Raw genomic sequence first — 1042328 nt, 5'->3', positions numbered from 1 at the left:
CTGCCAAATGCAGACTCTGTAATAGGCGCCAACATAACCTCATTTGCATTTCTACTTACCAGAGTTGCCACCATTAAAAATTAATTTCAGTTTGTTCTGCATTGTACCAGTGGCACACTCCAGCAGTAAAGTGTGATGGACATTGGCTATTATATTAGGAGTTGATCGTAAGGTAAAACACGGGTAAGTTAGCTGGAATACTATCAGCTTCTCAAAGACCCAGGTCTGTTGGTTAGACAGTCACCAAACACAAAAATATTTGCGTATTACAATGAATATTTCACTACATGCTTTTGTTAATGGGATATAATTTCCCTTTACTTGCTTTCCGTACGTTCCAATGTTAATAGTGCATTTTCTACGCCACAGTTGGCACTCCCATGACATTGAAATAGTACAGGCGAGGGGAGTGAGGGGTCGTGATAGACTGACAGACGAGCATCAGGTGATGTTGGCTAGGCAGGGTTCGTTTTGTTTAGTGCGTCTCACTTTCATTCTGCTGTCACGAGAATTAAGTGGGGTGGATATGGGAAGTGTCTGTTTCTGTGTTTGTTGAAACGTTGTTTATTCTGTAGTGAAGTGTCTTGAAGCAGTGGAAGAAGTTCGAAGATCCCAAAGTTACGTAGGTCACTGTTGGTTACGCCCTAAGGCAAGGTCACGATATATTATTTAGATAAGTGATCTGCAGATCCGTATACTTATTTAGGTCATGTTATTTACTGATTTCGTATTACGTAATTTGCCTTTCCGTCCCAATTAACCCTTTGAAGCCGAAGATCGTCTGAATATTATTTATGAATTCAGTCCGTACCGCGAAGAAAACACTACACCTCACCATTACGAAAATCAGCTGGTTAACCCTTTGAAGCCGAAGCTCGTCTTCATAATATTTACGAATCCAGACCGTACCGCGAAGAAAACACTTCACTTAACCATTAGAAGTCGAATCAGGCGGTACCACATAAGATTTAACAAAAGAACATCCCGGTCAAAGCCTTAATAACACTTTGTACGTTATGTGTATACATGCAATGTGTACATGATATTTTTTTCATCTCAGAGAAAACAGGTACACACACAAAGTTGCAGTTTTATTCTGATAGAGTGAGGAAACATTTGCCTGGCAGTATCTCTTTTTTTTTTGTAGTCATTTAGGTTATGTATAATTAATAATAACCACGAAAATGTTCATCTTGTAGATACGTTGTTAGGGTGCCATATTTATTGTGGTCCGTAATGACCACGAATTGTATTGCAGCTTAAAGAAAGTGACCTTCCTTAGCAATTATTAAACAATACGAAAAAATAAAATTATTTATTCATTATAACAGGTCCTATGAATACATATTCCAATTAATCACGTTTGTACTATTCGCTAAAGTGGCGTCGCGTAGTGACCGTCTTACGAATTGTAAAGCAACGAATTTGGCGTACATAAATCGCTTTTGCAATACCTGATGTTCGCCTAGCAACAAGACCTGAAAACGAGAGAGGCATGTAGTTAGAAACGGAAAACAAAGTGAAAACCCGAAAAATATTGAGTTATTCGGATGTTACAATGCTGAGTAGTATAGGCTTTTCTGACATGCACGCCATATAAAAGTAATTTCAGATTTTGTTATATAAAGTATTGATATTATCAAACTAAATATCAGAGGTAATTTGACGTAATCTTCAAACTTTAGGAACTACTAAATTTCACTACGTGTTATACCTTGGCTCACAGATTTTACTTTTCGAATGTTGGCTGCGTCCACGAAGTCACGTACGCGAGTATGGACTCTGGACGGCGGATTTCACGAGGAGTGAGGGTGAAAGTGTTATTATCTCCAATGGTTGTTTGTAACTGTGCGGTTTAAATACTTTCATACAATCTTCTTCGCGGACTGTAGCTTCATATATAATCCATACGGACCAATAATTGTGTGACCATAAATATAGCGTGAGCCTAACGTATAAATGTTGAAGTGAAAATTAATCAGACATTTTTGACTGGCGTGTGAAACTCCATCTTGCAACTGGTTTCCATTGTAGGTGAATAAGTTTATGTGCTTCAAAGAAAAAAAGACTGTCGTGGAGTTGCATAACTTCTTAGAAACATCTAGATTTGGGTAAGTAATATATTTCTGTCTCTTTATTGCATTACATGATAACACAGTGACTTATATTAGAAACAACTTTTACGTACCGACATGACGTCATCCATCGCCAAATGTCTCGCATTATTTATGGTTTAAGGTCTCGATACTAACATTAAATTCAACCAAACATAAGCCACCATTACTAAATTACTACTAAACTACTAGATTTGGTGTTAATTGAAATGCTTACAATAGAGTCCAACACGAAATAACTTTGATTCAAAATTTGTACTGTAATTGAGTTACAAAGAGCTTAGCTATATCGAAGTATTGTCAGAATAAAAACGGCATAAGTAACTAGTGACAGTGTGTTTCATGAGATATGTGTTTGTTTCTTTGGTGAGGTAGGATAATTGTTTTGCAAAATGTATAGCACGAACGAGATTAAATGCTAAGATACATCATCTTATGCAGTAACATAATTATATTTTGTCTTATAACTTGATATCTATTATCTCCTGCAATTTGTTGGAAATAAATGTTATATAATTAGTAAGTTGTGGGCGTATAACATAGTGAGGTATGAAATAAAAGTCATTACGTTTAACTGGTAGATACTTTGTATCCATTTAGCCCAATACAAAGTATAAAGTCGTGCAACCTTGACGTATTTTAAACGAAAATGTAATCCGAAGTTGAGTGCCTATACGCTAACAAGAGAAAGCCTGACATTACTTTCATTTACTAAATGGAAAAGTTGATGAAAGCTATGTTAATCACTTCTTCCACTCTGCAAACTACCCCTACCACTACACGCCCCCAAATCTACCCCCATTACCTGCTGCTGCTTAATTACTGCGCCTGTAATGGCGGTGTGGGGACAGAACACGCATTTTCGAGACATCTAACATCGCTTTGGATGGATGTATACACACGTTTACAGTCATGTAATTGGTGTTATTGTAGTTAGTGTTTATCTTTAGGATACTTTGTACATAATACTGTTGTCAACTTGCGTATTAGTGACGTTTAACATTGTATCAGGATTACAAACCACACAACACACAAATTGTTTAATCACGTATTAAAACGAAATCAGAGTACACGTTCGTGAATGTTTCCACAAACTGTGTTACCGTGAAACTATCTGGTGATACGAGGAATTCTAAAGAATTATTTCCTTCTCGTTTTCTTCTGGGTGTCATTAATAAAATCTGCACTGATCAAAATTCGAATAAATGTAGGATTTGAAGTTTTCGAGGCCGTGATGGCTGTTTTCTGGGTTGAAGGGCCGTGTAGACTTATTGGTGTTTACCGACGTTTAAGAGGTCCTTATTGCGTCCATCATCAGGGCGTTAAATTATTCATCACGTATACTATTCTACAAGGGGCTACAACTCAGAAGTCATCCATCAACAAATACAATATCCTTCTATCTCTGAACGATCCGTCAACATTGTAGTATCAGAGTTGGTAATTAGCTCCATGTCAGTCGAATCACTACGCTTACCCCAACCAAAGTACATGGCTGTGTGATACATGGGACCCCGTGGTCAGGAGTTTGCCCTGTGGGCATTGCTACGTCAAACTAAATGAGATTTACGAGAGAATATAAATCTTTTGAATCCAATTAGCCATGATTTTAAGTCAACATGGTCATCTATCATTTGACACAATGGAATGTGTTGCGAAATTTGCTGATTCGATAAAGTGACTGAAATACTGTGGTGTTGATCCCAGTTTAACAGGATTGTGGTCATTGACCTCGTTGCATTGAAAATCATGTTTGGTCAATCAAGTAATTCGTAGTTGGAACTAAACAATTTTTGGTAGAGTATTTTACTTTTTTTAACGTTCCTATAATTTGTTTAAATTACTTAAATGTTATCTTTAATATAATTAATTTAAATTCCTTTTATATATTTTATCCTTCGATATCTGAGCATAACTCCTGGTACAGATCGTAAAAACTCGTAACATTTTCAGATGTTTTCGTATTATTTTCTGTTATTAAAATTTATGATAAATACTGAAAGAATATTCGAGTTCCCGTAGGATATTTGTTAAAGAAGATATAATTATATAATTATTATTGAATTCTTTGAGAGTATTTTGTTGTTATGTGTGTTTGAATGTATCGATTTTTATCTAATTCTAAATCTTACTGGCCAACGCATTTGAGTTTAAATATTACGTAATAATAATAATATATCATATAATTTATTTTACACTTTTATAATTTATTAGTTGCTATGTAGTAAGTGCGTAGCGAGAATAAATTATGCCCGTCCGTCTGTCCAGTCGATTGAACTACCACTTGACGGATTTGGATGAAATTTGGTGTGAAGGTTGTGCCATTCTGTACGACATCGAAATTGTACTTAAGAATGTCCTACGAACGGTGATAACAAAATGGTACACCGATCTGTTGGCCAAAGTGTGAAATATAGTACAAGACGAATTTAAAACCTCAAAATGTACGTTTAAAAGAACGCGAGAGGATATTATATGTATTCGGTACGGAATTAACTTCCCGGGCGTGTTAATGTTACTGACGTACGAATACGTTTAGTAGTTTGCCACAGAAAGAAAGCTAAATAAGAAACATGAAAAGTGATCAAGTTTGACTTTAATGAGTGTGAATAGGTGATATAAAATAATAAGAATAAAAATTAAATGTTTGAAATGAGATTTCCGAGGCGTGTTAAAATATATTTTTATCAAAAAATAACGAAACTAATATAAATATGTGTATATTATATATTGTTAACAAAAAACGAAGATTGGGGTTTAGGAAAATTTACAAACTCCTGAATAAATAAATTATGAAAGCCTGGAAGCAGGAGTTAGCCCGTAGTTGTGATAAATTTGAAGTAGACACGAAAATGGAAAACATTCTTAAATAAATTTAATCATTCAATACTGTTATCAGCATCGGCCACGTGACACTAATCTGTTGCTTTGCCTATATCCGTACTGTGCGAGCATCTCACATATTTCACGAGTGTAAAAGACCTAAAGCAATCTCCCATTTCCGCTCTCCTCGTCCATATTTCTCCGATCGTCCACTTCGTCGCTTTCGACGCTAGAAAGCGTCGCAAGTAATTTGTTACCACTAAGTCACGTGACAGTAAGCTTCGCCTGCCAGCATAGGACTCGCTCGCCACATCGGGTGTTCAGTATACAGACGGAGATATTTTTCTGGTGGAATGAAATAAAAGATTGGGTTTAAATCCTACAGACACGATATTTTTCACGAGTTGTGTGTTATAAATCAAATATTAAGGTTCTGCGTGTCATTTGTCATACGTTTTCTTACCGCTAAGATTCGGGTTTAGTTCCGGAACAGTCCGTATTGAATTTGTGGCGGACTAGAGCTCATTTATCAAAGATTACTTTGGGTTTTTTTCCTAAGGATCATCACAACAGATGTTCCATATTTATTATTATATTATCAAGGTCTTATGGTAACATTCTAAGTGCCAGGTGTAGAATTCTCAGACCATATCTGTTGTAAAAATAATTATTATTGTTCTTTAACGCTTGTAAAAAAAATGTTCGCATATTTAACACTTGGTTTAATATTCAGTAACTTTGAATTTTGTCCACGAAGTGCAAATAAACAACTATTTCCTTTTGTAACACAAACCAGTTTATCTTTTTAATGAAGTTTCCTTGTGGTTTCTTCGCGGTAGGAACTCAAAATACTCGTAATATAGTGGTCAGTGTCCGACATGCTTGACTGAGCGATGCGAAAAGAAAAATTCAATTCTGACATTGGTGATTTTCTTAGTACAAACAGCAAAGGAGGATATTCTGTTAAATCCTGTTCCTTCAGGTAGATCGATCTCGTAACTGTACTGAAGGGTCCTGAGTTCTGACTTGGTGGAGAGATTGAACTTATACGAGGTGCGATCGAAACGTTTCCAGACTGCGCATATAAAAACCCGTACACTTATCTCAGGTATTAAATTCATCCATCACCCTCGAAGTAGTTCCCCTGGGAGTGAACACAACGATCCCAGCGCCGCTGCCAAGCCTGGAAGCATCCCTGGAAATCTTTCTTTGTCAGCCTGTCAAGCACCATCTGCGATTCTGCCTGAATCTCTTCTATCGTCTCAAATCTCCTTCCCTTTAGCTGAATTTTCATCTTTGGGAAGAGGAAGAAGTCACATGGAGAATAAGGAGGGTGCGGGATGACGGCCATGGGGTTTGAGGCCAAAAACTGCCTAACGTTGAGGGCGGTGTGCGCTGGCGCGTTGTCATGATGAGTCGCATGTGGAGTTCTTCCTTTAGAATCAGCTGACAGGTCCCATAGCCTATCCCAACAATGTCGCACAAGTCGTTGATGGTACGACGTCGATCTTCGTGAATGGCCTGCCGAATCTTCGTAACATTTTCGGGCGTTGTGCTCGAAGATGGTCGTCCAGAACGCTCGTCATCATCGACAGAGGTTCGGCCATTTTTAAAACGTGAATGCCATACAAAAGTTTGTGCACGACCCATTGCGGACTCCCCAAATGCTTGCTTTAGCATTTCATAGGTTTCCGTAGCCGTTTTGGCGAGTCTTTGGCAAAATTTGATTTGTTCATGAAAATCCGCCATTCCGAGGGTCGGTGTAATGCACTACCAAAACGCCCGTAACTAAGAAACAAATGCTAATTCGATGATGCCGGCTAGCACACTGATTCACTATGAATGTAGGCCGCACCCCCTAGCGGCAGAAGCTCGTACTACATCCGGTTCGCCCTCTATTGACACAGTCTTGAAACTTTCCGATCGCACCTCGTACGTACAATAGAAATCTTTTAAAATCAATTTAGTGTATATTCTTAACCTAGACTGTTAATAACTAGTTTCTGAAAGACTTCAGTATTTATTTTGCTCAGCTAAGGGCTTATAGATTCTTATTTCCTTGGTTCACGCAATTACCACTGGATTACATGCCACCAAACATCTTGTATCAAAATGAAAATGCCACCAGTAATGAATGCACTGATGTAAGGATTCTAATTATTATTAATTTATATATCCCTTCAACAGGCTGGCCACATTTATGTCTTGCGGTTGTTGCGCTGTGTTCTCTTGTGGTTAAGTAGCAACGTTTATGAGCAACATGCTCTCTTATATTCGGGGTTAAACCCCGGTAACACTTGACGGCGCAATAACACAGGAAGACCACATTCTGAACTCATACCTCCGTGAAAACCTCAAACCCACAAGGAGCGCAGACGAGCAGTTAAACATGCCACACATTTTAACTGAAATTACGTTATGGAACACGCAGTGGTTTCAGGGTTCTGAGTAATAAACAGGCAGTTGCCACAACAGGCTGTTCTATTCGAAATGAACACTGGGAGTAGTGAGTCTCAAGTATTGGGTTTTCAGATCTTACGTGATTTATTATTTCTGAGTGAGTGTTCCACATTTATAAAAGCGACACCAAAGAAGGTTGAATAAACAGGATATAAATATAGGAAAATGAGGAAAATATTTATCTACAGATAAATTAAGAGCGGTTAGAACGCTGGCTTTGTAATCCTGGGGTCTCGGGTTCGATTCCCGGCGGTGCCCGAATTTATAACTTGTGTTGGGCAAGGCCGTGGTCTAGGCAACACGGAGTTTTCCTCCGTGGCATCCCAACAATTACTCCATTCACACACAGAAGAAGGCAATGGCAAACCACTTCTGGATCATCTGCCAAGAACGTATATGAACAGGTCCCAGTCCGAGAAAAGGATGAAAGGATCCTGTTCATATGGACCTGTCGTCAGACAGAACACTAAATAATAATAATAATAAACATTAGATAGACAAATACCACGTGCGTAGATATATAATTTTATGTTTGGATTTATAAGGGTTTTACTGAATTTTTCTCATACAAAAATACAGTTTTATTTCGTCAATAAAAATCAGCAAAACAGTGTTTAATATTACATATATAAACATATAAGAAGCTGTGAAATAATAGTTAACTCTTTGAAGTCGTGGCTAGTCGAAATAACATTTGACTCCAGTCCGTACCGCAAAGAAAACAACACTTCACCATTAAAGATATCAACTGGTTAATGCTGTTTAAGGAGATAATCGCTGTTTATGCTAGGAATCATACGAGATCTGAAAATATACTCGGTAGAAAATATGAAGAGAAAATTATTGTTAAAAATGATGGTACATATATAATTACGATTGGATTTAAAGCGTTAGTGGAGAGTACATGAATTATGTTATTTCTGTTGCTGGGTAAGCTCGAGTGATGTCAGTAGTTTTCCGGCATGGATAATGTATAATGCAGAAAATGACGATAACATAATGAGTGTATACATGGCTGATCAATTCCTTCGCCTTTCATTGGGGCAGATTCTACCTAAGGGTAGACAGACTTATAGAATGATGACGTATAGGCAAGGTCCCTCGCTTTATACTACAGCACATTCATTTAGTTAAATACTCCCAACATTTTTTGCAAGGAGTGTAAAGAGGGGTTGAGCGAATTACGGATTGCTGAGATGTACTGCATAATCCGTAAACACAGATCCCAAAAAGCTCCAACGAAGCGTGTACCAACACAGGATTTTGATGCCTCGTCCTACATAGCTACGTAACGAACAACGGCTATTCATATATGGAAGGTACCGGATTCAAACCTCTGCTGGGTCAGAACATAATTAGATGTTAGAAGTTCTCATCTTTCCTAAAGCTAATGTTTGTATTTTACGTTAAAAATGTCTAATTCCGTGAGATCCATAATATACGCAGTTTGGTACAGAAAATTAACTACAAAATGTCCATAAAAGAATATATTCTAACACGACATCAGTTTTAAATCATGGAACAATGTTCAAAAAGACATTTCTTTTATTATATTTTAATATAAGTTTATTCCTTCTTGGAAATATCAAGTGTACATTTATTTTTATTCACGATATTCAATATGGATTCCACCTTGTAACTTACAAACGAGCCTCTCTGTAGTATCTCTCGCTCCAACCACTATATAATTCGTACCACCGGTGGTTTCTGACAAAACCAGAGTGAAGTTAGTAACTAGTCTGTAGACTTTACATTACGTACACTCCTGCCTCGCGTCTATCAGAAGGAATCAAGTTGCTTCAGCGGACAGGGAAATTAAACCCATAAACTACATACTGTTCGGTGGAAGGGGATCTTGTAACCATAGAGATTTTATACATCTTCCTGCTGCCAGTTTATGTGGCATCCCAGGGAGACATAAAGACCATTAGAACTCCCTTCCCCAGGGTTCTACCAATACTCTTTCTTCTTTTCGTTCAGTGGTGAACGAGGAGTGATTGGGAATCTCTGAGTCTTAAAATGTCACAGCGAGCCTACCCAAGTAATGAACGGTATCTGAAACTTTTCGTTCTGTGTGGGAAAAACTTCGACCCCTGAAGCTGTCCACAAACGTGATGAGTTACAAACCACAGAAGTTACCGTATTTATCAGAAATGTAGGGAATGTATCGTTTGATCTGTAGATCCAGAATAACTGAGTTCAACGATGCCATATGTCAATAGAGTATGGACGTAAGTCTAAATTTCGTGTGATTCCATTCTACGGAATAGTAAAACTGATTTGGAAGAGATTACATCTGTTTCTGGACCGTCCCAATGGTCTATTGATTACTAACTTGGTATTTAGAAGGACCTTGGTTTTATCGCATACGTTGTAATAAAATGACAGTCATTAAGCTGAAGACAGGAATAGAGAAAAATCCCGTAACGTTGTGGTTATGAAATATACTTGAGGTAATGTTCTATAAGTGTTTATGATAAGTCAAATAGATTTAGTAAAATGTAGTGGCACATAGATAAATCTTCGCTGTTTCGAGGCCTCAGTTTAAAGTTTGTCAGTTACAGTAAGGATGTTTTTTCAGTAAAACTTAGTGAACGAGATTTACTGCTACCTTATAACAGCTACGTTCTAAAATTGCTATCCTATTATGAGGAAAATAATGTAAATATACCGGTTTCTTAAATTAAGATGTTAATTCCTTGTATATGGGATGTTCTGTAAGCCCCACATCATAAAAGGACCGTCATTTGAGAGAATTCGAAGAAATATAAAGACGCAGAAGTTGTTCCAAATAATGTTTTCAATTTATAATGCTGGATTATATTTAGTAGTAAAAAGTTTAGGTGAAGTCATCACGTTGACATGACAGTTCGCTACGCGTTCCGGGTCTTTTACGCAGTAACCATGTCTCCTTCGCTATTCTAGAAAAACATCCGGACATCACTTTCAGTCATGTCTACGTGACAGTGGCGCTGTACGTTTTAAGTACTGACATCTGAAACTTTGATAAATTTCTACCAGATTACACGTCGCTACAACCCACAAGACAGCCATCTTTATACTCGTCTCTGTAAGAACCTCTAACCATTCACATTGTGGAAACTTTCTCTTTCCGACGTCAGAGGGTTTAAAATAGACCTTGGATCTTAAATATGAACGACGTATTCATTTACGTGTGGCGTATATTACGTCATAAATTGCAATGAAATTTCTTTGTTTGTTATATGCGTAATGTTAACATCAAAACTACTATTGATTTCGTTTTGTTTTTAATGTATAATAAAGTTGAATTATTCCATTTCCGTGTTGGCACAAATGAAATATTTGCTGTCTCTTTCATCAGACAAAATTAATTTTAAGAACGTTAGACGAATAATGCGTGGAATAATGGTTAATAGAAATGTCTTGCGTCTTTATTAAGTAAGTTTTGTGGGACTTAATTAATTGCCTAGTGATTATCTGCTTCAGAAATAAGGATATAAAAGGATTTTAAAAAACACTACCTCACATAAATTAAGAAGTTCATTGTGGAACGCATGGTTACCGTCAATTTTTCTCAAGACACTATGATTGAAAAGTATGATAAAAGTTTTTAAAAGTCAACTGTTCCCCTGATGCTTTTAAATTATTTGATCGTCTGGTTGCGTAAAATTTCCATCAGTCCAAACAGCCTGTTGCTATAACATAATGAACTGATACGTACTCGTACAATTTATATTGTGCTGTGGTAACAGTATATTATAATAAAATAATATAATTATTCGGTGTTAATTTGGAAAGTTAACATTGAGTGGTATGACAAAGTATTATAGTTTTTTGAGTATTTTAAAATAATTATAGAAGAATTTAGATTCATATTTTCATCAATAAAAACCAAGTTTTACCTCAGTCACATGTTTGTATTCGTCCATCTGTTTCCCGCTGCGTATACATAGTTTTAGTCACAATAAACACTTTTAAACGTTGTATGTTCTTAAAAATTCCTTTACAGAATAATGTCTTCGAACGTGTAGATTAATCAAGGATGAATAGTTTGTTAATAATCTTCTATAATCCCTTTTTACTCGTATAAAATTCACTTTCTTAATATAAGAGACCTTTATACATTACGTTGTAGGACATTAAAACCGTTAAGAGACGTTTGAATTTACCACTTTAAAGTACTTAAAAACGAGTATGACACTATTGCTTTATTTTCGGATGATACAAGCTTTAAACCTCGGTCCCGAGACCAGGTGTTCTGATATTTATCGTGGTTTTCCTCAGTCTCGTGAGGTGAGTTATGCGATAGTATCTTACATCTTTCCATATTCTTCCCTATTTATTTTTTACTAAATTTTCTATAATTTGACGTGTTGTTTCAAGTAATAATAGCATTTTAAAATGAAACGTAAATATATTATATACGTTAAGGGTAGTACAATTTTAAAAAAAATTCGGATCGTCTGATGTTTACATATCAGATAACTGTTTTGTTGTGTATCTTTTTTTAATACGGTGACATTGGTGAGGATCAATCCGTTAGATTTTGCTTTGAAATCCTGGTATATTTTCTGAATTCATTAAAGACATTTACTGTTTAGAGGTGCTTAGATTAATGAACTATCTTTACTTAGTAATTAAATAATATTGTTTTCGTAGTATATTACATCATCTTGAATTATCAAGTAGATATTTTCCGTAGAGCGTTTAATTTTCAGAAGCTGATTGTCGCTCAGCTGATGAACAATTACCTGGCTTTTATATAACCCTATTTTTTATCGCATTCACAGCAGTCTGCCACTGAACCTTATTTTGAATCACATTAATTTATTCCACGGCCTGACATCTTATTAATTTTTTTATCAATTTTAATATTATTCCTTCATGTACGACCTTTCAAGGGAGATGTGACAGGGGGTTAGAGACATAGACAAAATTGTCAATAAGATTCTTCTAATCCTTGATGCAATTTCAATAACATTGTCTGAGGATGAAGGATATAAATTACGTCAGGTCGGTCCTTTCACAAATGTAACGATATTGTTATTCAGTACCAAGCGCTCCCCTTTCCATCTGAGTCATAGCGTGAGTAATATGCCTCCCCGTTGTCAACAAGATTAAAAGGGTAGGGGGAAACTGTATTGAGAGTGGCCATAAAACGAGGAAGGGCACAGACAGTTCCATTTAGCAAAAACTCATAACAACCTATTTGAAGCCAACAGCTAGTTAGAAATGAAACGGATCTAACTCCAGCTGGAGTGCAACATCAGCTACGTAACAGTATCACGTCTGAGCGGATTGTAGAAGATGCTTCTTTGACGTTCCGTCAGATTTTATGATTAAAATCAGTCAGTCGGTCATGCATTGAGTTCTGTGTACAGGAAACTGTTCACCTTGAATGCTGCTCATTTGGTGAATCATCGTTGGATTAACTTAGTATTTTATGGGATTAATGGGGGACATCGCCATGGAAAGGCAAAAAGAAGTAAATTAATATATTGTAATTATATTTATTTCTGAAAAAAAAAACTGTGAAATATAATGTGTTATTATAAGAAATATTAACATTAAAGTAAAATATAAAGGGAAATTTAGGTTTTAAAATAGAATATACCAAAGAAATGTCAGGCCAACTGCCCTCATACCACCGCGTTAACTTATCTAGAATCTTGATTTCTAGTGTCATAACTTTAAAACTTGTCAATTTTACATTTACGTCTTGATTCCGAAATGTTGTCCTAGGGCAATATCATAAACAGCAAAATACGGAAACAAACAATAAGACCCTTTTACATATTTATCATTTTATTCTCTAATTTAATATATATATAAATTGACAGGTAGTTTACTATATTTATTAATTATATTGTATTAGTACATATATTATTCTCTTATAAGTTACCTCTTCATTAATAAGCCATTTTTTACTCAAAAATTGAACCTTCCACTTTTGTAATTTTTATATATCTTAATAATATTTATATAGTATCTTATTTTTTACACATTGGAAATCTTCTATTAAATCAACTTCTTCACACTGTTTACAAACACTATTCTTACACCACGCTAATCTTCTACTTTTATGACGAATACCTACAACAAATCTGGACGCATTTCGCATAAATTTGGCAGCCATCTCCAAATACATGAGTGTGTATAAATAGACTGTATATAAAATTTAAGGCGACGTTATAAAAATTGTAGGCGCCATGATGATTTCGCTTCGAGGTCTGTTGTCTCTGAGCAAAGGATTTTAATATTACACGAAGTGAATGAAAAAATACGACCTTACAGAACGTTTACTTCTGAATGAGGATGCGTGGATATGAGAATTCGGTCTGTGGCAAGAACATTGCCCGGCGAAGGGCGAAATCAAGTTAGTGCTTCGCCCTCTGTCCGCCGAGACTCTGTTTCGGCATCCCCGTGGCATTACTGCAACCCGTCACACTTGTTTTGCGATGTTCCAAGAGTTCCCTCGCCCAAGATTAAAATGTTTAATAATGGAGAAGGAAGTAATTTAATTTTTAATAAACAGTGAGATGTTTCTTTAAAAAATATAAAGTATATATAAAAGTTTAATTCGTTGTCAGATACACAACGTTTTCATTACAGAAATTGCATTGCAGAGGAAGTGATTTTGGATAATATAACGATAATTTATTAAATTTGTGTTTCAGCGAGGTTTATATATTATAAATCCAGGATTTTTTTGTCTTGGTAGTAGAAGGTAATCATGCAGATCCAACGGAGAATGATTTCATACGTGTCTTAATTTCTTTGTTTATACCTCTAATATATGACCAAGCAAAAATATCACGATTCACCAAAAGCTTGCTATAATTTTTTTTTTTTCCAAAATTTACGCCGAAAAGAAACCAGGCATAACGTATTCTTAACAAAAATTCACTCATCAACATGAATCAAAATATCTAAGTTGTCCCGAATAACACGTAAACTCACACAATAAAGACGTCTAGCCATTAGAATTCTTAAACTCGGATTAGGTCTCATGTCAGAGGAGTGGTTAGTATTACGTTCCGGCTGCTTTACCCCTCGATACCAGTTGGATATAAGACTGGGTGAACATCCGATTGGAACTGGACGTTGCGGCAATTAAAAAATTCCTTCTTCTAACGGGAATAAAACCTTATTATTCAAGCCCGTAGTTACAATTAACTGATTATATAAATGTAATTGTAATTTTTTATTCATTATATCCAAATTATGTGGCCATTACCCATCATAATAAATCCGACGTTTCGACAGTTTAAAAACTCCTTGAATTATAACTACTAAACGTTCACAACTATTTATTCGATAGTAGAAACTAGTTAGGCAAGTGAACGGAAATAATTTTGTTCTTAAATTAGTAATTATGTTGTGAGATTTTAGGTTCTCACGGCAGTTTACATGACTATCTTCTGAGATGTTGCGCCTTGTAGACTGTTATAAGTTATTCGACGTTTCGGACGTGCTTATTGCTTCCATCATCAGGGCGCTACCACATTACATGACAAAACATCTCAGAATACAGTCATCGTAGTTGTTTCAGGTGGATTAGAGGTGGAATATGATGGTCATATCTTGAAACGAGAGCAGTAATTGTGTGATGTCAGAATAACTGGATGCGGTGAAGAATTTTTCTCGAATACATTTTTATCGCTGCATTAACGTTCTCGTAGCTGAGATGGTCACAGTTTTATCTGCACTGCAGCATTTTTTAAACGGTCGATGTAAGTTTTTAGTCCAAATATTTCTGCGTCGGTGTTCCGTATAATTGTTATGAACAGAGCGGAATCTCACGCGTAGTAGTATAGAATGATTCAGTGTTGTTGAATGGGCATATGACATTTGCAGGCTTGCATCATAATAGATCCCATCAAATTCTAAACGCACTCTTGGCGTTGCTAACCAGTTTGGTCTGTCCGATCATTATTACGAATAAACTTGAAATATAGAATGCGCGGATTTTCGAAATATGTAAACCTTCTCGTGTCTTAGGGTACGTTTAGACTTGATCGTGTGTCCTACTGATGTGACTTTACTCGGACACATTCGAGCTAAATGAGTATGTTTCTACTATTACCATCATCTTACTGTTAGAAGGTTCCCAGGCCATGCTCATTCGTCTTTGTGATAAAGACATAACATGAGTGAAGACGTTAGAATGATAAATAATGGCAACTTGATAAGAGGGATGGAAGAATTTTGATTTTATTGTTGACTAAATTTGAAATTATAATTTAAAAATTTAAATAATTTAGTCACTTCCACGCTGAAGGAAGAAATTCTGATGCCCATATTAATAATACATATTCAGTCCGTACCGCTAAGAAAACACAGCACCCTACCATTTTAACAACCAACTGTTTAACGCTGTTTAAAGAAATAATCGCTGTTTTAACTGAGAAGAAACGTGCGAAACACACAGAGTAACAGAATCTTAATGTAGGTGGTAAATATAGTAACCGTTGAGCATCAAAGGATTACAAATAAAACGTGACGTAATTTAGTTTTCTCCCTTAAAATTTGTTGCTGAAAAAAGAAACTGATATTCATTCCTACTTCTGTTCTATTCTGTTGTGTTGCCTTTTTTCTCTACTGCGGAATGCAAACTCAAAAAAATTGAGTCAGTCTGACCTTAGCAGTGGGGGTTAAAAGACTTGCCGAGGATTGTAAATGAAGGCTTTAACTGGACACCATCCTGAGTATATTTCACTAGACAGTTCTTACAAATTGTCTCCTTAAAATCCATCCTAACACGTATTATCTTCCTACCGCCAGCATCCTTTAATAAAATCTGGTATTAATATATTGTCTCCAAAATACGTGCTTCAAACCCAATCCATATTACCTTCCTAGTTTACATTATTCGACCAAAACTAACAGAAATGTCGAATATGGCATTTACGTAACAAAACTTGACTGTGCTAGCAGCGTTGTTAATGATCGATAATCTGATATTCGCTCATCTTGTCAAAATATTCCCCAGTCGTTTATGAAACTTGATATTCTCATACTATTTCTTTAACGTTTATTTTAATAATATTCTCCCTGACAACTCTCTCATCAGGTTCTGTGACTTAAATGTTATATAAATTCTTCATATTCCTCGTGCGTTCTGCGTTAGTACCCAAATTCCGCCTTAAGCAGTCCTTCGATTGTCTTAGATCAACTACAAAATGCTTTTACCATAAAGACGAGTGGGCATTGCCTGGGAACCTTCGTAGTCGTAAATTCTTATCTCCCCCTTCCAGTTAAATACAGTGTTTATCAGAATATCACTTTCTCTTCTGTTTGAGTCATTCAGCTTAAGGGTTAACATTTGATTTGCATCGGCGCGTAGAATATGTGGGTTCCTACAATTCAAAGTTTGTCTGTTTCTTAAGCCACTTATGTCAGAAGTATGTCGATATAATTCCAGTGTCTCTACACGGATGGCGCAGTGAGTAATGGAATTTTCGTAAAGTTCCCGCTACACCCACTCAGCATTGCAGATGACGTCACGTTGCTATCTGCCCCGACACTTCAGATGTAGTAACGTATACTTTTCTTTCTTGGTGAAGAATAAGAAATAATATATAAGAAGCAGAACATTTTTTTGCTGGGATTTGAAGGTGGACACGTGATGGAGAATTTATTACACGAGTTATATAAAGTAGGATGATGGTTTAGTTTCTACAAGGCGGAAGATCACGTCTGGGGAGATCAAGTTTTGGATTTCACTTCGTTTAGTTCTAGCACTGCTCTCAAGATGTCAGGACCAACGGTTTTGCTCTCCTTCGCAGTTTATAATCGTTACTTCTAGCTGGTGTAGTGGATCGTAAACTACCTCCCGACTATCGATTTATATGGTATCTTGTCGTTTCTGGTTTCTCTAGGATGATCGACTTCATACTAAACTCTAATGCACCATCTATCTTCTGTTTATCTCAGGCATAATGTATTTCGTTGATGTAACCTTTCGAAGGAATTGAAATCAATATAAGATGGAGAGGTGGATTATAATAATTAATAGTCATCAAAGTAAAAATAACCAGGAAAATAAATACATAAAGAACTATGTAAAAATTATTTAGCGATCAATAAATTTTTATTTCTGTATTCAATCTGTAGGCTGTACCAATAACGGTCTTTAAGAAGTTTTAGTAGCCTTTTGTATGCGATGTACAGAGTGGCTCATAAGTTTCTGTACAAAGTCTGCATCTACGGCATTAAGGGAATATGTATTTAATCACATATATAATAAAAATAATAGAAAAAGAATTCTCACTTGTTATCATGTCTTACAAGATGATTTAAAAGTTTTCCCGCCATTAAAATATTGTCTCGAAAATGTCTTGGTGAAGAAACTTGTGGACCACACTGTATTTTAATACTTTCTTCTAATTCTGTTTATTCCGAAAACATCTTAAGATTTTTCCAAGTATTTATTGAATGTATAATATAAATATGATAGTTTTCTGGCGTACTGAGCGTGTAGTCTCGAAAAACTATTATTATTATTATTATTTATTATTGACTGCAAATGGGTTTATACCCGGTGGCCGTGTGTATACCGAGATAAAGGCAGAAAGCATCTCTGAAACGTCGGTCAACTTCTGCGTCAGTACACAGCGCAATGTCCCAGAATTACGTGGCAGTTAATCCGAGAAAGCGATTCATTTGTTTCAATTCCGTCCCAGATTCTGTGGTCTTTGTTCGACGAGATTTTCCTTTACATCCGAAACAATTACCAATGTCCGAATTCAATTCCCTTGTTTAGATTGAATTTCAATCCTAGTGGTCATCGTTAGAGCAACGTCTCTTGAATGCTACAAAAAGAACTTTTGGAGTTCTCTTTTTATTTGTCTAAATTTCGTTTCTGTATGCAGCTTAATTTGTATTAAATAAATATTTGAAATCACTCCGATATTTTGTGGCTATCCTGTGTATTAAACCGCGTATTTCGATTTGCTGATTCTTTTAATATGATGTGACCAACCAACCGGGGGTTCAGTAATGGGCAGGGACGTTGAATTAAATTCATTTATGTCAGATCGCTCGAGAGCACATCTTTCAGAACGTGGACAGATGTGACTCGCTATTACCATAAGAAAAGAATCAGATAAAAAGACTTAAGTTTCGTAATGTAGGGAAGATAGCAGTAAATCTAACTGAACTGCTTTTCAAACTGTGATTCAGAGTAAGGATAAGAATATAAATTGAAAAAAACATTGCAGCTTTAATCTTGTCTCAACTGTACGTTATATTCCTTGAATTAATTTTTTCAAGTGTCTAAAATTATTTCCCTTTTGACTAGGTCAGTCTGTAGTAACGTTCGTGGAAGGAAACAGTTCATATAAATTTTTGTAATATTTGCAGTTTTATTGTCTCGTTTTCATATTCTCTTAATTTATGGTCTGCATCACATGGCTTTAGTGGTTTCTACAGCTGTGGTTGTGTGGTAACACTGCTCATTTTTAATATAAAATAATTTATACATCTAAATATAGTACTAAATATAAATCATATGTCACAGTATTTAATAACATTCAGTTTAATTAAAATTAAAATTACAAGGACTTGCGTGTTTATGGAATTTATATGTTTAATCTTCACTAATTAAGCTAATAAAATATCTACATTATATTATATTATATGTACGTTTCTGATAATTATCTGTTGTAAGCAAAGTTTTATTTATCTTTTAAAGAACAAACGTATAGTTTACTAGACGTCTTGGCAAATAATTCCTTCTGCAGTGCCATAACAGATTGAATAAAGTTATAAAAAGGAATGAAAAATCTGTTTACATTCTCAGATGATTTATTCTTGTGTTTTATAAAGATTTATAGTGAACAGAAAGAGGTTTCTGTTCATATCTCAACTTGCCTTGCATTTGAATGTAGTCGCGGATATAATGAAACCATTACTTTTTTTCCACGATATCTAATAAACTGAATTTAATTTTTATTTATAGCTAGCTGTATCGGATCATAAATAATAATGTAATATATCTAAATGTACGAACGCAATTTTTTATTTACGGAATATAATATCCTAGAAGTGTTATATAAATTTTTGTTTTGAGTCATTTCTCAAAACAGTTAGATTCTCCTCTATAGGCGTCCCAAAAAATGTATACGCACATGGTTAATATTCCGTAATACGAGGTGCGATCGGAAAGTTTCAAGACTGCGCCTATAAAAAAAAAAAAAAACCCGTACACTTATCTCAGGTCCGGTTCGCCCTCTATTGACACAGTCTGGAAATTTTTCGATCGCACCTCGTATAATGTGTATACATCTTTTGGGGAAATTCTGTATTTACTGAGGAGATTGAAGATCTTTGGAGACGTAGATTGTAAATGTCAAAGATAGCCGATAAATAATAAAGCCCACTGTGAGTGCTGAGGGTATCTTTTGGTGTTGTTAATAGATGTCACGTCATAAATGGGAAAAATAGGTAGGCAGTTTTAGAATGTGAGATTGTAGCAATTTTTCTTACAAATAGACCGATATCCAATCACCAGTGTGAAGGATTTCATATATTTCAAGAACTGTGTATTTGATAAAATGAATGCTGTGTCGTTTTATATCAGTGTTGGTCTTGTGGGTTGTAACGCCGTGTGGACGTGCAGGTATATAACCAAGGTTTCGGAGAAAAATGTTTCCATTTCAGCCTTACGTCTCTGGTATTGCTTATCTGACATGAGATAACAAAATTAAATAATCACTTTTATATAAGGTACTGGAGTAATGCAATCAGCTAAGTGGAAGTTTTAAAAATGTATTTGTTTAAATTTGGAATAAATTAGTAGTTTTGGAGAATCCAGAACAAAAGTGAAAAATGTAATAAAATCTGTACTAATGCATGAGAAGGGATTTAAAAACGTGATGTAGTTTATATGTCTTCTCATTGGTTGAATTAACCCCTGAGGTTATACGGCTTCGTCAAAATCTTCGTGGCCTGTTTTAAGGTATTTTTACCCTACATGCCTAAGGTATCTATTGTTATTGTAAATCTACAAATTCAAAAATTGCATGAACATTGTCTCACGACTGGAGGCTGCCAAACTTCGTATATTTTAATATTCGACTACCAAAACTTCCAACATGGTGACCACGTTTTGAGTTGTGTGGAAATAAATCTTAAAAATTTGTTAATGTTTTTTGGGACATTTTCGTAATTCGTACAATATAATACAGCATTCCCAATTTAGGTTTATATCTTTTTAGTGGTAATAAAAAAGACCATTGGAAATCTTACTTAAAGTTACATAATAAGCATTCCTGTGTTATCTGTTTAAGTCATTCAAATAGACATGGCTTTGACAATTATTCCAATTTATAGCAAAATAAATTAAATATATATTATTTCATAGCCCTTAACAATCTCACTTCATACGTATAAGCGTTTGAAGGAACATAGATGTTATATTCTTTCTTTATATAGCTATAGATAGTGTCAGCTGAGTGCACAATAGGGGATAGTGGATCGGGTTGGTTTTTTTAAAAAAAAACATTAGCAGCTGTTAGGGAATCAGCGTCTTTAAATGCAATGTCCTACTCTTATCATCAGCCATTTTTTGGACACAACCAGTGCCCTCTACATATCGCCGATTGATATAAATATTGTTTTGCGCATTCCAGTGGCCATGACAAAAAAATTGCACTGTACCACCTATATTTTACTGGTTTTCTATAACCAGGGTAAGGTTAATGAAATTGTCGTCTGTAGATATTGTATATAAATAATGAACAAACATTCGAATGTTCTCAAATAATATTTTTCTGTGTGTATTGAATTTTATTTTTCTTTCCGTACCTCCGAGCCTTCCATTCGACAGGCAGCCATATTTCGCTGACGTATTGTACAAATCTTTGACACAATAGCTCTGTTCATGTATTATTGTCGTAGTTCAAAAGTATAGATATTCTGTACGCATTAAAATACTTTTTTACGAATGTGTTGGAAATAGCCATTTATATAACTGTTCGAAATGCCGATGAGATGATTTTAATTGTCACCATTAAAATTTATTTCTGAATATCAGTGGCAGACTGATAGTATAATGGTCTTCTACTATCTACTTTTGTACATTAGCTCTTCCAATTATTATCTGTTTAAGCTGCTGAGTTCATTATCATTTAGCTGTCAGCTGGTCACAGCTGTTGCAGAATAAATGTGTTTAATGAAGATATTTAAACTTCCGGTTCTGTAAAAGACAATGAATTTTTTAAGTAGCTGAGTGACTGTTAAGCTTCTGAAGGATATCACGGCTACATAACTAATCAGTAATAATGCTGGTTTAACTGCAGAGGTTACACGTGTTCTGTCTGAGGACAGGTCCATATGAACAGGATCCTTCCATTCTTTTCTCGGACTGGGACCTGTTCATATACGTTCTTGGCAGATGATCCAGAAGTGGTTTGCCATTGCCTTCTTCTGTGTGTGAATGGAGTAATTGTTGGGATGCCACGGAGGAAAACTCCGTGTTGCCTAGACCACGGCCTTGCCCAATACAAGTTATAAATTCGGGCACCGCCGGGAATCGAACCCGAATTGTTAATACGTAAATATAATGGAGTGGACGACCAGGGTTTAATACCCCGCAAAGGCAGAAGATTTTTTTCTCAAGTCTTTGCGTCCAGACCGACTCTGTGGTAAACCCAGTCTCCTATCCGATGGCTGCCTGGGGTATTGGCGTTGTGCCATGAACGATTATCGTGGAAATATATCTTCTAAACTTCTGCACCGTCTTATACCAGTAACAAGCCTGCACATATTCGTGGAGTAGTGCTGCTTTCGAAAGGCGCATCTAGTGGACACACATTTTAGTGGAATTTAAAATTTTGTTATAAATTTGAATGAAATTTTGTACTTGGTGATTGTTCAGAAAACATATCTCAATTTCTGCACGCGTTTATAACAACGAGACGCTAATTCAAAGCCGTGAGGTGGAGTATTGGTGGCGTGGCTGTTCTACAGTACGCACGCACTGTAATATGCTTATACATGTAGAAATTTGTCGAAAGCTATCGAAACATGTTCAGACATGACCAAACTTCTTCGAATGTGTCAAAATCGTACGAAACATGTTAAGTTTAGTTTATACTAACAAACTATAACATGCTTTTAAACCTGTATAAACCTGAAGAAAGTTGACGAAAACACTTCAAATACGTCTAAACCTCTCCGAATTTGCCCAGAGTATAGTAAACCTATCAAGACTAGTTAATACGAGCAAACTGTTGTAGGTTTAAACATTTAGGGACCGCTCGAAACCTGTCGAAACTTGTCGAATTCTGTCCAAACACGTGTAAATTTGTAAGACTTGAGGTTCTCACAGCGGTGAGTATGAAGATTTCTGTCTTCTGGGTTGTTGCGCTGTGTAGTCTGGTCGATATTTACCAACGTTTCAGAGGTCATACTGCCTCCATCATCAGGGCGATTCTTAGTATGAAGATTTCTGTCTTCTGGGTTGTTGTGCTGTGTAGTGTGGTCGATGTTTACCAACGTTTCTGAGGTCATACTGCCTCCATCATCAGGGCGATTCTTAGTATGAAGATTTCTGTCTTCTGGGTTGTTGTGCTGTGTAGTGTGGTCGATGTTTACCAACGTTTCAGAGGTCATACTGCCTCCGTCATCAGGGCGATGAATTCATCGCCCTGATGACGGAGGCAGTATGACCTCTGAAGCGTCGGTAAACATCGACCAGACTACACAGCGCAACAACCCAGAAGACAGAAATCTTCACGTGTAAATTTCTCCGAATATGTTAAAACCATAGTAAGACTCTCAAGATTGGTTTACACGAACAACATTGAATCAGTTTAAAACTGTCGAAACATGCCAAAAACTCTTCGTGTGTGTGTGTGAACCTTAGTAAACCTGTCAAGAGAATTTTTTAAGAACAATCTTTAATCCTGTAGAATCTTGTCTAAAACTGTCTAAACCAAACGTAACGTAATACAATGAAACATTTCCAAATGTGTTAAAAATTTCAAAGTTCTTATAGTTAGCAAATTTTCAGTACTAGAGCAGATCGCTCCCTTCGGAGCTCCTCGGGGGGATTGGTCAAATTTTTAAATCTTGAGTAAGAAACTAAACTAACCCCCCCGAATGTTGGGTTAAAACACTTGACCAACCCCCCCCCTTCGGGGGGTTGGTTGCGTTTTAAAATCTTGAGTAAGACACTAAACTAACCCCCCTCTTCGGGGGGGGGGGGGGGTTTGGTCAAGTGTCTTACTCAAGTCATTTGTTTACTCGGCATTGTTGTGTTGGTACAACACAACAATGCCGAGTAAACAAATATAACGTAACATTGTTTGATGACGTCATTTTTTGGTAGACGACAAATCACGAATTTTTTTTTTCCATATATTTTCATAATTTTGAAAATTGTTAAATTTGTCATAGTTCCAAACACGAGAACAGCTTCACTTTTAGTACTGCATTTCAGTATTTGCTACAAGTAGTGTTATTGGTTAGGAATTATTGCGTTCCATTCAAATTAAGAAACACTTATAGCGCGTTACAGTTATCTGTGTTAGTGGTTTCAGTAAACATTCCTCCATGCACAAGGAATGTATGAGTTTGCAGATAACTGTTGTAGGTACATTTTATGTTGGAACGTTGCCATACTGGCATAGTTCGCATAGCTGTTTGAAGACCACAAGTATGAGAATATTTGTATGGGATTATGAGTCTATATTTGTACTGTCAGTAAATATTATTATTGTGATCAAATCGAGCATGATTGGATGGGAAAGACATGCAGAAAGAATGGGAGACATGAGAAACTCCTGTATAATTTTAGCCACAAAACATTAATAAAAACATTACTTGCAACACGCAGGTATATAAGGGAGGATAATATTAAAATGGTTCACGTAGGGAAGATGGCGAATCAACTTTTTCCAAACTTATTTGACAAGCGAACTGAACTAATCTGATGGCTGTCTTCTGGGTTGTAGCGCTGTGTAGTCTGATGGACGTCTATCAACGTCTCAGGGGTCCTTGCTGCCTCCATCGTCGGGGAGATGAGTTTAAACTATTACCGCAGTACAGGACACTACAAAGCATAAGACAGCCATCTTCATAATTACCGCTGTAATAACTTCTAATCCAACGAACTTATTTGAGTTCCTAATTAATGAAACCGTTAATGATGATGGGACATCAGTCATTAAGGAAACTGCCTATAGATAAGACAATGGAATAAGATAGTGTAATTGCGTCATATTGTAAATATTATATCAATTATTTATTTTAATCCGTCTGATCACAATACAATTTTTTATTTAAAATTTCTTATAATTAAGATAATAAAATATCATTCATGTTCCGAAATTTAAATCGACCAATCGATATGGAACATGAATGATATTTTATTATATTAATTATAAGAAATTTTAAATAAAAAATTGTATTGTGATCAGACGGATTAAAATAAATAAAAGATAATGGAAGTTTTTATTTTGAGATTTGGTGATCATTTTATTTGGATATCTGAAGAATAAAATGTTTAATTCAATAATATTTACCAGCAGCTTCGTTACCATATTTGCAATAGCCCGTCAATTCGATATCCTCGGCGAATCCAGTCCACATACTCTTATTTCCATTTTAATATTATCCTCTCACCCATGTCCATGTCGTTTGAATGGCTTCTTTATCATAGGCATTTGAACTGAGATGTTGCCTGCATTTGTCACTACTCCGTGTATGATGTGTGCCTCGTCTAATCTAGATGACTTGGTAATATTAATAACTTATGACAAATAATACAAATTATAAAGCTTCATTTCATGTAGTTTCGTCTGTCTTGGCGTTGCTTCGTTATAGCTTTTAGGTCGAAACATTCTCTACAACACCGTGTCTTCTGACACACTCAATGTGTGGTTTTCCCGTGGTGTTAGAGACCAAATTTTTCATTCATATAAAACAGGTAAAACGGCAGTTTTGTAAATTTGAAGATTCACTCTTTTTGTGGTCGGTAGAGGTAACTTTGTCATCTTCAGAGCCCAAGTCCTGAAGATGGAGACAATAATCTTCTGCGAAACGATGGCATATATTGAGCAATCCAAATGGCGCTGGAAGAACGAAAGAACATCACAATCTGCTATAATTTCTTCCTGAAACGCGATATATTTTGTATGTAAACAAAGTTGTTTTTATTTCTACTGACTGCCCATATTTATGCAAAACGTTACGAGATTCATGAATGTGAAGGCCTCAGGCGTCTATTGACTGATGTACATTCACATTTACTGAAAAGAGATTAGCAAAAATGTTAGAATGCTGGCCTTGTAATCCTGGGGTCTCGGGTTCGATTCCCGGCGGTGCCCGAATTTATAACTTGTGTTGGGCAAGGCCGCGGTCTAGGCAACACGGAGTTTTCCTCCGGGGGCTTCCCCGGTTTCTCCGTGGCATCCCAACAATTACTCCATTCACACACAGAAGAAGGCAATGGCAAACCACTTCTGGATCATCTGCCAAGAACGTATATGAACAGGTCCCAGTCCGAGAAAAGGATAGAAGGATCCTGTTCATATGGACCTGTCGTCAGACAGAACACTAAATAATAATAAGATGAGGTGGTCTAGCGGTTAGAACGCTGGCCTTGTAATCCTGGGGTCTCGGGTTCGATTCCCGGCGGTGCCCGAATTTACAACTTGTGTTGGGCAAGGCCGCGGTCTAGGCAACACGGAGTTTTCCTCCGGGGGCTTCCCCGGTTTCTCCGTGGCATCCCAACAATTACTCCATTCACACACAGAAGAAGGCAATGGCAAACCACTTCTGGATCATCTGCCAAGAACGTATATGAACAGGTCCCAGTCCGAGAAAAGGATGGAAGGATCCTGTTCATATGGACCTGTCGTCAGACAGAACACTAAATAAATAAATAGTAGGCAGTTATTTTATAGAACCTATTATATTTCTCAGCTTTAGATATGACCTTTCAATAGTTTATGCAATAAATTGGTATTATAAATGGAAAATGTTTTTTTTCCATAATAATTACACTTGCTTCGAGGTGTCTTAATCCCAGATGTGTGGTTAAACCTACAGTTTACTGATTACAGATAGTTATATTCAATAAGAATTTAACCCTTTGAAGTCCAGTGGTAAATATACGTACCATATACTTCAAGAATTAAATATTCATGTTGTATGGAAATGTCATGTGATTTTCACGTTAAACAGGGCTTATTTTCTTAAACATCGTTAACCATTTAATCTTTTTGATGAAGAGTATAGTGTTTTCTTTGTGGTACGGACTGAATTCATAAATATTTAGACAAGCCGTGGCTTCAAATGAATAATTTACCCCACCGGAGAATACGTACTGCACATAAAAGCACTTTGTACTGTTCTCCTAGTACATGCAACATGTTGCGTATTATAACATAACCGTTAAAATACGACGGGCAATCAAATGAACATACAATTTAAGCTTTAACTTTGTACTTGGCTCATTTTGGGTAATTTGTAAACTTATGCATCCTGTTGTTAATTTTAGTAGCATTTTATGGTAAATACGGAAATTAGTAAATATATGTTGTTGTTGTTTTTTTGTCTCAGGCTTGTAGTTTGAAGAATAAATTGTCCGTAAGCACTCTGTAGCTGTTAATAAAACCCTCCGGTTCTGTTTATTTGTATATATTACCTTTACCTTTTATTTTATCTTACGCAGTGCGCAAAAGGTAAATTACAATTACTCCTCGGCAAATATGCAAATTCAGGGACCCCCGTATGCCATAATTCATTTCTACCTGTCTTTGAGTAAGAAAACGTATGACCTTGAACTCACGGAAGTTCGTAATTCGTCACTCATACATCGAACGCTGGAGCTGGGAGCGCAGAGTTGAAGGTCCATGTCCAGACTCATAGAGATTGATCTATAGTTTGTTCTGCGATTCAAATTACTCAACTTTTACGGAACACGAAGGCTCACTGTCGGGTACAAAACAGTCCATCAATTACCCCTGTTCTGTTCAAGATGAATCCAGTCCATAAGAGGTGCGATCGGAAAGTTTCAAGACTGTGTCAATAGAGGGCGAACCGGATGTAGTACGAGCTTCTGCCGTTAGGGGGTGCGGCCTACATTCATAGTGAATCAGTGTGCCAGCCGGCATCATCGAATTAGCATTTGTTTCTTAGTTACGGGCGTTTTGGTAGTGCATTACACCGACCCTCCTGCGATTTCGGAATGGCGTGTGCATCAAATTTTGGCAAAGACTCGCCAAAACGGCTACGGAAACCTATGAAATGCTAAAGCAAGCATTTGGGGAGTCCGCAATGGGTCGTGCACAACCTTTTGTGTGGCATTCACGTTTTAAAAATGGCCGAACATCTGTCGATGATGACGAGCGTTCTGGACGACCATCTTCGAGCACAACGCCCGAAAATGTTACGAAGATCGATGTCGTACCATCAACGACTTGTGCGACATTGTTGGGATAGGCTATGGGACCTGTCAGCTGATTCTAAAGGAAGAACTCCACATGCGACGCATCATGACAACGCGCCAGCTCACACCGCCCTCAAATTTCGGCAGTTTTTGGCCTCACACACCATGGCCGTCATCCCGCACCCTCCTTATTCGCCGTGTGACTTCTTCCTCTTCCCAAACATGAAAATTCAGCTAAAGGGAAGGAGATTTCAAGACGATAGAAGAGATTCAGGCAGAATCGCAGATGGTGCTTGACAGGCTGACAAAGAAAGATTTCCAGGGATGCTTCCAGGCTTGGCAGCGGCGCTGGGATCGTTGTGTTCACTCCCAGGGGAACTACTTCGAGGGTGATGGATGAATTTATTACCTGAGATAAGTGTACGGGTTTTTATAGGCGCAGTCTAGAAACTTTCCGATCGCACCTCGTATTCTATATCTCTACGTCCTTAAGGTCCATTTTAATATTATACTCACATAGACGCCTAGGTATTCTGAGTTGTCACTTCTTATCCCGTGGGATTTCAGTGTATCTGATCATTTACAATTAATTAGAAATAAGTATCATGTAAGAATAATCGTGATAATTCTAATTAAATTGGTAATGCGTGGATTGTTAATCTCCAAGCTTACTATTGACCTCATTGGCCATTAACGATGTCTTTTGGTCTTGATGTAAGAGTCTGTTTGGCGTCCACCTCTGTCATATTCATCCATTCAGCTATTTCGTCGTCTTATGTGATCTGAATGTTCAAAAGCTGAACGTAAACACGCGAATAATGTCAGAATCTGGGATAGAATAAGTTTTGTATGTGGAGTTTGTTTTTCTTGAAATTGTACCTAAAAATATTCTCATAGCCCGTGCGACACTGCATCGATTTCTACCCCCCATCCCAACATCATCCTACACACACACACACACACACGTACAAGGGAGAAATAAGTGGACGTGACCAGAATATTCTGTAGCATCCATTCAGTTCGATTCAGAGATCGTTCTGCATTTAAATCTCCAGTGCCATGTTTCGTTCGACCCCATCTCGACGGATTGAGGCAGTGTATACGTACAGTCAGTATAACATCATTCTGTAGACACGTAATTTCTGGACAGTGTAACTTTTAGTTCATACGAGGTTCGATCGGAAAGTTTCTAGACTGCTCCTATAAAAACCCGTACACTTATCTCAGGTATTAAATTCATCCATCACCCTCGAAGTAGTTCCCCTGGGAGTGAACACAACGATCCCAGCGCCGCTGCCAAGCCTGGAAGCATCCCTGGAAACCTTTCTTTGTCAGCCTGTCAAGCACCATCTGCGATTCTGCCTGAATCTCTTCTATCGTCTGAAATCTCCTTCCCTTTAGCTGAATTTTCATGTTTGGGAAGAGGAAGAAGTCACACGGAGCTTAGAAAGGAAGTTGGGGTCGGTTCTTGCAAGATCTTTGAGCTCCTGACAAACGAGAAGTCGATTCTGCTTCTGGTCCTCAGACAGGATGCGTCGCATGTGGAGTTCTTCCTTTAGAATCAGCTGACAGGTCCCATAGCCCATGCTTTAGCATTTCATAGGTTTCCGTAGCCGTTTTGGCGAGTCTTTGGCAGAATTTGATGCACACGCCATTCCGAAATCGCAGGAGGGTCGGTGTAATGCACTACCAAAACGCCCGTAACTAAGAAACAAATGCTAATTCGATGATGCCGGCTGGCACACTGATTCACTATGAATGTAGGCCGCACCCCCTAGCGGCAGAAGCTCGTACTACATCCGGTTCGCCCTCTATTGACACAGTCTTGAAACTTTCCGATCGCACCTCGTATACAAATTCACATACAGTTGTTTTACTTATGCGTGTATAATAACATTGTGGATAAATATCTTAATTCTAAGCATGGAAGTAAAAATTTATATTTAACCAGCGTGTTTGACATTATATTGGTAATCATTCTGGGTACCTGGATGTAATCAGACTTAAATATAATTTGTACGTCTTTATATCAATTATGGATATGTTTTACTTTAAATACATTATTACATTCTGATTGTGTAGAATTTATTTTTTTATTGATACATTAAAATGATTCTAAATTTCAAAAGATAGTGTAATTGCGTCATATTGTGAATATTCTAACAATTATTTATTTTAATCCGTCTTATCACAATATTTAAAAAAATATTTCTTATAATTAAGATAATAAAATATCATTGATGTTCCATATCGATTGATCGATTTACATTTTGGAACATCCTTTACACAGCATGTTTCAGTTTTTATAAAACCATCTTCAGGTGTAAAATATTTATGAACTTAAAACTCAAATATGATCTGTATACGTATATTTTTATTTATTACGTTAGTCGATTTTAATATTTGAACTGAACTTTATTATTTTATTGCAAAGCAGGCTTTAGGGATTTTGTACCCCGTTTAAACAATTATACTGGTATTATACGTTTGTTAAGTCTCTGTAAAGTTGGTAGATCAGCCATTGACTTTATAAGTTCAGCTTCTGTTTACAGTTGGAGTAACGTTTACTAAGAAAATCTAATTAAGCTCATTTGAGTACTGTGTAAGGTTGTAGTCTAACTGATCATATGTTGATATCCTGAAGCGTTGCTGGGTTACGTAAGTTTATATTCAAAGTGTAAAGTGACTTTATCGTGCTAAGCTTGTGAGCAGATGGTCGTAAGTTTTCATTGCTAATGTTAATATGATATAAACAGACAAGGGCCAGTGGTTATCTTCATAAGAGCGCTGATGTCTTTATGGCTAATAATTTTATAATTCAACTTGGGATGTGCACAGAGAAGTAATGTTTTTGATATTATCACCGTCTTTTGTTGTTTCTAGTAAATTATTATTGCAGCAGAAATTCTGGAAATGTAAAATTCGTTGGATATAACCTCAAAATATTCGCAATGTTAAGAACTTACAATTTGTTTACGTATAAATAATATTTAATACAGAATTTTTATTAAATATTATGTGCTTCCGAACGAAATTAAATTTCCTGACTCAAGTATTTAATTAGATCTAGAGCTACCAAATTGAAAACTAAATGAAAATGTAAGACTTGAGGTTCTCACAGCGGTGAGTATGAAGATTTCCGTCTTCTGGGTTGTTGCGCTGTGTAGTCTGGTCGATGTTAGCCAACGTTTCAGAGGTCATACTGCCTCCATCATCAGAGTATGAAGATTTCTGTCATCTGGGTTGTTGCGCTGTGTAGTCTGGTCGATGTTAACCAACGTTTCAGAGGTCACACAGCGCAACAACCCAGAAATCTTCATACTCTGATGACGGAGGCAGTATGACCTCTGAAACGTTGGTTAACATCAACCAGACTACACAGCGCAACAACCCAGAAGACGGAAATCTTCATACTCTGATGACGGAGGCAGTACGACCTCTAAAACGTTGGTTAACATCGACCAGACTACACAGCGCAACAACCCAGAAGACGGAAATCTTCATACTCTGATGACGGAGGCAGTACGACCTCTGAAACGTTGGTTAACATCTACCAGACTACACAGCGCAACAACCCAGAAGACAGAAATCTTCATCGCCCTGATGAAGGAGGTAGTATGACCTCTGAAACGTCGGTTAACATCTACCAGACTACACAGCGCAACAACCCAGAAGACGGAAATCTTCATACTCTGATGACGGAGGCAGTACGACCTCTGAAACGTTGGCTAACATCGACCAGACTACACAGCGCAACAACCCAGAAGACGGAAATCTTCATACTCTGATGACGGAGGCAGTACGACCTCTGAAACGTTGGTTAACATCGACCAGACTACACAGCGCAACAACCCAGAAGACAGAAATCTTCATACTCTGATGACGGAGGCAGTACTACCTCTGAAACGTTGGTTAACATTGACCAGACTACACAGCGCAACAACCCAGAAGACGGAAATCTTCTAAATAAAAATGTCACAAAGTCGTCGTATTGAATTTTAAATTCTATAGAAATATTAAATTGATAGCGAATTCTTAAAAATTGGTTGTTTAAGAAGTTAAGAACGGCCACGTACACGTAGGGACAGCTTGATATTATTCTCATATATTTTGAATAATATTGATCTTAAATCGTTTCCCTTTTTTGACGTCAGCATCTGTCAGTAGCGCTAGTGGCTGTTAGAAACACTTGCTACTCGAGCAGACGAAGAATCGACACTCTTATATCTCGAGTGCCATCTGGTACAGACACGTGTTTGGTCATTTACAGTTAAATTGAATTCCAATTTTCACGGTTAAATATATGACACAGTTTTGCAGATATTTTAGACCTAAAGCGAAGACAGATGACGCGTGTTTTAAGGAATTATTGTAAAATTTAATAAGCGTATTCTTGGTATTTTTTTTAAATAACAGAACTATTACGTTAATATGTGGTTCATTAATAATGGGATTATAAAAAGTTTACTGAAAATGTCCAAAATGTATTTAAAAATGAGTTTTTGATAATGTTCCACGCGTATGGGTTGGATACCAAATTGCATGATGGGACACATAGTTTATGGCGTTTATCATAGACGTAAATTAAAAATACAAAATGTAAGTTTTATATTCTTTCAAAATTTCTTTGCGTTTTAGTTTTATATCCGGAAATACAATATTTTTCTGATTATAAAGTAGAAGATTCATGTTAAAAGCAATTTTTTAAATAAAGATATTTTTCTAAGGTAAAATTTAACAAATTTATATTTATGAGATGATAATGTTGCGTCATATTGTGTTGAATATATACTTGTTCACTGCAAACTGCAAACGTTTCACGCACACAAGATCATGTTAAGCGCGACATACATTACGAAACGACCTTGAATGCGATATTAAAATACAATAGGTCTGTAAGAGGAAAACTTTCTGATATTTGATGGACATCTGACGAAGGATTGCACATAGGATATTACATTTGAGTTTATATGGATTATACACCTGAAGATGGTTCATTTAGAACTGAAACATGTAGTGTAAAAGATGATGCTCTAATGTAAATCGAACATTTCGATAGAGAGCATCATTTTAATATATTTTAAATATTTAAATGTTAATTGTAATATTTTAATATTTAATAATAATATTTTATTGTGATTAGACTGATAAAATTGAACAAATTTATATTTATTTATTTTTCGGAATCTGTATCTAATAGTGTTCTTGCGGGAAATTTGCGGATTCTAACCGACATCATCAACCCATCTCTGACCCATATGAGAGCACAGTTCTCGCACCGCTATTGCGCGTGTCTAGAATGATGGACGGACAAGTAAACAAGATTAACATACTTTCTATAACCTAAACCACAACGCGCGTGCGTATTTAAATAATCTGGTTTATTCTGAAACACTGTTCAGAAAATAATGCAAAAAAAATAAGATCGAAAATGTATGTTAGGTTATAATCGACTTCGAACGCAACGATTTTCACCGAAACTGGTATGTTTATATCTTAAGACCAGGAACATTATAGAAAGATCATAGCTCCGAAAAAAATGTTCTGAGTTTGAGACCAAGTGAGGGCTGTTTTAGTAACTCGTAAACTAAGCGCGATAGAATGTCGCCGATTTCAACCCGAAACATATCCTGGTTTCTGATTTCAACGAAGATGTTGGATTTAAGGATGACAGATAAAATAATTTATAATTCCACCAAAACTTAACCATCAATAACTGTGTCATAGAGGTATCTCGAATTTACTAATCTTGGCTTTACTCTAGTCCAGGGGTGGGGAACCTGCGGCCTTAAGGCCACATGTGGCCTTCTAGGTCCTTAAGTGCGGCCTTTTGACTGAATCTAAATTTTACAGAACAAATCCTTTTATTTTTATTAATACATTTTTCAAGGCGCCCTTAAGGTCACAAATGACGAATACCCATCTAGAGGATGAACTGAAACTGTGGACCTCCATGCTGCAACCAAACATTCAAATGCTTTCCAACAAACAAAGTCATTAAAAGATTAGTTAACTTTAAAATTAACAAATAGTTTATATTTTTTGAAATTATTAAGTACATAGTAGTTAGATATTTACAAAATAATGTACATTTTTAAGTATATCTAATTGAAGTTTCTTGAATGCGACCTTATTTGATTACAACTAAATTAATGCGGGCTTCCAACATGAAAAGGTTCCCCACCCCTGTTCTAGCCCATCTTTACGTGATAAACATTATACCTCCCTTCGAATTGTGTCTTCTTGTGGTTGAATCTATTCTATTTGCGATCGAGGGTGGAATATCAATCAGTCTTCATCCCTCTCCAACTCAACACACCCCCAAGGGGCTGTAGTTCAGATGCGGTATCTTGTCGCTAAGGGCTGCTGGACAGAGGGATGAATTATTAACAGATGAAGAAGGATGGTTTGTTGATGACTAAACAATATTGGAATTTGCTAAGTGGAAGCTGCAATGGATGACGTATTGTTCACGAGGGTAAAATTAAATTATCTAAAAATTTATATTCTTAGCATGATAGATTGACAGGCGTTGGGGGGGGGGGGATATTTTGTGTTATGATCTTATAAAATTTAGTACGTGTGTCGGGAAACAAGTATATTCGGATTGCTATTTCAAAAGCAACTATTCTCCTTTGTTCGAGCTGTTGTCGGATTTACATGTAAATTGTGTGACATCTGGGTAGTAACACCGTGTGGACTCTTAGTTTTACACTAACGTTTCGGAGGAACATACTGCTTCCATATTCAAGGTGTTACTACCGGAGAGGTGAACGTCAGATTTATATTGTGTTATATTTTGTTCTCGTTCAGATATTCTTAAATTATGTGTTATTGGAGTTCTGAATATCAAGTTTTAACGAATTATTTTTTTTCAATTTAGAGCAGGAATAGATTTTGACTATTTCATGTTATGTGATTTAACTTATTGATTAAATAATTGTAATGAGGTTAGGGGAGTAATCCAAAAATATGGTGTTTATTGATACGTGATTTTCTCGTAAGTAGTTTTGTATTACAAATGTTATACCAACTACGTTTTCAAATATTTTCAGTGTATTTGAATTATTACATTCTAGTAGACAAGCCAATGCTCTTGTCACACAGTTAATAAATTTCCCACCTTTTATGAAATCTATAAGTTTATTACCGTGTCCACAAGAGCCCATTTCAAATATAAATCATAAGGATTCAGTTTTTTCTAAAATCCATTTTAATATTATCATATTGAATAGGTCTACTTCTGGATCTTACAAATGGTCTTATCCCTTAAGATTTTCCGATAAGAACATTTTGCGTACTTATAATGTGTTGAAAACCTTTTACATGCACGCCAAACATATTTTGTTCATCGTCAGAATAATATTTGGTGAAGAGTATAATTTATGAAGTTCTTCAAGAGGAATATTTCTTCAGCTTTGTGTCTCGTTTTTTATCTTATGTTCGAATATTTTATAGGCCTATACATATTATTTTCATACCATATATATATTCTGAATTTCAGTGTCGTAACTGTATAATTCAAAACTTTAAATTATACACAAATATTTCGATAGTGGTCTAGCGGTTAGAACGCTGGCCTTGTAATCCTGGGGTCTCGGGTTCGATTCCCGGCGGTGCCCAAATTTATAACTTGTGTTGGGCAAGGCCGTGGTCTAGGCAACACGGAGTTTTCCTCCGGGGGCTTCCCCGGTTTCTCCGTGGCATCCCATTCACACACAGAAGAAGGCAATGGCAAACCACTTCTGGATCATCTGCCAAGAACGTATATGAACAGGTCCCAGTCCGAGAAGAGGATGGAAGGATCCTGTTCATATGGACCTGTCGTCAGACAGAACACTAAATAAAAAATAAATAGTTTGTACAGTTGTTAATTTTCTTTGATCTGTTTGCATAAAGAAAGCACTCAAGGTAAAATTAAGGCTTGAGTCTTGAGTTCATCACAGTTTATGCGTCTGTATTTGGAGTTTTTCTTATGAAGTTTGCTGGAAGCTTACATAATTTCAAGTGATGCGATAAAATCTCAGTAGCTTAAGGTCGTGGGAAGTTTCGTGTAAGTGGGTTTTCAGTTTCAGACTTAGCACTTTCGTATATTAACTCAAAGTTCTGAAACTTCAGAGTTTGCATCTTTCAGGTGTTGTATGTTCAAGTTAGATGAAAATTCATCGTGTTCCTTTAGGCGCTACTGTTAAATATGTATGACAAGCAAGTGTTGATTGGTCGATTTAGTCGGTTGTGATCATTTGCTGTTAAGGGATTTTGGTCCATGTGAGGTAATATTTTTAACGTGATGTTATAATCGTAAAACTAGTAAGGAATTTTTAAAATTACGGATAATAAAATAATTTATAAAATATTTTAGTTGCTTATGGCTGTTAACTGTGCCACGAAGCTAGTGGTGGTAATATTTAACACTTACACTAGATTCAATACTTCAACAAGTGACATTGTCGACGTATGTAATGGTTTAGTTTTTTGGATCAAGAGGATAAGATGTCTTCCAAAATATAATTCTCATAACATGTTTTCAGTGTTTTAATGAATTGTTAAATTAAAAATGGTGATATTCATAGGAGTATGTTTATAAATAACTGAGGAAAAAGTATTTTTTTCTATGTTTCTCTATTATATTTAACTTGTAATTACATCTTTAGAAAATTAGCACTAATAGCAGATAAGGTTTTGACGTAGATTTAATTAAGCAAGGGCTGTAGAAATTAGTTACATTGTATTCAGCAACACACTTTGAATTTATTTCCTATGTTTTAATGAAACTGCTTTATATACGAACGTTTTTATAAACTTGATACAATGTAGTTATTACGAGGCAGAATTAAATTAATCCGGTAAGTTTTTGTAATAATATTTAGACTCTTAAATTATAAGTAAGGAAGACGCATGTAAATTTCCTATAAATGCCAAAACTGTTACAGGAATAATTTAAATTATTCTTCCACATGTCTGGAAGCCTGTTCGCTTTAAATAACGGGTGTTTGTCAGTCTTGGTTTAGATGGTAACACAAAAGCTGGTCATGATATCATTGTACAGATTATGAACCATTTCAGTTATGCTGTAATCTACTCCAAATATTTAAGAGGCGACACAGAATGTGTTTACATTTTAATCTGCTGTTTCACAAAAGCAATATATATTGAAAAAATATTTATTAAAGAAATATAAATGTGAAAAGTAGATCGGTAACAAAGTACCTACATTGTGCTTAAATTTAAAATAGATAATATAGTTCCAAATTTGAAATTAATACTAAATACAATGTTCCATTTATTCCACAAAACACAATTATACATCTATTTGTATTATAAATACTAATACGCACACATTATGGAATTATTGTTAGTCATCGAAATGTTATTCATACTCACGACACACAAAAATACTACTTAAATTTAACGTCAGACTGATGAATATGAAGTATTTAATTAATATTGCTTCTCTCTCTGAAATGTTTTCGTACTGTTTTCTCTGCATATTTAAATCTTTGCTTAGGACGAGATTATGCAGAAATGTACGAAGATAATTATTTTCATATGACATGTTGCCATATTATATAATTAAGTTATGAGCAGGATTAATAAATACGTTATGCCTGCTTCTAATTTACATATTCTCAGTTTGTCCACATTTTACTTTAAAACGTATGGTGGACAAGATGTTTACCAAATACGTAATACATACTATTCAGTCTCTTACAATTGTTTGCGTTATTTTAAATTATACAAGTATAGAACTTCAGAAGAAATATTTCGAGTCCAACTGAACATATAAAATTGAAGTTACTGTTAATAAAGTGCACAAAAGTATATCTCATACCCACGTGAAAAGATATTTTAAAATTGTTAGCTTTAAATTTCCTAGATCCAGGAAATTTGGATAGGTCGTTCTCATACATATTTTAAAATTTGAATAACTGCAATATTTTCATATGTCGAATTTTCTATCGAACATCCACAAACTATCTCATATAATCAAATACAAAATTTAAAAACATATTAATTGGGTTATTATTCTGTGAACGTTTTATTCGATACAGATATATATTGTAACTTTCAAAATAATGGAATATTTTAACAAATTTATTAATTTTTCATAAACGTAAATTTCAAAATATATAAATTGAATGTCTTATTAAATTATTTTTCATAATTTGACATTTACATTAAAAATTATGTAGGTACAAAATTTTATGACAGCCCCTAGGAAGACATACACAAAGTTGGATGTTTACAATAGTAAAGCATTTTATTTTATTGGTTGTTGGATAATCACTGGAAACTAATCTAATTCCTTTATTATCGTGTTCAGTTTGTACCATCATCGTAACTGAATATTAACTTCTTGTTCTCAGAAAACATTGTAGGCTTATTCGTGTAAATCATACGCCTTTCTGACTGATCACTTTATGGTGATGCAAATATTAAACGACGTTTAATATGTATTTCGATTGATACATGTCTTGAAATTTTTCGTAAAAGATTTTCATACAACTAATGATATTTCTGTTATAAAAATTGCGATTCAAAATTGAATTTTGCGGTGAACGCCCCCTTATGAAACAAACATGATAAATTATTAAAAACAAAAATGTAGTTTTCTCAGGATTGATTGCATGTTAGCGTTTTATAACTTTGAGGATTATAATGTCCTTGGCGTCTCGTACACTCTTCCGTATAAATCAAAGTTTCTGAGAAATATGTTGTCTCCACCTTAAGTCCTTAAAATGTAGACCTTAGAGATAAAGATGGAGACAATATTTGATCCTATAAACGAGTTTATACGGCGCAATGTGCCATAGTCATTTTAAAATTTCATCTATATATACAAGTAATATTGTCATGAGGAGACGAGAAAACGCGGATTGAATTGAAACTTGTAAATAACATGCAGCGATTGGAATCCATATGGTTAAAATACAGTCATTTGTTTTGTTGTATTTTTACGAACTTCTCTCTCTCTTTAGTTCTAACACTGCGTCTTTTACTTCATCCAAATCTTCCCACTTAAGTGAATGTCCAGAAAGATCGGGAAATTGCCATAAATAGGAACTTCTTTTCGGCGAAAGATTGCTGGAACTTTCCCTTAAAGTCCCTCCTCTCTGTGTCTCTGTCGAACGGAGCGGTTCCAATGATGTTATAGGAAGTAACTTGGTTATTGGCTGTGTGGACTGTTTCTTACTCTGGTTCTTCCCAATAGATGTCTCTGTTGCTGTATTTACAACAGTCACCACCTGCAAATTTAGCAGAAGAAAACAGAAATTATTTAACAGAAGATTTCCCAAATTTTGAGTAAACGTTTCGTTTAAGTATATCAAATTTTCTGTTTTATATTTTCGATAAGATAATGGCGTGATAATTTTCTCTTTTGAACACTTTAAGTCAGTAACTTTAAACCATTTTATTTTTTAAAGAATCTACGTAACTATGGAACATAATCCTTCTTAAGAAGGTAATAACACGGTAAGCTATCCAGGAAGTTCATTATCGTGCTCATAAAAGCCCGTAACCGGTCCCTATTCAAAGCTAGATAAATGTAGTCCACACGTACCAACCCTGTTTCCTGAAAGACATATTTTGTCATTTCGAAGATATTCGGCTTAAAAGGTTTTTTTATCATTTCGTATAATAACCAGAAAGTAGTATTAAATTGTAGAGATTAATTAATAAGATACAAAGATAAAGATATTTATGAACGATATTCCAACTTCAAATTTTTATCATAAATGTTTTTCTCTAGCTTTTACATTAGAAAGACCGGAGTTGGCATCCATGTACAATCTTCATAACTGCACAAGTTTATATACAGTTTTATAGAAAGTGGATTTTGTTGGAATGTTTTTATAAACAAGGAGTCCATGTTCGTTATATTTGATACGTCACTTTGCCATCTATACTTTTGGTCGGCTGACCTCAATTGGAAGTTAAGAAGTACTTAAAGATATTTACAGCAAAAAATTATAATTTCACTTACTGTTTTGCATGGTTGTGAAATCTCGTTTCACAGAGTATAGTGAAAAAATTTCCTTGGATATTATCCATCGTCTAGTAAATATAAAACGTAAAACGACGTTTCGGAGATGGGACTCTATCTCAGTCTTCAGGTTCCTACACAGTTGGGCCCACTAGATAGAGCTAATCCCTATCTCCGTCGAATAAAAATTTTCTTGGATATTATCCATCGTCTAGTAAATATAAAACGTAAAACGACCTTTCGGAGATAGGAATTAGCTCTATCTAGTGGGCCCAACTGTGTAGGAACCTGAAGACTGAGATAGAGTCCCATCTCCGAAACGTCGTTTTACGTTTTATATTTACTAGACGATGGATAATATCCAAGGAAATTTTTATTCGACGGAGATAGGGATTAGCACTATCTAGTGGGTCCAACTGTGTAGGAACCTGAAGACTGAGATAGAGTCCCATCTCCGAAACGTCGTTTTACGTTTTATATTTACTAGACGATGGATAATATCCAAGGAAATTTTTATTCGACGGAGATAGGGATTAGCACTATCTAGTGGGTCCAACTGTGTAGGAACCTGAAGACGGAGATAGAGTCCCATCTCCGAAACGTCGTTTTACGTTTTATATTTACTAGACGATGGATAATATCCAAGGAAATTTTTATTCGACGGAGATAGGGATTAGCTCTATCTAGTGGGCCCAACTGTGTAGGAACCTGAAGACGGAGATAGAGTCCCATCTCCGAAACGTCGTTTTACGTTTTATATTTACTAGACGATGGATAATATCCAAGGAAATTTTTATTCGACGGAGATAGGGATTAGCTCTATCTAGTGGGCCCAACTGTGTAGGAACCTGAAGACGGAGATAGAGTCCCATATCAGAAACGTCGTTTTACGTTTTATATTTACTAGACGATGGATAATATCCAAGGAAATTTTTATTCGACGGAGATAGGGATTAGCACTATCTAGTGGGTCCAACTGTGTAGGAACCTGAAGACGGAGATAGAGTCCCATCTCCGAAACGTCGTTTTTTACGTTTTATATTTACTAGACGATGGATAATATCCAAGGAAATTTTTATTCGACGGAGATAGGGATTAGCTCTATCTAGTGGGCCCAACTGTGTAGGAACCTGAAGACGGAGATAGAGTCCCATCTCCGAAACGTCGTTTTTTACGTTTTATATTTACTAGACGATGGATAATATCCAAGGAAATTTTTATTCGACGGAGATAGGGATTAGCTCTATCTAGTGGGCCCAACTGTGTAGGAACCTGAAGAAGAAGATAGAGTCCCATCTCCGAAACGTCGTTTTACGTTTTATATTTACTAGACGATGGATAATATCCAAGGATATTTTTATTCGACGGAGATAGGGATTAGCTCTATCTAGTGGGCCCAACTGTGTAGGAACCTGAAGACGGAGATAGAGTCCCATCTCCGAAACGTCGTTTTACGTTTTATATTTACTAGACGATGGATAATATCCAAGGAAATTTTTATTCGACGGAGATAGGGATTAGCACTATCTAGTGGGTCCAACTGTGTAGGAACCTGAAGACGGAGATAGAGTCCCATCTCCGAAACGTCGTTTTACGTTTTATATTTACTAGACGATGGATAATATCCAAGGAAATTTTTATTCGACGGAGATAGGGATTAGCACTATCTAGTGGGTCCAACTGTGTAGGAACCTGAAGACGGAGATAGAGTCCCATCTCCGAAACGTCGTTTTACGTTTTATATTTACTAGACGATGGATAATATCCAAGGAAATTTTTATTCGACGGAGATAGGGATTAGCACTATCTAGTGAGTCCAACTGTGTAGGAACCTGAAGACGGAGATAGAGTCCCATCTCCGAAACGTCGTTTTTTACGTTTTATATTTACTAGACGATGGATAATATCCAAGGAAATTTTTATTCGACGGAGATAGGGATTAGCTCTATCTAGTGGGCCCAACTGTGTAGGAACCTGAAGACGGAGATAGAGTCCCATCTCCGAAACGTCGTTTTTTACGTTTTATATTTACTAGACGATGGATAATATCCAAGGAAATTTTTATTCGACGGAGATAGGGATTAGCTCTATCTAGTGGGCCCAACTGTGTAGGAACCTGAAGAAGGAGATAGAGTCCCATCTCCGAAACGTCGTTTTACGTTTTATATTTACTAGACGATGGATAATATCCAAGGATATTTTTATTCGACGGAGATAGGGATTAGCTCTATCTAGTGGGCCCAACTGTGTAGGAACCTGAAGACGGAGATAGAGTCCCATCTCCGAAACGTCGTTTTACGTTTTATATTTACTAGACGATGGATAATATCCAAGGAAATTTTTATTCGACGGAGATAGGGATTAGCTCTATCTAGTGGGCCCAACTGTGTAGGAACCTGAAGACGGAGATAGAGTCCCATCTCCGAAACGTCGTTTTTTACGTTTTATATTTACTAGACGATGGATAACATCCAAGAAAATTTTTATTCAATTGACTCTTCACCATCGTCAAGAAGTTTTAGATTTGATAGAGAATAGTGTGTTTAAGAGCGAAGTATTGAAGATAATATTTGGACCTTGGTGAAGTGACAGGTGACTCGTAAAAATTATTTTTAGAAGAGCTACGTAATTTGTGCTGTGCATCAGATATTATTAGGATGATCTAATTAAGGAGCAGGATATGGTCTTCGCATGTAGCATGCATTGGGAGACGAAAAATACGTCAAAAATTGTGGATGGAACACTGAAGTAAAGAATCAATTGGGAGGTCTAAGCGCGCATTGGAGGTTTTGTCTTAGGATACAGACTGGTGGCGCATTCTTTTGAATAAGTTAATAAACTAGCTTAGCGTCCTGTTGACTTCTTTTGTTTCGCTGTGTTACAGGAAATATTAAGGAGCTATAAATAATTAGAAGGTAAAACTTGTTCTCCTTACCTTTGAATGACCAGAGTCTGTTTGTACGCGTGTGCCGACAGGTGGCATGTAGGTCGGCAATATGGAGAGTCCAAGGTGCAAGTGTTCGTTTGTGACGTTCGGCGTCGGTGTCGCTTTATCTCGAACGGTGGAGTGTTGTTCGAAGTCTGTAATCACACGATTACGATAAAAGTACAGTCTGATAACTTCAGTGAGGTTTAAAATTGTCTGATTATGGTTTAAAACAGTGTTTACGTTAGATCTGTTGGAAGTGACCTATCGTACGTGCTTAATTGAATACACGACATTTCGAAAGTTTCCACGTGATGTCGAGAGGAAAAATATTAGTCTGTTTATGTAACTGTTTGATTAAAAGTGGCTCTACGGAGGGACGAAACAAGTGTGGGGCTATCCTCACTCCTGAAGAAGGAAGAAGTACAAAATTTCGAGAAATTATTGTTATAAATAAACAGGAAGTCTAAAATGACGTTGGATAACTCAAATGGAGTAATTATAAACAACAAAGTTCGTGTCTTAATTTGATTTAAAATATTCATAAACGAATTAATGTATGGAATTTCTTTTAAATTAGTTAAATTACAGTCTGTGATATAAGAAATAACACAAATTTTATAAAATACTGGAATAGTATTAAAAATATATTAAAATTGGCCGTCAATCACAATATAAGATAATTAAAAGATTAAAATATAATTTTACGTTCCGTATCGAGTACTCGATTTACATATGGAACATTTACGACATGTTTCGGCTATATATAGCCGTCATCAGGTGTTATGTTATAAACTTTTTAACTGAATTACTGATTTTTACTGATTTTTAATGATTTTTAGTTTTCATAACATAACACCTGATGACGGCTATATATAGCCGAAACATGTCGTAAATGTTCCACATGTAAATCGAGTACTCGATACGGAACGTAAAATTATATTTTAATCTTTTAATTACCTTATATTGTGATTGACGGCCAATTTTAATATATTTTTAATACTATTAAATAAATCACAATATGACGCACCTAAAATATCTTAAAATATTGGAAGTTCATAATAGTATTTTTAAATAATTTCATAATACTAAACTTTCAGATGTAAGATTTAAGCTGTGTTATTTCTGTAAATTAAAAACTTTTTACTATTAATATATATATTCCTTGATGATTTTACCTGTGTTTCCATTGATTTTATTCAATTTGATCGGCTTCGAGGTAGCCGTCTTATCGTCCCAGGTGTCACTGTCATTTTCCATTGGCGACAGAATATATGATCGTTGTATACTTGACGCTGGAGCTGGTCTGATGATAAAACGGGGAGATTTGAACGAAAGTGGTGGTAATGCTACCAGTTTCTGTGCTGACGGTGGACCATTTCTGAACGGGAATACATCGTTTATGGAAGTAGAATGTGTCTTAGTTGAATATGGCGTTGTTTGATATGGTCTAGAAGTCGTGGATTCTGGTATCCAGTTGGTCATGGGAGTCACAATATAAACTTTCTCATTTGTGACTGGTGATATCGATAAGGGTATGTTGTCCCACGTAGTTTTTTCAGTGTTTGTCACATCCTCGGTCAAAGGAGTTGTTGTAGCTGAGAATGTTTCTTTTGTCGTTATTCTGAGTGCTTCTGGAATTATATTATTTGATTCGATAAATTTCCATTTGTGGTTATCGCCTTTCCGCTGGTGATTTAATGGGATATCGTGATTGATCTTTGGCGAGTAATCACTTTCACCGCTGCTACTAAGTAGCACTGGATGCGTCTTGCTACCAGAATAAGGCTCTGCGTTGCTGATCGCCGTCGAAATTCTACTTTGTTTGAAAACAGGAATAGATGTGGCAACAGAGTTTTCAGTTGATGTGACGTCGTCGAAGTGTGAGGGAGTTGTCGTTAGATATTCTTCGGGTATTTTTTTCGACGGAACGAATAAATGTTTGAAGAGATTTCTAGAAGACGGAGAAAGTGTGCTTAGGCTATCTCCTTCGAGGTTTTTGGTCTCGTTGGATCTGTCGAGCGATTTCCATTTGGAATATTCCAATGCTGTCCACTCGTCGATGTTTTTCTGTAAACGCTGTAAAGTTATGTAATCGGGGACTTTGATATCTTGCTCTCCTCGAAGTAGATCGCGGATGTTTGTAGTAAATACTTGTTGAATTTCGGTCTTATTCTTGTCTGGATATGATCGTGTAATTTCTTTATCGGTCTGTAAAATAGAAGTTTTTGCTTCGACCGTTCTGGACTCTTGGTGCTGGTGGTAGTCGATTTGATCTTGCCATGGAGGTGAAGTAATATTTTTGCACAGTTGCCATGAACGTTCATCACCAGTGCAATTCACGTGTAATGAAGGTACCGAAGGAGCTTTTCTACCTTGTTGTTTGATTTCATCATTACCTGTTAGAGGAAACCATCCCGACGTGTCGAATAAGGGTTTACTGGTATCCTGAAATTTAAATTTCATAAGTTCCTTGCTTGAGGTATATGGCACTATGATCTGTATTTGTTTGGGTTTCTTATTTGATTGGTTCAGTGGCTCGGGCAATGAGGGCGGTGGTGGAAGGAGACCAGCTGCTTCTGCAAAAGCCGATATTACACCTTGATTATAATGTTTCGATGGTTTTTGTGTTGTTAGTTCCCAAGAATTTTCTTCGATTTCTGGCGACAGGGAAACGGAGTGAGGTAGCGATGTCGGTGTCCAGAACGTATATTCGGGTGTCGCGGTGTTGATTACTGTATTGTATTCTCCGTTGTCTTTCGGAGGCGGACTTAGAAATGAAGCGGTTTCTTCCGTCTTCAGGGAATGTTCAAAGGTGTTACTGGAAGTTAGCGGAGGTAGATAAGGATTTTGTTGGAATGTATTCTGAAACGGTGTTGGAGGAGGAATTTGTTGTTTCAGAACGTTTTCTGGTAGGGAACTCAGTGGGGGTTCTGGGAAATTTTGAAATAGTACGTAACCAGAATTGTGTGACTTAAGAATTGTTTTTTGTAAAAGCGATTCAGTCGTCGGGCGGATATCAGATTGGAAAGCGTTGTTAATCTGATGTATAACGGAATTTCCCTCAGCTGATGTCTGAATGGAAGGATGGATTTCAAAATCCGATGAACTGTGTTCGTTTTGAGAAGATTCTTGTCTGATTCCGTGTTCACCAAATACGTTTATATCAGGGTGATGTATTTGGTCGTCAATTCCAAAGTAAGCGTTGTCTGTAGACAAAGGTTTTGATGGAGAAGTCGGTGTTAGATCCAAAGATGGCTTCCCGCCGTTGATTTGATCCAAACTATTCGTTTCGTGTATTTGTGATTGTTGGTGTTTTTGGTCACGAATATCAGACACGTTTTGCGTGACAGTGTCCAAAGTATTATAACTATTTTGTATGTTAGTGTTATTCTGTCCTGAAGCGGTTAAAGCTGGCTTTCCGATAATAATCTCTCCCTGATCGTAAGAGTTTGATGACTGTGCTGAACCGTGATTATCATAATTTTGCTGTTGGGTGATTTGTTTAACGCTGTTACCAGGAGCTTCTGTAACGTCAATGTAAGGTGATTGGACGATATGTAGAGGATATTCAATTGATGATATGTAATCTGTCACTTGTACGCTGGGAATGATTTCATAACCAGATTCTTTAGTGGCGTTTGTACGAGGTATATTTGGAAATGGATAATTATTTTCTGGTGGTGCGTAATTTTCTCCTTCAGGTAAGTAAAACTGGTTGTTTGGAAGATGTGAGGAGTTTTGGAATAAGTGACTAGAAGATCCGTCGTGTGAGTCGCTTGTCGGATGCTGAGATGCCACTGGATGCGAGTCGTCTGTTAACGACACGGACTGTACAACGTCGATGTCAGTCTGTCCGGTTCCACCTCCTTGACCTCGTTCACCTGAACTGTGCCCGTGGTCGTCCGCGTTGCTACCTCCAGAATTTGGCGGAGGGACTAAGTAATGTGAGGCGGCTGACTGGGATTGTGCCTTGAACCATTCGGGTTCGAACACCGGAGGTGCCTGTAGGTAAATTGGAGATAATTGATGTGGAACCTGTTGTTTTATTCCGTCGTGTTGTGGTGTTACATATTGGTCTGCCGGTGGTGACGGAGGTCTATAATCGGTGTCAATTGGATGAGAAGGCGCTCCGTATTCGACGCTTGGAGGAGATAGAATTGGTGGTCCATAATCGGGTTTCTTTATGGTAATTATTGACGGTGGTCCGTATTGAATTCCTTGATGTGACGCTGCTGAGGGTGGTTGTTGAAAATGATTGTGTGTCTGTTGAGGGAGAGGAGGGGGTGGACCATATTCATCTGTTAGTTGATGAGGAAGACCGTATTCAGTTGCCGGGTGAGGTGGTTTATATTCAGGCTGTATGTGTTGGGAGGACGAATGGGGTGGCCCATATTCATTTCCAAGATGAACAGATGAAAGATTTGGAACAGCGTATTGTTCGTTAGTTGGCTCCGGATGTGAAGGGGGTTCGTATTGATTTTGAGTATCCAGAGGAGGTAAAGGTGGACCATATTCTGTTCCATGTGACTGCAAGGGTAAGGATCCAATTGGCGGTGATTCATAACCTGAAGAAATTGTAGCAGGTGGTAGATATATATTTGGTCTAGGAACATGGCCGTTGACTGCATCCGAAGGTCCATGATGAGATGTGACCATTGGGATCCAAGGTGTTTTATTGCATTGGTTGCACTGAGTGGTTTTAAGTTTGTGGCGCGGAGAAGAATTGTAAGGCACGAAAGCGTGATGTTGATGTGTCCCACTTGCGGTCTGGTCTACTGAACTTTGAACAGGTTGATATTTTTGAGGGGAACTTTGGTCTCTGTGGGGGAGTGGAGGTGGTCGTAAGATGTTATTCATGTCTGGATTCCTCTCCCTTTGTTCTTGAGAGCCGTGCGGAAACATTAACCATCTTGAAATGCGTTGTCCTTCAGACGTAGAAGATTCACCAATAACTGGTTTCCCCTCACGACCTGCTAAACGGCTGTGTGCGGAGAAAGACGATGGATTGTGGTCAAAACGTGGGTTGTGATATGATTGGTTGCTCGCTCTGACGTTCGTAGGGTTCATGTGTTGTTTGTTTCCTGAAGGTCGCGAGATTGTGTCCCGAGTGTATGCTGTCGGCTTTGGTGAGCTGTGAGGCCCGTTGAAGCTTACGCTACGAAGTCTTGTTGATGAATGTCTTTGTGTTAAGGGCGTCATGACTTTTGGTGACTGGTGCGGTTGCAGGTATTGGATGGGACGTCTCATAGCTGAGTGTTTGATAACTTGAGATGCATTGCGGGAAAGCCAGTCCTCTGGAACCAGTGCCCGCGTTACAACCAGGCACATGAGAAATAGTTGCGAAACCTGTAAGAATATCGGATCGCAATAAGTAAAAGACTCTTGTGTGGGATTCATAACACGTCATAACATTTCAACAGAATACAAAATATAAAATATTCCTGATTATTGAGTATAAACAGGCTGGAATGACGTTTGGTTAATTTAAAACGTCTGAAAATATGGATGACTAACGGAAAATAAGGCGGTAAATATTAAAACCAGTTTATACGATATTATAAAATTATCAAGAAAATATAATGTCGTTCAAATTAAAACATCTCACAAAAAAAGAATTGTGTGGAACCGAAGGTAAATTTGTGTTTCGGAATTTATCATCGCCCAACCCATTTTACCGTCAGTTATTTCAGATGTGAATCAAATGACAGCAGCTGGGATAATTCAACAAGTACTATATTTGGACAGTTATAATTCTCGTAAGGAAATAGTTATCGTATGTTAATATCGATTGTAATATTGTAGTCGATTTGAAGTAGGATACCATTAGCGAAAGTCAAACATGTTGCATGGTGATTGCCTTTATCTGTATAAAATCATTCTGAGAACATTTGTGTTATGTTATCACAGTAACTTCATCTAGACGTCATATCCTATAGAAGACGTTCTGGTCATTTGGATCCATTGTTCTCTTCCTGTACGTAATCCATGAACAAAAAAAAACATGGCGGGAAAGAAATTGTGCTTCTTTCATCTTAGCGTGAGAATTTCCCACCTTTGGTCTTGGTAAAAGGTAATTGTCTAGGTAACCAGCCTGCCTACAAGTTGCTGACCTACTGTGTTACTGACCTTTATCTTTCGTCGTTACAATGAATTTTAAAATATCCCGAAAATAAAATTAGCAGTCTGTAATGGAAGAATTAAATTCCGGTTACATTTATTCATGTCACTTAACTTTACTTACAAAAAAAAAAAAGATAGTAAAAGTCTGGAGTTGGTTTAAATAAAACCAGAGAGTGAGAGTTAATTCCTGAGCAGATTTCAGTCAAAGAATTTCATACGCCCACACACAGTATTCATTATACCAGGGGTGGCCAACCCAAATGATCTTTCGGGCCACTTTGGAAATGCATCATAACTCCGCGGGCCACATATAAAATTATATATCCCCATATTAGATTTAGATACACTATAGACATTTTTTTGGAGTGAAAAATTGAAACATAGTGAGTTATTATTATTGTGTTTACTATTATTCTTACATGTAAACATAGATAATATAATAATAATGATACTAATAAATATATTTTGTAAAAGTGTGATGAATCTCGCGGGCCGGAAAAATGTTCAAGGCGGGCCACATGCGGCCCGCGGGCCGCGGGTTGGCCACCCCTGCATTATAACATAAGCAGATGTTTTCAAACACTTGAGAAAAATATAATTCCGCGGATAAAGTTGTATAGAATTGGGTATCATTATTGTTAACTCCTCGCTAACTGAATGTTTTTTTTTTTTGAAGCATTAATGTTACTGAACTGGTCAGAATTTTTCGAATATACTACAGATATAAAATGCACAATTAAGGCCATGAATTTATTTCATGTTCCTTTTAAAATTTATACCAAATATATTCTAAATTCAATTCTAATGGGTTTTGACGACGGTAGTTTACACTTAAAATTCTTCATTGTCAGGACTTTTTTACATCTTCTGTTTTTTTTTAAAACCACGACGTTTCGGAGGCTGGTTCTGTCTCCGTCTTCAGGTGAGAGGTACATACTCTGTTGGGTCCCTTAGATAGAGCTAGTCTCTGTCACTGGACGAGTGACAGACGAAGACAGAACGAGCCTCCGAAACGTCGTGGTTTTAAAGAACAGAATATGGAAAAAAGTCTTGGCAATAAATAATATTCGAAATTCCATGTTGATGTCACCAAAGTTTACAAATGTTTTTGTAGACAGGTTTAGTTTTAAATGGTACAGTCTGTACCAAGTTGTAGGCATTGTTTGGTGTTATTTGGTTGGCCTCTTCCGGTTTAGAATTAATTTCTGAAATTACGAATATTTCTAAACATTTGTTTGGGATTTTTTCATCCCAATTCAACGCCTCTACCTACACATAACAGGACAAAAAGACACGGACATACATGTAAGGGTAGATGGGATGATAATATTAAGTTGGATCTTAAAGAAATGTATTGGGGAGGAGCTGACTGGAACCATTTGACTCGATGTATGGTCTAGCAGCTAGCTCTCTTGAAGACAGATTCAAAGTAAAGTATTAAGCGCGAAGACATTGCTTCAGATTAAACATTAATCGTGCATAAAAATAGATTTATGTATGGAAAGAAAGCATTTTGTAGAGAATGATACAAAAACGATGAACTTCAAAAACAATTGTGTGTTCAGTAAAATATAATAAAGATCTCCTACATTAATATTTATTCACTTCAGTTGATTCGTTAAACATAAAAGTATATCTTAAATTTTTGGAATTTTAAAAACGTGTTTTGTTCTTAACGTAATCACATTTTTTTGTCGGAATAATTAATGAATATAAAATGTCCCAAAATGATATATACGCAGACTTTGGTGTCCGCTGTCAGCTGTGCCACAAAGCTGACGGTGGTCATTTTAAACATCTACACTAGATTCGCTGATTCACTAAGTACCAATGTTGACGTATGTAAGAGTTCAGATTATTAAAATGTATCTCTTGGAACTGTGATAGGTTAGTCTAGAATTTCTAAAAGTTAAATTCTTCACCGAAGATACATCTACCGAACATCTGATTTGCAAGACGGAGAAAATATTTCTGTAGTTGGTTTACACGAGTCCTGACGTCATTTGACCCACAAATACTAGTCATAAACTTTCGTTTGTTTATTCAGAAACAAATACTGACGTCTCGTATGCAATTTCTACTTTCAGATTTATGTGACGTTAGTTTCTTTCTTTAGATTTTTACAGGTCACATGAAATGTCTGTAAGATGCTCCATTTCCTTAGGGCTTATTTTTCGAGAGTATCAAGATGCGATAATCGATGTCTTGCTATCAGTTCATTAGCAGAAAGTAAGTAGTTGTATAGAAAGTGAGTCGTTTTTACTTTTAAGCCTTGCTAATTATACGGTTGATTATTCTTGGTTATCAACTGTTGGTCTGACGAGTGAAATTTAAGTTACGTTAATGTGCATAGAATCATACCTACCCTTATATTTATTGCAATAAGGGAATAACCAGTATGTACCCTACTGTAATAGATTTTCATTTTTTTTTCCTTATCACGATAATTATTATCTTCTCAAAATGGATTTTGCCCCCATAGAATTAATTACATTTGATACAAGTTTTTAGCTAATATTAATAATCAGAATGAATTAGTTACTATCTACGAAAACACAAAAATAAATTAATCCTGTGACATCGTAAATCAAAGTTAAACAACATTTATGATCTTCAAAAATGTTTCAACAGTCAGAAAAAAATTCCCTGAATTTTATACATGCTTACATCTCTCAGTAAACAGCTCATTTTAAATTAAATACCAACCTAAATTAAGTCTCAGCACGATGAGATGAGATGCAGAATGTTCTCCACAATCCTAACAAAAATAGTGATTTTAAATTATATTTTGTTCAAATTTGTATCTACATTTTGACGACAATTAAGCATGAGTCCACCTCCATTAAGAGTTCTAAATATGACAGTGAAGAAAATATTTTAAATATTTCTCAATAATTTTCAATAAATGTATTTTTGGTCTATATAAAATGCTGATCTGGAAGTTATAAAAGTGGTATTAAGCTTCACCGCTTATAAACATTCCTTGTATTTCTACAGACGTGTTAAAATACGTAGAAAAGTCTTCTCGGACACAGTGCATGTAACCGGAAAATTTATCGAATATTCATTGAAGTAGGATAATAAAATCAGTTCATTTTATATAAATTAATAAAAAATTAATTATTAATCGAAAATCCTCATTCGCTTCAAAGGTACATTTTATTGTTTTTTTTAATCCCATTAAGTAGATTTCTTGTGCTACGTTAAGCTTTATAACTAATGCGATTATCTGAACTCACTTCAGAGTACGTAAAAGCAGACAAATACATTATTAACGTCTACATATTCAGAAGCGAAACATGATCTTCCTTTGATGTATTAAACAAACAAGCCTACAACTCACCATATTATCAGAGCTTGCCACTCGGTTTATAAAACACATTCCTTCTCCATACGATAATAGTTGCTCACCGAGTAAAGATATTACCTGTCTTTTATGGAACTGAAATATTCATTAGCCTGTCTCAGAAGAGCTTGGAAACAGCACATAGTCTGAGCCATATTATTTTGCTTGAATGCTCATTGGCTATTTTTTTAAGATCAGTATTAATATTATCATCCTGTTCGCGGATAGGCCAAATAATTATTTAATCTTCAGGTTTTCCAACTAATATTATGTACATACTTCTCACCCATGTGTGCTACATGCTATGCCAATCTAATTGCTCTTCATTAGATAACCCTAATAAAATTTGATTAAGAGTACTAACCTAGTTTGAAAACACCTTGAAACAGTTTCAAAATCATACGAAACAAATAAAATTATAGTATTGTCTGCTTCAGTATTAAGGTTTTTAAATATGTTAGATTTATGTACAACGTTATAAAATTATTGATAGCAAACATTCTCAAAATTTAATAATTACGTAGCTCAATTGTGAAAGTGTTTTTGATTTTATTAGCTGTCATATTTTTTTATCGTGGGATTTTGGTCATGTGACAAAAATACACGCCTTTTTCTGTGTGATAAAATTTATCTTGATATAATTTTGAAAGAAATGTCACTTTTAAATAGAAAGCAGAACTGATGTACATTATTTATAAAATCGGATATACCTTAAAATGGACAGGTCGTTGTGACAAAGTGTGTTTGGGCCGTAATAGAAAATGTCTTAGCAGTTTCGTATCAACAGTTAAGTCACCGAGTATCTTCATTCAAAATCTGTATTCGTGTCAAACCTACGTATTCAGAAACCTCCCAAATATTAGATCTAATTTGTACTAGACTTTTTTTTTGTAATCTGTTTTAAAAAAGTTTAATTGATCATAATCATTATCTTATAATTAGAAACGTATGTTTATCTTTAATAGGAAATAATCTGAATTATCCATTGTCAACATTTAATGTTATTTTGTGTTTAAGAATAATATATATGTATAAGTTTTACATTAAAATAAAACAGGTACTAATTAAATACGGTATAACAAATTTAAAGCAGATTGTTTATAAATTCTCTACATCTAGCATTATATAGAAATATCGAAAAAAATTTAAATTGATTTCCAATTCCGAGGAAATGCTACGTTTATTTTATGGCTTTAATTAATGTAAGTTTTCCGAGTTTTTGTGTGTACAATATAATGTATCAGGGTTACTCTTAAAGCATCGTAAAACACTAGGAGCTTAAAGCAACCGATCGATTGTGTGCCACATTAAAATCCTTCGAGGATTTCTACGTCCACGTAAAGCCCGTTTAGGTCTCATGGTTTTTTTTTTTTTGTAAAGATACGGTAAGCTACAACGAATCACACTTAGCTTAAACTACTTAACGTGAGTAAGAGTGAATCGAGTACTCTTTTTCGAACAGCAGTCCGCGTGACAAATGCGGCCGACCTATTTCGACTATAACATGATTTATGGTACATTTAAATATGTTCCCTGACGTATGAATTCTGTATTGAAGGGAAAGGGGATATTTTTTGTTTTTTATAGAACCAATTATTTACTAAAATTCGAAGTCCTTGTCGAATGTTAATAATTACCTCCCTGATTAATTATTACGCGAGTAATTCAGGTTTTATAGTTTATGACTACTAACTGGATTATGGATTTAAGTGGTTAGTTAATTAACACATGCTTCGATGTCGCTGAGACATGGAGGCAACTTAATTTTCTCTATTTTCAAATTGCTTTTGTCAAAATACCCATCAATTAACCGCCGTTAATGTTAAATGCCTTGATAACGCCTTAAGGGGACATCATCGTAGAATTATGTATCAGTTAACAATCCGTTGCGGGAAGTCGATTTAATGACAACGTGCGTATTCTGGTGGTATTCAGTGCTAATCTAGGCCAATTACAGTCAACCTTTATAAGATTTCTAGTTTCCATACGTAAAAAAAAATGTCTTAATTATTTTCTCCCTTCAGTTGTTTCGTATTTCTGACGTCACGGGTTCAGGTATCGGCCACAGAGACCGCATATAACGAGAGATTGTTGGAAAAGTCACTTAAATTAGACCACGACCGCTTCCTATCATAAGCTTTCCAGTTCATGAATAGTAATAAACTTGTTATTGAATGCTTTCTAGTTCCGGCTATAAGAGTGTCGTTAAATTTAAGTAAAGTAAAGCTGTCCCACTATACGCCATGTAGGCTTTTGGGGGGAGAGGAGGTATAGCTCCTACTAATTCTTGACTTCGGCACTAGATGGGGGTGAGTGGTCAGCATCAGCCCGGGCCGTGCTTTACCACCGGGAAAGGATCCCGGTACCCATTGGATAGGAGGCTGGGTGGGTCCTAAGCCGGTCTTGATGCAGAGGCTAAAGGAAAAATCCTCTGCCCCCGTCGGGGATCGAACCCCGGTCATCCAGTCACTATACTGTCTGGGCTAAATAAAATACCGTTTTAAAACCTCATTTATACAAGAATAAGCTTCAAAGTTTGTTTTTTTATCTTGTGACTTCGTGTAGAGTTAAAGATGCAAACTGACGTTTCGGAGGAACATACTGTCTTCATCTGCAGCCCTGAAGATTGAGACGGTTATCTCCGGAACTTTGGTACCTGCCTATAACTATGCATAAAGTAACGACACTGAAGAGCAACATCTTCAACGTAAATTCACGTTCGTGGCAGTTAAGAGACTGGACTTGGTCACGAAATATTCAAACATTTACTACAGTCAGAAAAAGCGGCCATAGATTATTCTGCATTTTCAGCCCTAATAAGGTCGAACCGCATTTGCATTACTGATGATTAACAACGGACATACCAGTTCCTGGTAGCCTTTGCTACTGATCTACAATCTTTTTTATTTTAAGTACCTGTCTGTTATGTTAACGAGTATATGTTTTTATGTCAGTCTAATTACCGAATATTTTAAATTTGTTTTGAAGAGATTAAACTCGGTACGAATAATAGCCAGAACAGTATAATATAACCATACGACTCACGCAGAAAATAAATTAAAATGTCCCTGAAAAAGGTGTTCAGAGATTTAAACACATGTAGTTACAGATAACGTAAGATATTTTAAAATTTGGTTATTTTTTATGAAGTAATTGCATTGAAACAGAAAAACCCATATAAAGAAAAGGATAATTTGTAATTCTTCGAACACAAATAGAACTGACCATATTTTACAACATTAATTATATTTATATACTTCGGGATTACTAAATTCTTAGGCTGTATCCATCGTCTGGTATTCAAAAACTGGATCTATTTCCGTCCTCAGCTAAGAGGGTCAGAATCACCTACCCAATTGGGTCCACTATAAAGAGCTAAGCTCAGCTACTGGACGATGCATAAAGTCCATGAATTTAATAACCCCGAGTACAAGACATCAACGTCATAACACCTTAAAATTTATTTACAGTCTTGTTTCTGGATTACTCTACATATTTGCTTAACCACTCGCAATAAATAGTTTATTTCTTACTTTATTTAAAATCCTTTTCTTAAATATGTAAGTTATTTACCGCGTATTGGAAGAACGAATTATGAATGCAGTGGGATTTGAAATGCATTTGTCTTTTTATTTATTTTTTTTATTTAGTGTTCTGTCTGACGACAGGTCCATATGAACAGGATCCTTCCATCCTTTTCTCGGACTGGGACCTGTTCATATACGTTCTTGGCAGATGATCCAGAAGTGGTTTGCCATTGCCTTCTTCTGTGTGTGAATGGAGTAATTGTTGGGATGCCACGGAGGAAAACTCCGTGTTGCCTAGACCACGGCCTTGCCCAACACAAGTTATAAATTCGGGCACCGCCGGGACTCGAACCCGAGACCCCAGGATTACAAGGCCAGCGTTCTAACCGCTAGACCACCTCATCTTATTATTATTTAGTGTTCTGTCTGAGGACAGGTCCATATCAACAGGATCCTTCCATCCTTTTCTCGGACTGGGACCTGTTCATATACGTTCTTGGCAGATGATCCAGAAGTGGTTTGCCATTGCCTTCTTCTGTGTGTGAATGGAGTAATTGTTGGGATGCCACGGAGGAAAACTCCGTGTTGCCTAGACCTAGACACAAGTTATAAATTCGGGCACCGCCGGGAATCGAAACCGAGACCCCAGCGTTCTAACCGCTAGACCACCTCATCTTATTATTATTTAGTGTTCTGTCTGACGACAGGTCCATATGAACAGGGTCCTTCCATCCTTTTCTCGGACTGGGACCTGTTCATATACGTTCTTGGCAGATGATCCAGAAGTGGTTTGCCATTGCCTTCTTCTGTGTGTGAATGGAGTAATTGTTGGGATGCCACGGAGGAAAACTCCGTGTTGCCTAGACCACGGCCTTGCCCAACACAAGTTATAAATTCGGGCACCGCCGGGACTCGAACCCGAGACCCCAGGATTACAAGGCCAGCGTTCTAACCGCTAGACCACCTCATCTTATTATTATTTAGTGTTCTGTCTGAGGACAGGTCCATATCAACAGGATCCTTCCATCCTTTTCTCGGACTGGGACCTGTTCATATACGTTCTTGGCAGATGATCCAGAAGTGGTTTGCCATTGCCTTCTTCTGTGTGTGAATGGAGTAATTGTTGGGATGCCACGGAGGAAAACTCCGTGTTGCCTAGACCTAGACACAAGTTATAAATTCGGGCACCGCCGGGAATCGAAACCGAGACCCCAGCGTTCTAACCGCTAGACCACCTCATCTTATTATTATTTAGTGTTCTGTCTGACGACAGGTCCATATGAACAGGGTCCTTCCATCCTTTTCTCGGACTGGGACCTGTTCATATACGTTCTTGGCAGATGATCCAGAAGTGGTTTGCCATTGCCTTCTTCTGTGTGTGAATGGAGTAATTGTTGGGATGCCACGGAGGAAAACTCCGTGTTGCCTAGACCACGGCCTTGCCCAACACAAGTTATAAATTCGGGCACCGCCGGGACTCGAACCCGAGACCCCAGGATTACAAGGCCAGCGTTCTAACCGCTAGACCACCTCATCTTATTATTATTTAGTGTTCTGTCTGAGGACAGGTCCATATCAACAGGATCCTTCCATCCTTTTCTCGGACTGGGACCTGTTCATATACGTTCTTGGCAGATGATCCAGAAGTGGTTTGCCATTGCCTTCTTCTGTGTGTGAATGGAGTAATTGTTGGGATGCCACGGAGGAAAACTCCGTGTTGCCTAGACCACGGCCTTGCCCAACACAAGTTATAAATTCGGGCACCGCCGGGACTCGAACCCGAGACCCCAGGATTACAAGGCCAGCGTTCTAACCGCTAGACCACCTCATCTTATTATTATTTAGTGTTCTGTCTGAGGACAGGTCCATATCAACAGGATCCTTCCATCCTTTTCTCGGACTGGGACCTGTTCATATACGTTCTTGGCAGATGATCCAGAAGTGGTTTGCCATTGCCTTCTTCTGTGTGTGAATGGAGTAATTGTTGGGATGCCACGGAGGAAAACTCCGTGTTGCCTAGACCTAGACACAAGTTATAAATTCGGGCACCGCCGGGAATCGAAACCGAGACCCCAGCGTTCTAACCGCTAGACCACCTCATCTTATTATTATTTAGTGTTCTGTCTGACGACAGGTCCATATGAACAGGGTCCTTCCATCCTTTTCTCGGACTGGGACCTGTTCATATACGTTCTTGGCAGATGATCCAGAAGTGGTTTGCCATTGCCTTCTTCTGTGTGTGAATGGAGTAATTGTTGGGATGCCACGGAGGAAAACTCCGTGTTGCCTAGACCACGGCCTTGCCCAACACAAGTTATAAATTCGGGCACCGCCGGGACTCGAACCCGAGACCCCAGGATTACAAGGCCAGCGTTCTAACCGCTAGACCACCTCATCTTATTATTATTTAGTGTTCTGTCTGAGGACAGGTCCATATCAACAGGATCCTTCCATCCTTTTCTCGGACTGGGACCTGTTCATATACGTTCTTGGCAGATGATCCAGAAGTGGTTTGCCATTGCCTTCTTCTGTGTGTGAATGGAGTAATTGTTGGGATGCCACGGAGGAAAACTCCGTGTTGCCTAGACCTAGACACAAGTTATAAATTCGGGCACCGCCGGGAATCGAAACCGAGACCCCAGCGTTCTAACCGCTAGACCACCTCATCTTATTATTATTTAGTGTTCTGTCTGACGACAGGTCCATATGAACAGGATCCTTCCATCCTTTTCTCGGACTGGGACCTGTTCATATACGTTCTTGGCAGATGATCCAGAAGTGGTTTGCCATTGCCTTCTTCTGTGTGTGAATGGAGTAATTGTTGGGATGCCACGGAGGAAAACTCCGTGTTGCCTAGACCACGGCCTTGCCCAACACAAGTTATAAATTCGGGCACCAGCGGGAATCGAATCCGAGACCCCAGGATTACAAGGCCAGCGTTCTAACCGCTAGACCACCTCATCTTATTATTATTAGTGTTCTGTCTGACGACAGGTCCATATGAACAGGATCCTTCCATCCTTTTCTCGGACTGGGACCTGTTCATATACGTTCTTGGCAGATGATCCAGAAGTGGTTTGCCATTGCCTTCTTCTGTGTGTGAATGGAGTAATTGTTGGGATGCCACGGAGAAACCGGGGAAGCCCCCGGAGGAAAACTCCGTGTTGCCTAGACCTAGACACAAGTTATAAATTCGGGCACCGCCGGGAATCGAAACCGAGACCCCAGCGTTCTAACCGCTAGACCACCTCATCTTATTATTATTTAGTGTTCTGTCTGACGACAGGTCCATATGAACAGGATCCTTCCATCCTTTTCTCGGACTGGGACCTGTTCATATACGTTCTTGGCAGATGATCCAGAAGTGGTTTGCCATTGCCTTCTTCTGTGTGTGAATGGAGTAATTGTTGGGATGCCACGGAGAAACCGGGGAAGCCCCGGAGGAAAACTCCGTGTTGCCTAGACCACGGCCTTGCCCAACACAAGTTATAAATTCGGGCACCGCCGGGAATCGAACCCCAGTATTATAGGAAAATTTACTTGGAGGCCTGTTTTGTGATATGCATAAACATTCTCTCGAGTCAATAGTATTCGCTACAACGCAATCATACAAATAAACCGATCTTTGATATACTTTACAGTGTTATCGATACAATATTTTTGTCAGACAGTTAGTAAGCCTGTAAAATCAGCAATAAAAAAACTTCATTTTCAATGTTTTAATATCTCTTTTATATATTTCGACCTTTTCCTCTTTCTATATTTTACCTCGGTTCATCGTCATCTTCAGCCTGTAATTATGCAGTCGTGTCGTACTAATTATTTTTATGTGATATCGATCTATCGCTCGTCTCCTATTTGTCCCCAATTGTCAGAATCCTGCACTCACTTTTGAATAGCGAAGTACGAATGAGCGTACACAAAGTGGGAGAAATATTAGCATGTTTGCTTTAGCTGGTAAAATTTGTTTAGTCATACTTCGCATTTGGTCAGTCGTTATCTGCCATGATACAGCATCTTTACTGTTTAAAATAGAAAGTGGGTGGGTATATAAGAATAAGGACATATTAATATGTTCTCTTTCCGTAACAATTGGTCTTCATTTAAAAGAACTTAATTACTTTATAATAAATAATCGTCCAGTACTTGAAATTTCATTTTGATTAATGAAGTGAATTACAGATGACAGTGGGGATAATGTTGTCAATTTTTTACTCAGTAACTGTACATAGAAAGATGGCAGTCGCGCGTAACGCCGATATCTGTAGGTTATAATTACAAAAACAAATCGGGGTACATTGTGGTACGAAAAATTAAATGTATAAACTACGACCAGAAAGATTAAAATTCCATCATCTCTTATAAAAATTTATCATCCTGACTTCTTTATTCTTACTATATCCTTATCAGAAGGACAAGCAGGCATTGCCTGGGAACCTTCTAATTGCATTTTATATATAATAAAAATAATGAATTTGTCTTATGACAATAAGTAAATCGAATAATATGTATGATAATTTATAAAATTATTTTATGAAAGACGTTATGTATACGATATATTTGTTTTAATTTACGTTTGTTGTCGATAGAGTAATAAGTATTTTGACTGTTTTGATTTAAATAAATTGATAATTTTTCTACTCGGTTATCAAGAATTAAAAATAGTGTTCATTTATACTTAAATAAGACGTGTGTTTATTTAAATAGCGCGACACACTTTCACAATTTCCATTACGTGATAACTGATTTTATCCTTCGTCACACTGTGAGCATCTGAAGTGGACCACTCGCTGAGATAAACTTGGAGATTAAAAATAGGGCAGACATTTTCGTGACTAGCGAACCTTTGTCTTTTTAATGTCTCTGATTCTTGGAATTGAGTATTTCTTCATTATGATTTTATCATAAATAAAGAAAGCACTTTAAAGAGTTACTTTATTGAATGAAGATAATTAAACATCCAGGACTAAAGCCTGTTTACTTTTTCCTATCTTCATCTCATTTGAGAAAATTTGGTTTGTGGACTTAATACGAATACTTCTACACGTACAGAAATAAAAAAATTTCTAACTAACATTTCTCCAGTTTTAGTAGACTGGCAAGGCTCGTCACTGTCAAATTTAGAGAGTTTTAGTGAACCCAAAGATTTATTATCGTGTTCAGTAGAACCTGAAACCAGTTCCTATCCTAAACCAGTTATATCAATTCAAATCCTGCAGAAACGACAAAGGAGGTTAATGAAAATAATACAAACTGAACGGGATGTAAAAATAACAAGAAAGAAATTAAGATGTCGAAGTATAAAAGACGGAGAAAAGAAAAATAGGTTTAATACTGATAAGATTGAGGTTATGTTCCTTCAAAATGTTTGTATCCACTGTAATTTTACACGATTTTACACGTAAATCGCTGTAGAATTAGACACGACCTTCATCTGTGTAATCTTTGACTTTTTTTTAACTACAATGAACTCAAGGTCATGTGTTCTAAATGCTCATTTTACCTTAAGACCAAATTCTGGGCGACTACTTAGTGGTTTCGTTTTAATGACAGTTTTGCCAACAGAGCGCTGAAAAGTGTTTGTTCTTAATATGTTGATCAGCCTATAGAAAGAGAAGATATTTTAACTGTATATGAGCAAAGTCATTATAAATTTATTGACTGTGTCTAAACTGCACAAAAACTAGCCTCTTCAAGAAAAAACCGGTATTTGTTTCTGTAGGTCTTCTTGCATCTGTTACCTGCATAAAATTGGTACACTTTTATCGAAACCTTGCACTTCAACGTTTTACGTAATTACTCGTTGTCTCTGCATTCCTTAACAACCTTCACCAAATCACTCATGAGAACATGAAGTGTTTTAAACTTTTGGCATGTTTCCAGCATGTCTTAAGGCATCTACATTACAAACCGGAAAGATGTAGAGAAACATCGATGCCGTTAGCGGGTTTAGAACCCAGGATTAGTGTGCGAAAGATAAAGTCCAATGCCTCAGACCGCGAAATATAAAACAGCTGAGCTATTACTGTCGTAGATAATGATTTTATAAAAGATGTTGTTCTGTTTGCCGAAGTTTGAAGGAATAAGAACAACCTAAGAAAGAAAATAACTTTGTTTCTCTTTTTATGCTACTAGGTGGTTCCTTTCTCAGGCAAAAAAACAAAAACAAAACATTCTCAAACAACTCAACAACGCATTGGCGAAATTCTAGTTTCGCTGGCTGTGTGGACGTTTGCGGTATCATGCATTCGGTTTTCTTCGGGAGATTTCGGATGAGCCATTTCGCATTCGGATGACGAGTCAACCGGCGTGTATGCGCGCGCACATTATTTTTTTACACCGTAATGTTAATACGTATCGTTTATCCATTCACACTCGCTGACTGAACTGTTCAGACTTGTTATCTATGATTGTAACCGGATAATTTCTGGATAACTACAGGTTACCAAAATCACATCTACATTTTAAAATCTACCGACTGTTCCGAGACACATTTTAACGTTATTTTCAATGTGCTGATAAAACATTACCTTGTAACATTTGATATCAGATGCTATGACCGGTTTTATAATAAGGATAATTCACCTGCCCTACTACCATAATTATATTTGTCGACCACTCACCTTAAAAGAAATAAATTAAGGCGATATTGCGTCAGTTATATGACGAGAATGTATACTAACGTTATAAGGGAGTTCCCACGGGTTTATGTGAGTAGCAGAGGCGTGTATTAGGGGCAGTGTGTTAGTTGCCGTGGATAAACAATGAGATCTGAAGAGGTTCTGTGTTTGAAGTCTGAAAAGGATAAAAAGCTTGTGTCTTAACTTATTAGCTGAACAGAACAACGCTCTTACGTTCACACTGGGGATTTGCAGACCTTGTATCCTGTTCTTCTACCTTGCATGTAATTAAAATTAACTCTGAGGATCCCAATGCCAATTGGATGTGTAAAAAAAATCAGATATTTTATTGTCTTTGCAGCTGATGGATGTACATAAAATAGACCAATCTTTATTCGATAGTTTTCTGAGAAATATTCAAAAGTCTTACATCACGAAGAAACTGAGAGAAGGGCAACTTTTGGAATCAGCACATACGAAATTTTAAAAAACCCCGCTGGGATGTGGAAAATTGGACCGAGGAAAAATAAATTTATAAGGGAAATATTGGAAGTTAAATAGTATAGAGAGTTTACAAGTTCAAAACGTAGTCGGAAACATACGTTATTATAAAAATAATGGGAAAAATGTCTGTAGAAAGAATGAGGAATAATAGATTTTTATGACGTCAGCACTGTAAATCCATTGGAAAAATACAGGTTGATTCAAAAAGAGATGTGGACTTGATGGAATAGGACCTATAGGCCTAAGATACAGTTAGTTCAAGAAGATGAATATGTTATTATGCACACATAGTGACATGTCAGAAACCTTAGTGGTCTTTAAAATATACACCAATTAACTAAGATGTTACATTGACTTCAGAATAACTATTGAAACTGTACATCCACTAATCAATTTAGAGACAGTCGAATCTAAAATTCGTAAATAATTACAAAAAGAATTTAGGTAGAACTTGTAAAAATATGGAAAATTTATGATGTAGCAGTAATCCCAGAACTTCGTAATCTCGATGTATTGTCTAGTTCAGATCCATTCTAGTTGTTTGTTGTACAAACATTTTTGGTAGATTTACAGGGAAATAGTTTAATAAAATAGGTCATTAACCCGTTTTCCCCTAAGTTTTATGTGTATAGGCTTATTAAAATATCTTCACGGCTACTGAAATTTCCTGCAAAATTTACAAACATAAAAGTAACAGAATCCAGCGAAATATAGACTCGGCCAGACCCCTCCATAGGTGCCATCATAGCCTCGTTTGCATTTCTTGCTACCAGAGTCGCCACCTTCAACAGTTAATTTGGATATTTTCCGCATTTCACGAACGGCGCGCGTGACGGACATTGGCTATTATATTAGGAGCAGAATTTTCCAGGATAATTAATATTTGTAGTTGAAACAGAGTTATCACATAAGAATCAATGAATGTCAGTATCATATATGTGACAGTAGATCAATTTCAGATCACGTTTAATTAAATAATTTAAAATATATGGCTACAGATAACAGAATAAGATGTAAAGGAATGCGGTCGTAAATTATAAAATAATGATAAAATATAGTAAACAGTACCAAAGAAAATTATTCGAAAATGTGAAACAAATGTCACCTAAACACTTACCATGGCAATCAAAATGTTACGTGGTAGGAGGAAAACGTGACATGGGTTGACTAAAGAAACGATGGATGGAAATATCTACTAGTCGCCCGCAATGAATGAGATTTGCTGCCCAATGTTTGTTATGGAATATAATGATGATTATTATGATGACGACTACAACTGGAAACGAGAAATCGATAGTACTGTCAGTAACATTTTATATGCCCCATTTGGTTCCATAATTAGTAACTTTACAAGTTACCTGCTTAATCTATTTATTTATTTTGTAATATTCTAACAATAAACAGCGATTATATCCTTAAACAGAATTAAGAGATTATTTTCTGTAATGGTGAAACCTTTTTTTTATTATTATTTGTAGTAAAAACTGAGGTTTTATACATAATTTATAATATTTCAGGCTTAAAAGTGTTAAATTTAATGTAAATTAAGCCGTAATATGCCAATCAAATTCTAATTGAAATGTAAAATCAGGTTTTAATGACGTTTTGGTTGTGTTGACCTATCGTTTATCCCATTAGCAGATGGATATGGAACATTGGTGAAATTATTGTTGTGGTAAAAATGAATTTCATTTCCACTTTTATTATTGCGAATACGATCCTAGAATCGAAGTCAGGTCTCGTGAGACGAAGCCAGTATTATCCAGAGTTATGACATAGATTTTTGCTTGTAATATTAATATTCATCATGATAACTTCAGAATCAGAAGTTATTTCAATAAAAATTTCAAAGGAGCTTGAAGTCCGAGAGACAGGCGTTTCAAACGAAATGTCTACTCAACTTCGCTTATAGATGAGCTCATTTTACCTAGGGTTATGACAAGTGTGGAGAAAATAATAACATACGTTTACTAATTCCAAGCTAAAACTTTAGATATATTTTTTTCATTCATCTATTTTCCACAAGCAGGCACCAATTTGAAATGAATTTAATTATTTTCAGTTTAACAATTATTTATTTTAATCCGTCTTATCACAATTTTTAAAATTTCTTATAATTAAGATAATAAAATATCATTGATGTTCCATATCGATTGATCGATTTACATTTTGGAACTTCTTTTACACAACATGTTTCAGTTTTTATAAAACCATCATCAGGTGTAAAATATTTACGAACTTAAAACTCAAATATGATTCCATTTGGTGATGTTTCATGCCATTTGTTTTTCAATTTTGGGCACCACACCTATACGATGACAGTAGTACTTCTGGACATATCGGAACAATCACTCCTACATCTATGACCGATATGTACATCTGATAAAAAATTTAAGAAAAGACAACACCTCGCCCAAAATTGAAAAAAACAAATGGCATGAAACATCACCAAATGGAATCATATTTGAGTTTTAAGTTCGTAAATAATTTACACCTGATGATGGTTTTATAAAAACTGAAACATGTTGTGTAAAAGAAGTTCCAAAATGTAAATCGATCAATCGATATGGAACATCAATGATATTTTATTATCTTAATTATAAGAAATTTTAAATATTGTGATAAGACGGATTAAAATAAATAATTGTTAGAATATTCACAATATGACGCAATTACACTATCTTATTTTCAGTTTATTTAATTAAAATATAAAACAGCAGCACACAGGTATTTGATATATATATATATATATATATTTTATATTTAAAGAACGTATTAAAATTCTGTAATTTGTGATTCTAGAAATAAGCCGGACCGCGTAAAATTTGAGAGTGTTACGCTTGTAAAGAATTTGTGTACGAAGATGCACACAGGATTTAATGTAATTATTTTACAATGTAAAATAAAGTGGACGGACGTACGCGTGTCTGGAACTGAGGATGTGGGCTTTATTAAGTGTGAAATTAGTAAACATTTGCTCATAGTTGAGTGACCATGCATTAAGTTGTTAGTAAACGATGTTTTTCTAACTTCTTTTGTTACAGTTGTTTTGTTGAAAGTGAATTTTATTTTTCCTCCTCTTTCATAATGTGTATTGGAGCGTTCTAGCGTGGTAATTGTTTAATAAGAAAAACAGAGTGATGTAATGTAGATTAATAATTGAGTTTGCAATGTTTTTGTCTTATATACTCTTTATTCTTCAATTACGAGAGCTGAAAGAAATAATATTGTCACAAAAGACAATACGTACTTAAGAAAAGAAACATTGTAACTGTATAAATAATTTAAACTATAATACTTTTGTGTCTAAGTTATTCTGTGAGTGGTTTTGTCGACGTTTAAGAAATAGAATGGATTATACTGCACATTCAAAGGTAAAATTTGGTTTAAATTTTGTAAAGTTGGTTGATTTTTAAGACCACTTCCAAGTTATGGTCATTTTAATGGCGATTGTACATTGAATAAATTAAATTACCACTTAATAATTTGACTTACTCTTATTTATAGCAAATTATCTCGCTATTTTTTCTCTAAGGATACTTAAAACAAGTTCATTTGTACAAAACTTGTAGTAACTTTAAGCCCCCCCAAAAAAATGAACCCAAGAATATATTTGAAAAAAGTAATAACACCTACTTTTCTTAAAATGCTTCTATCTGGAGATTAACATGAACAATAATTTTGTATAACTGAGATATATGTTTGTATGAGTAACTTTCATTAATAGGTCTAGCAAATAACGATATTTATGTTTCTTAAATATAACCTCAATTAAATATGTTATTAATTTTTATTTCTTAACGTACGAAAAATAATTCTTGAGGATATTTTAGATTGACGTTTGCTTATAATTATATCAGTAAATGTACTGTGATTAATTATATACAAGTAAAAATAATTAGTGATTACATGGAGTATTATATTCTTTTTTAAAAGAGCTTATTTATATGTAGAACAATTAAAAATCAAGATCAAGCAACTATGCAAAATTGCAAACAATGCATTTCCAAGATGGCTGCCATCTGGGATGTAGCGTCGTGTAGTCTGGTAGAAGTTTATCGAAGCTTCAGATGTCCTTGCTGCCTCCATCATCAGGGCGTGAAATTTTATATATATATATATATATATATATATATATATATATGAACCGGTCAGTCTTATACTTGTTCGTTTTTGAATAGTCTCAACGAAGTATTTCATTGAGATTTGTTTAACAGAAAATTCATGTTACGTGTCTGTTATTGGGGCTTGTCTGTTAGAATATTAACTGGGCAGAGAATTTGTAATTTTAGTTACCATTCACTGGATTCCATTTTGAGGCATAAAATCATTTATGTCCGTTTAATTTCACATTTCCCCTCATCTTTTGGCGTTCTCCGACAAAAATATTTTACATAATTCTCATTTTCATAATACATGCTACAAGTCCAGCCCATCTAGCCGTCATCTAATCGAGTACAGACTGAGTATTTTTTTTAAAAAATCTATTTTAACTTCACATTTTAAAGTTTGTTGATATTTATATGCATCAACTTCTTTAATAATCAGTAATTGTGCATTTAATTCGTATCGTGTATTTGTTTGCTTTGAATAGTTCTAACTCTGATTATTTCCTTAAACAGCGTTAAGTAATTTATCCATTAACCATTCATGGTCATCTCTCATTCCCAATAGCCTTTGCAGTTGAAACATCGTCTTCCTTTATAATTTAAATTTTTCGCCTGCTAAGTTAGGGCAGAAATCCAAGATGTCACAATGTAGTCTTAATATAAAATAAGAGATGAGCACAGAATTTTTGTTTAGAAATCTCTTGAAGAGATTGAACTCGGTGAGCCCGTGAAAGGTTTTTTTCCTTTGTTGTTTTATAATTTGTATAATTAACTAGCGACTAACAATAAAGTTACCTAGTGTTGTGTTTCATAATACAACCTGTTTTACTCCATTTCCCCCCATACTCCTTAAAGACTTAGTATTTAAGCCCAAAAGGAAATTTATTTGAACTTTGAAAATTTTATCTTACCTTGAATGTCATGGTTTTAATCGATGAATTCACTTTTACGTAAACTAGACGATATTAATATTAGTACATCGTAACACCAAATATCAGGTGATGCACTGTTTATATATGCAACACTCGCTTGTTTTATGATATAAAAACTAATGTTATTTTGAATTACGTATCATTTAACACACGTGCGACTCAAAATATTTCTTCACGACTTAATATCATCTCAAATAAATGTCTTAAATTCACGATATAAAATGTCAGTCATTTTTAAATTCTAGTTCATCCCCGCGACAAAACTTTTATCGGCTCTTGAAGACGGTAGCCATGTTTTGAGAGAAGTATTTTTTTTGTCGTAAATATTTCTACGCCACTAGACACTACCGCGCTGTTTAATATCAGTTTTGCAACTGAAGTTCATCTGTTGATGCACTGTCACTAAATCCATACGTGGTCTAAATTTTCCTTGTAGAAAGCACAGACGCGTTTCTGTGACTAGCTCCCACTTCTCTGTGCCAAGGTCGAAGTTATGATTCTTGTTTGCTGGTAGGAAGGAAGGACGGATGGAGTATACACTTACTAGCAGACACAGCAGCTTTGAAACACCAATGAGAAATACCTGTAAAACGTCGAGGCCCTAAGACTTTATACCTACTGACCTAATTCTCCTTTACCTGTGTGAGTTGTCTTTTGTTATGTGCTTTATCTCTGTCTCTCTTTCACTACCTGTTGGCACTGTGTTAGAATGGAATGTGTGTCTCTTCCTTCCCTGCTTCGCCTTACGATCGTTTTTTGTTTTACGTTTCTCTTTCAAATGGAGTCGCCCTCGCGTGTGGAATTTTTGTACTCAACTCACTGAGTCGTTGTTATATCTTATAATTAATATCAGTCTTTCGCCTTTAACCAAACTTTTTCTGGCCTCTTCTTTGTGACGTGGAAATGCGGAATACTAAATTAATTTAGGTCACGACTTTCCTTTCAGTTCATCTACGATTTATTTTTCTGAAGTCCTTGTTTATTTTATAGCTTTGTCAACAAGACTTAATGTATAGTCGTGATATGGAATCTTTCATGAAGATTTGTAGTAGAATTTTTCGTTTTACGTATGACAACGTGATTATAAGAATCAGAAAATGGTGTGTGGTAGGCGAGTCATTAAAGGGTCATTTGATGAGATAGGTAGACGAATTAATATCGTCCTGATGATGGAAGCAGTAAGCATTTCTGAAACGTCGGTAAATTTCCAGGAATAAAATAAAATATAATAAAATAATTCTGTTCATATGAGGAACTTAACAGTTTACAATAACATTTTACCCTGAAGTTCATTTTTATATTTCTTAACAAATGCAGTTGTAAAAATTTCGGAATTTTTTAACGCAGGGATTTTAAACATAAGTGTACCTAGGTTGTATATCGGAGCTCTTAACTTTCGAAATCTCACTCAAATTTTATATTTAGATGCAAGAAATATATAAAAACAATCCAAATAAAAAACAAATGACACTTTTAACAATTCCTGCTGAAGAAATTGTTCATTTTTGATAGCTTTTTGCAACATTTTGGCCTAGATGAAGTTGTTTATGTACAAAGTAGCATTACGTGTTAATTTTAACGACGTAGAATTTAACAAAAGGAATCGGTCTTCACACTGCTTGATTTGTCTCTCGCTTTGTGTTTTCTGAACGCTTTTGAAAGCCGTATTGTGAAACACTTCGACGTGATTTAGTGCTTCAGTTAAGTCAGAGCCACAATCAAGCACAGTTAATCTCTCAACCAGTGGTGTTTCCGTAAAACGAGCAAACGAAAATTTCCCTTTCTTATCATAACGTGACCCCACTCTTTCGGAGACACGCACTAAAAGGATAAAATCTGGAGAAACTACAGACACAGGAACATTACGTTTTAGTGTTTCGAAATAATGCATTAGCGTCTCGTAACCCTTTAAGGAATTTAGATACTTTTTTCAATTGAGGAAATACGATTCTACATGAAAACATTTAGAATTTTATAGAGTGCGTTTATAAACTTTTATCAGCTTTGTTTTGTTTTACTAAATAATATAATAGTGTTTTAAAGTAATAATGTTGTCTGAAGATGAGATGTCTTTGTCATGGGCACAATCGTGGCGGATGAAATAATTTTAGACGTAGTGAATAGGTTTTTATGCTAATTTAATTCAGTGTTGTCGAGACAATGTGATGTACAATTTAAAAATGTAGCCTTTGTTTCTTAAATAAAAGAATTAAGAATAGAATTACTTCTTCGGATTGTCATTCAGTCATATTTAATGTAAAGTCTTAAAACACCTTGTCTCATTAGTTTTATTATTCGCTCTGTTGGTATGTCTTTTTTTTTTTTTGAGTTTTTGCAGTACTGAAGAGCGCTTGTTAAAATTTATGGGCACGTACTTCCGTCTGTACACACGAAAAACTCTATAAATCAATTTTTATTAAAGTTGATACTGGAGAATTTTACAGTATCTCGAGTGATTTCAATTTTTATTACTTTCATCGGACGGTATCAACGAACACTTTTAATAAGCGGGCAATTTAATTTCGAAATTTATTTATTTTTAAAAAAATATATGTATATTTATCGGTAATACAGCATACAATTTCACCGTCGGTTTTAAACGTAATTATTTTTACCATTCGAATTATTAGGATGTTATTCTGATTTTGATTAAATAAATAATAATAATCGAAGTTAAGTGACTTCTGATACATTCCGCCATGTCGTCTAGTATAAATTGAAGTACATTTCAGAAGTACTTCATGCCTCCATCATCAGGGCTGAGTGTTACCGCCCTGATAATAGAGGCAAAAAGGACCTCCGAAACTTCGATGAGTTTTTACCAGACTACGTGACGCATTATACCAGAAGGGACATGTTCATATTGACCGCTGTTATAACCTGAAATCTCACATAATAAAAGTAAAATACAAATGAAATAGAACGATGTTTATGCGTCTAATTAAAGTGCAAGTGATATGCAACTCCTTTAAGGCTGTTAAATCTGCAAATAGCTTAGGAAAAAAGCAGACATCGGCTGCTGCTGGAAGTTTTGGTGTGTGGGTGGCATAAGCTGGCTAACGATGTATTTTACCTTATGCGTTTTCCTGTGTATCAGTACCACTGACACACGATATTTGAGAAAAAATGCTCTTTTTTTTCGTTTTTCAAAGTGTTAACCTACCTGACGCGGTTAACATGAATGCTTCTCCATTTTTTTTATTAATATTTGTCTCTATATCCGTTATACTACGTGATCGGCTTAACTTTTGTCAACATCTTGTATTTCAAATGTATTTTATCGTTCCTGTACAGGCTCTGATTTAAAACACAATCCGGTACGTTAGGCCCTGAAAATGGTCGGATTCTTCTCTCCCTAATTCCCCGCCGGCTTCTTGGAGACTCCTTATTGGCCCGCACATTTGCCATCTTCGTTTCTAATTCCTTTGATTATCGCTCCTTCAGTCTGCTTTCCCTTCAAACCCACATAAAATCCTCCAATTCTGACCTTCACCACTTTAGCCCTGAAGATGGTAACATAATTTTTATCCGAAACGGTATCTACCGATGAGTCTGCATGAGGACAAAACCCAGAATGACAGATTTCCCTTGTATTTTTATATCTTTGTTTGTCTAATAACCTCGCCTTTTTAACCAGTATCATAAATATCATTGCTCAAACATGAGTTCTGTTTATTGTATTTTATTCTCTATGAATTTTTACTGCTCTGTAGTTTTATACTAGAAGCATGAACATTGCAATTAAAATACTTTCACGTACCTTCCTCGCAGTCCTCGTCACCAGCTGGCCGGTAGGGTGTACCTCATTCTGAGAAATGCAAGGACTGGACCACTGGGTTATAGAAATCAGTGTTTGGCACTCTGCTAAATGTTCCAGATACCGACATGACAGTTGTACATAAGCTATTTGCATTTAAAGTTTTAACCTCTGAAGTATAAATATTACTGCAATTTGTCACCGGTATGTAGTTAAAATATACTACGCGAATATCATGTCTGTCCGTTTTAATATTTTATACTCAGAACGTATTAACGGATTTCAATAACATTTGTATTGAGTGACGAAATGAAAATTTGTCGATCTAATTTGAAGTCAGTGTAGGTAGATATGTGCTTACTCCTTTGAAGCCGAATCAGGGGGAGTTTTAGGGTGGATTGTAGGAGAGTAGAAGCAATATTAAACGATTATAGGGAGATGTGAGAGAGATTTCTAGAGATTGTTAGAAGGTTCTCAAGCCGTGCAAGACATTTAAATTTCAGAAAAGCATTTTAATAATATTTAGACTTATCTGTCGTTAGCTCGTCCCGGTATTTTGTTCATGGACTGGCAAAAATGTTCGTATTATGATTACGCATTCAAATTCTGAGGAAGAATAAATTATGATTTTGTTATATCTTATGAATTCAGTATCAGATAAGACAAATACCACACCTCGCTCGTGATAAAAATCACAGTTTACTACTATGAAATAGTAAAATAATTATATCTTGCGCAGTACTGTATCTCTTAGATTTACATATAAATTGAAATAAACCCTAGCTTAGGCGTAATTTTGTAAAGGGTCTTAAGAAACAAACACATTATTTTAAATGTATATTTATTTTTAAATCAGTATATTGGTTTTGATACCAGTTGTAAGAAACTTAATATACAGCGTGTTCACATAAAATATATACCATTTTACAATAACATTTCTCATGAACTATAAGGTACAGGGATTAAAACAAAACGCATTTGGGTTGATTATATGGTTAAGTGTTTATAACCTACAACAACACATCTTGAAAATAAACGTCTGACTACAAAACAAACAACTCATCATGAAAATAGAAAATCTACAAACAAACCACAGATTAATATAATACATTGCATAAAAATATCTAATAATATTAAAATATTATAAAATTGATATAAACCTGAAGATGAGGTCTTATCCATCGAAACATGTCGTTTAATAAATAAAAATCGCTAAATAATGTAAATCGTATTTATGATAAAAAGCGCCAAAATATAATATTTTATACTACATAATGTTTTAATATTATATAATTTTAACAATATCATTTAACTACAATGTTTGTGTATAGACTGTGAAAATAAATATATACTAAGTTTTATCCATGTTCAGTGAAATCATTGAGAGTGTTCCAGCATATATATATGTATATACAATTTTAGTGTAAATGTTTTAATAAAGTCAAGGGTAACATCCACTGCATCTCTCATCCTCCCACCAATCAAAGGAGATTGGTCGGATGAACAACAACTGTTTAGCTTTTTCTGCTTGAAACACCATTTTAGCTGTGAATTTAGTGCCACGGGTGGACAGATTTGGAAACTGATGTGGTACTATAAACTTCATCCTATAACTTACTCGTATGTGTTTATTTTTCATTAATATTACTCTCGGTTCATGAGCGATGTTACGATAAAATGAGAAAATTTTATGAGAACACCCTGTATTATTTAGCTCAGGTTGTTTACCGGTGGCGACCTCTTGTGAACACAGTAATGAACCTTCAGATTGCATAAAAGGTGGGGAATTTCTTGCGTAGCTGAGCTTAATATCAGCTTCTCAAAAAGAAAACTGTTCCATGAAGCCAGTAATTCTGTTATTTATATAGTTTCCTTTAATTGCTCTCGAAGGTATTAACACAACTTAAAAGTACTAACGTTCGTTACTTCAAGTTCAGTCATTAATTTTTTTCACTTCAGAGATCACAGGATATTTAAAAAAGTAGTATTTCGTTTTATGTTGATCTTGCAGTTAAATTTGTATAACCTTTATGGATACTGTGAAACTTTTGAATTTAACATAGCGTATCGCTATACAAATTCTGATTCTGTTACCGAGAACAAAACATTGAGTTGCGTGTTACAAGGACGGAGTTCAGACTGCAGGAAGACTGAATAAAAGTCTGGATGGGATGGCAGTTTTAAAATTGCTGCATGTTTCAGTCGGGTGTAATTACTGAAAGTATTAGAGTTAATGGAAAAATGGTAGCTTAGCCGATAATTAGTCTACATTCCAGAGATACGAGAGTTGAATTTTCTCTCTCTCTTCATGTTGTGGATACTTGGTACAAAATTCAGCGAAAGCTTTGATAATATTTAACATTCCACTGCCTTTGATCAATTCAAGCGAATTATGTAGGTATGTCCGTAAAGCATAGTTCGTTACTCACAGCTTATAGTTATATTAGTAATATTACATGTAAATTTGGTAAAAATATCCGCATTGCGTATTTTTCTTACTTACAAAATTGGATGGTATGAGAAGTGATTGGCTGGTTTTTCGTTCATACTTGGCATGCTTATTATATGACAGTTTTAGAGAGATTGTCCTGAGTTCGTTTCCTGGTGAGGGCTGTTCTATAGATCGGTAACTAATCACCATATAAAAAGTACGTCAGGGATAAAATTGTTTGTCTCGGAGAGGAAATTACACGAACACAGGTTACAACACCGAAATATGTCCTGGTTTCGAGTCCCGATGACGATGGTCATACTGCGGAATTTACCAGCAGTAATATTGCTGATTAATAGTCTCACGTGAAAATAAATGTCGAGAATATTCTTAGGTCTTCAAGACGAATGGCGCAGATTTAACCCACATGAAGGTACCCTTTTCGAATCTCGACTGTTGCCGGATATTCTGATTATAATATTCGTGGTTTCACTCAATTATGAATAAAAGGGCTGTATTCTGAATTATCTCATCCTTTTCTCCATCTCACTGGACGTTACATAACCTCCGCTGTTAAAATAGATCAGTTACGTAACTTTATAATGAAAATTTGAAGTCTGTAACAGAACAGTATCAACGTAAACAAGATTAAAATTTATATCTTAAAAGCAATCTTAAAAATTATTTAATACAATTTTAAAGTAAAATTGTCCTCTATCGTGATATAAGAATATAATCTAAATGCGTCAATACTATTATGAAAATAATGATTTTTAAATATGATAAATAAACGGTTGTGGAGTTTGTATAAAAACATAAATAAACTCGTTAAAGTTACCAAAACTCGACTAAATGCTAGTCTATTTGTGTGGCCTTGTAATCCTGGGGTCTCGGGTTCGATTCCCGGCGGTGTCCGAATTTATAACTTGTGTTGGGCAAGGCCGTGGTCTAGGCAACACGGAGTTTTCCTCCGTGGCATCCCAACAATTACTCCATTCACACACAGAAGAAGGCAATGGCAAACCACTTCTGGATTATCTGCCAAGAACGTATATGAACAGGTCCCAGTCCGAGAAAAGGATGGAAGGATCCTGTTCATATGGACCTGTCGTCAGACAGAACACTAAATAATAATAAGATGAGGTGGTCTAGCGGTTAGAACGCTGGCCTTGTAATCCTCGGGTCTCGGGTTCGATTCCCGGCGGTGTCCGAATTTATAACTTGTGTTGGGCAAGGCCGTGGTCTAGGCAACACGGAGTTTTCCTCCGTGGCATCCCAACAATTACTCCATTCACACACAGAAGAAGGCAATGGCAAACCACTTCTGGATTATCTGCCAAGAACGTATATGAACAGGTCCCAGTCCGAGAAAAGGATGGAAGGATCCTGTTCATATGGACCTGTCGTCAGACACAACACTAAATAAAATAAAAAAATAAAACACCTTAAAATTTATTTTCGTATTTTGACATCAAATCGATCAGAGTGATCTAATTCTTTCGTCTCGTTTCAGGATTTATTTTCCAGTTTGACCAAAGAGCCTACAGAAACAACAAACTGCAGTTTCTTGTTTTGGACCACCGACAAAAAAAGTGGTTTGCATACATTGGGTGAGACTGGAAATGCACATCTTGCAATTCAGGTTCTCGAAACTGGGGGGGGGGTGGGGGTGGGGGGGGGCGTTCTTTAGAATTGCCTGTTTGTCACGAGTTGGCAGGAAACAGCTACCAGCTTATTGATAATTCCTAACAACGATTGGTACTTCAGCCACACTTTCTCCTCCCTAATGCTAATCTCCCTTGTGGATGTATTCTAGACGCATTTACGTCGTAAGAATTACCTGCAATGCGAGATATAAAGTGTTTAAATTTCTTTCTTCGTTGAACAAATCATGCGCATTGATACTGCGCAGTGCCGCGTAGGAAACACTACAGCAACAACAGCGCAGCTAGTGGGTGAAATTGGAAACAAAAAACAGAAGCGACTCGTTATTTCAGTATACCGTGATTTGAGTTCCAGTCCAATTGTACAAAACGTGAAGGAAGTGTCTTGAAGAAAGGAATATTTTTTATTCGTTTAATTTATTGAATAGAGATCTTGCTCATACGACAGATGTAGTCCTCATTATTTTAGCCAAAATAAAAACTTGTTTTTGTGTGGTGCAAAGCAATGGACTAATCCGGATATCTTGTGGTCAGATTACTTCTGCCTTGTTCTCACCTAACTAGATCAACAGAATATAAATGAAGACCCTTTCGTAGCCAAACTGTGAGCATATGGCGGAGAATTGGTCTGCTATATTTATACGCGTTCAAGAAGAAAATAGTTTTACACTTTAATATATAAATGTGTTACAGTTTCCAATTGATTTGTTGTATACTTGGCCTAACACGTTAAATCGTTTTTATTTCAGTGTAGATGAAATATAGAATACAGATTAAATAAATATATAATTTAAGATTCGGACATGTATTATAGAATAGTGAAATTTCAAGACATGTAGCACGTATGGAAGACATTAGGTATCCATACTTAATTTTAATTGGAAATTCTGACGGGAATAGACCGATTGGAAAAGCCTGGATTAAGTTGATGATGATATTAAAATTGATGTTAAGTAGAATATGGACTGGATTAATCTATTGTGAATGCAGTAGTGAGTTTTTTGGTTTCATAGCGTGGTATTTCTAGATAATTTGAGGGAATGTAAGTTTCCCCAAAAAGAAGAAAGATCCTGGTTGAGTTGATGCTTGTCTATGTAGAACGCCTGAAATGATGGGTCTCTTTAGAATAGGCCGATACGTTCATTTAACTTCTTAGCTGCTCTAGTCTCGCGAGTACCTGGCCAAAACAGACTCTCCCTCGGCTTCTACAAAACACTTTCTACGGGACCTCCTAACCTGGTTTGAACTTGAAAAAAAAACTCAGTCCTGAGAAGAGACCTGTCCGTCCACGTGTGGCGATAAATGTTAGGCAATTATTAGCGAGTTCATTCAACTTAGTACACAAGACAGAGAAGCAAGTACCTCCGAAGACTTAATAAATTTCCTGGTTAATTCAGAACTTAACAGACACGATTTTAAAAGTAATATCCGTGCTATATCATTTCATTCCGTTATGTATTTTTTATTATTAACAGTTTATTACGATACTAAATTTCGCGCAAAATTTATTGTTTTTCTAGTGTTTATTTTCATCACGTATTTCGGCTTAAATATTATCTATCGCTGATGGATAATACGTACTGAAACTGGGTTTTCGTTGTTGGTTTGGGGTTCTTACAGCTCAAAATGGAGTCCAGTGAATGGTAACTAAAATTATAAATTCTCTGTCAAGTTAATATTCTAACAGACAAGCCCCAATAACAGACACGTAACATGAATTTTCTGTTAAACAAATCTCAATGAAATACTTCGTTGAGACTATTCAAAAACGAACAAGTATAAGACTGGCCGGTTCATATATATATATATATATATATATATATATATATATATATAAAATTTCACGCCCTGATGATGGAAGCAGCGAGGTTATTCTTAACGTTGGTAAATTTCTACCAGTTTATATTCTTTATACTTTGTTTACCTTTATCAACATCCTTTATTTTCATCGTATATTTCTCCCACACTCTTGCTACGTACTGCGTTATAGGAGAATAATGAAGAATTGACGTACGAATAAGAAATATGGGTTCGATCTCCGACGGGGGCAGAGGAATTTTTCCTCTGCGTCCAGACCGGCTCTGGGGTCCATCCAGCCTCCTGTCCAATGGGGTACCTCCTCTGTTCGTTTGGGTATATTTACACTATGTGCATGGCACTGCTGTCTGCTGTAAAATTATGAAATTGTATGTTTCGTATGAGATTTGAGGTTTTCACGACGATGAGTATGAAGATGGCTGTCTTCTGGGGTGTTTCGCCGTGTAGTATGGTAGAAGTTTGCAAACTGCTCGCCGCAAAATCCTAGAATGTAGCCAACTTCATACAAATTTCACACTGGGGACTCAAGGATACAAGGCATACCCCAAGCTGGCTTTCGTATGGTCGATTTAGAAGCCATTGGGGTAATGTAAAGAGCATTGTTAGTTTCTCGATTTGTTGAGTGTAACTTAATTCATGGTCTTAACTTCTTTAGTTACATTAAAATTAAATTATTTGGTTATTCCGTCAAATCACAATGTATTTAAAATAAGAATAATTAAAATAATTAAAATATAATTCTTTGTTCCATATCGAATAATCGATTTACAATTGGAACAGTTACAACATGTTTCGGTTTTATTAAACCATCATCAGGTGTAAAATTATATTTGAATTTAAAACTCAATTACAATTTTTTACAATTTTAATATAATTTTAAACCTGATGATGGTTTAATAAAACCGAAACATGTTGTAACTGTTCCAATTGTAAATCGATTATTCGATATGGAACAAAGAATGATATTTTAATTATTTTAATTATTCTTATTTTAAATACGTTGTGATTTGACGGAATAACCAAATAATTTAATTTTAATTTAATAAATCACAATATGACGCAACTACACTATTTTATTTTTTTTAGTTACTTAGTATTTATCACCAGTTCATCTTAATACATATGTAGAAGTAACGCATGGAACTGTATACTTTAAACACGTTTACCAAACTGATAAACAAATTCATTTAGTTTATTTTCGCTCAAGTTATTTTTTACAAGATTATCGTGTATATTTCGAAAAGGAAGTGAGCTAAAATTAATATCCTTCTAGAATATTTTTAAACGCATATTTTACTCATCTGAATCCCTTTTTAATGTCGTTATTTCAGAGGAGAGCTTGTAGCCTTGTGTCTTCGTGAAGTACCTCACATTTAATTTAACTACAGAAGACCTACTGACGTCATATCATTGTTTATGGTTCAGTTACCAGGAAGAGACAGGAGAAAACGCCATGTCAGCAAGACATGTCCTTTCCTTAAGTGGCTGATATCTGCAAGCAGTTTCGAATTGAACGTTCCACGTACTCTTAGAGATTAACTCAATAGTTATGTAACGACAATTTCCGTATTTTCAAACACTTTCCCACCAAAGATTCATCAATGTTATAAATTACTGTGCTTTATAGGTTACGAGCAGTCGGTAACTCTCGTAGGAAACTCTTTAAACATACCAGAGATTTTGTATTAACACTTTAAATTCGAAGGAGGAGAGACAGGGAGAGAATAAAAAGTGGGGGAGTAGTGATAGACAATACATTTTAACGCGTGGGGGGCATAAATTTAGATTTGGGGCTTTAAAGGCCCCCCAGGCAGTGCTCGCGAGTTGCAAAATTTAAGAACAGCTATTTGAATAAAAAGTTCTTTGAATATTTTCCATCGTCTAATAAAATAATAATATCCCGGAGATAGGGAGTGGCTCTATCGATTGGGTCCAACAGTGTAGGTAACTGAAGACGGAGATAGAGCCCCATCTCCGAAACGTCGTTAAATTTTATTATTTTGTTAGACGATGGAAAATATCCAAAGAAATTTTTATTCAAATAACTCACCATCGTCACGAATTTTTAGATGTGAGATTAAGAACAGCTGTTTTGAATAAAGAAAGGTTGTTGCACAACTTGATTCTTTCATGTGGACCTAATGTAATACTTTTTTGGTGCAGACTTGTGTCTAATGGACACGCAGACATCTGCAAACGTAGAAACAGGAAATCGGTGTCCCAATGTTTTCTCCGCCTGATTTGCAACAGGCTGGCATATGGAGGTCATCTACTCATGTAACCTGCTATTTGACTGTGTTTGTGCTAGACTTTCCCCACACAAGATCATCTTACTACTTAGGACAAGTGAATGGTTGCTAATCATCTGCCTCGATTCACAACCTTCAATAAATAAATCATGATTGTCGTGAATCAGTTTTATAAGCAGTACTTTCTGAAATAAATAACAGTTAATTTTCCGATAACTTAAACCATAATACAGGTTGTATCACAATTATTTTCCGAGTTAAACAAATTATAGTTCTGAAATGTTCTTGAGGCAGTCGTATTAAGCAGTTTTAAAAGTATACATTTTAAAAACAGATTTGAGGTTTGCCATCTGATTCAATTTAGGGGATTTTTTAAAGATACTCTCCACCCACATTTATCGGAAAAATTCTTCGCAATGGGAAGAATTGTAGGACCTCGGTTGAAGACGTTTTCTGAGGCCCCTTGTCTAATAATCTTCCTTATGTCAGCTATTAATAAAGTTAGACATCCAACTATATATAAGTCTGCAGAAATTTTCTACTCTGGCGAATTTTCCTGATTTATCTGATGGTTTTAATTAATTGGGAGTAAATCTTAGTAATTAAGAGAACGCTCCCGGCAAATATACTCTCAAAAATATGATATTCTATATATAAATGTATAAAAAAATAAGGTATATACGTTTCATGAAAGAATAAAGCACGATTTGTAAGAATTGTGCTATAAATCGTTTCGAAAAATGCAGGAAGTTTAGTAGGTCTACTTAAGAAAGAAAGTATGTCATGAAGGATGAGATAATACTGATTTTTGAAGATGAATAAACTCGGGGATAAATAATCTAGCAATCGGCTAAGAATTATTCTTCTTTTTGAACTATCTTAGAAAACAAAAAGTTGGAAAAACTTATGACTCGTAATTGTCTTTAAATATGGGCGATGTTAACAAAAATTATGTAGTAGTTGAGTATAATTTCCACCAGTACAGATATTTTTTTTACTTTATATTTGTCGGATTAAAATATCGAAGTTGTTTTTTTAACGTTTTTAATTGATGGCACGTGAAGTCCATTACAGAAATTATAAACTTACACGTAATTATCACGATAAGAATTTTTGCATTTTTCACTGGTTTATTAATATCTTTATCAGACCGCCATTTTGAATAAATATTATTTTTGCCCTCCATTTGCTGATGGTATAAAAATTGCCTGGACAAAAGACGTACGTCTCTGTAATGTCTGTTACTGCATAAATGTTAAAAACAAATGGCGCTTGTGTTGCCCATACGTGACACTTTCCACGCTCCCTAAAATCTACATTAGACTTCTATCTATGTTTAGGTCGTCCTGGTGAACTGTTTCTTTCATAACTTTTATTCACAATTTGTATACATTTATCTTTCGCATGCTTGTTGCATGCCCCGCCCATCATATGCACATTGATTTTGTCATCATAATAATGTTTCGTAGAGTACAAATTATGTAACTCATTTTTCTTTTCCTCAGTCTCTTTTAAGCCATAAAGAACATAGGTAAATTTATAGTTCTGTGTGTTTTAATCTTTAATCTGTGAATTATTAGGCACGCATTACGTCGTTAGATTTCTTGAGCGAAGAATAATTAATTCTCGAGTTAGACCTTGTTAATTTTAGAGATTAAATTTTTGTTCTCCCTTATGTCAAGTACCGCCACGGTGGTCTAGCGGTTAGAACGCTGGCCTTGTAATCCTGGGGTCTCGGGTTCGATTTATAACTTGTGTTGGGCAAGGCCGTGGTCTAGGCAACACGGAGTTTTCCTCCGTGGCATCCCAACAATTACTCCATTCACACACAGAAGAAGGCAATGGCAAACCACTTCTGGGTCATCTGCCAAGAACGTATATGAACAGGTCCCAGTCCGAGAAAAGGATGGAAGGATCCTGTTCATATGGACCTGTCGTCAGACAGAACACTAAATAAATAAATAAATAAATAAATGATGGCCACGGTGGTCTAGCGGTTAGAACGCTGGCCTTGTAATCCTGGGGTCTCGGATTCGATTCCCGGCGGTGCCCGAATTTATAACTTGTGTTGGGCAAGGCCGAGGTCTGGGCAACACGGAGTTTTCCTCCGTAGCATCCCAACAATTACTCCATTCACACACAGAAGAAGGCAATGGCAAACCACTTCTGGATCATCTGCCAAGAACGTATATGAACAGGTCCCAGTCCGAGAAAAGGATGGAAGGATCCTGTTCATATGGACCTGTCGTCAGACAGAACACTAAATAATAATAATTATGTCAAGTATTTGTGTACAGAAATGAGTACATGTCGTGTTCCTTGTCTGCATCGGAACTCGAAGAAGACCAGGCTAATTAGACTTGCCTGGCGAGAAACAGAAACAAATGAATATCATTTCCCGTAGGAACAAGGCCACATTAAGGAAACGCAACTACTCATACAGATGTGCGGGTCAGTGTTTATTTTGCCCGTGTTGTGTAGTAGAGAATAAATTTAGTTAATCAGTAGCCAAAACTGTTAATTTTCCTACATTATCATCAGTTATCATAATATTGTAATATTTTCCGTCAAATCACAATTTCAATAAGATAATAAAATATAAAATATTTAAAATATCATTTCACGTTCCGCATCGAATGATCGATTTACAAATTGGAGACGTTCCAATTTGTAAATCGATCATTCGATGCGGAACGTGAAATGATATTTTAAATATTTTATATTTTGTTATCTTACTAAAATTGTGATTTGACGGAAAATATTAAAATATTAACCTAATTCACAATATGACGCAAATATACTACCTTATCAGTTATCATATAAATTGTCCCTGTGTTCTTTTGTAAGCATTTGAGCAAAAAACATACACAGTGGATGTTTAAGATGAATGTATTCTTGGAAGTTGCAACGTGTAGTCTGTTAGAAATTTACAGACGTTTTAGAGATGTTACTTTTAGAAAAAATGCTCAGGTTATATGAAATTTTCTATGTTATTTTATGGTAAAATGACAGAATTTAAAATTAATCATTAAAAAGCCTCGATATTTCTAAAAGACTTTAGTACTCCGTATAAAATATGTTAAGGAAGTGTGACGTACGAATTACGAATGTAGTAATACAAATTTAATAAAAGCGAAAGATACAATGAAGAAGATATTAAGGAAACGAAAATCAGAAAGAATACAATGTGAGGAAGTTTGAGAAAGAAATATGTAAATTTTGACGAAACTAACGAATTAATCAATTAAATTTTAATGGTCTAGTTGTAACTAAGTCAACCACATACATTACCAGTCAATAATTCTGGGGTTGGAGGGGGTTTCTAAAAGTATATTTATCGACTAAACATGTTTCTCACTGTAAAAATTTCATTTCGTGGAGTCTTTCGCTTCAGAGTGTTAATAAAGCTATTGAGTGCCGAATTTAACATAATTAATTTAAAATATATAATAAAATTCAGGTCAATACACAAAACTTTATTTGGATGTTAAAATTTAAAATTTAAATGTTAAAATTTTAAATTTTAACATTTAAATTTTAAATTTTAACATCCAAATAAAGTTTTGTGTATTGACCTGAATTTTATTATATATTTTAATCAAAAACACAAACATGACGCATGTAAACCTTAAAAACAATTAATTTAAAAGATTGAGAAACTAATTTTTTTTATAAAAAGTGTGATAAATTGGAATTTCAGAATTCTTCAAAGAATTATTACGTACGTGAATCTGTCCGTTTTGAATTTCTTGCAACGAACAGAATACAAAACTTCACAGCAGCCATTATACACGTTTTAAAGAATTGATAATTTTTCAGGGACTGTGTCTGGCTTTTATATGCAGTCACGCTAGATGCCCGTGGGTTGTGTTTTGTTTTGTTTTGTTTTTCTGACATTTTTTATTTCACCTCCGCTAGAAGACTACGAGGTTTCACTACCTGGAAAAATGGGTCAGGGACGAGGGAAATATTTTACTGCCGGAACTAACCCCCAGTATAATGGCGAGAATTCATCTTGTGCGTGAGAGTTAACTCACGCAGTGACTTACAGGCGAGGGACGGATAGTGGGACAAAGGCCTTCAGCAATTATTATAAGGCTCAGACGTAATCTTCCCCCAATGCCATCACGTTACTTACATACCAGAGGGGAAGCCAGGAATAAAGTGTAAAAAGGTTACGTCAATATATTCGGTAAAATGCTGACTGCTGCTTATTTCTTACAAGATCGGACACGTTATAGACCCATTTTGATGTTACGCAAACTTTTTAAACCATATATTTTGTGGTGTTCTTATATCTCGCTTTTATCGAGGCTAGTGTTTCAAAACGTCTCCGCGTTTCCCAGTATTTGATGTTTTTAACCTGAAATATATATTTTCCTTACGTCTCACTTTTATTGTATCTCCTCCCCACTTATTTATAGTAACCGTCACCAAATTGTATGCTTCAAGGTCACTGGAGGATTCCCCTGTCTCAATACATCAGTAATGTTGCTAGCTTTGCTGTTTTGCGAGTTCTAAGCTGTCTCTACTCGCCTGGGCTCTGATTTTCATGTTACAACGTTGGACGGTTTTGATGTGAACTTCTATCATGCAATTTGATGACAACTAATTTTATCCTCTCTGATCGAAACATATTTTATCATGTAATAACCTTTTTGACACCGTTATAAAGACACATTTGTCTCTTCAAGAACCAGTTAATTGTATTATATTTTTCTGAGTCTTGAATTCCACACTAGAAATCCGACAATCCAAGTACAACTAATCATGGAATAAAAAATTTAAGAATAGGTTGACAAATATTTTTACTCCAGTTGCGGATGGGACTGTTTCGAAGTTACAACGAACCAGAATATCCCCCCCCCTCGAGAAATTTCGTTAAGATAAAAAAATTGAGGGTATTCTAAGAAAAACGACATGAGTCCAAAATAGGCCACCTTATAGGCCAAATCTGCATTTTAAAGGGGTGATATTATTTCAGGAAAAGTTGCATTATTTTACGAGAAAATGAGGCTTAAATACGCTGTTGGATTTCTTCTACGTGTACGCCTGTATTCTTCAAACAAAAATGTCCCCGTAATTTTTTCTTTTTACTTTTTCTGTAAAAGTAAACTACATACATGAAAATAACTATATTTCTATGTTGAAACACGTGTAAATTCATTGGTAAAAGCTAATAATTTTAAGAAATGTTTACTGGTTCAGATATTGGTACATTTTCTTTTTTATTTACCCAAATAGCTGAGTCTTGAAATTATTTCTTTCCCCCCAGAAACCCCCTAAATTTTTAATAGCGTCCAGTTATTTATATTGATTGATTGATTGATTGATTCTACTTTAACAAATATGATATAACCTACATGAAAACCATTTTAACTAGTATTTAACCTTAAAACACGTCGTGTTCCGTGGTGTTGTCATTTAATTAGTAACGCACGCGGTAAACAGGATTAAGAATGGATTTCACTCAACTTTTTGTAAGTATTTTTTGTAAAATACGAAAAATGTCACAGAATCTCCCAAGTTTACATTTCCGTCAAAATTTCTACAGTGTTTCTGTTCACTGTGTCTGGAAAATTATTTGGGCATCACTGTGGGTTGTAAAATATATTCTTTTCGGTCCAGTGAGATATATTTTACTCTGTAGTAGTCATCACAGAAAATATTTTGCGTGTTGTTAAATTTTTTTTTAGCAGATTGCATGCTTACTATTAAGATATGAATATTGTTAGTGTATATAATTATTTTTAAAGCCAAATATGTGTTATTAAAGACAATGGGTGGGAAATATAATTTTAGAAAAAATTGTAACCAGACACATTATTATTGTCTAAGTTTTACTCCTGAGAATATAGCTTGTACTATGTTATTATCCTCATTAACAACAGGAATTAATATCTTGGTCTGTTTTATTTACGACAAATAAATTGTCATTTCTATTGGTAGTCTAACAGCTGAGGTATAGTCTGTCCTTCTACATATGATACAGCAGTTTTGGGTCTCATTTTTAAAGGTATTCTTTACATAACAATCCGAATATTTGATAGTTTCATAATATTCTATCGATATTCGAGTAACAAACTAATGTGTTAATTTACTGTGTTCAGTTTGTCTGTTTATGACGAATAATATTTGGAGAACGTGTCAAGGTTATATGTAACAAATTCTATATATTCTCTTTAATGTGATTATTTGTACACTGAAGTGGAACTTGTATTTCGCGGAAATCTATCGAAAAAGTAGAATGCGTGTAGTTGAAAAATTAAAGGCAGAAAGAAGGAAAGAATTGGATCAAAGGAAGAGAGAAGGAGAAGAAGTTAAATGAACATTTGTAATGCTTACTAAGAACAGCTTAATATTATACGTACAAAAGATGATAGAGTTGCGTCATATTGTGAAAATATATATTTAATTAATTAATCTTGTCCGTCTAATCAGAATTTAATTTAAAATTAAGATAATTAAAATATCATGTGATGCTCCTTATCGAAACATTCGATGTTCCAAATGTAAATCGAATGTTTCGATAAGGAGCATCACATGATATTTTAATTATCTTAATTTTAAATTAAGTTGTGATTAGACGGACAAGATTAATTAATTAAATTATACGTACAGTAGAATAAATTCTTGTTATTGGTTTACTTACACATTCATGGATAAATAAACGGAAATTTATCTTAAAAATGTAATTTTATGTCTGTTGGGATTCTATTATAAGCTAGTTTGAGGCCTTATCTTCCAAAATCTAAACTATTTACTGTTGAAGAAAATCTTTCTAATTCAACAGTATACAACCTTATCAGTTGAAACAGTAATTTTAAACAGCCTAGTTCTCAATCAGTTTACCCTAAATGGACTTGATATTTAGATAAATAGACTCATCGTTAACGAAGTGAAATGATAGCAAGAATGACACAAGTATTAAAATTCGACACGTCATTATACATACCTTGCGTATTAAAACACTAAATTTGAACTCCACAGGCCCCAGTTTCTACTTTGTCACGCCAGATATTTGGTGTATAAAGTGTTCTGTTACTTCAAACGTGAAGAAGATTCCGGAATGCAATTCCACGATGTTGACAGAGCGAGAAACTGTATTTTTGAAGCGTTTGATGTAAATATTGGAAGTGTGAGAAGAATTAGTAAGGATAAGGTCACAAATTGTATCTATCTCTATCTCTCTGCCCCCCTTCCAGCGTCACCGGCCATGGCGTGTGTCCGTCACTTGTCTACTGGGTCTAAGACAGGTATTTTCAGATGCTAGAAATGTTACGCTAACAACTGTTTTAATGACACGCTCGGTTTGTTGCTACCGGCCACATTAAACCAGTCCGACTTTCATGACCTTGAAATATAAAACCTTGATAATTTTGTTTGTTTCATGTGAGGAAAGCTACCAAGTTCCATTTAAGTCTTGATTTTATTTTACTTGTACTGAGAAGCTTAATTACGTATCTCATAGTTGACGAACATAAAAACCTCAATTTTATGTTGATATTCAGAAGTCGCTATATGAAATATGGCGATTTCAGTGCTGTGATGTTGATTAAAATCTTTACAAATTTTGATAAATGGATTTATTAAAAGTGTAGTGATAGTAAATGGAATGTAACTTTTATTATATGATAAAGTTGCGTCATATTGTGATAAATATATATTTGTTTAAATCTTGTCAGTCTAATCACAATAAAATTCCTATTAAATATTAAAATATTACAATAATTAACATTTAAAAATAGTACACAACAAGAAACACAGAGACACAATTGAAAATTACCATATACAACAAACATTCAAACAAAATATTTGCTTGAATGACAATAATATTTATCTTAATAACCCTATCTTCAATGCCCTTCAAATACGTAACTCCACCCCCAACAACCTCCTTTCACTTACCACCCCCCCTACAAACAACCACGATCAATAATGAACACTATTCAGTTCAAACACGGCAATATTTCCAGACGGACGTAACTCCTCCACAACTTCATTTCTGGTATGTTTGAAAATTAAATTATCAAATATATTATTTTATTTTCTATTTCTAATTTATTAATATTCATTTAGTCCTTATATTATTTACTTTACAGGATAATACAAAAACAACAACAAAACGTTCACCCACACAAAATTATGTTAAGCACGACGTACATATATACGAACAACTTCGAATACGATATTAAAAATACAATAAAATCTGTAATAAAACATCATTTGAAATCTGATAAACATCTGACTAAAAGTTGCATTTAAGAAATTATATTTAAGTTTATATCATTTTATACACCTGAAGATGGTTCTTTTAGAACTGAAACATGTGTAAAAAAGTGATGTTCTAATGTAAAATCGAACATTTCGATAGAGAACATCATTTAATATATTTTAAATATTTAAATGTTAATTATTGTAATATTTTAATATTTAATAGGAATTTTATTGTGATTAGACTGACAAGAGTTAAACAAATGTAACTTTTATTGTTAATTGATATTCTTTGTGTAAGTTTAAGGAGGCCGATTTTTTTTTGAGGGGGGAGTACTTCACTTACTTTGGAGAATTTTGGGATAGTGTGTAGAAATGGACCACGACTTGTCCACCTTACATACAATTTTATGATGAATTTACTGATTAGGTTTAAAACAACTATCAGTTCTCGATATCGACTGTAACTGCATGACTAACAGCCAAGAGCTACTAGTTCTTTTCCTGTTTGAATTAAATGTTTCTCCATAAAACAATAAATTCAGATCACCTTTAACAGTTCCTGCTAGGAGCGATTAAGTGGCAGTTACGTTAAACTTTATCGGTAAGAACTCACTGTAATTGATAAGGTTTCGTTAAATATCGTTATAATAAATACATTAATAAAAATAAGTATATATTTTTAAATATTCGGTGTTTCATCCATGTGTTCAGTTCATCTAATTCTTGTTCAAGACGTTAAGTCTTTTCGTATCTACCAAGTTGCTTTATTTAAGCGAACTTAAGACACAATTACGTCTACTGGATCATACGGACTTAAGACGGCTTGGACGGTGTTCGGCCTGACAAAGGCGAGTAGAAAGTTGCCTCTGGAATAAATCCAGATGGCGCAGAATGCAGGAGACGCACCAGAATATGATAAAAGTCTTTAGTTGGCGAGCACTCTGTTAGATTTATTCATATGACAGAATCGTGTACTACTAAATCACGGAAACAAATGGTGTCGATACGTGTTCAAGCTGTGAAACGTCCGATATCCAATTTTAAGAACTAGAATCAGGAACTTATAATTCGTTTCAAAACACAAATTTCTTATATCGTAACAAAGTTTGTCTAGTGTGTATTTTATTATGTTCTCCATTCTCGTTTCTTAGCCTGTCTTTTTCTTCCTTCTTTCTTTCTTTATTCCTGGTAGGGCAGTATTTTTCTCTGCCTTACAACGTCCAGGCCAAATATCGGGACACCCATCACACTATCCAGAGGGAATCAGATTGATTTCCTGTGGTTTAAACCAGCGGTATTCAACCTTATTTGTTCGCGTACCCCCAGATATAATTTCTCTTCAACTTTGTACCCCAAAGTTGTTGGTGTTTAATTCAAGTTATACATAGTATATAATCTACATCTAAAATAAATTAAATAAATTACATTACTGATTATTCAGTGTTTATCATAAAATATTTTTTTTAAAATTTCACGTACCCCCTAGGATGTCTTCGCGTACCCCCAGATATAATTTCTCTTCAACTTTGTACCCCCAAAGTTGTTGGTGTACAATTCAAGTTATACATAGTATATAATCTACATCTAAAATAAATTAAATAAATTACATTACTGATTATTCAGTGTTTATCATAAAATATTTTTTTTAAAATTTCACGTACCCCCTAGGATGTCTTCGCGTACCCCCAGATATAATTTCTCTTCAACTTTGTACCCCCAAAGTTGTTGGTGTACAATTCAAGTTATACATAGTATATAATATACATCTAACATAAATTAAATAAATTACATTACTGATTATTCAGTGTTTGTCATAAAATAATATATATTATTTTAAATTTCACGTACCCCATAAGATGTCTTCGCCTACCCCCGGAAGTAAGCGTACCCCAGGTTGAGTACCACTGGTTTAAACGATCAGGGCTTAAAGCTCATACATATCTTTTTCTGGTACTGAGGTTGAAATATGTGGAGCTATACCTCCACTGCTAAGTTCGTCTAATGACGTGGATCTTACTTACGTAACACAGACTTTTATTAGATGTTTTAATATTTTTTACAAGAAATTATTTTGGTGTATTCTTTGGGCAGAAACCATATTAGGCATGTTAACAACAAAAATTTCCAAAAAAAAATACGAAACTTAGCTTCGTCATGAATGCGTTTGTTCACATATAACATCGGTTGGACTGATTTTTTATGAAATTTTATATTGGATATTTTCACCGAAATTTGTGGACAAATTGAGGTTTTGTTTAAAATGTGGTAACTAACATATACTTTACGTGTAAACCCACAACAGTCATTGTTTATTAAGTGACTTGATAAGGATTCCCCAGCCATAAAAGCTCCTACGTAATATTATTAGGGATTCCCCCATAGTTATGTCATTCTCACCCATAAAGAAATGCGTTCAGGCACTTACGTGGCAAATCTGACGTCATTGGTGCCATTTGCAAGGTAAAATTACCTATTCTGGGTAAAATGTCGATATTTGTACGTTGTGTATACGTTTCCTAACCTGTTGAAACTGTGTTGGATTGAGTGCTTAATATTTCCTTCGCACAGGAGGGCGTATTATTATCGCAGCTTTCATTTGGCAGTCTCCGGTCTACGTTTTCACTCCTCTACCTACTTTTACACGTGTCAGAAGTTCTTTCTTTCTCTGTCGTTGTCAGACGCACTGCACTGACTGCATAATGTCCCCACCAAAACATCCGGACGATGCGCGTTCATTGCTGAAGTTGGCACGAACTGGAATTTGATTCTAAGATGGCTGACTTCTGGGTTATAACGTCTTGTCGTGTGTGGTAGAAGTTTAATAGCGTTTCAGATGTCGTTGTTGGTAACGTCTTGGTAAACTACGTCCTTAATTGGTGATTAATTAAGTAAATGACAGCTAAAGTTTTGAATTTTGCTGTGTGCAGATAGTTAAGTAAGAGAAGCTACACGTAATGGTAGATGTCAGTTTAGTTTCATGTTGACTTATTTCTGTCCAGAGAATTAGTGTCAGTTCTCAGAACCTGTTCCGCTGTAGTTATATTTAACCGTCATTTTCACAGTAGAAGATTCACGTTCTAACGAAATGCGTGTGAGGAGGTGTGAATAAATGAACGTACTTAATTAACTACGAGATATTTAAGCTTGTTAGCACTCGCCTGCTCTGACGTCGATATTTCTTTGATGAATAATATCTCTCACAAACCTCACATTAACTGTTTTATATTTCTGCTTTCCAATAAGAGGTCTTTAAAGTCCGTTTCGTTATCGTTACAACATTTACGTGGTCTACCAACATCACGTTTTCCCTTCTGTGGAGTAGATTTTCTTTATAAAATTATAGTCGCACGGTTAAATAGAACCTGCCACGGTGGTCTAGCGGTTAGAACGCTGGCCTTGTAATCCTGGGGGTCTCGGGTTCGATTCCCGGCGGTGCCCGAATTTATAACTTGTGTTGGGCAAGGCCGTTGTCTAGGCAACACGGAGTTTTCCTCCGTGGCATCCCAACAATTACTCCATTCACACACAGAAGAAGGCAATGGCAAACCACTTCTGGATCATCTGCCAAGAACGTATATGAACAGGTCCCAGTCCGAGAAAAGGATGGAAGGATCCTGTTCATATGGACCCGTCGTCAGACAGAACACTAAATAATAATAAGATGAGGTGGTCTAGCGGTTAGAACGCTGGCCTTGTAATCCTGGGGTCTCGGGTTCGATTCCCGGCGGTGCCCGAATTTATAACTTGTGTTGGCCAAGGCCGTGGTCTAGGCAACACGGAGTTTTCCTCCGTGGCATCCCAACAATTACTCCATTCACACACAGAAGAAGGCAATGGCAAACCACTTCTGGATCATCTGCCAAGAACGTATATGAACAGGTCCCAGTCCGAGAAAAGGATGGAAGGATCCTGTTCATATGGACCCGTCGTCAGACAGAACACTAAATAAAATAAGAAATAGTTAAATAGAACAGCTACCTGTTATGAAACATAGTTTCATTACCCTGTTTACAAAAGCCGGTTGATATTTCCTGTTCTGAGCGAGATGAATCCAATCCAACCTGTATCCCGAAAATTAATTTTAATACGAAATACCCATCTATGTCGAAATCGTTCGAGTTTTAGCTTACCTTAAAGTTTTCCAACTGAAACTTTGTGTGTAAATTTTGTTATCCCAATGCATGCTACCATGCATTGCCCATAACGTCGTCTTTAATTTGTATTGTGTCCTACAATCTCACCCTGACATTTCGAGACACGCCCACAAATTTCGAGGTTAGTCGTTACGAAGTCTTATTCTCTGGCATTTTAATTTTTCTGTCCACATGTTTAAAAGACAATAAACTAACAACGAAGTAAAATTTCTAGGGGAACTGTAAAACGCTTTTGTGGTGTTTGTGAAAAAAGATAGATAGTATCAGTGACTGGAATGAAGATGATTGTCTAAAGCTGTGTATAGCCTTTACGTATTCACCGTGAAAATATATATTTTTTTTACTGATTTAATCTTTACTGTCCTGAAGTCAAATTAGTACACCCGCTCACCGATACATCGCATTGGCGCGATAGTTCATCCCATCGACTGAGATAGTTCAACTTGTATCCAACAGATGGCAGGAACAGCTATGCGGGATATTTCATTGTTCACAAATACAAAATATAAATTTAGCGGAGTAGTATTATGATGCTGATAGTTGTTCATTTGGTCAGAATATTCCTCGAAATTGCATTGCCGAATTCATAAGATACTACTATTGGTTACAATCATGCGCCAGTTTAAACCAGTGCATCCGCTTCTCTACGCTTAGGTGTCTGTAATAATCCCTAACGTTCGTTTCCCGTTTAAAAATTTTGCGTGTATTTCTCATGTCCGCAATGTGAGCTGTGTTCCTGTTATCACATCTCCCGTCTTTTGATATAAATTTTTATCGTTACATTTTCTATAATTATTCGATTACCTTAAATTGGGTAATATCAGGGAATATTAACATAACTCATTTCATCCCTTAAAATTGAATAGTTACTCTCTGTCCGAATAGCTTCATCAATAGATAAAGCTGCTTTATCTTTTCTTGGGTTTCGTAAGCGTTAAAGAGTTGATCTTTGTAATGGTAGAGTGTAGTGTTTTCTTTGCGGTACGGTCTGAATTCTTAAATATCATTTAGATATGCTTCGGTTGAAGCATATCTAAATGACGTTGTCCTACACAAACTTTACAAGGGTATCTGGTGTTTGGACCGAATTTGGAACTGTGTGTCTTAGATTGCAAGGATGTGTTGTCACTGAAATGTCTCATTCTAGAAATATGTTTTAATTTCTACATCGAGATCGAATGTTTTCGTTCTTAAAAACAATCTAATTAAAACTGTATTTCCTCCTTAGTCATAAAATCCTGGTAGCCATAAATTATGGACTAAGCTGCTCCTTTGTCCCCATTGGTTCTTCATTCGGACAGGAATATTTGAAACGTAGGTAGAATAAACAAGTTGCGTCACATTTTTCCTCTTTATTGATAAACAACATTTCCTATTTATTATTACATCTGCTTCTTTCATAATGACAGACCTATTAAAGAACAAAATTATTAAAGTAGGCGTATTTATCTTAATAATTACAAAAAAAATGAATCTGAAACCATCTGATTTGTCGTATTGTAAATTGTAATTTAGTAATCATTATCTGTTTTCATAAAGTTTCGTGATTATTACGCCGTTACGGGCTTTTAAATAAGTATCTAACACGGCGTTGGAGTTATCATTTCACATTCAAACAGACGTTATCTTCAAACTATAGCAAACTTGTATGAAATATAATTTGGTTGAAGTAACACATTCTCAGTAACTTTTGGTCTACCACTAACTTTTATTGTTTCGGGATTTTATTTCTTCAGAACAAACATTTGTCACGAACTTTGAGTTTCACGCACCACACGGACGACTCTCATTATACACGGGTATTGCATTCTTGTGGTCCGCTACAAATTTTGAAAACGCGTAAAACGAGAAACGTTTAACAATCGCCTCGCAGAAATCTCCGGTGTTAAGTTTGTCATCAGCGTCACATTCCCTGATAAATCTTAATAAGATTCATCGAGGTCTGAGGCTAGGATGTGGGTAGGATGACGTTGCTCCATGTAATTTAACATAAAACCGCTGATATGCGGAATAGCGGATATCAAAATCGCGTATAATGAGAGTCGCCCATAATTGTTTGTTCGACACGCTGAGAACTGAAAGTTGTGTTACATAACAAGGCGTACGAACATCAAAGTATATGTGACTTGGGATTGTGTGGTTATTGTAAACTATAATTTAGAAACAATTCGAAATAAATTAACGTCACCTCTTTTGAGTACTGTTTCATCGTTTATCTTGGGATGCTTCTGGTATTGGTCTCTGAATGAACATACGTATTTTTAAGATATTTTAATCTAAGAGATCCCTTAACACTTCTTAAATATTTTATTTTCTTCCTTGCATTTACAAAAATATTCTACTGCTTCCTGGATTCATATTTTTGTGTTTTTGCTCATTCATAGTTTCAATGTTTTATCGCTTTTTGATATTTGAGTACAATATTTTTGTCACTTATATCATATTCAGTCCCATTAGAGACGTTGCTTCTCGTTTTGTTAAACGAAAAAAGTTTAAAGGCAAGATTTTTACAGAGGACAGAGTGGTTTCCTTTCAAAAATCTGGTGTTTGTTTATGATACCCCACTTTTAAAATGTTCGCCAGTGTTCTATAAGAAAGAAAGTTACTTAAGTAGTTTTCGGTAGACTTAAACTTTATTTAATCGTACAAGGATAGAGCCTAATGTGTCTACGGGTGTGGCAAGTCACCATTAGATAATGTTTATATGAAGATGGATAATGAAGATAATCCATATCAACAAAGGAAGACATGATTTATGGATGGATTTGCGCACTTTCGATTGCAGAAATAACCCGTCGGACAATTTATGTTGCCTGGTAGGATAGGTGCATTTACGTCTGCGCAATACGTAAATGATGAGGCGGAATTGCAGAAGAATCCAGGTCCTACGCACGACTTAGGCGACTGAGTAGGTGTAAATGTAGATCCACTTGTAGATGTATATCTACTTGTAGTTTGCAGATCTTCTTGTAGGTGTAGATCCTCTTGGAGGTGTAGATCCACTTGTAGGTGTAGATCCTCTTGGAGGTGTAGATCTACTTGTAGGCGTAGATCCTCTTGGAGGTGTAGATCCACTTGTAGGCGTAGATCCTCTTGGAGGTGTAGATCCACTTGTAGGCGTAGATCCTCTTGGAGGTGTAGATCCACTTGTAGGCGTAGATCCTCTTGGAGGTGTAGATCCACTTGTAGGCGTAGATCCTCTTGGAGGTGTAGATCCACTTGTAGGCGTAGATCCTCTTGGAGGTGTAGATCCACTTGTAGGCGTAGATCCTCTTGTAGATGTAGGAGTAGGTCCACTTGTAGGTGTGGATCCAGTTGTAGATGTAGATCCAGTTATAGGTGTAGAATCAGTTGTAGATGTAGATCCACTTGTAGATGTAGATCCACTTGTAGTTGTAGATCCACTTGTAGATGTAGATCCAGTTATAGGTGTAGAATCAGTTGTAGATGTAGATCCAGTTATAGGTGTAGAATCAGTTGTAGATGTAGATCCAGGTATGGGTGTAGAATCAGTTGTAGATGTAGATCCAGTTATAGGTGTAGAATCAGTTGTAGATGTAGATCCAGTTATAGGTGTAGAATCAGTTGTAGATGTAGATCCAGTTATAGGTGTAGAATCAGTTTTAGATGTAGATTCAGTTGATGTAGATGTAGATTCAGTTGATGTAGATGTAAATTCGGTTGATGTAGATGTAGATTCGGTTGATGTAGATGTAGGCTCAGTTGTAGATGTAAATGAAGTTTCACAAACAGCATCGTCTTCGCTTAAACAAAATCGCGAATACGAGTCAAAGAGTAGCTTATTCGGGCACTTCATGTCGCCGAGAATCAATTGGCCAGAACGTTGTACACATTGATAATATTTAGAGCAGTCATCTGGATTTGGGAATCTCCCTACTGTCACACATTTGAAGCCTGCAGTTTGAGTGAATACTGTCTTCGACGAAATTAGATGAAGAAATGTCACGATCACCATCTGTAACAAAGAAATGTAATTATTTACAAAGAAATTCTGAAATAATATAATTAGTCTTAGGTTGGCTAATCTGTCCTTACGACAACACTTAAAATCTCTTGTGAGGTTTATTCAGTGTACAGTTCAGATTTTCATACGGGGCATGCGCATTAGATTTGGGCGAGACCAATAACAGGTGTAAGGTGCAAAATTGGTCTGAGTATTAGTTTAACTGTAACTAAGTTGTTTGACCAAATGACTTCACGAAATGATCAATAATGACGTCACTTACTATGAAAACGTAATTTGTGGTCGATGCTTATTTTGTGGGTGGGGGGGGGGGGTCGAATGTTACGTGACGGACCAACAGTAAATAAAACAAAATTTCTTGTAGGAACAAGACTGCCTACAGATTGAGTGAAAACCAAAATTTAAAGCCATTGCAGAAAGAAAACGGAATGTTAGTAGTGATCTCAGGTTTATAAGATTTGGAAACATAGATTATATAAAACATTTACATGGCTGAAATATATTTAGGAAGAAAATAATAATTTATATTGATCTATATTACAAATTAAGACACGAATGGAATTATTTGATAAGCAGTGATTTTTTAATGCAACGTGCCATACAAATATGTGTGTATATATATATATATATATATATATATATGTATCAGCGAATAATATTAAGACATGTCAATACGCTGAGCTATTACACACGTCAATATTGGCACTTAGTGAATATGTGAATAAAGTGTGTATGTCCCAAATGGCCACCGTTAGCTTCGTTGCATAGTTGATAACGGTGAGCTACTGACTTAGAAATTTGAAATTCTGTATTAATATATGTATACATATTTCTGGGACACTTTATTTCATCATGTACGAGGTGCGATCGGAAAGTTTCCAGACTGCGCCTATAAAAACCTGTACACTTATCTCAGGTATTAAATTCATCCATCACCCTCGAAGTAGTTCCCCTGGGAGTGAACACAACGATCCCAGCGCCGCTGCCAAGCCTGGAAGCATCCCTGGAAATCTTTCTTTGTCAGCCTGTCAAGCACCATCTGCGATTCTGCCTGAATCTCTTCTATCGTCTCAAATCTCCTTCCCTTTAGCTGAATTTTCATCTTTGGGAAGAGGAAGAAGTCACACGGCGAATAAGGAGGGTGCGGGATGACGGCCATGGTGTTTGAGGTCAAAAACTGCCGAACTTTGAGGGCGGTGTGCGCTGGCGCGTTGTCATGATGCGTCGCATGTGGAGTTCTTCCTCTAGAATCAGCTGACAGGTCCCATAGCCTATCCCAACAATGTCGCACAAGTCGTTGATGGTGCGACGTCGATCTTAGTGAATGGCCTGCCGAATCTTCGTAACATTTTCGGGCGTTGTGCTCGAAAATGATCGTCCAGAACGCTCGTCATCATCGACAGAGGTTCGGCCATTTTTAAAACGTGAATGCCACACAAAAGTTTGTGCACGACCCATTGCGGACTCCCCAAATGCTTGCTTTAGCATTTCATAGGTTTCCGTAACCGTTTTGGCGAGTCTTTGGTAAAATTTGATTTGTTGATGAAAATCCGCCATTCCGAAATCGCAGGAGGGTCGGTGTAATGCACTACCAAAACGCCCGTAACTAAGAAACAAATGTTAATTCGATGATGCCGGCTGGCACACTGATTCACTATGAATGTAGGCAGCACTCCCTAGCGGAAGAAGTACGTACTACATCCGGTTCGCCCTTTATTGACACAGTCTAGAAACTTTCCAATCGCACCTCGTATCTACACTCAAAAGTGTCTTATACCAGCAGATACTTGTATTTTATAACAAATGTTTTTTGACTAACTGGAATCATTGAATGTTGAATGTTATACTTACCGTAAGCTTTATCGCCTGAGATTTCTCCATTTTATAATATAATTAACGTATATTATATTCCAAGATCTGCTAGTTCCAGGTGCGATGTTGAGAGATGTACGAGTATGCAGTCGTTTAAAAATCAATTAGGGAACGGTTTCTTTTTATATGATTTCCAAATAATACGTCATAAATTTTAGCACAGAATTTGTGTGCTAAAGGCTTTAATAGCATGACTTAATGCATTTCACTCTCGCTTGGTTTTGGGATGTATTTTTACCCTACTTCAAGTACGTTTTCGTGAAATTATTTGTGCCAGATTACAGAATGTTACACAAACTTGTAAACTGGAAAGGTACAGTCCGTGTCCAAATACTCAAGAGTTCTCCAAATACGTTCTTGGAATGTTTTAATTTATGTTGCTCCTGGATCTGACAGGAATCCGTAATAAATTAATTCACTACTCAGGAAGTGATTTTTAAAATCTTTGAAAGTATATTTCGTACACAAATACACGTATTATCCTCAATGCCTTCTTTCTTAACTGCATTTAGAAGGTTTTAAATTAGATTTTATCCAAATATGTCTAATTGATTTCGACTTGAATTGATGACAATGCGTTAACCTTATACAATTATAACAATTAACACGTGTTACTGCTCACATAAATTAAAAAAAGGAAGTAATCTTATGGTTTGCGTGGTTTCGTATGAACATGACTGTCTTTTGTTATTTGGGGCATGTAGTTACGTAGAAATTGACCTTCTTTTTAGAGGTATTGTCTCCATCGTAAGACCGATAAGTCCTCGCCTTGAATATGGAGACTGTAAACACCTCCGAAAAGTCGGTAAATTCTTATCTGACTACAAGCTGAAACATCCCAGAACACAATTCTTTATCTTCACACAAATCACCGTGATAGCCTGACAACTCACTTTACAATTTTTCCACGATTAATGTCGTTAAAAATTTCGCTACGTTTTGTGCATGATTTTATTTATTGTCTACGGATATTTTTAGAGAATCGCATGAAGTAATTTGAATGTCAAAGACTTCCTCAAATTCGTGAGGGTTCCTACAATGCTTTTCCTTGAGTTTGTATGCCCTCTTTTCTGTTGGGTCTATTTTGATTTACTCTGACAGTACGTTTGGCAATGCTGGCGTATAAATATTAGTATTCTTCTTCTTTTCTTTACAGCGTCCAGAGCTAGGTCAATTCAAGCCAAATTTATAAAAATACTATTTCCTTAATGTCTATTTTAATATTGTCCATTTACGATTATGTAATCGTATTTCGTTTTCCTTTGGATTCTCTCACCAAAATTATGTTTGTTCATCTGTGAAGAATGTCTTACAATCTTCTTCTTAATTTTGTCGCCCTGACATTTCGAGACACGCCCACAAATTTCGAGGTTAGTCGTTATGAAGTCTTATTTTCTGGAATTTTAATTTTTCTGTCCACGTGTTTAAAAGACAATAAACTAACAACGAAATAAAATTTCTAGGGAAACTGTAAAACGCTTTTGTGGTGTTTGTTAAAAAAGAGAGATAGTATCGGTGACTGAAACGAAAATTATTTTCCGAATCTTTAAATTGCGTTTACATATTCACTTTGAAAAAATATATTTTACTGATTTAATCTTTACTGTCCTGAAGTCAAATTAGTACACCCGCTCACCGATACATCGCATTGGCGCGATTGTTCATCTCATTGACTGAGATAGTTGAACTTCTATCCAACAGATGGCAGGAGTACTTATGCGGGAAATTTGCCAGTTCTTATACAGATAGCCCTCGATTTACGCCGGGGATGCGTTCCTGGACGAACCGGCGTAAATTGAAACTCTTTTGTAATATAAATCACTGGGAAGTCAATGACATGCGTTCCCAGCACTCAAACATTGACGAGTAATATAATGGAATTACATTTAAAGCTCTGAAATAACGTAAATATAATAAAGGGAATTTTAAAAAATATATTTTATACACTTACAATCGGCAATTCGTTGGTCCCCGCGATTGACTGTGATTCTTTCATGTGATTGATGTGTACAGTCATCTCTGCTGTTATGCGATAGTTGCATTCATGTACGACGCCGACCTATAGAAAATCGCGTAGTAAAAATAACCCCGGTACCTCAGCAGAGATTAAATTAGTCCTTTGAAACTTTAAAGGGCCAGGAATGAAACTGCATAAGAGCAAACTCGCATATGCAAAAGTTTGCATTTCACAAAAAGCTTTTACCGATTCATCGATCTCATTGGAGCAAATTCGCGTTAATGAAACATACGTAATTGCAGAGATGACTGTATTTATAATTTTTATTCAAAATCGGCGATGTAAGAATTACGATTAGTATAATAATCAGTACGAGAAACATTGTAAAACGTTATAAATAATAGTAAAATATATTTTTTTTTACATTTTGACTTACAGGTTTCAAAATCGGCGTAAATTGAACCGAGGCAAATCGAGGGCTAACTGTATATAAAACACATATCTATTATTATTAATTTTTATTTCGAAAATGCGGCTATTATGGTAGTAAACTCCTCGATACTGCAGTTCGATAAAAGAAGGAATTTAAAAACATAAATATCTAATTTGTGTTATATAATTTTCGTTATTGCTGAAATGTGATTTTCATGACGTCGAGTATAAAGATGGCTGCCATTAGAGGAATTTATAATCTCCATCATAAAGATTTGTACATTGAAACATCGATGGTCCCTGAAACGTTGTTTTCGTATCTTTCGCATTTGACGGGGCTGATCGCCCAAGAAGATTTTATTGAATGTGTCATATCATCTCCTGTCTTTTGATACAAATTTTTACAGTTACCTTTCCTATAATTATTCGATATCGGTGTCATCAGTTCAGAATGAAATGTGGTCCATAATCACTTGCAGACAAGCCACTGAAGAGAGAGGTGTGGGGAAAAATGCAATTTATGTACCGAAGCAGGGAGTTTTATTTTGTGTAGTTGGTAGAAGTGCGTAGTCGAACATGGCGACGTCGTTACCGAAAATGTCGAAGTGCGTGAACTTGTTTGGGACGTGCAACGTGTTTTGAAATTGACTGTACAGAACGAGACATTCTGAGACTGCTGTTGCCTGGCGTACTTTGAGACAATGCAAGAGTCCTTGCCAATTAATTTTCGCTGCTTTCGAGGGTACGCTCATACTTGATTAATTTTGAATTGGGTAATATGTCAGGGAATACGAGGTGCGATCGGAAAGTTTCCAGCCTGTGTTAATAGAGGGCGAACCGGATGTGGTACGAGATTCTGCCTTTAGGGCGTGCGGCCTACATTCATAGTGAATCAGTGTGCCAGCCGGCATCATCGAATTAACATTTGTTTCTTAGTTACGGGCGTTTTGGTAGTGCATTACACCGACCCTCCTGCGATTTCGGAATGGCGTGTGCATCAAATTTTGCCAAAGACTCGCCAAAACGGCTACGGAAACCTATGAAATGCTAAAGCAAGCATTTGGGGAGTCGGCAATGGGTCGTGCACAAACTTTTGTGTGGCATTTACGTTTTAAAAATGGCCGAACCTCTGTCGATAATGACGAGCGTTCTGGACGACCATCTTCGAGCACAACGCCCGAAAATGATTCGGCAGGCCATTCACGAAGATCGACGTCGTTCCATCAATGACTTGTGCGACATTGTTGGGATAGGCTATGGGACCTGTCAGCTGATTCTAAAGGAAGAACTCCACATGCGACGCATCATGACAACGCGCCAGAGCACACCGCCCTCAAAGTTCGGCAGTTTTTGGCCTCAAACACCATGGCCGTCATCCCGCACCCTCCTTATTCGCCGTGTGACTTCTTCCTCTTCCCAAAGATGAAAATTCAGCTAAAGGGAAGGAGATTTGAGACGATAGAAGAGATTCAGGCAGAATCGCAGATGGTGCTTGACAGGCTGACAAAGACAGATTTCCAGGGATGCTTCCAGGCTTGGCAGCGGCGCTGGGATCGTTGTGTTCACTCCCAGGGGAACTACTTCGAGGGTGATGGATGAATTTAATACCTGAGATAAGTGTACGGGTTTTTATAGGCGCAGTCTAGAAACTTTCCGATCGCACCTCGTATTGTCATAATCCATTTTATTCCTTGCTTCATCAATCAATAACGCTCAACTTTTGTTTTTATAGGTTTCGTACGCTTAACATTATAAACAGCGTTAATCATCTGATTTTTTAAATTATAGAGTGTAGTGTTTTCTTTGCGGTACGGACTAAATCCTTAAGATATTATTTAGATCAGCTTCGGTTTAATATTAAATGTACTGTTCCGACGTTTACTTGCACACTCTTGCCAAATGTTTGTCAACTGAATAAGGTTGACTACTTTATGGACCGAGATTCGAACTGTGTACCCAGAATGCAAATCGTGTGTTCTTCATCTGAAATGTCTCATTCCAGAGAATCTGTATTTAGTTCAACATCGAAATAGATACAACAAAAATTGTTTTATCTTCTGAGTCACGATTTTCTGTTACGAAACTTACGTGCCTTTCTGACCCAATTAGTTACCACACAGTCGGGAACATTGAAACGTCGATAAAACAAGCTAATTTAACTACAGTTTTCTTTTTATTGGTGCAGACAACAATTTGCTGTTTGTTATTACATCTTCTTGTTTCATAATTACAGGCCTATTGAATTATGAAAATATTACAGTTGACATATTTAAAATTAAAACATTTTTTTTAGTTTTAACACTCGCGTAATTGTCATAGTGCTTATTGCAATTTAGTAACCATGATCTATTTTCATAAAATTTTCATACTTATTTGGTTGCAGACTTTTAAATATGTATCTAACACGGCATTGGAGTTCTCATTTTAAATTCAAACAGACGTCGTGTTTATACTGTAACAAACTTCTATGAAATTTAATTCGGGCGACGTAATAACACATTCTCAGTAACTTTTGGTCTTCCACTAACTTTTATTGTTTCGTGATTTTATTTCTTCAGAACAAACATTTGTCACGAACTTTGACTTTCACGCACCACACGGACGACTCTCATTATACACGGGTATTGCATTCTTGTGGTCTGCTACAAATTTTGAAAACGAGAAACGTTTAACAATAGCCATTTTGATGTTAAACTCGCTCACAGAAGTCTCCGGTGCTAAGTTTGTCATCAGCGTCACATTCCCTGATAAAACGTAATAACATTCGTCGAGGTTTGGGGCTTGGATGTGGTAGGATGACGTTGCTCCATAAAATTTAACATAAAACCGCTGATATGCGAAACAGCAGATAGCAAAATCGCGTATAATGAGAGTCGCCTATAATAGCTTGTTCGTCACACTGAGAATTGAAAGTTGTGTTACATAATAAGGCATACGAACTTCAATGGATATGTGACTTGGGATTGTGTGGTTATTGTAAACTATAATTTAGAGAGAATTCGAAATAAATTAACGTCACCTCTTTTGAGTACTGTTTCATCATTTATCTTGAGATGCTTTTGGTGTTGGTGATTGGTCTCTGAATGAACATACGTATTTTTAAGATATTTTAATCTAAGAGATCCCTTAACACTTCTTAAATATTTTATTTTCTCCCTTGCATTTATTAAAATATTCTACTGCTTCCTGGATTCATATTTTTGTGTCTTTGCTCATTCATAGTTTCAATGTTTTATCGCTTTTGGATATTTGAGTACAATATTTTCATCACTTATATTATATTTAATCCCAATGCCTTCTTTTCGCTGATGATATCAAAATTTTTTGTGCCATTAAATCTCCCAACGACTGCAATCAACTTCAAACTGACATTGACTCGGTACAAGGTTGGTGCACTGCTAACTTCATGAAACTCAATATTAGTAAAACTACAGTAATTTCCTTCTCCAGGAAAACCACTACTTTGATCTTTAATTACAAACTTTTTCAGTCCTCCATAACACGTACCGATACCATTAAAGACCTGGGAATATTTATCGACTCTAAGCTCCGATTTCACAACCATGTTGACCACATATTTTCACATTGTATTAAGTTGCTGGGTCTTGTTCGCACGTTAACCTTTTCGTTCTCTTCTCTCGATTGCCTGTATATGTTATATGTAACCTTAGTTAGATCCAAGCTCGAGTACGCCTCGGTCGCTTGGAATTCTATTACGACTACTGATGCCAACAAACTGGAACGTATCCAGCAGAAGTTTGCAGCCCTTTGCTACTATCGTTTTCTCCCCCAAGTGCATTACAGCTATGCTGATGCGTTAGAGCATTTAAAACTCCATACCCTGCGTAAGAGAAGGCATTGCAGTGATGCACTGTTCCTTGCACAGGTTTACCGTGGTTTTAAATGCTGTCCTTCCCTTCTGGAAGCTGTCGGTCTCCGCATTCCTGCTCGGAATCTGAGAGATTTTTCTATGTTCAGTTTTAGCCCTTTGTTCAAAAACAGTCCTTCTGCTAGATGCGCATCAGCTGCTAATGTTGTCTGCAGGGATTTGGACATATTCGAGACGAAAATTGTCACACTTAATCATATTCTATAATAGCATAATTTACTTAATTGATTCATGTTATTTTTACAAATATCCTAATGTAGTTAGTAGTAATTTTTTGTATACTTTCCGTATCAATGTATTTTATATATTGCTTGTTTTACCTTTTATGTTTTACTGTGTTGGTGAGTTTATCTCTGTGCTGTATCTGTAATTGGCCACCAGGCTGTTGATACAGCACACAAATAATAAAGAATTGAATTGAATTGAATTGAATTAGAGATGTCACTTCCCGTTTTGTTAAACGAAAAAAGTTTAAAGGCAAGATTTTTACAGAGGATAGAGTGGTTTCCTTTTAAAAATGTGGTATTTGTTTATGATACCCCACTTTTAAAATGTTCGCCAGTGTTCTATAGGAAAGAAAGTTACTTAAGTAGTTTTCGGTAGACTTAAACTTTATTTAATCGTACAAGGATAGAGCCTAATGTGTCTACGGGTGTGGCAAGTCACCATTAGATAATGTTTACATGAAGATGGATAATGAATAATCCACATCAACAAAGGAGAACATGATTTATGCATAGAGATACGCACTTTGGATTGCAGAAATAACCCGTCGGACAATTTATGTTGCCTGGTAGGATAGATACATTAACATCTGCGCAATATGTATATGTTGTGTCGAAGTTGCAGAAGAATCCAGGTCCTACGCACGACTTAGGCGACTGAGTAGGTGTAAATGTAGATCCACTTGTAGATGTATATCTACTTCTAGGTTGTAGATCTTGTAGGTGTACGTGTAGGTCTACTTGTAGATGTAGAACTAGTTGTAGGTGTAGATCCACTTGTAGATGTAGATCCACTTGTAGATGTAGAACCACTTGTAGATGTAGATCCACCTGTAGTTGTAGATCCACTTGTAGTTGTAGATCCACTTGTAGGTGTAGAACCACTTGTAGTTGTAGATCCACTTGTAGGTGTAGATCCAATTGTAGATGTAGAACCACTTGTGGGTGTAGATCCACTTGTAGGTTTAGATCCACTTGTAGTTGTAGATCCACTTGTGGGTGTAGTTACAGTAACACTTGTAGATCTAGTTGTAGATGTAGTTACTCTTGTAGGTGTAGATTTGGTTGTAGATGTCGTAGATGAAGTTTTACAAACAGCATCGCCTTTGCTTAAACAAAATCTAGAATACGAGTCAAAGAGTAGCTTATTCGGGCACTTCATGTCGCCGAGAATCAATTGGCCAGAACGTTGTACACATTGATAATATTTAGAGCAGTCATCTGGATTTGGGAATCTCCCTACTGTCACACATTTGAAGCCTGCAGTTTGAGTGAATACTGTCTTCGACGAAAGCAGATGAAGAAATGTCACGATCACCATCTGTAACAAAGAAATGTAATTATTTACAAAGAAATTCTAAAATAATATACTTAGTCTTAGGTTGGCTAATCTGTCCTTACGACAACACTTAAAATCTCTTGTGAGGTTTATTCAGTGTACAGTTCAGATTTTCATACGGGGCATGCGCATTAGATTTGGGCGAGACCAATAACAGGTGTAAGGTGCAAAATTGGTCTGAGTATTAGTTTAACTGTAACTAAATTGTTTGACCAAATGACTTCACGAAATGATCAATAATGACGTCACTTACTATGAAAACGTAATTTGTGGTCGATGCTTATTTTATGGAGGGGGGGGGGGTCGAATGTTACGTGACGGACCAACAGTAAATAAAACAAAATTTCTTGTAGGAACAAGACTGCCTACAGATTGAGTGAAAACCAAAATTTAAAGCCATTGCAGAAAGAAAACGGAATGTTAGTTGTGATCTCAGGTTTATAAGATTTGGAAACATAGATTATATAAAACATTTACATGGCTGAAATATATTTAGGAAGAAAATAATAATTTATATTGATCTATATTACAAATTAAGACACGAATGGAATTATTTGATAAGCAGTGATTCTTTAATGCAACGTGCCATACAAATATATATATGTGTATATATATATATATATATATATATATATACACACATCAGCGAATAATATTAAGACATGTCAATACGCTAAGCCATTACACACGTCAATATTCCACTTAGTGAATTAGTGAATAAAGTGTATATGTCCCAAATGGCCACCGTTAGCTTCGTTGCATAGTTGATAACGGTGAGCTACTGACTTAGAAATTTGAAATTCTGTATTAATACGTATATGTATACATATTTCTGGGACACTTTATTCCATCATGTATCTACACTCAAAAGTGTCTTATACCAGCAGATACTTGTATTTTATAACAAATGTTTTTTGACTAACTGAAATCATTGAATGTTGAATGTTATACTTACCGTAAGCTTTATCGCCTGTGATTTCTCCATTTTATAATATAAATAACGTATATTATATTCCAAGATCTGCTAGTTCCAGGTGCGATGTTGAGAGATGTACGAGTATGCAGTCGTTTAAAAATCAATTAGGGAACGGTTTCTTTTTATATGATTTCCAAATAATACGTCATAAATTTTAGCACAGAATTTGTGTGCTAAAGGCTTTAATAGCATGACTTAATGCATTTCACTCTCGCTTGGTTTTGGGATGTATTTTTACCCTACTTCAAGTAAGTTTTCGTGAAATTATTTGTGCCAGATTACAGAATGTTACACAAACTTGTAAACTGGAAAGGTACAGTCCGTGTCCAAATACTCAAGAGTTCTCCAAATTCGTTCTTGGAATGTTTTAATTTATGTTATTCCTGGATTTGACAGGAATTCGTAATAAATTAATTCACTACTCAGGAAGTGATTTTTAAAATCTTTGAAAGTATATTTCGTACACAAATACACGTATTATCCTCAATGCCTTCTTTCTTAACTGCATTTAGAAGGTTTTAAATTAGATTTTATCCATATATGTCTAATTGTTTTCGACTTGAATTGATGACAATGCGTTAACCTTATATTATTATGACAATTAACACGTGTTACTGCTCACATAAATGTATAAAAAAGGAAGTAATCTTATGGTTTGCGTGGTTTCGTATGAACATGACTGTCTTTTGTTATTTTGGGTCATGTAGTTACGTAGAAATTAACCTTCTTTTTAGAGGTATTGTCTCTGTCATAAGGCCGTTAAGTCCTCGCCTTGATTATGGAGAAGGTAAATACCTGCTAAATTTCGGTCAGTTCTTATCAGAGTACACGGCGAAACATCCCAGAACACAATTCTTTATCTTCACATAATCCACCGTGATAGCCTGAGTTTTCAATTCTTCCACGATTAATGTCGTTAAAAATTTCGCTACATTTTGTACATGATTTTCTTTATTGTCTATGGATATTTTTAGAGATTCGCGTGAAGTAACTTGAATGTCAAAGACTCACTTAAATTCGGCAGGGGTTCCTAAAATGCTTGTCCTTAAGTTGGTATGCCATCTTTTCTGTTGGGTCTATTTTGATTTACTCTGACAGTACGTTTGGCAATGCTGGCGTATAAATATTAGTATTCTTCTTCTTTTCTTTACAGCGTCCAGAGGTAGGTGAATTCACGCCAAATTTAAAAAAGTATTTCCTCAATTCCGTTTTAATATTGTCCATGTACGTTTATGTAATCGTATTTCGTTTTCCTTTGGATTCTCTCATCAAAATTATATTCGTTCATCTGTAAAGAATGTCCTACACTCACCTTCATGATTTGATCGCTTGATAATATTTGGTGATATTCCCACAAATTTCGAAGTTCGTCATTATGAAGTTTTATTCTCAGGCATTATAATTTTTATATCCACGTGTTTAAAAGACAATAAAATAACAACGAGGTAAAACTTGTAGGGGAACAATAAGACGCTTTTGTGATGTTTGTGAAAAAAGGTAGTATCTGTGACTGAAATGAAAATTATTTTCCTAATCTTTAAATTGCTTTTACATATTCACTGTCAAAATATATTTTTTTACAGATTTAATCTTTCCTGTCCTGAAGTCAAATTAGTACACCCTCTCACCGATACATTGCATTGGCGCGATTGTTCATCTCATTTACTGAGATAGTTCAACTTCGATCCAACAGATGGCAGGAGTACTTCTGCGGAACATTTGCCTGTTCATACACTCAAAACACGCACTTATTATTATTATTTATTATTATTATTATTAATATTTTTTTCTTTCGAAAATGCGGCTATTATGGTAGTGAACTTCTCGATACTGCAGTTCGATAAAAGAAGGAATTTAAAAACATAAATATCTAATTTGTGTTATATAATTTTCGTTATTGCTGAAATGTGATTTTCATGACGTCGAGTATAAAGATGGCTGCCATTAGAGGAATTTATAATCTCCATCATAAAGATTTGTACATTCAAACATCGATGGTCCCTGAAACGTTGTTTTCGTATCTTTCGCATTTGACGGGGCTGATCGCCCAAGAAGATTTTATTGAATGTGTCATATCATCTCCTGTCTTTTGATACAAATTTTTACAGTTACCTTTCCTATAATTATTCGATATCGGTGTCATCAGTTCAGAATGAAATGTGGTCCATAATCACTTGCAGACAAGCCACTGAAGAGAGAGGTGTGGGGAAAAATGCAATTTATGTACCCAAGCAGGGAGTTTTATTTCGTGTAGTTGGTAAAAGTGCGTAGTCGAACATGGCGACGTCGTTACCGAAAATGTCGAAGTGCGTGAACTTGTTTGGGACGTGCAACGTGTTTTGAAATTGACTGTACAGCACGAGACATTCTGAGACTGCTGTTGCCTGGCGTACTTTGAGACAATGCAAGGGTCCTTTCGAGGGTACGCAGCATACGTGATTGATTTTGAATTGGGTAATATGTCAGGGAATATTATCATAACTCATTTTATTCCTTGCTTCATCAACTGATAACGCTCAACTTTTGTTTTTGGGCTCGTACGCTTAACATTATAAACAGCGTTAACCAGTTGATCTTTATAATGGTAGAGTGTAGTGTTCTCTTTGCGGTACGGTCTTAATTCTTAAATATCATTTATATCAGCTTCGGTTCAATATTAAATGTGAAGTAATACATTCTCAGTCCTTAATGATCTTCCACTAACTTTTATTGTTTCGGGATTTTATTTCTTCAGAACAAACATTTGTCACGAACTTTGTGTTTCACACACCACACGGACAACTCTCATTATACACGGGGATTGCATTCTTGTGGTCCACTGGAAATAATGAAAGCGCGTAAAACGGGAAACGTTCCTTGATAAAACTTAATAAGATTCGTCGATGTCAGAGGCTTTAAATTTTGAATGTGGGTTAGGATACTTTTCTCCATATAATATAATAAAATCACTAATATACAGAATAGCGGATAGCAGAATCGCGTATAATGAAAGTCGCCCTTAATTATTTGTACTCCACGCTGAGGATTGAATGTTGCGTTACATAGTAAGGCGTAAGAACTGCAAAGGATGTGTGAATTCGGATTGTAGGATTTTTAAACTATAAATTCGAAAGGATTGTAAAATAAATTAACTTATTCTGTTTTAGGTACTCTATAATCACTTTCCCTGAGAGGCTGAGGAAAACCATGATGTCTCAGGTGTTGGTGATCGGTATGTACCAGAAAATACGAGCTCTTATTTTTTTTAATATGAGGCATCCCGTAACATTTCTAAAATTATAATTTCCTCCCTTGCATTTACAAAGACATGTGACTTCTTAACTCTAGTCTTTTATCCACAAAATATGACGGAACTTTTAACATTTTAATATTATACAATATCTTGTTATTTTTATATAAGGCTGTAATCATTTATATAAACAGTTTCATCAGAAACCCTACTTCCCAAATAGTTAATTGTAAACAAAGTTTTAAAATCGAAATATTTTTTCACAGATACACAGTGGGAACCATAAAATATATAGGTTTTGTTAATACAAACTTAGTTTCAAACTCTTCGCCAGTGTCCTGTATGGAAAAAATTACTTACGTAGTTCTTTGTAAACTTAAATTTTATGTAATCATACAAGGATAGACCCTAATGTGTCTTCGGTATTTCAAATCAGCATTAGATAATGATTCAATGATAATGGATGATGTAGGTAATCGATTTTAACAATGATTAATATGATTTAAGCATGGAGATGTACACTTTGTGTTGCAGAGGTAACCTTCCTCACAATTTACGACAGGAAAATTATCATCTGTGCAATTTATATATGATATATGAGAATTGCAAAAGAATTCTGATCCTACGCATTGGTTAGGCGTCTGAAGATTTGGAGCCGATGAAATTGTAGTTGTGGGTGCAGTTGAAGCCGTTGAAGTTGAAGTTCCACAAGTAGCCTTAGAAGCCTTTACACAAATTCGCGAAGCGGAATCAAAGAGTAGGTTAAGAGGACATGAAGTTTTTAAAAGGTAAAATCTACCATAAACTCCTAGACATTCATAGTATTTAGAGCAATCTTCTGGATTTGGGAATCTTCCTGATGTCACACAAGTAAAACCTCCATTCTGACTCAATACTGTCTTCGACGAAATTAGATGCACAAATGTTACGATCGCAATCTGTAACAAAGAAACGTAATTATTTACAAATTAATTCTAAAAATATTGTACTTTATTCCCCACGCGTTGATCAGGAGACACCTACAAAAATTATCGATGTGACCCTCAGCCTATAATTTCTCCGTGTTTCCTCAATTATTCTTCTGCATAGAAGATCCTTACTTAAATGTTTTATTACAGTATCTTTGGAATTCATTACCTGATTTCAAGCAAATATTTATAAATAAATAGCTACTTTCCTTGAAAACCTACGTAATATTTAACAGAATACTAATAAATTAATAACGTGGCCTGTACTAGATAAAAAGATTTTTATTAATGTTTTGGATATTAAAATACATTTCAGGTTATAACGCACTAGTGGTATACTGGGATGTTTTATCGTGTAGTCTGGTAGAATTTTACCGACGTTTCAGAGGTTTTTAATGCCTAGTTCATCAGTGGCGATGATCGGTTAACTTCTATCATGCTACACGGCGCAACATCCAGATTAAATTTATTAATATACAAATTAAAAGTTAGAAATAAATCACAATGAATATTAATACCATTCAGGTAGTTTACACTCAAAGTAACCAACGTCAAATTATAAAGACATTACATAGTTATAGGAAAACTTTATGAACGACAGATTTGTTCGTAAGCAGTGACGGAGTTATTGAAACCAAATGATTAATAATGACGTCACTGACTTTGTGGTTGATGTACGTTTTGTGGGGGGTCGAATGTCAACGTGAGGGACCAACAGTAAATAATGGAAAATTTCTAGTAGGAATAAGATTGTCTACTCTTTCGATGAAAGTCAAAATGTAGAGCCTTTGCAGAAAACAAGAAAACATGAATGTAAGTGGTGACCTCTGGTTTATATGATTCGGAAAAAAAGGTTATATAGAGCATTTACATCTCTTCAATGGATTTGGGGAAATTAATAATGATTTATTCCCCTGTTTATTATACATTTGAAAACGAAAAGAATTATTTTATAAGAAACAATTATTTTTAACCCAGATTGCCCTAAAAATATGTGTCCGTATTTCACCGAATGAAATTAAGACGTTTCAATATACGAAAACATTACAATCGTCAACATCGGAACTTAGTGAATTCCCGAATCTAGTGTAGGAGTTAAAAATGACCATCATCATGTTTGTGTCATAGTTGGTAATGGTGAGTAACTGACTTAGAAATTTGAAATTCCGTATTATAATTTTTATAACCCTTTTTGGGACACTTCGTATAAAAATGTAACTGCACTGCAAAACTGTCTTGTATCAGATACTTATATTTTACAACAAATAGTTTTTGACTAAAAGGAAATTATTGAATGTTGAGTGTTTAACTTACCGTAAACTTTATCTCCTGTAATTTCTTCATTTTAAGGTCTAATTAATACATGTTATATTCCAAGAGCTGCTGGTTCCAGATGCAATGTTCAGAGTTACCTGAGATGTATGAATATGCAGTCGTAAACAAACCAATTACAGAGCGATTCATATTATGTGATTTCTAAATAACACGTTGTAAATTTCAGCTCAGAATCTGTGTGCTGAAGGCTTTAATACGATGTCTTAATGTCTTTCACTGTAGCGACCTGTCGCTAATTCCTTTATCTCAAGTTCATGAGAGTGTTCTTGAAAGTATTTGTGACAAGTTTCGAAATATTATAGCAACTAGTAAACAAGCAAACTGGAAAAATGCGGTTCGTACCAGAATACTAACAGTTCACAAATTCGTTCTTGGAATATTTCCGTTAAAATTGTTCAGGGATCCGACAGGAAGCCACAGTAAATTAATCCACTACGTGAACGGTATTATAAAGAGGTTCCGAAAGTTGATTTATTACCGAAATACACACGATATGCTCTAATAATGTTTGGTATAAAAGTAAATATCCCTAATACGTTTCCAGAGTTCGAGACCCGGTGAGGTTGTTTCGTATCACGATAAGTAACTTGAATAGTTGGCGCTTTAGATTGTTTATATACTAAAAACAATTTTATAAATGCAAAATTCATTGTAAGATACGTCTTGAGATTTGTCTTAACCTGAGAGTTGTAAATAAAAATATATTTATCAAACACAACGTCTTACTTCATAAACTTACGAGTCATGAGATCGTAATGTTTTGTGTAGGTAATGGACGTCTTTGATAATGAAAGAGAAGGCTATCTAGCTTTGTGGCAGTGAACTAGACTCATGAGCGGGTTGTCATGCGATCGAAATTTTGTTCTTAAAACCTTGCATACCGTGTAGTATGAAATCGCGTATAAAAACAAAACATTCTACACTTTAAAACAAAACTACATCGTCCCAGACGCGTTTCAAACTCATGACTTCGTCATTTACACTGCACAAATAATTACAGCAAGAATGTCGTATATTTCTCCATGAAATCTAACTGTACGTCATTTAATGATTCTCTGTCATGTTGGTACTCTTAAAATCGTTAAGATTAAATGTCTCTCTTTTTGCCGTAAAATCCAAAGTTTCGTTATATTCTCTTTTCTTCTTGAAGTGAATTTCCTTCAAATGATATGCCCTTTTTCCAATACCATTAACTGGTCTCTCTTAAATAACTGCGTTAGGAGTATAGAATGACTAGATGACTTGCGAAGAAAGTGGTCTTCGGCTATCTTTATTTACTCTGACAGTAAGTTTGGAAAAGCAGGCTTATAAATAATATAATTCTTTGGGTTTCGTTCGTTTCTCACTGTAAACAGCGTTAATCACTTGATAATTTTACTGATACAGTGTAGTGTTTCCTTTGCGGTACGGGCTAAATCCTTTTGATATTGTTTAGATCAGCTTTGGTTCAATATTAAATGTACTGTTCCGACGTTTACTTACACACTCTTGCCAAATGTTTGTCAATTGAATAAGGTTGACTACTTTACGGACCGAGATTCGAACTGTGTACCCAGAATGCAAATCGTGTGTTCTTCCGCTGAAATGTCTCATTCGAGAAATCTGTATTTGGTTCAACATCGAAATAGATACAACAAAAGTTGTTTTATCTTCTGAGTCATGATTTTCTGCTAGGAAACTTACCTGCGTCTCTGACCCAATTAATAACCACACAGTCAGGGACATTGAAACGTCGATAAATCAAGCAAATTTAACTAGTTTTCTTTTTATTGATGCAGACAACAATTTCCTATTTGTTATTACATCTTCTTGTTTCATAATTACAGGCCAATTGAAGTATGAAAGTCTGCACATTTAAAATTAAATTTTTCTTTCTAGTTTTAACATTGTCATAGTGCATACTGCAATTTAGTAACCATGATCTATTTTCGTAAGGTTTCATACTTATTTGGTTGCAGACTTTTAATTATGTATGTAACACGGCATTGGAGTTCTCATTTTAAATTCAAACAGACGTCGTATTTATACTGTAGCAAACTTGGAAGATATTTAATTTGGGCGACGTAATAACACATTCTCAGTAACTTTTGGTCTTCCACTAACTTTTATTGATTCGTGATTTCATTTCTTCAGATTAAATATTTGTCACAATATTTGAGTTTCACGCACCACACGGACGACTCTCATTATACACGGGTATTGCATTCTTGTGGTCTACTACAAATTTTGAAAACGCGTAAAACGAGAAACGTTTAACAATCGTCTCGCAGAAGTCTCCGGCGCTAAGTTTGGCATCAGCGTCACATTCCCTGATAAATCTTAATAAGATTCATCGAGGTCTGAGGCTAGGATGTGGGTAGGATGACGTTGCTCCATATAATTTAACATAAAACCGCTGATATGCGGAATAGCGGATATCAAAATCGCGTATAATGAGAGTCGCCCATAATTGTTTGTTCGTCACGCTGAGAATTGAAAGTTGTGTTACATAATAAGGCGTACGAACTCCAAAGGATATGTGACTTTGGATTGTGTGGTTATTGTAAACTATAATTTATAAAGAATTCGAAATAAATTAACGTCACCTATTTTGAGTACTATTTCATCATTTATCTTGAGTTGCTGAGTAAATCCATGATGCTTCTGGTATTGGTGATCGATCTCTGTATGAACATACGCCTTTTTAAGATATTTTAATCTAAGAGATCCCTTAACACTTCTTAAATGTTTTATTTATACCTTGCAGTTATTAAAATATTCCTCCATTTCTTGGATCTACACTTCTGAGCAGGGCTGTGAAGTCGGTACTAAAATCTCTGGCTCCGGGTTCGACTCCGACACCGACTACTTTATAAAAGCTCAATATGCATTAGTAAGGGTACACCTACTAAAATGGTAAATGACACCATAAGAGATTTTATCACCACCACGTGAATCATCGGACTACTTTTTAGACTTTTAACCTATTTTTAAATGTAATTCTTAATTTTTATTGCAGAAATCTGTTGTTTTATAGACAGTTTGTATTCTTAAGGTACTAGAGCGAACGTTACAAAGCATTATTTCCACAATATGTGGATAAACGCGTCGTTGAATCTCCCCAAGCGTGAGGCCACACGGTATAAATATTGTTCTTAAGATTTCATATTGAGGTCGGGGTCGAAGTCGGTGCATTTTTACCGACTCCGATTCCACAGCCCTGCTTCTGTGTGTTTGTTCATTTATAGTTTCAATGTTTTATTGCGTTTTGATATTTGAGTACAATCTTCTTTTCACTTATATCATAATCAGTTCCATTAGAGATGTTACATCCCGTTCAGTTAAACTAGAAAAATATCTTAAAAAATCATCATTTTTACAGAGTAAACAATGGATTTATTTTAAACATGTGGGTTTTTGTTTATAATATCCTGGTTTTAATATAATCACCAGTGTTCTATAGGAAAGAAAGTTACTTAAGTAGTTTTCGTTAGACTTAAACTTTATTTAATCGTACAAGGATAGAGCCTAATGTGTCTACGGGTGTGGCAAGTCACCATTAGATAATGTTTACATGAAGATGGATAATGAAGATAATTCATATCAACAAAGGGAAACATGATTTGTGCATGGAGATACGCACTTTGGATTGCAGAAATAACCCGACGGACAATTTAGGTCGCCTGGTACGATAGGTATATTTACGTCTGCGCAATACGTAAATGATGAATTGGAGTTGCAGTAGAATCCAGGTCCTACGCACGGGTTAGGCGTCGGAGTAGTTGGAACCGGTGTAGGTGTAGTTCCACAAGTAGCATCAGCGGGATTTAAACAGTATCGAGATAAATCGTCAAAGTGTAGGTTATTCGGGCACGTCATGTAGCCGAGTTCCAATTTGCCATTGCGGTATACACATTGATAATATTTAGAGCAGTCATCTGGATTTGGGAATCTCCCTACTGTCACACAAGTGAAGCCTGAAGATTGAGTGAATACTGTCTTCGACGAAATTAACTGAAGAAATGTCACGATCACGATCTGTAACAAAGAAATTCTTCATTGTTCTTTTTGCATAGAAAATCCTTCCTGAAATGTCTGATTATGGTATCTTTCGAATTCATTACCTGATTTCAAGAAAATATTTAATAGGAATTCTAGCCACTCTCCTTGGAAACCTACGCCATACTTTAACACAATATTGCGAAATAAATAATTTGTCTGTTCCGCATATTAAGTCTTAATATTTTTGGATATTACGTAATATTTCAGGTTCAGACGTAAGAGCGTATAAAATTGTCTGGTTGTATTCTAGTATGTTTAGTCGTGCAATATGGTAGAATGTTACAGATGTTTCAGAAATACGTTTTGCCTTCATTATTAAATCGAAAGTCGGAGAAATTTTACCACAACGAACGAAATGTGTAATTTCAAGCAAATAAATGGTTACAAATAAAGTATAATTACGAATATAAACAATACAAAAGACTACATTCGGTGTAACAAATGTCAGACTATAAAGATATTACGTAATTATAACAAAATTTTATGCACGACAGTTTTTTTAAGTAGTGAAGGAGTTATTGAAACCAAATGATCTATAATGACGTCACTGAGTATGAACACGTTATTTGTGGTTGCATTTACATAGCTACAATATTTTTGGTAAGAAAATAATAATTTATATCGTTATATTATAAATTAATAAACTAGTAAAATTGTTTGATGAGAAGCAGTGATTTTTTTAACACAACATGTCATCTAAATATGCACACATACTGCAGCGAATAATATAAAGACATTTCAATATACTAAGCCATTACAAACATCAGCACTGGCATTTAGTGAATTAGCGAATCAAGTGTTAATGTTAAAAATGACCACGGTTAACTTTGTAGCACAGTTGGTAACGGCGAGCAACTGACTTGTAAGGCTTAAATTTCGTTTAACAATTTATATAAATCTGTTTGGTACACTTCGTATAGAAATCTAACTACACTGCAAAACTGTCTTGTATAAGATACTTATATTTTAAAACTTATATTTTTTGACTAAATGGAAATTATTGAATGTTGAAAGTTTAACTTACCGTAAACTTTATCGTCTGTGATTTCTGCATTTTAAAATCTGATTAACTAATATTTTTTTCCAATATCAGTTAGTTCCAGGAGCAATGTTCAGAGTTATCTGAGATGTGTGAATATGCAGTTGTTTAAAAACCAATTGCAGAAATTTATTTTATATAATTTTTAAATAACATGTCATAAATTTATTGCTGTGTGCTGACGGCTTTAATACGATCTCTTAATATCTCCCATTGTAATTAACTTTATTCGAATTTCTGTTTTCCTAGTTCATGAGAGTGTTCTTGAAAATATTTGTCACAGGTTACGAAATATTATAGCAACTAGTAAACAACGAAACTGGAGAAATGCAGTCAGTACCAGAATATTCGCAGTTCCCACTTGCATTCTTGAAATATTTCCATTACGATTGGTCCTGGATCAGACAGGAAACCACATCAAACTAACCAACTAAGTGAACTGTATTTTAAAGTGGCTCGGAGGATTTATTTTCCTACTGGAACATACATAATATCTCGTGTGTTCTTTACTACGTGCATTTGGTATTATAAAATCAAATTTTATCTAAATCCGTCCAGTGGCTCCCGATTAGAATTAACTGAAGACGGACAGAGACGACCAGATCATAATGCGTTCTCCCTATTTACTTTGTGCAAGAACGTACAGAAAGGTGGTAAAAGTTATTCACGCCCTCTTAATTATTTATCTTCTTCGTCGAAATGAAACTTTACACAACCGCCACACAAACATTAATTAACATTTGAAAAGAATTAACATTTCAGATATGTTTGTATGTATGTGTGTGTATTTATGTTTACTTCCAGTGCAAAAATTAAATAACGCATTTTAACTAAACATGTGATTTATATCTTAATTGCGTCATGTTTGTGTTTTATTGATACAATATTTTATTTTCCGTCTATACACAAACTTAAAATAATGTTGTTTAAAATTACTTAAAATTATAACATTCTCAGTAGATACTGCATCTTGTTACAAAAAAACAAAAAATGTAACAAGATGCAGTATCTACTGAGAATGTTATAATTTTAAGTAATTTTAAACAACATTATTTTAAGTTTGTGTATAGACGGAAAATAAAATATTGTATAAACATGTGATGTTTTGTTTTAAAGCCACTGAGATCATACAGAAAGGTAAGTTATCCTAAGGAAGTCTTCACACTTCGATATCGAGTGAGGATGATTGCTGTAGTGTAGAATCTAAACATAATAGTAAAACGGCGTAAATATCATTTTTTTTAAATGGCAGAGAATTCCTACGAGGGCCAAAATACATAACAAAATTACTCCTGGGTTTTATTTCCGGTAAAGTTTGTTTTTGTATTTTGGGAACTAAGGACTATGAAAGAACCGAAGCAAAGAGACCTCACGAAGTACCTTCAAACGCAGTATCCTGGGTTTGTTTCTATATCAAAAAGTATTTAATAAATGCGAAATGCATTGTACAAAATGTATTGATATATGCGTTAACGTGTTAGCTGTAAATAAAATATATTTATTAAATACAACGTCTTACTTCATAAACTTATAAATCATGAGATTGCATTGTGTTCTTTATAAAATGGACGTTTGTAATAATGAAGTAGAACGTGATTTAGCCTAGTGGAAACGTACTAGACTCATGTGCGGGTGGTCATGGGATCGAAACTTGGTACAGTGTTGATTAGCCCTTCACATTCCATGTTACTTTTTTACACTGCACAAATAATTATAGCAAGAATGTCGTATATTTCTCCGTGATATCTAACTGTACGGCATTTGATGATTCTGTATCATTTGGTACCCTTTGAATCGATAAGATTAAATGTCTCTGTTCTTTCCTTGAAGTCCAAGGAATCATTAAATTACCTTTTCTTCCTGACATGAATTTCCTTTGATTGGTTAACCTCATTTCCGTCACGTTCCAGCTGGTCTCTCTCTTAAAGAACTGCGTTAGGAGTATAGAATTGCAAGAGACCTTACGAAGGAAGTGGTGTTGGTCTATTTTTATTTACTCTGACAGTATTTTTGGAAACACTGGAGTCTTAATAATATAATTCTTTGGGTTTCGTCCGCTTCTCACTGTAAACAGCGTTAACCACTTGATAATTTTACTGATAAAGTGTAGTGTTTCCTTTGCGGTATGAAGTAAATCCTTTGATATTGTTCAGATCAGCTTCGGTTTAATATTAAATGTATTGTTCCGACGTTTACTTGCACACTCTTGCCAAAAGTTTGTCAACTGAATAAGGTTGACTACTTTATGGACCGAGATTCGAACTGTGTACCCAGAATGCAAATCGTGTGTTCTTCAGCTGAAATGTCTCATTCCATATATCTGTATTTAGTTCCACATTGAAATAGATACAACAAAAGTTGTTTTATCTTCTGAGTCATGATTTTCTGTTACGAAACTTTCTTGCGTCTCTGACCCAAATAGTTACCACACAGTCGGGAACATTGAAACGTCGATGAAACAAGCAAATTTAACTACAGTTTTCTTTTTATTGGTGCAGACAACAATTTGCTGTTTGTTATTACATATCCTTGTTTCATAATTACAGGCCAATTGAAGTACGAAAATGTTACAGTTGGCATATTTAAACTCAGAACATATTTTTTAGTTTTAATACCCGCGTAATTGTCATATTGCATATCGTAATTTAGTAACCATGATCTATTTTCATAAATTTTCATACTTATTTGGTTGCAGACTTTTAAATATGTATCTAACACGGTATTGAAATTCTCATTTTAAATTCAAACAGACGTCGTGTTTGTACTGTAGCAAACTTGGAAGATATTTAATTTGGACGACGTAATAATACATTCTCAGTAACCTTTTGTCTTCCACTCACTTTTATTATTTCGGGATTTTATTTCTTCAGAACAAACATTTGTCACGAACTTTGACTTTCACGCACCACACGGACGACTCTCATTATATACACGGGGGTTGCATTCTTGTGGTCCACTACAAATTTTGAAAACGCGTAAAACGAGAAACGTTTAACAATCGTCTCGCAGAAGTCTCCGGTGTTACGTTTGTCATCAGCGTCACATTCCCTGATAAAACTTAATAAGATTCGTCGAGGTCTGTAGTTTGGATGTGGGTAGGATAACGTTGCTCCATGTAATATAACTCATAAACACTAATATGCGGAATAGCTGATATCAAAATCGCGTATAATGAGAGTCGCCCACAATTGGTTGTTCGTCACGCTGAGAACTGAAAGTTGTGTTACATAACAAGGCGTACGAACTGCAAAGGATATGTGACTTTGGATTGTGTGGTTATTGTAAACTATAATTTATAAAGAATTCGAAATAAATTAACGTCACCTATTTTAAGTACTGTTTCATCATTTACCCAGGGATGCTTTTGGTATTGGTGACTGGTCTCTGAATGAACATACGTCTTTTTAAGATATTTTAATCTAAGAGATCCCTTAACACTTCTTAAAAGTAATATTTATACCTTGCATTTAATAAAATATTCCTCCATTTCTTGGATCTACACTTCTGAGCAGGGCTGTGAAGTCGGTACTAAAATCTCTGACTCCGGGTTCGACTCCGACACCGACTACTTTATAAGAGCTCAATATTTATTAATAAGTTTAAACTTACTAAAATGGTGAATGACACCATAAGAGACTTCATCACCACCACGTGAATCATCAGCCTACGTTTTAGACTTTTAACCTATTTTAAATATACGACTTAATGTTTATTGCAGAAATCGGTTGTTTTCCAGACAGTTTGTATTCTTAAGGTACTAGAGCGAAAGTTACAAAGCATTATTTCCACACCATGTTGCTCAACACGTCGTTGAATCTCCCTAAGCGTTAGGCCGCCAGCGACTCACACGGTATAAAAATTGTTCTTAAGATTTCATATCGAGGTCGGGGTCGGTACATTTTTACCGACTCCGATTCCACAGCCCTGCTTCTGTGTGTTTGTTCATTTATAGTTTCAATGTTTTATTGCGTTTTGATATTTGAGTACAATCTTTTTATCACTTATATCATAATCAGTTCCATTAGCGATGTTAAATCCAGTTCAGTTAAACGAGAAAAATATGTTAAAAAATCATCATTTTTACAGAGTAAACAATGGATTTATTTTAAACATGTGGTTTTTGTTTATAATATCCTGGTTTTAATATAATCACCAGTGTTCTATAGGAAAGAAAGTTACTTAAGTAGTTTTCGTTAGACTTAAACTTTATTTAATCGTACAAGGATAGAGCCTAATGTGTCTACGGGTGTGGCAAGTCACCATTAGATAATGTTTACATGAAGATGGATAATGAAGATAATTCATATCAACAAAGGGAAACATGATTTGTGCATGGAGATACGCACTTTGGATTGCAGAAATAACCCGTTGGACAATTTATGTTGCCTGGTGGGATAGGTACATTTACGTCTGCGCAAAGTGTAAATAATGAGGCGGAGTTGCAGAAGAATCCAGGTCCTACGCACGGGTTAGGCGTCGGAGTGGATGTATTTGTAGTTGTAATTGAAGTTGTAGTTGTAGATGCACAAGTAGCATCAGCGGGAGTTAAACAAAATGTAGATGAATTGTCAAAGTGTAGGTTATTCGGGCACGTCTCGTCGCGGAGTTCCATTTTGTCAGAACGTTGTTTACATTGATAATATTTAGAGCAGTCATCTGGATTTGGGAATCTCCCTTCTGCCACACAAGTGTAGTTTAGATTTTGACTCAATACTGTCTCCGACGAAATTAGATGCACAAATGTTATGATCGCAATCTGTAAAAAAGATACGTAATTATTTAGAAATAAATTATGAAATAATGTACAAATTGTTTGGTTGGTTAACCTTTCCTTACGACAGCACTTAAAATCCTTTACGATGTTCGTTCAATGTACAGTTAATTTTTTTAAACTGGGCATGCGCATTGCATTTGTGCGAGTCCAGTAACCGGTTTGAGGAATTAGAGGGGTTTGTGGATTAGTTTAGCTGTAAGTAAATTATTTGTTTTATTTTCAGACGTAAGGGCGTATAAAATTGCCTGGTTGTATTCTAGTATGTTTAGTCGTGTATTATGGTAGAATGTTACAGATGTTTCAGAAATACGTTTTGCCTTCATTATTAAATCGAGAGTCGGAGAAATTCTACCACACCAAACGAAATGTGTAATTTCAAGCAAATAAAAGGTTACAAATAAAGTATAATTACGAATATAAACAATACAAAAGACTACATTCGGTGTAACAAATGTCAGACTATAAAGATATTACGTAATTATAACAAAATTTTATGCACGACAGTTTTTTTAAGTAGTGAAGGAGTTATTGAAACCAAATGATCTATAATGACGTCAATGATTTTGAAAAAGTTATTTGTGGTTGATATACGTTTTGTGGAGGGTCGAATGTTACGTGAGGGACCAAAAGGAAATAACGCAAAATTTCTAGTAGGAATAAGATTGTCTACAGTTTCAGTAAGGGCCAAAATTTCAAGATATTGCAGACACCAAGAAAATCGGAATCTAAGTGGTGACCTCTGGTTTATATGATTCGGAAAAAAAGATTATATAGAGCATTTACATCTCTTCAACGGATTTCGGAAATAAAATAAGGATTTATTCGACTGTGTATTAGAAATTTCGTAACGAAAAGCACTATTTTATAAGAAACAATGATTTTTAACGCAGATTGCCCTAAAAATATGTGTACCTATTTCACCGAATAAAATTAAGACGTTTGAACATAAGGAAACATTACAACTGTCAACATCTGCACTTAGTGAGTTGGCGAATCTAGTGTATTTCACGGTCACATTTGTGTCAAAGTTGATAATGATAAGCAACTAACTTAGAAATTTGAAATTCCGTATTACAATTTGTATAAATCCGTTTAGGACACTTCCTATAAAAATCTAACTACACTACAGAACTGTCTCATAGAAGATACTTGTATTTTACAACAAATAGTTTTTGACTAAATGAAAATTATTGAATGTTTAACTTACCGTAAACTTTATCGCCTGTGATTTCTGCATTTTAAAATCTGGTTAATATATGTAATATTCCAAGAGTTGCTAGTTCCAGAAGCAATGTTCGGAGTTATCTGAGATGTGTGAATATGCAGTCGTTTATAAACTAATTGCACGGAGGTTCACTTTATATATTTTCTAAATAATATGTCATAAATTGCAGCGCAGAATCTATGTGCAGAAGGCTTTGACACGACCTCTTAATGTCTTCCATTGTAATTACTTTTATTCTAATTTCTGTTTTTCTAGTTCATGCTTGTATTCATGAAAATATTTGTCACAGGTTACGAAATGTTACAGCAACTAGTAAACAAGCAAACTGGAGAAATGCAGTTCCCACTTGCACACTGTCACCAAATGTTTGTCAACTGAATAAGGTTGACTACCTTATGGACCGAGGTTCGAACTGTGTACCCAGAATGCAAATCGTGTGTTCTTCCGCTGAAATGTCTCATTCCAGAGAATCTGTATTTAGTTCAACATCGAAATAGATACAACAACAATTGTTTTATCTTCTGAGTCATGATTTTCTGTTGCGAAACGTACCTGCGTCTCTGACCCAATTAGTTACCACACAGTCAGGAACATTGAAACGTCGATGAAACAAGCAAATTTAACTACAGTTTTCTTTTTATTGGTGCAGACAACAATTTGCTGTTTGTTATTACATCTTCTTGTTTCATAATTACAGGCCTATTGAAGTATGAAAATATTACAGTCGGAATATTTAAAATTAAAACAATTATTTTTAGGTTTAACACGCGCGTAATTGTCATAGTGCATATTGCAATTTAGTAACCATGATCTATTTTCATAAAATATCATACTTATTTGCTTGCAGACTTTTAAATATGTATCTAACACGGCATTGGAGTTCTCATTTTAAATTCAAACAGACGTCGTGTTTATACTGTAACAAACTTCTATGAAATTTAATTCGGGCGACGTAATAACACATTCTCAGTAACTTTTGTTCTTCCACTAACTTTTATTGTTTCGGGAATTTATTTCTTCAGAACAAACATTTGTCACAAACTTTGACTTTCACGCACCACACGGACGACTCTCATTATACACGGGTATTGCATTCTTGTGGTCCGCTGCAAATCTTGAAAACGCGTAAAACGAGAAACGTTTAACAATCGCCTCGCAGAAGTCTCCGGTGTTAAGTTTGTCATCAGCGTCACATTCCCTGATAAATCTTAATAAGATTCATCGAGGTCTGAGGCTAGGATGTGGGTAGGATGACGTTGCTCCATATAATTTAACATAAAACCGCTGATATGCGGAATAGCGGATATCAAAGTCGCGTATAATGAGAGTCGCCCATAATTGCTTGTTCGTCACGCTGAGAATTTAAAGTTGTGTTACATAACAAGGCGTACGAACTGCAAAGGATATGTGACTTTGGATTGTGTGGTTATTGTAAAGTATAATTTAGAAATAATTCGAAATAAATTAACGTCACCTATTTTGAGTACTGTTTCATCATTTATCTTGAGATGCTTCTGGTATTGGTGATCGGTCTCTGTAAGAACATACGTCTTTTTGAAATATTTTAATCTAAGAGATCCCTTAACACTTTTTAAAAGTTTTATTTATACCTTGCATTTAATAAAATATTCCTCTGTTTCTTGGATCTACACTTCTGAGCAGGGCTGTGAAGTCGGTACTAAAACCTCTGACTCCGGGTTCGACTCCGACACCGACTACTTTATAAAAGTCCAATATTTATTAATAAGGGTACACCTACTAAAAGGGTAAATGACACCATAAGAGATTTCATCATCTCCACGTGAATCATCAGCCTACGTTTTAGACATTTAACCTATTTTTAAAAATAATTCTTAATTTTTATTGCAGAAATCTGTTGTTTTCTAGACCGTTCGTATTCTTAAGGTACTAGAGCGAAAGTTACAAAGCATTATTTCCACACCATGTGGATAAACGCGTCGTTGAATCTCCACAAGCGTGAGGCCACACGGTATAAAAATTGTTTTTAAGATTTCATATCGAGGTCGGAGTCGAAGTCGGTACATTTTTATCGACTCCCACTCCGACTCCACAGCCCTGCTTCTGTGTGTTTGTTCATTTATAGTTTCAATGTTTTATTGCGTTTTGATATTTGTGTACAATCTTTTTATCACTTATATCATAATCAGTTCCATTAGCGATGTTAAATCCAGTTCAGTTAAACTAGAAAATTATTTTAAAAAATCATTTTCACAGAGTAAATAATGTATTTATTTTAAACATGTGGTTTTTGTTTATAATATCCTGGTTTTGAAATATTCACTAGTGTTCTATAAGAAGAACATTCATAAGTAGTTTTCCAGAGACTTAAACTTTATTTAATCGTACAAGGATAGAGCCTAATGTGTCTACGGGTGTGGCAAGTCACCATTAGATAATGTTTACGTGAAGGTGGATAATGAAGATAATCCATATCAACAAAGGAAAACATGATTTATGCATGGATTTGCGCACTTTGGATTGCAGAAAAAATACGGCGGACAATTTATGTCGCCTGGTGGGATAGGTACATTTACGTCTGCGCAAATTGTAAATGATGAGTTGGAGTTGCAGAAGAATCCAGGTCCTACGCACGGGTTAGGGGTCGGAGTAGTTGGAACCGGTGTAGGTGTAGTTCCACAAGTAGCATTAGCCGGATTTAAACAAAATTTAGATAAACTGTCAAAGTGTAGGTTATTCGGGCATGTAATGTTGAAGAGTTTCAATTTGCCAGAACGTTGTTTACATTGATAAAATTTAGAGCAGTCATCTGGATTTGGGAATCTCCCTTCTGTCACACATTTGAAGTTTCCATTTTGACTCAATACTGTCACCGACGAAATTAGATGCACAAATGTTATGATCGCAATCTGTAAAAAAGACACGTAATTATTTAGAAATAAATTATGAAATAATGTACAAATTGTTTGGTTGGTTAACCTTTCCTTACGACAGCACTTAAAATCCTTTACGATGTTCGTTCAATGTACAGTTAATTTTTTTAGACTGGGCATGCGCATTGCATTTGTGCGAGTCCAGTAACAGGTGTGAGTAATTGAGGTGGTGTGTGGATTAGTTTAGCTGTAAGTAAATTGTTTGTCTAATTTTCAGACGTGAGAGCGTATAAAATTGTCTGGTTGTATTCTAGTATGTTTAGTCGTGCAGTATGGTAGAATATTACTGATGTTTCAGAAATACGTTTTGCTTTCAATAATAAATCAAAAGTCGGAGAAATTCTACCACACCAAACGAAATGTGTAATTTCAAGCAAATAAAAGGTTACAGATAAAGAATAATTACGAATATAAACAATACAAAAGACTACATTCAGTGTAACAAATGTCAGACTATAAAGACATTACGCAATTGTAAGAAAATATTATGCACGACAGTTTTTTTAAGTAGTGACGGAGTTATTGAAACCAAATGATCTATAATGACGTCACTGATTTTAAAAACGTTATTTGTAGTTTGTGCACATTTTTTGGAGGGTCGAATGTTACGTGAGGGACCAACAGCAAAAAACGCAAAATTTCTAGTAGGAATAAGATTGTCTACAGTTTCAGTAAGGGCCAAAATTTCAAGACATCGCAGACACCAAGAAAATCGTAATCTAAGCGGTGACCTCTGGTTTATGTGATTTGGAAGAAGGTTATATAGAGCATTTACATCTCTTCAATGCATTTGGGAAATAAAATAAGGATTTATTCGACTGTGTATTAGAAATTTGGTAACGAAAAGCACTATTTTATAAGAAGCAATGATTTTTAACGCAGAATGAAATTAAGACTTTACAATATACGAAAACATTACAATCGACAACATCGAAACTTAGTGAATTGGCGAATCTAGTGTAGGTCACGGTCATATTTGTGTCAAAATTGATAATGATAAGCAACTAATTTAGAAATTTGAAATTCCGTATTACAATTTGTATAAATCCGTTTGGGACACTTCCTATACTCTAATTATACTGCAAAACTGTCTTTTAGCAGATAATTGTATTTTACAACAAATAGTTTTTGACTAAATGAAAATTATTGAATGTTTAACTTACCGTAAACTTTATCGCCTGTGATTTCTGCATTTTAAAATCTGGTTAATATATGTAATATTCCAAGAGTTGCTAGTTCCAGGAGCAATGTTGAGAGTTATCTGAGATGTGTGAATATGCAGTCGTTTATAAACTAATTGCACGGAGGTTCACTTTATATAAATTCTAAATAATATGTCATAAATTTCAGCGCAGAATCTATGTGCAGAAGGCTTTGATACGACCTCTTAATGTCTTCCATTGTAATTACTTTTATTCTAATTTCTGTTTTTCTAGTTCATGCTTGTATTCATAAAAATATTTGTCACAGGTTACGAAATATTATAGCAAGTAGTAAACAAGCAAACTGTAGAAATGCAGTTCCCACTTTCACACTGTCACCAAATGTTTGTCAACTGAATAAGGTTGACTGCTTTATGGACCGAGATTCGAACTGTGTACCCAGAATGCAAATCGTGTGTTCTTCCGCTGAAATGTCTCATTCCAGAGAATCTGTATTTAGTTCAACATCGAAATGGATACAAAAAAATTGTTTTATCTTCTGAGTCATGATTTTCTGTTGCGAAACGTACCTGCCTTTCTGACCCAATTAGCTACCACACAGTCGGGAACATTGAAACGTCGATAAATCAAGCAAATTTAACTACAGTTTTCTTTTTATTGAAGCAGACAACAATTTCCTATTTGTTATTACATCTTCTTGTTTCATAATTACAGGCCTATTGAAGTATGAAAATGTTACAGTCGGCACATTTAAAATTAATTTTTTTTTTCTAGTTTTAACATTGTCATAGTGCATATTGTAATTTAGTAACCATGATCCATTTTCATAAAATATCATACTTATTTGGTTGCAGACTTTTAATTAAGTATCTAACACGGCATTGGAGTTCTCATTTTAAATTCAAACAGACGTCTTATTTATACTTGGAAGATATTTAATTTGGGCGACGTAATAATACATTCTCAGTAACCTTTTGTCTTCCACTAACTTTTATTGTTTCGGGATTTTATTTCTTCAGAAGAAATATTTGTCACAATCTTTGAGTTTCTCACACCACACGGACGACTCTCATTATACACGGGGTTGCATTCTTGTGGTCCGCTACAAATTTTGAAAACGCGTAAAACGAGAAACGTTTAACAATCGCCTCGCAGAAGTCTCCGGTGTTAAGTTTGTCATCAGCGTCACATTCCCTAATAAATCTTAATAAGATTCGTCGAGGTCTGAGGCTAGGATGTGGGTAGGATAACGTTGCTCCGTGTAATTTAACATAAAACCGCTGATATGCGGAATAGCGGATATCAAAATCGCGTATAATGAGAGTCGCCCATAATTGTTTGTTCGACACGCTGAGAATTGAAAGTTGTGTTACATAATAAGGCGTACGAACTGCAAAGGATACGTGACTTTGGATTGTGTGGTTATTGTAAAGTATAATTTAGAAATAATTCGAAATAAATTAACGTCACCTATTTTGAGTACTGTTTCATCATTTCTCTTGAGATGCTTCTGGTATTGGTGATCGGTCTCTGAATGAACATACGTCTTTTTAAGATATTTTAATCTAAGAGATCCCTTAACACTTCGTAAAAGTTTTATTTATACCTTGAATTTAATAAAATATTCCTCTATTTCTTGGATCTACACTTCTGAGCAGGGCTGTGAAGTCGGTACTAAAATCTCTGACTCCGGGTTCGACTCCGACCCCGACTACTTTATAAAAGCCCAATATTTATTAATAAGGGTAAACCTACTAAAATGGTAAATGACACCATAAGAGACTTCATCACCACCACGTGAATCATCAGCCTACGTTTTAGACTTTTAACCTATTTTTAAATGTAATTCTTAATTTTTATTGCAGAAATCTGTTGTTTTCTAGACAGTTTGTATTCTTAAGGTACTAGAGCGAAAGTTACAAAGCATTATTTCCACACTATGTGGATAAACGCGTCGTTGAATCTCCCCAAGCGTGAGGCCACACGGTATAAAAATTGTTTTTAAGATTTCATATCGAGGTCGGAGTCGAAGTCGGTACATTTTTACCGACTCCGACTCCACAGCCCTGCTTCTGTGTGTTTGTTCATTTATAGTTTCAAAGTTTTATTGCGTTTTGATATTTGTGTACAATCTTGTTGTCACTTTTATTATAATCAGTTCCATTACCGATGTTAAATCCAGTTCAGTTAAACGAGAAAAATATCTTAAAAAATCATCAATTTCACAGAGTAAATAATGTATTTATTTTAAACGTGTGGTTTTTTTTATAATATCCTGGTTTTGAAATATTCACCAGTGTTCTATAAGAAGAACTTTCATAAGTAGTTTTCGTTAGACTTAAACTTTATTGAATCGTACGAGGATAGAGCCTAATGTGTCTACGGGTGTGGCAAGTCACCATTAGATAATGTTTATATGAAGATGCATAATGAAGATAATCCACATTAACAAAGGAGAACATGATTTATGCATAGAGATGAGCACTTTGGATTACAGAAATAACCCGTCGGACAATTTATGTTGCCTGGTGGGATAGTTACATTTACGTCTGCGCAAAGTGTAAATGATGAGGCGGAGTTGCAGAAGAATCCAGGTCCTACGCACAAGTTAGGCGTCGGAATAGTTGGAACCGGTGTAGGTGTAGATCCACAAGTAGCATTAGCAGGATTTGAACAATTTTTAGATGAATTGTCAAAGTGTCGGTTATTCGGGCACTTGAGGTCGCCGAGTTCAAATTTGCCAGAAATGTTTTCACATTGATAATATTTAGAGCAGTCATCTGGATTTGGGAATCTCCCTTCTGCCGCACAAGTGAAGTTTCCATTTTGACTCAAAACTGTCTTCGACGAAATTAGATGCACAAATGTTACGATCGCAATCTGTAAAAAAATAGTTATTATTTAGAAATAAATTATGAAATAATGTACAAATTGTTTGGTTGGTTAACCTTTCCTTACGACAGCACTTAAAATCATTTACGATGTTCGTTCAATGTACAGTTACATTTTTTTAGACTGGGCATGCGCATTGCATTTGTGCGAGTCCAGTAACAGCTGTGAGTAATTGAGGTGGTGTGTGGATTAGTTTAGCTGTAAGTAAATTGTTTGTCTAATTTTCAGAAGTAAGGGCGTATAAAATTGTCTGGTTGTATTCTAGTATGTTTAGTCGTGCAATATGGTAGAATATTACTGATGTTTCAGAAATACGTTTTGCTTTCAATAATAAATCAAAAGTCGGAGAAATTCTACAACACCAAACGAAATGTGTAATTTCAAGCAAATAAAAGGTTACAGATAAAGTATAATTACGAATATAAACAATACAAAAGACTACATTCGGTGTAACAAATGTCAGATTATAAAGACATTACGTAATTATAAGAAAATGTTATGCACGACAGTTTTTTTAAGTAGTGACGGAGTTATTGAAACCAAATGATCTATAATGACGTCACTGAGTATGAACACGTTATTTGTGGTTTGTGCACATTTTGTGGAGAGTCGAATGTTACGTGAGGGACTAACAGCAAATATCGCAAAATTTCTAGTAGGAATAAAATTGACTACAGTTTCAGTAAGGGCCAAAATTTCAAGACATTGCAGATACCAAGAAAATGGGAATGTAAGTGGTGACCTCTGGTTTATATGATTTGGAAGAAGGTTATATAGAGCATTTACATATCTTCAATGGATTTGGGAAATAAAATAATGATTTATTCGACTGTGTATTAAAAATTTGGTAACGAAAAGCACTATTTTAAAAGTAGCAATGATTTTTACGCAGATTGCCCTAAAAATATATGTACCTATTTCACCGAATAAAATTAAGACGTTTCAATATACGAAAACATTACAATCGTCAACATCGGAACTTAGTGAGTTGGCGAATCTAGTGTGGGTCACGGTCATATTTGTGTCAAAATTGATAATGATAAGCAACTAATTTAGAAATTTGAAATTCCGTATTACAATTTGTATAAATCCGTTTAGGACATTTCCTATAAAAATCTAACTACACTGCAAAACTGTCTTGTAGAAAATACTTGTATTTTACAACAAATATTTTTTGACAAAATGGAAATTATTGAATGTTGAATGTTTAACTTACCGTAAACTTTATCGCCTGTGATTTCTGCATTTTAAAATCTGGTTAATATATGTAATATTCCAAGAGTTGCTAGTTCCAGGAGCAATGTTCAGAGTTATCTGAGATGTGTTAATATGCGGTCGTTTATAAACTAATTGCACGGAGGTTCACTTTATATAAATTCTAAATAATATGTCATAAATTTCAGCGCAGAATCTATGTGCAGAAGGCTTTGACACGACCTCTTAATGTCTTCCATTGTAATTACTTTTATTCTAATTTCTGTTTTTCTAGTTCATGCTTGTATTCATGAAAATATTTGTCACAGGTTACGAAATATTACAGCAAGTAGTAAACAAGCAAACTGGAGAAATGCAGTTCCCACTTTTACACTCTTGCCAAATGTTTGTCAACTGAATAAGGTTGACTACCTTATGGACCGAGGTTCGAACTGTGTACCCAGAATGCAAATCGTGTGTTCTTCCGCTGAAATGTCTCATTCCAGAGAATCTGTATTTAGTTCATCATCGAAATAGATACAACAAAAATTGTTTTATCTTCTGAGTCATGATTTTCTGTTAGGAAACGTACTTGCGTCTCTGACCCAATTAGTTACCACACAGTCAGGTTCATTGAAACGTCGATGAAACAAGCAAATTTAACTACAGTTTTCTTTTTATTGGTGCAGACAACAATTCCCTATTTGTTATTACATCTCCTTGTTTCATAATTACAGGCCTATTGAAAATATTACAGTTGGCATATTTAAAATTAAAACAATTTTTTTAGTTTTAACACGCGCGTAATTGTCATAGTGCATATCGTAATTTAGTAACCATGACCTATTTTCGTAAAATTTTCATACTTATTTGCTTGCAGACTTTTAAATATGTATCTATCACGGCATTGTAGTTCTCATTTTAAATTCAAACAGACATCGTGTTTATACTGTAACAAACTTGTATGAAATATAATTTGGGTGAAGTATCACATTCTCAGTAACTATTGTTCTTCCACTCACTTTTATTGTTTCGGGATTTTATTTCTTCAGAACAAACATTTGTCACGAACTTTGACTTTCACGCACCACACGGACGACTCTCATTATACACGGGTATTGCATTCTTGTGGTCCGCTACAAATTTTGAAAACGCGTAAAATGAGGAACGTTTAACAATCGCCTCCCAAAAGTCTCCGGTGTTAAGTTTGTCATCAGCGTCACATTCCCTGATAAAACGTGAGAAGATTTGACGAGGTCTGGGGCTTGGATGTGGTTAGGATGACGTTGCTCCATATTATATAACTCATAAACACTAATATGCGGAATAGCGGATATCAAAATCGCATATAATGAGAGTCGCCCATAATTGTTTGTTCGTCACGCTGAGAATTGAAAGTTGTGTTACATAATAAGGCGTTTTCTCAGCGGTGGGTATGAAGATCGCCGTGATGACGGAGGCAGTATGACCTCTGAAACGTTGGTAAACATCGACCAGACTACACAGCGCAACAACCCAGAAGACGGATATCTTCATATTCATCGCCCTGATGATGTAGGCAGTATGACCTCTGAAACGTTGGTTAACATCGACCAGACTACACAGCGCAACAACCCAGAAGACAGAAATCTTCATACTCATCGCCCTGATGATGGAGGCAGTATGACCTCTGAAACGTTGGTAAACATCGACCAGACTACACAGCTCAACAACCCAGAAGACAGAAATCTTCATACTCATCGCCCTGATGACGGAGGCAGTATGACCTCTGAAACGTTAGTTAGCATCGACCAGACTACACAGCGCAACAACCCAGAAGACGGAAATCTTCATACTCTGATGACGGAGGCAGTATGACCTCTGAAACGTTGGTAAACATCGACCAGACTACACAGCGCAACAACCCAGAAGCAGAAATCTCCATTAGAGATTTAACTTCCCTTTCAGTTAAACGAGAAAAATGTTTCACAGAGTAAATAATGTATTTATTTTAAACATGAGGTTTTTGTTTATAATATCCTGGTTTTGAAATATTCACCAGTGTCCTATAAGAAGAACTTTCTTAAGTAGTTTTCGGTAGACTTAAACTTTATTTAATCGTACAAGGATAGAGCCTAATGTGTCTACGGGTGTGGCAAGTCACCATTAGATAATGTTTATATGAAGGTGGATAATGAAGATAATCCACATCAACAAAGGGCAATTTGATTTAAGCATGGAGATGAGCACTTTGGATTGCAGAAATAACCCGACGGACAATTTATGTTGCCTGGTAGGATAGGTACATTTACGTCTGCGCAATATGTATATGTTGTGTCGGAGTTGCAGAAGAATCCAGGTCCTACGCACGAGTTAGGCGTCGGAGTAGTTGGAATCGGTGTAGGTGTAGATCCACAAGTAGCATTAGCGGGATTTGTACAGTATTGAGATATAGAGTCAAAGAGTAGGTTATTAGGACATGTCATATTTTGGAGATACATTGTGCCAGACGTTAGTACACAAAAATAATATTTAGAGCAATCTTCTGCATTTGGGAATCTTCCTGATGTCACACAAGTGAAGTTTCCATTTTGACTCAATACTGTCTTCGACGAAATTAGATGCACAAATGTTACGATCGCAATCTGTAAAAGAGATACTTAATTATTTACAAGTAAATTCTAAAAATATTGTACTTTATTCCCCACGCGTTGATAACGAGACACCTACAAAAATTATCTATAGGATTTAAACTTGATCGATGTGACCCTCAGCCTATAATTTCTTCGTATTTCCTCAATTATTCTTCTGCATAGAAGATCCTTACTGAAATGTTTTATTACAGTATCTTTGGAATTCATTACCTGATTTCAAGCAAATATTTCGTGGTAATTCTAGCCACTTTCCTTGAAAACCTACATAATATTTAACAGAATACTAATAAATTAAGAACGTGGCCTGTACTAGATAAAAAGATTTTTATTAATGTTTTGGATATTAAAACACATTTCAGGTTATAACTGACTAGTGGTATACTGGGATGTTTTATCGTGTAGTCTGGTAGAATTTTACCGACGTTTCAGAGGTTTTTAATGCCTAGTTCATCAGTGGCGATGATCGGTTAACTTCTATCATGCTACACGGCGCAACATCCAGATTAAATTTATTAATATACAAATTAAAAGTTAGAAATAAATCACAATGAATATTAATACCATTCAGGTAGTTTACACTCAAAGTAACCAACGTCAAATTATAAAGACATTACATAATTATAGGAAAACTTTATGAACGACAGATTTGTTCGTAAGCAGTGACGGAGTTATTGAAACCAAATGATTAATAATGACGTCACTGACTTTGTGGTTGATGTACGTTTTGTGGGGGGTCGAATGTCAACGTGACGAACCAACAGAAAATATAGCAAAATTTCTTTGAATGAAGGCCAAAATGTAAAGCCATTGCAGACAAAAAGGAAACGGAAATGTTAGTGGTGACATCTTCATACGATTTGTAAACATATGTTATATAAATCATTTACATGGCTAAAATATGTTTGAGAAGAAAATAGTAATTTATATCGTTATATATTATAAATTTAGAAAATAATATAATTATTTTATAAGAATCTGTGATTTTCTTAATACAACGTGCCATAGAAATATGTATACATATATCAGCGAATAAAATTAAGACATTTCAATATACTAAACCACTACAAACGTTAACATCGGCACTTTGTGAATTGGAGAATCTAGTATAAGTGTTAAAAACGACCAGTTAGCCTTATAGCATAGTTGGTAACGGTGACCAACTGACTTGTAAGGTTTAAATTCCATACTTTCATTTGTATGCCTCTGTTTGGGACACTTCGTACAAAAAGTCTAACTACACCGCAAAATTCTTTTGTAGCATATACTTACATTTTATAAAAAAAATATGTTTTTTTACCGAATGGAAATTATTAAATGTTGAATGTTTAACTTACCGTAAACTTTATCTCCTGTAATTTCTTCATTTTAAGGTCTAATTAATACATGTTATATTCCAAGAGTTGCTGGTTCCAGATGCAATGTTCAGAGTTACCTGAGATGTAAGAATATTCAGTCGTAAACAAACCAATTACAGAGCGATTCATATTATGTGATTTCTAAGTAACACGTCGTAAATTTCAGCTCAGAATCTGTGTGCTGAAGGCTTTAATACGATGTCTTAATGTCTTTCACTGTAGCGACCTGTCGCTAATTCCTTTATCTCAAGTTCATGAGAGTGTTCTTGAAAGTATTTGTGACAAGTTTCGAAATGTTATAGCAGCTAGTAAACATGTAAACTGGAAAAATTCAGTTCGTACCAGAATACTAACAGTTCACAAATTCGTTCTTGGAATATTTCCGTTAAAATTGTTCAGGGATCCGACAGGAAGCCACAGTAAACTAATCCACTCGCAAACAGTATTTTAAAGAGGCACGGAGGATTTATTTTATACTGGAATATACATGATATCTCGTGTGTTCTTTGCTACGTGCATTTAGTGGTATAAAATCAAATTTTATCTAAATCCGTCCAATGGGATATTATTGATCATTAATCATAGCAGTGCATGATATTTTATGTCAAAATAATGGACATACAAACAGGAAAGGATGTCAGTAAACACACACCTTAGTAATTACTAAATAATGAATTTATTGTATTTAATTATTAAAGCAAAACAGATAGTACATAACATTGAATAATTATATATAATGTATTGACTTTTACATTTTATTGTAACCATAAACAGAGATTTATAAAAAAATTCAATTAATTTATTAGTGTGCATGGTAACAGCCGAACTGGGCCAATTACAGCCAAGCACAAAAACGGAAGTTAATAACAATGATATAATATATAGATGACGTATAAGATAAAATATTAATACTAAGTGAAAACAAATATACAATAATCATTGGGAAATAAACCCAAAGAACCCAGGAATAAAATAAAGAAATAATGAGACAAGATAAAATAGATTTAAGACGAAAAGGTGATACAGGAAGAGAGAAAGGAATGAGGTAGAACAAATTCGATTAAAAACAAAAATATGATAAGAGAAAACAGAACAATTATTATTATTTAAAAAGCTGACTGAGCTCAATAAGCAAAACACGATCTTTGTTAAAGATGTCGATGCTCCTGCAGACTGCATTGGCACCAGAAACGCATCTGGCAGAGGGACTGGCCTTGAAATTACGTTTTTCAATAAAGGTAGAGTAGTCTCTGATAGACCTAGTAGGTACGCAGAGACTAACTGTATCAACAACAGATGAGCAACTAATTTTGCCTTTAAAAACATTGATGAGGAAAAGCGCATCCAAAAGCCTCCTCCTTAAATGTAACGATAAGAAATTTAATCTAACTAATATATCGTCATAATTATAGCCACAAACGCCATTAAAGAATCTAGTGTAACATAGAGCTACAAATTTCCTTTGAATCCTTTCCAATTTAAAGGAATCAGTATTAGTAATAGAGTTCCAAACAACGGATGCATACTCAATTTTGGATCGGACTAAAATACTGTACAAAACCAAAAGGCTATCAACAGTGGAGAAGGAAGACGTAATGTACCGAATCAAACCTAGCATTTTTAAGCCTTGTGAGAATATATAGTTGATATGCTGATGAAAATAAAGCTTACAGTCCAGTAGAACACCGAGATCTTTAACACAATAAGAACGTGCCACCAGGTTGTTACACAATTTGTAATTAAAGTAAATACTGTTTGTCTTTCGGGTGAATGATATAACAGTCGTTTTACTTAAATTAAGTTGCATCCCATTAACAAGACACTAAAATTCAATTCAATTCATTTATTAAAGTGCTTGACAACAGCCAAAAAGGCCAATAACAGCCAAGCACTAACAACAATACAGAAATTTACAATACAAAAGCAAACAAACAATGAACTGAAAACATAAATGTACAATATTAATAATCTTAATAAAATGCGTCTAATCAATCTGTTTATTCTCTTACTTCTACAACATTCAGTTTGATTGCGCGTTGATAGAACAGGAAATACACAGAAGTTTTTACAAAATATTAGCAGTAATTTTACGAAGATGGGAGAGAAAAAGCGATAGAATGACAGGTAATGTTTTGCTTGAATATATCAGATATATGTAGAATATAATAGAAATGCAGATAAGCTTTTATCTGATACTGTGATTTCATGTTAACGACTTTTGTAGGATATTAGGGTTTTTTTTTCGTGCACGGAAATGATTCACCAGGATAGCATCTTTTGTCTGTGACACAACTCTCTTTAGGAATAATTTCTTTTTTATCTGGCGTGCAGTACGTGTATTCTCCCGAAGGGTGGCAATAGTATCCAAGAAAACTTCCACATTTAATGTCCGGCAGCTCTGGTATTATCGGTGGATCAGCTATTTGGCCATCCTGAGCTTCACATGTTTCAGTTCCTGGGTTGAAATGAATTCCATTGGGACAAGTATATTCCGCGAATACTATTTTACCATCAGGATATGTGACTCGGATGTAATATTTATGCGCGTCTAAAAGATGTGGGTATCTTACTGATCTAGTGTGAGGAACGATATTTAGATTCCGTGCTCTCCGATCTATAATTCTTCGATAGTTATCTTCGTTGTCAGCCAGGCTTCGAGCATTTAACTCCAAATTCGCGCATGTTAACTGCACAGTTAATGCAACCAGAACCTGAAAAATAAGCATTTTGTAAGGATTATGACGTATCAAGTATATGTTTTTTTTATGTTTGAAACATTTTAAGAATAATAAGTGTGTGCACAGAATAATTAAATATATACAGATGTCATAATTATTATAAAAGTTACTGTAAAAATACTGTGGATTCTGGTTAATTTGTACACGTAGAGACTAGAAAACTTTGGCCCAATTATGCGAAGTTTCACGTAGAGAGTTAAAATTTTTGTTCTGTGAGATTTGTCCCAAATAAATGACTACCCCGAAAATCGATGGCCCGATTATCCGGAATCCACTGTATATTTCGACTTTAGAAGTGTTCTTTGGGTTTTTAATAATCAGAACTTGACAGAAATAAAGTTTATTGGTATTTACGTAAAACAAGCCCCTGTACTTTGTAGTATTACATAAATTACTTTCCATTATGAAATATGTTTCAGTTAAGTTCTGGGCACTAAAAACTGTTTATAGATTCTTAGAAGTTGGGTAATGTGTGCATTTTTTAATAAATTTTGTTATTTGTTTATGTATATAGTTATAAACCCCTTAATATAGAATTAATCCTCCACTGAATTCTTCGCAATCATGTTTTTATTTCTGCTGTATATCAGATAGTGTTAAGATGGTCAAATCACATGGTAATTTGTAGATTTTAAAACGTGAAGAGAACACAAGTGAGCGCAGAAGGGAGGATAATTGTGTGTTCAAGAAATACGATAGACAGTTTTTCATTGTATTCATCTGGTTATGGGTAGAGGACAGTAGAGGTTCTTTCTAAACACAGTAATGGACTTTCGGGTCTCATGAAAGGTGGACATTTTTTAATTAGCTCAAGGAATCCGTCCAGCATTTTCTTCACTTAAACCAAGAATATTTTTTTCCATAGACCCAAGGACCAATTAAACCGTTCTAACACTATTTTTATAACTAGTAGTTATTTTTTATTATCTTTAAAATTACATATTCAGAAATAACAAATTATCATAAACAATGCTCAAATATAAATGTTACTTAAATTCACAAATTACAATTATTCATTCATTTATATTTGTTCCTGTATGTGGCATAATTTTTACCCGGATAACTTAATATTTTACGTAGATTTTAGTAATTGGTAACAAATTATCACTTAATTTTGTTGGAATGGTTACGACTGTTTTCGGGTCTGATGTGGCCCGCGGGCCTCCAGTTTTATTATATCGCAGGAGTACACAAATAATCGAACAGTTATAAATTAAACACTCGACCCTTTAAGATCGAGTGATAAAAATATGTTTATCTTCTGCTTAAAATTTAAAATCTCTTTATTTTATTATTTTTTTCCAAAATAAAAAGTTAATACTTACTTTAAAAACATTAATTAATACGTATTTGTATTGAGACACGTCGTATTTTCTTTGCGGTACGGACTAAATATTAATTGTTTTAAATTACGGTTTGCCAGAATTTATAAAAAAAATCAAAATTTTCCGTCTTTGTTCCAAAGCTGTCACCACTTATCACCTTTTTATACTCTTATTATATTCTTATCAGAAAGACAAACTGGCTTTGCCTGGGAACGTTACCAATAGATGCAATTTCTACGACTTAACCTCATACAATGCCTTTAACTTCTCTCTAATAAGTTTCTATTTGATTCTACTATTTTATCCATCTTTATACTTCAAGGGATTGAAAATTGTGAATTCTTATACTAAAATTCTAGCGGGCATCCCAGAACAATTCTGAGGGCATCACATTGCCCTTGGGTAGACGATTGGTGGGCCCTGCCATGAATAAAAAAAGGAAAAATTTGATAAAATTTGAACTTACCAACGTTATTAACTGCCATACACTTGCCATCTTGTAAGTTAAAACAGTGACTGTCAATTCTTCTGAGCGTAGCTCTGTCGCGTTGAAGACGAACTTTTGCTCCTACCTACTGTAACTAAGAATATATACTCTTCAATAACGTAACGTAAACTAACCCAAATTATCCATTATATACATAAAGTATCATAAATTCCAGCAATGACCTAGTTCCACATCTTTGCTTATGGGAATTGCGCGCGTGTGTAGACATTAGAATAATGATCTCGAAGACATTAAAGAATATTCTTGATGCGAGGGTTAACAGATACAGTAGACGATTTGTAATAGTTTTTTGACTGACGGATTGTTTACAAGACTTGATTGCTTAAATCATATTTAGACTAGTTTCGGCTTCAACCCTACTCGAATTCTTATCTTGTTCTACTTTTAATCGCATCTTCTACACGTCCAAATGATTTACCTTCATTAAACCTAACTCCACTAGGACGAGTTGGCACTGCCTGGGGACCTTCGGAACCGCAAATCTAAGATCCTAAGCTTAACTCCCCGGTTAAAAATTAGTGCCTGTCGGCTCTCCCGCCAATTTCGTCTTTATATATCTCTTCATATTTTGTCAAGGTTTAAAAACGATTATTTAAAAGTTTCTAGCAGAGAAAGATTTCAGGTTTTCACGTCAGAGAATATAAACATGGCTGTCATCTGCGTTGTTTGAGCAGTGTAGTCTGATAGACACTAAACCTGCATTTTAAAGAAAAGTCTTTCAGTTTAGAAATGTCTGCTTCATTGCTTACGTTAAAGAATTAGCTGGAATAAAAATTCACAACATAAATTCTTAAGGAGTTGTGTAAGTCTCAGACAGAAGATTAGCTACTTGAAAGTCGGTATGTTAAACATCTATTGTTGGTTGTGATCCAAAGTTAGTAGACTTTTCTAGACCCGTCTTCACACTGACTTTTATATTTACTTTATTTATATTTATATAAATAGTACGTGTATGCCATGCTTTTATGTATTTCCGTATATTTACGTCAGCATAAATATGTAGATTTCTTCTGTTTAGGTTTATTTAAAGTTAACAAAAATATTTAAGATTAAATTTAAAAATAAACAACGGGCTACGAATATGAAGTACAGATAGATTTTTATAAGGGCCAAAAGTTTCATTGAAATTGTTTATAACGCATCAGAATTTAATGTACATTGAATCAGGTGTACTCCAAATGGCATGAAAATATAGAGCAAGGTCATAGCGTAACAATAGCTGATAAATCATATGAATGTGTGTCGCAAGTTAAGTCCTAGAAAGGACGACAAAACATGTATCAACAACACAGGATTTTTTAATATCTCCATCTTTACACATATATAATCCCGTTAAGATAAGAAAATACCATACATGATCAGGTATAAGTTAATTTTTATTATTTTTCAAATTAACCATTAAATATTACACGTATTTCAAAGCCATAATATGAGCTACTGAAGAGTGTCGTTTAATAGACTATAAATAAATAAACTTTAAAAATGTTTAATTTCTCATTTTATATCCTCTTTCGTATTCTAACTTTAGTGTTTGTTAATCTAAGTCACATTTAATATGATTTTTGGAAATATATGACTTTTATTCCACGAAATTAATAATTACATACAGGGTGATTCTTAATTATATAAAATAAATGTATCGTATTATACTCCCTTAATAACATTGTATATCTATTGGTAATACAGTTTGAATTTTGAGGCAGGTCTGTACAAATCATAGTTAATAGTGGGGAATGTCAGAAAATATCTAGTTTTAGGTTAGGTGTCGATCAGGTCACACAAATTTGCCTTCAAACCTAGGGATTGGGAAGGAAAGGATAGACATTCTCTTGGTGTGTATCTGTAAGTATAAATGTACATGTATCACGCGTTTTAAATTATAATATGTCTACTTATTTGTTCTTTTGTCATATTGATGTAATTTATTTTCTTAATTGTACTCTGATAAAGCCACAATTGTTACAGCTGTGTTACAGTTTACATTCATTATATATGGATTGTTTTCCAAGTAATTTGTCGACAAACGTGTAAAAGTAGGTTATTTTTTAATATCAGTTACCATGTAAGAATTATGGTCATGTGCATTAACAAATAGGAATTAATAATGGCATAAGTCATTTGAGTTATCGTTTGAAATGAATTACAGTTTAACAATCTGGTATGTAATTCAAGCAAGGGGAAACACATTTTTGATTACAGAAATAATTTGACGGACACGGATAATTACTTAAAATTGTTACACCATTATCAGCACACAAAGTGAACAGTGTAGTTGATACGCAAATGAACCCTGGTCCGGTACATGACGGACAGACGTACGATGATGAACATGCTAGGGCAACGGGATCGAAGTTTAACGTCCCACATGAAGCCGTGGTTGAGACAAAGCCTCCGTTGGTAGAAGGAACACATGCTTGAAACAGAGAACAGTTTCCTGGGACTGGAAATATCCCTGAAGCTGTACATGTTGTGGTACATGTTCCGGTCGCCCCTGCGTCTCTCAGGAGCCCTCCGTATCGAATCAAGATTTCGGTTACATTGTCGTTACTCGTTTCCAGTTGAGCCGACGTAAACTGGAAGCATCCTAATGCAATTATCTGGAACCGACAGGTATAGTTGTAATACTGTGAGGACAAGGTTACATGAATAGTTCTTGTCACGGGGGTGATATTCGCTGCGCGCGCAACTCCATACTTTTTCTATCCGTTTCAAAAACATTACCCTGTTTAAGATCTCGGTCGCTGCTTAATATATTATTAATGTGTACAGAAGTTAATTTTCTTTTACATCATTCCTAGTATTTGTAATTTTGATTTGAGGTTTTCACGGCGGTGAGTATGAAGATTTCTGTCTTCTTGGTTGTTGCACTGTGTAGTATGGTAGATGTTTACCAACGTTTCGGAGGTTATTACTGTCTCCGTCATCAGGGCGATAAATAGCGGTGAGTAGCCTCCCCATAGAGGTTTACTATGTACGTAGTATATTTGCATTCCATTATCCACAAATGAATAATTACATAAATTGAAAATAATAATAATTCAATTTAAAGTGTTTGCCAATAGCAAAGAGCCTAAATAATAATAATAATAATAATATCTGCGTTAGTAGTGAAGAACATTGGTCTTAAAAATAATAAATATGTAAGAATGCATATTTTGGAAGCCCTTTTATAGTAGGTTTATCAATAGTTATTACTTTAATACAAAACATACTTTTCAGTCAGTTACTCAACAAACCAATATTATATTTTTATATAATAGAATGTTAAAATTAAAATTGTGTTGAAGGGTTGTTTTCATTTATATCAGGTATATTCCATAAGAACGATAAAAATTTTATTGAAAATGCAGTATATGAAATGCTTCTGTTTTTAGCAGTAGGTACCAAAAAATCTACGTATTTATTTTTAATCATAGTCAAACGAGTATGAGTACGAGTATTTAGCAAAAAAAATTGTATTTGAAAATTGAGGCAGTTAAGGAAATTTAAAATTTAAAATTCTTGCAGTTTTATACTTCCATTCCAGAAATAAGGCTGAAACACATTTTTTTATACGCAACTAATATATAAAACTGTCTTCGTATGTTTCTAATTTAACTCTCTTTTCGGGTAAGTAAATTATAAACATGGATTCTATATATAAATTAGTATTAACAAGGATATATATTTTATTGCATATAACACTCACCACCAATGCCATCTGCATTATACTTCCCATTTTATATATTTAAATGTCTTTCCTTAACAGTATCTGTTAATAAGAATTTTCCTGCTGTAACTTGTTATATGTTCCCTTTGTCTCTGCCAGCTACGAATATGCAGTAGTTTTAACAATTCCACGTGAAGTGACTCAGTTTACGGCAACTGTAAATAATACGACTTACATTTAAGTTGTGATTTGTGTGCTGAAGGCTTTAAAATTAAATTCAGGCTCATTTCCCTGCGATGACCTTGAAATTTGGTCTCAGATATCAGCTTCTTGTGTATGGCATTTAAGGTGCTTGCAGTTTTTGGCGAAATCCGTCTCCAGATGACGTAAAGAAGACAAGAATGGAATATTCCAATGAAGTACACATACTTTGCAATGCTATTTTTTTTTACATTCTTATTACATAACTGGAAGGTGTTACTTATGGAGAGTTACACTGGTTTTAAATTCATAATTTAACTATAAACAACTCTTGAAATACACATACTTAGAAATACTAATGTTTCTTACTAGAACAAGTTTATGTTCTAACGAACTGTTACGCTATCAATTCCTTTTTTAAAATGTAGGTAGATGTATTTTATATCTTGTAACTAACTAACAAACTCCAGACACAATCCTGAACATTCCGTTTCTTATAGGCTGTTTAAATTACAGCTTAAATGACCCTCGGTATTTAAAATTTGAAGCTGAAACACATTTAAATAACACAAAAATTCAGTCCATACCGCAAAGAAAACATCACATCTTACCTTACAAAGATCAACTGGTTAACGTTGTTTAAGGAAATTTGGACGAGACGCATAATTATTTAGTGGTAACGTAGGTTGTACTTATAGTAGACGCCACTGAGTTGTAAAGGTTTAAAAATTACGAGGACTGTATTCCGGAACTCAAAAAGAGCCCTGCGCTGTTACCTTAGATCAACCCCATTCGACTAAAACCCTGATAATTGACCTTAAAATTATGTTATTGTAACAGAGTAACATTATTCAGAAATACGTAATTGCAAAAAAAACAAAAAAAAAAGCACGTGCGCATCGAATGCGGAATGCTGGCGCTGTACAGATGGCAGCACAGTGCAGAGTAACTTGAAAAGTTTCCATTATCTTATCACAGATTGCGTATTAAACCACCAGACTGCAGTTTATAGGATTTGATGTTTCCACTGCGGAGAGTCTCAAGATGGCTGTTTATGGGTTCTTTCGCCGTGTAGTCTGGTCGATGTTTACCAACGTTTCGGAGGTCATACTGCCTCCGTCATCAGAGCGATGAAGATTTCTGTTTTCTGGGTTGTTGCGCTGTGTAGTCTGGTCGATGTTTACCAACGTTTCAGAGGTCATACTGCCTCCATCATCAGGGCGATGAAGATTTCTGTCTTCTGGGTTGTTGCGCTGTGTAGTCTGGTCGATGTTAACCAACGTTTCAGAGGTCATACTGCCTCCGTCATCAGGGCGATGAGTATGAAGATTTCTGTCTTCTGGGTTGTTGCGCTGTGTAGTCTGGTCGATGTTTACCAACGTTTCAGAGGTCATACTGCCTCCATCATCAGGGCAATGAGTATGAAGATTTCTGTCTTCTGGGTTGTTGTGCTGTGTAGTCTGGTCGATGTTAACCAACGTTTCAGAGGTCATACTGCCTCCATCATCATGGCGATGAGTATGAAGATTTCCGTCTTCTGGGTTGTTGCGCTGTGTAGTCTGGTCGATGTTAACCAACGTTTCAGAGGTCATACTGCCTCCATCATCAGTGCTATGAGTATGAAGATTTCCGTCTTCTGGGTTGTTGCGCTGTGTAGTCTGGTCGATGTTAACCAACGTTTCAGAGGTCATACTGCCTCCATCATCAGGGCAATGAGTATGAAGATTTCTGTCTTCTGGGTTGTTGCGTTGTGTAGTCTGGTCGATGTTAACCAACGTTTCAGAGGTCATACTGCCTCCATCATCAGGGCAATGAGTATGAAGATTTCTGTCTTATGGGTTGTTGCGCTGTGTAGTCTGGTCGATGTTAACCAACGTTTCAGAGGTCATACTGCCTCCATCATCAGTGCTATGAGTATGAAGATTTCCGTCTTCTGGGTTGTTGCGTTGTGTAGTCTGGTCGATGTTAACCAACGTTTCAGAGGTCATACTGCCTCCATCATCAGGGCAATGAGTATGAAGATTTCTGTCTTCTGGGTTGTTGCGCTGTGTAGTCTGGTCGATGTTTACCAACGTTTCAGAGGTCATACTGCCTCCATCATCAGGGCGATGAAGATTTCTGTCTTCTGGGTTGTTGCGCTGTGTAGTCTGGTCGATGTTAACCAACGTTTCGGAGGTCATACTGCCTCCATCATCAGTGCTATGAGTATGAAGATTTCCGTCTTCTGGGTTGTTGCGTTGTGTAGTCTGGTCGATGTTTAACGACGTTTCAGAGGTCCTTGCTGCAATTATTAGTGTGTGGTTAGGGATAATAGTTATGGGGGAATTAGATTACAGATTCAGCATTCTGCTGTTAACAGTTGGAGTCAATGTCAAAATCTGCCGTTGGCGACAGAAAAGATACTGGAGGGAGGTTCTGCGCATGCGTAGTGATAAAATCCTAAAAGATACATGTTTCCTTATTTTATTTATCTGTTCGTCTGCTCGTTACAATGTCATTGTTTAGTCATCTTTGGATTGTTGCAGTTAACGTCGGAAGTTCGCAAGCAAAACGCTAGTTCGAAAACTTTTTCTAGTCGCGTGGGAAAATTAACTCTGTACCCTCTCCTGCCATCTTTTCGTGTACTGCATATTTCGTTCAAGAATTTGAAATTAGTAAATTTAGCTTTTTGCGAATGCATTAATTATATCATTGCATACAAAATATTATTTAATGATTAAAGTTTTAAGATATGGCATATATCATTTATCTTTAAGTTTTATAATTATTACGATGGTAACCACTCATTACCATTGTGATAAATTGTTAATTGTACACGTGTCCTGAACCAATTAATGTCACCGCGTATATTCATTCTTTCGTAAACTAAGATCCATTTTAATCTTATCCTCACGTGTATCGTTACGTCTCTGAAGATTTGTTGAGGTTCTCGAACTAAAATGTATTAATTTCTCACCTCCTTACGCGTGCTACGTTTCCAGCCTATCTAATTATTTACTTAAAACTTTAAAGCCCAATGGTAATTATATGCACCACTGGTTTAAAAACTGTGTACGTCATATGGCCCTCAGAACACACAGCGATTATTTCCTTAAACAGCGTTAACCAGTTGATCTTTGTAATGGTGAAGAGTTGTGTTTTCTTCGCGGTACGGACTAGATGTTTAAATATTATGTACGCAATGCGTGTCTCATTATAAACAGCGATTATTTCCTTAAACAGCGTTAACCAGTTGATCTTTGTAATAGTGAAGTGTTGTGTTTTCTTCGCGGTACGGACTAGATGTTTAAATATTATGTACGCAATGCGTGTCTCATTATAAACAGCGATTATTTCCTTAAACAGCGTTAACCATTTGATCTTTGTAATGGTGAAGAGTTGTGTTTTCTTCGCGGTACGGACTAGATGTTTAAATATTATGTACGCAATGCGTGTCTCATTATAAACAGCGATTATTTCCTTAAACAGCGTTAACCAGTTGATCTCTGTAATGGTGAAGAGTTGTGTTTTCTTCGCGGTACGGACTTGATGTTTAAATATTATGTACGCAGCGCGTGTCTCATTATAAACAGAGATTATTTCCTTAAACAGCGTTAACCAGTTGATCTTTGTAATGGTGAAGAGTTGTGTTTTCTTCGCGGTACGGACTAGATGTTTAAATATTATGTACGCAATGCGTGTCTCATTATAAACAGCGATTATTTCCTTAAACAGCGTTAACCAGTTGATCTTTGTAATGGTAAAGTGTGGTGTTTTCTTTGAGGTACGAACTGAATTCGTAAGTACTCTTTATTCGTGCTTCTGATTTATGGGTTAAGTATTAATGCAAATTATGAGTTGACTCGTGTAATTTTCCTGGTATGTTTTATCATCTACTTAGCAAATACTGAGATACGATTGCAGTGTTATCAGTAAATTAAGGGGAAATTACAACATTGCTGAAATACTTCGACATGAACAAATAACCGGTTTTAAGTCGCCATTCGCCATAGCAAGTAATATGGTATATAACTGAGAAATTCAAACATAAATGCGAATTTTACATTATTTAGAAATATTATAGAATAATACCCGTCAAAATGTTGTCCATCCAGATATATCCACTAATGGAATGGATTCATAACACATTTCATTATGCAGTATTTTGCATTAATTTCTTCATAAATTCTATGTTTCATGTTATTTAATTCTAAAATCCCTACCTTGTATACAGCCCGAAAATGTATCACCGTATTAAAAAAAATCCGGTTCACACAGCCCAAGTCAGTTGAATCCAATCAACTCCCTCCAACCCTGTCACCTTAAGATCTATTTTAATATTATCCCATCTACGCCTAGATTTTCTAGTGGGAATTTTGTACGAATTTCTCATCATCCCATGCGCGCTACATGCCTCGCCTATCTCATCCTCTTAGATTTGTTCACCTTTATAATATTTCGTGAAGACTGAAAATCATAATCATTATGAAACTTTCTCCATGCTGGTACGTCGTCCCACTCAGGTTCAAATATTCTCGACACCCTTTCCTCAAACATCCTCAATCCGTAGTTCCCCCAACGTAAGGACACCGAAATCTCGTATTAAAATGGTTAGCTCTCCAGTTTCGTATTCGAGAACTCCCGGGTTCAAATCTCGGCCCGGAGACCGGCTGTCCATGCTGAAGGTTTCCTCAGTCACCTCAAGGTAAATTCCGGGTTAGTACTCTGAATTAGGCACCAACCGCTTCCTTCCACATCCTTTAGAGTTCATTACTCAGTATCGTCGTTTCACCCAATACTACATAGTCTAGATACAGAAGGCGTCGTTAAATAAGCTATAAATAGAAGAAATTAATTAAGATGAAAGACCAGGTTTGAAACCCATACAAAACGACAGTTAAAATTAATGTTTTAAAATTTAAATTTTTTACGTCAGACTGGAAGACAAAATATTCTCAACTACATTTTAACAAACGTTTCCTCGTGAATATAATTCTGATTTTTTTTTTTTTGACAGTCGTTTCCAAATATTTGAACAGCTGTAATTCAGTTTCTCAGTCAAAAAATTTCGTAACCTTCACACTATAAAATATTGATAAATGAAACAAATGTGTCTCTTACCATATTACCACTCTGGGTTATAAATCCGTCGTTTATTCAAATCTCTAATCCACGACGTTTATTATTAACCGTATTATTTTATTATTTATTATATTATTATAATGTAGCTTAAGTAAGGTCAGAATTTTTTTATGTTTATCGATCTTAACATTTATGTAACTGACTGTGTCACTAAAATAAACAGGGTTTGGCTTTAGATAAGATAGTACGTGATACACAAACCACGAGGGACGTTCTTATCCACAGAACAGTAATGAGATTACGAATATGGGCTTACGAGTGTTAAGGTTTCTCAGGTTTAAAACAGTTTTGATACTTTCTGTTTTGCGTTTTACAGTTTAACAAAACATTTAAATAGATTAACACGCAACCAGAATAATTTCGTTCGTTAATTAAGAAAATCGCGGACATCGTTCAAGAAACATGGAAGAAAGTGTATACAGATAACCGAACAAAGGAACATGGCTACATTGTAACGTAACGATGTTTTTATCAGAACAATTTAGAAATTGTGTTCCAAAATGTATTGAGCGTAATTTATTAAATATTTCTGTCGTCAAAATTTACAGGTTGGAGACAAGTGTTCGGTGTTTTAAGGAAAAGTTTTAAATAAATGATTCAAGAATATACAATTATATCAAGTTGTGTGTTTGAGGTTATGTCATCGTATTTGTTATAATGATGAAATATAATGTAAAAGTGAACACAGTTGTTTAGTATATGGAAATCTGTGACAGTTATGATTAATTTAATGTTTTATTTTCACAACAAATTTAGAGATTGTGTTAAGTTTTATGAAACGGTGATAAAATATGCGGAAAGTGTGTAAATGCATACATTTGAATCCAGAATCAAGGATTTAGTTAGGTATTCGTCCGTTTAACGTTCAGTGACGTATCTGAGTGCAGACTTTCAAATGTTTTCACTATGAGAGAAAGAAAGTTTTCCGATAAAGACGAATATTTGATATGTGACGAGGATGATACAGATAGCAGCACAAATTCTGTGCCAAGAAGCTGTAACTGGTTGGTTTTGGCCGGAGTTTTTATCCTCCAGGTAGGTTGTGTAATTTTAAAAATTAAATATACCTATTACCACAGACAATAGAGGCTCACAAATTATCATTCTCCAAATGACAATCTTCAAGCTGTGACTTCATTAACTCCGAAAGAAAACTCATTTATTTAATCTCCAACACCAGGCTCGGTTAACCTGTACTTGTTTTGTGCATGATATTAAATAAGATTTATAAATATTAAATCTAGAAATCAAACCCGCATCTTTGAAATTTTAATCAGTTATTTTAGTAACAGTATACAGTCATAAAATAAATAGTTTCATTACTACAGAGGTAATGTAGAAAAACGATTATTATAGTAAGTAGAATACATAAGGATTTAGAAGGATAATGTCGTGACCTATTAGAAAGAAGTATCCTAACATAACATTGTTCACAAAATCCCACCTGTTGTGTATATCGTGAATCAGACCAGTACAATAGAAGTCGTTAAGTTTAAATTAATTTTAAATCTATTACAGTCTATTTAATCTTCAGTTGTTAGATATGATATGGGAACACGAAAGATTTTGAATCGAACTGCAGCAAATACTCTTATGATTTACTGTGATGTTATTTGCTTCGTGAATACAACTCTGATTTGCGTCATTTTTTAATAATGTAATTCATTCTGTTGTGGCATGATCAAATGCTCAGATTTGTGTTTATTTCTGGAACAGCTTACTTAGTAGACCTACCGTGGAATACAATATTACAGTAGGAACAATTAAAACGTTTGTTGTAAAAAATGTCATATATTTTACCTGTGAAAATATTTTAATTTTTGTGTGTATAAGAAATTATATGTAACTATGTTAATACTGTAAAATATTTTTAAAACAATAAAGTGGTAATGTATAATTATCACAACTTTTTAATGTCTTAACCAATATATTTGTACATGAACCTATTGATGGCGTTAGTAATTAACTTGAACTTATAGTGATCCTTGCTTCTTTCCAGTTCGTCATCTCTGGTGTGCTGGCTTCGTATGGTGTGCTGTTGGTAAGCCTGGTTGACGAAACAGGTGTAACGCTCAGAGAAGCAATATGGACGCCCATAACATACAGTGTATCATGTTGCTTGGCAGGTAAAATAAATTTCTCCAAGAATGTGAGACAACTCAAATAGTTATAGATTCAAACACGATTTAAAAAACATTTCCGTATAATTTTTAATACGACACGGGGAACTTGGAAAGTCTGTGTTCAATTTTGCCGAGTGAATCGCTACCATTGCCATTCTTCGTGCAGTAAACGATACCCAGGCTATCGATTTGAAACAAATATATCTAACACCGAGTGTCATTTGTGGATGAAGTCAGCCATATTCGAAGTCACAGCCGTGATAACCTCAAATTCTGTTGTATAACTTTACATTACTAATATGGTTATACCGTATGTCTTCAGATCCTCTATGCAGGAAGGTGTCAGACAGAAGAAGCGGCCAAAGCTGCAGACTGCTTGCCTTCACAGGGATCCTTATTGCTGCAGGAGGGTTAGCCAGCACAGCCTTGCTTCACAGGTCACGACTGCAGGTCCTAAGTTATGGTTTGTTAGGAGGTAAGAACATTGGCTCTACCCTGTTAACCTTTATCAATATCTTATAATTTATGCCTGTAATGTTCATCTGACCTGTAGCAGGTCCATTAGCTCTTTATGATGTTACTTAGTATGACAAGAAAGTAAAAGTTTCACTGTTTTAAGCATCACAAAATGAAGACAAATACTTGTGTGGAGGTAAAGATGGACACATTCTCTACCCCACTAACAAATGGAGTTGAATTTTCAGTTTTACACTCCTGATAACTTTGTAGGAACAGGAGACTGTTCATACATTGTGGTTGATTGGTTGGTACATCTGCTTCACATTCAGGAAGTCCAAGATTCAAGTAAATATCAGCACATACTTTGAAAATGCAAGTAGGGAATTAAAATTTCATATTAACTTAGAAATACTTGAATTAAAGCACTACAATAAATAAACTAAAAATATCCCGCTGTGATGAAGATTGTGGTTTAAAGTAGTCATAGTAACTTTAATTAAATTGTGACTGTTTCCTTCCCATGTTCTTTTCAATCCATTATTCATGAAATTGCAAGGGAATATTTTGACTAACTAAGCAACTGTTACATTCTCAAGAAATACTTAGTTTAATGGAATTAGTTAATAGATTTCCAATTCTATGAATGACATACATGGGTCAGAAAATTTATAAGGGATTTGAACAATCACCTTTATTTTAACAAAAAGTATCTCACATTTCAGGTCTGGGTATGAGTTTGGTGCTAACGCAAGTTGAGATCATCCTCCACTGCCATTATCCCAGCCACAATGCTATGGTCCCCCAGTATGTGACCCATATGACCAATGCCCTTTCCCTCTTTTCGATGCCGCTGGTCCTTCTCGGCTTCATATCCCTCTACGGATCGCAAGGAGCACCCCTCCTACAGGCTGGTGTGGTCTTGCAGGGGCTTATTGGGGCAGTAACACTCATTCCTCCGACCCAGCGACCTCGAACCAGGCATCGCTATCGTTTACGACCCAGAACCTTCACGTTTGTGGGCACCAGGAGTCAGTCTGCCGCCAGGAGAGACAGCTACATCAATGACGTGTAAGCCATCTACGCATCCATAAACTAGAGTAACTCTGTTGTCCAGCAAAGACACTGTATTATTAACGCAACCATAAATTTTGTTTTGTATAGTCTTTTCTTAGGCCACTCCATAACACGCGCTGGTTAGTCACTGGCTTCTCATCGTGGTGGTCTCGGTTCCTTTTCAGGTCATCTTATGGTTGACAAAGTGGCACAGGGATACTTTTCTCGCAGTCCATCGCTGTTTTCCTTTGAATATCATTCAGCGATGCTCCATATTTATTTATGTTTCATCTGGGGACGGTCAGCGGACCTGTTAATTGCCGCAGTTGCTAAATTTCCCACTGTAATTAATCTTCTGAAATCTAGATGCTATATTGGTATGGAAAGTAAAATACTGAAAGGCCTTGACTGGATAAATCAGTTTCTCCGTGTCGTAGTTATCGAATTAGAGGTAATAGTCAGAAAAAAGTTACTTATATGCTGGGAAAAATTTTAAATGCCGCGAAGGAACAAGTTTGATTACACCCAGTAACGAAGGCGGCCTGAAAGTTATCACAGATAAAATTAAGACTTATGTCTTATTACCGGAATAATTTGTGAAATAAAAATATAAAAAATTGTTAATTAGTCCTTTGAAATGTGGAAAAATTTCAGATATTTGGGGATGACGATGACAAATCAAAATTTTGTTCGTTAAGAAATTTAGAACAGGTGAAACTTGGGTACCTTTCTTGCTGTCATGCAGTAAAGAATCTTTTGTATTGTCTGTTTCCTACATAAGAACTTAAAAGGAAAAAGAAATTAATTTACTTCTTGTTTTGTATAGATTTGAAACTTGGTCTCTCACGTTGAAAGACTATCGTAAATTAATGATGTATGAGAATAGGCCACCGAGGAAAATATTTGGATCATAAAAGAACAAGTGATAGGAGGCTGGAGAAAATGTGTTTCATAAAATTTCACTGGATATTAATGGAATGATCAAATCAAGAAGGATTAGACAGATGTGATAAGTAGAACGCATTATACGTTCGAAAAATCCTGACAAAGTTTTGGTCAGAAAACCTGAAAGATAAAACTAAAATATATCTTATAAAACAGGATTGCTTGTTACGGAATAGATTTGTTTGACTCAGGATACGGAACATATTAATTAATCTTAAGATTCTGTAAAAGACAATTAATTTCTTTACTGCGTGACTGTTAGTGTCTTAGAAAAGACCACATTCCAAGAAGATCCTCATTTTTCACATATAATACAGTATTATAAGTTTTTTTAGAACAGTACATTGATTCATAAAGCTGAACGCAACTGTCACTTCCTGGCTCCTGGCTGGAACTGCATAACTCACCACCAAGCACTACAAGTTTTCCTGATACAAGTAGAGTATCGCTCTATAAAACAATAAAATAGACTTTTTCTAGCAGCTGCTGGGAGCCCGTAAGTTACCGTTGAGTTCTTCATCAGTGAACGCAGTGTTAAATTTTCTTTCGTTAACAGTTACACCAGAAGGCGTTTGATGTCCGCGAAATCTAGTCAGAGCTGGAGAAATCCTGCCTATTGCGACAACAGTCCCGAGCTAAACGATTGTATCGGTGAACGGCCCGTGATTTTGGAAAGCAGTTCAAGATGCAACAGGAATGGAGTTGATATCCTTCCTGAAATTCCTGAAGAATCTGAAGAAAATTATGATTCAGACTGCAGTGATATCCATGAAGATGCAAGTGACGTAAAATTCAGAGATAAAACACCACAATGTGGAGCAAGGAGTATGGACAGTCGTTTAGATTTGTATAAAGTTCATGCTAAAGTAACTGATAATTGTGTAGACAATAAAAGATGGAGTATCGGAACTACGGAAGAGATAATGTCGTTTTCCATAGAAAATGGGTTAGCAAAATATTGGTCAGTTTCAGAGAACGACGACATCAACAAGGAAGACCGGCGGAATAATTCGTGTAAAAATAATTTTGAAAATGTTGAAGTAGAACTTGATAAACAGGGTGTAAGAGAAAGGGCAAGTTTGTTTCCTGTTAATAAAGCAGTTTGGACTACGAGTTTATGTGAAGTCGGTTCAAATTTTGATAATGAAGACGTAAGTGAATTTGATCCACTTTTGAGTAATATGGGTACTGCAAAGAGTCGTTCCGCCAAAAACTTTTATCATATCGTCAGGAAGGCGAGGAGTATGGAAGACGTACCGGTATCTGGTATTACGAGCGCTACGAATCAAAACGATGCTTTAAATACAGATGTTGTCGCGTCAAACGCGAACAGCGTCTCGATGCATTCTTCTGACGAAGTAAGTGTTCATAAATATGAAAATGGTGTCACAAGACATGTTGATACTATTAAACTATCTTGCGACAGCAAACACGTTCAAAAGCGATTCAGTATCGGAAGCTCGGAACAGTTGTTATCGGCAGATGCTGTGTTATTGACAGAAGATGCAGAAGTTACAGATGGTGATGATTGTCAGAAGTTGTACAGTACTGAGAATGGAAACTGTAATCAGGCAGTGGACCATACCGGTTTCTCTCATAGACTCATACCAAACGGTTCACTTACGATCGTAGTTCCAGAAGATCATAGAAATGTCACTGTAACCGAAGAAATATGTTTATCACCTGATTTAGGAGAGAGCGAATACTCACATTGGGGAGCAAAATTAATGTCATCAGAGACTGTTGTTGACAGTACATCAAACAGTTGTCTGAGACGCTGGAATCAGTGTGTCGCATCCTTCTGTCGAGTCGTACAAAGGCTGATTTCTTGCCGCACGTGCTATCTATGCCACTGTCGAGTATTCCGACGGCGACGCGCATCAGATCTTTACGACCGATTTCTCTGCTGCGTTTGGGAATACGTGACGATCCCTTATTTCTTCCCGTCTCTGTTACTACGATTTGCCACGAGGCTGTGTCTGATGGGGTTCGCAGCGCTGTGCCCGTCGCTGGCAAAGAAAATCATCGACGAGTGCACAAACGAGGAAGCCGCATTTTCCGTCTCGATATCTGGGTTTGCCTGGTTGTGCTTGCTGCTTCTGTCTCTTTGGTGTTCCAAGATGTCGCATGAAAAGCGAAAGTACGTGTTTGCGGCCGGGAACCTGGTCGCTGCGTCCGGGCTCTATCGTAAGTATAAATTTTATTAAGCGGCGGGAAATTTTAAGATATACATTCTTATATATTTTGTGAACTTCAAAGTAAGGCGTGAAGTGAAGATCGTCTGTTTCCTCATTCACGCGTTTAATATCGTAAACTACCGAACAGATTGTTATGAATCTTAAATATTTTAATGTGTACACTGCAAGTTATTAAGAAGTTGGTTTAATATATCTCATTTACGTAAAACTCATATCTAAGTACATGCCTTTTTTTTAAAAAATTAGATTCTCTTAAAACTAAATATGAATGATATTTATGTCTGTGTGGTTTCCAGTTTTGTCCAAGATGGAATCACACGACAGCCTGACTCTGAGTTGCGGAATTTTCGGATTGGGTCTAGGAGCTACGGTGGTCATGGGCAATACAATTATGCACGAGGCTCTCGGGACCTGCAACCTTGCCAAGGTGGATGTGATTTTGGATCTCGCTTGTGGAATTCTGATACTCGTCACTGGCTCTGTCATCGGTAGGTAGATCAGTAACGTACAACTAACACAGAAAGAGACATAAGTAATCGTGGAATGGAACTTCACATGAGGTTCAATTAGATCTACATAACATTTTATCAAATACAATTTACAAAGTAATATCTGCGGTTAATTTTTATTATAGTATGTAATCGTGCTCGTGTGTGCTTTGTGTATACATGCACGTGTGTATTTATCCGCCATGATGGTTTTTTAACTGGCTAGACTTTTCATATTCATATACATTCAAAAAATAAATCTACCAGATAAATCAGGATTGAGTAGAAATTTTATGAAAGCAGCAGGCTTACCACCTGCTATTCTGAGAAGGGGTAAACAAAATTCTTAGGTGACTAGGATGCGATAACTGGCCAAATGGCTATAAACCACTCGCTGTGAAGAAGAATAAATATTGTTTATTCAATTTTTTTCACAGTGTTTTGCTGTTAGAGTTAATTACTGCTAATTTGTTTTATGTTATAATGTTGCTGAAAATTTTTGAAAATTTAAATATTTTTTATAAAGTAGTGTTCATCATTTTTAATTGTGAATGTTCTGTATAGTGAATATGATGTCTCTTGTATTAACATTACATTCATGATGGAGCAGGTTTTTGGTTATGTTTGGTTATGTTTATATCTCTATTCAGTATCAGGTTGGGTTGGGTAAGGTTAGGTTAGGTTAGGTTATGTTTATGTCTATATAGAATCAGGTTTACCTGTAGTGCACTTGGCTTTGAAAAAAATATATTAATAGATTAATATCAGAAGTAAATGAATATTTGTTCAGTGTGGTATGAAAAAGAACAAAAACAATGGATTTGCTAGAATATTGGGTATAATCTAAGTTTTGTTTCTGTTTACGTTCGCGCAGTCAGCATATCTAAAAGCACTGCTGTTCTTGTAATTGGACAGATTCGATCCTCGCTCACAACGAAGGCCCTTCTGGCTGCTTCACGCTGTTGGCCGTTGTATACTTGGTGACGGGACTCTCGTGGCTGTTAAGGCCATTGGTCGACAGACTGCAATCTAAATGCCGAACTCACGATCTCTGGTTCACTACCGGAGGACATCACTTCACTTCTGGGTAATCAGGTCTCGGTATCCAGAACTACTGCTGTTGGAGTTCTCTGCGGTCCCGGAAATAAGGAACGATCTCCCAGGTCAGTTAACGACGTCTTTTTTATTCGTTTAAATATAAAGTGTGGAACGTTAGAGAATGTTTGCGGCAAATTGAAAGAGATGGTAAAAAGGTAAGGTAATATCAAAATTGAAGTTGTAATACCAGTGAATCGACTTTTTAAGCCGCAATTAAATTTGCTTGATACGTTAATGGAGGACACAAAAGAATTTTGACTATCAAGGTGAGGATTAGAAACCATTGAAGACATTTAAATCTTAAAATTGGGGTTCTAAAAAAATGATATATATGCCATTTTTAAGTACGTATCTTAATGTGATTTTAGGTTTATGCATAAGAAGTTGGTTTGGTAATTAAGATGAAGTTGTGAGAAGTTTAATTTTGGAAACGTTTGCCGTAATTGATTTCATAACCTTTTAGCGTTCGGTATCAACTCTTAACTCGTGGCGTGTTTTAGTGACTCGTGGTCTGAGAGACTGCTCGAGTTTTAATCCCGTCTGTCCACACATTCAAATGGCATGCAAGAAAATTCTAAATTTGATGTCTTAGTGTCTTTTTCTAAAAAAAAATGTAAGATGTAATTTTTTTGAGTCCTCCGTGAGTTAAGGGTTAAAATATAATTTATCTGTTATAACGTACTGATGTGAAAGTTGGCGTCTCACGACAAAGGAAGAACGTGAGCCTTCGGGGATTTGACGACAAAATTCCACGGAAATATTTTAAGCTTCTACAGATGAAGTAACGAACATTTGTTTAAAATCACGTTATGAAGAGATCCGTAATCTTCACAGTATCATCAGTCGGGGATTATTAATACGAGTAGGACGTATCACAAATAAGGGAAATGAGAAATGCATACAAAATTTTAGTCTGTAAAACCACATTCAAGGAAAACATTGAAATATTAGTCAATGTTGGATAATAATGAAATTGATCTTGGAGAAATAAGGTGTGATGGAATTGTCTGGTGTATGAGCGGACTTTTCTGAATCCATTAATAAAGTTTGTTTAATGATCGCAGGAAATTCTTTACCACCGCAGCGTGCCAGCTTCTCGAGGAATTTCCTGTTCTGTGGAGTTGATTGGGCTAACAGTGCATGAATGTGGAAGGGATTATGAAAGTAGAAGGTTGTTTATTAATCATCATCCGTGAGTCGTGTGTCTCATCTGCGGTGTTGTTTTATGCGCGTCACAGTAGCGCGCTGCTGGGCCATTCACTGCGGATTTAAAATCCAGCCGTTAGCCCTGTAGTACAGGGGCTGAGATCACTTTTTCCTCTCCCCTCATGCGCCTACATGGCGTATAGTGGGATAGCTTTACTTTTTATTTTACGTTTTGTTTTTGTATTTTAGCGTTGTTAAATTGTATTGTACATCAAATTTGCATCCAATAAAATGTGCATGCATGCATGTGTAATTATTTATTTTTGCTATATTTTATTTGCATGGGGTAACAAAATGGTGAAATGAATAGAATACCGAGTAAAATATTATTATTTTTGTTGTTGTTGTTGTTGCATGTCTAAAATGAATGCAGCCAATCATATAACCCCCCCCCCTCCCCCCGCGGCAACTCACGTTCTATTTCAAAAGTATCGTTAATAGATTTTTAAGTCTGATTTTGGCAGTCACGTACTAGAAGTTGGCATTTCAGTCCGTTTAAAGGCAAAAATCAAATTTAAGTCTGAAAAATTTCTTAAGAACAGGTTAATGTACAAAGATCTGGGTCGCTATGTAATGTAGGGATTTGATTGAAGTAAATAATCTCTATTTGAAATATTTTTAAATATAATGTTTATTGAACAAAATACAGGAGAAAGAATTGTAATTTATGTTCCTGTTTCTTTACCTTCGTCGTCGAAATTATTTACGTAAAATAACGAAGTTAACTTTGATAAACCTGTGTACCTCTTCAGATACGTATTTTTCAATCTTGTTACGACGTATAAAACAATTATTCACCACTGCTCCCTGTCTGGTTCTGATATAATCAATTTTCTAACAGTTCTATTATAATTTAATTTGTAAGACTTGAGGTTCTCACAGCGGTGAATATGAAGATTTCTGTCTTCTGGGTTATTGCGCTGTGTAGTCTGGTCGATGTTAACCAACGTTTCAGAGGTCATACTGCCTCCGTCATCAGGGCGATGAATATGCCAATAGGGTGTGAGGAGTTGGATTTTATAGGCAGGGAAGTGAAAGGTGTAGCCTGCCCCGAGCCAATGGGAGCAGGTATGGGAGTGGACCAATGGTAGCACGTGGGCGAGGGTGGGAGAGGGAGAGAAAGGTGAGTGTAGTTGTATGGATAAAGGCCCTGAAAAGGGCCGAGTCAGGGCCTTTATCCATACAACTACACTCACCTTTCTCTCCCTCTCCCACCCTCGCCCACGTGCTACCATTGGTCCACTCCCATACCTGCTCCCATTGGCTCGGGGCAGGCTACACCTTTCACTTCCCTGCCTATAAAATCCAACTCCTCACACCCTATTGGCATATTCATCGCCCTGATGACGGAGGCAGTATGACCTCTGAAACGTTGGTTAACATCGACCAGACTACACAGTGCAATAACCCAGAAGACAGAAATCTTCATAATTTAATTTGTTTTGTAGTTGGGTCAAATTAAGCGTGACTATTATCATGGACGTTATACGTCATCTTGGTGTTATCCTAACACAGAATTTCAAAAACTGCACAAATTTCTGTCTATAAATGTATAAAAGGGCTAGAGAAAAGTTATAATCGCTTCGGCCCATTGAACGAGCAGTCATGAATATATACGATTGTTAAAATTCTTTCGTCGAGTGATAATTCTAAGGGCTCAGCCAAGTCGAAGACTTACCTCTGCAAAAAAAATTTTAAAATGCGAGGATTGAAGTATATTCAGTTTCTGAAGCACTGTGCCTGGATAAAAACAAGACACTTTATAATGTCATTAATGACGGTCATGTTTGTAGTTCTGTGGTGATTTTCGTCATGTAGAGCGTAAAATAGTTTTGAAATTTTATTTTGGCTTATTTTTCATCCGGTTGATCCATAGTAGTAATATATTTGCTTCTGATATATTTTTTTTATAATTTAGTTTTCTTGTATTTTGTAACGGGAATTTTAATGTACATTTTTGTCGACTTTTTCTGCTTCTTATTATTACTGGCCTATTCTTCTTCTTCTTCTTCATCAGTAGAAACATCATTATTTGACGATTCTGAAGGGTTCTGATGGTTTAATAAAATCTGGATTGGACATTGGACAAAGTCCAGAAACCCAACAATTCGTATCATCGTTCGTACCATAACTATTATTTTTACTGATAAATATTTACCAATTTATTTAATATAAAATTAATATGTACAATATTAACTCGCTATGGAAATACTATAAATAGTTTTTTATTAGAGTTTGTAACAATTAATACTTCAACTTAAAAGATTTTACAGTAATGTTTTAAAAAGACGCTTAAAAGTACTAGACAGCCCATCTGATCGCAATAAGTACCGACATCATGGATTTAAATTCTTGGAATTACAAGTTTGTCCACTTCTGCGTCATCCGATGAAGATATAGAAATTATATCGAACTGGAGAGACTTTTCAGTAGAGTTTATAAATTCGTTTTTTTATAGGAAATTAAGGTTTAAGTTATGCTATTCTATTAAGAAGACAAAGAAAATAAATAGATCATATTTATATTTGTCTCTCCTCTCGTCACCATGCCAAGACCATACACGAGAACCTAACCTAAAACTCTATATATGAAGTCCATTATTAGATCGACATATTCACGCCGTTTCTCCAAGATCTTTTTTAATATTATCCTCGAATTCCGTGCTATTCTATTAAGAAGACAAATAAAATAAATAGATCATATTTATATTTGTCTCTCCTCTCGTCACCATGCCAAGACCATACACGAGAACCTAACCTAAAACTCTATATATGAAGTCCATTACTAGATCGACATATTCACGCCGTTTCTCCAAGATCTTTTTTTAATATTATCCTCGCATTCCGTGCTATTTATTAAGAAGACAAAGAAAATAAATAGATCATATTTATATTTGTCTCTCCTCTCGTCACCACGCCAAGACCATACACGAGAACCTAACCTAAAACTCTATATATGAAGTCCATTACTAGATCGACATATTCACGCCGTTTCTCCAAGATCTTTTTTAATATTATCCTCGCATCCCGATTGTATCTTACTTTAAGGTTTTCTGCCCGATATTTATTATCCGTGTCAGATTTCCGTATTTAAGACACGTCATTGATTCTAATAACAGCGCTTCACTAATTCACGTGAAGAATAAAAGTTAATGAAGGTAAGTACCATTTTATTATTATGGTATATTATATTTGTAATGAAGTTGTCAAAGGTGCTTAACTAAGTACCACTTCATGCTGACGTTTCGGCAGGTAATGTCATCAACCGTGCGTCATCAGAGTCTCAAATTCAAAATTTTTCGTCACATATTAATCACTTTAACGGGCATTAATCCTTCTTTGCTAGTCCTTCTGAAAATGTCGTCATCATGGGTTAAATTTGTTACTGGCTTGATTTAAGTTTCATTTCCTTAAAATCCATGCTGGGAAATTTTCATTTTCTTCTTTTTTAGACTAAATTACGGTCTGTGTTCATTTGGTTCCACATACAGCTTATCACAGTGTTCCGTTTGCCATTAACATAGTTGATTATCACGTAGACAAATTACTAAAATTTATGCAAAGTTCTAGTCACTATCTTCTGTATTTTGCTGGTTTCTTTGTTTATAATGAGTTATTACGATCTCCAAAGTCCACATTGAAAGTGTTACGAAAGTCAGTAGGTTTATGAAGCCAATACATAAATCGTAGCTTTCACTCACATCTCGTATCAAACCTATTACAAAGAAACCAAACAAGGAATTAGTAACAATATTACGAACATTACAGAATAATATTAAATTGGATCTTAAAAATTAAGGTGGAGTATATGGACTGTCATAATTTTGCTCAAGATAGGAATAAGTAATGAATTCTTTTGAACATGATCGTGAAATTCAAAGTTATACATCGATAAATTTCTTGCTGCGATGAATAATTTTAGGATTTTTCAGTCTGAAACAGTCTAATAAAATTGACACGTGGTTTTCGTCAGTTTCTGTAACACTCAAAACATAGCGAAGATTTATTTTAACTCTTTAAAGCCCAGTGGTAACTATATGTACCACCTGCTTTCTTAATCAATAACTCTGCATTTTGTGCTATGGGTCTCGTAGGATTCTCAGCTTAAACAGTGGTTATTTCCTTAAACTGCGTTAAAACTTGATTTCTGTATTGATGAAGTGTCGTGTTTTCTTTGCGGTACGGACTAAATTATTCAAAGGATCAGTGTAGACAGTAAGGAAGATTATTTAAGGTACTAGAGTTCTTGACCGATCAAACACAGGGATCCTGAGTTCAAATCTCGTTCGCTAGATTGGAGGATAATATTAAAATGATTTCTTTTATAAAATAGGGGATATTGTGGACTACGTTTATATAGCTCAGAATATGGGACCATTGAGGGGGCTGTTAAGCTATATTAAGTTCTGTAGCTCTGCATCATGGAGTTAGACAACTTTTAGTGTAAATTTTGAAGTACCTAATTTCGTCGAAAAACTTCTGAGTAAAATCGAAAACTAAGCACGATAATGGTATACATGGCGCAATTAGTATAAATAATTAATTTTTTTAAAAAAAGTAGTTCCTGATTTTAATGAACGTATTACTTTTGCAAACTTAGTTATTTCGTTTTCAGTAATGGCGGCTCGCAGTGTGGTCACTTATTGTCATTGACCTTGAGTGACCTTGATGCGAAACTGACCCAACATACGCTTTTTGACAGTTCCCTGATAAATGAATTTATGTTAAGGTTGTGTTAAATAATTAGTTTATTTATTCCTGATGAACTAGTTGGATTTTCGTCTCATAAATCTTGTGTCATGATATCTCATCACAGAATAAGAACTAGTATTTCCATCTCTTTCTTGGATGCCCTGTGTTTATTTTACCATTGAGTTAATAGTGGATTTCGTCTGAATGGTTAGCATTCCTGAATTGCATTCTTGAGATGTCTGGATAATACTTCAAATTAGGCCACGACCGCGTTGTTCTACATACTTTCCCATTATTTACTAGTCAATTATATTCGACGCGAAAAAGTCTGAGTGACTGGTATTCTGATTTATTTATTTGTATTTTTAACTACCGTATTTCCTTGGTTTTAGGTTGTACTTTTTCACATTTTAAAATTTCTCAAATCGGGTTGCGTCTTACATTTGACGGCGTCTAATAATCAATATGGCATCTTTTTTCCTCAAACCCTATTACTAAATCAAATGTACGTCTTAAAATCGAGGAAATAATGGTTTTTGATTAGGTTATATAGCGCTGGATTTTAGAACGATTCCTAATAATTGAGAATGATTTGAAAGTTGTCATTGTCTATTTAAAGAATCTACACCAGTAGTTCAGTAGGTTTTAAGGATAACGTCACAAGACCTCAATCTATAGGTTCTGGTGGTTGAACTCGGGACTCCTAAATACAAAACATAATACAAACGACTCGACTAGCAATAAATAAGTCGACATCCGCACATATCGATTTTTATCGTATCGTTTTATAAACATATGTCTGTAACATAATACTAACGACTCGACTGGCAATAAATAAGTCGACATCCGCACATATCGATTTTTATCGTATCGTTTTATAAACATATGTCTGTAACATAATACTAGCGACTCGACTGGCAATAAATAAGTCGACATCCGCACATATCGATTTTTATCGTATCGTTTTATAAACATATGTCTGTAACATAATACTAACGACTCGACTAGCAATAAATAAGTCGACATCCGCACATATCGATTTTTATCGTATCGTTTTATAAACATATGTCTGTAATATGTACGCATTACTTACCAGTAAGTGGTCCGAAAGCCATAAGGAGAATTCCATTGACGACCATTTGAATGCCAGAGGCTGCAGGTAAGCGTTCGATTGGAACGTAGCTCGGGATAACTATTGTCATGTAAACGGTACGAACGCCTTTAGCCACTCCTAGAGCCACGGACACTGCTATCACAGCTTCGAACGACTGGGAGAATATTAAAGCTGCAGAAAAAGATATAATTTCACAGTTAATTGGTAACTTGTGTTTTTTTAAACTATTTTACTGTTTATGATATTGGCCTTAGACAAAACGTAAATTTAAAAGTGATGATGAAGCGAGAAAAGTTTTGAGGTTATGTACACTAGATGAGAAAATAAAGATTTTAGATAAGTTAACGAGGTGGAATTATTGCATCAGCTGTTGGCCTGCTATTTTGTTGGTATTATAATTTAATGTTTAACTTACCTACAGTTTATTCGTAAATAAGTATAATTATAATATATATCGATAACTTTTAATTTACCTTCCATTTTCACAGACGCAATGCAATATTAAGTTCGTCCAACGCTGATTAACCAAAAATTTATCTCCCTGCGTTGAATGAGTTAACTTTATTTGTATGGGTTGATATCTGAACAGTTTGTCACGAAATTTCTGATAAATTTACGCAGATATTAACATTTATTTATGTAAGTAGTGCGGACTATTATAGACCACTGCGCTATGTACTTACCTGTTCTCGAAGATATAAGCATAATTAATGCTATAATGTACATGACTCGAGCTTTTATCTTGTAGTAGTCACTGAAGAAGGGTGCGAAGAACCGAAACACAATGTCGAGACCAGCGATTATAGACATTAAGATGGCAGTGCGATCGGTGTCGAATCCTTTGTCGTTGAGAATAAAAGGTGTTAGGAGACTGAAGTTTAGTTCAGCGCAAATTGCAAGAGACATGCCAACCATCAAATTCACGTATATGGGGTCTTTCAGAAGTCCTAGGTCGAAAAATGCCACAATGCCTCTCCTAATCCTTTTCCAGAAACTTATCTCGTCTTCCTTTCTTTCTGATTCGTCATCTTCCTTTTCCTTGGCGGAGTTCTTACCGTTTTGTGTGTTCGCATTTTTGTTCATAAGCCTGAAACAGTTTACGATAGAAATATTAGCTCGTAATGGAACGTGTTATTAAGTGTAGAACATTTTATGTTTGCTACTAAAAGCTTTAGTAGTTGTGAGAAAATTCTGTTATCAGAACAGGTAACATAACTAACACGAAATAATCTTATAAATACCATTATAAGAAACGTAATTTTTAATAGTATGACAAAGAGGTTATAACAATGTTTATTTTATAATTTAGTTTACACAGTAAACTGAAGTGAATCTTCTTCAATCCTACATTGTCATCTGGAAATTACCAATTTTTGATATGATTTATAACTCTTAAATTACAGAATTTGGCTAAGATTTTGTTATATTGCATCGTTATAGTTTTATATTTAATAAAACTGGAATTTTTCTGCGCACATGCATGCATGCGTTTATGTATAATTAATTAAATTTATTCAGTTTTAAATATTTAGCGATTTGAAGGACTAAATTTTTAGTCAGAAACACACAGTATAAAATAAAAGTATTTGCATCCATAAGCTTAATTCTACGTATGTAAAGAAAGCGTTGTATTCAAAATTTGTTTCATCCTTTCAAGCCGAAAGAGAGAGAGAGAGAGAAGAAATTGGGGGGAGGGGGGGACATAAATTTGATTTGCGTCTACGAATGTCCCCAGGTAGTGCCCGCTCTGGAAATGAAACCGAAGCTCACGTAAATAATATTTAATAATTCAGTCCGTACCGCGAAGAAAACACTACGCTTAACCATTACAAAGATCAACTGGTTGACTCTGTTTAAGAAAATAATTGTTTTTTTACACTGATAATTATAAGAAACTCATAAATAGTTACTTATTATTGAATCAGATGGGACGTATAATTACCACTGGGCCTTAAAATGTTTTAAAAATGGGTGTAAAATGATTTTTGTGTTTCATTTTTCAAATTCTAACTTACTCACCCTATTCCATTGGAGTTGACGTTGGGCATATCTGACTCTGAGATTTTCTTTTCCTTGTTTCTCTTATCGTCGTCTTCGTCGGCTTCTCTCAGTGGTTCGTACGGTTTATCGTCTATCTTGACGCTGCTTCCAAAGTTCGCAGTGTCGAGAGACGCCGCCGAAGCCCACCAGTTCATTTCGGTGGCTGCCTGTCGAGTGTTTGGATCGTTCACGTGCGTTGTGCTCCTTTTAAAAGATGACATCGAATATCTTCTTCTTCCTGATCAATAGGAGATATATTTAGATCTTTTGTGTATCCCAAAAAAAAGTCACACAACTCGAAGTTAACATGTAAATATTTTGGTAATGTGATAGGGAAATTTTAATCTGTCAAGAACCGACCACAGAGTATTTTAATATTAGTCCTATCCTGCAATACGAACGTAAAGGAGCCACAGAGCTAGAATTGCGTGACGTACCAGTTACCCGGTGTTCCGGTAGAGGGGTCTCGAAGCCATACACAGATTGAGTATCGATATCATGGTCGATGGACGATCCTGTCGTTAGAGTTCGACGTCGTTTTGACGGCTCGTCGATGTGGAGTGATTTCCGTTCCTCTGTATAACGGAAATTCATAGCATTAATTCCTTAAATTTGATATCTACATAGAAACATCTATTTTATGGGCTGAGTCATTTGAGAATATGGCAATTAGCATTGAATAGTCAAAAAACTTTCGAAGTGTCCATCTGTGTTCAAAAGAGCTTCCCAATGGACGCTGTCTTCAGCCATATGAATCCAGTATCCACCATCAAACCATGTTTTGTTCAGATTCGTTTTAATATTATCCTCCGATCTGTACTTAAGTCTCAAATTTTGTATGATTTTATGAATTATCCCACGTGCGCTGCACGTTGCACATGAAATAAATAAAAAATGCTTACATTTTAAAATAAATTTTGTATATTTATTTTTATCCGAATGTTGGTAAAGATATTTAAAATATAGCCATGATAAGTGTTATATATATGTAGCTGTTCTCTTCATATACTTCCTGTTAACATTGATCATTTTAAAAGGGTTTAAAGAGGAATTAGCTTTATCTGATATTTTAATAAAATCATGTTAACTTAAATAATTACTAACAAATATATGTACCTATTTGCATTTTCCATAAATTTCACCTCATAATCTTGACACCCGTAAGTCGCTAAGAAATGAGGTTATGTTGATGTTTACGCTGGGTGGCAGACGGCTGACTGACTGTCTCAGGTTTCCTCACCTTGTCTACTCACCAGCTTCGTCGTCTTCGTTCCCATTTTCCATCGCTGCTAGAGTGGTTTCCTTTGGTTTCATATGCCATTTCACTGGTTGTAAGAGCAGAGCTCCCGCGATCGAATGCAAGGACAGACCTCCGAGTATAAGCGATGTACCCATAATCCCGTATACATCCATCAGCTTGCTGATTACTAGAGGCATGAACACTGGGCCGAGTCCCATAGCCGTAGTCCCAAATCCGACAGCTTTGCCTCGTCTCTCGCGGAAATAGGTGTTGATGGCAAGGTTTAAACCAGAAGCCAGAAGATTGAATCCTACGGCTGAAATATTTATTATATTTATATATAAATATGTGAGTCATAAGAGAATAATATTTGCACCAAAGAAGAATTAATAAATACGATGCTAAATAAAACTTCACGATAATTATCTCCATAATTTATATTTTTCGCCGATTATTTGGATGATCAAATCAATGGTGATGAGATGGACGGGGAATGTAGGACGCGTGAGATATGAAAATTCTTGTAGGGAAGGTAACATTTGGGTGTGGATTGGATTCATCTGGCTCAGGGTAGGGGCCTATGGCGTGATTTTGTGAATACGGTAATGAACGTTTTTATTTCATAAAATATTGAGTGTTTCTTGACTTTTTTATAACAGATTTGTCAAGTCGTGGGCTTATGGGACACTCTGTATACTTTTTTTTTGTAATGTCTTGTTTCGTTTGCGTTTAACTTACATGAGATGATGCCATAGCTGAACAGGAAGAAACCAAATGAATTAGCTTGGCTTGTTAGAATTACTCCGATTGAATTTATAATTGCACCAGCAATAGAAATCTTGCGGTAACCAAAATTTCTGAGTAAATATCCGGTGAGAAGACCTATAAAAAATAAAGTTATGTTAGTAACCTCTGTTTTTTCAGGTGAGAAAAAATTATAGAAAACAAAAGTTTCCTAATCAGACGTAAATTCGTACTTATATTAAAATTTAATTCAAAGTATTTGCACTTTTAAATATGAGTATAAACTAACAACACTTATCGAAAACAATACACAAAATATGGCTATAAATAATCACGAAATATTTGTATTGCAGCTAGAGGTCTGTTTGGGGCTGGAATAAAGGGAAATGTCAAAATTTTCTGGAGATAAATTTGGGGGGGGGGGGGGGTGAAATTCCAAAATATTTCGTGCAGACCTTGAATTGCAAATACTTCATACGGTTGTGAAACGTGTTCTCCTACTTTGACTCAGGAACATAAAAGTTGCAGTCATACAATTTGGGCTTTGAAGTAAGCAGTGTAAATTTTGGTTTTACAATGTTTTGGCAAACACTTCAATTCCATTCTTCTGATGAATCAAAGACGGTATATCAACTACTGAGCATAGTTATTAAATGAACAGTGTTAAATGTTGAGTATAGATTCTGGAATTTGCGAGATATGAGAATCGACCGCAAATGTAAACTGATAATAATAACATAGAAATTAAAAAAAATATCTTTTATGTGTTTCCCGCGAGGTCCATTAACCATAAATTACTTACCAAGTATCATTCCAAACGCTGCGTTTACGTTAATAATAACGGATGCATCAGTGCCAGATATTTCTAAAGTTTCAAATCTTTCCCTGAACAGTAAACCAAAGGACTGGAGAATCGGAACAATTATCACCTGGAAATAAAGCCATATGAGAGATAAGAAATGCGTATAAAATTTTAGCAAAGAAAACTGAAAAAAAAACAGTTTGAAAGACCTAGACGTATAAAGGAAGAAATATCAAATAATGGATATTAAAAGACGTATGTGAGATTGTGTATTGAATTTATATGTTCAGGGTACAGGCCTTTTGTGGGCTTTTGGGAACACGATGAATTTTTGGGATCCATAGTATTAATTTCTAGACTAGCAGTCGTTCATTCCGTGGTGCAGGGAATTCTTTTAAATGTCGATTGTTTTCTCGACTTGTCAAAGAATAGCCCACTTGAGCTCAATTCGATTACTCCCTATACGTTACGTAATTAAGTCGTTTGGTTTAAGAAGTCCGAAAGTTTGTTGGAAATTAGCGAACAGCTGTTATGACCCCACAAAATGTTTATGTGTTTAGTTCTTAAATGTTGTTATAGTTACTCTTGAAGTTCATTAATTTCTCTAGAGGTAAGAATGTAAATTTGCAAATGTTACCAGTTTCTTATTATTTGGAGGGGGGGGGGTCCCTGTAAAAATTTTGTAATTATTTATAAATTTTTACAAACCAAAACAAAGTGACCACTAGGAAGATCTAAACGTAGGTGGTACGAAAAAATTAAAATTTATCTTAGAGAAATAGCATGTGGTGGTATAGACTGGATTCATCTGGTTCAAGTGGCTGGCTCTTGTGAACACGGTAATGAACGTAAAATGTTGGGAATTTCTCGAGTGGCTGAGGGAATTTTGGCTTCTAAGGAAGGCCTTGGTCCCATGGAGTGAGTACTTCTAGTCCATCAGCTGAATCGTATTTTATTCATTAACAGTTAGCGATGTCGTTGTAAATCCTCTGGCAGTAGGTTTGCCAGAAGTGAAAAGTTAATAACTTACGTTGCAAAGAGCAAATGCAAATACGACGATCCACCCCCAACCGCCATCTGGAGCCACGAATTCTACTTTCTGAGTCGTATTTTTATCACACTTTCCTTCTGCAGGGTTCTTGTCCTTCGTCGTGATTTTTCCTCCCTGCATCGTGTCGGTATACCATCAGCTTTGCATCACAATTCTGTAATCAGGAAGAAACAATCCCATTTATTAACTAATGTCACCTTTATTTTATTTATTTAGTGTTCTGTCTGACGACAGGTCCATATGAACAGGATCCTTCCATCCTTTTCTCGGACTGGGACCTGTTCATATACGTTCTTGGCAGATGATCCAGAAGTGGTTTGCCATTGCCTTCTTCTCTGTGTGAATGGAGTAATTGTTGGGATGCCACGGAGGAAAACTCCGTGTTGCCTAGACCACGGCCTTGCCCAACACAAGTTATAAATTCGGGCACCGCCGGGAATCGAACCCGAGACCCCAGGATTACAAGGCCAGCGTTCTAACCGCTAGACCACCGTGGCGAATGCCACCTAAAATGTGTTAATTATCTACAAGTAAAGATAAAGTTTTATTAAAACCATCAGATACATCTTGTTGAAAACTGAGAGGAGTTTAAATATGGAGAATTGTGCCATGTAATTGTCTAATTTTTTTTCCCGTTTGGTATCCAAAAATTTTATACAAAATTATAATTTTACCTATTGTTTGTATGGGCGCGTGCCATTTCGCAAAGCTTAAATAAAATGGCTGCCAAACGCAGGCTATTCAAACCGACACGAAAAGAAACAAACAAAACACAATCTTACCGCGTACCTCACATCCAAATCGTTTCGTAAAAGTTTCGAACTGATTAAGAATTCAGAAGTATTCCATAAAGTAGTTCGGTTTATCTGTTTGTAACTTTATAGTGCAAAGTCGTAATATAATATCGTTTTTATAATAACTCACAAGGCAACCATCTGGATTCAACTGGCATCAGTGACAACTTTTGGGTTCAGTGCAAGCATGCCATTGTGCTGTACCAAATTAATGATTGTCTGATAAGCTCGAGTTGGGTTTTTTTTATTGCAATATTCTGCAGTGTTGGCAGTATGCTTTTATTTAGGTTATGTGCTCTACAAAATAAGGCGATACTTAGTTTTATCTGAGGTTTTATGCCATCAGGTCATTGTTACTGTAGGTTAACATTTATGAAATACATTTAATTATCTAGTTATTTATCGATTCTCGCATTCGACGATCTCTTCCCATAAAATTTAAACAAGAAACCTCTCGGAAATTAAGCAGGAGTGCCAACCACACAACGTGACTTCAGTCTATAATTTTAAAACTCTGACGAACATACAGTAGTTGAATTACATTTGAGGAATTGTTTTGTAAAATACACTGTGTCTATGATATTAACCCTTTGGAGCAAAGTGGTAATTATATGTACCGACTGTTTTAACTTTCAGTAGTTACACAATTTTTGCACTAACCCTGTTTAAGGTCATCTTATTCTCAGAATAAACAGCTGTTTTCATAAACAACTTTAATTTTTGAGATGATAATGTTGCGTCATATTGTGATGATTATAATTGTTTAATTTAATTTTAAATATTAAATGTTAATTGTAGTAATAATATTTTAATATTTAATAAAATATTTTATTGTAATTAGACGGTTAAAATTAAAATTAAACAACTTTAATTTTCACAAACTATCTTGTGGAAATGAAACATGAACGTTAAATACTATTACCTAGACACTAATAGTCAGTCTCTAAGTCCGTAGATACAGGTAAATATTTAATTTGAACAGTAAATAATTTGTTACAAAACGTGTTTAACATCTAGAGATGGTGACGTGATATATTTCCTTAACTTTCCTCTTGACGAAGAAAGAGAGAATTTGTTTAAAACAAAGAGCGATGTTTTGACAAAAACTGTCGAAGTTGCACCACGTTGAATTACAGGTTAGGTTGAATGATTCTCGTAATAGGAATCTTAGGTTGATTTAACCTTATCTGAATCTGATTTTATTGTATCAGAAATACTTGTTTGATTTCTGCCAGCGTTATCGCGTATGAAATAAATTCTAAAATAGTTGTAGAAAAACGTTTTAAGTAATTTCTGTAATGCCTTCGTGAACATATAATAAAATCTAACTTTTGCACAAAGTCCATTCACTGTGTGATAAAGAAAAATAGTTCAAACCCATGACCTGTAGACAGCAGACGGTCATGTTGCACGTGCCATTGAAAATATGTAACATTTATGTTAAAAAAATTCTACGAACTTAAAAACGATTTGCGAAATAAAGCATAACCACGCAAATAAAATTATTTAAAACATCATTAAACACTTAGCTTGAATCATATACACACACACACTGGATCTTTTCACAGTACGTTTTAAATTAGTAAACACATAAACTGTTTAAATAGTGATAATTATATGTCACTAACATTGTACTTTCAGTACGATTTGCAAAGATAATTCTAAATTGGAATGGTTCAACACAAGAAAAATGCTCATTTCCGTCAACTTTGACGGGTCGTAATATACAAGTCGTTATAATAAATGATTATATTAATTTAGATTGTGGATATTTCCGCGTTTTAATATTTGCCTATGTTTTGCTTTAATAAATAAAGGATAAAGTTAAGTGAATTGTCATGAGCCTTGTTTGAATTGTCTCCTTATCGTCATGTTCTTAATAAAAGCAAACTCACGAATTATGACATCATTTGTAACAATCTTATGGACGTTCTGGGAACTTTCAAGTATCAGAACAAAGGCTGTATTCTCTGACTGTGCATAAATGTCTCACAGGGGTCTTTCCCCAACACCACCTTCAGAAAAATTAATTTCTTTCTTTGTCTGCCTGACAGCTGTTTGAACATCTGGTCTTAGAACTTTTTCCTAACTTCTAATTCGTTCTATATATACGTATAGTTTAAGAAAGCGATTATAATTCTGGCATGAGCTGGTCATGACATAAGGTTAAAAGCATCTCTCAGACCTTGGATTCTTCAGTTCAACATCCTAGAGTTTACACTACTGATACGTGTTAGGAATTTGGCATGAAGATGGTGTTTCGGGTTCTTTTTAATTTTAAACAAATTTTAACTCTCAAAATTTCCTTTCGTTCTTTAATTTGTTCTCAATTTCTCATTATTCTTTTAATCTGTTCATTTTTTCGTATTTGTCTTTCTTCTTTTCATTATCGTTTCTGTTTTATTTTTTATTTCGTGATACATTTTATTTTATTACAATTTTCTTCTGTCTTTCTGTCCTCTAGAATTCTTCATGTTTTCTCACTCTTTTCTTTTACTTTTATCGCCTTATCTTTCTTTGTCTCCTTTCCTTTATCGGTTGTTCACTCCGTTTTATTCTATTTCTTATATTTCCTTCTTCAGTTCCCATTTCTTCTTTTATTATATTCTTAATTTCTATCGTCCTGTATTTCTTATCTTTCTCTCTTTCATTCGTTTTCATTAACCTTCGTATTACTCTCTTTTTCTCCCACCACCGAAACACATCGTTAATAAGTTTGTCTTTGTCGGAAACTTTTAAGCTTTGTTCGTCTTAAAGAATGAAAATGCTAATGAAAGAATTTTTCTCCTGTCTCTCCCACATTTATATATTCTCCCCCCAATCATTTCTCCCCAAAACACCCCCCCTTCGGAACCGGTATTTTAAATTTTAGTTCCCTTCTATGTACTTTAAATTTCTCGTTCTCGAAGTTCACGTTATTTCTCTGTATCACAATCGATTTTAATCGTGTGTGTTATATCGAATTCCGTATTCATTAAGTGGATATAAAAATCCCTACCCTAATACTTCGTGTTTTTATTTATTTTTATAACTAAGGCTAACTTAGTGGTAATGTATCTAACTCGGAATGTACTTGATGCAAATTTTCTCAGCGTGATCCAGAACATATGTTGTCCTGCATATTTATCTAAATATTATATTCTTTAAGAATCTAAAACCTGGATAATAAGCAGAGAAATTTATATTAATATTCACTTCTTACACTCGATATTGCATAAAGGGCTGTGAAGTTGTTTCGTAGACATATTGTTTATCTTTGTCTTATCTTTATATAGAGACAGATTAGAAAAGTTAACAGTTATGAAGTGCTGATAGTGATAAGGGAAACACTACCTCATTATGACTAGTTTTTCTTGTAAAGAGACCTGTTTTTTTTTTATGAAAAATCTGGTTCTTGGTTAGGTTAGGTTTCCTTTGAAACAAAATTGTTACAAATAAGTTGACTGGAAATTATCCAACATCGCTAATAACATAGTTTGTTTAATAAAATACTTTTAAAAAAAAAGAATATTTTAACTATGGAAACCATCCGACGTTTCATTTGATTCTTCGACAGTTTGTCATTTAAAAGCGACTGTTTAAAATAGTATTAAAATATATTAAAATTGTCCGTCAATCACAATAAAGTAATATAAGATAATTATATGGTTAAATATTATCCTTTGTTCCGTATCGAGTACTCGATTTACATATGGAACATTCTCGACATGTTTCGGCTTTCATAGAGCCGTCATCTGATCTCTCCTCTTACAACTTCGATATTACTTCTCTGACCAATATACGCAGCATCAACATCACTCCGACAATACGATTACATCAATGTTATATAACACATCAAATAAGTTGATACAATGAAAAACGAAGAAATGATAAGAAAAATTAAAAATTAGTAATTGAATTAAGAGTTTATAACATACACCTGATGACGGCTCTCTGAAAGCCGAAACATGTCGAGAATGTTCCATATGTAAATCGAGTACTCGATACGGAACAAAGGATAATATTTTAACCATATAATTATCTTATATTACTTTATTGTGATTGACGGACAATTTTAATATATTTTAATACTATTTTTAAATAAAATCACAATATGACGCACCTACAATATCTTATAGCGACTGTTTACACACTCCTTTTGAAATTTAAAAAGCTACTCAAATAACCGTTATTTTAGATATTAAGTTATATTCAGTGATGGTTATTATCGAGTAACAGTTATTAAATATACGCCTAGTTCGTTTTAGAACGCTCTTGAATGACCGGTCGATGTTATCACTTATGTGAACAGCATATATGCCGAGTAACTCCATGGGAATCGAAGATTCACTTAACTGGTAAAGAAGTTTCCACCAAGAAAGCTTTGATTTACTACAGCGTTGCCAACAGTCCAAAATTACCACCACAGCCCACACTATTTTGAACCACGTGAATCAAATCCACACCCTCGCAATCAACACGTCTAAGACTAATTATAGTTTTCTATCTTTCGCCGTGTTTCGATCTCCCAAGAAGTGAGGTTGTCCAAACACAAGGTTATGTACGAAAATGTGTTCCATCAATGTCTGTTCTCATTGTGGCAACAGTTACCCTTCGAGTTGCGTAGTTCCCAGTAAAAAAAAAAATTAAAAAAATTAATTATTAGAAGATGGCTGTCTTATGGAATATTACGCCGTTTCGATTCGATTACTGCCTTCATCAGGGTCCGGCGCAACATTCCAAAAGACAGCTTCTTACGTGTTGCCCTGAGAATTTGATAACTCGCTGTGTATTATTTAATCCGATACGATTTGCCTTTGGATACTCATAAAAGAACTCAAACCAACAATTAGGATTACCAGCATAAGTTTGAACCGTGAATTTTCAGAGTAAGAATTATTAGTGCTTAAGATCAGATCAGACTTGGTTGAAATGACCTTGAAATTAATTGGCTTAAAGAATAAAGATCAAAACAAGTTCATAGTCGTATTCTGTTGTAGTGGATTGGTACAAAAACATCACTTAACCTCAATATATAGAGCAATTTGTGAACAGTTATGTTTGTCGTTTAAATTAATCTTTCTGGCTTTGTTGTACAACTACACTGTGTTACGTAAGTGCTAACACCAAGTTCGTGTATCGCGGACTGAGCTGTTATAAGGTTCATATTTTAAACATTTAACGATTATGCCTTTAAACATCGAGGAATGAGAATGGTTTATGACCTTAACAAATTTAAGTACACGGTATACCATATGAAAATGGAATTTAATTCTATAAAACAAAAAATCTATAGTATTAAAATATATTAAAATTGTCCGTCAATCACAATAAAGTAATATAAGATAATTAGATGGAATGTTCCATATGTAAATCGAGTACTCGATACGGAACAAAGGATAATATTTTAACCATCTACTTATCTCATATTACTTTATTGTGATTGACGGACAATTTTAATATATTTTAATACTATTTAAATAGAATCACAATATGACGCACCTACAATATCTTATAAAAAATCTATGTTCGCGTATCCACATTGGCCCTCTAAAAGACTACATTTCCCACGAGGGAAATTTAATGGCAGTGGGTTTTTTTTAAAAAAAATTAACCTTCTAAAATAATTATATATTTTTTTAACAGACACGTGTGTTACGTTAAACCTTAAATAGTACAATCTCATTTTAAAGTATGTGTCAATTAAAGCCAGATGAAGTTTAAACTTTATTTTAATTAATAATTTTTGCCTTTAATATCTCATCTTTTGTAACAATTTATCAGAAACATTCAGTTTTCTCTTATCGATACATGAACTGATTATATTTGTCTCTTGTATTTGGTTTAACTGATTTATTTAATCGATTCTAAAAACTCGATTTTTTTTACGTATGACGTCATAGTATGGTCTCGTACGATCCTCAGCTGATTAATGTAGGCATGTTGCAAGTGTACCAACCTGAGCGCTGATGATATCCCTTCGATGGTTGCGCAACTGTTGATAAGGTCCACCCGTTCTCTGTGCGTGTATGCTGTTACTGCAAACACGATTTATCTGGAGTTTCTCACCGAATATTGCACCACCATAAAAAAAATTTACTCACATATAATAACTAATTTTAGATTCACTCGTTAAAATTTCTTTAAGTGATGTCAAAATTAAAACGTGTATATAATTGAACACTCTTCACCTTATGATTTTCATACTTTATTAATAGTTACATATATGCCACATTGTAGTTCTCATATTTCGATTTAATTAACACGATATATTTTTTTATAAAATACAAACGTCAGTACAATGTCGATAGTTTTCATCTGTTCGTTGCTAATTATTATTGCGTAATAATTTTGAGTGTGTTTCAGTGTTCAAATCCTGTAACATCACTGTATTTTTAAAAGTAAAAGCTGTTTTCACTACAAAACAAGTATTTAACACCGTTACTTATACATAAAATATTCACTTTACGTAAGAAATACTTGAAGTTACGAAACACACACACAGTATATTTCAGTAGTATCTCCGCGATTTAACATCGTTTCAGTTGAGACACGTGTTACTATAATAAAATTATTCGAAATGTCTTGTGAAAAAATTACGTATTTTGTCAGATTTGGGCACCAATCCAAGTATTGACCAGACCGCAACCTTGTATTCCAACGAGCGACACTGCACTGAAGAACTGGCAATGAAGCAGGAGTTAGCGTTTGGAGATTTTGCGAAGTCATCATTGGCTATACCAAGGTCTCGGAATATCTCGTAACTTGGATACGTTATCCGTACCTTCACCAGTTGTGAGTTCTCCTTCATCTGAACCTCCCTTCTTCTCTCTTTGTGTCTCTCTAATCACTATTATTACTTTTTCCTTTCCCAGTGTATTTTGTTTCCTTTCTTAAAAATTACTCAATGTTATCTTGTTCTTTAGTTGCGTTTAAACTATTTCCGTTGTTGTTGAAGCATTTCTTGGAACGTCTAAGCGAATTGTAAGCTCGTAGCTCGTCCTCTGAAATCTTTCTCCAGGTTAAATTACCCCAAGACGAAAGATGAGACCTCGAAACTCGTAAGCGATGTGAAAGTTAAGAACGTGTACTTAAATGCCTTTATTATATGGTGGTTGGACCCAAGGTAAATTTTATCCCGCTAGGTTTATTTTGATTTGTTTATTGAAAGTTTCGTAATAAGGATTTTCTTCATATCTGGCGTTAATTATCTCATTATGTAAGTTAGATTTAAATCTTAGCGGTCTTGTATGCTGCTTGATTATAACCTCTAAAAAATATTTTTTAATAAGTATTTTTGTAACGTTAAGGACAAAGATATATTTAATCGTTTTTTAACAAAAAAAATAAAAATATCCAGTGTTTCCAAATTTAAAAAAAAATATACTTGCTGATAACCAGGCTGGAAAAAAGATTTGGATACGAAAAGGTAAATAATTAAATTTTTTGTTGAAAGTGGAAATAAAATTAGCCGCGCTGTAAGAGATGTGGTGTAAAATTAGCAGTGAACTGTTGGAGACTAGAATTTTCAGACGTCACCGACAGACTTGGAGGGTTATTTTTACGCTGTACCAGAAAATCTTTCGTACAAAACCATTTATCCAGATTGTATATTTTTGCGTGTTCAGTCAAAGCTCTTGCGGAATATTACTAAACTACTTTATGTTCATTCTAATTCATCCAAACTTTTACACAAGTCATCTGAGTAATATCGATATAAATCGAAATTTTTATATCGGAAATTGAATTATATATGTCTACATTCTGTTTAAACACGTTTCCAGTAAATCCAAATTTTCATATTGATTCTCTGCTATAAATGAGACACACAAACATATATAATACAACACTTAACCATAAAATACGCCAAAAAAACTGTTTTTTAATCGAGGGTTCCCATGGTTTATCTATAAATCCTATTTCCATGACGTGAATACAAATCCAGTATCTTATATTTCGTAATTATAATTCGTATCATAATCAAATACTTTCATTAAACGTATGTAATATTTTGTTTTAATGTACCTACAGTCTTATAGACTAAGGAAATGCATTTAAATACATATTTATGGCCATTACTACATACCGATCGTAAAAAGAAGTTTGTTGAACGCTGATCTAGACTGCTGTAAAGGATCGTAAGGCCCTGATAGCTTTATTGTATGGGATAATAGGAAAGTATTCTACGTTCTGCTGTAAGTAGACATTGGAATCAAAAAAAAATACCAAGGAATTTAATACAGTTAGTTAATAAGCGTAATATATGAGTCACAGATAACGTAGTTAAAAGTCGACATGCTGATATTTTTGGAGAAGGAAATTGGTCTTGTTTTAGCAGGTTTAATCTTCACATAATTTGCATTACACCAGAAATAATAATAATAATAATTTGTTTTAATTTACTTCATCAATAGCCAAATGACCAATTAAAGACAAAATACAGTACAAATAAAACGAAACACAATAGTAAGAGTTTAAATAATTACACAAGGGATATATTAAGAAAGGTTGCTGACAGAAAATGTTTTAAAATATACTTAAACGTAACCTATTGATTTCTAAGTATGTCAGTATTTTTTGCCGTGGTTTAGGCAACACGGAGTTTTCCTCCGTGGCATCCCAACAATTACTCCATTCACACACAGAAGAAGGCAATGGCAAACCACTTCTGGATCATCTGCCAAGAACGTATATGAACAGGTCCCAGTCCGAGAAAAGGATGGAAGGATCCTGTTCATACGGACCTGTCGTCAGAGAGAACACTAAATAAAAAAATAATAACATCTAGGGGAGGGACAATTTTTACCTGAGAACTAGCATTAAACAAAGGAAATTATCTGGAGTTTATGAGATCAACGCGAATGTCAATAGTTTCTAGTAAAGAAGGACAGTAAACATTGATGACAAGGGACGAGTGTAAATTGTGACTGATATTGCTTAAGTAATGGAAAATAAGGTGTCCTAAGGCATTATAGTCATACATTGAGTAACATGTTTTCCAGAGTACAAAGTTGAATGAAGAAAAATTGCATTACGTGTGATTAATACATTTTGCGTCATGATATTTATGTACTTATTATTATTCAGTGTTCTGTCTTACGACAGGTCCATTGCTCTGCCCAAAAAGAGCTCTCCAGTTGTCCCTATTCTCGGCTTTTCGCTTTAATTCCTGGAACGTCATCTTCTTTCCTTGTTTAAGATCGTCGGTTAGCTGTATCAATCTTCTTCCTAGTCCTCTCTTTCCTTCAACCTGGCCTTCGATGATATCACTCAGTAACCCATTCCTTCTCATAACATGTCCCAGCCAGTTAGCTTTCCTTCGTGTAATCGCCTGCAGAATGTTTCTTTGCTCGTTGACTCTCCTCAATACTTCTTCGTTGGTCACTCGATCCGTCCACCTGATCTTTTCTATCCTTCACCAACACCACATTTCAAAACTCTCCAGGTATTTCTGTTCCTTCTTCCTGAGTGTCCAAGTCTCTGCTCCATACGTAACACTTCACTAGTTTCTTCATTTGTGTACTAGACATAGTAAATTGTAATGCATACACTCAAACACTACGTAAGTGACATGTTGAATAGTGACAGAAGGTTACTAGGAAAGTCAACACGAAATACGTGCTTCACTGCTCGCAGTCTCATACGTCATAATTCATCTTACGTCATAATTCATCTTACGTCATCGTTAAATCGTGAATATTCTACCTCACAGCGAAAAGTACAAATTTTATTAATGTCGTAAATACGGATTTTAAATCCATTTTTAGTGAATCTTTTTTTTTAAATTTATGTTCTTGTAATTTTGGTCTAGTCATTTTCTTGTTATGTGTCAAACTCTACATGAAATCTAATGGCTGATTCATCGATATATCGATATTTGTTTTTTTAAGTCTTGTACATAATCTGTATTTTATATATCAAATGAAAATTATACTTTTAGAAGATCCTAAACACATACAATCAAGGTTAGAATTCAGGTTCTGACTGCGTTCATTATAAAAAATACAGTTTTCAGTTACGTAGCGCCGTGTAGTCTGGTAGAAGTTTAAAGACACCAACGCTGTTATGTTGGTAACAACTGGCTTTTGTAGAAATATAACGACATTTAATATTTTAAAGCAAGGCAGAGATAGTGTAGCAAAAATTGAGGAAGAATACTGAGAGATAAATTTAACGGGGGGAGGAATATACATTTTACTGATAAAGGTTCCCATGCAGTGCTCGCTCGTCCTTCTGGTAGAAGTAGTTTTACGAGAAGGCGTTAGGAAATAGGGAAATATATATTTAGCTCAAATATTAAACTGAATTTAACTCCCATACAATATTACAACGTTAATTTGTATTTTGATAAGTAGGATTTGAGGTTCTCACAGCGGAGAGTATGAAGATGGCGGCCTTGTTGCCTTCATAACGCCGATGATGGAGGCAGCAGGTACCTCTAAAACCCAGATAAACTTCTACCAGACTAAATGACGTAAGAACACAAAAGACAGCTATCTTGTGTTGTACTCTTTGTGATATTTCCATTTGACGTCATTTTGGAATCAAAACGTAAATGTGAAAGGAATAATGAAGCAGAGAAAAATTGTGAGGTTATGACACGAGATGAAATAAAAATTGTAGATAGGTTAACGCGGTGGAAATAGATCAGCTGTTGTCCTGACATTTTGTTGATTTTTTTTATTTTAAAGTCTAACTTCTAGTTGATATTTGAACTTAATGCAAAAACTTTCGTATGGTAATTTATTATATTACACAGTTTATTAATAAATAAATATCTTGACAGGATATTTTTTTTATTTTGTTTGTTTACTTTGATTTTCAAGGCCGCGTTCCCCTATACCCGTTAAACCCATACAATATTAAGTTCGTCCAACGCGGATTGACCGAACGCGCCTCTTTTAGAAGAATGTATAACCCGATTTGTACGAGGTTTTACTTCAGTGACGTAATCTTAACTCAGTTATTCATTTCATATATTTTACTTACAACCATTTGCAGAACGAAACTTATCTAAATGTTCTTTATAAATTCAGTCTCTACTTCGGCAAGGATCAGACGGTTATTGCTGTTCAAGATTTTAATAGCTGTTTATTATAAGAACATACGAAAGCCATAAATATACGTACACTCGTGGACAAAATGTTATATGCAAAGATGTTCGAAGGAAAATAGATTTTAAAAAAAGTTTGACTGTTTAATATTCTTTATGGGAATGTAATAAAACAATATGGAGGACTCTCTAAATATTCGACAACTAATGTACCATCTGAGCAAGGCACAGAAATATTGTATGATATTTTACCAAATTTTTACTTTTTTAAAAAAAAATCGGTTCAACCATAATTTCGGTTGTGTTATGTCTCGATAAACAAAGTTTCTGCGCATTTAGAGTGACAAAGCGGCCTAGTAACAACGATGACCTTGACTCTGGTGTCATGAGGGAAATTTTGGTTATTGTTACACCTGCTTCTGGTTTGATTATTTATTGTCTTTAGTATTTGAGTTTACTTGTAAAAGATACGCATTGTACTAGTAGATATTATTAACCCATAGCTCATACTGGCCTCTTAATTATGTACCAAAGCATTTTAATAGACATGAAAAGTTCCTACCAGAACTTCTTAAATAGCTTGCTGATAAAAATTAATATAATTTCTTAGCTTGTCTTAGAGGTCGCGTTCAAGGAAACGATGAATCTATGCCTGACCAATCCATTATCAGCAACCTTCTTACAAGCTGTTTCATAATCCATTACTCGCTAATAATTTCTATATTTATGTTATATTCAATGCTTTGAAAGTAATTACTCCTTCATGAGAAGCAAATATTAAGTTGGTAAAGTAACCCCCTGTCTTTTAAGGAACCAAAAACTTCATTACGATCCAGTTCACAGTATTACATCATATTTCTTTAACATCTATTTTAATATTATCCCCGAATTCGTGTCTACGTTTTCAAACTATCTCTTTCCTTCAAGTTTTACCATTAAAATTCTGTTTGCATTTCTCGTCACTGTTGTGCGTACTACCTTGTATGACAGTGATAATATTTATCGAAGACTACAAGTTAATAGATCTTCTCTTTAAAAAATTGTCGTGTTGTAATACTTTAAAAGTTGAAATAGCTTATGAAGTGTATTGAAACCATGAGACGTTTTATGACGATACTTTGAAAATGTGTAACTAGCTAGACAATTAACTGGACGGAGTAAAATATTTCTCTAGAAACCCAACTATACAAGACATTTCTTAGCATTATGGAACTCGAAGTTTTGTTACCGTGTTCACAGGACCCTGTCTAGAGCCTGATGAATCCAATCTGCATCCCCAAAATCTATTTCCCTATTAACATTCTCCTATTTATTCCTAGGTGATCCGAGATATTCTTTCAGGCTTTTCAACCAAATTTCTATACGTATTTTTCGTCTCCCCCCCTTACATTCTACATGTCTCACCCATCTCATGTTCCTCGACGTCATAATACTGATAATATTTGGTGAGTGGTACAAACAGTGGAGTATGTCATTATGTATTTTTCTCGGTTCTTTCGTGATTTATTCACGCCTAGATCCAAATATTTTTTTCAAAGCACCCTGATCTCAAACGCACTGAAATTTAGTATTTTATAAAATATTAAAATGTTTTACATTTTTAACATTTTGTATCGAACAGAGACTTGCGTTTATACTTTATTAAAACAAACAGTCAATAGATGTAACTTTACAATGTCGTAAGTTATTATGATACGTCATTATCATGTTTGTCACATCACTTCTCATAATGTCCATTGCAAGCCCTGGACGCAGTGGAACGTGTATTTAAATTTTCCACGCACGTAAGGGATTTTGGCAAGTGGGGTATGAATAAAAATTGACCAGAAATTAATGGTAACGTTTATATATTAACCGAATTGTTTACATGAACCTTTTAATTATCAATCGCCAAGGTTTTAGTTTACAATTAAAACTTGAGTCATATAAGTATTTATACATTCGCGTTATCATAGAAAATTTCGGTCGGATGAGAGTAGTTGGAGAGGGAACTTGACGAAACTCGTATTACATTTCTATCCTTATCGTTCTGTGATTAAAAGCAGGCCTGCCAACATAATGTTTTCCCCAACGTGGTGGTGATATGTCTTTGGAAATTATGAATATTTTAAGATTTATTTTCGGAAAATTTAATAAGATAGATATTATTATTATTAATAGATAGATATTATTTCATTTTGTTTTCTATATTCTCTCATATTCATTAGTGTTTCTTTGAATCATTTGCTTTGCAGGCCGATGTAGAACATCAAAAGCATTTCACTTCAAAACAATACATTCGCTCCAATATGTGAAAATAATCTGGATATGAACATCACCAGAAAACATCACCAAAAAGCTACACAACAGAAATTGTAATTGAGTTTTAAGTTTGTTGATATAATTTTACACCTGAAGATGGTTCGATGAAACCGAAACATGTTGTAAAAATGTTCTAAATGTAAATCGATTATTAGATGTGGAACATAAAATGATATTTTAATTATCTTATTTGTAAATTTTAAATATAATTGTGATTAGACGGACAAAATCGAATAATTAATTGAAACTTTAATATAACATGACCTCTTTAGTAAGTAGGGATTATGTTAGATCATCTTTACGTGTTTATTGAAAATTTATGATGACATTTCAGTGACAGTTATGCTGCTAAACGCGGTGGTATAAATATATAACAAATGTTCATTGTGTCTTGATTCGTAACCCTGTAATACACTGAATCAAAGGAGAGAATCTATTTATTCTTGTTGTAATCTGTACTCTTCCCGTCTGCTACATAAAATTCTAATGTTGAAAGATACAAAACAAATAAAAAAATTACTTTATTTTAAAAGGATGTGAAATTTTAACTTTACTCTAAAAGAATAACAGAGATAAAGAATGTTTCAAAACAGGGTGCTTCGAAAAACATTTGGACGAAATGAAAGTAAAATGGAGAAAATTACGAAATGAGCTTATACTCTTTATCAGATATCATTAACGTTATAAAGTTATACAAAACCTTGGTTCGCAAACCTGGATATAAGACATCACTCACAATATATATGCGTAAATTATAGGATAATATTAAAATGAATCTCAGGTAAATACGGTTCTGGTGTGGATTGGATTTATCTGGATCACGATAGGGACTGGTGGCGACCTCTTGTGAACACAGAAATGGATCTTCGCGTTTCATAAATGCCAGGGAATTGCTTGACTAGCTAAATGTACAGTTAGTTTCTAAAGGTCTCTGAACTGTAAAGTAAGTTTGTTAGTTAGTTTGTAAGTGGTCGTAATCTGTACACTTTGAAAACCTTTAACGTGAACAAAACAGAATTTATACATTAAGACAGAGATTTTAATGTTTCTCTGTATCAATATTAAAACATAGTTCAATTTCTAATCGATTGTCTGACTGTTTCACATTACGTAACACAAAATGTAAATATCGTCAATGTTTGGGTGCTGGGAACGCATTACATTATAAAAGAGTTTCAATTTACGCCGGTTCGTCCAGGAACGTATCCCCGTCGTAAATCGAGTGCTACCTGTATTTTAATGTTAATTTAATTAGTGCCATAAAAGAGTTTCAATTTACGCCGGTTCGTCCAGGAACGTATCCCCGGCGTAAATCGAGTGCTACCTGTATTTTAATGTTAATTTAATTAGTGCCATTTTATTTAGAAGACTTGTCAGACTTGGGACTTGATTTGTAAACTTGAAAATTTTGATCCACAAAAGAAAAAGTAAATTGCATTGACGTATCAAACAGGTTAGGTTTCTGCGTACTTAGTTCCAAGGTTGAAACTGTTTAACAGAGGTATGTGAATATTCTAGAAGATCGTCCGTTGCAAATCGACAGACAAGAACAAGGTCATTGACTTACCAGAACCCCTGCTTTTCGCATCGGGATTACATATATTTGTCTACAAACGTTCATTTCTTTGAAACTGAGTACTAATGAGTTGGCGAGGTAAAATTCGTTCCTGTGCTTCAAACACAATAGAGGACAAATTGGTTTAAGAAGGACATTCGTAATAGCCCATAATCTCATTAATGATATATACAGGCGAGAAGCCTCTAAAAACACTTGGCAGTCTGATCTTTGTTTGTTTTGTGTCTGAGAAAATGAAGAGACATACCCCGCCATCTATTGGCATTTAATATGAACTATTCGTAAATTTTTGTAAAATTGGAGTTGCTCGTGACGTAAATTTCTTAAAATAAAGATACAAGTTTATTAGCAGAAGAATATTTTTTTGTAAAAACTAAAAATGTAAAACAACAATTACAGCAATTGCATGTGTATGATTCAGTGTACTGCTAATGAAACAATTTTCGTGGGAAACAAAGTTCATTCTTTTCCCAGTGACGCAGTTATGATAATGACCACATTTTTAGCGGTGGCACTACAAGCTAGTATTCTACAGCCATAGAATTCCGGTCGAATTATCGGCTGTTCTATCGTCGTGTAGTTGTAGGAGAATGCAAGGACTGTACCCTAAAATAATATCACACATGATTTTTACTTATGCATTTAAAACAACGTCGTTAAATAAAGTAGAATCCCTTTAGGGCTATATGAATGGATGAGTAACCTCAAATAACCTTCTTACCGTGTACTCAACTTGTCGTATATAAAAGTCAGTTTGATTTGTGTGAGTCTCTTGCCGCGTTAATCCTTTTTAGTTTTCACAGATTCGTGTAAGTCAGTGATGTCTCTAGATATAAGAAAATTCCAATCGTTGAAATTAAAATAGGGGAAGAGGTAAAGTTAAAGATTGGGAGGGAGACATACATGCATGCCACATAGCACCACGCGAAGAGGTTTTAGAATTCCGGAGAACATTTCATTTCAAGCTAATCGAATTACGAAACTGTATTAAAGTACATACATTTTCTTTCAGAGTGTTTTTTTTTCCTGGATGGTTGCGCTGTCAACAAAATGTTACTTATATCAGTTTTATTTTCGAGATATTTGGCAAATTATTATAAAAATGTTATATGTAAGAAAGTCGCTTTGTTACGATTCTTTTAGAAAATGGAGGTTAATTAATTTTTGTCAGGGAGGTGCATTAGTCGCATTATTGTTGGTAGCACTGTCCCGTCTGACGTAACTTGTACGCCTACGTTGTGTTTCTGTTTATACCGGTGTACTTGGGTTGTGGTTTGTGTATTGTGTAATTGTTAAGAAGGATAAGAAACGAAGAACTCGGGGAGAAATCTTTGTTTTAAAATCATGGTATGAAGCGTAGAATGGAGGCGAAGTCATGGGTTGTAGATCTCAGGGTTTCAATAGCAAGTACACAGACAGGCAGATGTTTGTGAATTCGGCTAGAGACAAGCTCATACGGACAGTATCCGCTATGGATGACCTTGGAGGTCTGTTTGTAGCTCGAAGCTGACTGGTAATTCGATACACCTGGCTGTTAGTCAGATGGCTGCACCGATCATGATTTAAATGTTACCCACATCTCAAAATTCGGTTCGTGACATCTGGAGGATGAAACATACAGCGGTCAACACATCTTAAACGAGGTTTAGTATATTGTTAATAATCTATGATTATTTATTTATTGTGGTTTATTTACGGAAGCTGTTACTAACCCAACGTACAGCGCCCATTAATAAGATGATTAATGAATTAAAAGTGATATGGAAGTTATTATCACCTAATTTACATGGACGTTTGTCAATAGTGAGTAAAACCACGAAAATTCTCGGTCACGATAGCCGGCCTCAGAGCCAATATTTGAATGTGGGATCTCCCAAAAACGAAGAAAGGGTGGATATTATTCAATTCAATTCAATGATGACAATAATATGGTTAGATTAATTTAAAAATGTGTAATTCCTACATGATCGTTGAAACAACCTTGAGGTTTATTAAGAGTCTTACTAGCGTGTGCAGCATGTTTCGATAAGTTTTTTTTTTTTAAGAAAATCGATAAATTCCTGTATTGGGTCGATACAAACAAACTAAATTCGTCTGGCAACGTTGTGTTAATATTACAATAATGCCCCGCTACACGCTATGTAGTTGTTTGGGCGATAGAACAGATAACTTCCGCTCATTTTTAACCTCGAAACCCGTTCGTCCAGTTACTGGACTGCGTGAACTATCCCGGATCTTGACCTTCGTTCATGTCCAAACATTTGGATGGCTAGACACATGTGCAAACACACCGCCACGTTATTACATGTTCAATTTATCTCGATAAAATGAATCAGTTAGCACAAGTTCCGGAACATATCGATTGGTCGCGGCGGCACCTACGTAAACAACATGTTCGGTACGTAGTAACTCTGTTGGTAAACAGATGGCACTGCATTCTCCAGTTCGCTATTATAAATAGTGCAATGCGTTACGTCAGCCTACTAAAAGATAAAGAAGGGAGTTTCTTTCCAGGATGAATCACTTTCAACAATTAGCTTCTCTTTTGATTTTATTGCTTTGAAGAGCTTTGGTTTGTTAGTTAGGGTGAAATGTCTGATATTTTGTATTGTTTTCTTGGAGTGGAACCAGTTACATTATACCAGAGGTTTCCAATGTCTAGGTAGCAACTTGTTACACATTTTAGTTTTCAGAACGCGAAGTGTGTTCGTAAACAAATCAATGTATGAAAACTTCTTTGCACTGCTTTGACACGTGCTTCACACCAAGAAGCTTTCAGCAGTAAATCAGCACAAGGTCACTAAGAGCGGAGTGATACGCTTTACTGACGATTTTTTGAGAAGGGGATAAGTACATAATTTTGTGTTATTTACACGATAAAAATCAAATATAAAATCCAGTAAAAGTCTACCTATTCCATAAATATATTAAAGATAGAAACGTACATTGTTCTTAATTTACAAATTAATATTCATAATTAATATTAATTATCTACTGTAACACAGGAATTCGTAGAATGTTTTAGACTGTTATAACTCTGTATAATCCTGCAAGTAGATAAGGTTATGGTTTGTCATAAATGGACGTCGTTTGAGTGCCATTTAACTTGGAGAGAAAGTTGTTTATGATCACGTAACAAGGGCTCGAAATTCGATTGGTCGAGAAGCAAGCTAGCTGAATTATTTCACCTCTAATCTATTTCAAACCCTTTACTCTATGTATGTGTGTTTTAGCTTCGGATTCATGTAAAATAACGGAAACGCTATGAATTTATCTTTTCCTCTGTTAGTTGGTCGGTTTAAAAATACTTCAGTGTTACAAATAAGTGACAATATGAAACATTCACTTCCTGTGACCTTCACACTGCAGACTAACGGTCGAGGCGAGTCGATACATAAATGAAAGTCTACAATAAAGATTGCCAACTTTTGTAACAGCAAACTTGGGGAATGTCTCCCCGGTGGGGTTAAATTGTTGCAGAGAAAAACTTAAAATTAATGTTAAGTTGAGTTTGTGTATCGCCGTGTAGAAGTGTTAGGCGTGTTTTATATTACTATTGATTTTTAACATGTACGTGTTTGTAATATTTTGCTATTATTCGGTTTCTCCGCTGTATAGCTCGAGCGACGTACACTTTAAAAATATCTGTAGAATTTATCGGAGGTCACATTGTTGCATGACAATAGGATCCAAGGCGCGACATTGACTTTAGGATAATTTAAATGTCCTGTAACAATAATCTAGTATCATATTAATCCAACAACGACCAACGTCAAAGAGCACATCTGTAAATGTTATTTAAAAGTAACGATTTTAAAAATTAACTTACGAACATTGGTATAAGTCTAGTAATTTTTATTCTACGTAAAATACGTCTGTGGATTTATCTCCCTTTTCCGTACAAAACTCAATTCTTCCTTTAAATTATTTCCGTCTCGTCTGCTTGAGAAGCCTTAAGAATGTACTCTTTAATTGTTTTTTTTCCCCAGCCATTCGATGTTTGTTTTTCGAGACCCTTTTCCCCCCTCCCAACATTGTACACTGCAAATTTATTTAGGTCTTTGCATGTTCCACGTGCCTTAAGTGTGGACAACGTTGTAACCATGCCAGAATTGTAAATGTTCACCTTGGTTGAGGCTATTTTCTACAGCAACAAATATTCCAATGTTTTTTTGTTCATACGCCTTCTCGATTTTATACTTTCTGAATTGTATACGATACGAATTGCAAAGATGGAGGACAGTAGAAAATTATTCATTTAAAGAATACGAAAGGAAGCAGTCATGCATTGTTTGGAGGTTATGTGAAGAGAGCCTTGTATCGATAGCTGGCCCCAGGATCGAGAATCGAATTCGAGTCGATATTAATCGTTACTGTTCTAACAAATAAATCTAGGCTTAACTTAACAATATTATGGCCGGTGATCAATTCTTCGTTAGTGAATGAACGATAAACGTCATTCAGGGTAGCTGGTCTATGAAATCTAACCCAGGAGCTTATAAATACAAAGCAATGGTACTGACTGTCCATTCGGCCGCGATATTTAGTAAGAATCAGGTCTACCAATCCACCGGCAATAAAATCCCACAATCACGCCAGTTTTTTAAAGAATAGATGATGAAATTTTGTAGCATCTGAAGCAAATGCGACATTGAATTGAATTGAGATCGAAAGTCTTTTTGTTTTCGAAACTATGAAACTGTAACAAGCCACAATTACGACTGTAACTGTTACAGTTATAATTTTAAATGGCGGGTAGCCGTCAGTTATATATAATATACAAAATAAACTGTATTATAGACGACAGCTGTAAGGTCTGGTACTGATAACATTATCACAATCACATTATATCACTGTATGGTTATCACGACGCATGAATAACTCAACGCCCATTCGAAGTGATTAAAGTCTTTATGGTATTAAAATCCAGTCGTAAATGATTCTCATATATCACACACTTAAGCAATCAGTAACACTACATTTTACTTACCTACATAATGTATTTATGGATTTTTTATGATCCTCACGATAAACAGCTATTATTTCCTTCAACAACAATAACCATTTTTTTTGTAATAGAAAAGTGTTGTTTTCTTTGCGGTACGGACTTAATTTGTATTTATTATTTACATGATATTTGGTTTCAGAGGGTTATGTGGTGCATTTATTGACGTAGTGAGACACAATTACATGTTTAATCTGAATATATGAAAGGATAATATTAAAGTTTTAAATTAATAGTGTGGACTGTATTAGTTTGCCTCAGGGTAGAGTCATGTCTCGGACTTTTATCATAAACAGTAAAATACGAAAAAGAAATCAGTAATACACAAGTTAACGACTTACAATAATATTTATACTCTTACACACGCTGAATAAAATAAACAAAGTTTCTTGTACAAATATACAAGCAAAAGCTAAAATTTCCTTAGCTTTTGAAACAGCGGTGAGATTTTTCGTGTGTTATTACAGCGGGTTTGACAGATCGCTTTTGGCATTTCTAATTTTTTTGTCGCGTATAACCGAATCTGCGTTGGACAATCCGCTTTGGAGGAAAGATTTCTGCACCTGTTAATCCAGTAAGCTGATAATAGCACTGCATAAAAAATTATACGAGATTTATTAAAAGTGTTTCTAGATTACGTTGTAATCGTGTGATTAAATCAGTAGCCATTTGTGTAATGCCCTGTTTTCGATTGGATTCTAACGTTGACTTTCGTTGCATGGAGTACTAGTGTGATATTAGACAAAAACTGGCAATAATACTTGTCCATTACAGAGAGAAAACAGTTTGAGAGGTTTCAGATGTCTGTTTAAAAAAATAGACTGCACACAGATATTAAAGTTACTTCAAAAGAAATGTTTGTAGCTATCGGAGAAGTGAATTAACTCTAAAAATGGCCACTAGGGGTGCAACTCACAGTAAAATGGCTCCTCATCACGAGAAAACGCTCTAGAGTCTGGTATAATAGTGAATTTGTTCTTTACACCGCTTTTAAATCGTACTTAGTTACCGAGTTATACATTAATGATCTTCATCGGGACTCGAACCGAGAGCAATTTGGCCTTTGATTCTGCAGTCTCCCCTTTGAATCAAATATCTTTGGTCTTGAAATCGTTCTTCTGTGATCTTCCGATATTCAAGAACAACCCTCACCCATTATCAAACTAAGGAACATTTTTTTAACATTTTAACCTTTCTAAAATCTGTTCCTGGTCTCAAGGAATTTTTTTTTTTATTTGTAGTGTTCTGTCTGACGACAGGTCCATATGAACAGGATCCTTCCATCCTTTTATCGGACTGGGACCTGTTCATATACGTTCTTGGCAGATGATCCAGAAGTGGTTTGCCATTGCCTTCTTCTGTGTGTGAATGGAGTAATTGTTGGGATGCCACGGAGGAAAACTCCGTGTTGCCTAGACCACGGCCTTGCCCAACACAAGTTATAAATTCGGGCACCGCCGGGAATCGAACCCGAGACCCCAGGATTACAAGGCCAGCCTTCTAACCGCTAGGCCACCGTGGCACGGTCTCAAGGAATAAGCGTGCCAAATTTTATACAAATTGGTTTATCCGTTCTCGAGCTATAAGCGAATACACACGATTTCAATTTTATGTAGAAGTTTATAAGGCACGCCAGTTAACATATCCTCATATATGCCAAGGTCTCCCAAGTAACCTCATCCTTTCATGTTTAGATCGTTGAAATGTATGTTTATATATATATATGATGTAAAATTCTTCTGCCACAAAATATAGAAGTAGTTTGAAAACATTCCAACTGGTAGAGACCAATAAATCATAAAATAACACCCATGTCGGCTGCATATAAAACGAGATTGTATACGTCGTCTATTTCAAAGAGACTTCTGATCTTGGGTGCGCAGTAATTTCATGTCTGGTTAAATGGTCCAAGGTAACCAGGTCTTTTAGTATCTGGCTTAAATTGTTGATAAAATAAACTCAACGCTAGCAACCTGCTGCTAAATCCCTACAATACAGTACAATGCGCAGAAGAAAGGCCAACCTAAAACAGGCGCGCTGTATCACTATATTAAAGATGCTTAATAAATTCCATCATAGGTGCTAGAGATCACACTCATAAAGTTTAATGATTTCAAACAAAGAACTGGAAACTTGCCTGACAATTTATCACGTGTCTTATCTATAAGCAGATGTTTACTGATGGTCTCAAGTCGTCGTCTGTTGGTAAATATAATTGCCGCTAACTTCAGTATTTGGTAGCAAACGGGGTCATTGGGTGTTTTGATAAGTAAGTCTTGTACAGTTGTGTTATTTTAATTGCCCACACACATTTCTGATTATTCGGATCGACCCACATTTACATCGTTTCTCAACTTAGTTACAGCTGAGCTGTATTGGAAAAAAATTGGTTATCTGAAGATAAAGGTTGTTGACCTTATTAATATTATTTTGATGTTATGGTTCAATAATTCTTCCGAAGTCCATTACATTTATGTGAGTGCTTTATATTAATTTAGTTTTTATACCATATTACTCTTTTCCTAGATGCACGTGTGTGTATCTGTCGCAAATGTTATAAATATTTTGATTTGTTTATTTTTAGCCATCTGTGAATAAGCTTTTGTTGGTAATAATTTTAAGTAATTACGCAACGATATGATTTACGTTATATTATTGTTTTTATTTATTATTTTTTACTTTTTCTGTGCTATTTCTTTAACTAAAAATTTCAATCTCATTTCCTTACAGTATTTTCAATTAACACATTGGAAAAGTGTCCTTTTGAAGTTAACAGTACGTTTAGCTTAGTCACGAAATTTCCCGTATTTTATGTAACCCTGAGGTACATTATCGTATTCACAATATCTTGAACCAAACTGATTCAAACCATACCCCTAATCCTTATCATAATTATTACGTCGACAGTGATTTTTAATTATACAGCGTAACAGAAATTTATTTCGCTAAGTAATTATGAGAATTTGTGTATCGGGAAGAGATTTCGTATTGATAATATTCACTGTTTAAATTTAAAAAAAAAAATGTCTTATCTATCAACCCTTTGAAGGAAAAGCTCGTTAAATATTTAACAACTTATTCCGTACAGCAAAGCAAACACAGGTCACTTTTAGTTTAAGGACTAATTTATTGGTTTTTTAAGGACATAATCCCTTTTTGCACTGAGTCGTTACAAAATGCACAGTTACTGATCTGATGCAGATGTTTAATATTATTTCCACTTTTATTTTAAGGGTTGATTAAGATTAGATATTTTAATGTAATTCGGGTAATTATTATTTTTTATTTGTTGCCTCGTTATTACGTGTTCTGACTCCTGTCTTGTGTTCATGTCGTCGGACCTTCAGGCATTCTGTCCTATGGCACGGATATTTAAAATGTCTAAGGACACAGTCCGCTCTAGTGTAGATTCAAGGTCATGAATCCGTTACTACAGAAGTTAACTGTCTGTTCGTCTAACTTCTATGTTTGTCTGTATATTTGGACCGGACTGATTGGGTGAAATCTTAAATATTATTTAGACTAGCTTCGGGTTTACAGGATATGTACTTGAACATCTGTTCGTATTAGTGGCGTACTTAGGCGTAAGAAATGTGGCATATTTATTTAATTATTTCCAAGTACTAGAAGCAAACAACCAGTTGTGAACCACAAATCTTTTCGCGTGAGACAGTGAGTGCCTTGCAGCTGGAAACTCTTGACATGACACTAAATACAGATAATGAAATGACCTCTGGCTTGCCTTTTTCTTCATGAAACCGGGCCACATCCGTCTTTTAACCAAAAGAATAACATCTGATGGTAGGATGATGAAGTGAATGATAATTTGAAAATAATCTGTAAGGAAGTGATCTTTATTTATCGTTTGTGAGCAACGCACGTGTCAACTGAATGCAGTCATATCACATAATGTACATAGTATTACGTCACGGATTGTTGGGCTGAATCAATAACAACATTACATTCAGATTGGATGTCTTAAATCACCAATAGAAGCCACATCGAACACGAATGAACAAATACTTTAATGTTTGAACACTTTAATAGCGTAATTAGTTCCTCAATATACGTTCTGGATAAAATGTTACACGCCTTCTAAGTTATACCTTAGTTTGTGATCACCCTGTATTACACTGATGGTTACTTTATGTTATTACATGTGCATATAGCCCATTATAGCCACGGTGGTCTAGCGGTTAGAACGCTGGCCTTGTAATCCTGGGGGTCTCGGGTTCGATTCCCGGCGGTGCCCGAATTTATAACTTGTGTTGGGCAAGACCGTGGTCTAGGCAACACGGAGTTTTCCTCCGGGGGCTTCCCCGGTTACTCCGTGGCATCCCAACAATTACTCCATTCACACACAGAAGAAGGCAATGGCAAACCACTTCTGGATCATCTGCCAAGAACGTATATGAACAGGTCCCAGTCCGAGAAAAGGATGGAAGGATCCTGTTCATATGGACCTGTCGTCAGACAGAACACTAAATAATAATAATAAGATGAGGTGGTCTAGCGGTTAGAACGCTGGCCTTGTAATCCTGGGGTCTCGGGTTCGATTCCCGGCGGTGCCCGAATTTATAACTTGTGTTGGGCAAGGCCGTGGTCTAGGCAACACGGAGTTTTCCTCCGTGGCATCCCAACAATTACTCCATTCACACACAGAAGAAGGCAATGGCAAACCACTTCTGGATCATCTGCCAAGAACGTATATGAACAGGTCCCAGTCCGAGAAAAGGATGGAAGGATCCTGTTCATATGGACCTGTCGTCAGACAGAACACTAAAAAAATAAATAATAATAAATAGCCTATTGTGAACTTTGACCTTTCTGAAGAATTTTCAATGAGGTTTTGAATAATTTTTTTAATTGAAATGCTTCCGTAAATGGGGAATTAGCCCAATGTAAGACTTCTACATACATAGAATATAACACAGGAAAACGCGGATTAACATCGATGCCTTTACTGGGGTTCGAACCCACAACCACAGTTACCGCGCGGTCATTACGACAGTCACGAGTCGCTTTCTTATAATTTTAAACTCGTGTCTGTCTGTTATTGGACATCTGGATGAAAGCCATCATGTCAACAGATGGCGTAAGTGATGACGTGGTTTGGGTAACCGCAATTTTAAATCCTGTACTTAACCAGCTATTTTTGGTTTTTATTTATTTTTGGAAAATCTCCCACAAGCAAATTTTCGGTCAAAATAGACAACTACATCTTCTTAAACCAGCACTTTTAAATGTCAAATGCTACAGAATTTGAATGAAGTGGTTCATTAAAAAGCAAAGAATTTATCGTTTTCTGGCAGCGTATGGATATGTAATTTTCGAAACGATACAGTTATAAAGTTTTAAATGTAAAGTAAAAGTATTGTTTTTAGAAAACTGAAACAGGAGAGGTATAACTATAGATCATCTGTAAAACATTAACCGTTTATTAGCATGGGATTTATTTATGTATCTTTATATATTTATGAAAATCATCTGTTTCCACAGGCATTGTTGATTTTTTTTATATTTGAGATTATATTTACATCTAATAGCATGAACGAAGGTTTAAATTCACTTTTCAACATATATAACGTAACGTAATAGATTCTGATGACAACTGCATTTAGACGAAAGATGTCATAATTAATGTTATTTTATATAAAACTAGCAATAAATTTTTTTTTTGAAGTTTCTGTTATTTTTATCCTGGCTAAAGACGTAATATAGTGGGTTATATGACATTTTTTTTTCCCTGAAAAATTCGCCCTTCATAACCACAATGAACCTGAAACAAGTTTCAGATGTAGTGATTTCGTGTTTAGAGATACTCAGGTCTCGTGTTATATAACGGTATGAGAATTGTACTAATCGACTTGATGCAATTATGGGTTCGATTGGTATCAGTGGTAATGCCGTGCTGACTCAGAGTAAAGCAAGGATAAGAGCCCGTTATTTAATGACATACTTCTTTGCCAATGTACCGATGAAGAGAAAGGCGACTGTGTGAATAACACGCATACAATGGGAAATTTATATTTTCTTTTCATCTGCAATTGAAATCTGCAAGTATTTTGCAGTGGATTTTTATTATTTTTTTTTAAAGCCTAATGGTAATTATATATACCACCTTTCTTCTTTATTTTGTATGTATGGGTTTCGTATGATTCTCAGTGTAAACAGAGATCATTTACCTAAATAACATTAACTAGTTTATCTTTGTAATTTTGAAGTGTAGTGTTTTCTTCGCGGTACGGGCTGAATTCTTAAAACTTATTCAGACCAACTTTGGCTTCGAACGGTATTGAAGATAAACGGATTGAACATGATCTCATTCTAGATATTCAAAAGGCTTTCTGTTTGTTTGTTTGTTTGTTTTTTCCCCCTATATCGGAATAATTTATTTATTCTGTACGTAGACTGTACGCAGTGAAACTTGGATACTGTATTCACAGCTCAGGTTTTTTCGATGTCTGGTAATCTTGAGATAACAAACCACTTGGAATTCGCTTATGCATCACTTAAGACACTTCACTTCAGGGGTGAACAAACTTTTAATTCTGCCCACTCTGAGGACACCCATAATCTATATATAAATATATCTTTATTATTTTCCATGGATCCATAAGTTGGTCTGATGACAGTAGGATATGGAATAAGTTATAATAATACAATACATAAGTAAAATTAATATTTTGTATAGATTTTACGTAATGTTTTCACGGTGAAAGAGCGAGTTTTCACATTACACATTTATAAACATTCAAAAATGCATGGAATCGAATTTAATATGGTTTTAATTTATACGTGAACGTAATTTTAATGTTATATTGTCATACCGTGTATCGGATCTTGGACATATTTTCGAAGCATTTATTTAACTATGTGAGATTTGAGGTTTTCATGGTCGTGACGATGTTTAATGATGTTCTTTTGGGTTCTGGAGATGTGTGTTGGACTGATGGGTTTTCTATGAGACATGAGAAACTGACATTGGATAAAATTAATCGGTTATGTACTTGTTTTATTTATGTTAAATATGTCTTCGTGCGTCAGCTATATCAAAATGTGATATGTTTTCTGTGGTCATCATAACGTCTTTCTTCAATGGAAATGAAGAGTTTCTTTGTTTCAGACTGTCTGATGGATGTTTTAACGTGGACTTATCCGCACGCGCGTCATCCGAAATCTATTTTTGTGGTTCTTGAATTCAGCGTTCACGAATGCGTGTTTCAGCCAGAATAGTTTTTTTTTGGTAAGAAAGACGAATTTTAAATTAACCCACAAAGTTATCGAATAAAATAATAATGTTCCCATTGTGTATAACGTATTGCATATCCAATAAATACAAACTGGAAAACGCATAATATTTTATTTTAATTACGTTATTGTTACGTGCTAACAGTAAAACAATTATGGAGCCAGTGGCTTCTCAGTCGGGGAATCCCTGCTCGGGGATTCCCCACATTCACTTCCGTACGCAGACACCCGTGTAGGTCTTTATGGGACTAGATCGAATGCTCACACCACAGTCATGATATAAGTTTTTTTTTTTGTTTTATTATGCGTGATTAAATGAGGTTATGTTTTGTGATTTCCTAAAATGTACACAAACTGAATGTAACGTTACAAAATATGAGTGTTGAAAGTTTTGATTCTGATTTTTATTACAGATTTTGACTTTGCTCTCACGTCCGATGGATGAGAATTAAGACAGTAGAAAAATTTTACATTTGACCGTGTAGTCACGTGAGACAAACCACTAAACGAAGAACCATTTATTATATTTAATAATATACGGCGGTGAGTCTGAAGATGGCTGTCTTCTGGGTTGTTGCCCCGTGTAGTTTGGTAGAAGTTTACAGACATTTTGGGAGATGTTTGCTGCCTCCATCATCAGGTCGCGTGTGAGGAATGTGACAGGCATTCAAGTAGTTTTAGGTTATGTCAGACCGATTCTGAAACAGTGATTTGAATTACGTAGTATGACTATTTGTTAATGGCTCCCGGACAGCTTATAACATCGATTTAGATGATATTGAAACATCGCTTGTCGAGCAGTTCACGTGCGGGAGTGATCGAGTCATAAGTATTTTCCTGTTCCAGTTACTAATAGTGAACAGTTTGCACATATAGATAATTCTCCTCTCTCCTATTTCCCCTACAAGCCACTGGAAACGAGAGACATCACGGCTTGCATTCGTTTAGTAGACGGAACGCGCGTTGGTTGTGTTTTGTTTTGTCTTGTATGAGCTGATGTCTGGCGTTAGACAACTGATTGGAGTGTGAGAGGAGATAGTTAAAGTATTTATATGGCTTTCTTCGTTCAATTGTGATGACAGTGTTAATTACGCGTTAATTATAAACTTTTCTGTTGTCATCAAGAAGACTGAAATTTTAATACTGGCCGTATGCAAGTTGGATATCACGATTAAAGTAAGAAGAAGAATAGAAGGTAATATTTATTGTTACAGTGTGTACAGATACTTTTCGTGTTCCTTACATTTGCCTCTTTGTCAGATTGTTAAAAGGGTTATGTAAACTCTGCTGAGTTTAAATGGCGTTTTGTCATTTCGTAATGAAATGCTTTGCGGAAGTATGGAAGGATATATTTGTGTTTTTAAGTTCGTGTTTTGTTTTGTATTTACAACCGAATTTGCATAAAGTTAAGTACCTAATGCAACAGGTGGAGAGGTGGAAAGGTTCTTTAGTTCCACTTCTTGTCACAGCCGGCGCGAGAGTATTTTTAGTTCCACTTCTTGTCACAGCCGGCGCAGAAATCGCGAACCTTTTACTTTCAGACATGAATGTTGTGCACAGCTATTAAATAAAAATTCTTCGTGTTCAATTACAGGTTTGGTTTGCTGATAGTGTTTTTTTGCAGTTTACAGAGTGTGTGCTAAAATAAATGTCATTATAAGTGTTAAAGCAGACAAAAACGTGACACAGTAATTGATATTTAGATTTTATGTCACTGAGACTGATAAATAATCAACATAATTGGGAAGATATATTGTACAGAAGTGATTAATAATTCTGCTGAGAGATTTGAGGTTATCACAGAGGTGGGTATGTCCATGTTGTTCTGGGTTGTAACGCGATGTAGACTCGCACGTACTCGTATGTTTCGGATAAACATATTGTCTCCCATCTTCAGGGCAGGGTTAATTTTGTTTTAAGCTGGTATAGTGTGACTTAAAAAGGACTTATTGTGTTTTAACCCTTTGCGGCCCCTTTTAAATACTACTAAGCTGTATAAATTCAACTACTGTTATGAACTGGTTTGAATGCTGACCGTGTGAAATATTTTTCACGGACTGTACCACTGTCGCTAGTGAGAAGCCAAGTCGGTAGATATGATTTTGGCAACGTCTAAACATCTCTTATTGCATGCAGATAAACGATGTATAAGCATTGGATTTAATATTCTCAGAGCTATGCTCCCTTTCCCGCGAATTGTTTTTGAAAGTTCGAGACCAAGTTCAACACCAGGAAAGTGAAACAGTACGCGAATTGTAAACGATGAAGTCACCACACATAAAGAATGCTTGATAAGAAAACGAATGAATATGCATATGTCAGTGGTGGATTGCTGTATGCGTTAAAAAAATAATTTAAAAAAATATAATTTCCTACTAGGAACCCAGTTTGAAAAACATTGCTTCCAGATATTTTGTATGAACTAGCTTTACCTAACTTGTAATACGTGTGAAGTCGTCTTCTGCCTTAAAACACTCTTTTTTAGGTTTACTGATAAGGATTAGGGTTATGTAACTGTCCACAGAGAGTAGTTTCGTTTTACAGTTGGGTGGATTCAGTATTTATCACGTACCGAAACTTAATGGGTCAGGCATAGGATATTGACTTGCTGTATTTAATGAGTACCACAGAGTAAGTAGGCTTACTGTTTCATTCTACCATAAAAACGGGAGACAGAACCAGCTTCTGAAACGTCTGATACATTTTTTTGTTTTATAACAAGACTATCTGTAAAGACATTGGTTAATAAGTTAGATAGTTGTCTCACGCGTGATACGAGAACCAGTCTGGTTTCCTGCCAGTTGGGGTTATTTTTCGATGTGTAACATTGGACTGATAAGGCACTAATAGGGATGACGTGAATCCTGGTTTTCCGAACATAACCTTACTTTCATTAATTTAAAATCGTAATGCACCGCATTATTTAAGTAACTTCGTTTAATTATAGTTCCCTGTACACCAGCAGAAAACTTGTTTCATTGTCTCCTACGTAATATTAGAACATGAGAAGCTTTTGTTTTGTGATTTTTTTTTTGGGGGGGGGGAGGTGAGAAATGTTGGCAGAATTGTCGGAAAGGAAAATGGCCGCTTGGGAGACGAACGCGTAGATTACGGGAATAATATTAAATGGATCTAAGTGAATAGGGTTTGGAAGTGTGAATTGGATTCGTCTTTATCAGGATATTGACCAATGGCAGGCTCTTTTCAATATAATTCCTTTTTTCTTTCTTAAAAGGTGCGGATATTAGTGTTCATTTATTTTAGACACGGATGCAGTGTTGCAAATCTGACCGATATTGCATACAATAATGGACTTACATTCATTTGCTTGTATTCTATAAAATATTATCCATGTATAAGAACGTGACTGAAGTTTAAGAATTTTTGAGGTCTCTGTTTTGCGTTTTATTCAAAAATTTTTTTTTGCAAGGTGAGACAGTTTTGAGAATGTTTTAAAACTCATTTTTAGCATCGTGTAAAGTGACCGTTTGTTCAGCATGGACGAAAGTTTAATTTTCTCGCTAACTTTGGAGGTATGAGAATGCATACAAAAAATTTTAATCACGAAACTTAAAGAGAAAAGACAATTTGTAAAACCTAGTCATAGATGGCAGGATAATATTAAAGAAGTATAAAAATGTGTTGTGAAGGTGTGGACCGTTGTCAAATAAATCAGTAATAAATTAAACAGTCTTCATATTATATAATTTGCGTATGTATGATAAATTGAAAAAAGTAGGGGGAAGAATTCGTCATGTTGTATTTTAAGGATACTGACATTTGAGCGAGAAGGACTGAGGAAAATCATGAAAATTTCAATCAGAATATCTGGTGTCTGAAACAAAATCAGTGGAAGTTTCAGCTGCAACATTCACTTTCAGTGTTTAGAATAGATTATCTTCATGTTTGTTGACTCGTCGTCGAGTTGTGTTAGCACAGTAAGCATAATTGTTCTTTTAGCGTGTGTTTAATTATTATTCATTTGTTCTGGTTAATAATAGAACAGTTACTGATATTCGTGACCTTCAGTGAATGGGCAGTTTGATTTTTATTTATTTTTGTATGGAATCCATGAAATAAATGTCTAATGTCTGTCTGTCTGTGCCCACATGTTTCGTCTTTGAAAGAGTTGGATGGATTTAAATTAAATTTGGTATGGGTGTCCACCATGTTGGGGAACTTAAAATTTTTATATACGTTCGTTAGCTGTAACATCTACTGCATATGACATTTTAATCGAATTCATCAAATTAAAATCATACAGAAGTTGGTATGCCTGCATGGATTTAATTAAGATCTGCGGTTTGTATTTAAAACATTTTTCTCGAGGATAAGTACTCGAGCGTTTTTATTTACCACCAAAGAATTAATATCAAACCCATTTAAGTATTCGAAATTGTATAGATCACATTGGAAAGATATTTATGTTCTGTACGCAATTTCACTTTAATTATCTTATTAAAGATTACGATTCATACAATGTGGTATTCAAAATGACCTTGGCTTGATCCAACCAGTCGCTAATAATATTACTAATAAAAGGGTAATATTAAAACATTTATTCATATAATAGCAACTAGTCTCAGTTTCGGCTTCTGTTCTGGCTACAGGGGGCCGTGTTTCTTTTAAAGGCAGTCTAAAGCGGCCCATCCACGTACGAGTCTGGCTCGGCGAGCTTGACTCGTGAGCCTGGCTCGGATATATTTCACCGCGCATGCGTAGCAGACTCGGCTCGTGACACCCCAGCCACAAACGAGTTTGGCTCGATGGAACCCGAGCCGAGCCGGACTCGTACGTGGATAGGCCCCGTAAGTACAACGTGTAATAGACAAAGTGGCACTAGGCATTTTCTTATAAGTATCTTTCCACTGCTGATTTGTATTCTCTCATTTATCACCCAGATGATGGGCAACTGGCCTCTTAGTAGCTGTAGTTCTACAGCCCCGTCGCTAATTAAGAAAAAGGTGATAAATATTTGAATGTCAATATGACTTTTGTAGGCTAAGTGAAAATTAATGGTCTGTTTTTAGTGTTACATTTGTAACATTTGTTTCTGTAATGTAAAAAGTATATATTTAATACCGTTTGAAGCGTGAATTTTGCCGAAATAATATTTAAACGTTCCATTATTTTTTTCAAAGAAAACTAAACTCGTCACCAAAGAACAATCAATTTGTTAATGTTGTTTAGTAAAATAATCGCTTGTGTATTCTGAGAATTCATACGTAACATGTAAATACACTACATGGGCAAAATAAAGAATTATTGAATATTTAAGCAGGTGGTACAGATAATTACCACCGTGTTTTTAAAGAGTTAACCAAGATACCTATTGATAAAAGCATTCATTGAAGATGACACACTTCTGGGATGTTCTGTGTCATCTGGTATATACTGACTGACATCTCAGATGTACTTACTGCCTCCATCATCAGGATGATCACAGCGCAGCATCCCAGAACATAACCATCTTCATAATTGTCACCATGAGAATGTGAAAATCTCAAAGAGCTTTCTTTCTTTCTCTTTCTTTCTTTTCTTTCTTTCTTCTTTCTTTCTTTCTTTCTTTCTTTCTTTATTTCTTTCTTTCTTTCTTTCTTTCTTTCTTTCTTTCTTTCTTTCTTTCTTTCTTTCTTTCTTTCTTTCTTTCTTTCTTTCTTTCTTTCTTTCTTTCTTTCTTTCTTTCTTTCTTTCTTTCTTTCTTTCTTTCTTTCTTTCTTTCTTTCTTTCTTTCTTTCTTTCTTTCTTTCTTTCTTTCTTTCTTTCTTTCTTTCTTTCTTTCTTTCTTTCTTTCTTTCTTTCTTTCTTTCTTTCTTTCTTTCTTTCTTTCTTTCTTTCTTTCTTTCTTTCTTTCTTTCTTTCTTTCTTTCTTTCTTTCTTTCTTTCTTTCTTTACAGATCATCAGTATGGGAGAAGCAGACAAGAAAGGTCGAAAACTGGTGGCACCAGATGGCGGGTGGGGATGGGTGGCTGTTATCGGTGTCATGTTGGTTAATGTAAGTGATCGAATTTGTGATAATTTGTCTCACCTAACAGAAATAAAATCTTATCTGTTGTAGATTGTCTCGAAAAATTTATGTCCAAAGAACGTGTGATCCCGGAAAAGCCACTTAAAGATTCAAACCAGTTTAAACAATTACGGAGATGTGAAAAATCTTTACGCAAATAAAATACTTGTATGACGTGACATGAAATGGGAAGTGATAATTCACTTAAAGTCAGATCATTTATTCATGTGTTGACGACAGCTAAACCAAGTTCAGTTACAGCCAAGTATGATAAAAATTTAATGTGATAAAATCTATTAGATGTTGTAAGTGATGAAGAAATGATATTAGGATTTTAGGTTCTCGTGGCAGTAACTACAAAAATTTCAATCTTCTGGGTCGTAGTACCTTGTAGTCAGTCTAGCTGATATATTTTTTTTAAATGTTCTTTCCATGGATGACAAACACCTGCTGGAATGTGAAGTTTATCACGTACGTCGAGATGCAGAATTTAAGAATGTGTAAATTATTACAAAAAAATAGTAATATTATTTTCAGTTTTGTCATCGTTTTACCAAATTATCGCATGTGAGTTTCATGCTGTGATATCTGACGTAATTACATATCCAGTTTCGTATTCAGGACATGTCGTGTATGATTTTAAACCAACAGGATAGTTATTCTTAAATTCTTTGGTACTTGTGGGTTATCGGGACACAAAATTAGGGACTCAAATATAATAATTTGTCATTTATTGAAATAAAATATAATAACTTTCAAGTATACTTATATCATTTATCCACACACACATTAACCTAACCTAACCTAACCTAACCTAACCTATTTTTAAAGCGATGTGTCACGATAACGCACAAGTACTAATTCTTTAATGTTTTCCTGAGTCAAATATTGGGATAGTAAGCGTTACCACATTCCTGAATAAATAGAAAAAAAAATATTTGGATCTTTTAAATTTAATTTGAGTACGAATCGTATTAGACTTGAGTTTTCTGTACATTTTATATTTTCTAGTAAGTAAAGTTTGTCCCACTCTACGCCATGTAGGCGTTTGGGGTGAGAGGAGGTATAGCTCCTCTCTTCCTTGATCTCTGCACTAGATGGGGGTGAGTGGTCAGCATCACGCCCCGGCCGGCTTTACCCCCGGGAAAGGACCCCGGTACCCATTTTAGAGGAGGCTGGGTGGGCCCCAGAGCCGATCTGGACGCAGAGGCTAGAGGAAAAATCCTCTGCCCCCGTCGGGGATCGAACCCCGGTCGTCCAGCCCGTAGCTAGTCACTATACTGACTGAGCTATCCCGGCTCATTTATATTTTCTAGTTGAAATGTTATTCAGTATTCGTAGTAATATTTTACAGCTCTCTACCCGTTCTATTGAGCCGTCGTTTGGGCTGCTGTTTGGAGATAAACTTCGAGACATGGGTGTGACAACTATGGGAGCGTCCGCCATCATGAGTACTCTAGACGCAACCATCAACTTCTCTGGTATGTCACGTGTCAGACCACAGTTTCTAGCGTCTTTACCTGTTGAAGGTTCTGAATTTAGTTTTATTCTGTAGCGTCCTCGATGTGCTCCATAGTCATCATAAAAATGTCTGTTGAAACCAAACTGTCGCTGCCCGTATATGGGATCGAACCCACAGCTTTCAATTTTAGAAATAGTTACCATAGCAACTGAGTCGTCATGGATATTTTACAATGTATAAAATTACACTGTACCTATTCTAAAGTTATCTGAGTTAAAAGAGTTTAAAAATGTATTTCCTTTTATAAAATTCGCGATGTTTACCGATATGTGTAACCCATAACCTATATATTTTGTTAACCTTTATCGTGTACGAATACGAGACGTTTTATGCATCTTTATATAAGCTGAAATATTTTAATAATTTAAATGACAGGCTACAGACTGAATCATCACTGTTTGATTTTCACACCAGAGATGAGATGTTTTATACCACACCCAGAAAAACTCTTGAGGTCAATTCGGCATCTTACCCAAATGAATACTGAGGACATTTGTCCTCAGAGTTACGTGTCCTGACTGAGAAGCAGACTACTCGCTCGAATTTACCGCCAAAGAATATGTGCAGTGCTACCACCACTCGTATATGCCTTCACGGTGTAATGCTCAAGAAGATGGATGTATAATTTTACTTATTTAGTTGTTCAGTAAGATTTGAGGTTTTTACGACAGTAAGTCCATCTTGTGGGTTGAGCCATGTAGTCTCGTAGAAGTTTACCAGCGTTTCAGAGATCCTCGCTGACTTCATAATCATCGCGATGAGTGACTCATCGCCCCGATGATGTTGGCAGCTACGATCTCTGAAACGCAGGCAAACTTCTACCAAACTACACCTCGCGACAACCCAGAAGGCAGACATGTTTAATCAGTCTATTTTAATTACGTGTTTTCAGGTTTATTTGTGGGCCCACTCATCCGGAAGTATTCATACCGCAAAGTTGCTCTACTTGGGTCTGTATTGAGTGCCCTGGGATTAATAACAACTTTCCCTGCAGATAGCATGACGCACATACTTTCAACATACAGTATTATGGGAGGTACGTAATCAGAGACGTCAGGTATAAAGCTGTGTTTGCATTAATTGAATAATAAAATATAAATATTCAATAAATATGCATTGTTTTTTTCAGAAAAATTGTCCCTAAATAATGTACATAATTTTGGAATTGTATGTTGCCATGTTTCATCAGTTTTAAGATACTATTGATTGTAAACTGCATCCTTGATTTGTTAATACGTTTTCAGGAAAAGCCGTCAAATGTAAGATTCACCCTGATTTCTGAAAATTTAAAATGAGAAATTTCATATTGAAATTAAGGAAGTATGGTATATTCATTTGTAAAATTTTTCAAAACTTGGCATAGGGATAGTAGTGCAACTTTTATGTCTGTTCCTGAATATAGCAGCGTAATACACAATTTTTTCTCTCAGAGTCCAAAACTCTCTCTGATATTGATGAATTATCTGCTTTGTTATCATTTCTCATACTGTAAGCTGTGTATTTGTAAGTACCATTTCCTTTCTTTCATCAAGTGTCGATAAAAACTTATAATGGCCGTAAATTCGAACAGTTAAAAATGATTGGTATATCATTAAAGTCAATCGATCTCAATTGAACTGCTATTATATCCAACATGGTTCTGGGGCCCATGAGTTGTATGCAACATTAAATCAAAGAAAATAAATATTCCATTTGAAATGGGAAAAATGTGGGATTACTTAAAATTTTGAAGTTTCATCCAACTTTGACAATACTTTAAATCAGTTTATCTCGACTTAATTATGATTATCTTATCATTTTGAGTTTATTATTCATTTATCCTTCATTTAATACTGTATAGTCTGAGCTACTTTTAATGTTACTAGACAAAAAATAAATAAAGACGCAGATAGCGTACTGAGATTTTAAATACAATATAAATTGTCAATAGCCTTCTTAAATAACATTTTTACAGTCACAGTACTTAAATGAAGATGGAATTTTAGGTTAGGTATAATATCGTAGACGCAAGACTCTAGAAATCCATACAAAATTACATTTGTAACATGCTAGAGACAAATTTGAGAACCGTCATAAAATATAATTAATGTACTCATCTTTAAGATAACCGTCTTCTAGAATGTTACACCGCGTAGTCTGGTAGAAGTTTACCAACGTTTCAGAAGTGCTTCCTGCCCGTCATCGATAATCTTCCACAAGACTACGGGGTGTAACGTCCAAGAAGGCAGTTATTTTTATGAGAACCCAAAATTTTTACCCATTTTATTTTGCTTCAGGTTTGGGAGTTGGTTTCGCATGGTCGTCTACTTTCGTAGCGCTGAATCATTACTTCAGCAAGAAACGCGGCCAGGCCATCGGCATGTCCATGGTTGGTACTGCGCTGGGTATGATGGCAATGCCGCAAGCCGTGCAGCTGTTGCTAGAAGCGTACAACTTCCATGGATCCGTGCTCATCCTCGGAGGTTTTGCTCTCCATTCCCTTGTCGGTTCCATGCTCTTGCAGCCTGTGAAGTGGCATCTTCGGCCGGAGGAACCAAAGAAGACCGAGGAAAATGAGCAGCTGGAAAATAAAGTTGGAAAACAGGTATACTTAAAGGTTTATAAAGCCATCTAATTATTCTTCTATGGCTGTCCGGTCCTTATTCGGTCCATGGCCTCCTCAATTCTCCTCTTCTGTTTGATCCTCTCCTCCGCTGCCTTCTTCCAATTTCTAATCCTCAGGAGCAGTGTGGCATCCGTTGGAACTACTACTATGGCGTAACAGCCCAAAATCGAGCCCTAGCCTCCTCCATTCGTTGGAACTGCATCCTCCCATCTGTTACTGGGTCTTCTTCCTCCAACAACCTATCTAATTACAAAACTTTAATTTTAAGTTTGAAGGTTTGTGTTATGGTGTGGTACCTCGCGTTAAGTTGTTAATTTGGTCTTGACCATTGTCGAAGCGTTATTAAACCAAGAACATCTTGGAAGTTGGTTCTAGATGTCAAGCGAGGAGTTGTGATTTTGGTCGTGCGAGATGGACCCGTCCGAAGCATTCGCTAGAGGGGTGTCAGCTTCAGTTGGTTTGTAGCCCAAACTGTGTTTCGATCGGTGCATCTCCGCAGCCGAGTCTGTGAACTCCCCTCTGTCGGCTTACGCGTCGCGCATTTAGGTGCCACGACTACCATCTCTCCTGATATGTAAAGAGTTAACGTAATTAAGTCTGAACGTCTGACGAAATATTATCTGATATTATAATTTGATTGTCACAGGAAAATGAATCTGAGGCACAGTCCCCACTGCTAGAGAAACCTAAGATTGCGGTCACTACGGCCTCTGCGCACGATGATATAGAGAAACAGGAGCCTATTGCCACAAAACGCTCTCAACAGATGCTCCGCATCGTATCCACCGGAAGTATGTCAGCTCACAAGCGCAAGGTTTCAGTCATATCCAATATCTCCAGCATGGACTTTACCGGCAGCACTTGTCATGTTCATACGGTAAGAAATATAATTTATTACAGATTTGATTGGGTGATACGTTATGTGATCGTTGCAGTTTCATATTTTGTAGATATAAACTGTTATTCCTGAAGAATTCTACAATAACACACGGAGTCATATTTGTGAGTCATTTTCACTGTAGCCTCTTACGTCAGGCAACCGTCCAATTGACCTGATAACGTCCTGACGAAAATGACTTTTTGAACAAAAATGTTGTTCCTTCTGTTTGTGACGGTACGTCAATGCATCTCCCCTCCAGCTCTGAGATAATATTACAAAAAACCCCAAAAGTGACTGCGACATCCAGCAGTTACCTAGACGTGCCGGAAAACTTTGTTTATCCACGGTTACAAAAACTTCTTCCAGAAAGACACACCATGCATTTGAGCTTGATTATTTGTCTCTCTCTTAATTCTTCTTCTACTATGGCTCTGGTCCGTATTCGGTCCATGGCCTCCTCAATTCTCCTCTTCCATTCGGTCCTCTGTTAGGTCCGTCTGTCCGAGGCTTCGATTGAGGTTTCGAAACATCTTCCTTTTTACGGTGCAAGGTTGTTAGCCTTGCAACTAACCCCCAACCTGGAGGACCAGGGTACCTGTCTTAGTCTGACCTCTCCCCCTCGACCAATCTCGCTAGGGAGGCCCTACCAGTAGCTCTTGGGGTCACTGAGGTACTCAAGCCCCACCACCACAACAAGGTGCAGGTACCATTAAGTGGTGGTGCATTCTCATATTCCACCATATTTTTATTTCTGTCATCGATATTTTTATCAGTAACAATTTTCACGTTGCTTACAGCATGTGGAAAGTGACGACGAAGACGGCCATCACGGCGGTATCTTTATGAAGAATCTTCGAAAGAAGAAGAGAACATCCGCGGGCAAAGACGTCAAAAAGAACTCGACGTCGGAAAAGGACGTCAAAAGGCAATCGGAGGTGTCGACACCACCCAGTCACAATTCGTACTGGAAACGTGTCGTACATTTTATGGACCTGGACTTACTGAAAGATCTGATCTACCTCAATATTCTGTTTGGCCTCTCAATATTTTATGTCGCGGAATTGAATTTTAAGATGATAGTTCCTTTCTTTTTACATGATTTGGGATATACAAAACAAGATACAGCTTTTTTCCTGTCCATGACTGCTGTGTCGGACATCTTGGCACGTGCCGTGCTGCCACCTATATGTGATAGAGTGAAGATAAGGAGGAGGACACTTTTTGCAATAGCCTCCATCTTTCTGGGCATCTCCCGATCAGGTAATTTGAAGTGCGATTATAAAACCTATAAAATATATAAACTTCAAATTAGCGGTTTATTTTACTGTCCTGTAATGTTACAGTGCTTGCGGAGCAGACTGAATATACGGCGCTGATGGTAACGCTAGTGATAAGTGGATTCTTCAGGGGTGCTACATTAATCAACTTTATGCTCACTATATCTGAACACTGCAGCCTGGAAAAGTTGCCTGCAGCATTTGGACTCCACATGGTAGCGAAGGGTTTGTTTATTGTGGCACTGGGCCCCATCATAGGTAAGAATAAGTGTCGAAGAAGAAGGATCAGGTTCTCACAATGTTTAGTGTCTTCTGGGATGCCCCAGTTTGGTGTTTCTCGATCTGTAGCCTTCCTCCCATACGAGGAATTAAATTCAGTTCCACGCGTGGAATCCGGACTTCGGTTCGGTGCACGCGTTAACACGGCGTGCTTGTTTTGTCATCACCGCCGGTGTTTCTGAAGCTGCAAGAAATCTGTGAAGTCCTTTCCTCCCATGCTCGCCATACTCGGTAAAGAGACGTGGCCTGACGAGGTGTTATTCTGTTCGTTAACCGTGGAGCTAAAAGGTGAAATATTTCAGCTTCTGTGTGCGATCACATACTTTCTCTTGTTACAGTAATAATTATTCTAACGCAGTTTCATCACGTGTATCCTCCATTTTACAAGCATTTTAATGACCAAAGGTGTCATTTTGTCTTTAATTTTGATACAAACCCACTTATAAAAAATTTCTCGATTAAGACAAAAAACTATCGTTCCACGGACGAGCCGTAACGAGAGTTCGATCGTAACTTAAAAAAACATTCATGAATATTTTTTCTTATTTCTGAAATGTTGTAATGAATCAGTTGGTGTAAATGTTTACATCATTATGTTAATATTTGTTTCGGTGTACCCGCAGGTGTAATCCGAGATATATCCGGAAGCTTCCCGCTGTGTATCCACTCTCAAACGCTGCTGATCTTCATATGTCTAGTAGCATGGAGTATAGAGTATGTCGTCACGAGAACATCTTCCAGTACCAATCAAGATAATACGGATAATACAGACAATACGTAACGTGTCATTATATGCAAGTCTCATATCAGACGCAATTTACAAGGATGGTAGCATTGCTGAGAAGGATCTCCTATATTTATTTGGTTAAGTATAAGAATCGCGCCTTAGATTCGTCGCTGCAGCGAGAATATTCTGAGGTGGCCCTTGAATTTCAGAAATAATATTCTGTGCCGTTATGGGTGGTAAAGCGACACCTAGGTTAATGTTTCTTTGATTTAACTGCGGTCGCGTAGAGCACGGCAGGTGAAACGTGTACAAATCCACACAGTGTGTAACTTAAGAGGTGCGGCCAAATATTGAAGGTGCGTTCTACACCTGGAAAAGCGTCCTTTCCAATTTACAGCCCCATTTTCTTTGAGCATAAATTAAGCTGTAATAAAAATAATTTATAGAATTTGAGAAAGTTTTAATATTTGTCTTCCGCTAAACTCATGCATTGCTTCTCGTAATACCAACTCGTGCAGTTGTGTTTCTCGGAAGTCTGAGGTTATATTTATTTAATTATTAATTATTATAATAATTATGATAAAATTTAAAATTGTGTTGTGAATTGTTAATCATTTCAGTAAATACCCTGATGAATGGTTGGCAATATTTTTATATCAGGAAAATTCCATACGACCTTGATTTGAAGATGCCATTCATTTAATGTGCACCCTTTTATTAGGGATAAGCTCTCAGGAATTGAGACGTTATATTGATTCTTAGATGCCATGATGTGGAAGACGCATGGCAATTTTAGAAAATGTAGAATGTGAAAAAATTTCCTAAAATCAAAGAAATATGGTATCTTGAGTATGGAAGAACGTTATGATCGTCAGACTGGCTGAATAATGAGTAGGTTAAATTAATTATGGTCCAAAGATTTTAAAGTATATTTTTCATTACATGAGTCATGGCTGTCGAATATGCAGATACGAAAGGGTTATATTTATATATTAAAATACTTACAAATTCCTAGAGTGTCAGAGCATATAGCAGAGTAAATCTAATGACGGTAAAAGATTTGTTAAAATATAGTCCAACATTGGAGAGATTAATTTAAAATTACCGTAACGTCATAGTTTCTGTTCTTTATCATCTGATTTCTATGTCGATACATCTCTAAGGCGTCAAACAATGTGAGAGGTGTAACTCATCGCTACTGTTTTATCATTTTTATAAATAAATTTAATTTATTTTTCTCTATTAAATGAGTTTCATTTAAAATTTTCAATTAAAAGCTGATTTTCTAAGCATTTCACATAATTATAACTTATAAGCTTTAACATTTATTAACTGAGTGTGATAAAAGATGAAGTTTTTTGATTTTCTTTTTTTAAGAAAAACAGATGATGGATTAGCCCAAAAACTTGATAATCCAGATCAAAACTGATTTTCCTAATGTTTTTTGTCGAGTCACAGAATTTATTCATAGTCGAATAAATCTGTCATCTTTGATACAATTTGATCTCTGACGTTTGTGAGTGACACTTGAATTATAATATTGAGGGGATAATGTTAATTTAGCCTTATTGAATAAAGATCTGACGAACTCTTGGGGGGGGGGGGGGGGGAATTTTTAATTCTGTACGCCACAACCCACAAATAAATATTTACATAATTAAAATTCTCAGAAGTCTGTATGATGTAGGCATTAAAATTTAAGTGCCACAGCAGACTTTAATAAAACTTTTCAGTTTTACATTACCAAATCAGTTCCTTGCGAAGACGCTGCCACGTCACATTGAAGATAAGGCCACGGTTTCATCTTCCTTGCAGGAGCACCCCGGTTACAGCTTCAGCGAACTCCGAATCGACAGATACGTGACAGAAAGTGCACTCTGAAATGGCGTACATCTGCCATGTAACTGTGAGGTAAGGGTTCATCGCTAAGAGGTTCGGAAACGTCCTTTAATTTGAATATCAGGACATTTCACAGGTACCAGACAAGGTTTTACGTACCAAAAGATAATGTCCTCAGGAGATCAGAGCTGTTTTCTGGGAAGTGTTCGTGTATTATTCTTATTGCTTTAAAAATACGGATTTATGTTCCAATTTTAACACCAGGTCAGGTGTTTGTTAATTAAAGGTAATATAAAATAAAAATCAGGAGCATAACATCTGTAATTTGTGAAAATATGATTACCATCGCCACAGCAATTTGTATTTGACTCGAAATTGTGTCTACCAATCGAATGCATTGAGATCTGTTACGTCTGCCCACTCACAAGATGCGTTCGTTTACGAGTTATGGATTACACGTTCTCTTGCTTGCGACATAACGAGAGGCCTTGGTTTTCCCAGCCCTTGTCATTTTCCTGATACTCAACATGTGAAGCCTCCAAGTTCCTCTGGAAGCCAGTTCCCTCCTTCGTCCTCTGTACGACACTCATTTAATATCTACCCGTGCAGAATTTGCTCCTGTTAAATCACCGTAATACGTTAAGAAAGCATCCACTAAAATATGGGATCTTCACGATTAAGGACTTTCTGCAGGGGCCTTCCTCATTTATAATCCACGGGGTGGGGGTGCCCAAATAATTTATCCTCTCAGGAGCAAAGTTTTCTACTAAATATTCAGTGAAATGTTTGTCATTTTGCACTGAATAGAAGCTTTTGTTTTATGGGACCCTCAAATATGTTAGAGGTATCTAAAGAGAGACTGCCATTCTGCGATACCCTTTGGGTCAGTTTCCACTGCATAAGAATACATGTATTTTCTAACAGGAAATACATATTTTTATAGTTTTGTTACCAGTGGTGGTAATATGTTCATGAAATCAATAAATATGACCCTTCCCTTGATGTGTTAACACTTCTGGGAATTAAATTTCACTTTAATACCATTTATTTTTCCTTTCAGGACTATAGCTTTAAGTTTACAGACATTTCTGCTGGAATTAAATTTGTGCTATTTGACCACTGCAAAGCTAAATATTTGGTCTGTGAGTAATAATTAATACACACACTCTCAAAGAGCTTCATTTTGCCACACATCACATGTTTATTCAGATTTACAACAACAACAAAATTCCCGTTTCCCTCAAAATCGTTATGAAATGGAAATAAATAGGTAAGTAATAATCAAGTTTGATATTAAGTGTGACCATGCATAACTGCATAAATGCTGGTCTTAACCTGTTGTAAACCTTATTGAGTTTCCAAGTTACAACAATAGATAAATTGGTTTAACAACGTCACAGATGGAAATCGCTTCTTGCCCATTGTTGCGCAACATCACATGTATGATAAACACCTAGCAATGATATGATCCTGTTTACTAAGCGGTTGAGTAGTTGGTACTGTCGAGAGCGGATCAAGTGTTATTGATATCAAGAGTACATCTATTTTCGGTAATTAATTTATTTTATTTGTCTTTCTTTTTAGCTTATATTTTAAGAATAACTAAAATTTCATGTCTGTGTTTGAATAGTGCTTAAGAAAACGTGTAATTAAGTGTGTTGACGGAACACTTTAGCTGGTATTTAGAGTCTCGAATTTAAATATTTTATATGTGCAGTTCTTGAGAAAAGAAGATATCAGGTTTTGGCTATTATTGGATTTACCATTTAGGCCCCTAAATGAAATATTTAATATAAAACGTTTTGTATTGCATTTTCATATTATGGCGGTTCGTATCGTCTATGGTACAGAGGTTATGTTCTACGGGCCATATTGCTGAAAGCAGTGATGAGTGAATTATGGCTGTCTTTTTAACTCTCAGATACATGAAACGTATTTATGAATTAAGCTTTTAAATCATAATAACATCCGGAATATTGGGCAGCAGAACTTCAGTTGTATGAAGTTTGAGATACCGAATTATTTAAACGTGTTGCATATTGAAGGCTAATAGTGAACGAAAAGGATTCCATACTTGTACTGCTGAAAGACTTTGAAATGGAAAACTGCAGAGAGTTTTCTACTCTAAGTGAAACAAAGTTGAAAGTGAAAAAGTGCCTGGAGAATGAAGAATCAATGAAAATGACGTTACAGAGAACTAAGAAGATGAAGGTTATGTGGGTTGTGGGGACGTGTTGTCTGGTAGAAGTTTACCAAAATTTACGAGGTCCTTGCTGCATCAGTCATCAAGGCTGTGTCATTTTCGTAGTCATTGCCGCAAGAAACTCACATTCTACTTATAAAGTATTGCTGGATTGTTTGATGTGGGTAGTGATATGACCAAGACTTGAAATTTGTTTTGCTGTTAGCTATTTGAGTAGATTAATTGGAAGCATCCGACGTTTGTGTTATTTTATTTAATATCCACTAGATTTTGAATCAACACACGATAAACAGAAGTAGGATGGTGTTGTACATAGTTTTGTGGATATTGACTGGGTTGATGACCTAATGGACAGTTAGTGTTTTTTAGGTTATGTATTCGGAGTGTTCAATGGTGTTATGTCATGGGGTGATAAGAAACAGCCTTCATTAGCTTTATCAACTAAAGATGAGTACATGGCAATTAATGCAGAAATGTGTGAAGTGCTGTGGCTTGAAATTAGATGTGAGAGGTCTAATATTAGTTTCTGGAGACATCTTAGGATGCATTAATTTGGCAGCTACAACTGACAGCCGAAAGACTAAACATGTTGATGTAAGATATCATTTCATGATGAAAATTTATTAGGAAATAGGATATGTTTAATAACTGTAAAGAGTGTAGCCAATTTGGCAGACATTACAACAAAGGGAGTATTATGGACATGTTTTGAAAGCTTGTTTGAATAATTGAAAGTGTATAACTTCACACCTTGATTGAGGAAAATAGGTTAGTACAATTACTCAAAGTGGAATGCTAGAAAACTGGTCTGCACATTGCTAAGGATGGCCATACCAGAAGCTGTTTCTTACAAGATTAATCATCATATTTGTAGCTGTGTGGTCTCGGCTATTGACAATCATTAATAAAGCACACAAAATTTATGACATATGTTCATATTTCCATCTGGTAGATATTAGGGTGTTAAATGCAAAAATTAGTACATAATAAAATTGTATCTAGAAACTAAACTAAATGGTTACAAGCATACGCTAAACGTAATTTCTTTTGAAGTTTGTTTAATTTTGACTTGATACTGTTACATGGAGCATCAGGATATTTCATGAGATTTTTACAGCATAGATTGCTGTTTGTGTTGGTGCATTTGTCAGCTACATTTTTGCTTTTAAGTTTACAGGCATTTGGCAATTTTTAAGTAGATCATGTAATTAAGTTATACTGACAGCAACTTCACAGATATCTCAGTGGACCACCATTCTTCCCTAATGAATTGAGGTTCTGTGTGCAGATTACTTTGTCTTCTGTAATTATTTTAATAATAGTATTAAAATAAAGGTATTTTAGGTCAGTGTTTTAATTATAATTGTTTGTTACAGGATAAAGCAGCCATATCAAAATGATCACCTTCTTTGTAGCGCCCTATTATGACGAAGAATCCTCGGAGCATGAGATTAGTGACGGCTGTTTTAAGGTTAGAACTAACCCTAAGGTTTATTTTTTAGTATGTGTCGTATAAGAACAGGGTTTGTATCTTTCGGCCTTACCAATATTTGTGTTCTGTAAATCTGCTCTGCATACTGTGAAATAATTATTCACCCGGCCGTTTTAATGATAAAGTTTCGTGGGCATAAATGTCAGTTATGAACAAAATTATGATCACAGTGAATCGCATACGTTGTCACCAACAACATTGTGGTTGTTAACTAGCAGAAATATAGTGGCTGAGGAAAAGCATGCTAATTTAAAGAAATCTGAATTGAAAAAAATAGAAGTGCTAATTTCTTATGGCAGTCTAAAAATATGTTGCCATTACCGAAGGAATTTATTTAAAGTGAGCATAATCTGTACTGTGATGATGAAATTACTTTTTTAACATCACATTGTTATAAATGTACATAATACTTTCTTTACAACAAAAATTAGGTGTCTGACATTTCGTAATTCTCATACTCGAAGTGATGTAAGCGTGCATCTGGTGTCTTAAAGCCAGTTATTTATTGTCTCATTCTATTTGTCCATATGTGGGTTTTCTCTGCCTTCCATTAACCGTTATATTCTATGTTAGATATCCGTTAAGCCGAATTTGACCAAAAATGTGAATTTTCTGAGTCGCGTGACAACTGAGGAAAAAACGGAGCAGGAAGATCTTATTTCGCTGAGTACGTTACGTTCCGTCACACGCTAATCATTCAGGTAAGGGTTAGTGTTCGAGTGAAGACAAATTTTTCAGCTTGAATCCCAGTGCCTGCTAAATTTCTTCTTTTAATTATTGCGTTATATTCGCACAAATACAAACTAAAATTTTGCATGTGCGTATTATGTATCTGTATGTTTCAAAATGTCACCTCATGGCAAGAGCAATTCAGATTGCATAGCAGAATATACAAATTGCTATACACCGTGTTTCAAAAGTAGCTTAACAAATTCGCAGGAGAATATAAATGTATTTAAAGGATGTGCGCAATATTTTTAAATTCACAAATTTAGGCAAACACATCAAGTTTCATGCACATAAACTGTAATACCGAAAACCGCAAAGATAAGTATATGGCCCCTTCTTTTTCATGTTGAAGACCATTACTGGCATTGTGTATCTGGACATGCTCCAACAGTTCCTCATTCCTCAACTTGACGAAGATGACCAGGAAGGACGCAGCCACTTCCAGGAAGACGGTGCACCCCTCGTTACCTCGGAGAAGTGTACGAGTACCTCAACAACCGTTTCCCAGGTCGGTGGATTGGTTGGACCGCACCAATAGCATGGTCGCCTCGTTCCCCGGATCTAACACCTTTAGATTTTTTCTTTTGGGGATTTGTTAAAGATCAAGTGTACATGACACCCTTACCTGCAAATGTGGAAGAACTCCGAACTCGAATCATCGCCGCAGTTGCTGAAGTGACACTGGAGATGCTACACCGCGTGTGGCAAGATTATGACCACAGATGGGACGTCTGCCGAATAACAAATGGTAGTCACATTGATCCATAAAAATCCGATGGACGTAGAACTCGAAGCGTTTGACTACATTTCAATGTTCTGAAATTATATGTTTCTCCTATCAGTTCACCAATATCTCGCCCTCAAGTTGTAAAGCTACTTTTGAAAGACGCTGTATTTGAAATTAAATGTCTAATTGTTGCCTTTCTGTAAATCATACAGAGTCCATTGACTTTTCATTAATGAGAAATAGGTAACCATCGTTATGATCATCACCGTTTTATGCGTGCCGCATTGGCGAGGCTAGAAGTACGACGGAGGCAGGTATTTCTTTTATTTTTTCTTGCTGTGTTATATAAATCACTGGAATTTTGATGCCAGCTGTGCCCTTATATCACTTCTGGTGTGGGAATTTATTTATATTTCCCTTGTTCTGTTCTGTTGATTTTATATTTTGCCTGCTATAATCATTATGATGCATGAAGGTATTGATCGAGAAAACTATTTCAAGGAACTGACTCTTTATTTTTGTCCTGACCAGGTGCCGAAATTGCCGCCATGGAAGAGACGGCGATGCACGGTCCGCAAAACACCTATTCTACCTGCACATTGCTCCATCATTGGTTTTCCAGAATTAGGTAAGGTATCTTGTTCAATTTCAGAAGCGACATGCGAACACGCTGTCTTTCGCCCCACATTAACACAATTTTAAATGTACGCAGGTAATGAAACTGTGTGTCGGCATTTGTTTTGATCTTGGGGGGGGGGGGGGGGGGGGGTTGTAATACATTACTATATCTTATACTTGTTTCTTACTTTTTAAAAGTAAATATAAAATAAGCAAACAAAGAAACTATTAACACTATAAAAAAGACGCTAGTGCCATACGCGTTTCAACGTCCAGAGGTCATCATCAGTGGCAACAGGGAAATTAATTCATTTAATCAAAATGGTTTATAATTTTAAATTTTTTGATTAAATGAATTAATTTCCCTGTTGCCACTGATGACGACCTCTGGACGTTGAAACGCGTATGGCACTAGCGTCTTTTTTATAGTGTTAATAGTTTGTTTGTTTGTTTGTTTGCTTATTTTATATTCTAATACACTGCACGGTATGCAAAGTTTTAAGATTAAAACTAAATAGCTATGATATTTTGAGCAATATCAGTGGAATAACAGTTTTTTGACAATTATAATTCCTGAGAAATTGGACTCTACGAGATACAGTCATGAAAATATATTAACACAGTTTTCTACACAAAATTTAATGAAGTAAACCTAATAGAATTTCCATATTTATGTATTTAATAATTACAATGTTGATTCGATTACGAAGATGTAATATGAAGTATCTCTGCCATTTGCAGATGAAGTCTTATCTGGAATAGACGACTTTTTACTTCGGTGCAAAAGATGTCCGGCAGCTCAGAAGGGACGTGAGGAAGACTACTCTTACACGGACTACAAAGATGAAGATTATCCTTCCTATCCCGTAAGTTAAACACCGATCATTGCGCATGAACACGGTTTAGGTTTTGTAAGTAGGTGATGAGCAGGAGGTACGGCCCAAAACTGTCGATGAAGATGCTATCTGGTGAGATTTCAGATTCTCATGGTAGTGCGTGTGAAGCCGACTTTCTTCTGGGACGTAGCATCAAGTAGTCGGGTGGTGCCTTCGTCATCGTGGTGACGAGCATGCTGCACGCAAGGAATCGTCATGAGATAATCAAACAGGTTGGGCAAGGCGCGACCTTGTCTGGAGCAAGACTTGAGGTGAGCGGTGGTAAAGAACACGGGAACCAGAGGGAAGGGCGGGGGAGAAACGTCGTGTAGAAGATAAACGGGTAAAGGAAAGGGGGCCTGTCCTGGAGCTACAGGAATGTCACTGGACATGCAACAAGGACTTATGAAAAGTCGGTGAATGTCTTGACAGAGTACGTGGAACTACAACGCAGAAGAGAGCCGTCTTCATACTTACTGCCGTGAGAACCTCAAATCGTACAGTTTTTGGTTTTTTACACGATTAAGGTGTTTCCGATTTCTTGGTTCGTCTTCAAAATTTCTATTTTCCCTTCCGTGGTCCAGATAGCAAATTTTTTTTTTTCAGGATGTGTGGGGTGCCTCCTGAATTCTGTGAATAAATGTCGCTAATAAAATCTTGACACCTTCTGCCGGCGTTTTTGCTTGCCAGGTCCACTTTTTCCAAGTAATTTTCAAACTTACAGCTCTAATCTTTTTCGAAAAGTTATCTTGAGTGTCTTTCCTCTCTTCCTTTATGTTTCACAAAAAATTGTGGGTGTAATTGAAAATTTATTAATGATAAAGGGACAGGTGGAGAGATGTGGTTTAGCAATGAAATGGCTAGAATCATAATACGGAACGGAGAGGCGTAATTGCATATGTCTAGGTCATTGAACTCAAAATTAGTGTCAAAAAACCTTTTCAAGAAACTTGAAAGAGTGTTTAACGGCAGAAGGGAGGAGATTTTGAGCCCCCTTCTCCGACTATATCATATTGATTGAATCAAATATTGATAAAAGGGATGAAGGTACTGAATAAACAAACTATTGCAAGGAATTAACTCTAATTATAATCTTTTTTGTTTGCGACCAGGTACTTCGAGAGTTACCGCTGAGTCAGAATCGAAGTGACGTTCCTGTTGTTTCTGCGTGCAGGGCTGCCAATGCTGTCACTTCACAACTTGGTGAGTTATATAATTTAATTTCAGATGCAGATTTTCTTAGACTCTCTTTTTCACATTTTTAGAACTCCATATCTGTCCAGCGTATTCTGCTGAATTAGAACAAATGCATTCTGTATACTGGGATACTGAGAACGACCCGTTCTTCAAGTGCCTGAGCACTGCGGCTCCCAACTTTTCGTTAGCTCGATCTATAGACATTCGGTAGGACTCCTCAGACGAGGGATCGGCCTGTCGCGAGGCCTCTACCTGTACACAGGACAGCGCAACGTGGACAAACATCCACGGCTTGAGTGGGATTCGAACCCACGGTCCCAGTGACTAAGCAGCACAAGGCCCACGCCTCAGACCGCGCGGCCACTGCGGACCCCACATTCTGTATAACTGATATAAATTACATTTTGTCGCTTTACCGTGTTTTTAAACGTAACAGGTCTGCGTAAGCTATGGGTCAGATAATCCATGTCAAACAGTTCTTGAGTTATGATTCTCAGTTGTCTACCGTTCAGTTCCTTTAGATTCGGGTAGAATATTTCCTCGTTAAATTCTGTTCGATGTAGTATTGTATTTACGTAGGACCTCATATTGGCGCTATAAAATAGTCAACATAATTGTATGAAGGAAACTGTCACAAAGGAGAAATATGGGCACTGATACACATAAATCCTTTAGCACCCTCAGAAACGTCCTGGGTGCGGAGGTGAACTATACTGATTCGGAACTCGGTGCTGTGTCAGCGCCTCCTTGCTGTAGTCTTAGAAGCGACTCGTTTTCTTTCCAACCCAGTTTCTTGATCCGCAGGAGATGTGAGGTTATGTAATTAGACCCAGGTTTTGTTGAATTGGGGTCGATTTGATATAAATGGAATTTAGATATGTTTTAATAATGGGAAAATCACGGTCGTTTGCCGGAATTGAAGATGAAGTTCAGGTTTCTTGTGCGCCCTGACGTTTCTCAGTGCAAGGTTGAATATTCTCATTTAGAAAATTGTGAATCCGTCCATCACCGCAGTCGTAAATGCCTCGGCTTCTTACTTTTAAAAACTCTAGATCAGTGAGAAAGGTGGAATGATGGGGAAATTTTTTAAAAGTTTTATCTTCAAAAACCTTAATCTGTAGCGGATGCATTCTTGAACGGATGTTAACGCAGTTGTGGGCACAAAATATTTTTGGGGTAGACCTAACTAAAATTCCAGTGTTAATGTTTATAAGACTGATACTTCTGTTACGTAAATAAAAACTGAATTTGTGACTTTGTCATTTGCAGGTCCTGGAAGGAATCCTTCAGGTAAACCCATAAAGAGGAAGCTAAATGAAGAACCAGAGAGACTTGTGTTATTTAAAAGGCATCGTTGTGAATTTTAGGGAAGAAGAAATTTTTGTTTTTAATTTTAATAAAGAATTTTGTAATACTTTTACTTAAATTTAGTTTGATATTATTTTTGAGACACCAATTTTGCTCTGGATCAATTTCAGTACTGCTTTAGTCATCTGGGCGCCCTGTCGATAGAGGCAGTGAGGAACTCCGAAACGTCTGTAAACATCTACCAGACTACGCGGCGCAACGTCCCAGAAGACATAAATCAAGTGAATATATAAATTATCTAAAGTAAAATTAGTGATATGTCTTATTTAACGTGGAATGTATATTAATGTTAATTAAAACCAAATTTGACTCTGGACTCATTTTAATATCAGAATTAAAGAATCGACTGATGTGTTCTAACTGTAAAAATTGTTTGTTTTGTTTCCAGATCATGAAAATTGCTCCGGACCAGCGTTCATTTCGACAGGTTCGTGAGAACTAAAACAATTTCTGTACTTTGATATGTTTACGTTGCAACTGTGACCAAAGTTCCTAAAGGGCAGAATTGAGAAGGGCTGTGGAGTCTGAAGCAATTTTAGGTGGAGTCGGAGTCAGTAAAAATGTACCAACTCCGACTGATATAAAATCTTAAGGAAATACTATTTTAACACTTTCGCTACCATGTGAGCCGTCGGCAGCCTCACACTTAGGGAGATTCGACGACGCGTTGAGCCATGTGGTGTGGGAATAATTCTTCGTAACTTTGGCTCCAGTACCTCAAGAATACAAACTGTCTACAAATCAATGGATTTCTGCAATAAACATTAAGTCTAAAAATTAGTCTGATGATTCACGTGGTGGTTATGAATTGTCTTATGGTAACATTTACCATTTTAGTAGGTTTACCATTATTAATACATATTGAGCTTTTATGAAGGGATCGGAGTCGGAGATTTTAGTACCGACTCCACAGCCCTGGAATTGAGCCAGTTATACGAAATGTTCTAACCAGATGAAACGAGTATAATTAGAGAATAAGCTCACGTATCCATTTAAGCGTAATTTTGTTGTTGTCATTCTGCTGCTTGATACGGTAAAATTATTATGGGATTTAGAATTTCTGATGTTTCAGGTGTGGTCACTTCAAGGGGACATGCCAATGTGGGTTGAGCTTTCTTCCTGTAAGAGGCATACCGTGAGTACCATTTGCGCTTGGACGAACCGTCCATGATTCAGACCAAGTAATACATTTAGGGTAGAAATCAGTTGATTTCTGACTGTCATGTGAGAAAATGAAGTGTTTCTGGCCCCAGTTGTTGATTTGGTACACCTGTTTAACCCTTCGAAGCCGAATGGTAACCACATGTTCCACCAGTTTCAACAACCATTTTGTATTTACGATTCTCGGTGTGAATGTTGATTATTTCCTTAAACGACATTAACTGATTGATCATTGTGATGGGGAAGTGTTGTGTTTTCTTTGCGGTACGGACTGAATTATTGAATATGTCTTATATTGGCCTCAGCTTAAAAGATTGTACTTTTTCACGTGTTTCGTTTTTTGAAGTGTCTCGCTTCTAACAAATATATGATATTATTAACATGGCATGGGACAACTCTGTGTAGAAGCTCGTTATGAAATATGATTTTTTATTATTTTCAAATTTCATTTCATTTAATTTTTTTGTATATTAATTTTAATTTAGAATTGTACAGATGAAAACACGTTTTGAAGGAAATTGTAACGTACAGCGACAAAGTTGTGAGTACTGTACTGTCCAAATCTGTAAAAAAGAAAACATTATCTTCCCCCTTGAGATTGATCAATGTTTCAAAACTCCAAAATGATATTCGAACCGATTAAGAATAATTTCAGTGTTGTTGTAGTTTGGAGATGGGAGAAATCTGTGAGTTCTAGGTCCTTTAGAATTAAATGATCAAGGTCGTCAGAAGGTTGGAGGGGTAGCAGGTAAGGACGCATATATTATTCATACAGTAAACATTTCCCAACAGCAGCACTCGCCATCTCAGTTCGTACAGCGCTCATGTCTTTGGTTTGGGTAGTATAAGCGTTTTTTTTCCTTCTATCCAGAAGCTAGTGACAAGCGAAACCCACAATTTGATTCTGGATACTGTACCTACGTAATGGTCTCGAAACAGCTGTTTTTGCTATACTGTTTGATCGATATACTTTTATCGATTAGCATGGTTGTAACGAATCGCATCGTAACACGTGAATTCAGTTTTTATTGGGCGCAGACAAATTACGAAAAGGTTTACGGGAGGAAAAGTTGTTTATTTTGTTGTGAAGTGAGACGTAGTTGGACGAAAGTTTGTGTGTGCGATATTTACATCCGAATTGAACCAGAAAGGAAGAGGCGTATATCATTGTTAGCTGTGTGATGGAACTTTCTAGAACTGCATTTAACTCCTGCAAGCAGGTAAAATTGCAACATTGTACGAGGTTGTGATTACTTGAAGGTGGTGTAGGGAAGTATTATTTCTTCATTGTTTCGTAATTGGAATTCAATTTTTAACAGCTGGACGTAATCTTTTGCTCAGAATGTAACATTAAATTAGCTATTAGAATTACAAGGTTGTATGGGAAATGCTGTTTCAAGGTTATGTTTGATGTCAGTTGTTTCGAGTTACGTTTTACGTATGTGCTGCCGTGATTAAAATACGTCGTGTTGTGTTCGGTTCACGGCCAGGTTTATGAGCGTTTATTCCACTGTTTTATAGACCCGCGTAGCTCAGGATAATAACGACATATAACCGATACAAAAGCAAAGTGCCTCATACCGCATAACGTATCACCTCCGAGCAGTTATTAAATAGTTTGTAACGTAAAATGGAAGTTTGTCGTCGTAAATACAAGGTTCTTACTATCGAATCCTTTCTCCAGCCATTTTATCCTTGGCGAATTTCATGTTCTAACAGCGAGGAGTCTTATGGGATGTTGCGCTGTGTAGTCTAGTCGATATTGATCGAAGTTTCAAAGCTTTTTACTGTCTCCAATCAGGGCGATTTATATGTCTGCTGGTATCTACCAGGCTACTCGGCGTAACATTCTAGAACAGCGTATTAACATAAATAAGTTTTCCCTGAACTCATTTGGCGATTGGTACATTTAATGTGTTAAATTAGAATTAGTGGTACCCCTGTTTTAGAAGACAGCCATCTCTACTTCAGTGGAATTTATGTATTTCATCAACTACCTCGTCTTCATATGTACATTTCGGATGATTTATTATTGATTTAAACTTTATTTATTTAAAAAGAAAAAAGTTGTTTATGGGATTGACAAGTCCATTTGTTTCCCCCTTAAAAACCATTGAACACAATGACGGATTTTCATGAAATTTGGCATTAACATAATAACAATAGTTTATTCAACTTTGTGATTTATATTATTCTGCCATTTTTAATATTATCATGGCGGTAATTCGAACTTATTTGTTAAGAGCGACGGTGAAGTCATGGTAAATTATAAGCATATCGGAGGTAAAGCTCCACGTATTCTGTACCTCAATATCATGACGGTGGCAGTGTTGTTTCGAAATAAGCATTGATGATAATTATACTTCTATAATTATCTGTAATGCGTTCTCTGAAACGGATTGCGTCATAACATAAGTTGCAATACCGCTTTTTATAATCACTGTATATAATTGAAGGGTTTTGTGTAAAATGGGCATAACTCAACGAAGAGACTGTTTTCTGTCATCAAGGCGTTGGATGTTGAAGGCGGTAAATATCTCTAAAAGTCGACAATTTATATAAAACAACACGACGCAACATCCCAGAAAAATCATCCTCAAATTCCACTGACATTTCTCCATGTTTTAAAAATTAAGAAGACGAAACATTTTTTTATTAAATTGTAGTTGAGGTTAGCCTTGTTCGTCTAGTACACAGTGAAGGAGTCTTATAACGATAAATGAATTATTTATGCAAATTTGTGTGCAGTAGAGTAATTATATATGTGGTTTTTTTAAGAGTAGAGTCTCAGAAAGATTAGATTTCTCTTAGGAGCGTAGTTATAACGAATTTAGAAGTTCGTAAAATGAAAATAAGGTCTGACAGATCGTTTTTCGCTAAAAATTCTGAAAAGACGTGTTTCTTAGCTTGTAGATCGAGAACGGATATACTGATTTGCACCTAACTTGGCATGCTTATTTGTTGAGAAAAGAAACAGATTTTAGAAAAAAAAAACTCCGATAAATTGTCCTGAGTTCGAATGCCGGTGAGTAGAAGGAATTTTCAAAGACTTTTTTTTTTGTTTCGAAGAGGATATTGCAGGAATAAAGGCCAGAACCCGAAAATTTCCCTGGGTTTGAATCTCGGTATAGATGTAGGGTTTAGGGATAATATTTTTTTTATCGTATTCAATAATACGTATCGAAAAAATTGGCTTTCGGGCAGTAAAGATTGATAAGAAATGTAAGCATTTGTTTAATTCCGTGGCAGTAACACTGAAAGTTCTTTGCTTTGTCTTTATGTAATTGGAAGGTCATTCAGACTGGAATGTGGGTAAAAGTCTTTGTTGTTTGTTCCCATGATAGGTACCACGCTAGAAGCCAATCGATTGAAGAATATAATTTGTTTGTCAGAAGAGTCAAACAGTTCTTTCGTTTAACTTTTTTAGGGCCCTTTAAAGCGTAATGATTATCATATGTATCACCTGCTATTAGGTTTTCTTTAAAACGAGATTAGAAACGTATAATATTTGGTTTACACTAACGTTTAAAAGGTAATTCTTTGTTTCGAAAGGAAAAATGTGTTTCATCAGGACCTGTGCCCTATATTTTGTATAATAAATTCTTCCAGAAAAATTATTGGAATATATAGTAATTTAAACCTTACGACATAACATAAAATTAGGTTATTGTCAGCTTACTTTCAGATACTTTTAAGTTCATTATTAACTGACGATTCGATGGTGTATTATCTAAAACAGGGGTCCTCATCCTTTATTTGATGGGGTACCACTAACCAAGTGGTTTCTGGGAAAACTTATTTGTATTAATATTATCTTTTGATTTTATTACTTATAGTTCGCGTACCACCAGTGTTACGCGCACCATATATTGAGAAACGCTGATCTAAGCAATTGACAGCTGTAAATTTTTCATTTGCTTAGAACTTTTGAAGCTGAAGAACATTTAAATAATATTTAAGAATTTAGACCGTACCTAAAAGAGAACAGCACTTCACCGTTACAAAGATGAACATAAATACAAATTGAATTTATTTATTGTTAAAGCAGGTGTGTTATAGAGACACGTAAACTACGAAAGAACGAATCCAAAATGAGATAGGGAATATTTGCTCTTGTGTGTTGTAAGGATCATTCCATCCGGGAAGTTATAAAGAGAATATATTGTGTGGTGAAGGGTGTGTTGGAACACTGAACCGAAACTTATTTGAAGTAGATAAGTTCGTGGAAGGAGCGACACTGATAATTCTGGCTTCGATGGAGCGTCTGAATGTAAAAAAAAAACCGAAGTTTAAATATGGACACAAATCTTGCCTTACAGTAGTCTCAAGTCATGTTTATTTTATTTCTTCCAACGACGTATGTATGCGTTTTACCTTGAAATATCATAAATTTTTATTTCATCCATAAAAATTAATTAATTCCACGAGCACAAATAAGCTATCCTTTTTAGCATTTTTGTCATTGAATATTATTTTTTTGTTACGGTGGTATAGCGGTTAGAACGCTGGCCTTGTAATCCTGGGGGGTCTCGGGTTCGATTCCCGGCGGTGCCCGAATTTATAACTTGTGTTGGGCAAGGCCGTGGAGTTTTCCTCCGGGGGCTTCCCCAGTTTCTCCGTGGCATCCCAACAATTACTCCATTCACACACAGAAGAAGGCAATGGCAAACCACTTCTGGATCATCTGCCAAGAACGTATATGAACAGGTCCCAGTCCGAGAAAAGGATGGAAGGATCCTGTTCATATGGACCTGTCGTCAGACAGAACACTAAATAATAATAAGATGTGGTGGTCTACCGGTTAGAACGCTGGCCTTGTAATCCTGGGGTCTCGGGTTCGATTCCCGGCGGTGCCCGAATTTATAACTTGTGTTGGGCAAGGCCGTGGTCTAGGCAACACGGAGTTTTACTCCGTGGCATCCCAACAATTACTCCATTCACACACAGAAGAAGGCAATGGCAAACCACTTCTGGATCATCTGCCAAGAACGTATATGAACAGGTCCCAGTCCGAGAAAAGGATGGAAGGATCCTGTTCATATGGACCTGTCGTCAGACAGAACACTAAATAAATAAAATATCCTGGCACTGATGATCAAGTTCAGAAATCACAATAGAAGCATTATTGCTTGTTTATTACGTACGTATTATATTACCCATAATTAAGTATAACTATATTAGCCGTCGCGAAATTGTATACTTCAAGGTCATCACAAACATTTACTAATTTTCGTCACGAACATCGTAGACTAGGTGACTGAAGACTGCTTAGGACTCGCAGCGTAGTAAAGCTAGCAATGACGTACTGTTGACGTAAAACCACGCGGAAAACGGGGGTGTACAGTCTTCTGTAGCCTTGAAGCACGCAGGTTGGTAACGGCTCCTAATGGATGTCTTGGTTGTAGTTTCTTGCAGTCTGGTAGAAGTTTACCGACGTTTCAGAGGTACTTGATCCCGTCATCAGGGCTGTTTTATAATGTAGGCAGCAGGTACCTCTGAAACGTCGGAAGACTTCTGCTAGATGCAACGCATGTAACCCAGAAGACAGCCATCTTTCTACTCGCTGTCTTCAGAACCACAAATCCTACAAAAACGTGTTTGTAATTCCGTCCCCCTCTTTTTATTTGTACTATATAAATATTACTTTAGCGTCTGAAAATTTCAAGGCAATTTTTGTTGTTGATATTTTGTGGGCGTGACTCATGACGAAGTACACTTGGTCGGGTGTTTAATTGGTTTTAGTAATATCAAAACTTTGCCTCGTACCTCCATCTACGAGTTAATAATATAAACGTTAAATGTAACAACAGTTGTATCGAAGTACTATAAATTTATTCGTTAAATAACAACAGCAGTCTGTGATAGATAAATTATTATACTGATTAGGTTAGGGGCTAAATGTTCTGGCTTCGATTCCCGGTAGGGAAAGATTTCTCTCTCGTTCACAAATCGCAGAACGTCTCTGGTGCATTAAACATCCTATCCGATGGATACCGGGTTGTTTCCTCGGGAGTAATACAGCCGGTACGTGAATCTAACCTCTCACCATCATCTATTGCCGTTAAGAATACGTGGAGTTTCCTCCGTGCGTCCCAGTGAGAGCTTAACCAGTTTACCTTTAAACACGTAGGTGTGACGTATTCTGAATTTTAATGACTCTTTTTTTTAAACATTAAGTGGTTATGTACGGAAATGGTCGTTTTCGATTCCATACGCATTTTAGAATAGATACTTTTAAGACACTTATTTTCTTGGCGACAAATGTGGAGTTATTTACGTGACATGCACGTTTGTAAAATGGACTTAAGATAATTTTTTTTTTTTTCCATATATTTCTTCTTGCACGTTTAAATATTTGAGTTCAAAATTATACAAGAGACGAAAATGTCAGTCAATAAATCCGTTCTCCCATTTACGTCACGGTGATTAGCAGCGAAGGTGTTCTGATGGTAACTTCGTTCACCAGTCGTTCGTCTGAAGGACAACTGCTGACTTGTGGCGCTGTGTGTCGTTCTCAACAGACGTGAAGAATGGATTAAGAAAATAAACGTATCTTGCAAGGTCTGTACAATCTTATTAGAAACAACCGTTATAAATTAAATAAAAATTATAATGTAACTGTGTATTAAATAAACACCTGTTAAAACATTTCGTTTATATTTTTAACTAAAACGTGTTTGGATAAAATTAGCAGAGATAGTTTTGAAGTCAAATTGATCTAGATGTTAATGTCCTTGGTACAGGGGAACAAGGGAGTTAGAATGTGTCTAAGGTTAACATAATATCTACCTAATGACGAAAATTATAACCCTTACATATGCCATGAATCCAAACCCGGACACCCAACCCTCGGCCAGTAACTTTATTGGCTGAGTAATTGTGGCTAATTGATAAATTAAAATATATTCATGACGTAATTTGTTATTAAAATACGTAGCAAAGTGTTTATTTTGTTGCTGAGTTGTGTCCGTGAGTTTTATAAAGGACCTAATTTAATTTTATCTTTTAAGCCGTGTAAAGACGGTAGTTTAAAGGATGCAACAGAAGGGTGTGTCTTTTTACATACCTCGAAGCCTGATAAAGAGGTTGGATATTCTTGTATTAGCGAAACTAAACGATTTAGAGTAACTGTTTCGTGTTTAATACTTTAACGTTGATGGATGTTGTAAATGGCAGAGTTAGAATGTTACATAACCTATAACTTTGTCTTTCGTGCACAGTAACGCAATAGAATTTTTGTGGTTGTGATAAAATGAGGTTAGGATTTACGTATCTCGTAGATGGAGAAGGGTTGATTACAGAATTTTTGTTGACAAACTTATTGCAAAGTTTTAAGTTGTGATATGGTGATTATAGGGTGATATTAAGGTGATTCTTAAGGAAATATTTCATGTAAGTGAGATGTGAATTTTAACTCGTTCAGTGTCGTGTCAAATGGCGGAATTTTGATGTTAATTAGGATCGATAGGTGTATCGATAATGATGATTTAATCCTCGAAGTTAAAAGAAATCGTCTCGATCAGTGTTTCTATAGATTGTATGACGTAGAAATGTGTCACTGTATACATTCTGTTACTCTTATTGTCGTACTTAATATTTGGTAAACATTTTAACTCTTATCTGTGTTACAAAATTTATATGTTTATTTTAATTTATACTTCAATAACAGGGCGGGACGTTACGTATTACGTTGGGGCAATTTGAATGTACAGTCAAATGGCGGATTTTTATGAACATAATTAATGTAACTACATTTCAATATACTAAATAATAAACTCTTTGGCCGGCTGTGTAAAGAATAACATTTTTGTGTGTGAATTTTGAAATGTTGTCATCCAAAATCATGTGTTCAGTATTTTAAATTCTTGTTACTGTAGAATTTTGAAGAAGGCGAAGTTGTACAAAGGATTATTACGTATTATAAGATCTTCATTGTACCAACTTGGATATGTTATAACTAACCAAAATTATATTTGGACAGAAGAATAAAATTTCGTCAACTTCTTAAAAGTTTAAACACTATAGACTGAGCTCATTGTAGTATTTGATTGTCAGATAATCATCTTCAGCTACTTGAACTTTTTAGGTTATATTCAGTCAAGACGTAAGAACAAATAAAAAAATGATTAACGTATTGCGCGTTATGTAACTTAGGAAATATTGACAAACGCACGTCAAAGTTTTTGTATGTTTATATTCGTACCTAATTCCTACGTAATATGTATTTAATGTTCCTTTTTTGGAAGGTAATTTTCCATACCATAAGCAGCGGCATACGAGTACATATTTGAATATTTTAATGCTATATGAAGGAAAATTAATGCCCATTAACTTCTTAAACGAACTCGTTTTAAACTTTCAGATTAACAGGTGTACATGAATTTATTTTTCGTTGTACTTTGAGACGTAGGAGGAAATTTAAATTTGGGGCATAAGAGAGACTTATCCGACATCTTGTAACATGTAATTTTGCACTACATACCTTGTACAGTTAACACAACATCGATAAATAATCGAATAACGAACGATTTATCGATATATTCTACTCCGGCAAGTTTCTGGTGGGAAACACATTGACGTAAGTGTTAATTTTGATTTTTTTTCCATTAACAGTGAGAACATAATGGATTAAATAAATAAATAAAAACCTTGGGGTATGTATTTAAGTCTAAAGTCTATCTGTTTTAATTATCGTGTTTTATTTAGGGAATGTACGTAAAAGTTTAAATTCAGTCTCACCGATGTTGTAACACTAAGGCGCTTGAATCTATATAAACATTGAAACTCAGTTGCTGGTGTAGTTGTGTTAAAACAGACTATCCTTTTGTCTGTTATTGACAGAACTCTATTAAGCGCTGATTAGAGGTTACAAACTTATTTCGAGGGGTATACAAGAACACTTTCACGATATTTTTTTTGTACTAGGCATCTGAACGTGTTCCCAGAACTACCAAATTCTGAATAAAGCTTTAGATTTTACTCTTCTGTTCTCAGAAACGATGCTTTGACGACCGAGTAATGAAAGAATAAATTAAAGACAACTGAGGCCGGAACGTGTTTAAAATTACCTCATTCGTTTAGTATTTATTCTCGAATGTTTTAATTCCCCAAATCTATGCTAACTGCAATGATATAATGAAATTATAGGTTATTAACTACTTGTTCGGACTGTATCTTTCTCAAATCTTATCACCTTTAGTCACCTAAGTCGATAAACGGATACATTTTTTTTTCAGATAAGTTTGAAACAATATAAAATGTCTTATAATTTGTAATTGCAACGATGATTCTAAACAATTTGAATTATAATTAATTTCTTATATTAACAATTAGTGTGAGTTTAATTTAATGGAAAATGATAACGAATATTTACTCGCATGGGGACTTTGAAATGTCTCATAATATTCGCATCGGACAGTTCACCGTGGGTTTCTAAAACTTTTTTAACGTCGAGGACCAATAATTGGCAGCCCTGCTTCGTGTTCGGGAGGTCCAGCTCTCAAGTTCCGGTCTTAAGACTGGGTTTCTGAGATTTTTTTTTTTGGGGGGGGGGAGGGGGGTTCTTCAGTTCCTCTAGGAAAATGCCTGGAGTTATAATATGCCACGACAGTTGGCTTCAGGATCAGTTATAGTTCAATATCGATTAATCATTACATTATCCAATGCAAAATGGTTTGTTCTGCTGACATCGACGTTGAAAAATACAAAGGAAATAAAGTTTTCGGAATTAATTTTATATCAAAATGCATTTAAATGTGAGTTCCTGCACTTTAATAGGGCAAAGGTGTATATGTACGTAGTATTTGTGGTTATGTATAGTTTCGTACCAACCTTACGTGGGGCGAAATTATGTGGTGTGTCGTCATGTGTCTTTGAAAGGTTGTGACGCCGGTGAAAAAATAATTTGGGGGCCCCTGGAATAACCGTTGTTAGCAAACATCTGATTACTTTCTGTATAAGGTACAATCTGTATCGCTGTCAGAGGACGCGTGACCTTGAGTGCGCAGAAGTAAAAAATGTCGCTTACGCGCACGTTGCAGCCTGTGTACATAAACAGAATCCCTCGTACAGACTTACAGCGAGTGACCTATAGAATGCCCTTACGAGTTTAATATGGACTGTACCTCGTTAGGCTACTTTTTTCAGAAACAATTAACTACTTCATAATAACAAAAGACAATCTGAAATTTGTGTGTATCTACAAACATGCAACCCACATTATCTGTGATTAACCCTTTTTTATGTTCTAGCTATATTCAGTAACTGCATTATGCGCACCACAGAGACTATTTATGAATTTAATTTAACTTTTGGAAAATAATTATTATTTCCGTGAACAACATTAAACATATGCTCTCTGTAATGGAAACGTGTTGTGTTTTATTTGACATAGAAACTTGGTGAGATGACTGTGTTATGGGTTGTTGTAGTCTGGTAGAAGTTTACCGACGTTTCGGAGGTCCTTGTTGTCTCCGTCATAAGTGCCATCTTCAAATTCACCGCCGTGAAAAACTCAAATACTACGTAGAAACTTAGTGTTTAGAAAAGATTTTTATGAATATCGGTTTCAAAATTTTGCACTCCCTTACCAGAAGAACGAACCAGTAAAACCTATGAAAGTTTTCGAAAGAAAGTAATACTTTTTCTGCCCTTCAGAAAGTGTGTCTTACTTCTCCCCTCAAAACTTTTTTCCTATTTATATTTCGCCTTCAGAGATATTTCAGCTGTCTCACTGTACGATATTCTCTACACATTGGGAAAAGAGTTTGAATTTATTTATTTATAGTTCACAATAAAATATTTTATTAAATATTAAAATATTAGATTAGATGCTCTAATTGTAAATCGAACATTCCGATAGAAAGAGCATCATTTTAATATATTTTAAATATTAAATGTTAATTGTAATAATATTTTAATATTTAATAAAATATTTTATTGTGATTAGACGGTTAAAATTAAACAATTATAATCATCACAATATGACGCAACATTATCATCTTATTTATAGTTCATTTAACGACGTTTTTCAGTAGCTTGTGCTACATATCGTTAAATGAGAGGATGCCAGTGAATAATGAATTGGATAGAACGTGAAGGAAGCGGCCGTGGCCTAATTTAAGGTACAACCACGCATTTGTCTGGAGGGACTGATTACAACCATGCAAGTCCCAGTCAGGATAGTCTGTTTCCGGGCCGAGATTTGAACCCGAGATCGCTAATTTGTATTAGGTTATGTAAGTTTAAATATTTATATGCTTGTTTGTGCAATGCTGGATAATTGGTTGCTAGCTCTTGAAATGATCTCACAACCGTAGCTTTCACGTGTTCACTATACAGAAAAAAATATACAGCGTTTTAGATTATCCAAGTTCCATAGTGGAATTTATGTACACGTACAATTGGCTTTGTAATTCCAATCGTACTTTAATTTTATTGTATTTATCCGTTTTTGTCTTTCTTCTCTCCTCCATTAACTACAATTATTTGTACCAGACATGTGTTAAGTAAAGACGTCATTATGTTTGTCTAATTTGAAGAAAAACATGAAATATTAGTTAATGGAATTTCCGAGATGTAAGAGTAGGTCTCGTGGCAGAACGAATGTGAAGATTACTTCACAGTCTATATCTGCCTGCAGGTAAGTTGCTAGCTAGTATAGGAACTCGATTTTTGTTACACCTAACCTAACCTAACCTAACATTTATTTAATTTTATTACACGTGACCTCGGCCATCTTGTTTCAGTTTGAGGTACATGGGGGGCCTCAGTGGTGTTAATGGCCGACAGAGACATGGGGAGACCCAGATTCAAGAATCCCTACGACCCCCAGAAGGAGGTTGGGGGTGGATGGTCGCTTTTGGAATGGCGCTCATGTTTGTAAGTGTTCATAAAATGTGAATTTCTCGCTGCGATTATCGATTACTGTCGTAGTTAGCACGTCTCGACTGCTTTTATCCCCGAGTAAACAAACCGTGTACCTACTGGAAGTCTATGAATCTCAGAGGTTAAATTTTTTTACGAAAAACATCACCACACGTTGACTATCTGTGTTAAACCTCCATAAAACTATCCCTTTTTTAATGTATAACCCTACTCTTCATTAAATGTTGTTAGAATGATTAAATAAAGGATTATTATCATGTACAATATAATTTATTACGTAACGAAATTTATCTGTTTAACTCTAAGGTTTCTTCTGATGTAATGGTGCAACACATGTTAAAATATGTCATCTAGGTGATTCTTAAATCATAACGTTTCGGAAGTTGGCTCTACTTCCATCTTCAGGTGAAATGAGGGCAAATACTAATCTGTTGGGCCTCCACGTCGAGTTAGTGTCAAATTTTTCACCTGAAGATAGATGTAAAACCAACTTCCGAAACTTCTAAATAATGGATAAAATCAAAAATAATTTAACACAAAATGTCACTTTGTATATAAGCTTTTAATATTGTTGATGTGGTTAGATTTCAACTTCCGGTCACTATTTATCCTTCGTCCCACTCTTCAGTGGCATCTTGGATCAACTTGGGGAACAAACTACAGGTGCCGCGGTCATCATGACTGCCCTCACGGCGTCTGTCAATTTTACAGGTGAATGAATACGTAATTATTTAAGATCAGGTGTCAAAAACATGGAATAAAAATTAATTATACGAGTGTTCTACAGGAAACACAACTAATCACTTGTGTATTGAAATTATGAAGGTCTAATATTATGCATTGTGTTACGTGTTCCGACATTAAAATGTAATTTGCTGTTTGTAAAATTTTATGACGCAAAAAATGTTTTAATAGTTCTTGTAAGTAACACGTTTCACAAAGCAGAATTAATTTTGGGACACGGAAGAAATTTCCTGTCGTTTATGGAACGGAGTGGTTTATCTTGTTCACAAGTTTACCAACTGTCACATTCGTAGGTCTGGTGACGAATCAGTTGTTGAAGAGCGTGTCGTATCGTGTGGTGGCAGTACTGGGTGGAGTAATCTTTGCCGTGGGTATGTTGCTGACGATCTTTGCACACAGTATGGTGCATATTGTTATCACATACAGTATCATCGCCGGTGAGTCCAGAAAATTATTTATGGTATTTACATAATGTTTTATAAAGTGTAATATCTGCTATGTATTTTGTACTGTAAGCTGATTTTAAGTAAATGAATAACCTTGAGATTAATGAGGTGTATTGTTTAAATGATAACAAAAATTAAATTCGCCCGGCGACTTTAAGAATCGATTCTAGTATTGTATTTCACTGTTGTCTGTTTTTAAATTAAATATTATCAGATACCGCGTCGACATTACATTAATTATTTTTTCTGCGAAGGAGGTATAAGGTGTAAATTGAAGTCTATAAAACCTCTGTTGCCGAAATTAATTCGGAAAAACCTATGTCTTCTAGCAGAAGATCACTGTGACATGAACGAGTTGAACTTTTTCTCGCAAGTTTAGTGCCGAGTCAATTTACCAATGCACGTAAACAAACAATTAAGTGTGAAAAATAATCAAGTTATGTACCTATTTCTGGAGTTCTTCTGCTCGAAATGATGATATTGAGTAAAACAAATAACAATAATTCAATTCATTGCTTAACAACAGCCAGATAAGTCCAATAACATGCAAGCACTGAACAACAGTACAGGATAAAATATAATATAATAATTCAATTCATTTTAATAATTATAAAATTAAAACATTACAAATACAAAAAACAAACAAACAAATGAAACTGAATATATAAATTAATTATTAATATATATAATATAATATATTATTAATAATAATTCAATTCACTTATTGCATAATTATTCACAGTAAATTATATAAATAAATTGCCTAAGTAATATAATAATTAAATTAAAATCAGTTCAGTTATAAGCATTCAAAATAAAATATTAATACTAAATAAAAACCAGGAAAAACTTACAAAATGAAAAATCCAAAATATGGACAATAATATTTCAATTAAATTTATTTATTTATAATAATAATAATTATTGGTAAATTATAATGTGGTTTACAGGCATTGGGATGGGTCTAGTGGCACCTTCTTCATATTTAGCCATCAACTCATACTTCGTCTCAAGACGTGGAATTGCAATGGGTTTCTGCCAAGCTGGGATTGGCCTTGGCTTTATCACCATGCCCTATTTGGTGGAGATGCTTCTACATAATTACGGCTTCAGGGGTACTATGCTACTGTTAGGCGGCATCGCCCTTAACTCGGTCGTGGGGGCTCTACTGTACCATCCGATAGAATGGCATATGGTGCGATTAAGACTCCATAAGATGATGACGAAAGAAGATGAAGATGGTAAATGTTGTTCTTTTACTAAACCCTAAGATAAATAATTATAATATAGCCAATTTATTATTGGCGTCATTTCCACTTCTTTACGTGATCTGTCTGTGAGAGCGCGAAGGAGGCGCAACATCAAATAAATGAAGAATTTAGAATTTATTATTTCACTTTTTACCAATCGATCAAACTTTGCACATTTTTCTACTCGTTAACTTTTTCAAAGTGTGTCAGTATGAGAATTATAATTGTGGATGTATATCTTGGATCAAGTCGGCATTTGAAATTTTTATTGTAATAATTCTTGTTGATCTAATCTAAGTATTTAATAATTCAGTTCATACCCCCCCAAAAAATAAATTATTTCTTTATTATGAAGATCAATTAGGTAATGATTTTCAGGGAAGTAATTGTATTTTATTATGAGAATCATGCGAAGAATCTGTGGGTCAAAATGACAAATTAATTAATTTTAATATGTACGAATTTTGTAATCGTAATATTACATTACTATCGCTGGTGTGGCGTCTGTAAAATATGCTGATAAAAATTAACAGAATTTTTGGTTTTTGGTTTAAGCCAATTAGGATCACCTTGATTTTTAGGCTGGGGTCTTCGGCCTACGTGAATTCCGCCTTAATTTTTGGCCTGCGCGTAAAGAATGTTACTCTGCGATTTTCTGTTAAGTTGACACCATTTTTCCAACGCATTCTTTTAATTATGACAGCGTTGGATGATGTGATCTTGGATTCAAGACATATCTCAATGACTGGAGCCACAACGTTGTCTATGGACGTGATACCCGATGAGGAAGATGATCTGACGACGGTGCCACCTGCCGATAAAAAGTTACCGAACAATTCAAATGGCATGGTGAGTTGGGAAATGTCGCTTAAAAAAGTAAAAATAATTTTCTTTTGGAACATATTCAATAAACATGGCTCATTGTTTTTTTTAATAGCTTTGTGGTATTCATTTTATGGAATTTTAATTAATTTCTAAACAGATATTTTGACTAATCTAAATTTTGTTGTTCCAATTAGTCTGGTAGAAGTTTACGGATGTTTGACGCCACGACACAGGAGGCAGTCATCTTCATATGATATTTAAGCTTTTGAAGTAGACATGTATTTATATTAGGCGGTGATACGTTTGGTTTATGCCGGCTTTTAGCTGGTATCCGACGACACGGACTGCGACGACCATGTGATTATCTCACGAAGAGGCAGCATCATCATATCATCGATGTTAGACGGACGTTCCCACCAACTTCTGCTTCCAGTACGAGAAGAAGATACAGGAAATGAGAGGCAAGATATTGCTCAGTCTGAGAAGCAGTCGCAGGGTCGCGGCGACGGTTCGACCGCGCTAAAACGGCCATCGGTATCCCTGGCCAACTATGGCAGTAATGTACTCATGTTTGACAATACCATTGTGGACACCTCGCCAAAAAAGGCTATTGCAGATCACATTGTCAAAGCATTGCACAAGGTAAAGTAAAACAAGTTAGGAGTTGTACTTTGAAAAATATTTTTAACTTTGGACAGGTCGTGACGTTCATTAGGATAGCTGGTCTCTGGGTTGATATTTGAACCCTAGACCTCCCAAAAATGAATCAAGAGTGTTAAATAGTATGCTGTGAAGATCTTCTTCTTCTATGGCTCTCTGGTCCATATTCGGTCCTTGGCCTCCTCAATTCTCCTCTTCCGTTCGGTCCTATCCTCCGCTCAGTTAAATGTTATATTGATATGCATTAAAATATTTAAAGATGCTCTTATACGATAGAATTTATTAATGCTATGTGCCGTATACGCTGAAGGAGCTTGTTGTGTCCTGTACCAAGACGATATCGGTGCATTTTGCTGGCGAGATTTAGTAAAACACCAAAGATCTCAGTCACGAGATGGTAATCAGATACGTCTCACCATCTAATTAAATCTAACCTTTCTTTAAATGACTAAATCTCTCTCGGTTATTAATCTCATTAATGTTATGGAACACAAATCTGCATTTTAATTTCCTTGCATCCGTCAGGTGTCCGACAAATTCACCGGCTCAAATCAGGAGCAAACTTGGAAATTGCTGCGGCACGTTCCCGACGAGACAGAGGAAGGAGAATACGCCACCTTCGGCCAGCCTTCCACGTCTTCTGCTCCGTCGTCTCCTGCGGTCAGATCTCGCAAGTCCTCGTGCTGCGACTGCTTAGTGATGTCGCTGAATGAATCTCTGGACTTGGCGCTGCTCAAGGACCCGGTTTATGTGAACATTGTTCTGGGTCTTTCGGTGTCCTTTGCTAGTGATACCAGTTTCTTCACCGTCTTTCCGTTTTACCTGGCACAGACGCCGTGGCCAGGTTTCTCTGATAAAGAGGTGGCGCTCTGTCTGTCTATAACTGCTGGTGCTGACACTGTCGCGAGACTTCTGTTACCGATACTGGCCGAGAGGTTCAGAGTTGGCCCACGAGCCGCGTATCTCTTCGGATGCTTCTCGTCTGCCATCGTGAGGTCAAGTAAGTAAAATTCACAGGGTTAAAATGTGATAAAAGTTATTATATTTCTAACACTCTTATTTTCGTAACAAGTTATACATCGTCGACAGAATGCGGGGCAGAGTCGTAACAGATGATGGATCCTTTCGAAAATGTTACAACGCTCAGATATTTGGGAATGATAGTAATAAATCAAAATTTGATTTATGAGGAAATTAAGAGCAGACTTTGGAACAGTAGTTGTAGATATGTTAGTTAGTTAGTTAGTTAATTCCTTTTATTCCTCTTGGGAACATAGGGCCGATATAAAGCTCCTCCACCTCACTCGGTTGTTGGCAAGTGCCTTTGTTTCCTTCCAACTTTTCCCCTGTGATCTCGCTTCCTTTTCAATAGATCTCTGCCATGTAATCCTCCGTCTTCCTCCTTGGGGGTTCCAGTCCAATACTTGCTTTGAAATCTCTCGTCCTCTTTCCTAAGTGTGCGTCCCAGCCACTTCCATTTCCTTTCCTTGATCTCTTGTTGTATTTTCGTTTGAGGGGTAATTATCCACAATTTTTCATTTGAAATATTTTCTTCAAATCTAATTTTTAGAAGAAACCTTAGACATCTGTTGATCTTCTTCTTCTTTTACTATGGTTTTCCGGTCTGTATTCAGTCCTTGGCCTCCTCAATTCTCCTCTTCCATTCGGTCCTCTGTTAGGTCCGTCTGTCCGAGGCTTTTGATCGAGGTTTCGAAACATCTTCCTTTTTACGGTGCAAGGTTGTTAGCCTTGCAACTAACCCCCAACCTGGAGGACCAGGGTACCTGTCTTAGTCTGACCTCTCCCCCTCGACCAATCTGGCTACGGAGGCCCTACCAGTAGCTCTTGGGGTCACTGAGGTACTCGAGACATCTGTTGATATAGCTTTGTAATTTTTGCGTTAGTTCTTTAGTGACTTTCCAGGTTTCAGCCATATATTAGGTGTAGATATGAGAGTAGGATTAATTTGCATATTGCAAAACTAGAATATAAGTTATGAAATAAATAAATTTAGATGGTTCAGGACAGAATACATTGTAATTCTTGCGAACGTAGTGTAAGACCTCAGATCCTGTTAAACGCAGGGCGCTCCTTGACTAGGTGAACAATTATCAATATCTGAAGGACTCTTGTCTGAAAAAATTATTGTATTAATATGAATCTGTTAATATTGTATTTACCTCATAATATTGTTAAATTTTTACTATCGCACCGCTGATTTAACTAGGAAAGTTGGTAACCGGTGCGTGTAATGCTGGGGGGACCTTTCATCTCCTTCCAAATCTTTATCTACACATCATTTTTATTGATCTCGCTGCCTCATCTGATGCTGTATGACTTCTGAAAATTAGTCAGTGTAGAATATCGTAGGATATAAGTACACCTGCTACTTGATGATTTAATGTTTTTAAATGCCATATCAGGTTCAGTCGACAAGCAAAATATCTGTGAGCCTGGGCTACATCATAGTAGGAGTGGCAGATGGAAAGGGCAGAGGCGGAGCAAGATGCCTTGTGTGTTATCGGTTCCCTCCCCTTCCCTTATTTTCGCTGTGACGGTCAGTGTGTCTACTTGTAATGGTCGGAGACGGTCGCAGATTTGTTGTTATCAGATAAGGGAACACTTACTGACACTTAATTCTGTCTGTTGTTAGTATTCGCCAGTGTACAGGGATTTGTGACGATTGCTGTCATGTCCGGCGTTGTGGGCTTTCTGAAAGGGGCTCTAGTTGTCAATCAATCGCTCGTTATTGCCGAGCACTGCCCTCTGGGTCGCTTCGCGGCAGCGTACAGCCTCTTCATGGTCATCAATGGTGTGATTACATTGTGTCTTGGACCTCTAGTTGGTAAGCCCTGTTGCATTTCATAGAGTTATTAAGTTGGTAAGTTTTGTGGGATTTGATACAACAGTGTAGTTAATGTTTACTGGACAACCTAACCTAACTCTTATTAAAATTCGTAAAATAGTTTACTTGGCAAATTCTGCTGGACTTAATATAATAATAATAAGATTTTAGTCACTTCTTTATGGGAAGATTAATAAACCGTGCTTTCGAAGATGGGCTAACAAAATAAACTTTTGAAATTTGAAGTTTTCAAAGTGATGAAAATTTGAAGTTTTCAAAGTGATGAAAATTTGGATTGTGGTTTCGTGGGGTAAAGCCGCTTACAAGACTACACGGCATCCTAAATCAGAAGACTGCAATGCAGTGAAAATTTATCTATCAACCCCACTAATTTAATAAACACTTTTATGTTTAAAAAGTAGAGAACTTAGTGATCTCAAGCTTTTATTCAGAGAGTTTGTGAGATTAGTCTGTATATTTATTTTCTCATGGACTAAAGCCTTAAAAGTTTAGGAATTTGAAGAACACATGGACCCCATCGTGGCCCACATTCCACAACTGTAGATTCCCCTCTATCGACCATCTTTCTTATTATTCCGAGTAATAAAATTATACCCTATCGGATCTCGCACCTCAGAAATGGATTCCACATCTAGACGAAAAGATGCTGGGAATAATTAAATATAAACAGTTATCTTAGAAAAATATACATCTTTCCTGATTAAAGTTAGAAATATATAATAATTAAGAATGTTATCAAATAAAAAGGATACTAAGATGATAATTAATTGATTAATCTGAATGATGATAGTCTGAAATGGAGACTTTCGTATCACGATCCAGCTAGCCAGTCAAAGAAGAAAACAGAGTAATTAAAAATACTTTCTGAATACAGCGTCCTTTTTGTTACAAACATTATTTTATTCACGTAAATAAATCAGTTATCGATGCCTTTTAATGATTTTTCTCGCTCTATTTTTCAGGTGTGATTAGAGATAGGACAAATAGTTTTCCCTTCAGTATCCACATACTTTCTGCCTTTTTGTTACTGTGTGTGTTTATGTGGGTGCTCGAGTATATCTGGGTGTCATGCAGGACACGCACGCTGAGATCTGTGGCTCACACCCTGAAGACGCAGCTCTGGTAACACACAGTAACGCACAGAGATATCCTCCGTACTTCTTTCAAAGTTTTAGCGGCAGTAATATAATACAGTGGTATCATTTTGAATTAAAGGATACGTGACTGACGAGCCCCCTTATTACATATACCCAGGCAGCTGCCCCACTATTCCATCTCTGGCTTATAACATTGTGGGTTATTTGTGTCATCAACTCGGTGCTGTCGGCAGTACTACGTCTGATACGTGATTTGTTTTATGAATGTACCGGGTTAGAAACTCAGTAAATGTGACATCCAAAATGATTTTCTTCACTTGCCTCATGGTATTATTTGAATAGTGTGACATTTTTTTGATTTCGTGTAACTTCTGCAGGTGAAATACCATTATTAAATAACCATATAATAAGTCCGAAGATTTTGGTTGCTGCTGGTTAAGGTAGGATCAGTAATAAACTGGAGGAGAAAGTAGGGAATAAGGTTTGTAGTACGACCACTTACGCTAATTTAATTTTTATCATATTTTGTATCGAGTCTGAGAAAAATATCAAAACTTTCATTAAAAAAACAACAGGTGTCCACCTTTTCTTTTCCTTAGCACCAACAATTAACCCCAAAATAATACATGAGCATGCAATTTTGGTACTCATTTTTGACCTCAGTTAACCAAAGAAATATTAGAGAATCATTTTTGTTCAGCATTTATTGATGCATGTAGAGGTTACAGAATTGCATATTTCGTTGAGCAATATTTATTGTGTAATTGATAATTGTACTGGTAGGGGACCCTTTGGATACTTTGCAGTTACACTTGAAACTTTGGATGAATCATTATTAAACGTCCTGTATATTTTAAATAATTATTTGAGAATATTTCCAAATGTATGTACTGAAGAAGACGTCGGCAATCGTAATTTTGGACGAAAAATAAATTGTATTTAGGGACTATTTTTGTTTGTTCCACAATATTTTAGTTTACGTACATACCTCCTAAGAGAGAGGATAGGTCGAATACAACAAAAGCATTACCCCCCTACAATGATTCGCCCAGACGTTGTTCAGTATAACGTCTGTTTATTAAAAAAATACTAACGAGTAAAGAACAGTATTTTTATCCTTTGTCAATAAATACTGTGTGAGTTTAATTTGTACTTTGCGTGTCTGTAAATAAGTGTTTTAAAACATGCGCTCAAAGTGGGGAAGCACGGCACTTAGTGGAAGGGCCGCGTGCTATTCATCTGGTGCCACTACCGTTAGTAACTTAATTTGCTGCCAGGTTCGCTAGGATATGATTGCAGCGCAAGGGAGCACGTGGACTAGGATATATCGAAGACAGCAGCGACTTCACAGTGAGTTACTTGCATTACATTCGTTTGCAGATACTTTTTTCTCTTTCTTATTACTGTTGAAAATATTCGTGCAGGCATGGAGATTCATGTCTTCACAATCAGTAGTAGTTACATTATTAGCATCTTGGTGTAGGTGAGTAGGTTTGACTGTTTACTTTATATTTAAAACTTTGTTGATTGAAGAATAATGTTGTTCGACCATAACCTGAATCAAACGCATGGATGATAACACCGGACTCATTTTGTTGCAACTAATTACAGTAAAATAAGGTAAGCGCACAGTTAAGAGTGTCAAATATTCTCTGCCCATTATTGCCAGTTTATAACATACATTTATTTCCATTTCACGCTCGTGTAGGCTAACCCTTATGCTTTGTAACCGAGACGTCTCGTGTTCGAATCTCGAAATAACTTATTCTAAAGGGCCACTGTATGACCTATTGTTTACGTACGTAATATTATGAAGAATGTTAAATGTCTGTTTACGAATTAGTATGAGTACAATTTTTACTATCCACGAATTTTATTTTAACTTGATACCTTCAGGCTATAGTGCATTATACGTTCTTGTTTCATTTTTTATTCGGACTACAAACGTCTCTCTTCGCTTGTAGTTTATAATTTCCTGGTAGTTTGTGGATGATACAATTAGCTATAAGCTCCATATATACATTCATTTGACTGTGTACCACCAAACAATTATATCGGGTGGCGTGTGTGAAGATGACTGTCTTCCAGGTTGTCCCGCCGCGTAGTCTGGTAGAAGTTAACAGATGTGCCTTCTGCCTCCATTATCAGGGCTGTGATCTCCGTTTTGTCAGGTGGAAATTTAGCTACGTTTTAGAGATGCTTACAACATCCATTATCAGGGCATTTATTGCTAACGACGTTTCAGAGGTGATTACTTCCTCAGGGTGATGATCGCCGCCGACGTTTCAGAGTTGCTTACTGGTGGATGACGGACGTAATAAGTAATTCTGTAGCCTCGTTATACTTGCAGACTACACCGCGCAACATCCCAGGAGACAAGTCATCTTCAGTTATTTTATGACTTGATTTAAATATTTATTGCTTTTTTGAATATCCAGTTTTTTGTTCTATACGTTCAGCCGTCATTAATGAACACCGTGTGGAGTGTGCAGGGTCTGTATGTCTCGGGTTTTCCCAAGGAACTAGGCAATCTCCGTTACCCAAGGTCGTTTCTGGAACACATTGCTATTGAACAATGGGAATTATCAGTGTTGTAGCACATAGTTGCAGCAGTGAGCGAATGGAGATAATAATTGGAACATTTAATATTGTTGAAGCTTGGCATTAAATTTATTTTATGGAATAATTTTTCCGTACCTTAAAGCTCCAGAAAGCAACCTTAGATCTAAAAGTGAAATTACTCCAAATTTACAAAATAAATAGCCCTAGTTGGTTTTAATAGCAGACTGTTTGTATATTTACTCAGTAGTGTGCTTAGCGTGTGTCCTTTGTTTTTATTGCGCGCAGTTAATACTTTATGTCATTTGTTTACGAAAGCCCTGAGCCTAAGAGGAAGTTATGAAACACAGTTCAAAAAGTAAAACACCTTTTTTTTTAAATAAGACACTGATAATCTCTTCCCACTTAGTGCTGTTGATTTTATACTCATTTATTGACTGGTCTCGTTAACACAGTTAAGAGTGCGTGTTCTTGAAGATAGGAATAGAATAGGCCAACATAGGTCGAATCTTATAATCAAGTCGGTTTATAAAAGATTTTCTCATAATATAAGAAATGTGTAACGTCACATTCTTTCGTTTTTGTAACATGCTGATAAGTAATGATATTTTAGTGTCTGTTCCTTGCAGGCGGCGAAGTTAAAAGGCTAAAAATTTTGAAGACGTGAATAGAGCCAACTCCCGAAACGTCGGGTCTTAGTGTACCGTTTTCGAAATTAATGAACTGTAACAAAATGTAAACTTTTTATCACTCTGTAAACGTCGATTATTTACTTAACGACGGTAACCAGTTGATCTTCGTAATGGTGAAGAGTTGTGTTTTCTTCGTGGTACGGACTGGATTATTAAATATTATGTTCGCAGTGTGAGCCTCGTTATAAACAGCGATTAGTTTCTTAAACAGCGTTAACAAGTTGATCTTAGTAATGGTGAAAAGTTGTGTTTTTTTTGCGGTACGGACTGGATTATTAAATATTATTTAGACGAGCTGTCGATCAGATTGGCGTAAGAGATTTTTTTATTGATGACTGAAATTAAATATTACGGAATTGTTTATATTAAATTCACGCGATTTGAACTTCTGTTAGGGATTTAATTACAAAACGATCAATACTTCATCCTTAACCAAACCATACTGCTGTCACTAACAAGTTGACCAGTCCTTAATTAAGCACTGTGCCATGCAGACATGTTGCGAAATAGGGGGAACTTTGTTCGTATGTGTACGTATAGTTAATCTCTGCATTAAATTAAGTTGAGTGGTTAGTTTCACGCTCTAACTTTTCTACCCCTCGGATACGTATTGGGTAGTCTCGATGGGCTCCATAGTCTGTCTGGACTTTACTTTGAAATAATATAAACCTGCCTTTCCCGGGAATCGAATACCGGTCATCCAGCTTTTACTGTATTGACTAAGTTATCTTAAACTGCCACGAACATGGTAAATAGAATTAATTAAGATAAATAAAATTCTATGAAGACAGTAGAAAGCTCATCCGAAAATTCGCTCATGGTATTTATAACCAAACAGTTTCAAAATATCGCGTGTCGTTACCGTATATAGTCGTTTAGTCTTATAGCACGGCGGAATAACCCAGAAGACAGAAATCTTTACGTCATCCGGTATCAAATTTGTATCGTCCTGAAATCCTCATCGTATTTTTCCGTTAATATCTTAACGGTCGTTATAATAAAACGGTTAAACACTGATTAACCGTGATGGTCCGTCATCTTCGAATGACATACTTGTGATAAACATAATTTTCCGTAAGTGATTATTATTTTATCGTACTCTGGTTTTTGGATTTTGATCGCATGTGCACAACTGCGTGTTCTAAAAGCCAAGGAATTATGCAGGCAATTATAGTTAAGCCGTTCAGCGTGTTGATGCAGACTGGGTAACTGTTTGTTACGTCACGAACCAAACCTGTAATGAAATAACTTAACATTACCACACAAGGAATTATAATCTAGGTTGTAACGTCACATTTTTTTTTTTGGAGGAATATATGCCTACAAGTCTACACTACATTAACCAAGACACCGACGTCAATGTCCTGGAGGAATTATTTCCATATTCAGGGCAACTATCGACTGACATAAACCTAACCTAATCTTCACTTTTCTGCGTTAAGCTTCTAATAATGAACATTACGGAAGCCAGGACTTTTTTCATACGTCTTGGAGCTTTGCATTAAATTAAATTAGTGAAAATAGTTTCTTGCATTGAATGACCCCTGAAATAAGTTACGTAAAACAAAAAATGTTTCCTGAAGTAAATAAGTACATTTATTTACGAGGTGCGATCGGAAAGTTTAAAGACTGTGTCTATAGTCGGCGAACCGGATGTAGTACGAGATTCTGCCTTTAGGGGGTGCGGCCTACATTCATAGTGAATCAGTGTGCCAGCCGGCATCAATAAATTAGCATTTGTTTGTTAGTTACGGGCGTTTTGGTAGTGCATTACACCGACCCTCCTGCGATTTCGGAATGGCGTGTGCATCAAATTTTGCCAAAGACCTATGAAATGCTAAAGCAAGCATTTGGGGAGTCCGCAATGGGTCGTGCACAAACTTTTGTGTGGCATTCACGTTTTAAAAATGGCCGAACCTCTGTCGATGATGACGAGCGTTCTGGACGACCATCTTCGAGCACAACGCCCGAAAATGTTACGAAGATTCGGCAGGCCATTCACGAAGATCGACGTCGTACCATCAACGACTTGTGCGACATTCTTGGGATAGGCTATGGGACCTGTCAGCTGATTCTAAAGGAAGAACTCCACATGCGACGCATCGCAGCCAAGTTTGTGCCAAGGCTCCTGTCTGAGGACCAGAAGCAGAATCGACTTCTCGTTTGTCAGGAGCTCAAAGATCTTGCAAGAACCGACCCCAACTTCCTTTCTAAGCTCCGTGTGACTTCTTCCTCTTCCCAAAGATGAAAATTCAGCTAAAGGGAAGGAGATTTGAGACGATAGAAGAGATTCAGGCAGAATCGCAGATGGTGCTTGACAGGCTGACATAGAAAGATTTCCAGGGATGCTTCCAGGCTTGGCAGCGGCGCTGGGATCGTTGTGTTCACTCCCAGGGGAACTACTTCGAGGGTGATGGATGAATTTAATACCTGAGATAAGTGTACGGGTTTTTAATACGCGCAGTCTGGAAACTTTCCGATCGCACCTCGTATGTCAAAATGGCCCTGTTGTACATAATAGCTCCTATGTAGTAAGCGTTTAGGGAGTTTTTTGCCTTTTGAGGCCTGTAGCTAGAGTCGTTATTTCTTGTCGAACCCTGGCCGATGGATTAAAATGACGTTTGGTTGAAACTTAATAGTACGTTATTCAAAGTCTGAACTGGTTAAAATATTGCTAAGTTTCTTGAAAGAAAATTTGTTTCTTTTAACTGTTTGCATTTTTTCAAAAATTATTTATTTATTCCCTGAGTGATATAATGTTACTAAAATGTATGTAGGCCGCGATTTGAAATCCTTGATCTAAGTAGTCATGTGGAATGTGTGGTCATGATTGGCGTTTGCTATAGACAACTTCGTTCGAGTGTTTGCTTCTCAAATTTGGATATAAAATGCGGATTTGTGTTTTTGTTTCACATTTATTACTCTTTAAGAGTTCACAATAATTCTTTATTTGAAAGAGAAAGGAATCTTATCTTTGGAATCTGCCTACGAAGAAAATTTTTTAGATGAAAATTAAATATTCCGCATCTTCGTGGCTAGTAGTAATTACGACGTCAAGATAATTTAGTTATGCCTTTAAACTTTAGTCCGTGAAAGTACAGCGTCTTAACATTATCATATATAAATATTTTAATTATTTAAGTAGTTTTGATTTTTACAAACGTTTCTTTTGTTTGTTATTTTATACTAACGTAGAAATGTTTTAAATCCTAAAATCCGTTAGTAATTTTGATTGTCAGAAGCGTTGGAATTAGGTGCGGTGACATGTAAAATATTTTGTATTATGAGAAAATAATCATTTTAACTTTGAATAGAATTGAGTACTTACCAATGAAAGGGCCGACCATGACTGCAATTAAACCGAAAATGACAGAATAAAGTCCAAATGCAGATGGAAATCTCTCGAGATTGTATTCAGCAAATACCAGTGGTAGTGGAACCTGAATGAAACTCCTTGCAAATCCCAGAAATCCAGTCATGAGTGCCACGGCTAGGAAGTCACTGAAGAGAATTAAGACTGTAATCAGAATATAAAATGTAAATAATATCAAAAATTTATAAATCCTCGTTATATCACAGTAATTAATATAATAAACAATCTGACGTTTGAGTTAGAAATAAAACAGTATTTATATGCTGTTTAAAATCATAGTTATCACATTTATTTATTTATTTATGGTTTAATTTACACAGAATGATGATGTCATTAGTGAATTGGAAGGGATGTTTAAGGAATCGGTAGTGGTCTAATATAGGAAAATACTATACAGGAATTTACTTGAAGGTGACTGAGAAAGATCACCAAAAAGCCTGAATGAGAAAAGTTACTTTTCGGGACGAGATTTAAACCCGAGATCTCACGAATGCGGACGAAATTGGAAACTACTCGGCTTCTACGCTCAATTGTTTTTTTTAGGGTTGTTATTTTATCCCTTAAGAACTTGTAAGATGTGGTATATTTTTTTTTCTATTCTGGAAGTTATGGGTTTAAATCTCGGTCCGGAGCCCGGATATCTTGACCCAAGTTTTACGTGGTTTTACTCAGGAACTTAAATTATTATTATTCGACCATTTTCTTCCACACACTTTTTAATTAATTCCTCACAGTTATCCTCGTCCGACGTACAGTCTAGATACCGAAAACGTCGTTAAATAAACTATAAATAAAATGAAGATAAAGGTAATTTGTTTCAAATGGAAATGGGGAGAATATTTTACGAAATACTTACCAACGTGTAATGTGTATTACACACGTATACGAGTCTTAATATTTAATTAGAAGTATTTTGTTTTGTAAAGGTGTAATTCCTTACTTATGTTTATGATCCATTACACAGAATTTAAAACAGTATTGGAAAATAATAAGTCTTTAAATATCTGATTAAAATATTAGTACTCTGTACTTTGTACTATGCACCTTAATTAATTATCATTTAAATATAATTACTAGTTAAATCTTAAGAAGATAATGTATGGAACATTGTCGATAAAATTAGATTAGATTTTAATTAGACCAGTCCTCGTACGGTCTTCTGACGAGTTGCCCAGTTAAGTCAGTTTACTTATTTATTTTTCTTAAACCCTGTTTGTCGCAAGTTCGTTCTTAAGTCGTGATGAACTTGGGTTTGAAAAGGGTCGCCGGAATATAAATTTTGTAGCCCTTTTATGGCCTCTCGGGAGCCGAAGTTAATATTTCTGTCCCTTCCCCCATATTTTTTGTCTTTTGATGTTTCGGTCAAAGCTGTGAGGGTGTGAAATCATTTGGATGTGGCAAGTCGAAACTATTCCAGGTTGCGTTAAAAGACATGAGAACAAAAACAGGTCGTTAAACGCGAGTCAAACCTTCGTCTTACTTAAAATATGAAGACGGTAGAATTAGTTTTAGTGGGACCTAAAAAAATATTCCTTAGTTTTTTTACGATTCGCCCTCTAAGTTTTCCTTACAGTACTTCTGGATCAATCTATAGTTAAAAATTAGGGACATTTTGGGACAAGAGTGTCTTCAGTCGTGAAGTTGGTAGACAGATCGGGTTTACTCCTCATTCATTTTCAGAATCGTAACAGCCAAGTTCTCATTTACAAGATAAATCACATTTTCTACACGTATTTTCCGTGTTACTGAGTCTTACGTTATGGCATTTGGTAGGATTTTATTTTTTTATAAAAAAAGTACACACGGTGGTCTGTATGAATCAATATTAACATCGTTCACAAAAAAGTGAAGGGTGAATACAGTAATTTACGAACAAGACTTTAGCTGACGTCAGCATTGATACTTGTTGAATTAGCGAATGTACTGTAAGTTTTCAAAATTTTGACCGTCGTGGTTTTCCGTCCACAAAACATACGGAGATGTATAACGAACGTAATATTACATATTATAATGTGTTCCCTAATATCGTTTTTCGCCCGGGATGTTGGCCAAATAATATTAATAATTATTATTATAATCATATTAAATACGTCTAAAATTAATACAGGCATATTTGGATGTAGTTTATTCAAACGTGTGTCTACTGTGAGAAGTATTACATAAACATTTCCACTAATGCGCATACAAATCAGTGGTCAATATAAATTGACTCTCCTGTACTCAACTTACGGAGTCGTCCAGCGACGGTCGTGAATGTTCCAACCATGAAGAGCCCTCTGCTAGTGAAGCTTGGATTTAAAATACCAATGAGTGCTATCACTAGGCGACCGACGAGATCCATAGCATTGCACACAGCGATAAATATGGCGGTGTCAGACTTGGAATATCCTAGATCAAGGACGAGTATTGGATAAAAGGCAAAGAACTGTAGCATGCAAATGAGAGAGAATGATACGCCTATTGAGATGTTGACGTAGACCGGATCCAGAAGTAGACGTAGATCCAGGAAATCGACGACGGCCATCCAACAGCGGTTACACCTGAAATTAATTTCTTATGAGGGTATTCAGGTGATGGAATGCATGTTATTGTAACAGGCAGGATACAGTTTATTCAAGAATTGTATGCAATTCGTACGCATTTTGGAAATTATTTGTTAATTCTTGACAAAGTATGGACGTGAACAGATTTTAATTACATCGTTTTTATTTAGTCTAGATATTTTATGTATCTCCTAGGTATTTTATGAATGTCAAATGAGATTTAGGTAAAGTATTAGAAGGACGAACCTAACCTAACCTAACCTAACCTAACCTAACCCCACGTCACATAAACTATACTGAGGAGAATATTGAGTACGTAATGAGAGATAATGTACAGTAATGTATAGAATATCGACGCAAATTTTGAAGAAAAACAGACAAATGAAACAGCTTTTCCGCAAAATGCTTGTAAGGTTAGGTTATCCCGTATGCGTGATATTACCTAATAAAATTGTTCTTTATCAGTCAATCCCGAACTCAAAAATCATATTATATGTGTGATGATGAAACGGCATGTTTCGGTCTTATTCGTCCATCTTCAGGTGAATAATATGAATTTTGATTAAACTATTACAGTTCTTAAAAGTTATTCGCTAATAGATAAATTAATCTGAATTGGAATTTAGAACTCTCGGTTCTTCGGACTTATTAAAAGTGAATTTAAATTAAATTAAATTGTAACGTATATATAGAGAGAAAAATCATGAGTGGTTGGCTTTAGTACATGACGTCACCCCATCCCACAGTCTCGTAAATCTGCTATAGTGTCAAGTGGAGACTCCTGGTGGCAGACATTTGAACGTGTTGCATGGCGACGTAAGTAGGAGACGAACTACAAACATCGAAACTAAACTTACAATTTATGGAGGGGTTGTTTTGAATGTATAGACAATGGAGGTCTGTTCGCTTACAGGACGTATAAAATATTCGCTGATTCACTTCTACGTGACCTGCGATCGACTACACTTTGGAGTATCCAATTATTAATTAAGCACCGTTTTATGCAGACGTATGAGGAGAGTGGGGTATACAGCGTGAGTCAAAAGTTTGTTTACAAACTTCGTGTGCGTGTTCCAAGATCAAAAATAAGAAAAAAAAAATTTCCTATGAACATGGGGCAGCAAATGTTTCATTTTCGAAATAATAGCCAAAAATAATTTTTAGTGCATAAACCACATTTGTCTTCTTGTATTCAGTGGTACATCTTCAAGGAGACGTGGCAAGTGTCTTCTTAAGAATCACCGATATGAAGGTCCTCTTAGACGCGATCGAAACATGTCGCCAAAAATTCCTGCAAAAATTTTAATTAAAAATCTTTGCTGGAAGCTGGATTCACTTTGATATAAAGTAAATTGATTGAAACTTATTTTTGGCTATTATTTCGAAAAATGAAACATTTGCGACCCCATGTTCATAGGAACATTTTTTCTAGTTTTTGTTCCTGAAACACGCACACGAAGTTTGTAAACATACTTCTGACTCACCCTGTATATCCATATATTCTTAATCTTGAAACCAGATTAGGGCTTGAAGCCCCGGTAATCTTACCCAAAAAGGGGAGAATACATGTACTCATTGGTTTGGAGGCTGGATCTAGTTCTGCCAGGAATTGAACCCAGGCCACAGGTCCCGTAGTCTAGTCACTGTTCATGACGACAATATTTAACATAAATTTGATAGGCGACTTTTAATCAGAAGTTCAGCATCATTATATTAAATTTGGATATCAAATACGTTGAGAGAGACGTGGATAAGACAAGACTGTTCCTGTTATATTATTTTTCAATACTCACCCATCTTGAGATTCGTAGCTTTCCAGACTTGTAGCATCTCTTATAGAGTCGTATCTCATTCTGTAAACTTCCTTCTGTTTACTCGTGACTGGGGTGGACATTTGGGAACTACTTTTTGGTAACCTTATCACAGAAGGCAGATCTGCCGTCTTAACCGTAATCCCGATTTCAGCAGTAACCTCCTCGACGTGTCCGTATTTTTTAGAGTGTCCACTTTGCACCAAAAATTTATGTTCTTCAGGAACACTAGTTTCTGAATCGACACAAGATTTATTTGCATTCTCTTCAAATTTATCATCTACCTTTTTATCACTTCCAGTCTCACATCGTTCCTTAATTCCATCAGCGTCTTGTAATTCGTTTACAACTCCAACAGATATTTTACCTTCAGAGCTGTCCACACACATATTTTTATTTTGAAAATGTATATTTATTAATTCTTCAGATATTGCCCTATTTCGTGTTGTATTTTTAATTTCTGAATGATGTTGGTTAATCTTTATATTAACTTCACTGTCTTTACCAGCATCTGAACTATGTTGTTGAATTCTTATATTTAATTCTTTGCCTTTCTGAAGTTCGGCGTTCCACGACGTTTCGCCATGAACAATTATATCAGAACTTGGACGTCTTATAAAATCTGAAGATAATTTAATAGATTGTCTTTTCTTCTTTTTGTGATATGTGACAGGCTGTTGAACTACCATACCAAGCATCGCGTGGAGACTGAATGCTGAAATAATAGCTTGAGTACCCCTAAAACCATATTCTTCTAACAGCATTTGTATCACCAAAGGCACCGCCATGGCTGCAACACCAATGATCATCTGAGTCATTGCCATTGCAAATGTTCTCCTTCGTACGAAGTAATAGTTAAAACTTGTGAAGGCAGCAGGTACCATAAGTCCTAAACCAATTCCTTGCAGTATTCCATATGTGAATATAATCTGATACACGTCAGTAGCAAATGCTGTAAAGAAACTCCCACAGAAATATATGACTGAACCCGTTACTCCAACTTGTCGACACGTGAAGTTGTTGAGAGCGTAGTTCATCACTAGACCTGAAATAAAATATAGAAACTATTGTAAGAAATCCTTTTCCCTCATTCGTTACTATATTTATCCCTTTCTTAAATTTATCTTATTTCCTCTTATCTCATATTTTATATATTTAAATAATTAATTCCGTTTAAAATGTTTTATATATATTATTTTGCTTTGTGTTAATATTGTTTCTGTTTTGGGTTTGCCTGTACTTAGCTGTTATATTTAATACTGTACATGTATATATTTAATTAATCTGTTTGTGTAATATTTTTCATTATTATTATTATTATTATATGTATTATCAGTGTTTGCCTCTTATTGGCAAACACTTAAATAAATTAATTGAATTGAATTTAATAAGTAAATAAAAATTTATTGGTTAAAAATGCAGGTTAAAATATGACGTTTCAGGAAAATAAAACAATGAGAAATATCAGCCGTGTTACGTAATACAAAATTTTATTTTTTTTTCCCTTTAGGTAAGCGAAAATTTTAAATATATTACCTGTTAACACAACCCATAAACATCACACGGACTTTTATACGCATGTCCCATAAGTCCAAGGCCATAGAAAAATTATCTTATCTGACAAAACTGAAGACAAATATAAAGAAAGAAGAAATTGTTCCAAATGATGTGTTTCAAGTCTTAAATGTTGGATTATTCTTACATGAGACAATCTCTACACTATTTAAATTGTCAGTATTAACATGTTACGTAGATTTTAAAACGTTGATATTAAAGCGAAAAGAAAACTGTGTGATTGACACTTATACTCGATCTCCACCCAAGTGCCTACATGGCGTATAGCGGGACAGATTTACTTTTACTTGTAAATTGTTCGATGAGGAACATAAAATGATATTTTAATTATCTTAATTGTAAATTTTAAATATGAATTGTGATTAGACGGACAAAAACCGAATAATTAATTAAATTTCACAATATGACGCAACTATATCATCTTATAAATATTAAGATAAATATGAAGATAAATATGAACGTTTAAATAGTGTTTTAATTCGTTTTCTGTTCATGGATCTCATTTGTTGTCCTTAAAGGTCCTCGAATAATGGTAAGGAAATGTAGGGGAAGCAAAGGGAAGCATTGATAGAGGGGAAGGGAATGTTTGCATCTAACACAGGCACAGATGGTAATAATAACATAGAAATATATTTTACTTTCGAGTTTTACGACATGTAAAAATATTCTTACTGAAAATAAATTGTGAGACAAGGAAATTAAAAAAAGGGTTTGTTTGTGAGGACATTGGAAACCAGAGGTCTCTGTGATAATATCTGTGAAGTATTGTACCTAGTGCTGCAGCTGAACCAATGCAGACGCTAACTCCGGTTGTCACAAAAGCCGTTCCTGCGCCAACATCCACCAGAAAGTCCCCAAATATCAGACCGAAGCAGCTATCTGGTGTTAACGTTACAATCTGAAAATAATATTAGCCTTTCAGAGTTGAAATATTAACAGACCCTCGTTTCATTTTTATGACCACGAAGTTTGGCCCATAAACGGCCTGTTTCAACCTGGTTAATAGTTTCTTGACCATTTGAAGCCGAAGCTCGTCTAAATATTTAATTCAGTCCGTACCACAAAGAAAACAAATATCAAGTGGTTGATGATGTTTAAGGAAATGATCGATGTTTATTATAAATAACACAAAACAATAGATACAAGATGAAATGTTGTTGACTGTTTAAGCAGGTGGTACGTATAGTTACCATAGGGTTTTAAATTGTTGTTTTACATATCTTTCGACAAGTCTGTAGTGATGGCTGTATAGAGTTTTTCGTCAGTCTGTCGAAATATAACCAGTCTTGTGAAATATAATTTATTCTGTGCTGTAATAATATGTACAATAATAATATGTAATAACATGTTTTATGAATTCCATCTCTGATGTATAGTCTTTTTTTTTTGCCTTGTTTTATTTTCCACATTTTACAGTCATATAAAATTATGGGATGACTAAAATATATAATTTAAATCGAGATTATTTTTTGACTGTATTTGGGTTCATAACACTACAGAATATTGTCAGATACTCAAAATATTCATAAAGATTTTCTTTTGACCATTGCTGAATTAAACTAATTTTAAGTAGGTTTACCACCGAGAACTGCGATGTTCAACATCGTTAAGTTATATATATATATATATATATATAAGGTGGATTGGATTCATCTGGCTTCGGATAGAAAGTTATTGTTTTGATATTTAAAAATTTAGGACGTGTGCTTTAAAACTTTTAATACCTGTGACACTACAGATGATTGATTACAGATTTAAATGGATGCAAGAACGTTTATCTGCCTAATTTTTTTCGCTAGATGATAAATTATCGTTAATTGTAAGATATTGTGATTTTTAGTCAATTATTATTGACAGCACGAAAACATGCTTACGTGTGTTATGTTATTTTTTTTTATTTGTAGTGTTCTGTCTGACGACAGGTCCATATGAACAGGATCCTTCCATCCTTTTCTCGGACTGGGATCTGTTCATATACGTTCTTGGCAGATGATCCAGAAGTGGTTTGCCATTGCCTTCTTCTGTGTGTGAATGGAGTAATTGTTGGGATGCCACGGAGGAAAACTCCGTGTTGCCTAGACCACGGCCTTGCCCAACACAAGTTATAAATTCGGGCACCACTGGGAATCGAACCTGGGATCCCCAGGATTACAAGGCCAGCGTTCTAATCGCTAGACCACCTCATCTTATTATTATTTAGTGTTCTGTCTGAGGACAGGTTCATATGAACAGGATCCTTCGATCCTTTTCTCGGACTGGGACCTGTTCATATACGTTCTTGGCAGACGATCCAGAAGTGGTTTGCCATTGCCTTCTTCTGTGTGTGAATGGAGTAATTGAAACCGGGGAAGCCCCCGGAGGAAAACTCCGTGTTGCCTAGACCACGGCCTTGCCCAACACAAGTTATAAATTCGAACCCGAGACCCCAGGATTACAAGGCCAGCGTTCTAACCGCTAGACCACCTCATCTTATTATTATTTAGTGTTCTGTCTGAGGACAGGTCCATATGAACAGGATCCTTCCATCCTTTTCTCGGACTGGGACCTGTTCATATACGTTCTTGGCAGATGATCCAGAAGTGGTTTGCCATTGCCTTCTTCTGTGTGTGAATGGAGTAATTGTTGGGATGCCACGGAGGAAAACTCCGTGTTGCCTAGACCACGGCCTTGCCCGACACAAGTTATAAATTCGGGCACCCCGAGAATCGAACCCGAGACCCCAGGATTACAAGGCCAGCGTTCTAACCGCTAGAAAATTATGACGATTTCAATTTATCTCACGTATCTCCGTTGTGTGTCAAACAACGTCATATGTAGAAGTAGATCATAAAGTTTTATAATTATGGTACATTATTTAGTCACTTCCGCTTTATATTTTATAGGTTTCTGGTTTAAATCTCGACCCAGAGACCACCTTATATTTCAGACCCTTTACAATGCAGGAAAGTTATATGCAGTTTAATTAGTTTGGTAATATTGGGTTTATATATCCGTATTAAGCAAATATCAAGGCCGATGGCTTATGCAGAACAGAGAATACATTTGGAAAGTCACACTGTACGTGTCGACAAAGTAACATCATGTATCATTGAAGGTTTTAATTTTCAACACGTGTCATCAGTTTTATTTTTATATAAATAAAACTTATAAGCATTAGGTTGGCTAACTGTAAAGACGAATGCGACATTTAATTTTTTAAGACGTATAATTATATATTTTAATATTTTCCGTCAAATGACAATTTTAATAAGATAATAAAATATAAAATATTTAAAATATCATTTCACGTTCCGCATCGAATGATCGATTTACAAATTGACAATATGACGCAAATATACTACCTTACGTATAATTATTCCATATTTTCGATGAGTCTTGTATTTTATCAGGTTTAAACATTTGTAAATTAATTATAACTGTTTCACACTTGATTTTGGGTTCACGACTGCTTAACTGAGAGTCAATTGGAGTTATTTTGTTTAAAAACGGAGATAAATTATGATCATTTGTAACGTTTATGAGATTTGTGCTCTTGGAAGCAAGGATAGGAGTTTTGTTTAGATTAATTTTCTCAGTTTGTTTAGACTACTGATGCTGGAGACCTCTAAAGAATAGCAAATACATGTTTTCTGCTGACTCTTATTTCGTTATCTTATCTGTTACGCGTGATTGGAAATAAATGACAGTTGCGCTGAAGATAAAAACACGCTGTAACCAAGGGGGAAATTTAATCACTGTAGTTATCAGAACATGTTACATTTGCCATAACCGAAAGTTAACACGAAAATAAAATGCATTTCAGACAGTTTCCTTAAAAATAAAATATGAATCTCTTCATCTGACTCATGAAATATAGTGGTGGATATTTGTTAACGTTCAAGTCCAGTAAAGGCATGACATTTTTTGACAAGCTCAGTATAGACCGTTTAAATAATCTTAATGATCATATCGAGTTAGTTATTTTGCAGAATGATTTAAAACATTACGTAAGAATAAAAAGTTCTTTGGATATTTTACATCGTCTAATACATTAATAAAATAGAAACGACGTTTCGGAGATGGGGCTCTTATCACCGTCTTCAGGTACCTACTCTGTTGGGTCTAATAGATAGAGCTAATCCCTATCTCCGGACTATTTCATTATTTTACAAGACGATTGAAAATTTACAAATGAACTTTTTATTTAAATAACTCACCAATCGTCACGAACTTTTAGATTTGATATTACGTAAGAAATTCACAATTTTTATATTCGTAATATTTCACTTTTAAGTGCAGATATCTCCTTGACAAGCGAAATGTATGCTCAGGTATTGAAAAAATTCACCAGTTTTCATGACACCCGAAGGTGTTCAGTCTCTATCCTTAGCCAGATTAATCCGATCTATGCTTTCCAAACCTCTATCCCAAACATCCATTTTAATATTATTTTAATCTACACTCACGTCTTCCGAGTGGTCCCTTTACTTCAGGTTCTACAATCGTTTTCATACGCTTTCCTCTCCTGTCTTATCCTCCCTGATACTTGAAGAGTGAAAATTATGAAGCGGTCCTCCAGTTGGAGACTGGGCGGTGGAATAATAACTTACCACCGTAAAAAAACTAACATGTTACTAATATTTTAAACACACACATAAAACAGGACCACCGTCGTAGTTTTATTAAGACCGCAGAGTCTATAGGTAGGATATTATCGAGTTTAAACAGCGAAGTTTTAAACAGAAATGTTAGGTATATTTAGCTATATAACATATCATCACATACCAACAACTCTGGTTCATAAATTAATTTATTCGTTATAAGAATATTTTTTTTTATCTGATACAAATTCACAAGAAACACTTCAATAAACTTCTGATTTGTAAGAAACTGTGTATTTGTAGGTAGATTGAAAAGTTTTGGATGAATAATGTGTCCATCTTCAGGGCTGAAGTTGAGATAATATTTTATTCTTAAACCATTGGTATCTACCTACAAGTCGACAGGATATTTCGACTCAGAAGACCAAATAACATCGACATTTTTTACTATCGATATCTTTACTATATCCTAAACCTGAGATCTAAGGCAATATAAAGTATTACAATGATTAAAACTGAGTTTATGTTAGGTTATGATGATTTAAGAGCTCGGTTTTGTTGTTTGATTATTGGAGTAATAAAATATTAATACTTACAAATAATGCAGCGACTCCTATAGCCACAATCCAACCCCATCCACCATCTGGGGCTTCAAATTCTTGAGAATCTACGCCATTTTGTTTATTTAAACTTGGTAATCCCATTATCGACTGTCGATTTACAATATAACTCCGAGTGAAGTCATAACGTTACAGCCAATACGTAATAAAGTTGTTATAAAGTAATAAAATGGTAAAAATATGACGAAGAAAGTTGTACAGACTTAATTGAACAGGAAAATGGTAAGTACTGCCGAGCGCAGTGAGGAAAACCTTTACCTTTTTTCCACCTTATCATCATCAAGAGATATGACAAACTTGTTTCATACGACAACGACGTAAGAACCATCGACTAGTCTGAATGTAGTTATCGATACTTATCGCACGTTTCGTATACACGCTTCATTAAGGGAACATGCATTATGATTGTTCATAATGAGTGAATGTTTATGTATTATTGTGAATATGTTACGTATGTTATGAGATAGTCTGTTTAAAATGGAGGAATGTTTATATATATCTGCTGATTAAAACATTTTAGACCATACAATTGTCAATTAAATTTATGCCTGTTAATTCACTCATGCACTCACGTAATAAAAGTATTTATTTACATTTGCTGGCACTTATCTCGGTTCTGTTATATTTTAAGTAATTAAGACCTTAAATTAAGTACATCCTCAAATGGAAGACGTCAGTGTCGCAATGAGGAATAAAGTTCCTGAGTCATTGTGAACTTTTATTAAATTTCATGTTTCGTATTTGATAATAAAACAGTGCAGTATTTGGGAATTTTTCTTCGTTTTTGGGGAGGTCAGAAGTTTCAATTTGATGTTTTAATAATTTCTTTTAAAGTACAGTGGTTCACTAGAATATTGAGCTGGCGTCTTCGTAAATAAATATTAATTTTTCATCTTAGTTATCCACTGTTTCTGGCATCGAAGCCAATGGTTATTGCTCTATTTTGCTTCGTAGTGTCGTAAAATTCCCATTTCTCGTGTTGACTTAAACACCTCTTCCAGGATAGGGCGATAATTTGGCGTCTTTATTTGATTTCTGATTTTCTTATTTGATAATCTATTCTTTCTCGTAAATCGTGTTAAGTGTCTGATAAAATGTCGCATGGGAAGCTTCTAATCGTCTCTCGTCTCTCTTGTTGCAATATTCTAGTGCAGATTTACATGTAATATGCAATCTGAGCAAAGCCGTCTATATTTATCTTGTTCATTAAATGTATTTTTGTGACTCCGTTAAGTTTAATTTATTTATATAATCTTCTTTCCAGATTATCATTTAATTTGTCAAGATTTTTGATTCCCCTGATGAGTAAAGTAAGATACTAGTTCTATTATCTTATTATTTATCACGATTTTAAATATTTTCTTGTATTTTTCGTTACATTTTTATTACCATAAATAAGCAAGCAAATAAATTATCATATTTTTAATTAATATTTTTATTTCGGAGATGAACAAAGATCTCTGAAAATAATATCGTACAGTTGTCTGATAAAGATGTAGGGAGATATGGCATATACTGCGAATTTACACGCCGTAATACCGGAATAAACGTTTCAATTTAACCTTTATTGAACACCAGTGTGGATATTGGAACATGTCGAACGCAGTATCACGCTAAACATTTTTGTTGGTAACACTGCAAAGACCAGTTCAACGAAATAGTATGTATGGCAGAATGTAACCTACCTTCATGAACAATACGAGTTATAAATATGGAGTTAAATGAAACAACGAAGTTCATAAATACATTTTTAATTGTCCTATCTTCCATATTCTTAAGATGTACTGTATTTTTTTTTTTAAAATAACAATTAACTTTATATATATATATATATATATATATATATAAATAAGCATGGAAAGTAGAATATATCAATTATACAAACAAAACATAAAATATATAAAATATATTTACTTGCTATGGAAACATTTTGTGATGTAGAAGGTTAGGTGAACGGTACATTTCTGTTTGGGACGTTCCTTATTCGAATCCCGGCCAGACCACTGTCTTTCTTGACTGGAATTTTCGTGGATTTCCTAAACCCATCCAGGCGAAATATGTAATAATATTAGCATTAAAAAAATCGACTCTCTAACACTGTTGAAGGAAATAATCCCTGTTTACACTGTAAACCAAACGTAAGGCCTTACCTATTCACCTTACATAAGCTTCTGTCATTTGACGCTTTATAACGTCTATAATTTGATCGAGAAAAATCTACTATTCGACCTTTGTAAACCAACATTATTATCCTTCGCGTGTCTAGCTATTTGCTACGTAATAAACCTGGTTTAATACCGTCTGTGCCTTTCTGGGGTCTGTATACTTTTATGTCATGGCTAACTGCTCACAATGACTGCTAGTCTTGGGGCAGAAATTTGTTACAAGTTATTCCAAGGATTTCTGCTTAGGTTTTACTACTACAAGTCAAATATATCAGAAGCTGTTGCTGAGTTACATTTCTGTCTACAAATTAAGATCTGTTAACTTTATAATTAATGCCTTAAATTCGAATGTAAGGTTAGATCACGCGATGTCAGACAGAATTTATAACTTGTGTTGGGCAAGGCCGTGGTCTAGGCAACACGGAGTTTCCCTCCGTGGCATCCCAACAATTACTCCATTCACACACAGAAGAAGGCAATGGCAAACCACTTCTGGATCATCTGCCAAGAACGTATATGAACAGGTCCCAGTCCGAGAAAAGGATGGAAGGATCCTGTTCATATGGACCTGTCGTCAGACAGAACACTAAATAATAAAAATAAAACTAATAGTAGCTACTCTTGTACATTGTAAACGTTTAATTCAATACTTTAATAGTGATTGAAAGGGTTAAATAGGTAAGAACTATTATAAAAAGTAATTCTGTTCTAATTTTATGATTGTTCATTATTCTAAAATATCTGGGGAAAACAGATATTTTTCTGGGAGTCTGGAACCAGCCAGAATATTTAATATATTTTATTATTTAGTATAAAATCTATGTTACGGCCTAATGTGCGTCCATTATTTACCACTTCGAAGATTTGAGTTGGAAATTCGAATTCTGAATAGGTATATAGACTTATCTGCGTTTTTCTGTGTCATACGTGATATTAATGAGTCCTATAAAATATGTAAAGAATAAATTATTTCAAAATGAAGTCTGAATCGGAACAGAACACATGAAGTTATTCATGAAAAAAAAGTAGCAGGAACTATGTGATTAAAACTGTACGTAAAGTAAAAAAATTTGTAAATCGAAATAAAATTCCCATTAATTTTAGCTGCGCGAATATTAATTCCTTTTAAAAAAAGGACGTTATGTGAGTGTCTGTACCCAGTTTACGTATCGTGTTTTGTCACAGTTATGACAGATGGCAGCACTGAGTAGAAGCATGTGTGAGAATAACATCGAGATCGTGGTCGATAGACTTTCGATAATAATCGAGAGATGCAGAAACAATGAAAACACGCCATGCGAAATGAACCCCAGTCATTCGTGTGGACAAGCTGCTCTCTGCTGCAAAAATTGAAATCATGCCACAGATAATTGGCGTCATTATTTTGGTCTGACATACATCTTTGTGGGTTTTCATCGACGTAAATGGTGGACATATCGAATGTAATGGTACACGTTATTGTTTATATATAATTACATTGAAAGACGAATGTATGTAATAAATGGGAAATAATGCAGAAGTTGGCTGCCCTGGCCTATATTGAGATATTGTTACACAAGTTTTCTGGTTGAAGTGAGGAAAGCCATGAGAAAATGCAGTAACTCTGACATGAGATTTGAAATATGGACTGTTCAGGTAGGAAGGAACGTATTATGTGTTTAATGATGAATACCACACTGAGTTTGTATGCCTATTTCGAGAACTGAACTACATCTGTAGCTGTGAACTTTCTTTTGTTTTTGATGGGCGTCGAATACGTGAGATAATAAACTCCAGAGTCCAAGGACATATACAAAGAACAATTTGTAAAATGTTAAGTGTGTTGATGCAAATGGCGTAGCTGTTCGTTGCATCTCGAACCCATCCTGAAATGAAGAAAAGGAAAAGGAAACATGAACACAGCATCTAATTAATGGTGAAAAGTTTTGTAGGATTTGAGGTATTCACGGCGGTGAGTCTGAAGATGGCTGTCTTCTGGGTTATAGCGTCGTGTAGTATGGTAAAAGTTTACCGACGTTACAGAGGTCCTTGCTGCCTCCATCGTCAGGTCGATGACTTATCTACCAGACTACACGGCGCTACAATCCAGAAGACAGCTATCTTCAAATGTTGTTTTCTTTGCGGTACGGACTGGATTCTTAAATGTTATTTAGACAAACTTCGAATTTAAGACTTAAAGATGTTGAGCTCTGTTGTAATTTGTGAAGGACTTAGGCAGTTACGAACTTATATAGTCAAATTAAACTAACAATAAAACGGAATAAGATATGAAATAAAACAGAAGGTGTATTGTAAGAATCTTCGTGTGTGTTCCTTCATCGTTTCGTATTTTCCGTGTTTCTTTCTATCTTTGTTCTGTGTCTGTTTACCTTCTTTTTGATTCTTCCTTCGTACATAACTAACTAACCAGATGGCTTACCGAACCCGAATGTTCATCACCGAATTAACCAAAGCCCTCCACCGGTCCCTGTCCTGGGCCAACAAAATCCAGTCTCCTTCAACTCCTATCTCCCATAGATCCCGCCTGAGATTATCCTCCCATCTACGTCTAGGTCTCCCCAGAGGTCTCTTCCCCTCAGGCTTCCCAAATAGTGGACCCAACCAACCAGATGGCTTATGAAACCCGAAGGTTCATCACCGAATTAACCAAAGCCCTCCACCGGACTCTGCCCTGGGCCAACAAAATCCAGTCTCCTTCAACTCCTATCTCCCATAGATCCCGCCTGAGATTATCCTCCCATCTACGTCTAGGTCTCCCCAGAGATCTCTTCCCCTCAGGCTTCCCAAATAGTGGACCCAACCAACCAGATGGCTTATGAAACCCGAAGGTTCATCACCGAATTAACCAAAGCCCTCCACCGGACTCTGCCCTGGGCCAACAAAATCCAGTCTCCTTCAACTCCTATCTCCCATAGATCCCGCCTGAGATTATCCTCCCATCTACGTCTAGGTCTCCCCAGTGGTCTCTTCCCCTCAGGCTTCCCAAATAGTGGACCCAACCAACTAGATGGCTTAGGGAACCCGAAGGTTCATCACCGAATTAACCAAAGCCCTCCACCGGACCCTGTCCTGGGCCAACAGAATCCAGTCTCCTTCAACTCCTATCTCCCATAGATCCCGCTTGACATTATCCTCCCATCTACGTCTAGGTCTCCCCAGCGGTCTCTTCCCTTCAGGTTTCCCAACCAATACCCGGTGCACACCTCTTGTCCCATCCATGCGCGCTACATGCCCAGCCCATCTCATTCCTTCTTTTATGTAAACATTTTTTAATAATGGCCAAGAAATGAAAGTTTAACTTAAGAACTTATGCATTTGACTCACGGATCGTAAATATATTTAATGTCTACCATCAGCTTTGTCGCAGAATACAACCTGAGGTGTCTGGTTGGAGCACTCATATTACAGGCTTCTGAAAATTATGTAGCATTTTATGTTCCTATCCAATGTCATTTATTATTATGTCCTGGATAACCTTGAAAGCGCAATTTTATAACGCAAGTTGGCATAATCCGTGAAGTTTCCATGTTTTTTTATTAACATTCCTTCAAGATATGAAGCTAAGAAGTTACTATTTAGAGTCTCCTGTTCTGTACAGTCAACTGTCAAATGAGGAAATGTCTGTAATTGAGATTCTAGATTCTGACAATGACGAATATGACGATGTCTTGTCTTCTGCCTTGTTGCTCCGTGTAGTATGGCGGACTTTTATCGATGATAGAGGCAGTAAGCACCTCTGAAACGTCGGAAAACTTCTACCAGACAATCCAGAAGACAACTATCTTCCAAATTGTCTGTTCTTATTATATAAGAGTAACAACAGTTCGCGTTACAGCCATGTTATCTTATCAAATCTAAAACTTCTTGACGATGGTGAAGAGTCAATTGAATAAAAATTTACTTGGATATTATCCATCGTCTAGTAATAAAACGTAAAAAAAAAACGACGTTTCGGAGATGGGGCTCTATCTCCGTCTTCAGGTTCCTACTCAGTTGGGCCCACTAGATAGAGCTAATCCCTATTCGGAGATAGAGCCCCATCTCCGAAACGTCGTTTTACGTTTTCTTTTACGTTTTATTACTAGACGATGGATAATATCCAAGTAAATTTTTATTCATGTTATCTTAATTACGACGAAAATTACTGGGGTAAAGGATAATGGATGTCAGTAACTGACGGTGGACTTGTACGTACCTACAAGAGGTCCCGCTGATAGGCAGATTATCCCAGTTATCACTGCACTTAGACCATACGCAGCAGGGAAGCGGTGGATGTTGTACTCCGCAAACACTAGGGGCATTGGTACGTGGATGAAGCTTCTGGTAAACCCAAGGTATCCGATTAGTATCGCCATTGAAGAGAAATCATCAAAGAAGACGAATACTGAAAACAGAGCAGTTTCTATCTGAATCAATTCATCGTATATGATCCAGATCAATGCTATTTTAAAACGTGACGATTAAGACTTTTAATTTGCTGATTGGCGTATATCGTGGAGTGATCATTGTTAATTGTAATGCCAGTGGTATATTATTTGTATCTGTAAGAAGTTGGTAAAAATTTTTTTTTTGTAAAACGAAGTTAATCTTAGCTTGTTTAGGAATGTCTTCATTTAATAGATGCTTGGAATATCAACTGTTGATATTTATGAAAAACTTGCATCGTAAATTTGTTGTGATTACGTGATACGTGTTTTTATTTTGTTTAGTTTCATGTTGAAAGTTTTAGTATGACGCGTCAAAGTTGTTAGAAATTAAACTTTTTTTGTGTTAAACAATAATATAATTTATAACAGTATTATGAATGCACATCGAAATTTATAAAATGTATTTATAAATTAAAAGTGGAAATATCTTAATGGCGTAGCAACACAAAACTAATTGCATGATTCGATACTCCAATTTAAAGCAGTCGCCGCCAGACCCCACCGTAGCCTCGCGTTCATTTCTTGCTACCAGAGTCTCCACGATCAGATTTTACTCGCCTGACAATGCAGGACGGGAAATTTTTCAAAGAAGATTTATGATAATTTAATATTATTGAAGTGCTCGATAAGGAATGTGTGTGTGGGGTGATTTTATTTTATTTCTAATATATTTTGTAACAGTAATATTTATTTGTATCGATATACTTATTCTGCCGATGACGGATGAAACTGCCCCTGCGAAGACTAGAGCTCTGCTGGTAATCTTTGGACAAAGAGCTCCAATTAATGCTACACAGAGTCTCCCAAATATATCTGTAATTGCGATTATGGAGATGCATAAGGCAGTGTCAGCCCTGGAATAACCCATCTTGAGGATTGCCAATGGAAACACTGTGCTGTAGGTTACATCGGCGAAGAAGGACATAGAACAGCCTAAGGCGATGTTGACGTAGACAGGATCAAGAAGGAGACGCAGGTCAAGGAGATCGACTACACTTGCCCAGGTTCTTGAAAATCTGTCGGAGAAACGTATTACGTTCTATAAATAATAATCATTAATACAATAATTTCTCCATTGATAAGAGAAAATTGTTTTCATAACGCTGGTGCATGTTGGGTATAATTTAATCGAGAAACAAATGAATTTGAGCAAATTAATTTAAAACATAAACACAGTTATGAAAGAGTTCCTCATATCCCTAACCTCTTAATTTCAATTGAACCGACGGTTTTCATTACGCGGTTTTATCAAGGAACGCAACTATCACGAGATAAGAGAAACTAATATAATAGTAAATTATCCACTAATAATGATGGGGAACTCTAAACTTTTACTTAAAAACACGTTTTAATTATGAGTCTAACAATATAGCACATGAAAATTAATATCATTACTTGTCTTTGTTTAATTAAAAAAATGTAATAAAGATTTAATTCGATGCAAATAGTAATTAAAAAAACCCATCACCAACCAACCAACATTGAGCTGGAAAACAAAGCCTATAGAGATTATTTAGTGTTCTTGAACGAAGACCTTATGGGTATATTGTTACGCAAACACATTGTCTCATTTTTGGAACATTGTTACCTGAGGGTAAGAGACCGCTGGGGAGACCTAGACGTAGATGGGAGGATAATCTCAGGCGGGATCTATGGGAGATAGGAGTTGAAGGAGACTGGATTTTGTTGGCCCAGGACAGGGTCCGGTGGAGGGCTTTGGTTAATTCGGTGATGAACCTTCGGGTTCCCTAAATCATCTAGTTGGTTGGGTCCACTATTTGGGAAGCCTGAGGGGAAGAGACCTCTGGGGAGACCTAGACGTAGATGGGAGGATAATCTCAGGCGGGATCTATGGGAGATAGGAGTTGAAGGAGACTGGATTTTGTTGGCCCAGGGCAGAGTCCGGTGGAGGGCTTTGGTTAATTCGGTGATGAACCTTCGGGTTCCGTAAGCCATCTGGTTGGTTGGGTCCACTATTTGGGAAGCCTGAGGGGAAGAGACCGCTGGGGAGACCTAGACGTAGATGGGAGGATAATCTCAGGCGGGATCTATGGGAGATAGGAGTTGAAGGAGACTGGATTTTGTTGGCCCAGGGACAGGGTCCGGTGGAGGGCTTTGGTTAGTTCGGTGATGAACCTTTGGCTTCCGTGAGCCGTCTAGTTAGTTGAGCAACAGTGACCTTAGACTTACGATATCGTTTCAGCCCGCCAACACTTGACCCGAAAATGCTGTTTTGTTCCATTACACAGATAAACGAATGTTTATTATTTATCCATGTGGTAAGACGTACTCACACATTGTGTGTCCCTCGGGTTTCCGATGTCTTTAACGATGATAGGTCGTCGTTTGTACGTCGTCTCCTCTCACAGCTGCTGGTCCAGCTCCTCAGACTAGTGACTGTGGCCCTAGAATCACTGATGGACACAGGGTTTCCTGTTGTAGTTGAGCCCAAATCTGCGGACGTGCGTTTCGTAATATAATGTATTTTTAAATATTCATCATTTAGCAAACGTCGCTCCACGGAATCGTCTTCCTGGGCGTCATATTTGTCAAATTCTGTTTGGTTTCTGGCATAATCGACCGTGATGATTTGGGACTGTTTGTTTACTTCGCTGCTTCTAGCGAGAACTTCGTTAAAGTGTTCTGTTAAAATATTTGCTTTGGTATTTTCAGTGTGATCGCCAAGAGGATCATTTTGGTTACCATTTGTCTCAGATTCTTGTCGGGAATCTGATTTGGTACGAATATTTATCACATCTGCGTCTGATGCGTTTGTCTCTCTAGTCAAAATCGCACTGTTATTACTTTCATATGAGATATTTTTGTCTCGTTCTGGGAAGCCATTATGACAGAATCCTTCAGTGATCTCAGATATTTGTGTTTCTTTCACACAATCTGATTTTCTGTTGACAATCCTCATTTCAAGGTCACAAGATTCTCTTTTGATATTGCCGTGTTTTTCGGAATCAAATTCTTGTTTTTGTATTCTGATTCGTTTCTTACGTTTCATGTGCTTCTCTACAGGTTGTTGAACGATGGCAGAAAGCAATGAATTAAGACCCATGGCTGAAATAATGGCTTGAGTTCCCCTAGTACCGTATTCTTCTATTAGTCTCTGTAGGATTATGGGTATAACCATGCATCCTACCCCTGTAATTACTTGTGTTATACCCATAGCGAATGTTCGTCTACGAACAAAGTAATGATTAAAACTAGTGAACACTGCCGGTACCATTAATCCCAAACCAATGCCTTGTAGGACTCCATATGCAAAGGCAAGTAGGAACATAGAGTTGACAAATGCGCACATGAAACTGCCTATAAAGTATATAATAGACCCAACAACTCCAACTTGTCGACATGAGTACTTCGTTAAGACATAATTAACGACCACACCTAGAAATAAATACACATTACTTTAAATATGCAATAAATATTTATTTTATACTTATTTTAATCTTAGAAATTTTACTACTACAATATTTTTTAAATTAATTATGTAAGTCTGTGCAGGTAAATGGCGTAATAGTTTGTAAAGTTAGGTCACTGCCACTTCCGTCCACATCTTATTTATTCGTAATAAATAAATAAATAAATACCCAATAGGAAGCTGCAGCTAGAAGTCAGATTTGAGATCAGTGTTACTGCCTGTGTTCCCTGTCCAAGAGACTCAAGGAGATCCTCAAATAATAATCCGAATACCGAAAATGGTGCGATTACAACAGTCTGTAAATAAACAACATGATACTTATTACACATCGATAATTCACCTTCTGCCACCAATGCACTATCGTAATACCGATTAGTCATAGGCTTTTATCGTCTAACGATATGAAAATGTCAGTCTTCAGTGACTATCCGTCGTCTAATACATTGTCCACACTTAGAAACTGAATTCCATCATCCTCTGTGTTGATCAGCCAGCTTATAATCCTTACACTTTCATTTTATTATAAAGCGGTGGTCTTGTCGAAATCGGGTAATCGTGACAAAATATTTCACGGTTTTCTCCAGTCCCTCTGGTTGAGGTCATATAGTTTATATTGAAATAGGCCACGGTCGATTTCTTCCTGATCCTTCCCAATTCACTATAAATACCTTCACGCTAAGCTGTTCTAAAATTAAGAAATTTTTATAGCATATTTTAAGTTTAGGGTAAATATCCCACACTGTAACGAGCAGACTTAAATGGACAGCGTAAGAATCAGTGGGGAATTAATTTGTAGTCTTTATATATATATAAGACGAAAGTGCAGACCGTAGTTTTACAACTCAGAATTACACGCTTCAATACGTTTTAGTATATCCCGGCCAAACCGAATTTTTATACGGAGAAAAAAATGACCTATTCAACAGAACGTGTTGATATGCTACGTCACGAGTGACGTCAGAACTCTCAAGATGACCACGTGACATTGCTGGCCATTCTTAAAATTAAATACGTTTATATGTAAACCAAATTAACGCTGTAATTTATAATTAATATTCAGTAAACACTAACAAAATTAATATGAATTATATTGTAAATAACAAAGAGTTATAAAATTACTTACAAACATTACTGACACCCCGAAAGCAGCTATCCACCCCCAACCACCCTCTGGAGCTTCAATTTCACTGATTACATTGTAATTAGTGTCTTCTTTAACGATGCTCTGACGTCCCATTTTGATAAATATTGATGATCGTTGTTATTAGGAATTAGATGTCTCGAAACTATAGGACTTTAGCTTTGGTGTTTGAAACTTATTAACATTAGAGCACTTTACACTTTCGTATTCACTACTAGACATGTATGTTTGTGTCTGACACTAAAATAAAACTGGGTGTCCTCATTTAGACAGTACAACTGACGTAAAGAATAATTTATTTCTCAACCTACAGCTAATGTTTACTCCCTTATCTTGAATGTATCATATTTCAGATGTAGGATAAAAATGTACATTCTTTATGAGAATGCTTTACGAGTACATCGTCTGTCTGAAACAAAGTTGGTTTGGAGCGGTTATGTAACGTGAAAATACTCGTATTATTCTGTGGAGTTCTTATCATCTTAAATTCGGTCAAATTTTAGTTTTATGATTCAGCATTTTATTACCACGATCAAGGACAGATTATTTGGAAGTGCGCAGAAGTTATTTAAAAAAAATATTTGATTAACTCCTCGGTTAAAATCGTTTTGAAAACTTTTATAATTACTCGGTTAATAATATAATTATTTGGATATGTGAAAACTTGTTACTGGATTGTATCTGGATCCAGTTGACAGCAGTTAGTACCATCATAAGTTACGTTATTTCAATGTGACCCATTTTAATATTATCCTCGTTTTTAAATTAAGAACTGACTGACATGTTTTGTTCATTGCTAATCTCCTCCGTGCGTGCTACATATTCCATGTATAGCATCTTTATTTTATAATCATCTTAATTATGTCAAGTACAAATTATAAATCGCCTGTCTGAAAAAATATCCTTTCACCTCGTGTAACGAACAAATAGGTTAATCCAATTCACCTTGATATAAGGGAAAAAAAATATTGTATCTTTAACATTGACAATACACTGTAAAGAATAACGACGAAATATTTATTATCTAAAAAAATCCGCTCAATTATAACTAAAGATTATAGCTTATTTTTTGTTAGTCATAAAAATTCATTATTTTCACCATTAAAACTAAAAAGTCAAATGGGAGTCTGAAGTTCACGTCTGAGACATTTATTTCTACTCATACAAAGGTCTTAATTCATAATTAATGTGAACTATGATCGTCTGTCACAAATGTTTCTATAATTCCTACAGTGATCGCTTTAAGGTGGATTTCTATATGTTGTACATGTCTTCTTAGTTTTATTCGGTTTCAAAAATTCGATTTTACTTTGTTCTGTAAGAGTTGAATTACTTCAACTAAAATTCCCCTGAAAAACAAAATAGTCTGAGCCAAGAAATGGACGTCTGACCTGTCAAGGACAATTATCCTCGGGTCTCGTTAATATTGAAAAGAAAGTCTGTTTTTATCATAAGAAAGTATAACACGCATTTGTAATAATAATAATTTTTTTTATGTCTGTTAAGAGTCACCCTTTAAAAAATGTGATATAAATTCTCATTCAAACGTATTAATATTAAAATGAAACTGTCCCATGAATATTAATCGCTTCCTCTGCGTAATACACTTCAGATATCAACAAATGCATTGTGCAACTAACCTGCTTTGGAAGATTGGGTTTGGCTTTTTTATATTTATACGAAAGTAATGGATAAAACCCAGACGAATATTTTTAAAACTAATTGCTGTAGATTATAACGTAATTACAAATGTTGTTAGGTTTAGGGACTGTAATTTTTGTATGATATTTAAAGATACGTACAAAATAATCAGGTCTATGATAATCTTTCAGGCAATAAAGATTGATAATAATTATAAGCATTTGTCGAATTCTCCTTCAGTAATATTTCACGCACTCTGCTAGCTGCATAATAAAAGTCACTTTAACGTAAGCCCTGTGTACTTATATTTGTGGTTTGTTTTCTAGAATCTATACAAATGAGATTGTTCAAATATACAGATAGATTACGACAAGCTACAAATATACTATGTAAGTTTCTTACATTGCGTGAACTGTACAGTTCTTGATGACCTTTGCCTTCGGTATAAATGATCTCCAATGGTAACCATTTTTTACTCTGTTTAGATTTGTTCCTTTCAGGGTCTTCGTCTGTGATGAGACATTTGTCGGGTCTCAGATTAAAGCAGTTATTATATACACCTTTCATACTTATGATCTTTTGGAGCTATTTCATGTGATCTGAACATGGAATTTATTAATTATTTGGTTTTGGTCCGTCTAATCACAATTATATTTAAAATTTACAAATAAGATAATTAAAATATCATTTTATGTTCCACATCGAATAATCGATTTACATTTGGAACATTTTTTTTACAACTATAATTAAAATTAAAATTAAATAAATAATTAAAATTAAAATTATGTCAACAAACTTAAGTTTGTTGATATAATTTTACACCTGAAGATGGTTCGATGAAACCGAAACATGTTGTAAAAATGTTCCAAATGTAAATCGATTATTCGATGTGGAACACAAAATGATATTTTAATTATCTTATTTGTAAATTTTAAATATAATTGTGATTAGACGGACCAAAACCGAATAAATATTTTAATATTTGATTCACAATATGACGCAATTATATTATCTTATGGAATTTATTATAAAAACATAACATTACTTCACCAGCCAAACCCGTCAACAACTTATTACATCTTTGTAGGATTTGAGGTTTTTACGACGGTGGGTTTGAAGATGGCTGAATTTAGAACTTTTTCCTGTGGTGTACATACCGAATGATCAAGCCTTTGTTACACCTCGGGACAATAAAAATAATAAATGTAACCACTAGATATATTTAACCGTAATCATATTGCCGGGACGCTGTTAGTTTGAAATAAAACAATGTCGAAATATTTCAAGGACATATCTGCAATGAAGTCTTCTAAAATTTAAATTCTTGCCACTAGATTTATCTCACAGAAGTAAATAGACTCGTTCATTTTACCGTATTACGTAATACTGATTATGCTTCTGCGGTAAGACAGTACACAAAACCTTCCGGAGATATATGCTGTGTCACATGAACAAGGTTCTTAACAGCCATAATAAAGGCTAACACATATTTCATTTCACAGTTTGAGATAATTAAAAACGCCAGGAAAATTTTACGCCTCTCTAGTCTTATATCTATCTAGATGTAAAATTGAATAAAAATTTTCTTGGATATTATCCATCGTCTAGTAAATATAAAACGTAAAACGACGTTTCGGAGATAGGGATTAGCTCTATCTAGTGGGCCCAACTGTGTAGGAACCTGAAGACGGAGATAAGAGTCCCATCTCCGAAACGTCGTTTTACGTTTTATATTTACTAGACGATGGATAATATCCAAGAAAATTTTTATTCAATTGACTCTTCACCATCGTCAAGAAGTTTTAGATTTGATATCTAGATGTAGGTTATAACTGATTGCCCAGTGCCTTTAGAAGTTTTATCAGTTATTGAATTTCAAATATCTGTCGATTGTAGTATTGTTCATAGTGACGCCGTGTTATATACGTGGTTACCAATGTTTCATCGCCTCCATTTTCAGGGTTGATTGTAATGTTGAAAATGGAGGCGGTACGATCTTCGAAACGTTGGTAGTCTTGTAGGTGGTTAGCTAGTTTATACGAAATGTTGGCATCGCAGTCCATAACAGCGCACAATATTTTTACCGCCATTAGAATTTCAAATTTTGTCATTCACTCGTTTAAGAAACTTCATGTAGTCCATGTTAGATCAGTACTGCTGTTCATTTTAAAATTGGCTACAGTCTGACGTCTTTTTCTAATATATCTTAATTTTTACTGTCTACTCGATGAACTTGAAAGATTATCATGGAAAATTAAAGATACAGTATATATATATATATATATATATTTTTAAATAACTTATCTTATTTTTGAGATGATAAAGTTGCGTCATATTGTGATAAATATATATTTGTTTAAATCTTGTCAGTCTAATCACAATAAGATTCCTATTAAATATTAAAATATTACCATAATTAACATTTAAATATTTAAAATATATTAAATTATATTCTCTATTGAAATGTTCGAAATGTTCTAATGTAAATCGAACATTTCGATAGAGAATATAATTTAATATATTTTAAATATTTAAATGTTAATTATGGTAATATTTTAATATTTAATAGGAATCTTATTGTGATTAGACTTACAAGATTTAAACAAATAAACAAATCATCTTATTTTATAATCTGACCCTGAGAAACACTGACACAATCCGAAGTCTGGAAGAAATTTCATTTTGTTATGGGGCATTATAAAGCGAAGTTTCTCTGTCGTAAAGAGACGTGTAATGGATCCAAAGGCAGGAATTTTTATTCATGGACGTTATTTTTCTCTTACGCAGAATACAGCTTTCGTTTACGATGAAAACTTAGGAAATAAGCTCTTTGTCAATATCATCAGGACATCAAATCCAATTACCGATAGTTCATTGTCAACGATCGTCATTCTACAATACATGTTTACAAAAGAGAGATTTTACATTTGTGTGGGAATTTTCATTTTTCGGTATTGGTATCTGTATCGGTAATACCAACATCAAGCAACACATTCGTAGTTATCACGCGGAAAGTGGTATTTGTTGTTGGTGTTTTGTGGATATTGAGATTTCAGATTGTGTACAGCAAGATAGAATACAGTTTATTCGTTTGTAAATCTCTTGTTTAGTTGATGTGTTCAGAACACACTGTTCTGGATGCTGATTTGATGTCATACTTTTCGACTTATAACAACAAATTCTTGCGGGTTTTTTTTTTTGGTACGTGTTCAGTTTATTATAAACTGAAAATACTACAAACAAATCGAAGAAAGTAAAGGAACTTGAGGTATTTTCGAAATTTATTTAGACATTTGTTGTGTGTGAAGTAAAACGTGCAACTTTATTTATCATGTAGTGGTTTATATTTCAAGTGTAGAAAGATGGCAATATTCTTTAGACGTACCATTAGTGTAAATCCCAATGTGCCATTTGTAAAATAGATCTCTTTGCAAGGTAAGTATGACCATGGACTCATCTCTTAAAATCTCGAGTCTTGCCTTCTGAGAAGTGTCCCCTGAAAAATCTTGTAGGTGGTTACCAGCATTTTGGAAGAATAATGTAAGTTAGTTTTCACCGTCGAAAATTTAAAATCTCGTCTTCTAACACATCCGTTTGATACAACTGAAAATGTGATTACAAGTCACGTATCTGTGGAAAGACGTAGAGGACACGTGGAAGTTATAATTTACAGATTTTTAAAATTATTTTTGTATATTATAAGATAAATGCAGTGTAAAGGTTCTGCATGCTTTACATTCTTAATCTATTATTAGAAAATCTTTTATTTAATAGTTACTGCATGTTGTGTGGATCACTGGGAAATTAGATGTAAACACGTGGTTTTTTGTTTTTTGAACAAAAATATTTTAATGGAAGAACAGTTATAAGCAGTGGGAACTTGTCTAATTGTAATATATTACGTTAATGATAAGATAACTATTGTATTTTTATGTACTGACATAGGGTCATGAGTCAGAAGGTTTATTTCCCAGTACACTGTGCTTGGTTGGTGGACTTTATCGTGCCGTACGACATAGGCTTCAGGAAGTTTCTGTATTGGATTTTTAAAAATATTGCAAGGACTCTGTAGTCTGGGGTATAAGATTGTTGTTCCTGTTCACATTTATTTTTTGTCCTTGGGGTTTCATGAATAACTTGCTTTGACACCCCAGATAACTACTTGTATGAGTTCCAGTCTGGGTCTTATCAAGGCAGTGGTGTGCCGTCCTTAACATGTTAGGTGGCCTGTACAATTCACAAAGCTCCTCATTGTGTAATATTATAAATTTTGTACCTATTCAATACTTTCCAGGTCCAGATATCTTCCTGAGCACTTTGTTTTGAAACGCTTAAATTTATATCAAATCTAAAACTTCTTGACGATGGTGAAGAGTCAATTGAATAAAATTTTTCTTGGATATTATCCATCGTCTAGTAAATATAAAACGTAAAACGACGTTTCGGAGATGGGACTCTATCTCCGTCTTCAGGTTCCTACACAGTTTGGCCCACTAGATAGAGCTAATCCCTATCTCCGGAGATAGGAACCTGAAGACGGAGATAGAGTCCCATCTCCGAAACGTCGTTTTACGTTTTATATTTACTAGACGATGGATAATATCCAAGAAAAATTTTATTCAATTGGCTTAAATTTATGTTGTTCCTTCGAGGTAAGAGACCATTTTTCATAACCATACAAGACAACTAGCATATTTACATGCCCTAATCTTTAGTGTTTTAAATAGAAAATAGGATGGTAAGAATTTTTGAATTAAATAAAAATAAGTGTTTCCAAAATTCATTATACTCTTAATTTCAACGTGGACCACATTTATATTTGTTGTTATTGTTCCCAGATACTTAAATTTTGTAACATTTTCAAATGATCGATAGTTGACCTATTACAGTAGAATCCACATTCATTGTCCGCCGTAGTTTAATTAATAAATGGAATTTACCGTGCCAGAAGAATATTTGGTAAAATTTTGTATGACGACAAAAGAGAGATACCTCGGAAGTTACTGCATTCTGTTTTGTTATTATGGAGGACAGTAATAACAATAATAAAAAATTGAAATTGTAAAAATATTGACATATTAAGGAAATATCACATTTAAATTTTATTTGATCATATGATTAGTCGTGCATGAGCCGAGAATGTAAACTTTTTGGCTATGCTGCATTACAAGAAGTGCGACACAATGTTAATAATTCCAGCCGTGTATAATAAACATTTGGGTTTGCTGTCTGTTATTTTAACTCTTCACTCTCATCTGCGCATTTACAGACCACATAACAATTACTTATCTAAGGAGGGCTAATATTAGATCAGTCACTGTTAAACCGTAAATTGTCTAAGAATGACAAGCTTCAAATATTGCATTTGTTTAAAGGCGTTTGTGAAGTTAAATTACAAATTAAGGAGTTTTAGTATAATTTTAATGTTATCTGTACTAGGTTAGTGTATAAGAGAGAAATGTAGATGTTTTGCATATACAACGAGCCAGAAATCACTCACTTTTGATATATTTATGAGATTGTTTTGTCTGGAAACTGTCGGGTAGTTACAAAGGTGGATAATTATAGACAAAAGTAGATCACGAAATTTAATATTTCCTAACTGATAATTTCTTTTACACTCCCTGTATAGGCAGAGACATTTTTTTTACACTCCCTGTATAGGCAGAGACATTTGAAGGAATATAGGTATAATTAGTCCTTGACAGAATGCAGTGGTTAGTACTCCTTTGTATTTAGGAGGTCTTGGGCTGATGACAGAGGCAGCAATCACCGGTGAAGAATCGGTGAACTTCCTACGATATTACGTGGCACAGTATCTCGGAACACAGCTATCTTCATTCTACTTGCCATGAGAACCCCAAATCTCACTTTATTTCAATCAAGCATTTTAATAATAATGAATGAAACTTGTATAATCAAAATCTGTTGAATTGAAAATCTGTTAAAGTACTTGAGAAATAAATATAAAATCATTTATATAATCTCTTCGTTGAATTAGCATATAAAATGAATTAAAGTGAATGGAACTTATATACGAATTCATAAAAATATGTCATCAGAGAATTATTAGATGTTATTTGTAAAGATGTTATTGTTTTAGAGAAAATACAACGTTTGTAACTTTGGGTTAGAATTTTAATTTTGCTTGTTGTTTGCAGGATGCAACAAATGAAACAATGATATAAATGAGAATTATCATCTTGCTTCACACGTAACAAAGATAGAGAGAGAGAGGAATTATTTTCACATAAGCTTGAAGCAAGTGGGGAGTCATCAGGCACATAAAATTTGGAAATAAAATTCGTGAAAACAAAGTAACTGACAATTTTAGAGAACACAAGATTTTCCTGAAGCCAGCAACCATATAAATGATTCTCCCAGGTTAACAGTAGCCAAAGGAAAATATATAAACAGAAATAATAATGGAACCTAAAAGTTACAAAGTAAGAACTAAGAGTCGAAAATGTAAAATTCAAAATTCCTCACGTAAGGACAGTGATATTGCTCGTGAAGGAGGAAAAATCCGTTCAGGTTCTCCACACTTCAAAGGAACACAATTCACTGCGTCTGATTCAGAATCTAAAAATAAGAATGGCTTTTCAAATGGATCTACAAATGTAATGAAGAGACTTCAAGGTCAAAGCAATTATGGTACACAGACTATGGCAGTCGCTGAGATTTCTATGAAGACAGATTTTAAGCAATGCAGTGAATGTGGGAAAAATTACTCGAGTGAATTGGATTTTAAATATTGTCGGGTCATCGGGAAGTCACTGTGTTCAGTATGTTGTAAAACAGAGTGTGAACTGAAACTTATATCACAGCTCGGTCAACAGTGCTTTGTCAAACTGATAGATGTGATGAAACTTTGGAGATTCAGTGAAGTTAAGAGGCTTGAGAAAGAGACATTTAAACCAGCGAAAGGAAAGGATACAGATAACGATGAACTACATTCACCACAAAAGATCTTGCAGAAGGAAGTTGGGCAGACTGCATCCTCGAAAGCTGTTCAAAAACCAACGAAGGAGTTGAGCGATACCAAACAGGAAAACAAGAAACGTTTTGTATCTACGCAAACGGATGTGGTTGATTTACAGAATTCTAGTAAACACGACGTTGGATTATCTGAAACCCCTGTCAAGAAACTTAACAAGGGGTTGAGTAATATCAAACAGGAAAACAAGAAAGATATTTTATCTTCACAAAATGATTTGGTTGATTTACAGAATTCTAGTAAACACGACGTTGGATTATCTGAAACCCCAGTCAAAAAACGTAACAGGGGGTTGAGTAATATCAAACAGGGAAACAAGAAACATATTTTATCTTCCCAAAATGATGTGGTTGATTTACAGAATTCTAGTAAACACGACGTTGAATTATCTGAAACCCCAGTCAAAAAACTTAACAGGGGGTTGAGTAATATCAAACAGGAAAACAAGAAAGATATTTTATCTTCACAAAATGATGTGGTTGATTTACAGAATTCTAGTAAACACGACGTTGGATTATCTGAAATCCCAGTCAAAAAACTTAACAGGGGGTTGAGTAATATCAAACAGGAAAACAAGAAACATATTTTATCTTCACAAAATGATTTGGTTGATTTACAGAATTCTAGTAAACACGACGTTGAATTATCTGAATCCCCAGTCAAAAAACTTAACAGGGGGTTGAGTAATATCAAACAGGGAAACAAGAAAGATATTTTATCTTCACAAAATGATGTGGTTGATTTACAGAATTCTAGTAAACACGACGTTGGATTATCTGAAACCCCAGTCAAAAAACCTAACAGGGGGTTGAGTAATATCAAACAGGGAAACAAGAAAGATATTTTATCTTCACAAAATGATGTGGTTGATTTACAGAATTCTAGTAAACACGACGTTGGATTATCTGAAACCCCAGTCAAAAAACCTAACAGGGGGTTGAGTAATATCAAACAGGGAAACAAGAAAGATATTTTATCTTCACAAAATGATGTGGTTGATTTACAGAATTCTAGTAAACACGACGTTGGATTATCTGAAACCCCAGTCAAAAAACTTAACAGGGGGTTGAGTAATATCAAACAGGAAAACAAGAAAGATATTTTATCTTCACAAAATGATGTGGTTGATTTACAGAATTCTAGTAAACACGACGTTGGATTATCTGAAACCCCAGTCAAAAAACTTAACAGGGAGTTGAGTAATATCAAACAGGAAAACAAGAAAGATATTTTATCTTCACAAAATGATGTGGTTGATTTACAGAATTCTAGTAAACACGACGTTGGATTATCTGAAACCCCAGTCAAAAAACTTAACAGGGGGTTGAGTAATATCAAACAGGAAAACAAGAAACATATTTTATCTTCACAAAATGATTTGGTTGATTTACAGAATTCTAGTAAACACGACGTTGGATTATCTGAAACCCCAGTCAAAAAACCTAACAGGGGGTTGAGTAATATCAAACAGGGAAACAAGAAAGATATTTTATCTTCACAAAATGATGTGGTTGATTTACAGAATTCTAGTAAACACGACGTTGGATTATCTGAAACCCCAGTCAAAAAACTTAACAGGGGGTTGAGTAATATCAAACAGGAAAACAAGAAAGATATTTTATCTTCACAAAATGATGTGGTTGATTTACAGAATTCTAGTAAACACGACGTTGGATTATCTGAAACCCCAGTCAAAAAACTTAACAGGGGGTTGAGTAATATCAAACAGGAAAACAAGAAACATATTTTATCTTCACAAAATGATTTGGTTGATTTACAGAATTCTAGTAAACACGACGTTGGATTATCTGAAACCCCAGTCAAAAAACCTAACAGGGGGTTGAGTAATATCAAACAGGGAAACAAGAAAGATATTTTATCTTCACAAAATGATGTGGTTGATTTACAGAATTCTAGTAAACACGACGTTGGATTATCTGAAACCCCAGTCAAAAAACTTAACAGGGGGTTGAGTAATATCAAACAGGAAAACAAGAAAGATATTTTATCTTCACAAAATGATGTGGTTGATTTACAGAATTCTAGTAAACACGACGTTGGATTATCTGAAACCCCAGTCAAAAAACCTAACAGGGGGTTGAGTAATATCAAACAGGGAAACAAGAAACATATTTTATCTTCACAAAATGATGTGGTTGATTTACAGAATTCTAGTAAACACGACGTTGGATTATCTGAAACCCCAGTCAAAAAACTTAACAGGGGGTTGAGTAATATCAAACAGGAAAACAAGAAACATATTTTATCTTCACAAAATGATGTGGTTGATTTACAGAATTCTAGTAAACACGACGTTGGATTATCTGAAACCCCAGTCAAAAAACCTAACAGGGGGTTGAGTAATATCAAACAGGGAAACAAGAAAAGAAATAAATCTCCAAAGAAGATTATAAATGGTTCGGAAAATTCAAAGAAACAAAATGTTGAATTGTTAGAAGCTTCTGTCACAATAAAACAATTGACAGAAAGCCTGAAAGCAAATAAAAATGAGAATTATTGTGACAGACTCAAATGTAAGAAGAATGATGTTCAGTTCCAAGAGAATGTTGAGTGTGGTGAATCGAAAATTGTTAATGACGTTTTAAATCCAGATAATATGGTAACTGCCTCAAATAGGAAATCACCAGAGACGAAGAATGGACGTTCTTGCTTACCACGTCGCAAAAGAAAACGTAAAATGCTGACAACACGTTGCAAAAGACGGAGGTTACATCACATGGAAACCTCGAAATCAGTGACTAACGAACTGAATGTTAAAGACTTGGATCCACAGTCGAATAATCATTTTATCTGCTCAACATGTTTGGCGAAATTTTCACATCAGATTGATGCTAAGGTTCATGAACTGAAGCATTCTAATAAGTTCCCTATGGTCGTTTTAGAGCGTTGCAAAATTCCATCCTTCGAATTTCCAGTCGAATCAGATACATGCAAAGATGTTGAAAGAAATTTTCAGGAGACTGTACAAGTCTGCGTTCCTGACAAAAGAGAAGTCGAAGGCAACATACTGACAGATACGTCCGATACACACGAAGATGTTCATGAAGTTGAGATTGTTGTAAGTGAATATCATTTAAAAATAATTAAATCTGACATAAATGAAGTTCAGGAATCTTTGGTTGGAAGCAAATCCACTGAAAATGAACATGAAATTATCAGTCGAAGGGTAGCTTCTGAACGTGAACTTCAGGACTCTGAAGAAGTTAGTGTTGCTGACGATACTGAAGGAGAAACTGAAGTACATAGAAACACAACGGATGGAAATGAAAGTATGGAAGTTGCCGGTGTTGCGTCTGAACGTGAACTTCAGGAATCTGAAGAAGTTAGTGTTGCTGACGATACTGAAGGTGAAACTGAAGTACAAAGAAACACAACAGATGGAAATGAAAGTATGGAAGTTGCCGGTGTTGCGTCTGAACGTGAACTTCAGGAATCTGAAGAAGTTAGTGTTGCTGACGATACTGAAGGTGAAACTAAAGTACAAAGAAACACAACAGATGGAAATGAAAGTATGGAAGTTGCCGGTGTTGCGTCTGAACGTGAACTTCAGGAGTCTGAAGAAGTTAGTGTTGCTGACGATACTGAAGGTGAAATTGAAGTATATAGAAACACAACAGATGGAAATGAAAGTATGGAAGTTGCCGGTGTTGCGTCTGAACGTGAACTTCAGGAATCTGAAGAAGTTAGTGTTGCTGACGATACTGAAGATGAAACTGAAGTATATAGAAACACAACAGATGGAAATGAAAGTATGGAATTTGCCGGTGTTGCGTCTGAACGTGAACTTCAGCAATCTGAAGAAGTTAGTGTTGCTGACGATACTGAAGATGAAACTGAAGTATATAGAAACACAACAGATGGAAATGAATGTATGGAATTTAACGGTGTTGCGTCTGAACGTGAACTTCAGGAATCTGAAGAAGTTAGTGTTGCTGACGATACTGAAGATGAAACTGAAGTATATAGAAACACAACAGATGGAAATGAATGTATGGAATTTAACGGTGTTGCGTCTGAACGTGAACTTCAGGAATCTGAAGAAGTTAGTGTTGCTGACGATACTGAAGATGAAACTGAAGTATATAGAAACACAACAGATGGAAATGAATGTATGGAATTTAACGGTGTTGCGTCTGAACGTGAACTTCAGGAATCTGAAGAAGTTAGTGTTGCTGACGATACTGAAGATGAAACTGAAGTATATAGAAACACAACAGATGGAAATGAAAGTATGGAATTTGCCGGTGTTGCGTCTGAACGTGAACTTCAGGAATCTGAAGAAGTTAGTGTTGCTGACGATACTGAAGATGAAACTGAAGTATATAGAAACACAACAGATGGAAATGAAAGTATGGAATTTGCCGGTGTTGCGTCTGAACGTGAACTTCAGGAATCTGAAGAAGTTAGTGTTGCTGACGATACTGAAGGTGAAACTGAAGTATATAGAAACACAACAGATGGAAATGAAAGTATGGAAGTTGCCGGTGTTGCGTCTGAACGTGAACTTCAGGAATCTGAAGAAGTTAGTGTTGCTGACGATACTGAAGGTGAAACTGAAGTACAAAGAAACACAACAGATGGAAATGAAAGTATGGAAGTTGCCGGTGTTGCGTCTGAACGTGAACTTCAGGAATCTGAAGAAGTTAGTGTTGCTGACGATACTGAAGGTGAAATTGAAGTATATAGAAACACAACAGATGGAAATGAAAGTATGGAAGTTGCCGGTGTTGCGTCTGAACGTGAACTTCAGGAATCTGAAGAAGTTAGTGTTGCTGACGATACTGAAGATGAAACTGAAGTATATAGAAACACAACAGATGGAAATGAAAGTATGGAATTTGCCGGTGTTGCGTCTGAACGTGAACTTCAGGAATCTGAAGAAATTAGTGTTGCTGGCGATACTGAAGATGACGCAGGGGCAAATAAAAATGGAGATTTAGAAGGTGTCAGTGGAGGGTTAGTTGTTGAAGGTGGATTTTATGAAGCTACAGAAGATAAAGATCAAGTAAGTCGTCGTACAATTGAAAGTGATAGAAGCGAGGATCAGGTAGCTGTTGGTGAATGTGAAGAAACTGTTCAATTTAAATGTCACGAAGTTGTACAACCGAGCGAAAGGGAAAATAAAATGGGTATACAGACACGTTTAGATGATGAACATGACAATGGATGTGTAGCCTTTGAAGTTGAATATGACGAAGATGTGCTAACATATGTTGCTGAAGAAATTGTGGGTTACGTGGAGGATGATGCAACTCTTGGTCTGGAGGGCGTAGATGTTGGCGTGACTTTTGAAAGTGAATTTTACTCATCTCTGCCATCAATAGTTACAATCGAAAGAGAAGAGTGGTAGAAGAAACAACAATTTTAGCTGCTAAAAATGAAAATTTTGTACGTGTTATTAAGAGCGATGCAAATTGAGGAAGTGAATTTCATGAGACTGTTTAAGCACGGAGGCGTGTATTGAACACAATAAGAAGATGAAGGAAAAGTGTCACAAGTGAATTCCATAGTTTTATATGAGTTTGTGTAGATGACAGTTAAAGAATTGAAGATTTTGTGATAACCAAAAAATTAGTATTGATGATCGTAAAAAACATGACAGCTTAGGAATTATAATGTAACAATACCATTCATTATAATACTGCCATTGAAACTAAACTGTTTTACGACTTTTGTTGGAAACAAAAGATTGTTATGAATATGTGTGTGCAGCGTCCCGTCCCCACCGTGACTCCCGATTCCATGGAATCGCCAGTGCTTCAAAAGACGTGTATTTCTTACAAACATTTTTCAGTTCTGGTAACTGTGGTTGGTGAAGTAGATTACGATACTTTAATACAATATGGCGGTGATTCAACCATTTGAGGCTCAACGTTCATAAACTTTTGTCATAATTTGCGGAATTATCGGCAGTGGACGGTTTCTTACTTCTTGTTATGTGAACAGATTTTAATTGATTTCACATTTCGACATAACTCTCGGACCTTTGATATTGTAACGTAAGGACAAGAATTATTTATAATTCTTTGCACTCGCTGCAAACATCAATTTAGAGTATGCAAAATGGATATGTTAAATTCTTAGAGAAATATTCTACATTAAATCGATATATTATATCATTTTCAAGATATTTTCTATTATAGAGTGTATGGATTTCCGTAACATTCAGCCTTGAATGTAGTAATTTACATATTTGCCTCAATATTGTGTTATTTTAATGTGAGATGTTTCATTGTGCTTCTGAATTAATGTCCAGGTCTGCTCAACTTTGTAGCCTGTATTGTTTGTTTGTAAGATGCTGATTCATGTATCAGCTGAATCATCAGCAGCCATCATGGGTCTTTGATGTTCCACCAGATGGCATTTGTCATTCATAACTGACGAAAGCAAAGACTTCAAATGGTAAGGAAAGTAACTTTAAAGAGAATAATAGTGAAATAACCTACAGGGAGACCCTAAAGTTTATTTAGTATCGGCTTTTGCAGTATAGTTTATGTACATGGTGTCTTAACCGTATTTCTGTGATACTTTTCGTCATTGTGTATTATGTTCTTTCTTATCGTCTCATTAATTTCAGCTGCTTCCATATCAGAGTATTCAAATGCAAGATCTACTGTTAAATCATAATATATTAAATGCTTAAACTAAAATAATGAACAAGAAAGACATCCAATATGTATGAAACCATCAACATTGGAAAATAAGTAATATTTTCTATAGCTGTTTGTACTCAGCACAGGACTTCAGTAAAAGAATAAAGATTTTGTGTGATTTGTGGTTTTCGTGGTGAGTCTGAAGATGGCCGTCTTCTGGTGTTTGCACCGTGTACCAGACTACACGGCGCAACAACTCAGAAGACGGCCATCTTAAGAAAGATTTGTTGTCTTTTGAAATGTTATATTTCATGGAGTTTATTCTTTTCAACACAATTAAAAGAAAAATACTTTATTGTTAAGAGCGTACACAGTACCTGCATACTAATATTTTCGTGAATAGATCATGCTCATTTTATAGTCTCGAAAACCATTATCAAAAATCTGGAGTTACTTACTTTAAAAAAATAGTTTTTTCAATTGTTTTATCTGATTTCTCCAAATATAATTCTATGTCTTCATAATTAAATGCTTCCAATATTAATATTTCCTTATAATTTTTTGTAAGTACACAGCTAATTCCATATTTATTTTGTTACGTTACTCGGCCTGAATTGGACTAAAAAGTACTATAGCTAATGTAAAACCATTCGCCCATCGTAATAGGTTATTTTATTTTTGTGTATTTGGTATGGCCATTTGGTTTTAGATATGAAAGCTTGTAAAATAATCCCCATATTTGACGAAATATGATATAGTCTTGTTTTTATTATAAGACTTTTAAAAATGTGTCATGAGATATGCTGTTACTCGGGAAGGAAAAGAAAATCATTATTTGTAGTTCAATTGAACTTAAGTTGCTTTCAGATCTGCTGTCCTCCATACCATTCAACTTCAAGCTACTGGAACTCTCCGCATTTCACGCAAGTCAGTCAATTTATTTTTCACGAATTTTACTCTTCGCTTAATAATCTATGAGAAGTCCATAGAAAATTCTTCAGTTGTGTATTCCAGAGCGTTATCTACATCTATTTCGGTGTTCAGTGACAATTTTTACATAAATTCAAATACCATAGATACAGTTATTATTATTATTATTAAGTGTTCTGTCTTACGACAGGTCCATTGCTCTGCCCAAAAAGAGCTCTCCAGTTGTCCCTATTCTCGGCTTCTCGCTTTAATTCCTGGAACGTCAACTTCTTTCCTTGTTTAAGGTCGTCGGTTAGCTGTATCAATCTTCTTCCCAGTCCTCGCTTTCCTTCAACCTGGCCTTCGATGATATCACTCAGTAATCCATTCCTTCTCATAATATGTCCCAGCCAGTTAGCTTTCCTTCGTGTAATCGCCTGCAGAATGTTTCTTTGCTCGTTGACTCTCCTCAATACTTCTTCGTTGGTCACTCGATCCGTCCACCTGATCTTCTCTATTCTTCTCCAACACCACATTTCAAAACTCTCCAGGTATTTCTGTTCCTTCTTCCTGAGTGTCCAAGTCTCTGCTCCATACGTAACACTTCACTAGTTTCGTCTTCATCTCCAAGCCCAACTTGCTAGTGAGAAGTTACATTCGTGAAAAGCTATATATTATTTTCAAAAGTGTTCACAGATAAGAGGTCGTGCATTTGTTTAAAGATAACCATCAAGGTTCTAACATCCTCGTTAAATATCTTGGTAATGTAAATTTTCCATATCTCTTTCGAGATATTACTGATATTTACTGATATGTAAGATAAATTCTTTATTATCAAAATGTACCCTAAAATTAATATGTGAAATTGTATTTTTTCCCGGGAAATGCGATGCGAACATTTTTGTATGGTTTTAACCAAAAAGTATGCAATTTTATTTGTGTTGAATATTACATATAGTATTTAGAGTCCAAAACTTATATGGGCTCTAATTTACTGATTATATCGTATTAATTTCATTGCTGGTGAAATAATATTCATAAACCGTGTCTGCCGGCATCGAACAAATTAATTATTTCAGTTCCGTTGATTCGTGTGAGAACAGACATTTTATTTCTCAAAAGGGAAAGACTTCCAAGTAAAATTACTCTTGGCAGAAGGCTTGCTTGTCTGTACATGTTTGTCGTAATGCTAATTGTTGAATGTCCTTGGAAAGTTGTTGCGTATTTTACGTGAGTGTTTTAGTAAAGTAATAATCACACATAACTTTCAACAAATAGACATTCAAAGGTTTAACAATTTCGTGAGACTTTGGATGTTTTCATTTTAAAGGGAATGTATTTGTTAGATTTAATTATATGCACAGTGAAATTTGTGTTATGTAAACTTTGTTATTGAAACTAACATACTTTGGATATTATCCATTGCCAAATTTTTAGGTTAGAAACCCAACATTTTGAAAGCTGGTTTTCCTTCCACAGGTAAATGTATGAAACTTTGTCTTTTGGGGTCTGTTGGATGGAATTAAATCTCTCTTTCTATCCATGTATGGACTGAACAAGTTCACACTTCAACCTGACGATGGAATTGAAGCAAGATTCTGACGTGTTTAATATTTTAATATGAAAAAATGAGATATGGAAAATTTCCAAAATGTGTGTTGGTTAATCAATATATTTTTGTCTCAAAACTTTAGACAGATATTTGTGTTTTAATTTTGCCCATTTTATAATCTTATATTTGATTGTTTTATCTGTTTGTAAAAGTTTAAACCTTTCTTGATATAATAATTGTTGTATTGAAATATTTTTTAATTATAGTCTAAAATTAGCTATTATTAAACTTATTTTTTCTCTTAATTATAATATATTTTTACACTGCTATTTCTAGACCATAGTATGAATCTTATTTGAATTACTGCTGTGTTTTCTAATTTTTGTTTTCTGTCTTGTTTGCACACGTAAATGGTAGTTGTATTGATTTGTCCATAGGTGGAGTTGGTAACCCCAACTACGCTTCCTCAATTTACTGTAATTTGTATTGTGGTTTTGGGGTGTCGTAAGGGTAAAGTTGTCCCCAGTTTTTGATTGAGCACAACGCACGAAGATGCATTTCGACATGGAAGTATATCTGAATGGCTGTTTCCCTCGAGCCTGGGTGACTACAGGTTGGACAACTGGGGTTTTATCCTTGACAGGTAAAAGATTTAGTCTAGCCTAGCTCCGGGGGCCTACACAACACATTACAGAGTGGCCAATGGATCTGAAATCTGGAAGGTATGTCAGATACTTCTGCTCTATCTCTACTCCCACTGTTAAACTACACTTTCTCTTACATATTGACCATAATTTTTCATTGTGGTGTATTAACATGCTACAATAGTTTTTCAGTGCGTAGTAAAACCATCAAACTGGATTTGTTTTATGGACATAAAGCTGAGTTGAGTTATATCGTTTCCATCATATTCAAGTTCTAATGTTTGTACACGTTTCTACTGTTCACAGATTTCCCATTTACCTTATCACTTGATGTTAATTTGTATTAAAGCACATGTGACAGACCTATTCTGTATTAGTTCGAATTTTAAACATAGATGTCGTAAATGAGGGTCTGTTTATCAATATGTATTTGTGATGTGTTCTATTTTTGTAACACGCATTCAAAGTGCGAAATATAAAAAAAAATGAAATTGCTGTTTCATTTCAAGTATGTAGGCTTACTTATTTGTATCTGTTTAAGTAGCCATCTACATAACATATCCAAATACGACCACACCCACCCCAACTCTCCAAACATAACCTCATCTATCCGCGGTCCTCAGCAGTGAGCATATAGGTAGCGCCTCTATAGGACAACAGGCAAACCAAGACGGACAAATATCGGTAGCTCATTCGGTAATATTAACCCTTTCAATAATGTCGGTAATCATATGTTTCCATATTTCATGCAGTAGAATTGTCCTTGAGACGCTAACAGTACGTTTAGGTGGTTAAGAAATTACCGTCTTTTATAGAACTCGAAAGTTAATTGCACAACATCCTGCTACCAGACCATACTCTGAATCATATGAATCCAATCAAACCGTGTTTCCTCAAGACCCATTTTAATATTATCCTCTACCATTCATTGGTCTTTTAAGTAGACTCCACGCTTCAGGATTTCCAACAATTTTTTTTACACATTGGTCATCTTTCCTATGCGTAAAAAATGCCTAGTTCATCTCATGTACAGTACTGGTATTAAAAACACTTTTGTTATATGTAATGGTTGTGTGTATACACCTTTTGTTTTTGGGATATTCTGTTTCTTGAGAAAATTCTCAGTTGGATATAATCATATGTGTGTGAAAATTGCGTGAATTCTTAGTATTTACTCATAATAAAATTTCCTCCAGGGATACTTTTTTAAATTGGAAATGTTATATTTGTATGAGGAGATTGCGAACTTCGTTTACATACGTCAAGTCAAAAAATACGAAGGCTGTTTGACTTCAGGGCACGTGATATTGGTTTAAAATCAGGAAGTTTGTTCTAATGAACTAGTAACACACGGAAGCAAATTTACCGTATCACAAGCTGACGGATCTTGTAAATATGTGGTACACAGCCCTAGAAGCTAAGTCCTTGCATTTATTTCGCATATTACAACCCTGAGATTTATAAAACCTAACCAATATTCTCTTACAGAAACACGAGGAAAACAAAGATATTGAGTCTGAGTTAGAGTTTTCCTTGACTGGTTGAATAATGATCAAAGTCTTACGCAGGTTCAACGTAAATTACGAGAAGAAAATCTCACACGATTAAGTAAGGTAAAAGAATGGATCAGGTGGAGAGAGTACAAAATAATCGATAACCACCGTGATGAATGTATATGCGTCACTCTGATAAAAAAGTTATTCATCTTATAAAATAACAGTGTAATATTTATGTTTATGTACGTATGTGTTACTGTCATGTTATTGTAAACGATGCCGTGTCAGACTATCAAGGGATTTTCGACCTTATGGGCCGACCGTAAATCCACAGCGTTTTGAAGTTACGTCTACCACTCGTAATGATTCTACTATTTCCAGTTGTTGCTACATAATCTCTGAAACTGATACAATGTCTTCAAATAAGCGAAGATAAAAATAAGCTAGAATGTTATATTAGACGTTCTTTTCTGTGACGGTTCTTATATGTGATTTGTGCATATCAAAAATCCACCCACATTCTTGTCGATACCTGTAGTATCGACCGTTGGTCGATACGTCCTGTATCGACCGTTGGTCGATACTTTTCTATCGCCAGTTATCAATCTGTCTTCCGGATTGATCGATAACAGATGTACATCTGAATTACGTGCTTTTAAGAGTGGTTGTGTGGAAAGTTGACATCTTTTGTAACCGTGTTGTAAAGAAAATGTTACTTATTCCATGTGTTATTACCTCGTACTATGTTAAAGCGTTGCTAAGTAGAGTGAAAGCTGTGATACAAACTTGGTCTAGTGCCATGTTGCTGATCCGTGCACCAACTGTAGACCCAGTCACATCAGACGCAAGATGTCAGCACAGGTAACGTAACTGAGCAAAGTATACATCTGCATTCGTTGCCCATAACCTCACATACCATTTCAGTTAACCACTATATTTTTGAGATCCGTTTTAATATCGTCGTCTCTTGTGTGCCAGTGGTTGACACTGCCGGAAGTTGATAAAATTTAATCTGAAAGTTAATTACTAATCTTTTATGAACATTTACAAAGTTATATTGAATGGAAAATTTGTGTCTGATACAGACTTTTCTGTATAAGGCTGGCGTCTGTTGAAATATGAGTATGTTTGTTAATACGTCACTTTTTCAGTAATTATTCCTTAAATAAGTAATAATATGAGATTGTATATAATTTAATTTAAATTTATTTGTGTATATTTTATTTCTAGGAATAATTTCATGAAAATAGCATTTTAAAAATATTGTACTGAGAAGTTAAGTAATATTCAATTGATGTAAATTTATTTTTGCCAAATACTTTTTCAAGTGTAACCAACTACATCCAGTGATCGAGACCCCATAACAAACATTCCTACGTACTTCTGAAATGCAATTATTAATATGGCCACATTAATCTGTAGCGGAAAACATTCTTTTTTTTAAAATTTGGCTTCCATTGCCACATATTTGCTTCGATGAGCTGGTCAACCACTGGGCACATCACGAAGTTAATTTTTGCCTTTATACTGAAGGGAGTTTTCCATGGAAAAATGATTTATAGATTTATGTCTAGGATAATTATACGGTTGTATGTTTAAAATGTAGGATTTTATTGCTTTATTAAGAGACGTTTGTTCTTGTAATGTGACGAAGACTTCTCTTTTGGAAGATACTAATTCTTTCATGAAAAGGACATTTTCGTTACCCGGGAAATGTGTAGGCGCCCGTTTTAGGAGAAGATCTGTAAAACTGTCCGAAAGAATAAACGTTAAAAAGAAACTCTTTCGTGCAGAAAATGTTCAGCGTGGTCTTTTTTGTCAGAGAAAAGGAAATATCTTCAGTTGAGATTTGCTACGACACAAACTTTAACATTGAAACAAATTATAGTGGGCGGATGAAATGTAGGTAACATCATGTGAAGAGTTTTAATATCTCCTTGAGAATATTTTATATGCTTTTTAATATAAAATTAGCGAGTATTTCACGTGTTTCAGTTTGCCTGATTACACACATGTCCTCCGTGTCGACAGCTTTGTTTTTGTCGAATTTCATGTTTCGCATTTTTGGTTTAGGGTTTTCAACCTGTGACACTCGCGTCGCATACATTTTTGTTGTTGTTGTTGTAACACTGTGTTATCGCAGTGCAGTTTAATGCAGAACGTCAGATGATGGAACTGATAAACAGCTGAAGGTAAAACTCGAAAATCTGAAAACCAGTTTCATATAGCTCGAATACAATATTATAAATTTTAATTAAAGACAACTTAACGTACAAAAAATCTACAAAGTATTTGAAATGATATTATACACTATACACATTTTTAAAAATTTAAAAGCCACTTTAACAATCATTAACTCTGCGTTTTTGTATTGATGGATTTATTACGATTCTCGCCGTAAACAAAGATTAATTCCTTGAACAGTGTTAATTAATTAATCTCTGTATTTTATTTGCTGTACGGACTGAGTTTCTTAAATTATTACGACCTTCGGCTTCAGAGGGTCGATTACTTTTACTTTTATGTTTCACTACGTTACGTGCATTTGTCTCCTATTTCCTCCACTGGAGTGCAGCACGTGTTGAATAAGGCCATAGAAAGGGATTATTGATTTTTGTCTGTAATACACTTTACGACTGTAGAGGAAAATCTATAACTTAAGAGACCGTAATTGGGAAACATGTGTTCTGAATCGAAGTACTTTCACTTTAAATGACATTAAATGTGTTATAAAATGCAAATCCTTGGGTGTTTATTTTTATCACCAATGAGTAAAAGTCGTCTTCTAGGTTTTCATGACTTATAATTCATTAAAAACGCAAATTTCTGTGAAACGTTTGCTCCATTTTATGACAAATATTAATTTTTATAGTGGTAACTGAAAATAATGAATTTTTTTTTAATACTTGCATTGTTCCATACGCTGTATAAATAATCAGGTGAAGAATAAGATGGGTAGAACTTATAGAATGCACGAAGTAGAAATGCATAGTCTGTTAGTACGAAACCTTTAATGTAAAACACCACTTGCGAGACCAAGGAGGAGATGGGTGTATAATATTAAAATAGATGTTAGAAATACAGTGTTTGATAATGATTACTGTAACATGGCTCAGAATAAGGATAATTAATACGATAATAAACATTCAGGAAGAATAATTTCTAGACTACCTGAGCATCTTAAGGGGTTTTTGAAACTTTACGCTAATGATTTACATTACTGGGGTAGGTACGACTGTAATGTTGTATTATGCATATGGAGATATTAAAACATTAAATATGATGTTTTTTGTCTGTGCGAGGAGAAAAATGTGCTTTTAGTCTACTGGAATAATTTTAGAGAAGCCTCTCATAGAATGATAAAGTTCAGTAATATTTTATAAATAAGCAAATCGTGGAAAAACCACAATTACACTTGAATGTAGATGAGCTGGTACTTTAAATGTAAGTTAACATAAATATAATTTTTAATACACCCAGCCTATTTTAATATTTTGTTTAAAACGTGTGAGAAAATATTATTTAATTTGTATTCCATTACCGAAGAATCAATGTTTTTTTTTGAATATTTTTTCCACAGTGGTATATTTTATTTCGTAACATTAAAATATCAATATAATTAAGACCCTTGAAATCTGGAATACAAGATGTTTAAAAATTATACAGCATTTATTGTGACAGTTCGTTCGAAAATATAAATAAATAATAAAGGAACATGCAGAATCATCCTTCTTCTATAAAGAATTCTGTACAAATATATTCGAAATCTATCTTAGTCACCTCATAAAATAGTAAATAAATATTGATTAAAACAAAATAAAATTTCTTAACGAAATATCTAAGGGAACAAATAATTATTCTAACTATAAAAATGATTTTTTTTTCGTTTTTTCTTAAAACAAAGTTTTCTGAAATAATTAGCGTAAAGATACTGATGTGTTATAAACATCTCGCGACTAAAAATAATGAATCAGGCGTGCGAGATGACGTGACGTAACACATCTCGTTTATTAACCTAATAGCTACGAGTAGTGTTCGCTATATGCATTAAACAGTTCCCGAGCTATGACATGTCTATTATAATCTCCTGTCAAATAGACCAACGACGGATGAACGTAGAAAACTCGAGAAAGGAAATAATTATCATATACATAATGGAATTAATCTTATTTTTCTTATTTTAATTTATTTTATTCATTCCATTCCAGTGCGTTTATGTAGAATGTAATTTGCATACCACACAAAGTATTTTCTAAAGAAGATTTATGATACGGATAAAATATTTCTTGTAATTCCATTTAATGCACAGCTTGTTTCCAGCGAGAGATAAATTCTGTTATGAAAGTAATTAAAGAGAGTGCATAACCCAGAAACAAGAAATAAAATGGAGATTGTAAGTGTTCTAGTGTTAATTTAGTGTATTCACCTCCTGGGACACTAAAATCATTTGCCGAAGCCAGAATCGCAATATACTCTACGTTCTTTAGCCAGTACTCTAACAATCCTGCTTCTTTGGTGTTCTGAATAACATTATTTAACTCATCTATCATCGGCAAACCTTTTATTACGGGTATCGATATAATCTGATTAGAAATAACCTCATCGAATTTACATATCAGAGGTTTTCCATTACCATCCATGTACCGTTCGGCTATAACGTACGCCATGTTTAAGGACGAAAATACGAAAGCGAGGTCTCCTTTAAATGCTGTGCGATCCTGACAATATTCAAAAGTAACGCAGTCAATTCTACGCGGATAATGTTTAGATGCCAGGTGTGGTATTTGGACTAGAAGAACTTTGTGTATACCATACGTCATGCCAGAGTTTAAAAGTTCTTTTTCTGAAGATATCTGACTCTGAAGACCAGTGTCGATTAGGTAACTTGTCAAAAATGTCTGGTAGACCGTATTAACCGCCCAACAATACACAACCCACATTAAAAATACGAATCTAATCGAAAATACGTTTGGAGGATTGTTTGGAGCTGATTCTTCGAGGATAACAGCCCAGAAGTTGAGGAAACATTGAACTATTCCTGTATATGCTTCGTTGTCAGGATGAGAAATGTTGTGGATGATTTTAACCACAAGCCACATGAACAAAGAGACTGTAATATAAGAAGACAAGAGTCCTAACCAGAGGTTAGCTTCGAATACCCTCGTAATGCTAGTCCATCGAGGATACCTTTTGGCACAGGGGACAAACCACATCGCTGAATCCATAAAATGAGGTTCCAGACACTCCATATCGTTTAAGATGTGACATCTGTACCAGAAATTGTCTAGGGCGATGTCCGAATATCCTCTGATGATCTCGCCTGTTAAACCGGTCCACGATCCGTTTCCCAAATCGTTTCCCCAGTATCCGTTATCGGCGGGGGGTGGTCTGAATAACAATGACATATTGGTTATTCTAGCCATCTGATGTAAGAGTCTCAGTTCGATTCCCTCTTCGTACTCAATTATACCATATTCCGTCTTCATTCTCATCATCATTGGTGGATATTCAAAAGCAGATACTCGTAACGGACAACCACGAAAGTCTTTTGGTATTTTTGGGGGATACAATGAAGTGTTGAACAAGAAATTACCTTTGCCTTGTAATATCCACCGATCGAGCAGAACAGCGTCTCTGATCTCACCGCATTTGGCGGAAGGTTCATACGGGAACCAGGTGAAAGCATCGAACACAGGAAGGTTCTTTTCATCGACATCAATCTTACCCAGTTTTGTCTTCAGAGCACGTGTTAGGATAACAACGTTAATTACCCTGAATTTCCAAAGCTCTGTGAAAATGTCTTCTAATATTTTAAGTCTGGCTTCTGTAAAATTATTACTCTGCGTCAGTATTATTAAGAATCTTGCTCGTGGATTCCAATCTCTGCTTGTTTTAAGGTTGGTGATTTGAATTCGTATATATTCAGTCACATCTTCGATTTGACCGTAACCTGGTACTAAGATGTAACTTCCGTGTTTTCTGTCTGCGATGTATTTCGTATTGATTTCTTTGTTTGGACGTGTCAGAAGCAGGGACCATCTTTCGGACAGATGAAGATCTGATAAAAATAAGTCCCAAGTTTGCGTATCTATTCCAGATGAATTTTCGTTGAAATGGTTTAGAGTCCTTGAAAAGTTTGTTGAAACGTGATGACACGTGTAGGATTCCGTATTGTCTGATATTACTAAATTGATTCTTGAACTAAAATGTCGTTTAGCGATGTCACTCAGACACCGACACAAATGTCGGTCTATTCCTTCTGATAGACTTACCAGAAGACACTGAAAAACAACACGTAACAGATTCATTTCCTCGATGGATTCAAAGTGTTTTAGTTTTAAACCGCAATTTTAGAACAATGATAATATTGACGATTATGATGATGTTTGTCTTCACAGAGTTGTGGAGTAACTGAACTATTGTAAAACAGTTCATGTTTGTGAAATTGTTACAAGTATTTTTACGTCACGTAATCGTGTATTTAACTCTGATTTTAGATTCTCTTTTTAGTTTATGTGAATGTGTGATTAAAGGCACGAGATGTGCATTTAAACAAATCACAGATATGACGTCTATGTGTTTTTGTTTTATTTATTATGGGAAAATTAGGTCGAAGACAGACTTTGTACTCGAGGTAGAATTAATCATACTTAGATTATTTAACACTTACTTAACGTTAAAAGGATATCGAGACGTTTTGTAGACGTATCAGTACAAAATAAAACAGACGAACAAAGTTAAAAGTGAATAGAATTTGTTGATGGAATTAAATTATACGATATCGAAATGAATTTTGCAGTAGGAGACAATAGGGCGCTGAGATCGAGGTAGATATTGTCCTTTAGACAGACGTATTATTTCTGCCAATGACATTCTTAGATTTTTTTAATTTTATTTGGCAAAAAACCTTGACTGAGGACACTTTTTTCGAAATCAAAAAGCGTTTATATTGATTGTTTATGTTCGGGTCTGTTTTTAGTTATGACGACTTTGTAAATGGCAACTTTAGCTGTTGAGTTAGCACATAAAAATAAATACTTGAATTATCTGGCTTTGTCACTGCAACAAATGACTCGTGAAAATTTTTTTAAGTATATTATTAAAAACGTTTTCTCCTATGAAAAAACTTTCTCTATACTGGAAAGTGTCTAGAATGGTTACTTAATATATATTTATTAGTGTGTTCCTTTGTTGTTTGCTGTTGGTAAATACTATAATAAATGAATTGTCATCATCATCATCGTAGTTATCAAAATTATCGTCACAAGCCTATTTGATTTGATGACAATTTGTTTTAATAGTTAAACTCAAGACGTTACAATGAGTGAAACTTGTAGCTTTGATGGGAAAAAACATACACATTTTGGAATGTTTTTTACGATTCTATTTGAGCACCATTAGCCATAACAGATAAATCCTCCAGTCTTTCTAGTGTCTGTGTTTTATGGTTTCAGTTATTGCATGGAAATGATAGTACTCAATCTTGTTGAACGTTGCTTTGTTTTACGAAAAATTGTCTGTAAAGGGAATTTATTATTGGTCACGAACGTACGTGTTCTGTGATGGTATTGTCGCGACCTTTTAATAAGAATTGATGAATAACAGAAATTAGTTACGATGAAGCCTATTAAAATTATTACAGAATTCCGCGAAAACTAGTGACGTCCTGAAAACGAAGATGGTTTTATTTTTTTTTTCATTTTAATTCCGAATGTATTTAAATTTTAGTATCATAGACTTAAAACTGATGAATTTAAAAATTTACAGGTTCGAAATTTTAACTTGCTATTCTGATTAACGGATTTAAATTTTATATCGTGCTTTGAAATAGAAAAAAGAATCTTTACTGCCAAAGTCCCTCTTAATTCGTTATGATAATTGTCACGTCTTGTTAGGCACTGAATATCTCTTTAGTCGATATATAGTCGTTAAATAATTTCTGTTAAAATTCTTAATTAGGGGTTACAGATGTAATGACGTGTTTGGTTAAGCATACTAAAGAAAGCGCTCTTGAAAGTATGCTTTAAATTACGTGTTTAAGCTATTCAGACATGCGTATTTTTCAAGACAAGTTCAAATTATTATTATTATTATTATTATTATTATTCCAATAATCAGTGAAAATTATAGAATTTGGAATTGACATATGCATACCTATGCGTGGAGTTTAAATAGTTAACAACGTGATCAAGAGATGGCTCTGAGATGTTTAAATGGTTAACATCAGGATCAAGAGATGGCGCTGAGGTGTCATGTGTAGATTACGTTTTTACATCCACCAGCAGTTGCTTATGTACAGTATTTATTATGTTTGGTTATTAATCAGCTGTCGTTTTTAATCGAGGATTTCGTTAGACGTAATCATATAATAAATCTTTTGAAAAGGGGGCAGTCACTTAAGAAATTCCGCAGCTGGTATGGATTCCAAAGATTTAATATTGTGTCCGTAAGAGCCCTCCATCGGTAATATCCATAATCAGTTGAATCCAGCTCACATTGTCTTAAACCTTCTACTTCTAGGTTTTCCAAGTGGCGTCTTCTTTTCAGGTTTTTTATTACAAACGTCCAAATTTGTTTCTAATCTTTCTGTGCGTGCTAATTATCCTTTGTTTTGTCACAAATATTTGGTATGTTCCTTCTTTATATTTAACTTATACAAGAAAGTATTTTAGTATTCTCGTCTCAGACTCACCCAATCTGTTGCCGCCTTGAGGTAAGAAATTTTGACGTCATATTTTCAAAATGTATCAGTAGCTTTAGTCGCGAAGTTACTGAAATTTTTTGGCTTTAGTAAGGATGTTTAGAAAGAAGGTCCCCAAAAAATTAAATGAAAATTGTCTACACTTGATCCCCTATTGAAATTCTCGTCCTAGTCATAAACAAACGTTATGGAAAGACCAGCGCAGACGATGCAGGCGGCATGTTCCTCCCGAAAACGTCGTATAAAAATTCACATGGTCCATAAACTCATAAAATTACATTTCAACGCCGGAAATATACACCGTGTTATTCCGAAACGTCGGTAACAACCAGAAATCATAACGGTTTAACAATTCACAATACCACATAAGCTCTTAATATAGAGACAGCAGTTTTTCAAAAATTTTCGTATACAATCATATTACACGGCGTAATAACCCAGGATATTTTACTTCAACCATGAAAATTGAGGCAGCATGTTACTCTAAAACTTTGGTTTCAAACCGGAAACCGGCAGACCACATATTATTGACCTCTTTTCGGCATTAAAAATTACGTTGTCGGTGACGAAATGTTGTACAGAATAAGATAAGTGTACTATTAAACATCCTGTCTGCTTTCCTTAAACCCATTCATAAGCCTGGGTACCTTGAAACTAATAGTTTAATACCCCTGGAGATCTTCCCAACGACTTATAGATCGAGCCAAACAGTGGTCTGTCAACTTAGAAGTTCCCACAAAGCTCCTCTGTGCATTCATCTCATACAGAAGATAAATCCCTTGTGTTCGTCTTGTCAACTTGATCTGATTTCACCCATCTCCTTACTTGCGTAATTATCTTTGAGGATTTAACGCCTAAGATTGTGCATGGGAATCTTATTATATAAATCAAGACGTCAGAGGCTTTAAAATAATACAGCCCCACGAAACAATTTAATCCTAACAGTGGCAATGTAAAAATTGCGAATAATTTATCCCGCCATAATTATTTAAATTCTAATATATAATAGTGTAGTGTAATCGTAATATATTAACTAATAAACCCAGCTGAATTGTTGTGAGCCCTTAGTGAGAGATCAGCTAGTTAAGAAATTACCCACCTTCCATCGAACCCAAATGTTCATTACCATGCTTACAAAAGCCAGATTAATCTAATCAGGTCCTTAAGACATACGCTGTGTCTCCTATCATGAAGACAAGTTAGTTACGTGGTATATAACGATAATGGACGTATTTGTTTATGAATCGTGTTTTTATTTATTCTTTAAATGGTTTACAGTATTTTTCAGGGGGTCTGTTAAGTTAAAAATGAAAATTAATTTTTGTTTATGTAAGACAGAGCATGGGTAATCATCACTCTAGAATATTAGACACTGTGTACACGTGAATCTTATTTGTTATCCGCGGTTTGATTTTAACATCATGAGAAGTATCAGTATTCTATCCGTGGCAACGACAAAAGCTGTCGCGTAGGTCCAATAATTTCTACCAAAAATGCCTTGTTCACACATGATATTTGAGTATAAATTTATGATCAGAATTGTATATTGCATTTTTATTAATACTTAATTGAATGCCAGTTATCTTTGGTGTAATAGATTTTAATGAACACAGATAAGTAACATTTAGCAAGAGATAAGTAAGTTTTTATCACGTTCCAATACAAGTTTTAGGTAGAAAAGTGCTTGATAAGATTTGAATCTTACGCGGCGTCCTAATGAAAATGTCCTCTCATGCGATCAAACGTTTACGTATGTAATTAAAATCCAACGTTTTTTTTTAAACTGTCTCTGTCTTCATCGTCAGGGTACAAGTCCCAGAAGACTTTGTTGAGGAAATGAAGTGTTTAGTTTCAAATTACGACGTTACATCACTGTGCTTGAAAGTCACGTGTCAGATAATGCAAATACGTGTTGATCTGTTTGTATAATGACAAAGCTAATAAACGTATGAATTATTAATTGAAACCGGCTTAATGCTAAGTCGACATATAACTCCACGAATGAGAGGCCTTGAGCTAGTAAAAGTCAGGTATTAGCAACAGTTGATTTGTGTTAATACGTTAAATAATACGCAATTTTGTATTTATTCATTAACTTTTACATGTCTTAACTCTTACGACAGGTTTTCTAAATTAATTCTTAACTGTCGTTTAAACCAGACAGGTCACGTTTAATCCGCTCCAGAATATCTGGATTATTCTGTACATCAAGAGAATAGAAAACAAAAATTAGTATCATGATAGCTATGCACAGGCTATATAACTGAAGAGATACATTTATTGTGAGGATTTGGGTTCTCAGTGATTCATAAATTACACAACAGTACGTCAGAACGAGTATAAACAATTGTCTCCTACGTTTAAAAAATATCATAAGATCTAAGAGAATATGTGAGTATAATATTAAAATGGATATTTTAAAATTAATATTATGGTGGTAGATTTTGATTTAACTGTCTCAAGATAGGGACCAGTGACGAGATCTTGTGGTCACGATAACGAAGTTTCGTGTTACATAAAAGGCGAAAATGTATCGATTATTGTATCGGCAATTAGAAGTCGAATTCTAACATAATCGACAGAAAATGATCGATACCTTATCGATATAAAGCTATGGAAAATACGCTTAGCATACAGACACCTCAATCCCTCGCTACTATACGTTCAAGGTGTAGAGAATCTTAGTTGTTGTTTATGTAATCGATATGAAGGTCATATCGCGTCCTCGATAATCTGTCACATGACTCGAATGCCTACAAGTGTAAAGTAGAGACTTACAATTTCTAAGAAGCGTCGGTGTTGCAGGGTTCTGTAATATCCGATTTCGATCGCCGCTGTATGAAATTTCAAGGTCACAAAAGATAGTGGCCGACGGAAGATAAAATAGCCACTAAAATCAGCAAAATTCTATTAACACTTTGTCTCGGATGTCTGTCCGTAGCTTGGGGGAGCGCCTAACGAATTTAAACAAAATTTGATATTGGTAAGTTTCACTAAAACATGTCATTACATCGCAATTTTGGTTAAAATCAGACAAAGATGATGAGTTGTTTGTATGAGAGGTTGTGGTGAATAAAGACCCAGAGAAATCCAATGTAATTTACAGAATTTAGCTCTCAAATTATGACGAAAGATTACTCCGACAGATGCCACCATAGGCACCGTCAAAGCATCGTTTGCATTTTTGGCTTCCGGAGTCGAGACTGTCAGAACGTAAATTTTATTTTCCTGATGGACATTCGATTTTATATGAATAGACAGATTACGTTCAGGAATATGCATTGTCACATACCTTGGGTGGGGAAAAGGAAATGTAAAGTGTTTGGATTGGCTACAATTCTGAAGACCTTGAGATTAATTCAAGGGAATTCAAAGTATTTTGTGAGGGCGTGGCCATGATTAAATTCCTTCTCGATTTGACTTAAAGGCGTTATTTTTTTTACTGAGGTTTATACATCGTCCCAATTGTAAAAAAAAATTATGATCGCGACCTTGGAACGTCTGGTTAAACAGGTCTTGTGACGTAATAACTGTAGATGGCGGACCGTAATAAAAAACTTTTGTTCACTTGGTAATTATCAGCCAATCTGCGACCTGAACTAAGGGAGGGTAATTCGTTTGTCAGAATTCAGTGTAAGTTACTTCTTGCTAGAAGCATTATATAATACCTCATTAAAGATGTGTTTAAAAGAAATGAATGACATTTCTGTCCTTGCGTTCTTGATTAAAAATTAAAAATTATTACACATTCGATTACGTGAAACTAAGTCTAGATAATGTTAAGTGTTGTGAGATTTAAAATTCTCACAGCGTCGGTTATAAAGATGGTTTGTTTTCCGGGATATCGCATCGTGTAGTCTGTTAGAAGTTCACCGACGTTTCAGAGGTCACTGCTAGCCTCCATCATCATTGAAATTTAATATGTGAACATTTCAGCTAAATCCCGAATAAGAAATAAAGTGAAAATCAGTTTATGACTCGCTGGACTATGCGGATAGATATATAAGTGAGAAGTTAAACGTTTCATTTCGGTATATTTTAGCTACGAAAGCTATGATTTAAAAACTAGTTATTGAAGTATTAGTCGGCTGGGGTTGTATCTTGTAATGTCACAAAACGTGTTTGAGGTAGGAAGCACTTCTGAAACGTCGGTAAACTTCTACCAGGCTATACGACGCAACAACTCAAAATAAAGTCGTCTTTAATGTATATTTTATTTTGTAATATTTTATTTGTGGGTTTAGTAAATCTCTTAGAATGTGGAACAGAGTTAGAATAATATTCACAGAGAATTTTTATTCTGTTATTGTGTTTTCAAAAGTCATATCGTAAATTAAACTTGGTAACCAAAAATTGTAGCGTCATTTTACGTTCCCAGTTGACTGGAGCGTTCGAGCGGATTGGGGGAGAATGTTGCTGTGTGTGTGTCGTCTGCTAGCCCAGAGTCAGTCTTCGCTCGTAGCTCGTACGTGTAGCAAGGTCGCAGTTAGAGCGATGTTAACCTCGACTAGCAACCGATATCATCGCGTCATAAAGTGCTCATGCGCAAAACGCTGGCCCATCGTCGAATATATAATTAGTCTAAAAAAAACAACTGAAACGTTACAGGTTTGGTGATACTAATTAATGATTTTTGTTTTCGAACTTTAATTATTTATCTGTGAATTACGTATCTCTATTGAAATTCGAATGAAACAATTGTTAGATCAGTTTGAATATTTCGCGTACTGGAATAATGTCAGTTTGACAATAAGTGAAGTGGTAAATTCACAATCGTAAAGGATTTTAACCTCAAAAACAGAAGAGAATTTATCTCATGAATATGTTTCAATTTTGATTGAGTTTAATTTTAAACTGTTTTTTGGTAGTTATAAATTTATCAGTGACAATTTGGTTACATCGGTTTAATGGTTCTGTAACCACAATTATATTTCGCTTTCAGAAATTATGACGCGATATAATAGACGCTGTGATGCGAATCGGAAATGTGACATTGCAAATTTTAGACAGATGTGAAGTCGATTGTTTAATATCGATTGTTTAATGTCGATTGTATTCTTTTATGTGTTCAGTCGAAAACTTTATCGTGATAAATGAATAATCTGGACAGTTTTAAATCCAACATGTTTACGGTCTGGAGAATCGATGTTGTTCTAAATTAATGAAGTGAATGGACGTTGACAATTCACTTCATTGTCTTAATTTACTTCGACAAATATACCTGGTTATAGATAGCGATTTTGTGAAATATCGTGTGTGTTTATTCTGTGTGTGTGTATATGTAGTCAATACTAGAGAAGCAATTTGACATGTTTAAACGCGGGAAGAGGCTTTAGAATATTACGAACATTGACAAATTATCAACGAAAATTTGTTTTGAAGATGGTCAGGTTCTGTTTGAAATTTCAAATAGTGCCGTTTATGAACTTTTTCGTACAATATGCTTCATAGTTTTTTTAAGACAGGAAAACATTAATTTTTATTTTGCTTAGTGATGTGTTGGTATAATGATGCTTTTAGGTTCAGAAGTTTACGTAGGACTTGAGTGTATTTAAATGAATCTTTAAAGAAACGAAATATTATCCACACATATAATCAGAAAATACTTTAGTGACTTTTTAAAATAATTTTCGTGGTACTTTATTTAAAGTAATATCAAATATAATAAAAAAATACGTCCGTGGTCTACCTCAGAACAATTTCGTTCAGTATCAATACCTTTTACGTACAGTTGTGTCACCGATTTGTGGTTTAAAATTACGTAAAATTATTATATGTTCTCTTTTCCCAACGTTATGTTACCTTGAAATGGAAGTGATGAATGATAATAGTATTGAACTGATGGACAGTGACTTCAACGTAAGTTACGATAATTCCAGTGTGTTTTGGGGTGGATTTATCGCTGCTACGTCTTACCCCCTGTTTACAATTACGGGTGGTAGTGTTGGTGGTATAACAAATATAAGTAATGTAAGTGTTGGAGGTTCGAATAGAGTAAGTGTTTTTGAAAGTGACCTAATTATACCCCTGTACGTCGTAATATTTGTGTTGTCCATCGTTGGAAATTCGCTTGTACTGGTCACCCTTGCCCAAAACAAGAGGATGAGGACAGTTACAAATGTCTACTTACTTAATCTGGTGAGTTTTCATTTTTGATAAGTCTGTGTGTGTGTGTGAGTGTATGTGTGTTATTTTCTCTGTTGAGGGCTGATACAAAATACTCTCGTATTTAATTCTGTTACACCATGTTAGTATTAATAATTCAATTAAATTAATTTATTTAAGTTCTTGACAACAGCCAAATAAGGCCAATAATAGCCAAGCACTAAACCAGAATACAGGATAAAATATAATAAATAATTAAATTCAATCAATAATAATAAAAGTAAAACATTACAAAAACAAACGAATGAAACTAAATATATAAATGTACCATAATAATAATTCAATTCATTTATTGAATAATATTTCACAAGTAAATGGGCTAAATACGATACCTAAGTAATATAATTCAATTCAATAATTCTAAATAAAAACATTAAACAATAAAAAACAGAATGATGATAATAATTCAATTCATTTATTGAATAATATTTCACAAGTAAATGGGTTAAATACGATACCTAAGTAATATAATTCAATTCAATAATTCTAAATAAAAACATTAAACAATAAAAATATAGAAAAAAATTACAAAATTAAATAACACAAAATAAGATATAGTCATCATAATAATACTGTACTCAGTTACATTTTAATAAATGCAGGAAAACTGGGGTAAAGCTATAAAATAAGCATCGGTCTGAAGACATCCCGAAAGCAGTTGAAACAAGTCGTGATAACCAGATAACTATTTTGTGGAATCAACAAGTCAAAACAGATATAATCATTCCAAATAACAAACTAGATATTATAATCCGAAACAAAAATTGGACTTGTCTCTTAATTAATATAGCAATACCAACTGACAGAAATGTAATTAAGAATTAAGCGGAGAAGATCTTGAAATACAAGGACCTTCTCATTGAAATACAGCGAATGTGGAAGGTGAAAGTTAAAGTAATTCCTTGTATTTATAGGAGCAACTGGAACTGTCTCAAAGTCACTCAGAAAATATTTGGCCAACATCCAGTTCGAACACGACACTAGGGGACTTCAAAAAACGGTCATTCTAGGAACATCAAACATCATTCGAAAGAAACTCATGTAAAATATATAATACCTCACGCTAAATCTGTTTAATGCATGTAACACTTATTAAAAAAACAAAATGTATTTCAGAAATAGCTGCTGTACCTCAGGGGCAAGGTTTGTCTCAGGTACGTAGAAGTAAATACCCTGTAAAATGGTAAATGGAATAATAATAATGATAATAAACATAAAATAGTCTATATATTTGCAGGTAAAAAGCCAGAATATACACATTTATGTTTTTTCAATAGTTTTTTTAATGACGAACGACTAAATGTTAGTTGTGGTCTTACTAGGCTGTGGAATGATATAATCTAGATGATTACCAATACTTAGGATGAATATGTGCCTCCATCTTAAGGTTTTTTATCCCGAAAATTTGGTATTCATCTACAAGACCACAAGGCGTCTAAACCCAGAGACCAAAATCAACAGCTCATATCCAATAGCACTTTAAAATGTCACACGTATTTATTTTTAGATTTTCTTCGACTTAATATTTTAAAATAAATTTACATTGATACATTTATACTAAATATATGTCTGTTATATTGGATATTACCCAATGCCTTAAGTGTATTTTAGATTTTAGACGTTTCGGGAGTTGATTCCAAACTTTGCGACGTTTAGAGATAAAACTAGGAAACGTTGAATCCTATAAAATGTACGTTAAATATTGAAATTAGGCAACATAATTATTATATGATTAATCAACTAATGTCACATCCGCTACATGATGCTAGTCGGTGCTTATTTAAGCATAAGAACTACAGATCATTTAAAAGTCGATTCTGATGGGATCTGACGATTGTATAGTAAAATATGGGTTGTCTTGTCCGTCTTCAGATGTTTTAAAACAAGGCATTTACAACTTCGTAAGAAGCTTCTGTAATTTCTCCTACAAATTTACTTCGAGATAGGAAATCGATAGGGAATTGCTTACCCGCACAGAAGCACCCACTTGGGGGGGGGGGGGGGATGTCGGGTAATTTCTTGTAAACGCAACGGAAATATTAGCATTTCCTTTGAATTGTACAGTGCAGTTTTACGTAGCAAAATTTTGTAGCCATTTATTACGGAATAACTGTGAATGGAATAACGACTGGCGAATTCGCTACAAAAAAATCACGAAATTTAATATTTTCCTCAGTCTATCTTATTAATGGAAAATATTTTGGTATATAATTAAATTCAACGACGCTTTATATGTTAAAAGTGGTGAATAGTAACGAATGAAAATACTAAACTCAACGATGAATTGTGAGAGATTTAGAAGGAAACGTGTTTTACTATATTATTCCAGGATTAGTCTGGAGATGTTGAGGGAAATGGAGGGAGTTTTTCCAGTTAGGAAAGCTGGTGTCAGGGCCGAGATTCGAACTGCATGAAAGCCAGGAGTGTTATATGACTGTCTTGTTTAAAATCCCTACGTGCTAAACATTTGTGATATTTCCATCTCGGTAGAAGCTATAATGAACGCTACAGTTGAATTAACATCGTTAAATAAAGTGGATAATGAACTGTTGAATATCTGCACTTCCTGGTACTCTGCGTGATTATCGCCGTGACATTGAATAGCGTTGATAATTGATACTGCGTTGTTAGGAATTCAGTGAATTGAATTTAATATCGAGCTGGTACGTGGGACATATTTTTTCTTTCAAAATATATTCTGAAGATAATCAAAAGGCTTCGATGTTATCTGGTGACAGTCTATGAAAAATGCGGACATACAGAGCATTATCGAGTTTGGATAATCGAATTTGGCCTCAAAAGTTCGATACAAACCGTTCGAATATTATTTAAGAATAAAATCGAGAATTGATTTTTTCTAGATCGTGCAGATAAGAAATGAATTCTGCATCCCAGTGACATTATTAAAATAAGTACTTGTGTGAACATGGCTGTCTTGTGGGATTTTGTAGAAATTTACAGACGTTTCAGAGGTGCTTAATGTCTTTATCATCGCCCTGATAACGAAGGACGTAATGACATCTGAAACGTCGTTTAATATCTACAAGACTATACAGCGTAACATCCCAGAACACAGTCATTTAAATTTGTTTATGTTAGTTTTCATAATCGTAAAAAATAGTTAACTTAGTGAGTTTAATCTGAAATAAAACAGCGATAATTAAAATTAAGTATGGAATTTAAAAGACGGTGGTCTTCTGTCGTTGCCCCGTGTTTTGTCTGCGTTTAAACGTTTCGGAGGTATATACTGCTGCCATCTTCAGGGTTGAAAATTTTCGTTGTCAGAGTTTTTTCGTAGTTTGTTTCGGGTTGTGTACGAAGTAAAATAAAATTGAGTGTAATTATTTTATAAATATACACAGTCCGTTACTCCTTTTATCTCCGGCATGTACTAGCGGATCCATATTAATAATGTTATATTCTGTCCGAACCGAAAGTGTGTTTATCTAACCTGGGAGGGTAAAGCAATATTAAATTTAATTACACTTACGTGAACTTTATGATACGCGGTAAACATATTTACCACGAAAGGGTTTCATGCGGTTTTGAACAACAGATGTTCATACGCATAGTTTACGTATGTGTTAATTTAATATAAACATCTGTGTTAAGTGTCGTGTTCCACTAAACCAGAGAACCAGTAACTTCACAGCGGTTGAATAAAACCTCCGTCCTTAAAGCTGGCTGACTCTTGTATTTATTATTAATTTATTTACGCATAATATTATGATAAACAATATGATGGTCTAATAATAACAAATATGACCCCAATAAGGGAAATGTAATACGAATTTTAAATAAAAGTACTTAGTTTTCAGTCGGCAGATGAATTCTCACTAACTCACTGTTTAGACTTTATTCTACTGGATTTTATTTGTAAACTAGATATTCACTGAGTTTCCTAGAATATATAGAGCTTCTGATTCGTATTTTGGCCAATCCTGATTGAATTCCAATGTGATTTTCCTCAGTCCCTCCAGGCAAATTCTGGGTTAGTACCTTAAACCAGGCCACGAGAGCTTAGTTCCACTTCAAACATAATTAATCATCTTATAATTTGACGTTTTTTAAACTGATTTACTAAAAGCTACGTTAATTAAACCACAAGGACTTTATAATCTATTCCAAACTTTTTAAATTGTCCTGAACGTTATGAGTGTCCACAGATTTGTTAGCAGAATGCCAGATAAAATGTGATATACTTGTTGTTTAAATAACTATCTGATTGAAAAGTTATCGATTGATTGGTCGATTTATTATCGTAATAACACACGTTGATTGATTTAGCTACTTACTGTTTGGAGATCTATCAAAAGATAAATTGAGAACTGACTGATTTATTTACTGACTCGATGACGTAACAGGTACCTGAACGAATTGTCAGATTACCTGTTGATTGATTTACATATCCACTCACTGGCTTATTAACATTGTAGCCTTAGCTTACTGAATGCCTGGGGACTGAACAGTAATTTGAGACACTGAAACAGACTAGCTGATATCCATTAACATATCTAACATTCTACGTTAGCTATTAACAGTGAGAAGCCTTGGTGGCTAAGTTACTTTCATGAATGAAATATGGGCTGAAAGACTTGACTTAAATGCTCGTCAGAGTAGAATTTTCTTCTTCAGGATTGAATCTTCATGTTGAGGTTAAGAATGCATGGAGAAAAACCTCCACTCTGCAATTTATCTTCGTGGTGTGGTGTTTAATTATGATCTAGGGATAACTTTAAATTGATAATGTTCTTTGAAATTCATAAGAGAATTGTTATAAAATGATTAATCGATTACTACTGTAATACTGACATTTTTTATACAGATGACAAGAGTTGATTGAATTGAATTTTTAAAATCTGATGTTGAATTGATTTATCTGGGGACGCCATATTGTGGTATACTTCTCTATATCTTATCATGATGCATAAATGAGTTAAGATTTTTTTAAAAAAGTTTATATGAGTACTTACAAAAAAATGTATGTGCAATTCAACAATTTGATCGAAGTTTATACTGTCTTTAATTTAATCGACACATAATTTTATAGTAAGTTTTGTAGATTTCTGATATTATTTAGATGAATCGTTTTTTTTTATTTAACAACACTGTTTCAGCTGCATATATAAAGTTTGTTGGGAAGGTTAGCAAAAATTTTGAATAGACTACGTAATGATTTTGAAGTACCGATATCGATTTAAATGTATCACGTATAAGCTTCAGCGCGGCTGGTCTTAACTTCTATAATACGAAAGCAGAAACCAGAGACGTCAAATTTGCATCTCGTGTGTATTAAAATGCGTCATGACACTTGAGAATTTTTTCTGAAAAAAATGTTTTTTTTAGAAATTTTCGACGCAGCGACAATTGTACAATGGGTCATAACCGCGTGTACTTGTAGAATACTTGTTGTAAGGTATCGTTCGTAGGTAAGATTCAGGTAAGCTGTGATACTAATTATTTTTGTAGGAGTTATAGACATTGTGTTGATTTGAAAGTCATCCTTTATCGTTTTAGCGCATGTCTGTAACATCAAACTATGAATTACTTAACACACCAGTGGGCGGAGAGATTGTATGTTCATATGCCATTCATCTTTTGTAAAGCAATTTTCCCTGTTCTGAGCATCACGCCAAACAGACGTTTGGGGAATTGGATGAGCTCAAATCTGTACACTTAAGAGCTAACCTTCGCACTCGACGTGGGTGTCTCAGTCTCCATGTCTAAGTATTTAGATAAAGTAATGTAATATAGTGTTATTCATAAAGATTCACTCGTCACACAGAAATAAACTTGTCATCTATGACGAATGAAACTTGAGATACGAGTTATGTAGAAAGTGATGACAGTTTTGAGCGAACATGTTTAACGTGACTTAGTCCGGACATGCTGTCTTCTCAGAATTACATGTTTGTAAAAATAATTCACACGTGTAAACAGAGCTTCTGTTTGTATTAAACCCGCAGTTTCGAAGAAAATGTATTCCGTCTTGTGTATGTTGCTTTGGTACTGCATGGAATATTCGCTATTTAAACTGTTTTATGAACAAGAGGTTAGAAAAATACATAATTACGAAGGATAATAAAAGATTAGGTACAAAGTGAAAATGTTTGGTAGAAGTGAGAGACATTTTGTTTTGTGAGAAGAAGGTATTTTTTTGTTAGAAGGTTACCAGGACATGCTCGTTCATTCGTCTGTAAATAGTAATTTTGTACAGACAACGGAATTTATTTTCTTGAAGAAAATTTGTAAAAATAATTGATTTAGTAGCCTTTATAGTAAGGAGTAATTTTGATGAAATTTTGATGAAGAATAGAGAAGTCTGTAAGAGAATTACGCAGAGAGAAAGAAATATGAATCCTAGTGTAATAGGAGCAAACTGAAAAATTATGTGGGGAGAAGTCAGCCATGATTTATTTCTGTGGGGCTAAAGAATATAATTTTGTTAGGGTTCCTCTACCGTCAGACAAGGATAGAATGTGACTGGATATATGTGGTATATATATATATATATATATATATATATATATATATATAGCGTTACAGCTGACCAATACAGGATAAAGATATAAATATTAATATATTATTAATATTTTATCAAGAAGCAGTCAAGAATGTTTCATGCCATAAAAATTGTCTTGTTATTTTGTTCATAAAAAGGCAATCAAAACTGTGTTTAGGTGTACGAAAATAATAGATAAATAAATTCATTAAATTTATTTATTTATTTATTTATTTACGTACTTGATAGCAGCTAGATAAATACAATTGCAGCAAAATACTAAAAAAAACAGTAAATAATAAAAATAATTTGCTAAAATCTATACATGACTTAAACATCAAGAATTAACACTTAAATGAATAACAACAACATTTTCAAGGTCAAACATTTTGAATTCTTGACATTACATTAAAACGGTGTCTCTTGGAGTCTATTGAATTTACAATTGATTCAGTAAAATATGTTAGTAATAAACGGGACAATATTGTTAATAAAGGTTAAGTATTTTAATTATGTAAATGCAGTAATCCATTGCGAGGTAGTGAGTTACGTTGACAACACCAAGTCCTAACGGGAAACGAATTTAGGGGAATCGTGGATGCTATTAAAACTCGTCATAATTCGTCACTAAACACGAAACTGTTGGCCTAATAAGAATATGTTAAGAAATGCATTCATAGACTTAGTTTCGCCCAGTTCGCCATAATTTCACCTTTGACCTTTTCGAATGTTTCCAGTGACGTCAGAGTTGTCCGTTACTATTGAGTGGGTTTTGATGACGTCATCACATTTTGAAAGTTGGTGCGGAGTTGGCCGGGGATCCCCCACCCAGTCACTTATTCGTCCTGAAACGTACAAGTGCCAAGTATTATAACACAAATTGGAGTGTTTTGGTAAAGTTATAGCGGAACTCTGCAGTTTAAAACTGCACAAAATTTCGTTTAGTTGTCGAGTTGTTAAATTCGGGGTAGAAAGATAGACGAACATGGCGAGGAATGTTGGCGGGTTTTTGGAGTTTTTTTTAAACTGTTAATGCGCGAAAAAATTGACAGAAATCAGGGCGCGGTCATGATAATCTACAAGCTAGGGACTTCTTTCAGATACTGTGGGGTTTTTTGGTTCGGAGGTCACCGAAATTTTTCCTGTGTGAACAAAAATTAATAATTCGTGATGCATGGTACAAGATACCGCGTGTGGTAAAACTGAACACAGATATTTGAAATACCCAGTTATCCTTAGATTTATGTCCTGTGCAACAGCTTTCGAAAAGTACCGGAAAGAAGTCAAATGTAAAAAGAATTACGTTGCTAGTAAATGAATCTTGGGCGATATTAAACCTTAAATTTTTCGATCTCCGAGTCGGACTAACGCTGTACGGTTTAGCTTTTCATAAACTGCGATGTCTCAAAACCATCAGAATATAGAACTCCATACTTTGTTAGAATAAACATTTAATTTAAAATTTATGTCGAAATAATATGAAATATTTAAATGCTACAGGCGATATACACAGTTCAAAAAACATTTCATCCAATTTTGTGTAAAGTGTGTTTATATTCTTTGTCTATCTTTTTTTTAAAGGAGCAAAATCTTTCGATAAACTGTTGTTAATATATTTTCTTAATTTTAAGAATCACTTTCTTCACATTTTAACATTTCTGAACTCGTGTGCATCTTAAGTTTGTTGGCGTAAAAGAACGGATATACGTAACGTTCTTTTGCTGAAAACCAATTACTAAATCGAAGGCACGTCTTACAATCGATGGTGTCTCAAAATCAAGAAAATAAATATGTGTCGATTTTCAAAACTTGAATTATATGGAAATTCAGCAAAGCAATTTTTTAAAATTTTATTTTACGCTATGCGCGTGTAGGTATTAAGACTTTGATGAAGACCTTCGTAATTAAATAAACTGTACGTTATTTGTAAAATTATCCGAATCACTGTTTCAAACTCAGAAAATTTAATGTATGTAAAATAATATTACAATTACATTTCTCTTTGTAATATGAAATAGTATCAAACCTGTTTATAATTTGGACTTTGAAGTCTCAGAATAAAGATGTGTGGGTATATTTTAAGAAAGAGCCTTCAATTGCTTTATTCTTGAAAAATATAAGATGTATCAGAGGTCGTTCTGCCTCCATCATCAGAGCGATGACTTCCTTACAACACAGAACGAAATACACACATTTAGATTCAGTTCGAAGACGAACAGAAGTAAACACATTTGTTGCGAACTTAACTGTGGTTAAATGTGATGACGTCATACTTGCATTTTCAGTGTCAACGTACTTCATGGGGAAAACTATACGGACCACATATTATATGCAAAATATCTGGTATCATTTGCATAGAAGTAAAATTTGACGGCCAACGCACAAATATTATTCTCTTCATATGAAAGCACCATTACAGTTCTGTTGAAACACTGGGCTGCTGGACGAATGGTTATTATGTATGCTCTAAATGGCGTACGAGAGAATAGGCAATTCTGTAATTTTCCTTATTTATACACACCACATAATAGAAAGTGACCGCCGGCCCTCATCAACAGGGGTCTTCTGCTCGTAATTTTCTCACAGGACAAATCAACTTCGTTCAAGTAAAGCGACACAACTCCAAAAATTACATCCGAAATGTTATTTCTGCTATAAGGTCTATATTTCATAGTACCTGTAATTTAGTGAAACTGACAACTGAACCTTAAGACCGAGTCTAAATTCTTTTTAATCACATTTTAATATATTTTTTTTAAAAGAAAACAACTAAAATATGATGTGTAATTATTTTACGAACTTATTTTCTTTACATAAACTTTAAGACTTTCTTTTACTCCGACACCAGAGAAATGAACATTAATTTCTACAAATGGCCTAAAAGCGTTAGATATACATAAGTTTAAATTTGAAATTAATCTGTATTTTTAAATCATCAGATATCGAAATACGTTAAGAACAAAATTAAAGAACTACATACACTAAACAAATGTCAGCTAATCCTGGGGTCTCGGGTTCGATTCCCTGCGGTGCCCGAATTTATGACTTGTGTTGAGCAAGTCCGTGGTCTAGGCAACACGGAGCTTTCCTCCGGGGGCTTCCCCGGTTTCTCCGTGGCATCCCAACAATTACTCCAGTCACACACAGAAGAAGGCAATGGCAAACTACTTCTGGATCATCTGCCAAGAACGTATATGAACAGGTCCCAGTCCGAGAAAAGGATGGAAGGATGCTGTTCATATGGACCTGTCGTCAGACAGAACACTAAATAATAATAAGATGAGGTGGTCTAGCGGTTAGAACGCTGGCCTTGTAATCCTGGGGTCTCGGGTTCGAATTTATAACTTGTGTTGGGCAAGGCCGTGGTCTAGGTAACACGGAGTTTTCCTCCGTGGCATCCCAACAATTACTCCATTCACACACAGAAGAAGGCAATGGCAAACCACTTCTGGATCATCTGCCAAGAACGTATATGAACAGGTCCCAGTCCGAGAAAAGGATGGAAGGATCCTGTTCATATGGACCTGTCGTCAGACAGAACACTAAATAATAATAAGATGAGGTGGTCTAGCGGTTAGAACGCTGGCCTTGTAATCCTGGGGTCTCGGGTTCGATTCCCGGCGGTACCCGAATTTATAACTTGTGTTGGGCAAGGCCGTGGTCTAGGCAACACGGAGTTTTCCTCCGTGGCATCCCAAGAATTACTCCATTCACACACAGAAGAAGGCAATGGCAAACCACTTCTGGATCATCTGCCAAGAACGTATATGAACAGGTCCCAGTCCGAGAAAAGGATGGAAGGATCCTGTTCATATGGACCTGTCGTCAGACAGAACACTAAATAATAATAAGATGAGGTGGTCCAGCGTTTAGAACGCTGGCCTTGTAATCCTGGGGTCTCGGGTTCGATTCCCGGCGGTACCCGAATTTATAACTTGTGTTGGGCAAGGCCGTGGTCTAGGCAACACGGAGTTTTCCTCCGTGGCATCCCAAGAATTACTCCATTCACACACAGAAGAAGGCAATGGCAAACCACTTCTGGATCATCTGCCAAGAACGTATATGAACAGGTCCCAGTCCGAGAAAAGGATGGAAGGATCCTGTTCATATGGACCTGTCGTCAGACAGAACACTAAATAATAATAAGATGAGGTGGTCCAGCGTTTAGAACGCTGGCCTTGTAATCCTGGGGTCTCGGGTTCGATTCCCGGCGGTACCCGAATTTATAACTTGTGTTGGGCAAGGCCGTGGTCTAGGCAACACGGAGTTTTCCTCCGTGGCATCCCAAGAATTACTCCATTCACACACAGAAGAAGGCAATGGCAAACCACTTCTGGATCATCTGCCAAGAACGTATATGAACAGGTCCCAGTCCGAGAAAAGGATGGAAGGATCCTGTTCATATGGACCTGTCGTCAGACAGAACACTAAATAATAATAAGATGAGGTGGTCTAGCGGTCAGAACGCTGGCCTTGTAATCCTGGGGTCTCGGGTTCGATTCCCGGCGGTACCCGAATTTATAACTTGTGTTGGGCAAGGCCGTGGTCTAGGCAACACGGAGTTTTCCTCCGTGGCATCCCAAGAATTACTCCATTCACACACAGAAGAAGGCAATGGCAAACCACTTCTGGATCATCTGCCAAGAACGTATATGAACAGGTCCCAGTCCGAGAAAAGGATGGAAGGATCCTGTTCATATGGACCTGTCGTCAGACAGAACACTAAATAATAATAAGATGAGGTGGTCCAGCGTTTAGAACGCTGGCCTTGTAATCCTGGGGTCTCGGGTTCGATTCCCGGCGGTACCCGAATTTATAACTTGTGTTGGGCAAGGCCGTGGTCTAGGCAACACGGAGTTTTCCTCCGTGGCATCCCAAGAATTACTCCATTCACACACAGAAGAAGGCAATGGCAAACCACTTCTGGATCATCTGCCAAGAACGTATATGAACAGGTCCCAGTCCGAGAAAAGGATGGAAGAATCCTGTTCATATGGACCTGTCGTCAGACAGAACACTAAATAATAATAAGATGAGGTGGTCCAGCGTTTAGAACGCTGGCCTTGTAATCCTGGGGTCTCGGGTTCGATTCCCGGCGGTACCCGAATTTATAACTTGTGTTGGGCAAGGCCGTGGTCTAGGCAACACGGAGTTTTCCTCCGTGGCATCCCAAGAATTACTCCATTCACACACAGAAGAAGGCAATGGCAAACCACTTCTGGATCATCTGCCAAGAACGTATATGAACAGGTCCCAGTCCGAGAAAAGGATGGAAGGATCCTGTTCATATGGACCTGTCGTCAGACAGAACACTAAATAATAATAAGATGAGGTGGTCCAGCGTTTAGAACGCTGGCCTTGTAATCCTGGGGTCTCGGGTTCGATTCCCGGCGGTACCCGAATTTATAACTTGTGTTGGGCAAGGCCGTGGTCTAGGCAACACGGAGTTTTCCTCCGTGGCATCCCAAGAATTACTCCATTCACACACAGAAGAAGGCAATGGCAAACCACTTCTGGATCATCTGCCAAGAACGTATATGAACAGGTCCCAGTCCGAGAAAAGGATGGAAGGATCCTGTTCATATGGACCTGTCGTCAGACAGAACACTAAATAATAATAAGATGAGGTGGTCCAGCGTTTAGAACGCTGGCCTTGTAATCCTGGGGTCTCGGGTTCGATTCCCGGCGGTACCCGAATTTATAACTTGTGTTGGGCAAGGCCGTGGTCTAGGCAACACGGAGTTTTCCTCCGTGGCATCCCAAGAATTACTCCATTCACACACAGAAGAAGGCAATGGCAAACCACTTCTGGATCATCTGCCAAGAACGTATATGAACAGGTCCCAGTCCGAGAAAAGGATGGAAGGATCCTGTTCATATGGACCTGTCGTCAGACAGAACACTAAATAATAATAAGATGAGGTGGTCCAGCGTTTAGAACGCTGGCCTTGTAATCCTGGGGTCTCGGGTTCGATTCCCGGCGGTACCCGAATTTATAACTTGTGTTGGGCAAGGCCGTGGTCTAGGCAACACGGAGTTTTCCTCCGTGGCATCCCAAGAATTACTCCATTCACACACAGAAGAAGGCAATGGCAAACCACTTCTGGATCATCTGCCAAGAACGTATATGAACAGGTCCCAGTCCGAGAAAAGGATGGAAGGATCCTGTTCATATGGACCTGTCGTCAGACAGAACACTAAATAATAATAAGATGAGGTGGTCCAGCGTTTAGAACGCTGGCCTTGTAATCCTGGGGTCTCGGGTTCGATTCCCGGCGGTACCCGAATTTATAACTTGTGTTGGGCAAGGCCGTGGTCTAGGCAACACGGAGTTTTCCTCCGTGGCATCCCAAGAATTACTCCATTCACACACAGAAGAAGGCAATGGCAAACCACTTCTGGATCATCTGCCAAGAACGTATATGAACAGGTCCCAGTCCGAGAAAAGGATGGAAGGATCCTGTTCATATGGACCTGTCGTCAGACAGAACACTAAATAATAATAAGATGAGGTGGTCTAGAGGTCAGAACGCTGGACTTGTAATCCTGGGGTCTCGGGTTCGATTTCCGGCGGTGCCCGAATTTATAACTTGTGTTGGGCAAGGCCGTGGTCTAGGCAACACGGAGTTTTCCTCCGTGGCATCCCAAGAATTACTCCATTCACACACAGAAGAAGGCAATGGCAAACCACTTCTGGATCATCTGCCAAGAACGTATATGAACAGGTCCCAGTCCGAGAAAAGGATGGAAGGATCCTGTTCATATGGACCTGTCGTCAGACAGAACACTAAATAATAATAAGATGAGGTGGTCTAGCGGTTAGAACGCTGGCCTTGTAATCCTGGGGTCTCGGGTTCGATTCCCGGCGGTGCCCGAATTTATAACTTGTGTTGGGCAAGGCCGTGGTCTAGGCAACACGGAGTTTTCCTCCGTGGCATCCCAAGAATTACTCCATTCACACACAGAAGAAGGCAATGGCAAACCACTTCTGGATCATCTGCCAAGAACGTATATGAACAGGTCCCAGTCCGAGAAAAGGATGGAAGGATCCTGTTCATATGGACCTGTCGTCAGACAGAACACTAAATAATAATAAGATGAGGTGGTCTAGCGGTTAGAACGCTGGCCTTGTAATCCTGGGGTCTCGGGTTCGATTCCCGGCGGTGCCCGAATTTATAACTTGTGTTGGGCAAGGCCGTGGTCTAGGCAACACGGAGTTTTCCTCCGTGGCATCCCAACAATTACTCCATTCACACACAGAAGAAGGCAATGGCAAACCACTTCTGGATCATCTGCCAAGAACGTATATGAACAGGTCCCAGTCCGAGAAAAGGATGGAAGGATCCTGTTCATATGGACCTGTCGTCAGACAGAACACTAAATAATAATAAGATGAGGTGGTCTAGCGATTAGAACGCTGGCCTTGTAATCCTGGGGTCTCGGGTTCGATTCCCGGCGGTGCCCGAATTTATAACTTGTGTTGGGCAAGGCCGTGGTCTAGGCAACACGGAGTTTTCCTCCGTGGCATCCCAAGAATTACTCCATTCACACACAGAAGAAGGCAATGGCAAACCACTTCTGGATCATCTGCCAAGAACGTATATGAACAGGTCCCAGTCCGAGAAAAGGATGGAAGGATCCTGTTCATATGGACCTGTCGTCAGACAGAACACTACAAAAAAAAAAAAACACGGCGAAACAAACCAGATGACAGTCATCTTCAGACTCACTGCCACTACGAAGCCAGTAGTTTGAAAGAAAGACGACGGATCGTAAAATTTTAACTTTTGTTCAGTACCCACATCCAAATGATTTCTCTCCATAAACTACTAGCATCAGCGAATAGAAGTTCTGTCTCTGGAAATCGATATTAAGTAAAAGTGGCATTATTTGACAGGGTTATTCTCCACTTATTTCCATTGTATTGTATTTCTTATGAGTGGAATGCATTACGATTCACAAATCATACGATGCTGAAATACTATTATGGGTATTTTGTTTTGTACGTGTATAAAGCATGGACTCGCTGGTAATTGGAAGAATATAAGTTGAGAATGTTCGAGAATAGAGTTAATGGCGATAATATTTTGATGTAAGAGGCATGAAGTGACAGAATAGTAAAGATAGCTACATAATATGGTGCCCCAAAATGTATATTCTCAAAGTAATAATAATAACAATAAAAAAATAAAATTCTTAACCAAATATTGATGAACTATAAAATCAAGGTGGTTTAGCGCCCAAGAATAATATTAAATGTGAATATAACCCTGTTTCAAAAGCCTAAAGGGAGGGACTATTCAGAAAATGTACATTGGAAAATGGGAGAATAATATTAAAATGGATTTTATGGAAATAGAATGTTAGAGTGTATTGATGTGGCTCAGATAGGGTCTGGTGTCGGGCTGTTGTGAACACGGTAATGAATCTTTCGGGTTCTAAATAGACGGTAAATCTTTTGAATAGCTGAACGTAATATATCAGTTTCTGAAGGGATGTTCTCCACGGAGTTAATTAATCATAATTAAGAAATTGCGTTCCTTGCTTTATATGAATGATATTAATAAAATTCCCTTCAAAAATAACGGAAAAATCTAAATTAGTAAACGGATAGTCATTAATATTATCCTACAAGGCCTAATATCCCTTGACAGCATTACCATGGTAACAGTTATAACAACACGTACATAGTAAAATATTATCCCATAAGGTTCAAAATCCCTTACCAGCAAATAATCACAAACCAACACGTCTTTAGAATAAAATAAACTTTGCTGCATTTATCTGTAAGGTTTGAGATATACAATGAACTTTATCGTTCGTACTCTTGCCGGAATTCGAACCAGATACCTGCCGAATGCAAGTCTTAAATAATCTGTTAGCAGTAGTATGTAATGTAAACCGACCTTACACCAAAATTAAACAAAAAATTGGGAGTAGAACTCAAGTGACAGGTGTGGGAGTGGTAGTGTTTGAAAGTGTCCTCAGTAAATTCTGATTTAATATTTTTTCTTTTTGAGGTCCACGAACGAGTTTGTAAGCCGAATACAAGCTGATACATTGTAATACTATAATGAACGAGAAGTGTCTCGTTACAACATAATCAACACTTACAGAATGATTATACTTTACAATAACATATTTCTTTATTATAATGTAACATAAAACGGGTACAGGGAAATGACCTCGCATTACAAACGCCTTTTATAACAGAGTAAGAGGGTTGCATACCGTACACGGGGCGTATAATGAATTATATCGCTGAAAGTTTAAAGCTAAGTTTAGAAATTAATGCAATGCAATGCTAGGCTCAGGTCCATGGTGAGTTGATGGCAAACAAAGTATAATAGGGCTTTTGGCACGTGTTCCAAAAATGACTGATGTGTAAATAGGAGATATTTTTTTATCTCATTATACGGTCTTTTGACAAAATTATAAAAATGAATGCATGATAGAGAAATGTATCTGTAGGCCCACATGTTTAAATCTGGGCCTACGTGATAAATATTGATGAAATTTGGTATTTGTGATCTATACTGAATGTTGTTGGGTGAATTTGACTTGTTCCTAATTAGTGTAACATAACCCTACTTTGCATGAACTTCGCCATTATTTTCTAAAATGTTTAATTTGTTTATGTTTAAATATGGATCTACGTGATAGATATGGAAGAAATTTGGTATTTGTGATCTATACTGAATGTTGTTGGGTGAATTTCACTTGTTCCTAATTAGTGTAACATAACCCTACTTTGAATGAACTTCACCATTATTTTCTTAAAATGTCTAATTTGTATTGAATTGATACATGAAATTCATTGTGAACGTCATTAAGTTGATGAATCCACATTTACAGAGATAAACGAAACGGAACACGAACACAGTTTGCCCGGAAGTACCTTTAGACAGATGAATTTTATCGACTACATTTTTCGTACGGTTCAAATGTTTGGAAACAAAAGTATAATAATATTCCTGTACCAAATTGTTGCCTTTAAACGGAGTGTCAAAATAATTATAGTGTTTAAAACTACACATTTGTTGCGGATAAACAATTTTATATTTAGAGAGAAAAATACAGAAAAATAGTAGGAACGAGAGTTTTGTTTGCTTTTGTTGGCAACATTGCGGGGAAAAAAATATTAGCACGAACCAACGTGTGTTGTGTTATTTACGATACTAGACATGTCATGAATGTAAAATGTAAATTTAAGCTGTTTAACAACGAGAGACGTGCCTGAAAATCACATTGGGATCTCCTTTGGTACAGACGAGGAAAAAAACTAGTACACTGATATATCAGAAGTGAGTCCTGAGGCCATTCACAGATGGAGTTATTGTGAACGTTTCTTAGGCTGCAGTGAGCAGAAACATGGCAAGTCTTTGCGACATTTATCTTATGAGTTGCATATGCAATTTTCAACGAAACTACTAAGATAGCTTTCATGACTGTTCTAATGGTTATATAAGCTTCAAGAGAGATATTTTGAACACAATTCTTCATTCAGTGGATGTTTGCGTGTGAGAAAATAGAAGAAGGTGGAATATTTTTGAAGAATTGGGTATTCGTAGATTAAAGTAATGTTCCCATGTGAACATGCACGCTACGATAATATGGATAATGGAAAACCCACTCTGCATTTACGAACTGAAATATAAGGTCATTTAAAATAAATGTTCGGTCTGAAATGATAGATTGAACCATCTTCGTACATCTATTTTTTAATGAAGACATAGTTAATTTATATTCATACTTGAATAAGCTATGTTAGAACAATGTACAATGTCTAAAATTTAAGATGGTGTTACACTGGGAATTGCTGTCGTAAGAAAAGATTATTTTTATTCTCATTGGATATATGGCATAGCTTGATTTTTTAATTCTGACATTTTCCAGTAACTCTTATGTTTGGGAGCTGTAAATACGTAATTTTAAAAATTCCCGGATCTTAACACCGATTGACTTTTAAGGCTTGGGGAAAGATTAATACCACGTTAATGGCCAACGATTTCACTCACTGTACTTTAAACTAAGATCTCAGATACACTTGCCAGTCTAACACCAGACATTATTCTTTTTCTTTTTCTGGTGGCCCTAAAATGGGCCGATTTCTTTTCAATCTTGCTGACTCGGCCTCGGGTCCGTATCTCCCATTGTTCCTGGGTACACTCTTCAAATAATTTTTTACCCATAATTGTCTTAAACTTTCTTTATTAAACATGAAGATGATATTAGCATGTTTACTAATGTTTGATATTTAGCCAGAAGACCACAATTTAAAACCAGCTCGATATGAAACTTAAGAAACCAAATTGCTATATTTATATCCGTCTCTTCCCTTCGCCATTTATTAACGTGATTATTAATTTGATGAACGGTATCATCTGGAGCGTTACTTACGTAAGAATAAGTCAGCGAGACAGATGCGAACCCCCTTAATTTTGCTTATAAAGTTTCAAATGAAACCATAAAGTGGAAATTGTTTCTTACTGACAGGATGAAGCAAAGATCTCTCGTCAAGGTGAGGCACGAGTAATTAAATCCCGCTTAAGTTTTTTTTTCATTACGTAACCATAGCAATTTTAATTTAATCTATGTGCTGTGTTCTATGTTATCCTCAGTGGAAGATCTCTTGCTTTGTTTTAATGAAAAATAGGATGTCTTTATTAATATAGTGTGTCTGTAGTTAATTGAAAGTTGTATAACTTATTTAATGAGTGTATTAAAGTTTAAACCAGGACAGAAATTAAATTAAGGGCAATAATACTAAAAATTGATTGAATAATTAATAGCGGTTAGAACGCTGGCCTTGTAATCCTGGGGTCTCGGGTTCGATTCCCGGCGGTGCCCGAATTTATAACTTGTGTTGGGCAAGGCCGTGGTCTAGGCAACACGGAGTTTTCCTCCGTGGCATCCCAACAATTACTCCATTCACACACAGAAGAAGGCAATGGCAAACCACTTCTGGATCATCTGCCAAGAACGTATATGAACAGGTCCCAGTCCGAGAAAAGGATGGAAGGATCCTGTTCATATGGACCTGTCGTCAGACAGAACACTAAATAATAATAAGATGAGGTGGTCTAGCGGTTAGAACGCTGGCCTTGTAATCCTGGGGTCTCGGGTTCGATTCCCGGCGGTACCCGAATTTATAACTTGTGTTGGGCAAGGCCGTGGTCTAGGCAACACGGAGTTTTCCTCCGTGGCATCCCAACAATTACTCCATTCACACACAGAAGAAGGCAATGGCAAACCACTTCTGGATCATCTGCCAAGAACGTATATGAACAGGTCCCAGTCCGAGAAAAGGATGGAAGGATCCTGTTCATATGGACCTGTCGTCAGACAGAACACTAAATAAAAATAAACGGAGAGGGGTATAGAATGACAATGATTTAAATTCAATTTTATAATAAAAGTACTGCTAAAGGTGAGACTTTGAGAGAAAGTGACGTCAGAAATTTAATTAATATTCCTGCTCGTAGAATAGTTCAGAAATCTCCAGAAAACAATTTAACAGACAAGTAACAGTTTTATATGCAATTTTTCCTTCATTGTAAAATGTTCAAATATTACGATTAATGTAATTAAATTACATGTTCTTTCTCAGTACCTTTTATGGTAGTGTTATGAAACGTCTGTTCGTATAACATCGTGATTTATGAAGATCACGAGTTCATATCTTGCTACGTCGGAATGTTCCGAAATGCTCACATAAGTAATGGTCGTGTGTTTACGTCATTTCCGGACGTTCTATATATCTTACAGTGGTTTTATTTTCTATGGAGGAGCCATACCGCTGTGTTACCCCCAGTAGTTCTCAACCCGCGGCCAACCGATGTTATGTTGAGACCCGCGTGTTACTTTATATTGTGTCACAAAAGTTATTGTGATAAATTTCCTTATATCATGACATGTGCGTTATTAATGTCTTCAGCATATTTGTGAGGATTCTTACAACTTAACGAACGGTAATAATAAAATGATTCTTATGTTAGGGAATTTCCTGACTGGCTATACAACTGTCAGATTTCTTATAATGGATATTCTATAGAGGTAGTTTAGTTAGTTGACATGAATATTTTATAAATTATTCGCATTTATAACTCTGAGACCCGCGAGTCTATAAGCAAAGGAGAATTTGTTTCTAAGTTTAGAAAAGTTTTAGAACTCTTACGTTAGGTTAATAATAATTTAATAGCGGTCTTCATTACAGATGGATATGGAGTTTGTAGGGCGACAGCGTGTATATGACGCGTATGAGGAAGTTTGTACCATGAGCTCATGTTAACCACGTGAGACAGGCTAACACTTCGAGAAAATAAAAATAAAACAGACAGTGGATGACCGAGTAGAGTCCATGTACCAAGAATGTTGCATTAGACTTGTCTTCACAAAGACTCAGGGTTTTTTTTCTCTGTTTACGTGAGTGGATGGTTTACGATATTTTGCTTTAAACCCTCAGGTCTTATACGAGGTTAAACCTACAACCACTTTCTTCGTAATGTTTTCCACTTTTTGTTTTATCTCCTGGGGACTGATGTTTTTCTCCCTGATATACATTATCAGCTGATACCACTGTCACAGTTACTGGCAGACAGATCAACACACATCGAGTGCAGTGAGTAAGAGCTCAAGGGAAATCTCCAAGAGTCCCTAAGGTACAGGCCAATTCATCATTTCTTACCCTGTGGTCCCCGACTAAACAAAGTTGACTGTCAGAAAAATTCAAAGACGCAGCCCGACACAGCGTTTGTGATTCTCGTCGGAATAAATATTTAAACTCTGCAAAGAAACCAAGATTATTAATCTGGAATATAAAAAGTACAGTTTACTCTATATCTAAGACATCGCCGTGGGTTTTCTACACCGAAGGTTAACCCAATGAGTCCCAAAGCCTATTTAAAATGTTCTGGTCCAAACACCCAGGTAAATTTTAACGTATTTACAGCTTACAATTTAATAATTCATCAAATAAAGAATTTCACAGACATATACATAAAAATCACACTTATAAACTAAATACTGTATATTTTATAAAAAATAAATCTCATAAATTCTAATGTTATACGTAACTTATAATTTTTTTTTGAAATATTGAAAAATAATATTAAAAAAAATAATTCTCAGGAGGCAAGATCATAATTTTTTTGTCCTGTTTATTCATCACTTATCCTGCAAGAAATAAAGTTTATTTCTACGTAATTTGATATAAGCAGATCCATCTCTCGAAACGTACGTTATTCTTTAAGAATATTAAAAGATGGATTAAGTTTAAAAAAAAAAACAGAAATATTCGTCTCTTATTAGTGGTGTATTTACACCACTGATAAATTTATGTACAGACTTCATCACATCACCAATCTGATAGATGCTAAGTTAATGTCTTGAAATATGCCACAAGAATTTCCTATCTTCATGTAAAGTTTATTCCTGATGAGACCAGTTGGTAACATTTAGATTTTTTTTTCAATATATGTTATATTTTAATTTCTTAGTATGTCTTCCTTTGTTTTGTGGTCCATTGAAGATTTCGCCATTCATACGGATCTAATTTTATCAGCCATAATTACTTTTGTTCTAAGTTTATTCTCTTGCAAAACTAACGTTATATGTTGGTTATTATAAATATTTATTGTAGTCTGAGTTTGTATTTTTGATGATTTGAGCATTAGTTGATACGTCCTATAACGTTTGAAGACTTCCTATATAAATGAATTGAATTGAATTGAATAATTATCAACTTCTTAACTCGTAAGGGGCTAGATAGCATCAAATCCATGTCAAGGAATAAGAAAAAAAACATAATTATCATCATAATAATCTAAAGCAGAAATTAGTGTGATTCGGAGTGGTATAAGTTTACGATAAAATATTTAAGGTCTGTGGGTGTTGTAGAAAATAGACATAAGAGACGATAAGTAAAAAGTTAAGAAATTATTTGCTGTGACGTTGCATTCCTGGAATGGTAGAATGAGATGTTTTCAGAATCGGAAATAATTGTACTTTGATGTTGTTGATCCATTTTAATTTCAAATAAAATATATCCTCGACAGATGCAAAAGTACTACAGAAAGATCTTTTCTTTGTTGCTACGTTTTAAAGTTCAAGATTAGCCGTTTATTAATATTTTCTCTTCGTTTTAATGGGATAACTTTACAAATTTATTTCCTTTAATTAAACTGAACTTTAGAGAGTGTTACGTAAGGTCTTTTTGTAATATAAAAATCTATACCAAGTGCGACGTTAAAGTTTTTTTTCAGTTGTGTTCCACTGTTGTGAAAATATGTTTTCTAAATTAACTCTAATAAGACGTATTTAATTGTTCACTCAATTTCTTGGAATCAATTTATTTACGAAACTTATTGCCATTAGGAATTCATTTCTGAACTAACCAGCGAAATCAAATTTAACAATCGTTGTCTTCTGGACTGTGGCTCTGTGTGGTCTTCTAGTGTTTATGAACGTTTCGGAGGAATACACCGCTTCCATCTTCAGGGTTATGTGAATCAGGGCATATATATAAACGAAAGATAGTCAGTTTAAATGGAGACAAAGGGAAATTGGAAGTTGGCACAGAGCTTATCCAAAGTACAACTTTAATGTGAAAGAATGAAACATGAAAAATATGTTAGACAAATATTAAAACACAAACGAATGTTTAGAAATGTCTGTAAAGAAATGAACATAGCAATTGTAAAAGTTTAATAAAGCACTCCTGCTTCATATTCGGGAGATCGCAGGTTTGAATCTCGGCCTGGACACCGAATGTCTTGACTGAGGTTCTCGCTGTTAATATAGGACACTAACGTCTCCTTCTACATTCTTTCCCATTCATCATTTGTAGTTCATCCTGTCACTGAAAACTATCGGCACCCATGTTCAGTAAACTTCCAATTATTCCCTCAGGCGGATTAACTGAGGTCTCTTTTGTTTAAATTAAAATTAAAAATTAATTTAGAAAATCTTGTAAAAGTTGGAACTTTTCAAAAAAGGAAGGGGTTAAATACAATAATTACATGCTATTTATTGTAGTAACATAAATCAATAGTTGCTAAAATCTGAAATTTACGACAATAGAACGTTCTTACCATCCGTTGGTATATTTTAAAAATTAAATACTTAGTATGTGCCGTATTAAATTGTATATAAAATTATTTTATGATATTAATAAATATTTAATTTTTTAAGTAGTATGTCTGTAAGTACACTTACGTATTTCTTATATTTGATTGATTTTATTTTGTTTTTCTGATTATCACAGGGTTTAGATTGTATAGGAAAGTATATTTTTCAACAAATTTACTTAATATTAAGTATATTGTATTCCAATACTTGGACAAATAAACGACAATCCGCTAATTATAAAAAGTTTGTAGTCGGAACAGTACAAATTAATCTGACAGTGAAGACGTAGTTTATGATAAAATCCTCGCGATTTGTTTTACAGTAGTGAGTTACCATCAAGATTTTAACAACTGAAATTACTAGTGTGTTTTCTGCACGTTTTTTTACTTTGATGAACACACTGTATGTTATCCCGCTTGACTGAGTAATGTTCATTTGAAAGTCCTTGAGAGATTCGCTCGCATAAAAAGCTTTATTTACGAGATTTGCCAGCGTAGTTCAGAATGCCTCGTATCACAAATCAAGTCTCTCACTTGATACCGTCACAGAATTAAACTTGAAATTTATCTTGTGAAGCGCATTTTTGACGCTAAGTATCCTCCTAATCAAAGCAGTGTTCATATCATACACGATGCACATTTTAATTGCTTATACAGGGTGTTTTATTTAAAGCGAAACTATAATTATAAATTAATTTGTATGCTGTAGTGATATCAATATAATGAGGCAAACGGATTATTTGGAAGACAATACAAAGCATTTTTACAGCAAAACATATGTTTTCATCTAATTTCTGGAAGGCATAGAAGCATTTCCTGTGTACCGAAAATTTAATTTGTTTGATTAATGGCTCCTTCAAAATATTAGTTTGTTTTCATCATTTTATTACAAGCAGATTTTGAAAATGTATCGCGTTATTTATCGACCTGATGATGGAGGCAGTAAATGCTTCTAAAACTTCGGTCAACTTCTACAAGACTAAACAACTCAGCATCCAAAAGACTTATTCATTGAGCTACATACAAAAAAACTTATGGAAATTGGTCGTTCAAATGCATACGAACACAGTAAATTTCATTCTGGTTGACTGAATTTGTGTTAGTAAGGATTTGGCTGGCGTAAATCTAATGATATCTCGTTGAATATGGGTCGTCTGTCAGTGTGAGTGTGTGTTCGTGCTTAATAAATAACTTCTCAAAGTCTCGGCAGCTGTTCATAAAATTTTGAACTTTGTTTCAACCCCCCCCCCCCTCCCCACGTCTGTGAAGTTAATAAAACGTAGGTGGACTGAGTGCGATAATATGAAGTATGATGATATTTATTTCCTGAATAAAGAATTCTAAAAGTTTGTCTCTCCGTAGATGTTTCAAATGTAATCAACTCTATTTGACGTGGTTTCTTTTTTGACTGAAAACAATATGGTGAACGCGCGAAATCTACTTTAACTTTCGGACTTATGTGAAAATTAGTGGATACCACTAACGTATTAACAAGACATATTATAATATATTTAAATTTAATTTGTATACACTATTTAATAATTAGAGGACCACTTTAAGGAGTGTTGGGTATGGATCAAGACAGAATTTGTTTAGGATCCAATTTATAAATTATTTCTCCCGTACACACATAAAACATAACACAAATTTCTCTTATAATTTACCATGAATTTAAAGACAAATTATTCGTAGCCATTTTGATTTGCTAAGGAAAACTGTGCTTATAGGAGATATTAAATGTGGTGCTATAAATTTAAGTGTTTCTAAGCGTCTGATATCTGGAATTTGGTGTATCGAAATAAAGAAAGTATAAATCATTGTGATGGGTAATAAAAATTTGGGTATAAAATATTTCGGACTAGGACACATTAAGTTAGATGAATTTTGTTTGTCGATAGTGGGTTATAATTTATAAAAATTGGTTTGAGTTTAATCAGGGAGTCCAAGAGTTAGGGTTTTTGTCTTTTCTTTTAACCTGAAGATGGAAGAGAATCCAGCTTCCGAAACGTTGCAATGTAGTTGAAATACAGACGATGGACAAAATCCAAAACACTACTTTTACAATAGATAAAGCTCGGAATTTTTTTATCTTCAAATCTACTGCGTGGAGACCTTAAGATGGTTGTTTTGTGCTGGTAGCCTGACCCTGTCAAGAAGCCAAATGGCGTGTCCTTCTGCGACATTTACAATTTAACACGAGCTTATAGTTCTGCTGTAATACTTTTTAGGTGATGAAATCTGTCCGTGTGTGAAAATTTTCAGGATGTTTCAATCAGGACATGAGTCTATTTTAGTTTAATGGTTTATATTTAGGTCCTACAAAGTATAGTTAGTTACTGTAAACGTAGAGCCCCTTCAGAGACTAAATGAAGTGAAATGTAACTGCCAGTCAACATAACTTGATATTAATGTAACCACGATTAATTTCATTAACTACAGCTCATCCGCTGACAGAATTGTTCGTCATAAACTAGGAATGTGAATTTTGTAGTATAGGTCTTCATTAGCTTGCATTGAATCCATAGAAGCAGGTCTATTCAATTAGTTTCAACCCCACACAGAATTGTACTTTTGATTTTAAAATTGTCAGACCTCTAAACGTTATCGAAAATTCGAGACATTTAAAGTTACATTTTCTTTCTGCGACATTATTTAAAATTATATCGTAGTATGACCTTTCAAATATGAAAGAAATTAAACTTTTTGTGTTGAACAGAAATACAGTTTATTGTAGTATTATTTTTGGAAAACGCGTTTTAATACAGAATTTATAAAATGAATTAAACGTGACAACTTATACACGACGGCTGAAGACAATTTCCTGCCAAACACATCGACAAATATTGATTCCCTGATTCCGCCAGATGTCACCACAGACTCTCTTTGAGTTTCTTGCTATCAGAGTCACCACCGTCAGAACTTAATTTCAGTATTATGGCGTATCGCATAGGGTGACGGACATTGTCTATAATATACATAAAAAATCAAAAAAAATAAAAACTGAGCATTTGAAAATTAATGTCTAATTGAATTTTTGTTAAGGTTAAAACGAGCTAAATGAAAAAGTCACACTTTAAGAAAATAAATTTTAAATTTAATCTTGCCGTATTGTTTATAAAACTTATGACGTATTATCTGTTTTGACGTAGGTTTATTTGAGGGGATATAAATCTTTCCTGTCTTCTAAGTAGAAGTCATGCTGTCACGTGTAATATACGCCCTTATGGGGGAGTAATGTAGCTCCTACTCATTCTGAACCTCGGCACTAGATGGGGTAAATAGTTAGCGTCACGCTCCGGCCGCCCTTAACCCCCGGGGAAATGAACACGGTGTCCATTAGATAGGAGACTGGGGCTAGAGGAAAATATTTTGCCTCTGTCGGGGATCGAATTCCGTTCGTCCATACCGTAGTCAAATCACTATAATGTTCTGCAAGAATTTTTCGTAAATTTGTTTCTTTCTGTAGCATTTTATAAAGGGGTATTGATAAATTCCTTTTCTGTACACTCTCTGACTTTAGTTTATAAATATAAGGAAAGGAACATAGAATAGGAATGTGTCTAAAATGATAAAAACAGTAAAGGAAATAATTATCTAGAAAACCCGTTCGACTTCTGAGCATTTTTAAGTGACCTTGACAGTGACATTTTCTGTAAGAAGTCGGGTTACAGTACGTTTCATGAGGAAACACTTTTTTTCTGCACGGTCCTTTTAACTTCAGTTCATAAAGACAGAAAAATTAACATAGGGAACTAACAGAGAACTCGAAAAATAATTAAAGAAACTTGTTATAGGAGAAAATAAATGTCAGTGTATACTGTACGCTATTTAACACAATACTGTAAATGACCTTCTTAGCTCAGATCACAGGTGACTCTTTATACGCGGGGTTGCCGCGTATACCGAAAACACGTAAAATACGAGACGTATACATATCCGTGTATATTCTGAATTATACGAAATGAATATCCGTGTATATTCTGAATTATACGAAATGAATATCCGTGATATTCTGAATTATACGAAATGAATATCCGTCTATATTATTAATTATACGAAATGAATATCCGTGTATATTCTGAATTATACGAAATTAATATCCGTGTATATTCTGAATGATACGAAATGAATATCCGTGTATATTTTGAATGATACGAAATGAATATCCATATATATTCTGAATGATACGAAATGAATATCCATATATATTCTGAATGATACGAAATGAATATCCGTGTGTATTCTGAATTATATGAAATGAATATCCGTGTATATTCTGAATTATACGAAATGAATATCCGTGTATATTCTGAATGATACGAAATGAATATCCGTGTATATTCTGAATTATACGAAATGAGAAGACTCAGTTTACAGACGACGCATTCAAATTAGTGGGGTGAGTGATTGTAACTGCTTGCGTAATTAAGTTGACATACGCGGCAACTTCTACCGTGGCCGTGGATAGGATAATGATATTCCTCGTGGTACTGAAATAAAACCGCTGATAGCAAAACAGCGTGAATATTTTGTGTGTCACAGACACTGAGCACTTTTGTTCGGATGTAGCACAAGGAACGTTAAGGACCTTTGGCGAAACTTCCAATAAACTGTTGGGCTGACACATACAAGTCGTGTCTTTTAATTGAACGACCTCCCAGCGCGAAACTGTGTAGGTTCTAAGTGGATTTCTGTCTTCTGGGCTGTCGTGTCTTGTAGACTGGTATAAATTTATCGACGTTTCGGAGGTATTACCTGCCTCCATCATCAGGACGATATTTTAAATTAGACATTTCGAAAATTCCCCAGATAAAGACAGCAAATACATAGTTATATTTTATTCAAAGGTAATTTAACGTTGTTTTTTCGGTTAAAAATATTACATAACATCGAGGGAAGCTGATTATGAATGGTGAGTTGTATGCATTGGGAATTAAAACGTTTGTGGACAATTTAAAATAATATTTCTGTATTATGGAATTTTTTGGAGACGCTGAGAAGAAAGTGTACTTATTGAATGATGTTAAATCATTAGAGTTAGCGCTGAGGTTACAAATACGTAAAGGTATAACTCCACTCCCTCCATACATCTTAATGGAGTGGTGCTTAGTTAAACCATATAGCATTTTATACTCACCGTTTAAGATATGGGTTAGTTATTTGTTTAAGAAGACAAGAAACTGCTATAAATTTTGCCTGAAACAATGTTTATGTATTAAAATTACAGACATGACGTTGTTACTTCATTTTGAAGTTATGTCTGACAGCTGAGAGTTAATGATAATTTATGAACAGAATCAGGTTATTAGTTATAGAGCTATTGATTTATAAGTTCTGTGTAACTTGTAGATTGTGTGTGTCTACAGGTGAAGTAGGGATCACTTAGAATATTACACCACATCGAACTTTGTAAATAAGTTCGTGTTGTTTGGGTAAGGAAATCAAGTATCTCTTCTCACATACATTAAAGGAATAATACATAACTGAAAGGTGCTTTAGAAGACTGCATCGATGAGATTATAAGAGGGTTAAAGTGACAGGAGTTTGGAGAAAATCGTGTAACCATTAACAAAGCAATTTGTACTTTTCGTAAATTATTAAGACGATGAAATCTATGATTATGAGGGGTAGAATACGTAGCACGCATAAAGATACAAGAAATATGCACAGAATTTTGCTTGGAAATCTTGACGAGAAGAGAATCATTTTGAAGAATGGGAGGATAATATTAAAAATGTATGCCTGTTTTGCTTACTGATGTCAGTCAGCTCTTTAAACAATAATCATTGTTCTTTTTTATTATTTATTTAGTATAATATTTTATTTTGTATGTTGTTTGTCCAAAATTTAACTGATTTTAATTTAATTTTTAATTTACTTATCCATAACATTTAGTTCATTTACTTATTAATTATTTTGCTATAAATTAATATTGTACTTTATATATTCAGTTCATTGTTTGTTTGCTTTTGTATTGTAATATTTGTATTGTTGTTAGTGCTTGGCTTATGGATTTAATTCATACCACACAGGATACAGACTGGTGGGAGCTGTTGTTTATAGGGTAATGAACATTCCGGTTTCGTAAAAGGACGTGCAATGTGCTTCATAGTGTTAATTGTTTTGTGAAATATGAACGGTTTTGTGTCGGGTGTATTTAGTTATCAAAGTGGGGGAAATTTTCGTGGGAATGTCACTTGGTAAATCTAGAAGGTAATGGATGGATAAGATGTGAAAATTTAGAATACAGTTGTGGGGTTAGTTGGTAGATGAAAATAACTTGTACGAGAATCAGTTACTTTGGTTTTATCCCAAAATCTGTTTTCTTGCAGGTTTATGTAGCACACTAGTTTAAGAGTGAAATTTATTTTAAGAGCATATTACGCATCGGATATGGAAAAAAACATAACGAATTTATGTGTCACTAATCTCTGTGCTGAGGACTGCTTAGAAAGTTCAAGGAATATATTCGTGCTACATTTCTGGGATTTTTTTATACGCGTTAGAAATTCGGAATAGATAAAACTAGTTTCTTATTCCAATGGATTTGATGGTCATGGCTGTCGTACGATACAGCTATCACAAGTTGTTAATAATTTGCTATTATTTGGATGAAATATGTGCTTGTGGCGTACATCGTAACGCTGCAAATAGTAGATTAATAAATTAATTTAGCTTTGCATCTCTTCTCGTAGGATATATATATATATATATGCTCGCCATTTTTATCATAAAACTTCATGGTTCTTTGTAACTCATTGAGAATATTTCCCTGAGAGACTATTAATTACAGCAGTTAAATAATGGCTTGAATTATTTCTTACTACAGTTATTTTATTGTTAAAATAGCTGTTAAACTTTAAATTTTGAGCGGAGTATTATGATTTTCATTTGTAATCGTTTGAGAGATATTAAAACACTTAATCATTATTAAAGCAATAACAAAATTTGTATTTGTAATTGGGCAAGAAAACTTTGTGGTTATTATTCACGGGTTACTTTTTACAAAGTTATGATAGAAATCTACAGTGTAAGAACCCTCTGGAGGGGGAGATTACAAGGTTTTTCGAGACGTTAATAAGCGGGTCGCTTTAGTAAGGATGAAAGATTATTCCAACGGGGATTAGATCCCGGTCTTATTACTGTGAGCTATGTCGTCTTAAGACATAAGTTACGGTTACCCAAGTTGATATCCGTCATTCCTCACATTTATGTGTAAGTGAAGAATTTAATGTGAAAAGCAAAATTTTATCTGCATTGGTAGTACAGAGACGAGTTACTGGAACGAGTTACTAGAACGAGTTACTAGACCGAGTTACTGGAACGAGTTACTGGAACGAGTTACTAGAACGAGTTACTGGAACGAGTTACTAGAACGAGTTACTGGAACGAGTTACTGGAACGAGTTACTAGAACGAGTTACTAGAACGAGTTACTAGAACGAGTTACTGGAACGAGTTACTAGAACTAGTTACTGGAACGAGTTACTGGAACTAGTTACTAGAACGAGTTACTAGTACGAGTTTCCTGCCAGTGTTTTAGTTAATGAACCTACTGGACTTGTGTACACACGCACTTAAATATCTACTGGCTTCTAAAAAATAATAACATAAAATCGATATAATAACTCGATCCAGCAACTCGTCTTCGCAATTACATCCTGTGTATGACAATGCGTCACACCTTAAACGTATAGTACCGTGGAGATAAAGCTCCACATGTTCTTTTCAGCAACACCCTTTCGTCGTGTTAGTCCCTGGGAGATCCCTGTATCAATTGGACAGAATATTTGTTGGATTTTAGAACCGATTTAGATGTTTGTTACATTTTACTTATATTTAGTTATTATTAGGAATTTTTAAGAAATTTGGACAGACAGAAGGTAAACTCTTTTATTTGGGAGGGTACCAGACATATAATTTAACACGTTACGTGTTTTTTACGTGAAGGTAACATAATTATCACTTCTCGTACTAATTTAAGAATTTTTCACCGAATGTATCATTAGAATTGCTTTCTAGTATCAAGAACCTTGAAAGGGAGCTCCAATTTCTTTAGTGTGCCAGTTAAGTGAAGTTATGGGCGATATTTCTTTCTGTACGTTTAAAGAAATCCCAAGTTCCTCCAAGACGCGAACTGCTGAAGGGAAACTAAAAATAAAACTGGAAATGACCTCCAGCTTTCCCACTAAGTAACTAAAATAGGACGACATTAAGGGATTCTAGATTTGCTTTGCTTCAAGTCTTTAAAATGAGAAGCGAGAAGTGAAATTAAATGGTCAAGTCGCGCCTTGGAAATCGGTAAAAGGTTTTATGTTAAAAATATACTGTAATATAAAACAGTAATATTTAAGGCAGTTGCTTTATATAACGATGTCTTTAATTTAATATAAGCAATAAACACTGGCCACGGTGGTCTAGCGGTTAAAACGCTGGCCTTGTAATCCTGGGGTCTCGGGTTCGATGCCCGAATTAATAACTTGTGTTGGGCAAGGCCGTGGTCTAGGCAACACGGAGTTTTCCTCCGTGGCATCCCAACAATTACTCCATTCACACACAGAAGAAGGCAATGGCAAACCACTTCTGGATCATCTGCCAAGAACGTATATGAACAGGTCCCAGTCCGAGAAAAGGATGGAAGGATCCTGTTCATATGGACCTGTCGTCAGACAGAACACTAAATAATAATAAGATGAGGTGGTCTAGCGGTTAGAACGCTGGCCTCGTAATCCTGGGGGGTCTAGGGTTCGATTCCCAGCGGTGCCCGAATTTATAACTTGTGTTGGGCAAGGCCGTGGTGTAGGCAACACGGAGTTTTCCTCCGTGGCATCCCAACAATTACTCCATTCACACACAGAAGAAGGCAATGGCAAACCACTTCTGGATCATCTGCCAAGAACGTATATGAACAGGTCCCAGTCCGAGAAAAGGATGGAAGGATCCTGTTCATATGGACCTGTCGTCAGACAGAACACTAAATAATAATAATAATAAGCAATAAACACATATCTCGAAGTTTACATAAAATTAGGATCATTTTGTTCACTATAGAAAAAATATTTTTATCAAAATAATTAACTAAGTCAAAGTGCAATTAGCACTGCTAAATGTTTACGTCTTTGCGTTTGTATAGGATGCTATTTGTAAAACTAAAGCATCGAAGACGTGTATGAATATAATTTATAATGCTTCAAGATAGGGAATGCTTTTCAAGGCAATGGGAACGTTTGAGTTCAAAGTAGGGTCTTATATTTGTCTTGTGCAGTAGGAGTACTTTGTGTGAATGTTCTTTGAAGAAATTACTCGGCACGGTTCAAACCTGTTTCCTGGAATGTCTTATTCTCAGATTCTGGTATTATATTCCAAGTGGCCAAGGAGTTCTGCTAGTGCATTGTCTTTGTATTCAAGATGGAGTAACTTCTTTACGTCCCAGTGGGGACGTGGATTTGTTATGTTGTCCTGCCATGTGGTACAGTTTAATTTTTTAGGCGTGGCCGCTGTAAACCAGATGCGCAGAAGATTTGGATGAGTCCAGTAACTCAATAAAAAAGGTTTTATTGGTTAGTTCATCTGAAATGTAACTACTTAACCAACCCACTGCATCTAACATTTCAACTCTCACCACCCTTCACCTCACTTTTCCCTTATGCGCTGTTCAGCGGCCACGTCTGAAAAACTTGACTGTACTACAGTAATGCTAAGAGGTCAACGATATGTATGTCTCGTAATTTATATGAGCTTAGGTTAGGGAGACGAGGTAAATATGTATCTTAGTAGTTGACTTTTATAGTCTAGACAGGAAGGTAATTTAATTTTTATATAATATCTACTACTTAAAACCTAGTGGTTTTATATTTATAAAGAAATATGGCGAAGTTCAATGGCGTTCGTCAGTTCTGAATATTTAGACATATGATATGCTTCACAATTATATAGTCCGGGGTTTGAAATAATTTTCTGTGACGTATCACTTTTAAAATTTATCACTTTATAATTGTGATTATTATTTTCTTTACATACAGTTAAAACCCACGCAGATCTAAAAAGTTTTATTTAGTATTTAAATAACATTTTACTTTAACAGGATTGTAAGAATAATACTTTATCACAGTGCATGATATGACGTAATACAGATATATATTTTATTGTCAGATGTCTCCGTTTGAAAATACGAAATTAAATCAGAGATAAATAAAATAACATTGGGCACTCAAAAACTAATTATTTTTCAATAAAATAATCCTTTGAAACTCAACATAAATTGTCATGAATATATAAATAACATGTATTTGATATAGCATTGTTTGTTAGTCACTGATTGGTGTGTTTTAATATCTTTAAGTGCTACAATTTTAGGATCTGTGGCTTAGTTGATTTTTTTATCCGTGACTCCGCGAAATAAAGATTACTCTGTCGTTAGACAAAGGAGAGTACTGCGTGTAATCGTCTTGGCTCTGCTCAGCTGGAGAAATCGTTTCAGGTGATGGCACTAATAAAGCTCTCTGTATATCCGATGCCTGAAGGGTTAACACAATCCCTCAAGAATACGATCTTGTCAGAGAGTTTTGTACTCGTCTCGATCTGCTAGCATCGTCATAATTATTATTAAAACCTGTTCGTCACATCAGAATTCAGTAATACAGTACGAGGATTTTAACAATATCTTCATATCAACTGCGTCAGGGGTTCCCAAACTTCGCCTGACCTGGGGGGCCACATTCGACCCGAGGGAAATTTATTGAAACCCAATGACAATTCTCTCCACTTAAGCGTCTCCATGGAGTGCAGCGGGGAAAAAAAAATATTTTCTACAGATGTTTTCTGCTGTTCTTTGGATATTGTTAGGAGCATTAATTAACTGAATTGAATTATTATTTGTTTTTTTGATACACCAAAAGCTAAGTTTTGATGTAGCCCCGAGGGCTACAGAGATTTGTATAATAAATGTCCTCTTCAACTGACTACGCCGATATCAAGAATAATAATGCCACAGCTGACGTCATGTGCACGTGTGTTTGTGTAGGAGACTGTTTGGTGTTTTGGGAGGGAGGGTATTTGTTCAGTATATTGAGTTAGTGTTGGATGGACGACAAACCCATACGCCAGAGCGCCGAACCTCACTTGAGGCTGCAAGCTACTAGTAACCAGTTTAAAGTTACACAGAAAATTTTGCTGGTCATTGTTCGTTTCATGGAACTCCACGACCTATAAAACCTTACCGCTGATTTCTTAACTTTTTTGTACGGTTGTGAACCCTGGTCTTTGACATTAAGAGAAGAACAAATTGGCTGTGTTTAAGAACAGGGTGTTATGAAGAATATTTTCAACCAAGAGAGATAAGTAATAGGATATTGGACAACGTTACGTATTGTGAGCTCCGTGGTTTGTACTCCTCACAAAATATTCGGTTGATCAAATGAAAGATGGTGGAAAATGGGTGAGGCATATTGTGGGCATGGGGAAATAAATGTATAAAAATCCCTATTAGAATAAATCACTCAGAAGACTTATAGATGAGAGTATAATATTAAAATGAATCTTATAGAAATAAAATTTGATGGTGTGGATTGGATTCATATGGCTCATGGGTCCAGTGTCGGGCTCTTGTGAACACGGTAATAAACCTTCGTGTCCCATAAAATACTTTAAATTCAATATATTTCTGAGACGAAATAAAATCGCTAACACAAAAACTCTGTTAGAATTAAAATAATATATAAAAGGTAAAACGTTACGTCGATCTGCCTTAGTGGTTTTTATATATAAATATTACTGTATGCTTACAATACAGGACTTGTATTTAACAATTTGTTTTGTAGCAGGTTTCCATGGTAACAGTTTTATTATCGAAGAACCACGCATAGATGTAGTAGAATGGAGTAATTTGTCTTGTCAAGGTCACTTAGTTTCTAACCGTTTTTGTCCCTAAGGGGGAAAATTTATTTGCGTGTTCTAAATAACATTTCGTACGGAAATAATGTTGCTTCGTACTGGAAGTTAAATTACCGGAATTGTTTGTTTGGACAAGTATTATATTCGCTTCATGGATTTTTATGTTTATTTAACGAAACTGAAGGTATATTTTTCGCTATTCTGTTATTACGTTATTTCAGAGCTGTTTCTAAGTAACGATACGGGATTTAAGATTAAATACTGCTAAGTATTGTCTGTAATGACCATTGTAATAACCAAGCAACATCCATGCTTGCATAAAGTCTGAAATACGATAAAATATTGTGACATCTATTTCCTTGTAAAGTGAGAAGTTATAGAAATTTTAATAAACAAACAGTAGCATAGAATGTAATAATCTTTTTGCAGATATTAGTGATACGAGACCATTTAATATTTTATTATGAAGTGAAATGTATGTAGGTTAGGGAATCAGACACAGATTAATGTAAAAATGTGGAAAAATGTATAGAACGGTTTAAAATTATTTTGAAACTAAGAATTATCAACGATGTATTTAGCTTATAATAGAATGATGAGTTCTTGTACTTAGATAAATATGGATGTTTCCTGGGTTGTACCCTCGTCTGTTAGAAGTTTGCCGACATTTCGGAAGTTTTTGCTGCCTCCATCATCAGGGCGATGAAGGCATGAACCTTTGAGAAGTCGGTAAACTTCAATCAGACTACATCGGTGATACAATACAGAAGACAGACATCTTCCTACTCACCGCTGTGATAACCTCAAATCTTATTCTTTCGCTATTGGCGTTCGGATTTGAACCGCTTAGAATGTTGAGTATTATCCGTCGTTTCGTCAAACGTTGCAGTGAAGTCTCTAGTTTTAAGAATGAGACTGTGGTTTGCAGTCATCCGTTGTGAATGAATGGTGAAAATATCGAGATATCGCAAAACAGAAGTCGAAAACTGAAATGAACTGCTTCTGACGTAATATTTGATATAATAAACAAATTTAAGTAATTAGTATTGAAATAGTTTCTAAGTAAGGTAAAATACATATATTAAAATTATTTTTATGTGTATCGAAGTGAGCTTAAAATCAGTTTATGGAACTTCAATTTTTTTTTGTAAGTATTTGAGATATACTCAGAAAAAATATTCATGCCGTTATTCGAAGTGGTCGTTAAAATTATCCGATCTAAATAAAAAAAAATTTAAATTGGGCAGACATTCGTAAAACTCTACAGTATTAAAATTAATTAAAATCGAATTACCCCTTCTCTAGTTAATTCATGTGGACTGTGAATGATGATCACGCTTTACGTCACATCTGCTACACATGAAGGCACTACGAGCACGGCTTATTGCATATTATATAGGAACCACGCCTTTGGAACAGTGACCCGGATCACTAAAATGTCACAGCAAATTTCCTATTTCTACAGAGCGTGCACTGATAAAGTTTAACGCAACCGGAGTTACACGGCTTCGGGATAAAACTGCTATAAAAAGTTCCAGTTGATTTTATAGCTTTTATGAAGCCATACTTGACTCGTATAGGGGAGAAAAACTTGTAGCGCTTGGCAGTGAGTCATGCAATTCCTGCCTTTAAATGACAGGTGCGTTCATCTGGATATCGAACATAAACTCGGTACCTTGAAAATAATTCCATGCAACAGACTCTTTCAGAAGAGCTCACTGTCAGACCCTGCCCCGAGCTAAATGAATCTGGTCACCGTTGCAGGTGTTTGTTAATTGACTGTTGTCTGATACATGAGCTATTTAATACACGTGACTTTTCAGAAATTACTTTTTTTCCCTGGCTGTATGTGATACTTTGTTTTTAAATTGGCAGATAGGTCTGTTTTATTAAATTTAAATTTTTAACACCATTAATAAAAAAATTAATTACTTTATATGTTAATTTTAGGTACAAGTCAGTGAATGATCTGTCTGTTTTTGAGGACATTCAATGATTTTTATACCGGAGTCAGTATTAAGTTGCGCAGAACAGACTGTCTGAAATTCTAGAGACACTAACAGTATCGTCTGTGGAGCGTTCAGATTTGTAGCTATGAAGGATCCTTGCTTCGAATTCTGTTTTTGAGACGTGAATGTAAATTTCTTTTTCAGTGTTTTATGACGGTTTTGTGTCATCAGTTGACTGATGATTTATAGTATCAAAATTAATTCTGATACCAAAGAGGCTTAGCTTACCTGAAATTAGTTATATATTACTTGATTAAAAAGAAATCATTGAATTAGTTTTCGAAGTCTGTAATTAAAGATAAGGTAGGGAAGTTTTAATATAAAGTCACAAGTTGTATGGATTGTAAGATTACATTTTACTGAATTCAATTGAACGACCTGTATATTTATGACAATTTTAAGAGAATGGGAAATGGCAAGGAAATTAGGTATTAAATAGGAACTTCAGTCCATCGTACGCTCGAGTTGTGAACTTCCAAGTGGTAGTTTGCAACTTCTGCACATGAGGTCATAATCACTTACTCTAAAATTAATTTATATCACAGTTAATTCACCAGAGTATATACTCCGGATAATTTAAGTGTTTCTAGAAATTTTATTAACCACTTCTGATGTATTTTATTGACTTAAGCCCTTAAAACATTTGCTATACACGTAGTTCAACACGACGTCCTGAAGTGAGGATGGTTCATGTCCTCTTTCCAGGTACTTACAGTGGACTAAAATAACTCCCAAGCTTGAGGTGTGCCACAGTAAGAGGGGCAAGGAAACATTTTCCTCTTTTAATTTCAATCACAATCGATTGCATTTCATACATCGAATTTTACACTAAACTCTTTTTTGTAAACCAAAGGAAAAATAAGGCGCTGATAATTCAGGAAAACGCCTTAACGCACTATTTTTGAAGTTTAAACGTAATCATTTAACATCCTGGGTTATCTCTTTGCATGTGGTATCACTTCGCCGTCATCCAAGCTCTGAGATACTTTGCGGCAACTGTATTAATATTTTTCATAATAGAAGCTTATAAGGGTACTTAATCAAGATTTTTGATCTTGTTTTTAAGTACCGAGTTCGGGTAAGATGTAGGGAAGAAATTTAATGTATATATACATGGTAGGTAGAAGATAATATTAAAATTGAAGAATGTGGAAACATATGGATTGGATTTATTTGGTTCAAGATAGGGTCAACTGATTGGATTGGCGTTGAAAAGTTGTGTACAGGAAATCCTATTGATTTCTAGAAAGAGAGAGTTACGAAAGAAAAGAGTGTGGGTTATGGGTAATTTTTTTTGGTAGGAGAAATTGCATAATTTTGTCAGGCGTCTTCCAGGCTCCACCCACACGCTCTCTGATAAGGGTAATTTGGAGGCGTCGAATTTAGAATGATATAATGTAGTAGTTTGAGACAGAGTCAGCGGAATTTTGAAGGGCTGTGCCCCATGGACTTGGTTTAATTCCGTTATCCTAGAGAAACAGAGCTTCTCAGTTAGAAAGGCCAGTTTGAGAATCTCATTTTATTTTTAAAACGTAATGAAACCCTTACATACATTCTTGTCATCAAATTACAGAGTTTAATATAACTGTTCTAGGTTGTTTGCTAATTGAACTCTGGTAGTTTACCGACGTTTTAGAGGCGACTGATTCCTACTTCATCGCCATGGTGAGTAAGGCAGCAAACACCTCTGAAACGTCGGAAAATTTGTACAAGATTACATGAGCAGCAACTCACAAGACCGCCATCTTTACACTAGCCACAGAGAGAACTTCATGTATCACGAAATGTAGAGTTATTTAAAGTGTAGTTGTATTTCTGAACTAGATATTTGAAAATAAATGGAAATTTAATGTAACACGAACAATAATTTAACTAAGGACAGGGTTATTAGCTTATTATCCTGTCTTAATTAATTCAGATAGTGGGGACATCTGCCTAAACTTACCTGACATTTAGCAAAATATGCTAATAAATTATGCTGATACTTAATTCTATTAAATACGTTTACCCTTGCTTTGAAAGTTTACTATGACCAGTAACACTGATGATAAATTAATTATCCGAGTGTTACAATTTCCTCTCAAATTCGTCTGTTTTAAACAATTAATATGTCTGATTGCTTGATTCCTGACTGTGTTTTATAGCCCCAGTATTAATTAGCAAAACCAGACAGAGACAACGGACAATCGGAAATTGATAACAAATAGAAAACATTTTACCACCACGAAATTATACGTAACATTTTACAGTAGTTGTAACCTAAATACTGGTTTGTGATATGTTTTTCGATATTTGTTTTTTTTATATATATAAGTTATTATTTCAGACATTTTTCTCTCATCGTAAGACCACATCTAACCCTTTGAAGCCAAACCGAAAATAGATTAAGGATAGCAGAAGAGTAGAAACAAATATAAAATTTGTGGGGGACAAGCGAGAGACACTTTATTCTGGGGGGGGGGCAGGAAAAGAACAAGAAGGTTCCCAGGCAATGCCCGGTCGTCCTTCCGGTAAGGGTAGAATAATATTGAAGATGTTAGGGTGATAATTAGGGAAATGTGGAATTTTGACGAGAGTTTAACAAAAAAAATGTGAAAAATTAAGTAAGGAATTAAGTGACCTCCACAGGGTGTAAAGTTTGATTGACTTAAATCCGGAGGGCTACATTAAGAATCGCGCAATTTGGAACTTGGGACTCAGAGCTCGTCTAAATAATATTTAGAGACTCAGTCCCGGTACATGAAAACACAACGTAACACTTTTACAAATATCAGTTTCTTAATGTAGTATAAGGAAATAATCCCTGTTTAAACTGCGTATCGTACAAAAACCATAAATACATTCTACAGGCGAAAGTACAGATTTGTGTATTTGGAAGGAGTTGATACATACAGTTTAGCAGTGCATTTAATAGTTCTAAAGGTTTACAGACTCATTCTGACTTCAAGTATCATAAAATTCATACCGATATTATCCAACTAAATCATTTAATGTGAGACATATTAAATTTTAAAAAAATTACGCGCATATTTTTATTACTTACAAACAGATAAAACGTTAGTTAACACACGGTTTCCTTATTAAACGCGTAAAGTAGACTCGAAACGAATATTGACGGTGATTATCTACGTAATCCACTTCAACAACTTTGCTTCGTTATGGTCTGATACAGAACCCGACTCGATAAAAACACAATTTTCAATCTTCAATAAAGCTGAGTATCAATGAAAGTAGCAGCTGTGATTGAACTGAAATGAGTTAACAGAAAATTCCTTACCAGAACTTCTATATTCAGGCCCCTGTAGTATTTATTATATTTATTTAGTGTTCTGTCTGACGACAGGTCCATATGAACAGGATCCTTCCATCCTTTTCTCGGACTGGGACCTGTTCATATACGTTCTTGGCAGATGATCCAGAAGTGGTTTGCCATTGCCTTCTTCTATGTGTGAATAGGATGCCACGGAGAAACCGGGGAAGCCCCCGGAGGAAAACTCCGTGTTGGCTAGACCACGGCCTTGCCCAACACAAGTTATAAATTCGAACCCAAGACCCCAGGATTACGAGGCCAGCGTTCTAACCGCTAGACCACCTCATCTTATTATTATTTAGTGTTCTGTCTGACGACAGGTCCATATGAACAGGATCCTTCCATCCTTTTCTCGGACTGGGACCTGTTCATATACGTTCTTGGCAGATGATCCAGAAGTGGTTTGCCATTGCCTTCTTCTGTGTGTGAATGGAGTAATTGTTGGGATGCCACGGAGGAAAACTCCGTGTTGCCTAGACCACGGCCTTGCCCAACACAAGTTATAAATTCGGGCACCGCCGGGAATCGAACCCGAGACCCCAGGATTACAAGGCCAGCGTTCTGACCGCTAGACCACCGTGGCGGTCCCCCTGTAGTAGGGGATAACAATTGTAAATGCTGCTTTTTTATATAAAACCATGGTTCGTATCTTATGAGCTACTTTCATTACGAAATTCTGGTAACAACTGGATCTTGCAGATAAAATGGTCCCCTTTATACGTTTTTCTTGAGATGTAAGGCAGATGTAAATTAATTGCTTCGAAGTCCATGGAAGGACTTAACAACATCTTGGCCTAATTTGTTCCTTCCACGAGAAGCTTTTCTCATTAAATAATCGATAGTTAGTTACCGACCTTTATTGAAGTCTCTTCACGCTATTCCAAGATCTCTGTCCGCCCGTCTTAAGTAATTGAATTCTTTTAGCGATTATAAATTTTTTATGAAGGAATATTTTTTATAAAGTTAATTACAAATAAGCTTATTATGTGATAAACGATGTTTGAAATGTGAGTATCAAACACTGGTTCCTTTAAATAATACAAGGTGCGATCGGAAAGTTTCCAGACTGCGCATATAAAAAACCCGTACACTTATCTCAGGTATTAAATTCATCCATCACCCTCGAAGTAGTTCCCCTGGGAGTGAACACAACGATCCCAGCGCCGCTGCCAAGCCTGGAAGCATCCCTGGAAATCTTTCTTTGTCAGCCTGTCAAGCATGCTTCCGAAACGTCGCGTGTACTAAATAGATCTCAAATATAGAATAATATAAAACAAGATGGCAGTTTTTATCTTTTTGAACCGTGTAGTCTGTTAGAAGTTTACCGACTTTTAGACAGACGAAGACAGATTTGAACCTGGTAAGCGTCTGGTAAGCTTAGGTGACATTTCAGAATAACATTACTGTGAATAATTACATTGCACAAGCTGTAATATATTCATTTAATTATAAACACGTTACATAATAACATTCGATGAACAGTAGACATTGTTTATGGCTTACCGGATGCAAATGTTTTAAAGTCAGTTTGAGTTACAGGTGACAAAGATGTGTTTGTGTTTGAGGTTGAATATTTATGAATGTATACACGTCTAATACAAACAATATTATTGTCTCGTATTTTTTTAAATTTTGTTTCTGTAAAAAGTTACACGACGATGCAATGAAATTTTTTTATAAGTCTATCCACATGTTTCGTGAACCGAGAAGACTTTTACGTTCAGTCGCCGTCAAAGATTCAAAATCTTAATAAGTTATATTGTTTCTGAGTAAAATGTGAAAATAGGGTATTTGTAAATGAAATAAATTTGTGTCTATATTTGAAGACGTTATTTTTTATTTGTAGTGTTCTGTCTGATGACAGGTCCATATGAACAGGATCCTTCCATCCTTTTCTCGGACTGGGACCTGTTCATATACGTTCTTGGCAGATGATCCAGAAGTGGTTTGCCATTGCCTTCTTCTGTGTGTGAATGGAGTAATTGTTGGGATGCCACGGAGGAAAACTCCGTGTTGCCTAGACCACGGCCTTGCCCAACACAAGTTATAAATTCGGGCACCGCCGGGAATCGAACCCGATACCCCAGGATTACAAGGTCAGCGTTCTAATCCTGGGGTCTCGGGTTCGATTTCCGGCGGTGCCCGATACATTGAAATTTTGTTATAAGTCTATCCACATGTTTCATGAACCGAGAAGACTTTTACGTTCAGTCGCCGTCAAAGATTCAAAATCTTAATAAGTTATATTGTTTCTGAGTAAAATGTGAAAATAGGGTATTTGTAAATGAAATAAATTTGTGTCTATATTTGAAGACGTATGGTGAAGTAGAGATGTAGCTTAAAGCATTAGAATCCCGCCACGTGAGTGGTCAGCTTTAAGCTCTTGTTGATTTAATCTCGACTAAAGGGCCTCGAACTTACAAGATACGAGACTAGATGCCCAGAATTAATCTGGTAAATGTAACAGACAGAAACAATTCTTTCTCTCACCGGTAATCAAACCCATGTCTTGTAGACGGTAACTGTAGTAATAATCTTTGTAAATAATGTATCTGAGGAAGGAAGTTAATTTTGGGTCCCTCCCCAGGATTTTATGTAGTTATTATTATACATACCGCAAATATTATTCGTAAATTTAACGTAAATTAAATTTTTTAAATATGAAACGTAATATTTCTATACAGTAAAAAGAAAAAAATTATTCCTGAGGGAAAACTATGGATTCATATCTGATGCTAATATTTGGACTTAAATTTGAGAAATTATTTTAAAAAAATGCCTATGTAATAAGCCTATATTTCTCAAGACTTTAATTCTTTTTAAAACAGCTGATAAACCTTATAATAATATAAATATTTTGTTGTAGCCGAGAGTCTTGACTAAGAAATATAATTATTTTAATAACTTACGAATGTCTAAATAACTATAAATATATGTAAGACTTGAGGTTCTCACAGCGGTGAGTATGAAGATTTCTGTCTTCTGGGTTATTGCGCTGTGTAGTCTGGTCGATGTTAACCAACGTTTCAGAGGTCATACTGCCTCCATCATCAGGGCGATGAGTATGAAGATTTCTGTCTTCTGGGTTGTTGCGCTGTGTAGTCTGGTCGATGTTAACCAAAGTTTCAGAGGTCATACTGCCTCCGTCATCAGAGTATGAAGATTTCTGTCTTCTGGGTTATTGCGCTGTGTAGTCTGGTCGATGTTAACCAACGTTTCAGAGGTCATACTGCCTCCGTCATCAGGGCGCTGGGATCGTTGTGTTCACTCCCAGGGGAACTACTTCGAGGGTGATGGATGAATTTAATACCTGAGATAAGTGTACGGGTTTTTATAGGCGCAGTCTTGAAACTTTCCGATCGCACCTCGTATTAGTATGTTTAAGTGTATTCGTGAAGAATTAATATTTAATCACGTCTGAGTAACTGAATCTTCTGAGGTTTTCTCTGGTTTTGTTCAGTATCTTTACACACAAGATAACACCTTTCTTCGATGTCGTTGTCTACTCATTAATTTTATCTTCTATTTTATTCGAAGGTCTGTAATGTCAGAAGTTCAAATGTAGTTTTTAAATTACCAAACAATAAATAATTCAACGACTCAAAAAGGTTTAAAGATTTGTTTTTTTAAAATGTTGTATCAGGTTGTTGGTTAAATACGTGTGAAAGATAAGAGAAAAGTTTTATCGTTGTGTTACCTTCGTACAAACTTTTAGTGAGAATATAAAACTGTCAGAACACGTTTAAAGTTTCAGGCGAAACATGTTTCTGCCCTTATCTCAGTCTGTAAGAGCGTATAAATTCTTGAACACCAACCGCGACTTTGTAAATTGTTAATAATCTGAGCGAAAGATTTTGTCTGAATGTTTGAGGTTCTCAGCTTTTGTCTGGAAATAAAAATGTTTTCAAAACGGACAAGAAACGATCTCATACTGGCTGATGAAAGTTCACTTTTCATTATTTTAACAGCGGGTCCCAAATTATTAAAAATTCATCGCCCTGATGACGGAGGCAGTATGACCTCTGAAACGTTGGTTAACATCGACCAGACTACACAGCGCAACAACCCAGAAGACAGAAATTTTCATACTCTGATGACGGAGGCAGTATGGCCTCTGAAACGTTGGTTAACATCGACCAGACTACACAGCGCAACAACCCAGAAGACAGAAATTTTCATACTCTGATGATGGAGGCAGTATGACCTCTGAAACGTTGGTTAACATCGACCAGACTACACAGCGCAACCTCCCAGAAGACAGGAATCTTCATACTCTGATGACGGAGGCAGTATGACCTCTGAAACTTTGGTTAACATCGACCAGACTATACAGTGCAACAACCCAGAAGACAGAAATCTTCATACTCACCGCTGTGAGAACCTCAAGTCTTACAAATTAATAAAACATGGTATTTATACGAGAGGTTATCAACCCGCGGTCCGCCGATGTGCTTTATACGTCCCTCATGCGTTTCTTATTATATATGACTAGAAACATAATTTAAGATATGAAGGTAAAATCTAAAGTAGTACTTAAAACATACTTTTGTAGAAAATTCTAACAAAACACCACACAAGAATTAAAATCAGTAAATCAGTACATATTGTTTCTTAAGTACGTAATATGATAAGATATAATGATTTTAAGTCTCAAATATGATCTTATATCGAGCTCCCATGGATAAATCAATAATTTTTTGGTATTGTCTTCACATAACATCTAGTAAAAATTAAAATTATGTTTTGTTGTATAACAAAAAATAAAATCCTAACTTATATTTGCTTACTTAAACAATACAAGTTAATGTAGTTAAGTATCGAATATAATCATAAATCAAGGCTGTAGCAACTGTGTTGTTTTGTTTAGAAATTTATTCACACCACCCTTAACAAAATTAACATGGTAACATTTATAACATTATCCCATAAAGTCCAAAATTCCTCACCAGAAAATGTCCGCAAACATCATTACTTAAAATGGAAATTGATAAGGAGAGGAACACTGTTAAAGTATCTCTTTTTTCGAAATTTACATTGAAATAAATTGTTTCAAGGTCACAGAAGGTGTTTACTCGCCTGGGCTGCGCTATTAGTGTTACGTTGTATGATTTTGCAGTGACCTTGAAACACACACTTTTGTGGTGATTATTAGAATAACAGCTCATACTATAAATTATTGCACATGTTAGTTGCATTTTTGGAAATCAAATGTGAATACAGTATTGTAACATTAATTTGGAGTAAAAAGTAATGTATCTTAATATTTTAAAGCTAATTGTGTAATAAAATGTCCCAAATGCTTTAACAATAAAAAAGGTATAGTTTTTTTATTCAAATGTTTCGCGTTATTTTCGATGTAAATAGTGATTATTTCGAAAAAAGTTTTAACAAATTGATCTTTGTAATGGTGAAGTACTCTGTTCTCTTTGCGGTATGGACTGAATTAAGTTAATATTATTTAAACGAGCTTTGGCTTTAAATTGGCAATAAGTGAACGCTGATTTAATGTATGGAGATGTTGATCTCATGTTGTATTACATTAAATTTGCGTATTTGGTAGATATTATTTTATGTTAATTATGTCGGATTAGCAGATAATTGTATTTAAACGAATTCGGAAATACACTTCCGAGCAAATGTATGCACACTGTCTTATAACGGACTATTAATGATGTTTATATTCCGAACCCTCGGTTGATGTTACGAGATTAAAGTAGAGAAAGTGGGTTTTAAAGCTCTAACAGTTTCTCTTATCTGAATGTACACAATTTACACCGGGTTAATGTATTTCACCATGACGTATCTGTTGAAAGATTTAGAATCACGCAAATTGTTATAGGTCGGACGTTACCAACGTGTGGTTCGGAAATTCATTCAGGTTTACTGTAGAACTGGGAACTTTTGGTTCCAGTGGGAAAAGCTTGTTTCAATAAGCGATGGAAAATGTCAAAGAATATATAATATAATATATAAGTTAAATCAGAGACGATATGGTTTCGAAACTCTTTACAACTCTGAGTAGCACATAACCATATTAAATCTTCCATGTTCCATCTTTTGATTGGGCCTATGTTTCGAATTTGGATTATACATTAACCATTTAAAACCCACTATTAATTTACGTGTCATTAACTCTTTAATTTTGTAATTATGTGTTTTGTATAAAAAATTTCTTGAACAGTATAACCAGTTGATTTTTAAAATTGTAAAATGTTGTGTATTCTTTGTAATACGGTCTGAATATTTTAATTTTATTTAAACTAGTTCCCGGCTTCAAAGGATTAAAATTATTTGGCGATTTTAAATACGCTTTTCCCAACAATTATATCGATACCGACCAGGAAGTTTCTTAACTTTTTGATTGTCTTGCAATGATGATGATTTTAATTATTTTGGTTAATATCACTTTACTGTAGGCCACAAACGAGGTGGAGTTGGGAGTGACTGAATAAAAACATATAGAAAGGGTTTAATGATTTTTATTATTAATTTAATTTGTTAGGGCTATAAAATAGAGGATTATATTTGTGGGACGTTTGTGAAATTAGCAAAATATAAGGTGTTACTGTAATATTTGGAAGAGCCTTGAGAGTAACTGGGATGATAATATTAAAACGGGTTTTCTTGAAATGTGTTGGGAAGATGTCGACTTGGTTAAATTGTTAAATTGGGCTAGATTATGTTCAATATTAAACAGATAAAATTATATTTCTGTTTTCGTGTTATCTTTTGTTTTTAGGTTCAAAACGGCAATATAAAAGATTTTAAACTGAATAACAGCAAGTTTTCACCGAATTTAATCTGCTGTTAATTTAATCATGGTTGTAATTTTGAGTTGTCACGATGGTTTTAAAATATTTTATATTTTCTGCGTTTTAAATATTTATAAGGTGCTTTTATATATTATATTGTACTTCCCTTTGGTAGATACCTGAACATAGACTCTGTTTGTTTATTTAGTACACTCTTGCTTTGATACATTTAATAAGAACATAGAACACTTTTGTTCCAAGACTGTTACATATAGTATCAAGTTGTTTTTGTACGTCTCTTGTTTTCAAGAGAAAAGGTGACGTCTCTATAAAACATGAAGACAGCTCTTGTTTGTAGTTCCGTATACATTAGCTCTTAGAGTTCATTTGTTTTGTTTGTCAAGCTAAGTTGGAATATGACCGCGTAGTAACTTTGCCGCTGGGTTGTGTTAATTTCTTTGTATGTGTGTTTGTGTTCCGTTTCGATATATTACATCGACTACAGTTGCGATTCTGCTCTGGTTTAACCCTTTAGTAAACACTATATTTAACGGAGGAACGTAAATTAAATATGCAGCTACGAAGGTCCCCAGGCATTTCCCGTTCGTCCTTCTGGCAGTGGTAGATTTAGTGAGGGCAAGGCGTTTGGAAGTATGAAAGGCAAAGAAATTTTAAAAAAATGTAACAAATAGATACGTTGAGCTTAGTATTACACGCTTTCGTATAAAATTTTGAATTTTGGTGTCAGTCTTGGGAGGGCGGTAATTTGTGAAATTTTGGTGTCAAAATTTTAAGGGCTACCTGTCCAGTCAATATCTAAAAGATCCATTTTAATATTATTACTTAAGTGATTTATTCCATGCAGATATGAGAGTGGGTACCTCAGATATCATAACGTTTATAAAAATTTGATAAAAAACTGTCAGTTTGATTAAAACATTATACGCGATGATGTTGATTATATGAACCTAGTTTTCTTCTGTTTAAAAATGTTGCAAGATAATGAAAGTATATCTACGTAAATTATCACTACACATTTCTAAAGCGATATAATTTTCTGTGTGCGGTTTCTGATTGAGGTTTCAAATTAAACCATAATATTCCGTCTTTTGAATTCCCTTGGTAATAAAACATTAAGCGATATTTTTTTTGTAAGGATGTCAAGGTGGGTACTATAATTGGGTTTGAATTATCTCTACGTATTCATACATTTCTACAATTTTAATTTTCTTTTAATCAATGTTATGTATTTTCTGGCAATGTTGTGAAATATTTAATGTTAAATATTATTACTATAAAATAAAAGACGGCGGTGAAAAATAATAAATTACATAACAAATAAGAAATTTAAATTTTGGAGCCAAAAGCTGAATATTTATTACCTACCTCAAAGAAAACTCCACACGTCACCATTACAAAGTTGAAGTGTTTAATGCTGTTTAAGGACATGATCGCTATTTAATAATAATAATAATAATAATAATATAATATATTTGGTTTAGACTATATACAGAGATCTGTGGCCGCCTAACACCAGGTTTTCACGGCCACAGTCCTTACATACGTAGCACTATTAGCACTACTGCTTACTACAACTATTCACTAATGCTACTCTACATGACTATTCCTTAATCCCTAATACTATTTACATAACTCTTCCGTATTGTTCTCGTGCCTTCTACCCCAGTGGCAGTTCTAAATTCCTAATTTTGACCTGTCTTTTACATCTTACTTTGTACAGAAATTTCCCTACATCCCTGACCTCCGTGTCATTCGTAGTGCTTAAAATTTTCTTGAAGGCCAACTGTTCGCCATCGCTATTTACAGTGAGAATAATACGAAAAATATAAATATAAAATTAATATTTAATGTTTGTTGAAATAGATGTCACATATAGTTACAGTTGGGAATTAAAATGTTTAATTATGCAGACATGCGGAGTTTTTTTCCTTTACACAGAAAGCTGGAAACGAAAATAAAATTGTCTCTTTTTTGATTCCTCTAAAAAGCAAATGACGTTTTCTCATGTACCACTTAGTGAATCAATGGCTGTTCCAACAGCCCATTAAATCCATTGCCCGAGTATCTGTTATCTTCCTGATCTGTCTTTTCCAGAAATTCTTCTGTTCCGGTTTTAAAAATAAGTCTGGATTAGGGTGAAATGTTAACGAAAGGGGATTTTGTCTGCTCGTCGATGCGAGGGAAATGTTTTCTTTTCTGCTTACTTAGATTATACAGCAAATCTCAGAAGTTACTAACCGGAGATTTCAGAAGGAATAAAAGATTTTGTCATGTTATTTTCACAGACATTCTTCGCTTGGCTAACACTATGGCAAGCGAAAAATGAAAAGTATTCTAACATTATTTTGGTGGTTCAGTGATACTACTCGCACCGGAACACAGCAGAACCGATCACCAGTTCCAAGCGAACATAAACAATTTGACTACAAAAAAAAAAACTTTTTATTTTAGGCAGAACTACTGAGATTTCACTGTGAAAATTTGTGTTATGTAAAAAATTATTATTATTACATTTATTTACCATATTTGAAGTGAATGTACTTCTACGTACCTGAGACAAACCTTGCCCCTGAGGTACAGCAGCTATTTCTGAAATACATTTTGTTTTATCATACGTGTTACATGCATTAAACATATTTCGCGTGAGGTATTATATATTTAACATGAGTTTCTTTCGAATGATGTTTGATGTTCCTAGAATGACCGTTTTTTTGAAGTCCCCTAGTGTCGTGTTCGAACTGGATGTTGGCCAAATATTTTCTGAGTGACTTGGAGACAGTTTCAGTTGCTCCTATAATAATTGGTATTAGTTTTGCTTTTAGTATTCGTTGAATTACAATGAGAAATTCAAATAATAATAATTATTATTATTATATAAAAAGTTATACGAAATATTTTACTTGTATAAAATATGCCATAAGATACTTCACGGTTTAGTTTCTGGAAACTGTATAACTTGTTAACATTTATCCAGAATTATTGTTCTATTTAACTCCATGGACTAGAGTCATTTTTGAGAAGCTGATAATACACTCAATTAGTAGAGATATTTTCGGAATTTTGTGAAACCCAAAGATTCATTGCCGTGTTCACATGGGCCAGACCCTGATCCTTTCCTGAGCCAGTTGAATCCACTCTACACCGTCCAACCATATTTCTAAAAATCTACTTTAATATAATACCACTGGCGTTTTGGTCTGCATACTTCCCTACCAAAATTTTATAAGCATTTCCACTTAATTAAAATATATAATATAATTCAGGTCTATACACAAACTTTATTTACAGATGTTAAAATTTAAAATTTAAAATTTGCGCTATTCATCGTTACTACGATGTTACAATACTGCGCCTTCATTTACTACATGTTTCAATGCGTAGCATCATCTTCAGGTTTTTCCTTTAAAACTACTTTATATTACAATGCAAGTTTTTCAATTTATTCATCTGTTTTGTAAATTATTATAGTATGTGTTCTGTTGATCTTCTTATTCTATGTATCAAGATCAAGATCAACAGAACACATACTATAATAATTTACAAAACAGATGAATAAATTGAAAAACTTGCATTGTAATATAAAGTAGTTTTAAAGGAAAAACCTGAAGATGATGCTACGCATCGAAACATGTAGTAAATGAAGGCGCAGTATTGTAACATCGTAGTAACGATGAATAGCGCAAATTTTAAATTTGAACATCTGTAAATAAAGTTTGTGTATAGACCTGAATTATATTATATATTTTAATTATAAAACACAAACATGACGCATTTAAACTTTAAGCATTTCTACATTCGCGCTGCGTCACATGTAAAGAGATATTTAACAACGGAGTTTTACATTTTTAGTGAAATTACTAAAATACTGCACGTTTGTGTTCTGGTAAACCCTGGAGTGTTGTGGAATCTGTGATATTTGTACCGAGGATGTACAGAGATGTGACTCGTACTTTATTCTCTTGTTGCTCGTACTGCGGTTTGTGGACTGGGGTTGTGTTGTGAAAGTTCTGTCAACCTCCACAACTTTAACGGACGAAGTATTTTTGATTTCTTTTCTTTTCTGCCTGTTTTATCACAACTTTTCCGTCCCCCCCCCCCCGCCCTTATATTTTGAAACCAGTTGTTACCAGTGTCACATACCTTTAGTGGTTTGTTGGCCGGAATACTAAGACGAGGTGAATTTTTTGCCGACGAAACTATGGAATCGACTTTATGTATCGATCATAATGTATGGTACTTTTTTTTTTACTTGTTTCTGTTTTCGTATTACAGTGAGACTCTGCCTTGGCTTCTTCAAATTCAAATAAAATTGGACGCGTGTGATCCAGTCTGGAGTACACGTTTTTTATGATTTTTTTGAATGTAATTGAAATTTATGTCAACGTCAGTTCTTTTTGTATAACGAAGTATTGTTAGGTCTTTTATAAGTTATACATGTTATGACTTTCTTCAGTTACTTCGTGTTAGATAAAACCTGTCAATATGATTACTACGATAACTCAATGTGAAATCGATTGTCGCGGTAGTATTATTCGTATGCTATTTTTCTGTTTTGTACACTCCTATACACCAGATCGAGCCGTAAACAGGAAAATGGGGGAAAATGGAGAAAATTAAAAATAAAAAGTTGATTAATTTCATATATTAATATGGTTCTGATTTCAGCCATCGTGACGTTTAGTTCAGGTTAGTTTAGGTTAGGTTAGGTTAGTTTAGGTTAGGTTAGGTTGGGTTAGGTTAGGTTAGGTTAGGTTTGGATAGGTTATGTTAGGTTAGTTTAGGTTAGGTTAGGTTTGGATAGGTTATGTTAGGTTAGTTTAGGTTAGGTTAGGTTAGTTTAGGTTAGGTTAGGTTGGGTTAGGTTAGGTTAGGTTAGTTTAGGTTAGGTTAGGTTAGGTTAGGTTAGGTTAGGTTAGGTTTGGATAGGTTATGTTAGGTTAGTTTAGGTTAGGTTAGGTTTGGATAGGTTATGTTAGGTTAGTTTAGGTTAGGTTAGGTTAGGTTTGGATAGATTAGGTTAGGTTGGGTTAGGTTAGGTTGAGTTAGGTTATGTTAGGTTCCTCCAAGCGAATGCAGGGACAATAGACATGCTTCAAATACATTAATGATGCGTTAAGTTAGCCATATTTTATGCAGCCAGCCCACACAAATTTTGAATATTCCAAGTTCATATAGTGTCATTATGAAAATAAGTCATCTGAAGACGGCAGTAGAATTACGTATATTAAAAAAGTCATAAGGCATTGTTCGTAGATTGCTGTCTTTTCCCATCGACTTGATGATGGATTCAGCAAGGACCTCCGAAACACTGGTAAACCAGGAAGACAGCCATCTTCGTAGTCATCACAGTGAGAACCTTAAAGTCTATATACGTCTACATGGTTTATAGTTTTAATATAACTATCTGGTTTGGGTTCTCTTTACTGGTAGAACTGCAAGTTACCATGCCAGCCAGTTTGTAAATGACCTTATTAGAAGGTTAAGACTTTTCCCAGAATAACTACATCAATACGATAGAATCAGCAGCGCATTGTGTGGGTGGGAAACGCTAAGAATTGTCTTTCCTATGGTGACTCTTTCATAATGATCGATTGTGTCAGTTCGTCTGCTATTCCAGGTGGTTTAGGTCTTATCTCCCTGATGATGGAGGCAGTGAGGGTCCGTAAAACGTTGGTAAATTTATACCACACTACATGGTACAATCCAGAACACAGCTAAAAATTATACTGAGCGTTATTTTCTGTCAATTCTCCATATTTTGTGACCAAACGACATATGATATGAATGTGTTTTAATATTGAAAGTAGAAACGTTATTCATTGCACCACAGTCTTGATGGACATAATCGAACATAAGACAAAGGCAGAAGGCTGAAATCCTGTTAATTTAAATATTATTATTGTTGTTTTTAACCGGCTGTTCTCGGCATTAGAATTTAGTGTTAAAAAAGTGAATTTTGACATGACGTAATCTAACCTAACCTAACCTAACCTAACTTAGCAATACACAAGATTATCCACACATGCATAAATGTTTAGGGAGTGGACTCTACAATTATTTTCAATTCATTGTTTATTCTTGTTGTATTCCCATCTACAATTCTTCCTTAATTTTTGAAATTTCTTGTCTTTGCGTTTTTATATGTTCCTTCATTTGTTGTGTTCTTTTCGTTCCACTTTCATTCCTAACTTTGTTAATATCTTTTATTATTTTACTAGTACATTTCTCTGTTTCTTTATCCCTTCCGCTCTTAATTTCTTCCAGTGTTCCATTGCAGTATTCTAAACAAACATTATCTATGTTTGAGCTTATTTCTTATTCATTTACAACACAAATGAAACATGCACAAAAACAGTTTAAATATGTATATTGACTACTTGTCCATTCAGATGTTTCTAATTTTCATCTGTATTTAAAATCTTTCCGTTATTATAGGTAATTTCTCATATTTTTAAATTGTGTATTCTCGTGACCTTGAAATAAATATATTTCCGTTCAACTGTTTTTTTGCTTAAAATATTTTTTTCTTGTGTGAGCTAATGTTACGGGTTGTAATCCGTTTTTGCTGTCAGGTACTATGCGGTGACATGTCGGCAGATGGCTCCAGCAGTAAAGGCTGTGATGTCTGGCATAAACCATCAGTGTAATTAGTCTGAGACGGGAAACTTCAAAAAACATTCTGGCGAGCTCATATGACTGTTGACATCATAGGAGCAGTAAAACGTATTACAATTGCAATGCACGTAAACGGAACTTATCAAAAAAGGAGAGTAAGAGTCTTGTTTAACTGAATATTCCGATTTTATGGAAAGACGTTAGCTTAAATTATTTGTCAGGTATTGTACACTGTTTCATCAGTCGTACTGGTTTTGCTGTATATGATAATCAGTGGCTTATTTAACGATGTTGTTTCTGTTGCTAAGATCTTAACGCGTTGAATTATATGATCAGATTATTATGATTTGTCTGTAAAGAAATTCATAAGATAGTGTAATAGCGTCATATTGTGAATATTATATCAATTATTTATTTTAATCCGTCTGATTACAATATAATTTTATTTAAAATTTCTTATAATTAAGATAATAAAATATCATTCATGTTCCTTATCGATTGATCGATTTACATTTCGGAACATTTACACAACATGTTTCAGTTTTTATAAAACCATCATCAGGTGTAAAATATATTTAAGAAATGAAACAACACCAAAAAACTACAGAAATCATAATTGAGTTTTAAGTTCTTAGATATTTTACACCTGATGATGGTTTTATAAAAACTGAAACATGTTGTGTAAATGTTCCAAAATGTAATCGATCAATCGATAAGGAACATGAATGATATTTTATTATCTTAATTATAAGAAAATTTTAAATAAAATTATATTGTGATCAGACGGATCAAAATAAATAATTGCTGTAAAGAAATGTTTACAGCGACAATCACACAAATACTAAATGAATAATTGTTAGTTTTTGAAGCAAACGTGACATGTAGTTACCATTGTACTTTAAAGTGTTAGAGTCTGTGAAGATTTAACTGGCCTAGATTATGGTTCAGTGAGAGCTTTCGTAAAAACATTAATATACATCCATTTTCCAGAAAAGAATAATTTTTTTACCCAAAAACTGCTATGTTTTTTCTCAAGGATCTATGTAGTTTAATCAGTTTGTTTATTCTGTTAGTGTATTGTTGAGACATTATAATGATATGTAGCTTTACGATACATAATTTTCAAAGTTAAATACCTACCAACATATTTGTCTGCTTTAATTAATGTATTCTAATATAAAAGTTGTCTGCATGAGATTTGAGGGTTTTATTGCGGTAAATATGTCAAAATTTGTCTTCAGGGTTGAAACGCCGTGGTCCTATAGGAAGATATTACGGTTACAGAGGAACATACTGCCTTCATCATTAGCTCTGAACGCCTGAATGCTTGCATCTTCTGGGCTGGAGACTGAGGCTGTAGTTTTCTCTAAAAACTTTGATATTTAAATAAAAAGTCCACGTTATGTAATAACCAGGAAGGCAGACGTGAACGTGTTGTGTCTGCTTTGATAAGAGACACGTAGACTTTTCTTGCATGTATGGGTCTTATGGTTCAAGGTTTTTGACGTAATAACACAGACATCAACTTGAAGATTGGCAGAAGGTAATGGTCTGGCTTTTGAAAGAACTTTAATGTTTGTTTATGATTTTGTTTGTTTTTACAGTATTTTACCTTGATGTCTCATGAACAGCATTTGACAGCCTGATGACTGGCTTGACTCATTTTGTAAAGCAATCTCAAACTGGGTTCTCATTGATGAATAATTTTGGAAACTATTAAATCCTTATACAAATATTAGTCTTGGAGTCTGTGCAGTTTCCTTTGTCCGTTTTATAAATTCATGTGCCAATTAATTCTTGAAAGAAGCTGGTTTACGCAAGTCTTTAAATTTGTAATGTTTTCAATCTAAAGAATGAGTGTAATAATTTGTTAATTTGTTATAACTCGCTCCAGACGTTTCTGTGTAAAACAGGGCCCAAATTACTTGTGTGTAAAATCTTTGGTTCCCCCCCCCCCCCAGAAATTTATATCTCGTGCGTGATAGAAAAATAATTATTTACGTAATAGATACTCTTGTACTTATAAGTTGTAATTAGTCTTAATAATTACGCTATTATAATGTTTATTTTTTTTAGAAAATATTTCGATATAAAAAGTTATAATAATACACATTTTATTTCAATATTAAATAATATTTACTGCTTATTTGTATTCTAAAAGCGCCGAGCAAGAATATGAATATTTTCTAATTTATTTCGCCGCGTGATGTGGTAGAAGTTTTCCGACGTTTCAGAGGCGATTACTGCCTCAATACTCAGTAAACGTCTGCCAGTTTACACGTCGTAACAGAAGACAGCCATAGTCAAATTATTAATTTGACTGTTTTTTTTTTTAAATATCCCAGACTTCATGCCAGAATGGTTACAACATTGTGTCTTCATTATATGACGTAGAAAAACTGACATTACATCGAGACGTTTTATCTCAGTAATGCAAATGTTGCTATGTTTCACATGCAACGGAATAGATCTGGGTTAAAAAAACTTTTAAACGTTACGCAAGAGATTGTACAGATTAATGTAACTGTCTTCTCCGATTTATTTCTGATCTATTAAACTATACGTTTTTATAAACGTTTTTAATTATATAGATTTATATCGTAATAAATTAGTACGATTGTAAATTATAACACGTGTATTAAGTTAAGCTATTGTGACCTATTTAAAAGTATTTAAACAGAATTGGTCAAGAGAGACTGAGAAAAAACGTGATCTCCGCTTGAGTATCAAAACTAACACATCTTGAATATTAGTGTAATAACAAAGAATTACGTAATTTGCCTTCTAATTGGATATCGTCTTGAAATATTAAGACCGCATGTGTTTGAATCTTTGTTGTATACCACGGATTAGATTATTTATGTCTGTTACAATATTCCTGATCAATACATTAGACTGATTTACACATAAAATGTGTAACGCCTGTAGAACTATGCTGTAAAACATTTTGTCATATATTATATTTAATTACTTTCTCTTGAGTTTTTACTACGTCCTATGAATGGCAAAATGAATGGAGGGCTATTAATATGTCGATGGTGGTCTTCGGGGTTGTAAGTGGTACAGAAGTTTCAGAGTAACATACTGCCTTCATATTCAGTGTTGAAGATAGAGGAAGCCCAAACGAAGTCTTTGCCGTGATGACCCTAAATTTCTTATAGTAATGGCATGATAATTGCTTTGTACTCGTATATATTTTTTGTCTATAGTGTGACAAAATTTATGAAGTAATTTGTACTTTGATGGAGTATACCGCAGTTTTCATTAGCGACAGAAGACACCCGAGACATTAACTAAAACATCGTAGTTTTCATGTTTTCTTGATAACTTGAAATGACATTTTTAGCTCAGCTCATTTTCACAAACTCCATTAACTTAATTTTTTTTTGATTAAGCGACTCGAATTTCGTCCCATTTTTTATAAGGAATAGGGTAATTTTTATTTATTTAAAGTAGAACCGCCAGTGTTATCTGATTTGTCTAATATTTAAGATCTTAAAATAAATGCCTTGAATCCAAAACGCACTTTACATAGGTTATTTCGTCTCAAACTGCAATCATGCCTTTATTTGTGCGTGTAACAGGGCCCGAACTAGTGACGTTTTCGTACAAACTTGACAGAGTTAAAAATCTAAATTTGTCTAAGTCTGTGTTTTGCTTTGGTATAGTTTTAAGGTCAACTTTTCTGGCTTAAATAAACCTTTACTTACAGATTTTGAACCTTTTTTTTTTTCAAATTTAAAGAAAAGAAAAAAAACAATACATTTTACATTAATATAATCTTCCCAGTGCAATTTCTTGAGAGTATGTAATTACTTGAAAATGCAAAAGATTTGTCCGGTAGCTAAATTCCCAATTATATAATTATGGACCATTTTAACATTAATTTGTTCTTCCTTTCAGGTGAGCCTTTTAACGTCTGTATTGCCAAGTAAGAACCAGAGATATTCAAAATCTTTAATTGGAAGAATTTCTTCATATTGTAAGTAAATCATATTTTTAATTATGTAATTTGTTCTGTTCTTAATTATACCAGTGATGGCGGATCGGCTTAAAATTTATAAATTTACATTAATTTCGAGAATGTATCGATATTAATCGTTAATAATTTTTATTATATAAAAGTAGTGATCGGTAGAGAGAGAGATTTGACATCTGAAGACGAGAGCAGAGCTGTATCCCGAAACGTCGAGTGTGTTAGATAATTGGTAACGTAATTACATTTTATTACACAAATCGTTGTCCCTGTTATAGTCTTTCTGGAATTTGGTGCGTATATTAATTCATGTCGGGATATTTATAAAGTTGATTGTGTTTGCGTATTATTTATGAATCTATGTGGAAAAATTATGTTTAAAAATAGTTCCTGGATCTTGGCATTTTTTTGGAGTAACCAGGTAAAACGAATTGAAACAACTTCTCAGGCAAAGTATTAAATATGAGACCTTTTATGGAAATGGTAGAAGTACACACAGGTCCTGATGAAACGTGTGATTCATTACTGTTACTGTCTTATGTCTAGTTGGTATTAATTTTTAAGTTATGTACTTTAGGTTATATGGTTTTGTAATATTATGAGTTGTTTTATTTTGAGTGTGGTGTGCTGTTTTGTTGTGTCTTATTGTTCTTGTTGTGCCTTATGTTTTTTGTGTCTCATTGTTTTTGTTGTGTCATGTCTTTTTGTCTTACTGTTTTGTTGTGTCTCATTGTTTTGTTGTGTCTTATTGTTTTTGTTGTGTCTTATGTCTTTTTGTCTTACTGTTTTGTTGTGTCTTATTGTTCTTGTTGTGCCTTATGTTTTTTGTGTCTCATTGTTTTTGTTGTGTCATGTCTTTTTGTCTTACTGTTTTGTTGTGTCTCATTGTTTTGTTGTGTCTTATTGTTTTTGTTGTGTCTTATGTCTTTTTGTCTTACTGTTTTGTTGTGTCTTATTGTTCTTGTTGTGCCTTATGTTTTTTGTGTCTCATTGTTTTTGTTGTGTCATGTCTTTTTGTCTTACTGTTTTGTTGTGTCTCATTGTTTTGTTGTGTCTTATTGTTTTTGTTGTGTCTTATGTCTTTTTGTCTTACTGTTTTGTTGTGTCTTATTGTTCTTGTTGTGCCTTATGTTTTTTGTGTCTCATTGTTTTTGTTGTGTCATGTCTTTTTGTCTTACTGTTTTGTTGTGTCTCATTGTTTTGTTGTGTCTTATTGTTTTTGTTGTGTCTTATGTCTTTTTGTCTTACTGTTTTGTTGTGTCTTATTGTTCTTGTTGTGCCTTATGTTTTTTGTGTCTCATTGTTTTTGTTGTGTCATGTCTTTTTGTCTTACTGTTTTGTTGTGTCTCATTGTTTTGTTGTGTCTTATTGTTTTTGTTGTGTCTTATGTCTTTTTGTCTTACTGTTTTGTTGTGTCTTATTGTTCTTGTTGTGCCTTATGTTTTTTGTGTCTCATTGTTTTTGTTGTGTCATGTCTTTTTGTCTTACTGTTTTGTTGTGTCTCATTGTTTTGTTGTGTCTTATTGTTTTTGTTGTGTCTTATGTCTTTTTGTCTTACTGTTTTGTTGTGTCTTATTGTTCTTGTTGTGCCTTATGTTTTTTGTGTCTTATTGTTTTGTTCTGTCTCATTGTTCTGTTGTTTCTGATTGTTTTTGTTGTCTTATGTTTTATTGTGTCTTATTGTAGGACCACTGTCACCGGGTAAAATCTCATTTGCAGTCAAATAAATAATAATAATAATAAACTTCTAGGCTTGAAATGTAAACCTATGCATAAAATATGTGTATGTTCCACTTTGTACTAAGTGATGGAATTCTTTTATGAATTTTCTGTGCGTTTTTTTTCCCCGGAAGAACGTAACAAGTCCAAAGAATGTTAGGAACGAGTAACAAATTATCGAACTAAAAAGGCAGTGAAACATAAGAATTGAAAATATTTTTGGTACAATTTGTCACAAATACAAAAGAACATTAACAATCTAGAAAAAAAAAATACCGACAAAGAAGTGAAATGACGGGCTGATATAAAGTTGCAGATATTTTAAAAATTTTCGCCACTCGTCGTTAAGTCCGTAGAGACGCATTTATGTTGAAAAATTTGGCGGTACAATCTGACGTCGCTATATACTTAGTAAGAATTTATGATTTTGGAGAATAAGTTTCTCAAGGTGCTAAACATTTATTACTATAAAAAACACCATACACAATAATTAAAAAAAAAATTGAGAAAGACTTGTATTCATATTTGAACTTGCAGAACTAATACACATCAGAAATAAAATAAGAAAATAATTATGTGAACAGTACCAATCTCGGACACTCGAGCACTTGTATCATGGGTTCGAATCTCACTCGAGTCATGGATGTGAGTACTCGTCTTTATGTGTCGTTTTAACTCTGTAGTAAATGAGGGAAATTAATATTTTTTTTATTAAAATTAGAAAATAGATAATTATCGGATGCACACCAAAGACTGACTTTGGAATTGGAAGTTCATAGCACCCAAGCAAAATGCAAGATAATATAACGCTAAAAAATAGATTATAACTTACATAAGTATAGATATTTGACTCTAAAGTCGGAACAGACGTTGATGAACGTCTCATCCATGATCTGAGGGTTATAGAGGTCACTGAAGACATGGCAGGGCACCGTAAAAGACGACACGACCTATTACCTGCCAGGATGATGATAGTTTTGCTAACTCCTGCTAAGGAAGACATTTAGTTTTAGGATGCAGTGTCTCGTAACAGTATAAACTTGAAGAGAAAGTTGGTGTTTGCGGAGGTAAAGTTCCTGGGGAGTCTAAGGGATTAATTTCGTGAGCTTGGCGTGGCCTCAACACAGCTGAAGCTCTGAGTTGATTCCGACACTCATGGGCATCGCAAACATTTACCATATAAAATATGAGGTTTACTCTTCGGTGACGAGATGATTTCCTGTCTTCCTAACTCTCTACTCACCCCCCACCTCCATCAACAACTTTGAGACTCGCTATTGGCCCGGTCAGTACCCACTCATTTCTCGTCACTGATTGGCCAGCTCCATTAGCCTTTCCTCACGACTACTATATAAATCATTACCACGTCCCATCATGCCATTTGAGCCCTGAAGATGGAGATTGTATGTTTCGCCGAGATGATAACATCTACCTATGAGTCTTCTTGGCGAAAAACTCTAAGAGGAACATCGTGATTTGAGTTCTATGATTTATGTAAGGCGCTGATGGTCACTGGAAAAGAAGAAGTATTGACGAATATTTATATTTGTGTATGAACTGGGTGTGTGTCATTATGAGAAACTGAAAATTAATTTAAACGCCATTTTAATTTGACGAAATTTGTCCCATTTTGGTCTTTACATTATAGTTGATAACGGAGCACATGGTTTATACAGTGTTTAATATAGCTCTGTTTGTGAATTTTCTATGTGGATAGGTAAATGGAATGAGAGACAAAGCGTATTAATGCTATCTGCCCCTACATGTGTGTGACGTAGTTAGCTCTAGCTGTGGCGTAAGAATGCTGACTTTTTTTCATCTCATAATTTGAAGCGTTCAAATCTCCATGTCGTTTGGATTTACAATCTAGGATGGGAAATATCCGAATCAAAAAATGTATTATTTTCTGTCCGTCACTAATGATATTTTTGGATAGTAACTTAAAATTTGATCACGACTACATCTTAAGCGTTCTTTGAAATTGATTCTATTTTAACTTCCTGACATCATTCAACTAATTAATTAACTCCATGGTTCAGATTCGTTATTGAGAAGCTAGTAGTCGTTCAGCCACTTAAAAAATTGTCCGATTCTCATGTAACCTGAAGATTTATCGCCGTATTCACAAGAGATAGTTCCTGTTTCAAGCCAAATAAATTAAATCAACACCTTTAGGTCTTGTATCTGTCATATGTTTTAATATTATACACCCATCTACACTTGGGTATTTCAGCTAGTGTTTGTTTTGGGTTTTTATATTAAAATTTTCTTTGAAGTTTTTCTTATCATCCTATCACTTCATTCCACTTCGGTACATATATTTTCCTAAGCCTGTGTTAGTCTTTATACGTGAAATACCAAGTTTCATACCTATAAAAGATAAAAGACAAATTGTAATATAATACTTTGCGTTTTTAGGTAGATTTGTAAACAAAAATTCTGATCTGAATGCTATCAGACATGTTTTTTTTATATTGTTTGCAATGTTATTTCTACAACAGACGGATGTTTGACAAAAATACAGCTGTTGAATCTAGGGTTCAGATCACAGTTTTGACAAGAGACCACCGTCCATCCGTATATAAAGCACAGTTACAGTAAAGAGATATTTATCTATTATCGAGCCTGCAACGTCCATATTTAAAATGACATTTTATCCGATTGGTTGTTCAATATTTTGTCATCCATAACACAGCAAGTTTTGTGATATTAAATTGTCGTTTAATTCAATTTTTAATCACTCGTTACAAAGCAATAAATTTTAGTGTTGAAACCGTAACTCCACAGATGTTTGTTAATTTGAGTACGGATGTAATTTTAACATTCTAAATAGCCGTTAATTTATTGTGATCTATTATACTTTAGGGTACATGTACAAATGACCTTGGATTACATAGACTGGGGAGTGCGTAATTCGTTTTTAATCCACATTTATAGACCCTATATGATTTCATGAATAAAGGTGTATCAGTTAATGTTAGTAAAGTACTTTAATGCTATTGAAATTGAATTTAGTTTTTACAGTGATTTCACACGTTGATATTTGTTATATATGTTACAATAATTCATATCCAGCTAATAACAAAATTATTATTGAACTATAAATGATAAAACAGATTTCTCCAAAGCATTTATTTGTAATTATGTAATAGAATGCGGTTAATTACTTAATGTTGCTATACACGTGAATTATTTAAGTAGTTTTGTGAGAAGGATGAACTGAAAAATGTTAAATATACGTGCTTCTTGGTTTCGTAGAATTTTATGAAGGGAACATCTAATTAAAAAATTAATCTTGCCTAGTACATTTAACGAAAGTTTGAAAGTTCATCGCACAGAACGAACATATTTCATCAAAATGAACAGCGTATTTATATACTTTATGAGTTTTTATGGACGGGAAATGTGACGTTATCTGTTCATAAGCTTTAATACCCATATAGATTGTTTAAACCCATTTTTCTGTGTAAAATTTTCTTAAGCTATCACCTCCACGCTCACGTAACGACCTCAGTTTGGCTGTAATGCTTGTTTTTAAGACGCTTATTTTAGTTTTAATATATAAATTGATTATCAGAGCATACTTTCCCAGAAACAGTTGAAAATATTAGGAATTAATAACGAATGTTTGGATTAAATGGGCGACCGGTGGTAATTTTCTCTTCTAAAGATAATAAATTAATTTTCGAGCCTCACAAAGGAAATATTTTATACCAAGACTAATCCATCGGGCTATTATGATCATTAATATAACATTGTCGTCGTCTATTGAGAACCTTATTATTGCGCCACAAGTGTTCTGTAATGTAACTTAACTTAGAAAATGAAATTTTTAATCATCCTAATAAACCCTTTGAAGCTGAATTTAGTCTAAATATTATTTATGATTTGGGTTCTTACCGCAAAGAAAACACAATATTTCACCATTATAAAGATCAGCTGGTTAGTTGATGTTAAGGAAATAATCTCTGTTTAAGCTGAAAATCTTACGAAACCCATGAATACAAAATGAAGATTAATTGATTGTTGAAGCAAATGGTATATATAGTTACCGCTGGGATCTTAAATATCTGACAGGAGTTGAGTGAAATTAAAAACTGAGCGGTTTTGGAAAATACAGTTCAGATTGCTAATTGCTGGACTCAAAAATTTTTTTTTTACGATGGTATGTAGTGATGGCCCAGGACAGAGACATGTGTAGGGCTTTGGTTAATTCGTTGATGAACCTTCGCGTTCCTTAAGCCATCTATTTAGTTATATAGTGTCGACTATACAAGTAATATTACTTTAAGTTGAGTTTAAAAGACGTTTTGCCCTGAATTAACAGCGCAGAAAGTACGTGACTGATGCTTCAATGAGATTGTCTCCGAACACTTCTGTTATTTTCTGCTGGGTGTTATTTTACCAATGTTCCACACACACTAGACGCAACATAGCTTCGAGCTTGTATGACCGCGACGCGATATCACATATACGTAAAGATGGCCCATTCATATGGCATTGGACGTGAAATGAAAACATTTAAATGCAAAAATAGCTCGAAGGGTTAAGGATTGTGCCTGAATTTGCCAGTGTTTTACAGTAGCTTTGTTTTTAAAAAAAGTTTAGTGTAAAAGTCAGTGTATGAAAATACTATCGACTGTACGAAAATTTATAGAGGAAATGTTTTCAGTTGCACTGTATTTACTCAAATATATTTCCAGTCTTACCCCCTGTCCCCTCCCTTTTCATGATACCTTTCTCATCTTACTACGACGTAGCTCAAGTTCTGAGTTACTTTGCGTACACTTTACTCTTAACACTGAGCACGAGGCGTGCGAATGACAAACCAGTTACAGCGTCAACATATCCTCAGTGGTAAGATGAGACTCCACTCTGATCTAGCAAAAGGATGGATTCAGAGTAATACAAATAAGAATAAATATTTATAAGGTGTCTGCGAAACAAAGTCCACTGAAGTATGCACCTGTTTTTTCGTACGTCTGCTAAAAGTCTGGTTCGCCTTGAATAAAAATGAACACAGTAAATAAACACCTTGACTTGATAGACATGGTTCAAGGACAGCACACTAAGAACATATTATTTTTTTTCGTAATTTTTAAGACATGCGTTAATTATACAAATATTTTAAAAATAAATATAAAAGAATTGTTCAATTCTGCGCTATGAGGCCTGTTATTTAACCAACTAACTCCTTGACGAAGGTTATTCTTGAGAATGTAGTAATCATTTACCTGGTCACGTAAATTTTACACTTTTATGAAACCTGAATGTTTATAACCTTCTTAACAAAATCCTACATTTATATTCTGTCATAAACTAAACCAGTCCACTCCAAAACGTACCATTTTAAAATGTATTTTGATACATGATCTATGTCTAAATTTCCTAAGGGCTTCCCTTCAGATTTCTAAATAAAATTATATATTTTTTTATATATTTATTTAAGTAATTTTAAACAACATTATTTTAAGTTTATGTATAGACGGAAAATAAAATATTGTATCAATATTGTAAAATTATATTAATTTATTCTTTATCCGTGTCATGCGTACTACATTACCAGGTATAGCATATTTATTTAATCGATCTAACTCTATGGTCTGGGTGTGAACTGATGAATATTCTAATAGTGTAATTATTTTTATGTTAAATACTTTTAAGAATCTCACGATTATGAAAACGTACATTATGGACTTCTGCGTTGTGACGCTATACGTCATTCCATTTTGATCCTGACGATAGAGCCAATAGATTTCTCCGAAACGTCTGTATTTACCTAGGCGTGACGACCAGAGTATATTTTTTTTATAATTACAAATTCGGTTGTGACGTCATCCAATGGGCCGGTGGAAATTACGTCATACGTTCTAATCGACTAAGGGATTAAATCATATTTTAGGAAGAAATATGTAGAATCATTTTGAACAACAGTAAAATTCACTTAGAATATAAGTTAGATCTTATTTTCCATGTGGTTTGAATTGTGGGATTATGTAAACGAAATTCTTGGCACATATCAACTTTGTTTTCCTCTCCAATTTTTTTTTTTTTTTTGTCAAATAAACTTTGTCCACTGCACTTAACATTTTTCATTGCAACTTCAACGATTCTGTTTTCGAAGCCTGCGTGTTACCGAAGCTACTGTATTTTTCCATAAGTTTTCTGATGATTCTGAAAAGGGAGACTTACCAAGGTAACTCGGTATTTTTTAAAAAGGGAAGAAGGTCCCGTTAAATGTTTTGCTGTCCAGAGGTGCATTATTTAACATGCAAAGAATTTCGAGGGGGGAGAGATTCCAGATGTTATAAACGATTTGTTCAGAAGACATTTGAAGGCAAATAAAATGTCAAAGCAACCGAGATGAAGTCAGATTACCTACGAAGAAAGAATGAGTACAAAATATTTATTTCTGTAATTCGGAACAAAGACAAATATGTCATGGTTTAAATTCGTCAGGAAACATACGCTTAGAGTATGAATTGTGGAACGGTCAGCACAATTTGACGTCTACCGATGGCGCCTGTGACGTCAGTTATCTGAATTGTGGAATGCGTCGGTGGGGGGAGGGTGTTTCTGGCTGGGCTGTGACGTCATCGGGGCGATTTATCGCTTGATTATGCGGTATTCTGTGGCTGTCCACACCCATTGACTTCCGAGATCAAAAACGAATGATATTTTTATGTTCTGTGTACGAAATTATTTTCTGATCTCAGCCAGTATCGAATTTGATGAAAATATGTTTAGAAGTTCTTAAGAGGATTTGCAGACAGACAAGGTATTTTTTGCACCGTGTAGTTTGCTAACATGATTGAAAGGAATATTCTGTTTCAAAGGACTCGTTTTCCAAGTATATTGTTCGAGAATTTTCTATGCCATTGTCTGTTGTGTTTGTTTACTACATCCAAGAATTTTGTGATTCTGATAGCTTTTAAGCCGTGTTCTAAAGGACGATGGTAGGTGGGCAGAAATTGTTTAATTCAGTTCAGTCACCATATGTAAAATCTATTCAAATACGAATTGTAGTTGGAGTTTTGGTCTATGGAGAGCCTTTTTTAAGAAAACAGGTAATTATCTTTGATTTAAATTTGTTATACGGGTTGTATAAAGTGGATATAAAATTAAATTGAATTCACTGATAACTTTGTATACTGAATTTTAGTACCAGTTTTAACCTAATTTTGATTTCTATTTTTGGATATACCATGGGCAAAATAACATCACCCGCTTTGAGTTATTTGTTAATCTTACGTTCTGTTTTCCCTGTGTTCTACATATCTGTGGTGTTTAATTTCAAAGTCGCATTATGAAGTCAAATAGGGTAGTGTATATATATAGCTCAATACATTCTTAACATCAGCTTTATATACAGATGAGTGGTCAGCCTACGTGGGTAAACGTTTTCATTATGAAGAACCACTTGTGTTCTAGACCAAAAGTCTTAATAAATTCATTAACATCACTTTAAAATCCTAAATCTGCGAGGTCTTTGAAACAGTGAAATCTGCTCTCGTTAAAATTTTATACAAATACATCGTTAATAAACATTATCTTATTTTTTCGTCTTTAATTTTTTTTTTTTAAATTTCTCCACAAACTTCTGTTCCAAATTTAAAATTTACGACACCGGATACAAATTACATCGTCATATATTCGGTGACTTGCCCCATTGGGTGAACCAGCCTTTATCATAGACGGATTGTCTCAGGTAATGGAGTAAGAATTTAAAAAATTGTCCTAAATAACAAGTTATACTACGCTGGGATTGGTTATTGTGTACTCATAATGCGGATGGATTACATGAAAATAATACTCCTGTTATCTTGGTCTCACTGAGAATTACGATATTAGATTTCTTGACTGCTAAATTCTATGTCCCTTTGATGCTGATTCCCGTTTGTCTCGTGTTTACTTGTAAATCTGATGTGATGTAATGTATAATGATACTGTTGTTTATATCTGATGTCGATATGTACCAAATGCGGTGGGTTTGTTGATGTCTCGTCCGGCTAGGCTAAAATCTGCTATGAACCTTTTCCAACTTTAGCCCATAAAGACACATTATTTATTAATTCCAAGTAATATTTCGGATTCTCACAGATGTGAGAATGGAGATCATCATATTCTAGGATTCTGCGCACTGGTAGAAATATACCGACGTTTCAGAGGTGCTTACTGCCTCCATCATGCCAGGATGGCTACAGACTTTATGGACTTTAACAATTATTTATTTTAATCCGTCTTATCACAATATTTAAAATTTCTTATAATTAAGATAATAAAATATCATTGATGTTCCATATCGATTGATCGATTTACATTTTGGAACATTTACACAACATGTTTCAGTTTTTATAAAACCATCATCAGGTGTAAAATATCTAAGAACTTAAAACTCAAATATGATTCCATTTGGTGATGTTTTCATTACGTTTGTTTTTCCATTTTTGGGCGAAGGTGTTGTTTTTTCTTAAATTTTATCAGATGTACATATCGGTCTGTAAGTAGAAGATTGAAAGAAACACTAAAGAATTTGAAAGAATTTATAAAAGAATTTAGAGAATAAAATACAAAATATATAAATTATAGTTAGAAAGTAGCAATAAAATATAAATAAAAATAATATAAAATAAAAGTAAATCTAAAATAAAACATACCTTAGATGTAGGAGTGATTGTTCCGATATGTCCAGAAGTACTACTGTCATCGTATAGGTGTGGTGCCCAAAATTGAAAAACAAATGGCATGAAACATCACCAAATGGAATCATATTTGAGTTTTAAGTTCGTAAATATTTTACACCTGATGATGGTTTTATAAAAACTGAAACATGTTGTGTAAAAGAAGTTCCAAAATGTAAATCGATCAATCGATATGGAACATCAATGATATTTTATTATCTTAATTATAAGAAATTTTAAATATTGTGATAAGACGGATTAAAATAAATAATTGTTATAATATTTACAATATGACGCAATTACACTATCTTATTTATGGACTTTATCAAGGAGGAAAGACTATTTCTATTTTCGGTTCTCGAATCCCATTCGCCCAGATAATAAATAGCCAATTCATTCTTGACTACTGTTAATAAATATCTAAATATAATTCAATTGTAAAATTACCGTGATTCATCATTAACCAATCCGAAGATGTTTAGACGTATGACACGGAAATGACAGTAGAGATGTACCTGGAAACTTAAGTCTATGAATATGTTTCCTAAGTTGTTAATACCGACAGGGATTTTCGGTAAATATCCATAAGTAAATGTGAAGTCGACAAAATTACTTTTGTAGCGAATTACATGACAATTTCCTGATCTCACTTTCCGTGAGTAAGGTAAATATTTCTTTTTTTTATATCTTAATTGCGTCATGTTTTTGTTTTATTGATACAATATTTTATTTTCCGTCTATACACAAACTTAAAATAATGTTGTTTAAAATTACTTAAAATTATAACATTCTCAGTAGATACTGCATCTTGTTACATTTTTTTAAAATATATTAAAATTGATAGACCTGATGATGATGTAATACACATCGAAACATGTCGTCAATACAAAAAATGTAACAAGATGCAGTGTCTACTGAGAATGTTATAATTTTAAGTAATTTTAAACAACATTATTTTAAGTTTGTGTATAGACGGAAAATAAAATATTGTATGTGTAAATATTTCTCTAAAATTTAAACTTTGGTAGGGGATGTCTGCGATGGCGGATTATCATACTCTGCTGTATGTTTATCTAATTTTCTCTGTTATCACGTATTCTTCATTAATTAGGGCAACGAGACAGGAGGTCTTGGTGCGTGTCTAAGCTTGATGGGAAGTGACGTCATAAACGAGCTCTATAGTATTCAGGGTCTTCTAAGCTCTTCGACATATCCGCTGGCTCTGGTCAGGAAGTCTTGATCAAAATTAATTACGTTTATTCTGTATGTTACAGAACAGTAAGCAAGATACTACGTGAGGGTAATCCGTGGCTTGAAATATTAATTATTACTGAATTTTACATTGAATACAAACCGCTTTTAATTAATCTCTGCTGCAGGAATTCACTGACAAAGTTGAATATAACTTTAATTTGCTTTACTTTAAATAAAATGTATACCTGTGACTTGTTTTTAAAAAACACTTTAAATACAAGTAGTTTAAAAATCGCTAAAATTCGATTTTAAGTTTAAGTTTAGGCATGATACGTAACTGATATTAACAAAAATTAAATTTTATGTACATTTTAAAGTGTATTGTGTACACCCAATAAGAAATTTATTTAAAATCTGTCAAATAATGTCAGAGGTTAAATAAACAAATCCACGAACAGGATATGACAAGTTTATAGTTTAGATGCGTCATGTTTGTGTTTAAAATTCAAATATATATTTATTATTCAAGTCTATACACAAACTTATTAATATTAATTTTAAATTTTAACATCAACAATTTAAAAGTTTGTGTATAGACTTGAATAATAAATATATAATTGAAGGATATGACAAAATTACAGCATTTATTAACGACTTTACTCATAATTATCGAATGGCCATTTCATAACTCAAGATAGATAACTTTGATATTTATCTGAAGTGACTGAGGAGAAACTCGGAAAGGGAGCATTGGGTCACTAGTAGTTACTCGGACGGAATACCGCTTAGTAACACGCTCTTATACAGAAAAATGCTTACCTTTTCTGTTCAGAATAGGAGGTGGAAAAATCCAGCAGTCTCGCTGAGTGGTAAATATATGTACCATCTGTTTTAACAAGTAGTGACACCGCGTATTTACGAGTTTCATATATCTCAGTGTAAACGTCGATTATTCATTTAAACAGCGTTAATTAGTAGATCATTGTAATGTTGAAGTTCAGTGTTTTCTTTGCGGTACGAACTGAATTCATAAATTTATTTAGACTAGTGTCTGCTTTATATTTTTAATGTATTACATATCGTTACAACCGACGTCATAGGTAATTCTATGCAGTTGGTGGAATAGAGGTTTCTGCTGTCTGGTTAGGTTATTACGTGTTTGTTCGCGTGGGAAGATTATTTCATCCGACTCCAGAAATTCATTATTAATAGTCCATACCTTGTATGTAGTGTATTTTGTAGTGAAATTCAGATTTAATACGCTTTATTTGTCCTTAGCTGTGATGTCATCTGATATTTAGATTCTACGGTGTGTGTCGTTTCAAGTTACTTATAATCAGGAAACATACAAAAGTTTGAATTCATGAGAGATTTCGGTATGGTGACACGTATAGGTAAAAATGTAGTTTAACTCTCTCTGGATCTATGATACAGGGTGTTTAATTTAAAACGCTATCCGAACTATTACGCATAAACGCCTTCATGAGCAGAACGAAACCAATTCTTGTAGCCATATCGAGTTACAATGCCGTAATTTAGGCTTATTCGTTCGAATACTTTATTTTTCCCAACATTTTATTACCAGTCGGAACTTCTTTGTCTCACGAACAGCAGAAAACGATTTCGATGCGAAATAATGTTCAACTAGTAATTACGCCATGTTTGCACCTGCACAGTTTTTACGCAGATGGCGTTGGCGTCGGTCTAATAACAAGGGTGACCTTGACTTCAGTGTCACGGGGAGTTTGAGGAAAATCTATTACATGTTTAGTTGTTTTGTTGAGTTTTAAATATAAGTTGAGTATAGTATCCAAAAGAAATGTGTTTTGATGTCAGTCGTATTTGAAGTTTTAATAACGCCGACAACATATCTTGAGAAAGACGTGAAAGTAATTATTAATTTCAAATGTGTTTCCAGATACTGTTATGTAGTCAAGATGGGACCATGATTTGTAAAAGGATATACTGTATGATGGGGTAAAAATAATATAATTTTAACGTATGCAGTTGGTTTCTGTGATTTAGCAGTAAAAAAATACAATTATATCAGCTTCTTACATATAGTATATTGATGTCGGAAAGATTGGAATTATTTTGGTACTTATGTGTTGGTGAAGTTAGAAAATTTACTTTGAAACAATTTATAATTAATCGTGAATTTCATTTGCTGTTTGTTAAGTATACCCCAGGGATTTCTTTGAAATAGTATACTGTCCGTCAATTTGACTATAAGCTTGCGAATTATTCTTTATTTCTGCTGATTGCGACTAATGAAATAGAGTAGGCCTAATTCAGTTAAAAGTTTGTTTTATTTTATAATACGTTCTTGTACTAGAATATGTCTTCAACTCCTTACCTGAAAAAAAACTTTACGATGTAAGAAAAACTCAGTCTTTTGAGATATTATTTTTATTTGTTTGACGATTATCAGGAAGACACGTGACGTAGAGTCGAATTAGAGAAAGGTTATATATTATATAGGATATGAAATAAAGTCGCCGTGGTATATTTTAAGGAACTATTTTGGCATTTTTCCTGATGGACCAAGGCCACTAAAACATTCGCTGGAATACACGTGACTAATTTATGGCAGGGTTTCTGTTAATCGCAGGGTTTTTAGAATTCATTTAAACCGGGAGACGTATACCATGCCCGTACATTTTCTGACTGAAACACCATCAAAGGTATTAATTTATCATAAGATAAGTTAGTTTTTCGGATACTTGTAAATATATAGGAGGATAATATTAAATCGTTTCTTTGGAAAGTTTCTGATCAACTAATTATCAAATACGTAAGGAAGAATCAATATATCAAAAGTTTTAAAGCGATACAATATGATTATCTACTAGTGAAATTGGAATTTGGGACTAAATTTTAATATTTTAATATTTTCCGTCAAATAACAATTTTAATAAGATAATAAAATATAAAATATTTAAAATATCATTTCACGTTCCGCATCGAATGATCGATTTACAAATTGGAATATACTACCTTATATATACTAAATTTTAACTTTCATGTTTGTGTGTATAATGTAAATAAATTACATAGTCAGTCTTTGCCATGGTTACTGAAAGGGACTACACGTGCGTTTATCGTGTTTTAAACCTAGGCGGTTAAAAGACAAAGGAAGGTGAGTATAAATGGGCAAAGGTTGAGATGATAAAACAACATTAGTTAGAAACTATTAGCATACAATTGTTATTCGTAATACTGATGTCCTGTTTTGTCACGTGGTTTGACAAACGCTGAAGCCTTATGTTAACTGAATATCGATGTTTCACCTTATACATGGTAATTACATTTCTGGGATGCTCATTGTATACTGAAACGTCAAAGAGTTTTACGAAACAGGCGTTTGAAGCTACAGCATTGTCAGAACATTTTTGAATCGATAATAGCTGCGTGTTATGAAAGCGCTTAGGGGGGGAGTCGTATATATTTAAATTCATCCTTCGATACAATGACGATTTACACTATAGTCAAATGAAAAATTTAAGATTTCTTAATGACAAATCCAACAAAAATGTGATTATAAATTTACTTTGAATTTTAACGAATATTACCAGTATTAATTGTAATTTAAAAGATTTTATATTCATACATTTTTAGTAGCATTCTGTTTAGATTACACTATTTTCACCAATAACCATCAACATTTTTATCTTATTTTAAATTTTAAATCAAGTGAAATTAAATAATAAGACTGTTATAAGTGTGAATGATTGGCCAGTGGCAATATTAAAAGCCGATGTTCCTCTAAATAATATTTAAGAAATCCAGTCCGTACCGCAAAGAAAAAACCTAATTAAAAAGATAAGGAAATTGATGTTGTTTAAAGAAATAAACTATTCAATTCAATTCAATTAATTCATTTACGTGTTTGCCAATAACAGGTAAACACTGATAATACATACAATAATAATGAAATAATAATGAAAAATAGTACACAAACATATTAACTAAACTTATACATGTACAGTATTAAATGTAACTGCCAAGTACAGGCAAACCCAAAATAGAAACAATATTAACACAGAGCAAAAAATGAAGAAATATAAATAAAAACAAATAATCCACTTAGGAAACGCTAATATAATTGTAAAACTTTAAAAAAATATAAAAAGACAGATAACGAAGCTAGATCATCTATAAAGACAAACTATCTAGATCATTTCCCTTGTTGAGAACGTTTACAATGTTAATGATACAAAACCCGAACATACAGATTGGCAAATTACTGGTTGTTATAACATAAGTTACACACAGTTACTAATCAGCTTTAAATGGTGACATACATATGCAAAGAATTAAACATTATAAATGCATTAAAGGATAATAGGATAAACTGTATGAAAATGATGTTTTGGACGAAAATAAGATAAATATTGAATAGCTAAACGTTTCGTCATTACTGTTATATTACGTGTTTTTACAACAATTATGTAATGATTTCTGTGATCTAAGCTTATTGTAATTATCATCTCTTAATGGTGTTTTACGATGGATTGAATATGTACTTAGTATGACGTAAACTGTTTTATGGATATTATCCATCGTCCAAGACTAAATAAAATCAATAAAAACCACGACGTTTCGGAGATGGGCTCAAATTGTTGCAGCGTAGTTCAGCTTGATGTTGCATGAAGTTTTTTGAGAGTCGTTGTCTTCGTGAGCCTTTGGCATTTCGATTGTCAGACTACGTATTTTATATTTGATCTTCATTTTTTTTTAATTTTTATAATTTTTCATTGCTTTTGTGTTTTAGTTTGCTGGACTTTGGACAGTATGTTATCTTGGTCATATGCACCAACTCCCTACCTGTGATATATATCATTTTTGAAGAATGTTTCTTGTCTTATCTCCCACGAATATATGCTCTCCTGCTCAGTTTATATTCTATGATTTCCACTTCTAACATTTCCGGAGATAGGGATTATCTCTATCGATTGGACTTAACAGAGTAGGTTTTTACCTGAAGAAGGAGAAGGACTCCCATCTCCGAAACGTCGTGGTTTTTATTTTTTTTATTTAGTCTTGGACGATGGATAATATCTAGAAAACAGTTTACTTCAACTACGCACCATCGTCACAAACTTTCAGAATTAACTTACTGTGGCTTTCAATTAATAGTTCATCTATCACTTAAGATGAATAGTGATATATTTTATAATTGATGTGTAAATAATTTACTTTCTGGTAAACGATTGTATTGTAATTAAATTTGCGTAGTTTCGTAACAGTTAGGGTTCATAATATTGTTTAACATTTCTGGAAACTGCTTATAAGCCCACCAATTTCCTGATTTTACGTCTCCCCGCGGTATTGTTACTGCCCGACATTAATTCTACACCCACAGTTTGTTTCGGTACACGGCAATAAGGGTAGTTTTAGAAATGAGTATGAAATCTCCAATAGTTCCCCAGAGAACAGTAAAAATTTATTTTTTTGTTTCCTTTTGTTAACTTGATTATGATGTGTGTTCAGTAGGACAAAAGACCATCGCGAACTTGAAGGCAACGTAAAGTTTAATTGAATAAAAATTTTCTCGGATATTATCCATCGTCTAGTAAATATAAAACGTAAAACGACGTTTCGGAGATGGGACTCTATCTCCGTCTTCAGGTTCCTACACAGTTGGGCCCACTAGATAGAGCTAATCCCTATCTCCGAAACGTCGTTTTACGTTTTATATTTACTAGACGATGGATAATATCCAAGAAAATTTTTATTCAATTGACTCTTCACCATCGTCAAGAAGTTTTAGATTTGATAAACGTAAAGTTTGTTCATGACTTGTATTTTATGTCAACTGGTTTGAATAAAAATAATTTAAAATAGGACAGCTTAACTTGCACTCAAAGATATTTTAGAAAAATATATGTTAAACTTTAAAGCCCTTCTCACCATCTAGACAATGTATAACTTTGCATTCTTCCCACATTGTATTTATGGGCTTCGTATGATTCTCAGAGGATACAGGAATTATTTCTTTTAACAGCATTAACCAACTAATTGTTGTAGTCAAGAAATGTATTTTCTTATAATTTTATTTGTGGGGTCTGTCTACATTCTGTCAATATAGTAAATGTAATTCTCTCTGAGGTTCAACATTTTGGATAATAGTTTAGAATATATTTATTTATTTTTTATTAATGATTTTCGACCCGTCTCATGGATTTTATTTCGTGGATTTGAATATTCGGAAATTGCCATATTTCGGACTTTTAATATTATGCTTTATAAATGTCTGTTGGTTTAAGAACTGTAAGTTTAATAAAATCTCATATTCTTTTATATGTCTATATGCGAATCTCTGATTTTCTTATGGTAATCATCGTCCGATATAATTTAAAGCTCATCTTTGATTTATTATATTTGTTATTAGTAATTACCTTGTCGAAGGCAATCTGCCGGGTGAGGAGGCTTGCGTGCTCAAATGACCCTTAGGGCTATGCCGGCCTGAGCTTCGGCTCATGGTAGGGTCACCCAAGCCGGACAGGTCTAAGGAGATGCGCTAGACTAAGAGTGATACCCTGGTCCTCCAGGTTGGGGGTTGGGTGTAGGGCTAACAACCTTTCACCTTTAAAAAAAAATATGTGTTACGAAAAAATCAACCAAGCCTCGGATCAGGACGGACTCTTTGGCACGACCACGGCAATTGAAAAAGGACATGAGATTTGGTACCTGGAACATTAGGAGCCTCTATAGGGCTGGGGCACTGAAATCAGTGTGTAGGGAATTAGGGAATTATAAGTTAGACTTAGTGGCAGTGCAGGAAGTGCGATGGGAGGGGGAGGGCACGATCCCAGTGGACAATTTTACATTTTTCTATGGAAAGGGGAATGACAATCATCAGCTAGGGACGGGTTTTTTTGTTCATAGCAGAATTAGGGCAGCAGTTAAGAGAGTAGAATTTGTTAGTGACAGGTTGTCTTACGTAATTTTGGAAGGACGTTGGTGCGACATCATTGTCCTTAATGTTCATGCCCCAACTGAAGACAAAAGCGATGATATCAAGGATAGCTTTTATGAAGAATTGGAATCAGTATTTGATACATTTGGCAAGTATCACATGAAAATTCTGCTAGGAGATTTCAATGCAAAAATTGGGAGGGAGGATGTCTTCAAACCCACAATAGGCAGCGAGAGTCTCCATGCACTTAGTAATGATAATGGCGTCAGAGCAGTGACCTTCGCTACGTCAAAAGATTTAATTGTAAAAAGTACAAAATTTCCACACCGTGATGTTCATAAATACACTTGGACTTCCCCAGATGGCAGAACACACAATCAAATAGATCATGTTTTAGTAGATAAGAGAAGGCAGACAAATGTAATTGATGTGAGATCATTCAGAGGAGCAGATTGCGACACTGATCATTATCTGGTGGTAGCAAAAGTGAGGGAGCGGCTTTCAGTAAGTAGACGAACTAAACAAAATTTTGACACAGAAAGATTTGAGTTGAAAAAATTAAGTGAGGGAGAGGCAAAGGAACAATATCAAGTTGAAATTTCGAATAGGTTTCAAATTTTAGAGACAAATGAGGATAATGAAAGTGTGGACATCAACAGGGAGTGGGAAAATGTCAGAAACTGCATCAAAATTTCAGCAAAAGAGAAACTAGGATACTACAGGAGAAAGCAAAATAAACCGTGGTTTGATGAAGAATGTTCAAAATTAATAGATCGAAGGAAGCAAACAAAATTTCAATGGTTGCAGAACCCAAACAAAACAAATGCGGATAATCTATGTAACGTGAGACGTGAGGCTAGTAGAACCTTTAGGACTAAGAAAAGGGAATACCTGAAGGGCAAAATTGCTGAACTTGAGACAAATAATAAGGAAAAAAACATCAGAGACCTGTACAGAGGCATTAATAACTTTAAGAAAGGATATCAACCCCAGACTAATTTGGTAAAGGATGATAGTGGCAATTTGCTTGCAGATCCAATAAAAATTGTGAATAGGTGGAAAAATTTCTTTAGCGAGCTCTTAAATGTTCATAATACTGGTGATATTAGACAGATTAAAATGCATACAGCTGAACTGTTGGTGCCAGAACCTAGCTTAGATGAAGTGGAACTAGCCATTGGGAAGTTGAAAAGTTATAAATCTCCAGGAATTGATCAGATTCCGGCCGAATTAATTAAAGCAGGTGGCAAAGGGTTGCATATGAGGATCCATAAGCTTATTCAGTTAATTTGGGATAAGGAAGAGATGCCACATCAATGGAAGGAATCCATAATTATTCCTATTTATAAGAAGGGGGACAAGACTGAGTGTGGTAATTACCGAGGAATATCGCTGCTATCAACCTCATACAAAATTCTATCCAACATTCTTTTGGCAAGATTAACCCCATATGCGAATGAAACTATTGGGGATCATCAGTGTGGGTTCAGACGAAACAGATCAACGATTGATCAGATCTTTTGCATTCGTCAGATACTAGAGAAAAAATGGGAGTTCGGTGGGACTGTACATCAGTTATTTATAGATTTCAAAAAAGCCTATGACTCTGTGAAGAGAGAAGTGCTATATAATATTCTTATTGAATTTGGTATACCAAAGAAGCTAGTGGGTCTAATAAAAATGTGCTTAAATGAAACCTGCAGCAAAATTCGAGTAGGTAAATATGTATCTGAGACATTCCTCATCAAGAACGGTCTAAAACAAGGAGATGCTTTGTCTCCCTTGCTCTTTAACTTTGCGCTAGAATACGCCATCAGGAAGGTCCAAGGTAGGCAGGAGGGTTTGCAATTGAACGGGACACATCAGCTATTGGCATATGCTGATGATGTTAATTTATTGGGGGACGATATAAATACAATAAAGAGGAACGCAGAAGTTTTACTAGAGGCTGGTAGACAAGTGGGGCTGGAAGTAAATTCAGAAAAAACTAAGTACATGTTAGTATCTCGTCATCAGAAGACAGGCGGGCAAAATTATCTTAGGGTAGCTAATAAATCCTTTGAAAGGGTTACAAAGTTCAAATATCTGGGAACAACAATAACAAATCAAAATGATACTTGTGAGGAAGTTAGGAGGAGACTAAATTCCGGAAATGCTTGCTACTTCTCAGTCCAAAATATTTTGTCTTCCCGTCTGATTTCTAAGAACCTGAAAATTAAAGTATACAAAACAATAATCTTGCCTGTTGTTTTGTATGGGTGCGAAACATGGTCTCTCACTCAGAGGGAGGAACACAGATTGCAGGTGTTTGAGAATCGGGTGTTGAGGAGGATATTTGGGCCTAAGAGGGAAGACGATGGGGCGTGGAGAAAACTGCACAATGACGAGCTTAAAAATCTGTACTGCTCCCCCAGTATTGTGAGGGTGATTAAGTCGAGAAGAGTGAGATGGGCGGGACATGTAGCGCGCATGGATGGGACAAGAGGTGTGCACCGGGTACTGGTTGGGAAACCTGAAGGGAAGAGACCGCTGGGGAGACCTAGACGTAGATGGGAGGATAATCTCAGGCGGGATCTATCCGAGATAGGAGTTGAAGGAAACTGGATTTTGTTGGCCCAGGACAGGGTCCGGTGGAGGGCTTTGGTTAATTCGGTGATGAACCTTCGGGTTCGGTAAGCCATCTAGTTAGTTAGTTAGTTATTAGTAATTTTGTTTTCACTCAATTTTCATCTGAATTCTATGGATTCATTTTGTTTATTCCACATTTACGTGTAAATATATTTACCTTTTTTTTTACAAATCCTGTATATGTACTTGTACAGTGGATTCCGGTTAATCGGGACATATCGAGATTAGAACACTTTGGCCCAATTTAGCGAAGCTACACGTAAATACTAAAAAAATGTTTGTTCTTTAAGATTTGTCCCGATTAACCGATGGTCCAATTAACCGGAATGTACTGTATTTAGATTTCTTTACCACATAACATTTTTTGTGGCTCTAGTGTAAGTTTAAGAGATTTGTTGACGGAATAACTCTAGCGCGTGTCTTAGTCAATATTTATATTTTAACTGAATTTTTATTATTGTTATAACCGATTCTTGAACATCAGCAGTTGCAGCGGAAATGACTTTGAAGTAATTAATTATATGCACTTTATACAGTCAGCGCTTGGAACACATCAATCAGTATTATCACCGTGGTTAATTAATATCGTTCGCTATTTCACATAATGCCTACACTTAATTTCAATATGTGTATGCATAATTAATTGAAATTTTTATAGAATAAGGACTGATAATGTATAATCTTTGTCACTTTTTTTCCAAATAATTTTATCGCGATTTCATATGGTTCACTGACCGTGATGCTCATTTATAGTAGATAAAATATATATCTCTACCGCATCTAAGATGCTTCAGATAAAAAGTAGTTTAGATATAATATAGACAGAAAAGAGGAATTCTGAATAATTAGTATTAACACAAAAATACGATATGAGATAAAAATAATCTGTTTTTTGGTTGTTGCGTCATGTAGTCTGGTAGTATTTTACTCACGTTCCACAGGTGCTTGCTGCCTCCATCATCAGGACAGGAACCAACTCTAAAATTTTGGTAAACTTCTACCATAATTTAAAATGAAACAGCTATTTTAATACTAGCTGCCGTGAGAATATTAAATCTCACCATATGATATGTTTGTCGTTACAGAGGAGTGAGGGACCTTTGAAATTACATGGATGCGATGAGAGAAATTCTTAAATTTTTTATAGTTTTTTGAAGTGAGAGGTTGTAAATAATTAAGGCTTTAAAATGTTTAATTCAGTTTAGTCGTAACAGACCAAAAGGTTTAATCCATAATATTAATAATAGCAGTGATGAGAGATAGTTAGTGGGTGAAAGCAGTTGTACCATACCACTAAAGTCTAAACATGGCTCTTTGTCATTCATCGGAGTTTGCATCTCATGAATATCTTCGTTACTTGCATTAAATTTAAAGAAAACCATGGCCTGAGTCGAGTGGACATAAATTTCTACATTTAAAATTATATAAAATACCAAATTATGGAATTCATACAAGTGCACGAAATTATAGGATGTTCAAAAAATTCTCTACACAGCCGATACATAGTTGCGAGTCTACAACATTACAAAGATTAGCAACATGGTTATATTTTGTCTACGTTGGCAGCATGGATTTATGAGTTAAACGTGTTGAGGAGTTCTTACAAGTTAGAGGATATAACATCTTTTAATTTTAGTAAATATATGTGAACGTGTGTAAGTGTTTTGTTTTATAACGTATAGAAACTTTTTGTGCCCCCTGTAGAGTTTGTGTGATATTTTTATTTGTATATGTTTCCGGTGCATATAATACTAGCTACTGAGTAGCAGTAAAATATAGAGTAGTGAAACACTACGAAATTCAAATCCGTGTATTACATTTTATAAAATATATGCTCTTTTTTACCATTTTATATCTGCTGTTACCCCAAGACTCTTAATAACATTCACTCTAGAATTTGCACTTTTCTACCTACTTTAGACACAATAAACAGACTTATCTTTGAGTGTGATGCACCGTGTCTTATTTACCGACACGTTTCTACTATAATTTTCAATGTTGTGCATTTTCTGTTCTTTTGTTTAGACTACGTATATTGGCTACGTTTTAGACCTCGTCAGGTTTTTTTCTTAAATTGTTGTACTTTGTAATATAAAATGTTATTCTGATCAAATTTAACAGTTTTTAATACATAGATTTAATGATGACTAAAAAATAGTCCAAACAGTCTAAACCCCTAGGTACAAACTTTACTTTACTACAAGCAAACCTGTGTGATTTTTAACTGACTTCACCAAACACGAAAATAATTAATTAATAACACATCACGATGGTTTGCTACAAAATCATGAATTATGTATATATTCATGATTATTTAGAGTTCATATAGTAATTTATTTTGTTCGTTATATTCATTTTGTATCATATTTTAATCGTGATATCATAGCCCTGATGATGGAGGCAGCAAGGACATCATAAACGTCTGTAAACTTCTGTCAGACTACACGCCGCTACAACCCAGAAGACAGCATCTTCAGACTCACGGCAGTGAAAACCTCGAATCCTACAAACGTTTAACAAAAAATTTTATGTCTGTCGTAACTGAATCACGTACGTGCCTTTTAAATATTTATTACATATTATTACTTGCAGTGGTAAGCCATATAAAACGCATGCTTATATTGTGTGAATATTTACTTCTTAAATCCTGTTTGTGTGTTTATACATGACGTCATTTACCCAGCATGCAATGCTGTTTAACAAATTCAAGGTCATCTTCGTTATGCGTTCTTTGAATTAAGTTAATAATTGGAAAACATAATTTGGATATATTTATCTGTGTACCAGGTTTCTTAATGTTTCTTCCAATTGACGAAGAAAATCGCTAAGGGGGCGAAGGCCCTACAAAAGGGCTGTAGGACCACGGTGTAGTATTTTAATAATTTCCTCCCTTATACGAATACGTATGTTTTGTAGACTCTTAACACAAGAATTTTGTACTTGAATTTTGAATGAATAGTTCCTTTGGCTGATATCATGGTTCGACAACCTGAGGCCCTCGTAATCTTTTTATCCGGCCTATCACATAATTAACCCGTGCATGTAAAGTCACAAATAGCATATTTGGAATATAAGGTTTGTGTTGTGTCAAATTAATTCTTTTTAGCTTAGTTAGCATTATCCATGAACAGTAATTTTGGGTGGAGTGGATAATATAATCCACTCCTTTCATTATACACTGTTTGTTCAGTATTTTAAAGCTCAGTGGTAAATTTATATCCCATCTGCTGAGTAACCATTAACTCTTAATTTTGTATTTATGGGTTACGTATTAATCTCAGAGTAAACAGAGATTATTTTCTTTAATAGTATTATCCAATTTATATCTTAATTGCGTCATGTTTGTGTTATATCAATACATATATTTATTTTTCAGTCTATACACAAAACTTGTTTTAAAATAATGTCGTTTAAAATTTTATAACATTTACAATATAAATTGCATTATGTTATGTGAAGTATACGAATATTGTGTTTTCTTTGCGGTACGGACTAAATTATTAAATATTACTTAGACGAGGTTTGACTTCAGAGACATTTTCACTGCAGTAGGAGCCTGAAATATAATATAATTATAGGTTTTTATTTCTAAAAATTGAGATCGTCAACGGTCCATAAACGTAATTGAATAAAAATGTATAATTCCTTATCTTTACGAATTACTTTGTGTGTGAGGGAAATTGGACAATTAAACAAAAAGAGAAAACCATAATTATAGCACCTGAGATGAAATTGGTGAGGATAGTAAAATAACACTAAATGGGCTATGCAGGTAATTGAGGTATGTGAAACATGGCGCGAGAAATATTACTTAAAAATATGTAAAGATAAAAAAAAAAAACAGAATAATATGCAAAAAAGTTCAGTGTGATGTCACTGAAAATTTAGGTGAAATGGGGAAATGTCACGAAATTTGTGCTGTCCTGTACCAGATGATGGTGATAACTTCGCTAGCTAGGTTAATTGTGTACTGCTAAGACAACGTTTGCAGAAAATGTTTTATTCTAATTATAATATGTTATATAAAATTGCCCTTTCTGCGGATAAGCTGTATTATTCCAGCACTCTCTTTTAAACATGACCGAAGGCGAGGGACAAATCTTTTTTAACTACTAAACTCTACTTTAATTTGCATATCGTGTGTAGGACTGTAAAAGTGGTTTGCTGGTATCTCAGTAAGAAAAAGACAGGTAATTAAAACGTATATTCAATTACAACAGCTTAGATTACGTTACATTGTACTTAGCTAGTAATTATAATTTGACTTCCTGTCTGCAATGAATGATAATTCTACTTCATAATAAGACAATACTGTGGGATTTATTGCATAAATACATGTAATTATACATGGGAATATTTTATATGATTCTACTGATAAACGTTGGTACCATTAATATGTTGAATCCGTTGTTTTGTTTTTTTCTCAGTGTTAAAATATTTCTTAGCAAATTTTCTCAAGTTGATAAAATCCGAAAATTATTTTCGATTATCTTTTCTTCGAATCTATATTATTCTTCATATATATTACACTCATAAGTTAGTAAGTAAACACTTTGTCTGATAATTTGAGATCTTCAAAAATACTATTAGCTTCTCAAATGCTGTAAACATCTCAAAGCCTTGTTATGAAAAATTAATGGGTTCAAGGTACATTGATCTGAAAGAATAAATTTTTCGGAAAATTAGACGTAAATTTTGCATGTCAGTGCTTTGTCATTTTGAGTAACGGGGTAGTTAAACCAACATTTAAAGTCTTGAGAGGTGCTTCAGATACAAAATGGCACCGTATTTGCATAACACGAAACCGAAATTAAAAATCAAACAACACACAACCTCGATTTGCCTGGACAGGAAAGTGTTTAATGTGAGATATAATTTGTGTTTCCGCTTTGTGTTATGGTTATACTATATAATGAAAGATGGATGTAAAATAAATCCAGAAGCAATGCCTTGGATAAGTACGAAACATAAAAGATTTTGTCTAAAGCTTTTTTTTTTTTTTTTTAATTTTCGTGGTTAGTTAATATGTCCACTTGAAGAAAGAATCTTTTTGTCAGAGACAAAAGACGGACGAATTTAAACTTCATCTGAGGTTTTAACTTCAGTGCATTGATCATTAAACTGCAGTAAGAATTACATAAAACCTAATTGGATTCAAAAAAATCAACTTTAAAACTTTTAAAATGTTACATCATCGTCTGCATATCGGAATTCACTTCACGATTACTTTGAAAATAAAAAGTAAATAAAGTTCTGAAATAAGAGTAGAAGATTCAGGAAACTTCTTGAATAAAGTAAACTTAATTTGAAACTTTTCTTTTGTTCTGTGACAATACCTAACCTTATCCTACTCTTAGCATATCTGAAAATAAAATATGTATAAAAATTACTGCTATTCACTTCCGTTGTGTTCGTGATCACAGACTATCATCGATTTACCTACCAAGGTTATAATATATATTAATTCTTTGAAGTCGAAACTTCTCTGTATGTTACTTAATAATTCAGCCCGTACCGCAAAGAAAACAACGCTTTACCTTAACAAAGATCAAATAGTTTAAGGAAATCGTCTCTGCTTATTTTAAGGATCGTACGGAAATCCTATTACATTCTTCTGGGAAAATGAACAGAGTCGTTGATTATTAAATTAGGTAGTACTTACATTTACGAGTGAGATTTTAAATTTATAAACTCTCGGCGTTAGCTGCTTATGTATCAAGTGCTTTTACAAGGGATTTACATTTTTTTAGACGCCAGCTGAGATTAAAACGTTCAGTAATATCCTTATCCCCCCCCCCCCATTCTACGCCTTTGTCCACTTCACGTAATCTTTTTTAATTCGATTTTAAACATATTCTCTTACTATCTATTTCAACAAAGTCCGGGCGCGTGTTATTAAGTTTCTCCGACCAATATTGACGGGATAATTATTAGTTTTTTAAAGAGTGATTTATTTGAGTGTTTATTTTTATAATTTTCCTTGTTTATAAAGCTACATTTTACCATATTTAAAACTATAATTTTACTTGTTTATGTGGGCGTGAAAATTTCTATTTCACTGTGAGGTACATTGAGGATTTATATAAGATAAAATTACAGCATTATTAATAAAATAAGATATTGTAGGTGCGTCATATTGTGATTTTATTTAAAATAGTATTAAAATATATTAAAATTGTCCGTCAATCACAACATGTCGAGAATGTTCCATGTGTAAATCGAGTACTCGATACGGAACAAAGGATAATATTGTAACCATCTTAATATTATTAATAAAATAAAAATCTTTGTAATGTGTTTTCTTCGTCAAGTGTTTTATGATGATTAAAAATATAAGATGGGAAAATATATACTACGCATTAGAGCTGTCAGAAATGAATACAATATTTTTACCGAAAAATTCTGAAGCAAGAAATCTACCTTGGGATACAAAGACGTAAACAGATGATAGGCTTAGGATAACATTCAGTAGTGGGAGTTTTATGAACACGGTAATACACTTTAGTTTCATAAAAGTAGCGAATTTCGTGACTAACTCTTCAGCGAAGAGTTAACAGCATAGCCTGAAGTTATTTGACTTTTTTTCGTTTACATTTTTATTGAAATTATTACATTCTGTGTCTTCTTTTTTTACGACCAAGAAGAATTTCCTCGAAACGTAACTCTGTAATATTACATTTAAGGTTTTGAATGTCTTTTATGTTGGGATACCAACAAATCTCTTCTTTGCTTTTTCGTTACGTGCACTGAAATTCAGTCTCCTTCCTATCACACTAAAATTCCTGAGTTGATGTTGAAATCGATTGTGGAAAACCTTATGACGTGACTTTAACGTAAAATAAACTATTTTTGCTTTCATCTCTCGTGTCCCAGCGCATGGTAAACAGTGGAAAATTATGTGAAGCCCTAAAGAATAATTGTGTGTATGAGCATAAAATAGGAGGAATATAACACAAAAAAGGGAAATTTAAAATTACTGGCACGTAAAATAAGTGCGTAATGAAATACGACGTCACTGAATTTTGTTTACAAACCAACGTTTTGTAATAATTTCTTATATTAGCAAATGGTATTCCTTTTAACTTTAAGGCAAAATGCAGAATAAATTGTATAAAAAAAACATTTTTTTTTTACATAACGTGTTTGTAGTTTAACAGTATGGAAAATTGTAATCACAGGAATCAACGTATATTTATTTTGCATTGCTTTGAATTTACTCTGTATTATTGAACGTATTTAGTTATGACCATCAAAGAAATATATTCCGTCCATATATTTCACGTCAGAAGCTGCTTTAAAAAATTTTGGTAAAATTTATTATATATACGAGCTATATAACGTATGTTGTTAAATTTATTTATTTTTACTGATATTGGTCGGATATTCCCGTTGTGAATTTGAGATTAAACTTTATTTATCGTCTGAAAAATTCATACCGTACAAAATATTATCAAATTGGATAAAATATATCTTTATGATTATCTACAACAGCTTTATTTTAAACACTTATCGATATGGGGTATATTTTGAAAAATAGCAAATTCATACATTTAACTTTTCTTAAGTAATTTTTTAAAAATAAGTACTTATGTCTTAAAAACGTCCGTAAATAACCAAATATATGACCAGTCAGTACTAAAATTAGCTCTTGTGGGAAAACTTTATACTAGTAGAAGTTCCTTCTTGGATACTATTATTATAATAGTCTCTCGTGCAGTGAGTGTAGACATTGATAACTGACTATGAATATCTCTGATGACTCGTGAATGGCTTTAGTGAAGTTATAACTTCAAGAACTTTAGTGGAATGTCTTCCCAAATTGCAATCTGCACTTCCTTAAACATTTCCTTAGTTAACTTCTCAACAAACCTCTAATCCGGTTAAATTTCTTGTACCATAACTTGAGGCATCTAGTATAATATTTTGAAATCTTTTTGATTAATTTTCTTTCTTGGGTTTTATATAAAGTCGCAAACTATAAAACAACGTTCACTGATCTGAAACTTCCAAAAAGATGTTTAGATTGTGTTTTACGTGAAGATAAAGATTGTTTATCAAAACTGTATCAACTGTGGAGGTAGAATATATACATATAATTGTATAAATGTTCGTGCACGTTTCAAGCTAGTTATTTATGATTTCATGGAAGTTCTGTACGTCTGTAATACTTCTGTTTAATCAATGATGAAAATATTTACGTCTGCTTATTAACAAAATTAATTATTTTAAGGATTTTAGTGTGTTAAACTACATATGGTATACATAATTTTTAACTCATACCAGACGTCTAAAATTATTGATGATTTAAGATTTAATTTTAAAATTAAACAGATCAAAAATAGTGCCTTCCAAGTAATAGCATGAAAACGAACTATTACTTGACAGTAATCGTTAAAATGATCGTGAATTGTTAACAGTAACATCTAAGATCAGACAGTTCTAAGATTGAAATTTTTGGTTTCTCACGGCGGTGAAAATGTCGGTGATGTTGTGGGTTGTGACATCGTAGTTGGTAGCGCGACATTTCTGCTATGCGCGATCACTGCATCGGTTGCTACATTTCCTGATTCTAGCGGCACAGTCGCTAAATATCTTCACTGTGGTATCTCAGGATTTTATTAGCGTATTTATGGAAAAATTGTTTTGAGTCTAAATCACGTTGTGTCCTCGACAGGTTAGAAGTTTGTTGTGCTTAAGATGGATTTCTGGAATGCGCTAGAATTTTTTAAATGTATCTGTTTAAGCCGTAAGATAACAAGGAAGGAGTTGATATTAGATGGAAAAGAAGAATGATTTTTTTTAAGGAAGAAGAGAAGATTACGTAAATGAGGCAGACGGGAAGAATAATTAATTGATAATTATTATTTATTTAGTGTTCTGTCTGACGACAGGTCCATATGAACAGGATCCTTCCATCCTTTTCTCGGACTGGGACCTGTTCATATACGTTCTTGGCAGATGATCCAGAAGTGGTTTGCCATTGCCTTCTTCTGTGTGTGAATGGAGTAATTGTTGGGATGCCACGGAGGAAAACTCCGTGTTGCCTAGACCACGGCCATGCCCAACACAAATCATAAATTCGGGTACCGCCGGGAATCGAACCCGAGACCCCAGGATTACAAGGCCAGCGTTCTAACCGCTAGACCACCTCATCTTATTATTATTTAGTGTTCTGTCTGACGACAGGTCCATATGAACAGGATCCTTCCATCCTTTTCTCGGACTGGGACCTGTTCATATACATTCTTGGCAGATGATCCAGAAGTGGTTTGCCATTGCCTTCTTCTGTGTGTGAATGGAGTAATTGTTGGGATGCCACGGAGAAACCGGGGAAGCCCCCGGAGGAAAACTCTGCGTTGCCTAGACCACGGCCTTGCCCAACACAAGTTATAAATTCGGGCACCGCCGGGAATCGAACCTGAGTTTTATTGGGGAAAAATACTGAAAAGTGGAAGGTTGAAATAATTTGAGGTCTGTCTTCGGCAAGAGAAATACATTTAATATCAGTGCAACTGCACTGGTTATACACGAGTTTATGTTCAGATTTGACAGTGATACATTAGAAAGTTTCCAAAATTGTTGGAACTTACGTAATGTCTCATGGTTTGTATTCTGTGATGGAAGGTCAGATTATATTATGTACTTAGTTTATCGGGGTTTTCAAACGTAAATTGAGCACTGAAGAGGAATACGTTCTGAGGATGGCTTCCTGACGTCATGGATCATTAATCATCTGATTCATCACGAGGAAACTCATGTTTCACCCTGATTTATATCCAGGATATCCTAATTTGGAGTTTCACTACGTGGATCATAAGGTACACAACATTCATTTAAGATTTTTAAGATCTTTTGAAATGAATTACTTTGAAGTAACTTAAACGTCCCATACGTGCTGTTTGGTGCAGTGTTTGTTAAATGGTAGAGAATCAGATTTTGAAAACTCCACTTTAAGTCTCGGAAAAGTAGACCTACGTAGTAAATTCTCGCTTGTGATCGAAGCTTCGTTTTCCAATTTTGTTTTTGGTATGTCGTGTCACATTTGCTGTAAGATGTTTTCGCATGAAATGTAAACAGAAGAACATCACAGTAGAAACTTGTGTCACATAGGGATTGAAATCTGTGTACGCGCGTCATCTGTGATATACAGCGGAAGAAATTAAACTTCGCATTTCCGAAGACAACCCATCCTGGAACCTAGAATCAAAATAACTCCTATAAATCTTTGCAAGAAAAGTGCCTCGATTTTATCGGCACGTTTAACATTGGATAAACACCCCTTTCCTTCCGGGGGGGGGGGGACGATAAAATTTAAGTAGGCTTTAATTTAAGTAATAAAAAATAAATTCGTGGCTTTGTATTTGTGATTTACGTGCTTCAAATCTAGGCATTGATACTGGTTATCTTGTCTTGTGTTTTCATGGTTTTCATAAAATAGTGTAGTTGCGTCATATTGTGATTTATTAAATTAAAATTAAATTATTTGGTTTCTTTGAATCATTTACTTCACAGACCAATGTAAATATCAAAAGCATCACTTCAAACAATAAAATTGATCCATTATATGAAAATATCTGGACACGACCTCCAAAACTACACTACGAAAAAATTGTAAAAAAATTGTAATTGAGTTTTAAATTTAATATAATTTTACACCTGATGATGGTTTAATAAAACCGAAACATTTTGTAACTGTTCCAATTGTAAATCGATTATTCGATATGGAACAAAGAATTATATTTTAATTATTTTAATTATTCTTATTTTAAATACATTGTGATTTGACGGAATAACCAAATAATTTAATTTTCGTGGTTTTACTCACTAATTCCATTCGAATTCCGGGGCAGTATCTTCAAACAGATCGCAATATATTCCTTCCAAATTAATTTGTATCCGTGTTAATGTTCTCACATCGTGAGATACTAATATGACTATGAAATATATGTAGTTTAAACAGCGTAATAAAGTAACCTAAGTTTTAATGATTTTGTCGTGCCGTATAGTGTATTAAATTAGTTATACCGTCCACGACCACTTCCTACATCGCTACATGCTTTATAAACACAAAAAATTTGAAGCTGTCATGAATAATATGGGATTTATTATGTAATATGTGACGCTTCGATGGAATCCGCTAATATTATTTTACGACTGGCGTATATCTCTATGGTAATGTACATGCTATTTCACACCCGATCTGCTATCTGTTACAAGCTGTCACCATGATCAGCCTAATAATCTATAACGCGCACCTGTTACAGGTCTGCCACATTTAAATGATGAATGAAAGACTCTTTAACTTTAAATTCAGTTTAATGAGTGCATTATGTTATTTAATTCAACAGTGACAAGTAATGAGGTTTGTTTTTGTTACACAACACTGCATAATTTTAATTTTTATTTACTGCTGTGTGGGAAAAGGTGTTCTGAAACAAAAGAATGTGCACACAGCCATGGCCTTCTGTGTACATGTACGAGGTGCGATCGGAAAGATTAACGACTGTGTCAATAGCGGGCGAACCGGATGTAATACGAGCTTCTGCCTTTAGGGGGTGCGGCCTACATTCATAGCGAATCAGTGTGCCAGCCGGCATCATCGAATTAGCATTTGTTTCTTAGTTACGGGCGTTTTGGTAGTGCATTACACCGACCCTCCTGCGATTTCGGAATGGCGGATTTTCATAAATAAATCAAATTTTGCCAAAGACTCGCCAAAACGGCTACGGAAACCTATGAAATCCTAAAGCAAGTATTTGTGGAGTCCGCAATGGGTCGTGCACAAACTTTTGTGTGGCATTCACGTTTTAAAAATGGCCGAACCTCTGTCGATGATGACGAGCGTTCTGGACGACCATCTTCGAGCACAACGCCCGAAAATGTTACGAAGATTCGGCAGGCCATTCACGAAGATCGACGTCGTACCATCAACGACTTGTGCGACACTGTTGGGATAGGCTATGGGACCTGTCAGCTGATTCTAAAGGAAGAACTCCACATGCGACGCATCATGACAACGCGCCAGCGCACACCGCCCTCAAAGTTGGGCAGTTTTTGGCCTCAAACACCATGGCCGTCATCCCGCACCCTCCTTAGCTCCGTGTGACTTCTTCCTCTTCCCAAAGATGAAAATTCAGCTAAAGGGAAGGAGATTTGAGACGATAGAAGAGATTCAGGCAGAATCGCAGATGGTGCTTGACAGGCTGACAAAGAAAGATTTCCAGGGATGCTTCCAGGCTTGGCAGCGGCGCTGGGATCGTTGTGTTCACTCCCAGAGGAACTACTTCGAGGGTGATGGATGAATTTAATACCTGATATAAGTGTACGGGTTTTTATAGGCGCAGTCTTGAAACTTTCCGATCGCACCTCGTACTTCTACACGACGCAGCAAAGCAGATATTTTGTTATCTCTTAACGCTTCACAGATTAAGTATTTACGCAAAGCTAAATGAAATGTTTTTAATTTTTGGATTCTGCCTTGTTACACTTTTCAATAAACTTTTTAAGTAATACCTACTCTTTTAGATTTTCGCATCATTCTTAGTTGGAAATTTTATTGTTAAATTTATGACAATATGTCATATACAGTACAGATTCTATAAGAGACAATTCTCTCATTCGAACAGAAGGGCAGGGTAGCACATAGACCCTTTTTCCATGTTGCATGCTCTTATCTGGAAGTGGTATAAATTAAGTTGATAATACTTGTTTACATGTCAGTTCCTTATTAAGTCAAATTATCCCTGGAAATTACACCGTAATTAAATGTCTGTGTGAGCAGAAATATATTTGCGTAACTCTATATGTTCATCTTTGTTACGATTAAGTACCTAAATTTACTCCTGGGATTTAAGTAGACGTAATTAGGCTTACAAGGTAACTGCGTCATGTGAAGTATTTCTCTAATCTGCATTAATTGTTATTTTTTGGTAAACGGGGAAGTACTGAGATTTTTTAAAGTAGAGATTATTATTATTATTATTATTATTTAGTGTTCTGTCTGACGACAGGTCCATATGAACAGGATCCTTCCATCCTTTTCTCGGACTGGGACCTGTTCATATACGTTCTTGGCAGATGATCCAGAAGTGGTTTGCCATTGCCTTCTTCTGTGTGTGAATGGAGTAATTGTTGGGATGCCACGGAGAAACCGGGGAAGCCCCCGGAGGAAAACTCCGTGTTGCCTAGACCACGGCCTTTCCCAACACAAGTTATAAATTTGGGCACCGCCGAGAATCGAACCCGAGACCCCAGGATTACAAGGCCAGCGTAAGTGGATATCAAAACGGAAATAGGTTATTAATGAGAGTTTTGGCGGACGTGCGGGGTAAAAATTGAAATTTCCAGTTTTTATGTGACGTTGATTATTGACCCTTTGAAGCCAAAAGTTGTTTTTATAATATTTACTAATTTCACAATTACAAAGTTTAATTTGCTAATTATATTTAAGAATAAAGCAGACTAAGAATCACGCAAGTCCCATAAACACAAAATGCACAGTTACTGATTTTACATGTAGTTCCGCTTTTAGGGAAACGTTTAATTTGATTTCTAAAGATGAATTTATACTTTAAAAAAAATTACGTAAAAGGAATTCGTAAAATATTTGTAGGTCTACTTGGAGTATTCTGTATATTTTTATTAATATAGGACTTGTCCCGTTCTTACACTTAAAAGACACGCCACTGCCTTGAAATGTCAGTGTAGTTTCTGTTTTGGGTAAAACCACAGAGCTGACCTTTCGTGGACACCGACGAACTAATTGCCCTAATTGTCACCTTTAGCCTGAAGCAACGCTACTCATGTTCCAGGTAGCATCCCATTATTACTAGGGGAAAGCCAGGTAAGTATGTTAATTAGCATTTCTGGAAACATGCTCAATCATGACACAATGTGTGTGTTTACCTATGAAATATTCTTGTTTATGTTTTGAATTTAAATGCATTAACATTTCCAGACGTTTACTTAATCTTTAAAGCCTAGTGGAAATTATATGTACCATCCACTTTAATCTACTGTAGGCTACTGTGTTTTCTTAGAGGTACGGACTGAATTCTTAAGTATTACTTAGAATTGTTTCCGCTTTAAAGGATTAACTAAGTAATTAATTCTGTGAATGTCTAATACATTAGCTCCGTCTGAAACAAACCCCTAAATTTAATTACACGAACACTGTACTGGACGTTTGATTTACACATGTATCGAAGTTTCCTGTACTCCCATGTGACTGGTTGTCATTATAATAACACTTTTATATTTGCCTATTAGTGGCTACGGTTAGGATCGAACCAGAAGCCTTTAGAATATAGGGTTAGTATGCTAACCATTTTACCATCGTCTAGAAACACACCCAGTTCTGACATCCTGGACAAGAGGGTGACATGTATAACTTGCGTCCAAATTTGGTAGATTTTTCTGACTTCTGTCGATAACGACAGAAAAGTTTTGATGACAAAAGTTACCTGAAGACGAGAGTAAAATCAAGTCCCGAAACACCTTGAATATCAATGTACCTTTTACAACGGACAATGACCAACGTAGTGTTTCTAAAATGAACAACCATTATCAGTAGATAATTAATTACTTCACATTAAAATTCTATACTTTGGGGAAAACGTATAATGAACTTGGCTTAGCTGTCGAAGTTTATTAGTTTATTTAAACGACGTTGAATTAACTGGTGATTCTCTCAGCTGCGAATATAAATGGAAGGGTGATTGTGTCCATTTCTTGAATTATTTAACAATGTTTTTCTTCAAATGCGTAAGTTAGTTGTTTCTTGAGGATTAACAGCCGAAATTTTGTACACAATTTTCATTTCGTGCCTGCTACATATTACACCATAGCAATAATAATTGGAGAGTAAATAATTATAACGTTCTTTAGTATGTAAATATCTAGCTCAGTCAGTATAGTGACTAGCTACGGGCTGGACGGCCGGGGTTCGATCCCCGACGGGGGCAGAGGATTTTTCCTCTAGCCTCTACGTCCAGACCGGCTCTGGGGCCCACCCAGCCTCCTCTACAATGGGTACCGGGGTCCTTTCCCGGGGGTAAAGCCGGCCGGGGCGTGATGCTGACCACTCACCCCCATCTAGTGCCGAGGTCAAGGAAGAGAGGAGCTATACCTCCACTCACCCCAAACGCCTACATGGCGTATAGTGGGACAAACTTTACTTTATATATATATATGAGCCGGGATAGCTCAGTCAGTATAGTGACTAGCTACGGGCTGGACGACCGGGGTTCGATCCCCGATGGGGGCAGGATTTTTCCTCTAACCTCTGCGTCCAGACCGGCTCTGGGGCCCACCCAGCCTCCTATACAATGGGTACCGGGGTCCTTTCCTGGGGGTAAAGCCAGCCGGGGCGTGATGCTGACCACTCACCCCCATCTAGTGCCGAGGTCAAGGAAGAGAGGAGCTATACCTCCACTCACCCCAAGCGCCTACATGGCGTATAGTGGGACAAACTTTACTTTACTTTATATATATATATATAGGTTAGTTTGCATTTATTTTATTTCAAAGTTTCTCTTTGTTTATTATGATAGCCCTTTTGTTAGTTATGCTCGGTTGGTCTCTGTGGGTGTACAAAGTCGCCTGTGTTTTTATGACAATTTTATTTGCTCTTAAAATCGTTGGATATTCATTCCAGCGTAAGGACAAGACGTTACTTTTTCGAGGTACTTTAAAGCTCGCTTCGAGTTAATTCCTTGGCAGACGATATAAGTCCCCTATCTTACTTATAAGCCAAGGTTCATTAATCTTGCCTCTTCTCAACGTATTCGCTTAAATTACTATGCAGTCAATGACGTAAGGTGTTTGCCTAACTTAAATATTAATATAAAACGGTTTGCCTTAAAGTTTCTTACTCTTAGAGAACGCCTTCTTTTGTTTTTATTAATCCCACGAATGTTGAATTTTTATGAGTTCTTTGAATGAAGCTTGTAACATAAACGTAAAAGTGAGATGTCTTATCCTGGAAACTATTTACTGAATTTCGGTACAGTTTAATATATGGGATATACACCAAACTTATCCAAATAAAAATATATGAATAACCGTTTATAAAAACCTTTATTTTATTACCTAAGCTACATATTTCGGACCATATGTTTCTAGTATTCGCATCCGTGTTAACAGCGTACGTATGACTATTAAAATAAAGAATTATGGCTAGGTTTGGTTTAAGCACTTTCGTTGTAATACATAATTCAACACGTCTTTTTAAGTACATACAGGTTCTAGATTTAATTTATGCATGTATTACAAGCTGAAGCTGTTTTATAAAGTGCAGTTTATCTTAACGAAAACATTGTTTTAATTAGAGTTTCATTAGTTGTTCAAATATTTATCCGAAACATTTTACACATAAAGCATGTTTGAGGAGTGATAAAGAAATGATCTTGCGCGGTGTCGTCTCGTCTCTGCTGTTTATTTTGGTTATCAGCAGTAATTTCTGTCTTTCTTTACAATTTATTATATGTTGATTTGCAGTGTAATAATAAACTTTTATTGCTTATTGCAATAATTAAACATCGAGGTCATTCATGCATTAAAAATAGTGAAGAATGCGTCTAGAAATATCTATAATTCATGAAATAATTCTGAAAAATTTGTAATTGTGTTCTGTTTTGAAACGTCTCATCACAAAACACAAATTTAGTACACATTAATTTATTTGTTATTTATAATTAGCAGAGTGCCTGTAATGTTATTGCAGATAAATCCGATAAATGTTATTATTTCTTATAAATTTTTTATTACCAGAAATCTAACCATAATCGTGATCATTCGATACATATCTCTGGACATCGTATAAATTCTACTAAGATACGAATTAATGTCTGTTCTTTCAAGTTGTAGCCTTTTTATTTAATATCCTCTTCAAGAAACAAATTTGGTCTTGGTAGCATTCTTCAACCGTGATTAGTTTTCGAGCTGCAGAAAACATCTTCACCGGGACTCAAACTCAGGACAATGTTTCTGAGTTTTAACTTTTATAGAATTCTCTTCCTTGTCTCAGTAAGCAACTTTGTCAATTTTGGCTCAAATTAATATTCCCACTCTCGAGATATAAGCGAACATACCCACATACGGTTTTATTAAAGATTTAGTATATGAGACGTGTTTTTTTTTAAATATTTTTTTTTGTATAAAATTAGTGTAATTTCAGTTTTGTTGATATGTACTCAAATATAGGATCAAAAGGAATGTCTAAGGTTTATGATCTTGACTGACTAAGATTTTCCTTTTGATCTCGTTCCAATTAATTGCCTCTCTGTTCGAGAAGTAAGTTCTAAGACACCGAAGCATTCAGCTTTTCGGTTTACTTGTTATAATAACTTCCCATCCTCAAAGCTTTGTTTAGCTTCGAAATAAAATGACAACTCTGGAATTCACTTCAATTCTGTAATTCATTAAAATTATTAAAGAAGATAGATTGTAATTATGTCAGCTGCAAAGAAAAATATACTAGTTAAATACCTTTATTATTTTGGAATGTTTTTGCCTAATGACTTGATGGTCTCTCCCACTAGCTAATGAACATTATTTTAATTACTGGAAAGTTTCTGTCCACCATTGTTAAGCGTTGATACGTAAACATCTGTGCTGTGTAGAAATACAATAGGCCATGGAAGAGGGAACAGTCCTTGTTGAGTAGTATAAAATCAAGTTATGTTATATGACAAAATTAAAATAATTATACTACTTATCTTCGTTTAATTAAGGTATAAAACGCAATTTAAAATAGTGCAGTGTTAAATATTATTATCTTATATCGAGTAAAACTAAGAATAGTGATTTTATAAAATATTATAATCAACCGAAACTTGATTGTTATGTTAATTTTTGAAGCCTGTGTGGATGCGAAATTTTGTTGGCGTGTTCGTCTAGAATTATAAATTGTGGAATAATTAACAGTTTATTAAATTGATGTGAATCGTATGTATATAATGAGGACCCCACATTGACGTGTTAATGACGTAATACGTAATATTGATATAACGGAAATGTGAACTTTCGGGATTAAAGCGACGCTACCGGAATTTAAATTAATAACCAAAGATTTTTGTGATAATCTTAGAAAATCTTGTTTTCTTTGAGGTAAGAACAGATTTTTTTAATATCTTGTAAATTAAATTTTGCTTCAAATTATTAATCATAGTGTCATATTTCAAAGAGTCCTGTATTGTATTTTAAATTATTTTCTTTAGTATTAACGATATAAAATTATTATAATAAATGTTACTGAGGTCAGTCAGCTTTTTAAACAATAATCATTGTTTTTATTGTTTACTTAGTATAATATTTTATTGTGTATGTTTTTTGTACAATATTAAACTGTTTTTAGTATAATTATTATTTTACTTATCTATAACATTTAGTTTTTTACTTATGAGTTATTTTGCAATAAATCAATATTGTACATTTATGTTTTCATTTCTTTGTTTGTTTGCTTTTGTATTGTAAATTTCTGTATTGTTGTTAGTGCTTGGCTGTTATTGGCATTTTTGGCTGTTGTCAAGCACTTTAATAAATGAAGTGAATTGAATTGAATAACTTGTAATGAACCACTTATTTTATTTTGTGTTGAATAATTTGTGATTGGCAACTATTTAAAAATAGGATAAATATATATTTTTATTTAATATTAAATATTAGGTGGTATGCACTAAATTTAATTTGCTGTGTACAAATCTTAGTACATGAGCCAGGATCAAATTTAATGGACGTCAATGGGGTACTGAGATGAAACGTGATATATAATAATTACGATCTCGATATAGGTTGTTTATTTATTTTATATGAGTACTTTATGCAAATAATGGACAGGAAGAAAGACTATACGGGTACTTCATCTTCGAATGTAGTTTTAAATTTGCTGTTACAATGTGAACTTTTTCGCGTCTTTAAAATGAGCTCTTTAAAAGGGTTTAGAAGCATTTCCATTACTGTAATGGAAATCTCAGAAAATAATAGAAAAGTCTGAAGTCACTCTATTCTCGAGTAAAAGAAATTCCTTTTGCGTGGCGTTTAGCACCTATCACATCACAGCTAACATTTTTTTTTTCCTGTTATAAAATGGAGGAAATAATTTTACCCTTCAGTGAAAGACCTTAGGCAAAGATTTATTCATTTCACTATACGACTCTCTGATATAGAGGAAACATTTTCGTAGCAGCTTAAAGGAGAATAATGTAAACATTACTTCTTTGTAATTTTAATACGAACTTCGTTAAAAAGAGTTCTTTTTTTTAAAACACTGCCTTCAGTAATTAAATATTTAATGTTTTATATATACACAGTTTTTTACATTGTCATATGCATAGAAGTTGAAAATATCGACTAGAAATCAACTTTTTGGTGCAAGATTTTTCGAAACTGATAGTTACATAGATGGTCAATAAATGTTTACCCCTTACTGAACTAGAAATTTAATTACTATGTTAACAACTCATTACAGAATCGCGAGTCTATTGAATCAAATTAACACAGTTATAATTTATATAAATAAGATTCATTTTAATATTATCCTCCCAGGTTTGTATAGATATTCTGAGTTGTTTTCCTTCACGCTGTCCAACCACAGTTTTGTACAGATTTTTCATGTACCCCCGTGCGTGCTACACGCTCTGCCTGTCTTGACATCCTTGATTTTATCATCCTAACAAAACCTAATAAAAATACAAATTATATAAACATTTACTGTGTAAATTTATCCTATTAATATTTTTCTCCTTCGAGGCCCAAATATTATCCTGTCTGGACACCTCAAAAAATAGCAAGTCTATTGTGATATTCAGAAATATAAAATAATTTGATTCAAAATGGTTTTGACGACTTTAGATTACACTAAGAATTTCTTATATTTTGTTTTATTTAAGCTGAGTTCAAGCTCATGATTTACGTTTGATATAATGTTCAGATCACATTTTTTTATGTAGAAATCTCCAACATACGTTAGGTATGCATTCAATGTTATTTTAGTCTGATTACAATAGTAACTCTATACGTTACAGTTGTATTTCAACATCGGTTAACAAAAGATTATTTTGGTACACCTGTCTATTTGTTTTAGAAATCTAACTATCAGGATTTCAGTTTCGAATTTGTTTATTTAGTCTGAAAACGTGAAGAGGTACAGAATTATAGACTAAAAGGGATTTTCTGTTACCACAATTGGAATACTCGGGAAATTTGAAGTTTTATCGGATTAAGGCTCTTGAAACATGTTACTCAGTTAAATTAATTTAGATCTGTCAGTCAGTTTGGTAACTTTGAGTGCTCTAAGGTAGATTTCTGAGAAATTAGAAGACAGAATTTGCTTTGGTTTTGTATGTGATGTGTTTTCAGTTGTAATTCAATGAATGTTACGTCATACACAACAGTAATAAGCCTATATAAGAGTACATCTGAATTAAGTATATTTTGTGTTTGACATAAATTAGAACAGTTTGATAACTGGGAGAAGTTTTATGAGATTTGGTCGTTGCATTAAAATGTATAATATTAGCAGTGTTCTGTACGTCTATTTCAAAACGTAGAGTAGCTACCGAAACGTCATATGCATTTCTGTCTGAAATATTTTCCCATGATTGTACCAGACCATGGTCACAAAGCTTGAAAACGCAAGCGAGTTTTTATAGCCGGCTGTAAAGATGAATAATGGATTGGATTAATGTAATTAGCCCATCAAATTTAAATACCGCTCTTAAGAATTACGTTATTTAAAATACAAAATAAATTGTTAAAAACTGTCTACAAGACTAAGGCTGTGTGAAGTAAGTGGGCACAAATGTTTCGTATAAAAATATTACCGTCATCTTCAAAGACGTAATAAGATTTTTTTTTGTAAAGTGGATAGATTATATGATTGTCATATATTTCTGCCACAAAATGTTCTTGATTTGTACAAGGGAACTTTATTTATTATATCTAAGTCTACGTATTATGGAACTACTCATTACGTAATTTTCTTCGGTCTTTATTAATCCTACTTATGTACAAATACAAAAATACGTTCGCCTATTTATAATATTACTAAAGTAAGTTTCTATAATACTTCGTTATTTTACGGATTTAGTCGACATTTAAATTCTTGTACGGCGTAATCATAATGAGGTGGAAGCTGACAATAGTTTTCGTTCGCATGATCGAAATTGGAAATCAGATCTGTGTAACCTTTCACTTCTGTGTTTTTTTTTTTTTGTAGTGTTCTGTCTGACGACAGGTCCATATGAACAGGATCCTTCCATCCTTTTCTCGGACTGGGACCTGTTCATATACGTTCTTGGCAGATTATCCAGAAGTGGTTTGCCATTGCCTTCTTCTGTGTGTGAATGGAGTAATTGTTGGGATGCCACGGAGGAAAACTCCGTGTTGCCTAGACCACGGCCTTACCCAACACAAGTTATAAATTCGAACCCGAGACCCCAGGATTACAAGGCCAGCGTTCTAACCGCTGGACCACCTCATCTTATTATTATTTAGTGTTCTGTATGACGACAGGTCCATATGAACAGGATCCTTCCATCCTTTTCTCGGACTGGGACCTGTTCATATACGTTCTTGGCAGATGATCCAGAAGTGGTTTGCCATTGCCTTCTTCTGTGTGTGAATGGATGCCACGGAGAAACCGGGGAAGCCCCCGGAGGAAAAGAATTTGGATACTTGTCATTTATTCTTGTTGGGGGAAGGGTGGAAATAATTCAAGCGAAACATAATTAATATGTTTACTAGAAATGTTTTGGTTCCTCAAATTTGAGTTTGTGGACTCGTGTGTGTGTGTGTGTGTGTGTGTGTGTTTGCAAATTACCGATTCAGTTACGCACAGGGAAAATTTTTATCAAAGCTTGTAACCCATCTGAAACGCCGAAATGTTGTAGACCTGCTGTTTCTATTACCGTCGTCACCCACAGAAGAACATTCTTTATAGCTTATCACCTTTTTATATCAACTGTATGATTTGCCATAGAACATCCGAAAGTTACGTCATATTTCATGTACTTTTTCATCTGATTCTGTTGCCTCTTGTACAACAATGACATTAATATATACACAACAATGAACACAATAAATATGCATTTTAAGGCGTAATATCAAAATCTGTTAACCCCATAAACTCGAGAGATAAATATATTTAACATATACTTAAATAATAAATAACTCTTTGCCCACAGAATGTATTTATGGATTTTATATAATTATCAGAACAAGCAGTTTTTTTTTTACTTAAACACCATTATTTATTTGTTCCTTCATATATTAATTTATTGAGGTGAGTTCCATTGTTTGGGCGATCTCTCTGTCATGAGTGGTTTCTCTTAGATGAACAAAGTAGTTTTAACTTGCGCTTGGTATTAACTGGGGTCCCGCGTTGAACTCTGGTCTCAGAGGAAAGCTGACCCTTATAACCCCAAAAGCACATGACGAAATATTGTCTTAAAATAAGTCACGACTGTTTCCTTCCGCATTTTTGCCTATACATTTAAACTGTAGCTTAAGTCATTCGTCTTGAGTCACTGAGAAAAATCACGAAAGAATCCCATTCAAGATAGATGACCTAGCAAGTACATGAGCATGATTTGTAATCTCGATTAATCTGGCTGTGTTGTGATTTAATAAGTCTTCAGAGTTATGCTCAAAGAAAAACAATTGAGATGAACTCTGCGTAGAGCTTTTTATGGTTTTGTCCTGAAGTCTTACACACGAAACATCGTAATGTCAGCTGCACTGTGACGTCTGATAGCCTGGAAGTATTCAACCTTGAAACGAGTATAGTTCCGTCTGCTACAGGTGCTTCCCTCTGGAAGCTGTTAACGTTATTACCGCCATATTGGAAGTGAGTCAACCCCACACCAAGCCGTCTCGTGTTCCCTTGTGTTGTGCGCGTTGAAGTCTATGTTAGTAATGTTTTGTGTGTTTGTACTTCTAAAACTTGTGTTTTAACAGTATTTGTAGTGATATATCGTAAATTAATCGTCTGGAAAGAAGGGAAGTATCTACCGTAAAATGGCAGGTGGACACGAAAGTCTGGCTTTTCTAGAAGCAACGTGATTTCCGTTCTGCAGTCGTAAAGAAGACCAGATAAAGAGAGTTGGAGTATGGAAGGAATCTCAAGCCGGCAGATGACTAAGTGAGTAGTATGCATTAACCTAACCGATTGGCTTCACGATTAGTGGTGTTTGATTGCGTTATCGATTTACACGTTAGGAATTTATGAAGGATTGCGTGTCTACATAACCTAGATTTTTAGTCGTGCTTCGTCGGTTATGCTACGCCATATTTATTTTGACAATTGTTTTATAATATTCTACACGTATTTTGCTAATGGCCGGGGTTTAGTTATATCCATTTTGTGTCAGGCGTGGTTTTTTTCCCCAAGATAAATTCTGCTGTGGACTGTACCGAAGAAAATTATATAGAGAGAAATTAATAATTATTTTATCAGGTCATTGTACTTCTATTTTAAATAGTTAAGTTTCGTTACATAAAATTGTATTTTTTTTATATAAGCCCACATTCGGATTTGGAGAATATTTTTGGTGGATGGAGGTTTTTTTTCTAACGGCATCAGAGCATTAAACTAGATTCACAACGAGTGTCCGTTTGTGCTGAAAGCAGAATCCGTGTGTATTCAAACGTCACGGAATTGCAAAGTATTTATTTGGAGAAGAATTCTCATGGCGTCTTGTTGTGGTATCGCACCAGTAAATCGAATCAGTTCAGACTTCGTTAAACAGGACAGTAACCGAACGTTGTAAATTTGAGCAGAACTCCGAGTGAAACTTTTGCGTTCGTAGATTTTTATTTATTTAAATTTAAAATGGAGAAACTTTTACTATACTGTTGTGGAAATAAGTCGACCAGCGTGGATTGTAAAGTCGAACCTGCACCAATATCGACTTTAAGCTGAGCTATAGACATTCAAGTAATTTTTCTTTATTACAATATAATTAACACAATTGCATTAATATTAATAAACTTCGTGGGATAGAGTCTTTGGGGGGGGGGAGCTGATAGTTGCACAGCTAGTCAACTCATTACTCGCATTATTGTCATAGCGTGCAAATAAACTTAACCTGTTTTACGTACTAACATTTTAGAAAGCTAAGCCAACTTACGAGAAATTTTACTTATAATTCAGACTCGTAATGCGACAGTATTGAATGAAAACCCCGATAAAGTACTGACGATTTAAAAATGAAATTATTTGTTCTGACTTCGTTCACCGTCTAAATTATAATTAAAATCTTATTTCCACAAGCAGTAGTAATGATTAATCTACGTAATGGCAAAGTGTCGTGTTTTCTTTGAGGTACGGACTGAATTCTTAAATGTTTTTTAGACGATCTTTGGCTTCAAAGGGGCTAATAAATCGCTCATGTGTATGGGAAAAGTTACGCTGTAGATCATGTTACAATTGAATTCGTTCTGTAGTGGGTTTTTATGCTCTGTACTTGAAGATCTATAACCTTTTCGGGCGTGGAGAATAAAAGGAAATAGACTTGACAGGACGAGTTAGTTTCTCGATACTGTAGTGTGGTTTTTTATGAAGTTCAGAGTAAAAGGACATTAACCTTTCTACGTAAAGAGAAAAGTTAGCACTTTTCGCTTTCAACGGGTCCACTGCTCAACTGTGAAACTGCGTAAAATTCCCTGCGAATTAAAGTGATTAAAATTATGACATTTGCATAGTTGAGTAAGTTTTTAATGAAAAATTCCTCGTTTCATTTAGAGACGAATAAATTATTCATGAAACGTGTGATGCAGAAATTATTTATTTAAAAGTAAAGAGTTTAATTTAAGGATATAAATTAGCTGCTTTATAAAAGTTTATAGGAAACTATTATAAGACGGGAGACGTGGGAGGGACCTAGTATATCGAGATACCGGGATCGATTCAGGGTCTAAACGTTGTCGACATTGTCATTGAAATATGTGACTGAGATAGACCAAAATGTAAATACAGTGATGTAAGAACATTAAATTTCGAACTGTATTATACCGACATCGAAGGACCTTTGAGAAATTTAATTTCAGATGTATAACTTAATAATGCTTCAAAAAATATGTAATTATATTTTTGGAAACCAGTGTTTTTTTTTATAAAATAATATTTAGTGACATGCTTGTTATTATATTCCTACATCACGTCATGTTAATCCACTTTGTTCGGACATCCTATTTTCAAGGTCGTGATATAATCCAGAGATTTGGTTACGTACGAATGTAGGGAGAAGAATATAATTAAACAATTAAATGTATTATACTTATTACGCTAATTCATGTATCGAATTTCAATCGGAAACAAGCTCATGACAACAGTGTCCCAGCAAGAAAATAAAGACCCATTCTGTGCCATAGGCTTACATATTTCATGTTTATAATTACGTAATTATATGATTGGTTCATATTTCGGCGTTCATTATATAGTTAAGCTAATGCTCTGTATATGAATCCAGAAGGCATGTTTACAAGGTGTTTATTTTACGAATATGTTTATTATTTAAAGTTTAGTTTAGAATTTTGTTTCGTCTAATTAAAGCACCAAACTTTAATTTGATAAAACGTAAAATTACAAAAGTGAATTCAGTTATTAATCCTTGGAAGACTAAGCCGGCGTAGTAATATATAAGAATTGAGGTCGTACCGAAAAGAAAACTCAGCATTTTACCACTGCAAATACCAACTAATTGATGTTGTTTAGGGAAATAATTGCTGCTTAAATTAAGAATCATGATTAATTATTTACTCTTGAAGCAGGTGGGACATATACTTACCATTAGGCTTTCAAGAGATCATCGGATTTTATATTCGTATTTTTTAGAATTTTTGAGGTTAGGTCCCGTGGTTTAATGAATTTGATTCGCGTGATGCATTACTTATACAAAACGGTTTGAAGCAGAGATACGCTTTATGTCTCTTGATTTGAATTTGATTTAAGATATTAAATTAGGGAAGTCAGGGGGTTTGGAATTAAAGGGAACACAAAAACTTGTGGTTTGTGCTAAAGATGCTAATTTACTGGGCTGAAAATTAAGTAGATTAAAAGCACGCAAGTTTCATTACATCCTAGCAAGTAAGGTTTTGAATTGAACTAGGAAGAAACGAAGTTATATATCGTTATATATATATATATTCATGAACAGATTCCAAGACAGAAAATGTAGTAAATAATTTGAAATTGTTAGAAGTTTAAATAGTTTTAAACGATAGCAAAAAAAAAAACTACGTTCACGAAGAAATTGAGGTCAAATTAAATTTGACAAAAACCTAATATCACGCTTTACGAAATCCCAGTCTTATATATAAAAACACGAAGATTAAAATAAAAGAATCCCAAATGGGAGAGACGTGTTGCATTCGAGAGATGATAAATGCTTGCACAATTTTGATATAGTAACCTGGAAAAAAAGATACCACTCATAAAAAAACACGCGTAAATGGGAAGATAATATTAAAATAGATCTTGGGGGGGGAAAACACTGTTCAAGGACGTGAATTGGATTCGTCTGGCTCAGGAGTTTAATTTATGAGAAGATAAGTGTTCTTGAAATTAGCACGAAATTAATATTACAGCGTCAAATCAAAACTAATTAGGTACTGAATGATTAAGCAATGAATATTATGGGTTTGGTATTCACTGTTATATATATAAAATGTATTTTGGTTCTTTGGTAAAGTAGTTAAAATCGCACGACGTAAACGCAAACTGAAATTACACGACAATTTTTTTCGTAAAATTTTGCGATGTAAAATTTCATCAAAATCTCTTTATACACATTCTCGAATCGTTTCATTCATACGAAGAGACTCATAGAAGAATCGACCAGATTTTAATATGCTCTCTACAAAGTTACTAACGCGTCTGAAAATTATACGAATTTGCTGGTTTTATAAAATTTCTGGGGGAAAAATGATTTTTTTTTGTATCATGCAAATAGAGCGAGAAATTTAATGAGTGCTTAGCTGATCAAAGGGCAAGCCGTGTTCTGTAATGCAAACGGTAGTTTGGTAGAAGTTTACTACGGCGTGATAGACCTTTCTTGCACGTAGCTATTTTAAACTAGAGACCCAGCGAACCGGAAGGCAGGGTTACAGAGAATTTGTGTCTGACGAAACAGCCCCCACATTTATAAGTATCTAAATAGTAACTTCTTTATATCTTGTCTGCCAAACTACGTATGAATTCATTGGCAAGAGGTCGGAGCTTTTTAAAATTCAGTTTTCTGTTAATAAGTTAGATCCTACGACATGGAAGTCAAACTTCGTTCTTCTCTGGGGCCGTTGGACCCGATTGCCAAGAAGCCCCACGTAGGATAACTTTTTAAAACTAATAATTTTCTGTATTTCCAACAATTCTTGTTCAGAAATTATAAATTACTATACTCCATACTGAATCGTAAATTTTTATTTAAATGTGAATATATTACTGTGGTGGTCTAGCGGTTAGAACGCTGGCCTTGTAATCCTGGGGTCTCGGGTTCGATTCCCGGCGGTGCCCGTGGTCTAGGCAACACGGAGTTTTCCTCCGTGGCATCCCAACAATTACTCCATTCACACACAGAAGAAGGCAATGGCAAACCACTTCTGGATCATCTGCCAAGAACGTATATGAACAGGTCCCAGTCCGAGAAAAGGATGGAAGGATCCTGTTCATATGGACCTGTCGTCAGACAGAACACTAAATAATAATAAGATGAGGTGGTCTAGCGGTTAGAACGCTGGCCTTGTAATCCTGGGGTCTCGGGTTCGATTCCCGGCTGTGCCCGTGGTCTAGGCAACACGGAGTTTTCCTCCGTGGCATCCCAACAATTACTCCATTCACACACAGAAGAAGGCAATGGCAAACCGCTTCTGGATCATCTGCCAAGAACGTATATGAACAGGTCCCAGTCCGAGAAAAGGATGGAAGGATCCTGTTCATATGGACCTGTCGTCAGACAGAACACTAAATAATAATAAGATGAGGTGGTCTAGCGGTTAGAACGCTGGCCTTGTAATCCTGGGGTCTCGGGTTCGATTCCCGGCGGTGCCCGTGGTCTAGGCAACACGGAGTTTTCCTCCGTGGCATCCCAACAATTACTCCATTCACACACAGAAGAAGGCAATGGCAAACCACTTCTGGATCATCTGCCAAGAACGTATATGAACAGGTCCCAGTCCGAGAAAAGGATGGAAGGATCCTGTTCATATGGACCTGTCGTCAGACAGAACACTAAAAAAAAAATAATAATAAAAAAATATATTACTGTGGAATACGTCAAAGTGACCAGGTGTTAAACCTTTTTCTTTCTGCCAGTAACTTGTATTTCTAAACTCAGTTTATACTGAAATTGGTAGGATTTGAGGTTCTTATCAGCAGTGTCTCATCGTCCTGATGACAGAGGCAGAAAGGACCTCTGAAACATTTGTAAACTTTTATCCAATATCAGTTTTCTGTCCTTAAGTGTTTTTTGGACTCATAAGTGTAGCGTTAGGATGATAGACGTTCTGGTTCCTGCCATATTCTTCTGCGGTGTAACATCACGCGTCTGCAGATGATAAGATCATTAGTTGTAATATTTGTTTTTCTGAAGTCTTGTCTCTTCGTGTTATTTAGTTCTGAGGTTTTTATGTCGTATATTTCCATCAATTTCAAAATTATCATATTTTAAAAGAGGGAAATACAGTTCAATTTCTGACTCTTATTTGTACACTAGCGTATTAACTATTGAAATCATTCTCTCTTCCGTAAGAGTGACAAATTAATTGTTGAGGCGTTTTGTTCGGTTAAAATTTTGCCCGAAGGAATCGTCTAATCCGTCCATGTCTGCTCTGTGAAATTGCTTTGTTCATCCACCGTGGACGCCCACACTGCAACCGGGTGCATTGACGTAGATCGGACGTCGTTTTACCGACGAACTACGAAAACAGCATCCAGTGAGAGAATTCTCCTCTCAGGGCTTTTACTTGATTAATACTAACCGTGAGATTATTACGTTTTGTACTAATTGCTTTTAATTGTTGTTTGTCTACATAAAGGTCTTCTGTGTTTACGTTTATAGTGGACCAGCAGTGGTCAACGTCGGTGTTAAAACTGACGCTAAAGACGTAATATGCATAGTCCTTGGGAAAATTTCAAACACGATTTAATACGTATCAGAAATTTGCATGTTACGTGTGCACATGATGATTAAATAACTAGGTAAATAATTTAATTAATTATTCTTGTCCGTCTATTCACAATTTAAAATTTAAATTTAAAATTAATATAATTAAAATATCATGTGATGCTCCTTATCGAAACATTCGATTTACATTTGGAACATCGAATGTTTCGATAGGAACATCACATGATATTTTAATTATCTTAATTTTAATTTTAAATTTTAAATTGTGAATAGACAGACAAGAATAATTAATTAAATATATATATCTTCACAATATGACGCAACTATACCAACTTAGGTAAATAATATTTTAACTAGTAAATAAGTTAATGATTCAAGGATTAAGAGCATACATAAATTAATAAATAATTATCATAAACTTATTTCTTGCTCCAATTTAGAATTATTCATGAAATTATGAATCAGTGTAGATATTTGGAAGATCTGCGTAGAAGGGTGAACAACATGACTTGAGTGAGATTCAAACCCGAGATACAAGTGATCGTACAGTCACTAATATTAATACATATGTAATAAATGATAAAATAAATAAAGGAAGGTGGAACATATTCTGTATTACGAAATAAAGCTGATATGTTTTAAGTTGTCGAACATTAATGCTATGTTCAACAGATAATTAGGTCTGTAACTTCAGAATATGAAATATAGCCTTTAGCCTTTTACAGAAATTACGTAGGTACTCGAATAAATTACGACCTCTTTAAATAAAGTCCTTTTATTCAAAATGTAGCCCGGAAATTTTATACATAAATGACGTCACGCCCTGTTTCTATGATGACAGAAACTTTCGTATTTCCGTTTTCTGAAAGTCGTGCTCGTGAATGGTTATAAAGGAGCTAAAATGAGTCCAGAATCAAGGAATGAATAATTTTTTATGGGCTTCATCGTTTATTTATAAAGAAATCACAACTGTACCGGGAAGATAAATTGGTTTAAAATACTGAGACAACTTTTATATAAATTAGTTGAAAACTGATAACTACAGGCAGATTGAAAGAATATTCATGAGATAACTAATTTAGACTTTAGTTTCCCTCTTCCATGGCTTGTCTGAAAATTAGACACGTTGGCTAAGTCGTAATGACATCAAAAGTTTTGTTTCTTATCTTATTCTGTCTTCATCTCCTGAACATCTGCTCAGCCTTTAATTCCTTCACGTTTCATTTTACTCACACCAAGTAATTTTTAAAACACAAATTCATTTGATATTAAATTTAATAACACGACTAATTTTGAAAGGTAGAAACATACAGATTTTTTCCCCCTTTGTTTTACAACAGTTAGTGTTCAATTTTTTAGAAACTTTATTTTATTTTATGCTATTTTGTTTAATTACCTGATGTACTTTTTATCGTGAGACCGAAATCCATGGATCGAACGGCATAATAACCCCATAATACGGTAAGCTCCATTGCGCTCGGTCTCACGATAAAAAGTACACGTGGAAAATGAATAAAAACGAGGTGTGTGATCAGACCTTATCGAGACCGGTCTATCAAACCGGATGACACTGTTTAAGGAAGTAATCGATGTTTATAATGAGAATCACACAAGACCCATAGATACACTACGTAGGAATCTTAATAATATTTAAGAATTAAGTCCGTACCGCAAAGAAAACACGAGGCTTCACCGTAACAAAGATCAGTTGTATGACGCTGTTTAAAGAAGTTCACAGTGAAAACCGTACGAAAACATAAATAGCCCGTAGTATGCTAATAAAGCAGCGTTTGCTAGTTGGTGCAAGGTTGTTATCTGCTGTATAACCTCACTTATCTGATAATTTGGCTATTGTAACACGCGAGCATTACGTAATCCTGAATCGGCCATTCATGCTAGCAGCCAGTAATGTTTTCAGTACCATGTGAATTTCGCTTACGTAGGCGTGTTGCGTGTAGAACGGAAACAAATTCATTTCCAGGTTGTCCCTAAAAGGTGTATACACTGCAGCAAATTTATTCATCGCCAGAATCGCGAATTCACTAAGTGTCATTTCTGACTTATTTAAATTATTAATTGTATGTGTGTATATATTTTTTTTGGAACAGTCTGTATTTTACAAACCAGAAACATTACCGACGTAGAAATTTAAACAGTGAGCTCCTGGGAACTATGTTTGTGGTGTGGATAGTATATGTGTCTGATGTCCTTGTTTCTTCAGACGTATTTTGAACGCACGTATTTGCCCCAACTATTCTATGTTTCGCGGTCCTTGGCTACTTCTACTCGTACCAAAAAAGTGAGCCTAGTTAATTTCAAGGAAAACTAAGTTTATCCTTTTAAAAACCTTTATTTAAGTTCGACGACGCCCTGGGGACACCGAATGCAGACGATAAGGAAAGATTACATTGCCTTTCAAATCTTCCCACAGCCACTGAATTTAATCCAGTGATAAATCTGGCAAAGATTTTAACATATTTTCATGCAGGCAATGTTATTTCTTGACTGCGACATCAGTTCAGGTAATATGTACCTTTACCGTAGACTAAAACATCTTTTATAAATGAAATAAAGTTAAGTGAAACTGCTCTAATGTCGATTACGTATCACATTTTTAAACTATTCATTTTAAATCCTCGTTCTAAATTCTCTACACGTACAACAAAAGTTTCTGAGCATACGGATAAATTATTCGTGACATTCATCTGGGTTCTGGCGCCGTATAGACTGGTTGGTAAATGCCAGTGTTTCGGAGAAACTTGCTGTTTCCATCTTCAGGGCTGAAGTGATGATGGTAAGGATTAGATGGGTTATATAAGGCGGCAGGAATGTCTGAAGGAATGGGAATTAATCAGTATAGTGACTAGCTACGGGCTGGACGACCGGGGTTCGATCCCCGACGGGGGCAGAGGATTTTTTTTCCTCTAGCCTCTGCGTCCAGACCGGCTCTGGGGCCCACCCAGCCTCCTCTACAATGGGTACCGGGGTTCTTTCCCGGGGGTAAAGCCGGCCGGGGCGTGATGCTGACCACTCACCCCCATCTAGTGCCGAGGTCAAGGAAGAGAGGAGCTATACCTCCACTCCCCCCAAACGCCTACATGGCGTATAGTGGGACAAACTTTACTTTACTTACAGTCTAATAATTTTTTTCTGAACGTACAGACTATTCTGTTGCTCTAACCTAACCTAACCTAACCTAACCTAACCTAACCTAACCTAGCCATCGAATTTAGTGTTGTGGAAGATACGGGTTTGTATCAGTACGAAAAACTGACTTACTCTTGTTAACTTTGAAGTTGAAAGTTCTTAACGACCTTCTTGGTTTACTGAACACGGAACTAAATAGACAGGAGGTTTTATGTAAGGTCGTTTCTTTTGCGGGCTTTATAGTGGGTAATGTCCTGTATGTATTGGAATGAGATTTCTGTCTAGGAACTTGTAGAATCATCGATAACATTAAAAGCCCCCATCGAATACCAATGTTTTATTATTTTTGAATCGATGTTAATTGATTCAACTGCAGAAGTTATTAAATTATATTATTCATAATTCATATAAATGGATTCTATACTAGCAGAAATAATTATAAAACTTTGAAAATACAGGATATGTTACTAGTTAAAGTATGAGATTGTCAGCAATTATACTGGATGGAGTTTCTCGAGTATAAACTTCCGGTTTTCTCAAGTCACGTTGACATATCTAGAACACAGTGTGGTTATACCTAGCAAGAAACTTCCAGAATAACTTGTTAATGTCATAATTTTCTTGTGGGCATCGTCATTTCTTCAAGACGAATGCCAAATACCTAGATCTAGACCACGATTACAACACGAAAATTCTTATCTAATCATTTATGATTCTTTTCTAATATCATTCCACGATTTGTAGCTTTGAACCTAAGAACCAATCGATCGTTAGAATATACATCGCTTTATTTCTTCTGTCACGAATTTATTCATCTGTTTAAACAGTTCGTTGACAGTAACCGACCTCAAATTCTTCCTTCGACCAACTTAGTATTTGTGTCTTTACGTCATGTACACTTTTGTTTTGGCTGTCGTAATCACGTTTATGACACGACTTTCACGTCAAAATATCTTATTAGTTATAAAAATTGATAACATATTTTATTATTTTAAACCTCACGATGATTTGGTTACATAATTAAAATTATTTTTGGATCGAGTAATGGGAAATTTCCGTACGAGTGTGTCAGGTTGGTACTAATGATTCTAGCTTCACTTTAGTATTTGCATATGAGAAACACAGATATTTTCATGCCTTTGGGTTTATGACCCCGATTTGGTCTGTCTTTATTCTAAATGTTGTCAATGTGGAGTCCACTCGGAAGACGTAAACGTACATGGGAGAATAATATTAAAATGTTTCTTAGGGAGATATGGTATAGGGCTGTGGAATGAATTAATCTATTGAATAAAAATTTACTTGGATATTATCCATCGTCTAGTAAATATAAAACGTAAAACGACGTTTCGGAGATGGGACTCTATCTCCGTCTTCAGGTTCCTACACAGTTGGGCCCACTAGATAGAGCTAATCCCTATCTCCGGAGATAGGGATTAGAGATAGGGATTAGCTCTATCTAGTGGGCCCAACTGTGTAGGAACCTGAAGACGGAGATAGAGTCCCATCTCCGAAACGTCGTTTTACGTTTTATATTTACTAGACGATGGATAATATCCAAGTAAATTTTTATTCAATTGACTCTTCACCATCGTCAAGAAGTTTTAGATTTGAATTAATCTATTTCGGAATAGTAACCTGTGGGGATTTTGTGAACACGGTAATGAACATGTTTTATAAAAGACGGGGAATTTATTGACCGGTTCAGACCAGAGTTTTTCTTCTCAAAAAGGATTTTGCTTCGTGGAGTTAATTCATTTATGCACTGTTACATTTCTGGTATTACAGCTGTGTTGCTTTGTAATTGTATTCATTCCAAATTATACTATATTGTGGCGTAACGTTTTGTTAAACATGCTGTCACGTTGAATTGGAACTTTCTAGCATCTGTAATGTCGTGAGTATGGGAAATCATTTGAGCTTCCGGACAGAAGACGAACTTTTGCAACCAAACCCGTTAGAGGTTTAAAATTTCCGGATTCTGCATTTGAGATGAGATTCTATTAACTGTTACTATGATTGTAGATAATTAGTTTATATTGTAATATTTTACGACTGCTAATTGTAAAGTAAGGATTTAATTGTACTGTGAAGAATGTCTGAATTAATGACCGTATTTAAATATATGTTTTCGGGGGATTTGAAACAGGTTAATTAACCTTAATTAATGAGAGTCAGGTAAGTTTCTTCAGAAGGTAAATATGATCACAATACAATCATCTCAGCAAGTTAGCTTGGTTTTAACACGCATTTACTGATATCACATCCATTTTTTGTCTCTCAAGGCAAAAGTATGCATATTTCTTAATTTTTTTGCAGACGAAATATTCAAATGTGGAGTTAAAATCCATAGGACCGCCATTGATATATTAATTAATTTTAGTTTTATTATATTATATTTTATTTTCTATCCTCAAAGGAAGTGTTAAATATAGAATAAAATATGTGCACCGATTATGGAGAAATGTTGGAATAAATTCGTAATTTTTAAAATAAAATAATAAAATTATTACTTTATAAGGATCGAGATGAAAGTTACGGTACAACTCAGGCCAGATGAGAAACGTAATTGTACGGAATAAACAGAATTTAAATTCGACAGTCGTTGGTTTTAAACCTTGTTCCATTTTCCTTGGACGTCAGATCCTAGCTCAAATATTAGCTGGGTGTCATATCCACCCCGAATACGTGCACGTCATGCCCAAGCAGAGATACGGTTTAAAGTAGAGAGACGAACGGTGTATAGAAGGAAATGAAGATAATTGTCTTTATAATTGTGTGAAGTTGTGTGTTTACTTTGCAGTACGATCTGAATTAATTATAAGATATTATTTAGGCCAGCGTTGGGTTTTTAAAAATTTGATGTCGATTTTTTTTACCGTCATATCATCATCTAGATCTCGAAAGATTAATTTTAAATTCAAGATTGGAAGTCTGAAACAACATTTATACGTCCGAAAAAGTAAGTAGCATTATTATTATTATTATTATTTAGTGTTGTGTCTGACGACAGGTCCATATGAACAGGATCCTTCCATCCTTTTCTCGGACTGGGACCTGTTCATATACGTTCTTGGCAGATGATCCAGAAGTGGTTTGCCATTGCCTTCTTCTGTGTGTGAATGGAGTAATTGTTGGGATGCCACGGAGGAAAACTCCGTGTTGCCTAGACCACGGCCTTGCCCCACACAAGTTATAAATTCGGGCACCGCCGGGAATCGAACCCGAGACCCCAGGATTACAAGGCCAGCGTTCTAACCGCTAGACCACCTCATCTTATTATTATTTAGTGTTCTGTCTGAGGACAGGTCCATATGAACAGGATCCTTCCATCCTTTTCTCGGACTGGGACCTGTTCATATACGTTCTTGGCAGATGATCCAGAAGTGGTTTGCCATTGCCTTCTTCTGTGTGTGAATGGAGTAATTGTTGGGATGCCACGGAGGAAAACTCCGTGTTGCCTAGACCACGGCCTTGCCCCACACAAGTTATAAATTCGGGCACCGCCGGGAATCGAACCCGAGACCCCAGGATTACAAGACCAGCGTTCTAACCGCTAGACCACCTCATCTTATTATTTATTTAGTGTTCTGTCTGAGGACAGGTCCATATGAACAGGATCCTTCCATCCTTTTCTCGGACTGGGACCTGTTCATATACGTTCTTGGCAGATGATCCAGAAGTGGTTTGCCATTGCCTTCTTCTGTGTGTGAATGGAGTAATTGTTGGGATGCCACGGAGAAACCGGGAAGCCCCCGGAGGAAAACTTCGCGTTGCCTAGACCACGGCCTTGCCCAACACAAGTTATAAATTCGGGCACCGCCGGGAATCGAACCCGAGACCCCAGACCACCGTGGCTAGTTAAGTAGAATTAAAGAAAATAATTAAGATATGACTTAAGTCTTTGTACTGACACGTCAGAGAATGTACGTGTATCACAAACTATTTGCATGAATGTGGTATTAAGCCAAAACGTGGTTTATCGATTCGATTACGAAGTTCTGCTTTGGAATTTCGATACGTCATTCTAGGTCCATATTGCCAATCCCACGAACAGACCCCAACACAAATCGATACTGGTATTCAAAATATTAGCTGGCCTTTGGCTTGAATGAAGCTGTATGCTCGGATGCTTATAGGGGTAGTTTAAATTCTCATTTAACCACGCTCTAGATCACCGGATTGTCTGGCTAAGTTAGGGTTTTGTGAGTTTGCCATCCTAATGATGAAAACAATCAAACACCACAACAACTAGAAATGATACAGGCTTTGTTGAACTCACTTCCTGTTTAACGAAGCCATGCGTGTAAGTTAGGTGTACAAAGGGTATAAAGTCAGCTCGCCACTGCCGATCTGTTTTACTAGAAAGTTGTGACTTAAGACGTTCGCTGCGTATTGTTTAACAGGACTCTTTTATTTAAATATAGGCTTTAGGAATTTTCTTATATCATACACCGTCATGATTTAGAAATGATATACAGGATGTGGCAGTGATATTAATTGATGTGTAAAACTCTCACATTCTTAGATTTAGTAAGAAAAATCACAAAAAAATATCGAAGTCAGAAAAAGATATATTTAAACCGAGATTTGAACCCAGGACATCTTGAATACAAAGCAGTTCTGTCAGACCGCGAATTAAAAACAAAATCACGATCATTTCATTTCACATCATTTGAAATTCACTCTTTAAAATTAATTTGTCACTCGACGCTGTGTTGTGAAGTTGTTATAAAGTTTGTAAACCTGGAATAAAATGGACTCTGCACGTTTCTACATCGTGTAATTGATTAAGGTAGTTTGTTCGTAATGTAAAACACAATTAGGTCAATTTTAGGGAAGTGTATTTCATACCAACCAGCACGTAATTACGCGTCTGTATCTCTGTTTCATTCATGGCTCAGTGTATTACAGTACAACAAATATGGCTGCTTCTCTGTTAACATTTCCGCCTTTCTAATCTCTGGTTATGTTGGTTCTGTATTAACGCTTTTACAAAATGATTCCGCGGCTGACTACGTTGCCACGGTATTACGTTTTAACTACTGTACAGTTTTGTTCCAATTATGTTATCAGATTCAATTTGTAATATCCTGCAAAAACGTTGTAATGAACGTTAAAAGTTATTATGGAAATATCCTGTGGAAAGCTTGGTGTAGATGCGCGCGCAACTTCTAGTCATGGTACTGGAATAAAACTACGAATTAAAAAAATCTCGGATAACGAAATCGCGTATAATTTGAGTCACCTGTAATTGAAGCAAAGTCTCTGGTACCAGAAATTGATTTTTTAAAGCCAGTAACACAAATTCCGTTATTGAATCAGTTTAGTTCAGTCCATTTTATGAAAGGTGAAGAAATTTGAGGTTATGTTTCGATGTTATTTTTTTCATCTAGCAACACTTATTCTGTATTAAAACATGTTTGTTGTTATATTTTAAAGTTTTGTGAGATTTTGCGCTTACAAAGCTTTAATTAATAATTCTGAATACGTTTTGCTTTCTTATAGGCAGTGGCGGATCTATTGCTGGGTGTCTTCTGTATGCCGTTTACGCTGGTGGGACAAGTCTTACGTAACTTCGTGTTTGGAGCTGCCATGTGTAAGCTCATCTCATTCTTCCAAGGTAAAAAGAACTTGTTTCCTAACTGTTACTAAATGTAATTTTTATATATTATATATTTTATATATTAAATCTTGTCCGTCTAATCACAATAAATTCTTATTAAATATTAAAATATTACAATAATTAACATTTAAAATATTTAAAATATCAAATGATGTTCTTTATCGAAATATTCGATTTACATTAGACCATCATTTTTTTTCACGACATGTTTCAGTTCCTAAAAGAACTATCTTCAGGTGTATACAATTATATAAAGATTCAAACCAATAACAACTTAAATACAATTTCCATATACTATTTTAGCGCACATCTTTATATCAGATTTTTATCAGATATCGAACGATGTTCTGCTCCAGATTTATTCCATTTTAATAATATATTCGATGTTGTTCTGTATATGTACATCATGTTCGATATGACTTTAGTGTGGTTAAATGTTTTTTGTTGTTTATGTATCATCCTGTAATGTAAATAATATAAAGACTAAATGAATATTAATAAAATAATTTTTGTTTAAAGCTTCAAAGGTTTAAATAACCTTTCTGAAATGGGGCTACCTGCAATCTGGCCCCCCTAAAGGGGTACACGGACTGAAAAGGCCACCATATTGAGAACAAAATTTAATTTGAAATATTTACTTGTATGTTACACAAATATAGAATAAATTTAGAAGGGGTTGGTATCATTGTGAAAGACGAGAAACTCGATTTACTGTGTGTGCGCGCGGTGAATCGATTGGTTGAATTTCGATATAGTGTATACGTAGAAGAGACTTCTGGCCGGTGACGTGGTGTGGGCGTCAGATGTTTTTATCTGACATCTGGCTTCGCCCAGGGGTTTTATTTATGCAGACTGATCTATATTAGATGAAGACAAAGGATAAATGTTCCAGTCCCTAGCATTTATGATGAGTCTGTGTAAAGAAAATACGGTATATTTTCAAAAAAGTTTTTCTTATATATTTTTTCTGTTTTGTGTTGCAAACTGTACTGCGTTAATGATGAATCTATTGTTATGTAGAATGTACTTCATTTTTCTCGCTTTGGGCAGCTACTTTAATGTACTAATAGACATCTTTTTTCAACTATTCGTTGTACGTGTTTATAAAAATTTTCTGTAAAGTTTCACTTTTGCAATTTCAAGAGACTATTTGCACTTCGTTAATTATTTGTGATTTCGTAATTGTACAGACTTTTGTTTCGATACTTCTTTTGAGATATTCATTGCTTTGTGATTTATTGTAATAGGAAGTCACATGGACTTAAGACGTTTCGTTGCATAGAATCGTATTGGAATTTGCTGTGGATGATGGGTGGATAAATAAGAATTTTGACGTAACTGAGATAAACCACGAGGAACTTGAATCATGATAAAAGGTGACGTTTTCTGAGATCCAGTTAATAATTTGGACATTATATGAAGGCCGCGGGAATAATTAATAAATAGTTAACATTTTTTCATATCCCGAGGGAATTATTTTCTATTCTTATTTGTGTTAAACACGTCCTTATATGCCATATCCTGTGACGAATTTAGTGTGTTTTTATGGATAGATAATTAACTACACTGTGACGTTTTATAATTCATATTGATGTGTGACTTTGTTTGTGGCGTAGGACTTTTTTAGGTTTCAACAAACCAACATCTTCCGTCAAATACAAGAAGTTCATACCACTTTTCAGTTCGTAAGAACTATTTGTTCATTGATGCAGTATTTGTTTATATTTCGTAATTAGGACGTAGTAATTTAACTTCATGCTTACGTATTTGAAAAAATGAAATATTTTCCTTTGATGATTTTTATTGTTGTTATATTACATTTGACTGTAATAATATATAGGTTTGTTCATAATGTATATATTATTGTTTATTTAATATCGTATCAAAATATATTTGTTAAAATGATATTCACACGCAGTGATATACTAAATTTCTCTCATTCCCAAACTACGAACAACTGAAATTACGCTGTAACGATATTCTTTTGTTTTGTAGGTTGGCAACATGTTTTAGCACTACGAAAATAATTTACGGAACATTCCATAATAGTTGCCGTGAATATTACATTTAGGTTGTAAGAGCATTCTCTTACGAATTTCGGAGGGTTTGTGACCCGTATAATACACATTAAGGGACCCCAGGAAGATGTTTCTGTTCATGGCTTACAAGGAAATCCTTTTGAATCACTCTGAAGTTATAGACGAGTCTTGAAAAACACACTCGCTTTTCGTTGGTGATACATGAAGTAGGAGTCTTAAAATTTAAATTATATTAACGTCTCAGACAGAAGGCTCTTGTGTTACTAATGACTGTTAAGAATTTAATGAGTGGACGTTTTTGGTTTAATCCTCTGATGCTGAAGAGAGAGATATATAAGGAGGATAATAGAAGAGTAGAATATTGAAAGAGCAAATTGGTGGGGGAGAGCCCTCATGAAACAATTGAATTGGGCCGGATTTTACTATATGTTTCCTTAACATATTCTAAAATTACAACTAGGTCTTCAAGTTACCTCTTTCCTTTGAGGTTTTCGAACCAAAACTTTGTGTGATTTCTTGTTTCACTCCTGTATGACGTGTGTATATATATACAAATTTAAAAAAAAACTTTAATTTTTATTAAATGTGTGTATGTGTCGTTCTTGCTGTGTTTAACTTCCGAATTTTAAATCACATGAAATATATCTTATTAATTAGAACGATATTTAAAATTATTTAAGATTTTTTTTTTAATATTTTGTTTCGATTTGTTGGTGTGTAGACGACCCTTGATATCGCATGTTATATCTGTACTACACTGCGTAGGATTTGCATAAATCAAAGGCGTTGCTGCTTCGGAAACGTGTAAGCCGAGATTTAATTAACTCTTTAAAGAGTCGTAATTATATGTACCAGAAACGTCTACAGGCAATAAATTACAATTTCGTATTTATGGGCTTATTATTATTCTCAGTGTAAACAGAGATTATTTCCTTAAACAGGATTAACCAGTTGATACTTTTAATGGTGGTGTTGTGTTTTCTTTGCGGTACGGACTGAATTCTTAAATATAAAAATAGGAAAAGAAATGGTAAATAAGCGCTTTAAAAATAAATTATAACGTGCTGTAAGTTTTCCACATCAATGTCTGTTTGAATTAAAGAATATTTTTGTGTGTAAACAGACAGACGTACGTATGGTATATTGTTCGAGATATTTGCATTTCTTATACCACTCGTTTTACGTTCGAGGTCTGGATTCGTCAGTGACAGACGGCGTGTTGGTATTCAGACGTCGTATTTTGCCGTATTTATAGTAATACAGTCACATGGGGTGTTCCTAGGGACATGTTTTTTTTAACTCCGACTAAATTATAAACGCAGACAGCTTGAAGAACAACAGTGGTTTATGTCACGTGTTCGCGTCATATCACGTACCATTTTAATCTACAAGCTGCTGAGATTTAATGTACACCAAAAATTACCCTTTATTTTATTATGATATCCATAAGAATAAATAATTGTAAGAAAATACATCAGTATGTGATCCTTGAATTTTACGTTATTTTAGACTTATATAAAAATTTAGCGAGTTACTTTAACGCTAGAAAACATAACATAGTGGCTGAGGGAGTTTAGAAAGGATATCCGAAAATTAAATATGTTAAATAGTGAAAAACACTGCTTAGAAGGTTCCCAGGCAATGCTCACTCGTACTTATGATAAGAATAGAATTTAAGTGAAAATGTTAAGGCGATAATTAATGACAGCTTGCCAGTAGAGACGTCGGAATTCTTGTTTGGGTTTTTGTTAAATGTTGAAATTGTAACTATTAAAGTTTAAATACGTAATTTAATGGTATTCATAATAAGGGGATAAGTTTTTATGAATTTAAATGGAAAGGGCTGCAAGATAAGGTTGCAGTGGCAAATTAGAACTTGGGGAATGACAAAAAAAAATTTAAAGATGGCGGGACTCTGGGGCGATAGTTTATGATATTTTTTTGTTTCGAAATAGATGACAACGTAAAACCAAAACCGTGGATTAAAAATTTTATTTTTAAAATAAGATTCGTAAATTTAAATTTAACACTCGTATGTGATTTCGGGTTCTCTCCCCGGCGAGTATAAACGTGATTGTCGTCTGTTCCCATGTTTTATACTGATGATGGAGGCAGCAGGCAATTCTGAAACGTGGGTAAATTTCTGATAGACTATATGGCTCATCGACGAAGTTGACAGCTGTCATCTGGGTTGTTGCATGTATAGACATGCGTGTATATTTAATGCTTTCAAATTCTCCGCCCATTTCATCCTTAATTTGATCAATCTAATAATATTCGAGTCTTACAGATTTTATGTAGAACCCTGGATCTTGGTACTATTTAGGTCTTACGTGTTAGTCTCAGAGTACATTCTAAAATTAAACTTGCTTGTTTGATCTGAAGATATGAAAAGAACTGAATCTTGTTTTAGATTTTTGTAAATGTATGTTTTTAATAATACGTCCCCTGCAAAACAGATATTTTCCAAAAAAATGTTTTTGTTATTGTGAAAATTTCATTTGAAATAGATACTTGTTTGAGGTACAAATTTTATTTTATTGAAAACAAGCGTATGGAAATATTTGTTCAATTAAAGTTTCAGATATTAATGAGATACGTATTTTATAGTATGTTGCAATGTGGTACATGCTTCTGGTGAAATTGATAAAAGCTTGTTTTTGAGCTGCAAGTACATTTAGGGCCATGTTTGTCTTACACGAAAAATATTTAAACAAAAAATTTCTCGAAACTTTCGATCCATCACATGTGCCCAAATTCGTTGGAACTGTTCACTTTTATTCAAACGTTAAATACAAATATGTACAGACAGTTCTGCATAATGTGTTTGTGATCCCATGCTCAAGAGGATAAGTTAGTCACGTGCTGTTATGTTAACACACACCAGATAAAGTTGCTCAGAATAACTTGCGGGAAAGCTCAAAAAGAGAGAGATAGAATGAAAGAAAGATGATCTGTATTCTGGGTTGTGACGTGTTTAATCTTGTAGGTAACAGCGTTTCCGAGGACCCCAGAAAGTGACAATTCCAATTTATTTTAATGTTTAATATGGCTGTATTCTGGGTTGTTACGTCGTGTGGTCTGGTAGATGTTTACTGACGTTCCATCGCCATGATGACGGAGGCAGTATGAAACGTCGGTAAACATCTACCATACTACACGGCGCAACAACCCAGAAGACAGAAATCTTCATACTCATCGCCCTGATGACGGAGGGAGTATGACCTCTGAAACGTTGGTTAACATCGACCAGACTACACAGCGCAACAACCCAGAAGACAGAAATCTTCATACTCATCGCCCTGATGACGGAGGGAGTATGACCTCTGAAACGTTGGTTAACATCGACCAGACTACACAACGCAACAACCCAGAAGACGGAAATCTTCATACTCTGATGACGGAGGCAGTATGACCTCTGAAACGTTGGTAAACATCGACCAGACTACACAGCGCAACAACCCAGAAGACAGAAATCTTTATACTCATCGCCCTGATGATGGAGGCAGTATGACCTCTGAAACGTTGGTTAACATCGACCAGACTACACGGCGCAACAACCCAGAAGACAGAAATCTTCATACGAACACTGAGATGAAAATACAATCACGATGGTATTGTTTCATTCGTGGAAATGCGTGTTTGCAACTGGTTAACCCACCATTTTTGTTTTTTTGTTTTTGTGATGTCACGTAATGTCGCGTGCGTTTAAAAATATCACAAGTTCAAAAAAGGGCTTTTACGTTGATCCTGAATATCACATTTATTATACAGTTCTTAAGCTAAATTTATCCTCCCCATAGCTGCATTTATCTTGTGGTGATCAGTTCTACTGTACAGTCTTATGAGAAACACTGTTTGAAATTGATTTTCTTCTGTTGTTAATCTGTATTCGATAATTTTGCGTAAATACCAGACGCAAATTGTGCTTTGACATTTCAGTGCTAAGTGGGGACAGACTATATTAGGTGAAGAAGGTTTTACTTCAAACTAGTATTTAATTATGATAGAGTTGGAGTCCTAAACTTTATCGCGTTAAAGATATCTAATTGTCAAGAGTACACATTTTATTATCTTATATATAAAATTTAAATTGTTGTTTTGCACGCGTGTTTGTATGTTCAATTTTAGGACGAGAATGGAAAAATCGATTTGCACCAAACTCGGCATGCTTATTCTTTGAGACCGGAAAGAGGATATGTTTAGATTTGAACTCCGGAAAAATGTACTTTGTTTGAATCCCGGTGAAGATGATTCTGTATCGCGTAAACTGAGCAGAATAGAGGAACGGAACAAAAATCAGAGTTGTTTCTTCTTTTCCTTTTCCTTTTCCTTCTCCTTCTTCTTTTCCTTTTCCTTCTTCTTCTTCTCCTTCTTCTCCTTCTCCTTCTTCTCCTTCTTCTTCTCCTTCTTCTCCTTCTCCTCCTTCTCCTTCTTCTCCTTCTTCTCCTTCTTCTCCTTCTTCTCCTTCTTCTCCTTCTCCTCCTTCTCCTTCTTCTCCTTCTTCTCCTTCTTCTCCTTCTCCTTCTTCTCCTTCTTCTCCTTCCTCTCCTCCTTCTCCTTCTTCTCCTTCGTCTTCTTCATTTCCTTCTCCTTCCTCTCCTCCTTCTCCTTCTTCTCCTTCGTCTTCTTCATTTCCTTCTTCTCCTCCTTCTTCTCCTTCTTCTCCTTCTTCTCCTTCTCCTTCTTCTCCTTCTTCTCCTTCCTCTCCTCCTTCTCCTTCTTCTCCTTCGTCTTCTTCATTTCCTTCTCCTTCTCCTCCTCCTTCTCCTTCTTCTCCTTCTTCTCCTTCTTCTCCTTCTTCTCCTTCTTCTCCTTCTTCTCCTTCTTCTCCTTCTTCTCCTTTTCCTCCTTCTCCTTCTTCTTCTTCTTCTCCTTCTTCTCCTCCTCCTTCTTCTCCTTCTTCTTCTCCTTCTCCTTCTTCTCCTTCTTCTCCTTCTTCTCCTTCTTCTCCTTCTTCTCCTTCTTCTCCTTCTTCTCCTTCTCCTCCTTCTCCTTCTTCTCCTTCTTCTCCTTCTTCTCCTTCTCCTTCTTCTCCTTCTTCTCCTTCCTCTCCTCCTTCTCCTTCTTCTCCTTCGTCTTCTTCATTTCCTTCTCCTTCCTCTCCTCCTTCTCCTTCTTCTCCTTCGTCTTCTTCATTTCCTTCTCCTCCTTCTCCTTCTTCTCCTTCTTCTCCTTCTTCTCCTTCTCCTTCTTCTCCTTCTTCTCCTTCTTCTCCTTCCTCTCCTCCTTCTCCTTCTTCTCCTTCGTCTTCTTCATTTCCTTCTCCTTCTCCTCCTCCTTCTCCTTCTTCTCCTTCTTCTCCTTCTTCTCCTTCTTCTCCTTCTTCTCCTTCTCCTCCTCCTTCTTCTCCTTCTCCTCCTTCTCCTTCTTCTCCTTCTCCTCCTCCTTCTCCTTCTTCTCCTTCTTCTCCTTCTTCTCCTTCTCCTCCTTCTCCTTCTTCTCCTTCTTCTCCTTCTTCTCCTTCTCCTTCTTCTCCTTCTTCTCCTTCCTCTCCTCCTTCTCCTTCTTCTCCTTCGTCTTCTTCATTTCCTTCTCCTTCCTCTCCTCCTTCTCCTTCTTCTCCTTCGTCTTCTTCATTTCCTTCTCCTCCTTCTCCTTCTTCTCCTTCTTCTCCTTCTTCTCCTTCTCCTTCTTCTCCTTCTTCTCCTTCCTCTCCTCCTTCTCCTTCTTCTCCTTCGTCTTCTTCATTTCCTTCTCCTTCTCCTCCTCCTTCTCCTTCTTCTCCTTCTTCTCCTTCTTCTCCTTCTTCTCCTTCTTCTCCTTCTTCTCCTTCTTCTCCTTCTCCTCCTTCTCCTTCTTCTCCTTCTCCTCCTTCTCCTTCTTCTCCTTCTTCTCCTTCTTCTCCTTCTTCTCCTTCTCCTCCTTCTCCTTCTTCTCCTTCTTCTCCTTCTTCTCCTTCTCCTTCTTCTCCTTCTTCTCCTTCCTCTCCTCCTTCTCCTTCTTCTCCTTCGTCTTCTTCATTTCCTTCTCCTTCCTCTCCTCCTTCTCCTTCTTCTCCTTCGTCTTCTTCATTTCCTTCTCCTCCTTCTCCTTCTTCTCCTTCTTCTCCTTCTTCTCCTTCTCCTTCTTCTCCTTCCTCTCCTCCTTCTCCTTCTTCTCCTTCGTCTTCTTCATTTCCTTCTCCTTCTCCTCCTCCTTCTCCTTCTTCTCCTTCTTCTCCTTCTTCTCCTTCTTCTCCTTCTTCTCCTTCTTCTCCTTCTTCTCCTTCTCCTCCTTCTCCTTCTTCTCCTTCTCCTCCTTCTCCTTCTTCTCCTTCTTCTCCTTCTTCTCCTTCTTCTCCTTCTTCTCCTTCTCCTCCTTCTCCTTCTTCTCCTTCTTCTCCTTCTTCTCCTTCTCCTTCTTCTCCTTCTTCTCCTTCCTCTCCTCCTTCTCCTTCTTCTCCTTCGTCTTCTTCATTTCCTTCTCCTTCCTCTCCTCCTTCTCCTTCTTCTCCTTCGTCTTCTTCATTTCCTTCTTCTCCTTCTCCTTCTTCTCCTTCTTCTCCTTCTTCTCCTTCTCCTTCTTCTCTCCTTCTTCTCCTTCCTCTCCTCCTTCTCCTTCTTCTCCTTCGTCTTCTTCATTTCCTTCTCCTTCTTCTCCTCCTTCTCCTCCTTCTCCTTCTTCTCCTTCGTCTTCTTCATTTCCTTCTCCTTCTTCTCCTCCTTCTCCTCCTTCTCCTTCTTCTCCTTCGTCTTCTTCTCCTTCTTCTCCTTCTCCTCCTTCTCCTTCTTCTCCTTCTTCTCCTTCTCCTTCTTCTCCTTCCTCTCCTCCTTCTCCTTCGTCTTCTTCTCCTTCTTCTCCTTCTCCTTCTTCTCCTTCTTCTCCTTCTTCTCCTTCTCCTTCTTCTCCTTCTTCTCCTTCCTCTCCTCCTTCTCCTTCTTCTCCTTCGTCTTCTTCATTTCCTTCTCCTTCTTCTCCTCCTTCTCCTCCTTCTCCTTCTTCTCCTTCGTCTTCTTCATTTCCTTCTCCTTCTTCTCCTCCTTCTCCTCCTTCTCCTTCTTCTCCTTCGTCTTCTTCTCCTTCTTCTCCTTCTCCTCCTTCTCCTTCTTCTCCTTCTTCTCCTTCTCCTTCTTCTCCTTCCTCTCCTCCTTCTCCTTCGTCTTCTTCTTCCTATCACGGTATGGACCTTAGGTCTGTTCCGGCTTTCGGGAGTAAATTACAGGAACAAAGGCTAAAACTCAAAAAAAAAACTCTCCTGGGTTTAAGTCTCGGTAAAAATACTGGATTTAAGAACAATAATTTTATTTTATGATATTCATTGATAACAATTGAATTATTATTCCTAAGATAAGTTCAAGGAAATAAATATCGATAATAAATGTAAGAATTTGTGGGATTTACTCACAGTTACATTGCTGGCGCTCTGATAGTTGTGTAATATCTTGCATTCCTTTACGAAAAATCGTTATCTATATTCTGATCGATTATTTGGTTATAAAATCGGCGCTATTATAAATCCACATGTCACATAGCGTCGAATTGTGTGTAAATGTGACTCTGAATTGTAAGTAGGTACTTGTGAAGCTGTGACCATGTATCAGAGTAAAATAAGGAATAACTTTATTCAGAATATTCATTATTTATCCACCATCACCACAGGGATCCAAGCAGCGCCTTGCCGATAAAACCGTGTTCTTATAAGTTGAAGTCATTCACTGAAAAGTGTTCTCAAACGCATCTGACAAGCGCTGTTGCCTCAAAACAGAGACCACGTGTCAAGCGACTTGTAACATGATTGCTTTATATATCAAGTATACCTAGGAACGGTAATTACTTTACCCGCTGAAAGTCAAACGCCTCTTAATTGACTTCATAAAGCATTTTGTCCTTTAATTCTGACTCCCCTCAGTTTTGCCGTAAGCTGAGTGACGTCATTGTAGACGGAATATTAGTAGTGACGTGCTAATGCGTCTTTATTACAAAGTTCTAAGAGCCATGACACTTTCTGTTGATACTTAAGATTCGTTCATTTCTGTTCTAAATTTCCCTGTAGTTGGGATAAATGTTATGCTGTTTGACTAACATCCAGGAGGTTTGTATTTCAAACTAAAATACTAAGGCTCGTTAGACGAAAGAAAAATTATTTTGCGTATTTATTTTGGAAGCCACGGTGGTCTAGCGGTTAGAACGCTGGCCTTGTAATCCTGGGGTCTGGGGTTCGATTCCCGGCGGTGCCCGAATTTATAACTTGTGTTGGGCAAGGCCGTGGTCTAGGCAACACGGAGTTTTCCTCTGTGGCATCCCAACAATTACTCCATTCACACACAGAAGAAGGCAATGGCAAACCACTTCTGGATCATCTGCCAAGAACGTATATGAACAGGTCCCAGTCCGAGAAGAGAAAAGGATGGAAGGATCCTGTTCATATGGACCTGTCGTCAGACAGAACACTAAATAAATTATATCTTTATCTTCCGTCTACTTTCCATTTATTCTATTTTTCTTTAATTATCGACCCAAATCTGTTGACCTCTTAATGTAAGATCTTAAAATAATCTTGGTAGTATAACTGTCATTACAGACTTCAAGTCTGAGATGTAATTCTTGATCTTCAGGGTTGTGACGCCGTGTAATCCTACAGGTTTGACAACTTTCCGGCATCATAACCCATCTTCACAACCTTGAGAACCTGAAATGTTGGAATAAGTCGATTAATCCTTTGGTAGATTTCCACGAACAATAAACAGTTTATCTGGTTAGCACACAAATGCATAGCAAATCTGTACTGTAGCATATCTTTTTCGTACTATCTCATTTTCCATACTGTTTTCACTTGTGCAACATGTTTCGAATCAATCTGACCATCATCAGGTTCATTTCGCTGTCATTTCTTGATATCGGGGAATTGAACCTGATGATGGCCGCATTGCTTCGAAACATATTTTTAAAGTGACAAGGGACGGTTAGGAAAACCAGGTATTGCAAACATTTAACAAGTTTGTAACACGATCACGTACATCCAACTCGGTTGTAACACCTTCGTCAAGATTTTTTTTTTTTGTTAACTGGGTGCTGGACCAATTTGTAAAAACTTCGTAATTAAATTGGTACAAGATTTTTAGCAACCATGGATGCGTTTGCAAGTCACGTCCGTAAAGAATTCTGTGTTCTTATAGTTTCAACCAGAAACACTACAGTTAAAGAGAACAGCATTTTGATTTAATTTGTCTCATCGTATTTGGTCCAGTATTTGTATTCTTGTTCATAGACTCTATAATCCAGTGTGGGTCTTAGCCACCTCCTTTCGGAGGTTTTTTAGTCTTCGAAGTGTGAATTTTGAACTCTGAGTGACAAGCTCACGGACTGCAAAATTTCTACTCAATCCTGATTTAACTGCTAGAGCCATCTAGTAGTGAATCAGGAGAGACACAGGGTTAGAAATGGCCGCTGAATTTTGCTTACGAAACATCTTGTTCATGCTCGAAAGTTCCTTTTACATCTACGACATGGGACCGCCGGCTTTAATTCCCATCCGAAGGAAGGTTTTATCCTTGAATATCCATCGACATCGGCCGAGTTTGAACCCGCGAACCTTTGGTCCAGTATTAATTGTTGGAAAGTTAGGTTTAATTTATGCTGGAAATGATGTATTGAGGTAGTTGGCTTAAAATCTTTGTTTTCTTTCTCAAGTTTGTAGTGTAGAAAGAGCATCATTTTAATATATTTTAATTATTAAATGTTAATTGTAATAATAATATTTTAATATTTAATAAAATATTTTATTGTGATTAGAAGGTTAAAATTAAACAAGTTTTTTTAATTTCCGTTTGTAATTTAGACGACGGACAAATAAAAAAATTATAATGCAGCATCGTCAGGAAACTCAGACTTCATCTGTTTTAGGAGCTTTCGCTGTTGAGGTCTGTCTTTTTCCGTTGGTGCGCCTAAAATAATTTTATAATGAATAAACTTAACGTAAATGAAATTTTTATATTGAAGGATTTTCAAAACGTTTTCTATTTTTTATTTAGATAAGATATTTTACAACATATCATAAGTGAATAACTATTTTTTAGTTTCATAAGATAATATAATTTCGTCATATTGTGAATCAGATATTAAATTAATTATTCGGTTTTGTCCGTCTAATCACAATTATATTTAAAATTTACAAATAAGATAATTAAAATATCATTTTATGTTCCACATCGAATAATCGAATTATATTTGGAACATTTTTTTACAACATGTTTCGGTTTCATCGAACCATCTTCAGGTGTAAAATTATATCAACAAACTTAAAATTCAATTACAATTTCTGTTGTGTAGCTTTTTGGTGATGTTTTCTGGTGATGTTCATATCCAGATTATTTTCACATATTGGAGCGAATGTATTGTTTTGAAGTGAAATGCTTTTGATTCAAAGAAACACTAATGAATATGAGAGAATATAGAAAACAAAATGAAATAATAATTATATAATTGGAAAGTAAAATTATCTTATTTGTAAATTTTAAATATAATTGTGATTAGACGGACAAAACCGAATAATTAATTTAATATTTTTTTAGTTTATTTAATTTCACGGAAAATATGTTTGTTTCTATTATATCAACCCATTATTATATGAAAACTGAGTTGTTCCGATTTTGATGTGGTAAGTAAACAAGCCTGGTACTTGAATCCTTAATCAAAGGACCACTTTTAATCGACTCGAAAAGGACCTTTCAAAATCAAACAAAGTAATTTGATGGTAATGATTTATATTATAATCGAGTTTGAACTAGAGAGTTTAATATACAGAACATTTGCAGTGGACAGTGAAACTAATGGAGTCTAGTGGAAGAAGGAACTGAATTTTAAGTCTGAGTTACTGGCTCAGAAGTTTGTACGAGGCTGGCGACAGGCCTTTGCAGAAGAATGGTGTTAATTAGCCAGGCTGTAAGAACACGTACAGATACATAAAACACATTACTTGCATAATAAAGTTGAATTACAGAAACAGATGAATAACTATACATTACGCTGAAAGACACAAGGTACAGTGTTCTCACTGAAGTTGTCTTGAGTTGAAGCTGGCTGTCTTCTGGGTTGTTGCGTCGTGTAGTTTGGTAGAAGTTTACCGACGTTTTAGAGGTCCTTGCTGCCTTCATCATCAACAAGTATACCTCTGATACGTCGGTAAACTTCTACCAAACTACACGACGCAACAACCCAGAAGACTGCCATCTTCAGACTCACCGCTGTGAAAACTTCAAATCCTACATTGTCTTAAGTAATTAATGTTCAGTGTACAATACGCCATTAACACAATTTTATGTGTAGTTAGTCGTTCAAGGGTGTCTCAGCCCATATGTCGCGTCTTCGAAATTACCGAACGGATTTTGACAAAATTTGGTATTTGGAACCAGCATTGTTATTTATGAAGTGAATTTAGGATCTAAGGTTCTCTGATCGTTAAGATTTTAATAATTTTAATCTGCTAAAATGTCTTACGTGTATTATTTTTGTTAAGGGAACTAGAGATTGGCCTCGTCAACGCTGAACGAACATTTGGATTTCATAAATTTCGGGGGAATTTCTTCGCCATCTGTAAGACACTTAGGTTCTTAAGGTCTCCGATCCATAGTGTTGTTATGTGGGATTACTTAGGGTGACGTACAGAACTTTATAAAATTACGTCAAATGTTGAATCGTTGCTAAGATCCGAGGGTAAAAATATTTTTCAATGTTGACAGGCCTACATTTTAATTCAGGGTTTACCGCTGAATCTGAGGTTCAGTTTAGAGTTGAAAGGAGAGATTATATGTTGTAGTAATATCATTACACATCAAAGATATTTGGAACGGTAATCAGTTTAAAGGGAAATGTTCTCGCTGAAGACCAATGTCGAGTGTCCTATTAGCCTAAATCGTAATGAGACGAGAGGGTTGGCTGTGTGAGCTTACAGAACACTTTATTTCCGCTACCAAGCCACTGCTTCCTATGTCATTAGCGTTGCATCGGTTTCTCGGCACAGATGCGCGGTGTATCCATTCTATGTGACCTTCTCGCTAACGCACGATGTAGTGTCTGACATTTGAGATAACGTTCTAGCGAAAAATATTATTTTTCATACGTAGTTTCCCCTCTGACGTTAAAATTTTCTGTTTTTACACGGTGGTTATTATAGTTTGACGCTGGAATAAGATTTGTCTTCTCGTTTCGTTTCGTTGATCTTACCAAAGCAGAATATTTGAACATAAAAATAAATTAACTTACGGGTGGATAAAATTAAAAATTATTTCAAGTTCTCGCAACTGCGATAACTGTCTTCTGCGAATACTCTAGTAGAATTTTACCGACGTTTCAGAGTTCCCACAACCCAGAAGACATCCTTCTTCAAAGGGAATAATCATGATTGTGTATCCTAACATAATGCTGTTAGGATAATTAAAGAAGGATTTTGAGATTGGTTTAACATGTAGAATGCACATACATGAGATATTCGTACAAGATTTTGATAGTGGAAGACCAGGTTTATGTTTGGATAATATTAAAATGAATATTTTAAATTCGGATGTAGCACGCATATACATTAGAAATTCGTACAAGATTTTGGTCGTGGAAGAGCAGGTTTATGTTTGGATAATATTAAAATGAATATTTTAAATTCGGATGTAGCACGCACATACATTAGAAATTCGTACAAGATTTTGGTCGTGGAAGACCAGGTTTATGTTTGGATAATATTAAAATGAATATTTTAAATTCGGAGTACTGCTGCGGGAAAATTCAGGTTTACGAGAAGTGCACATGTGGTCGGCACTAAGAGGCTGTAAGATTTTTTCGACTCAACAGTTTTTAATCCTTCGGGACTTCGTGTCATGTCTAGTTGCTAGGGGATTGTCAGGAATTATTTTTATTTATTTTTTATGTTGGAATTATGAGTAATGTTGTTAGAAATAAATTTTATTTGTTCTTGTCGTGTAAGAGACTTGAAACAATACATAATTTATTTTACATGTTTTATTTTGAAAGGACGCCAATTTCTTCGATCGATATTTATTAGAATTTTCTTTATTTTAATTTTGAGCTATTGCATGAACGTCGAAACACACGGCTTATTCGAACACACAACAGCTTACAGACTCTCCCCCAAGCCGCAAAGGTGCCATAAATCCACATGAAATGTATCTCTTGCTACTGTTTTGTGCAACAAACTATAGGAGACATAAATTCAGACGAGATCTGGTGTAGTACATTCGAATTAGTTTGTCATTATCTTTTGGCAAAGTGGTTACGATGGGGCAAAGCAGATATTATCGGTTGAATTAAGTGAACAATTTCATTTCTGTATTCGTAGGAAGGTAACTGTAACTGGCACAATGACCATGTACTCGTAATTATTATTATTATTTAGTGTTCTGTCTGACGACAGGTCCATATGAACAGGATCCTTCCATCCTTTTCTCGGACTGGGACCTGTTCATATACGTTCTTGGCAGATGATCCAGAAGTGGTTTGCCATTGCCTTCTTCTGTGTGTGAATGGAGTAATTGTTGGGATGCCACGGAGGAAAACTCCGTGTTGCCTAGACCACGGCCTTGCCCAACACAAGTTATAAATTCGGGCACCGCCGGGAATCGAACCCGAGACCCCAGTATTACAAGGCCAGCGTTCTAACCGCTAGACCACCTCATCTTATTATTATTTAGTGTTCTGTCTGACGACAGGTCCATATGAACAGGATCCTTCCATCCTTTTCTCGGACTGGGACCTGTTCATATACGTTCTTGGCAGATGATCCAGAAGTGGTTTGCCATTGCCTTCTTCTGTGTGTGAATGGATGCCACGGAGAAACCGGGGAAGCCCCCGGAGGAAACCTCCGTGTTGCCTAGACCACGGCCTTGCCCAACACAAGTTATAAATTCGGGTACCGCCGGGAATCGAACCCGAGACATAAAATTAGAAGTTTACGTGTAGGTGGTCCGGTAATTATAATAGTTAATTAAATAACCACAAGTCTGAAAAATAAACTTTTATTTCTGCACGAGTTCGGGTGGTGAAATCGCTGAATAAGCCGTCTACCTATAGAAACAAAAACTTTTGGTACAGGAGCTCGGAAATAGAATAATTACATATTTCAAAACAGGTTGTCCCAAAAAGTTGTATACATATCATAACACGGAATATTAATTTTATTATTTATTTCGGTGTCTTATGTTTACGAACTGAACCTAGTGTGTTTATGATATCCTGAGTTATATACATGAACGGTGTTATCCAATTCGTCTTTGTAATAGTGAAGTGTTTTCTTTGCGGTGCGGACTGAATATTAGGAGAACTTGGGCTTAATAGGGTTTGCTAAATTTTGATGAAATTAAATAGGGAGGGTTTCTCATGCAGCCCTCCCGATTTAAACTCATCAAAATTTATCCCCCCTCCAACGGATGCCGCTAAATTAGTAACTTAACTTTCCAAATTATACCTTCAGTATTCTCTAACAAGCAAATCAAAATTCTACCGTCTTTAGTAGCAAACTGTCACTAATTAACGCCCTAATGTCTTCACTGTTACTCTATCCTTACCAGAAGGACGAACGGGTATTGCCTGGGGACCTTCTAACTACAATATATTCTTTCTCCACTCTTCTGCTATCCTCTCTGTCTCTCTCTGGTTGGCGGTCGGTACTGAAGGGAACAGGGCTGACTCGATGGCCTCCAGGGGACGGAACGATTTCGGGGGCGGCATATTTTACTTTTCTATTCGGCTTGTTGATAAATGAAAATTAACGACCTCGAAAGTCCCACATCTCGAGTAGTTTGATACTGCGTTCTGCAGTAACTACCAAAATACGGTTGAATTTAGTAATGATTTAAGAACATAATTCACACCAGTTTGAAAATGTTTCGGATGTAATCGCTTTCAGCTTTTTTTTAACCATCATTCTTGGCTCCTGTTTTAATAAAAACGACTCCATTGGTTTTTTATTAGTGTTTGCAGACGGCATTTTGAGCTCTTTTTAATTTGGGGCGAAGTATTTCGTCGTCTGCTGCCTGTGACGTCATGTTTATAGCTTATTTAACATCAGTAACTCAGACTGTATAGTGAATAACGAATTGTAAGGGATGTTGAAGGAATCGGCCGTGGTCTAATTTAGGGAACCATCCTCGACATGTGATTGGAGGGACTGGGGGAAAACCACGGTCAGGATAGCCGGTGTCCGGACCGAGATTTGAACCCCGGACTTCCACAACACGAAGCAGCAGTGCTAATGAAATGCCTAGAATCGAAACGCATCGTATATCATGAAGCCACACATTTATCGTGTCGAGACCACTCGCATTCTCTCCCCCCACCTCGAAAACATTTGCTTCGCCCTTCCGCCATCGTAGCGCCAAGAGTTGAAAAAATTGCAGACATTTCTCTCTCTGGATCCACCGATATGAAGCCAGATTTATGGGCGGTGGAAAAGACGAATAGTGTTTTTGACCGGGCAGTAGAATTTGTCCGTACTGTATTTAATAGCTGAGATTTCGTAGTCAGTATAAATAATCTACTGGCTGAACGACCGGGGTTCGAATCCCTGCTGGGCAAGTTTTATCTTTTCTACGGAACCTCCAGATAGACTCTGAGAGACCAACGAGTTTTCTACTCAATGGGGTTGAAGCAGCCGGCGCGTGAAGCTAAGCAGTGACATCTATCTAGTGTCGAAGTTAATAAAGCGTGGAACTGTACTTCTACTTTTCCATACGTCAACATGGCGTGGTGCGTAATTAACTCTCTAAAACCACGTGGTTTAACAATAAATTTTAAAGCTTTTATTCGTGTCTTATCTATGATTCTACCGTAAAAAATAATTATTTACTTAATCAGCGTTAACCAGTTGATATTTGTAATGGTGAAGTGCTGTGTTTTCTTTGCGGTACGGACTGAATTTTTTAAAAAAATGATATTTTGGTCAGCTTTGACTTCAAAGAGTTAACTTCGGAAGTAAATTTTGCTTTTATCGTCCATACTTTAGTTAAGTTTATTACGTCAGGTTTTGAGGTCTAGGCTACTCTCATAAGATACACGTATTTTACAAATAAATTTGTTTTTCTTTGTATACCGTGCTTTATTGTGTTTTTACGAGTCATTTTATATAAAATCAAATATTATATTGGGTTTTATATATACTGGATTAATCTGGTTCATGATAGGGACTTGTGGTGGGCTCTTGTGAGCACGGTAATGAACTTTAGGGTTCGATTAAATGCTGGATATTTCTTGAGTGGTTGAGTGATTGTTCCATGGAGTAAGGAAGCAATATATATTTGCATTTTGTTATTTTATGATTCTACAGCGTATCAACAAAATTCTAAAAGTGAATATTTAATCACTACGTATAACGAACCTTTGCGCTGTAAAACTTTTGAGCTCGATGTAAATTTGTTATAAGCATTTGTCAATAAATGTTGGTTCGTTCAGTTGTTGTGACAATATTTCGACTTATCAGCCATTTCCTCTATGCGGGGAAGTCATGAACAATTAATTGTCGTCGGCAAACAAGTGGTTACAGATGAGTTGCACAATGGACAAGTGAGTAACTACTGTAATTTGCTCAGAGCTTTTCCTCACACCGTAATCGAAACACATGAATGTCGCTCTAACAAAGACCCTCATTTCAAAGCGAGTTGCAAATTTACTGTCGAATTTTGGTCTTCTGGGTTGGATCGCCGTTCGGAGTCTGACATGTTGTAATCTATCTGGAATATTCTACACGGCGTCACATATCAGAAGACCAAATTCGACGTCTTTACATGTAGAGGCTCAAATTCTTATAAATTTACTATTTGATTCTGTCGGAAAATTAAAATTATTTTAACCGCCAGGCGTAATCCATCGTCGCACTGTCGCTTGTGGGTTTGGTTTATGTGAACGCGGTTAGGTTGTTAAATAGAAATTTGGGTGGGGGGGGGGGGGCAGAAAGTTTGTGCTGTGTCTTGAACTCTATTTGGAAACATCCGACATAGTTTAGTATTTGACACAATTGTTACTAAATGCCATAGATCTTACACACAGCGAATTCCAATCCGTTGATTGGATTCTGTACAAAAGCCCCTGTAGATGGTTTCCAATTAAATTCGAATCTCCAGAGATGAAGGTATAGAGCCCCTGAACGTAAAGACTGAAGTTTGCGGGTTGGGAAATGTTTCATTGCTAATCAACAGGTTGTCATCTGATTCAGCTCATTTGAATTGGAGATCAAAGTCAGAAAATAACAGAGGGTTTGGAATTAGTTTGCTGACAAAACACGTAAGTCAGTTAGTAGTCAATGTTTGGCGTAAGGATTTTTTTGGCTGTTACATTAACGTTTTTAAAAGTTGAGGTAAAATTCTTGGGTGCTTTCAAATAACACCAAACTGTTCTCTTAGAATAAGTCAGGGTGATACAAATTTTTATTTTCTCGGACCAGACAAAGTCCAGGAAAATGTTTTAACAGATCAAATTCTACGCGTCTTTGAATGGCTTGAGGTAAATAAAGGGTTAATTTACTGTGTCAGAAAATCAATTACGTATAAGTCTAATGAAACCAGGGATATTATTCATGAACTTTAATGACCTGATGATTTGAATGTTTGCACAGTGATTGCTAACATTGTCACTCAAGTCATGTAAATATCGTGAACGTTACACCACCTGTCGGTCAGAAATGTGTAATGTAATTTATCATTTCGGTACATTGGCTTAATTAATCGGCTTTGCCCCATAAATTAAGATTTACTTCGTAAGGTTTACATTAGAGTAGAGGTTCCCAAACTTTTATACCTTAAAACATTTCATAAATTTCACGCCCCCCCCCTTCCAGAACAATTGCAAGCAAACAGATTTGACATAAAATTTAGCTATGAGTATACATTTTTTTTTTATAATTTTGTATATATTATTCAATGCGTTTAATTTAAAAAAACTGTAATAAAATATACGCTTCATACGTGGATTAGTGGGATGGATGTGGTTGCTTCTGTGAACATAATTTATCATACCGAGATTGGAGTTTTGAAATGACCGCTCTAAGGTCGTTTTCCAGGTTCATCTTAGAACGATACTTGGTTTTGATGGCTGCCACTGCTGAACTGCCTCAACCAAGCGAAGGATGTTAGAAATGTTTCTCCATATTTCGTTAAAAAAAGTTTTTCTTACTAACAACACGCCACCCCCTCAGAAAAACCACTCGCGCCCCACACTTTGGGAACCTCTGCATTAGAGGAACTGATGTAAAGTTGCGTAGTGATTTACGTTTCACATGTGTTATTTTTAATTTAATACATTTTATTGGTAGTTGGCTGGTTCTTGTGAACATTTTTATGAATCTTCGTATTTCATGATGGCGGGGAATTTTTTTTTTAATACTTGAGCTCGTATCAGCTTCTCAAAGACTCTTTTCCTTGGAGTTTGATTTATAGTAGCTGTCAGAAGATTGGAAGTATCAAGGTCACGAATATCGTGTCGCTAGGTTTGCTGGACTACGAGTTCTGATGTGTCTTCAATCGTCTGGGCTACGTTGCACGTTTTTTGTGACTTTTAAGTTTTTTATTTTGGTGGCTATAATCAGTTGATACCTCATTTACCGAATGTTGCTAGTGAATGGTTGTAATTTCTGCTTCGTATTCGGGAGGTTTTGCGGTTAAATTTTGAAGAACAGCTTTCCTGGAGTGAGTTTTGTGGTTTTCCTCAGTTCCTCCACGCAAATTCCGTTATAGTTCCTTAAATTAGGCCACGACCTCTTTCTGCTCATATATTTAATATTTATTTCTACTAATTATTTTATAATTTGATTAAATGATACAGGCCATAATCTCAAAATTCTGTCCTTTATTCGAATCCCGGTAAAGATATTTTCTGGTGGTTGGTAACTAAACACGAAAAAATGGCGAAACTAGGAACAAAATTGGTTTTATCGGCCGGAAGATTACAGGAACAAGGTTTGGAACCCCTCCCCCCAAAAAAGTCCTGGGTTTGAGTTCTAGTGAGATGTTTAATTTAGAAATAATAATTTCCTCCCTATAATATTCATCGTATCGAATAATCAAACCTTTATATTTCACGCAATGCAGATATATAAGAAATATAAGCATTCGTCGAATTTCGACGAAATCTGTTTAGTGTTTAAATATTATCCAGATGGACTTTTGGATTCGAAGGTTAAAGAGTCTATGGATCTTATGAAGCAGTTATCGAGTTAAGACGCTGTGAAAAATAAATCCCTGCCAGATGGTACAGCCCACAGAGCTCAGCTTGCGTGAACCGAGATGCCATCTTGAGACTGAGGGGGTTCAGTCCGATGCTTGATAAATCGATGTTGATCTGGGAGAAGGATTTGATACGTTACGCTGTGGGTAATTCAACACAAATCCCTCTCTTCGTGGTAGTTGAATTTCGACAAATACTTGAACATTTGTAAGACATGGTTCTTTACGTATCGAGCAATTACTGGTAAATAGAACAGACAAGAACTTGGAGACGTAGCAGCTGGTTGGGGACTTTCCTCCATCTTTTGTCACGCAGGTCTAGGATTCGATTTCCGGTCCGACTTTTCAATTCCTCGATTCATATATCGATATAAATCGCTGACAATTTCTTCCATGTTCTACTTTATCGATTATTACAATGCCGATCGCCATTAAGATCGGGAAAACAAGTACTTCTGAAACGTTGGTGAAGATTTGTACCAGAGTACACGGTGTTACGACGCAGAAGACAACCATCTTCAGAACGTATTTAAGTAGCACAGTTGAGAAGGCATCTGTAAATAAATTATAGATAAAAAAGGTTTGATATGTGACTAGATATTTCACAAAACGTTTGTTAAAATGGTATTTAAGAGACTCTCATCAACGAAATATAACTTTTATAATTTATTTATTAGTTGTCTAATTAGTTTTTAGATGTATGGGGAAATTACCGGCGTTTTAATTTGCAGAATTTAAACTCTTAAAACTATTTCGAATTTCAATACAGTTGCTGATAACATAACTCTTAAGTATTTTGATGATTTACTTAGAATTCTGCTTTACAGGTTTAACACGTGCAGTGTATAACGAAGTGTCAAGAATATTAATGCATTTTATACATGCAGAGAGAGTCGGCAGTAAATTATTGAAGCGTCACCACGTGGAAGAGTTTCAAAGGCAGAGATGTGAAGACTTTCATATGGATTTGGGTTCGTTTGTACTCCACGCGATGATGTTTCAGCTTCGAAACTGTGAGGTCGTGTGAAGAAGTATAGCCGAATGCAATAAGCTGGCGCGTGGTTGTGGAAAAATAAAGTAGGATCATCACGACAAGGCGAGAAAAGTGAGATTTTTTTGGCCCAAAAAAAAACGTCAGTGAGAAATCACGTTCTCATTTTATACAGACTTGGTTTTTGGATAAAACTTTACCGCCGGAAAATTTATAAAAAGTCGGCTGTAGGGGATTATAAAAAAGACAGTAATTTGTCAGCTGTTGCGATTACAATTAAGGAATATTCAAATTAAAATATATTTCGCGCTTCAAGCTGTGTGACGCTCAGCGTCGAGTTATGTTACCTTACCTGCTTTGAGGGTCCCACGGTGGTCTAGCGGTTAGAACGCTGGCCTTGTAATCCTGGGGTCTCGGGTTCGATTCCCGGCGGTGCCCGAATTTATAACTTGTGTTGGGCAAGGCCGTGGTCTAGGCAACACGGAGTTTTCCTCCGGGGGCTTCTTCCCCGGTTTCTCCGTGGCATCCCAACAATTACTCCATTCACACACAGAAGAAGGCAATGGCAAACCACTTCTGGATCATCTGCCAAGAACGTATATGAACAGGTCCCAGTCCGAGAAAAGGATGGAAGGATCCTGTTCATATGGACCTGTCGTCAGACAGAGAACTACAAATAAAAAACCTGCTTTGAATATATGAAGTTGTTTAGCTATTAAAGAAATTACCCGTAATTTATGGAACCCAAATTTTCGTTACTGTAGGGAAATTCTTTAACATCAAAGAGATACTCTATCCTGTTGTCTGATACGCTGGCATTAACTCCTGCTATAGGCCTGTAGCTTCGATTAATGAATTGGGAGGGGCATGGAAGGAAACGGTCGTGTCTGACTTGGGGTAACATTACGGAATTTGACTGGAGGGACTGGTGAAAATCATTAGAAACTGAAATCAGAATAAACCGCTTCTATTTCGAGTTTTGAACCCGGTGACTTCTGAATATGAATAATCGGTGATAACCGCTCGGATGATGAAGAATAAAACAGTTTTTGGATTATTTTATCTACAAATTTCATGGCGTGAGTACAAATATGACTTGTCTTCTGGGTTATTGCGTCGTGTAGTCTGGTAGAAGTTTACAGACGTTTCAGAGGTGCATTGGTGGAATTGTCCTGATGATGGAAGCAGTAAACACCTCTGAAATGTAGGCAAACATTTACTAGACTAGACAGCGAATCAAACCATTAGACAGATATATTTAATTCCTTGTATTCTTAAGATAGTGTAGTTGCGTCATATTGTGACTTATTAAATTAAAATTAAATTATTTGGTTATTCCGTCAAATCACAATGTATTTAAATAAGATAATTAAAATAATTAAAATAATTAAAATATCATTCTGTGTTCTGTAACAAATTGAAGTTGCATTTAAATTTGAGATCTTGGGGTACTGTCAAAAGTAGGTAGTTTTGAGGTGACGTGGATCGATAGATAAATTGTTTTAACGGCGATATTTTGCGTTGTGACTGAATATAATTAACCCTGACGTGTATGTGGCATCTATACAACGAAACACGGTGTTTTTTACCCGCTCGTAACATGGAATCTAACCTAACCTAACCAAACCAATGCCAATTTGTTTTCTAATAACTGTCTTATGACTACGCTCTGTGTTCAGATAAGAGTGGATCAACTACCGTCAATTATAACGCGTTTGCTGTTGCACCACTGATCCCTTCAAACCGTTGACACTCCCCGACGAGCGTTAAAAATTAGTAATTTCGTGTTCTGAACGAACGTGTCATATGAATTTTTATCGACCGAGTGTCAAAAACATGGAGTACGGGTTGGTCTCTGTGGACACCAATCACAATTCGTGGATGATGAAGACAAATAATTTACAATTCCATTTGTCTGTCTCATCTGCGTGCATTTTTTTTTCCGCCCGAGAGTCACTGTAATAATGTTATTGATCCCAATCATGATTGTAATGGCGGATTTTATAATAAGTGCGACATTTTTTAAAGCGTGGTTAACGTATATGAACGCCTATATTGTCAAGTCCAAAATAAAATCCTGACAGAATAATTTAAGAATGGTAAACGGGTTTACCATTCTTAAGCCACGGTGGTCTAGCGATTAGAACGCTGGCCTTGTAATCCTGGGGTCTCGGGTTCGAGTCCCGGCGGTGCCCGAATTTATAACTTGTGTTGGGCAAGGCCGTGGTCTAGGCAACACGGAGTTTTCCTCCGTGGCATCCCAACAATTACTCCATTCACACACAGAAGAAGGCAATGGCAAACCACTTCTGGATCATCTGCCAAGAACGTATATGAACAGGTCCCAGTCCGAGAAAAGGATGGAAGGATCCTGTTCATATGGACCTGTCGTCAGACAAAACACTAAATAATAATAAGATGAGGTGGTCTAGCGGTTAGAACGCTGGCCTTGTAATCCTGGGGTCTCGGGTTCGATTCCCGGCGGTGCCCGAGTTTATAACTTGTGTTGGGCAAGGCCGTGGTCTAGGCAACACGGAGTTTTCCTCCGTGGCATCCCAACAATTACTCCATTCACACACAGAAGAAGGCAATGGCAAACCACTTCTGGATCATCTGCCAAGAACGTATATGAACAGGTCCCAGTCCGAGAAAAGGATGGAAGGATCCTGTTGATATGGACCTGTCGTCAGACAGAACACTAAATTAAAAAATTAAACGGGTTTACTTCAAAATGGCCATATCGTGTTGCTGGTTGTTAAAATTGCGAAAGGTATTTTTGGATGTGGTGTGAGAGGCGATAAATCTTTATGTTTGTTAATGCAATAAAATTGTATCGGTCAGGTCTGTGTGAAAAAAGAACTCCTTTCTTCTGTTCCAGCGGTGTCAGTTTCCGTGGGAGTATGGACTCTGGTGGCGATTTCTCTGGAGCGCTACTTCGCCATCTGTCGGCCTCTGAAGTCGCGACGATGGCAGACCCAGTTTCACGCGTACAAGATGATTGTAATGGTATGGCTTGCGAGCCTTATATGGAATTCTCCGATCCTTGTCGTCTCTCGACTCCAGGCCATAAAGGTTACAGGTAAATTAGCCCCATCACATTTATACAACATTCTGTTTTGTTACAACGTCTGATTTTAACATTTCTTGAAACCCAGTCCTCTGATATGACGTATTTTAACAGGATCATCTACCGTTTGAAACAGAAACGCAAGGAATTGTTCCACCTGTTTCAACAGCCATTGAATCCAATCCACGCCCTCAAACATAATATTATTCTCCGATTTACGTACCTTAAAATTACGTGTTTATTTTTGAAAGCAGATGAACGAAGTACTGAATTCTTAAAATCACAGTCAGAATTTTGTAAGAGTATCTTAAGTACTTTATTGGGTTACTGTAGCATGGTATCAACATTATCAAAATAATTGTAACCGAATCAAACTGCATTAAATTCGGTGACAGTAACGTTTCGGAGAAATATTTTGCTTCCATCATCAGGTTTCTTCACCCTAAATCATCACCAGTGTGTCAATCACAAATAAGAATTTTTTTGAACGTATTAAAACGTTCGTAGCGTCGCAACGGTTGGAAATACTGTCAGTGTTGTGCCAACATTTTACACTCGAAATTACCTCTTTAATTCTGGAAACCATTTTTGTATTAAATTTCTCTGTTTCACCTTTTGTCAGTTTGAATCTCTGTAATTTTCCGTACATCTGTTTACTGTTGGGATAATTTAGTTCTTACATTTTATTTGCACATATCGAACTAGTACACGCCATATGGTTTTGTTTTTCTAACGCATTTATCATCGATACTAATCTGTCTGTTCGATCTCTTGAGATATAATTCATTGAGTTAAGTTTTTTTTATTGGTCCATATGTCATTTTGTTATCTGGCTTTTACTAACAGATGCAGGATTATCCTACAGTGCGTGTTACTTTTTTGAATTTATCTTTGTAATTTTTCGTTTCTCATTTCTCAGTCGAAAACATTCCAGACAATAACAATTATGATGTTTATAATAGTGTTCGTTTGTTTATATCGTCATAATTATCCTTTATCGTATTAATATTTATTATCATGGATTAATTTGTATCAAAACACGTTTTAATTGCATCGAGTATGTTCCGGGTTGATGTGCCTTGTGGTCTGGTAGAAGTTTGTCGATGTTTCGGATGTTCTTTCTGCTTCCATCATCAGGGCGTAGAGTAATTTATTATTACCCTGATATTTTAGGCATAATCACCTGTGAAATTGAATTTTAAATGTAGTTAGATCACCTCCAGAAAATATTCGTTAATAATTTCAGAAAAAATTATCGATAAGATATCGGTTCAATATAAGTTTTGGGGGGGGGGGCTAATAAGACTTTGCAATTCGGACTCATTTTATTGGCTATCGCAGGCCATATTTGTTACCATGATTTCTTTTTAATTTGTTTAATTAATAAATAGTTAGTAATTAAAATATCTATTATATTGGGTCCCGATAGTAGAAAATGTATAATTAAACTATTTCTTCTGTCAGATCCAATAGAATAGGTTATTACAAAACGTTGTAGTTTCTTTTTAAAGTATTCAGCGACGTACTACGTTCAGAGAATTGTCGATATTGAATTACTAAGGAGTCTGTAGTGATGTTTAAAATCGTCGTGAACGTTAAAATAAATTATCTTATAAATTTCGAACAACATAGGTTAGAATACCGTTACATATGAGATAATGATAATTCTGCTGGTCGTATACTTTGGAATAACTTTCCAACTTTAACTGTGATCTCGAATCTTCATTCCTGGCAATAAAAAATGTTTCGCGTTATTGCAGTGATTCATGTTGAATAATACGAGACGTGGGTGTGTCATTACGTCGAACATTACGCCTAGGTCCATATTTGTGAAGGCTTGCTGTTGGCTAAAAGATATAAAAGTTTTAAACACGTAAAATGTATGAGAGCAAATAAAATATTAAATTACTTAAAATCTGTAAAGAACATTCCGATCGTAACATGAAAGTATATGAACATTCAAATGTCAAGGACAACTTTAATCATACATTGACAATGTTAGAGATCTTTTTAGTTTTTAAAACAAATTTAATCTTCAGATATTCGATGATGTAATATGAATAACGTGTATTATTCGATTGTGGATTTATGCAATGGAGTTTGCTGAAGAATTCATATAATATAATGTATTTAAAATATAGTTTTATATACTTCTCTACTATTTTAAGGTCTGAAAAATATAATTTCTTTTCGGTAGTGACGTGAACTCCGAATGTCGATTCAACTGTTTCAGTCAGTGTTCACTGATACTGCTTATTATAATTACCATAATCTTTTAAAGCTACATTCGACTCTTCATACAATAATAGGAATATTCAACGTTTTTCAACAATTTTCCGCAAAGAAATTCTGTGCTGAAGTTTACCGACGTTTTATAGCTCATGTCTCGTCAGATCCCTGATGATGGAGGCAGCAGGGACCTCTGAAAAGTCAGAAAAGTCAGACCCACTCGCCATGAATCCCTCATTCTGTTTTAATTTTAATTTAATTAAACATTATTGTACGCATTTTGTTTACTTTAAACTTGGTGTAATTAAGATTTCGTGGAATTTAATGTGGTCGTTAATTAATATACGAAAGAAAATAATTTAATTACAATTCGTCTTTTTTTTTTCTATCGTGTATTCGTGAACTTGACATTTGTCATTTGAAATTTAATACACCGTTAGTCAGGTGTGTGAATGGATATCTTTATAATTTGGAGTCTGTTGAGTTAACCATATACCACAGCACACAAAGGAATTAACATATATATCAATAACACCATATGGCACGGCAAAAATGGAGACATCCGACCTAACATTTTGAAAGTCAGATTAGGATTTTGATAACCAGTGATGATTCAACAACAGTATGTCCCAAATGTCACGCAACCCAGGGTTTAATTCTTGGTGTGATGGGGAAATTTTAATTTTTTGTACCCAGTGGCAACACTGGAGTCCTGTTACCCCAACAGTATCGTCGTTATCATCGTGAACGTAATCAAGGATTAGGTCTCAAGACATTTTCCTTTAAAACCCAAAGTTTTCTTCGTCTTTCCATCTGCTTCTAGGTCTTACCGTATCACGTCGTCCCCAAGGGTGGTAGTCGAGGGCTAATTTCGATAAGTGGTTCATATTCCTTCAATTCAGGTGGTCTGAAAGGTTTATCTGTTGCTAATATATGCTTTCTAACATGTTGTTCTCTGTTAATGTGACGTGAATATTAGATTTCCATTGATGACTGTGATTTAATACATAATAATGATTTTAAAGTCCCATTTGGGCATATCTCTCGTTTATAGCCCACGTTTCGCCGCCATGGAACAAAGGTTATTTAGAGGTGATGTTACGTAATTGTAATACTGTGCCTTTTGGAAATATATTTTCCGTATTTTCTTAGTATAATTGTTAAAAATGCGTAAGATAATTATTACGTTTTTTATATAATTATTTGTTTCATCCATGGCGACTAGATGCAGTTGTTGATAATGGTTTGGTTTTTCTCTGAGGATTTCAAATGTTTCTGAAGTTGGCAAGTTTAAGATCGAAAGTCCAGTTTCATTACGATAAAATAATAATAATTACGACTCGTAAGAGGTAGTCTGCGTACTGATATAGAATTTAGACGTGTAAGCTTAAATAAGAGACTGTCGGGTCTGATTACCTGAACAGTGAATATTTACGTACTTAGAGATATATTTAAACAATGTATATACGTGAATCGTTAGCAATTTTAATTGCCTTGGTCCCTTTAATGTCATAAGATTATGTCAATTTAATTTATTTCATTGTCTGCGTGATATATCTTTATTTAGTAATTTTTCTAAACCAGAAAATTGATTGTATTCATAAAAAATATGGCATTATATAGAATTTATATTCATTTTGGTATAATTCACATTTTTACACCTGTTTCATTTAAAATTCATTTTAATAATATTAATGTACATTATACATTAAAATTAAAGTATACAAAACAATAATCTTGCCAGTTGTTTTGTATGGGTGCGAAACATGGTCTCTCACTCAGAGGGAGGAACACAGATTGCAGGTGTTTGAGAATCGGGTGTTGAGGATATTTGGGCCTAAGAGGGAAGACGATGGGGCGTGGAGAAAACTGCACAATGACGAGCTTAAAAATCTGTACTGCTCCCCCAGTATTGTCAGGGTGATTAAGTCGAGAAGAATGAGATGGGCGGGACATGTAGCGCGCATGGATGGGACAAGAGGTGTGCACCGGGTATTGTTCGGGAAGCCTGAGGGGAAGAGACCTCTGGGGAGACCTAGACGTAGATGGGAGGATAATCTCAAGCGGGATCTATGGGAGATAGGAGTTGAAGGAGACTGGATTCTGTTGGCCCAGGACAGGGTCCGGTGGAGGGCTTTGGTTAATTCGGTGATGAACCTTCGGGTTCGGTAAGCCATCTAGTTAGTTAGTTTAATGTACATTGTCTCCTAAACAGTTCTTTCGTTAGAGCATTTCAGTAAATATTTGTTGTTATTTCTTGTTTCTTACTGCGTATGAAATTTGAAGATGGGGACAAGAGATGGAATTTTATCTTCGGAAAATTCATTAATCTCTCCTGTTCATCTCTCCCGAAGGAAGGGATGGTAATCATTTGCAATTAAACAACAGTCTATCTACGTCCAACGTTATTATATACAGTTTACTTTAGATTAATTTTATCTTAGGCGACAGAACTTCATTGCGTTATAGTGAAGGGTGTTAAATTAAGATACCCTTCATACACACACAGGGATTTTCTCGCTATAGTCCCCCAGACTACGTCCAGCAATAAAACCGATATTTATGGCCCGTTGTATTAAAAATGTTGTGGGTATAGTCTGTCTGAGCGGAGAAATGACTAGACCTTGAAATCGTGACGTCATGTTTGATACTGCCCTTAAACTTCACTTCTTACTAAAAAGTGTTCAGAACGATGTCACGAAATGCAGGTTAGGATTTACATCAAGATATATAAAATACAGGATATATTTTCGAAAAGGCACATGGTAGAGACAAATATATCGTAAACAAATCTCCCTGTGTCTATCCCATCATGTACGAATTACTCGTTGAATTTCAACGGGTATTGCTGGTATATCTTTTAGAGTCCGCTTACCTCAGATGTACATTCTTCTGATAATATATTGTCATTTTTATCTGCGTATATGACAAATGATCTTCATCGCAGACAACCTTGATGTTGTCTTCGATATTTTTCTATGTACGGTCGGCTTCTGTGTTCTATTTTGAGTCGTATTTGACTTAAGATTTCTCGATTCTGTTTTGTGTACGTCTGTAAATGCATAGTGGGTCTGATGTTATCGGTTTTCGATTCCTTCTGAGCATGCGCACAAGTCTCTTGGTCTAAAATGTGCCTTCAGTTGGTCTGTGTTGATCTATATTGGTTGACTTAAACATTTGCGGGCTTAGTTTGTCGAAAAATATTAGTGTAACGTACGTAAGGTTATAATAAAAACATTAATGTACCTGTAAAATGTTGTCCTGTGAATTATAATAAATTACAGGAGGCTTTGAACCAATTACATACACATTATGCCGATAACAGATTATTTCCTCCAGGCAAATACAGTGATAGTACCGAAAATTAGGCCACGACCGCTTCGTTTTATATCCTTTCAAATTCGTTACTCGTCGTTATTCTGTCATCTGGCGGTACATAGTCTCAACTGAAAGCGTCGTTAAATAAGAAATATATTTGTCATATTTCTTCTTTTCTTTCGTGTATCTCAGTTGTTAAGTCATTGGCTTATATTTTGAATGGTTTTTTTTTAAATTTTAATCGTTATTGGTTTTAAGCATTAAGCCTCTCAAATAATGTGTATTGTATAAAAGACAGTTTATTGCTTATTTGCTGGATTATTTACGCTTTTTTTTAAAGTGTTCTGTCTGACGACAGGTCCATATGAACAGGATCCTTCCATCCTTTTCTCGGACTGGGACCTGTTCATATACGTTCTTGGCAGATGATCCAGAAGTGGTTTGTCATTGCCTTCTTCTGTGTGTGAATGGAGTAATTGTTGGGATGCCACGGAGGAAAACTCCGTGTTTCCTAGACCACGGCCTTGCCCAACACAAGTTATAAATTCGGGCACCGCCGGGAATCGAACCCGAGACCCTTCGATTACAAGGCCAGCGTTCTAACCGCTATACCACCTCATCTTATTACGCTTATATAGTAGGCATTAAATAATCTAAGAGAATGCCATTCAGCCTGGCGGGTTAGGCCACTTGCCGAACTAATCCGAGTTCAGAGTTCCTTTCGAAAATTTCCACGTCATCTGTTTACTAGCATGAATTTCTCTCAGCGAAATAAATGTCTGGCTTTCAGGTTGATGTTATGGTGACAGGGTTTTGAAGTACCAGTAATTAGCCTAATCTGTATCCTAGGAGACTTGTAGTGACGTAAAATGCAATTTTAATGACAAGACCAGAATGGACATCGATTAATAGTTTACGTATTAAACAATGTCACATTTTGGTGGTTATCCGCGTTAACCAGAATTCTGTGGTGATAGTGTGAATGATTTAAACCTCACGGCATCATGATTGGTTACATTACAGTGGATTTCCCAACCTTGGTTCGTGCTTCGGTTGTAATAATTCCAATTCGAGAAGCCATGCTCGTATAAAGGGCTTGTGTTATTCGCAGTCTGTTTCCTGCGTCGCGGAATTAATTTTTAGCGTGTTGTACGAGGCTCGTCCACAAAGTAAGTTTCCCTGGGGCCGTTTACAGAAACAAAACACAATTTCATGGAAATATTTATTGCAACAGATACAGCAAGTGTCCAGCTATTTTTCAACATATTCGCCACCGGAATTGAGACATTTGTCATACCGTGGGACCAACTTTTGAATACCTGTGTCGTAGAAGTCTGCCGCCTGGGATTGGAACCACTGTGTGACAACCATCTCCTCCTCTCTGTCATTCTCAAAACGCTGACGCTGACCGGACAGGAATTTCTTGAGGTGTAGGAAAAGATGGAAATCACTGGGAGCGAGGTCCGGGCTGTAGGGTGGATGATTAAACACCTCCCAGCTGAACTCCTGCAGGAGACTTGCTGTCCGTCGAGCCGTGTGCGGCCTAGCGTTATCACTGACCGCACTTCACAGTCGGCGGGAGCTGGAATAAGAACCTCCATCTTCAACAGCTGCAACGATGCTACTGTGAGAACGCGGGAGGTGCCGTTAGTGCATGCGCCATGCTACGTCATCGCTCTATCACGTACGCACAGTCGCTTCGCGCAATATAAGGTTTGCTAGCTGTGGGACGAGTGGGAAACTTACTTTGTGGACGCGCCTCGTATTAACGACTTTGAAAATATTCTAGCAACAAATTACAACTATAACTGCAATTAAACTGTCAGAGGATTTAAATATATTTTTTGTATAAGTAACCACCGCGTTTCGAAGGCGAATTCCTTAGATTTTGCAGTCACATTAAGACATATTGAGAAGTGTGTCACATTTACAGATAAAATAATATTATTAAGTGCCCCAGAAAATAATAAAAAAAGAGTTAAAAATAATGAAGAAGAAAAAGAATGCAGGGTTTTAAAATGTGTCGCATACATTTTAAACTTGTCATTTAGAACAGTGGTATTCAACCTTTTTTGTTCGCGTACCCCCTGATATAATTTCTCTTCAACTTTGTACCCCCAAAGTTGTTGGTGTAAAATTCAAGTTATACGTAGTATATAATCTAAAATAAATTAAATAAATTACATTACTGATTATTCAGTGTTTATCATAAAATAATATAATTTTTTTTAAATTTCACGTACCCCCTAAGATGTCTTCGCGTACCCCAGGTTAAGTACCACTGATTTAGATCGTGAACACACGTGGAATATTTGTATAGAAACAAGTAATTTTCTAAAGAGAGTAAAGATTAATGTCTTCTGGGTTGTAACGTCATGTAATCTGGTAGAAATTTACCAGAGGTTTAGAGGTACATGCTGACTCTATCATCAGGGCGACTAAAGCAGAAAACACATCTAAATCGTTGGTAAATTTATACCAGATTACGTTACAACACAGAAGACAGACATCTTCCTGGTTGTCATAATACTGATATATTTTATGTTGTTTTTTATCTCAAAATTAATGACGACAGTTGAGGTTTTTAAATAATAATATTGGAGGCTAACCATTATAATAATAAAAGAAACTGTCACTCATGTCAGGGATTTGAGGCATCGTTTCTAACGTAATGTAATATTAAATATACAGAGTGAGTCACGACGAAATATAATTAATTTTGGAGCTTATATATGAGATTATTTGCAGGCTTAAACTTCGTATGAACATAGATACGATTTTATGCTGTTATAAAGCCACTGATGTTTGATGTTAAATTGTAAGAAAATGCGATCAAGTATTGGCAAATCGAATTTATATTAACCGCTCTAAATGACAATCATAAATGTCTGGTAAGTTTTTTTTATTTATAAATTTGTATTAAATTAATTCAATTCAATTCATTTATTAAAGTGCTTGACAACAGCCAAAAAGGCCAATAACAGCCAAGCACTAACAACAATACAGACATTACAATACAAAAGCAAACAAACAAAGAACTGAAAACATAACTGTACAATATTGATTTATTGCAAAATAAGTCATAAGTAAAAATCTAAATGCTATAGATAAGTAAAATAATAATTATACTAAAAACAGTTTAATATTGGACAGAAAACATACACAATAAAATATTATACTAAGTAAACAATAAAAACAATGATTATTGTTTAAAAAGCTGACTGACATCAGTAAGCAAAATACGATCTTTGTTAAAGATGTCGATGCTCGTGCAGACTGCATTGGCACCAGAAACGCATCTGGCAGAGGGACTGGCCTTGAAATTACGTTTTTCAATAAAGGTAGAGTAGTCTCTGATGGACCTAGTGGGTATGCAGAGACTAACTGTATCAAAAACAGATGAGCAACTAATTTTGCCTTTAAAAACATTGATGAGGAAAAGCGCATCCAAAAGCCTCCTCCTTAAATGTAACGATAAGAAATTTAATCTAACTAATATATCGTCATAATTATAGCCACAAACGCCATTAAAGAATCTAGTGTAACATAGAGCTACAAATTTCCTTTGAATCCTTTCCAATTTAAAGGAATCTGTATTAGTAATAGAGTTCCAAACAACGGATGCATACTCAATTTTGGTACGGACTAAGGTAATGTACAAGACCAAAAGGCTATCAACAGTGGAGAAGGAAGACGTGATGTACCGAATCAAACCTAGCATTTTCAAGCTCTGTGATAATATATAGTTAATATGCTGGTGAAAATAGAGCTTACAGTCCAGTAGAACACCGAGATCTTTAACACAATGGGAGCGTGCCACCAGGTTCTTACACAATTTGTAATTAAAGTAAATACTGTTTGTCTTCCGAGTGAATGATATAACAGTAGTTTTACTTAAATTAAGTTGCATCCCATTCACAAGACACCAATTTTGCACTGAATGAATATCGTCCTGTAACAGTTTGCAGTCATCAACATCGCTAATACTCCGATACATCTTTAAGTCATCAGCAAATAAAAGGCACTGTGAATTATGTATGGAGTCGCAGATGTCATTAATGAATATATTAAAAAGTAAGGGGCCTAGGGTGGAACCCTGAGGCACTCCACACTTAACACGATAAGGATACGAAAGAGTTCCACATACACGAACAAAAGATTGCCTGTCAGAAAGATAACTATGGAACCAATCAACATAACTGGGTGATAGTCCAAAGTTTCTAAGTTTCCCAAGAAGAATACTATGAGGGACTAAGTCAAATGCTTTAGTAAGATCAAAGTATACCGAATCTGATTGTCCTTGAGTACTAACTGAAGGTAAAACGGAATTAATGTAAGTAACCAAATTTTTTGCTGTGGAATTAAATTTACGAAAACCATGCTGTGAGGGATTTAATCTGTACTTAAAAATTTTTTCCAAGTGATCATAAACAATAAGTTCAAATATTTTAGAAAAGTTATTAAGAATAGAGATGGGTCTGTAAGTACTAACAATGGAACTGTTGCCTTTTTTAAACACAGGAACAACAGCTGTTTCTTTCCACAGGGACGGAAAGGTGGCACTAGTTACACTTAAATTAAAAATATAGGTTAATAAGGGAGTGAAAATAACAGAACAACCCTTAATTACTAACGAAGGAATTCCATCTAACCCCACACACTTTGAGGGTCTGAGGATGTTTAATATGACGACAAACGTCAATATCTGAGAAATATTCATGTAATATCAACAGATATTTGTGATAAAGAGAATACATTTTCTGAGATGCTCAGTTGTGTAGGTTCCATATATGACTTAATAATAAGCAGGTTTTAATATCTTCTCGTTTTGTTAGGATTAATGCCTGTGGATGAAACCACGGTTCTGTGGCACATCTGCTCGTTACAGAGGAGACACAATTGAATTCGTGCTGTGGTTACGAAAGTCAGGGCTTTCAAGCGAAAAGGTCTAATTTTGAACGTCGCCTTATCGCATTTGTTTTACCCTATTGAGTCACATAGCTCTAGGAACAATGACGATGAACCAGGTGGTGTCTGTGTGAGCTAGGACAAATTCACGAAAGTCAGAATTTCGTAGCCCTGTGTAAAGTGAAATAATATCATTTAGTTCGTAATGTCTCACGATCACTGGTTCTCCTACGGATGATAATAGATTTTTATTTGCTCTGAATTAAAGCGACGTAAAGTTGACCACTCAACTCCATTTAGTGTCAGTGTCAAGAATTCGTGATATTTTTTATCGATTTGTGGTTCAAGGAGATAAAAAGTTTGATATGGCCGTATTACCTCCTATATCTCATATAACCGTGCCACGGTGGTCTAGCGGTTAGAACGCTGGCCTTGTAATCCTGGGGGTCTCGGGATCGATTCCCGGCGGCGCCCGAATTTATAACTTGTGTTGGGCAAGGCCGTGGTCTAGGCAACAATGGAGTTTTCCTCCGTGGCATCCCAACAATTACTCCATTCACACACAGAAGAAGGCAATGGCAAACCACTTCTGGATCATCTGCCAAGAACGTATATGAACAGGTCCCAGTCCGAGAAAAGGATGGAAGGATCCTGTTCATATGGACCTGTCGTCAGACAGAACACTAAATAATAATAAGATGAGGTGGTCTAGCGGTTAGAACGCTGGCCTTGTAATCCTGGGGGGTCTCGGGTTCGATTCCCGGCGGTGCCCGAATTTATAACTTGTGTTGGGCAAGGCCGTGGTCTAGGCAACACGGAGTTTTCCTCCGTGGCATCCCAACAATTACTCCATTCACACACAGAAGAAGGCAATGGCAAACCTCTTCTGGATCATCTGCCAAGAACGTATATGAACAGGTCCCAGTCCGAGAAAAGGATGGAAGGATCCTGTTCATATGGACCTGTCGTCAGACAGAACACTACAAATAAAAAATCTCATATAATTAAATATGAAGTATAATGTAATTAGTCATGAGCTGTGTGTTAAATTATAATCTACTATTACGCATGGATTCAAATTTTTATAGCAGGTGAACCAATAGTAAAATAATTTTGAAAATTAGATTTTCTGTTCTATTCCTTCTTACAGTTAGCCCTAAATATCTCACGACAAAATAGAATTAACGCATACCCAGAATCTGATACCTAATTTAAGGTACGGTCTGGAGTGTCTAACGAGAACCACGAAATAACCAGTCTTGGTAGCCCATCTCTGTTGTGAGATTTATCTTCGAATTCCTGTCGAAAGAGACAGCGGTACAGCGATCTGGTGGTCAAAGTGGGAACTATCTAAATGCATGTTGTAAAGAACGCGTGAGGATATTATGTGTATCAGTTTTCTTTGAGGTAGGGACTCAACTCAGATAATGCTTAGACGAACTTCGGCTTCAAGGCGTTACGAAACGATTAATTGAACTGCGTACTGTCATGGCCTGCTTTCATCGTGACGTGACGACACAGCAGGGAGTAGTAAGGCGCGGATGGATACGTAGTAGCTTAACACGCGGATGGATACATAGTAGCTTTAACGGCGTAGCTGCCATATTCCCAGGGGGGCTCTATTTCCTACTGGTTCTAGCGATTGATTGTCCCATTGCCGTTTTGTGTTATATGTTCGTAGCCCAGTATGGAACCCTTTGTTTTCTGTTGTAATGTTTATAACACAACGTTAATTCAGAACATAACGTACTGTTTAACGTAATATATTGTCCCCTGCAGTTTTTATGACAACCTGTTGGTATTAATACATGATGTAACAAGTGTTCGGTGTTGGTGAGAATTTATCATCGGAATTATTACTCGTGTTTTTTGTTGTTAATAAAGGAATTGAATTATTATTATTGTCAATTTGTTTGATTATCACTTTTCGGCGTATTGCGTTTACGTAATTATGATTTGATTCTGAATTGTCTGAATTTCAGAACAGTTTATTTTAGTAAACATATCGATGCTTAATTTCTTATTAATGCTTTTAGATGTAAAATAAATTGCAATTTGAGGACACTTTTTCTGCGTCTTTGGAAATTGTCTAATTTATATTTAGTTTCGTTCCGTTAGTGTTTGATGTCGTAGGCTGTTTGCTATTGACAGATACTTTAATAAGGAATTATACTCAAGCATTGTATAAGGCTAACAATTTAATGAACCGTCCCAAAAATTGTTGAATGTACCCAAGTTTTATGTTCGTAATAAAATACAGGCTTAAACCGACGTAGTCAAATACAAATGTCAAATGGAAACATCTTTAGTCAACGTCGTGAGCTGTGGTTTCTGTTTCATTAACACAGACACTTGTATCATACAAATTTGCTTTCTTGCTCTGTATTACGTGACGTGCGAACACTTCAGACCACCATGGTCGAGTTTATTGCCCTCACGGTTAGTTGAGCCATACGCCGCCTGTAGGTAGCACTGTTCCATATTATCGCATCATTCACCGGTGTAAATAGGTTTAAATGTGTATTTTTACCGACAAGTACTTTAATAATTGAGTTTATAATCATCCATTTACAAAACCTATTATTACTGTGACTAGTGTAAATTATAAAGCTCTTAATTATACTATTTTTATTATTCTCCTGTCATTTCCTCTCTTGAATCTACATTCTCTCTCTCTCTCTCTCAGCAGTCTGTTCACAAAAACAATTGAAATTCTGCCTTGCGTGTTCTTCTCATAATTTTTAAGGCTTGGAGGTTTGAAGTAAAGTTTATTGAAAAGTCTCACGAAGTACGGAAGAATGAATTAAAAACACCATCTGTACAACCAACGAAGTAAAGGCTGATGTTTTCATGTAAGAGCGTATAACATTTGTTCTGCGGGACTGCATAACGAAAATTTCTAAGTCATTAAAGATTTATCGTGTATAGGTAAATTTTGAAAATTGGCTTAAATTAAATCTTTATTTTTTTACGTTTTAGACACTTCTGTGTAATATTTTTGCCAAATAAGATAAAGATTATTATAATGTTATTTAATAATGTATTTTTAGCTATTTCAGTAAAAAATATTTTTTTTTCGTGAACCAAAATCTGTTTCAAACGGAATAATATTCATATCGCCTTGCGTTACATCATAGCTAGATTTAATTATAAGCTGTGTTTGACAAACAGAGTTCTATTTATCCGTTGTTTCGTTGCAGGGAGACATAAGTGTCGGGAAGAGTGGCCTTCCAAGTCCAGTGAGCGAGCCTACAATATATTCCTCGACGCCATGTTACTGTTGGTACCACTGATTATCATGTCACTAGCGTACTCTCTGATCGTATCAAAGTTGTGGAAAGGTTTGAGACGGGAAATTCGTCATAATTCGTCATGTCGCAGACAATGTGAGTAGAAACTATTAATTAGTACGTGTTATGCACGAGATATACCGCATTGAAACCCTTGATGTTATTGATTTGTGTAGTGTTCTTAAAGGCAAGTGAGAGAAATGTGTTTTTTTCATCTTTTATTTGTGACTCTCCGACAGCGGAAATTGTACGAGTAGGTTAACAGGAAGTTTCGTTTTATATACGTAAAAAAAAAACCTGAAGCAAGTTAAATTTCCGTAGCAGTTTCCGTTTTTAAGTCAGGTTTATCGGGTTTTCGTGTTTACAATACTTTAAAAGTTTTAGAATCGCAGGGTTCTGGCTAAAAGTAAATTTATAAATTTAAGAATCGGGATTTTTCTGTAGGGGGAATTAAACAATCAGACAGGAAGTTGAAGTCTGAGGGCTCAGGCGGTATGGAGGGAAATGGAGGAAAAGTTTGAAAGGTAGCTAATGCAATTGTCGAGAGTAATAGTATACTCTGAGTAATATATGAACGTGGGAAAAGCATTTGAAGAGGAAAATCGTGCATAAGATAAATCAGAAGAAGTACATGAAAAGAAATTACAGAGATTGTGAACTTTATAAGACCTCTGTGACCACCAGGAAAGTTTATAAAATCTTTAATGGAAATTTATTTAAAATGCTACCAACTTACTTTTTGCAAACAGTTTTACGTATTAGGCCTATTCAGTAATTTTTTTTTCCCCAATAGATTTGTTGACGTTATATTTTAATTAATTATTTAAAATCAAATAATTAAGACCTCAAAAGGAACAACCATTTTTAAGTATTGTTAATATATGAAATGTAATGATATTTGTAGCTCTCACGGAGGTAATTTCTGAAGATGTAGTCGGTAATTTTGTGTGAAACGTTGGTAACCGTGTAAAAGATCACACTGTATCACGAGCCAGGAGACAGCTTCTTCCGTCTGTCTGTAGCACGTAACAACTCTTCAAAGACTTAATAGATTTTTCGTGAGTTTTACTAAAGGTTTTTGAGCCATTGAAAAGTTAATTAAATTTAATAATAATAACGCTCATTTCATGTGAAAATCGTACTTTCATCCTAGCGCTGTGTTATCTGTGCCAAGCGGTTATTAATTGTTTAAATAGTATTAACTAGTTTTGACTTTTGATATGGGAAGTGAAATTTAATTTAGGAACTCCGTTTGCCATGGCTACGTCACGACAAATTCTGTACAGCTGGCTCGCTTATTATTTAAATAAGCGAGCTAGTCTTAGTCTCTCACTCTGTCTCTTTATAAGAGAGCGTAAATTTGACATTCACGAACTGAAAGTCTTGGCGGGCAATAATATAGTGAAATTGTTGCGCTGTGCGTCCATTTTGTGAACAGTGTTATTACTGAATATACTTTACAGTTGGTACAGTTGCGTTTAAAGACCCCGATCACGAATAAAATTGTTCATAAGTAATTTATTTACATACAATTATTTATACACATTTATTTTCAATCCTGTGACTCGTAAATCCTCACCATATGATACGAAGTCGATTCTGATATCGACCTGTATAGATTTCGATATGTGATAATCTCGATTACACCATTTACTTTAGAGTCATCACAGTTTTAGACACCGATTGTCTCGGCCGAGTGGTTAGCACTCCTACGTTGTATTCAAAAGTCTGGAGTTCGTAACTTGGATCGGAGACAGGTTATCCGGGCGGTTGTGGTTTTCCTCAGTCCCCCCCCCAGGAAAATTACGGGATAATACTTTTAAATAGGCCACTTATACTTCTTTAGATAACCTTTACAATTTATCGATCGTTGATAATTCTATTTGACAGCTTTATTAATTTTCCATAAATATTTATTATATGGAGAGACTTCAGGTTCTCAAGGCAGCGAGTAGGAAGATGTTCGTCTTATGTGTTTTTGCGCCGTGTAGTCAACTGCCTTAATCTTCAGAGCGATGATTCCCGCCCTGAAGATGGAGGCAGGAAGCACCTCCGAAACGGTGGAAATTTTTTTAGACTACACGACACAGTAGCATATAAGACAGCCATCTTAATATATTAGCCGTTTGTAACTTCAGTTTTGAAAGTAAAATGAGATTACGTATGTGTCCTCGTTTTAAGTTCGTAGAATTTCGTGTCCCTCACGGAAGCTAAATATAGGTTTAATTTATTTATAAAAATAAAAGCCAAGAGTTATCATAAAAATAGTCAAAATATATCATCAACGGTGTGTTTTCTTGGGTATGATAATCACATTTTTTAAATATAATATGTAATAGTTTTAAGTACTGTGTTACGTCGGAGTATCCTTACAGTGTAGAGTAAAGAATTGCAAGTTTTTCTCGTGAAATAATGGTTGTAAGAGTTTTAAAGAAAACCAAATATCAATCTAGTCTGTCATTCAGGATGCATTTAAACCAATGATCTCTCAAATATGAGTCAGAAAACGATGTTCGCATTTAGTAGTCCTTCCGTACATTTCATTCAGAATTTCAACGTGAGAGGGCAGTGATGACAGTGAAAAGAGAAAAACGATAAGCGATAATTCTCATTCAGGGATCAGGCCTGGAGACAGCGTTATCCACTTCGCTAGTTCAACGCCGTGTGGCGAGCCAAGCGGATGAAAGAACTTTTTCGTATTAAGGTAGATCTAACAGTTGAGCCCAAAGGAATTTCTTTTGACGAAAGAGTGAATATTTTCATGACTTCTATGGCGACCATCAAATTTAATTTTTTTTTTCTCAAATATAATGGTGTAGCTAAGGGTTTTTTTTCCACACAGCGTGATAAACCTTTGATTTCTATTAGATTTTACCCTCATGTAACATTCTAAGTGGTTTCTTTAACCTTTGTATACCAATTTGTGGTTCATTATAAAATCAAACATCAAATAAAATATGTAATATATAATATATATTTTATTGTCCGACTCACTAGTATTTTTATAGTGGTTATTATTATGGGTAGAAGATGGGTCGGCCCATGTAACACGCACGAGGGAGACGAAAGATCATTAAGAAGTTGTTTGCGAAATTTAAGATTTTTTGTGTGTGTGTGGAAATTGGTTGTACGTAGAAAATAATATTAAAATGGGTCGTATAAAACAGGACAAATATTGGAATTTATTTAAACTGTCTCAGTGTAGTTAAATGGCGTGGTTTTAATATTCCTTAAAAGTATAAAATGTTTTGAAATTCTAAATAACTGTTGGTCTATAATGGAACACCTAAACTGTAAATTTAGTCAGCGTCGATATTCTTATAAAAGATTACATTCTGTTGTCTGTGAAGTGGTTTTGATGTACATCAGAACAAAAGCAAGCCATACACAGAGGCTGTTTCTTCGTGTAATGTAGCGGAGTTAAGATAAGTGTGTTAACGAAACTTATTGTTCGTCTGTTCACCGCTAGAGACACTGAGATGTCCCTACTACAAAGAAGCTGTCCAGAATCTGTATCTCATTGGCATTATCACGATTCTGTAGGAAGTTTTGTCACTTTTCCATTAACTTTGATCACATTTTGGGATACAAGTTTCCCCCTCGGGAACTTTCAAGGAAGTTCTTTAGAAATGCAGATTTGCATGTTTGCATTTTCGATTACTCTGTGCGAAGTCGTGGTATCATGTAGGATGTATGCCATTTTGAACTTAATTGCACAACGTGGATTTATAGCAGCATTTATTTTGAAACTTTGTAGGTTCCTTTTGTCAATAAATATCAGATATAGTTTTTGTGGTTATGAAAGTTCTTAAATCGTTTAACAATTGTGACAGACTTGAGGTTCTCACAGCGGTGAGTATGAAGATTTCTGTCTTCTGGGTTATTGCGCTGTGTAGTCTGGTCGATGTTAATCAACGTTTCAGAGGTCATACTGCCTCCGTCATCGCCCTGATGATGGAGGCAGCAAGGACCCCTGAAACGTCGGTAAACTTCTACCAGACTACACGTCCCTACAACCCAGTTCCGTCTGAATTATGAGAGTTTGTAACCTTTCAGATGAATTTTTTCTACACCAGCTGAATGCCCAGTTTTGTCTACGTTATTATAATAATTTAAAGCACAGTGGTAACTATATGTACCATATTATATAACGCTCAATAACACGGAATTTTATTAGAAAATATGTCTATTGCTGTGGTATCATTATCAAAATAAACGGGTTATTTCCTTAATCAACATTAACAAATTTATATCTGTAGTGGGGACGCGTTGGGAAATTAATATTTTTAAATTGTTAAATTAAGCATCTGACGGATCGCTTTAACTGTGAGTGAATCGGCTGCCTTTTACGAGGCACACGCTGTATATCATCATGGCGTCGCGTTAACACTGAGACAACTTTTTACTTATCTTATATACAAATTATTTATCCGCTGGTGTTCGTATCACAGCATTCAAGAAAGTTTATACGTTTTCATGAATATTTAAAATCTTGTTAGAAGAAAACTTTGGATTTCAAATAAATTCTCATACAAACTATAAAATATACAGAGTCCTATATGTGATCAGACATGTATAAAACAAGTATCAGACTCGCGTTTTATGATTATGAAATACAAGTCCCCACACTTTTAAATTCGCCTCATAGTGTTCGTGTCGAATCATGTATTTACGTTGCTTTAGTTTAGGTCGTTTGCACATGGGATCTTTGGTTCGAATATGCTCAGAGTATATTTTTCATCTTTTTATGCATTGTCCTATACAGAATTTATACTGCACTGGATTCTCATTAATACGTATTGCCTTACGTCAAAATATGATTTATAAAACCTTAACCGATCACAGGGGGAAATAGGTCGAGGTTAGCTGCATTGACAAGACGAAGAAAGGTTTTATAATAAATGCAGTTTCTTGCTAACTCTTAACATCACTCTAATTATAACTTATTATATTATAATAATATAGGAAATAATTTGGAGTTACGGATACCTTAAATAACTTTCGCCACGTTTAATCGTTGAAATATCAGATTTAATTAAGTTTATTATAATTTATTGTAATTTTTAAAAAAAAAATAACTTATTTTTTGTTTGTGGAATTATTTTTTTGTAACTATGGATGTTAGTTGTAAATACCCTGCTTTACCTTACATATAGGGTAATGTGAGGAATTATATTTTGTAGCGTAATACACCTGATTACTTGTACATTTTAATAATATCCATCGACGTCTAGGTCTACTGAGAGGTCTTTATAGCTTTCCGGCTGAAATATTGTACTCGATTCTCGCCTCTCACATGCATACTGCACTGATTTGTGTAATAATTATAATTTATTTATGTTTTCCTGTATAAATGAAAGGTTTTTAATGAATCTGGAAGTCATATATTCTAAACGAAAATTCTTGATTTTTTTTTCTAGTTTAATCTGGTTTTTGGCGCACTGAGTTTGTGTTATGTTTTAATATTTTCATACTGAGTCTTACATCGCGAGCAAGTAAACTGCTCTCTGTATCTCTCAGGAGATGTGTATTTTATATTAACTTGTGCTGAATCCGTGTCTTGAACCTCATATTAAATTGTAGCGTAGTAGGTGTCCCGAAAGACCATTGGTCGATTGTACGCCGTGGTAACGTGGTAACATCTTGGCCCAGACCATTCGCCCCACTGGTCTGCGTTATAAAATACGTCTGACCCTTCACACTGGGATATTCCAAACAGACCACCCCCAGAACGTGTTTCTTATCGCAAGCGGTTAGCTCTAAACTCATAAAAAGTATGAAAATATTTTTAAAGCAACGAGATTGTTCTCTAGTTTAAAGTGGAATAGTGTTTTCATAATCTGTTACTACATTCAGATTCAAGACGCGAGCGTTTTGATTTCATATGAACTGCTTACGATTTGTCAGTGCGCGTACCTTTAGGTATATTTAATAACTGAATTAATTATTTTTTTCAAAATTTTTCTCAACTGAATTATTTACCTAGCTTTGAATGTGAGGCATGATTATTATTTTTTCAAATCTAAAACTTCTTGACGATGGTGAAGAGTCAATTGAATAAAAATTTTCTTGGATATTATCCATCGTCTAGTAAATATAAAACGTAAAACGACGTTTCGGAGATGGGACTCTATCTCCGTCTTCAGGTTCCTACACAGTTGGGCCCACTGGATAGAGCTAATCCCTATCTCCGGATTGTGTAGGAACCTGAAGACGGAGATAGAGTCCCATCTCCGAAACGTCGTTTTACGTTTTATATTTACTAGACGATAGATAATATCCAAGAAAATTTTTATTCAATATTAATTTTTGTTTCTTTATGAACTGAATAGTTTATACGTCGTATTGGAGGACAGCTTTTTAACTTGTTTTGTTTAACAACGCTTTCTCAACTACATATGTTAGGTGTCGTTTCAGAAGATTTACTATTTTTGCTTTTTATTCATTAACAATTCCGTTTCAACTGAATAACATATTGCTCAAAATCTTTTACACAGTTTTGTAGTCAGTAATAAGTGAATGTTCTACTTGTACATGAATCTTAACCACACATTTAAGGGAGATTAAATTTATATAGTTCACGTTTTTGATATTTATTTGCGACCTGTACACTGTTTTATGAAAATTTCTTGTACAAAAACTGTCTTCTACCTTTCGAAGTGAGGCGAAAAATATGATCTTATGTTTACTAATGCGATAAGTAGGGTATAATATTTATCTAATCTCGCAGTGATAAAATAATAAGAGAAAATAAATTTAATCTGTATTTACTTCTATATGGAGTCACCGTGCATTATTTCGGTTTTGAATTTATGAAATTGATCTGTTTACTATGTGACGTAAACTTGACGTGGTTATAAATTTATTCTCTCCACCCCCACAAACACACATACCCACGCAAACACAGACATATAAGGGTTTTGAGATTATGTTTATCCTAGAGCGTTAATGTAGATTTTTCATTTGTTTGTGACCGTATCTTTCAGACTGTGTAGGCTCTGAATACACTAACCCTTTTTTAAAAAAACTGCCCACACATCACATCTACAGCACGTCTGTAGCAGAAGGTTCCCTTTCAGTAATTGTAACAATTCGCGTCATGCTTATGTATTAAAGTCTTAAATCGCTGAAAATTTATATCAGATATATGTATTTTTAAAATCTTTTAATGAATGATATAAAACCACCGTGTAACAAGAATATAAAGCTATTTATCAGCGACGTCTACACATGTAAAGCATGGGCGTTCTTTACGAGATTATCATCGCGTTAAATGTTCTATCATTTTTCGCGACTTGTTAGGAATATGATAACTAACTAACTAACTAGATGGCTTACCGAACCCGAAGGTTCATCACCGAATTAACCAAAGCCCTCCACCGGACCCTGTCCTGGGCCAACAAAATCCAGTTTCCTTCAACTCCTATCTCCCATAGATCCCGCCTGAGATTATCCTCCCATCTACGTCTAGGTCTCCCCAGCGGTCTCTTCCCTTCAGGTTTCCCAACCAGTACCCGGTGCACACCTCTTGTCCCATCCATGCGCGCTACATGTCCCGCCCATCTCACTCTTCTCGACTTAATCACCCTCACAATACTGGGGGAGCAGTACAGATTTTTAAGCTCGTCATTGTGCAGTTTTCTCCACGCCCCATCGTCTTCCCTCTTAGGCCCAAATATCCTCCTCAACACCCGATTCTCAAACACCTGCAATCTGTGTTCCTCCCTCTGAGTGAGAGACCATGTTTCGCACCCATACAAAACAACAGGCAAGATTATTGTTTTGTATACTTTAATTTTCAGGTTCTTAGAAATCAGACGGGAAGACAAAATATTTTGGACTGAGAAGTAGCAAGCATTTCCGGAATTTAGTCTCCTCCTAACTTCCTCACAAGTATCATTTTGATTTGTTATTGTTGTTCCCAAATATTTGAACTTTGTAACCCTTTCAAAGGATTTATTAGCTACCCTAAGATAATTTTGCCCGCCTGTCTTCTGATGACGAGATACTAACATGTACTTAGTTTTTTCTGAATTTACTTCCAGCCCCACTTGTCTACCAGCCTCTAGTAAAACTTCTGCGTTCCTCTTTATTGTATTTATATCGTCCCCCAATAAATTAACATCATCAGCATATGCCAATAGCTGATGTGTCCCGTTCAATTGCAAACCCTCCTGCCTACCTTGGACCTTCCTGATGGCGTATTCTAGCGCAAAGTTAAAGAGCAAGGGAGACAAAGCATCTCCTTGTTTTAGACCGTTCTTGATGAGGAATGTCTCAGATACATATTTACCTACTCGAATTTTGCTGCAGGTTTCATTTAAGCACATTTTTATTAGACCCACTAGCTTCTTTGGTATACCAAATTCAATAAGAATATTATATAGCACTTCTCTCTTCACAGAGTCATAGGCTTTTTTGAAATCTATAAATAACTGATGTACAGTCCCACCGAACTCCCATTTTTTCTCTAGTATCTGACGAATGCAAAAGATCTGATCAATCGTTGATCTGTTTCGTCTGAACCCACACTGATGATCCCCAATAGTTTCATTCGCATATGGGGTTAATCTTGCCAAAAGAATGTTGGATAGAATTTTGTATGAGGTTGATAGCAGCGATATTCCTCGGTAATTACCACACTCAGTCTTGTCCCCCTTCTTATAAATAGGAATAATTATGGATTCCTTCCATTGATGTGGCATCTCTTCCTTATCCCAAATTAACTGAATAAGCTTATGGATCCTCATATGCAACCCTTTGCCACCTGCTTTAATTAATTCGGCCGGAATCTGATCAATTCCTGGAGATTTATAACTTTTCAACTTCCCAATGGCTAGTTCCACTTCATCTAAGCTAGGTTCTGGCACCAACAGTTCAGCTGTATGCATTTTAATCTGTCTAATATCACCAGTATTATGAACATTTAAGAGCTCGCTAAAGAAATTTTTCCACCTATTCACAATTTTTATTGGATCTGCAAGCAAATTGCCACTATCATCCTTTACCAAATTAGTCTGGGGTTGATATCCTTTCTTAAAGTTATTAATGCCTCTGTACAGGTCTCTGATGTTTTTTTCCTTATTATTTGTCTCAAGTTCAGCAATTTTGCCCTTCAGGTATTCCCTTTTCTTAGTCCTAAAGGTTCTATTAGCCTCACGTCTCACGTTACATAGATTATCCGCATTTGTTTTGTTTGGGTTCTGCAACCATTGAAATTTTGTTTGCTTCCTTCGATCTATTAATTTTGAACAATCTTCATCAAACCACGGTTTATTTTGCTTTCTCCTGTAGTATCCTAGTTTCTCTTTTGCTGAAATTTTGATGCAGTTTCTGACATTTTCCCACTCCCTGTTGATGTCCACACTTTCATTATCCTCATTTGTCTCTAAAATTTGAAACCTATTCGAAATTTCAACTTGATATTGTTCCTTTGCCTCTCCCTCACTTAATTTTTTCAAATCAAATCTTTCTGTGTCAAAATTTTGTTTAGTTCGTCTACTTACTGAAAGCCGCTCCCTCACTTTTGCTACCACCAGATAATGATCAGTGTTGCAATCTGCTCCTCTGAATGATCTCACATCAATTACATTTGTCTGCCTTCTCTTATCTACTAAAACATGATCTATTTGATTGTGTGTTCTGCCATCTGGGGAAGTCCAAGTGTATTTATGAACATCACGGTGTGGAAATTTTGTACTTTTTACAATTAAATCTTTTGACGTAGCGAAGGTCACTGCTCTGACGCCATTATCATTACTAAGTGCATGGAGACTCTCGCTGCCTATTGTGGGTTTGAAGACATCCTCCCTCCCAATTTTTGCATTGAAATCTCCTAGCAGAATTTTCATGTGATACTTGCCAAATGTATCAAATACTGATTCCAATTCTTCATAAAAGCTATCCTTGATATCATCGCTTTTGTCTTCAGTTGGGGCATGAACATTAAGGACAATGATGTCGCACCAACGTCCTTCCAAAATTACGTAAGACAACCTGTCACTAACAAATTCTACTCTCTTAACTGCTGCCCTAATTCTGCTATGAACAAAAAAACCCGTCCCTAGCTGATGATTGTCATTCCCCTTTCCATAGAAAAATGTAAAATTGTCCACTGGGATCGTGCCCTCCCCCTCCCATCGCACTTCCTGCACTGCCACTAAGTCTAACTTATAATTACCTAATTCCCTACACACTGATTTCAGTGCCCCAGCCCTATAGAGGCTCCTAATGTTCCAGGTACCAAATCTCATGTCCTTTTTCAATTGCCGTGGTCGTGCCAAAGAGTCCGTCCTGATCCGAGGCTTGGTTGATTTTTTCGTAACACATATTTTTTTTAAAGGTGAAAGGTTGTTAGCCCTACACCCAACCCCCAACCTGGAGGACCAGGGTATCACTCTTAGTCTAGCGCATCTCCTTAGACCTGTCCGGCTTGGGTGACCCTACCATGAGCCGAAGCTCAGGCCGGCATAGCCCTAAGGGTCATTTGAGCACGCAAGCCTCCTCACCCGGCAGATTGCCTTCGACAAGGTGGTGATACCTTCGAGAAGGTTAGGAATATGATACTTGTATAAAAATATAGGATATGTGTAATATATTATTCAATATAGTGACAGGATTTATGGTAGCGAAAGATGCTTACATTTCTTTTGTTGCTTAGTTACAGAAGTGGAGTACATTGATTTTGTAAGTGCACGCTGTTTGTTGATATATTTAGTTTGTGTACATAAGCCCTTATGTTAGCAGTGAAATACGTGTAGTTTATACCTTCTTATAAAGTACATTGTATCCCAAGCAGAGGTGTATTATTTTAAATATATACAAAGCGTATTAAAATACAATTCTTTTTAAAAGCAGAAAATATATTGAATCATATTAGAGTGTATCTGAAAGGATAATTATTTCCTATATTTTTTTGGTTTATTTTATGTAATAACATTTCTTAACTGCGTGAGGTGTATTTTTTTAAATATATACAAAGCGTATTAAAATACAATTCTTTTTAAAAGCAGAAAATATATTGAATCATATTAGAGTGTATCTGAAAGGATAATTATTTCCTATATTTTTTTGGTTTATTTTATGTAATAACGTTTCTTAACTGCGTGCGTCATATAGCTTTTAATGGCAGAATGGTTCTGACTCTGATTTATGAAAGGGGTTGGAACCAAAATGAAGCAGTTATAGTTTATTTTAAAGTACTATCCTATATTTCACCTGAAAGGACCGTAAAATTCGTATGTTAAGTAATAGCATAGCGAGAAATATCCTAGATTTTTTTATTTTATGTAGTCCCGCACATCAACTGTTATACAGTCTTACTTGAAAACATCAGTCTTTATTTTTTATTTCTGAAGGCGTTCTTTGTTTATTTATAACTTTATTTATTTCTTAATTATTATTTTTTCGTTTATCGTATATCTTATTCCACACTTTAATTTATGAACGTGGCTGTATTCCATTAAAATGTTTTTACAAAGCTGTATACAGTCAAATCACCAGATGGCTCTTAGCTTGTTGTTACACAGTATACTTTACTGTAGTGCTATAGTTCTATACGAAGCGCTTGAAACAAGACTGGCACAAGAGACTTTTAAATGTTGTGCGGGACGCATAACATAAATTGTCGAAGGCGTTGAACATTCATCGAGAATATTTTGGACTCGATTTAACCCTTTGAAGCTGAAGTTCGACTAAATAATATATTTAATAATTCAATTAACACATAACCTTTATAAAGATCATTTGGTAATTTTTTTTAAAAGTAATAATCGCTGTTTACATTGAGAATCATACGAAACTCGTAAATACAAAATAAGGTGAAAAGATCGTCAAAGCAGGTGTGATATATTGTTCCCAGTAGGAGTTTAACCTTTGGTGCAGGAAGTTTAAGTGTTCTGCGTTCAGATTCTGCAGGGCGAAGTTGTCTCCAGTTCGCTGCGTTTTATGATACCTTGCTCTAGGGCTCGCTCACTTCCATTTGAAATTCCCTTACGCTGAAGATTGTATCCAGTGCCTTCTAGTCTGTGCTCTGTCCACGCATCGACGCGGTCTGCCATGTCTTGCGTCATCTCTCTCCACCAACCCCCGCTTTCCCCCTGGCGGATGAATTGCAAATCTGGCTCTTCGGGCAGTCCATGGCGCTGTCTCTCGAGTAGAGCGAAGTTCTCCAGATTAATGGATGGATTCGTCTTCATGCTACCGAAACTCAAATGATCTTCCAGCTTATTTATTTGCTTATCATTCAACGCCTTACCAAGAAATAGCGCAGTTTTTCTTATCACTCCAGGTAAATCCTGTGGATCAAACGTGTCTGTTAGCTCGTTCGGCCATTACTTTGCTGTGTTAAGGGATTTTCGACCTTATGTGATGATACTTATAAATGTTCGTGTTATAATCTTTGCCATTATATAGTGGTCATTTGCTGTTGAGGTATGTTTTAATCCTTTTAATTTCACACACACAGTTCACAGTCCATTGCCTTGAACTACATGTTTCGGCCAAGTTTAGCCATCATCAGGTCCGAATATGTACTTGAAGTTACTGCAGTAAGATAACTATTTTGTTATATTGTCTCGATATCACAGATAATGATAATAGTCAAATTGAACTGAAACATGAGTTCGGAAAAAATTTTCCTTTGAACTTTGTTTGTGAAAATGACAGCGTTCTTAAAACATTAAAATTTGTTACCGTGCTCATAAAATCACATCATAAGTCACCATCCAGAGATTTTGGAATTCAATAAACATATTCATACCCTACTTTTATAAATTCGTTTTAATATTATAATCTTCTCTACACTAGTCCTGCCAAACGATATCTTTATTTTATTGTTTCCAACTAAATGTTGCATACTTTTTTCTTGTGTTATTGTTTGGGCCGTGTAATGTCGTGATTTTAATAAAAATTTGAGCAAATCCGTGGGGGAACTGAGAAAATCCAAAAGTTTCTGCGGTATCACTGACGAGGATCTAACTCCAAGCTTCTAGAACACGAATTTTTGAGTGGGAACCATAAAGAACAAACAGTTGTGTGAACATAATACCGTTACCTTGAAATTATACTTTTAGTATGCTGTGTGCGTCGCTACGCTAGTTTTAAAGTGTACCTGATTACGATGTTCGCAAATGAAATTATTCCAGTCCGCGGTAATGAGAGAAAGTAGTTGTTGTTTGTGACGTCATGTAGGTCACGTCGGCTACTATTGACCATGAAACTCTTATTGGGAACATGTGAGAATATTTACGTTAAAATTAAGTATTCAGACTGCGATATTTGGGTGGAAATATTAACATAGTTTAGATAACAAAACACTGTTCTCGTATTTTGTGAAATTATACCAAAAACTGTGATATTTGACGTTATCATAACGATGGGGTATAAATATTATTTCTTTCTGGAATACTGCACCGTATAGTCTGGTAGACTTTTACCGACGTTTCAGAAGATCATACTGCCATCTTCAGGATGATATAACGTCGGTCAGTATGTACCATGCTTACAAATATAATATCGTGTTATTTATAAAATAAAACTTGATTATATAAAGTATTAATTTAATAATTTAAATTATTGTCGCCTGAATAAATAATTAATTAAAATAACTTACAAAACTACCTCTGAGACCAGTCACGTTTCGGGTCACAGAAGAGGCACCAAACTTTGGGCCGAGGATATGATAATAAGTTTCTTGGCCTGGACTGTCGCACACTGCTTGGGGCGGTGATAGATTAGTTTTGAGTATGGTGAATGGTGATTAATACGCGAAAAGTGAATAACTCCGGGGAGGGGGACCTTCATCAGGGATTTAACCTGGTTCCCTCGGCGATAAGCTAGATTCCAGTCGCTAGACGATCTAGACGTAGCTAGAAAGCTGATATTGAAATTGTTATTAAAGGAATAGTGTGTGGGGATCCGGACCGGATTAATCTGGCTAAGGGTTGGGCTTAGTGACGAGTAAGGTAGGAGGCTCCGATGGGCTGGACATGTAGCACGCATGGGGGGGAGTCGAAGGGTGCATAGAGAGTTTTGGTGGGAAAATCTTCTGGAAAAGACCACTGGGAAGACCAAGAAGGAGATGGACGGATAATGTCAGGATGTATCTTAGGGTGGTTGGCTGTGACGATGGAATTTCTTGACGAGATAAACAATTATTAGCTTCTCTAAGAAATATTTCATTACATTCAGTTATTATCTACTCGTAACATGTAATAAGAAGGTGTAGAATGTGGCTTAGCAGTTATTGGTTAGGTTCTGTAGGTCCGCGTTGAAATGAAGTCCGAATTTTCGTATACGCTGTGCCCAGTTTGACTGTTTGTATGTTGTGGCAGGCACAGATGTTTTTCAGCTCTGTACGCGAGCAATTTGCAGATAGCTCGAACAACAAGTTTCTCTTCAGAATAACAAAGGCACATTCTGAACAGTTTCGCTAACCACGAAATGTAGTTTTGAAACAATTTTACCCGTATTACAGGTATATAACACGAATGTTATGTTGGTAACTGCATGTAATTACGAACGAAACATACGGAATTTGCATTTATTAATTCTACAGTTCTCTACTGCTTTGAAGATTGTCATTAAAAATCTGTGCATTCATTTCTTTATAACTAGAATTTTTTTTTCAAATTAGTTTCTGGTTGTCTTGGTGAAATATAAACACTGATATACGTGAGGTTTAAATCAAACTCCATTGGGCCTCCGGAAAATGATTCATCATCAGAAAAATTATCATCATGGCTTACGCATATCGAAGTCAACATTGTATGAGAGAAAAACTAGATTACATTTGGGTAATATGTACACTTAATGGGAGTAATTATTTTTTCTGTTCTATTCTGCTTGCATCACATAGCACAAAATACGTAGGTCATTTGATATTCACCCTGAAGATGGCATCGGAAATATTAGGCGAAACGCTATCTTTTGTGAGCTTTGAAATCGGCTCACCCGCGAAATGCGAAGGTGTATAATGTTCTTGCTGTACATTCGTAACTAAATTAATCTTTTAAAATTTATCGATGAATTTCGAATGGGTTGAGTGAATTTCTCTTACTTACTGAGTGACTGGAACACCTGGTTTTTATTTGGGAGCCCGATTATCGGTTTAGATGGTGGTTAACCTGTTTGAAATTTTGATCGTTTCATTCATAGAAAATTCTCTTTATTCCCTGGTGGCTGTATAGCTCCTACTCATTCTTAACCTCGGCACTAGATGGGGGTAAAGAGTTAGCCTCACGCCCCGGCCGTGTTTTACCCCCGGGAAAGGACCCCGGTACCCATTGGATAGAAGACTGGGTGGACCCCAGACCCAGTCTGAACGCAGAGGATAGAGGAAAATTCCTTTGCCGTTGTCGGGGATCGAACCCCGGTCCTCCAGTAAGTAGTTAGTCACTATATTGACAGCTACTCGGGCTCTCTTATGTAACGTATTAAACATAATTAAATTCTTGCTAAAACTTGAAATTAGGACAATAGACGTTATTACTGTCAGATAGTGTCTTTCTTTTTTAATAGTTGGTATGTACTGTTTTAAATTTTATATCAAATCCTTTCCGTTATTAGGATTTTTTATTTAATTAGTATATGTGTCTAAATAAACGTACATATTTGTTATATTTGGGTTTTTTTCGGATTATCGCTGGGGTTTCGATTATCTGGGAAACATATTTATCCAGCACCCTATAGAATCGGGAGTCTACTATAATTACAGAAAAATGATTCTAATATCGCCACACGTAATTCAAACTTCTGCCCTACAGCCATTAATTTCATACACCGCAGTATTGAAGCGTTCGTTGATTGTACAGGATATATAAATTTATTGCTACATTATTGTTTCGATAATTAAAGTCATCTTTGCCAAGAAATATTGTCGTATTGGAAAATGGTACTGAAATTTTACCTATAACATAAATCAACGGTGTTTATGAATATAATTCACTTGATACTTAAAAGTAAATTTAAAACAAACTCAAGTCCGCTAATCTATCTTTTCTATTATCCCGAATATGGAGATTTGTATGTTGTAAATCTTTTTGTAAATTTAAATTTATTACACGTACATGGGGTAGAGGTGAAATGCATACAAAATTTTGGCTGTGAATCCCGAAATGAATAAATCACTCCAGAGACCTAGACATAAATAGTAGGATAATATTAAAATGTATCTTATTTAAATAGGGTAGAAGGATGTGAATTGATTTCATGTGGCTCTGGATAGCGACCTATAGCAGGCTGTTGTGGAATTAGTCACAGTTTTCTGTTATCGCAGACGACAGTAAGTGTTAACTTACGAATTTCATTTCCTCGTAAGTGTTGAAGAGCACGTGGGATTCTCCTCTTAACTTCCAGTAATCCAGGACATGGTCCCAGAACGGGCTGTATACAACTGAAACATTAACATATCACACACATTTTCTTTTGGACATGTTTTACTTCAATGTAGATGTGAAAATCAGCTTAAAACTTGCAGAAATACAAAATAAAATAATAAAATACTATAATCTGTTCACCTCGTGGATTAGTTGGTCACATCTCGCGGATCTCCGGTTGAGAAACACTGCCTCATAATATAATGAAATTCATGCTTTCGAAAAAAAAAACTTTTCTTAGCGGAAAATACGCGATTCACAGAGATAAAATGGTTCATTTACTCACGAACATCTGCAAGGAAAGCTCCAATGAAATCCTCAAACGTCCCCACGTATCCGTTCCATAGTCTGTGATGATGGTAATAGGACACAACAGCGTCCTTTGGGTCCCGAGCCACGTAAATTATCTGCGGTGAAAGAACAGGCTGTTTCAAATTTGATTTTCTCTCTACGGTGATGTAGGCAGTGTAATTCCGGATTATAACGACGTAACGATTTCAGCCCTGAAGATGGAGGTAATATTTTCCTCCGAAACGTTTGTAACTATTAATAACTACAAGCCCACGGCGTTACAACCCAGAAGATCAACAAACATAGAGAATACGTTTATATTTGTCTTGTTTCTTGAAAATAGTCGGTATTTTTCAGTTTCGATATTATTTATCGTCTTGTTATAAGATATTATAGGTGAGTCATATTGTGATTTTATTTAAATAGTATTAAAATATATTAAAATTGTCCGTCAATCACAATAAAGTAATATAAGATAATTAGATGGTTAAAATATTATCCTTTGTTCCGTATCGAGTACTCGATTTACATATGGAACATTCTCGACATGTTTCGGCTTTCATAGAGCCGTCATCAGGTGTATGTTATAAACTCTTAATTCAATTACTAATTTTTAATTTTTTAATTTTCTTATCATTTCTTCGTTTTTCATTGTATCAACTTTTTTGATGTGTTATATAACATTGATGTAATCGTATTGTCGGAGTGATGTTAATGCTGCGTATATTGGTCAGAGAAGTAATATCGAAGTTGTAAGAGGAGAGATCAGAAGTACATCGTATCGGAGCGAGGTTGGTTATTGACGGACAATTTTAATATATTTTAATACTATCGTCTTGTTGTTATAAAAACCACAAGTTTCTCTGAAACTGGATCTATTTCCGTCTTACGGGCTCCTGCCTGACATGGTTGTTGACGTAATCAGGGGGGTTAACTGCGAAAAATAAAATTAAATGCAGTGATCGAATTACCCCACCTTTGGTTTCTGGCTCCAGACTTGCACAGGCATCAGATCCTTTGGCAAGTGAGTTTTAAAGAATCTGCGTGACGTCATTTGCGCCAGAAACGTCACAATATCGTCTGCACTCGTGATTGGGGTCGAGACTACAGCAGGAGATCTGTGAACAGAAATACGTCAATTGGAAAGGTGTTAATAATTTTAGAAACTATAGTAACATTGTCGTGTTTATGGGGGATGAGGGTTGAACATTCGAACTGAAATCGTTATAAGAACAACTTTCAGCCCAAGTTAACTGAACTTTGTGTCCCGTAGGAATAAATTTTGGCTAGGAAAGGTAATCGATCCAAATAAACATTGATAATATTGTCTCTTATACAGGGTGTTTCTGAAAAGAACTATGTAACTTTAACTGAGGTTTTTCTGCATAAAAGTAAAAAAATATATATATTTCTGTAAACATGGATCGCTGGACCCTTTGTTTTAGAGTTGTGGGTCCCAAGACCTTTTGAATTAAACTAACTGGATTTTTATTTATGAAGCCATGTTAAAAGTATTGTGTATTTTGCGGTAGTTAATAGTGTAATGGTCTACAGCAGAGGATAGAGGGCATGTGAGTTAATTCCCAACACTCTGGGAATTATCGAGTGCTGTCTTTCAAGGACAACAGTTTGAGATTCTATCGCAATTTGTTGTAACAACAGTAATCTTCAACACTAGAATCAGCGATTTATAAACAAGTGCTTTAGTGTGGGCAGGTTCTCATGTTATTTTTATCCTTTAACGTCCGTAATAAAATGAGTCATAACTCAAACAGACTTTTTTTCTGAATTGGATTTGTTTTTGTTCGCAAATATCACGCCTAAAGCCTTGTTTGAAAGGAGTATTAGAAAACTTATACAGGGTAATTTTCACATAATAGCCACTTTTGTCATAGGTCGAGATACCTTTGAAGCTGGCTTAAACACGACCCATTGATACAAAGGAGTTATAGCTCAGCTGCGTTCGCCTGTGGGTATACGCAGACTCTGGCTCAGATATCATTACATAACACAATTAACGTCTGAGAGTCAGTTTTGTGCCTCGGAGGGATATATTATTCTGATACCTAGAAATGGGTGTCACATTTCCCTGCAAAATAAAGCGGGATATGGAATTGATGTAGTCGTTTTTAGAATAACGTAGTCACTAAAGTTAAATTTTCTTATGTTTAATTTTGCCGTATATTTTAAAGTATAGGACAACCAAAGAAAATAGTCACACTAAAATTTATAAAAATGTTCTTCACGATACATCTGAATTAATTTTCATTAGAAATGTCAATAATTGAGTACTTTAAATATTTACATAACAAATAAAACGAAGTGACTGTTTAACTGGACTATAGCCATTCGTTTATTTATTGAAGAAATTCCTCGTCTTTTTTAGTACCGAAAGGTTCATAACCGTGTTCACAAAACCCTCCATTAGAATTTATATTGTGCCATATGAACCCAGTCCATAGCTTTATATCATAGTTCTTCGGATACGTTTTAATATTATTCTCTAATAAGAGCTTTCTGCATTTAAGCTGTAGATGTAGAAACATGTCGATCACAGGTCAGTCTGTAACCATTTACTCATATATTTTATGTTGAATTTAAGATCTTGCGATAATGTATTTGAATGGAGTGATTATACGAGAGAGATTTTTAAAAAAAAACTTTTACAGTTTCTCCGAGCTCATAAAAAATAATATTTTGTAAGCTGTAGGAGAACATTGTAAAAAAAAGGATTAAAATTATCTTTTGAGTTATTTTTGAATGTTTGGATTTTATGTAGAAATATGTACTTTCAGATCTGAATGTACATTCCGTGTTTACGTGAATTCATACCATTTTAATGGCATAATTTATTTTTATTTCTATCATTAATGGCACTGTTATGGATCGAACCTAGGCTATTTTTTAAATATAAATTAAATTTTCTGAGCTTAATATCGAACACTTTTATTTTAAATTACTAATCTGTTATCACTAATATCCTACGTACATAAGGACTCATATCTCTGGTGTAATTGTAGCTTAAGTGACTTGTAGACTTTTTACTTACTCAAAGAAAGGCACCCTCTCGTTGAGTGGGACTGCCTTCGCCTTCTCAAAGTCAAGGTCATTTGCTATCAGCCAGACCATTTCTTGGGTCCAAGTTGTTCCTACGGCAAAAACGCCATATTATATCTGAGTCACAGCCAGTCGGCAGTTTATGTGAATTGGATGACCACAAGTACAGAAATGCACTGGAAGTCCACTTAAATATTTATCGTCATCAATGCTTGGAGATTTAGTTTTCTGTTCATCAGAATTTTAGGTGTAAAAATTCGCTGAAACTTTTGTTGTATTAATATTGGCAGTCGTGATCATTAAGGGGTTAGAAGCTGTTTCAGTTCAGTTCAGAATACGTTGTATTCACATCTACCACCTGAAAATAAACACTGATATTTCCAAAAGAAATTATAATTTTACCTGTTCTTTTGTACAGTTGTAAAATTTGGTTTCTTACATTACGGGGAGACCATACACTGGTGAATTAATTCCGATAAAATGTAATGTCAAGTTCAAGCCTTTGGTTGACCCACAAGATGTTCTCTTACCACCACTTCATATTAAACTAGGACTTTTCCAAAATTTTGTTAAAGGAATGGACAAGGAAGAAGGATTCAAATATCTGAGGGGAATTTTTCCGAATATTAGTGATGCCAAGTTGAAAGAAGGAATTTTTGTCGGGCCTCAGATCAGAAAACTGTTGGACGATGGAAATTTTGAAACCAGACTTTCTGCTAAAGAACTCGCAGCGTGGAAATCTTTTGTATCTGTGGTGAAAAGTTTCCTTGGAAAGCGAAAGGAAGAAAATTACCAGCAGCTTTGTAATTAAACCCATAAAAATGACATTAGTAGTAGGCTAAACTTTGTACTGTATACGGAAACGAGAAAAAAGTAAAAGTTATCGTATCAAAAGCAATCTTACGTGTTAGGTGCTTTTCAAGGTCATATTTGAAATCAGAGCCCCAAAATTAGTAAAGAACACTGAAAATTGTCCATGTTACCGGATAAAAGTGAAAAATTGTTGCCCTAGAATTATTGATAATTATCAATAACTTTAGTATTTTAACAAATCTGTTATTACGTTTGTCACTTTGAATATAACACTACAGTTCTGATTAAATTTGAAGCAATGTTCAAATTAAAAAAAATATTGTAACGAGATCCATATTTAATATCATGTGTAAATTCTTTTAATATATATATATATATATATATATATATATATATATATAAAGAGAATTTTATTGTTTTATTTGAGTCACATTTTAAGGATTATACTGACCTGATATAAAATAAATTGGAATTACCGTACAAGGTTCATTAAAAAACCCTCAGATACCAAGTCTTGCCAGAATCTGTTGATTATTGTCAGAGATAAAGATTGTCATCTGATGTTAATACGATTACTACTGTGCTCTTCATACATAAAGAAATATAAAATTATATAACATTTATTAACCCTATTTTTATAAGGTTACTGACTTGCAATATAACATTTTATGTTCCATTAATTCCACTGTTTCTTTTGCATGCGCTCAGTAAGCTATAAGTGAAAGCTTATTTCGTAATGAAACTTTATTTAAAAGGCTTTTTTATATATATATCCTGTTCCTTCTGGCCAAATTCAAACACGATTATAAATTCGCGCAAAGTTGTATTTATTATTTGAACTGAGTCAGACACAATAAACGATAGCAATCGAGTTTTCTTCATATCGATTGCTCGCAAATTATCAGTTGTGTTAGTTATTTGTACGTTAACGACAATATAACCTCAATTTAATTTACGATATATCACTTGATATCTGTGTTTTGTCGTTCTGATGACGGAGGAAGTAAGTACCTCTGAAACGTCGGTAAACTACCAGACTACACCGCGCAACAACCCAGAAGACAGATATCTTCATCATCTTGTTTGATTAGACTTTTTTTACTGTTAATATCCTAAGGAAAAAAAATTCTTCCAAATTCCAATAACCGTGAGAAAAGAGAAATTTCATATGTTTCAATATAATGTTGGTATTACCTGGTTCGTGTCTTTGACGTCCTAAATAAGCCTTTTTCTCTGTTACAACGAAAACGCGTGACTTTTTTTTCCATTTATATATTGTTTGCATTTGGTAAGTATATATTTTTATATATTATTTAATTATTTAAATCTTGTCAGTGAAAAATGATGGTCTAATGTAAATCGAATATTTCGATAAAGAACATCATTAATATTTTAAATATTTTAAATGTTATTTATTGTAATATTTTAATATTTAATAAGAATTTATTGTGATTAGACGGACAAGATTTAAATAATTAAATAATATATATTTATTATATCACAATATGACGCAACTTTACCATCTCAAGTATATATTTTGTTAAAATACAAATCATACAAGTTAATTACCCGCGAGAATTATCTGTGTGCGTTTACGTCATATGCGTTCAATATGACAAGTCACTTAAAAGATTCGTGTTTAAAATTTGATAATAAAGTATATTTGAATGGGTGTGTGTTGGTGGATTAGAATTTTATGATAGTTTCGAACCAGTGACGGTGTTAAGACTTTTACATTATCTTTGGCTTAGTTGCGTTTGTAAAAGTTTTATTTTGAACGTGTTTCTTATCATTTTTTATTTAAAGATGTTGTCAGTAGTTCACGTATAGCGTAGGATGAGTGCATGATTAATAAATAATGAATTGGAATCCATGAATTCATGAAGTACGTTCAAATTACTCGTATATCTGTATGATTTTCATGAATATTATATTTTGTAATGCGCGTTACAGTTAAGATTATTGATCTTTACAGAGTGCGTAACAAATTATAACTTAAAATGAGAAATAAAATATTTAGATCTGGAATTTATTCTGAAAATAAATTGGATATTTGGATCCAAAGTTTTGTAGATGTGAGCTTCATTATCGAAGTTTTGAAGATACTTTGCATTGAAACCTCGTAAATGTTTTTCAGATCTTAAAACGCTGGATACATAATAAATCTTAAAGGAATATGCAACATTATAGGATACGGTTTATGAATCTGTGTCTAAGTTATGCTCTCTCAGATGCCTTGAAAATTTTACAATTGCTGCTACCATTAGGAATTATTTCAGTGTTGGTTACGTAAACGTTAAAGTAATAGAGATATGAAAGGAATTATGGCAAAAAGAGGGAATATTTATTTATTTATTTATTTATTTATAGTTTATTTAACGACACTCTTTCTGCAGCTCCAGTTATGTAACGTCGAATGAGAGGATGTATTTGAATACGAAATAAATCATTCCCCGTTGAACTTCAACGGGCCTTGCCATTACTGTGAATCAATAAGAACAGCAGAGTAATGCGACAGTGCAAAGTTTAACAAGGCTTTACTGTTATTTCCGGTTTATTTAAACTTTGGCTCGGTAAATAATTTTAAATCACTTTTAGTTTGCGGGTAATATAAAAGCAACGTAAGATTTATTCATTGGGGTCTTCTTATTAATTTATTTGTGTTAATAATATATGTATACTTTCCATAAGTATCACCAAAATACATTATTATGGGGTTTAAAATTATTTTATTTCTTATCTGTTGAATCAATTGTTTATCATAAATTATTGTTGACAGAATAACAATTATTCAGAGGGCCTCAACTTCGTACTATACAAAATGATCAAATAATGTAATGTATACAGCGTACGATATATTGAAATATGTGTGTTATCTGGTGATAATTTTTAAAATCTTAATATATTAATTAAAGAGAGATAAATGATTTTAATTTTTATATTCTACTTCGTTTAGACCTTTCGAAAAGAAATGTGTTTCTTTAAGTAATAATTCACATTTCCTGAAATTCTTGTAGGATAATTTTGTGCTTACCGCACTTTGGGTAGGATACAACCCACACATCGTCTTCACGTATCTTAAAGTCCCTGAAGCGCTCGGCGTGTTGCTGGAATAAAGGAGTATGGGCACATCCTGAGGGGAATACCCTGACACTTGCAGAGGGGTACGCGTCGCTCCTACAGTCATTCTGCAGTTTGGCAGCGACGGGGTCGTCCAGAGGCTCTACTCGGATGGTCGCTGACATTGCAATTCGTACTGGAATTGAAGAACAAAGCCATTATCCTAATTCTGAAGTGATTCGCTGAAATATCCCACTGGGAAAACCTAGGCGTAGATCGTAGGGAAATACGGTTTGAAGATGTGGATTGGATTTACCTCGTAGGATTTGAGGCTTTCGCGGTGGTGAGTCTGAAGATGACTGTCTTCTGGGTTGTGGTTGGTGGAGTCTGGTAGAAGTTTACCGACGTTTCAGAGGTCCTTGTTTATGATGGAGGCAGTTCTTAGGGCGTCTAATACGAAGATAACTAGCCTCTTAGATGTTGCGTCGTGTAGTCTGGTAGACGTTTAGCAACGTTCAGAGGTCCCTGCTGCCTCCATCATCAGGGGTCTCAAGATGACTGTCTTCTGGGTTGTTGGGCCGTGGAGTCTGGTAGAAGTTTACCGACGTTTCAGAGGTCCTTGTTTATGATGGAGGCAGTTATTAGGGCGTCTAGTACGAAGATAACTGTCCTCTTAGATGTTGCGCCGTGTAGTCTGGTAGTCGTTTAGCAACGTTCAGAGGTCCCTGCTGCCTCCATCATCAGAGGTTTTAAGATGACTGTCTTCTGGGTTGTGGTTGGTGGAGTCTGGTAGAAGTTTACCGACGTTTCAGAGGTCCTTGTTTATGATGGAGGCAGTTCTTAGGGCGTCTAGTACGAAGATAACTAGCCTCTTAGATGTTGCGTCGTGTAGTCTGGTAGACGTTTAGCAACGTTCAGAGGTCCCTGCTGCCTCCATCATCAGGGGTCTCAAGATGACTGTCTTCTGGGTTGTTGGGCCGTGGAGTCTGGTAGAAGTTTACCGACGTTTCAGAGGTCCTTGTTTATGATGGAGGCAGTTCTTAGGGCGTCTAATACGAAGATAACTAGCCTCTTAGATGTTGCGTCGTGTAGTCTGGTAGACGTTTAGCAACGTTCAGAGGTCCCTGCTGCCTCCATCATCAGGGGTCTCAAGATGACTGTCTTCTGGGTTGTTGGGCCGTGGAGTCTGGTAGAAGTTTACCGACGTTTCAGAGGTCCTTGTTTATGATGGAGGCAGTTATTAGGGCGTCTAGTACGAAGATAACTGTCCTCTTAGATGTTGCGCCGTGTAGTCTGGTAGTCGTTTAGCAACGTTCAGAGGTCCCTGCTGCCTCCATCATCAGAGGTTTTAAGATGACTGTCTTCTGGGTTGTGGTTGGTGGAGTCTGGTAGAAGTTTACCGACGTTTCAGAGGTCCTTGTTTATGATGGAGGCAGTTCTTAGGGCGTCTAGTACGAAGATAACTAGCCTCTTAGATGTTGCGTCGTGTAGTCTGGTAGACGTTTAGCAACGTTCAGAGGTCCCTGCTGCCTCCATCATCAGGGGTCTCAAGATGACTGTCTTCTGGGTTGTTGGGCCGTGGAGTCTGGTAGAAGTTTACCGACGTTTCAGAGGTCCTTGTTTATGATGGAGGCAGTTCTTAGGGCGTCTAATACGAAGATAACTAGCCTCTTAGATGTTGCGTCGTGTAGTCTGGTAGACGTTTAGCAACGTTCAGAGGTCCCTGCTGCCTCCATCATCAGGGGTCTCAAGATGACTGTCTTCTGGGTTGTTGGGCCGTGGAGTCTGGTAGAAGTTTACCGACGTTTCAGAGGTCCTTGTTTATGATGGAGGCAGTTCTTAGGGCGTCTAATACGAAGATAACTAGCCTCTTAGATGTTGCGTCGTGTAGTCTGGTAGACGTTTAGCAACGTTCAGAGGTCCCTGCTGCCTCCATCATCAGGGGTCTCAAGATGACTGTCTTCTGGGTTGTTGGGCCGTGGAGTCTGGTAGAAGTTTACCGACGTTTCAGAGGTCCTTGTTTATGATGGAGGCAGTTCTTAGGGCGTCTAATACGAAGATAACTAGCCTCTTAGATGTTGCGTCGTGTAGTCTGGTAGACGTTTAGCAACGTTCAGAGGTCCCTGCTGCCTCCATCATCAGGGGTCTCAAGATGACTGTCTTCTGGGTTGTTGGGCCGTGGAGTCTGGTAGAAGTTTACCGACGTTTCAGAGGTCCTTGTTTATGATGGAGGCAGTTCTTAGGGCGTCTAATACGAAGATAACTAGCCTCTTAGATGTTGCGTCGTGTAGTCTGGTAGACGTTTAGCAACGTTCAGAGGTCCCTGCTGCCTCCATCATCAGGGGTCTCAAGATGACTGTCTTCTGGGTTGTTGGGCCGTGGAGTCTGGTAGAAGTTTACCGACGTTTCAGAGGTCCTTGTTTATGATGGAGGCAGTTCTTAGGGCGTCTAATACGAAGATAACTAGCCTCTTAGATGTTGCGTCGTGTAGTCTGGTAGACGTTTAGCAACGTTCAGAGGTCCCTGCTGCCTCCATCATCAGGGGTCTCAAGATGACTGTCTTCTGGGTTGTTGGGCCGTGGAGTCTGGTAGAAGTTTACCGACGTTTCAGAGGTCCTTGTTTATGATGGAGGCAGTTCTTAGGGCGTCTAATACGAAGATAACTAGCCTCTTAGATGTTGCGTCGTGTAGTCTGGTAGACGTTTAGCAACGTTCAGAGGTCCCTGCTGCCTCCATCATCAGGGGTCTCAAGATGACTGTCTTCTGGGTTGTTGGGCCGTGGAGTCTGGTAGAAGTTTACCGACGTTTCAGAGGTCCTTGTTTATGATGGAGGCAGTTCTTAGGGCGTCTAATACGAAGATAACTAGCCTCTTAGATGTTGCGTCGTGTAGTCTGGTAGACGTTTAGCAACGTTCAGAGGTCCCTGCTGCCTCCATCATCAGGGGTCTCAAGATGACTGTCTTCTGGGTTGTTGGGCCGTGGAGTCTGGTAGAAGTTTACCGACGTTTCAGAGGTCCTTGTTTATGATGGAGGCAGTTATTAGGGCGTCTAGTACGAAGATAACTGTCCTCTTAGATGTTGCGCCGTGTAGTCTGGTAGTCGTTTAGCAACGTTCAGAGGTCCCTGCTGCCTCCATCATCAGAGGTTTTAAGATGACTGTCTTCTGGGTTGTGGTTGGTGGAGTCTGGTAGAAGTTTACCGACGTTTCAGAGGTCCTTGTTTATGATGGAGGCAGTTCTTAGGGCGTCTAGTACGAAGATAACTAGCCTCTTAGATGTTGCGTCGTGTAGTCTGGTAGACGTTTAGCAACGTTCAGAGGTCCCTGCTGCCTCCATCATCAGGGGTCTCAAGATGACTGTCTTCTGGGTTGTTGGGCCGTGGAGTCTGGTAGAAGTTTACCGACGTTTCAGAGGTCCTTGTTTATGATGGAGGCAGTTCTTAGGGCGTCTAATACGAAGATAACTAGCCTCTTAGATGTTGCGTCGTGTAGTCTGGTAGACGTTTAGCAACGTTCAGAGGTCCCTGCTGCCTCCATCATCAGGGGTCTCAAGATGACTGTCTTCTGGGTTGTTGGGCCGTGGAGTCTGGTAGAAGTTTACCGACGTTTCAGAGGTCCTTGTTTATGATGGAGGCAGTTCTTAGGGCGTCTAATACGAAGATAACTAGCCTCTTAGATGTTGCGTCGTGTAGTCTGGTAGACGTTTAGCAACGTTCAGAGGTCCCTGCTGCCTCCATCATCAGGGGTCTCAAGATGACTGTCTTCTGGGTTGTTGGGCCGTGGAGTCTGGTAGAAGTTTACCGACGTTTCAGAGGTCCTTGTTTATGATGGAGGCAGTTCTTAGGGCGTCTAATACGAAGATAACTAGCCTCTTAGATGTTGCGTCGTGTAGTCTGGTAGACGTTTAGCAACGTTCAGAGGTCCCTGCTGCCTCCATCATCAGGGGTCTCAAGATGACTGTCTTCTGGGTTGTTGGGCCGTGGAGTCTGGTAGAAGTTTACCGACGTTTCAGAGGTCCTTGTTTATGATGGAGGCAGTTCTTAGGGCGTCTAATACGAAGATAACTAGCCTCTTAGATGTTGCGTCGTGTAGTCTGGTAGACGTTTAGCAACGTTCAGAGGTCCCTGCTGCCTCCATCATCAGAGGTTTGAAGATGACTGTCCTCTTAGATGTTGCGCCGTGTAGTCTGGTGGACGTTTAGCAACGTTCAGAGGTCCCTGCTGCCTCCATCATCAGGGGTCTCAAGATGACTGTCTTCTGGGTTGTTGGGCCGTGGAGTCTGGTAGAAGTTTACCGACGTTTCAGAGGTCCTTGTTTATGATGGAGGCAGTTCTTAGGGCGTCTAATACGAAGATAACTAGCCTCTTAGATGTTGCGTCGTGTAGTCTGGTAGACGTTTAGCAACGTTCAGAGGTCCCTGCTGCCTCCATCATCAGGGGTCTCAAGATGACTGTCTTCTGGGTTGTTGGGCCGTGGAGTCTGGTAGAAGTTTACCGACGTTTCAGAGGTCCTTGTTTATGATGGAGGCAGTTCTTAGGGCGTCTAGTACGAAGATAACTAGCCTCTTAGATGTTGCGTCGTGTAGTCTGGTAGACGTTTAGCAACGTTCAGAGGTCCCTGCTGCCTCCATCATCAGGGGTCTCAAGATGACTGTCTTCTGGGTTGTTGGGCCGTGGAGTCTGGTAGAAGTTTACCGACGTTTCAGAGGTCCTTGTTTATGATGGAGGCAGTTCTTAGGGCGTCTAATACGAAGATAACTAGCCTCTTAGATGTTGCGTCGTGTAGTCTGGTAGACGTTTAGCAACGTTCAGAGGTCCCTGCTGCCTCCATCATCAGGGGTCTCAAGATGACTGTCTTCTGGGTTGTTGGGCCGTGGAGTCTGGTAGAAGTTTACCGACGTTTCAGAGGTCCTTGTTTATGATGGAGGCAGTTCTTAGGGCGTCTAATACGAAGATAACTAGCCTCTTAGATGTTGCGTCGTGTAGTCTGGTAGACGTTTAGCAACGTTCAGAGGTCCCTGCTGCCTCCATCATCAGAGGTTTGAAGATGACTGTCCTCTTAGATGTTGCGCCGTGTAGTCTGGTGGACGTTTAGCAACGTTCAGAGGTCCCTGCTGCCTCCATCATCAGGGGTCTCAAGATGACTGTCTTCTGGGTTGTGGTTGGTGGAGTCTGGTAGAAGTTTACCGACGTTTCAGAGGTCCTTGTTTATGATGGAGGCAGTTCTTAGGGCGTCTAGTACGAAGATAACTAGCCTCTTAGATGTTGCGTCGTGTAGTCTGGTAGACGTTTAGCAACGTTCAGAGGTCCCTGCTGCCTCCATCATCAGGGGTCTCAAGATGACTGTCTTCTGGGTTGTGGTTGGTGGAGTCTGGTAGAAGTTTACCGACGTTTCAGAGGTCCTTGTTTATGATGGAGGCAGTTCTTAGGGCGTCTAGTACGAAGATAACTAGCCTCTTAGATGTTGCGTCGTGTAGTCTGGTAGACGTTTAGCAACGTTCAGAGGTCCCTGCTGCCTCCATCATCAGGGGTCTCAAGATGACTGTCTTCTGGGTTGTGGTTGGTGGAGTCTGGTAGAAGTTTACCGACGTTTCAGAGGTCCTTGTTTATGATGGAGGCAGTTCTTAGGGCGTCTAGTACGAAGATAACTAGCCTCTTAGATGTTGCGTCGTGTAGTCTGGTAGACGTTTAGCAACGTTCAGAGGTCCCTGCTGCCTCCATCATCAGGGGTCTCAAGATGACTGTCTTCTGGGTTGTGGTTGGTGGAGTCTGGTAGAAGTTTACCGACGTTTCAGAGGTCCTTGTTTATGATGGAGGCAGTTCTTAGGGCGTCTAATACGAAGATAACTAGCCTCTTAGATGTTGCGTCGTGTAGTCTGGTAGACGTTTAGCAACGTTCAGAGGTCCCTGCTGCCTCCATCATCAGGGGTCTCAAGATGACTGTCTTCTGGGTTGTTGGGCCGTGGAGTCTGGTAGAAGTTTACCGACGTTTCAGAGGTCCTTGTTTATGATGGAGGCAGTTCTTAGGGCGTCTAATACGAAGATAACTAGCCTCTTAGATGTTGCGTCGTGTAGTCTGGTAGACGTTTAGCAACGTTCAGAGGTCCCTGCTGCCTCCATCATCAGGGGTCTCAAGATGACTGTCTTCTGGGTTGTTGGGCCGTGGAGTCTGGTAGAAGTTTACCGACGTTTCAGAGGTCCTTGTTTATGATGGAGGCAGTTCTTAGGGCGTCTAGTACGAAGATAACTGTCCTCTTAGATGTTGCGCCGTGTAGTCTGGTAGACGTTTAGCAACGTTCAGAGGTCCCTGCTGCCTCCATCATCAGGGGTCTGATGATGACGGCTGGAAATATCTTCAAATAAGCCACGATCCGTGATAATTCCTTTTTGATTCGTCTGCTGCTTCTCGTCCGTTGTTATACCACGTCAGTAATTGATAAACCACAGTAAAGTAACCAAGAGACATCTGACGTCATCACAGAAGCATCTGAATGTATACGATACGACGAAGTCTTGCAGAAAGCTGTCAGACTCTGACAGCGAAGTTGGCGATGAGTCTTAGTGATTTTGCTGTTGCAGGTCGTAACTGTTTGCCCTCTAGTGTTCAGTGCATGTACTGAGGACGCTTGTTAAAGTGACAGAGTTATTTAACAACGCTCTGTGAGTTCTGAGAACAAAGATTCATTACAGTCCTTGTGTTGATGGAACAGTTGGTTGTTTGCTCGTCTTATCGTGTCCGACTCTCGCCAGAAGGCTTTGCGTTGCGGTGTTTCACTTCTCTTGTGTTCTAAATTTGTTACGGTCTCAGTTCGAATCTCCCGAGAGTCTTGTTCGAGTTGTTAACACTTTTGCTTCGTAGTCCGGGAGGTCCTGGGTTCAAATCTAGGCCAGGAGACCGGCTATCCCAACTGGGATTTTTCTTGGTTATTGTAAAGTCCCTTAATGTAGATTTCGGGATTGTACCTTAAATTAGAACACGACCGCTTCCTTCCACATCCTTACTCGCTATCTTGTTATAAATTTCTCTCTGTTTCAGCTCACATTAATTACAGCAAATGCTATCACACTGTGTATTCTCATAAATACATTTTTTAAACAGGACTGATTGGCGGGTGTTCATTAAGTTCTTTCGATGTGAGCATCATGACATAGGGTGTTTCAAACGTCCTTGTGCGCCTGTCGTAAAATTAGATACGTATTCCACCTCGTACTTTATAATTTCCTGTGATTATTAATACGAACATGTGTTTTGTGTGAACGTGTAGAATGACTATCACTGCATAGGGTGTTACTGAATTACTGTTTAATGGCAGATATTCGTAAATGTGTTACTTTTATGAAGGTAATTTTCGTAGAATGTTAAACAACATGGCGATCGCGCGAAACCTGGGACTGTAGTCTATTTATGTTTAAGATTAATGTCGATAACTATGAATCATGATAGCATGTGAGATTTTGTATCTAGATTTGTCAGTAGGCAGTGATTGTATATAGATTTTTGCAAACATGGCAACCGTGCGAATCCTTAACCCTTTGAAGCCGAAGATCGTCTGAATATTATTTATGAATTCAGTCCGTACCGCGAAGAAAACACTACACCTCACCATTACGAAAATCAGCTGGTTAACCCTTTGAAGCCGAAGCTCGTCTTCATAATATTTACGAATCCAGACCGTACCGCGAAGAAAACACTTCACTTAACCATTAGAAGTCGAATCAGGCGGTACCACATAAGATTTAACAAAAGAACATCTCGGTCAAAGCCTTAATATCAGTTCATGCATTGACAGTGTCCTACAGCGGAAGAAATATTTTTTTTTCCCCTCAGGAACAAGGTTACGGACTTTAAAAGATTACAGACAGCCTGAATATGTATTGAAAACATACGTCTAACACTTGCGCGAAACCAGGTCACGGAAGACGTTTTGTTCTTAAGTTAAATCCTTGTACAACAGATAGCGCTCACTGAATAGTGCTGCCACACTACGCCTTTCCGTGTATTCAGCTGTTACCGCGTCTCATATTTCTTTTGTTTCGAGAACAATTCGAGTGGCGACGCCATCAGTAAGTACTACAAACTACGAAGCAGAATCTGATGGATTGTCTTTGTTCTTTACGCAGAATAATACATCATTTATTTATCATTATTCCTAATAACTGAAGTGTATTAATATTAAATGTAGACGCACAATTAACATTATTGTTGGAGTTTATTCGGTACGCTGTACTCCATGACAAAGATGTAAATGTTCCTTTGTTTCTGTAAGAATCCAATATCCTCGCGTTCTGTTCATGAAGACAGTCGTGACATCAGAATGATTAATAATGATGGATCGGTAAGGATAAGTTTTATGTCTCTGTCAGGGTCGATGCGGAATGTGGGTTGCGGATAGAACCCCTGTCCTTAAATGTTGAATGACGTCATCAAGAAGGTTGTAAAAGAAACGAAATTTTATGTTTATTGAATTTAGTTGAAATGATACATATAAGATGATACAAAACAGTGAATGGGTAAGGTTATGGGAGGAAATGGATCGTTTTAAGGTACACTTTAATTGTTCTGGACATACTGAGAAAATTCTGGGAACTTGCGCCTCGAACTGTAGACTTCGTGACGCAAAATCCCAGAAGAAATCTTCATCTTCACCTCCGTGAGAACCTGAAATATCTATCATACACGTCATCTATTTGTAGATTTGCAACAGAAGTATAATATATGTGTGATATTCTGTATTTATTCGTCTAAATTATATCTATCTGCTGATGGAATATTTAATGACGTATCGCAAATACATCAAAATAACAATGAGAAATACGAGAAATATCGATATCGTATGTATGAACCGGGATAGCTCAGTCAGTATAGTGACTGGCTACGGACTGGGCGACCGGGGTTCGATCCCCGACGGGGGCAGAGGATTTTTTCCTCTAGCCTCTGCGTCCAGACCGGCTCTGGGGCCCACCCAGCCTCCTCTACAATGGGTACCGGGGTCCTTTCCCGGGGGTAAAGCCGGCCGGGGCGTGATGCTGACCACTCACCCCCATCTAGTGCCGAGGTCAAGGAAGGGAGGAGCTATACCTCCACTCCCCCAAACGCCTACATGGCGTATAGTGGGACAAACTTTACTTTACTTTTATCGATATCGTATGTTATCGATATCAATTTTCTTCCCAGTTCTTTGTGATTTGAGGGCTTCCCGAATCACTGAACCACTTAGTTTTGTGATTGACATAAAAAACAGAATTGTCGTGGCTTGCAGCTTCGAATTCGATCTGCCTTATGAATGATGAGACAGCCATTGTCATCAGTCATCATCATATTATCTTTACCCCTTCTTCTTTAACCTAGAACCCATACACGATGCTTAAAACAAAATTAAAAGCAACAACTCTTTAAAGTACGTAATATGTATATGTTCCCATTTTAATTACCGCGATTGTGTGAGACTATTTTTTTTAACTGTGGCCGCTAACGGGACCATTTTACATCCCGCAGATGATATTAGAGAGAATTCTGACGAGCGGAGGGAAACTGAGAAAAACCTTGTACCTTTGTATACCACAAATCCAACTTGAAGGTGAGGACCGCCTTAACCACCTGAGCTATGGCACGAAACATATGTCTTGTGTTCGAAACCACAGGACAGGATTTGCTTAATTTTGATACGGAGCGTCCACATTAAAATATTTATTTATATTTATTTAGTGTTCTGTCTGACGACAGGTCCATATGAACAGGATCCTTCCATCCTTTTCTCGGACTGGGACCTGTTCATATACGTTCTTGGCAGATGATCCAGAAGTGGTTTGCCATTGCCTTCTTCTGTGTGTGAATGGAGTAATTGTTGGAATGCCACGGAGGAAAACTCCGTGTTGCCTAGACCACGGCCTTGCCCAACACAAGTTATAAATTCGGGCACCGTCGGGAATCGAACCCGAGACCCCCAGGATTACAAGGCCAGCGTTCTAACCGCTAGACCACCTCATCTTATTATTATTTAGTGTTCTGTCTGACGACAGGTCCATATGAACAGGATCCTTCCATCCTTTTCTCGGACTGGGACCTGTTCATATACGTTCTTGGCAGATGATCCAGAAGTGGTTTGCCATTGCCTTCTTCTGTGTGTGAATGGGGTAATTGTTGGGATGCCACGGAGGAAAACTCCGTGTTGCCTAGACCACGGCCTTGCCCAACACAAGTTATAAATTCGGGCACCGCCGGGAATCGAACCCGAGACCCCAGGATTACAAGGCCAGCGTCAGTACCACATGTTTTAATGGTCAGGCATTATTTCTTCAAACATGTTTACCAATTTTTTTTTTAAATATTACTTTGATGTGTCTCTTGCTTCAAGGAATTAACTCCATGCTGTGTGATTCGCTTCACAGAAATCATTTTATTTGAAATAAATGAACATTAGTATCGGCGAGTTACGTATAACAACGAAGATCACTTTTGAGAATATTAAATTTAAGCCTCGATTTAACTGAAAAATGGGATGGGTGTTCTGTAATGCCGTTTTTCCTTTAAATTTCGCCTTTGTTACTAAGATGACAATTACGTATCTTGAAACCATAATTTAGATTACGTACGCAATTGAACATTACTAATATTAACTGGACACCTACAATTATACGTGATTTATTAAGTACTATAGTGTGTAGGCATAATTAAAGGTAAAAAGTCCAAATTAATTTTACATAAATCTTGTGGTTGAGCTTATTAACGGACATTTTCTGTTTTAACAGCGAAAGCTTGACGTCCAAAAAAAAAATCTGTTAAAACTAGAATTTACTGTTTTGTTATTTCGATATATTTAATGACAAATAAGTAATTTAATTCGTGGCGTAGTAGAATATCTAATGAGGAGTCACATAATTCACTATTATTTCTTGTAATATCGTCTTCACGCTGTTCCACCCCTCCATCAGCTGATATTACTTTCATTTCTCCTTTTTCGCTGCGTCCGAAACTGGTCTGAAAGGTGAACGATCAACCTCAAGGTCATTGAGTTAAAAGTGAACAGTAGGTCGCGTCCTACTTAAGACTGAAACGTTTCTGAGCTGTGTGCCAAGGTCTACATTTACTTGGTAAGATTTTTTTATGTTTTACAAAGGTTACATTTAATATATATTCGTCTTCAATGGTTTTAATTTACGTAGGGCTGTAGCTATTAAAATTATATCTCCGTCTGTGTTAGAAAATAATAATTTATCGAGAAATATAGTGTGTCAATGTTAAGTGAGGCTTTGAGTGGACATAATTTTCTATTATTTATGTTGTGAAATTTTTTTTTTCATTTGTAGTTCTGTAACATTCTTTGATATGGTTAATGTTTAAATTATTTTTACTCGAAATGTATGATAGCGTGGCCATGAATTCTTTCCATACGTTTAAAACATGAACTACCGAATCTTTATGCAAATAATTGTAATTTTATATATATATATATATATATATTTATATATATATACATATACATAGTGTTCAAAAATATGTGCACAACATACGGGGTTAATATTTCGTATTATAATATGTGTATATTTTTTGGGACACGCTAACTTACGTCTTAAAATAGTTGTATTAATTTTAATATCATATGTACATCGGAAATAAATCTCTAAATACATAAAAATTTTGTACTAGTATTAACCATTAACAAATATGAACGGAAAAATGTCTTTTGATTAGCTAAAGTTCTCCTTCTTTAAATCTCACTGATTAAGCCGTATTTATTATTTTAGACACTTGACATAATTATTTTCGGAGCAGTGTTGCCAAACCGATGTGTCGCGGATTTTGATAAATTACGTATTTGTACTTCGTAGTTAATATAATCAATTTAGATCTTTCATAATCGATACTTTTTGACATGTGCTACGTATGTTTTGTTTAATCATATGCCTGTATTATTATTATAGGTTGTGTACAATTTCGTAACTCTATTTCGTGAGGAGTAATTTTGTGGTTTTCGGTCATGGGTGAGTGATGGATGTGTCTGGCTTTACTTTAGAGAAATATCTGCACTTCGCAAGTTTCGTATATGCTTTTCATGATGAAACAAACACGAAAAAACACAGACCTATGTAAATTCCCAGAGCTTTATCGATTATATTTACGTACTGGGTATTGAATGTGTTAACATCCCATTCGTACGCAGGGAGAAGATAAAAAGAATCATTATTTACCCAGTAGCGTGTATAATTGAAGAGAACCCCTTCTGAGCTGAGTTTTGCAGCGAGAGAAATCCATTTAAATAAAACCAATACGTTTATTTTCAGTAGAAATTGTGTCTATTAGAACAAACGTACGAGGTGCGATCGGAAGGTTTCAAGACTACGCGTATAAAAACCCGTACACTTATCTGAGGTATTAAATTCATCCATTACCCTCGAAGTAGTTCCCCTGGGAGTGAACACAACGATCCCAGCGCCGCTGCCAAGCCTGGAAGCATCCCTGGAAATCTTTCTTTGTCAGCCTGTCAAGCACCATCTGCGATTCTGCCTGAATCTCTTGCCAAAGACTCGCCAAAACGGCTACGGAAACCTATGAAATGCTAAAGCAAGCATTTGGGGAGTCCGCAATGGGTCGTGCACAAACTTTTGTGTGGCATTCACGTTTTAAAAATGGCCGAACCTCTGTCGATGATGACGAGCGTTCTGGACGACCATCTTCGAGCACAACGCCCGAAAATGTTACGAAGATCGACGTCGTACCATCAACGACTTGTGCGACATTGTTGGGATAGACTATGGGACCTGTCAGCTGATTCTAAAGGAAGAACTCCACATGCGACGCATCATGACAACGCGCCAGCGCACACCGCCCTCAAAGTTCGGCAGTTTTTGACCTCAAACACCATGGCCGTCATCCCGCACCCTCCTTATTCGCCGGATTTAGCTCCGTGTGACTTCTTTCTCTTCCCAAAGATGAAAATTCAGATAAAGGGAAGGAGATTTGAGACGATAGAAGAGATTCAGGCAGAATCGCAGATGGTGCTTGACAGGCTGACAAAGAAAGATTTCCAGGGATGCTTCCAGGCTTGGCAGCGGCGCTGGGATCGTTGTGTTCACTCCCAGGAGAACTACTTCGAGGGTGATGGATGAATTTAATACCTGAGATAAGTGTACGGGTTTTTATACGCGCAGTCTGTAAACTTTCCGATCGCACCTCGTAAAACAAAAGTCCTTAGTGACTTGACGAAAAGATACAATATACCGTAAGTCAGTAGACAATCTCTGGTTAATTTCTTAAGACGTTAATTGTCTTCGAATAAATAAATAACTCGAAATTCAATTCAGTTAGAACGACGTTAGTATTTCGTTACTTAAAGATAAATTACAGGTTTTTGAGGGGAATGTTTGTACTTGCCGAAGGTTGGAGAAAGTTACGCTATAAGATAATTTATATTGTTCTTCAATTAGAATTAAATACGCTTGGAGTGTAACATGGAATAGTTAAGATTTGTATATATAATATAAATTTCATTTGAAAGCCTGGCGGAAAGAGATCACTTGTAAGACATAGAATAAGATGGTAGAACAATATTAAAATGTATATTAAGGATATGGGTTAGTGTCATGGCTGTTCTTAACACGGTGATGAACATTTGGGTCGTATAAAAAACCAGGAATTTGTTGATTAGCTAACGACTATCAGCTTCTGAAGAAGAAATCTGTTCCATGGAGTTGGTTAGTGACTAGGTAAGATTTGACTTCTCACCCTTATCTAATGAGTAGGAGCTATATCTCCTCTCCCCCCAAGCGCCTACATGGCGTATAGTGAGACAGGGGTAAGATTTTAGGTTATCACGGGCGTGGTGTATGTTTTATGTTTTCATTGAACCTGAATTTATAATTTCATAATTAAGTCTGTCAGTATGAAGTATTATCTTTGATTTTTATATCAGTTTTAAACACGTTTAAATGCGTAGAAATTGTGGTTGGGAAGTTTGAAGGGAAGGGGCTCCAGAAAAGTTTAACGTAGATGGAATGATAATATTAAAATGGATCTTATGAATACATGTTTCGATGTTATGGATTGGATTCATGTCTCACAATAGAAACTAGTGGATAAGTTTCTTAAATACGTTAATTAACCGTAAGGTACCATAAATGGCGGAGAATTTTTTGAGTAGCTGAGTTTTTTTTTCAAAATACTTTTCTGCTTCATTGGTTATTTAAACACGTTTAAATTACAGAGCGGTAAGTTCTTTCATTTCTGGAACTCGACAATGCCATTCTTGTTGTTATGCTGATGTTACGTAAAACTGGTTTCCGCATGGCCTTACTTCAGGCTAGTTTTTATCGGAATTTCCGATAATAAGATTATCTTATTTACTTTTTCGTGTTCACTCAATCGCAGAAATTGTTTTTTCTAATCTGAAAACTTTCCATACGTGTACAAAGGCTCAAAATATTTGGATGAATGCGGAAATTATAAAGCTGATTTACAGTAGAATAATGCTAATTGATATTAATTGTGATTAGTAATCTATAGTTATAATCACTCAAATTTAATTTTTAATAGCTTCTTATTTAATATAATTCAATAGACAGTTTCTTTTAAATTTATTTTAATTATTTTTATACTGTTTTCCAGCAGCAAAGAGCCGATGACACTCTCTGATACAACACTAATTAAAATAAATTAAAATAAAACTAAATTAATTATAATAATTAGATTGAATATGTGTATTCTTTAGAGTACACTGACTCTTAAAATGCGTTCTTTAAGTCTGATGACATAAGTCATTGTTGCACTGTCATTAGAGGTCATCTTTGAGCTAGTGTCTTCCAAAAACGTCCTTAGGTCATTATTGCAAAGACCTACGTTACAATTTAATGGGCGTCAGGATTATTAAAATAGTGTAAATTTGATGATAATTTAATATTTATTATGTAACAGGTCGAAGATAACTATCGATGTTTACATCTTAAAAGTTAATTTCAGCCGACGATATCTCGATGTTTTATTCCTTATTAACCCTTTGAAGCCGAAGATCGTCTGAATATTATTTATGAATTCAGTCCGTACCGCGAAGAAAACACTACACCTCACCATTACGAAAATCAGCTGGTTAACCCTTTGAAGCCGAAGCTCGTCTTCATAATATTTACGAATCCAGACCGTACCGCGAAGAAAACACTTCACTTAACCATTAGAAGTCGAATCAGGCGGTACCACATAAGATTTAACAAAAGAACATCCCGGTCAAAGCCTTAATATCTTCAAGGGCTAAATAAATAATTTACTATTAGGATTACTATAATTATTCATGTACGTATAAGACAAATAAGATAATGTTTTATTTTAAAAGTAGGCTAGGTGCAGAATTTCTGAAAAAGACGTAGATTTTTTTTTTTTGGGGGGGGGTCTCTTTTGAGGACGTATTTACGATAGGAGAAATTGTTTAGATCGATTTTACGTACGAATATTTAGTTTAGTTTAATTTTCAATTTTATTGTTTTATTTATTTTATTTTATTTTAATATTTTACCCGCTTACGTAGACTCTGTAATGGACTTTTGTAGGTGTTTAGTTAGCGCGTGAGATAAATAAGATAATTGAATTGGGTTTCATTGAGATTATAATCTTCTGCGTGGCCAGTAACCTGTTGACTGAACAAGGGTAATGTTACAATCGTGTAATAGTACTCACTTGATATCTGACACCCGTCGAGCAGAAAACCCAATGCACCAATGAACAGTTTGTGGCTGCAACTGAATGTCTGCTGTGTGTAAAGTGACGCTGTTAAAGCAGTTACGTAACATGGCCTCCTTCCCCTCACTTCGTCAACATTAAAGGCCTTCGTTTAACTTACTCCTAGAACGTGTTATCAGCAACACTCTTCATTAAATATGTCTGACGAAAGAATGTTCATGACGTGACGTAGGCTGATAATATTTCAGTATGATACAGTACGAATAAGAAGGAAATGTCTTATAATTTCATTTTTAACTGTACTTTTCCCCCCCACAGCTATTTATTTGTGGTTTATTTAACGACATTTGTAATTATTTATTATTATTTAGTGTTCTGTCTGACGACAGGTCCATATGAACAGGATCCTTCCATCCTTTTCTCGGACTGGGACCTGTTCATATACGTTCTTGGCAGATGATCCAGAAGTGGTTTGCCATTGCCTTCTTCTGTGTGTGAATGGGATGCCACGGAGAAACCGGGGAAGCCCCCGGAGGAAAACTCCGTGTTGCCTAGACCACGGCCTTGCCCAACACAAGTTATAAATTCGGGCACCGCCGGGAATCGAACCCGAGACCCTCCAGGATTACAAGGCCAGCGTTCTAACCGCTAGACCACCGTGGCTCTCCATTTGTAATTATCTCAGATTATTTTTTACGTCGAATAAGTGATTAATTTATTGAACGTTATATGGAAACGTTATCTAATTTACGTTTCTACCGCGATATATCCCTGGAATAACTGAGGAAAACCACATATATATGCAAATATCTTAAACGCAAGATGACCGTCTACTGATTTATTGCGCCGTGTGGTGGAAGTTTTACCGATGTTTCGTCGGTACTTGCTGCCGGCATCATCAGGGAGATTATGGACGCAGCAAGCGATTTGAGACATTGTGTTCTACCATATTACACGGCGCAATAACAAAGAACACAGCAGCATTCATACTTCCCACCCAAGAGAATTTGAAATTTTATATAAAATCTAATACTTCGCCGCTGAAGATGGAGTTAGTATGTTCCTCCGAAACGATGTCCACACTGCGTTGCTACACAGAACATCGATCGAACATGTATAAAGTTTAAAATTGTAACAGTAGTTTCTGTTAGTGTCACGTGATTTCTTTTCACAGTGGAGAGGACCAGTAGTTCGGCCACTGTGAATGAGGTTGTAATGACAGGCAACATCAATGGAGGTTCCACAACGGGAAACGCTGTCATAACGCCTTTGAGACATCATCGGCTTTTCTCAGCGAATCCGTCTCAACAGCCGATTCTACCTCGTCAGGCTACGGCAGCGACAGCTGTGTGTAGCGGAACGGATGGGAATCATCGCACCGCCACGTCAGTGAAGTTGTGGTTATTCAAAGGAATGGTTCAGGTAAGTAGAACACGCATACAATTACGCATGAGCAACGAAATTTCTATGAAAGATGCAGTTGGTAACATGTTGCTTTGAGGAATTGTTCTGGAAAATATAATATAATAGCCGATGTCGTGTCGCTCTTGAATACACGCGTGCGACATTGATTCGATGCGGGAAAAATTGAAATCATGTTATGATGGTGGCGACTCTGGCGAGAATAGTACTAAATAATATATGGCGGAGTCTGCTTTTGAGATAGACGTCAGGTGGTCGGGGGTTTGAGTTGGTGTGTTTGGTATAAATCTGTATCTTCTGTTGCTGTGAACATGTTTTCGCACTTAATTTAGTTTAGAAATAAATTGTATTAAGTTTGTACTTTAGATGTGATTTGAAAAGATAATACTACAATAACTTTATTACTTTCTACACAAAAATGTTTCGGTCCTATTAACTTGGACGAGATATAGGAGGTGCGATCGGAAAGTTTCAAGACTGCGCCTATAAAAACCCGTACACTTATCTCAGGTATTAAATTCATCCATCACCCTCGAAGTAGTTCCCCTGGGAGTGAACACAACGATCCCAGCGCCGCTGCCAAGCCTGGAAGCATCCCTGGAAATCTTTCTTTGTCGTAAAAGATTTTTGTTATTGAACATCGTGGACTACTGGGCTCAGTTTTGCTGACTAAAGATTTTAATAATTTCCTTCTGTCTCTCCATACAAATGCTTACATTAGGCCAGGATCGCTTACTTTTACATAATCCCAAATTTGTTATTCATTTCTAAAACTTCTTGACGATGGTGAAGAGTCAATTGAATAAAAATTTACTTGGATATTATCCATCGTCTAGTAATAAAACGTAAAAAACGTAAAACGACGTTTCGGAGATGAGGCTCTATCACCGTCTTCAGGTTCCTACTCAGTTGAGCCCACTAGATAGAGCTAATCCCTATCTCCGTTTTACGTTTTATTACTAGACGATGGATAATATCCAAGTAAATTTTTATTCAATTGTTATTCATTAACAACGTATCCTTTGTCTCGGCATAGTATGATGTATCGAGCGTCGTTAAATAAACATTAAACACGTACACAAGTTGATGGAAAATGCATGTAAACAAACTGATGATATATGAATTTTTAAAAGGTGATCAGTGTTTCTAAAGAACATGTGTTTTTAATATTCGGGGTTTAAATAAGTAAATAGATTGTATTGGTATGTAGTAGACTGATGTGAACAAAAATTAATTACGAAATTTGTGAACGGTATAACACCATAACTCATTGTTCATAAAAGCGTAACGTAAAAAAATTCTATCGTAAAAAGCAGTTTTGAACTGGAACACTTTTTAAAAGGACCAAACATTTCTTAGTTTTTGCGGGCTGTCTGATTCATTGCATGTTATAGAATATTTTGTCATAAAAATTTCTGAATGTTTTCGACACGGAATTACGTGTTGTGTAGGTCATTTAATTTAACTTTTCATTCTTTTCAGTGAGTGATTTTTGTCAGGTGTTGATGTGGTATAAGAAATTACCACTCACCTTAAAGTTCCTACACGTTTATTGAACTTTATTTCTTATTAACTGCAAAATAACGAATTTGTATTTGCAGCTCGTTTGTGTTAAATTGATTCCACCGGAGCATATAAATATAAGGGGGTTGCATTTTAAATTGAATATGCTGTGGACATTTATTCGCTCAGTTCTTGTAGGAGTTTTATTGAAAAACTTTTGCTATTTGTTTTGTCTAGGAAATCTATTCTCCTATTTGATTTCTCCGTATTTCAATATAAGTCACCCAAACAAATCACCTTTCTGAATAATGTTTCGTGATATCACTAAGAGTACAATACATATTTATAAATGTATTTAAAAAAGCAATTTCATCGTTAACCTTTAGAGTCTTATGTTTTAAAATATTTCTAGGATGACTATGTTATAAATCAAACACATTTGTAATATCGAATGGAATGAAAATTCTCAGTTTACGGACTGGAGACTGGCTCTTGTGAACGCATAACTTGGGGTTACATAAAAGGTGGGTAATTTCATGACTGTTATCACCTCTAAAGAATGACTGTGCTTCAGTAAATTAATTCCAACGTATTTAGAAGAGGTTTAATAAAAACAACCTTAATGTTACAGTAACGAAATTATTTATAGCAGGATTTATGCCGTTCCATGTATAACATCCTTTAATCGTCATATAAAATATTTTTGATCTAGTAGTTTAACAAGGAAGCCAAATAGATGATGTGTATCTTTCTCAATTAATTACTTCAAGATTGAGATGGTAAAGTTGCGTCACATTGTGATATAATAAATATATATTGTTTAAATCTTGTCCGTCTAATCACAATAAATTCTTATTAAATATTAAAATATTACAATAATTAACATTTAAAATATTTAAAATATTAAATGATGTTCTTTATCGAAATATTCGATTTATTCGATTTACATTAGACCATCATGTGAAAAATGATGGTCTAATGTAAATCGAATATTTCGATAAAGAACATCATTTAATATTTTAAATATTTTAAATGTTAATTATTGTAATATTTTAATATTTAAAAAGAATTTATTGTGATTAGACGGACAAGATTTAAACAATATATACTTCAAGATTGCTAATCACTATTATCTAGGAAGATAGGTTGCGGAAGTATGTGTAGAAAATATATACAGGGTGTTCAAAACATTTGTTTACAATTGAAAACAAAACATTTACTAACGTGTTCTACTAGAAACTTTTTTTCCCCGAAGCCAAAACTCCATTTTTCATTTATTGTTACGTCAGCAGTAAACTGTCATAAATCTTTACCACCAACGTAGACAAAAAATTACCATGTTGTCAAATTTGCATGTTTTAAACTTTCCATTATGTATCCGTATGGGGACTTTAAACATTGGTGGAAAGCGAGAAGTGTCTGTTTTCAAAGTTTTGTTCTCAACTTATGATTAATGTTCTGATGTAAATTCGCATTATGCACATATGTGAAATATTTGCAGACATTAAGTAACTCTTTCATCCGCACACGTGGTGAGACATCCTGGATAAAATTTACGAGCTCTTACACTGTTCTAATTACCTACTTCAGCAGCGCAGTGAACAACGAATGCACCCGTAACATATAGGCTACATGCTTTACACGAGAGTCACAGAAGTTGCCATATTGTCGGGCGGGCCATCTGTTAGCTTCAAAAAATGGACGAGTTTATAGACTAAAACCTCAAACAATCGTATTAGTTGATATTAGAGGTGTGTAAAGATAAAAATATTTTTTAAATTGTTAGTAGAACGAATCTTCGATAGCCATGGACCTCATATCTGATTTAAATACGTATTTTTATTTTAAGAAAATTATTGAGTGTTACGTGAAACGTTTTTTTTTTATATTAGGTTGGTAATATGTTTGATATATTTGTATTGTACTTCAGAAACATTGTCATGTATAAGCCAGCGTTGGGGTCGATGTATCGATGAGAAAGGGTTACAATCGACCCAAATCTATGAATCGATAAAACCTAACCTCGTAACTTGTGATGTTCGTACATGCATGGACTGTGAAGAACAGTGTGTTTCGCTTCAGTTGTAAATCCCTTCACTTCCTCGTTGACTGTACCCTGAGGTATCAGTAGAAATCACGAGGAAAAACTTCACGTGGTAATAAGCGAGAGTGCCTGATGTTTTTTTCTGCAGCTAGACTGTTCTTATTTTGTTCCAGAGATGAGTAGAAGCTTTGTATCTTTATTTAACCTACGCGCAGAGCGTATATATCATCCGGGAAGATTTATCCTAACGACATATCCACTAGCTCAGATTTTGTAGCTTCGGATGGTTATTGAATCGGAAAGAATGTGGAAAGAATCGGTCGTAATAGTATCCCACATATTTGGGTGGAGGGGCTGAGGAAAACCACGAAATATGAGACGGGATATCCGTTCTCTAGGGATGATATGTGATACTATGGCCTCAGGATGAGTGATAAGCACTTTATGGTGACAAGTAGTCACTTCTGAAAATTGTAGTTGATTTTATTTAAATATAATTTGGTTAAACATGTCAGGTAACTGTAACTGTGCGGACAATAGCAACTACTGGATTGTACCACATTTTATTCTAAATCATACATCGCCTTAGTATCTGTAAAAGTAAAACGTTTGTGTTCAGACTTAGTAAAACAGTGAAATTAAGATATTTGTGGTTACCGTAGTAATTAATTTTGGAATGTTGACTGTACGATGAAAAGGAATGTAAATTTGCTACAGTTTCACTGTCTAGGGATTTACGTGTTGGTATGTTGGCTACGCGTAACGGAAGGAGTGTTTTGTTTTCACTACCGATGACAAGATAGTTCATCATGGCGTTGGATAAAAGTGTATAGCAGATGACAAATGAACTAATAATCTTTCTGTTTCAACGTGTTGTTCTAATCGTGTAAGTAATTGATATTACCTCTGCGTTATGCGTTGTTACTATTTATCATTTAATGTAAATTTATTTGTTAATATTTGTATTTTAAATAAATATTATTTGTTTACGTCGAGTGTCGTACAAGGCGTATGAATACAATAGATACAGTTGTTGAATGTTAATGTACGTGATATAGTTCTCATTGAGTTTTTTAGGTTATAAAGTTTATCCGTACTTGAGTTAATTCGTTTGTACGTGGAATATAACTACGCTTTGGATTTTAACCCACTTATGTGAACGCTATTATCATATTTATGATGTGAGTTCCATATTTTTATGTAGGTGAAGTGACATTACGTAGATCTAAGTATGCTGTGTATCTAAGTCTTGTTTTCGGATGTGATTCCATGTCTGTTTTTACCTATTATTTATGCGTATTCACGAAGAAGATATGTGTGCCGAGTATCAAATATTTGCAGTAATGTATTCATTTCTCCGTATTCGTGTGGGAATTATTTCCATGTACCAAGAGATATTTTCTACGTGATGATAGAATTTGTTTTTTTAGGTACAAGAAAAGTTCACAACAGGTGTTAACCAAAAGTTAAAAACTTCACAATAAAACTTCCCGTTGACAGTTTTACCAGGGGGGGACAAAGCCACTCGCACTTTTGCGATGTTTTCCGGTGTTGTGCTAGTCGATTGTCGTCGTCGACAGACGTTCGTCCATCCTTAAAGCGTTAATTTTATATAAGAAAATTTAAATCATTCAATATCTTAAAATATACGCGATTTCTTTCTTAAACATTACCGAAATTCATTTGGTTGAAGGATACTCGTGAAATAGAACAAGAATTGGACTGATTTCAGGTTTCCGTAACTTCGATGTCAGATGCGGGTAGAAATTTATGGCGTAGTTTAGTCGTTAGATTTGTAGGGGAGAGCTTTGAAGTCGTACAAAATATTCCTGTTTCTTTCTAGTAACCAGGAAATAGCGTAGCAATATATCACCGTCTCCCAATAAATCACTACGAATCGATTGTTCGAATTGCCAAGCTTAAGCCAGGAATTCTGCAAATGCTGTAAACATTTATAAGTTTTTGGTTAATTTTCCGTGTAGTTTCTAGACAGTCAACTGAGCATCTATTTAAATTTTAAATAGATTTTCGTTATAGTCATTAATCCTTACGTTTATCACGAAAATTAATTAAATTCGATGAAAAATTGTACGTGTTTTACTTCCGTGTAACCTGGAATGTTGATCTCGGCGTATAGTCTTGTGTTACCCAGACAGTTTTTTTAAATAAACTACAGATAAACAGATTTATTTTAATGTAAAACTGAAACAATTGTCGCCATTATCAAAATCCATTTACGAAAGATGGTTTCGTCACAGAATGAGTTTCGTTAGGTTGTCTTAAGTGTAGTCCAGGAAGTATTTTTTTTTAGGGAGGTGTTTTTTAAAATTTGGTCTCCCATTCCGTGGACTCAGCACTTTGAACGATAGGGCCGAGTATAGTCCGCAACGTTTACGTCAGCTTTAAACAGAACGTCGGAAACGTGAGCTACCTACTCGTAAGAAATAGAGTGGGTATGTTCGTAAAAACAGACATGAACATCTGATAGCGATGTATCTCTCGCGTTCTGGGTTTTATACCCTCAGGATATACAGATATGGCACGCTGTAAGAGGATCTTTTCTTGTCTCACGTCAGAATTTCTCTACGTGAGATATTCCTCCGCCATTCGCTTTTCGTTATTGTTTTGTCTCGAGTGTGTTTCGATGTGACCTTGAACGTGGCGCTCGCAGCTGCGGAGAGTCCGACAGATGAGGATTTTAAACTTTTCAAGGTCGTGGATTTTCCTACAGTGAACTCTTAACAAAAATGCAAATAAATTTCATCATATTACACGATGCTGAGCCATTTTAAAACTCCCCATACTACATTTTGCGAAGAATACAAATTATGGAGCTTTTCATTATGCATTATTTTTAGAGAGTTGTGCGACTTCGCTCCACTTAGAAGCAAATATTTTCATCAGCGTTAAAACGTAATGTTTCGTTAAAAGTTCCTTTATTGCGCGGAAGATAATAACAAATTACTATTCATGAAGGTAAGGCAACTTTGTTTTGTTACTTTTGTAGGAATATTCGTTGTGATTATGTGTTTGCTAAGGTTTCATTTAATGGAAGTGTTTCCATGACGACATTCAAGTTTTCATAGAGTAGAACTATTGCTTTTTTAATTGGAAACATTATCGTTCTGTTCCTTGAATTCGTTTAATTTATCTTGTTTCATAAACAATTTTAAACTGTTTTATTGTCTTTGTAAGTATGCATAAGCATTTTGGCTTTATAAGGCCACCATCCTCTCTTCTCGTATGAACATTATTTTGCATATGGGCGACAGGTACACATTTAATTTGTATAGATTTTAACACTTTATAAATGTTATTGTAAAAATCTTTTGTTATATTTAAGTGTTTTCCCTTGTGCTTCAAACTATATTTTAATTTGTAAACTATTTGGTGCAGTATATAATTTATATTGTAATTATTGCCTATAAATTATGTCTTTATGTTTATAATTTTAAATATATATTGAATTTCTGTTCGTCGTATTTTTGTGTCGTGTTATACAGATAGTAATGTTCTTCCTAAAATGTAAACCTGGAATTATTTGAAATTGTACATTCATATTGCTGTCCTATATAAATACAAAATTTCGTGTTGTAAATCATTTGTAGGTTTAAAATATTTAAGACAGATTTTAAAACTGACGCAGAATTTAATAACCTTGATTAATTCTCGGCCTAGGATTTTTTTATATTCGGGTTTGAATTGATAAATTAATATATCGACATATATTGAATTTTTAAAATTAAAAATAAATTTAAGTTAATAATCCGTCTTCACAACGATTCTTAAATATAGTTTCAATGCTTATTAAGAATCCACTACATTATTCGACATTAGTTGGTCTTATCTTTTAATATCTGAAACTCCTCTCCCTGGTGATGGTGTCAGCAAGAACCTCCGAAACGTTGGTAAACATCAACCAGATTACACGACCCAGGAGACAGTATTTTTCTTATCTTGAGATTTCCATGTCATGTGTTTCTCATACAGCACTCCCGATTTATTTTTATCATAATTTATCCCCTTTCTTTAGTCACTAAATCATTTAAATTTCCAAATTATAATTTTAACATTAATCAAAATTCCTCCGTCTTTGTTTAAGCACTCACTTCTTATCACCCTAACGTCTTCATAGTCATTTTATCCTTAGCAGAAGGACGAACGGGCATTGCCTGGGAACCTGCTGACAATAGAATGCTCTTTCCTCCTTGGGAATTAGTGTCTCACCCCCACCTACAATTTTTACTCTTTTGTTATATTTACTAAATATCTTCCTCTGTCTTCGGGTTTAGAGGTGTAACTGTGATTTGCAGTTACGTCTTGTGGGTTTACAGGCGCGACTGCCAAGTTCGAATGACGTCGCATCGGGGCGTTATCGGGATCGACCCGGTTCGCTGTCGACGGGTAAGACAGTGGCCATACCGTCTCAACAAACCACTACGAGTGCTGGACCCTACAACACACCCCCAGAGACTTCCAGGCTCATAGGTTCCAGCGCTAGAAACGGTACTACTTGCAGGGAGGAAAAGGACCCCAGAGGACACGGGTCCGCGGTGGACGGTGATGACGTCATTGCTCCGCCCGGGGAGTCCCCCAATACTTACACGTTTACCAGACACGCAATCCGTTCAAATTACATGGATAAAAGCATAGAAGCTAAGAAGAAGGTAAAAATATAATGAATCTTCTGATAATGGAAGTCAGTGTTTGAGGATTTATCCTGAAGATGGAAGCTTTTTTCTCGAAACAAGACCAGTTTCAACCAAAAATAGATAAAATTTGGAAATTACGTAAAGGATTAAAAATATAATTAAAATATTGTGGTAATGGTAAACAGAATATTGAAAAAGACGTGTTAAAAGAAATGATTTCGTTAGTAGTTTTGACTTCCATCCACAGGAGCATTTTAATCGCACAATTGATGTCTTTGGTTTTGTCGTTTCGAAATCTGTTCGTTTCACAGGTTTTGTTCATTTTACTTCAATATTCCCAGTTTCTAGTGGCAATAAATAAGGTTGTAAAGTCTTTTACTATTTTTATTTTGGTTTTAAATGAACATGACGATTCTCACTTGTTCCCATGTTTATAGCTTCCATAACTTTGGCATTAAACGTGAAATAACACGTGTCGCCTTTCAGCAAACCGTGTTCAAGGTCAACTGGCCGTAAAGGAAAGGTTGTTTACCCGCTTCAAGCGATAGATACAGATTTAAACTACTACACATTCTGGCCTTGTAATCCTGGGGTCTCGGGATCGATTCCCGGCGGTGCCCGAATTTATAACTTGTGTTGAGCAAGGCCGTGGTCTAGGCACCACGGAGTTTTCCTCCGTGGCATCCCAACAATTACTCCATTCACACACAGAAGAAGGCAATGGCAAACCACTTCTGGATCATCTGCCAAGAACGTATATGAACAGGTTCCAGTCCGAGAAAAGGATGGAAGGATCCTGTTCATATGGATCTGTCGTCAGACAGAACACTAAATAAAAGTGTACGAATTAATACACAATTTAGTGGGTTTAACTCTCTATATGTTTGTTATCGATTCATTAAAAATGCGACTGTTACAGAATTACTGAATCCTATGTTAAAATCATAATCTTATAATTGAGCATCAAACTTTTTTTTTACTGAAACAAAATTTTTATATGAGTTCAATAACAGTTTATTAAATATATACACCTTTATATTCCTAATTAATATATTCACTGCTTGTTTATCAGTTTCAAAATCGATAAATATTTTTTTTTAAATTTATTTTCGAAAGTCGTGATTACTCTTGGCATTTTTTCTTCCGTAGATTTGATCGTAAGAATAAGTAAATAATTAAACAAGTCGTCTGTCTCTTACTGGATTTGGGAAACAATGGAAATGTTTTTGGTAAACAAGTTTTGTAGGTTACAATGACCAATGCTTTAACCTTAAAGAAAGACTCCCGTTTGGGTTAGTTTAGGTTAGGTTAGGTTAAGTTTGGTTAGGTTTAGGTTATGTTAGGTTAGGTTAGGTTTAGGTTAGGTTAGGTTAGCCTCATGACCTCTTTGGGCTGGAAATACGTACTTTGCAGAATTCTGAGTACACGAATTTGTATACGTCATGTTTCTCGAAGCTCAGGTTACCTCTACAGGTGATCCGGATGTTGTTTGTGGTCGTGGCCGAGTTCTTCGTATGCTGGGCTCCTTTGCACGTGCTCAACACGTGGTACACATTCAACCCCGATGCGGTTTATCGCACCGTGGGTAGCACAGGCGTGTCTCTGGTACAACTTCTGGCCTACATCAGTTCCTGCTGTAACCCCATCACGTACTGCTTCATGAACAGAAAATTCCGACAGGCTTTCCTTGGAGTTTTCGACTGCTACAGATGCTGGAGGTAAGGAGGACAAATTCGTATTTATTAAGTTTACTATAATCTCACCCTCGTCTTTAAATCGAATATAAGAGTCTTAACCCTTTAAAGCCCAATGGTAACTATATGTGACACGTGTTTAAATAATTGGTAACTCTTTTTTTTTAACTTTGTACGAGTGTATTCGTGGACTTGTGTGATTCTAAGAGGAAATAGATAATTTTCGTGGACAGGGTTTATCAATTGGTCTTCGAAATGGTGAGGCGTTGTATTTTCTTCGCGGTACGTACTGAATTGTTAAAAGTAATATTCAGATGAACATGTCTTTAGCAAAATTACTAACGCGTTACGTAATTTACTCCTATAACTTTCACCTTTCTCCTGTTTCGTTACATTTTCTGAGTTTTTTTTTTATCCGAAGGGTTAAATCTTGCAAGTTACGACGGTGACTGTGTTTATGTTATTTTGGGTTCTGACCCCATGTGGACTGATCGGTAGATGACGTCTGTCTCCATCTTCAGGTTATCTACTGACTAGTCTACACAGCATCAGAATCCCAGCTGCTCTGTTTCGTGTTTCCTCAGCTTGTACTGCTGCTGTTGCTGTGCTAGTGACGTAGGTCCACTGCGTTCTTCTCGTCTGGGTGGCCTTCAGAGGGACGGTGCAGTCCTCGGCGGTTTGGGCGGTAATAATTCGGACGTTTCCGGAAACGACTCGACTGTGTTCGTCGGCAGAGCTAGTGTGGGGGTAAGATCAGGTGAGGTGCAATCCTGTTACGTGTTACTAAGGTTTTTTTTTGCTGGCAAAGTTTGTTATTCCAGTGTTGACCGCGTCGTGTGTTGAAGTTTTTCGAGCGTTCTAGCAAAACTTTGTAGGTTACGTCTTCAGAATGAATGTCTTTTGTCTTTTGAATACGTAATACAGCGCCAAATTGAAGTGAAGTTCAGAATGAATCACGGCGAAGCTGAAAGTGATCGTGGATTGTTTCAACGAAGAAGAATAACAGCAGTGCTACGTATTACGTTCTTTGAATGTTTTCATCACGTAAATTAGTGACTGTAATAGCTAATTTTAGCAGCACGTGTAAGGAGATTATTTCATTTGGCCTCCGTTGAAGAATTTGAAAGAAATCGGACATTTTGACTCGTAGCTTTTAGACAATGAGATTTAACGCCGATATTAAAGGTTGCTGAAAGTGTGATGACTTGAAGCTTGGTTTCAGAAGTGGTGGAGCTGGAAGCCGAGGATCGTGTTTAGCAACGCGGGGGTCGGGGAAGAACGTTTACACGCTGCTGGTGGTGGTATTGTTCAGACTCCGCCTGCTGGACATGGTTCATTCCGTTACCGCATCACGTGGCGGCGCTCCAGTCACCAAGCGACTCGACATTTTGGCTCGACTTCCGGTAGCCATTATGATAGCAGCGGCAGCTGTAGTTGTACGATTTGTCCACCAAGCTCCAGTTCCAGCGATCTTTACTCGTAAAGGAGCCCGGCCCTAAAGGTAACTCGGAACATGATCTGTTCTACATTAATGTCAGTGCGTAGTTGTGAATTTCGGAGGGAAATATTACTTTTTTAAGATCTTCGGTGCGAAGTTTAAAAAAAAATGCTGATTTGTTTAAACAGCGCTGAAAAGTTATCTTTGTAATGGAGACGCGGCGTGTTTGCTTTGAGGTAGGAAGTGAAATTTTTACGATGTTAAAAGGCGAATTCATACACATCATACAGCCTTCGTTGTATTTCAAGATGTAGTGATTGTTATTTTTAATGTTAGGTTATGTTTCGGAAAAAAAAAACTATCATATCTCATGCGCATTTCGAGAGCTGTTAATTTTAATTACCACGTACCCTGAGATTACAACTAATATTAATATTCTCAGTTTGTTGGTAAATTAATTGAAAGAAAAAATACATTTTATTTATCGTCTTTCCTGTTAGGTATAAAAATCGTTCTAATTGTGTGACGATCGATACCATATTTACGTAAATTCTATATGTCGACTAGTAAAATCGATACATCTGATACGAATAGCTCTTACACTTTTTACTCGTTCGAATCATTTTTCTTTTGTGATTCCTTTTACAGTTTGAATGAAGATTCACAGGATTTGTTGACACTTCGGCTGTTCAGCACAGAATAACAAACTAAAATTCGTCCACTTGAAGATTAATGCTTAGAGTATGGAAGAATTCGTGACTGAGTGATGGAATTCTTAAATTTTACGTATGTAGCGAGTGCAATTTTTGAAAAATCAATTATTCGTACGAATATTTTCATATAATTTGTCTGTCATCAATAACTTCACGTGATATGTAACACACGATTTTATAAACTTATTTTTATTGATATAAAGAAATCTCGGAACGTAATTTATATCTTCATGTTCGATGTTTCGATATTTCTGACTTTGAAAAAAAAAATAACGAAATTGTGAAAATTATAATTTTTTAAGTCTGTGTTAACAAATACGTAATTGAACTTGTGAATACGAAACTATTATTCGAAATTTTAGTTCACTGCTAAAACATACAGGATATTCCAAAAAAAAAATATATACACCTATGTGTATACGTCTTTTTGGAACATTCTGTACGTGTTAAAATTTAGATTCCAGCTGTGTATCACAGGATTCTGTATCTTTCTTCAGTTGAGATGCATTTATTTTACCCATTTGAATCTTAAATTCCCTCATATTGGGCAAGTCGTAGGTATTTTGAGGTGCATTAGGTTTAAATTTTACGTATTTCAATCTGCTTTACACACCACGTCATATTTCGGTCACACGTGATCATAAGGGCGTTCATTTACGTAAACATTTGTTTTACGTATCATTCCGACTACACATTGAAACACACACAGGCCAACAAACTTTTATAAAGCTTAATTAATTTTCATTTCACTGCCTTAAATTTATATTTCAACTGGAAATCTTTAATGTTAATTGCCTATTAATAAAACTATTTCCGTAAAAGCTAGGTTAGTAAGTCATCATCAGCGTACAGTTTGATCTTGGAGAATCGATCTGGTCGACATCTGAAATTATTCATGTCTTTCATATCGATAAAAATCGATCTTGACATTAAGGTACCATCTTATTGTAGCTGCAGTGCAACTGTGATGTGTTATTAAACAACATTTTACTGTTGGAACTTTTAATAACTAAAAACGATGTTATTACGACATATAAAAATATTTCCGTTCAAAAGGTCAGTATTATTTATACATTCGTATGAATGTTTTGTACGTCTGTTGGGCAGATTTTTCGTAAATTTTAATATATCGTAATATACACGTAATTATTAATTTGGTTATGTGTAAACAGCGACATATTTAATGTTTTTCAAGATGTTAAAAGTATTGTTACGTATTATTCAGTGGCAAAATGACGTACAAGTTGTATGCAGACTTAATTATGTCCAGTTAATGTGAAATGTTTCATAAGTAGATCCAAGTAGCGTATTGCATTTCTAAATTTGTGCAGACAACTGATATTTCAATATTATTGTTTCTAATCGTGTAATGCATTTTAACGAAGCCGCGTAACATCTGTCTTTTGTAATGATGTAATCTGTCTTTATCTGATAAATCAAATTATTCCCTTGTATTTGTGTCGAATGTCATTTACCACTCGTAAAGAATCCTGGAGGCTTATCAGTGGATAAATCGATCTTTAATGTATGACTTCGTACATTGAAACGGTAATAATCTCGTTAAAGTTCTGTGAATTTTTTCAACCCTTTGTAAGTCAGTGGTAACTATATATGTATAAACTCGTTTCACGTCATAACTCTGTATGTCGCGCACATAAATTGAATTCATCCGATTCTCACAATACGGAGCGATAAATTTCCCAAATAGCATTAAACACTTAAAGCCGAATCTCGTAAAAAATAACATTAAGTCTTTACAGCAAAAGAAAATCTTTTCGCAATTACAAATATTAGGTTTTTAGTGTTCTTAAAGGAAATTGTCACTGTTTAGACTGTTAATTATATAAAACACACTTTTAATACAGGTGGGATATATAGTTACCACTACGCTTTAAAGGTTAATAGACGTAGAGCCGGGATAGCTCAGTCAGTATAGTGACTAGCTACGGGCTGGACAACCGGGGTTCGATCCCCGACGGGGGCAGAGGATTTTTCCTCTAGCCTCTGCGTCCAGACCGGCTCTGGGGCCCACCCAGCCTCCTCTACAATGGGTACCGGGGTCTTTCCCGGGGGTAAAGCCGGCCGGGGCCTGATGCTGACCACTCACCCCCATCTAGTGCCGAGGTCAAGGAAGAGAGGAGCTATACTTCCTCTCACCCCAAGCGTCTACATGGCGCATAGCGGGACAAACTTTACTTTTACTAGACGTAGATGTTAACGGTGATTGTATATTATTAAAGGTGAGAATCGTGTTTTAATACATAATTTAAAACATTTTTGACCTTTAAATGGTTAACAACGAAATAAAAAAATTTTTTGTGTATAATATGACTGGAAAAATATGTATAAACTACAGCTGTACCTCTTAAAACCGTCAAGATTAAATGTGAATGAAAGATATAGTAACAATTCTTCGTTGTCTTAAATGTTCCTTGTGAGTGAATTCGTACTACTACATTTCCCCGAAAAAATGTAATAAAAATATATTGATGAAATGTGCCATTAATTGTTAATATAATAAATGAGAAATGAACTGAAATATGTTGGTTTTTATTCATATTACGTACATCAGGACCTTATATTAATTACTGGATTATTTTAATATTCACACATCCAGTGCACGGACTTGTGAAATCACTCGCGAAACTTTAAAAAATTCGATTCAATTATCATTCAATAGTTGTACTCTTATCGAATAATTAATCGACAGTACGATCCATTCGATAGCTACTGTCGACGTGACGTGCAGATTACGGAAGTGATGCGCGCGCACTGATTCAGTCGGACGCCATGTGAACGAGATTTTGTTACTTGGACGCGAAGTGTTTTCGATAGTGGATTAACATTGTACTTTATTGTGTTGCGTTTTAATGTAGTGTATAGAGGTAACGAAAGGTGTTTGTGTGGTGTTTTAACATTAGTTTAAAATATAAATAATGTTATATAACAGTAAAATTGGGTGGTAATGTGGTATGTGAGCTAAGTTACAAGTGAAGGTAGCTACGAGTCACGAACGAACGTAGCTTGCCAGGGCGAAACCAAGATGGAAGGCTGATTGGTACAAGGTAAGAAGAAAGATTTATATTTGTAACAGTAACAAACAAATGTGTCCTATATTATTTTGGATACTTCGTAATGTATGTGTCAATGCAGCCCGGATTTAGTCTCCGAACATGTATTCACATTGCTGAAATGTGTAAATTCGTAGAAAAACAAGTATTTGTATGATATACATTGCAAACTTTAGTTTAGAGCCTATCAATAGAGTTCGGCACGTCTTATTTTACTGAGGAAGCAGTCAATAAATAATATTTTTTTAAAATTTTAAGGATTCGTCTGAGTTCTTTCACAAACTATTCCCCCCTCCCCCATGATTTATTTCAGAAACTACCTGATGTATTTCTATTAAATGTGGCGTTAATTCCCCGTATTGATAGAAGTTGGTCTTTTTCAAAAGAAACTGAAATATTTTTATGAAAATACTTTTCATGTTAGGAAATACAGTGGATTCAGGTTAATTGGGACACATCGGGACTAGAACACTTTGGCCCAATTATGTGATGTTCCACGTAAAGAGTTTAAAAGGTTTGTTCTTTAAGATTTGTCACAAATAAATTGAAGCCCCGTTTAACCGGAATCTATCGTACTGATATGTGGTATATAGACATCAGGGCCTATTGGTAGGGCTCTTAGACCTGCTGTCATGATACAGGTCGTTATATAAAATAAATATAGACAATGAATATAAGATACAGACAACACTCATTACGAACACTTTGCACTGTAGTTGAAGCATTTGTCAGTAGAGTGGATATTTAACGAAGCAAGAAACATGATTTAACACCAACCATTACCTCTGTCTAAACCCATATTTTTTTGCATATGATACTAATATTAGGTACTTGTGGGTTATCGGGACACGTCGCTTTACAAATAGGTTAGGTTAGTTGTCATTTATTTAATTAAAATATAATAACTTTCAAGCATATGTCATTTATGCACACTTTAACCTAACCTAACCTATTTTTAAAGCGATGTGTCCCGATAACTCACAAGTACCTAATTTCATTTCACATCCAGAAATTGACTTTTCAAATTTGCATGAATTATGTATTTGATAGCTTGAACTAATAGATTAAAGCCAATAAATCAATCCAATCAGGAGAAAAAAATTGACCTTGGCAATGCGGAACCTCCCTTAAGTCAGATGCGATAAATCTATGGCTGGAAATACATCAGTTAAAACGGATTTGTTAAAATTCTACATTACGTAAAGTTGAAGTCTTATATTTTTTGACGAGAGCTATTGTCCTGAGTAACAGACAGTAGAAAATATCTACGCCTCTCATACTAAGATTTGAAAGACAAGTTTATGTTTTGCTGTAGGAGACGTAGCTTAAAACGGACGAAATAATTGAGTTGTCAAGGTGATGTCGCTTTGAGGAAAATCACGAGAAGTAACCATAGATATCTTCAGAAACACAGTCAATTTTTTGGACTAACAAGGACATTTCACAGACACGTGTATAAGATAGAAATAACTTTTAAAAATATTCAGTATTGATGAAAACACAATGGAGCGAACTACTCTTCTATTCGCTGTGGAGGAGTCTAAACGCCCAGCAGGCACGAATATGATGAAATTCAGACAGGGAACACAGAAAGACTCTCCAACAGAATATGTTTATAAAGAACTCTCAGGGGATGCTTTATCAAGGAACGTCTTTAAAAAAGAAATGACGTCAGCTACACGCATACTAATGCAACAAAGTTGCATGTTGTGGTAAAGTTGGGTTGTTCTTTAAAGGTTTGGACCAATGGTAGATTTGTTACGTAGAATGTTACTTTACGCGATTTCTTTAATATTCGTTTTAATATTTTTTTCCAAACTGCTTCACTTTAATTGTTACGAACGGAACCTTGTATGTATTTCTAATACCTGCAATTCGTGCTACATGCCCCACCGATCTTATCCTTATTCACCTTGTCTACCTAATAACATTTGATGATTATCAGTGTCCCGACGTTTTAGAGGTCCTTGCTGTCTCCATTATCAGTGTCCCGACGTTTCAGAGGTCATTGCTGCCTTCATCATCAGTATCCTGACGTTTCAGAGGTCCTTGCTGCCTCCATCATCATTGTCCCGACGTTTCAGAGGTCATTGCTGTCTTCATCATCAGTGTCCCGACGTTTCAGAGGTCCTTGCTGTTTCCATCATCAGTGTCCCGACGTTTCAGAGGTCCTTGCTGTCTCCATCATCAGTGTCCCGACGTTTCAGAGGTCCTTGCTGCCTTCATCATCAGTGTCCCGAAGTTTCAGAGGTCCTTGATGCCTTCATCATCAGTATCCTGACGTTTCAGAGGTCCTTGCTGCCTCCATCATCATTGTCCCGACGTTTCAGAGGTCATTGCTGCCTTCATCATCAGTATCCTGACGTTTCAGAGGTCCTTGCTGCCTTCATCATCAGTGTCCCGAAGTTTCAGAGGTCCTTGATGCCTTCATCATCAGTATCCTGACGTTTCAGAGGTCCTTGCTGTCTCCATCATCAGTGTTCCGACGTTTCAGAGGTCATTGCTGCCTTCATCATCAGTATCCTGACGTTTCAGAGGTCCTTGCTGCCTCCATCATCATTGTCCCGACGTTTCAGAGGTCATTGCTGCCTTCATCATCAGTATCCTGACGTTTCAGAGGTCCTTGCTGTCTCCATCATCAGTGTTCCGACGTTTCAGAGGTCCTTGCTGTCTCCATCATCAGTGTCCCGACGTTTCAGAGGTCCTTGCTGCCTTCATCATCAGTGTCCCGAAGTTTCAGAGGTCCTTGATGCCTCCATCATCAGCGTCCCGACGTTTCATAGTTCCTTGCAGGGCCCTCTGAAACTTTGGTCAACGTCTGCTACACTTGAAGAAGCTACAACCCTGTAGACAGCCTTCTTCGTCCTCAGAGCCGTCAGAACCTCAAGTGCGAATCACTGACTCGAAGTTCGCGAGCACTCGACAAAGAGCGAAGAACAGCGAAACGGAGGGAAAGTTCATTAAGTCATGTCACCAACCGGTAGGACGTTAAGAGTAGTCGCGTACCGAGAGACGCGCTCGCGTGAACTCATTTGTTACCTCGCGGAGACATCTCTGTCTTATACTAACTCGCCCAAATTTGGCGTGTTAATTTAACTGTTATCGTAGTTTCTGAATACGTAAAGTTCTTGTTTGGGAATACAGAATTAAACTGTTGAATGAACTATGGAATATAATTTGCCTTGTAGATTAATAGAAATAAAAGTAGTTCTTATTATGTGTCTGCATGTGTGTTGATGCTCTGTTGTCTTTGTTATCACAGAAAAAGAACCTTAACATTCTTAAAAAAATATTTTCAGTTAACAATTGTCAAAGTTAATGATTCGCGTTACACAATAAACATTTCAATGAGTAACAGCGTATAATATGGGCAGAAAGATTGTTTGTTTTGATTACCAGCAGACCTTATCGAAATTTTTACACATGCAGGGCAGTTTTTAATTAAATTACGCAAATCGATGCCTTTTTTTTTTGCAAATTTGATTTTTAACACGAGCATTTTGCTTTGCGGTATTGATATTCCCTAACTTTAATATGTTTTGTGGGTTTTTTATATTTAATTTCTGTAATTAAAAGTGTCTAGCATTACGTAACTACGTGAAAGGTGTTTTTATTTTGAACCTCGAACTACGTGTTCGATCTAATGGCTTAACACCGCTATTCATAATGAACATGAAGATACATTCGTATACATTATTTTGATTTGTGAAATATAGGGAGCTCGAATGGACTAAGAATGTGTTTGATACGTGAGAGACAATCAATACAGAAACTTGGCCCAGAAATATCTTCGAAAACGTCTACTTATAAAACCAAGAAGTAGATGTGAGGAAAATATAACTGGCTGACGGTGTTAAATCTTCGCGTTATTATAAAATTGTAATTTTTGTCGCCATATTGTGGTCGTTCCGACTGAAATCATGATATTCGTGAGTGATGAAATTTAATGGTTTGGGGCACAAATCCCCCTGCTAAACCTCTAACTTGGAAGGTGATGTGTTAAAATAGATTTTATGCAGAGCTGATAAAAGTAAATTATAGCAAGAGAAATGGAATTTTTAAGATGTTCTTCTTGGTATAGAATACGTCAGCACGCGTAAAGCTAGAATTAGAAATTGCTAACCCGAAAGCAAACATCTGATAAATTGAATTTTCATTGTCATGTTAAGTATGTAAAAGCTCCTCTCACTTAATACAGAAGTTATGGTTTATTAGTTCATTAATCGATGTTGGTCGTAAGGGCAGTGACGCTATGTGGACTTGTAGGTAGATACAGGCATTAGTTTTTGTATAATTATAATTAAATTCTGACAATACCGCCGTATGGAATAATCTTTAAATTTCGGAGTCTAATAAACTGAAACAAACAAGGAAATTTTTTTCTGATACCGTCAATTTTACAAATTTGACGTTCTACGTTAATATTATTCGATGTTTAATTTTTTAAATTTCAGAATACATCATTCTAGACGGCAGTGTCTTAATGTGATGTATTTGTTATAAATATTTTCTAGGAATATAATTGGCGTTCCTTTATAAACACAGTTGGTATTCGTGTCATTTAAATTCAGATTATAGACTTGTCCACATCCAGTGTTAGCGGTAAGCTTGCATACTCTAAAGCTTATCATTTAAGATAGGTGTTCTGTTTCTAGAAAAAAAACGTATACAGTTTTTTGGAATTTTTAGTGAAAAAAGTTTATTGTGTGTCCAGTATTCTTAGTTTTATTTTGTTCAAGCTGGTATTAATTCTATTATCTATTATATATATTAATTATTGAGAGTATTATACACATTTTGTTTACCGCAAACCCTTCAATAGAGAAATTGAATTATGTCAATATTGAAGCAAGTAACTATCGATTACGTAAAGGAATCCACAAAACCACATACCATGTACTAATACATGATTGAACATACATTAAAGTGTACGGATCTAGTGGCTTATCCACCACCATGGGTATGTCCGTGATTCCACTGGACTTACAGTAGAGACGTAAATATTTCCCCTAACTCAAAATTTACCTACCAGGTGTAATTCTTTATTTCACCTGAACTATAAGACATAAAAACCTCACTCAGATATGTTTAAAATCAGTAATTGATATATCGGTGTAAAATAACTGAATAAATGAAGAATTTATAACTTGTGTTGGGCAAGGCCGTGGTCTAGGCAACACGGAGTTTTCCTCCGTGGCATCCCAACAATTACTCCATTCACACACAGAAGAAGGCAATGGCAAACCACTTCTGGATCATCTGCCAAGAACGTATATGAACAGGTCCCGGTCCGAGAAAAGGATGGAAGGATCCTGTTCATATGGACCTGTCGTCAGACAGAACACTAATAATAATAAGATGAGGTGGTCTAGCGATTAGAACGCTGGCCTTGTAATCCTGGGGTCTCGGGTTCGATTCCCGGCGGTGCCCGAATTTATAACTTGTGTTGGGCAAGGCCGTGGTCTAGGCAACACGGAGTTTTCCTCCGTGGCATCCCAACAATTACTCCATTCACACACAGAAGAAGGCAATGGCAAACCACTTCTGGATCATCTGCCAAGAACGTATATGAACAGGTCCCAGTCCGAGAAAAGGATGGAAGGATCCTGTTCATATGGACCTGTCGTCAGACAGAACACTAAATAAATGAAGAACATGGCCTTGAGGGTTGTGTGGTGTGACTTTATTTTCTAGACCACTCGCCTCATCTGTTCGTTTCTTCAGCCATCTTGGGCGGATGTGTGGTTCAGGTGGAATACGAACTAAACCAATTGGTTCTGTCAGAAGGCTGTCAATTACCCCCCCCCCCCCCCCCGCTCACAGACGTGTTTCCAAGTATCATGGTACAAGAGTGTCGTGTGAACGAGAGAGCTATGGGATCGATACGTCTTTCGTGCTAGCTAAGAAGAATTTAAGTAAACGTGATTTTAACAAGTCTCATTTTCTCTAAATACCTTAACTTCAACAAACTTACCTTTACCAGGACGAACAGGCATTGCCTGGGGACCTTCGTAGCTGTAAATATAATTTATTCCACGCCCTACCTCGAAAAAAATCGTGCCTGTCGATCTATCGCTACCTGTCTCGACTTTATCTATCGATAGATCGATATATTTTTCTCCGTGCTTCGGCGTGATAATTTTTAAAGTATCTCATGTTTTCTGACTCATCCACTTTAAAACGCGAGGAATATGAATCTTTTCTTGCAGTTAAAGACATATTCCACTAGCTTTCGCGTTTGAATTCGTAGGGCTTTCGTCTCGTAACGAGAGAGTAACATTTGTTGTGGTATAATTAGTTTTTACGCTGTAAAACTAAACCAATTATGGGTTCCAACTAACTCAAGGTGAACATTTAAATATACCTTTCAATTCAAATACTATAAATCTTAGTTAAGTACTGAATTCGTATTTATTTCGTTAATTTGAAGACAATGCAGTGGAAAATTAAAGGTCATGATTATTAAACACTGCTTTGAGAAACACAACTGTGATTACAAGGCTCATTCAATAAAGAAGAATACTAAATTAATGCTTTATAATGGAATTTGCTTCGTTAATAGCAGAACTTTGGTAGTAATTAGCTTATAGTCTTGCCAGCGCAAAGCTTTAAGGCCCGAAACACAGCAAGGAACTCCATTATTATTATTATTATTACACCATAAGGTGAAGGGTTCATTTGCCATTCATTCCGCATTTGAAATTGATTTATACGTCAGATGCACAGTTCCTAAGAATCTCACCATATGTCAATGCTACTGACTCTAGTGTGGAGCGATCCATTGCTAGCTGAGCTCTCTAGTGCTGTGGATAGTTGCATTCGGCACGGCCCGGTCGGTGCACGGAACGGCCAGGTAGAACGGATAAAAAAAAGAGGTTTGAGGTGCGCGCGCAGTAATTATGACATTGCACTTCTCCCCAAGCGCTATGAAGTCGCAAGTAATCTGGTACTTATACACTAATTAGATGAGATTTTAAACACTGATTTTAGCCCACAAACGTTTGAATAATGTACCCTCGTGAAACCACCTTTAAATGGTTATTATGCCTGTCTTTTATACGGAAGTCAGGGATTCGATTCTCGGTCAGGAAAATATTGGAAGGTGACTTCTTTGAACAGAGTCCATCTTGTAAAGTCGATAGCTAGTGAATAAATTAATTTGCCGTTTAGAGAAGGCGAAGTTAATAAACCGTGTTTAAGAACCTAAAAATTGGCCATTTAATAAATCACAAGAATTCTTCGGACGTTCTAGAATATTTATTTACGATATATTTTAATATTATTTCAATTCTGTACCTCTTACCCTCACGTAAACTCTCACTCCATGATTTGCGTCTATCTAAAATTGTGTGTACTAAAGGAATTTCTACATTTAAGAAGTAAATTCACATGAACTCCACCTATAGTGAGAGTTTTCGTTTCGTTAAAAAAATCATTCTATTGTATCTGAAGCTTTACACTATGTTTCATACATATTAATAATATTTAAGAATTGAGCTCGTACCTCAAAGAAAACACCGCACTTCATCATTGAAAGGATTAGTTGGTTAACGCTGTTTAAGGAAATTATCGCTTTTTAATCTGAGAGTCTTACAAGACCCATACAAAATGCACACTTAATTGTTGTTAAAAAAGATGATACAATTTGTTCCCACTGAGTATTAAAGGGTTAATGGTTATTTCCAGCAGAGAATTTTATTTTACGTAGTTAAGGTCTGTACAACATGGTTTAGAATCCAACAGGACCAAAGTTTTTCTGATAGAGATTATAACTTGAGATAATTTGGCCCTAAATCACCAAATTTATTAAATCAGATCGCTACAATCAAAATGTAAACTAATTTTCTGTGAGATATGCTTGTAATTTACAACATTCGTGTTGTTTTCTCTAAACAAATATAAAATTAGTCTCCATGTCGGATTCTTTTCACGAACTTTTTCTTAAGTTCATTAATCACTGTATCCTCTCATTACGTAATGCGTAGTTAAATAAATAAAGGAATCAGCACTGATCTCTCAGCTTTAGTACAATCAAGTCTTTTTAGAGCTAAGGTAAGAAAAATTTAAAAGCTGAAAATAAACTCAACTTTTGATATAGCAATCGAAGAAGTATAATACGAGGCGCGTCCCAAAAGTAAGTTTCCCACTCGTCCCACAGCTAGCAAACCTTATATTGCGCGAAGCGACTGTGCGTACGTGATAGAGCAATGACATAGCATGGCTCATGCACTAACGGCACCTCCCGCGTTCTCACAGTAGCATCGTTGCAGCTGTTGAAGATGGAGGTTCTTATTCCAGCTCCCGCCGACTGTGAAGTGCGGTCAGTGATAACGCTAGGCCGCACACGGCTCGACGGACAGCAAGTCTCCTGCAGGAGTTCAGATGAGAGGTGTTTAATCATTCACCCTACAGCCCGGACCTCGCTCCCAGTGATTTCCATCTTTTCCTACACCTCAAGAAATTCCTGTCCGGTCAGCGTCAGCGTTTTGAGAATGACAGAGAGGCGGAGATGGTTGTCACACAGTGGTTCCAATCCCAGGCGGCAGACTTCTACGACACAGGTATTCAAAAGTTGGTCCCACGGTATGACCAATGTCTCAATTCCGGTGTCGAATATGTTGAAAAATAGCTGGACACTTGCTGTATCTGTTGCAATAAATATTTCCATGAAATTGTGTTTTGTTTCTGTAAACGGCCCCAGGGAAACTTACTTTAAGGACAAGCCTCGTAAATATCTCTAGGACAGTACCGTTGAGAAGATAAATGAAATGTTTACGGTGACTGTCAGAGCGGAATTTTGCTTCTTATATCTCAGAAATAGTAGAAATTTGTGGATAGAGGTGAAAGTCGACCTAGCCTAGATGATGACAGTGATAAATGTTTCTAGAAGTTTCTGAGTGGGCCAGGAAGTCTATCTGTGTCATATGTTTCCACCGCTAACACCTTACGTTTTATTTTCTTTGGTTTATGACGAATTTTAATATGAAGTTACTTGCACAAGTGAGTTATATTTCTGCGATGGTCGTGTCACTTGTATTTTTATTTGTTTCCATTTATTGCGTCTATAAAAACTTCTTTGTGTTTACAAATTATATACTTGTACTCTGTTCGTAATCAGTTCTCTGTTTTATTATACTGACTTCATTATTTTCCTTGTTATTTTGTACGCGTGTGAGCTTGGATTATCACAAGAACAAAATTATACGCATTTAAGGTCAAACTGGCAAGGAATATATTTGGACCATAGAGGGGGGAAGACAGATATGATATTTTTGTGTGAAATACAGTGCGTTCACTGATAAAGTTAAACGCAGATGTCACTTCTCGGCTCCCGGCAGGAACTGCTACAATACCGGTAAGTTGATTTTGTTATTTTATACGTGGTTTATATCGGGGACACCCTGTAGCACTTGGCTGTGAGTCATGCAGTTTTATCCGGGGGCCGGGATCTGATAGTTGCCTCGAAATTTATCCCAAAAAAAAACTGTACGTGTCATTATGGCTGTAGTTTACATGTAAGGAATATTTATGTCTACATGAAGTTTAATTTGAATGCTTTGATTAATGTCGAGCTGTTGACTATGTCACGTGAAACAAGTTAATGTCTAGACATATAGGAGATAGAAATTTCACACATCAAACTTTAAAATAAAGGCTATTACATTTTTATTTAGATGTCTTTGGAACAATAAAGTTATTATTTACGCAGTTCAGGATCGCACTGAAGCTTGTATGAAAATCGTTGTCTTTTAGGTTGTTCCACCGTGTGGCCTGGTAGATATATACCGACGTTTCAGAGGTGCTTTGTGTCTCTAATATCATTACCGTGATAATTTGGGTAAACATATCAGACTTATTGGCGTAACAACCTAGAAGACAGATATCGTCTTGATGTTTATTACGTAACTTAAACTTACAGATATTTCATAATTTTCTTCCAAATCTACAGATTTAAGAGTTCATGAAATAGTACAGTACTCATAACTTCACAGTGAACTGATGTTAGTTGATGGCAGATGTAAGTTATGAATGTTTTCATAAAGATCCACTAATATTTACATACGACTTCTCATTGCTAAGTTATGTATATTGTAGAAATTGTTTATAAAGTCGATAGAAAAATGTCATTTCTAGGGAAAATGCCCCTCGCATTTTAGACACAGTTTGTGACCCATTTAGATAGTTTACATGAAGGCGGGTTTCATCATTATTTGCTAGAATATCACTGTTTCTATCAGACACATTGCAATGAGCTTATCCGAAGTTGTCCAGTTACATACATCGACGAAATATCATCAAAATGAACGAATTATAAAACTTGACGAGACGTGTAAATTATAAATAGAATGAAAATATTTTACCCGTTGCAGAACATTTATTTCCCAAATGTGTTACTCGTTGTTTTACATACATCATTGCATTGGTATTGACGTAGATTTATACAAGATTATACTCGTAATAAATTTATGTATGGCAGATCGAACTGCAAATGGCGCGCAGCGCGGAGACAAATAATTTATATTTATGTACCCGTTTAAAAGCATAAAGATTAAAATAAATAAAAAATTCTGACCGTTGTGTTTTTGATGTAAAAGCCAGTGTCTCACATTAAGGGATTTATATAGATTGAGGTTGAACTGGTAGTTTTATGTCGTAAAATTTAATTTAAAAAAAAATATAACAAAATATATAGATAGTTTTAAATGTTACGTAATATATTAACAATTATAAGTTAAGCCGCTCTTATAACGTTACCCTTTTAACCTATACGAAGATCAGGTTATATTTAACAGCAAGATGATCTAGATAGGTTATTTGTTTTTAGTTTAAATTTTGCTTTTATTTTGTTTCTTATGTTTTATTAACGTTTTATATCAGTATTAGCATAAAATAGTGTAGTTGCGTCATATTGTGATTTATTAAATTAAAATTAAATTATTTGATTATTCCGTCAAATCACAATATATTTAAAATAAGATAATTAAAATAATTAAATTATTACTTCTGAATCACCTCCAGACACAACTGTGTTGTCTACTATTTCATCTCTGGTATGTTTATTTTATTTTACTTTCCTTATAATATTATTTATTTATTTATTTATTTAATTGTTTTCTATATTCATCCATATTCAATAATGTTTCTATGAATCATTTTCTTCACAGACCGATGTAAACATCAAAATCATCACTTCAAACAATAAAGTTGATCCATTATATGAAAATATCTGGACACGACCTCCAAAAAACTACACTAAGAAAAAATTGTAAAAAAAATTGTAATTGAGTTTTAAATTTAATATAATTTTACACCTGATGATGGTTTAATAAAACCGAAACATGTTGTAACTGTTCCAATTGTAAATCGATTATTCGATATGGAACAAAGAATAATATTTTAATTATTTTAATTATTCTTATTTTAAATACACTGTGATTTGACGGAATAACCAAATAATTTAATTTTAATCAGTATTAGCTCTTGCTGATGGCAAAGACTCTAATAAAAGAATTGAATTATTATTACGATAGTTTATTGTTTTTTAATCTGTGCTACCATGGATTTTTTTTTAACTTTTTCGAAGCCTGCATGTTTGCCTTTCGTTATGTATCTGAATTTATTTGCTAACTTGAATATAAAACCTCACGTGAGAACTTGCCTCTTATCTTAGGTTTTTAGAACATGTGTCTCACTGCCATATCGCTATTATAAATGAGCATTGTGTGGTCTCGGCTTTACCTATTACTTCGTGACACTTATTAGAGTATCTACTTTCAACCTTTTTTTATATCCAGAGAATATGAGCAGCCTATTATTATATTACGGGGTTTTTTTGTGTAAACGCAGAAGCTACATGACATTTAAATAAAACGTTCTTGGAATTGTGTGAACAGCTGCTAGAGAATGTACTCGCAGAATTGGAGTAGGTGACGTATAAAAGCCCTCTTACTAATGTAGGTTACACCTTACGTTATTTTCATTCCCTTCCGACAGAGGCGCTGATAGTGCTGCTATGTTTATACACTAGTTTACTTCGTAATTTACTCGAACTAGGTTATGTTTGAAAATTATCTTCGTCTTTGTCTTGATGTTAACCGTCTGCAAATAGTATTATGTTGAAATATATCACTCTTGTTATTATTAACTCCTCTGGTACACTTTTTTGGATGTGGCAGGTAGAAAAAAATGTTGTAAAATTCTGAACGATGCTTTTCATAATTATGCAATAATTTATGTTCTTCTGGCTTTAAAACATGTTTGCTCTAACTGTACGCGTATAGGTGAAAGATAATTATTTGAATAAATTGAATAAAAATTTACTTGGATATTATCCATCGTCTAGTAAATATAAAACGTAAAACGACGTTTCGGAGATGGGACTCTATCTCCGTCTTCAGGTTCCTACACAGTTGTGTTTTATATTTACTAGACGATGGATAATATCCAAGTAAATTTTTATACAATTGACTCTTCACCATCGTCAAGAAGTTTTAGATTTGATATTTGAATAAACATTAGATAAATAAGTTGTGAAGTTATGAATGGATTAATCTGGCTCAGAATGATATGAAATAACTATATATTATGACCTTAATAAATATTGGTTTTCTGATAGCTGTCTAAATAGTGAATTTCCCCAAGCGTGAATGAGTTTTTAATATCAAAATGAATAATAAACAGATATTTTTTTAAAAATTTGGATTGGATTCAGTTGGCTTGGGAACATAACGGTTTAAAGATGTTTGTTAATATGTTTTAAGTGTTTAACTGTCTTGTTCCGCAATACTAAGGGTTTTTTTTTGAACAGCTAAGTAACTGTAATATTTTCAACGAATTTAATTTTTCTAATACACTAAGTTGTTTTGGTAGGAATTCTAAAAAGACAAGCTTATCTCTGATGGATGCCTGTGGAGTGTGATGGAAGGATCGTTCACATTAATATCACACAATGCGACATCATATTCGCTGTGACACATAAATTTTTCATGATGTTAGAAGTTGACGTTTCACGATTATACGATGACTTCACTCTTACATTCGTGGTGCTTTTAAAACGAGTAATTTCTATATGATTTTAAATCGTACAAATGTAACTTTTTTCGACTGGTTTTGTAATAGGATCTGTTGGATATTTCGAATATTTTAGGTGTGCGTTGCTTTTAATGTGATTTACGATATCGCTACTTAATCTTATTGTAAATAGGTCGACCTAAAATGAGTGTTAATCTTAAATATTACAAGCGAACTGACGGAATCAGTTCGGGATGTTTTGTTATTATAATTCTAATCTGATTCTTATAACTTATTTTTCCTTGTATTTTATATTTTTGGTAATAACGTTCCCCCTCGCTGAATCAGTTGGTTGAGTTTTATGAAACTTGGTATGCAGATCGTATTATTCCGATAATCCTATTTATGTAGACCATAATTATCTTTAAAAATACCAATATGTTTGCTGGCAGTATTATCTCTACATTTGGATTCTAGAAATAAAATTAAAATGAACCATTCTATTATAAATCATTTATTTTTAAATGCATATAAAATGAAACATTGGACTACATTAGTAATATACATTCCATTAACATTTCTTAAAAGAACAAAAGAAATACATAAGAACACGTTTGACTGTACTGGGATATTTAAGTATAAAAATTATATATTTTTTTGTAAGTAATTCTAAAAAGTCATTTCTTAAATCCGGTAGACCATAAGAGTTACGGATCTGAAACAAAAAACATTATTCAATAAAAATTACACTTAATTTAGATTCAAATCTAATGGATTTCCTATGGCTGAAACACGAAACATGAGTGATTTAATTAAACTCTTTGTAGTGTTGTATTTTCTTTGCGGTACGGACTATATTTTAAATACTATTTAGATTTAGCTTTCACTTCGCCATTTCAAATATCAACTTGTTAAAGCTTTTTAAAGAAAAAATTTCTGTTTAAAGTGAAAATCAGATGAAATTCATAAACACAAATAGAAGATTAAATGACTGTTAAAGTAGACGGTACACAAAGCTGCCAATTGCGTTTAAAGTGTTACAAAAATTCTGTAAATAAACTTCGCGACTGGGTTTCGTGTTTGGGTGGTCACGTATTATTTATTTCCCCAGAGAAGTTATATCACACATGTTTTCAATTTTATTCAGCTCCTCCAAAATATATTTGAACCCAGGACCTCCCGAGCGCCGACATTCCGTGAAGTTTATTACGTATTAGGTAAGGTAAAGTATACCGTTCATGAAATAAATCATAATTTAATTTAAATACGTAATAATTTTATAATCTTTGCTTTTCACGATCGTATGAAAAATTCCTCTTCTATTTACAAAAAACAAATAATTTAAATCTCAAATTTTAATTTGTTTTATTTACGTTACGCACAAATTTAGGTCTAATACAATTGTCCTTAGATTTTTCCTAATGAGTTCACTGTAATAAGGCGTGTCGAATGTCGAAATTTATCCATCGTTTCGGCGTGCTCTCTAATATCACCAATCAATACACATCGTCCCTGAAGATGGTAGCTGGAATAACTGCCGAAACGATGGAGACCAACTTTCGAAACTGATACAGTACAATAATATTAGTGTAGTGAACGGACACAAATTTATCTCGGATTATACTGAATATTTTCTTAGCTCGACAGTAGTGATATGTTTATATTTTACGATGTATTTGGCTACTTACTTTTGCACTTAGAGCCGGTTGAACCACCAGATCCAGCAGGTGCTAGAAACAAAATAATATCGTTATTGTCAATTGATAATATTCCATCAGTTTAAACAAACTCTGTCTTGAATTAAGAAACTTTTTGCTGGAACTGAAAACATTTACCTCTGAGATGTTTGTGGTTTGAGGGTTAACACGTCTTTGTGTACATTTATCCTATTTTATGTTTTCACTTATGTCTTTTGTTTCAGTAAGTCTGTGTTATTTTTACCGAAAAAATACGCCCATATTTTAAATTTTAGACATAAAGTTATAACTCTTATAAGAATAGATAAAATTTATGTTCTTGTCTGTTACTTGTAATTAATATTAAGGAATATTTTATGTAATAAAATTAAGGACTTAAAGTGTTTTTCAGTAAGCCGTGTATGTTAATCTGTAACCGTATGCCAAGCTCTTCACAGTACGTAAAGAGAGAAGTCATAAAATACATTGTTTATACGTAATAAATAAATTATGTATTTTTCAATTATGAATTATTTACCAAAATATTAATGGACTGTGTCACCAGATGGCACTACGTGCAGCATAATACACGTTGATACGTTATAAATGTTTACATACTAATTAATTAGCTTGTTACCATGTTAACAAACAAAAAATAATTTGAAATCCAGTTAAATATTCAAAACTTGGATCAACTCGGCCAGTGATAATGGCTGTAATATTTTATCCTTTAATAGTATTTTAGAATTGGCATCCTTCGTTGTTATAATGCTCATTACAAATGTCGGATACAAATGGTTTCGAAACACTGCCAGCGATCCAGTGAGATTTTAACGTAACATAAATGTTGCATAACAACCAACCATACTATGAAAGCGTCAGAATAGCTGAAAATATCATTTAGAAATTTCAAAAATAATTACTACTTTGATAGTATTAATTTAGTATTTCTCCATTGGTTGGTTGGTTGTAATTTAATGTGTCCATCATTTATAAACAAAAGGCCTATTAGACTAATTGCCTACAAGTTATTAACTCTTTAAAGCCTAGTGGTAAATACGGAGGGTCTCAGAAATATGTATAGGCACAAAGTTTTTATTACGTATTATTTTGATATCGTGTATGTGTACAATCTTCTTTTAGAATATGCGATTGTATACAATTTAATTAAAATATATTTGTGTTTATTTTATTTCTAGGAATAATTTTATGAACTAGAATTTTCTGAAAAATTATTTCATTTTTAAAAGTTATGTGCTGAGAAGTTAAGTAACATTCAATTGATGATAATTGATTGATGCCAAATACTTTTGCAAGTTTAATATCACTGGAAATGTGAGGAACCCAGTGGCAGTTTGAAAGAACGAGCGATAAAGTTATAATTGGATTTTTTAAACTTGGAATTTTATGCTTGAGTGTGTGTTGTTAAAAATAATGAGGATAAGACATAAATATTCCCGGATATAGTTAAGAAATTAACCAGCTTTTGTGGAACTCGAAGGTTTATTATCCTGTTCACAAGAGCCCTTCGGTGGACCCTGTCCTGAAATGAAAATGTCCAACGGGCAGATTTAACCCGATTTTTTTCTAATATCCACTTGAATATATTATTCCTTACTCTGTGAAAAAATATCAGCAATCAAAATAGAAAAGGAACCTTGAATTTATTCTCAACTTCTATTAAAATTTGATGTGAGCGTAACTTTTCGTACTGGAGTCTTTCATTTGTAAATGTTCTTTAAGGTTGATGTGATCATTTCATAGACTAAATTCTTCACTGAGATGACTATAATTGGTACCTTAAGCGTCGTCACCATAGTTACCATCGTAGCAGTATATTAAATTTCAGACACATTCTAAATTGTTTAAAGACATAGCTACTCCTGGGCTTTGATGTAATAGCGAAAATTACGTTAAGGCGTGAAGGATTGATGATAATTTGTGACGCTGAAATGAACTTTATAACGAAGTATGAGGTTATTCAAAATTACACGAACTCTTTAATCTTTCAAAATTTCTTAGCTCGTCAAGAAATTTTCTGTTTATAACCCAGAAATGTCATATAATACAAAAAAAAACAATCATTGGGATTATATTCTGAGACAGTTGAATCTAGTCCATAGACGTGAACACTTTTCCACAAAATCCATTAGTTAATTTTATTTATCAGGCGTTTATTAAAGGTATTAACAATTAAATTATTTAGTATGACTTGGATGTTCTCACAGCGGTGAGTCCGAAGATGGCTGTATTCTGGGTTGTAGCGCCGTTTAGTCTGGTAGAAGTTTCAGAGGGCCTTACTGCATCCATCATCAAGGCTATAGCCCTGATGATGGAGGCAGGAACCTAGTAGACAGCCATCTTGGATTTATCTACGTTTCATGATTTTGATATTTATAATTGTGTTATTATGTAAGTTTGTTCTTACAATATACGTAGTCTCTTGTCATATATGATTATTCACATGGTCCAATAATGCTTTTAGATGTTTATTTTTATTACGTAACCCGTGCTAACACTTGTCTAGAGCTTGATATTACGGAGTTAATTACCTATCCTCATGTCAAGTCCCACGCACTGACACGTGTTTGCTAATTCATCTTTTCAGTTGCTCGTACCATCTCCCAGTCTTCATATAAAACCACCCCTAGAATCACACCCCTTCTAAATAGTATGTCAGCGAGCCTTCATCCATTTGACTCACTGTCATTTCATTAATTTATTCTCAAATTCGATTAACCGGTGTACAGTACGTTGCAAACCGAAGATAAGCCATGTTAAACCATGATGTAATTGATCTTCGAGTTATGTAGCAGAGCACTAGCTAGTAATTTATAAAATCAGTCATCAGTCGTATAAATTATGAGTAGAAAAAAAAATGTAACGTTTCGTAAGCTGGATTTTCTTCCTTCTTCAGGAAACAAAATATTAAATTTGGGCTCCTGGTATGAGGGTAACTCATCCAGAGAGGTCCAACAGCTAGGATTTCTGTTATTTTCTGTAAACCATCATCTACTGGGTGTCACAAATAATGTTTACCTTAATTTTAACTAATTATCTTTATAGTTGATTTAAATCGTAAACTGTGAAGTGATACAACCCAGAATACAGCCATATTTGTTTCTTAATTCTCCTTATATTTTCCCTCTGCGTCTGCCTTTCTGTTATGGTTTCTAAGTAGGTTAATTAAGAGGGATACTTACGATTAAGATATTTCCCGATTGACTCAAGAATGTCGTAACCTCGAATATGGAAGAAATGTTTTATTCCATTGTCTCCGGTAGACGCAAGTGATTCCAGGTGCAATAGTTTGGACTGGGACACTCCGATCGTGAAAAGGGCGTTGTTCTTGCTTTTTATCTCATTAGCTGCTGGTGTACCATCAGTGGTGCTTACTCCATCCGTGATCAGAACTGCAAGTTTAATGAACGCTTATAATGATGACCTAGCCCCGTCTCTTACGCGTAAAGTCGAACGCCATGGCTCAGTGGTTTGAACCGACTGCTTCGTACTTGGAAGGCGTAGATTTGATAATAAAATTAGAATGGATCTTAAAATAGGTAGGTTTTTGAGACATTCATTGAATTTATATCAGTCAAGATAGGGGCGGATAGCAAAGTTATGGACACGGTATCGAACCTTGGGGTTATATTAAAGGCAGATAATTTCTTGCGGTATTGAAAGACTATTAAAATCACATGTCATAGTCCACTGAGAATTACATTGTCCCGATGGTATATATTAAACATTTATAGCTCTGCTGATAAAAACGCCAGTTTAAATCTTTTTAAAAAGTATTTTATTGGTTTGGATACTCACAGACAAGAGTCAGATTGTGTACTGCGTTGGTATTTATTTCGATGATTGCCCTCCTCAGGGCGTCCAAGATGTTGGTACCACCTCCTCTGTATCCTATTTTGTCGACTTTCGACAGGAACTGAGTTGTTGAGTTTTCGTTCAGATTAATTCTTACCACGGAACTCGAATCGAAAGTAATTACCCCTGCAGAGCGGTTGGCCGACAACCTGCGAAACAGGATTAGTTTCAGTATGGAGTTTGGCAGATTTATATATTTATTATTTTATTTAGTGTTCTGTCTGACGACAGGTCCATATGAACAGGATCCTTCCATCCTTTTCTCGGACTGGGACCTGTTCATATACGTTCTTGGCAGATGATCCAGAAGTGGTTTGCCATTGCCTTCTTCTGTGTGTGAATGGAGTAATTGTTGGGATGCCACGGAGGAAAACTCCGTGTTGCCTAGACCACGGCCTTGCCCAACACAAGTTATAAATTCGGGCACCGCCGGGAATCGAATTATGTGGGATGATTATGACTGATAAAAACAAGTAAAAATTAAGGTTTGGTCTGATATTCACCTAACGATACTAAGATATGTTACTGAAAGTAGGGGTCGTTATACTCTGCATCCCAACGAAGATTTAAATCAGTAACCTCCGAAGAAATTTATCGTTACAGAAGCATATTTCATACGATTAATAATAATGATGTTTCTTACGGAAACTGAGTGACTATATCCTTGACAAATTCCTTGGTTTTAATAAAATCTGCTAGTGAGACGCTGCCTGATTCGTCCAGGACAAATAGTAGTCCCGCATTTACTGACAGGGTCTTGTTCAGTTCATCTTCGAGATCCTCGGCAATGCAGTCCACAGCTGGTTGTATAAAATTAAAACAATTATAATAATTAATATTTCAATTGATAATACATCTGGTGTAACATGTCATTTACTCGCATATATCATCATTTGACTAATGTAGTGTTAAGTGTACACTTTTGTGAAAAATAAATGAATAATTCTATACTGATTTTCCGTATTTTATTATACTCTCTCTACATGACGCGTTCGTTTTGCATTACTGACGAGTATAAGATTTTAGATTATTTTATTTCATATTTAATCTGCATTGATTTTTAACTTTAAGCCATTTTTTCAGAAAATTGTTGGTGATAGACGTATTAACGGATATTTGTAGCTAGTAAGATTTTAATATATGAATGACGAATATATAACAACGTAATTTCATTAGGTTGCTAGCAGAGTCACGAGTTATCTTAAAATAATACATTTGTTCATCGTTATCCTAAAGTCTGTTTGGTAACTATCTATACCATCTAATTTAATATTCAATAAATCTGAATTTTGTACACAGAAGTTTCGTGTGATTCTCACAATAAACAACAAATATTTCCCTAAACAACATTGACAAATGTGTTGTGTTTTCTTTGAGGTACGAACTAGACCTTTAAATATTAATTTGATGAGGTTCGACTGCAAAAAGATAAGAATGTAATCAAAACGTTTTTACTGTTGTGTTATCAAATTCCAGTATTTGACAATAAAATTTGAAGATCAGTTTATAGTCCGCACGATTTATAAAATTCCCCTCATAATAACTAGTTTCGACCTAAGATCATTTCAAGTTTGTTTTACTACAAACTTTTTTTGTGTAGTTGCTGAATTATTATTCATTCTGTGACGAATCCATTATAGAATTTATTACAAATAATAATATTATTTTTAAATATTTTCTTACAAGTTAAAATTTTAATTCGAGACTGATATTGAATATAGTATTGTCACTACATCTAAAATGTATTGCCATAAATTAAATAATTTATAATATTGCTATTTAAATTTTATATTTTGATTTTTTTTATAAACGTGTTTAACATTGTCATTTTATATGACTGAAGTGTTATGAATCATCTCTGCATATGCTAATACTCACGTAAACACTTGGGTATGAAGTTCCCGTTTGAACTGTTCCATCCATTCTCCGTGCATTGGACGAAGGCACTTCCTTTCAACTCGTAGTCTTTATTACACACAACGCTACAAGTGGATCCTTGATCGTTAAACCCTGAGCTACAGGATTGTGGGGTCCAGTGACCACCTTCGTCATCTACTAGAGCGTTGCAGCCTAAACAGAGAATGGTTTCAAACTCGTCTGGACTTATCTACTGACATGTTACTTATGCAATACAATTTTATCGGGTAGTCAGCCGCGTCAGAGGGTTAAACGATGAAACCGACGTTTCGGGGGCCATCTATATCCCCATCATCAGGGTTCGGAACCCACCTGACGTGGCCGATCACCCGAGAAAATTTTATTGATTTACGTCGTCTCGAAAGATTCAGATCATTTATTATCATTTATATTACTTATAACCTAAAAATACGAAGATGAAAATAAATATAATGTAGGTAAGGATTTGAAAGGTGGCTGTATTGCTTCGTTTGGAGATATTTCCCGGTAGTAGCCTGGTTATACTGAAATTTTTTTCGGAAATTTTAAGATAACCATTACCCAAAAAGGGATTTAAAGCAGATATTTCCAAAATACATTTATAAATCAGTGTTCTTGGTAATTTTGTATGAACCGTGATTGTAGTTGGTCAAAGTATCTATTGGTTGTGACTCTATCACAGTTCAGAGAAGTAACCTCTTAAATGTTTCAAACGTGAAAACACGTAGTAAGTCTGTCGGGTTGTACTGTCGCGCTAAAAAATTATCTACAGATGAAAAATTATGTAAACTGACTCTGCGTATTTATTATTTATTCCAGCTATAGACTGAAAGAAATTTATTTCGTGTTTAACATTAGTATACGATCTAATTAAAGTAAAAGAATAATACCCAAACAAACCTAAAAACAGTAGAATTAAGTAACAGATTTAGTTAGCACAAGGTCGTATCTACTGATTGATTTTGTGGATACTGTAATGAACCAATTACCGTGTTATATAAACGGAAAGATTTTTTTTTGAGTAGCTATGTAGATGTCTGCTTCAAAAGGACTCTGCTACATGGAGTTGTAACTTCTAAAGAATTTCTGAGAACACTGTCTATGAATTTGAAAAATTTTAATAGTTGAAATACTGTTTGTATCAGAGTGTGGAATTATATAGTATTACCCATGAATATTTAAACGCTTAAATTTTGCGAATAGACTTTTATATGTAGATGTTTCTTCCTTCTACAAAGGCGGAATTTAAAATTCGTTCATTCTTATTCCCTTCAGTACGCAATATTGGGAATTAATGTTTTGTTCCGTCACTTTACATATCAGCAAAACCTCACATTTCTTGTTTAATACACAGTAATGGAGTCTAACCTTTAAGAAAGTTGAATGACGATAAATATCGATTTTATTTCTACAAACAACCACGGGTAGCGCCACTAATAAGGGCTCTTATTTATGATCACGTGACATCGTTTCGACATGAAGATCGTAAAAACAAATAACTAAACCATCGAAAAGGTTAGAATTGAAGTTGTATCGTTATGAAGAAGATTCTAATATTTTAATTTTATCGAAGTCATGCTAGTTTATTGTTCATTATACTTTTTACATTTCAACTCACGAATCTGTAATTTATACCATGATAGATATTTTAAAATGGATCTAAGATATTTTTATTTATTTATTTATTTAGTGTTCTGTCTGACGACAGGTCCATATGAACAGGATCCTTCCATCCTTTTCTCGGACTGGAACCTGTTCATATACGTTCTTGGCAGATGATCCAGAAGTGGTTTGCCATTGCCTTTTTCTGTGTGTGAATGGAGTAATTGTTGGGATGCCACGGAGGAAAACTCCGTGTTGCCTAGACCACGGCCTTGCCCAACACAAGTTATAAATTCGGGCACCGCCGGGAATCGAACCCGAGACCCCAGGATTACAAGGCCAGCGTTCTAACCGCTAGACCACCGTTGTCCTATCTACTATTTTAATTAGCCAGTAAATTATTAATTCTGTTTAATAGGATCTTGGTTATGTGTTCCAAATAGAGTAGTGAAATAACCTATGTTTAATTAATTCGAGGGCATTTATAAGAACTATAGACCGGTAAAATCTTTAAAGGTTTAAAGGTAACAAGTTTCTGAGTAGGATTTCAAGTTTTTATGGCAGTGAATCCGAAATTTAAAAACGTCTTTACTCTCCGCCCTGATGATGGAGGCAGCAAGAACCTCTGAAACGTTGGTAAACTTCTACCATACTACAGGGCTCTACAACCCAGAAGACAATAATCTTCAAGTAGATACTGAGTTGTGTACACACATTTTTGCTCGTAAATGTTCGGGCTTTTAGTGTTAATTAATGCCACCAGGGTCGCTGGCTAAGTGATTCTCGTACCAACTTCGTTTGCATGAGGGACATTTTATGACATGCTCCCTTGTTTGTACAATAAATTTCACAAATATTTTGCCTATTTTCTGTTTAGTCTCACCAATTTCTTAATATTTCCTTAGATTTGACAGGTGAATACAATTTTTATACCTAATACCATACTGGTATATACTTTTTTAAAGAAAATTATTTCTGTTAATGTTAACATGAGTAAGTACAGCGTGATATATATTTTATTACTTAAAAATAAAACTTAAACTTACGTGGCACACAGTTCGCGTTCCTAGGGTAGTCGCAGACTTTCAAATTGTCATTGAAATGTAGTCCTGGTGGACAGGGTAGTTGAATTGGCGTTCCGCTGTGGCAACTGAAGTATTTGGAACAGTCTGTGGGGTCTGATAACAGAACCGTGTAATTCCATGGGTCGACATCCGGGCATTTCTTTGACAGATCTGCCGCGTACGCAAATGCTCCAAGGCATGCCAGGAGAATCATCAACATGGATAATGTGGGAGACATATCTGGAAAGAAATATCATACGAGAAATTTATCACACCTCAAATCTGTTATTTGTCTTTCGTCTATACCAAAGAATTCTTGAAGGTGGACAGCGGGCGTTAAAGTAAGGTTCTGTGTATTAATTACTGAATTTATATGAGATTTTAGCTTCAAACTTTGGTTGCCTTATCCCCAGTGAATGAGCAGTGACTATTGTATGGACAGCTTGGTAGAACCTAGGTCTAGAAACGTAAAAACAAAGACACCCAATCGATATATATCGATACATAAGTCAATGCTTACCTATCACGTTTGTTGTTGACAGCGTAAAATATTCAGAAGAATGTTTCGATCTGCATTGGTCCTCTGAACTAAGTTCTTTTATACAACTCTTGTCGCATTTAATATCGCCGAGTGGTTTGCAAATATTTCCGCGAATAGCTCACAATCTCAAGTGTCGACGTGTTTGTTTTGTTTATCGAAAAAGTGTTCGATGATAATGTAATCCATTTCTCAATATCCTCTACATTGTAGCACTTAAGATTACATATAATACGACGGAAGGAGTGGCCACTACGGCAATTTGTTAAAAATTTCTTCTTTGTCGCCAAACAATTTCGTTATTTTTCGGTAGGCTTCGGGCGAGGGGGCATGTACCGCGCATGGATGGGGCAAGACGTGTGCATCGGGTATTGGTTGGGAAGCCTGAGGGGAAGAGATCTCTGGGGAGACCTAGACGTAGATGGGAGGATAATCTCAGGCGGGATCTGTGGGAGATAGGAGTCGAAGGAGACTGGATTTTGCTGGCCCAGGACAGAGTCCGGTGGAGGGCTTTGGTTAATTCGGTAATGAACCTTCGGGTTCGGTAAGCCATCTAGTTAGTTAGTTAGTTAGTCTTCAGGTGAGATGCGCGTTGTCTGTAATTCTGTTGCCAAGGTTTGAAATATTTGGGAACTAAATCAAAGTATTTTCTGGAATGTTGCTCTAAAATTTGTCGATATTAATTTATGAAACATTTTAAAATTCCCTTACAGATCACAGCATTGGTCAATTACAAAATTATTCTGAAACCATTCTGATTTTATATCGATTATAGTAATCCACCATTTGAGTTATTTATGAGAGTTATTTTTAATATATTAACACATAGTAATTATGCCAAAGTGTGTTTTATCACAGGATAAAATTTATTTGGAAATTTTTTGCATGTCATAAGCAGTGATTGAAAATAATCTTTCAGATTTCCGTTACGGGGGTGAAAACTTGTCTTGTACATTATGGGTAGAATATAGATTGTGTTTGAGAACAGAGTCCTTAGAAAAATTTTGAAACGAGGGATGGAGACTTATTGAAATGGAAAACCCTTTGTAGTGAGGAGCATCATAATTTTTACCCTTCGTAAAATATTGTTAGGATTATAAAATCAAGGCGGATGTTATGGTTGGGGCACGTTGTATGCATGGAGAGATAAAAACACGTGAAATTTTGATGTTAATATAATGGCCGATGACAAAAGCTTGTGAACACGGTTATAAACCTTCTGAAGACTATTGAGTACCTGAGTACACTGCTCTGTCTAGTCAAAATCCTTCAATTTAGCTAAATCCAGTTAAATAAAAATTTTCTCCGGAATATCTCCTGAAGACGGAGATAGAGTCCCATCTCCGAAACGTCGTTTTTACGTTTTATATTTACTAGACGATGGATAATATCCAAGAAAATTTTTATTCAATTGACTCTTCACCATCGTCAAGAAGTTTTAGATTTGATATAAATCCAGTTAGTTCTGGCTAAAGAGTGCGAGGTTGTCGATATATCTCGTTGTTATCTGTCCTAGTCGAATTACCTTTCAGTGTTCTGAACTACCGTAAACTGAGTTGTCTGTCGTCTTGTAATTTAGAAACCCTTTACATCCGAAGGACCAAATTTTAGTTATCTCCACTAAGAGAAAGGCCGAATACGAATAATTACTCACGAACTCCCATATCAGTCTACTTATTTCCATAAGAATTTACCAGAAACATTATGATTAACATATTTTGTATTATATTTAATTATTACGTCAACCAGTGTAATGTCCGATGGAGCGTAAAATGGAATTCTGGAATAGTAAACATTGTATGAGATTTTATCCTCGCACAAATTTATACAGCTGACCTCAGTTCTCACATAAACAAAAACCCCTTTATCCACAGGCATTTTCTCAGAACCATGTGTTGAATATCATCACATTTGAATTCCAAACTTCGTAGAAGGAAATTTCCTTCAGAATCTATCGCGTAAGGCTCAGATATTTGCATCTTAAATAAATTGCTTACTACGGTCAGAGAAGTTCTTTTTTTTTAGTTTAGTTTGCAATGTTTCCGACAATGTAACACAAGGGAAATAGTTTATTTGCTTGTATTTCAGAATACAGGCGTATCTGTAATATATCAATCTCAAAACATGTTTGAACACGAAACAATATTTTCCTTTGGATTTTTATATATTATATGCATTGATTGATTTGTATAAATTACTTCTTCAGTTTTAAGCTAAAAATGATCTATTCCAGTGGTATTCAACCTTTTTTGTTCGCGTACCCCCAGATATAATTTCTCTTGAACTTTGTACCCCCAAAGTTGTTGGTGTATAATTCAAGTTATACGTAGTATATAATCTACATCTAAAATAAATTAAATAAATTACATTACTGATTATTCAGTGTTTATCATAAAACTTTTTTTTTTAAATTTCACGTAACCTCTAAGATGTCTTCGCGTACCCCAGGTTTGAGACCACTGATCTATCCTATATTATCAATATTTTAATTGTAGGAAGCAAAAGATTAGAAACAAAGAAAAATTTGTGCGAGAAAGAGCATCTTATAGTTATAAGGTTTGCCAGGCAAATAATAAATAATATTTAAAATTCAGTCCGTACCGCAAAGAAAAGAGAATTTTACCATTTCAAAGATCACTTGATTTTCAGAAATAATCGCTGTTTATTGCAAGGATTATTTGAAAACCATAAATATATTCTCTTGGCCAAAAGGAGGCTTATTTAACTTTAAAACACGTGGTATATATAGTTACCACTGGGTTTTAAGGAGTTACATACAGTGACTCGGACAACAACCAATCCCGGTCTCAATATTTGACGGATGAGAGTAATATTAGAATAACCTTGGGTCAAATCCCAACGTAGCAAATAATATGAAAATTTTAAATTAATAGTAAATCTGACAACAAATAATTTGAAAACGGAGTAGAAAATTTCAAAACCTCTTATGAATCAAATATACCTCAGACAATGGTGGATGTATAACATAGTATTACATTGATTTATAAACAATAAAATTTTAGAGAATCCTTTTAAAAATTTCTTGCTTTCAAATGCGATTTTCAATGGTAATTATGTAATACATTGTATTAATATTCTACACAAGAAATTTTTATTCCCGTAAAACTTGACGGGTATTATTAGAAAATAAAAATGATATGTCTGATGTTACTCATAAAATAATTTAAAATATAAAATAAAATTTTATAGGAACACGGGGGGTAAAAGTTGGAATTTTAGAATATTAGAAGAAAGTGTGCAAAAATGTTATAAACAGCTGATATTAAGTGAATAGTTTGGGTGAGTACAATAATATATATCCACTTTACTGGCTCCAGACTTTATGGATACTGATCTATAAATCGTTACCTCGATATTATTGACGTCACAAAGGCCTTCATTCCTTAAGTTCATGTATTGCCCGTGATCTCCCGATATTTACATATTACTCATCAAAAACTGATATTAAATTAATGTTATTTGTCTTCATCTCGACTGAAGTGAATATTTCATTGATTGGCGGTATTATGTCGAAATATTGTTGGTACATATTTCGAAATTCTCTTAAATCAAATGCATTATCTTCAAGATATTAATCAGTCTTGCGTTAGCTTAAAAACAATGCACTTAATAATTTTCGTTTTATATCGGAAACATGTTCGTGTAACCTACACGAAAGTCTACAAGGTCTGAATTTTATCGTTTTGATAAGAACGTATCTTTCTTGCTTTAACAAATAAAAATCTACTTGTTAATTGACTTACGAACTACAGTTAACATTCCAACTATAACATGAGGACGATATTGGTCAGTTTAAAAGTTATACTGACTTAAATTTTCCATGTTTTACTCAGGCACAACCGTTAAATTAACTTATCTTTATTATATGTATTCTCCACACGTTTGTGTATGATCACACTTACATCACATTTAACACCACGAAACCGTCGTTAAATATCATCATAGCATCAGTAGTAGCCAGGTAAATTATACTTTCTGATAAGACCGACATAATTGTTTATTTAAAAATATTATTAAAATATATTAAAATTGTCCGTCAATCACAATAAAGTAATATAAGATAATTAGATGGTTAAAATATTATCCTTTGTTCCGTATCGAGTACTCGATTTACATATGGAACATTCTCGACATGTTTCGCCTTTCATAGAGCCGTCATCAGGTGTATGTTATAAACTTTATAACTGAATTACTGATTTTTAATTTTCTTATCATTTCTTCGTTTTTCACTTGTCGAGAATGTTCCATATGTAAATCGAGTACTCGATACGGAACAAAGGATAATATTTTAACCATTCAATTATCTTATATTACTTTATTGTGATTGACGGACAATTTTAATATATTTTAATAATATTTTTAAATAAAATCACAATATGACGCACCTACAATATCTTATAATTGTTTATGTGTAAATGTTTTATAATTTCAAAATATTCTTCCCGTCTACTGTATAAGAACGTAAAGATTAAGATATACAAAATTGTAGTAGCAATCACGGGGAATATTATAATTACATTCAAAAGTGCTGCGGGGTATTGTTAAGGAAAGAGTCGACTGGGAAGACCTAGGAATAGATGGCGGAACAAACATGCAGGTAGAATATGTCAGTGGGTGGATTCAAGAAACTTTAAAGCTCTAGAATTTCGAATAATGCCAAGAAAACGTCGAAAAATTATGTTAATGATTAAGAAGCCTAATCGACGCAGAAAATACAAATTAACATAAACGTAACATAGTTCTCATGTACGGTGATTAAACATTATAAAATAATTACATATATTGTAGGTTTTTTGTTAGATGTGAGATACCGTGAAGTCTTGAAAGCGGTTACCGACGTTTCGGACGAACGTAGCGAGGAATGCACATTATACTGATATGTTCTGTTATTTAATTACTGGTAATAGGAGGAGTAGATTATTCCGAGACACTGATAGTTGCGCACTTAATCAGAAGACCACGTTCTGTAGTTTCACCGTTCTCTGTACACCAAATCTCAAATATTTTGAAATTAAAGACTTTATATCAAATCTAAAACTTCTTGACGATGGTGAAGAGTCAATTGAATAAAAATTTTCTTGGATATTATCCATCGTCTAGCAAATATAAAACGTAAAAAACGACGTTTCGGAGATGGGACTCTATCTCCGTCTTCAGGTTCCTACACAGTCCGGAGATAGGGATTAGCTCTATCTAGTGGGCCCAACTGTGTAGGAACCTGAAGACGGAGATAGAGTCCCATCTCCGAAACGTCGTTTTACGTTTTATATTTACTAGACGATGGATAATATCCAAGAAAATTTTTATTCAATTAAAGACTTTATACTCGTTCACGGACAGGAGGTGTAAAAGAAAATGTTAAACGATTACTGTTACCTGTGGATTTTTAAAACATAAACTAATTATTAAGATAACCGTGTATCATCGTTAATTTTGTGTTGCAAGTTGTTTGTTTAATATAAAATATTTATAAAAATAAACCGTAGTCATTGTTTACTTAATTTCACAAACTCGATATCTGTTAATATTAAAAATATTAAATTCAATATTTATGAAAGAGAGTTACGAAATTTTTTTTATCATTTTTAAATTAATTATATAATTATCAGTTGCTTTATCTGTGTCCAATTTAACGCAAAACCTAATACAGCGAGTGTTTAAAGGTTTTCGTTTAAATAAAAATGATTTCTGAAGATTAAACTCAACTAAACGTAAACAATTCTTGGGCAATGTTTTCATAAATGTATTCTTTCATCCTGCTGGCAGATATTAAAAGCTGTTCGAAGTGACATCGCGAAAAGTCATTGATTCTTAACTGTGAATTTTATATTTCAGACATACTCATCAGTCTGTCATGGTGATCGATTTGATTGATTTTAATAATCTTATCTCGTCCCGTTATTAATTATGTATTATATTCAAATCAAGAAATTTTCCGTGTTGGTTACAATTATAATAGATTTGTAGATATGTGTAAAAAAATTTTTTTCAAAACTTTCATATTGATTGCAAATATATTTGTACTGTAAATTACACTAGTACAATGTATGTACATTTCGTAACACGATGCATTCGACATTGATTTAGGAATTAAGATAATGTAATAGAAATGTGAATGATGACGTACATTCCTTTATCAATGTCTTCAAACTAAACCTTGATCCTTCATAAAATTATCAGGATTTGCAAACATGAGCTTAACCTACTTTTCTTACTTAATTTTATTCCCGATTTCAAGTGGATCTGAAGTTTTATATCACTTAGACACTCGTCATTAGTGATCAGAATCTGCTTACGAACTTTAGTTTAAAGTGTTACCAATCTCTCACCTAACCTTCTAAATATAAGTTGTTAATGTAGCGTTGTAATTGTTTTATTCATATTACATTTGTAGTTTTTCTCGTCTGGTACGACGCAGAGGCAGGTCTGAAGTGGTTTAATGTTCTGTCTTGTTGGCTGGACGATTGGAATCTCTGTGATTACGTCACCATTTGAGCGAAAACGAAGTGCTATATTTTGCTGTGCTGAACTCCAAAAGTTTTCTCACTGACAGTTAACTGTATAAAAAAAATGGTTTTGTAGTGGAAGACTGCTAATATTTTGTACCTAAATGTGATTGCCGGAGAGAAATATTTCATAACACGAACTTGTTGTGCAATTATCATTTTGTACAGTTCGATGTCTGCCATGTTTAATAGTCTGTAATTGGACCGAAAATATTTTCAAATCTAATGTATACGAGGTGCGATCGGAAAGTTTCTAGACTGCACCTATAAAAACCCGTACACTTATCTCAGGTATTAAATTCATCCATCACCCTCGAAGTAGTTCCCCTGGGAGTGAACACAACGATCCCAGCGCCGCTGCCAAGCCTGGAAGCATCCCTGGAAATCTTTCTTTGTCAGCCTGTCAAGCACCATCTGCGATTCTGCCTGAATCTCTTCTATCGTCTCAAATCTCCTTCCCTTTAGCTGAATTTTCATCTTTGGGAAGAGGAAGAAGTCACACGGAGCTTAGAAAGGAAGTTGGGGTCGGTTCTTGCAAGATCTTTGAGCTCCTGACAAACGAGAAGTCGATTCTGCTTCTGGTCCTCAGACAGGATGCGTCGCATGTGGAGTTCTTCCTTTAGAATCAGCTGACAGGTCCCATAGCCTATCCCAACAATGTCGCACAAGTCGTTGATGGTACGACGTCGATCTTCGTGAATGGCCTGTCGAATCTTCGTAACATTTTCGGGCGTTGTGCTCGAAGATGGTCGTCCAGAACGCTCGTCATCATCGACAGAGGTTCGGCCATTTTTAAAACGTGAATGCCACACAAAAGTTTGTGCACGACCCATTGCGGACTCCCCAAATGCTTGCTTTAGCATTTCATAGGTTTCCGTAGCCGTTTTGGCGAGTCTTTGGCAAAATTTGATGCACACGCCATTCCGAAATCGCAGGAGGGTCGGTGTAATGCACTACCAAAACGCCCGTAACTAAGAAACAAATGCTAATTCGATTATGCCGGCTGGCACACTGATTCACTATGAATGTAGGCCGCACCCCTAAAGGCAGAAGCTCGTACTACATCCGGTTCGCCCTCTATTGACACAGTCTGGAAACTTTCCGATCGCACCTCGTATTTCACATATAATTTAATTTCTGTAAGAATCTAAATCCTTTAAAGTGGAGTGGTAATTATCTGTACGGTTTCCTTTAAGACTCGGTAACACTGTATTTCGTATTTAAAATAAGATCAGAAAAACTTACATTCAGAGCGACTGCGTAAAAAATATGTGTTATATCAAGTTGTCATAGGTTATAATAAAATTGCTTCTGTTATTTTATTTGAATTGCCGGATACGATCGAATTTACAAGGTCCAATGTATGGTTGATTTTATTATTTAGGAATTTTCTTAATGTCCGTCATCTTATATCCCCATTCATTTGTTTCATGGCTGGGAAGTTCCAGAATTCGTCCCCTGAGGACACTACGGTCTTTAGACCGCATGTAATTGCCTGTCCCATTGCTGCAGTTAACAGCATCAGCTGTAGACCTTCAGCGCGCTGCGTTAATTTCAGTAACTACTGCTAGTTAAAAAATGAATTTCTGAAGACGACTCCATGTAAAATTCTTCTTTTGTTTTTGTTTTTTAAAGTATTTAACGAGTTTTCTGTTTTGTGGTTAATGCGTTGAATGAAAAGGTGAATATTAATAATTAAAAGGTAAGGAACTTATATTAAGGTATTATTCAGCATTTGCATACATATACGAAGGAAAATTGTTATGATCTCAGTAAATATGGCCTCAAGATATGGAATCGAAATTAGGGTCCCAGAATATGACTTAGTTGTGCTAACTGTTAGAACAAGACTTTCGATGACACTGATTCTTAAAAAACTTTAGACTGTAAATTGCAGGTTTGAATATTTCTCAAGATGTTTGCTATTTAATTACAAATAGTATATAAATAAAGGTGATTATTGTGTTTTAAATTGACTGTGTAGACGAATTGCATACATTGTATCTGTGAGAATTTCACATCAGTTTTATGCTAAGAATATAGAAAGTTAGGAAAGTTACTGTAATGAGTTTGTGAAGTACAGCATAATTAAACTTTCTTGATTACTTCTGATATTAAATTTTGTGAGTTTAAGGTTATTACTGATAAGATTGGCTTTGTTCGTATTCCCTTGAAAGATGAACACAGTTTCATCATAATTGTGCACTTGAATCCCTGCTTTTAAATTGCTAACTAATCAGGACATGTAACTAGTCAGCAGACTATATTTATTACTTTCAGAAACATTTCTTTTCGCGTAAAATAAACTTCGCGAAAGACGCACGTATCTCGAAATTTGAATATTTAAATATATGTATTTTAGATAATTTTTGATGTTTCTGCAATTTTTAAAACTTTTGAAAATGATTTTAAATTTAAAAAAAAATTGAATGATTTTTTTAAATATTTTTTTTTAGATGTTCTATAAATTCCTGTTAATTTAAGAGCCACCTATACCCAATTTTTCGTTCTCTAGTGGGGCCCCAGTTCCGGTCTGGAACCAGTGGTTCTGCTACATTTCTGCATTTCAACAGTACGTTATTTTCCTGTTTGCCCTCCTGCTTTGTATTCTGAAGGTTTATGTTTAAATCTCGTCTGGGTATTCTGACAGGTTTTCTAGTGGTTTTCCTCAGTTAATCCAGGGAAATATCTGCCTAAAATTGTGTAATTTTCATTTTATCGTAATGACGCTTCTAGATACTTAGATGGGGCAAGTTGACGGCATGCGAGTGAGATCTTGGCACCTGAACAGGAACTTGTTTTACAAAAGCTTTGAATATATATCGCAAGACGTCAGCAGTTGTCAAGCCATTCAGAACCCTGCAGAAACATTTAAGATGGCGGTATGGCTTGATTCATAACCTCATTCAAATAGGTTATCTGTGACTGCGGTATGGACAGCATAGAAAAGTAAATACATAAACAAGTCTTTGGGTGTACTGGACGCAATAAATTTGGGCAGGCAATATTGTGACAAAGTTCTAAGACTGATATAGAAAGCTTTGGATATTCATTTCCGCCATATTGAAATTCCATGCGTCCTTTCTATACTACTTTAATGTGAAGTAAATATATAGACTTTCTTGAAATGTTTATTATGCATCGTTCTTTTTAGTTTCTTGCAAACGAACGTTTGTGACCTAATTGGCTGCTGAAATGTCTGTATGGTCCTGGTTGTGAAATTTAAAAATAAATGTATGGGGCACAGAAATAGGAGGATGGGACTCATTCTGTTAAATCTGATAAAATAATTATATTTTAAGGTTTGTGATGAATGACAAACTTCTTGGACATTATCCACAATCCTGATTTAATTAAAATTGAGAAGAAAATTTAAGGGAAATGTGGAAGTGGTAAATGCGATGGAACAAATTAGATTCATACCAGAGGCCTTCATGTTGAAAATTCTAACCCTTGAATTGAAGTCCAGCAATTTGTCCTGACTCAACAGTATCTAGTAAAAGCTAGCGGTCATGATTTGAACTGGGTACTTCCTGAATATATGTCCAGATTTTATCATTATACTAAACTGCTCAGTAAGGAAACAGATGAAAATATTACAGATGGCAGTCATGAATATGGATCTGACATATAACAGCAATGAAGACATGCTCTGGTGGCAAAAAGCATAACTATTGCAAAAACGTAAATAAAACAGAAATATTCGTATAAATAACCATTTTTCTTTTACATTCAGAACAAGTATACAAGTCTATACAATTGACATATTGCAATTGTTATAAACAAAAGTCTCATACAAATATTTTGATATGTACATACAAATTTATCAGTATGATAAGATAGTGTTTTACTTCTACATTTCTGAAAGCATTTTTCTACTAGTCAAATTGGTCAGTACATCCTTGACTACAAACTAATTACCTTTTAATTCTTTCTACAAATTCCGATAATCACCCAGTATAAAACAAATCAGTTATTTTTCACATATTTGTGTCCTTATAAACATATGATTTCTGGTTCGTGCGCCAGAACAAAAGACAGGCACCGATATCTTCACTCGTGTTCTACCGACTTTTATCTCGGATATTCATAACTCCCGGTACATATTACATGTTCGGTTGGCCGAACAATTTGAAAATGGTGCCACAGAAAAATTCTGGCCCTTGCTTCAAATTTGACTGCAGTCATCCAACCCACAGGCAACTATTTTCTTATTGGCTGAATTATCCAAACTCAAAATATAACAGAATAAAATTAACAATACATGCGATCAGTTAGGGCCACCACATTCACTTTGGTATTGCAGATAAAGCTGTATCGTATCGTAGTCATTCTCGAAGTCATTTAAATTAACCTGCATCGGAACTTCAGTACGGAAAATCACATTATAATAATTTATATAATTCTATAACTATTAGGCTTAATGTTGAATTTCCATTGGCTATATGAAATAACTTTAAAAAAACTACATATCAGAAGCTCCTTTTTAATATTGTATCATTTGGCATCCCTACTCAGTGCAATATTGCATTTCTAGAAAATGCACAAGCAATAGTGCCTTGTATATATTATTGTATTTTTATTTATGTAATTACAATATAACATTTCTGCAGCGATTACTTATAACCTAATATTCGTTGGCTAAGAATTTGGTCCAGTGAATGTCCTCCTGTGAATTAAGAGCATTACACATTTATTCATCATGACTTTGCGTTCAGCTGAGCTGTAAGGGCAGCACTTTCTTGTTTCATCTGTCGTAGATCCGCGGAGATCCTGTTCAGGTTAGCTCCCACATTCTTAGCGCTTTCAGTCTCGATCTGAAATTAAATTTTCGAATAACATAGAATTTACAAAATTAAGAGATTAATTAACCGTTATCATCCATACGTTGCGTTGACATACTGCTAAATCGTCAACCCTGCAGCGATCCTGATATGGCTGCGTTACCTGTTCCTCTAAATCCCGAATTTCTCTGACTATAGCCCCAGTTTCCTCCACCATTTGAACCAGCTCACTGCAATCTGAATGTAAGGTTGCTAGAAGTTTGTAAGCTTTTCTGGCTGTTTCATCCCGTTTCGCATCCTGAAACCACGTAAGACGTACATATAACATCCGTTGCTTCTGAAACAAAATCTGTCAGTATAACAGATACGTGTTGGTTCGTCGGTGATCATTTCTTAAAATTGCTATTCAGCTGCAGGCAATGTAGAAACATAAGTGTATCGGTTCAACGTATGACTTATTAATCTCGTAAGTAACAAAAGTAACGAGTGAATTGCTATCTAATGTTTATACTTTTGACAACTTTCACCAGAATACAAGAACACGTTTTAAATACGTATTCTTTCTTCTCTAATGATTTGATTGTATATCGACAACTGACTGTTAACAGAACGTCAGATTCGGAGGGTCTCGACTTTGTATTACATACTGATCAAATAATAAAAATGGGTTTCCAAGTATTAGTTTAGATTTTCCCTGCCAATTTTTGGTGGTTAATTTTCTATACAATTTATATGACACGCCTGTAATTTTATCACATCACAGCCGGCTCGTACAAAAATCAAATCCACGAAATTATTATTATTAAACGTAAGCATACGTATTCAAAATAGTTAGGAATATACATTTTACCCGAAATATTAGTTCATCAGCAACAGTAAAAGATCTCTCAAGTTGTCCAGTTAAATTGTTAATCATCTTCTGCAATTTTTTTGTGTCTTTCAGAACTTTATCAATTTCTTCCTTCTGTTTACAAATATTGCCGATTATCTCCATGATCCGACGAGTGTAGGCCGATCTGGAAACAAGCATATTTTTAACCGGATTCGAAGAAATCAAGTTACATCATAATAACTTCAAATTCTATACATTTTAATATCTAATGACATACTACAACATAAATTATCCTCCTGTCAGCTCGTCTGCAAGACGTCATTTCCGACAATATTCCTCGTGACTATTTCTTCACTGAAACGTTACCAGTTTCCTTTTCATCTGTTATTTGACTTTACAAATCTACAACATCTTGTATTTACTACCTGTTGATGTCCTTGGTGACTTTCTCATACTCAATCACGAGCTGTGAATGAAGTTGCTCCTTATGACGAACCTCCTCTCCTAATTCTCGACTTTTCTCCCGTAACTTCCGCGATGCGTCTACCTTCTTCTGGCTTTCTGTCTGTACGACACATTAATCACAAGTCAACAAACACAAACAAAAACACTTAACTACGTGTACTACTTAAGACGGACAGCGCATTAGTACATTACACCGACGGATAAATGCCAGCGTAGCTCAGTCAGTACAGCGACTGGCTATAGACTGGACGACCGGGGTTCGATCCCCAACTGGGGCAGAGGATTTTTACTCTAACCTCCGCATCCGGTACTGCGGCCCACGCAGCCTACTATCCGATGGATACCGGGGTACTTTCCTGGGGGTAAAGCACAGAGAGGGCGTGACGCTGACCGCTCACCTCCCATCTAGTGGTGACGTCAAGAATGAGTACTAGCAAGTGTACTATTACATGCAGAGAAAGGACTCGGCTTCGTAGAGTTAGTTTAATTACTAATTAAATTTGTATGTACATTCAGAGTGATAAGTCACAGGAACAAGATACAGTACAAAGAACTGTTAACAATTTAGTAGTTAGTACCGTCAGAAGGACGATGATAAAACTTACTGCTATGCTGGAGTTACGTTCCCTCGCGTCCCGATATTGTGTCAAGAGCGGTACTCTATGTTTCTCCCACTGCAAGGCAAGAGTTACCAAGTTTTGTGCACTACTATCTACCGAAGTCTGCAGCGCACTTAAGTTGGTATCTGCCTCCGGCAACAAACCGTATGTACGTTTTTTTACAATTTGTTGTTCTTCTTTGTTTTTTAACATTTGTTCTTCATGTGATTTCTCCTCTGTAATCTAGAAAGAGAAAAAAATATATATAATTTTTCATCAGATTAATAATTATGAAAGTTTTCATTACATTTTCACATTTAAGACTTATACCATGCACCTCAAAAAGTATATCGATGAATCTTTTTTCAAATACGGTGTCTGGAAAACTTGTAGGCATAAACAAATTGCAACTGAACCTTACTGAATTACCTAGAATATAGATTTAAAATATAATTTCATATTCAATACCAGATTAAAAATCTGTACTCCTCCCCCAATATTGTCCGGGTGATTAAGTCGAGAAGAATCAGATTGGCGGGGCACATAGCGCGCATGGATGGGGGCAAGAGGTGTGCACCGGGTATTGGTTGGTAAACCTGAGGGGAAGAGACCACTGGGGAGACCTAGATGTAGATGGGAAGATAATCTCAGGCGGGATCTATGGGAGATAGGAGTTGAAGGCGACTGGATTTTGTTGGCCCAGGACAGGGTCCGGTGGAGGGCTTTGGTTAATTCGGTGATGAACTTTTGGGTTCTGTAAGCCATCTAGTTAGTTAGTTATTAATACCATAAATTATTTTATTAAACTATTTTTATATTATAGTATATAAAATGTTACATTTGAAATGCAATCCTAACCACTCCAAATTAACCCCTTCATACGCAAAATGACAAAACAAAGCACAGAAGACTTTGTACTTTCTTATGCTGAAATTGGATTTCAGCCGAGGGTCCCAGGTATGTGAACTGAATATTATTTTTGAGCACCTTCCTTTCTTTTCAAACTTTATTCATCGCTCCGTCTCACCATGTATCGATATCAAAGTTACAACAACAAGACCTTTTTGGCGACAAGTTCGTCATAATAACCGTCAAAGAAATGGTCGGACGTGACTGGCAGTAGAGAATGTCGCATATTTGAATTTGAAATTGGATGTTATACCTGAGAAAGCTGAGTTGTCAGCTTCTTTACATCTAACTGTAGAACCTCCAAATATTCTTTTAATTTCTCCATTTCTTCTCTTGCGTACTGCATTTCTTCCTCCTTCCCAATCTTCTTCTCAGCCACTGTTACCAGCTGAGATCTCCGAGATTGTTCGTCTGACTTGTGCAATTTCTTATCTTTATTAAATTCCTGTTTTGAATAAACAAGTTTCATCACTTATTATGAGACATTAGAAAAATAAGATTATTTAATTAATTACTTAAAAATTGTAACTTCATAACGGTACGATATACTGAATACTGGGAACAACCCGTTCTTCAAGTGCCTGAGCACTGCGGGTCCCAACTTTTCGTTGGCTCGATCTGTAGACATTCGGTAGGACTCCTCAGACGAGGGATCGGCCCGTCGCAAGGCCTCTACCTGTACACAGGACAGCACAACACAACATCCATGGCTTGAGTGGGATTCGAACCCACAGTCCCAGCGACCAAGTGGCACAAGGCCCACGTCTCAAAACGCGGGGCCACTGCGGACCCCTATATGGTACAATATAAACATCAGAATAGACGGTGATATTTGAGATTTTCATGAGGATGAAGATGTCAGTGTTTGCCTTCTTGGTTGTAATGCCATGTGAACTTGTAGGTACATACTGACATTTCAGAGGAACATACTGCCTCCATCTTTATGTATTGCCCAGATGACTAACATAAACATGTTAATAGATTAAATATTTTAAGAATGGAATATATAATTTAATTCTAACCTTTGTGAATTGTAACTTTTCACTCAGAACAAATCTCGAACTGCTTTCTTTTCGGTTCCTGTCATTGTCCTGTAAATGCAATGCAGCGAGAATGGATTCTTTTTGGAGGGCACTTGAGCAACTGTCAAGACTTCTCGCTATGCATTCTGTTATCCGTTGACTAATTTTTGAAGTCTCGAAATTTGAGATAACACCGTGGGCTTGCTGCACTGGTGTTAAGAGACCTTTTGCGTTGTGTGTGATCAAAGAGGGGAGTAACTGTTGATTTGACACTTGCTCCGTCACGAGCAGTAGATGATGAATGTGATATTCACGCCACGCTAGAACATAACAGACATGTAATACATAAATGGTGTAAATCGAGGAAGAATTATAATATATTGTACTGGCGGACGACAAGAAAGCAACTGACGCTGACAGTAGGTACCCACTTCCCGTGCTTGTGTTTTCAAATTTTCTTCTTATATTTGTTTTTTTTTAATTATCATTTTAAAAGGGTGTTAATGTCAAACATCGTAAAATGAAGCGGTGTAAAGCGGGGCCTACCTGTAGCTCAAATATTTGACACGAACTTCCATGATGAATAAGCTTTTTAATTTTAGGTTAATATCACAGTTACATTAGGGGCACTACAGTGTTGCTTGTTTAATTAAATAGACATAGGCAGCGTTGGATGCGAAACTATAAGATGATTATTTCGTCATACTCTTGGAAATGAATGGTAAAAATCACATTTTAATAATGTTTATATAATGAATATGTACCTTGGGAAAGTTCTTTTGAATTTGTAGTTTTAGGAACATGTATGTTACAAGAAACAAAAGGCTGGTTGTAACAGCATCCCTCTCTGCTCCATGTGCCATCATCATACCACCTTATACCTCTACGTTTGCAGTATCTTGGTAACCAAGGAGAAGTCAGTTGCTTCTTTACGGCTTCACTTACAGCTTTTTCAAGAAGTCCAATTCTCCCTAAGAATGCAGTAATATTTCAATAATCAGCAAATTGATCAATTACTTTCAACAACAACCAGAACCTGAGGATAATAATATAAATTTAAAATTAAAGGCTTGGAACAACATTTTAATTTCACTGAATTTTTAAAATTAAAATTTATAGCATGTTCCACCATAGTAAGATATGAGGTATGTGACTCACCTGTTGGCTCAACTATGTTCTTCTCAGATTCTTTTGGCAACTTTTCTATCAGGAACACAAAAACCCTTCGAACATCCGTCTCACTTGAATACAGGAATGTCTGATATCCTATGTCCCCAGAATAACCCAAGTTCTGCAAAATAATTGAACATGTCTTGTTATCAACAATCAACTAGCAGATACTTAATAGGCCCTGCAACTTATTAAAACACATACCTTGCAAGCCTGGGCAATGCTTGCTCCAACCCGAAATCGAGTTGACATTGAATCTGGTAATGAATGGGGAAGGCCCAATCCTGGTTGAATGACATCCAAGCATCTAACAGCAGCTTCAATTACAAGTTCGGTGGAAAAATTCTTTAGGCTCTCAACATCTTCTTCAATATCACTGTAACAATAAATAACAAATGTATAACAGTATATACATAACCGAAAAACTTCAAAATCATGCCTGTAGTGGCAACCCTGAGCCTCCTCCCACAACAAATTATGAATGCTTTAAATTAACACGTGGCTTTATTAATTTTAATTCTAGGTATAGCACAGAATAAAATCTCTCCGCTAAAAACACTTTATGTAAAACATCCTATACCAACCATCCAACCTGACGTAAAGAATGGATTATTATACTGTCTACTTCCTCCATGTTGGCACATGAGTTAACGAATGATCAAATAACAGCGTAGCCAATACATGAAATAGAAGAAGTTTCATTTCATAGTTTGGCAGAAGACTACACGCCGGAACAACAACAAAAAAATGACAGGAAGTGACTAGTGTTCCAAATTGGCGGAAGAAAAATTTGTTCTGTAAATGTTTATCTTGTAGTGGTATACAATATATTTTTATCAGTTTGATTTGTTGTGTATCACATACACTTATTGGTGGTACATATATTGTTTGTAACTTCGTAAATGCTTTGAACTACAAAGGTAAACATTACTTATCTACTACAGTGCGTATTATTTTACATGTTAAGACTGCAATGTTTATTATATTTAAAGTGCGTGGCACCATGAAAAAAACACAGTTGTTCTTGTCTAGAAAAGCAGTGCTGTATACGTAGTAGTCAGTATAACAAATTAAGGTTAGGGTGTATTATTACAAATATTTATAAATATAGGCTGTAGGTCACACAAAATTAACTGGTAGGTCATTGGTTGAGAACATCTGTTCTAATCATCTTCTCAGGGCTATTGTGCTGATCCATATTTGTATTCACTCTCTGTTAGTGGGATTTATGTAGTCCCTCCCTATCTTTTCATTGAAATCTTTAAACAAAATGTTTCTTTATTTCATAGGGTATTTATCATATAAATGTTGTAGTTCATAGAGGTGCCATCAATTGCTTTATTTTCAGACATTTTACTCGGTACATGTCGATGGGCCTTATTGATGATGAACTTCAAGAAGTCAATAAACTCTGTCAACATGTCATTACAGGCAGCAAACTTGTCTCTTGTGTCCAAACTATGGTCCGAGTTGAAATAAGGTTGGTAGTGGATATGATGTGTTAAAAGAAGTGGCTATTTTAATTTAAAGTCTTGAGCAGATGTTATGGAAAAAGACTGGAAAGGTATAATCTTTACTGGAATACACACATGCATTTTTGCAAGTTATTATTATTCTGAATTATTAATAAAAGATTATGACAACTTTAGTTTCAAATTATACAAATCCTGTGGTCATAATGACTGAACCCATACACATAGGGTTACAGGTTTGAAATTGGTTGTCTTGTGTTTATGCAATCACCATGTTGTTATTTTACATTACACAAAGAATTACCACAACAGAATTTTATACTTTCAGAAAATCTATAACCATACATCACTGTATGGCCCTTTTGCAAGTGGCACTGGTGTTGAGTCTGCCATGTTGGTATTACCAATTGTAGGAAATTGAAAAGTATGATTTAATTTAAAATGTAATCCAAATTCATCCAGCAGTTCTCAAGTTTAATCATGTGGACGGATAGAAATGACCAAACCTTTATGTGTTCATTTCATGTACATTGCGTGAAGAACACATAATAATTGTTTTTTAAATTGAAACTTGGAAATTCCATTGCTATTAATGTGATGTCAATACAGTGCTGTATTTATGGTATATCAGTAGTTTTACATATTCAGTATTAATAAACTGTAGACTTCACATCACATACTCGGTTTCTTTATGCTGTCAGCATTTTTCAGTTGTCAGCCAGAAGCCGTATTAACTTGTGTTTTAGGTTAGGGTAGGATAGATTCAAACCTTCCCGAAATGATAGATATGACATTAAATGAAGTATTTTATGAATATTTATTAAGAAGAGAAAGATTTTGTTTCTTGGGTTTCCTCATTTACAGTAATTATAATAATGAAGAAAAACCTATTATATTTTTGTCTGTTTATCATTTAAAAAATTTATTTAGTGTTGTTTCTGATTAAGCCTTTAAACTATAATAATAATCTTTAGATTGTAAAATACTTGCACATAAATTTTGCTTCCAAATGCTTTTGAACCCCTTTATACCGATTAAGCAGCAATCCACTGTACCTTTATTCCTTGACTTGTAAACTAATCTAGTTCACCGAAAACCCCAGATGTTGAGAAGTACTGATTTTTTTTCTCCTCAGAATTTGATATAATTACTTCTTGCTAGGCAAAAATAATAATGACACACTAGTTTGATTGTAACATCTCTCTTTCTTTAGGCGTACAGCATTTAAGCATATTGTAGCTTGCATTCAGTTTCCTAGTGATTATCCTCGTTCGCCTCTTCTTATTGAACTGAAGAGTAAAACTTTATCGGATAAGCTGCTTGATGGCTTGACTAATGTTTGTGAGCAAGAAGCTAAGAAGATTCTAGGTAAACCACAGGTTTGTACTCTGATAACATACATGTCGGTCTTAACACATTAGACTTATGTTTCCAAACTTCTGTTTGACATTTCCTTGAGCTTGAAATTTGAATATAGTGTATGGTTTCCAATTTATGCTTCTAGAATGGGATTGCAGGATTAAATCTTGGTCAGGCCTTTTTTTCTTGCAGCCACCCTGTTGTTATTTCACATTATACCGGATTTCCCGCAAGATGATGTCCATAGCTTAACTACGTGAACTTGGGATCATTTTGAGTCGAAAAGTTCAAATAAATGTGGGTCCGATCTGCAACGGTTTGTCAAGAAAATGCTCTGCACTCACTATGCAACGACTGTGTTTGAGAAATTAGTTCATTAAGCTGCGCACATGGCGCACGTAGGCAAGACACGGGGCAGTTGGTGCTTGAAGACCGATTGACATCTCAGCACTACTTGCATTTCCTACAGGAAGAGCTCCTATTGATGTTGGAAGATGTTCCTATACTAACCACGCAAGAGATGTGGCTGCAACAAGTTGGTGCACCTCGTCAATTTGATATGCAGGTGACTGCATCTCTGAATAAACAGTTTCCAGACCATTAGATTGGCCGAGGTGGTCCAGTTGCTTGGCCAGCGAGATTACCAGATCTTTCACCTTTGAACTACTTTCTCTGGGGTCACATGTAATCCCTGGTGTTCGCCGTCAAGTCAAACAGTAGGGCTGAGCTGCTGAATCGAATAATGGACTCCGGTGCTAACATCAAAAATTATCACGACTCTCTAAGAGGGATGTCACTTCAATTACACGAAGGGCTCGACCATGCATCGACAATCAGGGTGGCCATTTCGAGTCACGTAAATAACGCGAGTAATTGAAAATGCAATTTTGAGTGTAGGCTAAACTTAATAATAATAATGACAGCGTAACCTACGAGGCGCGTCCACAAAGTAAGTTTCCCACTCGTCCCACAGCTAGCAAACCTTATATTGCGCGAAGCGACTGTGCGTACGTGATAGAGCAATGATGTAGCATGGCGCATGCACTAACGGAACTTCCCGCATTCTCACATTAGCATCGTTGCAGCTGTTGAAGATGGAGGTTCTTATTCCAGCTCCCGCCGACTGTGAAGTGCGGTCAGTGATAACGCTAGGCCGCACACGGCTTGACGGACAGCAAGTCTCCTGCAGGAGTTCAGCTGGGAGGTGTTTAATCATTCACCCTACAGCCCGGACCTCGCTCCCAGTGATTTCCATCTTTTCCTACACCTCAAGAAATTCCTGTCCGGTCAGCGTCAGCGTTTTGAGAATGACAGAGAGGCGGAGATGGTTGTCACACAGTGGTTCCAATCCCAGGCGGCAGACTTCTACGACACAGGTATTCAAAAGTTGGTCCCACGGTATGACCAATGTCTCAATTCCGGTGGCGAATATGTTGAAAAATAGATGGACACTTGCTGTATCTGTTGCAATAAATATTTCCATGAAATTGTGTTTTGTTTCTGTAAACGGCCCCAGGGAAACTTACTTTGTGGACGAGCCTCGTAAAATTAAATTGAAATAACGTAAAAGTTACAAATGGAATAGAATGCTCGTTCTCATTTTCTTGACAAACCGTTGCAGATCGGACTGACGTTTATTTGAAATGTTCGACTCAAAATGATCCCAAGAGCACGCACCTTATCGCGGGACATTCTGTATAAGGAATTATTTTTGAAAGTTTTGTATGTTTTTAAATCTATAATCATACGTTACTGTATGGCCATATTGCAAGTGGCACTAGTGTCAACCCTCATCTGACAAGTCTGTTTGTCCATTCCAAATTTCATTCAAATGCATTCAGCAGTTTTTAAGTTGGATCATGTGGACAGACAGGCATGAACAGCCTTGTAAGTGTTAATTTTTCACATTGCACAAAGAACACACAGTAAGCACTTACTTCACAGAGAGTTGTGTTGAAAGTTTTTTTATTTTGTTCCTTTTATAGGTCCTTACAGTTCTTAAATTCATTCGTAATTTTATTGATGAGAATCCTTTATCTTGCTGCTATAATGAGATTTCTGCCATAAAAAAGGATCTTTCTGAGGCAGATGAATTGAAATTAAAACAGAAAAGATCATCTCTGAGTTTGAAGATATCACAAGGAGGATATTACTTTAGGACTAGGATTCTTGTGCCTGATATATATCCAGAACATTCAATCAGGTAAGACGAGAAGCCATTTTTGATGTACAGTAGAGTCCTGATTATCTGACCTAGACAGGATCGAAGCATGGTCAAATAATAAAAAATGTCAAATATATGGATTATTAATAGTGGAAAAGACAGGGGTAAATATTAGCTCAGTTTGTGATATTATTAAATTATGAAGAAAACACAGTACAGCATCAAATAAAAAAAATTACAAACAAAAATAGTATGTAACATAATGTAAATTAGTAAATGTAAGAGTTTATTTTTTGAGAAAATTAGTAGTGGGCATTTGTTTCTGAGCCGCCTCCTCTTTGCTGCAGGGTCACGACTGTACCTGAACAATAGTACGTCTGTAGCATTCATGTCCCTCTTGCTTAACGTAGGCAAGGCAGCCGCGGTAGAATCTGGTCCCTTGCCGTGACTCACGGCGTGTCTTGTTCAACGGAATGTCAGATAATTGGGACTCTACTGTATTGCCAGTGTTTCCTAGCAATATTATTGTTTTAAGTAACTTTTTAGGTTCTGCTTTTGTGTATGAATTAATTATGTACATCTGTGGAATTGATCAGAACATAATTTTAAGGCACAGGAATCTTAATTAAAAATAGTCTGTATACTTTGTTTTTGAGTCTTTATACCTTACAGCCATTTAAGGCACCGTATCAGCTGAAACTGACTTGCGCTATTTACCTGCACGTAAGATAGTCGTCCTCAAACTGTACGTACACAGAAAATAGTTGGCTTGATACACAGCTAACCACATTGGTGTAAACATTTTGAGTCACTGTATATTTTCTTTTCACATGATTATCCATGACTTAAGTAAATAGGACGCAGGCCTTGTAATCCTGGGGTCCCGGGTTCGATTCCCGGCGGTGCCCGAATTTATAACTTGTGTTGGGCAAGGCCTTGGTCTATGCAACACAGAGTTTTCCTCCGGGGCTTCCCCGGTTTCTCCGTGGCACTCCATACACACTGAAGAAGGCAATGGCAAACCACTTCTGGATCATCTGCCAAGAACGTATATGAACAGGTCCCAGTCCGAGAAAAGGATGGAAGGATCCTGTTCATAATATGTCGCCAACCTCCTGTAAAGGAGACAACATAATAAAGAAAAAGTAAAAACATTCTATCTTTTTACCATGGTTACTTCCTTCAGGTTAAAAGTAAAGAAAAATGCTTATTTTATATTTGGGTAAATACAGCGCTATTACAGTTTGGTTCTAACCATTTTTTCAGTCTGGAAGATGTCGAAACAAATTTTCCTCCACTCTTTCAACGTTACTTTGTCGGACAAAGTAAAGAGATTGCGAGGCAATGCATTGAGGCTCCAGCTAAACCTAGAAAAAAGAATGAGGCCCCATTCAGGCCTTCACCATCATTACAACCTGTTGTGTCGTTCCTCGTTGCATCGGTTAAGCAGATTCCACAAGAGAGTTGTCAGCTTTGTAACAAGAAGTGCCTACCACAGGACCCAGAGGTAAACTGTTTACCTGATGTGTGTAATTGTAGTTTCTCAAAAACTCTTCTTGACAGAATTAGTCATAATTATGCTATAGAATTGACGGCACAGAAATGTTTCGTGCAGTCAGCACAAGACAGAAAAATGATTGTCACAGACCAGATGTTATTTTTATAGTCATTTCAGTCAAGTCCATACACTCACACCCTATTTCTCTAACATACATTTTTACCAATACCACCACTGGCACGGAAGCCTTGCTCTACTGCAAAAGTGCTGTCATAGTGTGTAGTGAACAGCTTTACTTTACAGACCATGTAAGTTTGTTCCTTGTAGTTGGCTGAAACAAATGAGAATGGGGAGAGCCACGTGGAACGTGTTTACTGCAGCCATTTGTTTCATCTCCAGTGCCTCATTACCTACATGAAGACTCCTCCTTTTCATGGTATGTACAGATGATTCAGTTTTAATCAGCACATTTTTGTATCATAATCTCTTTAACAGCACGCATGGATGCGGCAAGAGGTGTGCACCGGGTATTGGTCGGGAAGCCTGAGGGGAAGAAACCGCTGGGGAGACCTAGACGTAGATGGGAGGATAATGTCAGGCGGGGTCTATCGGAGGTAGGAGTTGAAGGCGACTGGGTTTTGTTGGCCGAGGACAGGAACCGGTGGAGGGCTTTGGTTAATTCGGTGATGAACCTTCGGGTTCGGTAAGCCATCTAGTTAGTTAATTAATTTTTCTTAGCTTGTAGCCTATTGATATTGTTTACATTAATGATAACAGAGGGCAGTAATATTATACATTTTGTAAATATGTGAAGGTGAAATATTATGCAGGTATCTAGATACTAATAGATTGAATATTAAATAACCATGCATGTACATTAATAATGAAAGAATTAATATTTTGCATAAAACATAGTGATGCTGTTATGTCATGATGAGATAAAGCTGCACGCTTTCACGTTAGTATAAGGTTAGTGTTAGCTTTATGTTCTGGCTGCCGTACCTCTTAGAAAGAGTACCTGGTAACTGTTCAGTGGGGTAAATTTGTCCCTGGTGTTCTACGGCCTAACCAGCCTCCTATCTAATGGGTATCGGACTTCTTGCCTAGGAGGTAAAGTGGCCAGAGCGTGAAGCTAAGCCTTCACCTCCGTCTAGTGCCACCACCAACAATAATAATAACAGTAGCAAAAGTGGTTCTTGCCTCCAGATCGCAAAAGTCATGATAAACACATACGAGGCGTTTCAGCTAAAATGTGATGATGCGTTCTAGGCGGTAAGAAGTGTCCCAAGTGTGGGCAACGAATTTATCATGACAAGTGGCGTGTGAGTGAGAAGGTCGCAGAAAATCGATGGGGTCATCAGCAGGCCAGGGAGCGCGAACTGAGGGAAGTGACCGAGTTCCTCGAATAGAGAGCAGCATTGTCTCATTGCTTACAGAACAAAGTACGAGTGATCCTCAATTGCAGATAACATCGTCGTATGGGAACAGTACTTTTTATAAAGGTAACTTAAGTCAAATGTGTGTTTTATTATTTTCAGAAAAGAAATGTCATATTTGTCTAATTTCTGTGTATGAATTTTTAGTATCAGTGTGATGGAGAACGGTATTGTTGGTAATACTGCTGTTATATTGTCTTTTGTAATTAAATTTTTTACTGTCAAAATTTTAAGTTTTCATGGCATTTTTAGTAATATGATGACTTTCGGGTTGTCAGCCGTGTCAGGGCCTGAGGATGAGAACACATTAGCGGTTTCGTTACCAGCTCAATTTGACATGGCTGACGACCCAAAAGTTATCATATTACATTTTTCACTGCTCTTTTGGTGGTATATTGAGGATTTGAGACGTTCGAATGATTGTAAGGAAATCAAGTGTGTTTAAATGAGAAAGAAGTGTGGATTGTATCTGCTTATCAGAATCATGGTATAGAATTTTGATTATCCAAAATTAACCAAACTTAATTCAACATGAACATGTAATTTTGTGTTTGGAAAGAGAGAATTTAAAATTTGAGTGTAACCATTTTATGTGGACATTTTGCTATTATATTTTGTCTAACACTTATGTATGCTCTTATCATGGCTTAATGTATTTCTGTCATAAAATTTAAAAGTTAAATATTTATATCATATGATGCTTATGAATCAAAGGTGCTATTAATGCTAGGTCCATGTCGGCCATTTTTTGATATTATACACAAAATATCCACTTCACACATTCATTTGCATACAGTTAACATTGAATTAGATATGGTAGAATGATTATATGTGATGAACTGGGCAGGATGGGAAAGAAAGTGGTAGTGGCCTATTTTAAGGTATATTTATGGCAATCATCTGGATGAATTGAGGAAAACAATGGGGGATCACAGAGTAATCCACCCCTGGAAATAATTTGAACTGGTGATCTTCCATATGTTAATTAGACTGTCTTAATTTCTTCGTAATGTTTATTGATCATCGTCATTTAATTACGTAGTTCCTGATAAATTTAGTGTCTTGTAAAGCCAATTCATATTTGTCACATTTGTAGGTGCATTCGCAGCTTAAATTTGCAAAAATGTGCCTATTAGCTTCACAATGTCTGTCTGTCTTTCTGCATGTAACAATTTGAGAATCACACTGAATGGATTTCCATGAAATTTGATATTTAGAATTTTCACCAAATTTTTCTAAATACATCACAATTTTAGTTAAAATCTGACAATATTATGTGCTGTACATGGATATTTGATGTGGTCACATTGCTTTAGGTTTCCTGCCCAAAATTTGGTATGTGATTATCATCTCTTCCGTGCATGATACATAAACTGTACTTGGGTGAAATACAGTGTTATGTAAGTAAAAACTTTATTTTTATTGAGCGGAATTTCATGGCTGTCAATGTGGCAATCATCTGACAAAGTGCAACATGAATAGTTAATGTTCACAGGAGACCATCAAGTTCTATTAACTGACTCCATTGAGGAAACTTCCTAAGAAGTTAATAGTACATTCATCTGGTCGAAAAATTGCCTGCCTTTTATGTGACCTAAAGGTTCATCGCCATGTTCATAAGAGCCAGTTGGTCATCCATACCGTGTGTCAGATCGTGTCTGTCCCGTACGTAATTTACGTGGTGATCTGTCCTATATTCACAGTGGACAGTTTTACAGTACAAAAATATGTATCTCAAATCTTGTATTTAAATACCATAAAATGTTTATCTGTGATTGATTCAATAATTTTTCAGATACGCAAACTTGTCAAAAGGCCTACAGTTTTGAGGAACATACAAAAGTATTAAATTATCTTAACTTGTACATATTTCTTGCCTTTGTTTGTTTTTTAATGTACTAGCTTTTGCTAGTTTCCTGAACATAAATACAATAGAGTCCCGATCATCCAACATGCGGTTATCCAAAATATTCGTTCCGTTTTATCTGACGGGTCAGAATGCTCCATTTTATCAGCGGTCAACTCGGCGTGTAGAGGAATGAATTACACTCGCCCACCACGCAACTTCTACATTTTATGTACTCTGCTGCTACAGACGTTCAACTGTTCAGGCAACGGCATGATCTTGCCGCAAAGAAAAACGAGGAGGCTCAGATATAAATACCCATTACTAATTTCTTAGAAAGCAAACTCTTTCATTTACATATCTGCATTATGTTAAATACTGTTTTTGTTTGTGAGTTGTTATATTTGATGCCATAGCTTATTTTCTTTGTAATTTAATAATATAAATTGAGTTATGAACTGGGTTGATATTTACCATTGTCTTTTACATTAGTCTTTCATATTATCTTAGATTTTTAATTACCCATTTAGATCAGATAATCGGGACTATACTGTGTATGGAATTGTATTTACTGTGTGAGTTTAGTGTTTATTTTAACGCAAATAATATGGTAAAACACTTTGTCAGTGCCATTTTGTAACAACAGTTTACGTAAAGTGATTTACAAGAAAGTAGCACAGGCGTAGATAATCCAGCATTTGAATATTTAACTCAGTGGTCCCCAACCTTTTTGTGCCTACGGGCACATTTGAGAGTTTATGAGATCGTGGCGGACACCAACCAATTAACAAAGCCAAATTTTCTTTTCTCTGGACAAATAAGATATGGACACCAAATAATACACAAAACAACACGACGTTTAATGACACAAGAAACCATGCAATCAAAAATACGTAGTTTTATAAGTACAATTATTATTACTCAAGTGGGAAGTTAGTGCGATGTTTGGCGCTGCATTTCATCGGCCAGTTTTTCCAAATTTTGGAGTGTAGGATGATGTTGCTGCTTGCAAACAATCGTCTAGATGGGCGTCAGCAAGTCGAGATCTGCGCTTTGATTTTATAATGTTCGTGGTTGAACGGCCTTCATTATTCAGTATAACCTCTTTCTGTAACAACGCGGGCGCTGTGTTGGGGACCACTGATTTAACTAATCAGAATCTTTACATTGTCTGCAGATGCTTCTGATTTATTTATTCTTTTGCATGGTTTTATGAAATAACAATTTTGTATTGTAAATAATTTGGTTGTGTTTTGTATAAAATAGCATATTGTACGTCTTAACACGGTACATTGATAAGAATACCAAATGATGAAACGTGTTTTACCTTTTGGTTTGTACGTACTATTACCATTCATATGATGTGATATATAAATCTTGAATAAATATTACAATGTATGGAACTACAGTAATTTTGTATGATCTACAGCTTTTGCAGCAACTAAAGTCAGGGAAGTCTCAGTCAATCAGCCATGTCAAGGGGTCGCAAAAAAAAAACAATGTTTTGAGAATCGTTTTGTTCGTCATCGTCATCATTTACTTAAATTATCAAAATCAGTTTGTATGTTCTTCAACAGGAAGAAAAACGTTTGAACACGATAATCCCATTTCTTTGCCGATGTGTTGTTTCATCACTGTTCACGCTCCTAGCGTGAGAAACTTCTCCTTGTATTTTCTTAATAATTTATCATGTTGCCAGTAAACATTGTAAATCTTAATGTGCTGTATATTTATGTTTCTTATGTAAAATGTAGCAATTTTTGAGGAATCAGTTTGAGGAACCTATGAGTAAGGATTTGTATGGAAAGGGTTAAAAACAGTGGAAATCAGTAGAAAATTGTACGATATTCTCACTCCGTTTTCCTGCATTTTGGATTTTAGTTTAATGTTTTCACAGTTGTGGCATTAATTTATTTTATATAATTGACGGATTAGGGACGTACAATTATCTAACATATGGAAATATCGCATACTGATAGCTATATGGATCTGTTTCACTGAATATGAAGCAGTTTGTAAGATTTGAGGTTTTCACAGCGATGAGTATGAAGATTTCTGTCTTCTGGGTTGTTGCGCTGTGTAGTCTGGTCGATGTTAACCAAGGTTTCACAGGTCATACTGTCTCCGTCATCAGGGCGATGAGTATGTGTTACTTGCGTTAAATGAATACATCACCAGATTGTCATCTGAGTCTGTCCATCTATCCACAAACGTGTTTAATGTCAAACTATGTAACTGATTTTGATTAAATGTGGTACCTGGGGGTCTCGATGAAAAGCTGTGACACGTTTTATTTTTCTCCATATTATTCACTTTTACTGTTACTGGATTTCTGGACTTTGTCGTTCTGGTATTCTTTAAAGAACACAGCATTTCAGAAACTAAATCCCTTTCGCTGGACCCAGTGATTGGGTCTAGCTATTTCTGAGGGACCTGACCAGGTATTCCCCATATTTTCACCGAGGATGAAAGTGGATCCAGTTTCCAGAACGTGTTCTTTTCAGAATACCAGATAATGGAGAAAATACAAAAATTCAGTAATAGTAACAGTAATTGTAATCTGCCATCACCACCAAGTGTTTAGAATTGTAAGATCTGAGGTTTTCTGAATGAGTTTATGACATACCAAATTCATACGACACTGGAGATATCATTCAAATCGACAACTTTTATTTGAAAAAATTTTCAGTGCTTCTAGTAAGTAATATAGTAATGATAGTAATATTCATCCAATCATATGTATCTGGTATTAGCATTTCAATAGAAAATACTCGATGTCTTGTGGAACGGAATAAAGTCTAGCTTTGCCGCGTGCTTACGACGATAGTCCCATAAGAAATGGTCGATGAGAATCGAGTTGACTGGAAGACCTGCCTGATCCCGAGACTTCAGCAGTGCTCGAACTTCATCTGCGACCAACTCCGTAGCTTGAATTGAACAGCCACGAATTTCTACTTCATTTTCACTTCCGTTCTCGAGAAGTTTATCTGCGAGACAGGAAATAATGCATCAGATAGTTTCGTTGGTTGGTCCACGTGTCGAAGGGAAATGACCGTCTCTGTATTCTTGATATTGCTTACCAGATTTCAGTAATTCCATCAGCTCATCGCTGTATTTCAGCACTCCATAGTAAATCAGAACTTGTGGAACTCTGTAAACGAAGAAACGATTGAAGTATGCGGTTACGATTGGAGCTGAAACGTGGTAGTTCATTATGTGTTAGTACATTGGGGAACTCCTGTATTATACAGAAGCCAGTTTTATGTTAACGTGTTTGCTTATTCAGGGTATATATTTAAATGGATGCGGACCTTGGTAAAAATGTTCACTCGAGACATTTATTTTTCATTGTTTTTTTCCTGGAGTGATTTATTGTAAACGATAGTTTTTCGCCTATAAACTGTTTTCGATTTATTACTTTCTAATGTGTCTTTCTGTCATATCCTTAAATTAGAAATTTTACGGTTTTTATATTTTATTTTAAGAAATTCAAATAGACAGTGTGATGTGCTGTGTGAACTAAAATTTGCGATACAGTAGCAAAGTAGGGTAAGAAGGGATTTAAAAGAGGTGTTTTGTTACTGCTGTGTTTAACAGAGCTGTCTTTGTATACCATGTAAAGTAATTATGTAAATTAGATAGTTAAAAAGTATCATTTACTGAAAAAAGGGTTTGAAGTCACAATTATTTTATCTGTCCCTGATTGGAAACTGTAGATCTTATTAAGATATTGTGTAACAATTTTTTGTACTTTGATAAAATTCGGTTTTAACTGCATGTAAAGTAGAACTTGTATTGTGCTTATAGAGACTAAAATTTACCTGAGAAAGTTTCGTATGGGCACTAATATAATTGTATTTAGTAGTTATGGATGTCGCTATCTCACCTGTAATCAGCAAACATCGTTATGGTGTCAATGTCATTGAATTGACCCAACCCTTGACCACGGAAACATGCCCAGATATCACCAATCAGAATCTGTGCTCGTTTGTATATTGACACTGTAACAAAAATAGATGTTTAACACATTTTTGGGCCATTCTGTAATTGAAAATATTGTGCACGATTCACCATTGTTATAATCTCTTATGCCTATTCAAATTCTTTGACTGCCTGTATGACCAATGACAAGGACCAGTTTTATCTGATGAACCCCACAGAGCAGGTATCTTTCTAGCTTATCGGAGCGTCTCCAAAACATAATAAATATTAGAATTTTAATTTTTTATAATTTATAAATGTCCATTGAAAATATAATCTTCGTATTGTTCTTGTTCCCCCCAAAATGATTTTAAACTGAGGAAAGACACTCGGGCAACAAGCCGCGTCAGGTGGCTGAATGGCGAATGAACCATTTCTTCCGCCCAAGAGTCTTTCATCAACTTCGGTCGCCACGAAAGCCTCACTTCATACATTATCTTAAACTATTGGTTCTCACTTTGGTGAGTATGACGATGACCGTCTTCTGGGTTGTTGCGCTGTGTAGTCTGGTCGATGTTAACCAACGTTTCAGAGGTCATACTGCCTCCGTCATCAGAGTATGAAGATTTCTGTCTTCTGGGTTGTTGCGCTGTGTAGTCTGGTCGATGTTAACCAACGTTTCAGAGGTCATACTGCCTCCGTCATCAGAGTATGAAGATTTCTGTCTTCTGGGTTGTTGCGCTGTGTAGTCTGGTCGATGTTAACCAACGTTTCAGAGGTCATACTGCCTCCGTCATCAGGGCCCTAATGACGGAGGCAGTATGACCATACTACACGGCGCGACGACCCAGAAGACAGCCATCTTCATACGTGATACTGTGAGAATTTGAAACCTCATAGTTCTTTGATTCGTCATTATGCCCAGTTGTCTGGTTAAAAATTAATGTCCCATGGTCGTAATTAATTCTTCTTGGGCTACCAGCTATGTCAGATGGTTTGATGGAGAAAGCAGTGTTTTGGGAACCTCTCGACACGGTTGGTAGCCGGAGAAGAATTCATTATTCTTTGTCACCATGAATGCTTCAGATCATACATCCCGTGGTTAATCTCACCTCTGTGACCTTTGTAATTGGCTTCATCTCTAAAACATGGAAACTCCTCAACAATCAAGTGCAGCAAACTCTGGGCTGAATTGTTACATTCTTTCAGACATGTCACAAATGATCCTATGACAGATTGATGAAACAAAAGATGTCATAAAAACTAGCTTCCTCAATTACAAACAAAATTACATTCATGACAGAGTTAAGGGCTGATTAAATTTACGAAATGCTCGCTATCATTAACACAGTAAAAAGTAGAATAAATGGAAGAATTATAATTGTATTTATTCAGTATTTATGGTAGCAATGATATTACAGGATTTATTATTTCATATTTTATCTGTAACTGAACCTGTTCTAAAACATAGAAAATAATGGCTTATCATCCTTTCAAAACTATGAAATTCATCATGTGAAAAATTATTACAAGTGAAAAAGAAGGCATATTATCTGTAAAGTTGACAAATTAATTTGAAATACGTCATCCGATTCTTAGATTATAATAATTTAACTTCCTCCATGTTTGTTTATGAATAGATATCTAACACAGTGAATTTTTTTTAACAGTGCAGCTATGAAGTGAACTTAAAAGCATTATGGTCGACCAAAATTTATAATCATTTTGTCACAGAAAATTAGTTTCTGGATCTATTAGGGCAATATCATACATATAAAATAACTTCAGACATTAATAATTAGACTTATACAAAATTTGAATATTATTCTACCTTTGTATTTCTGAAGGAGTTTTAACCCAACTTCGCGTAGGCAAGCGACACGATCTTCAAGCAAGGGCACTTTGGCATCAGGGTTATCAGAACGTAAGATGTGACCAAGGTTTGCAGAAGTCACTTGTGAATAGAATTTAGCATCAGTGAGGGGTATTCCATCCTGTGAAAAATATTAGGTTAAAGATAATTTTAAATTGAAAATCGAGGCTTTACGGCCAATGTAGTGCCTTAAATTTCATGTGTAATGCACATGGTCGTGTTTAAAAACTAGCAAGATTGTGACAAACCTCAAGAGCTCTTTTAACGGCTGCACAGAGAGCAAAGTATCCTGTATAGGTTTTGCCATTCCATGTCACTTCCCATTTTGAATCTTTATTAGCTGTCCAAAAACAGAAATTTAGAGTGTCGACAAAAAATATCCAATCCACAGCAGATTCATCAGCCTTCTGTGGGTGTAGCTGATGTTGTGAGAAGCCATCAATGCAAATTTGTTTGTTCTTTACCCCTTCTGCAACCTGGTAAATAATGCAGAATATAAATGAGTTTTATTAGTAATTATTTTTCTATGTATCTTGTCACATTTTAAGCCCTTTTTATAGGTTCAGATACTCAGATCACATCAAGGGGATGTTGGATTTAAAGACTTTGTAAACCACTGGTCTCAGCTATTGACAGTATTCTTAAAGAAACTATTTTACATATTTTAAATTTACTGCCTTTATAACATCTGAATTGAAATTGCACAGTTAAAATAAAACTGTTTTCAGAACTTACCTCATGTGCTAGATTCTTTATGCCATCTGGTAAGATAAATACATTTTTTGCCAACTTTGAAATTAATTCTCCAGATTTCTTTGGTGTTAGAACATTCATTTCTAAATGTCTTAATGTGACCACAGTGGTATGGAAATCTGAAAGTTTGTTTAGTAACATTATTTAGCAAGAAACTAAAGTTTATAGAGAACTGTATAAGAGGTACTTAATACCACTGGAAAATGTGAAAGTGTTTTGAAATTCCACAACTTGGACCACCTTGCTGCTTTCAGATGTTTAGAATGGCTCTAGAAGGTATGTCACATAATCAGAATTTTGTATCAAAGGCAAAACACACTTTTCAACAACCTGCAGGTATTTATTATATTTTAAGTAGTGTTTTATTTTGTGGATTTAAAAAGTAGTTTTTTTATTTAAAGGAATTAAAATCTTTACAACATAAATGATAAGTTAACTTTGGCAAGTTGGCTTTCCCTATATTTCAGGTAGTAACCACAGAACACAAAAAGTGAAACTTTAGAGGGCTTTTGTAGATTAGAATATTTTTGTTGCAGTTGGTAACTGAATAACAGCCACATTCGTAAAACAGCTTTAAGTGATAACCATTCTATACAAAGTTGCTCCACAAAGTGCATGGCATTAATTTCTTGGATACCTACACTGGAGAAAACATCATATAAATACTGAAGGTAGGTGCAATCCACAATCACGTTAAATAAACAGTCATGGAAAAGAGACAAGTTATCGTTCTGAGGAACTAAGAAAACCTTTCAGCTATTGGATGTATGTCCCAAAACATAAGGGTTTCATAAACAAGGTTAAAATGACGAAACCATTTTATAAAATTGCAATAGGAGGTAGTTTGTAAAACATGGATATCATCTAGATTACCCTGAAGGCGTCATTATTTCAGAACAGATTACTAATGACTGATTTAAGGGTGAGAGAAATTGACATAACCTATAACGTCATAAATTCAACTAAATTCTACAATGACGAAAATAACTAATGAAATTGTCACCTATATTAAGAATATAATTAAACTGTGTATATTTTTGCTTACGTTATGAATTTAAAAATGCACTCAATATAAAAATAGTAAATAAACCATGTATTTTCCAAATTAAAGTACGACTAGCAATGTAGAGCAGCATCACCTTACACCACAAACATAAAATTGCGGTAGTGTGTCACTGGTGGAACAAAGTTGGGGTCATATTTGACAAGCTTATATTACGTGTATGTCGCTACTGTCATTAAAATTTGCAGTCGCTTAGATGCTTCATGAAGAGGCATTCACAAGAACACGTATCTTCTGTGTGTCGGTAACAAAGCTCGGATCACGAAACAAATAATTTGGTAAGAACTACGTCCTTGCCCCACTCCCCGATTTCTGTATAACAAATTTTACTTTGGAACCACCCGTCCATCAGATTTGCCTTTATAGTTGACTATGTGCCGTTATTTAATGAGTTAATTTGTGTCATACTGTACGCTGTATTATTCTGTGGTAAACTTGTATTTAGTCTATATTTAATGGTCCCCAATTAAGTGATCGTTATATTTAAATCTGTATAATGCAATTATTTTAACAATAACTTTTAAATATCCTAAACCATAACTTGTTTTAGAAGTGAGGGAATTTTATTTAGTGTAGAATGTAGCTAGATTTTTAATAGACAAGCTCGGTTACGTCATACATACACAAAAAATCCAGGTGTCTGTGGTTTTGATGTCGAGGCAAAGAGGTTGGATTCTGGCAAATAGTTTGAATTTTGATACACAGATGGTGCTCATGGTATGATATGGGTCGAATAAACTTGGGAAGTGTGGTAGACAAAAATTGCAAAATACAAAACGAGATAAATGAAACATGGACATCGAATTCGTTCGCAGCTTTCGTGAAGCATTTAGCAATACGTATCATGACAAGGAAGTACTGCATGTGACAATACACAGAGTAGTAACAACATTTCGGGTCGAAGTGTTTACGACAGGAAACGTCCGGCATCGGACAATTGACAGGTGGCCAACACTGTAAACACAACTGCTTTCCTCCAATATTTTGGTGGTGGCGTTGTTTGGTGTCGCATTTGACTACTATCTGCAGACTTCTTTCTGTGGGGATTTATCAAGTAACCCACGAAGCTTGGCATTTAACATTTAGTACGAAACAGACAACAACGAACATTAACCTAGAAACTCTTAGGAAATTTTACACGAAACACTAAAATGGCGAATGCTTGTAGGAGACTGGGGATATTTTTAGCATCTGCTCTGAACCTCTTCGGTAAATTTTTCTTAAGAAATATAACCTAAAAATTATGAAAACTATGAAAATGAACGGTTAAATGGATTTGAATGAGCTTCTTTATAAGTTGTGTAGAACATAAGTAGGATTACGTTCAAAAATATTTATTTTATTCAAATTCGTTAAGTCTTTCATTTATACTACGGGTTTTAAATAACTCATATTTTGCAACCACGCGGTATATAATCGTGCCTAATAATATTGGAATATTACCGCGTAGTGCGGGCTGTAGTTTACCGATCCATATACTTTTTTGGTTTAGAAAGTCTAGAATAATCTGTATAAAATATTATTATTCACTACGACGTGAAGGAGAGCTTCACGCTCCGGCCGTTTTATGTTAGGTGAGTTAAATCCCAGTAAGCCACCCTGCAGATAGGAAGTTGGTTGAACCTCAGAACTGGTTTGAACATCGTTCTTCTGCCGGGCGGTATTTTAAAAGTTACCGAAATTAACTGATAACACTTCCGATTGGAACTGTTAGTGATTATGTGGGTGGGGGGATAGTCTCGGTGTACCCAGAGGGCCATTTAACTTTCCGACAACGAACCACGCCCTCGGGGAATAAAATACTTTTACTGTGTCGTCAAAGCGAGTTAATTAACAACGCAGGGAACTGTTCTTGGAAGATGTGGAAGGGTTGATTCTTTTGAAACTTTAAATGGATTAATCCCCTTTGAAGTCTGAAACTTATTTAAACAGGAACGGAAATGTTTAATCGTATCGCAGTACACAGTTTCTACATTCGTTCTTTCCAAATTTTTGATTCTAATATCTTCTAGAGGGCAATTTAAACGCAATAAATTCCTACTTTATGTAAGTGAGGAACTAGTTTCAGGCACCGGACTGGTTTATCTATAGGTTAGAGATATCGACAAATCTGACTGCCAAATATCAGACGTGAGATATCAGGATATATCTTTTTAATATCATCCCACTTGTCATTCGTGTATATATGAGTTTCATGTAACATTCATGTTCAATGTCCCTTAGTACAATATTAATATTATGCAGAACTTCGTACTCAGCGTCGCTATAAAACGTTCATTTGTTTGTAGTGAGACAGACAGTTGAATGTGATGGAGCGTGTGTTCGGTGTCGGAACATAACCTAACTTTTTAAAATTCTCTGTTCAGTTTCTGTAAAATTATAATTATATTCAGACGGAAATAACTGGACATGTATTATGTTACAAATTAGTGTCTCACTGTTTGTTTAAACTTATAAATATTAAATTTTTCTTAATTCATTTGCATTGAAGTTATTAGTTAACACACACACACCATAGTATGGCGTTGTGCGTCATTTGTTTTCAAGTACAATGCACATTCTTTTGCAAGTATCAGCAGATTTTTCTTGTATAAGAAATGTATTCTTATACACAAAATTACGCAATTTATATGTTATTATATCGACATGAGTCCATCAAATTGCCTATAAACTGCGGGTTTATGTAAACTATGGAGAAATTGAAGAAGCCACCACTGAGTATAGTAAAACTGTAGTAACTCATACTTTTGAATGAAATGTATAGCGTAAGGTCACACTGGATGAGGGTTCAACGACGTCTCTCTTACCTCGGGCTTCGTCCCACATCCCCTTAGAACTCCATCCCCGTCATCTTGGCACCGAGAAACTCAACCCCAAAGCCCTTGTATCATCCTGGCAGAAAACATTAGCTCGTATGCTTCCAGTGCAAGAAGAATAGTTATGTCTTATAATATTAGAGTCGGACTAACATAGTCAGTATATAGACTGTCTACGGTGTGGAAGACTGGACTTCAGTTCCCGGCAGGTGACAAAAGATTCTTCTCGTAATCTCATCGCCCACATCGATTCCTCAGTCTGAACTTACTCATTTAGTCTATATTAATATCACGTAATTATTTCAAAACTGAACTAGATTGGAGATGAATGTATATAACTGGATTTTCTTATAGATTTTAGTCCAACCGTGCTCAAACTTTATTACTACCACTCTTTACATTTATCACCTCCTACTATTACAATAACCCTTTAAATCGTAATGGTAACTATACATACCACCTGATTTAAGAACTAGTAAATTTTTATTTTGTTCGCAGAATGTATTTATGGATTTCATATGATTCTCAGAGTAAACAGCGATTATTACCTTAAGCAATTAACTTATCTTTGTAATGTTGAATTGTTTTCTTTGAGGTCAGAATGGGAAATTTAAATATTATTTAGACGAACATCGAGTAAAAGTGTTAAGTCGTAAGGATGTGACACCTGAAAGTTTTCGTGGGTATAAACTTAGATTAATATACGTATATTTATGTTTGTTAAAAGTTGTTAATGTTTTTGGTATAGATAATAGAATAAGAAGAGTTCTTATATATGCCACAGTACTCTTATCGCATTGTTGTCTTAGCCGAGTTTGAAGGAAGTGCTGAGAATTTGAAATTAGAATTGGATAAGAACTCAATAAATTACGAAAGTAATCTGTCTTATGTCTTGTGCTTGTCTGATTGCGCTCGAATCCAGTCAGTCCTGTAGGATAGTAGCGAAGATTGAACTGTCTAAATATGTAGACTGGTTTTCTTGTGAAATTGTCAACGGATGAAAATCGTAGTCGACGGGGACCTATAATTTTAATATTAGTAAATATTAGTAAAATAATCTTGTCAACAGAAACGACGTATCACGAGATATAACAAATACTTTATCATTAAACGTATAAAATACCATGGAATCTGAAATGGTGTCTTATTAGGTAGTGGAATCTCGTGTTATGAAACACGAAGCTAACGTTGGCCATTTTGAACTCCTACAATAGATTTCGCAACGTGCCAGTATTGACGTATATAATGTTTTAGTTTATTAAAATATTTTTATTTTATTCATTGCATGTGTGTATCTTTTTGAAACATCCCTTACTATAGCTGAATTTTTTTTGGCACATGAATATAATAAGTGTAGAGCTCTGGCGGTGGTATAACTGATGTGTTCCAATACAACCCAACCATGAAGCTCCATATTGTTTAGTTTTTTGGATTATTTATTGTTGATTTGGGTGGCTTATCCCCGAGAAGGTTTATGAGTGAATTTGGAGAAGCGGTGGATTTATATTAACAGTGTAAAATCCCAAAGATTCAGAGTAAAAACCTGTCCCAATACCAGTTTTCCGCAAAAGATATCCGCGTGGACTAACCTAGTAGCGAAAACGTCACTAACCGCCTGAGCTATAACACGGCCAACGAGTTTTAGTCGAAAAACAAACACGTTTCACTAAATTACACTTGTCACACACTAAATAAAGATAGAAACTTTATATTAGAATCACTTAAAGCCAGACTTCAAACTTCACGGTAAGGGTAAAGGATAGACCATTTCTCCTACCCAAGCAGACCCGCTTAACACACGAGTTGAAGAGGTTGTGGCGATACCAGGCGCCCTTACCTTGAGTAGACTTAATACGTTCACTGATCCGAAATATCCTGGCTTCTTATTAACCCAGGGGACTGTTTGGCCTCTCTCTCTCTCTCTCTCTCTCTATATATATATATATATATATATATATATATATATATATATAGTGTCCATGAAGTTCCTATCAATGTCTTTGAGATCAATAAATTTAGGATAAATAATGTAATAATATAAACAGAGGTATATTTATTAATAATGCTTTAACATTGGATTCTGTGTAAGCACTGTCAGTATATTTGCACAATTTCGTAAGTAAGCTATTTTGGTTCTTAGAATTCAAGTGTAAGACGCTTCCCGATTTTAGAAATTTAAAAGTGTTACAAATGTGCATCTTAAAATCTAGAGAATACGGTGTTTAATGCAAAATGCGTTCTCCTTGTATCGTTCGAATCCAATGTAATAGAAAATAATTAAGACAATGCGATAATGATAATAACGGAGATATATGCTTTTATTATTTCAGACGCGTAACGAAAACTCTGGAAACTGAGAACAATTTAATATTCCTTTTAAGTACTCACAAATAATACGTGAAAATTATTTACGTAAGTCTTATAAGAAAAATCCATACTAACAAACATAACTTATATTTATACAAATTTGTTTTGTTTTTTCAGTGCTTCAACTTTTCATTGAATTTTTCGCATTTGAAATGTCTGAAAAGAAGAAATTACGTGTTATAATCAGTCTTTTTAAGAAACGATTGAAAAATTCTATTGTTTTGTGTAGTTTAAATAGCTTTTTGAGCCAATATTTACTAAAAATTTTAATTAAAAAGTAGCATGACGTGGCCCAGTTGACATAAAGTGTCCAGTGCAGTTGGGGGCATTTTCCTATCTGGTCATTAAACATCACAGTTCAGTGACCCATGTAAACATCGCATGTACCAGACAGTAAAATAAGTCATGTATCTGGCACAAATGGGACAAAAAGTTTCGATAACATGTCTGTCGTGTGTTGATACACGATAGATTTCCTTTCACTTCAGTAGCCATCAGTAAGGGCATGTTTGCCTATAGGATGCTTTTAAATTGACGTCAGATAGGGACTAGATCGTCAGATGAATTTGGCAGATACGGTGACAGGGTAAAGGAATTTGGGTCAGTGATAGATAAGAACACCATTTTATCACAATCTCAAAATCTCAAATACGAAGTTATTATTGTGATTAAAACAAAAATGATGGAATTGCCGCATAAACATTATTAGACATGAGTCAAAAATTGTCAAGAAACTTCAAGGGAATATACCACTTGGGAGTCCCGTATATGGAAGATAATATTAAAAAGGATTTTAGAAAATATGAGGGTGTAGTGTTTTAAGAACAGGGTGTTTAGGGGAATATTTGGACCCAAGAGCGATCAAATCGTATAGAACTGAAGAAAATTGTTTAATAAAGTTTCATAATTTGTATCCTCGCCAATTATAGACTGATAAAGTTAAGGAGGATGCGACTGGCAGGGCATGTAGCCCGCATGGGAGAAAAGAGGAATGCATACAGAGTTCTGGTGGGCAAAACAGAAGTAAAGAGACCGCTCGGAAGACAAGGTGTATATGGGGAGGATAATATTAAAATGGATCTTAGGCAAATAGGGTTTCGGGATGTGGATTTATTTTGGTTCAGGTTAAGACCAGTGGTGGGCTCTTGTGAACACGATAATAAATGTTAATGTTCTGACTCAGACATAGACGATTACTAATATTTCGGAGGAAACTACCACCTTCATTTTCTGAACATAAAAGCGATATTTTCGTCAGAAACCTAAATTCAACAAGGCGGTATAACCCAGAATACATCAGCTTATTGATTGTCGTGTGAATCTCAAATCTCATATCCAACGGCGTCGGGCCAAACCACCCACACCCCATAAAGTTATGAATTTTACAGAAATGTATTAAATAACTTCGAAGATGACAAAGAAATCCTACAGTTTACGTATTTATTTTAATTATTTCGTGCACAGAAGGCTTGATAAAAATCATATTGTTATTGAACACGTCTTAGATACCTTTTATAATATGGCGGTCTTTACACTTCAAGCGAACTCCTCCAGGCTGTTTCAAGTTTCTGCCTCCCCTGTCAAGCCTTTGGTCTTGTAAAATAACCCACAGTAGGCACGCGATATTCCCATTTTCCTCTGTATAGTTTTATAATGCCTAATGCTTTCTCTCCACGATCTTCTCGTATTTTATGATTCCAGGAAAAGGTCTTAAGAATTTTATGCGAAATTCTCCTACGTTTATGTCCTAACTTTACTATTCTACATTCTTCAAAATGCTAACTTCTTTACCCAGACCTGAAAATAATTTCATCTTACCGACTGTACATGAATTGACTTCAAATGAACATCACCACTGGCAAGGTGTTAAGGTGTCGGGTAATATTTAATTTTTATTTGTTGTGTTTCCACCTATATTTTTATTCTGTATGAATATGTTAACAATTTAAAGCCAAAGTTCTCATTAATAATATTTAAGAATTCAGTCCGTACCGCAAAGAAAACGATACACTTCACCATTAGAAATATCAATTTATTAACGCAATTTACGTAAATAATCATTATATACATTGAGAATTATACAAAAGATAAGTACAAAATTGTTATATGAAATATTTTAGTCGGTTTTAAACTGAAAATAACAGAAATGTGGCTATTAGCTTTGTTATGTCTGTCTGTCTGTCTGTCCGCATGTAATAATTCGAGAAGTGCTAAAAGGATTTACATAAAACTTTTCATGTTGCCAAGTTTCAATAAAATTTATTAATACATTCCAGTATTGGTTGAAATCGTATAACAATTTCATGACGACATACAGATGTCCCCAAAAAGACGTACACACGACAGTAACTTTGGCGGCCGCTTGTCAGTCATTTGTTTAGCACTGCCAACAGCGCCACGAAGCTAATGGTGGTCATTTCGAACACTTAAATTAGAATAGCTAATTCACAAATCGCTAATTCTGACGTATTTAATGGGTTTAGTTTATTAAATGTATTTATTATGTTTACTGAATGTGTATATAAATTGTTTGGACACGTACATATGCGTTTTATTCTCGGAAATGATTGCGTAGGAAGTCCATATTGTGACAGAGACGAGTTTATAACCTCGCAGACTTCGTGGTTGTGGAGTTACTGTTCTAAAGAAACCAGTTTTAACTGGACCGTCGTACCGATCTCCTTGGTCAGAGGGGTCGGTTTTACAGGTAACATGCTGATAACTGTTTCAGTTTAACTACCTTCAAATCTTGTATCCAGATTGATTAAATTTAGAGCTGTGTTGACTTAACACAAAAGTTGTTGGCTAACCTACCTGGAGTAATGTAATTTTGCAACCTGGTATAGGAAATAATAAAGAGGTAATTTTCCTCGCATACTGCGGCAAAATACGTGATGAGGGGCGGGAGAGGAGGGAATCTGTAACTATTACGTATTCTAAAAACATTCGGTTGGTTTGTCAGACATCACGTCTACAATCTATAGACTGTCGTTTTGCAGCAGTGTGTGAGTTCATGGCGAGAATTTAATATTGTGTATCTCCATTACATGTAGTCTTCACCACACATTAATAGGATGAGCGAATTAAGAAGGGTGAGATTGGAGAGGAATGTAGCATGCATGAGATCCGGCCTGAAAATCTAAAAATTGAGTGTATAAATTTTTGTTATCTATATTTTTGCGTATGTAAGTTAGTAATCAGACATTTTACCGGGTGTTCCCGCGCTAATCATCATTACACCATTGATCCATATTCATCTATCACCGTCCCATGAGTTGTGCTCTGGTCAGAAACACATAATTATCTCGTGGTATTAAATTAAGGGCTTCTTCTCTGGCCCAAAATTTACCTCGTCTCGCTATAAATGTGTTTCAAAAGTAATATAATTTTATCCGACGTATTTTGTTATGTTGAATAGGTTTATTTCAGGGATCAGAGTCCATCTTAAGAATCTTATAGTCACAGTTATTAAAAGAATTATCGTTGTCTCTTATCCTGATCAAGATACTCCAATCTACATGATCCCTGCTCCCTATTCTAATTTTTTTTTAATATTATCATTAGTCTAGGCTTGGATCTTCAGAGTCACGTTTTAAAACCAAAATTTTGTGAGCATTTTTCTTCTCCGTGCTTGCTACATGCACAACCAATAATTATTTTATTAAACGATCAGAAGTAAGTCGATATAAGTTTTATATTTTCGTTTCAATCTTGGGCCCACTTTTGGGACCCATTCGCTATTCTGTGGATCTCATGTTAAAATATGTTCTTATGTAACAAGTTAGATTTTCATAAAATTCTATATTTATTTTTAAAGAAATTTTACTCAAATATATCAGCATATGCAAATTTTAATTGAGATTTTAACAACGTAACTGACACTTTACACAAAGACGTACAAATATTTCTGCGAGGGAAAAATGACAATGGGGAATCCCCACACGGGGAATCCCGCCTGTGATATCCCCTTTACTGTTCACGAAGGTAATGAAAATTCTTTAGAATTAAGCTATGTGTGCATTTATTAACTTGTCCTATGGATTTTGGGAAAGACAAATGTATATCTAAATACGTTTTATGCCGGACCATTGAAGAGAGGTCATGGATGAGTCAGTCAGACGAACTGCAGTCAGCAGGCTGATGTTTTTGGGTTCGCTACTGTGTATTGTACAGTCTACCCGGGGCTATTGATCAAGCTAGGAGGGCCGCAACGGGTCAATCTATCACTGCAGTCTGCTACAACCGATCTGGAGAACCCGGGGACTCCAATATTTGCTAATTTATTTAACAAATCATTTCCAGAGGCATACGTTACATAACCAAGAATATTAGATGCGAATGATGAATTATATATAGTCTCGAAGGAAAGATGTTTTCCTATTTTTAGACGTTTACAATCTTTAAGAAATGCTTTTGCTTTCAATACCGATATAAAGTAATTTTCAAACCAGGTTTGTGTGTTTAGATTTTACAGAATTTCATAAATTATTCGGTTTTTGTCCGTCTAATCACAATTCATATTTAAAATTTACAATTAAGATAATTAAAATATCATTTTATGTTCCTCATCGAACAATCGATTTGCAATTGGAACATCTTTTTACAACATGTTTCGGTTTCTATATAAACCATCTTCAGGTGTAAAAGTTAAAATTATAAACTTAAAACTTAATTACAATTTTCTGATATGCAACGTTTTGGTGATGTTCACTTCAAGATTAATTTTTATAACGTTCATAACGTTGTGTATTGTTTGGATGGAAATTAGTCTGATGTTGTAAGAATTAGCGATGTTTATCTGTAGATGCTTTCGCTACTAAAATTTGCAAATGTTTTCTGGCAGTCTTGTCATGAATCTGTCCGTCTGTCCGCATGTAACAACCGCTAAACGAAATTTGATACACACATTCCAAATTTGGTTAAGATTACGTAACAATAACGGACACTTTCATGTTTCTTTTCACTCTGATGTTACTGGAAATAAAATTCTGTTGCATTATGACGCATTTTTATGTCGTATTCATCTTCTGATGTACATTCATCAATTGTTAGTATAGTTTATCCATGTGTCTGATCTTTATCTTATTTTTACATAAGTATTATTGTTTATATGAAGATATATATGGTTTACAATTTTCTATATGACTCTCTGTAGCTGTGTTTCGATTATCGATATATCTATAATCAATGTTTCTGTTTACGTTGGGTAATCGTAAGGTAAAACATGTAATTTGAGTAGTATAGAAAATAAAATTAATCTATAAATGTTATTGACGATGGTATTGAATTATCAGTTTGAAATTTTTGGACATTTTAAATCGCCACTGCTTTCCCAAACCACTACGTTTCGGGAGATATCTCTTTTTCCATCTTCAGGTGAACCTACACCCGTTAGATTGAGCTAATCTCGATCTGTGAGCAGACTAGATCAGACTTTCTATGCTTTCAGGCACGTACTTATTGCAAAGACTTGTAAAACAATTGCGTGGATCTATTTTTGAAACAGCCATCTTCATGTTCGTAGCCTTGAGAACCCGAAGTTTCATCTTCAATCTGTAGTCCTACCTCGTGGTGAGACACTTTTAAGTTTTTCAGCCACAATAAACATGGAAATGCTATTTCATTACAATTATACAGTGTCATGCGGGAAACTGACTTTTTTGTATCGGGTAGTATAAAACAATGTGCTTAATGGAGACGTTTTCAAGGCCATTGGTATGTAGAGAATGTATGGGACTTTGGTTAGAAACACACATGCAATTGCATTGTTCCAGCAAGATGGCGCCACATGACGTAGAAGTTGCGTGAATGTTATCTGTTTTTTTTTTGATTTAAACTGGCCTCCAAGATTTCCTGACTTCTCAGCTCCCAGACTTCTTTGTGTGGTTGTCTGTAAAGTCGCGTATACCAGACGCTGTCCACATCATTGAATAAACTCAACGCCAGTATCAGACACGTGTTTAACGGCGTGTTATAACGCGTGATCGATGATTTATGTTATGTTTTAGTGTATTATAGTCACGGTGGTCTAGCGGTTAGAACGCTGGCCTTGTAATCCTGGGGGGTCTCGGGTTCGATTCCCGGCGGTGCCCGAATTTATAACTTGTGTTAGGCAAGGCCGTGGTCTAGGCAACACGGAGTTTTCCTCCGTGGCATCCCAACAATTACTCCATTCACACACAGAAGAAGGCAATGGCAAACCACTTCTGGATCATCTGCCAAGAACGTATATAAACAGGCCCCAGTCCGAGAAAAGGATGGAAGGATCCTGTTCATATGGACCTGTCGTCAGACAGAACACTAAATAATAATAATTAGTGTGTTAGTTTATATTATTTACTAAATGAAACGTAATTTACTCACAAATGAAATAGTCGATTTTCTTTAGTCGAAGCCTATTTCAAAATATTCTAATAGTGTTCCCCGGGAGCAACTGAGGAAAATAACAGGACTATATAATTTAAAAGTCATTATGTCGCTTGTAATAGCCTCAAGACCTCTGGGAATTCACGCTGGGTATCTGAGTGTTCAGTTATGTGGCACCAACCTGCCAGCCTGTTTTCCGTTCTGGTACGATGAGTGCATATGGTACCACATTGAGGCACGTGTCTTGAACCCTTCTGTTGCAAATACAACCCTGTCCTTTCTAACAACTTCCGTGCTCCATACCCTGTTGTTTAGTCAGTGTGCACTTAAGTGGAAAGATTTACACTCCATGTGTCTGTAATGAATAGTTTATGAATAACAATTTTGCGTTAAAACTTGTATAATCAGAGAATCGATACAAATGTTCATGGAAGGGAAAATAAATAAAAATTTCTGTAATTTCTGACATTAGAAACAGAAAAATAACAATTTGTTAACTGTTGTCTTTGTAAGTACAGTAATTAATTATAAGATGGTGTATATCCGACTTTTAATTACTTTTGAACCTTTTAAATTTGTGAGAACTTATCGGTGGGGTCAGAAATGAATCGATAAAATGCAGTATCGAAAATTAAATATCGTAACTTTTTAAAAGTATTACAATATTGTATTTTATTTATACATTTGTATAGAGTTTTAATATTTTATTTGAACGCTCTACGTTGATATAAAAATGGTAGTAAAATGTTGCCAAAGTAGCAATATCATTTTAAAGACAGGAAGTTACAGTCAGAATTCAATGTCTATTTCTAGTTGTACTGATTTTATGTTGTTGATGTAAATTTATAAGCCAGGAATTAAATGCATCGTAGTTTATGGGTTAGCGTTCTGGGCATGCGCAGATGATCGTGTTTGAATTCCACTCTTGTGACATTTTTATCTTTGTTTGAAGTTGTAATTGTTATGGAATATTATTATTGTTATTAGGGTATGTTATTATATTTTAGGAATAAATTATTATGTATATAAATTTATTTTTAAATTTGTTAGATATAACTTCGAAGATTTGCAACGTCATTATATTTGTAATTGTTTATTTACAAACAAAACTTCATGCATAGTTTGTATATGATCCATCATCAAACGAAATTTTATATGCCTAAATCAAACTTTTTCCTTGTTATTAATGTCAAATCGAAAATTAAATACAATTCTCGCATGTGTTTCAGATCTAGTCATAGATTATTTCAGGACCCTATATTATATGGCGCTAGTATCGCTGCCATGTTCGCAGGTCGGCCATATTGTTAAAAAAAAACAATTGTATGAATGATAAGCGTAATCCATAATAGTTATTAATGATGTAACGTTTATATCAAATTTAGTGAAAACGAATTGTGGATTATACTTAGATTAAATTATCGTCAAATGAAACACACTTGTGAAAATTGAATATTAATTCTGGTCGAATAAGACTAGAATTTTGAGATAAAATTTCGGAATATTTTAGATTAAAATAGATATTGGTTGACATCGGAAAGTAACTTTCTAGACAAATTTATTGCCACGCCAGTTTAAAGTGATACAAGATATTGTTAGGATTTTGAAGTCTTATTTAGAGATTTATTTTATGTAACGTGAGGTACATAAAATAATCCTGGGGTCTCGGGTTCGATTCCCGGCGGTGCCCGAATTTATAACTTGTGTTGGGCAAGGCCGTGGTCTAGGCAACACGGAGTTTTCCTCCGTGGCATCCCAACAGTTACTCCATTCACACACAGAAGAAGGCAATGGCAAACCACTTCTGGATCATCTGCCAAGAACGTATATGAACAGGTCCCAGTCCGAGAAAAGGATGGAAGGATCCTGTTCATATGGACCTGTCGTCAGACAGAACACTAAATAATAATAAGATGAGGTGGTCTAGCGGTTAGAACGCTGGCCTTGTAATCCTGGGGTCTCGGGTTCGATTCCCGGCGGTGCCCGAATTTATAACTTGTGTTGGGCAAGGCCGTGGTCTAGGCAACACGGAGTTTTCCTCCGGGGGCTTCCCCGGTTTCTCCGTGGCATCCCAACAATTACTCCATTCACACACAGAAGAAGGCAATGGCAAACCACTTCTGAATCATCTAGAACACTAAAAAAACGTGAGGTATAAAATGTTTTTTCAAGTTGAGTATACGTAGAGTGTTTATTATTTAAGTTTAATTTCCCATATTCACCCTGGAGACTGTGGTCACCCCTTTGCAATTTTTGAACCACCTTGCACTAACCTGGAAGCCATCTGTTGTTCTAAGTCCCGGTTCGTTTCACTTCGCATTCACTTTGGTATCCCAGTTTGTTTTGAACTCAAGTCACTCACCTTTCATCACCAAATGTTACAGACAGAAACCGACAGACCTTCTGCTCAATACGAATTGTTACAGGATTACAGGGCATTTTGTGAGAATAACAACAAATTAGTTCCAAACATAGAACTGTACCCAAAACGATTAATAATACCTCGTTAATTTTTCGAAGCCGAAGATCGACTAAATATATAAAAAAAAAATTGTCCGTACCGCAAAGAAAACACCAAACTTCACCGTTACAAAGATTGTCTGGTTTCTACTGTTGGGAAGATAATCTCAGTTTGCGGTGAGAATTATATGAAATCTATGAACAGAGAATGTGAAATTATCGATTGTCGAAAGGTTAGTTATATACGATTCTTATGATCGATTGACCTGATTTTTATCGATAGTTGTAGACTGTGATGAAGGTTTTCTGAAACGTGAGAGTGTTATGTATTTTGTGTGTCCTGCGAGAATTTCTTGTAACAGTAAGTCTAACTTTTAAATTTCAAATCAAAAACTAAGACGATAATTTCTTAACATTATGTATACAATACGATATTCTTGTAGATTTGCGTGTTTTTATACGTGATTGATCATGCTTTCAGTAATGAATATAGGTACAGAATGGTAAATTTTTATAAGTGATGCTACCATTATGCAGTTTTTGGAAATAGTGCTTATAGAGAAGAGAATGTTACGAAAGGAACAAATAAGTAGAAAGAGATATGACATGGAGATACGAAATAAATAATTTTCCGTTGAGTGTCAAACGACATTTTTCCACTGATATATATTAACATATTAGCGACTATTACCATCTCCTCTTTAATTATGATTTGTCTTCTCCAAATGAACTGAGTTATTAATGTCGTTAACTGCTTGTAGAAATCCGACGTTTCGGAGACCGTCTGCGTCTCCATCACCACGGAATATGATTATATTCAGTCATCTAATTCCTGTTTTACTGAACATTTAATTTTGTAAACAATTGTTTTGTATATCTGCAGTAATTATAAAATAACAATAAATACGGTGAACGTACAACAAAATCTCTTCGTAATTTATATGTTGTAGGTTATTTTGTTGAGCTGTTTGTTTTGATTCTAGCAGAACTCTGTGACGTTGAGGGCATTGTGTTTATATGCGGACGTTTTGTAACCACATCCCTCCTTTTGAAACACCCTTAAATGATATACCCCCTGGGGCGATAGAAATCGATTCCACAAACGACCATATTTACAAATATTACAATTGTAATATTCACATATATCACAGCTTATGTGCCGTATCGTAGTTCCGTTCTGACCCGTTACGATGCCAGCGTCCATACTAGCCAGAAATTCAATTTCCCTCTTAACCGACAAATATTATCAATAAATATTATTATTATTAGTAGCCTGAACAGGATTTGTTATGAGGTATATTTCATTTTTGAAGTGTCAGAGGCTGGTTTACTCAGTATAGCCTGTTATGTTCTCCAGAGACTGGTTGTCCTGACTGTTTTCGTGGTTTATCTCAGTCCCTCCAGGACAGTAACTTAAATTAGGCCACGACTATTTTATTTTATTTGTTTTAGAATTAATCATTTAGTCTTAATACTTCATTCGACGTCTTAACTCTGAGATACCGACAGCTTTATTATATATAAAACAAATAAAAAATATTTACTCTAAAAAAATTTATTCCAACACTGTTCCTCAGTTAACTACAGAAAAATGCCATTGTCATTGGAAGATTTTATTTGATATTGTCCAGTATTTTGATATAAATATTTTTCCAATATCTGCATGTTATGGACTTGTAAACCCGTGTGCGCTGTATAAAGTATTTTTGAACACCCTGTATAAGACAGATAATACAGCTGATGTATTTCGCCTATGACTACTTTTGTTCCGGGTCTGTGGCTTACAGTGTCGTTGATGGGCTGTGATGGGAGAATATTCAGCTGGGGTTATGGAGAAGCCACTTCAGAAACTTGGGGCGACAGGTGTTACTTCGGCGATCATGTCAGATGGTTCTCATGTTTGAGTGTCACAGCAGCGACGTAGTGTCCTTTTTACAGTAAGACTCAAAAAGTTTTTGCAGGAAAAATACCGGAAAGTATATATATATTTTTTTTATTTATATTACCGGTCGAATATTTCACTGAGCCTGCAAAATCCGTGGGAATATTTACTGACTTTTTAGAGTTTTCATATCGAAACATAATGATAATATATTTTGAACTTAATAATAATCGTCAGTATTTATTGAATTTATTCGTTTAATAATTTAATAAAAATATTTTTATTGTTCTTCTTAAGTTTGTAAATAACGTAATATGACTGTCTTCTGGATGTTTTGTAGTGTGATATAAATTGTGATTACTTCCTCCATCATCAGGACGATTTATTGTATTAATCCTATATGGTTTTGTTATAACTGTACAACAATAAACATTAATAATTTCGGCAATATGAGGTGAATATATTGTGATCTACACTTAATAGATGGCACCCCAATATCTTTTACCCATGGTTCAAATAAACAAAATGGCGGAGAGACGTTTCGAGCAACGCAAATTTATTTAATATTTTTATACATCTTTCTGGGACGTCTGTATTAATAATTGTGTATTTTGTGTACCCGCCGTAAGATAGCATCACTTAATGGCGTGATGAAAGAAATTAGACCTTTTTAGAATTTCAGCATCTGACAGACAATATATGAACTTTGTGAGTGTTTATAATAATTGCAGGAACACGTAACCGAGTTTCATTATGTCTACTGTTTTATGGAGAGAAAAAAATTTGAGTTCTGTTATCCATGAATCTTATTGAATACAGGGACATAACGTAAAAGAGAATATCTAAGGAGAGACGAAATTAAGGAAAAGACGTAACATAGTTATTTATTTTTTTCATTCTGTCTCGCTGTAATTCTGGAACCACTGTATGTGAAGGAAGAGTTCAATCGCCCGCCGGTCGCCAAAAACTGGTCCCATCGATCCAAGCCCTGTTTTTCCCGAACAGTATTCAGAGAGGACGAGGAACGAAGGAAGCGAGAGGGAGGATGCATGTCTCTGCAATAAAATATGAAGCTTCATAAACGATTTTGCCCCATTCCTTTTCATTGTTGTATGTTTCAAATAGTTACCCCTTAACAATGAGCTGAGAGAACGGGTTTTGCCAGAAATTCCTTACTACAAAGAAGTGAGGTTAGAATGACATCCATTTTATCACTTTATCGCTTGTGTGGCTTGAAATAGCGTAAAGTATCTGAAAATACAAGCTGCACTTGGAGTATCTGTGACGTATTATCAATTAAATTATGCTATAAAAGGGGCTCTATAACCTATTTATTAAGATTCCACTTAAGTTGTTTGTCCTGTCGCCTCTGAATTTTCACAAATAAATTACCACCAATTTGTGCCACAAATTCCATACCGGATACCTGAGAATTTACCTTCCTGACCCTTTACATTAATTCTGATTGGATGAACAAAGTCGGCAGGTGGAGAATGTTTGGTTCAGCGTGAAAAGCTTCTTTGTCCAGCCATATTGTCTGTCGCATGCTCGCTGCCGGAAGTGGCTTGAGCTATTCATACGCTCAGCGTGCGAAACTGGGATCCGGAAATAAAGATGGAAGTTCTAACCTCACTTCCAAGTCATGCGAATACTCTCGGAAATAATATAAAATAATCTGAAATAATAGAGGAAAGTTCCATTACATCATAAATACAAGAAATTTAATTATAATTAGTATTGTTGTTGTTATTAATAAATGAATTGAATTGAATTATTTTAGTACTCTCTTGTATTAGGTTTTTGTTGTTGGTACTCTAATATTATAATTAAAAAAGTCGATTATTTTAATCGATGTAGAAATCGCCCTCCCCCTATCGATAATAATCGTAATAACAAAATCGAACGTCTCATCAGTAATTAACAAGAAAACTGACATGTTAAAGATTTTTCATCGCCTACTGATATTACTCTTTCAACGAATTATTAATTAATGTTTGCGTATTAATTAGACTTCTCATTTCTTTGTTTTATGCATTTAATCCTTATTTATGTGTTTTTATTAAATATTTTTTGTATTATTTGTGTGTCAGTATATTTTGTATTCTTTTGATAGCTTGTCTGTAATTTGTTTTTATGCTGTTGTCTAGCACTTGGAGAAACTGAATTGAATTGTTACAAGATAGTAAAAATTTTGACCTTAATGTACTGTATAATTGTACTACAGAATAATTACACATCACGACGACTGAAGAGAGATTACTACCAAAGGCACTAACATAAGACCGACTGCCTGAACCCAGACTCCACCATAGGCGTTACCATATTCTCGTTTTCATTTCTAATACCAGAATCGCCGCATTCGTATCTTAATTTCAGTTTGTTCCGCATCGCACGAACGGCGCGGCATTTGCTAGATACAATAAATACATAATATAAATAATATTTGCATACCTCTTCATCTTTAAAATTAATATAGATCACGAAAATTATAGTGATTTTTTTTAAATTTATGATATTAGGTAGAAGCCCTGGTAGAAGTTTACCAACGTTTCGGAGGTTTTTGCTGCCTCCATCATCAGGACTCATCGCCGTGAGAATCTCAAATTCTTTTTGTGTTTTTTTCTGATGGAAGTCATGGGCGTATTTAAAGTATAATATTTTTCTTCAGTGTTATATCCTGGGATTCGAACCCACGATATCAGTTTATAATAAACACAAAAGCCCTGGAGAATATCACTTTAGAGTTTGAGATACAGAATAATTGAATAGGTTATGGAATAAATAAATTAATTAATTAATTTATAGATTATTTAACTTCTCTTTTCAGTAGCCTAGACTACAGAGCGTCGAACCAGAGGGCGATAGTGAATTGGAAAGGATATGGAAGGAAGCTATCGGGGCCTAATTTCAGGAACTATCCCGGAATTTGCTTGGTGGGATTGACGAAAAGAACTATAAACTCCAGTCAGGAAAATTTGGCCGAGGTTGGAACCCGAGACCTCTCCAATACGAAGCACGACTTTAGGTTTTTGGAATTAAGTGGTCGTGGTTTATGTTAATGTAGCGTCCTGTAATATGTCAGTAATGAGTGATGTAAAACGATAAAATCTCATGATAATCGGTCTACGCGCCGAGATTTGGACCCTGGAGATTTCGAATACAACGGAGAATTGATAAAAAAATTGACCGTGTTATGTGTCAGGTATTGATACTAAAACAAATTTAATATAAATAGAATTTGAGCTAAAGAATTGGACCCAACAGGGACAATTGTGGATCTTTTTAAAATATTTATGACAATTTATGCGTCATAAAAGCTTTGAATGTTTTAATGAGGTGATTAGGTATTAATTATTTTAAGAATTGCGTTATACTGTAGGATATTTATTGGTTTAGTAATTTAAAATTTATGAATGGTGTGTGGACGATTGTGAAAGACTGAGGAAATCCACGAAGAATGTAGGGACAGACTGTAACCGGCCTGGTTTCGAATACAAGTCATTTGTGACTGATTTTAAATTTCACGAGAATACATTTCGTCAGAAAGTTAGGGTACTTATTTGTCCGTTCTCATTATCATACATACGGTCGTTTATTTCTAAACAGCAAAGTAAATCTAATTTTCTATGCGATCTTGTTTTCCATATTCGCTTTCTTTGTCGATGATATTTCTAGAGCATTAGCTATGAATATTAACCCCCCCCCCTCATAATAATTGTAATAATGGCATTAGGGGGTAGTTTCCCGAACCGAGAGGGTTGTATAGCCTACTCGTCTCCTATTCCCACCCCCTCCCTTCAGAACCGACGTCGTCTACCCTCCTTTTACCTCCCTCCGACGCTCAAACGCTACATTGATTGGTGAATATACATTATACCGGTAGAGGTCTCCGAGATCGTTTCGGTCGGGTGTTTCTTTTCCACCGACGAGGCGCTGGTGTCGGCTTGCAGCAGTGGCAGAGCCTCTGTTGGCCGAGAGCAGAGCCATGCCGTGCAGTTCAGTACCAGTAGATTGTTCGCGGTAATGCAAGGTGCAAGTGTGGTGATAACCTGACAGTGTATTTTCAGTATATAGAATTTATTTTTTAAAATAAATACAGTGTTATGTAGAAGTGATATTTCAGTGATATATTTTGGATAAAGGGGGGAGAGATAAATATATTTAGGAGTAAAGATAATAAATTATTGAATATATATATATATATATATATATATATATATATATATAAAAAGAGAAGGTACTAAGCGAATCAAAATGGTGGTTTTTTGTTTGATATTTGAATTATCGGGAAGGGAAGATATAATACGTTAGCAGTCTGGAGGTGGTAAAGGGACGGGGTTGGTGGAGTTGGGGGCGGCAGCAAAGGCAGAGGCACCGGCCCCGGGGGCTGGCGGGGTTTGGGGGCCCCATCATGGCCTGCTGGCTGCTTGCCTCCTGGAGTGCCCTCACATGGATCGTATCAGGTAAAACAACAAGGATTTTTGTTTATACTTAGCTCTGACATGCTAAACTGATAATACGTAGTGTTTTGTTCGTGTGTTACATGTCTGCATATAGTCGATTGTTGATTTTGTGACAACCGATTGTGAATGCCGGCAAGCCATGCCCTAACGTTATAGCAACTACTGTGAATACGTAACCTGATTCTGATGTTGAAAGGAAATGTATAACGATGCGGTTAATTTCGGTAGACAGATGATTTTGGTTAGGGTTACAGACCGTTAAATGAAAAGTTGCGCTGAAAAGTCTGTGTTACGTATAATAATTATAAATATTAACCGAATTGAGGCGTTTTTGGTGTATGTAGTACAACGGAAAGGTAGCCGAAATTCGCGTTGTAATATCTAGAAGTTCTGCCTGGAATTCGATATGAAAAATCGTTCGATACTAATCGAGTTTTTCGTTGTTTCCTTCAATGCAGTGTTGGCTTACTGTTACAGATAGTCCACGACCATTTCCTTTCACATCTTTACTTACTGATATATGGAATATGATCTATAAATATTTGAAGCGTCGTGAAATTAACATAATAGACGAAATATAATGAAGTATTGTTACACAGTTCAGACTTACAGTTTGCATTGTGATCGAATGGAATTTTTAAATGAGAAATTGATACGCTGGGCAGTTTAACTTACTATAATTCATTACAGTCGTAATATTCTGCGATAAAATGTATTTTAAAATGTTAACACATACCAGAGAGAAAGTTACAAGCAATTGTTACAAAGAAAGTCAAGTTTAATTTATTGATCAGAATATGTCGAGCTAAATATATCATCGTAAGATTAAACTGAAATTGTTACATGTTGTTTTATGATTTAAAACTTGCAGAGAGATTCAATATAACCATTTAAATGCGAATGGGGGGGGAGTGTTCGTTATTTCATGACACTTTATCAATCTGTAGAGTTCTGAACTATTTTGCATTTAACGAAATAGTGTAGAAAATTGTAAAGAGTAGAAATGAATGTGATTTCTTCGTGTGTTTCTTAAGAAAACTACTTTATCTACAGAGATCACATAGTGTTGAATGATGTATGATATAATTATGAGTTGTAATGAGAATGTTGTAGATTTATTTTGGAGATTCGCGGGTCAGAACAGATCTCTTTATTAATATCTGCAGTTGAATGAGTGCTAATGCACTTAAAAATGTCGGACCTGTTTTGCGTGAAACTTAAACCTAACCCTGAAACTATGGTATGACAGTCGTGTTTAGTATTCTGGAGGGCACTGGTTTGAATCTTAGCTGTGGTGCAGCTGGTCTGACGGAAGTTAATTTCTCTCGTCTGTTCCGGTCGAATTCTGGGTCTGTACCTTAAAAGGAACTCAGATTAAAATCAGGATTTTGCTGTCATTTAATTTATGAATCTCAGTCGGAACACAAAACATGATCGATTAGTCAGTCCTTTGCGACAGTGTTTCTTCTCAGAGATTTAAACTGAAACCAAAGGAATGCTTCTGCTAGGAAACCTGAATGTACACAGACAGTCAAGAGGATCGATGTTTTCTAATCGAATTAGCCTTGCTTGACATAAATTGGAAATAAATGAGGCCGCTAGCCGTCCATTATATAATTTACTTGATATCGTGCTGTTAGAAAAGGTAACTTCTCAAAACAAAGTTATTACCTAAAGACTGGAGTTTAATTCTGCTTTGCAATTAGGAATTAAACTGGTCGATTTCAAGAAAGACGTAATGAAATTCTTTGGTAGTTTGTTATAATAAAATATTGGTTTCTGTTCTGGACTGTAACGCTGTGTGGACTTGTACCCAGACACTATTTCTCAAGAAAGTGATTATAGTCGTGAAGATGGTGACAGTATGTTCCTCCGAAACGTTGGTACTTAACTACAAGTTAATATGTTATTACAGCCCAGAAGAACCGCCACGGTGGTCCAGCGGTTAGAACGATGGCCTTGTAATCCTGGGTTCGATTCCCGGCGGTGCCCGAATTTATAACTTGTGTTGGGCAAGGCCGTGGTCTAGGCAACACGGGGTTTTCCTCCGTGGCATCCCAACAATTACTCCATTCACACACAGAAGAAGGCAATGGCAAACCACTTCTGGATCATCTACCAAGAACGTATATGAACAGGTCCCAGTCCGAGAAAAGGATGGAAGGATCCTGTTCATATGGACCTGTCGTCAGACAGAACACTAATAATAATAATAATAACCCCAGAAGACTGACATTGTCACCACTGAGATATACAAAGCTCAAATAAAAGTACCATCAGTTGTGCTTTGTTGATTTATTTTTTGCCTAAATTTCGCTCAAATTACAAATTTATTCAAGTGATTCAGGATAGGAACGGTAGTTCGGCTTTTGTGAAAACGTTACGAACAGTCTTTACATAAAGCTGGGGATTTTTTACTAAGTGAGCGACTATTAGCCTCTGAAGATATTATATTTCACAACACGGTGCTGATTTCAGACGATGCGAAAAGCTGCTATGCAATGTGAATGTTCAGTGACTTAAGTTTTCTGTATCGCGGTCTCGTACAATCTTTGTACTCGTCTTCTTTTAAGCTCTTGGTACGGGAATAAAGCTCAGGTACAGTTTGTGCTGTGCATCAATCGACTAAGAGCCAATTGCTGGTTTGATTACACAGTGTCCAAAAAAGATTTATATATATTATACTACCGAATATTTACCTTGTGCGTATCTGTTTGAGACACTCAATGGAGTACAGTGACGTACAAACATTGTCACAGGATAAGACATATGACGAAAAAATATGGCGTTTGCTGTCAATAGTTTGAAACATCATTTGTAGTATCAAATCTAAAACTTCTTGACGATGGTGAAGAGTCAATTGAATAAAAATTTACTTGGATATTATCCATCGTCTAGTAATAAAACGTAAAACGACGTTTCGGAGATGAGGCTCTATCTCCGTCTTCAGGTTCCTACTCAGTTGGGCCCACTAGATAGAGCTAATCCCTATCTCCGGAGATAGGGCCTCATCTCCGAAACGTCGTTTTACGTTTTATTACTAGACGATGGATAATATCCAAGTAAATTTTTATTCAATCATTTGTAGTGTAAAATAAAGAAATGTTTTAATGTAGGAGTGTATAATGTTTGTTATGCGAGACTATATATATAATATAAGACCATTAAAAGGCATTGAGCTATCACCCTGTACGCAGATAGTTACTCGTGACTTGCTAAATGTTTGAAAAATCCTGTCGACTTTGAAATCGGAAAATTTTTACTCATCTTACTGATGTATTAATCTTTCCTGAAACAAAGTTCTGTTACATAAATTCTTCGTTTCTGTCAATATCAGAGCAAAGCCAACAGCGTTAACCCTCGCAAGTGACATGGAAAATGGACTGACATATATCAAATAGAGTAACGTTTATGAGGGAGGGTTGTGGGGTTGATGCATTAGTTGACAGACACAGATCCGCGCTGTTAACGTTTTCAAAATATTGACTTACTTCTAGTAAACGGTAACTTTTATTTTGCTCAATTTCGCAGGAATAAGTCCCATTTATTTTCTTCCCCCTATAGTGTATGTGGGGGGGGGGAGGGGTCCACACGAGCCCCGCAGGTCTGGTTCATGTCCCCTTCGCCCCTAATCGAATCTTTTACAATGACATTGACGGTGACAGTGCACGCGATTCAATATACCCGCATCTCATCTTCCCATCCTCCGATCTGTCTGTCTGGACCATTCGCTTTCTATGATATACCAGTTTTATCCTCTACAGTCGATAATGGAAACGAAGCACATGAATATATTTTGACAAGCTATTCTATTTTCTCGTAACTGATTATAATTAACCATTTAAATCCTGGTAGAACTGTATACACCACGTGATTTATAAACAATTTTGAGTTTTATTCACAGGTGTGCGTATTTGTTGGTTTCATATGATTGTCACAGAAAATAACTATCATTTCTCTAAATAGCATTAACCACTTAATTACGTAATGGTTATGAGTTGTGTTTTCTTTGAGGTAAGGGCTGAATATTTATTTTTATGACGATCTTAGGGTTAAAGGTTTAGATTAATTTATTTATCTGAAAATTAAAAATATAACCAGTTTTTTGACAAGGAAAAAAGAATAAAAAGCGATGTAACGTTTATGAAAGAAAATAATTTCGTAAAACAAAATCTTTGTTGTTGACAGTAAAGAGACAATCATGTGTATTTTATTTATTTATTATTTATTTAGTGTTCTGTCTGAGGACAGGTCCATATGAACAGGATCCTTCGATCCTTTTCTCGGACTGGGACCTGTTCATATACGTTCTTGGCAGATGATCCAGAAGTGGTTTGCCATTGCCTTCTTCTGTGTGTGAATGGAGTAATTGTTGGGATGCCACGGAGGAAAACTCCGTGTTGCCTAGACCACGACCTTGCCCAACATAAGTTATAAATTCGGGCACCGCCGGGAATCGAACCCGAGACCCCCCAGGATTACAAGGCCAGCGTTCTAACCGCTAGACCACCGTGGCTCTTAATCATGTGTATACACAACAATAAATTTAAATTAAACCAAACTAATTAAAACTAAAGTCATGTTAGAATTATGTTACATATTTTAAAGAAATTATGATATTTTGAACTGATACTTGCTTCATCCCTTGTGTTGAAATTTGTCATATGAATTACCCCTGCAAGTTGTTAACTTAATTCATTCTGTAGAAAGAAACTGTTTCATTTGTTTCTGGTAAGAGAGACGTTCTTCGTGATAAATGTGTCTCTGTGTAAGCCGACTGGCAGTATCCATTTATCGTCCGCATCTCTAATAACAATTTCTCCCCTCGTTGAAGCAAATATTTTGGTTTCCCATTGAGGGGAAGGTCACCCCGTGCCTGACACCAAACACATTGGAAAAATACACCCCCTCCCCTACACCTTACCGTCCGCCCTCGTATGTAGCATAATTGTAGGTCCTATAGGGATATTGATTGTGTATTGGTCATCTGATTCATTCTAGGGGATATTTAACGACACTTCTTCAAACGCAGTGCAGAAAGACGACGAAATTGGTAAAAGTGGTGATAATTGTAAGGGGCAAGATCTAACCTGTTTGAACTGTTAATCTGTTGAGGCTAAGGAAAAACTTAATCAGGATAAAATTCGAACTCGGTTTCTGCGAAACAGAATTTTAGAGGTTACCACTACACTAAAATGAAATATTACCAACAAGCAAAATACTGGTGTGACCTATAGAATGAGGATAACGTTGATAATGAGAAGATAATTTGTGTTTTACATAATATTGTTGGGGTAATTAACTAAATCTGAGCTACTGATAGCGTCGTTAAACAAACCACAAATGGGAATACATTTTTTGGTTTGTAATATGACCATATAGGCTATTTATTTTAATATATAGGTACTTCAGTCGATTTAAATCTTGAATGATGGTTTCTGTAACCAGCTGATCTTTGTAACGGTGAAGTGTAGTGTTTTCTTTGCGGTACGGGCCGAATTCTTAAATATTTAAACGAACGTCAGCTTTAAATTATTGATTATACCAATTATTATATTGGATGGTGTCCATTATTTGAGGTATAGGAATGCGTAGAATGATTATTTTATTAGCCTAGTATTTAAAAGTTTCCAGGTTCGATCCTAGTCATTGCTACTAACCTTTAAAATAAGAATGTAATATTAAAAAGATTCTGTGATTGTGACAATCAATCATCTGAAAATTTAATCAGATCCAACTACAACACCCTCGTGTTTGCAAAATATAGTCAGAAAATGTACAACGATCAATATGATTTATATTAAACCTCAATATTCGGAGTTGTAATCTTATGACGTAGAAGGAAGGGCGAATTACGTGGACACGTTAGGATTCTCTCTCGTTCAGCTGTTGACATTTGCCTGACGTTCTATTAACCCAGCTTAATCTGTCTCTTCTTTCGTTTATCGTTTAAGAAAAGCTTGCTTGTCTCTGAAAAAGAAAAAAATAGCGAGAACCGAATACGAAGATGCGGTTGGCAACGGAAAATCTGGCAACATGGACCGCAAACAGAGTTGTCTTGGGGCATTGACTTGAACAAAAAGTGCACCCTCAGAAACGCTCGCTAATATTTAGCCACGACTTTTTCCTCTGTGAAACAATATCCATCAGTAAGACTGTACATTTATCACAGCGCCTGTTCCTTGTACAGCAGTTGACAATTTTTTTTAAACACGGCCAATATTAGAAGCTGTTCTCAAGCTGTTAGACTGTACACGGATTTGGTTAATTTCAGTGCAAGTAAAGTAAAGTAAAGTTTATCCCACTATACGCCATGTAAGCGCTTGGGGGGAGTGGAGGTATAGCTCCTCTCTTCCTTGACCTCGGCACTAGATGGGGCATCACGCCCCGGCCGGCTTTACCCCCGGGAAAGGACCCCTGTACCCATTGTAGAGGAGGCTGGGTGGGCCCCAGAGCCGGTCTGGACGCAGAGGCTAGAGGAAAAATCCTCTGCCCCCGTCGGGGATCGAACCCCGGCCGTCCAGCCCGTAGCTAGTCACTATACTGACTGAGCTATCCCGGCTCATAATTTCAGTGCGAGTACTTGTTTTGATTTTTGCCAGGAAAAGTAGTATTTGACAGGCTGTTTCTCCATTAATTTGGGTTTTGCTTACGAGTTATTTAAACCAGAAGGAGTTTCCTGATAACAGTAGAAGGTCACTTCGATTTGAGGTAGAAAATTACGATGGAATTTGAGAAAAACTCCTTACGTAGATGAAGTGCTTACTTTTTGTTAAAGTATATTCAATTACTTTTGTGAACACGGTGATGAACGTCCCGGTCGCTTAAACCTGTAAATTCCTTAAAAGCTGAAGGAAAACTCTGTTACGTAATTCGTTTAAGGATACCAGGCGTGACTGATACAGTTAGTGACACTATTTGCGGTATATAATCATGTGTTACGTGCACAAAATGCACAGACTACTTTCACGTAGTGCAAGCGATCTTTATCCACCTAACGTTGTCCTTTTGAAACTTGTTAATGAACGTAAATTATATACAATGAGGTGTGTTTTCATCCAATTTGTTAGTTTAATTTTGGTTTGTATTGGTCCGGGATAACACCTCATTTACATAATCGTTTCAAGACAACACCTACTCTACATGATTGGTTCAACACAACGCCTACTTTACATAACAAGTTTTACACAACACCTACTTTACATGATTGGTTCAACACAAGGCCTGTTTTACAGGATCGGTTCAAAACAACACCTACTTTACATAACAAGTTTTACACAACACCTACTTTACATGAATGGTTCAACACAAGGCCTGTTTTACAGGATCGGTTCAAAGCAACACCTACTTTACATAACAAGTTTTACACAACACCTACTTTACATGATTGGTTCAACACAAGGCCTGTTTTACAGGATCGGTTCAAAGCAACACCTACTTTACATAACAAGTTTTACACAACACCTACTTTACATGATTGGTTCAACACAAGGCCTGTTTTACAGGATCGGTTCAAAGCAACACCTACTTTACATAACAAGTTTTACACAACACCTACTTTACATGATTGGTTCAACACAAGGCCTGTTTTACAGGATCGGTTCAAGGCAACACCTACTTTACATAACAAGTTTTACACAACACCTACTCTACATGATTGGTTCAACACAAGGCCTGTTTTACAGGATCGTTTCAAAGCAACACCTACTTTACATAACAAGTTTTACACAACACCTACTTTACATGATTGGTTCAACACAAGGCCTGTTTTACAGGATCGGTTCAAAGCAACACCTACTTTACATAACAAGTTTTACACAACACCTACTCTACATGATTGGTTCAACACAAGGCCTGTTTTACAGGATCGGTTCAAAGCAACACCTACTTTACATAACAAGTTTTACACAACACCTACTTTACATGATTGGTTCAACACAACGCCTGTTTTACAGGATCGTTTCAAAGCAACACCTACTTTACATAACAAGTTTTACACAACACCTACTCTACATGATTGGTTCAACTCAAGGCCTGTTTTACAGGATCGTTTCAAAGCAACACCTACTTTACATAACAAATTTTACACAACACCTACTTTACATGACCGATTAAACGCAACATAAGTTTAACATAGCACCTACTCTGCATTATAACGTAAAATTAAATTAATGTAAATCCTCTTTTTGGGTGATTGAACCGTGTAGTTGTATGATGTATTTCTGGCCTTTTTGTGATAATTACTGTCTTCCATATTCGTAAAAAAATTACGGTTGTAGTTAAAGTCTAGAAAGTTTATTTGTAACGTTTTTCGATATTATGAATATTTAACAAAACACAGACAAGAAATACTTTTCTGACGAACAACAATGTTTGTAATTCGGATAGCTTGAGACAGTTGATTGGAGTCTGCAATTATTATGCACCAATAACAACGAGGTATCTAAGTTTCAAATATTTTTGCCGTACTTTTCTAATAGAATCTGGCTCGATTCCTAGATCATGAAAGAAAATAATCATAAATTTTTGTATTGTTAATACAGACTGGTGCATAGTTAATTTAGTTAATAATAAATAAATTTATTTCTTTATTTGTTTTTATTTTCATTTTTCATGACGTAGAGGCTTTGGAAATCATGAACCGCCACACAGCTTAGTAACGTACAACAGTTATTGAATTGTTTCAAAAGCAATTTCTCAATTTTATTGACGTAGAATTTCGCAGAGATTTTAAAACCCGAGCTGCTACAGCAAATCGTAATAGAGGAATTAAACCTTCAGTACATTATTTAGATGGTGCAAGAATTGCACCCAATAGGTCATGAAAAGAGCCTAGAATACTCCAGCGCCCCTGCAGGTAATTATGTGCCAACCTGTATAATCCAGCCATCAGTTGCACATCGTGCTGATAGACACATTAACTTCATTATCTTTATGAGAAACGTTTGGATTTGGAGGTTTACCTACACAGTGAATAATGGCCAAGGTTTGTGGTGTGTCTACGTAGATCGTACGATAGTCTATTTTAAGCTCTGTCTGTACTTACCGCAGTTTCTTAAACGGGCCATGCTGCTTTGACACCGAGTCTTCCTTTATCGTACACCACGTGAGCCAAGAATTTCCTGTATCAATGTTTGCTGATCTCTCAAATGCCAGGGAAATGTCAGGGAACACTATTCAGCAATTTGAAATTTGCTGTTGTCAATTTCTCCGCTATTTATTTTGTTTCGAATCCTGTATTCTGCTTAAGTCTATCCGTGGTTCAAAATAAGAAATTAGCTAGGTTGTGCTGTGCTATTTATAATTTTAGTAACTTAGGAAGTTAGAATATTGCCCAGTATGTCACTTCTGCGAATATAAACGCAAGTTCTCATGTAAAATTTGACGTTATTGTACGATTTTAACCAAAATTTGTAGGTAATGACAGATTTTAGATAAAATTCTCGATATAAAATTTTATGTAAATATTTTCAGCCGGTTTAGATTCTTTATGTGTGTAGAGAACATAAAATTCAGCGATTTTAATAATCGTCCCACAAAGGTACAAAATAGAAACAATAAGACCTCTGCGAGATGAAACAAGCTTAATTTATAGCTATCATGTTATATTATGAACAAGAAAGGGTTATCAGATTGGTAATTGGTAATATTTGCTTTGTATAACTCTTGAGCTTATCCTCACTGTTACTGTAACATATGACATTTAAATTGGATATTTCAAGGTCACTGAAATACTTCATCCTATTCAACCGCCCGGCTCCAAATCTTCATTACAGCGTTGCTGGCTTTACTACAATACATTCCTAGTTGTGAACTTCCTTCACTCGCCTTGGTTCAGCTATTCGTGTCACAACGTTGTACTTTTTTACTGTGACCTTGAAATATACTGTTTGGTGACGTCTGCTATAAACTAGTGACAATTTGGAAATTTTGAACGACCCTCAAGGTAAGATGGTTTTCGGGGAACTATATCATGCCTCCAAACCAAACTGGTCGTGCGAAACACTACTGTTGAGTTATAATTCACATTATCAAAATACCCAGTATTCGTATCACGATATTAGAATAATTTTTATATCATAGGCTATGATTTTTTGAAGCAGGCTATTGGCTAAACCAACGAAACCCTAATCACGTTTCTTCTGCACAGAAAAAAATAAATCAACTTTTTTTTGTCTTAAATTCTTGCATGAGATAAACAAGTTACAGAACGTTGCCCCTGCTTACATAGGCCACCAGTTTGGCACGCATTTCCGTCGCATTGCATATAGAAGGCGATGGGTTGTTTAAATTGAACTAGTATATAAATGGATCTTATTGCTGGGTAAAATGCCTTAGGTTAAATATCTGTAATTATTACTTATATTAATTGAAGGATCATGAACAGAACGTGTAGAGCTACGAATGTTTTATCCAAAATTTTGATGACTTATGCCATCATTAGGTGGTACATATATATAAAAAAGCCACTATTTATTTGGATTTTGTTTGGTACATATTTGATCTTACTTGGCTGAATTCATGTCAGTCAGGTGTTAAAATTTTAGCATCGTATGTATTTATAAATATGTCCGGTGCCTAATATTATCGTAGAGATAATATTAAAAAATTTCATTATAATCCATAATTTTGTGAACTGACATGTACTTTAATTTTCGGTTATCGTCGTATTTGTTATAACTCCTTGTATGTTTGCTCTTACGAAACGTTCGTAACTACACTGTCTCACAATCGATAACAACACAATCGATATGTTCTTCGCCATGATTATCTCAACTCAGATTGTTAATTACTCTTTTGAAATCGTTGTCGTTAAGTCGTGTGTGTATTAAATAAGTTGTAGCATTTCACCTGATACTACGATTAAATTTTATGTAAGTATAGATTTATGTCTAAATTTGATTTCTTTCACAGAAAATTGTAGATAATTCACTAATTACACATGTATCGAAATTTTAGCAAATATCGATAGAAAATGTAAGTCTGTGGCTGTGATTAGCATAAATTGTGATTTAAAATGGATTATCGTATATCTGTGGATGTCTTATAGAGGTAATTAGCGGTACTCCCGAAACGTCACGAATATAAAATTAATCTCTCACAATAACAATATTGAACATGGTATCCTATGAATCTTTAGAGAATCATTATTGTTACAAACAGGTTCATATATTACTCAATAATTCTCTTGGGACTAAATCAATCTTTAATCTGTCAATATGATGTTCGATTGTGTTTTACCCCTGGTTGTACCAACATTGAATATTGTAATCTTTTGACAAGTGTCTCTTGTATGAACGAGCAAATGAGATAGGTTGGTGACATTTTCCCTTTAAACGTTGGATATTGATACTTTAGGGTTAACGTGCTTAAGGGGGTTGATATAGACTATGACTCACTGATAGTTTAACACACCATGGTACAAATTCTCATTGGGTGTAGCTCATGGTTGGATCAATTTCCCTTACAAACGAGTTTATATTTAGATCGAAGCGTGCGTCTTAATAGCCTATCCATTGCCTTGTTAGGATTTCCACACCCTGTTCCGTTAATTAGTCGGTGTTGTCATAGAAGAAAACGTCTCCTCCAATTTAAGTTGTTCAACACTTGATTTTATGAAGGCAGTGACCGCTTTTAATGGAATAGTAAGGAAAAGAATTTAAGATTCTCGTTTGAGTTTAAAAGAAATATTTTGTTAAATCATTTAAAGCTGAAAAACAAAGCGAAAATTGTGGGGGGGAAGTGAGAAATACTTTATTTTTTGGGAGCCCCCCCCCCCAAAAAAAATAAAGTAGTTTGGTTCCCGGGCAATGCCCGTTCGTCCTTCCGATACGCTTTAAAATAAGAGTGAAGACGTTAGGGTTATACGTAGTGAGAGCTTGTTTAGAAGGCGAAATTTGGTTTGTTTTGGGAAGTTAACTAATTTATTGGCCTCCACATTAAGGGAGTAAATTTGGATAAAATGAAATTGGGAGGGTTGTATGAGAAACAATCAGTATCAAGTTCAAACTTGGAAACCATCTCAGCATTTTCTAAAAAAAAAAATATTAATATCTGTGTCGAGAATCTGAAGTTTGTCCAAATAATATTAAATTCGGCCCGAACCGCAAAGAAATCACAGTACTTCAACATTGCAAAGATCAGCTGGTAAACGAAGTTTAAGAACAAATCGCTGTTTAATCTGAGAGTCTTGCAAGATCCATAAATCCCCAAAACCCAAAATGGAATTATTTATTTTTTAAACAGGCGGTACATATAGTTACCATTGTTCTAAATGCCTCGCCCATATCATAATTTCTTTATTTGATTATTCTGTTTGGTAAAACAAAATTCTCTCTGTAGAGCTGTTGCAATTTAACGGCATAAAAATGTGAGTTCGTTGTTCTTAATTGAATGGGTGTACCACCTTTTGCAGTATTTATAGGGGTAATAAACGCAGGAGGTAAATGAACGGCTAATGGCGTGAAACGGGCCGGAAAATGAGAAATTTACCCTCTATAAGGGATAATCAACATACTACCGACTTAGAAGGTCTTCATTCTGTAAATTTGACACGGCCATATATTGTAGAAATTGGACACCCTTGCAATGTAAGTTTTGAACAGGGGTGACAGTCTTTTGCTTATGTATAGAAGTGGCTTTAAGAAATTTACAGACGTTTCGAAGGTGTGTACTGCTGACATCATCAGGACCATATTTGTGGAGGCGGTAAGTATATCTGAAACGTATGACAATTTCTACGAGACGTAAGATCCCAGGAGACATCTTCATAATTTTCGGTGTGAGAATATGAAATCTCACAGGTGTAATTGCTCGTGTCGTCTTAATACCACGCTCATGAGTCTGGCTTCATATCATGTTATTGTTTGGGTTTAATTATGTGTCTCTTGCATGAAGTGGTGGCAAAGAGAAGACAAATCCGAAACAAGTTGTATAAACGAACGAAATTTGCAACATCGAAAGAATTCTTATAGTAGAAATGGAAATGTTTGGAGGAGTAGTTAAATAGGATATTAACGGATCTCTAAATTTCGGCATTTAAATATTAAAATTAAATATTATAAATAAAACTGGAGTCGACTTTACAGAGAATATATAACTGTCGTATTCCTAAAAAAAATTAAACAATATCTTTTGTTTGGAAACATAAACGTTAGAAGACCAGAATATTCAATTCAATTCAATTTATTTAAGTACTTGACAACAGCCAAGCACTAAACCAGAGTACAGGATAAAATATAATAAATAATTAAATTCATTTCAATAACAATAATAAAAGTAAAACATTACAAATACAAAAACAAACAAATGAAATTAAATATATAAATGTACCATATTAATAATAATAATATAATTCAATTCACTTATTGAATAATATTTCACACACAGTAATATTGATTTTTATTAAAAAATAATTTATTTTCCTTTTAATATGTCATTCAGGCATCTTCAATTAAAAGTCTGACTTCTCATTGTAAGAGAGTGTACTTACAAATGACGTCATAAATCACTGTAATATCGTATTTGTTCATTAACATCCTTCGTGTTCTTGACTACTGATTACTGATTTCATGTTCTAAATCTGCTTCCAAGTACGCGTACAGCTTGCTCTATACTAACAACCGATTCTGTACGCACCCTGATGATGGAAGCAATAATTACTTCGAAACATCGATAAATTTCTTTCAGACTACACGGTCCAGAAGACATGCCATCATCTACCGACTAGTTCATTGCGTCTGCTTTGATGTCCTGTTGTTCAATTCTGATTTAATAACTCTGGCTTGAATATTAAGTTGTCTCCTAAACGAAATTTAGTATTAAACCCGCTCGTGTCTCAAGTGCGAAAGCTACGGAAATTCATAACAAAGTTTGCATCATCTTGTAGCCGGTGGGGTGATCGTTACGTAGAGACACGCTGACAGCAGATGCCTGTGGCTAGAAGCCAGGTGACGGCAAAATGCTTGCTAAGTCGCTTAGTGCCAGCGTATTCACTGTTTTATTATATACTTTAAATGCTTAATTATTTGTTTCTCGGAGTGAATGGCCCCTTTATTATAGACAGCTTCTCAATACCTTATTGAGGAGTTTAATTACGTTGGTTTTTGGCTCTGAAATGTTTATGCATGTTTAGTCTAATTCACTTTTTTATAGTTTATATGCGTCATGTTTGTGTTTTCAATTCATACATATATTTATTCTTCAAGTCTATACACAAACTATATTAATATTGATGTTAAAAATTAAAATTGATATAAATATTTAGCGCTATTCATCGTTTCCTCGATGTTACAATTTGCGCTATATATTACAACATGTTTCGATGTCTCAGCATCATCTTCAGGTTTTATTTTTATTTTTAAAACTATTCAATATTTTTTAAAAAAAATTTATATTTTTAAAACGTGCATTAAAAAATATTGAATAGTTTTAAAAATAAAAATAAAACCTGAAGATGATGCTGAGACATCGAAACATGTTGTAATATATAGCGCAAATTGTAACATCGAGGAAACGATGAATAGCGCTAAATATTTATATCAATTTTAATTTTTAACATCAATATTAATATAGTTTGTGTATAGACTTGAAGAATAAATATATGTATGAATCTAATTCACTTGTTTTAGTGCATAATCGCTTGGGAGTTTCTTCCCTGCTTCTTAAACCTTTAAAAGAACATCGGTAATTATATATACCACCTACTCTAATATTTAACGTCTTTGCATTTCGTCCACAAAATGTGTTTTGTATGTTTCGTTTGATTCTCAGAATAAACACGGATTATTTTATTAAACAGCTGAGATAGAAAGGGAAAATTAGCTTTGGGGGTCATAGATTTTGATTTGCGACTACGAAGGTACCCAGGCATTGCCCGCTCGTCTGTCTGGTACAGACAGGTTTGATAAGGGTAAGACATTTGGACGTGGACAAGGTGGAATAAGAAATGGAGTAGGGGAGGAGTTGGTTATGGTCTTACTTCGTTCGTGCACAATTTTGAATTTTGATATTAGCCTCGAAAGGGCAGCTTTTAATAAACAAAAAAAATTTTGTGTTGATATAAGGGGATATTTTGATGTTGGCACTGGGAAGACTCTATGAGCAACGTGGAATTTGGGTGCCAACTCAGTATTTGCTATAGGACCATGGAAAACGACGGAAAGCCTTTATCGAGTTGGCCGGTCACAGGACCTCCCGGATGGGTACTGATTTCTAGCCAGCAGTCCGGCATTTAAACACGCGAGCCCTAACTGCGCGGTTGCTTTAATAAAAAATTAATACAGCGTTAATCAGTTGATATTTTTAATGGTAAAATGTTGTGTTTTCTTTGTGGTACGGGCTGATTTCTTATTATTTCGACGAGCTTCGGTTTCAAATCGTTTATGGAAATGTTATTTTGGCGGGTTTTTGTGAAAGTGGTTTAGAAATTTTGAGTTTAATTGAAGGACAGAAATTACTTTACTATCGAACGGACATCAATTTCACGATTTTCTGGGATTTTGAGCTTGAAAGATGTCAAATATTACACCAATCCGCTTCTGAATTTTGTGTGTAAGATAAAAGTGTTTCGTGTGGTGGGGTGTTGATATTTGTCAGGTTTTACTGTGTTTTGAGAAATTTAAGGCCAAGGATACACGCTCCAGACTTTATACTAACAAACTAGAGATTTATCCTTTTGGGAATTTATTTATTCAGAATGAAGGAAAGTATGGCCGTGTTGCAAAATCTCAACGGGGCGATGTTAATGCCTGTGGTTTTCGTCTTGGGGCAATCAAGATTTAAGCGGAAGGTCTGGCAACATCCCAAGTTGGTACCTACATATTTCTGGGCTGCTATTCGCCCTTGTCGTCTGAAAACTGTAGTACTCAGTGTCCCTTGGTTATTTAACGACGATGCTCTCTCATGTAGACGTCATGTTACATTCTTACGTCATGTTACGTCGAGAATTTTGACAATTTTGATTGATCAATTGTCACTCGGAATAGTCATGATCTATTTTAATTTAATATTCCTGACTGTTATTTTATGACGCTGTATCAACTTAAAATATCGGAGATGTACTTCATACCCCTGCTTAATATTTCGAAGGTCCTGTGTTTGAAACAGGACATAGAGACCGAATATATTTATTTAATTATTAATTGTTTTCTTCAGTCTCTCCACGAATAGTCTAGTGCTTTAAGTTAAGCCACAATAGCGTTCTTCCACCAAATTCTTTCATTGTCGTCATTATAATTACCACTAATAATTTTTTGAGTAAGAAATTGTCAGTAAATTTACCATGAATGAGATATTGTCTTAGTCCGATCGTTTCAGGGAATTATCTAAAAGTTGGCCACGACCTTAAATTGTCACTCGGCGATATAACGAATGGAGAAGATTCCTTTTTCCGACGGTGATAGTCGCTTGGTTAATCTAGAAATTCTCCGTCTTTTGTTTAACCCTAAGGTTTGTTACCGTTTTCACAAGACACCTTTTGTGTTCAATCAACATTCTACATTTCTATTTCTCTAATATCAATTTTAGTGTTAAGATATCCGTCTTCCGGGTTATTGCGCTGTGTAGTCTGGTCGATGTTAACCAACGTTTCAGAGGTCATACTGCCTCCGTCATCAGGGCGATGATTATGAAGATTTCTGTCTTCTGGGTTGTTGCGCTGTGTAGTCTGGTTGATGTTAACCAACGTTTCAGAGGTCATACTGCCTCCATCATCAGGGCGATGATTATGAAGATTTCTGTCTTCTGGGTTGTTGCGCTGTGTAGTCTGGTCGATGTTAACCAACGTTTCAGAGGTCATACTGCCTCCGTCATCAGAGTATGAAGATTTCTGTCTTCTGGGTTGTTGCGCTGTGTAGTCTGGTCGATGTTAACCAACGTTTCAGAGGTCATACTGCCTCCATCATCAGGGCGATGATTATGAAGATTTCTGTCTTCTGGGTTGTTGCGCTGTGTAGTCTGGTTGATGTTAACCAACGTTTCAGAGGTCATACTGCCTCCATCATCAGGGCGATGATTATGAAGATTTCTGTCTTCTGGGTTGTTGCGCTGTGTAGTCTGGTCGATGTTAACCAACGTTTCAGAGGTCATACTGCCTCCGTCATCAGAGTATGAAGATTTCTGTCTTCTGGGTTATTGCGCTGTGTAGTCTGGTCGATGTTAACCAACGTTTCAGAGGTCATACTGCCTCCATCATCAGGGCGATGATTATGAAGATTTCTGTCTTCTGGGTTGTTGCGCTGTGTAGTCTGGTTGATGTTAACCAACGTTTCAGAGGTCATACTGCCTCCATCATCAGGGCGATGATTATGAAGATTTCTGTCTTCTGGGTTGTTGCGCTGTGTAGTCTGGTCGATGTTAACCAACGTTTCAGAGGTCATACTGCCTCCGTCATCAGAGTATGAAGATTTCTGTCTTCTGGGTTATTGCGCTGTGTAGTCTGGTCGATGTTAACCAACGTTTCAGAGGTCATACTGCCTCCATCATCAGGGCGATGATTATGAAGATTTCTGTCTTCTGGGTTGTTGCGCTGTGTAGTCTGGTTGATGTTAACCAACGTTTCAGAGGTCATACTGCCTCCATCATCAGGGCGATGATTATGAAGATTTCTGTCTTCTGGGTTGTTGCGCTGTGTAGTCTGGTCGATGTTAACCAACGTTTCAGAGGTCATACTGCCTCCGTCATCAGAGTATGAAGATTTCTGTCTTCTGGGTTATTGCGCTGTGTAGTCTGGTCGATGTTAACCAACGTTTCAGAGGTCATACTGCCTCCATCATCAGGGCGATGATTATGAAGATTTCTGTCTTCTGGGTTGTTGCGCTGTGTAGTCTGGTTGATGTTAACCAACGTTTCAGAGGTCATACTGCCTCCATCATCAGGGCGATGATTATGAAGATTTCTGTCTTCTGGGTTGTTGCGCTGTGTAGTCTGGTTGATGTTAACCAACGTTTCAGAGGTCATACTGCCTCCATCATCAGGGCGATGATTATGAAGATTTCTGTCTTCTGGGTTGTTGCGCTGTGTAGTCTGGTCGATGTTAACCAACGTTTCAGAGGTCATACTGCCTCCATCATCAGGGCGATGATTATGAAGATTTCCGTCTTCTGGGTTATTGCGCTGTGTAGTCTGGTCGATGTTAACCAACGTTTCAGAGGTCATACTGCCTCCATCATCAGGGCGATGATTATGAAGATTTCTGTCTTCTGGGTTGTTGCGCTGTGTAGTCTGGTTGATGTTAACCAACGTTTCAGAGGTCATACTGCCTCCATCATCAGGGCGATGATTATGAAGATTTCTGTCTTCTGGGTTGTTGCGCTGTGTAGTCTGGTCGATGTTAACCAACGTTTCAGAGGTCATACTGCCTCCGTCATCAGAGTATGAAGATTTCTGTCTTCTGGGTTATTGCGCTGTGTAGTCTGGTCGATGTTAACCAACGTTTCAGAGGTCATACTGCCTCCATCATCAGGGCGATGATTATGAAGATTTCTGTCTTCTGGGTTGTTGCGCTGTGTAGTCTGGTTGATGTTAACCAACGTTTCAGAGGTCATACTGCCTCCATCATCAGGGCGATGATTATGAAGATTTCTGTCTTCTGGGTTGTTGCGCTGTGTAGTCTGGTCGATGTTAACCAACGTTTCAGAGGTCATACTGCCTCCGTCATCAGAGTATGAAGATTTCTGTCTTCTGGGTTATTGCGCTGTGTAGTCTGGTCGATGTTAACCAACGTTTCAGAGGTCATACTGCCTCCATCATCAGGGCGATGATTATGAAGATTTCTGTCTTCTGGGTTGTTGCGCTGTGTAGTCTGGTTGATGTTAACCAACGTTTCAGAGGTCATACTGCCTCCATCATCAGGGCGATGATTATGAAGATTTCTGTCTTCTGGGTTGTTGCGCTGTGTAGTCTGGTCGATGTTAACCAACGTTTCAGAGGTCATACTGCCTCCGTCATCAGAGTATGAAGATTTCTGTCTTCTGGGTTGTTGCGCTGTGTAGTCTGGTCGATGTTAACCAACGTTTCAGAGGTCATTCTGCCTCCATCATCAGGGCGATGATTATGAAGATTTCTGTCTTCTGGGTTGTTGCGCTGTGTAGTCTGGTCGATGTTAACCAACGTTTCAGAGGTCATACTGCCTCCATCATCAGGGCGATGATTATGAAGATTTCTGTCTTCTGGGTTGTTGCGCTGTGTAGTCTGGTTGATGTTAACCAACGTTTCAGAGGTCATTCTGCCTCCATCATCAGGGCGATGATTATGAAGATTTCTGTCTTCTGGGTTGTTGCGCTGTGTAGTCTGGTCGATGTTAACCAACGTTTCAGAGGTCATACTGCCTCCATCATCAGGGCGATGATTATGAAGATTTCTGTCTTCTGGGTTGTTGCGCTGTGTAGTCTGGTTGATGTTAACCAACGTTTCAGAGGTCATACTGCCTCCATCATCAGGGCGATGATTATGAAGATTTCTGTCTTCTGGGTTGTTGCGCTGTGTAGTCTGGTCGATGTTAACCAACGTTTCAGAGGTCATACTGCCTCCGTCATCGCCCTGATGACGGAGGCAGTATGACCTCTGAAACGTTGGTAAACATCGATCAGACTACACAGCGCAACAACCCAGAAGACGGAAATCTTCATACTCACCGCTGTGAGAACCTCAAGTCTTACAATTTTAGTGTTATCCTCACATCTACGCCGAAGTCTTCCAAATGGTCTCTTGACGTTCAGGATTTCCAAACAAAATTTTATACACATTTTTCATCTCTCACGCCTCGCCTATCCAACACTCATTATTAGATAATCTTGATAAAATACGATTAATAGGCCAGATAATGGAGCTGTTTGTTATACATTTGTGTCCTCCCTGCCGTCACATTATCCCTGTTAAGTTCGAAAATGCTCCCGTAACTTAACAGACTATATATTAAATCTTGTCCGTCTAATCACAATAATTCTTATTAAATATTAAAATATTACAATAATTAACATTTAAAATATTTAAAATATTAAATGATGTTCTTAATATTTTAAATGTTGATTATTGTAATATTTTAATATTTAATAAGAATTTATTGTGATTAGAATGACAAGATTTAATATATACTTATTATATCACAATATGACGCAACTTTACCATCTTATTAAGAGACTATGTTTTACACTCATACAAAACAACAGATAAAATTTCTTTACAACATAAACAGTCGATAAATTAAACTACAAGGAGTTATACCGACGTTTCAGAGGTCTTTGCTGCCTCTATCGTCAGGGCGATTTCATAGGAGCGCTTACAACCCAGAATACAGACAGTCGACTTCGGATTCACTGCCGTGAAAACCAGAAATCCAACTTGGAGGAGAGGTTTTTGGTTCTGAACGGGGTCTGTACCGCATCAGCTGAGAGGTTGTGGGACAAAATTAAACTACAGGCACATCTGTTAGCTCTCAGACAGGAGCACATGCGCGCCATAACTTGCAATGACCCGAGACAGATAAGAACATTTATAAGTCGGAAGTATTCCCGACCTCAAAGTTGTATGTCCGCCGACAACCGCGTGTTTCTTTTGGCAAATCGACCGGGCGAAAAAGTTTGTATACGTTTCGGAAAATCGACGAAATCTTAATATACTCTTCCCCTCTGGTTCACGTTGAAAAGAAGTGTTAAAATATTTTACCACGTGTAGGCTAGTAGGCCTCTTTCGTTTACAAGGATAATTGTTTGTGCACCTCCTTCGTGGTCTAACGCGATCTCCTTTCCCCGTTTGGGTGTATATATATATATATATATATATATATATATATATATATATATTACTTAGTGTTCTGTCTGACGACAGGTCCATATGAACAGGATCCTTCCATCCTTTTCTCGGACTGGGACCTGTTCATATACGTTCTTGGCAGATGATCCAGAAGTGGTTTGCCATTGCCTTCTTCTGTGTGTGAATGGAGTAATTGTTGGGATGCCACGGAGGAAAACTCCGTGTTGCCTAGACCACGGCCTTGCCCAACACAAGTTATAAATTCGGGCACCGCCGGGAATCGAACCCGAGACCCCAGGATTACAAGGCCAGCGTTCTAACCCCTAGGCCACCTCATCTTATTATTATTTAGTGTTCTGTCTGACGACAGGTCCATATGAACAGGATCCTTCCATCCTTTTCTCGGACTGGGACCTGTTCATATACGTTCTTGGCAGATGATCCAGAAGTGGTTTGCCATTGCCTTCTTCTGTGTGTGAATGGAGTAATTGTTGGGATGCCACGGAGGAAAACTCCGTGTTGCCTAGACCACGGCCTTGCCCAACACAAGTTATAAATTCGGGCACCGCCGGGAATCGAACCCGAGACCCCAGGATTACAAGGCCAGCGTTCTAACCCCTAGGCCACCTCATCTTATTATTACTTAGTGTTCTGTCTGACGACAGGTCCATATGAACAGGATCCTTCCATCCTTTTCTCGGACTGGGACCTGTTCATATACGTTCTTGGCAGATGATCCAGAAGTGGTTTGCCATTGCCTTCTTCTGTGTGTGAATGGAGTAATTGTTGGGATGCCACGGAGGAAAACTCCGTGTTGCCTAGACCACGGCCTTGCCCAACACAAGTTATAAATTCGGGCACCGCCGGGAATCGAACCCGAGACCCCAGGATTACAAGGCCAGCGTTCTAACCCCTAGGCCACCTCATCTTATTATTATTTAGTGTTCTGTCTGACGACAGGTCCATATGAACAGGATCCTTCCATCCTTTTCTGGGACTGGGACCTGTTCATATACGTTCTTGGCAGATGATCCAGAAGTGGTTTGCCATTGCCTTCTTCTGTGTGTGAATGGAGTAATTGTTGGGAAGCCACGGAGGAAAACTCCGTGTTGCCTAGACCACGGCCTTGCCCAACATAAGTTATAAATTCGAACCCGAGACCCCAGGATTACAAGGCCAGCGTTCTAACCGCTAGACCACCGTGGCTTCTGTGTGTATATGTATATGTATATATATATATATATATATATACATATATATACGACCGTTACTGGATATTTAAATGAGCCGGGATAGCCTAGTCAGTATAGTGACTGGATGACCGGGGTTCGATCCCCGACGGGGGCAGATGATTTTTCCTTTAGCCTCTGCATCAAGACCGGCTTAGGACCCACCCAGCCTCCTATCCAATGGGTACCGGGATCCTTTCCCGGGGGTAAAGCCGGCCGGGGCGTGATGCTGACCACTCACCCCCATCTAGTGCCGAGGTCAAGGAAGGGAGGAGCTATACCTCCACTCCCCCCCAAACGCCTACATGGCGTATAGTGGGAAAAAACTTTACTTTACTTTACTGGATATTTAAACGATTTTCCTGTGTTCATTCATACATACGCCGGTGTACTAAGTTAAATTAACATTTATAACATTTTCAAATTAATTATTTACTCATCACGCTACCATTAGAATGTTATGTAATGTGAATCGTTGAATTAATCATAAGGAAGTCAATGTACACACCACGAAACGTCTGTCTGGACTCGAAGAATGTAAAAGCTTTGTAGATGCAATATTTGCATGCTAATGCTGTTCAGTAGTGTACGCGGGAGACAGTGGAAGGGGGGGGGGGAAGGCTAGACGCTGTAAGTTAATTTTGTTTTATTCTGGTAACCGATTTAGCAAGCACGCGACGTTTCAGACCAGACAGATAAAACTGTGGATGTCGTACTGAAAAAAATGTTGCCGTTACTGAACAATGAAAGAGTGCCGATGTTTTAACATGTCTGCGCCCTGAAAACTAGTTAGTAGCTGTAAATGACCTAGTTTATGCCATCCCCAGACTGGCAACCCGCATAGCAATCTTGGTCGGTTTGTAATTTTAGAGTGTTGGGAAATCTAAACATCTAAAACATGTTTGCGAGAAGCTATTCCTCCATGGAACAGAGTCTTTCTTGTGAACCTGGTCGTTGCTTAGACAATAAACAAATGCCCCTAACTTTTATGAAACTTAAAGATAGTTATTCCAGCATAAGTGTTTTATGTTATTATTTATTAATTTTCAGTACCGTATTGACAAATGACATCTATTCTAACCTCCTTCTCATGAATCCAGTACACATCCTGAAACCAAGTTTTTAAGATCAATTTTAATATTATCCTTAAGAGTTTTAATCAAGAGTGATATACCACGATTAGCCACAAGCTATAAGCCTTCCTAGTTGATTCAGAATTCATATGTCGTTAAATACAGCGATTGTGCGAAATTAAATAAATAAAGTATTATTTTAAGTTTTCTCTCTGATGATGGAGGCAGCAGGGACCTCTGAAATATAGGCAGACGATACAGCGCTACAGACCAGAATACAGCAATCTTTGTAAGGAAATTGATTTTACGTAAAGCATTGAAAGTCTTAGCCTCGAAATAAAATACACTGATTTTTCGTCACGTAAAATGGACGCTGTTAATTTTCATACAAATTTACAGATAATAATTAGAGATAGGTAAATATGTAGTGTATTTATATGTACAAAGAACAGTATTGTATTTTTAATATAGATGTATTAGGTATAAAAAGCCTAGATATCGATACATTCACGTATCGATAGACGGGCAATTCTCATACATATCGACTCCACTTACTGGGTACACGTTCTGTGTCTAATTGCGCAGAATTTCTTGAATTGCTCTATATAAGATTTAAGGTTAGTGTTGATGTGATGATGTTTATGTTGTTTTTGTTCTGACGTCATGCAGATTTGTATGACGATACCAAAGTTTGGTAGGGATATAATGCCTCCTTCTTCATAGCTGACTAAAAGTATCTTGATGAAGGCAAACATTTCGTAAAAAAGATAAATTTACATTTTTCGTGTTTTGGTCGTGGCAAATGTTACTTGAAATTTTATGAAACGAGTAGTTTATGAATAATAAATACGTCATTTCTAAATCATCAATCGGACAATGACCTTTATCGGAAATGAACGGTTATACCATGTTTATTACAGACATTATTGTAATGGAATCCATGAATCCGACTTAGTAGTTTGATCATAATTTGTCTTTCTAATACGAAAGTCTTTCGTAATCTAAATAGCCACACAAACATTGATATAACTTTACTTAACCATAAGTTTTTTATCTACCGGCCGATGTAACTGATAAACTTTAAGGTTTCTATTCCAATCACATGAAAGAGTATGTAAGTACGGATATTTTGTAGGAAGATCTTAACTTAATAGAAATTAAATTCGTCTTAAGTCACCAAATCTCAAACGTCAAAATGATGATTTATCATCGCTTAGATCCGGGTTGAATATCTGATGATTTCAATTGAGTTTTGTGGTTTACGAAGTGGTTTAATTTTTTTTTTCGAAGTTTCTTTTCTGGGTTTTCATTTACTAATCATCACCCCAAAATTTGTATACTAATATTTTAACCGCCCCACGCGATGTAAGATATTTCTGATCTAGGAACAAGTTACCATACCTTAGATTTCTGGAAGATGAATCAGGTGACCTCGTAGGGCTATATGTTCCACCCCTTTCGACCTAAGATTCGCATCGCCCTGGGGTTTGGAGTAACAGCAGATCAATATTCGTGTGTTTTCTGTCTCATTCAGATTCACTTGACAAAAATGGCCGGCTAGCTGTAGTGTTGATGGTCAACTGAAATAAAACTGAATTGAGTCTTGAACCACTTAAATTAAATCCAGCACAAACATAAACCAATTTATCCTGATGTAAACTGTCATGTCTGAAGTAACACAGCGCTGTTTTGTCGATTTTTATTTTTAGCCCTGAAGATGGATGCGGTATGTTTTACCGAAACGTTGGTGTCTAATTACGAGTCAATACAATACTATAAAGAATTTTATCATAGATATTTTTACCGCCGTCAAAACGTCAAATGTAATTTATATATTCTCTTTAATGACAAGTGGTGAATATTTAAATAGACCATTAGTGTGTGTTACACAATTGAATTTATGTGTATAGTCCTGTGGAAATTAGGTCGAAAATTACAGTCATGAACATAGATATTTGATGCGCTATACTGGAGTTTTTCAAAAATTTTGGACTTCTCTTAGCATCTGAATGTAATACTGCTTTTGTGGGAAATCGTGAAAAATTATTTTTATAACGTCATTCGAATTAGGAAATGTCATGTTATATTATTCTCTGCAAATAATAATATAAAATCACTCTTAGCAGAAATTAAATGAAAGTAACTTATGAGATTAAATACACCGCTCCAGATTAATCTATGAATCGATGATTAATCTCATATTTTTTGGAGCTTTAGATTTATTTTAGTAAACGAAGAGGTAAATTAGTTATAAAATATTTAGCCCTGACGGTAAAGTTAAAAGGAATTTAAAAATTAAAACATTTGATTGTATTGAAATCAAAAGGCTAGAATTTAGACAATTAATACAGATCAAGTTATGAATGTGTATATACGTAAGATAGCTTTTGCTTATATTTTGCTACAATTCACTATCCAGTCTAGTGTAATGATGACGCTACGGACATGTATTTTGGGGGTACAGGTTCGATTTTCTGATTCAATACCACCAACTTTGAACGGATTTTCTTTGTCACTGTCTTTAGTCGAAAACCTCCCTTCAACCCTTGCATACTAACCATTAATGATAATTTTCAAATGTACTAATTTAGTATTTTACGACTTCACCAGTTGAAACAGCGTTATTAAATGTCTTAAGAATAAATTGTTGGAAGATATTACAGATTTAAATAAGGGTAGTGAAATGTAAATTCTCGAGAGCGCTGAAAGGAAACGAAGACATAAGAATTCAATAAAGCAATTTTAATAATTTATTTCTTACATTTGGCAACATCGCAGTATTCCACCCTCCTAAATGTTAGTCAACCCCTATACGAATTACTTATACTCTGAAAAGCTGTAAAGATCGATTGTTAACAGGCGTATTCAAATCTTGCAGACGTATTGCTATTGACTGCCAGTCGATAGATTCTCGAATTCTAATAGCAAATTATCAGAATTCTTTTGAATAATCAGCGTTAAATAAAGGAAGATTTCTTGAAGGACGTGATTTTGTACCAAAACTTCCCAGACTATGATATTTATATGTGTAACTTAAAAGGTTTAAAAAAATAATGAAATTTACAATTTGAAATGTTGATAATATTTTCGTGGGAGAAATTAATTTTACCTTGTACTACGCTGAACCCAATATTAGATTGCAGTAATCGTATTGTGAAATGGTTAATTTAAGATGCCTTGAAATTGTATTCTCCAAAGAAACAACCTATTTTCTGTTTTGCATCTGAGCCATCGGGCGAGACATAATTTAATGCAGAGTTAGAAATTGCGTTGAAGTATTCACCGTAATAAATTTCAGGAAATTTACTGGTATTGAATCTGTAAACTGTTTAATGCCTTGTAACTTTAGGTCTATGAACAGTCACCTTTAATATTCAGTATGTCTTTTGCATTTTGCCAACAGTATGCGTTTTTATGTTTAGTATGATTCTCAAAATAAACAGTAATTACTTCCTTAAACAGCATTAACCAGTTGATCTTTATATGGGAGAAGTGTTGTGTTCTCTTTGAGGTAAGGACTGAATTTTTGTATATTTAGAAGAATTTTGAGGTTCATTCTGTCTGAAGCTTTTACTCCGTAGCACCCTAAAACCTCTACCTTCATACTACCCTCACAAGACGAGTAAGCAAGGCCTGGGAACCTTGTAACAAAGTAATGATCTCTCCCCCTCCCCCGAAATATGCAAAGAGCACAACAGAAAATTAATTAAAAAGAGAAAAGGCAGGAGAACATAGGAAAAGTGATGGAAAATCCGGAGGGAAAAGTAAATAAATACGCAAGGTGTAGAAAAGTTGAATAAACAATTAACATTATTTTGTCATCTGTATTACTCAGAAATATGTCAGACTACAGCAATTTATTTTATGGAGATTTGAGATTTTCGCTACCCCAAGTTCGAAGATGGCTGTCTTTTGGGCTGTTTTGCCGTGTTGCCTGGAAAAAGTCTACCGACGTTTCGGAGTTACTTGCTGCCGCCATCATCAGGGCGTTCTGCTGATGGATACAGTAGGAACTTTTGAAATATAGGTACACTTCTACCAGATTACACGACGCAACAACCCAGTAGATAGTTGTCTTCAAAAGCTCACATCTTAGTGACAACTATGCTTCTGGACCATTATCAAGTTCCTATTAAACCTCAAACTTGACCTACAGAATTATCTTCGTTTTCCTCCTTTGCAAGGTCTGGCTGTTTTAAAGCTGGTCTCAAGGTCACGAAGTTAAATTTGACTTTCAGTCAACGCCTGGGTATTTTCATTTTATTTTTCCCTCTGAAGGCACATGTCTGTGTCATTTTAGGTATCCTGGCTTTTACATGTCGTCTTTAGTTTAACTAATAAAGTCTGTTTTCTGAACTGTGTGTGGTCGATCACATTAAGCTATCTTATGTACGTATTTAATTTTATAATTGATGATTATATTATTATTCTGAGTTTTGGCGCCGTGTAGGCTCGTATGTAGGTGTAAACGTTTCGGAGAGACATACTATCTCCATCTTCAGTGCTGAAGTCAATTTTTTTTTTTCCATATACATGCCTCTCCTCCAGCACATTAACTCAATTTGGATATTACGTCTCTGGTGGTAATAGTAGCAGTTTGTTTTATCGATATTGCTTAATGTACTCATGTTCTTCTTATGTATTGATGTGACTTGGGAGATTCCCCACACAGGGATTCCCCGCCCGGTCACTTTAGCTCCGAAACACATTTAGATATTCATGTGAAGTTTTATCCTTATTAATGTCTGATTTTAACCATCAGTGGAATATGTCTACAGATTTTAATAAAACCCCTAGATGTTAAATTTCATGAATGTCTGTTCCGCTATTCGCGAGTTTCTTGCGGTCAGACAAATGTGTGTGTGTATCTTAAAACTTAAAAAAACTTACGTTCATCTGCGGCAAACCTTTGAAAATGAGATTACAACACGATCATCTGGCCACAATTATTTTCACATCTTTCATTATCATTCACGTGCGTCTACAGCCTGTCACATGCGGCAACTTCTCCGACACTTTGACAAAGCGGGTCAGTATACCAACAAGGCACAGCTATGCGTTGCACTGCATTGGTTCGGAGCTACAGAAAATAGAATCTATTGCATATTTCATACTACAACACAGATATATAACAGCCAGAAATGTGTTAATACATAATTGTAATGCTTATCAGTAACATATGTTTAAAAATATGCTTGCTTTAAAAATAATACAAATGTTCGCGTTTAAATGGGAAGTTATTTAATATCGCCCGTTTAAACAGAAGGAATGGCAATGTAACTTTTCAGGAACACAGTCTTTAAAGATTTGTGACGTACATTCATTTGTACTTTTTATCGTGCTTAATACATCACTATTTTGGTCTACCATAATCTCATTTTACCCGCTCAGAACGGAAATATAATGTCTACTAATCTTACATAACACGATTTTCTTGTAATATAAGTTTATTAATTGTTCTAAGGAGACAATGTTAATATTTGAAATGGTGATAGAATTTTCTTAGTTTAGCAACATGCTGTGTTGTGATTAATATAGCAGAGAATTAGAAAACTAGTAGACAGTTTTGAATGGAAAACTTTGTGTTAAATAAAATGTTTAAATTTTAAAGCTGTTACTGTAGTTACAATTTATTTATAAGTTACGTAAACAAAGAATAAACATTTGAATAAAAATTTCCTTGGATATTATCCATCGTCTAGTAAAATATAAAATATAAAAATATATTTTACTAGACTATGGATAATATCCAAGGAAATTTTTATTCAAATGACTCTTTACCATCGTCAAGAAGTTTTAGATTTGATAAAGAATAAACAGTTGACTTCATTAAAGCGCTTTGTCTTTGGGGTCTTCGATGTATAAAAATAATGTTTGTAAATTGAAGAAGTGTAACTATAAATTTACGTGGTCTTTTGTAGCGAAGATTCTTAAATAGGAAGTTTGTAAATCTAGGGATGGATGTATTTTGTCTCGAAAACGATTCGACCAATTTATATGAGACATATTGGAATTAAGAATAAAATTTCTCGGGTTAATTTAGTTTTGTTCGTGCAGTTAATTATAACTAAATACCTTACTTTCATATTGGACTGATGTATATTTCTATAAATTTTATTCCGCAAAAGATCGGTACGTGACAGATTTTACTTGTTATTATGGTCTATAATTTATATTCGGAACAGTTTACGATATCATTTATTTTTAACAAAACAACGCAAAATAAACAGGCTTTTGGCATATCTTTATTCCTAATAGCTTTCAAAACTACATTCTTATGTACAATAAATTGATATGTAGGTTAGTAAAACTATAAAAATAGCAAAGAACGTATTTGGAAAACATGCAAAGTCAATTTGGATATATTTCCGCTTAAGTTATTGCAGTGCTTTTATTGCATTTTTATGTAACTTTTATCTGTTATCTGTTTTTTTCATCTTCACGCTATAACAGCGCCTGAATCATCATTAGACGTTAATCAATGCGCGGGATATTAATATAAATTACATTTAGACATGCAAACTTTGCCTGGTATTAAAGTTCAGAATGTCACTAGGGTAAGTAGAAACTAAAATTAGAACAATGAATTTATTAATCATTAGTCTCGTCTTCATAACGTTAAATATTTCTTTCTTCTGGGTTGTTGCGCTGTGTACTCCGGTCGATGTTTACCAATGTATCTGAGGTCATACTGCCTCCATCATCAGGGCGATGAAGATTTCTGTCTTCTGGGTTGTTGCGCTGTGTAGTCTGGTAGATGTTAACCAAAGTTTCAGAGGTCATACTGCCTCCGTCATCAGGGTGATGAGTATGAAGACTTCTGTCTTCTCGGTTGTTGCGCTGTGTAGTCTGGTAGAAGTTTACCGACGTTTCAGAGGTCATACTGCCTCCGTCATCAGAGTATGAAGATTTCTGTCTTCTGGGTTGTTGCGCTGTGTAGTCTGGTAGAAGTTTACCAACGTTTCAGAGGTCATACTGCCTCCGTCATCAGAGTATGAAGATTTCTGTCTTCTGGGTTGTTGCGCTGTGTAGTCTGGTAGGTGTTAACCAACGTTTCAGAGGTCATACTGCCTCCGTCATCAGAGTATGAAGATTTCTGTCTTCTGGATTGTTGCGCTGTGTAGTCTGATCGATGTTAACCAACGTTTCAGAGGTCATACTGCCTCCATCATCAGGGCGATATTCATCAGACTACACAGCGCAACAACCCAGAAGACAGAAATCTTTATACTCACCGCTGTGAAAACCTCAAATCTTACTTCATAACGTTACCTCCAAGGATAATTTTTTTTTACCTGTATTTGGCCAGAACATGTCTAAAACCAGAAACTAAATAGGCTATTGGGGTTATAAATTTAAGATATTATTATTTGCGTGACGTTCATGAAATGAATGACTGTTGGATATATCATCCTCAGTGTTCGTGAGAATATACAATATATTACAAAAATTCGCGTCACACGTAGACAAAAGCAGAAAACTATGCTGAGATATTTAACAAACACTTCTTTTGCGATTTTAGCTATTTGTCTATTACAGATACGTTGTTAATGTTTTGTGTTAACTTTATTATGTAAACGACTGCCCATTTTAAATATTTAAATTGATAATTTTATTTGAGTTCTATGTAAAACAGTTTTTAACGTTGGACCGAATGGAACGGAACTTAAATTTTCTCGTTAAATTCTTTTGTACACTACAGGAACAGATGATGATGATGATGATGATGATGACTGTCTTCCGGGATGTTTTTCTGTATTGTCTCAGAAATTGACCGACGTTTCAGAGGTTCTTACTGCATGATGGAAAAGACCATTCGATGTTGTTACAAAAACACAATTTCTCTGATTACTTATATGATTTTATTTTGATTTTGAAATTAGGTGCATATTAATTACTGTAATTTAGATTTCTGTGTTTTACGTGCTAAGAAGGAATCTGTTGGAATATATTTCTCCCCTAAATTCGTGGAACCGCCTAGAAATTGCATTGTATGGGGCAGTAAAACTCTTAAGAAACGTCATGCGAAGCGTGGACAGTCACTTGCACTTTCTATAGACCACAGTAACCGGAATAAGAAAACTTACCACGTAGGTCAGTGCAAGGACGAAAGTCTGGCCTTGTATTAAGAAGCCATTTGATTGTAATCTCAGCTGCTTACCAGATATCCAGATAGTGTGGTGATTAGAATAATGTATCCCAAGAAACAAGATATAACAGGTTAAAAATATCAATCTGTATAAAATGAAATTGTTAGTTGGTTTTTTGGTAATTATTTTAAAAACAACTGAATTAATTAAATCGTAATATATTCTTCAATTGAGATGTATGTACTGATTTTAATTTTTATATGCTGCTTTGTTAGATTTATTGATAAAAATGTGTATTAATTACTAATTTAGATTTACCGTCATTATTGACGGGTGATTTATAAGTTACCTCATAATTTGGTTTTAACGACTCATATATTGTACTTTTCGCCAAGAAAGGAAAATGCGATGGACTTTGTAGCACTCAAAGAATATGAGAAATATATACGAAATTTTACTAAAGTGAGTAAAGGAATTATGCATATAAAATATTAGTTTTGAAACTTGAAATTAAGAATATATTTGGAATTCGTAAGCGTAGACAATGGGAAAATATTAAAATTTATCATAGATAATAAATATTAAGGTGGTAAATTGAGTAAACTGACTGAGGAATAGTTAGAATGTGGCACAATAATAATATTTGGTTCTTTAAAAATTGAAAAGTTTTTTTGACTAACATGAAGAAATTATCTGTCTTTTCAAGGAGGACCTACATCATTGAGTTTTTAGGTACTCATTAACATAGATAACTTCTATCTGCAGAAACTATGAAATATTTACTTTGTGAGGGGTATAAAGTCGCAGAGAATTAAATCGAAAACTATGTCCCCTCTGAATTTAAATAACACATTTGAATCGAAACTGCTCGTGTAGATAATTAGATTCTCTTCTGAACATCGTATATGTATCAAAGTGAATGATACGTCTTACTGTTGACTTATCTTTTGTTTGATTAATAAGAGACTTTGTTTCCAAGACTTTACTTCTTTTCTATCCCTTATCGCAAGTTACACAAATCCATATTTGCTGAGGGAGGGATAACTTAAAAGATAGTAAACACCGTTTCTTTTAAAGTCAATTAATAAAGCTAACAGATAAGAAGTCTTACACTGAACTAGGGGAGACTCAGGTTGATTCTTCACGTAGCTTAGGGACAGAATAGACTTGACTATACACATAAAGAATTATCACACTAGAACTTTGTTTTTAGTGCGTTTTTACGCAGTGTATAAAATAAACTTTTAAAATGATGGTCATTTCCGTTTCTTCTCGTGTTAAATTTTTAAAACTGGTGGATTTGGATTGAATTTGGTGTTACGAGTCCACACTCGCATTTGAATATACTTTACCCCTCGTTATTATTACATGTCGATTTTGCTATGATATCGATCGGGGTTTAAATGTCAGCTTTTAAACCGGAAATGTAAATAAACAGACACTTCATAGGACGTGTTTCCTGTTTGGAGTTCCATAAAATGTTCTAAAGATTCCTGTTGTTAGCTGTATTTTCCATACAAATGAGTTTATTGTAAATACGTTGTTTGTTACATTTAAAACACTTTTGATTTCAAAACATTGTTAATTTATAAAGCCTCAGTTTAACAGCCAAGTAATTTTCACGTTCTTTCATAAAATGTCGTGTGGTCTGAACAGTGGAATAACGTAACATTTTTTAAAAAGCACGATTTTAACGTTATTAGTCTACATCTACAAAATTTTTGTTTCATTAAAATATTTTTTATCCTTGGATACTGTTTATGTATAAATGTATGTGTGTGTATGTTTACCAATGTTTTTCTCAGTGGAAGAAAATGTTTCCCACTTTTGCATTGGCTAATTATCGTGCAGAAAATGTTGCGAGGGCCAGATGCAACATTGGCTGTTGGTTATATACCCCGACCTTATCCTATCCTGCTAAAGACTGATGTTTAATGACGTAACACTGTTTCCATGGAAACATATTGTGGCTGTCGAGACATACTTAAGTTCCCCAAGGCACTTAAAAGATAAGTCCACATGGCCTACCATAATAGTTATAGCGAGATGAAGTTTTATTATGAGAATGATATTATGTTACCCTTTGTTTATCTATACATTCGACTGAAAGATATGTAATTAGCCATGTTTATTTAATCTTACGTCGATTAATATTGTTTACTAATCCTGAACGCAGACTTAACTATAGTTAAATATTGTGCTGTGGTAATTCGCTCATACATTGAGGAATCTATACGTTTTATGAGACGCAGATTCCAGTCTTGATTAAATACTGACAATCATGAGATTTATTGTTTTTTCCTCATTTCATAGCTAATTTAACAGAGCACTGTCCTCTTCGAGAACGTCGTAGTAGCTCAGTTCCTTAATAACCCATATCCTTAATCGGAAGAATTCAGTTCAGACCCTTTCTACATTTCTCTTAAAACTCTTTAATGTTTTGCCATCATTTCATGTAAATCTATTTCTTTCAGGGGACATGTTCTCTTCAGATTTTATGACTATAATTTCGTATTTATTTCTTACCTAATGCGCGCTACATATCCAACCCACTTAAATCTCCTTAATGTTATCACCCTCATAAGAGACGAACTTTTTTTTTGAAGAGTATAAATTATGAAAATTATATCAGTCTTAACTGACAATACTTTCAGTAATAATAAATTCATGTTAGGATGTTTAATGACACTACTTTGCCTACAGAGGTTATATTCCTTATTGTACGAAATGAAATTATAAAGTAATCTCCCATGTTAAATTTTCACCGAATTTGGTCGAGTAATTTCGCAGATAAATATTCATACAACGGGTCAGAGACGGTTTGTATCATTTATGGACTCAATTTGTGAATTTTCCACAAAGACGTATGAAATTACGAAGATATTCAAAATGCAGTTGAATTTGCGTTACTAGATGTGCAACTGTTCTTGCTGGCTCCTGTTTGCTTGTTTGAATATCAAATATTCTGTAGAACAAGGTTAGGCTTTTAGCGTTGTGTGAATGTTTAATTACTTCTCAAGGATTGTTGTAACTTATTCCTGGGCTCACTTCATTTGAATACATCATACTGGCAGAGGAATGGATTCGTGGCATGTGGAATGTTTGCAGCAGATGACGTATTCATTATGCAAGCTGCTAGTTGGCTGGCTCTACATTTTATACGCGCTGTAGATCTGTCTGGGACCACCGCACTGTCATAGCTCAACATCCTTTTACTTTCATTTTACCATCTCATATCCTGTCTAAAAACAAAAATTAAAACAAACTAAATAAATTTTATTGTCTTTACGTCTTTGTGGATGGAGTTCAGAGCGCAACTGAGGGTTTCGGGCGTGACCCGGGACGAATGTTGATAATGATCTGTTTCGACAAACATTCCAGTTGCCATCTTCAGGGTGATAATGGTTGGGTTGTTTTTTTTTATAAGCCATGTATAAGGAATGTAGTATGTTGCGAGTTGAATTTGATGATGCTGATTGGTGGAACGAAAAAGATGATGTTATCTAATGGGAAAGATGTGTGCGTTTAGGAAAATATTTTCCGAAACGGAGAATGTTTGGATTTGAAAGAGGCGGAGTAGTGGACGTATTTTGTGATCTTGAGGATTCTTACAGAAAAGTAGGGAATCAAATAGTTTATTTTCAATTATGAAGAGATCTTACAAAATTCTGTAGTGAGTAGTGAAAATTTATTTATTTTTCTGAGCGTATACAGTTTCCATTGGGGGTTTAGGGCGTGGATCAGCTGACAAATGTCATCTTATTCCGCCTTTTCAAAAACTTTTAGTCTTCTATAAGTTTAGAATTTATTGTAGTAAAGTAACTCCGTAAAGCAGTCTTTCTTGGCAAGTTAATAGTACACTCAAATATTCAATAAATTCCCTGCCTTTTTTGAAAACCGAAGGTTCATTATCGTGTTCATAACATCCCACCACCGGTCCAAATCATGAGGCAGATTAATCCTATCCACACTCCAAATACTACTTCACTAAGACCCATTTTAATATTATCCTCCCATTTGTGTCTAGGTTTTGTACATTTTAGAGTTTACGTTATTAGACAAAAGGTGGAAGACTAAATATGTTGAGCTGCATTATAGTCTTGGCATAATTTCTACCTTAACACAATTCTTATTTGTTGCAGTCGTTTCAATATTTCTGATCTTTACGACATTTACATATAATTATATATTTATATATACGCTGAGGTCCACAATTAACATAGAATTTGATAAGTGAGAATCTGTTCTAACGAATATCGAAGTTTTTGTACCGAGATTCTGTACTTATTTCTAAATTTTACATTTATAAAACAGCATTAAGTACACTTAAAATATTTTAGTATTTTCCACATGTATCGCAAGATTGTACCCAGAAATGTATCAGTTAACTGTAGAAATATTAATTAGAAATTATTTTAATCTGTCTTTGTGGAAAGGTTTTTATGAATGTAATATAAATTTTATCCAGATCTTTTGGTTTTTATATTCAGGTTTTCGTGACAGGAAATTGAAACATAACATCGTTAAACATCAGTTACTTCAGATAATTTATGACACTGAAATTGTAAGTATTAAGCAGTTACATAAATCTAGATCACAATTAAAAGGAGCTATATAATTTTAAAGTATGTAAGATTTTATCGACGTTTAAAATTTCTAATTTTTTAAAACTATATAGATATTTCTTGCCTTTAATATTTTGTTGATAGACCTCACAAACAATTAAAATTTTATCAGTGGTGGATCGCAATATTCTTTGCCTGTACCCATAAGATAGTATAGAGTAGGTTTCTAAGCCAAAATTCCACCAATCCTAGATCCGAATTGCATACAATATATTTAATTTGACAGGAAAAATATATAAAGTTTTGTAACATAAGAGATATATTTGTTATTTAAAATGCGGAAATGAACTTACTCATATATTGACCTTGAGCAGTAATTAGGTCACGAGATGTCATGTGGTTTGAATGGCATTCAGTGAAGTGTATGCAAATTATATACAGCCTGGGATCGACGTGCCATCTGTTAACAAGAAGCACAACTCTGGAATGCTTTCGACGTGTACATAATACTCTGTTTGAATTTAATGAGATACCGGATCTTTTCACAAAATTACAGGCACACTGAGATGTTAAAGTGAATGTTTAATGCCTTCGACGTTCTTATGTTATGCGTTCCGCACAACCTTTTAAAGTCTCTTGTGCCAGTCTTGTTTCAAGCGCTTGGTATAGAACTATAGCACTACAGTAAAGTATATTGTGTAACAACAAGCTAAGAGCCATCTGGTGATTTGACTGTATACAGCTTTGTAAAAACGTTTTAATGGAATACAGCCACGTTCAGAAATTAAAGTGTGGTGTAAGGTAGTATGATACGAATATATCTTCAAGTAAGACTATAGAACGTTTATCGTGTGGGTTTAAATGACATAAACTAACTAACTAGATGGCTTACCGAACCCGAAGGTTCATCACCGAATTAACCAAAGCCCTCCACCGGACCCTGTCCTGGGCCAACAAAATCCAGTCTCCTTCAACTCCTATCTCCCATAGATCCCGCCTGAGATTATCCTCCCATCTACGTCTAGGTCTCCCCAGTGGTCTCTTCCCCTCAGGCTTCCCAAATAGTGGACCCAACCAACTAGATGGCTTAGGGAACCCGAAGGTTCATCACCGAACTAACCAAACCCCTCCACCGGACCCTGTCCTGGGCCAACAAAATCCAATCTCCTTCAACTCCTATCTCCCATAGATCCCGCCTGAGATTATCCTCCCATCTACGTCTAGGTCTCCCCAGAGATCTCTTCCCCTCAGGCTTCCCAAATAGTGGACCCAACCAACTAGATGGCTTACGGAACCCGAAGGTTCATCACCGAATTAACCAAAGCCCTCCACCGGACCCTGTCCTGGGCCAACAAAATCCAGTCTCCTTCAACTCCTATCTCCGATAGATCCCGCCTGACATTATCCTCCCATCTACGTCTAGGTCTCCCCAGAGTTCTCTTCCCCTCAGGCTTCCCAACCAATAACCGGTGCAAACCTCTTGTCCCATCCATGCGCGCTGCATGCCCAGCCCATCTCATTCTTCTCGACTTAATCACCCTGACAATATTAGGGGAGGAGTACAGATTTTTAAGCTTATCATTATGCAGTTTTCTCCACACCCCATCGTCTTCCCTCTTAGGCCCAAATATCCTTCTCAACACCCGATTCTCAAACACCTGCAATCTGTGTTCCTCCCTCTGAGTGAGGAGAGTTCCGAATTTATTATGCCTTAACCCCGAATAAAGTTATGTCTGAATACAGTATTATAAATCAGCTTTCTTGCCTCGGATTACAGCGTCTTATACTTTGGCGAAGGTTTCAATAGTGACGTAATTGCACAGGGAAGTGATTCAAATTGTTATAGTCTCTGACCCTTGCAGTCAGTGGTCGATATATATCGTAAAATGTAGCGATATATGAGTTGAAGTGGAGATGGAACGTATGTGTGTCGTGTTACTGAAATGATGACTGTTTAGCCATTCATAATGTTCCAGAGAGACTTTATGTGACGTTACATAACATAAATTATATCTCTTGTAATACATTTGCATGTTAGCGGGGTTCGTGGTAGGGTGTGACTGAGCAATCGAAAATGTACAGGTCTTTACTATTGGGGAGGATTTTATTAGGGTTATAGGGGTAAGTGGTGGTTTCGTGGAGGGATTTTATGAAGACGGTAATGAACCTTTGGGTTCCATAAAACGCAGGAAAATCTTTAACATTTATTTTACCTCCCCAAGGGCGTCTGTCCTATTCGATTATGTTAGTGATTTATGTTAATATAATGAGGGTTCATAAGATTATATAGTTGCGTCATATTGTGAAATTTAATTAATTATTCGGTTTTTGTCCGTCTAATTACAATTCATATATAAAATTTACAATTAAGATAATTAAAATATCACACAAAATGATATTTTAATTATCTTAATTGTAAATTTTATATATGAATTGTGATTAGACGGACAAAAACCGAATAAATAATGAGGGTTGTTTAAAATAATCAGAAAGAGCTGAAATTTAGTAATCTAAATTAAGTACTATTGTGTATAAAGACTGACGCTAATTCGCTGGGTGGAAATGTTAATGCTACAGATAGAAATAGATTTTTTTTCCACTCATTTTTGTGGGGTTTGTTTAATGACGCTGTTAGTAACTCAGAGCGATATATTTTGCGATGAATTATAGAATTATTAGTGATTAATGAATCCGGAAGTAACTAGTCATAGCGTAATTAAAGAAACTATTCTTGTATTTGACTGGAGTATTTGAGATAAACCACGAAAAATCTGTGTTTTGTTAACCAGGTAACAGTACCTTTTTATTAATGAATTCGTCTACCTTACTATCAGTATTCCACTTTGGTTCTATTTTTAACTTAATTTTATAAAAATTAAAAGAACGATGTATGGATAATGTGAGAATGTATACCAAGGTTTCCTATTTTTAAATATTGCTGAATTTATTTATTTTTGTGCCGAAATGTAGATAAATTTTTCCTATGAATCGTTTTGAGTCTGGTTTACAAAGGATCATACTTCTGAAGTCCAAAGGTAAATTTAGCATATTCTAACACAAGAACTCGCAAATACTTTAATGTCGTGGAATTGATGATGAGAAAAGAATTATGGGAAAGATTCCAATGTATGATTACTTTAGTAAGAAAATGTTCTCTGTAAACTTTTAATTTTTGTATTTCCGGTCTGCATTCTCGATGTAAAGATAGAGAATACTGAAGCGAGTGTAATTAATGAATAAATTAGTTAAAGCTCTAGGAACCAGATATTCACAGCGTGCTGAGAATTTTAAATATGAAACGGCGTAATTATTTATTAAGTATCCTGTCTTGTGTTTGTTTCTGTCTCTCTCTAGTTCGATATTTTACTGAGGAACAACCACTTCTCAGGCTTTTTACACTCCTTGGTAAATTTAAAAAATAAATATAAAATAAAATGTAAAATTTGTTGAACATGAATTGTGTGAACATACGAGTACTTTGATAAATGCGATGACAGCCAAAATAATACGAAAAGAACAAATTTTTGAGTAGTATATTACAAAATATTATTCTAGATGCAAAATTCCTTCAAGTATTAGTGAGTAATTTAAATGTTATTAAATAATAGATCGAAGTATGACAAAAGTCTGACGAAATTTAAACGCGTTAAAAATCGATGTCAATTATGTATACTACAATGTCTATGGTTCTATAATTCTAATTAGTGCCCAGGTCTTTATTAACATCAGGCTATCAGAATAAACCGTGAATGTTGATTATCATTAATCAAACTGATCTTTATAATGAATGTGAGGCTTTGTTAAAGGTAAGGTTAGAATTTCTTAATGTTACTAGCCATTTTACAGATCCAACGCCAATTTTTCCAGTTAACGAACAACAATAAGGCTTCCTGCTATGTTCTACTTTGACGTGTGCTTTTTATTATATTAGAAAGTGTTCTTGTGTATTAATCACTTCTGTATAAGAAAGAATGTTCCATTTAATACCCAACCTTAAGTGAAGTAGTACATGTATATAAGCTTTGGTGACAATTTAACAAGACAAACGTTGTTATGGTTTATATTTATTATAAATTACTTACGTAACTGCTTTAAAACAGATGCTGGAAAGTTCATTACCGATCGCTTTCTCTAAGGTTAGCATCCATCTTAAATTTTGTTACTAGTCGTTGTATTGTTTTATTAGGTACGTCTTTTTCACGATACATATTTCTAAATGCTTCATGAATAACAGCAAAATATTTCGATACAAAGTAATGTTCGATAATGATCGTCAGTATATTATGTTTACACTTTCACAGCTTTTGCGCATCTGACGTGAGCATCGGCCTAGCAACCATGGCGACCTTGATTCGATTATCACAGAGAAGTTTTAAGGTCTATTATACGTGGGTGTAACTGTTTGTAATTTAATGTTTGCGTCGTAATAGTTTATTGTTTTGGGGGGTTGCATTTTAAATTACATTTTATAACCTTTTAAAGCGCAAAGTTTATTTAAATACTATTTTAAAATTTAGTTACCACCACAAAGAAAACATATTTATTACAGTTATCAAAATATTTAATGCCGTGTAAGGAAATAATCGATGTTTAGTCATGTTGGTATCACTGATTGTAGGAAATTGAAGAGTAATACTGTATGATAGCCTCCATTTCCATAACGTCCATAGTAAATTTCATCAAAATCAGTCCGGTGGTTCTCGAGTTGAATCACGTGAGAAAATGGTCGGACACATGATTAGGCCCACATGAGTTTATTTAATGTATTTCGTGCAAAGATTATATAATAAGTTAATAATAGTGACGCTAAGCAGTTAATGATTTCCGCGAATATGCTTCTGGAAAACCCAACCATATATTATTGTAATAAACCTAAAGGTTTTTTTGGAAGTTACCCAATTTTTGGTGTTATATTCAGCTGTATAAACATGTTGTTTCGAAATAAATTAAAATAGTATATTTCTAACATATACTTTAATATTTTCTTATATTATATATTCATATATTTTGTAATAAAATTTACGGAAAATTAGAAGGGATTTGGTTATGCTGTGCCGATGTAATTTATTAAGCAACACCCAGCGCTAACACGTGCACATCTGGAGCGAACATTTCTGTCTGTGCTTCGGTGGTCATCCGAGGCCCGCAAAACGAGGCGGACAGAAATTTCAGATAATTTTAGAACAGCCACACGTAATTTCTAAACCATCAAGTATTACGTTAAAACAGTTTGAAGTTGTCATTTTTTCTTACAGGTTGTTGCGTAGTCTGGTAGAAATTTACTGACGTTTCGCAGATATATTTTGCTTCCATCATCAGGGAGTTGGGAACAGCAAGCACCTTTGGAATGTCGATAAAATTTACAAGACTAGAAGACATTTACATACTATCCGCAATGTCAACTTGAAATCTCACTTGACTGAACTTGGTTTTGACAGTTTTTTCAGGCAGATGTCAGAATAATATCTTAAATAATCTACGACCGCTTTCTTACACAAACTCTAAAGTTGACTACTTCTTAATAATTTTATCATTTGTTTCAGAAATACGGGTGTTTATATATCAAAATAAATCTGGTTTCTGAGGAACGTTATGTATTAAAATATTTAATCCAAGCTTTGTTAGAGATGTATTAACTAATGTAAATATTTCCTGTGTAAGAAATTACATTGATGGCGAATACTCCGATGTGGCTAGTATTTCGCCCCGAGACCATTAAAATTTGAGCAATATAAAATAAATACATTATATTTGGAGATATTTGGTAATATTGTACTTCAGCACGATTTGATATATAAACCAAGATTAACCACTGATGACATTTCTACTGACATATCAGAAACATTTTCACAACTGTCCTATCATCTTGGAAAGGAAATTTGTTCGTAGCATGGAAAAGAAACACATTTTAGGTCTACTATTCGAATATATAAATAAACTTTACTCTGTATATAGTTAAAGACATAGCAAATATAAATAAGAAAGGTTTTAAATAAAATGTCTTTAGGAATGTATAGTCATATAATCTGGTAGATATTGAATGACTTTCAGAAATGTGTACTGTCTTTAATGATTACCCTGATGATGGAGACATTAAGCTCTTCTGAAACATCAATCAATATCTACCATGGTTCTTCATTTCAGAAGACTGCCATTTTAATATTAATTTCCGCGGAAAAATAAAATCTTTACTTAAATTTTATGAAACGTATTCCTAAACCACAAATAATTCAAGTAAGTTTCAGATTACTACGTTTGATTTAGTGTGGTATTATCCAACACGGACAAAAAATAGTAATTACGTAAATAAATAATATAGTGTTTAATGTTTTATTAATAATTTTCTACAAATTATTTGAGTATATCAAGACATGACACCACAAAATATAAATAAAATATAAAATTGTCGTTACGTGTTTTAAAAAAATATTTATATAACAAATTATAGAATCAGCCACACGTATACTTGATACGTCGTACCACAGACATTCATGTATAACAATTTTTATACAGGCGTTAATTCACACACGAATCAGAACCCGGTAGGTCTTGAGTTTTGGCTGGTCTGTATGCAGAGTGCTGACAGATCTATTTATGTATCGTGTCTGCCCCGCTAATAACGAATACCACCAATGACGGAGCTGGGAGTTCAAAGCCAAATGTCGAGCCACTACGTCTAGCCCGAGCTCCAATGATGCGTCTTGTTCCTCTTCTTGTCGACACTTCGCTTGTCTGCCAGCGGGAAATTAGCTAGCCAAGTTTTCCTACTTTCATCTTGCTGAACTCAGCACCTCGCTTTGTAAAGCTTCTAGCGAATAGGCCCCATCACGATCGATTCTTCAACTTCGTCAACCATAAATGTTGCTTTTTTCGCAACGAATGAGGAACTATTTTGTAAAATAATTGTATAATTATGACTGTCTTCTAGATTACCCTGATGATGGAGGCAGTAAGTACTTCTGAAACATGTAATTTTTATAAAAATACACGCCTCAACATCCCCGAAGACAGTAACCTTTCTAGAACAGTTGATTAATTGTACAATAAACAAAAGATAATTTCACATTCTCACAGGGGCGAGTTTAAATATGACTGTCTTCTAGTTTACCTTGATGATGGAGGCAGTAAGTACTTCTGAAACATGTAATTTTTATAAAAATACACGCCTCAACGTCCCCGAAGACAGTAACCTTTCTTGAACAGTTGATTAATTGTACAATAAACAAAAGATAATTTCACATTCTCACAGTGGCGAGTATAAATATGACTGTCTTCTAGATTACCCTGATGATGGAGGCAGTAAGTACTTCTGAAACATGTAATTTTTATAAAAATACACGCCTCAACATCCCCGAAGACAGTAACCTTTCTAGAACAGTTGATTAATTGTACAATAAACAAAAGATAATTTCACATTCTCACAGGGGCGAGTTTAAATATGACTGTCTTCTAGTTTACCTTGATGATGGAGGCAGTAAGTACTTCTGAAACATGTAATTTTTATAAAAATACACGCCTCAACGTCCCCGAAGACAGTAACCTTTCTTGAACAGTTGATTAATTGTACAATAAACAAAAGATAATTTCACATTCTCACAGGGGCGAGTTTAAATATGACTGTCTTCTAGTTTACCTTGATGATGGAGGCAGTAAGTACTTCTGAAACATGTATTTTTTATAAAAATACACGCCTCAACGTCCCCGAAGACAGTAACCTTTCTTGAACAGTTGATTAATTGTACAATAAACAAAAGATAATTTCACATTCTCACAGGGGCGAGTTTAAATATGACTGTCTTCTAGTTTACCTTGATGATGGAGGCAGTAAGTACTTCTGAAACATGTATTTTTTATAAAAATACACGCCTCAACGTCCCCGAAGACAGTAACCTTTCTTGAACAGTTGATTAATTGTACAATAAACAAAAGATAATTTCACATTCTCACAGGGGCGAGTTTAAATATGACTGTCTTCTAGTTTACCTTGATGATGGAGGCAGTAAGTACTTCTGAAACATGTATTTTTTATAAAAATACACGCCTCAACGTCCCCGAAGACAGTAACCTTTCTTGAACAGTTGATTAATTGTACAATAAACAAAAGATAATTTCACATTCTCACAGGGGCGAGTTTAAATATGACTGTCTTCTAGTTTACCTTGATGATGGAGGCAGTAAGTACTTCTGAAACATGTAATTTTTATAAAAATACACGCCTCAACGTCCCCGAAGACAGTAACCTTTCTTGAACAGTTGATTAATTGTACAATAAACAAAAGATAATTTCACATTCTCACAGGGGCGAGTTTAAATATGACTGTCTTCTAGTTTACCTTGATGATGGAGGCAGTAAGTACTTCTGAAACATGTAATTTTTATAAAAATACACGCCTCAACGTCCCCGAAGACAGTAACCTTTCTTGAACAGTTGATTAATTGTACAATAAACAAAAGATAATTTCACATTCTCACAGGGGCGAGTTTAAATATGACTGTCTTCTAGTTTACCTTGATGATGGAGGCAGTAAGTACTTCTGAAACATGTAATTTTTATAAAAATACACGCCTCAACGTCCCCGAAGACAGTAACCTTTCTTGAACAGTTGATTAATTGTACAATAAACAAAAGATAATTTCACATTCTCACAGTGGCGAGTATAAATATGACTGTCTTCTAGATTACCCTGATGATGGAGGCAGTAAGTACTTCTGAAACATGTAATTTTTATAAAAATACACGCCTCAACATCCCCGAAGACAGTAACCTTTCTAGAACAGTTGATTAATTGTACAATAAACAAAAGATAATTTCACATTCTCACAGGGGCGAGTTTAAATATGACTGTCTTCTAGTTTACCTTGATGATGGAGGCAGTAAGTACTTCTGAAACATGTAATTTTTATAAAAATACACGCCTCAACGTCCCCGAAGACAGTAACCTTTCTTGAACAGTTGATTAATTGTACAATAAACAAAAGATAATTTCACATTCTCACAGGGGCGAGTTTAAATATGACTGTCTTCTAGTTTACCTTGATGATGGAGGCAGTAAGTACTTCTGAAACATGTATTTTTTATAAAAATACACGCCTCAACGTCCCCGAAGACAGTAACCTTTCTTGAACAGTTGATTAATTGTACAATAAACAAAAGATAATTTCACATTCTCACAGGGGCGAGTTTAAATATGACTGTCTTCTAGTTTACCTTGATGATGGAGGCAGTAAGTACTTCTGAAACATGTATTTTTTATAAAAATACACGCCTCAACGTCCCCGAAGACAGTAACCTTTCTTGAACAGTTGATTAATTGTACAATAAACAAAAGATAATTTCACATTCTCACAGGGGCGAGTTTAAATATGACTGTCTTCTAGTTTACCTTGATGATGGAGGCAGTAAGTACTTCTGAAACATGTATTTTTTATAAAAATACACGCCTCAACGTCCCCGAAGACAGTAACCTTTCTTGAACAGTTGATTAATTGTACAATAAACAAAAGATAATTTCACATTCTCACAGGGGCGAGTTTAAATATGACTGTCTTCTAGTTTACCTTGATGATGGAGGCAGTAAGTACTTCTGAAACATGTAATTTTTATAAAAATACACGCCTCAACGTCCCCGAAGACAGTAACCTTTCTTGAACAGTTGATTAATTGTACAATAAACAAAAGATAATTTCACATTCTCACAGGGGCGAGTTTAAATATGACTGTCTTCTAGTTTACCTTGATGATGGAGGCAGTAAGTACTTCTGAAACATGTAATTTTTATAAAAATACACGCCTCAACGTCCCCGAAGACAGTAACCTTTCTTGAACAGTTGATTAATTGTACAATAAACAAAAGATAATTTCACATTCTCACAGTGGCGAGTATAAATATGACTGTCTTCTAGATTACCCTGATGATGGAGGCAGTAAGTACTTCTGAAACATGTATTTTTTATAAAAATACACGCCTCAACATCCCCGAAGACAGTAACCTTTCTAGAACAGTTGATTAATTGTACAATAAACAAAAGATAATTTCACATTCTCACAGGGGCGAGTTTAAATATGACTGTCTTCTAGTTTACCTTGATGATGGAGGCAGTAAGTACTTCTGAAACATGTAATTTTTATAAAAATACACGCCTCAACGTCCCCGAAGACAGTAACCTTTCTTGAACAGTTGATTAATTGTACAATAAACAAAAGATAATTTCACATTCTCACAGTGGCGAGTATAAATATGACTGTCTTCTAGATTACCCTGATGATGGAGGCAGTAAGTACTTCTGAAACATGTAATTTTTATAAAAATACACGCCTCAACGTCCCCGAAGACAGTAACCTTTCTAGAACAGTTGATTAATTGTACAATAAACAAAAGATAATTTCACATTCTCACAGGGGCGAGTTTAAATATGACTGTCTTTTAGATTACCCTGATGATGGAGGCAGTAAGTACTTCTGAAACATGTAATTTTTATAAAAATACACGCCTCAACGTCCCCGAAGACAGTAACCTTTCTTGAACAGTTGATTAATTGTACAATAAACAAAAGATAATTTCACATTCTCACAGTGGCGAGTATAAATATGACTGTCTTCTAGATTACCCTGATGATGGAGGCAGTAAGTACTTCTGAAACATGTAATTTTTATAAAAATACACGCCTCAACGTCCCCGAAGACAGTAACCTTTCTTGAACAGTTGATTAATTGTACAATAAACAAAAGATAATTTCACATTCTCACAGGGGCGAGTTTAAATATGACTGTCTTCTAGTTTACCTTGATGATGGAGGCAGTAAGTACTTCTGAAACATGTAATTTTTATAAAAATACACGCCTCAACGTCCCCGAAGACAGTAACCTTTCTTGAACAGTTGATTAATTGTACAATAAACAAAAGATAATTTCACATTCTCACAGGGGCGAGTTTAAATATGACTGTCTTCTAGTTTACCTTGATGATGGAGGCAGTAAGTACTTCTGAAACATGTAATTTTTATAAAAATACACGCCTCAACGTCCCCGAAGACAGTAACCTTTCTTGAACAGTTGATTAATTGTACAATAAACAAAAGATAATTTCACATTCTCACAGTGGCGAGTATAAATATGACTGTCTTCTAGATTACCCTGATGATGGAGGCAGTAAGTACTTCTGAAACATGTATTTTTTATAAAAATACACGCCTCAACATCCCCGAAGACAGTAACCTTTCTAGAACAGTTGATTAATTGTACAATAAACAAAAGATAATTTCACATTCTCACAGGGGCGAGTTTAAATATGACTGTCTTTTAGATTACCCTGATGATGGAGGCAGTAAGTACTTCTGAAACATGTAATTTTTATAAAAATACACGCCTCAACGTCCCCGAAGACAGTAACCTTTCTTGAACAGTTGATTAATTGTACAATAAACAAAAGATAATTTCACATTCTCACAGTGGCGAGTATAAATATGACTGTCTTCTAGATTACCCTGATGATGGAGGCAGTAAGTACTTCTGAAACATGTATTTTTTATAAAAATACACGCCTCAACATCCCCGAAGACAGTAACCTTTCTAGAACAGTTGATTAATTGTACAATAAACAAAAGATAATTTCACATTCTCACAGGGGCGAGTTTAAATATGACTGTCTTCTAGTTTACCTTGATGATGGAGGCAGTAAGTACTTCTGAAACATGTAATTTTTATAAAAATACACGCCTCAACGTCCCCGAAGACAGTAACCTTTCTTGAACAGTTGATTAATTGTACAATAAACAAAAGATAATTTCACATTCTCACAGTGGCGAGTATAAATATGACTGTCTTCTAGATTACCCTGATGATGGAGGCAGTAAGTACTTCTGAAACATGTAATTTTTATAAAAATACACGCCTCAACGTCCCCGAAGACAGTAACCTTTCTTGAACAGTTGATTAATTGTACAATAAACAAAAGATAATTTCACATTCTCACAGTGGCGAGTATAAATATGACTGTCTTCTAGATTACCCTGATGATGGAGGCAGTAAGTACTTCTGAAACATGTAATTTTTATAAAAATACACGCCTCAACGTCCCCGAAGACAGTAACCTTTCTTGAACAGTTGATTAATTGTACAATAAACAAAAGATAATTTCACATTCTCACAGTGGCGAGTATAAATATGACTGTCTTCTAGATTACCCTGATGATGGAGGCAGTAAGTACTTCTGAAACATGTATTTTTTATAAAAATACACGCCTCAACATCCCCGAAGACAGTAACCTTTCTAGAACAGTTGATTAATTGTACAATAAACAAAAGATAATTTCACATTCTCACAGGGGCGAGTTTAAATATGACTGTCTTTTAGATTACCCTGATGATGGAGGCAGTAAGTACTTCTGAAACATGTAATTTTTATAAAAATACACGCCTCAACGTCCCCGAAGACAGTAACCTTTCTTGAACAGTTGATTAATTGTACAATAAACAAAAGATAATTTCACATTCTCACAGTGGCGAGTATAAATATGACTGTCTTCTAGATTACCCTGATGATGGAGGCAGTAAGTACTTCTGAAACATGTATTTTTTATAAAAATACACGCCTCAACATCCCCGAAGACAGTAACCTTTCTAGAACAGTTGATTAATTGTACAATAAACAAAAGATAATTTCACATTCTCACAGTGGCGAGTATAAATATGACTGTCTTCTAGATTACCTTGATGATGGAGGCAGTAAGTACTTCTGAAACATGTAATTTTTATAAAAATACACGCCTCAAGACCCCCAGAATAGAATAATCTTTTCTAGAACAGTTGATTAATCGCACAATAAAAATTATTTAACATAAATTATATTTAATATTACCGACGTTTCGGGAATAAACTCGACTCTTTTCTTAAGTTAATTGCCGTCACTTTACTGTATATACTTAGGTAATTAATAGAAATATAAAATATATCTTTACGTATTAACGACGTCCGTTTTTATTAGTGGGTAATGGTAACGTTGTAGATAGGTTTTGCCGACGTTTCGGAGAATCTTAGTTATGTCGAAATCGGTCCGAGCCACGTGGCCCGGAATTATAAGTGTCGGGCGCCAGAAACACTTTTTTGTGACTTCACCTTGAAGAAAAGAGAGAGTAAGTTTTCTCCGAAACATTTGCCGACCTCCCTACCATAAAACGTAGTCATCACTCAATAACCCAAACAGTTTTAAGTTGTGTATTTATTTATAAGTTTCAGAAGTGCCTGTACGCACGTGGACACGTTTAGAAATAAAGTAGACTGGTTTCTTTTTTCCTGGAATTTCTTGTTCTACGAAGCCGAAGCTGATCTAAATAATATTTTAAAAATTCATTCCGTACCTCAAAGAAAACACTACACTTCAACATTACAAAGACGAACTGATTAATGCCATTTAAGGAAATAATTGCTGTTAACACTTGAGAATTATATGAAAAACACAAATACTTTGAATGAGTTTAACTAGCAGGTCATACATATATCGTGTTTAGAGAAATGAGAAATGCGTACAAAATTTTATTCGGAATAACTAAAGGTAAGAGACCGATTGACCTAATTATACATGAGATTATTTAAGGATGTGAACTGAATTTATCTGGACCAGGGTGGAATTATGAACATTTAGGTTCGATAAAAGACTTGAAGTTTGTTGACTGGTTGAGCAACTATTAGCTTTTAAAGTCGACTGTACTCCAAGGTGTTATGAAATTTGTCTCATCGAACTGAATTGTTCAGGGAAGAAAGTGGGTAGATTACATTAGTTAAATACGTAAGGGTTATTAGACGAAGAATGGGTTTGATTTTGTTGTTGATAAAGCGTCTTTAAATGTCTAACGTACTAATTTTTGCTATCTTCCGGTATTCTCCTGTTGCGTCATCTTTGCTTGTTCGATGTCGTTCATTTCTGAAATGTCATCATTTTTTTTTTGATGTAAAATAGCGGGGATTTATAATTTTAATTTTTAGATTAACTGATATATGAAGTAGTTTGTGGACATTTTTAAACTTTTTTTTTATAAGTTTGGCATAGACTGTCTGCGGACACCCAATCCCGTTACTCAGAGGTAACTTTGTTGTAAGGACCACGTATTTCATGTTCCCAAATATTCAGTCTGACAAATTAGCCAATTTCCTTCTATAATATAAGTTAATTTACGTTCCTTGCACTTCGAATGGGTATTAACGCTGCATACTTACACCAGTAAGGTATTTGTAGTGGAAATACTAGAAATAATATAGGAGTGAGGTATTTACAATGATTTTTACTGCAAATCGTAGTATTTAGGCTGCGTGCATACTGACTCCACCTTCATAATTGACATTTTGGTCATCTGTGATTTTCACTTTACCACGACAGCACAGGAAAACTATATGTAAGACTTAAAGATTTCGCGACTACTAAACTTCATCATCACGGTAATTATCTTATGGTTGAAGCAGAGATGGTGTCCGAAATTTTGGGCTATTTTCCACAACTGAGGCGGGTTTTTTAAAGATAGATATTATTTACAGGAAAACTAATAATGATACTTTTAACAACGTCTTGGAGCTTAAATAAAAAAATCTGTTGCGTTCAGTAAGAAAGGATATTATTAAAAAGGGAATATATTATTGTTGAAAGAAATATAAAAGCTTCTAGCCAAATTACGGACACATGCTTTGCTTTCACTCTCATTTTATGGGGAAACAAATAAAAATTTCAGCTCTGTACAGATGACGTCATTGGAAGTTACAGCTGGGTCATGAATTTGGGTCCGCTAGAGCAACGGGTTGTGCAATATTCATAAATATCTCGCAATATCAGAGAGTTTAACAAGTCCTGTGTGCGATTCGATCCATTATGTCAACAAAATATATACGTATGGTAAAATATCGCGACCACCCAGGAGTTTAAATATAATTTTATTTGAATATACTTGTATTTCTGAATGTACCAGGTGTTGGAACCTTTCGTAAATTCTCATACAATTGCACATACAGGCAAATCTATCCAAAAAAAAATCTTTGCATTGCAGGGGTGCCTAATGTACCAGTGACAATAGCAGAGTTAATGTCTGTGTTAATCCTGTTATAAGATTATCCAGATGGACATCCCTGATATTTCATAGCCGATCTGAAGACCAAAACAATTTGGCTGAGGTGCAGATGCGAGGGGAAAGGGGATGTTTATAAGGTGCTGAAAGTATAAATTCTTTTCTGTGGTTGTATGTGAAATGGAGGGAATCTTTATGGTGATGTACTTTATTTGGCTTCTCAACTTTAGCCAAATGTGAGCCTGTTATCCGTACTGGATCACGCGGACATTAAGTGTGTTAGGTTTGGCAGAAAAAGGACTGGACTGTGTTTGGGCTGGCAAGCTGAAATGTTGCTGTTTTATAAAATTATTCTTACGGTTGGCAATTTAAGTCGTCGCGTCTTTGTAAATAAATTTATAAACTTTTAAAAAGAAAACTTCCTAGGTGGTCTCTATGTTATGGTGGTCCAGTAAAGATGTTAGTACCAGAGAGAAATTGCATCATAACTTTTTATGCTTTCTTTGAAAATACTGCACGAATTGAACGCATGTACGAGAGATCGCTTGCATCCATCCGTCAGCATATTTATTTTTCATGACGGATGTTTTGTGTCTACAATAAGATTTGTTATGTGAACTGAATTTTGAACCATATTGGTCTTAATTCGCGTGAAGAAAGGTGAAAATGTAATGTTATTCCTGGTATTCAACTAATTACCATACCATTAAGACGTATGGGGTTGTGGAAATAAATATCCAGTTTCTCCATTATATCTCCAGTTTCACCAATATGTCTCTAGTTTCTCCAATGTCTCCAGTTTCTCCATTACGTCTCCAGTTCTCTATTGTCTCCAGTTTTTTATTATGTCTCCAGTTTCTTTATTATATATCTAGGTTCTCCATTATGTCTCCAGTTTCTCCTTTACGTCTCCAGTTTCTCCAATACGTCTCCAGTTTCTTTATTATGCCTCCAGTTTCTCCAATACGTCTCCAGTTTCTCTATTGTCTCCAGTTTCTCCATTATGTCTCCAGTTTCTCCTTTATGTCTCCAGCTTCTCCAATACGTCTCCAGTTTCTCTATTGTCTCCAGTTTCTCCTTTACGTTTCCAGTTTCTCCAATACGTCTCCAGTTTCTTTATTATGCCTCCAGTTTCTCCAATACGTCTCCAGTTTCTCTATTGTCTCCAGTTTCTCCTTTATGTCTCCAGTTTCTTCTTTACGTTTCCAGTTTCTCCAATACGTCTCCAGTTTCTTTATTATGCCTCCAGTTTCTCCAATACGTCTCCAGTTTCTCTATTGTCTCCAGTTTCTCCATTATGTCTCCAGTTTCTCCTTTACGTTTCCAGTTTCTCCAATACGTCTCCAGTTTCTTTATTATGCCTCCAGTTTCTCCAATACGTCTCCAGTTTCTCTATTGTCTCCAGTTTCTCCATTATGTCTCCAGTTTCTCCTTTATGTCTCCAGTTTCTCCAATACGTCTCCAGTTTCTCTATTGTCTCCAGTTTCTCCTTTACGTTTCCAGTTTCTCCATTACATCTCAAGTTGTTTGCTAGCCTTCAAATTGTTCATTATTTTAGCACTACGGCGTTTATATTTGACTCGGCCAGCACGTGTCCACCAGCCACCCTAGTCGTGTACAACAGTTTGACTTTTCCCATATCTACCCTTTGACTGCTTCTACCCTTGTCATAGCGTGTTTTCACTTCCACCCTAACAGATCTGATTGCGATAACCCTGTCGGGCATGTATCCACCCCAATTCCCTATCTTCGTGCCTAAAATTCCGTGGCTGCCTCATTCAATTCATTATACACTTCAATTGCCTGGTAATGTAACACGAAGATACGCTATCGATAATACTGCAGCAAAGTCTACACAGAACTATCGATTCTGCTACTTCAGTCGTGTTTAGATTCGTACACCCTACTTGCCTCATGTGATGTTTTTGGTTCTCATGGCGAGAAATATAAAGACCACTGTCTTATGGGGTTATACGCCGTGTATTATGATGGAAATTTACTGACGTTTCAGAGGTGCTTACTGCCTCCATCAACAAAGGCTTTAGTAAGGAAATAAAAATATATATTTTAAATATATTTGGCAAAGATATAAGAGTCTTTATATGTATTACATTCTTCAACTAAGTTTTACTCACAAAATATATTTGTTTCATATGATTCTCACTGTGAACAGTGATTATTTATCCAAACAGCGTTTTTCAATTGATCTTTGTATTGGTGAAACGTTATTTTATTTGCGATAAGAATTAAATATTTACGTGTTATTTACATTAACTGCCTTGCTGTAGAGTTCACCACTAAATTACTTAAATTTCGATATTATAATTTAAACTTTCGTCAAATTCAGCATCTTTGTTACCAACCTTTCACTAATTATCACCCTAACATCTTCACTCTTACCAGAAGGCATTGGGTGAAAAACTTCTAACAATAAGATACTTCCCCCACCACAATTTATCTTTTTGATTTTTCATCTTCTGTACTCGTATATTTTCAAAGGAACGTCGTCTCTCACTTCGTAATAGCCATTTCATAATTTTTCCCCACTCGTATTTTTTAAGGTCTGTTGCTACTAAATCTTGTTCTTCAAAGCTTCTGTAATTTCTTAGGTCGTCTTTTAAAAGGAGGCCAGTTCACTTTTCTTGAGGACATGTGGACTCTGGCAGTTGTCCATAACATGTTTCCTTACCCCTACAATTAACCCTTTTCATCCAATGGACGAGATACATAGTATATTCTAAACTTGTTCTCTTTCCGTGTGTATCTGTGGTGTTCGGCATTTAATGAAAAGAAACTGGTTCTGCCATCTCTTGTCACTTTTATATAAACATCCACTGCTTTATGCAAGTTTAATGTAAGTTAACATTGAAATAGATCGTAAGATGTGTTTATAATGGGAAACTTAGCATTAGAAAGGCTGATAAAATGTCGTTAAATAATCGATTGATTACATTAGATCAAAATATAATTTTATATTTTATAGAATGTGGTTTCGTGACAAATATATTATCGTAATTTCTGATATTTGAATATATATCAAATCTTGTCCGTCTAATCACAATAAATTCTTATTAAATATTAAAATATTACAATAATTAACATTTAAAATATTTAAAATATTAAATGATGTTCTTTATCGAAATATTCGATTTACATTAGACCATCATTTTTTCACGACATGTTTCAGTTCCTAAAAGAACTATCTTCAGGTGTATATAATTATATAAAGATTCAAATCAATAATAACTTAAATACAATTTCTTAAATACAATTTCTATATATTATTTTAGCGTACACTTTTATCAGATGTTTATATAATTATATACACCTGAAGATAGTTCTTTTAGGAACTGAAACATGTCGTGAAAAAATGATGGTCTAATGTAAATCGAATATTTCGATAAAGAACATCATTTAATATTTTAAATATTTTAAATGTTAATTATTGTAATATTTTAATATTTAATAAGAATTTATTGTGATTAGACGGACAAGATTTGATATATATTTATTATATCACAATATGACGCAACTTTACCATCTCTGATATTTGACTTGTATAAATTACGTAGTCGATAAATGAAGTTTTGTTGTATGAAGAAGGGACTTGGCTGTTGAATAGTACGTTTTGTCCAACCGTGGGGACGCTAGCGTCTGGACATTTGGTGGGGTTAGAATGAGCAGGTGCTGATACACGCTCTGCGTAACATTGTGTTGTAAATATCGATTGTGGGTACGAACCTTGGCACTAGCAGTTACTGGATTATTAAGGTTCAAGTGGGTTCACAGATTGACATCTCTTCTCGAAATTTCTACCTCTTCCCAAGGACAGAAATAATGTTCATGTGCCAACTGATGAATTTAGTTTAATGTTATCAATAAAAGTATATGAAGTAAAATAAATTAATATATATATTTCATAATCATTAATTTTCGCTTTCCTTTAAAATATTTTATAGGAAGTTTAAAGATATTCAGGATGGATTAGAAATGGGTAAAACCAGTTTTTATTATATTAATTCATTAGGAAAAATATAAATACAAAGACGTTGTATCCGGCAGCTCTTGGTTTTACCCAGTGCTTCTAAGAAGATAACTTTATAATACCTTAAAATGTGAAACGGGATGTTTTCAATATCGTAACCACTTCATTATCCGTTAATCATCAGATTAATTAACACCGTCTTTAAATAAACTCATACGTTATGTGCTAGAATGGAGATTGAATTCTAAACGCAGAGAGAAATATGTTCATGTCATTAAAATGTAGGACATTAACTAAAAGAAACATTCGAATGTATGTTAAAATAGTTAAGAAATTATTTTTATAATACGTGTACTCTGTTGGAGTATATATTTGTTTATATTGGCTTGGGTTGTGTATTAGTTTTAAAGGTCTTACAGATATCTTGGCTTCAGAAACAATTATGTATAATGTATGTTAGGTTTAACAGCGTGAAAATTATAATGATGTTACTCTGTTTCAGGTAAGGTTATGAACGGAAGATCTACAATCATGCAAACGTATTATTGTTACTATCTACTTTATGACGTGGAAGGAGAGATTACGTGAACAGCACTGGGCACTAATGGATTATAAACATTTAACGTGAGTGCACTTAAATTTCAAATATTTAATTAATTAATTGTTTTTCTTCAAACATGGAATGTTTCACGCACCCAGGTTATATTTTTTTTAAATTCCAATCTCGATTATTGAATTATGTTAACGATTAACGGTCTACGTATATTATTTCAAAATTGAAGGCATTTGTACAAGCATGTCTTTTAAAACAATATCTCTGTATGGCATTGTAATCCTGGGGTCTCGGGTTCGATTCCCGGCGGTGCCCGAATTTATAACTTGTTTTGGGCAAGGCCGTGGTCTAGGCAACACGGAGTTTTCCTCCGTGGCATCCCAACAATTACTCCATTCACACACAGAAGAAGGCAATGGCAAACCACTTCTGGATCATCTGCCAAGAACGTATATGAACAGGTCCCAGTCCGAGAAAAGGATGGAAGGATCCTGTTCATATGGACCTGTCGTCAGACAGAACACTAAATAAATAATAATAATAATAATAATAATAATCTCTGCATATTTCAAACCCAAAATTCTTTGGAAGATACAGAAAACAATATTGTATGTGAACTTATACAGAATTTAATTTATTTAAAGTTCCGACTGTGGTCTTATACGAGACTACCAACGTTTCGGTTGAAAGTATCGCTTCCATCTTCAGGAAATATTTATAACCATCCATAAGGCAACATTGCGTCATAATTTATAAGACCACAGTAAGCATATTTGCCGTGTTTAAAACCTCAAATGTCATATTTGTTCTGTAAAAGTCTGTTTTATTTCCAGAAAATAAATGTGTTGCAAAAATCATAAGATTGTTTACACCTCGCCTGTTTTAATATTTTGACATTTATGAGTAATTTTATTTTGTCTAACCTTTCTCCGTTGTTTTAATAATAGTCTGATGTAGAGGAAATGTCAGGAAGGCTATAAATGTTGTAATGAGCAGAGAAGTTAATGTGTTAATAGCCGTTCTTTTCACGCACAAAAGCAAAACTCTTTTGTACCGTCTTAATTTTGTCAAATGTACGTAGTACTTGGTTAAAGGTAGTTAAAAGATGGTAGACGAACAGTGTTTTACAAATACGTTATGTGTAATTTCTCATACACCATTAACCTTTATGTAAGTGTATTGCAAATGCTAATCTGTTACTGCAAAAATAAATTAATATTTATAAATCTTACGACAATGAATATAATCTTAGAAAAGAATGTTTCAGACAAAACTTTGGCCTGTCCTGATCTGTATCGTGTTATATTATGAGCACTTTTTAAAATATAAATGTTGTAAAAGTAATATATTTTTTTAATGTTGGATCTTTTGGCTCGAGGTACCGCTTGGAATTGTGGGTAGACACCAGCGTTTCGGTGTAACATAGTACCTGCATCAGCTCTGAAGATGGAGGCAGTATGTTTCTCCGAAACGTCGGTATTACAAGTCCACACTGAATCAGAAACCCGGAATAGAAACATCGATTTGTTCACCGCCGTGAAAACCTCAAATGTAATAGTTTCTGTACGATAAATCTTTTTTATTTTAAATCTGTAAAGTCTCGATATGAGAGCTTCGTGAAAAATGTGTGTTATTTTTAACCTATTTGTACCAGAATTAAATTTATCTAACAATATTTATGTAATCTATTCAATACTAAATTTCGTCTAAATCCGTTCACTTTTTTATATGCAACGTACCGACATTCGATCTTTCTGTTCTGCGTTATTTTACGAGTTTTATGTCAAAAGGACCCCATTCGACAGACAGTAACTCACTTGCAATTCTGGATTAATCTACTGATCTACTAATTCAGTAACGAAATGTAACTGTGACGTCATATCCCTGTGTGCGATTTCGCGTCTGTATTATTTTTGTGTGTGTGTTTTTCCGTCCTAAATAGTCGTTTTAGAATCAAAACAGTAACAGCTTCAATTTGTACAGATTCATAAATTAATTAGCGATGGTAACTAACCCAGAACTAGCTTAATATAATATAAAATGGTAATGTACTTACAGATTACCACAATATTTTTTTTATTTAACTTAGTTTCATGTATCAAACCTAAGATTCTGAACCGTGTTTACAAAATTCTGAACCACATTAATCCATTTTGTATCCCCAACACGGAGTTTTCCTCCGGGGGCTTCCCCGGTTTCTCCGTGGCATCCCAACAATTACTTCATTCACACACAGAAGAAGGCAATGGCAAACCACTTCTGGATCATCTGCCAAGAACGTATATGAACAGGTCCCAGTCCGAGAAAAGGATGGAAGGATCCTGTTCATATGGACCTGTCGTCAGACAGAACAATAAATAATAATAAGATGAGGTGGTCTAGCGGTTAGAACGCTGGCCTTGTAATCCTGGGGTCTCGGGTTCGATTCCCGGCGGTGCCCGAATTTAGAACTTGTGTTGGGCAAGGCCGTGGTCTAGGCAACACGGAGTTTTACTCCGTGGCATCCCAACAATTACTCCATTCACACACAGAAGAAGGCAATGGCAAACCACTTCTGGATCATCTGCCAAGAACGTATATGAACAGGTCCCAGTCCGACAAAAGGATGGAAGGATCCTGTTCATATGGACCTGTCGTCAGACAGAACACTAAATAAAATAATCCCCACACACTATTTCCCTAATATCAGTTTTATTGTCCTTCCATTTTCGTCTAGGTCTTGCGAGTGGGTCTTTTACCATCGGGATTTTTAGCCATAATTTTGTACTAATTTCTCACCTCCTGTCCATCTCTCCTCCTTAATTTGATCATCGTAATATTATGTGAACAATACTATTTAGCTGCTAATAACGCAGTTTTATCCAGTCTTCTGATACGTCATCCGTTTTAGGTCCAAATATTGTTATAACCCCGTCCTCAAATATCCTTAATCTATTTTCTCCTTTGATGTCAAAGATAATCTTTCTCGTTCATGTATACGTTGTTTTAATATGGTCAGTAATTATAATTTATCACTTTAGAGCCATTTTAGAGCAGGCGACTTTATGGTGTAACGCGTGTTATGGATGTGTTACGAACCCTTCGTCTAAATTTTACGCATGAGTTCACATAACAAATTGCATTAGACACATTTGAAAGGATATCATGAAAGCTTCTGCCCTGAGAGACGTTTTATATACAAGGGGTTTTTGTGCGCTGTTAAACGTTTATTCTGATATCTCCTGTACACAGTAAAGTAGTTATTGGAGACACATGATAAATATGAGTGAATGGGTGATTATAATTATCCTCCTGATGATGGAGACAGAAATGACCTCTGAAACGTTGTGGGGGTGAGAAATTAATACATGTGGCTTGGAAAATCCGAAGGGAAGACACCTCTTCTTAGATCTAGGCGTAGATGGGAGGAAAAAATAAACCTTGGATAAAGGTGGATTGAAGATGCTTAGTGGATAGGGGCCGTTGGCAGGCTTTTGTGAATATGGTAATGAACCTTCAGGTTTCATACCAAGCGGAGACTAGCTAAGCGACTGTTGGCTTCTCAGGAAGAATTATGCACTTGGTTTAGTTTATAAAGTACGCCTATTGGCACTGTGTTAACTTCGCTGAGAAAAAAATATAATTATATTTATGTATTTATACAACTTTAAGTTTGTGTTTAGTGATAAATCAAAAGGTTTAGTTTAACAGTAAAACACGTGACGTGTATCAGGAAGATTTCAGTTTTAATGTGTAGAATTTATCCATCGTCTGTAGTTTAATAAAAATACGTTTCGGAAGCTGGATTTTCTTCTGTCTTCAGATAAAAAAGGAAGGTTAGGAACATAGCTGTTGGATCTCCTGATTGTGCTAGCCTCAGACTTGGACAGCTTCCATGTGCAATATTTATTCAGCGTGATGTATCAACTTGTGTCGCTTTTGAAATAAGGCTGAGTAGACTGGTTCTCTATAGCAGTTAATGGCATCTTTTTCTACCACAGAATCAACGCTTCATATGTACAGTCTTCCTAACTTGTTTTCAGAGACCGCTGTGGACACTCTGAATCACATTTAACCTCTTGATAAAACTGCAATGTTATAAACTTTATGGTGTGTCAATTTCTATTGGTATTTATTGGGCGATTAATTTACTTACTGGGAGATAGATGGGGAATGTAGCACGCATTCTGTAGACGAGAGATCCGTACAGAGTAGTCTGATAACTTCTATCAAATAGCAAACTTCAAAAACACGTGTTAAATGGAGGATAATATTAAAATAGATAGTGAAATGATAGGGTGTGGATTTGGTTCAGTTGTGTTAGGGGCTGATGGTGAGGTTTGGTGAAAATGGAAGCAGACCTTCACGTTCAATAATAGCAGAGAATTTGTTGACTAGCTGAGCGAGTATCGATTTTCGAAGAAATAACCTACACCATGGAGGGATTTAGTGTACGTATTTATCGTTCTGACGTGTCCTTTCATTTGTTTTGTTTGTGTCGTAATGACGTTCACAGTCAATAACGTCTGTGACAATGAAGGTAACTACGCTCCACAAACATTCATGATTGATTTTCGAACATCCTGGTTCGACCTTCTTACCAGTGTATACAAGGTTTTTTGGTCCCTTGATGGAAGAAATATGAGCACACCGTTAACGTTACTACAGTATCTTGTACGTATCGATAGTACATTCGATATAAATCGAATTATCGTCATTTAAATGTTTCGATATAAGCAAACTCAAAATGTCCTTAATTGTAATAGAACCATATTATAACCTCACAAACTGAAATTTTATTTAATGAATGTAAATTTGTAATTTTAATATTTTATTTTGTTAAGAAATTTGTAATTGGTGTTTGATTCTTAGCCACCTTGATTTTCTTTCCGCCAAGGTCATACCATCGCCTGAACAGTTGAACGTCTGTAGTAACTGAGAACATGAAATGTTGATGGTGCGCGGTGCGGGGAGGTGATTCACTCCAATACACGCTGAGTTGACCGTTGATAAAATGGAACGCTCCGACACAGCACGGAATGTCGGGACAATCGGGACTCTACCGTATTCTAATGCTAATTGTACCAATTCACTCCTAAACTTTGCGCATTCTCGTCGTCTGGTATCTAATTCTGCGGCTGCATCAGTCATTTGTTCCCTTTCACTACACAGAAGTCTGCGATGTAAACCCATTATTTCAAAATTTCATGTAATATAACAAGTTTCCCTGCTACGTACCGCCTGGGGTACAGGCAACTTCTTTAGCAGAACAATACTGCCGTTATACATAACATCGAGGGGTTTCTTTCCAAAGCTGCATGTTGAATGCTGGTAAATAGGTTTATTCGTCGTGGAACTGATGATGACATTGTTTGATCACAAGAGAATTAATTGGTTTTATACATATTTTACATAATCAAGATTTCAAAATGAGACTTGAAATTATTTTGAAGTACGTCTGTTTCCGCGAAATGTCACAAGTCTTGAAATGTGTTAATAAAACTAAGTTTGTGATGGAAAGTATCATATTTTTGCAGTGTTGCGTTGTATTACGTCAAATTTAACCATATTAGGGTAGTTAGTGATCTTTTTCGTATTCGATCTGTCCTGGGTTCAAATCTAGCCCCAGAGTGTTTTTGTTAAACTAGCAAGTGGCGTATATGGTCAACAGTATACTCTTTTAGAGGATTCGTTTTTTTATTATTTACTAGAAAAAATATTTAAATTTCAACCTTTGCATGATATCATATGCCCAATTTTGCACACTTTAAGCCAATGAACAATATAAACTAAGTGTGCTTAAAAATCTGTACTCCTCCCCCAATATTGTCAGGGTGATTAAGTCGAGAAGAATTAGATGGGTAGGGCATGTAGCGCGCATGGTTGGAACAAGAGGTGTGCACCGGGTATTGGTTGGGAAGCCTGAGGGGAAGAGACCGCTGGGGAGACCTAGACGTAGATGGGAGGATAATCTCAGGCGGGATCTACGGGAGATAGGAGTTGAAGGAGACTGGATTTTGTTGGCCCAGGACAGGGTCCGGTGGAGGGCTTTGGTTAATTCGGTGATGAACCTTCAGGTTCGGTAAGCCATCTAGTTAGTTAGTTAGTTAGTTAGTTAATGTCTTTCCTCTTATTGATAAGATTTCGATATAAATTAAAACATGAAAAGGAATTTAAATTTACGTAAAGCCGATTACTTATATATATTCCTTTTTTAATCTCCTTTTACACGTGTGTCGTCATTGATTGTTAAAGTTAGGTTACGGCTAAGCTGGCGTCGTCACCACATTTATAGTGGCGCTGCTGGTAGGCGTTCTGGCGCCTTCGTGACATCTGTAGATAGCAGTGAGAATCGGGAGTCTACGTGAGGGCTGACAAATTTTTGTTATTTCAGTTAATTAAATCGAGCAGTTTAGTGTAGCGCTCTATGTTTTTATTCTGGATGTACTCGGTTGGAATCTCGATATGCTTAAAGGCTGAATGATATCTTAGATCTCTTTAGTTTTTTCAGTGTCTTAAAGTAGTCGACTGCATTATATTTTACGTCATAAACCACTGCGTATAACAGTTCAGCCGTTGGAGATATTTTCTGGAAGGTACAGGTCTTGAGTTTTTGCTAGAAGATTTTTCCGTAGATTTCGTGTTTTTATCCAGGCATGGTCAACAGTAATTTAAGCCTTCATTGTATCTTCTTCCAGTGATTACGTATAATTTGAAGAAACATCTTACATTGTCCTGAATTTGTTCAGACCAATACAGAATACTACAGTTCATTACGACATGATCTGGTGCCCAGTTATTTCTTATCAATGGCAGTTTTACAAGAATTTCTCCGTTAAAACTCTCTTACGTATCATTATGAAGCAATAGACTCATTAATTTCTATGTGGCATGTAGTGACCAACTTTTAAACTGTCTCTACCATGATATATGATCTTAAGCTTTAACGACGACAAAGTATAATATATTCTTCTCGGGCTACAAGCAGTTTAAGGTGGTATAATGGAGGAAACACCGACGTTTCGAGAACCATCTTCGTCCTAATCCTCAAGGTATTGAAGTTGTCAACTTCAGTCCCTTCAATAACTGCAGTACACTGAAGACGAGGACAAAGATGGTTCTCGAAACGTCGATGTTTCTTCCATTAAAAATTACACGGCTGTTGGTACTGATTTTTGAAGCGGGATTGCAGGCTGTACAACCATCACATATTTATCCTGAAGATAGTAACTGCAGTGTTTGTCGAAAGGTTGGATAATTCTCAATATTCGGCATTGCTCACCCCTGAGGCCTAAGTTACACATTTACTTTCTATGAAGAAGGAAAATCAATGTTTTACTGACACTCCTAAGAATAACAGCTCAATGGACGCGTGTGTTGATTTTCACTGATTGAATGATTTTTTTTCTTTCTGAATGGGGGGTGACGCCCTTCACACAATCTCTCTTTTATTTCCGGCTGAGAGGTAAGATCTATTTTATTATATCAGCGGGAGGAATTAAGCCTCCAACCCTCGTCTGTCCTCGCGTCTTCAATTTCCTCATAACTTCATTATTATCAACTGCTTTTACACTCTCCCTGTATCCAGAACATCAATGCAATAATCCGTCTTGCGAGCCTTGGGGGAAACAGCAATTACTTAATTCAATTTGCTGGTTTTCAAGGGCTGAGTGTTTCATGTTAACCATGTTATCGCAGCTAACACTTCATAAACTAAAAAATTAGAAGTGTCACTTTCGTGGGTCATTGATACTCATTACACTAGCACTTCGCCACGGTGGTCTAGCGGTCAGAACACTAGCCTTGTAAGCCTGGGGTCCCGGGTTCAATTCCCGGTGGTGCTCAGATTTATAACTTGTGTTGGGCAAGGCCGTGGTCTAGGCATCACGGAGTTTTCCTCCGGGGGCTTCCCCGGTTTCTCCGTGGCATCCCAACAATTACTCCATTCACACACAGAAGAAGGCAATGGCAAACCACTTCTGGATCATCTGCCAAGAACGTATATGAACAGGTCCCAGTCCGAGAAAAGGATGGAACGATCCTGTTCATATGGACCTGTCGTCAGACAGAACACTAAATAATAATAAGATGAGGTGGTCTAGCGGTTAGAACGCTGGCCTTGTAATCCTGGGGTCTCGGGTTCGATTCCCGGCGGTGCCCGAATTTATAACTTGTGTTGGGCAAGGCCGTGGTCTAGGCAACACGGAGTTTTCCTCCGGGGGCTTCCCCGGTTTCTCCGTGGCATCCCAACAATTACTCCACTCACACACAGAAGAAGGCAATGGCAAACCACTTCTGGATCATCTGCCAAGAACGTATATGAACAGGTCCCAGTCCGAGAAAAGAATGGAAGGATCCTGTTCATATGGACCTGTCGTCAGACAGAACACTACAAATAAAAAAAAAAACACTAGCACACAGAAAAATTTAAGATGACTGACTTTTGGATTGTAACTCAGCGTAGTCTTGTAGAAATTTTACGACGTTTCAGAAGGCCTTGCTGCTTCCATCATCAGGGCGATGGAGGCAGCAAGGACCTCTGAGACTTTGGTAAACTTCTACAAGACTACGCGGTGTTAAGACATCTTAATTGCAGCCGTAAATGTTTATAGTTTTTACGTATGTTGAATTTTTTTAAATTATTTATCAATAAATACGGATTGATCTATAGATATATTGAATATTTCCATCGAAACAACTGGTTGTAATATAAGATGGTAAAGTTGCGTCATATTGTGATATAATAAGTATATATTAAATCTTGTCCGTCTAATCACAATAATTCTTATTAAATATTAAAATATTACAATAATTAACATTTAAAATATTTAAAATATTAAATGATGTTCTTTATCGAAATATTCGATTTACATTACTTTGTTAATTATTGTAATATTTTAATAAGAATTATTGTGATTAGACGAACAAGATTTAATATATACTGGTTGTAATATGTTTATTTGCATCACGTAAAAGTGTTATAATCGGAAACAAATAAATTAACCCAGTTCACTATTGCAATGCATTTAATATATCTACTGCTTTAATTCAAACCTCTTTCTGCAGAATCGAGAAGTCTCTCAGAGTCTTAAATATGGCCGCCTTCTTTGGAGTCAAAATTCCATTACCGTCGTCACAATAGCCCATAACTGATTCTAACCTCAGCTTCACAGCTTTGCATTATATTTCTTTAAGTTTCATTATTACCCTCCTTAAAACTTTCTGTAACAAAGTTACGTACTTCAGTTAACTCTTAATCTATTTCAATAATTATATTGTATTATGACGTATTTAGATAATTCATGGAAATTCTCTCGCTGTTCTTATAAAATAAACTTTACGACTTTATTTTAATTGTTTTCGTAATGAAGCCTTGATTCCTTTAGCGATAATTTCTTAAATTAGTTTCGACCAGTTTTCCTCCTTATACCATCGTAACTTACTGTACCAAGAGCAGGGGATTTATATACTGTGAAATCTAAATCATATTTATATGGCTTCACCTATTTTGCGAAGAGATATGCCATTCTTGCAAAAAGAAACGTGGTGATATAATTGTTCCAGTAAAGTAGTCAAGACTAAATTTCATCTTCCACATTCATTGAAGTGTAATTGGTAAAGCTTATTCGTTTAGGGGATTGATTAGTTTGCGCTGTTGGTATTACTGAAGGAAAAAGACAGTTGATAATCCGCTTTATCGCACAGAGCCACAGATTGGAAGTGGGAGAAACTTCTGTCTTCCATTTGATTAAATAGGAGCATCTAAGGAATTATGTATTTTGACTTTTCACCATTGCTGTCATGGAACTACTAAAAATTCATTAAAGATTTCTGTCTTCTGGGTTGTTGCCCCGTGTAGTATGGTAGATGTTTACCAAAGTTTCAGAGGTCCTTGCTGCCTCCATCGCCCTGATGATGGAAGCAGCAAAGTCTTCTGAAACATCGTCAAAACTTCTACTTGTTGTGTAAGCCACCAAGTTACTTTCTGGTCCATCAATTTAAGATAGAGTATTCAGAAACTAAAATTCTATCTCCTTCCTGAAATTCGATTAATTTCTACACGACTGAACACGTAAATCGCAGTTTTTGAAATCAAACTAAACCAAATTGTAAAGCTATACGAAAATGTAAATTGTTTTAACCTGTGATTTCAGCCGCAGGTCAGGAGATGAGTATCGATAATATCGATAATATCGATCTTCTCGAGTCCCTACACCTTCACAACACTAGCCATCAGGGAGTGACAGAGACTCCAGGCCCCCAGCGTCTGAAAGCTGCCTACAGCCTGCAAGGTAAGTGCTTTGCCAATAAGGCACGAACTGACAGATTTCCCAGTATTTGATATGTATATAATATCCATTGTCCGTCATGTTTGACTCTATGCGTCCTACGTTTGCGGTAAAAGATATTGAAATCAAATTCTGACGGTGGCGACTGTAGTGGTGGGGGTCTGAAGTCAGGCTAACGGTTTTTGAAGCTATTTTGATTTGTAATAACATTGCATCTTTATATTCTTCCGCGTATTGACATATAAAGTAGATTTACTATGGCATGGGATTTATGGGACACTCTGTATAATTCTGAAGTATGTTTCTACCGGCATACTTAATACTGACATCAGAAAAGAACTGAAAAGCCTACATCCATTATCTTTTCACCTGAGCTGGTTTCAGTGTTAAGAGTTATTTATTCCTGAAGTGACAATGGCTTGTACGCTATTGGCTACGCTTTGTATAAACCTAACCAAACAAGGGTGGGACATTTCGGCGTAAAGAACAAGGTTGAATGAAGATAATTCATTCTAGTTCACACAATACCGACCAAGTATACTGATTGCCATGGTAACATGTCAACAATACCCTCGTCCCAGTGAGTCGAGAACAATAACATAATGAAAGGACTTCTGCTGTTGAGGACTAAAGTGATATATAAGGTGATGATTATTATTTGTGGTTTTAAATCGCGAAACCAAAGTTGTAGACATTTTAATTTCGAATCAATAAACTCTTCCGAGTATTTACATTACTACACGGTGCAACATCCCATAAAACTGACATCTTCATACTCTAAGGAGTCACTACTATACGATATGTTTGAATATTACAAATAACACATCGTCCTGATGATGGAGGCAGTAAACTCCTCCGAAACATCCGTAAATATTTACAATATTGCATGGCGCAACATCCAAAGAGACTGCCATCTTCATACTCTGTGGAGTGACTACTATACGATACGTTTGAAGATTACAAATAATCGTCCTGATGATGGAGACAATAAACTCCTCCGAAACATCGGTCAATATTTACAATATTGGACGGTGCAACATCCCAAAAGACTGCCATCTTCGTATTCTATGAAGTGGGTACTATACGATATGTTTGAAGATTAGAAATAACACGTCCTGATGATGGAGGCAGTGAACTCCTCCGAAACGTCCCTCAATATTTACAATACTACACGGCGCAACATCCCAAAGACTGACATCTTCATATTGTATGGAGTGACTACTATAAGATATGTTTTAAGATTACAAATAACACATCGTCCTGATGATGGAGGCAGTAAACTCCTCTGAAATGTCGGTCTTTTTTCTACTAGTCTACGCGGTTCAGCCAATAGATGACAGATATTTCTTCCTACAATGAAAACAGCTTTATGAAATTCAGACAACTTAGACCACTTTTACTCGAAACGCATGGAGACTCCATGATGTGTTCTGTTCTATTATATATGATATTTACATTTACATTGTGTGCATGTGTGGAGGGGGTCAGACGTTATATTGATCAAACAACGCACAAAATGTGGGAAACACACAATTTTTAGGTACAATTGATAAAATTCAGCCGCCGATATATTCCTAGAAATCGTAAAGAAAAAAAAAATGTTCATGTCTCTTTTCAGTTCTTAGTTATGATCTTAATGACAGGGATTCGATTCCCGTCAAGAGCAGGAACAAAGTTTCCAGCACGTCCAGACTGACTCTTGGACTTACCCAGCCCTTTATTCAATATTTTATTATTATTATTATTTATTTGACTGCAAATGGGTTTTTACCCGGTGGCAGTGGTCCTACAATAAGACACAACAAAACATAAGACAACAATAACAATAAGAAACAACAGAACAATGAGACAGAACAAAACAATAACACAAAAAAACATAAGACAACAAAAACAATAACAATAAGAAACAACAGAACAATGAGACACAACAAAACAGTAAGACAAAAAGACATAAGACACAACAAAAACAATAAGACACAACAAAACAGTAAGACAAAAATACATAAGACATAATATGTCCTGGGTTCTGTTTCTACGGACACAAAATAACTTACGTGTGAATCTCGCCATTTGTATTCGATTACCAAGCTTAAGAATATGTGGATTTTTATTACCATACGCTTCCATAAATAAATGGGTAATTTTTGTTTCATATTGCAGTTCGTATACAGCAACAAGACTTCTTGGCTGAAACACCGTGTGTCGAGAATCGATTTTTATTCCGTGGTACGAGAAAACATTTAGGTTAGGTTTGATATTTCTGTATGCGATGTTGGTAATTATCTTAATGTATAAGTAACTACATTGATAGTTCCATTGAAGGTCACCATTGAAACAAAATGGCAGATTGCAGATAAATAAATAAAACCAGAAATATTAAGCTCAAAGTTATGCCCTACATTTTTTATTTATTATGTTTATTCGAGAGCGGCATGTTTCGGTCCGTTTTTGACCATCCTCAGGTCGTACAAGCACTGTGTCGAAAGTAAAATTATACTATTACAATTACGACACATAAACTTTAATTAACATTGTATTAAATTACATGGAATACATTAATCTTGAGATAATAGGTGTGGCAGATATATTAAACGTGTGAAAATAAATTTATGCAGGTGTAAAATATATTCCTGTTTAATAAGGCATGTTTGTATATGATAAAGTTAATTTATGTTATCTTGATATTATACATTTCGTGGAATAAGAGGCGTGTGTAATACTTATGTTCATTGCTGTTACTGTTAACTGTTTTTTTTTGTGAGTTCATTACACAGAAATTTACTGATGCAAAAAAGTTAAAATAAACCATTTCACGAAAATTCTTCAGATTGACTTTGCTTCGTTGAATTTAACTCAGAAACAGATCCTATCACAAATGAGAGAGATTAGAATCCCCATTCACTGTGTACAAGTCATACAGCTGAAAAACTAGAGAGAGAAAAAAAATTATTAATAAAGAACCGAACATACGCACTGCTCAATGACAGTATAAGTGTTTGTATACAGCATTAAATTATATTGTTACATTAATTTGATTATAGATACATTACGTTTATAATTTTCAATAATTTTTTATCATAAAGTAAGTTCCTGAGTCACTATGAAGTCGTCTGAAATATTTCTGCGTTCCTAGATATTACTTATAAAAAATAAGACGTAAGTATATCGCCCTGCTCGTGCGGCAACTTCTCCGTCACTCCTGTATGGCGGGACATACTACATCGCGGTTTGCAGGAGTTAACGTACTGCTTATAAACTTAAGCCGATGCTGAACTTTAGGGGAAGTTGAACAAGCAGATAGAATGAAGAGGTTGAATGTGAAGGCATCTCGCCGTGTTGTTTAGAGTAGTGATTCCTCCAACAAGCATTGCGCTAGTTAGCATTTTCCGTAAACTTCTTGGTTCGTCCAAAATGAATTAGAAATTAATGTTTATGCACCTGTTATAAAAAATTAATGGTCTAGCGGTCAGAACGCTGGCCTTGTAATCCTGGGGTCCCGGGTTCAACTCCCGGTGGTGCTCAGATTTATAACTTGTGTTGGGCAAGGCCGTGGTCTAGGCAACACGGAGTTTTCCTCCGTGGCATCCCAACAATTACTCCATTCACACACAGAAGAAGGCAATGGCAAACCACTTCTGGATCATCTGCCAAGAACGTATATGAACAGGTCCCAGTCCGAGAAAAGGATGGAAGGATCCTGTTCATATGGACCTGTCGTCAGACAGAACACTAAATAATAATAAGATGAGGTGGTCTAGCGGTCAGAACGCTGGCCTTGTAATCCTGGGGTCCCGGGTTCAACTCCCGGTGGTGCTCAGATTTATAACTTGTGTTGGGCAAGGCCGTGGTCTAGGCAACACGGAGTTTTCATCCGTGGCATCCCAACAATTACTCCATTCACACACAGAAGAAGGCAATGGCAAACCACTTCTGGATCATCTGCCAAGAACGTATATGAACAGGTCCCAGTCCGAGAAAAGGATGGAAGGATCCTGTTCATATGGACCTGTCGTCAGACAGAACACTAAATAATAATAAGATGAGGTGGTCTAGCGGTCAGAACGCTGGCCTTGTAATCCTGGGGTCCCGGGTTCAACTCCCGGTGGTGCTCAGATTTATAACTTGTGTTGGGCAAGGCCGTGGTCTAGGCAACACGGAGTTTTCATCCGTGGCATCCCAACAATTACTCCATTCACACACAGAAGAAGGCAATGGCAAACCACTTCTGGATCATCTGCCAAGAACGTATATGAACAGGTCCCAGTCCGAGAAAAGGATGGAAGGATCCTGTTCATATGGACCTGTCGTCAGACAGAACACTAAATAATAATAAGATGAGGTGGTCTAGCGGTTAGAACGCTGGTCTTGTAATCCTGGGGGGTCTCGGGTTCGATTCCCGGCGGTGCCCGAATTTGTAACTTGTGTTGGGCAAGGCCGTGGTCTAGGCAACACGGAGTTTTCCTCCGGGGGCTTCCCCGGTTTCTCCGTGACATCCCATTCACACACAGAAGAAGGCAATGGCAAACCACTTCTGGATCATCTGCCAAGAACGTATATGAAGAGGTCCCAGTCCGAGAAAAGGATGGAAGGATCCTGTTCATATGGACCTGTCGTCAGACAGAACACTAAATAAATAATAATAAATAAAAACTTATTCCGAGGTTGGTCGGAAACTAATTGTTGACACAACATAGATAGAGTATCTTTACTTTATATTACAGACTTGTTGCATAATGTAATTCATAGCTTACGATATATATTTAAATACACGTGCTAGTTTGTTTGTTAGTTTACGATCTTCTAAAATAACTATTTACACCGCATGAAATCATAATCAGTAATTATATTGTTTATTTTGTGTTATATTATTTAATTATAAGGTAGTATATTTGCGTCATATTGTGAATTAGGTTAATATTTTAATATTTTCTGTCAAATCACAATTTTTAATAAGATAATAAAATATAAAATATTTAAAATATCATTTCACGTTCCGCATCGAATGATCGATCATTCGATGCGGAACGTGAAATGATATTTTAAATATTTTATATTTTATTACCTTATTAAAAATTGTGATTTGACGGAAAATATTAAAATATTATTTAATTAATCAAAAATAAATTTTTACATTCAATTTTATATAATGCTTTGTTAGTACTCTTCATTAAAGACGTATTTTTACTAGAGCCTACCGTAGATTTTCCCGCTGTTTTTAACGGGTCGTCTTCTGGTTTATATTATTAACTTACTTTTCATCGTCTGTCTTGTTTACTGACCTAATGTCTGTTGCAGGTGATCGCCGTGACTTGAGATTAAACCCGAAGGTATACGACAAAGCTGTAGGGTTACTGAGGAACAATTCAGAATTTACTGTGGCCGTATCACTCCGCCAGGAAGAAGCCAATGTTGGCACCATTGTTTCTTTCGCTCATGGCACCAACAGGTAAGCTGTAAGCCAGTGATTTATCTGAAATGGGGATGGCTGTCTTCCGGGTTGTATTGTCGTGTAGTCTGGTACCGGCGTTTCGGAGGTGCTTGCTGCTTCCATCATCAGGAAGGTCCTCTGAGACCAGACTACACGGCAGTACAACCCGGAAGACAGCCATATTCGTACTCATATCCTACTTAATTTTATTCACGCTAAAAATAAATTCTCAGCAGTTAAGAACATATTGTAATGTACTGTCACGTGAGTTGTAATTTGCATTAAGCTGTTCTTCATTTATAAATGTTCCACGTCTAGTATTCGGAGTGCAGACAGCCTCTCTTGAAACCTCTAATGCAAAATCTAGAAGGCCTGTAGCGTGGCTTTAGAATCGCTACCATTTATCATCCCACGTGATACGACAGCCTTTTATTCGAGCTATCGATTAATCATATTTTTGGTTCTCCTGCCTGGTTTTCCCAATACATGACACATTTCCTTTTGTTTGTGGTAAATATAGCTTTAATTTTTAGGAACACTTTTACTGTATCTAATAAATCACGATACCATTTAGTCTAACACGACATTTACTTTGGCTCAATAAAATGTGACGTTAAATCACGGAAACCATATTTGAAAGCCACCTACCCCAATACATTAACAATTTAAAGCCGAGTGGTAACTATGTATACCATCTGATTTAACAATTTATGTGTTTAGTATGATTTTCAGTGTAAACAGCGATTATTTCCTTAAACGGCGTCAACCAGATGATCTTTGGTGAAGTGTTGTGTTTTCTTTGCGGTACGGACTGGACTCTTAAATATAATTTAGACGAGTTTCTTTGACACCCGTTTTAAAAAGATATTGTCAGTTTATTAAGAAAAACTTGATTTTTCATTTATATTTAATTCTGTATTTTATTTAATCAGAATTTATTATATAATTTTTGGTGCGGGGTCCGGAGTATCAGAAAGATTACGAGAAATTGAAGTAACGGGTTGTTATTAATATGATAATGAACCATTTTGTTTCAAAGAAGGTATTTCTTAACCATTTAATGACTCTAAACCACGATATTACAAGAGAATAACATTTTACTCTGAATTAATTTCATAACTTAAGAAACAGTTGTGAGAATAACGCGTGAGAGCGGAGATGTTTTTAACAGGTACCTGGAATTGCAATCAAGCGGTCGAAAGGACGAGATTCGGTTTCACTATAAAGCACAGCACGAAATGACAGCTAAGATAGAGACGTTCCCTTTCCGCCTGGCTGACAACGAATGGCACAAAGTCGCTGTATCGGTGAGTGGAGCTCAAGTCGAACTGCTGGTAGACTGTCACCCGCTCTATCGGAGAATTATACGTCCTCTGGACCGGAACTTCACTGTGCCGCAGCTCGGGCTCTGGATCGGGCAGCGTAGCCGAGGACACTCCTACTTCAAGGTGAGTCTCACAAGGTGAGAACTTACTGGGAATTCGAGTGAACTCTTTTCACTCTATCCCCGAAAAATCTTTCCCGGAATAAATAAAAGTTGTCCTGTTGACCAGCTTGGCAGTCATTGGTATTAGATAACCTAAAACTTTAGATTCTGTTACCAAAGATTTAGCATCAGATTTAATTTTAATCAGCAGCTACACTCACAATGTTTTAAGCATCCTTAATCCATGATATAGATGGTAGCACCAGGATGAATAACAAAAAATATTCCGTGAGCCAACTCCATTACGTAATTATTCTTAACGATGTTATAAAATTCAGTCAGGTTTAGAAACATTGTAGTAACGAAAGAGTAACGCATAGTTTCAAATAAATATGACGTAACACAGCATTTTCGATCGTACGATAATGAAACAAATTAGTCTTTTCAAACAGAAGGTTTACTAGGTTACTAAGTCAAGGTTATTAAAAGTTTGTTAGTCATCTGTTATAAATTCGAGATTCTTCGTAATTCGATAACAATCGATAGAATGGTAATGTCGAGTGTACTAATCTCGATTCTTTGTTTCTGTAATAACTTTCTACACTGTGTGCGGTGTGAGAAAGAAGGAAAATGGAATTCTTGTGTGGGCGTCTGTTATCGTGTTGCTACAGGCAACGACTTGACGCGTTTGGTGTTCCTTTTAATGTTATTTCGAATGGTGGTAGTGTAAAAACGATGTTAATGTCAGACGACTACTAGTTATTAGAAATCCATTGATTTAACCTATACAGCGACCACGCTTGCTAAATGTCGTTCACTGTTTTATTTTGTGGAAAGTAGTTCGTGCTTTGAATCTACTTTAAAGCTTTTATGTTGTTTTTTAAGGTTGTTTAAACTTATTCAAGATTAATGATACGTTTCAAAGAAATGTTAGTGTAGGGAGCGAGACAGCATTTTCTTGGTAAGGCCTTTTATCTTCACAGTAAATGAAGATTAAGTTGTTTTTGACCAAAGCCAAAGCTTTTATTATGAAATGAGTACAGTGTTACAAAAAAATTGTCCAGTATTTTTAATTGTCTACAACACGTTGGCGTGGGAAAGAATGGACCTTTCAGGATTACAGATGTAACTGTCACTGTTTGACTGTTGTTTCATTAAGCACAGATGTGAGAAATTAATACAGAATTTTTGTAGGGAAGGCTTTTGGAAAGCAACCACTTCGAAGGTCAATTAGGAGACTTGAGGGTAGCGTTGAACAAGATCTTAAGGGAATAGTTTGTGAAGTAAACTGATGGCCCATTATTAGTCCAAATGATGACTTTGGTGGAGAAAATCTTCTTTGTTGTAATAATTATAATTCAGAAAACTTAATTATAATTATTGTAGGAGAGTTACATAATTTCATAACGAATGAGTTGTATATATTAGAATAAATGTGGAGTAATATCCTTTGAGTAACTTTAGTACCTTGTACGAGACCCGGTTATTTTCAAGGCGAATAACGGTATATTATTAAATAGGCAGCAACGACCCACATTATCCTTAACCTTTTAAGAGAGTCACTCCGTTTTCAATTTAACACTATGTGGCCTCTGTAGTTGATACCTGGTCATAATATAACCGAATAATAAGTAGACTTAATTGTACCTAGTCTCTTGGCTCATTCTGTATGAGATTAAAATGTATTTGACGTGTGGTAACCAGTGATTGTCATTTCAATCATTATAGTACGTAACTACCACATCCAGATTAATGCCATACAAGCTAGCTGGATCCTCCCTCGGCTTTGGTATTACATCCACGTAATGTTGTGGTTCTGGTATTACGGCTGTAGAGGGACAGCCAGATGACTTTGTAACCCCTCTGGTTGAAGCGTAATGAGGTTGTTGTGTTTGTTCAAATATTTCATCTCTGAAGTACAGAACCGATTTTAATGACGTTTCATACTGGTGAGTTCTCACTGATGGTTCTCAGACTGATTTAATTTTGAAGTGCCTCCCCCACCAAGCACCCATGTTATGTAAAGCACAAAATGAGCTTCATCGAAATTCCTAAAATAGATCGTAGTGCAAAAATTAGAATATGATCTAAAACATAAGATCTATATATATATAGTTTAAAGCCCAATGTACCACCAATTGTAACGATTAATAACTCTGCATTTTGTACTTGTGGGTTTCATATAATTCTGACTTTAAAGGGGGATTATTTCCTTAAATGGACTTAGCAAGTAGGTCTTAGTAATGGAGAAGTGTTGTGTTTTCTTTGAGGTACGAACTGATTTCATAAATATTGTTTAGGTTAATTTTGGCTTCAAAGGATTAAGATGTACAATGGCCTTTGTTTGAAAATAATTTCAGGTTCTGTGCAATGCCCTATAGGTTATGTCACATACCCTGTAATTTACTTATTTATATATTTATACTTTATTTATCGACTCTTTTTAGGAACTCGGACTGTATAGCGTCAAATCACAGGATGTTATTGATTTTATGTAATATTCTGTGTTGCTGCAGGGTGCATTGCAGGAGGTTCATCTCATCTCGGGCCCGCACGGGTACCTGACGCAGTGTCCGCATCTGAGTTCAACTTGCCCCACCTGTGGACAGTTTTCATTATTGCAGAACACAGTGGAACAACTCACAAAACATTTGCATGAACTGTCGGAGAGGGTTCGTAAAGTTTTTAACACAATATTCCATTCAGCGTTATGAATTAGTTACACGTGTCCTTTCCCGGGAGTAGGTAAAGCACGGCCAGGGCGTGACATTAACCTCTCACCCCCGTCTAGTGCCAAGGTTAAGAATGAGTAGGAGCTATTCCCCCATGCGCCTACATGGCGTATAGTAGGACTTTGGAACTAATATGTAATATAAGGAATTTGAAAAAGATGGGGGTACATATGATTAGTTTTTGATTTTATAGAACTAATATTCATATTTCCACAAGATACCTATATATATTTTTATAGTTTCTTCATTAATGTGTGTTAAAGACTCTAGTCTGTCTTTCCCCCCCCTTAGTCACGCGACATATCAATTGAATGTTATTTTCCGATCACAGCTGGTGGCGGCAGAAGGAAGAATAAGCCGCGTGGAGGAGTGCGACTGCCAGAAGTCTTGTCGAGTAAACGGTTCAGTCCATTCGGATGGCGCCACATGGCAACGAGGATGTGATATCTGTTCCTGTGTGGTGAGTAATTAATTTCAGCTGGAAGGATATCCAGAAAGTTATTTTTATGTTTAGTATCTTCTTGTTCCGCGTTTGGATAATATTCAGATTGAAACCAAGAAGCGTGCCTGTTTAAAAGCGTAGTTTACGACCTGTCAACAGCTCCATATACATTGTTATTCTCATCGCAATCGGTGAAGTATTGTTTTAATACCTTTGTTAACACGTAATACCAACTTCTGTTTGGAAATGTACTTTTTGACAAATTAATCTTTTTTTTTGTAAAGTTTAACCCCTTAAAGCAGATTAATAAATATATATATATATATATATATATATATATATATATATATATATATATATACCATCTGCTTTGACAGTAATGCGTCATTTTGTATTAATGAATTTTGTATGATTTTCATTGTATTTCCTTTAAATATTGATAACCGTTTGATCTTTGTAATAGGGAACTATTGTGTTTTCTTTGCGGTAGGGACTGAATTCTGAAATATTATTCAGTAATAACATGTGTATGTGTTGTTCTATTTTCCTTGTTTAAGTTATTACATAATGTACCTCTTTTTGTTAGTTTTCATCCTGAATCAGTGTCTAAAGTCAAATAATTGTCTCCAAAATTGATGATTACTGCCTCCATATTTTCTGCCCTGTTATGAATGTTTGACAATCTCGTCTCTCTTTTCCTATAAAATAGCAAACACAATTTGTCCACTTCCCTGCAAATATTTTTTCTATTAATTCTTTTACGAACTTTTTAACATCTGTTATCCAGAAGGTCTTATTGTGCGTTATCACTTACCCCTTGGCCTGAGCCAATATGGGGTGTAGGATTCGCCTTGTAATAACTGGGTAGACGATGGAGCGCCGTCTTATTCTGTGCTTTGACCGTGTTATCAACAAATTCTTATCATGAATATTTCTGTATCTTGAAACTAGACTGAGAATCTCTATACTCAGCACTTGTTTTCCACGAGAATTAAAATTACAGTAGTTAAACCACTTCGCCGACAACAAATGATCAGTACGCTACAATACTAAGTAATGTCCTGTGTTTGGTTTTGTTGCAGCATGGTGAGATCCAGTGTCGGCCCGTGCAGTGCCCTGACATAAGGTGCAAAAACCCTGTGATCAATCCAGGGGAGTGTTGCCCTAGCTGCCTTAGTAAGTACTGTTCATGGCCACACATATAAAATCCTTTGGCCTAGATTAAAGTGTGATAAATACAGTGAAAATTGGTGTGTCTAATGTTGACTACCCAGACTGATACAAAACGCCAATTTCTTTTTTATTCATTTGCTGCAGAATTAGATATTTTCGATATCTCTCAGTTAAATGCTCGTCGTAATTGTAAAAATGTAACCGTCTTACTGTAAGAGAATGTAGTTGACCATTCCAATAATGATTACCAAAGATACGTTTTGTCTAGTACGGCATAAACGTTGAAGTACTGGGTCGACAAATGATATCTTTTTTAGTACGATTAAAGAAATATTGCTGCATTTCAGTGTCTTGACTACGATTATCGCGGACAACTTTACCTTCTTTTAAAAAAATTTTATTTTAATAATTATCAGATATACAAGTATATTTTAAACTTTTTAAATAAAAGAGCATTTTCAATCTACTTTTTCAGGGTTTTTATTTTCCTCAAATACATTGCGATCACATTAAAAATTCTTAATTAAATTAAGGACACTAACTCCAAACACTGCATATTTTTTCTCTTCTCTTGAGATAAATGATGTATTTAGGAAGTTAATTTGAAACTCTTATGTCTAATTATTTTTTAATTCAATTACTTTTACAACTATAATGGATTCTTCTTGGGCTACCAGCCATGTCAGGGATGAAAACATTACTCGCAGCCAGTAAAATTTCTGCAGGATATCTCACATTAAGTGTGTTGTGTGTATTGTGTTTTTGTTTGTGTGCAGAGCAGTGCTACCTGAGAGGAGAGATGTACGACCATGGAGAATCCGTAAACCCAAAGGAGTGTGTCGAGTGTGAATGCCTCGACGGTCTGATGAAATGTAAGCGCATCGACCCTGAAACCATGTGCCCGCCACTGTCGTGCAGCCCACAAGAACAATTCAGTGTGCCTGGAAACTGCTGCAAGTTTTGCAAAGGTAAAGTAAATATCAAGTACAACTTTCGTCTGTTCACAGAAGTTAGCCGTTTATGTCGTGAGGCGCTCGAGTTTGGTCCAAATGTTGTATCGGTTTTGTTGTTTTAAGTTTCTTCTGCATTGACTCTTTCTTTCATAGGGTGTGATTTGATGGCAGTTTAAATTTGACCTTGGTTTGGTGCCTGGGTGAGACCCAGAGCCAGCGAGGAGACAGGCTAAAAGAAAAATTGGTACTTGTGGGTTATCGGGACACATCGCTTTAAAAATAGGTTAGGTTAGTTGTCATTTATTGAAATAAAATATAATAACTTTCAAGTATATGTTATTTATCCACACACATTAACTTAACCTAACCTATTTTTAAAGCGAAAAATTCTTTACCGTTGCTTGCCTCACTATTTGTGCACACTTCTGCAACAAAATAATTTTGTAAAAATGGCACTGAACTACATTGTAAAAAATCCTGGGTCAAATTGTAACTGGTTATGTATTTTCGGTCAAAATTTTCCACGTAGATTTATTCTTATACTGCGTTCACATTAAAATTTAACGTTATGCTGTAGAAAAATTAATTCGCTTGTAAGTCAGTATCGGCCAGTAGGGTTTCTACCTGCACTGTAAAGAAATAAATATTGCAATGAAATCTCGTATCCAACTCCACTAAATCAAAATTATCCGGTCTTTTACTGTCTCTTTAAGATAAAACTTTTGGCTGAGAATAAACGTGTCGTAATGAAATTAAAGTTGACCACACTGAAGAATATTGTTTATGATCTGCTAAAAATACATCCACTGCAGCTTGTAAATGTGTCTGCTTTTTATAAATAATCCTATAATCATTTCCTAATGTTCTGGTAAGTACTGAGTCAAGATATTGTGTTTTATAATTGTGTGTGTAATTTTGTGCGTGTGATGTATTATTCTGAAAAAATGGAGCAGATCGAGGTAATGACACATGAAGAGTCTGTTGGCAAGACTTTGTGTTATAGGTACCAAACCTTAACCTTATTTTCTGTGACATACTCTTCTTTTAGATCGTAGATAATTTGTTAATCTTTAGTAACTTACATTTATAACATATGTAGGGGCACTTAACACGTGACATGCCTGTTTGAATGCAGTATCTGTTGCCTAATACCACAATCTGTAACTAACAAGCTAACATTGGTGTGTTGTTAATGCTGTTACGCTGCTCCCCCGGATTGGCATAGGTGTTGACTACTGTATTCTGGGCCACTTGTGTCACATGAATGCAACCTGCCTCAACTTACAGACTACGTATGCTTGCCAGTGCAATGCGGGCTTCTTTGGTGATGGTCACTTCTGCCACGGTACGTAAATATGTCCATCGTAACATATCTGTCATGCCAGATTCAGTAATTTTGTCGCGAGGAAAATGTTTGAGAATTAGGTAGCGGTGAGTATGAAAATGATAATTATAATTAATAATTATTTGCTATGTACATTTTCAGAGATGTTCACGCTAATATCTTATGTTGTACGTAATTTCCTCGTCTGTTCTTAAGATGGAATAGTCATGTTAGTTTTCTTTCTACATATATGATTTACACAATAAGATTATATTAGAAATATAATTAGTACAGTGTTGCTGATAACTGTATACTAACCAGTTTTAAAGACATCTTGAAGCTTTATTTATTTGTAAGATGAGAATTGAGAGTCAGAATTCACATAGAAGTTGAAGTTGACACATATGAAGTGGATGGTCTCATCTGGGAGACTCAACCTTAACGAATGTGTTCATTCTTAACGTAGATTATTTCTAGAAGAATCGACTGCTAGCCTTAATGTCAATATGTGCCATTTGAATTTGACAGATGTTGATGAGTGCCAGCAGGAGGGTGGTCTGGAGGGACATCACTGCCACAGCAATACACACTGCGTTAATACTAATGGCTCATATATCTGTGAGTGTCTCCCTGGTTACCGCCGGCTTGATAAGTTCAACTGCGTTGAATTGGACGAGTGTAGTACCGGGGAGCACGCGTGTCACCAGCGTGCGGATTGCGTCAACACGCTTGGCAGCTACCACTGCAAATGTCAGCAAGGTTATGAGGGGGATGGATATAACTGCAAGCGTAAGCAAAGTTTTATTAGCTTAATATAAAACTTTGGCTCTGGGAACTATTAAACATGGCTCATCCCCAAAAACCAAAGTTTTACATAGAAAATCAGCCACAAAAACCGAATGACAGGAACGCTGTTAGGTTATGTTTCTAAATTAATATTTCTTCAGTTATTATTTCCTAGAATATTTTTATGTTGAACACATTTCACACTGCATAATTAAGTTCTAGGACCTTTGGACTAAAATTCCACTTATGTAAATCATTAACATTAATCATTTTATCTGGCATTAATCTTAGGTGACTACCATTTACCCACTCCCCCCTTATAATTTGGCACTAGTAAAACATTCACTGTCTTTGTAGAAATTTTATATGGATTGAAAAAGTAAAATATATATATGTATTCATGAATTTATCTTACTAAAAGAATTTTACCTTGTGTACTGTTTCTAATTTCAGCTGTTTGCAACCAGACCTGTTTAAATGGTGGCGAATGTCTCTCCCCTGGAAACTGTACTTGTCGAAAAGGCTACGTGGGACCTAGTTGTGAGTTGGATCTCGACGAGTGCGCATCAAATCTCCATCGCTGTCACAAAAATTCTGTGTGTGTAAATATGCCCGGTTGGTACTACTGCCGATGCAAACCTGGATACCGAAGCATTCTCCACGATAATAGCCATGGACCCATTTGCCAAGGTAAATTTATCAATCCTAGTTTCAAGAATGTGTCAGTATTAAATTCATAGGTATTGCATATCATTCTCCGTCACTGAGTAGGAAACTCGTAACTGGTGCAGTAGAAATCGTTGTATGTTTCAGAGGTGCTTACTGCCTCACATCATCTGGGGAATGATGGACAGATATTTCAGAGGTGATGGAGGTCATTCAGTTTCTGCCAGACTACATGGCACAACACCCAGGAAAACAGTCATCTTTAATATTTTGTTAATTTGTTGCAGATATTGATGAGTGTCAGGAGGGGACTGACACTTGTCACCCATCTGCACGCTGTGTCAACACAGAAGGTAGCTTCCAGTGTACCTGCCCCACAGACAGGGGACCAGATTGCAAGCTCAGTAAGAAACAGACACTTCAATATTTTATGCACTCCTTGCATAAGATAAATGCACAGTGGGGAAGTTATTTGTATCCACCCATATGCTTCATCTCTGAAACTACTTGATGGATTTTACTGAAATTTAGTAACAAAGTTATATACAAACTGTTTTCAGGAGTCCTTGATTTTGGTCTGAATGTGCCCAGTATAAGCCCCTGGTAAAATAAATGATAGTACAAGATCAAAGTTAAATATTTTCAAAATATGAATTTATCTCTCTTATTTCTTAGGTTGCATGTTTGAAAGCATTGAAGTTGGTAATGGACTGACAATCAGTCCCGTAGGACAGCCGTGTCGGCGTTGCGAGTGCTCATCGGGTGTGATATCGTGCAGAGAGCCTACATGTGACTGTTCAGTATCTGGAGGAAGTGGATCTGACAAGTGCTGCCCCCAGTGTGACCCCAACGCAGCATGCAGACACCAGGAACTCAAGCACGTAATGTTCCGCAGTGGTGAAAGGTGGATCTACCAGTGCCAGACTTGTGAATGCCTGGTAAGTTACTTCCTTTTAATGCTCAAATACCTTCATTTCGCTTTTTCCCCCTCCTTTGTTCAGTCATCAGCAATTCATAATTATGTGCAAGGGTCAACAAATATTTGTTGCATTCACTAATGAGACAAAAATTATATACACCATACTATTTCCTTCGCCAGAGAAATCATCGTAAGTAATTGTCGGCAAACAGTTGATTCAAGTGACGTAAACAGCGGTGGAGTTAATCGCTACTATTGGCAGCTCTTAGAATCTTACGTGTTCAAAGCGAAAACCTGCTCCATTGGTCTTCGTCGCAAATATTACTTTAATTTACCCAGAATTGAATCTGGGCCTCCGCAGTAAGAAGCCGGCATGTGTAGCTCATTACAGAAAATAAATCATAAACAGTATCCTGGAGTGTATGAAGATTTATGTTACTTCAACTAATATAATACCTCCGCTTGCAGTATGGCGAGATAGACTGTTGGGCTATGGAGTGTCCGCCACTGATGTGTAGCAATCCAATCCTGAATCCAGGAGACTGTTGTCCTCTCTGTCAGGATGACCCGTGTGGCTTCGACAGTGGTAACTCAAGCCTAAACCCTGCAGGTGGTGGGAAGCCTTGCACCTACCTCGGGCACCTATACGAGTCAGGAAGTCAGTGGAAGGATCCATACGATAAGTGCACAGCGTGCAACTGCAAAGTAAGTTAACGAACGGCTCTATCAGAGAGATGAGCTGTATATGGGCTTTGTACGGAAGTGGGTACTTAATGTGAAAGATTGTTTATTGTCTGACTGTCTAAACACAAAGATAGGTACCTTAACGTGTTCGCAAAATAAGCGTAAAGACGGAGGAAGGGTTGAATTATCATTTTATTTGATGTTTATTCCAGAGCAGCGGATGTTTAAATTTTTTCACATTTGCTGGGGGCAAATAGGATGGCGATAAGATTCCATATTGAATAAAAATAATTTTGGTCAGTATTACACATAAACTTCTTGATAATTATTTAATCAGTCAACCCCACAGTTTAGGGTTACATATGCCAAATTTATCTTTGGATGATAAATAAATTTCTTAGAACACAAAATTTCAGATGTCTACAAAAGCTAACTAATTGACCCTATCCATGTAAAACGTTATAATGTTATAAAAAAGTTAACAAATTGATATTTTTCTGTGGGTAAGATTATGTGAAGAATGTTATTTTAACCCTTTGCCTCGTCTAACACAGTGGAACATAGTAAAATTACATATCCCCTTCTGGACTTTGAGCTCAGAAATGATTGGGACTCGGCTGGAAGACGGGCCGATAAATGATGACGGCCACATGAGCACACTCCGCGTTCTACTCGCTGAGGTCCCTGCGTGTTGCCATCTTTCTTGTAACTTCTTGGTGGATGTAGCAAACCAGTCTTTGTTATAATACACACCACACTGCAAGTCATCATCATTATTAGGGAATCATCATCACAGGCGTGAGTCGTGATTTCATTACCACGCCCCTGAAAAGAAAAGGCAGTGGAAACAGGACGAAAGTCATCAGCCAAAGAAATTTTGGACACCCCCACTTCTGGCAACATAGAGGGCAACCTGGATGGTGAAGTGGCTTCTCCTGTTTGACAATATAAATGGTCCAATGCATGGCAGGTGATTCCGTAATAGCGATGGCTTACAGAGCAGTGGCTGCAGGTCCGTTTATCATATCCCAAAAGACTGGTTTTCTGCACCCATCAGGAAGTTAACAGAGAGATGGTGACGAGACCTTAGTAAGGAGTATGTCAAGTATGTTGGAGTATGATTGTGGAGGTGTCGTGTCTCGGCCTGTATCCCAGGAGAATCCCAATCATTTTTGAATGACCCTCATACCAAAACTTTGAGTATAATCATCATAATTATTGTTGCCCATTCATGTTTCCGAAGGGATTATTTGTCTTGTGACAGCGTTTTCTGTTCTCATCAGAATTTACCATAAATTCTTGATTTTATGTTATTCTTTCCCTTCTCTCATTTGTATGTATTTCTGTTTGTCTTCGTGCATTATTCTTGATATCCTCAGTGAATTTATCTTCATTTTCAGAATGCTCAATAAAATACTTCTACAATCTGTATCACGTTTCTTAATCTGATCAAGTTACTGTTTATAATACCAACTTTTTACTTTATAACATCTTGTTCATTTCTTAATGTTCAGTGACTATATCTCCATTTTCAAAACTCGTAACAGAATATTTTTGTTGACTATTATCTTAATTTGACCAACTTATGTATAATATCCAATTTTTTAAAAATTTTATTCCATATTGTTAATTTCTTAATAATTTACAGGAAACAGAAATATCATCTTTATGTTCATGCCTACTTTTTAAATATTTAATGTAAAAGTACTTTTGTAGAAACAAGCAGATGCAATATTTCAAACTTTCAGTAGTTTGAAATTGAATATTTTCAATCATTTTTCGCCTAACTTAAAACTTTTAAGTACATACAAGAGAGTCATTTCTGTGTTGTTTCTGAAGTTTTTTTAAACAGCCTGCATGACCTCCAAACTAGTACAGAAATGTAAGTCCTTATACAATACTGTCATAGTATAACCTGTTCAGGAATAAGCCGCATTAACCACCCTTCTGTTCGCCTTCCGGCAGATGATGGACAACGGGGATGAACTTTTACCGGATGATTTTCCTTTGAAACTACGTAGGGAATTTTCGTTCTGTTTTCATGGACACATTGTGAGGGTGGCGGTGTATAGAGGGTTCGATTGTATAAGAAAGTAAACAAAATTTAAAAATTGAAGTTCTGTTGGCTGTGAAGATGATGTTGAAATGCTGCCTTCATCTTCACAGTTGAAGATCAATAAAAACTGTTTAAATATAGAATTTTTCTTGAAATATTGAATAAAATAATGAATATAGCTGTCATAGTTAATATTCTTTTTGTTCAGTGTAACATCAAGAAAAAGGAAATCACTTATTAAAATGTCTAATTTGTAACCGTAAGTTCCCGAGATTGTTTTTTGTCGCTAATGATCTGTACAAAAAAATTCTGGGAAGTTATTTCCTTTGTATTATGTTCTTTTTCTCTGCTTTCTTCCTATGTTTCTTCTTTTATTTTCATCTTCTTGCTACATTTTGTTAGGTTATGTATATCGTTATCGAACGTACGCATGAAATTGGGGTAATATTAGAATATAATTTTGCAATTATGATATGTTATTTTGACAAAAACAATACATATATTGTAATACTGGAATGAATATAAGCATCAAGAACTGTTAATATGGTATTATGCAATTTTTTCAGGTAATTAATTTGTGGCATATTTTAATTTCTCTCTAAACATGTGTTGTTCCAATATATAATTAACCAGTTAGTTAATTGCTATGCTACAATTTGCTGCTAGTGCTGCTGATTAATGTATAATTAATTAATTGTTTAATTTTATGTGTGCTAAGCAACTGTTGCAGTCTTGTTACTAATTAGTTAATTAACAATAATTATGCTGTTGCTAGTTCATAGCTGCTGTAGTGGATTTAATATTTAATTAACTGCTAGCATTGAGTAGTAACAATTTTATCAATTGGTTATGTTTGTTTTTCAGTTTTGGTTTTATTGCATTTTTTGACTAACAATGTGGTAACACTGGGTTCCCTTTCAGGTGCCGTACTGCGCCCAATTGGTGAGCAATATCGCGTGTTGTGTGCAGCGGTAATTCACGTGAATCCTACACTTCCTTAACTAATTAATTGAGTTTCTTTCTTTTTATGTTATTATTTCAGTGTTTAAAACGTATACTGAAAATAATGTCAAAATTATGCACGTTACAAACCAAAATTAGCCATGTGACAGATTTGCTATGATCGTTATACAATTACATCATTTCGGTATGTACCATTGGAATCCTTTCATGTGGGTCTCAAATTTCACTGGTTCGTATCGTCTGTAACAAATTTCGTGGTACGATTCTACAGGACTACATGGCGCTACAACCCAGAAGATAACCTTCTTAGTACTCACTGCCATGTGTACCTCAAATCATACTTAAATTTAAATACTTTGCATATGAAGAAGGGAAGTCACCAGTTATAAGATACTGAAAGATATAGCTTTGTATTTTAAATTACAGTCAGATTTACGGCGATAAAATCCATTTCGCTGAGCACAGTGCCATTAAGACTTGTATCGGTTATTAATCTTTTTTGATGGAATATCGTGCTACACTGAAAGAGTTGTGATAGCATGATGTGTAATGCAGTCGCCATCATTCACAGTATTATAAGAAACTATTCGAAGATTTCTGTCTTCTGGGTTGTTACGCTGTGTAGTCTGGTTGATGTTAACCAACGTTTCAGAGGTCATATTGCCTCCGTCATCAGGGCGATTCATCGACCATACTACACAGCGCAACAACCCAGAAGACAGAAATCTTCATACTCACCGCTGTGAAAACCTCAAATCTTACAAGAAACTATTCCATTATTCTGGTTTAAGGACTAAAGAAATACATGAGAAATACTTTGAGGATAAGTTTATGGTCAGGTTCTCGACTGGTGTCTCAAATATGAGTCAGACGGCATAACTGCTGTGTCGACCCATTTGGTGGGCTTGTCAGGAGCTTAATTATTCTCAGCCCTTAGCATCAGCAATAGATTTAAGATTACTTCACGTTCAGATCTTATTACTTCCAAAGAAAAAATAGGTCCATCTTATATTAATGATGAGTCTCCAGGATGGGATGGTAAATAAGATTTAACTCTGACCAGTTCAGAGCAAGCTGCCGTATAGAGCTACATCTGGTGCCGAAATAATTAAGTAAACTGTATCCGATATTTTGAAAATATTTGTGAAGTTTGGTAACTGAAAAATATTGTGCCCAGTTATATAAAAAGACGTAAGAAAGATATTCACAAAGAAAATTAAATTGTTTTTAAAGAATTACAAAAGCTTTTCGATAGGTTAGTAACTTACGCTTGTGTGACGTGGCTAATTTGGTGAATAATTGCAGTATTATGGTAGATTATTTTCAGTATGGTTTAAATAACAACTGCTGTAGAATGTTCTCTAAAAACTATCATTTGTGCATATATCAAGCAAATTACGTTGGATAGGAAACTTAAATGAAAGTGATGAAGACCTAATGAATGTTTTCTGTAATGTATTTACTTCTAACATGCATGCAGTATGTCCTTTTATTATGATAATATATTTCACTTTTGAATTTAATTTCAGTCACATCTTACTCATAAAGATAAAGTTATCCCTGGTGGTACATTAAGTATCACACACATTTGTTCAGAATTAAAAATAAAAATCAAGAACTGCTGATGATTTGTGCTTTGATTTAACGTTTAATTCTTTTACAGAGCAATTATATGGAGTTTAAAAGTATTATTTTAGGTTAGATCCAAGTGGCTTAATGTCCATTCCAAATTTCATCCAATCTCGTCCACAAATTTTTGACTTGACCTTCATGGACAGACATGATTTGCCCTATATTTATTCACTTCGTGCAAAGAATGCATAATAACTACAAAAATATTTATTTTCTTAAGCACTTTCCAAAATACGAGGGTCGCTCATTAAATAATGCCCCACATTTTTTTTCTCAGCCAATAATGAAGATAGAAAAGTGTACTTTTACATGCTTGAGATTTGATGTTTCCCGCGTTCGTGTACGGAGTTTCAAATGATTCCAACCGATGGCGGAGCTGTAGTGAACTGTTAAAATGGCGTCTGTGAACGACTCTCGTTACAAGCAACGAGCTGTAATTGAATTCCTTGTTGCTGAAAAAGAAACGGTGGTGAACATTCATAAACGTTTGTGTGCTGTGTATGGAAGCTGTGCAGTCGATAGGAGCACCGTTGGTCGCTGGGCTAAGAGAGTTAAAGCTTCAGGAAGTGAAGAAACCGAGCTCAGTGATCTGCCGCGCTCTGGGCGTCCTGCCACAGCCACCACTCCAGACATGTTGAACCGCGCGGATGCCATTATTCGTGAGGATCGGCGCGTCACAACTCGACAATTGGCCCAACAGCTTTCAGTCAGCAATGGAAGTGTAATTGCAATTATCCGGGCTCTTGCATATTCGAAGGTGTGCGCAAGATGGGCTCCACGAAGTCTCACAGCAGACCGCAGGATTCAAAGGAAAACAATTTCTTCTGAATTGTTGGAAGCGTTTTGATGCTGAGGGATCATTACAGGTGACGAAACCTGGATACACCACTTTGAGCCGGAGACAAAAAGGCAGTCAATGGAGTGGATTCACCCTCAATCACCGAGAAAGAAGAAATTCAAGACAACTCCCTCCGCCGGAAAAGTCATGATGACTGTCTTTTGGGACAGTGATGGGTTCATTCTTGTGGATGTAATGCCAAGAGGTGCGATACGCGTACATCGGGACCCTGAAACCCTCAAGAAGCGTTTCCGACGAGTTCGGCCTCACAAGCATCCAGCAGAAATTTTGCTCCTGCACGACAATGCACGCCCTCACACAAGTCCGAGAACCCGGGAAGAAATCACCAAATTGGGTTGGACGGTGCTGCCCCATCCACCCTCCGACTTTCATCTCTTTGGGCCACTCAAAGATGCTATCCGCGGAACAAGATTTGAAGATGACGAGAGCGTGATTCAAGCAGTGAGGACATGGCTACGTGCACAGGACAAGAGCTGGTACCGGCAAGGCATGCACGCACTTGTTCCACGATGGCGTAAAGCCGTACAAGTTGATGGGGACTATGTGGAAAAATAGTATGTGTGAGGGAAACATTGATTTATATTGTCACCAAATTTCAGCCATCTTGAATAAATATATTCTGAGGAAAAAAATGTGGGGCATTACTTAATGAGCGACCCTCGTACTTACAGTTGAATTAATGTTTTTTAAAGATCAGGTAACATAATAACCATGTCCGTGTTATTGTCATCGGTACTAAGATATATATTTTGCACTTTTCATAATTTCCTTCTAATAAGTGATGACAGATTTCACATAAAAATTATGTATGTGGTCACTGTTATATAAATTACTTTCAATTTCATTATTTCGTGTTCTCGTGGTGGTGATCATGAAAATGGCTGTCTTCTGGGCTCTTGTGACATGTAGTATGATGATAGAGGCAGTAAGTACCTCTGAAACGGTAAACGTCTACCATACTGCGCGGTACAACAACCCCGAAGACGGCCACCTTCGACTTCCTTTGACAACATCCGCCAGATTTGAATTCAAGGGACATACGCAAGAAACTTGATGTATGCACAAACTGTTTTTCGTTTGGTGCATCTTAAAAAGACACTTCCGTGTCTTATTTATTTTTGTGATTCCTTTAATTGACAGCATTCCCCTGTTACTGACATAAAAGCATGGACCCCCCCTCCCCCCCATTTGCACAAAATAATTAATCAACTGTCTTAACAGCTATCGTTATGACAAGATTTTCATGGCTTATTCTTATATCTGCAAGAATATTTTCTTTGACTCTGTGGAATTGAAACAGTAACACAAAGCTGTTCTTGTTTTGCAAGAAATCCTTTTTTGTATTTTAATGCACAGCTCCTAAATTCTTATTGTAAAAAAGAAATTCACAACTTGAGCATTGTTTCTTGAAAGGGGATCAAATAGTGACTCCATAATTTATCCTTTTAGTTATGGAATGCTTTCTTCTGTAGTTTTATTACACTTCATAGTGCACTGTTATTCATTTGCGGTTTACGTATCATTTTTTACTTCTTCGGTGTCTTATGAGTCCTACATTGTTTTCTGCAAGACATAATCTGTGCACTGGTTCCTTCATTGTATTTAATATCTCTGATGCACATTAATCTAGAATATTGTATGAAAATTGTTCACTGCCATTTTTGGATAGCAAGTCTTTTTCTTTTCTTTTTTGTGCATGCAAACGAGCTGTATCGAGCTTCGACAATCTCGGCCTGATAATAATTCAACCGACTTGTATAACAGATTTATGATTTTTACCAGCATTTTAGGCTTAAATTTTATGGCTACATTCTTCATGAATTGCAAGTGTGATACAAATTATTTTTAACCTTTACTGTGTGGGAATAGGAAATTTAAGACCCCGTTCTTATGGGGCTACTAGCTGAACTTTTAACTCTGGATTTAATGGTTTAGCGACATCCTACAGTGGACTGCATGGAATGTATTTAATTTTCAACATTTTGCAATTTATATGTTGAACAGAGAGGTCTGTTTTATCCCAAATTGTAAGAAACATCTTTTCATTCATACCATGAAATGCTAGACTTCACAGTAAGAGGATTAAATCAAGCATCGCCCATATTTTGTGTCGGTGTAAGTACAATTTAGATACGGATATATAATGCATGCTTATTCACGCTAATTTCCTATTAATGTTTCTCTAGTTATACTGGCTGTATATTTAAAAAAATTCCCAAGTTCTGCTTGAGCTAATGTACATCTGTTTAAATATGTTAGAACAGCTGTTCCTAAACCCCCCCCCCCCCCCCCCCCAGTAGAAATTACTTAGAACATGATTTAGAAGTGTAAAAAATAATTATTAATGAACTTTAATTATATCTATGAAATACTTTTTTTTTAGAATTGTGTGCGATCAAATGTGTCAAACAAAAGCTTTATGGTACCTTGGGGAAAAGCTGGGTTAAATTATTAACTGTAAATATGATGATTACATCACATAATTTCACTTGTAATTATCAGTTGGGCTGCACTGAAGTTTGAAAGTGTTTATTTACGCATCTTTTTAAAATGTAATTAATTTCTCCAGACCGATGGGCCATTAAGGTCTTCCAGAGATTTTTGTAGTTCCCTATGTGAAGTTGGTAACATTGTGTCCATGCTGAAGGTTAAATGAAATCTGAAGTTCATAAGAATGCATTAATGAATGTGGAATGTATTTTGATATTTGATTTGGTGTTCTTTTAGTTTTTAAATTATTGGAGGCAAATTTTGCAGCAAATTTTTATGACTGCATCTGCTCTCCTGATAATCTGTGGGTGACTGATTACCACATTGCAGACTAGCTCATCCAAGACACATTAGCATTCTCAAATTTTCTATGCACTATCATCAGTGTACTGTTTCATAGTATACATAGATTTATTCTACCCAAAGTCCTCATTCTTATTACTGAACTAATGAAAAGGTTAATGATGTAGCATCACAACTCAGAATAACAATAGTCATTATCACTGCAGTTCCTTTAGATAGGATTTGTTGTGCAAATTGAATTGCATTTGACTCCTTACAATTAATATATTTAATGTTTTGACAAAGCTTAAGCAAGTTCACTGGTAAACTATATAGACAAGAAAGTGTAGAATGATTTTTATATTCACAGAATTGTTAAATGTAAGTTATTCAGATTTAATCATTAAAATATGACTAACGATTTTATAGTGAGCCGGGGTAGCTCAGTCAGTAGAAGTGATAAATTATTTAATTTTCTAATCTTCATTTTTACTAATTCTGTTTAGCATCTTTTCAAAACTATTTTTAATGCCAAATGCAAATTTGATATCATTAATACAGAATGGGATGAAGTAAAAAAAATATATATAATCTTCAGTGTTATGAAATTGCATTAAAAAATTTTTTTCTGGCTTTTTGATTTGTAACCTTTTGTCATGAATGTACTTTATGTAAACTTTTCATGCCACCAAACAGGTTGTTCATTAATGTGATGCCGACTGTACAGTTTTTTATATTACACTCGACGACCAAATCATAAAAGTTCTCTTTTTCCTAATCACTGCTATAGGTTAACAGCGTCTTAAACAGCAGAACTATATGTATCAATTTTAAATCAAGTCCAACTTTTGTCTAAACATTTATGGTTTTTTCCTGTGTTATGAATGACTGGTAATTGATTGCTATAGTTCTCTTCATCTGTTCAAAACGTAGAAAGTTATGACGCACACGGTTTCAGTTCCCTGTTTATATCAATAGTCTATCCAAAAATTGTAGAGAATGCTTTTAAGCTGAAAGGAATATTGTAAAACTTTTTAACATTTTTCCTTTCTATTTACATTTAGGATGGACGTCTCTGCTGCAATTATGATTTCCGTTGCTCTTCTCCTATTCGCCAATCCGTTAGTATCACCACTGTCTCTGATGACAGCAGGGTTGGAAACACTGATGAATCTCATCAGGGTTTTGCTGAGCTCAGTATCACAGAAGAAAATATCAGTCAAATTGGCCCACCGCAAGCACAGATTCGAGAGGCTAAAGCTAGCGGTATCGCGAGTGATGTCGCTGCCGACGTTAACACGTCGGGTAGCAAGGACCTCTCAAAGTTCAAAAGTGATGGTGATCGAGGTGGTGAAAATACTCAAGAAACTGATAACAATGGCACTGTACCATTGTATGTTAATAGTTCTACAGTTCTCAATAATTCTGCCGTTACAATCAATAATGGACCTACTACAGATGTGTATACTAGTCAAAACTCTTCTTCTAGGATCGGTGTTAGTGAGCATGATACTAAGAAACATTTTAATGAGACTGAAGGATCAGGTGTACAGAAGACCAACACAACAAATATCAAGATTAACGGCAATCAAAACAACCGCAGCGATGAACGTGGAAGATCGAATGCCGACGATTCCCACGTGCAAAAACGTGAAGTGATAATGAAACGAGTCTCGAAGTTCGTTTACTTGACTGATGAGGAGAAGAAGGTGGTTGAAGAACGGAAGGGGAATATTGCTCAGGTCAAAAGACAAGGAGGTGCGGACGAGTGAGCAGAACTGTTGAGAGCGTCCCATGGTAGGGAAATTATATATCTTCAGGATGAAAGGTGCTTATTGGATTGAGGTCACAAGCAGCTGAGCTAAGTTAGGAGGAGGATGTATGACAGGCGATTCTAGCCATCACTGTTGGCTTTTTGTAATGCTTTCTATTTGGATTTGAGGCTGACTCCCTTTATCGTTAGATTTACTCGACATTTGTAAAAGAATCTGATGTATGCAGTAGGGTTAAGATAAATCGAAGGAACTGTAAAATTCAGGTTCTTGATTCATTACTGTATATTAATTCTAAGACCCTACTGTTTGTGAAACTTCTCTCGTGACTGAGAAAAATTGGGAGGATGAACAAATGGAATTTGTGGCCTCCGAAAGAAATAATGAATTATCATATTTCTTTTCAAAGGACTGTATTAGAGAGAAGGGAAATTAAACTATGATGAATATGTAAAATGTTATAATTTTACTTATAAATGAATGACAGAAAAGGGGATGGCTGTTATTTCAATACACAAAAATAGAAAAATTGTATGAAATGACTGAGGCATTCCAAAACTTGGGATAGAGACAAAAGATTCAGAATGTAGGAAAAAGGACGTAGAATACAAGCAGGAACGTGGTCTTAGGCTCTGAATAATGTGGTAGGAACACGAAAAGAGGATTGATCTGAAACATTCCTGGAAATTAAATGTCAGCAATTACATAATATACAAATATGTGCACTAAAAAATTTTTAAAAGAATAAATGAAAATACATAATTGTACAATATCAAACTGTTCACATCCAAAATATCTCACATAATAAAAAAAAGAGACAGAGAAATATTTTAAATCAGCACAATGGCAGTACTTTGCTGGCTCAGGTATACCAGTAAACCAAAGTTGTATTCATACGGCTTAAAATAAAGGTTTTCTGGGAGTATTTAATTTGATGAAGTTAATAATGCCGGTAATGAAGCGGTTATGGGAAGCCCCTGCTTTTGAATCATTACTTGTGCTTGACAAATCCAAACTGTCTTCCTGTGATGGCATGGATGAGTGTGATGATGTATCTGTGAAATTTTTGTTTGTTGGATATAGGAAGGGAAATACCATTACGACGACATGGCATGTTTTAATTACGCCAGGAAAAATATCTTTGGTTTTAAATATATGAGGTAACTTCATAATATTAACGCAAAACGGTTAATGTGACTGTCTGCGTGTGGAACGTGGGACAGTCCACGAGTACCGGAAATAGAGTTTTAATATTGCTGAAACAAATATGCATAACTGCCATAAAACTGAATATTTGCGTGAGTTACTGCTGCTACAAATGAATGCAATAGGTTAAATGTGATTGGCATGCATTGTGAATGTAGTGTGAACATTTCCAGATCATTAATAAAACTAATAGTAAAAGTAACATTGGCTGTGGTAAGCTGCAGTATTGCGTATTGATGTGAATGATTTAACGAGGGAAGCATTATTATTGCAATAAAGGTTCTTAGAAATGGGGGAAAAAAGATATTTATGTCAAGTTTCGGTTGTGAACAGATGCAAATTGAAACCTAAAAATGGTAATTGAGCATTGTTTGTTGTTGATTTTGGTTCTCATGATTTGTGCACTGAACTGGTGTGCTTGGATGAAAGTAGTTAAACGGGCAGGATAAAAATACATACTTTACAGAACTCGACGTGTATCATCACACACAGAAGTGATTTAATTCTAATTGATCATAATACCATTTTTGCTTAAAATGTTAAACAAAATGCTGTAATGTTCTAGTCAGAGGGGGGAAAAAATCACATCCATCACCTAGAATTAGTTGTATTTAAAACGCATTGCTAAATGGTTTATACACCTTACGAAGTATAGTTGGGTGTCGTACATAAACTCGATGCAGCTGTTGATGCATATCTGGGGGCTTTCAATAAACAACCCAAATTTATTGTGTTGCTATTGTATATAAATATAGATACATATATATATTTTTTTCCTGTAAAAGAATCTGATACATCTAGGGCATGGTTGATACAAGTTACACTTCTTGCTATCAATATAACATCTGTTTGACTTGTTACAGTATACGCGTATGCCGTTTAAAATTAGACGTGCGTCTTGTCATGAAAAAAGAAAACTATGGATTGTACAGGACAGTTAAGATGGAAAAATAGATAAATGCTGAAACTAAAAAAGAGGCGAGGGAAAGCTGATTATTACGGATATCATATGCTGACTGCTTCATCCATGTCCGAGGTTTGAGCTACAATTGTGATAAAACTCTTGCATGTGCATTAATATGGAAACTTTAAGTGTATGTACGTACATCCTACCTTTCCGTATTCTTCTCTCCCGCTCTCTGATTCCTCAACCGTGTCTTCAACTTCATGCAATGTAATACTTTAGTTCCTGTTTTAAAAGTGATTGTAATTACAACAAAGTAATAACGTAGCTTAAAGAGAAAATCTGAGTAAGATTATAGAAAATAATTGACTGAATACTTAAAATTTAAGCATCAGAAAAGTGCAGAAACCAGATGTTTTATTGCAAGATGTTTAATAAATATTATCCAAGAATATTTGCCTGCCTTCTTCCCTTAAAATTCCAGACACATTCTGTGTATCTGATGTTAATGATAGTACCACTGACAAAAAAATAATTAATAAATGCTCGCAATTTTAGAGTCACTAATTATAATACTGTACGTAGCACAAATATAACTTATTATTACTGCAGGTGGTTTCAGCAAGAAATCATTGCTGAATTGTAAAGCAAATAAAAGTTGTAAATTAATATAAAGAGAGAGAGAGAAATCGGCAGAGTGTATGTTGTGACTGGAGAGAGAGATATATACATTTAGCTTCTTAACAAAGGAAAATTTTCTGTAAGTTTCTAGCATTGTTAAAGGCAAGTTAAGATCTCTTGTTGAATGAAACTATGTGCCGTAATTTATTTGTTGTTCAAACTATGGTAAAAGGACAGTATATATCTGTACCATGAAGTTGGAGAATGCTCACATCTCCTGTAGTATCTCTTAATTTATTGCTCTATGAAAAGAAAAGTTCTATAAATGTATTCATTCAATTTTTTTTTTTACTATTGACAGCACTGATTGTAAATAGACTATTGTATGTAACGTTACAAAAAGAATCCTGTGGCAGTTTTTTTGTAATATAAGTTTTAACTTGTGTTTTGTACCCATTATAAGTCATCCAAACAGTATTTTTCATTTACCAAAAATCAAAATACCAAACCATGAGTCAGTGTAAATTTCTAGTCATAAATTAGAAAAAGAACAATCGATGAATAACAAACGAAGTGAACAGATTACCTCAATACTTGTAAACTATCTCTGTTAAAAAAAATAATAATTTGAGCAAATAGTAAATTAAACTAAGAGAAACCAAGCTTTATGTAAATTATATCTGTACAATTGTCATGTTAATTTCAGTTCTTTTTTGTCTGCAAACATGAAGGAGGAAAGAATTGAAAATGTTGTTTTATATTTTGCAGACATTTGAATTAATTGTACAGGAGCATATTGTGTTTCTTCTGTTGTAAAATGAATGTGTGCCAATTATTACAAATAAATGATAAATATAAAACAAAACTTCCCATTAAAGAACAAGGGTGGTAGGGTCCCTGTCCTAAAGTTTCTGCAGCTTGTATTTAATATATTGGGGTTGGCTTTCAGGTATGAGGCATGTCATTTGTTTTCTGTCATTTCTGTAAGTATAGGAGTTTCATTATCCAGGGTGAAAGTCATGAATGCATAAAATGAATAGTAAATATAAGTCTCGAGAAGGTGGCATAGATTCTAGCCAATTGATGTTGTCTTATAGTTCGTGGAAAATTATGAGTTGAGTGCCCGTAATGACAAAAAAAGATATAACAGATTCTTCTCAGTTTGTATCCATTTAACATTGATTCTTTGAATATTTTAGTGAATTTTCTGTATGGATCCCATTTGTTAATATTTGTCTGGCTTTTGTTTTATCAGGCTCTACCATATTTCATCTTTTGGCTGCTGCTCACCGCTGATGTTCCGGTCTTGTGATCCTAATGCATCCACAAATCTACATGGAGATGTAACAGCTATTCTGTCCAATAAATATCTTCTGTGAAGGTAAAGAGATCTTATACATATGGCAGCATTTTGTGGTGGAGGTGGAGGCTCCTTCAGTGAGATGGGATTGATTTCATGATGGTTTACATCTCGTTCGTGAGAACAGCCAGTCCTAACTTTTCTAACATTTGCATTATGAAATTTCACTCATGCAATTTTAAAGTATTTATAATTATATGTAAGATTAGGGGCGGTTTTCAATTAGTAATTTGTCAGTGTAACATGTTTATTAAATAGGACAATTTTGTTGGCCTTTCCAGGTAGTATAGGAACCTGTAAAGTCTTAGTACTAATGTCTTTGATACTTGTTTGTCCTATGTGTATTATTTTCCTGTTACTTTGTTCTTTTGTTTACCTATGTTATCTACAGCTTTTCTAAGGCTTATTGCACCATGTCTATGATTCTCTTTGCCAGTGATTCACATGGATCTTGTCAATATAAGTGGATTTTCTGTGACTGAATATCCTACCAAACATGTTATCTGGACAGCATCTGATCAAAGACATCACATATCGGTAATTGGCTGTTAATTGCTAATTCTGCTGTGAACTACATGTTAGGATGTATCTATGCCAAGAAAAGGCTAATTGATTCTGAATGTCTGTTGAACGAACATTTTAGACTTTAATGAATATGAATTTGACATAAAATTGACATGTCCACTTCTGATAAAATTATTTTGTAGTCGCCATGTTATAAGTTAATCCCTTACAGCATTTGCCAACGAAACCCGGCTGCCGCAAGTGTTCCCACCTCACAAGACAACAACGTTCGTATTTTTTTTGCGAAAGAAAATTAAGTACCTAGATGTGGGTATTTACTTTTGCAAAATGTTGGTACTATGTGTACCAAGATCACCTGACCGATGACATATATGATTTGAAGCACAGGTTATGACAAACCTACATTTGATTCAAAGTGAGGTTGTTGTTAGGTCTGGTTAAGTTATGGAGTTTCCAGTGCTAAAAAATGATCGGCTTCTACGAGCGGCACGAGGAGAGGAAGTGGACAGAGTTCCGATTTGGGTAATGCGTCAAGCAGGAAGGTATCTTCCAGAATTTCGTGAATTACGCTCGAAACACGGTTTTTTTTCCATATGTCAAAATCCAGAACTTGCTGCTGAGGCGTCCCTACAGCCAATTCGTAGATTCGACCTCGATGCGTGTATAATATTTTCAGACATTCTCGTTATTCCACAAGCTCTTGGAATGACTGTTGAGATGCTACCTGGAGTAGGACCAGTATTGCCAGAACCTCTGGTTTCATCTGATGACATATATAAACTAGATGTGACAGCAGACATTACAAAAAAGTTAAGTTATGTTGGTGAAGCAATTAGGATAACACGTCACAAACTTGACGGTAAAGTACCTCTGATTGGCTTCTCAGGAGCTCCCTGGACATTAATGGGTTATATGATTGAAGGGCGTGGTTCGAAGACGTTAGCCAAAGCCAAAGCATGGTTATATCAGGATCCAAATGCTTCTAAACATCTCTTAAAAGTGATAACTAATTCAGTTGTTGATTATCTAGTAATGCAGGCATGTGCAGGGGCTCAGCTGCTGCAAGTGTTTGAATCTAGTGGAGAACATTTGGGTCCAGAGTTGTTCAAAGATTATGCTCTACCTTACATCAAGGATATTTCTTCTCGTGTTAAAGGTAGGGTTAATGAATTGGGTTTAGATTATATCCCAATGACAATTTTTGTGAAAGGTGGTCATTATGCTTTAGAAGACTTGGCAGAAAGCGGTTATGATGTTATAGGACTTGATTGGACTATTGACCCTGTAGAAGCCAGGCAGAAGGTTGGTTCACGTGTCACTTTACAAGGAAATCTTGATCCATGTGCTTTGTATGCACCAGAAGAAGACCTTAGGAGGTACATAAAAGAGATGATGAAGAAATTTGGAAAAAGTCACTACATTGCCAATTTAGGTCATGGAATTTATCCTGATATGAATCCAGATCGTGTTGCAGCATTAATTGATGCTGTGCATGAAGCATAAGATGCTAATAAGAATTATATAAGTCAAAATATTGTAATGTAAAGGAATTGATGCTGGAAGAACTGTTCTTGCTCTGTAATATTTAATGTGTTCACTGTTGAATGATGCATGAGTCACATGATTCTTGCCTTGGGTGTTGGTGGTAACATATACATGTGAATGTAGTCTCAATGACTTTGCCTGTTTTATGTTGTTAGCACTGCAGTTAAGTTTCTTCTTGCTACAGCGGTGCTCAGACAGGTTATATGTGCATAGATTTGGGTTTTCACTTCAGTGACTTCCCCAAGTCTACAATTCATGAGGGATAACGTTTATGATCCTTGTAAGTCAACTTCAGTTGTTTCATGACCAAAATTACCATAGCGTGGTGCAGAAGTCCTGGACGTTTTAAATTAGCAAGTTTAGTAGCAGTGAAGACTATATTTTTCATTGTGATGACATTTTTCATAATGTGAAGGCAATTTTTATTTCAATAACTACGTAACTGGCTGGCTTCAGTACAACTTCAACAATGAATGAGTACTTTATTTATACTGAAGTTATTGTTTGCCAAAAGAAGAAATTAATTTTGTTATATTGTGTTCTAAAGTCTCATAAATCAGTGAACAACTTGTGCATCGACTGGCATGGATCATGAACTACCGTTTATCAGCAGCATTGGTGCATTGCATATCATTGGTCTTTATTATGGACCCCCCTTTTTATTTTAAGAGAATTAAAATGTGATGGTATAATTACAATCTGGTAGTATATAAGTTGAAAAAGTGTCTTTAAATAAACCATTAAAACATTTAGGTTATAACAAATGTGTAGTTTTAACATAAATGACATGTAGGAAACATTATATAATTACATGTAAATTTTTCAGATGGAAACAAGTAAACTTGGATATTTGCACTGATTGTCTTTACTTTCAGTTCTCCCATTACATGAGTGTAAAGTGAATGTTTAATTACAGTTTGTGTTGGATATATGACTTTCTTTCAACCGTCTGTCAACAAACAGTAATCTATGAGGATGATCATTGAATATTGAGTTCTTTGCACTTCTGCTTTGTATTCAGAAAGTTCTGGGTTTGAATTAGCTTGGATGCTGGCTGTTCTGAGGTGTTGTATAATTTCTCCCAGTTTCTTCAGGTAAGTTGGTCAATAATACCTTAAAATAAAGCATTTTGACATTCTTCACAGTGCGTCATTTGCACTGCATTTTATGCTTAAATAAGTATTATTAAGAACCTACAAAAACTGTCTAAAATAGACTTTTGTCCAACTTCATGATACTGAATTTAGGGTTGATTTACTGGTGACATGAACTACGAGGCTGGTCTACAAAGTAAGTTTCCCTGGGGCCGTTTACAGAAACAAAACACAATTTCATGGAAATATTTATTGCAACAGATACAGCAAGTGTCCAGCTATTTTTCAACATATTCGCCACCGGAATTGAGACATTTGTCATACCGTGGGACCAACTTTTGAATACCTGTGTCGTAGAAGTCTGCCGCCTGGGATTGGAACCACTGTGTGACAACCATCTCCGCCTCTCTGTCATTCTCAAAATGCTGACGTTGACCGGACAGGAATTTCTTGAGGTGTAGGAAAAGATGGAAATCACTGGGAGCGAGGTCCGGGCTGTAGGGTGAATTATTAAACACCTCCCAGCTGAACTCCTGCAGGAGACTTGCTGTCCGTCGAGCCGTGTGCGGCCTAGCGTTATCACTGACCGCACTTCACAGTCGGCGGGAGCTGGAATAAGAACCTCCATCTTCAACAGCTGCAACGATGTTACTGTGAGAACGCGGGAAGTGCCGTTAGTGCATGCGCCATGCTACGTCATTGCTCTATCACGTGCGCACAGTCGCTTCGCTCAATATAAGGTTTGCTAGCTGTGGGACGAGTGGGAAACTTACTTTTGGGACGCGCCTCGTATTATAACCTATCAAATCCTACATAAATTTTATGTTCTGTATAAGGTTACCTTCAGTCTTTTTCTGTATTACTTTTATTGAATTTGTTGGTCACATACAAATTGTATTTGTAAAAGTCCAGATGTATTTACATTTCTCATTAACGTACATTTCAACTGTTATATTTCTATTAATTTTTATGTGATTTAATTGAAATGAAAAGCAGGCAGAAGAGCATGATTTCTTCCATAAGTTTGTCTTGTGTTGCATTTTTAGAGTGTAACATTCTTTCTGAATATTCTTTTTGAGTTACTTTCCTTACCCACCCAAACTGAAAAAAAAAATATGTAAATGAACAAATCTTTCTGCCTTGTCTGTACCTCACAGGGAGAGAATTATTATTTTAGCATCTATGAGTAATTTACTGTTGTATGGAGGTGGAGTATTGAAGTTATAACCCTAAATTATACTGCTGTTTTAAGAATTATTCTGTAAATAGACTTTCCCTTCTCACATAATGCCATGTTATAAATGGACCAGTATCACAAATAACATTTTAGTTACAAAATTCAGCATACAAGAACATTGCCCATGTTTATTTCTCTACCTGAATGAGCCGAGGTAGCTCAGTCAGTATAGTGACTGTCTATGGACTGGATGACCGAGGTTCGATCCCCGATGAGCAGAGGATTTTTCCTCTAGCTTCTGCTTTGAGACTGGCTCTGGGGCCCACCCAGCCCTTTGGCAAATGGGTACCAGGGTTCTTTCCCCGGGATGTGACGCTAACCACTCAGTGGTCAGTCCACATGAGACAAGAACCCAGATCATCGCCACCATGAAAACCTTAAAAGTCACATTAATACTGTAGTTCGACAGTTGATACACGCAATAGATGTATTAGTTGTAATTTGTGTTTTTTTTATAATTTATATATTTATATTTCTTCTTTGTATAAGGTTAAGGATTTTAACACAATTGAAACTATTACCTAGATCGGCTCAATATGGTGATATGCAAGCATAATTAAAAATTTCTTATACTTTCTATTTAAAAAGCTCCTTGAATGTTGGGGTTAAACTTCTAAGCAAGGACTGGACTGCTACAAGGTTTAAAAATGAAAGACTATTTGCAGAAAATCATTTTCTTTTATTAGTTTTACATCTCAACAGATGCAGCACTCAGCTTAACAAAACCTTTCCTCTTTTATTAGTGCCTTTCCACTTCTTGATTTTCTTGTGTTGTTTAAGAGTTTTCTTCTGCTTTTCATTCTGTTTGTTACGCTCTTGCAACTTCCTCGAATGCTTTTTCTTCAATTTGACTGGACTGTTCTTTGAGACTGGAGTTTCAATTTCTTTAATTTTCCTTTCTGTAACTTGAGTGTGAATCTCACTCGCCTTCTCCATGGTATCGCCAGAGAAAATTTCATCAACTGGATTCAGGTTATACGACTCTTTTGGTCTTGACTCTTCGTAAGCTACCTTCTTCTCCAATCGGTTTTCGTACCTATTAGCAGCGAATTTCCTAACCTGGCGACGATACTGCAAACAAATGAATTAAGAACTTAATACTTTCACATCTGGGAAGGTTAACGTGCAACATTTATGGTAGGTTTTATAAAAATCAGAACTCCTCAAAAATGTCCACAGCATTTGTGGAAATACCATCCTGACATGATTTTATATTGGAATGAATAATAACATAATATCTATCATGTATATTTATAAAAACTACAAATTTTTACTAAATATTGGGTTCATATTTTAGTACAGAGCTTGTTAATACATGTAATCAAGATGTGAACAGCTCTTTCTAACAGGCTGTATATATTACCACTGCTGGCGATACATATCGTGGATTCTCCCATATTGTCTGCCCTCGGAAACTTCCGTCAAAAATCTTGATTGGATTCAGTACAAAACGTGGTCCAATCTCAGCCAAAGCTCCGTCTTCGGACAGGATTTGAAAGTTTCGAAACCAAATGCGATTGTCTAGTACCGAGAATGTAATCACATGATCTGTGAATGGCTGGCTCTTTGGATGATGATACGGTGTACCAAATATCTGTAATAAAATATACGTTCGACTAATATTCATCTGGAACGGAAGCTGCAGTTACATAATAAATGTCGATATCTTCGTATTTTCCGTACACCTTTGCTGTTTAGTTATTTTTTCACATAGGATACACTTTATTGTACTAAATTATTTATATTTTATATTTCATACCTGTACAAAGAGCTCTTTTAGAAGATTGTAGTGAGGTTTTGTGGTGAAATTTTCATCAAATGAAAGTACAGGTCTTGAACCTTTCAAGCAATTCCCAGTAAACTTTAGTTCAGCCATAGTATATACTGAAATGACAAGAATATTCACTGCTAATTATTAATATCATTATGTAACATTTTTTGGACTATTCCAAGCATCTGCCCATTTCTGCAATATTCTTCGGTGTAACTATCTTTCCCTTTAAGAAGACAAAAATATTTTAATCTTATTATGGTAGTTGGTAAATTAATTCAGTCAATTCAACTCTGTACTGATAATATACTGTTTATTTTACGTAAAGTATTTTGTATCAAAACATTTGTGACTGAATTTTAATGAGACCGATTTACTTAATTTTTTCTACAAATGCTGGCGAAATGAAGTGCCACTTCACCCATTTGTAAAAGAAAAAAAAATACCATTTTCAACCAAAAATTTGGCTGAAGGTCCATCAGGAATATTGGTTATCCACATGTATAAGTCACGTTTCAGTCGTCCTTCAAACAAGATGCATTTATTGCAATTCTTCATCTCGCACATCTGAAATACAAGGCACAAAATATACTTCTGTAATTCATTTGACATTAACGTTGCACACTGTCCATGGCACAGATTCGTAGCAATGGGAGACGGTGACTCCATACAAACACATTTACATAAGCCTCTTATAATATAAAATACAAAGCAGACACTACAGGAAAAGTTTGGGCAGATCCATTTGTTCTGCCTGGATTTATTACATATATTAATAAACTTAAAACTCACTTCATTGATGACAAAGAGATCATCTTTCCGTTCCATTTTGCTCTCTGGCTTGGAATGTGGCATTAAAGTCCTCAGATCTTGCATTAAATGGCGATCCCTGTGAGAAATTCCTCTTGAAGCAAATACAAGAACTCTCTGTTTGTTGATCCATTTTATCTGAAATTCAACAATTCTTAAAGTTTTATTAGTCTGACAATGTGCTGTAACGGCAGACTGTATAGTTAAACTTACCATGATTCAGACTACAAATAATTTAAATGTAATGTAAAAAGAGAAACATCCATTGGTCAATTCCAAAAACCAATTTCTGTTTTTTCCTAATGCAAAGGCATAACAGGTTAGTCACAAGTGTGGCTTTAGGGAAGGAATTTTAAGAAGTATCACTGGAACCACAGTGTTCACAAGTTATTTCAGATAATATTTGTAACTCTTCACATCAAAGAGTTCACTTCATTTTGTGAAGATTAGTAAGTTTTTCAAATTGAAAAGTTGGAGTTAGGTGTATCCAGACTGGGTAACGGGTTTGATAGGTTATAGTAATTGACCATTCTTCCCCTCGAAAACTTTTGCTGTTTTACAATAAATTTCTCAAGCTTTGGGGATATGTAAGATTTGAGGACACGTTTGGCCTACAATGGCCCCACACCTGAAGATTATCTTACTCCCGAAGAAGAGGAACCGAGTTAGGTTAAGTCGGGTTCTTTACCTTTTTCGGAATTGGTTCATCAGAAAAACGTGCTCTCATTGGTACTTCATTATCTGATGAATCTTCTTCTGCCTTTGTTATATCCTTTAGTTTACGTTTTGTTCCTTTTAACTTTCCCATTTGTGCTTATTTAATAATCAAGCACTATAAACGCCTTCCCATGAACACGTGAAACCTACTGCAATATCTTTGCCAACTGATGAATCATTAACCTGTGCGCATCCAACAGCGACTACCATTTCGTAAGTGATTGGTACTGCTTCCAATGGAATTTTAGACTTAATAGGCTTAAGCCAAGGATGCAGAACGTGTAGCACAGTTACACTTGTTTCTAATATAAATTACATGGTTATGAAAGTAATGAAACTACAGTACAACTGCAAAAATAATTAAACAAGCTGTGAATGTGATCAAATTGTTCATCTTGTTTTCCGTGTTACCCATCACCCTTGCATGTTGATATTTTTGCCTGTGCACATCTGTGCCCTGGACCGACTATATCAATCGTGATTATCTATGTTGGTATCGGTGCTTTCGTGTAAAGGTACAAAGAATTTCGAATTCATTCATTTTCCTGTTATAATTGTTGACATTTGAAAATAGTTACACATATAATTTGTCTATAAGTCTTATTGGAATAATTTTTAGCATGGAAGCATGTAAATTTTCTTTCCATCGAAATTATCGCTTCATATATGCAAGTTCCTTGCATTATTACGAGGTACAACAGTAGAACATCGAGTCGTATATACACCGTAGACATATATGTATAAATAAGGGTTTATTTACCTTCATATAATGACTGTGCTCAGAGTCATAAAATAGAGTTCTGGAGCGTTTATTGTATGTGCAACTGGAATCTAATTCCATAATGAGAGGCCGTGGTCGTGGTCGAGCTCGTAGTCGTGGGAGAGGAAGAGGATCTCGTGGTCGGGGAAAGAAAGCTGTCAAGGTAATCCTAGACCAATAAACTTCATACTTACTCATTTTTTCCATTCTGTCTGCTACGTTATGTTTCTTTTGCATCCTTGTTATGTATTTTCAAAGCTTCATGACAAACCGTTATCCACAGATACAGACTATGCTTTCCAGTAAGCCCCAAATTTTCTCATGTACCCTCAGTCTACGTTCCTCCATTAGTGTCACAGACGAAGTTTCACACTCATACAAAACTACAGGCAAGGTTATAGAGGTGGGTGGGAAATAAGTAGGCATTGGGAAATGGTTATAAGCGATTATTTATTGCCTTAGTTAATTTATTTGTCCTCAGTAAGTTTATATTTTTTGTTGCTAATCTGCACCAGTAGTAGGTGTCAGTTAATTGCAGATTCTTGTTTTAGGTTATAGAAAGTGATGAGGAGGAAGTACCGTTGCAGACAGGAGAAGAAGTTCAAGAAACTAACGATGAAAATCAGCAGCCTCCAAAAAGTAATTTCCCCAAATCTAGCTATGTTCATTACAGCACTTGCTTACATTATTACATTTGTAATAATAAGTTAACATTTTCATTTGTTATAGTTGATTTGGAGGCAGATATATCTCAGTTGGAGGCTCCGACTTTTACGACAATTAACCGTGGGCCCCCTGAGCCTATGCTTCGTCTTCGTTGGGATCATCGAGTGAATCTCATTGGTGAAAAAGTTCTTAATCCAATGATACATTGTTGTGATAAATGTATGAAACCGATCCTGATATATGGAAGAATGGTATGTATTTTATTAAAATATTAAAACATCAATTTTTGATTAAGAGACATGCTCTTTGTAAGGTAAAAAGTAAATTTGTTCTTCTGTTTAATCAAGTACAATGCTAGTACTTAATTAAGTACCATGCTATGAAAATGTGTGGGGGAGTGGGAAATATGCTTCAGTTGGATAGGAGGGGGTGTAGGTCCCAGATTCAATATGGATAGGGTGGCAAAAAGAAGTATCCCTGTATGTTGGTAATCATATTGTGTTCTTTCAGCCTGTAGCTGCGGGCGATACCTCTGATTGATGTAAATACAATGGAACCTCAATATACCGTGCATCATTACGCCGCGGACTCGGATATACCGCGTCTATGATCATGTCCCCCAATAAAATTACTTATGTTTTACATCGTACAAATTTATATTAAATGTTTTGGTTACATTTTAAGACCGCATTGCAATATTCCTTGCTGTAGTGTGCGGGTTCAGAGGGTGAAGTCCATAGTCCACTATGAACAGGTGTTTCTGGTTTCTCTAACTTTCAGGTTATTTATTAATATACTAGCAGATCATAGTTTTTGGGATGTTCCCCTCTCAGGTCATCATAAACATCATCAGTCAAGGAGTTTGGTGATATTGACCCGTTCCGGCATCGTAGTATAAAAGTCTCTTCTGCGGTCTTCCAGGGTTTCTTTGTCCAAATGGTCTGTAGTTGTTTAATAATTTGGGAAGTCTGTTAACATGTTGACCTCTCTCAGGTATCATATCTGTATTTATGGTTTAACGCTTTATATTGCAGATTCCTTGTAAACATGTGTTCTGCTTATCATGCGCAAAGAGAGAAGACAAAGTGTGTCCTCGTTGTTTAGAGAAGGTTACAAGGGCGGAACAGACCGGACTTGGTACTGTGTTTATGTGTACACATGGAGGGACAAGATACGGAAACACTGGATGCAGACGGACGTATTTGTCACAGCGAGACTTGCAGGTAATTCAAATTAAATTAAATTGAATTAAATGCTGAGAGGAATTTCACAAGGAGTTGTGTTTCTTCATTCAAAGGCAGGATAAAGAGAAGACAGTTAAAAATATCTGCTACTAAGTTTTGTATTCTGTAGGTTAAATATTTGATGTTCAGTTTGGGTGCTAGACCTGCATATTATATGTATATTGTTTTTCTTATTTCAGCTAGGACAATTAAATATTGAGAATTTGCAAAGAACACATTGGGGAGTGTTTAATCTGGTGTGGATTATACCTTTATAGTCTAGTTTAGACCGGCTTTGGCTTCGAAGGGTAAAGAAGCTGGAAACAAAATTTTTCTTCCGTATTAATATAATCTAGATGTAGACACCATATGTGATGTTAAGTTACATTTACTGCAGTTTTTTAAATTACATACTTTAAGTCAGCTTCACTTCTTTTAAATAAATTACAGGCTCACATTAATCATCGTCACACAGCCGTGCCAGTCCAGTCCATAGGAGACAATACTCAGTTCCCTCTTGTAGTTACAGGAGGGAACACCAAACCTCAAACTCAACAGGATGCTATGATGGTTGAGACCTCGTCTACAAACAAAATGGTTGCGCCAAATCCTCAGCGAATGAAGCAGCCTCATATGGTTCCACAGCCATCAGTAGGTGATCCAAGACTTCAACATGCTACTATCGTTCCCATATCAAATACAGGCACTGTCTTAGATCATCATCGCCGTGGCCCTCCACAGCCTTCTCCTCCGCCGCCACCACCACCTCCTTTTAACCCCCACCATCGTCCTTCCGCGATGATCGTATCGGGATACCCCACCCAACAGCAGACCCCTCAGTCAAATCCCCCTCCAAATATGAGAACAAATTTAATAACTGTTCCGATACAAGACAACAGCACTAGCGTGATGGTGGATCATCCTCCGCCGCCACATCCATCTGCAGGGTACCATCATTATCCCCAGGCTCCTCCGCCACAGTATACACCATATGCAGTTCCTCCACCGGTTGTGGGTCCATCACAACCGCAGGCAGGATACTATCAGGCTCCACCAGGTACTGTCGTTGCATATCAGAGTGCACAAGTACCGCAGTATGCAACCCAGGGTGTTCCTCCTAATCCCACTGCTCCAGTTCGAGCACCACAGTATCAGGATCCTGTAGGACAACAATATGGGGCTCCACCACCACAACAGTGGCAGCATGGACCTAACAATCCACCTTTCTATAGGTAGACATAGTCTAAACAAGCATAATGTTAGAAGACGCATACTGCGTGTTATTTATAGTGAATAATATTCTTCATATATTGATTTAAAAATATGTATGTCAGCCATGAAAGAAGTAATTAAGAAGGCAAAATAATTTTGTTTTTAACACTTATACAGTGATATGTAAAGACAATAAGGGCCCAGCAGTATTGAAGTAAAATGCTTATTATGAATAATTTAACATCAGTGCCCTAAAACAAAATAAAAATAACTAAACTTCGTATGATGATAATTGACATACTTTAATTATGTGTGTGATTGGTTATAAAACATACATACACAAACCTACATTCTACAATGAAATCACAAATTATTTTTTTCAGGACACCACATTATTTGTTATAGACAAAGACATGTTAATGTTCGTTGCATTAGAGAATAGATCACCTCAGGTCAAGATGTGTCATCCCTTTATATCTAAAGACAGAGGAAGATCCGTCTTTTGAAATGTGGTGTTTTTTAAAGCTAATTAAGTTTCATACTGACATTGAAAGTCTAAAATAAAAAGTTAATAATACAATAATGTCATCAAAGACATTTAGAAACAATTATCGGTACTTGTGGGTTATAGGGACACATTGCTTTAAAAATAGGTTAGGTTAGGTTAGTTGTCATTTATTGAAATAAAATATAATAACTTTCAAGTATATGTCATTTATCCACACACATTAACCTAATCTAACCTATTTTTAAAGCGATGTGTCCCGATAACCCACAAGTACCCAATTATCTTATTTACTGTTTTTTCTTTCTAATGCTGTTGTAAGCATTAATTCAAATTGCAATAGATGAAATGCCATTAGACTGATGTGAGGCTTTGTAAATAAAGTGGTGACACTACAGACATTATATCTGGCATGGGGGAACCACTGTAGTAAAAATTTTGGTAAAGACGGTGCAAGCTTAGTTTGTTTAATGTGCCGACACCAGGTTTATTCAAGACAGTTGATCTATATAGTTTATTGCGTAATGAATATGATGAACTTATAATCACAAACATAAAACAAATTAACAATCTTAACTGTAAAATATACATATAATATAACTGTTGGGCTTCCATTATGGTTATTATCTGATTTTGAGAAAACATTTTTTTCCATGACCATAGATGAAATGGGTTAGCTTATTTCATACAAACAAAGTTAATAATATAAAGAGAAAAGTTGTAAGTTATATATTTATTAGGATTAATACTTTTACAAGTAAGGTTGTCTAATGTAGATTTTTCATATTTTTACTAATTTGTTCCAAGTAACAGTGGTATCAAGAATTACTTTCATATTTTCTTGAGAATATCAGTTTCAGCTTCCATCTTTTTTTTTATAGCACTTAAAATTATACATCCTAGGAAATGTATATCTAGCATAAATCATATTCTTGTGCATTAACCAGGGTTTGACGTTTGTCTTTTTCGAATGGCTCCGACTAAGTCAAAATCAGAGATTCGCCACGTTGTGCGACTTCCACGAATATTCACCATCAGTTCTGTGCGCATAAACGCGCAAAGTCTTAATGCAAAGTACCCACTGTTATTGTCCGATTGTACCTGAAACTGGGCTCTCTTGACAAATTTTTGCCAAATTTCCCCATATCATATTTAATGAAAATTTGTTCAGCAGTTCTTAAGTTACATGCATTGACTGACACAACGAAGTTAAAGTTAGGTGAATATATGCATCTTATTATTACTCATTTGAATAATAATGGTCCAGTTATACGGGATTCTAATGGTTCTACTAATATTAACTTTCATTTTATGGAAATGTAGTTCACTTCTGTCCATTCATTAACACATCTGATATTCATGACTATGTTCTTATATATATTTACACACGTGCGTGCAAACTGTGTTAACAATGTGTTCTGTTCGTAAATAACAGCTGACAAATTACCAATACACAGTGATGTGCGACATTAACCGTTAGGTTATCGATAAGGTCATAAGACTAACTGGAAGAGAAAACTGTCCTTTATTAAATGCTTCATCCTAACATCAATTAATCTGCATAAACAACGTTCTGATAAAACACATTTCACACAATTAACCTTCTTATATAACAATTGTCACTCTAAATGTGTGTTATTTTTCATCAAATATTTCCACAGAATGTATATGGAAGCAATTTCCCCATAAATTGTCAATTATTTACTTGTGGAAAGTTCCTATTTTGAAGAATCTTACGGTTTACACATCTCAGTTAACTAAGCACTTGTCTAAAGTGCTAATGCCCTTGACTTGTATTTGAGGGGTGCTCGGTTCGAATCTCAACTGGAACACCGACTGTCCTGACAGAGTCTTTTGTTTTCTTCAGTCACTGTTGGTGAATGACAGAACATAACCTGTCGTCATTTGACAATAAATAACCACTGCAGCTGATACAGCATAATTTAAATACATCATATGCTACATTTATTAGCATGAATTTCTTATGGACAATGGTGCTTGAGTTCCAGTATTTATTTTACATTTTTTCACTATCTAGAACAATCCCATACCCACAACAGTACTATTTTCTCTCAACAGGTTTAAATATAAACCAAAGTTTATCTGATATTTGAACAGACAGACAAATTTCCTTAACATTACTATACAGAAAAATCTAATGGATGAATGACTTTAAAAAAAAAAAATATGTTACACCATGGTACAATACACAATTCTCTCTCTGACAAGATAGTTCCATTCCGTTCTGACTTCCCGTTATCACGTTTTTGCCAATTCAGCTTCTACGGTAATAATTCTATCAGCTGGACCAGGTGAACTAACTGTAGGCTTTGCTGGCGTTTCTTCTGACGGCATTGCGATTGAAACAGCTTGACTTGTTGACGGAACAGCAAGAACTTTGTTTCGGTCTTGTTCCCAACTAACTGTTGCTGTCGGCTGTGATTCCACCTTGCCTAGTCTCTCACTTAATGCCTTTAGTGCAATTTGCCTGGAAAAAAAAATATTGGTTCTTCCCATTAAAAAATTAACTTACAGAATTAGGTAAAAAATGATTTAAAATTATTAATCTTGGAACAAGAATGGTAACATATATCTTTAATATTTGGATAGTCTTACAGTATTATTTATTCTAATGCCTTTATACTATTTTAAAACTTAGGCAGCGTTGAGTAACATTGTATTTCTTACGTTTTATTAACTGCAAAGAAGTTAAGTGTTACAATAGCAGAATTTTCACAGAAATATTTTTCTATCGAATGTCCAGTGTGAGATTTAGTAAATGTCTGAAGACATAATAATGGCTGCTAATCACAAATTTTATAAATATCTGTTCGGCAAGTGTAGAGATCTTTCATATCTATTATAAGTTTGTACTTAAACTGAACAAAATTCCAAAAATTTTCAAGAATAGTTTAAAATGCGTTCTCTTTTTCATGCCCACAGTTATAGTACTCTACCTTCTTCTCTCCATGTCATGTGGATCAATGCCAGGTAAACTGATAGTGATTCCTGATGGGGCTGCCATATCAAATTTGCGAACAGTGTGGCGGCAGATACCAATTCGGACAAGAAATCCATGTACTGTGTTGCCTAGCACAGCAATAGGAGGCTGTAGAACATTAGGGAACAAACTGAAACAAAGTGAATATAAAATAAACTGTAGTTGGCGCTGACTTTTTTCCAGTTACTTCCATTAATTTACATACATAATGAACACATTTACATGTTTATGCCAAACTGAATTTCATGAACAACATTTAGCATTGTGGAAGAAATTATCTTCTTCAAAATCTCTTAAGTAAATGTATTTGTTGAGTTCAGTTGACGATATTTTACTACATAACACTTTCTCTTTTGGATGAGTTTTCAGGTTGGCACCATTTTAACAAATTAATATCAAGGTACCTGAACTGTAACTATGAAAATGTTTGATGCAGTGCTAATAAGTACTACAGTATCAAATGCTGTAAAACAGAAATGAGAAATGAACATGACAAATAAAAGAATTGGTGTCACACCTAGCAAATGTAAAGTTGTCTGCCATATCACCTCTTGTTCCATTACTGTGGTACTGATAGAACCTCAAGTAGGTCCAGCTGATTAATAATCCTGACAGAAACATTGTTGGATACGTTCCTTCCAGCAGACCAACCAACCAAAAGATAAGTGACATGAAGAACACACTTAATGGAATATTTCTGTTCGTTAGTTTACCCAGAGGAGTTTTGACAATCATGTGATCTGGCATTATTTGTTTCACTGCTACAGAAACACCAGCAATGTAACCGGCTAAACCATGAATGTGTACAGTGAATAAAAGATCTGTATTGAATGTACACATGTACAAAATTAGGTAGAAAAACGCACTAAGTATAGCAACACCCATGTTGACAATTGCAAAAAATGTCATCATTTCTAATGCCCCCCACAATGGTTCAATGAGTTTTCCGCACAAACCAACTGTTACGACATCCACACATACTTCCCAAAAATGAATTTCAAGAAAGCAATACGTAAAAGCAGTCCAAATCCAAAATACAGGTGGCAACAGATAACCTGGCGTTACACTTAATACACGGACTGCCTCGTCTGAGAAAGACAGAAAGTAACTACATAGTACTACAATACAAATAAATTTCACAGATGCACTAGTATTTCCTAATAATGCAAGGAATTGTTGTCTAATGAAAGGGATATTCTTGCTAAATCCCCTAACCGAAGCCATTTTTAACTAACATGGCAACTTGGAATGAATGACAATATTATTGCTACCAACTGAGGAGGTATGAAAAATTTTCCAGTCACATCTTACATATGCGCGGGGATAGTTATTTTCGTCTACTATACTTGCAAATTTTGAATGCTTGGAACGGCATTTCTGTGTCTGTGACGATCTTTGTAAGTGAAGTCCAAACACCTAGCCGAGCTGCGTCTTTATTATAGTTGTTCTTGTTAAAGCTGAATTTGTGTAATATGCGCGAGTTAAATGGGTGAACCAGTTTTATCGTTTTATTCACTTTGTATGTGTATTTTCTTTTATTAAGACATCTTGCGTTCTTAGAAATCTATTTCACCCTTCTCATCCACGAAACTTTCTACGATTTCTAGGGATGATAATATTTATATCCACTTTTCCCAACAATTCGTGATGTCATATTATACTGTTTGTTCATAGACACGGTTCTTTTATGGGAAATGTCATACTTGTCATAAGTTGACTGTATTCTTCTTTTTTTTAAAATATTCTGATACATACCATTTCTACTTGTAACAAGGAGTTCTGTTGATAACAAGCGCCCATTAGGTGAAAAATTTGTTTTTATTACTATCTGCAGAATCTTGAAATTAGATTAAGTTATTGATTATGTTATAGAAACTTTGTAGTTACTATGTTTACCTACAAAATATTTTTTCATAGTTGCTGTTGTGATGGATTGAGAACAGGAGTAAGCCAGTAGCTAGATTAAAACTAGCAGTCACTGGCTTGAAATCAACCATGTCTGGAACAGAAGGAAGTGTGTCGCTGGATCAACATTTGTTCCAGCTGACATGCCTTGTCTCAGCCAAAGACATACAGCTTTCGGCTCGAAGCGAAGTTGGAAGTAGACAGTTGCTTGCTCTGGTCATGGGGTAAGTAGAACTGGAAACAAGTATATTTAACCTATATTGTCTGTGCATTGAGATTTTCCACAATTCAGTTCACCATGTATTGCATTTACATACTGCTAAGCCATTAACCAAAGATTTACAGTCTGGCCCTGTTATACAGTATGGTTTAGCAGAAGGCTTTGAGGTGATGAGTTTCAACTGCTTCTTTCATGGTGCAGCAGCCGAGTTGTTAGTGCGTATTACAGCTTTACCAAAGCTCTTTTAACTGTCTTCTTCACGGTACCTAACAGGCCTTCCAAGCTACCTTGTCAGTACCAGAAACTATATTTTTACCTTACTTTATCTTATCTCCTACTTTAGATGCCCTCTATCATAACAGAGGGCATGGGGTCGAATCTTATGATACTGAAGATATCGAATAAATGATGTTTGAGGAGAATTTGTGTCTCTTCTCAGTTTTGGAATGTTAATGGTTAAATAATATTTCTTATAATTTTATTTGTGTGTTTCTCATTTTAGTTCTGGTGATATAGTCTTTTATTATTTGTCGGGAGAGACAGATCAACTGCCTGTTATGAGGCAGGTGCCGTGGTTTGTCGACAGCAGCAAGAGAATAACAGCATTATGTTTTGATCCTTCAGGTTCTTGGCTTTTAATTACTGGTGAGTTAAAGGTTTTGTTGTTTTTGTATTTGTAATTTTTATGTTATAAAATATTTGTCTGATCAATATTACCATTTTTATGGATTTTGTTTTTTTAAAAATTCTAAAATAAGACTGCTTTGTTTTTGGAACTGGCTGTGCTCCCATCTTGAGGTGGATGAAGTCCATAAGAATAATATTATTGAATGTATTGTACCATTCGTGGAGTTACATTTGTCTGATATTTTCCTAAATGAAAATAAGTTATATATTCTTCTGTGATGCATTATTAGTGGCTAAAAATTTGCTGGTATTCATGTTACCAATCGAAAACTCTTATTTTAAGGAAGCCTTTTTTTTCTCTAAATCAAATTTATAGTACAGATTCTGTTAGTTACAATCTGTATATTATATATTTCATCCAATTAAATTTCCAGGTGATGATGGCTCAATTTTTATTGTGCCGGCACTCGCACTAGTTGACCCAAATGCCGTGTTAGATCGTCGATGGTCTACTACTGATGTAACGTCTTTTCCATCTCCATTATCACATCATAATCCATCTTCAAATTCATGCAGCACAAATATTCAGTGTTCTCACGCCACATCAGTAGTATGGTGGCAGAGTCTCTTGGAGTGTCATCATGTGGCCATCATGGGAACGGACTCTGGAGATTTAATTTTTGTTAGTTTAACCACGGGGCTTCAAGTTGGTATCACTTTTGTTCGAGCGTCTGTATCAGTGTTACATATCTGCCAGGATAATAACCTAGATTCTGTTTTCCTCTTGGTAAGTTAATATTTATTGAATATCTAGTTATGTTTTGTCTTTCATAATAAAGAAACTGCCTTCTCGTCTAGTTAGTTAGTTAGTCACGTTAAGAACTCATGTTGTCTCACCTGAGAAATTTCATAATCAAATTGTAAGCCCAATTTTGAGCGGAAGTATAAAAGGGGGAAGTCTAATTTATATGCTCGGTGGAATATTGAAGAGTCTTTAAGCATAATTGCTCTCCTGCAAACGCCTATTCATTTCTTCCACCATTTAGATTACAAGCGACAACAGGTCACAGTGGAAACTATTGCTGGAACAACGAGCAACAGGCTACGCTTGGCCTATTGATAGTTCGGGTTCTGCGGTTAAGGTCGTCACGTCTAACAATGAACCCAACTCCAGCAGTAATGCCAATGGGGGTGAGTTCAGCATATTACGTTTAATATTTGGTACTGAATTTGTTTTTGTGCCTGGATTAATTCTGAGACTGAGTTTCTTTTTGTACGTTGGTACATGACAGGGATAAAAAGATTTAAATGTGGCATGTGATTCGTCCTTCTCAGATCTGGAGTATGGGAACAAAAGTTGTTCGTATTTACCTACGACAAGATCAAGACTGCAGGGTTTGAAACAGTTTTCCGTTGAGAAGTTGACGAGTTTACGACAGAGGTTGGCAGAAACGAGGTCAAAAGGAGCTTCGGCGATGGCAGTAAATATACATTTTCGAAGAGGTAGATATTTTCTGTAAGATTTACGTTTAGCATTGCAGATTTATTCTGACAATAACCTTTTAAAATATTTTCGTATGTTTTCAAAGTTTTAAATAAGTTACAAAATTGGTATTTACGTGTTTTACGGTCTCTAAGATTTGCAAAATTGATTTAAACAGTGTTCTGGTTTTTGTGGCCACTAGAGAGCAGTGGGAGCAGTAATGATGATACCACATGTTCTGTGTCCGTGTCTGGCAAATCTGATTCGGAAGGCTTAGATTTGCCGCCTATACACCATGTTACCACTGGACCTCAGCCCGAGAAATTAAGTTCTGAAGTTGGTGACACATTTCTGTGCCCTCAGTATGCGAGAGGACGACATCTTCTTTCTGGGTATTATGCACCTAACGATATTCTTTCAGTAAGTATCACTGTGTTAAAATACATTAATTCTTTATTATTTTTACAGATTGGATTTTTAGATACTTACTTACTTAGGATACTTAGGCGACCCGTTCTTCAGTGCCTTGAGTATCTGTGCGTCCCAACATTTGTTGGCTCAATCTATAGACACTCGGTAGGACTCCTCGGACGAGGGATCAGCCCGTCGCGAGGCCTCTACCTGTACACAGGACAGCACAACACAGAAAAACGCGGACAGACATCTGTGGCTTGAGTGAGATTCGAACCCACAGTCCCAGCAGCATGAGGCCCACGCCTCAGACCGCGCGGCCACTGTGACAGCTGATTTTTGGATATTCTGTATTAAGTTTTGTAGATGCATTTAGTTATCATTTTATGATAAGAGTTTTAGTTATGCGTTCTTTTCTTGTTTTAAAGATCCATGGGATGAGTTTGGATGTTGTACCTCTGTATGTTTACAAGTTGGCACAACAGTGCAGAGATGTTCTGGTTACGGACAGATTTTTATATGTGACTGACATAGATGGAAAGAATTTATCGGTTGTGTCATGTCAGCTGTCTGAATGTCGGATCGGTGGTGATTCGGTAAGTAACTCCCACGTTATATTTTATTATCTGTGCATAAACTTGTTTTGTGGGAAATATACGTTCATTTGAAGTTTTTCGATAGTGACAATTCGTTAAATGATGATTCATTTCCTATTAATTGGAATTTAGTAATTACATAAACAGTGATCCGAGGTAACAATTCATATAATATTTATTTGATTACGAGACAAAGATTCTTTTACTCTTCTTTATTATGTAATGAAGAGTGATCTTAGATTTGCAAATTAAGGAAAATGGATATGTAAAAGTATAAATGCTATTCAGCGGTATTTTGTCAAATAAAATGCGGAGATCTTAAAATTATTTCACTTGTCTAGTATCATATTGATGTTTAGATATTTTACAAGCAGTAAGTATTTAATTTTGTTGAAATTGAAGTATCACTTATAATATAAGAAATTCTTATGCGTTATTTACCAAAAAGATGTCTACACACTTTTAATGAATGAAGTAAATATTTTTTTAATAAACTAAAGTATTATCTATGATCTTTAGCTTTGTGGCACAGCTGACAGTGGTGAATAACAGATATGATGTGTTTACATCTTTTTTTGAGTCGTGCTGTATTTTTCAGTTGAAACTTATTATTTTCCTTGGAAGAAAAAATGTCAGGGGGGCAAAATATTAAATTTTACTTATGAAATTAAACAGTAATCAATTAAATATAATATTTGTTGATATTTTAATCTAATGTGATGAAATACCATAATTATTGGCAAGAGTAAAGGTTACATCGAAACATTTAACTATCTTTACACGGGGAGAAATTTATATTTAAATTTTTTTACAAATGAACCAACTGTAGTACGCACATTTTAAAGGGTGTATATCTTTTTTTAAGGCCTTCAATCCAGACTCTGTTATTGAAACATTTGAAATGAAGGGTACAAGTGAGAAAATCCTTTCTCTCTATAAACAAAGTTACTTTAATGAAGATATTAAGAAATTGGCTGGAGTTTCCAGCAAACAATCATCAGTAGCTGGAAATAAAGATTCTAGTCCACAAGTTTCATTCAATGTGAAGAGTCGAGGTAGCAGCAGGGAGAAGGAGAAAAATCCATCACTGCAGGCTCCTTTCTGTCTGCCGAAGTGTGTGAAGGAATTGAAATTGGACATTCCTTCCATTGATACTTGTGTCATCGTGACGACGACTGGTGTTTATGAGCTTACTCTAAGGTGAGAGTTCTAGTTTATACCTTATCAACTTCACTGTTTATAGACCATGACTGCCCTCCTCCAGTTACTTACGATGCTTTCTTGTATCGATTGAAATACAGTAGATTCCGGTTAATTGGGCTGTCGGTTAATCGGGGCAGCCGTTTATTTGGGACAAATCTTAAAGAACAAACCTTTTTTAACTCTTTACGCGGAACTTTGCATATTTGGGGCAGCCGCTTAATTGCTAAAAAAGTGTCGTTCATGTTCTTAATGAAAGGTTGAATTTTAATGATGTCTGTGTTATTTGGTGGTGAGGTGACAAACCATATAATACTTCACTACAGAACCATCACCAGCTGTCCATGATCTTTGTGGTTTTGGTTACGCACTTAAAGTTAATGTTGTGAAGTCAAGAAATATGAGATTAGTAGCCCATGTAGAATGCAGAGGAAAAACAAAAATTGCACTTACAATTTTGTTTGTAATACTCACATGAGAAGCGAAGAAGGTTTTACATTAATGTGAGGGAAATATTGCACAAATCTTAGAAGAAAATGTTATGAAGATGCGTATTATATTAAAGTGTTCAGAATTAGACCCTTTCATTATATCATAAAGTTAATATATATTTTTGTTTCAGGGTTTCTCCAGTGGAGATATTCATGGATCTTGTACTGAAGCATCAGGCGATAGAAAAGGCTGAAAGACTTGCATTAGTTTTTGGATTAAATCTCCAACAGCTTCTCGAGTCTGCCGGTGATCTTAAACTAAGTGCAAAAGAATTTCCTCAGGCTATTGCTTTATACAAACTTTCCAGGGTATGTTAAGAAATCTAAAGTAAAAGGTTATTTTATAATAAGATATAAATAATGTTAGGAATGACCTTTGTGTTTAGTTTGAAATATTAATCTTACAATTTAAAGAAAGGGGTCAGTATGTCACCCTTCATCTGTGCATCAGAAAATTGCTGTTACTTAACATCCATGCTCTTGAAATTACAGTAGGGAGTCAAACGTACCTACCGAATTAATAAATCTACGGCTTAACCGTGTTCTGTATTACACGTACTTAATTAAATGTATTTATAACTTGCTTAAGCTCAGTGATAACCATAAATCTGTGTAAGACTTGAGGTTCTCACAGCGGTGAGTATGAAGATTTCTGTCTTCTGGGTTATTGCGCTGTGTAGTCTGGTCGATGTTAACCAACGTTTCAGAGGTCATACTGCCTCCGTCATCAGGGCGATGACGGAGGCAGTATGACCTCTGAAACATTGGTTAACATCGACCAGACTACACAGCGCAATAACCCAGAAGACAGAAATCTTCAACCATAAATCCACCACTCAAATATTCAATAATGCTGCATTTTGTCAACATAATGTGTTTATTAGCTCCATATGATTCTTAAAATAAACAGAAATTGTTTCTTTAAACAGCATTAACCAATTATTGTTTGTAGCGGAGAATTGTGGTGTTTTCTTTGCGTTAAGAACTGTAATGGCATATTTTTAAAGAGACTGAGGAAAGCCACATAAACCTATGTCAGAATAATTGTTGTACTGATGACAATTCAGGCAGAATATCTCATAGTTGTGTGTCAGCCATACAATAGCTTGAATCTCCTTGCTCTATTTTATTACTGATAATTTATTATTGCTGCTTGTTTATAGTGTCGTCACTTGAAGAGTGTCTTGAAATTTGCCGCGGCTGGTCACGCAGCAGAGTTGCTTAGCTACATCACATTATTGTTTTCAACTTCCGGCCTCGATCTTACAACGTCCGAGAGAATTCATTTATCCAATCTCGCTGTTATGAGCCACACTGAACAAGTCCTGAGAGCAACTACAGGGAGAGTCATGCTGTTAAAACAATTTTTGTGAGTTACATTAATTAATACAGTGTAAGTGTGACGTTATGATGCTGTCTTGTAGGTGGTTACCAACATTTCAGAGAAATGTATTGTCTGTGTCTTTTCTTCACCCAGAAGACAGATGATAATTATCCTCTGAAACGTTTGTTAAATGTCAGGAGGAAACTTGTTTAGTGGAATCAACATTTTACATTTCTTGATTGCATCTTAGTTTTCAAATACATTGGCCACCAGATAAACATTAACCTGTTGACGCGGAAAATTTAAATACCCAGCATATACCGCTGTTGTGCTGTTCCGGCGGTAGTATTTTTTAAATGTCCATTTAAATTTTGCTGTAAAATACTTTTTTCCATAACTTTTGAAGTATATGAGATATAATTATGAATTTTTCACTGAAATCCTCTTAAAAGATGGTTTTGTAATCTTACCTTATAAGATGAGCTCTCGTGTGTGACCAATGGGAGCAAATGGATCATAAGTTGAGAACGGAGTGTACAGCAGCCGGTTCTTTGCATAATAAGATCTGATTGTAGGCTTTTGAACAATGCCCATCAACATAAATAGAGCCAAAACCACGTAAATTTCGTCTACTGTGACATCTTGCCACTTCCTAATCCTAGATCAAAATGTGAGAGGATGGGCACTTTTAGAAATTTCTTGCTTAGCATATCTGTTGGTTTCATCTACAATGAGCTGCACAAGAGCTGTATCGAAAATGTTTTCGAATGAACTCACGACATCTAGTTCAGCCGTGTCGAACCGAGGACCATATACATTACAAAATGCTTCTCTTGAAGCAGGAAATGAGTCAATATTTTCCCACATATACTTGCCGGAAACAATACCTGAATTTGCTTCTACAATTCCTTCATGGCTTTCGCCACCACCATTGTCACTCTCATTATCACTAATCGCTAACGTTCCCGGTGTCACCAACTGTGTATAGTCAAAGTCTACACTCTCAGTGTCCGAGCTACTATAATTGTCAATTTCATCGTCCAATAATTCGTCTAGAAGTGATATTTGTTCAGCATCAGATAACACACGACTGCTTGAAGGGTTCTCCATTGCAAAACTGAGGCCAGTCGTTTATTTTTAGACTCCCAGGTAGTCACTCAAAGGATAGTCAACAAGGTTGCCGGATCTTCACACACAGAAAACTTTCCACAACAGAGTACTACAAACCTCATTGCGCTGGCATTAATCGTTACAAAGTTATGAGCTGAAGAAATTAGGCTTAAAGCCGGGCGTAATATTACGCCCAGCCGCAATCCCGAGCATTTAAATGCCGGACGTAATTTTACGCATCTCCCCGGTGAGGAGTTAAGGTGTGTTTCGCCACATGAACTAAAACAAGGCATTAGTATATTCTCTGTCAATCCTTGTCTTTAGTATTTGCTATTAGGGAAGTCTAAGAGTATCAGGAGGGGAATTGAAACTGAACTGAAGTGTTAGAACACCCACCACTAAATTTTGTGTTTCAAGGTCACAGAAAAAATCATGTAACATTGCAACACAAATGGGCCAGCCTGGGCTAGTGAAGATAATTATAAACTAGCAACTCTGGGCCGGTGACTTAGAGCCATGCAAGGGGGTGAAATCCTCTGTGGCCCTGAGGCATGAAATTTTATGATGGCCGCTATAATATTAATTAAAAGAACGATGTGTAAAGACATTACAAAGAAATATGTTTGGGGATAGAATTGGTATTCGTTTTATCATCGCATATCTGTTTTTGGAAAACTTTCCTGCTGTGGTTCTTTATTTCGCTTCCATATCTTATTCCGTAGTCTTACTTATTACTCATAATTGATTTCAGGTTGGGCAGTACATCGTTAAGTAACATAGTTTGTTGCCAACCAGATAAATTAAAGTTGTTTGTGAAGATGGCTGTCTTCTGGCTGAACTTCTACCAGACTACATGGCGCAACAACCCAGAAGACAGCCATCTTCAGACTCACCGCCATGAAAACCTCAAATCCTACAAAGTTGTTTGTGTTTTGGAATTAATGGATTTCCTTTATTTTACCAAAAACATCTGTCTCTTACTCTAAGCAGATATTAATGTGTTGTGTATTCGGTCACAGGAAATTTCTGCGTGAAAACTTGTACTATGACGAAGTGCTGGCTGTTAACGTGGCTGGACAAACGGGATTATGGGAAGTCCTGCAATTCCTGGCTTGCTTCCGTGGCCTTCATCCTGAAGTTCTAGATATCCTTACAAAAATTGTCAGGTCTCTTGGTGAAGGTCTTGTAAAGGCACTTGAGAACAAGATCACAACTTTCAAGCATTTACCTGCCTTAGACTGTAAGTTATATAACTTAAAATATTGTTTTTAGTAACTATCGAAGTCAGGAAAGTCATAATTTCATTTGTCTCATAAGCACTGTATAATATTTCTGCATGTTCTTTGCACATGTATCACATTATGGGGAGATTATGTCTTCCTCTGTACACTTTACGTGTTTGAGACTACTAAACAGATTTTTATGAAATCTAGTGTCAAATGTGTGCGCTGAAAGTTATTACACATGTTTAATTTTTGTTTGTTTGTAATGGTCAATGTAACCTTTACGTTTTATGAAACTTAAACGATCTAATTAAAAAACATTTCATCGTATAAAAATTAGTACATTGTATAAAATATAGAATTAATTAGATTTACAACTTTTATTTGAAATGTTATAGTTAGTAAACTACCTTTATTACGAGACCAACCATCTGCTCGTGTACAAAAACAGAGAATACATTTGAAAATATAATTTTACTCTTCCATATATCTCTGTGGCATGGTGCTCATTCAAGTGCTGGGCAGACAGCATTACCTTTGTATAGTCGATGTCTGAGTAACGTCTTTCTGTTCTTGTATTCTTTGGACTTCCGCTCAATTGTATGTTTTTACAGCTAGCCTGTGGTTGTGTGTGAGTGACCCATCACTACTACAGTCACTCTTGTCTAAACCCCAGCAAGCTAGAATACATCTGCAGTTTGTCCGTACTTGCTTACCACATTTAGAACAGTTTGCATTACAGGTAAATATAACACTGTATAATCGGTATCCAATAAAGTGTTTTAACACTAGTTGTAGTATGAAAAAGTTACAGCTCAAAATACTCAACTGACGAAAGTCAGCAGTTGTGAATTTGGAATCTGAATAGTTTTGGTTGTTGAAAAATTGTTAACTCCTTTTCTTCTTCTTCTTCTTCTATGGCTCTCCAGTCCGTATTCGGTCCATGGCCTCCTCAATTCTCCTCTTCCATTTGGTCCTCTGTTAGGTCCGTCTGTCCGAGGCTTTGATTGGGGTTTCAAAACATCTTCTTTTTACGGTGCAAGGTTGTTAGCCTTGCGACCAACCCCTAACCTGGAGGACCAGTGTACCTGTCTTAGTCTGACCTCTCCCCCTCGACCAATCTGGCTAGGGAGGCCCTACCAGTAGCTATGCTACCGCCAGCACAGCAAGTTAACTCCTTTTAGACTTTATATTTGTTTGGACTTTTTCCATCGTCCTTGTTTAAATGAAGAAACCACATTTCCAAAACAGGCTCTGCTTCCGTCTTCAGGCGAGACGTTCATACTTATTTGGGCCCATCAGATAGAGCTAGTCTCCGTCAGTGGGAAGATAAGAACAACTTTTTTCTCAGAAAATACAGCTGAGTAGGTACCTCTCGGCCAAAGACGGAAACAGAGCCAGTTTACGTGGTTTCTTTCTTTTAAGCAAAGATGATGGGAAAAGTCCAGGTGAAGAATAATTTTAAGTGTAATCTACCATCATCAGAACCTTCTCCTTCTAGAGTTTAATATTTTATTTCTCAAAATATAAATTGTGTACTCAGCTGGGAAACTTATATATTTGTTTGTGGTGTTATCAAAAAATTGCAACTTCCGTGGTTTTAACATTAATTTCTAATGGCAACAGTTACTCCTTTTATATTTAAGATGCTGTTGATACAGATGTAAATAATAAAATTATTTTATGATGTTTAATTTTAGTGTAGTTATATTTTTTAGTTACAGCATTTTAGTTGCGTCTCTTCTCTCTTTTTGTCAGAGGCTAGCTGCTCTGTATGACCCCTCATCACCGCAGTTAAGACCTACTTTGAGAAGAATGTTCAAGATAGGTCGCAGACGAGAACATTCAAGTGGATCCTTCGGTTCATACTCTGCACAAATGGATTCTTTAGATTTTCTGGACTCGGTGGTATGTTAATGAAAATGAAAATTATTATATTAACATATTCATATTTTACATTATTTGAAAAACATGTTTATCTACCTTTAATTTTTAAGCATTTTTAATTAGTTTATTTATATCAATGTTCTTTATGTACTTTATGTACTCTTTATGTATCAGACATACAAATAACTGCAGACTCGGTTAACAGATTAAATTATAAGACAGCTAACCTGTATAAAATCTGGGAATATTACATGAAATTACATTGCAGGGACAAAATGTATTCAAATTATAAGAATATTAAGGGACTAAAAAAAAACTATGAAAAACATATGTTCAAAGACTGTAAATATAAGGTATTGTTGTATTATGTATCATTATTTTGAGTTTTGTTATGTACAGTTCATAATAATAGTTATTATTTTCCAACATCATGTTGAAACAGTACTGGACTTTAATCCCAATCAGATCAATGACTTTATAAAAGTGTTAATAGGATAATGCTGAAGAAGTATATTAAAATATATGATTTGTAAACTATGCATGTGAGAAAGTGTGTAAAATAAACTAAGTATCTATAATGTTTTTTTGTTTTGTTTTAGGATGAAATATTCGTTCCTGGCGAAGATATTGTTCAGATGTTCCTTTTAGTTCTCCTGTACTTAGCAAAAAAGAGCCAAGTATCATCTTTTGTGTTTGTCCCAGAACTGATGGAGAAAATCCAGCTTGCCGAAGATGATGAGGTACTTCTAACTGGTTTATGTATTTTGAGATACAGCACTTCACTGTTTTCTGCTTAACCTTTTGAACCTGAAGCTCATAAAAATACTTAAAAATTCAGTTCTTACCTCATAGAGAACAGCGTGTCTCTGTTACCAGGATCAATTTTTCAAGAAAATAATCGCTGTTTATTCTGAGAATTATATGAAACTCTTAAATATCCTAATAAAAACCCTCTTTAGGCAAAATTCAAGATTACTGATTGCTAAAGTTGTTGGTACGTGTAATTACTACTGCTTTTTAAAGGATTACGTCGAATGAAAATTGGCTGTGTGATTATTATAATGGTTTGATTATTGATTTATTGAAGGTTAAAGCTATAACAGTTTGGACTTTTAAGTGAAATTTTGTGTGAAGGTAAATCATAAAACATGTTTACCAGTTTCGTGTCGAACATTTTTGTTTTGACAACCAATATGGTGACTTTGTTATACATGATAACTTCAATACAGTCTAGTGCAGGAGCGCTCAACCTTTTTCGCTGGCGTACCACTAATTCTAATTTAACGCATTAAATGTACCACTAATCGAATGCGTTCAGGGACAAGTATTATTTATGTTAGTATCAACTTTTGATTTTCTTACTTAGTTCACGTACCACTCGACATTGGCTCGTGTACCACCAGTGGTTCGCGTACCATAGGTCGAGAAACGTTGGTCTAGCGGAAATTATGCACAAGAATGGATAATTGAATTGTGTTTTAAATTATGAAGTGTTTCATTTCCTCGCAATAGAGATCGAAACATTTAAATGGAGGGAATTATCATGAGTTCTTCCTAGAATGTCTTGTTTTTTGTTAACATTGTTATATTTTAACCATTTTTAGGTGAATTTTTAAAGTACTACAGTATTTATGGAATGTTTTTCAGGATTCTGACCATCTGTGTCCGTCTCTACCAGTGCGTGCCAACACGCTAAGCGCGGGTTTCTCTCACGTGGCACTTATCCGCAATGGAGCCATCTACACTTGGGGTAATACCGCGCAGGGTTGCCTTGGTATGTAAATATTTTGTTTTCCCTGTTAGTCACTGTCTTGTAACATTTAATTTTTGCATACAGCTGTATTTTCTGTATCCAAGAATAATTTCTTATACAAAAATTTGTCGTTTTACTACAGAAGAGAAATCCATATTTGCCATTAAATTGTATGTGATGATTAAAACGTTCATTACAGTGTTTGTTTTGTAACTAGGTACTGGACCAACGATGTCTAGGCACAGCTGTCCACAGCAGATCAGCTTATTTCCAGATTTGAAACTTGAGGTAATCAGTGTCTCTTGTGGTCGTCAACATACACTGTCTCTTACAAACAATGGGGTAAGTGATCGTCTTTAAATTTCGTATTTAACCGCTGTCTTTTGAGTTCATTTTTAATGATAAAACTGAAAGTATCAAATTTTTTCTATGTAATTTAGGAACATTTCTTTGATGAATGTTGTAACTACCCCCGTGCTTAAAGAAGAAGTTCTAGAATGTATGGTGCCTTATTATCTTATTTAAATATCTGTGTCGGTAGAGAGGCTAACGAGAACTATAAATTAACAGGTTTGGAGTACATTGAAATTCCAAAGTTTTTTTATCATGCCACGTCACAGGCTCAGACATCAGCAAGGCAACCAAACGAATTACAGATGCTACAATTGTGTCGTACATCACTGTTACACTGATGTAATTAAGGCCATTTTTGAATCTTCAGTTTTAATGAAAATTGTATAATTTCTTCAATAGCTGAGTATCTTTTTAGGTACTCATGGACTCTGCTTCATGGAGTTTCTTAGTTTGTTAAGAAATTGGGTAGTCAATGATAACTGGATATTGGGATACTGGGAACGACCCGTTCTTAAAGTGCCTGAGCACTGCGGGTCCCAACGTTTTGTTGGCTCGATCTATAGACATTCGGTAGGACTCCTTGGACGAGGGATCGGCCCGTCGCAAGGCCTCTGCCTGTACACAGGAGAGCACAACACAGAAAACCCCGAACATCCACGGCTTGAGTGGGATTCGAACCCACGGTCCCAGCGACCAAGCGGTACAAGGCCCACGCCTCAGACCACGCGGCCACTGCAGACCCCAGTAAATGATAACACTTTTATATAATGAAAACTTTCATTATGAAGATATTCATTGAATCGTTTATTGTTTGCGATAAGCATGGAACATGATCTGAGTCCGTTTTAAGTATCATATTTTGAACAAATTTAAAAAATTTGCTACTAAAAATAATGCAGTTGTCGAAATATATTTACAATTTTATTGTTTATTTCTCTCTTTTCAGATCTATGCATGGGGGTCATCTCAGTTTGGACAGCTTGGTATTGGAAAGACAGGTCAGTGCCCATATCCTCAGCTGGTGGAACATCTGTCGAGAGAGCACATAATTGCTGTATCTGCTGGACAGTATCATTCTATTGCCTTAGCAGACGATGGCAGGTCAGTAACACGTTTCTCCGAACAACATTACGCTTTCCTTCGGCATCCGTCTCAGTTTGTCATTAAAATGATGCCGTTAGTAAGAAAGTTGTTAGTGAGTGGTGTATTTTTACAGGGTGTTTACGTGGGGATGGGGTGTGCATGGACAGCTGGGACATTGTTCAGTAGAAGACTGCCATATGCCGACTCTCGTGGAAAGACTGATAGGCAAGGTGAGTTGCTTCTTCCTCTACTATGGCTCTGGTCCATATTCGGTCCATGGCCTCCTCAATTCTCCTCATCCATTCGGTCCTCTGTTAGGTCCGTCTGTCCGAGGCTTTGATCGAGGTTTCGAAACATCTTCCTTTTTACGGCGCAAGGTTGTTAGCCTTGCGACCAACCCCCAACCTGGAGGACCAGGGTACCTGTCTTAGTCTGACCTCTCCCCCTCGACCAATCTGGCTAGGGAGGCCCTACCAGTAGCTATTGGGGTCACTGAGGTACTCAAGCCCCACCACCACGACAAGGTGCAGGTACCATTAAGTGAGGGGTGAGTTGCTACGGGAGTATTTTATTAGATCATTTTCAGCTGTGCAAATACAGAGGAAATTTATGTCATACTTCAAGTTGTAATGCACATGATCTGAGGTATCGAGAGCATCATAAAATAAAACATGTTAATAAATTGATCTTGTTGTAGGTGGTGACTCAGGTACACGGAGGACATGGTCACACTCTAGCTCTTACTGCTGAAGGTTACGTGTATACATTTGGTTCGTCTGTTTTTGGTCAACTCGGAAATGGAAGCACCGTGAAGAGCTCCGTGCCAGTTCGTGTGACTGCGCTAACTGAAAGGATCACTATTATTGCCACTAACTACTTTCACAATGTGAGTATCGGAAGTAATTTATTTGGAAAATTTGATTAGAAACCTGATGGAGATCACTGGAGATCCGGGTTTAGTAGAAATCTGCTAGTCCTGATGTTGAAATTAGCTTTGCTGCTGTGATCGAAGTCAAAGCCGTCTAATGCGTGGCGGAAATGTTTGCATGATTTTAAGTCCTTTTACAAATGTTTTAAAACCAGCCACTCTCATTATCTGTAATACCTGTTAACGCATTGTGCCTTCCTGTTTATTTGAATGTTCCTAATTTTGACGACAATAGTTCACAGTAAAATAATCTAAATTTATAAAGTAACATTAAACGTGGATGATAGAGAACAAGAACTAAAAGTGACTTTGACTCTTGAATTACCATTCATATTTTAATTTTTAATAAATTTTGCAATTCAAATTGTATTTTAAGTTCAATTTTATTTCACAAGGTATATGCATTATATTGAATTTTGCGTTGTAATTTGTTCAACTACCATACTTACAATTGTTCCTTTACTTGCAGCTTGCTGTAAGTAGTACCAACAAACTATATATGTGGGGGGCTTCTCCCCAAGTCCTGCGACTTCAAGCACAGGCCCAGAAGAAAGCAAAGCTTCAGCAGCAGCACTTACCATCTGGCACAACTACATCCATTGTTACCCCATCATCCCCTTCAAGGCCTGCAACTGCACATGTACATTCTACATCGGGAATTAATTCAGAAATTCCTGGTCTGCTATTAGAATCCCCAGATTTACCCACCGCGGCTAAACCTGAATATATCGATAAGGATCGTCGTCATAACCTCAAGCCAGCGTCGAGTTCTTGTGATTCTGAGTTGCCTTCAGTGGACGTATCTTGTTCTTTAAGTTCAAATGTCGTCAAGACCCAGGAAATTTCAGCTGAATCTAATGTAAATACAAAAGATTCCCTATCTAGTCATTCAGAACTTTCATCTCCTATACTAAATAATACAGACTCTTTAAATAATACCTCTTCTATGTCTGATTTTGCCATGAAGTCGTCTCAGTGCCATAACCTTTTATCAGAGAATGTTAGAACATTAGAAGTAAGTAATAACGAACATGTAAATATTCAGAAACAGTCTAGTCAGAGTAATCGTGATTTTCCAGTAGAAGACGGTGAAAGGATAGGTGAAGTACAGGCGACACACAGTGAGAAGAATGTGCAACAATCGCGGTCAAGTTTTCTTTGTGTAAACGAGAAGCAAGAAGAATTTCGGTCATCAAATGAGTCTGATAAAACTTCATCCATGCAGCCATCTACTTTTTTAAGTCAAGATTCCCCTGGAAGCGATGCGCGTCCCGTCTTGTCATTAGCGTCTTCGGATATTGAACATCATGGAAGTCCTAATGTAGATGCTTCACCTAAAAATTTGCAGTTCCGATGTAGTTCATTTACGTCGACGAGAAAGGATCAGAACTTAGATCTGAAGGTATGTTTTGTTTGCACTATTATAAAATTGATCATTTTCAGTCTGATATTACTACCGTAACTTCCTAAAACGTTACAAAATCCTGATTACGAATGTCTGGAAGGACTGTATGAGTTGATTGTGATGGTAGTTGCAGTAGTTCATATAAGTATTTTCTTCCCAAGGTTTAGTACAAAATATGTTTCTTCCGTATTCATAGTTTAGAGCAGTGGCCCCCAACCTTTTTGTGCCTACGGGCACATTTGAGAGTTTATGAGATCGTGGTGGGCACCAACCAATTAACAAAGCCAAATTTTCTTTTCTCTGGACAAATAAGATATGGACACCAAATAATACGCAAAACAACACGACGTTTAACGATACGAGAAACCATGCAATCAAAAATACGTAGTTTTAAAGTACAATTATTATTACTCAAGTGGGAAGTTAGTGTGATGTTTGGCGCTGCATTTCATCGGCCAGTTTTTCAAATTTTGGAGTGTAGGATGATGTTGCTGCTCGCGAACAATCGTCTAGATGGGCGTCAGCAAGTCGAGATCTGCGCTTTGATTTTATAATGTTTGTGGTTGAACGGCCTTCATTATTCAGTATAACGCGGGCACCCAAAAAAAGCCTTGGCGGGCACCGCGTTGGGGACCACTGGTATAGATTTTTGTTTTCCTGGTAGATGAAAGCAAAGATCTTTGAAATACATGATAAACTAGAGCTAGGATTTTTTTTTTGAATCTCAGATAATTATGTGTTGTAGAATTTGAAGTTTTCACGGCAATCAGTTTGAAGATGGTGGTCTTCTAGGTTGTTGCGCCATGTAGTCTGGTGTAGTCCGGTCTGTCGATACACGGCGCAACGACCAAGAAGACAGTTATCTTTTAATTGTGTGTTGTTTCTCTGGAGTACGTGTTTTAATTGTGTTTATTGTATTGAGATTGTGCTTGTTACATGTTATTAAAACAAAAATTAAACCAAGCATTATTTCTGGTCGTGCAGAAATGGATATGGCAGACGACTCTTGTTTGTATGTGCGTAAATTTTGTATTCCAATTTTAAGGTGAAGAACAAAGATTGATGGTGTTTCATATAGGGTGTTGAGGGACATATTTGGACCTAGGAGACAGAAAGTAACTGGAGGGTAACTTTTGTAATGAGAAGTTTCATAATTTGTAATCTTCTGCAGATATTAGCATGATCAAATAAAAGAAGATGAGATGTGTATGGTATGTGGTACACATTTGGATGATGAGAAATTTATACAAAATTGTAGTCAGAAAATATGAAAGGAGGAGACCTAGGCATAGATGGGAGAGTTATATGAAAATGGATCTTAGAGAAATTAATGATGATATGAACTTGGGATTTTTTTGACGTGTGATAGGGTGGGCTCTTGTATACGCAGCAAGGAATCGTTGGGTGTCATAAAAGGCGGGGAATGGCTTGACTTCTTAAGTGTATTCTCAAGAAGGACTCTTCTCCATAGAGTTAATGTGTCCATAATTTAAATCAGACAAGAAAATAATTATGTTGCCTTACATTAACAATTAACTATCACAATAAACAGTAGAAAGTTTTTGGTTACACTATAAGTATCAATCTGTTATTAACCATTTTCTGTAAAGTAGATTCTTGACTAAATATTTTCTATTATAAAGGAAATAATTTTTCTGTAAATTTTGTGTCCATCACAACAGATGTAAGTAGATGGAGACTATACATGGACGTTTTTATTCAAAATTTCAGCTTGTTTTGGACTAAATACTTGTTGTGTTACATTGAGTTTGTGCATTGCATTGTGTTGGGAGCTAACCTTAATTTTTATTAGAGTAGCTATGTCTGAATGGAGTAGTTTTACGTGTTTAACAGTCTTTTTCTGTAAACTGTCTTACTACGAAGGTGAAGCCAACATACCCACCACTTACAACCACCACAGCCGATGGTTACTCAATTACAGCATTAATTGTTAGTCCCTCTATGGAGTTCAAAGGTTTAACAGCTGGGCCATCTCTTCTTGATAGAAAATTTGTAAGTGACCTGTAATAAATTCCACTGTACATTTGGAAAATGTTTTACTTTAAATTTTGGGTTCATATATGAGTACGTTTGCCAGTGTTACGTAGCGTATGTGGCTGGGCAAGCGTTCTCACTCTTCAGGTCCACGACAGTAACTAAAGAAAAACAAAAGGCAAAGTCCGTAAAAAGTAATTATGTTCGGTGAAACAAGGTAGTCGTAACAGATCTCTCGTTTTGTAACCCACAGATATTAATTGACGCCACTTATAATAAAATTAACAAAAGGAAATATTACAAATAAGAACACAAGAAGATGAGTTTCAGGACAGGGCATTTGCACCAATTCCACACCAGTATGAGGCTGTAAAGATTGAACTTAATACAAAATTTTATAGATCTATGTAGAACTAATAATGTTCTGGCCCTTTTGGTTACATATCCTGACCACAGATTTGGATTCTGGAATTTCTACATTATACTAGTTGTGATTTTGGACCTGTATTGTGCTCTGAAAATCTGAATTATAGTTACTTTTTTTAAGATATTTAACTAAATATTGCACGATGTGTTTGCTAACTGAGTCGCAGTCCTTCATTTTATCGTTACTGTGCTTGTACTGTTGCGTACATTTTTAAAATTGGTAAAACACGATGGGTTGATGCATGGAGAACTAGCATGATCTTCAGACCTTCCAATGCATGAGACCAAATATTAAGTAACTTCTGGTTTAACAGTGACTGTAATATAGGGAGAATACTTTGCGGCTACAACGGAACATGGCCTTTCTGCTGTGCGCAAACAGTGCATTGATTACTGCAGATTATATTTATCAGTCAGAACAGCCGGTCTCCGGGCCAGGGTATGAACCCGGAACCTCCCAAGTACGAAGCAGGAGTGCTAACCACGAATTGTGAGTCAGCATTGATGAGAAGAGAAAATGTAACTCTGCTAGGAAGTCAAAGGAAATTCAGAAGAAAGTTTACCATTGTTTAAATTTCCAACAGAAATACTATTAATAGTTATGTCAGTTAAATGACAGTACCTGGCATGTTAATAGACAGAGAAAGTAAAATGTCGGTGAAAAGGGATTGTGAGTTACACTATAAAGTTATAGAAAATTAACTGGTATCTTCGGTTACTGGGGATATTTAAAAAGTAAAATCTATCAGGCCAATCCACACATGGAAGAACAAAGAAAACTGATTTATCCTAAATTGCCCCATATATACAGAGAACTAAAATGTCAGCCAGAATGTGCAGGGAGTGTATCTGAGCCAATGGAGAATATTCTTTTAATCTTCTGTAATGTATGTAAGTAAAATTCACTCTGCAATATTGCTGCAATCTGACTATCGCCACAGCTGGCCATTTGCAAAAGGCATCAACCAATGCAGTGTTTATGCAGAGCAGGAAAAGTGTGTCGTGGTGTTGCTGCCAAATATCCCTCCTTTTAGTATACAATAGAAATTAGAGAAATAATAACTACATTGTAGTGTATGTAGGTATTACATGTACATTTTGGTAATGAATTAAAAATAGATCATAAATTTCTTGCATGAATGTTATCCTTTATATTCTTTGATACTCCCCTTTGTAAGCAATGAAATTAAAAGGTTACATATGAAAATTCAGAAATTTATAATTATTATAACTAAAAAAACTTATTGAACGCCAGAAGGTAAAATTGATATCCCATATGGTATTTGAATTCTCACATAAAATTTACAAGTTCCGTGTCTGAAACTTTTGAATTGTGTTTAATAATTTTCTGTTTATTTATTTCTTTATAGATGGAAGTATAATATTAAAATGTATATTGGAGAAATATGTATGTTGGGAAGTTGTTGCTTAGGTTAGGTTAGGACAAGATCCAGCATCATATGTAGGGTCATTTATTTTACTGTAGCCAACCAGTTTTTACCTCCTACAAGTTTCCTCTGATTAGGTTAGGTTCCCTCATAGGATAGTAGCCAATCACAGGCAATTCATCTTCCCCCATTTGCCATCAGAAGGTGACAGCACTGGAGGCCAAAAGAGATTCTTTTTATTATAACCTCTCTTTTATAATACTACATAAAATTTTGGATTGTTGTTTATTTTTTAATTAACCAGTTCTGTGACATCTTTAGGTTTCTTCTGATACAAAGTCAAACGCTCGGTCAACTAAGTCAGAGCTTATTGATGATGGACAATTACATCTTACACCTCAGCCTGTGGACACATCACTGGTGGTTGGTCGTATTGTTCAGGTAACTGACAAAAACTCATTACTGACAAAAATAAACTTGTAACATCGAAGATTAATCTAATATGCATATGTAATTGTGAACATTAAGAGTTTGGTAGAGAATAGTACGAGGTTCGTCCACAAAGTAAGTTTCCCTGGGGCCGTTTACAGAAACAAAACACAATTTCATGGAAATATTTATTGCAACAGATACAGCAAGTGTCCAGCTATTTTTCAACATATTCGCCACCGGAATTGAGACATTTGTCATACCGTGGGACCAACTTTTGAATACCTGTGTCGTAGAAGTCTGCCGCCTGGGATTGGAACCACTGTGTGACAACCATCTCCGCCTCTCTGTCATTCTCAAAACGCTGACGCTGACCAGACAGGAATTTCTTGAGGTGTAGGAAAAGATGGAAATCACTGGGAGCGAGGTCCGGGCTGTAGGGTGAATGATTAAACACCTCCCAGCTGAACTCCTGCAGGAGACTTGCTGTCCGTCGAGCCGTGTGCGGCCTAGCGTTATCACTGACCGCACTTCACAGTCGGCGGGAGCTGGAATAAGAATCTCCATCTTCAACAGCTGCAACGATGCTACTGTGAGAACGCGGGAGGTGCCGTTAGTGCATGCGCCATGCTACGTCATTGCTCTATCACGTACGCACAGTCGCTTCGCGCAATATAAGGTTTTCTAGCTGTGGGACGAGTGGGAAACTTACTTTGTGGACGCGCCTCGTATTATCATGTCATTTCATGTAGTGCTGATGCCAATTATGAATTGGGGTGAGGTTCTGTCTCGGTGGAACGGTATTGACAGGAAAACCAAAGAACTATGAGAAAAACTTGTCCAAGTGCCAATTTGGATACCGCAGATGGTTTATTTCATAGAATCAAGTCAAATAAAAAAATTTCTCTGTTTTTTTGTTCCGCATCTGTGATGTGTTTAATGATGTTTGATATTTTGTATTTATAAATAGTATTTTGAATACATATACATAATTACATCTAGGAATAATAATAACTTTGTAATGTTGTGATTGTCAGGTGTCTTGTGGATGTCACCATTCAGCCCTTTTAACAAGGGATGGCGATCTCTATGTGTGGGGACGAAATCTAGACGGTCAACTTGGCAATGGAACACGGAAAGAAATTCCCATACCAACCCCATTAACATTTCCAGCTGCATCTGCTACTCCAAGTACAAAGGTCAGTTGAAATATGGCAGTTATTGGTAGATTTACAAGACTAATGCTATTATGACTTAGAACTTATTCCAAGAAATGAAAGTCACTAGTTGTAAAACCACGAAATGCATATTATGTGACGCTAACTGTAAATTATGGAAATTATGATATAAGAAAGCTCATTATCCCTTGAAGATTTCTGTCGTCTGGGTTGTTGCACTGTGTAGTCCGGTAGATATTTACCACCTGCTCCCATTGGCTGGGGGCAGGCTACTCCATTCACTGTCCGGTTCCTATAAATCTATCCCCCTCCACCCAATTGGCACATTCATCGCCCTGATGACGGTAAACAACTACCAGACTACACAGAGCAACAACCCAGAAGACAGAAATCTTCTTACTCACCGCTATGAAAACCTCAAATCATACATTACCTCTTATTTTATATAGAATAAAACTTCAGATACCTTCAGTTGTTTTTTTAACTTGGTAGTGTCTAATTCAACATTCGTTTAAGCCATTGGGATAAAATAAATTGACTTCCGGGTTAATATTTACTTGCTTCTAAGCAAAATATCATATGTGCATAAATAAAATCTCTGCGTTTGATCCATGTTCTTATAAAAAGTAGAAATTTTCCTGTGACTCTTAGATAAAGAATGTACAACATTTAAATAATTTTGTTTTGTAGAATTCATCACCTTCTCAATCCTCTGCAATGCCAAAATCATCGTCTCCTTCCGGAGTTGTTAGCGGGGGAGAAAAACTAAGACTACAACATATATCCTGTGGATGCGAGTTCACAGTTGCGCAAGAGATTGCATCTGCAGGAAAAGTTTGGGCATGGGGTAATAATTCTCTAGCCCAGGTATGTTTAGATTTAAAATTAACCTCAAGAATATAAGAATTCAAGAATCATATTATGTCATTAGAAAGAACTGTATTCACTGATTAATAAGTTTAAAGTTAACTCAGCTCTCATGTATGCATATAGTATAGTTCTTAAGTTTCATCATGTAAAGAAACCCTTCCTTGAAAATCAGAATGTGTGATCCCATAAAACAAATGAGCAGCAGTATGCAAGAGGTTCATAAACCAGAGCTATGAGACCAGCGAACTAGACAATGCCACTAGACCGTGAAGTGTACAATTATGTTTTTCTTCTTTTTTATTTCATTATGATGTTTATCAGCTTGGTCGAGTACCTGTCGAAGACTCCAAAAGTCTGGAAGGGAAACTTGTGATGCTGAAGACAACGAAACGTGTTATAAAACTTCCTCATGGAAGTCAGAAATCATGTGATGTTCCAAAAGCAGTGCCTGGTCTCCCAAATTGCACCATTTCCTTCAAATATGATAACCTGTCAGGAGTAAGTACGTTCTGTAATCATATCGCTAATTTCATTAAAATAATAAAGGTATTTAATTTTATTAAATTCCTGAAATTTGTGGTGGTTGCTACGATGCATGTTTTATTTGAACACTTTACTTTGTAATAAAAGAAAGCCAGAAGATTTTAATTGGCAAATGTATCCCATGCGATGAATTTCTCATTTTTTTTTACGGTAACGTCATCCTTGTCAAAACACTTAGCTCTTCATTGTGGCTTTTGATATTAGCATCACCATCATTCATTTAATAAGTTATTTTGTGTGGGATAATATTAAAATAGGTCATAGAAAGTAGGATTTGGGGATATGGATTGGATTCATCTGGCCCAGGATACGGTTTTGTGGTGGGCTGTTGTGAACACAGTAATGGATGGGTTTCGTAAAAGGCAGAAATTCATGACTAGCAGCGTGTGCTATTAGCTTCTCAAGAAGGTCTGTACTCCATGGAGTTAATTATGTATTGTTTCTGGATGACTTTAGGGATCTGAGAAGTGTCATCTTACAGTTGTATAAAGTATGAGACTGAACAGAAACTGAGTCTCAGGCAGGTCAGTAAAATTTTGTGTTGTGTTATTCATTCCGAGATTACAGTGGCTGCGTGTTCTGAGGCGTGGGCCTTGTGCCGCTTGGTCGCTGGGACCGTGGGTTCGAATCCCACTCAAGCCATGGATGTTTGACTACGTCTTTCTGTGTTGTGTTGTGCTGTGTACAGGTAGAGGCCTCGCGACAGGCCGATCCCTCGTCCAAGGAGTCCTACCGGCTGTCAATAGATCGAGCCAACGAAAAAGTTGGGACCCGCAGTGCTCAGGCACTTGAAGAACGGGTCATCTAAGTATCCAAGTTATTCATACATGTGTCTGGAGATTGATATTCAAGTTAGAGATCAGGCAGTGCAACTACATGTCAGTCGTCATCGTTGTTGTTTTGGGTTGTATACCGTGACGCCCTGAAGATGGAGACAGTATATTTCTTCAAAACTGGTATCTGCCTATGAGTCCACGTGGCGTTACAACCCAGAAGAACAACATCAACATCTTGACTGCTGTGAGGACCTCAGATCTTTCATATTTGTTGATATGATTTAGTGAATATTAACCTTTTGACTTTTCTTGTTTTAGATTGGTGGTTATTGTGTGTATTTAACTCAGTCTTCTACAGAGCTTTGTCCACCTTTGTGTAGTATAGAAGATCCTTGTTATGGTTTACGCACATTGCATTACACTTTGCAACATTTCCATGGTCATTATGATTCTACGTACCTTCTAAATAAGGTAAGTTCATATTCTTAATTATTTTAATTGTTCATTTTTTGAAAATGGTGTTTAAACCAGGGGTTGTCAACCTGCCTGTATGCTTCGTACAGCTTTGCGTGCATTTTTGTGATACTGCTTCAAATCCAACTGTGTCACTTAATGTCATCAGTATTTGGCGGTATTGTTTACCTTGAGAAGCTGCTCGGCTTAATGAGGAATGTCTAATCGAGAACTAGGAAGTGCTGATCAACCAAGAAAATTTTATTGTATATTTATATTACTTATGTTTGATTACCTTCACATGTAGTTGGTTTTGTAAGAAAAAAATAACATTAAATTGTGGGTACTTGTGGGTTATCGGGACACATCGCTTTAAAAATAGGTTAGGTTAGGTTAGTTGAGTTGTCATTTATTGAAATAAAATATAATAACTTTCAAGTATATGTCATTTATCCACACACATTAACCTAACCTAACCTATTTTTAAAGCGATGCGTCCCGATAACCCACAAGTACCAAAGTGTGTTATTATTATATGCAGTACACTTTATCTTAATTTTAATTTATTGTTTGCATATCGTATAACTGTTAATTGATATTTTTCCTTTCAGTGCCTTGCATTGGAAAACTATCAAGGAGCTGCAAAGTTGGCAGCATTGGATAGACATTACCACCTTGCTTTATCCTATCAGTTGAAAGCATTAACATTGGCTACTCTTGAATTTGGCTTTGATCCAGAAAAACATCATGAAAATCCGTGTACAAACTTCAGCAGAGAAACAGATGAAAAACACTTGAATTCCAAGAAGACAGAAAGTTTGAGTGAGACAGCAAACAGAGGGTTGTCTCCAGACCATTCAGAAGAAGATAAAATAAGAAATACAAATTTCCCACAGAATTCAAATATGGTTAATGAAGCTGAAAACAGAAATCCAACTTCCTTAATAGTAAAGCGTTTAAAAGCTCGTGTTACAAATGTGAATTCGAGCTGTATACATGTCGAGAATGGTTCAGGTAACAGTAAAACTGAGGTTACTGAAAGTATTGTAACGGATAGTAACTTGGTTAACAAAGTCGTTGTCAGTACTGAAGCTTACGTTAATATGAACAGCAGCGTTGAAGATACAGCTCAGTGCGATGACAAGGAGGATACCACTTTGAATGAAATAAAAAGGGACTGTTCAGTTTCAGACACTACTAATCATGAAGATAATATAATTAACATTGAAGATAAGTCAAATTTGATTACACCTCAAAATAGGAACTACAAAACAGAAATAGTTACAGAATCTGACACTGAAAACAAAAATTGGAGGAATTCCAAACTTGATTTGTTGTATGAGTCAGAGGATATATCAGAAACAAACCAAGTCACAGAAGACACTGATACTATTAAAAAAAAGTCTATAGTGGGATTTTCAGGTGAGATTTGTGTCCAGTTAAATGAAGATTTAAAATCAGATTCAAAATTGCCTTTGATACGGTCAAGTACAGACAAAACAAAACCTGAAACTGAAATAGAAGAAAGTGTGAAACTTGACGATTCAAATGAGGAAGTAGACTTTATGGTAAATCCATCTGATGACTTAAGAAGTAAAACCCAAGTGTTCCCAATAGAAGAAGAGGGTGAGACAAGTAGTTCCATTTCTACCCCTGAAAGTTTAATTTCAACAAATGTTAATGACAGTGAAATGCACGCGTTTGCCGTTCAGGGAGGAACGGAACAGATGTCAGAGGGTCATCATTTAACAAGTCCAGACTCCGGCACGTCATTAGTAAGCAAAGAGCGATGTCCTATGAGCTCTAAATTCTTTATTTCCGAAGTATATGAACAGAGTTCACACGATGCAGATGTAAACTTAATTTGCACAGATGAAAACAGAGATTTTGAAAATCCAGTTGCCGCGTGTACTGATGTTGACAAAGAAAAGAACTTTGAACAACAAAATGAAGATCCTGATAAATGTGAAACAGAACTAATTGGTGATTTACCTCCGTTGTTAAATAGTGACAAATCGATGGGAGATTCTGAATCATTCAGTGTAATTCAACAGAAAAATGTACTTATGGAATCAGAATTGAATTCAAGATTTCTTAATGATGTAGGAGAACCCCAGAGCAGTTTTGACACATCTACTCTGTCAGTAGAGAGTAACATATCTGGAGTAAAAGAGGAAGTTGGCGTAAAAACTGAAGATGAGATGAAACACAAGACTGATAATGGCACACATGAATTCCAAAACAACGGCATACGTGATCAAAAAAGTACGTCAGAATGTAAATCTTCTAAAAATTTAAATGAAACAATTGGAAAAATAGACAATTTAAAACAAGAACTTACATCTAGCAATCCGAATACAATTTTTTTTAACAGTGAGACTTGCAGTAAGGTTGTGGAATCGGACTGTACTAAATATGAGCATACGGCGGACCTGAGTTTAAAATCACTGAACTTTAAGGAGGAAACGGGTGACTCTGTTACGGAAGAAAAGTTGACTGCTCGCATTAAACAACCATCTGTAAATTTAAGCACTTGCTTGGATTCATCGTCATTATCAAGTACCAAAAATCAAGTTGTTATAGTGCCAGATGTGGTCATTGAAACTTTTGTGGAGCCGGCAGTGGGAGAATTAGAGAGAAACTGCAGAGACATTGAGAATAGTACAAAACAGTTATGTTCTGATACAGTAGATTTGGAAAACTATGAGAACGAATTGAAACTTTCATCTGGTGACAAGGATTCTCTCATAACAGATGTGGCACCAGAAAATGGAGTTTCCGGTAAATCAAAAAAGGTAGTCAGAGTTAAAGTTTTTGATAACGCATTCTCCGAAAATATTAAATCTGCTCAGACTGACTTGATATCTCAGAGTGAACCGAGTGAGAATGGACCATCAAAAATAAATTGTGGAAACGGCACGCAGCAAGTAAAAAGTACAGATGAGAACGGTGCAACGAAGGAAGTAACTGGGAACACTGCATGCGTGGACTTGGTAGGTCAGGCCGCGTCTGTTGTCGAGTATTACGTCTCTATGATGGAAGAAGACAGCCATGCTATGATGAGCAGACTGCTGGAGCAGGTACGTTCAGCATAAACCACCTGGCAATTATATATATTTGTATGTACGAGTGTCATTCAGAAATGATTGGGACTCACCTTGATTCATCATTGTTAGGGAGTCAGCAGCTACATGGTGGCTCACGTCATCAGAAAATGCAGCGGCAGTGCTAAGGCAAAAGGGCACAGAAGTGTTGGTATTGCACGACCCATCAAACAACAGAGACGGTTTTCTTAGCATTGTCTGTGAATCAGTACGTACTGTCGCAAAGACTGGCTTGCTGTATGCACCAGGATGTTGCCGGAGTGATGGCAGTAGTGCGTTGACGTTAGTTGGAATATATTCAGTATGATGAAGTGTGATTCTGCGACTGTCGTCATCTCTCGGTCTGTATTCTTGGCGAGTTCTAATGGTTTCTGAGTGACCGTACAAGTTTATCCTGATTCGCACAGTAATTGTATTCGTAGAAAATTCCGTGTGATGCACAAACTATATAATATTTAATTTTTAATTGTCTGAGCATAAGCTACAGAGTTCAGTAAGCACAGTAAGAAAAATTTGGTTGTTGCAAACCTTTTATTATCATTTATGTAAAAACATGACTTTTATAATAATTCTCTTTTTTTTGTGGACAGGGAATTGAGTTTTGGTTGAGCCATTCCTTACCAGTGGATCACCTTGAGAACCTTCTTCTGAAACACATGTCAAAATTCTTCTACCCTCTCGGATTGCTTCTGTTCTGTAAGGATGGTAACACTGGGGAAGAGAAGGTTGAAACCCAGAAACAAGCTGTATCTATGCTGAACCATCTCTCCACTCGCTTTTGTCTTCAGCTATGTTCCAGCCTTCTGAACCACATCAATCAAAGTAAGTCATATTTTGTAATACTAGATGAAAAAGTAGTGTTAGATTCGTTAGCATTGTTCCGTTAACAAATGAACTGCCCAAAGGGTAATCCGATTTTATGAACGAGAGTTTGTGTCTGAATAAAAATGACAAAATATTCCGTCAGGATATCGGGCCTCTGAACTGATAAGAAGACTCATCAATTAGAAGACGCGATGGATAAAAGTTATTCGGAAATATTTGGCCTCACAGATTTAGTTTATTCTCATTTGATGTTATAAATGAAGGATCACAATATATAAATACCTTTCTTGTCTGTCTATTTGAAACTGAAGGGCATCTAAATAATATTTAAGAATTTTAGTCTGTACCTCAAAGAAAACGCCACACTTCACCATCACAAAAATCAACTGGTTTATACTTTAAGGAAATAATCCCTTTTTACACTGAAAATCATACAATACTAATACATACAAAACCCACAGTTACTGATGGTTAAAACAGGTGGTACATATAGTTACCGCTGGGCTTTTAAGCGTTAATTTGTTATTAGGAAAGGCCTATCCAGAATACATCGAAGTTCTTGCACAAGTTACTTCGATGCAAGCAGCACCGTCGTTGAATGGGTGTTGTGTTACGAGCCAAGGACTCTCGCAGTCGCCGGAGCAACTTATGGAAGCCATACTCGAAGGGCTAGGTACAACCAAGGAACTCGGAGGATCCTTGGGACAAACTTACATCAACCTTCAAGAAGAGGTACATGGGAACAAACAATATTTGAATGTAATTTAATGTAAAGTATTTGTTTCATTTCTGTGTTGGATTTATCGGAGAGTGATTTAATGTTTAAATAAATTATCTCATAGAGAAATATTAAAATATAAATTTCACTTCGGTAGATGAAAAAAGGCAGTAAGAATATTTTGAGAGTAATTCATATTCAGAGTTTTTTTTGGACTTTGTCCATTGTCCTATATTCTACAGACAGATCACTATGTTTTGAAAGCTGGATTTATTTCCATCTTCAGGTAACACCTGCTCGAGTCTGCTAAAGAGCGCTAGTCCTAAAGATGGGACTGTTTTCGCTTCTGAAATGTCGTCGTCTGTCTGTAGAATGTAGGAATAATGGACAAATTTCACAAAAACTGTCCAATACTAACTGTAAGTTTCGAAACTACTTTCTTCAAAATCTAGTTTTGTTAATAATAGTTGCGCTGTATTTAAATTTGACCGTGTCTTTAAATAAATACTTTGTACCTTCAGGCATCAGAAACTTGTAAGGATCCCGCGTCTGAAACAACGAAACTAGAGCAACTACTGGCGTTCTCTTGTGGTCATCATTACGGGCAATCAGTATTTTACCAGTCGATTCTTCCGGAGTTGGAACTTGGCTTATTACAGCTGCATCATCCCCTTCCTAACACTGCAAGGGTTCTAAAAGGCTTGTTTGGTTCCAACTCGCCAAATCTTCATCTTGCGTGTCCGCGATGCGTGCTGAGTTATCTGCGGTCTCAGACGACACCACCATTGTAAGGTACCGTAACTTAACTTACAAAGATGTCGTAAGTGAAACGTATTATTAACCTGTGAGTTGCGTACTTATTGTGATGGTAATACGGTATCTTGAACTGACGGAATATTTTTAATGATGCTGGTTGAATGTGATTGTTAATTGTATGCCCATGAAACTTAATTATAGTAGAACTCAGGAGTCCTTATGTGTGATTAAACATTTTGAAAGAGTTTTGAAATATACGTTAAGCAGAAATGCAACTTAGTTATGAATTCTTTAGCAACTGATATATAGGAATACACACATTTTTTAGAAGAAACATTTTTAAGTTAATGATGATTCCACATTCCTGGACTTTGTAGGCGTGGGTCTTCAATTATTTTTACACTGTGATAGTATTTCAAACACTGCAATAAATTTATGACTACTGGGGAAATGAAAATTAACAGATACACTTTATAAAAAAGATGGGTTTTTGGAATTATTAATTTATGGTGTTGATACAGAGGTTTTTGACCTTTTAGCCGCTGGTGACGTAACACGATTCATGCCGTGGTATGTCTTGTAAGTCAGGAATGAACTTTGATTTGATTTCAGGCTTTAATGTGCATGTTTTATTATATTTTGCTTGAAATGCCAGCTAAAACTAGTCATTAAATCTTGACATTTAATAGCATTTATCACATTCTTCTGCCAAAACCCTGTTTCTGGATTGCGAAGTTTAATTCTCTGAAGTTGAAGCTCACCTATATAATATTTAATCATTTAACCCTTACCTCAAAGAGAACAAAACACTTATCCATTTACAAACATCAGTTGGTTAAGGCTATTTAAGGAGATAATCATTTTCTTACTGAGAATCATATGAAACACATGAATAAATTCTGTGGGCAAAATGCAGAATTATTGTTTGTTAAAGCATGTGGTACATATAGTTACCATTGGGTTTTAAGGGATAGCCTTTGTTTTGCTCTGAGACTCAAGAGATAGTGAATGTCTGCCACAAAAATAATGAGACTGTGCCTGTAACTCTTTTTATTTAACAAATTCAGAAAATCAACTACGATCACCTTCAAAATAGTTCCCTTCTGAGTTGACACACTGCTGCCAACGTTCAAAGCAATTCCGCAGGTCATGTTCTGTAAGGCTGTTGAGGATCTCCGCCGTTTTTGCTTTCACATCTTCTACCAACAAAAAATGGGTTCCCTTGAGCACCGACTTCATCTTTGGGAAGAGGTAGAAGTCGCAGGGAGCGAGGTCTGGCGAATAGGGTGGATGGTCAAGCACAGTGATGTTTTCATTAGCTAAAACCTGCTTCACAGACATGGCATCTGACAGAATTTTTGGAACCATTTTTTGCACAAAACTTTGTCATGTTCAAATCTTCCCTTAGAATTCGTTGAACACTTTCCTTGTCCAAATTGACTTTCTCAGCTACTGCTCGAACACTCAACCTTCGGTCTTTTCGAATCACATCTCGCACTTTTTCAATGTTGTGATCGGTAACAACTGTGCGTGGACATCCTGGGCGATCATCATTTTTCACGCATTTTCTGCCTTCCGAAAATCATTTGTGCCATTCAAAAACGCGTGCACGAGACATGCAATCTTCACCGTAAGCCTCAGTCAATAATTGAAAAGTTTCCGTCGCCGATTTCTTCAGTTTAACAAGAAACTTGACGTTAACTCGTTCACTTTTGCAGTCAGACATTTTCCGGCTGAGGGTAAAAACACGTCTGTACAAAAACACTCGTCCTCTGCTACTGAGTGAAGCAAACAAGTTGAAACATGTGTCACTGGTAGATGACAGATCAAGGTCAAATATGATCTGCATATTTCGCCCTCACCATAATTGTTTGCCTACTTACAGCATCACTCTCGTTATTTTTGTGGCAGACCTCGTATTGTTATGGATCGTGGGATACTGAGGATTGGATTTATTCTTACGGACAAATGATATCCATGAAAGTCCTATGTTAGTAGTTGAATCCAAGCTCATGATGAGTCTGCAAGCTACTATATTACAAAACAAGAACTGTCATTTTTCTAAGATTCTTAAAAGTCGTTTTGCTTAATTGGCCTTTTATCGGGATGTGACTAGTATTTATTTTTAACTTCTCTGCAGTTATTAGCATCTCTGCTGCATATTTTGAAGATTCCACTTTATATTAATGGCATAGAGATTGACTATCCTGGCTGCAGTATCTCGTGGTTTTCCTCAAACACCTCACATAAAATAAAATAGGCTGTGATGATCACTTTTCACATCCTTCACATCTTATAATTTGATGATATAAAATTTGCGCAGTTGATAAAGTGATATTAAATAAAGCAATAATGAAGTATTTGTTAAAGATAAATTATCACTCTGTGCGTTTAGACCGTGTAATTGGAGTCGGAATAATCTGTATTAAATTGATTGATTCTCTGATGATTAGTGATTTTACTTAACGTCTGTGATATACTTCTTTTTAGCTATTGATGTAGTGGCTTATTTTATGAATCCATCTTCTGTCACATATCTGTTCGTGTCGTTGTATGTTCTAACTTTTTCGCCACATGTAAATCTGTATCAGACAGTCTCAAATGAAAATTAATTTCCAAACTTAATTATGCTTCACACATATAATGTCATTTTGCTGCTCTTAATAATTTGGGGTCTTTTTTGGGTTTAATAAAAATGTCAGAAACCTTGTTTCAGATCTAATATAATTACATTTATAAGTACATAGAAAATCAGTCGAGTTCCTTAAGTTTCTCTGATTGAAGTATGACGTTTATAATAAAAACTTAAGAAAAATTAATCATTTATAATAGATTAGGGCATTTCTGAGAATTATGTCCTTTGTTCCAAGAAGTACTTTTCTTAAAACGGAATACTTTTGGACCACATAACCATCAAGTTCAGTCTTCAGTGTCTACTTAACACCACATCTGTTCATCTAAACATTGCGTTGGGTTTCATGATTCGTTACATCTGTTAACACTTTGCAGCCAAAGGTTATCTAAATAATATTTAAGAATTCAGCCCATACCGAAAAGTGAAAACACGTCATTGTTACAAAGATCAACTGGTTAACGCTGTTTAAGGGGTTAATCATATTCGGAGTTTTGTTTCTGTGTGTGTACTTCCGTATCAGTTACGAAAAAGACTCGCGTAGCATTTCATGCACTTTATTTTATGACTGTTGGCTGGTATCAAGTATTTTATCATATAAATATTAAAATAAAGAGCACGGAATAAACGTGAGATATGATAAATATATGAAGTCATGAAAATTTGTCTAACTTATATGCCAATTATTCTATGATTTTAGTGTTCTAATAATTATATTTTAATATAAACATAATGTTGAGAGGATCCCTTGTCCAGGAACTAAATTATAACTAAAATATTTCCTCTGAACACTCATTTTTTGATATTCTTTTCACTAGTAAGTAACATTCAAACCAAATGATCTTTTGAAACATGATTATAATTTAAAAAGTAATGTTCTCAAGTAATTTCAGGGCCACTCTTGTCATTTGGCAAAATACAGGAGAATGTAAAATGGGAAAAGTTTTTGCAAGCCCTGTATTTGTAATCCCTAGTATTAGGATTTTTTACCTAAGAAGAGCCATTATTTTGCCACACTCTTTACATTATCAGTAGTAAAAATTTATGAAGATGTTTCCATATTGACGGACCGTGGCTGTGGATATTAAAAACTAAGAAGTTTAGTCTGTGGACAAGTGGTTTTTCAGGTATCGGTCATAAACTTATGTGGCGGCACAAAAGAAATTCTCTCCGAACTTGCTTTCTGATTAAATTATCAAAGGAGTTTTATTACTCGTCTCTACCTGGTCCTGTGAACGTGTATAGCAAAACCAAATTTTGTAGCACATACATAAATCCTGGTCTATCTGTAGAATTACTGTCCTTAATCTTCATAGCTTTAAATCAAAGAAATGTAATGGGGCATGATTTTTTTAGTTTGTATTTTCTTCTGATGCCCACGAAGGTCAAAAATGAACCGTCGGGCCCCTTTAAATGTTTCTAACCAATATTTGTACAAATTGTGATATTACATTTTTTATACCCTAGTCACTGTAAAGGTCTCATGGTCTTTGCTGCCAATTTTAATAGTACAGAATTGTAAATAGAATTTTTGGCAGTTACTGTGGCATGTGTAAAGATACTGTGGAAAGTAGAAATATTAATTTCAATATATTTTATTTCTGTAGTGTGCAAAGTTTCCAAATTCTCGTGTTTCATAATCCTGATTCCAAAATTATGAGGTTAGGCATTGCCATTTCTAATTTTAATAGTATGAAACAATGTACATCTACCCATGAAGTCTTCATGGGCGATCAGCCGTGTCAGGTGGCCATAAAAAAACCAACGATTTGAGAGCCGTCTCAGTCTTTATCATCAGGAATCAGTGAATGTCCACCAAAGTATTGTATGGGTCGTAGAAATGTACGTTTTCACAAACTCGTCACAGATTTATTTGAAATGTCATCTGTTAGTAGGATTTATAGTGTCTCATAGACAGGCAATAAATACAAAAGAGACTAGATATATCACCAAATTATATTTGTACATTTTATCATTTCCCTTTTATATCTTTATAAAGTTAATATTAATTTAAAATATCTTGAGCTAAGGGGATGGATGGTTCTGTATCAATTTGTACACTGATATTTTTAGTAAAAATATAGGAATTAATTATTATCTTAATAAAAATATAAATTTATCTAGAGTTGAACTTGAAGCAACGACTTTTCCAAATTGCCTATTGCATAATTGCATACAGTGGTTTAGACATAGGCCTGTTTCTGTTAGGGATAGTCCAGTTTACCAAAATATTAATAGAATGGTGGGCTTTTGCTGTGAAGTATTACATATTTTAATCTTAAATGGACTATATGTCCTGTTCTAAAATCTTAATTGATATTTTTACTGTCAATATAACTTATAATTAGTGTTGTAAGAGAAAAGGATTTTCAAACATGAACGTTTAAATTGTGTTTATGAAATTTATATTGTTTAAAAATTATACTTTTAAACCATTAGTGAATACTATTTGTGTAAATAAATGAGCTTTGTGTTGTTTAGACTAGGATGTCGCTTCTGGTGTTTCGAAGTTTCTTTAGTTGGTAACTCCTAACTTAGTAGGGTTCTTTGTTCTCATGGCACTGAGTATCAAGATGGCTGTCTTTTGGTTTGTAGTACTGTGTAGTCTGATAGACGTTTACCAACATTTCAGAGGTCCTTGCTGCCTCCACAGTCAGGGTGATGGCATTGATATTGGATACAGCAAATACCTCTGAAATGTTGGTAAACTTTTATAAGGCTACACGGTGCTACAACCCATAAGACCTCCATCTTTGAACTCCTAACCTATTTTCAGTAAATTTTTCTGAAGTATAAATTCCCAGTTCTTTATCTTTGGGTATGATATAATGTATTTCCTGTTCAAACAATAACAAAATTAATGTAAACACGAATCTAAAATGTACTTATTTGTCATGGAAATGCTGTTATACTTAAATGAAACTCCATTTTACCCATAAACTGTATCAGAGTTGGAAAGCTTTTGGAATTTGAAGATGACTTTTAGGTGCTTCTGGCTTCTCTGCATTTATGTCAACACTTACATATCAACACCACCTTTCAACCACATTATGAGCATTAATTAACATTTAAAATGGTTCATTTCCAATATAATCAATGTTCCTTCTATAAAATCACTGAAATAATAGTTACAATAGTTATTTTCATATGTAGGTATTATATTTATTGGTCTTATTGTATTATTGTGAGGTTATGGTGCGTTGTTAGTCTGGTGTCTTAATGTAGTGCACCAACACCTCAAAATTATACACTGACACTAATAACGAGATACATATGAAAGTTTATCAGTAGCAGCAATGCAAAGTATGCGTTATTCAAGTTTTCTCTTATTCTGTTTGCTCTGTATTTCATTATTACACATTATCCGCTCGTGTCAAACATCTTAGCTCTGTAATCACCCACGTGGCTTCTGAATATAAAAACAAAGTAGTAATACTGGGTATGACTCAGAGCCACTTCATTCTACTTCATATCCTTAGGACATACTTCCCGAGATCGGTATTAATATTAATCTTCCATTTTATCCGTCTTCCAAGTGGTCATCATCTGAGAGATATTTCCCCGTTGGGTTTTCATGTTCAGTCCGTCTTAAATCGTGAAGGTCTCCTTCCGACTTCATCTCTTACATCGAAAAAATCTTATGTAACACTTTATTCTTGAGCAACCTCAGACTTTTTCTCTTCTCTCGGGAGTGAAAGACCAGGATTGACAGCCATACAGAACAGTGGGTAAAATTATAGTTTTATGGTTGGTAGAAGATTCTGAGCTGAATGATAGTTGAACATTTTAAAATGCAGTCTTATTTAAATTGTGTAATTTTAATGTGATACTCTAATTCCTTTGTACTTGAATGTAATCACATTTACAAGGGATTTGTTAGTATGAATTATTGTTACGTTTTTTGTCATATATTCCAGTGATGAGACATGAACATAACCTCACATTTTTTTGTAGCTTCCAATTGGATATATGTGTTGTTCTTTGTGATGGTGTCTACATTCTCATCCATCAGAGTAATACAATCTGAAACTTGACAGTTATGACACAGTATTTCGTGTCTCTTTATATATAGAGAGTTATGTTTATTCTTTAATATTGATACCAACATATTTAAGTGAATTACAGCTTGCAAGTTGTTTATGTTTTTATATTAGCATAGTATATAGCTTTTGACCATTATTTTGATTATTTTATTCCGAATATAATTTAGATTCTCGTAATAATTATTATTCTTTATTTTATGTATAGGCAGTATAGTCTGTGAAAAAAAATCTGAGTTAAAATGCATGACAATATTTATTGCTCTTATATTATTTTGTTAAGTAATTATTCAGATATGGAGCCTACAGTTGTACAGTTAAAAGTCATTTACGTATTTTGTGCTGGATTGTTTGTATAATGCTGATCTTGCCAGGAATGTTAATATTCGTAGTTTGCAATTTTTACTGTGCTAGACTTACGTGACAGTCATAGTGTGGTCAATTAATTTCAAATTTTTATTAATTAATTTGGTTTCACTGCTATTACTTGTCATTGAAAATTACATAATTTGATTAACTTTAATGCCATTCACTCTAGCCATTTACAAGTCGTAAGTTTTTGCTTTGACAAATAATTTAGTTATTTTTTTTTTTAATCTCTGCTCTAAAATAAATAAATTAAATTTTTCTGTGTAATCTTGTTAATGTGAAATGTGTGCAAGCTAGGTGATATCTATAGTAATTTCAAATAGATCACAACCTCCTTCCTCATTTGTTTCTATTCAGCGTTTATTGTCATGTTTCTGCGTTTGTTGGTGTTACATAACCTAACACTGTTTTCAATAACGTATATTGTTGGTTGCCTTTTATACACTCTCGTGTAATTTACATATATACCTCATATACTGTACATGCAAGTTATCTCGGTAGCCAGATCAGGGAGGATGGTGGTTGGAATGTAAGAAGGTTTCTGTACGAGTCTGGTAGGAAACATTTGCTCTTCTGAGATCCTAGACGACTTACTCGTAGTCTCGCGTGTGAAGACGCACATCAACATTGGCCAATGCCAATACAAGAAGGTTTAACAAAGTAATTTACATCGAGTTTGGAGAGGGAGGTCATTAATAATGGCGTACTGTACCGATGTTTTCTTAACGGGTAGTAGAATTCGTGCGTATGCAGCCAGACCGGAAGTAGCGACTAGGAACGTAACTCACGAGATAACTTGCATGTATAGTGTTTTTCCCTTAATGTAATACAGGGGGCCCCCATATTAATGCTATTTATTTAAGTGGCTTTGTCAGAGTGTAAGCCATTTATAACAATTACGGTTATTGTACGACTGGAATTAGCACATATAACGAGTTATATAACCCCTTTTGAGACTGAAGAATTATAAATAATAAAATTTGTTTCTTGAGGTGGGTGTAGTCATACTGTTTACGATATTATTCATACGTTATGCCGTATTAAATATGGAAGCTGCTAAAACTATGTTTACTGTTTAGAAGATAGTGTTAAGCTGTATTTAATTAAGAATATTTCTGTACGTTTATCATCCATTTTTAATGTCGGTCTAAAACGTTTTTATGTTAGGAGTTTTAGACATTTTATGGTGATCAGACGTCGCTTGTAGGGATTTATATTACTTCAGATATATTTAAATGTTTTTATTTGAAATTAATAAGCACGTGTAGTAATGTAAATGATCCTCGTATTATTAATAATAAAACTTTTTTTTACTAGTACAATTAAAATTAACACAAAATAATTGAAATTATGTTCAGTAATATTTAAAAGGAAGTTGAAACCACGTGAATACAAAATACACAGTGTATATTATAAATTTTAAAAATGGAGAGTCTGGTTACCATATTATGCGTGTTTCAGATGTACTTTTAACTTTAAGAACAAAAAACAGTTCCATTGAGTAATATATTAGCGCATTCAGGAACATTTCCAAAATCTACCAATTCTGTGTTTACAAATTAATAAGAAAGCTATTACGTCTTGGTATCTTTTTATATTCCGAAAGAGATCAATGCAAACGCCATATGCAATGTACTCTACAGTACCCATGAATCATAGTATCTCGCATTAAGGTCTTCAAACAGAAAAGTTTAACCAAGTTCCTAATTAATCTATATTGGTAGATTTTGGGAGGGACTTAAAATTTTTATTAGTTTTTTGTGTGTGTGTGTAATTTTTAATAGACTTGTTGCCTATGTATGACATTAATATTCAGCTGTAAAGTTAAAATGTACATAAATATAAATGTAATTATTAGAGGTATTTTGAGATGAAAATTGTGTTGTATATTATAAATTATATATAGTGTTCAGTATTGGACATAGTCTATGAGTATATAAACAGAATTTATGAATATTTAACACCCGGATAGCCCCATCCAAGTCCATAATCCACCCCATCTGCAGGGAGTGTGTCTGTTGACCCAGGGGAAGAATCTGGTATAATTTCGTGGTATAGGTTTGCTACGTGAATTTCCATGTTGAAGGTGGCCCAGAATTTCGTAATGGAGAGATGTTCCGTGGCCCTTGATCTCCCTGGCTGAGATGAAATCGTCTCGGAATTCCACTAGCCTCACCCCTTTGCCTTCGCCAAGATGGTGACGGCGCGTTCCACGAGGCAGCCTACCTCGTTCACGCTGGCAGTAGATTCGGTCATGGTATGCTGGACCGAACCACCAGTAAATGGTATACGTTTCGTTATAATTAATTTTTAAGCAAATTTTAATGTAATTTGGTTTTTGAGTAAAGTACTCGGGGCGCATGCCCGGATACTCCGGTGGATACCGTCAGGGGACAACTTGGCTGACCCTCTGACGAGGGTTGCTCTGGGTAAGAGTATTACAATTTTTAAAGATTTATTTGCTGAGGAGAGAATACATTTATTGTAATAATAATTGATAAGATATGCTCATTATTAAATATGTATATCAAAATGTTGGGTCAGGTTGAAAAAATAACAACTTTGTATTGCATTTTAAAAATGCTTGAGGAGGTGCTGACATCGTCAATCGGTGCCGGTGGCAAAATTCGGAAACTCTCTTGTTTTTCTGTTGACGTAAGCTGTGTAGAACTGTACTTCATTTGCGATATTTGATCAGACGGGATATACTCCAGCCCTTTTGTGTGATGAGAAAATGTTTCTTCCCTTTTTAATAGAAATTTAAAAGGCCAGAGTTAAGGTTTACACGGCTGTGAAATTGTGGCTTGTGACGTCCTTATACTTGTTTTGACTAATGTAGTACTTTCATAGAGCATAGTGGACTAGTTGGTCTCGCTCTTTGCGAGAGTACGCGTGCTTCAAAAATGGAACCACGACGTAATGTGGTACAGCGTTGAATGTGGTGTATTAAGATATTTGTGAATTACGTTTCGGAATGAATGTGCGAAGAAGAGGCTGTGGTCTAGTTTGAAATGTTCAGAATTTTTGTCGTACTGTGGATGGCTGGTCTGTGGCCAGGATTCGAACTGGGTACCTTCCCCTGTTAAACCAGAAGGCAGGCTGTTGCATCAGTTTGCTTACTGTCGTTTGAAAGACGCGAGGTTAGAGAGTTGGAGCGACTTTACCTGGAACTCGTGAGTTACTTTTATGTAAAATTGTAAACAAAAAAACTACGCTCGTTAATTAAAATCCTGAATAAAACGCAAAGTGAAATTCATGTAGGTAGTCATTTGTTTGATATATTCAGAACGGATTTTGACAGACTTTTTTAAATCGCGTTTCGATATCGCGCTATAACATGCTGCCTTAAATACAAAATAATTGTAGATACGTAGGTAGCTATAATTACTTTAGTAGAATATTGTGGTATGTACATTTCAAAACCTCGTAACCTGATTAAACAGTTGGAAAGTCATATTTTTCTTGCAAGGTCTTGACATATCTCTTCCCACATAAAATAATGCTTTACTGTATAACACAACAACAGCATCATAATAATAATACAGATTAATTTAATTCATTAGAGAATTTTCCAACAGCAAAGCGCTTATGACAAGCAAACAATAATAAATATATATACGTAACAGCTGTGAAAGATATTAATTTATTTTCTCTCCGTGTTCACAGTTGTATCAGTTTCGTTAAAATTATCTACTAAATTTACATGTTATAATTTTATTTATACTTTTCACTCTTGGCATTACAGAATGCTGGTAGTGGTTTGTAAATTTCATAAAGTTCACGCCAAAATTGGCCATGGTTGTTTTTTAAGATTTTGGATTGGTAGGCCTGCTGTCCAAATCCTCGTGCGGTGTTTCTTTACAATCTAGAGTTACGTACAATGGATACCGCGTTTGTAAAAATAATTCTCATATATTGGACAGAACTATTGCATAAGCGCCGTAATCATTGTTTCACAGTCTTATGATGGTTAATTTTATGTTCACGGGTTAAATTACTAAAAGATTGTCTTTCAAACTCCAGTGAATAAGGTGACGTTTGTGTGGTTTGTGTTTCTGGACAGTAAACAGCGCTAGAACATGTGTTTTGTTGCGTAAGATGATTGAACTAATTCATAACCTAACATAACACCGCATGTAGGTAATTGTGTAGTGGCTGTTTCGGACAGTGCTGAAACGTGTTGTAACAGAAGAGTACATTATGTGTGGACGAGTAGTGCTTCATCTAATGGTGCTTGCAACCTGTCCTCACTACGAAACCCGTTTGGTAAGTCATATTGTTTACAGTTTTAATAATATCAAGGAAAGTTTATCCTGCTTAAAATGGTACATGGCACACCACAAATGAAGAATTACTTTCGATATTTTGAGGGATCAGAATTACAAGCCTACAAATTCAAAATGATATATTTACAATTTCACAAGTTGTAGACAAACGGAACAAACGAACGTTTTAAAGGTATTAAACAGTGTCATATCCACCCATCTTACATTTCTTTCCCGTCATGTGTCTCACTCTCATAATCGGAGCAGGGGAGTCAACATTTCACTAAAGTTACCAGTTATCACCAAATTTTGCGGATGACATGTTTCTAAGGGTAGAGTGTGGTATGCAACTTTTACGTCAGCAGCCGCTGCGGAGCGTCTTCGATCACTGGTTACGTGTTATAAGGTTAGAATAATTATCTAAAATACTTATGCAATAAAAAGTGGCCCCTCAGTCACAAAAAGTTATGTTTGCAAACAGGAATGTTTTTAATTTTTCATGAAAGCGTATGGTGTCCATTTTGAAATGAAATATCTACCAAATTGCTATCACACCCAAATGGTTAGCAATCCCTGGTGATCCATAATCATTCCATACATACTTTTCTTGATTTTTTATCTAATAGTAATATATATATGAAATAATTAGTTAAGATTGCTATTTTTATCTGATATTATTTCATCTCATGATTATTTGCAGTGGACATAAAATTTTCAAAGTCATATATCCACAATACAAGTACAATATACAGATATAACCATCAGATGTCAAACACTAAATTCAGTAAATATGAAAAAGGACTTTACAATGATGATAACCTTATTGAAGCCTAGTCGTCACTGAATTCCAGTCACAATGAGTAACTCAAGAAAAAAAACACATTTTGTTACTGATTAGCTTAATACCATTAACTCAAATGTAATGAAAGCAAGATAAAAAAGATTGATTCTTGAATTTTTGAAATTGCTGTTCATACTCGTCAGCTTTGTTAAAGAGATATAATAGCAATTTTCTTCTTTTGAACTGTTTTTGAGGTTAAAAAAACATTAGAAAGAGGTTTTTTTATAAGAGTATTGTTCTTATTTTCACACTGAAAATCTTCATTCCATTATTATTAATAATAATGTTACATGTCACAATATATTTGATTTACATCATAAGATGTGGCATTCATTATTAATGCCTTTATTATCTGCTGTACAAAGTATTACAGATTCATTCTATTTAATGGGTAATTTCTTTTCTTAGTGTACTTTTAAAATTATAAAATCATTTAATACCTTCTCCATTTATATATACTGGTACTTTTGAACTGAAAGAATTCAAAATGCAGGATAATATTTATTGAAAACATTAAATAATAAAAATAATCCCTAATTTTTAGATGAGAAACATAATATAAATTCAATATGCGTGGTGCGTCGTGTTCATTCTTTGTTTTTATATATTTTCTGCAGGGAATTGAACCTGATGATAGCCACACTGGTTCAAAACATGTTCAAGTGAACAGACAGCGAGCAGAAAAACAAAGAATAAATCCATTATAAAATAAACCATAAATGAATCTGAATTTGATTATAAAAACTGTTTTGCTTGTTATGAAATTTTTGTTTTATATCTAAATCTGCTGTTTTATTATTGATGATTTCAATTTTTTTTAATTTTTATGAAATGGAAGTTTACAAAACCTGAACTTCCGTAACGTTCCAGTTTATTCTTTATGGATACATTAAAATGTTACTGCTAATTTCATATACTGTACTGGTACTGCTTATTGTGTCCTTTATGCCTGTGAAGAATAATAGTTAAATAGGCCCCTATATGAGATAAAATGATATGGAGGCTACTGTTATGTATTCCAGCATATAAAATCTAGTTTCTTAAGTAAACATTTTGTACTGTGTTATAAGGATTATGGAGTACCAGGGAATGTAATGAAATATCAACATAAATATTTAACTCGATTTTTGTTTCAAATTTTTTTGAAAATCTATCACAACATATCTCACAAAAAAAATATATAATTTTAATGGTTACAAAATATAAACAAAATTATTGATATCCTGTGTTTTTTTGTAACAGTAACTCACCTTAAATGTTAGCCATTTCTGGAATTATTTACGAAATTCAAAATTGGAAATATTTTATAAAAATAACTTTTTTAAAATAAAAATTTGTTTAATCTGTAGTTATCTGGTACCAGAATGTTTTGCTGCCATATGAATTTGTCATATTATGTTTTTTTTTGTTACAAGTCTGTGATCTGTTGTATATAAATTCCTGAATTAAGACGATAAAAAAATTTTGATTATATGATTGAGTGTGTTCGTATATCTCATAGCTTGAGTTTCAACAATCTGGGTGGCATTGAAGAACTACGTGTCCATAAAATGGAATAGTTATTAATTTTAATTTGATTAGTTGTTGTTAAACATTGAAAATACCATTTTCCAGCACCTGTTAGATAAGTTTTACAGTTATCGTAATACATTCTTAATTAACAATCACACTCTCACATCATTTTTACATTGTTGTTTATCCACGCGTTCCGTTTCATACGTTCAGTTAGTTCTATACTAGTAATTTTATTTCATTTTACAAAATAACAAATATTACACAAGTTTTAAATATCTACGCTAATTCCGACTTCATGAATACAATGCGAAGTGTAAAGCCGCCCATCCACGTACGAGTCTGGCTCGGATACATTTCACCGCGCATGCGTAGCAGACTCGGCTCGTGACACCCCCACCCACAAACGAGTTTGGCTCGATGGAACCCGAGCCGAGCCAGACTCGTACGTGGATGGGAAGCTTTAGAAAGATTGTAAAATTCTCACTGTATTTCTCAGATAACCTATAGAATTTGGCAACATTGTTAATAATCTTTTCCACGTAATAGAAAAGTCACAAGTATGATAATAGAAATCCAAATTAGAATTATTCCTGTGTCATTTGTGGGTATTATACGCAGAATTTTGATGGTACGGTTAAACCAATCTTATCCCGCCATAATCATACCGTATCTTTTACGTAGGAACAATCTGAGTGCGTACCAGAAACAGGTCTGTAAACTTTTGCGTGTTAATTCTGAGTTCTTGTAAATGTGAGACTTTTTTTATCAAAATAAATCACCGTTATTATCTGGTTTGTTAGCAGTGTTCCAAATTTGGAACGCGACGGATTTACGTTAGTGAAATTAATAAAGTAACGGTTAATCGTGACAGATGTCATTATCGTTAATCTGCGTATAAAATAGTGTAATTGCGTCATATTATGAATATTATAACAATTATTTATTTTAATCCGTCTTATCACAATATTTAAAATTTCTTATAATTAAGATAATAAAATATCATTGATGTTCCATATCGATTGATCGATTACATTTTGGAACATTTACACAACATGTTTCAGTTTTTATAAAACCATCATCAGGTGTAAAATATCTAAGAACTTAAAACTCAAATATGAATCATATTCATCATCATCAGGTGTAAAATATCTAAGAACTTAAAACTCAAATATGAATCATATTCATATTTGAGTTTTAAGTTCTTAGATATTTTACACCTGATGATGGTTTTATAAAAACTGAAACATGTTGTGTAAATGTTCCAAAATGTAATCGATCAATCGATATGGAACATCAATGATATTTTATTATCTTAATTATAAGAAATTTTAAATACTGCGTATAAAAGTAACGACTTCATACATTTCTGCGAGACAGCTTGTGTTGAAATACATTCAAGATTAGACTCAGAAAACCAGAGAAATATCTTGTTACAAATTTCCTGGTTATTTATATATTAAAATATATTATAGTTCTACTTTATGTCCGGAAGAAAGCGGATTTTACTGAAACTATTTTTTTTTACGATTTTTCTAGGAAAGTTCTATATTTCTTCAGTAGTTAAACGAACTTAAAAGAAAATTGCCATATATTACATACTGGCATATTTATCACTTTATAACCAAGATATATTTTTACGCGTGTTCTTTGTGTCCTGAACTTCTGAGGTCAAACAAAGTCTTTTGTTATTGTTCCAGTGGACTGAGACCGCCTGAGATATGGCACGGCATTTACCTACCGATTTACAGAAATACGAAGTTTGATCACACGATAATCACGTTTATATTTTATTTTATGGCAAACCTGAAAACTTTCTAAACGTCACAAATAATGTAATAGCTAGATATTTACGTAGACAAGCTTACACTTAATTGTTTTGAATTTATCCACTGGTTTGTACTCTGTTTGACCATACGACGCGTGAGATACATTAAAAAAAATACACGTTATTATTTTGATCACAGTTTTCCGGAATAGTGTGACCCGATGTTTGACGGTGGACCGCGATTGTGATGGTGTGGATGTGATAGTGTGGCCGCCTTGTGAGACCCCGGGGCTGAGTAGCGGCTACCTGGTCGGGAGTGCACGATGGCATAGTGGTCGCTGTTGGTTGAGATGGATCTTGTAGAGTTCATCGTAGACCCACCAGATGTGTACCCGGGCTTCCCATTTAGGGAGTACCTACAAATACATTTAAAATAGTTTGCTAAACTGTAATTTCTTTGTAAAATAAGCAAACAAACAAATTATTAACGCTATAAAAAAGACGCTAGTGCCATAGGCGTTTCAACCTCAAGACGTCATCGTCAGTGACAACAGCGAAATTAATTAATTTAATAAAAATGGTTTAGAAAAATAATGGAGTAGAGTATTTTTCAACAACATATCATTTGTAATTTCTTTAATTATCGAATTTAGTAGCTTTTTTTTAATAAATTGCCATCAGGTGTCAATAAATTTTCCTCGTGGTCTTGTAATCAATAGGAAAGGGTGAATTTGGTGACAGATATGGAAAGGTTAAGAATTCTGTACTAAATAATATGACTAGCAGACATGTTATTGAAATCGGTACCTGTGGGTTATCGGGACACAAAACGGGGAAGTCAAATATCTGGAGTCATTTATTGAAACAAAATATAATAACTTTCAAGTGTATGTCATTTATCCACACACATTAACCTAACCTAAGCTAACGTAACCTAACCTAACGTAACCTAAGCTAACCTAAGCTAACGTAACCTAAGCTAACGTAACCTAACCTAACGTAACCTAAGCTAACGTAACCTAAGCTAACGTAACCTAACCTAACGTAACCTAAGCTAACCTAACCTAACGTAACCTAACCTAACCTAAGCTAACGTAACCTAACCTAAGCTAACCTAACCTAACCTAACGTAACCTACCCTAAGCTAACCTAACCTAACCTAAGCTGACCTAACCTAAGCTAACCTATTTTTAAAGCGATGTGTCCCGATAACCCACAAGTACCATGAAATCTAACGTCATGTATGTTTATTGGTTATATAATCGATCTCTGTGATCATGATGATGTGGGTTTTGGCACAAATTAGACTCATCAATAGATGTCACCATTTTGAAGAAAGTGTCTCCATCTACAGCCCTGAAGATGGAGACATCACGTTTCTCGAGAATGTTGGCATAATCAACATAACCTCACTTCTATGTTTTTCTTACCTGGAACCATACTGAGAGCCATGCCAGCTCCTGTACGGATCGTAATCTTCAATTATACTGGGTTCTTTCTCTATGACTTCAGTTCTAGCACAAGAACACGTCATTGCAGAGCAAAGGAAAATGTTGATGATTAGCATAATAAGGAACATTATTCCAAACGCTATGCACAGGTACAGTAGCCAAGGTGGGTTCACGCCGCCTTCACACAGCTCCTGAACAGCTGCAACGTACAAAATTAGACCATAAATCAAATTTGACCGCCCTTAGCTCAGCGGTAACTAAAGTTTTATCGAAATATGTTGAGATGTGAACTGGATTAAGTGGAATGTAGTTTTCACTGGCGGATTTTTGTGATCAACCTACAACTTTCAGAAAAGGAGAAAATTTCTTGGTTGGTTGAGTAACTATGGGATACCCAAAAGAACATCTGTCTTGGAATTTAGTATCTGATTTGGGGGGGGAAAAGAAATGTCTCGCCGACATTCCCTTTCGGATAGCAGAAAATTAGGTGTGGCGTGACGAACCGCAGATCCTTAAATTTATTTTCTCTGCTTGGGGAAGTGAAAATCGCGAAACCCCTGAGGTTTTAATTAATGTTGGGATGGCCGTGAAATTAACAAAAATTCGATCCACCAGTAACAATTTTTAAGTCAGAAAATCGAACTTCTATGTATGTAACTGTATATATCTGTAATTGGAAAGTGTACGATTTGGTCCATAACAATATTCTCCGCTCATGCCAGAGTAAAAGTGAGATTCATTTGATTTAGTCACGTGTTACGACTCTGTGACTTGGTCCACTGTTACGTCCAGGTTTTTCAGTTTTAAATTTCCCTGCTTCGTCTTTTGTTTCAATCAGTTTTTGATCCGGAGAATATTTAAAATGAACACAGTTTACGTCAGTGTGATTTCTCTGTGCGATAAAGCTCCTGTAAGATGTCTTAACACTTTTATTGACAACAAATGAACAGCTAGATCTATGAGTTGTGTAAAATTACGAATAACGTGCCTGAAAAATGTTGCTGATTAGTTTTTACTTTTAATTAGTCTTGTTCTTACGATTTATATAAATCCTTTTCTGCTGTACGTTTTAAGGGCGTGGCGTGTAGGTGGAGACCTACGCAAATATATCTACATGAAAATGTTCTCAAAGCGTATCAGGGGTATAAATAATTAATGACTGAGAATTGTAACGCTTAGAGATTTTTTCCAGACGATTCTCGTTAAACGCGATGCAATTCGGTATTTAACGCTCAGTTACGCGTGTGAATGTTTCTAACGGAAGTTTATAATCTTGTAACATTCGGGCTGAGAACGTGACCAAAACGTTTGTGCCCCGAGGGGGGGGGGGATTTGAACCCGCGATTAAAAGTTCGTCACACCAAAGACTGTGTGGTAATAGGAACTGATTTGAATCTTTTTGTTTCAATAATTTACTAACTCTGGTAGCAGATACGAGATACCACAATTTTGACATAATTTTCAGGATTTATTAAATGTTAAGATTATTTAGTCGAATGATAGAATGATTAATGAATTATGAATTAGAAGAAAAATAAAATAAAACCGAATTGAACAAACTTAAGGTATATTATATCGAGATTTCGCCTGGAGGAATGAGGAAAACCACGGAAAACCTCAGTCAAGTTAGCCGATCTCAGGGCCAAAATCGGGGACCTCGAAATACGAAGGAAGAAATCCTCGGTAGCGACGTTCAATATTTTATCCTGAGACAAAGAATTTTATTTTGTCAAATCGCTACTTTGAACATCCCTGATAAGTAATATATCGGATATAAATGTCAGAACTCCATTAATTTCTTAACCCACGCGAACATTTTGAAATGGACATGTGCTTTCTCGTGATGAAGTCTGAGTGGCCTTGCTGGTTTAAGCCCTGAGTGGCGACCACCTCCTGTTGAACCGGTTTAACCACTTGGACAAAGAAGGAAATGCGCCTGACGTCGAACCAGACGAGGCGGTGAAAGTGGGAAGCAGTTTAGGACCAGGATCGGTTAACATTTAAAAAGAAATACAATTCTTCTTATAGAAGGTCTCGCAGAGGCTCTTAATGGAAGACGACATTGTGATTCGCCATTTTTGAGAAACGGTCACACTCAGAATGATTGGAATGTTAAAAGTAATTGAAATTAACACGATTCGGTGTTCGGTCTGTGGAGGTTTTGTGTTAATGTCACGAAACGTATTCGATATAAGTTTTTCGTTTTGTAAAAAGAAATGAAAAATGAAATAGAAACTAAACTTATATGTTTAATCTCCGAAAATACCCGACAAATTTCGATCAAATTTCAAACTGTTGGTCAGTATTGCCAATTTAATTTTTGAACATAAATTGTACCGGTCACGTAGATCTATAAATCCCTACTTTATATAAGTCAACGTCGAAATTTTATCATATTTATATTTAAAGTTCTTATTATAAAAAAAAGGTATGAGATTCAAAACAGAACTGGTTTTAAAACATTTATGATAAAGCGAATATTAAGCTGAATAAAAATGAAAATAAAACATTGTAGTCAAAGTTACTAACGTCATTAAATAAATATAAATCAAACAAGGAAAAACAGGGGCTGACTGGTTTCAGTACGTAATATGCAGTGTGACAGGTTTTGTAACAATATATTTATATCTTGAATAAATATCATGACGGGTATTAAAGTATGAGAGAAAGTATCTTAATACAGGTCGATATGTAATAATTTTTACGATAGCTTATCACTCTAATTCACTTTCAGTGATTTATCAACCAAAATATATTGGTACTCTTTTGAGTACAATGACATTCCGAAGGCGTTCTTTACGCAACATCTCGACGTTAGCGAAGCAAGGAAGGGAATAATAAATAATATAATTATATCAAAAGCAACAGCGGTGACTTAAGTCGCTGTTACACTTATCAGATCCGATATAATTGTTGCTCGTAAATTCCAAATCATCGTTTCGTTCGACAAGACGTTTTACACACGCTCGCAGAATGTTTTGTTGCAAGAATAACTCTAGATTCTAGTCTAAGCTACTGAAAAAGTGTCATTAAATAAGTAAATATGGCTTTTATACGTCAAGAGGTCAATACTCACTAGGGCTGTCGCCGGGATCCAATACGAAGACGCTCGTACTGGCCATAAGAACGCCCTCGTCATTGGACGACGTTTCGGTACTATATATGTCTTTGTCTTGAGCTCTGGCTTGAGCAGCTGGAAGGGGCTCCAAGTCTGTCTCACACTGCACGTCCGGGCAGACCCCTAGAAACACAGAAACATAATCAGTACTCAACAACTTGTATCACGGTTAACTTCGACTGGTGGACGTCGTCTTGGGCCCCAAGCGAGTGAACGAGTGTATTTCTGTAGCCCCCGATTCTTACCATGATTCGGTCGCCAGGCCCACGTTTATGGCATTAAAGGAGAGATTTTGTATTAAGTATCCTGTTACATAGTCCCGATTGTGTCTCGTTCAGACAGAGTTTACCGTTGAAATTAACGACAGGCGTTTTGGGCGAGTTAAATTATACGTAATCTCTGTTCGAAAAACATCGTACCCATCTGTTCCTTGATATTACGCGTGGTTATTAGTTGATGTTTTCAACGCGGCGTGTAGAATCGACTCACCTTTGCAGACTGCGATGTCACACTGGAAATGAACCTCGCTGGATTCTGGAAATCGGAACATGGAGTACAATGTTGCGTCTGCAGCTCCAACTTTTTCGTCGTATTTGAACTGGGAAATGACCCTCGGGTTCACAGGGCATCTGAAAATTACAAGATTCGCGTAATTTTATTTCATGGCGAACTAAAATTAAATACGATAAGACAAAAAAAAAGTTTATATTGCTGTGTGCGGTTTATTTATGCAAATTACACTCGTAATTATTCGTGGGTCACCTAGTTTTTCACACCGATGTAAAAATATAAGTTGTAGTCAGATAGTTTACTGACGTTTCAGAGGTCCTTGGTGCCTCCATCATGAGAAAGCCCAAAATTAGTCTGACAGTTGAACCTTCTCATATCTCAAGCTGAAAACTCGAACCTGGCTTAATTATCGCCCTGATGATGGAGGCAGTAAGCACCTCTGAAACGTCCGCCAAATTTAACCAGTCTAAACGGCGATACAACCCAGAAGACAGTCATATTCATTATCGCCTCCGTGAGAAACTCAAATCTCACTTAGACTGAGGGTGTTTGAAGAAAGGTCCTTAGGAAAATATTTGGACCAAACTGGGAGGAAAATAATAAAAGGTTGGACAAATTACATGCTGGGGAGTTTTATAATTTATAGTAGTCACTAAATATTATAAGGTTGCTTAAATTGAGGATGAGATGGGTTGGACATACAGTACGAGTGGGGGAGATAAATTTACGTAAAAGGAATTATCGGAGACTTGTGGGGAAGAGAATGTTTTGAATAACTAGACAAGAAATATCTTTTTGTAGCTTAAATGCGTCATGTTTGTGTTGATTAAATATATATTTTTATTTTCACAGTCTATACACAAACGTTTTTTGTTAAATGATGTTGTTAAAATTATATAATATTAAAACATTATGTAGTATAAAATATTATATTTTTATTTTTGGCGCTTTTTATTCATTAAACGACATGTTTCGATGGATAAGACCTCATCTTCAGGTTTATATCAATTTTATAATATTTTAAAATTATTAGATTTTTTTTAGATATTTTTATGCAATGTATTATATTAATCTGTGGTTTGCTTGTAGATTTTCTATAAAAATATAATATTTTATACTACATAATGTTTTAATATTATATAATTTTAACAACATCATTTAACAAAAAACGTTTGTGTATAGACTGTGAAAATAAATATATATAAGAAATATCTTGATTAGCTAAACGACTATCAGCTTCTAATGGAGGGCTCTGATAAATGGGAAAGGTGAAGATCTTTAGTAATATTCGTGTAGGTGTTACGGTCTTGAGAACTTCTGAGATGACGATGTTGAGTCTGGTTTAAGAATTTTCACATCTGAAGACCAAACTACAAAGCGGTTCACTTGAATAAATGCAGTTAATTTTTTTTTTATTGTTATACTTCGCAGCAAAATCACCTTCTTTTGTCTAAGACGTTGGTGGTCTCCCAAAATGTCCGCCTTTTACGATCACAAAAATTATAATTTCTTTATACGCTTCGGTCATTAATCATTTAGACAACTAACCTCTTGTCGTAAAAAAAACACTTAACAATCTCCTTTACAGAGCCGACACTACTTAGACTCCGAAGGTAAATAGAAATGTTTTTGTTTTTTTCGTACCGAGTTACCGAATTTTATACGCGTCACAGAAATTTATAGCCGCGTGTTAATAAAACGCTGTTGGAAATGTGTATTTTTGCACTTTGGTGTACTTTAAATATGACTTCTTCGGAATTGAGTGTAAAAGCTTGCCTTTGATATTAATTTATTATTTGTACAAATACGTTCCTTGGAACGCCTGTCATCCTAACTTTGATAGATGTAAACAATTTTACTTACGTTGCGTAAATTATGAATGTTCAAACATGTTTAGAGAAAAAGATAAATCCACGAAATAGGTTAACTGCACCATTTAACTGCATTTCAAGACCGTTCAGAAAATTTGAATAACCATGGACACAGACGTATATTAATCGACTGGTACAGAGGTTTACAAAGTGTGAGGCGCGCCCTCCCTGGGGGAGGAGTTGTTTGTATGAAAAACTTTTTTTAAAGAAATATGGAGAAACATTTTTAACATCCTTTGCTTCGTAGAATTCAGACTCGTAGAGCATCCCACTAATCCAGGTATGAAGCGTATATTTTATTACAGTTTTTTAAATTAAATGCATTGAATAATATATACTAAATTATAAAAAAAATATATACTCATAGCTAAATTTTATGAAAAATCTGTTTGCTTGAACTCGTTCTGGAAGGGGGGCGTGAAATTTATGAAATGTTTTAAGGGGGGGCAAGGTATAAAAGTTTGGAGACCTCTGGACTAGTAGAAGAAGGGTCCATGTCCATGATTTCAAAAATTTCAGAAGACACAAATAAAAATAACTGTCTCTCAACCATACTGCATTGTGTATCTTAATATTATTTTTTAATGACACTGAATCAGTCAGAAAAAATATCCTTACACCATCTTCAAGATTTATCAGTACTGTTTAAAGTGATATTAATTATTTTGGACGATAGTTTGAGCCCTTTTTTGAAAAAAAATTATATTAGGTCTTTAAATAATTAAAAATAATAACTAAATGCTTTATAATAAAACATAAACGTATTAATTTATTGCCTATAATCTTTATAAAAACGCATACGTCTGGATCTACAGGAAAATATGGTATTTTAACATAAACAGAACATAGTCGGAAATATCAAATCTAAAACTTCTTGACGATGGTGAAGAGTCAATTAAATACAAATTTCCTTGGATATTATCCATCGTCTAGTAAATATAAAACGTAAAACGACGTTTCGGAGATGGGACTCTATCTCCGTCTTCAGGTTCCTACACAGTCCGGAGATAGGGATTAGCTCTATATAGTGGGCCCAACTGTGTAGGAACCTGAAGACGGAGATAGAGTCCCATCTCCGAAACGTCGTTTTACGTTTTATATTTACTAGACGATGGATAATATCCAAGAAAGGTCCGGAGATAGGGATTAGCTCTATCTAGTGGGCCCAACTGTGTAGGAACCTGAAGACGGAGATAGAGTCCCATCTCCGAAACGTCGTTTTACGTTTTATATTTACTAGACAATGGATAATATCCAAGAAAGGTCCGGAGATAGGGATTAGCTCTATCTAGTGGGCCCAACTGTGTAGGAACCTGAAGACGGAGATAGAGTCCCATCTCCGAAACGTCGTGTTTTACGTTTTATATTTACTAGACGATGGATAATATCCAAGAAAATTTTTATTCAATAGTCAGAAATCTTTATGATTTCTCATTTTTGGTCCATCCTGTAGTGAAAACTTAAGCATTAGGAATTGTGTTCTGGTTACTGTATAATTCATGCAGATATAAATTCCACGTTGCTTACTTTTCAAATTATGTTTTAGTAATGGACATCGCTAGATTCACGTCACTGGACACACGAACCTCGCATTGGCAATTTCATTGCAGTAGACCGATAATCTTATGGCAGTAAGTATGGTCTTACAATTGACTTCAGAGTTTATAGAAGCTTGAGTTGTCAGATCGTGTTTCGGGCTATCAGACTTCTAAAGGACATGAAGTGAAATCGATTTCTGCTGTTGGCGAATAGTACGGTACGAACAATTTCTGCTTATTCCTTGATTTAGGTTCGATTATATTCGATTTTCTTCGAGAGTTTGCTGCCCTCATTTTTTCAGACGATTGGTTGATATATTTTTTATTTTTTTTAAAATTTTTTTTTAGATAATAACATATCGTATGACCCGTTAAATAAGCAGCTGACATGGAGATTAGACGTCATAAAACAAAGCGTGTAGGATCTTGAATTGGACTTGTTCAGGGTGGGATTTGGTTGAATGCTTTTGTGAATACGGCGCTGAGCCTTGATGTTTAATAAAGACTAGTAATTTCGTAGATAAATAAGTCACTGGAAGATGATTATCTTGTGGGATTGCCGGGATGTGTAGATTTTGACGTATGTTTCAGAGATGTTTAATTTTTTTTACCATCATGGCCCCGATGATTGAGGCAGCAAGGACATCTTAAAAGTCGGCCATTCTATTACGAGACTGTAGATAAAATTTCATATTTGTGCGACTGTTATATTCTCAAGGAATATCTGCGTAGCTCAGAAGATGTATTATTTAAAACAAATCTGTAAAATTTTATTTAATATTGAATATTTCAAGACGTGATTTAATGTGGGTTTACTTCAGAGATGCCTTCAGTAGCGTAATTAATTTTAAATTGGGTCCCTGAGGGCGTAGAACTTATTTTGCGCGTCAAAGCTCTGTTACTGATGAATGAGTTTGGTTATAAAGTATTTACGACTCCACTTCGAAGCTGTCTGATTGGTGGGCTGGAGCATTGACCTTTCCTGCCTCATGTTTACTGAGACTTACGGATAGATGGCGTACCTCTGGTGGGAGACGTGAATATGGAAATGTGATTATGAACCAAAAGTTCAGCAAAACACGTCTCCTGTTTTAAGGAATTTATAAAGTAACTTAATAAAAGTGCAAAAGTGCATTATAGGTTAATAAACTCCTCAGCAGATATCGATAGTTGGAATGGTTGTAAGATATATACGAGTACAACATAATGTTACTGCACTATTGATAATTAATCAACAATATTTGTACGACGTATGTCATCTGATTATGATAATTGAATAAAATATGATATTGTCTTGGGAAATTCACCATCTTCATTTGTATTTCTTTAAATATTTATTGCGTTTGAACACGTTTTAAATAAAGACACGTCTATATTAAGATAAAATCGATAGGATATAAGATACAAGTGTAATTAAAAATGTTGACATATTTCTAGAAGTGGAAACCCAAATTGTCATTAATAATTTAATATAAACATTTATTTCCAGTGGTCTATTTGAAGAGTTAATGGTAATGATATTCACGTCTGATTGTTTTAATGTTTCACTTGCTGTAAATATTTATGACAGTCATTTTGTGAAATGTCTACATAATAGGCAAGCGATGGTCTGTGATCTTACGCTGTTTAGGGATTTCTATGGCCTTATGGGAAAAAATTTAAAAATGTTTGTTATAACGGTTGCCATGGTTACGACGTTAATGAGCCAATATTTATGACTGTGGGTTTACGCCTTTAGATTTTCCCGTCATTAGTGACGGGCAATTACTGGTACTGCTATATTTCAGTAACTATACGTATATACACGTAAAATGTAGATCTGTATTTAAAAAAAAATTATATATTTTACTGATAACGCAATATTTTGTAAGAAAATATTTACTTATTCGTGTTTTTTTCCGTCTAATCACAATTGTATATAAATAAAATTATACATAAGATATTAAAATATCATTTACATATTGTACAGTTGTGCCAAATATGTAAATGATATTTTAATATCTTATGTATAATTTTATTTATATACAATTGTGATTAGACGGAAAAAACACGAATAATTAAATTTTAATTCACAATATGACGCAATTATATCAACTTATGAAAATATTTACCTTATGTGCACAATGTGAGATATTAGTTTAAAATTTTTTTAGAATTAATTTTGAATTATATTTGGTCGGAATAACATATCCTTCAAAGCAGAGGAACGCGAAGACATTTTTTTCTATGCTTCAGGTGTTCGTGAGCAGTGAACTAAGAAACTTACAACTGGAAGAAAGGTCGTGGAGCGAAGCTCTCAGCTTGATCCATCGATAACAAAAGACAATAGAGATCAACGTACTGAAAAATCTTGTGACATTCATACGAGACCCTAAGCTTATATTTTCGTCTCGTTGCAAAAATACAAGACTCGATACTGAAATTAGAACAAGTTTGCGTTATAAACGTTTACAAAAATGAAATAACACCTAATAAAATTCGTTTCCGTGAGCCAAATTACAATTTTCTAAGTGTAATTAATTTTTTCAGTAAATTAAATGGAGAAATTTAATACTTTTTTTTACGAAAACACGTGAAAAACTGAACACTGAACCGTACAAATTCGTATTCAATAAGGATTACGTAATTAGTTAACACTTTAAAACGCAGTGGTAAGCGTATATACCACCTGCTTTAATGTCTACTAACTCCACATTCTACCCCAATAAATCCGAATTTATTTCGTATGACAGAGTCAACAGCCATTATTTCGTTAAACTCCGTTAATACTTGATATGTGTGATGGAAATGTCATGTGTTTTCTTTGCGGTAAGAACTGAATTGTTAAATATTATTTAGGCGAGATCTAACTTAGTGGTTTTCCTCGGTCCTAGAGCAAATTCTGAGTTGGTATCCAAATTCCACATTACTCTGCACGCCTCTTATGAAACCCTCCCATTAACATCAAAATTTTACCAAATTTCGACCAAAAATTAACGAATTAACTAAGACCCTGCTTAACGTGTATCCTCGTTATCTTCACTAAACCAAAAAGACGAATGGGCACTGCCTGGGGGGCCTTTGTGGCGGTAAATTTACATTCTCTCTCCCCACGCCTCGTTAAATCGGATGTCTGTGTCTCTAATTCCCCACTTTTATCTTCTGTTATTCGAATCTTCAATAAGCGGGATACAGGTTTAATAAAAATAATCCAAATATCATAGTGATAATTGTGATAACAGAGGCCGATGCCCCTATGGAGTGCGCTGTCTTCGAAGGACGACGGCCTCCTGAGGTAGCTTTGGTTGTACGCAGACAGTATCCAGGTCGCAGATCGAAATCTTTAAGATTCTGCGATCTCATCCTGTCGGATATGCGGCCTTATTTGTGTGTAGCTCAGTCTTCTTCATCATCATCATCATCGTCATCATCAGTAGCTTGGAGGATCAGGGCCAATGGCTTTTTTCCGTTCTCTTTAAGATTTAAGCTGTTTTTTGTCATTTCAAAATTATTTTAATTCCGCGGATAATTCAAAGCCCTGCGCGTTAGGATTTTATTAAATACACGGGACACGACTCTACCAATCATGTATGTAACTTCAAAAATATCTGATATACAGTACGTTCATCGATAAAGTTTTAAACGCAACTGTCACTTACCGGATCCCAAACGGGACTGCATGATTTACCACCAAGAGCTACAAAGTTTTCTCGATACGAGCCAAGTATTGTTTCATAAAAAGAATAAAATTAGATTAACTCTTTTTTTATAACTGTTACTCTCTGGAACCAAGAAGTGACGGTCGCGTATAACTTCATTAGTTAACGTCCCCGTATCGATACCTGAAAACGTGTTTTAGAAACTTCGACACTTAATTCGAAATGTTTTTTTTTTTAGTTAAGTGTCGAGACTTGTGATCCCACTGAAGAACAAATCTTAAGATATTAAGGTTACTTACCCTCTGTCGTCTATGAGAGTTACAGTACTGTTTCTTTTACTGAACGCGAAGCAAGACTTTACTCGAATACCGTAGGTACCTGAAATAAAATACAAATTTTATCATTAATTTCACTTTAATTCTAGAAATAATTTAACTCCAGCCACGAAAATCCAAGAAAACAAACGGGTACCTATTCTATTGAATAAAAATTTTCTTGGATATTATCCATCGTCTAGTAAATATAAAACGTAAAACGACGTTTCGGAGATGGGACTCTATCTCCGTCTTCAGGTTCCTACACAGTTGGGCCCACTAGATAGAGCTAATCCCTATCTCCGGACTGTGTAGGAACCTGAAGACTGGGATAGAGTCCCATCTCCGAAACGTCGTTTTACGTTTTATATTTACTAGACGATGGATAATATCCAAGGAAATTTTTATTCAATTGACTCTTCACCATCGTCAAGAAGTTTTAGATCTGAGGTACCTATTCTTTTTTCAGACGCGAATAGATAAATGTCAGTGAATTTGGACGAGACTACACGACGAAATTATCTGACAAGACTTTCATCTTGAAGTCATGCTAGTAATGAATCCGTCAACCAAAACTGTGATTTGTAAATAGGAAAGACGTAGGTGATAATTATTAGTGGCTTTGTGTGGGCAAAGTCAATAACCTAACCTGGTACTGCCAGGATATAATCTACGATCGTTGACATAAAGATGTTTTTTTTTTCATTTCTGTACTGGAGGTAATTTAATTTTACAGTGGTGTTAAATGTGTCTTTAGTATATATAAAATATATTTATTTCCGGAATCTTAAATAAGACAGTTAAGACACGCACTGTTGTTTCAGACACAAAAGTTTTTAGATGTGGGCCAAGACAGTGGTATCTAGTGGTGTCTGACGTGAACTGTTGTTATTTTTATTGTCAGTGAAACTACTATAAAGGCAACATCCATTTTCTAATTGTTAAGTAAGAAAGATTTTAACATCACTTTCTCTTAAAATTAAATTATTTGGTTATTCCGTCAAATCACAATGTATTTAAAATAAGATAATTAAAATAATTAAAATATCATTCTGTGTTCCATATCGAATAATCGATTTACAATTGGAACAGTTACAACATGTTTCGGTTTTATTAAACCATCATCAGGTGTAAAATTATATTAAATTTAAAACTCAATTAAATTTTTTTACAATTTTTCGTACTGAATCAGTAATAAACCTTGATCGGATACGGTAATATTTCTGGATCACCTCCAGACACAACTGTGTTGTTTACTATTTCATCTCTGACCGATGTAAACATCAAAAGCATCATTTCAAACAATAAAGTTGATCCATTATATGAAAATATCTGGACACGACCTCCAAAAAAACTACACTACGAAAAAATTGTAAAAAATTGTAATTGAGTTTTAAATTTAATATAATTTTACACCTGATGATGGTTTAATAAAACCGAAACATGTTGTAACTGTTCCAATTGTAAATCGATTATTCGATATGGAACACAGAATGATATTTTAATTATTTTAATTATCTTATTTTAAATACATTGTGATTTGACGGAATAAACAAATAATTTAATTTTAATCACTTTCTCTGTAAATATATCTTAATATATAGGTCTACTTTATGGAACAGTCTTTATGGATTCTCGAGGACGGAACTACACGTATTGTCAAGCCGAATAGAAGAGAACGTAAATTTATTATGAAGAATATTGTCAACGTATTAAAAGTTGTATTAAGAAAAATATGAAACTACTACTCATTTAATTTTTACATCGTAATTCAATAATTTTTCTAACTGACATATCGAAAAAAAAAGTTTTATGGGGTGTCTTAATGAGTTGCAAAGAATTTGGGGGGAACGTACTGTCTTCATCTTCACGGACTCTTCAGCGTAGATAAATGGATGTTACTTGATTAGTGTTATGAAACGGGCATTAAAGTTTTTTCAACTAGTTTAATCTTTGACATTTTCATGCCGCGATAAATTCCATGTTATTGAGGCTTTCGGATAGTAAAAATGTTTACCGCGATGTTTTACCACGCTGACACGGAAGTCTCCTAGGCGTTATTGTGTTCCTGAACTTCATGTTTTCTGTAACTCCTGAGTTACTTTCTCCTGCTATCGAAATACATCCTCATTTCGCTCTCACATCTCGACCAGTGTACTAATAATCCTTGTATAAAAATAAATTATACCTCAATACGTCTATTAAAACAATTCGCTTGAAGATGAGAGCGGAGAAAACATTTAAAATATCATACTTATTAAGTTTGTGTCAGATATTTGAAAATATACCAATTATAATCACATATTTCTACGTAATCCTTGAGAAATTACTTACCGTCCGGCCTCGATATGTCAGCTCGTAGCGTATAAGGATGGCTGTAGACAGCTTCGTGAATTCTTTTCCCCTTTTCCAGCAATTTTAGGGAAACAAGCGAAGTCTCGTTTCGCGCATTCTTGAAGCCGGCTTTTCCGCATGTGATGACGTAAAATTTATCGTCTGCCAATTCTAGGGTCTTATGGACCCTAACTGCGATAGGTAAAGATCTTTCTTCAGTTTTCTGAAACAGGATACAAAGAAAGTTAAAAATTACCGTGTTAGAACTCTTCGTACTGTGATTTTTATTTTTATGAAACAATCTATTAAAAAACATATGACATTCGTATGCACACGGTTGTGAAAATCTCGATTAATTTATCCTTGGTTTTGGATTACGCGCGGGATATGGACGTGTGTCGGTACAGTCCCCGTGGATAACGGAAGCCACCTGAATTTCACATTTTTTCGATGGATTCATAGATTATAAGCTACTCCCAGTTGCTTGTCACCCAAAAAACCGTTTGGAGATCTCTGAATTAGTAATTATATCAGCCACTTTTAAAGTACAGAAAATTTAAGGTTTACATGCGTCATGTTTGTGTTTTTTGATTAAAATATATAATAAAATACATCGAAACATGTTGTGAAATGAATGAAAGCGCTCTATTGTAACATCCCTATAGTGATGAATGGCGCAAATTTAAAATTTAAAATTTTAACATTTAAATTTTAAATTTTAACATCTAAATAAAGTTTTGTGTATTGACCTGAATTTTATTATATATTTTAGTACAGAAAATATTAAACTCTGTACGTGTGGTGAGTTTCATATTTTGCGGGCACTTAAACGAGGTATATTGACATTCGAGTAATTTACCTACATGAATAGTAAATTTGATGAAAATTTAAGTAAATAAGTCGAAGTACCTGCCTTGAATATTGTAGAGGGGGGGTGGGGGAGTGTATGAACGATGTGCCGTTATTCGTTTAAAGAATATTTGCACGAGACTAAACAAACACAAGTGTATGAGTGCACTTCTAAAATTAGGTTAGTGTATGCCTGAAAGCAGAACTGTTCGTGACAGTGAATTCTGTCATGGCCACTTACGTCAAACACGTTATTCTCACTAGGAGCAATTATTCTCAAGTTGCATGTGATAAACGAGGTGTGATAATGCTTATACTAGCCACAAGGCGACACTTCACAAGTTTCGTTCCTGCCTTTGATTGCAAAATCGCAAAACGTGTCACAGGTGACGTCACAAATGCATAACAATTTGTACTTGTTTTAAAGGAATGACATACTTAAATGCAAACCACTGTATTTTACTGTGTTCGTATTAATACCGACCTGTTCTGCGTCCGTTCGTTCTCTAGTTATTAAATTAAAACTGTCGGATATAATTTGGTTTTGATAAGATTTGAAATAGTTGGCTTAGGTTTGGTTTCGTTAGTGATGCGCAGAGCACCGTGCGCAGAGGACCGTTATCCCACCTCAGGATTATGAACATACGAGGTGCGATCGGAAGGTTTCAAGACTGCGCGTATAAAAACCCGTACACTTATCTCAGGTATTAAATTCATCCATCACCCTCGAAGTAGTTCCCCTGGGAGTGAACACAACGATCCCAGCGCCGCTGCCAAGCCTGGAAGCATCCCTGGAAATCTTTCTTTGTCAGCCTGTCAAGCACCATCTGCGGGTTTTTATACGCGCAGTCTGGAAACTTTCCGATCGCACCTCGTACATCACAACGATAGTATCGACTGTAGGAAATTTCTAAATGCCATTTTTCATTTGTGGCCGATGGCACAACGTCCATACAAAATTTTATGAATTTTTGTTCATTCCTTCTATGTATATTTAATGCGAACAGGCGGATGTTACTTGTGTGTGGGTTAGATTGGGCGTGGTTGAGCTATGTTAGGTAGTTATGCGCATGTGCAGTAACTTTGTCATCGTCCTATCACGATGGTAGTACCAAATACAGGAAGTCTGTAGTCTAGCATTCCGGTGCGTCATGTTCATTCTTGTTGGTTCCTGCCACTTTCACATACTCAGTTCACAGTCCATTTCCTTGAGCTACATGTTTCAACTCAATTTGGCCATCATCAGTTTCGAATACCAGCTCTGACTCTCACCGAGTTTCTTATCCATGTAGTTAGTACCGAGGAGAGAGGGTACTTTCCATGGGGTTAAAGCGGTCAGTGCGTGATACTGGCCACTGTTCACCATCTACTACCGAGGTTAAGAAAAAATAGTCTTTAACATGGATTTAGTCATGCAAAGTGTTGACGTTAATTAATTTCTCTGTTTCTGACATTCTACCCCACAGTCAATACTTTTAGTTCATTTTGAACGTTGTGATTACTACTGTCGGGGCCATATTACTTTCTAGCAAGAGTTCCGTAGGTCAACTCGGCACGGCTTGGTCGGTCAACGGAACGGCCAGGTGCCATAATAGCTGTTTAAAAAACATTGAACCTGTTGTCAGTTGTGCTAGTATAAGACTGCACCGTAAAGAGAATTTTGGGTGGGAAAACTGTATTTGGCGGTAAATATATTTATCGCTTTTATAAATATATGTTTATTTATAAAAAATTAAAAATTCGTGTATTATATTAGGAAAATATTCAGTGTATTAAGATTTAGAATAGTTTCAGTTGCGTACTTTGATTGTAAAGTAGTCGATGTTTTTGAAACCGTGTTTTTCACCACTGCGCTAAGAACTAGCAAGTAATCTGGCCGTTAGAGTAATTTCATACCTAAGGTGAGATCACCGTTTCTTAGAAATTTCAGATTTTTTAAATTATTTTATTTGTTTCTTTGTTATATGTTTCATGTATCTTACAAATTAAAAGTGGGTTAATCAGTTTCCTTGTACAAGCTTAAGCCAGCAGTAAATCTCATATCTAAACAATATAAATCCTGGAACGCTGTATAAAAAATGTCTTAAAGCGTAATTGGTGTTGGCGGATTGATTAAAATATCTTCGACTTTGCATTTATTTTTAATGCAGACACACGTGTATGAATACATAAAGAAAGGGATTTTACTTAAAATTAGTTTCACTTTGAAGAAATCAAAAATTCATTGTCTCGCCCGAATTTTCTATTATAATGCAAAGATATTTTAATTTTAATGTTGTTCCTTAAGATGTGACTTTCTTCGCAGTTAATTATTCCTTTTATTTCTTGCATTGTCGCTATTGAAATACGAAGAATGCAGACCTCTCCCTATTTATTTCTGATATTACATTATGTATTTATGGGGATCTTTTGTTCCTGTAGAACAAAGCCTTTTGAATACAACGGCAGAATATCTGATGGCGCCTGCAGCTATGTCGACAAGACCAGAATATGAAATGGTCTGTTAAATGCATCGCTACTCGAGTGTTTACAGGGAAGGTCTCTGTGTGGGGAACGGTCAGCTAGCATTGCGTTCAGAGCATTGTAGAATGGGCGTGGTCACGTTTCATGTATCATTTTGACGAAAATGGAGGAAATTAAATTGTTTTATTCCTCAGTCGAATGTAGTAAATATTATGGTTATCGATGCGTATTATACTCTGTGACAAACATAACCTATAAATTACCTTGAAATACGACTTTATTTATCCATTTTATATTGTCTTCCATTTGTGTAATTCATAATAATGTTTTCATTAGAATATCTGTAATCTATGCTGCTGGTAAAGTGTTATATTTTTATAATAAATGTTTTTCATAAAATAGTGTAGTTGCGTCATATTGTGATTTATTAAATTAAAATTAAATTATTTGGTTATTCCGTCAAATCACAATGTATTTAAAATAAGATAATTAAAATAATTAAAATATCATTCTGTGTTCCATATCGAATAATCGATTTACAATTGGAACAGTTACAACATGTTTCGGTTTTATTAAACCATCATCAGGTGTAAAATTATATTAAATTTAAAACTCAATTACAATTATTTACAATTTTTCGTACTGAATCAGTAATAAACCTTGATCGGATACGGTAATACTTCTGGATCACCTGCAGACACAACTGTGTTGTCTGCTATTTCATCTCTGACCGATGTAAACATCAAAAGCATCACTTAAAACAATAAAGTTGATCCATTATATGAAAATATCTGGACACGACCTCCAAAAAACTACACTACGAAAAAATTGTAAAAAATTGTAATTGAGTTTTAAATTTAATATAATTTTATACCTGATGATGGTTTAATAAAACCGAAACATGTTGTAACTGTTCCAATTGTAAATCGATTATTCGATATGGAACACAGAATGATATTTTAATTATTTTAATTATCTTATTTTAAATACATTGTGATTTGACGGAATAAACAAATAATTTAATTTTAATAAATGTTTTTTTATCATTTTTGTCGTTAAACGACATTTTGCCTTATGTAATTTTTTTGTCTGTTATAATAGTTGTCGTGGTGTGATTACAATTTGTTTCTAGGGATTTTAGACTTCATGAGATAATTTTATATCCGTTGCGGTGGTAATGCTGTTAAAGAATGCCTGATATTAACAAAGTGTTTTATCTGATTCGAAGATATATCGGCCCGCGGCATTCGGGTTGATAACCCACATGAGAGCATGTATTTTGTGAAAGTCATGGGAGTATAAAGTTAGTGTTTGCAGCTTGTGACATGCATATATTACAAACTACGCAAGGGAAGTTGTCCGCGCTAACTTTAATCGTAACTGCAATCAAGAAATTTCAAAACAGTCGTTTCTCATACTTGTCTTCATATCTGGAAAAATGATGTCTACTGGGTTTCCACGATGCAAAGAATGTAGTCCAGATCCCTCTGTGTTCTTTGTGTAAACGTTTACCATTATGAAATTACAAAATATTACACGACATTTAATAATTTGCTTACGTAATTATTTACGTAATCTTTTGGAAGATTTTTATCCCAGCCATTAAATATATTCGTCCCGAGTCGTAAAACGAGTATGTGAATTGTTGGTAAAGACACGATTTTTGTGTAAATCTCTTAATTTTATAATAATATTATCTCATTACATGTCTATGGTTATTTTACTGTCGACATGTTTTGGAAAATGATATATTTGGATTTTTTTAAACACGGTTACAAAATTTTGTAAATCACAAGGTCTCTAAAAAATAACCCTGACTGATTTTTCCGCGGGGGTGAGTGGTCAGCGTCACGCCCCGGCCGTGCTTTACCCCCGGGAAAGGACCCCGGTACCCATTGGGGTGGGCCCCATAACTGGACTTTTAAGACTAGAAATTATATTATTTGATATCGAGAAAGCATTCGATTAAAATATCCCATAATCATGCAAGCAACGAGAAGTTTACTTGAAATTAGACAGCAAGACGTAATTTTCTTTGTAATCGATTCTTAGGAAGCACGTGTCCTGATGTATTTGACTGCACGCTGTATTTATTAGTAGCGTGTTGTTTATTCCAAACAGTTGAACCTCACGCGGCAAAAAGGAACGTGTTCAGAATTGAAATTCGATTCAAACCGTGTTAAAGGGACAAGTTTCCTATTAGTCATGACAGATTAGACTTGCCGAAAGAGACGATGACGCATCAACATCGATCAAAATCGATCTTAAGTATGTGACGTACGATCGATATCTCGCCACTGGTTTACTTTAAGGCATGTTTTAAATAAGTGCTGTAATTTGGACACTGAATGAACGTAAAATATGACAGTTAACTACATAATATTTTTTAGGAGCTTTGACATTTTTTAAAATGTCTTTCTAGTTTCAAGGAATAAACGTGTTAATTTTGGTGCAGATCGATATATCAGTCCTCCTGGGATATAAGCGAGAACGTACAGTTCAAATTTCTAACACAAGATGTCACCGTGGAAACAACAGCTGTAAGAAGGTGTTTCAGCTGCCAGCGTTGGACTCGGTTGGTGCCCAGTGGCCTGTCTCAACTACTGTAGGATGAAGGTCATGTATTGGTTTCTATTGACTGGCTAGCTGCACGTGATTTTACGACAGAGGAATCTTAACGCCAGACTGGCGCGATGGTTTTATTGTCACCTCTGAAAGACGTCTTTAGCCGTCATTGAAAATGGTATTTGGTTCTGATAATAAAAGTGGGAAGAAATAACAGATGGAAACTGCTTGATTTAAGGGGACAGACGTGGAAGGAATTAAAGAAAGATGAAAACTTGCTTAATATTTTTTTTTGTAGATTTTTGTTCATCTCTGTTTTCTGCCCCCAAGCGATGTTTTTTTTTTCGTATAACAGAGAAACGGTTTGAAAATTAATTTTCTGGAATTCCTTCAGTTGGGAAAAAAAATGTCGGTTTTAAATACATTGTTTTTTAACAGTAAAAGTTTAAAATATCACAGTTTATAAATAATGACCTTGTCTCATTACTTTGTTAACATCGTGTATTTAGCTCAGTTTTGTCGTTCTTCGGCGATTGTAACTGGCTATATTAACGCAAGTTATGTTTGTCCATTTTAATATTATCCTCCCATTTACGTACATATAGTTAGCACTGGGCTTTAAAACGCTTAAGTTAAATCTGTCTGTGTACTTAATTAAACATCATGCTACGAAGATATATTCACGTTAACGTAACTCAGATAAGGAAATACAACCTATCTTAATTAAAGAGATCAGTTGGTTAATGCAATTTTTTTTAAATAATATCTACTTATTATTAGAATCAAAATCGTTAACTATAACTGGTAATAAAATGCAGAGTTACTGCAAGGTAAAGTGGGTTTTGCACAGATGTTACCAACATGATATTGTCACTGCCTTACGAATAAAATTAATCTTCTTGATAAAAGGTTACAAAACACGAAGGTATAAACATGTTACTAAATTGTATTCTGTTCCGTTCCATGATACAATTAACACGTATCAGATCTCATTAATTTGGTCTGTCCGTTTCCCTCTGAGTTTCTATAGCGATTGTATAATTCAAACCTGTTCTGTGGTAACAGCAGTGCCTCCATCTGTTTGCAGCCCAACGATTTAATGTTCATATAATGAGCTAATGGCATAGGATCGATACGAAACAAACCCCCCATCTTTAAATTTTATCGATAAGCGTTTCTGTTAATTTGTACAGCGTTTAAATATATATAGATATACCACCTACTTTAATATTCATAAACTTTACATTTTGGCCACAGTGCATTTATGTGTTTCGTATTATTCTCAAAATAAACAGAGATTATTTCCTTAAACACCATTTACAAATGGAGACGCTTAGTGTTTTCTTTGAGGTAAGGACTGGATTCTTAAATGTTATTTACACGAGCTCCAAAAAAGTATATTTTTCATTACTAAAATATATCTATTTCCCATCTTTTGATCTTATTTCAATCTTCCTTCACCAGACGGACGAGTGAGCAATGCCTGGGAACCTTCACTGTTAGAAAATTTTCTCCCTCCACTTGAGTTTTTCCCGTGTTTGAAAGGGGAAAAGATTAATCATGCGGACGGACAGACAATTTTTTATTCAGTTACTTTATTAATTTCGTGAAAATTATGTATATAATGCCTTCTGTTTATACCAGGAAGTTAAACCATCAATAACAGTCTTAAGCATAAATTATGATTATAATTCGCAAATAGTAAATCCTTTCATTTCACTGTAACGATAAAAATGCGGTCAAGGTGAGAAAAATACTCACGTTGTTGACAAGAACTCCGCAGTAATCTGGAGCTCCATTATTAGCTAGTAAATTGATACCCAGTGTCGTCATGTGACTTCCGTTTCCGTATGTCATGCAACTCGGAGACCGGTAGTCGCGAGATTGCACTGCACCTGGAAAAAAGAATGGAAAAATAAATTATTACATGTAGGCGTCCACAGATTTCCTACAAATTTAGAAGCCACCTTAATTCGTAAACTAGGAGACGTAATATACAGTGCGTTCACTGATAAAGTTATACGCAGCTGTGACTCATTGCCAAGCGCGACAAGGTATTGCCTATACGAGTCACGTATCACTTCATAAAAAGACAATAAAATTAACTTACCACAGTAATGTAATATTTTAATATTCGAAAGTATTAAATTTTCCGAATAGTAAATTTTGTTTAAAAAATTTAACAAAATCGTATGAACGAGGATTTAATTTTTAAGAAGTATCAATTGAAGATAAATGTTTTGAGACAGTCGTCCTGATGATGGAGGCAGTTATCGCCTCTAAAACTTCGACCAATTTCTACCAGACTACAAGGCACAACATTCCATTCATACGCGCCGCCTTGATAACATAAAATCTCACAAGTGCCAAATAATTTTCCTAATTATATATGACAAAAAAACTAAAAATAATCCTATATCGTGAATACTGAAGGCTGTGTTTACTCGGAATATAAAAATAATTTACGAGTTGGCGTATAGAAATATATTGTAATGAACATTAACAGAACTTTGCCCTTCAGTACAGATCAGACGGAGGTAAATGTTATCTATGAAGCTAGAACAGGCTTGAAACTAATCCGAGATTAGAAGAGAATAAATTGAAAAGTAGCCGTAACCTCGAATTACGTGTAGGGATATTTCTTTACGGTAGAAACTTGTCAATGGATGGATGAATACAAACCGATAAGAAAGTATTACATGGTAGCTGTATCGATAGAAAAGAAAGATTTTATGTGGTAATTTAAATGGGAATGCTAGAATTAAATGAGAGTGGATGTCCCAAAATGGTATCGAACATCTGAGCACTGGACAGACATAGGCGTTAACCAAAGTGGAAGAGCCAGTCGTGAGGTCTATGGCGTGTTAACTCGTTTGTGTTTTCGGAAAAGAAATATCTCTTCCCGTCAAAAACACACTATCTTGTATAAATAAATCGCCAGACGGAGAGATATCGCCTTGAGACATGCTAATTAACTTAAAAGTTTTAATGAATTTGTCATGGAGGTTACAACTAAATTATGTAAGGCGGAAAATTGTGGTTTACGAGTTCTAGAATATGTTAATTTTTCGATATTACTGAGTAGCAGTGTTGAAACCGATGTCAGAATATTTTAAATAATTAATTTTCTTTTTCAGTAACAATAAGGCTGCTAAGGGAATTTTCCAAACAAAAATTTTGTATGCATTTTAGATTTCCCCCAATAATTTTTTTTAATATTTATTTCCATTTATTTGTTTTATGACTAATACAAAACATAAATGAACATTAAGGTGCCCGAATTTATAACTTGTGTTGGGCAAGGCCGTGGTCTAGGCAACACGGAGTTTTCCTCCGGGGCATCCCAACAATTACTCCATTCACACACAGAAGAAGGCAATGGCAAACCACTTCTGGATCATCTGCCAAGAACGTATATGAACAGGTCCCAGTCCGAGAAAAGGATGGAAGGATCCTGTTCATATGGACCTGTCGTCAGACAGAACACTAAATAAATAATAATAATAATAATAATTGTAGCAAACGAAGACAATTAGTTTGATTGTTAATGTTCTTTTGCACTCAATAAATTTGTGTACACTTTGAATCACTTTTTACGAACAGTTTTTAAGAAACAAAAGAAGTTTTTCGGAGCGTTAACAATTTGCCACAGACCAGCGGTTGATAAACACTGGACTCTGATACTTTGTTCATGGACTCCGAATGAGATTGCTTATATTTTAAGGAGTTGCTCGCAAATTCCGTTCTGCATCAGGGCTCGCCTTTTTCTTCACATTGAAATCCACTGGAACTACAAACGCATTAATTAACGCGTCGAGACTGTACATGGGTGCCTCTGCGCCATGAATTACGTATTAAGATTTATTGTGTCCGGTTAACTTATAATATAAACGCAGGTGTTCAACTTGCCTTGTAACTGGCAATTCTAATGCTATTCATAAGTGAAATAATACGCTTTAAATTTCTGGGAAGCAGGCGGGAAAGATAATAGATTAAATTTAATAAACGTATTATCCGCAAAGGGTAGAAAAGAAAATAGCTTCTTAAAATCAGATCTTTAATTTCAAATTCCCTGAGTTTATTTAATCCATAGATTTGGATCTCAGATAGTTATAAAGTTTGGTCTGTCAGTAAACCCCAGGCTTGTCTAAAATTTCAGTCTTATTTCATGTTTATTAGCGTTGATAATATGGAGGGCCTTCACATTAGATTTGTCGAAAACAAATTTTAGTTTTTAACAAATGTCCTTCAGCGTAAGATACAGATAAAATGGTATAACTCTTTTCTAGAAACGTTTTATTGTATTTATTTACATTCCGGATAGTGTAATTGCGTCATATTGTGAATATTATATCAATTATTTATTTTAATCCGTCTGATCACAATATAATTTTATTTAAAATTTCTTATAATTAAGATAATAAAATATCATTCATGCTCCATATCGATTGATCGATTTACATTTCGGAACATGAAATTTTAAATAAAATTATATTGTGATCAGACGGATTAAAATAAATAATTGATATTACATTCCGGAATTAGAACAAACTGTTTATAGAGGGTGTTCAAAAATTCTGTATACAATATATATATAATTTCAAATTTACAAAACGTACAGTTCGACTTTTGATCGGAGCATTTGTATGTTCGCTGTTTACAACTAGAATCATATGAAGCCTGTATATAAAATGTGAAATTTTAATGATTGTTAATTACCAATAAGTTGTAAAGGGTTAATAATGATTTAAGATAAATATAAAATTGTACTACGTAAAACCCACGTGATATTTGATTCCTTCGATGGGAAGATGGTTGAGCTCACAGAGGCCCAGAAGTTCTCAGTAATGACGCTAGATGGCAGAATATTCTCTTTTAAAAGTGTTGCTACTGTTAGGCAGCTTTTAGAAATGCTTATAGCGTAATATTTGTGACGCAGACGTTCATATAAGGTTGTAGCGTGATATTTTTGTGTTCTAAGCTGAAAGGTGTAGGAAATTAATAAAGGAGAAACGAAAAAAGATAATTATAAGAAAAAGGCAAAGAACGGATGGAGATGCAAAATAAATAATTTCCCGTTGAAGTTCGACGGGCTTTTGCCACTGACTGTTCTTCGAATACGAAGGAAAATAAGGATTAAAACATGTATTTTAATATTTATTTTCAACTGGATGCTTGAAGTGAATGTTGTTTATGTATTTCTCCATATCAACTACTTTGTTTCACGTCAGTTGTATTAGTAATGACAAATGAAACGCACAATGCACTAGGTAATATTTAAATATGGCTGTCTTCTGTGTTATACAGCCGTGTAGTCTGGTAGAAGTTTACCGACGTTTCAGAGGTCATACTGCCTCCATAATCAGAACGATGAGTATGAAGATTTCTGTCTTCTGGGTTGTTGCGCTGTGTAGTCTGGTCGATGTTTACCAACGTTTCAGAGGTCATACTGCCTCCATCATCAGGGCGATGCTGAGTATGAAGATTTCTGTCTTCTGGGTTGTTGGGCTGTGTAGTCTGGTCGATGTTAACCAACGTTTCGGAGGTCATACTGCCTCCATCATCAGAGTATGAAGATTTCCGTCTTCTGGGTTGTTGCGCTGTGTAGTCTGGTCGATGTTTACCAACGTTTCAGAGGTCATACTGCCTCCGTCATCAGAGTATGAAGATTTCCGTCTTCTGGGTTGTTGCGCTGTGTAGTCTGGTCGATGTTAACCAACGTTTCAGAGGTCATACTGCCTCCGTCATCAGAGTATGAAGATTTCTGTCTTCTGGGTTGTTGCGCCGTGTAGTCTGGTAGAAGTTTACCGACGTTTCATACTGCCTCCATCATCAGAGTATGAAGATTTCTGTCTTCTGGGTTGTTGCGCTGTGTAGTCTGGTCGATGTTTACCAACGTTTCGGAGGTCATACTGCCTCTATCATCAGGGCGATGAGTATGAAGATTTCTGTCTTCTGGGTTGTTGCGCTGTGTAGTCTGGTAGAAGTTTTACCGACGTTTCAGAGGTCATACTGCCTCCATCAGCTTCTACCAGACTACACGAAGCTACAACCCAGAAGACAGCCAGTCAACTTCGGACTCACTAAAGTGAGTGAATCAAATCCTAGCATTTAATCTCGCTGTCAAAGCAAACGATGTACCTGGATGCTGTAACACTACTGAGTTAGTAACTAAATATGGTTAAAGATGAGGAATGGAAACGTATCAGTGGATAGATGTCAATGCTAGGGTGGTCCGCGTTTAGTATGTGGGTAAGAGAACTGCCCTCGATTTTAATCTGCTCTGGGGACTTCCCTCATTACAAGGTCCATCAAAGCTAAACAAACGCATAATTAATTACCCGTATATCAAATTTCAATAGTAATTTTAATACTTTAAAGTCTAGTGGTAATAATATGTACGGTTTAGCAATCAGTAAGTTTGTGTTTATGTGTTTCGTATATCAGTGCAAAAGAAAGGGGGTAATTTTACTTAAACGGAATTAAATATTAGCTCAGATAATAAAATAATTCTGCGTTTAGTACGTACCGTAAAATGACTGGTTCGTTTTTACATTTATAGTCATGTATCCAGCCTTGCAGGTTGCCGTAACTGTAGGCGTAAAGTCCTGGTCCACCAAGGCGTGGCATTGTACCTGCAATAAGAAATAATACAGTGTAACGCTTTGCTATGTTGAGAACCACTTCATGAAGATCTAATGTGACGTAATTTGGAGACCGACTCCGACCTCGATATAAAATCTTAAGAACAATTTCTATATCGTGCGAGTCGCCGGCAAACGGAACACAGAAATTAAACTCACTCTAATAAAAGGAAAACTTAAAAAAAAATTGCAGCCTACAGGATAAGTGAAGTAATTAAAATAGTTATAAATTGGCGACTCAACACGAGTTTAATTCTACAAATTCTGAGTCCACTGTCATGTATTGTAGCGACAGAACTTAGAGACAACTTCTGATAATGGCGGATACATGTCGAAACAAATCTGGATTTTAAAATGTCTTTTTTTAAATGTAACAGGCGTAACTTTAACACTCCACGGTGGTCTAGCGGTTAGAACGCTGGCCTTGTAATCCTGGGGGGGTCTCGGGTTCGATTCCCGGCGGTGCCCGAATTTATAACTTGTGTTGGGCAAGGCCGTGGTCTAGGCAACACGGAGTTTTGCTCCGGGGGCTTCCCCGGTTTCTCCGTGGCATCCCAACAATTACTCCACTCACACACAGAAGAAGGCAATGGCAAACCACTTCTGGATCATCTGCCAAGAACGTATATGAACAGGTCCCAGTCCGAGAAAAGGATGGAAGGATCCTGTTCATATGGACCTGTCGTCAGACAGAACACTAAATAATAATAAGATGAGGTGGTCTAGCGGTTAGAACGCTGGCCTTGTAATCCTGGGGTCTCGGGTTCGAATTTATAACTTGTGTTGGGCAAGGCCGTGGTCTAGGCAACGCGGAGTTTTCCTCCGTGGCATCCCAACAATTACTCCATTCACACACAGAAGAAGGCAATGGCAAACCACTTCTGGATCATCTGCTAAGAACGTATATGAACAGGTCCCAGTCCGAGAAAAGGATGGAAGGATCCTGTTCATATGGACCTGTCGTCAGACAGAACACTAAATAATAATAATAATAATGCGAATTAGTAAGGAATACATTTTCTGTAATTTAATCAGTCGATGTCAGTCATGTCCTTAGTAGTTTTGTTAATTTGCCCTAAACTGATTTGGACCGCAAGAACAATAAATAGTCTGTTCGTAATTGGTACAATTTTAGAAATGTTTAAACCTTTACGTTCGCAATAAATTGTTCTGATATGGATTTGTTTCTGGACTCCACAACTATAAACATTCCTTCTTTTCTTGTAATGTGCGTAATAGTAAGATACGACTTAGAATTTTATTAGAAAAAATAATATTAAAGAATTTACAAGATCATCTAAGACGTTTCCCAGCTACTTGTGTAACCTTTATGAACTGTCATAAAAATATCAGTGTATGAGAATCCTGAAACACCTGGTTGCTTCATCTTTGTGTGATCTCACGGAATGCTTTCGCTGTTCTTTGCATTTTATGTACGAGAATCTTAATGACTTAACGTTAAGTAAGATATTTAGAAAGCTTATTCCGTATTCTCATACAGAATTATTCTGCAACTAATCAAGAGACTAAATGTTGAATTAAAGTGCACGATTTACTATTTAAACCCGAATGTTAACTATGTACCAGGTGTTTCAATATCAGTAACCATTCAATTTGTATTTATTTGTATTGTATGATTTTCTCTGTAAACAGCGTTAATTAGTTGATCTTTATAATGGTGAAAGGTTAAGTTTTCTTTGAGGTACGGACTGAATTCTTGTATAATATTTAGACACGTTAATATCTGACTAAAAAATATAAAGAATTTCTTTTCAGACGTAAATGGTCAGCTATAGGCTGGTTTTACAATTGAATATGTATCGAAAGGAAACATAGGTTGAAATGTTACGTTATTCAAAGCATTCTTTAGTGTAATCAGCTATTTGAAAAGGAATTTGTAAATAATACAAGCGCTCCACATCGTAACATAGCAACTCTAGTTTAGAGCACACTTAATCCAAATGTGTTACTTGTTATTTCGTATACATAATTGACTTTGAAATTATTTACAATTGTATTTTTTTTAAATTATAACAAAGAAAATATTTCAGCGACAATTAGTTATTGTTATCCTATTGAATATCTGTAGATTCAAAAATTACTCCTGCAGAAATGACAATTTAAAGACCTGTAAATTTACGCACCGAATAATATTTAAATGAATTAAAATATAATCGATTGCCCGAGATGATTTCATAGAATTTATTCTACGTGAAAATTTCAAATCTCACGATTATCTAAATTAGTCCAAAGGAAGAATAGATTTCGAAGTACAACTTTGGATTTCGTATATTAACTGCGTCAAATGTTGAAAATTATCCAACATTTCAACATACATTACAGTTGCCAGCTTCAGAGTGGATATATAATTGTTGGGATGCAAAAAAGTAGTCAGAGATATGTAAGAGGCTGTTCGCTGTTTTGTAAGTAGGTTGTCGTCTTCATTTCAAAGTGTGACTTGTCTAACAAACGCTGTCCAGTGCCTTTCTGTTTAACTTTATGAAATTCACGAATGACAACACAAGTTTCCACCGTGAAGCGGGTACAGATGGACATTGTTCGTGTCATCTGAGGCGTTTGTCGATGTTGCACTGTTTAAACACAATACGGCCTTGTCTATTAGGACGATGTAAGCCAGCCTGTGTTGAAATGCCAAGTTACATTTCTGCCGTCAAGTAAATACAGTTTCAGCAACCATGTTTCTGAAATACAGAATGTCCCAAAAAGATGTAAACACATTAATGAATTAAATAAATATATTTTTAATAAAAATACCATTATATATATCAACATTGGCCCTTAGTGAATTGAACTTAATTTATATTTAAATATCTTCAATTTGAATCCTGGGATGTATACAAAGTTAGGATTTGTCTTAGGGACATTTATTATTAGTCAACGTGGTTCTTTGTATTCCTCAGAACCGTCTCTTGCGATATAGGCTTAAATGAAGGTTTGTCACAGTGGTGTTTGTTGTCAGAGTGTAAAAGAAACCTCCACTAATTGTGCAGGCGACTCACGTGTTGGTCTACTCTCTGACAAACATCCTAAACGAAACGTTGTCCCAAAACACTGTTGCATCAGACGCTAACAGAATGTATTTACATATTTCCACGTTGGTAAAAATGTAAAATGGCTATAAAGTCGCGTGGGACCAAAACACAAAGGTCCTTTTACTTTGTATTTCAAGGTTCTTTAGGTTAAATTTTGGTAGTGTCTCATTATCTGGTATGTGTTTATACCGTTATAATCCCATGTATGAGTTGGCTGTTTTATGTCCGAAGAAAATTATAAAAAAATATTTTTTAAAATACATTTACTGTTAATATTTTAATATTTTCCGTCAAATCACAATTTTTAATAAGATAATAAAATATAAAATATTTAAAATATCATTTCACGTTCCGCATCGAATGATTGATTTACAAATTGGAACGTATCTTACGACATGTTTCGGTTATATTTAACCGTCCTCAGGTATAAATTAGATTGGTAAATTTAAAACTCGAATTACAATCCTTTACAATGTTATGCAGTTTATTGAAGATGTTCTTATCAGATTACTCTTATATATTAGAACGAAGGTATTGTTTTTTTTCTTATTAAAAATTGTGATTTGACGGAAAATATTAAAATATTAACCTAATTCACAATATGACGCAAATATACTACCTTATATACATTTACTGTGTAGTATGCGTAGGGGTAATTCAATTCAATTAATTTATTTACGTGTTTGCCGACAGCAAGAAGCCAATAAGAGGCAAACACTGATAATACATACAATAATAGTGAAATAATAATGAATAACATTACAAAAAGAGATTATACAGTATTAAATATAACAGCCAAATGCAAGGAAGTCCGAAATTTAAACAATATTGTACCAAAAGTAAAATAAATGAAGAAATATAAATATATAATCACATAACAGCATTGTACATCGTAACATATATGTTATATATCAAAGCTTTAACTCGGGAATCGAAGTCCTGACTTGCTTAAAGACTCAAAAGCAAAGATTATGACACGTACTGTTATGTTCAGAGACCCTACGACCGGTCATGGCAGGTCGCGTCTCTGCTGTTACGCTATATAGTGAACTCCACCCGACACCTAACACATAATCATGTAAACAAATGAATGCGCCGAACCGTTATGGCCAGCTTTGTAGCAGAACTTCGATGTATCGTGTAATTACGAATAACGTGTATACCTTTAAAGTACCCCGTTTCCTCCGTTAGAGCACGGACATAAGTGGCGTATTGTATTTACAAAGATTTTATGGTTTGTGATCACTGAAGATAGCGTTAGAAGACCGTTATTGGCACTGACGGCTAAGAACAACGGAATCTCATTGTTACTCCATTTCATACAGAATATTATGTAAATAAATTACTGTTTCAGGTAAAACGGGCACAAAGGTCAGAGAATTTGTACGATTTCATGGCAGTTTTACATTTCGTCTTTGTCTTATCCCACTACGAATGAAACACAGTTCATATATCTTAAGCAAACAAGACTCGGAAAAAAAATATATCCGTACTAGAATACACACACGGGTTCTTTGTAAATTATGAATTATTAACAAAAGATTACGTCATTTATCTTACCTCGACAAATATAGTTTCCGACTGTACAAATTTTACGTTAAAGTCTTTTTTTAAGAACTATACATCAATACAAATACGTCGTAAGACACACTAATTCTGTTTCATTAAACTACGGTAGTGAATTAAAACAGTTTTATTAATATCTTAAGGATATAACAGTTCTTTACTCGAGAGTTTTTACGCGGAAGATATCTACCGGAATATTTTAAGCTTCCTGAAGAGAACATAAAATTATTTCTTGAAAAATGTCATACTGTACGAAATTAATTCATACGTTTTTATGTAACTTCACAAAGAAATTGGTTTATATTGTTTTTCTTTGTCTTTAATAAGGTACCATCTCGCGTTCTACATTTTACGGTCCGGTGGAAAATAACACTGCTAAGAACATGTTCCTTTAGTGATGACATGTAATAGGCGGGAGGTGGGAAGTTTCTATGACACGCATTATGTCCGAGGTTCACACTGTATGTGGAGACTGTCGGCCATTTTCAGCAATGTTTAACGGGTACCACATACGCATCTAATTATTTATATTAACCATTTCAAGCCGAAAAGGAGAGAAAGTTGGGAAACGTAGCAAATAGAAAATTATTAAATATATCAGCGGATACCAAATTGTGCTCTTTTGTAACAATTTGTAATTATAATAGGAATTGTAGATAATAAAGGCAGTAATATTATGTCAAGAGCGTTGTTTAGCTGATCTTTCAGAACTTATTATTATTTTATTTATTTAGTGTTCTGTCTGACGACAGGTCGATATGAACAGGATCCTTCCATCCTTTTCTCGGACTGGGACCTGTTCATATACGTTCTTGGCAGATGATCCAGAAGTGGTTTGCCATTGCCTTCTTCTGTGTGTGAATGGAATAATTGTTGGGATGCCACGGAGGAAAACTCCGTGTTGCCTAGACCACGGCCTTGCCCAACACAAGTTATAAATTCGGGCACCGCCGGGAATCGAACCCGAGACCCCCCAGGATTATAAGGCCAGCGTTCTAACCGCTAGAACACCGTGGCTCTTTCAGAACACGCCATATAAATTAAATTACTGATGTAATATTCATCCATTCATTTGTATTGAGGGTACCACTCTCCAACGGTCCAGTTTTATACTACCAATTATTATTCTTTGAGATAACAGAATGAAGTGTGTGTAAGGGAACGGTTAAATATGAATGATGAATAGCAGTTGATTCATGTATCAAGAAACTATAATCACTTGCAAACTTATGAAGACGTGGTGAGAAAATTAATATCAGATACGTCTCATCTACTTTCCAAACAGAAACAACGCATAAAAAGTGTCTGTCCTTTAGAATAACGAATGACTTTTATAATGGAGACTTCAACGCACGGTGAGAACAGGAGCGTAATTATTTCCTGGATATTACGTCATGATGTTCGCATATGATCCGAAGCTTTCACGGCGAGTAACATATATAAAATCTTCCTTGGACCATCAGTCGTGTCATTTGGTTAAAAAAAATCGACGTTTTAGGGGGGCATACCCTGAAGATAGGGACAGCGTTGACTACTAAAATGTTGATTTTTAACCAGTCGACGCGGCTGGTAGCCCGGAAAGACTTTATTAAAGAGTGGTAGAGTTTTTAAAACGAAATTTAAAAAGGTATATGGCGAAATTTGATACGTTATTGGGAACGGGGTGACAATGAATTTGTAACGATTTCACTGTATACTGGATTGTGACTTTCACGTTAAATCAAAACATGGCAACATAATCTACTCTGATTTTAATTAAATGCTGGTCACATAGTATATATATAATTATAAATTAATATGTGGGAACCTTTATAACTCTTTTTTTATTATTTTTATCCTCGAGTATATTTGATATTATTACTCCCAGATAGTCCTAAACAACTTTAGGAATTAGGACATACATTTTTCCTTCTGCCTTCACTTGTCCTGTAAATTAAAATAACCCTTCCTGTGAGTAAAGCCATTAAAACGCAATCAGATAAAATAGTTCGTGACGTGTTACCTAGACCTCCTGATAAGACGATAGGAAGAGATCTCCTTTCCCCGCGCTGTAATATTTTAAATGCTGGTTTCAACGAAGGAATGCAAGAAGTTAACCTTCAGTGTAAAAAAAAGTTATATGTCATATCATGATCTGATTATCAATAAACCAATAGCTGTTTAATAATTAATCAAGGTAAAAGTTGTAATGCTTTTGTTCTATACCCAGAATCGACTATTTCATGTTAAGCTCCGCATATAAGCGATGAAAAATAAGATCTCGAAAGTAATTTTAATGACCAGTCTCTTGTTATATGTTTTGTATTTATTAACGTACAGATATGTAAGCCACTTAATAAGAAGTTCCTGTATATGTTGATGACCCATATTCGTAAAGAATTTTATATGCTATTGAATAAATTTTTTTTGATATTATCCATCGTCTAGTAAATATAAAACGTAAAATGACGTTTCGGAGATGAGACTCTATCTCAGCCTTCAGGTTCCTACACAGTTGGACCCACTAGATAGAGCTAATCCCTGTCTCCGGAGATAGGAACCTGAAGACGGAGATAGAGTCCCATCTCCGAAACGTCGTTTTACGTTTTATATTTACTAGACGATGGATAATATCCAAGGAAATTTTTATTCGACGGAGATAGGGATTAGCTCTATCTAGTGGGCCCAACTGTGTAGGAACCTGAAGACGGAGATAGAGTCCCATCTCCGAAACGTCGTTTTTTACGTTTTATATTTACTAGACGATGGATAATATCCAAGGAAATTTTTATTCGACGGAGATAGGGATTAGCTCTATCTAGTGGGCCCAACTGTGTAGGAACCTGAAGACGGAGATAGAGTCCCATCTCCGAAACGTCGTTTTTTACGTTTTATATTTACTAGACGATGGATAATATCCAAGAAAATTTTTATTCAATTGACTCTTCACCATCGTCAAGAAGTTTTAGATTTGATATTTATACGCTTAGCTTTCACTAACAACGGGTGATTAAAGAGTTCCTTGAAACTTTTAAGAACCTAAATATATTTCCCGTGGTGAACTTAAGGGTTGCAAATTGGAAATGGTGGGAAAATATGTAGTGGCCAATGTCATACAGTCACGTGACACAACATGTGCTACCTAGGGTGTGCGTGCGTGCGCAGGGACTTTTGAATCACTACTCGTTTCAAACACTTCTTCTTTTTCCGGTGAACTTATGCAACACCCTGTATGTTTCATGCAAATAATATATAAAGTACGTATTCTAATTTTACAAACCGGAATATTTTAATATGGAAGTCAGAAATTGCTGTAAAAATTCTCATTTCTTTTTTTTTTTCTTTCCAAATCACTGAAATACAATTTTTTTTCTGATCTGTTTCTAATGCCGCTCCAAATGTGATAAGTATGAATCACCACAAAAGTATACTTCTGTCGCCTGGGTTCTATCCCGTTGTACGAGTTCATTGTAAGAGCCTTTTTATATTATTTTTAATTTCTTCTTATTCGCTGTCTCCTACACTCTTTGGGGGGAACTGGCATCTCTGGCCGTTTGCAGCAGGATATATACATGTCTGTAGCGGCACTTATGATGAAACCTGAAAGAGTGTCCTAAGTCCACGTCTCCCAACTTTCAGAACGTAGTCTGTGAACAAAATGTTGCCTGCAAGTTTCATACGCTGATCTCCTGAACAACTGAAGATAACTGTTTTCTGGGTTGTAGCACGGTGCATTTAAAGTCAGGCGTCTCCTGATAATGGAGACAGCAGGAACCTCTGAAACGTTGGTAAACTACCAGACTATACGGCGCTACAACCAAGAAGACAGCCATCTTTGTAGAAGTTTACCAATATTTTTAGAGGTTCCTGCTGTCTCCATTATCAGGACACCAATCACAGCTCAGTAAGTACCAGGTTTGAAACTCGGTGTTGATTAATCGTCACGGAATTATCAAGGGACGTATAAAGAATTTTTAAGTGGTTAAATAATTAGGAATTTTAACACGTATTTCTACTATCCATTGGAAAGAGTGAACGTATCAGCGTAGTGGGTAACAGTTGTCGATTTGCATTGCATCTCGCGGCGGTGAAAATATTGATGTTGGTCTTTTGGGTTGTGACGCCATTTTGACTTCAAGGTAGATACTAAAGTTTTAGGTAAAAATAATGTCGGAAAAGATGGTATTTACTTAACCGCGAACGCAGTTACTACCCTGAACATCAACATCCTAACATGTTATTTGTAGTTTAGAGGAAAAAAAAACCCACTTAGAATACTTTTACTTTCAAGAACTTGTTTGACATTCAAATGAGTCTGCTGGTAGGCAGAACATCCCATGTATGGAACCTTGTTCTTGAGAAATAATGCTGTATAACATTCTACAAGTATTGGATACCCTACGGCATTCTTTTGTTTCCTAAGAAATTAACTTCTTGCTTATTTACATATTTATTCCTTCAGCCTACAGGATTCCTTGAAAAACATTTCTTCTCTGTTCATACTTGTAATCATCCCAATATGGCATTTTAAAAAAAATGCTCGTAATTCTATATAAGCCATGGTACAATATTAAATTTTAGGTAGTTTTGTGCTGTCAGCTTAGTTATAATGAAATAATTATTTATTATATTGTGGGTATTCAGAATGTTATGTTAATTACGTCGTCTTGTAGGCGTTCTAAGGATGTAGGTTTTTGTTCCTTGTTAGGCAAGAAACTTGTCGAAACGTATAGCTCAGTCAGTATAGTGACTAGCTACGGGCTGGACGGCCGGGGTTCGATCCCCGACGAGGGCAGAGGGTTTTTGCCTCTAGCCTCTGCGTCCAGACCGGCTCTGGGGCCCACCCAGCCTCCTCTACAATGGGTACCGGGGTCCTTTCCCGGGGGTAAAGCCGGCCGGGGCGTGATGCTGACCACTCACCCCCATCTAGTGTCTAGGTCAAGGAAGAGAGGAGCTATACCTCCTCTCACCCTAAACGCCTACATGGCGTATAGTGGGACAAACTTTACTTTACTTTACTTACGTGTATCGTAACAGAAAATATTCGCCAATCTGAAAATTCTTACGGTATTAATTTTTGATGAATTTTCTTGAATAAAATCTCTCGTTTAATTTATTATTGTAGAGCTCGCGATAAGAGATGTTTTTACAGTCATTTTTTTTACGAACTCGTCATTGGCGAGTAGAAAATTCACGGATATGACTTCTGTTGTTATGCAGTTTTGCCTGTGTTATTTTAAAGTGAGACCGGGATTCATACCGAATTCTGATGACCATACCTTGTCGTCTGTCCGCGAAAATATATTCTTACTTTCCCTTCAAATCTCAATGTCTTTTCCATCGTCGACTGTCTCTGTGGCTTTGTAATGAGTTTGCTTTGGTTCAGTGCCGCAAAGGACCCTCCCTAGACACACATTCCTAAGGATGACAGCAGGAAAGAAGCCCACTGTTGAACATGTCTTAGGCAAGAACACGGGAGGAAATTCTTCTTGAAACAACCGCTTACTTTTGAGATACGAGTCACGTCTGTCAGACACTGACAAGGCAAATACCTCTCCACGGCTTGTTTAACGAATCCTTTGCACAGTTGAAATACACTGTGACGCAAAGATTAGGATATTTACTTGTACGCGCTGTATTTATTAAGGATATCGTCTAGATCAGTGGTATTCAACCCTTTTTGTTCGCGTACCCCCAGATATAATTTCTCTTCAACTTTGTACCCCCAAAGTTGTTGGTGTATGATTCAAGTTATATATAGTATATAATCTACATCTAAAATAAATTAAATAAATTAAATTTTTGATTATTCAGTGTTTATCATAAAATAATATATATATTTTTTAAATTTAACGTACCCCCTAAGATGTCTTGGCGTACCCCCAGATATAATTTCTCTTCAACTTTGTACCCCCAAAGTTGTTGGTGTATAATTCAAGTTATACATAGTATATAATCTACATATAAAATAAATTAAATAAATTACATTACTGATTATTCAGTGTTTATCATAAAATAATATATTTTTTTAAATTTCACGTACCCCCTAAGATGTCTTCGCTTACCCCCAGATATAATTTCTCTTCAACTTTGTACCCCCAAAGTTGTTGGTGTATAATTCAAGCTATACACAGTATATAATCTACATATAAAATAAATTAAATAAATTACATTACTGATTATTCAGTGTTTATCATAAAATAATATATTTTTTTAAATTTCACGTACCCCTAAGATGTCTTCGCGTACCCCCAGATATAAATTATCTTCAACTTTGTACCCCCAAAGTTGTTGGTGTATAATTAAAGTTATACGTAGTATATAATCTACATCTAAAATAAATTAAATAAATTAAATTACTGATTATTCAGTTTTTATCATAAAATAATATATATATTTTTTAAATTTCACGTACCCCCTAAGATGTCTTCGCGTACCCCAGGTTGAACACCACTGGTCTAGATGAGATACACACTCATTTCGCAATGTTAGTTTCTGATGACAGAGTCTATAAATTATCTTCTTATGTGGGGTGTACATCTGAGGTCATGGAAACTTAGCGGTTCTTTTTTTTAACATGACAAAACAACTCTCGAGCTAGCGAAAGCTTTTCTATATCATCGACATGAATCTTAGTGGTTGGTGTTTTGATCTGTTATTTTATGTCAGAAGAAAGTCAGTGATGTTTATCAGTACTGCCAATGTCAATTGTTAAATTAATAGAAACTCCAGCGCTGAACAAAGGAACATCGTTGCGTTCATTCATATTATAAAGATAACATATAAATATTTAACATTTATTTATTGCTTAATTATATCGCCTTATTCACGTTTTTGTAAATAGTGGTTAAAATAATTACAATCGGAATTTTGTGGAATATGATTTATTTTATATGTAATCGTTGGTAAAAGAGAATCTCTGATATGAGTAAATTATTTTTTATTAGCAGAAGCCACAAATTAAAATTCATCTAATTTTTAGTCTAAATGACAGTATGCTGGTTACTTTGTTAAATTTTGATTTGTGGTCCTCATGGCGGGGAGTCTGAAGATGTCTGTCTTCTTGGTTTGTTGCGTCGTGTAGTCTGTTAGACCAGTAGTATTCAACCTTTCTTGTTCGCGTACCCCCAGATATAATTTCTCTTCAACTTTGTACCCCCAAAGTTGTTGGTGTATAGTTCAAGTTATACATAGTATATAATCTACATCTATAATAAGTTAAATAAATTACATTACTGATTATTCAGTGTTTATCATAAAATAATATATACATTTTTTAAATTTCACGTACCTCCTAAGATGTCTTCACGTACCCTCGGGGATACGCGTACCCCAGGTTTAATATCACTGTGTTAGAAGACAACAAGTACCTCTGAAACGTCGGTAAAATTCTTTTAGACTATACGACTCAAAAACTCAGAAGACTGTAATCTTCATTTTTAAAAATGCTAACTTTATGCAGTGATGTTTCATGTAGGGGATATTTGTTCTTGTTAATTGGTAGGCAACACGCATAACGAAAAAAGCGTCTTATAGACCACGCGGTCACACAGAAGGAGAAAGTGATGGTGCCATAGGGATCCAGACTCTGAGACTATTTCCTGTTCTGAGGCAGGGGCTGACGAAAGGGAAAGTTGGGCGTCACCTTTTGGGATAGCCCCCCCCTTTTCATTTCACTGTCTGTTCCAGCGAGTAAGCTTCTGCCCTTAACGGATACACCAGGTGTTATTCCATTGTCATTCTAAGGGAAAGTACAGGGTGATTATAAACTTACTTTGCACACATATTTCCTAGTTGATACGTGACTATGACCTTGTAGCTTATAACCGAAAGTATTTTAGCCTCGAGAAGTGCATTTGTGTTCTTACAAGAGCGCGGAGACTTTTAAATCATCCTGTATTTTTAATTATAACCAATTATTCCGGGACAGAAAACATCCAGACATAGATACCTGTGAATGTACTGGATAAGTACTCGCGGACAGCCGAATGGGGGTAGGAGTTTTCGCTACAACGTCCAGACAGGCTCTGGGACCTATCAAGTCTCTTTTACAATCGGTACCAGTTTTTTTTTCGGGTTAAAGAGACCGGACATGCAGTTAACCGTTCACCCCCATCTGTTACCGAGGTTAAGAATACGTGGAGTTGTACCTCCACTCCATAATTCTTTAGCATAACTTGGAGCTTAGTTAGGTACCAAGGATAATCTTACCATCAAATGAAATCGAATTTCATAACATTTCGTTACGAACTTCGGGTTACTTTTTACATTTTTCATAATCATTCCTGTGGCTTTATTACTGAACTGTTTAAAATTTACGATAGCCACTTTAAAGAAATCTGATCAAGCGGACATATGTTTCTGGAAAATGTTTAATATTACTGCTGAAAGTAATATGGAGGCTATGTTAACTAAATAATGTTAGAATAACAATAGATACGAAAGAAATACCCGTGAAATGTAAAGAAACAGTTATGTTGGAATGAATGACCACGACAAGACACTGCCTGGAGCTGGTTTAGTAATGAAAAGTCTGTACCTTTCCTAAACTTTCCATTTCTGGACATCGTACAATTTATCTCACTTTCGTTTCAATGCCGCTGTATTCTGAATCGCATTACATCGTTTTAGCATTGACGTCTCGATGTAAAGAAATTCTGTAGTTTATAAAATAACCTGTCTCCTTGTATCCTTTTTAAAGCTTGTGCAGTAGCCATTAAAATCATTCAGTTACATGATTGAGAGGTTATCAACGTTCGATCAGCTGTTCGCATATGTCTCGTAACTTTTTATCGATTGGAAGATCTGAAAAAATGTTCTAAGGCACAGCCATGACAACTATTATTTATTTTTCAACTAATTCTGTAGCCAAGTCTCTTTATCAGTGAACGTAGATGTCGAATAGTTGGCACGTCTGTGTCTTAGTCGTTAGTTACAGGGTTAAAGTGTGACTGAGGCATTTCGTTGTTTTACTCAGTTCCCAGAGTCAAATTCCGGGACTGGTTTTTTTAAAATTAATTTACATGTCCTGTCAGTCTGTGAAATGTAGTCGTTGACTAAACCACGTATAAATAAACAAAGAATAAATAAATCTTTATATAGGAGTTAATTAAAATGTAACTTTATTTTAACGTATAGAATTAAGTTACACGTGGAAGATAAATGTGTTAGATTGAAATGATAATTTTTGTAGGATAGATGTGTCTGCTTTGCCAAGAACCGAACCCAAGGTCTGTACAGCCCATCTGAAGGTCATTCCAAAGCAACTCCATACATGAGTAGGCATTACAGCCTTGTGCCGAAGGCTGGCAGGTTATACGTTACGCCTTTGAATTTACAATTATCGTGTTGTCGTCTGACACAAAATGTCGTATGTGCCGAACGCCAGACAAATTTCGTCTACCTATTTTATCTCGATCCACATGAAGTAATGATTTAATTTTGTAATTTTATTTCTTTGTTATAAACTTATTTTATTTTATATTTATTTAGTGTTCTGTCTGACGACAGGTCCATATGAACAGGATCCTTCGATCCTTTTCTCGGACTGGGACCTGTTCATATACGTTCTTGGCAGATGATCCAGAAGTGGTTTGCCATTGCCTTCTTCTGTGTGTGAATGGAGTAATTGTTGGGATGCCACGGAGAAACCGGGGAAGCCCCCGGAGGAAAACTCCGTGTTGCCTAGGCCACGGCCTTGCCCAACACAAGTTATAAATTCGGGCACCGCCGGGAACCGAACCCGAGACCCCCAGGATTACAAGGCCAGCGTTCTAACCGCTAGACCACCTCATCTTATTATTATTTAGTGTTCTGTCTGACGACAGGTCCATATGAACAGGATCCTTCCATCCTTTTCTCGGACTGGGACCTGTTCATATACGTTCTTGGCAGATAATCCAGAAGTGGTTTGCCATTGCCTTCTTCTGTGTGTGAATGGAGTAATTGTTGGGATGCCACGGAGGAAAACTCCGTGTTGCCTAGACCACGGCCTTGCCCAACACAAGTTATAAATTCGGGCACCGCCGGGAATCGAACCCGAGACCCCAGGATTACAAGGCCAGCGTTCTAACCGCTAGAAGCCGAAAGATGGTTTAATACTCTATAAATAATTGAACGTTATTCAAGGTATGTTTTTAAATGTCTGAAGGGGGCACAGTTGTTCTCAGTTTCGAATTTAGGTTGCATAGGAAGCCCACATGATCTGGGGTAGTGTGTCGTACAAACAATGACAATGAAATCTGTCCATCATCGACATTCAGAAGTCCACCCATATTGTTCGTATAGACAAACACTTATACGAAGTGAAAATTACTGGCATGTTCTACTTGTGTTACTTTCACGTCATGTTGTCATCATACCAGCACGTTCGAGTGTTCAGTTAGAATTGACCGTCTTACATTACGTTTAACAAGATAATGCTTTGATACTCTTTAAGAAGGGATTAAGTCAAAAGAAATTACATTTAACTAAAGCCGTTCTTACTAGATAACAGAAAATTGTATTGTGAATTATGTGAACGTGTATATTGTAATTTAATTTTCTATATTCAGCCTTCGTTTGTTATTTTTTATTCCCTTAGATTTATGTATATAATATTTGTATGATAAACGTTAAATAAGAATTTTCCTTCCCGTACTTTGCGCGATTTATGCTTTAATAGTTACAATTTTATCCGTTTAAGGATATGAATTAAGAATGGTTGAAAATGGGGTGGACCTAAGACGGCTGAAGGACAGTAGGATGCACAATGTTACTTTTAACCAAATATTATTAGGATAATAATATTAAAAAGTATATGGACACGGGAGAAACACACATAATTTTAGTCCGAAAACTTGAAGGAAACAGATAAATTTTGAGACCTAGTCGTAGATAGAAGGATAATATTGAAAACGATCTTAAAGAAATGGATATGAAGGTGTGAACAAGGTTTATTTATCTCTGGACAAGTATCAGTAGATAGTTCTTATGAATATTGTAGTAAACATTTGGGTTCCTTAGAAATAATTTTTGACCAACTGAGCGACTATTAGCTTCTCAAGATGGACTCTGATCTATGAAGTTAGTTTCTTAATTAATACCTCAGGTGGCTTCATGAAGATTTTCGTCATGCACTGAATTGTATTGAAGTTTCATTTTCTATAGCTTTCACGACCACACCCAAATTAAGCTACTTTCTGGTTTCTTAAAGGACAATATGTGATCATGTAATCGAGTCTGTGTAGAATAACTGCAGATAAAGAATCGACTTACGCGACCTCGAGCAATCGACCTTCCTAACCTCGAAACGTTATGAAATTACTCACTTACTGGTTCGACTTGGTCAGATGCTAATTCTCATAATCTCCACACATTCTTTTCATAACCGCGATATTTTTATATATCTTTTTGTTTAAATCTTGTCAGTCTAATCACAATAAAATTCCTATTAAATATTAAAATATTACTATAATTAACATTTAAATATTTAAAATATATTAAAATGATGTTCTCTATCGAAATGTTCGATTTACATTAGCACATCATTTTTTTTTCACAGTTATATCTTATAAGTTGGTACTATTGGCAATATCGTTGCATGTAAACTTTCGATTCTCGAACTCATAATAGTGAATGTATAGTTCACGAGAAATTATGTGAGGTGGATTATCCTGGAGACAAAAGGTACACTGAGATGATTTTGTAATGAAAATGTTAAACATTGAAATCACACTTGTTAGCTTTTATTTTGTGGTTCGTAAGTCTGACGTTTATACTGTCATGTAAAGAACTACACATTGCATGCTAAAATATATTCTTACGTCATTTACTGCTAAAGGAACTTACTACATATTTGTACATGAAGTAACAAAGAGCAAATCTATCTTCCCACTCATTGCGTACCTATTATAAGGCCTCCAGAACTCTTCGCGCAACATACCCACCTTGAAGATGGCAACTGTAATGTCTGCCGAAACGTTGGTCAATACCCCCAACATTCGACGCGGCTTTCACCCGAAAGCAGAGGTTATACACTGTGGTGCGTTATCATTGGTGATCAATTTCCTTATTTTGTCGTCCCTAAATCTATAAAAACAAGGGAAGAATTTGGGTGGGCGAGATATCGACCGATGCGAGCGCCACAGTCGATAGTAAATTCATACCCACAACTGTATCAGATCGTGTTTTCGGGATACAAGAACAGTTATGTGATTTCGTCTGACCTCAAGAGAATCCACAGAGCAAATTGTTGAGTCCAATAGCGAGACGAAAGACTTGGAGAAGATTACGCACTGTGGCCAGCACTGTAACGGGACATCCTACCTCGAACATGACGCATCGCGATGTAGTTTCAGAACCCCCACATCGAAGTGTTCGCTACCAGCCTGCGTCCCCTAGCCTGTCTCACTTACAAGATAGTTCTTATTCAGCTGGGAATCTAGCCACAGGCTCGCGAGTCGTGTGTGACCCGTGGAAAAATCTCTATCCTGTTAGTTAAGTTTTTATAGTATTATTAATAACAATGATTTTTATTGTTTAATTTATCGCAAATACCCTAGAAAGTGCGTTGTAATTGTAATAAAATCGAAGTGTTTGTGGAAATGTAAGTTTTGGTATGTTGGTAGACATATTTACTCTTGTCAATTGTCATACCTGCAACTGAGTGTGGTCGACCCTAAAATTGGTATAATTCGTCAGAGTTTAAGACGACGTGTCTGTATTAATTATTAACGTAATTGTTATGTAGTTTTATAAGAAAACTTATGGTCAGTAAGGACGAAAATTGGTAACTCTTTGATAGTTTTTGACGTACTAAAACTCTTTTCGTGAGACCCTAATGACCGCGGTCTCTTACAAACAGTTTTATCTGGCCCCTGAGTAAAAAATGTTTAACTACAGTCTAGACCAGTGGTACTCAACCTTTTTTGTTCGCGTACCCCCAGATATAATTTCTCTTCAACTTTGTACCCCCAAAGTTGTTGGTGTATAATTCAAGTTATACATAGTATATAATCTACATCTAAAATAAATTAAATAAATTACATTACTCATTATTCAGTGTTTATCATAAAAGAATATATATATTTTTTAAATTTCATGTACCCCATAAGATGTCTTCGCGTACCCCCGGGGGTACGCGTACCCCAGGTTGAAACCACTGGCCTAGAAAGTACTGTAACAGAAACCTAAAGTGGGTACGACCGTCTCCTTCCACATTCTTACCTATTATTTATTCGATTTTATCGTCATTCGCGCTTGTTTAGTACAAGCTATTTGAAAAGCGTCTTTAAATAATATACTAATGCAATGTTCTGTCGTAGCAGTATTGTCTCAGAGGTACCTTCTGCTTCCATCATCAGTCCCTGACAAAGGTGGATATTTTTTTGGGTTTTAGCGTCATGTATTCTTGTAGAAGTTTACCACTCGCCTGATGATGAATCCTACTTGTTAGATTTTTATCCGCAATAATATTTATATATCGAGTTCGCCTTAAGAGATTTTTGAAGGTCGGTGAAGGCTTCGAGTTTCCAAGGAATGTTTGTAGAAAGTATTTATGCTCAAGACTGGAGTAGTAACCGTTCCAGGTCTTGTCATTTCTTGATATTCATTTTATCATAATTCCATTTTAATAGGATCGGAATGTAGAGTGTTAAGATTCCCAGTTTCAAAAGATTTAATTATTAGCTCGTAAAATGGCATGCGTAATAATCCTTGTTTGTTATTGTCTTGTCTGAGAGAACGGCGGTGAAAAATGTCACGTGACTTTGTTCTCGACTCTAAGAAGGTCGATACTCGAAGAGTCGAGGGCAATGTCTTCATCCCTGAAGATGGAGACAGTGTTTTTTTTTTCTCCTCGAAATGTTGACGTTTACCAAAATCCTACAAGGCGTTTTAAACCCAAAAAAAACAAACAAAGATACATGCTGGAATTGATAAATTGTATATTCATTTACTAAGGCAAACTGTGTATTCGTTGGTGAAATTTAAAGTTTTTACGACGATAATTGTGTTCTGGGACGTTGCGTTGTGTAGTCTGGTGTAATTTTGTATCAGTGTTTAAAATACACAGGGCATTCATCGCCCTGATGATGGAGGCAGTGAGTATCTCCGAAGCTTTAGAAAATATCTACCAGGATACACGATTTGGTTTCCCTGAAGATAGACATTTTCTTTGTGGGTTGTTTACGCGGTATGGTAACCGCGGTTGAATAGGATTCTGTACACACCTTGTTTCTACGTTGTCAGCTTTCACTTGTCTGTATATAATCTCCTTACTTGGATGTGGGTAGATTATTACGATCGCCAACCACACAACGGAAAGGCGTACAAGGTGTTTACCACCACTTCTACCAACATGCCAAAGGCATATTCCCCTCCTTATAAGCGTCTTCGTCCTTGTAAGCGCCCACAAAGTAAGCAGTTGTCTCGGTTGAGGGTTTATTAACCATTGCATTTTTTTTAAAATTAAAACGTTTATAGGCGTTGCAAATAATATTAACATTATTTTCTGTCTACACTTTGTTTACAATGGTACTGATATAAAACCGCGGATAGCGACGCGCGTATAATGAGAGTCACCTGTAAGTAGGAGATTCATAATGTGTACTTTTCGTCTTATATATATATATATATATATGATCATTTTAAGAAATGAAATATAAATAAAATATGCAACACACGTGAAAGTAATGAGAAATTAGTACAACATTTTGATTTGAAAGTTTTAGGAGAAAAATTACTTTAGAGCCCCAAAAAATGACAGGTAAAATAATTTTATATAAATACAATGTAAAAGTCAGGGCTGGATTTAATTTACTCAGACGTGTTCTTGTTAATGTGTCAATAAACTTATGGTTCCATAAAAGAAATGGTTGTTTATAAATATGGCTGCCTTATGGTTTATTGAACTATGCAGTCTTTAAGAATTTCTCGGCCAGTAAGTTTTATATCTTATATAGAAATTGTGTTCTACATGCAGAAATTATATCATATATAAACACGTTCTTCGCTTAATTACGTTGATTATAATATCGTAAGATCTAAGAAGCTCACATGAACCGTAGCAAACTTCTTCAGTTAGAATGTAGGACTCCCTTGTCCTCAGGAACGTTATGACTTCAGAAGTTCAACCATGTGCAATGCCGTGAGAAAATAACTGTTTCAAATCTTTAAAGCACAGTGGTATATACATGATGTTTTACCCACGTGGTATTTATGAGTTTCGTATGATTATCAAAATAAACAAGGATTACTTCCTTAAACTGCGTTAACCAGTTGATCTTCGTAATGGTTACGTGTTGTGTTTTCTTCGCGGTACGGACTAAATGTTTAAATATTATGTACGCAATGCGTGTCTCATTATAAACAGCGATTACTTCCTTAAACAGCGTTAACCATTTGATCTTCGTAATGGTTACGTGTTGTGTTTTCTTCGCGGTACGGACTAAATGTTTAAATATTATGTAGGCAATGCGTGTCTCATTATAAACAGCGATTACTTCCTTAAACAGCGTTAACCATTTGATCTTCGTAATGGTTACGCGTTGTGTTTTCTTCGCGGTACGGACTGAATGTTTCTATACTGCCTAGTTTCTAACTTCAAAAGGTTAAATTAAAATTTGCATGTCCGTTGAAAATTAAACAGAAAGTTTCATTTATAAGACCCGTATAAAATGTGGTTTTAAGGATGTTTAAGAACAGGGAACTCGGTGAATATTTGGACCTGAGACAGATGAAGTACTTTTCACTCACGTGTTGAGTACGTAATTAGCGATAATCGATTGGTCGTTTTAAATAGCGTAATGCGTATTTCCTTAGGAATTTCGATACGTAACATACTTGATGCGAGAGAGTCAGTATTGGTAAATAAAATAGTTTAAAATTATTGGTAGGATCAACCGTGGCTTATAAAACTCATGAATTTTGTATAAAGACGTATTTGTACATTCATGGTTATACTTTAGATTTATAATCATTTAGAATGTGTGTAATCCTTATCACGTGTAGATTATTAACATGGTTTTTTTTTTAAATTTCATAACTGTGGTTGATTTATTATATTTTTTGGACACTGAAAATTGAAATTTACATGTACACTGATAAAATATTTATCTCAAACTTGGGGTTACGTGACGTTTGGAATACACTACAGCATAAATATAAACCCGTCTTGTAATAGCATTGACAATAGGTCTACCATCATATGGAATAGTTCATTTGGAAATTAGATTCTGTTGAGACAAAAGAACATTGAATTCCAACGAACTGCCTGCAGTGATAATTACGAACATCAGCTACATTTATATAGGTCTGTGTAAGGTAAAAGAATTCTTGAGAAACAACTCAAGAGCTGACTTCGTCCTTGCATTCCTACATCGCTCTACAAATGAAAGCAGAACACTGAGGATGGTTGAGTAGACAGAGAACTGAGAAGAAATTAAGTGCCACGTGACTGGAAGTAGTTACTGGAGAAAATAACATATTGATAAAATTCATAGTTTAAAATCTTCTTCAAATTTTCGAGTTATCAAGTCGAGGTATGTGAGATGGGAGGGGCATATAACATACTTGGATACAATGAGAAATGTCTTTTGGGTTTATATAATTTAATTCACTCTTTTAATCTTGTATATTTAAATAAATATATATTATATAGCAAGTAAAGAAATAAATAGTTAATAATTGTGGTAAAAGTGGGTGGTTTATACGACTTTTGTAATGTATATAAATGTTTGATTTGAAAACCTGAACGGAAGAGGTAACATGGAAGACCAAAGCATAGATGGGAGAATTATTACACGAATCACGAGATTTCCTTATAAAAATGTTTATTCACTTGAAGCTTTACATATACCAGAATCGATTTAATTACGTTAATATCTCATGACGAGTACAAATTATAAAATTTCTCGTCGTGTAATTTTCTCAACTCTTAATTAATATTTTTTTGGGCTCATGTTATCTTATGTTTTAAAACTCTCTTTTCTCTTGGAGTTAGACTTCGTTTCATAACCTAAAAATATATTGTATGTTGATGAAAGACTTTCGGGTTACAAGCCGCTTCAGGTGGCTAAGTGGCTATATTATACCAACGTTTCGACAGCAATCTCTGCTGTCATTCTCAGGGCTGCTGCGTAGTCCGATAATAAGTAATAGCCAATTTCGAAAGATTTCTAATCCAGATTCTTCGTTGAGTAGTTTGTTGTGGTCACGCAGACATAAATTTTTACCTAAAAAAAGGCCTCTAGGCGCAGTAATTTTATGCGTGCATCGGTATATTTCCTACTTACCTGCGGATTCCGCCATTCAACTGTCTCGTCTATTGTTCTTTTCCATTGTTTCATGAGGCCTAGTTTATTCCGTCACATCAAAGCACGGAATTACGTGAATTTGACAGTGTTTTTCACGACACAAAAGGAAAGCCATATTGGATTTTTTTTTTACTTATTTGAGAAAGCTTATGAGAATACTGCAAACAATGTACGTAACCTTATCACAGGTTGAATCTTTCTTCCTTGTAGACTTCATAATTACTTGGCAGTTAATATAAGGAACGGTAGTGATTTTCTGATGTTTTGTTATGATCTGGAACGTAAAATTTGAAGGTATTTTCCTCCATAATAGTAACTTCATCTTCATCAAAAATTCTGCTAAAGATGAAGATGGTTGTCTTCTGGGTTATTTCGCCGTGTAGTCTGGTAGATGTTTACCGACGTTTCGGAGGTTCTTCCTGATGATAGAAGCAACAAGGACTTCTATCTGAAACGTTGGTATACTCCATTTTCATACTAATCGCTGTGTGAACCTCAAATAATACTAAGATTTTTATCTCTTATAGATCTAAGTGCCACGGTGGTCTAGCGGTTAGAACGCTGGCCTTGTAATCCTGGGGGGTCTCGGGTTCGATTCCCGGCGGTGCCCGAATTTATAACTTGTGTTGGGCAAGGCCGTGGTCTAGGCAACACGGAGTTTTCCTCCGGGGGGTTCCCCGGTTTCTCCGTGGCATCCCAACAATTACTCCATTCACACACAGAAGAAGGCAATGGCAAACCACTTCTGGATCATCTGCCAAGAACGTATATGAACAGGTCCCAGTCCGAGAAAAGGATGGAAGGATCCTGTTCATATGGACCTGTCGTCAGACAGAACACTAAATAAAAATAATAATATAGATCTAAGCAGTCGAAATTTAGAGAAATATAAATTAAACACTGATATTTATAACTGTGATGTCAGGTGTTGTCTTGGATGCAAGAGTTCAAAATTTTTAGTAGCATTTACATCCAAGGTTATACTGTGTAAGCGAGGTTTTGAAAATAGCGTATCTACCCTCCCACAACGAAAAAAAAAATAATAATAGACGGACATATTTTTACTTATTCAAACATTAGTTTCTTTAAAATGTAAAGCGCATATAAAAACACATTTTACGTGCACAATTGTAAATTCAACAGTGATTACACTGCAAATTTTCTTGCTTTAATAGAAGCGATTCATCAGTTACATGAACAACAATTAATGCTTTCTGCTGTATCATACTCAATTGAACAGTTTTTAAATTTTATATTCATTACTGTATCAAAGATTATTTTATTTTTTAGTTCTTAAAATTTGCTGACTGTCCATTAGCATAAAGCAAGAATAAAAAGGTAAAGTTATAAAAACATATAGAATTAATGACATTTGAAGCCCGATGTTCAGCTAAATAATAATTAGATATTCAGATTTTAATGTAAATAAAATAAATCGTGTCTCCAGACATCCGTGATGGTTAATGTTGTTTGGTATTATCATCGTATGAAATAGATTAATTCTGTAGGTAGAACGCAGAGTTATTATCGACTGTTAAAGCAGGTGGTAAATATACTTACCAGTATGTTGTAAAGATTAAATATATAGTTTATTTTCCTTGCAATATTATCTGGAAAATCCTAGGAATTTGTAGTTTTTTTTTCTGGATTTTCCTTTCGTGTAGTAAACACATATTCGTAAACATTATACATAATTTTGCTTTGTTATAGCTGTATCTTTAGTTAATACCGTTTAGGGAAATAATCGCTGTTTATTCTGAGGATTATACGAAATTCATAAATATACTATTGTCAGAATGCTGAGTTACTGAATGTTAAAGTAAGTGGTACTTTAAATAACCACCATGATGTAAAATTATTAAAATGGATAAGTCAACAACTTAGGGATTTGGAAATGCGTTTATAAGCAGTTCTTTCGATGTATCTTAAGTCGATAGTCTTAGAGGTGCAATGCCGGAGAATTGTCGTAGAAGCATTAGAAATGGTTAAGGCTTTGGGTGATAATCAGAGCGATGTAGTCACCAGGCGTTGCGGAAAATAAGGATACAACAGAAGAGAGATCGCTTCGGTGAAATTCCGAACGTACCCGAGAGTAGAAAGGTTTTCGACAGCGGAGTATTTTTCTAAGACACGTTCTTCGTATTTTTTTTCAAATCTCATCGGCATTGATCATTTATGACTAATGAAAATCTAATGTTTTAAAGACGTATCACAATCCATACAGCCATGAATTATTTAATTCGTATTTTATTAAATATACGTAAAAGAGTTGAAGTTACAGATTGGATATGGGTGTTGAGGTTATGTTTGATACAATTCACCCATATTTAAACTACATTTCTTTACTGTAACGTCATTATATGATACTGATATCATATCTGAAATAATGATGATGACGTAACTTTGCATGTGGTGTTAAATTATAGTATATAGTCTAAATATTTGCTGATACTGTGAAATTTATCGTATTTTGTATCGATATGTTTCACTCCTTTACACATAACAGGTAAAAGACAATAGGTGTCTTTTGGGTTGTTGCGTCATGAAGGTTGGTGGAATTTTTCCGACGTTTCAGAGATATTTTGCTCTCTCAATCATCGTCCTGATGATGGAGGCAGTAAAAACCTCTGAAACGTCGGTAACAAGACAATAGATGTATTTTGGGTTGTTGCGTCATGAAGTTTGGTGGAATTTTTCCGACGTTTCAGAGATATTTTGCTCTCTCAATCATCGCCCTGATGATGGAGGCAGTAAAAACCTCTGAAACGTCGATAACAACTCAGAAGACAGACACGTCTTCATAGCCATGGAGAAATTAACCGAGTGTAATTCTGTGACACGTCGTGACAACGAACACTTTCATAAGGATTTCTCTGAACCAGTAAACCATTAAACTTAAAGAGGTGTTTAAAGTTAATTAAGTACGAAACGTGTCTCGGTTTTAACGAAAACAGAATTAGTTGTCAAGGTCTGTTAATGAAAAATCTGTGTTCTACTTTCGCTGTTGATCTTAATAAAAGCCATGATTTCATATTCGTATGTCTGTAGCGCTAACATCGATGTCATTTGTTTTTAATGATATATTTCTCTTATGATTTTCAATAGGTTTACCTTAAATATACGATCTGGATGTGGTTTTGGCTACGTAATTTTAATTTAATCAGTAACTATTTGTTTAAAAAGTTGCATTTAAGAAATTATATTTAAGTTTATATAATTTTATACACCTGAAGATGGTTCTTTTAGAACTGAAACATGTCGTGTAAAAAGTGATATTCTAATGTAAATCGAACATTTCTTTAGAGAGTATCATTTAATATATTTTAAATATTTAAATGTTAATTATGGTAATATTTTAATATTTAATAGGAATTTTATTGTGATTTGACTGACAAGATTTAAACAAATATATATTTATCACAATATGACGCAACTTTATCATCTCATTAATCAGTAACATCACGAAGCATTTAGTGGACGTAAATGAACGAAAATGCCTGAAATTTATATTCTATGGGAAGAATTAAGAAATATATAGTAAGATTAATACGTAATTAAGTTTGGAAAGTTATTATTTGTTCTTGTGTAGCCTGCAGGAATGTGTTAGAAGATTACTTCCATTTTGTTCACTAATTTTGTCAGTCACAGCTCGTTCTCTTAACATGTTGACGAATTTAACCGCTGTAAAATTTGTCAGTATTTTTTTTTAAATCTTAAAAACCTTGCATACCGTGCAGTATTGAATGTTTATCTAAAATATACAAAATCATGCATACAAACAAAACTGTTTACACTGAAAAACACTTTGTGCTAAATGCGTTTCGTCCTCGTGAGGTGATCATCAGTGGCGAAAACATTAATTTTTTAGTCTATTAAAATCATACAATTTATAAGACGATGATATGTTATAAAGCACTGTCATGAATTGTATCATTTAATAGGCAGACCAATGAATTAATGTTTTTGTCACTGAAGATGACCTCATGAGGTCGAAACGCTTTTGGCACTAAGTGTTTTTTAAAAGTGAAAACAGTTTTGTTTGTATGAATGAAGTATTTGTCATAAGACATATTTGTATGGATTTGTGCTATTCCATTTATTTAATACGATGACGTCACTGATTTTTATTCGTATTTGCGTTTGGCTACGTAAGGAAGAATGTTACAGCGTTTTACAAACCCTGACAGGAAACTTATTATGATTTCAGTCAGGTGAGAAATACAATGGATGCGAGAGGTGACATTAACTGACAGTTCCATTGAATGAGCATCGTTTTAATAGTGCAGTTGAAGGACGAGTTGCATCCACTTGAAACCCACGTAGTTCGTATGACTCACGTCTTTTTGGTTTCTTCAGGATGTACATTAACGAATTATCCATGGAATTTAAGGACTCGTGTTGCGCAATTGAACACGTCACTGTTCGAGTGTATAACAATCCTGTCCCGTCTTCTAAAGTTCACAAGTTCGATTCTGTACCCTGAAATGTGGTCATTGACGAAAAAAGTGAATGAAATTATTTTAAATTTATAAGAAAATTTTAATCCTGGGGTCTCGGGTTCGATTCCCGGCGGTGTCCGAATTTATAACTTGTGTTGGGCAAGGCCGTGGAGTTTTCCTCCGGGGGCTTCCCCAGTTTCTCCGTGGCATCCCAACAATTACTCCATTCACATACAGAAGAAGGCAATGGCAAACCACTTCTGGATCATCTGCCAAGAACGTATATGAACAGGTCCCAGTCCGAGAAAAGGATGGAAGGATCCTGTTCATATGGACCTGTCGTCAGACAGAACACTAAATAAATAATAATAATATATCGATCGTGTAAGCTGTCATATCAGCCTTACAGGGTACAACAAGTTCCCATGAAAGGTGCGTGATTTCTCAGGAATTATGATTTTTTTTAAAATTTTTGAAAGATTTTTTTCTTTCGAAAAGTTTTATCACATTTAGAAATTTAGTGTGTGAAAACTCTCGCCTTCTGGCTAACCAGTCTTTTACACACATCTTTCGCCTCAAAGGCATTTTTTACAGCAAGGCCAAAAAGCCTTTATCGCTTGGAAGTCATAACAAGTTAACTTCACTTTACCAGTGAACAGCTAAAGTGAAATTATTGACAATGAATGTTGATTGTGTGGGGCTCAGTGTGGGTATTAATAAATATTGACAGTGTATACCTTGACCGTTTGAGGGCCCCTTTAACATAACGCTGGGATTTCACACAACTTTCACGAAAGAAAAATCAAAAGAATATTTGATTTTACCAACAGTTGCATCACTTCACTTAAAGTCCCACGACTAGATCTTAAAAACCTTGGTTTTAGTATAATTTTAATTTGTCCACCATCTTTTTAATGAGTTCCAGCGGCTTCGAAACGAAAATTCGATTTTCAGTATCCAGTCCATTTATTCTCAGTTATAATAACAGATGAGCTGTATATATATAACTCACCAAATAACCAATTAAATGATAGAATGTCTTTAAATCTGATAATCGCTCAGTTAAAAAAAAACCACGATTTTTATGGAATTAGAAGGTTCATTACCATATTCTTAAGAATCCGTAATTGGTCCTTAATCTACGATTCTACAGTATTTCTGTAAGACCAATTTAATATATTTCTTCCGAAACGAAAGGAAGAGGAGATTGGTTGGACACGTAGCACGTATGGTAGGGAGAAGAAGTGTTTAAAAAATTAGTTGGAAGACTTAGGATAAGTAGGCATTGATAGTGAATTATTATTAAAATTTATATTTAATAAATACGTCACGTGCTGTGAATTGGATTCAACTGGCTTAGGAGAACCAAGAAGCCATCTTGTAAAAATGGTGAGGAATTTCTTGACTCGCTGAGTAACTGTTAGCTTCTCAGGAAGTTAAAATATTCAAATTAATTAAATTAAGCATCTGAATATCACGATGTCTTAGTATGGTCATAACTTGTATCCGTACTTCCGACGTCATAGGATTGTGTTAATTGGGAAGGAGAGGCGTGGAAACTCTTGAGTTTGAATCATTTTCGTAAAGGATTCGTGGATTTTCCGAAAGTTGCGAAAGTAAATTAAAAATCTTCACTTACCTGAATCAGTGCTGTGACGAGAACAAAAGTTAGTATCCGTTTTAGATGTAGGAGTTCCGCGTATTTTCTCCCTGCATTCTCCATTATATATGTGTGAATTATTGCGTAACAGATATGTTAGTATGTTCACAAATCGTCTTTACAAAACTTTTTTTCAAAAATCTTTACGTATTCACTTGCACAACACACGTTAAAACTTTTATATTTTGAATTCTGTTTCTCTCCGCCTTATAATATCGTTACCGAATATCTGATGACATATCTATCATGTTTCTCAAGTTTTTGTCATGTTATAAACATACGGAAACATTAACTCCCCGTCAACAATGTGTATTGCAATATTAATGATTGTCTGCAAATATTGTTGTGTTCTAAATCTAGATTCACTGTGGTGTTCCTCAAAGCACGCCTTTCTTAAACGCACAGCATCGAGGCTAACGTAGCCATCTGCTCACTTTCACAGCAAGTTAACAACTGAAGGTTACAAAAGCGAACTGTACAGGTGGCTCTCGCCTCACCACGCTAGCTACTACGCGTTCCGCATACTTAAACCCGGTTTCTACTACAGCAATGTCTGGCTATGCGCAGACGCAGACAACAAAAGGAATGCACTAGTTTCTGAGGTGTACATAGAAAAGCGTTTTTAAAATAAGTGAGGTTAGAGTCTGTACTCACTTAAAATACTTATTTCAACGCCTTGATAAGTTAAATACTGTACACTGTTGGATAAAGGTACTCTAGCCGTTAGGAAAAGTGTTGACAAGCGAAGATGAGACGTTGTAGGGATACGGGAATTTTAAAAAGAAATCCACACGTCACTTAACGTTGGGTCAAATAACATGATATACCTTTGAAGATTTTTTGTGTGCAGCCATGGTAAAGTTAGCCGAAAGCAAAGATGCTGAATTATTTTTAGTTATAAATATATAAACTATAAAAATTAAATTGTAAACATAAATTTTATTAAAAAAATAGTTTGTGTTTTGTTAATTTTAAGGCGTTTTTATAATTTCGGGAGCCATATATTTTTTTATTCGCATCAAGAAAACCTCAGATTAAAAGCATTCTTGATTCACTGCGCTGTAGAACTATGAAAAATTGTAAATTTTTAGTATTTGACCAAGGAGCACTCTGTATAATTGAATTGGTTATTTGTGTCATGTTGAGCAATGCACAATATTCCAATATCCCTTAAATTATATCGATAATAATGAAGAAGAATGTGTTGAGTTCCATTAATTTTTCGTGTCATCTAGAGGACAGCTTCATGGTCTATCCGATGCAGTCATAAGTGCATATAAATGATGATTCGTCATCATTTACGTCAAAAATGTGAAATCTTGTAATTAACATTTGTGTATCACTGTATCACGAGCTCGTCGTGCAGTTAATACAAATTGACGTGTGTACTGTCATCCAATAGATTTCTAAAACTTAAAGCAAAATCCTGTGTTTATTTCAATTTTAAAGCCTAGTGGTAACTACATATACCACCTAGTTTAACACTCACTGAATCTTAATTTTTTATTTATCAATTTCGTATGATTCTCATAATAAACAGCGAATATTTAATAGTTGATATTTGTAAGTGTGAGTTAAAATGAACGTACAAGAATTGTAATGGAAAATGAGTTTAGAGAACCCAAACAAAATTTAGTCAAAATATGTTTAGTGATCTGATTCTTAACATTTTAAGGTGGGCCATTTTATCTTTCTTATCTACTAGATAGCCGCTGGGTTGTAAATGACAATTTATTATAAATGCTACTAACTTTCTACCTTGTTTTTTTATCAACTGTTAACTTGAAATTAACCGTTTAAATAACATTTAAACTTCAGTTCTTAACGTAAAGACACAAGCTTTAAAAAAAATCAATTGGTTAATGCTGTTTAAGGAAATAATCTCTGTTTATTCTGAGAAATTTATGGAGCCAAAAGATACATTGCAGGTAAAATACTGATATTTTTAACGTGAATGTACCTTGTATGTGTAAAGCATGGAAATTTACCACTGTAGATAATTAAATAAACTAACACGTGATTTGAGATTGACACACAAAATAATTAACCACACACGAAATAATTGTAAATGTATGAATGTAGGACCACTATACGCCTGAAATATTCATATATGGTCCAGAAATTCTCCGGAAAAAGCACGGAATAGCTTCTTAAATAATTTTCTTTTGTTCCAATGAACTCGGTGCTTTGACAGACGTACTTATGAATTCATCATTTTAAGTTTCACGAAAGATGGTCTCCCTTGAATTACGTAAATATTAAGCATTTTATTTAGAACGTTAATGGCAAGACATTAATTTATGTCAGATGTTTAAATTTATATGTAATTTGTTCCTGTCGGCACTGTATGTCATGATTCATTCCTATTATTAAGTCATTAATAATTAGAAGCTAATTGTATGGCCAATGGTATGTAATGCTCATCACATGATTTTGCTACACGAGAAATTTCTGTTGATAGTTGTAATATAAATATTAAAACTTTTTCTAACGTAATTTGATACTGAGATATAAATTATACAATTTATGACGTCGTGTTTAATATTTTATGTGGTTTATAAATGCCAAGATAATGGTCTTCTATTCGTAATATTATAAGAACAGTGTTTTTTTACGTGAAACTTTAAAAAAATATATTTTTAATGTTTTATTTACTCTGTAATCTGACATATATTCTGATTATTACATTATTAGATTAAATATTAGCGTTTGTTCGAATTATTCTGTAGTGGGCGAGGCATGTAGCATGCACGATGGAGATGAGAAATATGTACTAAATATTATTTGTAAACCCTGAAGGGAAGAGGTCACTCCGAAGACCTAGACGTAGATGGGTGGATAATATCATGTCAGATCATAGGAAAATATTATGTGAATTGGATTAATCTGCCTTAGGATAGAGAACAATGGCGGGTTTTGTAAAATGCAGGGAATTTATTTACCAGCTGAGAGATTATCAGATTCTTAAGATGGAGTATTGTTTATCTTTTAATATAAAGTCGTGTAGCCTAATCAGAATTTCTGATTAACCGTTGTTACATAAAGTCTATAAAATCATTAGACCGCTAATAGGTTAAAGAAAGACTTGAATGTGTGACGAAACTAATATTTCACATTTCTTATAATTCAAAAATCAGTAAACATGCTTTTTGAAAACTTCACCGGCCGTTCGAGAAATCGTTTCCGATTTGTTACATAGGTGTCATCTAGCGGAGAAATGTTTAGTACTTGGGGCCAGTTACGGTAGCTCAAGCATGATTTTTTTTTGTATGTGGAATGGAGTATGGCTGCTTGTGTAGTGTAGGCCGAATATTAAGTTGCATTTTTTAATTTTTAGACATAGTTAAAGAGACTTTGTACCACATTCAGCTGGAAGTTAAAATCAGTACCAGGAATTATCCGGGCAGAAGTCATGTAGTCTATTGCACGTTCTTCAATTCTTACAAATGATTTATTGTACTATTAACATGATTTTACCCACTGTGTTGAGTTTCGAACGATTCTGAGAGGAAACAGTTTTTATTTCCTTATATAGTCTTAACCAATGTATTTTTATAATTTTTGTATTTTTCTCTGAGACAAGAGCTGAGTGTTTAAATGTCACTATAAAAGCTGCCTGTTGCAAACAACAGAACGTAAACGTATGAATATCTGTCTGTAAAATACGTAAGTGTTTATTGGTAGCTTAGCTCGTTGGTTGGTGATTAGCTGTTAATGTCATTCAGTATCTTTATTGTTTAATAAATTAAAGCCTCATAAAATCTCGGAGTGACTAACTAGAAACAATTTAGGGAATTTAGCGATCTTCAGGATCAAACATTTCTGTTTGAGAATGACCTGGAAATTCCCTGATTGGAGATAATACAAAGTAACTTACGAATTTATACATGGCTGACCATCTGATTACTTTAGGTTATATTTATTATTATTATTTAGTGTTCTGTCTGACGACAGGTCCATATGAACAGGATCCTTCCATCCTCTTCTCGGACTGGGACCTGTTCATATACGTTCTTGGCAGATGATCCAGAAGTGGTTTGCCATTGCCTTCTTCTGTGTGTGAATGGAGTAATTGTTGGGATGCCACGGAGGAAAACTCCGTATTGCCTAGACCACGGCCTTGCCCAACACAAGTTATAAATTCGGGCACCGCCGGGAATCGAACCCGAGACCAAAGGATTACAAGGCCAGCGTTCTAACCGCTAGACCACCTCATCTTATTATTATTTAGTGTTCTGTCTGACGACAGGTCCATATGAACAGGATCCTTCCATCCTTTTCTCGGACTGGGACCTGTTCATATACGTTCTTGGCAGATGATCCAGAAGTGGTTTGCCATTGCCTTCTTCTGTGTGTGAATGGAGTAATTGTTGGGATGCCACGGAGGAAAACTCCGTATTGCCTAGACCACGGCCTTGCCCAACACAAGTTATAAATTCGGGCACCGCCGGGAATCGAACCCGAGACCAAAGGATTACAAGGCCAGCGTTCTAACCGCTAGACCACCTCATCTTATTATTATTTAGTGTTCTGTCTGACGACAGGTCCATATGAACAGGATCCTTCCATCCTTTTCTCGGACTGGGACCTGTTCATATACGTTCTTGGCAGATGATCCAGAAGTGGTTTGCCATTGCCTTCTTCTGTGTGTGAATGGAGTAATTGTTGGGATGCCACGGAGGAAAACTCCGTATTGCCTAGACCACGGCCTTGCCCAACACAAGTTATAAATTCGGGCACCGCCGGGAATCGAACCCGAGACCAAAGGATTACAAGGCCAGCGTTCTAACCGCTAGACCACCTCATCTTATTATTATTTAGTGTTCTGTCTGACGACAGGTCCATATGAACAGGATCCTTCCATCCTTTTCTCGGACTGGGACCTGTTCATATACGTTCTTGGCAGATGATCCAGAAGTGGTTTGCCATTGCCTTCTTCTGTGTGTGAATGGAGTAATTGTTGGGATGCCACGGAGGAAAACTCCGTGTTGCCTAGACCACGGCCTTGCCCAACACAAGTTATAAATTCGGGCACCGCCGGGAATCGAACCCAATATAAACAATTATCATTTGTACTTTGAATTAATTAGAAGTCATGAATGACTCATTAAGAGACAAGAATAAATACATAAACATCTTCATCTAATTTTATTACAATCATAAATTCAGGAAATAGGACTTTCGCAGAATGAATTAATGATAACAGAATATAAAATTGTAGTTGAAAAAAATTTGAAGCAAACAGACAACACGATAGACGAGGCGTACTTGAAATGTTAATATTAAAGTAGGCCACAGAGAAACGGTTAGTAATGGCATGGACTCTTATGGATTCCAGTATGCACCGTTGTGAATAAATGGATTATAGGCATTAGGAATCGTTTGGAAATACTCCAAAAGGAGATTAAGACAAAACGCTGATAAAATAAAGGAGAATATTTGGTAAGGGATGACGATACGAAGGAAATAATTCCTCTTTGAAATTTTATTTGAATTTTACACTGGTTATAATCGCTGTATGCCGAAACTGAATCTAGGTTATCACACGTTCCCTGTTTTCTTCTGAACTATGTTTCTATTGTAGAGTAACTGACCGGAAATAATGCGGACAGTATGGCGAAAAGGTCATATGTGTATGGAGCCAGTGAACGTTTTGTTACAGGCTTCCTAACCACACGTGCAGAGTTTTCACAGACATCATGTAACACTTGCCTGTCTCGTTGATTTTACGTGTTGAGGTCAGAATATAAAAGCCTGCTTTGGTTATGTAAACATTTCGAGTTTTACAGATCTTTTATTAATATTTTTACTGTAAATTTAAGTAATATACTTTTATAATCCAACATTAGGTTTAAATTTAACTGGTGGATTAATAAGATGGTAAAGTTGCGTCATATTGTGATATAATAAGTATATATTAAATCTTGTCCGTCTAATCACAATAAATTCTTATTAAATATTAAAATATTACAATAATTGACATTTAAAATATTTAAAATATTAAATGATGTTCTTTATCGAAATATTCGATTTTACATTAGACCATCATTTTTCATGTTTCACGACATGTTTCAGTTCCTAAAAGAACCATCCTCAGGTGTATATAATTATATAAAGCTTCAAAACGATAAATAATTCAAATACAATTTCCATACATTATGCTAGCGTGCATTTTTATTAGATTTTTACCAGATATCAAACGATGTTAATTATTGTAATATTTTAATATTTAATAAGAATTTATTGTGATTAGACGGACAAGATTTAATATATACTGATGGATTAATGTTTATCTTATGAACAGGTCCTGAATCAAATCACACTGGAGTCGATGTGTTATACGTGTTGAAGCTGTAAATATGTTAATTACGGAATGTTAATATTGTATTATTTGTAGTAACTTAATTAAGTACACGTGTTAGTAAAATTTATGAGATATCATAGGTTAAAATTATCACCATGTTTGTAATTGTTGCCTTATAAACGATATTTTATAAATAATCTGTAGGCTAACCTTTAATATTTATATAAAATTCAATATTTGTAATTTTATTAATCCGTTACCTATTGCTGTCAGATAAAGCTAAATTAAAATATTTGCACTGCCGTGATGTAATTGTTATACATTTGACAAAAATTAAATTAACAGAAGATTATCTCCAGCTGACCGCAGGGAGCAAAGTACTTCTTCAGAAACCAAAAGCTATTCAGATAGTCAAGAAATTCCCTGCCTCTTATGGTACGAGATGGTTCATTGTCATGTTCACAAGGTTTCTACCCTGAACCAGAAAAGTCCAGTCCACGCTTCCAAACCCGATTTTCCTAAGATTCGTTTTAATATTGTCCTCTGACATACGACTAAGTCTTCCGAGCGGTCTCTTAATTTCAGGATTTCTATTATGTGTACATATCTCATGTAAACATGCGAGCTACATGCCCCGTCCATCTCATCGTCACCCAAATAATGTATAATGAAGAGTAGAAATTATTAATCTCGCAATTATTAATTCTCTATTTTATTTATTTAAAATACTTTTTAAATGTTCAAGCAGATCACGATTTTCATCAAAAATCAAGTTAATCCTAGGCTTTTAACCATTCTTAAATTTATTTATGTCTCTTGTAACCAATCTGTGTTTTGTTTACTGCCAAACTGTGTTCTAAAAACAGAAAGCATGGGATGTAATATCTTTTATGTTTTAACTTCTTTGGGATTAAGGATTTAGTATGGAGCACGGAGTGTAACATCTTTACTTTTCTATCTTCTTTCGGTTGGAAGTATGGAGTGTAATCTCTTCTGTTTCAGTGTCTCTGGAATTAAAATGAAAAGCATGGAGTTTGATCTCTTTCCTGTTGTAACGTCTTTGGGATCATATGGGGGTTATTCCCACTTCCCTATTGATTTTGGCGGGGGCGCTAACTGAACACGTTGCCTTTGCAGCAGCGGACCACGGCAGACCAATGTTGTAACATGTTGCGTCTTACGAAGCCTTTTCTGGATATGTGAAACGCTTTAGAGACTTCTCCACATACATATTTTGATATGTTTTGGGCTAATTTGTTTTGAAAACATGGAGCCCTACGCATTAGTCACACGTTTAGTCGATTTAGCTTTCTTACATTCTTTGCGCGTAGTATAACCTATAAATCTTATCTGATTTTTCCGTTTCTCGCGGTGGTAAAAGATATCGATTGTGATCTTGTTATATCGACTGCGATTATCCACGAATATGGCGGCGATATGTAACTCCGAAGCGCTGGTGTCCTGTTTTATTTTCAGACTAATACAGACTACAAATTTGTAATTTAATTACACACAGATATATAATATACAAAAATCTTCACAAATTTTGTTGGTGCCAATTAAATTTAAAGGAAAACAAGACAGCTTACGTGAATCGTTAATTTATCTGAGGCTGATTAAATGTCCGATGAAATGTGCGGTAGCAAACAGCTCATGAATATAAAATAAAATAAAATTATAAACTTGTAATTCTTTGCGTTGTAAATTAATACGTAAATAAGACGTCTTATAATAAAATGCTTGTAATCGTCGCCAGTTCAGTAAGCGACCTCTGGTTCTGTTTGTTTTTACGATCTAAGGTTGGTTGCACTGCCTGAAAGGCACTTGGGGGAAATATATAGAATTATCTCAGGTTTTTGGCTTTGTTGATCCAGTTTTATGGCCGGCTATCCGCAGAGGAGACATTTATTTTTGTTATCTCGGATAACAAGGGTCAAATACTGCCGAGTGTAACGCATTTGATGATCTCGTCTGGCACGAACCCACAATCACCACTACAAAACCCTCATAGTAAGCTCACAGTTCATCAGGGACGTAGTTCTTTCAAAATAGTTTTTAAGTCGTTTCTTTAGTAAAAGACGTCTCGCTCATTTATTTCCAGTTTTATTTCGGAGTTTCTTTTCGGATATCTACACCAAGCGAATGAAATTCTATTCAAAGGCCTTGCTAGTCAGAAACCATATTATTATTATCCTATCGTTGTAAGTAGTAACTTCATTTCAGGGTTTATCTTCAGAATTTTGTATGCATTTCTTATCTCATGCGTGTTACGTGTCCCGTAATATCACGTTATTTTGGAGATGTCTGTCTTCTGGGTTGTATCGTCGTGTAGTCTTGTAGAAATTGGGCGATGGTGGAGGCAGCAGGGACCTCTGAAGTGTATTCATGTGGTTTTACTCTAATGACTGATTCAGTCGCTTTCCCATCGTCTCTGCCTACATAAATATGTTCTCCTAAAGTGCTTCGGATAATAAATGACTTGGTATGCGATGAATATTATCTTAATGAGTTGTAATTACACCATTGATGACCATTATTATTATATGATTCATGTGTCTATCGATAATCGAGTGTCTGATCGTGGCGATTGCACTAGAAAGTGGTCGATCTAAACTAGACTTAATCTATTAGCTTTAACCCACTCACCTTTCATATATAAGACTCGTGTCCTGTTCTGTTACACGTGAACGTTTGCTATTGGTGGGAATCTGTGCTTTCGACGCCCGTTAAAAGTAAAAGGCAACGTAACCAGAGGACGGGAGGGTAATAGATGGTCATATACTGTTCATACTGAAAACATTTCCCTCAGGAAACACTTTGTAAATAGTTCGCTATCTCAGTTCCTGTGTCGGTAATGTTTTTGGTTTAGATAGTATTTGAGTTTTATTCTACTCGCAAGATATTGACGTAGGCAAAGCGCACATTTTGGCCCTGGGTACTGTAATGATACGAACAAATGTTTTTGAAACTGAAGTATTCTGTTCGTTTTTTTTTTTTTTTTTTCTATGATTACCATGGTCTGGTTGGGGCCGTTTCAAAATCGAGTAACACCATCCGAATCTCCGAAGAAAAATTTCTCTTATTAATGCTGTTAGCTGAGACATAATATCCTAACCTGTGATCAGCTTTATGAGTTTTACTCCCGTTTTCATGCCCTGAAAATTACGCCTACAATTTTACGACTAGGCTACACGCTCTACCGAGTTGCAGAAGAAGTTGCCGCATAGCCACGGCGGATATATAACTTTAGTTGTGTAACCTAGTCATCCATTTGTTATATATCACCAGTTATAGAATATCCCAAAAAGATTTATTTACAATGCTAATATAATGATTGTGTATACAGCTTTTTAAGACACTTGTATATGTTTTTTTCAATTCTCATTTATTTATAGTTTATTTAAAGACTTTTTAGTAGTGCAGATTTTATAGAGGTGAACGATGTGATGAATGCTGTCGTGGCGTAATTCGAAGTAAAATCCCGGAACGACTGAGGAAAATCTACAAGGAATCTCAGGGAGAATAACCGGTCTTGGAACTGAGTTTTGAACCCGAGACCTTCCGTATAAAAAGCAAGATTATAAGGCACTCAGCCCCTGCATTCTGTTTTAGTCGTGCGCCTGACTTTTTAAGATATTTTATGTGGACGTTGAAGAAATGCTTATTCTAATTTCAACTGCGTATCAGTGGACAGAAATGCTAAGGAAAATCAGTGGCGTATGTTTCAAAACGAGTTTGCATTTAGGGATAATTCAAGTCGTTATATGTGACAGTTGTAGAGGTGGAAACAAAATAATATTTTTCATAAATATTACGGTCAATTCTGTTTGCGAATTTGCAGAAACGTTTTGAATTCATGAAGAGACAACTCAAAATGTTTGATGCAAACATAGTTAAATTCAGTGTAAATATTCAACACTTTTTTTCAGTCTACAGACGAACCTCTAAACCTTTATCTTCTAACAAGTCCCTAAAGGGGCATTTGACAGTTCGAGTTACTGACAGGTAATACACATTATTTATTCTCCCAGTACCTGGTGTTGTGGATAATACACCCAAGAGAGAAATTTCATTGCTATCGTAAACAAACAGCAAACTACGAACAGTATGGAGCAAATAATTAAACAGTGGCTTATATACAGAGTGGACAGGGTTCATTAATAAATTTTAAAGGTACTATAGTCGACCACAGTTTATTCAGATTTATTAAAGGTAATAACTAACTAGATGGCTTAGGGAACACGAAGGTTCATCACCGAACTAACCAAAGCCCTCCACCGGTCCCTGTCCTGGGCCAACAAAATCCAATCTCCTTCAACTCCTATCTCCCATAGATCCCGCCTGAGATTATCCTCCCATCTACGTCTAGGTCTCCCCAGAGGCATCTTCCCCTCAGGCTTCCCAAATAGTGGACCCAACCAACTAGATGGCTTACCGAACCCGAAGGTTCATCACCAAATTAACCAAAGCCCTCCAACGGTCCCTGTCCTGGGCCAACAAAACCCAGTCGTCTTCAACTCCTATCTCCCATAGATCCCGCCTGAGATTATCCTCCCATCTACGTCTAGGTCTCCCCAGAGGTCTCTTCCCCTCAGGCTTCCCAACCAGTACCCGGTACACAAATGCGAATCGAAATACAAGTGTTTGCCATTATCGAATAAATTGAAAATAAAGTTACTCCTTAAAAATAACACCCGTCAGATGTCGTCCATTGAGACCGAAGCACTTTATAATACTTTTCCATAAAGCTCAGTAATATAACAGATATCATGAAGTCATATATTGAGATGTCAGTGTTAATTTATTAAATTGATTTATATTTATGGTTCGTTATTTTAAACAAGTTTTCTCTGCGTCTTCAAAGACATCTTCTGTTCATATCCTTCGATTAAAATGTATTTATATCTTATTTCCGTAGTGCGTGTTAAATGTTTTATTCGTGTTACCTTCTTCATTTGGTGAACCTAATTTTGTTTTGTGATGAGTGTATATCTTTACTGTGAAAAACAGATGATGAGGTTCTGAGAGATATAATAACGCACAAGAACTTTGTGCCTCGTTAACATTCTCTTTTATGGCTTAATGCAGAACGAAATTGGCAAATAGCTTAACTGGAGATGAGAAGTTAGCGGAATATGAGAATTATGTAAATACAACTCCCAGAAGCTCGTTATCAGTTATAATTTACTTTTACTATTAAAATAAGGAACAAACACGAAACCACATTGTTACACATACGAAAGTTTACAGACTAATTAATTATATTTTTTTCATAAAATAATTTTAGAAACTCAGTGTGCCAGACAGCATTTAGGTTACACCTGTCTAGTACAGTTAGTAATGTAGGTTACACCTTTAAAGCCGAGAGAGAGAGAGAGAGAGAGAGAGAGGAAATTGGTGGGGGAGAAGTGAGAGACACTTCGATATCTGGGGAGGGAGAAAGAGCATCTTATAGCTAGAAGGTCCCCAGGCAATGCCCGCTCGTCCTTCTGTTAAGGATAAAGTAAGAGTGAAGGCGTTAGTGTGATGATTGGCATAAAAGACGGAATTTTGAAATTTTGTATTAGCGAAAGCTGAGGCTATTAATTTGGAAGTTTAATACATAATTTAGAAGTTCCTACTGAGGGGAGGGGGGGTAAATTTTGACGGCGTTAAGGGGTGGTAAATTTTGATTGATTTAAAGCAGAAACTGGTCTGGTTACAATATAATAATTCAGGACGTACCGCAGAGAAAACATAACAATTCATTAAAGACCTACTGGTTAACTCAGATTAAGGAAATAATATATGTTTACGCTGAGAAACATATGAAACATATGAAATACATAGTTTCTGATAAATCACTGTGAAATTTCTTACTGATTACTGATTTTGTTGAACATGAATATTGAGTAACAGTCTGTGCGAACTTGTTTTTATCAATACGTTAGTAACATTTTTTTAATAAATTGTGAATTTGTAACAGTCCCGCTAGTCAGTAGGTATAGTCGAGTTTGAGAACCCTTGCCTTAAACCTTCTATAGCAGGTAGACATTAAATAAACTTAAATTTGTTGATATATTTGCTCTGTACTAAAATATAACTGCATAATTAATAAACCATATATGAAGATGAATGTCTCTTGGGTTGTTGAACCGTGTAATCTGGTATATATTTCGTGTAATGTAGTGTCTTATTGTACTAAAGTCTGTAAAGTTATATTTGGGTTAAATTTAAGTAAGAGTCATATTGAATTATTAAGAACAAACATTATATTCGTCTCAATATTTTCTGAGTACACCCCAAAATTAAATTTAAGCGACACGGGTTTTAATATTTTTTTTTAAAACGAAACGTTCGAAGAAAATACATACACACAATTTATTATGCGTTCATTTTATGGACTTAAAATAACACACGATTTATACAGACGGTAGTCTAGCGTTGCCCGTCCGTTCGCGTTGTTGGACCCTTCTGTATTCTTTTATGCGGTTTCAATTGTTTGGCGCAGTATCATGGCACCTTACCAAATTCACGCAGACGACGCCCAGCGAGGTCGTCGCGACGCTGAGCGACATGACATATAACCTTGGACTGAAGTAAATAGCGGGTGGTTTTATCAAGTTCTGTTTAATATATCGTGTTCACATAACATCTTCTTAAAACGCCGTATTAAAATATTTATTTATGACTGCAATTCAGTACAGTTTGAATGGATTAGTAAACACAAAATATGGTCGTGATTACATAATAACCCAAGCAGGTCACGTCGTGTTATAACCTCCTTGAACCAGTCTTGCAGTTGTCTTTAAAACAGTTGAAGTGCAACGGGCGTGTATTGTAGAAAACTACCTGGCAACTCTTTTATTACGTAACTTTCCAGAATGAATTTAGAAATATATTTATCGATTATCCGTTGTTAAACAAATCGACAATGTCTCGACTGATTAACCCGTCTCCATGACACACAAACTCCTTACTGGGTACTGAAAATGTTTCATTAAGTCTTTAAATCCTAGTGGTAACTATATGTACCACCTGAATTAACACTCAGTAATTCTGCTTCTTGTACAAAGTGTATTTGTCATTTTAATGTGGTTCTCAGAGTAAAAAGCTGTTTTTTTTACCCTTTAAACAGCGTTAACCAGTTGATCTTAGTAACGGTGAAGTGTGGTGTTTACTTTGCGGTACGGACTGAATTCGTAAATACTCTTGAGACGAGCTTCAGATTAACACGGTTAATGGAGATGTATGTTAAAGTGTACGTATAGATCAGTTTCGATGGAGATTAATGATTCTCCCTGTGCTATTCGCCTTACCACGAATTAAAATGCCCCTGTAGATGCTGTGTGTACGAACGATTCATGTGAGGCCCACAAAAGGTCTTTGTACATGTGTGTAGTACCAACAGTGTTGGGGAGGAATAAGGCATTATCAATCTGTCATTGTGATTTATTATAACTTTAATCTACAGGGTGTGTTGAAGTACAGTGTATTTGTCGATGGTGAAAAATGACAAGTTTTATGGCACAGTTTTATTTCTGTAATAAAATACATTCCATTTACGCTAAGGTCTTCCGAGTTTGCTCTTACCTTCACATTTTCCAACCAAAATTGTGCACGACTTTATAGCAAGTTTTATAAATGGAAATTTATAAATCTGTAAAGTGTGTTATAGATGCAAACATCTATAAAGTGAACGACAAAGTAAAGTGTGAAGTATTTCTTTCAAAACACAAAATTCTTAATTTAAAAACACAGCAGAATATTTTTTTTCAGTGGAGTTTTGTGTGTGTTTTAATTCGTTCATAGAGAAGTGTAATATTCTTTGTTGGTTGATATTTGGTTGATTCGCGACTGGAAAAAGTGAAATTTAAGAATCTCAAAGCGGCGAGTAGGAAGATGGCTGACTTCTGGGTGTAGTCTGGTAGAAGTTTACCAACGTTTCAGAGGTCCTTGCTGCCACCATCATCAGGACTCGTCTGAACTATACGACGCAAACACCCATCTTTCCATATAAAAGTCATTAAGGAAAAATACATGATAGAGCTTTTACATATATATTCGAAACTACGTACTAAGATTACAAATCTTAAGGTGTTTAACTTTATTTTAGGAGCCTTTAGAATTTTGTCAGTACGGGCTAGAAAACCTTATTGTCGCAACGTGATCCTTGGTGGAGGCATCTCGTTGCTCAATTTATAATTAATGTTTTAGGGACAACATTATTTATTCTTGTGTGCTGCGTTCTATTAATTTACGACGTATAATATGGCATAAGACTTTTATGCACAAGAATAATTTATCACAGTTTACGCTACATTTAATGTATTTCTTCACAGTTGCTTCGTTCGCTATTGAGCTAGACGTATTTCTGGTTTCAAGAAGATCTTCAAGGAACATTGACCCCGTAACAAAGATTGTATTTTTTGTGTTGATATTAATATCATTCTTTACATGAATCGTTAATTCATGTATAACCTTTCTTTTGTCCGGATTATTTAAGCGTCTATAGTTCGTATTGTGCTTGGCTGAATCATTTGTATTTTATCTTATTTTTATTGTTCTCCGTAATTGGGTAATGTACTGTTGTCAGGTACATGAATTAAATGATTTTTAATCGTTAATTGTTTTTCTGCATGGATAATTCTGTGCAAGGCTTGCTTTTGAAGTTTTATTACAAAAACATTGCTTCTAGGAATACTAAAAAATTTCGTTTAAATTTTAAAGCTAAATTTAGATTTATTAATCTTGAATTTTTCATTTTTCCTCATTTTTAAGTAAGTCTTCAGTTTATAAGCACCGAATTTTCCATATTAGTCTTATTATTTTAATAATTTTGTAGAGTGGCACTAGCTTTTAAAATAATATAGAAGTAGTCTGATGAACTGATGATGATGAACAGGATAAATGTGTTACCATTAAGTCACAAATTAACCTACTGGAGCCGTAGCGAAACATTATTCTCGTTAACGCAAGGAGTAAGGATAATTTATTTTCTGTACTGATATATAGTACGATTGATCTGTGATTGGACATCGACAATGAGGAGAGGAAGGTAACTGAAAAATCCTTGCTAAATAAACAACAACTAACAATTTTAGCCGTCCCATCTGTTAATAAACAAATTAAACAAGCTTTTGTATACATAAAGTAATGTTATATTTGTTGGTTTAGTTATATTGAAGTTAAATGAAAATGTGTATCAAAGATAATTATTATTTTATACAGGCTACTAGTATTTGTTGAAATTAATATGATATTTTTGCCAACAAAGAGTTGTCTGTGAAGGGATTGTTTAATAGAAACTGTTGCTATCTGGATTTTCTTTTATAAATTTTTTATTTATCCATTAATAATCCAGTCATGTTTAGTCATTTAAAGTATCAAGATTGGATTCTAAATAATCTCTAAACGCAAAAGATATTTCATACTTTCTTAAAGTTACTGTAGAGTCACTTACAGTGAACTATATAGATCCATACAGAAACGGCTAACCTCCAAACTGCGTTTAGTGGTTCTAGAAAACGCCGCTAGGAGGACTGGACTGAAATTTAGTCGAGATGACTGGCGCTAGTATCGATTTCTCTTGTTCATAAGGAGAGGAGGATTGTGCCAAGGTAGGCGTTGCTGGGAAGGCGTAGGTTTGTGGAGTTGTTATCAACGTCAGAAAGTCAGTGTGAAAGTTATAAACTAATTCTTTAGTGATACACGAACAGTTGATATCACGCGGTTATTTCGTCACGTATAATCACATAGCAGAAGCTTCTAACGTCGAATACATTTTGGTGAGTATTTTTATGTCAACTTGTGAAATGTACTGTAACCATTATCAGCTCCATTAACAAAGAGTTTTTTTTGAATGAAAATCTTCTTGGATATTATCCATCGTCTAGTCAATAAAATATATAAAACGTAAAGAAGATTTTTTATTCAAATGACTCATTACCATCGTCAAGAACTTTTAGATTTGATAAGCGAAGAGTTTACTAAAATTTTGAAAGGTTTATAATTGTTATGTGTGATTCAGGGAAGTATTTTGTAATTTACAAAATAAGGAATCATAATTATGGAACAAATTTTGTTTATTTTGAAGTCTGTATAAATTCAAGATAATGTGTTGTGATAATTATAATAAATATGTATTGTAACGAAGTGTCTCATTTTAAATGCTAACTTAATAGAAATGTTAAGAATTGTTTAGTATGAAAAGAGATGAAAGGACACTTTAAGATGTATAATGAATGCAAAACCAAACACTGTTCTTAACTTTGCGAATATATAACGTTACTTTAATTTTTAATTTTAAAATTCTAATCCTGTTGTGTGTTAGCAAGTTTTTTATTACGCTAAATTCATAATTAATCTTATAAAGCAGATTTTAGAAATCAGTCAATGTAGATTTTCCATAAAATAATATTCGAAGGGTGATATTTGTATTGTTATTTGTAACATTGAATATTGTATATTGAGCAGTTAAACGATGTATTCAGATGACAATTTTTTTGGTTCTTACTTCAGTAAACAAGTATTGAATGTTTTTTGTCAATAATATATCGTCATTACGAAATGTAATTGTAAGATATTTGTAAACGCAGAGAAATATAATAGTTACATTAACGAATACGCCGGAATTTAAAAGTATATATCAGTTAGTTCATATGCTTTCAAACAATGGATTTTTTTTGTCTATAACAAACTATTTTTAAAAATATATGTACTCCACTGGAGTACGCGTTTCAACAAGTATTTGTGGACCACAAGAAAATATAAGGTTTTATTTCAAAGATTCTGAACCATATAAATGTGTGCAGATATTGACACATTTAGCTTATATTCACTAAACATATTAGTATCACGTGAGAATGAAGGTTTTTATGATTAATTATTTAATTAAGTGTGTCTGTAAGATAATGATCAATAGAGGAACAGGTGTTTCTCAAATACATTTCGTGTCCCAGAATGTATTTAATTTTTAACGTTTCTTTTGTGGCTTGCGTGTTGAAATATAGTCGATACTTGTCATTTAATTTATTCAGTAGGTTGGAATACGTAAGATTCATATTGAATACTTCTCGTAAGTTGGTAGAAGCTCAAATGACTTTGTATCTTAAAGCAGGATTAGTATACTTCTTTATCTGATAAATAATTGTAGATTTACTGATGATTCTGTAAATATTTTATATAATTACTTATAGGAAATTCATTACATCGGAAGAAGAAATTGGTTATGTACTCCTGTAGAATTATCTTCCTTCTTACGATATTTGGTTAAATGAATCCATGTTTATAAAACATTTAATTATATTATTATTCTTTCAGTAATTGAGTACTTAAGACTGCTGTCTACTGGGTTTTTGCGCCGTGTAGTCTGGTAGATGTTTACCGACGTTTCAGAGGACCCTGCTGCCACCATCATCAGGACGATGATGGAGGCAGCCATTTTCAGAATCACCACCATGAAAACCTCAAATCCTATAATTAAGTACTTATTTCAGTAAGTCTATAAAGTTTTAGGGAAATTCTGAGAAGGAAATAATGTATGGATAAAAGTTAATGTTAATTATCGGTAAAAGAACTTTTCTGAGAGCCGTATTAAACTGATAAGTACGCAATAAATGACAAGTATATGTATTAACTTAAAAATAGGTGGTATACGCAGTTACCTATGACCTACAAAGTGTTTATTGTCGTATATGTTGCTTTCCAGATAATGCACGCTTTCTGGTTAGTGCACAGATAGTGATCAGGGTATTTAAACGACGTTCTACGTATAACCGCTACGACCATTTGTTTCGATATACCTGAGGGTTAGTTTCTGTACGCGACTTTGTATGAATTCCTATGAATGGTTCTGATTGAACGTATGAAATTCGTGATTCTCATTCCACTGTGATTATGCGCGTGTTCACAGACAGCGTCACAATTGTGTGATTAACGCTCAATTTAATATTCGGGAGTTCCCCAGTCTGGATTCTCAACCTCTGTAAATATTGATATTTTTATTGTTGTACGTATTTGCTTCGGAAAATGTTTTGATTAGATATATAAGACAAAAATATGCAAAAAATTTAGAATTTAATTAAACCAAGAGGTAAAATTTAGATTAGGAAATTTTATGGATCTTCACATCAGTAAGTTGGCGAAACTGTAAATTTCTCTTGTACTCTTTACGCCTGTCCACTCTATCCAGTTTTTGTAAGGTACCATCTTGCATTAATTTCCCGTCCAAAGTTATAAGTTAGTGTTCCTGTATGATTCTGAGGCCGCTACTGAAACATATATAGTGTATGCCTTAAATATTTCGTTTTTTTATCTAAAATTAAAAAAATAATTTTTCTCGAATTGTTACGTTATTCAATTTTTGAAGTTGTATTTAATTTTATTACTGAAAATCAAATGTTTCTTTCTTCAAAATCTTACTATTTCTTCTCAGTTTATTTCAAGTTTTTCTCAAGTTTCAAAATTTCGTAGAGTTTTTCTTCCAAATTCATTCTTTAATATCTCCCTATTTAATTATAATCGTATAAGTTTATAACCTTCGCAGTCTGGAAAGCGTAAATACACTAAAAAGGAAATGAAAAGTAATTACTTACGAAGTATGGGTTTTTAAAGTGTTTAAAGAATAATTAAATAGCTGTTCCTTCACGCTTTTATGTGTGATTTCAGCAGTGTTTTAAACTAAATGCTCGATACGAAGTTGACAGCTATTCAGCTGGTCATAAAATTCATTCTTTTTGTATCATCTAAAGATTTATCGTCGTATGTAAAAAAAATCTCACAAAAAAAAGAAAGGCAAATTTAACTTTTGGTATAAAATTCTGTACACGAGACTGATTTATAGAAGCAGTTTTTTTAAAAACAATCTAATCTTAATTATATGAGTAATATATTTAATTTTTATTCCTTTTTATGTACGTAACCTTTGCCACATTTTTAATTACTTCATTAGCAATGTGAATGTTATCACTTTGCTTCATGATTAATCTTTAATAAATGTTATTAAGGCAACCAATCGGATGGGTTGACATGTTTCTTGAATGTGTGATGCATAAGACAGATAACAAGTGCATCATTCAGTTGTTCCATCGAGTATAACACTTCTTAATAAGCTAATAAAGTGTGTTTATTTAACACGCGGCTTAGATAGTCAGAACATTCCCAGACTTTTATGTAACCCAAAGGAATTATTTTACAAAGCCGGCCACAAATCCCTGTCCTGAGCCATGTGGATCAAATCCACAGCCCAAATACTATTTCCGTAAGATCCATTTTAATATTATCTTCACATCTATGACTAGGTTTTGCTAGTGTTTTTCCCTTCAGGATTTCCATGCTTACTGTTTGCTCTGATGATGTAGGCAGTATGTACCTTTTAAAAGTCCGTGAATTTCTACCAGACTATAAGTCTCAACATCTTAAAAGACAGCTATCATGAAACCAAATTATGCTAATCACTCTGGGCGTCGGAGAAAATCCAACGTTGGCTTGTAGTGGTTAAGCTGTTCTGATTCGTACTTCGAGGGTTAGAGAGAGATTTGTTTTGGTTTTCCTCAGTAACTCAAAGAACGCACAGGGCTACAATCTTAAACTATTCCCGTATTTCATTTTATATCTCCCTGTATTAGGTTAGAAATTATTTTGCTATATCTGAATTGTGTTTTGCCCGTGTTAGTTTATAAGATATTATAATGGTGTGTGAGGATAAGCTGAATTATAAGGAAAAGTTAAAGATAATCAAATGGATTAAGTTAAATCAGGAAGTGGAGAATGATAACACGTAATAAATTGTAAGTGATGAATTAATGAATTAAGGTGGTAACTGTTGATTATGAGAATAAAAGAGATGTTTTAATTATGGAAGGATTAAATATCTGATAAAGTTTTGTCTTGCTGTGTTATTACGTCTGCTATAGTCTAATACAGAAATACAAATAATTTAATAGAAGAAAATTAAAGACGATAAGGAGAAGAAGGAAAATTGGGTAAGAAAACATAAAATTCCCCGTCTCCGTAGCTTTAACATTCATAAAATCATCAGTCCACAAAGTTGGATTAATTTCTAAAAGGAAGAGTAGTACAAATTAGCAATTAGGTGTTTAATCGTAGAGACAGAATTTGGTTCATTTTGTAGCGAGTCGTAATAGGTATGATATTACCTGTTAATGAATCAAGAAACCTCTCTCCACATCGCCGTATTTTAAGACGACTCTGTCTCCTTCAGAAAGAAAAATTCCTTTTTTCATTGCTTTAAAATAGAGACGTAACATTTTATAAAGCGTCTCATCTCCCACTCAGCCCTCAAATATCGCAGTTGGGAGATTTAACATTTACGTCCCATCTCACAAAAAGAAGGTAACATTTTGTAGTATCGTAGAAATATCAATAAAAATCAACCCCCTTCTCTTAGAAGTTGCTCCCTGCAGTGTCTATATGGAAAATATATGCTTAAAATAAAATAACTTCTGAAGTACACGTAAAATTCACTCCGCATACGAACATAAAATATATTTTTTTGTAACATTACGAATTATAATTCAAAAGGAAATTATAGTTTTATCACATTTATATTGTGTACATACAGGGTGTTACATTTAAAACTCAACACTAAATAATTTTATATATAAATATATTTAAGCAAAAAAAATGACGAAACCAGTGAATGTATTGAATTCATTCAGCCGAATGCCGTTCTCTAACAGATAAAAGTTCTTGAAAATGATACGGCCTTAATTTGGAAATTTTACTTGCTATATGTGAACACTTGTTACAGACAAAAACTTCTGTGTTCCGAAATTTTGTTACTAGTCGGTTTATCGCTATATTATTCGGTAATTCTTTGTTGGGATACGCATTACTAAAATATTTCACGAACAACAGCAAAGGATTTCGATGTGAAGTAATGTTCGTACATGTACAACGTTTGCGCATTTGGTGTGAGCAACGGCCTAGCAACAAGGTTGACCTTAACTGGTGTGTTACAGAGTAATATGGGAGAGTCTATTACATGGGTATGGACCTAACTGTTGTTGTATATCCACAATCTTGTATGCTTAGTATATTTTACATATCCTGATGCAGTCATAGCATTGAATAATTTTCGATTATAAATAATTACTGATTAAATTAGCGGTATATATGGACTCCACGGGGAAATAAATTTTTAGACAAAAATCTGTAATTATGAGGGTAAAATGCATTTAAAACACATGAAAATGTAATATAAAATAAAATTAAGTGATATCTTAATATTATATTATAATAAGCTTGAGATATTTGGGCTTGAGTTTCAATTTTCTGGATAATATTTCTACGTAAATTAATACTTCACTCATTTTGACGTTCGCCCTTTTATATATTTGTACGTCTGAAATTACCTGCAAGAAATGTTACGCACAGTGAGCTAGCTAATGGATTCAGAGACAGACGCTAATGATCCATTCAAAGAGCTCTGTTACATAGCGTCCTTTTTAATACTTATATACGTCATCTTAACGCTTAAAGTAGATATTTGTCATTGATACTGCGTTCTTATTAAATTTATGCTTATAACCTAAGCTTTGTGCTTAGTAGTAATTTAGATGTATTGTAAGAATTATTCATTGTACTGAAATATTTTATTGTTGCAACGTTTAGATTTGTTCGACTCCGTGAGGTTGCAAAATATTCCGACCACATATCATTCTGCATTCCTGTATTGTGTTACAGGATTCTTAATGTGATTTAATCCTATGAAACAGTGACGAGTGGGAGAATTAGAGAAAGTGAATAGAGAACAGTGAGAGAAGCTAGATTTAACAGGGGGGGGGGGGATATATGCAATTTTATGAGCATGAAGGTTTCCAGGCAGTGCCCGTTCGTCCTGTGGTAAACATAGATTGGAATATGGAGATTCTAGAGAAATGAAAAATCAGATAGTGAAGGGAAGTTGAGAAATATCACGCTTTTCGGTCGGAATTTGAATTTTGATTTTGATATTAACATGACGAGTGACAGTAACTTAGCATTTGATTCAGTAACGAGAATATCCACGGAATACGTTGATCGACTTGGAAACTTTTTATATATATATATATATATATATATATATATATACAGGTGTCCCAGGAGGAAAGGTCAGTATTCTGGGAGGTCATAGTGTCGGTCATTCTAAGCAAGAAAATGTATATATATATACGAGGGTCGCTCATTAAGTAATGCCCCACATTTTTTTCCTCAGAATATATTTATTCAAGATGGCTGAAATTTAGTGACAATATAAATCAATGTTTCCCTTACACATACTATTTTTCCACATAGTCCCCATCAACTTGTACGGCTTTACGCCATCGTGGAACAAGTGCGTGCATGCCTTGCCGGTACCAGCTCTTGTCCTGTGCACGCAGCCATGTCCTCACTGCTTGAATCACGCTCTCGTCATCTTCAAATCTTGTTCCGCGGATAGCATCTTTGAGTGGCCCAAAGAGATGAAAGTCGGAGGGTGGATGGGGCAGCACCGTCCAACCCAATTTGGTGATTTCTTCCCGGGTTCTCAGACTTGTGTGAGGGCGTGCATTGTCGTGCAGGAGCAAAATTTCTGCTGGATGCTTGTGAGGCCGAACTCGTCGAAAACGCTTCTTGAGGGTTTTCAGGGTCCCGATGTACGCGTCTCGCACCTCTTGGCATTACATCCACAAGAATGAACCCATCACTGTCCCAAAAGACAGTCATCCTGACTTTTCCGGCGGAGGGAGTTGTCTTGAATTTCTTCTTTCTCGGTGATTGAGGATGATGCCACTCCATTGACTGCCTTTTTGTCTCCGGCTCAAAGTGGTGTATCCAGGTTTCGTCACCTGTAATGATCCCTCAGCATCAAAACGCTTCCAACAATTCAGAAGAAATTGTTTTCCTTTGAATCCTGTGGTCTGCTGTGAGACTTCGTGGAACCCATCTTGCGCACACCTTCGAATATGCAAGAGCCCGGATAATTGCAATTACACTTCCATTGCTGACTGAAAGCTGTTGGGCCAATTGTCGAGTTGTGACCCGCCGATCCTCACGAATAATGGCATCCGCGCGGTTCAACATGTCTGGAGTGGTGGCTGTGGCAGGACGCCCAGAGCGCGGCAGATCATGGAGCTCGGTTTCTTCACTTCCTGAAGCTTTAACTCTCTTAGCCCAGCGACCAACGGTGCTCCTATCGACTGCACAGCTTCCATACACAGCACACAAACATTTATGAATGTTCACCACAGTTTCTTTTTCAGCAAAAAGGAATTCAATTACAGCTCGTTGCTTGTAACGAGAGTCGTTCACAGACGCCATTTTAACAGTTCACTACAGCTCCGCCATTGGTTGGAATCATTTGAAACTCCGTACACGAACGTGAGAAACATCAAATCTCAAGCATGTAAAAGTACACTTTTCTATCTTCATTATTGGCTGAGAAAAAAAATGTGGGGCATTATTTAATGAGCGACCCTCGTATATATATATATATATAATATTCATAGGCTGGCCCCTGAAACGTGAGTGGTTAAGCCATCCAGTATACGCAGACTTCTATAAGTTTTATATAATATTTTAATTGATAACACAGAATAAAAGATTTACAATTTTTATCTATCTTAACAGAGTTTATGACTAATTTTAAAGTATGATGTCATTTAAAAGAGACCGTTGTAAGAAAACTGCTTTTTCTATGTTATTTACCGATTAATTTAAACATAAACAGATGTTTTTACTCAGAATTAATAACAATTGAACACGTGTTATATTCACTGAAAATGTATTCTGATAGGAATAGTTTCGAATTCATGATTGCCTCGAAATCGCTACTGGGAAAGATTTCAATTTTACTTTCGGTCGGATTTGCATGTAATATTACGGTCTCAGCTTCGTTTTTGCGTCCTAAGATCAAAACGCCTTTCGTCGACTGTTTAGACTTCTTGACGCACAAAGGTGTAGGAGAAGTTGCCTCCCGATCACGGCGAAATATGCATTCGTATATGTAAAAGAATTAGGCTTGAAAAGGGAAGTTTATGAATTGTATCTTATATGCGTCATGTTTGTGTTTGATTAAATATATTTATTTTGTACAGTCTATACACAAACGTTTGAAGTTTATTGGTGTTGTAAAAATTATATAATATTAAAACATTGTTGTGTAAAATATTATATTAGCGCTCTTAATCGTAAATACGATTTTACATTAGATTTTTTAGCGCTTTTATTAAAACGACATGTTTCGACGGGTAATACCGTCGTCTTCAGGTTTTTATCAATTTAAAATATTTTAAAAACTCTTAGATATTTGATGCAATATATTATAATGATCCGTAGTTTATATTGCATGAAATATCTAATAGTTTTTAAAATATTTTAAATTGATAAAAACCTGAAGACGACGGTATTACCCGTCGAAACATGTCGTTTTAATAAAAGCGCTAAAAAATAAAATGTAAAATCGTATTTACGATTAAGAGCGCTAATATAATATTTTACACAACAAAATGTTTTAATATTATATAATTTTTACAACACCAATAAACTTCAAACGTTTGTGTATAGACCTTACAAAATAAATATATTTATGAATTGTGTTCTTCATAGTTGATTACGTCTGAAACCAGGGACAGAGCCCCAAAATGTGCCCCTGAGAGGTAACAAAAGTCATATCAAAACTTGGAAATTTGACCACGGAAACCTGAGTATAATTCATGGCGATAGAATACCAATACATTTGGACCTAATTTAACTCTCGTTTTTAACTGAAAACGGGATGCGTGCGTCAGTTGTTATTTGTGTCCATTGAACTGCATATGATGACGTCCATCAAACGATACTACACACAAAGGCCAAAATAGTTTCACACTCAGCCAATGTTAAACAATGAACCGTTACACTGTTAAATGCGTACTAAAGCAACAGTGCGTGATACGGTTTCATGACGCATTCATAAGAGTGTTGTGTACTTTGGTTTGTATCGTCGTAAATAAACATCTCTGTAATTAATTAAAGCGTGTAATATCAAATCTCGCACATGTAATATATTGTGAACGTTTTTGATTTAATTATATTGATAATAATAATAATAAGTTAAAAATTGGTCCACAAGTTATGAAACTCATCGTTATAATTTTTTTTCTTCTAATATTTGTGTGTCATATTATTAGTTAGTGTCCTCAAATACTTTCAATGTTTGCGTCAGACCTTTATAATGATTAAACTTTCAATTAGGTTAAAAGTCTGAGATAAGATGGTAAAGTTGCGTCATATTGTGATATAATAAATATATATTAAATCTTGTCCGTCTAATCACAATAAATTCTTATTAAATATTAAAATATTACAATAATTAACATTTTTGAAGCTTTATATAATTATATACACCTGAGAATGGTTCTTTTAGGAACTGAAACATGTCGTGAAACATGAAAAATGATGGTCTAATGCAAATCGAATATTTCGATAAAGAACGTCATTTAATATTTTAAATATTTTAAATGTTAATTATTGTAATATTTTAATATTTAATAAGAATTTATTGTGATTAGACGGACAAGATTTAATATATACTTAAAAGTCTGAGTTATTGCTTCTTGAATTTTCCAGAAGTTTGCCCATTTTCCTTAAAAATGTCTGCAATACGATGATTTTGTATGCTTTGCTAAGCAATTTATTGTCCTATACAAACAGGCGATTAAACGTATGAACTTTTCTGTTAATGTACACGTTGAGATTCAATGTCCGTTTCGGATTTCTAGTTTAATTCTATTTTTAATAACAGATTTTACTCAGATGTAAAAGATTTAAATAAATAAACTTTTTAAAAATGTATTTATTACATTAATTATCAGAAAATTATTATACGATAATTATACTGAACTATTCTTGGTTAATAAATCTAATTTTATTATTTTATTTTAAATTACGTATCGTATACGATAAACCATAACGCATACATACATTATAATTAAACGTATTGTATAAACCATTCGATGTTTAGTACGTGGTTTTGATACGTATCTCAAAAGCTCATGAATTCAAGATACACATAACGAACAACGTCTTGGAACGGAATTCGTTCTTATACCGAGAGTTTCTGTATCTGTAACAGGCAGAGACAGCTAACTTCATCACCTACACCTGTCTGCAAAACCAGGCCAACATCAAACATCTTCATCGAGAGAGAATCTGATTTCCGTCTTTAAGTAATCTGATATCTAGGGATGTTCCTGGGGGAATTTCGTTTTTGTTATGTGGCATACACTGGAAGCCTTTGAACGTGAAGTGTCGTGTGGTGGCAACGATCTGATTTCCTAGTCTGTGCTTCACGGAGGTTGGATTTAGTAAGCATTACAGAAATTGATTCATAATCCGCGAATACGCTACCTCAACACGGTCTCCCGTCAAAACGTGATATTAAAATAAAACTTTTACATCGCATCACAACGAGTAACGCGCATGACAGTTCCGTTGGGTAGCGTGTATTTTGAAAAAAATCAAAACACTAATGTCTTGACGTAAGAAATTCCGTTGTTACATTACGTACAAAAACTAAAAAAGAGTTTAAAAGTATATTACAGAAAGTATGTGTGTATGTATATATATTTTGTGTTATTTTGATAAATTTCACTCCAAAATGTCATTTTACGTTTATTTATTTTAGATATAAATTTTATTCCTTTCGATTAACAGAAAGTAAAATTTAAAATTGTAATATATAATATATATATAATTTGCTATACTACCTGTTGATTAGTTAAAGTGACTTTAGTGGCTAATTACAGCGAGATTATTTGGAAACTGTGCCGACAAGTCTAAGAATCTCGGCAGCCGACGCGGTAAGGTACGGCCGAGTCGCCACCACAGACGCCAGATATCCTCAACGTTATTCTGCGTAGCTGGCTAACCTCTTTACACGGTATACTGATAATTAAAGTGACAAAGTAACCACACCTTTGGCATAGTACCTCACCAACTGACTAAACACGTTGCCATGGAGACCACAGAATTAATTTGGTCCATTTATTGCATCTTGTTTCTCATATGTTACATTATCGCCCTTTCTACACTCTGTTTTCTCTGTCCTTTGTTTAATTAAGCATTAAAATCTCAGTGGTAATTATATATACCGCCTGATTTAACAGTAATAAATATTTACATTTTGGTCACAGAGTGTATTTGTTTCGTGTGATTCACGGAATAAACAGATATTATTTCTTTATACAACACTGAAAATTTTATTTTGTAATCGAGAATTATTGTTTTCTTTGAGGTAGGGACTGAAAATTTAAACATTATTTAGATTGGTTTCTTTGAAAAAAGTTTATTAAGCTAATGCGTTATGTATAGAGAAGTGTAATGACTGTCGTTTGTTTAATAACCGGGATTATTTTTCCGATTAATACTTAAATTTTAATTGGGGGCTCTGCACTAAAAATTTTCGAATTTCGGCTGTATTTATGATATATTGAAAAAATATCCAGTTATCCGTAACAATCAATTTTCGTATGTGGCGAATTAATTTTTCGATTGCTTCATACGTCATGAAACACTATATCGTTGATTTATTCACACCACGGCTCGTATAAATATTTAAAGATCTAGTCCCTACCGCAAAGAGAACACAAGATGAAGCTAATATCGTTGTTTATAGAAATAATTGTTTGTTAATTGAAATAATACGGAATTTATAAACGTTGTGGGCAAAATGTATAGTTTTAAAGTGTTAAATCAGGTGGTATATATGCTTACCAGCGGGGTTTAAACGGTTAATAGGGAACACGGACGCCTCGGCTTGATACTTGTTACAACATTGCATGGCTAGAGTTTTTGTGTGTGGGAGTCAGTCGTGAGGATGGATCAATATTTCCCAGAAACCAACTGCTCTATCGGTTTATCCATTCGGCATGTTGCTTCTTGCTTTCACAGTACTGTACTGTGTATCGTACGCTAAGGCACTGTTTTGATAATCATTCTGATATCTACGATACCAGGAAGTCACTTTCACTGAACGGACAGTGTCTGAAAGAGTTATGTTACGTTACCAAAGAACTTTATACACTCTATACACTTTACTCTTTAGAAATGTTATCACCACAGAATAAGTTTCGACAACGAATCTATGTTGTCATCATCATCATCATTCTGTATCTGAAATTTAACATCTAATTTAAAATAATAATGCTACGTAATTTAAATAATAATTATTTATATTTTGAATTATACTAAATTAAATAATTCTGTGAGGCCACGTACAAAAAATGTCAGACAATTAACGGTTCAAACAGTTTCTCCACTGGATGTAATCAGGAGTGGGGGTTGGACAAAGAAGCCGAGAATTTGGTGGAAAAATAAATCCGGAATTAATCTCAGAGAGTAGTGGAAGAATAACATTTGATGGACATTGAAGTATGACGACTGGGGACCGGAAGATGTTTCTCCAGTTAATTTTCTTTAATAATTCTATTACTCGCTACAAAGTCTGCGACGTTTCAGAGGTCATTTCTTCTATCATGTGGGTGATGAGTAGGCCGCGTGCGAAGAATTGGTTTAAGATATATATGTAAAACATCTCTGAAACGTCGGTATACTAAAACACAAAAATATACGGTTATTTAAGCCAGGGAAAGATGTTTTAATTATGTGACATCCATCTCTCTAGTGGTTTTATTTCGTTCTCCGTCAGAGTACGTCACAAAATGAGAAATGTTAGCCCAGTTAGTTATATTGCTTGGTAATGGAATATGAATTTATCTTAATATTTATAAGATGATATAGTTGCGTCATATTGTGAAATTTAATTAATTATTCGGTTTTTGTCCGTCTAATTACAATTCATATATAAAATTTACAATTAAGATAATTAAAATATCATTTTGTGTTCCTCATCGAACAATCGATTTACAATTGGAACATCTTTTTACAACATGTTTCGGTTTCTATATAAACCATCTTCAGGTGTAAAAGTTAAAATTATAAACTTAAAACTTAATTACAATTCCTGATATGCAACATTTTTGGTGATGTTCACTTCCAGATTCATTTTTATATGTTGCATATCAGGAATTGTAATTAAGTTTTAAGTTTATAATTTTAACTTTTACACCTGAAGATGGTTTATATAGAAACCGAAACATGTTGTAAAAAGATGTTCCAATTGTAAATCGATTGTTCGATGAGGAATACAAAATGATATTTTAATTGTCTTAATTGTAAATTTTATATATGAATTGTGATTAGACGGACAAAAACCGAATAATTAATGAATTTATCTGTAAATGGAAATATTGTTGTAGGTCTATTGTAAGATTTTCAAATGTAGGAGCAACAGGAAATTGGTTTGGATGGTCATCTGATGTTTATTTTAGAGAAGAAGCTATTCAGAAGATGTAATCTATTACGGCTTATATCAGATGCAACTGTGGTATATATCGAAGTAGAACTGATGCCCGCTTCACGTCTGTCCAACTCAGAAAAGAATTTTTGTTGCCATGAACTAGAAATAAGTTTTTATATACGTTCCGGTTCAATCTTTTTAAGTGGAAAGTTTATAAAATACGAAATTGTGGTTTTCTCAGCGTGAGCTCTAAGTGTCAATTGAATGTGTTAAATTTTTCACGTGAAATATATTTAGTAAAAATCATTGTAAGGAAACAGCGTATTTCGATACAGAATAATCGATACGTGTCAGAATGGCACGTGAAGTATGAAAGTCGATATTAGAACGTCAATGTACTTGTAGTTAGCGGGTTTCATTTTCGGTCTAGGCGTAGGTTAATTCGTTTCATCCGTCTGTCCGTCCGTAAGCGTGAATCAAATGAATAATGGCTTATCGGGTGTGAACACTAATTTTTCGAAGTTTTATTTGAATTCGATGACGCATTCCAAGATCAGGTGACGGTTACTGGCGCTTTGAGGGTAGTAGATGGAGGCGACAGGTCCCTAATAAACGTTGTTAACCACCTACAAGTAACTTATCAACTATGTAACTTCATAACTTATTAATTAATTAATCGGTTTTGGTCCGTCTAATCACAATTCAAATTTAAAATTTAATATTTACAATTAAGATAATTATATGATATTTTAAAACCGAATAATTAATTAATATATGGTTTCACAATATGACGCAACTATATTATCTTACTTCATAACTTATGTCATTCCCGAAGATGGAGGCAGTATATTTCTCCGAAACGTTGCTATAAATCCAGAATACTACACCGCATTGTAAGAGGCTGTTTTTATGAGTAAATCTTCTATGCGTGCTACATGCCTCGCCATGTCCATCCTCCTTGAACTGATCATCACAATAACATTTGGTGAAGAGTTCAAACATGGAGCCCCTTAGAAAATTCTTTTCATACACACGTGTAGTTTAGCTTAAATTAAATTTATAGAAGCTTTTCTTCTCATGAATATTCTTTTGTGTATGAAAATACACGCTTTGCTATTGTAAAGAAGACCATATGTTCCTCTAAGGTTAGACGTTAAGTACGTAATGTATTTGGTTCGGCACTCAAAAATTTGTTGGAAGAGACGTGATTACAAAGCAGGTTTCAACAAAAACACATTAAAAGTGCTTCTCAGAGTTCTGCTACATTTTTTGTTAGCAGGTGATGTCTTTTCTGGAAGGAAAATAGCGGACAAACAGATCATTAAATCTGTTTGCACCGTTCCTTGAATTTACCTGAGAGTAAAGTTCAGGTAAACACAAGGAATCTTCAAATGACGTCTGTTGAAATTTACCGGGCATAAACACTTTTTTTCTTTTGGTAGGTGATGGGTTTGAAATAATTAATTTCCAAATCAAATGCAAATAAATGTCGCGTAATGAAATTAAAAGTCCACAAGAGTTGTTAAGTGTAGTTACTGATTTCTAGGTTTAAGATGATTTATCTGCCTTTTTTAACCTTTAAAGTTATATTTTTCATCCTTAATTCCCATTGGCTGTCACCTGACGAATCAGGCTGAGTATTTCCCACCGACATGTTCACCTGCACTGGCAAGTTCCATTGGGAAGTATTTTCGCCTTGACGATGGACGCAATAAAATCCTTCGAAACATCGTAAATACAGCCAACGTTTCCATTACCTGCTGTAGACTCTTAGGTTATTTAAATATGTCATATTATTGTACTTGAAATTATTGGTATGTAGTGACTTATTATTGTTAAGTAATTTTAATTTTTATTTATAGAATTTGTTAATTTTTAAAACTTTATTTAAAAAAAAATTAATTTACGTTATTGTGTGAATGGGTGTGTAATCTGGTCTCTTACATTAAGTTATTATGTTGATGATATTTAAATAATGATGCCTGACACAAAATCAGTAATATCAATTATTGTAGAGTTTACCATATTTTAAGTTCTTATGATAAGAACTAGACACGTAACGTGTTTGTATACATGATTTGTTGTTATTCGTGTGGGCGAAATTATTTGTAAACCTTATTGTAGTACCAACATTTGAGAAAGCCAGATGTAACTATCCATGTAAAAAACATTTGTCACTCAAATCGATCACTGTGTAATAAATAAAAGTTTGAGATCATAGCTTTGTTACTTTTGTACAACTCACAGTTACAACGTTCAAATTTGTAGTCAGCCCATGCTATGTGATCTCTTGCATACTTGTTCCATATTACAAAAGATACGTCTGTTAAAATAAGGCTCGTATTCCCGAAGTATCTAATTAAAATATTCAACACGACCATCGGCTACGTTTAGAATGTGTTGATAATACGGCCATATGAAATATTTTTATGTTATAAAATATTGCCCTGCGTAATCGGATTAAAATAGCCTTATTTTACCTTCGATGTTCTGACTTTTTTTTAAAAAAAAAGATTTTGTTCGGTCTTAACGTGTGTAATTTTAATCTAATTACGAAAATAGTAACGACTTATGTGTTGGAATATGATTTTAAACATGAACATTGCACTACAAAAATTAACAACAGATTATCAGACGTCCATAAAATTTTACACTAATGTATATAACGACAATTTCATTAGTTCAGAATAACCTATTGGTCAGTGTTTATTAAGAGGAATTAATTCTATCCCAGCATGAAAAACATAATAATAATATATTAAGGAATGTTTTAGGTTGTAATTATTAGTAATTAATTAACGTATAAATAAGTATTTAGTCTTAATTTGAATTAAACCAATGTTTATTATATGGACGTGGTTAATATTTATTAATAACACAGTTAAGTCATAGTTGTATATTTAGAATATATCTGATGAGACGAAAATTTTGAAAATATTTTTTTATAAGACTTTTGGAAGGTTACTTAGGAAACAGATGAAAATGGTGGAGGCTAACGTTTAGATAAATGACCTCAGGGAAATTATTTTTTAGGATTTGAGGTTAATGTAACGGTTTATAGATTTTCCGCAGTTAGAATTTGGTATTAGAGGTGTCAAAGACATGTATAATTCTCACAGCGCCAGACAAATACATAACTTACCCACCAAACACATTTAAATTTGAAAATTTGTATAGAAATTGATGGTATATATTGAATATTGCCCGTTTCTCTGTTTGCAGAACTGATTTGACGATCTGGGCCTAGCGCATTATCTGAAGAATCGATTATCATCTTTGTCGTGACAACTGAACGCCAATCCGCGTGCTTGTAACGATAACCGGAAGTTGTATTCGTCTCTGTTGTCCTCAGTTAACCGGCAAAATTTCGTTCTCAAGTTTCAAACAGTCTTTCACTTCAAATGTCAATTACTTGAAAAGAAGGTATGTATCAATTCTTGTTATTCAATCTACGTATTGAGTTTTTATGGGTATTATTATTTAGTGTTCTGTCTGACGACAGGTCCATATGAACGGGATCCTTCCATCCTTTTCTCGGACTGGGACATGTTCATATACGTTCTTGGCAGATGATCCAGAAGTGGTTTGCCATTGCCTTCTTCTGTGTGTGAATGGAGTAATTGTTGGGATGCAACGGAGGAAAACTCCGTGTTGCCTAGACCACGGCCTTGCTCAACACAAGTTATAAATTCGGGCACCGACGGGAATCGAACCCGAGACCCCAGGAACGTAGAATTAATTACATTGTTTATTTTCATTGGTATCAGTTAATTAAAATTTTCGAAACATCAAAATTAAATATAAATTAATTTACATTTTTTTTCCTGCTAGGACACATTGAGGTAACAAGACGATATTTTGTGGGAAAAACAATACAAAAAGCTTTGGTTTTATCCACAGTGACAGGTCATTATAAGTTGTCGAGTATCGTAGTATTTAGAAGGTTAGTCAAATGAAACAAAAATTAGACTTTTGATTTATATTCTTATGTAGATGATAGCAGCGTAGGATTTAATTTTTTTTGAAGATGACTGTCATCTGGGTTGTTGAGCCGTGTAGTCTGGTAGAAGTTTACAGACGTTTCGGAGGTCCTTGCTGCCTCCATCATCAGGGTGATGTTGATGTTTAACTTGTAGGTTGTTTCATGTTGACGGTCATCACAAAAGCGTACCAGTTTGACTGTTTACTATCGAAATAAGGTTTTTTATGATCAGTGTTTATCGATTTTTCTCTCATATTTCCTTTGATTTTGTCCGCTTAATTATGTTTTTCTCTTTGTAGACGCGTGTCAATGTTTCTCTTCATGTCATTTTCACTCTTTAATTCACTTTAATTCATATTTTAATATTTTCCGTCAAATCACAATTTTAATAAGATAGTAAAATATAAAATATTTAAAATATCATTTCACGTTTCGCATAGAATGATCGATTTACAAATTGGAACGTCTCTTACGACATGTTTCGGTTATATTTAACCGTCCTCAGGTATAAATTAGATTGGTAAATTTAAAACTCGAATTACAATAATTTACAATGTTATGCAGTTTATTAAAATGTTCTTATCAGATTACTCTTATATATTAGAACGAAGATATTGTTTTTTTATATGGCGTGGTTCATCTGATGTTCAATATTAGTCTGTAAAGCAATGATTTAAATAAAACATTAATAAATATGGAGTAATATAATTTGTAAATCGATCATTCGATGCGGAACGTGAAATGATATTTTAAATATTTTATATTTTATTATCTTATTAAAATTGTGATTTGACGGAAAATATTAAAATATTAACCTAATTCACAATATGACGCAACTATACTACCTTATCACTTTAATTCGTCTTACTTTTGAATGTTTTGTACCGTGGAAATGTATATTGAAATTTATTAAATCTAAAGTACATAAGATGTTAATTGCGTATCATTAACACAAAGTAATCCCCTTTTTAGTACGTAGATTCCGGGGATTTCCTAGATTTTACCGTGCAAGAATTTCTTGTTGCACACAATTTAATTTAGATCTGAAATAGCGAGTACATTTCAAAAGTACGTATACCTGCAGGCACGATGGATTGTATCACTATCCGTACTGAAAACATCGATCGTTTTTGTATTATCGGTGACGCAAACATTGACCGTACTGAAATATTTTAGTTACTAACCTAACCGCTCAGACGTTAAAACTATGAAAACGTATCGTTTTGTAATTTTTGGTCAGAAGCACAGAGCATTTTTTTTTTAAAATCGGCTTTGTTATTGTAATTCGTATGCAAATTTGTTGTGTGAAGTATAATACGTAATTTACATATTCTTTTAAGTCTTGTGTTACGTTTTCTGATAAATGTCTCATATTAGATATATTTAAATTCTTTCTTGTTCTTGTAGGCTTTGTATTTGATAATTTATCAGATTTGAGCAGAGATGGAATGTTGAAAGATAAAACAAGACAAAAATCTGTCCCAATGTCATTTTGTCCACAGATCCGACATGGGTTACCTTGGGAACTAGTCGAGCCTGTGTCTAACCGCGTGTTCTAGGCACAGTCTTCGAGTGAACTTAACATTGTGTTCGTTGTCATAGATTTTCGTCCGGGGATTTATCGTCAGAGTTAGACGATGTCCCGGATGACGTCTCGACGACCAGCAGTCAGCATGACACTCAAAACGTGTCAACATTACAGCAGGGACCGGCGTACCAACAGTCAGCTCCCCCACCAAATATCCCGCCGACACAGTCACAAAGCGGTGGTGACCTCTCTCTTAATCTGCGTCCTGGTTCACGAACTACCAGTGCTCCATCCTCGCCGGCCAAGACTAGGGAGTCCCTGCTACAAAGGGTTCAGTCCCTTACAGGCGTCGCGAGAGACCAAGGCGCGTCTATTATAGGTGAGTATGAGATGAGCACAAGAGAATTGTAATTAGTCGCTTATTTACAGTGAAAGGATTAAAATACTACATAACTCGCCTTCATAAGGGGTTTTCCTTAGTTCGCCACTCTTAATATACACATATTCGACAATGATAATGTAAATTATTTAGTAGAATTTGAGGTTATACACGGCGGTGAATACGAAGATGGCTTGTCTACTGGGATTTTGTGACGTGTATTCTGGTAGAAGTTTACCGACGTTTCAGACGTCCTTGTTTCCTCCGTGATGATGATGGAAATAAGGATTTCGGAAAACTTCTACACGTCACAAAAACCCAGGAGACTGCCATCTTCAGGAAGAAAATTATGCATAGGAACATGCTAAATTATTGGCCATGATAGCTTTCGGAGAAAAATATTGTTTCCAACTTCAGGGCTCAAAATGGAGAAATTATATTTATCCGAAACCCCATATATTTATCTGTAAGTCTGTATACCCCTTTTAGATCCTGAAGACAAATGTCGATATAACACGTCAAATCTCAAATCTGAAGGGGAAAAAACCACGTGTTAAGACCTAGGCGTAGATAGAAGGATAATATTAAAATTGTTCTTAGAGAATTCGTATGGTATGGAGTGGATTGGATTCGTCTGGGTTATAATAGAGACCAGTAACAGGCTGTCATGAACACTGTGATAAACGATTTTATCATTAAGTTTTAAGCCGATGACGGAAATGTGTTTTGACTAGATGTAATCGATTGTAGGCGCAGCTGTGTCGGGAGCTGGAGCTGCGGTCACAGGAAGCAGACCGGCCTATAACAAGGACCGCTGCTTTACCCTGCTCGTAATCGACGATCAAAACACCGACTGGTGAGTACTGGGTGTTTACAAAATTCTGTCTGCCTCTTAACGAGAGACAGGAATCGAATCAGTTCCCACGTAAAGTTGTTAAGGTTAATTAAGAATGACTTAGTGAGTCGAAAACGAATTTTTAATAAGTCCCGATGTGTTTAAAAATACAGTTGTTGAGACGTGAAAATCTTAATCTATTTTTATTTGCGTAGTGAAGAATTGTGGACTTTTTAAAATGGTTGTTAGATGCAGAATGTTTGTCTAAAAGTATATCTTTCTGCGTGAATCCTTCTAGCCCGTACCGCTAAGAAAACAATAACTCGCTGTTAAAAACGTTAAGCTTGTTAATGCTGATTAAGGAAATAATAGCTGTTTACAGTAAGAAGTGTGTAAAAGCAGTTAATATACTGTGGATTCCGGTTAATTGGGACACTTCGGGACTAGAACACTTTGGCCCAATTATGCGAAGTTCCACGTAAATATTTAAAAAAGGTTTGTTCTTTAAGATTTGTCCCAAATAAACGACTTCCCCGATTAATCGACGGTCCATTTAACTGGAATATACTGTAATTTTTTTTTGGATAAAATTGAGGGTTATTGAATATAAGATCAGGTGGTACTTATAGTTACCATTGTGATTTAAAGGGTTAAACAAATGTAAAAAGATGAATACACATTAAATGTACGTGGTTCAGAATGCAAAGAGCTGTAATTTGTGTTTGTCAAATTATGACGTGGATTGATGATAGTTACTGGGTTTCGAGTCGTATTTGTTAAAAGCTAAGTTATGTTCTACCATCTGTCAACCAGCGTCATTTCAACGCAAGCTTTAGATTCTTGTTTGCTTTTAACGAATGCATTCGTGTATTTCGAAACTTTGTTTTTCATTTGTTTGAGTTCGTACGTTTATCTGTTTAATTACGAGTTTGTGAAAGTGGGTGTTTCCTACCGAAAGCTGACTTGCAAAGAGGAAATGTTTACAGCAGCTTTCGTCAGTCAGAGATCGTCGTATGCAAAGAGTGTAGTCAGGGCCTCGGTCTTCATATGATTCGACTAGTGCTGACATCTGTGTGTTGTTGCACATACCCAGTTCATTTACTCGCCATGTACACGAATTGCTCTTATAACAGTTGAGTCACTTCAAACGTTAATTGGAACTTTTGTTCCCGCCAGTCAAATAAGCATTCTTATTCCGAACAAAATGGCTGACTCTGAATAGCTTATTACAGATTTCTATATACCGGGTGATGCCAAAATGTTTTTTTTAAAAAAATGAACATTTTTAATGAAACTCACAAAAGCTGTTTGCAAAATTATTTGTTAGATACGAGTAATATATTAAATAGAACAATGTTTTCTCATTACGAATGTTAAAATTGGTATTTTATATATATTTTTTGGTCAGATTGTTGTCGGGAGTTTTTGTTCGACAAGATCGCCATTCTATTCACGTTTTTAAGACAAATAAAATTGTAATATGAACTTTTTTTTTGGATATATTAGTCGTAGAAGGATATTCTGAAATGAGTGTTAGCAAATATTCCCAGAAATTAATCTGCTCTGTGTTTCACAGTGAATTGCAATTTTGATGTTATAATTTTTACCAAATAGATCCTTAACCCTAATTGAACTTTATAACATTTTAGAATGATATACTCACCTTTTCAAGTGTGTGACCTTGAGTCTGGTTTCAAGATATCAGCAGATGTTTTAATGGAACTGAAATGGCGATTATTTGTTGACGTATGGAAAACAATATTACTTCAGAGGGTTAATATAAAGTTTTCATTAAATGAGATATATATATATAACATGACGAAATATGTTTTTAAAGCACGACTCTTATGAAGAGGTTCGTACCGTTTAGAGCTGATGGCTGTGACAACGGAATGTAGAAACATTGTCACTTCGAACGTCTGACAAAGACAGTGTAAGCACATTAGAGGTGATCGGGTAAGGTTGCTTTAACCCGTATTTAACCTACACCACACTTGAACGTGTAGTAGCTTATAGGTCTTCCCAGTGTCCAGTGCAAGGCTAGCTCGATACGAACAAATACACTACGTTAAATGTTCATAAGAATCTGAAACACGCAGTTGTTGTTTATGAGAATAATAGCTAAATGTATACCTGTGGATGGTATTCGTTGATATCTGTTAGCTTTATAGTCACATTGGTTGAAATGTGAAAGTCTTCTACGATGTTGCGCCGTATACTCTGGTAGATTTTCACCGACGTTTCAGAGGTGTTTACTGCCTGATGAAGGCATTAAGTAACCTGTGAAACACCCGATCAATTTCTACCACTCTACTTCAACGTGTTTTTTATGACCTTGTGTTGGGCAAGGCCGTGGTCTAGGCAACACGGAGTTTTCCTCCGTGGCATCCCAACAATTACTCCATTCACACACAGAAGAAGGCAATGGCAAACCACTTCTGGATCATCTGCCAAGAACGTATATGAACAGGTCCCAGTCCGAGAAAAGGATGGAAGGATCCTGTTCATATGGACCTGTCCTCAGACAGAACACTAAATAATAATAAGATGAGGTGGTCTAGCGGTTAGAACGCTGGCCTTGTAATCCTGGGGTCTCGGGTTCGATTCCCGGCGGTGCCCGAATTTATAACTTGTGTTGGGCAAGGCCGTGGTCTAGGCAACACGGAGTTTTCCTCCGGGGGCTTCCCCGGTTTCTCCGTGGCATCCCAACAAATACTCCATTCACACACAGAAGAAGGCAATGGCAAACCACTTCTGGATCATCTGCCAAGAACGTATATGAACAGGTCCCAGTCCGAGAAAAGGATGGAAGATCCTGTTCATATGGACCTGTCGTCAGACAGAACACTAAATAAATAAATATAAACGAAAAGGCAGTGTGAAGAATTGGACAACGCTTACGATGACTCAAACTGGATAAGTGTTATTACAGTAATAATTTGCTTTTAATCGGTGGGAATGAACCGTATGACATGAAATGAATTTTTATGAGTATCTGAAATGTATTTTTCTCTGTGGTGAGAAATTTACTTAGCACAGAATTGTATTTTCAGTACTTGATGCAAAGGGTTTATTAAGTTAGATTAAAGAGAAGAATAATAATTCGGATTTTATGGAGTCAGAATTATTATTACCGTGTTCAGAAAACCCACATAGAGTTAGCGAGACACTCAGTTATGTTCTTGTAACAGAATTAGTGTGTGTCAGAATACGAAAACTTTGCAGGATTTAAAATATATCGAATATATGGTAATTACGTAAAAATATCGAGGCGTTTAAAAATCAAATAATTTAGGAACTGTACGTGTAAGGTTAAATTCTGGCATTTTCGACACTATTTGACCTCTGACCTTACTGAATGGCAGGGGAAGGCCCCCACATGTCAACAGATTTTTGTAAAACTGTACAATGTATAATTTCATGGAAATGTATTCAGCTGTTCTCGAGTTGTTACGTGCGTACGGACAGACAGGCGAGAGCTTTCAATACGCCCTCTGCAGTGATGCATTGACTCAAAATAACTTACACATGGCAATGCTTGCATAACAAAACACTGTATACTATCAATTTTTGGCAGAATGTTACTAAAATATATACCAATTAAAGATAATGTAATTAAAATTATTTTTATAAAAAAAACAGAGATGATGAGTATAATGTGGTCTGCCATACGAAGTTTCATCCAAATCGGTCGCTGTTACGGACGAATGAACGTCACATAATTCACGTTAGTTTTTTTTAGACGAAAGTCAGATTTGTTAAACGTAGTTTAACATTTAACATTTTGGTGTGTTACATCGGAATTACATTAGACATCGTCCATCGCCTAAAAGTTTTAATAACCCGACGTTTCGGGAGGTAATAATCGTGCAAACGGATCGGTATTACATCAATGGTATAGTTGAAATGAAATGAAATAAATCTGGCGCTAAACAAATTCCTTAAATATTTTTATATTTTTGCGCCGAAATTATATATCTGAAAATTGTTTTTAAATATGATACTAATAATTTGAAGCAAGAAGCTCCTATGAATCGTCAGATTAATGGAAATTGTTCGTTTTGGAATAAACTGTGTATCTCGTTTCTCCACGCGTGTTACATGTGATGTTTCCTTAACAGGTCGAAATACTTCAGAGGTAAGCGGTTACATGGGGACTATGACATCCGCGTGGAGCAGGCGGAGTTCAAAGAACTGTCTCTGACTGCCAACGCCGAGTCGGGGACCACAGTTAGCATGGCCGTCTTCCGCAACGGAACGAAAGTCGTGCGTTCTTTTCGACCGGATTTCGTTCTTATACGCCAGAACTTAAGAGACGCTGGCGAAAACAATAAGAATCTGCTCTTGGGATTTAAATTCGGCGGTGTCCCGAGTATAAACTCTCTGCACGCCATCTATAACTTTCAGGTAAGAAAAATCTTCTCATGATACAGGCAGCGAATCTCCGAAACGTCGGTAAAACTTCCACCAGATTACACGTCGCTAGAACCCAGAACACTGCCATCTTGGGGGAGTTTCATACCAATGTTTCGGAGATAAATTTTTCTTCCATCTTCAGGGCCAGAATATCGATATCGAAATATATAAATCTGTGGTAAATTAAAAATATTATTTTGCAGGTTTTAAGTTATTTATTTTTTTTAGTTTTCATTACAAATTAGTTTATAATATACAAGCTCTGTGTGTATGGTACACAGTGGTTTTATTTATGTGACAGGATAAACCGTGGGTCTTCGCCCATCTGCTTCTGCTACAGCGGCGCCTTGGGAAAGAGAATTTTCCTTTGATCGAGCAAACATTTTACCCCAACTATCGCGAGATGGTAAGTACCATTCTTATTTCGTACCAAGTTCTGAAGAGCATAACCTCACATTTAAGAGCCATTAAGTTAATATTTAAATTTAATAAATCTCTTTGAACTGGTAAATATTAATGAAATTCTGATAACTCCTGGGAATTTACATAAAACCTAATTCGTGTTCTCTTACTACGTCTGTGCTTTATAGTTTTATATTTGTCAGTAAGATACTGACATTAATTTGCGTAAGAATGTCTAGATATAGAAATTCATTTTAAAATCAAAATAATATATAAAATAAATTGATTTTAAATTTTATTAAACATGAACGAGATGGCAATGAATGATTTGTGTTTAGATAACTGTAAATTTTGTTCTTCAAATAACATTTACGTATTTTTTTTAGAATAAATTAAATAATACCTTAAACCACATTACAGTAATTTTATTATTAAGTATTTAATTTATATCGGTTGCTCAACTTATTAGATTGGTTATAATAAAATCATGTTTGAGATGGCTCTTCAGAGATTGGTGAAAAATTTTACAATTTAGATTTTATCGTCTGTAGTATTAACGTAATAACAAATCTGTTATCAATATTGCCTGGGAATATATAAAATGAATTATGAAAAACATATTTTACATAATTTATTCACAGGTACTTGGATTATTGGAAATATTTAGGGAAAATTTCAGCATTAATTTTAATTATATAAACATACATAAACTTTCTTTTAACACTGCTCATATACATAAGTAACGCTATAAAAAATCTACGTAATTTCCTTGACTACGAAGTCGAACGGGGCCATTAATGTTACATAATCGATATATTTTACAAAATTAAAATATGCATAATAATTTTTATGATTAGCGAAATTCCGTTGCATTAAATTGTATTAACAGGAATGGCTGTATCTGATAGAAAGTGATTTATAAGATAACATTAAGTAATAAAACTGAAAGGTTTGGTAAAAATAGTGGACAGTTTATCGCTGAACCGTCAGTCAGTTATATTTGATATTTGTTTCATCGATACTATCGATTCTAAGGCGCAGATAAACGCGGGATATCCTATTCATGATATCAGCATGAGGGAGTTTAAGTTTGTACATGTTCACGATATACAGTACTATACTAAAGTATACAGAGTGTCCCATAAGTCCTGGGCCACAGGCCCATAACGGTCTAGTCGTAGGTAAACAATTTCAATACCTGATACTGGAAACACGTGATTTGTAACAATTATTCCGTGTTTGTATTTCTTTGTGTTTTGTCTAATAACAGTTCTGCTATCGCGGTGAACTTATGGGACACTCTGTATAATGTAATGTCTATGGCAATCGAAGTTCAATTTTTCCCAAGAATATCTAACAGCTAACTACAAATACTTATGACATTTGTACTTAGTTTTAGAATTTCAGATCCTTTAAAATAAATAAATAATTAGCAACATTAATCAAGAATAATGTTTCGACGTAAATATGAGTGATTAGCATATTTACCAACACTGTCTAAAATGCGGATTTAGTCAACAATTTTATCTTGCAGTCGAAAGTTAATGAATGAGAATTTTGATTAGTGTTTACAGTTAACGTTCTAATTAATGAAATCAACACATTCAGAATTGGGTTCACAGATAATTTAATGACGTTTTAACGTTTTGATGTAAAGAACCAATTCGAAATTTTCGTGTTTTCATAGGCGCATATTTTATATGCAGGTAAACCAACTTACCAACAAAATCGGGCTGTCGAAATAATGCGATGTGTAAAAAAACGGTCCCTAGGAATCTCGTCGTATTTAATGTCTTCTCGTATTTGTTTAATTGCATTTACGAAATATAATTTTTTTTAAAAAAAATTTCTTACTGTAATCGAATATTGTACACCAACGTTAAACCAACTTACCAACAAAATCGAACTGTCGAAATAATGTGAATCTCGTCGTATTTAATGTCTTCTCGTATTTGTTTAAATGCATTTACGAAATATAATTTTTTTTAAAAAAAATTTCTTACTGTACACCAACGTTAATACGTCAAGAATTCTGCGAAGAATACGTATCTTGTCATATTGTTAACTATGTTTAGTTGAACGCGTTGAGAAATGTTACAGAAAAAGAAAATATCATCAGGTCATATAATTCAACTTCAGTTTATGATTCTCGTTCAAGGTTCATTTCTTCTTCTCTCGTCCCTCATTCGACGACGTTCCTTCATACACTCGCGGTATTTCTTATCCGTTGACCAGCCACAGTTTCCGCTAGGGGTCTTCATACAGATGCCATGTTTTGATTGGCAGTCGGGTAGCGACGCGTCAGAAAACACGCTCGACTCCCAGAGGCACGCATCTGCTTCTAGTCTGTCCCTGGGACATTGTTTCCACCATGGACAGTCGATTATCTGGAACGAATTATATCCTGAGATCAGGGGGGGTTATCTCTTTTAAAATATCGTGGTAACTATATGTACCACCTACCTGAATATTGACTAAACTTGAATTTTACTCACAGTGTATTGTTTTTTATGTATGTATTAATATATAGAAACCATTTCCTGAAACACCTTCAACCACCTGATCTTCGTAATGGTCACGTGTTGTGTTTTCTTCGCGGTACGGACTGAATTATTAAATATTAATTAGACGAGCTTCGGGTTTAAAGGGTTGATGAACATTGGTTTTTTTCACCATGAGTATGAAGGTATACTTTAATTATGATGATGATAACAATTATCATCACAGAGTTAGAGATTTCAGTGAGAATATTGGACATTTGTGAGTCTTGGTCTTATGGGTTGAAATTTCGCGTTGACATATAAGTAGATGCCAATGTTTCGGAGCAGTATGGTGCCTCTGTCTTCAGGACTGAAAATAGAGGCATAAACTGGAACGACGATGCTGCGAGTTCAAACACAAATTATGTACTCCTTAAATGAATAAAACTAACACCCAAAATTAGCACATAAAAGTTTGATGACGTTTATTGAAACACCAGTTGCAAGACTTAGGCAACATTGAGAGTATAATATTAAAATGGAACTTAGATTAATGTTTGATTTGTCGTTCTTTGTCAAGCGCACATTTTATCACAGAGACAATTACTGCCAAATATTTATGACATTAACATTTTTTTATATCAGGTAATAATATGCAATATTACAAAAATACACGCGGATACACGTTTATAATCCCTGCCCAAAGTTATTTATTTCTTATTCAGAATCTTGACAAAATTACTGAAGGAGAAAGGCTGTTCTTCAATTGGAATGTGCGTTTTTATAAATCTTACTTCATATTTGGGGGAAATGACGCATGAAATAGCAGTTGGGTAACTGTGGAAACCCCCCCCCCCCCCCAGAAATGGCAAATAGATTTTTTCTTCGTCGTCAATATAACTAACGGATGTGGAGAGTCCCATAAAAAAGTCAGTGTATATGAGAGTTGATGGATGAGTGGCATAGGTGTCGTAGTTTATTGAGATTTCTTTCTGTTCCTGAACTTCGCCATCTAAAAACCTCACCTCGCATAAACATCCTTGGCGATAAAGCAGCCTGAAGCCTTTCTTCTGCCTGACGGTGAGGTCATTCCAGTTTGTAATGTAGTTACAAAGGTTGACGTGCGCTTGACCGGCCAGAACTTTGCCGGTTATCAGGTACGTCACCTCGGGTTCCAGTTGCACACCACACGTCGACGAGGAGCCACCAGTCACTAGTCGCCCCGCCTTCAAGACGACGCTCGCTTTCTCGCTCATCTGAGGGGAAAAAATTAGGTTTCATTTTAAACAGAACACCCTGTATAAGCTTCAACATTCCCTGTAACTACATAAACCCAGAATATTTACTGAGATGTTAACAGTACACTCTGCTAGTTAATACATTTCGTGTATTTTATGGGACCTGAAAGTTCATTACCATGTTCGCAAAATCCCTGCAAGGGTCCCTATACTTAGCCAGATTAATCCAATCGAGGCCCCCAAACTCTATTTCCATAAAATCCTATTATTATCCAGGTGGCGTTTTCAGTTCAGGGTTTCCATAAAAAATATGTACGCATCTCTCATCTCTACCCTTGCGTCCTACATGCCCCACCCATCTCACCCCCTTGATATGATCACCCTAGTAATATCTGATTCAGAATACAAATTATATAAACGTTCAATTAAGTCGGAATTTCTTCGCAGTTGTATTTAGGTCAAGCGATAAACTTAATTTATACTTTATACTTTGTTAGACTCACCTTAAACTCTCTCTTAATTTTCACCTTGTAGACGCGGGACATTCCGTCATGGGTAAAAACTTTCTTTACTCTGGCAACAATTACTGAAACAAGACAAAACACGATCAGAAAAATTCGACTGGATTATATTATACTCGCGTGCAATTATAAAGGTTGGGTCAGAATTAAATCCCGATTTAATTAAATTTTAATTCTGGCATAAACTCGTGGTAGCCATACTGAGCAGACAAAAAAAGAAATTGTAAAGACAAACTTTAAGTTTCTTCCAGTGTGTTGTGCTTTGTTTATTTCATAGTTGTAACTTAATTAAATTTTGAACCGAATGTATGCGTCCCACAACACGGGAATGCACGTTTGGCTGCCTAATAACAAAGGCGGTCATATGGGAACATTTGTCAGTAGTTCAATGTAAAACTGACTTATGTAACTCACGTGTATTTAGCGAATGATTTCTTAGTGTGAAAATGTACACAAATATCTGTATTTTGCACTGTTGATAAACGAAGTAAGTTACATGAATTTAAAGTCGAGTGTTTAAGTCTTTCTAGCCGAATGGTAACTATATGTACCACCCGCATTAACAATATGTAGCTTTGAATTTTATATTTAGGGGTTTCGTATTATTCTGAGATTAAACAGTGATTATTCATAAAGAGTTTTAATTAATAACATTTTTCTTTTAAATGTTTGATGCGAAATGTTCTAGTTTGGTGTAAAAAATACGAAATCAGACATAGAAATTGTTGACGACTGTTAAGAAATAATTATTATCGTTTCTGACAATCCTTGAATCATACTTAGCTTAAATTTGATAGAGATGCTAAGTTTGTGAAGAATTTAAAGACTTAACATGAATAGAACGTGACATGACATGTTAGGGATTAACATTATACACGTGCTTTCACGAGACGTACGGTTAAAAGCATCGGTTATTTATAAATGAACGGATAAATGAAATCTTGACGTCTGAATACTCTTATGTCTGTCCAATTTATCTCGGAAATGAATCTTACTATTTATGGTACGAGCGGTTGTTCTAACTCCTGCGTGAATGTAAGTTGAAGCAAACTGTAATGTTAGTGAATACAATATCCTTTCGGCGTGGACATAAAAGGATTATGACTCTGTCCACAGAAGTCAGATATAGAAAGGTCAAAGTTTATTATTTTTGAGAGTCGGCTATTTACATGAAGTAACAGTACTGGATGCTGACAGCGCGCCATGATAATCCCGTTGAGAGTACGGTAATCGTAAATGGTTACGCTATTGTCTTTTATAAAAACATGCGTCTATCCCTCGCAATGCGCTGTATTAACTGGAGGTTACTTTATACAGGGTGTTTGGAATAGAAATATACTGCACATGAGCAGTAATATCACCCATTCTATCGCTTGTACATCCCAGGAGACATCTTGTGACTTAAAAGTGTCTGCTGTTTTTTAAGTATTATTATTACGGTATTAATTCTTTAACAATAATACTGTGGTTAGACTTGTAATGAGAACAAAAAAGTGAAATGTAAAACTTCGAACCAAAAGATGACAGCCAAAGTACGTGATGACATTAATATGATTATAAGAATGCAAGTCATTCAACTGTCAGACTCTCAAATCCACTGCATACCCGTAATAATCTCCAGATCAGGGGTGTTCAAAAATTTGTCTAGACTTGTCGCCACATTCACACAATCTTATCGAGGTTATTAATGAAACTAAACTAGACTTACTTTTGCCGTGAGTTTGTGTTTTTAAAACTCAGTCATTGAGTTATTAGTAAGATAGATATTTTCATCTCATTTTAATTGACTTATCTTTCATTATCATGTTTAATTTGTGCCACGTATTAAATTAAACTTTGTACTATTGTAAAATGTAAATTATATAATTCTAGTGCTGTTGTTGTCACGCGTATAATATAACCCTTTGAAGCCGATGCTAGTCTATTATTTACCCATCCAGTCCGTACCGCAAAGAAAACACAACTCTTCTCCATTACGAAAATAAACTTGTTAACGCTGTTTAAGGATATAATCACTGTTTACAGTGAGAATAATACGAAACTCTTAAATACAAATTCAAGAGTTAATTATTTTTGAAGCAGTTGAGATGTATAGTTACCATTGGATATTATATTCTGTTAGGGTCACGAAAAATTTGAGAGTCGTACTTTTAATTTCGCTCTGAACAAGCTCGTACAGCAACGCGAAAGTACAGCATCATGGAAATTCTTCCAGTAAAATATTTACAGTTTATTTTTCGATTTAAAATTGTTTGTGGTCGCAAGTTAACTACATGTCTATTGTGGCCGTAGTATAGCGAAATGGTAATTACTTTTATTAAAGGCGAAGCGATTGACCAAGTGGAGCCTTCCTGAAATAAAGCGTGTTCGAACACAAATTAAACATGGTCATTAACCTGATTTCGTTTTAAGATTTTTCGCATCGAAAGACCTAGTTCTTGGAAGGCGTATTGTGCTTTGAAGTGAAGGGTGAGAGCCCGTTTAAATCTCTTCGTAGTGAACATGTAGACCTATGCCTCGTAGTTGTAAGTTTCGCCGCTAGGGAGAAAAGTCTCGTTAAGAACATCGACTTTCGTAAATTATCTAACATTAAACAGCAGGATATTTTAATTGGTGGGTTAGAACTGATGTGAAAGTAAGCTGTCGTGGCCTGTTTAAGATGCTAACGACATCCATGGGGCAGAATACTTCTTAACAAACTGACAGTCGCTTAGCTATTCAAGATAAAACGCTCTCCAGTATAGCCGGTCTGTTAGTCGATCAATCGCCGAGTACGTCTTTTCTGAGATACAAACACAGGATCCTTAAATAGGAAAGAATGGTTGAGCTACAAATAACAGTAATGGAAGGGAAGTTTAGGTTGGAAAGACAGTCCACTAAAATTTTAGTCATTAATAGACTTATATTCCTTTGTAAGAACATGAGTTGCGTCATATTGTGAAAATATATATTTAATTAATTAATCTTGTCCGTCTAATCACAATTTAAAATTAAGATAATTAAAATATTTTAAGTATTTTAATTATCTTAATTTTAAATTTTAAATTGTGATTAGACGGACAAGATTAATTAATTAAATTTATATTCCTTTATTAATCGAGCATGAATGGAGAAAATGTCGTAATGTTAGGAACTCTGTTCTTACCGAAGTCAGCTCTGCAGGCGTGCGTCTGTGGATGCGACATCATGCAGGAACAGGAAGACGCCATGTTAATACTCGCTGCCACCAATAAAACCACGGAGAAGGCCGTATGTATCAGAATTCGCTTTACCATTTTATCTACAAAAAACAAACAGATGTCCAGCTGTTAACATCTTAAAATACACATCTCATTACTGAGTAATTATGTCACTCGTATCAGCGAGTTGATTTGATCTTAACATTTTTTAACTCTTATTAATTAATTTTTTATTTTTATTTTTAACATTAATACATCTCATTTTGGTTTCAGTCCAAAGTAATAAATATAAAATATGCCCTTCTTAAATGTAATAATATAATAGGTAAATTTATTAAAAATAAGTAGACTACTAATAATACATTTCTGTATGCACTCAGATGTTACGTAATATTTTAGTATAATTATATTTAACAAGATAAATGATATATTTGAATTCCGAATCGTAAAATGAAATGGATCTTAGATAAATACATTAATATGTGGAATGGAATCAGTTCGATTAGGATTGGATTTTCTGAACGTTTTATGAACTTTTCGATAAGTACTCTTAGTTTTCTAGTCAGCCTGATTAATGTTATATTAAGTATTAAATTCAAAACCGTTCTTAGTCATAAAATTAAAGTGAATTAACTTACATCCTGGAAGAGATAGGACCATCACATCAGAGTTAGTTGAAAACTTGTATTACACATTACAATTTAAATTTAATTTATAGTTTAATAAATGTCTTACGGCGCGCGGTGTCTGTTGGGAAAAATTTTTACGAAGTGATTAGCAGTAAGTCTTTTGCCCTTTTTTCACGGCAATTTAAAATCTTGTAGGCGGTGACCATTATAATTTCCGTGGGATAACAATAAGACATGTTAAAACTTCATCAACATTTGTTTCGAGTAATTAATATGCAAATTGGAAACATGACCGTGATGTTGAGATCAAAGTATGTAGTACAGGTTGTACTCACTAGGCAGCGCTATGTTCTATTTTTCTGTCAGCACTGTTTAATTATTATGCAGAAGAAACCTGTTGCAAATCTTGTGTATGTTTAAACGTATTTAAATTTTACTTTTTTTTAGGAAGTTTTGTATAAGAAATGTGACTTATTTGTTGGAATTTGACCTTGAAATTTTCCTGAGATATTCCCCGGCTAGGGGGTTTACCCCCAGTCAACCGCTCGAAAAGACACATGAAGGTGTGCTTACGAAGTTTCTCTTATTGTCATCCGATCTTTAGCAAAACTCGAAAGCGACGATAAATTTAATTAAAACTTCCCAATATCAAATTTTGTAAATATCCGTTCAGCCGTTCTCGAGTTATTATATGCGTACGGAGGATGATTTGATGATGTTTACACAAATCAAATTCTGTAATGTCCAATGCGGTTCGGAAAATAGTAATGAATAGTACTTTACTGTACTATCTAAGCATTCGCCAGTAGACACTGAGGAAAACCACGATAATTTTCACGATAATCGTAGTCTTACACATTAATCACATATAACTGCAGATAAAAAAATCACTGGGCTTCAAAACTTCAAACATTTCTGTTGGCCCAAGATTATGTAAATGAGAAGAACAGTAGGTTAAAATATTTTAACATTTGAAATACACTTTTTGTAAAAGTAGGAGTCAAAGGGTCGATATGAAACACAAATAAAATCTCTCGCCACAAATACCAAATTAATTCGAAATTCGTCGAATTGTTTCGTAAATTAAATACATTCTGACGGCTTCATTTCTGATGTCGTTTAAAACGTTCGACGCATAAAAACAGCGCAGATTTACACAGACTTAAACTACCATCAGATTCCTTTTTTATACGTATTTATTTATTTGTCTAATTCGGCCTAATATAGCTGTTTGTATACCCCTGCATCATATTACTGTGATAATAGCCGTATCGACAATTCACAAAGATGTCAGACATTCGGATTCGTAATTATGGAAATTTATATAATTCAGACGTCAGAATTACGTTATGGGTTTGTGCCATTTCACAGCGTCAGTTCTGCGTTTCGATTTATATCGATTCGTCTCGACTTCACTTTCGTCTCGACCTGACACAGACGGCATTCAGAAAAACAATTGAGCGCTGTTTCCGCAACGGCTTGCAGGAATCAAGCAATTAGTTCCAAAACCATTTTATATCATTACATTAACTGTTTATATACTACATATGAAGCTCAAATAGAATGTAATTAGGTTATATTTCAGGTTGTGACGGCGACGAGTATGAAATTACTGTCTTTCGAGATGGTGTGTCGTGTATAAACTGAAACACTTTTTCATTAAATCTCGATATTTTATTTAATAGTTTCATATAATTCTCACTGTAAAAATAACAACACTTCCTGGAACACGTTAACCGATTCATGTTTTTAATGGTGAAGTATTGTGTTTTCAAATTATTTAGATTCCCTTAAGTACGCATATATTAATTTTGTTTTATTATATTATGATACGTAATGTTAGCTTTTATAATTACGTGACCTTAATTTATATTTTGGGGGAAATTATAAGAACTTTGATTTTTTTTTTTAAATTCATGTGCTCCTCCCAGATATTTACAGCAAAACTTTCAGCGTAATAGTGTTCATTCTGTTTATCGCCTTGATGATGGAGACTATAAGGATCTCTGAAACGTCGGTGAACTTCTGTACAACGCAACAACCCAGAAGACAGTCTTCACACTCCGTCTTAAATGTCATTCAAATTTTGACGATGGGGTTTCTCCGAAACTCTGTAAAAATTCTAAAAGACATGGCGTCACAGACTTTAAAACTATATATAAGTATGACTTTGAAATGTCATGTCGTAATTGCATATAGTCTTGAGTGATTTGTCGTTTATAATTTCCTGCCATTTGTTATTCTAGAGCCAAATTCTGCTCCGCGTAGGGCGAATAATAAGGACCGCGTAGTCAAGAACTGGTTTTGCCGAACCGTTTTATTTCATGATTATATATGAAGAACGTGATAACTGTGTCTGGCATTAAATCACGTGTTGCCCTGCAGGAATCACAGCGAATCACAAGCCACGCCGAGTTAAATCTGTCTCTCTGCTGCTATAGTATGATTCAACTATGAAGGGGCACAGAACTGCGCAGATGAATGTACAAAAGCAATCTCTGGTTCGGAAAACTAGAACTGACATATTCCGCCCCCCCCCCCAGGTTATTACAACACAAATTAAATGTTTATAAATATATTAATTTTTTGTTTTTCGGTAGGTTACTTACATCTTTTTACCAAACAAAAAATAATGTATGGGACCATTCATCACTACGAACTTTTCAAAAACCACATAAATCTTGTCATTTTAATTTATCCATCTCCCCCATAAAGTAGCTTTAAAATTGATTTTCTTGTCCAAAAGAATCCAGAGTTTACTATAATCTGAAGCTGTATTAAAAATACATATACAACTTTTAAGTAACTTCAGCGAATTATTACGTGCGTTTGCAATGCTAACTACGCCCAGGTCACGTGTCCCCTTGGGATAAAGCAAAGAAGAAACTTTCACTGCAAATCTTAAATAAATAAATTTCCTTTATTTTCTCCCACACTCTCCGCTGTTTTATGGTCTTATATTCAAATGAGTCCGTTGTGTTTTGAAAGTGCATAAAACTGTTCTGGTCCACTCTTACAGACTTGCCTCCCAAAAGGCTAGTAATTCAGTATGATAATATCTGATAGCGATTTGAGGGTTTAACTTCATATTGTGGGCCAGTATATCAAAACTGATTATTTATTAATATTTCTACCTTTGCTAAGTACAGTAAAAGGCAGTACAGCGTGTTTATAAATTAGCGGACGATTTGAAACAGGTGTAATTACGAGCGATAGGCGATAGCTATCGAAAGCATCTCTTCCGATATATCGCCCTGCAATATATATCGACTATCGCTTGTAGTGGAATACGTCATCGTGGTTGCAGGACGCCATAGTAGATGGCACTTATGACTGTTGAAAACCAACAGAATATTAAGTTTATGAACATTTCAGAACGTTGCAGTAGTACCATTTATCGACATTTTCACAAAATAGCAATTTTGTTGTTTTGCTGTGAATCTGAAATCGATACGATATCGCGTATCGCGTATCGCCCTGTTGCTGGCCGATTCGATGTGAATCCTGCCTAAATGTTCGTGCCGTGTTAAAAAGGACTGTAGATAATTACTAGTGCATTACAACTTTTAACAACTCGTCATTTGTCTTCATTATAACACTCTGTTTGAAACTGGAATGATGTAGCCAATTGTAATAATTGGGCGAATACCTTTCGAGACGAGATGAAAAAAGTTTCATGTACAAAGGAAGGACTGGACAAAAGCATGTAGTTTGCTCATGACATGTCGTTTTCGTATAAACGGTTGTCTCGTTAGTGAAGTGACAAGCAAGCCATGAGATGTAACAGCCTGCAGTTGGGCAGAAATTGACTGATGTTTCAGAGGTGTTTTATTCTTCCATCGTCAGGGCTACTCATACATGAGCTCCGTTGAGTTTAATATTTCGTCTGACAATATACACGTTTTTTTACCGGAATATAACAGGGAATGTGTGAATGTGAGGATGGATTCAGCTGGCTTGCGATAAGAATGGCTGTCACCTGTAATAGCAAGGAATTCCTTTGTAGGTTCAGCAGTTTATGAAATTTTAGGTTCTCACAGCGGTCAGCATGTTGGTTGTAACGCCATGTGAATAATCGTTTCGGAGGAAAATATTGCCTCCATCTTCAGGGTTCACACGGCGTTACTGGTCAGAAGACCGCGATATACTACGGTTCAATTTATGAATGAGAAATTTCTAACCTGAGAAGTAGCTTTAATTTTTGGGGGTAAATTACGTTTTTGGTCTAATAAAATTGTTTCAAATGAACACGAGTAGGAAATATAGCAAAAATTACGTTAAAAGACACTACGAATAAATACACAGTCGATTAGAATAGAAGTTTACGTTCTTCAAACACTGGAATATCTGCGTCACGTGTACGTACACGAAATGAGCACAAAAGAATGTTTTATTGTTTTTCGGATATTCGTTTAAGTATTTGTTACAATAAGGACTATTTCGTGTACATTCCATATGTAAGAGTGAATCGTATTGACATCACGACTACAAACATGATCTAAAAAAAGAACGAAACAAATGAAAGGTAACTAGAACAAATGACAAGAGGAGAATAAAAGTTTTACTACCGCCGAAATGTACTACCGAATAATATAATCGTAAAGTTAAAGCCATTATTCATTCGGAGTTATGTCTGGATACACTCAGTGGTAAACCTTGAAGGAACAATAAAAGAGAAAATGACATTCTAACCTCAACAGACACGAAACGCGCTCCGCTTCACATAATATTTTGTAGGTTACGTGTTGCCAACAGAAAGTCTATGGAGACTTAAATTTCTCTACGCGGCAAACATGAAACAGACTTGTCTACTGCAATGCTACGTTGTGTGTCCTTGAAGATATGTACCGACGTTTCAGAAGTGGTTATTTTATCCATAATTATCCTGATTATGGAGACAGTAACCACCTCTGAAACGTCCGATAGTTTATACGAGGCTACATTGCGCAACTTACCGTAAGACATCTTAACAAAATTAGGCCACGACCGCTTCCTTTCGTAACGTTTATAGTTCATTATTTATTAATCATCGTGTCATTTCATGCTATATAATATTAACTACTGACAGCATTGTTAAACTCTAAGTTAATATAAGTGAGATACACACGACGTTTCGGCAGTTTTATCTACCGACTTTTAAAGAAATCATTAAACTGAGATAATTCGGCCGCTCTAGTGTCTGAAGGTTATCGTATTAATATAGTTTAGAGATGATTCTGGGTTTGTTGCTGCTATTATTATTATTATTATTATTAGTGTTCTGTCTGACGACAGGTCCATATGAACAGGATCCTTCCATCCTTTTCTCGGACTGGGACCTGTTCATATACGTTCTTGGCAGATGATCCAGAAGTGATTTGCCATTGCCTTCTTCTGTGTGTGAATGGAGTAATTGTTGGGATGCCACGGAGAAACCGGGGAAGCCCCCGGAGGAAAACTCCGTGTTGCCTAGACCACGGCCTTGCCCAACACAAGTTATAAATTCGGGCACCGCCGGGAATCGAACCCGAGACCCCAGGATTACAAGGCCAGCGTTCTAACCGCTAGACCACCGTGGCTGCTAATCAGAGAATATATAAACAATAAATAAATATGTCGGTATAATGAAAAGCAATCACTTGAAAATTCGAATAGGGCCAATTACATAATGAATATATATATACCATCACATAGATTTATAGAATTATTATTTTTCTTGTTGTCTGTCTGCTGTACGTGTGTGAACATTCCGATAGGACCAGTTGGACAAGTGTTAGTACACGGGAGATTTTATTATAGGACTGGATTTGAAATTAGAGATTTCTTATCAGTCAGTTTGTAGACAAAGAATGCAACAAAGTTTAAATTTATTGTTACTGCGTTCAACTAAGGGAAATTTAACAATTTTTCAAGTAGCATTACATTTTAACCCCATCTACTATGAGTGGTAGTGCGTACAGGGGCATATATAAACAGTTTTTATGGGGATATAATCTATAAAACCATAAATATATACGAGGAAAATCCATTTTTATGGTGTTTTTAATGGATTTTTGCTGTTTTGTTGACAAGTAACTTTGATATAATTCTTATCCATGTTTATATAACGAAAATTGTAACTGTGGTAGAATGGGAACCATTTTTTGTAGTTTTGGACTGGATTTGAAGTATATATGACCCGGAGAACATTTTTTTTATAAATATCCAGCGTTCTCAAATAAATGGGGAGGTTTCTGTAAAACATGCACAGAATATTAAATGGCCTACGTAATATAAAATCTAATAGAGACTATATCTCATCGTATTAAACCTGACGTATAACGGAATACAAGAAACTGAGTCGACTAAGTATCTGTGATGTTTCAGGCCTAGGAAGTCACGTGTTGGCTTCGTATTTGAGAGGTCTCGGGTTCAAATCTCGGTTCGGAAACCGGTTATCTTGAGTGTTTCGTGTTTTTCTCAGTACCTTCAGGCAAATACTGTCATCTACTCTGACGCTAAAAATCTAGATACTCAAAGCGTCTTTAAATGAAGTGTAAATAAAATGTATACGTTTCTCTGCGCAGTGTTCCGTGTACATTATCGAATTAACGTAATGAGTCTTAAATATGTCAGCCATAAATTAATGTCTTGTTATTAATGAATATCTTCTTATAAAATTATAAATATCCTGATTATTTTCCGTCTTTACACAACAAAATATCACTTAGTGTCAATTGAATAAAAATTTCCTTGGATATTATCCATCGTCTAGTAAATATAAAACGTAAAACGACGTTTCGGAGATGGGACTCTATCTCCGTCTTCAGGTTCCTACACAGTTGGGCCCACTAGATAGAGCTAATCCCTATCTCCGAAACGTCGTTTTACGTTTTATATTTACTAGACGATGGATAATATCCAAGAAAATTTTTATTCAATTGACTCTTCACCATCGTCAAGAAGTTTTAGATTTGATATCACTTATAGTGTCTTTAGATTTCTACGTATTTGTTTGTTGTTTATTTAGAGACGATGTCACTAATTTACACTACACGGCAATTAATGATATGTTTATTGTATGATAATGAACACGAAATGACATGGAAGGAAAAGGTAGACATATTTTTAAAGGTTTGTATCGACATTTGCCTGGAGGGAATTTCAAAAATAATACAGATAAAATTAATATGTGATATAAAAACGTTTCTCGCTGCACGAAATTCTCTGGTCATATCTAAAACGTGGATATTGCTTTGATGCAACTCAAAACAGATGTGATCAACATCCAACTCAGGGCTCATACCGAGGGCTTCTGAATATACAGACGACCGAGTGCGTGTTTTAAAAATAATTATTGGAACTTGATTGAATCACGCGAGTATTTCTGTAACTATTACTAGTATTTCACTGAGTATTTTGGATCGCTCGCTGTTGGGCTTTGATGAAACTTTCGTTATCATTCACTGACCCCCAAGACGCCAGATATATCTTGAAATAGAGGCGTCTCCTCCACCCAAATGTCTAGTCTGTATGCGTTTTATCTCTCTTTAAAACTTTGGCAAAAGGTTTTGCTTTTAAGAGTTCAAAAGCAGCCAGACATTTTCAGCAACGAACTTTTCAGTCGAGGACCAAATTTTTATACGGAGTAAGGTAAATCAAAATAAACTTATGAAAACTTTTGAGATAAATATGGCGGCGAAGAGTCGATGTTAGCTGTAACACCGTGTAGAATCATAGGTAGGTAACGTTTTAGAGGGACATTCTACCTCCGTATTCAGGGTTAAAGATGAATTCTACAGTAATAAGGTTCATATTTTTTGGCTGATACCACTCATGACCCTGATGATGGAGGCAGCAAGGACCTCTGAAACGTTTAGAGCGCAATAACTATTCGTAAACGGGTTAGTGGGTTAATGTATCAAATTAGAATTGTCTTCTTGTTATAATACCGTCATATATGCAGATTAATGGACGCCTGACAGAACTGATTCAAAGTTAATCCCCCCCCCCCCAAACAATCGTGAGGTGGAAATTAAGTAAGTTCAGTTACAATGTGTAAGCCTATAAAATTGTTACAGTCGTGTTAATTACACCTTAACGTGTCCATAAACACTTAAAATTAGTCTCTGGTACATAATTTAGGTAGAGTTCTAAATAACTATATAAAGACTTATAAATGTTTCCAAAAATCATGGGCCTCAATTAAATGTGTTGACCACTAAATTAACAAATACCACTTTTATCTGATAGGTTTTAATATCCTTTAAATTACGTAAGCTAACGACATCTCGTAGTCGTTGCATGAACTTCATCAGTGGATAATATTTCGATAATCTTGCCAATTAATTAATTAACTGGGATGTTTTATGTTTATTTTTCATAATTCCGAGGTATCTAAAGTAAAAAAATATACATTATCGTCCTGATGATGGAGGCAGTAAGTACCGCTGAAACGTCGGTATACGTCTGTCATATTATATAACGAATTATTCCATAAGACAGTCATAATCAGAACTTGTAATTTTATCAAGAAAATAAGATAATTCCTGTATGGGCAGAAATATTTGATGTCTAAAACTCATGTTCTTCGTATGAAATCTGCCCACGCCACACGTCTTAACACGACCGCGATCTCAAACAGTGTTTTGGCTCATTTAAGATTGTTTACCGACTCATATTAGCTCACACCCTCAAAAGATGAAATCTTTTTTTTCGGAGAATCGACCTAAAGCGAACAGCAAACCATTCATAGTCGTGTGGCTATTTAAGAGTCAATGGAAAACATCCTTTCGGGTTACCCGATGACGGATTTAGCCACTCAATTACATCATAAGCTGGAATATAAAATACTCCAGCCTTGTTGTTCTTTATAAGCCAGTGACTAAGTCATAAATCCCACACAGAGTTCGACAGTTTATTTCAAAACAGTGTTCTGAGCTCAATCTCGTCCTCTTAATTGATTCGTTACATATTACATTGTTTAATTACGCTGTTAAACACTTAACATTAAATAGCATAGCTCTGCACTTAACCACGAAGTGTATTTATGTACAAAAGTAATTGTTACAGCCTGAAAATGTTTTGGAAAATTTAAAATATATGACAGCGACGTTAATAAATCTAAATTACAATCACGAGGAAATTAACAGTAGAAAAATTATGATAATCTGGGATTTGTTCCCGTGTAAACGCTTTCGGTAGACGACGTTTCGGAGAAACACGTTTTGTTCCTGATTATAAAGGCAACATGTACTTCTGAAACGTCGGAAAACTTTACCAGGCTACACGGCGCTACAACCCAATTCAGCTTTAATTTTTTTTTTGTTAATATAATAATTAAAAGTTCTAGTAATTACCATCGTTTTACTTGTATGCCTTTAAATTTAACGAACAAGTGTTTCTAACTTGATTGCTTGGTGATAATTTGCTGTTGGGATTTTGGGCTTTATGTGATAATACTTATGAGTGTGATCATGTATTTTATAAAACGCTACAAAATTATTTTAACCTCGATATATCATATTTGACATTGCACTACATTAAATCTTGTTATATATTTTAAGTAAGCAAAGCTAAGTAATGGTTCCAATTATTTTGTTGCGTAACATTACTTTTTAATTTTTATGAGCTGTTTTGTGGAAACAATGCAATGGAACAAACCAATTTCTACTTATCCACGCCCTACTATGTACATATACCTACTTACATTAAACGCATAAAATAAATGTTGACGTATTAACGCTTTTAAGCTTTCGTAATTAAAGATAAGTAATGATTTTAATTCCTATATGCAGCTATTATATTTTTCAATAAAAGTATGTCGTTTTAAGTAAGATTTTTACAAGTCTTTTTGGCCGCAAATTTTCCGTGATGTTGATGATAATAATTTTAGTATTTTCGAAAAAAAGGGACTGTTTTAACAGAGAAATTATTTTCTCACGTATCAGAGGTCTGCGTAAACGCTGAGCTAAATCGAGAGTCTAAGGTCCATTGACTAGGAGGTGGTCAGCAGCACACGACTCTAGCTTTAGTGTGACGGCCACGTGCTGTTCGATTTGATCACGGGGGGTTTGGCCATGTGGGGGCTGGTTCGGAAGCAAACCAGCCTGGTGATAAAAATATTACACGTATTGGTTGATAATTGACGTTTTCCGGTCTAAAATATACAGGGTGTTCAATACTTTAGAATTTATGTAACGCAGTATCGCAGTTATAAAATTAAGAAATGAAGTGATTTGCTATTGCTAATCTAGCGTTGTTGCGATGGATTAATTAAGAAGTGTGGAATGGACGAGACATGTAGGACGCACGGAAACATAAAGGACGTAGTTTGGAGGATAATATTAAAACGTACCGAGGAATAAATATGTAGTGTGTGGAATTAAAATATTTTTAGGCCGAATAATTGAATTTGTGAACGATGTGATGATTTTTATTTTCTTAAATGCAACAACCTAGACGACCCGAAACCTCACTTCTTGTACAAAGGATAGTTTATAAGAAATTTAATACTTCGAAAATATTCAATTGTCGGTAATTCACTGTTAAGTCCGAGAAATTATTCCTTTCGCCCAACAAATCTTTTTGTCGATCTCAGTACCAAATTTAATCGACAAATGTCTAGTAGTTTCAGAGATGAACCACTAAGGATACAACATTCTCTTCATACGCTTTTTATATTAACTTTTTCCAAAGTCTATTATAAAAACTTGACTTCTTATGTGTAAAGAATTGCTAATTCTCACCTTGAACTCGAGTCTACGAAGGCCCCGACTTCACATTAACACGATTTATGTGAGAGAATCACTCCGCTGACGAAAGACGAGAAACAAATGCCTCGCGTTGTCCGCTTCGGTTTCCTTCATACTGAGCATTGTACAGCCAGTATGACGGTACACGCTCCCATCAACCAATTCTCATTTTCGCATCCTCCCACCACACAACATTACGTCACGTTACTAAATTACGTATTTATTAACTCCTAAAGAGTTGTGAAGACTAGTAGCCTAATTGAGAAACTCCGAGCAAAAATGTTCTACAGACGTGGTAGTTGGATCAGATTGCACTAGAATGCGCGAAGCCGAAAGATGACGACTGAGTTTTGGACTCTTCTGCGCATCTACTGTGACGTTCCCTTCGCGAGCCAATCAGCTTCAGTCACTTGCCGCACGCTGGCTCGGACAGTTGTTTGACGTTAAGAAGACGCTGACATGGCCGTCCACGATGTCACTAGACAGAGCACAAGACATTTTTGCGTGTTTATCTGCGCTATCGGCCTTCGTTCATGTAGTTCAGTTTGAGTGACGCTTCCAAAAATTTCTTCTTCAGCTGATACAGACATTAAACTGTCTGATCTGTTCAGACTCATGATTTTTCTCAAACTAAATATGCCCATTTATGAGTTATCTCCCGCTTATCATTCCCATTCGTAGAATTTGAGATTTTTACGGCGAGTATGAAGATGGCTGTCTTCTGGTTAATAACGCCATGAAGTCTGGAAGAAGTTTACCGATGATTCAAATATACTTGCTGCTGCCATCTTCATGACTATCATTGTCCGCATTTCATTTTCTTGGCATTTAGATGGTGTAGCTGTCCAGATCTGAAGTTAGGATAACCAGGAGGTCCAGGAAGACTTGGGAATTGTTGTAAATCCTGAGTACGGTAGAACACTGATTTGTTTCTCAAAGCGTACTGAAACTTCTGAGTAAAATGACTTGTCTGTGATGACAACACGGAGGCATGAAAAGTTTGCAAACTTTGCTGCCCATGTGTCGTGTAATGTTACTAACATGAAACTAGAAGTTTGTTAGCAGACACTGGAATATAAATGTTGTCATATTTCGTGACCGTGTCACTGGATTAATATGATCATTTTGTGGGAGTCAGTTAACTCTTGCGAAGCTAGCAGTATCGCGGTCATAACGGACACGTACAACATGCAAATGAATGCAAAGCAAACACGTGACCTGATTTCAAAAACGTCCTTCTATAAACTTCGTTAATCACAGCACAGAGATGTTTATCGTACGAATTACGAGTTACATGCGGAATTATGTAGTAATGTACCAATTTTTGAATGTTTTAAGAACCTAATTTTATCTTACTGTGGCCCCTCAAGGAATTTTAGACGCAGTCCATTCGCTCAGTTGATAATAATCCAGGTCTTAAAATCACGTTACGCTGAAATGTACCTCCCCCCCCCAAACAATCGTACCACTACGCTAAATTTTAAAAATAGGTAATATTATTATTATTTATCGCCATTAATGTTACAGAGTAAACCATCTCTTCCATATTAATACAGTTTTAGTGGTCTGACTGCGCATACTCGCCATATTGGAGCATTAGAAACTTTCCCACGCCCTCACACTGAAGTTCTTTTCTTTTTAATATTATCCTTATTAATAAGCCAATAGAACATGAGGAAATTAATAAAATAAAGGATAAAAGGAAAGGAAATGACAGAGGGAAAAGCTATACTCCTTGGAGTACACTAACATTGCAAAGGCGTTCTTCGCGCTCTGTAGCTCGTTGTTGCAATAAATTTATTCCTGGTCGTTGCATCTTAGGTCATTCTTACACGCAAGGGATTCTAATTCGGTGTCGCGATTGGGTCTCAGGACATTCTTGAATAGATCTGATCCGAGACCATTTTTGGATCTCATAGTTTCGAAATTCGGGCTCCTGACCGCTGTGCTATCTTATTTAAAGATACGTAGCATATGTCAAGGTATCGTTTATCTACAGCTCGGTTTCTTGTATAGGAACACGTGTTGTGTTTTAAATTAATTTTTCTTGTTAAAAGTTATTCCACGCTCGTCTTTTGTCTATTTGATACAAACATCTTAAATTAATTTATAATTTTTAATAACAACCACAGGAAAATTATTTCATTATTAAAATACACTACTTTGTTTGATAGACTTTAGGTCCCATACGGAAGCAACTTCTATCCCGCGTCCCAAGCCATTCGGCTGTAATCGTAATTCCCGATGACACCCGAAGTCACATCGGCATAAAACCCGAACACAACGCGACTTGTTCGGCTGACGCAGTGTTCCAGCCGAAATACGATGTTTTTTTTTGCGGTGACTTAGCACAATTTTTGAAACTGTGTATGAAATTCACCCACGTTACGTGTTGATACAATTACGTCTACTCTAAGTCCATCTTAATATTCTTCCATCTACCATAAGGTCTAACAAGTTTTCTCTTAACTTCAGGTTATCTGACTAACATATGTATTTATACTATTCGTGCTACAATTTAGAATGAGCTAAATCTAATCACCGGTCATTCACGACACCTGAAGACGATGATAGATCAAGTCCTCGAAACGTGTAATTTTATAAGTCCAGTCCACGGACGAAGTTCAAAATCCCAACAGTCTCAGAAAACAAGGTTTCTGACTAGTAATATAAATAATTGTTTTCGCATCCCTGCTGTGGGCTGTGGCGTGGGATGCACGGAAAGCAATCAAGTTAAGTAGTTGGAGTGTTAAATGAGGCATAAGACTGCAGGCTTGGCTTCCTGATACAGGACATTTGGGATAAAGCTAAGCTTTGTAAAGCATATTTGAGCTTTTCACTCGACAGGCTACGTTCACTCAAAAGACTGCTGAAAGATTGTCCATCACTCGTTCTAAAGTAAATTGAGACCTCTAATCTGAGAAATAACATTGTCCTTCTGCTGCCGTGGATCGACCTTGAAAAAGGCTGTAGAAAGAAAGAGACAGAGAGAGACAGAGCGGGCGGAGGGATACAGAGTAAACAGACACAAAGCAAGAATTTCAAGTTTCAGAAGATAAAAATATCATAGTGTACAAAAAATTATCTTATAGAGCAGACCCTCCCAGTTAATGGGATTGCGCAACGCAATTTTGCTTATTCGCGTAAAAATTATTGCGGTACTATTTGTGCATCGCGGAGTAGGTCCCTAGGTCTTGCGCAGGCGACCTGTCTCAGTAGCTACGTAGATATCGCGACACACCGAGCGTACTTCGACCCTGCAAACACCAACACTAATATTTTCGTGTTTATTTGGTTCCTCTAACCCCATTTTTTTACCACAAGACATTTTATTCGTTAACCCCCAGAACGTGCTCTATGGTCACTTGTTCCAGATGCTGCAACACTTAACACCTATATTTTATTATGGTTTTGAATTTGAAAATGTTTTTATTAGAATATAAATATTATATTTATAGTCCCATACCTACACTATTAAGGTACGCAAATGGTGGAAACTTTAATATAGGCAGGCGAGAGACTGTGTGCCAAAAGAATTTCATAAAATCGTCAGGAGGAGGGAAATTTAATATCGAACGGGAACAGAAGAGGGGTAAAAGTTATGGACAACAGTTGACAAAGCTTTTAGAGGCTTTTATCAGACTCAGCGAGACTTGTTGCTTGCTGTTTATTGGTGTACACTAAGTGTTATTAAGTGGCGATGAGTTATGCAGCTCCTGCCCGGAGCCGGGAAGTGATAGTTGCTTTCCGGTTATCAGTAAAAACACTGTAATACGCACGAAGAGTTACACGAATTATCTTTAGTTGTTATGAATTGTTTGTACTGTTCACCACAGTTAAATTTTATTAGCTTTAAATTGAATGGATAATGAAAAATCTTATGTGTAGCGTGTTTCATCTACAAAAATAGCAATTTCGAATAAATTTGACACTGGCAATGAGCACTCAAAATTTTATCGGACGACTTTATTTCAGTTCGAATCAATAAAATAAATCCACTGGCGTAATTTTTTTTAATATAAATGCAAACATAGTGTTAATATATTAAATTCTGAATTCAAGAAATCTATTTATAGGACTAGTCGTAAATGGTAGGATACTTAAATGTATATAAGAGAAATATTTATCTTATATACATTGTTCTGTATTCTGCTAGCGGAACGACGGAATATTTTATGTGAAAAAATCTTAGGGGTTACAAGAATTGAGGAATTTATTGGGTAGCTTTAAAACTTTCAAGAAATACCCATACGAAGGCTCTTAGTCATACTGGCGACTTATAACACACATCTTCAGAAGACCTCAGTATGCTTACGTCATACTAACGTAACGTAATATGTTACAGTGGATATTGCACCATTTCAATATGACTAGGTAATAAAGTACAGATCCCGCATTGTTCTAGTTTGAAACGTTTGCCTCAGGGATCAAATGCGTTTTGCAATGTGAATGCTAAGTCTTTTTCACTGTCCCGGGGCCGAGAAAATCAAAGCAGTTGAATTGGTGTACTATAAGAAAATTGTGTTGAAATGAGAATCCAATGTTTGTACGCACGGTTCAAAAACAAAACGAATAGAAACTCAAGAAGTTCTTGACCTATATTTGATGAGTAAAACTAAGGTTTGTCATTTGTAGCTTTCGAATTAATCACCACAACAGATACATTGACCCTTTAAAGCACAGAAAAAGTTAGAAAAGATAACAGAAGATTACAGACAAAAGGAAAATTGTTGGAGAGAAGTGAGAGACACGTTATTCCTAACGGGGGGGAAAGAGCATCTTATATTTGGAAGGTTCACAGGTAATGCCCGTTCGTCCTGGTAAGGATGAAATATGAATGAAGACGTTAGGGTGATAATTAGTCAGACCTTGATAACAGGGACAGCTTAATTTGTATTTGAATAAAAAAATTCTTGGATATTATCCATCGTCTAGTAAATATAAAACGTAAAACGACGTTTCGGAGATGGGACTCTATCTCCGAAACGTCGTTTTACGTTTTATATTTACTAGACGATGGATAATATCCAAGAAAATGTTTTATTCAATTGACTCTTCATCATCGTCAAGAAGTTTTAGATTTAATTTGTATTTGTTTGTTAGAAAATGTTGAAGTTATAATTTGGAAAGTTAAGTAAGTAATTTAGTGGTATTTATAGTAAAGGGGTAAATTTTGATAAATTTAAATCGGGAGGGCCTCATGAGAGGAAGGTAAAGTTCGTCTGAATAAGTTTTAAGAATTCAGTCCGTACCGCGAAGAAAACACTACACTTCACCATTACGAAGATCGACTGGTTAACGCTGTTTAGGGAAATAATCGCTGTTTACGTTGAAAATCGTACGAAGACAGATTTTAATGGAAAACCTCGATCGAGTTGACCCGTCGCAGAATAATTCGGATGCACACTAAATTCTACCCACTGATTCTCCATTTCTTTACGCAAATGATCAAGGATATCCTAATGTTTTGAAATCGATGGCTTCTCTATCAGTGAAAATATAGAAATATCGCGTAAAAGATAACGAATTCGCCCATTTTTTCAACCTGGGTTTGATGACCCTGTCAAAAGTTGCCGAGTACAAATTATGAAATTCCTCCTCATTTTAACGTTTGTCATATCTTCATGTTATTTCCGCCATCTTTGGTCCAAATGATGTCTGCAGTACTCTCTTTATAAATATCTCAGTCCAGTCTCTTTACTTGAAGTCAGATATAAAGTTTCACCATAATTTAATACAGTAGCTAATACAATTATTTTCATATTTATGTTTTATAGGAGACGGTACATATAAACTCGAAACAAAAACACATACTGTGTTTATATCTCAAAGAAAACTCAATGCCTCCATTGCAAAGATTAGCAGAATAATTCTGTTTAAGAAAATAATTGCTGTTTATTTTGAGAATAATTAAATTCCTTAAATACATTTGTGGGAAAATTTCAGGGTTATTTAACGTTAAAATAACCGGGCTCTAAAGTTTTAAACATCTGACCTCTCTTGTAATCTTCGTGTTTTGTGGTCTTGTTACTACAAGCAGTTAAAAAATATGAATCATCACTAGTATGACATAATTTTATAAAGCCTCTTGTAAATTATTATTTTATCATTTTAGTGCATTAATTTTCCCGTCTCGTTTGTTTGTTAATTGTATCCATGTTTCTTCCAAGGTCGTTTTTTTTTAAAAGTTCAGAGGTTGTCACTAAGTTAGTGTTACGAAACACAGATTGTGGTCTTCTGTGTTGTGACGCCATCTTGTCTAGTGGACAATAACCAGTGTCTCTCCGCAAAGTTTCACTACAGCGAAAACCTCAAAGTCACTGAGGTTCAAAAACATTTGCTGTCTCACGTCTTTATTACTTATTATTTTCGTAATTGATAATAGCTTACGACCCGTCAAACTTGACGGGAATTTTTTTGTTTTTGTACATTAATACAATGTACTACAGTATTGCCTTTAGAAAAAGAGGTGAATGTACAAAATTTATAAAATCTCTTTATAAACTAAATTAAATGTCTTTACATCTTCACAACGACTGAAGCGAAATTTCTGCCAAACGTATCAACACATAACTGGCAGCCTGAATCCAGACCCCACCATAGACGCCATCACACTAACCTTTTTTCCATACCAGAGTCGTTTTTGTTATAACTTAATTTCAAATTCTTCTTACATCACACAAATACTCCGTCGTACGGTTAAGCGTAACTGATATCACCTTTATAAGCCATGTCATGCAGTTATATCGACTTTACACGATACCAGTCATTCAAATGTCCCAACATCTGTTCACTTCGATTTTATAACCGTTTTAGAGTTTGTAATTTTAATTTTATTCGAATAGAAGCTTTGGCTAGAAACTTCCACACCTGAGCCCCACACGACGAAATGATAAAGAATCGATAGGCCCAGTCAGTGTTCGATTACCAAAAGTCGATCTGGACGTTACGGTAACGAGAATGCTGGAGCCATTGGAGTATGTATTACGTATTAGCGGTTCACGCTTCAGAGATTACAACTTGATTTATTTAATCAGAGATTTTTCATGCCTGTAGAAATAAACAGGTTTGTACCGCCCTAGCTATGGCAAATTCATTCAGTCCTGGAGGCAGTAAACATTCTTTTTTGAATCATCAATCACTCTTTGCAAATTACTATAACTACTATATAGACTTTAGTCATAATGTAACGTAGAAATGCAATCCATATACGTATAAATTCCCGTCGATATATGCAAACCACAAGGCTTGAAGGACGACTCATAAATCGTTATCCTTGGAATAACTTCTCAGTTCCAAGAACACTTGAATTTGATTGATTATACGTCTTGAAAACGTATTCAAATATAAAAAAGACATATAAGCACACGATTTTAAAAACAAACAAAATTCATAATACCATTGACGCCATCTGTGATCAGTTTTTATATAATAACGTCTCTGTATTTCAGAAGAACGCTGGGCGAAAACGAGAGAAAATCCATCGTCCTTAAGAGTATTTAAAAAATAAGGAGTATTTGATTTATGAGAGATTTTTAAAGCGACAGGCTAATAAACATAGGGAAATAAAATAAATGTTCAGAAATACGATTAATTGCACCCAGAAGACACTTTAGTGCTGATTTCCAGTGAGCTACATACGAAATGCAGTAAGATGTTTCGTTCGTCTTTGTCTGCAATCTTTCTTGCATTTTCCCTAAAACGTTAGGCCCAACCGAAAGACGAGGGTGATTTTTGGCCGACATCAGAAAACACTGTTTCCAACACTGGCTTCGGTTGACGTAATGTGGCGTGAAGAACACCTCTGGAATCTTGTTATGTGATTATCCTATCATCGGACACTCTACATTCTGAGACACTAACAGTTTCGTTAAATAAGATATAAATTAATAAGATAATTAGGTAGAAGATTCAATGCAGTGTTTTGCTTATTATTATTATTTAGTGTTCTGTCTGACGACAGGTCCATATGAACAGGATCCTTCCATCCTTTTCTCGGACTGGGACCTGTTCATATACGTTCTTGGCAGATGATCCAGAAGTGGTTTGCCATTGCCTTCTTCTGTGTGTGAATGGAGTAATTGTTGGGATGCCACGGAGGAAAACTCCGTGTTGCCTAGACCACGGCCTTGCCCAACACAAGTTATAAATTCGGGCACCGCCGGGAATCGAACCCGAGACCCCCCAGGATTACAAGGCCAGCGTTCTAACCGCTAGACCACCTCATCTTATTATTATTTAGTGTTCTGTCTGACGACAGGTCCATATGAACAGGATCCTTCGATCCTTTTCTCGGACTGGGACCTGTTCATATACGTTCTTGGCAGATGATCCAGAAGTGGTTTGCCATTGCCTTCTTCTGTGTGTGAATGGAGTAATTGTTGGGATGCCACGGAGGAAAACTCCGTGTTGCCTAGACCACGGCCTTGCCCAACACAAGGTCATAAAAAACACGTTGAAGTAGAGTGGTAGAAATTGATCGGGTGTTTCACAGGTTACTTAATGCCTTCATCAGGCAGTAAACATCTCTGAAACGTCGGTGAAAATCTACCAGAGTACAGGCGCAACATCGTACAAGACCTTCACATTTCAACCAACGTACTGGGAGCGTGCATTTTTGTCGTGGTAATTTCTTTCACAGTTTAAAATAAATATTTGAACACACCAGCGAGTATATACATTAAGTACAGTTGGATTCAAATTTTCCGTTTAAAACTTTATCAATAATTGGAACTTGGAACTAGTTTTGTGTACAATATAAATTCTTTACTCGCAGTCTTTTAATATTTAAGTTACAAATTGGATTCTTTGTACCTTATAAAACTTCATAAAAGTTTCCTCGAAGTTTAAATTGTCCATTTTTAAAAATAAAAGTATTTCTTTAACAATCTAAACTACAGGGTGTTCCATTAAAATACAACCCTGATTACAACACCCATAACCCTTGGTGATATCACTATATAAAGACAAAGGAGTTATTTCTTAATTTTTATTTCTATCATGTTCGGAATCGAATCCCGGTCAACTAGTCCATAATCCAGTCGTTGTATTGACTGAGTAACCCTGCCCTTACAAATCTTGTAAGAAAGATAAATTTATAATATATTTATAGAATTTTCTTTAATTAACCTAATGTCCCTAAACTGAATCTTCCGTCCAAATTGTTTTTAGGTGAAATATCTCTTTGAATTCAATCCTGAAGAAGAAGGCAAAATATTACTCCGAAACGTTGTTACAACCCAGAAGATCAAATCGACATTTGTATATCCGTGTGAACCTCACAGCCTCTAATAAATAAATAATAAAGCAAACTTACATACGAAAGATTTTAATAACTACACCCAATATACCAGACCATCAATTTATCATCTCTGTCTGTAGAGCCATTAGTAATCTACTGTATAAATTACAGCTTGTCACTACCCATAATTCAGCCCATAAATTTTCATAACATATTAGATAGCCCATAATAGCGATTTTGTTCTTCGATTAGATTGCACTAAGCATGCATAAGAATTGTGTGATCACGAACATTAGCATTTTGATTCCCATCGATCTGAATAAGACCTTGATCTAAGAGTTACAAGAATTTTATTATAAATCGCCCAGTAGTGCTATAGACATAGACCACGGTGGTCTAGCGGTTAGAACGCTGGGGGTCTCGGGTTCGATTCCCGGCGGTGCCCGAATTTATAACTTGTGTTGGGCAAGGCCGTGGTCTAGGCAACACGGAGTTTTCCTCCGTGGCATCCCAACAATTACTCCATTCACACACAGAAGAAGGCAATGGCAAACCACTTCTGGATCATCTGCCAAGAACGTATATGAACAGGTCCCAGTCCGAGAAAAGGATGGAAGGATCCTCTTCATATGGACCTGTCGTCAGACAGAACACTAAATAAATAAATAAAAGTGCTATAGAGAGGTAATTATGTATTCTCACTTAAAACTCTTAAGGGCCCAAAGGTCAGCATTATGACAATCATATGAAGACGGGAGTACATACAACTCCCGAAACGTCGTATACAAAGTACCCCTTAGGAAATGTTCGATGTCCAGCAAAAATTAGCAGGTTATATAAATCAACCAGTGACGAATTCTTAAAGAAACATCGATGTATTTTCTTCGAGATAATTTTCATAACATTTATGGATCCCTGCATAGTCTCCAATGAAATTTGACGCTGTGGGTTACCTAGTTTGGAATAAAGCGGCCGGAGCATGAACCTAACTCACTTTTCTCAAACGCTGAAGTTAAAAATGTGAAGAGTTTCACCTATAGTAATCTTGCGGAGAAGTGTTCTTTGTCCATTTCCGAGGTTGACATTTATTTTCAGACAATCTGTAAACCTTCGCGGTTATGTGCTGGGACGCCTTTAAATATTTGTCAGTAGATCCATAAATAGCGAAGACGTAAAGTATTGTCACACATAGGAGAACAAAAAAAAAATTTGCTAATAACATGAAACACTCAATGTTTCACAACGCCTCTTCTGTGTTAGACTTTTGTATTTACATATTTCTGCCTCAGGGCAGGCACACTTGCCGAATGAATGATGTCCTAAAACTAATAGACGGTGATTATTTAAATTCACGTTGCCTAGAAACCAGACTGACGCTAAAATAGCAAAAAAAAGTTTATTATAATTCAAACAGAGCATGTTACAAAGAGAGATTTCCTATAAACCGTCGAGATATAAGAGTAATGAACGGGTCCTTATGGGCTTTTACTTCCATTTCTGTCACCCCCCCCCATGAATATGTTTTCATTTTCAAAATCGAGAGTTGCAATAAGACTGTGTTTCGTAATAATGTACTTCAAGCAATTTATAATGCATTACCAGTGTGAAGAGTTTATTTAAATGTTTAAATTTCATCCAATATAATGCATTTTTATTTATGTCATTAGAGGGATAGCGTACGGTGGAAGGAACAGCCATTACCGCAGTTGAATGGCTTGTGCACGTGGTGATTTTCAGTGCAGTACTGTGCCGTCCAAAGAAAGGTTAAGAGTTGTCGGTGTTTTAACGGTGATTTCTTTGAAGTTTAATTTGTGTTTTTCAACAGAATGGATGATTTTGTTTCTGTCAAACGAACACTGCGCGCGTTTAGTAAATATCGCAACGCTGCGACCACAAGCTCAATGTATCACTCTTATATCTGGAAGTACTATCAACAGTATTTGAAGGTAAAAGATCAAATGTAGTTGAATACATTTCGAATATTTAATACGCTAAATTTCATGTCTGTATATTTCACGCCTGAATCGAGATAGTACATTTGCTTACGTTTTTAATGCTCGGAATTTGCCTCTGAGTCAGCTGTGATGTTGTGGCATTTTGCTTAGGTAGATCGATACTTAAATCGATGAGGCTGCAGAATTACAGTAACGACTATCGATCTATATCGACATGCGCCATGTATCGTTCTCATCCGGAGAAATCATGCTCATTTATAAGACCTCACAGAGGCCAATAAAGACCTGACAAGTTTCTTTATTACGAGACAATGGAAATAATCCTCTTGACTGAGCTAAGCCCTTATTGATATGATTTCTTGTCCTATTTCGAAGGATTTCAGATTAAATCTCCAGTTTTAATGCACGTGGCACCAAGAAAAGTCAGCCCAGTTACGTCACGGCGAGAATTACGAGAGGAAGATTGGAGTATGTGGATTGGATTAATCTGGCACATGATAGGGACGGTTGGCGGGCTTCGAGAACACGGTACTAAACCTTCGGGTTCCATAAAGGTTGGGTAATTTATTAACCAGTTTCTTAGTTATGTGGCAGATATTACAATTTTAACAATTTCACAGAAATAATAAATTGTAAGTAAAGTTTTTTTTTTCTTCCCCTTTTCGACTCAACATTTAGGAGATTCAAAATACAGAAGAATATTCCTGCATTGCGATTTGAACTAGAGCAACTTTGCAGAGATTTTCGTATGTTTAATTCCATCAGTGTCTTAAAAAATGCCGATTATTAATCTCTCAAAAAAATTATTGCCTTATAAAAATGTTGAAGACAGTTTACAAATTAACTAAGTCCATGAGTATCTTCCTTTTTGAGAAGCTTACAGTCACTCAAGTAGTCAAAAATCTCCCTGGCACTATGGAACCAAAAAGTGACATTACTTCGTCCACAAGAGCCCGCCACCGGTCGCTATCACGAGCCAGATGAGTCCAAATCACACCGCAAACCTTATTTACCTAATATTAATTTTAATATTATCCTCCCACATGTCTTCCGGAGGAGGCAAATGTGTTTAACTCTGTTTCAACATTTTAGCTATGCATGTCTGTGGCGCCACTGAATTCTTTTTCCTTTGCGTGTGATAACGCAGTAATATAATCCCTTTTTTAATTTTTCATGTATGGTCTGCTAGTTGTTATCTGACCCCTAGCATTAACATCGCCCTGCATAAATGCAGTGGTCACAGTAATTGCTCAGTTTCTTTAGTAATTACACGCCCCAGTCACTTTAAAAGACCGCGATCTGCTTCATTCCACATTTCTACCGCGCACTGCGATGCTTTTTTGTTCTATCTTCAACCGATCTGTCCCCAGAGGGGCTTGCAGTCGCCATGGCGGAACAGATGAAGCGCCATATGTTGAACTAACTTGGTATATTATCCAAATACGTCGCTTCTAATTGAAAGTATAGACTCGTATTATTTTATATTATAGCAAAAATCAAAGAACATTAGTTTATAAGAGAATTTCATAAATGTGCTTTCAACGCGATTTGCAAAGATATAATGATGCAATAAATTCAGCACATAGACAATGTTCATTCCCGTAAACTTTGGCGGGTCATGTTACTCTAGTAACCTGTAATTAGAGTCAATATCCTATATAAGAAGTAATTTCTTTGCCAAATACTGTTGTCGAAAGATGAGTAATGTCTATTCTGAATGAAAAATTCAAAGACACGTAAAAAATTAAATTACAGATATACGAAACTTTTTATTTAACAAGTCGATAAATTCTGAGCTCCTCTTCAACTTCAAAGAACACGTGGTTCAACATCCAGGATCAGTTCTGTTGGACGCATGTTTAAGAAAATTCGGTGTAATCTTGAAGGGCGTCGTTTGGGAATCCCGGACACACGCTAACCTTGAGTTAATATTTATTTATAAGACGCATCGCGATTAAAGAGGTACTTTCTACAAGCCCGGATCTACCAAGCATCTTAGGAGTGACCTATATTATGAAGCCCAAAGGTCCCCCGGTACCTCAAATAAAACTATACTTCACCATTACAAAGAAAAACCAATCAATGATGTTTAGGAATTATCGGTTTGTTCTAAGAATCACACGGAACATAAATACAGTCTTTGGGCAAAAATAAGTTTCCGGGCGTTGAAATATGTGGTACATACTGTTACCACCGAGCTCTAATGGGTTAAAACTCGCGTAAAAATCATACAGACCTGTTAAATTCACACTTTTTCATCGTCTTTTTGTAAAAAAAAAAATCTTCACAGTACAGAGAACTTAGAATCTGTTAGAAAGGTGGGACTTGTGCTGATTTTTCACTAAACTGGAGAAAGAGATCATCAAAGCAGAGCCCGAATATCAGACTGAGAAACTCTAACGAAAAAAAGGGGAGAAGGTCTTATGATCTTGTATCTTGTATTGTTTTATTTTCCTTTTTTATACGTCACGGCATCTTTTGTTTTCATTTTCCGCCACTCCAAGGCGGGTCTTAAAACGTATTCAGAATTAGCAACCTCAATTCTGCCCCAAAGCGAAGTACTCTTCGTGTCTTCTTGTTTCTTTACGGATGAGCTAAGATGGATGCCTACTTCAAGGATACAAGGATCCCTGCAGGTAGTCTTAATAATGAGTCTACAAAAGTCAACATAAGGACTGGAATCAGTCCTTAAAGTGCAAATTCTTGTTAATAATCGTGCCATTACCGAAGTCTCATTGTCATGTACGTTCATAATAATCGTGACTACTTTCCTAGCTTACCGAGACTCGAACTCAGGACCTTTTTTTTCAGTATCTCCGCCGAAACAAGACCTTCGTCCATATAGCATATTTTCCATGATATATACACCACCCTCGCCGAGATTCGAACTGGTAAATTATCGGAGTTTTGACCTTTACGAAATCTCTTTCTGGTTTAAGAAAAATTTCTTGCCAAGTTTGATGTAAATCGGTCTATCCGTTCTCAAGCTATAAGGAAATATACATATACACCCACAGTTTAAATTTAATACGAAAGATTAATCCCTTTGAAGTCGATTCTCGTCCAAATATTTAATAATTCAGCCCGTACCGCAAAGTAAACAGAACGCTTGACCATTACAAATATCAACTGGTTAATTATGTTTAATGGAATAATTGTTGTTTACACTAATAATCATTTTAAATGAGTACGTGAACAGTTACTGACAAAATACAGGTGGGTTGTAAAGTTACCACAAGACTTTAAAGGGTTGAAAGCCAAGTATTACAGACTCGTTCTCGCGTGCGTAGAGAAGCGAATTATTCGTAATTGCCACCGAGCTCTGATATTAGACGTAACAAGTACATTAGTGCCTTGTGGCAACACGACACTTCCAATTTCAACCGAGCTAAAAAAAATTACAATATCACGCTGTATATGTCCAATTAAATTATTAGGATAAAACAGAAGTCTTGAGTCCTACTTTGTTTATTTCCAGTTCCTTCAAATAAATTCCAGGAACTTGATAAGACCTCGTAACAAAATTAAACCAACACGAAACAACACGTATTTAAAACAGATAATTCTCTCTTAAATTATGATTTTCGCCTCAAGCATTTTACATTTATTAAAGGCAACTTTATATTAGTTTACGTAGTATATTTTTAAAACACAGAAATCTTATAAATACAAGTCTCCTTTTAATGTCGGTTACATTTTAAACACTGCCGGGGTAGCGTGGTCAGTATAGTGACTGGCTGCGGACTTGACGACCGGGGTTCGTATCCCTGATAGGGGCAGAAAATTTTTTCCTCTAACCTCTGCGTCCACCTAGCCTTCTATCCTTCGGACCACTCACCCCTATCTAGTGCTGTGGTTAAGAATGAGTAGCAGCTATACAACTCTCCCCCCAAGTGCCTACATGGCGTATACCGTGACAGCTTTACGTTTCAAACACTTATATGAACAAAAAGAATTTCTTAATGCACGTATCTGGCTTTGTGATGAAAAGCGAAGCCTCTTCCAAGTGTTAATTTAATACAAAACAAATTATTCCACATGACTTGAAGGTAATACTTACGATCTTCCCTCTAAAGACAATCTCCGAACTTTTAACACTCTATAAATATACATGTAATCAAGATCAAGGTCTAATGTGTGATAATCAGACGTCATTTTAACGGGTGATTTGCTTTGCTAATGAAACCAGTTTTTTATGTATGGTACATCAGGGTTATCGCGTTTATAAATCTCGAGGCGTTATAAATTATGTAGAGGAATCTGAAGTCTTTTTTCTGTGTTGGTTTATTTTCGATTTTATACGCCAAAGAAAAATGTCCAATGAAATGGAAATTCAAAATGAAATTTCATTTATTTTGTACGTATAACGTGTCTCACTCGGAGTCGATAGAATTTTCGTGGCCGTGATATTTGTACAGGATATCCGTATTAGCTTTTATGTATTAGTCATTGCTGTATCACACTGAATGATTTAGAAGTTATTTTGGTCTCTTTCTAAAACTTTTTCCTTGACGTTCTCGGAAAGGCAGGTGATACGAAATGCGTTTCACAATACGTTTATCAAAATCCATTCCAGAAATGACGTTTCCTGTTGAAGAACAGTTTATAAGCTATTTTTCATTCATTAAATATATTTTCCTCCTCATAAGAACCTGTATTTGGTACACGATTTTCTGATACTCGTTCTTATATATCAGTTTATTTTTATAAATTTATTACGTTCGTTGTAGAAAATGTATGTAAATCTTCTGCGAAATCATTTGTTATCTTAGTCAAAGAATCTGACACAAAAATTATATAATATAGCCTATATCTCCCTCTGAATATTACTTCAGCCTTCACTGCCATCTAATTCTAGATCTTTTATATATCGTTTTCCTCTGATAGCAGACTTTGTTGTGATCCTGTTTCTTTGTATTAAAATCTACATTTCCATTTCAAATGTTCTGTACTTTACGCTGCCCCAGCAGATATTTCTGCAAGACTCGACCTGACAGCTCAGGTCACTAGACGCCAATGTTTTACGCTGACTACTGCAAATCCAAAAGCTGCCCAATATCCATTCCACAAGTTAGTTTCTCGCGTTGTATCTGAAATTGACTTTTGTAGTTCAGTCAACGGAAAAACAACGTTGAATATTCTGGTATTTGTTAGGAGATCAGAAAAATCTATGTCGATCCTGGCCATTTAGAAACGTTTACATGATATTACAATACAGAGACAAACATTTAATTGTGTTTAAAATAAATAACTCTGAATTTTATGTTTTTATTTATTTTATTTAGTGTTCTGTCTGACGACAGGTCCATATGAACAGGATCCTTCCATCCTTTTCTCGGACTGGGACCTGTTCATATACGTTCTTGGCAGATGATCCAGAAGTGGTTTGCCATTGCCTTCTTCTGCGTGTGAATGGAGTAATTGTTGGGATGCCACGGAGGAAAACTCCGTGTTGCCTAGACCACGGCCTTGCCCAACACAAGTTATAAATTCGGGCACCGCCGGGAATCGAACCCGAGGCCCCAGGATTACAAGGCCAGCGTTCTAACCGCTAGACAACCTCATCTTATTATTATTTAGTGTTCTGTCTGACGACAGGTCCATATGAACAGGATCCTTCCATCCTTTTCTCGGACTGGGACCTGTTCATATACGTTCTTGGCAGATGATCCAGAAGTGGTTTGCCATTGCCTTCTTCTGTGTGTGAATGGAGTAATTGTTGGGATGCCACGGAGGAAAACTCCGTGTTGCCTAGACCACGGCCTTGCCCAACACAAGTTATAAATTCGGGCACAGCCGGGAATCGAACTCGAGACCCCAGGATTACAAGGCCAGCGTTCTGACCGCTAGACCACCGTGAGGTAACTCTGAATTATGTTTTCATTTTTAAATTGTTATTAATCGTTCGATATATGAAATAAATCGATCTTAAGTTCTCATAACGATGACGTAGATCTTGGTCTTTAGGGTAGAATCTTTCAGGTAGATACCGTTTTCGAGGATCATACTGCCTTCATCTTGAGGTCGAAACGTTGGTATCTATCTCCATGTCTACAAGGTTCCAAAACCTAGAACATAATCTTTACAAAATAAAGATTTTATAGATTTGTAAACCTCTTCGTTTTCGTACTAAGTACAAAATAATGTCGCCTTAAACAGGTATTTTTACTTCGATACTTAAGCTAAAACTTTGTAAGCTTGCAGAAGTTTAAGCCATGTTTTAGGCGACATGTAAGAAATGCTTTTCCTTCAAAAATCTTAGTTAATCCTGAAAAGTTTCAAACAATTCATGATTCTTTCCCAGTTTCTATAAAATCTTTGCATATCACAAAATCTACCTTTCAATTTATTTCATTAAATTAAGTTTTAATCCTTACAACGTTCTGTCTGTGAAATTAAAATCAATTTGAAAAGGAATCGAACTAAACTGCATATGGCAACTAACCAAACACTGCTGGCTACCAGATGCAGAAACTTTAACGTGATGGCTGGACCCTTGAAATCTCTCGAACAGATCAGGTTACTCTATAATTAGCTCAGTCCAATTAGTGTTCATTTCACTGTGCATTAGACATCTGCGTCAACAGAGGAACAATTTTTGTGAAGAAATCTAAATGTCTGGAAGACAGTGAAAATAAATCTCAGGTTCTTCGGTGCATTTGAACACCACTCACATTTATCTGAGAATATTACAGTAACTCAACTATTGTCGCGTGATTTTATGGAGGCCCTCCGAGTCTGAATGAGCTGGTAACTTCGTATTGTCCGCGTTAGTATTCCTATAAACTGTGAGGCGTGACGCTGTGGATTTTTAAATCGAGAAAATGGTCGACTTATTTCGTAGACCATCAGAAAACTGCATCTGATATACCAGTTTTTCCGCGTCATCCATCCATTTCGTGAATTTATACGCGGTTTGTTACGGTTCATCTTACAAACGCGACCTTAGAATCTGTGATTTCCTGTCTGTCTCTGGGGTTTATCGTCAAAGTCTCACTACTGACACAGAAAACAGAGATCCTGAGAGGAACATCGGCTAGACCAACCCAAACCCAGATACTCATGATTCTCCTCTGCCCCTTCACGCAGATACCGGGCCCTGAAATAGGTCACGACCACTTCCTTCCACACCCTTTCGAGATCATTCACTAATCATCGTGATGCAACCTGACCTAAAGACTACAGATATATAAGAACTGAGTACAGATGTCTTCTGGGTTGTTGCGCCGTGTAGTGACAGAAATTTACCGACGTTTCGGAGATGCTTGCTGTCTCAATCATCAGGGCGATGAGGGTCATGATGATGATGGAGGCAGAAATAACCTTTGAAACGTCAGTAAACTCCTATCAGGCAACACGACAGAACATCCGTTAGGGGTTGAATGTTGGAACTGTTTTTTGAGTTTTGCGCATTTCCATTTGATCTTGTTACATTGAATAGCTTAGATAATTAAAGGCTTTGAATTAAAATTATTTTCTTTGATCCCATTTCTTATGCTCAAGTCTTGTCCTTTTGATATTCGCTTTTATCATATATAAAAATTACACGAGGATTATAAAAAAAAAATACAGGTAGCCCCAAAATACGTGTACACATTTAATGAATGAAATAAGAACATTTTAACAAACTAAAACATTACATACGTCAGCATTGGCACTTCGTGGGTAAGCGAATTTAGTGTAAATGTTCAAAATGGCCACCGTTAACTTCGTGGCATAGTTGACAGCGGTGAGAAACTGACTGAGAAGGATTTTTTTTTTCCGTATTCTAATATTTTTATCTTTTGGGACATACTGTATATTACCATGCCTTGAAAGATAAAAGACGTAGTTATCAAATATTGTTGCAGGAAAGGGATTGTGCCACCCTGTAAAAATGATTCAGCTGTCGGGTATGACGTAAATACTGCAGGAGCAGTGTGGGATAGTCTGGTGACAGACTTCGCAAGCCCTGATATCAGATTTGTTTACACACAGTCAGAAGCAGATATCGTACGTAGTCTGTGGCAAAACTACATTTTACACTTTACGACCTTGAAGGTGGAATTATTCTTACGGGCTTACCCGTTTGGAATATGACTTGATTCTGTGTACTTAGAATATAGTACATAAAATTATTTCAAAGACTTCAAAACAGTGTCTCAAGTGCACAACGAAAGGTTTATTCAAGTATAGACCTCTTAAATATGTTCTAAAATAGTTAAAACTGTTTCATATACCACGCGTTAGAAACATGAAATGCGTATAAATTTCTGGTTTGAAATCCTAAAGGATAGAGACAATTTGAAAGACCTAAGCGTGGATGGGTGATATTACTGAAATGAACAACAAGGAAATTGTGAGGAAGGGTTTAAAAAGGATTAATCTTCAGCCAAAGTTCTTTTGTGATTCAGAATTAATTCTGAAACAACCTTTTCGCATCTTTTAAGACCCCATGTGACAAGTGTTTCTACTTCAATAAAGATAAATGTTTTCGATTTATAAAACAGACGGGGAAAAACTGTCTCGCTGTCCCAGAAAACGCTCCCTACTTGTAACAAAATAAGACGTAGTGCATACCAAATGTCAAAAATTATGTGTAACATTTCCTGGACTTGTTATATAAATATTTAAAACCACGCCTGAATTTTGGTGGCATTATCTGCGACATTGGAAATATTCTGGCCCGAGACAGGATGTGACGTCATCCTATATAGGGCTCATATGTCGTCTGAGTGACGTCATTGCATTTAGCTCAATGTCTCTGCCGTGATTTCCTACTATAGCCATCGAAATGATTTGTCCAATCAACTATAAGTTGGTTGCATCACGCCTGATATATAATGAATTATGAAAAACACTGGATTTGATATGATGTCGTTAAAATAGTATTATGCCTTGTGGATGTATAGATATTTAATGGTGTGGCCAGGAAGGATTTATCGGAAGTATGCACACTTTAAAGACTGTGCAAATACCTCGTGAAACACGGTCAGCATTTCCGCAAGAGTTCTGCTTGAGCGAAGTCAAGTTTCTTCGTGACTTCGGGTATCATCGGAAACGGCGAAAACAGCCGAATGGCTTGCGACGTGATACAGAAGTTGCCGCCCTAGTTATACCGAACGTATCCCCTATCGAAAACCTGGCCGAGACGTGATCTTGAATGCGATGAATGATTTTATCCTTACCCTTGGGTCCAAATTGAAAGCACAATTTTTATATTTGGTCTAAAATTACTTGACAGTGTCCTGTCCCACAGCGTTAAGTAGTCCCTGCGGTTAATTAAAAATTAATTTCATTAGAACGAAGAAAATACCATATAGAAAATTTTAATAATTATTACTGTGAGGTGGATGACATGAAAATTTATCGGAGTTTAATGCAGAATTAAGTCTAAAGAAAACACTACGAGAATTTTTTGGATTAAATTACGTTACGCTGGCCTTGTAATCCTGGGGTCTCGGGTTCGATTCCCGGCGGTGCCCGAATTTATAACTTGTGTTGGGCAAGGCCGTGGTCTAGGCAACACGGAGTTTTCCTCCGTGGCATCCCAACAATTACTCCATTCACACACAGAAGAAGGCAATGGCAAACCACTTCTGGATCATCTGCCAAGAACGTATATGAACAGGTCCCTGTCCGAGAAAAGGATCGAAGGATCCTGTTCATATGGACCTGTCGTCAGACAGAACACTAAAAAAAACTGGAGGTCCTGAATTGTAGAGTCTAAAATATCTGCTTTGAAGTTAAAATAATTTTAATTAGTTCCTTTAAATTAATTCACCGAAAAGATTAATATGCATAAAATCATCCAAATTTGTATTCTAAAGTATTCCAGCTGGATTCACAGTTGGGTTACCCCATATACTAAAAAATTTCCGCATTTTTTCGTAATCATCATTAAATATCATTTGGATGAAAAATGTTTGTTTCATTAAATATTTGTGTTCCCATTTTAATTTCACTGTGACACGGATTCAAAAGTTATCGTAGATTAACTCAAGAACACACGTGCGTACACACAAGCTTTAACGTGCTAACACTAAACAGACTCGTTATAAAAAAACAAAATAGTACTTAAAATTAAGACTTAAGTCCAGGAATGAAATCTGATTTTACGTCGATACACAGAAGTTTCATAATACGCAGATGATGACGTATGGGGCAGATGTTCACTTCTGCGATACGTCTCTCATCGGGAGGTTCATAACATTAAACACGTTACCCAGTAACCCGTAAAGCACAGTCTATATATACATCTTTTTACAGAAATTCGTTGAAACGTTACGTGGTCCAGTATATGCTTACGTTAGCAAAGTATTTGCAGACGTAAATCCGGTATACTGAATCGATCGCGTCACCACTGCTGACTGCAAACCTTCGTCTTTTAGAGGTCTTCATGAGCGACCCTAGGGCCGCGCAACTGTTCTAAATGTTCAGTTAATCTTAAGATTTTAAGTTCTTCTAACCACACGACAATAAAACACCTGGTCATATCGAAACGGCTCCCAAATGTGAGTGTTCAAGGTCACTGCTGAAAACGAGCCTTTGTAAATACGCGTGGCTAAGTCATTCGCGCGAATAATCTGCAAATTTGAAAGCAAATACCGAATATATTAAACCTAAATTTACGACAGTCATTGGGCAATGAAAAGGGGATTATAAGAATACCTAAAACGTAATTCGTAGCTGGTGGGCACATGTCAGTTATCAGACGTATGATACATCACAATACAAACTTGATAATGAACATCTAAATACAAACACCAAATCATTATGAAGACAGAAAATCTACAAACATAATAAAAGATCAATAAATGCAATGCACCGAAATGTATAATAGTTTTAAAATAGTATAAATTGATAAACCTGAAGATGATGTCATAAAACATCGAAACATGTCGTTCATAAATAAAAGCGCTGAATAATGTAATGTCGTATTACGATAAAGGAGCGCCATAAATATAACATAATACAATTTATACTGTAAATGTTATAATATTTTAACAACATTATTTTAAATAAGTTTGTGTATAGACTGGAAAAATAAATATATATATATATTGATTCAACACAAACATGACGCAATTAAGATACAAATCTTATTTTTGCATAAATAATATGTATAATAAATAATGCTTTAATAATCTCAGTAAAAGGTAAAAACTATCCCGCTGAACGCCAACGAAGGCGCTTGGGGGGAGAGTTGTCGGTATGTTTCTTCGGAACGTTGACAGGACATCGTAAAATGTTTCCAAATTTAAATAAAATTAAATTAGAATTGGTGAACTTTTTAATACAACCACCTCTATACAATTAATTTACAAAGAACATAAGAATAGAAACATTATTTCGATGTTGTTTAACTGCGGTAAAGCATCAGTTTGCTATATTCTCTCGTAGTAACATTACTGTGCACAAAGTAAACAAAAAAATATACACAACCCGGTTTCGAGGCATCATTTAACAAGCGAATAAAATGATAGGACGTGTTTCAGTAACGTCGAATTACCGCAACGAGGCATCACGTCATTTACGAGAATGACATGTCATTTTATGAACACGTTGAGGCAAAAGCCAGATATAATCATGTGTTTATAGCTGCTGTTTTCTGGTCTGAAGATTGGAAGAAGTTCACAGAAGAATGTTTCTGACGACAAAAGGGAGTACCGGAATAAAAGCACGCATATCGCAAGAATTTCTTTGTCAAAATTTCACCTTTGCAAATGGCGCAACTTATAGGAAGGAAATGAACTATGTAATAGAATATCTATATCCGGTTTATAATACGTTCATTATTCTCCCACACGTAAAATTAACTTCATGTGATCACACTTCAAGGAATTCTAAAATAAGTAGTTAAGTCTTGACTGTAGATGTTATTTACGTCGAAGAGGGGAAGCCAGTGCGGGCAGGTAAGTGAGAAAATCGAATGACCTTGAAATGGCAAGGGATTTGCCGTACGCTATATATGACCTTGAAGTTGTTTACAACGAGATATAAATCGAGATATTTTCTTAACGGATTATGTCCTCCGGCACGTTTTAATTCTGAAATTAACTTCTGAAGCCGTTCATGCTTTACGACTGTATGGGTGGAGGACCTGCCCTTAACAAGGCATCTACATACAAAGGACAACAGAAAATCTTGAATATCTATCCAAGCCTCAGGTAGCTTCTGGTGTCTTATAATACGAGGATGTATGATAAACGTGTCTGTTCTCCGAAAGAATCTTTTACAGAAATCAAGACTGGAAACATATTCGCTGTATGCCAGATACAGAAACCGTGTATTGTGCATCACGGAAGGGAAATGTAGAGTCGATATTAACAAGTCGATAAATCAAAATTCGATGCAAATACACAGAAGGGGCTGGACCCAGAATACATGCAGAAAACATGATGAAGGTTTGTAACAGCTGAGTATAAAAATGATCACCTGATTTGAAAACGTAATTATCTGAGCTCATGAGTGTGGCCTCTAGCTAGGGGCTTGGTCTGTTGGTAGACTTGATGGTGGTAACTCGATATGACTGCATCATGAATCTCTCACGTAGATCAATGGTTTTAAACGTTTTATGACTTAGGGCCAAAGTCGTCCTTCAACTACTGCCAGGCTGATTAATAAAAATATAACAAATTTTTACGACGTAGTGTTTCAGTATCCACCACGGTGGTCTAGCGGTTAGAACGCTGGCCTTGTAATCCTGGGGGTCTCGGGATCGATTCCCGGCGGTGCCCGAATTTATAACTTGTGTTGGGCAAGGCCGTGGTCTAGGCAACACGGAGTTTTCCTCCGTGGCATCCCAACAATTACTCCACTCACACACAGAAGAAGGCAATGGCAAACCACTTCTGGATCATCTGCCAAGAACGTATATGAACAGGTCCCAGTCCGAGAAAAGGATGGAATGATCCTGTTCATATGGACCTGTCGTCAGACAGAACACTAAATAATAATAAGATGAGGTGGTCTAGCGGTTAGAACGCTGGCCTTGTAATCCTGGGGTCTCGGGATCGATTCCCGGCGGTGCCCGAATTTATAACTTGTGTTGGGCAAGGCCGTGGTCTAGGCAACACGGAGTTTTCCTCCGGGGGCTTCCCCGGTTTCTCCGTGACATCCCAACAATTACTCCATTCACACACAGAAGAAGGCAGTGGCAAACCACTTCTGGATCATCTGCCAAGAACGTATATGAACAGGTCCCAGTCCGAGAAAAGGATGGAAGGATCCTGTTCATATGGACCTGTCGTCAGACAGAACACTAAATAATAATAAGATGAGGTGGTCTAGCGGTTAGAACGCTGGCCTTGTAATCCTGGGGTCTCGGGTTCGATTCCCGACGGTGCCCGAATTTATAATTTGTGTTGGGCAAGGCCGTGGTCTAGGCAACACGGAGTTTTCCTCCGTGGCATCCCAACAATTACTCCATTCACACACAGAAGAAGGCAATGGCAAACCACTTCTGGATCATCTGCCAAGAACGTATATGAACAGGTCCCAGTCCGAGAAAAGGATGGAAGGATCCTGTTCATATGGACCTGTCGTCAGACAGAACACTAAAAATAAAAAAAATAAAAGTGTTTCATTGTTTATGATATCTTGGTTTCAAGACAAGTAAGGGAACTCTACCGTAGTGGTGGCCAACCACGTGGATTTATGTGGAAAGGGTAGTTAACGCATCACCGCACACTTTTACTACATAAAAAAATGTTGTTAATGTTTTTCCTTCAGTAAAGGAAATAAAAACTGTTCTCTGTAATAAAGAACTTGTGATAGATTAATAGAAAATAAACGGTTTGAGCAGAAATGAACAATTCTATCCCAAACACACTTAATGTTCCAAAAACACGCGTTAACTCGGCTAAACGGATATAAACGAGAGACAGAACCGCGCAGACGGCGAGTAGAAACGATACCTAACCTCGTTTTATGGATAGGCGTATAATATTTGAACGACCTTGAGAAGCTAATTGAGCAAACTTGGCGTTCATTAGCTTCAACCTTGAGTTTTATTTTGTTTTTGTTATGAATTCTTCATTTCTTATGGGTTCATCAGCAAAACGAAATATCGAGGTCAAATTCCTGACAGCCCCGTCATGAAGATTCACGTTTCGACTTCGATTTTCGACCCTGAAATTGTTTCCTGATATTTTTCTTAGGTTCTCTCAGTTTTTTCTAACTTGCGAAGCACCTCAAAATTTGCTATGATCGCTCATTTTCACATTCAAGCAAAATTCAAATTCGATATCCTCACATTCTAATCCAAAATCCATTTATTTCAACCAACCAGAGGTCACTAAACGAGATATGTTTGAAGTTGGACATAGCTGTCTTCTGATTTGTAGCGCGCCGTGTAGTCTGGTAGAAGTTTACCGACGTTTCGGTGGTCGTTGCTGCCTCCATCATCAGAGCGATGAGATATATTTCAAGATGACTGTTTTCTGGGATGTTGCAACATGTAACGTGGTCGAAGTTTACAGACGTTTCAGAGGTACATCTATGTAGTCAAAGCAATGAATCTCTCTGAAACATCTGTAAACTACCACGCTACACAGCCCCCACAATGGCCGACAACTGTCTCTTGTTAAATGACTTTTAAATAAGTGACGTAGTAACTGAACAGTGTAAAATGTTGCGGTATTATCTTAAAATCCGCCACTGCTACTTCGTTCCAAATACTTTTCTAAAACTAATCATTAACCATTCCAGCATCCGATACTTCATAGTTTGAGCTTATGACAGCTTTGTTAAATAAACTATACACGAAACCAGAGAGCGATGTTAAATTAAAGTCTTCCCAATGAGGTCACGATTTGTAGTTGATATTTCACTTCGATTACAAGCGGACAAACAGATCTTCACCCCCTAGAATCTGCTACTATTATTATTATTATTATCTAGTGTTCTGTCTGACGACGGGTCCATATGAACAGGATCCTTCCATCCTTTTCTCGGACTGGGACCTGTTCATATACGTTCTTGGCAGATAATTCAGAAGTGGTTTGCCATTGCCTTCTTCTGTGTGTGAATGGAGTAATTGTTGGGATGCCACGGAGAAACAGGGGAAGCCCCCGGAGGAAAACTCCGTGTTGCCTAGACCACGGCCTTGCCCAACGCCCAACACACGTTATAAATTCGGGCACCGCCGGGAATCGATCCCGAGACCCCAGGATTACAAGGCCAGCGTTCTAACCGCTAGACTACCGTAGCAATCTGCTACACACTTATAAAAACAAACGAAATGCTCGCAGCGAACAGAGTTTAGAAAATGTACTTGAATATCGCCTACGGTCTGTTCTGGAGACGTAATAAATACTGCTAGATTCTATTTTAGAGATGCCTGATTTCACGGTACTAAATATATTTCTATACGCCATTCAATCACTACGTAACAGAGGTGAAATCATCGTTCTCTGTTTAACGGTTTGCAGTCTTAAACCGTCGGAAAAATCAAAACGATATGTTTCAATAATTCAGCTTTTGAACTACGATATATATTATAGTATTTCTGCAAACGCGGGCGAATAAATAAATGTATGCGTAGTCTGACAGGTCAGTTTCATTTTCCACTTCCTGGCGTCGTCTGGTACATTACTACAATGAATTCGACTTCTCGTGATGTCAGTCACGTGATATCGATACCCAGATGGCTAGCCCAGAGGTAAACCGTAGCTTCTATGCACCGCGTTCATCGTAGCAGTGCCAATGTGTGACGTCATTTTTAAGGGGAAGCTGGAGAGAGAAAAAAGGGGAAGGTGCTGAGCGTAAAAACATTGATCCATCGACCCATTTATACTTCGATATCCGAGTGGAACTGAAATTGGACTGTACGTCTGATCGCGCTTTTTTGGTTGAGGTTATGTTGTTTATAAACTTGTCTCGGACGCGAGGGGCACTGTACCCTTTTCGAAACAAAGAATATTTTGACATATTTTTCATAACGTTCCACTTTTCTTCCAAATAAATGCGGAGACAATTATAATTTATGCTCTATTATTTGGTCTCTGTCGTAAATGATTTATGTTCTATATCAGTTATTTTTCTATTTCACTTGTAAATTATAGAACCAATCATTAGTTTACCTTCGAATGATTGTATTGTACAGTAATTGAATTCTCGAAAAACTGCCTTTAGCTTTAATTTTAAAATTAATCTTCGCTGTTTTGCATCAACACACACACACACACAATGGAATTAACTTTGATACTCAAACACACGCTTGTATTAGTGGGCTGAAACTTCACAATGAAGAAATAAAGTTAAGAATATTTTCTACGTAATAAAACATTAATAGACACCACGGTGGTCTAGCGGTTAGAACGCTGGCCTTGTAATCCTGGGGGTCTCGGGTTCGATTCCCGGCGGTGCCCGAATTTATAACTTGTGTTGGGCAAGGCCGTGGTCTAGGCAACACGGAGTATTCCTCCGTGGCATCCCAACAATTACTCCATTCACACACAGAAGAAGGCAATGGCAAACCACTTCTGGATCATCTGCCAAGAACGTATATGAACAGGTCCCAGTCCGAGAAAAGGATGGAAGGATCCTGTTCATATGGACCTGTCGTCAGACAGAACACTAAATAATAACATAATAAAACATTAATCCGGATGTAATTAAGCGATGGTATGTTTTCAGAGAATCAATATTTGTATTTGTCAAGTTCACCGTCCATTTAATAAATAATGCTAACTAGTGAACGCCTTAGACAAACTAAAACATTACAGTGTTTCTTGGAAACTTAACACTTGGCACAGCTATTAGGGTTTCTCGTAATTTCGACTTCGTGTTCATTCTCCCTAAGTTTCGTTCCTCAGAAATTTCATTACATACCTTGAAGTTATCCCTTTGAAGCCTGGAGCTCGTCTGAATATTATTTAAACATTCAGTCCGTACCACGAAGAAAACATTACACTTCACCATTACAAAGTTCAACTGGTTAACGCTGTATAAAGAAAAAGACCTGTTTATTGTGAGAATATGATATGATGGTGGTACATATCGTTACCACTAGGCTTTATAGAGTTTTAAACAAGTGAAAACAACTGATACTAATAATATGACGCGCTCAATTAAAAGTACAATTACCGTTTTAAAATTCATAGGACTCACGTGTTCGTAATATTTAAATAGAGACGTTATTTAAGCTTACAAAATGGACATATTTGTATACGTACAAGCAGCGAACAGGACGTGTGATTTTTATATATAAATATTATAGGCTTTAATAGTATGTACTTTTAAACAAGAGACATGATATAAACTTTTGTTTTTATTACTGGAAGACATGATCAGTTTTGCTTGAAACGAGACAAGATTTAAGTTTCTTAATATATTTCTAATCTAAAGATACGTTAAAATTTCTTAACACACCTCGAAATGGGAGACATAATTTAGGCATTTTGTATCATGTAGGATCATATAAATTTTATAGATCGGAAACATGGCGGTCAATGTGTTATTTATAAATAGACGATAGGATTTGAGCTTCGTAACATATACGTTCTTTAGAATTAGGAGAAAGTTTAAAATTTATACAGTATCTATCTCAATAAGATACATGATTCAGAATTTTTGTATCTCTGCATAGGGGAAATTCATGTTTCCAAAAAGATCACAAAAATATTTTAAAATTCTTTGTGAAATATTGCTTACAAATCAAGATTTATGAATATGCCGACACTGCGAAACTTAGAGGCCACATTTGACAAATTTAACATGGACGGAATCTACAGTGATGGACGTTATGCACAATATAAAATCACACTACTTCCTATCCAGGACTCTTTTTGTTATGAAATTCTGTATAAAAGTTATCGGGGGCCACACATTTGAAGACCTCCTGAGGAAGGATATATTTACATCTTCGGAACCCTTTTATAAATCAATTTTTGACGGATTTAACCAATCACAAACAAAACCCATTTTGAATCCGGGCTGAGTTAGAGACAATATTTTGGGATTTTCCTAAGTTTACCAAGTTTAATTCTGAGATACTTATTTCAAATAGGTCACGTCAGACACCTTCCAAGTCACATTTGCGTCTTATTTTACGCTATTTCATTTCGGAACACTAAACCACGTGTTTTAACTCATCCCAAGAACCATCTCGCTGGCAATGCCCGTCGCATACACAACTCCATATTCCTTTCTAATTGACTCGTGAGATGAGAGTGGTAGAAATATTTGGCAACGAAACTAAAACCACTAGAGAATCAATATACGTCACAAGTAACATTTGGTCCACAGTCGAGAAGATAGAATTCCTCAGTGGCATGTTACAAACTAAAAATACTGGTAAAGTTATGCTGTTGTTGGTTTTATAGGTACGTTAATCGACGGATGGATCCTTCGACCCAAATTAAAACCAGTCGCTGAGCGTGCTACCAACCTACTGTTCGATCAATTTATCTTGACCACTGTTCCAGTATTTCTGCGCATGCTAGACAAGAATTACTTTTAATCTTTTTAATGTACTTTGATCTATGAGAATCTAAAATATATAATGTAGTTAACAGGCTATTAATTTACAATTAATTAAAATATTGGCATGAAGCTGAAAGATGCTTAAGTTAAATAGTAGCTTCAGTAGGATTTCAACAGTCTTTTTATTTTTTTCTCTGTTGAATCGTGGAATTATTACGCGTGTATCGACTACAGAACGTGCAGACGGATTCGAAGTGAGGATTACGCCCCGGCCGGTCAAATATACTCACGAAACATCACATTAGTATCAGACACTTCAGTTAGACGTATACGTCAAGACTTAGGATTGATGTTTATACTGCTCCAGCGTACGAAATGGTTTACGTTAGTTGCCGAAAGCAATTTCTGCTTTGCTGTTTATGTGCCCACTTCAAAATCCACGATTAAACTCTGTTGTTTTACGACGGATTAAGTTACATGCCACAAGAACAAATCTCATATTAAGCCTTTAGAACCTAGCGGGGACTATGTAAGACCTGCGTTAACCAGCTGATCTTTCTAAAAGTGAAGTGTTGTGTTTTCTTCGCGGTACAGACTGAATTCGGAAATATTTAGAAGAACTTTGCCTTCGAAGGATTAATGTCCTGACAAAATAATAAGAGTAAAATTAATTTATACAAGCTTTGTTAGCTTTTTTGTTGGAAACAGTAATTCAAGTACATAAGTCACATAAAAGCTTCTCGTGGTACACGTGATTTTTTTTTTTTTTTTTTTTTTTACGAAAGACCAAAATCACTCATACGTATTCTGGATAATGCAGATAGATAAATGAGTAACAATACGGTGCTAAAAGCGGTTTATTTATTAAATTCCTTAACTCCACATAACAAAATATTTTCTTAAAAATTTAATAGTTTGTGAACGAGTAAGAAATTTTACCTCATTTTACAGAACTGATTAATGAATACACAGGAATCCGTCATTGCACCATATTTATTCAGTCAAAATTTTTACACCATATTAATATTTATTTAAGATCCATCTTAATATCAATCCCAACTATGTCCCTTCGCTTCAGGTTTTGCTATTACAATTCTGAACTAACTCTATCGTCCAGTCTTTGAGAAGATATTAGTAGACCCCTCACTGAACAATTTCCTCGCCATTTTTTTAAGTTCAACGCGCTGTTCACAATATTTCCCCACCAGACCCTATCCTGTATTACATGAACCCAGTCAACTCCTAATTCCTTTAAGTTAAACTTTAATATTATCATCCGATTTTCGCCTATGTGTTCCAAGGGGTCTCTTCTATTTAGATTTACAGACCAAAACGTTGTATGCATTTCTTATTTCTTTCATGCGTTCTACATGATCCGCTGTCATCATCATTTGATGTTTCTGATGATGTTTGGTTAATTTTACTAATTATTAAGCGTGCAATTATTTCGCACGAAAGCGGTCCTTTTGAGTTTGGGCTCTAAAGTCTCGTCTGCTGAGCTTTAAAGACAGCTTACTCATTAAACCCGCCGTCTGTAACAGATAGTTAACATGCAAGTTCTGCTTTCGTAATTTTTACACATTATAAATCTTGATTGTGGCTACGCTAACTTTAGAACCTGCGTCATATTACATTACATGAGTGTATGCAGACTACTGCGGTATATAAAGTATATAAAACTGTTACAGTAGATCGACATGCAAGAAGGAAACACAGAACCGAATTTCGATCCAACATTTTGATTGTTAGGTGTACATTTAGGCACGTTTGAGACAGAGTTATAAAAAATCGCCTATACTTTCACCACATACGTCCGTCTGTCGCGTAAAACTACTCTACGACCACCGGAAGAATTTTCTACAAATATTATATTGGTTTCATTAAATTTTATCAAACATTCACATTTTTTTTTAGGATTTGACGTCTCACGGAGGCGATTATGAACATGACTGTCTCCATCATTTGTCGTCCTCATGACGGAGGCAGCAAGGACCTCTGAAACGTCGGTAAATTTCTACCAGACTACACTGCGATCTTCAGACTCATTTTCTTGTTAGGAAATATAGGACAGCAAGGAATACTTCCCGTGAGGACCTCCATTTGTTTCTTCGCGAGATAGTGACCTTGAAAGGTCCTTACCAGTCACCTCCCACACAACCACGTGGCGGCTTATCGTGATGACGTTATCACTCAGCCAGACACTCCCCCCACGCAAAGGTCATGACCTCGGATAACTAACGTCACTCACAAAAATTCAAGGGCCATATTTTGACGGAACAAATGGGTTCTCATTTCTGCTTGAGCTATTTTTAGAGGATATTAAGAAAGTGAGGAAACAACAGAGCGAAAGCATCAGAATCATCAAACCATGCACACGTTTCCTAACTTGTTATCTATCCAGTGTTTCAACAGATGCCGTGTTTAGGCATGAAGATAGTAACCGTGTGTTATGATCTTTGATGGTCATTTCAATATTCATTTTACAGTAAAAAGAATTTGTTTCTGGCTGTCTATATTCCAGGTTTGTTTACATCGCCCAAATTTATTTTGTATTGGGTCCAAATCGATTTCTTCTTACAGTTTAAATCTATTCCGCGGTATAATCAAATACATTCTGTTGAATTTCTTGGTATTTTGTCTGTGTTATTTTTAGTATTCTTATAATATATTTTTTCAGTGTCTTTCTTAACTATTCCATGTGTTCGTTTCTTGTTTTCTTTTTTTTTTTAAGCTTCTATATTTCCTCTCTGACGTAATATCATCTTTCATGTGTTATTCCATCTCCCCCTTTGTTAAAGTAATGAACTGATATATTTAGATACATCTCGAATTCCATATTTATTTCTGCACTGATTACACGAAAAATCATGTTAAATTAAAAGAAGTTGATACTGGACTACGAGGTAAAGTTAACTGGCTATAGTTCAACATCGACTAAACATTCACACCTCGTATTATACAAGAATCTGATAACGATAATTATCTCTGTGCAGAAAAATCCTTCTTCAGAAGCTGATAGTCCCTAATATACTCCCTAATTCTTATGAAGTCCTATTTTCACAACGATTTTTTTAAAGTGCGATGCACGTGAATAGATAATCATATGTAAATTTATCATCGCTGTAAAAAGGAGCTTTAATTAATGCTACAGGCGTCTGTACTCTTTATTCTGAGCTTGTATATCAATAATGAATGATAATTATATGGGAAGGTCGTATAATCACGCAGTCCACTGAGTACAGACGTTCAATTCCCTTTACACAGTGTTTAGAGACAATTACGTGCCTAACCGCTGGTTGAGCCCCTAAGGTAGTTGTCATCGCGAACGAACACTAAAGAAACTGGTCTTGTGGGAATGACTACTGCCAACACAAAAGTTGAATGAAAATAGTAAATATACGCGGGACATTCCTAACCAAAAGTTTATTATAAATCTGAGCAGTGAGACAAAGGACGAAATTGATTTTAATCGCTGTCAAATGACGGACAGCCTTAAGATTTTTATAACAGTGAATTTCCATATAATCGGATTAATTATAACCTATTTTAATTGGATTATTTAAGTAAAATAACGAAGGTTAAATAGTGATATAATTACTAACATTAAATATTAAATAATATTTGCTCTGCCCGTAGAAAGGGTTGACAACGTAAATGTTCAGAAACGAAAAACATTCGGACAATTCAGGTCTTCAAGGTGGTGTGGATTTTGATGCCGTGTAAACTCGTTACTACACGCCAGCATATACAATAAACATATTACCTCTAGCGTCAAACTTGAAGATGTTATTTTCCCAAAACGTTGGCACCTACTGACGAGTCTACACGGCGCTAAAACCTATAATAACATTATAATCAATGTTCGAAAGTCTCCAAAATAGGTTTATTGACTTTTTAAGTGAAAAATTATAACGCTAAAACAATTTAAACATGAACTTGAGGCTGTCAGACAATTTTTTTCAACTCTAAATTTAAACATACTTGTGAACACTAAACTCGCTACACGTTACGCTTTTGTTTTGCCCACAACACCAACTTGACGAAAACAAACCCGCATACTATCTAAACCAAAGACATTACCGACGTAGAAACTGAGACAGCGAGGTAGAAAGTACTGCCATTGTGACATAATGTTTGTAGTATGGATAGTATACGCTTTATCTGTTACCACTCCCGCCCCTCCCGCCCCTCCTAAAGCCATGCCTTTCACCTCTAACGAAAGTGGATCTACAAACTTCAGTGTCTTTGTACCTGGTGGAATCTCCGCGTGTGATAACTGTGAAAGAACCGTCATGGTTTTCTTCAGTCCCTCCAGCCAAACGCGGGGATATTGCCTTCAAATATGTCAATACAGTTTTATTTTAAATATTTTTCGATATGTGATTCATAAGCCACGGTGGTCTAGCGGTTAGTACGCTGGCCTTGTAATCCTGGGGTGCCGGGTTCGATTCCCGGCGGTGCCCGGATTTTTAACTTGTGTTGGGCAAGGCCGTGGTCTAGGCAACACGGAGTTTTCCTCCGTGGCATCCCAACAATTACTCCATTCACACACAGAAGAAGGCAATGGCAAACCACTTCTGGATCATCTGCCAAGAACGTATATGAACAGGTCCCAGTCCGAGAAAAGGATGGAAGGATCCTGTTCATATGGACCTGTCGTCAGACAGAACAATAAAAAAAAAATGTGATTCATCATTCACCCAGTCACTGGACGCTACATAACCTATACTTTAAAAATCCATCGTTAAATAAAGATTTTCAGGTCTCAAGGAATAAAAATATATTCAACCACTAGGCTCAAACTGAGCAGTGAAATCACTTATTATAAATGTGATATACGTACATGTTGACTTTACGCATAAAATGCGATGTAACGATTGGAGAGAAAAAAATGTTTACAGTGGGTTACGTAACAGAATCGTATAGAATGTACAAAGTTGAATCGAAGATAATAGTGATGAATAATATGTAAATTTTTAGTTAGCTGTATCTGTAAGTAATCCAGAGAAAATATATTATATAATCGTCCTCGAATGTCTTTATCGTTATTTTATAAATAATTTCTACGCGTTATGTATATTTGCATTGAATACTGACTTGCTGCTATAAACAGCAGAGAATTGATAGCTTCCATGACAACGCGGGACAATTTGACACTACTCGTACGCTGGGATCACAGGTTCGAATCCGAATGAATGTATTTTTGGACAATTCGTAATGAAGTTGGAATACAATAAAGAAATATTGAACTTTAAGATAGTGTATTTGCGTCATATTGTGACTTATTAAATTAAAATTAAATTATTTGGTTATTCCGTCAAATCACAATGTATTTAAAATAAGATAATTAAAATAATTAAAATATCATTCTGTGTTCCATATCGAATAATCGAATAATCCAATTGTAAATCGATTATTCGATATGGAACACAGAATGATATTTTAATTATTTTAATTATCTTATTTTAAATACATTGTGATTTGACGGAATAACCAAATAATTTAATTTTAATTGAACTTTAAGATGGCTGTCGTCAGGGTTATTTCACTGTGTAGTCTAATTGAAGTTTACGTAATGATGGAGGCAGTAAGTGGTTCTGAAACGTCTGTAAACTTCTACCAGAATACACAGCGTAATGACCAAGGTGTCAGCCATGTTCATATTCGTCGTCGTCAGAACCTGACTTCTGACAGGATACAAATAAATTTTACCTGATTCCCTTATAAAAGCTGACATTAAAATGAATATATTATTACAGTGGGCTTACCCTTGGCCGTGAAAACTTCAAGGTGTTCGAACCACGCCTTGCTTCTTAACCATAAACCACATCCGCGCTACGAAAAAGCATTGTACTTGTGTCACTTTTGATATTAAAGTCAGATTTAATTTATATGGCAAGGATTAGTGGTTGCGATGTCGCAGAATTACAGACAATTGGTAGTTTTGTACGCAACATTTCCTAGTCGTTTATCAGTCCGAACGCACACACACGCGAAAATATTTTAAGCTTGCGTCATCTGTTACCCATTCATGAAGACCTGTAACCATGACGTAATACAGTATGAGTGTACCCTAGCATAATTTGCTATACTATGTGGGCTTTTCCAGATTTTACGACGAATGTAATAGACTCTTATGTATGAAACACACTCTTTATCCAAGAAGACACTGTATTTTTCCAAATTTATTGTTCCTGATTATAACACTTACCTAAATATTTAATAATATATATGAAGAAAATTAGAAATAACTGGTCCGAGTCATACATAACCTATACCTGCCCGGTCGTATGGATCGATTCTCATATCGATATTTTTCCTCCGACATATCGAATATCATTAGTCGATATATCGGCTCTGTCTGTATTGTGGTATCGATATATCATAACCAGCATTTTAATTACGGTATTTTTATATAGTTCTTAATTTAATTAAGTTAGCAAAAATAATGTTAGAGCCTATTGGTTTAACAACTGTACGAAAAATTAGGTAGTTATTTAGAAAATGAGCAAATTTTTAAATAAGCAGGAAGAACACTTTATGGACCAGTTCTGTGGTAGTTTCTGTTTAAAATTTTGATCAGTCCATCTTACCGAAGGGTACGAGGAAGTTATCAGAGAGAATCAAATTTTCTTCTTGCCCGAAGACATTTAGACTTGCAACTTTGTTACCTTCTGCAATTTTAGTAATACTTAAAAATATATTTAGTAAATGCGCCTATTATTTAGTGTATAAACTTTTTTCATCTTCGTATTCCCAACATGTACTGTTTAAATTAACACATATTTGCTAACCGATATTTACTGAATATCGATTGATCGATATATTGAGCATGAAGACATGTTATGTATCACTTTGACGGTTCGGATTTTAGTGTACAATCATAAATGTGTGCCGTCAAGGCAAATAAGAGAATTTTCTACGTTTTGCGTGTGCGGTGCGCTTAGACACAGTCCTTCAGCCAGGTGTGTCATTGCTGCTAATTATGTTTGTACATTCTTGGACATTTTTGGTATAATCAATGTTTCTTTTGATGACACTTATTCCATAAGGGATAATACCTAGAGTGGATCTTATTGGTTACTTTTGTACTTTAAATTTGCTTTTTATGTTATCTATTAAGTTTTTAATGTCTTTTTTCTCTTCCTTTTTCTGTGTTGTCTTTGTATTTTGTTTGTTTGTTTGTGTTGCCCCGTAATTGGCTATAGCAGCTGTTGGTGAGTACATTAGATAAAGAATTTAATTATAGAATTGAAGTATTTAATTTGGCAAACACGTAAATAAATGAATTGAATTGTATATTGTACATTTATATAATTAGTTCATTTGTTTGTTTGTTTTTATTTTAATGTTTCACTTTTAGGCATATTATTTAGCTCATTTACTGTTCATTATTTTGCAATAAATTAATGAATTGATTTATTATCATTATTATATTGTACATTTATATATTTAGTTCATTATTTGTTTTTGTATTGCTATGTTTACTTTTATTATTTTTTTGTATTGTTAGTGCTCGGCTGTTATTGGCCTTTTTGGCTGTTGCCAAGCACTCAAATAAATAAATAAATTGAATGAATATTAATAATTTAATGACCCAAGAAGGCATTGGTTTCTTATATATTCATAAAACTAAATTTATTATATATTATCTGTTGTTAGCTGTAAATGTTTTTGTGATTTGTGTAATTTGACAATGCGATTTGAAGTATCCACACAATCATACGTTTCAAACGAACTCTGCTTGTCAGAACTGGTCCAGGAAGTTAGGCGCTTGCTGTAATCTCAAACCACCGCGCCATGAGTTTTTAAGGCGGGCAACGAGACGTCACTTCGTACGCAAATAACATACCAACTTTATAACTAATGACAAGGTAGGCGCCAAGGAAATGATATCTCATACGTAGTCCATTATTTATTATAGGAATGGGTCGGATCTGAAGGTTCGAAACGAGATTGAATATAATCTTGGCTCAGACTGACATACATGGATTTTATTTTCTCATAAGATTATTTTTCCATGTGGAATAAGGAAAGTAGTCCAGTTGATTCTTAGGTTATTTAACGACACTATTTCACTGCAGAGAGAACATGTTCACGAACAGTAAGTAAGGATTTAAAATATTCTGCCATACAAAATGTTGACGTAAAGACTGGAGATTGTGGATTGGATTCATCTGGATCAGAATAGGGACACGTCGCGGGCTTTTGTGTATACGGTAATGAATATTTGAGTTCAATAAAAGTCGGGAAATTACTTGACTAGATGAGTATATACTAACTTCTGAAGGATGACTCTGTTAAATGGAGGTATTTAGTTCGTAGCCCGAAGTACATCTATCAACCAGAATGTTTTAAAAAATCTGGTAGACGTTTACCAACGTTTCACATATGTTTGCAGCCTCCATCATCAGGGAGATCAGTTAATGGCATCGGTAAACTACCAGACTTCACACTTCTTTATCAATATTCCGATTTATAGCAGATAGGGCAACGGGCGAATTCTATATATGGCTTTGTTTGGTTCAGTTCTGTAAATAAAGCGCCTTTATTATTAATAAAATTACAAGCGACGGCTTGTCATCGGTGTTACTTGTGTAACGAGGTAAATAATATAGGCTTGGCTTGGGGAAGTGTGCAGTGAAAGCCGATCCTAAATCGAAGACCCCGCACGCCGTCATAACAATACGTCTTTCTCAGAAGTCTTCGAATGCCATAGCATGACACAAATGACGTATTTCTGTCCGAATAGTTCACTCGACAGTCATTAACTCGTCATTTGTTTCATGACATGTACATAAAAGGCAATGTTGAAGATTTTTTTCTGAGTTATTGCGCTTTGGTGTAGTTCCGTACAAGTTTACAGACGTTTCAGAGGTGTTTGATACTTCCATCATCAGGGCGATGAGATGTTGGAGACAACAAACATCTCTGAAACGTCGGTAGACTTATATCAGACTATACGGCGCAACAACCCAGAAGATAATATCTCACTCACCACCGTGATAACCTGAAATCTTAATAAAACTTAGCGTTAGGAAGGTTAATGTTAATACGATTTCGTATTTAGTAATTCTTATTTAACTCAAAACACAAAACCCTCCAACAAATTAATTATAAATCATTTTAACATGTCACAAGAATTACATGAAACCGCTGTATGAATTCTGTAATTTACATATAAAGAAATATATTAACTTCCCCAGGTATAATTCTTGTCAATTATATGCAAAGCAGTCAATAAAGGAAGTGACATTGGGAATATAAATCTCGTTTCTTCTGTATTCAAATTCGCGATGTAAAGCTGCTCATAATTTCATCTTCCCGCGTTAAAATTTACGTAAATTATAAATCATTAAGCTATCAGACGAGTTGTAAAACATACGCCATCCATCACGGATCATTGAAACGTCTCTCGTCTGGAAAACTACTTTCATTTACAACGTGATTAAATGATACATTAAGATGCCTGATGTTCTGACATTTTATCCGCGGTTGACTGAAGATTACAGCTTCCTGTAATGTTGAGAATCTGTACCTATTTTCCTTGGTGCATGCAATTTAATGTCGGCTACTTTAACAGGTCTATCAGATAGCATTAAAATAAATTTGTGAACGGAATATTATTCGTAGTAAGAGCAAACTGGCTTCAAATTTGCGATTTTCAACTAAAATTTTCAATTCATCGCATAATGTTACTAAATTCGTAATATTAACGAGGTTGCAAACGCATTCTGGGTAGCTGAGGAGGGGGGGTAGACGAGGGAGAACATACGCGAACGTAAACTTTAAAACCACACGAAACGTTGGAATAAATTCTCAGAAAAAAATACATGCTTAAACTTTAAATCTTGCTGTAACTATATATACCACAGTACAGTTATCGATTTCGTATGAATCTCGAAGTAAGCATCGATTAATTCCTTGGACAGCGCTAACCATTTGATCTGTGTAATGGTGAAGTGTAGTGTTTTCTTCGCGGTACGGTCTGGATCTTAAAATAATAAGTAGGTCGAGTTTAGGCTTCAAAGGGTTTAAACAGCATTTATATATTAAACTGTCACCTGAAAACACGTTTATCTTTAGAGTTTACGTCTGTATTTACAATTAATACAATATTTTAATTCGATCTGCTCTGACATTCATCCACAAGACGTAATCATGGTTGATTGATGTTTTAGACAGGTACTGTAAAAATTAGTAATTCCTTTGGAATGTTTACGAAAGTAATTATTAGTATTCGAGCGTTACTATACAAGCTTTGTTATACAATTACTCTAATTGGTGGAGAGACTGTAATGAGATTATCCTATCCTAATTATTCAAAGCACACGAACTGGTTTGCTGTGTAAGTCATAAACGGAAGAATTTTAAACTAATTGAAGTGGTAATCTGTATACTGATGCAGCTCATCTTAAAATTAACAAGAATCGATTCTTGGCATGAGTCGTCTTAGAATCGTTATCAGCGTCTGGTCGAACTATCGATTAGTTTGAAGTTATTCGTGGTTGACCCTCGACGGATATTAAGCATTCTTAGTACCAAAAAAAACTGTAATATTATAAATAATTATTTGCTAATTAATAAATTTTATCTAAATCTGACGCTGTCAGTGCGTCAGATAAAATAACGTCGAATGATGGGATTGTTAATGAATTGGAAGGGATATGAAAGAAAGTCCTTCTGGCCTAATTTAAGGTACTATCCCACGCAATTTCCTTCAGTGACTAAGGAAAATCACGGAATACCTCGGCGAAAAGAACCGGTCTCTGTACCCCCGAAGTAGGAATTATAACCACTCTTTCATGACGTGGGTAAGTCTGGGAGGTTTAAGTTCTAAAGTTCAGCATCTAGAATCCTTGGCCTGTAATTTTTGTTGCATAAACGTTAACGGTCAGTATTAAATATATTGTGACGGACTGCTCTTCTATTTTTTTATTTAGTGTTCTGTCTGACGACAGGTCCATATGAACAGGATCCTTCCATTCTTTTCTCGGACTGGGACCTGTTCATATACGTTCTTGGCAGATGATCCAGAAGTGGTTTGCCATTGCCTTCTTCTGTGTGTGAATGGAGTAATTGTTGGGATGCCACGGAGGAAAACTCCGTGTTGCCTAGACCACGGCCTTGCCCAACACAAGTTATAAATTCGGGCACCGCCGGGAATAGAACCCGAGACCCCAGGATTACAAGGCCAGCGTTCTAACCGCTAGACCACCGTGGCATAAAATAACTCACGTAAATTTGATTCAATGAAATTAGCCCCAGATTAATCTTTACCTTTGGTTTGTTTTATGTGAGTGTAAAGAACCACGTATCAACTTTGTTTTTTTCCTACTAGTGTCAAGGTAATGAATTAATAACTCGCAAAACCTCCTACACGCGTTCTCTGAATCACTTCTGACACTATTTTAAAATATTTAACAACTTTTCGAAATGTTTATATGCCGAGGATTTGGGTTCGTTTGTTTTTTTCTGCTAGAAAGATGTTATCACTTGTCAGAGGAGAGCGAGTTTTATTTCATCGGTAATTGAACGGTGAGAAATAACGTTAAAGTTGGACGTACAGTCGGACTAAGACATTCTCAACATTGCTGTACGCTAACACATAACATTCCTACACTGATAAATTTCCCAGCAATCACGCAAGGTGACAGTGTTCTTCAGTTTACATGTGCAGCTGTCATTAGGCAGCTTTTTGATGATGTTTTATAAATACGATAAAGGCGACTACTTTCCGTGGAATCTCGTGCCTGATTGTTCCATTCCATTTCTCTGTGATAAATGCAGTGATATAATGAAATTATGGTTCATTTGGTTGTTGCTCGGACTGTATCCTAAAGAAATCTTACCATATTACGTCTCTTGGCAACAGATCACTGATTCATGAATTCTGCCCGTACATTCTTTTGCCAGACAAGTTATTTCACTTTCCGCCAGGGCGTGCATTCCAAAATTGTGATTCACGGAACACATCGGGATTCGCAAAATTAGTCAGCGTTCGTAGAAAAGTTTAGTGCGTGGTAGTGAATGTTATGAACGTGGCATTATTATCAGGAGAATTTTACAACAGAAACAGAATTTTGCTGCTCTGATTGGTTGTTATAAATACTACCTAAAATAGCCTAAATTCGCCTTAAGTAGTTTGTCCTATGCAAAATTGTAAAGTCTTGTCATTATTAGGAGTTTGGTTTGGTTAGGTTAGGTTAGGTTTAGTTAGGTTAGGTTGCGTGAGAATTTTCCAATGAGACTTATGGTTTCCATGACAGTGAAATCAGATATGTATGTCTAAATAATATTTACGCATCCAGTCCGTACCGCAAAGAAAACACTACATTTTACCATTACAAAGATGAAGTAGTTTACGCCGTTTAAGGAAATAATCTCTGTTTAAAGTGAGAATTACATGAAACACGCAAATAAATATGTCCAAAAAATGAAGATCTATGATTAATGTTGAAGTATCTGGTACATATAGTTACCAAAACGTTTTATCGATCAGCCAAACTCAATCGCTTTGTTCCATTTTTCAATGCAATGTGCACTGATTGGGAGTTACGTAATTTATCCAGTTTAGAAATCCTCGTTAAGTAAAGTAATTGGCATATATACAGCCTTCTGCCAGACACAGATAGTCAATTTCCATTTAATGATTAGCTTCTCACCTCGTTTGATGCTGAGTAAACATGTAGTTAAAACAGCATCGTTAAATAATAAAATATCCATTATCAGAATAGGTCTGCTTGTAACCCAGTAATAGCTGAGATGATAAAACACAGGGAGAGGGAAATTCCATTTAATTAATTCCATTCATCACCGCCCTGCTTGGGAAACTGATAGTGGTTAAGAAATTCCTTCATTTATGTAACACAAAAATTCAGTACAGTGTTCACAACAGCCCGCCACCGACCCTTACCCTAAAACAGATTAATGCAGTTCATATCCCCAAACCATATTTCCCTAACTTACATTTTAATATTATCCTTCTTCGTCTAGGACTTACGAGTCTTTAGGATTACCAGCCACAATGTTGAACGCATTTCCCATCTCCCTATGCGTGCTATATGCCCCGTCCATGTAATTCCCTTAGATATTATAATCCTAAATTATTAATCTCCTCCTTTCGTAGTTGTCTTCAGTCGCCTGTCAATTCATCAATAACACATGTGATAACAGGTATATACAGCAAACGTTGCTTTTTTTTCAAATCTTAAGGTAACTAAATTAAAACGTACGTATTGTTAATGAACAACGACTGAAAGACATCGAGTACAACTGGTGAGGATTTATGTTCGACATAAAACTATGGCGGTACAAAAGTTTTGCATATTTTATGCTATCGATGTTTCGTCATAACAGTCACCTCAAACTTCATTATTTAATACAAAATAATTCTCGAAGGAGCTTCTGCTGCCTAAATACATAATTAAACACTTCCCGAAGCGTTCTCTGTATCATACCTTTACTAGGACGAGTGGGCGTTGCGTGGGAAACTTTAATACCATTAAAATATATATATAATATTCTTCATAACAAATATAGTATCAAGATGACTGTATTCTGTGGAGTCGAGCTGTTTGGGCTTGTAAAACATTAGACTTTTCATAGGTCCTTGCTGCGAAATACCACCAACACCCCATAAGACAATCATCTTCATAATCTTAAACCTAACCTAAATGTAGTTTTTGTAACCACCGGCCATCTCAGTTTTATATGTTCATTCGAGCTCGATGCCTCGCAGGGTTAAAGTGAGCGATTAGATTTTTCCACGTGGGTTCACTTACCTCAACAGGATCACACACACAAACTTCACCTCGACAAGAACAAACAGAACACACGAATAGAATTACTTCAATCAAATAAAAACCAGACGAGACTTCTAACCTATAAAAAATTCACACGTGATAATGTTTTCAACACGTAGACCACTATACTGCAACTTGCCGAAAGAATCCCACAATGCAATGCGTACAGTTCTGCTTTGAGTGAGCCATGTGATTTACTCTTATAACTATCCCCCCCTCCCCTACTCCCGCGGCTGCTAGTAACCCACTCCCCTCCTGCCCCTTCACTCAACAAGTTCCCACCTACTCCCAACGTAGACCGCCAGACCTGGTATTGTAACAAGAGTGACATAAAGCCAATGTTTTTTTTTAATAACCACTGTTATTCAGACGGTGGTATGCGGACCGCCGTCGGCCCCCTTGTGTTTTAACACAGCTGAAGAAATTAAATGATGATTCTGTTCGTAATTTTCTTTCGATGTAACGACACGATCTATATATTCATTTCTGGACGAAACTTTGCAGTTTTATAATCGTAACCTTAAGCCACGGTGGTCTAGCGGTTAGAACGCTGACCTTGTAATCCTGGGGGGTCTCGGGTTCGATTCCCGGCGGTGCCCGAATTTATAACTTGTGTTGGGCAAGGCCGTGGTCTAGGCAACATGGAGTTTTCATCCGTAGCATCCCAACAATTACTCCATTCACACACAGAAGAAGGCAATGGCAAACCACTTCTGGATCATCTGCCAAGAACGTATATGAACAGGTCCCAGTCCGAGAAAAGGATGGAAGGATCCTGTTCATATGGACCTGTCGTCAGACAGAACACTAAATAATAATAAGATGAGGTGGTCTAGCGGCTAGAACGCTGGCCTTGTAATCCTGGGGTCTCGGGTTCGATTCCCGGCGGTGCCCGGATTTATAATTTGTGTTGGGCAAGGCCGTGGTCTAGGCAACACGGAGTTTTCCTCCGTGGGATCCAAACAATTACTCCATTCACACACAGAAGAAGGCAATGGCAAACCACTTCTGGATCATCTGCCAAGAACGTATATGAACAGGTCCCAGTCCCAGAAAAGGATGGAAGGATCCTGTTCATATGGACCTGTCGTCAGACAGAACACTAATTAAAATTAATCGTAACCTTATGAGTTCTATTCTCGGTCACAGGACTGCTATCCTATCTGCAAAGTTTGGTTGACTTCAGTCCCTCCAAAAGAATGTTTTGATATTACATGGAAATATACAACTACAGCATTTCTCAAATTCAAAATCATGCACTAATTCAACTCTGTGCAATTAATCTAGTCTACAAAGTGTCATTAAGTAAAGTAAAGATTGTTAATTTCTATTTCATGATTATCTTCTAACCTCGTTTGTTGCTGCAATAAATCTGTACTTAACACTGCGTCGTTAAATAATCAAATAACCGTATTCAGGCCTTATCTACATGTAATCCATTAATAGTTTACGTGATAAAACAACGGAAAATAGGGGTTTCGATTAACTAATTCATACATCAGAATTGCTAAGAACCTGATAGTCGCTCAGCTGGTCAAAACATTTCCCAGGAAGGTTCAATACCGTGTTTACAAAAGCCCACTACCGGTCCCCGTCAGTCCACATCCCCAAACCGTATATCTATGATCTATTTTAATATTATCTCCCGTTTTCTCTTAGGTTTTCCGAGTGATTTAATACCTTCAGGATTTACAACCAAAATTTTGTGTGCATTTCTCATCTCACTCACTCGTTTTTCATATTCTTCAAACGCCGAAAAGCAGTATAGTATATAAAAGTGGCAACTTGTCTGCCACGTATGTGTGACAGGTAGTCTAAACCCAGAGTTGCAGGCGTTGCATAATTTTTGTTTTAATTGGAGTTATCACTAAACAAATTAAACCATTCCTCACCTGCCTACCGATTTATTTTTAATTTCGCTAAAAAAATCTGTTATAGTAATTAAATAAAAAAATTTGAGATTGGTAAAAATGTGTAGAATGATATTAAAATATATCTGTAAGATGGAGATTAATTGTTGATTTCTATGATACGCATCTTTTAAGTGGTCTGAGTGGGTCAGGTACATTTAGAACTCAAAATTCGAAAACTCTTTTTATTTCACAATTGCCGATTGACATAAATCAAGATTTGTCAATTAAGCTATCAAACATTTTAAGTCAATAAATGTGGTTTTGATGTTTTATTTCTAATTTTTTTTTGTGTTTTATTCCATTAAATCACAGCGGTAAAATGTATATACCGCCTTTTGCAATCAGTTACTGTAAATTTTTCTCAAAGATAAATAAAACCGCGGAAGGTAAAAGCGCGTATAACGAGAGTCATTTGTATACGCGATAAATGAACACCCAGATAAAAACACACTTTGACAATGTGAAATTAAAAGTGTAACACCTTTCAAATCGTCTTTTAACTACGCAGGAAACTAGGACATTAAAAAGTGTTCTAAACAATCGCTTGTGGTCATATTTTGTAGAATATTTCGTTCAGTTGAATCTCTCAATAGTGTCTACTGTAATATTTTAATTTTTAAATATTTACCAACCTATTGTACAGTGTAATGACCCTATATTTGGATCTGTTCTTTGAACACTAAACAAACCCACAGAGACGAGGTCTGACTTGTAGACATACTAAGTCGTGTTTGGAAAATCTGTGAGTTAAGGATTTCAGACAGCTGGCTGTCAAAATCCCCCGTCTGTCATTTGTTTGCTCAAATAATTCACGTGACTCATGACAAGGTAGATCCGGGAGCCATAACTTAACTAATGCATATTCTTAAAAGTTTTTTCTCCCATGTTAAGAAGAGCGAATTCTAGGCGAAATGGAATAGTCAAAACAAGACAGAAAAGTAAGTTAGGAAATATAGAAACATTTGTTAATGTTGATAATATTTAAGAACAGCGAAATATAAAGTTCCTGATATATATTTTATGGGTTTTATATTTCGCTGTTCTTAAATAATATTATCATTAATATCTATATCAGTGATAAATTCATTAATCGAAATTTTTATAATTTTATTTTTTAAATTTACAAGCGATATGTTATCACTTATTGCCTGCTGCTAGTTGTTTCAAAGTGGTTCCTCCCTTAAGTTGACAGATGACAACTACGGCCAGACTGCACTGACTTCGAGGGATATTAGAATTCAGAGTGGTTCTTTGGTAGAGGCGGATCGATGTCTTGAGGGGTAGCATACGACTTCAGACTTGCACGTGTTCGGCATTCGATAGGAATGCGAAAAATTCTTTATCCAACCGAATGCTAAAAAATAAAGTTCCCTCGTACGAAACATTTTTGTATCTGTAGCTTTTAGGTCGACGTATTTTGTTCACAATTCAACTTGTCTTCAGTATGAAAATCCTCACTATAATAAAACCCAATTGATTCCTTTGTAACTTCAGCCAGTTTAATTCACTCCCATATCTCAATACCATATCTTCAAGGTCTTCAGAATTGTCAGTACCTAAAATTCAATATTTTTGACCAAATTATATTATTTATAATAGTGTCAGAATTTTTAATGATTCACATACTTGAAAGACAGACATTTTTTCCAAGAACCAATTTCTTTATATCCCTGCCTAACGTAAATAATAGTCTTAAGATCGAATTATTACTAACACGGCTTGACTCTTCGTTTAGAATTTAAAAGTTTTTAAAGTTTTTATACGCGGTATCAAAATTGAAGAGAAGTTATAATCCGAAGCATTGGATTTTATTTGAATTCCTGATGCTAAAAGTACGTTAGTTTTAAGTCATCATCATTGAAATTGGGGCTTCTCAACTTTTGACGTTCGAGAATAACTTATCTGTTAGCGAATTGGAAACTTTTTTTATAGTAAAGATAAGGGAAAGTTAACTGAAGTGTGAGATATTACAGAGAAGTATACGGGCTTCTCACAACGGACTCTTCTCAATAAAAACTTGCACAGTCAGGTCTGTGCTATATCCCAGCCAAGGCGAATGGTTATGTGGCGAGAAACGGAACTATTCATTCAGCACGTATTGCTATAGAAGAGTAACACTTCAGCGCCATCACGCTCTCTAGATAACCACTTGCTTTTGTCGGGATATAATAACTATTTCATTTTCACGTAAAAACTATTGAAAGCTATTTAGTGTACCAGTAACAAGCTAGACATGTAATTGGAACGTACGCGGTTCGAATCTCGGCCGTATTATCGCATATCCTCATAGATTTTTAAAATTTCTCCGAACTTAATCTGGTCTTAATTTCTACATGAATCCTTGGTATATTTCCAAATGTCAGTATGCTGTATTTCTGAAAATCTAAGGATTATTACAGACAGTAGTTGATTGATCATGTTACTTAACGACGATGGAAAAGTGATAATGAATTATTTAGAGCAGTGGTATTCAACCTGGGGTACGCGTACCCCCGGAGGTACTCGAAGACATCTTAGGGGGTACGTGAAATTTAAAAAATATATATATTATTTTATGATAAACACTGAATAATCAGTAATGTAATTTATGTAATTTATTTTATATGTATATTATATACTATGTATAACTTGAATTATACACCAACAACTTTTGGGGTACAAAGTTGAAGAGAAATTATATCTGGGGGTACGCGAACAAAAAAGGTTGAATACCGCTGATTTAGAGATACGAAAAACACGGACGCCTTAAGACATGTTGGACTGTAATCCATCCCAGGTTCGAAAACGATCAATTACATATATTATTGGATTATTTTGAAATGACAGAGCTCATCACTAAGATTTCTAAGGATTTTACCTTCATACACCTAGAGGGATTCGAACCCACGATTAAAGATGTTCGCGTCGCAACAGAACAGTTACTGAAATCTGTACATTCAGTTGTTTTTAAGGGATTTTTGCCTTAAAAAAATAATTTTACTACACACGGATTTTATACGCGGTCATTAGAAGGCAAATGCGCGTTATGCCACTCTTGTACTGCGTTACGTAAAAGAAATGGACTTGCTACGTAATCTTATGCCCCCCCCCCCCACCTCACTCATCTGAACCTAGATCTTCCTGTCTTTTTCGTTGTCGGATAGTGCAGACTATACACAACAAAAATCTTACAACTGTTCATAAAAATGATAGTTTAGTATGTTGCTTTATGTTGTATTCATATAATGTCGTATAATATTATTCATCTAGATAACAAAACGTAACAGACGGTCACTGCTTCACACAGGAGACTTGTCTTATTATAAAGAACGATAAGTTCATGGTATCACTACGCCCTAGGGATCGCGCATGCGTATAGCCATATGTCCGTCAAACACCCTCCCCCTCCCCACTTCCCCTGACAAGCCACCCAAGAGTTAGCGATTTGCAGTCGAAGCCCTTATAAACAACATTTAAGAATTCATTCCGTACCTCAAAGAAAACACTACACAAGAACAAATCTCAACTGATTAAAGCTGTTTAAGTAAATAATCGTTGTTTACACTAAAAATCATAAGAAATATGAATAGAAATTTAGTGGTACACGTTGGTAAATCGCGACATCTGTTGATATTTTTTGCAAGCCTTTTTAACTGATATTTACAGACGTTTGTAGAATGTCCTGTTTATCTATACCACTTTAGCCCCGATCATCTCATATAATGACGCGAAAGTATTTTATACACTATTACTCTGGGCTAATATGAGACCAGCTCTGTTCCTGTTTGCACAAATTTTAATTGCATTTTTATCTATGAAATCTCCTACTGACCCTGAAGCAAATGTTTTGACAGTTAAATTATTTTCCCTTTGATATCATTCGAGTATTTAAATATTCGAATATGGAAATAACGCTGTTAATATCGAAAACCCTTAGATGTATTCATATAATAAATACGAAAAAACCGTAACAAATATATTCACCACGTCTAAATTGTCATCACTTCAAGGGTACTCCAACATTCTTGTACACTAAGGTTATTAAATCGGAGATTTCACTGTTTCTAATTTTAAATCCTTGTCCACTCGCTGTTTACGATTAAATTTTTTCAGACCTTGTTTCTATATTCTGTTCTAACATCAGTAGGATTTTAGGTCCTCACGGCGGTGAATTTGAAGATGGCTGTCTCCTGGGTTGTAGCGTCGCGTAGTAGTTTACCGACGTTTCAGAGGTACACAGGTAACGATTCTGACACAGGAATTTCTCCTACAATTTTCTTTTGTGAATACCCGGTGACTTTCCCGGATGGAGTAGAACAGGACATGTAGATTAGGCCTTGCTGTTATTATTTCCCGATTTTGACCAGTATTGGCATATATCTACAAATTTTAGTACAACAACCCCAATACCAAATTTAATTAAATCCATTTACTGTTTTCGAGTTATTAAATTCGTACAGACCGACGGAGAAAGCGATTTATTAGGCACTCAGGAATGTGAAGTTACCAAGAAAGTTGTATTTATTTATTTATGGCTTCAGTCTTTACCTAGTGAACTATTATTTGTCTGGAGGGACTGAATAAAATCATAAAAAGTATACTCACTAAATTTCACTTTTCATAAGGAAATCACAATTCTGTACGTCTGTACCCGATTATACATTTTCTACATTGTTTTATATTCCTTCTCTAACTGTTTCTTATTTTATTTTAATTTATTTAGCATAATTTTTTCCTGTTTATAATGTTTGTCGTATTTTCCTTTCATTCGATTTTATTCTCATCCTTCTTCTCAGTTGATACAGCATTGTCTTTTTAATCATGCTACGTCATCCATCATCGCCCACTTCGATTCTTTACAAATAGACCGTGAATACGAACACCCTGCCCATCAGACGCACTGATCCGACAGATTTCAGGCCACAACCTACCACATTGAATTTACCTGCTGTGTTCGTCTGAGTCTGTCTACAAGAATGCCAGAATATATTCACGTTGGTCGTGTTCGTTTTTAACAGATTGAGTTCCAAAGCCGTAAACTCGCTTCTATAAGCCATGAACTCTTGTATTTCGACTGTCACGTAACCAATTTCTCGTTAAACAAAGACTGGAAATATGTATTCCCTCCCGGAATACACACGTGTTCTTCGCAAAATTCTAAAAGTTCGCGCCATTTATGTGGCATAGACAACTTTATATCAAATCTAAAACTTCTTGACGATGGTAAAGAGTCAATTGAATAAAAATTTCCTTGGATATTATCCATCGTCTAGTAAATATAAAACGTAAAAAACGACGTTTCGGAGATGGGACTCTATCTCCGTCTTCAGGTTCCTACACAGTTGGGCCCACTAGATAGAGCTAATCCCTATCTCCGTCGAATAAAAATTTCCTTGGATATTATCCATCGTCTAGTAAATATAAAACGTAAAAAACGACGTTTCGGAGATGGGACTCTATCTCCGTCTTCAGGTTCCTACACAGTTGGGCCCACTAGATAGAGCTAATCCCTATCTCCGTCGAATAAAAATTTCCTTGGATATTATCCATCGTCTAGTAAATATAAAACGTAAAAAACGACGTTTCGGAGATGGGACTCTATCTCCGTCTTCAGGTTCCTACACAGTTGGGCCCACTAGATAGAGCTAATCCCTATCTCCGTCGAATAAAAATTTCCTTGGATATTATCCATCGTCTAGTAAATATAAAACGTAAAAAACGACGTTTCGGAGATGGGACTCTATCTCCGTCTTCAGGTTCCTACACAGTTGGGCCCACTAGATAGAGCTAATCCCTATCTCCGTCGAATAAAAATATCCTTGGATATTATCCATCGTCTAGTAAATATAAAACGTAAAAAACGACGTTTCGGAGATGGGACTCTATCTCCGTCTTCAGGTTCCTACACAGTTGGGCCCACTAGATAGAGCTAATCCCTATCTCCGTCGAATAAAAATTTCCTTGGATATTATCCATCGTCTAGTAAATATAAAACGTAAAAAACGACGTTTCGGAGATGGGACTCTATCTCCGTCTTCAGGTTCCTACACAGTTGGGCCCACTAGATAGAGCTAATCCCTATCTCCGTCGAATAAAAATTTCCTTGGATATTATCCATCGTCTAGTAAATATAAAACGTAAAAAACGACGTTTCGGAGATGGGACTCTATCTCCGTCTTCAGGTTCCTACACAGTTGGGCCCACTAGATAGAGCTAATCCCTATCTCCGTCGAATAAAAATATCCTTGGATATTATCCATCGTCTAGTAAATATAAAACGTAAAAAACGACGTTTCGGAGATGGGACTCTATCTCCGTCTTCAGGTTCCTACACAGTTGGGCCCACTAGATAGAGCTAATCCCTATCTCCGTCGAATAAAAATTTCCTTGAATATTATCCATCGTCTAGTAAATATAAAACGTAAAAAACGACGTTTCGGAGATGGGACTCTATCGTGATGATAATTTAGTTTAGATCAGTTCTTGTTTTGACGTGCTAACTTAACACCTACAGGAGTCGATTACAGGTCGGCGCACGAAGATTAAATAAATATAATGAACATAAAACCACAAAAACCATTGAAAAATAAAAAAACTAATTACATATCATGAATCTAAACACGTTCTTTTATCGAAAACGTCCTCAAATTTTCAAAAATCTTCATATGTTATTTGGAATAATGACGTGCTTAGCTGAAGATGAAAGTAATTTCAAAGTTAAATCCAAATACATCTCGAATCCAAGTCAAGAGTCATACGGCAAAGCCAACTTACCTATTAAAATAAGTAGATTTATCCCTAAGTGTCAACACCTGATATAAATAATACATGAATTTTATTATACACTTGCGTTCAGCTTTATTTTTAAATGAATAGATCTTTTATGCTGCAAATTTTTGTATTGAAATCCATTGGATCAGGAAATCCGGTTTTGAAAGAGACGTGTTTATTGGATTTAGTAAATAGGAAAGTTTAATAAAGTGGTACGGTAATACATTGCCCCTGAAATTATAAAGTGGATTTAAATTAGGTAGAATTTCTCGTTACGTGTTAGAACATTTCGTACGATAAATATACAAAATATATTATTCGTAGTGTTGGATATCGGTTGAGTAATTAATGGTAAGTTATAACAGATGTGTGGGTTTAATACTCCTTTACACAATGTAATAAAGGACTATACAGAACGAAGCAGATTATGAACGGAATGTTGTGACTTTATTTTGTTTCGTTTGCGTTTAATTTAACTAAATTGCCACTAGCTGAGAATGTTTGGCGTAGAATTATAGGATGATAAATGAATAATAAATTGGAAATGTTGATGGATATATACATAACACGCATTAAATTAAAATTTAACGCTTTCTGAAAGGGAATGTTTGGCTTTCTATAACACGGAATTGTGCTAACGTTCGTAAGAGGATTATTGAAAAGAAAGTGTTAGTTAAAATTCCATTCAAAGTAAAACGGTTATTATCATAAAGAATTTCTTGAATAAGATGCGAAATGATTATGCTTATTGAGTAGGTAAATAACACTACTGAAAGAGCACGTGATAACTGTTTATGAATAATGGAGAAGATTCTAAAATGCTACCAACTTTGGAAACCAAAAGAACTGTATTGAATTTGGGCGTTAAAAGATTATATAAATTGGATCTCTCCGCCCATGTAACGAATTAACTTAGGAAACAATGGAGCATTCAAAATTATTTCTTGGTAATCTCTAGTGGAAAATCTCTTCAAATTAGATCTACATTATATTGAATACACCAGCGTAACAATTCTTCCGTGCACATCAATATAAGTAATTGAAATTTTTTTTAAAAGTGTGCCTACATTAGTTTCGCTGTCCGCATGTAATATTTTTGAGAACTGGTGAACATATATTCATGAAATTTAATATTATGGAGTTGTGCTAATATTTGTCGATAAATTACAATTTTTGATTAAAATCTGACAGAAAGTAGGGAAACTTTACATGAAGAATCACGATCATTTCTGCGTGAATCTTGAGCCAAATTCATAAAAATATTTATCAGAAAAAAAATGTTCCGAACAAATGTACAGAAACTTGTAACACACGTTTTACATTTTTCGAAAGGTCTTACAGATTTCGAGACGGGGGAATGGGGGGGGGGGAGGCAATTTTTGAGAAAAAAAATAAATAAGGAAGATTTTTTGTGGTATATCATATAACTGTAGAACAGTTGGAATATTTTCATCAATTTGACAATAAGAGAGCGAAAGGGTCAGATTTGGTAACTTATACGTACATTTCCAAAAAAAAAAAATTTACCTCTGCTTCTAATCCGGGACTCTTTTCCTCGAATCATTGCAGTGGTCAGTGTACTAGCCTAATACCTGAAAGTTCCAGGTTCATCTCCAACTGTCACCAGTAAACAAAAAATAGTCTGTCGGTATAATGACATCGAATCATCTGAATTTACCTGACACCAAACTGCCACCCAACCGAAGACACCATAGACCCCACCGTAGGCACCACCAATACCTCCTTTGCATTTCTTATAAACCAGAGTCGCCACCGTCAGAATTTAATTTAAATGTTTCCGTTTCGCATTCGTGACGGACATTGGATGCTATATTAGTAGTACAGAAACTTCCCACTGTTTTTAATGTACCGAATATGTAACAGGATCATTCAGCCGCCATGTTGTGTTTTGAATCGTATACTTATACGATGGAGATTGTAGATCGATACCTCGCAGTGCTCTGTCAAATCGATTTACTGGATAAATTACGTTCGTTAAAAATATACCTTAGCCCAGAGCCATCAGGGAATATTAGAGCAGCATCCCTTTAGTCTGCGAACCATAACCTCTGACCTTTGTTGAACCACAAATCGCGACCCACGTATGACGCTTATATCTGAATCCCTAGGGTGTTTACAAAAGTTTTTTTTTTTTTATTTTATGTAATCAGCAACTGGACAAAGGAAGACGGATCGGAGAATGAGAGTAGTTTGTTCCGTTTACAAAAATACCTTCATTTAAAAAATTTAAGCCACCATCTGCCCTCGAGATAATTTCAAGGACAAAAAAAAATATTGACAGTGGAAACACGGTCCCGGAGAATCTGACGTAAATACGTACTCCGCACCCAATATATCTAAATGGCTATCAGTAACTTGTTTCAAATCTTTTTCAAACCATAACCGATTAGAACGCATGGCCTTGTAATCCTGGGGTCTCGGGTTCGATTCCTGGCGGTGCCCGAATTTATAACTTGTGTTGGGCAAGGCCGTGGTCTAGGCAACACGGAGTTTTCCTCCGGGGGCTTCCCCGGTTTCTCCGTGGCATCCCAATAATTACTCCATTCACACACAGAAGAAGGCAATGGCAAACCACTTCTGGATCATCTGCCAAGAACGTATATGAACAGGTCCCAGTCCGAGAAAATGATGGAAGGATCCTGTTCATATGGACCTGTCGTCAGACAGGACACTAAATAATAATAAGATGAGGTGGTCTAGCGGTTAGAACGCTGGCCTTGTAATCCTGGGGTCTCGGGTTCGATTCCCGGCGGTGCCCGGATTTATAACTTGTGTTGGGCAAGGCCGTGGTCTAGGCAACACGGAGTTTTCCTCCGTGGCATTCCAATAATTACTCCATTCACACACAGAAGAAGGCAATGGCAAACCACTTCTGGATCATCTGCCAAGAACGTATATGAACAGGTCCCAGTCCGAGAAAAGGATGGAAGGATCCTGTTCATATGGACCTGTCGTCAGACAGAACACTAAATAAAATAATAATAACCGATCACATATATTACAAGCGTATTCAAATACATTTTCATTAAAATGCTTATGAAAATATTCTGTTGCATTGTCATACCTTGGCTTAACGTGATGAACAATAATAATAAATAGGAATGCCTTACCTCAAACTTTGTTCAATTTGTAAGAGACCACGATGTCCACCCGCAATGATCCATTTAATAAAAATTAAATTGGAGAGTGTGGAGGGCAGTATCACAGATTTCTTAATAAATCTTATATAAGATAAGTACTCGTGATATTCTAAAACGTTTTTAACAACACAATATTAAGCGGTTTGTTGACAGCAGTAATGAAACACAACAATGCCGAATAAACAGATGACATAACAATTAGTTTCTTAGGTAATGGAGTAAAGTTACACATTTTCCTAACGTTGTTTTTGCCGAATGACCCTTCCGTATAGACGTATTTATATTTTTATATTTATTTAGTGTTCTGTCTGACGACAGGTCCATATGAACAGGATCCTTCCATCCTTTTCTCGGACTGGGACCTGTTCATATACGTTCTTGGCAGATGATCCAGAAGTGGTTTGCCATTGCCTTCTTCTGTGTGTGAATGGAGTAATTGTTGGGATGCCACGGAGGAAAACTCCGTGTTGCCTAGACCACGGCCTTGCCCAACACAAGTTATAAATTCCGGCACCGCCGGGAATCTAACCCGAGACCCCAGGATTACAAGGCCAGCGTTCTAACCGCTAGACGACCGTGGCTCTTAGACGTATTTACGTCAAAAAATTGACAATGTTGATATTTATAAACATCCATATACTCAAAAGCTACATATAGACATTCTCTCAGCCATTATTGAAAGTTATTATAAAACCTAACCTTTTACACTTCTTTCGTCGAAAACCCTTCTTAATTTAGAATATAATAAAGTAGAGTAACAATTCTTGGACTTTTACTCATACTGTGATATCTGGAGGTAATTTCTACTTCTTATGTCGTGCAGTTGAGTTCGGCTCGCTTTCCCGTTGTCTTCAAGATTGGGCATGCGCATGGCGGACTGGGAAAGGTCAAAGTGGACACAAACAGCGACTTCCAGGATATGGCGTCTGTCGTTGCCGTCGCCAACACGTATTGCACGACAGAACCGTATGTGGACAGCAAGTATGACATCCATGTGCAGAAAATAGGACCAAATTACAAGGCCTTTATGTAAGTAAATTCACAGAGCCCGTGTTATAATTACTGTGCATGTACTGGCATATTATAATTGATCCAAAGTCATATCCGTATCTCGTATTCAGACAGTGGAATACGGCGTTATATCCAGTTAATGCCAACTTCATCATGCTGAGCTATGTAATTCAGAAGTTAGATTCTGTGGAAAACGTAGATAAAAAAAAGTTTTATTTAAGTTGATCATAAATAAATAAGTAAATACGCGAATTGGATTGAGCTAACTCAAGACAGAATCTCTTGTAAACATTCTGACATAACTTTGCGTTCTTTACTACGTAATTTCTTGACCAGATGTACAACTGTCAACTGTCCAGGGAGGACTACCGCGTAGTTAAACAGTCAGTACTTAAAATTAGGTAGGTTAATTTATCACAAAGTTTTATGATGTAATACAGTTCAGCTTATTTGACGTGGCTGCTATGAGCACGATGCTCAGTTGTTAGTTCAGCTGCAAAGTAACTACATAACCAACTCTCTGCTCGCATTACTCTTCACCTCGCGCGCAGCTCAGCGGCCACGAATTGAACTTATTTAAACTCTCATAAATCCCATATTACTACTAACGCAGCGCGCTGTAGAAATGTGACTACGTGAGAAACTTACTCGGTGAGTCAGAGGCAGAGATGCCAGTTTGTAACAAGGGACTTGCATTACCAAGAAGCACTCCAGCACCATCTGTCCGGCATGCAGAGTAATTACTCTCACACGTTATATATGTCTCTTTCAGAAGATATAAACTACAGCTGGTTTACTACAATAAGATTTGAGGTTCTCACGGTGGTGAGTACGAAGATGGCTGTCTTCTGGGTTGAAGCTCCTTGCAGTCTGGTGCACGTTTACCAACACAACAGAGGTGCTTGATTCGTGTATCATCATCAAGGCCCTCATCGCCCTGATGATGGAGGAAGATAGGACCTGCGAAATGTTGGTAGATTTCTACAAGACTACACGGCGCTGTAACCCAGAAGACAGCCATCTTCGTTCAGTGAAGTGAGAGGAAACACACAGGTCTGGTTCATATTTGGCATTTGGAAGTAGTAACGAGCCAATTGTATCGATATTTTGGTACAGGTGTGTCACCTGTATCATTTGATATCTTATGTGCCGATAACAAAGGATTCGGAAAATTAGCAAAACATTAATAAGGGGCTCCTCCGAGCCCCCTGCAACACACCCCTGGAGCAAGCTGAGAAAACAAGGTACGTACTGTGATAACAGCCGCTGCTAATTTTACAAACACGACTTTTAATATAACACAGTAAAATCAGTCAGCTTCAAAATGCAGTAAACAATTTATTTCTTCGTAATAAAATTTGAAAACACTAATTCAAGAAAAATCAAATAAACATATCGACTGACAAAAAAATATTCTCTACTGTTAAGTCTGTGTGCAGAGTTTACACACTAATCTTGCGTGTCATTTAACCCAAGTTGAGTGAACTTGTTTTCTCAACCACAATCTAAATGCTCAAGGAATACTGATTAAAGAAATTAGTATAAAAATGACTTACTTTTAGAGTCTTTGCAGGATGCCTGTTTCAGTAGATTTATCATGTTGATAAACTTTGACCTCAAAACCGCCAGAAAAAACACTTTTAACACACGAAATTTGAAAACCGCCTTTGCTCAACACGCCATTCTTTCACTGAATGTTATTACCAACCTAAAGGCGCGAAATTTAAAATCAGTCGAAGAATATATTAGTCAACAGTGGAGTTGTCTCCCTTTCACATGATTGCGTGTTTCTTTGGAGCAATGTGATATTGAAATATGGTATGTAAACATTTTTGAGAATGTGTTTCACCAGTTTTTCAGTCATCTGATTGAAAACTCTTTGTAAGTTGATTTTTAAAATTAAGTATTTTTTATTTGAATTATTATAAACATTTACATTTTTATATTCTTAAAATTATTCACTATCTGGACTTTTCCCATCATCATTATTTAAAAGATTGTGAATAATTTTAAGTGTAATCCACCGTCGTCATAAACCTTTATAATTGAATTCTTATATTATTGCTTATAAAATTACCCTGTCGATCACTTTGGAAAGTCTGACAAGCCACATACAGTCTACTTTTCTCATTCTGTAAGACTTAGATCATATTTAACAAGATCATGGAATTTGCCTTGGCATAGATGACAAGTTTTCTCTCATCTGACATAAATATTTAAAAGTCTTTAATGTGTTTTATGTTGTATTCACAGGCGTAAATCAATTTCTGGTAATTGGAAAACAAACACGGGTTCGGCCATGCTAGAACAGATACAAATGACTGATCGCTACAAGATGTGGGTAGATGAAGTGTCCGAGCTTTTTGGGGGCCTCGACATCTGTGCACTGGAAATAATTGTTGCTAAAGATGGCCGTGAATTTATCATCGAAGTCAATGATAGTGCATTAAGTCTCATGGGTGACTCACAAGAAGAGGACAGACGTCACATCGCTGAACTTGTTGCCCACAGAATGCAGGTAAACTCACGGCTACGTCTCATTTTATCGGTGTTTTAATTATACTGCAAAATGAAATTTACATGATTACACGACAATTGCTGACATGTAAGTTATAAGAGTTTTATGAATTTCTATCAGTGATGATAATGATAAAATACATCAATTATATATTTATTATAGTAATTTTGGTTTCTGTACTTTTTAGGTTGCAATTTGATTTATTTAATTAAAAAAATATAATTAGATTTTTAAAGTGCTATGGTCATTGTATCACTTAGAAGAAATTTTACATAATAATATTGAGTTCAATAGTTTTTAATATTTTAAGACATCGTTCTGACTATTTCAAGTTCTATATTATTACTTACTTGGTATTATTTGGCATTATGCTTTACTACTTGTATAAGTTGGTAACATGTGATATTAGGCATGATCATTATAGACGTTTTATTCAACAGAAAATTTACGCTGATAATAAATAAAAGATGTGAATCTTTCTATAAATTGATAAGCATTATGGAATGAATCACTGAATTTATTCTTAGATATGACAGAGTTATGATAATTATAATTACTTTGGGCTAATGAGGACCCATGACGGTACATAACCTAAACTCGGCCGCCATAGTTGTGTTGGTCACTTTTGTGCTGTGGGTAAAAGAGACCATGACGTAAAGATTGGCTCGTATTTTCATCTAAAGCCAAGATTAGGAATGCATCATTTACTTTCACACCCCCATATGCTTTCTTGGCATGGTACTTACGCATGAAGATACCTTACTCATTACTATGACCATATTAGGTATGTCACAGATAAAATATTTTCTGGTAAGTAATTATACATATCTAGAAAATAATGATAATCTGGTCCTAATTGATGGCTCGTATTCTCTCTCAAAAAACTGTTTTTAACTAATGTAATTCTGTTTTATTATTCCTTTTAATGTTTAGTTTTATAATACATCGTTGTATTAAATGTATGCTTTTTGTACATTCACACACCTTTTCTCATTCTATGTCTACCTGTTAATTTTTTATGTCTTTTATTTTCCATCTCTCTCTCTTTCTCTCTTCTAGCAATATTGCACGAGTTTGCAAAATCGTAACACACCTCACCAGGTAAACACACCAAAATGAATGCTGATTTTTAAAGTGGCAATTATGTATATCACATTTGTACGTGAAATTTTGTAGATAATTATGAAATCCACTTCTCCTTATTATAGAATTGTTTTCATTTTCTACAGGTCAGTGGATGATTGTAATTAAAAAGTAACAGCAGTTGTGCCATTTTATATCTTTTCATTAGATGGTGTGTTTTTTGAAAACATCAAGTCACGTACTTTACCTCTTAAGCCACATGCATTTGTAACATTAAGACAAAATGGATCGGTTTCCTGTAGAACAGTTATGGAAATAGAAACCTATAAATAATAAATGATTTTACAGAAGTTTGTTTAACCCTTTAAAGTAGAAAGCTCGTCTAAAATATATTTAAGAATTTAGTCCATACAAAGATCAACTCCTTAACTCTGTTTAACGTAATCTCTGTTTACTTTGATATAAGGAACATATGAAATCTCTAAATACAAAATGTCGCATCACCGATTCTGAAAACAGATTGTTATGTATTGTTAAACCCTGGTCTTTAAAAGGTTAATTATCTTATCCAATTAATTAATGCACACTGATTTTAATTAATACCCAAAATGAAATGTCATAAAAGTTGTGATGTCTCATCGACATTGTGTGTGTGTGTGTCTGTCTGGTCAAGATAAATATATTAATTGATATGTAATTGATGTAGAAGAAACGAGTAATTTTATATTGATATTATACTGCAATATTGATTGCGTGTTTATACAGAATGTACTGGAAGATTCGTACCAAACTTCTAGGGAATGTTCCTTGGGGTCAACTTATCTACTCTGAAGTTGAACAGAGATAAAGAAAAGAAAATTTTTAAAGAAAATGTGTTATTGCATCTGAAAGGGAAATTTTGCCAAGAAAACAAATGAGTCGCTTTCTTAGTTTTTATTTGTTAGGAAGAACTTACAGTACAGTTTAGCGGCTGACGCTGAAAATGTCCACCGCTGTCTTAGAAAGAGATATATCCTCCTGAAATGTTGAAAGTCAGTGTTTTATATTATTATACACTAGCTAAAAGCATCTGACATCTTTTATCAGAAAAGTGTGTGATGCGATTCCCCCATTTTCCACTATTACAAGAATACGATAATTGCCACTTGAGAAACCAGCATGAACCATGTACATGTGATGCATTAATGAGGGGATTAGTCTTCAGTGTTGTAGATTAGATGAGCAGAATCAGTAGTTGTGTTCCTGAGGTTGCATGTGCGAAGATTATGATCTATGTGCATTTGGAGTATGAATTCTAAAGAAGTCGGAAGACTCTCGCCATATTTCTTTCATACAGTTAAAAAACCAAGAGATCAAACTGCACAGGATTTTTTAAGGGTACAGACTTTGTCCAACAGAATAATTTTCAATTTTAAAATTCAACATATTTCATCCTAATGTTAAAGTTTTTGTTTCTGTTCCTCATTCCAGACGAAGGATTTTCTTCCGATGAATTAAGAACATTTTAATTTGTCCAATAGCAGTGAGTTTAGCAATGACTTGCCTGAAAATGGTGTTGTAATACCGTAAGTTTATCATTTTTGTACATTGCATTTCCTGGTAATGCTTGCAGGCATTCTGTCGCCCAACCATGACAAAGGCAACATCGCATTCCAGTGTGTCTAGCCAGGGAGGGGTAGTTACACCAGTTGATGAAAGACCACTATCAGGCCTCTCTGATGTAACAGCAGTGGGTCCTCCATCAGGATCCCCCAGCCTTCCACAACAAGCTGCAGTACGCAGGGACTCCCAAGGTACGGCCAAGCGACGCTATAGCCTTCAACCTCAGCGCAGCATCCTACACTAGGCACTGCAATTTGTGATAGTGGAGTTGTGTAGATCAGTAATTTTGCTATTGTAGAAGCTCATTTACCGGTTGTCCACACTTGGCTTCTTTTTATTTATTTATTTATTTATTTATTTGTGTTTTTGCAGTAGCTTTGAAGACTGCAATTTTCTTTTAAACACAAAATTCTTGTTTTAATTTTTATTGGTCATGTGAATTTTATCTATAAACATTTAAAAATATAATATTAACACTGTTAACTTTAATCACTGGGGTGTTCTTGTAGTTTATTGTTTTAGAAATGCCCTCAAAGGCAAAAGTAATTGAGTTATATTACATAATAAAATGTTGCTGAACTTGATTCCTATTTCTTGAATCAATAACATTTAATTTGAGAACATATTACTTATTTTTAACACATTTAATGACTTAATGACATTAATGTAATTCGAGTACCATTTCAATACTTCACCATATTATTAATTCAACAGATGAATAATTTCTTCCTTGGTTCAAATATAAAAATATGTCCATACAATTTTGAATTAATTTTTGAGAAATAACACAATAACACCATAATACATGGCCTCAATACATTAACTTTAAGAACAATTAGTACAGTATTATTAATGTTCCAAATGAAATTTAATAATAATATTTTATTTCGTTGAAAAAGGTGCATAATTGTGCCGCTAGGAATGTTGTTATTTATACAGCTCACCGAGTATCATTATAGTAATTAAATCAAATTCATATTTATTGGTAAAGTAGCTTATATGATTCAAAATTTTGATTTGAAATTTGATTCAAAAGAGTAAGAAGACATGAAATTAAAATTATGCAAGGAAAATTTAATCTTTCCAAACATAAATTCATTAGGAAAAGCCTGAATATGGCAATAAAGTTTCAGAGGTTTACACTACCTCCATCATCAGGGTGATGAATGAGTCATAATCATGAAGATGGAGGCAGTATTCATCTCTGAAACCTTAGCCAATTTCTGTGAGACTACATAATACTGTACCCCAGAAGGCTATATATAACCTCACATTCACAGCTGTGATAACCTAAAATCTGACATTATTTGCACTGCAGTTTGTGTAGTAGAAATTTATTTACTTATTTTGTGTAATTCAGGACAGCCTACACTTTGCTTTTGATTATGGTAGAATTCCAGATTTTGCACGTAATGCGCTACATCATATTTGCAGTTTGTAGTCCTGCGTATATATTTACTAATGTAATACCTATTAATTTTAAAACGATTGTTGATTTAAAAAATCCAGTTATTTGAAATGGGATGATTAAATATGCACTACCCTGTATACGGCATGTTACGTAACATACGTAATAGTCATTACCTGAATGTTAAGTTTTTTTAGGCTAGCTACATTGATGTTTATCAAATCTTTATTACCTCAGTGATAAAAGAGAAACCACAGATAAAAGCTCATGCCTATGGTAAGCGCCATACCATTGAATGTATATAAAGTTTGTGGTGGCGGAATTCTCAATGCTCTTGAGAATAGTGATCGGTTCCAGTCATTTTACCACTGTAGAAATAGTCCATGGTTTCGATGCATGGGTAATCACCATATCTGGTCTGGAAGATGAAAATTACAGTCCCTACCAGAAAGTGAACACCAGCTGTCAAGTTGCAAGTCACTTTGCTGACCGAGCTGTTGTAGCCCATATATTAAACAATTTTAAATTAATATTTTCTTTGCTATATTCACGTTACTGATATGTACGTTACGTATTCAAGATGCTTTCTTTCGAACTACATGATGTTTATTTCTATTACTACCAGCATTCATTACTCACGTGTCTCTCCATTATGACATTGTTGCCCTTAATCCTTGCTAATTGACATTTCGTGTGTCCCACTCTTATATATAACGTCATATAAAGAACAAATTTAACGTCTGTCGATTAGCCTATCTGCGCAAGTTTCTAGGTGAAGATTAAAATGTCTGCTAAGAACAAATGGGTCATACCTCATCTTGTGTTTAGATTAAATAACTCAGATATGTTTACATTGAAGCTCTTTGTTATGAAGTAGCTTAAATTTATATGCTATGTTTTATCGAGATATGACAAACTGCCCCTAATTGTCTATTTTTCTTGAATTCTTCCACTCTGTAATATTAATGTATTTTATTATAAGCGATACATTACTTATTTTTCACTTTAATCCTCGAACATGGAAATTCTTCTGAATGAGAGAAGATATTAAATCCGTAGATATATATTAAAGTAAAAGTTATGTTTTATTCTAAATAATTGTTCTATATCAACTACCACTTAAGTGTGTTTAATTCTACTCAAATTAATGCCTCGTATTATTATTATCATCAACTTGTTATGATGCATCTGTTGCTTTTATTGTTGTGCGACAGAGGATTTGTGAATTTAGACCATTGTTTATGACTTGAAGACCATTGTTGTTCCCACTGTCACTACAGCTTGGAAATTCATGAATTCACTGTACCCAATTATAAGTGAATCAGATTAAGAAGTTAGTATAACAATTTGTTAATTGCAACATCATTGCTCAGCACATGAAGTTATTAAGAGCTCAAATGTATTACAGTCGACTAACCGGAAATAGGAAATGTTTCATTAAAATTCATCGCCTTAAGAATTCAGAATGTTGGATGAAAACTGTGTCTACTGAGAAAAAAAAATGGTACAGTATTTAATAAATAAGAGCTATAAGTTTTCATATCAAAATTATATGCATACATATCAAATGAAATTATGATTTATTACTTGTCCTAACATAATTTTTAGGCAGAGTGCGTAAGCAAACTTCGGTTTTAGCGGGGACGACTGTTCTCCGCAATCGTAAGCTCTGAGGTCAACATATATAAAGGATGCCAAAAATCTTAGTCAGTCATTTAAATAGCTGCTCTGTTATTTAAGTGTGCTGTGTTGATGTTAGATCAGGGTTCTGGAACTTTCATGAAATCTGAAACAATAGTACAATTGTATGTTATTGTACAAATTTATATAATAAAAAATTATGAATGCAATATCATGAATTTCCAGGCAATAGATATTCAGATTAAAGTATAATAAGCCAGTTATGTAAATCTTTATAGTAGTTACTCATATTAAAAGTACATTTTTAAGATAATTTTTCTGTGCATATTATCATATGCATTCTCAGTTATCAGTAACTCTTGTACTGCCATTAACTGGCCTTTATCATTCTATCTTGCTACCTCATTAGTATTTAATGTTGTGTATTTACTAAAAGATAAACAGAGAATGATATCTTCCAGAAATGTGGTTTGGCATAAGTATCATTTTCATCATCTTCATGAATTCAACAACGTAATTTTATTGTTAATACAAGCTGGTCTACAATATGTAAATTAAGAACCCTATTCATGTGGAAGAGTGTCTTTAATTAGAAAACAAATTTACCTTTGTTTTAGTAGGATTAACAGGGTACTAAATTAAGTATTATAAAAGTTGATGAAACATTTTGAACCTAATTAATGTGTATCATGCAGAAGGCCTAGTTCTGAGACACATTTTATTCCTGTAATGAGTTATTTTTATTACAAGTATTATTACTGACTGCCATGTTTCTCATACTACAATCAAACTCATAGTTTACATAACAAATGCTAGGAAGTATGCTTACTGCAGTTTATAGGGTAATCAAAAATTCACAAAACCCAAATTAAAACATGTATTGATGGTTGAAATTCAGTACAATTCAAATAAATTAATAAACACACAGTAATGCGGTGACTACACGAGCCCAAGCAATTCGCATCATGTTATAACTTGCTCGAGCCAGTCTGTCAACTGTCTGAACAGTTGTAGCGCAAGGATGTCTTTTTCACAAATGCAACTAGCGTTCATTGTTGAATGCTACCTGGCGTCTTGTTCTTACTTATCTCGCCAGAATGAAATATATAAATATATTCATCGATTCTCCCGTGCCAAACAAATTTAAAATATCTTATGTGGTTAAATGTTTTTGTAACAAAGGAAACATGAGGGTCAGAAACTATTTTGTTGCATCAGACATGATGAAAATAGTGAATCCGTGCATCACTGAATGTGGTGGACATTTCCAGTACTTGTTTTTAATCTTATTTCTGTGTAATTTTGACGAAAAGAACGTGTGTCAGGAAATGGTTGCATCACTTTTTGATCACTCTGTATATGGGTATATGCGGAAATATACTTACTGTTAAGTGGTATATGGATGTGTATTACAGTAAGCATATTTTCTAGCACACGTGTAAAAAACAAGGATCCGATAACAAAACACGTATACCAAGATACTTGAATATCATATTGCATATTTCAGAATAAAGACTTGTGTTTGACAAATAATAGAATATCTACACAGGGCACCAGGTATTTTGCTACATTTAACATAATATAATGTAGCATTTTAGGGACATGTAAATTAATTGGTCTGAGGTTAGGATTTTATGAATTCAACTTGGGCAACAAAGGGTTAAGTTTTGAATGGGGCTCTTCTTCGGGGTTCTGTTACCATATATTAGAGGTTAGGATGTTTGGAGGAACATACTGCCTCAATATTCAGGGTATAAGTTATGAGGAGACATTTTATATATGAAATGGTAGGTAAGGATCAATCTCCATAGGTATCAGTAATGCACCTTTTAAGGGCCAGAGAAACAAGGGATGAAGCGTCAAGAAGAGAAGAATGGGACTGACATTTGTGGTACCAGAAGGAGAAGAACAGAAGAAAGGAATATGGCCCAAGGAAGACAGGAACAACAGGCCCCTATCAGGGCCCTCATGGGACGTGCCGATATCTTTGACATTTTAGTGAGACTTCCACTCTGTCTTCAGTGTATGAATAGCAGTTGACCTTAACTTGTTGAGGAACAAGAAGACTTTTTCCCTATTCGTATTGTTGGGGGATGAAACGTAACTTCACTTTTCTTCCATAATGATGCAATGCTTTCCAACTTTATAGTCAAGAAGCTAAATCTTCCTGATTTCTATTCCTACTGTTTCCTATATAAATCATCCCCCATCCAGTCTAATCACTTCAACCGTAAAGATGAAGGCAATATATTCCTTTGAAATGTCATTAATCTTTTACACAGCATCAAAACCTAGAAGAAGAGACCCTGAAATTTCACATATGAATTTGTATGAAAACCTAAAATCTTAGAAAGTGTTAATTAATGAGTGTGGCAATATGCATACTCAAAACTGAATTTAACACCAAATAATAATTCTGTACTATATTAATCTATAAATCTGTATAATATAAATAATAATACAGAGTGGGGTGCAAGAATGTAAAGTGTTTCTCATCACTAGCCTACAGAAAAACATTACATCTTCATGCCTTATCCTGTATATTATAATCAGATTGCTCTTTTGTTTAATTGTTAGAAGTTGCACTAAATTAAATCATTGTAATACTTAAATTATTTTAAAGTGATTATGTGTGTCTAGTAATGTCTAATAATTTAGTTCACCTATGCAGTCTATTTGCTTGATGCTCTTTGTTCACTACTTACGTTCATTCAAAAAACTGCTAAAAACATACACCATTTAGTTAGGGATAAGACATAACTTGCTGTAATAACATTTTCCTTTTGTGTGTAAATACTGGAAGAATTCACTTTAATATCAAAGTATTACATAATTTAAATGTTTGATGGTAAGTTGTGTAGCACATTGTAATATAGGACATATATGTAGTATATAAATAAAGCATTGAACTTTAATAGGCAAAGAAATTACCGTATTTAGCCATGTACCCCACGCACCCCATTTTTGAGGAAGTAAAAAGAATTTAGTTTGGAAAGTTCGTAACTTTTTCTTCATATGTGTCTGGTAGCCTCTGTGCGATCTGGGTCCGTCTTCTTATGGTTAAATTATTGCTGGAAAAATACCTCACCAACGACCCTCGACTTGCTTTAAAATTTGTTGCTTGCTTTGACCTAGCTATTTCCAGCAGGTAATGGTCAACCCCGCTTTTGATGGGCAAGGAGCAGGTAGAGAGATAACAGGTATGCAATGACTTACTTGCGTTAACCACTAACCTCATTTTACGGGTAAATTCCTTTCAAAGATGTGTGCGTGAGGTACTGAATAAATATGGAATGTTGTTTACGATTAGTCTATATGTCCTTTGCTGACAGTTCAAAAATATTTAACTGTCATATTAATGTTTACAATTTTGTTCATTCTGGTCACGTGTTCTTTGGCTGTATGTCTGTGTTCATTAAAATTTAATTTTATTAAATTAAAAAGTAATTAATTATCTGTGCTGATTGTCTGCTGAACTCTATAGCTTTTGAAACATATGTTTTTTTTTGTCTCATCTTAAAATATCATAGTAGACAAGTACATTTTACCATCATCAGCAACCAACAATTTCTATGAACTCAATTTTTCCATTCCAAATCAGTGTGATAACTTTAAATGTGTTCTGTCTAAATGTAAAGTAATTTATAATTAGATACATGTGTGATAAATGTTTTCCTGATGGATAAGCAGTGTATAGCTATTTGTTACAGCCAGAAGAAAGGTTATGTTTTTGACTGCAGTATATTTGGGAGAAAAAGGAACAAATGAGTTATTTGGCCATAAATGAGAGGGGCCCTTATTTATATCTGATGATATATGATATGGCTATGCTAATTACTTATATTTAAAGTAATTATGTGTGACTTTCAGTAATATGAAATTTACCAATGAATTCCGTTTTTTTGGTTATGATTTAAAATAAAGTATGTTTTCAGTCTAATATGAAAAATGATAGTAAGTAAAAGGTGTTAAGTTTCTGACTGTGTAACTTGTAACTTAATACTTTATTGGGGGATCCAATATTTTCTAACATTCAAATATACTTATATTTAGCGTTATTACATTTACATGTTCTTTTAAAGGAAGTTGATATCACTTACATACTGTAGTTAACATCACTTCACTCAACTTATACTCACATCTTTGGGTTGTTTATATTAGAGGAAGTATATTAATTTATTTGGAGTAGCTACTGTAATTATTTTGATGGACATGTATGGAATCTTGTAGTGATGCGACAGCGTGGCTGTAACGCTTATTTAATATATACATAAAAGACTACTTATGACTTATTTTGGCATGTATGTTGTATGTAAATCCTATGAATGGCATTAATAGTGCAGTGTAGCTATTCATGTATGGTTTAAAAAAGACTGTAATTAATGTGGACTGTGATAAATACAGTGACAAAGGTTTTGTTCTATAAAATGCAGAATATTTACATATTGTCAACAGAATTTCTGGCAATGTACAGACAGCCCTAGACATTATCTGTATATTAGTTTTGTGCAATTTTTAAATTACGTGTATCGAATAAGGAACAGGAGAAATGAAACGAGGCCAATCCAAGCTCACATTTTAACAGGACATCATGTGTCATTGATCTTGTATTTACATTTTTTCTGAGATTTTAAAAATAGTAAAAAAATTCTGATCTAGTTTCCCATTCTTTTGTTTTGGAACATATACCATACAGTATATGATTATTCTGAAAAAACACATTTTGCGAAAACCTGAAATCATTTCTTACAATAATTATTACATTCCAAGGTGATACCAGGGACATATCTAAGATTTTGTTTGTGTTTAGAATTTATTAAAATATGTTTACAAAATTTAACTTTAATACACATATTGAACAGATTCTTCATCAGAATTAATTTTAGAGCATTGGTGCGTCTTTGTTACCACAGTTGGCACTATTGTTTTCTTTAATTTCTTTCTAAAAGTCTCACTTTTTTAGTCTACTAGAACACAATTGAATGTCAATAATTGTAAGTGTGTTGTAATGAAGTTATGAAATAAAAAATTGTAATAATTTGAAGTTCTGTATGGTGGAAAATAAAATTATATTTCACCTTCAGAAAATTCACTGTAATTCGGTACAGACTAAGTTTTGAGGCCAGTGGCGGCCAGCAGCTCTTTACAGTAACTGCATTGAGTATAGTTTTTCTTGAGAAGCAAATAGTCACCAGCTGGTCAAGAAAACCATTGCCATTTATGGGACCCGGAAGTTCATTACAATGTTCGCAAGAGCCCGCCACTGGACCGTAACCTGAACCAGCTGAATCCGGTCCCTTTATATCCCATTTCTCTAAATTCTACCTTAACCTCATTCATTTATGTCAGGTTTTCTGACCAAAATTTTGTATGCATTTCTCATCCCTCCAATGCATAGTAGATGCTCCATCCAACTCTTCCTTGATTTTGTTATTGTAATAACATTTAGTGAAGAGTATAAATTTTGGATCTCCTTATCATGCAGTTACTTCTTCCCTCTTGGGTCCAAATATTATCCTTGGCATCCTATTCTCAAACACTCTCAATTACTTAATGTGAGAAACTTGATTTTGCACCCACCCAATAATAGATAAAATAGTCCTAGTTATTCGTTATGTTTTTTGGTAAAGAGTTGGAAAGACAAAACCATTCTAAACCAAATATTACCTAGCATTCACCACATCCATCTTATTTTAATTTCTTTATGAATTAATTTTGATTTAGTATTGTCCTTCCAAAATATTTTAATCTTGCCCGTTTTCAACCAATTTATTACTTCATACTTGTTCCTGATATATTTTTTACTAATTTAAATTATATTCTGAGTGACATTGAATGGGTTCTTGCCTCATGGTTTTATTACTGTTTGTAAAAATGTGTTCAACCTGGAAGATGTCTGAAAGTCACGTGCACTTATGTAGTTAGGTGGCCTGGTGAACAGCGATTCTTTATTTTTGAGCACTAATTCAACTTATTTAATAACTATAAAACTTGTAAATGTGTATGTAGGGTTCTCAGGAATTAATTAATCTGATCATTGGCAGTCTTCATTGAATCCAGAGAACATTCCTGCATATGAGATGCTTCAATTACGCTAATAGTCTGGCAAATGCAATGCATTGAAAGGAATGACAGATTGAACACAAGAATTTATATTATACTATCTGAAAGTGTATTAATTAAAGAAAATTTATTCAAAATTTTCTGCAGCAATGTGTAAGTCCATAAATTGCAGTCTTGTAATTCATATATTGTAATCATTATACTGTAAAATAAACTTACTTTTTAGTTTTAATAATTGTATTAATAATAAAGAGATCAGGTAGTATTTCTTTGTTTCTGGAATTTGTGTAAGTCTGTAGATAAAGTGTCACCTACTGTTATGAAAACTATCATAGTGAAAATGTCAATTTAAATTAGATATTTATGTCAATATGTTTAACCTTCTTTAAGATGTAATTTATAAAATAAGTTTTTATTTGTTTAAGGTTAAGAAAAAGTGTAAACTGAAGGAAATAATGTGTGCTGCTTCAGTAGAATACATAATACATTAATTAACTTTTCATATCTAGCAGTTGATGCATGTTTATTGATGTGCAAAGCTTTATATTTGCTGCTATCCTGTAAATTACTTTTGCACTTTCATAAACCAGTTTACAGCATGTGACCATAATGTATGTGTAGCCACGTAGATAGACATTCAGATTTGCTTTTATGTTGCACAATACCACTTATAAAAGTAGTACATTATTAGAAATACTGATTGGGTATCCTGCAAAATTTTATTCGGTGATTAATTTCTTTCACTTAAAAGTCTAAAAATTCTATTTTCAGCCGAATATTTATGGCAGAGGAGATAGAAATGGAGAAAGATGTGCTTAAATAATGGTGTTTTACAAAAATGTATTTATTTCTTTGTAAAAGATGGACATTATTATCAGTTTCTGATGAACGTGAAGACCAGTGCAAAATGACAAAGAACATATTTGAAACGTGTTCTTTAAATTAGAATACTTCTACCGATAGAGCTTTAATAGCAATTATAAAATTTTACAGCTACATTAATTGGTCATCAGTATTTTATTCCTGATAATAGAAACATGGAAATTGTCCTTCACTGTTTATGTTTTGGTGGTATATTTTGTACTAAATTATTTGTACTAAGTGTCTATAATGTAGCCTTTCCATACGTGTAAATCACTAATAGATTATTTTTAACTAAGAAGACTACTAGCTCTGCAAAGCCATTGTTTGATAGGTTGGTATGAATACTGAATAGAATCTATTTGATATGAATGGATTGTGATCATCTAGGTTGTGAGGCTGTGTAGCTGTACAGTTGGATTATCTGAAACATTATTTACCACCCAGAAGACTGCATCATAAATTCCTTGAAGACCATAGTTCACATTTTACTGAAATGGAAACCTCAAATTTCACATATCTGATCTGATGTACTGTGACTGCAGCTAATGATCGTAACTTTCTTCCAGTGTAATAGAGCTTTGACAAGCACACGCTCAGACTGTTAGCACTGAATCTGAAAGCTTATAATGTTGCAGTTAGATTAAACTTTAAGCGTATAGTTTCCTTTCAGTATGAATGATTTATTCAGAGGGAAACAAGTAACGTATAAATATTTCTGTCTTCTGGGTTGTTGCGCTGTGTAGTCTGGTTGATGTTAACCAATGTTTTAGAGGTCATACTGCCTCCGTCATCAGGGCGATGAATATTGACGACAGAGGCAGTATGACCTCTGAAACGTTGGTTAACATCAACCAGACTACACAGCACAACAACTCAGAAGACAGAAATCTTCATACTCACCGCTGTGAAAACCTCAAATCTTACAAGTAACGTATAATGTAGTAGACAAAATTATAAGTGATACTTACCCATCAGTTTTCTTCCGCAGAATACAAACCAGAGCATAAAAGCAAGAATAATGTAGCATGCTAACCACCTACAGTCCTACATAGAATGTGACGAAAAATGCAGGGCTCTGTTTGTGTATTTAATTTAAGTGTCTCGTCACTTGACAGTGGATTTTGCATGATGGTGAGACATTTTTAGAAGAATGCAGATGGTTGTTTTAATTATTTCCCATTGTTTCTCTGTTGTTCCCACTGTTCTGTTGTGTGTTGCGCAGCATCGCAGTCAAGCTCGGTGAGCAGCGTCACAAGTGGGGGTAGGCGAGCCACTGAGCCATCAGCTGTCACGGAAGCCTCGCGAGGACCCTCCATGTTTGGTCGTCAAAGTTCTACTGCTACTCAGAATGGAGAAGATACAGAAGATACTATGAAGAATCTAAGAAAAACATTTGCTGGAATTTTTGGAGATATGTAGAGACATTGTTAATACCATTTTTATATATGTATATAATTTAAAATTGTTCTTGAAGAAGACGGAGAGATTTTAGGCTGATAATGGAATCCTCTTGTGTATTTTTTTTATAACTGTGTTTTGGTGGGAAGTATAATTTTAGTTGTATGAATTTTATAAGACCGCAGCAAGGACAAATGGTTGTTTTTCGGAATATGTTGCAAAGTTAGTACAATGTGATGACTGTGGCGTGTCTCTTGATACATAGTATCATGCAACATTTGATGTATTGAGCCCACATTTTATATTTCAATATATTGTATTAAATATAAATCATACCATCTGATAACACAGAAAATTACTATCAACATTGAACGTTTAATGTCTTCAAATTTTTATGTTATGCATCCTGCACAACCTATTCAAGTCTTTTGTGTTGGTCTTCATTCACGCACTTGGTATGGAAATATGGCTCTACCACAATGTTTGCTGTGCATAAACTGACTAAGAGCCACTTGTTGGTTTGATTGTATACAGCCTTTGTAAACACATTGTAATGAAATGCAGTCTCGTTCAGAAATGAAGATATGAAATAAGGTGTAGGATAAAAGGAAACAGAAAGAAAGAAAGAAAAAGTACAAAAATACTGTTGTTTATGATTAAGAGCGTACAATGGCCGTTGTGCAGACTGCATAATATAAGGTATTTGAAGGCATTCAACATACGTTCTGTAATAATATTCATAATTTTAGGGCTGTATCTTGCAATCGAGACATGTATGATGGACTTTGGCTATTAGATTCTGGCAGCTGAAGTAAAGTTAATGTGTTTTGTCTTTAGTTCAATACCAAGTGAATATCAGACATCACGACTGTCATTTAGTTATTGAATTCTCAACCCAATTTTCTGAAAAATGTTTGCTGTACCCCTAATTTAGCTTGCAGGGAAGAAAATTGGGGGCAGTAACACAATTTGTCCAATGGGTTGTACATTCCCATGCTTGCTGACAATTTAACTTATTAATTAATTAAATGTTGCAGGTCATAAATGATGCATGTAATGTTATTACCATGCTCTTTCAACTAAATTATAAGAAATGTATATTAATATAGGAGAGCTGTATTATCAGCCTGAAGACTCCCTCTCTTTTTTGATTGATTTTGCTGTGGTAGGCTGTAAATTGCCACGTAATTGTGATTGATAAATATGTCCTAATAAGGTTAACATGTTGTTTCTCTCTTCTGGTTAAGTGGCATTGGTAATTAATTTATTTTATTGGATTAATTAGTGAGATATTTATGAATAATCAGATCATCCACAATGGCCAAAAATTTAAAAAAAGGAATTAATACTGAATGTTTTGTTTTTTGGTTGGCACTTCTGTTTCATATTCAGGAGGTCCAAGGTTAAAATCTTGTCAGGTACTTGGCTGTGCATTAAAAGGTAATAAATATTAATTTATATTGCTGCTAGTACTAAATATATTTTACATTAAACAGATTGTAGGAATTTTCCTGCAAATATTTATTCATTTATGAGGAATTTTCATTTAACTGGTGTTATACATTCCATATTAATAAATTATTCATTAATTTATTGTTGTAGCCATTACAGTCATATTATGTTACAATACTACACAGTGAGAGAAATATCATTTTCTTTCTTATTGACATGTATGTCATAATAATTCAGCTACAAAATTTTAGAATATTTGTTATTGTTAAATAAGGAAGTCCATTTTAGCATTGTCTTTATAAGTAGTATTCTACTCAATACTCTGTTACAATATAATTCACAATTCAAAAGGGCCTTCTGTTTTGGACAATAGTTGTGATCTAGAGAGTTTTAGACGTCTTTTCATGCTGGTAATCATTTCAAGACTATTCTCAAATACAGCTGTTGAAAGCACATGTAGCATATACCTATGTATTGGTGTTTCACATTCTAGATTGTGTCAGGCTTCCATGCCAGTATGCCTCAAAAATATAAAGTTGTTAAATTTCACTTAATCTTGCAAAGATATATAGAAATATGAAAATGAGAACATGATTTAAAATGTTTCCAGTTTAAGTGCCCTATTTGTTACCGATAGAATATTTATTTCTGTTCTGTTATCATTAAATTTAATTTTATATGGTACGTGATTTTTAGTATGAAATTGACATCACGAATGTAAGATTCACAAAAAAGCATCAGTTGTTGAAACTTCATTAATGATCTGGTTAAGTCAACATTGCATGTGTGTTAGTGTCTTTTTTATACAGCTGAGCTAATTACTAAATGTAAAAAAAAATACATTTTATATGGGGCCTCAGTTTATTTATATTGTGCTCTGAAACATGTGTTATGTGTAAAAATGTAAATGTTATTATTGTTTCATAATGTTCAAATTATGCTGATGTTGTTCTTTTGGGTTGTGATGTCACATGGACTTGTAGGTAGATATCAGTGTTTTCGAGGAACATAATCTTCATTTTCAGCCTCCCAGAATGCAGCGTCTTGGGTTTGCCTCACCCTTCCAGAAGCCATATTTGTTGCCATGCCTTTAGGAAATATGATATGGACCTATATGGACAGGCCCATAAGGTGTTATTTGCTGACACTAAAGTGTGAAAAACAATAATTATTTACTCTTGTAACACCACATTCTATGTCTTAAGGATACATAGAGTAATTCCTCAAATGAGATCAAAATATCTCTGAATGGTGTATCATTTCTGTGCCAAATTTTTTTTTCATAACTATTTAATTTTTACATACCAGCCTTTAGAAATTGCATGTATATTTGTGATACAATTTTTGGTAAATTAAAAGGCACAAGCTGTGTTCTCCTTCCACTGATTCTTCATTTGTTAGTAACAGAAATAAATTATGGGCCAGTCATTACATAACCTCAAAATAGTCTCTGGTCATACACAATTTCTATTGAGAAATTATTAATGGAGTTTCAGTAACAACATTAAATGATGTAAATCATTTATGCCATTTGACTACCTGGAATAACTCGTGTAATAAGCAACCAAAAATACCCCATCCACCCCCCCAAAGAAAAAAATTAAAGTTATTTAATAATTTAAATAATATATCTATATAAGGTGTATTTCTAGAGGCAATATTAGTAGTGTTTCAGAATAAAATGTCAGTAAATAATTATTTAAATTTTAAAATATGAAAGAAAGGATTATGAAAAGTACATAGCATTTTAAATTTGATTTGAACAAATTGATTAAGATTTAATTTTGAACATGGAAATTTGTGACTAATGAAACATCAAGCTGACTAACATTAGTTAGAGGAATTCTGTCACTTCTCTAAACAGCTGAGGGCAGATTGGTGGAAGTTTCCTTTATAATTTCACTGCATGGAATGTGTAGACAAGGAATTGTGTGGTAACAAGTTATATGCTAGATTCTGTCATAGCCCAAGAGTACAAAACCCACATTACAAAAAAATGAATAAACGTAGTCCGCTATCTACTGACAAAAAAATTATTTTATCCTTCGTCAGCCACATGTTTAGATTTACATGTGATCCAGTTGAACTGCATTGCAGTAGCATACAACCAAACTATTAACCCAGGAGTTAAAGTCCATTCTGGAGCCCCGTAATGTGGTTGATTTAAAATCTCCTATTCCTTTACAATAGAATTTATATATGTTAGAACATGTTCTGTTTGAACTCCGAAACAGTGATTTAAATCACTTTTCTTGCCTGTGAAGTAAATAAAACTTTACTAGTAAGAAAGAAATGTATGAATTAAATGTTTTCATCTTATGTATACCGTTACAGACATTATACTTCCAGCTGTCAAACATTTTGCATCCATGAATTCAGTTATAAATGTTAAAGCTTTCCATCATGGCCCATGAAAGATAGATATTCCTGTCACAAAATCTACGACTATGTGAAAATGTGTTTATTTTGACTAAATTTTGACATACTACCTTTCATATAGATCATTTAGCCTGTGGAACGTGTCAGATTTCAGCTCTTTGGTGAATAGTTAAATTAATTTCTATTAAGACATTTTTCCTACAGTCAATTTTTGGAAACTGAATAATTTTTGCTGGCAATTTACTCTGTAAATTCTTTGGAATAATTGTGTCATGTATTACCTATGTCATTGAAATAATGTTATTGATATCTCATATTGTTATTTAATCACCAATGTATGTATAAATGTTGATGTGTGATAAATGAAAGCACATGGATGTACATCACTGCTGCAGTATCATTGGTCTGATGATTCTGCAAGTACTCAGTATTACCACAACCTCTCATATCTTAAGACAATTGGCTCTAGATTCTGAAGGAAATATTGCAGCAGCCATATTTATCTTGAAAATTTATTATTTTTTAATGTGTTTATTTAATTATGTATAATTTTCAATAAAACGAATGAGGAAATAGAAAGAACATAGTTCAAACATTCCTGTTTGTGCAAAGATGAACTTCAATTTCAAATGTTTTAAAATATATTCTACTCTGTGATATTTGCCATTTTTTCTCGATATGGTTGCAATACATATTGAACCTGTACAAATGTTTAACACAGTATCTCTGTAACTTAAATTACCACTTTGAAAAATCAAATTGTGTGATACAGGTTTATTTGAAATATGTTTTGTATTGTGGGAAGAATTGTATTTAAAATTCAATGTAGAATTAATTACAGTTTTGACAATAAACGTCCTTTTTGATGAGAGACTCTAGGGCGAGAAGCCGCGTCAGATGGCTGAATGGTGAATGAACCATTTCTTCCCGCCAACGTTTTGAGAGCCACCTCTGCTCTCATCCTCAGAGAGTCTTTCATCAACTTCAGTCGCTGCGAAAGATTCTTTTTCTTTATATATGTTTATATAACTACTGAGTCTTCAGTTTTGGCTTGTGAGATAATTCCAGCAAGAAACAAATACAGAACCTTCATAATAAATGGATAGTTTAAATAAAAAGCAGGGTTTTTTAAATCGAATGTTGACAATTGAAGCAAAGCAGGCTTGGAACATTTGCCAATTATTTTATCTCATAACTCACAGGTTAAAATTTATCAGTTTAATACATCTAAAGAAAAAATTCATGATCTATGGCCTTCTGTAACATAATGAAGCCTTTGTATGGGTGTGAACCAATGCTATGAAATCGGTAAAATAATGGTGGTACAATTTACAAGTCTTAAATTAAATAAAATTAATGTTGTAAGATTCATTTGGTCTTTCCTCTCAGCCTGCACCAAATTGTATGTGAAAATTTGAGTGTGATATCAAACCAGATGTCTACACTTGTACTGTGGTGAAAAAGTATTTTCTTCCATAGATAACTTTGTAATTCAAATTATATAATTTACCAACTTTTTTATGCCCAAAGTTTTATCACACTTGGGTTAAAATATTCTTCCCATAATTCAATGCTATAAAATCTCAGCTGCTGACAGTGTCATTAAATAAACCACAAATAAATAAAACGTACCTCGTACAGTGAAACCTGTATATAACGTGCCCAGTTATACCACAGATTTGGATATATTACAGCATTGATCATGTCCTCCAATATGATTACACAAATTTTACATCATACACTTTTATGCAAGTAGCTTAGAATGTGGGCACTGTAGTTGTCCCCTGATTCCTGTGTTTTATCAAGGTTTCGCTGTATGTTGAACTCATTTACTAGTGAATAGTATCCTCGTACTGATTCATATTGTTTCCAGCTCATATATTTCATCTCCTGTTTGGTGTAATATGAGAGGGACTGGTGCAGAATAATTCCAAAACCAGCGTATCTTCTCACAAGTAGAACGCAGAGAAGAAAAAAACTTTTCATGCAAATTTCCTGATGACTATTTAAAGTACTACAAGCAGTGCTGTACCAAGTTCCACGTGTTAAAGTTTTTAACAAAAATTTAAAAAAAAATCAAGAAAACCAACGACAACTTTAATAATTATATGTGAATGCATTATTGATCAATATTTATAGTGTGGTATATTAACTGTTGAGCATAGGTACTTTACAATAACAAATTATTGTTATTGTTGTTGAGATAAAGCTATAAGAAGTGTAATAAAAATATTTGCTATTGGTGTATTTATGCACGGTAAAATTTGCCATGTTGCATTTGAATTGCTGCCTGAAAAATATTGTACGCCTTGAATGGAACAATACTGGTATCAATATGGATGTCTCTGTAAATGGTGTATGTGAGTTATGAAATGTTAATCTGATTCAAGTGGCCATTAAGCTCACGTGTTTATACAGTGATTTTATTTAAATATGCTTCAGTCTGTTTTAAATTGTAAATAATTATTTTATTTAATTTGTGTGGTTCCCAGCTCTGTTGGTTAATTTGCACACTTGTATTGTGTCTGTTACATATATGATGTTTCATTGTTTGGGGGCACAGAATTTCCCTTTTTGCTAAACATTAGGTGGACTTTTTAAAGGAATAAGTGAGATATTAGCTGTCAACACAGCATATAGTATATGTCATGTTTCTGCTAATAAAATCAGATAGTACACAGTATAAGGTACAGTAGTTTTAATTGAAGTTAAAATATGTTATTAATAATAAAATTCTGTCTATAGATGTATGTTAATAATACAGTACTATAAAAGTTTTGCTGGAAGATATTTTTCATGTGGAGTTTGTCGTACACCTCCTGACATTACAGTAAAATACATTTTTATCTTTAGCAAAACTTTTATAGTACTTTATCATTACCACGCATCTATGTATATAATTTTATTATTAATAACAGGGATCTCTGCTATATTTTAATTTTAATTTAAAAATATTGTACCAATCTCTTTATGTTCATATTTAAATGGTATTATAAAACCAAAAACTTAATGGTTATTTTAAAGTACATAGTCAGTACTGACGTTTCATATATTGTGTACCACCTGATAATGACATTAATTGAAATATATGATGCTTTTCAAAATAAAATAATGTTTTGAATGTTGATGTGTTAAGTTGAGGGCTCCATTGTTATCTATAGTAATGACAAAAATAATGATGCAATAGAATTCATAATACGAAGCTTAAAAAGGAAGTCAGTGGTCTAAACATTTATGTATTTGTCAGCTGAACATCCCTCACTAAGCTGATATGCGGCAAACCACACACTACCCAGACAATATGTGTTCATAAAATGGTAACTCGTTCTGACCCTATGCTGTGCTTAGGTAGGAATTTATTATGATTTATATGAGTCATATGCAATGTGTTAACTATAATAATGTTGAAAATCGACTGATCATGACAAACTTTACCTTTTTTAAACACTATGTGAGGTCCTCAAATTTTGCTGTTTGTTGTGTATTTATTTAGTGTTCTGTCTGACGACAGGTCCATAGGAACAGGATTTATGTATAATATTTGGTGATGATAAATTTTTATGGTTGGTAGTTATGTTTCAGAGATGTTGGTCTCCATTGTCACAGTTGAAGTGACACACAGCTGACCTAGTCTTCATGTTAATATGAAGAATCGCCTTCTGTTCTGTTTCACAGTTGCATATTTCAAACTATAAATACGACGAATATGTCACCTTTCAGTGAATTTACCCTGAAGATGTGGACTGCAAGCTTTATAAATGTTTGTATACCAGCCTGTCATAACACAATGTCATTATTCAAAATGAAAGAAAAATACTTAAAATTTAGCAGACTACTGTTAAAGCCACAACAACTCAGAGCTTTAATGACTTACAAATTTTGTGTTCAGCGTAATTGTGATTCAGTATTTAATTTTATTTTTGACATTTTTCTGAGGATTATGCTTATTTTAATGTAAAGACGGCATATGCATTCTTCTAGTATGTCTTTTGATCATGTTTAGAACATTAATTTATCATGTACAAAATTGTTTAAAGAAAACTGAGCTTTAAACAGATTAATGTTTATTTTTAAAGATGTTGTATTATACAGGCTTATGTGTACAGGCAAATAGGGTCTTCCTGTGTTAGAAGAGATTTCCAGAATAGATCATCCTCAATAAAATCTTGTGGGCAATCAGCCACATCACTTGCGTACATGACTTCCTTTCTGCTGTACATTGTCTTACTTTGGGTTTTATTATCCTGTGTTATAGCAAAATTTATTGAATATTGAGTAACAAAACACTGTGTGAAGTTAAATAAAATGGCTGAAGTTAAAGAGTGACATTTCAGATATATTGTTTTCTTGATCAACCCCTTACACCTTTTCACTTTTGTTACCTGTTACTATAACAATGTTACTAACTCCATGGTAATGATTCTGACAATTCCTGTTTTCTTGGATATTCTTGATATATTCTACAGCAGTGTTGAAAAGAAATGGTATAAAATTATCTCTTTGTTTCAGATCATTCTGAATAGGAAATGCATCAGATGTTTACGTGTAAGGAATTTTCTGTATGTTTCTTTAAACATTTTATTTAGCGTAAAATGTTTCGTGGGTATGCCAGATTCAGTGAGAATGTTGTGCAATACTTCTCTCCTTATTAAATAATAGCTCTGTTGAAGTTTTATGTGTAGCTGATATACTCTTAAATTATACAGCCATTTTTTCTCCAGTATCAGATGAATGCAAAATATCTGATCAGTTACATCAAAGTCCATACCTCATTAATTTTATTTACATGTGAGTTAACCTTGAAAGAAGAATGTTGGATAACAATTTGCATGTACTTAATAACAGTGACTTTCCTTGGGCAATTATATCGGTTTTGCCGACTGATCTTCTGGTTTGTGACACCATGTGGTCTTGTAAGTGACTAGCATAATTTTGGAGAAGTGATGGTCACCACCCACAAGACCATGTAATTTCATAACCCAGAATATTGCAATCAGTATACTCATAACAAAATAAAACAATTACAGAATTTATGGTTGAGATTTCAGGTTCTTAGTGAATATGAAGATGGCTGTCTTCCGGGTTGTAGCATCACCTACCCTGGTATAAGTATATTAGTGTTTCAGAAGTACTCACTGCCTCGCCCTCTGAAATGTCAGCAAAGTTCTACCAGACAATGCAACAACGCAGAAGACAGCCACCATCATATTTGGTTCAGGTAGATTCAAATATGTAAATGATTCATATGGGAGTTTATTTATAGTTATTAAATATGTACAAATACATGCAATAGCTATTACATGATTCATAATTTTAAGAAATGAGAATTTATTCACCATTTATTAATCATATACATAAAACATTATATACACTTCACTTACTTTTGTGCACACACATTATTTAAGATAATTAACACTTAATATACATATAAACATAATTTCATTACCTGTCTGCTGCGCTATAACACAGGATTTTTATCTGACTCCAAAGCTGTTAGAATGGAAATTTCATAAAATAGGCTGTGGATCCATCATAGTGTTCAAGGAGTAATTTCTATACATCCCACCTTTTACCAAGTGACTGCTAAACTTTTGTGACAATGGATAAAAAACTGTGGGAACTGTGTGAATAGTGGGTGGATACCATCCGTAGTCCAACGATGTTGTGCGATAAAATGGGTGTTCAGGACGTCGTCGCTGGCAGCCATAGCCTTTGAACCAATCTGTGAACCACAATTAAAACAGATAATAACATGATAGGCAGACACTAAATGTACAAGCAGTTTTTAATGACTTTGAAATTACATTACTTCCCAGTGTCAACTACATTATCAACAACAGATGTAGTCCAGGTGGCATAATGCTAATTTTTTTGAAACCAAGAGTTGAATCAAAATTTTCAATAGTCTACCATCAATTCTCACAAGTCTTGTAAATAAGAAGGAGCAATTTAAGGTAGCATTAAAAAGACACTTAATTATACACTCCTTTTACTCTGTCAATAAATTTATGTTGTTTACAAATAAGGGATAAATTTTTCTTGTGTGTAATGGGTAGATCTATTTGTAGCTTATCATTTCTTTAGGTGAATACTTTGTTTTGTATTATGTGAAATTGATATAATAGTATGAATTGTACTTTATAATATGTATTGTATTATTATTATTATTATGACTTTTTCCACATCCTGTTGTCATCTGACTGTCTTATGGATCCATGGAATATTAATAAATTATTATTATTATAAAGTCTGACCAACAGTCCGTAGTGCATGGGTTAAAAATCCCCTATTCTTATAAAAAAAATTAAGGATTTACAAAGTAATGGCTGCATACATCTAGCATTAGAGAAAACAATAATTTTAAAACCGTTAATAATAAAATAAACTTACAAGGTCTATCAAAACGAACAGGTAAATTTGCTGTTCGGTAGAAATCTGAGGTCTTCATTTCATCAACAGGAACACCTGATCTTGGAGATGGGCAGTGACAGCAGGCCATGACACTTCAGTCACATGCCTGGAAAGGATTACTATTCTAATATTTCCACTGTCTACAGTCTTTATCTGGTTTCTGCTATAACACTAATTAACTCCTCCACATATTCTAATATAACTTCAATCTTCTCTAGCTGCTGATTATGTAATTTGCTTCACATCACTTCAGTTGCTACAGTGGAACATGAAAACTCAAGCTAAGGGACTTCTTGAAATAAACTTCTACCAGACTACACGGCACAACAACCCAGAAGACAGCCATCTTCATACTGCTGTGAAAACCTCAAATCCTATTTCTTGAAGTTAGTTGGTTTTAAGGTTAGAATATATATTCTGGTTTATGAGAGACTTAAGATTATTGTTGTAATTAATAAACAAAATAATCATTAAAACGTGCTACTAACTACTAACACACTCTTAAATGTACCAATATTTGAAACATAATGTGGGCTCATAATGGGTTGTATAAATATTTCTTATTTTTAAGTGTGGCAGTTTTATGTTTTAAGATACAGTTTGATTAACTTATTTCTTAAATTTACCTGTACGAACATGTCTCAAAGAAATTAATTTATGGTTCTGTGTAACAGTGATATAATTATTTATATAACTACACAAATTCAGTAACCAGCTGTGTTTTGTAAATAACTATTGGTTTCTATAGCAACACCCATTTTCCGTATATCGCATGCCATCTTTCGGACAATCATAGTACTAACTGAAAAGACATTTGCATTGATGCAGAACATTTGGGGTTGAGAATATAAAAAAGTAGGGTATAGGTGGCAATTGGTATGAGTTGGATTGTTGGTAAGAATATTTATTTTTGGCGTAAGTTACGTATTTGATGTTCAGTTTTGGATGAAATCTGATATGTGATTGCTTTGATCGATATAAAAGGAAAAGAATGGTATCGTAATTAATGGAGGGCGTTCATGTTTATCAACAAAGGCTTACTTTCTCTGCAGCTTTTCGTTTTTGACAGTGCATTAATATAAATTCCTATCGCAAAGTGTACTCTGAGTTTTAATTCATATATGACCTTTTTGTGCGTTGAACAAATTTATTAAAGTTAAGCATACCTATCGTAGATGAGAATTTGAAGGTCGCAATTCGTGTAGTGTAAGGGCAGTCTAATTAAAGTAACTTAATGGAGCAGGGTCCTTGAGAAGCAAAAAGTTACACATCTAGTTAAGATATTCCCCGCGTTTAATAGAATTATAAGGTTTATTACTGTGTTCACAAGCCTGTTAAAAATCACTCCTTAGCAAGGTGAATCCAGTCTACACCTTCCAACTTTATACCCTAAAGATCCATTTTAAAAAACTCCCATCTTCAGGTAGGTAATCAAGTGGTTACTTATAGTTTCCTAATCCTCTTGTTACTGTTTTAAAAGGACCTGACATTCCAAGTATCAAAACTGATTCCCATTTCATGTTACTTAGGTTGTTCCAAAGAATCTATCAGTTGCCTTGTGTAACATTTTGTAATATACTGGTTTTTTATGATAAGTTGTTAGTCCTAGCAGCCACCCTCCGTATCTGGAGGTCTTTTCTTCTACATTCTGAGGCCATACCATGTTGTGGTGACAAGGATCCCACTTAAGGGCATCAGCTGAGATGAATAGCTCCTAATTGATTGTGATGAATGTGAAACACGTCTTTATGTATCTTTAAAAGTGTAGCAGAGTTTTCTGGATTACTGTGTTTTTGGATTTTGTGCATCATCTGGTATTATAAAGGAAGGGTAATTAAAATTTGATCTGTTTTCATCCTTAAGTCTAGGAATGAGGGACACCTTCTTACTTGGATCCATTTGAAAGTGCCAACCAGTCACTCAATAGCTCTTTCAGACAGACCGAACTGAATAGGTGTCCCTCGTCTATACACGTGAGGAAGAAAACATCCAGTTTTAAAAAAATGTGTTTTTTTAGAATACGAGACAATGCAGAAAGTTAAAATACTCAATAATCTAGATTGTAATACACCATTGTCATAAACCTTTGGAATAAATTTGTAGCAAAACTTTATTTATACTATTAAGTACATGTTTTAGACAAATGTGTGCTAATTTTTTTTTGTACTAATTATGTGAATCAATTTTTCTTAAAGGACTGAACTGTCTGAAAAACAATGATGTTGAAAGAATGCTGTTGTTAAAATAGCACAAGCTCGAATCACTCGTGCCTCTGCTTTCTGTGCACTCAAATTCAACATGGTTTGAAGTTGATCGAGTCAACGGAAAAGACGGAGAAACGGGTGACTCAAAGGAAAGGTTAGATCATGGTCCTTTATGGGACCAGACAACGAAGCTCTTCATTCTTGAACTGCCTTGCAAGAAACGTGATCTGCTAAGGCTGAGGCAGTTTGATTTGTCGGTTTTTGTAACTGATACCTACCACCATGCAACAAGAAGGAAAGCCAAGATTCTTGAAATTTCACCAAGGAAGCGTACGTGGAGTTGCGTTCAGTCCGAGGGTAAGTATAGACTGTTATAGATATAAATGTATCATTGTTAACATTGCTTCTACGAAAACATTTTTATACCAGTAAACAGTCAAATTTGAGGTTTTCGCAGCGGAAGTACGAAGATGGCTGTCTTTTAGGTTGTAGCACCAATGTAGTTTGAGTTGAGGCCCTGATGATGGAGGCAGCAAGGACGTATTAAATGCAGGTTAAACGTCTACTAGACTACACAGCACTACAACCCAGAAGACAGCCATTTTAGTAAACATTTGGGAATGAAGTGTTGTGAATGATATTTGCCACATTCTAGACTGCACTTCAGAGAAGCTACCAACTTTAGAATGGAACTACATGATTTCAGCATTTTGTTTCGTGGAAAATACTACACAAATGCAAGTAATTGTATATAGTTGAGATTTCAGGTTCTCAAAGTGGCAGGTATGAAAATGATTGTCTTCTGGGACGTTATATCATGTAATCAGGTAGAAGTTACCAGTGTTTGAGAAGTACATGCAATGTCAGGTTGATGAGTGTTGATGGAGCCAGCAAGCACTTCTGACATGTTGGTAAACTTCTGCACAACATCTTGGGAGTCATCTCTAATTATATCCTCTTATTCTTAATTTCGAATTAAAAAGCATTCATAGGAAATACGAGTTATGGATTAAAATTTTATACATTATAGCTACAGAAGGGTTTTTTATTTGACACTGAATTATGAGAATAATATGACAAAATGATTCCATTTAATAACTGTAATTAAAATAGGTTAATTGTTTATTTGTTCACAAGGACCGTTACCTCTTCTGTTCGGGTGCATATGATGGCAAGGTGAACCTGTATTCAGCGCTACGCATGGAGCTGCTTATGTGCTATCAGATTACTACTATGACCCTCGCACGCAACGTCAACGCTGTCCGCTTCACATCGGATGGCTCCAGGGTGAGGTTCATGTCCACATTGAATAGAGATTTTGATAGTCTGTACGTATCAATAAACCACATTTTAATCCAAATTAGAGATAAACCTCGATATACGCCGGGGATGCGTTCCAGGACGAACCGGCGTAAATTGAAACTCTTTGTATAATGTAAATCAGTGGGAAGTCAATGCACCCAAACATTGACGACTTGAGTGCCTCAAAGATTGACTTCGCCTTATCCGTGATAGCAATTTGAGTCAAGGGAATGTTTTTTCGATTCATGTCATCCACCCATAGCGACAGTAATTTCTCCATTCTTTCTAAAAGTTTACTTCTGCTATAACTCACTTGCATTGCACTTACTCTCGTAGCCTGTTGCATCGACTGTTTTATTTTATATGAATTTTTCATTATGGTCGTCACAGTGGAAGTAGGAGTCTTGAAATTGACGTCAAGCTAAAGGTCCGTGACTGCCAACCATAATCTTATGTCACTGCTTTATATAATTTAAAGTTGACAGATTCCTACCCTGTGGATTCCTGTACACTTACCAGGTCGAATGTTGCCAGCAGTGTAAAAAGATCATAATTACATAGAAATTAAAAAAAATAGAGAATGGTTTATCTTACAAACATTTCACGAGACCTTGGAAAAAAGTTGATAATTTGTTGTTTGTGATAAATTTACATGTGGAATTTGTTTTCCTTTGTCCTGTCCTTCCTCCATTTAGATTTTGGCTGCTACCACGGCCCGTCGACTGGCCGTGGTGGATGTAGAACGAGGGGAACAGTTGCTGGCATATGACAATTGTGCATTTAGTGGCAGAGATCGAACTGGCTTAGCTGCGGATCCAGTTTGTCCAAACATGGCGGTCTCAGTTGCTGTAAATGGCAAAGGTCTTACCCTCCTTGATCTCAGGATGCCTCTACCGCTTGATTTTGTCTATGACGTAAGTTGATTTAATGTAAACATGCCTTTTCTCTCATAATTTATGTAAAGATAAATTTCTTTTTGTTCTTCATGTATTGGTTATATTACTAGAATACCTTTTATTAATCAGGGACTTGTTATGATTGGCCTTTGCATGAGTAAAGATGTCATGTTTGAATTGTTTTGTGAGACATCTGAAGATAGATATTAAGAAAACAGTCATCACAGCATTTAATTTTATTCTCGAAGTTCACGTCGTCATGTCACAGTTATCCAAAATATAACACATTGTTTGATGGAAATATATATTATATTTGTTTGGTTTGTGCTCATTTTTGTGTGAGACTTATGTTGATCAACCACATATTTATTTAAGTATATATGAAATGTGAAGCCACGGTGGTCTAGCGGTTAGAACGCTGGCCTTGTAATCGTGGGGTCTCGGGTTCGATTCCCGGCTGTGCCCGAATTTATAACTTGTGTTGGGCAAGGCCGTGGTCTAGGCAACACGGAGTTTTCCTCCGGGGGCTTCCCCGGTTTCTCCGTGGCATCCCAACAATTATTCCATTCACACACAGAAGAAGGCAATGGCAAACCACTTCTGGATCATCTGCCAAGAACGTATATGAACAGGTCCCAATCCGAGAAAAGGATGGAAGGATCCTGTTCATATGGACCTGTCGTCAGACAGAACACTAAATAATAATAAGATGAGGTGGTCTAGCGGTTAGAACGCTGGCCTTGTAATCCTGGGGTCTCGGGTTCGATTCCCGGCGGTGCCCGAATTTATAACTTGTGTTGGGCAAGGCCGTGGTCTAGGCAACACGGAGTTTTCCTCCGTGGCATCCCAACAATTACTCCATTCACACACAGAAGAAGGCAATGGCAAACCACTTCTGGATCATCTGCCAAGAACGTATATGAACAGGTCCCAGTCCGTGAAAAGGATGGAAGGATCCTGTTCATATGGACCTGTCCTCAGACAACACTAAATAATAATAAATATGAAATGTATTGGTACTCCGCAGTAAATTTGTATTCTGTAGACTAATTTGAACAATAATTGAGTTGGAGCGGTAAAATGTTTTAGTAGCAGTTTATAATACTGCATTTAATCTGTTTGTGGTGAGATTTCAGGTTCTCACAGTGGTGAATATGTTGATGACTGCCTTCTGGGTTGTTGTGAAATTCTGGCATTAACCCCCCCCCCCCCCTTTCTCACCCCACCAATGATGGAGCCTGAAAGCACCTCTGAAACATTGGAAACCAGAAGAGAGCCATCTTAATCCATTTTGTTCAATGGAAATATTACTTGAGAATGCATACAGCATGGCTGATAGACAGAGGTTTCTGTGGTGTTATGAGTTTAGATTTTAATCTACTGGGTCATTGCATCAAGTAGCCTTGTGGTTGTGGAGGAATATACCGCCTGCATTTTCAATGTATAAAGCAGCTAATAGATGCTTATATATTATTCTGAAATGACCTTGAAATTTCTCATTGTGGTAAAATATGCTGTTATCTGTAGTCAGAATTTTTAAATGTCCAGTAACATAAATTGTTGACTTTCTCGCAGTTACATAGTAGTGTGATACGTGACCTGGCATTTTTGAACTCCTCGTGGCCCTGGGCGCGTGGGCATACGAGTGCACTTTTAACAGCTGGTGGTGATGGTACATGCAAAGTCTGCACTTTAGATGGAAGAGTCCTCCATGCTTTTCAGACTGGACACCAGGTCAACACGATTTGCCCAACGCCTGAGCCATACAATATTGGTGCTGATGATGGATTTTACAGTGAGTGAAAAGTTTGGATTGATAAAACTTCTATTTACTGTGGAGTTGGTTGATTCATTTCTGCTTCAGAATGGTATTTTTTTTTTCTTAGAACTATATAACTTTGTCATAATCAGTTTGTATTTCTGAGGTTTAATTAATGCTGTCTTAGATTTGAGGTTTTCATGGTTATAAGTCTGAAGACGGCCGTCTTCATATTTGTTGCCTTGAGAATCTGAAATCTCAACATTCTTTACTGTTTTGCCACGCGATAAATGGCATTGTTCTGTTCTGTTCATTATTTAGTCTGTATCCTTTGTCCCGGGTTCAATTCCCGGTGGTGCTCAAATTTATAACTTGTGTTGGGCAAGGCCGTGGTCTAGGCATCACGGAGTTTTCCTCCGGGGGCTTCCCCGGTTTCTCCGTGGCATCCCAACAATTACTCCACTCACACACAGAAGAAGGCAATGGCAAACCACTTCTGATCATCTCTGCCAAGAATGTATATATATATATGAGCAGGTCCCTGACAACCTGAAGAGGTTGGAAGGATCCTGTTCATAATATATGGACCTGTCGTCAGACAGAACACTACAAATAAATAAAATCCTTTGTCTAGGTGTGATAATGAGCGGAGGCGACATGGTGTCGGCTTATGTTCCCAACACAGGTATACAAGAACATCTGAAGGATCATCGTGATATGCAGGTCTGGAAACTCAGGTAGGTGTCGCTGTTGGCAGTGATATTGACAGCATTCGTTTCGAATGATGCAGAGGGAAAAAATATTGCATTGTAAACCCTAAGGACGTAATCAGACGAGGGATATAAAAGTTTGAGCATTTAAAATTAAGCGAGAATATAGGATAATGCAACATGTGACATCGCATCTGGGGGTTTAATAACTAACTAGTTTAAGCATTTCTTAGTAATTGAGCTGGTTAAGAAATATCCTGCTGTTAAGAAACCTGTGAGGATTTGTAAGGAACCAGACAATTTACATCTTTATACCGATCTTGTGTCTCCCAGATGATCTCTTCTGTTGGAGTTTTGATCCAAAATTCTGTACACTTTTCTCATTTTTCTGTGTGTGTTCCATCTTGACAATTTTATCCTTTATTTGATCTAACTAACAATATCTGTTATAAACCTACTTATTATGTAAATCTATATTTCTTCCTCGCTGTAATACTGATTGCCTGTTTTCTTTTGGAACCATACAAAACTGCAAGTAAAATTATATTTTTGGGAATATTTCCAAAATTACAATAATAAAAGGGACAGTATTCAGCACACATTCCTGTAACGTGCCTTGAATCAATTTCCAGGTATACTTCAAATGGTAGCCAGTTATATTCGGTATGTGACGGAGGGGTCGTTAGGCGTTATCGCCGATACCCTGATCATCATGAATATTTAGGAGAGGTTTATCAGCATAAAGGTGATATTCAGGATCTTGACATATCTCCCTATGATGAATGTATCCTTTGTAATTAAACTAGTGTTTCAGATTCTTTGTGCGTAGTAATGTTCAGTGCGGCTGGTGTGTGTGGTTAAAATCAAGCTTCGTGTGAAGAAGGTCTCATTTGAGACCAGCTTGTATATTTAATGCGCATTTTTATTCGCCCCCCCCCCCCTTGGGGGGGGGGGAGAAACTTTATAACCAGAAATGCCAGTTTTATAATACGGTTCATATCCCATGACAAGCCGTAGGCAACTATGCATAATGTCATCCTATAATCCGGGTGGTTATGAAAATTTTATCAATCAGAAATATGGATTGCTACCTTTGACCAAATTAGGTAGTCTAAAGGTCAGAACACAGACTTCATTCTTTTATGGAACTCCTAAAAATTAAATCCGTGGCGTAACAGCTCCAGAGAGCCAAATCCGACTAGCTTGACTGCTGACCTCACGTTCACATGCCTAAGCAGAGGTGAAAGATCATCAGGGTGACGTGTGGTCAGCACGACGAACCCCCAGCCATTGCTAGCTTTCCTGACCAGATTATGCTACTCATTGTAGCTCCCCAATTTCCTCACGATGCTGGGTTGGCACCGGTCCCATACACCGGTCGAAAGCTCATGAGAAAATTTCTTCTCCCCCGGGACTCGAACCAGCACGCGTTCCGTATCGCCGGTCCGAAGCATGATGCCTCAGACCGCGCGGCTACGGAGCGGGACTTACGGAGCCCCTATGATATGTTATTTGTCTGCAAGAGGCATTTGAATGAAATCCAAACCATTTTACCATTTTTTTTAAAGATCTCTTTCAGATTTATTCACTGATGGTCATTAGCTGTAACAAACGACAGACATGCACGTGTCTGAATACGAATGATTTAGATTCGTTGTTTTTACATTTGTGTTTTGGTATTGCATATATCAACAGATATCCAGGCTTTGTGATGTATTTGCTTATATTATGGTGTTTAATCATCACATAATTTCCCTTTCTAATTTTAAGGAGTGAAACAGGAATTTTATTTATTTCTTCCATAATTTACTCATCTTTATTTAACTCTTTTCGTCTAGCGCTGCAGGGTTTACAATAACTGCGGCCTTTTTTTTTCATAAAAATGTAGTATGAGAGATGTCTTTGTTGAGGCGGAAGAGGAGATTTTAAATGTAGGATTTGAGGTTTTCGAAGATTGCTGTCTGCTGGGTTGTTGCGTTATGTAGTCTGGTAGATGTTTACTGACGTTTCAGAGGTCCTTGCTGCGGTGAGAACCTGAAATTTCACATTTGTATTTCTACCACATATACTTATAAAAATAGACAATTACTTCTTTGTTCCTCATGTTGCCAACATAAACCTTAACATAATATATAGATATAATCACTGCATCTAAAGATCGTTCAGTTGGTGTTCTGCGTCTTGGTGCTCCAAGTCATGGTTGGACAGAGTACAGTGAGTTAACTTGATACCCTGATTGTTAATACAGTGCTCAGGTATCTGGTGACATATGAACAGTCATGACGTAATACATTCCTAGTGCTGTAAGAGATGGTCCCGGAATGGCAGATAGTGCAAAAGTGGTCTGGTAACAAAACTAATACCTAAAACCCCCCACCCATATTAAATTAGATAAATATTAGAAGATATCAGTGAATGTGTAATATTCAGCAAGATCATATTAAATATCTTAATATTTTAAATATTTTCAATGTAATGTGTTTTGTTATATTATTGTTTAAATCTTTAAATTTGTTTATGGAACAGAATGCCATTTGGCTGTTAGATCTTGCTGGATATAATCAGTGGATTCTTCAGGTCTTGTGAAAGATGGTTTTAAAAAAAATTTGTGTTGGACTAGTAATTGGTATTACTAGGAATTTCTTTGTAAGTTATATTTCAGTGACGGTGAGTATGTCGTGCAATATACGAGGGTCGCTCATTAAGTAATGCCCCACATTTTTTTCCTCAGAACATATTTATTCAAGATGGCTCAAATTTAGTGACAATATAAATCAATGTTTCCTTTACACATACTATTTTTCCACATAGTCCCCATCAACTTGTACGGTTTTACGCCAGCCTGGAACAAGTGCATGCATGCCTTGCCGGTACCAGCTCTTGTCCTGTGCACGTAGCCATGTCCTCACTGCTTGAATCACGCTCTCGTCATCTTCAAATCTTGTTCCGCGGATAGCATCTTTAAGTGGCCCAAAGAGATGGAAGTCGGAGGGTGCCAGATCTGGACTGTAGGGTGGATGGGGTAGCACCGTCCAACCCAATTTGGTGATTTCTTCCCGGGTTCTCAGACTTGTGTGAGGGCGTGCATTGTCGTGCAGGAGCAAAATTTCTGCTGGATGCTTGTGAGGCCGAACTCGTCGAAAACGCTTCTTGAGGGTTTTCAGGGTCCTGATGTACGCGTCTGAATTGATGGTCGCACCTCTTGGCATCACATCCACTAGAATGACCCCATCACTGTCCCAAAAGACAGTCATCATGACTTTTCCGGCGGAGGGAGTTGTCTTGAATTTCTTCTTTCTCGGTGATTGAGGATGATGCCACTCCATTGACTGCCTTTTTGTCTCTGGCTCAAAGTGGTGTATCCAGGTTTCGTCACCTGTAATGATCCCTCAGCATCAAAACGCTTCCAACAATTCAGAAGAAATTGTTTTCCTTTGAATCCTGTGGTCTGCTGTGAGACTTCGTGGAACCCATCTTGCGCACACCTTCGAATATGCGAGAGCCTGGATAATTGCAATCACACTTCCATTGCTGACTGAAAGCTGTTGGGCCAATTGTCGAGTTGTGATGCGCCGATCCTCACGAATAATGGCATCCGCGCGGTTCAACATGTCTGGAGTGGTGGCTGTGGCAGGACGCCCACTTCCTGAAGCTTTAACTCTCTTAGCCCAGCGACCAACGGTGCTCCTATCGACTGCACAGCTTCCATACACAGCACACAAACGTTTATGAATGTTCACCACCGTTTCTTTTTCAGCAACAAGGAATTCAATTACAGCTCGTTGCTTGTAACGAGAGTCGTTCACAGACGCCATTTTAACAGTTCACTACAGCTCCGCTATCGGTTGGAATCATTTGAAACTCCGTACACGAACGCGGGAAACATCAAATCTCAAGCATGTAAAAGTACACTTTTCTATCTTCATTATTGGCTGAGAAAAAAAATGTGGGGCATTACTTAATGAGCGACCCTCGTATTAATCTTTTCAAGAATGAATGTTTAATTGAAATTTTTAGCAACATTATCAAATCTTGTAATAATCTTGAATGGCCTTTTCCTGATGTTTTAGTGAAGTTATATAAAGAATGTGGTCTGTTAGTAAATTTCAAGTGTTAAACGTCATAATCGAGAATGTGGTGATGTTTTAAGTTATGGATTAATTCAAGATGGTGAATTTATTTTATTGTCTGCAGATGGTAATTGTGCCCGGTGGTATCTTATAATATAATATGTACATAATGCTAGCTACAGTAGCGAATATTTGTTTATAATTTAGTTATAGGATTTAATTTTTGAAACACCTGTTGTCGGTACCAGTCAGTGGCTGTTAAAGAGCAAGTACTATTCTTGAGTTTGATGAGAAGCGGGATATCATATCGTTGTATTATTTATAAAATACAAGAAGACGACCAATTTTATTTTGAACAGTCAGATGAGTTCTTGGGTTTGCTTATGCTAGGCTGTATCTGAAATCAGTGTAGAATTCAAGTATCATAAGTTCTCAAAATGTTGCATAAAATTTGACGCTTTTAGATGTTGGTGAATTGATTTTAAGATTGTTTTTGTGCAGTTTATTACAAATTTATGTATAATCGCTAATGCGGACCATGTCGTCATAATTAGCTGCATTATCTATCCTCATGTTCAGTTGGTTTTATGTTTAACCTGACCAAATGTTACAGCGGCAATATTTGTTTATTCATGTGGAAAGTGTTTGGTTTGTACCTCACTGAGGTACAAGTTCTTAATTTTAGAAATACTTAGCTAAGATTTATGTACAAAACGTGATCAAAATATGACAGATTTCAGAGTCCATGTTTTTCACAGCAAGGTCTTTGCGTTGTAATAGAAACTCGTGGACCATGACAGCTGGAGTCTGTATGAAGTAAGTTTATTGGAATCTGTGGCGAACTTGAAGAAACAGGATAGAATTCCATATGCATTTGGAGAATATGCGTATTTGGGATTAAAAGGTTTTGCTGTATGGTAAAAAAAACACGAATAAAATTACCACTGAAAATTTCATCATATCAAATAGACAAACATTTTCTGATGTATGTTTTCTCAGAGAGATTTTGTGTAGTGCTTCTTACCCTGCCACTCCAGTTAATGTGTACACATTTTAACTTAAAGTACTATTTTTGTAAAAAATGTACTATAATTGTCTGCTTTTTGGAAGCGGTAGGCTATTAAGTAAATTAAATGCCATTGCATACATTAGAATTAATTTAAATTTTAAAAAAATAAGTGCCTTTTATTGATACTTTCCAGTAATGAAACTAAAAATGTTCTCTGACTTTTTATTATCCCTGTACAAGTAACCAGTTACAATCAAATTGTAAAATTACCGGTACGAACCCTTCACAAGGGGAACTTGTGGTATAACATGTGAAAAAAATATTTGTTTTGCATATAAAATGTACAGACATTAAATGCGCTTTCGGAGAAACATTTGTGAAACAGTGCAATATAATTGAATTGAAGTTTCTTTACTTTTCTGCAGATGGTACAGTATAAGAGAAACTCTCAGAGTGTAGAGCGGTAAAGTGATATAATGTGAGCTGAAGTAGTCACCAATGCAGAGAAAATTTTGAGTTGGAGTTTTCTCAGCCAAGACCATCTAGGGATTTGTAGGAACAGGACTTTATAACCTGACTATACAGAGTTCATGATGTTCTGTAGTGACCTATGCAGTAGATGTAATTTTCTTGTTTTCTTAATGTGCTGTTAGTAAAATGTAGAATAATTACTTTTTCGTTGTTTTTTCTTGGAGGTGGAAGAAATAATTTTTAATAATATAACCTGTCTGAAGAAATTGAATAATTATCTTATAGGAGTCTTGATAATATCATCACTGTAATTTATGTTGGTTAATTTTTATATGTAGAGGTAGGTGTCGGTGGTGAATACTGGTCTAGAAGTCAGGTCATGCAGAACTTCGGTATTATTAAATCCCTTCTATTATTATGCGGCTTTATGTAAACCATTTATTTTATATTAGTTTGATTTTATTGGACTGGTAGTGCTACTAGCCATACCAGAGCATTTGCCACTGTTAGGAGTGTGATTTTTTAAGAATCCTGGAATTCTTTTATTGAAAAAATACAAAACCTAATAAAAATTACAGAATATTTGGTCCTAAGTTGTAGGTTGTATGGGCTTATTTTGTACCATCTGATTTACTAGACTCAAGGATACACTTGCTCATTATATAAGCTTCAAACTGATACTGTAACATGTCCAGATAGCATAAAATGCGAGGTTACATAGTTATGTATATTTCTTGTCACAGATGATTTAGTATTTACCCCAAGAAATTTATTATCTTGTAAATTTATTTATTATCACAGAATAGTAGTTTCCTAAGTATTAGTGTTATCTGTTTAATTCACATGTTAATTAATGTCTTGTCCTTATGATGTCAAGATTATATAAATGTGACATTTAACTGTTGATGTATTATGAAAGGGGCAGTAGTTAATTAAATATGAAACTCTTAAGTTCAGTATTTGGCAATAAATTTTTTTATATATAAATAAATCAAATGTTAATGGTACAACAATGTCTTTACTATAAAACATTCATATATCGCGTAGTTTGTATCTTTTCGATATATGTGAAAGAATACAATGTAAGCTACAGGCTTTATAGACAGAACATGAAATTAAGGAATAGCTGTGTAATAATCCAGATTCCACCCTTTTTTTGCTGGTCTAAATATCCAATTTGCCACATACATAAATAAAGGTGACATTCCGTCTGTTGTTTCGCCTTGCTACTGCAGCATCAGTCGACGCTGGTTTCTGTTGGACGCTCTGTAGTATTCATACTAAGTGTCAGAAGTGTATAGATATTTGTTTAAAACAAAGTTTAAAAACTTTCTTCTTGTGACATAGTACAGTGGATTTTACTTAATTTTAATTGTTATTATTTTTACCATTTGTATGGCCTACAATGTAATTGAATGAAGAAAAATGAATACTTGTAGAACATTTTATGAGGAGCATTTTGCTTGCTTATTAAGGTATTAGGATGGAGCTGGAAGTCACAAAGTGTTAGCTCTTCGGACTGATCTTCGATCTCCTCATCATGATTTTAAATTCGCACATAACTAAAAATGTGTTTAGACTTAAGTATGAAATTCTTCAAAAACCAGACCAGAATAAATTTGTTCTTCCATAAATTTTGATAAAAGTTGGTCATGCTCATCAGCCCAGCATTTCTGAAATTAATTTGTTTAGAATTTAATTATGGTTTCTGGGTTGTGATACCATGTGGTCTTGTAGGTTGTTAGCAATGTTTTGGTGGATTATATTACCTCCATATTCAGAATACACTTATATCCTGAAAATCGAGCTGATAAGTACCTTGAAATGTTGGTACCATCTGCAAGACTACACAGTGTCACAACCAAGAAACTGGATACTGGGAACGACCCGTTCTTCAAGTGCATGAGCACTGCGGGTCCCAACTATTCATTGGCTTGATCTATAGACATTCGGTAGAGACTCCTCGGACGAGGGATCGGCCCGTCGCGAGGCCTCTACCTGTACACCTGACAGCACAACACAGCCAACCAAGAAAAACTCAATTAACTTCTTTGCCCCTGTGAAAACCTGAAATTTGAGGCAGTTTATAATTGATTGGCATAAGAACTTTGAGATATTAACCCACAGTTTTTCTCAACTTCTTGTTGAAGTGAAGATATTTGTAACAAAACATGTCTACTTATGACTGAAGTATTATTGTAATTTGGTAATTGGAACTGAAATAGAATGAATTCTCGGGCTACTAGCCGTGTAAGGTTGTTTAATGAAGAAAAGGGTGTTTTTATTAAACCACCTTACATGGCTGGTAGCCTGAGAAGAATTAATTATACTTAGTCACCGTGAAAACTTCGGAAGTGAAATAGATTAAATACTGGGCTTTTTTGTAGTTGTGGTGTCACAGGACGAGATAACTGGAATAACCGGATTTATCTTGATATATGCTTATGTCATGATTATCATTGTGCAGTTATTGATTTCTGTATGTGTTATTTCTAGAATTATAGTGAAATGTCAGCTGTGTGATTGTTATGGGACCAAAACTAACATGGAAAAACGTAACATAATGGTAGAATTTATACTATGTAAACACTAAATGTGATAAATATTAATTTATCCTTGTGAAACATACAACAGAGATTTTTTATTCATGAATCCATTTCATTTGTTTGTATTCTTGAAATCTGTGCAGTCTTTGAACTGAAACGGAGACTCTTCATACACATTTATTTCTGTTTCAAATTTGTAACAATTGAACTGCACCATTTTAACCTTAAACATCATTGAGTCAAAGATCATGGAGTGGAAAGTTTTTGTGGTGAAGAAAATACTACAAAAATGGAAATTCTATGGTTACAGTACTTTTTAAAATGTTTGTTTATATGAAGGAAGGACAAAAAATGTTTGGCATTTAGTTACGTAGTTTGAAGAGAGAGCCTGCCTGATCACTGGACTGGTCGTGCTGGACACCCATCCATCTATACGCGCACATGATGTTGAAGCCAGACGAGCATTATTGAGGAAACCTAAGATAGCTTGTGACATCATTCACAATTACTGAATATGAAGTGTAGCACAGTGAGATAAATTAACTACTCTTACTTATCAGCATATCCTTAATATGGTTCAGTTATCTTTGCAAGCTGTACTATCGAATTTTATCATTCACATTTGATGAATAATCAGGGAGGAGGTCATAATGAACATATATGATTTGAAGCTTTCACGGCGACATAACTCGATAAAATCTTGGGCGATCAGTTTTGTCTTAGAACCATTTGACGCGGCTGATCGCCAGAGAAGCATAATGAACATGTTTCACATTGAGGACTGTTTTTTTATGTGTAGATTGTAAATGAAAGAAGTTGTATGGTTTGCACAGATAGTTTAAATGTTATGACTAAATGCAGTAGTTTGATGAATAAAAAGTCGCCCTTTACGTACACACGCAAGGTTCCTCTGTGTTCAAAAGGAATTGAATTTGGTGCCAATATAAAAATTTAAAGTGGCATTCCTTAATTTCAAGCATTGGCCAGATTTGCTGGATTTAGTGAATGTTTGATGGCTGTTGACAGTACTAATTGCTACTTTATAAAAAGTGACTGAATGATAATAGTAACATATATTCCTCCAAAACCTGGTGTCCTACATCTTCTGCCCATCACATCTTTGATTTAGTCTTCTTAATATTTAGTGATTATGAAACTCTTTGTGCTGTTATGTGATAAGTATTGTTACAGTAATCAAACATTTTTTTCTCTGACAGAGGCTGTTCATGTAATATTGTTACGTCTTTGTAGTAGTAATTGGATTGTAATCCCCTTTTTTTCAATTATTATTTTGTTGCTGTGTTTTGAGTATATATTTTATTTTAAATAAGTAATGTCATTGATTATTCCGAAGGGGGAAGGGTTATTATCAGAATTGTTATATCGTAAGCATTATTGATAAAGGTTAAACAAGTGTATTGGAATTGAGTGTGCAATTATTGAAAATATTGTGTGTCAGAAAATTATTGCATTAATTGCCATGTATGGTCTACTAGCGTTATACTGATAAAAAATATTTTGTGCCTGATGGGGAACACACTGTTCATTCGAAAAATGGTCTATGTATTCGGTGATGAATCATAAGGATGCTTTCATAGCAAGTCTGAGGTTGTCACCCCTTACAATTTTCTGGATGTTTCTCTCCGTGAAAATTTGGAATTTCCCGGTTCTGACCAATTTCGACTGAAGACCAGAGTCTGCAGTTTAAAACTGCAGAGGTGGCAACTCCATCATGTATAAAATATTGGACAACAACAAAAATAATGTTACCTCATTATGTAGAAGAAGAATGGTCCCATATAGACTAAGTAAGGTTTATTAAATATTGATTTTGTGTGGCATTGTTACACCACAGTGCTTTACATAAGAACATATGGCAACAGTTTATTCAATTTGTATTCTGCAACTGTTAGTAAAAAATAATTTTCAATTATTTGTTTGATTTTGTAATTTTGTTTTTAATACACTATTTATAGGAACATTATGTTGGACATTGTCCATTGTCCAAGGTATATTTGATATATGTGATATTTCGGGAGTTGACTCTGCTACCGTCTGTAGATAATGTTCCTATAACAAACCAACCATTGTCAGAAACATATGGAGAATCAACACTGTTTGTTTTACCAATTTAAATGCCGTCATGTACAGTCTTACAACTTAACAAACATTCCTTACATGAACAAAGCTGTTACCTATTTTAATCACTCATACAGATAGCATTTCATACACATGAACCATTTATTGTGGCAGAGTTCAAGGAAATTTTCTGTAACTTAAAAAACAGCTGTCCAGATTTCATCTCAAACTCTACAGCCTTTGAAAATGCCAAGTTCTTTCAGCTCCAAAAAAAGTCTCCTCAAACCTTATTCTTCCATAATTAAACATGTTTTTTCTCAACAAACTTTATTTCCAATAAGGATAGGAGTGTTAACATTCAAGTATATAATTAAAATATACTATTTGTTATTCAGTTTGATTGTTTTTCTGCTTTGTTTCATTTATGGTGCAACATTGATGTTTTTTTCTACTGCATTCAATCCATATGTATATTATAACTTTAGTATGGGTTAATAGATTATTTTGTTCTGAATTTTAAACAGAAGATATAATGAAAAAACTCTTGGAATGCAGCTCTTTTATGACTAGAAAATTGTGTGTACAGTTGCTATTAAATGGGTGAATCATTTTGCTTTAGTATACTAAAATTATGTTTTATATACTTTGCCCCCTACCAAGTCAAGAGAGTTTAGTTGCTGCAGAAACGTAAGATAACCTTGATTGTGTTTTGTCTTGATATATGACTTGAAAAATTTTGTGTTATTTATTGTTGGTCAGTGTGAGGTTGTCTGATGCAGAATGGGAGGTTGCTTTATATTGTATGTTGCTGTAGTTGATTATTTAATTCAGGCATGGAAAGCAAATATTGAGAAAAATGAGCCTTTGAAAGCAGAATATTGTCAGTTTGCCTAGATGTGCAGCTTTCCTTTTCTCTTCAATGGTACAATTAAACAAGTTTCATATGTGATCAGTTTTTGTCAGGGTATTGTGTTATCATATTTGGAAAGGTATTTTTTAATTCTGTAGGTTGTTCTTATGTCTGGCCTGCTTTTGTGTAGACAGTTTCTGTTTTAACCACTGTAATAGCTGACATCTCTGTTGATATTTCTTGTAACTGTTGAAATGTAGATTAGCCCATTGTTGGTTTGTGCTTAACAAACAATTTATAGGCAAATAATGTCACTATAATTACATTTTATTCTTAGTTAACTTTTAAGGTTAACTGAACAATATTTGTTTTAAGGGCTCAGGTATCTGTTTGTGTTTCTGTTAACTTATATGTGTACAGTACTTTATTTGGTTTGGTTGGAAAATATGTGGTTCATTTCCTGTTCAAGTGATAATGTTCTACATAGGAAAGAAATCAGTGGTGTAAGGTCTTCATGTTATTCTACTAGGGAAGTGAGGTTATGAACATTTGTAAGTAGGTTTTGAAATGAAATTTATTAATGTCATGGCTCTTATTCCACAATAAACAAGTGCAGAATACTTCCAACAGACTACACAGCACAGCATCCTAGAAGACAGTCATCTTCAAAGTCCATAATATTTCCACCATTAGTGTTCATCCAGGTTAATTAAGAAATTTGCTTTTTATATAAGTATAAGTTTGTATAACTTTTATATACAGGGTGGGTGGGAAGTAAGTAGGCATTAAATAATCTTTGCATTGGAAATATAGAGGTTATAACCATTTCTCAATGCCTACTTACTTCCCACCCACCCTAGAATGTTTGACTTTGCACTCTACGATTTTAATGTAATTTGTAACATGTTCTAGGATAATTATGTACAGTTACATAATTAGTTTCATTTATTTAATAACACAACATAAATGTTAATATGATTTTATTTTATTTTTCTTCAGAAAGTAGTAGTATTTTTTTTTTTCTTCAAAATTTTTCATTTGTAGGACATGCTTATTAATGTGAGAGGCGCTTGGTATTCGGTTAACAGCGTGCTAACATGAGAATATGTTACTGTGGATTTTTATGTTGGTATGGACATATTGACATATATCCTTGCCTTAATTTTTAAATAAAATTACCCTATGAACGTACAGTAATGCTCAGTTTGAATTGCAGTATAACCTTGATTATCCAGGTGTGAGGGAATGTGATTTTAGTTTTTGTTATCTTCGCTGAGAACGTCCTGGTTATAAATTTATGATATCGGTGCTCATTATTTCCCAGGATTTACCACTTTAAAATGTCCTGTTTGCATCGGGGGAACTCCAAATTAGGGAAATTACTGCAGTCCTCGTACATTTATCAATGGATAATCAGGTTTATTTGCATTTCAGTTTAATCTTTGCATATGTTTGCTTGTTGTGTCGTAGACAGAATTTGTCTTTCTGTTGTAATCAAAAAAAAAATAGTTTAGACGTATTTTTATATCGCAACGTTGACGTGAAGTGTTCAAGAATTGCACTGTCAATAGTATGCTTGTTCATAAGGTAACAGTACAGGTGTGGTTGGATTTGAGAACCCTCACTGATGATTTAATTGGTAAAATGACTGCAAATCTCTTTTATGGCTCTGGTTTTCTGCTGCTTTGGTCTTTAAAATAATATTCATGAAATTATAATACTAAGTCAGTTCTGTTATAAAACATGTTTCCGTTACGCAATTTTTATGCAGTGGAGTGCATTGGGAACGGTAGTTATAACATCTGTTTTGGACATAACATGATCTGGTACGTGCTGATAGGGCACAAAATACTGCAGAAATATGGTGTGGGGAGAAGCAGTTACATGTGTATTCATATTTAGTCAGATGTTTTTATGACAATATTTTTTTGAAAAATGCAGCTATTGTGTTACAATAAAAATTATTGTAATGGTTCTGGATTAAACTCTGAAGCATGCATGAACATCAGTTTTATTTAGAGTAATCCTTGTTATTGTCAAACAATCTTAAAGCTAAAACAGGTAGAATTTTGTGTGAGTTGGTAATTTTAAAATGAATTGAAAGACTCCCGTAAAAAAAAATGACGTACCTAAGGATGCATTTCGAAAATATGTATTGGAATAAATATGTCTACTCTGGTATTTACAGTGTATGTTGTGTGAAAATGTAATTACATTGGCGTTCTGTTATAATTATAAAACGAGATATATCGTTACTAGCAGTGATGCATATTGTCAGGTCGATTAAGTCGAGCAGAATGAGATGGGCGGGGCATGTAGCGCGCATGAATGGGACAAGAGGTGTGCACCAGGTATTGGTCGGGAAGCCTGAGGGGAAGAGACAGCTGGAGAGAAATAGACGTAGATGGGAGGATAATGTCAGGCGGAATCTATGGGAGATAGGAGTTGAAGGAGACCGGATTTTGTTGGCCCAGGACGGTCTGGTGGAGGGCTTTGGTTAATTCGGTGATGAACCTTCGGGTTCGGTAAGCCATCTAGTTAGTTAGCTAATTAGCAGTGATGCATATGTGTATTTGTGTAGAATGTCAATTTGAATGGTTGTAATCCAAATATAGAATGTCGGTTAAATTAATATTAAGTGGCTTTATACGACTGCTACACAGAATAAATTTATCATAAGATGAGATAGGTATTTTTAAAGTAAGAGGACGTAAAAATTTAATTGCAATCACATTTAAACATTGTGATACTAAACCTGTTACATCACTGAAATGGATCATGAACTGAAATATTACCCCATGAAATTTTAGTAAAAATATCACAGTCTCAGTCGAAGAAAACTTGCAAGTGTCATAATCCACAAGAGTCTGTTCATGTTTATTGTTTTCACTTGTGGTAGACTTTTTTTTAAATTCACACAAGAATAAAATGTTTTTCATAATATTTTCCAAATGCATTCTTCTTTGTTGTGAATTTGTTATTTGACTTAGTGTTAACTTATTTATCAATATAAATTTCTTCAAAGCTTATTATCCCGCTTCTAGCAAGTCCTTCCACAATTGACTCATAATGATGACGACGACTCGCCGGAACTTGGAATTATTTACAGTATTTGTAAAAAACTCAAAAATTTTATAATTCGCAGTGTTGACTTTTGAGTAGATGTCACTGTTCCAGTGAAACATACTGTCTTTGTCTTCAACTCCAAAATGTTGGCATCTACCGACAGTCAACAGCCTAAATGCAGAACGTCATCATCTCTAAACCGGCTTGGCTTTGTGCAGAAGTGTTCAAAACGCAGCCGCTGTGTTTTGTTTTGCCCACTTTACATTATTATGAAAGTCTCATTATTTTGGTGTAAATTGTAAGGTTTCCATATACTTTTTTTCCCATATGTTTCAATGTTTTGAGTGGGTTTTTTTCCCTGTAAATAGTTCTCGGCATTTTGTATTAATTTAATAACGTGACTTGATGTGTAACTGTTGGGTGTAATAGAGATATGCTGATCCAGAGGCCTGTGTTTTGATATTGTATCTCTGTATGCTATAATCAATATACTGATAATAGTATCAGTTCATGATAATTCTTCCATCCATTCGGGTGTTGAACAAAGATTTTGTTACTGTTAAATATAAGGAATATAAACATACCATTGCCATGTTTTTTCAGGTTTCTTAAACTTCCATAATGTGCCTATAATTGCCCCTTATCAGCTTTTTTATTAAGAGCAGAGAAAACTGAAGAATTATTCACTTTAAAACAAATAGTTTATTTATATCATAGAAATTGTGTATGATGTCTGTAATTGTTTTCTTCCCACAAATATTGATTACTGATTAGTGTGTTAATATAAAGAATAATTTTTAGGACATACTTGATATGCTGAAATTATTTGTGAATTATTTTCAAGGTGTTTTACTTTATCACAGTTAGAAGAAAAATGATTTATCCCACGTCCCCCTTTGAACTGTTCATCCAAGTTTTAACTCGTGTAATTTTGTTCAGCTACCTGTAATTATATGGAAGTATATGAAGTGACACATTTATGGTTCTTTAGTTTAGGTCAACAGTAAATTATTTTATTAATGAAGTTCCAATGTTTTTAACGATTCCTCATGTATTAATGCCAGAAAAGAACATTGAATAAATAATGTGGTGTTATATACTACATTTAACTTAAAATGAAATACCTTTTTATTGCCTCGTCTTGCCCTGGAAGTTATTGTGATAGAGGGAGTGAAGTAGATGAACATTTTTGAGCAGCGTCTTAATTTATGTTCAGCCCCAGATTTTGTTAGAACAGTCAAATCAAGGAGGATGAGATGTTTGAAGATTTGTATCATGCTGCCTTTTAGAATATGCCACATCAGGGTCACATTGATGATGGAGACAGTAAGCTCCATTAAAATGTTATCCAGTTTCTACCAGACTACATTTTGCAATATTCAAGGAGATAGCCATGTTCACACTTGCTACTGTGGGGCAAGTTTCACATCCACAAAAAATAAAGGGTAAGATTATAATTATGTATATTTTAATGGGAATTTTTTTAGATAGCTCAGGAAGACTAAGCATTCCCCATATTTAATATGTATAGTATTTATGAAGTTCGTCGAAATTGTCCACAATTCGTATGCAAAAACATTAAATTATTTATCTTTATCATTATATTTACTTCCGTTTGTCTATAACGGAAGTCATTGTTATTCTGTGACAAATAGACTCTGCGTCTGAATTAATGAGGGCAGCATCTGTTGTTTAATGCGCTGACGCATTGCATTTGTTTTCTGCAGTTCCACGTAGCGCCGCTTATGCGCGTACATGTTCTGTTAATTGTGCCGGCAAACGTGGTTAGAGCTGTTCTTAGGTTTTGTGGTTGATGTCTGTATTTTGGTAAGTGTTTGTTCTGTACAAGCTAAGTAATTACTATTAAGGTTGTATTCTGTAATACTATTTATCGTTAAACATAGAAGGTTGTTTCATTGTGTTTTGAATTAATGTTGAGCCCTGTCCGTGATGTGTTTCGTGGGGTATTTGTGTGAACGTGTATTTAGAAAGATTCTCGTCCCTGTAATGTGTGGTGTTTAATTATATTTATGCATTTCATTCATGTGCGATATTTATTGCGTGTGGTGAACATACTTTTTTTCGGGATATTTATGATAGGCGTGGATATGGATGTACCATTTGGCACTGAAGGTTTGTTTATTCATCTGCAATTTTATTTACATTAATTTTAACATTCGTTTTTGTGTCGACGGTTAGTGATCATATAAAGGTGTTGATAAAATTGGAATAGATACATTTAAAGTATAGAATTTGATATAATTGAGGAGGTCCATGAAAATCTCCTGTTAAAACTTCGGGTCCTTGAACCTTAAATTGTGCTACGACAGATTCCTTCCTTAATTACCCTGGTCTCTCATGCGTTAAGGGAATAACAATGCAGATGTTTAAGAACAGGGCACTAAGAATATTTAGACCTAAAATGAAACAAGTGACAGGAGGCTGGAAAAAGTCGCTGTGAATAGTAACCAGTGGCTGGCTCTTGTGAACATGGTAATGAACCTTTGGGTTCCATAAAAGGACAGGGATATTCTTGGGTATCTTAGCATACTGTCAGCTTCCCCAGATGGACCCTGTCCCATGCGTTTCGTTTATTTGCTTCTTGTCTTCCTTATATTAAGATAAGCAAGCAACAGGTGAAGTCTGATAGCCGATTAGGCTTCGAGGCAGGTGAGTCATACGTAGTTGTTTACGAAGTAGTACATGTTTCTGCCACTTGTGGCAGCAGGATACAAATTTACTATGGTGGTTTTGATAGCCTGACGTCTACTTGCAGTAAATTGAAACAGGTGTTTTAACAGACAATTGGCAGATGTTTACTTACGAACTACACTATGAATAATAATAATATGAACCCCGTATTACTAACCGTTTCAGACGTATTCAACATGTGGGATAATGAATATTTGAACTGGAAGAAAATGTCATTCTGCAGAAACATGCGCTCTTACTTAATTAGTAACTAAGTGACTCATCGTTGGGTATTGTGTTGTTATTTTGAGAAAATTACTATGTTTTTTTTTTTGCGGAATGAGGTCGTTTTATGCAAATATGTGTTAAAACAAGGACTAAGTTATCGTGTATCGACCTTCATATAGACATACTTCGCCAACACTGCAAGATAGGAATCTCCCAAATTTCTTGTTCCTAAGTGGATGTACCGTGGCCAATCGACCCGGGGTATTTGATACTGTAAACATGCGCACAAAACTGATTTAATTGTTGATATGACAATGAACATGTAAAGCTACTATTAACCCATTGATGCCAAAGATCGTCTAACACAACACTTCACCATTACGTAGATCGATTGTTTAACGCTGTAAATAATCTCTGTTTACGCTGACGTGAGAACCATACGAAATCAATAAAAATAAAATGCAAACGTTACTGCTTCTTAAAGTAAATGTTACGTGTAGTTTACCAGTTGAAATAAGTCATGGCTGAAACTTAGCTATGTTGCCGAAGAGTGTAATTTCTAACGTTGGTGTTATACTCGTAATGAACTTCACAGCAGGTGGTTATCGTTAGTGTTTTGTTTGGGGAGTTTCCGGGTTCAAATCTCGACCCGGTGACCGCGCTATCTTGACTGAGGTTTTACGTGTTGTTCCTCAGTCCCTCCTAGTAAATTCCGGACCAGTACCTAAAATTAAGACACTACCGTATCCTTCCATATCTTTTCCTATTTTAGTATTTGAAAGTTTCCTGTTGGTTGATGTATTTTCTAGCAATTTATGTTCAAGGAATACTTTATTTTATTGGTTTCTGCGGGTGTCATTTGATTTTTATCACAGTTTTGGACATCCTTATCACAGATTACACATAATGAGACATATACTCAAGTAGCCATAATTCTTTCTTTGTTGTTTTTACTTGTCGAGGTAAAACACTAATTTGGGGGAGTGGGACTTGAGACCCATAACAATGAAGACCAAATGAAATATCGTAAGACTAAATTATGGTATTGTTCACACAGCAAAAAATTAGGTTGTTTTTCACAATTTGACTTTGTCTGTATTCTTAACAGTCTTTTATTAAGTAGAAATAACTTATTAAACTTAGCGAGTAAATTATAATATTTCGAATGGCAGAGTTTCTGAATTATATTTGAGAAATCCCCGGTTTGAATCTTAACCGGGATACCGTCTACTCTGACCGAGGTTTTGTGGTATTCCTCCGCACGAATTTCATAATCACTTGAAACAGGCCACGACCACTTCCTTATAAATCATTTCAAGCTCACCGAACGTAATCACGTGATCATGCTCTCAGATAATTCGTCACCAAATAATCGCTGCAATTGATACAGCGTCATTAAGCAGTCTACGATTAGTTCATCCAACAATAATTCCATGTTTTTTTCGTAAGCTGATAGTCGTTCATCTGATAAAGTAATTAATTGTCCCGAAGGTTCATTATCATATTCAGAATACCTCCACTGGACCATATTCTGAGCCAGATGAATCCAATAAACTTCCTCATCTGCTCCGTTTTAATATTATCCTCTCACCTAAGCCTAGATCTCCCAAATGGCCTTTTTAATTTAGTTTTAATAAAGTATTACACGCATTTCTTGTATAGTTAATGCGTGATGTAGGTTACGTTACGTAATTACATTGTCCTAAATTATTTGTGAATATTTATACGTGTATTAATGAAGAAACAGAATTTATCGTTCAGAGATATTTCCTTCTTAATTACTAACCGTTTTTAATTCTAATTTATGTAATGTCTGCAGTTGATAAAGTGGTACGTATTCTAAGGACCTTGAAACATGAATTTTCAATGGAAAATTATGGACTTAATTACTTTACTCCGATACCATCAAAGTTCTGGGTCCGATAGGCGACTTACGTGTATGAAGCAGTTGTGGAATGATGATTAATAGTGGGAAAACAGATGATCAGGAAAAAATAATTGCTCCAGTGTTGAAGTCGGGCCCCGCGCTGTAAGAAACCGGCGCAGTGGAAAATTATTATTAAAGTAAAATTATTATTATTATTATTATTATTATTTAGTGTTCTGTCTGACGACAGGTCCATATGAACAGGATCCTTCCATCCTTTTCTCGGACTGGGACCTGTTCATATACGTTCTTGGCAGATGATCCAGAAGTGGTTTGCCATTGCCTTTTTCTGTGTGTGAATGGAGTAATTGTTGGGATGCCCCGGAGGAAAACTCCGTGTTGCCTAGACCACGGCCTTGCCCAACACAAGATATAAATTCGGGCACCGCCGGGAATCTAACCCGAGACTCCAGGATTACAAGGCCAGCGTTCTAACCGCTAGACCACCTCATCTTATTATTATTTAGTGTTCTGTCTGACTACAGGTCCATATGAACAGGACCCTTCCATCCTTTTCTCGGACTGGGACCTGTTCATATACGTTCTTGGCAGATGATCCAGAAGTGGTTTGCCATTGCCTTCTTCTGTGTGTGAATGGAGTAATTGTTGGGATGCCACGGAGGAAAACTCCGTGTTGCCTAGACCACGGCCTTGCCCAACACAAGTTATAAATTCGGGCACCGCCGGAAATCGAACCCGAGACCCCAGAATTACAAGGCCAGCGTTCTAACCGCTAGACCACCGTGGCTATAAAAAGTAAAATTATCAATGAAAAATTACTACCGTTGGACACGTACTAAAAGTTAGAACTAAATGTTATCTGTTTTGTACAAAAATTTTATTGGTTTATGTACGGTTCAGGCCTGTGTTTATTTAACGATGCTTTCCCTAAATTACGTCTCGTTATCAATGACAGGTGATGTCTCAGGATGATTAATTTGAGAGGGTTTTTTAATAAGCGGTCTCTCTCTCTGTTCAGGGTAGTCAATCAGTGTTCTCTAGCTAGATATAGGAAAACACGAAATTATTGAGGATACTTCAAACCCGGGACCTTTAAAATGCGTAACATGACGGACCCCTCTGGCACACTTGCGTACCCCCGGTTGAGAAATACTGTTTTGAGGACGCACATAACATTTTCGATGTGTTTAGATGTAATTAAAAATATTTTCGTGTTTTATTTTATGTAAATTTTTCAATTACTCGCGTTTTAAAGTAAAAGCTATAAAAAAATTAGCCTTGGAAACTTGGTGGGGAATCCCTTTCCGGAGGATTCCCGCCATTAACAAAGTAGAATACATTGTATAACTTGTTTCTCGCACTTATAATTGTCATGTAATTTGCTTAAATATTGGAATTCAATGTGCTTAGCAAAGTCTGGTTGCTTATTTGTAAAAGAAAAGTTTAATTAAGTGGGCGTTATTGTTTCTTAACACAGCTGGGAGAATAAATTTATTTTTTAAATAATTTGTCTGCCACTAGTCAGACTTTCGGACATAATTCTTGTTGTAGGAAGTGAATGCTAATGAGATATTTAACACTCCTTTTTATCTTTCTGTCGCTCTATATGACAAAGATAATTTTGTAGAAAGTTGAAATGGACATTCAACTTTCTCTTTTGTAATGAAAGTTTATCGACTGGACTTATTATTTCTACAGCACAACGCATAGAATAAAATTCATGTCAGGCAGCGTTATTGAGACATTTTAAATATTTATTTTTAATTATTTTAATTGCAGCATAAACTGAACACACAATGAGAACGTCATATATGTCTGTCAGTCCATTGTTTTACATATTTTAATTCTCAAAGTATTTCACAGGTCTCTATTTAGAATTTTGTATGACGATAATAAAATTTTATCAGGTCAATATAATTCCTATTCAACACGAAACTTGGATCGAACGTTATCAAATTGATCAAAAACAGCCAATTGCAACGCCAATTAATATATGACGTAAAATGTCTTATTATGATACATTATTTTGACACAATTGTCTTTTTTTTTTTTAAAGTGTTCTGTCTGACGACAGGTCCATATGAACAGGATCCTGCCATCCTTTTCTCGGACTGGGACCTGTTCATATACGTTCTTGGCAGATGATCCAGAAGTGGTTTGCCATTGCCTTCTTCTGTGTGTGAATGGAGTAATTGTTGGGATGCCACGGAGGAAAACTCCGTGTTGCCTAGACCACGGCCTTGCCCAACACAAGTTATAAATTCGGGCACCGCCGGGAATCGAACCCGAGACCCCAGGATTACAAGGCCAGTCTTCTAACCGCTATCTGAATCTACAGACATGAAGATGGAAGTTTTATGTTCTTCCGAAACGTTTTTTTATATACTTTACAAGTACACACTACACCGAGTTGCTACTCATAAGAAAAACATCCTCATATTCTTGTCTTTCCGTGTTGGAGTTCAATGATTATCTTCTGATTTCGGTGAAGACCCGAATGTCTCCGAATGAAGCCGAAGTTGTACGGAAGTTTATTTCGTAGTTTCGCAGAAGTCGGCGTGGAAGCGACGGTGATATGAGATAAAACAGCAGTACAAAAGAGGGGAAGGATGTGAAATGTTTTCGCTACTATCGCTGCATTATGCATTGGCACATTTCCAGTTCGTGTAAGCAAACTAGAGTGATAAGGTTAGAAAGGAGCGAGTCGCTTCGACCCAAGTCTGGCGAGAACATCGCGTATCGAGCAATTCGTCGTCAAAGCGAAAAGAAAGTGTTCTTTTACAAACATTTACTTATTACGTGTTGTTGGTCTTCTGTGATAATGATATTTTACAGTTAAATACTGGCTTTGCTTTTTGTGTGTCAGAGAAGTGTATTTCGATTACGTTTACAAAAACTGAACAAAAATTTTCTCCCCTAACGTGAGTTATTTTGCAAGGTTTATTTTGATCTGGAATCAACCATCATTGTAAGTAGATTTTCTGTTGGAAATTGTTTATAATTTTAAATTTGATAATGATATGAAAACCGCCACGGTGGTCTAGCGGTTAGAACGCTGGCCTTGTAATCCTGGGGGTCTCGGGTTCGATTCCCGGCGGTGCCCGAATTTATAACTTGTGTTGGGCAAGGCCGTGGTCTAGGCAACACGGAGTTTTCCTCCGGAGGCTTCCCCGGTTTCTCCGTGGCATTCACACACAGAAGAAGGCAATGGCAAACCACTTCTGGATCATCTGCCAAGAACGTATATAAACAGGCCCCAGTCCGAGAAAAGGATGGAAGGATCCTGTTCATATGGACCTGTCGTCAGACAGAACACTAAATAATAATAAGATGAGGTGGTCTAGCGGTTAGAATGCTGGCCTTGTAATCCTGGGGTCTCGGGTTCGATTCCCGGCGGTGCCCGAATTTATAACTTGTGTTGGGCAAGGCCGTGGTCTAGGCAACACGGAGTTTTCCTCCGTGGCATCCCAACAATTACTCCATTCACACACAGAAGAAGGCAATGGCAAACCACTTCTGGATCATCTGCCAAGAACGTGTATGAACAGGTCCCAGTCCGAGAAGAGAAAAGGATGGAAGGATCCTGTTCATATGGACCTGTCGTCAGACAGAACACTTAATAATAATAAGATGATATGAACTAAAATTTAATACCGTTTCTAATTTTTTTAAAGGTATTTACAGAGAGTGTTGTGTTCTGATTTCAGAACGGACCCCTCGGCTTTTAGTGTGTTAAATGAAAGATATGTTCTTCAAATAATGTTTATGTATGATTTGAGGTTTTCACAGCGATGAGTCTGAAGATGGCTGTCTTCTGGGTTGTTGTGCTGTGTAGTCTGGTAAAAGTTTACCGACGATGGAGGCAACAAGGACCCCTGAAACGTCGGTAAACTTATGCCACACTCCACGGCACAACAACCCAGAAGACAGCCATCTTATTTCGTATTGTATTCGCCTTCAGTTGTCACATGAGCTGTGTCTTTCTGTCCTCTTATTAATTTTTATTTTTTCATTAGTATCAGTTGCTGTGGAAACGTCAGTTAATGAATATATTTTTTTATCTCCAACTGTGATGTCTGGTTTATTGCACGATATGGTTATGTCTGTTGTAATTTGTTGATTCCATGACCGAGCGACTTTTTACCAATGTTCGTACTATTATTATTTTGAATTTTAATTTCTGTTTGTTTATAGACATTAAAATATACTTGTGTACACACACTGTCGTGATAGGTTTTTTTTTACTCTAGCTAGCTGTTATATCGTCTCCAAAAACATTCTAGCATATTTAACATTTATTGTCATATGAATCTCATGTAATTATTATTAATATTTTAATCGTATCTTTATGAAAATCTTATTAAAACAGATTCTGTACACGTTAAATTTGTCGGGTAAAATCTGAGTATTACGCCATGTTGTTTTTATATTTGTTTAAAGAAATACTTTAACACATTTTGAATATTATTTTGAACATCTGCCGCAATGAAGGATCCAGTATTAAGTGGCGCTAGTATCGCTTCCATGATCATTTATGTTGAGGAAGGTATGGTTAGTATATGACGACTAATCAACAGGTGGTAGGAATAAAGCCAGTTCCCGAAACGTCGTGGATGTTAAATGCCTTTATCTTAAATTTGACATCTGTTTTGTGTTGCTAGTCCAAGAGCTGAAGAATATTTCGACTTAGTAATTTTAAAATAACACGATGTTGACGTGTCTGCCATCCACATATTTTTACGTTCTTACAGTATATTCTCAATACACGTGTATACCATACACGTGGCCGTGTTAGTCCACGTGTTTTACAACACGTGACTTATCGAACGACGCTAATGTATCAGTTAACCTGTCGAAAGGTTTACCACCGTCAAGTTTAATCCTTTCATGTTTTCTGTCTTTGCTGGCTTTCGAGTCCAAGATAAAGTTAAAGCTTTCTCTGATGCTTAATTAAGAACCGTATTCATAACCTCGACCCTACATGGAGGTGACTGTCTAGCCTTATGATCCGGTCGCTGTACCCCGGAGGAAAATACCACGATATATTTTGGACAGGACGCTCAATGGACCTCAGAGCACGTCTGGACGTTGTAGTGAAGAGAAAATTTCTGCTTTGCCGTGAATCGAACCTCAGTCATTAGGCCTACAGCCTAGTCTCTATTTTGATTGAAGTATTATTTAAATTTTATTTAACAACGCTGTAATTATCTTTGGATGTTTACTATAGCGTCGGGTTAAGATGTAATTTTATATTCGGTTTGATTATAAACTCTCGGAACCAAAAAAGTTTTGTGTAAAGGCACTTTTTAGTTCTCGCCTATCTCCATTTTAAACTGTTTTAACTGTACTTTAAAATAAATAAATTGCGTACTTATTGTAGGTATTGTAAGCATAACGTATTATCTCGATTTTTTAAAAAACTTTATTTTTATTTCTGAAATCGAAGTTCGACTTACATTTCTTGTCTACAAATCGATATAACATCGCTTTTACCTGAAAATCTATTATGTACTGAATTTCGGGTAGGCATCACAAGGGATGGCGTCTTAGAATACTGGAAACACAGTAATTTAATAATAATGTGTTACCAAAACTCCCACACACGTCCTTGGAATTGCGTACACTGTTCGAGATATATTTATAATTGAATGTGAAAACGACTAATTAGCTGTTCTGTGGTTCGGTGTGATAGAGGGAAATTGTGGCGTCAAATAGTTTCCTGTTTCCTCCTCTGCATCACAGTATAAATTTCCCTCACACGATCCTTTCACAGAAGATAACTACGCTGTTGGTATACAAACTTGTGAAATATTTAATACGTTTTAATAGTTCATATAAGTCACTTTTACGAAGATTTTAATCCTATCTCTTTAGTTTGTATGTGTTCCTTACACATATTGCTTAAATATATATTTATTTATTATATTATTAATAAATATATATTTAATCAACACAAACATGACGCATATAAGCTACAAATATTGCTTAAAATAAAATTATGATAGGTCGTTTTTATCTCGTCTTGAGTGTTCCATTTACAAAAGTACAGAATAAATTAACTTTAAATTCAGTAAAGAGGTATTCAAGATTCAGTTTATTAAAAAGCCTAAATTATGTATGGAATCATTTGATAAACAGGAATATATATATATATATATATATATATATATATATATAACTCTTTAGGTTGTATGTAATTAAATGTATCAGTATTAATTACTTCATTAAATTTGATTTTTTTTTAAAATGTTGGGCCCTGCGAAAAAAAATGTCTTTATGAAGATCGTATAAAACCATAAAATAAGAGTGTTATGTTACATAGTATCCTCATAAAGGGTAGATAAACCATGGCGATTTGGGATTAGACTACACCGGTTTGATTCCCGGCGGGGAAACAAGTTTTTCTTGCAATCTCCGAGTCTACAACGCCTCTGACTTTTCCGGAACGTAAAGCATATATAACGCTGACCATTCACCCCATCTAGTGCCGAAGTCTAGAACGAATACGAGCTACAGTTCTCCTCCCCCAAAGCGCCGATATGGTGCGCAGGACAGTTGTGCTTTATTATACACGGTAGCAAGAAACAGCTGGAAAAATGCCGTTTTAGTGAATGTGTGTCTTGAAACACTGATTAAGATAATAGTTTGTTAATGACAGGATCATTCAAGGCTGATGGGCGATTATACCACCGTACACGTGCGTGTTCAACCTCGAGATAGTAGGTGAAGGTTATGAGGATTGTGGTCTTTTACTGGCGTCCAATGTGGTTTATGTGGCAAACGTTGGAGTGGGGGGGGGGGAACACTAGTATAACCTTAGTCCAGAAGAATATTTCATTCTTACTGTGTTTATTCGTTGTAACAAATAGAAGAATTATTTGTCTGCAGAACTCAATTTTTTATTTGTTTTGTCTTAGGTACCAGAAGGAGAAGAATGTAACTAAACACGACTATAGAATTAGACTGACAAACCATTTTCGTATCTGTGAGTGAAGAGTGATTTTGTGTACATTTTAATGAAGTCAGCTTTGAAATAAGAAGTTTTTTTCTTTTTTGAAAATTTTAATAATATGGGTAAAAGAAAGGACATGACATCAGTAGACTTAAAAGAAATCATGCATTCGGACCATTCCGTCTTTGGACACAGTGTAATAGCTCGGCAGTCGACTCCAGAGATCAAAGAAGCTTCGATGTTTGTCGAAAAACCTTTACCTGGAAATAGAAAATTGGAGAAGGCAAAATCCGACAACTCTATGGTTTTGAAAAGTAATGGGACCAACAGTGATTTTAAATATAATGGAATTAATTATAAAGAAGGTGAAAATGCAAAAGAAATTTCAATTAGACATTGGCGTTCAGCAGAATTTACTACGAAGTCAGAACAACGAAACATGAGTAGTGATTATTTCAACTATAGACAAAAATCGACGTTAGTGACATCTACAAATGGCCATAGCAGTTTACACTGTTCTTCATCTCAAAGTTCTGATTCAAATGAAACGTTGTCTAATGGCAGTCGAGATTTGTCACTTTACAGTCGTAAATCGATTTTATTTCACGCATCATCATCGCTGTCCCGTGAATCATCAATTGAAGAACAAACCGAAGATGATGATGATGATAAAAGTGTTAATGGTGAAAATCGTGAACGGGGAATCAGCGGTAAAGTCGATAATCGACGTGTGTCCGAGTTACTGGATGAACTTCTTCTGGACATTTATGGGAAGTGGAGTTGTGACGGGAATCAGATTCCCTTCGGTCGACGCCGATGCTCTACAAACAGCAGCGCCTACGAGTCGGATTATTGTACTACAACTGGTTCTTCACCGACATGGAAGATTCAGTCTTGTTCCTCGGCCCAGCGCTTCAACGACTCACTGCAACGAGAAAGGCTCTCAGCCAGAAGTGAGTATTTGATATTTGTTTTTTTATTCTTGAGCTGTGTAGTCTACCGACGTTTCAGAGGTACTTAGATTTGTTAGGTTTTCACAGCGGTGAGTATGAAGATTTCTGTCTTCTGGGTTGTTGCGCTGTGTAGTCTGGTCGATGTTAACCAACGTTTCAGAGGTCATACTGCCTCCGTCATCAGAGTATGAAGATTTCTGTCTTCTGGGTTGTTGCGCTGTGTAGTCTGATGAATATCGCCCTGATGACGGAGGCAGTATGACCTCCGAAACGTTGGTAAACATCGATCAGACTACACAGCGCAACAACCCAGAAGACAGGAATCTTCATACTCTGATGACGGAGGCAGTATGACCTCTGAAACGTTGGTTAACATCTACCAGACTACACAGCGCAACAACCCAGAAGACAGAAATCTTCAGGTACTTATTACATTCATTTTCACGGCGATAATTTATCTCACCTCTGACCGTCATTAAACTTGTATCAGCAACATTTCTGAAAGCAGCCATTTTTATATTAGCCGCAATTAAATTTCTATTAATACTTGTTATTTGCTGTTTGTATTTAACTCTTAAAGCTATGAATCCATTCTGTGGGGATCCGAAATTAATACTAAGGAAATATGTTGTCAAGTCGTGAACAATATTCAATTATCGATTGTGGTATTATAATTTATGACAGCGTATAGACTTTTAGATGGTTTCCAACGTTTCGGAGGTATATATTACCTCATTCTTCAGGACAGAAATTCTAGCTTAGGATGGTGACCAGTTACGTCCTATGGCATTATAGTAGCCGTCACCAAATTGCATGCTACAAGGCCACTGAAAGACTTTACTTTACTTATCGCTGGCTCTAAATCACTAGTTTTGATAGCTTTGCTACTCTGCGAGTTCTGAGCTGCCTTCAATCGCTTTGTCTCTGCTGTTCGTGTTGAAAGATTGTACGATTTTGATGTGACCTTGAAACATGCAGTTTTGTGACGGCTGCTATAGTTAGATTTGATTTCCGTGTTCAGAGAATGTGCAATATGAGTGTTGGTTTTATTTAGGTGTCCCCGAACTTGAAGCTTTAGTAGCTTCGCGACGCTTTGACGTCCAGTACGCAGGGTCGATTTTAGTACGCCAGCTCAAGCGTCGTGACGCCCTCATCTCAAGACGCGACAAACAGAATGACGTCGTCACAGCTTTTCTACAGGCCTTGTCTGAAAAGAGGAGTAAGTACCTTGTTCTGTTTATAATATATATTACAAATATGGTTTGATATTAGAATAACTGAATTTATTCAGGCAATATCCTGTACAATGAATGTCTTTAAGAATTTGTATAACTATTTGAGGGGACTGGAATAATCGATACATATCGAATGTGCGATAAATATCTTTAAGAATTTGTATAACTATTTGAGGGGACTGGAATAATCGATACATATCGAATGTGTGATGAATGTCTTTAAGAATTTGTATAACTATTTGAGGGGACTGGAATAATCGATACATATCGAATGTGGAATGACTTTAAGAATTTGTATTACTATTTGAGGGGACTGGAATAATCGATACATATCGAATGTGGAATGACTTTAAGAATTTGTATTACTGTTTGAGGGGACTGGAATAATCGATACATATCGAATGTGGAATGACTTTAAGAATTTGTATAACTATTTGAGGGGACTGGAATAATCGATATATATCGAATGTGGAATGACTTTAAGAATTTGTATAACTATTTGAGGGGACTGGAATAATCGATACATATCGAATGTGGAATGACTTTAAGAATTTGTATAACTATTTGAGGGTACTGGAATAATCGATACATATCGAATGTGGAATGACTTTAAGAATTTGTATTACTATTTGAGGGGACTGGAATAATCGATACATATCGAATGTGGAATGACTTTAAGAATTTGTATAACTATTTGAGGGGACTGGAATAATCGATACATATCGAATGTGGAATGACTTTAAGAATTTGTATAACTATTTGAGGGGACTGGAATAATCGATACATATCGAATGTGGAATGACTTTAAGAATTTGTATAACTATTTGAGGGTACTGGAATAATCGATATATATCGAATGTGGAATGACTTTAAGAATTTGTATTACTATTTGAGGGGACTGGAATAATCGATACATATCGAATGTGCGATGAATGTCTTTAAGAATTTGTATAAAGATTGAAACGGATTGGAATAATTGACAGATATCGAATATGAGAACCAGTAAGTTACGACGACTGTAAAAGTTTAAAAAAGAAGAATATGAAGAAAGAGATGGAAGTTTATTTAGTTGCATTTGGGACAAGATCAGAAAATAGACGAATAATTGTTAGAATAAATAGTTGATACCAAATAAACTGAAACTTCTGGAATGGTAGAAATTAGCAGACGAAAGGATGTTATGACAAGGATTGTTAAATGTGTGTACCTAATAGAAGTGAAGACTAAATTGACTCAAAATTCTATCCACCAGTATTTATTGATATTACATGATTAATTTCCGGTTATGTGCTTTATAAAATCGATTCTTAGATATCTAATTTCACGAGTTTCCTTTTGAATTATAAAGTTGCATTAAACTGCGTTTCGAAGACCATGAAATGTCTCTTACCCACAGTCAGAAATTAATTGATTTTTTATATTTTGTTCCATGAAAGTCTTCTACAGGGAAGCACTAATTTAATTTCCCCCCTCTTAAGTTAATTAAATTTATATTGATGAAGGCATTCAGAAATTACATCAAAGTAACACAAACATACGCACAGTTATAATGGCCCCTAAGTAATAATATTCTCCAGAACAATCAAATTTATATGCGTTTAGAACAAAGTATAATTAAAGCAAGAGTTGTACGTGTCCTTTCCACGAAATAAAATCATATAATTCATGTTTGGCTCGTTTGTTACGTATCCAAAATGTAAATTCATATTCACGTTAAATGTATTTCGTCGCTGTGTTATCGCCTCTAGATTTTAAATCCGTGATTCTGTATTTTTGTTCAATTATCTCTAAAACCGTAAGACTTACTAAAAAGTTTACATGACATAAAATGTATGTTTTTTTCTCTCTTTGTATCTTTCATCCGAGATATTTTTCTCTCAGATAAATATTTAATAAGTTAGGCTCGGTAGGTCTTCGTGAATTGATATCGACAAAATTTGAAATTTGTGCAAACATGTTTTAGTTAAATTCCCCAGTGTCAAATTTAATGGCGTCCTGCAAGTTAGCGAATTTCCTTAAAAGTCGTTTGAAAGACTTCGCTGTGTAAGTTTCTAACTGCAAGTCCACGGGACTTTATAACCGAGAAGTCTGACTTTTAAGTCTTCACCGCCACGAGAAATTCGGATCTCAAAAGATTAATTACATGAATGTGATTAACATTTAGATACCGCTACATTAAATCTTTCATATTTGCGAGAAAAATGTTCTTTTGTCTACATCCAGTTCTGTACACAGACACAAGAAGATAAAACCGTTCTTCTACTTCTCTCTCTCTCTGCAAACTGCCACGAAAGCAGACGAACTTACAATTGCAGGTCTCTGTAAACATCTCGTCTTCATATTTGTTGTTTGTCTTGTAGTCGCTATGTAAATATAAGATTCTTTAGTGATATCTGATGTTTCAGTAACTGGTGTAGGTTGTGACAAGACATCGATAAAACGTCTTAAGCAATTTTACATTGTAAAATCTGATACACAGAATGAATTAGATCAAGTTATCTTAAACTTTTTTGTTGTTGAAAAATCAGCATCAATAACACATTCAGTTTCTTACCATCAGATATAATTTTGTAGAAATATATCTTAATTTATGAGGTACTTACTGCCTCTGTCATCGGGGTATCACTCTGGTGATAGAATAGAACGTACGTAAATTTTAAACTGCCTTGAGAACCTGAAATCTTACCACATTTAGTCTGTTTGAGTACAGGGTGGTGATTTTCGTAATTAAAAAGTGATGATGTCACATGAATTTGGAGACGATGAATAATTTGTATTAATCGTCTTATTATAATGATTATAAAATCAAAGAGGTTGGAATGGACGGGGTATGTAGCACGCATGAGAAAAAAGATAGCTGCATACAGAATTTAATCGAGAGACGTGAATATCTAGGTATGGATTGGAATATAATATTAAAAAGTATCTTAAAGAAATGAAATGTGACGATTCTGATCGATTTCAATTGGTGTAATATAGGATCCTGTGGTAAATTATTGTAATGAAATTTCGGTAATCGTAAACTAATGTGAATTTTTTAATCAGCTGAGCAACTGTCATGTTTTCAGGGAGACAGCAAGATGGTACACGCTTCGGTAAACTAAATATATTTATTTTAAGTAGTCTGTGTTGTTTGACGATACGGAAAATAAAATTATCCAATTTTAGATCTACTGATAGCCTCCCCTTTAATCTCGTTTAATGATGATAAAAGTATCTGACTAAAGACTTAATTTCAAATTGGCTACGGAATTATTATTATACATAATCGTTTTACGACCTAGATGTCACTCTAGTAGAGATAAGCTTCCTTGTTGGCATGTAAGGCGTGGAAGCCACTCGGGTTTCTGTTTTCTGCAAACTAAGACCGAGAATTGAAATGAGATTGCCCCAAGGGCTTAGGTCAAGGTAAGGACAAGCCAGGAGCTCTGATAGTTGGAAATACGTTCACTTTGGCTAATCTCTGACCTTCTAGAGTTCTGTAAGTGACGTGAACTTCGCGAGAGACGATAATGAATAGGAGATACAGAACGTGAACGCTATATCAGTAAGGGTGTTTATTAACTTGGTGCCTTGATTACGTAATCGTTCTTTACGACAGTGTTTCTCAACCGGGAATTCGCGAACACCTGAGGGCCCGCAAGATGTGCTTAAGGGGTCCACGAATTGTGTAGATTTTATAATATTTTTTACGCTGTATTGATGAAGAATTTTGAGCTTTTTTTATAACTGTTTTGCTTCGACATTGGAATAAAAATTATGACGCAATAACTATACACCGCCACGGTGGTCTAGAACGCTGGCCTTGTAGTCCTGGGGTCTCGGGTTCGATTCCCGGCGGTGCCCGGATTTATAACTTGTGTTGGGCAAGGCCGTGGTCTAGGCAACACGGAGTTTTCCTCCGTGGCATCCCAACAATTACTCCATTCACACACAGAAGAAGGCAATGGCAAACCACTTCTGGATCATCTGCCAAGAACGTATATGAACAGGTCCCAGTCCGAGAAAAGGATAGAAGGATCCTGTTCATATGGACCTGTCGTCAGACAGAACACTAATAATAATAATAACTATACCTTTAATATATATTTTAGTTCGGTTTATAATCAGTCCTAAAATGAGCCTTAAAATTCCATGAAATATTAAATTATCGTTATAATTATATGTCTGTTTTATTGGATAGAGTAGTTTTGGAGGTAGGCTAAATGGATCATAGAAAAATTGTAACTTTTTTGGGATTTTTCTAGAATTATAGTAAACACGAAACTTAAAAGATCATCATATTCTTGGCACTGCTTATTATGTTAATTGTATAATACTACGGTGCTCATGTTATAGGTGTGATTATGAAATATCGTATGTATTCAGTGTACGTATTATTGAATAATAAAAAAGGTAAGATTGCCGAAGAATATGATGATATTTGTGTAGCATGTTTACTGATGAAAAATACATCGCAGATCTTGAAAAAAGTTTCATTTTCCTTTGTGATGAATTCGTTGTAGTGTATTCATGTATGGTTTTGGTTCAGATTTTAAATTCAGTGTAATCAATCTTTAGGGAGTGACAGTGATATTTGATTCCAGACTGAATAATGAAGTCGGAGGAATCATCATTGTCTGTTGGTGGAGTCTTTGCCCTTTAAAGTCATTGCAGTACAAACTTGGGGGAATACCCTTTTAATCCATCTTCATTGTATTTGATACGTCAACATCTTGGCTTTAGGTTGTATTGAAAACTGTACAAATTACATATCGATTCCACTTTTTCATGTTACTTTGTTTTTACTTACAATGGAATTAGAAACAAAGAATAATAAATGAAAAAGTACAGGGTGTTCTGTTTAAATCGTTACGTAACTATGGAATATTTGTATGCTTTGGTGATATAAATGTAACAAGACAAATGAGTTTTTTTTTTAGTTTTGTTAGTTTGGTAATTGTGACATTAAGCTTTTGTAAAATTTCATTCAGTGTCTACCAGAGTAAACTGTACAGTATCCAAGGCGAAAGTCATTTTAACAGGTACCTTTATTTATCTTTGAAATATATGTTAACAAAATATAATTTTTTTTTTGTGTAGCGATTAGGACGTGACGTATATTTTATATATGTCTGAGTTTTGTTCCTTTTGTAATTTTTGCATTCCCGAGGAAATTGAGAACAGACTGAATTCTGGGAATGTTTTCTGTCATGTAATTCAAAGAATCCTTTGTATTTCATTCTGCTGTCTAAAAATTTGAAAACTGAAACATACGAAAATATAATATGGGTGTAGGAGAATAATACGGGTTGCCTAGGGGTATATTCGGACCTACAAGGGATGATAGAGAAAATTACATTTGAGAAGATTCATAATCTCTATTCTTCGCATTGGTGTTGAGCTGAGTGAGACACACAGCAAGGGTAGATGAGAAATACACACCTATACGAAGACAGTAGTACTTCTGGACATATAGGAACAATCACTCCTACATCTATAACCGATATGTACTTCTGATAAAATTTAAGAAAAGACAACACCTCGCCCAAAAATGAAAAACAAACGTAATGAAACATCACCAAATGGAATCATATTTGAGTTTTAAGTTCGTAAATCTTTTACACCTGAAGATGGTTTTATAAAAACTGAAACATGTTGTGTAAAATGTTCCAAAATGTAAATCGATCAATCGATATGGAACATCAGTGATATTTTATTATCTTAATTATAAGAAATTTTAAATATTGTGAAAAGACGGATTAAAATAAATAATTGTTAGAATATTCACAATATGACGCAACTACACTATCTTAGAAATACGTATATAATTTTGTTTTGAAAGCGGGAGGGGAAAATATCACTGGGTAGAACTTGACGTAGATGGGAGTATATACAAATTGGTCTTAGAAAAAGTAAGGTGTGAGGGTGTTGACTGGATTAATCTGGCTCTGGATGAAAACGTGGTTGACTGTCGTGAATACGACAGTAAACTTTCGTTAATTGAATTCACTTTAGATTCTTAAGGACAGCTCTGATACATCATGAAGTTAACTTTGGCGTGGGCAAATATATATTGTCGAAGGAGGCTGAGATACACTTTACCTTCCAGCTATGTGCCGATGGAGAATTTGGTCCGTTGCCAAGACCAGGGAGGAAAATCGACAATTGTCATATCGATCTCTCCGTAAGATAAGAAGTCTTCTGGGGCGAATAGCTGTTGGATATTTATGTGTGAAAATGTCTCCTCGTATTCGGTTTCTAAGTGGAAAGTTGGTGGACGAAGCCATGGCCGATTTATATGCTTAAGATTGTTCAAATAAATAAAGATATTTTTTGGTTCTATAAAATGTAATTTGTTAAGTGCTTAAGGTTCTCGTGACCGTGAAGATGTTGAAATTAGTCCTCCGCCGTGTGGACTTACCTGAAGATGGAAACATTATGTTTCTCCGAAACATCGTTATATACCAGAAGTCTATATGGAAAACCGATATCGACTGCTTAAAGAATGGTCGATTTTGCTGTTAAGGACAGATTTTGTTGTATACATTGTGTAACTATGACTATTTTTTTGGTCTGTATTCGATGTAAACTCGACCTTCTTGTATCTCGATTGTGCTGGAGTTCGATAAAAGTTGATGAAACTCGAACGTCTGTGATGATTTTGCTCGCTTCTTGTCAGCAGTGGAGCGTAAAGAATGGCATTGGGTGTGTAAGATTTCGCCTTTGCCTTCCAACTCATAGGTCTTATAACAGAGTGGTAACTTACATGTACCAGCTGGTTTACGATTCATTGACTCGGCATTTTACCCCACAGAGTTTATTTATAGCTTTCGTAAGGTCGTCAGAATAAACAGCGACTATTCTTCTAAGCAGTATTAACCGATTGATCGTTGTCATTGAGACGCGTTGTTTTCTTTGAGGTAAGAACTGAGTTTATAAATTTTATTTATATAAATTTTGTGCTTCCAAGATTCAGTGTGGGCTTATTAAATCCAGATTTCGTTGATTTTTTTTTAACGACACTTGTTCAACACCAAATGGCGTACAGCAAAGTGCGCAAATAATTCTGATTGATAAGTTCTTAAATGTAATAATCGTGGCCTACTTTAACTATTAACTCGGCGATTGCTTGAAGGAATTAAATTCGGGTGAAGTTTGCTACCATGCAGTTAAAAATGTTTTGTCTTCCCGTTTTCTGTTTGAATAAGTTACCTCTGTATGGGTGCAAAAATTATTCTGTCGCAGAGAATGTAAAGGACCATGTAGGAAATGAGAAATACTTACAGAATTTTCGTTGAAAAACTGGAAGGGAAGAGACTAATTTGAAGATCTAGGCATAGATGGGAGAATTGTGGTAAAATTTATCTTAAGGAAATAGGGTTTCATGGTGAGGATTGGATTCATCTGGCTTGGTATATGGATCAGTGTATCGAATGCTTCTGAGGACGAAATTAATCTCTGGGTTTCATAAAAGCGGGGATTTAATTTAGCTTAGCGTGGTATTAGTTTCTGAAGAAGGAAATTTTTTCCGTAAACTTGGTTTAAAATTATAACATTATCATTAGCGATTAACATCAAGATAGGGACCGGTTACAGGTTATTGTGAACAAGGTAATGGACCATATGGCAGAAAATTTCTAGACTAGATGGGTTAGCTTTTCGTAAAAGACTGTTTCATGGATTTTGGGCAACAGACGTTTGAGAGAGAGAGAAAACCAGATAAAGAAATCGAAATAAATAATGCAACCTAATGCATCTCACCAAGTGTCTTGCGGATGATACATAGTATTGAGTGTAATCAATAGTAGGTCTCAAACGGGCATGCGCAGTTTCGCTGCGTTTTGCTCAGACTGTGCGTTAAGTTAGCAGTACCATTCTGGTCTATAGTACAGAATGGCTGTTCCCCTGGACAGGAGGCAAGCCCGCAAAGCTAGCGTCCAGCCCCTGTCTGGCACAACCCACAGCTTGTTTCTTACGTGAAGTGTTCAGTGTATAAAATGCGATGTCGATATCGCAACTGCAAGATCGAGATAGAAAGTGAAACAGAGACGAAACGATACACGCAGTGTTATGAGTGACGTCACGTGTTAACAACCGCGGACTTGTATTTTTGGCTTCGTGTTCGAAACGAGAATGAATATAATAGTGTGTTGGTTTTATTTAAAGTATATAAATATTAATTTGGTGTATAATTCTGCATGAACTTGACTTTATTCTGTTTATTTCAGAGTGACAGTGGAGTCTAACCTCAATGTTTACATTTTGTGTTGTTTGAAGATTATATGATTTGTAGTGATACTATTCGTATGACATGATATATTTATTTTATTTCGAGATAATCAGTTTTATTTTTGGCATTTTAGTCTTATTTATATGATAGATAAGCAGTGTTTGTCAGGGTATGAACTCGTGGGATGTCGTATATTAATTGTTAATAACACTAAGTTTGGGTAAAGTTTAACTTTCGCCTTGCTCAGTGTGAGTAATTAATATTGTCTGTCCGTATGTTTCGATATTGTATCGATACGAAAACAGTCGACTAAAATCGATCGCTTTTTCGGAAAAAGATGACGTCTTAAAATAAATATAATGTACTTGTCACCGAAACTTTTTTTCTGTCGAAGAATCATTTAAGTAAATTGATATTATGTTATTGTGTTCATATGAAATCATTTTCTTATTAATAATATATTTATAATGCTTCGTTATAAAATATATAGAAAGTACTCCTCATTCACGTTCTATCTGTATTCCCCGAAGGTGTTTTATAAGTAGATGTGTTATCATTTTAGTTAAAACTATATTCAATTAATTATACTAAAATCTTTCGCTACATAAATAATTCAGTACTCGTGTTAAATATTTTTAATTTTACATATTTGTTACACTTTTTCAGCAACTATTCTAAATTAACAGTAGTGTGTTATTAATTTTTAACAGTCTGTAATATTAAGAATGTTATAAAAACACGGTGGTTTATTATTAAGAATACTTTAACGCAATTTTGTGAAAGGAACAGTTTAGTGACCTCAAGAAAGTAACATATGGCATGATTACGTATCTTCAAAGCAGAGTGGCTCTTAGGCGTACCACGTATTTTAACATTTATGTATTTCGTATGATACTCAGAATAAACATAGATCATGTCCTTAAACAACATTAAGATGTTGGTTTTTGTAATGGTGAATCGATGTGTTTTCTTTGCGGTAGGAAAAGGATTTAAGGGGTTATGTGTGCTATTGGAATAAATTATGGTGGAATAAAAAACAAGGAACATTACGAATTTTAAAAAGAAAGAGACCTATAATTGCAGGAAGTTTTGAAACTTTATTGTTCTGTGGCGTGTTACAAAGTTATTTCACGTGACTGTATGTCAAGCTTGTTATTAATATGTGGTATGAAATTTATTACATTTTTCATTTTTATATTGTGTAATAAACATTCGACTTGGTAATAGACGTTATCAGATGGGTTAAAAAACATGCATTCTTTTTTCTGTTTAAATTTGTTTCCTTAACAAATTTGTTAATAATGTGATGACAGGTATAAGATTGTTTAAAAGATATATAAATACTTACTGACAGCCTAGAAAACTTATTAATGATATTAAGTAACAAATATTTTTTAAATACTTTTTATATAAAAATTTGCTTTTTACTGTAGACTTATCTGTAGCGATATTGATCTGAAATAATGAAATAACTAAGGCATTAATTTATTAACACATTTACTGTCTTATATACTGGCCTTGTAATCCTGGGGTCTCGGGTTCGATTCCCGGCGGTGCCCGAATTTATAACTTGTGTTGGGCAAGGCCGTGGTCTAGGCAACACGGAGTTTTCCTCCGTGGCATCCCAACAATTACTCCATTCACACACAGAAGAAGGCAATGGCAAACCACTTCTGGATCATCTGCCAAGAACGTATATGAACAGGTCCCAGTTCGAGAAAAGGATCGAAGGATCCTGTTCATATGGACCTGTCGTCAGACAGAACACTAAATAAATAAATAAATAATAAAAATAAAATACAGTTTTGTTGTTGCTTTCGCTCTGTTTAAAAGTGGCCAGACCTCGCGGAAGACTTTCAAATGACGTAAAACCTTGCACGGCTTATTTTTGTATTACTTTTATTCTGTACCATGGTAAAGGGATAAAGATTAAATGGGGAGGGCTGACGAATGAAGAGGATGTAAAGAAACACGGGAATGATAAGAAAGAAACGAAAATGTGAGGAATGGAAATGAGAAAAAATCTTTCCCCTTTGAATCAGTACGTTTTACGTTGGTATCTACAGTTCAGTTTGTTTAGCGTGGCCGCTGTAAACTTGGTGCGCAGTAGATTTGGACCAATACAGTGACAGAGGTAATTAATTAAAGGGTTGTGTGGGTTAGTTCAGTTATATATCAACAAATTGACTACTTAACTAACCCACTGCATATATAATTGTAGCTACTTTTACTCTTTCCCTTACGCTCTGTTCAGCGGCCACGTCTAAAAAATCGTACTGTATGTACCGGTAGATGTAAATATTTTTAACATCACTCGCCTGTAAACACGCTCGTCACTGACTGATTCGTGGGAGAAGTCAGATTTATCTTTAGGTTTATTTTCGCCGTAGGTTTGAAGTTCAGGACAAAATAATAGAGACTCTGAAATCAAAGCTATAATTCTGTCGTAGCCGTACGTCATTAAAATTGCACTGATGCTTAGTTTATACGAGTATTGTCTCTTAATTCAAACAAAACATTAAGATTAAGAAAGACTTGATTTAAAAGTATTTTACACTGAATTCTTATGACCATGAACATGTGATATTGTTTTCCTAAGTAAAATAAAATTGTTTTCGCCGTGTATTATGAAGTTAGTGAGGATTATAACCTGGATTAATGGGCTAGAATTGGGACTTGAGTATATGCTGTTTGACTTTTTCTTTCTATCGTATCATTAATAATATTTTAAGACACCCAAATCTGACGTTCTTTTTAATAATATTTAGACTGGTTTTTAGGGCTGATGTTTCAATTTATAGAGCGTTATATTTTATTGAACCTTTAAAATAAAAGCTCGTCTGAATAAAATTTAAGAATTCAGTCCTTACCTCAAAGAAAACACTACACTTTACTATTACAAATATCAACCTGGTTAATGATGTTTAAGGAAATGATCGCTGTTTGCAGTGAGAATCATACGAAACACGTAAATATAAAATATAGGTTTATTTTCTGCTGAAGCTGATGGGACGTATAGTTACGTTCGGGATTTAAATGATTAAAGTTACACATACGCATGGAAGGTTCTTGTATTTATTTAAGTTCTTATGATGATTTGGTGGAATTATATGCGACTATGTGGTATCAGATGTAAACAAATATTTATTTATATGCCTGTAAATCGTGTTAATTTTTTGTAGAGACTGCATAACAGATTAGTGACGAATTTGTGACAAGATACAGCGCAGAGAAGATACTTTGTGATGATGATAAGTGTTACGCGTGTAATTTTGCACTCGTGTTAATTTGTGATCGCGTAATGATTCCGCACGCATGAGTGGTTTTTTTAATTCTCTTAGAAGCCTCGCATCTGGCGTATCCACAGGAGGTGGCACTGCTAGAAACCACGGTGAGTGAAATTAAAACTGCTTTTAATTTAATTTACATCAAAAGCTCAGACACTGTGTTATTATCTGAGTGGAATTTAGATACGCATCGCAAACATTTTTATTATTCATACAGAATATACTCAACGCCTGTGAATATTTAAATTATATTCGTCTTTTACATGGTTACCACCTTTTCAGTACAACAACCATCAAGACTAAAATCGATCTAAATTTTTTGTGTGCCTACCACGTGTTTTGTGACTGAAATGATTACAGAGTTTTTAAGATATTGTATGTGCGTCATATTGTGATTTATTTAAATAGTATTAAAAATATATTAAAATTGGCCGTCAATCACAATATAAGATAATTAAAAAATTAAAATATCATTTTTCGTTCCGTATCGAGTACTCGATTTACATGTGGAACATTTACGAATAAGAAAAATGGAAACTAAAAAGCATTAAAAATCAGTAATTCAGTTAAAAAGTTTATAATATAACACCTGATGATGGCTATATATAGCCGAAACATGTCGTAAATGTTCCATATGTAAATCGAGTACTCGATACGGAACGAAAAATGATATTTTAATCTTTTAATTATCTTATATTGTGATTGACGGCCAATTTTAATATATTTTTTAATATACAGAGTTTTTATCATTGCGATTTTAAATTTTTACGGCGGGGACCATCTTCGGAGATGTTGCTATGTGTAATCTCGTAGAAATGGATAAATGTTTAATAGGTTCCCTACTGCCTGTTTGAGGTGATGATGCAGGCAGTAAAACACCTCCGAAACGTCCCGTCAGTTTCTACGAGATTACACAGCGTAATATTCTATAAAACATGTTTAAGATTTTTTATCGTTTCTAAATGTATTTTACTCCCCTGACACTTTTAATACTGTGAAATAAAATCGCACGTAATAATTCTTTTGCGGGACCCGAATTCATTCCACAACATCGCACACAGATTAAGAATTTGTAACGTGACAGTATTATAGCAACTTATGCTAGATTCAAGAATGAGTTATCATGGCAGTCTGAATATACTACGTCTTAATTTTTACGATTAATAAATACAGAAATGTGGGAAAATATCGTAGGATTTGAGTTTTTTCACGGCAATTTATTCACAGAGATAGCAACTACCATTGATGACGTCATTAATAAGTCTTTTTTTCTCTGATATAAGACGTTACATCATATACTGACAGAGAATTACAGAATGTAAGCGGGCTACTGAAAATTTATCAGGTTGTAGGTTTAGAACGTCCTGTACAATATCGTATTCTCATTCGCTGATTTAAATCGATAACTACCAAACCTCATATCCAGTTAAGATAGTAAAATGTAAATATCACTCCCTTTGTTAAGCTCTGAGATGATTTCGGTACTGACGTAGAGAGAATGTAATTTTGCTGAATAGTTCTATCGAAAATCCTGTCGTCATGTCACGTTTATCAGGTTCCATGATTTTCTGTACCTATAGAATTTGGCTTCGTATCTCTTACGACAGAGAATTCGAACTCTGTACATCTTTCTGTGTTACGGAAGAAGCTTTGTATCTGTCTGTCTGTCTGTCTTATACTACAGCCACAATTGGAAATTTCTTCAACACTATGACTTTAAATAAATGTTCCTTTCTTTTAAATTGAACTACTTATGAGATGGGTTTTGAGCCAGATGAAACCAAATCACAGTCTCGTGTCCTTTTCAGAATCCATTTTATTATCCTTCATCCATCCATGTCTGACTCCCAAACGGTATCTTCGTTTCAGATTTCCCGACCAAATCTTTATGTTAATTCATTTATCCCAATTATTACATGCCCCGTACATGTCACTTTACGTGATCTGTTGCAAATAACACGTGATGGAGTTTGATAGAGTTTAATTACATGCTTTTAGTTCATATTCTCCACATAATATTGTGATTAAATCCACAATCGGTATCAGATTGTACATATATTTTATAACTTGGCAGTGGGTATTGTCATAGTTCGTAATAATTCGCTTGACTTATTCACTGTTAGACTATCAAACGCTATTTTCATAATCTGTCAAAGCAGTGTGTTGTTATGTCTTTATTATTAAGATCTTTACCGTCGCTTTCCAAATTAAAAAGAATTATATAGCATCTTGTGCCACGGTGGTCTAGCGGTTAGAAGGCTGGCCTTGTAATCCTGGGGTCTCGGGTTCGATTCCCTGCGGTGCCCGAATTTATAACTTGTGTTGGGCAAGGCCGTGGTCTAGGCAACACGGAGTTTTCCTCCGTGGCATCCCAACATTTACTCCATTCACACACAGAAGAAGGCAATGGCAAACCACTTCTGGATCATCTGCCAAGAACGTATATGAACAGGTCCCAGTCCGAGAAAAGGATGGAAGGATCCTGTTCATATGGACCTGTCGTCAGACAGAACACTACAAAAAAAATAGCATCTTATGAGGTTAGAAGATGATTATGAACAATGAATGACTAAAATCAAGTGACTGTTATCCATTTGCGTAGGGAGACTTAGGAAAATCACGAAATATATCGGTTTACTTAGCCTGTAATCTTATAGAGATTCGAACCGAGTGTCTCTCGGATATGATTCTAGACAGTTACAGATGCTTCAGTGTCCTGGACACTTGCGTGTTTGAATATAACATGTTTTCTGGGAAAGACGATGTATCTTGAGGTATCATTGGTCACGTTAGTGGAACCTGCGGGCAGATAATTTATCCACTGAACACATGCAGCTGTGTGCTACTGGGAACACACCATGTGTATCGGTTGTTTTGTTAAATTGTGTGTATGTCAGCTGTCAGATACCGGTCGCCACGCACGATCTGCTAAGCAGATTCTAATATTACTCAGAGCAAGGTAATCTATTATCATTTTAACTGCGTACAAGGGTCCGTTGACTGCGTATTAATCCTTAAGGATATCTTTCCTGAGGTCAGCCCCGGTTAGAAATGGTTTGATTCTCAACAGTTACGTACCTATGGATATTTGAAATTAAAAATGATTTGTACCCGAATTAGGGTCATTAATACGTCAAAAATTTGATAATATATTTCTTTAGTTTCTGAACTAGTCCGATTTGAGGCTTATAAATCCTCTTCTGTCAATGTTCATCGAAGATTTGTCTTTTTATACATTTGTTTAAAATCTATTTTAATATTGTCATGTCATCTATACCTATAATTTACCCTTCTGATTTCACGATTAAAACTTTGTATCTTTTTTTATTCCATGTATTACCAACATGGTGGCCCTGTGAGCATTATGTGGGCCAATTAACACAAATCGCTTATATTTTGTTTGGTGGTAGATATTATTAAGTTTTGTTAGGGTAATTTTTCGTTGAATGTAAAATACTGTGGTAACTATTCTGTCAGAATTTGAACCACTGTCTCCGAGATATTTTGTATAGCTTCAATACTGTACGAAGTGGCTGGGTGTATTTATTCTAATAGTATAAATATGATTAATGGAATATCAAATTGAATTCCTCTTATTAGAAATGTGTTCTCTGTTCCTTCCTTTATTTTCCTTGCGCTCTGAATTTATATCGGGAAATGGAATTGCTTTTCATCGTAATGGAGTTTGCAACTTCATTATGGAACATTCAAATGACTTTGACCCAAATTCTACTGCAGTTTTTGATCATTCATACTTGTCACTGTTGTTATGTACCCTGATGTCTGAAACGTAATTAAAAAAAATACGGAATGAAACTGTCGTTGCGTAATTTAAGGTTCCATTCCGATATTTGCCTGGAGACACTGAGTAAAACCACGAAATAAAACGGTCACTCTTTGTCTCGGAGCTGAAATTTGAAACCGCGATCTGTAGAATACAAGTAGCATTTTGTTCAATGCACAATTATATTCACTGAATTGAATAAAAAAATTTCTTGGATATTATCCATAGTCTAGTAAATATAAAACGTAAAACGACGTTTCGGAGATGGGACTCTATCTCCGTCTTAAGGTTCCTACACAGTTGGGCCCACTAGATAGAGCTAATCCCTATCTCCGGACTGTGTAGGAACCTGAAGACTGGGATAGAGTCCCATCTCCGAAACGTCGTTTTACGTTTTATATTTACTAGACGATGGATAATATCCAAGAAAATTTTTATTCAATTGACTCTTCACCATCGTCAAGAAGTTTTAGATTTGATATATATTCATTGAAACTTACATTTTACTACACATTTTTGAGGTTTTATAGTCGATGTTTGTTGTCCAATAACAATGGGATGAGAATGTAATCTTATTATATATCAAAATTAATATGAAACTTAAATGTGTAGCTTATAAAAATATCTTAATAATATAAGATAATTACAATTCCGTATTTAAGTATTTCTGCGAAGTATAAAAGGAGTTCAGATTGTTTGTCTATTTTGATCTTCTGGGTTATAATGTTATGTAGACTTGTAGATAGATACCAAGGGCTGAAGACTCTGAAGATGGAGATAGCATGATCTCAGGAAACGTTGTTATTATTTGTCTACAAGCTACACAGCGTCACATCCCAGAACACCAACAGCGAAATCTTCACCGCCATTACAACGTAAAATGTCGCGTAACGTTTCTGTTCTTTACGCGAACTTTAAAATAAATTCCTACCTCTATAAAGTATCTAAAAACAGCATTTCAGGTTTCTTTGCAATTCCTGACATAACCACTTGTTAGTTTGATGAATGCGTCAGCTATTTTGTGTCAAAGTATTTTGGGTTTTTTGGAAAGCTCGCTGAAAAGTTTATCTTCAGACTGTTTACGTATGCCATCCTAGAAGCTTTTATGTTCGTATACAAGAAGGAGAATAATACAATAAGAAAAAAAATAAGTTTTTAAAGGAAACTTTGACGTCATGCTTACACATATTTAAAAGGTAAACTTTATCAAGACGAAGACACTAATTGCTTTGATGAAGGAAGAAGTAAGGCCCTTTGAAATGTAACTTAATACCTACCAGCCTACACGCTCAACATCTTATAAGACAGCCATCTTCATACTCGGTCTAAAATTGAACCACACTTGCAGCATGTTACCATCTGACCTTGAGATACCGTATGGCCTCGCCTCAACAGTATTGCCAATTATACAATGAAAATATTCCAATATTGCCCTTAACTATTTTTATCTCGTTCTTACGTTGTCAAATGACTTGACTTCTCTGTGTGTTTCATATCAAAGTATTTTGCAAACACTTACAGATACTTGCCTTTCCCAATTATCTATAATTATTTGTCGCGATTTTTTCGCAATTTTTAAATAATGTTAATTAATCTACCTATACGTAAATATTGTGGATTTTGTCTTGGAAGCTTTTGTTAAATACCTATACAGAGAGAAGTGATATGTTTAATCTGTTAAATATTGGAAAAATTTTGGGACAATTATTGCCCTGTATGAACGTAAGAAGAGCTATTATAATTTTATTGTAATACATATATGTTTTAATTACAGTTAATTACAATATTTAAAATATTAAAACTGAGAATAAAATCCGATGTAAAAGTAATTACACATTCGTTAATTACTGACCGTTATGTGTTGTTACTGTTTGTATGCAGTTCGTGTCGGACAAATATATCATCTCGATATATCGATTTAATCAGGGACAGCTCACTGAACAAGTTTGTACAGTATTTTCAGTATAGGCTTATATATATATATATATTTAGCTAAAGTATACTTGCCAGCCTCCATCTTTTTGCTATTGACATTTGTACCGCTTTGATAACCTCGTCTTTTGTTCACTGATCCCCTGTGTGATAAAATGTCTCAATGCTTTGCTTCATTAGCAACAGCCCAGATTAATCAGTCTTCTTTGTTTGCAGCGATATATTATGTAACAGACGACCACGGATTTGAACTTTAAAATATCACATTTATTCTGATAAACCTTCCACCGACATTTTAAAAAAAAATACGACGTACGTGACTTTCAAAACGAGTTGTGTGGACCGAAATTCAATTACGCGGTTAATCTATTGAATTCATGGGTGGGGATTTATCTGTGCATTGTAATATTAAGGATTTTGGTTCGGCCTGGCTTTGGAAGTTTTACAAGATTCTCGATGTACAAACTAAACTGCGGTGTGGATATTTTGTGCGTCTATGCAGAATATCTGACCTTTTGTTCTTGTACATAACTAACTGTAATGTATTTAGTCTGGTCTGGTAATTTTTATGTATTCATCCAATTAAAAATTTCTCTCGTTTTATGAAACGTAGACATTCACAGTTGTAACAAAAAGCTGTCATATGACTTCAGAGGCTAATGATCGTTTATTGCTTACAAGAAGTAAGTTCTTTATACACATTGTGCGGTGTTTTCCGTGAAATGTGTCGTATAGCTAAAAATACAAGATAAAAATTAAAAGTTCTTCTTGAATAACGCTGTACTAAAATTATCTGACGAAACGTCTTCCTAAATTGGCTCCTATCCTTTGTTCGATGGTTAATTTTAATTTTTCTATATCGTATATATATATATATATATACTTCACTCAAAGAACTACATGTTTTTTTTAATACGGAAGTGACTTTGGAGGAATCCCCACATGGGGAATCCTTAGCTGTCTACACAACCGGGTGGGTGGCTCCATCTATAACTTAAATGTGGATTTAACACAAACGCCCTTAAATATAAATTGTGACGTTACACTGTTATTTTGTGCACATAAAATTCTGTAGCTTAATAATATTAATTTTTATATAATGTTAAAGTATTACATTGTCCCTGAACATTGACAGTTGCGTTTGAAGTATCATTGATTGATTTACGTGGCATCATGTTATGAACTACAAAGCCAGTATGATGGTTAATTACAGCGTACCTGAATTACTTTGTATGAGGTTATGATTTATAACTTTTATTATTATTCCTTATAATGAGATTTTGGTGTTGAAATATTTTGCAATAAAAATATTTTTAATCTTTGTTTTTAGTACAAAGAAAATAAAAAGTTGAACTTTATATTAGCATATATAATTTGTTTAGTGAACAGGTTAATTAAAAAGGAATATTTTTCTTTGATGTTGGCGAATGTGCGTTGTAAATGTATTTGAGATAATTTATTTGATTTCAGAACAAAACTTAATCACCAGTACACAGTGACATTTTTTATCCAGTGCTCTTATATGACGGTCTTACTGCTTCTGTGCCGTAGATTTCTTTCAACCGTCTAAATCTTGTTCTTATTTTTTTTTCCGTCCTGGAAACACGCTCTTGACATGGGATCCAGTTCCTTAACTCACGTGAAGGAAAAAGCGATACGGATTTCGTAAGGTTGAATTCATTTTACAGAAGAGAACCAACACAAGAGAATCCTATGAATAAACCTTCAAGTACTGGTGTTATATTTTCATGAATATACTTCTTTGCGTCGTCAGAGTCCACAGGCCTTTGTTTAAATTTTAGTTACGTGTATTTTTATGTTGTAAATTTTAAAATTTATTTCACTAAAATTGTATTAATTTTATTTTCTGATTATGTCACATCAGTTGTTCTAGTATGTCAACTTCTTTCATTCTGGAACTTTTATTTCTGAATTACCAGAGTTCTATCCCCGGCAAATGCAAATTACACCTCATAGAGTGGGTAATATACAAAAATATTTAAAATCATTCCTGTATAAGGACAGCTGAATACATTGTCAGCGACTGTTCTGTGTAATGTAAGCTAACTGAAGCCCCAGGCAGCTTGGCGAATCGCCAACCCTCTCAAACCTGGCGTCCATGTGACCCAACACAACTTTTTATCGATCCATTATCCCCATTTCCATCTCCCATCAGCCTTACAAGACTTACACTTGTTTATCATTTAAAACGCAACCCAAAAACCGATCGCGTACTCAGTACAAAAATAAAATTAGAAACGCGACCACCCCCGTGTAATAGACTCTTCCAACCTACGCTGTAACATGTCAAGGTCATACTTGTTGCTAGGCCGCTGCGTATAAACTATCCGTCTGTCTGTCCATTAAAAAATACCGGATTAATTATATTCCTTTTACACATTTTCATGTTGATAATGTTTGGATGAGAATTGAGGTTTTTACGGCAGTGAGGTTAGGTTAGTTAAGTTAGGTTAGGTTTGGTTAGGTTAGGTTAGGATTGGTTAGATTAGGATAGGTTAGGTTAGGATAGGTTAGGTTAGGTAAGGTTTGGTTATGTTAGGTTAGATTAGGTCAGACATTGTTGGGTTAGGTTAGGTTTGGTTTGGTTTGGTTAGTATAGGTTAGGTTTTGGCGCCGTGTAGACTCGCCAGTAGATTCCAAAACCACATGAACACCATCGTTTTTGAATTTATTTTTATGATTGTGTCAATTTCTTGATGGTACACATATGGATGTATATTTTTTGTATTAAAATACGTGTTCCAAGAGTATTACGTCTGTGCTTAAGTATAGTTTTTTTCTTATCACGTGGTCCTCATTACCCCACGTTAATTGAGCTCTTAGGAATAAAATGGCTTATTAGAATGAAACTGTACCCCCGACATAATATATAACGTAATCTTATACCTCGAGAACGACTAATGAATGTAACATGGACTTGCCTTATAACACGAGTGTTATAAATAGGATCTTTTAAACTTGAGCTCAAAAGCGTGGTCTTTGTAAGTAGAATAAATCCCATTAATGAATTTACAGTTATTGCGGAGTCTAAAATTAACTATAAATATACGATGGATTGTATTAATCATTTTAATTATCGACTACCACGATTAATTTAATTAGTAAAGAAATTTATATAAATATACCGTTATTATATTACTGTTCAGCATAATAATGTTTTATTCCCGTCAAATTTGACGGGTTATAAGCTACACTAATATGAATATTATTGCGGAGAGTATAAGTTAGCGGTGGCTGTGATCAGCACTTTAAAGGCGTTGCTGAGAGGAACTACAAGGATAAAAAACCCTCAAATTTCTGTCTACAGAGTCAGTGTGTTTATCACTGTTGATTAAAAAACGTATCTGAAGTCTGCAGTGGTTTTTTTGTAATCATAGGTAAATACACTTTTTCCTGTTGGTACTCATGTAAATGTACCGAATTCAGAACGGTAAAAGTTGTTGATTTAAACCGTGTAACTTAATTACACTGTGCGCAAACGTAATACAGTAATTCCGTACATTTATTAATGAAGTTATCGCTTAAATGTTACAGAATTTTAACTTTTGCATTGCTTTATCCTACTTTATTTTCTGAGTGATTTAGACAAAAAAAAAATTTTTGAGATGGCCATCCTTTACAATTTTAAATTTTCACAAACGTTTCTACATGTTTACAAATTAATGAAAACAACCAACAGCACACTCTTGGGGGACTTAGGGTAAACGTCACTTTATTTGAAAGTCTTTGAATTATGAACCTGACTTTGTGTGTCCTTTGATACCCCTGGTTTCAGCAAATATTCAATTAACCAATTTTTGTAGCCTCCATAATTCTGAGTTTTCATGCCTTCTCTAAGGATATTTGATGTAAGTCATTCTTATTTTGGTGCAGTTTAAAAATTATAAAATTTAATCGTGTTTACGCCTTAAACTTCCTGCAGCTCCTAACATTATAAATGTGCATATATTTCGTTTCCAAACCCTGTACGTATTTTATATGTGAGCAGTGGGATTTTGAATCTACTGGCTTAAACTCGTGAATATTTAAAAGAGATTTAACCAGCTGTTGAATTTACTTAAAATGAAAACTGGAGATATACAAAATGAAATACGTATTATTCGATTCCTAACAATATCAAAAATATATCTCGGAAATTATTATTAGAATTATGATATCAAGGAGGGTGAGATTTTGGGTTGTGTAGTGCGCATGGGAGACATAAGAAATGCATACGGAGTTTGAGTCTGAAAAAGTGAAAGGTAAGATACTTGGAACATCTAGTCGTCGATGAGAGTACAATATTAAAATGAATTTTAGTGCAAATTACTATGATGATGTAGACTGGGTTAATTTTACTTAGGTGAGGTATCAGTGATGGGGTTTTGTGAACACGGTAACGAACATTCGATTTTCATTAAAAAGTGCTAAATTTCTTACAGATTCTCCTGCGTGTTCGTGTTTAAACACCTTGTTGCTTTGGAATATTTTCAGCGTTGTTATTCGATAAGTTAGGAAGTTTCCATACGTCTGTATTTTATTACTGTTAATATTCTTGAAAGAGTTTTTATGTAATCAGCCACGCTTTAAAAGTTCAAGACGCCTAATACATCACATACGAGGACTTATTTGCATTACACAAACCTCTGTCTGCTTTGAGTCTTTGAAACTTTTTGTTCACAAAGTATTTTCTAGAGACTTAAAGTTTTCTTCCTGTGACTGACACGTGTTGGATTACAATTGAAGTCACGTGTAGAAAACGAAGTTTGTCAAAATGTCAGCCTATTTATTGACAGATTCTAACCCACATCTCGGAGACATTTGATTATGGACGCACTGTTAGAACGATTGTCGGCGAAGGGCAGAAGTATTTGGGAGAAGACACTACCCCACTGTCCTGCATGTATTTCTTTGGGTCGAACCCAGGTCTTGACAGTAATATTCATATTCTAACCGCTTGGTTTCATTACATTTGACATAAAACAGCGCTGTGGTTAGTAATGTTCTCGTCGCTGAACACACGTGTTTATATCAATTGTATGTTCCTATAAATCCTGTCATATTTTAATAACATTTTTCTTACAATTTTTTGCTTTGTGTAATATTTACAATGTTTTGTCCCGAATGCCACTGTCAAAAGCATTTATATGGCTTGTCATATTTCTATAACATACCTTTGTGAGGTTGTATATAATAACTTTAGAATTTTTCTTTTTTTTCCAAAACGTCACTGTCTGGCGGCTTTATATCCTGGAGTGTTTGATCACAGTATTTGTGAAAGAATTTTGTTTGTTATATCTTCAGACTCCCTCTCACGTCCTTTTAGACTAGAACGTACAGTTCTTTTACAGTATGTCGGGTTGTAAATTTTTAAAATGAATTATATATATTTGCAAATAATCTTAGACAATGACACACGTCATATTCCCACTCCTGTTCCAGTTTTTCTTTTTGATTAAATAAACTTAAAAATATTTTCATTGTGTAATTTATATTGACTTTGTTACTTTCAAATCGTGTCTTCAAACCTTTGTTCTCAAATACCTTCAGATTATTTTATTTATATTTATTTAGTGTTCTGTCTGACGACAGGTCCATATGAACAGGATCCTTCCATCCTTTTCTCGGACTGGGACCTGTTCATATACGTTCTTGGCAGATGATCCAGAAGTGGTTTGCCATTGCCTTCTTCTGTGTGTGAATGGAGTAATTGTTGGGATGCCACGGAGGAAAACCCCGTGTTGCCTAGACCTTCAGATTAAAGATTCTAATTTTGTTCTTACAAATTTATCATTATCTGAGTACAATTTCCATAACCCGCAAAGGATATCTGCCTATTTTGAATACAAATCAGCTTCGAGGTTGAAACAGCTGTGTTCAGTGTCCATTTCCACAAATACGAAGTGAACTCGGTCCTCCGTGTTGATAAGCCTTTATCGTGTCATGACCAAACTATTTATTTATCTAAGAACCATGCTGTTGTTATTCTCTCTTCGAGGTATTTCCATATTGACTATTCGTACTTGAATTGTAATCATTTAAAATATTCTGGTAAATATATTCTCACTTTCTACAACAATATTTAACTCTTACTTGTGTATTTATAGATTTCTAATGATTTCCAGTGTAAACAGCGTTAACTAGTTGATGTGTGTAATGGTAAAGTGTTGTGTTTTCTTTGCGGTACGGGCTTGATTATTAAATGCTATTCAGACGAACTTCAGCTTTAAAGGGTTAATTATGTAAAATGGTTCTTGTTGATTTTATGTACATTTCTTTGGGCGATTGTGTTTAATACAAGTTTAAATACGATTATTCCGTGGAGATTAATTCAGTTATAAAGTGATGTTATTTTACTTTTATTATTTCTGTCTGTCGTTTGCTATTACGAATATAACATCAAATTTTGTTTATCGCCCGTTAAAGAAACATGATCTTCAGTTGACCGTGGTTGTCCAGTGACTGAGATTTAGTTTATTTTAACGGAAGTATCTTGTTATAAACACAAAACGTTTCTCTATAGACTAAAATTGTTCCAGTTACACAAACTTTGTGTTATTTTTTATAATACTAAATGATAGACGAAATTAATACAGCCAATAATAATTACAGTTTGTTTATTATAATGTGAATTTTCCTTCGAAAACGCAAGATTTTAGTGACGGAGGTTGTATGTCAGAGTGAAATCCCAGGACAGAGTGACTATAATTCACCTACCAGCAGGGTTTGTTCCAGTAATTTGGATCTGAGTGAACAGACAAGACCATTAAGGACGTATAAGCAACCTGGGATATGACAGGTTAATTTCTAGTCCACGTGAATTGTATTTGAATGGATTACGGGGATAAACCAAATGGCTTTGTTTGTTAGACCGAAATGACAGTCGGATTGTTTATTGGATTGTGGGGACATTGTCTGAACTAAAAGATGTGGTATAATCAACTGGAAATCGATAAAGGATGTCTAGACAATAGGATGAGGTAGTGAGGATAGTTGTTTCAGTAATAATTATCTAATTCTCTGAAGATTTCTGCATGAGAAATTGGTAATAGTTTGATTGGTTAAGATTTGTCTCGGATTTTATTAATTCTGAGTGGTTATTGCCGTGTTTAAGAGAGCCCAAACAGTGGACTATTCTGAATCATATGAATGTTGTCTAAATTGTTACGTATTACTTTTTCAAAAATCTAAAAGAAGTTTAAATTTTTTTTAAAAACTTATAAAAATTAATTCGAATTTCAGGGCCTACGTTTTTAAAAGCATGCATAATTTCAGAAGGACTTCATGATGAATCTTTTATGAAACAAATATCCGTGATTTTAGTTTTTACTTCTATCCACGATTATCAAATTTGTATCTAGAAGAAGGTTCTTGTTTAAAGAAATAGTTTTTGAAGACCACAATAGAATTTGTGATAAAGGTATAAGAAAAGAATTACAAATATTCTTCTGCTGATGTTTTCAAAGCATTGAGCAAAGCGTATCCTGATAAGGAAGTATTATATTGACGTCAGCAAATATCACAAATATCGCGTTTTAAGTTGGACACCCTGTATAAATGCTCATTTTTCTGTAGCCTCAAGCGTCAGATATGGAGTTTATCTCGGTCTTGGAATAAGACTTGCATTGTGACGTACTTATGATGCATCTGAAGAAAGTTTTTTGTGAGATAGGTCATAGAAATGACGCGGTGTCTTATTTGAGTTTTCTGTTGCTGCAGGTCAGGACACGCGAATTCGCTTCAGTGTAATGCCTTATCCGGGAGACAGTGGATTCACGCAATGGCGAGACGCCATGAAGATGGTAGCACGGTTACCAGGTGGCATCCCTCCAGAGTTCAGGAAAAGAGTGAGTATTAATTTTACTTAACTTAAGCTGTGTTGTAGTTCTGCTTTGAGGCTTTCAGATAGTTCGTCTGCTCACATCCGCGGCAAGAAAGTACGAGTCCACGTTTATGTAGTATCATCATCAGGACGGAATTTCGGTTATCACAATGACAAAATGATTCTGCTCTTCATAAAATATGATTTGGATCATAAAATCGAGGACATTAAAGTCGACAAGACTTTTAGTTAGGTTCTATGATAAATTTGTAAAATTTGGACGTAGAGCCTGGAAGGAAGGTGTAGATTGGATTCGTGTAGCTCAAGATGGATATTAAACAGGGGTCGTTTGGGTACGGAAAGGAACATTTAACAAAATGCAGACATTTTTGTTTAGCTGAGAATCTTTCAGTTGTTAAGAAAGTTCTGTAGAGTTAGATGGTCTGCTTATATGATAATAATACGATAAATATAGTTGATAAAGCATCGTTTAATCAATAAACTAACATGGTCATCTAAGCATTTAGAATTGCGTGGATTAATAAACCAAAAACGAGTACAATTATTTTCCATTCGAGTCTGTAGCCTGTGGGAAGTTTTAGGTTATGTTTGACGAGCTATTCCTGCCCCCTTTTTTTCCCCTTAATTCTTTGCATGTAGGAGGAACTTTGTTGAAAGTACTGATGGCTTAGGGGCCATACATTCTACGAGAAGTTTCTGGATCAATCAGTAAGTCAAGAAATCTGCAGTTGAGCCCTGTGTGACCTACATTACAAATCTCCAAATCCCAACCTTCGTTAGCTGAAACTTCCTTGACTTGCAATGGTATTCAAGACAGACAGTAAACTTGTGAAATATCCACATTCTACTTACACGCGATAAAGCTGTTATCGTGAAAATAGAAAATTACTCGTCAAAAATGACGCTAAAATATAAAGCAGTCATGAATATATTTCATAATGTCAAAAATCCCTTAATAACATTACCATAGCGACGGTTATAATAATGTTATTATTTATTATTAGTGTTCTGTCTGACGACAGGTCCATATGAACAGGATCCTTCCATCCTTTTCTCGGACTGGGACCTGTTCATTTACGTTCTTGGCAGATGATCCAGAAGTGGTTTGCCATTGCCTTCTTCTGTGTGTGAATGGGATGCCACGGAGGAAAACTCCGTGTTGCCTAGACCACGGCCTTGCCCAACACAAGTTATAAATTCGGGCACCGCCGGGAATCGAACCCGAGACCCCCAGGATTACAAGGCCAGCGTTCTAACCGCTAGACCACCGTGGCGGTTTATAATAATGTACACAATGCAAAATAAATTTTAAAAAATGTTCACAAACGAGTACTCGTCTGTTATGCAGATACGTAGCAAAAATTTGTATTTTAATTCTGCCCTTCAGTTCTAGAACACATTGATTTTTGTACACGTTATCTCGCCGTATGTAACATAAATATATCACGGATTTAAAAAATCTAACCCAGAAAGGCCAGTGAGTTTTACTTATCATTATTTATACTTAACCTCCAGCTAGTGCTGTCATATAATTGTAGGTTAGGTTAGAATTATAGCCTTGAAGTTACTTGTAGGATTTGAGTTTTTCACAGTTGTGGAGTCCGGTAGAATTAGCTACAGACTTAATGACAGTCTCAGACGCAAGTATTAACAGAGTAATTATCTGCTAATAGAACGGGTGGTTTCAATATCACTAATGGAAAACTCTCCGCAGGTCTTTTTTCTTTGTCATGTTTCATACGTCTCCCGTCTGTCTAAAATATAAACTTATATTATTCACATTTTCTTCTCTATCTTGGTCTTGCAAGTGGCTGTTTTCCCGACGTCTTTCAACCAGTGTTTTTCATGCTTTTATATAAACCGCGATCTCATTAACGTTATCACCATAACAGTATTATGTAATAAATATAGATAATTAATATTTTAAATAAAAATTAATATACTTTAATATGTATAGTTACATTATGACTACGTTGGACGGTTTGATTCGAGACATGTTGATATATTTAATTATATCTTCCGTATTTGCGCCTCTAAACTACTTGTAAATAATATAAAGAATCTTTAACTACGAATTCATGGATCGATATATCGAACGCTGTTAAACTGCAGTCGACTCCAAACTGCGTCGAAGCGTACTGTAAAATCTGTGTGCACATTCTTAGTGAATATTTGTTTGTTTGTTAGTTAGTCGTCTGTCCAATTTGTTACATTAAACAACGTTTTTTTTTACATTAATTCATGTCATGTCATAAATATATCGTAAGGTTCTCAACCTTTTGACAAGTGTGCCACGAGGCTTTGAATAAAAGAATTATCATAAAACAAAATATGCAAAATTAAGATGTCTGTATTTGTTAATATTACATTATCATCCGATTAATTAAAACGTAACAATAAACTTGTATTTTAAACTTAACGCACAAAGTTTTCAGGGCTTAAACATAACTTCCAATGCACAGTTTGAACGTAGAAGTGTCTTGATATGGTTTCTTACAGAACTAGAGACGATATATAAAGAGGGGATTTCCAATTTCTCTTCAGTTAGAAAGAAATTCTATTCAAAGTTGCTGTTTTGAATTCGTTAGACTTTGTAATTTACCTTCACGTCTTTTAAATATAAGTTAATCGTACAAAATGAAATAGAGTGGCTTTAACATTAAATTCGTACAGTCAAATAGTCGGAATCAGAACCAGGTTTTCTTTTGTTTAACCTTAACAATAGGATTTGTTTGTTTATTTGTTTTCTGTACATCGAGTTTCCTAGAATCGAGATACTTCCCTCTCGCCACTTAACATCTGACAAAAGAAAGTCATCTTGCGTCTTGTTAGAACGTATTTTTCGTTAAAATCTTCAGCTAGAAATGAGTGTAATATATAACGCTCCATTCTCGTATATATTTACAAGTTATTTAAAGATCGTTCAGTGAATTTTATAAATATCGCAATGATATATAATATTCTTGTGATTGGAAGTGTTCGACCCGTAATATTATATTACTAACAATAGTTTCATACCCGTAAAAATTTACGGGTATCAGACTTGTTTGTGTTGAACAGTAATACAGTTTATTAAACCATTATCTATGCTAATTACATTCGGTGTAGAAAATTTATAAAAGCCAATTTTAAGTAAATTAAATGTTAAAATATCTTCACGGTGACTGAGGCCAGATTTGTACCAAAATCGACCGCCTCACTCCAAATGCCACCAAACTCAGACTAATGAGGTAACATTTCACATTAGAACTATTCCTCCTAGCTACATCCATTGTGTAGAATTTGCATGTTATTTAAAGGGATTAATTAAATTTTGTATAGGCCTTTGTTGACAAGGGAGTACATAGTTGGATTTCAAATGGTATATTAGCGAACTGTAACATAATATTTTAAAATTACCCAAAATTCATAATACAACTGTAAACCTTAAGAATTTAAGGAGAAATATAGCTTACGTTAATACATACGTCAGTCTCCATAGAAACCAGTTGCATCTTCAATATAATTTCGTGTGTGTTTTCGCTTATAAGTCGAAAATGAACAATTTTTTTTTTGAACCAAACCTGGCATATTTATTTCTTTAAAACAGGAAGAGATTTTATAAAGGTTGAAACTTCGGAAAAGGTGTTCTGGGTTCAAGTACCAGTGATGGTTGTTTGTGTATCTCGGAAATTAAGCACGATACAAGAACGGCGCCCAATCCAAAAATTGTTTGTTCCGAAAGGGGGGGATTTCAGAAACGAAGGGCAAAACCCCAAATTTCTAGCATGCGCTGTGATGATTAGCCTATCGCGTGTTGTATCTCGATTAATGCTTATTATCTGTTGTTAATAGTTTTAAATATATCACAGGCGCACAACTGCGTCAGTATAAGTTTTTGCTAACTTTTAAAGTTAACCCTGATGATGGAGACAGAGCTAGTCTTTGAAAAGTTGGTATTTGACTCAACTTTGGCTGATCTCTAGAGAAATTTTTTTTAAAATTTCATGAGCCATGAAAGTTTTTATTTAAGTCTAAAGTTTTCCTGAACATATAATCAGCTTTGAAGAAAACTTTCTTGGGATTGTCTCCTTCCGATATATTTTTCCAACACTACACATTATCCCTGATATAGGTAAAAACACAGCACAAATTTTGATGTCAAGTGACAGGGTTAAGAAGACGACTTATCGACGTATCCATTAACTTTTATATCCGGTACAGATGCGTATTATCCCTTTAAAACGCAGTGGTAACTATATGTACCACCTGCTTTAACAGTCGGTAACCCTTCATTTTGTGTTTATATGTTTCGTATGATTACCAGAATAAACACCGATTATTTCCTTGAACAGAATTAACAAATTAATCTTTGTAATTGTGAAGTACTGTGTTTTCTTTTCGGTACGAACTGAATTATTAAATATTACGCAGATAAGCTTTGGTATTAAAGGGTTGGTGTCGTTTTAACCACGGTAATAATATGGAAATCACATTCATAATAATTAAGTGTACAAAGTTATTGTAATCTCTTCATATTTTTATTCAGTTTATTTTACGCGTGTGTACATTTGTTTGTCATGTTCAGTCTAACACCCTTGAGTGTAATGACACTTCCAATTTAATTTTCCAATATAAAGGTAATGAGTCATAAACTTTAATTACACATAGCAGGCAATTATGTCGGTAAACCATTGGAATTATGTCCCCTGCACAAAATATAATACCATGAGAACAAATATAGGTTATACTCAGTGATTGTTGAATTATGAAACTTATTAATTCCAATTAATTTTCTATTTCTCAGCTTTGAACCAGCATATAATCGTGTTCAATTACGAGCTATAAGCTGTGTTTAATCTTCAAGTTTTATTACAAGTGTCATTTGGTAATTACTCAGTTTAATATTACGATAGTAAGTCAAAGTTACTGCGTGTTACTTCTTTTCGCAGTTGGCCCCACTGCCGAGTCCTTGATGTAATAGTTATTTATTTTATGGTTAGCGAGTGTCGTAAAAAAATTTATCGTCACATTCCGTATAATGCATTGGGACGTAGCATTACTGCTGTGTATAAATATGTAATTTTATTTTTATATATATAATATTTTCCGTCAAATCACAATTTTGAATACCTGAGGACGGTTAAATATAACCGAAACATGTCGTAAGAGACGTTCCAATTTGTAAATCGATCATTCGATGCGGAACGTGAAATGATATTTTAAATATTTTATATTTTATTATCTTATTAAAAATTGTGATTTGACGGAAAATATTAAAATATTAACCTAATTCACAATATGACGCAAATATACTACCTTATATATATATATATATATATATATGTGTTGTTTAGCACGTTGTTATAGTCCGTCGTGAAGTTTACAGAAACGGTTTCCAAATAAGTTAATTTGATTTATCGATGTGCTTTAATGTAAACTGTATCTGCGTTTTCGAAACACCCAATCACAAAGAATGTATCGGTTGTGTGTTTACGGATGAGCAGATACGTGATTGCGAACTTCTATCACGTGTCTGACATTACGGGAAACTAGAACAGGAATCATACGGGAAAGAGATGTGAGTGATACTTAGGGGATAGCGGGGGGGGGGGGGGGTTTATGTCGGGATAATTTGCCATTTTCCCAGAATCTCTGTTTCAGGAAAGATACGAGTTGAAGAAGGGCATAACTACAACATTTTTTTTTTTTTTTTGTAACTAAGATGGATAGTCACGGTGGTCTAGCGGATAGAACGATGGCCTTGTAATCCTGGGGTCTCGGGTTCGATTCCCGGCGGTGCCCGAATTTATAATTTGTGTTGGGCAAGGCCGTGGTCTAGGCAACACGGAGTTTTCCTCCGTGGCATCCCAACAATTACTCCATTCACACACAGAAGAAGGCAATGGCAAACCACTTCTGGATCATCTGCCAAGAACGTATATGAACAGGTCCCAGTCCGAGAAAAGGATGGAAGGATCCTGTTCATATGGACCTGTCGTCAGACAGAACACTAAATAAATAAATAAATAACTAAGATGGATGTATTCTGAGTTGTTGCGCCTTGTAGTCTGGTAGAAGTCTACCGACGTTTCAGAGGTTATTACTGCCTCCATCATCAGGGCGATGATTGAGACAGCAAGTACCTCTGAAACGTCGGTAAACTTCTACGAGACTACACAGTGCTGTTTGTAACCTTAATTTAATTAGAAAACAATTATGTAATTTATTTTCAAGTTGATACGTGTCTGTATTGGTTTTGGAAAATGGAAACATACGATATAGTGGGATATGATTATACTGATGATGGAGACGGTAAGTTCCTCTGAAATGTTTTTTTTTTGTAAATTTTTAGACGCAGTAACCCATAAGACAGCCATATTCATAATTCCCTCCTCGAGAACATGGAATCGCACGATATATGTTCAGTATGTTGCTTTGAAAACGCCTGACTGTGGGTTATGTTTTCGTAACGCGGGGAATATTTTTATATAATTTCCCTTCCAGATGAAAGTAAAGTTTGCAGTGCTACACGAAGGGGATAAAACTGTGTGATCCCATCTTAGATTGTAACTTTTGCTTTCCTTCTGCGCCTGTAATCAAATTCCTCGACTCTGCACAGTGCCTTCAGCTGTTTGGCTTCCATACTTGCAGTGTGTGTTTTGTTTTCTTGGACAGAATAAATATGGCGTCAGCCGCAAATGTTAACATGCGTCCTCTGTATCTCCACTGTAACGTTATCCATCCAGACAGATATTTCATGGGTTTCCATGATACTTTCAATTAAATGTTGACACCAGATGTTATTCTATATGTATCTTCTATATAATAGCCAGTGTCCGTCACGCTCGGCTAGACGAATGCGCTGTTTGTGCGATGCGGAAAAAATTGGAACTAACTTCTGACGGTGGCGACTGTAAATGTTTTAACATTTAATTTGTAGCTTAAACGCGTCATGTTTGTGTTGATCAAATATATATTTATTTTCACAGTCTATACACAAACGTTATAATTAAATGATGTTGTTAAAATTATATAATATTAAAACATTATAATAATGTAAATAATGTAAAATCGTATTCACGATAAAAAGCGCCAAAATATAATATTTTATACTACATAATGTTTTAATATTATATAATTTTAACATCATTTAATTATAACGTTTGTGTATAGACTGTGAAAATAAATATATATTTTAACATTTAATTTAATTGTTTTAAATCATATAATATTGTACTCAATTTTTATTTTTAAGGATAATTCTGAAATGAATTGTGTTAATTTTCAACAGAGAAATTTAATTTATATCAAATTTGACGGGATACGCTATGCTAATATATGAATAAAGTTGCAGGTAACTGAGAGACTTGCTTAGTTTAGAGTGTATAAATGTGATGTGCAATTTCAAGGGAAATTATTTCACTAGTATTTCAGCTATTTGAGTGTTTACTACACGAAGATGGTTCAACGCGTAACTTGACTGTGTAACTACTCAGACAAGAGCTTTGTGTCTGTTCGACTCAGTTACATCTGTTAGCTATAAAGGGAGCGTGTAATGAATATGGTAAACTATACACTTTATCAGCGCAAACTGACTGTAGAGAAATAACTCGAGGTATTGTACAGTTTTTGTCTCTTGTTTGCGTTTATATTGGTGATGTAGATAATCTCAGTCCCCGATATACTACGTCGTACTAAAATAACTTACCCCTACATAAAACTGATAAAATTTGCTCATCTATTCTAACTGCTACGTATACTGAAATAGGATTGTTTATTTTAATATATTTTTGTTTTGTTTTAACGTTTTATATCTGATATATTGATATGGTCTGTGTTGATGTAATTTCTTAATGTTTGTCTAAATGAGTATTGTGGTTTTCTGGGTCCTAGCGCCGTGTAGTCTGGTAGAAGTTTACCGACGTTTCAGAAGTCCTTGATGCCTCCATCTTCAGGATATCATCGTCCTGATCTTGAAAGCAACAAGTATTTCTGTAATTTCGGTAAACTTTTACCAGACTACTCGACGTAACCTTCGCCGTGGGAAATTTAAATTTCAGAACGTGTCAAACATGGATTTTTGAGGACAAAGACCGGGCTGAATATCTCCAATAGTAATACTGCGGAATATCTGGTACTGGTGCCGTATAGGTTGGGTTAGGTACCAGAAAGAGAGAGTGAATTTCCAATCGAAAGTTTATTTCCTACTCGAGACCATTATTTCCTGTTATTCTTCGCTAGGACAGACACTCGGTAAATTTCGTTCTATTTTTAACTTCGGAAGTTAAAACAGAATATGATTAACGTTAACAGTTTAAATCTCATTGGAAACTCTATAGGGTGACATGAAAATAACGCTGTATTTATTTCTTCAGAAATGTCGATAACATTAATAGAGTATTTTATGTTGTGTAGTTACTTTTGGAACGCACGAAGATTAATCAAATTTACGTAACATGTTTGCGTAATTAAGCACTACGCCATAAAGACTTATGAGGAAAGGACGTATATCTCCGCGTATTTATAACCTCAACACTAAGTAGATGTAGGTTGTAAATTTCTTTATCCACGGGTAAGGAACCCCTTGTATCCGCTGGATACGAGGATGATTTGTGCGTTGTGGCAAAGAGTAAAGTCCCTGCCCTTGTATGGAATCGAACCAGGTATAATATAAATCCGTGGAGTAGTTTTGGATATGAATCACGTAAAATTGCTTCGCTCATGACTTTTATGTACGCGGCATGAAAATTAGAGTACCCGTTAATTTGTTCTTGTGTCCTGCAGTTGTGGCTGACTGTAGCCGAGAAACATCTCCAGTCGCGGGGTGTAGACTGGACTCACGCGGAGAAATTTTGTTTCAACGAGTGGACCAATCCAGACGACGAAGAACTGGGAGTTCAGATTGTCAAGGTGAGTTAATTTTGTCCGCTTTAAATTTTAAAAAGATATTTGTTCTGCTTCTTATCTGCGCCTTTAGCTCTGGTGTATCGGCAACCCGCCACACAACAGTGTCGGAGAAGTTGCCGCAACTTTAAGGCGCAACCGTCTCGTATTTTATCGTATATTTTTTTATAATTTCTTCATGAGTGCGATTTTGATGTTGACAAATATGTTTGTTAACACTGCAACTTTTTCCAAGGATGTATCAGCCGTCTTTGTATTGTGATTATAAACTTTATCCTGTCGACAAGACATTTAGTTAATTGAAGAAGTCTTTACCGGGTTTTAGCGAGTTTTAGTCCGATAGAAATTTACTGACATTTCAGAAATTATTGCTGACTTACCGCCCTGATGATAGAAGACAGAAGTACCTGCGAAACACCTGTAATATTCTACCAGACTATGACGCAACATTTAAAAATATCACACGCACTTAGCTACGCTATATTAATATTTAATTTTACAATGCTTATTATTAGAGTCAGTTATGTTACTATTTAATATTGATATTTTAGCGGATGTCAGTTACATTCGTTTTATAATTATTCTGAAAAAATGTGCTGAAGATCACGTTCATTTACACATGACATTTATAATCGATAACGGTTTTAGAACAGTGGTTTAATCTAACGAGTCCATTACTAGGATATTTAGGAGCTATACTGCTCTCCACCTAAGTACATACATGGCGCGTAGCGAGACAGCTTTGGTTTACTTTGCTTACTAATTTTTTTTCAATAATAATAGTTATTATTATGTTTTTGTCATATACATTACACGATTATTAACAGAAAAGCGACCAGTTGACTTTTAAAGATTTCTGTGCTGTCTACGTCTAGTGTTTTGTGAAGGCGTGTGGCAGTACTGTACTTTCTATTTAATTATCTGCAGTTCTTTGTTAGACTGCAGACATCTCTCGCTTATCCGTACTCGCTCATTCCCGCGACCATTCATCTGAATCCTTTAGCCTCTAGCTAGTTACATCTGCCCACTCGCGACCAGCTAGGCACGCAACGTCTCTGACGTCAGAGGCATGAGTTAAAAAAAAATGTCACGTTAAACTGGACGTTAATTTTTTTTTTCGTTTACCAGCCAAAAGACTCATTCATGCAAGATTTTTCCTGAAAATAAAAGGTAAATTATACATAAAATATCTAAAGTCGTTCTTCTAAAAATAAAAGTTGATTTTTTTTTAAATATCTGAACCCCGAGGGTAGATTTGTTCTGAATTAGTAATGAAAAATCTTGCGAAATTTACAAATACGTAATGATTTCTTGTTGTTTTTTTCAGTTGGTACGTATAGTTACCACTTGGTTTTAAGGAGTTAACGAAAGGAAGTTACAGTTTCTCAGTCACAGATGAAATCGTTGTGAATGCTTAGTTCCATGTGAGTGAATAATTATCTCACCAGAGATTCTATAAGCAGTTCTCTTTTTTATTTTAGCTGTTATTCCAGGTCGAGATTTTTCCTAGAAACTCTTGTTCATGTCTGCTCATATCCCTACTGAAAGCTAAGCAATTTCTTCACGTTTAATGACATCCCCATTTACGGTGTCAGCGTAAAAGGGTATTTTAAGTACTTAAAAGCATAAAACTTGTATAATGTAAAAACCTTTTCAGCGTTTCTACTCTGAGGGAGTAATTAACACAGTGGTCAGGCTAACCGCGTAGATCAAAAGTGTAAAAATTTTCGAAACGCGCTTTTGAGACTGCATAGTCTTTAGCCTTGAAGATTTTATGTATCAGATACAAGCGTGTTGTTGGAAAACTAATACCGCTACATATAAAGTGTATATTAATCAATAATTTATTCTGGAAGTAAAAGATTTGTGTGAATATAAATAATAAAGATGTTGTATTTTATATCTTACGTATTATTTAATCTTGGTTTCGTATAAAAGGAAACAGGTAAGGCTGGAGTTTGGTGTGACGCGTTTATGGGCTTCTCATTATTAATGCCCGAAACATAAATGGAACGAATACCGCTTTTTTAGAATGTTATTTTATCCATGAGTTGGTCTTGTTGTAATCTCCGCTAACTTTGTTCCTCCGGAAGTTGTCGTCAGGCGTTTGGACAAAGTGCCTGCCAACTGTGGAGCGAGCTGTTAGTTGTGCCTTGTAATTGTCCGCGTGTGTGTTAGAGATGCATCGTTTTGTAGGTAACTAACGTTCATGAGCGGGTTAAATCAATGAAGTCTCGTCTCTCGGGAGGGCGGCGCGAAAGAAATGAATGTGTTGTAATGTTGCTTTTTAGCTGATTGTTCTGTATCACCAGTTGTAAAGTAAGCTCTGATGCTTTTAGTTTTTAACAGGTTAATGTGACACTGTCTTTTGTGAGTACTTTTGTTAAATATTAACATTTATTTTTCATCCAGCAGATGTTTAATTTATAAAATTTACTTGGAAAAATATTATTTATTTCGTGGTTGTCTCCCGTGGTCAGCTGTTAGATGATCAACTGTTTAATAAATTTCATATTGTTATAAAACCTTTCCGAGCTGTTATAATCCAGAAGATGGCGGTGTTGGACATTGGTAGAAGTTCGCCGACGTTTCAGAGGTGTTTGTTCATACCTGAATGTTTAGTTATAACCTCGTAATTGTTAATGCCGTATCGTTATAGCTATTTGAATTACTGCTTTGTCGTATTTTTCACATAACTTCCACGTTGTTGAAGACTATAAAATCTAAAAATAGATTTGGTGTCGCTTATATTTTATGCATCTACGAAAATTCGCAGAAGATTGGATTTTGAAAATGTCTTTCTGTGTTATATATAATATCACCTTAGTTTCTAAACGAGATGGACGGAATATGTAACACGAATGGTATAAGAAATACGTATAAAATATTGGTATGGAAGTCTGAAGATAAAAGAGACCACTTAGAACAGTGGTATTCAACCTTTTTTGTTCGCGTACCCCCAGATATAATTTCTCTTCAACTTTGTACCCCCAAAGTTGTTGGTGTATAATTCAAGTTATACATAGTATATAATCTACATCTGAAATAAATTAAATAAATTACATTACTGATTATTCAGTGTTTATCATAAAATAATATATATATTTTTTAAATTTCACGTGCCCCCTAAGATGTCTTCGCGTACCCCCGGGGGTACGCGTACCCCAGGTTGAAACCACTGACTTAGAAGACCTAAGCGTAGATGGGGAATAATATTAAAATTGTATTTCCGGAAACACGAATTGGTAATGTGGATTGGATTCATCTGGCTTTTTGAACAAGGTAATAAACCTTTTTGTTCTGTAAAGGACAGAGATTTCTTGATTGTGTGAGCCATCTGTTGTTAGATTCTCAAGATGGGCTCTGCTTCGTGGAACTAATTAGTTCCAAAGCACTTTCGAGTTCTGTCTGGTACAAGTAGAGACGTTTTACTTAATGATAATTTGTTACGCTACACAGTTTGTGTATAATGGCACCTGCCCCTCTGATGTGGGGCACTTTCTTCGCTGTGAAAATAAATCTAATCTAGTCGCGCGCTAAAATTACACGTGTCTGTTGTAGCACGTAACAGCTAAGCAACCAAATTTACGATCCTTACAACGTCTTATACATTCAGAACTCGTAATAGGTGGGATATATTTTTTTTCTTTGTGGTATTGCGCCGTGACCTGAATCTAAAAATGTTGTATTTTTTTTGTAATTCGTAATTTTTTGTGCCTGTTTTGTGTGGGTGTGAAACGTGGGCTCTTTGAGGAGAAAACATAAATTAGAAGTGTATGAAAACTCAATAAAATACTGCAGTCAAAAAAGGTGTAAGTGTTCAATTACGTATTAAATAAAAAGTATCTCGATCTATTATATACGTCACCTAGTAAATTGTAGGAGATTTGAATGAACTGGATATATGGATAATATGAAGGAGAAAATATTTGTAGAAGTTTTGTTTGGAAATTTCTCGGAAAAAACACTTCTGGGAATAATGTTTTTTATCTTCTGAGATTTTGCGCCATGTAATCTCGTACAGGTTTAAGGAAGTTTCGGATGTACTTCCTACTGCCATCATCAGGATGATCGTAACAAATTTATACTCGATGCCTTGAGAACCTGAAATCATTAAATTATATAACTCTTGAGACGACTGAGAAATATAGGGGAAGATAATATTAAGATAAATAAGTTATGGGGTTGAGGGGTTGTATGGAAGTGTCCCAGGTTCGTATCAAGTCTTGAGAATTGGCGGTGTTGAACTTTCGTAATCTGTTGTCAGAGATAATTTTATTTTTAATATTTAAACTTTCCTCAAGTGAAAGACAGCAAAATAACTCGTGTCATAACAACGCCAGTAGTTATGACATCGTGTAACATTGGCTGGCATCCATCTCGGATTATGTGATAGGCGTTTCCTCTAAAATCGAGTGCATACTGCGTCATATCAGTTAATCCGTGCACGTATATGTCGTCTTTCGTAAGATTCTGTGACGGGGTGAAATTTTATATTTTTAGGCTACATCACTTTATACACTGGTTTAATACGGAATGTTCCAAAACTTCTGTAACTCGAATTTGAATCCCGTGTTTTGAAAACAGATTAACAATCAGTCTTTAACTATGTTAGCCACTTTGGAATAAAATTCTCAAAACTGCCCAAAAAGGAAACCTTCTCTTTTTAACACGGTCTTATCTTTTGGTTTCATAAAACCGGCGTAGTTTGTGACAGCCCGAATAAAATCATATTTTTTCAGTTGAGGTTATGTATCGTAAGATGAGTAATCTGACAGGAATTCGATATGGGTACATTCTGAGTACTGTATTTGGCAAGCTTGGCTTTCTGATATGTTAACATTTACGTGATTTCTGTGCCCGAAAACACTACAGCTCGATTATACCGATACACGCACGTGCAATCTCCCCTAAATAATTTATACAGGCACTATGCATGCACTCGTCACATAGGCGTCTGTCGTACTACAACCAAGAGTGCTTGTATTCGTTTTAAACAAGAGCCGATAGGATACGGATGTGGATGAAAGATTACCAACTTTTGAAATCAAAAATGTGAATATGTCTATGTTTATGTAAGTTCTGTTGGTGATCATTTCCTGTTGGTGGATTTTGAGCCTTGGGATAATATTTACGAATGTGTATGTTATTTTTAACAGTTGTAATGATAATGTTAAGGGATTTTGAACCTTATGGGATAATATTTATGTATACATGTGTTTATCTCATGTGTCTCAGCAAGAGAATGCTGCTATAGACGAATGTTTTTGGAAAGAATATAGCAGAGGAATTCATGAAGAGTTTGTATAAAATCCCCAAACTTCATTACCGTGTTTACAAGAGTCCGCCATTAGACCCTGACCTGATTCAATTGAATCTAGTGTTCATGCAGTCACTGTATTTATTTAAATTCAATTTAAGGATTATCTGTAGGTAACTTTTGTTCGTAGCTTTTAATGAAGAATGGCTTACCTTAATGCACTGACCTAGGAAGCTTCTAAAGGTAGAAGTTTATCAACTTTTCAGAGGTCCTTGCTGCCTCCACCATCAGGGCTTGGTAAACTTCTCCCAGAATACACGGCGCTACAACCCAGAAGAATCCATCTTCGGACTCACCGCCTTGAAAACCTAGGAAACATCTGGTGTCGCTCAGATGAACTAAGCTCGTATCACGTGATTTCAGTTGAGGTAACAAAGGATTTTGGTGTCTCACAGGACCTGCACCGAACTGGCTGTTCTTTGTTTTGTGGGGCTGCCGCTGAAGAAAACCAGGCGCTGCTCAAACGAGTTCTTCTGGCTTACGCGCGTTGGAACAAGGCTGTGGGATACTGCCAGGGTTTCAATATGCTGGCCGCTCTCATCCTGCAAGTAATGGACCGCTCCGAGACTGACTCGGTCAAGGTAAGTGAGCCAGCGAAGTCTTGTACTACCTTGCCCATGATTCTTATACCCGTCGCAAGATGTCTCCGAGCTTTATTGACAATTGACTGATGTGGGCCAGCCAGCCGAGGTACGGGAAGGAGGAGAAGTTCTTCACCCCTGCTTCTGTGACGTAGTTCAGGCTCGCAGATGGTTTGCGCGCAGTATACTAATCCAGTAGTTTGTCTTTCGGGATATGATAATGTAAGTTATTACTTGTGTGTTTCTAGATACGTCTGCTGTGTTTTACCCTCATAAACTAAGATGTTATTGTGTTCGAAATTTTTTTTTTTTTACATTTTTAGTTATTTAAATCTGCGCGTTATGATAGTCATATTTTTAATGTTTAATTCCAGAGATAATATTTCTGGGAAGTTAAATAGTACTCTCAGCGAGTCAATAAATTACCCTCCTTTTACGGGACATGAAATTTATAACCGTGTTTATAAGAGACCGCCACCCCAATCCCTGTGTCCTTACGATCCATTTTAATATTATCCTGTCATCAACTCACAGGTATTCCGATTGGTATTCTCCCTTCAGGCTTTCGAACTTATGTTATGCTCATGCGTGCTACATGTCCCTCTCAGCCTCCTTGATTTGATCACCTTAATTTTTGTCGAAGTTTTTTACTAATTTTGTTGTTTTTACTGTAAATAGCACCTGATGGTTCAGGGCTTAATGTCTTTTATTAGGAATAAAATATTTAAACGCCTGTTTAAAATGAATAAAATACGTAAAATGACTATAAGGGAAAACTTTGATATTTGAGGTTCTCGTGGAGATAAAGATGTCGGTGGTGGTCTTTGATGTAATGTCATGTGTTATTGTAGGTGGTTAGCAGTGTTTCGTAAGAAGTTTAAAAAATTTACCGAAGGTCAGAACCCAGAAGACCACCGTCTACAATTTAATCGCCCTTAAAACCTCAGAATATCCTTGTTATTTTTCTTATATAAGGATATCTACTAAGGATATTAAATATCTTCAAAGATGATTAACAGACGATTTTAAATTGTTCTGTAATACTTGGCGTCTGTGTAAAACGACACAAAGGTATTAATATTTTTAGCGTTCCATTATTCTTGGTTATAATTGTATTCTTAAGACCTCTTTTGTAATTTCAGCTCTTTGATTCCTCCTAATTACTCCACACTCCGTCTCTCGTTTTATATTTCATGGTCTCTTATGTTTATGTAACCGAGTTGGAAATTGTATTTTTCATATTTATATAATGCCCTTATACAATATTAGATAAAGCTCTTATTCAGCTCTGTGTACTCATTTCATTACCTTGTGTAGAGCTCTTATCCTTTTTGCAAGCTTAATTTCCTTAACCGAGACTTCAACCCTCAAGAGAGTCGATATTCAGTCTAGTTCGACTGAATATCACAGAATGTTTGTTGAATAAAATGTAATATATTATTCACAGTCTCTGTGATCAGTTACTAATTCGCTTATTTTTTTAAAATTTGTCACGAATGTTTTGATCCAACCAGAAAGTTGTTTTAACCCTTTGTATTACAGTGGTAACTATATGTACCACCTGTTTTATCAGTTCAGGAACTCTACATTTTGTCCACAGAGTGTACTAACACGAGTTTCTTACCATTATTAGAATTAACAGAGTTTAGTTATGTTTTTTGAGGTAAAAACTTAATCTTTTATATATTATTTAAATTAGCGTCACAAATTCGCAATATAACTTGCATTTGTAATAAAACAAAAATTATCTACATAGGGTTCACCTTTTATTTCGTAAGTCAATATGTAAGATTCTCAATAAAATTGGTGTTGATGTTTATTAGAATTCACCTTGAGGCGTTAATGGTCCAGTTTTATACATATTCTGTTATCGTGAATCACTTAGAACATAAATTATTAATTTCACGTGAAGTTCTAATTTATCAGGCGACATGCTGACGTAGACATCAAATTGAATAATGCAAATTTTTCAAAACGACATAAAACAGCATCAACTTTACTGTATACGACAGGATAAAAGAGTCAGGCCTAATATCGTTACCTGCTTAAAATTCCTGACGTCTCTTCTACAGAATTATATTAATGCTACGTTGAAAATGTTGAAGAATTAGCATATTATGATCACGGATAGAAGATACTAACAGGTTTTAATACGAAAATTCACGTGTATTTGATTTATTAACCCTTAAAACCGAACCTATATAATCTATATAACAGTGTAGTTCGTACCGCAAAGAAAACGCAACATTTCACCGTTACAAAGTTTAACTGGTTAATCCAGTTTAAGAAAATAGTCGCTGTTTACAACGAGAGTCATATGAAATACATATATACAAAAATGCAGTTAATGTCTATGGCCTGAACCGCGTATTTTTTTTAAAAAAAAAAAAACAAGCCAAGAACGTTAACAGGTGTACCAACGTTTTAGGCCATTTACTTCGGCAGTGTGAGAAAGGTATTAGATACAACTGATCTGCTTAAGATCGGTCTTAATTGCGTTTTTCCATTTCTTTCTTTGTTTTCGAAGTGATTTCCCCATAATTTTGTATGCATTTTTATCTATTTTCGACTTACATTTTTGGTAATTCTGGATAAATTTAAACTGACCAGCAACTTTATCTATCTTTATCCAGAAATATTCCAGGGGACTTTGTTTTCAGATGCTTATAATTGATATTCTTCCTGATATCTCATATCACACCCACGCAAAACAAATTTCTGAGCTGCGTAAACAGAAAAGACATTTAAGCTTTGGCAAAGGATTTTACGGCCTTAAATTAATTTCACACGGCAAGTTCCACTACCCGTGCACGGAAGTTGTTAGCAGTGGATGTGACGCCGTTCATTAGTGGCAGTTAGATGAATGTTGTAAATCTCAGGTCGGTAACGAATGAAGTCTGTAGTGGCAGACTGGGGCTTTGACGTCAGAGGCAATGACACAGCATCAAGTCTACTTTGCGTTAACAAGGTGCTGAAGAAAATATCTGCACCTAGGAGGGATAAAATTACAGGACGCTGGAAAATTTTCCATAATGACAAGCGTCATAGCTCGTACACTTCACCGGATATTATTGGATGATTAAATCAAGGAGGATTAGATGGACGGGGCATGTAGGACGCATGGAATAAATGCATATAAAATAAAGCAAATATGAAGATGAGTTACCCGTTAGCTACCTCCATATCACAGCTCAGAAGCCAGTAACGTTACAACCTAGCATTATCTCCATCCCCTCTTGAAGCTGCCGTGATATATGAGAGCTGTTTGCCAACATTCAGTGAAATATTTCTCTCCTTCCTGAGATTCTCGGTATATCTGAAGTATGTGTAGCTGTTTTCCCCCATTTCCTGATGATTTCACACCACAAAAATGCCTCCAATGTATAAAAGCCATTTTTTCTCCTTTACTCTAAAGCCATTACTTTTAAAACTGGATGAGAGGGGAAATATAAAATGTACCTTCAACGTAACATAGATAAATGTCCTCCAAAATGCACGCGTTGTGTAACAGTTTTGATGATTTGTCGATAATATGACCTTTGCAATTCACGCCATGGCTGTCTGAATCAGTGATTTTGCATGCGAAAAGTGTCTGGTTGAGTGATGACATCACAGATGATTCCCGATATCTTTGCGCTGCTTGCTGGGGATTTTTCACCGAGTCCCTTCGAGCACAGAAATTTACGTGTAAAATATTGGTAATATGTGAGACCTCGCTCTTGCGGACAACACACATACTACATGTCGTGGTGGTGGAACAGTCTGCTGCAATATATTGAAGTTACTTGATTCGTAAGTGCCCGCGTTTCGGGAGCAGAGTGTCAAAGTTTGTTTGCAAGGTTTGAGACGATACTTCGTTAAGTGGTCTAAACTGAACCACTTACCCGCAACATAAACCTTGTTCTTGTGATATTCCAACAGTGTCATTAAAGCTGAAGTGTTTTGTCATGGTCTTATACTGGTATAGGACGATTAACGCTGCTGTAGCGGCCCGGAAAACCACCTCGTATAAATGTAAATGTAAGTTGGTTTCTCCAGAGACTTACTGTTAATAATGTGTGTTGCGCTCCTAAGTGGATGATAAACTTGCTGATTTACCACATTTATTTATCGGTCATAAAATGATCGTTTGGACAATCGATATTTTCTAGTGATCGAATTTTTTAAGACTTCACTTGGTGTCATCAATGTCTCATGACTTAGATCATCTGTCACGTTGGTGTTGCAGAGTGTAGAAAGTTAAAAATTATGAGCATGGTATTGTTACTTTTTTTACAAGGCCCAAACCAAATTTATGAAAAGCCTCTCAACACCTTTCGAGTTATTAAATGCATACAGTTACTGCAGTAACAATATTAGGTTATGTATGGTCAAAATATGCCCAGAATATCATGGCTAATGGCGTGATTATAATCCAACCTCATGGTGGTATTACCAGTGTAAGAAGACGTGTTTGGAGTAGTCACCTTTGCCATAATGTTGGTGCCAAATTTAATTAATTTCTAATTTTTTTCATTCTGTAGTTATTTAAATGAAAGAATGTTTTATAATTTTCTTCCAGGTGATGATCTACCTGATAGAGGGAGTTTTACCAGAAAGTTACTTTGCAAATAATCTACGTGGATTGTCTGTTGACATGGCTGTGTTCAGGGACCTCTTGAGACTAAGACTGCCAACATTGTCCCGACATCTGGAGCAACTCCAGCATGACACCAGGGACAGTGCTACTGGTAAACTATTGAAGTTATGAATATATATAATAGAGTATTTGTTAGTTAGTGCTGACTTGGGAAACATGTCGCAGAAAGGGGTAGCGACACAATTGCACTTTTGCCCTGAGGAAGTGAGAACCACAAAGTTCCTCTTTTGGGATAGCCATCGCAGTTCGGATTCTAGCTGGATTTAAAACAAGGACATCTTGTATATAAATCATGAGTTTTAACGACTTCACAGTGATGAGATTTGAGGTTGTCATTGTGAATAGTTTGAAAATGGCAATGCAGTGTTGCATCATCCTTAGATTGTTCTTGTTTGAGGCTGTAAGCTCCTTAGAAATGTTGGTCAATATCGGCCATCTCGGAAGACAGCGATTTTTATTTTGCCGCGATGTTTCCTAAATGATAATTGAAATGTTTAATAGTGGTAGCACTTGTAGTGTTACTGGTGATAATTAAGCGTCGTTTCAGGGACAAGTTACGAGCCACCGCTGACCAACGTTTTCACAATGCAGTGGTTCCTTACGCTGTTTTCAAATTGCTTGCCACAACCGACGGTGCTGCGTGTATGGGATCTCATTTTTCTTGAGGGCAATGAGGTTCTGCTGAGGACAGCACTGGCAATTTGGGACGGGCTAGCAGAGTAAGTCACTTCTCTGTCCTGCTCATCTTTAATTAGGGCTTCGCGATTTAAAAATGTTTTTATACATTTTCCTCCTCCCGATGCCCCATTCGTCTTATTCCCTTTGTTTGATCATCCTACTAATATTTGTTGAAGAGTAAAAAATTATGGAATTTCCCCTAATGCAACTGATAAGATATATTAATTATTGTACAGTAGGCTTCCAATTATCAGGGATGGTTGAGAAATATATTTTCCTGGATAATCAAAACCTCAGACAATTCACAAAAATTGAAGACGTGCAAATGTAACAAATACACAAGTTCATTTACAGATAATACGCTACTTAAATTTTCAAAAATGTAACAGAATGGATTTAATATAAAATTTAATACCATACATACAGTTACTGTAATGAAAAATTATTGTAACTTTGTTAAAGAACTAACATATACAGGATTAAGATTGAAAGTAATAATGTTTCCTTTGTTATAAACTTTAGGTTTTAGCAACATTTATTTTTTGTTACTAAATTAAATAATGTGTTGTTTTTGTATTCGTTACTTTCTTTTTAAATGTTAAAAATTTACTACAGATTTTATAAATTAATTTTCATTTTAATTTAAACCATATAGACCCCGATTAATTCGCAGTCCAGTTAATCTTCCCTCAGATAATCAGGAGTTTACTGTATTCTCTTAATGAATAATGCGAGATGATGAAAGACAGTATGTGGTATTTGTCTAAAGGGTCTGAGAACAATTTCAGGCAGAATATCTGCACTCTAGACCAAGATTTTAACCTAACCTAACCTGCATAAACTTGTAGCATGAGGACATTGTATATCTTTAATGCCACTAAAACATTATTTCCCAGGGAAATTGAATTTGGTTTCATTTTGCAGTCGCATCATGGCTGTAGACAGCGCTGATGAGTTTTATAGCATCATGGGCGTTCTGACTCGAGAGATGCTTGAGTTTGGACTCATGGATACAAATAAATTAATCAAGGTATAAAAAAAACTTCACTGAGATATTTAAAATGTTGAAAATCTATAATTTCACTACTTGGACAAGTGAACATTAAGAGGCATAAAAATGAAGTTGTCCCTCGAGCCTATTAAAGCCCCGTGACATTGATATTTATCGAGTAAATCTTGAGACATACAAGATTGTGTGTTGTCACAAAGCAGAAAACTGTAATCGACACGTTCATGTCATAAACTCATATATATTTAATAAGAGACACATTTTAGAAACTGTATAATTCATCCATTATCTCTTGACTTTTGTATCTTGCAGACAATAGTGACCATCGCACCATTCCCTTTCCCCGAGCTTCCAGAACTGAGGGATAAATATTTGTACAATATCACACCCTGGACTCACACTGTGTCCACAGCAGCACGTCGAGGACTCAGGCTGTTCTACTCGGATGACGACGATGACGGTACAGACGAGGATGATGAGAAAATAGCTGTTGCCGCAGCCTATGGTGTATCCGCAGTCTTCAGGTCACCACGAAGAAAAGGTGTGTTCGTAAAAGTTTGAATTATCTAAAATTTGTACAATAAATCACAATCCTTTAACCTTTATCAATTGTGTGACCCAGATGGCCATCTGTTGCACTAGCATATTGCTAAATCACTGACCACAGAATGAAGACCATAAACCATTCCCTAGTCCCATATGATCTTCTTCTTTTTCTTAGCATTTGTCCCTCTTTGGCGGGGTCTGCTTTTTACTCTCTTTTTGGAGGTTGACATTCGGTAGGACTCCTTGGACGAGTAATCAGCCCGTCGCAAGGCCTCTACCTGTACACAGGACAACACAACACAGAAAGACGCGACAGACATCCATGGCTTGAGTGGGATTCGAACCCACGGTCCCAGCGACCAAGCAGCACGCGGCCACTGTGACCGGCCCCTAGTCCCATATGATAAAGGTTGTTATTTCACTCTAATTATTTAAAATAATTGAATTCCAGATTCCTTGACTCGAGCTTCGTCACCGTCGTCTCCCTTGTCGACCTTAAATTACGGCACTGCACCTGAAAGGGACCGGCTAGCACTGGATATATCGGCACTGAAACAACAATATGCCAAGTTACGTGAGCGACAGCGCCAAGCCCACATCATTCTGACTGGTAAATACTGTATTGATTTTACTTAATTATGACAGTTGAATTGAATCTAAGACGTTATCTTTATAATTGTAAATTAATTTATTTTTGGCTTATCAGCAGTATAGTGATAGGAATACAGAAAGAAGACAGGTCATGAGCTGTAAAGATATCCCCGTGTCATCTCACACAGTCGCGTTCCTTCCCTTCTTTGCCACATTACTCATCTGTCACTGATTTCATGGAATATCTTTTATTTATTTACTATTTTCACATATATTTCTCAAAATATTGAAATATATTTTTTGTTACTTTAGCAGCTTGTGCGCGACAGCCGTTGGGACCATCAGTTCCCACTCCAGTAGCCATGAACCATCTGCTTTTGGGGAAGAGTGCCCTACTTAGTGTGAGGGGTAGAAGGGGTGGTCCACCCCCTGGAGCAGTGCCACCCCCAGCGAGTATCACCTTGAAATCTGCTCCTAAGCAGCAAAGGGGTCGTCAGCAACAACGCATCACCCCTCAAGGTACACGCCACAGCTTCTCCTATTTCGTATAGAAAACACGTGTAGAAAAACTTCTTAAGAGACTGCTTCATATTTTTAGTCTGTGAAATTTGAGATTAACAATGTTTGTCTTCTGAGTTGTGATGCCACGAGTACTCGTAGCTAGATACCAGCATTGCAGAGAAAAATACCGTCTTCAGCCCTGAAGATGGAGACAGTATCCACTTGCGCAGTCCAACGGTCACGGATTTCAGTTCTCAGACAGTCGAAGAAATTTCCATATCACCATTAAGTAGGATATCAAGTTTTTACAGCAGTCAGTATGAATATGGCTGCCTTGTGGGATGCAATACTGTAGTCTGTTTGAAGTTTACCAACGTTCAGAGGTCCTTGCAGCCTCCGTCATCAGGGCCGTCTGAAATACTGATAAAATTCTTGCGCACTTTCTGTTTGTCTTTACTGATGGCTCAAGGCTTAAATGATACCAGACCTCTGGTATTTCTTGGGTATTTGGTATACACAATAAGTAGTGTAGTAAAGACGATAATGGTCTGATAGACAGTGTGCTAAAATGAAGGATGTACTATCAATATTTCTCCAGCAAATGGTAATTTGGATGTGTAAAAACACAGGGTTAAAGAGTCCTTAATCTCGTATCATATTCACATATTTTTTATGACAGTTTTTTTGGACAGTGAAACAGATTTTTCGTCAGCCATAGTTTTTTAGTTTGTAACTTTGTTATTTTGCATACAAAATTTTGGTTGGAAAACCAGAAAGAAAGATACCTGTTAGAAGATCTAGGCGAAGATGGGGAAATAATATTAAAATATATCTTAAGGAAATAGGGTGCATCAGGCTAAGGTCAGTGACTGGTGACTGGATTTTTTATGTACATTAATGATCCTTTGAATTCCACAAAAGGTTAGGAATGTCTTGAGCTGAGCTACTTGGAGTCAGTCAGCTAGTTAGTTGGCTAAGGCTGTTGCTGTTGTGATAAGTTCATTGTAGATGCTATTCAACTTAGGAGTATGTACTTTTCAACCAGAACACTACCAGAACCAGCAGTTTAAGTGACCGACATTAGCTAACTAACTAGATGGCTTAGGGAACCCGAAGGTTGATCACCGAATTAACCAAAGCCCTCCACCGGTCCCTGTCCTGGGCCAACAAAATCCAGTCTCCTTCAACTCCTATCTCCCATAGATCCCGCCTGACATTATCCTCCCATCTACGTCTAGGTCTCCCCAGCGGTCTCTTCCCCTCAGGCTTCCCGACTAATACCTGGTGCACACCTCTTGTACCATCCATGCATGCTACATGCCCAGCCCATCTCATTCTTCTCGACTTAATCACCCTGACAATACTGGGGGAGGAGTACAGATTTTTAAGCTCGTCATTATGCAGTTTACTCCATGCCCCATCGTCTTCTCTCCTATGCCCAAATACTGACCGACATTCCTAAATTTAAGCCAAGTGTAGATTTTCAAGTACGCTGTGTTGTCAAGTTTAAGTTTTACCTAGGGTAAAACATGAAATTTTCTTCACAAAGTAGTTGCGATACGTCCGAAAGCAATACAGTTCGTCTAAAATGATGTTACGACATATAAAATTTATCAACAGGACAACTGATCACGGCATCAAATGTCGAAGTGGTTTCACCGCAGATTCAGCAGCAGCAAGAAGAAAAGTCGGGCGGAGAAACACTGCATTGGAAAGACACCGGGCAAAGGAGGCAGCGCAGAGGATCGCAGCTAGATGCGACAGTTGTGCAAAGTGTCGTTTCAGTCGACGCTGAAGAAATCCAAGGTAACAGCAATGAATTAACCAACAAGTCTACGTCTTGGGATACAGAAAAGTGTTTTGTGTGTGTGTTAATTTATGAACATTATAGTACAGGATCTTTGTTGAGAAACTGATAGTTGCTGATCCTGTGAAGATTTTTGTTTTTAACGAACTCTTACGTTCACAAAATCTTTCCATTCGATTCTGTTCTGAGCCAGATGAATATATTCTTCACGTTCACGCCCGTTCTCTCAAGAGCCATTTCAATATTATACTCCCATCTACAACTAGGTCCTTGAGATAACCTGCCCAAACTTTCGTATTTATTTATAATTTCCTCATGTTTTTTTACGTGTCCCACTTAGGTCGCCTTTTTTGATATAGGAAGAGTACAAATTATGTAACTCTTCATTGTGATATTTTTCCTGTTGTTGTATTACGTCCTCTTCCTTGATTTTAAATAATCTCCTCAGCATTTTCTTCTCCAAAATCCTGTACATAGGCTCATTCTATAAACAGTAGCTTAATTGGGCCAAAGTTTTCTAGTCCCGATGTGTCCCAATTAACCGGAATCCACCGTACCTGATTTCTGACTCTCCTTTGAAGTTCTTGATGGTATATGACTGTTTTTTTGGCAGGGATCAGACAGGAGGCTATAGTGAGGGGAGCAGTACCAGTAATCATACAACCAGAGTTAGGGACAGATGTGACTGGGAAAGAGCTCGATGCTGATAGTGATGACAGCAAAAGTAGCACATCAACTGAATTGTGTGATGAACCAGACCGGCTGAGTGACTTCGATTCTGAGGAGCCTACAAGTGTCAGTGACACATCATCGCACGTTGTTTCTACCGCTGAGGCCAGTGTTACAAAATTGCCGTTCCTTCCTCCAGCAGATAGATCAGGTCTTCCTACTCCAGAATCACCTCTTAGAAACGGCGTTTCGCCACTGACGCCCGTAAAGAACACAATTGTGCCACCGAAGTCAGGAGAATCTTTTGTGTCTGACACTAAACCTACAATAATATTACCGTCTAAAGAAACAGAAATATTAACAACAGTCATTTCTCCAACATCTGCAACAGATGACCTTATATCTTCATCAGCGCTGAAGGAGAATTTTGAATTGACTTCTCAAAGAGAAACATCTTTACCGGCTGCGAACGTTTCTGCCTCGAAGCTGTCACCTTTGAAGGAAATATCAGTCTGTGCGACTACACCAGAAATTTATTTCAGCGTTGTAGATAATGATGTTAAACCGTTAATTTCCGAAGATAATGAAACAATGAATTTGAATGAGATTATCACAGTTTCCGAGCATGACCACTCGAAGCAGTCATTATCAGACAAGCCTGAGTCTTCGGTAGGAAATAATATTTCTCGTACTGGTATCTTAGACGAGTCTTCAGTTTCATCTGAACAATTTTCATCTTTCCATACATCTGAATTAAAAATGCAGGCAAGTGAAGAAGGTAATAATGATGAAATTATTCCGAGAGAAGAAAAAGACATTCATTATGGTTCTGAGACAAAAAAATATGTTGAAATTAATGAGGTAGAATCTGACACACATTTTATAAAACATCCTGATGCGTACCCATCTGGTTCAGTATTAATGGAAGTAGAAGGCAAAACTGAAGAAAGAATAGCAGATAACATTTCTGCAGACCTCACATCTGCTAAAATTACCGATTCTTCCATGTCGAAAGGCACGTTTAAATTAGGAATTACTCAGAAGGACCATTGGGGTACTGTTGATTCATTAGAAAGCCCCGTTACAGGAACACGACAATATATTCACGGCACTTCGCCTTTATCTCCGCAGTCTGGTGATTTCTTTTTATCAACACCCGCCAAGATGCTTCATGATACGAGAGAAAGTGATGATGAAACTGAGGAAGAATTAAAGACAGAAATTAAAATTTGTAGGATATGTACAGAGCGATCGATACCAGAGATTGATACATCTTGCGTGGTATTCGGTGACGTTGCAGAGTGTGATACCGCTGGTACCGAAGCATTGCAGGATTTGGGGAGTTTTGAGAATACAAGTGTAAATGTGAGCGATGGTGAAAATATTTCAAAGTTACTTGAATTGAACCAGAGACTTCAGGGCAGGGAACAAGCAGTAACAGTAGAAGACATTGCAGATAGTGATGTAAGCGAGATAGACTACGCAGAAATGAGTAATCTGTTAGATATCGAACATAATATTAGTCTTGGGCGTAGGAATAGCGAGCGCGCGCTGAAGATAATCCAGGAGAACTCAGAAATTCTCCACAGAATTCTACAATGCCAGACAAGACGTCCGAGTAAGGTATCAGAAGAGGATACTAGTGGCGGTACCACGACCATTCCGTCAGAAACCGATTCCATCCCCACATCTTCCAGCGCAGAAAATGTCGACATTGCATCAAACGAACTCCTACGATCTGTAACTGATGTGCCAAAAACTGGTTCAATTGACAGTTTTCTAGCAGTTGCGAATCCAGAACATGGCATTTCTGTTAAATTACCAAGTTTAGTGTCGTTAAATTCACCAAATTCTATCCATTCCATTTTGAGAAGTGATAAAGCCGTTGAAGTCTTCCCACGAGATCCACAAATAGAAGGTGGGATGTCCATGGAATCCCAGGGCTGTCAGCAAGAGAAGGAAGAAGATGGTACAGTTATAACTGCAGAGTGTTTTGATACTCGCGACTCTTCGGTTCCTTTTATGACTGAGGAATTTCTGAAGGCATATAATTTCTCGAAACCAAAACAAAATAACATCGTGTCATCGCCTAGATCAGCTGTAAGATTCTCCATGTCTTCAGAAGCTCCAAGCAAGGAACATTCCGCGTTCTCAATAGATTCAAGAAGCGTTAAACCGAAGACAGAGCTTGTTGATGTTACACAAGTGCCCCTTCCTTCGGATGAACAATTTTTGTCACAATCCGAAGACAGAACTGCTTCAGAGTTAACTAGATTTTCTGACGAAGATTCTGGGTCTTCTATAAGTTCTGAAACTGTTAAACAAAAGACAGAATTTTCGTATCTTCCAAAATTGTCAATTTCTACGGATGAAAAATTTCTGTTACAATCTGAAGACAGATATTATCCCGAATTAACTGGGTCCTCTGACCATTCTTCATACCCATTTGATGATAATGTTCATCACGCGGAAAGGACGATACACAGACCTACAGAACTGGAGTTGGATAGAGTACATTCTCCATCGACAACTCAGTCTAGTTGGGAAAGGTTTTCATCAGTGGACAGTGTTTTTCCTAAATTTCCTAAAAACTATTTACCTGAACGTAAAACTCAGATTTCCTACTGCTCATATAGTTCAAAATGTGAAAAGGAGAGTTTACAGCTTTTGGATCCTACTGTAATACCAGTAACTGACGTGAAAGCGTTAACACCTATAAAATGTACTGACGATGGTGGCGGCAGCGACGGCGACATCAAAACAGTTGAACATCTCGCGGTTGATAAGACGTCTAGTGACTTTGATACTGTTACAAGTTTTTCAAAGTTTTCCTTAGATTCATCACCAGATTTGTGTCATTCTGTTGAGAAATGTAAACTGAAAGACGATTCTTCGCCAATAAGATCCACCATTGATAGTCGTGATTTATGTGCTGGCAGTAACTATACCACTAAGACGTCAGATTTTAGCACTTCAAAGCCATACATAAGCATTTCGAGGTATGAATATTCTCCTACAAGGACAAAATCATGGAACATAGAGAAAGAATGTAACACAGACCACGTTGAACATGATAACTTTAAACACAGAGAAACCCCATCATCAATGAATACTAAAGATTCAGCGTCCCATTCTTCTGATAACATTGTTTTCAAATCTTCGTCTGCCAAAAGTGAAATAACACCTGCAGATTATTTACAGACGTCTCCATCTTTTAAGAGCAGACTCGTAGAAGACTTTCAATACCACGTCCGTCCTGATTCAGCTTCATCCTCTGACTTCAGCAGTGGGATCCAGGATGTAGTTCATAGAACCACCACAAGAAATCATGGCAGGCCTCATTCAACGATAATTTCAGACGTCACCTCCACAGAGATTTTGAATCGATCCTATTCTTCAAGTTCCATTGATGGCTGCATTATGAGAATCGGGCAAGATCTGTCTTCTCCATCAGCTTCGTCTCGTAACGAGCGGTCTGTGCCTTCCTTTAAATCTGTAGGTGATGTATCATCTTCCGTAGCCGTCAATAGAACCCAAAACAGTGTGTATAATCCAATGTATGAAATCAACAGTTCTATAAAAGTTCCAGATACTGTTCAGTACACGCGTTCTGCCAAATCACCGTCGGAGTTGAGATTTACGACTAAGGATCTCTCACCCCGAAGTTGGGATAAAGATGATCCATCATCGTCTGTGAAGTCAGAATGTATAAAGGAGAATTCCAACTATCAAACTCTTTCCAGTTCCTCGTCAAAAATTAAAGTAGAAAAATCTTATTCTCCTACAGTTTCGCCAGCGAAGTGTAAAGATATTCATGTTTATTTGCCCCCCATCAAGTCGTCAGTTCTTGGTAGCCCTACAAAATTAAAATCAAACTTTGATCCGTTTCCCCCAAGACCCGCATTGAGGCAACCCAAAGAACTGGGCATAAAGTTGGGGCTTTATTCAACAGATTGTGTAAATAAGAATGGGAAGGCAGCTAGTAAGAACACATGAGAAGAAACATGTAAGTAAATATTTCTATATATAAGAAATACATGTGCATCTCGTAAACATTATTACAACGCAATTCTAAATAACATAAAGATAAATTTTTCAATTCATCGTTATTACAAAAGTAACATGTATTATAGAGAATTATTATAATAAAGTATTATGACTTTAACAGAAAAGTATCAGCGTTTTAATTAAATGTTTTTTGTTATTTTACATCAATGCAACATCGATATAGGTGTAAAATCTTACGATAGAAGTACGCACTAGCACAAATCAAAAAATTTAGGAAACGGTTCAAAAAGCGCACAAGACTAAAAAAATTTGAAAAACTCCGCATTCAAATTTTTTTCGAAGATTTCGTAAATTCTTGGTTTTGTGCGATTTTCAGAGAATTTGCAGCATTTTTTGATTTTTCGAACGTTTTCAAATTTTTATGTATTCGCGCTTTTCATGACGATTTTTATATTTTTCAAAATTGTCAAAATTTTCGAAAAATCAAAAGATGTAGAAAAATGTCCAAAAATGGCAGAAAACTAAAGAAATTTGAAGAATATCAACTTATACATTTATACCGAATTTTTCGAAAACTTGGTTTTGTGCGCTTTTCACACAATTTACAGCATTTTTTGATTTTTCGAAAAATTTCAAGAAATGTTTTCTACATCTGAACCATCCCTATCAGAACTAGTCTCTGCCGGACTTGGTCTCTGTCAATA

At 35.5% G+C, this 1042328-nt stretch overlaps 32 protein-coding genes across 79 annotated transcripts; 14 read left to right on the top strand and 18 right to left on the bottom strand.

The window, feature by feature from the left end:
- Positions 1-36928: 36928 nt before the first annotated feature.
- Positions 36929-68569, bottom strand: LOC110834455 (uncharacterized). The gene is made up of 4 exons (XM_022073624.2): positions 67833-68569; positions 43871-48041; positions 42702-42847; positions 36929-39026 (listed from the first exon to the last, which is right to left on the bottom strand). Exons 1-4 carry the CDS (start codon positions 67842-67844, stop codon positions 38736-38738), a joined length of 4620 nt encoding a protein of 1539 aa, XP_021929316.2. The 5' UTR covers positions 67845-68569; the 3' UTR covers positions 36929-38735.
- A 24911-nt stretch (positions 68570-93480) lies between these two features.
- Positions 93481-98094, bottom strand: LOC110834435 (uncharacterized). Its single transcript, XM_087359256.1, has 2 exons — positions 97980-98094; positions 93481-96119 (listed from the first exon to the last, which is right to left on the bottom strand). The coding sequence occupies exons 1-2, from the start codon at positions 98007-98009 to the stop codon at positions 95088-95090; spliced, it is 1062 nt and encodes a 353-aa protein (XP_087215382.1). The 5' UTR covers positions 98010-98094; the 3' UTR covers positions 93481-95087.
- A 6774-nt stretch (positions 98095-104868) lies between these two features.
- Positions 104869-105541, bottom strand: LOC147872022 (uncharacterized; the record flags this gene model as incomplete). Its single annotated transcript, XM_087359398.1, has 1 exon — positions 104869-105541. A coding segment is annotated over one exon (336 nt), but the record flags the coding sequence as incomplete, so codon positions are not given.
- A 10028-nt stretch (positions 105542-115569) lies between these two features.
- Positions 115570-127870, bottom strand: LOC110840950 (uncharacterized). Its single transcript, XM_087359242.1, has 3 exons — positions 127504-127870; positions 125897-126316; positions 115570-116366 (listed from the first exon to the last, which is right to left on the bottom strand). The coding sequence occupies exons 1-3, from the start codon at positions 127531-127533 to the stop codon at positions 115932-115934; spliced, it is 885 nt and encodes a 294-aa protein (XP_087215368.1). The 5' UTR covers positions 127534-127870; the 3' UTR covers positions 115570-115931.
- An 8364-nt stretch (positions 127871-136234) lies between these two features.
- LOC110827041 (uncharacterized) lies at positions 136235-140250 on the bottom strand. Its single transcript, XM_087359251.1, has 2 exons — positions 140107-140250; positions 136235-138288 (listed from the first exon to the last, which is right to left on the bottom strand). The coding sequence occupies exons 1-2, from the start codon at positions 140134-140136 to the stop codon at positions 137806-137808; spliced, it is 513 nt and encodes a 170-aa protein (XP_087215377.1). The 5' UTR covers positions 140137-140250; the 3' UTR covers positions 136235-137805.
- A 9097-nt stretch (positions 140251-149347) lies between these two features.
- On the top strand, positions 149348-158949 carry LOC110827021 (uncharacterized). The gene is made up of 8 exons (XM_022058238.2): positions 149348-150154; positions 151119-151245; positions 151565-151717; positions 152424-152769; positions 154256-155886; positions 156194-156385; positions 157301-157548; positions 158548-158949. Exons 1-7 carry the CDS (start codon positions 150026-150028, stop codon positions 157474-157476), a joined length of 2754 nt encoding a protein of 917 aa, XP_021913930.2. The 5' UTR covers positions 149348-150025; the 3' UTR covers positions 157477-157548; positions 158548-158949.
- A 353-nt stretch (positions 158950-159302) lies between these two features.
- Positions 159303-177836, bottom strand: LOC110827025 (uncharacterized). The gene is made up of 10 exons (XM_022058243.2): positions 177104-177836; positions 170351-170525; positions 169321-169447; positions 168513-168656; positions 167788-168090; positions 166972-167109; positions 166514-166772; positions 165178-165581; positions 164474-164665; positions 159303-162403 (listed from the first exon to the last, which is right to left on the bottom strand). Exons 2-10 carry the CDS (start codon positions 170489-170491, stop codon positions 162255-162257), a joined length of 1857 nt encoding a protein of 618 aa, XP_021913935.2. The 5' UTR covers positions 170492-170525; positions 177104-177836; the 3' UTR covers positions 159303-162254.
- Positions 177837-187306: 9470 nt separating this feature from the next.
- On the top strand, positions 187307-212076 carry LOC110827026 (uncharacterized). Of its 5 annotated transcripts, XM_087359370.1 has the most exons (10): positions 187307-187717; positions 198206-198325; positions 204228-204326; positions 205693-205819; positions 206753-206896; positions 208137-208444; positions 209112-209342; positions 210143-210605; positions 210689-210880; positions 211525-212076. In XM_087359370.1, exons 3-10 carry the CDS (start codon positions 204237-204239, stop codon positions 211680-211682), a joined length of 1713 nt encoding a protein of 570 aa, XP_087215496.1. In that variant the 5' UTR covers positions 187307-187717; positions 198206-198325; positions 204228-204236; the 3' UTR covers positions 211683-212076. The 5 variants fall into 5 exon arrangements, with proteins under 5 accessions (XP_087215496.1, XP_087215494.1, XP_087215495.1 ...); XM_087359368.1 differs by lacking the exon at positions 198206-198325; XM_087359369.1 differs by lacking the exons at positions 187307-187717; positions 198206-198325 and adding an exon at positions 199253-199506.
- A 1173-nt stretch (positions 212077-213249) lies between these two features.
- On the top strand, positions 213250-223103 carry LOC110827027 (uncharacterized). 10 transcript variants are annotated; one of them, XM_022058254.2, is made up of 10 exons: positions 215188-216264; positions 217047-217141; positions 217736-217863; positions 218244-218399; positions 219150-219246; positions 219978-220102; positions 221224-221314; positions 222578-222598; positions 222787-222897; positions 223065-223103. In XM_022058254.2, exons 4-9 carry the CDS (start codon positions 218271-218273, stop codon positions 222795-222797), a joined length of 474 nt encoding a protein of 157 aa, XP_021913946.1. In that variant the 5' UTR covers positions 215188-216264; positions 217047-217141; positions 217736-217863; positions 218244-218270; the 3' UTR covers positions 222798-222897; positions 223065-223103. The 10 variants fall into 10 exon arrangements, with proteins under 10 accessions (XP_021913944.1, XP_087215499.1, XP_021913943.1 ...); XM_022058252.2 differs by lacking the exons at positions 215188-216264; positions 217736-217863 and adding an exon at positions 213250-213539; XM_022058251.2 differs by lacking the exons at positions 215188-216264; positions 217736-217863 and adding an exon at positions 214912-215017.
- Positions 223104-224814: 1711 nt separating this feature from the next.
- Positions 224815-244183, top strand: LOC110827023 (uncharacterized). Of its 2 annotated transcripts, none has more exons than XM_022058242.2 (10): positions 224815-225057; positions 235585-235717; positions 236308-236434; positions 236761-236904; positions 237864-238154; positions 238867-239012; positions 239313-239630; positions 240174-240648; positions 242302-242493; positions 243477-244183. In XM_022058242.2, the coding sequence occupies exons 2-10, from the start codon at positions 235595-235597 to the stop codon at positions 243638-243640; spliced, it is 1980 nt and encodes a 659-aa protein (XP_021913934.2). In that variant the 5' UTR covers positions 224815-225057; positions 235585-235594; the 3' UTR covers positions 243641-244183. The 2 variants fall into 2 exon arrangements, with proteins under 2 accessions (XP_021913934.2, XP_021913932.2); XM_022058240.2 differs by lacking the exon at positions 224815-225057 and adding an exon at positions 230239-230398.
- A 148-nt stretch (positions 244184-244331) lies between these two features.
- On the top strand, positions 244332-288901 carry LOC110827019 (uncharacterized). Of its 4 annotated transcripts, none has more exons than XM_022058235.2 (2): positions 244332-244961; positions 280330-288901. In XM_022058235.2, the coding sequence occupies exon 2, from the start codon at positions 280594-280596 to the stop codon at positions 286534-286536; it is 5943 nt and encodes a 1980-aa protein (XP_021913927.2). In that variant the 5' UTR covers positions 244332-244961; positions 280330-280593; the 3' UTR covers positions 286537-288901. The 4 variants fall into 4 exon arrangements, with proteins under 4 accessions (XP_021913927.2, XP_021913928.2, XP_021913926.2 ...); XM_022058236.2 differs by having other exon boundaries at positions 244332-245094; XM_022058234.2 differs by having other exon boundaries at positions 244332-245231.
- Positions 245561-261602, bottom strand: LOC110827028 (uncharacterized). The gene is made up of 6 exons (XM_022058258.2): positions 261341-261602; positions 256936-257062; positions 254572-255634; positions 252465-252775; positions 250191-250379; positions 245561-248096 (listed from the first exon to the last, which is right to left on the bottom strand). Exons 1-6 carry the CDS (start codon positions 261446-261448, stop codon positions 247948-247950), a joined length of 1947 nt encoding a protein of 648 aa, XP_021913950.1. The 5' UTR covers positions 261449-261602; the 3' UTR covers positions 245561-247947.
- LOC110827022 (uncharacterized) lies at positions 264146-272827 on the bottom strand. The gene is made up of 6 exons (XM_022058239.2): positions 272510-272827; positions 271556-271682; positions 270251-271352; positions 268662-268972; positions 267725-267913; positions 264146-265394 (listed from the first exon to the last, which is right to left on the bottom strand). The coding sequence occupies exons 1-6, from the start codon at positions 272621-272623 to the stop codon at positions 265237-265239; spliced, it is 2001 nt and encodes a 666-aa protein (XP_021913931.2). The 5' UTR covers positions 272624-272827; the 3' UTR covers positions 264146-265236.
- Positions 288902-296592: 7691 nt separating the features above from the next.
- LOC147872021 (putative glutamate receptor) lies at positions 296593-297912 on the bottom strand. Its single transcript, XM_087359349.1, has one exon. The coding sequence runs from the start codon at positions 297876-297878 to the stop codon at positions 296679-296681; it is 1200 nt and encodes a 399-aa protein (XP_087215475.1). The 5' UTR covers positions 297879-297912; the 3' UTR covers positions 296593-296678.
- A 7614-nt stretch (positions 297913-305526) lies between these two features.
- LOC110827014 (cholecystokinin receptor-like) lies at positions 305527-517730 on the top strand. Of its 6 annotated transcripts, none has more exons than XM_022058226.2 (11): positions 305527-305689; positions 306897-307219; positions 423369-423483; positions 448534-448734; positions 462378-462563; positions 502900-503147; positions 511029-511361; positions 512820-513064; positions 513625-513797; positions 514252-514541; positions 515127-517730. In XM_022058226.2, the coding sequence occupies exons 2-10, from the start codon at positions 306899-306901 to the stop codon at positions 514521-514523; spliced, it is 2094 nt and encodes a 697-aa protein (XP_021913918.2). In that variant the 5' UTR covers positions 305527-305689; positions 306897-306898; the 3' UTR covers positions 514524-514541; positions 515127-517730. The 6 variants fall into 6 exon arrangements, with proteins under 6 accessions (XP_021913918.2, XP_021913917.2, XP_021913920.2 ...); XM_022058225.2 differs by having other exon boundaries at positions 306602-307219; XM_022058224.2 differs by lacking the exon at positions 305527-305689 and having other exon boundaries at positions 305707-307219.
- Positions 473045-501826, bottom strand: LOC147872020 (luciferin sulfotransferase-like). 2 transcript variants are annotated; one of them, XM_087359483.1, is made up of 7 exons: positions 501723-501826; positions 486039-486260; positions 482184-482283; positions 480111-480252; positions 479130-479250; positions 478766-478860; positions 473045-474763 (listed from the first exon to the last, which is right to left on the bottom strand). In XM_087359483.1, the coding sequence occupies exons 2-7, from the start codon at positions 486247-486249 to the stop codon at positions 474371-474373; spliced, it is 1062 nt and encodes a 353-aa protein (XP_087215609.1). In that variant the 5' UTR covers positions 486250-486260; positions 501723-501826; the 3' UTR covers positions 473045-474370. The 2 variants fall into 2 exon arrangements, with proteins under 2 accessions (XP_087215609.1, XP_087215610.1); XM_087359484.1 differs by lacking the exon at positions 501723-501826 and adding an exon at positions 486381-486534.
- A 240-nt stretch (positions 517731-517970) lies between the features above and the next one.
- On the top strand, positions 517971-570285 carry LOC110827047 (uncharacterized). Of its 4 annotated transcripts, none has more exons than XM_087359238.1 (7): positions 517971-518256; positions 559582-559713; positions 560919-561084; positions 563050-563267; positions 564495-564735; positions 565054-565162; positions 565996-570285. In XM_087359238.1, the coding sequence occupies exons 2-7, from the start codon at positions 559598-559600 to the stop codon at positions 566133-566135; spliced, it is 990 nt and encodes a 329-aa protein (XP_087215364.1). In that variant the 5' UTR covers positions 517971-518256; positions 559582-559597; the 3' UTR covers positions 566136-570285. The 4 variants fall into 4 exon arrangements, 3 of the variants coding, with proteins under 3 accessions (XP_087215364.1, XP_021913986.1, XP_021913987.1); XR_015537998.1 differs by lacking the exons at positions 517971-518256; positions 565054-565162 and adding exons at positions 558901-559153; positions 565222-565429 and having other exon boundaries at positions 565996-566133; XM_022058294.2 differs by lacking the exon at positions 517971-518256 and adding an exon at positions 558901-559153.
- On the bottom strand, positions 531772-542013 carry LOC110827045 (sushi, von Willebrand factor type A, EGF and pentraxin domain-containing protein 1-like). Its single transcript, XM_087359252.1, has 8 exons — positions 541908-542013; positions 541370-541627; positions 538704-538895; positions 537469-537625; positions 536769-536974; positions 536153-536362; positions 532962-533003; positions 531772-531988 (listed from the first exon to the last, which is right to left on the bottom strand). Exons 2-8 carry the CDS (start codon positions 541623-541625, stop codon positions 531981-531983), a joined length of 1071 nt encoding a protein of 356 aa, XP_087215378.1. The 5' UTR covers positions 541626-541627; positions 541908-542013; the 3' UTR covers positions 531772-531980.
- LOC110827018 (coiled-coil domain-containing protein 22 homolog) lies at positions 552155-558934 on the bottom strand. The gene is made up of 11 exons (XM_087359229.1): positions 558818-558934; positions 558438-558609; positions 558222-558354; positions 557828-558034; positions 557064-557383; positions 556295-556486; positions 555139-555375; positions 554494-554633; positions 554087-554252; positions 553400-553534; positions 552155-553269 (listed from the first exon to the last, which is right to left on the bottom strand). The coding sequence occupies exons 1-11, from the start codon at positions 558865-558867 to the stop codon at positions 553153-553155; spliced, it is 1869 nt and encodes a 622-aa protein (XP_087215355.1). The 5' UTR covers positions 558868-558934; the 3' UTR covers positions 552155-553152.
- A 371-nt stretch (positions 570286-570656) lies between the features above and the next one.
- Positions 570657-576284, bottom strand: LOC110827016 (queuosine 5'-phosphate N-glycosylase/hydrolase). 7 transcript variants are annotated; one of them, XM_087359236.1, is made up of 8 exons: positions 576242-576284; positions 574538-574674; positions 574051-574278; positions 573761-573923; positions 573042-573155; positions 571895-572009; positions 571089-571159; positions 570657-570995 (listed from the first exon to the last, which is right to left on the bottom strand). In XM_087359236.1, the coding sequence occupies exons 2-8, from the start codon at positions 574634-574636 to the stop codon at positions 570766-570768; spliced, it is 1020 nt and encodes a 339-aa protein (XP_087215362.1). In that variant the 5' UTR covers positions 574637-574674; positions 576242-576284; the 3' UTR covers positions 570657-570765. The 7 variants fall into 7 exon arrangements, with proteins under 7 accessions (XP_087215362.1, XP_087215357.1, XP_087215358.1 ...); XM_087359231.1 differs by lacking the exon at positions 576242-576284 and adding an exon at positions 575949-576058; XM_087359232.1 differs by lacking the exon at positions 576242-576284 and adding an exon at positions 575601-576020.
- Positions 575102-691717, top strand: LOC110827043 (protein kinase C-binding protein NELL1). 9 transcript variants are annotated; one of them, XM_022058286.2, is made up of 18 exons: positions 575102-575226; positions 651216-651337; positions 661400-661537; positions 663695-663778; positions 666830-666980; positions 668134-668410; positions 670905-671060; positions 671452-671580; positions 672645-672738; positions 673512-673703; positions 674914-675033; positions 675541-675801; positions 676252-676488; positions 676752-676868; positions 677140-677402; positions 677852-678088; positions 681045-681065; positions 687414-691717. In XM_022058286.2, exons 3-18 carry the CDS (start codon positions 661414-661416, stop codon positions 688119-688121), a joined length of 3171 nt encoding a protein of 1056 aa, XP_021913978.2. In that variant the 5' UTR covers positions 575102-575226; positions 651216-651337; positions 661400-661413; the 3' UTR covers positions 688122-691717. The 9 variants fall into 9 exon arrangements, with proteins under 9 accessions (XP_021913978.2, XP_021913977.2, XP_021913975.2 ...); XM_022058285.2 differs by lacking the exon at positions 651216-651337 and having other exon boundaries at positions 575119-575226; XM_022058283.2 differs by lacking the exons at positions 575102-575226; positions 651216-651337 and adding an exon at positions 595440-595972.
- A 1006-nt stretch (positions 691718-692723) lies between these two features.
- Urod (uroporphyrinogen decarboxylase) lies at positions 692724-695137 on the top strand. The gene has a single exon (XM_022058293.2). It carries the CDS (start codon positions 693182-693184, stop codon positions 694238-694240), a length of 1059 nt encoding a protein of 352 aa, XP_021913985.2. The 5' UTR covers positions 692724-693181; the 3' UTR covers positions 694241-695137.
- A 2134-nt stretch (positions 695138-697271) lies between these two features.
- Positions 697272-700275, bottom strand: LOC110827033 (ribosome biogenesis protein BRX1 homolog). Its single transcript, XM_022058273.2, has 6 exons — positions 699883-700275; positions 699177-699332; positions 698831-698951; positions 698373-698497; positions 697977-698207; positions 697272-697684 (listed from the first exon to the last, which is right to left on the bottom strand). The coding sequence occupies exons 1-6, from the start codon at positions 700000-700002 to the stop codon at positions 697325-697327; spliced, it is 1113 nt and encodes a 370-aa protein (XP_021913965.2). The 5' UTR covers positions 700003-700275; the 3' UTR covers positions 697272-697324.
- A 116-nt stretch (positions 700276-700391) lies between these two features.
- On the top strand, positions 700392-704064 carry Hakai (E3 ubiquitin-protein ligase Hakai). Of its 2 annotated transcripts, XM_022058272.2 has the most exons (5): positions 700394-700834; positions 701223-701310; positions 701401-701588; positions 702372-702560; positions 703011-704064. In XM_022058272.2, the coding sequence occupies exons 1-5, from the start codon at positions 700754-700756 to the stop codon at positions 703794-703796; spliced, it is 1332 nt and encodes a 443-aa protein (XP_021913964.1). In that variant the 5' UTR covers positions 700394-700753; the 3' UTR covers positions 703797-704064. The 2 variants fall into 2 exon arrangements, with proteins under 2 accessions (XP_087215356.1, XP_021913964.1); XM_087359230.1 differs by having other exon boundaries at positions 700392-700834; positions 701223-701588.
- Positions 704065-704991: 927 nt separating this feature from the next.
- Positions 704992-708546, bottom strand: LOC110827034 (transmembrane protein 115). The gene is made up of 3 exons (XM_022058274.2): positions 707796-708546; positions 707235-707408; positions 704992-706765 (listed from the first exon to the last, which is right to left on the bottom strand). The coding sequence occupies exons 1-3, from the start codon at positions 708500-708502 to the stop codon at positions 706537-706539; spliced, it is 1110 nt and encodes a 369-aa protein (XP_021913966.1). The 5' UTR covers positions 708503-708546; the 3' UTR covers positions 704992-706536.
- Positions 708547-708653: 107 nt separating this feature from the next.
- ca (RCC1 and BTB domain containing protein claret) lies at positions 708654-752223 on the top strand. The gene is made up of 32 exons (XM_022058260.2): positions 708654-709081; positions 709196-709407; positions 709906-710048; positions 710465-710817; positions 711077-711221; positions 711366-711533; positions 711692-711933; positions 712353-712520; positions 713386-713720; positions 714343-714520; positions 715375-715580; positions 717665-717885; positions 718483-718610; positions 719627-719776; positions 720355-720495; positions 721403-721529; positions 721726-721850; positions 722809-722963; positions 723079-723175; positions 723643-723831; positions 724343-725275; positions 727163-727291; positions 729409-729528; positions 730554-730715; positions 731385-731561; positions 731886-732062; positions 733202-733354; positions 733948-736416; positions 737031-737262; positions 737795-737997; positions 738505-738775; positions 747867-752223. Exons 2-31 carry the CDS (start codon positions 709274-709276, stop codon positions 738772-738774), a joined length of 8430 nt encoding a protein of 2809 aa, XP_021913952.2. The 5' UTR covers positions 708654-709081; positions 709196-709273; the 3' UTR covers position 738775; positions 747867-752223.
- Positions 750701-809944, bottom strand: LOC110827031 (uncharacterized). The gene is made up of 9 exons (XM_022058271.2): positions 809432-809944; positions 781347-781452; positions 776579-776712; positions 768941-769163; positions 766592-766670; positions 759225-759364; positions 758694-758858; positions 755597-755816; positions 750701-754582 (listed from the first exon to the last, which is right to left on the bottom strand). Exons 1-9 carry the CDS (start codon positions 809513-809515, stop codon positions 754360-754362), a joined length of 1374 nt encoding a protein of 457 aa, XP_021913963.2. The 5' UTR covers positions 809516-809944; the 3' UTR covers positions 750701-754359.
- A 32406-nt stretch (positions 809945-842350) lies between these two features.
- On the top strand, positions 842351-950344 carry Syn (synapsin; the record flags this gene model as incomplete). The annotated part of the gene is made up of 10 exons (XM_087359241.1): positions 842351-842481; positions 844643-844947; positions 845698-845803; positions 849904-850189; positions 850500-850604; positions 925416-925621; positions 927857-928121; positions 929181-929222; positions 930817-930997; positions 942005-950344. Coding segments are annotated over 10 exons (1824 nt in total), but the record flags the coding sequence as incomplete, so codon positions are not given.
- Timp (Tissue inhibitor of metalloproteases) lies at positions 851217-912963 on the bottom strand. 2 transcript variants are annotated; one of them, XM_022058281.2, is made up of 5 exons: positions 912748-912963; positions 857985-858119; positions 854822-854904; positions 854106-854336; positions 851217-852987 (listed from the first exon to the last, which is right to left on the bottom strand). In XM_022058281.2, exons 2-5 carry the CDS (start codon positions 858112-858114, stop codon positions 852754-852756), a joined length of 678 nt encoding a protein of 225 aa, XP_021913973.1. In that variant the 5' UTR covers positions 858115-858119; positions 912748-912963; the 3' UTR covers positions 851217-852753. The 2 variants fall into 2 exon arrangements, with proteins under 2 accessions (XP_021913973.1, XP_021913974.1); XM_022058282.2 differs by lacking the exon at positions 912748-912963 and adding an exon at positions 869354-869499.
- A 988-nt stretch (positions 950345-951332) lies between the features above and the next one.
- On the bottom strand, positions 951333-953206 carry LOC147872019 (piercer of microtubule wall 1 protein). Its single transcript, XM_087359239.1, has 3 exons — positions 953049-953206; positions 952402-952528; positions 951333-951733 (listed from the first exon to the last, which is right to left on the bottom strand). The coding sequence occupies exons 2-3, from the start codon at positions 952508-952510 to the stop codon at positions 951519-951521; spliced, it is 324 nt and encodes a 107-aa protein (XP_087215365.1). The 5' UTR covers positions 952511-952528; positions 953049-953206; the 3' UTR covers positions 951333-951518.
- A 20-nt stretch (positions 953207-953226) lies between these two features.
- On the top strand, positions 953227-969322 carry LOC110827035 (uncharacterized). The gene is made up of 8 exons (XM_022058275.2): positions 953227-953316; positions 954618-954983; positions 955764-955913; positions 956624-956842; positions 958400-958619; positions 959218-959320; positions 959926-960077; positions 961430-969322. Exons 2-8 carry the CDS (start codon positions 954909-954911, stop codon positions 961519-961521), a joined length of 1011 nt encoding a protein of 336 aa, XP_021913967.1. The 5' UTR covers positions 953227-953316; positions 954618-954908; the 3' UTR covers positions 961522-969322.
- Positions 969323-974990: 5668 nt separating this feature from the next.
- LOC110827030 (uncharacterized) lies at positions 974991-1041791 on the top strand. 6 transcript variants are annotated; one of them, XM_022058268.2, is made up of 14 exons: positions 974991-975211; positions 985109-986096; positions 987151-987315; positions 1012266-1012393; positions 1021156-1021281; positions 1026991-1027176; positions 1031738-1031906; positions 1032363-1032534; positions 1033418-1033523; positions 1033815-1034043; positions 1034500-1034658; positions 1034955-1035158; positions 1036761-1036946; positions 1037561-1041791. In XM_022058268.2, the coding sequence occupies exons 2-14, from the start codon at positions 985262-985264 to the stop codon at positions 1041610-1041612; spliced, it is 6717 nt and encodes a 2238-aa protein (XP_021913960.2). In that variant the 5' UTR covers positions 974991-975211; positions 985109-985261; the 3' UTR covers positions 1041613-1041791. The 6 variants fall into 6 exon arrangements, with proteins under 6 accessions (XP_021913960.2, XP_021913957.2, XP_021913958.2 ...); XM_022058265.2 differs by having other exon boundaries at positions 974993-975211; positions 1034952-1035158; XM_022058266.2 differs by lacking the exon at positions 974991-975211 and adding an exon at positions 980856-981159 and having other exon boundaries at positions 1034952-1035158.
- The last annotated feature ends 537 nt before the right edge of the window (positions 1041792-1042328 follow it).

Source organism: Zootermopsis nevadensis, unplaced genomic scaffold (assembly GCF_977971745.1).
Source record: "Zootermopsis nevadensis isolate Lab colony 2312 unplaced genomic scaffold, Znev_1.0 Znev_ptg000031l, whole genome shotgun sequence".
Taxonomy (NCBI): domain Eukaryota; kingdom Metazoa; phylum Arthropoda; class Insecta; order Blattodea; family Termopsidae; genus Zootermopsis; species Zootermopsis nevadensis.
Note: the sequence above shows the minus strand (reverse complement) of the source record. Positions and strands in the feature narration are given on the sequence as shown.

Coding starts and splice junctions, on each gene's coding strand:
- LOC110834455 (XM_022073624.2), bottom strand. Junction 42,848..43,870: donor TAAAATCAATGGAAACACAG/GTAAAATCATCA, acceptor GTGTGATTACAG/ACTTCGAACAACACTCCACC. Junction 39,027..42,701: donor CAGACTCTGGTCATTCAAAG/GTAAGGAGAACA, acceptor CTAAATTTGCAG/GTGGTGACTGTTGTAAATAC.
- LOC110834435 (XM_087359256.1), bottom strand. CDS start 98,009: ATGGAGAAATCTCAGGCGATAAAGCTTACG. Junction 96,120..97,979: donor CTCAGGCGATAAAGCTTACG/GTAAGTATAACA, acceptor TCTTTGTTACAG/ATGGTGATCGTGACATTTCT.
- LOC110840950 (XM_087359242.1), bottom strand. CDS start 127,533: ATGCAGAAATCACAGGCGATAAAGTTTACG. Junction 126,317..127,503: donor CACAGGCGATAAAGTTTACG/GTAAGTTAAACA, acceptor TCTTTTTTACAG/ATTGCGATCATAACATTTGT. Junction 116,367..125,896: donor CAAATCCATGCATAAATCAT/GTTTTCCTTTGT, acceptor TCTTTGTTACAG/ATCGTGATCGTGACATTTCT.
- LOC110827041 (XM_087359251.1), bottom strand. CDS start 140,136: ATGGCAAGTGTATGGCAGTTAATAACGTTG. Junction 138,289..140,106: donor TATGGCAGTTAATAACGTTG/GTAAGTTCAAAT, acceptor CTTATTTTTCAG/GTTCTGGTTGCATTAACTGT.
- LOC110827021 (XM_022058238.2), top strand. CDS start 150,026: ATGAGAGAAAGAAAGTTTTCCGATAAAGACGAATATTTGATATGTGAC. Junction 150,155..151,118: donor CCGGAGTTTTTATCCTCCAG/GTAGGTTGTGTA, acceptor GCTTCTTTCCAG/TTCGTCATCTCTGGTGTGCT. Junction 155,887..156,193: donor CGCTGCGTCCGGGCTCTATC/GTAAGTATAAAT, acceptor TGTGGTTTCCAG/TTTTGTCCAAGATGGAATCA.
- LOC110827025 (XM_022058243.2), bottom strand. CDS start 170,491: ATGCAGGGAGGAAAAATCACGACGAAGGACAAGAACCCTGCAGAAGGA. Junction 168,091..168,512: donor CAGCTATGGCATCATCTCAT/GTAAGTTAAACG, acceptor TAAATATTTCAG/CCGTAGGATTCAATCTTCTG. Junction 165,582..166,513: donor GTCAACTCCAATGGAATAGG/GTGAGTAAGTTA, acceptor AAACTGTTTCAG/GCTTATGAACAAAAATGCGA.
- LOC110827026 (XM_087359368.1), top strand. CDS start 204,237: ATGGGAGAAGCAGACAAGAAAGGTCGAAAACTGGTGGCACCAGATGGC. Junction 210,606..210,688: donor TCTGGGCATCTCCCGATCAG/GTAATTTGAAGT, acceptor GTAATGTTACAG/TGCTTGCGGAGCAGACTGAA. Junction 210,881..211,524: donor GGCACTGGGCCCCATCATAG/GTAAGAATAAGT, acceptor GTGTACCCGCAG/GTGTAATCCGAGATATATCC.
- LOC110827027 (XM_022058252.2), top strand. CDS start 217,067: ATGATCACCTTCTTTGTAGCGCCCTATTATGACGAAGAATCCTCGGAG. Junction 218,400..219,149: donor CCTCAACAACCGTTTCCCAG/GTCGGTGGATTG, acceptor TGTCCTGACCAG/GTGCCGAAATTGCCGCCATG. Junction 221,315..222,577: donor TGCTGTCACTTCACAACTTG/GTGAGTTATATA, acceptor TGTCATTTGCAG/GTCCTGGAAGGAATCCTTCA.
- LOC110827023 (XM_022058242.2), top strand. CDS start 235,595: ATGGGGGGCCTCAGTGGTGTTAATGGCCGACAGAGACATGGGGAGACC. Junction 236,435..236,760: donor GGCGTCTGTCAATTTTACAG/GTGAATGAATAC, acceptor TCACATTCGTAG/GTCTGGTGACGAATCAGTTG. Junction 239,013..239,312: donor CGAACAATTCAAATGGCATG/GTGAGTTGGGAA, acceptor GCCGGCTTTTAG/CTGGTATCCGACGACACGGA.
- LOC110827028 (XM_022058258.2), bottom strand. CDS start 261,448: ATGGGATTACCAAGTTTAAATAAACAAAATGGCGTAGATTCTCAAGAA. Junction 257,063..261,340: donor TAGGAGTCGCTGCATTATTT/GTAAGTATTAAT, acceptor TATTATTTTCAG/ATTGTAACGTTAACACCAGA. Junction 248,097..250,190: donor CATGGTCGGCCCTTTCATTG/GTAAGTACTCAA, acceptor ATTTCATTACAG/GTTTGGTTCGTGACGTAACA.
- LOC110827022 (XM_022058239.2), bottom strand. CDS start 272,623: ATGGGACGTCAGAGCATCGTTAAAGAAGACACTAATTACAATGTAATC. Junction 271,353..271,555: donor TAGCTGCAGCTTCCTATTGG/GTATTTATTTAT, acceptor ATTTATTTCTAG/GTGTGGTCGTTAATTATGTC. Junction 265,395..267,724: donor ATCAGCGGGACCTCTTGTAG/GTACGTACAAGT, acceptor TCTTCATTTCAG/GATGGGTTCGAGATGCAACG.
- LOC110827019 (XM_022058235.2), top strand. CDS start 280,594: ATGGAACCTAAAAGTTACAAAGTAAGAACTAAGAGTCGAAAATGTAAA.
- LOC147872021 (XM_087359349.1), bottom strand. CDS start 297,878: ATGATGATGAGAATGAAGACGGAATATGGTATAATTGAGTACGAAGAG.
- LOC110827014 (XM_022058225.2), top strand. CDS start 306,890: ATGGAAGTGATGAATGATAATAGTATTGAACTGATGGACAGTGACTTC. Junction 448,735..462,377: donor CCAGGCCATAAAGGTTACAG/GTAAATTAGCCC, acceptor GTTTCGTTGCAG/GGAGACATAAGTGTCGGGAA. Junction 513,065..513,624: donor GACTGCTACAGATGCTGGAG/GTAAGGAGGACA, acceptor GTGTTTCCTCAG/CTTGTACTGCTGCTGTTGCT.
- LOC147872020 (XM_087359483.1), bottom strand. CDS start 486,249: ATGTCAGCGACCATCCGAGTAGAGCCTCTGGACGACCCCGTCGCTGCC. Junction 479,251..480,110: donor TCTGGAGCCAGAAACCAAAG/GTGGGGTAATTC, acceptor CTTTCACCGCAG/ATAATTTACGTGGCTCGGGA. Junction 478,861..479,129: donor AGCTTTCCTTGCAGATGTTC/GTGAGTAAATGA, acceptor TTAATGTTTCAG/TTGTATACAGCCCGTTCTGG.
- LOC110827045 (XM_087359252.1), bottom strand. CDS start 541,625: ATGTCTCCCACATTATCCATGTTGATGATTCTCCTGGCATGCCTTGGA. Junction 536,975..537,468: donor GATATAGTCACTCAGTTTCC/GTAAGAAACATC, acceptor CCTGTTTCGCAG/GTTGTCGGCCAACCGCTCTG. Junction 533,004..536,152: donor AATCGGGAAATATCTTAATC/GTAAGTATCCCT, acceptor TTTTGTTTCTAG/CACCTGCTGGATCTGGTGGT.
- LOC110827018 (XM_087359229.1), bottom strand. CDS start 558,867: ATGGAGGAAGTAGACAGTATAATAATCCATTCTTTACGTCAGGTTGGA. Junction 556,487..557,063: donor AAAAGTTACAATTCACAAAG/GTTAGAATTAAA, acceptor TATTCAAAACAG/GAATTTAATAAAGATAAGAA. Junction 554,253..554,493: donor GTCACCAAGGACATCAACAG/GTAGTAAATACA, acceptor GCTTGTTTCCAG/ATCGGCCTACACTCGTCGGA.
- LOC110827047 (XM_087359238.1), top strand. CDS start 559,598: ATGTCGATGGGCCTTATTGATGATGAACTTCAAGAAGTCAATAAACTC. Junction 561,085..563,049: donor AGATTCTAGGTAAACCACAG/GTTTGTACTCTG, acceptor TTCCTTTTATAG/GTCCTTACAGTTCTTAAATT. Junction 565,163..565,995: donor GAAGACTCCTCCTTTTCATG/GTATGTACAGAT, acceptor GATGCGTTCTAG/GCGGTAAGAAGTGTCCCAAG.
- LOC110827016 (XM_087359231.1), bottom strand. Junction 574,279..574,537: donor TAAAGAATCTAGCACATGAG/GTAAGTTCTGAA, acceptor ATTATTTACCAG/GTTGCAGAAGGGGTAAAGAA. Junction 571,160..571,894: donor ACGATGTTTGCTGATTACAG/GTGAGATAGCGA, acceptor CTTCGTTTACAG/AGTTCCACAAGTTCTGATTT.
- LOC110827043 (XM_022058283.2), top strand. CDS start 595,921: ATGGCCTGCTGGCTGCTTGCCTCCTGGAGTGCCCTCACATGGATCGTA. Junction 676,869..677,139: donor GGGACCAGATTGCAAGCTCA/GTAAGAAACAGA, acceptor CTTATTTCTTAG/GTTGCATGTTTGAAAGCATT. Junction 677,403..677,851: donor GCCAGACTTGTGAATGCCTG/GTAAGTTACTTC, acceptor CTCCGCTTGCAG/TATGGCGAGATAGACTGTTG.
- Urod (XM_022058293.2), top strand. CDS start 693,182: ATGGAGTTTCCAGTGCTAAAAAATGATCGGCTTCTACGAGCGGCACGA.
- LOC110827033 (XM_022058273.2), bottom strand. CDS start 700,002: ATGGGAAAGTTAAAAGGAACAAAACGTAAACTAAAGGATATAACAAAG. Junction 698,952..699,176: donor ATCTCTTTGTCATCAATGAA/GTGAGTTTTAAG, acceptor CTTGTATTTCAG/ATGTGCGAGATGAAGAATTG. Junction 697,685..697,976: donor GATATGTATCGCCAGCAGTG/GTAATATATACA, acceptor ATTTGTTTGCAG/TATCGTCGCCAGGTTAGGAA.
- Hakai (XM_087359230.1), top strand. CDS start 700,754: ATGAGAGGCCGTGGTCGTGGTCGAGCTCGTAGTCGTGGGAGAGGAAGA. Junction 700,835..701,222: donor GGGGAAAGAAAGCTGTCAAG/GTAATCCTAGAC, acceptor TTCTTGTTTTAG/GTTATAGAAAGTGATGAGGA. Junction 702,561..703,010: donor TGTCACAGCGAGACTTGCAG/GTAATTCAAATT, acceptor AATAAATTACAG/GCTCACATTAATCATCGTCA.
- LOC110827034 (XM_022058274.2), bottom strand. CDS start 708,502: ATGGCTTCGGTTAGGGGATTTAGCAAGAATATCCCTTTCATTAGACAA. Junction 707,409..707,795: donor GACAACTTTACATTTGCTAG/GTGTGACACCAA, acceptor ACTTTGTTTCAG/TTTGTTCCCTAATGTTCTAC. Junction 706,766..707,234: donor CATGACATGGAGAGAAGAAG/GTAGAGTACTAT, acceptor TTTTTTTTCCAG/GCAAATTGCACTAAAGGCAT.
- ca (XM_022058260.2), top strand. CDS start 709,274: ATGTCTGGAACAGAAGGAAGTGTGTCGCTGGATCAACATTTGTTCCAG. Junction 709,408..709,905: donor TTGCTTGCTCTGGTCATGGG/GTAAGTAGAACT, acceptor TTCTCATTTTAG/TTCTGGTGATATAGTCTTTT. Junction 717,886..718,482: donor GCATTTACCTGCCTTAGACT/GTAAGTTATATA, acceptor ATGTTTTTACAG/CTAGCCTGTGGTTGTGTGTG.
- LOC110827031 (XM_022058271.2), bottom strand. CDS start 809,515: ATGGAGAATGCAGGGAGAAAATACGCGGAACTCCTACATCTAAAACGG. Junction 781,453..809,431: donor TCGTCACAGCACTGATTCAG/GTAAGTGAAGAT, acceptor TTCTTATTGCAG/GTACAATGCCACGCCTTGGT. Junction 766,671..768,940: donor TGACATATCGAGGCCGGACG/GTAAGTAATTTC, acceptor ATTTTATTTCAG/GTACCTACGGTATTCGAGTA.
- Timp (XM_022058281.2), bottom strand. CDS start 858,114: ATGGTAAAGCGAATTCTGATACATACGGCCTTCTCCGTGGTTTTATTG. Junction 854,905..857,984: donor CGCCTGCAGAGCTGACTTCG/GTAAGAACAGAG, acceptor GTCTTGTTTCAG/TAATTGTTGCCAGAGTAAAG. Junction 852,988..854,105: donor GCCAAGGATGTTTATGCGAG/GTGAGGTTTTTA, acceptor AATTCGTTCCAG/ATAATCGACTGTCCATGGTG.
- LOC147872019 (XM_087359239.1), bottom strand. CDS start 952,510: ATGGCCTGCTGTCACTGCCCATCTCCAAGATCAGGTGTTCCTGTTGAT. Junction 951,734..952,401: donor TGTTCGTTTTGATAGACCTT/GTAAGTTTATTT, acceptor TGTGGTTCACAG/ATTGGTTCAAAGGCTATGGC.
- LOC110827035 (XM_022058275.2), top strand. CDS start 954,909: ATGCAACAAGAAGGAAAGCCAAGATTCTTGAAATTTCACCAAGGAAGC. Junction 954,984..955,763: donor GAGTTGCGTTCAGTCCGAGG/GTAAGTATAGAC, acceptor TTTGTTCACAAG/GACCGTTACCTCTTCTGTTC. Junction 959,321..959,925: donor ATGCAGGTCTGGAAACTCAG/GTAGGTGTCGCT, acceptor ATCAATTTCCAG/GTATACTTCAAATGGTAGCC.
- LOC110827030 (XM_022058265.2), top strand. CDS start 985,262: ATGGGTAAAAGAAAGGACATGACATCAGTAGACTTAAAAGAAATCATG. Junction 1,021,282..1,026,990: donor TGGGAGTTCAGATTGTCAAG/GTGAGTTAATTT, acceptor GGTGTCTCACAG/GACCTGCACCGAACTGGCTG. Junction 1,031,907..1,032,362: donor CACCAGGGACAGTGCTACTG/GTAAACTATTGA, acceptor GCGTCGTTTCAG/GGACAAGTTACGAGCCACCG.